The sequence below is a fragment of the Geotrypetes seraphini genome, chromosome 1, assembly GCF_902459505.1.
Source record: "Geotrypetes seraphini chromosome 1, aGeoSer1.1, whole genome shotgun sequence".
NCBI classification, from domain to species: Eukaryota; Metazoa; Chordata; class Amphibia; order Gymnophiona; family Dermophiidae; genus Geotrypetes; species Geotrypetes seraphini.
The window spans coordinates 457,759,278-458,693,707 of record NC_047084.1 but is presented as its reverse complement, the minus strand read 5'-3'; the positions used below and the strand labels follow the sequence as shown (position 1 = coordinate 458,693,707).

The 934,430-nt window shown below is 45.4% G+C and overlaps 5 protein-coding genes and 1 long non-coding RNA gene across 16 annotated transcripts; 3 read left to right on the top strand and 3 right to left on the bottom strand.

Moving 5' to 3' along the window:
• Positions 1 to 11,590: 11,590 nt before the first annotated feature.
• On the top strand, positions 11,591 to 53,767 carry LOC117349240 (ras-related protein Rab-7a-like). 6 transcript variants are annotated; one of them, XM_033922465.1, is made up of 7 exons: positions 11,591 to 11,714; positions 37,947 to 38,040; positions 39,492 to 39,555; positions 45,826 to 45,952; positions 48,014 to 48,232; positions 49,238 to 49,363; positions 52,734 to 53,767. In XM_033922465.1, exons 3-7 carry the CDS (start codon positions 39,509 to 39,511, stop codon positions 52,827 to 52,829), a joined length of 615 nt encoding a protein of 204 aa, XP_033778356.1. In that variant the 5' UTR covers positions 11,591 to 11,714; positions 37,947 to 38,040; positions 39,492 to 39,508; the 3' UTR covers positions 52,830 to 53,767. The 6 variants fall into 6 exon arrangements, with proteins under 6 accessions (XP_033778356.1, XP_033778383.1, XP_033778340.1 ...); XM_033922449.1 differs by having other exon boundaries at positions 11,628 to 11,714; positions 37,905 to 38,040; XM_033922457.1 differs by lacking the exon at positions 11,591 to 11,714 and adding an exon at positions 11,871 to 11,934 and having other exon boundaries at positions 37,905 to 38,040.
• Positions 53,768 to 125,990: 72,223 nt separating this feature from the next.
• HCFC1 (host cell factor C1) lies at positions 125,991 to 558,883 on the bottom strand. 5 transcript variants are annotated; one of them, XM_033922401.1, is made up of 28 exons: positions 558,620 to 558,882; positions 557,783 to 558,519; positions 508,074 to 508,222; positions 479,473 to 479,633; positions 465,362 to 465,570; positions 465,183 to 465,267; positions 445,293 to 445,399; positions 444,840 to 445,019; positions 407,701 to 408,078; positions 389,691 to 389,851; positions 388,809 to 389,006; positions 351,714 to 351,938; positions 351,471 to 351,575; positions 313,493 to 313,715; positions 312,630 to 312,704; positions 292,500 to 292,642; positions 291,015 to 291,153; positions 288,239 to 288,453; positions 256,248 to 257,661; positions 241,295 to 241,512; positions 240,546 to 241,032; positions 224,597 to 224,908; positions 190,449 to 190,567; positions 161,817 to 161,954; positions 161,515 to 161,700; positions 137,109 to 137,409; positions 136,936 to 136,999; positions 125,991 to 128,926 (listed from the first exon to the last, which is right to left on the bottom strand). In XM_033922401.1, the coding sequence occupies exons 2-28, from the start codon at positions 557,985 to 557,987 to the stop codon at positions 128,887 to 128,889; spliced, it is 6,237 nt and encodes a 2,078-aa protein (XP_033778292.1). In that variant the 5' UTR covers positions 557,988 to 558,519; positions 558,620 to 558,882; the 3' UTR covers positions 125,991 to 128,886. The 5 variants fall into 5 exon arrangements, with proteins under 5 accessions (XP_033778292.1, XP_033778298.1, XP_033778285.1 ...); XM_033922407.1 differs by having other exon boundaries at positions 224,597 to 224,905; positions 557,783 to 558,883; XM_033922394.1 differs by having other exon boundaries at positions 557,783 to 558,882.
• A 166-nt stretch (positions 558,884 to 559,049) lies between these two features.
• On the top strand, positions 559,050 to 584,486 carry TMEM187 (transmembrane protein 187). Its single transcript, XM_033922436.1, has 2 exons — positions 559,050 to 559,450; positions 583,510 to 584,486. The coding sequence occupies exon 2, from the start codon at positions 583,522 to 583,524 to the stop codon at positions 584,311 to 584,313; it is 792 nt and encodes a 263-aa protein (XP_033778327.1). The 5' UTR covers positions 559,050 to 559,450; positions 583,510 to 583,521; the 3' UTR covers positions 584,314 to 584,486.
• A 35,558-nt stretch (positions 584,487 to 620,044) lies between these two features.
• Positions 620,045 to 777,706, bottom strand: IRAK1 (interleukin 1 receptor associated kinase 1). The gene is made up of 14 exons (XM_033922340.1): positions 777,265 to 777,706; positions 714,549 to 714,722; positions 707,806 to 707,970; positions 706,396 to 706,553; positions 706,115 to 706,300; positions 704,701 to 704,765; positions 700,499 to 700,613; positions 692,491 to 692,606; positions 687,312 to 687,516; positions 678,303 to 678,371; positions 668,721 to 668,936; positions 657,387 to 658,014; positions 631,159 to 631,272; positions 620,045 to 621,415 (listed from the first exon to the last, which is right to left on the bottom strand). The coding sequence occupies exons 1-14, from the start codon at positions 777,377 to 777,379 to the stop codon at positions 621,357 to 621,359; spliced, it is 2,385 nt and encodes a 794-aa protein (XP_033778231.1). The 5' UTR covers positions 777,380 to 777,706; the 3' UTR covers positions 620,045 to 621,356.
• LOC117349201 lies at positions 777,628 to 811,364 on the top strand. 2 transcript variants are annotated; one of them, XR_004537125.1, is made up of 3 exons: positions 777,628 to 777,780; positions 800,447 to 800,940; positions 811,094 to 811,364. It is a non-coding gene; the product is annotated as an uncharacterized LOC117349201 (long non-coding RNA). The 2 variants fall into 2 exon arrangements; XR_004537124.1 differs by lacking the exon at positions 800,447 to 800,940.
• Positions 809,436 to 933,903, bottom strand: MECP2 (methyl-CpG binding protein 2). The gene is made up of 3 exons (XM_033922355.1): positions 933,684 to 933,903; positions 844,516 to 844,827; positions 809,436 to 819,704 (listed from the first exon to the last, which is right to left on the bottom strand). Exons 1-3 carry the CDS (start codon positions 933,713 to 933,715, stop codon positions 818,684 to 818,686), a joined length of 1,365 nt encoding a protein of 454 aa, XP_033778246.1. The 5' UTR covers positions 933,716 to 933,903; the 3' UTR covers positions 809,436 to 818,683.
• Positions 933,904 to 934,430: the final 527 nt, after the last annotated feature.

Sequence of the window (934,430 nt, the reverse complement as noted above, 5' to 3'; positions counted from 1 at the left end):
AGCTGTATGCTGGATTCCAAGATGGTAGTTCTCTGTTCCAGATCCTCAATTTTGTGCTGAGGAAATATTTAGTTTTGCATTAAGCCTTTCCAGCTCTTTTTGCATATCTCTGGTAACATAGAAATAGACGGCAGATAAGAGCCACGGCCCATCTAGTCTGTCCACCCCAATGACCCTCCCTACCTATCTCTGTGAATAGATCCCACATGTCTATCCCATTTGGCCTTAAAATCAGGCACGCTGCTGGCCTCAATGACCTGAAGTGGAAGACTATTCCAGCGATCAACCACCCTTTCAGTGAAGAAGAACTTCCTAGTGTCACCGTGCAGTTTCCCGCCCCTGATTTTAAGCATGTCCTTGAGTGTCTCCTTAAGAACTGGATCTTGTATTTTCGATTTGTCCTTTTCTGCCATTTTGTCAGTGGTCAGAGGTGCTATTTTCTGCCTTTTTAGTCCAGAAGAAATTGAGTATTGCTGGTCTGATTTAGAATTCTTGGTCTCAGCCATGATAGAAAAGAAGGGACATTATTTGTTGGTAGATTTGATGAAAAAAAAATCCAGTTATTTTCTAGCAAATTAGTCTCTGTTCACAGGAGCTCTGGCACCATGCTTCTATCTGGGTCAAGCTCCTCCCAAAAACCAGGGTAAAATGAGATGCCAGAGATACCTAGGTTCAGTTATCAGCTCAAGTTTTCTGCTCTCCAGATCAGCTGGGATTGGAGATGCTGCAGGCTGAAGAGAGAGCCAGTTATCATGTAGTCCCTGGGCCTGTATTACCCCATCCAGTGGTGACACCTAGTGGTTGGATTAGGGCTCATGACTGCAGAACTCTAGCACAGGGGTGGCAACATGATTCATGAGGGCCACAACCAATGTGCTCTCTAATTTTTGCTGGCATAGTATGCACATGAAAAACATTTTGTGCACAGTATAGCCTATTTTCGCAATAAAGAAAGCCAGCAAAAACTTTGCGCGGTTGCTAGGCGTGTACACTCCCTTTCTGACCTGTGTGCATACGCTCAGCATAGAAGGGAACTCTGGCCACAACCCAGTCGGGTTTTCAAGATTTTCACAATGAATATGTCTGAGACTGATTTGTATGTACCGCTTTCATTGTATGGAGATAGATCCCATGCATATTCATTGTGTAAATTTTAAAAATCAGACTGGGTTGTGGCCTAGAAGGAGTCCTGGCTCGTGACTAGACCAGAGGTTGTGAACCCAGTCCCCTGGACACATCTAACCAGTCAGATTTTCATGATCCCCACAATGAATATGCATGAGATGGATTTGCAAACAAGGAGACAGCATGTGAAATATTCTAAAACCAGCATCCTACCAGTGCCTAAGGGGTCCTTTTATCAAGCCGTGCTAGCGGGGTTAGCGCGTCGGACATTTCATCATGCGCTAACCCCCGTGGCTGGCTAAAAAGATTAACGCCTGCTCAATGCAGGCGTTAGCGGCTAGCGCAGCAGGCGGTTTAACGCACGTTAAACCCCTACCGCTGCGTGATAAAAGGACCCCTAAGTTAATTGAAAAACACTGTTAGAAATGGCAAAAACCCAGCAAGATTAAAGCGCCTGCCAGCATCTAAATAAAAGGCACTGGAATCATGTCTATGTAGGTGCTTTACGATGCCTAGCGCCACTGTGGGCATGGCATTAGGCGCCATAAAGCACCTATGTAGGCATGATTAACGGCATAGCTAGGCAGTTGCGTAATAAGAGGTGGGGCTGGTTTTCCTAAGGGCACGCCCTCCATCTTCCTCTCCACCCCCTCCCCTTGCATTCCCCTGTACCTTTTTTTACTTCCCTGGCGCAAGGTTGCTGCCTGCGTCTGCATCGGCGCTCTCTCTGACATTGCTTTCGGGACTTGCACCTAGGAAGTGATGTCAAAAGGCAAGCGGACACCGACATGGGCATTCTGCTTACGCCAGAGAAGTTAAAAAGTTCTGGTATACCTTAAAAACTTTTGTATAAATATTGGAAGTTTGTTATCTGCAATTGCTGGATCTTGTTAACTTAGGAGTCTTTATTGTGGCTCTTATTTGCATTTTGTTTTCTATCTTTGTGAGCTTTTTTCTTTGCCTTGTTGTATCACTCCTGAGTTTTAATAAAAATACTTCTATACTAAAAAAATAAAAAAATTATGGGGAAGGGGGTGGCATGGGACACAGAGAAGAGTGTGGGGAGGGGCGCCACTCACTTTTACTATGCCAGTGTAGATAGGTGCCAGAAATGTAGGCCAGGAAAATCCTGTCCTATATTTCCAGTTCCTATCTGTCCTGGAGGCCCCATTATATAGCACTGTGATGTGATTGACACGTGATTGGCAGCTGATCTTTTAGACAGCTGCCGATATTGGCGCCCTATACAGAATCCGGGCCTATATATAAATTTAGCTCATGCATATTCGACTGGTTTAGTGTGTCTGAAGGACTGAGTTGAGATGTCTTGGACTAGAACTACATGAAGTCCTTCGTAGATATAAAACTGGTTGAAAAATCCCTGAGGTAGTACCGAACGAAGGTTCATAATGCCAGATCCCAGCTTAGTTCTGATTGAGCAGGAGGAAATTGTCAGATCCAATTGAAAAAAAAAAAGAGGGGTGGGGGGGGAAGCAATGACTCCAGTTCATGAGAGCTGCAGTTAGGCCAGATTGTCTGGATATCTATCATGATCATTCATTGGATATTTTTTGTGATAAAACTGTGCTACATTTGCTTGTCCATGGTCTTCCTCTCCCTGCTGTCCAGGTTACATGGTGACATACAAGAAAGGGAAAGGGGTTGGGATTTGATATATCGCTTGGACAAGGTGAATTAAACAGTTTACAATCAGGTACTCAAGCATTTTCTCTGTCTGTCCTGGCGCGCTCACAGTCTAAGATGTTGGGAACGGCACTCGGATCTTAGAACACTATGGAGCCTTTTTACTACGCAGCGCTAAAAAGTGGCTTGCACTCTTCCCCAGCGTAGGTCTTTCCCATTCGCTAAGGCCACTTTTATACTGCTGGGGTATGGACAATTTTTTTATTCCAGCAGCAAAGGCCAAGTGCTAATTTTCCCATTATTGCGTGGCCATTAATGCATGAGCATTTACCGACACCTAATGTGTAGGCAGCAAGGGCTCATGCGCTAATCAGCACACAGCAATGTAGCTGCACTAACCAATTAGTACAAAACACACCTACTATTTGCCCCCCAGACTCACCCTCATCGCTAAAAGCTATTTTTAGCATGTGGATAGCACTCGCACATGCATAAACTACCACATGAAGTCTGTGCATGTCCACTGTAGTGCATTTTTAACCTGCGATAAACATGCATTAATGCTTATCGCAGCATAGTAAAAAGGCCCCTATATTGCTGGGAAAGGTCTTTGAGTTGCTTGCGTCACCAGAAAGGCAAGTAATGTAGGGAACAGGGTAAAACTACATTCCAAGACAGATTTCTGATGATGCAGGTGGTGATGGCAGCTAAGGGATGATGGGGATATGGGACATTTTAGTGTCAATTAAAGGAGGGGGAAAAAGGTTATATGCTCTGAGCACTATCACCTCACTGTTTTGGCTTTTTTTTTTCCTGTGGATCTCATGGAGAAGAGGAAATGTGAAGATTGTAATGACGTGCCATGCTCACCCTGCATGACACCATGTGCTGGCTGTTTCTGAGGAACCAGAGCACACAGATTCTCTTCAGTATGGGTAGGAAGATAGAGAGTGACGCAGGGATAAAAATTCATCTCTGTCCCCTTACTATCCCCGCAGTGAAGTGCATTTATCATCCCTGTCATCTTAGTTTTCTTTTCCGCGTCTCCCCGCTCAAAGCAGAAATCTGATTTTATGCAATTTTATGAGCCTAGGGCATTGCAAATAAACATTTTAAGCCATTTTGAAAATCTTCAGATCAGCAGCGGTGGCTCTTTCCTGCCCCTGAAGAAGCCACATTAAAAGGTAGGCTTGGAGAGGACACCCCGGGTCTCTCTTGCTACAGTATTACCATGGCAGTGGTTCCCATGGCACTACCATAGAATGGTCTACCGTTACCGTGGTAATACCGGTCAAAATGGTTAACTCCCGTTACTATGGGAATTACCACAGTAATGATTATCTTGCCACTTTCTAGTAAGGGACTTCAAGAAACAGACTGCAGTTTCTCACAGTAAGAGGGGCTTTAATTCTGCGATGAGGTTTTTATGTTTAAATCTTTATTAGCAAAAATGCCAGGCTGATGTTTTTTTGCCCACAAGTGGCACCTCAGGGGAGTACAATTTATTCCCCTTCTTACTACCAAGCCAAACAGGAAATGCACAGAAGGAAAAGTACTCTTGAATGTGCCCAGAAGTAGATGAGTGAAGAGTTCCCTTCAGTATACCCACGCAGCCCAGGAGGACATTTCATATAAAAATGCTTGAAAGAAGGAAAAGTTTATGAATTACATGCTAGCAAGATTGCTGAGGGGATTTGTAGCTGCTGGGGAATGATCTGACATGTTTTGTTTTGGAGTTTTATGGGGGGGGGGAGAAGGGTGTTGTTTGATTTGCTCGTGTGAAATTTTCCGTATACAGTGGTGCCTCACACAACGAACTTAATTCGTTCCAGGAGCAAGTTTGTTATGCGAAAAGTTCGTTATGTGAAACGCGTTTTCCCATAACAATACATGTTAAAAAAAATAATTCGTTCTGTAGCATAAAATATGCTAAGATGACATAAAAAAAGATAAATTTTTTGTTATTATTTTTATTTAGATACATCTAAAAACATAATTGTTTTTTAAAACAACACACATTTTTTAAATTTAAAGACAGACTAAGTAGAGTCTAATTTTACAGTGAGAGAGGGCAGAGTCTCAGCGGCAAAAACTGGGACTTAACTGTTCATTTTTTAAATGCCTGCATGGTTGAAAATGTTGTCCATTTCCTTGGGCAGATCATTCTGTCTATAATACTAGTTTATACTTATTACAAAATGGTCTTAATGGATAAGCTTTTTTTTTCCTGTTTCTTTCAATATGTAAACAGAATGCCAATGGTGAGAGAGAACAAAGCTGTTATTTTTCTAGCATCGGGGAAGCGGCGAGAGTAGCTCCGCCCCCCCCAACGCATCAGCAGTAGGCGCCGGGCCCCTGCGAGCCGACGGTCCGCCACTGCACAGGGAGCCAGGCGGAGAGAGGGCAGTTAAGCGCAGTGCCTGCGCGGAAGGATGCAGCTCGGGCGACTTCGTTGTGTGAAACAAAGTTCGTTGTAGGAAGCAAGACATGAAGTTCGTTGTGCGCAGCGTTCGCTGTGCGAGGCACCACTGTACTTCTATCTTTATATTCCATCCCGAAAACAAAATTAAATTTGCTTTAGAGATGAACAGAATAGAAAGAAAAACTGGAAAGTGATGCTGAAGTTTCTCCAGAGACAGGCAGGGGATATGCAGCCCCACTTGATGGTGAAGTCTCTGACTGAGCCTAATGTCTTCTCCCCTAGCTGTAGTAAGCCTTTGAGCTTACTGAGCATGTGCAGGATTGCCCTACTACTCGAGCCCCTCCCCTCTGCCTGTCAGTTTTTTTCTGACCCGTTACTGTACAGTCACGGCTCTCCCCTTTCTCGGAGAAAAATATTAATAGGAAAAAGAAAAAGTAGTTTTTTAGTCAGGGAAGCCTTGGCTTTCTAGCCCTTAGGGCAGTAATTGAAAAAAAAAAAAAAGTGTGAAATTCTGACCTGTTTCTCACAGTTCATCAGTGACAGGGAAACTGATTTCTTCAACCACCAGTTTATTTTAGAACTCAGTTTAAGTGTTTATGTATTGTTTTTAAGATTTTACATGGTATCTTTGCTCCTCTTGTTCCTCTGCTATGGAATGTGTATAGATTTTCACATGCGAGAGGCATTCATCAATTTGAACTTTCTCTTCCTTCTAGGAAAGGAATTCAAGGAGTTAAGAATTTTAGCGGCTCTCTGGCATTTAAATTTCCCCAACTATGGAATGAACTTCCCCTAATTGTGAGGTGTCCCAGTTCCTTCCAACTCTTCTGCAAACTTCTAAAAACTTTTTTATTCGCTAAACATTTTGAAAACTAACTCTTGTATTTCAGTGTACTTTATTTTTTAAAATTTATTGTTAACCGCGTCGAGCTTCCTTTGGTTGAAGACCCGGTATATAAGGTTAAGTTTTAGTTTAGTTTTTTGACTGTGACAACTAATTGCAAGTATTTTTGGCTATAACAACAATCACTAAAAAAAAAAAAAGAGAACAAGCGCAGGTCTGTTGCCCTTACAGACTTACCAGCCCCGGTTTCTCACATAGCGGCCGTTAGGACCGTGGAGACTTTGGCAGTTAAGATGTCTACACCTCTGATGTTGCTACAAACCAGCACGGAGAAAATACTGGCAAAGAAACAGCTGATTTTTTTGGCTCCCTCCCCTCAGGGGGCGAGGCAGCAGAAGATTCCTTTGGCTCCCTCCCCTCAGGGCTATGATTCAGTCCAGCAGGGGAGAGAAGGCACGTTCCACCTCAACTGGCTGCACCCCAGCATTGGCGGCATTCAATAATATGAGGCAGCTCCCAGATCTCCCAGGAGCACCAAGGTATGTGTTGGGACCATGGGTACTTTCAGTGGCTAATAGGAAAGCCACACTGGGATGGTGGATCCCGCGCAGGGACTCTGCAGGCCGCACCGTTGAGAAGATTTTATTGGGCCATGTTCTTCTTCACTTGTTCCCTCCCCTCGGGGCCCTATTATGACTTCACAAGGGGAGGACAACCTATCGCTGCTGTCACAGCAAGTTAAAAAAAAAAAAAGGTAAATCTATATATTATTAATACTTATAATACGATAATTATTAACTAAGTACCTAGAAGTTCCTGCCGCTGGATTGCTCTTTTATTTTCATTTCGGTAGCAGCATATTAGACATGGAGTTCTAATTCATGAGTGGCAGTGGCTCTCTCTCTCTTTTATCTCATTGGGGAAATGCCACTGAAGAAGCTGGTGGGTTCTAAATGTGGATGGAAATGTAAAAAAATAAAAATTATTATTATTATTATTTACAAATTTCGATGGAGCAACCGCCCTCCTACACCCAGTTGCGTTGATGGTGGCAGAGAGCTTGTGTTGGGCTATGTCTCCAGTTTCAGAACTGCTGCCCTCCCCCTTGCATATGGAGGAATCTGACAGCAAACGGTATCCTGTAGTATGGGGGAATTGACAGATACTGGCACCTGGACATTCTGCTCCCTCCCCTCAAGGGCCTGCTTCGGCCTGCTTGGGGAGGTGAATTCTCCACAATGACCTTGACTCAGCAGAGGTAGTCTCGGTTTCGTGGTCCTCCTCCAAATCAAGTAGGTATTGCCTCGATCTACATCCTTGTCACGACCCTCATCAATGTGACTACCTCCCCTTACTCAGGACTGACAGTACTGTAGGGGAAGCTCAAGTCAGCTCTTCACCACCCTACCTTCCGTGGTTCCGGTGGCACAGCACATAATATACATAACCTGATTTATTTACTAGTACTGTACTCTTCAGAGTCCAGATCCTGCACTTCCTTAGTGCTTTTTATCTTGCCATTTTCGAAACAGCATTAGCTTGCAGTATTCTCTCACTCAATTCAAGCACAGTATGTTGCTGTTCAATATATAATGAATGCACTTCCCTAACTTTACTCCAAACTTTTTCAGAGTGGTGATGGATAGCAGTGCCTCAATACATAGAAAAAAAACAAAAAACCCCAAAACAACCCAACTATGTTTTTTCTGTACCACAGCTTAGTCCATACCTCAAGACTAGGGCATGGCTACTGGCTTCACTTTCTTTAGTTGCTCTATTCAGTTGGACACAGGGGTTGTTTCTCTTAAACTTCTTTACAGTGGCATACACTTTCTGTGCTTTCTTCGATGTGGTTTATTCTTTGGCAGGACATGCCTTTGACATTCTGAATTAATTTCAATTTGATCAACTTGTAATGTACTACATTAGCTTTCATCTCTTCTATTTACTGCCTCTGTCTGAGCCCTCAGCACTTTGAAGGCTTTTCCACACTTCCCGACCGCGAAGACCGGGCAGGAGAGGGCGGCCAGAGCACCAGCAAGTGAAGGAAATCACTCGCTGTATGCTCCAACCGCCTCTTCTCTCTCCGCCTGGCTGGATGTTAGGTGTACTTCTGTAACCACAGTGAGCGAGTAAGGATACAGTGTGTGGAATCTGTGAACATACCATCAAAACAGGAATACAGCAGTGCTGGGAGCAATGGGAGAATGACCGGGCAGGGGAGACAGGAGAGGGCAGCTGGAGCACCGTCGAGTGAAGGAAATCACTCATATGTTCCAACCGCCTCTTCCTGTACTAAAGTCAGGCCTTACCAATCAGGAGGCCTGACTTTATTTAGTACAGGAAGAGGCGTTCGGAGCATACAGCGAGTGATTTCCTTCAATCGCCGGCACTCTGGGTGCCCCCTCCTGCCTCTCCAGCTGCCCTCTCCTAAAAAATATATTCGTAGTTTTTTTAAATTCGTGGGGGTTCCTAGAATGGAATCCCTGCAAATTTCAGGGGAGTACTGTACATATATTTTCATAGCTAATTTTTTTTCTAGTTTTACATTGGTACGCTGGATCAGAGCACTTGTACCCTTGTTTCAGATCCAGTTTCTATCACATGTTGCACTTTAATGGATTCTCATTGGTCACTGGTTGCTCACACCTTGGAGTTCCTTTCCCTCATTCAATCCTAGCGGGCTTTCCATGCTTGTCACCAATAGATCTCTCTTACAGGGCCAGAAGATGCTATTTTTCCTGCACACCTTATGTGCCCCCAATCATATCTTTGAGAAACCATCTACATTTCATTCCCTCTTAGATCAAATGTGGGGCAGCTACCTTCTCATTTCACATTTTTTACATCCCTTCATTGTTAAATTAAGACCCATGCTGAACTCTCAAACCTCAGACACTGCCAAGGGACAGTCTGCATACCTTCTGAATACTCAAATATATACAGTATATAAAAACAAAAACAAATGAGTGGTTATCTGACATACACTCAAGAAAAAATAAATTCAGTTTCACATGGTATAACCTCACCTATCCTCCTCTGCACAGTTACGTCCCTTGCAGTCTACAAAATTTGCCACAGTCTTCGTAGGTCCATATATATATATATATATATATATGTATATATATATATATATATATATATCTTTAGCACTGAAGCGCATTAAGGATAACAGCTTTTTCTGCACAGCGTATTATCTTGAACAATACTACAGCTGAGAACTTAAGTTTCACCAGACTTCTGCCATTTTATACCAGCACGTACTCTTTTTTTCTTTATAAATTTTTATTAGAATCTTGTTATATAGAAAGGTCAACAACAGTCCATCAACACAGAGATACTGAAAGGTCACTTGGACACACAAAGTCAGAGGCGTGAAGAAAGTACAAGAGATTTATTACAGAATGCATGCTGAACCCCTGAGCTCCAAGCTGGCTCAGAAGTGCCGAAACCAGGAAGTTATAGAGATATTTATTCATTTTTCTGGCTATACAACTGAATTCTAGAAAAAGCTTTTCATGTGTTACTTTTCTTAACACTCATTGGTTCTAAGCTCACACTAGCAGGTCACTTATCTAACTCTTACAGTTAAATGTACAGAAGGGCAGGGTACATCGTGGCTCAAACTCTTATCTATTTAACTTACAATGTGGTAAGGTAGGGACATACATTTTAGGCAGATGAGGTCAATAGATTGTACACTGTTTTCAGCTATGTAGGCCAGAGCAATATTTTAAACAACAGTTAACCATTTCATGACCCTACAATACAACACTGCATACAAATCGAAACAGACCAGATAAAACAATATAAAGTACAAAACTACTGCCTCACCACCTGCTCTTCTCTCCTACTCCTATACAGCCAATACAAAGATATAGTATCTACTCCATACCCATCCCAAGACAATCCCCACTATCAACAATTACATCTTCAGCCCCCATATAGCAGAATGTGCTCCATAGGGTGGTCCCTCTGTGGTTCCTTCAGAGAGACCCCCCATTTTACCAGCACGTACTCATAAGCTTCTCAGGAACTGCTGAGCTAACCTCATACCAGCTGGTTCCGAGCTCATATTTAGGAGCATTATGATTAACTGGAAAGCTACTTTAGTAACAGAGCCAGTTCCAAACAATTTTTCTACACTGCCTATCTAATCTGATATTCTAAGAACATCCAGTGCAAAAAAAAAAAGAAAGATATGCCTGCAGAAGCTTCAGGATGCTCCGCTATTTCCCTTTTTCAGCAGAACAGCTATTTCTTACATTCCAATCTCCGCAGTCTGTTAAACATACTGACAAGTCCTCTCATTTTACATGGGTACATTTATTCCATCCAGGTGCAAGTTCACCAATGGTTTTTCCTCTTTATTCTCTTATGCCTTCTGCATCTCTCAGATACTGGTCTCTAATCACACTCTCGTTTTATGAACAGACGTACCACCTTTGGTCTCCAATAAGAGACCTTCCTCCAGTGTGGGACCTACCGTTAGGGGTAGATCTCTTAGTCCAATTCCTGTCTAAACCATTGAAATCTGCTTCCATTATGTTCTTTTCTGGGACACTAATTTTGTCTCACTGCTTTCGACTTCACTTGAGGATGTAGTGAACTTCAAGCATGCCTTACTTATTCTACTTATCTCATGTTTTCCTACTAGTGTTTTTTCTGAACTCATCCCAGATTCTTTCCTACACTTGGTACGGATTTTCATCTACACCAATCTATTACTTTATCATCGTTGTTTCTTCCTTTGCATTCCTCTCCAGCTGTCCACTGCAGAGGAGCATTATGTTTTTACCTCTAGGCAACTACTCAGTTCGCCAACCAAATCAGCTCTTCGTTTCCTCTACATCAGCTACTGAGGAACACAAAAAAAACAATAAAACAACAAAATGCAATATGATAGAACAGAGACAGAACTCTCTCTCCTCTCCGATAGCACATTGTATTAATTTGTTCTACCCCAGAGCACACCTGATTCCTCCTGTGTCAATTGTGGATCATAGAGAGCGACCTACAGCTTCTGCATGGCAAATTTTCATCTTAATTCCTATTCAGGATGTTTCTGAAGCTGCATTTTGATCTGCAGTGCATCCATTTTTGCTGTGTAAGAGCTCATATTCAACCCCCTGGCGGTGCATCAACTACGAGCTACAGCGGCTCCCAAAGCCAACTTGAAATCCACCCCAATCTAGGGTGTTTCCAAACCAGCAACCTAGTCTTCTGTGCATACTTTTACAATGCAGTGCTGCTTGGACCACATTTTAGCTCCAGATATTCACTTTTGACAAATCAATTTTACATAATCTCTTTGAATTATGGACTGTTTTCCACCTCCCATATGCTTTTTCAGCTTGGGACTCACCATCAATTGGGGCTGCATATCTCCTGCCTGTCTCCGGAGAAAGCAAAGTTGCTCCCCTCTAACAGGTGTTTGCTGTAGACAGCAGGGGAATGCAGGCACACTTGCCCGCCCTCCATCCCCTCTTCTATTGCTAGGAACAAAACTGACAGGCAGAGGGGAGGGGCTTGAGTACTAGGGCAATCCTGCACATGCTCAGTAAGCTCAAAAGCTTACTATAGCTAGGGGAGAGTACTGACATCATTAGGCTCAGTCAGAGACTTCACCATCAAGTGTGGCTGCATTCCCCTGCTGTCTATGGAGAACACCTGTTACAGGTAAGCAACTTTGCTTTCCTCCTCTACATCTTCTAACTGGATACTTTGCAATAAATATCGGCCTTTCATTTTACTTTTTTTTTTTTGTCATGTGAAAGCGAGGGATTCTGGTAGTACAAGTATAGTCAGGCTGCTCAATATAGAAAGGTTTATGCTGTCCTGCCAGCAGAAGGAGACAGAAAAAAAAAAACCCAGCTAACTTGTTGCTGACAACACCCAGGTAAGAATTCTGTAAATATTTCTTTCTCTCCAACAGATGGTGGTATGTGTTTTAACCTGTGTAGTAGGATTATGGATAAAGATCCCAGGGCAATAGCCTTTGGCTTGTTTTTTCCCCAATGGATTCAAAGCCAAATGTATGAGGCATTGAAGTGACAATGCTTGAGAGATATCCTTCTCCAGTAAGCAATCAGTTCCCAGGACTTCATTACCCCTATTCCCTGGTGAGAGTCCACCCAATGGGCACAGTTTCTCCTTATTCTGTAGCTAACTTGTGATACCATCATTGTGTGTTAAAGGATGTTTAAACAAAAAAAACAAACAAACTCAAAACAAGCTTTGCATTGCTTCACTGGCAGCACTGGGTCCTTCAAGGTCTGCTGCACTGAGACTTTCTGCCTTGGCCATGGTTTATAGTTTATTGAGCTTTACATACCACTTTTCCTATAAACACAACAAACCAGTTTACAATTAAAATCAGGGTAATATATAGAAATAAAACAAAACAAAAAACCAAAGGAAATAAGGTAACACCTTTTTTATTGGACTAACTCCTGAATGAAAGTTGCCAAAGGATTCATAAAAATGTTAGAGTAATAGTGACAAAACAGTTCTGAGGAATGCCACAAGAAAATGGCTAGGCTAAGCTTTCCCTCAGGTGTGCCCAGCCAGCAGATTAACCATTCCCCTTAACTGTATCCATGACATCCTGTTTGTCTTACTTAGATTGTAAGCTCTTTGAGCAGGGACTGTCTTCTTTGTGACTCTACAGCGCTGCATACTTTTGGTAGCGCTATAGACATAATTAGTAGTAGTGTGGTACCTTTGGAGCACAGCAGGCAATGTATTGTGAGTCAGGGCTGGTGGTAATGCAGGTCTTACTGGTCACCTTTTGGAGAGACACTAATTGCAGCAGTCCTCATTGCAGCTGGAGGCCATGGGACTTCTGATTGCTGCAGGTCAGAGCAGGATAGCCTCTATTTTCCTCAGCTTCTATTCATATGCGAACCATGGGGTTGGCTGAGGGGCGAGAAGGAGCAGCAGACATTTTAAAATCCATGGCATACCTCAGGCATCGTACAGTCAGTGCAGTGCTAGGTACTGTAAAAAGTAGTTATCGTTACTAGTTACATAGGATAAAAAGTAACTAGTTGCTGACTTCAGTTACTCTTCACTAAATGTAAATAGTTACTGTACTGGTTACTAAAAAAAAATTAATTAGGTAGTTAATAGTTACTTTGTTTATAAATTATAACTATATGAATATTACAATAACTAGTACTTTATTTTCCAATGAATTTCTTATTGTCTCTGAGCATGAAAAGCATTTCAAAATGCTTGTCGGTTAAACTGTTCCTGTGTGGTGTAAGAATCTGTCCACCAATGCTGAAGAGTCCACTGGTGAGCTTGATTGAAGGCTCGTATTCTTCAGAATAAGCACTTCCTTCACAGATGGATAGCGCTGGAGACTAGATATATCACATAAAGCGTCATTCAAGAAGAGGTCTAGTTCCGACTGCACAGCGTGGTCCCTTTGATTTATAGAAGCAGAGGAAGCTGGTGTCTTCGCTGGAATATGGTGCTGTATTAGGAGTTGTTTTTGCAGCATCAGCCTGAGCTTGCATTGCTTGCATCAGCAAGTATTTGGCAAGAACTCTGGCAGCATCTGACTGGATCCAGCGCAGCTAGAATTGTGGATGTGAAACACTTGCTACTCTCAAATCAATCTTAGCTTAAAGTGGACCAAAGTGCTTAATGATTCCATTCATTTGAGCATCAGCAAATGGGCTGGCAAATTTGAGCGAAGGCTTGATGGAGGTAAGATGTGCATGTAGGTAACTCCAAAAAAGCTTCTGTTGGAGGTCCATATGTCAGCTGTTGTGCAGACTGCAGTCTCTAGTGACAGCTTATTCTAAAGGTCATCTGTCATCTTACAATACTGGTCCTCAATATGTCCAGTAAGAGCCTTACGAGTCAATACGGTTTTGCCTGGTTGAAGAATGAATTCTGGTGACTTGACTACTGAGTAGGCTTGCATGTCCCCAATAATAAAATTTGTGATGAACATAAGAACATAAGCAGTGCCTCTGCTGGGTCAGACCACAGGTCCATCCCGCCCAGTAGTCCGCCCCCGCGGCAGCCCAACAGGTCATGACCTGCCTGAATCACCAGAAGGGACTCCCTTGCCCCCTAGGTTTCTCATCAAAGTCCTATCTTCCCATCAAAGTCCTAACCCTCCGGCCTTGCACCTGCATGACCTGGTGAGCTGTCTATACTTATGCAACACCCCAGCACCTCTCTCAGTACCCCACGATCCCCTTGTCCCTCAGGAATACGTCCAATCCCTGTTTGAATCCCTGTACTGTACTCTGCTGGATCACTTCCTCCGGGAGCGCATTCCATGTGTCCACGACCCTTTGGGTGAAGAAAAACTTCCTTGCATTTGATTTGAACCTATCCCCCTTCAGTTTCTCTGAGTGCCCCCTCGTACCTGTCGTCCCTTTTAGTCTGAAGAACCTGTCCCTGTCCATCCTCTCTATGCCCCTAAGTATTTTGAAGGTCTCTATCATATCCCCCCTGAGCCTCCTCTTTTCCAGAGAGAAGAGCCCCAGCTTATCCAGCCTCTCGGCGTATGGGCAGTTTTCTAGCCCTCTTACCAGTTTCGTTGCTCTCCTTTGGACTCTCTCAAGTACCGCCATGTCCTTCTTTGAGGTACGGCGACCAATATTGAACGCAGTATTCCAGATGTGGGCGCACCATCGCTCGATACAGCGGCATGATGACTTCCCGCGTCCTGGTTGTTATGCCCCTCTTGATGATGCCCAGCATCCTGTTGGCTTTCTTCGAGGCTGCTGCACACTGTGCGGATGGTTTCATGGATGGATCCACTAGCACACCCAAGTCTCTCTCGAGTCCGGTGTCTCCCAGCAATCCCCCCCCCCCCATTTTATACTCGAACAACGGGTTCTTTTTCCCTATGTGCATGACCTTGCATTTATCTACGTTAAAGCGCATTTGCCATTTGTTTGCCCAGTCCTCCAGCTTATCGAGGTCCCTTTGCAGTTCCTCACACTCCTCCCTGGTCCTAACTCTGGTGCAGAGTTTGGTATCGTCTGCAAATTTTATAACCTCACACTTTGCCTCCGTTTCCAGGTCATTGATAAATATGTTGAAGAGTAGCGGCCCCAGCACCGATCCCTACGGCACACCGCTTGTGACTCCCCGCCAGTCAGAATATTGGCCCTTTACTCCGACCCTCTGTAGTCTACCTGACAACCAGTACTTGATCCATCTGTGTACATCCCCGCCCACCCCGTGGTTCCACAGCTTCCTAAGCAGCCTTTCATGTGGCACCTTGTCAAAGGCCTTTTGGAAATCGAGGTAAATGATGTCTATGGGTTCCCCTTTGTCCACCTGACTGCTCATTAACCCTTTTCTGTGACACAATAATGCCCCCGTTACTAATCTATGAAGCAGCCAACGTTTGCTGTTTCTTTGGTGTTCCTGACGCATATCCACGGTTGCATCCTTCATTCTCCCTCCTGCCCCCTCTTTCCTGGGCCACTGAGCCTCCACCTCTCATCCAAGGAAGTTTCAACTGAACTTCTCACACCTAGAATAACCTCTAGAATCCATCCCATCCCCTAAGTCTTCACTCTAGGAAGGTTGGTTCCTGTCCTCTGGCAAAACGGTGTGAGAAAGAGCCCCAAGAGCAGTTGGCAAATAGCTCTCTAGTTGCTGCCTCATTAAACTTGTACTCTTGGGTCTCAAGCAACCTTTTTTTTTGGGAGGGAGAACCCCAAAAGTTATCTCTGGATTCAAGTCATGATTATAGGAAGAGAGGGATGCATCTGATCAGAGGCCAGACTTGGGTAGTTGTAGATGGCTGAATTAAGTGGCAGGAATGGTGTGACTGTACGCAATTCTGAGTAGTAACTAGTTGCAGTAACATTAGCTACTGTAATTAGTTACTTTATGATAAAATTGACTAAATTAAGTAGTTATTTTAGAAACTACAAACAACATTTACAAGTTACTTTTGTGTTACTGTTTACATAGCATGCAGAACAATTGAATTTCCGTTCATGCTATTTTACTAATTAAGTCTCCGATTCAACTCGTTTCTCTTGCCTCGCCACAGTGCATTACAGTAACTATCCATGCACCAGCTATAGGTGGTGACAGCCAGCCAAACAGTGTAGTTACTTACCTATAACATAGGTTCTCCGTGGACAGCAGGATAGTCAGTCACATATGGGTGAGGTCCCAACAGCTCCCATTTGCGGATAAGCTCTCCAATAGCTCAGAGAGATTTTTTTTTCTCTGAGCATGTGTGCTGCCTGGGGCCCCACCGGCCATGTCCGAGCACTGCCCATTTCCCCCTGCTTCCCCCTATTCTCCCAGTCTTTAGTCTCCACCCATTCCCATCGGTTGGATTTTCTACAGCTCTGCACTACAACTTTTCTATTCACCATCTTGAAGATGCCTGAATCATCAAAGAAATGCCTGGGAAGCAGTAACAGGATATGAGTACATTGGATCCTCATGAATTGTGCATCCGCTGCTTGGGTCTGGCACACGAGAACCAGTCCTGTGTGCATTGTGCCCGTATGTCCCCGAGCGCACACAAGCTGAGGAAGAGGGCCCTGAGAGAATTATTGAAGAGAAATGAGGTCCGGGAATCATCCTGCACGAGCCAGCCTGATCAGGATGCAGTAGTGGGGGATTCAAAAACTTCAGCATTAAGGAGCTTCCAGGATGCCCTGGCCCAGCAACTCCCCTGTAGAGAAGTTTCTTCCTGAGTCCCTGCATGCGGTTGCGATGAGTCCCTGCATGCTGCCGATTGGGGTTCCCCCTCCAGCCCCTCCCAAGGTTTACTACCATCATCCCCAAAGCACCCTCTGCCTCTTCTCCAGTGTGGCCATCCCTCGGGGCACCTCCCTTCGTGTCCTAGGAGAAAGGCTCTTCAGAACTGAAAGAATTGCTTCATAGATGGCTGGGCTGTTTTTGCATATTTAAAGGGACTAATTTGCAAACTCATTTGCTTGTACTGTTATTAGTAATAAAAAGGGTCTCGGAAGTGGGTAAGAGGCCCTATACATAGGGGAGAGAACCCCAGAAGGGGTGAAGGAGTCCCCGCCTTCCAAAAGGAAGCCTCCAATAAGGACTACTGTGGACATAAGATATTCTCACCCTGAGATAAAAAGTAGGCAGTGACAGAGACCTGTGGACTGGAAAAGCATCTTGTCAAGAGTTCTGGGAAACTGGGATGCTCTCGGTGATCTTTGAGGGGATGAATACTGGTGTTTGGTCTAACTCTTAGAAAGCCCACAATGGAGAAAAATTACAATCACAATGCAAGCTCCTTTGAGTGTTCAGTCTTGACTGAATTTTTTACACTAGTAGGATCAGACAGCAGAAGTGTCTGTGTACATTGCAAACTTTGCTGGCTTCTAATAACTGTAATAACATAAAGTTGCCCTACTGGGGCAGACCAAAGGTCCATCAAGCTCAGTATCCTGATTCCAACAGTGGCCAACCCAGGTTACAAGTACCTGGCAAGATCCCAAAGAGTAAAATAGATTTTATGCTGCTTATACGCACTGTGGATTTCATGATAATGTTATGATCCACGATAAGCTGTATTACACAAGGAATAACAAATTAGCTAACAAAGACTCCTGAGGCAGGCCGTAGAGGCCAAAACATGTGCGTGTCGAGCCATCGCACTAGACTCTGTGATATGTGGAATAAAATTGCACACCAACAATACTCTGGATCTCCGCTATTATTTGTTGTTTGCTCCTTTTTCTGGAGCCATAAGGTAACCCTAGGCATACATATGTGCAATTTTACTGCAAGTTAGTAAATAGGACCCTCAGATTGTGAAGCTTTTGGGAGCACAGAAATGTCTATTGTACCTGAGTGAAACTGCTCGTCAGCTACCAATGATGAAGGCATGAGCTAAATCCATATCAATCAATCAAAGGCACAGAAGTTCCTCAGTGGCTGGAGAGCATAAAGACTTCCACCGAGTACAAATGGATAATCAGCATTTGGAGCATGAGGGATAAAGCCTGTGACAGATGCATAATATATTCAGTGCATTGGTTGGTTGGGCCTGAGCCCAAGGTGGGTGAGCACAAAATTTTTATTTTTGTATACCGCCATACCACATAGTTCTAGGCAGTTCACATACAATAAAGAAATTATACAATAAGTAAGTAAAATACAAATGACTAAAAATCAGTAAATAGAATACAATTGACTAAAAATGCGTTAAAATCAAACTAAAATAGACAAACTATAAAAACAATGTACTATTTACCAGTCAGGATTCTAAAACATCAATTTACAAACTTATCAAACAGTACTGACAATCACCACTTTACAAATTAACAAATAGAAATAAAACTAAAATTTAAAATAAGAATATACCATTTTATTGGACTAATCCATTTTTCAATTAACTTTCAGAGGCCATACTTCCTTCTTCAGGTCAATATAATATACTGTTGTTACATTATACTGTCCTGACCTGAGAAAGGGAGTTTTGGTCTCTAAAAGTTAGTTAAAAATGTATTAAAATTAGTCTAATAAAAAGATTACCTTATTTTCTGTATATAAAAGTTTTATCAATACAACTACAATACTATTTTATTCTAAAGCAACAAAAAAAAATTTTTCCTACCTTTTGTCATTTTTTGCTTTAATCATCTTGTCTTCACTCTCTTCTTTCTAGCCAGCATCTATCCTATCTCTGTTTTCCATGCAGCATCAGCCCCTTCCATCCACTGTCTTCCCTCTCTCTCTCTCTCTGCCCCTTCCATCCACTGTCCGCCCTCTCCCCATTCCATATGGCATCTTTCTTCTTTCTATGCTCCTTCCATAAACTATCTATCATGTGCCCCTTCTCTCCTTTGTACATGATTGATTTCAGCTCTGCCACCTCTCCATTTTTCTCTCTCTGTCACCACCCCCCTCCCCTATGCTCTGGCATCTCTTTCTTCTCCTTTCTTTCCTTCCCACCACACGGTCTGGCATCATCCCTTCCCTGATTCCCTGGCATCTCTCTCCTTTCCTTTTCTTCCATCTCTCCCTCCCCCTCCATGCTCTGCCATCTCCTCCTTCCTTTCCCCCTTCCTTTTCCCTTGGTCTGGCATACCTTCCTCTTTCCCTCCATGCCCTGGCATCTCTTCTTCCCTCCCTCCCCTCCAAGCCCTGGCATCTCCTGTCATTCCCTCCCTCATCTTCCTTCTCCCTCCAGTTGGGTACAGCAACACTTTCCCCAATTCTCTCCTCTGCTTCCTTTCCTCCTTCTGTCACCCAAGGCCTGTAGTCATGAACTTCATCGGGCAGCAGCATCATTCACAATTCACTGCTGTTGCCGGCTTCAGACCTTCCTCTCTGTTGGGTCCTGTCTTCATGAAAACAGGAAGTAGGCAGGACCCAGCAGAGAAGAAGGCCTGAAGCCGGCAACAGCAGCAAATTGTAAACGCTGCTGCTGCCTGAAGAAGGTAATGGCACCAGGCCTTGGAGCACCCGAGGCAGACCGCTTCTCCCCCCTCCCAGCCAAACCCCAGCTGACTCTCCTATCTCTCTCTCCCATGCGAACCCTGCCGACCCTCCCATGCGAGATGACCGACCAACCAACCGAGCAACAAACCTCTCTCCAGCAGCATTGGCAGCTGCAGCACTCTAAACAGGCTGCTTCGTGGCTTTCTCCTGCTGGTGATTCCCTCTGCTGTGTCACTGATGATGTCATCAGTGATGTGGCAAAAGGAATCACCGGCAGGAGAAAGCCACGAAGCAGCCTGTTTAGAGTGCTGCGGCTGCCAACGCTGCTGGAGGGAGGTTTGTCACTTGGTCGGTCATCTTGCATGGGAGGGTCGGCGGGGTTTTGCATGGGAGGGAGAGATAGGAGGGTCAGCGGGACCCGGAGCGATGATGCTGCCGCTGCCAAATCCAGTGAGGGTGAGGCCCTAAAGCACTGCACCGGCAGCCCCCCTGACCATTTCAGGCCCTAGGCCCGTGCCTACTGGGCCTACCCTTTAATCCGGCCCTGCGTGCAGTAGAACCCTTGAGCAGCATCTTTCCATTTCCATAGAACCCTTGAGCAGCATTTTTCCATTTCCACACCCATCCCCCCGTACAGTAGAACCCAGCATTTTTCTATCCCTGCCTCCCATCCCCCTGTGCAGTAGAACCCTTGAGCAGCATCTTTCCATTCCCTCCCCGCCACTACCGCCATCGTGCAGCCGAACCCCACTGACCCTCCCATCCGACCCTCCTACCGTGAGACGAACGATAAACCTTCTGGCTCCAGCAGTGTTAGCAGCCGCAGCACTCTAAACACGCTGCTTCGCATTCTTCTACTGCCTGTGATTCCCTCTGCCGCATCACTGATGATGTCATTAGTGATGCAGCAGAGGAAATCAGGGTGGTAGAAGGCCGCAAAGCAGCGTATTTAGAGTGCTGCGGCTGCCGACGCTGCTGGAGCTGGGAGGTTTGTGGTCGTCTCACAGTGGGAGGGTCAGATGGGAGGGTCAACGGGAGTTCAGTTGTGCCGGACAAACACGACGCTGCTGCCGTCAAATCCAGCGAGGGTGGGGAGAAATGCGAGGACCCAAATGGCCCTAAAGCACCACACCAGCGGGGGCCCCTGACCATTTCGGGCCCTATGCACGTGCCTACTGGGCCTATCCTTTAATCCAGCCTTGTTGCTATGCACATTTCCCAAAGCTAAACTAAACTAAACTAAACCTTAAGTGTATATACCGCATCATCTCCACGGATGTTGTGGAGCTCGGCACGGTTTACAAGAACATAAAATATAGGAAGAGAAGGAAAACAATTTTTTACATGAACTTATATATAAAAGCTAACATATTACATTTAAAACATTAAAAATAAAATGCTTTTTTTCTACCTTTGTTGTCTGGACATTTTGTTTTGCCATCATGTTTGTTCCAGAAGATTCTCTTTTCTGTTTTCCTCTCTGTCATCTGCCAATTAACTGCAAAGGATGCGGTGGGACCATTGGATAAGGTGGCAAGTCAAATGCCTGCAAGACAAAAGCGCGCGGACAATTAAGCGCAAGACAATTGAGCGTAACCACAATTTTGCGCAAGACATTTGAGCGCAAGACAATTGAGCGCAATTGTCTCGTGCTCAATTGTCTCACGCTCAGTTGTCTCACGCTCAACTGTCTTGTGCTTAATTGTCTTGCGCTCAGATGTCTTCGCGTTCAATTGTCTTAGCACGATTGTCTGCACTCTTTTGTCTTGCGCGCATTTGACTAAGAACTGTTGGATGATCATGGAATAAAGAGAGTGCTAAAGGAGGACAAAGCCATCACCAATAAACTGAACACATTTATTGCATTTGTATTTACCAAAGAGGATATACACAACATACCGGAACCCGACAGGCTATACGCTGGAGGCGAAGACGGGAAACTGACAAGGTTGATGGTCAGTCTAGACGAAGTATGCAGGCAGATTGATAGGCTTAAGAGCAACAAATCCCCGAGACCGGATGGCATTCATCCGAGGATCATTAAGAAACTGATAGGGACTATAGCTGAACTGCTTCAACTAATAGCCAATCTGTCAATCAAATTAGAAAAGATTCCGGAAGATTGGAAGGTGACGAATGTTACGCCGATCTTCAAAAAAGATTCAAGGGGATATCCAGGAAACTACAGACCGGTGAGTCTGACCTCGGTACCGGGAAAGATGGTAGAGGCGCTGATAAAATACTGCATCATTGATCACCTTGACGGACACAATCTGATGAGGACTAGTCAGCACGGCTTCAGCAAAGGACGATCTTGCTTGACAAATTTGCTGTACTTCTTTGAGGGAGTAAACAGGCAGATAGACAAGGGTGACCCAGTTGACATTGTATATCTAGATTTTCAGAAGGCGTTCAACAAGGTTCTGCATAAACGACTACTTCAGAAAATTGAGAGCCATGGAATAGAGAGTGAAATACTCACGTGGATTAAAAACTGGCTAGTGGATAGGAAACAGAGAGTGGGGGTAAATGGATAATACTCGGACTGGAAGAACGTCACCAGTGGGGTGAAAACATAGAAACATAGAAATAGACGGCAGATAAGGGCCCACGGTCCATCTAGTCTGCCCACCTTAATGTCCCTCCCCTACCTTTGCCCTGTGAAGAGATCCCATGTGCCGATCCCATTTGTCCTTAAAATCAGGCACGCTGCTGGCCTCAATCACCTGTAGTGGAAGACTATTCCAGCGATCAACCACTCTTTCAGTGAAAAAGAATTTCCTGGTGTCACCTCGTAGTTTCCCGCCCCTGATTTTCAACGGATGCCCTCTTGTTGTCGTGGGACCCTTGAAAAAGAAGATATCTTCCTCCGCCTCGATGCGGCCCGTAAGATACTTGAACGTCTCGATCATGTCCCCCCTCTCTCTGCGCTCCTCGAGCGAGTATAGCTGTAATTTGTCAAGCCGTTTTTCGTATGGTAGATCCTTGAGTCCCGAGACCATCCGGGTAGCCATTCTTTGCACCGACTCCAGTCTCAGCACATCCTTGCGATAATGCGGCCTCCAGAATTGCACACAGTATTCCAGGTGGGGCCTCACCATGGATCTATACAATGGCATAATGACTTCCGCCTTACGACTGACGAAACCCCTTCGTATGCAGCCCATGATTTGTCTTGCCTTGGACGAAGCCTGCTCCACTTGATTGGCAGACTTCATGTCCTCACTGACGATTACCCCCAAGTCTCGTTCTGCTACCGTTTTTGCTAGGATCTCGCCATTAAGGGTATAAGACTTGCATGGATTCTGGCTGCCCAGGTGCATAACTTTGCATTTTTTGGCATTGAAGTTGAGTTGCCATGTCCTAGACCATCGCTCCAGTAGGAGTAGGTCATGCATCATGTTGTCGGGCACTGAATCTTTGTCTGTTGTGCATTTGCCCACTACATTACTCAGTTTGGCGTCATCGGCGAATAATGTTATTTTACCTCGAAGCCCTTCTGCCAAGTCTCTTATAAAGATGTTGAATAGGATTGGGCCCAAGACTGAGCCCTGTGGTACTCCACTAATCACCTCCGTCATTTCAGAGGGGGTGCCGTTCACCACCACCCTTTGGAGCCTACCTCCAAGCCAGCTCCCAACCCATTTCGTCAATGTGTTACCTAATCCTATAGAACTCATCTTGCTCAGTAACCTGCGGTGTGGTACGCTATTGAATGCTTTGCTAAAGTCCAGGTACACAATGTCCAGGGACTCCCCAATATCCAGCTTCCCCGTTACCCAGTCAAAGAAGCTGATCAGGTTGGATTGGCAGGATCTCCCCTTAGTAAATCCATGTTGTCGGGGATCCCGTAGATTCTCTTCATCCAGGATCTTATCTAATTGGTGTTTGATTAGAGTTTCCATTAGTTTGCTCACTATCGATGTTAGACTCACTGGTCTGTAGTTTGCTGTCTCCATCTTTGAGCCTTTCTTGTGGAGTGGAATGACGTTAGCCGTCCTTCAGTCCAACGGGACGCTGCCTGTACTAAGGGAGAGGTTGAAGAGCGTGGACAGTGGCTCCGCCAAGACATCACTCAGCTCCCTAAGCACCCTGGGGTGCAGGTTGTCCGGCCCCATTGCTTTGTTAACCTTGAGCTTTGACAGCTCACCGTAGACACTGCTGGGTGTAAACTCAAAGTTACTAAACGGGTCAACTGAGCCAACCCTTGTCTGTAGCTGAGGGCCGAGCCCTGGCGCTTCTCGGGTGAAGACTGAGCAGAAGTATTCATTTAATAGTTGGGCTTTTTCCGAATCCTTTTCCACATAGTCTCCGTCTGGTTTCCTAAGACGTACAATCCCGCCTGAGTTTTTTCTTCTATCACTGATATACCTGAAGAAGGATTTATCTCCCTTCTGGATGTTCTTTGCTAGAGACTCCTCCATGAGGAATTTAGCCTCCCTGACTGCTGTTTTGACGGCTTTTGATTTGGCCAGGTAGCCTGCTCTAGAGTCCTGTTTCCCTGATTGTTTGTAAGAGATGAATGCTTTTTTCTTCTCCTTGATCAGGTCTGAGATCTCCGCAGTAAACCACTGTGGCTTATTGTTCCTTCGCCGTTTACTTTCTGATTTTACATAGCGGTTTGTTGCTTCTTGTATGGTTGTTGTATGGGTGCTGCAGGGCTCGGTGCTTAGACCCGTGCTCTTCAACATATTCATAAACGATCTGGGAATGGGTACAAGTGAGGTGATTAAATTTGCAGATGATAAAAAGTTATTCAGAGTAGTGAAGACGCAGGGGGATTGTGAAGATCTGCAACGCGACATAACCACGCTCGAGAAATGGGCAGCGACATGGCAAATGAGGTTCAATGTGGATAAGTGTAAGGTAATGCATGTCGGTATCAAAAATCCCATACACGAATACAAAATGTCCAGGGTGGTACTTGGAGAGACCCCCCAGGAAAGAGTCTTGGGAGTATTGGTCAACAAGTCAATAAAGCCATCTGCGCAATGCGCAGCAGCAGTGAAAAGGGTGAACAGAATGCTAGGAATGAATAAGAAAAGGATCACGAACAGATCGGAGAATGTTATCATGCCGCTGTACCGGGCCATGGTATGCCCTCACCTGGAATACTGCGCCCAGCACTGGTCGTCGTACATGAAGAAGGACATGGTACTACTGAAAAGGGTCCAGGGAAGAGCGATTAAAATGGTTAAGGGGTTGGAGGAGTTGCCGTATAGTGAGAGATTAGAGAAGCTGGGACTGAGAGGGGACATGATCGAAACATTCAAGATAATGAAGGGAATAGACTTAGTAGATAAAGACAGGTTGTTCACGCTCTCCAAGGTAGAGAGAACGAGAAGGCACTCTCTAAAGTTAAAAGGGGATAGATTCCGTACAAATGTAAGGAAGTTCTTCTTCACCCAGAGAGTGGTAGAGAACTGGAATGCTCTTCCGGAGTCTGTTATAAGGGAAAACACCCTCCAGGGATTCAAGACAAGGTTGGACAAGTTCCTGCTGAACCACAACGAATGCAGGTAGGACTGGTCTCGGTTAGGGCACTGGTCTTTGTCCTGGGGGCCGCCACATGAGTGGACTGCTGGGTGTGATGGACCACTGGTCTGACCCAGCAGCGGCAATTCTTATGTTCTTATATTCTTTTTAGCTCTTTCTTTTCTGCCTCTATCAACTCACAATTTACACTCTTTCTCACCTTTCTACTCCTTTTTACTTTTCAGCTATTAAATTTCCATCTTCTCTCATCCACTACTTTTAGCTCTCCCATTCCCCTTCTCCTTCTCATTCCTTTCCCAGTCCTCCATTCATCTTTATTCCACATTATTAATATTTCACTGAAGGTTTGTACGACAGAGCAGAGGGACATATGTAGAGGGATGTTTTTTAATTTATTTTTGGCCTGAGAGACATATGTGGCATGTTTCCACTGGTGGACACTCCACAAGGGAGAGATGGACCCATCCTACATTAAGTTGGTCACGTTCCTCTATGAGGATAATATTTTAGTTACAATATGCCCTTCTTTTTGGTATCTCAGGATGGCTTTATTAAAGAACAGATGCCTCAGTACTGATGCCTGAAGGTGGACTGTTGGACGTATGTAAATAGGCCATTATGCCATTGCTGGCCAACAACGTAGATGCGAGGAGTTGGACTGTACTAGTACAACACATAGTAAAAGGGGAACAATGGGAGTAAATATTATCTTGTTTGTTTTGATGCAGGTGGGAGAGGGAGGGTGGTGAACCTGAGGGATTTTGAGATGTGGGGAGGAGGGATTTACTGGGAGGGGCCTAAGGTCCCAATTGGCTCAGGCACCTAAAGGTCTTCCCCCTGGGGATGAGCCTTAGATACCTGAGTCAATCAGGACCTTAGGCCCCTCTCAATACATCCCAGGAGAGGGCAGGGCCACCATTTTGAAGAGTTGGCCTGAGGCAGGAGGGAGTGGGCATCCTTCCTGCTGAACTTTTCAACAAAAAAGGGTTGTGAGGGGGTCCTGGCCCATATGGCCATGTGGGTATCCCACTGGACAACCAGGTGTTTTTTGGGTGCTCGGTGGGAGGGGGATAGGTGAGAAGGAGGGATGGCACTGACAAGAAAGTAAGACTACATGGTAGGATCCATGCATTTCCCTGCTGTGCATTACTTGGAATGTTCATTAGAATACTAATGAGCCCTTTGTAATGTGTTAGCATAAGAGTCTCGGTGGCTGCTGTAATGATTGGTTAGCAGCCATAGAGAATCCTTTTGTGCATCAGCAGGGCAGCTTTCTGTGCCAATAAGAGTGCTTTAACAACTCTAATGAAAAGTTTTAGAGCATCAAGGCCTCGATTAGATTACGTATTGGTGTCTAAGGTGTTGTTTGGATAGGTTTAAAGATTGGTAGTGACAATGTGAGTTACTTCGGATATGAGAGAGAATTCTTGGGAATTTTCCCCGATTTTATATAACGATCTGGACTTTCATGAATTTTTATTGACAAATTGGCTTGACTATAGATGACACTCCTGAAGTGGGAACGGATATTTTCTGGGAGGCTTCTAAGGCAGTGATGAGGGGCATATAATAGTTTATGTAGCACAGAAAAAGAAGCAAGAAAATTAGGTATTATTGAACCTGTCTGCACAATTGAGTACTTAGTGGAGGATTCATAGAGTCCACTTTCAAGATTGCATCAAGCAGCAAATTGTAAGTCTCAGATTAATAATAATAATAATTTATTTTCTTATATACTACCCTACCAACAGTTCTGGGTGGTTCACAACAAGGAATAAAACTGAACAATTCAGCGAAGAGGATACAATTTCATAATAAAAAAACAATACATCGTAAACAATCACTTGCAGCAGAGACTATTATACAATTTAAAATATTAAAAAGTCTAATGAAGAGAAACACATAATATATATAAAAAAGCCTACAGCAGTTTTCTTCTAAAAACCGATCAACTAGTAATTGAACCCATCACAATTAAAAAACATCAATCTAATTGATAATATACTTAATAAACGGGCTCAACAAGACTTAATAAACGGGCTCAACAAGACATCTATTTTCAAAAACATAACTTGTACCAGTGGGGAGGCAAATCAGGGAAAATGCTAGCAAACCTAGTAAGACCCTATAAAAAAAGCAGATTGTTACTGCTGTTAAGGACCCAAAGGATATCTGCTTCAGAGGAGTGTCTCAGATCATGGCAGTTTGTAGAGCTGTACGGTCAGAGGGAGTACTTCAAGATAGGGATAAATTCTTCAGGGGCTTAAACTTACCTCAATTTATGCCAGACCAACCTGATGCCATTAATGCTTCCATCTACCTTGAGGAAATCAGCAGGGTATAAAACATCTCAAATTAGCCAAGGTATCTGAACCTGATGGATTTAGGCCAAAGTACTATAGACACTGATTGACTTAGTTGCCAAGCTTTTAAAGTAATTACTACCAGATGCTGTTGGAAGGCGCCTCAATGTGGAGCTCAAATTTACTTTGTTGTCCAAACCGGAGAAGGACCCCTTACAGGTGGGCTCCTATCAACCCATTTCTCTCTTGAATCAAGATGCTAAGATGTTAGTTGGGATAATGGCCAGGCAGCAGGTTAAACAAATATTTACCTCTGATAATAGAAAAAATTCAAGTGAGTTTTGTTCCTAATTGACATGCTTCCATGAATCTCCTAAAAGCCTAGCTTGGTGGCTTTGCATGAGCACAGAGGGAGGGGGTGACACTTCAGCTAATACTAGCCTTGATATGGATAAAGTCTGATAGTATATCATGGCAATATCTGTTCTGGGATCTGTTAGCATATGGCCTACAGGGGAATTTTGTACAATGGATTAATGGGCTTTATACTTTTCCACAAGCACAGCTTGTGGTCATTGACAAACTGATGGAACGCTTGGAAGGGGCACATGCCTGGGGTGCCCTCTGTCTCCGTTACTTTTCCTCTTGGCCATTGAACCACTGGCCATAAAGATTAGGCAAAGCATGGACCTCAAAGGCATTAGGATTGGAGGCACAGAAGGCAGACTTACTCTTTGCAGATGATATTATGTTATTTTTAGACTAAGCCCCAAAACATTTACCGGTAGCACTGCAGATAGTTCAAAACTTTGGAAAACTTTCAGACATAAGAACATAAGAACATAAGCAGTGCCTCCGCCGGGTCAGACCATAGGTCCATCCTGCCCAGCAGTCCGCTCCCGCGGCGGCCCAAACAGGTCACGACCTGTCTGTATCACCAGAAGGGGCTCCCTTGCCACCTTGGTTTCTCATTTAAGTCCTGTCTTCCTATCGAAGTCCTAACCCTCCGGTCTTGCACATGCACGACCTGGTTTGGTTTCTATACTCATTACCTGGTTAGCTTTCTATACTTGTGTTACATCCCAGCTCCTCCCTCAGTATCCCATGATCCCTTTATCCTTCAGGAATCCGTCCAATCCCTGTTTGAATCCCTGTACCGTACTCTGCCTGATCACTTCCTCCGGTAGCGCATTCCAAGTGTCCACGACCCTTTGGGTGTAAAAAAACTTCCTTGCGTTTGTTTTGAACCTATCTCCCTTCAGTTTCTCCGAATGCCCCCTCGTATTTGCTGTCCCCTTCAGTCTGAAGAATCTGTCCCTATCCACCCTCTCTATGCCCCTCATGATCTTGAAGGTCTCTATCATATCTCCCCTGAGCCTCCTTTTCTCCAGAGAGAAGAGCCCCAGCCTATCCAACCTCTCGTCGTATGGGCAGTGTTCCAGCCCTTTTACCATTTTCGTTGCTCTCCTTTGGACTCTCTCAAGTACCGCCATGTCCTTCTTGAGGTGCGGCGACCAATACTGAACGCAGTATTCCAGATGTGGACGCACCATCGCTCAATACAATGGCATGATGACTTCCCATGTTCTGGTTGTTATGCCCTTCTTTATGATGCCAAGCATCCTGTTGGCTTTTTTCGAGGCTGCTGCGCACTGTGCAGATGGCTTCAGTGATGCATCCACCAGCACACCCAAGTCTCTCTCAAGTCTGCTGTCTCCCAACAATACCCCCCCCAATTTGTAGTTGAACAACGGGTTCTTTTTCCCTATATGCATGACCTTGCATTTGTCCACGTTAAAGCGCATTTGCCATTTGTTTGCCCAGTCTTCCAGCTTGTCCAGGTCTCTTTGTAGGTCCTCACACTCCTCCCTGGTCCTAACTCTGCCGCACAATTTGGTATCGTCTGCAAATTTTATAACCTCGCACTTTGCCTCCTTTTCCAGGTCATTGATAAATATGTTAAAGAGTAACGGCCCCAGCACCGACCCCTGTGGCACACCGCTTGTGACTCCCCGCCAGTCAGAATATTGACCCTTTACTCCGACCCTCTGCAGTCTGCCTGACAACCAGTGCTTGATCCATCTGTGCACATCCCCTCCCACCCCGTGGTTCCACAGCTTCTTAAGCAGCCTTTCATGTGGCACCTTGTCGAAAGCCTTTTGAAAATCGAGGTAAATGATGTCTATGGGTTCCCCATTGTCCACCCGACTGCTTATTCCCTCGAAGAAGTACAGAAGGTTCGTTAGGCATGACCTTCCCTTACAGAATCCGTGCTGGCTTGTTCTCAATAGGTCATTCTTCTCGATGTGCTCGCAAATGCCATCCTTGATCATAGCTTCCACCATCTTCCCTATAATTGAAGTCAGGCTCACCGGCCTGTAGTTCCCGGGGTCACCCCTCGATCCCTTCTTGAAGATAGGTTTGACATTCGCCAATTTCCAGTCCTCTGGTACCTCACCAGTTTTCAAGGATAGGTTGCAAACATGCTGGATTGTGCCCGCTATTTCTTGTCTTAGTTCCTTCAGAACCCTTGGGTGGATCCCGTTCGGGCCCGGTGATTTGCCGCATTTTAGCCTGTCTATCTGTTTGAGGACATCCTCCTTACTTACCTCTATGTGATCCAATTTTTCAGCCTGTTCCCCACTCATGAGCTCCTCTGAGTCCGGTATATTAGATGTGTCTTCGCTCGTGAAAACCGACGAGAAGAACGTGTTCAACCTCTCAGCTACCTCTTTATCCTCCTTAATCACTCCCTTCCTATCCCCATCGTCCAACGGCCCCACCTCCTCTCTCGCTGGTCGCTTCCCCTTAACGTAACTGAAGAATGCCTTGAAGTTTTTCGCCTCTCTGGCCAGCCCCTCTTCGTATTCCCCTTTTGCTTTTCTAACCTCCCGGTGGCATTCCTTTTGGCATTTCCTGTGCGCCTGGTGATTTTCCTCCGTTGGGTCCTTTTTCCATCTCCGGAAGGATACCTTTTTGTCCTTTATCGCCCTCTTTACTTCTGTTGACATCCAAACCGGGTCCTTTGATCGCTTGTTCTTTCCTGAAACTGGGGACGTACATTCTCTGTGCTTCCTGCAGGGTGTCCCTGAATAGGGTCCAGGCGCTTCCCACAGTCTCCATCCTAAAGATGTTTCTGAGCTTCCTCCCCACCATTTCCCTCATAGCAACATAGTTCCCTTTCTTGAAATTCAGCGCAGTTGTTGCGGTCCTCCTTACTATGGGTGTCTCTCTTTCTAATGTGAATCTGATCGTGTTGTGATCACTGTTGCCTAGTGGTCCTCCCACTTCTATCCCTCTAGCAGGCCCCCCTAATCCATTTAGGATGAGGTCAAGAGTAGTATCCCCTCGCGTCGGTTCTTTGACTAGTTGCTCCATGAAGCAGTCCTTCACAGTTTCTACAAATCCTGTCTCCCTAGTGCAGTTGGAGTGACCCGTACTCCAGTCTATTCCCGGGTAGTTGAAATCCCCCATCACTGTTACACTTCCAGTCCTGCATTCCTGTCTCAATTCTGCTTCCAAGTCGTGTCCGACTCCTTCTGGCGTACCAGGTGGTCGATAGTACAGCCCCAGTTTTATGCCCACACCCTTGTTTCCGGGTAATTTGATCCATAGCGATTCCAGCCCCTCTGCCTTTGTTGCCATATCCATCCCGACCGAGTGGATAGAGTCCTTTATATATAGTGCTATGCCTCCTCCCTTCTTGTGGGTCCTGTCCCTCCTGTAGAGCTTGTACCCTGGCAGCACCACATCCCATTGATTTTCCTCTGTCCACCAGGTTTCTACAATTCCAATTATATCCAGGTCCTCCCCCTTGGCTACGACTTCTAGTTCACCCATCTTGGCCATGAGGCTTCTTGCGTTTGCGTATAAGCACCTCAGGTTCCGTCGTTTTTCTTCCACCTCTGCATTTACCTGGGCCACTTGCTCTTGAATTTCGGGCAGTTTTCCCGTTCCCTGTGCTTCTGCTTTGCCCTCAGCCTTTACCCTCTTAGCTTTCAGCTTCTCCACATCCCCGCCACCCCACTTCCCCGCTTTTCCTCTGGGTTTTCTAACCCTACCGGCCCCCTCCTGGGCTATCTTCCCTTGAGCCTCTGTTTGATCCCCCTCGCCTTGTGGTACCTTAGAGTTAACTGAGAATACTGAAGCCTAGATGAACTAAGAGGATTGGTAAGACCATGTGGGTCTGCTCTGATCAGATTTTTGGCCGATTCAGAAAGAGCTATTGATACACTAAAAAGTTTGCATGCAAATGATTCACACGGATCTTCATTGTAATCCCCGACTCTGCCGTCTGATTGATCACTATGAGAGTGACTCTCGCACATGCGCAGAGCCAGCAGGGGAAGCCCGAACAGCTGAGAGGCAGGGGGAAAGTCTCCTGCCGCTCAGCTGTTGGGGCAGGAAACCCTTTTTTTAAATGGGCACAGTTGCTGTGCTTGTTATACATGCACAATATCTGCCCCATTAAAAAAAAGCCCCCTCCTCTGCCAATGACCACCCTCCCCATGACCCCTGATGAACGTGGCACTGGAAATCTTCCACCCCCCCGCGCTAGTGAAAATCGGCAGGAGGGATGGCCATTCCCTCCTGTCATCCCCCCCCCCCCCCACATGAGACAAAAATGGCAGGAAGGATGCCCACTCCCTTCTGCCATGCTGACTAACCCCCCCCTGCCCCTGAATCAGCGAAACAGCAGGAGGGATGCCCACTCCCTCCTGCCACCAAAGGCCCACCCCTGTGCTAGGCACCACCCAAACATCCCCTACTCTCCCTCTTTCCCCCTGAAAAAAAGGCAGGAGGGATACCCACTCCCTCCTGCCACTAGAGGTCCTCCAAAACCCCATCCCCACCCTCCAAACCCCCTCCCCCCCGTACTTTCTCAGAGAAGTTGGAGCAGGAGGGAAGCTCAGTCCGTCCCACTCGTAGGCCCACCAGTCCAAAATGGAAATCCTTTCCCTCCCCGGTGCATTGAACTTCACGGTATATTGTGGTATATAAATAAAATTTTATGTTATGTTTTTGGAGTACAGACAGAATCCTGGCATGCACATTTGGTTATCCTCTTGGTTAATAAACCCATGTGATACTTAGGGATTTTTTCTTCACACAGATTCAAAGGTTATGTACCAATGCTTCATTCTAGATCATATAGAAAAAAAATCAAATGTTTATGTGCTGCCTGGAAAGAACTTCCACTATCCTTAGTGGGTAAAGTGACTGGTAAAAATGGTCATGCTTCCGAAGCGCCTCTATCCACTTCCAACAGTGCCTTTTCGGATCTTAAAGAGAGATTTAAAAAAAATTGCAATCTGTTCTGGGCTCTTTTATTTGGAGGAACAAGAAATGAGTTAAAGCAAACTTATCTTTGCTAAAAGAGTAGGGGTCTAGGGATCCTGGATCTGAGACTCTACAATGTAGTGGTCCTATTGAGATTTGTCTATAATGTAAAATATGTAGAAATAAAAAGAAATATCTTTAAAAATAGACTAACATGGCTGCCACACCATTTCTTTATGAAGGAATAATGGGATCTTACAGATATTTATCTCCAGGATGGATGGAGAGCTGGTGTGCTCCATTCACCTATATTAATTTACTATACATGACATTACATTGGACCAGAGAGACTTGCCTTCAAAATTCCAGGTTTTGCAACTATTTCGTTTATCTTGGAGGTGGTGAAGAAGGAGGCAGGGAAAGACACCTGCAGTTTCCCCCTTCTTGTAGCTAGTGGGTAACTTGGAGCTTATCCCGGGATTGGGTGACACTACATTTTCAGATTGTGTTAGAAGGGGGTATTAGAAATTACATCAGATGTTTTTGGAGGGGACTCATTCTTTCCATTCATTCACACACTTTAGAAATATATGTGCAATTCCTAATAATCACTTTTTAGCACATATGCAAGCTAGACATTATCAGTCTTCACTTCAACAATAGTTTGGAAGTGATTGGCATTTTGGCAAAATAGATGAGTGTATTCTCAAATTACCTTTATATTTGAATTCTCTCTCAACATGGTACAAAACTCCTCAAATATGCCATACCCCGAACAGATTTGATTATAAGATAAGTGGGAATTCTGATCTGGGGGGGGGGATATTCTATTGCCAGGTTTCTAGGTCTGTTCATCGATGATTTTATTAAATCAGCTGCATTGCAGGAAATCCAGTTCAAGATACTTTTTTGAGCATTTGTCACGAGGGAGAAGAGAGCCAGAATAAGGATCTGGGAGGATAGCATGTCTTAGATGTAAAAGAGCGGTAGGCACTTTTCTTCACTCCTTTCTAGAATACCCTAAGACAGGGGTGTCCAACCTTTTGGCTTCCCTGGGCCGCATCGGCCGGAAAAAAATTTTCTGGGGCCGCACAAATGCTGCAGCAAGACCCGGGGGCAGCAGAGGAAAACACTGCATCACCCTCAACTGGGGCCGCACAAAATACTTCAAGGGGCCGCAGGTTGGACACCCCTGCCCTAAGACATATGGAACTACTCCTTTGATGGGACTATAAAACTTTGTTGGTGGGTAAGGAGGAGAGTGTGGGTTCAAACCCTGCACTGCTCCCTGTGACTCTGGGTAAATCACTTAATCCTCCACTGTCTCAGGTACATTAGATAGATTGTGAGCCCACTGGGATAGATAGGGAAAATGCTTGAAGTACCTGATGTAAAACGCTTTGATTGTGGTTGTATAACTACAAAAAGGCGGTATACAAGTCAATCCCTATCCCCTTCTAGAGGAGCAAGGATTTACCATGTGGCAGAGATGATTTCTTTATTTGGCTCTGCTTTTGGTTAAGAAATCAATATTACAATACTGGACACATGAAGGTGAGATACCATGTGCTGGGAAGTTAAAACGAGTGAGGTGGCAAAGTCTGAAATAGGACTTCATTGAAAGTCCAGGAATCTGGATGTTATTCAATTTAGGGGAAATTCTAAAACCAACACCTAAACTTAGGCGCTGGCAGGTGTCCTACCGGCGCCCAAGTTAATTGAAGAATGCCATTAGAAATGGCAAAAAAAATGCCAAGGTTAAAGTGCCTACTGGTGCCTAAATAAAAGCACTGGAATCGTGCCTTTGTAGGTGCTATAGGCTGCCGAATGCCAAAGTAGGTGTGGCCAATGCCAGAAATGGCGTTAGGTGGCATAAAGTGCCTACATTGGCACAATTCACGCAAAGATTTCACGCTGGGGTTATAAAGCAAAAACAGGTATTAATGGAGACAATAGAGATGGATTATGTCCTTGTTAGTTATTATGCTGTTATTTCATTGTTATTCACTATTGTACCACTCTTTCTGGTTGTGTTGATAGATAGGGCATTACAAATAAAATGACAGCTGACTATTTTATATGCTCTTGTAATTATTGCTGTATTAGGCAACATGTAGGTTGTCAATTTATTAATGCTTTTTTGGCAATAAGCTTTTGTTATCTTTGTGGAAGGTTTTAGATTTGCATTGGTTTTGCTTGTCTATTTGAATGCCACAAAATGTTCATGTCTCTATGATGCTTTCAATAAATACATACACATAAAAAACGTTCAGTGGTGACCGAATAAAGGGATAAATCATGTGACAGGTCCATAGAATGCTCAGTGGTGACTGAATGCGTGGTTAAGTCATGGGACAGATACATAGAAACCTCAGTGGTGACGAAATAAGGGGATAAATCATGGGACAGATACATAGAATGCTCAGTGGTGACTGAATGCGTGGATAAGTCATGGGACAGATAAATAGAAACCTCAGTAGTGACGGAATAAGGGGATAAATCATGGGACAGATACATAGAATGCTCAGTGGTGACTGAATGCGTGGATAAGTCATGCGACAGATAAACAGAAACCTCAGTGGTGACGGAATAAGGGGATAAATCATGGGACAGATACATAGAATGCTCAGTGGTGACTGAATGCGTGGATAAGTCATGGGACAGATACATAGAATGCTCAGTGGTGACTGAATGCATGGATAAGTCATGGGACAGATAAATAGAAACCTCAGTAGTGACGGAATAAGGGGATAAGTCATGGGACAGATACATAGAATGCTCAGTGGTGATTGAATGCATGGATAAGTCATGGGACAGATAAATAGAAACCTCAGTGGTGACTGAATGCGTGGATAAGTCATGGGACAGATACATAGAATGCTCAGTGGTGACTGAATGCATGGATAAGTCATGGGACAGATAAATAGAAACCTCAGTAGTGACGGAATAAGGGGATAAATCATGGGACAGATACATAGAATGCTCAGTGATGACTGAATGCGTGGATAAGTCATGCGACAGATAAACAGAAACCTCAGTGGTGACGGAATAAGGGGATAAATCATGGGACAGATACATAGAATGCTCAGTGGTGACTGAATGCGTGGATAAGTCATGGGACAGATACATAGAATGCTCAGTGGTGACTGAATGCATGGATAAGTCATGGGACAGATAAATAGAAACCTCAGTAGTGACGGAATAAGGGGATAAATCATGGGACAGATACATAGAACGCTCAGTGGTGACTGAATGCGTGGATAAGTCATGGGACAGATACATAGAATGCTCAGTGGTGACTGAATGCGTGGATAAGTCATGGGACAGATAAATAGAAACCTCAGTAGTGACGGAATAAGGGGATAAATCATGGGACAGATACATAGAAACCTCAGTAGTGACGGAATAAGGGGATAAATCATGGGACAGATACATAGAATGCTCAGTGGTGATCAAATGCATGGATAAGTCATGAGATAGATAAATAGAAACCTCAGTGGTGACGGAATAAGGGGATAAGTCATGGGACAGACACATAGAAATCTCAGTGGTGACGGAATAAGTCATGGGACAAATACATAGAATGCTCAGTGGTGACCGAATGAGGGGTAAAGCCTAGGACAGGTAGGAAGTATCACATTGATGAAATGTAAGGGGTTATCAACCTTTGAGGTACAGAGGGATCATTGGTAATGAAAGCGCAAGGAGTAGGCACAGAAGATCTAAATCAGGGGTAGGGAACTCCGGTCCTCGAGAGCCGTATTCCAGTCGGGTTTTCAGGATTTCCCCAATGAATATGCATGAGATCTATTTGCATGCACTGCTTTCAATGCATATTCATTGGGGAAATCCTGAAAACCCGACTTGAATACGGCTCTCGAGGACCGGTGTTCCCTACCCTTGATCTAAATATTTGGGGGTGAAGAGTCAAATCTGGGACTGTGATGGAAAGCAAAGGTTAAAGGCTGGGACAGACATGGGAGATGGATAAAGTCTAGACTGGGTATAGAGGATCCCTAGCAGTGGGAAATCAAAGGGTAGTGCAAGACATCAGGTGGTGGTGTTTTTATTGCAGCAGGAATTAAAAACAGAGCATACTGAATGAACTAGAGGTCTTTATTGGCTGCAATCTACTTTTCAGTTCTGTTATCAATTTAAATCCAGTGATAGTAAGACTTCTAAAACATAGGAGGGGGGTGCTGAAAAATTCTCACCCCCAACCAACCAACTTCCTCAATTCTGAGCCTTATTTTGCCTCTATAGCTGAAAAGAGTGGAGTTATCTTATTTTGTTGTGCCAATTTGCAGAAACGAAATTCTCTGTTTTGACATTGTATTCAGATCATTGATTGAGCCATAGTCATTCTCTTCCTGATTGGGCTGAGAACTTTTCTGCACCCCCTGTCTGAGGTGCAGTTTAAATATTGTACTGCTGGGGTTGCCATACAACTTATTTTGAAGAACTGGAAAAACTGGGACCAGTTAAATTATAATTTCTGGTGGGAGTCTTTTTATGCCATATTTAAAAAATGGAATGTATGATTGCTATACAGCAGGGACATTATAGGAAATTTAAGGAGGTTTGGGAGCTGTTGACAAGGTTTTGAACGGAGTGATTGGTGATTTTGCCCTTTGAACATACACGTCCAGGGTGGGGAAATACTTTTTATTTGAGTGCAATTGTTGGATATGTAGAAAGGGGGGGATGATATGTGTATTTGTCATGAAATATAATTTGATACAATTTAAGTGCTGTTAAAGTGTAAAATCACTAAAAATAAAACCTAAGCGCGCATGCGCATTCCTACCTGTGTGATCCCTGCCTCCATGATTAGTAGCTCCGTGGCCGGCAGAGAAATGTTATTGCGCGTTCGGTACGTTCGGTGGGTTTACGAGTGTGTGCGTGGCGGTTTACTATATCCAGCAGCAGTTACTGTGTGCCGGTTGCCCATGATTAAAAAAAAAAAAAAGGTAGGTGGGAGTGAAAGACACACACAGAAGGGCTACTGCTGGACAGGGGGGAGGTAAAAGGAAGGGAGAAGGGCTACTGCTAGACAGGAGGAGCAGGCAAGGGGTGGTGGTGTACAGCCGAGGAGAGAGAAAGACAGACAGCGGCCAAAGAGAGACAGACAGACAGACAGACAGACAGACACATCTATTCTAGCACCTGTTAATATAACGGGCTTAAAGACTAGTGTCTGTATAATATGTTGCACTTATTTTTAGCTTTAAAATGAATAAAGATATATATAAAAAAAAGTATTGTACTGCTGACTCATAAGATTAACTTTTGTTGTTTCTGCTTTTATATTTCTTAAATACATACACTCATTCCCTCCCTCCTTCCCATCTTCCTCCTCCTTCTCTTACATCAGGAACCAGGAACTTCTCTGCAGCTGTGTTTTTCTTCTTCACAGTTTTATTACTTACACAGAACTAGGATCCTGAAGTACTTAAAGGACAAGAGCAAATCAGCCCTGTCACCAACTCAAGAGGCCAGAGAGAGGAAAGGTAAACGGGAAGCTGGAGGATGGATAGAAAAGGTGTCAAGGGAAGACAGGGTCAAAAAGGGGCAGATGCTGGAACAGGGGGTTTTCAGCCTTTAAGCCAAGGAAGCCAGCAGAGCACAAGTGTGTTCTTTCAAATCTGGCAGCAGCAGCCTTGGTGCCTGAGGAAAAATAAACATTTCACATAGCTCTCTCTCACTCTTTAGGCACACCTCTGGCCCAAAGGCACCCTCTGCTAGTTAATAATAGGATTTGAATTCTCCTCCTCCTCAACTTTGAGATAGGAGACAAATGCCAGATAGTCAAAATAACCTGGCGCTGTGTTCGTGGGGAGTTCAGCTTGTGCTGCACTTAAAAGAAAACGGGATTCCTGTGGGTTTTAACATGTTTCAGGTTCATTTCTAAACATACATGTATGTAAGTGTTTGCAAAGTGTCTGGGCTCTAAAGTTTTACTTTTGTCTTTGATTTCTTCCTGCACCTTCCCCTGGAATATCTCTCACTGAGCGACTCCCTTGTTTCTTTCCCTTTCTACCAGAGCACTAAAAATGCTCCAATGCTTATAGAATTCCTACGAGTGTCAGTAGAAACCTCTATCACGGCTTAGTAAAAGAGAGCCTATGTTATGCTCCCTCACTGAGTTTATGTTAAAATCCAGTTCACAAACACAGCTTTTTTTAGATTGCTTTTAAATCTTAACCTTTTTCTCCCAGATCAGTTTTGGTTTTCTCCATAAATGAAATTCCCACATTCTTTTTCTCCTGTATGTTTGACGTGTCTATATTGTATGCTCTCTAGAACAGGGGCTCTCAGCCTAATACTTGGGACACATCGAGCCAATCTGGTTTCTGAGATATCCACGATTAATATGTTTTAGAAAGTTTTGCATACAGTGGAGGCAGTGACTGCAAATTTTGCTGATGCCTTTTTATTGTTGGTAGGGTTACTAGATGTCCGGGAAAACCCGGACATGGCCTATTTTTAGAGGGATTTCCAAAACCCAGCAGTTTGAGTTTTGGAAGTCCCCCAGCTCAGGGTCACGCCTAGGGGCCCTTTACGCATGCACAGCCATCGACATAGTTGGGGAATGAGACAGAGGTTTGCTAGGGGCAGAATGGAGTGGATTTGGAGGTAGGATGGGGCGGAGCTGGGGGCGGAATGAGGCAGGGTCAGGTGGCCTCTTTTTTTTTTTTTTTTTTAAGAGGCAATCTGATAACCCTAATTGTAGGCATCTTCAAAAGCTGACTGGTGGGTATGTCCCAAGGCCTCGCTTGATAACCCCTGCCCTATAGGAAAGGGACTGTCCTGTATCTGTATTTGTAGAACATTGCACAGAAATGTTGTATACCACTCTGATTTGTTTTGAAGGGCAGGATATTAAATACCAATAAACTAGTAACAAATTCTTGGTCTGTGGGCCACTCTGATCCTTAATTCTTCCTTTCATGTCCTACAGGTTTGTTACACTGTGCCATGTTTGGAAGGTCACATGTTAAGGTCATTCTTATTGGTAACTCAGGGTAAGTGTGTGCATTGACCTCCCCCTCCCCCACACACACCCTATTACCTTTCAGAGATCATGGCAATATATAGAAATAAAACCAAAAAAAACCTAAAAGAAATAAGGTAATACCTTTTTTATTGGACTAATTCAATGTATTTTATGATGAGCTTTGAAAGGTAACCCTTCTTCAAATCAGAAATAAACAAATGTTGACAAATATCAGTATATATAAGGAAACCATGAAAGCATTTCAGGGATAGGGTCATAGGAAGAGGGAGGGGTTTCTTGGTGAGTAGGAGACATAGAGATGACAAAGCAGTTTTAAATGCCTTTGTAGTGGGAAAGGAAGCCTAGATCTTTGTTAAGTCCTGTAGATTATGGCGAGACTAGGATTAGAAGGCTGAAGTTTAATCCAGGGTTCTGCCTTAGATTTCCTGTGTTATCTTGAGCAAATTGCTGTCTTTTTGTACCTAAGTTCTAATCCCAAACTCTATCCTTGGCACTCTGGGGAATCACTTTATTTTACTGTGCCTCCACGCTAATACCTGGTATGGCTTCAGGGGACTCACTTTCTGTACCTCAGTTGTAGTTCCTAGTTTTGTCACTGACCCCGCTGGGCATGACTTTGACAGTCACTTTATCTCCCGGTACCTCGGTTCTAATCCCCGGTTCTGTCACAGACTCTGGGTATGATCTTAGGGGCATTTCATCCACATTACATTACATTACATTAGGGACTTCTATTCCGCCTATACCTTGCAGTTCAAGGCGGATTACAAAAGAGCTAACTGGACATTTCCAGTGAAGTTATAACAGTTGGTTTTTTTTTGGTTACAAGGGAGGAGAGGTAGCTAGATTAATTCCGGAAGATCTCCTCAGCAGGATTGCCAACTATTAGTAAACAAAAATTTCCCTCCCCTAAACAAAAATTGTGTCTATATTAATTTAATGTCACTAAAAACATCACCATTGCCAAGACTTACCACTGAATATCCATGGTTAGGTATAGTGTAGGGGGTGAAGAACTTATGTGCAGGACTGAAGAGCAGGACTTGGGTGTGATTGTATGTGTTGATCTTAAGGTAGCCAAACAGGTAGAAAAGGTGATGCTGAAAGCTAGAAGGATGTTAGGGTGCATAGGGAGAGGGAAAAATGAGGGAAAATGAGGTATTGATGCCCCTGTATAAAACTGGTGAGACCTCATTTAGAATATTGTGTACAATTCTGGAGGCTGCACCTTCAAAAAGATATAAAAAGGATGGAGTCGATCCAGAGGAATGTTACTAAAATGGTGTGTGGTCTTCGTGATAAGGCGTATGGGGACAGACTTAAAGATCTCAATCTGTATACTTTGGAGGAAAGGTGGGAGAGGGGAGATATGATAGAGACATTTAAATACCTATGTAATGTAAATGCGCATGAGTCGAGTCTCTCATTTGAAAGGAAACTCTGGAATGAGTGGGCATAGGATGAAATTAAGAGGTGATAGGCTCTGGAGTAATCTAAGGAAATACGTTTTTACAGAAAGAATGGTAGATGCTTGGAACAGTCTCTCAGAAGAGATGGTGGAGACAGAGACTGTGTCTGAATTCAAAAGAGCCTGGGATAGGCATGTGGGATTTTTTGGAGAGAGAAAGAGATGATGATTACAGCGGACGGACAGACTGGATGGGTCATTTGGCCTTTATCTGCCATCATGTTTCTATGTTTCTAAAATGCTGCTTACCCAGCTAGGAGTCTTTTTCTCCTACATTATCATCCTGGATTCTTTTCTTCCTCTTCTCCCACTAACTCACCAAACTAGAGTCCTCTCCTCATCCATTTTTTGCCACCTCTGATCCTCTCCTTCATATTTTCGTTTTGCTCACTCCTCTTATTCCCTACTCTTCCCCATCCTTCCCTTTCCCTTGATTGCCCATTTTAATCCTTGCTCTCCCCTCTTACTCATCACCACATTCTTGATCTCCCGTCCCCCTCACTGTTCCTATGCTCTTATTTTTACCTCTCTGCCCCTCAATCTCACCCTCCTTGGTTCTCTCCTTCACTCATTCTTACATACACCAGAGATGCCAAGTTACCTAGTTTCAGAAAGAGGACTGCTCTGGGGTTTATAGTCCATAATTCTATCTACTAAAATTCACAATGGAGGTTCCCCAAATACACCAAGATAGGGTTGTCAGAAAGCCAGGAGTGGTTTAAAGTTTCCTTCTTGGAATTGAGTAAATTGGCAACTGACACACAATTTCTTGCTCCCTTTTCTCTTGCCCTCACACCTTACTCACTCTTTTGGTCTTTCCTCTCAGAGCTGCCCCTCAGACAGATACTCTCTTAGCTCTAACTTCTCTCTGTCCCCTCATTTTATATATTAGAATTTATTTACTGCAGTAAAAATATTCAAATTACAATACAAAGTATGGTATAGTATGCTACGTACACTGCAATGTCAACACAATATGCAATAAAACAGCATAGCAAAGATGGAGCATATAGATAGATAAGATAGAAAGATGATGATGATGACGACGGCAGAAAAGGGCTACAGCCCATCAAGTCTGCCCACTCTACTGACCCACCTCATTAAGTCTGAGTGCTAATGACCTAGTTCCTTAACTCGACCCTCGTAGGGATCCCACGTGGATGTCCCTTTTATTCTTAAAGTTGAGCACGCTGGTGGCCTTGATCACCTGCACCGGAAGTTTGTTCCAGTGATCTACCACCCTTTCTGTGAAGAAATACTTCCTGGTGCCCCACTAAATTTCCCTCCTCTGAGTTTGAGCGGGTGCCCCCTTGTGACCGAGGGTCCCTTGGGAAAGAATATGTCGTTTTCCACCTCAACATGACCTGTGACATACTTAAATGTCTCAATCATGTCACCCCTTTCCCTGCGCTCCTCTAGAGTATAGAGATGCAATTTGCCCAGTCTTTCTTCGTATGAGAGACCCTTGAGTCCGGAGACCATCCTAGTGGCCATCCGCTGGACCAACTCAGCTCGAAGCACATCTTTACAGTAATGTGGCCTCCAGAATTGCACACAGTATTCCAGATGAGGTCTCACCATGGTTCTGTAAAGTGGCATTATGACTTCAGGTTTGCAGCTGATGAAGTTTCTATTGATACATCCCATCATTTGCCTTGCCTTGGATGAGGCCTTCTCTACTTGTTTGGCAGCCTTCATGTCTGCACTGATGATTACTCCCAAGTCCCGTTCTTCTGAAGTCCTAGCTAGTGTTTCTCCATTCAAGGTGTATGTTCTGCATGGATTTCTGCCTCCGAGATGCATGACCTTACACTTCTTAGCGTTGAAGCCCAGCTGCCATGTTGAGGACCAGTTTTCCAATGTGATCAGATCCTGCGTCACACTATCCTTGAGATTGCTTTTACTTACTATATTACACAGTTTGGCGTCGTTGGCGAACAGTGCTACTTTACCCTGAAGCCCTCGGGTCAAGTCCCTTATGAATATGTTGAAAAGGGATGGTCCCAGGACTGAGCCCTGCGGCACTCCGCTAGTCACCTCCGATGTCTCAGAGAGGGTGCCGTTGACCACCACCCTCTGAAGTCTTCCACTCAGCCAATCATTGACCCAGCAGTTAGTTTCTCACCTAACCCCATCGATTTCATCTTGTTTAATAGTCTACGGTGTGGGACACTGTCAAAAGCTTTACTGAAATCCAAATACACTATGTCCAGAGACTCTCCCGAGTCTAGCTTTCCTGTCACCCAATCAAAGAAGCTGATAAGATTGGATTGGCATGACCTGTCCCTAGTGAATCCATGTTGACAGGGATCCCTTAGATTCCCCTCATCCAATATCGTGTCTAATTTACCTTTAAGTAGAGTTTCCAAGAGTTTACACACTATTGATGGGAGACTCACTGGTCTGTAATTCGCAGCCTCTGCTCTGCAACCCTTTTTGTGCAGAGGAACGACGTTATCTGTTTTCCAGTCCAGGGGGACTCTCCCGTACTTAGGGAGAGATTGAAGAGCATGGCTAACGGTTTCGCCAGAACATCGCATAGCTCTCTGAGCACTCATGGGTGCAAATTGTCCGGTCCCATGGCTTTGTTCACCTTGAGTCTTGACAGTTCTCTGTAAACATCTGCTGGTGTGAATTCAAAATTCTGAAATGGGTCTTCCATGCTTTCCTTTGCTTCCAGCCGTGGCCCGTGCCCTGGTGCCTCGCAGGTAAAGACTGACCAGAAGTAATCATTCAGTAGATAGAGTAACAGAAGTATGAAAATAAGGTAACTAATTTAAAGAAAGTTGCACAGATCATCAAAATGGGGTAGGAGTGGATAAACATGTCCTGTTGTACTTGCAGCTGGTGTCACACCGTGTGTGTGAGAGATCAGTGGAGTAGTAAGAGAGGGCAGACAATCCCAGGCGCCATCCTTGTGGGTGGCACCAGTGCCTGCACCTCTCCTCTTCTCCACCATCCCACATACCTCTTGAAATGTTCACCAACGCGGGCAGCATCTTCCACTTGCTGCTCACACTGGCTTCGGCTCCCTTCTGATGTCACATCCTGGTCATGGGACCACGATGTGACATCAGAAGGGTGCTGAGGCTGGCGTGAAGAGCAGGTGGAAGATACTCGCACCAGTGAACATTTCAAGAGGTACGCAGGGGGTGCTCAAACAGCAGGGAAGAGTGGGGGCACAGGGTGCGGTGATGCTAGGCACCACCGTCCCGGGTGCCAACCTCCCTCACTATACCACTGTGTGTGATTATCAAGTTAATTACTTCTTCCATTAACTTTTATCTTATATTCATACTCTTGATCTTCTCCTCACAATTTCTTGTGCTGTCCCATCTCCGCTGTCATTCTCCACTTCACTTTGCTTATTGGTGTATTCTGCTAGAAAGGACCAATCAGAGGCAGGGAATTAGCAACTAGTGCTTGCTTGTTCTTGTCAGTGTCTGCCAGTGTTCTATCCTTCCAGAGTGAAAAGGTTTCAGTTATGTATTTGCAGACTTTCACCCCAGCCAAAGGATAGGAGTAAAACCTAGGTCACTTTGGATTTGTAACTGTGAAGAAGGCTGAAACAGAGAACAGCTCGTACATACTTTATTTTCCTGCCTAACTCTTGCCATTCTAGTTGAGAGAAAAAGAGTTCCTTTAAGCTCATGGTTGGAAGTTTAGCTTTCTCCAGCTTGATCAGCTAGAATCACTAAGAGATGGAGTCATTATGACCTAGATAGAATTACTGAGCCATAAACTCCACAGAATGGAAAACTTTCCCACTATCTACCCTTCTTCATTGTAAATACTGACCATTTAACCTTATTCTCTGTTTTCTATCTTTTAACCAGTTCTTTATCCACAATAAGACACCTACCACCTATCCCATGACTTTCTGATTTCCTCAGGAGTCACTCTTGAGGGACCTTGTCAAATGCCTTTGAAAATCTAGATTCACAAAATTGACTGGCTCACCTTTATCTACATGTTTATTCACCCTTTCAAAGAAATGTAGTAAATTGGCGAGGCAAGTTTCCCTTAACTAAATTAATGCTGGCTCTGTCTCATTAAGCCATGTCTATGGATATGCTCAGTAATTTTGTCTGGCACCGACATCAGGCTCACTGGTCTATAATCTCCCAGATCACCTCTGGATCCCTTTTTAAAAATTGGCGTTATATTGTCCACCCTTCAATCTTCTGGTACCATGCTTAGTTTTAAAAATAAATTACATATTACTAACAATAGTTCTGCAAGTTCGTTTTTGAATTCTATCAGTACTCTGGAATGTGTACCATCTGATCCAGGTGATTTGCTACTTTTAAATTGTCCCATCTTCCAGGTTTACAGAGATTTGTTTCAATTTCTGACTCATCATCACTGAATATAATTTCTAGCACTGGTATCTCCCACACATGTTCCACGGTGAAGACTAAAGCAAAGAATCAAGAACATAAGGATAGCCTTACTGGATCAGACCAATGGTCCATCAAGCCCAGTAGCCCATTCTCATGGTGGCCAATCCTAATACCTGCCCAAAACCAAGGAGTACTCCTTGGTTTCCTTGCTACCAATCCAGGGCAAGCAGTGCCTTCCTCCATGTCTTTCTCAATAGCAGACTATGGACTTTTTCTCCAGTGAAAATATTTCATAAAAATGATTTAGGAGATGACAGCCCAGCTCAAAGGGCTACAGCCTAATACACAGGTAGGAGAATAAGAGGGCTGGTAGAAATAACACAAGGCTTCAAGACTGGGATGAGATGTGCAGGACAGTACATAGAACTTGAATTTTAATTTGCTTTTGTTTTTCCATCCTGCACAGAGTTGGAAAGTCAGTGCTGATGAACCAGTATGTCAATCATCGCTTCACCAATCAGTACCGGGCCACTATTGGAGCAGATTTCCTTACCAAGGAGGTGCAGATTGACAAGAAAACCATCACAGTCCAGGTCCATGTACAAGCAGCAGTGGCAGGCACAAGGGAGAGGGCAGTGTTTTGCAAAAGACTCTGGGGATTTCCAAGACAATCAGTTATATCAAGCAATTTTGAAACTGAAACGAAGGAGGAGGGAGGATAAATCTAGAGAATGGCACAAGGACAAATTTGTGCCCGTTCACGCAAGATCTCCATATCCCCATCCTATTCCTGCACACTCTGCTTTAACTGCACAAACCTCAAACACTTATGATTTTTAAAGTGTTTAAGGCTTGTGTAGATGAGGACAGGGCTTGCAGGAATGGGGCAGGATGGGGATAGAGAGATCCTATGGGGAAGGGAAAAAGTTGTGTCATTCTCTAAACATACTCAACTGTAGTCAGCTTTCCCTACTTTAAACTCCATCATATTTATTGGTTAAAACTTCCCCATGCCCTCCAATGCTTATTACATAGCAGCAATGAATGAGTAATAAAGTGCAGGATCTGGTCTTAGTTGGCACTGCTCTGGACTACTACTGGGTTAAGTAGTCATTCTGACTTTCCTAGGACCATAACTATAAAAATCAAGTGTGTACAAAGTAATATTAAACATCCAATTGAGTATAGTGTATGTTAGTCACTGAGCAGCACTCAATATACGTATATACTTGAATCTAAACCGAGATAACCTTTTTTTCCCCCAAAAAAGGAGGGAAAAAAGGTTGACTCAAATATAAACCGGCCTTGTTCCCCTCCCTACTCTGCCAGGTTCTGCACCCAACTTCCCTCTCTCCCTGTCAGGTTCTGTACCATTTCCCCCCTCACTCCTGATGCCTTGCAGACCTCCATTGGACCTGCTGCGAGACCTGATGGTCCAGGGGTGGCCGGGACAGATGGGATCCTTCCTGCCTTCTGTCCCAGCTCGACTCTAATTATTTTAATCTCCCTTCCGCCCTTCCTGCCTAGCTTAAGTATCCCTGGTGGTCATCGCAGCAAAAGCAACCTTCCTTCACTCCTGCCCATTCAGAACTGCTAGCTAATTGGCTGCCGCAAGTTCTTAGGGTTCACGGCAGCCAATCAGCAGGGGCAGGAGCGAAGGAAGGTCACTCCTGCTGCGATTCACCACTGGACCATCAGGGATACTTAAGGGGAAGTGGGAAGAAGATAAAAATAATTAGAATCGGGCTGGGACAGGAGGCGGGAGGGATTGTTCCTTTCCCAGCTATCGCTGAACCACTAGATCTCATGGCAGGCCTGGCAGAGGCAGGTTCAGAAGGAGGGTAGGTCAGTGCTGACCCAAATATAAACAGAAACCCCCATTTCTGGGCCACTTTTTTTTGCCCAAAAATCTCAGTTTATATTCAAATATATATGGTATATCACTTTAAAAGATCACTGTTACACAGGGACTTTTACCAGAAACACCTTTATGTTGGGAGTGATTTTAATTTTTTTGGGGCATGCTCAGCAAATCATATGCATGCTATTTGTGTTGAGTATCCTGGAAAAAGGGGGGAGAAACTGTGCCTGGCATCTGCACACAAGAGCTAAGTGTTAGGTACAGCTCTTCTGTGCAGGTCCAGTACATTTCCTAATCTGCAAGAGCTACAAACAAGTTCATTTTTCGTGCTTTTTTTGTTTTCACAAATGATATGTACACAGCTGTTGAGTGTGTGTCCAGCGCCTAAAAGCTGTGCTTTGATCACAGGCGCAGGACATATTCACACAATAGAAGCGCAAACAGCTACTGGCAAGCTCCAGATCTGCCGGAAAATGTGACCCGGTAAGAGGTGGGTGTTTCCTTCTGAGCATTACAAGGAGTGCTCATTTTAATATTAATGGACTTCTTGTAATGCATTTGCATAGGGTTCTCGGTGGCTGCTACTGTGATTTGGTAGAAGCCCCCAAGAACCCTTTTGAGCATTGGAGGCTGAGCTGGCTATAACCAGTCTTACTTGCAAAACAAACTTTTGAGCAAAAGGGCCTGAAAAACATGAGTATAAGCAATAAATTAAGCTGAGAGTCACAGAGCAAACTTACATGGGAGTTATCTTTCTACTGCAGTTAAGCAGCTTGTATTTTCACACTATCAGATCTGGGACACAGCTGGCACAGAACGCTTCCAGTCACTGGGGACAGCATTATATAGAGGCTCCGACTGCTGTCTGCTGGTATTTGACATCACTTCACCTTCCTCCTTCCTGGCCATTGACTTCTGGAGGAAAGAGTTTCTGGTTCAGGCAGATCCTCCTGACCCAGCCCACTTCCCTTTTGTAGTTCTAGCCAACAAGATGGATCTCACTGACAGACAGGTAGGTGGAGAAATACAGGTGGTTAGATCAATGATTCCTAAACCTGTCCCGAGGGAACCCCAGCTAGTCAGGTTTTCAAGATATCCACAATTGCATACCAAGGAGACAGTTTATGCAGATCTTTCTCATATTCATTGTGGATATCCTGAAAACCTGACAGGTTTGAAAATCAATGGGTTAAATTAAAAAAACTGGATAATATGACCCCTTAGGGCAGTAGTTCTCAGCCCAGCCTTTGGGGTACAAACAGCCAGTTGTGTTTTCAGAATTTCCACAATGAATTTGCATCAGATAGATTTGCATGCCAAGGTGGCGGTGTATGCAGATCTTTCTTGTGAATTTTCTGAAATCCTGACTGGCTAGGTATGCCCTGAGGACTGTATTGAGAACCACTTCCCTAACATACATTACTATCTTCGTATCCCAGCCAATTGTCAATAGAATGTTCATAAATAATTTTCAAAAATATTTCCACAAGTGTCAATTCTTAACTAATAGAACTCTGCTCAGAGACATGAAGGCACTATATTCCGTCATGTCTCTGAGCAGAGTTCTATTAGTTAAGAATTGACACTTGTGGAAATATTTTTGAAAATTATTTATGAACATTCCTCATGCAGTGACTTTCTTGCATACAACTAACTTTATTGAGTCACTCAACAGTAACATTGTTGATTTTGTCACCCCTTCTGTATTTTTTGACTGAATTGTCAATAGAAGGCATAATAACAGCACGCAGACTATGTAAATAGTCTCAGACGGCAACAGGGACTACTTATCAGTGGAGGGAACTTGCTTCCAAAGACTTTTTCAGCCTACACAACACATTGATAGGCACTGTCCATTCGCTCCCTCTTTTATTCTCGGGATATAATCAATATTTTCCGGTATTGCCCTATCTATAGTTCAGAGATGGGCAGATGGGAGGGTAAGGGGCTATGGTCATCAGAAGAGAAACCATAGCTGTTTAATGCAGCATCGGAATAATGTTCAATTTTGTTTCAGGTGCCCCAGCAACAGGTGCAGGATTGGTGCAAAGCATTCAACGCCTTATACTTTGAGACCAGCGCCAAGGATGTAATAAATGTGGACGAGGCCTTTCAGAGTGCCATCAAACTAGCGCTGAAAAACGTAAGCAGGATTCCGTGCTGGGGTAGGAACTACACATACATTTTGAGAACTAGAGTTACAGGCCTTACCCTGCTGCACGCTGCCAAGAAACAGTTTCAAGTAAGCGATTGCCCTTGCTGCAGGCTCTGAGCCAGCAGAGACAGGAGTAAATCTCAGTTATTGTATATCAGAAGACCACTTGTCTAGGCCACTTACCCAGAGAATCAGCAGTGTCACAGTTAGGCATGATATAGGGGGAAGTGGGAGCTGGAAACTAAAGACAATAGGGCTGACACCTTAGAACGCATAAAACCATGCTGGATTCAATTCTTGGGTCAGGCCTTTGCTCCCTAGACTAGCTAGGCATGCTACAGTGGTAGTACTCGCAACTCATGGAGAGCAGGGGTGAGGACAAGGGAGTGAGGCTCAAATAGCCCCCAATATTAAAGCCTAGCGGCCAGATTTAGACATCCTATCAAAAATGCCCCCCTCAGCCCAATTTTGGACATTTTAAGAAAAACACCCAAAAATCAGGTGGAGAAAATGTCCATTTTCAAACTCGCATTTCCAAAAATGGCCCAACTAGATGTCTAATTTTTTTTGCTATTATCAGGGGGGAAAAAATGTCCAAATTAAAAAATGCCCAAAACAAGCCATTTGCATTTAGGAGCGGCGAGCATTTTTAATGGACTGGCCACACAGGGTTCATAGACAACGGCGCGAAAGACAAAAGTGCGCGCCGACAATTGAGCGCAGTGTGTGCCGCCGCACCACTCTAAATTACAGTTTTTAGGGGCTCCGACGGGGTTTTTTGTTGGGGAACCCCCCCAGTTTACTTAATAGACATCGTGCCAGCGTTATGGGGGGTTGTAACCCTCTAAAGTACACAGTTACTTCCTAAGTTATTTCTTTGTAAACTTAGCCGTGCCTCAGAGACTGAATCATCTAGCACAATTTTATATGTTGCATCTCATCAGTCAAGCTCTCATTCATTGGCAGCTGGCATGTGTTTACAATTAAAGTCACTTGTTTTAGATACTTTTTTTGTTTATTCAAGTTTTTTTGTATTTTCTTATTTTAAGAAATAAATATATAACTTTTTAATAAGATAGTGCAAAATTTCAAAAGCACTTATCTCTGAGTAGTCAGCACTGGTTCCCAACGGGGCCACCGTTTCACCCGATGTGGCTTCCTCAGGGGAAAATTAACAGTGCGGAATCAAATTCTCATGTGTCCTCAGTGTGAATGTGAGTTTGAAAATGGCCATTTTCAAACTCACATTCACACTGAGGACACATGAGAATTTGATTCCGCACTGTTAATTTTCCCCTGAGGAAGCCACATCGGGTGAAACGGTGGCCCCGTTGGGAACCAGTGCTGACTACTCAGAGATAAGTGCTTTTGAAATTTTGCACTATCTTATTAAAAAGTTATATATTTATTTCTTAAAATAAGAAAATACAAAAAAACTTGAATAAACAAAAAAAGTATCTAAAACAAGTGACTTTAATTGTAAACACATGCCAGCTGCCAATGAATGAGAGCTTGACTGATGAGATGCAACATATAAAATTGTGCTAGATGATTCAGTCTCTGAGGCATGGCTAAGTTTACAAAGAAATAACTTAGGAAGTAACTGTGTACTTTAGAATCCAATCGATACTTCCTTAGTATTTGCAATTTGGGTTGTAACCCTCCACATTTTACTGTAAACTGAACTTTTTCCCTAAAAACAGGGAAAAAGTTAAGTTTTCAGTAAAATGTGGGGGGTTACAACCCCCCCACCCCCCATCGCCCCCACAACGCGGCGCGATGTCTATTAAGTAAACTGGGGGGGTTCCCCCCAACGCCCCCCCCGTCGGAGCGCTAAAAACAGTAATTTAGAGCGGCGCAACGGCGCACGCTGCGCTCAATTGTCTGGGCGCGCCTTTGTCCCAGCGCGCTTTTGACCTGACACCGCCACACAGACATGCCAGCAAAGCAATGGAACACCCTAGGAAGCACTGCTGTGAATTTCACATTAAAGGTGCCAGGTACACATTTTACTCTAACCCTCCAAAACTCCCCCAAAACCTACTGTATCCATCTGTCTACCACCCCAATAGCTCTTATGCTTGCAGGTATCACCTCTATGGCAGTACAGTGAGTTTTGGTGGGCTAACACTTTCCACCACAAGCGTACTAGTTAGGGTGGCATATGGGCATGGGTCCTCTTCTCTGCAGTCCACTGCACTGCCCACCAGCCTACTCCAGAGACCTGTTTGCAGCTCTACTAGGACTGCAGCTGTCATAGAGATAGATATGTACTGTTTCATGCAGGTATTTGGGGGTGGGAGGAGTCAGTGATCACTGGGGGGAGTGTGTGGGGGCCATATTTTCATCCCTCCAGTGGTCATCTGATCAGTTTGTGCACCTTTTTGGCCCTTATGCGTTTTAAAAACAGGTCTAGCCTAAAACATCCAAATTGCGCCCTGCATGTTTTGTAAAATGTTTGTGCTAATTCCACCCAAAATACACCTCTAACATACCCCTTTAAAATTTAGATGCACTGGAGACAAAACAACCAGAAAGATGTCTAGAAAGTCATTTTTGAAAATGCATATTTGGACATTTTGAGTAGTAAGACATCCAAGTGCCGGTTTATGCTGTCATTTGGACGTCTATCTTTTTTGAAAATGAGCCCCTCAATGTTCCAGAGAGCTGTGATTTGTGGGCACAAGTTGAGGACTGTTACTATGAGAGGTAGGGCAAGTGACTTGAGAACAATATAAAAATAGTGGTTCCAGTGGAGCTGGAAGCCTGAAGGAACATAAAGCAAATAGCCATTTAGAGAGGGAAAAATGTTTAGTTAACTACAGGTTCCAATTAAGCTTCCAGTCCAAAGAAACTGCCCACAATGTAGACTTGTGAAGAACTTAACTGGGGCAACTACAGCAAAATCCAGACCCATTTTGATCACAGACAATCATACAAGACAAGACCCATGTTGCTGTTGGGTAGAGCTAGGGTTACCAGAGGTCTGGATTTCCCTGGACACGTCCTCCTTTTTGAGGACATGTCCAGGGGTCCGTTCAGCTTTTCAAAACCCGGCACTTTATCTAGGTTTTGCAAAGCTTCCCATAAAATTGCGTCAGAAAGAGGCATCCACACATGCGTGACTCAACACAGTGACATCATGTGCACGCTCACGTGACATCATTGTGTCACGTTCGATCATGTGCGGATGCCGTCTGGAGGCTGGGGCCAAATGGCGCAGAACTGGGCAGGCCTGGGGGCGTGGCCATGGGTCCGGATTTTCCTTAGGGAAAATCTAGTAACCTTAGGTAGAGCTTGATAACAAAAATCCTACACCGCTTCTCTTACTTACCTCTCTCATATGCTTACACTGCAGCAAAAAGAATCAAGCTTGTCTGAGATGAACCCAATCCAGCTTTCTTCTGTCAGATCAGATGCCGTGCCCAAAACCAGCCACGCATGCTCCTGCTGACCAGGACTGCAGCTTCAACCACACGAAACAATCCATTTGGTGCTGTTGTAACTGCTCTTATTTGCTTCTGTTCCCCAAGAGCAACCGTCACTGGAGAAGGGGCAGGGTAGGAAAGACTTCCCCTTCTTAAACTTTATTTAACCCTTCTAAAACATGGAACCTGCTTCCAGCCAGAAGGGCAAACAGCCGGTACCAAAGGTGAAGCAACTCCTAACCACAGCATACACTTACTGGAAAGATAACCAATTGAAGTGGAGCTACGAGAGCACAAAGAAGCAGCAGAAACTGCAGGAAGGAAAGACTATGGGGAGGGTGAGCAGGTCGGTCTAAAAAGAATTCTCTTTTGAATGAGCCCATTAAGATGCTCATTGGAAATAAATGACCAATAAGCAAGCCTGAACCTTTTTTTCACCCTCTGCTGCACCTGCATGTCCATCACAAGTGCATGTTTTACATTTCTCTTGTTCTGTATCCACACAGACACCTCTGCCAGTTCTGTCCTAAAGTACCTCCTGCTATTTCAGGACTGAGAATGCAAACACGTATATCTATCCGTGCACTTCAAATCTGCCATGCAAAATCTCTCCTCTGTTAGTTATTTTAGTTTCAGTAATTTTATTGGCGTTCCAAATATATGACCCTCCTCCACCACCCCCTCCCCCATCATATGTCCCCCAAAACAGTGCTGTATATTTGTTAACATCTTAGCCTGGGTTCTTATGGCTTACTGCAACACACTATAACGATAAAACCTTCCTCCATCTCCTGCCCCACTCCCAGCAGCAAATATGTGAGAAAGAGTGCCAGATACCAATAATAGTGTGGGACCCCTTCACGTGCAATATCATAATTTATTCAGGACAAGACTCCTACTCTTGTAAGTCATATTGTTAAGGTAACAGTTCCAGATCAATAAAAACTGTTTTTTGTTTAGAGTCTACCTGAGCTTCCTTTGCCTCCATCAAAGGAGGCTGTGTACCTGATTCCTCTATTTCCAAAATGCAAAGAGTTCTGATTGTACAATACGTCCCTCCTTCTGATTTTTACTGGCACGGAGGGGCTCTGTCCCTGGTGCTGGTTTGTTGGGAGGGATGTCAACGAGGGCTGTCATTGGCAGGGGGGTGGGTTCTTTTTTTTAATGGGGCATAAGAATATAAGAATAGCCTTACTGGGTCAGACCAATGGTCCATCAAGCCCAGTAGCCCGTTCTCACGGTAGCAAATCCAGGTCACTAGTACCTGGCCAAAACCCAAGGAGTAGCAACATTCCATGCTACCGATCCAGGGCAAGCAGTGGCTTCTCTCATGTCTCTCTCAATAACAGACTATGGACTTTTCCTCCAGGAAATTGTTCAATTCTTTCTTAAAACCAACTACGCTCTCCACTCTTACCACAACCTCTGGCAATGCGTGCCAGAGCTTAACTATTCTCTGCGTGAAAAAATATTTCCTCCTATTGGTTTTAAAAGTATTTCCTTGTAACTTTGAGTGTCCCCTAGTCTTTGTTATTTTTCATGGAGTGAAAAATCAATCCACTTATATCCGTTGTTCTCCTCTCAGGATTCTGTAGACTTCAATCATATCTCCCCTCAGCTGTCTCTTTTCCAAGCTGAAGAGCCCTAACCTTTTTAGTTTTTCCTCATATTGTGCTGTGTGTAACACACACACAGCATCTGTGCCAATAAAAAAAAGGTTTGGCATATTATAAATATTTTTGCATCGGTGGGCCAGGTAAACGATTGGTCTTGACCAGTTGCTTTTTTCAGATTGCTAAAAATTATCACTTTTTTTGTGCATCGGGAAGCCATGTTAGCACATCAATCACACCGCTAGTTTACATGGCATTTCAATATTAATGAGCTCGTGTGCCTGGCCGGATCGGATAATGAGCGATCCTGCAGAAAACCACACGGTGAGCTGTTTCCTGCATTGAGTCAGCCAATCCAGTCGTCTCTAAATCAGTCAAAACTGGTTTAGAAACAATCATTTAAGGATCACTGACTTTAGTGCATCTAGGCCAAGGATTTGGAGCATTGAGGCAAATTAGAGCAATTTGGAATTTTTAAATGAGGATTCTTTACAAAATTGGGCTATGGTAATTTAGTTTATGCAGGGATAACAGCAGGACAATTAAAACGTTTACAAACTTTACAGAATACAGCTATTGGTTACTAGGTAATCTACATATTAGGGTTCATGTAACGCCTTTATATTTAAAATTTCATTGGTTGCCAATAGAATATAAAATTAAGTTTAAGATTTTGATAGTAGCTCATAAAGCTCTATTTGAGCAGCAACCTCCATATCTTTTGACTTTAGTATTATTTTATGCTCCCCATCAATTATTATAATCATTGAATGACACTAGAGTAGCTTTGCCCCACATTGCTAAGGCTCATTTGGCATCAATTTGGAATGGAACATTTTTTTATATGGTTCCAATTTTATGGAACAGTTTACCATTAGAGCTGAGAAAAGAAGAATCTTTAATAAACTTTAAAAAAACATCTAAATGCCCATTATTTTCAATTAGCTTTCCCATGGTTCAGCTAACTGAAATCCTGTGTCATAATTTGTATTATGAAGTATTTATGTGAGGATGCAAGCATATTTTAATCTTGTGGTTTTTTCTTCTTCTTTTCTTTCCTATTTTTAATGGCGTTCTTTTCATTATTTAAGATTATATTGTAAACCTCTTTGATCTCATTTGTAGCCGTAGAGGGGCATTTTCAATAGGACCTCTAAGTCTGAGATTGGACATTTTGGGCAAGATGTCCACAAACCCAGCAGAAAAAAATGTCAATTTTCAAAAATGCCAGACATCTATCTTTTATTTTTGAAAAAGACCTATGTATAAATTTTGGACCTTAGGATGTCGCTCTTTTTGGCCATTTTCAAAAATAAAAATGTCCACATGAAGAAAAACGTACCCAAATACCTTGTCTGATCGCAGCGGAGGAATCCCCATTAGCTGAGCTGGTTTCGGAGATTCTTGTTGGCTCAGCTGATAGAGATTGCCCCTGCCAGGATCAGCTGAGCAGTGGGGCCCTACACCCCTCCTCCTGATATCCCAAACATCCCCCTGACATGCCTTAAATCCTCCAGTGGTCATCTTGTCAGTTTGGTCACCTTTAGGGCACTTAGACCTGATTTACTTTGGTCTAAGTCCTAGCATGTAAGTTCCGCCTAGGATATCCTGGTAAAGCTTCGATTATTGCTGCAGGATGTCCAGGTGGAAGCCCGCCCATAACACACCTCCCAACATACCCCTTTGAGCTCTGGATGCACAGCAGCTTAGAAGTTCTGCTGAATATCCAAAAAGTTTGTTTTGATTTATCAGCACTTGGATTTCCCTGCTATTAGGACGTCCAGGTGTTTGCACGTTTTAAAGTTTTGATTATACTGTACACCTTCAAGCGGTATATTAAGAGTTTTTTAATAAACATAAACAAATAGTGATGTGGTGAGTTTGGGAGTTCAAAAGTAGCTCCCAGCAAAGCAGTGAGAATGATATGATGGAACAATACATCTAAACAGAGTATGACTGCACCAATAGAGACATATTTGGATGAAGTGCCAGTGAATGAAACTGTACCTGATCCTAGAAACATGAGAGCACAGACAGATGAACCTGCAAGAAATTTAGGGCCTGTAAAAAAGGCCAAAATGGAAGGGACTTCAAATGGTAACAGACCCTGAAACTGAGAACATCTCTCAAACAGGTGCCAGATGCAGAAGTATGAAAAAGGCTCTAAGAGCCAATGTCGCGGTCCTAACAAAAGCTTTGACCGTAAGTGCTTTCGTTTGTGAAGGAATTTCTTACAGGCACTTACGGTCAAAGCTTTTGTTAGGACCGCAACATCGGCTCTTAGAGCCTTTTTCATACTTTGTAAGATTGTTCTTTTGACTGTTTTTAAGGAATAGTGTACACTTTCAACCCACCAACGTCAGACTCCTGAGGCAGGCCCTTTGGGGCCGAAACACAATCATGTTAAGGTGCGAGATACAATAAAAGACATCGAACACCAAAAGTCTCCTTCGCCGTTTGTTTTTCACTTTTCAGTAATAATGTTTGAACCATTTGATAAGCAAATACGAGATGAAACACAGGGATTATTACAAGGACAAACAGGATAAAGTATGAATACCTGCCCTATGTTTGAATGGTCATGTACATTACCCTGTTCAGAAAAGGGAGAAGTGGTGATACTAGGAAGGAACCTTCAAGGATATTGGGTAGGACATATGTCACATATTAGAAACATGATGGCAGATAAAGGCCAAATGGCCCATCCAGTCTGCCCATCCACAGTAACCATTATCTCTTCCTCTCTCTAAGGCAGTGTTTCTCACCTCAATCCTGGAATATCATCCTGGAGTACCCCCCTTGCCAGTCAGGTTTTCAGGGTATCAACAAGGAATATGCATGAAAGAAATTTGCATATAATGGAGGAAGTGCATGCAAATCTAGTTAATGCATATTCCTTGTGAATATCCTGAAAACCTGACTGGCAAGGGGGTACTCCAGGACTGAGTTGAGAAACACTGCTCTAAGAGATCCCATGTGCCTATCCTAGGCTTTCTTGAAATCAGACAGTCTGTCTCCACCACCTCTACTGGGAGACTGTTCAACGCATCTACCAGCTGCAAAAAAGTATTTCCTTAGATTACTACTGAGCCTATCACCTCTTAACTTCATCCTAATCTCTCTCATTGCAGAGTTTTCTTTCAAATGAGAGACTCAACTCGTGCGCATTTACACCATGTAGATATCTAAACGTCTATCATATCTCCCCTCTCCCACCTTTTCTCCGAAGTATACAGATTGAGATCTTTAAGTTTGCCCCATACGCCTTATGATGAAGACCACACACCATTTTAGTAGCCTTTCTCTGGACCGACTCCATCCTTTTTATATTTTTTTGAAGGTGTGACCTCTAGAATTGTACACAATATTCTAAATGAGGTCTCATCAGAGTCTTATACAGGAGCATCAATACCTCCTTTTTCCTACTGGCCATACCCCTCCCTATGTACCCTAGCATCCTTCTAGCTTTCGCCATCACCTTTTCAACTTGTTTGGCCACCTTATGATTATCATATATAATCACACTCAAGTCCCGCTCTTCTGTCGTTCCTCCTGATTTAGGTGTTCAGGACATGATTGCCCAATTACCCACTTCATTATGGAACAAATTTGGTAAGGTTAAAAGTGTCAGATGTAAAACTAAAGATAAAGAATTCTCATAAAGGCCCTAAAATTTCACAGTATCCTCTGATATAGGAAGCCATCATTAGTAGTACTCTTATAATATAGGAATTGCTCCAAGCTGTGATTGTTGAAGAAAGTGCTCCCAATGGAACACTCCATTGTTCCCTGTCCAAAAACCAAATAAATCCTGGAGTCTTGTCCATGACCTTAGAGGACTGAATGTTTGGTATCTGCAGAGTTTCCAGTAGTAGCTAATCCAGTTACAATTCTACATGAACAACCATTAGGGATGTATAAATCTGTGATTGACTTATAAAAAGCATTTTACATTATCCAATTACATCCCGAGTCTAGATCATATACTACATTCTCATTTAATGGTAAATGGTACCAGTGGATGCGTTTGTCCCAGGGTTATTGTGAAAGTCCTGTTTTCTCTCAAATACTAATGCATGATTTACAATAATTTATTGAAACATTACCCCCTGATGTTAGACTAATAGCATATGTGGATGATATTCTACTTACTTCAGAATCACTAGATAATAACATTCAATATATGAAGGTGGTGTTGTTTTTACATAATAAGGGGTATTCATAACTAGGGATAAATTACAGATTGGATGAACAGAAGTCATCTTAGGAGATTCAGTTCGATCCCTACATAAAGATCTTGTAACAGAAATTATGAGCATACCCTTGCCTACAGCAGTCAAGCAATTGCATGCATTTTTAGGATTGTTAAATTATTTGCAGACAGTGGATTCTATGCTGCTATGTGTTCAGAGAGCAAAGGGGCATGTTGGGAGGTGTGTTATGGGTGGAAATCGGGCAGGCTTCAATCTGGACGTACCCCAGCCATAATCAAAACTTTCCTAGTTGGAACTTAGACGCTGGTAGTTAGACTGTTTGAGTTGCATCCAAGTTCCACAACAGTACCCAAACTGACAAGAAGACCACTGGAGGGATAGGGAAGTGACGTCAGCTTGAAGTATGGCAGCTTAAACTTTGAGCTTCATTGGGGCTCGATGAAAATAAGTGCTGAATAACCTCCCAAGAGGGAATTGGATCTCCTAATTGTGCAAGAGGTTGGGGGAGTGCATGGCGAGCAGAAGGAAACTCAAGAAGTTTCAATATCCAGGGGCAGTGAGCGTCAAAACACGATCTCAAAACTGCAGATCGCCGGTGGGCTCAGGTAAAATGGTGCAGCAGCTCGACAAGGCCTCCGTGGGCACTCCTGCTGGTTCCCAATCAGATGGGGAGCAGATTGGCTCGGAGACTGTGGAACAGTTGTTTCCCGAGCTTAAAGAAGAAATGGTGGAAGTGTGGGCTGATGTAAAAACTGCGCTCATGGACCTCTGAGCAGAGGTGGAGGAGTTGGGAGGTCGCATTGCAGCCTCTGAAGAGAGAATAGATCACGTGGTGGCAGCAGTACAAGAATCTAAAATTGTCGCTTGCTTCAGAGATTACCTACTGAAGGAGAGGATCTTACAGGCGACGAGATGCAATCCCTCTTTTACTTGGCAGGGCATCACCATTAGTGTCTACCAGGACTTGGCATCAGTGACGCTCCAAAAGAGGAGAGCGTTTAGGGAGGTCACTCAGGTGCTACGGTCTGAGGAGTAAAGAGCCTGCTATTATGGCCTCCACTGACAGACCACTCGACTCTCTTTATGCTGATACAAATAATATGAGTTTAATAATCAAATAGCAATAGCTTACAGGAACAAATCACACAGCATACAGAGTAATAGAGCATACACCAGGCTGGCCAGACTGATGGAGAACTTCCAAAGAGTTCTGACTCCTTGGTTCTAGGATCTTTCTTTTATATGATTCTGACAGCTCTGGCCCACATTGGTGCATGTTACATTTCACACTTTCATTGGTTAATCATATTCTTTATCTCATTTATTAGCCTATGGATTGGTTAACATAATTGAGTGATACTGTGTGTCACGCCTTTTTCTATCTAATTCTACCCTTATTTCCCCGTAAATGTCCTTTTAATATATCAAGAACCTCCCTCGAGCACCTGGCCTAACGGCTTTTCAGTTCTGTGGTTAGCCTTCTTGCACACTCGCATCCCTGGTTCGTCTTTCTTCTCGTGAAACTTCCATAAACTTATCATACCACTATATTTTTCACCAGAATTGTTTTTCTCTCCAACTGTGCCTTCTGTTTGACTCTGCTTCCAAGAAAGCAGAAGTGCTTTTCAGAGTTAACAGTTTCTAGTCAGAGTGAGTCAGAGTGTCCATTTTGCTTTTTCAGCAACCATTTTAGGTCTTAGCTGTATTGGCCTGTTCCTGCTATAACAGGGGAAATTCTCAGGGGTCTTCACCTGGGTTTATAGGACTTCTCCCCTTCCTTAGGAGCACCGTTATAGGTGGCTATTCCCTTTTGGCCTATTGCTTACAATCAATGGGAACACCCATAGGGTGGACAAAGTGGCAGATGTCTATAAGGTGATGAAGGATCTTGGCTATGGGTCAGTTCTGGATCAGAACCTGTGGTAATCCCCAGTCTTGGGCACCGGGGGTGAAGGATTGGGGCTACAGGTCACCTGGGAGATGAACTGTCTACCGTCAACAAGCTCTGGACTTGGGTGATAAGGGACTGAAGTATTCGCAGGGGGGGTCTGCTTGTCCTGTATGGGACATTTGAATTGAGCTGGACTTGGGGTACCATTGATGGGATTTTGGTAGACTGTATGTTGGGAAGTGGCGTGGGTTGGTGTGACTGCTGTGTCTGTGCCTATAGGGTGGGGAGTGTGCTTGTGGGAAAGGATGCAGGGTTTATGGGTTGCAGTGTTGGCTGGACTTTCTAGTTTTGTTATAAAGTCTTTTTATTGTTGAGCTTTTCACCACTATCATGCTATTTGTCTTCTATATCCTTTCTTTTACATGGGATGTTGGTGGAGTACTAGACTAGTGTGAGTGCTGGGGAGTGAATGTTCAGGGGGTATAATGTACGAGTGAATCTAATGGGGACTGGAGATCTTTAATTTGTGAATGAGTGCTTTGGTTATGATGGGAGGGGGACTATGGAGAACGATAGCCTCGTTGATTTGACCTCATTTTCCTGGTATGGCTGATCCAAATACATCTGCATCAGATTTTTGGAAGGGGGAGGGGGGATAGGGGTTGAGTACGGTCTAAGGGATGTCAGAAGGATGGGAGGGATGGGGTTGGAAGGGGAACAGAGGAACTGTTGATTGGCTCATGGAATGTTAATGGGCTAAATAGCCCGGGGAAAAGAAGTATGGTGTTTAGAGAACTGAAACGCATGAAGTGGGATATTAGTATACTTCAAGAGACCCATTTGAGACCCAGAGATGCTGCTTTGCCGCGAGTGCCTCAATTTGAAATGATTTGGACACATCAATGTCAGGGTTCCACCAAAAAGACAGGTGGGTTGGCAATTTTGGTGAGAAAGGGGTTGGGATTACAAATTGAACAGGAAAATAAGGATGAGTTGGGACGGGCTCGGTCTTGGGTCTGATACTATTTAATATATTTGTAAGGGATCTGTCTCAGGGACTTCGAGGTAAAATTACATTATTTGCCGATGACGCTAAGCTATGCAACGTTGTGGGCAGCGCAACCGAGCCCGACAGCGCAACCATGCCCGACACCTATGAGGTAGGTGGAACAATGGTCTAATACTGAGTTTTAATGCCAAAAAGTGTAAGGTTATGCACCATGGTAGCAGTAACCGCTGCAGAACATACCCTGAATGGTGAAAACTTAACAAGAACTGTCACAGAACAGGACCTGGGTGTAATCATTAGTGAAGATATGAAAACTGACAATCAGATGGAGAAAGCTTCAGCCAAGGCTAGACAAATGCTGAGTTGCATCCGAAGAAGTTTTATCAGCCGAAAGCCTGAAGTTATGCCGTTGTACAGGTCCATGGTGAGATCTCATCTGGAATACTGTGTTCAGTTTTGGAGGCCAAATTATCAAAAGGATGTGAAGAGAATGGAGTCGGTTCAGCAAATGGCCACTAAGATGGTCTCAGGACTTAAGGATCTCCCATTCGAAGAACGTCTAAGCAGGCTGCAGTTATATTCTTTCGAAGAACGCAGAGAGAGGGGTGACATGATAGAGACATTCAAATATCTTACGGGCCGTATTGAGATGGAGGAAGATATCTTTTTCCTTACGGGTCCCACGGCAACAAGAGGGCATCCGCTCAAACTCAAGGGTGGAAGATTTCATGGTGACTTCAGGAAATACTTCTTCACCGAGAGGGTGGTTGATTGATGGAATGGTCTTCCACGTCAGGTAGTTGAAGCCAGTAATGCGCTCGACTTCAAGGGACGATGGGATAAACATGTAGGTTCGCTCCAGGGAAATGCTTATAACGAGGGTTCTTGTTGAGGGAGGGTTCTTTGAGTGGGCAGACTTGGGCCAATGGCCCTTTTCTGCCATCATATTCTATGTTTCTATGTTAATAAGGGGCAAATTATAGGGTCATTCTCTTACGATAGTTAATCTCTATGGCCCTAATACAGGCCAAGCAGATTTTTTTGGGGCTTGAAAGGCAATTTGGTTGAGTAAGGAGTAGTTTATTTGGGAGGAGATTTCAATGTCCCACCAGACCCCCAACTGGATCACTCTAGGGGAGGGAGGGGTACGCTAAAGGCTTCCAGTAAAGCTTTCCAAGCCTTGATACTTGGTCTGGGTTTGGTAGATAGTTGGAGAATGATGCATAGGGCACAAAGGAACTATACCTATTATTCCCATTCACAACAAACCTATACACAACTAGATGGAATCTGGATTCATAGGAATAAATGGGATACCTTGCATACGGCTGAAATAGAACCCATGCATTGTCAGGGCTTTACTACACATGGGGGGTAATGGGTTCTGGAGATTAAATTAATCTTTGTTGAGTGCTCCCCAGGTAGTAGCAGAGATGGAAAGGACAATTCAAGAGTTTTTGGACTTTAATGATACAGGGGTGGTTTCCGATGCGACTCTGTGGGACTCATTGAAGGTGGTGGTAAGGGGGGTTCATTAAATGGGGTCCCACTTTAAATAACAACAAACCTAACACCAGTTAGGTCTCTGGGAACAGCTCATTAGGTTGGAGCAGTCACACAAAAATAATCTAGACTCTCGAGTTCTGACACAAATAATGAGAGTGTGAGAAGAGCTTAATCAATATCAGATGGAAGTGACAGCCTGCATTAGAGAGATTCAAATTGAACATCTATGAGCATGGTAACAAAACAAGCTCTCACCTGGCTAGATATATAAAGATCAAGCAGTCTAAGGTTACCATAGTCAGGGTGAGAGATAGCCAGGGGGGGGATGGGGGATTACTGGTTACTGATACTGCTGTTCATCAGGCTTTTTTGAGCTTTTATAAGAAATTGTACAGTGGGCTGAAACGGGAGGATTAGATGCTTATCGAAGATTTTGGGAAACCCTGCCTCTTCCTGAGCTATCTACACCAGATAGAGAAATGTTTCACGATCCTATTACTACTCTGCTCGAGGTTCAGGGGGTGATAAGGGATCTCAAAAATGGGAAATCTCCTGGTCTCGATGGTTACTCTAGCAGGTTTTATAAACAATTCTTGGTATAGGTGGGTCCTATCCTGGTAAGGGTTGCAAATGGGGTTCCGCAGGAAGGCCTCTTGCCTAAATCTATGGGAGAGGCTGGGGTAGCGGTTCTTTCTAGCTAAGGTGCTAGCATTGAAGTTGGGCAAGGTCCTGCCGAGTTTGATCCATATGGATCAGTCGAGATTTATACAAAGAAGGCAAGTGAGCGATAATATTAGGCGGACATTACATCTTTTATGGGATGTGCGGCAGAGACCAGTTAAGGCAGTACTGATGACCATTGACGAGGAGAAAGCCTTCGAAAGGGTGCTGTGGGGCTTTCTCTGGGAGGTCATGGAGTGTATGGGATTGTCGGTTCTTTTAGTAGTTGGGTGAAAGCTTTTTATGCATCACTGAAGGCTTGCCTCCGGATCAATCTTATACTGAATATTTCCCTATAGTGCGGGGGATACAGCAGGGGTACCCCTCTTTCCCCTATCTTGTGCATTCTCTCCATCGAACCATTGGCTATCTATATCTGAAATCATCCCTTGTTGCGGGGGTTTCTACATGGAGAGTGGAACACCATATTGCGTTATTTGCGGATGATATTTTACTGTATGTGAGGGATCCGATCTTATCTATTCCTATTCTGTTGCAGATTTTTGAGGACTATGGTACAGTTTCGGGGTTTAAAATAAACCTAGATAAAATGGAAATATTAAATCTGACTTTGGATGATTTGGAGGTCACTGGGCTTCAGGCGACATTTCCATTTCAGTGGGCTTCACTATTTGGGCATACAGATTTGAATAAACTTTATGAAGTGAATTATCCCTCAGTGTTTCATCAGATTAGATGTGATTTACAATCGTGGCATGGCCTGGCCCTATGGTTATCTTGGTGGGGACGGATAGCTGTCGTTAAGATGAACGTACTCCAGAGATTGTTGTTTCTTTTTCAAACATTACCAGTACAGGTACCTAGGACAGCGCTGGCCGCTTTGGGTGCAGAGTTGCCGAGATTTATATGGCAAAGGAAGCTTCCCAGGATTTCCCAAAAAGTGATGTGGGCTGCTAGAAATTTGGGAGGTAGAGGGGTTCCCAATCTGTTTTGGTACTATCAGTCGGCTCAGCTCAGATTGCTCTTAGAGTGGGAAATAGGGGAGTTTAAGAGTGGGGTGCAATTAGAGCAGGCCTGAGGGGGCCCAGAACCACTTAAATATAGGCTTTGGCTTTGAGGCACATTTCGTACCTGGGCGAGGAGTGTGGCTAATCCTTTTTTATGACATCATATTTTATTGTGGAAGGGGGTTAGAGATCAGTTGGGTAATGGGTCAGTGGTATCTTCATTGGCACCAATTTGATCTGAGACCCACTGGAGTGGGTGCTCTCTTTTGATCGGCTTCAATGGAAGTACGGGATATCCAATAGGGATTATTTAGCATATCTTCAAGTTTGCCATTTTTGAGAGCTCAGGGTTAGGATTCTAGACCGCCAAAAAAGGGGGAACACCTTGAGAACTTGTGGCTTTTATCGCCCTATTTCTGTACTATATCAATACTGGAGGGGAAACGCTGTATTTCAGTTTCCATTTATGAAAAAATGGGAAGGGGATCTTGGAATGATTCTTACCTCCAGGGAGTGGGAGATTGTATGTGGGGAAGTGTATAAGGCGTCCTCTTGTGCACTAGTTCAGGAGAATGCCTATAAGGTACTGACTCGCTGGTACTGAGACCAATTATCACTAAGAATTTAAATCCTTTGACAGGGATTCAAGACGGCAACGGAGTGAGTCGCGCTTTCAAGTGGCTCCTGCACTTTACTGGCTACTTTATATTTTCTACAGCAACTTTACCTTTAGCATGCCTAAGCGCAGGGATAAGCAAAGGAGTGTTCTTCCTGCCTCTTCTTCCACTTCCTTGATGCGACAAGTGGCAACAACAGCTTATGCCGTTCCAGCTGGAGTGGGCGCATCCGCTGACTGAGGTGGACAGACCTCGGTCATGGAGGGTGAGGTATCGCTTAGCCCTTTGGGGCCTGGAGTTCCTCTGCATCCTGGGACGAAGTTGGGGACGCCTTCAACTGCGCAGGAAGCGCTGGAGTTGATGTCTCCGTCAGCGTTGCAAGTCTCACCCCTGACCCCGGATATGAACTATAGCTTGCCGACTTCTTTACAGACGACATTGGAGTTCGGAGGAACTGAAACCCGAAGTGAAGCAGGGAAGGAGGAGGCGAAACCAATTGGGGAGTCTCCTGGAATCTGTCTTGCTGCTCCCCTGATAAGACCTGTGGTGATTGATATGGTGGTGATCTGGAGTGGTTTGGAAACTTTACATAAGGTATGCTCCCAGTTTATTGCCTCAGCACAAAACACTAATACTCAATTTAAAATGTTTGAAGAGAAATTCCAACAACAGTCTAATAGAATGAACAAATTAGAGAAATCAATGGCAGAAGTGAAGGTTTCTACTAATTCACAACCAAAGGATAAGTTTTTGTTCATTAGGAAAATAGAAAATTTGGAAAATGTAAATAGAAATTTGAACTTGAGACTTTTAAATTTTCCTGTCTCTAAATTTCAATCACCTAGAGATTTATTTCATTCCTTTTTAAATTCAGTTTTGAAATTTCCTGAAAATAATATGCCACCGTTACAAAAGCTATATTACCTGAATCTTCCTAAAGAGAATAAAGAAAAAGGAGAAACATTACCAGGAGATCTGGATCTCACTGGTATGCTGGAAACATCTCAAGGGGAAATAGTGGTTAAAGCCACATTACTGGTAACTTTTGTTTTTCTTCAAGATAAGGAAGCAATTCTTTGTCTATTTTACAGGACTGATAATGTGGAATTTCATGGATTCAAAATCTCAATTTTTCCTGATGTATTGAAGTGGACACAAACCAGACGTAAGAAATTTCTGGCTTATCGTCAGTCTGTTCTGCGTTTAGGAGCAACTTTTCAGTTACGTTTTCCTTGTAAATGCTGTATTACTTATAATAATAATAATAATAATAATTTTATTTCTTATATACTGCTGTACCGTGAGGTTCTAAGCGGTTTACAGTATAAACAGAAGAAATGCAATAAGTAAGATTAATTAAGATGAAGAGAAAGTACTTAGAGTTCCCTGACTGTCCCAAAGGCTCACATTCTTGCTAAAGTACTTGAGAAAAATAAATTAGTTAGGTTATAAACATAGAGTAGAAGAAGGTAGGAAAACAGTTCATAGGAAAATTAATCTCGAATACATTATACATTATATATTGTTCAAGGCGGAATACAAATGATAGGAATTACCAAAAGAATTGCGTAATATAGATTATCTAGATAAATTACATAACAGTGATTCGTGTACATTACATGGTGTGGTAGAGGATTCAATTTTGAGAATTACATATCAAGGGAATCAAGTGATAACAGAATATAGTGGAGATTATCAGTATATACGGTTTACAGATTGGAAGTTACCTAATAATGAAGTAAAAAATTTATTGGATAGTGTGGAAAATGTTTATATAGGAATCAGAGTATGTATGATGGGAAAGGTTCTAAGAATTGAATTAATGTGTTATTCTATCGAGGGAGAGCTTGTGAATAAAGGGAGGATATTAGTTGGTAATGACGTGTTTTCTGAATAGAAATGTTTTGATTTCTTTTCGAAACACTTTGATGTCTGTTGTATTGATCATTAGTTTGGTGATTGTGGGGTCAATTTTTGCTGCCTGTGTCGCTAGAAGGCTGTCGTATAGTTTCTTAAGACGGGTTCCATTATTAGGTGGGAAGGTGAATAGGTTTTGAGTTCTTCTTGATCTGGATGAGCGGTAATGGTTTAGGCGGTTGTTTAGGTAACAGGGGGCAGTTCCATGGGTTATCTTAAACAGCAGACAATAGAACTTGAATTGAGTTCTTGCTTTTATCGGAAGCCAGTGAGAGTCTATATAGGCGGGAGTGATGTGGTCAAATTTGCTGAGACAGTAGATGAGTCTGATGGCAGTGTTCTGAACTGTCTGTAGTTGTTTTATCATATTGTTAGGACATGTTAGGTAGAGGCTGTTGCAGTAATCCAAGTTACTGAGTGTGAGGGATTGTACAATGATCTTGTAGTGTTCTTTGGTAAAGAAATTTCTTATTTTTCTTAGGTTTCGCATGGTGAAGAATGCCTTCTGTATGACTTTGTGTATCTGTGTCTGCATAGTGCAGCGTCTATCTAATTGTATTCCTAGAATTTTTAGAGTGCTCTGTATGGGATATTTGATTGTATTTACTTCCAGTTCTGTTATAGATTGCTTTTGTTCCTTCTCTAGTAGTAGGAATTTGGTTTTCTCTGCATTCAGTTTCAATTTATGGTTCTTCATCCATTTTTCTACAGTTTCTAGTATTGTTATCAGGTGTTCATTGGAGCTGGGGTCTTGTATGTCAAATGGGAGAATGATGGTTATGTCATCTGCGTAACTGAAAGATGTTATATTTAGGGCGTCTAGGGCAGTGCCTAAGGAAGCTATGAAGAGGTTGAATAGTATGGGCGATAGTGGGGATCCTTGTGGTACTCCGCAGGGGTTTGTCCATGGTTCAGATAGAATATCTTTTGATTTAACTCTATATGATCTTGTTTGAAGGAAGCCTTGGAACCAGTTGTGAACTTTACCAGTTATTCCTATGGCATCTAGTGTCTGAAGAAGTATTAGATGATCTACTAAGTCAAATGCTGCTGAAAGGTCGAGTTGGATGATTAGTAACTTGTTTCCTTTGCTGAGGTGCTGTCGGGCTATATCAAGTAAAGATACCAGTAATGTTTCTGTGCTGTGATTGGCTCTGAAACCAGATTGAGTTGGATGTAGAATGTTGTGGTCTTCAAGGTAATTGGATAGATATTGTGCAACTAGACCCTCGATGATTTTGATGTATAGTGGGATAGAAGCAATTGGTCTATAATTTGTTGGGTTGTCTATTGGGCCTTTGGGATCTTTTAGTATGGGGGTGATTATTATTTCTCCAAGTTCTGGAGGGAATTGACCTTCCTTGAGAGTGGTTTGCAACCATAACGTGAGACAAGTAATGAATTTGGTAGATGCTGTTGCTAATAGGTAAGGAGGACAGTTGTTCAAATCACAGGAGGATTTGCTGTATTTTTTGTATAGCAGGTCCAGGTCTGACCATTGTGTCGTTGGGAAGTTGGTCCAGGTCCTATCTGCTGAGATGGCTTCGTCATTTGTGGGTTTTATTGGTAACTCTTCAACGATATTTTGGGAATTGTTGAATGTAGATCTGATTGTGGTGATTTTATTTTTGAAGTAGTCCGATAATTGTGAAGCTGTTGGAGTCTGGGTTCCTTGGGTGGCGAGGAAGGGTTTGGTATCTGTGAGGTTTTTTACAATGCTGAAAAGTTTTTTGGTGTCTAGTTTTTCAGTGCCAATGAGTTTGGAGTAATAGTCTTTACGTTTTTCTTTCAGTTTGATTTTATATTGTTTGATTTGGGATCTCCATTCTGTTTTAATGTAGTCTTGTTTCTGTTTTTTTCCATGATCTTTCTAGTTGTCTGCATTACCTCTTTAGTTGTATGAGTTCAGTGTCATACCATTTGTCTGATGGTCTGCTTATTTTGTTTTTAGTGGTGCTAGTTTGTTCAAAGTGGTTTCACTAATGTAACGCCATGTGTTTATGAACTCCTTGTGGTTGTTTAAGTCTAGTAATGGGTCTACTGTGTCCCAGAAAGTAATGGGTTCGATTTTCTGTCTGGATTTGAAGCTGGTTGTGATTGGAATAGGTTTGATTTTATTATACATTCAATTGATGGTGAAGGTGTACTTGTAGTGGTCGGACCATAAGGTTGGATTCCAAGAGCCGTTGGTGATGTGGATGTTTTGTGTGTTGAGGTTGGGAGATGTGTAAGCGGCAATGTCAAGTTGATGACCCTTTTCATGTGTGGGTTCAGGATTGAGTAATTGGTAAGATAGGGTGTTGAGGAATGAAAGAATGTCTGCTACTTGATTGGAGGTGTGGTCTTCTAAATGGAGGTTGATGTCTCCTAGGATCAGGTTGTGTGTGGAAGATAAGGAATTCTGGAAGATAAATTCTTCTAGTTCTTGTTTAGAAGTGTTCCATTTTCCTGGAGTGACATAGCATAGAAGGCAGTTCAGAGTTCCTGTGAGAGACTTGTCTGAGAGTTGGCAAGCAAGAAGGTCTAGGTGAGGGGTGGAGTGCTTGGTAAGGACTTTAATATTGAGGTTATTTTTTACAATGATTGCCAGACCTCCACCTTTTCTCTTTACTCTGCAAACTAGCTCTAGTTTGTAACCGTTTGGGCAAAATTCAGTAATGCGAGGATCTGAGTCTGAAGTGAGCCAGGTTTCGGTTAGGAAGAGGCAACCTAAACCTTATCAGAGCAATAGATATATTTTTTATGAACCCGATCAATTAAACTTTTTCCTTGAGGGTAAAGCAACTAAAAGAATTTCAGAGACTTCCATGGAATCACCCAACCAGGCCATTAATTAATTGACTACAACTGCACTCTGTAGTTTGATTTAATTTAGAATTATTTCCTGAAATCCAGCTTCCCTTGGACGTGATTGATTCTCTCTCCCTATAATGTGGACTTTAGTTTTAGTTATTAATGTGGAATTACTTTATAATTTGATTATTTGTTTCTTTTTCAATTGTTATATTTCCTTTCAAGTGCTGTTTATCAACTTGTAAAAGAATATAAATAACATTTTAAAAAAAGAATTTAAATCCTTCTCCATTCAATGAATCAATTAAAATCAGTTGTGCATACGTAGATGCCCGATCCATCAGAGGTAAAGCTCAAATAATTAAGGATTGGATAATTGATCAGAATCTAACCTGTGTATTCCTTTCCGAAACCTGGCTCCTATCTGATGACGATCCTATTATTAATGATTTACTTCCCCCTCACTATAAAAACATCCCTCTCTGACAAAAGGAAAGAAGAGGGGGAGGAATTGCTATCTTATTACACAAGAGTTTCAATTTCATAGTACAAGATTCATTGATAAAAAATAATTTAGAAATAATTTCCTGCACTCTTAATCAAATTTATTAAATTCCTTAAACTGTATACTGTTTTATCGGCCTCCTGGATCTTGGACCCAGGCCAAACAGCATTTTTATGAATTTATCTTTAATAATTCACTCATAGCCCCTTACTGCCTGCTGCTAGGCGATATTAACCTCCATTTGGAAATAGAATCCAACCAAGATGTGGTTGATCCCACTTTTTTAGCTTCTTTAGATTTCTCTATTTTACAACCCTCACAAACTCATAAGGATGGTCACCATCTTGACTTGGTATCTTCAACCACTAAATCAGACTTTTCGCCCACACTTGAGCTACAGAGAGGGAAATGGTCACAAACTCCTTGGTCTGACCACTATATTTATTACTTCTTTTTAGAATGGCCCAAGCAGTTAAACTTAAATTTGCTACAGCAGAGGAGGAAGTGATGTCACAACCTGATATGGCTGCATAATTCGAGCGCTCCATGCAGCTGCTTGATAAATTGATCGATTTTGGAGCTCTCATTGCCTTTGTGACTCGGGAGTGTGCAGATTGGGAGCGTTATCGATTTCAGAAGATGGCCACGTGAAAAAAGCTGGAGAAATTTTGTTTCCCCGCAGAGATGGGGGAGAAAGTTGATGCAGCGCCTGGGCCTAGTTTGGCTGATAAACCTAAACCGATGACGCCTGTTTGTCAGGGATGAAAGAGGAAGGCCAGGCATCGGTGGTGGGTGATAGCGCAGTGGCTTCTATATCGGCAGCGCTTCGTAGTTTCAGGAGCTTCGGCAGGAGATGTTGGGGGTTCACCAAGATGTCAAATCGGCACTGGCAGAGATTAAGGCAGAGGTGCGGGAATTGGGCACCCGCGTGGCGGCCTCCGAGGATCAGGTGGCAAAGATGGCTGTGGAGATGGCGGAACAAAAATTGTCTGTGAACTCCCATGACTCTCTCCTTAAGGAATTACAAATGCATGTGGAAGATTTGGAAAATCGATCCTGGAGGTGCAACATTTGTTTTAAAGGGATCCCGGAAATGGAGGAATATCGGGACAGTGTAGCTGTGGTGCGGGACCTTTGTGGTTCGTTATTGGGACTCACTGATGTGGCAGAGAAAAGTCGGATGCATATATAGAGAGCGCATCGCAGTGTAGGAACCCCGAGAGGGGTGAATGTGCATGACATAATTGCTTGTTTTGGAGATTATGGTACCAAGGAGCGCATTATGGCTAAGGCACGGAGGTCCCCGGATTGGCGCTGAAAGGGGATAAAAGTGGGCATTTTCCAGGACTTGGCTTGGGTAACACTTCAGAAGCGACAGACCTTTCGTGATGTGACCCACCTGCTGAAGGACATAGATATCAATGGTTGTTTCCATTTGGTATTTGGTTCACTATCAACGGGACTTCGCGGAAGGTGCATACGGTGAAGGAGGCATGGAAGGTGCTATAACAATTGGGTTGCCGTAATATTCCGGGGCCGGAACAGGGGCCCTCCATTTCCAATGTTACCTGAGAGAGGACTTGGACTTGGATTGTTGTACTTTCAAGTTGCTTGGCCGAAATCCGAGGCCGGGATGGTAGACTTTTTTCCTTTTTTTCTCTGAGTCTTCTTGGCAGTGTTTGGATTTTGGTTATGTGTGATTTGCAGGGTGGGTAAGGGAGTGAGTTTGTATGGTATGTATTCGGTGTATGAGAGTATGGATGAGTCTGGGGAGCAGTTGGGTGTGTGCTTCATTTCTTCTGGTATGACTGGTCATGGAAGACCTAGACCAGTATTGGCTGGGGGGAGGGGGGAGGAGCGGGGTACAGGGGGTAAATGGAGATTTGGGAGTGGGGGACCCACTAATGTTAACTCTGTAGTTGCCTTTCAGCTGGGTTCTTGGAATGTGAATGGGGTTAATAACCCGGGGAAGCGTAGTATCGTGTTGAAAGAAGTGTTGCGTTTGAAGTGGGATGTGGCTTTGTTGCAAGAGACACATTTGAGGGGTAGGGATGCTCATTTGTTGAATCACCCTGGTTTTGAGCGAGTATTTACACATCAGGAAGGGAGGGAGAGGAAAAAAGGGGGGCTGGCGATTTTGATCGGTAAAGGTGTGGGGCTGAGTATTGATGGGGAATATCGGGATAAGGCAAGTAGGTGCTTGGCTATATAGGGCTCTTATCAGGGGAAGTCCTTTACTATTTTCAACATTTATGGTCTCAATTCTCAACAGGCTGCTTATTATCATTGTTTGGAGGCGCCCCTGCTGGAATTTGTGCGGGGAGTCATCTTTATGTGGGGTGATTTTAATGTGTCCCCTAATGCTCTTTTGGATCATTTGGGGGGAGAGGAGGTTGGGATATGCTAAGTCTCATCGGAAAGCTTTTTTGGATTTAATGTCTAAGTTGAATCTTTTTAACTGTTGGAGAACTACACATCCTACACAGAGGAATTATACTTTTTGTTCCCATGCTAATAGAAGTTATACCAGGTTGGATAGTATATGGGCTCATCGAAATTTGTGGGGGGACATGGGGGAGGCAGAAATTGAGGGTATTCAGATATCTGATCATGCCCCGGTTTGGGTGTCCTGGAAAGGGTTTGGAAAGCAGAAAGGGTGTACTTTTTGGAGATTAAATGAATCGTTGTTGGGGGATCCCAAGGTGCTGGAGGAGGTTCAATTTACCATTGAACGGTATTTGGTTGAGAATGATACGGGAGAGGTAGGGGATGGGATTCTTTGGGATGCCCGGAAGGCAGTTGTGCAGGGAGTATTGATTAAATGGGGGGCAAAGAAAAAGAGATGTAGAGGGGAACGGACCTTATATTTGAGGGAAGAGTTGTTGCGCTTGGAGTTATCTCATAAGAACACGTTGGATCCAGCAGTGGACTGTAAATTGAGGAATGTACATCGAGAATTACATCAATTTCAGTTGGATGATGTCGCTTTCATGAGAGCCAGATTGAAACAGAGTCTTTTTGAATATGGAAATAATCTGGGGCTCAGTTGGCGAGATTCCTGCGTAAGCGTAGATCAGTCCTTATGATCCAGGAAATTAAAGGGAGTGGTGGGAGGATCTCTCGCACGGATTCTGATATACAGACCTGTTTTTTGAATTATTATGCTGATTTATATAAAGGGGTGACTAGACCGTTGGGGGACCCCCTAGGTGATTTTTTGGATGGCTTGGCCTTACCCAGGGTGTCCCAGCTGGAATTTGATAGATTGGAGGAGCCATTTTCTGAGTCCGAGGGGTGATCAGAGGCTTAAAGCCTGGAAAGGCGCCTGGACTCGGGTTTTCTAGTCTGTTTTATAAAAAATTCCAGGACACACTGAGTGCCTTATTGGCTAGAGTGGTGAATAGGGTTCGTACTGGTAGCCCGTTATTGGACTCTATGGGTGATGCCGGTATTACTGTCTTATCTAAGCTGTGAAAGGAGGCGACAAATTGTGGGGCTTATAGACCTATCTCCCTTTTAAATGTAAATGTTAAGATTATAGTTAAGGTGTTGGGCTCTGCGGTTGGCTCGTGTTTTGCCCCAGCTTATTTATGTAGACCAAGTGGGATTTATACACCGGCGTCAGGTGCGTGATAATGTGCGAAGTACTTTGCATGTGATGTGGGAGGCCCAGCGATTACAGGGGGGGATAGCAGTACTGGCTATTGACGCAGAGAAGGCCTCTGATAGGGTCATTGGGATTTTCTTTGGTCAAAGTAGGCTTAGGCCCGGTATTCTGTAGGTGGGTACAAACCCTGTATGCTCGGCCTAGGGCGTGTATTAAAATAAATGAGTCTTATACTGACTTTTTTGCCATCAGAAGAGGTACAAGGAAGGGGTGCCCATTGTCCCCTCTGTTATTTCCTTGTCCATTGAATCTCTTGCAGAGGCGATCTGTATGCATCCTGGTTTGCAGGGGGTTAGGGTGGGGGCATATGAACATCGTATTGCACTTTTTGCAGATGACATTCTGTTGTATATTCAGGACCCAGGGGGTACTCTTCCTATTATTTTCGATATTTTGTTAATGTATGGGCTTATCAGGGTTTACAGTTAATATGGATAAGACATAGAAGTAGACGGCAGATAAGGGCCACGGCCATGGGTGTCAATTTGGAAGAGGGGGTAGAAAGAAGTATTTTACAGGGCTTTCCTTTTCGACTGGTGGGGAAATTTAGATATCTTGGCATTCAGATTACTAAGGATTTGACTCAACTTTATTCAGCTAATTATGGACAGCTGTTGGTACAGGTGAGACGAGATCTTCAGCAGTGGAAGGGGCAGTGGTTGTCGTGGTGGGGAAGAATAGTGGTGCTGAAAATGAATATCCTCCCCCGGTTGTTGTTTCTATTTCAAACGCTGCCTATTCCCTTTCCCAGGGGCCTTTTGGTAGGGTTGCAGAGAACCTTCTCCAGGTTCATTTGGGGATATAAAGCTTCTCGGTTGACTAAAAGGGTTATGTGGGCCCCTAGAGAACAGGGTGGGAGGGCGGTACCGAATCTTCTCTGGTATTATCAGGCAGCTCAGCTTCGTTTTATTTTGGATTGGTCTTTGGAGGGGTTAATTTGGGGGTGCAGATGGAACAATTTTGGGTTGGGCAGAAGCCTCTGCGAGACTGGATATGGAGTTCTTTGTCAATTGATATCAGTTGCGGGGGATGGAGAACTCTTTTCTTAAGCATTTAATTATTTTGTGGGGCTTGATGAGGAGGCAGTGGGGTATGGGTATGGGGACCTCTTCTTTGGCGGCTATATGTCGTGAATCAACATTTCCAGTGGGAGGTTCCCCTCTGGGATTATTGATAGGTGGGAGAGGAGGGGGATTTGGGTTTTCCGGGATGTAATGCAGGGTCATGAGATTCTTCTACTCGCCTGATTTCTGTCCTGTATTCTTTTCTTCGGGGCTGGACTAAACCTATTTTTTCTTATTGGGCTAAGTGGGAGGTAGATTTAGGGTTTAGACTGTCAGAGAGTCAATGAGACATAATATGTTCTGAAATACGTAAAGCGTCAGTGTGCGTGTTGGTTCAGGAGAATGCATATAAAATTGTCTCTCGCTGGTACTATACTCCGGCTCGTTTACATGTTATGTTTTCTACTGTACCCGATATTTGTTGGAGATGTGGGGAAGGGGGAGGGACTTTTTTTCCATGTCTGGTGGGATTGTACTAGGGTCAGACCCTATTGGGTTATGATTATTGGATGTTTGACTGCCTGGTTGGGAGAGTTGGTTTCGCTTACTCCACAGACTTGTTTATTTGGTCTTACTAACCTGAGGGATGTCTGGTGGCGTAGAAAACTCCTTCGTTTGGGTTTTTCTGCAGCCAAATGTTTGTTAGCCTCTTATTGGAAAAAAACAGTGGTGCCTACCGAAGGGGACTGAAAGGATAGGATGGGGTCTTTAATGCATATGGAATGTGTAACTGCTAAACAACATGGATATTTTGATGTGCATCACAGAGACTGGGATTTGATTTTTGGCAAACTTAGGGGGTGAGTATTGGTGGATTTTTGAGCGGGGAGGGAAGGGATGTTGGATGTTTTCTTTTGCAGGGGAGGAACAAGTGGATGGGTGGGGGTTGGAGGGAGGGGGGTGCGATTTGGGGAGGTTTGGTTCTTGTATTGTTGAGGGGGGAGGTTTTTGCTGGGGGTATTTTGTCATTTGTTGGGAAGGGAATTTTTGGTGAGAGTGCTGTGGATGTTGGACGTTGTATTTTGATTGTACAGCAAAAAACAAGACATCTTAGTCAGAAAATCTCCCAACCTACTTGAATTTTGGAAACGTGCTGACTCGTTTTTAGTAGGCAATATTCTTGATTTTCCACTCAACTGGAAAAACAACTGTAACACAATTTTAGAGGAAATTGCTCCTAAACACGACATAAAAAGGCGATTGGATGATTCTAAAAAATGGTATGATACTGAACTGCTTAGAATGAAACGCTCAGTACGACGCCTTGAGAAAAAATGGATGAAATCAAAATTAGCTGAGGATAAAGTAAAATGGAGGCATGAAGTTAGAACTTATAAATCAATGTTAAGGAACATACGAAAAACATTCTATTCGGCTAAAGTAGGAGTTACAAGCACTAATGTTAAAAAACTATTCCAATTAGCTAACAATGCATTTAATGTGACAAAAAAGACGCAATCTTCTTGGTTACCCCTTCCATCTTCTGATGATTTAGCTAATTTTTTTTTGGTCCAAGGTATTATCCTTGAGATCTTCCTGTTCATCTTGCTCATTGAATATGAACTTTTATCCCAGCCCAAAAGAAGAAGGGGTTCATGCAGATTTGTGCTGGTCCACATTCAACAAGCCAGAATGGCATGATTTTTTTAAACTATTTCAAAGATATGCACAATCATACTGCTGGCTTGATTCCTGCCCCCCTGATTTGATGGCTGCGGCACCTCTAAATTTTAAACTGAAGTTATTTGAATGGATCACTGACTCCTTAGAAGTAGGTAAATTTCCACCAGAAGACGGCAACATAATCAACACTCCAATAATTAAAAATACTAAAGAATCTATTTCATCATCATCTAATTATAGACCAATAGCATCGATCTCCCTCTTTGTAAAAATCATGGACGGTTTGGTCCATATTCAATTGATTAATTATCTTGAGCAACACTCATTACTTCATGACTCACAATCAGGATACAGATCCCATTTCAGTACTGAAACAGTAATAGCTACATTGTTAGACTACCTAAAAAGCTTATTAAGCAAGGTGGTGCTCCAATTCAATCTCTGTAGTGCCTTTGATTTTGTAGATCACACCAATCTATTAATCTGCTTGGATGCTCTGGGTCTTCAAGGAAATATCTATTCATAGTTCAACAGCTTCTTGGAATCCAAACTTTATCAAGTTAGGCTTAGGACTCATCTCTCGTCTACCTGGAAAAATCCATGTGGTGTTCTCCAGGGATCTCCACTTTCACCTACATTATTTAATGTTTACCTTTCATCGCTAGGCTCGTGTTTGAGCAATCTGGATATAAGAATGTTTAGTTACACTGACGATATTACAATCGTCATACCCTTTAACTTAGTTCTGTCTCAGATTACAACCAAAACTGAGACTGTAATGAAACAGATGAATTCTTGGATGCAGTAATTTAAACAAACTCAATTCTGACAAAACAAAGCTTTTTGTGGCGTCTCCCAGTAAAATTCTTTATGAACCAACCCTCCATTAGTATAAATTAAACTCCGTACATAAGAACATAAGCATTGCCTCCGCCGGGTCAGACCAGGGATCCATCGTGCCCAGCAGTCCGCTCCCGCGGCGGCCCCCGAGGTCCATGACCTGTAAGTGATCCTTTACCTAAATCGTGTATTCCTCATTCATTTAGTGTCCTGTATAGTTACCCTCTATCTGTATCCTTCAATCCCCTTCACCTTCAGGAAGTCATCCAATCCCTTTTTGAAAACCAATATTGTACTCCTATCACCTCTTCTGGGAGCGCATTCCAGGTGTCCACCACCCTCTGAGTGAAGAAGAACTTCCTAGCATTCGTTTTCTCCAACGATTAAAATATTAGGAGTCGTCTTAGATCAGCGTCTCACTATGAAAACTCAGATAGATGCAGTAGAACGTAAAAGTTACTTTACCTTATGGAGGCTACGAACAATCAGAACTTACTTTGAATTTGCTGCCTTTAGACTACTGGTTCAATCATTATTACTAACGGCCTCTTTTACAAAGCCGCGTTAGTGGCTGTGCTGCGCTAATGGCCCTGAAGCCCATGGAGATTTAAAGGGCTTTGGGGGCTGTTGCTGTATGGCAACCGCTAGCACGGCTTTGTAAAAGAGTCCATAAGTCTTATTGATTATTGTAACATTGTCTTTCACCAAGAAACCACCAAGAAAGAACATAAGAACATAAGAACATAAGAACATAAGAACTGCCTTCTCCGGATCAGACCTTCGGTCCATCAAGTCCGGCGATCCGCACACGCGGAGGCCCTGCCAGGTGTACACCTGGCGTAATTTATATTCCACCATATCCTTATATGCCTCTCTTAAGGAGATATGCATCTAGTTTGCTCTTGAAGCCTAGGACGGTAGATTCCGCAATAATCTCCTCTGGGAGAGCATTCCAGGTGTCAACCACTCTCTGAGTGAAGCAGAACTTCCTGACATTAGTCCTGAACCTGTCCCCCCTTAGCTTCATTACATGTCCTCTAGTCCGTGTCAAATTGGACAATGTAAATAATCTTCTCTGCTCTATTTTGTCGATTCCTTTCAGTATTTTGAAGGTCTCGATCATATCCCCACGCAGTCTCCTTTTCTCAAGGGAGAACAATCCTAGTGTTATAAGTCTGTCCTCGTATTCCAGTTTCTCCATACCCTTCACCAGTTTTGTTGCTCGTCTCTGCACCCTCTCCAGCAGTTTTATATCCTTCTTTAGGTAGGGAGACCAATGTTGGACGCAGTATTCCAAGTGTGGTCTGACCATTGCCCTATAAAGCGGCATTATAACTTTCTCCGATCTACTCGAGATTCCTTTCTTTATCATGCCCAACATTCTATTTGCCTTCTTTGCCGCTGCCGCGCATTGTGCCGACGGCTTCAGGGTTCTGTCTATCAGCACACCCAGGTCCTTTTCTTGTTCACTCTTCCCCAGAGTTGCACCTGACATTGTATACTCGTATTCCTTATTTTTATTGCCTAAATGCATTACCTTGCATTTCTCCACATTGAATTTCATCTGCCATTTCTCCGCCCATGTTTCTAACTGACACAAGTCGCTCTGGAGTTTCTCGCTATCATCCTGCGATCTGATTGCCCGGCATAGTTTTGTATCGTCTGCAAACTTGATGATCTCACTGGATGTTCCTTCCTCTAGGTCATTGATATAAATATTAAAAAGGATCGGCCCAAGTACCGAGCCCTGGGGCACACCACTAGTCACTTTCTCCCAGTCGGAGAACTTCCCATTTATGCCCACTCTCTGCTTTCGGTTTTCCAGCCATTTGCCTATCCATCTTTGTATATCCCCCTCTATGCCATGGCTATGTAGTTTCCTGAGAAGTCTTTCGTGTGGAACTTTGTCAAACGCTTTCTGGAAGTCCAAATATATTATGTCCACCGGCTTCCCACTATCGATTTGCTCGTTCACGGTCTCAAAAAATTGGAGTAAATTAGTCAAACATGATTTCCCTTTCCTGAATCCATGTTGACTGGGTTTCATTAAGTCATATGCGTCCAAGTGCCGGACTATGCTATCCTTGATCAGTGCTTCAACCATCTTGCCAGGGACAGACGTAAGACTCACAGGTCTATAGTTGCCCGGTTCCCCTCTCGATCCTTTTTTGAAAATTGGGGTGACGTTCGCTATCCTCCAGTCGTCCGGTATCTGTCCAGTTCTGATTGTCAGGTTTGCAAGTTTTTGCAATAACTCTCCGATTTCAACCTTCAATTCCTTTAAGACTCTCGGATGAATCCCATCCGGTCCAGGGGATTTGTCGCTTTTAAGTTTGTCGATCTGATAGTATATCTGGTCTAAGTCCACTTCAACTGTGGTGAGGCTGTCTTCTATTTCTCCTGCAAACACTTTCTCCGCTTCAGGTATTGTTGAGGTGTCCTCCTTCGTAAAGACGGACGCAAAGAAGGAATTTAGTTTGTCTGCGATTTGTTTATCTTCCTTGACGTACCCTTTTCTTCCCTGGTCGTCCAGGGGTCCCACTGCCTCTTTTGCAGGTTTTTTCCCTTTCACGTATCTAAAGAAGGGCTTGAAGTTTTTGGCCTCCTGGGCTATTTTTTCCTCATATTCCTGTTTTGCATTCCTCACCGCCTTGTGACATTTCTTCTGATCATCTTTATGTTTGTTCCAGGCTTCGGTTGTCTTTATGCATTTCCATTTTTTGAAAGAGTCCTTCTTTTCTTTTATGGCTTCCTTCACCTGTATGGTAAGCCATGCCGGTTCTCTTTTGCTCTTTGTTCTCCGATCTTTGGAAATCTTCGGAATGTAGAGATCTTGTGCTTCTGTGATAGTATTTTTCAGTAGTGTCCATGCCTGATCAACCGTTTCAAGTTTGTCCATCATCTTCTCGAGTCGTTTTTCTACCATGGCTCTCATGCTATCGTATTTACCCTTTTTAAAGTTCAAGGTGGTGGTTAAGGTTTTGGCATGTTTCCCTTTCCTGATGTGTAGTTTAAAGTTGATTACATTATGATCACTCGTTCCCAGTGGAACTATGACTTCCACTTCTGTTATCGGTCCCGTGAGGCCATTTAGGACCAAGTCCAAGGTGGCGTTGCCTCTTGTCGGCTCTTTTACCATTTGTTCCAGGAAGCAATCCCCTAGCACCTCCAGGAACTTGGCTTCCTTGCCGCAGTTGGAGGTTGCTAGTTTCCAGTCTATCCCTGGGAAATTGAAGTCTCCCAATATAATTACATTGCCTGTCTTGCATTCTTGTTTGATTTCCTCCATCATTTCTGTGTCAGTTTCCTCCGCCTGTCCTGGTGGACGATAGTAAAGGCCAATTTTCGTATCTGCGCCATATTGACCAGGAATTTTGATCCAGAGTGACTCCAGCTTCTCTTTCCTTTCTGTTTTAACCATTTCAACAGAATCTATCCCCTCCTTAACATATAGAGCAATACCTCCACCTTTCTGCCCTATTCGATCTCTTCTATACAGTTTGTATCCCTGTAGTACTGTGTCCCATTTGTTTTCTTCATTCCACCATGTTTCTGTTATGCCAATGATATCCAATATGTCACGTCTTGCTATTGTCTCTAGTTCCCCCATTTTGTTACCCAGACTTCTAGCATTTGTATACATACATCTAAGTTCTCTTCGTGTTACCTTTTTGGACCTTCTACTCTTGGCCGTCCCTGTAGCTTCAATTTTGGTATCCTTTACTGCTCCTGTGTTATCACCCTTTTTTGCTGTGTGGTCGTCCCCTCCTATGTCTGAGTTGTCCCTTCCTGCTTTTTCTCCCTTATTGGCTGTGAGGTCGTCTTCTCTTGTGTAGGTGTAGTTGTCCTTGGCTTCTTCGTCGGGGCATCCTGCTATCCGTACCATCGACCGGTGGTCGACTGTCGGCTTTCCCCTATCTTTCAGTTTAAAGCCTTCTCGATTGCCTTCTTCATGTTGCCTGCCAAAACTCTTGCTCCTTCCTTGTTGAGGTGTAGTCCGTCCTTTCTGTAGTACTTGCTTTTTCCCCAGAACGCCGTCCAGTTGCGCACGAAGTCGAAGCCTTCTTCTTCGCACCATCGTCTCATCCAGGCGTTGATTACTTGCAATTCCCCTTGTCTCTTTCCATCCGCTCTTGGTACTGGGAGGATCTCGGAGAAGGCCACCTTCACCTCCCTGATCTTCAGTTGTCTTCCGAGAAAGCGGAGCTGGCCCTTCAGCTCTTCCCTGTCATACTTCCGCCCGCTCACATCATTTGTCCCCACGTGGATAAGTACAGCGGTGTCCTCTCCCCCTGCTCCATCTATGATCCTGGAGATCCTGTTGGTCACATCCTTCACTCTTGCGCCAGGCAGACAGGTGACAACTCTGTCCTCTCTTCCTCCTGCGGTGTAGCTGTCCACATGTCGTATGATGGAGTCGCCTACGATGATCCCCATCTTCTTTATTCGGGAGTTCCTTGGGGGGCGTTGGTCCACGTCCTTGGAGTAGGGCCAGTCTTCCTTCTCCAATGATACTCTTGAAATTGTTTCCTGTTCTTTGGGTGGGGCGATGTCTTCCTGTGGTCTCACTATTCCTCCTGGTGTGCGGTTGTCTCCTACCTCGTCTTCGGTTTCTTCTGTGTTTGCATGGGTGTCTTCTCTCCTCACATCGGTTTCCTGAGTTTCCTGAGTACTCTCTACATGGTGCTGATGAGCTTCCTCTATGAACATTTCTAGTTCCTTGACATCGTCGTTTGGGCTGTACTCCACTAGAATCTTCTCCTGTGCTCGGATTCTGTCTTCGAGTTCCATCACTGTTCCTTCCAGTAGTCTTACCTGATATTTCAAGCTATCCATCTCCATGCATCGATTGCAAATGTATGCCTGGATCCCCGAAGGGAGGTAGTCATACATATTGCAGCCGATACAGAAGACCGGAAAGCTCACCTTCTGACTTCCTTGGGCTTCCATTTCTTGCTTCCCTTGTGTGTGCTTGTGTCCCTTGCCTGCTGCTTCGTTATGTTGCTTGCCTTGCTGTCTCTTTTGTGTGTGCTGTCTCCGTTCTACTTCACCTTGATTGTATATGTGGGTTTGTTCCTTTGGCGTCTGTCTCTTCCTTACCTTCTGTGTTTGTCGCTTCCTTTCTTGTGTGTGCTACCTGTGTTCTACCTTTGTCTTGTGTGCTGCCTTTGCTCTAGCTTTTCTTCCTGTAGCTTGTTTTTGTTTGTTCCTTCTGCGCCCGCTTCTTCCTTACCTTTCAGTCCTTTCTTGATGTTCTTGGTGTAGTAACTTGGCCCTTCTTGAGGCCCTTCGCAAAGGCGCTCTCGCTAAGGCGAGCGCCTTTGCCGCGCGCCTTCGCCGGGCGCCGAACGGCTGGGCGCCGTTGGCTCCTCCCCTTTCAAGGGGGAGTCCGGCGCAGCCTCTGACGCGGTGGGGGTGGGCGGAGCGAACTCTCGCCGCTTCCCCGAGCCTCCTGGTTTCTGTCTCGCCGCTTCCCCTGCTGTGTTCGGCCCGACGCTGCTCCTCTCTCCGGCCGGAACACAGAGAACCCTGACGCTGGTCTTCTCCTCTCCTCTGCCGCGTGTGCCGCGCTGACTCCTCCCCTTTCAAGGGGGAGTCCGGCGCAGCCTCTGACGCGGTGGGGGTGGGCGGAGCGAACTCTCGCCGCTTCCCCGAGCCTCCTGGTTTCTGTCTCGCCGCTTCCCCTGCTGTGTTCGGCCCGACGCTGCTCCTCTCTCCGGCCGGAACACAGAGAACCCTGACGCTGGTCTTCTCCTCTCCTCTGCCGCGTGTGCCGCGCTGACTCCTCCCCTTTCAAGGGGGAGTCCGGCGCAGCCTCTGACGCGGTGGGGGTGGGCGGAGCGAACTCCCGCCGCTTCCCCGAGCCTCCTGGTTTCTGTCTCGCCGCTTCCCCTGCTGTGTTCGGCCCGACGCTGCTCCTCTCTCCGGCCGGAACACAGAGAACCCTGACGCTGGTCTTCTCCTCTCCTCTGCCGCGTGGGCCGCGCTGACTCCTCCCCTTTCAAGGGGGAGTCCGGCGCAGCCTCTGACGCGGTGGGGGTGGGCGGAGCGAACTCTCGCCGCTTCCCCGAGCCTCCTGGTTTCTGTCTCGCCGCTTCCCCTGCTGTGTTCGGCCCGACGCTGCTCCTCTCTCCGGCCGGAACACAGAGAACCCTGACGCTGGTCTTCTCCTCTCCTCTGCCGCGTGTGCCGCGCTGACTCCTCCCCTTTCAAGGGGGAGTCCGGCGCAGCCTCTGACGCGGTGGGGGTGGGCGGAGCGAACTCTCGCCGCTTCCCCGAGCCTCCTGGTTTCTGTCTCGCCGCTTCCCCTGCTGTGTTCGGCCCGACGCTGCTCCTCTCTCCGGCCGGAACACAGAGAACCCTGACGCTGGTCTTCTCCTCTCCTCTGCCGCGTGTGCCGCGCTGACTCCTCCCCTTTCAAGGGGGAGTCCGGCGCAGCCTCTGACGCGGTGGGGGTGGGCGGAGCGAACTCTCGCCGCTTCCCCGAGCCTCCTGGTTTCTGTCTCGCCGCTTCCCCTGCTGTGTTCGGCCCGACGCTGCTCCTCTCTCCGGCCGGAACACAGAGAACCCTGACGCTGGTCTTCTCCTCTCCTCTGCCGCGTGTGCCGCGCTGACTCCTCCCCTTTCAAGGGGGAGTCCGGCGCAGCCTCTGACGCGGTGGGGGTGGGCGGAGCGAACTCTCGCCGCTTCCCCGAGCCTCCTGGTTTCTGTCTCGCCGCTTCCCCTGCTGTGTTCGGCCCGACGCTGCTCCTCTCTCCGGCCGGAACACAGAGAACCCTGACGCTGGTCTTCTCCTCTCCTCTGCCGCGTGTGCCGCGCTGACTCCTCCCCTTTCAAGGGGGAGTCCGGCGCAGCCTCTGACGCGGTGGGGGGTGGGCGGAGCGAACTCTCGCCGCTTCCCCGAGCCTCCTGGTTTCTGTCTCGCCGCTTCCCCTGCTGTGTTCGGCCCGACGCTGCTCCTCTCTCCGGCCGGAACACAGAGAACCCTGACGCTGGTCTTCTCCTCTCCTCTGCCGCGTGTGCCGCGCTGACTCCTCCCCTTTCAAGGGGGAGTCCGGCGCAGCCTCTGACGCGGTGGGGGTGGGCGGAGCGAACTCTCGCCGCTTCCCCGAGCCTCCTGGTTTCTGTCTCGCCGCTTCCCCTGCTGTGTTCGGCCCGACGCTGCTCCTCTCTCCGGCCGGAACACAGAGAACCCTGACGCTGGTCTTCTCCTCTCCTCTGCCGCGTGTGCCGCGCTGACTCCTCCCCTAGCGAGACTTGTATTAATACAGAATATAGTGGTCAGACTGATCTATGGCTTGAAGAAATACGACCATGTCACACTCTTCCATTGTGAGCTGCACTGGCTGCCCATGGAGGCTCGGGTATTGTTTAAGCTGGGTTGTTTCTGCTATAAGGCTCTATATGGCACAGCCCCCCTTTACTTAGTTAACAGATTTTCTTTAGCTTCATATAAACATAGCAGAAAAACCCATGCCCTGAAATCTGTTCCCTCTAAGCTGAGCAGGTGTCCTCCAGCTGCATTGCTACCACTAGGGGGTGGAATATTTTCAGTCGCTAAGGACAGGTATGTTCCCTGGAGTCCTGCAGAACTTGCCTGTCCCTCACAATTGAAAAATGTGACAGTGAAACAGCACCCTCTATTGGTGAGACTGTGGGTGGAGGACTCCTGCTCAGCTTAGAGGGAACACTTCCTTCTATTCAGGGTTGCAAAAGCCAAGAAATTTCTTAATCATACCTTAGCGTTTCAAGCGGTGTCAGGTAAAAACCGCGGAAGACAAAGGCGCGCGCCGACAACTGAGCGCAGCGCGGAGGTGCGCGCCGAAGAAAATAACTGTTTTTAGGGGCTTCGACGGGGGGTGTGGGGGGAACCCCCCCACTTTACTTTATACAGATCGCGCCGCATTGTGGGGGCGTTGTGGGGGGTTTGGGGGATTGTAACCCCCCACATTTTACTGAAAACTTAACTTTTTCCCTAAAAACAGGGAAAAAGTTAAGTTTACAGTATAATGAAGGGGGTTACAACCCCCCAAACCACCCACAACGCCACTGCGATCTATATTAAGTAAAGTGGGGGGGGGTTCCCCAACAAAACCCCCCATCGGAGCCCCTAAAAACTGTCATTTTCTTCAGCGCGCACCTCCGTCTTTCGCTCAGTTGTCGGCACCCGCCTTTGTCTTCCGCGGTTTTGTCTATGAACCGTTTCAAGCAGCTTTTTACGATAAAGACTTTCGAACACTACTGCTTACAGCTTACTCCTATAAACATTTTAGAACACAGCTGAAGACCTATCTTTTTTTCCAAGCATCTGATTTACTAACTTATTCAATTCCCTGTATTATGTTTACTGTTATTAATCTTTTGTAAACTGCGTTGAACTTATGGTTACGCAGTTAACAAGCACAATGTTATGTTATGTTACTATACACCGGAGCGATTGAATAGAATGTAGCCCCAAGTTTCTAATCAGTGCTGGAGATACAGTACTTTCATGGGTACCTTCCTGCATGGGACTGTCCGGTCTTGAGACCCTTTTGGAGGAGAGTGGTCCATACATTAATGGGTCTGGTGGGAAAAACGGTGGGAGCCACATCAGTTGATTGTCTGTTGGGTTTGTATAACATTGGGGATTATAAACGGCAAACCAAACTTCTTCGTATAGGTTTGGCAGCTGCTAAATACTTAATAGCGAAATGTTGGAAAAGCAGTGCAGCTCCTTCATATGATGAGTGAGTCAACAAGTTAGTGTTCTTGGGAAGAATGGAAATCTCTATAGCAAAGCATCATCACTACTATGCGTCCACCTGGATGAAGTTGGGGGATAAATTGGCTGTTCTTTAGATCTTAGTCATTGCGTTCTGCTGTCCTGTTGGGGTTTTGGGCATGGGAAGGGAGGGGGGATTAGGGTTGATTTGTGGTGAAAGGAGTTTAGTTTGTTATTGGTTGTTTGTATTTTCTATTGGAAGAGCTTTTGGAGGTATGTTGTGTATTGTATTCTATTGAAACAAAAAATCTAATACAAATCTTTAAAGTTTTTTTTTTTTAAAAAGATGACCACTGGAGGATTTAAGGCATGACCCCTCCCCCTTTACTCCCCCAGTGGTCGCGACCCCCTCCCACCACCCAAAGAGCAAAAAACACAACAAACAAACATCCTGTAGGCTTCCAATCAGCTGATCACAGCAGAAGGAATCCCCATCTGCTGAGCCAGTTTTTGGGGGATTCCTGGTAGCTCAGCTGATACAGTGGGAGAGGCCGAAGGTCTCCGATTGGCTCAAAATTGCCTTTGGACCCTTTGGAATCTCCGGTCACTGTAGCACGCAGCCCTGTAGGCAGGAGGGGGCGAGCTTCCCTTCTGCCCTTTGCTCTTCCAAAGCTGATCCTGGCAGGGGGAATCCCCATCAGCTGAGCCACCAGGAATCCCCCAAAACTGGCTCAGCTGATGGGTATTCCTTCTGCTGCGATCAGCCAAGGTAGTTGGTGGGTATGTCTAGAAAACTTGCTTTTGTATGTTTTTTTGCATGGACGTTTTTATTTTTGAAAATGAGCAAAAAAGGTAGACATCCTAAGGAGCAAAACTTATACCTTGCTCATTTTAAAAAATAAGAGATAGACATTTGCCAGCTTTGATAATGGACATTTTTCCTGCTGGGTTTGTAGACATTTTGCACAAAACATCCAACCTCAGACTTAGGCACATTTTTTTATAATGCCCCTCCATGGGTACAACAGCTGAAGTATTTCTTCACAGAGAGAGTGGTTGATCATTGGAACAAGCTTCCAGTGCAGGTGATCGAGGCAGACAGCGTGCCAGACTTTAAGAATAAATGGGGTACCCATCCCTACGAGGGTCAAGATAAGAAAATTGGGTCATTAGGGCATAGACAGGGGGTGGGTAAGCAGAGTGGGCAGACTTGATGGGCTGTAGCCCTTTTCTGCTGTCATATTCTATGTTTCTACATTACATGAAAATGCTAGCACTTTGATTCATGATTTCTCAACACGTGTGGCATCCTGATATGAATAAGATAGTTACTCAGACTGTTACAAGATTCGATGTATGTATTAAAGCTAATCCTAAGGGAACACATATTAAGCCAGGAACCATACCCATGTTCCCAAGGGTCCATTCCAGAAGTGGCATATTGATTTCATTGATATGATATATAAAAGGTAAGGGATATTTATTGGTCCCTACTCACATTGGTTTGAAGCATTTCCATGTAAAAAGGAAACAACTGGGAAAGTAGCACAGAAGTTACTAACTAAAATTATACCTAGACATGGTACTCCCATGGAAATAGCCACAGATGCCGCCTCATTATTGTAACTAATTATTAGAAATGTTGAGTAAGGCATTACTGATCCAGCACAAATGTGTTACTGTGTATCACCCGCAATCTAATAGTTACATTGATAAAAGCAAATGACCTAAAAACTGCATTAAAGAAAATAATGACCTTGAACTCAAAAGACTGGCGATCTGCTCTTCTGGCTGCACACTGTATGTTGTCCAGAACTGATATTTGCCAAAGTTTACTATGATTCCCTACCAGATAGCTACAGGGAGACGATTATCACCATGCTTTTTGTTACCTGGAAATATACCTATGAGTTCTTTATTTTCTGATTATGTTACAGCTCTACAAACCAGCCTTAGCTGAAATCCAAAGTCAGCGAAGACCAGCAATTCCCGATACAGACTTAACAGTTGTCTACAAATTTGCTGCTGGCCGGTGGGTCTATAAGAAATTACAGCCCATACCAAACTGGGCTCAGCAATATTTTTAAGGACCTTTTCAGATAAAGACCGTCTTTCTATTTGCTGTAAAATTGAAAAGTTATTACATGTGAAGGATATAAAACCTGCTCCTGTAGTAGATAGGACTGAGTATGCCAGTATACTTGTTTGGGAAGCCCCAAACACAAGAGGAATTTCAGGTTTCCATCATTACTGAGCAAACAATTAGCAATTCTTTGTTACCATTGAATAGACTGTAATAATTGTTGTCCCTCTAGCTGCTACTGCTTTTTATTCTGTTTTCTAATTCTTATTTTGATATTATTTAGGTTTCTTTATCAAATACGTAATTTATGATTACCTACAAGACTTCTTAGATTAGAGCAACTCTCTTTGGTAGTTGAATGGATATTAAATTAATTTTTATTGATATATTAAAATGGTTTGTGATTACTTTGGGGCTCCTTTTACGAAGGTGTGCTAGCATGCGCTATTCCGCGCGTTAAGGCCCTAACGTGCCTTCGTAAAAGGAGCCCTTTGTTTAGAATATTTTGTGTATTTCCTGAATTCGTCATATGATGTAACAAATGAATAAATTTATAAATTTTTTTAAAAAAATTATTTTTATTATAGGTTCTAACACATGCTTAAGATTGTGGCTATCAAAATGTGGAAATGTGTACTGTACACTCCCTTTATTGCTTTTACATTAGCTTTATCTGCATGGGACTTCAACATCCCTCATCATGGCTGCTTAAACATATATGAGCAAATTAAATTTTAAGCAGCTAGAGAGGCTGGTGTAACTTCCTGTTGGGTTGGTGCCCAAATTCCTCACCATGCCAGTGGCCTCCCTTTTAGACCAGTTGCCTGGAACATTTCAGATACATTACATTAGTGACTTTTATTCCGCCATTACCTTGTGGTTCAAGGCGGATTACATAAAAGGTTATCTGGACATTTCTAGAAGAGTTATAGAGTTGAACGGGTTACTTCAGGGGACTATTTCTATGTATCTAAAGAAAAACATACGAAGGTGCAGTCTCTAGAATTGTACATGATATTCTAAATGAGTTCTCATCGGAGTCTTATATAGGAGCATCAATACCTCCTTTTTCTTACTGGCCATACCTCTCCCTATGCAACCTAGCATCCTTCTAGCTTTCACCGTCACCTTTTCAACCTGTTTGGCCACCTTAAGATCATCACATACAATCACACCCAAGTCTCGCTCTTCTGTTGTGCACATAAGAGTTCTTCAGTCCCCCTAAACTGTACTGTTCCCTTGGGTTTTTGCAGCCCAAATGCATGACCTTGCATTTCTTAGCATTAAATTTTAGGGCCAAATTTTAGACCATTCTTCAAGCTTCGCCAGTTCTCTCTTCATATTATTCACACCATCCTGGGTGTCTACTCTACTGTAGATTTTGTTATCATCCGCAAAGAGGCAAATCTTACGACAGCCCTGCAGCAATATCGTTTATAAAAATGTTAAAAAGAACAGGCCCAAGAATAGAACCTTGAGGCATAATACTGGTAACATCCCTTTCCTCAGAGCGATATCCATTGATCACTACCCTCTGTTGCCTTCCACTCAACCTGTTCTCGATCCAGCCCGTCACTTTGGGACCCATCCTAAGGGCACTCAGTTTATCTATTAGCTATCTGTGTGGAACACTGTTAAAGGCTTTGCTAAAATCTAAATAAACTACATCTAGTGCACTCCCTTTTATCCAATTATCTATCCTACTGTCCTGGGTATCCTTCAGCATAATCCCTCCATCACTAGGGAGAGAAGTGCGCTTGGTAACCTGTGCCACTCAGGAATCCACTTTTGAGGACACAAAACACTGATTAAATGCATCTGCCGTTTGAGGACCCTCCGGTGCCTCCCAGTGAACTGTGAGCATTTTTACTAGGATGAAGACAAGATCAAATGGAGAACAAAAGTTAAAGAATATAAAACTAAGATCACGGAAAAACGAAGTAAATACTACATGCAAACAATTGGCGAAGTAAAAATCAACAGTAAAGACCTGTTCAAACTGGTCAATACTCTATTTGAAGTTAATTCCAAAAAAATGAAGAAATATGGAATGTCCACTAACTGCTGATAAACTGGCAGACTTTTTCAGAAACAAAGTTAACATGCTACAAGTCAATTTTGGGGGTCAGACTAACGACATGCTGAATTTAACTAGACCAGTAGATGATATTAGAGTAGATATGATCTGGGACCAATTCGCCACCCCTGATTGGAACTTTTTCGCAAACTGTTTTCTAAATACACGAAAAAGCACTGTTGATTAGACAACTGCCCTAGCAACATACTGAATAATGCACCATTTTCCTTCAGAGCAAACCTTTTCAAATGGGTCATTTTCCAATTGCAAGAAGGTCGATTTGGGCAGGAACTAGGACAAATTATAGTCACACCCATTATAAAAAACCCGAAAGCCCTCATTACATGCGCAAAAAATTACAGACCAGTAGCCAGCATCCCGCTATTTACTAAAATATTAGAAGGATTAGTAAATGACGAATTGGTCAAATACTTACAAAAATTTAATATCCTGCACAACTGCCAATCTGGATTTCGTTCAGGTCACAGTACAGAAACCATACTAGCATTATTAATTAATCAACTAAACAACCTATTTAGCTTAGGTACCAGTGCCCTGATTCTCCAACTAGATCTAAGCAGTGCCTTCGAGCTGGTAGATCATGATCTACTATTGGGCTGCTTGAATTCAATTGGAATCACAGGTAATGTACACAAATGGTTCCAGGGTTTCCTGAAAAACAGATCTTATCAAGTATACAATGCAGGTAAATTCTCTCCCCTATGGACAAATTCCTGTGGAATCCCACAAGGCTCTCCACTATCACCAGCACTGTTCAATATATATTTAATCCCTTTGACTAATTTACTACAAAGTCTCAATGTGATATTCTACATCTACGCTGATGATATCACAATACTAATACCACTATAATCATTCGCAATAAAACTAAGTATCCTAGTCTCAAATATTTTTGGGAAAAATAGAACAATGGATGTTGCAGTCAAAATTGAAACTCAACCCTGAGAAAACTAAGATCTTTCTTGCTAGCCCCAAGGACAAACTCAGGGAAATCTCCATTCAACTCAATGGCCAAAATTTCGAGATAGCAAGTCACATCAAAATTTTGGGAGTTACTCTAGACCAGGGGTCTCAAAGTCCCTCTTCGAGGGCCGCAATCCAGTCGGGCTTTCAGGATTTCTCCAATGAATATGCATGAGATATATTTGCAAGCACTGCTTTCAATGCATATTCATTGGGGAAATCCTGAAAACCCGACTGGATTATGGTCCTCAAGGAGGGACTTTGAGATCCCTGCTCTAGACCGACACCTAACATTCGAGAAACACACTGACCAACTGACTAAAAAATACTTTGCTATTAAGAACCATAAAAAAATATTTTGACATGGAGTCCTTAAGGATACTAGTTCAATCCATCATCTTATCTACCTTAGACTATTGTAATATCACATACCTAGGGTCAACCAAGAAAATATTGCTAAGACTTCACCTGGTTTGAAATGCACCTGTTCGTCTGATCTTTGGATTAAAAAAGTTTGACCATGTAATCCCTTTTTACATGCAATTTCATTGGCTCCCTTTTGAAACTAGAGTTATTTTTAAATTTGGCTGCATTTGTTAGAAAGCACTGTTCGGACTACTACCATCATACTTATCCACCCAACTAAAATTATTGTCATCAAATAAGAACACAAGAAACTCGGGTATGTTTATGTACCCCGCTCTGAAAGCCTGCCGTTTTAAAAGTTTCTTAGGCAAAACTCTGGCTTTTCAAGCGGGGAACTCTTGGCTGTGTCTTCTAATTGCCCAATCTTACCTTGAGTTAAAAAATAAATAAATAAATAGATAAAAACCTATTTGTTTGGTAAACTTATGCGATGATTTTACATTATATTACATTGTACTGCATCATATTGTATTTCACTGAATTCTACTGTATTTTGTGCCTTCGCTGATATGTCTCAGTTCTCTTGCTGTGAACCGCCCAGAACTTCTGGTTGGGCGGTATATAAGCCTACTTAATAGAGAGATAAATTACTTAGTAATCTGTGGCTAACAGGAACTATATTTCAATTTTTCACAGCTATAAATCATTTAAAATCCAAACTTATTGTGATTGTAAAAAATAAATTCTATAAATAATTTGTGAAGTGCTCAGACCTGATAACCCATATAGTAGTGATGTCACCACAATGAGGTTAACTAGGGGACCATCATTGCCTTCACTTGTCCCCTACCCTCCCTGAATATTGAATACTAAATCCTATCTAATGGTGGCACTTATCTTCGTTCAGGGGCAGTTCATGTTGAAGGTGTTAACTCTCATTGGTGACTGGTGCAAATTAAAGTGCTCGTGCTTCTTTAAAATCTTGTTAGTTCTTTCTTAGGAAAACTCCCGTCCTCCCTTCAGTTTCCTGCTGCTCATAAGGGAGCATTCCACAACTGCTGACTGCCCAACCTCCAATTTCAACTCCTGGAGGAATTCAGAAATTAGACCATCCAAAGCTGAGGGGCTTAAAAGAATCTCCACACTGTGGGAGCACTCTCTAAGATCTGGATCCTGGAGATCTGTGAGCACTGCTACATCCCTCACAGTGGTAGTGCCTGCCTAAGCAATTCCATGGTTAGGCTGTCCTGATCATCTGTGTCAACCTGCAAATCATCCCCGGACAACTTGAGAATTTTGGACTTAGGACTTGTGTTCTGTGAAGGGAGAACCCCTGACACCAGCAAGGAGGCCAAAGGAGGTGCATTTGGCGCCTTTGTCTTGAGCATGTTAATAAATTCTGGGGGAAAATCCTCATCTGGAGCAGCAGTCGCCTCCTGGGAACTCTTTTTGGTGGGATTATATAAAAAATGTTTTTTGTGCCTCAATTGTCAATTTATCTTACTTATTTACCTACATTGACACTAACACATTAGTTTCACTTTCTCATGCACAGTTTCCATCATAGCAATAATATTGAAAATGTCCTAAAGAAAAACAAGACTGCAAGTTTGGATTTGTTTACACCATTTGGTGGGATTAGGTAGATCAATGATCAAGACAAACAAAGCTAAAGCACTGATGAACTGGTCAATGACCTAACAACTTGATTACTTGCTCAGTGGTACAAAGCAAATCTAAAATTCAGTGGTCCTGTTATAAACATTGGAATTTTGTTATATCTTTTTTTTTTTCTTCTTTATCTTAATAATTGTTTATACAGGTACTTTAGCTAGATTGTGAGTCTTCATGACAAATAGGGAAGTTTTAAATACCTGTATTTTATTGTAACTGCTTAGATCTGTAATATGCTTAAGCCGGTTTATCAAATATTAATAAAACAAACAAACATAAAGCAAAGTTGAAAACCATGTGGGAACAAGCCAGCAAAAATACCTGTGAGCAGAACAAAACTGGAGAAGGCATATTTATAGAGAAGCTCGACACTGATGGAATACTTACCTGCAAATGTGAAATAAGGAGCTGTACTGATGTGGGATGTACTTCTATTTTTAAATGGAATACACATATTTTGTGACTGCAGCAGAGAGAAGATTCCCGTGACTGAGCTAGTCTTTACAAAAAAATCAAAGAGAGAAAGTTAGGAGTGCTGGATCTCATCAAGTTGGACCAGTTGACCCCCACCCCCGAGACCAGAAAACATGAACTACAGAAGGAAAAGCAGGCAAAAGGGAAGATGAATAAAGGTGTAGAGTGAAAAAAAGGAGAACAGCAGAAGAGCAAGGGATGGAGAAATCTATGCTTGAAGTGAACAGGAAAATTCAGATGACATGGTAGAAGAACCAATGAAGGAAGCTCCTGTTCCAATATTGCCCTTGCCAGTTTAAGACACCATACTGAACTGAGAGCAGAGATTGCTACTGCTTCCTGGATTGATGCAGGACTCATCACTCCCTTGAATACTGTTTTGATGATTCATCATAAGCTGAAGAGGGTTTAGGTGAGAATCATGAAAAAAACTGGATGTACGGTTTGAGGAGGAGGAACTGCAGCAGAAAGTAGTTGCATTTTATTTTATGGTCATTGTGATGATTCCAGAATCATGTTAAAAGCAGAAGAGAATGAAAAACTATATCCAGATATGGTGAAAGATGATTATTACACAGTTTGAAGCCAGATCTATGTGGCATTTTGTTTCCACAAAAGCAACTAAAGACTTGTGCAAAAATAATTGCTGATAATTTAGTTGCATGGCTAAGAGAAAGAGCAGACATAACTTTACATTACAGGAATCACCTCTAATAGCTTGAAAACACTGGTTGGGAGGGGGGAGTGATGCACTACATTGAGGAACATCTACAAAGGAAGCAGGTGAGAATTGTCTGTGACTTGACTGCTTTAGATGGCAAGACATTAAGCAACAAAATGAGCAGGTCCCACTGGAAATAAATCCTGATTGCACTAAGATATCTGCTGGCCCTGAATTTCCTCAGTTCAGTGTTGAAGTGATCAAAGCTACGACTATTGAATTGTAACTACTTTTAGAACAGGTGTCTTGCCAAAGGATCTGTCTCTGTTGGAAATAGGACTTGGGTCAATAGCAGATGGCTCACAACAGCTGTACAGTTCATGTTTAAAAATCCATCTATATAATAAAACCCTAAGCGGCGCATGCACACTCCTATCTGCGTGTTCCGTATGTCCGTGGCAGGCAGGAATGCGCATGCGCGCTTAGCTGTGGCCCATTGATGGAGGCAGGAAACACGCCGCTACTCCTCCATCGCCAGAGAAACTGGCTGGCTGCATTGCACCATGAGGAGGTCGTTGGGAAGCGGGCAGGTGCTGACAGTGGCCGTCGCGTGCAATGAATTGGCACTCGGGGGCAAGGAAAATGGGAGACAGCCCTTAATGGCCTTTCGCGAGCTAAGGTGGCCGAATTCTAATTTAGAAACTGGCAGCAGGCAACACGCCGGCAACTCCCCCCTTACTCACTCTAAGCCAGTTCGTTCCCCCCCCCTGTTGAGCTTACCATCCAACCCTCCCACCGTGAGACAAACACAAACCTCCGGGCTGCAGCAGCTTCACAGCACTGTAAACATTCTGCTTCGCAGCCTTCTACTATCTTGATTTTCTCTGCCGCGTCCCTAATGACATCATCAGCGACGCAGCAGAGGAAATCAGGACAGTAGAAGGCCGCAAAGAGTGCTGTGGAGCTGCTGCAGCCCGGAGGTTTGTGTTTGTCTCGCAATGGGGGGGGGGGTCAGCTGCATGGCAGCGGTAGTGGTGTGGGGAGGGGGGTAGATAGAAACATGCTGCAAATGCCGAATTCTACTGTACAGGAGAATGGGGGGGGGGGGGGTAGAAATGAAAGGTTCTACTGCACAGGGCGATGGGAGGCAGGCAGGCTGGCTTTGGGGGGAGGGTGTGGATGGAACAAAGTCTAAAAGGTATTGAAGGGGGGTATTGGAAAGAGGCACTGGGGGCACTAAGGACATAGGAAGGGGCACTAAGGAAACAGGAAGGAGGCACTGGGGCACTTAGGACATAGGAAGGGGCACTGAGGGCACTAAGGACATAGGAAGGGGCACTAAGGACACAGAAAGGAGGCACTGGGGGCACTAAGGACACAGGAAGGAGGCACTGGGGGCACTTAGGACATAGGAAGGGGCACTGAGGGCTCTAAGGACATAGGAAGGGGCACTAAGGACACAGGACAGAGGCACGGGGGGCACTAAGGACACGGAAAGGAGGCACTGGGGGCACTTAGGACATAGGAAGGGGCACTGAGGGCTCTAAGGACATAGGAAGGGGCACTAAGGACACAGGATAGAGGCACGGGGGGCACTAAGGACACAGGAAGGAGGCACTGGGGGCACTAAGGACAGCACAGAGGTACTGGGGACACTAAGGACATGGGAAGGGGCCCTAAGTACATAGGAGACATTGAGGGCACTAAGGACATAAAATGGGACAATAAGGACATGGAAGGCGGCACTGGGGGCACTAAGCACATAGGATGGGACAAAGAAAAAAAAACCCAGACAGACAGACATCTACTCTAGCACCGTTAATGTAACGGGCTTAAACACTAGTATTCTCATAAACTGAAAGAATCTGAAAAACTTTAGAATGATTGTAGAATTTTGTGTTGAGATTTACATGGTAAACTGGCTCAATATATAAAAAAATAGCAATTGGAAACAAGTCTCCTTTTGCAGCTGCAATTATTGAAAGAACAGTGTGAAGAGATAAAAAAGACAGCCATGCCTACAGCAAAGTGGTAAGCTTGGTATGGTTACAGTAAGTCTGTTCTGCAAGCTATGTTGCTCAGTAAAGAGGAACAGGAGAGAAGAGATACAGCATAGAAGATATTGAAGATCAGAGGTGAAGGAGAAGACATAGCTTGGAGACCCAGGAAAACACCATCCATCAACACTGAGGCAACTACACTCACCCAATTATTTGACTGGAGCTCCAGCGTCTCTGAGCCTCCTCTTACCTGTACCATGACAGCAGCAGAGACCAAGGCATTTCTGAGCAAGCACATGGTGGTTCCAGACTAGACATCACATACTCTGTCCTTAGAAAGGTATATAAAAACGGCAACTGAAGCCGTTTGTCATGTGTACAATCAGGAGAGGAGCGAATATTATATTAGGGGTCAGATGGTCAGCAGGAAGCCGAGCCAAAATAGAAGCAAACAAGATATGGCTTCTTTGCTGGATTTTGTTAAACAATATTAAATTAACTGCATAAAAGACATTTTAAAGTCAATAATAGCTACAGATGTAGATCCAGACTATTTGTATGTTCAAATATCACTTAATTTCTACATATTTCAACTGTGATTTGATGTAGGCAAGACTCACTTTAAGCAACTTCTGAAAATAGATTTAGATTCAAATTGCAACACTGCATAATTTGGTTGCTAGAAGTTTGTAAAGTGTGAAAAAATAAAAATTCACCCCTAGAATGGATACGCCCTTTTGGGGTAGAAACATTATTGCAGAGTAGAGTAGAGTGATGGTTCTGAAGCTAGAGGCCTTGTACTCTGTCACCCAATGCTATTGCCAGTAAGGAGACTGCTCCAGCAGAGTGGCTGGTGAAACAATCTCTCCTAATTACACTTTTGCTGTGCCTAACAAGGATCGGGTAGGACAACTAGGTAATAGAAGTTAGTGAAGGCATGAAAGAAATACAATACCTTCTTTTTGGGCTCTAGTTTCACTTTTCTCTGTTCCTTATAGTTCTTTGAACACAGAGGCAAACTCACTGGTGTATTGGGAGGAGAGCTGTTCACTTGGCAGCAGATGAACAAGATAGAGTGGGCGGGAGATACCAGCACAGAACTCCCTCACAGGCTCAGGCTCAGAAAAGTCAAAAAGTCTTCTCTAAGCTGGAGAACTCTGGCACAGACAACTGATGACATCACCCTAAAGCAGTGTATTGCAAACTGTGTGCCTCCTGGGATTTCAGGTGTGCCGTGGTACACTGGTGAAGAGGAGAGATGCCGGCACTGGATGACTGTCTACAGCAGTGGTTCCCAACCCTGTCCTGGAGGACCACCAGGCCAATCGGGTTTTTAGCCTAGCCCTAATGAATATGCATGGAGCAGATTTGCATGCCTGTCATGTCCATTATATGCAAATCTTTCTCATGCATATTCATTAGGGCTAGCCTGGAAACCCGATTGGCCTGGTGGTCCTCCAGTACAGGGTTGGGAGCCACTGGTCTACAGGATGTGCCTGGAACTGATAAGTCTGACTTGAATCTTTCAGTATTCCATCAGTTTCTGAGACTATTTTCCTCTCATATATGGCTAAACACCTTTAATTTGTTATTGGAAGTCAGTTTTATTTGAGCTTGGGTTGTTTGACTTTCCAATCCATCTCATTTGTTGGGTAGTGCTGTTCCTAATATAAGTGCCACATGAAACACAATAAGTATCTATGAAGGTGACAGGAAAATCAAAGTGATAAACTCATGTAATTGAACTCCTGTATTCTTTTACTTTAATATCGAAGAGGAAACATGGGTAACCTGAGCTTAGCCATACAGTACCCCCAAAAAATCAAATAATTTACTCCTGAGCCAGTGGCATCAACTGAAGGTAAGGAGATACCATAGAGTTGATTGTGACATAACTAACCAAAGAGGCAATATGGCTGCAGAGTTAAGGTGCTGAATAGAATCTTAGAAAAAAGGTCACTAGCAGCAGAAAGGTAAAAACCTCAATGTTTTCTCTTTTTCATAATTTTTTTGAGGAAAAAAACAGAATGCTGCACAGAGAAATACATAATGGAGAAAAACAAATGAAGAGAAATACAATTGTTGGTTTGAAGCTAATACTAGACAACCAGAAGTACAACCCAGAGAAAACATATGCGAACAGTTCCTGCACTCAAACCCATTGAAGGAAATACGAGTAGGAAGAAAAGCGTACCACAACCTTTCCTACAGAAATATAGAAGAATAAAGGCAGAAAAAGTCAACTGAACAACCATTCTGCCCCTCCACAGTAGTCCTGAAATCTTATTATCTTAGTAAAAGCAAGAAGTAAAATAACTCTATGAGACCATTAAGAAATGGTTGTAGAAGACTACATAAGGTCAGCAACCAAGAAAAATCCGTCTTTTTTTTTTTTAGTAAATCTTTTGGCACCACCATGGAGGAGTTTTGAGTCTTCACATGAGAAATAGAGAAATTTAAAGAGAGGAATGAGTCTTACAAAGATGTGACTGTATTACGTTAGCAGGAATGAATATACCATTGGTAAGAGGTAAAAAGGAGGTGACCTATGAGTAGTCTAGAAGTCACAACATGTAAACCATGGTATACGAGATCTCAGCATACTGCAGAGAAGTGTAACAGGTAGAAACAGTAACGCACTGAATGAAGATAGATACAGAAACCAAGGATCTGTGACAAAGATATGCTTGATTTCAGTATTGGAACCATACTCAATGGTACTAAGAGATGCTGGAGTAAAAGGAAAAACATCGAAAAAAGTGGCCTCCTCTCTTACAGCCATTCCCAAACATCTGGGTTCCTTTAGAATAAAAAAGGAGATGGGTGTTGTGGATAATGTCCATTAAACAATAGGAGAAACATGTAGGGAAAAATATTTCAGAGCAAATTTATGAGGCTCCTGAAAAGTACTGTATGAACATTGATGGTATAGTGGAAGGCATATTTCAGTAGAAAAACCTGATTGATCCTGCTTAGAAGTTAAAGCAGAGAACCATGCCGCATTAATGGTTAATATAGAAAATGTTCATTGATAACGCAGTACAAAAGTAAACACTGCTTGTCTGCTTAGTTGGTTTTTTTTTTTTTTTAACATGGTAAGGAAGCTAACTTATAGACTCCACACCCATGTTAGATGCCACCATTTTTCTTTGCATGTTTGTATCCAGACAACTGGAAAAAAAACCACCTTACAGGCTCGACCCCCATGGTGGATTCCTGAAGCAGTATGGAAAGGTAGTTTCAACACCATTATATTCTTTGTTTAAAACTATGGTAAAGAATATAATTGAACAGGCTCTACATCAATGTTAGATTCCCCCTAGTCTTTGCGTGATTGAGTTCTCTTTTGGACCTATACTGACGTTCCAAGATAACAGCGATGCCCAATGTGATTAACATGAATTTCCGTTATCTTGTGAATTTGCACAGCGGAGTCCATAGGAAGGTAAGTACAAAACTGCTGGAAATTAAGAAACTTGAGATCACTCAAACGAGGTGCAGAAGTGTTGATGATGAAAAATACCAATGTCCAAGTAAGATAGTTGAGTACAAAATATTGGCTCAAATGGAGGTTCTCATCAGACTGATGAGAACATTAATATCCTAAACCAATGGAGGCGGTTGGAGAGGTGGGTTGAGATTAAAAAGTTCTTTCTTAAACTGGGAAACAAGATGACGCACTTTCAGAGATTTATTATTAACCTGAACATTTCTGAAGTGCAGATGATGAGGCTCCAATAATGCTTGATGCTGATGAAGATCATCACCTTGTTGGGATTTGGAGCAATATACAGACCGATGCTCTGAAGATGAACGGCAATGATGACTTCAAGAATAGAAGCTGAAATGGAATTGATGACTTCAGTACCCCTCTGATGAATGCTCTGTCCAGTGCATAAAGTCATCGACACTAGAATCTATGTCCCACACTGATACCTAAGACTAAGCGGGTATCAATGGTGCCATAGGGATATCCTGCACCGATACCCGAGACTGAGCTGGTAGCAATGGTGCCACAGGGTGTCAAGGGGTAGAAGACCTCGAGGATATACGCCCAAAGGAAGACATAACCTGCATAGGAGATATCAGTAGCAATGTGGAGTTAATCCTTGATGATGTATCCCAGAGAGGTACCACCGATGTAGAAACCCGTAGTATTGAAGAAAACTGTTATATGCAAGGCAATACTGATACAGGTTCAATAATCATTGATGCTACGATGTAAGAACCTGGAGAAAGTACTGTCATTGAATATGCTATACTTAGCATGGATCGGTACCAATGCAGATTGATATATAAAGAGGAGGCTCTGTACTTCAACCAATAACCTGCACAGATGTTCATCAATGAAGAGGAGCCACCATGACCATGTAACATCAAGTGGTATCAAAGTTGCCACAGGTGTCAAAGCGTGAGTGCCTAAAAAGGCAATGCACTTCAGAAATGACAACCTGTATCACCCAGAAAGCCATGCATCAAATGGACTCGATGATTAATTGGCAGGGTAGTATCCACTGCGATGCATCTGCATTGTGGTTAAAACATCAGTACTGAAAATTATGCATCAACCAGAGTCAATGCTAATATGCCACTGATGCACGTAGAAGGAAGTATCAATATCACTACGATACACCTGTGTCGACGTGGTTGAAACATCGGTACAGAAAGGTATGCATCAACCAGAGTTGATGCTAATATGCCACCAATGCAAGTAAATGGAGGTATCGCTATCTACCGGTACTGGCAAGTCCCAGTCACTAGATATCTGACTCCAGACCTATATCAAAAGAAAGAGAAGAAAATGTTTATCTTCTGGCAATCTATATAGCCCCAGAGTCAGATACGGTCAAAGAGGGCGATCTGGGATAGAGTAGAAACAAGGCCAAAAATCCATCAATGATCACCGCAGGAAGTAAAGATGGAATTGTGAAGGCTGTTGAACTTCAAATGAAGTTTGAAGAAAGTCTAAAAGTTACTTTTTCTTTTTACGTTTCTACTTTACTTATTTTCAAAAGAAAAGACATGTATAGAGAGAACTTGAAAAAGTTTATAAAAAAATATAAGTGGAAAGACAACTCGACAGAGAAACAAGAGAGAAATCTTCACTCTGCAGAAAATGAAAAACTGACCACCTCACGATCTGGCATCGGGCGGGAAGGCACTCGCACATGTGAGGTGCAGGCAGTCTAAAAAGCTTGCTAAAGCTTAACGTGATACTACACTTTTCACTGTCCGTGCCGGGATGTCACCCATTTGTGAGAATATGCTGCCTGCTTGTCTAAGGATAAAGCCATCTGCAGAAGGAATCCAGATTTTTTCTGTGACCCTCCTCTACTTCACTCGGAGCTCTACTGCCAAATTTTTCCCTGTTCCCACAGGAACTCATTTTCCCGTCCCGGTGAGTTCTTTTCCTGTCCCTGCTCTATTCCTGCAAGCTCTGTCCTCATCTGCTCAAGTACAAACACATTAAAATCATAAGTGTTTGAGGCTTGTGCAGTTAAGGTAGAGCTCACAGGAATGGATCAGAGACAGTGACAAAACTCATGGAGACGGGGAAATTGAGTTCCGACGGGGACAAATTTGTCCCTGTGTCATTCTCTATAGTTAGTACACAAGCAAAAACAGTTCCAATGACAATACGTGAAATAGGGTCATCAATGAGAACTTTTTCAAGAATAAACTGTTCTGCTCAAAAGCAACGTGAAAATAAACAGCCAACAAAGGCATCAAAGGAACTCAGGAAGTACCCCTGTATGTAGCTTCAACATATACACAGAATTTTTCAAGGCCCCAAAGTGATGACGGACATCCAAGAATCAAACTTGGAGAAGCATAAGCAGAATGAGACAGTAGGCAGGTGTAGGAAGGACAGGGTGGGAATCTAGAATGACTCGCCTATCTACTGGAAAAGATATTATCAAGGTAAGGACATCTCTTTTTCCAGGGCATTAAGTGAGTCATTCTAGACAAGTGGGACATACAAAAGCAGTCTCAAAAACCTAGGATAGGCGGACTGCGCCAACCCTCAAGATTGAGGACCCAAAGGCAAAGTCCTTTCTTGCAGCTACATCCACTCTGAAAAATTTGGCAAACATGCAAAGTGGACCAAATCTCCTCAGGAGAAATCGCCCTAGCCTCAGTCCATGAGGCAGCCATACTCCTGGTCGAATGTGCCTTAAAATAAACAAGACTGTACCGCAAAGAATGTAGGCTGATGAAATGGCCTTATGAATCCATTTGGAAATAGCGGCCTTGGAAGTGAAAGCGCCCTGCTTAGAAGAATGAATCAGCACAAACAGATGATCAGAAAGGCAAAACTCATTTGTGACTTCCTGATAACGTAGAACTCTTTGTACATCCAACTTCTTCAAAATGTGATCCCGCTTCTTACAACCAGTAGACTGAAAAACAGGCAAATGCACTTCCTGATTAAAATGGAATGACGACACCATCTTCGGCGGAAACGAAAAAACCATGTGGAGAGAGATCTCAGTCTCAGAAATCCTCAAGAAAGGCTCTCTACAAGACAGACAGGAGCTCCAAGACACATCTTGCTGAAGTAATGGCAACCAGAAAAACTGTCATTAGCATGAGGTCTAAGAGGGAAGCGTCCTTTAGAGGCTCAAATGGAGGCCAGACAGAACCAAGAAAAGGTCCTACGAAGGGATTGGTGGTTTGATCTGTGGACTAATATGAAGAGCACCTTTTGGAAATCTGGCTATGTCAGGGTGAGACACAAGTGAAGGACTACGGTCCTGGGATCTGAAAAGAGAGGCCAGCAACTTGGATCCAAAGGAAAGCCCACTTGGAGAAAGCAAGCACCACCGAAACCGGAGCAGAATATGGCTTTACACGTTCTTGGTTGTACCAATGTTGGAAAGTATTCCATGTCTTAGCATAGGCAGACACAGTAGTCAACTTCTTAGATTTCAGAGGAGTAGAAATGACTACATCAGAATATCCTTTGCACTCTAACACTTTGCGCTAAATAGCCATGCTGTAAGAGAAAAGCAATCCTGATCTTCCATGCAAACTGGACTCAGAGAGAAGGTCTGGGACAGCCTGCAACCACAGGTCACGACCTAAGTGCAGACGCATCAAATCTGCCTACCATGGTCTGCGAGGCCACTCAGGAGCCACAAGAATGACCCTTCCCTGATGAGTTGTAATCCAACGAAGGACCTGACCTATCATGGGCCAGGGAAGAAAAACACAATAGAACTCCCTGCGGCTATGGCTGTACTAGAGTGTCTAGGCCCTTGCTTCCAGGTTCGGATCTTCAACTGAAAAATTGGGCAGCTTTTGAGTTCTTTCCCATTGCCATGATGTTGAAGTGAGGCTGACCCTGGCACCGCACAATGGCTAGAAACGCTGCTGAGGACAGCTCCCACTTGCCCGGATCCAAGGTTAATCTGCTGAGGAAATTTGCTTGAACATTGACTCCTGTCACATGCACTGCTGAAAAGACCTGGAGATGACGCTCTGCAGAGGAAGAGAAGACAAACACTCTTAGTTCTTCTCTGGTGATTGACAAATACCACTGCTGTCGCACTGTCAGAGATGACTGACTGCTTGACCTTCCAGAGTCAGCTGCAATTTCACCAGGGCCAAGTGAATGGCCCACAGTTCCATGCAGTTGATTGACCATTTCATTTGCGAGGGTGTCCAATACCCCTGAATTGGACAATTGCAATGGGCTACCCACCGTGGAGACTGTCATCTGTCGTTAGACACCCAAGACGCAATCCACAGTGGCATGCCCCTGGAGAGGGACTATGGAAGGAGCCACTAATTCATGCTGGCCCAGGCCTCCAGAGTCCCAAGAGCCGAGCCAACTTCAATGCAACCATCCGTGCAGTTTCTGGCTGCGTGCCTCTGGAAGACAAACGCTGCCAGCTGCTGTGTTGAACAAGACACCCAGGTTTTCCAGGGACTGCAATGGGGTCAAATTGCTTTTCTTGCCGAAGGAGCCGGCTGCTCTAGAAGGGAAAGGCACACAATTTCTGCCTGCAGGTTTCTGGTATAGATGCACCCATGTTGAAGAAGACTCCCATGGGCATCAGATTGCTCTTTCTAAAGCTGACAATCCAGCCCAGGTTCTCCAGCACCTGCTCCACCATGTGCCATCCCTCGAATGAGGGAGCTTTGATCAACCAGTCATCTAAGTAAGGGTGAACCAGGAGCCCCATTTTCTGCAAGTAAGCCACCACGACCACCATAATATCTTGGTGAAGGTCTAGGGTGCTGTTGCCAGCCCAAAAGGCAGAGCCAAGAAGTCGTAATGCTGTTCCAGAACATGAAACTGCAAAAATTTGCGGTAGGCCAGAAAAGTAGGAATATGCAAGTATGCCTCCATGATCCAGAGGCAAGAAACTCTCCTGGGGCCACTGCTGCAATGACCAAATGCATGGTCTCCATGGAAAAGCGTGGAACCTTGAAAGCCACATTCACTTGCTGAAGATTCAGAATAGGCCTGCAATCTTCGGAGCCTTTCTTTGGCATGATAAAAGATATAGAGTATTTGCCTAAACCTGAGTGTTTGGGCGGCACTGGCTTTAAAGCTTGAATATCCAGCAATCGCTGAACGGTGGCTTGAACCTTGAGCGCTTTGTCTGGGAGATCTGTAGGAGTCTACAAACCAATCTGTCAGAGACTGGGCAAATTCCAGTGTGTAGCCTGACTGAATAATGTCCAAGACCCATTGGTTAGATGTAATACGAATCCAGGCAGAAAGAAATACTGATATCCTGCCCCCTATCTGTAAAGGGGCATCCCTTGGTCTGGTATCATTGTACCTCTGTGGCAGAGGGTGCAGAATGGGAGGTGGAAGGCTGGGAATGCCTGTAGCCAGTCATTGGGCATGCCTGTCATTGGGAGCCATGTGAGAATCTCTGCAACATGGCACTTGTTATTGGGATTGCTGGGAGCCATGAAAATTAGAGCAAACAGAACCTCTAGAGGTCCTGGGTCTGCTATCAGGCAGAGTCTGAGGGCGATGGTCCATCTCAGGAACCATGAGGTTTGTCCAGGCCTTTGCCAAACAATAACTGCCCCTTAAAAGGTAGTCTAACCAAAGTAGCTTTGGAAGTGGAATTACTAGCCCATTGTCTGATCCAGAGCATCTTGTGAGCAGAGATGGAATACGCTGACACTTCTAATAAAACTCGCAAAAGGTCATACAATGCTTCAGCAATATAATCTGTCCCAGCCAAAAGTTGAGAAGGAAGCATAGTCTCACTCTCCAGTGTGCATAGTCAAGAGAAAGGCATGTGCGACAAAGGACGTTGCCAAAGTAGCTTGGATGCCTAAAGCAACTGCATCAAAGTCTCCAGAGGCTACAACCACACGGCGGTCCTGTATAGCCATCAGCACATCACCTTCACTGGGGAGATAGGTGCGTTTAGACACTTGCACAAAGAATCCACCCTGGGCTGACCCAAAGGCTGCCTGTGCCAGAGGATACAAATGTGACATAGATCTAGCAATTTTAAGAGCACCCTCCAGAGAATCCAACTGCTCCGAGACCAGAAAGCAAAGTAGCTTACCTGTAACGGGTGTTCTCCGTAGACAGCAAGGGAATGCAGCCACACTTGTTGAAGTCCTCTGACAGCCTGTGTGTCAGTGCTCTCCCTAGCTATAGTAAGCTTTTGGCTTACTGAGAATGTGCGGGATGCCCTACACCTGGAGCCCCTCCCCTCATCCTGTCAGTTTTGTCTCTAGCAATATAAGAAGTCGAGATGAGGGGATGGTGGGTGGGCAAGTGTGGCTGCATTCCCCTAATGTCTTCGGAGAACACTTGTTACAGGTAAGCAACTTTGCTTTCTCTGGAGACAAGCAGGGAATATGAGAATCCACATGAGAGTGCAAGGACTCCATCCCAACAAGTTTCTAGGCAAAATATGCAGTTTTGAAGAAGTAGGGAACTATAGAAAAAAGATCACTAAAAATCCAAGATGGCTGCCATCATGAAATTTGTGACAAAATCGTGATATTTTTCACATTTCTCAAAGGCAAAAAATGGTGATTTTAGGATTTTTCAGGAGGGGGAACATGCAGAAACACTTAAAGATCCACTTTTCCAACCTCCCCCGATTCACCTCACAGGCTGACAGCTTGTACACTGTGATCTGTCTGAAGATCTGTGCTGTAGCCTGACTCAGCTCTCATAGTAGCTGGATTAGAAATTCACTGCCTCAATGCTGGGAATGCTTCTGCAAAGCTGATCTTCGGGCTGCCAGTCAGATCCTATATGTCTGACTTCACCTTCACCCTTGTGGACCAACAGATGTGCAATGGAATGGGCGGAGGCGAGAAGATGCAGCTGGGAGCGCCCAACAGCCTGCGTTCAACCCCTGCTTAACAGTAGGCAAGACCACATCAAGGACGGCCCTGAGCTCTAGAGAAAACAATGCAGGCTGGCAAACAGGTACCCAGTGAGATCAGCCAGTCAGCTAGACCGAAGTTTGTGTTCTCAAAGCAGGCAGAGCTGAAAAATACTCTAAGCACCAAAATCCCCAAAAAAGGGACAAAAAATACACCAAATGAAATAATAAAACGGGGAGAGCAGAACAAACACTACTGCAGGCACAAGTGCAGAAGGAAAGAACTGTAGGTGGAGCTAAGGAGAACAATTAAATACATCAGAGACGAGGAAAAATCAGGAGTGGATTCCTTCTGCAGATGAATGTGGCTATAGGGATATTACCCTTTGTCTAGAATATCTCACCTATTGCACTGGAAATTAGATATTCTTGGTTGCCTAGACTGCTGCATATTACTATCATGGATGGTAGAGCTGGAAGCAGGACCATAGGGAGAGGGATAGAGTGGAAGAGGAGCTGTATTCAGGTACTTCAGAGCCCATTTTGATCATGGAGGGAGATGGTCATGAATTTTTCTGCTAAATTCCACAGGTGCCAGATTATGGGAGAGGATGCCAGACCGAAAGGTAGAACTTTGTATTGGTAGTGGTGTTGTGCCACTCGAAATCTGAGGTACTTTCTGGAAGCTGGATGAATTGGAATATGAGTATAGGCTTTAGATCCAGAGAGTTTAGCCAATTGTTGCAATTGAGAAGGGGATACAAAGTTGCTAGAGATAACATTCTGAATTTTTCCTTGACAAGAAATTGAGAGCTCTGAGATCCAATATCGGTTGAGGACCTCCCATCTTCTTTGTTATCAGAAAATAAAAGTAAAACCTCATGTTCTCTTGATCTGGAGGAACCTTCTCAATGGCATTGAGAAGTAGACTCTATCTACTGAAGCAGAGAGGGTTGAAAAAGATTGGAAGAAGATTCTCTTGAAGGATGGTCTGGAGGAACGGTGAAAAAATGAAGGGAATAACCTTCTCGTATGACATTTAGAACCCAGAGGTCAGATATGATCAACTCCCAGCGATGAAAATAAAGTTGAAGACGACATCCTATTGGTTAAGGGAGAGGCAGAGGTAATGGTATGGAAACTATGCTCTCGAGTAACTGGTCGAAAAGACTGAGTAGGTTTCTGAGAATGCCGATTCTGTTCTTTCTGCTGAGGACGTGAAGCAGTAGATGGTTTAGCTGAATAACATCTTTGATAAGAGGCAGAAGTCAGGAGCAGAAGAGAAGCTCAGTCTTGAAGTGGACGGTTTTGGATTAGGCTTGACCAATGAGTCCCATGATGTCTCATGAGCACAAAGCTTTTGAATGGCATTCTCAATGGTATCCCTGAAAAACTCATCTCCCAGATAGGGAATATTAGCCAATCGATCTTGAAGATTGACATCCATGTCATCAATCCTGAGCCATGCCAGTCTGTGCATGGCTACGGACATAGACGAAGCTCTTGAAGATAGTTCAAAAAGAGTCATAAGCAGATTGGACTAAATGCTGATGCAGTTGAAAAAGGGTGTAGACCAATTGTTGAAAACCCTTATTATCCCAAGACAAGCAGGTAGCCTCGCAAAGACTTGCTTGGAGAAACGTAAAAGTTTTGAGTCTGCCGAACTGAGCATGCGCAAGTACCTGCCCAGCACAGAGTGAGTCTCCTCAGTTCTCTGCGGAGCCGAGAAGTCTGTCTTTGACGCTCTTCATGAAACTTCGTTGCTTTGTGCCTTCTCTTCACCGCGGTTTGTTAGGTTTTCTCACGAATCGCTGTGTTCATTTCTTTCTTTTCTGTTAAAAAAAAAAGAGACTTTTTTCTTTGACTGACTGGCGGGGAAGGTTGCTCGCCCACAGCCTGCGAGCTTCGACTTTGCAGTGGCTATCTTCCCTTCTATGTCCCGGCCAGTCACAGGCTTCAAGAAGTGTAGCCAGTGTCAGCGTGCGATTTCCCTCACAGACCCACAACGCTGGTGTCTTAAGGGTCTCGGTCCTGACCATAGTCCAAAGTCGTGCGAGCGCTGTGCTACTCTTCAACCTCGAGCCCTTAAACATTGTCGAGTTCAAGTGGAAAGGCTGTTCAGGATGGATTCTTCAGCTACAACTTCGACCTCGGTTACTGACTCGGTCTAGACTTCAACCGGGGTCCTTCTGCTTCCATGACTCCGAGCTTGAGTCTCATCAGACCTTCCTCATTTGGATCATCTTTGACCTCGAGTATATCTGCTTTATCTTCCCCTGAGTTTCACTCAGGTCAGATACCTAAGCAAAATGTTCCTGCAGTGGTCCTCAAGTTATCCAAGCATCAATCCAAGTCTGCTTCTACTGCCACCTTGGAGCCTATAGCCTCAGCAAGTGGTCCAGTTTCAGACTCACATCCACAACTGCAGGCTTCCCTCGACCATGTTAGAGCAGAAATTTGTTCAATTACTGACCAAATACGTTCCTGCCTCGACTCTGTTTCCTTCAGTCCAGCCTGGGCAATCAGTAGTCTCCCGCGAGGTCGAGACCCTGCCTGTGCCTCAAGCTGAGTCTACACACTCTATGCAAGGAGTCGAGTCTTTGCGAGTGTCTCGATTGGAATCCTAACACTCCATACAAGGAGCCGAGTCTTTGAAAGTATCTCGATCGGAACCCTCACACTCCATACAAGGAGCCGAGTCTTTGAAAGTATCTCGATTGGAATCCTCACACTCTATACAAGGAGCCGAGTCTTTGAGAGTGCTTCAAGATTCCTCAAGTCCAAACCACTGATTTTCGATCTACAGCTTCTAGCCCTATTCATTCACCAGCGGCACTGCCCGTTTCCAGGCATAGGATGACCTCTCCTTGATCTCATCCGAGACCTACTTCCAGGCAGCACTCTCGTCATAGATCGAGGCCCTCAATGAGACATCCATTGAGGCACAGGTCTTCTTCCGCAGAAAAACCTTCCTTGTCCAGGCCTCAATCCAGACCTTCCAGCTCTTCAAGGCTGCCAACCCCTTGATCGAGGTCTCCACTTCCAGACCCCGAGGACTCAGCTGATTTCAATGCCTCCTCCAAGTCTGTATATTCTTTGGGTTACCAGTACTCTAGAGCGGCTTCGCCTTCCTTCTCTACTCGCGACGCCTCGAGGCCGAGTCCTTCTCGAGGCCGAGCTCTGGCAGATCAATTATCTTTTTCCTCTTTTCTTCGTCAAATGGCAGACGACCTGGAAATTAAATTGGATGCTGGTTCTAAATATTCTAAGGAGTATTTAGAGGAAATGCATCTGCCTCAGCCTCCTGCAGTCACTCAAGCTTCCTCTTAATAGACTTTTGTCTCAAACTTTCAAATGAAACCTCGAGACTCCTTATGCTATCCCTGCTGTTCCAGGTAAATTGGAATTGAGGTATAGAACACTACATTGCAAGGGATTTGAAAAATCACAATTATCTCACCAATCCCTTCTTGTGGAATCTTCATTAAAGAGGACCCATCCTTTCAGAGTCTATGCCACAGTACCTCCTGGAAGAAAGGGCAAGACCATGGACAAGTTTGGCAGTCGCCTTTACCAGAATTCCATGATGGCCTCTAGAGTCCTAAATTACAATTCCGTCTTCACGACTTATTTGAAGTTTTTGATTGTCCATCTTCCCAGTTTTATGACAAACTTGGATGAACATAGACATGTGGCGTTTCTGGAGCTCTCTGCTACCTTCGCACAACTCCGCTTACATCTTTCTCCAGTCATCTTACGATGCTTTTGAACTTTCTTCAAGGGTCACTGCTTTCTCAGTAGCAATGCGTCGCCTGACCTGATTTCGCACATTGACATGGACCCCAATCTTCAGGATGGTCTGGCTAACATTCCTTGTGAGGGAAATGACCTCTTTGATAAATCTATAGAGGCCACCACCAAGAAATTGTCCGAGTATGAGAAATCTTTTGCTTCAATTGTCAGACCAAAGCCAAAACCAGCTCCTGCAAAACCTTCTCGACCTCTTCCATCCTTCCAGAGGCGTTATCCTCCAAGGGCAGCTCCTTATAATCGAACACCCCCCCAAGAAACAGCAGCAGAAGCAACAGAAACCTTAGCCTTCTGCTGCACCTAAGGCTGCACAGCCTTTTTGACTGTCTCAAACAGAGCATAACTTCCATCGTTCTGCCTCTGTCCTCTCTTCCCCCATAGGTCGTCTCCATCATTTTACCACCGATGGGAGACCATTACATCCGACCTCTGGTTGCTGTCAATAATCAGGGAAGGATACTCTCTTCATTTCTCTCAGATTCCACAAAAGCTTCCTCCAAGAGAGTATCTTTCCAATCGATCCCAGACCGCCCTTCTTCAGGAAGCTCAAGCTCTGCTTCATCTCCATGCCCTCAAGGAAGTTCTTTGGAAAAGCAGAGCAGGGAGTTTTACTCCTGTTACTTCCTAGTTCCGAAGAAGACGGGCGATCTGCGACCCATTCTGGATCTCAAGGCTCTCAACAAATTTTTTGTCAAAGAAAAATTTTGTATATTGTCCCTGGTGTCCTTTATCCCCTTCTAGATCAGAACGATCGGTTATGTTCTCTAGATCTCAAGGTGGCTTACACTCACATTCCCATTCATCTGGCCTCCCGTCAGTACCTCAGATTTCGGGTGGGGAATCTGCATTTTCAGTAGAGTGCTAACCTTTGTCTTGGCATCATCTTCCAGAGTGTTCACCAAGTGCCTCGTAGTGGTAGCAGCAGCTCTAAGGAACCATGGTTTCCCTACCTAGATGACTGGCTCATCAAAGATTCAACATCTCAGGGGGTTATTGTAAAGACTCAATGGCCTACGTGGTTCCTACAAAGCTTGAGATTCAAAATCAACTTCCCCAAATCTCAACTTCAGCCCTCTCAGAATCTACAGTTCATCAGAGCTGTCCTGGATACTATCCAACTCAGAGCATTCCTTCCTCAACGTCTAGAGGCTCTTCAGCTGTCACAGTGTCTTCCCGCTCTTCACTCTCAGCAAGACACATGCTGGTACTACTAGGTCACATGGCCTCCACAGTACACGTGACTCCTTTTGCCAGACTTCACCTCAGAATTCCTCAGTTGATCCTGGCATCTCAGTGGACGCAGGCTTGCGAACCACTGTCTTGACACATTACAGTCACTCCTTGGTTGAGTCTCTCCACTGGTGGAAGCTCTCTTCCAATCTCTCCAGAGATTTACTGTTTCAGACCCCCTTATCAGAAGGGCCTCATGACAGATTCTTCAACCTATGCTGGAGGTCTCACCTTGACAGTCTCCATACTCAAGGCCACTGGTCCAGCACTTGGAAAGTGGTGTTTCTCATTGCCCTTACATCTGCTCGAAGTCAGTGAGCTGCAAGCTTTAGTTGCTGATCCACCTTTCACTATTTTCCATCATGACAAGGTGGTCCTCTGTACTCATCCTAAATTCTTACCTAAAGTGGTTTCAGAATTTCATCTAAACCAATCCATTGTTCTTCCAGTGTTTTTTTCCACGGCCTCATTCTCACCCTGGAGAATCAGCTCTTCATACTCTGGACTGTAAACGTAGTTTGGCCTTCTACTTGGAACACACCAAACCACACAGAACTGCTCAACTTTTTGTCTCCTTCGATCCAAACAAGTTGGGACATCCCATTTCTAAGCGTACCATCTCCAACTGGATGGCTGCTTGTATCTCTTTCTGCTATGCCCAGGCTGGACTGCATCTACAGAGTCGAGTCACAGCCCACAAAGTCAGAGCAATGGCGGCTTCAGTAGCTTTCCTCAGATCCACTCCTATTGAGGAAATTTGTAAAGCTGCCACTTGGTCCTCGGTTCATACATTCACTTCTCATTATTGTCTGGATGTTTTCTCCAGACAGGATGGCCATTTTGGCCAGAGAGTATTACAAAATTTATTTTCCTAAGTTGCCAACACTCCCACCATCCCATCCTGGTTAGCTTGGAGGTCACCCATATGTGAGAATAAGCTGCCTGCTTGTCCTGGGATAAAGCACAGTTACTTACCGTAACAGTTGTTATCCAGGGATAGCAGGCAGCTATTCTTACAACCCATCTTCCTCTCCAGGTTGGCTTATCTGCTAGCTATCTGAACTGAGGAGACTCGCCTTCTGCTGGGCGGGAAGGCATTCGCACATGCGCAGTGCAGCAGACTCAAAACTTCTACGTTTCAACAAGCAAGTCTGCTTGTGAGGCTGCCCGCATCTGGGCTCTGTGCATGACCTCACCTATATGTGAGAATAGCTGCCTGCTGTCCCTGGATAACAACTGTTACTGTAAGTAACTGTGCTGTATGGTGAGAAGAGAGGTACTTCAAGTACATTGGTAATTGCTTAAGTAAATGCTTGAAATAACATGTAAAATAGAAAGTGTAATTATTCACATGACTGGACAAGGAATTTTGATACAGACGTCTACCAAATCTGTCCATGGTGCGACTCTCCCTCCTTGGTGGAACTGAGACATAAACCTTGAAGGAGGTAGACTTTTTAAGTGTCGATTCCACCACTAAGGATTGGTGAGACAATTGAGGCTTGTGAAATCTTAGGGTGGGAGAAAGTTTAGAGTCCAGCTTCCTGGAAAAAAATGGTACTGATAAAGGAGATTCCATTTTTATGAATAGTATCCTTCAAAATTGAATGAAGAGGAAGTTTAATGTCCTCCTTAGGAGGATGTTTAATATCCATAGTCTCCATATATTCAGGAGTGTATTTGGAGTCCGCTTCCAGTTTGAAAGACATGTCCTTATCAAATTGTCTTATAAAATAGGTAATGGAAAGTGTCTCAGGAGATGATTCTTTTACAGGAGTCTGGTGAGTACTGCTCCGGAGAATCATAAGCTTCTGTTGATGATTGAGAATGTCTAGGTGAAGAGCTAGATCAATGACTGAGTCTTTGATGCATGCCTGGATGATGGGCGGTGCTGAGAACCAGGAGATGGCATCGAAGATTGAGGGCTGGTAGGGTACCCGTGGAGTCGGGTGTAACAATTTTTGAAATACATACCCATACTCCACCCAAAAGAACTCTTCAAACTGTTCTTTCAGAGAAGGCACTGGTACCTGTGGCTTTGTTGCCGGTACCATTGGTGCTGCAACTTGCTCTGAAGATGATGACTCTGAAGAAGTGGAACCCCTGGATTGTGAAGCAAGTCGCATAAAAGGTCGTTGTTTGGCTGGCATGACTGGACTCAATGCCTTAGTGACCTGCGACCTTACCTGGGAAGCTGGTGACTTCTTCGCTGGCTTACCTGAAGGAGCAAGAGGTTGTGACCCAGGGTAGGTGATGCCGATAAAGATCTCGGTGCCTTTGAGGATGGTGCCCCTTAGCTGTGGGCACTGCTCACTGCGGTGCCCTTAGAGGTGGTGCTGTGGACATCAAAGGACAGGAAGACCGGTCTCTTTCCACAATACTGAAAAGCTATTTTTGTTGAAAGTGGCGGCTTTTTAAGGTGCGTTTCTTCAAAGTGGAGCACCCTATACAAGTCAATGCGGTGGTCCAGCTCGAGACACTGGATACACCATGAATGTGTATCTGTCATGGAAATTGATCGCTGGTATCTGCCGCACTTCTTAAATCCCGTTAACGGCCGGGACATTAAGTTTGGAAAAACTGCCTCAGCCATATCAAACACAAGAGGCTGAGCTGACATTCTAGACCACACCGTCGAAGCCTGCAGGTGAACGGGGAAAAAAGAAAACTGTTTTTTTAAAAAATATAAACTGAAAAAAATGAAGAAAAAAATATGAACGCGTGAGCAGGAAGGCAAGGCAAAAAAAAAGAACGAATGTTCAACGACGCGATTTAGCTCCATGGAAAACATTGAATTGAGGAGCCGCGCGCCTACGTTAGGCAGGAAGGCACTTGCGCAAACTTTCTAAAGTTCTTAAAGTGGCGATGCACTTGGGACCTTCCGTACCTAGGGCTCTGTGGATATCACCCACATGTGAGAATATGCTGCCTGCTTGTCTTGGGATAATATAGCTCACTGAGGTTTGCAAAAAGTAAATTCGATCACGTCTCACCGCTCCTGTCCAAGCTTCACTGGCTTCCGATAATTTCTAGAGTCCACTTCAAATGCATCTGCCTAACTTTCAAGATTCTTCACGGCATCCTTCCTCCTTTTATTCCACTTTTTTGGAATTCCTCAAATCTTAATACCACCAGACCTACCCAAAAATTGAAACTATCCTTCCCCTCATTAAAAGGCATTTCCCATCCAGGAAAGCTAGGGACTTCCCTCCCCTTCAGATTCACCGAGCTCTGGAACAATCTTACCTCCCCTCTTCAGAACCTGAGTTCTCTCCAACTTTTCCGTAAACATCTGAAACTCTGGCTTTTCTCAAAAATGTAACACTCCCTCCTCCTTTGATATCCTAGTCCTCTAAACATTCTTCTTTCCTCCGATCTTCATCCTTTTCTTAGAGTTCCTTTCTCATCCCAATTCCTGTAAACCGTGCCAAGTTCTACGATTGAGATGGTGCGGTATACAAACCTAAGGTTTAGTTTAGAGATTTTGGTCTCAACGTTATTCTTTAAGTTTTTAACTTTTTTCTCTGAGAGCACAGGGATACATTTGATTGAGCATGGATGATTGTAAACACAGAGGTGACAGACAGTTATAAGTTCAGGAATGGTTGTACATGGCTCAGGAGGCCCCATTGGCATTGTCTTGGTCTTTAGGAGAGTTTAGATTCAACAATAGCCAAGGATGAGGTCACCCATTTGTGTGGCAGGATATCCCAATTCTCTTGATAGTCTGAGGCAACAAGGAGGCCCCAGCAACTTTCTGGACTCATGATAGCAGATAAATTTCTCTTTTAAATCTGGTTGATAATGAACCTGGAGCTTAGCTAGTAATGGGTGCTTTCTATGTAGAACTGTGAAGTGGCTTTTTACAGAAGCTTAACTGCAGAGGCTCACTCTCATTTGCCTCAACTAGTGCATCAAACCAAAGCAAAACTCCTGCAGCTCTTTTCATAGCTTAGATATGTTGAGGGCCACTTGACAGGATTTATTATTATTTTTTTTTTAAATAAAAACTACCACAATGAAGGGGAAGGAAAGTTTCAGTAGTAGATAGTAAATTATTAAAACAAGATCCATATGGAACTGCCTTTGAGAGGCCTCTGCCTTTGAGGAAGTAATGTGCAGCATTCCAAGGGCCTTTACACATTCAATTGCTGGTGGTAGGAGGAGAGCATATTCAATCACATAATATTGAAGAGATAGAACAGCTGACTTTCCTATTGAAACATTTGGAGCTACTGCACAAATTTCGAAGCTCCAATGGTATGTGGTTTTCCACTTCTTCCTGCCATGTCAATCCCTGGTCCCCCCCGCACATGAAAAAATTGGAAGGAGGGATGCCCATTCCCTCCTTCCACCAGATGATTCTTCAAACCCCCCCATACCTTTTGTCAGAAGTCAGGAGCAGAAGAGAAGCTCACTCTCCGACTCTCCTACTTTGAGGCCCACCAATCCAAAATGGCAGGCCTTCCCCTCCCTGGTGCATCATATGATGCATGGGGAGGGACCCAAGGCCCTGATTGCCTAAGAGGGGTCTTAGGAGTCAGAACCAATCAGGGCCTTAGGCCCCTCCCCATCCATCACATGATATATTGGGGAGGGGAAGGCCCACTATTTTGGATTGGCAGGCCTCAAAGTAGGAGAGACCGAGCTTCTCTTCTGCTCTTGACTTCTGACAATGGTACCAGGGGGTGTGTGGTTTCGGGAGAGCATCTGGTGGCAGGAGGGAGTAGGCAGCTGGTTCATAAAGGGGATAGCTTTTTTCTTTTTGAGACAGATATTGTGTGAGTGCAACACACGGACATCTGTGTCCATTAAAAAAAAGAAAGGTTTCCTACCATGAACAGCTGAGTGGCAGGAGGCTGCTTCAGGGTTTCCTGTCCCACCTGTTTGGGCTTTCCCTGCCGGCTCTTCAAATTTGTAAGAGTCACTCTCATAGCGATTTACTGGCAGGATCAGATAGGGGTTACGACGAACCTCTGCTCAAATCATTTGCATGCAAACTTTTTTGTGCATCAATAGCTCTTTTGGAATCACCAAAAATCAGATTGTTTAGTGCAGCAGTGTGACTCTACGCATAGGGAGCCTGATGAATCAGCAGGGTGAAAAGATCTCTGGCCCAGGACCTCTCTTTTTATAAATGCTGCACCATCTCCTGAAACAAAGAAATGCTGTAGGAGAAATTAGTTCCTTACCAGCTAATTTTCTTTTAGTCCCTCCACACCAGCACATAACGGATGGGTTTACACTCCTCTGCCAGCAGGTAGTACTGAGACACTAACTTTTGGCATCAGTACAAGTGGGCTATGCAGTCCCTCTTACAATCAGTCTTTATGAATAGCCAAGCAGAAATCCACTAGGCATGGAGAACCCCCCCAATAAGCCTAGCCCAAGTTGGATACTGTTTAGAACAAGAACCTTCCCCAAACATCCCACAGTTCACCAGCTGTACCAAATGCCGCTACTTTTATAACTCCCCAAACAACCAACATCCACAGAAAAAAAATGTACTCCTCACGAAAAAAACACAGAACACGACAGGGTGGGGTTCTGTGCTGGACTGGAGGGACTAAAAGAAAGAAAATTAGCAGGGGAGGACCTAATTTCTCCTTCTTTAGAATCCCTCCAGACCAGCACAGAAATGGATGGGACGTACCAAAGCAGTACCCATCATGGTGGGACCCCCAAAGGGCTGCCACTAGAATGCGCTCACTGAACACTGCATCTCGATGTGCCTGAACGTCCACATGGTAGTGCCGCACAAAGGAATGAAGAGTAAAACACAGCTTTACAGATCTCCACCTGAGGTACAAGAGAAGACACTGCTCAAGAAGCTACTTGACCCTGAGTGGAATAAGCTTTGATAAATTCTGGAACAGACTTCTTTTGAAGAAGGTACGCCGAAGCGATAGCCTCCTTGATCCATCGTGCAATGGTAGCTTAGGAAGCACCATCCCCCTTACGAAGATCCACCAAGATGACAAAAAAACAATCCAATTTCTGGAATTACTGGGTCCTCTGAACATAAGAGTGAAGGACCCTATGGACATCCAATTTGTGCAACTGTCTCTGCTCTAAAGAGCCTTCCTGACTACCCAAGACTGGGAGGACCAAGGACATGGAAAGGCGAAACCACCTTTGGCAGAAAGGAGGGAACCGACCACAGCACGACCCGCTCCCGAGAGAACAAACGAGGAGGGAGGTCTCCAGTGCCACTAGAAGACTCTTGGTGCTGTCCTGATGATTGACATAGGCCGCCGCTGTGGCACCGTCTGAGAGAACTCGAACTGACTTGCCCTCCAGCAAGGAATGGGAGAATCCAGAACATGAATCTCTGGTGACCACCGCCGAAGAAGACACCACATTAAATAAAAGAAAGGCAGTCTACAAGAGAAAGCCTGCAGTTCAGACACATGTCTTGCAGAAGTAACGGCCACCAGGAAGACTGCCTTAATAGTATGGTCCTTCAACGTACAGGAACAGAGAGGCTCATAACAGAGGACGAACAAGCAAGGAGAAAACCAGATTGAGGTCCCAGGCAGGAACAGACTGCCTAACAGGCAGTTGGAGCAATTTCGCAGCTCTCAGGAATCTAATCACATCCGGAGAAGAGACCAACCTCTGACCATGCACGAGACCACGAAAGGAAGACAATGTGGCAATCTGCACCTAAGAGCACCAGGCAAGGCCGCATTCCAGACCATCCTGCAGAAACTCCAAGATGAGAGGCAAAGCAGCACGAAGGAAGTAAAGAAACTAGAGGACAAGATACAGGTGCTAGAAGGACTTTACACCATGGAAGACCCAATCAAGACAGCTGAAGACTTCATGAGTGAGAGACACACTGAGGAGGAAGTCAGGGAACTCGAGAAATTCATTGAGGAAGCATACAGGAGGGTGGAAGAGAACGAATAGATGAAAGAAGAAATTACACCAACACCAATGTGGAAGGGAGAACAAGAAGCAGATGACCTCAAAGAAGACACCCAGAGGAATACTGCACAAGGGGGAGAAATTGGCTAGTCGATGCCCAGAAGAAGAAAGAGCGAAGCACACCGAGGACATTGACCTGAGACTGAAGCGAAAATTGAAGAAGGGACAGTCAGCGATCCTAGTGGGAGACTCGATCCTGAGGCATGTGGACAGTCACATAGCAGGAGGGAGAGAGGATCGACTGGTGACCTGCCTCCCAGGAGCGAGAACCAAGGACATCGTGGACAAAATTGGAAAGATCCTGGATGGAGAGGAGACAGAAGAGACTGCAGTAATGATCCACATCGGGACGAATGATGTCAGCAGGAGAGACTACAGAAGAAGCACGCTGATAGAACAGTTCAAGATTCTAGGAAGGAAGCTGAAGATGAGGACCCAGAAGATAGCGTTCTCAGAGATCCTACCGGTACCGAGGGCAGATGTGAAAAGGCAGGAGGAGCTACAATCAATTAATGCGTGGATGAGGAAATGGTGTGAGGAAGAAGGATTCCACTTCGTGAGGAACTGGACAACATTCTGGGGCAAGAGCAAGCTCTACAAGAGAGATGGACTGCACCTGAGCGCGGTGGGAACTAGACTTCTAGCAAACAACGTCAAGAGAGGAATAGAACAGGCTTTAAATTAAGAAGAAGGGGAAAGCCGACAGTCGACCAAGCGTCGACGATTCGGAAGAAGGTATCCCGTGAAGATACTAAGGGGAAAAAAGGCTGGGAAGAAGCAAGGGATAAATTTCAAACCGTTCTTTAGTTATATTAAAGGGAAGCAACCGGCTAGGGAGGGGATGGGACCGCTGGACGATGGAGGCAGGAAGGGAGTGGTGAAGGAGGAGAAAGAAGTGGCAGAGAGATTTAACGTGTACTTTTCATCTGTATTTACAAACAAAGACACATCCAACATACCGGAACCTGAGCAATTCTTCAATGGAAATCAAGGAGAAAAATTAACATCCATGGAAGTGAGCCTTGAAGATGTACGCAGGCAGATAGAAAAACTAAAAACTGACAAATCCCCGGGTCTGGACGGAATCCATCCAAGGGTTCTGAAGGAATTAAAGAGGAGATAGCGGAACTACTGCAGCAAATTTGCAATCTATCCCTGAAAACAGACATGATCCCAGATGACTGGAAGATAGGCAACGTTACGCCCATCTTTAAAAAGGGATCAATAGGTGACCCGGGAAACTACAGACCGGTGAGTCTGACCTCAGTTCCCAGGAAAATGGCGGAAGCACTGATAAAAGAAAACATCGAGGAACATTTTGAAAGAAACGAACTTCTGATAACCAGCCAAGATGGTTTCTGCAAGGGGAGATTGTGCCTAACGAACTTATTGCACTTCTTCGAAGGAATTAACAAAAGGATGGACAAAGGAAACCCCATAGACATCATATATCTAGATTTCCAAAAAGCCTTTGACAAGGTGCCCCATGAGCGCCTACTCCCGAAACTGAAGAGTCATGGGGTGGAAGGAGACGTACATAGATGGATCATAAATTGGTTGGCGGGTAAGAAAGAGGGTAGGAGTGAAGGGCCACTACTCGAACTGGAAGAGGATCATGAGTGGGGTCCCGCATGGCTTGGTGCTCGGGCCGCTGCTATTTAATATATTCATAAATGATCTAGAAGCAGGGACGAAGTAAGAATAAAATTTGCAAACGACACCAAACTATTTAGTGAAACTTGGATTAAAGAGGACTGCGAAGAATTGCAAAGGGACTTGAACAAACTAGGGGAATGGGCGACGAGATGGCAGATAAAGTTCAACGTTGAGAAATGTAAAGTATTACATGTGGGAAACAGAAACCCGAGGTACAACTATACGATGGGAGGGATATTATTGAATGAATGTACCCAAGAAAGGAACTTGGGGGTAATGGTGGACATGACGATGAAGCCGACGGCACAGTGTGCAGCGGCCGCTAAGAAGGCAAATAGAATGCTAGGCATAATCAAAAAGGGTATTATAACCAGAACGAAAGCAGTTATCCTGCCATTGTATCGGGCGATGGTGCGTCCGCATCTGGAGTACTGCGTCCAATATTGGTCGCCGTACCTTACGAAGGATATAGCGATACTTGAGAGAGCTCAGAGGAGAGCGACATGTCTGATAAAAGGTTTGGAAAACCTTTCATACGCTGAGAGATTGGAAAAACTGGGACTCTTTTCCCTTGAGAAGAGGAGACTTAGAGGGGATATGATAGAGACTTACAAGATCATGAAAGGCATAGAGAGAGAAGAGAGGGACAGATTCTTCAAACTTTCAAAAAATAAAAGAACAAGATGGCATTTGAAAAAGTTGAAGAGAGACAGATTCAAAACAAATGCTAGAAAGTTCTTCTTTACCCAACGTGTGGTGGACACCTGGAATGCGCTTCCAGAGGGCGTAATAGGGCAGAGTACAGTACTGGGGTTCAAGAAAGGTTTGGACAATTTCCTGCTGGAAAAGGGGATAAAGGGGTATAGATAGAGGATTACTGCACAGGTCCTGGACCTGTTGGGCCGCCGCGTGAGCGGACTACTGGGCACGATGGACCTCAGGTCTGACCCAGCAGAGGCATTGCTTATGTTCTTATGTTATCACTCCTCAAAGAGATGCCAAACATGCACATAGGCCCAGGAGGTTGAAAGTCTCAGAGACCCTAACAGACTATCCCTTTTTCCTCAGGTGAGCCCTTTGAAGAGCCAAACCATAAGACAAAAGGGACCTGGATTGAACATTTGAATGGGACCCCGAGACAGTAGATTGGGTGATAGGGGCAGTGGGCGAGAATTGGCTATGAGCAGATGAACTAGATCTGTGTACCACAGGTGCCTGGGCCAATTCGGAACCACCAGGATTACATGGCCTGTGTGTTGAGCAATCTGAAGAACTCTGCCTACCAGAGGCCATAGTGGAAAAACATAGCAGGCCCGTTGTCAGCCAAGCCTGTACCAGAGTGTTTAGCTCCTCAGCCTGGCAATCCCTGCGCCGACTGAAGAACCTCGGCATTGATATTCATGGCCAGGAGGTCCATGATCAGCCGACCCCAGGACTGAATAATCATCTTGAAGGCCTCCAGTCTGAGACACCACTCACCAGGATCCAGAGCATGACGACTGAGAAAGTCTACCTGGATACGGTCCACTCCGGCTATGTGGGAGGCCAAGATGTCCAGATGAGGAGCCTCCACCCAGGAGGACTCTTGGTGCCCTCCTGATGATTGACATAGGCCACTGCTGTGGCACTGAGAGAACTTGAACTGACTTGCCCTCCAGCAAAGAACAGGGTAGTCCAGAACGTGAATCTCTGGTGACCACCGCTGAAGATGCGCATACTGAAGAGGGTGCATGTGAACCTGAGTCCACCTGACCACTTCCAGGGAGGCTGCCGTTTACCCAAGACCTGCAGAAAGTCCTGTGCCCAAGGGCAGCAACAAACCAACAGGGAGCAAATCATGACTGCAATTTGCGTACCCTGGTTTCTAGAAGGAACACTCTCCCTAAACTGGTGTCAAACAGAACGCTGAGATACTCCAAGTGCTGAGATGGAATCAAACAGCTCTTGGACAGGTTGACCACCCAGCCCAGGGACAGCAGAAACTCCACAACTCGCGTCGTAACCCAGGAGCTCTCCTGAAACGACTTTGCATGAATCAACCAGTCGTCCAGATAGGGATGTATTACAATGCCCTCCTTGTGCAAGGCCACCACCACCATATTCTTGGTGTAGATCTGTGGCGCCATGGCCAGACCAAAGGGAAGCACACAAAACTGAATGTTCTCCCAAGATCACAAAATGAAGGAATCATTGGTGGGAGGTCCGAATCAGAATATGCAGAGAGGTCTCCGTCAGGTTGAGAGAAGTCAAATTCCCCAGGCTGGACTGCCAGAAGTACAGATTTTAGGGCTTCCATACAAAAAGAGAGAACTTGTTGATTTCTTTGATATCCAAAATGGGCCGAAAAGACCCCTCTTTCTTGGGCACTATGAAGTAACTGGAGTACCTGCCAGTGCGTACTGGGACTACCGCTTTGAGGTCCAGCAACCTGAGCAGTGTTTACCGAAAAACCCTCTTCTTCCAAGTCATCTGACAAGGAGGAGAAGATCTGGTAAATGTCAGGAAAACTCCAGAGCATAACTGTCCCGAATCACTTCCAGGACCCACTGATCTGTGATCTCGATCCACCCCCGGTTTAACTCCTGCCGCCGGGCTCTAACTTGAACTGGGGGAAGGACCCACGAGTCATTGGACCAGACAGGCTGCACAGGAGCCCCTGGAGGAGTCACAACCCCTCTGATGTGCCCCCCCCAAAAGGACTGCATGCGTTGAAAGAAATGTCCTCTGAAAGGAAAAGAGGCTGCACCCTCCGAAAGTCACGCAAACATCTTCAGGCAGAACCACCTCGTGAAGCCTGGCAAGGTCCTCCTGTAACCGAGGCACTTTAGAGTCACTCATAGCCTGAGCCAGCTTATCTAATTCCTCCCCAAAAAGAAGAGAGTCCCAAAAGGGGAACTTACTGTGCTTAGTTTTAGATGCTGCATCCGCCAACCAACCCCTAAGCCACAGTGTATGACGGGTAGCTACTTCAAGAGCCATGGACTTAGCCAAGGCACACAAAAGATCATACATAGCATCAGAGAGATAAGAAGTGCCTTGCTCAATCTTAGCCACTTCCTGATCCACTAAGGACCAGTCAGTGGACTCACGGTCAAGAACTCGCTCAGACCACCAGAAACAAGCCCAGTCCACCAGACCGCCACAAATTGCCGCCTGGACAGCCAGGGCAGCAACATCAAAACTTTGTTTAAGCAGAGCCTCCATTTTACGGTCCTGAGGGTCTCTCAGGACCGAACCGCCTTGAACTGGCACGGTATGTTTGTGCACGATAGCAGAGACCACCGCATCAACTACAGGAGTCTTAAAGGTAGCTCTATTGTCATCAGACATAGGGTAGAGTCTTGACATGAACCGTGCCACATGAAAAGGCGTGTCTGGAACTTTCCACTGAGTGTGCACTACATCCCAAATAACCTGATACATAGGGAAAGAGCAGGATGCTGACCAGATCCCTCTCAGGAGAGAGTCCACAAAACGAAGGGGGTCCTTAGCTTCCTCTTCAAAGTATAAAACTGAAGACACCTGAAGAATGAACTCTTGCAACTCTTCCCATTGAAATATGCGCACAATAGATAAGTCCTTGCCAACCAGCGCCTCCAAAAAGTCTCCATCCAAAAAAATCAGGCCCCCCTGATGGATCTGTAAGATTCTCCCCAAGATCCCATTCCTCATTTGAAAAAACTGATCAGCCATAAAAGAATCCTCGTCCCAAGATGACTGGCAGGAGACTGAACGGGGGCAGTTGTGGAAGGGACAACCCTCCAAATGACCCCAAGACCCCCAACACCAAAGCAGGACCCCCAGCCACTTGTAAATAAGCCTTAAACAGGGCCAACACCAAATCAAGGGAAAAACACCTCGGAGGCAACACAGCATTTATGTTAAGACCTGTTCCCCTGCCTTTCCAAGACAGGAGGAAGATCGCATGAGGCCATGGGTAAATTAGACGTGCTTCCTGCCAAAACTGAGTGAAGGGACATTGCTAAACTCAGCAGAAAACATACGCGACCCTGCCACTAAAGAAAATATGCCAGCCCCTGCAGTTGAAAAGGAATCCCCAGCCTCCCCGGCAGAATGCAACACCGAATCTGACTGACTGCTGCAGCTGAGGAAAACCTGGTGTGGGTGACATGGGAAGCCCAGGGCTTACCGGCTCCTCCCACCGACGAGCGATGTGCGCATGCAGAACCCGGCACGCTGACACCCGAAGCAGGGTCTACCTCCAGGCAGACGGAACATTTCATGCACCCGCCAGCCTCCTCAACTGATCGACGCCCAAAAAGAGCAAACCTTTTCTGCTTTTTTGAAGCACTCATAATGAAAACACCAAAAACCCACACGCAATAACGCCGTGTAAAACCAACGGCCTCAGGCCTCTTTTTTTCTCCCTCAAAAGCTCCTTTTATTTCTTGTCTTTTATTTCCTCTTTTTTGATTTCTTCTCACAGCCAACTAGCTGTATGAAGCAGACCCCACAGGCACTCTAAACTGTATTCAGTGGTGGCAAGGTGTATAATTGAGGCTCCTCTATATTCAGAAAAAAACCTGGGGAGGTGGGGGGAGGAACTTGACCCTTCTGAGTGTGACATTCCCGAGGTCGGTAGGACCTCCAAGAGGGTTACCCAAGTTCAGTCCAGACAGATAAAGGGACAAGATTCACTAACCAGATCCAACAGGCCTTAAAAAACCTCAGCATAGACTGCACAAACAGACCATTCCACCTGCTGGAGACTGAGAAAAAAGACTGATTGTAAGAGGGACTGCACAGCCCACTTGTACTGAAGCCAAAAGCCAGTGTCTCAGTCTCCACCTGCTGGCAGAAGAGTGTAAACCCATCCGTTTATGTGCCAGTCTGGAGGGATGATAAAGAACTGCAAGTTACCACTAGATTCCATAAAGGGAGTGAAATCAGCTGTGCTTTTACCTTGTCTGGTGGCAGGGGCACAACCCTATCTGGACTGGTCTCACATGGACAATAAGAGACAACAGGAGTCACTGCACATGTCCCCCCTCCTGTCCACATCCTGTTCTAATTTTGTCAACAGTTGTAGGTGGAACCCAATTGAAAATGAGGTGTCAAATTTGACTAGGAAGTCAGCAAAGGGAGATAACAATTTAAAAAACAAACAAACCCGGTGCCTTTTGTCTGCAGAAAGTTAGTGAATCTTCAGATCATATCTGTCTATAGAGGACCAGCAGTAAAAGACAAACACTCTCCCCAAGGAGACTAAAATAAAAAGACAGCAAAGAAAATATTTGTGGGTGCATGATTTTTTTTTTCTTCAAAAAATGCATTTAATTGTTTCAAAATAGCACAAAAAACCCTGACAGACAGCACTATATCATTAAATCACCTGGAATACTCCTCTACAATAGAAGTAATAGGTCTTCTTCTCAAAGGAAAACAAATCACCTTCTTTCCCCCCCACCCCTTCCAAAAGCTAAAAACAATAGGTGAGGGGTTTGGAAAGCTGGTCTTGAAATAGAACACAGAGCATAATGGACTATATTACAGATCTGGGAAGTGGCTGCATGCACACAGTTTGTGACAGCTGCTCCCTTCCCAAGTGGCTAGCCAGAAACTGGGCAAGTGGGCCTACCACAAAAGTTGTGATCCTTTGACATTGTAATTTTTTGGGCATCACCCCTTTCTAAAGGGTCACACACCATCGTTTTCTCCTCTTTTTTTTTTTTTCTAGTATCTAAGTTTCTTTACAAAAAAAAGCAAAAGCTTTGCATGTTAATTTCTGCTAGCCTCTATCATCCCATCTCCTCCCATGCATCTACGATTCACAGAATCGGTAGCCTGGCTGCTGGATTCAGTTTCTCTTTCCCTTTTGGCAGAGAAAGGCCACCCCGTTGGGTATCTACCTAGGATGCGCTGAGAAACAGCGAAATCCCTTTTTTTTTTTTTTTTTTTAAAACATTGCAGACATCCATCTTTGTGCAAACAACGGCCTAAGACCCTGGGCTAGCAAGCACTGAGGTACTTAAAGACTCCCATTCTGGCTATCTGTGGTCTAATACAGACATCTAACCTGCCTGTAGAACCCACAGCATTAATCCCAAAAGAGGACAAGTGGACCTCATACACAAGCACAAGAAGCTTAAATATCAGGACAGATGAACCAAACTAATGCTTCAAAACCAAATGGGATGGGATTTTTTTTGTTTCTTTTAATTTTATTACAAAAAATAGTTTTCCACATGCCTTGAGCTAGTGTACTTTTTTTTGGCTTGAGAAAGGTTCCCACAGCTATTTTGATTTTTAAAAAGGCTTATACAAAAAAAAAAATATCCTACATGGATGATTCACTTGAAACTATGTATACATGTGTGTGTGTGGTTATAGCTCTTTCTCTCTCTCTCTCTCTCTATATATATATATATATATATTTATATATATGTACAGAAAGGGTTATGTTGTTGCCACTGACTTAGGGGAAGAGTACCCCTCCCCCCAGTGTGAGATCACATAGAACAGATTTTAGATGACATGTAACACTGAAGAGTCTTTTCCCATCATGCATGGGGCCTGCAAGGAGCATATTCTCAGGCCTCAGCCACACCACACAAATGGAGAAAAGGCATCCCACACAAAAGGCAATGAATTTTCTTTTAAGTACTAAAATCAAAATTCTTTGTCACAGGCTTAGGAAAGGAAAAGGTACCATCTGTAGTCTTACAACAGTGCAGTACCTGCTATTACAGGAAGGGGATAGCTTCAAAATGTTATGCTAGCACCTGGAACTGGCGCTATGAGCCCCTTCCACTATCACCACTCTGTTCACTCTTAGAACTAAATGATCCAGTGAACCTTTGCTGATCATTACCATGATAGAAAAAAGCCTTCTCAAACTATTAAAAAAAATATATATATAAAATTAAAAAGCCACACAACCAAAGTTGTAAATACAAAAAACATACTTCATTCAAATGAACAAAAAAAAAAAAAAAAAAAAAGCAGAACTGGGATTTATAAAAAATGGTTAGAGAGTTTTCTTTCCCTACCCATCCACTCATACTTATTTTCCATTCATACTTTCTAGTGCTTTTCCCACTGCTGCCAGATCACACCATCCACCCACACAGGAAAGTACACATTTAGCCAGTTTGCACATGAAATAATCTTTTTACGACTACTTGCTTCATGTGTTTCTTTTTAAACTTTCTTGCCTTGATCAACATGGATGCCAACACTCAGGCCACCAGTGGCATCTTCCATGACTTGCAAACTTAGTCCACGAAGAAATAACTTTCTACATTTTTCTTCTCTTGAGAGGAAGGATCCCAAAATAACCATGCAGTCACAAAATAATAAAAATACAGACTGTGTTTTGTAACATTATATATATATATATATGGGGGCTATAAAGTTTTGTTTTAAAAAGAACACATTTACAAATCTATGGGGACAGATGAAATCTGGTCTCTGCACAAAAGGCTGGATACTGGAGGGGAGAAAGGGAACCACAGGAGGAGGATGGGAAAGGGAATATACTGCATATCCTCCCTTCCCAATCAATCTCCAAGTGCTTTCAGAATCTTGAACCATAAGGAAAAAAAAAAGTTTTCCTTTATAAATTGCAAAAGAAAAAAAATCCAGAAAGCTTTGTCCCACACATATGAATGCTTGGGCTTGACATGTTGCTGTAAGCACACAGACAGGCCACCATTGGTGCAAGGGTCTCTTTATACAGGCTAGAAAAGTTCCAGGCTGCCTCTCCCATGTCCCTGAAACTGGCACATTGTTTTTATTATTTTAAAAAATGTTTGTGCACCTTTGTCTTGATAAACAAATCCAGACCTCTTATCCCATCTTTCCCTTCCTAGACATGTACTTTCAACTTTCTTCACACAGGTAAAGGTGTGCTTCTGTTTTAAGTGTTTTGTTTGTTTTGGGCTTTTTTCTCCCAAACAAAAACACAAACAGCAGGTAACCGAGGGCCTCAGAGCTGACGGCCAGTTCTTGATTTTGCTCCCAGTAGACAGGGAAGTGGAGAGCTGGTGTCCCATCCTGACATGTGAACTTTGGGCAAGAGAGGGTACACACACAAGTTACATCTTCAGCAAGTACAAAAGATGGAAGCTTTCATCTCATTTCTTTTCTCGCTTTCTGTGTGCCAGCGTGAATAAGGGACAGACCCAATAAGTGAAGCTGTTTAATCACTGGTTGTCAGATTTGGACTTCTTTGGAGCAGATTTCCTAACAAGGAAGAGAAGGATAATTAAAAAATATACTTTTAAAGTTATTTAGAACAGTAGTAGATTTTGTGCTATTTTAAGAAAACATTTCTCCAACGATCCAAAATAAACCGATTCACATTAAATCTCTTTTATTCTGATTGCTTATATTGGGCTATGAAGATTTGGCACTGTAGCTCAAATAGCAGGGTATGGCAAACCTGGAGGGTGTGTAGGAAGCAATTTGTTTGTATGTATGTGCAAACAAATAAAATATAGACCTTTTTATATGTAAGAAGGTTTGTGTAGCAAGCAGATGGTAAAAGAAACTGTGAATGAGCAATGAGGGTGAAAAATAAAAAAAAATGCAAGTCCTTGCTGGGCCATTAATGGAATTCAGGTAATAAAAGCTGAATCAAATATAAGATCTTGTAATATAACTAAGATTTACAGAGGCTGAAATCTAAAACTTTGCCTTTCAACCAAAAGACTTCTTGCCCTGTTCTTAGCTCTGGATATGTTAGCTGAGCTTAGGTTTCCTGTCTTTGTTCTCTGTCACTTCCTCTTTTTTAAAGATAAAAGCCTTGCTTATTTGATATTTCCTTCTTATAATAGTTATGTAGGATTGTATTGTGTAAGGTGTGTATGGGGCCCCAGATTGAGTACTTATATGTGTGGGTTTGGAAATGTTATTTGCAGCATTCAAACAGGGATTGTGTTATAAAGATATATGCTTTGTTGTTCCTGCTGTTCTTAGATTTTAGAATGGTATGTGTAAAAACAGTTTTAAAAAAGGCTCTTCTAATCTTTGCTACACAGACATAACCTCTGATTTCCTGTGTTGTAGTATAGCTAGAAAATGCAGGACTAATCCTGAGGTTGAATTTCAGAATATAGATTTGCCTTTCACACTATATTGTGATCTTTTATATTCTATTGGGTTGTTGTATAATCAAATATTTAAATTTTTCAATGAGTTAAGAAACTTATTTAAATCATAAAGTAAACTTAATTGTATCATATAGGGCAAACTGTAAAAAAACCCCAGTTACTTACCATAACTGGTGTTATCCAGGGACAGAACATAAGAACTGCCATCTCTGGATCAGACCTTCGGTCCATCAAGTCCGGCGATCCGCAATCGCGGAGGCCCAGCCAGGTGTACACCTGGCGTAATTTTAGTCAACCCATATCCCTCTATGCCTCTCGTAAGGAGATGTGCATCTAGTTTGCTTTTAAATCCTAGAACGGTGGATTCCACAATAACCTCCTCTGGGAGAGCATTCCAGGTGTCCACCACTCGTTGCGTGAAGCAGAACTTCCTGATATTTGTCCTGGACTTGTCCCTCCTGAGCTTCAGTCCATGTCGTCTTGTCCGTGTCACATTGGACATTGTAAATTTTTTTTCCTGCTCTATTTTGTTGATTCCTTTCAGTATTTTTAAAGTCTCGATCATATCCCCTCGCAGTCTCCTTTTCTCAAAGGAGAACAATCCCAGTCTCTTAAGTCGTTCCTCATATTCTAAGTTCTCCATACCTTTTATTAGCTTCATTGCTCGTCTCTGCACCCTCTCCAGCAGTTTTATATCCTTCTTTAGGTTGGGAGACCAATGTTGGACACAGTATTCCAAGGCAGCAGGCAGATATTCTCATATGTGAGTGATCTCATCCATGTAGCCCCGGTACGGACAGCTTTAAACGTGCATCGCCACTTTAAGAACTTAAGAAAGTTTGCAAACTGCCTGCACCACGCATGCGTGAGTGCCTTCCCATCCGACGCAGGCTTGTGGTGCCTCAGTTCCATAAGCAAGCTAAGAAGCCAACCAGAAGAGGTGGGTGGATTGTGAGAATATCTGCCTGCTGTCCTTGGATAACACTTGTTACAAACTGCTTTATCCTAGGACAAGCAGGCAGCATATTCTCATATGTGGGACTCCCTAGCTTACTAGAATGGGATGGAGGGAGTGTTGGCCATTAAGAAAATAAATTTTGCAATACTGCTTGGCTGAAGTGACCATCCTGTCTGGAATAAGATTCCAGACAGTAGTGAGATGTGAATGTCTGAACTGAGTTGAAAAGCAACTGAAGCTGCCATAGCTTAGACCTTGTGGGCTGTGACTTGACTCTCCAGTTGCAGCCCAGCCTGAGCATAACAAAAGGCGATACAAGCTGCCAAGATGTAGAAATAGCTCTCTTGGATACAGGATGTCCCAACTTGTAGGATCAGAGGAGACGAAAAGTTGAGGAGATGTTCTATGTGGCTGAGTATGCTTAAGTAATAAGCCAAATATCGTTTACAGTCCTAAGTATGAAGAGCTGTTTCTCCAGGATGAAAATGAGGCTTGGGAAAGAACACTGGAAGCACAATGGATTGATTGAAAAGGGATTCAGTGACTTTTGGAAGGCACTTCGGATGAGTGCGAAGCACTACTTTGTTATGGTGGAACACTGTAAAAGGTGGTTCTACCACTGATGCTTGAAGTTCACTTACTCTGCAAGCAGAAGTAAGGGAGATGAGAAAGATCACTTTCCAAGTGAGATATTTAAGATGAGCCGAAGACATTGGTTCAAAAGGTGGCTTTCATTAGTCTAGAGAGAACAACATTGAGATCCCAAACTACTGGAGGTGGTTTATGCGGTGGGTAGACATTAAAAATCCTTTCATGAATCTGGACACAAGAGGAGGAGCAGTGAGAGGTTCAACTGCACTGTGAAAAGCATTGATAGCATCACCCAAATCCCTTTGGAACAGCGCATTGAACTGTTCCCAGAAGGAAAGCACTGGTACCTCTGGCTTATCTGCTGGTATCATTGGTGTCGTGACTTGCCTCGAAGAAGGTGACCTCGATGAGAATGCACACCTTGAGGTTGAGGCAAGCTGGAAAGTGATCATCGCTGCTTGGTCGGCATCAAGAGACTTGATGCAAGAGTGACCTGCAACGCTGGTTGGGAAGCTGGCGGCTTCTGAGCTGGCTAACCAGATGGAGCGATGTCTCCTGACACTGATGTTGATGTCTTCAATGACGAAGGTTGCAAGGCACTTTTTTTAAAAAAGCCCTTTAATTGCTTGGAATGGACAGAAAGACTGCGTCGGCCAAATCAAACTCAATGGCTGAGGAAAAAATGAAGGCCTCGGTGGATGAAGCCTCCCCAGGGAAAAAATGGCCCCCCTTTTTTTTTTTTTTTTTAAGAAAAAGGAGTAAACTTAAAAATAAGTTTAAGTGAAGAAAAAAATGCATGAGTGGGAAGGCAAAATGACAAAAAAACTGAACAAAGTTCAGAGACATGAATTCTTAGCCTGCACCGCGCATGTGCGAGTGTCTTCCCACCCAGTGCACAGGGTGTGTCTCCTCAGTTCAGATAGCTAGCAGAGAAGCCAACCAGGGGAGGTGGGTGGGTTGTGAGAATAGCTGCCTGCTGTCCCTGGGTAACACCTGTTACGGTAAATAACTGTGCTTTATCCCAGGACAAGCAGGCAGGTATTCTCTCATATGGGTGACCTCCAAGCTAACCAGAATGGGATGGTGGGAGTGTTGGCAACTTAGGAGAATAAATTTTGTAATACTGTTTGGCCAAACTGTCCATCCCATCTGGAGAAAGTATCCACACAATAGTGAGAAGTGAAGGTATGAACCGAGGACCAAGTAGCAGCCTTGCAAATCTCCTCAATCGGTGTCAACCTGAGGAAAGCAACAGAAGCTGCCATTGCTCTGACTTTATGGGCTGTGACTTTACTGTGAAGAGGTAATCCAGCATGGGCATAGCAGAAAGAGATACAAGCCGCCATCCAATTAGAGATGGTGCATTTAGAAATTGGATGTCCCAACTTATTTGGATCGAAAGAGACAAAAAGTTGAGGAGCAGTTCTGTGTGGTTTGGTGCGTTCCAAGTAGAAGGCCAAAGCACTTACAGTCCAGAGTATGAAGAGCAGATTCTCCAGGGTGAGAATGAGGCTTTGGGAAAAACACTGGAAGTACGATAGATTGGTTGAGATGAAATTCTGAGACCACTTTAGGGAGGAATTTCGGATGAGTACGAAGAACCACCTTGTCATGATGGAACACAGTGAATGGTGGATCAGTAACCAAAACTTGCAGCTCACTGATTTGTCGAGCAGAAGTGAGGGCAATGAGAAACACCACTTTCCAAGTGAGATACTTCAAATGAGCCTTATCAATTAGTTCAAATGGAGGCTTCATGAGTTGAGAAAGGACAACATTGAGGTCCCAAACCACAGGAGGTTTGACATTGAAAAGTCCTTTCATGAATCTGGAAACCACCGGATGAGCAGAGAGGGGTTTCCCTTCAATAGGCTGATGAAAAACTGCAATTACACTGAGATGGACTCGAATGGATGTAGACTTGAGTCCAGAGTTGGAGAGGTGCAAAAGATAATCCAAAACAGATGATAAGGAGGTATGTTGAGGCTCCTTATGATGAGAGAAACACCATGTAGAAAATCTAGTCCAGTTTTGGTGATAGCATTGTCTAGTTGTAAGCTTTCTAGAAGCTTCTAAAACATCTCTGACAGATTGAGAAAACTGAAGAGGAGTTATGTTGAAAGGTACCAGGCTGTCAGGTGTAGAGACTGCAGGTTGGGATGAAGCAGAGATCCTTGACTCTGTGTAAGCAGAGAAGGAAAAACTGGTAGAAGATATGGCTCCCTGCTGCTGAGTTGAAGTAGAAGGGAGTACCACGGTTGTCTCGGCCACCGATGAGCAATTAGAATCATGGTGGCATGATCATTCTTCAATTTTTTTCAAAGTTGATTTCGAATCCCAAACTTTGTAGAAACCAGGTAGTCCGTTGGGTCGCTACAATAACCCCTTGAGAGGTGGAATCTTTGATGAGCCAGTCGTCGAGGTAGGGAAATACCTGAAGACCATGATTCCGTAGAGCTGCCGCTACCACAACCAGGCACTTGGTGAACACTCTGGGAGACGAGGCCAAGCCGAATGGTAGTACTCTGTATTGAAAATGCAGATTCCCCATCCGAAATCTGAGGTATGGACGGGAGGTCGGATGAATGGGGATATGAGTATAGGCCTCCTTGAGATCCAGAGAGCATAACCAATTGTTATGAAGGGGATAGAGAGATGCCAGGGACAACATTCAAAACTTTTCTTTGACCAAAAATTTTTTGAGAGCCCTGAGATCCAAAATGGGTCGCAGATCGCCTGTCTTCTTCGGAACAAGGAAGTAACGGGAGTAAAACCCCCTGCTCTGCTGTTCCAAGGGAACTGGTTCGATGGCATGGAGATGAAGCAGAGCTTGAGCTTCCTGAAGAAGAAGGGCGGTCTGGGATGGACTGGAAGGATACTCTCTTGGAGGAAGCTCTGGTGGAATCTGATTGAAATGAAGTGAGTATCTTTCTCTGATGATGGAAAGGACCCAGAGGTCAGATGTTATGACCGACCATCTGTCGTAAAACAGATGGAGACGACCTCCTATAGGTGGAAAAGGAGTCAGAGACAGAACGATGGATGTTATGCTCTGGTGTAAACAGTCAAAAAGGCTGAGAAGCCTTGGGTTGGAGCAGAAGGTTGCTTCTGAGGTGGCTGTTTCTTCAAAGGAGGGCGAGTGTATGGCGCCGGCTTTGGAGGAAAACGCCTCTGGTAGATAACAGGAGGATGTGAAGGCCTAGAAGGGGTTAGCTTAGGCTTTGGTCTGACTATGGAGGCAAAAATTTAGCATGGTCAGACAACTTTTTGGTGGCTGCCTCGATGGACTCATCGAAAAGGTCATTGCCTTCACAAGGGATGTTCACCAGGCGGTCCTGGAGATTAGAGTCCATGTCTATGGTGCGAAGCCAGGCTAGACGACGCATGGCCACAGAGCAAGCTGCTGCTCAGGCAGAGAACTCAAAGGCATCATAAGATGATTGCAGAAGATGGAGACGTAACTGAGAGAAAGAAGCAATGACTTCTTGAAATTCAAAATGCATGCTATCATCCAAGTAACTCAAAAATTTTGGCAGAAGAGACAAAAGAAATTCAAAATAAGTGATAAAATAAAAATTATAATTGAGGACCCTCGAAGACATCATAGCATTTTGGTAAATGTGACGTCCAAATTTATCCATGGTCTTTCCCTCCCGGCCAGGAGGAACTGTGGCATACACTCTGGAAGGATGGGATCTCTTTAAAGAAGATTCCACGAGCAAGGATTGATGTGACAATTGGGAAATGTCAAAACCTTTATGATGCACCGTTTTATATCTAGCATCCAACTTTCCTGGAACTGCTGGAATGGAAAAGGGAGTCTCCATGCATCTAGTAAAAGTCTGATTGAGAAGCTTGTGTAGTGGCAGCTTGAGAGACTCAGCTGGAGGTTGAGAAAGGTGCATGACCTCGATGTATTCCTTAGAGTACATAGAGCCAGTGTCCAGTGGAACGCTCAAGTCCACAGCCATCTGCCTCAAAAAAGAGGAAAAAGATAACTGGTCTGCAGTTGCACGGCCTTGAGAAGGACTCGAGGACGTCGAGGCAGCTGGAATCAAAGAAGAAGAAGCCTCGGCAGGAAACCATGGTACAAAGGAATCTGGAGACTTAGACGAGGCACTGGACATCGGGATATCCTCGAGAGCCAGCATCAGATACTTGGAACGAGGAGTTGGAGGTCTTGTCGAGGCCAGAGAGGACCGAGGCTTTGAGGTATGATGTCTCGAAGAATGCCTTGAAGTAGGTCTCGAGTGATGTCGAGAACTGTCTCTCGAACTGGATCTCGAAGATCGAGCAGAGGTTGCCTCGGAAGCAGTAGATCGAAGATCTATAGGCGTGGAGGAGCCCTGAAGCAACTTCGAAGACTGGACTCCCTTGGTAGAATGGGAGGTATCATGTCGATGCACTCACACAGACTCTACTCTATGCATTTCGTGCTTGGAAGCCCGACCAGACACTCGCAGAGACTCCGTTCCCTGCATCGAGTGTGGAGGAGCAGACCGGGGCACAGGCGGCTCGACCTCGCGGGAGACTTCTGCATGCCCAGGCTGAAGCAGAGTGAGCAGTGTGGGTCCCATGGTAGTGAAGACCTTAATAATCTACTCCTCCAAAGAGATCTGGGACGTAGCCAGCAAGGAGGGTGCCGCGTCTGAAACCGGCCCACCTGCCTTGGCTGAAGGGTCCTGCACAGTGGTGTGGGAGTGTTTCGACTTGGGAGGCTTCGACACCTTAATCACCACTGGCGGAACCGAGTGCTGAGCTATCTGACCTGAGGAGACAGGAGAAGATATGGCAGCCGAAGACATCGAAGCAAAAGCTGCTCCAAAAGACGAAGGTCTGATGAGGCTCGAGGTGGAAGTAGTAGAAGGAGAGGCGTCGACGGGGGTCAATGCCGAAGACACCTTCGATGCAGAAAGATTAGTAGACTCCATCTCGAAGAGTCTATCCACCAGGAAGCAACGACGCTTAAAAACATGAGGCTTAAGTGTTTGGCAAGGTAGGCACGAGGTAGGATGATGTTTCGGCCCAAGGCACTTGAGGCAGCGTCCGTGAGGGATATTGTGCGCTTGCACTTGCTACACTGTTTGAAACCGGTAACAGGCCGGGACATAAACAAAAATACAGCCGACACAAACTTGAAGCCCGCAGGCCGTGGCCGAGCAGCCTGTACCGGACGGAAGTAAAATTTTTTTTTTTTTTAAAAGAAAGAAAAAGACAAACACAACGATTTGTGAGAAAATAAAACACAAACCGTGGTGAGAGAAGGCACAAACGACGAAGTTACCGGAGACTTCTCGGCTCCGCGGAAAACTAAGAACTGAGGAGACGCACCCTGTGCACTGGGCGGAAAGACACTTGCGCATGCGCGGTGCAGGCGACTCGAAACTTCTAGTTTCTTCAAGCAAGTCTGCTTGTGAGGCGTCCGCATCGGGGCTCTGTCGGATGATGTCACCCATATGTGAGAACACCTGCCTGCTTGTCCTGGGATAAAAACATGCTATGTGGAAAATTCCTCCCTTTTTTAGCCCTGGTTAACAAGTTCTCTCTCCTACCAACCAGAACACAGAGAAAAAATAAGTTTTTGTCCTTACAGTTCAGGTGAGGACACAGGACGTTTGCTGGCAGGCTTGGCTGCTGCTCCATCTTTGCTGGATTCTGAAAGTTAAACAAACACAGTTTAATTGATGTGTAAAATAATCCCTAAAACAAATGGGGTTTTGAAAAAAAAAAAAAATTCAACAAGCATGCCACATAAGCTACTAACCTTGTAGCCACCGGACTTGGGTGGCTGGACCATAACCCTTCTCATTGCGAGCAGCTATGCGGAAGATGATGGCAGGTTTGGTAGTGTAGTCGATGTGAGCATTGGAAAGGCTAGAGGATTGCACCAGGCAGGAAGGGTTGGGCCCACAATAGACTCGCATAAAGGCCAGTTGAGCTGGAGTAGAGGCCCGCTGCTCGCCACCTGCCTGGCTACTCTGGATGGCTAGGTATACTGAGTATTCGATAATTTTGCCAGAAGTGACGGAGGGAGGTTCCCATGTAAGGTGAGCACCATCAGGGCTCTGCAATGCAAAAGACAGATGCAACAAGTCAAAACCAAAAAGAGATTAGGTTCTTACCTTGAAAATATATTTTCCAGTAGACAGGGATGGTATGCTGGAACCATAAGGTTGTCCATACCTGCTTGCAAACATTCTGTAGAAGTCAATCACAGCTTTTCAGCTACTCCTTCTCCCTAGTCTCCACCATCTCCTTCAAGTTTCAAGTTTATTTAAAATTTATTATACCACCTAATCAGACTTCTAGGTGATGTACATCGATAAAAAGGTAATTATATAAGGTACATTAAAAAATAACATCTGAATTAGTAAATATAAACATCACTGGGAAAAGTTAGTATGACAAACAAGTGGACGGGACAGACTATAACAAAAGGAAATAGGGATAGAACTATAAAATTAAAAGGAACATGGAAGGGACAAACAGAAGGTGGGGGAAAGAATGTATTTGGGAAATGTTAAATTTTCCTTATAAGGACAATTATAATTCAAATTTCTTATGACAATTTTCGAACTGTTATCACATTGTATATACATACAGGAATGTCTCAGAAGTAGTGGGATTGAAGATGACTTTTGATGTCCGTTCAGCAAAATAGGAGGTGAACCAATCCATGACCTGACCTGAAATTCCAACATCATGGAGATGTTGCAGAAGGAGCTAATGGTTGATGGTAACGAATGCAGAAGATAAGTCAAGTGAAATAAGGAGAATCGATTTGTGATTGTCAAGGTGGTAGAGGATGTTAGTAGTCAGTCCTACCAAGGAGAGTTCAATTGAATGATGTTGATGGAAGCCTATCTGTTTGGGATGTAATGCTTTGGCTTTTTTGATGAAGTCTGAGATTTGGTGGAAGACCACTTTCTCTGTAAGTTTTGCAAGAAATATAATATTTGCAATTGGCCGATAATTTGATATTTCTAGGGTACTAATTTTGAGGTCTTTAATCTTAGGGTAGATAATGGATTCCTTCCAGATTTTAGGTAGTGTTCCGGTGGCTGGACTAGTTTTGACAAAATCTAGAATGTGTGGACCAAAGATGGGGAAAAAACATTTTAAAATAAAAGGTGGGATAATTTCTGAGCTTGTCCCTTTTATGTGTTCAGGCACCTTTGAATGTCTGAAAGGGTTGGTAAGGTAAAATGAGAACATTTGGAGAAAAGTAAGTTTGGTGAATCATTCACTCCTCTTCAACATATTCATTGGGGATCTGACTCAAGGGCTTCAAGGTAAGGTAACCTTATTCGCTGATGATGCCAAACTATGCAATATAGTAAACGGCTACAATCTACAGGATACTATGGAGCATGACCTGCGTACTTTAGAAAGTTGGTCCTCGATCTGGCAGCTGGGCTTTAACGCCAAGAAATGTAAGGTCATGCATCTCGGTAACGGAAATCCATGCAGAACTTACACCCTGAAAGGAGAAACTTTAACCAGGACTACGGCAGAACGAGACTTAGGAGTAATCATCAGTGCTGACATGAAAGCTGCCACTCAAGTGGAGAAGGCTTCATCAAAAGCACGGCAGATGATAGGTTGTATCAAGAGAAGCTTCGTCAACAGGAAGCCTGAAGTCATGATGCCATTGTACGACCTCATCTGGAATACTGTGTGCAATTCTGGAGGCCACATTACCGTAAAGATGTGCTCAGAATTGAATCGGTTCATCGGATGGCCACCAGGATGGTCTCGGGGCTAAAGGGTCTCTCGTACGAAGATAGACGGAGCAAATTGCAGCTCTACACTCTCGAAGAGCGTAGGGAGAGGGGAGACATGATTGAGACATTTAAGTACATCACGGGACGGGTCGAGATGGAAGAAGATATCTTTCTTCTCAAAGGACCCTCGACCACAAGAGGACATCCACTCAAACTCAGGGGAGGGAAGTTTTGTGGAGACGCCAGGAAGTACTTCTTCACGGAGAGAGTGATTGAGAATTGGAACAAGCTTCCAGTGCAGGTGATCGAAGCACGCAGCATCCCAGACTTAAAGAATAAATGGGATACCTATGTGGGATCCCTAAGAGGGTCATGCCAAGGGATAGGGTCACTAGGGTATAGACTTGAAAGAGCGGGTCAGTAGAGTGGCAGTATAATTACAATTATACTTAAGGGGGTCAGTAGACTTAAAGGGGTGGGTCAATAGTGTGGGCAGACTTGATGGACTGTAGCCCTTATCTGCCGTCATCTTTCTATGTTTCATGTATGCTAGATCATTTGTGTAGGTTGGCGAATAATTAAGACATTAGTAAGTTTTCTGGGGGAGGGTGTCCCTGATTTTCTGTACCTTGTCGATAAAATATGTGGGAAGATCCTGGGCTATAGGGGAATCGTCCAGGTGTATGTGTCTCGTTTTGATGTAAGGGATTTAACAATAGCATACAGCGCTGCAGTGTTTTTGCCCTTGAAATACGTTTCGAGTAGTACTCCATTTTTGCTTTGTTAATTTTTAATTTATAGTATTTAGCATGTTCCTTATATTTGTTTAGATTGATCAGGAATGCAGTAAGGTGGATTACAGCTAAGCCTCCTTTTTTTCCTTTGCAGCAATTGTAATGGTAAGTGAAGCCTGGGGGCTGGAATATTTGAGATATATCTCTTTTCCTTCCACTAGCCATGTTTCTCGGATACACAAAAGATCAAATTTATTCTGTAAAATGATATCATGTAAGAGATGATGTTTAGATTTTAGTGATCTGGAGTTAATTAGTCCGATGTTTAGGAATTTAATTTGCAAGGATCTACAATTGTCTAGAAGTAGGGGCTGTATTAAGTTGGTAGGCTGTGAGACTTGAGAAAATATAGGTTTATGAGCAGCAGCTAGGCGGTGACCCCAGAATACTGGAATCTGAGAATTGTTCGTTATCATTTTGGTAGTAAAAAAAGAAAAAAGTAGAAGGATGGGGATGAACAGACTGATGAAAAATTGCATTGAGTTTAAGAATGAAAGATTATGAAGAGCGAGGGTGCACCTAAATTGTGCACAAAGGAGCACACTAAGGAGCATTAGCTGCTCCTTAAGCGCATGTCTCAGCGGCGTGCGTTGCTAAGGAGCAGAATTTAAAAAGCATGGATCAGACCTGAAAATGTGATTCAAAGGAAGGAGATAAGATCTGAAAGTTGAAAAGTTAGACAAAAACAATACAGCATAGTTGGAGACAAGGTAAATTACAAACAATGCGAAGTGACTTTTGAGTGTGCTGGTGCAGTGCTGGAATAATCTTCAGCTCATACCAAAGTTGGCGACAGCCCTAGAGAAGATAGGAGGAGGGGTATGGGGAACTCCCCAAAACTAGTTGTCTGATCTGCTAAGATGAATTTAAAACAATCACTGAATGAACAGTAATGTAGTTAAAACATTAGCAAGCTTCTGAGAGGAACAATAAATGTAAGAAAAATGCAAGTTGAACAAGAACATAACAGCCTGAACATTTATTGAGCTCAACCATTTCTCCCTTTTAAATTATATACACAGGCTTCATAATCCCATAGTCTGACTGACAGGAAAAATCTTAGCTGTGTAGCTGACCATTAAGCTTGAGTCCGAAAGAAGGTTCATAAGGTAATTGCTGGGCAGGGGATTCAGCATACCTAAGCAGTCCCAAAGGTCTAGGGAGGGATAGATGAGCCTGTATGCAGTACTGAGGACTGAAAAGTGTCATCCTCCTATGTTGCTATGGTCACCCTGTAGAACTTGGAGAAAGTACGAGGGGCAGACCAGGTCGCTGACCTACATATCTACTGAGACATCACTCTGGCTTCTACCCAAGAGGAGGCCACTCCTCTTGTCGAATGCACTTTCAACGAGATAGGTGGTATTTGCCGTAACTGATGTATGCAGAAGAAATAGTTCTATGAATCCCTCTGAAGAGAGTAGCTTTGAAATAGGGTTTGCTTAGTCTCGCCTGATTGGTTAGCATGAATAGATGATCTGAAAGATGAAACTTATTCATGAGGAATGGTCTCAGGACTCAAGAGTCTCTCATACGAAGAAAGACTGGGCAAACTACAGCTATACACTCTTGAGGAGCGTAGAGAAAGGGGAGACATGATTGAGACATTTAAGTACATCACAGGTCGTGTCGAGGCGAAAAGCGATATATTCTTCCCCAGGGGACCCTCGGTCACAAGGGGGCACCCGCTCAAACTCAGAGGAGGGAAATTCAATGGTGACACCAGGAAGTATTTCTTCACAGAAAGGGTTGTAGATCACTGGAACAAACTTCCGGTGCAGGTGGTCAAGGCCACCAGCGTGCTCGACTTTAAGAATAAATGGGACATCCACGTGGGATCCCTATGGGGGTCGAGCTAAGGATCTGGGTCATTAGCACTCAGACTTGATGGGGTGGGTCAGAAGAGTGGGCAGACTTGATGGGCTGTAGCCCTTTTCTGCCGTCATCTTTCTATGTTTCTATGGCTCATATCGCTGAGTCTCTCTAAGACTATATTAAGGTTCCAGGATGGGAAACGGTTCTTGAATTGGAAGCAGGTCTCAGGGCACCCTTCAGAAATCTATGTCCAGGTGGGCTGCTAGTGAAGCCCTCCTCTTCAGGCCCCAGAAACAGGAGAGTCAAGCTACTTGAACTCTAAGGAAGCCACTGCCATTCCCTTGTCAAGTCCCTCCTGTAGGAACGCCACTATGGTCAAGATAGAGGCATTACCCAGCTCTATCTGTTCTTTGCTGCACCAGCACTGAAATGTCTCCGATGCCTTAGCATATGCTGAAACCACTGTCAGCTTTTTACTCTAAGTAGAGTAGTCACTGCTGAGTATCCTTTTTGAACTAGCGTTGTGTGCACAAGAGCCTTGCTGTAAGACCAAAATGTCCTGGATATTCTAGTGCAATTAGCCTGTGAGAGTTAGTCTGGATGCACTTTTTTTATTCATTCACTTTTCTATACCATTCTCCCAGGAAAGCTCAGAATGGTTTACATGAATTTATTCAGGTACTAAAGCATTTTTCCCTGTTTGTCCTGGCAGGCTCACAATCTATCTAATGTACCTGGGGCAATGGGGAGATTAAGTGACTTGCCCAGAGTCAAAAGGAACAGCATGGGTTTGAACCCGCAACCCCAGGGTGCTGAGGCTATAGCTTTAACCACTGTGCCACACTCTCCCCCACTTTGAACATGGAACTTTTCTCCTTTTGTTGTCGGATGAGATCCATATATCACAGATGCCTGGGTCAATCTGGTGCTACAAGAACTATTGTTCCCAGGTGGTGAGCTATCCGGCAGATCACCTGGCCTATTATGGGCCAAGGGGAAAACACGTACTGCAGCTCGGTCTCTGGCCATGTTTGAACCAAGGCGTCTAGCCCTGCACTTTTGGGCTTCTATCTTCTTTGAAGAACTAATCCACTTTCTTGTACAGTGGTGCCTCACACAACGAACTTAATTGGTTCCAGGAGCAAGTTTGTTATGCGAAACGTTCGTTATGTGAAACGCGTTTTCCCATAAGAATACATGTAAAAAAAAATAATTCGTTCTGCAGCATAAAATATGCTAAGATGACATAAAAAAAGATAAATTTTTGGTTATTATTTTTATTTAGATACATCTAAAAACATAATTGTTTTTTAAAACAACACACATTTTTTAAATTTAAAGACAGACTAAGTAGAGTCTAATTTTACAGTGAGAGAGGGCAGAGTCTCAGCGGCAAAAACTGGGACTTAACTGTTCATTTTTTTTTTTTTTCTACCGTGTTTCCCCGATGATAAGGCAGGGCCATCAAATAAGACAGCCCCCCCTTTTTAGAAAAAAATGTAAAATAAGGCACCCCCCCGCAAATAAGCCACCCACCGATACCTGCGCTTACCCGAATCGGGTGGTACGGTGGGTGACTCCGTGTGGTCCCTGACACCCCCGACACGATCGGGGCAAGAGGGAGCTCAAGCCCTCTTGCCCCCCCGACTCCCCGACACGATCGGGGCAAGAGGGAGCCCAAGCCCTCTTGCCCCCCGACTCCCCGACACGATCGGGGCAAGAGGGAGCCCAAGCCCTCTTGCCCCCCCCGACTCCCCGACACGATCGGGGCAAGAGGGAGCCCAAGCCCTCTTGCCCCCCCGACTCCCCGACACGATCGGGGCAAGAGGGAGCTCAAGCCCTCTTGCCCCCCCGACTCCCCGACACGATCGGGGCAAGAGGGAGCCCAAGCCCTCTTGCCCCCCCGACTCCCCGACACGATCGGGCCAGGAGGGAGCCCAAGTCCTCCTGGCCACGGCGACCCCCTAACCCCACCCTGCACTACATTACGGGCAGGAGGGATCCCAGGCCCTCCTGCCCTCGACGCAAACCCCCCCTCCCCCCAACGACCGCCCCCCCCCAAGAACCTCCGACCGCCCCCCAGCCGACCCGCGACCCCCCTGGCCGACCCCCACGACACCCCCAACCCCCTTCCCTGTACCTTTCTGTAGTTGGCCGGACAGACGGGAGCCAAACCCGCCTGTCCGGCAGGCAGCCAACGACGGAATGAGGCCGGATTGGCCCATCCGTCCCAAAGCTCCGCCTACTGGTGGGGCCTAAGGCGCCTGGGCCAATCAGAATAGGCCCGGGAGCCTTAGGTCCCTCCTGGGGGCAGGGCCTGAGGCACATGGTCGGGTTGGGCCCATGTGCCTCAGGCCCCGCCCCCAGGAGGGACCTAAGGCTCCCGGGCCTATTCTGATTGGCCCAGGCGCCTTAGGCCCCACCAGTAGGCGGAGCTTTGGGACGGATGGGCCAATCCGGCCTCATTCCGTCGTTGGCTGCCTGCCGGACAGGCGGGTTTGGCTCCCGTCTGTCCGGCCAACTACAGAAAGGTACGGGGAAGGGGGTTGGGGGTGTCGTGGGGGTCGGCCAGGGGGGTCGCGGGTCGGCTGGGGGGCGGTCGGAGGTTCTTGGGGGGGGCGGTCGTTGGGGGGAGGGGGGTTTGCGTCGAGGGCAGGAGGGCCTGGGATCCCTCCTGCCCGTAATGTAGTGCAGGGTGGGGTTAGGGGGTCGCCGTGGCCAGGAGGACTTGGGCTCCCTCCTGGCCCCGATCGTGTCGGGGAGTCGGGGGGGCAAGAGGGCTTGAGCTCCCTCTTGCCCCGATCGTGTCGGGGAGTCGGGGGGGCAAGAGGGCTTGGGCTCCCTCTTGCCCCGATCGTGTCGGGGAGTCGGGGGGGGCAAGAGGGCTTGGGCTCCCTCTTGCCCCGATCGTGTCGGGGAGTCGGGGGGGGGCAAGAGGGAGCCAGGCGGAGAGAGGGCAGTTAAGCGCAGTGCCTGCGCGGAAGGATGCAGCTCGGGCGACTTCGTTGTGTGAAACGAAGTTCGTTGTACGAATCAAGACATAAAGTTCGTTGTGCGCAGCGTTCGCTGTGCGAGGCGTCCGTTATGCGAGGCACCACTGTACTTTGAAGTTGCCATGAGTTCAAACATCAGATGACCCCATCTTCTCACAATGGACTGGAATATTTTCAGAAACAACATTTTCCTGGGTCTAATGTCTGTCTGCTGAGATAATCTGCTTGAACCTGTCCACTCCAGCCACGTGCATTGCAGAGATCACCTGAAAGTGTATTTCTGCCGAGTAGAACAGCCTGGATCTGGAGGGATTTTCTGCCTCAATCTGCCGGTCAGCTGTCACGCTGAGATCTTTAGGCTGCCGGTTAGATTTTAGTCAGATTTAGCCTCCACTCCCAGGTTGCAACAAATGCTGACAGGGGGGGCCAAAAAGGCAGCTGGCACCGTGAGTGCCCCAAAGAACGCTACTGATGCCTAATAGCCTGTGCTCAAACTCTTGACCGAGTGAAGGAAGCGAGCAAATGCTGAGGACCCGAAACCCTGAAATCCACAAATCTTGGGCAAGAGCAAACAAGAAAGGGACCTGGGAGTACTGATAGACAGGACCCTGAAGCCGTCGGCTCAATGCGCAGCAGCGGCAAAGAAAGCAAACAGGATGTTGGGCATGATAAAGAAGGGAATCACAAGTAGATTGGCGGACATCATAATGCCGCTTTACAGAGCAATGGTCAGACCACACTTGGAGTACTGTATCCAACACTGGTCTCCCTACCTAAAGAAGGATATAACCCTGCTGGAGAGGGTGCAGAGGCGAGCCACAAAGCTAGTAAAGGGTATGGAGAATTTGAGCTACAAAGAACTCCTCGGGAAACTGGGCTTGTTCACCCTGGGGAAGAGAAGACTGCGAGGGGATATGATAGAGACTTTTAAAATAATAAAAGGATTCGACAAAATACAGCAAGAAACACCGTTATTCACATTGTCAAATGTGACTCGGACAAGAGGTCATGGACTGAAATTGAGGAGCAACAGGCCCAGGACAAATGTCAGGAAGTTCTGTTTCACACAACGAGTGGTGGACGCTTGGAATGCTCTCCCGGAGGAGGTTGTGGCAGAAACCACCATTCTGGGATTCAAGGGCAAGTTGGATGCACACCTTCTTGCAAATCACATTGAGGGATATGGGTAGAACAGGGTCTTCATCAGGGAGCACCTAGCTTAGCCTCCGCGTGTGCGGGTCGCTGGACTAGATGGACCTAAGGTCTGATTCGGTGAAGGCATTTCTTATGTTCTTATGTTCAGTAGGCTGGATGCATAGGTCCTCAAAGGATTCACTTTCCAGATGCAGACTAAAGTCTGCTTCTCTCCAAACAGGCACAGCAGTTGCTTGAGCCATGGAATAAAACCATGAATGAATGACCAAGCCCCCCTCCCCTCCACCGCAAAATAATAAAGAAATAAAGGGAGCAGATCAGCACTACTACTTCATGCTTGCACGAGAAAAAACTGAAGGGGGCCGGGAAGGAGGAGGAGCTGAAAAGCTGTGATTGACAAACCATCTCTATTGCACTGGAAAGGCATTTATCAATTCTCTCCCAAACCTCCAGTGACAAGCATAACATCATTTATCCCCTCTTGGACAGAACAAGGAGAAATTAGATCCTACCTAATGAAAGATTAGGTTTTTACCTTTGTAATCTTTCTGGTAGTCCCTGTAGGATTCTAAATGAACAAAAAGCCTCTAAAGAATGTTAGAGGAGGTCAAGAATCAATTATCTTCTAGCACTGCTATAGTTTCCAAATTTATATGAACCCAATTCAGGTGAATTATCAGTTTCTGGGGAACCACCTATTCAATGGCTTACTAGGTGTTCACCCAGGTATGTCCCGCAGAGAACGTGCACCACAGAGAGCACTGGGAATACTACCCAAAAACATCATGTGAATTCACTGTCATTTTTTCGTATATTTTAAAATTATGAAAATTCTTATCAAAGTGCACTGTGCAATAAAGAAATAATTTATATCATTCAATATGTGTGTCGCTTCATTCCCCCGTGAAAGGAGAAAATCGATTTTCAAAAAAATAGCAACCACAAGAGGAAAAAATCTGGCCGATAGACTTGTGAGATCTAGAATAAGTGAGAACCTTATACACAATGAAGGACTGGTAAGACATAGTGCATGCAGTAATTGTTTTTGTTGTAATACTACCATAGAAGGGACTAAGGACCCATCCTCAAACTAAATGCAAGTACACCTTGAGGAGATCCACCACCTTGTGGTATACTGAATATACTGCCCCTGTTGTCTACTGTATGTAGGCAGCACAGTACAGACAGCAAGAGTGAGACGGAACATTGTAGCTGTCTTAAAACAAAGAAACAAAATGCGCCTATGGAGGCTCAAAGCACAGAAAAAGGACATACCTTCGATCACATGCATTGGTGTATTATAGACCAGATATCTCCTAACTTTGAGGGAGACAAAAAATCCCTTCTACTGTCTAGAGAACAATACTGAATCTACACCCTGCGTTCATACAAACCACACGGTATAAAGGACTCAGTGGAATGGTTAATAACAGGGAACAAAGAAAAATGGGGAGACCCAATGATCCACAGTAAAAACAATCCACCGATGAAAACGAAAACAAAAAACTGTGGATACAGATGTTCTGGAGATAATTTATTATACACCGACATATAAAAACATGAAAATTCAATTAAAAAAGTACAATGATGGTCACCGGGAGTGATGGTAACTTGATTTCGTTGCTCCTCCAAATCGTGCTATACTTAAAGCTTTTTTTTTGCGGTGAGAGAGAAGTACTTTTCTTTGCTCTGGTTTTATTGCGTGGAAAACCTACGGGGTATCGATGGCGACTAAGAAGGGGCGAGCCGACTTAAAAAATTATGCCTATCAGCCGCCGGACAATTCTGAGGCCTGTGAGGTAGGCGAGCCGCAGCGTGATCTGGGTGCTACTTTGTTGAGTGCGGAGTCTTCTGCTATAGCGTCTGACGCTCGCCCAGCTACATGTGGGGAAATGCTCTCCTGGATGGCTGATTTGAAATCTATTATGCTCTCGATACAGAGCTCCCTACAATCGGAGGTGACTAAGATCAGGCAATCAGTGCAGGATATGGGGGCTCGTTTACATGAATTCGAGGAACGTGTGATTGATCATGATTCGGATCTTGTGGCCCTTCAAACACGTTGTGTCCACCTTGAACACAGACAGGAGGATTTCCAGCTTCGTTTGGAGGATGGAGAGAATCGCAGTTGACGGAATAATGTGCGGGCACGAGGAGTCCCTGAATCATTGGCTGCTACGGAGCTCCAGGCTCATTTTTCAGATATTTGTACACGCTTTCTTCAAGCAGCTAACCCCGGGGCTCCTATACCGGTGCTGGATTTTGAGAGGGTTCATCGAGCTTTGGGCCCTCGGGTGGGTGATCGACTTCGGGATGTGGTAGCTTGTTTTTCTCGCTACCCGGTTAAAGCCCAAGTTCTTCAGGCAGCTCAAAAATTGGGGCACATTACCTGGGACAATTCCAAAGTGGAGCTCTTTGCGGACTTGTCGCCGATTACTCTTCGGAAACGCCGGGATTTTCGGGAGGTCACTCGCTGTTTACAATCACATGCCATTAGCTATAGGTGGCTTTTTCCTTTTGGACTCTCCTTCCAAGTAGCTTCTCAACAGCATAAAGTTACATTAGTAGAAGAAGCCGTTGCAATATTGCGAGAGGCTCAACTTTTTTCAACTCCGGAGGAACCGGCTACATCATCTGGAACTGGTGCTCAATCACAACGCTGAAAGCGGATTCCTACCAATAGTAAGCGGCTACAGCGGCGGTCTGGCTTGGAGAAGGGTTCGGCTCCTGGACTTACCTGAAACTTTGTGATGGTTCGTTAATCCGCTGAAAGACTTGGAGTTCTTTATCTAGTTTGGCTTGCTCCTCTTGTTTGCTTTTTGAGTGTTTGGCAACTTCTCTTTTCACCTATTGTATGGCTAGCGTGATTTGGGGTTTGAAGGGTTGTCACTTTCTCTTCTAGCCCAAATTATTGAGGGCCTCTAGTTTGTTAGGGGGTGGAGTTGGGAAAGGGTCTTTCTTTGCTGTGGATTTGTGCGGGGTTTGCTGTGCTGGGTTGTGATGGGTTGTTTGCTGGGAGTATGGTTGCGTGTGTGCATGAAAATTTTTGAATGGCACCTAACGGTATTTGTTTCTTTACTTTAAATGTAAGAGGTTCGAATGTACCTCGAAAGAGGCAATTGCTTTTTAAAGAGGCTGACCGGTTGAAGGCTGGGATGGGTTTCTTTCAGGAGACCCATCTTAAGCCACAATATGAGTCACTTTTGAAACACCCTCGTTATCCCCATATTTACATTGCTTCAAATGTAGATGGGTCTAAAAAACATGGTGTAGGGATTTTGTTTGCCAAGCATCTTGACCTGCAGGTTAAACACTGGTACGTGATCCGGAGGGTCGTTATCTCATTTTGAAAGTGGAGCTTCAGCAGGTGATCTATACTTTTTGTAATCTTTATGCTCCCAATTCTGAGCAAAAAGCTTTTCTGGAGTCTCTGGATCTCGTGCTGCGTGGGGTGGTAGAGGGCCCTTTGATCGTAGGGGGGGGGGATTTTAATTTGACTTATGATACTGGGTTGGATAATTCGACCCAGTTGATTCATTATGGAAAATCTGATAGAAAGCAATTGCACTCTTTCTTCACGACCTGGGCTTTGATTGATCCTTGGAGACATCTTCATCCCACCACCAAAGACTATACTTATTTTTCTGAAGTGCATAATTCGTATTCTCGTATTGATTTTTGGGGGGTTGATAAGGCTTTACTTTCCCAGATATCTGATGTTTCTATAGCTCTGCAGGTGTGGTCGGATCATGCCTCGGTGCATTTTGTTTTGCACCCTCATATGGCTCCTTTTGGAAGGCGGTTTTGTGATGGTTTATTGGCAGATCCAATAATAGTATTGCGGATAGAACAGTGCCTTAGGGACTATATTCAGTTTAATACCAGTGATGAGATATCTCCTTTGATTTTTTGGGAAGGCATGAAGGCTGTCTTACGTGGCCATATTATATCTATTGGGGTACATAGACGGCGGGAACGTGGGCGAAAACAGGAATCCTTACGACAACAATTGCATTATCTAGAACAAGTGCATAAGCGGACTCCCTCTTCTGCTACTCTATTGACCCGTTTAGATAAAGTGCGTAAAGAACTCCAGGTGATGCAGTTAGATGAGCTGTCAGAACAATTACAATCAGTTCAGCAGAAACATTTTGAGCAAGGTAATCGGGCGAGCCGTCTGCTGGCTTACAAGTTGAAGGCCAAAAATTTGAGAAATGTGATTACTATGGTGCGTGCCGCGGATGGTTTGCCTGCTATACTCCGGAATCTATTGCTGGTGCTTTCCTTTCTTTTTATCAACATCTCTATACCCCAGAGCATATAGTATCTCAAGCTCAAATTGATACCTATTTGGCTCAGGCGCGGCTCCCAGAACTGACGCCTGAAGAAGCTGAGAATTTGTCCGCTCCTATATTAGAAGAAGAAACTCTGTGGGCGATCTCTACTTTAGCTTATGGGAAGGCACCTGGGTTGGATGGCTTTACAAATCGCTTCTATAAATGTTTTCGGCATTTATTAGTGGGTCCTCTTACCCGGGCTTTTAATAGCCTGGATCAGGGTATGGCGCTGTCTTTTTCTTGGCGGGAGTAACGCTTATTCTGAAACCTGGTAAGGATTCTGCGCAATGTGGATCATATCGTCCGATCTCATTATTAGATACAGACTATAAGATTTTTACAAAAATATTGGCTCATAGGCTGCAACGTTCTATGCCCCAATTAGTACATGATGATCAGGCGGGTTTCACTGAAGGGAGACAAACTTTTGATAATATCCGTAGATTGCTTCATTTGATTTGGTTTGTACAGCGAGAGAACTTGCCAGCTTTGCTGTTGAGTGTCGATGCGGAAAAGGCTTTTGATCGGGTATCTTGGCCATTTTTGTTGAGCACTTTATCAGCTATGGGTGTTGGAGGGCAATTTTTTTACTTGGCTTCAAATTTTATATACAAAGCCTTTAGCAGCTCTTCGTATTAATGGGAGTTATACGGATACTTTTATGTTAGCACGAGGAACCAGACAGGGCTGTGCGCTTTCGCCGTTGCTTTTTGCATTGGCTATGGAGCCTTTGGCTTCTCATATTCGAGCCCAGCAATCCATTCATGGTGTGGTATGTGGTGGGCTTTCCCCTAAGTTGCTGATGTTTGCTGATGATGTTATTTTTACATTAACCTACCCACGCATTTCTCTCTCGGGGATTATAGATGAACTGACTAGTTATGGTGCAGTTTCAGGTTTTCGTACTAATATGGATAAGTCGGAGATTCTAAATTTATCGGTGCACCCCAGAGATTGTGCTTTGTTGAAGGCTAACTATCCTTTCAAATGGGCATCTAAATTTCTCCGTTATTTGGGAATTAATGTACCAGCGCAGCTTCGTTCTTTATTTGATGTTAATTTTCCGCCACTTTTGCAATCCCTTTGGGCTGATTTGGATAGATGGGAGAATACTTCTTTATCTTGGTATGGCCGCATTCAGAGTGTGAAAATGTTAGTTTTACCGAAATTACTTTATCTTTTTCAGGCTTTGCCCATTCCATTGTCCGCTACTTTCTTTCGTGGGGTGGCTAGAAGAATTTTTCAATATATTTGGAAAAGTCGAACCCCGCGGGTACCGAGGAGTGTGTTGCATCAATTTCGAACCCAGGGGGGTATGGCGGTACCTTGTTTGAGGCGCTATTATGTGGCAGCTCAATTAAAGTCTTTTTTAGCTTGGTGTAAAGACAGATCAAAGAGTTGGGTTCGCTTGGAAAGAATTTTGGGTTCTGAGGAGCTCTGTCGGGTGCTCCCTTGGTTATCGGTGGGGGAGGCTCGACAGCTACTTAAAGGGGCTAATCCATTTCTGCATCATACGTTTGTGGTGTAGTCCCGGCTGCGCACTCGTTTTTTCCATTCTAGACTTTATTTTCGTAGTACCCCGTTGTGGGTGGTGTTGGGTTTTGTACCTGGAAAAGTTGATCTTCGCTTTCGTGTTTGGGCCCAACAGGGTCTTATGGATTTGGGGGATTTTGTGGAAGACGGTCGATTGATATCGTTTACTGATTTGAGGGAAGCTTATGATTTGCCGATGAATGATCATTTTAGATATCGTCAGGTGGTGGATTTTATTGGTCGCAGGGCTCTCAGTGATCTTTGCTTGGAGGAGACTCCCCTGGAGTGGGCGATTATGGGAAGTAGTGGTAGGGGGTGCATTTCTAGATTTTATAAGGCCCTTATTCAACAACAGGCTCCCCCAATTAGATATCTATCTATTTGGGAGGGACTCTTGCGCCCAGTTCCACCAACTGTTAATTGGGAGCGGGTGTTTAGTCGCTTGCTTCGTGTTTCTATAGCTAGCTCTTTGGTGGAAAACGGATATAAGATGCTTTACCAGTGGTACCTTACACCCCAGCGTCTCCATATAATGTACCCTCAAGTATCAAATTTATGTTGGAGACATTGTGGTCAGCCGGGTACCTTTCTTCACATTTGGTGGGTCTGCCCGAGGGTTGTACCATATTGGGATATGGTTTTTGAATTATTGTCTGATATCTTACACAACACACTTACTCGATCTATGGGTAGTGCTCTCTTACATCTCCCCTTGGTTCCATTGATTGCTAAAGCCCATAAATTAGCTTGTTTTATTTTTACTGCTGCTAGACTTTTATTGGCAGCTCATTGGAAACAGTCTTTTCCCCCAGGTCAGACTCACCTATTGCGAAAAGTAGACTTTATTTTTTGTATGTCTAAATTGACTGCTTTGACTCAGACTTGTCTTACTCCCTTTTTTAAGGTGTGGGATCCCTATATTAGGTGGTGTGAAAGTCCCTCATGACCAATGGTTAGCCATATATTTGTTATTTGTAAACCTTTTGTACTGCTATTAGGTATTCTTTTGACCCTGGGGTGGGGTGGGACGGGGGGTTTGGTTTTGATGGCTGTGATTTTATGCATTGTACTGAAGAGTTACGGTACAACTTTTTATTTTATGTTCTTTGGAGTTTGGGGGCGGGGATTTGGGAGGATATGTTTCATGTGGATTTTTGGCTTTGTATTTATTATTCCTCTGAGATTTTGTATTGTTTTCTGAAAAATTTTCAATAAACAAATTTAAAAAAAATAAAAAATAAAAAGTACAATGATAAAAAATACAGTGCTAAAAATCCAACTGGACCCTACATGGTCCGTGTTTCGGCAAACACGCCTTCCTCAGGGGTCCAATGGTTTGCAAACTCACATATAAAGAATTGGACTGAAAACAGTCTATTGTCTTTAAACATGTGAGCAAAGAACACCGCAGGCAAGCTGAAGTAGCAAAAAAAACCGCTACTTCAGCTTGCCTGCAGTGTTCTTTGCTCACATGTTTAAAAACAATAGACTATTTTCAGTCCAATTCTTTATATGTGAGTTTGAAAACCATTGGACCCCTGAGGAAGGCATGTTTGCCGAAACACGGACTGTGTAGTGTCCGGTTGGATTTTTAGCACTGTATTTTTTATCACTGTACTTTTTTAATTTAATAATTTCCAGAATATCTGTATCCACAGTTTTTTGTTAATAGCAGGGAACAACAAGCGATGAAGATATTTTACTATAGGCTGTTTAATTTATGATGTCATCTGCAGCATGGCATAACGCCACCCCTGTGACGTCATTACGCCGTACATTGGAGAGGGCGCAACCAGGGAAGCTTCCTGGTTATTTAACAATCTTTTTACACTAGCTCCTCTGTCACACCCATTGGAGTTGGTGGTTCAGATGGCAGTAGGTGGAGCTTCTGAACATGACCCTGAGGAAGAACACGAAACAGGGGTCTCTTTAGGGCATTCCGTTAAGGCACCCTTCTTTTTGCAAGATACGGACAGCTGCGATCAGCTCCAAGATAATTTTAAGCACCTTTAAATTTGTGGTTGCTATTTTTTTTCTCCTTTCACTTTTCTGATCGTGTGCTCCTCCTACCTTAGAGAGTGAGTTAGAGCCCCCTACAGTTCAGTTCCAAAGCCAAGCAACCATACTGGAACTAATCCATGACAAATAAGGGGGGAACTTCCCCAGCAACAAACAATTTCTGTTAAGATAAGCTCTACAAAATATAAAAACAAGTAATAAACAGGCAAAATGCAACACAGAAAAGACATTGAGGAGCAATGTAGAACTAACCTACTGTGTGCAATGAGCACCCACATGAAACAGCCATCAGCAAGATGCATACTCACAGAAAAGCAAACTGCTCCCAGGATCTGTCGATTTGCTGGAATATCCTGAGGCCTGTAAGGAGAATAACCGAGGCAGAAAGAAAAGCAGGCGATTTCAACATAACGGAGCTTGCACAGAGAGGGCGGGTCGTATGGAATCTTACAGGGACTAACAGAAAGAAGATTATTAAAGGTAAAAAAATTAATTTTTCATTCTGTTTTGTCCCTTCTGGATTCCATACTCTAGGTGATGTAACAAAGCAATGGAAGTATCTAGGCAGTATCTAGGGAGGGTCAGAAGAGCCTGCCCACAACACCAAGGTCCCGAGAACGGCATCAGAGCAAGCAGTCATATCCACTCGGTAAAACCGGGTAAAGGTATGAAGAGAGGACTAAGTAGCTGGTTGAATTACTCGAGACTCTGCCCACAAGGCAGCAACACGTCTTAGTCGAGTGGACTGTAAGAGAAACTGGCAGCTGCCTACCGCAGGCGAGGTAAATCACAGAAATGGCCATATGAATCCAACGGGCAATCGAAGATTTAAAAGTGGCCCACCTGGCCAAGAAGGAAGAAATAGTCAAGACAAAGAGATGAACAGTCGAAAGTCATTAGTCTTCTCCAAAATGTGGAGCAAGACTCTCCTGATGTCTAATTTGCAGAAGATCTAACCCTTTTGCACCGATCCCGTGAAGTGAAGAGAGATTTTAGGTAAAGAATGACACGGGGACAAATTTTTCCCCATTCCCATAGGAACTCGTTTTCCTGTCCCTGCCCTATTCCTGAAAGCTCTGTCCTCATCTGCACAAGCCTCAAACACTTTAAAATCATAAGAGTTTGAGGCTTGTGCGATTAAGGCAGAGCTTGCAGGAACAGTAACAGTGACAAAAACTCATGGGGGCGGGATGGGGAAATTGAGTTCCTGTGGGAACAGGGACAAATCTCACCATGTCATTCTCTAGTTTGAGGCTTAAACAAAGTTGACATGGTGTCTGTTTTTTATAATTTTATCAGCCACTTCTTCAATCTTGTTTTCAAATAGATCATTCCCCTTACAAAGAACGTCTGTAAAGTGCTCCTGGACTGAAGTATCCAGATATGAAACTCTAAGCCAAGATACATGGTGCATAGCAATTTTCACTGCTGATGTTCTAGAAGAAACATCGAATGCGTCAAAAGTGTCTGTAGCTAGGAACTTTCTTGTAGCAAACAAGTTCTTGGATAACCATTGGAATTCTTTAAGTTTGTCCTGAGGGAGAAATTACTTGTCCTCTGAAAGTTGTTTAATCAAGGATTTTAAATAAATGGAATAGAACTGGTAGTGCATAATTCTATTTATGAGCATGGATGATTGAAAAATGCTTTTACCAAGAGTCTCGTTGGAGGGGCAGAAGCATAAGACCTTGAACTACGTCAGCATTTTAGAGCAGATTCCACAACTAGAGTCATGTTGAAGTTGTTTCCACAACCCTAGACACTTGTATTGTGTCAATTTTTTTTTGTTTAGAAACTAGCTAGACTAATAGAGGGATCTCTCATTTCTTAAATAGGGTATCTTTCATGACTACATAAAAGGTGCCACGCTATACTCAGGCGGTGGTGATTCTTAGTCAAAAAGCTCTGAATGAGATTCTTCCTTTGTCTCCATTTTAATGGAAAGAGTTTTGATCCATTTGCCTTATAACATCCTTATAAAATCAGTAAAGGATATGCTCTCTGCTGGAGACTTTACGCCTTTGAGGTGGAGAAGGATCAGAAGGTATGCCATAGGATTCTTCTGCTGACAAATTTGGAAGATCACCATCAGACTCCTTAAAATACTTCCTCCTAGGTGAATCTGGGTGTATGTTTTTAGAGGAGTGCTGACTGGGCATCAAGGTTGATCTTCTTACCCTTGAGCTAACTCCTCTGCCGATGACGACATATGTGGTGAATGGGCTTGTGCCAACCTTGATGCTCGATGTTGAGCAGAGGTACATGATCTCATCCTCGATTGAAGCCTCTGACTGTGCATCAAGGTTGATCTTCTTACCCTTGAGCTAATTCCTCTGCCGATGACGACACATGTGGTGAATGGGCATGTGCCAACCTTGATGCTCGATGTTGAGCAGAGGTACATGATCTCATCCTCGGATTGAAGCCTCGATGTATCCTTGGGCTGTGCTGAGGCAGGCATGGATGCCTTTAAAGTCCTTTGTAGATTCATGTGCAGTAGCCCCGAAAGCTCTGATTTGAGAATAGTACAGATCTCCTCTTGAAGAGTTAGCATCTGCACTGGAAGAGATGCTGGTGTGGAAGCAGTCTGCGGTGCTTGTTGTCTGGGTGTGGGAGATCTTGATGTTGAGGCATGCCTCAGAGGAGACATGATCAGCAATGATGGAGACCAATGCATGGTGTGTTGATACTTACTATGTATCGAGGTGGTGGATGCCTGGGATGATACTGTGCCTTGCCTTGAAGGGAAAAAATGTTTATGCTTCTTAGCTTTCTTATGTGCTACCTCTCCTGATGGGTGAGGCCTTGAGGAAGACGTCATTAAGTCTTGCCTTTGAATAGAACCCGATGCTCGACACACTCTATGTGGCATTGGTGCATGTGGTGTTGATACCAATGCCGGTGTCAATGCAGGCTGTGTGTCAGGTCCCGAATCTCCTGTCATGCTTGATGCCAAATTAAGAAGTCTTTCACACTGAAGTTGTCAGGCTTTAAGTGTCCTTTTTTGCATATGCAGACACAAGTCATAGAGAATGTCCAATGGTGAGGGGACCTAGACATTGAATATAGTAATTATGGGGGTCTGAATCTGAAATGGTCCGGTTACATTGAATACATTTCTTGAAGCCTCTCAGCACCCTCTGACATGGAGGGAAAATTGGCTGACACAAAGTCAAAAGGCTGAAAAGTACAGTGGTGCCTCACACAACGAACTTAATCCGTTCCAGGAGCAAGTTTGTTATGTGAAACGTTCGTTGTGTGAAACGCGTTTTCCCATAACAATACATGTTAAAAAAAATAATTCGTTCTGTAGCATAAAATATGCTAAGATGACATAAAAAAAGATAAATTTTTGGTTATTATTTTTATTTAGATACATCTAAAAACATAATTGTTTTTTAAAACAACACACATTTTTTAAATTTAAAGACAGACTAAGTAGAGTCTAATTTTACAGTGAGAGGGCAGAGTCTCAGCGGCAAAAACTGGGACTTAACTGTTCATTTTTTTTTTTTTTTTTACCGTGTTTCCCCGATGATAAGGCAGGGCCATCAAATAAGACAGCCCCCCCTTTTTAGAAAAAAATGTAAAATAAGGCACCCCCCCGCAAATAAGCCACCCACCGATACCTGCGCTTACCCGAATCGGGTGGTACGGTGGGTGACTCCGTGTGGTCCCTGGCACCCCCGACACGATCGGGGCAAGAGGGAGCTCAAGCCCTCTTGCCCCCCCCGACTCCCCGACACGATCGGGGCAAGAGGGAGCTCAAGCCCTCTTGCCCCCCCCGACTCCCCGACACGATCGCGGCAAGAGGGAGCTCAAGCCCTCTTGCCCCCCCGACACGATCGGGGCAAGAGGGAGCTCAAGCCCTCTTGCCCCCCCGACTCCCCGACACGATCGGGGCAAAAGGGAGCTCAAGCCCTCTTGCCCCCCCGACTCCCCGACATGATCGGGGCAAAAGGGAGCCCAAGCCCTCTTGCCCCGCCGATTCCCCAACTCCCCGACAATATCGGGCCAGGAGGGAGCCCAAGTCCTCCTGGCCACGGCGACCCCCTAACCCCACCCTGCACTACATTACGGGCAGGAGGGATCCCAGGCCCTCCTGCCCTCGACGCAAACCCCCCCCCCCCCCAACGACCGCCCCCCCCCCAAGAACCTCCGACCGCCCCCCCAGCCGACCCGCGACCCCCCTGGCCGACCCCCACGACACCCCCAACCCCCTTACCCGTACCTTTCTGTAGTTGGCCGGACAGACGGGAGCCAAACCCGCCTGTCCGGCAGGCAGCCATCGACGGAATGAGGCCGGATTGGCCCATCCGTCCCAAAGCTCCGCCTACTGGTGGGGCCTAAGGCGCCTGGGCCAATCAGAATAGGCCCGGGAGCCTTAGGTCCCTCCTGGGGGCAGGGCCTGAGGCACATGGTCAGGTTGGGCCCAGTGCCTCAGGCCCGCCCCCAGGAGGGACCTAAGGCTCCCGGGCCTATTCTGATTGGCCCAGGCGCCTTAGGCCCCACCAGTAGGCGGAGCTTTGGGACGGATGGGCCAATCCGGCCTCATTCCGTCGATGGCTGCCTGCCGGACAGGCGGGTTTGGCTCCCGTCTGTCCGGCCAACTACAGAAAGGTACGGGGAAGGGGGTTGGGGGTGTCGTGGGGGTCGGCCAGGGGGATCGCGGGTCGGCTGGGGGGGCGGTCGGAGGTTCTTGGGGGGGCGGGCGGTCGTTGGGGGGAGGGGGAGTTTGCGTCGAGGGCAGGAGGGCCTGGGATCCCTCCTGCCCGTAATGTAGTGCAGGGTGGGGTTAGGGGGTCGCCGTGGCCAGGAGGACTTGGGCTCCCTCCTGGCCCGATATTGTCGGGGAGTTGGGGAATCGGCGGGGCAAGAGGGCTTGGGCTCCCTTTTGCCCCGATCGTGTCGGGGAGTCGGGGGGGGCAAGAGGGCTTGAGCTCCCTTTTGCCCCGATCGTGTCGGGGAGTCGGGGGGGCAAGAGGGCTTGAGCTCCCTTTTGCCCCGATCGTGTCGGGGAGTCGGGGGGGCAAGAGGGCTTGAGCTCCCTCTTGCCCCGATCGTGTCGGGGAGTCGGGGGGGCAAGAGGGCTTGAGCTCCCTCTTGCCCCGATCGTGTCGGGGAGTCGGGGGGGGGCAAGAGGGCTTGAGCTCCCTCTTGCCCCGATCGTGTCGGGGAGTCGGGGGGGCAAGAGGGAACCAGGCGGAGAGAGGGCAGTTAAGCGCAGTGCCTGCGCGGAAGGATGCAGCTCGGGCGACTTCGTTGTGTGAAACGAAGTTCGTTGTACGGATCAAGACATAAAGTTCGTTGTGCGCAGCGTTCGCTGTGCGAGGCGTCCGTTATGCGAGGCACCACTGTATAATGAAAACCGTCGATGCTCTCTAGGGTGAAAAATATCTCAAAGTGGCAAGACTGAAAAATGAAGAATTATGAAGAAAAATAATATAAAACCAGGAAAGAACAAAAAGATAGCAAAGTTTGACATGCTGAGGAGAAACCGAAAGACAGCTTCTCGGCTCTACATAAAACTAAGAACTTATGGTCCTGCGAGCCAGTCAGGCAGGAAGGCACTGGCACATGTGCAATATGGGTACTACCTAAAGATTTAAAGTGACAATGCACTTGGCAGTGTCTGTATCAGGTTCCATGATGGTATCACCCACATACGAGATTATTATGCCTACTTGCCCTCAGAGAAATAAAGTACAGTGGAACATTGGTTTATGAGCATAATTTGTTCCAGAAGCATGCTCGTAAACCAAAATACTCATATATCAAAGCAAGTTTCCCCATAGCAAATAATGGAAACTCACTTTGAAAATGTTTCCCCCCCCCACCGAGGCCAGTGGCGTTGCTCCCCCCCCCACTCGCAAAGGTCCCCTCATGCAAACCGGCACCCCCCTCCACACGAACCGGCACCCCCCACTCGAACAACTTGAACTTACCCCCCCCCCCGGTCTGGCACCGGCACGCAGCCCACAGGACGTGCCGGTGCCGCTAGAAGATCTTCCTGCCTCTGCCGGCTTTGAGCATGCATCTACGCATGCTCAAGGCCTTCTAATTCTCCGTCTCGCCGAGATTCTTGATGATCTCCGAGAATCTCGGCCAAACTACAGACTGTTGAGTCTGACCTTGGTACCAGGAAAGATGGTAGAGGCGCTGATAAAGGACCGCATCATTGATCACCTTGACGGGCACGGTCTTATGAGGACCAGCCAGCACGGTTTCAGCACAAGCAAATCTTGTTTGATGAACTTGCTACACTTCTTTGAGGGAGTAAACAGGCAGATAGACAAGGGTGACCCAGTCGACATTGTATATCTGGATTTTCAGAAGGTGTTCGACAAGGTTCCACATGAACGACTATTTCAGAAAATTGCAAGGCATGGAATCGAGGGTGAAATACTCACGTGGATTAAAAACTGGCTGGTGCATAGGAAACAGAGAGTGGGGGTAAATGGACAATTCTAGGACTGGAAGAGCATCACCAGTGGAGTGCCGCAGGGTTCGGTGCTTGGACCAATGCTCTTCAACATCTTTATAAACGATTTGGACATTGGTACAATGAGTGAGGTGATTAAATTTGTGGATGATACAAAGTTATTCAGAATAGTGAAGACACAGGGGAATTGCAAAGATCTGCAAAGTGACATAATCAAGCTCGAGAAATGGGCATCAACAAGGCAAATGAGGTTCAAGGTGGGTAAGTGTAAAGTGATGCATGTCGGTAACAAAAATCTCATGCAAGAATACAGGATGTCAGGGCGGTACTTGGAGAGACCTCCCAGGAAAGGGACTTGGGAGTTCTGATTGACAAGTCGATGAAGCCATCCACGCAATGTGCGGTGGTGGCAAAAAGGGCGAACAGAATACTAAGAATGATAAAGAAGGGGATCACAAATAGATCGGAGAAGATTATCATGCTGCTTTACCGGGCCATGGTGCGCCCTCACCTGGAGTACTGCGTCCAGCACTGGTCACCATACATGAAGAAGGACACGGTACTACTCAAAAGGGTCCAGAGAAGAGCGACTAAAATGGTTAAGGGGCTGGAGGAGATGCTGTACAGTGAGAGATTGGAGAAACTGGGCCTCTTCTCCCTTGAAAAGAGGGGACATGATCGAAACATTCAAAATACTGAAGGGAATAGACTTAGCAGATAAAGACAGATTGTTCAACCTCTCCAAGGTAGGGAGAATGAGAAGGCACTCTCTAAAGTTGAAAGGGGATAGATTCCGTACAAACGTAAGGAAGTTCTTTTTCACCCAGAAAGTGGTAGAAAACTGGAACGCTCTTCCAGAGTCTGTTATAGGGAAAACACCCTCTAGGGTTGGACAAGTTCCTGCTAAACTCGAACGTACGCAGGTGAGGCTGGACTCTTTTAGAGCACTGGTCTTTGATTTGGGGGCAGACTGCTGGGCACGATAGACCACTGGTCTGACCCAGCAGCGGCAATTCTTATGTTCTTATAAAGAGTTTTATCTCATGCAAAATTGTCATTTCTTTAATAAGACATTGACTATTTTTTTTTGGCCTTCCAAGTACATACAAATCCAAAATGTGGCCCTGCAAAGAGTTTGAGACCACTGCCATATACCCACATATCTGGACTTGGCTGGAAAGATGTGAAGGAAAGTTTCCATTTCCCACAAGAAAACAGAATGCAGGCATCTTTCTCATGACTGTTACTTCTCCCCAATCTCCCCCTCAAAAAATACATTAACACATTGCACAAATTTTAGCATACAAGCAATCTATTTTATGCAGTGCTAAAGACAACGAAGAGGAAATGGTTCTCACTTTGCTAATTTTGATGGCACAAGGAGCTCCTGGGAAACCTGGCAGGCAAGTTTTGAAGGCCGAAATTTCACTGAAGGGCCCTCGGCCACAAGCATTGATCCCTGCCACACGGAATTTGTAGGCAGTGCCTGGTTGCAGCTCCAGCTTCTTCAGCTGACTATAGTCAGGGACAGTCCCAGAGTCATCCTGAGGAGAGGTAGAAAGGAGATGAGCTATTAAGGCAGCAACTTAGAACAATGGGATTGGCAGAAAGCAACTAAGGCATTTATTTTTTTTTAGCACTTGAGCTTTCCAGCACTTACATCTGTTTGGGCAGAATCCTCTGAGGGCAGAAAGTAGTGCGTCACCACCATATTGTTGCCTTTCATTATACCCACATCAAACCACTGGTTCTCCTTCTTCACTGGCACCTTCAACGGCTGTGGAGGGGGGTCCTGTTTCTAAGGGATGAAGAGGAAGGAGGTACAGTGAGTTTAGAAAGACTAACATCTTACATATGGTCACAAAGATTAAGATGTCCCTTTACTCACATGACCCATAAAACTCAGGGCCAGATTCTCAAAACTTACTGTGCCCTTAATGGTTGCTAAACAAGTTCCAGCTGGTTTAGCGTGCCAGTATTTTACCAGCCGATTATCAGAAAGGCTCACTATGGTCTTTTCTGAGCTTCCTAGCAGATTCTGACTCTAACAATGAGGTCATTAATATTAAAATGGTAGTAAAATAGGCTCATTAATATTTAAACGAGCACTTCAGTTGATCCTTTATCATTGCAGGGTGATTCTGTAACCTTGTACTCCAATTGTGGGCAAAATTTTCCAGCAGGTCTGAGCCGTCGTAGCCTTACTTTCCGGTCAGTGCTTGAGTGCTGATTGGCTCAGGCATGGATACGAAAGTAAGGCTTGACAGCTCATACTCTCCCCCCTGTAAATTAAAAAACAAAAAGCAAACCCCTGACTCCTCCCCCCACTCCCGGGCCAATCGATATCTCCCGTTCTGCCGCCGGCGTCCCTTGCCCCCCCCCCCGAGAAACCCCTGCACATTTAAATTGAAGGGCAAGAGGGGTGCCCAGCCCAACCTTTAAGATAAGGTTACCAGATTTAAAGATGGATACAGCATGGCCCCGCCCCGTTCTGCTCCCAGCCATACCAGCCCTGCTCCTCAAAAACCACATATCTTTTTTTCTGACCTCCAGGTTGCATTTGGAAGATCTCCAGCCATGTGACATCATCCGCGTATGCTTGATGAAGGCCCTTCAGACGCGGCTGAAGCTTGGGCCTTTCCAAAACTCGGAGAAAACTGCTGGGTTTTTGAAAGTCCATCTAGGAACCCAGATAGTCCAATAACTCTACATTAAAACGAAGGCTGGCAGGAGGGATGCCATTGCCTACTCCTTCCAGCCAGCAGGTCCACCTCTTCAAAACAGCAGGCCTTCCCCTTCCCAGTGCATCCTTATTGGCCCTATCACCTAAGGCCCCTCCAATGGGAGGCGCCTGGGGCGGTGGCATCTACAGTCACTGTACTGGCACCCCTAGACCAGTCGCTTCTTTTTATTGTCAAAAGCTGATGTTGTTTTTAGAAAATGGCTCGGCAATTTTAGGAATTCACCGGAGTGCTTATTTCAGTGTTGAAGAGCCCATTTGCATGTCAGTGTTGGAGACTGCTAGACATGTCGCTAAAGACAGAGATAATCCGTTTTAATAATCCGCCACTAAAATGCTTGCAGGCTAAACAGCCAGAAAACAGTTTAGCGATGGCGTTAAAGTTTTGAGAATCTGCACCTGAGTGTAATAGGGACTGCACAGCCCACTTGTACTGTAGCCAAACGTCAATAATCTCCACCTGCTGGCAAAGGAGCGTAAACCCATTTGTTTCTGTGCTGGTCTGGAGGGATGCTAAAGAAAAAGAAGTTTATCAAGTCCTCCCAAACAGGACTCGCTAGTTACATATTGTCTTCAACAAAAAAGGGAACAAAAATATATATGAAAAGTACCATCAATGGGCAAACACCCTAACCTTTTTTTTTCCAGTGGCCATAAGCCTTTTTAGTATTCACCTCCCCCCACCCCCACCCGGATAGTCTGGAAATTAAGAATATTGGTCCTCTAGGGGCTACAGTTGGATTCTAAACCTTAAAGACTCCAGAGGATGGACTATTGTTACAACATTCCACAAAGCCTTAAGTCAAGGAAATTGATCTGACAAGTTTCTCGAGCAGACTAAAAGTCATCCCTCTACATGTGCTCCCTCAATCCAGTTTGGATACATCTATGGTGAAGACACCTGGTAAAGAAGGAGAAATTAGGTTCTTACCTGCTAATTTTCTTTCTGTTAGCATGTAGACTGGTATAGGTCCTTACGAATGGTTATATACCTCACTGCTACCAGCAGGTGGAGACTGAGAACAAACTTGTATATCAGGATTGCTTCCCCTCTAGCAATCCAGTCTGCTGAATAGCCAAGCAGAACCTAGGAAAGACTTCAACTGAAAACAGTAACACATACTCCGAACAGGAGTGTAAAAACAAACATCTGTAACCAACTGTTGGAGCATGTGTAGAACTTAACCCTGGTAAAGAAAATATCCCCACAGCTCACCAGCTAAGCCAGCTGAGCCATAGCCACTGTTCTTAATTCTCCCCGGCCCTAGAAAAATACTAGATCCCGTAGAAAAAACAAAATCTGCATGCAAGCAAAACAAAAATCCGCAATCACAGCACAAAGTCAGATAGGGTGAGGGACTATACCAGTCTACAGGTAACAGAAAGAAAATTAGCAGGTAAGAACTTAATTTTTCCTTCTGTATCGCCTGGTAGACTGGTATAATCCTTACAAATGGGACGTACCAAAGCAGTACCCATCAAGGGTGGGACCCCTGAAAGGCCGACACCAGAACATGTTCACCGAATACTACATCCTGACGTGCTTGAACATCCACACAGTAGTCTCTGACAAAGGAATGCAGAGAAGACCAAACTGCAGCCGTACAAATATCCACTGGAGGCACTAGAGAAGACTCAGCCCAAGAAGCTACCTGACCCCGAGCGGAATGAGCCTTGAGAAATTCTGGAACAGGCTTTTTCTTCAGAAGATAAGTGAAAGCAATAGTCTCCTTGATCCAACGCGCAATAGTAGCCTTAGAAGCTCCATCCCCCTTACGAGGACCCGCTAGAAGGACAAAGAGATGATCTGATTTCCTGATCTCCTGGTCCTCTGCACATAAGAGTGAAGGACCCGACTGACATCTAACTTGCGCAACTGTCTCTGCTCGGAAGAGCCCTCCCGGCTACCCAATACTGAGAGGACTACTGACTGACATGAAAAGGAGAAACTACTTTGGCAGAAAGGAAGGAACAGGCCTCAACACAACCCGCTCCCTAGAAAACTCCAGGAAGGGAGCGCTACAAGAGAAAGCCTGCAGCTCAGAAACACGTTTAGCAGAAGTAATGGCCACTAAGAAGACCGCTTTAAGAGGAAGGTCCTTCAAAGAGCAGTTGCCCAACGGTTCAAAAGGCAGGCGCACCAGAACACAGAACCAGATTCAGATCCTAAGATGGAACAGAGAGGGTCACACGGGAGGCTTAAGCAATTTGGCCGCCCGAAAGAAGCGAATCACATCAGGAATGGCAGTCGAACGCTGACCTTTCAACAACCACTGGAGCCACCAGAACCATAAGGCCGAGATGTCGAACTATGTGGAGAAGAACTCTATCCACTAATGGCCACCGAGGGAACACATACAACAGCCCCTCCGTTGGCCATAGTTGAACCAGAGCATCCAGGTCCTTGGCCTCTCTGTGACCCCAAGACTTAACTATCAACTGAAAGGCCATGGGGCTTAGACACCACTCTCCAGGATCTAGCACGTGATGACTTAGGAAGTCCACCTGAACATTCTCTACTCAGACTATGTGGGAGGCTGAGATGTCCTGAAGATGAGACTCTGCCCAGATCATGAGCATAGTCACCTCCTGTGCTACCAAAGTGCTCCTGGTGCCCCCTGATGATTTACATGGGCCACTGCTGTGGCATTGTCCAAAAGAACCCTGACTGACTTGCCCATCAGAAAGGACTGGAAAGCTAACAGCGTCAGACGGATGGCTCTGGTCTCTAAGACATTGATCAATCAAGAAGCCTCCTCTGTGGAACAGGTATCCTGAGCTGAGTGACCTAGACACTGAGCTCCCCAACCGAGAAGACTGGCATCTGCGAGAAGCACCGTCCACTGGGGCTGATCCAGACTCGCATCTTGAACAAGATAGGAGGTCTGAAGCCACCAACGAAGACTGCACTGAGCCAAGTTCAGAAGTGGAACAGGATGATCTAGGCTATGCCTCTGAGGCGACCACCTCCGAAGAAGAGCATACTGAAGAGGACACATGTGGGCTTGAGAGAACCTCACCACATCGAGGGAAACCGCCATAGACCCCAAGACTTGGAGGAAATTCTGTGCCCGAGAACACCCGGACGTCATAAGCAGGCAAATCTGAGATTGCAATTTGCTTACCCGGGACTCCGGAAGGAAGACCTACCCCAAGGAGGTGTCGAACAGCACTCCTAGATACTCCAGGCACTGAGATGAAGACAACCGGCTCTTGGAAAGGTTGACTACCCATTCCAGCGACTGCAGAAACATCACCACCTGAGACGTGACCCAGATATTCTCTTGGAATGACTTCGCACGAATCAACCAGTTATCCAGATAGGGATGAACTAGAATGCCCTTTTTTCGCAACGCCGTCGCGACAACCACCATCACCTTGGTGAACGTCCACGAAGCCTTGGCCAGACCACATTGAAGTGCACAGAACTGATAGTGTTGCCCCAAGATCGCAAAGCGCAGGAAGCGATGATGGGAGGCTGAGGAAGACTGGATTGCTAGAGGGGAAGCTATCCTGATATACAAGTTTGTTCTCAGTCTCCACCTGCTGGTAGCAGTGAGGTATATAACCCATTCATAAGGACTATACCAGTCTCCCAGGCGATACAGAACAGTTAGTTTTTTAGTATATCTATGATGATTACATACGAGATAAATCTGCATGCACTACTTCCATTTTGTGCAAATCTCTCATATGCATATTCATCATCAATATAGGAAGAATTTGGGAAGAGGCTCCTTTTGCAAGATTGGAATAATTTATCAATCAGGAGAGAGTCCCATAGAAGTTTGGTGGTCCAACAATAGTTTGCTTAAAGATGATGGGGTGGGGAAAGATTACAAGGCATTGGAGAAGGAGTACTTAAATTTGTGGTCCCAATTTCATATTACAGTACATGGGACACACTGCAGGCTGTGTCTTGGGGTTGGGAAGTTTTCTCAAACCCATATCTTGGTGAACGCAGGCATGTGAGGCCCAACATACTATAATTTATAGTTTATTTAAATTTGCTGTACCGCCATTTCTAACCAGCAGATCACAGAAGTATACAAAACATAATTCAAAAGGTACAAAGAACTATAATATTTTGATAGGAAAGGCAGCAGCTTCTACATTCACACTCGTTAGGAAGAGAAGTGGAGGAACTTGTAGGGTGGCTCACAAAACCTAGTGTTTCCTAGCAGTATGGTGTAACTTACAATGCCCATATCTTTGGAAAGTCTGAATCAGGATGAATCAGCATTTAAATTGGCATGCATTAAATAAAAATACTACAAATTCAGCAGGAAGACTAGCAAGATCTTAATCTTTCAATTGTAAAAGGACATCGCTGAAGGGTTAGAAGGAAAGGTTTGCCTTTTTGCATACGATACCAAGATTTGTAACACAGTGGATACCCAGGAAGGGGGATGGTGGAAAATGTGAAAAAGAATCTGCAAAATTTAGAAGAATGATCTATTGTTTGACAGCTAAAATTCAATGCGAAGCAGTACATAATGATGAACTTGGGGAGTAGAAATCTGAGAGAACCATATGAGGCGAGAGGCTGATATGCATGGATGGGGAGAGGGATCTTGGGGTGATGGTGTCTGTGGATCTGAAGGCGATGAAAAAGTGTGACAAGGAGGTGGCTGTAGCCAGAAGGATATTGGGCTGTATAGAAAGAGGCATCACCAGCAGAAGAAGTCCTTGAAGGAGGGCATTTCCAGCAAGAGCTCTTGACTGAAGCGTAGGGACTATGGTGGTACATGTTTGTGTAATCTGGTAAACAGTGTGGTTCAGATAGGTGCAAAGATCCTGTCAGTAGAACTATCTTAAATTTCATCTTGCTCTCAACTGGGAGCCAGTGCAGCTTTTTCAGTAACAGGGTGGTACTCATCTACCATGATTTCCAAGCGGGAATCTTGCTGCTGCCATTTTGCAGTGTTTGAATTTGTCTGATCATGTACTTTGGTAGACGAAGCAAAACAGCATTACAATAATCAAAAACTACTACATTTGTCATTGCTCGAGATGAAAGATAGGGTTTTAGACATCTAATCCAATACAATTTTCCATGTGCATTTTTAATTATGTGCTAGACCTGTAAAGACATCAAAATTTGGGTCCAACTACATGCCTAAGTTTCTCATTCATGGATGACCCCCCACTAAATTGCCATTCAGTCTTAGCTGATAACTCAGATTCTGTCCTCCCCATTTATTAATGAGCAGTAGTTCTGTTTTCTCTTTGTTTGCTACCAGTCTGTTTGCCTGAAACCATCCAAAGATTTTTTCAGTCCTATCCTAATCTTCTGCTTGGCCTCTCCTTCAGATTTTGATACACGGATGATCAGATGGACATCATCCGCATATATAAGTAACGTAACGTAACGAATTTTTATTTATATACTGCAAAAGCCTTTCGGTACTATGTGGTTTACAAATTAATACAGTAGAGAATCTAGACTAAAAATGCTTAAGAGAAAGCAACATTTATATAATAAAGATAAAATAGAAAGGAGGAAAGAACAAAAATTAAACCAAAAATAAAATCCTAGCATAAAAATCAAATCAAATAAAGTAGAAATGAAATAAAATAAAGACCACCCTAAAAAAATCATAGTATTATTAAAAAAAAATCATATATGTAACATTCCCAATCCAGGTTTATAATTAATTCCCCCCCAAGGTTTTAGGAACATTTTGAACAGCTGGGGGTATAAAGCTGACCTCTGTTAATTTCCCTCCAGTCGCTGTTGTCCCCCATGCCACATTACACTCTACTCTTGTCATCCTGTTGGACATGAAAGATTCTATCCATGTTAAGACTCTTTATCCTAGGCCTGCTTCCCTAAATTGTATTCCAAGCAGTGTGTGATGGACCAAGTCAAATGCTGCCAAGATATTTAGAAACCCCAGCAGGACCTGTGCTTCAAAATGGAGTCTTGTACTGCTTCCAGGACAGTCTCGGTGATAAGGTGTCTTCTAAATCCAGATTGTACTTGGTCTAGTTTAGTAAAATCTTCCAAAAAGGATGAGATCAGCTGGCAGATTAGCTTATTCACTAATTTTGAAATCAATGGCTGGTTTGCTACAGGTCTGTAATTTGAGAGGTTCGCCTGATTATTATCTTATTCTTCAAAATGGGTTAGATGACTTGAGTATTTCCACCTATTTAGCACCTGTTTGGCATCTGCCCCCTAACTCTAGGGAACAATTACCGTATTTTCACATAGATAACGCGCACCCGTGTAAAACGCGCACACGGGTATAGCGCGCAAAAAACACACATTTATGTACAGAAATTTTTATATACCGCGCATGCTGCCCGACTCTCCCGTCGCCACCTGACTCTCCTTTCGCCCGCCCCGACTCTCCTCTGGCCACCCCAACTCTCCTTTCGCCCACCCCGACTCTCCTCTCCCCCTTGAAGTCCTGTCCCCACCCTGAAAGCCTGATGCCCCCCCCCCGATGTCCGATTAACCCCCCCCAGGATCGCTCGCACCCCCACCCCGAAGGACCGCTCGCACGCACTCCCACCCGCACCCCCACCCTGAAGGACCGCTCGCACCCCCACAGCCTCCCGACCCCCCCATCATGTAGAAGCTCCTACCGGTGTCCTGCTGCTTCCTCTTAGCGGTCCCGACTCCCCGACACGATCGGGGCAAGAGGGAGCTCAAGCCCTCTTGCCCCAGCCAACCGCGGCACCCCTGACACGATCGGGGCAAGAGGGAGCTCAAGCCCTCTTGCCCCAGCCAACCGCGGCACCCCTGACATGATCGGGGCAAGAGGGAGCTCAAGCCCTCTTGCCCCAGCCAACCGCGGCACCCCCGACACGATCGGGGCAAGAGGGAGCTCAAGCCCTCTTGCCCCCCCGACTCCCCGACACGATCGGGGCAAAAGGGAGCCCAAGCCCTCTTGCCCCGCCGACTCCCCAACTCCCCGACAATATCGGGCCAGGAGGGAGCCCAAGTCCTCCTGGCTCTTGCGAACCCCCCCCCCCCCGCTAGTTGTTCGGGCCAGGAGGGAGCCCAAACCCTCCTGGCCACGGCGACCCCCTACCCCCACCCCGCACTACATTACGGGCAGGAGGGATCCCAGGCCCTCCTGCCCTCGACGCAAACCCCCCTCCCCTCAACGACCGCCCCCCCCCAAGAACCTCCGACCGCCCCCCCAGCCGACCTGCGACCCCCACGACACCCCCACCCCCCTTCCCCGTACCTTTGTATAGTTGGCCGGACAGACGGGAGCCAAACCCGCCTGTCCGGCAGGCAGCCAACGACGGAATGAGGCCGGATTGGCCCATCCGTCCCAAAGCTCCGCCTACTGGTGGGGGCCTAAGGTGCCTGGGCCAATCAGAATAGGCCCGGGAGCCTTAGGTCCCTCCTGGGGGCGGGGCCTTGGGCACATGGTCGGGTTGAGCCCATGTGCCTCAGGCCCCGCCCCCAGGTGGGACCTAAGGCTCCCGGGCCTATTCTGATTGGCCCAGGCGCCTTAGGCCCCACCAGTAGGTGGAGCTTTGGGACGGATGGGCCAATCCGCCCTCATTCCGTTGTTGGCTGCCTGCCGGACAGGCGGGTTTGGCTCCCGTCTGTCCGGCCAACTATACAAAGGTACGGGGAAGGGGGGTGGGGGTGTCATGGGGGTCGGCCAGGGGGGTCGCGGGTCGGCTGGGGGGGCGGTCGGAGGTTCTTGGGGGGGGCGGTCGTTGGGGGGAGGGGGGTTTGCGTCAAGGGCAGGAGGGCCTGGGATCCCTCCTGCCCGTAATGTAGTGCGGGGTGGGGGTAGGGGTGTCACTGTGGCCAGGAGGGTTTGGGCTCCCTCCTGGCCCGAACAACTAGCGGGGGGGGGGGGGGGTCGCCAGGGCCAGGAGGACTTGGGCTCCCTCCTGGCCCGATATTGTCGGGGAGTTGGGGAGTCGGTGGGGAAAGAGGGCTTGGGCTCCCTTTTGCCCCGATCGTGTCGGGGAGTCAGGGGGGCAAGAGGGCTTGAGCTCCCTCTTGCCCCGATCGTGTCGGGGGTGCCGCGGTTGGCTGGGGCAAGAGGGCTTGAGCTCCCTCTTGCCCCGATTGTGTCTGGACCGCCAAGAGGAAGCAGCAGGACACCGGTAGGAGCTTCTACATGATGGGGGGGGGGGTCGGGAGGCTGTGGGGGTGCGAGCGGTCCTTCAGGGTGGGGGTGTGGGTGCGGGTGGGAGTGCGTGCGAGCGGTCCTTCGGGGTGGGGGTGCGGGTGCATGCGAGCGGTCCTTCGGGGTGGGGGTGCGAGCGGTCCTGTGGGGGGGGTGTGTGAATCAGACGTGGGGGGGGAACTATGTAAAAAAAATTTTGTATAACGCGCAAGGGTGTGCGCGGTACGTAAAAACCACGTATAACGCGCGCGTTATATGCGAGAAAATACGGTAATTATCCCCATTAAAAAGGTTAGTCCTAGACCTGAGTGGAGTAGAAAGGGTAGATGTGAATTGCTTGTTTACTCTTTCCAAAAATACTAAAACTTGGGGGCATGCAATGAAGCTAATAAATAGTAAAATTAAAACAAACCGGAGAAAATATTTCTTCTAACTACGTATAATTAAACTCTGGAATTAATATGAAATCAGTTAGTTTAGCAGGATTTGGAAAAAAGTTTGGATAATTTTCCAAAAGAGAAGTCCATAGGTTATTATAGATGGCCTAGGGAAATCCACTGCTTATTCCTAGGATAAACAGCATAAAATCTGTTTTACCAGGACAGCGAGGAACTCCAGAGCGACTTGAGCCGATTGGAAAATTGGGCAGATAAATGGCAGATGAAGTTTAATGTGGATAAATGCAAAGTCATGCACTTAGGAAGAAAAATAAGGAACACAAGTACAGTATGTCAGGTGCAACTCTGCAAAAAACCGAACAGGAAAGGGACCTGGGGCGTATTAATAGATAGGACCCTGAAGCCGTCGGCGCAATGTGTGGCGGCAGCGAAAAAAGCGAATAGAATGCTAGGCATGATAAAGAAGGGAATCACGAGTAGATCGTAGAAAGTAATACTACCGCTTTATAGAGCGATGATCAGACCACACTTGGAATACTGCGTCCAACATTGATCTCCATACCTAAAGAAGGATTTAAAAGTACTCGAGAGGGTGCAGAGACGAGCAACTAAGCTAATAAAGGCCATGGAGAACTTGGAATATGAGGAACGACTTAAGAGACTGGGATTATTCTCCCTTGAGAAGAGGAGACTGCGAGGGGATATGATCGAGACTTTCAAAATACTGAAAGGATTCGACCAAATAGAGCAGGATAAAAAACTATTTACAATGTCCAATGTGACAAGGACAAGAGGACATGGACTAAAGCTAAGGGGGGGACAGGTTCAGGACAAATATCAGGAAGTTCTGCTTCATGCAACGAGTGGTGGAAACCTGGAATGCTCTCCCAGAAGAGGTAATTGCGGAATCCACCGTTCTAGGGTTTAAGGGTAAGTTAGATGTACACCTCCTCCTTATGAGTGGCTTAAGGTGACATAGGTATGGGTAAGCTAGATGCGCATCTCTTATGAGAAGCTTAGAGTGATATGGGGACTAATACTATGCCAGGGTACACCTGGCGGGGCCTCCGCATGTGCGGATCGCCGGACTTGATGGACCTAGGGTCTGTTCCGGAGATGGCACTTCTTATGTTACTACTTGGGATCTAGCTAGGTACTTGGGACCTGGTTGGCCACTGTTGGGTGCTGGGTTTGAAGGACCTTCGATTTGTTCCAGTATGGCAATTCTTAAGTTCTTATCTCTCATCAAGTATATGGGACATACATCTAAAGAGGAGGGGGCCTGGCTTCACCCCTCTCAGCATCTTCTTTACTTGGGTCTCTGTAACCACCCCAAACTTATCCATTGTCTCCTATTGCCTCCCCAAAATCATCTAAAGTTACGGCGGAGTTTTTAAAGATATCGTTCCATTGCTGTTGCTTTCAATCGCACAGGCTAAGTTTTTGTCTGCAGTTTTATTTGATACCTTATCCACCTGGGACCCCTGATGAAGGCGTGTTTACCGAAACATAGACTGTGTCGGGTCCTCTGGTTTGGTTCAAGGTGGTAACATTAACCGCATTCATGATTTTGTTTTAATAAATTTAGCCTGCATCTTTGTACATTTGTCTGCAGTTTTCTTTGTTTTGGTTTAAGCAATCATTTAGCCCATAATCTTTCTGTAATTTCCTTATTTTTTTTGTAAAGAATTTGTCGAAGTCTTTACTTGTCAGGAAACATATCAGTGGTTAGTTCTTTCTGTTTTTTCACCCCAATAGTTCTTAAATTACATTGTAAAGGGTCTTTGAGGAGTTTCCTGCTGTTAGTATCTTTTTCAAGAAGAAATCCTTTTTATTTATTTTCCTCATGTAAATCTTACTGATTGCATGCCAGGCCTTCCTTAATGTTGCCTCTTTCCCCATTTTCTTCCACTTTTTCTCTAGCTATCTCTTCAGTTACAGGTTTCTCAGATGAAGTTATGTATTTCCTCTCCCCTACAGCCATTTTAGTGGAGTCACTTTCTCTAGGCTGCTGTATAATACATTGTCCCAGTTTCTTACCAGTTCGGGAAGATCCTTGTTTGCAGTATCAATTTCCCTCAGATTCGTCTCCAGCTTGTTTATAAAATTTTTCTCCATCAACAAATCCTCTCCCCATTATTAGCCTTTCCTCTGTCTTAGTTTATTTCTCACCCTTTGGCTGACTCAGAAAGAAGCAGACCAAATAGTTATCAGTCCCTGGTAGTTTAACCAGTAAATGGTTACACATTGCACTGTTTTCCCTTCCGAACACTAGATCCAATATGTCTCCTGTGGTATGTGTGTTGTGTGACAGACAAGGGACCTGTCATGTAAGGCAGTAGCCATAGGAGGGAGTTTGGTGTCCATGGGTGGCTGGTAAGAAGAAATTTTCTTTTAGTCTTTCTAGACTGGCACAGCTGGATGGGTTTAAATTCCTCTGCCAGCAGGTGTAGACTGAGAACAAACTGAACTGTAGCAGTAATGGAGAAGGAAGACAGAGATGCAGAGATCATCAAGACGGAGGACACCATTGAGGAAGAAGTCCAAGAGCTGGAGAACTTCATGGAAGAGGCATACAGGGAGGCCGTGGAAAAACACCAGCTACAGTGGAACTGCCGGGATACGCCTACAGAGAGTGTGGACCACCAGATGGACAGCCACCAAGAGGAAATGGGGGACACAGCAGCAAGATCTGGAAACAGCGGAGGGAACCCACAAGAAGACAAACGCAAGGATGAGAGGAAATAGATAGGAACGAAGGACACGGACCTACGGCTGGAGAGATGGACATACACCAGGGACATAGACCTACGGCTGGAGAATCAAGAGAAGATAGAGAGAACAGCAATTGTCATGGGGGACTCTATCATCAGACAAGTTGACAGCCACATAGCGGGAGGAAGACTGGATCGACTGGTGACCTGCCTACTGGGAGCCAAGGTAGAAGACATAGTAAGCCGCATCGACAGGATCGTTGACAGTGTGGAAGGAGAAGATATGGCAGTGGTGATCCTTGTGGGGACGAACAACGTGAGCAACAGGAACTACAACAGAGAAGTACTGAAGGACCAGTTCTGGATGCTAGGAAGGAAGCTGAAGACCAGAATGCAGAGGTTAGCATTCTCAGAGATCCTGCCGGTACCCAGGGCAGATGAGAAGAGACAGATAGAGCTGCAAGCAGTCAGCGCATGGATGCGGCGCTGGTGTGAGGAATAAGGATTCCACTTTGTGCGCAACTGGACGACGTTCTGGTAGATAAATTATTGAACACCCCTTGTATAATTCCATTCCATCCCCGCAATATTTGTCCATTTACCTGAACTTAGTCCAGAAGAGGATTTCCTGTCTGAAATCCAGCACTACCATCCTCTTGCAGCCACAAATGTGGTACGCAAAGCAATTACCAACAGAACTGGGTAGGCTCTGTGCTGGTCAAAGGCACTAAATATAAGTAAATTAGCAGGTTGGCTTTAATTTCTCCTTCTATACCAGTGGTCTCAAACTCGCGGCCCGCCAGGTACTATTTTGAGGCCCTCGGAATGTTTATCAATCATAAAAGTAAAATAAAACAGTTTCTTGATAATATGTCTCTTTAGCTATAAATTACAGATAGGAAGTACAAAAACAGTGACCATTATAGATGGGACCCTCAGAACACAGCTTCCAAAATCCACATACCCAAAAGCTACATCCTGATGAGACTGAAAATCCAACTGATAATGGTGAGCAAAGGTATGCAGAGGAGACCAAACAACTGCCTTACAAATATCCAGAGGTACAATGTTGCTTGATCTCTTGTGGAATGAGCCTCAAGTCCCAAAGGCATCTGACACCTCTTCAGCAGATAAGTTGATGCAATAGCCTCCTTAATCAAACACTAGTTACCTTAGATGCTGCTTCTCCTATCTGAACACCAAAACTCTTGAGTATTACATACGTACACATGAACATCAAGCCTGTACAAATAATGCCAGACCATCCTAACTCTTGGCCTTTCCCAAAACTGCCAACGTTACAGGATGATTAACATGGGAAGAAAAAAAAGAATAACCTGTAATACCATCTTTTCTTTGGAAACATCAGAAAAGGTTCCCTACAAGACAATGCCTGAAACTCAAATCCACTGTGCTGAGGTAACAGCCTCTGAGAACAATGTCCTCAAGCTAAGATCCTTCAGGGAACTATCTATAAGAGGTTAAAAAGCAGCAGAAACCAGTGCAGTCATGACAAGATTAAGATCTCAGGAGGGAACAGAGTGCTGGACTTGAGGCTGGATTAGACACACTGTTCAGAGAAAACAAACCATATCCTATATTTAAATTCTTTATTCATTTTTAAACTTTCAACAAGTGTACAATATAAGTAATACATAGATTTACTAACATCACTTGATAAATCTATCAAGATCATAACAAATGTATATATATCTAAACCCTTCTCCCCCCCCTCCCTTTCCATACAATTATTTAATTGAATCAATCTTTGTCATATTTCTTTTTTACATTTTCTTTCATTTATATAAACCCTCCCCTTTCCCCTCCAATCATAAATAATGTTAAGAAAATGGTGTTTATTCATTACAAAACAATGTCAATGGCCCCCATATTTTATTAAACCTTTTATAATTTCCATTTTGTATTGCTATTGAACGTTCCATTCTATATATGTGACATAGTGAATTCCACCAGAAATTAAAATTAAGTCTAGTGTGATCTTTCCAATTTGCAGTAATATGTTGCATGGCAACTCCTGTCATAATCAATAAAAGTTTGTTATTACTTGCTGATATCTGACTCTTTTTCCTCATAGATATGCCAAATATCACAGTATCATAAGTTAATGCTACAGGATTATCTAATAAAGAATTTATTTGATCCCAGATCGAATTCCAAAAGGCTAATATATAGGGACAGAAAAATAAAAGATGATCCAAAGTCCCTACATCAAGCTTACAATGCCAACATCTATTAGACAATGAACTATTTAATTTTTGTAATCTAACAGGGGTCCAAAATGCTCTATGCAAAAGAAAAAACCAAGTTTGTCTCATAGATGCTGACAGTGTACATCTTATTCTCCAAGACCAAATTTGTGGCCATTGAGATGCCAAAATTTGATGCTTAATCTCAATGCTCCAAATATCCCTAAGACCATTTTTAGGTTTTTTATTAACCAATTCACTAATAACTTTATACCACTGTGCGGCCTGGTGACCCAGAAAATCTGCCTGGAAGCATAAAAATTCCATGCTGTATTGAGAATTTAAAGTTTTCCATTCAGGGAACCCTGCCTGAATGGCCTGCTTCAATTGCAACCATTTATAAAATTGTGATTTATTCAGTCCAAATTTATTTTGCAATTGTGTAAACTCAAGCATTTTTCCATTTGAAATAACATCATTTAAAGTTCGTATTCCTGCATTTAACCAATGCCTCCAGACAATCTTAGTTCCGCCAATTTGAATCTTGGAGTTTAGCCATATAGATTGATTTGTCGATTTACTAATAGGAATTTCAGTTAAATTACTTACATACCTCAGAGTTTTCTATGTATCTAATAAAAGTTTATTTTCTTTATACAATCTGGGCATCTTGATACTGAGAATGTGACAAAGATGTAAAGGAGACAGGAGTCGCCATTCCAAGTATAACCAATCTGGAGTGTATTCAATGAGATCTGGGAGGACCCAATACATACCTTGACGTAAAATATAGGCCTGATGAAATTTGGGAAATTTACCCCACCCTCCTTAATTGATTTCTGTAAAGATACCAAAGCAATTCTAGGTGTTTTGCCAAGCCAAACAAACTTAATAATTATTGCATTCAATTTTTTATAAAAAGAGTTCTGAAAAAATACCGGAATCATACACATTTGATAGCAAACCACAGGCAATATCATCATTTTTATGGTTTGAACTCTCCCCCACCAAGATATATGTAATGGATTCCATTGTTCACATAATTCCGAAACCTTTTTTAATAAAAGTTTTTCATTTTCTTTTACTGTATCTTCTATTGAATTTTTAATCCAAATTCCTAAATATTTTAATCCATCCTCTTTCCAAACAAAAGGAAATGAATCAAACATAGATTTTATGCAATGCACATTAAGCAAAATAATTTCAGATTTATTCCAATTGATTTTATATCCTGAAAACATTCCAAATCTTTCAATCAATTCTAACAAACATGGTATAGTTGAACCTGGATTGCGCAAATATAATAAAATATCATCCGCATAAGCAGATAATTTATATTCCCATTCTTTCAAGGGAATACCCTGTATCCCCTTTGTCTGATTAATAGCTATCAATAAGGGTTCTAAAACAATATCAAACAGCAAAGGAGATAATGGACATCCTTGTCTAACTCCTCTATGTAATTTAAAACTCTCAGATAAATTATTATTAATGTATAGTTTTGCCATAGGGGAGCTATACAAAGTTTTAATCATTTGAACAAAACCAGGACCCACACCAAACCAATCCAAAGCCTGATACATGAATGACCATTCTACCCTATCAAAAGCTTTTTCTGCATCTAATGAAAGAGCAAAAGCTGGTTCATTCATCATTTTAGTTAAATTTAAGGTATGAAACGTCAATCTTATATTGTTAGAAGAATGTTTATTAGCAACGAAACCCGTTTGATGTACATCAATTATATAAGGGAGAGACTTTGCCAATCTTAATGCCAGAACCTTAGCCAATAATTTTCCATCAACATTAATTAATGATATTGGCCTGTAATTTGAAACCATAGTGGGATCTTTATTTGGCTTTGGCAAAACAATCACCACAGATTCTGCCATAGTACTTTTAATACAACCTTTATTAAGTTGAAAGTGATATAAATTTAGTAAATAGGGTAATAAAGAATTTTGAAATGTTTTATAGAATTCCACAGTAAAACCATCCCCACCTGGAGCGGATCCAACACTAAGAGACTTCAATGCTGTTTCTAATTCTTTTAATGATATAGGTCCTTCTAAACTTCTTTTTATATGATCAGGAAGTTTTGGACCCTCAAGAAGATTTAAAAATTCCATACCTTTTTGAACTTTTATCAACAGAAGACTCGGAAGAATACAACTCTTTGTAAAAAGCCAAAAATTGATTTAAAATGTTACTAGTTTGATTATGCATATTTCCTTTCTCATCTTTTATTGCACTTATTTTTATTCTTCTCTTTTTTGCTTTAAGATAATTTGCAAGTAAACTTCCTGCCTTATTAGATTTTCCATAATACAAGGTTTGCAGAGAAAACAAATCTTTCCTTGCCATTTTTGAAGAAATTTCATTATATTTGCCTTTAGCCTTTAATAAAGTTTGCAAATTTTCATGATTCCAATCATCTATTAATTTGGATTCCAGCAATTTAATTTATTTTTCCAAATCTGAAAATTGTTTAATAAGTTGTTTTTTAATATACGCAGAATAAGAAATAATATTACCTCTTATAGTAGCTTTAAATGCATCCCATAAGATTTCCGCATTAATATCTGCTGAGGTATTTATTTGGAAAAATTCCAAAATTTTTAACTTAATTTCTTCAAGAAAAGTTGAATCTGAAACCAATGTATTATCAAACCTCCATAATGATCTATTGTATTCATTATTATCTAGTGCACAGGTGTCGAAGTCGGTCCTCGAGGGCCGCAATCCAGTCTGGTTTTCAGGATTTCCCCAATGAATATGCATTGAAAGCAGTGCATGCACATAGATCTCATGCATATTCATTGGGGAAATCCTGAAAACCCGACTGGATTCCGGCCCTCGAGGACCGACTTTGACACCCCTGATCTAGTGTAAGTGTAATCCACACTCCTCCATGATCAGACAAAATAATTGGATCAATAGAAGCTTGTGTCACTTGTTGCACTATGGAATTCGATACCAATATGTAATCAATTCTTGAAAAAGATTTATGAACTGGTGAGCAAAAAGAGAACTCCTGATCATTAAAATGAAGAATACGCCATATATCTTTCAAATTACAAGTATTCACCAAATTATCTAACCCTAATGTTTTTATATTTTTGCTTGGTTTTTTTATCCAAAAAAGGATCCATAACAGCATTAAAATCTCCAGCTACTATTACATTAGAAGCAGCCAGTGGGAGTATTAATTTTTGTATATTAATAAAAAAATCATTTTGATTCGAGTTCGGGGCATAGATATTTAATAAAGTCAAAGTATTATTTCCCATTCTCATTTCCGCTCGTATCCATCTCCCTAAAGGATCAAAATCTATCATTTTAAATGAAGCTAAACATTTTTTGTTCACTAATATAGCCACTCCTGCCTTTTTCCCTATTGCAGGAGCGAAAAAACAGTGTTTCACCCAATTATCTTCTAGCTTTCTGGATTCAACCACTGACAAATGTGTCTCTTGAATATAATACACATCAGCCTGTTGCCTTTTTAAAAATGCTAACATTTTTTTTCTTTTTACTGGGTGATTAAGGCCATTAACATTGAGTGAAAAAATTTTAATCTCCATCAATCCAAATAATTTTTACAAAAGCTCTTCCAATTATTATATCTGAATAAAAAACTGAAATAATTTGAAATGAATAAACACCACCTTCATTTATATCTCCCAATCCAACATCCCTACCCCAATTATCAAATCCCTTTAACCCCCCTCCCATCCCTCCCTCTCCCACCCTTAATATTGACTGATAAAAACTGGAACTGCACATACAAGACCAAGTAAAGCTAAACTAAAAGCTCTATACAGACTTCAATTATAAAACAATATTGTATGTAATAATCATATGTATTTTTACAAATAATTTATGTAATATTTTCAAAATATTAAAAAATCAAAATAAGAAACTAAATAAAGATCTTCCACTCACATTATAAATGACAAAAGAGAATGTGAAACTCTATATGTCTGCTAAAAGTATCAGACTTGTAAGAAACCTATAAATAAAAATTAAGCATTAATAATATATTTTCCTTTTTTTTTTTAAATTATTATTATTATTATTTATTTATTTTAAATATATATATTCTCCTTAAATATTCTCAAAGAAGCCTACTAAACCCTAAACTAGAGTCCCTTGAAAATCTTTGCTAACTGAAATCTTTTGTACTGAATTCTTATCAAAACCTCCATTAACTCATCATAACCTATGATCTAAATCTGCCACTATAAGCTCTGTATATTAATATCTTATCTTCATGAATATATTGCAATAACATATATCAGAGATTCTAATATCTTATTAAGATATGTAACAGCAAAGGAACAAATCATTTCAACTTTAAAAGTCATCCTTTGAGAAAGAGATATTAAAGGCTCACAGAGAAACAAACTGCCTTTTTCATCAACATTCCATTTCACCGTTGCCATTCAAAATAAACAGAGCCAAACTGTCAGTTAGCAGATTCTCAAATATATTAAAGATGAATAACAAATAAAATCAAATAAAAACCAAGAAGAATCAACTCCAACTCCAGGAAGTGAATAAGTCAAACTAAATTGACATCGGCTGCTCCCTTTGATTTAAAAACATTTCCAACTTCACAGGCTCATCAAAGCTCATAGTTTTGTTGTCAATAGTTATTTTCATAATCGCAGGGTATATCAGGCCAAATCTAGCTCCGATGTCTCTTAACTTCGGCCTCATGTCTAGAAATTTTTTCCTTTTATCTGCCGTTGTTTTAGCGAAATCAGGGACGATGTGGACTTTGGCATCCTGACATTTTAAATTCGCATGTTCCTTAGCCATTCTTAACACCTCTAAAACTTGTTGGTGTCTTAGCAACTTGAAAATTATGGGGCGAGGACCTTTTAAAGTATCAGGTCTTCTCATTGGTATGCGATGTGCACGTTCAACTTCTATCGGGTATTTGGATTTGAGGGGCAGGACTTTCATCAAAAAATTTTCAACAAATGAGACCGGGTTGTTTTTCTCCACCCCTTCCGGTACGCCCAAAAGTCTCAAGTTACTCCGCCTCATGCGATTCTGGCAATCCTCCACTTCCCTGGTGAGTGTAAAGATTTTTTCTCTGTCCAGTTTATATTGCCTTTTTTCATTTTCAAAGCTGTCCATTCGCATTTCTAATTTAGTTGTTTTGATTTCTAGCACTTCGGTACGTTTATTTAAAGTTGTTACTTCTTCTTGTATCTCGTCCAGTTTTTTGGCGTTTTTTAAAAGAATTTCCTTTATTTCTTGAATTTTCTTCCAAAAGTCGATGTCGCTCTTCTCCCTTGACAACGGGCACTTCGATGGTGTTGCCGGCTCCGGCTTAGATCTTTTAACACTGCCGGTATTAGAAACCACCATTTCCGATTTATTTTGCTTTCCTGAAGCCATAATGTTGTCAATTTTCTTCGTTTTGAGTTTAAATTGAAATTTTTGTTTTAGTATTTTAAGTCATGAATGTCTGTTTATACGGAGCCTCTGCCTTACCCGTCCATACTCGTGCACTCCCAAGCCACGCCCCCTCCAACAAACCACATCCTGATGGGAAACAAAGGCCTTACCCTTTCAGCAAACCTTGAAAAAGTCCAAGCCCACCAACACCTTAAGCAATAACAGGGCAAGTCCTTTATCCAAACCATCCTTCAGAAATTCCAAAATCTGTGCCATCAAAGACTGAGAGATGAAATGCTTCAAACACAAGGCCTTGAGAATAGGCCATACCTAGACATAAGCCAGAGATGTAGAATACTTCCAAAAGCGAAGAGTGGAAAAAACTCTGTTGAAATAACTTCACTTCCTTAATGTGCCTGCTCAAGAGCCAAACTATAAAACAAAATGGAGACAGGTATGGCATTAGCACTGATCCCTGAACTAGCTTCCCCTCTGAAATCGGTAACTGGAAAGAATGGTCGCACATCATATGGACTAGGTTGCCATACCACAGTTGGCAGGGCCAATCTGGTGCCACCAGGATCACCTTTTTCTGGTGACGCTCTATTCTCTGAAGAGACTGACCTACCAAAGGCTAAGGAGAAAACATAGAGAAGACCCGATGAGCCACTCCTGAGCAAAAACATCAATGCTTGTCAATCTCTCCTGAAGAAGCCTGGAAGCAGAGCATTAAAGGTGGAGGCGGCCATCAAATTAATCTCCAGGCAATTCCATATATCTACCAGGAGGCTGAAGATAGCATGTCTGAAATTCCATACCCCCCCTCCTCAGATCCAGTATATATTTGCTTAGGAAGTCTGCTTGAATGTTGTCCACCTCTGCCACATGGATGGCAGACAGGTCTTTCAGGTGGATCTCCACTCAGGCCAGGAACCATGCTGCCTCCTCCACGAAGTGGGGACTCCTGGACCATCCCTTGACAATTGATGTAGACCACCATGGTGGCACTGTCTGACAATACTTGAACAGCCTTTGCCTGGAATCAGATCCCAGGAGAGAAGTACCTGATGTTAGTGCTCTGGTTTTCAGGGGATTGATCTAAGATTCCTTTGAAGTCCAGAGACCTTGCGTAACACACCCTATACAACAAGCTTCTCAGTCCTGGAGACTGGTATCTTGGTCACCATTGTCCACTGTGGAGGATCAAAACACCAGTAGTTGTTGAGACTGCATCGCCACAAACACCAGATTAGACTGTCTCACCAGACCCCACAGAGGGATCCATACCTCTAGAAAGTGTGTTTGCAGTAACCAAATGGAAAGAAAAGCTTGCTGTGGAGGCCCACTTCCAAGGACGTTACCTTAGAGCCCAGTACCTGAAGAAAATCACTGGCAGGCGTCTTTGCTTGAATGAGCCAATTTTCTAGATACAGGTGCACAAAAATATTTTCCTTCCCCAGCACAGTGGCCACCCCCACTATAACTTTTGAAATGGTATGAGGGGCCTAAGCCAGACAAAAAGGAAGTGCATAAAACGGATGCTTCCCCAAAACCCCAAGAACTGTTCCCTTGATCTAGCCTGCTAGGAAAGCAGAGGAGGTACAGTATCACCTGAGTAGCCTGGGCAGATATCTGGTAGCCCCTCCCCCTACAACTGCTGGACAAAGAAGTCACATCCAGTGGTTACTATAATTCGGTAGAGCACTGCAGCCCGTACATATAGTCAGGATGCTCCCAAAGGTAAGCAGTTTGAGAGCTATTTTGGTTCTGCAGACATTGGATGAATTCACCCAGAGGTTTCCCTGGTTGCACACAGAGAGAATCTTGAAAAATCATCATTTATTAATTTGATATACTGCAAAGAACTGCAAAAATGGTTTTCATATGGTGTACAATAAAAAAGCTGCAGAGAAAAAGACAGAAGTGAAGAAAAGACAGATACAAGAACTGAAAGGAGAAAAAGGGAAGAAAGAGTCTAGAAAAGACAAGCCTAACAAGATGTGAGATCTTTTAAATAGTAAAGTACAAAGTTTTCCAAAGTGTTTTATGCCTTGTAAATCATTTAATACAAATCGCTGCACTTTATCTAAAAAGTAATGCTTCACATTCATTCATCAGTGACAATGTATCTAACTTGTTCCTGTGGGTTCGTAGTGATGACATCATCATGTTTTCGGAGGCGTCTCACTCAGCTGCCCCGCATTGGGAGGAAATATAAAAGGAAAGCACAGTTACTTACCGTAACAGGTGTTATCCAGGGACAGCAGGCAGATATTCTTGACTGATGGGTGACGGCACCGACGGAGCCCCGGTACGGACAATTTTAGAGTGATTGCACTCTAAGAACTTTAGAAAGTTCTAGCTCGGCCGCACCGCGCACGCGCGAGTGCCTTCCCGCCCGACAGAGGCGCGCGGTCCCTCAGTTAGTATAAGCCAGCTAAGAAGCCAACCCGGGGAGGTGGGTGGGACGCAAGAATATCTGCCTGCTGTCCCTGGATAACACCTGTTACGGTAAGTAACTGTGCTTTATCCCAGGACAAGCAGGCAGCATATTCTTGACTGATGGGTGACCTCCAAGCTAACAAAAAGAGGGATGGAGGGAAGGTTGGCCATTAGGAAAACAAATTTTGCAAAACAGATTGGCCGAAGTGTCCATCCCGTCTGGAGAAAGCATCCAGACAATAATGAGATGTAAAAGTGTGAACTGAGGACCAAGTAGCAGCCTTGCAGATTTCCTCAATAGGAGTGGAACGGAGGAAAGCTACAGAAGCTGCCATTGCTCTGACTCTATGGGCCGTGACAGAACCTTCCAGTGTCAGTCCGGTCTGAGCATAACAGAATGAAATGCACGCTGCCAGCCAATTAGACAACGTACGTTTAGAAACGGGACGTCCCAATTTATTTGGATCAAAGGACAGAAAAAGTTGGGGAACTGATCTGTGGGGTTTCGTACGCTCTAGATAGTAAGCCAGAGCCCTTTTACAATCCAAAGTATGTAAAGCTTGTTCTCCAGAATGAGAATGAGGTTTTGGAAAGAAAACAGGTAGAACAATGGATTGGTTGAGATGGAATTCAGAGACAACCTTAGGGAGAAACTTTGGATGTGTACGCAAAACCACCTTGTCATGGTGAAAAACCGTAAAAGGTGGATCTGCGACCAGTGCATGAAGCTCACTGACCCTCCTGGCAGAGGTAAGAGCAATAAGGAAAAGCACTTTCCAAGTGAGAAACTTGAAAGGAGAGGTAGCCAAAGGTTCAAATGGAGGTTTCATTAAGGCGGAAAGAACCACATTGAGATCCCAGATAACAGGAGGGGCTTTAAGAGGTGGTTTCACATTGAAAAGCCCTCGCATGAACCTGGATACCAGGGGATGAGCTGAGAGAAGTTTTCCATGGACTGGCTCATGAAAAGCTGCAATGGCACTGAGGTGGACTCTGATGGAAGAGGACTTAAGGCCAGAGTCAGACAAAGAAAGCAAATAATCCAACAATGTCTCCACTGCCAGAGAAGTTGGATCAAGATGATGAAGAAGACACCAGGAGGAAAATCTCGTCCACTTCTGATGGTAACATTGCAGAGTGGTTGGTTTCCTGGAGGCATCCAGAATGGAACGAACAGGCTGAGATAAAAGAGTATCATGAGATGTCAGCCCGAGAGATACCAAGCTGTCAGGTGCAGAGACTGGAGGTTGGGATGTAAAAGGGTTTCCTGCTGTTGCGTAAGCAGAGAAGGAAACAGAGGAAGAAGAAAAGGTTCCCTGGAACTGAGTTGAAGTAGAAGGGAGAACCAATGTTGCCTGGGCCACCTCGGAGCAATCAGAATCATTGTGGCTCGTTCCCTCTTGAGCTTGAATAAGGTTCTCAACATTAGAGGCAGAGGAGGGAAGGCGTACAGGAACAGATTCGACCAGTCGAGGAGAAAAGCATCCGCTGCCAGACGGTGAGGAGAGTAAAGTCTGGAGCAGAATAGGGGCAGCTGGTGATTGTGAGGAGCTGCAAAGAGGTCTATCTGAGGAGTGCCCCATTGAGTGAAGATAGACTGCAGAGTTACAGGATCGAGTGTCCACTCGTGAGGCTGGAGAATTCTGCTGAGTTTGTCCGCTAAAGAATTCTGTGCTCCCTGAATGTAGATAGCTTTCAGGAAGAGATGGTGATCTATGGCCCAATTCCAGATCTTTTGGGCTTCTTGGCATAAAAGGCGAGAGCCTGTCCCACCCTGTTTGTTGATGTAGTACATCGCAACCTGATTGTCTGTGCACAACAGAAGGACCTGAGGAAAGAGAAGATGTTGGAAGGCCTTGAGGGCATAAAACATCGCTCTGAGTTCCAGGAAATTGATTTGATGCTTCTTTTCCTGGGCTGTCCAAAGACCTTGAGTCTGGAACTCGTTCAAGTGAGCTCCCCATGCATAAAGAGAGGCGTCGGTGGTGATGACCAGTTGATGAGGGGGCTGATGGAATAGAAGACCTCTGGATAGATTTGAGGATACCAACCACCATTGAAGAGACTGACGAAGAGATGATGTCACAGATATGTGTCGTGAGCAAGGATCCGTCGCTTGGGACCACTGAGTAGCAAGGGTCCATTGAGGAGTGCGCAGGTGAAGACGTGCGAGGGGCGTGACATGAACTGTAGATGCCATGTGCCCCAGGAGTACCATCATTTGCCTGGCTGAGATGGAAGGTAGCGAAAGCACCTGCTGACATAGAGACTGAAGGGTCTGAAGACGATTGGATGGTAGGAAAGCTCTCATGAGGAGTGTGTCCAGGATCGCTCCAATGAATTGAAGTCTCTGAGTGGGGGTGAGATGAGATTTGGGTAGATTGATCTCGAACCCCAGAATTCGTAGAAACAAGATGGTTTGGTTGGTGGCCAGTAGAACTGCTTGAGCGGATGTGGCCTTGATTAACCAGTCGTCCAGGTAAGGGAAGACCTGGAGGTGGTGAGAACGTAGAAATGCCGCTACCACAATGAGACACTTGGTGAAGACCCTTGGAGAGGAGGCAAGGCCGAAGGGCAGCACCTTGTATTGGTAATAACAATGATTGATCATGAAACGGAGATGCTGTCTTGAGGTTACATGGATCGGTATGTGAGTGTATGCCTCTTTGAGATCGAGGGAGCATAGCCAGTCGTTTTGATTGAGAAGAGGATAAAGGATGGCTAAAGAAAGCATCTTGAATATTTCTTTTACCAGGTGTTTGTTGAGATCGCGGAGATCCAAAATTGGTCTGAGATCTCCTGTTTTTTTGGGGACTAGAAAATAACGGGAGTAGAATCCCTGCCCTTATTGATCTTGAGGAACTTCTTCTATAGCGTTTAGAAGAAGGAGGGATTGAACTTCCTGAATGAGGAAGGCAGATTGAGGACTGTTCAAAGCAGACTCTTTTGGCAGGTTTTGGGATGGAAGAGTCTGAAAGTTGAGAGAGTAGCCGTGGCGGATGATGTTGAGGACCCATTGGTCCGAAGTGATAACTTCCCATCGGCTGAGGAACAGAGAAAGTCGACCTCCTATAGGTTGAGGCAGGAGAGCAGGAATAGGAATACTGGCTATACTGTGGAGAATGAAGTCAAAAGGGCTGTGACTTCTGCTGAGGAGGTGGTTTCACAGGTTGCTGCTGTGGCTGCTGTCTGGGAGGCTGACGTTGTTGCTGCCTCTGACGCCTGGGTTGCTGAGCAGTGGTAGGTAATGGCCGAGCTGTGAAGCGGCGTTGATAGGCCGACTGCTGCCTATATGGTTTTGGCGGAGGAGGCTTCTTTTTATTTTTAAGCAGGGTATCCCAGCGAGTCTCATGAGCAGAGAGCTTTTGTGTGGTTGAGTCCATGGATTCCCCAAAGAGCTCATCCCCTAGGCAAGGGGCGTTGGCTAACCGATCCTGATGATTAACATCAAGGTCGGATACCCGAAGCCAGGCCAGGCGACGCATAGCTACCGACATTGCTGTCGCTCTGGATGTAAGTTCAAAGGTATCATATATGGATCTAACCATGAACTTACGTAATTGAAAAAGAGACGACAAGCAGGTATGAAAGGAGTGATGTTTTCGTGAAGGAAGGTACTTTTCGAAGGAAGCCATGGTGGTAAGGAGATGCTTCAAATAAAAAGAAAAATGAAAAGCATAATTGCTAGCTCTATTTGCTAACATAGCATTTTGGTAGAGCCTCTTACCAATTTTATCCATGGCTCTACCTTCTCTGCCAGGAGGTACCGATGCATATACACTGGCTCCTGAAGATTTTTTAAGGGTGGATTCGACAGTTAAGGATTTTTTTTTTTTTACAAAATAGAAAAAAGAAAAGAAATAAGATTAAATAATCAAAAGTTTACGCGAGCGGGAAGGCAAAGAGAAAAAAGTTTCAACAGCCGTTGAAAACGCGTCTTCTTAGCTCCGCGGAAACTAAGAAACTGAGGGACCGCGCGCCTCTGTCGGGCGGGAAGGCACTCGCGCGTGCGCGGTGCGGCCGAGCTAGAACTTTCTAAAGTTCTTAGAGTGCAATCACTCTAAAATTGTCCGTACCGGGGCTCCGTCGGTGCCGTCACCCATCAGTCAAGAATATGCTGCCTGCTTGTCCTGGGATAAAGTAAAATTCAACTGCCACTATCTTTATTCACATAGAAGAGTGGTCAAGATTATGGCGTACAATGATTTAGGTAAATCATCATTAATTTATTACTATTTAATTTAAAGGGTAAGATTACTAAGGAGATGTGTATTTGGCTTAAAATACATATTGTTTCTGTATAGAGACCCAGCCTTGAAAAAGCTTTCTCCAGAACATGGATACAATCAGACAACAACTAAGCACAGGAAAAAAAATTATTCTCATACAACTGGACCTAACTGCAGCATTCGATCTAGTAGACCATAATATCCTTCTGCAAATATTGGATACAATAGGTATCTCAGACAAAGTATACTCTTGGTTTGAAGGCTTTCTAAAATCCAGAACCTACAGTGTAAAATCTAACAAAGAAAAATCAGAACCTTGGTCAAACCCCTGTGGAGTACCACAGGGATCCCCACTATCCCCTACCCTCTTCAACCTATACACTGCCTCCCTCGGAACACATCTAGACAATCTAGGCATAACCACCTACAGTTACGCGGATGACATTACCATTCTCATACCTTATGATCAATCAAAGTCCCCCATGACAAAAACACTACATCGAACACTAGATATGATTACGACCTGGATGAAAGATCACAAACTTAAACTCAACCCAGACAAAACCAAATTCATTCTCTTCGAAAATGACAAAATCCAAACCATAGCCAACCTGGAACTCAACTCAATCAACTACCCCATCCAAACCACCATAAAACTACTAGGAATAACTATAGACAGATGCTGTACCATGCAACCGCAAATAAACAATACAATACAGAAATCCTTCGCTATCATGAGAAATCTGAGACAAATCTGGAAATTCTTTGAAAGAACACAATTCCAGCTTATAGTACAATCTCTAATCCTAGGACTGCTGGACTATTGCAACATCCTCTTCCTCCCATGCCCAACCTCTATGACTAAACAACTACAAACAATCCAAAATACAGCTTTAAGACTCATCTACTCATTGAGAAAACATGACCATATCACAGAAGCCTACATCAACTTACACTGGCTACCAATCCAAGAAAGAATACAATTCAAAATCTACTGCATGTTATTTAAAACACTTAACGGAGACAGCCCGTCCTACCTGAACAACCGCCTCATCCCAGCATCCACAACCAGACACAGAAAAACGCATTCCCCATTCATACCCCCCCCCCCGATCAAAGAAGTAAAACGATCAAAACTACACGACGGCCTCCTAGCCACTCAAGCAGCAAGACTGGACAACCAGATCTCCAACCTTCTGATGTCCACCCCAGACTACAAGACATTCAGAAAAGAACTAAAAACTATACTTTTCAAGAAATTCCTGAAACAGCACTAACCTCACGTACTCTAGTTAGATTGTGAGCCTTCGGGACAGTAAGGGAATTTTTCAAGTACCTTTCTTATTTCTAATCTTAATGTATATTTTCTGTAAACCGCTTAGAACCTAACGGATGTAGCGGTATATAAGAAATAAATTACATTACATTACATTACTCTCAAAATCACTAAAATAGACAAAGGATCTACCCTTTACTATCATAGCAAGGACAATTGTGCTCCCATTGAAACTCCAGTCTACAAATCTTCTGTTAAGCCTCCTTGTTCTTAACCAACAAAGAAATACCAAAGATCTACTCTTTACCAATCTAGCAAACCAAATTGTTCTCCCATTGTAACCCTGTTTATAAATCTTTTGTAAGCCGCCTTGAACCGCAAGGTAATGGCGGAACAGAAATCCCTAATGTAATGTAATGTAATGTTGGCAACAGAAAGTCCCTAAGAAAGAGAGACCACGAACTTCAAAAAGATAAGTTTGAAAAGATAATTTATTTAAAAAATTTTAAATATGGTTTAAAAGAATATTAATAGAGTATTCATTAGAGTGGATCCAGTGAAGACAAAGCACATCAAGTTATGAAAATTGTTTGAACGTGGTGCATCTGAGGATCTAGCTGGCATTCTTTATTACTTGGTTCTAAAAGGGAACAAGTTAGATACATTGTAAATCATTTAGTCATTCTTTCATTACCAGAAAAATAAACTCTTGCTCTGAAGGACAGACTCAAGAAAGCAAGTTACGAGTCAAAAAGTTACTCACTGCGGTGGTAGATTCAATTCCATTGGCAACTTCAGTGAGGGTTGCTGCAGCCTGCAATTTGGCAGGGCTGACAACCATCACAGGCTGTGGAGCCGCAAAAGTATTGGATGGAGCCAGACCTGGTGACACAGAAAAGACAAAAAAAAAATAAATTCATGGATAGTTATCCCTAAATCTGTAATGAGAAATTTGATTTTACCTACTAATTTTCCCCATCAGTCCTGCCAGACCAGTCTAGATATTAGGGTTTATTGTCCTCTACCTGCAGATGAGTATAGAATTGGTTTAACACCATCACCCTATATAAGATGTCATGCAGTCTCTACTTCTCCAATATTTGTGTACCAAATAAGGAGAGATTAAACTTGTTAATTTTCTTTCCTTGAATTTCTCCAGACCATTCCCAACAAATTGTATATACCCACTTACGAGCAGATAGGGAGACTTATTGAGTGCTGTCACCCTATTAGGCGCGCGGCCATTCGGCGAAGGCGAGCGGCAAAGGCGCTCGCCTTAGCGAGGGTGCCTTTGTGAAGGAGCCGAGAGAAGGAGCCAGGAGTTCAGGCTGCTCAGCAGCAAATTCAATCTTCAATCTTCTTAAATAACTTCTAAAAAAAAAAAAAAAATCCTTTCTTCTATACTCATTTTTTTCTCTCTCTATTTCTCCACCTAGCTACACGTCAGGCACACTCCAGCACACCAAGGAACTTTAATCACAAGGAAGGAATAATGGAGGCAGCAGAAGGCCAGCGAAGCTTTCCAGTATACTGCATTGATTGTCACATGTATGACTACCTCCCTTCCGGTAGGCAGGCCTACATGTGCAGTCAATGTCAGGAACTGGCTAGCCTTAAGAAGGAGGTCGGGAGACTGCAGATCAAAGTACAGGAGCTAGAAGGACTCCGCTCCATAGAGGAACCAAGGGAATTTGAACCAACTGAGGACACCACCAGAGAAAACCACATCAACGAACAGGTCAGAGAGCTCGAAAGATTCATCGAGGAGGCCTGCAAGATGGTAGAAACACAGGATCACCCGCTCTTCAGAAGGGAACAAACAGATAGAGGACAGGACCCGCTAGGAGCCACCGGGGACCCACCAGGAGCCGAGGGAGAGGAACCTTGCGGAGGAACCAATCAGGAGAAGGAAGGATAGGAGGACCCAATCATTGACACAGACCTGAGACCCAGGAGGAAGCTGAGTAGAGGAAAATCTGCTATCGTGGTGGGAGACTCAATCCTGAGAGAGGTGGACAGTCACATAGTGGGAGGCAGAGCGGATCGCCTGGTGACATGTCTCCCAGGGGCAAGGACAAAGGACATCTCCGACAGAATCGAGAGAATCATGGAGGGAGCTGAGACAGAGGAAACAGCAGTGATAATCCACGTCGGAACCAATGACGTCAGCAGAAGGAATTTCAACATGACTACACTGACCGAGCAGTTTAAGATCCTGGGGAGAAAGCTGAAGCTGAGGACAGGGAAGATAGCCTTTTCAGAGATCCTGCCAGTACCAAGCGCAGATGCGAGGAGGCGGACCGAGCTGCAAGCAACAAATGGATGGCTGAGGCGATGGTGTGATGAGGAGGGTTTCCTCTTTGTACGGAACTGGTCAACCTTCCTGGGGAAAAACAAGCTCTACAGGAGAGACGGACTGCATTTGAGTACGGCTGGGATGAGGATGCTGGCACGTAACATCCAGACCTGAATAGACATGACTTTAAACTGATAACAAGGGGAAAGCCGAGAGTCGATCTGACCTCGACACATCGGACCACAGTATCAAGCAAGGATACTGAAACAGGAAATGGAGATAGTGGACTAGAGACAAAATGGACACTTTATGGTCATAAACCCAAAGATGCAGTACAGGGACCAGAGAGGCAATTAGAGCTAAAGAGCAAGACAAGGAGGACACAGCCGGAACCAAAGGGCTATCAAAGAACAAAGAAACGGGCAGAGGACGGGATAGACACACCGCAGGAGGCAGCCCGTGAGGAGACCAGCAGGAGCATCAAATCAAGAGTAGATCCAAAAGGAAAGGTAACTAACCGGGACTTAAATTGCCTATATACAAATGCTAGGAGCCTAAGGACTAAAATGGGGGAGCTAGAAGTTATAGCCAGAAATAAGGACCTAGACATAATAGGAATCACAGAGACATGGTGTTCAGAGGACAATAAATGGGATGTGGCCCTGCCAGGGTACAAACTCTACAGGAGGGACAGGGCACACAAGAAGGTGGGAGGAATAGCACTGTATATAAAAGACTCCATTCCTTCATCCAGAACAGAAACAACAATAAGGGCAGACAGTCTGGAGTCACTATGGGTTAAACTGACAGGCGGGGAAGGAGCTGACATCAAATTGGGTCTGTATTATCGCCCACCAGGACAACCAGAAGCAAACGACCTGGACGCCGAACTGAGGCAGGTGTGTAAAAGTGGAAGGGTGGTGGTTATGGGGGATTTCAACTATCCGGGAATAGACTGGGACATTGGGCACTCAAATTGCACGAGAGAAACTAAATTCCTAGAGGCGATAAGGGACTGTTTCATGGAGCAGCTGGTCACAGAACCAACACGAGGGGATGCCACTCTAGACCTAATCCTCAACGGGCTAGAGGAACCCGCAAAGGAAGTGGTGGTACTAGCACCATTAGGGAACAGCGATCACAACATGATCCAGTACAAATTAAACATGGGAACTTCAAAGGTGAAAAGAACCACAACGACAGCACTCAACTTCAGAAAAGGAAACTACAAGGACATGAGGAAAATGGTAGGAAAAAAGCTCAGCAACAGCTTTGGGAAGGTGAAGACCGTAAAGGAAGCCTGGACACTGCTTAAAGGCACAGTGCTCGAGGCACAAGACCTGTGCGTCCCAAGGTTCAGGAAAGGGTGCAAAAAAAATCGAACTAGAAACCCAGCATGAATAACAACTGCAGTAAATAAGGCGATAAGCGACAAGAAATCATCCTTCAAGAAATGGAAAAAGGAACCAACAAAGGAAAACCAGGAAGAGCACAAAAGACACCAGAAAGAATGCCATCGAGAAGTCAGGAAAGCAAAGAGAGAATATGAGGAAAGACTGGCAGGAGAAGCAAGAAACTTCAAACCCTTCTTCAGGTATGTGAAAGGGAAACAACCAGCCAGAGAGGAAGTAGGACCACTGGATGACGGAGACAGGAAAGGAGCGATAAAAGAGGAAAAAGAGATAGCTGACAGGTTAAACAAATTCTTCTCGTCAGTCTTCACCAGAGAGGACACATCCAATATCCCGGAACCCGAGGTGATTATAAACGGAGAACACGACGAAAGGCTGGCACAACTAGAGGTAAGCAAAGAGGATGTCCTCAGACAGATAGACAGACTGAAGAGCGACAAATCACCGGGCCCGGACGGCATCCACCCAAGGGTACTAAAAGAACTGAGAAACGAAATAGCAGAGACACTTCGCCAAATATGTATCCTCTCCCTAAAAACTGGGGAGATCCCAGAGGACTGGAAAATAGCAAATGTCACGCCCATCTTTAAGAAGGGATCAAGGGGTGACCCGGGAAACTACAGGCCTGTAAGCTTGATCTCGGTTCCGGGAAAGATGATGGAAGCAATGGTAAAGGACACAATCTGCGAACACATAGAAAACAATGGACAACTGAAGGCGAGCCAGCATGGCTTCTGCAAGGGAAGGTCGTGCCTCACGAACTTGCTGTACTTCTTTGAGGGAATAAACAGCCAGATGGATAAGGGGGAATCCATAGACATCACGGGGTGCAAGGGGATATCTACCGATGGATCAAACACTGGTTGGCAGGCAGGAAACAGAGGGTTGGAGTAAAGGGCCAATACTCAGACTGGCAATGGGTCACGAGCGGAGTTCCACAGGGGTCGGTGCTGGGACCTCTACTGTTCAATATATTTATTAACGATTTGGAGACGGGGACAAAATGTGAGGTTATCAAATTTGCTGATGACACCAAACTCTGCAGCAGGGTTAGAAACACGGAAGACTGTGAAGCCCTGCAAAGGGACCTAATGAGACTGGAAGACTGGGCAAAAAAGTGGCAAAGAGTTTTAACGTAGAGAAATGCAAAGTCATGCACGTAGGGAAAAAGAACCCGATGTTCAGCTACAAAATGGGGGGAACACTGCTAGGGGTGAGTAACCTTGAAAGGGACCTGGGGGTGATGGTCGACACATCACTAAAACCATCGGCGCAGTGTGCGACAGCATCAAAGAAAGCAAACAGAATGCTGGGCATCATCAAAAAGGGTATCACAACCAGGACAAAGGAAGTCATCATGCCGCTGTATCGCGCAATGGTGCGCCCGCACCTGGAGTACTGTGTTCAATACTGGTCGCCGTACCTCAAGAAGGACATGGCGGTACTCGAGGGAGTGCAGAGGAGGGCGACTAAACTGATAAAAGGTATGGAAAATTTCTCATACGCTGACAGGTTAAAGATGCTGGGGCTGTTCTCCCTGGAGAAGAGGAGACTTAGAGGGAACATGATAGAAACCTTCAAAATCCTAAAGGGCATAGAGAAAGTGAATAAGGACAGATTCATCAAACTGTGGGGAGCCACAAGCACTAGGGGTCACTCGGAGAAATTGAAAGGGGACATGTTTAGAACAAATGCTAGGAAGTTCTTTTTTACCCAGAAGGTGGTGGACACATGGAACAAGCTTCCGGAGGAGGTGATAAGCCAGAACACTGTACAGGGGTTCAAGGAAGGTTTGGATAGGTTCCTGGAGGATAAGGGGATAGAGGGATACAGATAGAACTTGAGGTAGGTTATAGAAGTGGTCAGAAACCACTTCATAGGTCGTGGACCTGATGGGCCACCGCGGGAGCAGACCGCTGGGCGGGATGGACCTCTGGTCTGACCCAGTGGAGGTAACTCTTATGTTCTTATGTACTCTTTCTATTGACAAAGCAAATATGGAAGGAAATATATACCCCCAACAAAACCAAAGTGGGAAGGAAACAACCAGAACCAAACACAGTACTCTAATAGTATTTTGTTCTCTCTGTCTTTCACCAAAAGTAACACTGGAAGCTGCTGGAGTAACAAAAAAAAAAAAAATCTGCTGTTCCAGAAAATAAGAGCAACCACCAGAACATGTAAAGAATCACAGCTAAAAGGACCCAGGCACAAGTGGGTTTAGGAATGATCTGGACAAAGAAAACTAGCAGTTAAGTCTAAAAGCAGTACTCAATAAGGGCAGGAAACAGACAAAACTGAAGCTCCAAAGGCAGTTTCTTAATGAGTTTGCACATCTAAGCAGTAATGCTTTGCAAGGCCAAACAATGAAAAGCACTATTTGGGCCTGCATCGCGCAAGAGCACTGATGGTAGTCATTGTTTTTATTCAGTTGTTATCCATCAGGTTATTTTGTTTCGACACGCGTTAGGACTCCTGAGGAAGGAATGTCTTTGAAACACGGACCGTGTTGGGTCCAGTCTTATCAGTCCTTTAGGATACAAACTGTCTCATGTTTTTACGATTGTTCAATAAAGTCTTGGCGTCCTGTATATCATCACAGCAGTCCCTGTTTTTTTGCTCTTCTGCTCAAAGAAATAACATGAGAATATCAGCTGCAAACTGCCAGCAAAAACTTCAAGGGAGCTCAGAAACTACTACTACAGAAAAGAGGAACATATATACAGTATTCTCCCCAGCCCCCAAGGGCAGACTGGAATCCAATATACAACTTGGAGAAGCATAAACAGAGACAGTAGTCAGGTGCAGGAAGGACAGGGCGAGAGTCTAGAATGTCTCAACCTATCAACTGGAAAAGAGTTTATCACAGTAAATACATAATCTCTTTATCCAGTGCAATAGATGAGACATTCTAGACAAGTGAGATGTAGAAAAGCAGTCCTCAAAAAGCTAGGGCGGGCTTATTGCGCCACATCCACTCTGTAAAACTTAGCAAATGTGTATAGAGGACAACGTTGCTGCCCTGCAAATCTCCTCAGGGGAGACAACTTTAGCTTCGGTCCTTGAAGAAGCCACACATCTAGAAGAATGTGCCTTGACAGAAACAGGAGATTGTATCCTAGAAAGAATGTAGACTGACGAAAGAGCCTCTTGGATCCATCTGGAAATCATGGTCTTAGAAGCAGGAGCACCCCCACTTGACAGAATGAGTCAGCACATAACATAACAGATTTATAGACCGCATAACCATAAGTTCAATGCAGTTAAAAAGCTATGCTATGAAGACACAAATTATATTAGAAAAGAACGTGATAATCTAATTGGTCAGGAATTTAGAAAAGAGAAAAGTTTTTAGCAGTTTTCTAAAGTGTTCATAAGAGCTGGACTTGAGTATCAGTGGTCAAAAATCTTTATCATAGTAAGCTGCTTGGTATGAGAGTATATGCTCATGGTATTTCTTACTTTTGCAGCCCTTAACTGATGGAAATGTAAAGAGGGCATGTGATTTTCTGCTATTCTTATGTGACATTATAAGCCACCTGTCAACTAAGTATAATGAAGCTACTCCAAAGGCAGCTTTGTAGCATAGACATCCTAATTTGAAAATCATGCGAGCCTCCACAGGAAGCCAATGCAACTTACAATAAGGAGTCACATAATCGTACTTCTTCAAACCATAAACTAATCTCACTGCCATGTTCTGAACCAAGGTCAGTCTAGCCATATTTTTCTTAGTGCTCAACAAATAAACTATATTCAATAGTCCAGTGATTCCCAACCCTGTCCTGGAGGAACACCAGGCCAATCGGGTTTTCAGGCTAGCCCTAATGAATATGCATGAGAGAGATTTGCATATGATGGAAGTGATAGGCATGCAAATTTGCTTCATGCATATTCATTAGGGCTAGCCTGAAAACCCAATTGGCCTGGTGTTCCTCCAGGACAGGGTTGGGAACCACTGCAATAGTCTAATAGACCCAAAAGTAATGACTGAACTAAGATTTTAAAAGTAGCAGCTTCAAGATAGGATCTGATGGTGCACAATTTCCATAGAGTATAGTATCCCTTTTGGACCACTGCATCTATCTGGTTCCTCATGGTCAAAAACAACTCCCATGTTGGACTTTATATGATGTTGAATTGATCTTGATTATTGGTTCAATGATAGTCTTTTGTGAGGAAACATTAAAAAAAATTTGGTTTTGTCTTGATTCAATTTCAATTTGAATTCCTGCATCCAGGACTCCATCAAATTCAACACTAACTCTATAAGTTGAGCACTTTTGGATAGAGCTGCACTGCATGGAATGACTATCGTTATATCATTTGCGTAACTAAACAACTTTATACCCAGGTTACTTAAAGAATGGCCCAATGACAATAAATACACACTAAAAAGTGTTGAAGAAAATGGGAAGCCCTTTGGGACTCCACAGGGATTTTTCCAGAAAACAGAAGATGTGCCATGAAAACTGTCCTTGTATAATCTTGATTCAAGAAACCCTTTACCATGAGAGCACTTTGCTCTGAATTCCTAGCGCATCCAAGGATTCCACCAGTTTGTTATGGTCTACAAGATCGAAAGCACTACTCAAACCAAACTGAAGTACCAGCGCACTACCGCCCTAACTCAAAATATTATTTAAATGGTCTAATAGAGTGGTTAACAATGTCTCTGCACTAAAGTAGGATCTAAAACCTGGAGAGTCGTGTAACAAGGAATGTTTGTTAATTGAATTTGTACCAGCCCTTCTGTGATTTTTATAAAAAATGGGATGGATGCTATCGGTCGATAATTTGATGATAGCGAGATTGATTCCTTGTTGTTTTTAACGATTGGAGTAATGATGATGTTACCCTCTTTTTGTAGAAATAAACCATTATTCAAGCAATTGGTTATCCATTCTAGTACTTTCGTTTTAAATCCTAATGGTGCCCAGATCATAAGACTGGCAGGGCAAGAGTCTAACTTACAATTCAATTTGGCATACCTGCAATATAGTTTGGAAAAATCTGTCCAGTCTGGGTTATCAAAGGTGGTTCATGTTAAGTTCACGTGGGTTTCTTCCTACGAGAAGGCTTCCAATGCCCCTGAATGGGATGCTGATAGCAGTGGGCTCCCCAGCCCTGAAGGCTGGCATGTGTCATCACCAAGACTCAGGAGGCAATCCGCACCACAACCCAGGAAGCAACCTTGAACAGTAATTGTGGGAGAAGCCACCAATCATGCTGGCCGGAGTCTCAAGAGTCCAGGGAAGATTGATCTACTACTATTACAATTATTTCTATAGCGCTACCAGATGCCCACAGCACTGCACAGAGTCACAAAGAAGAAGAAAACAGTCCCTGCTGAAAAGACCTTACAATATAGACAGTCAAACAGGATGTCATGGATACAGTTAAGGGGAACAGTTAATTAGCTGGCTGGGTTGGAGGGCCGAGGAGTAAGGTTAAGGATTGAAGGCTATATTAAAAAGGTGGGTTTTCAGTCTGTTTTTAAACAAGGGAAGGGGCTTGACGGACAAATTTGGGTAATTTATTCCAGGCATAGGGGGCAGCTAGTTGAAAGGAACAAAGTCTGGAATTGGCAATGGAGGAGAAGGGTAAAGTTAAGAGCAGCTTATCTGAGGAACGGAGTTCTCTGGGAGGTGTATAAGGAGAGAGAAGTGAGGAGATATTAAGGAGCAGCAGAATGAACACACTTGTAGGTCAGTAATAAGATCTTGAACTGTATGAGATGGCAGATAGGGAACCAGTGAAGTGACTTAAGGAGAGGGGTGACATGAGCGTAGCAAGGTTGGTTGAAGATGAGTCGTGCAGCAGAGTTTTGCACAGATTGCAAGGGGGAGAGGCGACACTGCAGGATACCAGTTAAAAGTAGATTGCAGGCGAGCAGGAGGCAGGAGAGGAGACAAAAGGAGAGGAAAGAAGGCAAACAGGAGAGGAGAGAAGAAGGGAAGGAGCAAAAGGCAGGAGAGAGCAAGGGGCAGCGGCGAGAGTTAGTTCCACCCACCCCCGAAGTCATCCACCGTAGCTCTCCCTTAAAAGGGGAGGGACCAATAGTGCTTAGCCGTTCGGCACTTGTCAAAGGCGAGCGTTAAAGGCGCTCGCCTTTGCGAAGGGCTTTAAGAAGGGACAAGTTCCTGCACTGAAGAAACACCAGGGAAGGACACCTACACAGGCAAATTCCACTAAGGGCAACAGGACAGACACGAACAACAGCAGATAAATAAACACAGCAGTCACGGAAGACAAATACAGCAGATGCAAAGGACATACACAACAGAAGCAGAGGTAGTAGGTATATAATTAGGAGAGGGACTACAAAGTAACAACAAGGATGCTACATGCAGCAGGAGAAAGTATATAGGGAAGAACAAGAAGCACAGAAGACCTGGGAAACAAGGAAACAAAGAGAAGCCACTTTAGACAAACAGACCGACAAGTGGACAGCAACGGAAGCAGCAGACAGAAGCAGGATGATGAGCTACCCAGTCTTCTGCACCATTTTGTCATATTTATGACTACCTCCCAACTGGGAGGCAGTCTTATGTATGCACTCGATGCGAGGAACTGGAGGGCCTGAAGAAGCAAGTCAAGCTACTGGAGGGCAGAGTACTAGAAGCACTTCGAGAAGTTGAGCAGGAGATCAGAGAGGCTGGAAACTTCATGAGAGAGAGGAACATTGAAGAAGAAGTCAGGGAGGCGGAGAACATCATGGAAGAGAGGAACATCAAAGAGGAAGTCAGGGAGTTAGAGAAGTTCATTGAGGAGGCATTCAGAGAGGCCGTGGAACAACAGAGGATCTGCCAAGATACATCCAGAGAGTAAGGACTACCTGGAGGACAATCATCTGCGGCTAGAGAGACAAGAGAAGATAGGGAAGACAGCAATCGTCATGGGAGACTCCATCATCTGACAAGTCGACAGCCACATAGCAGGAGGAAGACAGGATCGACTGGTAACTTGCCTACTAGTGGCCAAGGTGGAGGATATAGTGAGCCGCATCGACAAGATCATCGACAGTGCGGAAGTAGGAGATATGACGGTGGTGATACACATTGGGACAAACGACGTGAGCAACAGGAACTATAGCAGGGAAACACTGAAAAAGCAGTTCTGGGAGCTAGGAAAGAAGTTAAAGATCAGAACGCAGATGGTAGCGTTTTCGGAGATCTTGCGGTACCCAGGGCCGACAGGAAGAGGCAGACGGAACTGCAAGCAGTCAACGCAAGGATGAGACGCTGGTCTGAGGAAGAAGGATTCCACTTCGTGCGCAACTGGATGGCGTTCTGGGGGAAGAGCAAGCTATAAAGGAAGGATGGACTCCACTTCAGTGGAGATGGAACGAGGCTACTTGCAAGCAACATCAAGCGAGAAATTGAGAAGTTTTAAACTAAGAAGTGGAAAGCTGACAGTCGACCAAGAGTCGAAGGTTCGGGAAACGGTATACCCAAGAAGATTGCAGGGAAGACTCACCGGATCATAGGCAAGATAGAAATCCCGACGGATCGAAAGGGACGGAAGCAAGGGAGACAGGAGGAGGAAGTAACAGGCCGGTAACTTGTGTATGTACACAAATGCAAGGAGCCTACGGAATAAAATGGAGGAACTGGAAACTATGGCACATAAAGATAACCTAGACATCATCGGCATCACGGAAACATGGTGGAACGAGGATGACGTCTGGGACACTGTACTACCGGGATACAAGCTATACTTCAGAGACAGAGTAGGACAAAAAGGTGGGGGTATTGTCCTATACAAAAAAGAGGGAATTGAGTATACTAGAAAGAACACGCTGGAAACAAACAATAAGGTAGAGTCTCTATGGGCTAAAATAATGGGAACAAATGGAACGGATATGAAGATCGGCATCTAATACCGACCCCCCAGGGCAGTCCGAAGAGACTGATGAAGAAATGACGGACGAGATTAAATACGAATGCAAGGGAGGCAATGCAGTTATCATGGGTAACTTCAATTATCCGGGGAGATATCCTCTACTCTAATATTTCCCCTTCATTATAGACACCCACTGCCTGGTACTGATTTCCATATTCTGGGTTCTTAATAGGGTTTCTGCTTTAGTGTAGTGGTTCCCAACCTTGTCCTGGAGGACCACCAGCCAGTCGGGTTTTCAAGATAACCCTAATGAATATGCATGAGAGAGATTTGCATATAATGGAGGTGGCAGGCATGCAAATCTGCTCCATGCATATTCATTAGGGTTATCTTGAAAACCTGACTGGCTGGTGGTCCTCTAGGACAGGGTTGGGAACCAATGCTTTAGTGTATGTGTGCAAGAGAGTTTGTTGTATGATTGGAGGTGTTTGACTGGTACTTGGAGTGGTTTGTGGAAGATGTGGAGGGTGTTTTTGTAGGTTCCTGGGGGGGGATTGTGCGTTTAGGATGTGTGAGGGAGAGGAGGATGGGGAGAGGGAGGGAGGGGGAGGATATATACATTGGGAGGAGAGGGCAGGGTTTATCTCCTAGGACTGGCATATTGGTTGGGATTGTTGTCTGGATGAAATTGTTGCACTGGGATAGTTTAGCAGGCAGATCATTGGCAGCGATTTTGGAACCATGTATTTGATTTTCTTTCAGATCCAACCCTGACTACATCTGGGTAGTTTACGTATTGCCACTTGGAATATTGCTGGAATCCGTTCTCCTGTAAAGCGTACTAAGCTCTTTCAATGTTGCACATGCCTGAAAATTGATGTCGCATTGCTGCAGGAAACCCATCTCATAGCATCTCAAATTAAAGAGATTGGGTGGGGGACCTGGCTTTTGCATCTTTTAATGGGAGGCAGAGAGGGGTTTTGATACTTATCCATAAGCGGTGCTCTTGTCTCACTCATAAGCTCATACAGGACCCTGAGGGAATATATGTGGTATGTGCAGGTGAAATCATGGGTAAGAGATATCTCTATGTTTGGTATATGCCCCATAGGTTTTTTTCCCTCTCTGTTGGCAGATTTGGCACCATATCAGGCTTATCAGTTAGTAGTGGAGGGGATCTCAACATTGGTGTCAGGTCAAAAGTGCGCCGGGACAAAGGCGCGCCCAGACAATTGAGCGCAGCGCGCGCCGCTCTAAATTACTGTTTTTAGTGCTCCGACGGGGGGGGGGGCATGGGGGGGAACCCCCCCACTTTACTTAATAGACATCATGCCGCGTTGTGGGGGGTGTGGGGGGTTGTAACCCCACATTTTACTGAAAACTTCACTTCTTCCCTGTTTTTAGGGAAAAAGTTCAGTTTACAGTAAAATGTGGAGGGTTACAACCCCCCAAACCCCCCATAACGCCGACGCAATGTCTATTAAGTAAACTGGGGAGGTTCCCCAACAAAACCCCCCGTCGGAGCCCCTAAAAACTGTAATTTAGAGCGATGCGCGCTTTTGTCTTTCGCACCGTTGTCTATGAACCCTCAACATTACATCTGATCCAACCATTGATGGTAAACCATCCAAGCCTTGACTGAAAGGTGGTGAAGATTAGGGTATTAATTTTCTTATGAAAAACTTGAATCTCTTAGATGCTTAGTGCAATCCAGAAGAGGAGGATTTTACTTTCCACTCCTCTGTATACAATGTTTTTGCTCAGCTTGATAGCACAGTTACTTACCGTAATAAGTGTTATCCAGGAACAGCAGGCAGATATTCTCATAAGTGGGTGACATCATCCATGGAGCCCCGGTATGGAGTGCACTGGCACTTTAAGAACTTTAGAAAGTTCGCAATTGACCGCACTGCGTGAGTGCCTTCCAGCCTGATGTAGGCGCGTGGCTCCTCAGTTCAGTAAGCCAGCTAAGAAGCCAGGGGAGGTGGGTGGGTTGTGAGAATATCTGCCTGCTATCCCTGGATAACACCCGTTACGGTAAGTAACTGTGCTTTATCCCAGGAAAAGCAGGCAGAATATTCTCACATATGGGTGACCTTTAAGCTAACCAGAATGGGATGATGGGAGAGTTGGCCTTTTAGAAATATAACTTTTGTAACACTGCTTGGCCGAAGTGCCCATCCCGTCTGGAATAAGATTCCAGACAATAATGTGAAATGAAGGTATGAACCAAGGAGCTTTGCAGATTTCATCAATAGGAGTAGAGCGAAGAAAAGCTACTGAAGCTGCCATAGCTCTAACTTTATGGGTTGTGACCAGACTCTCCAGTTGTAACCCAGCCTGAGCATAACAGAATGAAATGCAAGCCACCAACCAATTGGAACTCATTCTCTTGGAGACGGGATGCCCCAATTTGTTAGGATCAAGAGACAAAAAGCTAGGGAGATTATCTATGTGATATAGACCTTTGCAAATAGTAGGCTAATGCTTGTTTGCAGTACAGATTATGAAGAGCTGTTTCCCTAGGATGAGAATGAGACTTAGAAAAAATACTAGAAGTACAATCGATTGATTGAGATGAAATTCAGTGACGACCTTTGGCAAGAACTTTGGATGAGTGCGCAGCATCACCTTATCATGGTGGATCCGCCACTAAAGCTTGAAGCTCACTTATTCTGCAAGCAGAAGTTAGAGAAATGAGAAAAACTATTTTCCAAGTGAGATATTTGAGATGAGCCAAAGTCATTGGTTCAAAAGGAGGCTTCATCAATCTAGCAAATATCACATTAAGATCCCAAACTACTGGAGATGGTTTGACATTGAAAAGTCCTTTAATGAATCTGGAAACCACAAGATGAGCAGCAAGAGGTTTTCCATCCACTGGTTGATGAAAAGCAGCAATTGTACTGTGAAGGACTCTAATGGAAGTGGATTTGTAGGCCAGAGTTCGACAAATGCAGGAGATAATACAAAACTGAAGAAAAAGAGGTGGATTTTGGATCCTGGTGGTGAAGCATGCACCAGGCGGAAAAATGGGTCCATTTCTGAGTATAACACTGTCATGTGGCCGGTTTTCTGGAAGCATCCAAGATGTCTCTGATAGGCTGAGAAAATTGTAGATCAGGTGAAGTCAGCCCGAGAGATACCAAGCTGTCAGGTGCAAAGACTGAAGATTGGGGTGCAGAAGAAAACCGTGACTGCATGAGAAGTGATAGAAAATTTGGAAGAGGTATTGGCTCCTTGATACAGAGTTGAAGTAGAAGGGAAAAACATGGTTGCCTGGGCCACCGAGGAGCTATCAGAATCATGGTGGCAGACTCCTATTTGAGCATGACAAGCATTTTGAGAACAAGAGAAATGGGTGGAAACGCATAGAGGAACTTGTGCATCCAATCCAGGAGAAAAGAGCCTGCTTCTAGGCGATGAGAATATAGCCTGGAGCAAAAGTGGGACAGCTTGTGGTTGTGGGGAGACGCAAACAGGTTTACTTGAGGAGTCCTCCACTGAGAGAAGATGGAATGGATGCTGAGTTCAGCGTCCATTCATGAGGTTGAAGAATGCGGCTTAGTTTGTCTGCTAAAGAACTCTGTTCCCCCTGAATGTAAACAGCTTTGTGGAAGATGTGAGGAATCACTCAATTCCAAATCTTTTGAGCCTCATGACAGAGAAGGAGAGATCACGTTCCTCCTTCCTTGTTTATATAGTACATGGCTACCTGACTGTCCGTATGGACAATCAGAACTTGATCTCATAGAAGATGCTGAAAAGCCTTGAGAGCATTGAAAATCGTTCTGAGTTCCAACAGATTTATATGATGGCATTGATCTCTGGAAAATCAGAGGCCTTGCGTGCGTAGGCTATCCAGGTGAACTCCCCAAACATAGGTTGACGAATCCGTGGTAAGAAATTTCTGATGAGGAGGTGTGTGAATAACAATGCTCTGGACTCTGCTCATGTTAAATTGGGCGAATATTGTGTTGATTCCCAAGCCTAACTGGAACCCGGCTTTTGTGGATTCTTATCGTTCCATTTCTTTGATTAATTTTGAGCTTAAACTACTGACTTTTTGGCTGGCTTTTTACCGGATTTGATTCATGCTGACCAGGTGGGATTCATTCGGGGTAGACAGGTGATTTGGAATGTCATGGCGGCTCTGGTCATAGTGCGACCCACTCACTCCCGGGTCTATTGATTAGTCTTGATGCCAGTAAAGCATTTGATTGCGTGGATTGGGAGCACTTGTTCGCAGTGCTTGAGGGCTATGGGTTAGGGGGGGCTCTTTTCTGACCATGGTTCGTCTTTTGTATCATCTTCCTAGTTTGGCAGTATTGGTTAATGAAATGGTTTCTGGTTATGTTCCAGTGGAGCGTGGCACCCGTCAGGGTTGTCCTCTTTCTCCTTTATTATTTATTTTATCTTTGGAGCCCTTATTGCGGCGGACTTGTGAGGATGGATCGGTTTCTGGGTTGTCTGTGGGGAGGAGGTACGTTGTCTGGCCTTTGCAGACAATATCTTGCTGCTGTTGACCCAACCGGGTCAATCTCTTCTCAGGGTGTTGCAATTGGTTGGTGATCATGGTGGAGTGTCTGGTTTGGAGTTAAATTTGGACAAGTCTGAGGCTTTGGCTGTTGGTGGGTACGCTTATGAGGACTGGTCGATCCCCTTCCCTCTGCGAAAGGTGGCACACAAACTTAAATATTTGGGGGGTATACATCACTGGCAATCTCTCCCGGGCCTATAAGGAAAATTTCACAGTGCTCTTGAACAGGTCTAGGGATCTTTTGAGTCTTTGGGCTCGTTTTCCATTGTCCTTAAGGGGTCGAATTGCTCTTTACAAAATGGTGTTGATCCCTAAGTGGGTCTATGTGATGCAGACTTTTCCATTGTATATGACTAATAAGGATATTAACACGTATCACACTGTCTTACGTAAATTCCTTTGGAATAATAGAAAACTCAGAATGACTCTTGCTCAATTATCTCTCCCTGTGGGAAGGGGTGGACTGGCGCTTCCGGACCTGAGGAGATACAACATAGCCTGCCCCTTCTTAGGCACTTGGTGGACTGGATTAAGAACACTCAGTTTTATACGCCTGTCACTCTTGAGCAGCAGTTGATGGCTCCTATTCACTTGATGTACTATCTTCATGCTAAGCACCCACACCGGATTTTTCCCACCAGGACTCATCCTCTCCTACGCTCCATGAGACAATGTTTGCAATGGTTGTGCAAACGCATGCATTTGCTTTTTACCTCCACGATTCTGTTGCCCTTATGGGGTAATCGAGACCTGGATCCTGATGCATCCAAACTATATTTATAGTGCTGGAGTGCTCTTGGACTATGCTATGTGCAAGATGTGGTGTCAGAGGAGGGTGTGCGTCGTTCTTTCCAGGATCTACAGGCAGCGGGTCTCTGGGAGGCTCGGGATTGGCTTTTCTACCACCAGGTGTCTCATTATATCCACTCTTTGGATGCTGCTACTTTGAATGAAGACAGGGCGGATGTGGTGTGTGAGACTCTGACTTTGTCCTGCCTGACTCGGGTTAGCTTATTCTTTCATCAAGTTAGTTTGGGCTGCTTTGCGACACCTTGGGATCCTGAGGTGGTGGCAACTGTGTGGAATCAGAATTTCTCCCCGTCTGAACGTATCACGGGCCCCGGAGTTCGTCTTCTTATGAAACATCTTCCTCAGATGACTCGTTCTGTGTTACTGCAGAAGCAACAGTTCAAGTTTCTATTGCAGCTGCATGTCTCCCCATTCCAGGCCTGTGTTTCTGGGTATGCCTCTCATGCTCAGTGTCCTCGGTGCCAGTCCACTCCTGCAGGCTTGCTTCACATGTTTCGGTCTTGTGACCACATTCAAACAGTCTGGTCTTTTGTAGCAATGTACCTGCAGTCTGCTCTGCGCAAGCAGATTCTTTTGAGAACAGACGTTCTGCTCTTTTCTCAGGGGGTTCATTTGGGTTTGTCTAGAGGGGGCAACATGTTATTGTAAAAGGCCTCTTTGTTGGCTCGGAAGTGTATCCTTCTGTTGTGGCATCAAGCTGAAGTGCCGACCCTTACTATGTGGAGAAATGAATTGTTTACTATGTTGAAATTTGAATATCTGGATTTTCGGAGGGGAGGTACTGGGCCCTTGAGGAAATTTAGGAGAATATGGGCTCCTGTTTGGGAGGGATTGTTCCCTAGAGCTCGAAGTTCTTTATTGAACTTTTGACACTGGAGTGCGGTGGTGGGTGGGGGGGGGGGGTTGGTTTCTGTGGGTCTTCATGAAGGATTGACGTGAAAGACCCGATTGTTCTTGCTATTTCTCTTGTTAGTGGTTGTTGGTTTGTTCTGGCTTGTTTTTCTATATCTGAAAAAATGATTTAAAAACAAACAAACAAACAAACAAAAACAATGCTCTGGAAAGATTGGAAGAGAGCATCCACCACTGAAGTGATTGTCAAAGAGAAGAGGTGGCTGTAATGTGTTGCGAAAGTGGGTTGAGAGCCTTCAACCACTGAGTAGCCAGAGACCATTGAGGGATCAGTAGGTGATGCCTAGCAAAAGGAGTCACGTGGACTGTAGATGCCATGTGTCCCAGAAAAACTTTCATGCGTCTTGCTGAGAGCGATCAAAGCTGAACAACTTGATGACAAAGTTGGATAAGAGTGCCCTGATGCCCTTGAGGCAGAAATGTCCTGAGTTGTATTGTGTCGAGTAGAGCTCCTATAAACTGGAGCTTCTGAGATGGTTGAAGTTGTGATTTGGGGAAGTTTCTCTTGAACCTCAAATTCTGAAGAAACAGTATGGTCTGATGTTTTGCTATGAGCACACCTTGAGACAAAGGATTCTTGATGAGCCAGTCGTCCAGATAGGGAAATGCTTGAAGGCCCTGAGACCTCAAGGCCGCTGCCACTACCGCAAGGCACTTGGTGAAAACCCTGGGAAAGGATGCCAGGTTAAAAGGTAGAACCTTGTATTGATAGTGGTGATGTGCCATTTGAAATCTGAGGAACTTCCTAGATACTGGATGAATTGGAATGTGAGTGTAAGCTTCCTTAAAATCTAGAGAGCACAGCCAATCGTTGCGATCTAAGAGGGGATACAGACATGTCAGACCCAACATTCGAAACTTTTGACAAGAAATTTGTTGAAAGCCCTGAGATCTAATATCGGTCGAAGACCTCCCATCTTCTTCAGGACAAGGAAATAGTGGGAGTAAAAACCCTTGTTCTGCTGGTCCAGAGGAACCTTCTCGATGGCATTGAGAAGTAGTGAATTGATCTCCTGAAGAAGGAAAGACTGGAGAGGGTTTGAAGCAGACTCTCCTGGAGGATGATCTGGAGGGATGGTGAGAAAATGAAGAGAGAGTACTCTCTCAAATGATATTGAGAACCCAGAGATCGGAGGTGATCAACTGCCAACGATGAAAATAAAGTTGAAGACGACCTCCAATTGGCAGAGGGAGAGGAAGAGAAATTGAAACTATGCTCTCGAGTAAATGGTCAAAAAGACTGAGTGGATTTAGAAGAAGCAGATACCTGACGTTTCTGAGTGCATTGCTGCATGTGTTTCTTCTGCTGTGGTCAGGAAGTAGCAGATGGCTTTGTCGGAAAATGCCTCTGATAGGAAGAAGAGGGCTTATAGGGTCTGGTAGTGGATAGCTTGAGTTTAGGTTTAAGCAAGGAATCCCAAGCTTTTGAGTGGCATTCTGAATTGAGTCCCCAAACAGTTCATCCCTGAGACGAGAATATTGGCCAACTGATCTTGGAGGTTAACATCCATATCAGCAATTCTTAGCCATGCCAATCTCCTCACGGCTACAGACAAAGAAGAAGCCCTGGAAGATAATTCAAAGACATCATACGCAGACTGCACCATGTGTTGTCTTAACTGGGTAAGGGTGCTAGTTATGAATTCTGTCTTCCGGTGAGATGGAAAATATCTCTGAAATTTAGGCAGTTGTTTAACCAGGTGTTTCATGTAACATGTGAAGTAGAAGTTGTAATTGATGACACAATTTGCCAACATGGAGTTTTGGTAAAGACATCTACCAAACCTGGTGGGACTTAGGTGTAAACATTAGATGGGGTAGAGTTTTTTTTTAGTGTGGACTCCACCACTAAAGACTGATGAGACAGTTGAGGTTTGTCAAATCCAAGAATGGGAATAATCCTGTAGAGAAAGTTGATGAGGGGGTTGCCGATTGGGGTGGGGTCCGCGTTGCCGATCGATGCTGGAGGGGCCCATCGCCGTTTGGAAAAAACAATGTTGTTGCCTTCCTTCATCAGGCCCCCCTGACATTTTTGGGCCCTAGGCACATGCCTACTTGGCCTATTGGTTAATCCTGCCCTGACCTCAGGGATAAGTTGTTAAACTTCTGAGTGGGTGGACAGATTAGGAGGGAGAGAGAATGGCTGATCAGTCTTTTTTTTCTTTTACTGTCTCTACTCAGACTTGACAGGAAAAATGACACTAAATCAATGAGCTGCGCAATTACTGCTACGATTTTAAGGCAGTAGTAATTTGCATGCTCAATGATTATACACAGTTGAGTCACATTATTATGACCACTGCGCCTACACCTTGACGTCAGGGACAAACAGTCAATGAACAAATGCACATGTCGTGCCACCATGTGAGTTGACGGACAATTTTAGAGTGATTGCACTCTAAGAACTTGGAAAGTTCTAGTAGGCCGCACCGCGCACGCGCGAGTGCCTTCCCGCCCGACAGAGGCGCGCGGTCCCCAGTTAGGATAAGCCAGCTAAGAAGCCAACCCGGGGAGGTGGGTGGGATGCAAGAATATCTGCCTGCTGTCCCTGGATAACACCTGTTACGGTAAGTAACTGTGCTTTATCCCAGGACAAGCAGGCAGCATATTCTTGACTGATGGGTGACCTCCAAGCTAACAAAAAGAGGGATGGAGGGAAGGTTGGCCATTAGGAAAACAAATTTTGCAAAACAGATTGGCCGAAGTGTCCATCCCGTCTGGAAAATGCATCCAGACAATAATGAGATGTAAAAGTATGAACTGAGGACCAAGTGGCAGCCCTGCAGATTTCCTCAATAGGAGTGGAACGGAGGAAAGCTACAGATGCTGCCATAGCTCGGACTCTATGGGCCGTGACAGAACCTTCCAGTGTCAGTCCGGTCTGAGCATAACAGAATGAAATGCACGCTGCCAGCCAATTAGACAACGTACGTTTAGAAACAGGACGTCCCAATTTATTCGGATCAAAGGACAGAAAGAGTTGGGGAGCTGATCTGTGGGGTTTCGTACGCTCTAAATAGTAAGCTAGAGCCCGCTTACAGTCCAAAGTATGCAGAGCCTGTTCTCCAGAATGAGAGTGAGGTTTCGGAAAGAAGACAGGCAGGACAATGGATTGGTTGAGATGGAACTCAGAGACAACCTTAGGGAGAAACTTTGGATGTGTACGTAGAACTACCTTATCATGATGAAAGACTGTGAAAGGTGGGTCAGAAACTAGTGCATGGAGCTCACTGACCCTCCTGGCAGAGGTGAGCGCAATAAGGAAAAGTACCTTCCAAGTGAGAAACTTGAAAGTGGCAGCAGCCAAAGGTTCAAATGGAGGCTTCATTAAAGCGGAGAGAACCACATTAAGATCCCAGATCACAGGAGGTGCTTTAATAGGTGGTTTTACATTGAAAAGACCTCGCATGAATCTGGTGACCAGGGGATGAGCTGAAAGGAGTTTTCCATGGACTGGCTCATGAAAAGCAGCAATAGCACTGAGATGGACTCTGATGGATGTAGATTTGAGGCCAGACTCAGACAGAGAAAGTAGATAATCCAACAATGTCTCCACTGCAAGGGACGTGGGATTATGATGATGAAAAAGACACCAAGAAGAAAACCGTGTCCACTTCTGATGATAACATTGTAGAGTGGTTGGCTTCCTGGAAGCATCCAGAATAGAACGAACGGGCTGAGACAGAAGAGAATCATATGAAGTCAGCCCGAGAGATACCAAGCTGTCAGGTGTAGAGACTGGAGGTTGGGATGTAGAAGGGTCTCTTGATGCTGCGTAAGCAGAGAAGGAAATAGTGGAAGCAGAAAGGGTTCTCTGGAACTGAGTTGAAGTAGAAGGGAGAACCAATGTTGTCTGGGCCACCGTGGAGCAATCAGAATCATGGTGGCTCGTTCCCTCTTGAGCTTGAACAAGGTTCGTAACATGAGCGGCAGAGGAGGGAAAGCATACAGGAACAGATTGGACCAATCCAGAAGAAAAGCGTCCGCTGCCAGACGGTGAGGAGAGTAGAGTCTGGAGCAGAATAGGGGCAGCTGGTGATTGTGAGGAGCTGCAAAGAGGTCTATCTGAGGAGTGCCCCACTGAGCGAAGATGGACTGTAGAGTTACAGGATCGAGTGTCCACTCGTGAGGTTGGAGAATTCTGCTGAGCTTGTCCGCTAAGGAATTCTGTTCTCCCTGAATGTAGATAGCTTTCAGGAATAGTTGGTGATCTGTGGCCCAAGCCCAAATCTTCTGGGCTTCCTGGCACAAGAGGCAAGAGCCTGTCCCACCCTGCTTGTTGATGTAGTACATCGCAACTTGATTGTCTGTACACAGCAGGAGGACCTGAGGAAAGAGAAGATGTTGGAAGGCTTTGAGGGCATAAAACATCGCTCTGAGTTCCAGGAAATTGATGTGATGTTTCATTTCCTGGGCTGTCCAAAGCCCTTGAGTTTGGAATTCGTTCAAATGAGCTCCCCAGGCATAAGGGGAGGCGTCGGTGGTAATGACAAGTTGATGAGGAGGTAGATGAAACAGAAGACCTCTGGAGAGATTTGAGGATATCAACCACCATTGTAGAGACTGACGAAGAGATGATGTCACAGATATGTGTCGTGAGCAAGGATCCGTCGCTTGGGACCACTGGGTAGCAAGGGTCCATTGAGGAGTGCGCAGGTGAAGACGTGCGAGAGGTGTGACATGAACTGTGGAGGCCATGTGACCCAAGAGTACCATCATTTGCTTGGCAGAGATGGAACGTTGTGGAAGCACCTGCTGACATAGAGATTGAAGAGTTTGAAGACGGTTGGATGGCAGGAATGCTCTCATGAGGACTGTGTCCAGTACCGCTCCAATGAATTGAAGTCTCTGAGTGGGGATGAGATGAGATTTGGGTAGATTGATCTCGAACCCCAGAAGTTGTAGAAACAGGATGGTTTGGTTGGTGGCCAGGAGCACTGTTTGAGATGAATTTGCCTTGATTAACCAATCGTCCAGATAAGGAAAGACTTGAAGGTGGTGAGAGCGTAGAAAGGCAGCCACCACAATGAGACATTTGGTGAACACCCTTGGAGAGGAGGCAAGACCGAATGGTAGCACCTTGTATTGATAATGACAGCGATTGATCATGAAGCGGAGATACTGTCTGGAGGTCAGATTGACCGGTATGTGAGTGTATGCTTCTTTGAGATCGAGGGAGCATAGCCAGTCGTCTAGATTGAGAAGAGGGTAAAGAGTGGCCAGAGAAAGCATCTTGAATTTTTCCTTGACTAAACATTTGTTGAGATCGCGAAGATCTAGGATTGGTCTGAGATCTCCTGTTTTTTTGGGAACTAGAAAGTAACGGGAGTAGAATCCCTGTCCCTGCTGATCTAGAGGAACTTCCTCTATAGCGTTTAGGAGAAGGGATTGAACCTCCAGAAGAAGGAGGGCAGACTGAGGAGTGTTCAAAGCAGACTCTTTTGGCAGGCTTTGAGCTGGAAGGGTCTGAAAGTTGAGAGAGTAGCCGTGGTGGATGATGTTGAGGACCCATTGGTCTGAAGTGATAACCTCCCACCGGCTGAGGAAAAGAGAGAGACGACCACCTATAGGTTGAGGTAGGTGGGTAGAAATTGGAACACTGGCTATGCTTTGGAGAATGCAGTCAAAAGGGCTGTGTCGATTTTTGTTGTGGAGGTGGCTTCACAGGTTGCTGCTGCTGTGGCCTGGGAGGCTGACGTTGCTGCTGGCGTTGACGCCTGGGTTGCTGGGAAGCTGCTGGCAGTGGGCGAGCTGCATAGCGTCGTTGATAAGCCGATTGCTGTCTGAAAGGCCTAGTCTGAGGAGGCTTTTTCTTGGTTTTGAGCAGGGTATCCCAGCGTGTTTCGTGGGCAGAGAGCTTTTGAGTGGTCGAGTCCATGGATTCTCCAAAGAGCTCATCCCCCAGACATGGGGCATTGGCTAACCGATCTTGATGATTAACATCAAGCTCGGATACCCGAAGCCAGGCAAGGCGATGCATGGCCACAGACATTGCAGTTGCTCTGGAGGTAAGTTCGAAAGTGTCGTAAATTGACCGAACCATGAACTTACGTAGCTGGAATAGAGAAGACGAGCAGTGATGAAAAGCTTGCTGCTTGCGCTGAGGAAGGTACTTTTCAAACGAAGCCATGGTGGTAAGGAGATGCTTGAGATAAAAAGAAAAATGAAAAGCATAATTACCAGATCTGTTAGCGAGCATAGCATTCTGGTATAATCTCTTACCGAATTTGTCCATGGCTTTACCTTCTCTGCCAGGAGGGACAGAAGCATATACACTAGTCCCTGCAGACTTTTTAAGCGTAGATTCCACCAGCAGAGATTCATGGGGAAGCTGTGGCTTATCAAATCCAGGAATAGGGATTACTTTGTATAATGAATCCAATTTGCGGGGAGCTCCTGGAATAGTTAAAGGAGTCTCTAGGTTTTTATAGAAAGTTTCCCTCAAGATATCATGAAGAGGGAGTTTCAAAAATTCCTTTGGAGGCTGGTCAAAATCAAGAGCATCTAAAAAGGCTTTAGACTTTTTAGATTCAGCCTCCAAAGGAATGGATAGAGAGGTACACATGTCTTTCAAAAAAGAAGTGAAAGATGTGGAGTCCTGTTGAGAGGATGGATCAGGTACAGCAGGCTCATCCTCATCTGAAGAACATTCACCTTCAGACAGAAAGGGCTCTTCAGAGTCACCCCACAGATCAGGGTCCCTGATATGGGAACTACGGTCTCGGGACTCTGGGGTGGATGGTTCTAAGTGTCGGGATTTGCGTACCGACTTACCCGACCTCATCGACACGGTACCAGGCGATGTTATTGGTTGCACCGGTGCCGAAGTCTGTACCGATTGATGTTGGGCTCTCGGCTCCGGAGCAAGAACAGGCATCGATATCGATGAGGCCGAGTGGACCGTACCGAAACAGATGCTGCCGATAATAGAGGTTGGTCTACCACCGGTACCGGTGGTTCAGATCGGACCGGCACCGGAAGGTTCGGTGCCAATAGAGCAGGAAGGAGTTGTTGTAACTGCTCCTTTAGTTGCACTTGGAGGACGGCGGCAATGCGCTCATCCAAAGAGGGCACCGGTACTGCTTTTTTCTTTTGTGGTACCTGCGGTGCCGCTCGACGCCCCGAAGATGAAGAGCCCGAGGTCGAGGGACTCACTTCAATCGGGGCGGAGCGCTTCCGCTGGTGTTTCACGGTCGGCAGAACTGGGCTCGCTGCAATAGAGACTGGAGGACGCTCCAGCGGGGAAGGCTTCTTAGCCGGCTTACTTGGGTGCGACGCCGGTGTGGTATCACGCGGCGTCGAAGAAGTAGGTGCCGAATGTGAAGGTGCCGATGCCGGTGTCGATGGAACGGGATCGGACATCTTGGCACCGAAAAGTAATCGCTGTTGTATCTGGCGATTTTTCAGAGTACGTTTCTTTAACGTGGCACAGCGGGTGCAGGTGGAAGCCTGATGCTCAGGACCCAAACACTGTAGGCACCAGTTGTGTGGGTCCGTGAGAGATATAGGTCGAGCACACCGCTGGCACTTTTTAAAACCCGGTTGAGGGGGCATGAAAGGAAAAACGGCTTCCGCCAAATCGAAGGCCGAGGCCTCGATGGTGGCAGTAGGCCCCGCCGGGGAAAAACCAAACTGAAGAAAAATTAAAAGTTTTTTTTTTCAAAAATGAAATAAAAGAAAAAAGGGCAATAGAGCCAAAAAGAGTTTACGCGAGCGGGAAGGCAAGAAGAAAAAGTTTCAACAGCCGTTGAAAAAACGCGTCTTCTTAGCTCCGCGGAAACTAAGAAACTAAGAAACTGGGGACCGCGCGCCTCTGTCGGGCGGGAAGGCACTCGCGCGTGCGGCCTACTAGAACTTTCCAAGTTCTTAGAGTGCAATCACTCTAAAATTGTCCGTACCGGGGCTCCGTCAGTGCCGTCACCCATCAGTCAAGAATATGCTGCCTGCTTGTCCTGGGATAAAACAGTGAATGGCCTTGTCTCCACAGTTAAGGGAGTGAACGCGCGTGGTCACCGATCGCGCTCCCTCCTTCTGTACTGATAGCTGCCGCCCAAGCTTCTCCCTCCATGCTCCTTACCTTTGCGGCAGGTAATTTCTCTAAATTTGCTTCCCACGAGCAGCTGGAGCATTGAAATTGCATGTGGCTGCCGTAAAGGTCATCTCTGATGCAACTGGAAGTTGCATCAGAGACATTTCCTGCAGCCACATGCAACTTCAATGCCCCAGCTGCTAATAGGAAGCAAATTTAGAAATTGATGCTCTGAAGGTAAGGGGCAGGGAGGGAGAAAGGGAGGAAAGGTGGGGTGGAGAAGAACAAACGCTGAAGGGAACTGGGGAAGGTGGGGTGCGGAGGAACAGACCCTGAAGGGAACTGGGGAAGGAGGGGTGGGGAGGAACAAACTCTGAAGGGAACTGGGGAAGGTGGGATAGATAGGAACAGACGCTGAAGGGAAATGTGGAAGAGAGAGAAAGCAATGTTACTTACCGTAACAGTTGTTATCCAGGGACAGCAGGCAGCTATTCTCACTAGTGGGTGATGTCATCAGACAGAGCCCCGGTACGGACGTCTCACAAGCACGTGTTGCTTGTAGAAACTTAAAGTTTCTAGATGCCCGCACCGCGCATGCGCCGGTGCCTTCCTACCCGGAGATCCGGGCGTGTCTCCTCAGTTCAGGTAGCTAGCCTGAGAAGCCAACCCAGGGGAGGTGGGTGGGACGTGAGAATAGCTGCCTGCTGTCCCTGGATAACAACTGTTACGGTAAGTAACATTGCTTTATCCCAGGACAAGCAGGCAGGTATTCTCACTAGTGGGTGACCTCCAAGCTAACCTCAGTGGGATGGAGGGGGAGTTGGCGACTTAAGAGAATAAATTTTTCAATACTGTTTGGCCAAACTGTCCATCCCGTCTGGAGAGGGTATCCAGACAATAGTGTGAGGTGAATGTGTGAACCGAGGACCAGGTGGCAGCCTTGCAAATTTCCTCGATTGGTGTTGATCTGAGGAATGCTACTGAGGCTGCCATTGCTCTGACCTTATGGGCTGTGACCTTACAAGGAAGTGATAATCCAGCCTGGGCATAGCAGAAAGAGATACAAGCCGCCATCCAATTAGAGATGGTGCGCTTTGATATGGGTCTTCCCAGCTTATTAGGATCGAAGGAGACAAAAAGTTGAGGAGTGGATCTGTGTGGCTTGGTGCGATCCAGGTAGAAAGCCAAGGCACGTTTGCAGTCTAGAGTGTGAAGGGCTGATTCTCCGTGGTGAGAATGAGGCTTAGGGAAGAATACTGGAAGTACAATGGATTGGTTGAGATGAAATTCGGAGACCACCTTAGGCAGGAATTTCGGGTGAGTGCGGAGGACCACCTTGTCATGGTGGAATACTGTGAATGGTGGGTCTGCCATCAATGCCTGGAGTTCGCTGACTCTGCGAGCGGACGTAAGGGCTACAAGGAAAAGCACTTTCCAGGTGAGATACTTCAGAGGGGCCCTGTTGAGTGGTTCAAACGGGGGCTTCATGAGGTGGGAAAGGACTACATTGAGGTCCCAAACCACTGGGGGTGGTTTGAGAGGAGGGTTAACATGGAAGAGTCCTTTCATAAATCTGGCGACCACCGGATGGGCCGAGAGGGGTTTCCCTTGTAGAGGCTGGTGGAACGCCGCAATAGCGCTCAGGTGGACTCGTATGGATGTGGACTTGAGCCCAGATTGAGATAGGTGTAGGAGATAGTCCAGCACGGAGGATAAGGAAGCTCGCTGAGGTTCCTTTGACTTAGAAACACACCATGAGGAGAATCTGGTCCATTTCTGGGAGTAGCATTGTCGAGTGGCGGGCTTCCTGGAAGCTTCCAAGACCTCCCTCACTTCTTGTGAGAATTGGTGAGGGGTTACGTTGAGAGGAACCAAGCTGTCAGGTGGAGAGACTGCAGGTTGGGATGAAGTAGTGATCCTTGATGTTGAGTAAGTAGTGAAGGAAACACTGGAAGTGGTACTGGTTCCCTGCTGCTGAGTTGGAGTAGGAGGGAGAACCAAGGTTGTCTGGGCCACCGAGGAGCTATTAGAATCATGGTGGCCCGTTCGAGTTTCAGCTTGACCAGAGTCTTCTGGATCAGCGGGAATGGTGGGAACGCATATAGAAATCGTTTCCCCCAGTTCAGTAGAAAAGCATCTGCCTCGAGGCGATGAGGAGTGTAAATCCTGGAGCAAAACTGAGGCAGTTTGGCGTTGTGGGGAGCCGCAAAGAGGTCTATCTGAGGCGTCCCCCATTGCGTGAAGATTTGGTGAAGGGGGCTGGAATGGAGAGTCCATTCGTGCGGTTGTAGCAGACGGCTTAGTTTGTCTGCTAAGACGTTGTTCTCCCCCTGGATGTATACTGCTCTGAGTAGGGTGTTGTGGCGCACCGCCCAGTCCCAGACTCGTAGAGCTTCCTGGCAAAGGAGGGCCGAGCCCGTGCCTCCTTGCTTGTTGATATAATACATGGCGGCCTGATTGTCTGTGCGAATGAGGATTCCCATGTCGTGGAGTAGGTGTTGGAAAGCTTGGAGCGCATTGAAGATGGCTCTGAGTTCCAGTAGATTGATTTGGTGTAGTCTCTCCGCATTGGTCCAGAATCCTTGGGTGCGGAGACCCTCCAGATGGGCCCCCCATGCGTAATTCGACGAATCGGTCGTGAGGACTTTCTGATGGGGGGGAGAGTGCATCAGCAAACCTCTGGATAGATTCGAAGAGGTCATCCACCAAAGTAGAGACTGCCGAAGAGCAGGTGTGACTAAGATGCGTTTGGATAGTGGATCGGATGTCTGATTCCACTGTGATGCCAGGGTCCACTGGGGGATCCTGAGGTGGAGTCTGGCAAAGGGTGTCACATGTACTGTGGAGGCCATATGGCCCAGGAGCACCATCAGTTGTCTCGCCGGTAGGGTTTGGCGAGTCGACACCGACTGGTAGAGATGAAGAAGAGACTCCATGCGTTGCCGAGGTAGGAATGCTCGGAGTCGGGTGGTGTCCAGGACCGCTCCGATGAAGGGGAGGGACTGGGTGGGTTGTAGATGAGACTTGGAGAAGTTGATCTCGAAGCCCAAATTCTGGAGGAAGTAGGTTGTAGCCACGGCCGCCGAAGTGACCTCTGGGGCTGATGGGGCCTTGATGAGCCAGTCGTCGAGGTATGGGAATACCTGTAGACCCCTGTCCCGGAGTGCTGCGGCCACTACCACCAGGCACTTTGTGAAGACTCTGGGGGACGAAGATAGGCCGAATGGTAGCACTCGATACTGTAGGTGCAGATTTCCCACCCGAAATCTGAGGAACTTTCGGGAGGCCGGGTGAATGGGGATGTGAGTGTAGGCCTCCTTGAGATCCAGGGAGCATAACCAGTCGTTCTGCTCGAGGAGGGGGTATAGAGAAGCCAAAGTCAGCATGCGAAACTTCTCTTTGACCAGGAACTTGTTGAGGGCCCGAAGGTCTAAAATGGGTCGCAGGTCGCCCGTTTTCTTCGGGACGAGGAAGTACCGGGAGTAAAACCCTCGGTTCAATTGGTCTGACGGGACCGGCTCGACAGCCCGAAGCTGGAGTAAGGTTTGGACTTCCTGAAGAAGAAGGGCGGTCTGCGTCGAGCTTGAAGGATACTCTCTTGGGGGATGGTCCGGGGGGACCCGGTGGAATTGAAGAGAGTATCCTTCTCTTATGATGGTGAGGACCCATAGGTCCGTAGTTATGGCCTCCCATCGATGGTAGAAAAGATGGAGGCGGCCCCCTATGGGAGAGGCCGAGGTTATGCTCCCGGGGGGGGCGTCAAAAGGGCTGGGGGGCCTTAGGTACGGCCGGTGGCTGAGGTTTTTGCTGAGACTTCTGGGGAGGTTGTCTCTTCGCAGGCTGCCTCGCAGCAGGCGTTTGTCTGGGTATGTAACGCCGCTGGTAAATCAGGGGTGGCCTGGAAGGTCGAGACTGTTGAGGTTTGGGTTTGGGCCGCAGGATGGATTGAAAGGATTTTTCATGATCCGACAGCTTCTTGGTAACAGTTTCGATAGACTCATCGAACAGGTCAGCTCCAGCACATGGTACGTTGGCGAGTCTGTCCTGAAGGTTGGGATCCATATCGATGGTACGGAGCCATGCCAGGCGACGCATCGCTACCGCGCTTGCGGCGGCGCGTGCCGAGAGTTCGAATGCATCGAAGGAGGATTGCATCAGCTGGAGGCGTAATTGGGAGAGAGAGGCTACCACTTCCTCGAACTCGAATCGAGCTTGGTTGTCTATGAACGGAGTGAACTTGCGGAGCACCGGCAAGAAGAACTCCAAATAGGAAGAGAAAAAGAAGTTGTAGTTTAGCACCCGTGACGCCATCATGGAGTTTTGGTAGAATTTTCTACCAAATTTGTCCATCGTTCTCCCCTCTCGGCCCGGCGGTACAGAGGCGTAGACCTGGGAGGGATGAGAGCGTTTTAGGGAGGACTCGACCAGCAGGGATTGGTGGGAGAGTTGGGGGCCCTCGAACCCTTTATGGTGCACGATGCGGTATCGAGCATCGAGTTTGCTGGGAATCGCCGGTATGGAGTACGGTGTTTCGAAACACTGCATGAAGGTCTGATCCAGCAATTTATGCAGGGGGAGCCGAAGCGACTCCGTTGGGGGGTTAGGTAAATGCATGGTGTCCAGATACTCTTTGGAGTATCGGGAGCCCGTGTCAAGGGTCACATCCAGATCATCCGCCATTTGTCGGAGGAATGATGAGAAGGACAATTGTTCCGCCAGCGTCGGTCTGTGGGACGGGCTGGCGGAGGAGGAGGCCTCCAGGTCCGTGGACATCGGGGAGTGACAAGGAGAATCGGGCACCGGTGTCTCCTCGTACTCTGGGCCCCTCGGAGGGGACGCCTCTGATGAGGAGTATCCCCTACGTTGCAGTTTTTTCTGCGGTGACACTTCCGAATAGCGTGAGGAGTGCCAGGATGAGTGTCTCGATCGGTGCCCGTCTCGGTGGCGGGACGGGGATCGGGATCGTCTGTGCATCGCATGGTCTCCCGAGGTCCCCAAGTGGATAGGGCTGGAAGCAGTGGATCGCCACTGGGTTTGCGATGCGGGTTCCTGCGATGCTACCCAAGTCTGGTAAGGAGTACGGAGGAACTCTTCCTGACTATGCCCAGGGCTTCGAGTATCGATCGAAGGTCTGGTCCCATGTTGGCGCGGAGGCGTAATGGGTTCTAATGGCGGCATGTCGGTAAGCGAGGCTTGCCGCGTGGGTATCGCCGCCCTCCCTCGTTCGTCCTCGTCGGTTGTCGAGGTCGAACGGTGTGGGGGAGGGGGAGGGGGCGGACCGCCCCTTTGGACCGGTACCGGGAGGTCACCCTGTATGGCAGCGATGAGCCCGGGTCCGATGGTCTGCATGAGCTCAACGAATTGAGCTTCCAGCACGGACCGTAGCGAAGCCGATAGGGAGGGATCCGCACCGAAAGGGGGTCCTCCTGCACGGGCATCGCGCTCCTTCGAGGTCGAGTGCTTCTGCTTAGTAGCTTTCGGCACTTTGATGACCATTGGTGGCACTGTGGAAGGAAGAGGTACCTGAACCGAGGAGACCAGGGCAGGCACCGACGTCGAGCTCGTGGATGGTGTCGGGGCGAGCGATGCCGGTTTCACCGCACACGATGCAGGAGGAGTCGATGCCGGTTTCGCCCGCACCGGGGAGGTATCAGATGAAGTGGAGGCTGAGGGATCCTTAGCTGCATCCATCTTGAACATCGATTCCCACAATAGGCAACGCCGCTTGAAAGAGCGTGCCGTAAGGGTAGAGCAAGGCCCGCACGATTTCGGGATGTGGTCAGGGCCCAAACACTGCAAACAGCGCCAGTGAGGGTCCGTGAGTGAAATCGCGCGTTGGCACTTGCTGCACTTTTTAAAACCGGTGATTGGCCGGGACATAGGCCGGAAAATCTCTGCCGCGAGGTCGAAGCCCGTGGGCCTGAGCCACGTGGCCGGCCCGTTCGACCCGCCGGAGGAAATAATCTTCTCCTTTTTTTTTTTTGAAAAAGAAAAAGAACTGTTAAAGTAATTAAAAGAAACGAAAACGAAAACGCGGACAAGGAAGGCAAATTTAACTGAATTCAGCTAGCGCATGAAGAAGTTGAACTTCTCAGCTCCGCGGAAAAGAAAGAACTGAGGAGACACGCCCGGATCTCCGGGTAGGAAGGCACCGGCGCATGCGCGGTGCGGGCATCTAGAAACTTTAAGTTTCTACAAGCAACACGTGCTTGTGAGACGTCCGTACCGGGGCTCTGTCTGATGACATCACCCACTAGTGAGAATACCTGCCTGCTTGTCCTGGGATAATTCCAGACTATGGGGGTAGTGGAGGGACGAAGATAGGTGGCAGACCAATTAGGGTGGGAGTGGAGGGAAAGATGGAAGGGAGAGGTACAGTAACAGAGCATATGGAAGAGACAGAAAAGGCAGACAGTGGATGGAAGGAAATGAATGAGGAGAAGATAAGGAAAGCAGAAACCAGACAACAAAGGTAGGAAAAAGCCTTGCCAGCTGAACATCTCTTTCTCTAGTTTAGCAGCCAGAACTTTGATTTATAAGGAAGGAATAAGCTAAATATTGCAGTACTGAGGCTTGTATGGATGCTGCGGGGACAGTAGTTGCGGGGACAAGGATGGGGCGGGGACAGTGATCGCTGGGACGGGGCAGGGATAGGGTCAGGGGTTGCGGGGACGGGGCAGTAGCTGCTCCCCTCTCTCTCTCCTTCCCCACTTCCATGCAGTGTCTGCTCCCCCCTCCCCCTCTCCCCTTCCCATTTCCTTTCAGTGTCTGTTCCTTTATAGTTTATGTAGTTTATTAAAATTTGATTAAACGCTTTACATAAAATTTCAAAGCGTTGTACAATAAAATCTAAAATAAAAAAAACTAATACCGTAAAGGACAGATTGACTTGGGGGGAGGGTATAACAAAAGGATAGAAGGGAAAAATTAGAATTCTAAAGAAAAATAGAAACAAAGAATAAAAACAGAAGGGTAGGATGGGGATATATTTTTTAAAAATAATTTAAAAGGCATGGGATAAATCAATCGTAAGCATCTTTAAAAAGAAAGCATTTTAGACTACTCTTAAATTTATCCAGACTTTGTTCTGCTCTTAAATATAAAGGAAGTGAGTACCAAATTGAAGGTGCCGTTACCGAACAGATATGCACAGTGAGTGCCAATTATTTTTAGTGAAGGGACATGAAGAGTCCCCTCTCTTTCCACTTCCCTTCAGCGTCTGTTCCCCTCTCTCCCCTCCCCGCATCCATCGTCTGCTGCTCCCTATCTCCCCTCTTCCATGTGGCGCTCCCTCCTTTCTCTCTCCTTACCCACTTCCATGCAGCATCTGCTCCCACCTCTCTCCTCCCCATTTCCCTTCAGTGTCAGTTCCTCTCTCTTCTTCCCCTCTCTTTCCACTTCTGTTCAGCATCTGTTCCCCTCTCTCCCCTCCCTGCTCCCTCCTCTCCATTTCCCTTTGGTGTCAATTCCTCTCTCCCTTCCCCTTCGGTGCCACTCGACCTCTTCCCCTCGCCAGGCCATCTTCCTCCTTTCCTGTCATCTTCCTGGGCACTTTTTAGAATAGAGGCTCTCTCTCTCCGAGCGGCCCGGACGCCATTGCTTTCTCACAGGTTGCGTGCGACTGCCCTGAGACTTCTACTCTGACATGAGCTGCTCAGGCGGAAACAGGAAGTTGCGTCAGAGAAGTTTTGGGGCAGTCGCGCGTAACCTGTGAGAAGGCTATGGCGGCCAGGACGCCTGGAGAAAATCTCAATTCTGAAAAGCGCCCATGAAGGTGATGGGAAGGGAGGGAGATGACCCGACAAGGGGAAGAGATGCCCAGACCTCAGCGATTGGGAGAGGCTGCTGGATTGCAAGGAAGGCTGCTAACCGGGAGGGGTGGGAAGTGAGGCAATGTACAGCAGATACTTTACTGCAGGGATAAGGCCTTTCACCGCTCCATGGGGCGATGAATGGCCTTGTCCCTGTACCTGTGGCTATCAATCTTTTTTTCGCCCCTTTCCTGTGGGTTACCCGAGGGTAACAGTCACCGTGTCATTCTCTAGTAGAGACCACATGGGACCTCATGCAGGGTGATGCAAGAAAATCTGCTTTGCAAACATCTGCTAATGCAAGAGCATCAATCCACATATTTAGACCATCTGGCAGGACAATAAGGAAGAATGGAAAATCATTAGGTAACAGCAGACGCTGCTTGGGGAATGACTGTTTGAGATCACTTCCCACTCTTTCTCTTATGATTCTTTTTTTTTTTTAATTCTTTATTCATTTTTACAACTTACAAGTGCTTCAGATAATGACATTTGAATTTGGATATATCACGTGATTTTCTATCGTAATCAACTTAATTTAATGAAATTTAACCCCCTCCCTCCCATCCCTATCATAAAATATGCAATCACGTATACCATAAAATATGTTCTTTCCTATTAATAAAAGACCAAAAAACCTCCCCCACCCCCTTATTTATAATTATATTATTAAGGGAAAAATGTTATCTACTCATTACAATAATCTGTTAATGGCCCCCAAACCTCTTGAAATTTACTAAAATTTCCTTTCTGTGTGGTTAATGTTCTTTCCATTTTATATATACGACACAAAGAATTCCACCAAAAACTGTAGTTCAGTCTACTCCAATTTTTCCAATTAAATGTAATCTGTTGTATGGCGACTCCTGTCATAATTAATGAGCTTATTATTTTTTTGAAGATATTTGACTCTTTGCCCTCATTGACATGCCAAATAATATAGTATCATATGATAAAGCCACCGGATTTTCTAACAAACAATTTATTTGGTTCCATTATTGATTTCCAAAAAGCCAAAATGAATGGACAATAGAATAATAAATGATCTAAAGTCCCTGCTTCGAGATGACAATGCCAGCATCTATTAGACTTAGCTATCTAATTTTTGTAAACGAACAGGGGTCCAGAATGCTCTATGTAACAGAAAAAAACAGGTTTGTCTCATAGATGCAGATACTGGTCATCTCATCCTCCAAGATCAAATTCGTGGCCATGAAAAAAGGAAGATATAAAAAAAGGGGTACTGCTGAACTTACTCTCAGTGGCTGCAGATGGCAGCAGCGCCACAGCACTGGTGACAGCACTGGCCAGCTCATTCAAGCTATTGCTCTCACTGGTTGGGTCATTGAGACTGTCAGCAGGTACTAGGGCTTCTGTAGGCAAGTGATGCTGTTGTTGCTGGAGCTGAAGCTGAAGTTGTTGCTGCTGATGCTGTGCCTCCTGAAGCTGCTGCTGTTGCTGCACCAGGGCTGCCAGTTCCTGCTGAGTCAGGACAATGGGAATGGCCGTGGGCTGCCCCAGTTCTGCTTGAGCCACATCTGAAGTGTCCATGGGCTCTCCGCTAGCTGCTGAAGTGAAAACAAATAGAACAGTTAATAGATTTCTCTCAACTGGGGAAAAGCATTAATCCTGATCCTTTAAAAGTAAACTGCTTTGGTTATTCCACAAAAGGTGGTATATCAAGTCTCTAGAGTCAGAAGTGGTACCGGAGGACTGGTGAAGGGCAGATGCGGTCCCTCTCCACAAAAGTGGAAGTAAGGAAGAAGTAGAGAATTACAGGCCAGTAAGTTTGACTTCTGTGGTAAGCAAATTAATGGAAACACTTTTAAAACAAAGAATGGTCAAGTTTCTGGAATCCTGTGGATTACAGGACCAGAGGTAACATGGATTCACTAGAGGAAAGTCTTGTCAGACAAATCTGATCAATTTCCTTTACTGGGTGACTAGAGAATTGGATAGAGGATGTGCGCTAGATGTAGTGTATTTAGATTTTAGCAAAGCCTTTGACAGACGTCTAATAAATAAACTGAGTGCCCTCGGGATGGGTCCCAAAGTGACTGGCTGGGTCAAGAACTGGTTGAATGGAAGGCGACAGAGGGTAGTGATCAATGGAGATCGCTCTGAGGAAAGGGATGTGACCAGCGGTGTGCCTCAAGGTTCTATTCTTGGGCCTGTTCTTTTAACATTTTTATAAACGATATTGCTGAAGGGTTGTTGGGTAAGATTTGCCTCTTTGCGGATGATACGACAGAAGAGCGGGTGTGATTGTATGTGATGATCCTGAGGTGGCCAAACAGGTTGAAAAGGTGACAGCGAAAGCTAGAAAGATGCTAGGTTGCATAGGGAGAGGTATGACTAGTAGGAAAAAGGAGCAATTGATGCCCCTGTATAAGACTTTGGTGAAACCTCATTTAGAATATTCTGAAGACCGCACCTTCAAAAAGATATAAAAAGGATGGGGTCGGTCCAGAGGAAGGCTACTAAAATGGTATGTGGTCTTCATCATAAGGCATATGGGACAGACTTAAAGATCTCAATCTGTATACTTTGGAGGAAATGTGGGAGAGGGGAGATATGATAGAGACGTTTAAATGCCTACGTAATGTAAATGCGCATGAGTCGAATCTCTTTAATTTGAAAGGAAACTCTACAATGAGAGGGCATAGGATGAAGTTAAGAAGTGATAGGCTCTGGAGTAATCTAAGGAAATACTTTTTTACAGAAAGGGTAGTAGATGCATGGAGCAGTCTCTCAGAAGAGGTGGTGGAGACAGAGACTTTGTCTGAATTCAAAAGGGCCTGGGATAGGCACGTGGGATCTCTTGGAGAAAGAGATAATGGTTACTGTGGATGGGCAGACTAGATGGGCCATTTGGCCTTTACCTGCCATCATGTTTCTATAACACTTGACTTCTGCAAAATACATAAACACTAAGCACTAGAAGCATAAGCAATCCTGCTTTCTATGTTTCAGTGGAAAATTAAAAAGGGGACATTAGATTGTACCTGCTAATTTGCTTTCCTTTAGTTCCTCTAGACTGGCACAGATGGGTTATGCACTTCTACAGTAGATGGAGACTGAGAACACACTGAGTTTCAAGTAACCCTATAAGTAGGCTGTGCAGTCCCATGAAAGTCAGTCTACGAATAGCAAAGCAGAGCCCCAAAAGAGGAGAGAGAATCAGAGAAAAGACGACCTCCTATAAGAACATTCCACTCCAACATCAGTGTCCATAAGACAACCACCCAGCACTCCTGTGCAGCTGCTGCCAAACTGACAATTATCAATATAGCCCAAAACAAACCCAGAGACAGACTGCTGCTACATGCTCTAGTTTTGTTTCTTTCTATTAACAAAGATGGAAAGAAGAGCAAACAACAGTCAGTACTGGTTAAAAGGTGAAGTGAAGGCTGGTCAAAAGAACATCCTTCAAAGAATGGAAAAGGATCCAAATGAAGAAAATAAGAAGCAACAAACACTGGCAAGTTAGTTGCAAAACATTAATAAAGGCAGCTAAAAGAGAATATGAAGAGAAACTTGCTATAGAAGCAAAAACTCACAGTAACAACATATCCAGGTACATCAGAAACAGAAAGCATGTGAGGTAATTCATGGGCACAATAAAACAGGGGAACCAATTCCACAAAAATCGAACAAGCAAGAGCAAAGTGGAAATGTCCAATCAGAATGGTGCACAAAAAGCACAGTTACTTACCGTAACAGGTGTTATCCAGGGACAGCAGGCAGATATTCTTTACGCATGGGTGACGTCACCGACGGAGCCCACGGTACGGACCTTTTTACTAGAAAGTTCTAGTTGGCCGCACCGCGCGTGCGCGAGTGCCTTCCCGCCCGACGGAGGAGAGCGTGGTCCCCAGTTAGTATAAGCCAGCTAAGAAGCCAACCCGGGGAGGAGGGTGGGACGTAAGAATATCTGCCTGCTGTCCCTGGATAACACCTGTTACGGTAAGTAACTGTGCTTTATCCCAGGACAAGCAGGCAGCATATTCTTTACGCATGGGTGACCTCCAAGCTAACAAAGAGGGAGGAGGGATGGTTGGCCATCATGAAAATAAATTCTGAAGTACAGATTGGCCGAAGTGCCCATCCCGTCTGGAGAAAGCATCCAGACAGTAGTGAGTAGTGAATGTGTGAACTGAGGACCAGGTGGCCGCCTTGCAGATTTCCTCAATGGGTGTGGAACGGAGGAAAGCAACAGAAGCGGCCATAGCTCTTACCCTGTGGGCCGTGACAGCGCCGTCTAGTGACAGACCGGCCCGAGCGTAACAGAACGCGATGCAAGCTGCAAGCCAGTTGGATAGCGTCCGTTTAGAGACCGGTCGACCCAAACGATTTGGGTCGAAGGTCAGGAAGAGCTGAGGGGACAAGCGGTGAGCCCTTGTACGATCAAGATAGTAAGCCAGGGCACGCTTGCAGTCAAGACTGTGCAATGCCTGTTCTCCGGGATGTGAATGAGGTTTCGGAAAGAAAACAGGCAACACAATGGACTGGTTGAGGTGAAAAGCTGAGACCACCTTTGGAAGGAATTTTGGATGGGTGCGCAGAACCACCTTGTCATGGTGAAAAATAGTGAACGGTGGATCGGCAACCAGTGCATGAAGCTCACTAACCCTCCTGGCAGAGGTGATGGCAATGAGGAAAAGAACCTTCCATGTCAGAAATTTGAGCGAAGTTGTGGCAAGCGGCTCAAAGGGAGGTTTCATGAGGGCAGATAAAACCACATTCAGGTCCCAGACGACCGGAGGAGGCTTCAGAGGTGGTTTGATGTTGAAGAGGCCCCTCATGAATCGGGAAACCAGAGGGTGAGCCGTGAGAGGTTTTCCTAAGACAGGTTCATGAAAAGCCGTGATGGCACTGAGATGGACTCTGATAGAGGTAGACTTGAGGCCTGCGTTGGACAGGGAGAGCAAGTAGTCCAGAACAGTTTCCACCGCTAAAGAGGTGGGATTGTGATGATGACGGAGGCACCAAGAGGAGAACCTGGTCCACTTCTGATGGTAACATTGGAGGGTGGTCGGTTTCCTGGAGGCGTCCAAAATGAGGCGGACAGGCTGAGACAGATTTCCTGAAGAGGTCAGCCCGAGAGAAACCAAGCTGTCAGGTGGAGCGAAGACAGATTGGGATGTAGTAGAGACTGATGTTGCTGTGTAAGTAGAGTAGGAAACACAGGCAGAGGAATGGGATCCCTGGAGCTGAGCTGAAGCAGGAGGGAGAACCAGTGTTGACGAGGCCACCGGGGAGCTATGAGGATCATGGTGGCTCCGTCCCTGCGGAGTTTGGACAAAGTCCGCAACATCAGAGGTAGAGGAGGAAAGGCATAGAGGAACCGATCCGTCCAGTCGAGAAGGAATGCATCCGGGGCCAGACGATGAGGAGAGAAGAGTCTGGAGCAGAACTGGGGCAGCTGATGGTTGTGAGGAGCTGCGAATAGGTCCACCTGCGGAGTGCCCCAGCGAGCAAAGATGGAGTGGAGCGTGGGAGGATCCAAAGTCCACTCGTGAGGTTGAAGGATGCGGCTGAGATTGTCGGCCAGGGAGTTCTGTTCGCCCTGGATGTAGACAGCCTTGAGGAAGAGACTGCGGGACGTGGCCCAGGTCCAAATGCGAAGAGCTTCCTGACAAAGGAGGCGAGATCCGGTGCCGCCCTGTTTGTTGATGTAGTACATGGCAACTTGGTTGTCCGTGCACAGGAGCAGAACCTGAGGGCAAAGAAGGTGCTGGAAGGCCTTGAGAGCATAGAACATGGCTCGTAGTTCCAGGAAATTGATGTGATGAAGACGCTCCTGCGGGGTCCAAAGACCTTGGGTGCGTAGGTCTCCCAGGTGAGCTCCCCATGCATAAGGGGAGGCATCCGTGGTGATGGTCATGGAATGCGGGGGCAGATGAAAAAGAAGGCCCCTGGAAAGATTTGAGGAGTTCAACCACCATTGTAGAGATTGCTGAAGAGACGATGTCACAGAGATGGGATGAGAAAGAAGATTCGAGGTCTGCGACCATTGGTTGGCCAGAGTCCATTGAGGTGTCCTGAGGTGGAGTCGTGCCAGGGGAAGCACATGCACCGTCGAGGCCATGTGGCCCAGGAGGACCATCATCTGTCTGGCAGAAATGGAGTGAAGAAGGAGCACCTGACGACACAGGCGGAGCAGGTTCCGCTGACGGTCGGAGGGGAGAAACGCCCTCATTAGTGTGGTGTCGAGAACTGCTCCAATGAACTGAAGGCGCTGCGTGGGAAGCAGATGCGACTTGGGGTAGTTGATCTCGAACCCCAGGAGGTGGAGGAGAGAGATGGTCTGATGAGTGGCTTGTAGCACAAGCGGAGACGTAGGTGCTTTCACCAACCAATCGTCCAAGTAGGGAAACACCTGGAGGTTGTGAGACCTGAGGAAGGCCGCCGCCACAATGAGGCATTTGGTGAACACCCTGGGTGATGAAGCGAGGCCAAAAGGTAGCACTTTGTACTGATAATGGCGATGGTGCACCTGGAATCTTAGGTAGCGACGTGAAGCTGGATTGATTGGTATGTGAGTGTAGGCCTCTTTGAGGTCCAGGGAACATAGCCAGTCGTTCTGAGAAAGATGAGGGTAAAGCGTGGCAAGGGAGAGCATTCTGAACTTCTCCTTGACAAGACATTTGTTGAGGTCCCTGAGATCGAGGATGGGACGTAGGTCTCCTGTCTTTTTTGGAACCAGAAAGTAACGGGAGTAGAATCCCCGGCCCCTTTGTTCCAGAGGTACTTCTTCGATGGCATTGAGGAGAAGGAGGGATTGGACCTCCCTCAGGAGGAGGGGGGTTTGAGTTGAAAGAGAAGCAGACTCTACGGGAGGATTGTCTGGTGGAAGAGTCTGGAAGTTGAGAGAGTAGCCGTGGCGGATGATGTTGAGGACCCACTGGTCCGATGTGATGACCTCCCAACGGCTGAGAAAAATGTGGAGCCTGCCCCCGATTGGTTGAGGGAGAGGCAATGAGGGTGGAAGACTGGCTAAGCCCTGGAGAGAGGAGTCAAAAGGGCTGAGAAGGTTTGGCAGGAGGAAGAGGCTTGGCAGGTTGATTAGACTGTGCACGAGCCTGGTTGTGGTGTTGTTGGCGAGCCCGCCTAGGTTGCTGTGAAGGCGGGTTAAGCGGCCTAGCGGAGAACCTGCGCTGGTAAGAAGACTGTGGTTTGTAAGGCCGAGCAGGAGGGGCCTTCTTCTTTGGTTTAATGAGAGTATCCCATCTGGTCTCATGGGCGGAGAGTTTTTGTGTGGTGGTATCCAGAGACTCTCCGAACAATTCGTCTCCCATACATGGGGCGTTGGCTAGTCGGTCCTGATGGTTGACATCCAGATCAGAGACCCTGAGCCAGGCCAGGCGGCGCATGGCCACAGCGATGGCAGATGCACGAGAGGTGAGCTCAAAGGAGTCATAGATGGAGCGTACCATAAATTTTCTAAGTTGAAGCAGGCTGGAGATGTGCTGCTGGAATAGTGGGACCTTGTGCTCCGGCATGTACTTTTGCATGGCGGAGAGTTGCATTACCAGATGTTTCAGGTAGAATGAAAAGTGGAAAGAGTAATTGTTTGCCCTGTTGGCAAGCATGGCATTCTGGTAGAGCCGCTTGCCAAACTTGTCCATAGTTTTGCCCTCCCTGCCAGGAGGGGTAGAGGCATATACACTGGAGCCTTGAGTCTTTTTTAAAGTGGACTCAACCAGGAGAGATTCATGGGGCAGCTGGGGTTTATCAAATCCCGGGATTGGAATAACCCTGTAAAGGCTATCCAGTTTACGGGGTGCCCCAGGGACAGTTAATGGATTTTCCCAATTTTTATAAAAAGTTTCCCGTAGGATGTCATGTACGGGTAACTTCAGGAACTCCTTAGGGGGTTGATCGAAATCTAATGCCTCCAGGAAAGCTTGTGATTTCTTGGAATCAGATTCCAGAGGCAAAGATAAGGCCCCCGATAACTCCCTGAGGAATTTTGAAAAAGAAGATTGCTCAGGTTTAGATGTGGTATCGGGGGCCGAGGGCTCTTCGTCCGACGACGATGCATCCTCCTCGGTACCGAGGGGAGATTCTTCCCAGAGGTCCGGGTCTCTGACATCGGTGTGTGCGTGCCGAGAGACTGGAGTGGAAGGCTCGGTATGATGAGCTTTAGACCGAGACTTGCCTGAGCGTACCGAGACGGTACCAGGGGATGAAGACCTGTGTCTGTCTCGGTCCCGGGAAGAACGGTGCCGGTCAGGTTCGCGGGGAGACCGGTGTTCCGCTCGGTCCCGAGGAGGATCGGATGTCGTCAGAGCGACGGCCTCGGCATGGGCATGGATATGCGGTGCCGAGAGAATGGGCATGGAGGGGTCCATAGGTACCGATGGCGTGGATACCGGTTGGACGGTGTGGGGCTCGGGCCGGTCTGGTACCGAAAGCAGCGGTGCCAGGATAGAGGGCAAGAGCTGTTTAAGTTGCGTTTGGAGCTGTTCCTGCAACTTATCCTGGAGGATGGCCGCAATGCGGTCATCCAGGGGTGGCACCGGAACCACTTTTTTCTGCTTTGGTTCCATGGGTGCCGCTCTACGCTCCGGCGATGAGGAGGCCGATGACGAGGCACTCACCGATATCGGAGCGGAGCGCTTTTTAGTTCGGCGTGGAGCCGAAAGAGCCGGTGTCGCCACCGAGGTGGGAGGGCGCTCAAGGGTGGAAGGCTTCTTAGCCGGCTTACCTGGCGCCGGTGGCGCCGATGTAATGTCAGGCGGTGTCGAGGTGGTCGGTGCCGACTTCGATGGTGCCGCAGTTGAAGAAGTCGAGTCCATAGTCGGGCCGGTGCCGAACAGCAGACTTTGCTGGATTTGGCGATTCTTCAAAGTGCGTTTTTTAAGAGTGGCACAGCGGGTGCACGAGTCCGCCCGATGCTCCGGTCCCAAACACTGTAAACACCAATTGTGTGGGTCAGTGAGGGAGATCGGGCGTGCACACCGCTGGCACTTCTTAAAACCGGGCTGCGGGGGCATGAATGGAAACACGGCCTCCGCAAAATCAAACCCCGAGGCCTGGATCGTGACAACAGGCCCCGCCGGGGCAAAGACAAAAAACGAAACAAAAAGAAAATATTTTTTTTTTTTTTGGAATTGAAATAAAAAAGAACCCGAAGGTAAATAAACGAAAAAAGAACGCGAGCGGGAAGGCAAAAAGAGGATTTCAATCGGAGTTGAAAAACGCACGTCTTCTTCGCTCCGCGGAAACGAAGAAACTGGGGACCACGCTCTCCTCCGTCGGGCGGGAAGGCACTCGCGCACGCGCGGTGCGGCCAACTAGAACTTTCTAGTAAAAAGGTCCGTACCGTGGGCTCCGTCGGTGACGTCACCCATGCGTAAAGAATATGCTGCCTGCTTGTCCTGGGATAAAAGTGTCTTTCAACTCATCTGATAAATCCAATGATCTTTATTCATCCAAAACAAGTCATTGAGTTGCTTTGGATGTTTGAATTGTTTTGGATGAATAAAGATCATTGGATTTATCAGATGAGTTGAAAGACACTTTTTTGTGCACCATTCTGATAGGTAATTCATGGGACCATTAGATCATCATAGAACAATAAGAACTGGAGGGAGGACAAGGATAGAGCAAAGAGACAAATGCATTCTTTACTTTGGTCTTTATGGAAGAACATGTAAGGGATCTACCTGTACCAGAAATGATTTTCAAGGGTTATGAAGCACAGTTATTTACCATAACAGGTGTTATCCGGGGACAGCAGGCACATATTCTCACATGTGGGTGATGTCATCCACGGAGCCACAGTGCACTATCCCTTTAAGCTTCTGAAGCTTCTAGGCCGCCTTCCCACCTCTGATATTAGCTCATGGTTCCTCAGTTTCGTAAACAAACTAAGAAGTCAACCAGAGGAGGTGGGAGGGATGTGAGAATATCTGCCTGTTGTCCCCGGATAACATCCATTACAGTAAGTAGCTGTGCTTTATCCTTAGACAAGCAGGCAGCATATTCTCACATGTGGGACTCACTAGCTTTCTGAATGAGATGGAGGGAGTGTTGGCAATTAAGAGAAAGATAAATTCTGCAGTATTGCTTAACCAAATTTTCTATCTCGCCTAAAAAAATTTCCAGACACTAGTGAGATGTGAAATGAGAACCAAGTAGCTGCTTTGCAAATACAGTAAAACCTTGGTTTGCGAGCATAATTCGTTCCAGAAGCATGCTTGTAATCCAAAGCACTTGCATATCAAAGCAAATTTCCCCATAGGAAATAATGGAAACTCAGACGATTTGTTCCACAACCAAAACTTTAATACAAAATACTATAAGTACTTGTATTGCAAGATCTCGCTCATTTAGAACAGTCACTACACTCCTGCAGCCTCAGAGAGAGAAGAACCATCGGCTCAGTTGTGATGATGTGACGCATGTATACCATATGTACTCGTATTGCAAGACTTTGTTTGATTAGAACAGTCGCTACACTCTTGCAGCGTCAGAGAGAGAAGTACCATCAGCTCAGTTGTGATGATGTAACGCATGTATACCGTGTGTACTCATATTGCAAGACTTTGCTTGTTTAGAATAATCACTGCACTCTTGCAGTGTCAGAGATTGAAGAACCATCGGCTCAGTTGGGAAGTGTGTATACTGTATGTACTTGTATTGCAAGACATTGCTTGTATATCAAGTTAAAATTTAATCAAATGTTTTGCTTGTCTTGCAAAACACTTGCAAACCAAGTTACTTGCAATTGAAGGTTTTACTGTATCTTCAATAGGAGTAGAATGTAAAAAGGCCGCATTGCTTGGACTTTGTCAACTAACATGTCCCTTGAGCTGTAGCCCAGCCTGAGCATAGCAGATTGAGATGCAGGCAGCTAAACAAGAGGAAATAGTTCTCTTGGTCTGTTAGGATCAAACAAGATGAATAGTTGAGGTGAAATTCACTGAAGACCTGTGCGGCTTAGTCCTTTGTAAATAATAAGCAAAGGCCCGCTTACAGTCAAAGGTATGAAGAGCTGTTTCTCCAGGATGAGAATGAAGCTTTGGAAAGAAAACTGGCAATACAATGGATTGATTGAGATGAAAGTCCATGATTACCTTAGGAAGGAACCACCTTGTCATGATGAAACACTGTAAAAGATGGGTAGCAAACAAGTGCTTGAAGTTTACTCATTCAATGCGCAGAAGTGATACAGATTAAGAAGACCGCCTTCCAAGTAAGAAACTTAAGATGAGAAGTTGCCAGAGGTTCAATGGTGGCTTCATAAGGCTGGTAAGCATCACATTAAGATCCCAGACAACTGGAGGAGGTTTTAGTGGATGTTTGGAATTGTAAAGTCGTTTTATAAACTGGGCAACAATTGAATGAATGGCGACAGGTTTATTATTGAAAGGAATAAGGAAAGCACTAATTGTACTGAGGTGAACGCTTAACTGAAGTAGTTTTAGTCTAGAGCTAGATAAATAAAGAAGATAGTCCAAAATGAAAACGGAAGGAATAGATAAAATGGACGGATCCAGATGGTAGAGAGTACACCACGCAGTAAAATGGGTCCACTTAAGTTATAGCATTGCTGAGTGGAAGGTTTCCTGGAAGCAGCTATTATGGCTTGCACCAATTCAGAAATGCTAAAGCCAGTTGGAGTCAGGTGCAGAGGTACCAAGCTGACAAGTGCAGGGACTGCAGATTGAGATGTAAAAGAGATCCTTGATTCTGAGTGAATAAAGATGGAAAGATCTGCAAGAGTATTGGATCTTTGGCAATCAGTTAAAGTAGAAAGGAAAACTATGACTTCCAGGGCCACCGAGGAGCTATCAGGATCAAGGTGGATCATTGTTGTTGTTTGAGCGTGACCAACGTCTTTAGGATTAGAGGAATTGGAGGAAAGGCATACATGAACTTGTGTGACTAATCCAGAAGAAATGCATCTGCCTCCAGATGACGAGGAGAGTACTGTCTGGAGCAGAATTGTGGTAACTTGTGGTTGTAGGGAGACGCAGGTCTCACGCGGCGGCCAAACAGGTCCAGGACCTGTGCAGTAATCCTCTATCTATATCCCTCTATCCCCTTTTCCAGCAGGAAATTGTCCAATCCTTTCTTGAACCCCAGTACCGTGCTCTGCCCTATTAATCTCTCTGGAAGCGCATTCCAGGTGTCCACCACACCTTGGGTAAAGAAGAACTTCCTAGCATTCGTTTTGAATTTGTCCTCTTTCAACTTTTCCGAATGCCCTGTTGTTCTTTTATTTCTTGAAAGTTGAAGAATCTGTCCCTCTCCACTCTCTCTATGCCCTTCATGATCTTATAAGTCTCTATCATATCCCCTCTAAGTCTCCTCTTCTCCAGGGAAAAGAGTCCCAGTTTCTCCAATCTCTCAGCGTATGAAAGGTTTTCCATACCTTTTATCAGACATGTCGCTCTCCTCTGAACCCTCTCGAGTAACGCCATATCCTTTTTCAGGTACAGCGACCAATATTGGACACAGTACTCCAGATACTCCAGGGTTGATGAAGAACCTGGTAAAAGCCATGGGTAAAGCAAATTTGTCAGGTTTTCAATATCTTGTTAAGAAATTTCCAAAAATCAGCACTGTAAAACTGAAGAAAGGGATATTTATAGGCCCACAGATCACATTCGTTATTCAGGATGAAGATTTTAAGCAATCACTCAGCAGCCGAGCTTGAAGCTTAGGAGGCATTCAACTGGTTAGTGGAAAACATTCTGGGCGACCATAAGTTTCCTTCATACAAGGAAGAGGTTCAGAATCTCCTTGACTCGTATCAGAAACTTGGCTGTCGCATGTCATTAAAAATACACTTTTTGCACTCACATCTTGACTTTTTTTTCCGGAAAATCTTGGTATGGTGATTGATGAGCAAGAACATTTTCACCAGGACATTCAATTATTGGAGCGTCGCTACAAGGTTTCTGAAATGAGAGTATGATGGCCGACTACTGCTGGATGTTGTGCCGTGACAATCCAGACACAACTCACAAAAAGAAATCATTCTCTAAGCATTTTTGATGAAATATTGGTTGATAAGTGACACAGTCCAGTATAATTATGCTATGCGCTTATTTGACTCTGGACCGAAGATACTGCAACATTTCTTTAAGTTGATGCTGCAATTCTTAAAACCCTATATGCTAAAACACTATAAACTAACATTAGTCATAACTTTAAAAGTTTACGTGACTGAAAAAAAACAAACTAATAACAGATCTGAAATCAGCATGAAAAACTGATTTAGAAAAATGTGCTGTGTTGTCAGATGATTCTGAAAAAAAAAATTTTGTTGTCTTGTGTTATTGTTTAAGATATTGGCGAATCTATATAGATGAAGTTTATAGCACTCCATGGATTTTCTGGCCTGATGATGTAAAAGTGTTCAATGCACATTGACTCTCCAAAAGTTGGGTCTTATTAGCCAGGGCATGTGTGCGGCCATAACGCCGCATCAAAGAGGAAACCAGTTTTTCCAGTCTCAGTATCGAGATTTACATTGAAAACTAACATAGGACAATCTCCCTCCTTTTTTAATAGATGGAATATATCTAGTCTTGGCTTCCAGAATGATATTTTTAAATAACATCTACGCCTGATGTATGTTTTTGACCTTTGCAACCACACCTTTAAGATTCTTTTTTACCATTCTCCTCATAGGCTGCTTTTTTACAGTGCTGCTGTAAACTTATTCCAGAGATTATATCAAATCTGAACATGTTATGTTCACTGTTATCATGCGGCCTCAGCACCCTTACCAATTCATATACTCCACTAAGAATTAGATCTAGAATTGCTTCACCTTTTGTTGTTCCTGAACCAGCTGCTCCATAAAGCAATCCTTGATTTCATCAAGGAATTTTATCTCCCTAGCATGCCCTGATGATATATTTGCCCAGTCAACATCAGGGTAGTTGACATCACCCATTATTACCTTGTTACCCAGTTTGTTAGCCTCCCTAATTTCTGATAACATTTCAGCATCTGTCCATTCATCCTGATCAGGTGGACGGTAGTACACTCCTATCACTATCCTTTCCCCCCACTATCTGTGGAGCTCCTTGGGGGCATCTTTGAATTTCAGCACTACAGAAACTTGGGGAAAAAAATCTCCTGGAGCTACTCCTTAAGAAAAAAACTGAATGATACAGGATCCTCACCTGGAGGTAGATCTTCCATACAATGATTCTCTCTCAGACCAGATTCTGAACCTAAGCATCCTCCATGGTGCAATCTCAATCCTCCTCTGAATGTGATGAACCACCTTCTACCAGATCCTCCTCCTCCTCCCAATCTACATGATGGCATTTAGAAGGTAGAGGACTAGAAGTCCAATGAATTGCCCTTCATGCCACTGTCCCTAGCCAGAACCCTCTCAGCAAAGGCAAAATGACCTATATATAACCCAAAAAAGTTCAGAGAAAAATCCACTCCTGAAGGACCTAGCAGCGCTGATACATTAGTGGGAGGCATAGCCGAAGACATAAGCTCAAGATGCAGTGGAAGCTCCAGCATCAGGGATGAATCCAAAATGGTGGTTGTTCCCACTGAAATTGGAACCATCATCATTAACATCATCATCATTTTCCTCTGCCACTGGGCCCCTGTGTTACCTGGGTACATGTGGTTTCTGTTTTCTAGTCCCCATTGGGCATTTGAAGCGCTATTCAGTATATTTGAAGCTCTGCATAGATTCGTCTGGGCACTGTTCTAACTTTGCCAGCCAGGGGAGGTTTAGGTGGTTGACTCTTGATGGAACAGAACTGAGGTAGTTTGTGATTGCTGGGGGATGTAAATAGGTCTATCTGAGGAGCCCCACTGAGAAAATATTCTGATGTAAGACTTTGGAGTGGAGTGTCCACTTGTGGAGCCGAAGATATCTGCTGGGCTTATCAGCAAGTGTATTATGTGTTTTTTGAACATAAGACAGTTTTGAGGAAAAACTTTATGGGTAATTGCCCAATTCCAAATCTCTTCAGCTTCTTGACAGAAAGTCAGAGAGCCATTCCCTCCTTGATTGTTTATGTCAGTGTTTCTCAACTCAGTCCTGGAGTACCCCCTTGCCAGTCAGATTTTCAGGATATCCACAATGAATATGCATGAACTTGATTTGCATACACTGCCTCCATTAGACTTTGTACTATTCAAAGCATTCCAATTCCCTTCATGTTGTGGCCACCACAATTGTACAAGAGACTGTTAGCCATACTAGGCGTCTCATAGTCCCAGACATTGCAGAAGGTCTAGATAACCTGTCAAAAATATGATAGGCTGATCTTGCTATATATTTGCCAGTCTGTGAATTTGATGATAGTCCAGAAGGTGCTCTGAAGGAATATACTGCTGAAAGCCAGGCCATTTCCTTATCAGTTATTTTAGATAAATTAGCAAATAGAAAGTGCAAGAAAGGATTCTGGTCACCAGCATTGAATTTTGCTAAAGGTGACGTTCAAATTTGTCTCAAGTACAGCCTTGATGCCCCAGAGGTGTTGAGGCATAAACTCACAAACTGGAATATTTGTTAAGAGTAGAATCCAGCAGTAATGAGTGATGTAGTTCATGGAGAAGAATGAGTTCAGTGTTCTTGGAGCAACTATGATACTTAAAGATGTGCCTCAATTTGTTGAGAAGCATCTCAGTAAGCCTGCCAGAAAACATGCACCGGTACTGATGATTCAACAGGCGGTACCTTGATGCAGTAGGTTGTCTCGGAAAGGGTGCCTCAATGAGTGCACAGTGTGAAGGAGAAACAACCTGTAAATGAAGAACATCACTGTTTGGTCTACATCAAAGAACTCGATGCCATTTAGACCTGCAATGCCTTAAAAGAATGCACCGGTACTTATGGATCAACAGCCAGTATCATCGGTGCAGCAGGGTGTTTCAAAGTGGATGACCTTGATGAGGATGCAAACTATGAGGGAAACACAACCTGTTATGCGGGAGAGCATCAGCATTGATGTTCGGTCTTCATTAAGAGACTTGATGCCATTGAGACCTGTGACATTAGGAAGTACTGATGGCTCAACAGCTGGTACCATCGGTGCAGCAAGTTGTTTCGATGAGGATATATACCATGAGGGAGAGACAACTTGCGAAGCTGGGAAGCATTGGCGGCATCGGTCTGCAACAGGAGACTTGATGCTGTAGAGACCTATGACTCTTGTTGGGAAGTGGATGCTTCTGAGCAGGCTCCCTGATGCTGGAAGTTCGAAGTCGATGCCAATGCAGAAGCTTTCGATATCAACATCTAAAATCTGACAATGTCCATGGTTGCGCCAAAGAACTGCTCCTGCTAAGCTCAACAGGCCTTAAGAGAGCGCAATTTTAAAGAGGAACACCAAGTACAAGTCTCGATGCGGAGTTCAGGGTTTAAATTCTGAAACCACTCATTATGAGGAAATAGACCGCTGGCACGCACTTCTTAAAACCCAAAGGTTTCGACATGGATGGAAAAATTCTCTCAGCGCTATGAAACTCAATTTCGAAGCACGAAACATTGCAAAGGAAAAAAACCCACATTACGGGAAAAAATAACAAAGTTTTCTCTTCTTACTTATCTTTAATTAAAGGAAATAAAACCAAATGAAAAAAGAAGAAAATTAGATGAAGCGGGAAAGCAACACCGACTGAACAGAATTCAGTCAAAGAGATACTTTTTTGCTCTGCGGAAAACGAAGAACTGAGGTGCCTCGAGCCTCTACAGGTGGCAAGGTAGTCACGCATGGGCAGTGCGGGAAGTTGCAAAGCTCTGGAAATTTAAAGTGACAGTTCACTTTTCAGACTGTATGTACCGTATGTGAGAATATGCTGCCTGCTTGTCCTAGGATAATAAGAATACTGGTAAACTGACTTTCAGGGGATTGTACAGGCAATCTATAGAGTTACTTGAAATTCAGTGTGTTCTCAAGTCTCCATCTGTTGTTAGGAGTGCATAACCTAGTTGTGCCAGTTTAGAGGAACACTATGGAACCTCTGTTTTGACACAAAACTTCTGCACAAATTCTTTAGATAATTCATTTCAGAAAAACATATTTAACATTGCAAAAAACAACACTGGGAAAGAAGAAGAGATAGTTGTAAACACTACAAACATGTACTAAGTTAATTTACAGAGTCAAGTAACAAACAAAGGTACATAATGTACCAGATACTAGAGAAAAAAAGCAAATACAGTAAAAGCATGTCTCTTCACCGTGTCATTATACATACCCATCACAGCATGCTGGGCCGCCTGGAGCACAGCCTGGATGGCTAAAGCTTGAGCCTCCTCTGTGGCTGCCGCCTGTGCTGCTGCTTCAGCTGCTGCAGTGACTGCTAATTCCTCTGGTGTCAGGCCTGTCACCATTAATGTAGCTGTCTGTCCCTCAGCCATCAATTCTTGTGGCAGAGATAGCTGCTCTACTCCTGGCTGCCTCAGTGATGAGGGCTCCTGGCTTGACTCTGCTTCCAGTGCCGCTGATTGGAGATCTGGCTCACTTTGCATAGCCTCCTCCTCTCCCCCTTGTTCTGATCCTAGTGCCTCCACAAGCTCTGATGTGTGCTGTTGCTGCACTGGCTCCTGGACATCTTGAGATTCTGACTCTCTCTGCATGTTCTCTGAAGTGGGTGGGGCTTCCAACTGCTCTGGGTTAGTACTGGCATCCTGTTTAGTAGGTGATACTGCTTCAGACGAGGGCTCTGTCATGGAAGATATGTTCTGCAGACAAGAAAGAACAGTCAATTTGCTACACACTAAACATTTTACACAGCTAAATCTGCTTCCCCCACCGACTTCCCCCCAAAAAGTCAGCGACCTTTCAATGTCACTTCAAATTTGAACAAGGTCCACCTAAAACCCTTTACCCTACATTAATATCCCTTCAGTCACACTCCTTTCATTCAATTCTTTACTGCATATGCCTCTTCCAATTCTTTCATACTCCACACTGGCTCCATGCAATTCCCCACATTGCTCTCACTGGTACAGAAGGTCCTGGCAATGGTGTGGATTGCGTCACCATAGTCACCGCTCTGCTTGGGATTGATGTTGCAGTTGCTGTAACAGTGGACGTTGATGCTGCTTCTGCAGTGGAGGTATCGGCAACTGTGATGGCCTCTGTCCCAGCTTCACTGGGAGTGGTGCTTTCTGGCTGTGGTGCCTCCTGCTCTCCCTGGCCATTGGCTGTGGGTGGCTGGTCTGTAGTTGGAGGGGTGCAGATGGAGAAGAGAAACAAAATCACACCTAAATATATTCCATAACCTTATGATGCCACAGTCCACTCCCTCACTCCTGTCCATCCACTTGGGCCCCTGTGTCTATTCCAAACATGTTTGAATGCTGCCCTTGTCTCTGTCCCAAGCATGTCTGAATGCTGCCAATATTCTGGTTCTTACAGTTTCCAAGTTAATTAATTATCAGGGACCTTTTTAAGCAATGCACAACGAGAAAAAAAAAAAAAAAAAAGAGGGAAATGAAATTACAATTTCCTTATATAACTCTAGGTATCATATGTCTTACCTCAAATCACACTGCCAAAGTCCCAGAACACTAATTTATTTATTTGCAACACTTTTATTCCACAGTATCAGTAAGTCTCTAGGTAGATCACATTCAAGTATTCAAGCATTTTTCTCCAAGTGATAGGTTTTCCTAATTGTGATCTAAAATTAATAGGACTCCGTTCACTTACACTGGCACTCATCACCCTTTCACTGAAAGTATTCTCTCATAATCCTCTTGAACGTCCCTCCCCTTCATCTTCTAATCCTATTCAAAACACCATCTTCTGGTAGATGGTGAAATTTGTTCTTACCTGTTAATGTCCTTTCCTTGAATCCTGCTAGACCAGCTCATATCAGTGAGTAATATCCTGACCACCAGATTAAGGTAGAGAAAGGACAGACAAGTTCAGTAATATTACCAGTGTAACAGCAGATGCAGCCTGGAACTAGTTAGCATAACTAAAACAAAGCCTAAACAACACTAAGGCTCAAACCCAAAGGAAAAATTCTTCTGAAACTTCACGAAAGTGAATACCAACTGAGGTGCATTATGTTGTTACTTTTGAAAAGATACAACATGGGACTGCAATATCTCTAAAAATACAACAGATGGAAAAAGAAGTTAAACAGCACACTGCTTTAATAAAAATACATCTTTCTTTATGCAGCAAGTATCTATTATAAAAGAGAGGAAAGTATCTCAGAAACCTGATCAGTATATATGGGAATGAAACAGTCTGAGACTTATCAGTTCCAGATTTCAATCATCGATCCTGAAAAATCTCTCTCTTGTATGTGCATGTTATCAGCTAAATTCTTACTGAATCAAATGTAATACTTTTCAAAAGTTAAGTGCACTACAATCTAACTGTGAATCCTTAACTGACATATTTAAGTCTTTCAAAGTTAAAGATTCACAGTTAGATTGTAGTGTACTTACCTTTTGAAAAGTATTATATTTGATTTAATAAGAATTTAGCTGGTTTCTGAGATCCTTTTCCTCTTTAATAGATGCTTACTGCAGTATCTCACACAGAACACCTCCTTAGTCTTCCAAGGTGGAGAGTGGAATGGTTTAGAACAGCTCAAGGACAGGAAATTAATTGACTCGCGCTTGAGACCTAGCAACTTGATGAATTACAGATCTAAAAAGAGATAGTTTTTGTTCTAGTCCAGTAAGGTCCTCTAGGGTCATCCCCTTGGTTGCTTTCAACATGTCCAACCAACTGACTGCAGGTCACCCTCTTTGCCTGGTTCCTTCAATCTTCCCAAACATAATGATCTTTTCTAATGATCTTTTTCTTCTGACATAAGACAGTTGCAACTTCATCATTTGGAATTCGAGTGACATAGCTGGTTTGATCTCTTCCAGAATTGATTTGTTAGTTCTTCTGGCGGTCCATGGCACACTTAAAATCCTTCTACATCACTAAAGCTCAAATGAGTTGACCTTCTTTCTAGCTTGTTTCCAGTGTCCAGCTTTCGCATCCATAATTGACCACTGCGAAAATGATTGTGTGGACAAGTCTGATCTTTGTTTGGAGTGTTATTTCCTTGCCTTTGAATACTTTGTCAAGAGCCTCCATTAAACAATGACCCAGCGCAGTTACAATCATTTTATTGCCATTACTGACAAAAAAAGGCAAATCAAAGCGGTTTAACAAAATGTAAAACAACTGGGGATAATTAAAAACAAATGGAATAAACCAAGTCAGGTTAACAAAAACTTGACACAATAGGCAAACAAGGGCAGGGAAGTTTACAATGTTTTAAGGAGAAAACAAACAGAATTAGAACAAGGAGGAGGGTAAATTAAAATAGAATGTCAGGAACCATGAAGTAGAATAAGACTATTAGGAGTTAGGATCGTACGACATTTTGAAATAATAAACTTTTATTTGAGACTTAAATGCCTTAAAAGATTTTTCAGAATGCAAATAAAGCAGTTCTAAAGTGTTGGTGTCATTACAAAAAAACTGGAGTCTCTATGTATGTCCAGAAACATCTGCCTGAATGATGGAATAGCCTGATAGTTGCTTCTTCTTTTTTACGAAAGAGCCCAGGAAATTGAAATCCTTTACAACTTCTATCGCCTTCAAACTTAATCTTCCTAATTTTCCATGTTCATGATCTTCATCTTTTGTTCAGTTCTAATCCCATGTCATGACTTTCGGCTCTGACTTTTCTCAGTAGATACAGCATGTCTCTGCTGCTGCTGAGAGTTTTATCATCTGCATAGCGCAGACAAAACAAAAATTTTACCTTCCTTATCCAGCTAGAGCAGTCCACACCTGTGGAATGTACAAAATGTAACAATGTACATCTGGGTAGTAGCAGCTGACTGAATTTCAGTTTTAAGAAAACAGCAAGGCAATTGGTCCACTACAGGATCCAAATGGAACAGACAACAACAAGCAGAATATATGGAGATAAAACAAGGTTAAATCAAGTTGCTCCTAGGAACAATGCCTGATGCGTTTCACCAAACAAGGCTGCCTGAGGGGCATATAACCAGCTGGAATAAGAGAACAGTTTTCATAAACAATAGCAACTTGCTAATGTGCAAAAAACAGCTTCCTCCAGTTATTAAAAAAAAAAAAAAAAGTCCTGGTTGTTGCTCTTGTCTAGCACTTGCCGTGTCTGGGTAGGAAGACACGGACAACAGCAGCAATCATGACATCAGCTGCAGAAACCTAAGAAAACAAAAATCCTGGGTTCATGACAATGAACCCAGGAATATATATATATTTTAACAATTGAGGAATGGCCTCCTGGTAGAGGTGGTGGAGACGAAAATGGTAATTGAATTCAAGAAAACTTGGGACAAGTACATAGGATTTCTTAAGCAAGAAGAAGGGTTAGTAGATGGCATGAATGGGTAGACTGAATAGGTAAGATATACCATGTCTGAAAAGGAAACTAGGAATCCTGGTTACGGAGAGTCTGGAACTCAGAAATCTTGTAGGTTGAAACAATGGCTACTAGAAAGGCCACCTTAAGATTGATTTTCCAAAGATGTCAGTCAGAGTGACTCAAAGAGAGCCCCTGCCAATGCTTTCAGCACTATAGAGAAAGTTCTGTTGGGCAGAACCAGGAGAATTAGAGGTCAAAGCAGTATGAACCCATGCAAAAACTGGATATCTGGCATGAATACTAAAAGTCCAAAATACAGGCCTTGTGAACCTGCAGCAATGCAGACACAAGAAGGGTTGCATCAGGGGTAAACTTGCCAAAGTAAGAGTGCTAGTGACATGCACTTTATGTGTTTATGCTCAGCACAACAGATCACCAACCTCCATTTTCTTACAGCTGCACAATAACGCACAGAAAATTCTATCAACAGGTAAAATTACATCTGATGCAGTCCCTGTTTGGGTGAAATGTAGTCCACATCAGGTAGATTTAAGAACATGTTAAATTCTCTGCATAAAGAAGTAATTCATACATCTATTTGGGATCTGCTCTTATGTCTGACATCAAGCATAAACCTAAGGACTGGATCATAAAAACATCCCAAGGCTACTACTTGGACCCAGAGGGAGTTTAGAGCTAAACTCTAATCGGATCCATCTTGTAAAAAGGAAAGGTATTACTGGGATGTCTGACTGCCACGAGAAGGGACTCCTCTTTTTGCAACAGAACTTGAAGGCTCAACTGTGTCCTCAGCCTAGAGCAAGCAAATGATTTATTTCCATTACTGTTTTTACTCCCAAACTTTATGCAGAAGCATAAATTACTGCAGCCGGCTCCTCTGAATTTTATGTTATTTTTTGCACAAAGCTTTGGTTGGGTGTGTAGGAGGAGCAGCAGATGAAGTCTCCCCCTAAGGGCCCAGGCTAAAAGCTCAAGGGCCCTTGATTGTAAGCAGAGGCCCCAAGCAAACAAGGGGCTCAAATCACCTTAAACTCAACACAGGAATGCTTAAGGGCCAATCCCTGAAAGGCATGGTCAAAGGCCAGGACCAGCAAGTCACTGTCCATAGTCTGGTGTTGTGGGAGTCAAGATCAGGAGAACAAAAGACCAGGTAGCTGCATCAGTCCAACCTACGTCATCTACTGGAGGTAGAGAAAGAGCTGACTAGCTTCAGGCTGTATGAAAGATTAGGTTCTTACATTTGTTAATCTTTCGTGTAAATCTTCACTTTATTCCATGACCAGTGAGCTATTTCCCTCATCTCGAGGATCTGTAGGAAGCCTCAAAACTTGAGACTTTTACCCCCTCCCTCTCATACCTCATCACTGAGCATGCACAGCAGTCAAGTCTTAAAGCAGCCAGAAACATCTGTAAAGGATAAGAACAAGAGAGGGAGGAATGGGGAACTGCCCAGCAAGCAAATCAACTCTGCTCATATAAACAAAAGCAACAACGCACAAACAAAATAACAGGTTACAAAACATTGAAAACCTGAATGACAAAACAGTGCTAAAGGGAGACACAGCCTGAACTAAGGACCTCCTCTCCCCCAACCCACAAATTAACCCAGTCTGATGGCAGTCTTCTAAAGGCTGGTCAGAAAACAGAAATCCAGCTTACTAATTCTTGTACTGCAGGCAATCAGCAATATATATATATATAACTAGGGCGGATTCCCAGAATAAATTGAGGATTTACAAGAAAGGTAAGAACCTAATCTTTCATTCTTGTACAATCCCACTTTATTCTGGGACTAGTGGGACTTAACAGAGCAGTCCCAAAAAGTCAAGGTGGGACTGATGAACCCACTGTCAACACAGAGGAACCAAAAGCAGCATCCTGCTTGGTCACCACATCGATTCTGTAAAACATGGTGAAAGTATGCAAGGAGGACCAGGTAGCAGCCCTACAAATCTCATCCAGAGACACAGCTGACGATGCTGCCCAAGAGGAGGAAACTCCTCTGGTCGATCCAGCCTACCTGCCAGAACAAACAGATGGTCAGAGAGACGAAATTCACTGGTAACCTCCAGATACCACAACAAAAGTCTTTGCATGTCCAAAGACTGCAAAATCCGGTCCTGCTCTCTCGAACCAAAGGAAACAAAAGAAGGAAGCCAGACTTCCTGATTCACATGGAAAGTGGACATTTTTGGAAGAAAAAAAAGGAACAGTACACAGCATCACAGCGGAATCCATAATACGCTGGGAAGAGCCTGAAGCTCTGAAGCCCTCCGGGCTGAAATAATAGCCATAAGAAAGACCGTCTTTGATCATGAGACCTGTCAGACACACCTGCTCCAAAGGTTCATATGGGGTATGAGCCAGAGAGCGAAGAACCATATTAAGGTTCCAGGTCAGACAGGGAAAGCGTAAGGAAGGCCTCGATCATAACGTGCTCGCAGAAAATGAACCACATCCAGATGAACTGCCAAGAAGCCCTCAAGGAAGGAGGGCTCATACACGAAAGGCCAGCAATCTGAACATGGAGCTAAGCCACTGCAAGACCCTTCTTCAGACTATGCTGCAGAAACTCCAGGACACGAGGAATCAATGAAAGAAAAGGGTCCACCTGTCTTAGGGCGCAACAAGCCTGGTAACACCTCTAAGCCTTCGCATAGGCCGCTACTGTGGATTTCCATTTACTGTGAAGCAACATGGCAATCACCCACCGAAGAATAGCCCCGGACAGTCAAGGCCGTGCACTCAAGAGATATACTGTAAGACCAAAGTGATCCGGATACTGCATCAGAATCGGACCCTGCGTGAGGAGGCGAGAACAAAGTAATGAAATATGAAAAATGTACTTTAATTTAAATCTGGAAATATCCAAGATGGTCGCTGTGGGTGCTGGTTTTGAAGAAAAAGAGCTCAGGAAAACTACATGAACCTTCAGAAAACAGCGATTTGGGGATTTTGGGTGGAGGAATGCAGTCTGGCTCCGAACCTGGTTGTGCCTCCACGGAACCGCTCAGCCTGCACTTCACCCAATTAGCAGATGAACCTGGGGTGAGCTAGCTCCCAAGGGAACGATCCCAGATCCCCTATCTGATGTGCAGGCTGTCCAGGGGGCTTATTGCCGAGCAGAGAACCCCCAGAAGCAGACGCTCTCCAACAATCTGCAATCTCTCGCAGCTAAGGATGTCCCCACAGGGAACCTCTGCAGCACAAAGGTGAAAATCGTGACCAAAAATTACTGAAAGGTACTGAAATATCACAAAATGAAACACGAGCAGAAAAGATAAGTCTTACAGCTTGACTTGTAGGAAAGAAGACTGCTGTGGACAAGAGTATGCCCAGTGATGAGGTATGAGAGAGAGGGGGTAAATGTCTCAAAGTTTTGAGGCTTCCTACAGATTCCTGGCGGGAGGAGGGAAATAACCCACTGGTCCCGGAATAAAGTGGGATTGTACAAGAACCTGCCATTATACTGGGTGATGTCACCAGATCTATTATTTTTCTACCTTTACCTGCTGGACAGATGATATAATACATAGGTATGTATTGGTCTAGCTTTAGGTGAATGATAAAGAGTGGGTTTTGGGGTTGTTGGGTTTTTTTTTTTAAACCGCAGCCTCTCTCTTTCAGAATCTTACTCCAAGGGGAAAGTTGCACTAATGCACAATTCCCTATCTCTGCAGACCACAAAGAATTCTGTGCAGTCTGCTGTTGTAATATAGTGCCAGCATAGACTATTTCTAGCTGTCTCCCTCTCTCCATGCATATATATCACTCCAGCCCAAGAGGAGCTGCCTAGCCACACATCAGGCTGCTTCTGCTTTCTCTACTGACTTAGTCCCTGTTATTCCTGAGGTGTGTGCAGCTTACAAGAACAGTCAGGTCCAAGAGCACTAAATAGTCCTCCTCCTCACATTGGAGTAATATGTGTACAAGAAAGGAGGGATGTGGGAAAGGGGGAGTCCAGTGCCTGGAAAAAAATGTGGATGGGGTGCTTTGTACCATGGTCAGGAGGAGGGCTGTAGCAGGGAAGCTGGGGTAGTCTGTGCCAGATGGTGGGGGGAAGAAATGTGGATGGGGTGTGTGCGCTATTGGGACAGAACAGGCATTTTGGGAGAGCATAGAGGGAGCAGTGAAGGAGAGAGAGAATTCTAAATGGAAAAGTGCTACTAGAAGGCAGAAGATAGAAAAAATGGGGTTTCTACCATGCAGAAATGTGCAATGCAAAGAAGTGCAGATATTATGCATTTGGGGAGCAGAAATCTGAGGGAGCTATATGTGCTAGGAGGTGAGAAGCCGATATATACGGACAGGGAGAGGGACCTTGGTGTGATAATGGCTGAGGATCTGAAGGCGATGAATCAGTTTGAGAAGGCAGTGGCTGTAGCCAGAAAGATACTAGGCTATAGAAAGGCATGAACAGAAGAAAGGAGGTGTTGAGGCCCCTGTAACAAGTTGCTGGTGAAGCCCCACTTGGAGTATTGTGTTCTGTTTTGGAGGCCACATCTGGCTAAGGATATAAGATGACTTGAAGCGGTCCAGAGGAAGGCAACAAAAATGGTAGTGTCTACGTCAAAAGATGTATTAAACTGGAAAAACTGAAAATATATGAGGGCTGTTCAAAAAGTATCAGACCTTAATTTTTCTTAAGTAAAAAAAAGCTAGGGAGGCGTGCTTTGGTGCATGTATGTAGGCAACTCTAATGCGCATGCTTAAATTTTTACCCGCCTACAGAAGGTATCAGTTGCCGGCAGACCGCCGATGAGTGAGGAAGTGTAAGTGAGCACCGTTCGATTTTCATTTTTAACAAGTTGACAGAAAAAGTTGAACAATACTACTGCATTAAATTTTCGGTAAAGCTTGGTAATTCCAAAGTGGAAACGATCCGCAAGATTCAACAAGCCTTCAGGGACAAAAGCAATGGGCACCACACAGATAAGGTAAACCGCTTCAGAGATGGCCGCACATCAGTGGAGTGAAGCACATTCTAGTAGGCCCTCAACATCCCAAAATGAGATCGTCATTAACCAAGTGTGGACCCTTGTGATGTAGGATTGTCAAATCACCAAGGGGTACTACCAAGAGGTTCTACGTCGCCTTTGTAACGCTGTGAGACACAAATGGCTGGACCTGCCCATTCTTCACATTTGATATGGAGTTTCCTGGTCAAACACAACACACCTGTGATTCCTCAGGCTCCCTACTCTCCCGACATGGCTTCATGTGACTTCTCGCTTTTCCCCAAGCTGAAAATGTCCCTGAAAGGGACCAGATTTTAGTCAAGAGATGACATCATGCAGAATGCAACAGACCAGTTGTGAGCAATCTCAAAAGAGGCGTTCCAGCGCTGCTTCCAACAGTGGCAGAACCATTGGAAGAAGTGTGTGGCAGCCCAAGAGGACTACTTTGAAGGAGATTAGTATAAGATTGTTGCATCTGAATATGAGTATTTTTTATGAATAAAGGTCTGATACTTTTTGAACAGTCCTCGTATACTCTAGAGAGGTGGTACAGTGGAGATATGAATCGGATGCTTAAATACTTGAAAGGTATTAGAATACAGAAACAAATCTTTTCCAGAGAAGGGAAATGGTAAAATTAAAGGACATAAATTGAGGTTACGGGGTGATAGACATAAGAGTAATGTTAAGAAATTCTTTTTCACAGAGGGTGGTTGATGCCTGGAATGCCCTCCCAAGAAAGGTGGTGGTGATGAAAACTGTGACGGAATTCAAAAAGCATGGGATGAATACAGAGGATCTCTAATTAGAAAATGAATAGTATAAATTGAAGAACTAAGGCTGGTACTGGGCAGACTTGCAGTCTGTGTCTCGTCGATGGCATCTGGTTTAGAAAGGGCTGGGGGAACTCAAGTAATTTGGAACATGAGGACAGTGCTGGGTATACTTTTACTGTCTGTATCCTACAAATGATGAGATGGTTAGGATAGGCTGGATTGAGTTTCGATGGCAACTCCAGTATTTGGAATCTAAGGACATTACCAGGTGGACTTCTATGGTTTATGTCCCAGAAATATCAAAGAAAAAAAAAAAAAAAAGGAATTCTTTAGTGCCTCTCCAAACAGGCACAGTTCACTGATGGGTGACCATGACCAACAGGTGGAGACTAACTTGGCTATAGTACAAGTGGCTGTGCAGTCCCCCAATACAAATAGTCTGTTCTCAGTCTCCAGCAGGTGTGGTAAGCTGTTGCAATCTTCCTTTGGTTATTGTAGGGCTGTTGGAAGTTGTGTACTGGTCTTCTTGTACCCATCTGGTGCTGGACTAAGTTTGGAGGGGCCCTTTTGGGGGCCTGCCCGACCTTGGGGGTGTCACACTCGATGGGGTTGAGTTCCCCTGCCCCCATTTCATCCACTTCACTAAAATTTTTCTAGAGATGCCTCAGCTGTAAGCCTTGTCCCCAATACTGGTGGAGTATGCTCTGAAAAAAAAAAATTAAAATCCTGAGGCAGTGCCAGCCTGAGCCTTCAATTAACTTTTGAGTTTTTGTTAACCGGCACATTTCTTTCAGCTAGATCGCGTATTGTGCAATGAGCACTTTTAAAGGGAAAAAGTGGTCATTGTACTCCAGACGTGAGGTCGATGCGGCCAGCCTGTGCGTGTGGTGTGCTGGCCACTGTGAAAGGAAATCCTCGTCAGCTTCAAGTGCCAGCGTCCAGAGATCCCCTTAGATGCACGTCGGCAGCAGACAGTGGGGAAGTCCAGGCTTCCCTCGCCACCCACAAAGGGATTCCCTCAGCTGCCGATGGTCAGGCCTCTCAGCTGCTAAAGGCCTCGGGGGAGTTTTTTCAGCGGGTTAGAAACATAGAAAAAAGCAGCAGAAAAGGGCTATAGCCCACCAAGTCTGCCCATTTCAAGTATCCCCTCCCCTGAATTTACTCCCTTAAAGATCCCATGTGAGTATCCTATTTTCTCTTAAAATCCATCACGCTGCTGGCCTTTATCACCTGGAGTGGGAGTCTGTTCCAATGATCCACTACTCTTTCGGTGAAGTACTTCCTGGAGTCGCCATGAAACTTCCCTCCCCTGATTTTCAGCGGATGCCCTCTGGTGGTCGAGGGTCCCATGAGCCAGAAGATATCATCTTCTGACTCGATGCGTCCCGTGATGTACTTATATGTTTCAATCATATCTCCACGTTCTCTTCTTTCCTCAAGTGAGTACAGCCGCAATTTTTTAAATCTTTCTTCATACGTGAGATCCTTGAGCCCCAAGTGAGTCCCATTGGGCCGCCAGGGGTTTTTTCCATGGATTTTGTGTTAGCCTTGTGCGAGGCTTATCTTCAGGCAGCTGGGGATCCTGCTTCTGCCCTGGGGGTCTTGGGGGGGGGGGTTCGCTCTACATCCACCCTGTTCAGCCCCCCTCCCCTCTTCTTTCATCCAAGTGGCCGAGGGTCTCTTGGGATGATGATATTTTGTATGGGGAGCAGCTTTTGCTTAATGAGGACTTGGACCCCTTTGTGAACCCTCCAGGATTGTCTTTTTCAGTTCCACCAGCTGGCAAGGATGAATCTGTGGTGCACATTGTTCAGTGGGATGAGCTCCAGGAGTTTATTCAGGATATTCGGGATATTGTGCTTGAGCCAGAGACGCCCTTTTGTTTTGCTCGATCTATGGCTCGCCTGTATCCCATCCTGGAGGTGGATAGGGATACTTTGAAGTCGCCAGTGGTGGACACGGTGGTCTCGGCCATCGTGAAGTAGCATATGGTACTGGTAGAGGGTGGCTCAGCTTTGAGGGACTGAGGGGTGTAGGTTGGAGTCTCTTTTTAAGCAGAGTTTTGATGTCACTGCCCTAGCAGTCCAGGCGGCAATGTGTGGCAGTCTGGTGGTTCGGACTTTTTTCGGTGGGCCGAGTGTGTCCGGGACCGGCAGTCTGATGACTGGTCATTGGTGGCGCCCAGTTGCGGGAGTTTTCTCAGGGTTGGGCCAAGATCACAATGGATTAGTGGATTTCAGAAGTGATTCGGAACTGTTATGCCCTAGAGTTTTCTCGACCCTTGCCAGATTGCTTTCTCGCTTCTCCTTGTCTGGCGGCATGGAAGAAGCAGGCCTTTCATCAGATGCTTCAAAGGTTGCTAGATCTCAAAGTGGTAATTCCAATGCTTCCTCAGGAGTTTTGCATCAGCCAGTATTCAATTTACTTCGTGGTGCCCATGAAAGAGGGGACTTTTCGGCCCATCTTGGATCTGAAAGGGGACAAATAGGGCTCTCCAAGTTCTGTATTTTCACATGGAGATCCTGATAGCTGTCATTCTGGCGGTGCATCAGGGGGAATTCCTGACCTCTCTTGATTTGCACTTCTCATTAGCGGTTCCTTCGCTTTGCAATCTTGGGTCGGCACTGTGAGTTCTGTGCGCTGCCTTTTGGTCTGGCCATGGCTCTGTGGCGTTCACTAAGATTATTGTGGTCGTGGTGGCGGCTTTACACAAAGAGGGCATTCTGGTTCACCCCTATCTGGATGACTGGTTGATTCCAGCAAAGTCTTTTGTGGAGTTTCTGCAGTCGTTGGGATGGGTAGTCAACCTGTCCAAGAGCAGGTTGGCTCCATCTCAGCACCTGGAGTACCTTGGGGTTCTCTTCAACACCAGCTTAGGGAAGGTCTTCCTACCAGAGGCCCGAGTGGTTAAGTTGCAATCGCAGATTTGCCTTCTGATGGCATCCCAGTGTCCTCAGGCACAGAATTTTCTCCAGGTCTTGGGGTTGATGGCAGCTTCCCTGGACGTGGTTTGGTGGGCCCAGGCTCACATGCGGCCACTTCAGTATGCTCTACTTCAGAGGTGGTCGCCCCAGTTGCACAATTTGGACTCTCCAGTTCCTCTTCGGGGGTTGGTTCATCGCAATCTCTGTTGGTGGCTCCATCCTTACAATCTGGTGCAGGGAGTAAGTCTGGATCAGCCCCAGTGGACAGTGCTTCTCATGGACGCCAATCTCCTCGGCTGGGGAGCTCAGTTTCTTGGTCGCTCAGCTCAGGGCAGCTGGTCTCCGGAGGAGGCGTCGTGGTCAATGTTCTAGAGATTTGAGCCATCAGGCTGGCATTGCTAGCATTCCAGTCGTTGCTGAAGGGTAAGTCTGTTCGGATTCTCTCAGACAATGCCACGGCAGTGGCTTACGCCAATCATCAGGGGGGAACCAGGAGTCATCTGGTGGTGCAGGAGGTGGCTCTGCTCATGGCCTGAGCAGAGTCTCATCTTCTGGAGATCCTGGCTTCCCATATAGGAGGAGTTGAGCATGTCCAGGCAGACTTCCTCAGTTGTCACGTGCTAGATCCCAGAGAATGGTGTCTCATACCAGCAGCCTTCATGATGATTGTGCAGGCTTGGGGGTCAGCCGGTTATGGACCTGATGGCCACGAGTGTCAATGATATAGCACCACGGTTCTTCAGTCTGTGCAGGGATGTTCAGGCAGAGGGGCTGGATGCATTGGTGCAGCCTTGGATGGCGGGGGCTTCAGTATGTGTTTTCTCCATGGCTGATGGTGGGCAGAGTTCTTCATATCGCTCGGCATCCTGGCCACGAAATCCTGGTGACCCCGGACTGGCTCCGGCGCCCGTAGTATGCAGATATAGTTCATCATCTAGTGGCAGGCCCTCTTTCGCTGCACGGTTCCAATCCAATGCACGATCCGAGTCCCTTTTGTCTTACAGCTTGGCTCTTAAAAGGGAGCGCCTAAATAAGAAAGGTTATTTGGATAAGGTGATCTCCATTCTCTAAGGGTCCCGGAGACTTTCTACTTCTCGGGCTTATGTGCATATTTGGCGTATCTTTGAAGAATGGTGTGCCTCACGTGGGGTATTTTCTGGTCATGCCTCTTTGCCTCACATCTTAGAGTTCTTGCAGGATGGCCTGGACAGGGGCCTGGCCTTCTCTCTCTGGGTTCAGCTGATGGCTTTGTCTGCTTTTCGCAGGTTACTGCAGGGTAGGCGCTTAGCGTCTTCTCTGGACGTATTTGCTTTGTGAGGGCGGCCAATTTACTTCAGTGCGGCCTTCGGTTCCAGCCTGGGTTCCAATGCGGCCTTCGGTTCCAGCATGGGATCTCAATCTGGTCCTGTCCATGGTCGTGTGCTCTCCCTTTGAGCCTCTGGGTTCCTGCTCATTGAAGGACCTTACTCTTAAGGTTGTATTTCTGGTGGCCATTACTTCTGCGAGACGCGTTTCTGAGCTGCAGGTTTTCTCTCGTAGGCCTCCCTTTCTACTACTAGTATTATTCTATAGCACTACCAGACGCACCCAGCGCTGAACAGAGTCAAAGAGTAAGAAAACAGTCCCTGCTCAAAAGAGCTTACAATCTAAACAGGCAAGACAGACAAACAAGATGTCATGGATACAGTTAAGGGGAACAGTTAATCAGCTGGCTGGGTTGGCAGCAGAGGAGTAGGGTTAAGGATTGAAAGCTTCCTGGAATTTTCTAGGGAGCATGTGCTGCGGTCTGTTCCTTCCTTTCTGCAAAGGTGGTTTTGTCTTTTCATGTCAACCAGTCCGTGGTCTTCCCGGTCTTGGGTAGACAAGAGGGCTCATTAGAGCAGAAGCAGTGCGCAAGTTGGATGTCTGTTGGGTCCTTCGCTCTTATGTTCATCAGATCCAGGAGTTCCGAAAGTCGGATAATCTTTTTGTCCTCTTAGCGAGTCCTCATAAGGGGGACTGTGCTGCCAAGCTTTCCATTGCGTGCTGGGTCAAGGAGGCTATTGCTTCCACATACCTTCTTCAAAAGAAGCCTGTTCTGGAATTTCTCAAGGCTCATTCCACTTAGGGTCAAGCAGCTTCTTGGGCTGTCTTCTCTTGTGCGCCAGTGAATATCTGTAAAGTCTTCTCTCCATTCCTTTGTGCTGCACTATTGTGTGGACATTCAGGAGTGTCGGGACGCAGTGTTCGGTGAGCATGTTCTGGTGGCGGCCCTCCGGGGGGTTCCACCTATGATGGGTACTGCTTTGGTACATCCCATCAGTGAACTGTGCTGGTCTGGAGAGGCACTAAAGGAGAAATTAGGTTCATACCTGCTAATTTTCTTTCTTTCAGACCCTCCAGACTGGCACAGTCCCCAATCTGTCTGTCTGTTGTTCTTGCAGGATTCGCGTGAAGAGTGGTTTTTTCTGCGGTTTCTCATGTTTTTAGTAGGGTGGGGAGATTAAAAGAACAGTGGCTTTGGCTCAGCTTGCGAGCTGTGGAGACATTTGCTGAAGGGGCTTCTTCTAAGCAATTTCCAACAGTATGGCTCTATGTTATTTGTTGCTCCTGTTGGGGCTATTAGCTCTGCTTGGCAATTCAGCAGAATGTTTGTATTGGGGGACTGCACAGTCGTCTGTACTACAGTCAAAAGTTTGTCTCGGTCTCTACCCATTACCCATCAGCAAATTGTCCCAGTCTGAAAACTCTAAAAGAAAGAAAATTAGCAGGTAAGAACCTAATTTCTCCTTTAACAATAAATTTATAATGCATGTAACTGTTGGGCAGACTGGATGGGCTGTTCACATCTTTATCTGCCGTCATTTACTATGTTACATTTCCAAGACTCCAATGATATCCCCTCCCTGAACACCTCACCTTGATTGGAGCCCATGTTAGACATCACAGTGGTGGCAGTGTGGGTAGTTCCAGTTTCATGCGTTTCGCAGGGTGGGTTGGAGCACACCTGCTGTGCTGTGCTACTTCCGATGCCAGCCGTGGAATCATGGGTCTCACAAGGAGGGCTTGTTGACTGCATGCTTACAGGTTGACCCATATTGCTCCCCGTGCTTATAGTCATAGTAGTACCAGTTGAATTTGTCTGATGTGTTTCACAGGGTGGATTCATACCAGTTCTCTGCTCACTGTTGGACTGCCCCATACCAATATTTGCTCTGGCAGTGGTAGCAGTGGGAGTGGTGTTGGCACATACCTGTTGCCCTGTGCTGTTACCAATGTTGGATGTTGCAGTGCTGGGTGTATTGGTGGTGTTGGTCTCATGTGTCTCACATGGAGGGTTTGAGCAAACTTGTTGTACTATGCTTGTGTGACCATTGCTGTTCTCTGGGCTCACTGTCATGGTGGTACTTGTTGAGTTCGTTTGATGTGTTTCACAGGGTGGATTTGTGGCAGCTCTCTGACTGCTTTGAGTCTGCCTTGTGCCAATGTTTGCTCTGGCGGTGGTAGCTGTGGGGGTGGTGTTTGTCTCATGCATTTCACAGGGAGGGTTTGAACACACTTGTTGTGTTGTACTAGGCAAATGACTGTCAATGTTGGCTGTGGCTGTGGTAGATGTCTGCGTGGTACCTGTTTCATGAGTTTCACATGGAGGATTTGAACACACTCTCTGTAATGGGCCAGGCTGTTGTATTCCAATGTTGGCTGTGGCTGTAGTAGGTGTCTGGGTGGTCCCTGTCTCATGGGTTTCACATGGAGGATTTGAGCACATTCTCTGTCCTGTGCCCATGTTGGCTGTGGCAGTGGTTGAGGTGTACGTGGTCCCCGTTTCATGAGTCTCACAGGGTGGATTTGAGCAGATTCTCTGCACAGAGTTAGTCTGACTAGCATTAATCAAAGCACTGACCACAGTAGGTGTGTTAGTAGTGCCAGTCTCATGTGTCTCACAAGGGGGATTGGAGCATACCCGCACCAAAGTGCCATTCTGCTGGCTGAGAATTGTTCTGGCTTCCTGCCCATTGCAGGGTGGATTTGTGTAAATGAACTGAACTGTTCCTGGCTGTTGTTGCTGCATCACACTGCCCAAGTTTGCAATGACAGTGGTGGTGGCAGTGTTCGTGGTACCAGTCTCGTGTGTCTCACAAGGCGGGTTGGAACACACTAAGGTGACTGTGCCAGGCTGGTCACCCTGCCCTCCATCTGCGATGGTTACAGAAGCTGTAGGCTGTTCTGTGGTGGGAGAGGCCAAGATTGAGACAGGGAGATCATGGACAGGCTGCGTCTCCACACCACTGGGTGTAGTGATCAGTGTGACCTGTGTGGGTTGTGAGACAGGCTGGAAAAGAAAGAAAAAACACTTGAGTAATCTCTCACCAATTTTGTTTACTCTTTGCATTAAAAGCTGTCTGAATGACTAACACAAAAGGCCCATCTTGCTCAAAGTTCTGTATGAGGGGACAAACAGGAACCTCTATCACATTCTCCCACTTTCTAGCTATCATGTTTGAGATGCACTTAAATTGGGCATTTATCTCATGGTTTTATATTGACCATAATCTTCCATAAACATACCTAATCCATCTTTCTGAACTGGATTATACTCTATGCTCTCCTCAGGAAAACTGCACATTGTGAGAAATAGTAGTACTTTGTGTGTTAAACTTGCTGCCTGGTTCCAACACCTTTAGCTTGCACTATATACAATTATCTATTTGCCTTCTTTGTACATATGACTTTATATATACCTTTGTCACCTCTTTCTCTAAATTATCTTACCCAGGTTAAAGAGTAACATGCCAGATTGCTGGCTCAAAATATCAAAGTATTTTCTCTCACTGTACATATGAGATGACTATCATTGTTTCTAGGTATCATACTGCTGTAGAGACAAGTTTAGAACATGTGAGCCTCTGAGGCATTAATTTCTCCCATCTGCTCCCCTCACCCCTACCAGACATCTGTATTAATATCAATACTCCCCTTCCCTAAAGATGCTTCACATTTATAAAGGAATTATGACTGATAACTTCATAAATTGCAGTATCAATATATCTACAATCCAAAAGATCCCCAGTAAGAGAGGGAAGTGCTGCTTGGGGTGCAGGGGGACGTGTGGACACTTGCTACAAAAGCAATGTGAAGGGTTCAGACTTACCATGCACTTAGCCACCTGACTTCAATTATAAATACAGGTCCTCTCAACTAAAGCAACAGTTCTGAGGGTTAGCAAGTATAGAGGGAGAAAGGTGTTATTTTGGGAGTTCCACCTTGATGTCCCTTCAGTGGGTAGGAGACATACAAAAGCAGACAGGAATCCTCTACAAAACAGATTAAATAAAACTTTCGTGTCCAAGTTTGTTGAAAGCTTAAAGATTTTTTTTCAATCAGTTCCTGCTTAACTCAAGAGCCAGAACTCAGTTAAGTATTTAAAAGTTGTCATCTCCTGGAGGATGAAATGTACAATGTCTGCATCTATGAGGCAAACATGGTTTTTCCTTTTGCATAGAGCACTCTGGACCCCTGCTCGTTTACAAAAATTGGATTGCTCTAAGTTTAATAGATGTTGGCATTGTCATCTTGAAGCTGGAACTTTAGATCATTTATTGTTTTATTGTCCATTCATTAAGGCTTTTTGGGAGTCTATTTGGGATCAAATAAATTGTTTGTTAGAGAACCATGCAGCATTGTCATATGACACAATTTTATTTGGCATGTCTATGAGAGCTAAATGTCAAATATCTGCTAATAAAGCAATGTTACTTACCGTAACAGTTGTTATTCAGGGACAGCAGGCAGCTATTCTCACTAGTGGGTGATGTCATCCGACAGAGCCCCGATACGGACATCTTGCAAGCATGTCTTGCTTGAAGAAACTCAGAAGTTTTGAGATGCCTGCACCGCGCATGCGCCAGTGCCCTCCCGCCCGACGGTCCGGGCGTGTCTCCTCAGTTCAGGTAGCTAGCAGAGAAGCCAACCCAGGGGAGGTGGGTGGGACGTGAGAATAGCTGCCTGCTGTCCCTGGATAACAACTGTTACGGTAAGTAACATTGCTTTATCCCAGGACAAGCAGGCAGGTATTCTCACTAGTGGGTGACCTCCAAGCTAACCTCAATGGGATGGAGGGAGAGTTGGCAACTTAGGAGAACAAATTTTGTAACACAATTTGGCCAAACTGCCCATCCCGTCTGGAGAAAGTATCCAGAGAATAATGAGAGGTGAACGTATGAACCGAGGACCAAGTGGCAGCCCTACAAATCTCCTCAATCGGTGTCGATCTGAGGAAGGCTACAGAGGCTGCCATTGCTCTGACCCTATGTGCTGTGACCTTACAGGGAAGGGGTAATCCAGCCTGGGCATAGCAGAAAGAGATACAAGCCGCCATCCAGTTGGAGATGGTGCGCTTCGATACAGGTCGTCCCAACTTCTTTGGATCAAAGGAGACGAAAAGTTGAGGAGCAGTTCTGTGTGGTTTGGTGCGATCCAAGTAGAAAGCCAAAGCACGTTTACAGTCCAGAGTGTGAAGAGCTGATTCTCCAGGATGAGAATGAGGCTTTGGAAAGAACACTGGAAGCACAAAGGATTGGTTGAGGTGAAATTCAGAGACCACTTTAGGCAGGAATTTCGGGTGAGTGCGGAGGACCACCTTGTCATGATGGAATACTGTGAAAGGTGGGTCCGCCACCAAGGCCTGAAGCTCACTGACCCTGCGAGCAGATGTGAGGGCCACCAGAAAAACCACTTTCCAAGTGAGAAACTTTAGTGGAGCCTTGCTCAGAGGCTCAAAAGGAGGTTTCATAAGCTGAGAAAGGACAACATTTAGATCCCAAACCACTGGAGGTGGTTTGAGAGGAGGATTGACATGAAAAAGTCCTTTCATAAATCTGGAAACCACAGGATGAGAAGAGAGAGGTTTCCCTTGTAGAGGCTGATGGAAAGCCGCAATAGCACTCAGGTGGACTCGTATAGATGTCGACTTGAGACCAGACTGAGATAGATGTAAAAGATAGTCCACAACAGAGGATAGGGAGGCTCGCTGAGGCTCCTTAGAATTGGAAATACACCATGAAGAAAATCTAGTCCATTTTTGGGAGTAGCATTGACGAGTAGCAGGCTTCCTGGAAGCCTCCAAGACATCCCTCACCGCCTGGGAAAACTGGTGCGGAGTTACGTTGAGAGGAACCAAGCTGTCAGGTGGAGAGACTGCAGGTTGGGATGAAGCAGAGACCCCTGATGCTGAGTAAGCAGTGAAGGAAACACTGGAAGTAGGTACGGTTCCCTGCTGCTGAGTTGAAGTAGAAGGGAGAACCAAGGTTGCCTGGGCCACCGAGGAGCTATCAGAATCATGGTGGCATGTTCAGACTTCAGTTTGACTAGAGTCTTTTGAATGAGAGGGAATGGCGGAAACGCATACAGAAAGCGATTCCCCCAATCCAGCAGAAAAGCATCTGCCTCGAGGCGATGAGGAGCGTAGATCCTGGAGCAAAACTGAGGCAGCTTGAAATTGTAGGGAGCCGCAAAGAGGTCTATCTGAGGCGTTCCCCACTGAGCAAAGATCTGATGAAGGGGCTTGGAGTGGAGTGTCCCTTCGTGAGGCTGGAGAAGACGACTCAGTTTGTCCGCCAAGACATTGTCCCTCCCCTGAATGTAGACAGCTTTGAGGAAGGTGTTGTTGCGAATCGCCCAATCCCAGACTCTGAGAGCTTCCTGGCAGAGGGAGGCCGAGCCCGTGCCCCCTTGCTTGTTGACATAATACATGGCGACCTGATTGTCGGTGCGAATGAGGACCACCATGTCGTGAAGCAGATGTTGAAAAGCTTGAAGAGCATTGAAGATGGCTCTGAGCTCCAGAAGATTGATTTGATGGAGTCGGTCCGCACAGGTCCAGAATCCCTGAGTGCGAAGCCCATCCAGATGTGCTCCCCAGGCATAGGTCGAGGAATCGATTGTGAGAACCTTCTGGTGGGGAGGAGAATGAAACAGCAAACCTCTGGATAGATTCGAAGAGGTCATCCACCAGAGCAGAGACTGCCGAAGAGCAGGAGTGACTGTGATGTGTCGAGTCAACGGATCCGACACCTGAGTCCACTGAGATGCCAGGGTCCACTGAGGAATTCTGAGGTGGAGTCTGGCAAATGGCGTCACATGAACTGTAGAGGCCATGTGGCCCAGGAGGACCATCATGTGTCTCGCTGAGATGGTCTGGTGAGAAGACACAGACTGGCAGAGATGAAGAAGAGCATCCATGCGCTGAGAAGGAAGGAATGCTCTGAGACGTACGGTATCCAGGACAGCCCCGATGAAGGGAAGAGACTGGGTCGGCTGTAGATGAGACTTGGGAAAGTTGATCTCGAATCCCAAACTCTGCAGGAACAGAATCGTTGACAGGGTCGCTGAGAGGACCCCCGAGGCCGAGGGAGCCTTGATCAGCCAGTCGTCGAGGTAGGGGAATACCTGAAGACCTTGGTTCCGGAGGGCCGCGGCCACCACCACCAGACATTTGGTGAAGACTCTGGGGGACGAAGACAGGTCGAATGGAAGCAGTCGATACTGCAGATGGAGATGTCCCACCCGAAATCTGAGGAACTTGCGAGAGGCCGGATGAATGGGAATATGAGTGTAGGCCTCCTTGAGATCCAGAGAGCATAACCAGTCGTTCTGCTCGAGGAGGGGGTAGAGAGAAGCAAGTGTCAGCATGCGAAACCTCTCTTTGACTAGGAATTTGTTGAGGTCCCTGAGGTCCAAAATGGGTCGCAGGTCGCCCGTCTTCTTCGGAACAAGGAAGTACCGGGAGTAAAACCCCTGGTTCAGTTGGTCCGTCGGAACCGGCTCCACGGCACGAAGCCGGAGCAAAGCCTGAGCTTCCTGAAGAAGAAGGGCGGTCTGAGTCAAGTTGGAAGGATACTCTCTTGGAGGGTGGTCCGGAGGGACCCGATGGAAATGAAGAGAGTATCCTTCCTTGATGATAGTAAGGACCCAGAGGTCGGTTGTTATGGCCTCCCAGCAATGATAAAAATGATGGAGGCGCCCTCCGATGGGAAAAACAGGGGGAGGCAGAACGAGGTTGGTTATGCCCTCGACGAGACAGTCAAAAAGGCTCAGTGGCCTTAGGGACAGCAGGCGACTGAGACTTAGGCTGACCCTTCTGGGGAGGCTGACGCTTCGCCGGTTGCCTCGCAGGTGGAGTTTGCCTCGGCTGATAACGCCTCTGATAAATCAACGGCGGACGAGAAGGTCGAGACTGCTGAGGCTTAGGCGTCGGCCGAAGGATAGATTGGAAGGACTTTTCGTGGTCAGACAACTTCTTCGTGACAGTCTCGATGGATTCGTCAAAAAGATCCGCCCCAGCACACGGGACGTTCGCCAGGCGGTCCTGAAGATTCGGGTCCATATCAATGGTCCGCAACCAGGCTAACCGGCGCATCGCCACCGAGCAGGCCGCTGCTCAGGCTGAGAGCTCGAACGCATCATAGGCAGATTGCATTAACTGAAGCCGAAGTTGGGACAGCGAAGCAACCACTTCCTCAAACTCAAACCTAGCCTGGGATTTGATGTATGGTGTGAACTTCCGAAGCACAGGTAGAAAAAATTCCAAGTAGGCTGCAAAGTGGAAATTGTAATTCAGGACTTGAGACGCCATCATCGAATTCTGATAGATGCGTCGACCAAACGTATCCATGGTTCTGCCCTCGCGGCCCGGAGGCACTGAAGCATAGACCTGGCCAGGATGAGACCGCTTGAGCGAGGATTCGACCAGGAGGGACTGGTGAGAAAGCTGAGGACCCTCAAAGCCTTTATGATGCACCATGCGGTACCGCGCATCCAATTTGCCAGGGACCACAGGGATAGAGTAAGGAGACTTGAAGCATCACATGAAGGTCTGGTCGAGGAGCTTGTGCAGGGGAAGCCGCAAGGACTCTGCCGGAGGACGAGGCAAGTGCATGGTATCGAAGTACTCCTTGGAATATCGAGACCCAGCATCGAGATTAATGTCCATGTCATCTGCCATCTGCCTGAGGAACGATGAAAAGGACAGTTGGTCCGCCGTTGCCGGTCTGCGAGACGGACTAGAAGAAGAGGCTTCAGGCTCCAGAGAGGCCTGCAAGCAACAGGACGAGTAGAAAACCTCAGGGTCCTCGAACTCCGGGCCCGGAGGAGGAGACCCAGTCGAAGCAGCATACCCCAACCGAGGCAATTTCTTCTGAGGCGAGACGGTCGAGTGCCGAGAGGAATGCTTCGAAGAATGTCTGGATCGATGCCTGGAAGGGGATCGAGCCCGTCTGTGAGAAACTGGGTCAGACGCCTCCAAGGAGCAGATCGGACTCGATGCCGTCGATCGCAGAGGCGGAAGAGTCGGTGCCTCCCCTGACGCCGCCCAGGCTTGATAGGGGGTTCAGAAGAACTCGTCCTGCTTCCTGCTATGCCCAGGACTGGGTGGCCCCGAAGGTGGACGCCACACTGAGTCATGGGGCGGAGTAATCGGTTCCAAGGGAGGCAGGTCACTAAACGAGGCTTTCCTCGAGGGGATGGGCTCCAAGGGAGGCATATCACTAAGGGAGGCCCTCCTCGAGGGAATCGGTTCCAAAGGAGGCACAGCACTAACGGAGGACCTCCTCGAGGACCCGGACACCGCTCGCCGCTCCTCCTCGTCGAGCAACGAGGTCGTGCGGCGAGGAGGAGGGGGTGGTCCGCCCCTCGAAGCCGAAGCTGGGAGGTCACCCTGGATGGTGGCAATCAGTCGAGGCCCCATGGTCTGCATGAGCTCCACGAACTGAGCCTCCAGAAGGGACCGCAACGAAGCCGATATGGAGGGATCCGCACCAAAAGGGGGCCCTTCCGCACGGTCTCCGCGCTCCTTCGGTGCTGCGTGCTTCTGCTTGCCAGTCTTCGGCACCTTGAGCACCACCGGTGGAACTGTAGGAGTCGATACCTGCTCCGAGGAGACGGAGGAAGGCACCGGCGCCGAAGCCGGGGCTGAAACCGGTGTGAACGATGCCGGTTTCAGGAGGCCCGAAGCAGCCGGGGAGGCAAAGGGCTTCGCTGAAGGAGTTGAAGCACCCGTCGATGTCGAAGCTGCAGGATCCGATGAAGCTTCCATCTTGAACATGGACTCCCACAGTAGACAGCGGCGCATAAACGCTCTCGCCGTCAGAGTGGAGCAAGGCCGGCACGATTTCGGGAAGTGATCCGGTCCCAGACACTGTAAGCAGCGTCGATGAGGGCCCGTGAGCGAAATCGCGCGCTGGCACTTGCTACACTTTTTGAAACCAGTAATCGGCCGGGACATAGGCTGGAAAAGCTCCGCCGCAAGGTCGAAGGCGCGGGGCCCCAGCCACGCGGCCGACCCGGTATCGGAAGGAAAAATTTTTTATTTTTTTTTAAAAGAAATCAAAGAAAGAAATAAATGCACAGGAGAGCCAAAAGAACTCAACCCGCGGCAAAATAGAAGGCAAAAAAAGAGATTCAACTGAGGAGACACGCCCGGACCGTCGGGCGGGAGGGCACTGGCGCATGCGCGGTGCGGGCATCTCGAAACTTCTGAGTTTCTTCAAGCAAGACATGCTTGCAAGATGTTCGTATCAGGGCTCTGTCGGATGACATCACCCACTAGTGAGAATACCTGCCTGCTTGTCCTGGGATAATAACAAGCTTTTATTGATATTAACAGGAGTTGCCATCCAACAAATAACACATAATTGGAAGGACTGTAAAAGACTGAATTATTGTTTTTGGTGGTCTTCAGTTTGTCATGTGTATAAAATGGAAAGAGTGTTGGCTGTTCAAAAAGGTTATTATAATAAATTTAAGGATGTGTGGGGACCTTTATTAAATTATAGTAATGAATAAGTCACACTTTTCCCAATCTTAATACACTTGTGGATTTGAGGGGGGGGGGGGAGAATTCTTGTTTTTCCATTAAGAATATATAGATGATTGTCTTAAGATATTTTTTTCATGTGGTATATATTAGTTGTATATGAATTTGGGAGGGGGGTGGTGGTTAAAACTTATTGGTGTATGATATTGAAAATTTTTCAAGTGATGTATTATATTTGGTTGATATTTACTGTACACTTGATGTAAGTTTAAAAATGGATAAAGAAATTATAAAATAAAATAAAAAATAAAAGTTATCATCTCTAATTATAAATACTACAGAAAATCTTTTTAATATTAATTAGGAAGTAAGACTATCTTCCATTCCCAAGCGTTCTCAGTATTTTAGACCCAGGCTGAATAAAAATAAAAAAAATTTAAATTTAAATCAGATTTTTAAAAACATAAACAAACTGCTTTTTTGAGGAAAAATCTATCTAAGCGCAGTGGTTAAAAGCTCAACACCTTGAGGTTTGGGTTAAAACTCACACTGCTCCTTCTGACCCTGGACAAGTCACTTAATCTCCCCATTGCCCAAGGTACATTAGATAGATTGCGAGCACACAGGGACAGATTAAGAAAAACGCATGAGTACCAGAATAAATTCAAGTAAATCGTTCTGAGCTCAACTGGGAGAATGGTATAGAAAATTGAATAATGACAATTTTGTGTTTAAACATTATAGTCCAGAAGTTATTCATCATGAAATAAGGATTAGTTGAGGTTTTTTAAATTATTATTCTTTATTAATTTTCAAATCACATACAAAAGTGCACAGAATATGTAATCAATTAATACAATAATCAGAACTTACAACCAAACATAATAATACAAAGTACATCAGCAAATCCCAGGGCAGGTTCCAGGAATAGAGCATGGATTTACAAAAAAAGATTAGCAAAGAACCTAATCTTTTGTTCTTGTATAATGCTGCTCTATTCCTGGATAAGTGGGACGTAACAGAGATTCAGGAAGGCTACTAAAATGGTGCATGGTCTTCATCATATGGCGTATAGGGACAAACTTAAAGATCTTAATATGTATACTTTGGAGGAAAAATGGGAGAGGGGAGATATAATAGACACGCTTAAATACTTATGTGGCATAAATGCGCATGAGTCGAGTCTCTTTCATTTGAAAGGAAGCGCTGAAATGAGAGGCCATAGGATGAAATTAAGAGGTGATAGGCTGAGGAGTAATCCAAGGCTGCTAGTCAAGTATAGAATTCAATTTAAAATTGCATGTATGGTTCACAGGGCAATATATGGAGAAAGCTGGACTGGGCTAATTTCAGCCATCTAAGTTTCACACTCCTATAACTCAAGAATGACTCAGTGCTATAAATTACCTCTTTCCTCTCCAAGTCAAGTTTGGAGGAAATCACTCTTCGAATCCACCTTCAAGTTTCAAGGTCCCAAAATTTGGAACTGCCTCCTGCCCTGCTTATGTCAGGCCTCCTCTTTCAAACGATTGAGTCATTCAGAATACTGCCGTCCGTCTCATTTATGGTCTCAAAAAATCAGATCATGTAAGCCTGTATTACAGAAAACTACACTGGCTGCCGATGGAGGCAAGGATCATCTTCAAGTATGCCTGCCTCTGCTTCAAAACCTTAACAGGTTCATCCCCAATCTACCTGTCGCACCATTTTGAATTTCCAGGCACCACCAGCACACGTAGTACCTACCTATTTGCCTTCCCATCCTTGAAGGGCTGTATCTACAAGAGATTCCTTGATAGATCTCTGTCATTCCAAGCAGGCAAATGGAATAAATGTCTAACCACCCTCATACCTTCAACCAGAATGGAAACAACAGTAAGGGCGGACGACTTGGAATCACTATGGGTTAAGCTACCAGGAGGAACTGGAGCAGACACAAAATTGGGTCTGTACTATCGCCCACCTGGACAAACGGAAGAAATCGACCAGGCTGGAGGCTGAACTGAGGCAGGTATGCAAAAGCGGAAGTGTAGTGGTGATGGGAGACTTCAACTACCCGGGAATAAACTGGAGTATTGGGCACTCAAACTGCATGAGAGAGACCAAATTCCTGGAAGTCACGAGGGATTGTTTCATGGAACAGCTGGTCACGGAACCAACACGGGGTGATGCCACTCTTGACCTAATCCTCAACGGACAAGGGGGGACCCGCTAAGGAGGTGGCGGCGGTACTAGCCCCACTAGGAAACAGCGATCACAACACGATCCAGTACAGGGTAGAAATTGGATCATCAAAGGTGAAAAGAACTACAACGACTGCACTTAACTTCAAAAAAGGGAATTATGATGCCATGAGGAAAATGGTGGGAAAGAAACTCAACGACAGCGCAAGGAAGATGGAGTCCGTAGAAAATGCCTGGACCATACTCAAGGGCACAGTGCACGAAGCACAGAACCTGTGCATCCCCAAGTACAGGAAAGGGTGCAAAAAAAATAGGAAAAAAACCCCAGTGTGGATAACAAATGCAGTGAAAAAGGCGATAAGTGACAAGAAAGCATCATTCAAAAAATGGAAAAAAAGACAAAACAGAGGAGAACCAAAAGGAACACAAAAAACACCAAAAGGAGTGTCATCGAGTGGTTAGGAAAGCAAAAAAAGAATATGAAGAGAGACTGGCAGGGGAAGCAACAAACTTCAAATCATTCTTCAGGTACGTTAAGGGGAAGCAACCAGCAAGGGAGGAAGTGGGACCCTTGGATGATGGGGGACAGAAAGGGAGTGGTAAAAGAGGAAAAGGAGATAGCTGACAGGCTAAATAAGTTCTTCACGTCAGTTTTCACGAGGGAGGACACAACCAACATTCCGGAGCCCTAGGAGATCGTAAAAGGAGAGCAGGATGAAAATCTGGTCCAGCTAGAGGTGAGCAAGGTGGATGTCCTCAGGCAGATAGACAGGCTAAAGAGAGACAAATCGCCAGGTTCGGATGGCATTCACCCAAGGGTACTCAAGGAACGAAATAGCTGAGCCACTTCGACAAATATGCAACCTATCCCTAAAAACTGGAGAGATTCCGGAAGACTGGAAAATAGCAAATGTCACGCCCATCTTCAAGAAAGGCTCAAGGGGAGACCCAGGAAACTACAGGCCAGTGAGCTTGACCTCGGTCCCGGGAAAGATGATGGAAGCACTGATTAAAGACAGCATCTGGGAACACATCGACAACTATGGGCAGCTAAAGTCGAGCCAGCATGGCTTCTGCAAGGGCAGGTCATGCCTCACAAACTTATTATACTTCTTTGAGGGGGGTAACCAGCCAGGTGGATAAAGGGGAATCCATAGATATCATTTACCTTGACTTCCAAAAAGCCTTCGACAAGGTGCCACACGAAAGACTACTAAGGAAGCTATGGAACCATGGGGTGCAAGGGGAGGTCCACCGATGGATCAAAAACTAGCTGGCGGACAGGAAACAGAGGGTTGGAGTAAAGGGACATTACTCAGACTGGCAATGGGTCATGAGCGGAGTTCCACAGGGGTCGGTGCTGGGACCGCTCCTATTCAATATATTCATTAACGACCTGGAAGCAGGAACAAAATGTGAGGTTATTAAATTTGCGGATGACACCAAACTATATCGCAAGGTCAATAACATGGAGGATTGCGAAGATCTCCAAAAAGATCTGACAACACTGGAAAAATGGGCCAAAAAGTGGCAAATGAGTTTCAACATAGGGAAATGCAAGGTCATGCATATAGGGAAAAAAAACCCGATGTTCACTTACAAAATGGGAGGATCAGCGCTAGGGGTGAGCAACCTTGAAAGAGACCTGGGAGTGATGGTAGACATAACATTGAAGTCGTTGGCGCAGTGTGCCACGGCCTCAAGGAAAGCAAACAGAATGTTGGGTATCATTAAGAAGGGTATCACGACCAGGACAAAGGAAGTCATCCTGCCACTGTATTTTGCTATGGTGCGCCCGCACCTGGAGTACTGTGTTCAGTTCTGGTCGCCGTACCTCAAGAAGGACATGGAGGTACTTGAGAGGGTCCAGAGAAGAGCAACTAAGCTAATAAAGGGCATGGAGGACCTCTCATATACTGACAGACTGAAAAAGCTAGGGCTTTTCTCCCTGGAAAAGCGGAGACTTAGAGGAGACATGATAGAAACCTTCAAGATCATAAAGGGCATAGAAAAAATAGACAGGGACAGATTTTTCAAATTAAGGGGATCAATAAGTACAAGGGGGCACTCAGAGAAATTGAAAGGGGAGAGGTTTAGAACAAACGCCAGGAAGTTCTTTTTCACACAGAGGGTGGTGGATACATGGAACGTGCTACCAGAGGATGTGATAAACAGGAGCACGCTACAGGGGTTCAAAGAAGCTTTGGATAGGTACTTGGAAGACAAAGGGATTGAAGGGTACAGATAAGAGTAAAGGTAGATTATAGGGATGGGATTAGAGGTAAATTACAAAATTAATCAGGGACCACTGTTTAGGCACTAGGCCTGATGGGCCACCGCGGGAGCGGACCGCTGAGCAAGATGGACCTCTGGTCTGACTCAGCGGGGGCAACTTCTTATGTTCTTATTTCAAATGCACCCTCCTACCAAACCTTCAGGAAATCAATTAAAACCTATCTCTTTGATAAATTTCTCTGACTCCCTTCCTGCCTTGTTGTATCTCTGATATTCCTCCGGATATACCCGACTACTCTTGACTTGCTAATGTAATTTGAAAATCTTTTCTGTAACATCGCTGTCTGTGTACAGTCTCTTCCTCTGTAAACCGCTCTGAACTGCTTTGGTATTACGATATACAAAAATAAAGTTATTATTATTATTATCTTCAATTTAGGAAGGTGTTAAAAATGCGTCTGTTTTTATTATATTTATTTTTCTCAAGTACTTTAGCAAGAATGTGAGCCTTTGGGACAGTCAGGGAACTCCAAGTACTTTCTCTTCATCTTAATTAATCTTACTTATTGCATTTCTTCTGTTTCTACTGTAAACCGCTTAGAACCTCACGGTACAGCGGTATATAAGAAATAAAATTATTATTATTATTATTATAGTTTTGCTGTGATTCATGTCTATGTTGCTAACCATATTAATCTTATGTAAGCCACAATAATTCCCAGTTGATATTTGCGAGATATAAGAAACAATATGATATGGTATGGTAAGGAAATACTTTTTTACAGGAAGGGTGGCAGAGGCATGGAGCAGTCACCCAGAAGAGATGGTGGAGGCAAAAACTGTCTGAATTCAAGAAAGTGTGAGATAGGCACGTGAGATTTCTTAGAGAGAGGAAGAAAACCACAGTTACTTACCGTAACAGGTGTTATCCAGGGACAGCAGGCAGATATTCTCACATGTGGGTGACGTCATCTACGGAGCCCCAGCGCGGACAGCTTTTCAAGCAAACTTGATTGAAGTTTCAAGTTTGCTACACTGCACCACACATGTGCATGCCTTCTCGCCCACTAGAGGGCGCATCCCAAGCCATCCCCGGGGAGGCGGGCGGGTTGTGAGAATATCTGCCTGCTGTCTCTGGATAACACCTGTTACGGTAAGTAACTGTGCTTTATCCCAGGACAAGCAGGCAGCATATTCTCACATGTGGGTGACCTCCAAGCCAACCAAAAAGGGCAGGTGGGAGGATGGCAATTTAGGAAAACAGATTACGTAACACCGACTGGCCAAAACGGCCGTCGCTTCTGGACAAAGCATCCAGACAGTAGTGGGAGGTGAACATATGAACCGAAGACCAAGTGGCAGCTTTACAAATGTCCTCCACAGGAGTAGATCGGAGGAAAGCAACCGAAGCTGCCATCGCCCGGACCTTATGCCCCGTGACTCGACCCGGGGGCGTAAGACCAGCCTGAGCGTAGCAAAAAGAAATACAAGCAGCCAACCAGTTGGACAAGGTGCGCTTGGAAACAGGATGTCCTAAACGATTAGGATCAAAGGACAAAAACAATTGAGGAACCTTCCGATGAGACCTGGTACGTTGGAGATAAAATGCCAACGCCCTCTTACAGTCAAGTGTGTGGAGCGCTGTCTCGCCAGGATGGGAGTGGGGCTTAGGAAAGAAAACAGGAAGGACAATGGACTGATTGAGGTGGAAATCAGACACAACCTTAGGTAAAAATTTAGGATGGGTGCGGAGAACCACCTTGTCATGATGAAACACAGTGAAAGGCGGGTCCGCAACCAAAGCTTGCAGCTCACCAATCCGTCGAGCAGATATGAGGGCAATCAGAAATACCACTTTCCAAGTAAGAAATTTCAGGAGAGACTTGTCGATAGGCTCAAAGGGAGGTTTCATGAGTTGAGCTAAGACAACATTCAAATCCCAAACTACGGGAGGAGGCTTCAGAGGGGGACAAACATTGATTAGACCCTTCATGAAATGTGTCACCAGAGGATGAAGTGAAAGAGAACGTCCGTCCAAGTGACGATGGAAAGCAGAAATGGCACTTAGATGCACCCGAACAGATGTCATCTTCAGGCCGGAATTAGACAGATGTAACAAGTAGTCCAGCACCGAAGACACCGGGACCGAATCCGGATCCAGATGACGCGAGGAGCACCAGGAGGAAAACCTGGTCCATTTCTGGGAATAACAAAGCCTGGTCGAGACCTTGCGCGAGGCTTCCAAAACGTCCCTCACCGACTGAGAAACCTGGACCGAAGTCAAGGGGAAAGGAACCAAGCGGTCAGGTGTAAGGACTGAAGATTGGGATGCAACAGCGAACCCCGACTCTGAGATAGCAGAGAGGGAAACACAGGCAGTAGCAGAGGCTCCCTGACACTGAGTTGAAGAAGCAGGGAGAACCAGTGTTGACGAGGCCACCGAGGCGCAATGAGAATCATAGTGGCTCTGGATGATTTGAGACGAACCAACATCCTCAAGATCAGGGGAAAAGGAGGAAACGCGTAAAGGAACCTCCCTCCCCAGTCGAGAAGAAAGGCATCCGCTTCTAGACGGTCCAGGGAGTACATCCGAGAACAATACAGGGGAAGTTTGCGAGTCTCCGGGGAGGCAAACAGATCCACCTGCGGAGTCCCCCAGCGGTTGAAGACGTCGCGTAGGACTCTGGAGTTGAGTGACCACTTGTGCGGCTGGAGAAGCCGACTGAGTTTGTCTGCCAAGCAGTTCCGTTCTCCCTGGATATAGACCGCCTGTAGGAAGATGTTCTGGGAGATCGCCCATTCCCAAAGGCGCAGAGCTTCCCGACAAAGGGACCAAGAGCCTGTCCCACCTTGCTTGTTCACATAATACATGGCCACCTGGTTGTCCGTTCGCACTAGGACTACTTGATCTCGGAGTAGGTGGCAGAACGCTCGAGCCGCCAGAAAAATGGCACGAAGCTCCAACACATTGATGTGACAGCGGCGATCCTCCGCCGACCACAGTCCCTGGGTCCGCAGACCGTCGATGTGGGCCCCCCACGCGTACTCCGAGGAGTCTGTGGTCAGAACTTTGCGATGAGGAGGGACGAGAAAGAGCAAACCTCCGGAAAGATTCGAAGAGTCGGTCCACCAATGGAGCGAACGTCTCAAAGAAGGAGTCACTGCTATGCGACGAGAGACAGGATCGCACTCCTGGCGCCACTGAGAGGCCAGAGTCCATTGAGGAATTCTCAGGTGCAGTCCGGCGAATGGAGTGACATGGACCGTAGACGCCATGTGGCCCAGAAGCATCATCATGCGCTGAGCCGACACCACAGGAAGCTGAGAGATCAGACGGCCCAACCGAACCAAAGCCTCCAAACGAGGAGGAGGGAGGAATGAACGGAGGCGAACAGTGTCCAGCACTGCGCCTATGAATTGAAGTGATTGGGCCGGGCACAACTGTGACTTGGGAAAATTCACTTCGACCCCTAGTCGCTGAAGGAAGGCGATAGACTGTCGGGTCGCTGAGATAACCCCCTCCCTGGTCGGGGCCTTGATCAGCCAATCGTCCAGGTAAGGGAAGACCTGAAGCCCCCGAGACCTCAGGGCTGCAGCGACTACCACCATACACTTCGTGAAGACTCGAGGGGACGAAGCCAGGCCGAAGGGGAGGACCCGGTACTGCAGGTGTAGCTCGCCCACCTGGAACCGTAGGAATTTGCGGAAGGCAGGATGCACCGGATCATGGGTGTACGCTTCCTTCAGGTCCAGGGAGCACATCCAGTCCCCTTCCTCCAAGAGAGGATACAATATCGGAAGTGACAACATCCGGAACTTCTCCCGGACCAGGAACTTGTTGAGCTTCCTGAGGTCTAGAATGGGACGCTGGTCGGGGGGTACAGGTTCCACCGGCCGAAGCTTCAACAAGGCCCTGGCCTCGGCCATGAGGACGGGGAGCTGGGTCCGATTGTATGGGCAAGCCCCCGGTGACTGTTCCGGCGGCGCAGAGCAAAAGTTGAGAGAATAGCCCTCGGAGACGGTCCGGAGCACCCAAGCGTCGGATGTTATCTCGGTCCAAGCCGTGTAAAAGGACCGGAGTCGACCCCCTATGGGAAGAGGGTCCAGCGCGATCGCGGAGGGGGGCCGGCCCCATCCGCCTAGCCCGTCAAAAGGACGGCGCTGGCTTGGCAGGACCCTGCGCTGGAGTTTTGGTTTGTCTCCCTCTGCCCTGTCGAGGGGGGCGCCGAGGCGGTGGCCTAGAAAAAGCCGGGGTCGACTTTTGAGGGTACCGCCTCGGGGGAGGCCGGAAGGGTTTCTGCGGCGTGGATCGAGGTTTCGGTTGGACCAAGGAGGCCAACGAGCGCTCCTGTTCCGAGAGCCGTTTGGTCGCCGCCTCCAGGGATTCATCAAATAATTCGGACCCCACGCAAGGTAAGTCCGCAAGGCGTTCTTGCAGGTTTGGGTCCATATCGAGGGTGCGTAGCCACGCCAACCGGCGCATAGCTACCGCAAAAGCCGACACCCTCGATACCAGCTCAAACGTATCGTACACCGCATGAAAAAGGTACAGGCGCAATTGAGACAGGTTAGACATAAACCTGTCGAACCCTTCCTTGCGGGAGTCCGGCAAGGCTTCACGATATTGGGGCAGATCCTTTACCATGCCACGCAGATAGGACGAAAAGGTAAAGGCATAATTTAAAACCCTGGTTGCCATGAAGGAATTCGCATAGAGGCGACGACCAAACTTGTCAAGGGTCCGACCCTCCCTGCCGGGCGGGACCGCCACAGAAACTCGGGAGGGTTGCGTATTTTTGAGCGCAGACTCTACCAGCAAGGACTGGTGGGAGAGTTGAGCCTTCTCAAAACCCTTGGGTGGAATCGTCCTATATTTGGACTCCATCTTGGACGGGACCGCAGTGACTGTAAGAGGTGAAGCCAGGTTCTTAAGTAAGGTCTGATGAAGGACCTTATTCAAGGGCAGCCGAGGGGATTCCCTTGGTGGAGTGGGGAGGTCCTGCTCCTCGAGGAACTCCTTAGTATATTGGGATCCAGCCATGAGGTCCAGACCCAAGGCACGCGCCATGTCCTGCACGAAGCTGGAGAAGGAGGACGGTCTGGCAGGCGGCGAGGGAGTTCTTGACCGCTCCGCCGAACAGAAGGGGGAAGCCTCGTGAGAATATCGTGGTTCCCTACCGGACCCCGAGCCCCATGAGGCCAGATCCAATGGCCTCGAGGGGGTCGGGGAACGTCTCCGCCTCGAAGAACCCCTGGGAGAAGTCCCAGGCGTCCGAGGGACCGAGGCACGCCCCCTTTTCCTCGGCGAGGAGTCACGAGAACTCCCTCACGCAGGGGAACGGAGAAGCCTCGGGTTATCGAGGCGAAGCTCCGAGACCCGCAAAGCCTCGCCCCCGAGCGGCGAGGAGCGACCACGGCGCCGAGGAGAGCCACGCGAACGCTTAGGCTTCCTCGGGCGACGTCTCGCCCGAGGCCGGCCCAAGGGCGAGGAACCCCGGGAGGACCTCGAGGAGGAGGAGGAGGAAATCCGTCTCACTCTGCGTACCTTGTCCCGGGGCCGTACGCTGCTCTCAGGCGGGGCCCCCGAGGCCGAGGCCGAGGGCAAGGTCGAGGCCGAGGTCGGCGGTGCCCCAGTACCCGAGACCGAGGGAGTCGAGACCGAGGTCGCCGAGGTCGGTGCCCCCGAGGTCAAAGCAGTCGAGGTCGCAGCCCGCTGCAGTTGTTCAAGGGCGCCAGACAGCTCCGAGGAAATCAATGCTCGGAGCAGGTCCTGGAACGCCGGAATCCCGACCAAGGTAGGCAGGTCCGAGGCCGGGGGATGCTCCCTGGAGGGCGACCTCGGTCTCGAGTATTCCCTCGGGGCATTAGTGGCCGGAGTCCTGGGCGGGGCCGAGGACGACCCACCCGCCGCAGAGGAGCTCGAGGATGGCTTCTTCGATGACCCTGGAGTCGGGGATGGAAAAGAGGACTTACCCGAGGCAGGTTTGGTCGCAGGCGTCGGCTTCGAGGTCGAGGGACATGGCGAAGCCGAGGGCGCCGAGGCCGAGGTCAAGGCCGGGGCCGACGTCGAGGCCTTCCCGGGCGCGGAGTCAACTGCGAAAAGCTCCGCCATCCTGGCGCGGCGTCGACGGAGCGCTCTGGCCTGAAAAGTGGAGCACCAATCGCAGGAGTCAGTCGGATGCTCGGGTCCAAGGCAGAGCAAGCACCACCGGTGGGGGTCAGTGATGGATAGTAACCGCTCACACTGGGTGCACTTTTTGAAACCCGTCAAGGGACGGGACATGAAAAACCGAACCGACCGACAATGAGGCCGGGTCGCGGCTCACGGCAGCCCCCGGAGCCGACGGAAAAGCTTTTTTTTTTTTGATTCAAAGACGTAGAAAAACTAAAAGAAAGAGAAAGCAAGTACCACGACCGAAGAAAAAAACACCGGACGCGGCGACAGAAGGTAAAAATAGCAGAGCTCAAATTCCACAGGGCTTCTGGCTCCGCGGAAAAAACTGAACTGAGGACCACGAGGTGGGATGCGCCCTCTAGTGGGCGAGAAGGCATGCACATGCGTGGTGCAGTGTAGCAAACTTGAAACTTCAATCAAGTTTGCTTGAAAAGCTGTCCGCGCTGGGGCTCCGTAGATGACGTCACCCACATGTGAGAATATGCTGCCTGCTTGTCCTGGGATAATAATGGTTACTGCAGATGGGCAGACTGGATGGGACATTTGGCCTTTATCTGCCTTCATGCTTCTATGTTTCTATCTGGAAATGGTGGTTTTCGAAGCTGGCCTGCCCTTATGGTCAGGACCTACCAGCACAAACAAGTGGTCGGAAACCTGAAACTGGTTTGTGACCTCCAAATACTGAAACAAAAGCCTGCACACATCCAGCGACTGTAACACTCAGTCCTGCTCTATCGAACTGGAAGGAACTAAGGTAGGAGTTTAACGTCCTGGTCGATGTGGAAGCTAAAGATCACCTTTGGAGAAAGGAGGGAACAGTGCGAAGAAACATGCTGGAATCCGTAATCCTAAGAAAAGGATCCCAGCAGGATAAAGTCTGAAGCTCGGAAACCCTGCTGGCTGAAGTAACGGCCACCAGGAAAATGGTTTTGACAGTGAGATCCATTAAGGACTCCTACTCCAAAGACTCAAGGGGGGAACGAACCAATGATCAGAGAACAAGATTGAGTTTCCAAGTCAGACAGGGTAGCCGCAGTGGGGGGCCGAAGTCTCAGATAACCCCTCAGAAACCAGACAACATCCAGATGAGCGGCCAAAAAGCCTCTCAGAGGCTTAGGACCCAAACAAGAGACCAGCAATCTGAACCCTCAGGAAGCAGACGGCCAGACCATTTTCCAGTCTGTCCTGAAGAAACTCAAGTTGGCTTGAGGTGACTCTTTCGAAAGTTGACCATCCGGCTCAGGCATTGAAACAGCTGAACCACCTGGTGAACTGCTGATTCCCCTCAGACTGAGCCCTAATGAGCCAGTCATCCAAGGTATGGGTGGATTTGAATGCTGAGTTTTCACAGGTGGACACTCACTACCATCATCATCCTGGTGAAGGTCCTGGGCACCATCATCAATGGGTAAGGATGAAAATTGGAAATGATGCTGCAGAACGTGGAATCTCAGGTATCTCCTGGGTTCTGGAAAGATGGGGATGTGATGATAGCTTCCCTGGACCTGACGGAAGCCTAAGAATTCCCTTGGAGCCATTGAGGCATTCACCGAGCACACCATTTCCATCCTGAAATGGGGAACTCTGAGGGCCTCATTGACCGTTTTGAGGTCCAGGATCTATCTCGAGTCTTCGGAGCCTCTCTCTGGCACGATGAAGCATATCAAGTATCTGCCTGAGATCTACTCCAGAAAAGGTTCTAGAGCCGCAATGAGCAGCAAACTTTGGACCTTTGCCTCCATCCATGCTGCCTTTTCTTGCTTACCCGCTGGGGAGTCCAGAAAGAGCTCCGACAAGGCGGATAAAACTTGAACGTGTAGCTGTCCCAAAGAATATCCAAAACCCAGCGGTCAGAGGTAAGGGCCACCCATTCTGCAAGGAAGGCCGAGAGTTGCCTCCGATCTGCAGAAGAGCAGCCAGGGGCCTGGCGTCAGAACTGTTTCTTAGGGGTAGACACTGAGCGGCTCTCCATCAACTGTTGGCTGACTGAAAGGAATGCTGCCCTGAGGAGCCCCCATAGTACCGATGAGAACGTCGGAAGAGACGAAAGCTAGGACATCCTGGACCTCGAGAGGACCGGGTCCTGTCTGGCAAGGACTTGAGCTTACGGTTCTGCAAGCTAGCAATAAGGTTTAAACCTTTACTGAACAGTACTTGTCCTCTGAAAGGCAATCTACTCAGGGTCGCATTAGAGGATGAGTCACCGGACCACTGCTGGATCCACAACATTCTGCATGCCACAATAGAGTATACCAAGAGCTTGCTCAGCATTCTAAAGAGATCACAAAAGGTGTCTGCCACATAACACTGGTCAACGAGCATTTTGCTACTGGAGTTCTGTCACCTGTACCTTAACAAGGGCCACATACTGACTATAAATCCAAACATCTATCACATCCTGGTTTTAAGTTATGCGAAACGTGACCATTTATTTTTCCCACAAAATAGGACCGAACCCTCCCCCTGGATCCCCCCGGAACCCATTAAATATAGTGCAAAATATAGACAGCCGATATAAGTTCTCATAACTGACACATTTTGATCACTAAATTGAAAATAAAATAATTTTTCCTACCTTTGTCTGGTGATTTCATGAGTCTCTGGTTGCACTTTCTTCTGACTGTGCACACTTCCTTTCTTTCTCTCTCCCTGCCCCCCCCCCTTCTTTCTGTCTTTCTCTCTCTCGGTTCCCCCCCTTTCTGTCTTTCATTCCCCCCCCCAAATCTGCTTCCACCTATTTGTCCAAGCCACCGCAATAATAGCATCATCTTTGTGCAGCAACTGCAAAAGCCTTCCCTCCCCCCCAACATTAATTTTGACATCAGAGAGGAAGTTCCAGGCCAGCGATTGGCTAGCCCGGAACTTCCTCTCCAATGTCAGAATTGATGTCGGGGAGGGGGGAAGTCTTGTGCTGTCGCTGCACGAAGATGATGTTACTGCGGCAGTAGCTTGGACAAATAGATGGCAGTGGCCCATTTTAAGCTTTCCTGTCCCACTCCTTCTGAAAACGGGACATTTCGGCATCCCGAAGCTGTGTGGGGGAGACAACAGGACAGGCGAGCTAAAAACGGGATGGTCTCGTTCAAAACGGGACGTATGGTCACCTTAACTGTGAAGTGTCGGTATTTTATTGTTTCTGTAACACAATATTGAGTTTTAAGACAGCTCATCGATCACATATACCAGAAATTTTAAAGTTTATACTAAAAAGATTTTTCTACCTGTTTTTTTTGTCTACGATATTATAATTATTATGAACAGACCTAGGGATAGGGAACTCCGGTCCTCGAGAGCCGTATTCCAGTCGGGTTTTCAGGATTTCCCCAATGAACATGCATGAGATCTATCTGCATGCACTGCTTTCAATGCATATTCATCGGGGAAATCATGAAAACCCAACTGGAATATGGCTTTCGAGGACCGGAGTTCCCTACCCTTGTGTTAACCATCCTGATAATTTCTTTTATGTCTGTGTGTCCACAAGATCAGCGAAAATCTGTTCAGCAGACTTCAAAGTGCATTATTTAGGCTGTATAGCTGGCGACCAAGATAAAGCGTGGGTACCTCATGTCTGCTGCACTGACTGCTATTCCGGATTAACACAGTGGCTAAATGGGAAACGGAAGAAGATGCCTTTATCTGTACCCATGGTGTGGTGTGAACCAAAAAATCATCACTCAGATTGTTATTTTTGCATTACAAAAATTGCTGGACTCACAAAGAGGAATAAATAAAAAATTGTGTATCCTGATTGCTCATCAGCAATTAAACCTGTTCCTCATGACTCGGAGAATCCAGTTCCAATTCCTCCTTCAACATCTGCAGCATAATGTGCCGAAAGTTCAGATGAAGAATGCGCCTCTGCTGCTATAGAGGAGTTGTATGAACCTGAAGTGGCCAAGCCTATCCAAAGTATGACCCTCCCCACACTGAGGAGTACTGGCATATGATCTGGAACTGGACGACTTCTAGACTACTAGGAGAGTGTGATGCTGTAATTGAGGTTTATTAAAGTCAGGACATGAGTGTACCCTGTAAAAGGAATTCAATTTTGATGGTGCCACCAGAGTAAGTAGGGGAGTCTCACAGTATTTCAACATGGATTTTCACATGAGATCATGGAGTTGGAGTTTTAGACATTTCCTAGGGATTTGCTGAAAGTCAAGTGCATCGAAAAGTGTAGCTCTTGGCTTCAGTTCAGATTCTATTTTTCACAGGAAGAGCTTGACCTCTTTGTCTTATAAATGTGGTAAAAGAAAAGCTCTCCAGTGGTGACCTATACTTAGGCAGAGGAGGAAATGGATCTGATGAAAGCCCATAGAACTCTGGTGGGTCAGAGAAATCCTGAAGGGATAGATCAGAGTTCTTTTGCTCTATGACTGGAGATTTAAAAATTGTATTTCCAGAAGGAGAATGATGCTGTGTGATACAGTGGCTATGGTGCCAATGATAGTGTCAGGAAGGACTCCTATGTCTCCTTCAATTATGGTTCAACTTCGATGAGAAGGCAGTGCTCCAATGACGACACCTGGAATTGCATCGAGGAGGAGACTTAGTCCTAGTACCATGAGGCCTTGGAGCTGTGTTTGGGCTGGGCTAGTACAGGAGGAGTTCATGCAGCAGTTTGCTTCGACTGGTTTTGAAGCATAGCTGCATGCTCTTTATTAAGCAGCTTCCGAAGCTGGTCCTGATTAGCAAGTTGCGGTACCCAGGGTGTTGATGGTACCCATTGGTGCAGGGTGTCAAGACTTTGGTGACCTTGTTGTAGAGGCATTAAATGATGGAGAGACTGATGATGCTGTTTGGCATGCATCGACTTACTCGATGCTAGCGTCATGTGGCAAGGAGCAGCATGGGAATCCTTCTTAGCCCATTTACTAGATAGTGTCGGCGTCAGTACCAAGGAAGTCAGTGATGAATGATGCGGCGATTGTGATGCCGGTGTTGATGCAGCTTTTTCGACATCGGATGTAGTGGACATCCTCAATGAATCTTGGGGTCCAAAGTTTCTCCTGCTGCAGACATTGAGCCTTCAAAGAGCGTTTTTGTAACTTTGAAAAGCGATGACAAAAGTCTACTCTGTGCTCAGGATCAAGGCACTGAAGATACCAATTGTGAGGATCAGTGACTGATATGGCCCTACTGTACCGTGAACCTCTTGAAACCGCTAGAAGGCTTCAACATATGTAGAAGGAAAAACCACTGATGTGAGATCGAAGGAAACCGTTTTTCCTCCGAGAGTCGAGTGATTTTGTGACCGAAAGAGTCGATGCCACTGGCCAGAAACCTAGCTGAGGAGAACAAAAGCCCCAAAACATGAGAAGAAAATATTTTTGCAAGAAACTCCCAAGAAAATGAAATACTACAAAAGAAAAATAAAAGAAATGAAAATGAATTGGGAAGGCACAAAAAGGAGAAAAATAATGCAATTGTAGAGACTCTAACAATACATGTCTTTTTAGCTCCACAGAAAACTAAGAACTGATGGTCCCACAAGCTGAGGTCAGCGTGAAGGAACTCACGCATGCACAGTACAGGCTTCTAAAGAAGTTAAAGTGACTTTTGCACTGTCTATACAGGTGCTCTGTGGATGAAGTCACCCATCTATGAGAAAGCACGGTTACTTACCGTAACAGATGTTACCCAGGGACAGAAGGCAGCTATTCTCACATATGGGCAACGTCATTGACGGAGCCCCGATGCGAAAGCCCCGCAAGCAGACTTACTTGTAGAAACTAGAAGTTTCGAGTCAGCCGCACTGCGCATGCGTGAGTGCCTTCCCGCCCAGCACAGGGCGTGTCTCCTCAGTTCAGATAGCTAGCAGAGAAGCCAACCAGGGGAGGTGGATGGGTTGTGAGAATAGCTGTCTGCTGTCCCTGGATAACACCTGTTATGGTAAGTAACTGTGCTTTATCCCAGGACAAGCAGGCAGACTATTCTCACATATGGGTGACCTCCAAGCTAACCAGAATGGGATGGTGGGAGTGTTGGCAATTCAGGAGAATAAATTTTGTAATATTGCCTGGCCAAAATGAGGAGAAAACATCCAGACAATAGTGAGAAGTGAAAGTATGAACCGAGGACCAAGTAGCAGCCTTGCAAATTTCCTCAATAGGTATAGATCTGAGGAAAGCTACTGAAGCTGCCATTGCTCTGACCTTATGGGCTGTGATTCTACTCTGTAGGGGTAATCCAGCCTGGGCATAGCAGAAGGAGATACAAGCAGCCATCCAGTTGGAGATGGTCTGCTTAGAGATAGGATGTCCCAACTTATTGGATCGAAGGAGAAAAAAAGTTGAGGAGCAGTTCTGTGTGATTTGGTGCGTTCCAAATAAAAGGCCATAGCACGTTTATAGTCCAGAGTATGAAGAACTGATTCTCCAGGATGAGAATGAGGCTTTGCAAAGAACACTGGTAGAATAATGGATTGGTTGCAATGAAATTCCGAAACCACCTTAGGCAGGAATTTAGGATGAGTACGGAGAACCACCTTGTCATAATGGAACACAGTGAACAGTGGATCAGCAACTAAAGCTTGCAGCTCACTGACTCTTCGAGCAGAAGTGAGGGCAATGAAAAACACCACTTTCCAAGCGAGATACTTCAGATGAGCCGTAGACATTGGTTCAAATGGAGGCTTCATCAATTGAGTAAGAACAACATTGAGGTCCCAAACTACTGGAGGCGGTATGAGAGGAGGTTTAACATTGAAAAGTCCTTTCATGAATCTGGAAACCACCGGATGAGCAGAAAGGGGTTTTCCTTCAATAGATAGATGGAAAGCAGCAATTGCACTGAGATGGATTCGGATCGATGTAGACTTGAGGCCAGAGGTGGATAAGTGCAAAAGGTTGTCTAAAACAGAAGATAAGGAGGAATGTTGAGGCTCCTTATCGTCAGAAAAACACCACGTAGAAAATCTAGTACATTTTTGGTGATATCATACTGAAGAGGAGTTATGTTGAGAGGTACCAAGCTATCAGGAGTAACAGAGATCCCTGACTCTGTGTAAGCAGAGATGGAAAAACTGGCAGAATGTATGGCTCCCTGCTGCTGAGTTGAAGTAGAAGGGAGTACCAAGGTTGTCTCGGCCACTGAGGAGCAATCAGAATCATGGTGGCATGGTCGTTCTTTAACGTGACAAGAGTCTTGAGAATGAGAGGGAATGCATTAAGGAAGAGATTCATCCATTCCAGAATAAAAGCATCTGCCTTAAGGTGATGAGAATATATCCTGGAGCAGAACTGAGGCAGTTTGTGGTTGTGGGGAGCTGCAAAGAGATCTGAGGTGTTCCCCACTGTGAAAAAATGTGATGAAGAGGCGAGGAATGGAGTGTTCATTCATGAGGTTGCAGAAGACAACTCAAGTTGTCCGCCAAGCAATTTTTCGCCCCTTGGATGTAGACAGCTTTGAGAAAGGTGTTGTGACGGATTGCCCAGTGCCAAACCTTCAGAGCTTCTTGACAAAGGAAGGAAGATCCCGTCCTTCCCTGTTTGTTTGTTTTTTATTTTTATATTCTTTATTCATTTTTTCATCTAACAACAAGTGCAACAAATATTAACAGTTAAACTTATACAATATCATTTGAGTATCTATTCTTAGTAATTTCACAATTAAAAATAAAAATAAATCTCTCCCTCCCAACCCTATTCTTACACATGTGATTACATATATATATATATTGTTCTTTATTAATCCAACCCATCAATTTATAATTAAACTTCCTCCCACCCCCTTTCCCTATACAATTATATCAGCTTGGGAAAAATGATTATTCATTTATTACAATATTCTATTAATGGTCTCCAAACCTCCTGAAATTTGTTTGTTGACATAATACATGGCGACTTGGTTGTCCGTCCGAATTAGGACTACCTGGTCGTGAAGAAGATGTTGAAAAGCTTTGAGAGCCTTGAAAATCGCTCTGAGTTCCAACAGATTGATGTGACACTGACGATCCGTACTGGTCCAGTGGCCTTGAGTACGGAGATCATCGAGATGAGCGCCCCAAGCATAGGTCGAGGAATCTGTTGTGAGGACCTTCTGTTGAGGAGGGCGTTTGAAACAGCAAGCCTCTGGAGAGATTGGAAGAGAGCATCCACCAGCGGAGAGACTGTCTCAAAGCGTTGAGAAAGTGGGTCGCAAACCTGCGTCCACTGAGATGCCAGGGTCCACTGAGGAATTCTGAGGTGAAATATGGCAAAAAGAGTCATGTGTACTATGGAGGCCATGTGACCCAGAAGTACCATCATGTGTCTCGCTGATATGGAGGAGGGGAAGACACTGTATGACAGAGTTGAAGGAGGACTTCCAGACATTGTTGCAGAAGGAATGCTCTGAGTTGGATAGTATCCATAACAGCTCCGATGAATTGTAGATTCTGAGAGGGTTGAAGTTAGGATTTGGGAAAGTTGATTTCGAATCCCAAATTTTGTAGGAACCACGTAGTCCATTGGGTCGCTACAATAACACCTTGAGATGTTGAATCTTTGATGAGCCAGTCATCCAGGTAGGGAAATACCTGAAGACCATGGTTTCTGAGAGCTGCGGCTACCACTACCAGGCACTTGGTGAACACTCTGGGAGATGAAGCCAGGCCAAAGGGCAGCAGTCTGTATTGATAATGCAGATTCTCCACCCGAAATCTGAGATATTGGCGAGAGGCCAGATGAATGGGAATATGAGTGTAGGCCTCCTTGAGATCCAGAGAGCATAACCAATAGTTCTGATCTAGGAGGGGATAAAAGGATGCCAGGGATAACATGCAAAATTTTTCTTTGACTAAAAATTTGTTGAGAACCCTGATATCCAGAATGGGCCGCAGATCGCCCTCTTCTTCGGAATAAGGAAGTAACGGGAGTAAAACCTCCTGTTCTGCTATTCCAAAGGAACTGGTTCGATGGCATGGAGATGAAGCAGAGCTTGAGCTTCCTGAAGAAGAAGGTCTGGGATGGACTGGAAGGATACTCTCTTGGAGGAAGCTCTGGTGGAACCTGAGTGAAATGAAGAGAGTATCCTTCCCTGATGATTGACAGCACCCAGAGGTCAGATGTTATTGTCATCCATCGGTGATAAAAATGATGGAGATGACCTCCAATAAGGGGAAGATAGTTCAGAGACAGAACAGTGGAGGTTATGCTCTGTTTTAAACAGTCAAAAATGCTGCGTAGCCTTAGGTGCAGCAGAAGGTTGAGATTTCTGTTGCTTCTGATTCTGCTGTTTCTTGGGAGGAGGGCGAGTGTAAGGAGCCGCTCTCGGAGCAAACGCCTCTGGTAAATAGGAGGAGGGCGTGTAGGCTTGGCAGGAGATGGCTTTGGCTTAGGTCTGACAATAGAAGCAAAGGATTTTTCATGCTCAGACAATTTCTTGGTGGCTGCCTCAATAGATTCATTGAAGAGGTCATTGCCTGCACAAGGAATATTAGCCAAGCGGTCCTGAAGGTTAGGATCCTTGTCAATGGTACAAAGCCAGGCAAGGCGGCGCATTACTACAGAACAAGCAGCTGTCCTGGCAGACAACTCAAAGGCATCGTAAGAAGACTGAAGTAGATGTAATCTGAGTTGTGATAGAGAAACTATGACTTCTTGAAATTCAAAGTGCTTTTGAGTATCTAAATAATTGAGAAATTTAGGCAAAGGAGCAATAAGAAACTCAAAATAAGTGATAAAATGGAAATTGCAATTAAGGGCTTTAGAGGACATCATGGCATTTTGATAGATGCGACGTCCAAACTTGTCCATAGTTTTCCCTTCCCTTCCAGGAGGAACGGTAGCATAAACCTTGGAAGAATGGGACCTTTTCAAGGATGACTCCACAAGTAGGGATTGGTGAGATAACTGTGAATTCTCAAATCCTTTGCAATGGAGAGTTTTATATCTGGAGCTAATTTGCCTGGAACAGCTGGAATTGCATAAGGAGTCTCCAGGCATCTGGTAAAAGTCTGAGACAAAAGCTTGTGAAGAGGAAGCTTAAGTGACTCTGCTGGAGGTTGAGGAAGATGCATGACTTCGAGATACTCCTTAGAGTATTTGGAATCAGCATCCAATTGAAGGTCCAAGTCAATAGCCATCTGACAAAAAAATGAAGAGAAAGATAGCTGATCCGCCAATGCCTTGCTTCGAGGACTCGAGGTCGTCGAGGCAGCCTAGGTCGAAGATGAAGCTTCGGCAGGAAAAAAGGCATCAAAAGAATAGGGAGACTTGGACGAAGCAATCGAAACTGCTGAGTCCTCGAGGTGTGGAAGTGGAGACTTCGATCAAGGAGTTGATGGTCTAGTAGAACAAGAAGGTGTAGATCGAGGCTTAGTTGAAGAAGGACGCTCTTTGGAAGAAGAGCCATGCCTGGATGTATGCCTCGAGGAAGGCCTCGATCGTCAGTGAGAATGGTGCTTGGAAACAGGTCTCGAAGATCCAGGATACTTCGCCCCAGAGATGGAAGCTGTCGATGCCACCAAGGAATGGATAGGGCTGGAAGCTGTGGATCGAAGCTCCAGAGGCTTGATGGAGGAACTTTGATGCACTCCTAAAGATTCTGGAGTGTGAGGACTCCTGTCGAGGCACTTGCAAAGAATCTGCTCCTTGCTTCACGTGCATAGATTCCAGACCAGACACTCGCAGAGACTCTGCTCCCTGCATAGAGTGTGTAGATTCAGACTGAAGCATAGGAAGAGGCTCGACCTCGCGGGATTCTGCAGAATGCCCAGGCTGGATAAGAGTAACAAGCTTCGGTCCCATATTAGTGAGGAACTGAATGAATTGTTTCTCTAACATGGTCTGGAAAACGCCAGCAAGGATGGAACCGCGTCTGAAACCGGACCACCTGCTTTGGCTGGAGATTCCACAGAGGCAGTGGAAATGTGCTTCAACTTAGAAGTCTTAGGCACCTTAAGCACCACCGCTGGAACTTTCTGTTGAGCTATCTGACCTGAGGATACAGGGGAAGATACAGCAGACGTCGTCGAGGAAAGAGCCGCTGCAAACGAAGAAGGTCTGATGAGGCTCGAGGTCGAAGCAGTGGAGGCAGGAGGATCCTCGGTCGAAGGTGAGATCGAGGTCGGCTTTGTAGTCGAGGAAATGGTCAAATCCACCCCGAAGAGCTTCTCCACTGAAAGTAGACAACGTTTAAAGGATCGAGGTTGAAGAATAGCACAGCGCTCGCATGACTTTGGATGATGGTCTGGCCCAAGGCACTTGAGGCACCTACTGTGTGGGTCTGTGAGAGAAATCGCACGTTGACACTGGCTACACTTCTTGAAGTCTGTTGTTGGCTGGGACATAAGAGGAAAAATAGCCACCACAAAGTCGAAGTCCCTGGGCTGCGGCCGAGCGGCCGGCCCCGGCAGCCGAACGGAAGAATTTTTTTTTTTATAACAAGAAATAATAGAAATACAGCAATTCGTGAAGAAAAAGAACATAAACCGCGGTGAGAGAAGGCACGACGTTAAGTAAGTTAAATACAGAGAGTCAAAGAAGGACTTCTCGGCTCCGCAGAAACTGAGAACTGAGGAGACACGCCTGTGCTGGGCGGGAAGGCACTCGTGCATGCGCAGTGTGGCTGACTCGAAACTTCTAGTTTATACAAGAAAGTCTGCTTGCGAGGCTTCCGCATCGGGGCTCCGTCGATGACATCACCCATATTTGAGAATAGGCTGCATGCTTGTCCTGGGATAATATGCTTTCTGCTTGCCCTGGGATAAGGTTGTTGTTTTTTTTTTAAACAAATATTATTGAGCTTTACAGGAAATCCAACAATTAATGTTTTGTTTTTCCCCTTATATCTATTCTTTAAAATAGAGTTTCTCAGTCAAATTAGCTCAAAACATGTAGTTAAGATCAACTAACTTGACTCCATTAGATTCCTGTCTGCTCCTAAGACATGCTGCCAATCTTGTAGGTTTTAAATTCTCACCGAGACTGTCTCTTTGATATCAAGACCAGATGACTCCTATTACACACCAGTGACTTGATATTCTGAATCTCTTATCAAACCAAAGCAAGTTTGCTGGCTCCCCAGCCAAAGTTAAGGGAAAAGATGGTGCAGCAATTAGCCATTTAAAAGGGATCAGCATGCTAGGCCAGAACACTTAGGTCCTAGCCCAGGCCAGAGTCCTACTTGTCTGCAATTCTTGTTTTTATTGCAATAAGCTGCTCTTGTACATATAATCTTTCAGCCTCCATAAGTATAATAATAAAGACAAGGATAGGGTGGAACATGTTAAACAAAATCTACTGCTTTTCAGTCCAACAGTCATCTTTGCTGGTAAAAGAAAAAAATTCCAGATATTTACAGAGTGACTCTGCTGTCCATACTTTTGTTCTCTCGCCACCTGCTGGGAAGGTATCCACCTATGGCCTGAGTTATTCAAGGTGGAGCATTGGAAAATCACAAATGAAAACAGTGCTGTCTTTTGGCCTACTTGGAGATTTCATATCTGTACTTACTATGGGTCAAAAACCAGAAATGAAACCTAAACCCCCTTTATAATATAGAACTATTGAAGCAATACCTGCATAGTGATGGTGGGTGTACTTAAGCCGCTAGCAGCCGTCAGGGTGGTTTGTGCAGCTGACACCGTGATGGCAGTTGGGTTGATCACTTGGCTTGAGAGCGTCGCAATGGTGCCAAGGGTGGTGATGGGAGTAGCCAATGAAGCATTAGTGCCATGTGGTCCAGCCAGGCTGGAAGAGACTGTACCAGTCACAGTGCCAAGGGTGGTCATGCCTAGACAAAAATATATATATATATGAAGATATCATTAAAATACTTTAACAGAAAGAAAATTATATGAGAGAGAGAAAACAATTTTCCAATAAGATTCAGTTTTGTACTACACCTGAAAGCAGTTATTCACTTGTAGCAAGTGTTATCCGAGGATGGGAGGATTTCCCTCCCTCCCTCCCTTTCCTTCTCTTGTTGAAACTGGCGATTTCTAAAAGGCTGTATTACAGCCTTACGCTGTATTACAGCCGGAGCCTTGAAGTCGCGTCGGGTTGCCTGCTAGAAAAATCTCCTCCGATGCAACCGGAAACAGGAAGTTGCGTCGGTTTGCCTGCTAGAAAAGTCTCCTCCGATGCAACCAGAAACAGGAAGTTGCGTCGGGTTGCCTGCTAGAAAAGTCTCCTCCGATGCAACCGGAAACAGGAAGTTGCGTCGGTTTGCCTGCTAGAAAAGTCTCCTCCGATGCAACCCGAAACAGGAAGTTGCGTCGGGTTGCCTGCTAGAAAAGTCTCCTCCGATGCAACCGGAAACAGGAAGTTGCGTCAGTTTGCCTGCTAGAAAAGTCTCCTCCGATGCAACCGGAAACAGGAAGTTGCGTCAGTTTGCCTGCTAGAAAAGTCTCCTCCGATGCAACCAGAAACAGGAAGTTGCATCAGGTTGCCTGCTAGAAAAGTCTCCTCCGATGCAACCGGAAACAGGAAATTGCGTCAGGTTGCCTGCTAGAAAAGTCTTCTCCGATGCAACCGGAAACAGGAAGTTGCATCGGAGGAGACTTTTCCAGCAGGCAACGTGACGCAACTTCAAGGCTCTGGCTGTAATACAGCACATAGCCTTATAGAAATTGCCAGTTTCAACAAGAGAAGGTAAGGGAAAAGGAGGGAGATGCATGGCCAGCCGGCGGGAGGGGGCTGCCGGATTGAACGCGCGTTCACTGTGCGTGCTAACCATTCACCGCTCCACGGGGCGGTGAATGGCCTTGTCCCCGATCTCGCGGTAACCTTTTTTTTTGGTTACCGTTTTGGCAGGTTACCCACAGCTAGCCGCGGGTAACAACCACCATGTCATTCTCTAATTCACAACTCAGAGGTGGAGCTGGAGGGAAGGGAGAGAGATACTGGACCCATGGGAGGAAGAGCTAGAGAGAAGGGGGAGATGCTGGATCTTTGGGGAGTGTTGAGAGAAGGGAGAAAGGTACTGAACCTGCAGGGAGGAGGAGAGGGAAAGGGAAAGGAAAGAGATGCTGAATCAAGGGGATGAAGGGAGTGAAATATTTAATACAGTAGAGTGGGGGAGGGAGGAAAGAGGATAAGAAACACTTTGGTGTAAAGAAGTAGGAGAAGAGAAGCTGGACACAGGGAGATATACGAAAAGAGGGGAGATGTGGGAATTGATAGGAGCATAGGAACAGGGACACAAAAGGGACTTTATTACATTACATTACATTAGGGATTTTTATTCCGCCATTACCTTGCGGTTCAAGGCGGCTTACAAAAGATTTATAAACAGGGTTACAATGTGGGTGGTATATGGATATAGTCAATGGGGCAATGTCAGACACAGGAGGGTATATGGACACAGAAAATGGCTAGACATGAGGGAGAAGAGGAACGCAGAAGAGAGATGTTGGGCTTAGGAGAAGGGGATAGAGACACAGAATAGTGTTGTTGATGAAGGCAGGGAAATGGGCACAGGGTAAATATTAGAAAGGGAAGAATAGGAGACTAAGAAGGGAGATGCTTGCTGAACATGGGGAGAAAAACACACAAAGATGGAAGATGAATGATGAGCAAGGAGAAAGAAGACATGTCAAAATGGTCAGGAGACCCTGACAAGTGAGTTAAGAGTAGACAGATGGAAACAGAAACCAAAGTCTGAGACCAATGAGATGTGAAGAATGAAATGAACAAACAAAAGGTAGAAAAAAAAAATGTATTTTCTATTTTGTGATTAGAATATATCAGATTTGAAATATGTATCCTGCTAGAACTGGTGTTAGACATAACTGGGGACTGCAAAGCCCAGGCTGTGCTTTAGCTTCCAGCTGGTTTAGGGCTCTCTCTGAACAAGGGGCAATTGCCCTAGTTGCTTTCCCCAACACTATTCCTGTCATGCGTGACTGAAGTATTCTGTTAGCTTGATTTTTCTGTGAAGCAGCAGTACGGCACTGCGGGGACTGTGTCCTTTCCTCCGACAGAAGACTACCACAAAAGGGTCTCAAGACACTCAAAGCCACCATAAAGATGAACCTAACGCGAAAAAATAAGAAAAGGATGTAGAGAAGATGACTTCTGTATGGATTGCTTGCAGAAAATGAAAACTGCAGGGATCTCTTACTCTCTCTCTAAGGTGGGAGGAGCATGCACTCAGAGAAGCCTCTGCAACTTCCAGATTGCAGGAAGGGATTGAACACCTAGTGTACTGAATCCGGAAGGGACATAATATAACATTGGATAGCATCTGTACCAGATCTGCTAGATATCACCCAGATGTGAGAAGACAGGGTCCTCCTTGCCCTCAAGAGAAAGGCAGGTGCTCTCCCTTTCCCCACCTACAACAGAACATACCTGTGGTTCCTTTCACCACCAGAGTGGTAACAGTTGGTTTGACAGCAGACACAGTCACTGGAGTGACCAGGCGGACCCCACTCATGGGAACTGTTCGCAGGATGGTGCCAGGCTGCCCTGGTGCCCCCTTTAATACCACCTGTTGGGAATAGAAAACAACAAATTTATGTTAGGAGAATAAAATAGCAACACTAAGGAAAGATGGAGCATGCTCACTCAAGGTGGCGAGAGGCCATAAACATGGAAAAGATGATTGTACTCAACTTTCGAGGATGCAAGATACTGGAGAACTGTCAGTGCCCTTCTCTACACACCCTTTACTTAGGGCAACAAAAGAAATACAAACCATTATAAATACCTTTCCAGGACATACGATGTCGAATATAGTGCAGGGCATTCTGATAAGACCCCTAAGATCCTCAAATTTTTAGGGAGATCCGCATTAATTCATTAAGGGACTAGTGCCCCATGGAACCCTAAACTCCCAAATCGCTTCTTCTTCCTGATGCAGCCTGAACAAACATTTTTACAACACACCAGTTCTCATAGTGAAGAATCAAGTGGCCAACCATTTCCAGTTTTACTTTCACCAAATCATCTATGGCTCTCCAAAGACTGGAAATATTAGTGCTCAAATTTATATCCATTAGACCAGTCCATTAAATAAATTATTTTTACATATACAAGGTTTGATCAAAAAATAAGGTGAATGTTTAAATTTGAAATGCTCGAAAACTATATGAAGAGATCCAATTTGTGGATTATTAATTTTCCTAAACAATCTCCAATAACTGCAATGTCTTTTTTTAATTTTGTTTTTAACTTCTTGCAGCTAACCAGCTGTCTCAAGAGAGCAGAACCCCACAAAGCACTCTAAACTGTAGTCTGTGCCGGACAGGTGGCCAGGCATACACCCGAGGCTCCTCTAAACACATAAAATCTGGGCAGATGGGGGAAATGGAGGAAGGGACTAGACCCTTTTGAGTGTAGCACTTCCGAGGTTGGTAGAATCCCGAAGAGGGTCCCCCAAGCTCTGTCTGCCCAGCAAAAAGGACAATAAAAAATTCCCTAACCAGATCCAACAGGCCCAAATAAACCTCTGCACAGACTTCACAACTTACCACTCCACCTGCTGGATACTGAGAAAAGACTGAGTGTAATGGGGACTGCACAGACCATGTGTACTGTAGTCAAAAGCCAATGTCTCAGTCTCCACCTGCAGGCAGAGGAATGTAAACCCATCTGTTTCTGTGCTGGTTTGGAGGGACGTTAAAGAAGTTTTCACTTAAATATATTTAGATGAAATAAGTAATTATATAAAATGAATCAATGAACTGGCTAACAAACCCTGATAGCCATCGGAGGATTATATATACACACACACACACATATATAAAACAACATTATATATTTTATGGACTGGTCTAACTTCTAACTGATATAAATTTAAAGTTTTATTTACAGAAAATGAGAAAAGAAGCTGACCTGTGTTACCCCTTGCTGCCCATGAGCTGCTGCAAGTTTTGGTACTGCAGTTATGATCTTGGCTGGAGTGCCTGTGCTGGAGGTCACCATTTTGGTGGTATAGATGGTGATGGGAGACTTAATTCCAGTACTGCTTGTTACTCCTGAGATATATGAGAAAAAGAATGAGAAAAGAGGCAGGAAAAAAAAATTAAAATTTAATAAGTCTCTTTGAAGGTTTAAAGGATTTATGCTAGTGATATAAGTTAAGTTGCGGCACAAAAAACGTAGTTGCTGCAGCTCAATGCATCATGGAAGTGCGTGACGTCAACGCAATGATATCATGCGCATGTGCGACGTCATCACGTTGACTGCTGCACATGCAAATAGGTCCTCCAAACGGGCCCTAAGCCACCAGTGGGGGGTGCCAGCAGGGAAGATGCGCACAGAGGAGAGGAACTGGCAATTCCTACAGGATGTGTCTCTTGCCATGAGAGGCACATCCTGTAGGAAGTCAGCCAGCGCCTCTCCTCCCCAGTTTGCGATACACTGTACTAGAAGATCTATGGCTGTCCTCTACACACTCTCTCCCCTGTTTGATTACTGCTGATGTATTTTCTTTGTCTACAATGCTGCTAATAGCATCTCCTCTGTTAGGAGTATTGTTTACTATAATTAGCAGAATTTGTGACTGATGTCAACATCTGTAGATAGCCTGTGTTTTGATTAAAAAGTGAAAAAAAAACTATCTCCTCCTACATGAGCTGCTAACTTTGATACACATCTTTCCCAAGCCCTGACGATCAAACCTGTAATAGCAGTGTAGAGCTGCTATAGCAGTGTAGCCTGGGTAAATTCATGCACTAGGAGTGTAGTGTTTAAGTGCATGAATTCCCATAACAGTGCTATGCAGTTCCTGAGAAAGGGCTCTAGGTACAGTATATTAACTAATGGGATAAAGTGTTAGAAGGTTGTTTCTGTGAGTTTTGAGAAGTACAGCCTTTAGAGGGCTACCTTTCTAAGGTACAGGTGTATGGGTTAAATATGAGCCTAAGACTGCCTGACCTTTGAGTTACAGCTCTCTCTGGAACTCATACAGATCTCAGTATGGAGGTTACAGTTTGTGACATCATCAGAGACTATAAAAGCTTCTATTTTAGGCAGGAGGTTGTCTTTTTGAGTTATCTCCATAATGAGATCAGGATCTTACCATTAGGAGACAATTACATCATTTATTCCAACTTTGCTGAAATATACCTTGTACATAGTTTGTTGTTTTAACCTGCAATTGTACTGTTACAAGAAGAGTCTCTTTCATTTGGAGAGAAGGAATAAAGATGGAGTTGCTTGGTCTGATATTATTCAGAGGAGAGAGTAAGAAGAATGCTTTCTGCAGCCTGCCAGACAAGGTCTGGTCCTAGCTCACGGCCCAACTAAATAAATGTGCTGTGGTAACCCTTAACCCAGTAGCTGGGCCAAAGGGGTCTTTTACAGCAGTCAGTGATACTGAGGCTCTAAGGCAGGGGTGTCAAACTCAATCACATTAAGGGGCCGAAATCCAAAACACAGGCTAAGTCGTGGGCCAGACCCCGCCCTCATAATACTACTAATCATAACACCATTTTTTCTATTCATTTTTCATATATACACACAATATAATCTTATTAACACATAATGGTAATTGTTAGCCACATAATTAAACTACACAAAACACACTGTATGCTTCTATGCATTCATTCCTACCAGAACACAGATAACCCCTATGCAAATAAGGGACCAAAAATGAAAAGTACTAATATATTTTAAAAACATCCTAAGATTCTTTTTTTTTTTTATAATTTGTTTATTCATTTTTCATATTACAGCAAGTGTATCAGGAAAATACATATAACCTTATAAACATACACTTGATTTTCCTTCATGAATACTTTAAGTACAATACATCCTAAGATTCAAGATTCTGCATGCAGTACAACCCCCAGAGAAAAAGAAACAAATGTATTTCTTCCTGAGCAGTGAATAAGATAGACAGCAGATTAAAATGCTCAATATTGACACAATTCAAACACTAACTTGAAAATAAAATCATTCCCCCTATCTTTGTTGTCTCCCTCCCTCCATGCTGTGCCTCCCTCCGGCGGGTGTTTAACTTTCTGGCCGGCTCCAACCTGGCTGTTTTATGTGGCCCGGGGTCCGATGCCCCCGGTGTTATCTTGTGGCTGGCTCCCTCCTCCTCACAGCCTTAGTGTGAACAGAGCCGTGTGCAGCAGCTCTTCGTGCGTCCTGCACCTGAACCTGACTTCGCAACATTAGAGGGAATGCTCCTGGATGAGGTGTGGGACACGCGAAGAGCCACTGCGATGAGGAGGGAGCCGGCAACAAGGTAACACTGGAGGCATTGGACCGCGGGCCGCATAAAATGACCAGGCAGGCCGGATTTAGCCCGCGGGCCTTGAGTTTGACACCATTACAGGTCGATTGAATTAAATTTTTTCTGTGGTTCTCTCCTTCCAGTAGGTGTGCTTGAAAGTTTTTGGAATCCCATGGGCATAAAGTTACCATATTTGTAAAGCCAGAAAAAAAAAAAAAAGAGAGAGAGGACACATAGCCCCACCCACCCAGCCCCACACCTGACCTGGCCCCTTGCGCCTCCCCTCCCCTCAGCAGTTGCCTGCTATGTGCAGTCAGGGTCACAGCAAGGTTTTAATTGCACTCCATGCAACTTGCCCTCCATGGCGCTCTCATTCTTTCTTGTGCTGCACCCATATCAGACTTTCAGTTGTGAGTCTATAAAATACTGAGTAGAGTAGATCAACCCTTGAGTTGACAACCACATGGAAACAACATTAAACAGTCCTCCAGATGTAACAGATCTGAAGCATCAGGGGTAATTGCAAACACCAACCAAATAACAAAATAGCAGTCTATGTGGGCTATATTTCAAAGCATAGCCAAAGAAACTAGCTCTTTGCTGACCATAGACAGGTTCAGTACCTCTCCCTCCTAACCTCTTAAAAACATTCACCAAATGGTCAAGTATAACAAACAGTCTCAGAGTTCTCAGCAACACATGCAGAGCACAAGTTACACTGTCAACCCCCTCCCTCCTTTAAAAAATACCCTCTACTGCTGTATCGGGCCTGGAACTACAAGTTCAGCCAGCATACCTGGCAAATTTGACATCCAAGGGCAATAATTTTTTAACATCCTCTCCTCCAGTGTTCTCCCCAGCGCTTTTCAGCCGGGCGCTCCGCCCAGCAAATTTAGATTACCGCCCGGCTGTCATCTGCCGAATCCTGCTGCCACCACTGCTTTAACGCGCAGCCTGAAGAGCCGCCGAAAGACTCCCGCCGGACTTTAAACAAAACAAAACCCAGCAAGCGACTTGAACCCGGCTTCCCTCCGAAATCGGAAGTTACATGGGGGGAGGGGGGGAGGTAGGGAAGAGAAGCCGGCATGGACCATTAGAGCCCCGGAGCATGCGGGATATAGGCCAGCCACGGAGGGAAGCTTACTTGCTCTTGCTTACTTCGGGCCTTTCTCGCTGCCGGGTCCTGCCTACTTTCTGTTTCCGCAAAGGCAGGACCCGGCAACAAGAAAGGCCCGAAGTAAGCAAGAGCAGCAAGTTGTATGCTTCCCTCTGTCGCTGACCTTTGGGAGATAGGTCAGCGATGAAGGGAAACTTGCAACTTGCCTTTGTCTGTAGCGAATCTGCCGGGTGTGTGAGACGGGAGGGGGGGGTGAATGGGAGGAGAATGCTGCTGTACCCAATTAGAGGGGGAGGGGGAAGAGAAATGCTGGTGCTTCTGCTGTACCCAATTGGGGGTGGGTTAAGAGAAATGCTGATGATGCTGCTGCTGTACCCAATAGGGGGAGGGGGAAGAGTCATGCTGCTGCACCCAATTAGGGGGGAGGGTGAAGAGAAATGCTGCTTCTGCTGTACCAAATTGGGGGGAGGAAAGAGAAATGCTGATGATACTGCTGTACCCAATGGGGGGAGGGGAAGAGAAATGCTGCTGCACCCAATTGGGAAGAGAGAGGGAAGGAGGGAGAAGGAAGATCAGGAAAAGGAGGAAAGAGATGCAAAGACCATGGGAGGGAGGGACAGGAGATACCATACCATGGAGTGGAAGAGAGAGATGTCACGGCATATGGGGGGGAAGCAGGGCCGGATTAAAGGATAGGCTCAGTAGGCACAGGCCTAGGGCCTGAAATGGTCAGGGGGGTCCCGCCAGTGCTGTGCTTTGGGGACTCACCCTTGCTGGATTCGCTGGCAGCAGCAGCAGCCTCATCATCATCCCGGGCGCCCCCCCCCCAACCCGATCCGACCCTCCTATCTCTCCCTCCTTCTCTCATCAGTGATGTGCCAGAGGGAATCACGGCAGGAGAAAGTCCTGAAGCAGCCTGCTTAGAGTAGAGCAGTGCTGTTTAGAGTCTCATGATGGGAGGGAGGGAGAGATAGGAGGGTCGTGGGGGGGGAGAGTAGCAGTCTGCCCCGGGTGCTCGGCCTGGCGTCATGAACTTCTTCGGCTTGCAACAGCATTTACAATTCACTACTGTTGCCAGCTTCAGGCTTTCCTCTCTGCTGGGTCCTGCCTACTTCTGTTTCTATGAAGGCAGGACCCGACAGAGAGGAAGGCCCGAAGCTGGCAACAGCAGCAAATTGTGAATGCTGCTGCCTGAAGAACTTCATGACGCCAGGCCTTGGGTGACAGAAGGAGGAAAGGGAGCAGAGGGGGAGATACTTGCTGCACCCAACTGGAGGGAGAAAGAAGATGAAGGAGGGAATGAAACGAGATGCCAGGGATTGGAGGGAAGGAGGAAAGTATGCCAAACCAAGGGAAAAGGAAGGGGGAAAGGAAAGAGAAGATGTCAGAGCATGGAGGGGGAGGGGGAGATGGAAGGAAAGGAAAGAAGTGAGATGACAGAGAATCAGGGAAGGGAAGATACCAGACTGTGGGGTGTGAAGGAAAGAAAGGAGAAGTGAGAGTTGCCAGAACATAGGGGACGGGATGTTGATAGAAAAAAATGGAGAGGTGGCAGAGCTGAAATCAATCATGTACAAAGGAGAAGAGAAGGGGCACAGGATAGACAGTTTATTGAAGGAGCATAAAAAGAGGGAAGATGCTATATGAAACGAGGAGAGGGCGGACAGTGGATGGAAGGGGCTGATGCTGTATGGAAGACAGAGCGGACAGATGCTGGCTAGAAAGAAGAGTGAAGACAAGATGATTAAAGCAGAAACAACAAAAGGTAGAAAAAAAAATTTTTTTGTTGCTTTACGTTGCTTTAGTAGTATTGTATCTATTGATTAAAGTTTATAAATAGGAAATGGAAATAAGGCAGTTTTTTGGGGACTAAACCCCTTTCCTCAGGTCAGGACAGGATACCATAACAGCAGGGGTGCCCAAATGGTCGAGCACGATCGACCAGTAGATCGCAAAGGCAATGCGAGTCGATCGCGTTGCCTTGGCAATCCTTTTCTTCCTGCCTCCCTGAGCCAGGCCAGGCGCGTACAAGCGTCGGACTCACAAGACTTCACCTCCGACGTCAATTCTGATGTCAAAGAGGAAGTTCTGGGCCAGCCAATCGCTGCCTGGCTGGCCTGAAACTTCCTCTCCGACATAAGAATTGACATCGGAGGTGAAGTCTTGTGAGTCCGGCGCTTGTACATTCCTGGTCTGGCTCGTGGAAGCAGGGAGAAATCGGCATGGTGGCTTAGGGAGTAGGGAAAGAATCGGGGAAGTGGAGAAATTGGCGCGATGGCTTGTGGGGCAGGGGGAGGGAGAAAGAAAGAGAGACAGAAAGAAAAAGGGAGGGGCAGAAAGAAAAAAATATTTGATTTATAGTCAGAAGAAGGAAGTGCAAACAGAGACTCATGAAATCACCAGACAAAAAGGTAGGAAAAATGATTTTATTTTCAGTTTATTGATCAAAATGTGTGTTTTAAGAATTTATATCTGCTGTCTATATTTTGCACTATGGCTCCCTTTTACTAAACTGTAATAGCGGTTTTTAGCGCAGGGAGCCTATGAGCATAGAGAGCAGCGCAGGGCATTCAGTGCATCTCCCAGCTCTAAAAACCAGTATTGCGATTTAGTAAAAAGGGAGGGGGTATATTTGTCTATTTTTGTATAGTTGTTCCTGAGGTGACATTACATAGAATCGTCTGCCTTGACCTCTTTGAAAACCCACGGAATATAAATGATAATTAACATTTTCTCTGCGTACATTGTGCTTTGTGTTTTTTAAAAAATTTTATTGTTGGTAGATCATTTTGACTTGGTCATTTTAAAAGTAGCTCGCAAGCCCAAAAAGTGTGGGCACCCCTGCTGTAGAGCCATTTCTTGTATGACTAGATGAGCTATATTTATCTTTTTTTTTAGTTGTTTAAATTCATGCAGAAATAAATGGCTAGATTGAACCTAATGACTTCATTAATGCCTTTCCCTTTTTTAAACCTCTATACCATTTGAAAGAGGGCAAATACTTCTTAAATTTAGTAAAAATATTCTGGCACAAGTATCAAACCTTTAAAAAAGGAAGTCATATTGAGCATTGGAAAATAATAATAATAATTAACTAATTTAGGGCTCCTTTTACTAAGTTACGATAGTGGTTTTAGTGTGCACTTAGCGTGCGGAGGAATTGCCATGCGCGCTAGATGCTAACGCCAGCATTGAGTTGGCGCTAGTTTTCCCACGTAGCGCAGGGGTTTGCGTGCGCTAAAAATGCTAGCGCACCTTAGTAAAAGAGGGGGGTTAATTTTCCCATTCCGCCCCACCCAGCTACTTTTTCATGCCACTCAGCTGGAAAAAATTTCTGGGGAGAACACTGCTCTCCTCTATATATATAAAAAAAAATATTTTTAATAATAATCCATGAGTCACACCTAGGAAAAGGAGAAATTAGGTTCTTATCTTCTAATTTACTTTCTTTTAGCTTCTTCAGACCGGTAGAGGTTAATCTTTACGAGTGGGTATATATCCTAATCTGAGTGGGTATATATCCAAATCATGACAAAAGGTGGAGACTGAAACAAAACTGTGGAATAGTACATAAGAGATACCTTCCCCTATTCCTATCAGTCTGCCGAATAGCCAAGCAAAACTAAGAACTGGAAACAGAAATAAATAATACTCCGAACAGCAGTAATAACTAACATAACCAAATGGTGTTGGAAAATGCAGAGGAGAGATACCAGCCGAGCCACAGCCGTTGTTCTTCAATTCCATTGCCCTAGAAAAATACTAGAACTCGCAGCAAAAAAACAAAACTACCCATGAAACAGCCACAAGAACACAACAACTAACAGGTGGAGACCTCTACCAGTCTGGAGAAGTTAAAAGAAAGTAAATTAGCAGGTAAGAACCTAATTTCTCCTTCTTTAGCACTCTCCAGACAGGTAGAGGTTAATCTTCACGAGTGGGACGTACCAAAGCAGTCCCGATCACGGATGGGACTCCCAAAGGGCCGATACCAGAACACACTTACCAAACACTGCGTCCCGACGCACCTCAACGTCTACCCAATAGTGTCTGACAAAGGAATGCAAGGAAGACCAAACCACAGCCTTACAAATGTCCACTTGAGGCATAAGTGAAGACTCAGAAGCTGCCTGAGCCCAAGTGGAATGAGCCTTGAGAAATTATGGGACAGGCTTCTTCCTCAGAAGATAAGCGGAAGCAATAGTCTCCTTGATCCAGTTTTAGAAGCGCCATCTCCCTTACGAGGACCCGCTAGAAGGACAAAGAGATTATCTGATTTCCAGATTTCCTGGGTCCTCTGCACATAAGAGCGAAGAACCCGACCGACATCTAAATTACGCAACTGCTTCTGCTCAGAAGACCCCTCCCGACTACCCAACATCAAGAGGACCATTGTATGATTGACATGAAAAGGAGATACTACCTTCAGCAGAAAGGAAGGAACAGGCCTCAAGACAATCCGCTCCCTAGAAAACTCCATAAAGGGAGCCCTACAAGAGAAAGCCTGCAGCTCAGAAACACGTCGGGCAGAAGTAATGGCTACCAAGAAGACCATTTTAAGAGTAAGGTCCTTCAAACAGCAAGCGCCCAACAGCTCAAAAGGAGGGCGCATTAGCACTGAAAGAACCAGATTCAGATCCCAAGATGACACAGAGGGGCACATGGGAGGCTTGAACAATTTAGCTGCCCGCAAGAAGCGAATCACATCAGGAATGGAAGTCAATGCTGACCTTTTAACAACCCATGAAAGGCTGACAAGGCCGCAAGCTGAACCTGGAGAGAAGACCAAGCCAGTCCCCTATCCAGGCCATCCTGCAAGAACTCTAGGATGTAAGGCAGGGAAGCACAAAAAGAGACCACTCCCCGCACATGACACCACCCCTCAAAGAGACGCCAAACCCTCACATAAGCCCAAGAGGTAGAATGCCTCTTGGACCCCAAGAGAGTAGAGATTACCTTATCAAAATACCCCTTCTTACCTAGGCGGCCCCTTTCAAGAGACAAGCCGTAAAACAGAAGGGAATCGGATCGAACATGGGAATGTGACCCTGCGTCAGAAGGTCGTCCAAGAGAGGCAGAGGAAGAGGATCTGCCACCAGATGCCTCACCAGATCCGCTTACCACAGATGTCGAGGCCAATTCGGAGCCACCAGAACCACCAAACCCTCACATAAGCCTGAGAGGTAGAATGCCTCTCGGACCCCAAGAGAGTAGAGATCACCTTATCAGAATACCCCTTCTTACCTAGGCGGCCCCTTTCAAGAGACAAGCCATAAGACAGAAGGGAATCAGATCGAACAGGGGAATGTGAACTTATCCAAGAGAGGCAGAGGAAGAGGATCCGACACCAGATCTGCATACGGCAGCCACCAGATCCACCAGGCCCGGATGGCAAACAATGTGGAGTAGAACTCTGCCCACTAATGGCCACGGAGGGAACACATACAACAGCCCCTCCATTTGCCATGGTTGAACCAGAGCATCCAGACCCTCAACCTAACCATCTCTGCGACGACTGAAGAAGCTGGGTGTTTTGGCGGCGACACCTGTGGACATCAGGTGCATGAGGGGCTGACCCCAAGACTACACTATCAACTGAAAGGCCACGTGGCTTATATACCACTCTCCAGGATCTAGCACGTGAAGAACTGAGGAAGGCCGCTTAAACATTCTGCACTCCGGCTACGAGGGAGGCTGAGATGACCTGAAGATGTGACTCTGCCCAGACTAAGAGAAGAGCCGCCTCCTACATCACCTGAGTGCTCTTTGTGTCCCCCTGACGATTGACATATGCCACCGCCATGGCATTGTCCGACAGAACCCGGACCAACTTGCACGTCAAGGAGGACTGGAAGGATAACAGCGGCTCTAGTCTCCACAACATTGATCGACCATGACGCCTCCTTCGTGGACCAGGTGCCCTGAGCTGAGTGACCTAGACACAGAGCTCCCCAACCGAGACTGACATCCATGAAAAGCATCATACACTGTGGCTGATCCAGACACATTCCTTGTACAAGATGGGAGGTCTGAAGCCACCAACAAAGAGAGCAGCGAGCCAAGCCCCGCAGAGGAACAGGGTGATCCAGACGGAGCCTCTGGGGCAACCACCTCCGAAGCAGATCATACTGAAGAGGACGCATGTGGGCCCGAGCCCACCTCACCACAACGAGGGAAGCCGCTATCAACCCCAAAACTTGAAGGAAATCCTGCAACCGAGGACACCGGGACGCCATAAGCAGGCAAAAACCGAGATTGCAATTTGCTTACCCAGGCCTCTGGGAGGAAGACCTTCCCCAAGGGGATGTTGAATACAATCCCAAGATACTCCAGGCGCTGTGAGGTGGCCAACCAGCTTTTGGCAAGGTTGACAAACCATCTCAGCGACTGTAGGAACTCCACCATTCGAGTCATGACCCGGGTGCTCTACTGGAATGACTTTTAGCAAAACAACCGTAACAGGTGTTATCCAAGGACAGCAGGCAGCTATTCTCACATATGGGTGACGTCATTGACGGAGCCCGGATGCGGAAGCCTCGCAAGCAGACTTGCTTGTAGAAACTAGAAGTTTTGAGTCGACCACACCACGCATGCGCGAGTGCCTTCCCGCCCAGCGCAGGGCGCGTCTCCTCAGTTCAGATAACTAGCAGAGAGGTGAGTGGGTTGTGAGAATAGCTGCCTGCTGTCCCTGGATAACACCTGTTACGGTAAGTAACTGTGCTTTATCCCAGGACAAGCAGGCAGCCTATTCTCACATATGGGTGACCTCCAAGCTAACCAGAGTGTGATGGTGGGAGCGTTGGCAAATTAGGAGAATAAATTTTGTAATACTGTTTGACCAAATTGTCCATCTTGTCTGGAGAAAGTATCCAGACAATAGTGAGATGTGAAAGTATGAACAGAGGACCAAGTAGCAGCTTTGCAAATTTCCTCAATGGAAGTAGATCTGAGGAAAGCTACGGAAGCTGCTATTGCTCTGACTTTATGGGCTAAGACTCTACTATGGAGGGGCAATCCAACCTGGGCATAGCAGAATGAGATACAAGCAGCCATCCATTTGGAGATGGTACGCTTAGAGATAGGATGTCCCAACTTGTTTAGATCAAAGGAGACAAAAAGTTGAGGTTCTGTGTGGTTTGGTGCATTCCAAATAGAAGGCCAAAGCACATTTATAGTCCAGAGTATGAAGAGATGATTCTCCAGGATGAGAATGAGGCTTCGGAAAGAACACTGGAAGAACAATAGATTGATTGAGATGAAATTCCGATACCACTTTAGGAAGGAATTTTGGATGAGTACGGAGGACCACCTTGTCATGATGAAACACCGTGAAAGGTGGATCAGCAACTAAAGCTTGCAGCTCACTGACTCGAGCAGTAGTAAGGGCAATGAGAAACACCACTTTCCAAGTAAGATACTTCAGATGAGCCTTGTCAATTGGTTCAAATGGAGGCTTCATCAGTTGAGCAAGGACAACATTGAGGTCCCAAACCACTGGAGGCGGTTTGAGAGGAGGTTTGACATTCAAAAGTCCTTTCGTGAATCTGGAAACCACCGGATGAGCAGAGAGGGGTTTCCCTTCGATAGGCTGATGGAAAGCTGCAATTGTACTGAGATGGACTCGGATTGATGTAGACTTGAGGCCAAAGTCGATAAGTGCACAAGATAATCCAAAACAGAAGATAAGGAGGAATGTTGAGGCTCCTTATCGTCAGAAAAACACCACGTAGAAAATCTAGTCCATTTTTGGTGATAGCATTGTCACAGTGGTAGGTTTCCTAGAAGCCTCTAAAATGCCCCTGACAGGTTGAGAAAACTGCAGAGGAGTCATGTTGAGAGGTACCAAGCTGTCAGGTGTAGAGACTGCAGGTTGGGATGAAGCAGAGATCCCTGACTCTGTGTAAGCAGAGATAGAAAAACTGGTAGAAGGTATGGCTCCCTGCTGCTGAGTTGAAGTAGAAGGGAGTACCAAGGTTGTCACGGCCACCGAGGAGCAATCAGAATCATAGTGGCAAGATCGTTCTTTAACTTGACAAGAGTCTTGAGAATGAGAGGGAATGGAGGGAATGCATAGAGGAAGAGATTCGTCCATTCCAGGAGAAAAGCATCTGCCTCAAAGCGATGAGGAGAGTATATCCTGGAGCAGAACTGAGGCAGTTTGTAGTTGTGGGGAGCTGCAAAGAAGTCTATCTGAGGTGTTCCCCACTGTGAAAAAATGTGATGAAGAGGCGAGGAATGGAGTGTCCATTTGTGAGGTTGCAAAACACGACTCAAGTTGTCCGCCAAGCAATTCTTCACCCCTTGGATGCAGACAGCTTTGAGGAAGGTGTTGTGATGGATTGCCCAGTCCCAAACCTTCAGAGCTTCTTGACAAAGGAAGACAGATCCCTTCCCTCCCTGTGTGTTGACATAATACATGGCAACTTGGTTGTCCGTCCGCATGAGGCCTACCTGGTCATGAAGAAGATGTTGAAAAGCGTTGTGAGTCTTGAGGATTGCTCTGAGTTCCAACAGATTGATACGACACTTACAATCCGTACTGGTCCAGTGGCCTTGTGTACGGAGACCATCGAGGTGAGCCCCCCAAGTGTAGGTCGAAGAGTCTGTCGTGAGGACCTTCTGATGGGGGAGCGTTTGAAAAAGCAAGCCTCTGGAGAGATTGGAAGAGAGCATCCACCAACGGAGAGACTGCTTCAATGAAGGAGTGACTGTTATGTGTCGAGAAAGTGGGTCGCAAACCTGCGTCCATTGAGATGCCAGGGTCCACTGAGGAATTCTAAGGAGAAGTCTGGCAAAAGGAGTCACGTGTACTGTGGAGGCCATGTGACCCAGAAGTACCATCATGTGTCTCGCTGAGATGGAAGAACGGGAAGACACTGTATGACAAGAGTTGAAGAAGAGCTTCTAGACGTTGTTGCAGAAGGAATGCTCTGAGTTGGATAGTATCCAGAACAGCTCTGATGAATTGTAGATTCTGTGAGGGCTGAAGTTGGGATTTGGGAAAGGTGATTTCGAATCCCAAACTTTGTAGGAACCAGGTAGTCCGTTAGGTTGCTACAATAACCCCTTGAGATGTTGAATCTTTGATGAGCCAGTCGTCCAGGTAGGGAAATACCTGAAGGCCATGGATTCTTAGAGCTGCTGCTACCACTACCAGGCACTTGGTGAACACTCTGGGGGATGAAGCCCGGCCGAAGGGCAGTCAGTCGGAAGATTGAAAATTTTTTTTTTTTAACTAGAAATACAAGAAATAAATTAAGAACAGCGATTCATGAAGAAAAATATACAAACCACGGTTCAGAGAAGGCACGAAGTAACGAAGTTAAACGCAGAGAGTCAAAGAAGGACTTTTCGGCTCCGCAGAAAACTGAGAACTGAGGAGAAGCGCCCTGCGCTAGGCGGGAAGTCACTCGCGCATGCGCGGTGCGGTTGACTCGAAACTTCTAGTTTCTACAAGCAAATCTGCTTGCGAGGCTTCCGCATCCGGGCTCTGTCGATGACGACACCCATATGTGAGAATAGGCTGCCTGCTTGTCCTGGGATAATGTCCTATGTCCGTAAGGTCGCCACGACGACCACCATAACCTTGGTGAACATCCGTGGAGCCGTGGCCAGGCCAAAAAGGAGCGCATAGAACTGATAGTGCTGGCCCAAGATCACCAAACGAAGGAAGCGCTGATGAGAAGCCCGGTTTGGAACATGCAAGTAGGCTTCCATCAGGTCAAGAAAGGCTTTCAATGTAAATCGCCTAGAAGTCGCCTGACTATGGTGGTATAGAAAAAAAGTTACTATTATTAAATAATCCCCTTGATGAACCACCAGAATCAAAGATTGCAGTATTTCCACGCGAAAAGGTGGAACTCTGAGAGCCTGTTGACCCACTTCAAATCTAAGATGGGCCAAATGGACCCCTCTTTCTTGGGTATGACAAAGTAAATCAAGTACCTGCCGGTGCAACACTCATAGAAACATAGAAAGATGACGGCAGAAAAGGGCTATAGCCCATCAAGTCTGCCCACTCTACTGTCCCACCCCATTAAGTCAGAGTGCTGTTCGACCCACGTAGAGATCCCACGTGGATGCCCCATTTATTCTTAAAGTCGAGCACGCTAGTGGCCTTGATCACCTGCACCGGTAGTTTGTTCCAGTGATCCACCACCCTTTCTGTAAAGAAATACTTCCTGGTGTCACCACCAAATCTCCCTCCTCTGAGTTTGAGCGGGTGCCCCCTTGTGACTAAAGGTCCCTTAGGAAAGAATATGTCGTTTTCCACCTCGACACGACCTGTGACGTACTTAAATGTCTCAATCATGTCACCCCTCTCCCTGCGCTCCTCTAGAGAGTAGAGCTGCAACTTGCTCAGTCTTTCCTCGTATGAGAGACCCTTGAGTCCGGACACCATCCTAGTGGCCATTCGCTGGACTGACTCAGCTCGAAGTACATCTTTACGGTAATGTGGCCTCCAGAATTGCACACAGTATTCCAGATGAGGTCTCACCATGGTTCTGTACAGTGGCATTATGACTTCAGGTTTACGGCTGACGAAGCTTCTATTGATACATCCCATCATCTGCCTTGCCTTGGATGAGGCCTTCTCTACTTGTTTGGCAGCCTTCATGTCTGCACTGATGATTACTCCCAAGTCCCGTTCTTCTGAGGTCGTAGCTAGTGTTTCTCCATTCAAGGTGTATGTTCTGCATGGATTTCTGCTGCCGAGATGCATCACCTTACACTTCTTTGCGTTGAAGCCCAGCTGCCATGTTGAGGACCAGTTTTCCAACTTGATCAGATCCTGCGCCATATCATCCGTGATTTCGCTTTCACCTACTATATTACACAGCTTGGCGGCGGCGGCAAACAGCGCTACTTTTTCCTGAAGCTCTCGGGTCAAGTCCCTTATGAATATGTTAAAAAGGGATGGTCCCAGGACTGAGCCCTGCGGCACTCCGCTAGTCACCTCCGATGTCTTAGAGAGGGTGCCATTGACCATCACCCTCTGAAGTCTTCCACTCAGCCAATCATTGATTAGTTTCTCACCTAACCCCATCGATTTCATTTTGTTTAATAGTCTACGGTGTGGGACACTGTCAAATTCTTTACTGAAATCCAAGTACACTATGTCCAGAGACTCTCCCGAGTCTAGCTTTCCTGTCACCCAGTCAAAGAAGTTGATAAGATTGGATTGGTATGACCTGCCCCTAGTGAATCCATGTTGACAGGGATCCCTCAGATTCTCCTCATCCAATATCGTGTCTAATTTACCTTTAAGTAGAGTTTCCATGAGTTTACACACTATTGATGTGAGACTTACTGGTCTGTAATTCGCAGCCTCCGCTCTGCAACCCTTTTTGTGCAGAGGAACAACATTGGCAGTTTTCCAGTCCAGGGGGACTCTCCCCGTACTTAGGGAGAGATTGAAGAGCATGGCTAACGGTTCCGCCAAAACATCGCATAGCTCTCTGAGCACTCTTGGGTGCAGATTGTCCGGTCCCATGGCTTTGTCCACCTTGAGTCTTGACAGTTCTTTGTAAACATCAGCTGGTGTGAACTCAAACTTCTGAAATGGGTCATCCATGCTTTGCTTTGCATCCAGCCGAGGCCCGTGCCCTGGTGCCTCGCAGGTAAAGACTGAACAGAAGTAATCATTCAGTAGTTTGGCTTTATCGGAGTCAGTTTCCACATAATTCCCGTCTGGCGTTCTAAGGCGTACTATCCCATTTGTGTTCTTTTTCCTGTCGCTAATGTATCTGAAGAAGGATTTGTCCCCTTTCTTGATGTTCTTTGCTAGAGTTTCTTCCATATGAAGTTTGGCCTCCCTGACTGCTGTTTTGACCGCTGCAGACTTTGTCCTGTATTCAACGTTTGCTTCTTTTTCCCCCATGCGTTTGTATGATAGAAATGCTCTTTTCTTCTCCTTGATGAGGTATGATACCTCTTCTGTGAACCATTGGGGTTTCCTGTGGGGGAACCAGAACAACAGTTTTGAGATCTTTGAAGGGTCTGGCAAAAAGCATGCTTCTTCCATGCTGCCTGTCAAGGTGAAGCAGAAAATGATCTGGCAGGGAGTAGGCAAACTGCACAGCAGAACCGTCACAAATCACATCCAGCCGAGCATCCACCGGACCGAGAGGGGGCGCCGGCAAATAGTCATTGGGCAGAATTGGCAGCGGGGGAACCAGCAGAGGGATTCCCATCCCCCCGATGGGCCCCCAACAGGACTGCATTCGCTGAAAGAAACCGACCCCAGGAAAAATCAGAGGTCAGGTAGGGAGCAGCCCCATGCCCAGGGCAGTACCTGCGGAAATCTCACCTCTGTAGTAGGAACATCATCCGGTGAGTCAGACCAAGTCAAAGTTAAAAAAGTCTTTTGGTGAAGAGGTGCATTGGGACTGATGGCTTTGAGTCCGGTGTCAGTCCAATGAAGATGATGTTTGAAGTGACTTCTTCTTACACTTGGAAGAAGAGCGATGTTTACACTTGAGGGAAGCAGAAGATGAACAATGCTGAGAAGACTTGGATCTTCAAGAGGATGAAGAATGCTGGATCGACAACGTGATGGAGAACGGGATCTGTGATGAGACACGCAATTTTTATGTGTGGAACATTGGCGTGCTACTGGAGATCCAGTATCAGTACCACAGGACCTGGTGGCCTTATCCTCAGGCTGGACCGGTACCGATGGAGTCAGTGGCGGAGCAAGAAGCTTGAACATATCATTCACTTGGAAAAGCACTTCGAACTTCTCACGGTACGAGAACATTGGTAACATTTGGCATTCTGCTGGTACCACCGGTACCTTGTCTGGCCTCAGTGAGGGTGACTGTGAAGAGGATACACACCTCGATGTAGGAGAGGCCAGGTGTGAGGACTGTCATCGCTTGGTCGGCATCAAGGGATTTGATGCAATGGTGACCTATGAGACCTGTTGGGAAGCTGGTGGCTTTTTAGCTGGCTTACCCGATGGAGCAATGTCCCACGATGCTGACACCCAACATTTCTGCTTTCGATGTTGAAGGCTTCGATGTTGTCTCAGTGTCCATACAACTTTTCTTGGAGCTTTCGACTCTTAATTGTACGTTTCTGCAGGGTAGAACACTGCGCATAGGATTCGACACGGTGTTCCAACACAAGGCATTGTAAACACCAACTATGTGGTTCAGTGACAGAAATTTGCCATTGGCACCTGCCACATTTTTTAAATCCAGTCAATGGCCGGGACATAGTCAAAAAAACCACATCAGTCAAATTGAATTCAATGGCTGAGGAAAACGAGGCCTCGACGGGCAAAGTCCGTGAGGTGAGAACAGTGAGGAAAAAAAAATCCTTTTATTTTTTTAAACGCAAATAAACCATGCATCTAAAATACACAAAAAAAATACGCATGAACGGGAAGGCAAAAGCAAAAATTGAACAATGTTCAAGAACATGACTTCTTAGTAGAGAATGACACAGTGGCAGTTTACCCGCGGCCACAGCGTTTAGCTGCGAGTAACCCGCCGAAACGGGGAACGAAAACTAGCAGTCGCTGCGGGGACGGGGACAAGGCCATTCACCGCCCCATGGAGTGGAGAATGGTCTTGTCCCCGCAGTGAGGCATGAAGGATCGCGCGGTCCCCGCAGCCCACACCCGCTTGCCCAATCGATCCTAGTGATTAGCCAGCTCTCTCCCTTCTCCTCACCTTAGTTTGTAGGTTTTCTTTTTCGGTGACCTGCACGCTATCAAAGAGCCGTGCACCCGCTGCTGCTCAGTTTCGATCTTCTGCTCTGATGCAACCGGAAACAGGAAGTTGCAGCAGAGCAGAAGATTGAACACTGAGCAGCCGCGCGTGCGCGGCTCTTTGGGAAAGCGTGCAGGCCGCCAAAAAAGAAAGCCTGCAAACTAAGGTGAGGAGAAGGGAGAGAGCTGGCTAAACACTAGGATCGATTGGGCAGGCGGGTGGGGGCTGCGGGGACTGTGCAATCGCGCGTGTTCCCGGCTCAAACTGGAAGGAGGGAGTGAAAGGGAAAAGGATTCTGGGCCAAGGGGATGAAGACAGAAAGAAAAACCCACAGCAGGAAAGAAAGGGAAGGACAGGCAGGTGAGCCAGATGCTAGAAGCGGGGGGGGGGGGGGGGGGGGGGAGGGAGAAAGAGGGAAAAAAGTTAGATGGGGTTGAAAAGAAGAGACACACTGGTATGGAAGAGGAAGATAGGGGAAATCTGGACACAGGAAGGTAACAGAAAGAGGGGAAATTATGTGCATGGGGCATAGGGACAGAGACATAAAGGGGACATGCCATGGGGATGGTATATGGACACAGGAGGGGGGACAATGGCAGATACATAGGGGAGATATTAGAAATGGGGAAAATAGAAGCACAGAAGCGAGATGGTTTGTGGGGATGGGACAGGGACTGAGCTCGCAGGCTCCAGTGGCTTGCACAAATTACATTGTAACGTGCCATGAAAATAAGAGGGAGGAAGGTAGATAGATAGGCCATGCAAGAGGAACTGAAGGGTGGTAGAAATGAACAGATGGTAAAGGAGGGAGGGAAGGGTGGTGGTGGAAAGGAATAGGACAGACATTGAAGGAGGGTGGAGAGGAACAGACCCTGAAGGGAAATGTGGAAGACAGAGTGGGAAGAAGACAGATGCCAGACTATGGGAGAGCAGAGGGAAGAAGATGGGTGCTAGACCAATTTGGGGGGGGGGGGGTGAAGGGAGAGGCACAGTAACAGCAAATGGAAGACACAGAGAGAAGACACACAGTGGATGGAAGGAATTGAATGAGAAGATGTGGAAAGCAGAAACCAGACAACAAAGGTAGAAAAAAAAAATTCTATTTACTTATTTATTTTTTGTTTTAGGATAAAGTAGTATATTAGTTGTGTTAATAAAAATTTATAAACAAAGCCCTACCAGCTGAACATCTCTTTCTCTAGTTCAGCAGCCAGAACTTTGATTTATAAGAAAGGAATAAGCTAAATATTACAGTACTAAGGCGACGGGGCGGTGAATGGGATGGCAGTGACGGGGGCGGTGAAAGGGATGGCGGTGACGGTGACGGGGCGGTGAAGGGAACGGCGGTGAAAGGGCGGTGCAGAGGATGGTGGGCCGGGGACTGGGCGGTGACGGGGATAGATTTTTTCCCCGTGTCATTCTCTACTTCTTAGCTCCACAGAAAACTAAGTTGTAAGCGGCGTTGGGCAGGAAGGCACTCGCACATTGCGGTATGGACAGTTCACAAACTTTCTCAAGTTTTTAAAGTGGCGATGCACTTTTAAAGCTGTCCGTACCAAGGCTCCGTGGATGACGTCACCCACGTGAGAATATGCTGCTGCTTGTCCTGGGATAATCATTCAGAATAAATTTATATGCCCTATCAAGGAGATGGGAAGATTCATCCACCATCTAAGAATAGTCTTAGTCTCTACAAAGAGCTTATCCACATTTATACGATAGAGAGATTTGATATCAATTGGCAATTGGATTCCCAGATAACGAAAAGAAACTTGAGCCCAGCGCAGTGGAAATGAGGACTCCCCAAGTTTCATGCAGAAAAGCTGGATAAGACAAGGCCTTCAACTTTCCATAATGGAACCGAAAGCCAGAGAAGTCCCCATACTCTCTAAAGGTCTAATAAGGTTGGTACAGAAGTCAGGGTTCAGACAAATAAACCAGAATATCGTCCATGAAGGTGACAATTTTAAAGTGATAAGCACCAATAACCATCCCCTTTATCTCTGGGTTATTTTGGATTTCTCTGATTAAAAGGTCTAGTGTCAATATAAATAACAGAGGCGGTAAAGGGCACCCCTGGTGTGTTTCCCTTTATATAGATAACAGGCCCAAGAGAGTATTATTCACCCAAATCTGCACCTGAGGGTCTTTATAAAGAGTACCAATAGCCCAAGTAAACCAAGGTCCCATCCCATAAGCCTGTAAGGTTTCAGATAAAAAAAACCCAATCCACCTGATCGAAGGCCTTTTCAACATCAAAACTAATCACAAGTGAAGGAAAATTTTCCTAGGCCATCCTTTCCAGGGCTGTTAAAATACAGTGCATGTTTTTTGCCGTAGTTCTGCCCTTGTTGCTCAGAAATTAAAGAAAGGAGCTCTGGGGCAAGTCTATTAGCCAAGATCTTCGCAAATAATTTTGCTTCCTGATTTAACAGCAGATAAGATTCGGGTCTATTTGCCTCTTACCTGGTTTCAATAAGACAACAATTTGTGCCACATTCAGATGTCTAGGAAGCTGCTCATTCTGCACTGCTTCGTTAAACACGTCTGTCAAAATAGTGGCTATTTTGGTATGCCAAGATCTTGTAAAATTTGCTCCTTAAACTGTTGGGACCCAACTTCCCCAGAACACTCTGTTGGATAGCCTACTCAATCTCATCTGAGGAAGAAGGGAGCTTAGACCAAAAGAAAATGCACAAAACTGATAGTGCTTTCCCAAAATCACAAAGTGAAGGAAATGCTGATGGGAGGTCCGAATCAGAACATGTAAGTAGGCCAATCAGATCGAGGGAAGTCAGGAACTCTCCAGGCTGGACCACCAGAATGACAAATCTCAGGGTCTCCATGCAAAAAGACAGAACCCAGAGCACCCTGTTGGTACCTTTCAGATCCAAAATGGACTTTAAAGACCCTCTTTCTTGGGCACCATGAAGAAAATGGAATACCTGCTAGTGCGAACCTCCCGAGAGGTTGAGCAACCTTTGCAGCGTTTGACGAAAAGCCCGCTTCTTCCAAGCTACCTGACAAGAAGAAGAGAGGAAACAATCTGGAAAGTTCTGTTAAAACTCCCCCCATACCTGTCCCCATAAAAGGCAGCAATTACTTCCGAAAGTTTTGATTTTTTTTTTTTTTTTTATGTCTTAGTTTATTTAAATCAACAATAAAATACAATATAAACAAATATCAGTGAATAGAAATAAGAGATGTATATATCACCGGAAAGGATTAGAATAGACATTAGCTCATGTGACTGTAGAGTCAACCAATTCTTGTTAAAAGAAACAAAAGAGTTGGATTTTTTGGCAATATAAAGCTCATATCTGTAGAGCAAACAAATCTGGTTCCACCATCTGGTATAGGTAATTTGTGAGAGGTCCTTCCAAGATCCACAAATGTTTTGGGTTTTTTAAAATGTATTTTTAATAATTATAACTTTTTCACAAGTATAACAACTTATTTAAGGAAATACAGAGCCATAATCCAACATGAAAATAAATCTAAGTACAAACTAAGAAGTAGTAACAATCTTATGGAAATAGCTCTTTCTTAGACCACAAACAGAAGGAAAGGAGGAATCAAAATTACCGAGAGATAAATTACAGGAAACTATTTAGGAAAAGGCTTAATACGTCAAACCCCCCAGTTACTAATTATTTGAACCAGACTGTTACTCAATAAAAGCCATAAAATACACCCTTGTGTTCTTTACTGCATGAGGCATGGAAAAGTTAGAGATGCCAATTCCATAACAGTATGAAGCACCACTTATATGCACTGCCCACTTGGTGGATTCATATCCAGCACTTACCTGAAGGGCTTGCTTGAGTGATGATGGCAGACATGGGGATGGTTTTGATGATTGTGGTGGTACCCGGCTTAGTGGTGTTAGGTGATACACTGCTGATACCTAAGATGGTGGGTTTGGTTGCAGCAGCAGCCCCAGCCTGTGTAGTGGTGATGATGGTGGTTGGCTTGCCATCAGCCGAAGTTACCAGTTTCAGTATAGTCCCAGCAGGGAGGGGTCCCTTGGTCTGTAGGACAGGCAGAAAAAAATGAGTAGAGGGAAGGAGATGAGATTTGATATACCTCCTTTCTGTGGTTACAACCAAAGGAGTTTATATATTACATACAAGTACTTATTTTATATCTGTGACACCATCTCTGCACCCCACCACCCACATTTTTAAATTTTTTATTTATTACTATAACAGGTACACACACATTTTGGTATTTGCATGCAATATAATATATCACAGATATAGCACAGTTACTTACCCTAATAGGTTTTATCCGGAGACAGCAGGCAGATATTCTCAATGTGGGTGACGTCATGCATGGAGCCCGGTATGGGCAGTGAAATGTGCACCGGCACTTTAAGAGCTTAAAAGCATTCAGTCTGCCTGCACCACACATGAAGGAGTGCCTTCCTGCCTGATGAGGGCTCATGGTACCTCATTCCGTAAGCGAGCTAAGAAGCCAACCAGGGGAGGTGGGAAGGATGTGATATCTACCTGCTGACTCCGGATAACACCTGCTATGGTAGTAACTGTGCTTTATTCTAGGACAAGCAGGCAGCATATTCTCACATGTGGGACTCCCTAGCTTACTGAAATAGGATGGAGGAAGAGTTGGCCATTAAGAAGAAAATAGATTCTGTAATACTGCTTGGCCGAAATAACCCATCTCATCTGGAATAGGATTCTAGAAAGTAGTGAGAGTGAGATGTGAAAGTGTGAATTGAGGACCAAGTGGTTGCTTTTCAAATTTCATCAATGGGAGTGGATTGTAAGAAAGTCACTGAAGATGCCATCGTTCAAACTTTCTGTGCTGTAACACGTCCCTCAAATTTCAACCCAGTACGAGTATAGCAAAAGGAAATACAGGCTGCTAGCCATGTGAAAATAGTTCGCTTGGCGATAGGTCGGCCTAATTTGTTGGGATCAAAGGAGATGAACAGTTGGTGAAGTCCTATGTGGCTTAGTCCTTGGCAGGTAGTATGCCAAGGCCCACTTACAGTCCAATGTATGAAGAGGTGCTTCTTCCGGATGAGAATGAGGCTTTGTAAAGAAGACTGGAAGCACAATGGATTGATTCAGATGCAATTCCGTGACAACGTTTGGAAGGAATTTAGGATGAGTGCAATGAAACACCTTGTCACGGTGAAATACGGTGGGTTGGAAACCAATGCTTGATGTTCGCTGACTCGCTAAGCAGAAATGACAGCAATCAAGAAAACCACTTTCCAAGTGAGGAACTTGAGATCAAGTGGACACTAGTGGCTCAAAGGGTGGTTTCATCCACTTGGCAAGGACTACATTAAGATCCCAGATAACTGGATGTGGTTTCAGTAGAGGCTTGGAGTTTAAAATTATTTTCATAAACCTGGAAACTAGAGGATGAGAGGCCAGAGATTTATCATTAACAGGAGCATGGAAAGCACTAATAGTACTGAAGTGGTCCCTGACTGAAGTGGTTTTCAGGCCAGAAGTGGAAAAATGGAGAAGGTAATCCAGAACTGAAGTAAGTGAAGATGATAAAGATTCTTGGTGATGAAGAGAACACCAGGAAGTAAAACATGCTCACTTCTGTTGATAGCATTGCTGGGTAGATGGTTTTCAGGACGCAGCAATAATGCCTTAAACAGGATTAGAGAGATGAAAATCTGTTGAAGTTACACCAAAAGGTACCAAGCTGTCAAGTGTAGACATTGCAGATTGGGATGTAACACAGATCCGTGACTGTGTGTGAGTAGAGATAGAAAGATCTGTAGTGAAATTGGATCCTTGACAGTCAGTTGAAGTTGAAGAGAGAAGCAAGGTTGTCTGGGCCACAAAAGAGCAATCAGGATTAGAGAATGACACAGGGACAAATTTTTCTTCATCCCCGTGGGAACTCATTTTCCTGTCCCATCCCGGTGAGTTCTTTTCCTATCCATGCCACATTCTTACAAGCTCTGTCCTTATCTGCACAAGTTTCAAAACACTTTAAAATTATAAGTGTTCGAAGCTTGTGCAGTTAAGGCAGAACTTACAGGAATGGGGCAGAGACAGGGACGGGGAAATTGAGTTCCTGTGGGGACGGGGAAAATTTTGTCCACGTGTCATTCTCTAATCAGGATCATGGTGGCTTATTCTCTCTTGAGTTTGACTAAGGTTTTCAAAATAAGAGGGATTGGTGGAAATGCAAATAGGAATTTGTTTGTCCAATCCAGAATGAATGCATCCACCTTGAGATGTTGCAGAGAGTATTGCTTGGAGCAGAACTGAGGCAGCTTCTGATTGAGAGGAAGACACAAATAGGTCTATCTGTGGAGTTCCCCATAACTGGAAAATGTGACTGAGTACTCTGGAGGGTCCATTCGTGTGGCCGAAGAAATCAGTTGAGTTTGTCAGCCAAGATATTCCATTTTCCTTGTACATATATAGCTTTTAGAAATACGTTGCAAGTGAATTGCTCAATTCCAGATGCATTGGGCTTTTTGTCAAAAGAGGAGAGAGCCTATACCATCCTGTTTGTTGATTTAATACATCATGACTTGGTTGTCTGTTTGGCTCCTATAAATTGGAGATGTTGTGAGGGTTATAGTTGCGACTTTGGAAAGCTGACTTCAAATCTGAGCTGAAGAAAATCTATGGTCAGTTTGATTGCCAAGCCCACTGTCTGATGAGATGAGGCTTTTATTTGCCAATCGTCTAGATAGGGAAACACTTGAAGACCATAAGTCCGGACTGTTGCTGCTACAACCACTAGACATTTTGTGAATACTCTTGGAGAGGATGCTAGGCTGCAAGGGAAAACTTTGTATTGGTAATGCTGATGAGATATTCAGAAATGGAGAATTTTTTTGTGATCTGGATGAATGGAAATGTATGTATAAGCCTCTTTGAGGTCTACAGAGCATAGCCATTCATTTTGATCTAGAAGGGGATATAAGTTGCCAAGGATAACATGCAAAACATTTTCCTGAATAGATATTTGTTGAGAATTCGGAGGCTGAAGATTGGACCTAGATCTCCCTTCTTCTTTGGAATTAGAAAATACCTGGAGTAGAACCCTTGATTTTTCTGTGTAAGAGGAACTTCCTCTATGGCACTGAGTTGGAGTAAAGCGTCTATTTCCCCGAAGAAGGGAGTCTGTTCAGATGTAAGAGAGGACTCTCTCAGAGGGTGGTTTACAGAAGTGTTTCCCAAACCTGTCCTGGAGAACCACCAGCCAGTCGGGTTTTTGGGATAACCCTAATGAATATAAATGAGAGATTCCCATATAATGGAGGTGACAGGCATGCAAATCTGCTCCTTGCATATTCATTAGGGCTATCCTGAAACCTGGCTGGCTTGTGGTCCTCCAGGACAGGGTTGGGAACCACTGATTTAGATGAATGGATCTGAAATGAAGAGAGTAACCTTCCTGTATGACTTAAAACCCACGCATCATGAGAGTAATGAGAGTCCATCGTTGAGAAAACACTTGAAGATGACCTCTGATAGGAAGAGGAAGAGGCTGTAAAGGTGTTACATGGATTATGCTCTCTAGAAGCAGATCAAAAAGACTGAGCTATTTTCTAAGTAGTGGATGGTTGCTGTTTCTGAAATTTTTGCTATCTCTGTCTCTTCTGAGGTGGTGGTTTGGCCAAAGAAGAGGAGGCAGAAAACCATCTCTTATAAGTGTATGAAGATGATTTCTGAGCTGGCTTAGCTGATTGAGACTTCTTGGTCTTGTTAAAGGTGTTCCAACTCTGCTCATGTTGGGTAAGCTTCTGTGTGGCAGATTCAACTTTCCCTCCAAAGAGCTCCTTTCCCACACATGGTATGTTGGCCAAGCTGTCTTGCAGATTTATGTCCATATCAGACACCCAGGCAAGTCTTCAAATAGCTATGGCTATTCAACACTCGCTATTAATGGTGGCTTGGAAGCGCATGAGCATGGTTGGGTAAATGGTGAGCTCTATCCTGACAAAACTTTTCAAAGATAAATAGGTTACAAAAATTTTATTTTATTTGGCTCAAAAAGGTGGATATAATATATTATGGCATCCGGAAAGCAAGTAAAGGCTGATTCAGCTTTTACAGCAAAGGGAAGTGCTAAAAGGTCGAAGACCAAGCCAGCAACCCCCTCAAAAAATCTAATACTGAAGGACAATCTGGATAATAATGAGATCCTTCTTGAGCTGCGAGCAATTAGAGAAATCGTATCAGATAACTCAAAGAAAATACATTACATTACATGCTTATATTCCACCTGTACCTTGCAGTTCTAAGCGGATTACATCAGAAAGATAGCTGGACATTTCCAGGAAGAAAAATACAATTAAAGAAGTTGGTCCTAGTACAACAAAAAAGATAGCTGGACTTTTCCAGTAAAGGAATACAATTGAAGGCGTAAGATCTAAAGCAATTTTGATGAGATGATTCTAAGAGGGGGTGAGAGGGGAAACGGGAGGGATTAGGACGTTTGGGTGAATTTCTTGAATAGTAGGGTCTTGATTTCTTTGCGGAAAGCCTTGAAGTCAGTTGAAGCTGTCAGTAGGTTGGTGATAGTGGGATCCAGTTTAGCTGCATGTGTTGCTAGTAAGTTGTCATACATCTTTTTGCGTTTAGTTCCTTTAAAAGGGGGGTAGGAGAAAGGGGATTGGGTTCTCCTCTGTCTGGTTGAGAGGTTCCTGTTTAGACGGTTGTTTAGGTGGGTGGGTGCCGTTCCGTTTAATGTTTTGAATAACATGCAGTATAGTTTGAATTGGATGCGGGCTTGTATTGGAAGCCAGTGTGAGTCTAGGAAGGCGTTGGTGATGTGGTCAAATTTTCCAAGGGAATAGATCATTCTGAGGGCATTGTTCTGCACTGTCTGTAATTGTTTTATTAGGTAGGTGGGACAGGAAAGGTAGAGGATATTGCAATAATCCAATAGACTTAGGACTAGGTATTGGACTATGAGTCTGAATTGTTCTTTTTCAAAGAATTTTCTGATTTTGCGAAGGTTGTGCATGGTGAAGAATGCTTTTTGTGTGATTTTGTTAATTTGCACCTGAAGAGTGCAACCTCTGTCTACTGTTACTCCAAGGAGTTTGAGAGTGGGTTGTAAGGGATATTTGGTGGTTTTTATTTCTAGCTCAGTTATAGAAGGGGTTTTGTCCTTTTCAAGCAGTAGAAATTTAGTTTTATCTGGGTTGAGCTTCAGTTTGTGTCTGCATTCCATTTTTCCACCGCTTCTAGAGTTTTTTCCAGGATGCCTGATTTGGTGGGGTCTTGTGTGTCAAAGGGGAGGAGTATGGTGATATCGTCTGCATAGCTGAATGAAGTTACTTTGAGTTTGTCTAACAGGGTACCGAGGGAGGAAATGTAAAGATTGAAGAGCATGGGTGACAATGGGGAACCTTGGGGTACTCCGCAGGGATTGGTCCAAGGCTCCGATATAAGATCCTTTGTTTTTACTCTGTATGTTCTTGTTTTAAGGAATCCTTGAAACCAGTTGTATACTTCGCCTGAGATCCCTATTGCTTCTAATATCTGAAGAAGTATAGTGTGGTCGACCAGGTCAAATGCGGCAGAGAGGTCGAGTTGAATTATCAGCATCCTTCTTCCTTTGCTAAGGTGCTGTCTGGCTATGTCTAGAAGGGAAACTAGCAGTGTCTCAGTGCTGTGGCTCGATCTGAACCCCGATTGAGGTGAAGGAAGAAATTTCTATTCTCAATAAAAAAAAATTGAGTTAGCTGAAAGCAAAATGGATAATTTAGAGAAAAGAATTGAGACCGTTGAAGTAGAAATAATTCAAATGAAGCCTGATCATAAAAAGATTGAGATACTTACGCGGATGCTTGAGGATTGTTGTAATAGGGAGAGAAGGAGTAACCTGAGTATTAGGGCTTCCGGAAGGGGCAGAGAAAAATAATCCGACTTCCTTTTTAGAGAACCTCCTCCTTAAAATCCCAATTAAAACGAAGTTTCCCTTAGAAATAGAAAGAGCCCTTAGAATACCTTAAAAAAGGATTGACAACCAAAGGGGACCTCGTCCAGTAATCGTCAAGCTTTTAAGGCACCAACATGCATTGGAAATATGTTGCCTTGCAAAAGAGAATAAAAATTTCAGGATTCCCGTATTCATATTGTGCCAGACTTCGCGCCAGCAACTGCAGCTAAAAGGAAGAGTTTTCTAGATTTAAGGCCGCAATTGAGAAACATCAAAGCAAAATACGGCTTGATTTATCCTGCAATTATGAGGGTTACACTCAGAAATAAAACAACTAATTTCAAGGAACCAGAAGATTTGCAAGAATTTTTCAAACCAAGAATCAATGTCTTCATAAATACTTTTATTTTGAGAGGTTTTACCTAGGAAACTCTTATGACATATAATTTATTCAAGTCTGTTATAATATACATTAGATATGAAAAATTACTACAGTTTAAAACTAAAGGTTTAATGGCTCAGGAGAGATATGTTGACAATAGAATGTCAGTGACTGCTTGGGTAAGGAGACGTTACTGTTACAACGGATTTAAGAACGGAAGCAGGGAAAACTTATTACGAAAGAAGTCACACGACTGATAAAATTATAATGCTAATGTGACTATGAAAATAGGTGTATGACAGGGCATTTATCGCCATAAGACCAGGGAATAGATGAGATTTATGGGCTTTGAAATACAAATTAGTGGAAATATATTAAAAATTTAATGACATCTATTTCTTTATGATACTAGCCCTGTTTACATCTTGTCAGAATGATAGTCTATTCCTTGTGTTTCCACACCTATATATTGTTTGTTTCATATTAATAACATCATTGCACGCTGGGTGGTCATTATAACTAATTAAATTATAATTAGGAAATATCTGTTGGTATAGCATTATATAAAATGTGGTTTTACTGGTCAAATTTGGAACATATACAGTTTTAGCAGTTTATGATAATTGATAATCTAATCTAATCCTTAGGTTTGTATACCGCATCATCTCCACGTTCGTAGAGCTTGACGCGGTTTACAGTAGGAGAAATAGGAAGGAACTACAACAGAGGGTTAGAGGTAGAAGTGTGAAGAAAATTTACAGGACTTGGGATGCCAAGATATCAGAGTTTCCTTGATTCCTAAGTTGGAGGGAGACTTACATTTTTTGAGAAAAGCCAGGTTTTCAGATGTTTGCGGAAAACTTGGAGAGAGCTCAAGTTCCGAAGAGGGGAGGTAAGGTTGTTCCAGAGCTCAGTGATTTTGAAGTGGAAGTAGGTCCCTAGCTTTCCTGTGTGGGAAATGCCTTTTAGCGAGGGGAAGGATAGTTTTAATTTGTGGGAGGATCTGGTGGTATTAGGGTTTGAGGAATTCCAAGAAAGAGGGATAAAGGGAGGGAGGATATCATATAGGATTTTGAAAGTTAAACAGGCGCATTTATAGTGGATCCTGGCGATTATCGGAAGCCAGAGGAGCTTGGCCAGGAGCGGGGAGACATGGTCAAATTTACTTTTAGCGAAGATGAGTTTGGCCGCGGCATTCTGAATCCGTTGGAGTCTGTGGAGGGTTTTCTTAGTTAGGCTTAAGTAGATAGAGTTGCAATAGTCCAATCTGGAGAGGATGATGGATTGGACAAGGAGGGTAAAATGTTTTTGATGGAAGCAGGATCTAACTTTCCTCAGCATGTGAAGGTTGAAAAAGCATTATTTTACCAAGGATTGGAGGTGGTCATTGAAGGACAATGTAGAATCAATGATGATGCCCAAGACCTTGCTTGAGAACTCAAGCTGCAGAGAGGAGCCAGAGGGTAGTGGGATGGAGGTGGGTAGGTGATCTAGTTTTGGACCGAGCCAAAGAAGTCTTGTTTTGGACTCATTCAATTTCATTTGCACAGTGTAGGCCCAGGATTGTAGGTTCATTATACAACAGGAAATGTTCTTAGACAGGTCGGTGAGGTTCGAATCGATCTCGAGGAGGACGAGGATGTCGTCTGCATAAGTGTAAATTGTTTCAAGGGGGGATAGGTGGAGGAGTTTTAGGGAGGACATATAGATGTTGAAAAGGATAGGGGATAGTGGAGAGCCTTGCGGGACTCCACAATTCGGTTTCCAGGGGGAGGATGAGGTGCCATTCATGTTAACAATGTAAGAACAAGAGCGGAGGAATTTAGAGAACCAACCTAGGACTGTGGAGTTGATACCTATCTCAGAGAGTTGGTAAACAAGAATATCATGGTGAACAACATCGAAAGCAGCGGAAAGGTCAAATTGTAGGAGGACGGCGAACTTGTTACGAGAGTGAAGTTGTTGAACCCTTGAAATCAGGGAAGACAGTAGGGATTCGGTGCTGAAATTAGGACGAAAGCCATATTGATAGGGTAAAAGAATAGAGAATCTCTCTAAGTATGATGAGAGTTGGGAAGAAATGATGGACTCTAGCATCTTGGTTATGAGAGGGATATTTGCAATTGGGCGATAGCTGGATGGTATGGAAGGGTCAAGGTTAGATTTTTTCAGTAGTGGGGTCAAGGCGATATGACCCATTTCTGGGGAGAAATGGCCCAACTGAAGGGCGGAGTTTATGAGAATGGTGATAGAAGAAATAGCCTGAGCGGGAATGTTCTCGTATAGGTAGGAGGGGAATGGGTCCAAGGAGCAATTACAAGATTTCAGTTTGAGGCAGAGATTGAGGACCAGGGATTCAGATACGCGCTCAAAGGTGGTCCAGGATCTGTCAGCTGGGATAGGGTTGGAGACCATTAGGGTGGGAGTGGAATCGGTGGGCACAAGGGAGTTGTAAGAGACTGAAGGAGGGAAAGAGCATCTCAAGGAAGAAACCTTATCGTTGAAGAATTTTGCTATAACATCGGCTGAGGGAGAGGAGGGGAGCAAGGTGGGGTCTCTTTTGGAGGTTAGGGAGCGCCAGATGTTGAATAGAGTACTGCTTTGATTGTTGGACCTGGAGATTTTGTCACCATAAGTTAATGATTTTATTTATTATTGATTTACAAGGTAGATAATAATAATAATAATAATTTTATTTCTTATATACCGCTATACCGTGAGGTTCAAAGCGGTTTACAGTATAGATACCATAAATATGCAATAAAAATTGAAATACAGTGGTGCCTCGCATAACGAACGCCTCGCACAACGAACGCTGCACACAACGAACTTCATGTCTTGATTCACACAACGAACTTCACACAACGAACTTCGTTTCACACAACGAACTTCGTTTCACACAACGAAGTCGCCCGAGCTGCCGATGTATTGCATCCTTCCGCGCAGGCACTGCAGGCAGTCGTTAGTCACTGCGCTTAACTGCCCTCTCTCACTGTATACAGTCGTCCTTTTAAGATAAACTCAATATTTTTTATATATAATGGCTTCTAAAAAAAGCAGGAAGGTGATTTCTGTTGAAATGAAACGGGAAATAATTAGAAGGAGTGAATGTGGGGTAAAACAGTGTGACCTCGTCAAAGAGTTTGGCCTCAGCAAGACCACCATTTTCACCATTTTGACAAATTTATCTTTTTTTATGTCATCTTAGCATATTTTATGCTGCAGAACGAATTATTTTTTTTAACATGTATTGTTATGGGAAAACGCGTTTCACATAACGAACTTTTCGCATAACAAACTTGCTCCTGGAACCAATTAAGTTCGTTGTGTGAGGCACCACTGTAAATGAAAAAAGGTACTTAGAAATTCCCTAACTATCCCGAAGGCTCACAATCTAGCTAAAGTACCCAAGAAAAATAATTATTAGATAAAGCAGATAGAATAGATAAAGACATAGATACAATATATCAGAGATTATTTCTGAATATGATACATAGGAAATTATTTCTGATTACATTTCATAAAAAATAACGTTACATAGGAATTTCATAACATAATAAATTACATTTCATGGGAAAATTAATTTTGGTTACATTGCATAAAAGCTTATCTGATTTTCATAAAATGTTAAGTAGAAGGTTATAGTGGAAGATAATACAGTGGTGCCTCACACAACGAACTTAATTGGTTCCAGGAGCAAGTTTGTTATGCGAAAAGTTCGTTATGTGAAACGCGTTTTCCCATAACAATACATGTTAAAAAAAATAATTCGTTCTGTAGCATAAAATATGCTAAGATGACATAAAAAAAGATAAATTTTTTGTTATTATTTTTATTTAGATACATCTAAAAACATAATTGTTTTTTAAAACAACATACATTTTTTAAATTTAAAGACAGACTAAGTAGAGTCTAATTTTACAGTGAGAGAGGGCAGAGTCTCACGGCAAAAACTGGGACTGTTCATTTTTTTTTTTTTCTAGCATCGGGGAAGCGGCGAGAGTAGCTCCGCCCCCCCCAACGCATCAGCAGTAGGCGCCGGGCCCCTGCGAGCCGACGGTCCGCCACTGCACAGGGAGCCAGGCGGAGAGAGGGCAGTTAAGCGCAGTGTCTGCGCGGAAGGATGCAGCTCGGGCGACTTCGTTGTGTGAAACGAAGTTCGTTGTAGGAAGCAAGACATGAAGTTCGTTGTGCGCAGCGTTCGCTGTGCGAGGCGTTCGTTATGCGAGGCACCACTGTATGGATTAAGTTGATTATTTGGAAAACCTGTTGCTTATTAGGATATTGAGAGGATGATACCAGGGAGTAGAATATTGAGAGGATGATACCAGGGAGTAGATTATACATGGGAATGTTATAAAGAGAGTAGGCGAAGGAGGAGTTTAAGTAGGTTGAATATACTTTAAGAATAGGAAAGTTTTGATTTCTTTACGGAAAACTTTAATGTCAGATGTTGTAGATAACAATTTGGAGATAGAGGATTCTAGTTTTGCTGCATGTGTTGCTAGGAGGTTATCATATTGCTTTTTGCACTGAGTGCCTTTTAGTGATGGATAGGAAAATATGTTCTGTGATCTTCTTATTCTGGTTGGTAGAAGGCGATTGTAGAAATAGGTGGGTGCCTTACCATAAATTACTTTGAAGAATATACAGTATAGTTTGAATTGAATTCTGGCTCTAATCGGTAGCCAGTGTGTGTCTTAAGTAGGCATTGGTGATGTGGTCAAATTTTCTGAGCGAGTAAATTAACCTGAGAGCTGTATTCTGAACTGTCTGTAACTGTTTGATCATATTAATGGAGCATGGTAGATAGAGAATATTGCAATAATCTAGAAGTCCTAATACAAGGGATTGAACTATAATCCTATATTGATCTTTATCAAATAATTTTTAAATTTTTCTTAGGTTGCGCATTGTGACGAAGGCTTTTTCGGTAGTTTTATTTATATGAGTTTGCATTGTGCAGCATCTGTCAATCAGTACTCCCAGGATTTTGAGCGAACTCTGAATTGGATACTTGGTTGCTTTAATTTTCAGGTCTGTTATGGATAGGTTTTTGTCTGATTCTAGCAAAATAAATTTGGTTTTTTCTGCGTTCAGCTTCAATTTGTGGTTGGTCATCCAATTTTCAACTTCCTCCAATATTGTTTCCAGGTGGCCTGATGAGGAGTGATCTAGGGTATCAAAGAGGAGAATGGTTATATCATCTGCATAACTGAAAGATGTTACATTTAAGTTGTCTAGAGTGGCACCGAGAGATATGAAGAGATTGAATAGAATGGGTGAAAGTGGAGACCCCTGATGTACTCCACAAGGATTAGTCCATGGGTCTGATTTAATGTCTTTTAGTTTGACTCTATAAGTTCTTGCTTTGAGGAATCCTTGGAACCAGTTATATACCCCACCAGAGATCCCAATGGCATCTTAGTATCTGGAGTAGAATGGGATGGTCAACAAGATCGAAAGCTGCTGAGAGATCTAATTGAATTATTAGGATCATGCGTCCTTGGCTAAGATACTGTCTGGCTATGTCAAGCAGAGTAGCTAACAGGGTTTCCGTGCTATGATTTGATCTGAAACCTGATTGAGAGGAATGTAGAAGGTTATAGTCATCTAGGAAGTTGGTGAGGTATTGTGCCACAACACCTTCAATCAGTTTAACGTATAGTGGGATCGAGGCTATGAGTCTATAGTTAGTAGGATTGTCTATAGGGCCTTTTTGATCTTTCAGTAGAGGAGTGATTATAATCTCGCCTAGATCTTGTGGGAATTGACCTTCATTTAGAGTAGTTTGAATCCATTGCATGAGGCTAGTTTTGAACTTAAGGGATGCATTTGAGAGTAGATATGATGGGCAGTTATTCAGGTCGCATGACGTATGACTATATTTATTGTAGAGTAAATTCAGGTCAGATCACTGTAGAGTTGGGAAGGTATTCCAAATTCTGTCAGCAGTTATAGCTTCTTCCATTGTGGGGGTTGTTAAAAACTCGTCAAGATTATTTGAAGAGTTGTTGAAGGTAGATCTAATTGAGATGATCTTATGTTTGAAATGATCTGCTAATTGAGAGGCTGATGGAGTATTGTTACCTTGAGTGGCTAGATAAGGATAAGTATCTGTAAGTTTTTTTACTAGATTGAAGAGAATTTTTGTGTCAGGAGAATTAGTGCCGATTAACTTAGAATAGTATGCTTTGCGCTTTTCCTTAAGTTTGATGTTGTATTGATTGATTTGATTTCTCCATGCCTTTTTGGTTTGATCTTGTTTCTTTTTTCTCCAGGCTCTTTCAAGTTGTCTACAATGCCTTTTTAGTAAGAGAAGTTCAGAGTCAAACCATTTGTCTGAAGATCTACAGGTTCTATGCTTGATTTTTTCAGGAGCTAGTTCATTCAAAGTTGATTCACTTAAGTTACGCCAGTGTTTTATGAAGTCTGTAGGATCATTGGAGTTGATTGAAGGGTCCACTTTATTCCAAAATGTAGCAGGTTCTAATTGTTTTTTAGGGGGGCGGGTTTGATATTATTATGAGGCCAATTAATGGTGAAAGTGTATTTGTAGTGGTCTGACCAGAGGGAGGGGTGCCAGCTACCATTGGTGATGTGGATATTTGGGGTGTGAATGTTATGAGATGCAAATGCAGCAATATCGAGTTGGTGGCCTTTTTCATGCGTGGGTTCAGGATTGAGAATCTGATAAGACAGGGCTTCAAGGTATGAGAGAATACCCTCTACTTGCTTGGAAGTGTGGTCCTCAAGGTGGAGATTTATGTCTCCAAGGAGTAAATTATGTGTGGAGATTATAGAGTTCTCGAATATGAATTCTTCCAGCTCAAGTTTTGAGGCGTTCCAATTTCCTGGTGTGATGTAACATAATAGACAATTCAAGGTGCTATTTAATGTGTTATCGGATAGTTGACAAGCTAGAAGGTCCAAATGAGGGGTTGAGTGTTTATGTAGGACATTTAGGTTAAGGTTGTTTTTTACTATAATGGCTAGTCCTCCTCCTCGTTTGTTTTCTCTGCAAACTAGTTCTAATTTGTATCCATTAGTGCAAAATTCTGTAATGCAAGGGTCTGAATAGGTTGATAGCCAAGTTTCTGCAAGAAAAAGACATCTTAGTTGATCAATAGTCAGCCAATCTTTAATTAAAACTGCTTTTGGTCCAATTGATCTTATATTCATATAAGCACATGTTAGCGAGAAGTAATTTATTTTGGAACTAGGGATGCAGTATGGATAACCGAGATTTATAGGCAATGATTGTTGTTTTTGATTATTTGATTTGAGCTTTGTTGGGGTTCTTTTTCCCCGAGAGGTGGGACTGTGTTTTTGGCAAACCAATGGGCAGGTTATTAGAGTTCTAGAGGTAAGGAATTTCCTGGTTGGAAGATATTGTCTATAGGTTGTTTTTAGAATTGGGATAGGTGATGAGTAAAATTCTGCAGTTATTGAGTGTTGGTGAGTGGTTAATTGGAACTGTGTAGTTTCTATAACTATTCTCTCTTTATAATCTAATTAGAGTCTAAGTTTGGATTATGTGACTAATTATCGTGATCAGTGGTGACTATCCCTTGTCTAAGGTCTTAGCACTTGTAATTGAATGAATGTGCTTAAAGTTGAACAAGTTCTTAAGTCTTTGTAATTGTCTCAATTGATGAAGGAGTGTGTTTCAGTATACTCACTCTTGAAAAGAGAATAACTCCTGAGATTAATCCCTGACATATGTTAGTTTGAAATATGGTGTTCAGATGGTATCCCTCAAGCTTCCCTGCAGACGCTTCACGAAGGCGCGCACTATGGCACGCCGAATGGCTGCGCGCCGTTGGCACTGTTGAATTTAAAAGTCTGGTCCCCCGCTGGTCGTGGAGAGGGGCGGAGCGGAGCTCCCACACTGCCTCTCCTCTGGTGGCCTCAGTGATGATTAGACTGCAGGTGCCGTTAAAGGGCCCGAGACTAGTGGCCACGTGCTGTTGAATTTAAAAGTCTGGTCCCCTGCTGATCGTGGAAAGGGGCGGAGCGGCGCTCCCATCCTGCCTCTCCTCTGGTGGCCTCAGTGATGATAAATGACAATGGAAATCAGTCCAGATCACATTCCAAATGGATTTAACCTCTAGGCGGCAGCATAGATTCACTTTTGTTATACAGCTGGAGACTTTGGATTGTACCCACACTTTCTCACAGCAGATGACCAAGACGCTGCATAAAACCAGCAATCAGCTCCAAATTTGTTCAGCAAGATCTCATAAGGTAAGAGAGCCAAAGCAGGCAAGCAGATAGAAAAGCAGGCAAGCAGATAGAAAAGCAGGCAAGCAGATAGTTCCCACAAAAACCACCAGTAGTCAAAATGTAAACTAGAACAAGCAGGCAGATAAAATAAGCAATTCACTGTGGTTGGAGACGGAACCTTCACTGTGGTTGGTAGATATTCGAGTAAGATATTAATTTCTTCATTCATTATTTATTTAATATGAGAGTTCACATCGATATAACAAAGGATTTAATAGTTAAAATAGCAAGATATTTATTTACACTGTTCACATTACTTTTTTATGATAAAATATTTAATTTTAAATGTAAATTCAAAAGGCAAAATAAAATTATTATTAATATTTATAGGGGGAATTTGTTGAAGGGGGAAAACATGATTAGATATGTAATTAAATATAGGTTTACAATACTTTAATTATTATATCATTACTATATTACTTACTCTAGTTGGATTAATAATTTAATGATTCTTAAGGACTAATTTTAAGTTAATGGTTAGCTCTATTATGTTTGAAATGGATAAGTTTTTAGATGAATTATTATATTTTTAAAGTAACTTATTATTGGGAAAAAAGAGTTAAGGATTAGTTTGTCGGGGGTATTCTCTTTACCTGATCTAATATGTGTGTTTTCAAGTTTTCACTTTTTCAATTAATATGGGGGGTATAAGGGGGGGTTGGGGGGTATAAGGGGGGTTGGGTGGGTTAAAAGGAGGAAAATTTTATGTTCAAAAATTTAAATTAGGGAAAATGGTGTATGTTCATGAGATTCAGAATGATTTTAGATACTTGATTTTGATTAGATGTTTTGATTATAAAGCTTATGATGGCGTTTAAAATATTTTCATTGAATGTTAATGGCTTCAACCATCAGATCAAAAGGAAAAAACCTCACTTATTTGAAACAACAGAATGCTGATGTACAAGAGACTCATCTATCTGCGGTAGAGTCAAAAAAAACTGGAAGGAAGTTGGGTGAAACAATGTTTTTTCGCCCCAGCAATAGGGAAAAAAGCAGGGGTAGCTATTCTTATAAATAAGAAATGTATAGCTAATTTTCAATTAATTGGTACAGATTCCCCTAGGTAGGTGGGTACATGTAGATATGAGTATGGCCCTAATTCGAAACCCCATGTTCAACGGCACAGCCCTTTAGAGTCCCAAAAGACAAGGATGAAATGAAGCCTTCGGTAAACTGAGAAGAAGTACGTGAAGATTGTACTCAAAACCGGGCTTTCTAAGAGGCACATGAATATACCGCACTCTGTTTAGGAACTGAACTACATGAAGCTGAGAAGTAAGCGAAGAGCAATATACCTAGCCCTTGTAACAAGCCAAGAATTTCACTAGAAGCAGAAGGGAATTGAACGCTAAGCCCTCACAATACACTTGTGCCAAAAAAGGAAATCTGGAGTGGTTCAAACGTTAAGAAGCACCCAAAAAAGGAAAAACCTCCAAAAGGAAGCAGAAGCCACAGGAGAAGACGTCCGTAGCACCTGGATAAGAGAAGAAACAACCTGCTTCGCATAACCCTTACACGTCAGCCAAGATTTTTCAAAAAACTAGGTCGTAATACTAAAGTAGTACAAATATCCATGTTGATCGGACCCTAGGCGAGCAAAGCCGGAGATACCAGGAAACTTCTTAGTTCGGCTGTCAAAAGACTCATCAAATCCGCATAGTAAGGATGGTGCCGCCAATCCAGAGATTCTACAAATACTGTGCCCGGAAAGCAAGCTCGAGATGGCAAATTCAAGCCATCATCAGCCAGCGGAAAACACTAAAAAAGAGGAGGCAGAGGCGAGAAAGGAGCCATGCAGCTACCCCCTCTAACTCCCACTCCCTGGGCCCGCCGAAGAAGCTAGGAAGCTTAGAATTGAGAGACGAGACCATGAGGTCTAGGTCAAGGAGATCTCGCATCCATAAAAAGAGCTAGAACGCCTGAGCCACAAATCTCAATATCCAGGATGCAGAAGATTACACTATTACTAACATGCACACTTTCCAGAGCGTACACAGCGCTGTACACTGTAACATACAAGAAATGGGCCATGCTCAGATTCCGCGGAGAGAAAGTCTATCCAAACTCTTATCCTGATCCATAAAAAGATCTGCCAACAGAAGACGAAGATGAGAGTCCACCCCTTGAAGCAGACCAACTTCACCTGCCAACTGAGTATAACACCTACTGCCCAAGCTGTAGAGAAATATCCCCATCCTAATACTGACCAGAGGCAATCCGGAAGAATGATCTGAAGCTTCAGAAAGGTAGCCTGACCCTGCTCAAGAGTAGAAGAATGAACAAGTACTGAGTTGCCTCTGAAGACCAGACTCCTGGAGCTGAGGATGGAAACCACCGAGCCCCCCAACCCGACAGCCCAGGATGGTCGGTGGTCATGAGTTAGTCCAGCAAAGACCGAGGCATGCCTTGAAAAGAGAAATTGCGCTGAGCCACCAAATCATACAGAGCAATGCAGGAGGAGCAAACCAAATAATTGGAGCCCTGAGATACCGGGAACCACCGGAACAAAAGCGACTGCTGTAGCATAAAAAGGGGAAAGCAAGCCGAAGTTCCCAGTGGAGTCAGCAATATGGATCCCAGAAACTGTACAGAATCCCATACTCTTGGTCATGGTAAGCGAAGAAGAATACCAATCTGAGACCGAGACCCCACGCCCAAGTCTCTGGAAAGAAACACGTCTCTCCTATATGAACAAAAACATTACCCCAATATACCTATAAATAGTACAGGAGAAAAGAGCGCTGTGCAAATTCGAAGATGCACGTGTAAAGAACTGAGGAAAAGATACCACTCTTTTCGTGTCAGTCAAATGGCCCGACTGGAAGTCGTCCGAATCAAGCTGGCAGTCAAGAAGAAATTAGATGAATCGCCTGGTAGCGCCAAAACGGTACCACCGCCCACATCACCTAAAACGTTCGTGAAGCCTTGGGTAGGCGAAATGGCATGTGTCAAAACTGAAAGCGCTGCTCCAAGACAGGCAGGCAAACCAAGTGCCGATTTGGAGTCCATAGAGAAATTGTAAATATACTCCCAGGTTGTCTGCAGAAATGTGTAACCCCAAGAAACTAATTCAGCAGAATGGGATCCAGCCTGCCCTGTCTCGGGCACCATGCAGTAAGTGGAACAACGTGCCTTAGTTCCCGAAGAACTACAAGAACTGTCCTGAGGACAAGTAACACTGAAAAGGGAAACATAAAACATAGAGACTCCAAGAACGAACTGGAAACCTGAGGAGAATGCAAAGAGGCAAGCATCCTGAAAAATCTTCACAGACCCCTGACCTGACATTATAGCGTCTTCCCCCTCATGAGAAAGCCTGAAGAGTCATTGGAAGAAGTCAAGATCCCCTCAGAATGAAGTGCAGAAGGTCAGGGAATGGCAGGATGAGACTGTAGGATCTGCAAGAAGATTCTCCTAGGAAAAATCAAGTTTCACAATGTAAAGAGGAATATACTGGAACCATGAAAACAGTACTAACCCCATGTAACATGAGCGAAATACGTATGTCCTTTAAAGTGAATACACACTAGACTCAATCAAGATGCTGCATCTACCGCCCCGTGGAAAACAGCAGCATCCTACAGGTATCAGACAAAGCACACATCGCTAATGAGAGCTTCAGGGATGAGGCTTAACAGCCACATAGCGCGTGATCCTCCGCGGGTTTGATAGAATAGGTAACTGGCTCCTGGTTAAAAGGAGCTGTACAGTCTTTCCTGTCTGGTCGGGGGGCCCGTCTAGCATGTGCCATGAGAAAATGGTGACAGGAGAAACCCGCGTGATAAGCATGGAAATCTGAAGACCAGGCCCCCTCAGAAATAGAGAAAGAGAGTCCTGGCCGCAGGAAGATGTGCAGTGTCATTATGCCCATAGAGACAGCCCGAACTTGGAAACTGTTTGTACTACCATTAGGCATATATATCCTGTGCCACTAGTAGACACATACAGCTCAGCACAGAGGCCCAAATAAGGACAGTTACCAACAGACAAAGGCTCAATCTGCAGGGACCCCAAGAGAGACATTGAGATACCTGTGTGAAATACAGGGCACTATCTTACTGCTGATATCACCGTGCCGTGAGTTGCCGTATGTCGCCCCAGTCCAGAGACAAACCGAGACTGGGTGACCTAGCCCAGGTCAGAGTCTCTCTAGTAAACCCCTTGAGTGCTAACCCCAGAGTCCGATTAAACAAGCAGCTTCCTTCAAGGGAGTACAGCAGGAACACAGACATAGACATATAAATCTGCCCAAGCTCGTCCCAAAGCTGGTGAAACACATACAACTTGTCTGAACCAGAAAGGAGAGAAGCCCCGGCATACCCTGACCAAAGTCAGCTGGAAACAAACTACCGGAACGCTGCAGCTCTCCCGCCATCGCCGGAGACCCAAGCGCACGCCTAATTCTTGCTGACACGTGGTCGCTGCATCAACGCTCCTAGAAACATAGTTGGATTCAAGCCCCACAAAATTTACCCTGTCGCAGCTTGCATAGAAAGAAAATCAGACTCGGGGAATAACCAGAAGAACGGCCCACAGCGCCGGAAAAAACATGTCCCATCTCTTGCGTGCTGCTATAAACCGGCACCTGCACAATCAGCTGCACATGGCCGTGACAAACATCGATGAAAGAGAGCCTCAGAATAAACAGGACTATTGCTGCACTGAAACTCAACAATGAGAACAAGTACGATCATGAAATCGCATCGCTACTGCCGCGCTGTAACCAACAAGGAAACCAAGCGCGTGCATGCAAAGGGCAGGAAGTCCCGGCTCCCTCCACGGATTTCTAGTCATAAAACTTTAGCCTCAATAAAATATCCATACCTTAAATGTACGATGACCGAAACCCACAGTACTAAGACTCCCAAACAGAACCTGAAGTTCAAACAACCGTAAAAGCCAGACATACTCACAAGCTTGTTGTTAGGGCCGGTTGAAGCCAGTTTGCAGCAAAAGCATGGCAGAATGTAGCAACTGGTCTCTTTTTTCTTTTTTTACAGAGAAGGGAAAGAAGAAAAAAATTGAGACCCAGTCAGACCCTCTAGCAATGGAGGGAGGGTGAGGCAGGGACCTGGGAGGGCCCAGGTGTAACCCCTAAAGCCGGCACCGTTCAGCCGGACACCCCTGTCTCACTGAACAGAAAATCTCAACAGGAGAAATAGCATTGCCAGCTCACTGAAGAGAAACCTCAACAGGAGAAAATAAAGTTCCAGTCATAGCCAGAATTCAGGAGCTAGTTGAATAGCGACCTTTTCCTGCTGGGAGATAGAGAATACTGGATAAATAGGAGGAGTGCCAGCCAATAGGACCACCTGTTAATCAGTTTCTCTATCTCCGCCTGCTGGTAGATGTGAGCTATCCAATTGGTCTCTGGATTCATCTGTTGCTAGGGAATGGCTCTTGTCTTCATATGTTGAACTTAACAAAAGCAATGAATGATCTGGCTTTTTCTGTGTCCTTGGATGCAGAAAAGGCCTTTGATCGGGTGGAATGGACCTTCATGTATCAATCTATGGAATGGGGTCAGGATTTATACGAATGATTCAAACATTGTATAGCTCCCCTGCTGCTAGATTGTATATAAATAATAATTTTTCTGAACGTTTTAGTTTGCAGAGGGGGGTTAGACAAGGCTGTCTCCTGTCTCCTTTGCTGTTTAATATTGTATTAGAACCCCTGGTCAGAGCGCGCCCTAAGCCAGCTGGAAGCTAAAGAAGCACTGCCTGGGCTTTGCAGCCCCAGTTATGTCTAACACCAGCTCTAGCAGGATATATATTTCAAATCTGATATATTCTAATCACAAAATAGAAATAAAATTATTTTTTACTACTTTTTGTCGTCTCTGGTTTCTGCTTTCATCTTCTTTTCACTCTCTTCCTTCCAGCGTCTGCCCTCTCTGTCTCTTCAATCCAGCATCTGCCCCTTCCATCCACTGTCTGTCTTCTCCCCCTTCCATATGGATCTGTCTTCTTTCTATGCCCCTCTCCCCTTTCCATCCAGCCTGCGCCCCCCTCTCTCCTTTTTACATGATTCATTCCAGCTTCACTGCTCTCTTCATTTTTATCTCTCCTACACCAGATCTACCATCGTTGTCCCTCTTTGCTTATTTTTCTGCTGACCCCTTCCCATCATCAATCTCTCTACTTTCTCATGCCTGTCTCTCCCCTTCCCCTCCCTCTAATCTCCCTGCCAGCTGTTTCCTTCCTTTTTTCCTTATCCCTTCCCTCCTCCTCCTGTCCAGCAGTAACTCTCTTACCTTCCTCCCCTCCCAGGAGTATTTCTCCTTCTTCTTCCCTCCAGGTCCAGTAGCAGCTGTCCCTTTTTTCTCTTGCTCAGCAGCTTCCCAGACTCCTTTCCCTCCTCCCCTCCCAGCAGCATTTCTCCTTCTCTCCAGGTCCAGTAGCAGCTGTCCCTTTTTTCCCCTTGCCCAGCAGCTTCCCAGATTCCTTTCCCTCCTCCCCTCCTAGCAGCATCTCTCCTTCTCCCTCTCCAGTAGCAGCTGTCCCTTTTCCCCCTTGCCCAGCAGCTTCCCAGACTCCAATAGTGTCTCTCTCCCCTCCCAGCAGCTCTCCTTACTTCCCAGCGCAGTGATTCAGGAAGACAGCCTCGGGTCCTTTGTTGGATCGCGCCGCCTCTGAGGAAAGAGGAAGTTGCATCATCAGAGGCAGCTTCGATTCAGCAAAAGCCCCAAGGCTGCCTTCGTGAATCGCTGCGCTGGTAAGTAAAGGAGAGCTGCAGAGAGGGGGGAAAGCCACTGTCGGAGGCTCCCCATGATCTCTCCGGCCCAGCGTGGACTAGCTTAAAATAGCTCGATCTTGCCAGCAGTGCGCAGACCGGAAGGAAATTGAAGTTAGTCAATCTCACAGGCCCTGCACGTACCGACAGAAATTTCCTGCGGATCGACACCGGTCCACGGACCGGCGGTTGAAGAACAGTGCTCTAGATCATTTATTATTTTATTGTCCCTTTATTTTAGCCTTTTAGAAACCTATTTGGGGTCAAATAAATTGTTTATTGGAGAAACATGTAGCATTATCTTATAATACAATTCTATTCAGAATATCAATGAGGACGCAGAGTCAAATTTTGTCTAACAATAATAAGCTTTTATTGATCATGACAGGAGTCGCCATACAACAAATCACATTTAATTGGAAGAACTGAAATAGAATCAATTATTGCTTCTGGTGGAATTCATTATGTCACATTTAATACATTTAATGAGATCTGGGGGCCATTGACAAGATATTGTAATGAATAGATACCATTTTTCCATTATAAATACAATAAAAAGGAAGGGGTGGGGGAGGGATTTTATAATTTTATTAAATATTTAGATCAATAATAAAGAATATTGTATGAGGTTTGTGAATGCATAGGTTATGGTTAGGTTGGGAGGGACTGGGTTAAAATTTTAATGATGAATATGATAGAGATTCAAGTGATGTATTCAATTTCAACCGTTATTTATTGTTACACTTGTTGTAAGATGTAAAATGAATAAAGATTTACAAAGCCATTACAACAACTCTATTAATTTAAATTTCAAATATTTATTAGTTTTATATTTATATAATAAGTTATAACATAATACCATACACAATATACACACTATCATTCACCACACTATTATAAATTAAACCCTCCCGTTCCTTTCATTCATCCCAAAGTTCATTCATTTTTTTCTACCTTTGTTGTCTGGTTTCTGCTTCCCTCATCTTCTCATTCAATTCCTGCCATCTACTGTGTCTTCTCTCTGCACCTTCCATTTGCTCTGTTACTGTGCCTCTCCCTTCACCCCCTCCCAATTGGTCTGGCACTCATCTTCTTCCCTCCACTCCCCCATAGTCTGGCATCTGTCTTCTCTTCCAGCGTCTTCTCCCCACTCTCTCTTCCCCATTTCCCAGCGTCTTCTCCCCTCTCTCTCTTCCCCATTTCCCAGCATCTTCTTCCCTCTCTTTCTTCCTCAGTTCCCTTCAGGCTGCTTCAGCGTCTTTTCCTCTCCATCCCCCCAGTACCCTTCACGCAGTCCAGCAGCTCTCTCCCGCCGGCCAGCCGTGCATCTCCCTCCTCCTTACCTTCTCTTCATGGCGATTTCTATAAGGCTGGTGTTGTATTGCAGCCGGAGCCTTGAAGTCGCGTTGTGTTGGCTGATGGAAAAGTCTCCTCTGATGCAAATGGAAACAGGAAGTCGCATCAGAGGAGACTTTTCCAGCAGCCACACGTGTCGCGACTTCAAGGCTCCGGCTGTAAGTTTTCAAGTTTTTTTTCAAGTTTATTAGTGCATTTGATTGATCGCCTATTAAAATTACTAAGCGATGTACATAATCCAATAAAATTAATAAAAGGAGGCTGACATTTAACAATATTGTTACATATTATACAAACATGAGTCGGGAGGAAAAAGAATAAAGTTACAATTTAAATTATTGGTAGAAAAACAAAGGTAAAAACAAAAGGTAAATACAACGCCAGCCTTATAGAAATCGCCATGAAGAGAAGGAAAGGGAGGGAGAGGCACGGCTGGACAGCGGGAGAGAGGGGGCTACTGGACCACGCGCTCGTTCACCGTGCGTGTTCACTCCTTTAACTGTGGAGACAAGACCATTCTCTATGGGGTGGTGAATGGCCTTGTCCCCGTACTCGCGGTGACCTTTTTTTTTTGTCACTGTTTCAATGGGTTACCCGTTTCAGTGGGTTACCCGTGGCTAGCCGCGGCTAGCCAATGGGGCATGCCTAGGAAAGCAAAAGGGGAGCCAATGCAGTTCAAAGTCCAGTAAGTTGGGAGATTTCGTCCATCGGACGCTGCAGGACCAAGCGGAGACCGATGATGTAGAAGCTAAGTGGTTAACACTGAAATCAACCATACATGAAGCAACTAGCCGCTTCATAAAATCAGTAAATAAACGACAAAGAAACAATAAACCCCAATGGTTCACCGCGGAGATCTCGCACCTCATTAAGGAGAAGAAAAAAGCGTTTCTCTCCTACAAGCGCAAGGAAAAAAGAGAGGCAAAGGTAGAATATAGGACCAGGTCTACAGCGGACAAAATGGCAGTTAGGGAGGCAAAACTTCGAGTGGAAGAAATTCTGGCAAAAAACATTAAAAAGGGGGACAAATCCTTCTTCAGGTATATTAGTGACAGAAAAAGGAACACAGGTGGGATAGTACGCCTTAGAAGACCGGACGGAAGTTACGTGGAAGCAGATTCCGATAAAGCCAAACTACTGAATGAATACTTCTGCTCAGTCTTCACCTGTGAGGCACCGGGACACGGTCCGCAGTTGAAGGCAACACAAAGCACAGAAGACCCGTTTCAGAATTTTGAGTTCACACCAGGTGAAGTTTACAGTGAACTGGCAAGACTCAAGGTGAACAAAGCCATGGGACCAGACAATTTGCACCCACGAGTGCTCAAAGAATTGAGCGATGTCCTGGCGAAACCGTTGGCTGAGCTATTCAATCTCTCCCTAAGTAAGGGGAAAGTTCCCCTGGACTGGAAATTAGCTAATGTCGTTCCTCTGCATAAAAAGGGTTGCAGGGCAGAGGCTGCGAATTATAGACCGGTTAGTCTCACATCAATAGTGTGCAAACTCATGGAAACACTAATTAAAAGCAAATTGGACACGATCTTGAATGAAGGGAATCTTCGGGATCCCAGTCAGCATGGATTCACCAAGGGTACGTCCTGCCAATCCAATCTCATCAGCTTCTTTGACTGGGTAACAAGAAAGTTGGACTTGGGAGAGTCTTTGGACGTCGTGTACCTGGACTTCAGGAAAGCTTTTGACAGTGTCCCACACCGCAGGCTGCTAAGCAAGATGGAATCGATGGGGTTAGGAGAGACACTAACTGCATGGGTCAATGATTGGCTGAGTGGCAGACTTCAGAGGGTGGTGGTTAATGGTACCCTCTCTAAAACATCGGAGGTGACCAGTGGAGTGCCGCAGGGCTCGGTCCTGGGTCCACTCCTTTTCAACATATTCATAGGGGATCTGACTCAAGGGCTTCAAGGTAAAATAACACTATTCGCCGATGACGCCAAACTATGTAAGTAAGTGAATGCAGTTTACAGAATTATATGGCGCAGGACCTGCTTACATTGGAAAGTTGGTCCTCAACCCCATTAGATCAGCAGCCAGCGACCGGGCTCCTCCATAAAGGGAGACGAGCCAACGGCGCGCTGCCGTTCGGCGCGCGGCGAAGGCGAGCGGCAAAGGCGCTCGCCTTAGCGAGAGCGCCTTTGCGAAGAGCCTTAAGAAGAGCCTAATTGCAGAAGCGTCAAACTTCTCTGTTAGGACAGAGTTTTCTGTTAGGACAGAGTTACTAATCTAATCTTCTCTATTGTCTAATCTTTTACAGACAGGCAGCCCCCACGCGGCACAACTTGAACATGGCGGGGAGGACGAGAAACACCAAGACAACTATCAAACCCAGCATTCCAGCCACCGAGAGGACTCAGGAGGTGGTTACGACCAGCGCGCTGCAGGACGAGGACCCAAGACGGTGGACAGAGGCCTCTGTGCAGACCGAGGCCATCCCCCAGCAGTACACTTCAGTCTCCACACAGACAGATGGAGAGGACATGCCGGACGGAGACATTTTCCAGGAATTAAAGAACCTAAGGGAGGAGGTAAAACGCTTGAGGAGCATCCGTGAGGACGAGACCTTCATAGACGGAGCCATCCAGGAGCTATCCCTCATCACCGAGCAGACACAGGACATATCTACCCTAGAAATACCTGAGCCTTCAGCTGCAAAACCAACATTTGGGGTACAGGAAATGGCTGTGGACACCGATTCCTGGCAGCTGGTCACCTCCTCCACAGGTAAACGCAGGCGACCCCTCCCCATTTTCTCAAATTCCTCACCTTCTTCTCTTTTTCACCAACAGGGCAGCTTTACAACAACTCCTCATCTCACCCTGAAGAACAGATTCCAAATCCTACAGGAAGAGACTGCCGACGAGGAGGAGAATGAGGTCCAACCCACGGCTCCAACCCCAGGGACAGCTGATCGACTTCCTCCACTGAGGCGAAGGGTAGTGGTCATTGGGGATTCCATGCTGAGGGGCACCGAGGGACCAATCTGCAGACCGGACATGCAGTCAAGGGAAGTTTGCTGCCTACCTGGAGCCAGAATCCGTGATGTCACCGCCTGTCTAGACAGACTCCTCAAGCCCCAGGACCACTTCCCTATGCTTCTCATCCACATCGGAACAAACGACACTGCTAAGAACACCTCAGAGAACATACCTAGGGACTTTGGAGCCCTGGGTGAGAAGCTGAAGCGTGCCGGAGCTCAGGTGGTCTTCTCCTCGATCCTCCCAGTCAGAGGCAAGGGGAGAGCCAGGGATGAGCGTATCCAGAGGACAAACGAGTGGCTACGCAGCTGGTGCAGGGAGATGAACTTCGGATTCCTAAACCACGGAGAGTCACTTCAGGGACTTCAGGGATCAGACGGACTGCATCTAACCAGCAGAGGTAAGAATGTCTTCGGACACCGATTGGCTCGACTACTAAGCAGGGCTTTAAACTAAGTAAGTTGGGGGAGGGTACCAGTATAGTAAATAACTATCCAGAGGAGGGGAGACACTACTCCAATTCCACACCCAAGGTATGTAGTCACCTTGCAAACAATTCTTTAGGTACCACATTAGTTCAGTTGGGAAACTCCCCTCGGGAGCCTAGCAAACACAGGGTATGGAAGGCTATGTATGTTAATGCACACAGTCTAGGCAACAAAATTCTGGAATTAGAGACTGAAATAATGTCTGCTGACCTAGATGTGGTAGCAATTTCTGAGACTTGGTTCACGGACTCTCATGGGTGGGATATGGCTATACCGGGTTACAACTTGCTTAGTCAAGACAGAGAGGGAAAGGTAGGGGGAGGGGTAGCACTATACACCAGAGAAGGCATCAAACTTACGAGAATCACAGATGTCAGGTACACCGGGGAATCCCTCTGGGTTAACCTAGCCAGAGGCAACGAAAAATCCCTATACCTTGGTGTAATATACAGACCTCCAAGACAGTTGGAAGACAAAGACACAGAACTAATCAAGGACATTGAGAATATCACTTTACGGGGGGATACGGTACTACTAGGGGACTTCAATATGCCCGATGCAGACTGGAACACACTTTCAGCATCTACCAGCGGAAGTAAAAGGCTATTGTCCTCCATAAGGGGAGCACAACTCAAACAATTGGTATTGGAGCCTACCAGGGCCCAGGCGATACTGGATCTGGTACTCACCAACGGAGAAAGTGTCTCGGAGGTATCAGTGGGCGACAAGCTGGCCTCCAGCGACCACAACATGATATGGTTTGACCTCAAGAAAGGGTTCAATAGATCTAACACGACAACAAAAGTTCTCAGCTTTCGAGGTACTGACTTTAAAGGCATGGGGGATTTTGTCCATCAAGCACTGCGTCACAAAGCAGTGACCAACAATGTGGAGGCTATGTGGTCAACCTTGAAATCAACCCTACACGCAGCAACAGACCGTTACATAAAATCCGTGAGTAAACGGCGAATTAAAAACAGACCTCAATGGTTCACCTCAGAGATATCTGACCTCGTTAAAGACAAGAAACGAGCATTCATTCACTACAAATGCACGAAGGGTAAAGAGGCTAAAATAAAATATATGACTAAATCGTCAGCAGTCAAACTGGCAGTCAAAGAAGCCAAGCTCCGAGTAGAAGAAAACTTAGCGAATAACATTAAAAAGGGGGACAAATCTTTCTTCAGGTATATTAGTGATAGAAAAAGAAACACAGATGGAATAGTACGCCTCAGAAAACCTGACGGAAAATATGCAGAATCGAACACAGATAAAGCCGAACTACTAAATAAGTACTTCTGCTCAGTCTTCACCTGCGAGGCGCCAGGGTCAGGTCCAAAGTTAAAGGTGAAGCATAACTCGAGAGACCCATTTCAGAACCACGAGTTTACACCCAGTGACGTCTACGACGAACTATCGAAACTCAAGGTGAACAAAGCCATGGGACCGGACAATCTGCACCCAAGGGTGCTCAGAGAGCTATGTGACGTTCTGGCGGAACCGTTAGCCGTACTCTTCAATCTTTCTCTCAGTACGGGAAAAGTCCCATTGGACTGGAAAACAGCTAACGTCGTTCCTCTGCACAAAAAGGGTTGCAAGGCAGAAGCTGCAAATTACAGACCGGTGAGTCTCACTTCGATTGTGAGTAAGCTCATGGAAACACTAGTCAAACACAAACTAGACACGATCCTTGATAAGGAGAACCTACGCAACCCCCACCAACACGGTTTCACCAGGGGTAAGTCATGCCAATCCAATCTTATCAGCTTCTTTGACTGGGTAACTAGGAAGCTGGACCTGGGAGAGTCCCTAGACGTCGTGTACTTAGACTTCAGCAAAGCTTTTGACAGCGTCCCCCACCGTAGATTACTGAGCAAGATGAAATCAATGGGATTGGGTGATACACTGACTGCATGGGTCAGCGACTGGCTAAGCGGGAGACTTCAGAGGGTGTTAGTTAACGGTACCCTCTCTGAAACGTCGAGGGTGACCAGTGGAGTGCCGCAAGGATCAGTCTTGGGCCCGATCCTTTTCAACATGTTTATAGGAGACATGACTGAGGGGCTTCAAGGTAAAATAGCATTATTCGCCGACGATGCTAAATTATGTAACACTGTGAGTGACACCGCAAGTAAAAATGATTTGTCTGACAGCATGAGGCAGGACCTGCTTTTACTGGAACATTGGTCCACAACCTGGCAGCTGGGCTTTAATGCGAAAAAATGCAAGGTCATGCACCTTGGTAACAATAATCCGTGCAAGACATACACACTGAATGGTGAAACCTTGTCCAGGACTACAGCAGAGCGGGATTTGGGGGTAATCATTAGTGGAGACATGAAATCAGCCAATCAAGTAGAGAAGGCTTCATCTAAGGCTAGACAGATGCTGGGATGTATCCGTAGAGGCTTTGTTAGCCGGAAGCCAGAGGTCATTATGCCGCTGTACAGAAGCATGGTGAGACCTCATCTGGAATACTGTGTGCAATTCTGGAGACCGCACTTCCGTAAGGATGTGCTGAGAGTTGAGTCGGTTCAGCGAATGGCCACCAGGATGATCCTGGGGCTCAAGGATGTCTCGTATGAAGACAGGCTGCACAAGTTGCGGCTATACTCTCTCGAGGAACGTAGGGAGAGGGGAGATATGATAGAGACGTTTAAGTACATCACTGGTCGAATAGAGGTGGAAGACAACATTTTCCTTCTAAAAGGGCCCTCGTCCACAAGGGGACATCCATTGAAAATCAGGGGGGGGAAATTTCATGGGGATACCAGGAAGTACTTCTTCACTGAAAGAGTGGTGGACCATTGGAACGAGATCCCGGAGCAGGTGATTATGGCCAGCAGCATACAAGATTTTAAGAATAAATGGGACGCCCACGTCGGATCCCTACGAGGGTAGCATAGAGGAGGGCAGATTGGGGACGAGTGATAGAGTGTAGATTAGGAGGGTTGTTGGAGTGGGCAGACTTGATGGGCTATGGCCCTTTTCTGCCGTCATTTTCTATGTTTCTATGTTTCTAACCTGGCAGCTAGGCTTCAATGCTAAGAAATGTAAGGTCATGCACCTCGGAAGCGGAAATCCATGCAGGACGTACTTCTTGAACGGAGAAACTTTAACTAGGACTTCAGCAGAACGAGATTTAGGAGTAATCATCAGTGCAGACATGAAAACTGCCAATCAAGTGGAGAAGGCTTCATCTAAGGCAAGGCAGATATTGGGTTGTATCAATAGAAGTTTCGTCAGCCGAAAGCCTGAAGTCATAATGCCGTTGTACAGGGCCATGGTGAGACCTCATCTGGAGTACTGTGTGCAATTCTGGAGGCCACATTACAGTAAAGATGTGCGCAGAATTGAATCGGTTCAATGGACGGCCACCAGGATGATCTCGGGGCTCAAGGGTCTCTCGTACGAAGAGAGACTGAACAAATTGCAGCTCTACACTCTTGAGGAACGTAGGAAGAGGGGAGACATGATCGAAACATTTAAGTACCTCACGGGACGTGTCGAAGTGGAAGATGATATTTTCTTTCTCAAGGGACCCTCGGCCACAAGAGGGCACCCGCTCAAACTCAGGGGCGGAAAATTTCATGGCGACACCAGAAAGTATTTCTTCACAGAGAGAGTGGTTGATCATTGGAACAAGCTTCCAGTGCAGGTGATCGAGGCAGACAGCGTGCCAGACTTTAAGAATAAATGGGATACCCATGTGGGATCCCTACGAGGGTCAAGATAAAATTGGGTCATTAGGGCATAGACAGGGGGAGGGTAAGCAGAGTGGGCAGACTTGATGGGCTGTAGCCCTTTTCTGCCGTCATCTTCTATGTTTCTATGTCTCAGCTGAAATCATCTGTACTTGGCAGGCCAAAAGCAGCCTGCGGGAGAAGCTTTCATCTGGCATACCAGCGGCAACCAAAACAAAAACAAAAAAAGGGCTGAGGCCGGAGACGCCACCCAGGCGAGAATTAGAGAATGATACGGGGAAAAAAATTGGTGCCCGTCCCCAGCCTACCGTTCCCTTCACCGTCCCGTCACTGTCACTGCCATCCCATTCACCACCCTGTCCCCGCATCATCCATATAAGCCTCAGTACTGCAATATTTAGCTTATTCTTACCTTATAAATCAAAGTCCTGGCTGCTGAACTAGAGATGTTCAGCTGGCAGGGCTTTGTTTATAAATTTTTATCAACACAACTAATATTTTACTTTATCCTAAACCAAAAAAAATAAAAATAGAAATTTTCTTCTCTATCTTTGTTGTCTGGTTTCTGCTTTCCTCATCTTCTCATTCAATTCCTTCCATCCAATGTGTGTCTTCTCTCTGCGTCTTCCATTTGCTCTGTTACTGTGCCTCTCCCTTTCTCCCCCCTTCCAAATTGGTCTGGCACCCATCTTCTTCCCTCCGCTCCCCCATAGTCTGGCATCTGTCTTCTTCCCTTCCAGAGTCTTCTCCCCACTCTGTCTTCCACATTTCCCTTCAACGTCTGTTCCTCTCCACCCTCCTTCAACATCTGTTCTATTCCTTTCCATCACCACCCTTCCCTCCCTCCTTCACCATCTGTTCCTTTCTATCACCCTTCAGCTCCCCTCGCGCGGACTGACTTAACTATCTACCTCCCTCCCTCTTACCTTCCTGGCGTGTTACAATGTAATTTGTGCAAGCCGCTGGAGCCTGTGAGCTCAGTCCCCGTCTCATCCCCACAAACCATCTCGCTTCTGTGTTCCTATTGTCCCCATTTCTAATATCTCCCCTATGTATTTGGCATTGCCCCCCCCTGTGTCCATATACCATTCCCATGGAATGTATGTCTCCATGCACATAATTTTTCCCCCATGTATGTCCCCTTTATGTCTCTGTCCCTATGCCCCCATGCATATAATTTCCCTTCTGTTTCTGTTACCTTCCTGTGTCCAGATTTCCCCTCTCTTCCTCTTCCACACCAATGTGTCTCTTCTCTTCAACTCCATCTAGCTTCTTTCCCCTCCCCCCCTGCTTCCAGCATCTGGCTCACCTGTCTGCCCTTCCCTTTCTTTCCTGCTGGGGGTTTCTTTCTCTCCCTCTTTATCCCCTTGGCCCAGAATCTCTCTTTCACTCCCTCCTTCCTAATGTGAGCCGGGAACATGCACGGTCCATCAGCCCCCTTCCGCCCGATCGCATCATTCCGCCATCTCCCTCCCTCCACCTCACCTTAGATGCTGAGTTTTCCGACTTTCTTTTTCGCCCAGCCGCACGCTTTCAAAGAGCAGCGCACACGGGCTGCTCCAGTTGTTCAATCTTCTCCTCTGACGCAACTGGAAACAGAAAGTTGCAGGAGAGGAGAAGGTTGATCAACTTGAGCAGCTGCGCGTGCGCGGCTTTGTAAAAAAGAACGTCGGCAAACTCAGCATCTAAGGTGAGGTGGCGGAAGGGAGATGGCGGAACACTGTGATAAGGCGGGTGGGGGCTGCTGGACCGCCCAATCCGTGATTGCCTCACTGCGGAGACAAGACCATTCACCGCTCCACGGGGCAGTGAATGGCCTTGTCCCTATCCCCGCAGCGACCACTATTTTTTCTCTCTCCGTTTTGGCGGGTTACCCGCAGCTAGCCGTGGGTAATAACCACCATGTCATTCTCTAGCAAGAATCACTGGGATGCAAGAAGGAAGGGTAGTCCAGAGCAGGCAGGGATCCCAAATGGTAGGCAAAACAACAACAACAAATAAATGGTGTGAAGCAGCCAGCATAGCACAGCAGTCTCAACTGCCAAAGCGGGAGCCGCTACCCCAGAAATCAGCAGGCAACTGTAATCCAGAGTCCCAGAAGCAGTCCAGGGCATCATTATGGCACAGAACTCGTTGAAGGAGTAGCCATTTGCGCTACATGGGTGGCATCGGCTAGCTGGTCAAAAAAATGAGGTTTACCCTCATAGAAAATCTTCAATTTAGCAGGGTACAAGAGGACAGAGGGAAGCATAAGCCCAACGCTGACAAGAAACTCTAGGTGAATAGTCTTAGAAGCAAAGCATAGTGGTATTCTCATAGTGAAGGGGCCCCTTAAGCCAGATTGCACAGAGGATTTCCATTTTATGAGCATAATTGAGTAACTTCAGGATCACAACGCGTTGTTTTTCTGACGGTGATCTTTTAGGTCCAAGCTGGTGTGCCTGCTCTATATGAACCGGCCCCACCATGGAACTCAAAGCCAGCGTGTTCACCAGCCAACGCTCCAGGAACCCTCGAAGTTCAGCTTCTGAAATGCTTTCTGGGAGTTCCACCAAGCGTAAATTCCCCCGATGGGAGCGATTTTCCAGGTCATCCACCTTATTTTCTAAAAGCTGAAGTTTAGCTTTCAGTGCAGATTGCGTGGTCGTGACCTGGGCCATTGAGTCATCCAGTGCCAACACATGCTGGTAGCAGGATGAAAACTCCCCAAAGATTCCAGTCGCCCATTCACAACATCCAGTTTGTCTGTGAGGGCCTGGAGACGCTGGTCTAAGGATGACTTAATTGCCTCTTTCATTTCAGTCACTATCTTCTGCAGCCACACGGAGCTCACTGTGGGGCCCTCCAGGCTGTTGCCATCCGCCATCTTAGGCTCCACAGGTTTGGCTTTCTCCTTCTCCTTGCGGAGAGATTTAGAGATCAATCGCGGTACAGGCAGTAAAAAGGCAAACCAGCTCTCTGCACCACTCCTGAGCAAATTTAAAAAGAGAAATTTAAAGCCGATAAATTGCCGATTTAGAGAGAGGGGTTCATATCCTCAAGGCATGCACGTCTGCTCTCTAGCTCAGCATCATGTGACCCTCCGCTAGATGACTTCTTAAGGGCAGATTCTACCAACAACGATTGGCTTATCAAACCCTGGACATGAAATAATTCTATAGAGAGAGTCTAGTTTTCTGGGAACTATACTAACTGACAAAAGTCTCCCAATTTTTCAGAAGACACTTTCAAAAAGATTGTGACGTGGTAATTTTAAAAGCTCCTTGGGGGGGGGGGGGGGTTCATCAACATCTAACACCTCCAGCAGTTCAGCTCTGGGTTCAATGTCTGCTTCTAGTTTTACAGGAAGCTCCTTACACAACTGCCTAATATATTTGGTGAAAGAGAGCCCTCCAGGAGGTAATCTTCTCCTAGGTCAGGGGTGTCAAATTCAATCACATAAGTGGCCGAAATCCAAAATATAGACTACGTCGTGGGCCTTTTATTAAGATACTTAAGGGGTTCTTTTATTTAGCATGCGCTAAATGCACACCTTAATAAAAGGACCCCTTACCCCTTACTCTTAGTAGAAGTATAGCGTTTCAACCTCTCCTACCCCATGCTGGTCCTGTGATAGTGCTGCCCGATTCAGGAAAAAAAAATTCGATTCAATTCAATTCAGCCTACTGAATTGGTTTTTCAATTCGATTTGATTTTCCTGCTCAATTGGGTGGTTGTTTTTTTTTCACCTTTATTTGCCCACACTAGGGGCCGGAATTTAGGTCAGATTTTGAAACATCGTGACCCTGTCCAACAGAACAGAGAGGGTCCTCACGTACATTGCCATCAGTGTGTGTATTGCCCTCATGTCCTCAACACTGACCGAGTGATAATTCCCCAAACAGGGGGCAAGAAATTCTATCTAAGAACAGGCACTAACTGTTTGTCATCTGCAGTACTATATTGTATTATTTGCCCTTGTAGGCTATATTATATAGGACATACTCGGCGTGCTATTAAAATTTGCATTGCCGAACATTTGAGCAACATAAGATGCAAACGTGTTACTGCCCCCCTAGTTAGCCATTTGATTGAACAACAGCACTCCATTGAGGAATTACAATATACTGTTTTTATGTGTGCTCATAAAAAATCCGGAAATATTACCCAACATCTTCTCTATTTAGAGCAGAAGTTCATATTCCAATGGCATACCTTGGCCCCCGCAGGATTAAATAATGATATTGAATGGTTTCAACTATAACCTTTCACTCATGATGTAAGGAGTGATGACATAGCAGGTAGCAAAAGGGAAGTGTATTTAAAGCATGGCCTGCTGGGAAGTTCCTCTTGTCAGCAGTGCGTGTGTGTGCAGTATGGAGTGTTTGTGCCGGTAAGTTGCAGAGAGAGTGTTTATATTGAGTATTTCAAAATGTAGTGTTTATTAAGTTAGCAAGCTGTGTGGTGTAGTGCTGATTTGAGTCATCTTGTAATTGTAGTACCCCTCCTGAAGAAGCCAGCGGGTGAAACCTAGGTTGGGGGGTCGGTATTGTGAATAAACGGAGGAGCCCGGAGCAGTTATGTGTACCATCCACACCATTCGAAGTTAAGTCACTGTTAAATTTATTATTTTATTTTCTTCAAGTTTATGTGTTGTTATTTAGTCTTTGTTTGGTGGAGGAGACTGTGAACAACAATGATGGTCTCCTTAACAGCTGCTCCGTGAACTTGTTTCACCGGACCTCAGCTGCGGGTCTGAGTGTTCACTTAACCACATCAGCTTGTGTTGTAATCAGAGTTTGAAGTAAAACAAAGGTGATTAGTACAACAGTGATTTATAAGCATCACCTTGGATAAATATATTCCCTTGCTGTTTTTTGGGTTTATTTTATAGCCTCTTCACCTCTTTTATAGCCTCTTCACTCCCTTTGCCTTCTCCTAACCACACTGGCGCTGTGATGTAAACAAAATAAACAAACAAAAAAGACTTTTCCTCTCTCTCTTAAATCCTAGCTCACGTTTGCGGTCTAACACCAGCTCTGGCAGGATACACGTTTCAAATCTGACCATAGTGTAATCGCAAAATGGAAAATAAAATTAGTTTTTCTACCTTTTGTTTTCTGGTCATTATTCAAATCTTGTTGGTCTCAAGCTCTGGTTCTCTTCTGATAACTTGCTTGTCAGGGTCTCCTTCTTTCTCCGTTCTAACCATCCATCTGCCATCTCTGTCCTCCCCGTTTCCCTTCCCTCCCCCGGAAGTCTGGCATCATTCTTTTCTTTCACCTTCATCAACAGATCCACCTTTTCTTAACTACCCTTTCATCCAGCATCTCTCCCTCCTTCCCCACCACCCCAGGGTCCACCATCTCTCCCTTTCTTTTCCCAACTACCCTCCTATCCAGTATCTCTATCCCCCTCCACACCATCCCTTGTGTCCAACTTCTCTCCCTTTCTGTTCCTTCCCTCCCTAAATCTCTCTCCCTCTCCTCTGTTTTTAGACCCATTATTTCTCCCCCCCCCCAAAGTACAGCATATGCACGTCTCTTTGAACCCCCCTTCCTTCCCTCCGGGTACTTCTACACTAGGGTCCCCCTCCCCTGAAGGTCTGCACCTTCCCCTGAAGGCCTGTCCCCCCCCTTGAAGGCCTGCCTGTCCCCATTCCTGGCCTGTCCCCCCTTTGAAGACCTGTCCCCCCCTTGAAGGCCTACATGTCTCCCTTTTGAAGACCTGTCCCCCCTTAAAGGCCTGCCTGTTCCCCCCCCCTTTGAAGGCCTGTCCCCCCCCTTAAAGGTCTGCACCCCCCCTTAAAGGCTTGTCCCCCGTCCCCCCTTTGAAGACCTGTACCTCCCTCTATTTACCTCAGTAGAGGTCCCACCCTGTCTGTTGTTGGGGCTGTTGTGCAGGCAGTTTTTGTTTTTTGCTGCGGGTTCTAGTATTTTTCTAGGGCCGGGGAGAATTAAAGAACAGCGGCTGTGGCTCGGCTGGCTTAGCTGGCGAGCTGTGGGGACGTTTTCCTTTTGGTATTTCTTCTCTGCATTTTTGGTATTTCTTCTCTGCATTTGGGTTTGTTAGTTGTCACTCCTGTTTGGAGTATTGTTTTCTTTCTGTTTTCCAGTTCTTGGTTCTGCTTGGCTATTCAGCAGACTGAGGTAAATAGAGAAGGGAGTATATTATATACTGTCCCACAGTTTTGTTTTCAGTCTTCACCTGCTGGTCATGATTGGATATATACCTTTGAAGCCTTAGAAGCGCCAGCCCCCCCGACGAGGATCCGCCAGAAGGACAAAGATGATCGGATTTCTGGACCTCCTGGGTCCGCTGCACATAAGAGCGAAGGACCCGACTGACATCTAACTTCGCAATGCGCCGTCCTGAAGGCTCTCCAGGATCTCTCCTTTCCCAACATCGCTGTCTCCAACTAGCAAGAACTTGAGCGCATCGGGTTGAACCACACAGGCCCCAGCCCGACCAACTTTTCCGTCGCTTTCCGTTGCGTTGCCCCGAACAGTATAAAGCAAAGACCCACCACACGTAGATACCTGTACTGATGCTTTTCTTGTGAGTCTATGATTGCGAGATCAACCCCAGAATACAAAGCGTTGTCACATTGCACTCTTTTCCTAAGATGTTGGCGCTTGTACCTGTCGATGAGCCAGCTTAAATGAAAATGTGGAATTGTTCAGCAGGCCAAATTTTACTACATCACGGGCCAGATTTGGCCCATGGGCCAGAGTTTGACATGTCTGTCCTAGGTAGAGGAGGGGACACTCTGAGGTAATTCCATATGACTCAGGAGCCGATAAATTAGCCTCCATTCCAAGTCACTGTGATCAGAAAGTAAATCAGAATTCTGATCGAGGTTTGAATAATCTCTGCAATGACGATACCAATCTGAGGAAGTTGAAGGCAAGTTCTTTTTGCAAATATTGTAGTTCTTGCCCATCTCCTTATGTTTGATGAATGTCTGTAAGTCAAGTAATATGTTATATTAACATTCCCTAGTATTGTCCATTTTTGTTAATTCTATATTAATTGTTTTTAACGCATCTATTCTCTGTACTATTAGTATTTTACACCGCCTAGTAGCCTAATTAGGCGGTATAAGAAATTTTTAATACACTTGAAGGAGTTCATCGGTACTAAGATGAACGAGAAGACGTATGCTCCGAGGTGGAATACTTAGGAAAATGTTGATGTTTCAAGGAAGAATGTCGATGCCTCGATAAGGAACATCGATGTTTCAATGAAGATTTTCAGTGCCCTGATGAAGACCTTCAATGCCTCAATGCAGAGCCTTGATGTGAAGGACATTGGTGCTTCAATAGTGATCAATGGTCTGATAAAAAGACCGCCGACTCCGTGAATGAGTGTGTCAATGCCATGTGGAAACAGGACGCTCCAAGGATGAATGTCGATGTCAACTTGAGGAACATTGATGTGAAGTAGAGCGATGATTAGGAACAGATTCTGAAGTGGTACCCCTCAGCCTGTGAGAGTTATGCTTGGGCTGGGCAGGTATCGATGAGGTCGGTGTGGACACTGGCATGGAGATTAGTTTGAACAAGTCTCCAATCTCTTTGCACAGGAAGTCATCAACCCTGGATCTAATATCCTGCACCAATACCTGAGACTGAGCGGGTATCAATGGTGCAGGCAGGGTGTCTAGGGGTAGGCAGGTAGACTGAAAGCTTTTAAGCTATTAAAGTGCTGGTGCACTTTTTACATTCCGTACTGGGCTCCATGGATAACGTCACCCACATGTGAGAATATGCTGCCTGCTTGTCCTAGGATAACTCCCAACTAAAGGTCACTGCATAAATTCATGTCATGTGGTAATGTTTACACGTGACAGAATCCCACTGAGTTTCATGAAATTTTTTATGAACACAAGAAAAGAAGTAAAAATAATACCAAAAAAATGAAGCACGTGCTGTTTTTTTCTAAGGAATAACTTTACCTGAATAATCTGCGTGACAGGGCTAGTGGATGCTTGCCCTGTGATGGCAGAGGTCTGAACTGGTTTGCTTTGGACAACAGACATCATCTTTCCCAGGTTAGAAATCTAGAAAAACAAAGCAAGATAAGAAAACAAAAAGACAAGATAGAAAAAAACAAACCAACCAACAAAAAAGGAAATCACTACGTAAACAGCAGAATATAACACTATTAGGATTAGTTCAAAATAGCCTGCACTACTCACCAGGGCACTGCCTCCTGGCATGGATATGGGGCTCTTAACCAGGGTAATGGTTTTGGTGACTCCTCCCACTACAGTGGTGACAACCTGAGCCTGCTGGGCTACTGTCACTGTGCCCGATTTGTGGACAGTGATAATAGGTCGTGTCTGGCTATTGGCAGCAGAGGACACAGAGGTGCCAACCTGAGCAGCTGCAGTTTTCAGCATCCGAGTAGCAGGATTGCTCACCTGAGAGATTCAGACAGGAAGAAAAGATATGCCTACTTAGAACAAACTCACATTAGGGAAAATTGATAGTCATTTGCCTATAAAGAGATCAGAATTAGGATTGTCTTTTTATATGACTTGACTCAGAAGTATGAACTATGAGCAGTGATTCTACCAAAAAAACCTTTTAATTAAGATTCTTGATGTGTTATATTTGATTGAATGTAAGACTGAAAGGGAGGGAGGATGGGATAAAATTTTTATCTATTAGTATCATAAATGATAGAATTTCAATGATGTATTTATTGACAAATGTTTAATATATATGTATTTGTTGTAAGGTGAAAAATGAATAAGGAATTAAAAAAAAAAAGCTGCTAGTATTCAAATGCAATGCAACCTTAAGGGGTGGAGTAACCACAGAAACATTCTTCACCCCCACAACAGATGTGTCCCCTACAAGCTGCCAGTCTGAAAAAAAGGAAGCACTAGAAATATGCCACCAATCCATATAACATATTGCAATTTGGGAAAACAAGTTAGACTGCTACAAATACCTATACAGAAACTACATACATATAAAAATATTTTACCTTTGTCACGTATACAAAATAAAATTGCTTACCTGTAGCAGGTGTTGAGGATAAAGCAATGTTACTTACCGTAACAGTTGTTATCCAGGGACAGCAGGCAGCTATTCTCACTAATGGGTGACGTGATTCAACGGAGCCCCGATGTGGACGCTTCTTTGAAGAAAAACTCGAAGTTTCGAGTCGCCCGCACCGTGCATGCACGAGTGCCTTCCCGCTCAGACTAGGGCGCGTCTCCTCAGTTCAGATAGCTAGCAGAGAAGCCAAACCAGGGGAGGTGGGTGGGACGTGAGAATAGCTGCCTGCTGTCCCTGGATAACAACCGTTACGATAAGTAACATTGCTTTATCCCAGGACAAGCAGGCAGGTATTCTCACTAATGGGTGACCTCCAAGCTAACCATAGTGGGATGGTGGGAGAGTTGGCAACTTAGGAGAATAAATTTTGTAATACTGTTTGGACAAACTGTCCATCTCGTCTGGAGAAAGTATCCAGGCAATAGTGAGAAGTGAAGGTATGAACCGAGGATCAAGTGGCAGCTTTACAAATCTCCTCAATCGGTGTCGATCTGAGGAAAGCTACAGAAGCTGCCATAGCTCTGACCTTATGGGCTGTGATTTTTGTGTCAAGGAGCAATCCAGCCTGGGCATAGCAGAATGAGATGCAAGCCGCCATCCAGTTGGAGATGGTGCGCTTCGACACGGGGCGTCCCAACTTATTCGGATCAAAGGAGATGAAAAGCTGAGGAGCAGTTCCGTGAGGTTTGGTGCGATCTAGGTAGAAAGCCAAAGCACACTTACAGTCCAGAGTATGAAGAGCAGATTCTCCAGAGTGAGAGTGTGGCTTCGGAAAGAACACTGGCAGAACGATGGATTGGTTAAGATGAAATTCCGAGACAACTTTCGGGAGAAATTTCGGATGGATGTGGAGGACCACCTTGCATGATGGAAGACTGTAAAAGGCGACCAAGGCTTGGAGCTCACTGACCCGTCGAGCGGAAGTGAGGCCAATGAGGAACACCACTTTCCAAGTGAGATGCTTCAGGTGAGCCTTGTGAAGAGGTTCAAAAGGAGGTTTCATAAGCTGCGAAAGGACAACATTGAGGTCCCAAACCACTGGAGGTGGTTTGAGGGGAGGATTGACATGGAAAAGTCCTTTCATGAATCTGGAAACCACAGGATGAGCAGACAGAGGTTTCCCTTGTAGAGGCTGATGGAAAGCAGCGATTGCACTGAGGTGGACTCGTATGGAGGAAGACTTGAGGCCAGACTGAGACAGGTGCAAAAGGTAGTCCAAAACTGAAGGCAAGGAGGAATGCTGAGGCTCCTGGCGCTGAGAAACACACCAAACAGAGAATCTATTCCATTTTTGGTGGTAGCATTGTCTGGTAGCAGGCTTCCTTGAAGCTTCCAAGACATACCTCACAGGTTGGGAAAACTATAGAGAGGTTATGTTGAGAGGAACCAAGCTGTCAGGTGCAGAGACTGCAGGTTGGGGTGAAGTAGAGATCCCTGATGCTGTGTAAGCAGAGATGGAAAAACTGGTAGAGGGTATGGCTCCCTGCTGCTGAGTTGAAGTAGAAGGGAGTACCAAGGTTGTCTGGGCCACCATGGAGCAATCAGGATCATGGTGGCATGGTCTGACTTCAGCTTGACCAGAGTCTTTTGAATGAGAGGAAATGGAGGAAACGAATATAGAAAGCGATTCGTCCAGTCCAGGAGGAATGCATCTGCCTCGAGGCGCTAAGAGTGTAGATCCTGGAGCAGAATTGAGGCAGTTTGAAGTTGTGGGGGCTGTAAAGAGGTCTATCTGAGGCGTTCCCCACAGGGAGAAGATGTGATGAAGGGGCGTGGAGTTGAGGGTCCACTCGTGAGGTTGTAGAAGACGGCTCAAGTTGTCTGCTAGGGCATTGTCTGCCCCCTGAATGTAGACCGCTCTGAGGAAGGTGTTGTTGCGAGTCGCCCAATCCCACACTTTCAGATCTTCCTGGCAGAGAGAGGCCGATCCCGTGCCTCCCTGCTTGTTCACATAGTATATGGCGACCTGGTTGTCTGTGCGAATGAGGACAACCAGGTCGCGAAGGAGATGTTGAAAGGTCTGGAGAGCGTTGAAGATCGCCCTGAGTTCTAGGAGATTGATGTGGCACTGGCAGTCCGTGCTGGTCCAGTGACCCTTGGTGCGGAGGCCGTCCAGATGAGCCCCCCAAGCATAAGTTGACGAGTCAGTCGTGAGGACTTTCTGATGGCGGGGGGTTTGGAACAACAAGCCTCTGGAGAGATTGGAGGATAACATACACCAGCGAAGAGACTGTTGCAGAGCAGGAGTGACCTGATGTGTTGAGTCAGAGGGTGGACCACTGAGACGCCAAGGTCCACTGAGGCGTCCTGAGGTGAAGTCTGGCAAATGGCATCATATGCACTGTAGAGGCATGTGGCCCAGCAGGACCATCATTTGTCTCGCCGAGATGGACGGGCGAGAAGACACTGATTGGCATAGGTGAAGGAGAGCCTCCATGTGTTCGGGAGGGAGGATCGCTCGGAGTTGGGTAGTGTCCAGGATCGGCCCGATGAAGGGAAGAGTCTGGGAGAGCTGTAAGTGGGATTTTGGGAAGTTTATCTCGAATCCCAGATGTTGTAGTAACCAAATTGTCTTCTGGGTTGCGAGGGCGACTCCCTGAGAAGTGGGATCCTTGATGAGCCACTCATCTAGGTAAGGAAACACCTGGAGGCCGTGGTTCCTGAGTGCTGCGGCTACCACTACCAGGCACTTGGTGAAGACTCTGGGGGATGAGGCCAGACTGAAGGGAAGCACTTGGTATTGAAGATGAAGATGTCCCACCCGGAATCTGAGGAATTGGCGTGAGGCTGGATGAATGGGGATGTGAGTGTAGGCCTCCTTCAGGTCCAGAGAGCATAACCAGTCATTCTGCTCGATGAGGGGATACAGGGATGCCAGGGTCGGCATGCGAAACTTTTCAGCATCCTGAGGTCCAAAATGGGTCGCAGATCGCCCATCTTCTTCGGTACAAGGAAGTACCAGGAATAAAATCCCTTGTTCTGTTGGTCCCAAGGGACCGGTTCGACAGCCCCGAGCTGCAGCAAGGCCTGGGCTTCCTGAAGAAGAAGGGTAGTCTGCGTCAAGTTGGAAGGATGTTACGGAGGAACCTGGTGGAATTGAAGGGAGTATCCCTCCTTGACGATGGAGAGGACCCAGAGGTCGGTGGTGATAGTCGTCCATCGATGGAAAAAATGGTGGATGCAACCTCCGATAGATGGAGTTGCTGAAGAAGGTAGAACGGCGAGGTTATGCTCTCATTGAGACAGTCAAAAGGGCTGAGGCACCTAGGGAACAGCAGATGGTTGAGGCTTTTGCTGATGTTTCTGCGGGTCCTGCCTCTTCACAGGCTGCCGGATGGGGGGGAGCCTGTTTCGGGGGGGGGGGGGGGGGGTAACGCCATTGGTAGATCAGCGGCGGGCGTGATTGATGAGGAGCAGGAGGCCTGGGCTTCGGACGCAGGATGGGCTGGAATGACTTCTCATGGTCCGAGAGCTTCTTGGTTACCGCCTCGATGGACTCAAAGAGGTCGGTGCTGGCGCATGGAACATTGGCAAGTCTGTCCTGGAGGTTGGGGTCCATGTCGATAGTCCTCAGCCACGCCAGCCGGCGCATAGCCATCGAACATGCTGCGGCCCGAGCCGCGAGCTCGAAGGCATCATAGGAGGACTGCATAAGCTGCACCCGGAGTTGGGATAATGAGGCCAGCGCCTCCTGGTACTCGAATTGTGCCCTAGGATCCACGTAGGGCGTGAACTTCTGGAGTACGGACAAAAGGAACTCCAAATATGTTGTGAAGTGGAAGTTGTAATTCAGAACTCTCGAGGCCATCATGGAGTTCTGGTAAACTCTCCTGCCGAAATCGGTCCATGGTCTTTCCCTCTCTACCAGGTGAGACGGAGGCGTAGACCTGGGAGGGATGGGACCGCTTCAGTGAGGACTCCACTAGCAGGGATTGGTGGGAGAGCTGAAAGCCGTTGAATCCCTTGCGATGAACAGTGCGGTATCTGGTGTCCAACTTACCCGGCACCGCGGGGATCGAATGAGGTGTCTTGAGGCAACGTGCAAAGGTCTGGTCCAGTAGCTTGTGTAAGGGAAGCTTCAGGGACTCCGCTGGTGATTGAGGGAGGTGCATAGTCTCCAGGTATTCTTTCGAGAATTTGGACCCCGTATCCAGGGGGATGTCCATGTCATCAGCCATCTGTCGAAGGAACGAGGACAGTTGGTCGGCCGTTGCAGGGCCTCGAGACGGGCTCAAAGAGGTTGAGGCCTCCGGATCCATTGGGGACAGGAATCGAGACAGTGAGAGAGATTCCATTGTGTCCTCGAGCTCCGGCATCAGTGGAGGAGTAGTGGTCGGTGGTGAATACTTCAAGTATGCTTGCTTCCGATGAGGCGAGGCCTGTCTGGACGAGTGCCTCGAGTAGTGCCTCGTTCGGTGATGCGGACTGTGTCGAGAGGTCGGCCTTGATGGGCGAGGCGAGTAGGTCTTCGCTGAGGCCCCCAGGTAGTGGATGGGGCTGGAAGCGGCTGATCGAAGCAGGGGTGGTTGCCGTGAAAGCTTGAACCCTGTCGGGGTGATCGGTTCCAATGGAGGCACTCGCAAAGACTCTGCTCCTTGCATCGAGTGAATCAGCTCCAACGGAGGCACTCGCAAAGACTCTGCTCCTTGCATCGAGTGGATCGGCTCCAACGGAGGCACTCGCAAGAACTATGCTCCTTACATCGAGTGCATCGGTTCCAATGGAGGCATGGGCAAAGACTCTGCTCTTTGCGATGCATGCATTGTTGCCAGACCAGACACTCGCAGAGTCTCTGCTCCCTGTTGAGAGTGTGTTCCCCGCTGAGGCACTGGAGGCGGCTAAACCTCGCGGGAGGCCTCCACGTGCCCAGGCTGGATTTGGGAAAGAAGCTGAGGCCCCATCGTGGTAAAGAGCTCGATGGATTGCTTCTGTAGCATGGTCTGGAATGAGGCCGGCAAGGATGGATCCGCATCTGAAATAGGACCACCTGCGCGGGCCTCGCGTTCCTTTGGAGCAGTGTGAGAGTGCTTGGACTTAGAGGTCTTGGGCACTTTCAACACTACTGGAGAAATGGGCTGCTGGGCTACCTGACCTGAGGAGGTTGAGGAAGGCATCGCAGCAGGCGGGGGATTCTGAGCCGGGACAAACGAGGCGGGCTTGATGAGACTCAGCGCCGCAGAGGTGGTAGGATGTGGAGTTGCGGATGATGTCGGAGGCAAAGGTCCCTTTGAGGTCGAAGGTTCCGTCGAGGACTCCATGAACAGCGATTCCCACAAAACGCAACGGCGCTTGAAAGCACGTGCGGTGAGTGTGGAGCAAGGCCGGCACGATTTCGGGAGATGTTCATGCCCGAGACACCGAATACAGCGTCGATGAGGGTCCGTTAGCGAAATCGCACGCTGGCACTTGGCACACTTTTTAAAACCGGTGATAGGCCGGGACATAGGCCGAAAAAGCTCCGCCGCAAGATTGAAGCTGCGGCCACGTGGCCTGCCCGGTCCAACGGAACGAAGAATTTTTTTTTTTTTTTTTAACCAATAAAACACGACGAAAATCAGCGATTAAGATCAATTAAAACCAAAACCGCGGACTTAGGCACAAGTGAAGAGAACTTCGCGCAGAGAGTCGAAGACGGACTTCTCGGCTCCGCAGAAAAGAACTGAGGAGACGCGCCCTGGTCTGGGCGGGAAGGCACTCGCGCATGCACAGTGCGGGCGACTCGAAACTTCGAGCTTTTCTTCAAAGAAGTGTCCGCATCGGGGCTCCGTTGGATCACGTCACCCATTAGTGAGAATACCTGCCTGCTTGTCCTGGGATAACAGGAAAAATATTCTTACAACTGGGTGATATCATACAAGGAGCTTACATGTATTCAAACTTGATCTTGTTGACCATGGCTATCCAAACCCAGGGAATGTAGCAACTAAACTATATGAATGGTAGTTGCCTGACTTCTCTCCCTCTTCTCGCTTTGAAGAGCCAATCATCTAGATAGAAATGGACCATCATTCCCTCTCTATGCAGTGCCACCATCATAACTTGCAACCCTAACCTAGAGAATGATTACCCATGGTCTCTTATAGGAATGAAGTTGAAATTGATAGTGCTGACCCAAGACTTGAAATCTTTAGTAATTTTGACATGGAACTCAAACTGGAATAAGAAGATTATGTATTTACCCAGGTAAGATCTTTTCACAAAAAATAAAATAAAATTATTTGTTCTACCTTTTGTTGTCTGGTCATTATTCAAATCACGTTGGTCCCAGGCTCTGGTTGTCTTCTGATAATTCGCTTGCCAGGGTCTCCTGCCTATTTGTCGTTTTCTTCTTTCTCCGTGCTAACCATCCATCTTCCATCTCTGTCGACCCCTACCGTTACCCTTCCCTCCTCTCGGAGGTCTGGCATCTTTCCTTTTTTCGTCTCCATCCCCGCAGCTGAAGCGATGGAGCCCACCATCCCCAGATCTCCCATCTCTCCTTTTCTCGACTACCCTTTCATCCAGCATCTCTCCCTCCTTCCCCACCACCCCCGGGTCCATCATCTCTCCCTTACTCTTCCCAACTACTCTCCTATCCATTATCTCTATCTCCCCCCTCCACTCCACCATGTTTAGTGAAAAAGGAAAGACATTTCAGTAGTGAATAAAATGTTACGATACAATCTGCAACCCTTTGTTGAGGATTACCACAAAGAGTATCCTGTTCTAGAGGATGCTGGATCTCCTCATGGCTGACAGAATTTTCTTGGGAATACAAAAGAAACACAATTTATAATTCCTTTTAATTTTCTCACAGAAGAAAACTAATGCTATTGAGTATTACTTATTCTGGGTCCCCCACCACTGACAAGAATCTAAGCCTGTGCAAGCATCGACTATGCATATTGCATAGCTGTGATCATTTGTACCCAACCACACTTTTTTCTGCTTCCAAAATTAACTTGCATTAATAAGGACAAAGAAATACCATAATAAGGCTTATAAAGATTTGAACCAGATTATTCATGAAATTAAGTTTCACACTTGCTTTGCAAAAGTTCAATGTTTAAATTGCTTAGCAGCAAGTACTGTACAGCAAAAAGTATGAAAATGCTGTCACACCTGTGCCCGCAAAGAGCGTGACGGGCAGTCAGGTAGTGACATGCTGCTTAAATCTGCCATGGTCCCCCTGGAACTAGGGGAGCCTCTCAGGTTGTTTATCCCTAGGCAACAGCCTAGAACTGCTCTTCCCATGAATACCACTTAGTCAGAATGGCCTTAAGAAAAAAATATAAACATTATTTGGCCAATGGCCTCAAAATCATAGTCATTATCATGAGGTAGGTAAAGCAACACAAACATAAGCGCATCACAGGTTTTCATGAAAGCAAAAACAAAATACAATTGACAGAAAAGAATTGTATTGTAAATCCAAAATCAGGTTTGACCCAGTCACTGGCTCTGGGCTTGGTAGATGAATAAAGCACAGTCCTCTTCACTAGAGCCTCATTCTGGGAATGTTTGAAAGTTTTCAACACAGTTCCTTTAGTTAATGGTGTTAACATTTACATTGGGCAAAAGACAGTAATTCTCTTTTCTGAACTTTAAGAGGAGCCTGGCTGCAGTGCTTCCCAGGTTAACACTGATGACTACAAGCACAGTAAACCATTAGAGAGACAGCAAGCTTATATTTCTGAGCAAAGAGGTTCTTATTCTAGCCCAAAGATAGCTTTATGGCATTCAGACAACAGAAAACAGTAATGGTTCTTAAGGACAGACTTAGTCCCAAACCTGGATGGTAGTTAGCAGTGAAAATATATCAGCATTCACTCACAGAGATTTTCACCACATTTAAGAGAGACATGCAGGCTATGTGTAATCAAAGGAGCTGCTGTGGCAACAGCTAACAACTGGTGTTTCCACAGGGAGATCTGCTAACAGTGAATCATAGGAACAAACAGGCTGAATTTCCTGCCCAGCGTTTGACTTAAGTTTACCCACTGTTCTGTACAGTGAAGGATGCAGTCCCTTAGTTTTAAGGTACAGAGGAAATTGCAGAAACTTTAGAGTCCCAAAAATGTCTTCTCCTGCAGCACCCACAGTCTGCATGTCAGAAAACTCCCCCCCCCCAAGCAAAAGAAAGCATCCAGCAAGCTCACATTTGTTTCAAGCCACTTCCATTTTCTCTGACCAAGCTTCAGCTGCAGCACTGTTGTCCTCAACAATCATAGACTCACCCAGCTCTGAGGAAAAGAACTCTAAAGGCAGTTTACCTTCAGCCTGCTCCTCTGCCATTTCTCAATCTGTGCTGTGTACCTCAGCTGTCTGGTCTGTGGTATAGTGCTGCCCGATTCAGGAAAAAAATTTTTTGATTTGATTCAGCCTATTGAATTGATTTTTCAATTCGATTTGATTTTCCTACCCAATTGGGTGTTTTTTTTCAAACATCCTGGTGGATTTATTTTATATCCTCTTCACCTCCTAACCACACTGGCACTGTGGTGTAAACAAAATAAAAAAGCAAAAAAGACTTTTCCTCTCTCTCTTAAATCCTAGCTCACGTTTGGGTCTAACACTAGCTCTGGCAGGATACACGTTTCAAATCCGACATATTGTAATCACAAAACAGAAAATAAAATTAGTTTTTCTACCTTTTGTTGTCTGGTCATTATTCAAATCTTGTTGGTCCCAGGCTCTGGTTGTCTTCTGATAACTTGCTTGTCAGGGTCTCCTTCTTTCTTCGTGCTAACCATCCATTTTCTATCTCTGTCCTCCTCTTCCATTTCCCTTCCCTTCCTCCAGAGGTCTGGCATTTTCTTATTTTAGTCTCCATCCACAGATCCACCTTTTCTCAACTACCCTTTAATCCAGCATCTTTTCCTCCTTCCCTACCACCCCAGGGTCCACTATCTCTCCCTTTCTTTCCCCAACTACTCTCCTATCCAGTATCTCTATCCCCCCTCCACACCATCCCTTGTGTCCAACTTCTCTCCCTTTCTGTTCCTTCCCTCCCTAAATACCACTGTCCACCATCTCTCTCCCTCTCCTTTGTTTTTAGACCCATTATTTCTTCCCCCTCAAAGTCCGGCATATGCACATCTCTTTGAACCCCTCCTTCCCTCCGTGTACTTCTACACCAAAGCCCCCCTCCCCTGAAGGTCTGTTTCCCCCTGAAGGCCTGCACCCCACCCTTGAAGGCCTGCCTGCCTGTCCCCTCTGAAGGCCTGTGCCACCATCCCTGAAGGCCTGTCTCCCCCTTAAAGGCCTGCCTGTTCCCCCACCCCCCGGAACGCTGATGCCAAAGCACTACAGCAAGGAAAGGCTACAGGTTGTTATATCCAATATAATTTGAATACTGTACTATGAATGCAAAGAGAACAAGCTGTATTCTGAAACTGTAGCAGAAAAGCAGCCTTTAAAGCAGTTGAAGACAGTCCCAGGCTACAGCAAAAAAACATTATTATTATTTTTTTGCCTGTGTGTTTGTTTCTATTAAATAAAGTAGAATAAAATGATCCTCCTCTGATCCTACCATTCCTCTCTTGCCATATACCATATACATTTTTTTTCTCTGTAGTTTCTGGTCTTAATTATAATCTATTTCTCTCCCTTTAACAAACACAGCAAAAATAATACATATCTTAAGAAGCAAACCTGATGGAAAAAAGCAGTGAGCTGAAAGGCAGGGAAGCAGCCTCAGGTGGGCAAGACACTTCATTGCCCCAAATACCTTAGTTAGATGGTGAGCCCGCTGGGAGAGAGGGAAACTACTTTAGAGACTTTACTATAGCTGCGGAGGAAAGGAGGAATATCAAATAAAAATAGGCACAAATCAAGCTTCAAAAGCGGTATACTTCCACCGCGGGGGACGAGCCCATGTTGACATCTTCAGCAGCATCATAGAACTCCTCCGTGTCGCTGTCGGACGCCATTGGAGAGGGTCAGGGGAGAACCAGCGTTATCACTTCCCCCCTCCTCTCCAGGGCAGAATCTGAGTGCAAATCAAGTTCCCTCCAGCTGACAGGCCGATGCAGGCAAAAGAAGAGAGCCAGTCGCTTCAGTCCAGCGAGCAGCCCTCTCGGCAAAGGCTAGAGTGGCTGTCAAATAGCGGCCGAGACCCCGCCCTCAGCCTCCAAAGCAGCGAGTCTTCATGGACTGCGGCTCTCAGTTCCTACCAGTCCCCTGGCCTCCCGCGCACCATTTATGAGCAGCATGCAGAGAAGTTCGTGGTGCAAGCGATCTTTACAAACTGCTTCGGAGGCCAGGGGGCAACACCAGCGGGAAGCCGGACCCCAGGAGAGAAGTCGGATACCAGCACTTCACAACTGACCCTCCCCTCCTTGCCTTCTAAAGCAGGAGCTGCAGCAGCCAGTTAGCAAGAGACAGCGATGCTGATCCTGCTTTAGGGGGGGGGGGTCAGTCACTGAATCGGGAGGCCGATTTTTTTTGTTTTTATATCGATTCGAATCGATTCACCTGAAGTGAATCGGTGAACCAATTCGAATTGTGAATCAGGCAGCACTACTGTGATAAGTTCAGTCCCCCACTGAGCTTCCTCTCTCCCCTCTGCTCTCTACTCCACCCTGCTTTAAGCTGAGGAAAACAACACACCCTTGGCTAGTCACTTTCTCCCAGTTCTCCGACTGGGAGAAAGTGACTAGTGGTGTACCCCAGGGCTTGGTACTTGGACCGATCTTATTTAATATTTATATCAATGACCTAGAAGAAGGAACATCCAGTGAGATCATCAAGTTTGCAGAAGACACAAAGCTATGCCGAGCAATCAGATCGCAGAAGGATAGCGAGGACATCCAGAGCGACTTGTGTCATTAGAGAAATGGGTGGAGAAATGGCAGATGAAGTTTAATGTGGAGAAATACAAAGTAATGCATTTAGGCAGTAAGAATAAGGAGAACGAGTATAGAATGTCGGGTGCAACTCTGGGTAAGAGCGAACAAGAAAAGGACCTGGGTGTACTGATAGATAGGACCCTGAAACCGTCAGCACAATGTGCGGCGGCAGCAAAGAGAATGTTGGGCATGATAAAGAAGGGAATTACGAGTAGATAGGAGAGGGTCATAATGCCGCTTTATAGAGCAATGGTCAGACCCCACTTGGAATACTGCGTCCAACATTGGTCTCCCAACCTAAAGAAGGATATAAAACTGCTGGAGAGGGTGCAGAGATGAGCAACAAAACTAGTAAAAGATATGGAGAAACTGGAATATGAGGAACTACTTAAGAGAATGGGATTGTTCTCCCTTAAGAAAAGGAGTCGGGGGGTCACGTGATGCTGGAGACCTGATCGGACGTGCCTCTCCTCGGCTCCGGGCTGCCCCATCTCAATTCCTTGCTAAAAACCCGACTTTTTGCGCCTGCAGCCTGCAATTTAGCATCGGACTTACTCCAACGCTTTAGTGCACACAACGATTGTGTTTTCGGCTGTGTTCCGGTGGGGCATGCCGATTAAACCACAGCGAGGAGCTAAGGCCAAACTTACCTCGCCGGCACCCAAGATGGCGGAGAAATACGAGGTGCCCATGTTCACACTTCAGGAAGCCGCGGTGCAGGAACTTACTCGTTCTCTCACCCTCGTAATGGATGATAAACTCACTAAGATCCAATCGTTCATGGAAGAAATGCGGGAAAGCTTGGAATCACAATCCAACAGATTGCAACGTGCGGAGGACCGAGTAGCCCAACAGGAGGCCCGCACTGACAATTTTGAGGAACGGCTGCGTTCGCTGGAAACCTCCGCCTCCACTCTGAAAGATCGGGCGGAGGACCAAGAAAACCACAGCCGCAGAAATAACTTGAGATTTATAGGGATACCTGCTTTGGTGCGTGATGTGGATCTCCGCACCCGACTGGAAACATGGCTGCCCACGATTTTCGACCTCCAGCCGCCTTTGACCCTGGTGCTGATTGAAAGAGCTCATCGGGTGGGCACACGCAGAGAAGAAGATCAACGCCCGCGCCCGGTCATTGCGCGTTTCCTCAACTTTGCGACTAAAGAAAGAATTCTATCACTGTATCGCAGAGAGGCTGCTGTGCAATTCGAGGGACAGAAAATTCTTATTTTTCAAGACTTCTCGCCTCAAGTCTCCTATCAGCGCAGAGCTGTGGCTCCCTTTTGTAATGAGCTTTACAAAAGAAACATCAGAGTCACTCTTCAGTACCCCGCACGTGCAAGAATTTTCCATAACAACAAGGTTGTTTTTCTGGAAACGCCACAAGCTATGGAGCAATTTATTCAAAAACTCCCTTCAGATCGGGACCTTCCGGGAGTGGCTGACTGAGTGAGGGCAGGAAACTGCTGAACTTGACTCTCTTGCTGAGCACGCATTCGAGAGGCCTATGCGTGATCTGAACTTGCCTTATGTCCATACGGAAGGGTTCCCTGTGGAGTAGGGCCATGGCCTGAAGTTTGATGGTGTGGTATTTACTTTTCTCTCAACAGACAGTTAATTCTTTAAACTTTGACTGTTTTCTCCTGTTGCCTTTCTCAGATTACAACGACATTATATTCTGGTAATTCCTAAAACCTAATGCTTAGTGGGTGCTCTCGTTGGGGATCACTCTTATTGGCTAATGCCCATTCCTATTTTGGTCACTACTGCTACTTCTAATCGGGCAACCTATGCAATTAATGAATATAGTTGTATTTCTGGATGTTTCCTCTGCATTATTACCTGAGGCATGTTATGGTACAAATCCTTGGTTGCACTGATTGAAGCATCTCTCTCCTCTCATGTGGGGTTTTTCTTTCTTTTTTTTTATTAATGTTATATGACTGTTGCGGGGCGGCCCGGAGCTGATGTTCTTTTTTCTATGCTGTAATGTTGTGTAGGGGTAGACTAACTAGTCTGGGGTGGGGGGGAAGGGGAGGGAAAAGGGAACTTGAGGGATTGGGGTGGGATGTGAGTATGTGTGGGTATGCTTGTGGATTGAATGGTTATGTTCTTCATGAGAGGCAGTGGCGTGAGGAGTTGATCCCAGTATGGCTGCTGTGGCTATGGGGTGGACGCCTTCATCTCACGGGTACAGGGCTGGAGGGATATGGCTGGGACGCCCCCCGCCCGGTATCTGGCGATTATTGGGTTTATTTTCTGCTGTCTGACTCTGCTGTCCTTTCCTATGGCTAGTCTTTCTGTCAAATCTTTGAATGTGGATGGGTTCCATTCCCCGGTGAAACGTACAAAAATTTTGACATATCTGAAAAAAGAACAATGTGACATAGCACTCCTTCAGGAGACTCACCTATCTCCCACTGAGCATCTTAAACTTCGCAGGGACTGGGTGGGACAGGTGGGATTCTCTGCCTATTCTTCCCGGAAGAGAGGGGTGGCGATTTTGATTCATAAAAAAATTCCTTTTACTGTTCATAAAGAGCTTAAGGATCCTGAGGGCAGATACCTATTTCTGATTGGAGAACTGTGGGGATGCCCTTTAGTGCTAGATACTATCTATGCCCCAAATATTTACTCTCATGCTTTCTTCTCTGCTATGGTTGGGCTTTTAGCGCCTTATTCCTCTCATCAAATGATTCTAGGGGGTGACTTTAATGTGGTGGCGGAGCCCCTAGTGGATCGCAAACCTGCTAAATCTGCTACTAAGGGTCATTATGATAGAGGTATACCCTTCCTCCTTCGGGAACTGGGATTATTGGATGCTTGGCGGACCCTGAACCCGGATGATAGTGATTTCTCATTCTTTTCCCACCCTCACAATGTATATACCAGAATTGATTATATACTTGTCTCTGTTGGACTATTTCCGAAGCTGTCTAAAGCTGTTATGACCGCTCCACTAGTATCGGATCATGCACTTCTGGGAACCACCTTTCAGTTTTCTTCCGCTTCACCTGGTAGGATTTGGCGGATGTCTCCTCATTTGTACTCTGATCCCACTTTCAAACCTTATTTAGAACGTAAATGGGAGGAATTCCTAGCCACTAACAGCGCAGGAGATGTCAGCTCGGTGGTGTATTGGGAGGCCGCTAAGGCCGTTATGAGAGGTCACGTGCTTGCTTACTCTGCGGCAGCTAAGAAAAAGAGGGATGGGGACCTATTAAAATTGACTGCCGAGTTGCAAGATCTGCGGCGCTCCCATATATCGAGTCTCACAATAGAGCTGCGGGACCGTCTTCACGCCGTTAAACGTCAAATTAATGATATTTTATCTCACAGGGCTTCCAGAAGTATCTATTTTTACAAATATAAATTGCATGCTTGGGGCAACAAAACTGGAAAACTACTCGCTAACTTAAACCGGCCCCTTCGCACTCGTCATGTTATCACACAAATCAAAGACGGGGCGGGTAACTTGCATACTAAGCAGCGGGAGATCACGGACCAATTCCTACAATTTTATCAACAGCTTTATGCTGAGCGGCCTCCTAATGATCAGGCACGGGATGCCTTCTTTTCTGAACTGCACATACCTAGCATCTCTGAATCTCAAAATCTTCTCCTTAGTCGGCCGATTAGTGGAGAGGAATTGCAAACCGCTATTCGTCGGTTGAAGCTGGCCAAAACTCCGGGCCCGGATGGATTTGGACCGGAGTTTTACAAACTCTTACCGCCCCCCGCTCTATGTGCCCTCCAGGACTACTTTATGGGACTTCGTTCTGATACTCCTCCGGGAAACATGCATAACACTGCTCATGTAATTATTTTGCCGAAACCAGGGAGGCCTATGGATCAGCTAGGATCGTATCGACCAATCTCGCTTCTGAATCAGGACGTCAAGATTCTGGCTGGAATCTTGGCGACACGGTTAAACGTGCTGCTGCCGGAATTGATCCACGAGTATCAGGTGGGTTTCGTTCCTGGGAGACATGCTTCTATGAACCTGCTAAAGGTTTTGGCAGTCCTCCAGCTGCCTTCTCGGGCTTCGAACAGGGCTTTAATCACCAGCTTAGACGTAGAAAAAGCATTTGATATGATCTCCTGGCGCCACCTTTTCTGGGTGCTTGCAAAGTATGGCATATCTGGGGACTTTATAAATTGGGTATCCGCTCTCTACTCTTCGCCTAAATCACAGCTTCTGATTAATGGTGGGATTTCTGATCCTTTTACCCTTGGCCGTGGCACACGGCAGGGCTGCCCATTGTCACCTCTGCTTTTTCTTCTTTCTCTTGAGCCCCTTGCTATCCGCATTCGACAAGACACCACTCTACAAGGTCTAGGGGTGGGGGGGGTCGGAGTTCCGCATCAGTATGTTCGCAGATGATATGTTACTTTATGTAAACCACGCGGACGTTCATCTCCCCCACCTAATGCATATCATTAACTCTTTTGGTTCCTTCACGGGATTGAAAATTAACTATGATAAAACTGAGGCCCTTCTTCTCGATGAGTCACTGGGCAATAACTGGTCTGAACACCTGGGGGTTGGTATAGTGCCCGGAAAATTGAAATACTTGGGGATCCTCCTATACAAAAACCCGAGAGCTCTTTATGAATCTAATATCTCAGCAACTATAGGGAAGATTAAGTCTCTGTCATCGGTGGCGTTCCCTCCCCCTGACACTAATGGGCCGCGTAGCCTTGGTCAAGATGGTTCTCTTCCCCAAACTTTTATACGCCCTTCAAACCGTACCTTTTTGGGTCAGTCGGGAGGATGAGCGTCACTATAATTTCATCATTCGTAAATTCATCTGGCAGGGTAAGAGGGCTCACATTGGAGTCCATAAATTAATACGGAGCAAGGAGCAGGGGGGTCTTGGCCTACCAGACATTCGTCTTTACAATGTGGCAGCCTTATTTCGGTGGATTCATGAACAGTTGACTTCACATCGCAAATATTCCCCGCCGGGCCTTTTGACTTCCTGTTGCTCCCCTATATCCTTTGTCTCATTTATTCATGGGAGCCCAGGTCCGACTGTTCCATTATGCTACCCTACCTTAGATTTTCTACTCGCCTTTCGCAAAGCGTGGTCGTGGTGGCGACGTCTACAACATAGGGTGCCTAATCCGTCCCCTTTTCTATCTTTACTGGGTAACCCAGGATTTGTACCCGGACTTCGGGGTTTGCCAGGCTTGAAAGACCGCTCTGAACGTGATTCCACTATACTTGCTTTGCTGCATGTGGGGGGCGGTAGCTTTCCTTCTTTCTCCCTTATGTGCACTCACTGGGGGCTCCCCGCCACACAGGCTTACTTTTATATTCAAATCAAACATTACTTTTCTTCCCTCTCTGCTGTCCCTTCAACATCCTGGGTTTGTGGTACCCTTGATGAGAAAGCCTTACTTACATCTCCTCACAAGAACAAGATTGCTACCTGGTACAAGGAGGGACGGGATTTTCAAGGGGAACTGTGCCTTCAATCAATAGCGGATGAATGGGGCCGGGATGTAGGATTAGAGGTTTCTCTCCAGGATCTGAAGATCTTCTTCCAAAATACCTATTTTTTTCTCAAAAACGTATCGCTGAGGGAAACCCAATTCAAAATTTTGCACCGTGCATATCTTTCCCGACAAAAAGGTTTTATTATGAAACTCTGGAAAGATGACCTTTGTGTCAAGTGCCATCTCTCTCCGGGAACCTATCTGCATTCTTTCTTTCGCTGTCCTGCCCTCTCCTTCTGGGACTCCGTCCGAGTTAGTCTTGATTCTACTCTTTGTTGTACTTTGATTTGGAACCCGGCTGCATTGCTGCTGGGGGATGTGCAGGACCTGTCTCAACAGCAGCTCCACACCTCCTCTCAAAAATTTGTCCTTCATGCGATCATGCTGGGAAAACAACTTATTCTGCAACATTGGGCATCCTCTGAGGCTCCTATTTACCCGCTATGGCTGGCTCGCATGAAGGTCCTGGGTCTTTATGAGCTTCAAACTTACTCATCGCGTGCTCAGGATCACTGGAAGGAATACTGTGCTCTGTGGGATAGATTTCTGGCGCACTGTCAGAAGGGTTTGCCTTGATGGAGATGACCTCCTGGTACCCTCCCATTCCCACCCGCCTTGAATGGCTCAGCCTTTGCTTTGATCCTTGCTTTCTCCCTTTCTCTTTCTTCTTTGTTCTTCTTTTCCATATTCCATTCTCCATTTTTCGTTCTCGCCGACTCAAACACTGTCTCTATTTCATTCATTTCTTTTCTTTACTCCATGTTTGCTCGACTCAGTATGAGTGTGTATGGTGTATGAGTGTTTGTGTGTGCGTGTGTGAAGGGTTGATGGGGTTGTTTAGGGTTCTTTGAACTCCCCTATTAGTGTACATCATATAATTACTGAGCATTTTGGATTACAGAACCATTACTTTTTTGTCACAATTATGGCACATGCTGCTGCTGGCATCTTTGCATTCTCATCTGCACTTTGTTGGACTGTGTAGTACATGGACTGCTGTGCTTTGACATTGCGGTGCAGTTACATTACAGTTAGGCTCTTCTACGCTCACATCATTGGACATTTTTGTGCCTTTTATATTGCCTACATAGCGTGTATTTATCATTCTTGTTCTGACTGTTAATGGTATTTTATTTTTTGTTATGCTGTAACCCTTTGCTCAATAAAAATGAGTATACAAAAAAAAAAGAAAAGGAGTCTGCGAGGGGATATGATCGAGACCTTCAAAATACTGAAAGGAATCGACAAAATAGAGCAGAAAAAATTATTTACATTGTCCAATTTGACACGGACAAGAGGACACGGAATGAAGCTAAGGGGGGACAAGTTCAGGACAAATATCAGGAAGTTCTGCTTCACGCAAAGAGTGGTTGACACCTGGAAAGCTCTCCCAGAGGAGGTTATTGTGGAATCGAACGTCCTTGGATTCAAAAGCAAACTAGATGCACATCTCCTTATGAGAGACATAGGATATGGGTGACTAAAAATTACGCCAGGTGTACACCTGATAGGGCCTCCGCGTATGCGGATCGCCAGACATGATGGACCAAAGGTCTGATCTGGACATGGCGCTTCTTATGTTATGTTCTTGTTGGGGGGGGGGGGGAGAAGGACTTTCCTTCTCCAGCTTGAGGTTTCTCTGAGAGAAAACTTTCTTTCTGGTTTCTGCTTTACAGGAACAGGGTAATAGCAGGACAGAGCTTCCCCGCTTTGCTTTGGCACTGCCTCACGTAGGGCGAACCTTTCCTGTTCTGTCTCAGTCTCATCTTCACTGCTCATAGAGTAGTCAGTTAATTTATTGTCAAGGGCTCTGATCTGGTCTGCCCTTCTGCACCAGGGTTTGTATGATTTCCTGAATTTTACTGTGATAAGCCTTGGGATTACAGTAGGTTTGTCACAATGCACATCACAGTGGCTTTATAAATGACAGAAGCAAGTGGCATCTTTCTAATTAACCGATTTATTGTGACACGAGTTTTTGAGGACAAGATAGTACTTCAAACTTTAAAAAAATTTTTTTACAGGTGCGTTTCCTCAAACTAAAGTTGGATCACTAGCACACTCCCACCTGTCAAAGTGAAGAGTGATAGAAAACAGCAGCGTAGACGGGGATGCTCGGATACAGATCACCCAGTTTGCTGCTCAGTCTATTTTAGGGGATTATTGGGCTATGAGAAGTGAAACGCTCAGAAAGCGGCTCAGATGGTTTCTACCTGTACTCGTTCATGAAGAGGAGGAACAGGACTCCATCCAAGACAGGGGTTCTCCCCCCACCCCGCAAGTCCACTATTTTTAAAGGAAAACACTATTGCACTCGTATGAGGCCTTATACTTGAAAGTTAAATTCAAACTTTTTTAAAAATTTAAGATATTCCCCTATCCCTAAAGCTGCCACTCATCCCTAGCCTTGCACTTAGGTGTGCTTCCAGGGCTGACCCTCTGCTATGGTTTTCCGGGCACTCACCGGCCGCCTGCATGTTCCTCCTCTTCCATACAGCAACAGCCACCGGTAGCAGCTCAGCCTGGACAGCGCCATTTTTTTTTTAAGCTTTGGAGTGACAGCACTTTCTATCAACCGGAAAGATTATCACAGGGTTACCAACGCCAGGTCACGCTGAGGTCACCATCAACCGTTCATATTCAGCCTTGGAAGGTCACAGCACACAACAAAGCCAGGCAGCCATCCTCGGCAGGCTGCTTAGAAGATGAGACTGGGAAGCCAGGATGGAGAGAAGGAACTGCGTGCCAAATCTCAAGCTAGATTGCGGACCAAATTTAATTACCCTGCGGGCTAAATTTGGCCCATGGGCCAGAGTTTGATACCCCTGCTCAAAGGGATCTGCGGATTCAGCATCAAATCCGGATTCCCCAATCTGGGCTGCACAGCACTGTGGAATAAAGGATCAGTGATGCCCAGATCCACCACTAGAGCCCCCTAAACGGACTTCTGAGGAAGGAACAACCAGTGCGGGCGGAGTCACTGATGTACCTGAGAAGACACCATCATTCAGCGATGTACCAGGGGGAGAACACCCAGCAGCCGGACCCCTAGATTGAAACTCGAACCACAAAAATCTCACGAACTCCGAAAAAGCATCTGGCCCTGGGGCACAGTCACCCTTAGATGACTTAAGACTTGTGCATCTTAGGCTGCTGAGGATCCGCCTTGCGGCTGGCTGACAAAGCCGAAGAATCAAGCCCCAAAAATACAGGAGGCCGCCCTGACGGGCGGCGAAGGGGAGGCCAATTCAGAAGATACTTCCTTCTCCCTGACCACGGCACGTCAAAGGCAGCAAATCTGCACAAATTTTGCATGAATCCACACCAGAAAACCCTGAGGACTCCATCTCAGCAGTTCTTCTGGCAGAAATTCTAAGTTAAAAGAAGCAGGGAGAAGTTGGGGAAAAAAAAACACACACCACACTGAAAATCCAAGATGGCTACTGGACCCGAATTCGCACCGAAAACACGATTAAAAAAAAAGGTATTTCCCAAGATTTAAAAAAGGAGAAATTAGGTTCTTACCTGCTAATTTACTTTCTTTTAGCCTCTCCAGACCGGTTTATATCTCATCATGACCAGCAGGTGGAGACTGAACCAAAACTGTGGAATAGTAAATAGGTGCTTTTCCCTCTTCCTATCAGTCTGCCGAATAGCCAAGCAGACCTAAGAACTTGAAACAGAAATAAACAAGACTTCGAACAGGAGTAATAACTAATTTGCCCAAATGCTGTTGTAAAATGCAAGGAGAGATCCCAGCAAAAAAAATGTCTCCACAGCTCATCAGCTATGCCAGCCAAGGCACAGCTGCTGTTCTTCAATTCTCCCCGGCCCTAGAAAAATACTAAAACCACAGAAAAACCAAAAACTGCATGTACAACAGCCACAAGAACAAGACGACAAAAGACAGGGTGGGGTCCTATACCAATCTGCTAAGGCTAAAAGAAAGTAAATTAGCAGATAAGAACCTAATTTCTTCTTCTTTAGCAACTTTCCAGACAGGTATAGATATCTTACAAGCAGAATATACCAAAGCAGTCCCCATCATGGGTGGGACACCAGAACATGCTCACCGAACACAGTGTCTGACAAAGGAATGCAAGGAAGACCAAACAGCAGCCTTACAAATGTCTACCGGAGGCATTAGCAAAGACTCAGCCCAAGACACCGCCTGACCCCAAGTAGAATGAGCCTTGAAAAATTCCAGAACAGGCGTTTTCTGAAGAAAATATGCGGACGCAATAGTCTCTTTGATCCAACGCACAATGGTAGCCTTGTAAGCACCATCCCCCTTACGAGGACCCGCAAGAAGGACAAAGAGATGACACGATTTCCTGAACTCCTGGGTCCTCTGCACATAAGAGCGAAGAACCTGACATACATCTAGCTTGCACAACTGTTCTGCTCAGAAGATCCCTCCCGACTACCCAACACTGGGATGACCACTGCCTGATTGACATGAAAAGGAGAAACTACCTTAGGCAGAAAAGAAGGAACAGGTCTCAACACTACCCGTTCCCTAGAAAACTCCAAGGGAAACCTACAAGAGAGAGCTTGCAGCTCCGAAACACATCTAGCAGAAGTAATAACCACCATGAAGACTGCCTTAAGAGTAAGGTCCTTCAACGAGCAGGCGCCCAAAGGCTCAAAAGAGAGGCGCACCAGCCCAGACAGGGCCAGATTCAAATCCCAAGATGGAATAGACAGCCGCATGGGAGGCTCGAGCAATTTGGCCGCCCACAAGAAGCAAACGACATCAGAACGGCAGTCAGCCGCTGACCTCATAACAACCCACAAAAGGCTGACAAGGCCGCCAGCTGAACCCAGAGAGAAGACTAAGCCAGGCCCTGTCCAGGCCATCCTGCAAGTACGCCAAGATGTTAGGCAGGGAAGCAAGAAAAGAGACCACTCTACGCGCCCCACACCAGTCCTCAAAGATACCCCAAACCCGCAAATAAGCCCGAGATGTGTAAAGTCTCCAGGACCCCAAGAGGTTGGAGATCACTTTATCTGAATACCACTTCTTACCTAGGTGACCCCTTTCAAGAACCAAGCCATAAGACAAAAGGGAGCCAGATCGAACAGGAGGGGCCCTGAGACAGAAGATCGTGCGAAAGAGGCAGAGGATCCGACACCAGATCCGCATACTACGGACGTCGAGGCCAATCCGGAGCCACCAAAACCACAAATCCTGGGTGACAAACAATGCGGAGTAGAATTCTGCCCACTAATGGCCACAGAGGGAACACATAGAACAGCAACCACAGCATCCAGGCCCTCGGCCTGTCTGTGCGATGACTGAAGAAGCGGGGTGTTTTGGCGTTGACCTCGTGGCTATCACGACCATGAGGGGCTGACCATAAGAACATAAGAAGTTGCCCCCGCTGAGTAAGACCAGAGGTCCATCTTGCTCAGCGGTCCGCTCCCGCGGCAGCCCATCAGGCCTAGTGCCTGAACAGTGGTCCCTGATTAATTTTGTAACTTACCTCTAATCCCATCCCTATAATCTACCTCTACTTTTATCTGTACCCCTCAATCCCTTTGTCTTCCAAGTACCTATCCAAAGCTTCTTTGAACCCCTGTAGCGTGCTCCTGTTTATCACATCCTCTGGTAGCGCGTTCCATGTATCCACCACCCTCTGTGTGAAAAAGAACTTCCTGACGTTTGTTCTAAACCTCTCCCCTTTCAATTTCTCTGAGTGCCCCCTTGTACTTATTGATCCCCTTAATTTGAAAAATCTATCCCTGTCTATTTTTTCTATGCCCTTCATGATCTTGAAGGTTTCTATCATGTCTCCTCTCAGTCTCCGCTTTTCAAGGGAGAAAAGCCCTAGCTTTTTCAGTCTGTCAGCATACGAGAGGTCCTCCATGCCCTTTATTAGCTTAGTTGCTATTCTCTGGACCCTCTCAAGTACCTCCATGTCCTTCTTGAGGTACAGCGACCAGAACTGAACACAGTACTCTCCAGGTGCGGACGCACCATAGCACGATACAGTGGCAGAATGACTTCCTTTGTCCTGGTCGTGATACCCTTCTTAATGATACCCAACATTCTGTTTGCTTTCCTTGAGGCTGTGGCACATTGCGCTGACGCCTTCAATGTTATGTCTACCATCACTCCCAGGTCTCTTTCAAGGTTGCTCACCCCTAGCGCTGATCCCTCCATTTTGTAAGTGAACAACGGGTTTTTTTTTCCCTATATGCATGACCTTGCATTTCCCTATGTTGAAACTCATTTGCCACTTTTTGGCCCATTTTTCCAGTGTTGTCAGATCTTTTTGGAGATCTTCGCAGTCCTCCATGTTATTGACCTTGTGATATAGTTTGGTGTCATCCGCAAATTTAATAACCTCACATTTTGTTCCTGCCTCCAGGTCGTTAATGAATATATTGAATAGGAGCGGTCCCAGCACCGTCCCCTGTGGAACTCCGCTCGTGACCCATTACATTACATTACATTATCAACTGAAAGGCTATGTGGCTTATATAACACTCTCCGGGATCTAGTGATGACTGAGGAAGTCCACTTGAACATTCCCCACTCCAGCAATGTGGGAGGCCGAGATGTCCTGAAGGTGAGACTCTGCACAGACCATGAGCAGAGCCACCTCCTGCGCCACATGAGTGCTCTCGGTGCCCCTGACAATTGACATCTATGGCATTGTCCGACAGTACCTTGACTGACATGCCCGTCAAGAAGGAGCGGAAAGTTAACAGCGCCAGATGGACGGCTCTGGTGTCCAGAACATTGATCAACCAGGACGAACTCCTCCGTGGACCAGGTGCCCTGAGCTGAGTGACCTAGACATTGAGCTCCCCAACTGAGGAGACTGCCATCCGTGAAAAGCACCGTCCACTGTAGTTGATCAAGACTCATCCCTTGAACAAGATGGGAGGTCTGGAGCCACCAACAAAGACTGCAGTGTGCCAAGCCCCGCAGAGGAACAGGGCGACCACCTCCAAAGCAGAGCAACGTCTAGGGAAGCCACTTAGAGGAAATCCTGCGCCTAAGGACATCGGGACGCCAAAAGCGGGTGAACCTGAGATTGCAATTTGCTTACCCAGGCCTCTGGAAGGAAGACCTTCCCCAAGGAGGTGTTAAGCAGAACCCCAAAGGTACTCCAGAGATGGGGCCAACCGACTTTTGGAAAGTCTGACCACCCATCCCAGTGACTGTAGAAACTCCACCACCCGAGCTGTGTCCAGAGTGCTCTCCTGAAACGACTTCGTCCGAATCAACCAGTCGTCCAGGTAGGGATGCACCAGAATGCCCTCTTTTCGCAAGGCCACCGCCATGATGACCACCATAACCTTGGTGAATGTCCAGGGGCTGTGGCCAGACCAAAAGGAAGCGCACAGAACTGATAGTGCTGACCCAAGATTGCAAAGCGAATGAAGCGCTGATGGGAGGCCCGAATTGGAAAATTGCAAGTAGGCCTCCATCGGATCAAGCGAAGTCAGAAATTCCCTCGGTTGAACCACCAGAATGACAGACTGCAGTGTCTTCATGCGAAAAGAGGGAATTTTGAGAGCCCTGTTGACACCCTTTAAATCTAAGATGGGCCGAAAGGCCCCCTCCTTCTAAAGCCCCAACATAAATTGAGTACCTGCCGGTGCAACACTCCTGAGGGGGTACTGGAACAACCTCTTTGCGATCTAGCAAGCACTGAAAGGTCTGGCAAAAGGCCTGCGTCTTCCACGCCTCCTGACTCGGAGAAGCTAGAAAATGATCTGGCAGAGAGTGGGCAAACTCCAGAGCATATCCATCTCGCGCCACCTCCAGGATCCACTGATCTCACGTGATCGTAGCCCATTTAGGAAAAAAAACTCACACAGCTGGGCACCCACCGGAACTAGAGGGGCTGCTGGCAAGGAGTCATTGGGCAAGACGGGCAGCGGGGGAACCGGTGGATGGATTCCCAGCCCCCCCCCCCCCCCCCGACAGATCCACCAAAAGGACTGCATGCACTGATAAAAACAACTCCTGGAAAACCCCAAAGCTTGAAAAGTAGCAGCCCCACGCCCAGGACGGTATCTGCAGAACTCCCGCAGATGCCCCCGGGCGGTGCTACCCCGAGCTGCTGGACGGGCACATTTCTCAGGCAGGCGGGGCACTTTAGAGTCCGTCAGAGTCTGAACCAACTTATCCAAATCCTCTCCAAATAAAAAAGACCCCCCCCCCCCCCGAAAAAGGAAATTTTGAGAGCTTAGTTTTGGACGCGGCATCTGCCAACGAAGCGCAAAGCCACAAGGTACAAGGTGTGGCTATTCCAAAAGTCATAGATTTGGCAGATGTCCGCACCAAGTCATAAAGGGCACCCGAGAGGAATGAGGCAGCCATCTCAATCTTTGCCACCTCAGACTCACAATCCAGGATATGCTCGGTCCACCGAAAAACAGCATGAGCCACTAGTCCCCCAGAAATAGCCACTTGGACCACCAAAGCCAAGACATCAAAATTCAGCTTAAGAATGGTCTCCAACTTACGCTCCTCAGACTCCCGTACGGCAGAACCGTCCTCAACAAACACAGTATGCAGCTTAGCAATTGCAGAGACCACCTCGTCCACCACTGGCGACTTCAAGGTAGTCCTATCCTCCTCCGGGATGGGATACAAACAAGCCATGATGCACGCCAACCGAAACGGAGCCTCCGGCGTAGTCCACTGCACCAGGACGATATCTCGAATATCCTGATGCATAGTAAAAGAGTGGGAAACAGCGCGGATTCCCCTAAGAAGAGGGTCACCTACAAGTGGGGTCTTCGGTGGCGCTTCTTCAAAATGCAGCACTGAGGAGACCTGCTGAATCAGGTCTGGCAGCTCATCCCTCTGAAAAAGGCGCACCACGGACGCCTCTTCACCAGAAGGCGGGAAACCCGACGCCCCACCACCAGTGGTCATCCCCTCGAGAGGACCCTGGAATTCCACAAAAGGTTCCAGATTCTCATCCAGGCTGACATGCTCCTCTGACCACAAATCCTCATCCCAAGCCACCCTCGGGTTCTTGGACAAAGGAGGAAGAGGGGACGCCAAAGGTGTAGAGGGAGGTAAAGCCACAGGGGGTGCGGAGGAAACCCATCCCCCAAAAAACCCCTGGACGCACACGGGACCCCCAGCCACCTGAAAATAGGCTCTGCACAAAGCAAAAATTGAATCAGGGTAAAAAAAACCTTGGGTCCCATGGGACTCCCTGCCACAGCAGGGGACCCAGCAGAAACCTGCACCTGTTTTTCCAATACAGGGGAGAAGTTCACCTGAGGTTGCAGACAAAATAGAGGGGCCTGTTTGTAAAAATGGTGAAGTTTCTGCCATAAACAACCCCTCCAGGGCCTGTAGTGGCTGGGAAGCCTGAACTGTCCCAGCCGCTAAAGCAGGCAAAAGCCAGCATGAACTGTGAAAGTAAACAGCTGACAGGAAATCCCTCTGTGGGTGGCAAGGGAAGACTGGGATTCCCTGCAAACTGCTACCGGCTCGCAAGGCACTAACGTCGGGGAGCCCTGGACGCTGGCACCTGCTGCCGAAGAGGCTCCTCCACCACCTGCCCGAACAGCTGTTCTCAGGCCGGCCGTAAGTGCCTCGCGTCTGGACCAAATTGAGTACCTCTTCTCCTGAGAAGTGCTCAATTGCTTCATATGCAACCTAGTTAGAAGAAAAAGTGCCGGTTAGTTGAAAAATACAGTAATTTACAGCAAATTTAAAGGGAAAGCAATCCTTCAGACCGGCACTACCTCAGGATTTTTTTTTTTTTTACAGAACGGACTCCACTGACCAAAGCAGTATGCCTTGCTTGAATTAGGGGGCAAGGCTTACCGCTGAGGCATTTCTAAAAAAATGTTGAGGAGGTGGAAGGGGGTGAGGGTGAATTTTAAAAAAAAAGCAAGTTAGAATATTGTTGGAGCCTGTCAGCTCCTCTTACTCACAGTACTGGATAGAGAAGCTGCACCTGCTTTCTAGCCCCGATTAAAAGCCAGAGTCAGAATTTACTGCCACATTGCTGGAAAAGCTGTCACCAAGCTGATCTTCAAGCTGCCAGTCAAACCCACTGTCTGCCTATGCCTCCACCTCTGCAGACCACCAACTGCACACCAAGATGGGCAAAGGCGTGAAAACGCAACCTATATGCTGCGACACCACTGAGCTCCCTAAGCGTGCTAAACAGTCTGCACTCAACTCCCCGCTTAATAGGGAGTGAGACTAGGTCAGGAACAGCCCTGAGCACAAAGGAAGACTAGCAAACCGGCTAACAGGTACCGCGAAAGGATCAGCCTGTCAGCTACAGACCAAGGTCTGTGAATTCTCAAGTAGGCAGTGCTTCAAATTAACTTCAAATGTGAAAAAAGTACACATTTCTAGAGACCTCCAGACTTGCCTTGCGATTGAATCAACAGACAATCTACTCTGCAGAAAAGATCACTGAAATGCTGCTCAAAATTACAAAATATTAGGGTACACACAAAGTTAAAGGGAAATACTTTTAAAACCAATAGGACGAAACATTTTTTCACTCAGAGAATAGTTAAGCTCTGGAGTGTGTTGCTAGAGGTTGTGGTAAGAGGAATTAACGTAACTGGTTTTAAGAAAGGTTTGGATAATGTCCTGGAGGAAAAGTCCATAGTCTGTTATGGAGGCAGACAAAGGGGATGCCACTGCTTGCCCTGGATCAGTAGTATGGAATGTTGCTCCTTTTTGGGGTTCTGCCAGGTACTAGTCACCTAGATTGACCATCATGAGGATGGGCTACTGGGCTAGCTGGACCATTAGTCTGATCCAGTAAGGTTATACTTATGTTGCTGTGCAAGGACGGAGTGTCTTGCCTCTATAGAACAAAAAGTTGTTCACTGACTGGCTCTGGAAGACATTGTGGCCTTTTTTTCTCCGAGATGTTTTACTATCTTCAAATCATCCCCAAATAAGTTTTCTCAAAATGGATTTAACAATATTTCCGAAGATAACAAATGAGTCACTGGGAAATTAACCAAGCGGAGATTCCTCGCTCTATACATATTTTCCAGCATTTCTATTTTGGTAGGTAGGGTCTCTCATACGAAGAAAGACTGGGCAAATTACAGCTCTACACTCTAGAGGAGCGCAGGGAAAGGGGTGACATGATTGAGACATTTAAGTACATCACAGGTCGTGTCAAAGTGGAAAACAACATATTCTTTCCCAATGGACCCTCGGTCCCAAGGGGGCACCCGCTCAAATTCAGAGGAGGGAAATTTAATGGTGACACCAGGAAGTATTTTTTCACAGAAAGGATGGTAGATCGCTGGAACAGACTTCCGGTGCAAGTGGTCGAGGCCACCAACATGCTCGACTTTAAGAATAAATGGGACATCCACGTGGGATCCCTACGAGAGTTAAGGAACTAGGTCATCAGCATTCAGACTTAATAGGGTGGGTCAGTAGTGTGGGCAGACTTGATGGGCTGTGGCCCTTTTCTGCCGTCATCTTTCTATGTTTCTATGGAATGTAACACCGTAGAATCCTTAATAGCAGATACTGAGACAGCTTGCAAAGTATTACTTTGAGTTTCAACCACTCCTAATCTTTTGTCCAAACAACTTAAAATAGAATCCACATTCTCAAATTTTTTAACTACAGATTGTGAATAGTCCAAAGTTTGTTTTACTGATTCTCTGAGAACCCCTTCAACTCTAGAGATACCTAACCACAAATCTTTAAGGGTAATATCTTGTTTTTCCACTGTTTGTGGTTGCTCCTCTACTACACCTATAAATTCAGGTGGTTTAGGTATTTCAGTAAAAACCAGTTTACTTGTCTGAGTAGATGGTACCACAAAACCAGTAGAAATAGCGGGGTTTATAATCCCGCTACCTCCAGATACTGGATGAAGAGTGGGGTGTCCTTTCGAGGGGACTCAACGGTGCTCCGGATATGGGAGAATTCGAGTCAAGTAAGGGTCATTCCATGTCAAGTGATCAGATTCTTGGAAAGTGCCCTGCATGACCATCACGGATTTTGATGAAACTTCATATGCAGAGTCCACCATGTCTCAAACGAACTTTGGTAAAGTTTTAGTTTCGCCTGTGGAATATTTGTGGAGATATAACCATTTGTTTGACCCCAATGAAATACAGTACGACAATGACATTCTGACAACTTTGAGACACAATATCTCCCGAGCTGTGTTTCCAAAAAAACTGAAACTTAGCTACCCTGCACAACTTTTTGAGCTCTGTTCATTGCTACCAATAACAATTTTTGCCGAGCACTGATTGAATGCCTGAATTACAGTAAACTTGGCCGAAAAAATTAGTGCTCCAAAAAAAGTCAAAGTTTGACATTACTTAGCTCCCACAATAATTGAGTAATAAATGCGAATTTTGGCGCATGTCTCAGTACAACGTTGTTTTCAAAAGTACAATTTCAACCTCCAAGCTCTTTCCATTAGTTTACAAATTAAGTGTAAAGTTGCTAATTTGTGTAAAAAGGCCAAAAATAGGGTATTTTCAGCCTGCTTTTACAGAAAAATACCTTTTAGAAACTCTTTCAAATCAGTCTCATTAGAAAGAGCATATTTCAAACCCTCTAGAAAAGTGGACTTCATTTTTCAACGCAGGTTAACAATGGCTGAAAAAGGGGGACAAAGTTGGGAGACGTTGCCACGGCAACAACCTCTATTTCAACATAGTTCTGTCATTTTTAAAGTTACAGTTTTGTATTGACATTGTATTACTACTACTCTATTGCGTTGGTCCATGGTGACATTGTCACTACCAGTTCAAGAGTTTGAACTGACAACCCCATTGCCATAGGGGTCACGCCCGATAGCTGTGCAATACCAGCCACGAGTGGGCCACTTCGTCCAGGTTCCCAAGCCTCGCATTTGGTTTCTTTGTCAAGGTTCCAAAGCCTTTTGTTGGTATCTTTCTGGTTCCAAAGCCAATGATTAGGGTGTCTTATCCTAGGTTCCCAAGCCTAAACTGGGTATCTTATATGGTTCCCAAGCCGAAGTGAAGTCCACTTTGATTTTAACTGCCAGCAATCTTTATAACATTATGTTAAATTTTTGAGCCACTTTCTTCAATGCAGTTTCTAGAAATTGATATTGGCGGCCGGATGATGTAACTGAAGGGGCACAAAGCATGCAGATGAGGTGTTGCTCTGGAACCCAACAAACGTCTTGCCTTTCTGGCCAATAAAACGAATGAGCTGGACTGTGAGGATGCATAAATTTTATCAATGCATCATTTTGTTCAATTGAGACTTCAACAACGTTGCCTATCCACCATTGATTATCGTAAGTACAGGCAACGTAGCAACCAGGAAAGATTTCGGACACTTTAAAATTTGGAATGGCAGTATCAGAAATTTTGGCAACAAAATTTATTGTGTCATTTGAAACTTTGCTGACATGAACCGAGTTTGAGTCGACTGGTACAAATTGGTGGTGCTCTCTGGTACCGGCTACTGTGCTGCTTTCATGCCATCTTTCTTCTTGAAACTTTTTGCTTTCTTCAATTTCTTTTTTTGGAACATAAATGTATTTAACTCCGTGTATATTTTGGTCACAAAAGTTAAATAGATCCTTTGGCGTCAATATTTGATCCGTTGATGGTCTTTGGAGGCTAGCCCGGGCAGCCAGTCGTTTAGCTGTTCCACCAACTCCATCGCAGGGTGATTTTCCGTGGCTAGTTCCAAAAAAATTCCATTCAGCCTCAATGTTGAAATCATTTCTGTGATTGCACAAATTCACAAAGTTCTTGTAGTTTTTATATTGTGCAGCTGAGCCGTTACTGAAGTAGTATATTTTGGTAATGTTTGTTTGAGTTACCAAAAATTTGATCAACTTTTGAATAAACACGTGTACAGATATCGTATCATATTGCATATGATCAGAAATAATGCAACAGTTTACAACTTGCAATGTGCCCACTTCATTGAGGTAATATGCAACAAAAGGATGTACCGTAGCTTGTGAATTTTCCCAGTGAAAGCCTTGGGCGGCATCCTGTACAACAAATGAGTAATTTTCAGCGAAATCCATCAAAACGATCATTTCCGTTTCTTTTAAGTCTGTCTTCAACATCTTCAAATATTCACTTTGATGTTTTGAAATGAAATGGTGGCTTGTCAACTTCCAAATCTTGCTTGCAAGTCTTTCAATAAAAAGTTGTCCATGGTTAGTACGCTTGTTTCTAATGTTTCACGGTCAGCGTGAACCCATTGCTTAAATTCTATTGATTCTTCTGGATCTAAATCCTTGAATATTTCTTCCAAGTATGCTGTTAGTGCTTCTTCACCAGGGCAGTTTTGACATCGTTGTAGCATACAGTCCTTGACATTTAGGTCGCACACAGTTTTTTCCATAAGAACTTTGTAGTTCTCTTTGACATTGGCGCCTTGTAGCATGAGCTTTACATTTTGATGTATCGTGCAGACACACATGGAGTGTGCACCTGATGCACCAACGGTTACACACCACTTTGGCCTGAGCTCACAGAATTTGGAAAAACCAATTTCAGTTCCGTATTTGTTATAGTACGCCACGTACAGCTCTTTTAAATTACAGAACAGCAGCCGCTTTTGCTTTTGTACTTTTAAACCATTGAGGCGGACTGAAATGCAATCTTTTTTGCCAGGACATATTCTGCTGAATTCATTGTCTTCGTAAAAATCTTGAACTCTATTTGCAATTTCTTTTGGAAGGGACATGCCAATTTTTGCATCAGGTATAGAACAAATGCCTTTCTCTTTCTTTACTTTTTGGGCTGTTCTGACCATGCACTCTGAAACGCCAAACTTCATTGCTGTTTCCTTTATTGATCAACTTTTTGGGGCCATCGTCAATAATTGAACTTTCATTGACCTGTTGGATATTGCAATTTTCGTTTTCATTTCTTCAATGAGGTCAGTGTAATCTTCACATAACTTGCATTCTACAGACTGACGAGACGGCCCAACTTCTTCAGCTGAAACTCCAGCAGCAGATGTAATCTTCTTGGCTATCACATTCTGCACATGTTCAATTTTTCGTATCACATAGCCAGCTTTATCTCTACTAGCTAACCTTCGAATTTTCAATGGAGAGGTTCCTAAAGCAGTCAAGCTTTGATCAACTTCATTGGAGATGCTGATATCAAAATCGTCTGAAGATGAAGATGCTGCAGTAGTTTCACTCATTGAAACGTATTGGGCTTTGCACCTACTGCAAAGTTTCTGACCTGGCTTGATATTTATTTTTGCCACTTTTCTAAAATCATTAGACATGGCAAGATCGACTTTTAACAATCCACTTTGAACAATGTGATTTTTCTTTTCAAATGGATTACAACACGATGTTTGCTTTAATTCGTATTTTTCGAGATACTTTGCTTTGTGGTGGAGGCAGATTTGGTCTTTATCCATCAGTTCAACTTCAGAGCGCCGAGTGATAAGCAATTTTTAATCGGTTGACAAATTATGTAAAAAAATGAGCCCACATTTTTTAGAATAAAATGTGCCGTCATGACACTTTGACAACAATTTTTGCCCAATGGCACAGTCTGGCAGAAAAGGATTATTATTAGTCGATTCGTTGGCATCCATTTTAAACTGAATTAATAATAATGTGGATCTGAAAAAGAAAACAAGTTGTAATTTGTGATCTGCATGCAACAAAATTATCACCTCAATTTCTAGTTAGGAATAATCATTAATTAAGAACATTATAATTGTACCCAAAGCTTGAGTAAAAATAAACAGGGGAAAAACAGTGTGAAAAGTGACATAATTGTAAGTTGAAACGTAGGCCGTTGCCATGGTGACATCTCCCAACTTTGTCCCCCTTTTTCGGGCATTGATAACCTGCGTTGAAAAATGAAGCCCACTTTTCTAGGGGGTTTGAAATATGCTCTTTCTAATGAGACCGATTTGAAAGAGTTTCTGAAAGATATTTTTCTGTAAAAGCAGGCTGAAAATACCCTATTTTTGGCCTTTTTACACAAATTAGCAACCTTACACTTAATTTGTAAACTAATGGAAAGAGCTTGGAGGTTGAAATTGTACTTTTGAAAACAACATTGTACTGAGACATTATGCGCCAAATTTCGCATTTATTACTCAATTATTGTGGGAGCTAAGTAATGTCAAACTTTGACTTTTTTTGGAGCACTAATTTTTTCGGCCAAGTTTACTGTAATTCAGCCATTCACTCAGTGCTCGACAAAAATTATTATTGGTAGCACTGAATAGAGCTCCAAAAGTTGTGCAGGGTAGCTAAGTTTCAGTTTTTTTGGAAACATAGCTCGTGAGATATTGTGTCTCAAAGTTGTCAGAATGTCACTGTTGTACTGTATGTCATTGCAGTATGGGGTCAAACAAATGGCTATATCTCCACGAATATTCCACAGGCGAAACTAAAACTTTACCAAAGTTCGTTTGATACATGTGGGACTTTGTGCATAAAGTTTTATCAAAATCCGTGATGGTCATGCAGGGAGCCCTTGATCACTTGACATGGAATAACCCATAATGTTAATACTGGAGTTTCTATAAGAAATGTCAAATGTCTGTCCATGGGACCAGAAACAGTAGGTGTTGAGCTTTTAGGCTTAATTTTTCTTTTACCCATGAAAAGATTTCAGATGAAGTTATACAACCTGATCTCCCACTCCCCGGCTCCACGATGCTCCAAGGGGCGAGTCATGCCCCTTCGGCCACGCCCTGCGGCTGCAATCGCGGCCGCAGGCTCAAATTTAAAGGAATTGAAAGGCAGGGAGGACAGACCAAATGACGTCAGGGGTCCGTCTTCAAAAGTGCGTGTCCGATTTCAGCTCTGGGCTCTAATGCTGCTGCGGGCAACATGGGGCAGCGTCCAGGTCTCCTCCAACGTCCACTCACACCAGGCAAGCAGCTCCCAGTCTCTCCATGGCAGCAGGCTCAAATTTAAAGGAATTGAAAGGCAGGGAGGACGGACCTGATGACGTCAGGGGTCCGTCTTCCAAAGTGCCTGTCCGATTTCAGCTCCGGGCTCTAATGCTGCTGCGGGCAACACGGGGCAGCGTCCAGGTCTCCTCCAGCATCCACTCGCACCAGGCAAGCAGATATTGGGATTACCCAATGTGGAAAATTTCCCAATAAATAAGATCCGACCAGGAAGTGGACCAACTGGTAACAGGTGAAATAAATTTGACAGTTTCTGGAATATACTCAAGATGTTATCCAGAATAGGTCCACCTTGGTAATAACATGCATGAGTGAGATAGATAAAATGTTGATAATGAAACTTTATTTTAAAAATAGGCTGACAAAATTTTGTGGAGATTTGGTTAGAATTTTTCCTGATGTCTCAAGAGCTACACAATTAAGAAGAAAAGAATTTTTGAAATTAAGAATAAGAGTTTTAGCTCTTGAGGCATCTTTTTACTTAAAATTTCGATGCAAATGTCTTGTTAAGATACAAGACACTGAATATGTATTTTGGGATCCCATCCAATTGCAACAATTTTTGTTAGCTCGAGAACAGAAATGAGTTTTCCTTTTCTTTTCTTTAAGATTCATTACTGAAAAAATGGTAGGATGTCAATAGTTCCATATAGTAGGGAATGATTTGGATTCATATGAATTCAATCCATTTCTTTTGTTTTCCTTTAAATATGTAGTAGAAAAGCAGCATGTCTCCCCAATACTGTGGGCTTGAAAAGGATTGTTGTGTTATATTTGTATTTAAAAATTTGTATGAGAATATCTTTTTCTTTGATATCATTTGATATTGTTAAGCATTAAATTCATTAAAAAAAAAATGGATTACCTGTTAAGAAGAGTCTTCAAGACTGAATCTATGGGCCAATTATATCTTGGACTGACCTAGTAAATTCCTGACTTGAATCCAATAGAAATGATATGGCAGAACCTGAAACAAGCAGTACATGCAAGAAAGCCTACAAATGTGTCTGAATTAAAGCAGTTCTACAATGAAGAATAGGATAAAATTACTTGTCAGCAATGTGAAAGACTGATATCATACTGCTAGAAGTGTTTGGTTGTAATTATTGTTGTTAAAGTGGTGCAATCAAAGATTAGGTTCTTATCTCAGTAATCTTGTAGATGTGTCTTGTGGTTCTGAACACAAGGATCTTATATCTGAACCAGCAAGTTGCTTGCAGAAAACTGTCAATCATGTTTTCCAACACCACCTCCTTCTCAGGGAGCTGTTCCTGCCCCCTCATTTTCTACAAAAGCAATCAAGTAGCACTGCAATTTTAAAAAAAAAAAAAAACATAACAGGAAGGAGGAAAACGGGACAATCCCTGACAATACAATTTTGTTCTGCTCTGTAACATAGGAAATGACAACATAACATCTGAACTTGTACAACTGAGGAAATACTTTTTTACAGAAAGGGTGGTAGATGCGTAGAACAGTCTCCCGGAAGAGGCGGTGGAAACAGAGACTATGTCTGAATTCAAGAGGGCCTGGGATAGGCACGTGGGATTTCTCAGAGAGAAAGATATAATGGTTACTGTGGATGGGCAAACTAGATGGGCCATCTGACCTTTATCTATCATGTTTCCATGTTTCTAACTAGAACCAATTATATATAGTTTATAGCTATTCACATAAACTGCTGACAAGCAGAGACAAACTAGACTGTCTGGTCATGATGATTTCCTATATAACATCTGTCTCCTCCCCTACCCTCCAGTTCCTCTGAAAGACAGAAAATTCTTCAAATTCAGACTGATCCTAAGGCAGACAAAACCCATACATAGGGTGGGGCTTCAGGACCACTAGACATCTAGAAGAAAAAAGATTACCAAGGTAAGAACCTAATCTTTCTTTCTAGTGCAATGTGTCCAGTGGTCCAAGGGATGTACCAAACTAGTATCCAGAGTTTAGGGTGGGCCCACTTTGCCTGCTCTTAATACAGAAGCCCCAGCTGCTACACCCACCCTATAGAACCTGGTGAAGGTATGAAGGGTAGACCATGTAGTCTCCGCCCAAGTCTCCGCCAATGAGACAGCAATGCCACTAGTGGAGTGTGCTTTCAATGAGATCGGTGGTTATTTACCATAGCCCACATACGCAGAGAAAATGGCCATTTTAGTCCATCTGGAAATTGAGGCTTTAAATGCCAGACTCCTTTTTAGCATGACTTGCGAGAACAAAAAAGTGATCTGAAAGGCGAAACTCATTGGTAACTTGAGTATCGAAGAAGCTCTCGCTTGACATCTAGCAAATTCAATGCTTTATCCTTTTTCTGAAACCCTGTAGGGTGAAAAGCAGGCAAACCAACTTCCTGAATGGTGTGGAAGGCCGAAACTACATTTGGTAAGAAAGATGGAAAGATGGAACTGTGCCTAAGGACAGCCCTGCTTCCGTGAACCTAAGGAACAGCTCCCTGGAGGAAAGAGTTTGTAAATCAGAAACTCGTCTCGTCAACGTAATTGCCACCAAGAACAATGTCTGGACTGTAAGATCCAAGAGGGAAGCCTCCCATAAGGGTTCAAATGGAGCAGTTCTGAGTCCTTGCAATACAATGTTAAGATTTCAGGAAGGGAAAGGGGAACACATCGGAGGGCGCAACCACAGAGCCACTTTAATAATCAGGACGATATTTAATTTTTGGCCCATCCTTCCAACGGAGTTCAGAATGGGTTACAAATCAGGTACTCAATCATTTTTCCTAACTATCCTGGTGAGCTCACAATCTCTGTAATATGCCTGGGGCAGTGAAGAATTAAGTGAGTTGCCCAGGGCCACAAAGGAGCAGCATTGGGTTTGAACCCACAACCTCAGAGTGCTCAAGCTATAACTCTAACAACTACGCCACACACATTTCTCATCTTTCTACAATAACACACTAAACTAAAACATACACACAGCATAGAATCATCTTCTTTGTTTCTGATATCAGACATACTTGTAACCACATCTCTGCCACTTACCATTACTGGGGAGGATGCCACCTTAACTGTGGTAGGCAGCGTGGTGGTCCCTGGTGACACAGCAACTGTTTTCATAATGGTGGTGCCAGCAGGGACACTTAGCACAGTGGGTGTGGAAGAAGGTTGGATCTTCTGGGTGGCAGCTGCAGCTGCAGCCAATGCCGCCATGCCACTCATCTGCGGGCTGGTGCCAATAGCCTAGCAAGAAAAAAGGTCAGAAATGGTAAGATACATTGTGTCAAGATTTCAGTCCAAGACCTCTGGCAAGATACTTCCCTGACAAGATTCAAATCTTAACTTAAAACATTTCTATTCAAGAATGCATTCAATATGAGAGAGTTAACACTTCATTTGAGGATGACCAACCCTTGTATTTTCCCCCTACCAATTCCCCCCCACTTTTTTTTTTTTTTTTTTTTTTGCTAAATGTAATGATGTATTCCCCTTCAATCCTCCTATTGAGTTCAAGTTAGTTATGTATTGTCTACAAACTCCTCTTTCATTTCTACATACAAAAAAAAGGTGGGGGGTTTTCTTTTTTACATAATTACTTTTATTGTAAACCATTTAGATATCTTTGATGGATGGTATATCAAGAAAATAATAAACTTGAAACTTGTCCACTAAAAATACCCAGCTTACTTAAAAACAGTCTAAATCTAGTCTTTCTGCCAATGACATACTAGCCTTTAAATACACCTGAAAAAAGGTAACGGAGAAGCCACTAGTAGCTCAAATTTAAATCAATAAACCTTCTCCAGTGACAAGCTGGCATATATGGGCATCTGACACAACTTTTAAAAAATTTAAGTTGCTTCTGAAACAAGTTAAAAAAATGTAAACAGATGCACACTGCATGGTTTTAGTTGCAGGTAAACTTACAGTTCCTTGTGTAGTCTGTGTGGGTACAACCATTCTTACTCCAGGAGGCAGAGAAGTCACAGCAACAGGAGCCTTGACAATCTGGTTAGCCGGACGGACGGTGACAAGGGGGGAGGTGACACTAGACTGGGGTCCTGTGACCTTCAAGACTGCTGGCACAGCTGACCATGGGGAGTTAAAAAAGAGGAAATGAAACCTAAAGAGTAAATTTTGAAGATATCTTCATATATCCTGAATTAATGGGAAAAAGTACAGTTACTTACCATAACAGGTGATATCCAGGGACAGCAAGCAGCTATTCTCAACATGTGGGTGACGTCATCCATGGAGCTCGGATGCGGGACAGCTTTGCAAGTAGACTTGCTTGAAGAACTTTAGAAAGTTCGCAATTGCCGACCGCGCATGCACGAATGCCTTCCCGACTGACGCAGGGTGCGTGTCTCCTCAGTTCAGATATCTAGCAGAGAAGCCAACCAGGGGAGGTGGGTGGGTTGTGAGAATAGCTGCCTGCTGTCCCTGGATAACACCTGTTACGATAAGTAACTGCGCTTTATCCCAGGACAAGTAGGCATCCTATTCTCAACATGTGGGTGACCTCCAAGCTAACCAGAATGGGATGGTGGGAGCGTTGCCAATTCAAGAAAATAAATAAGGCCTGGCCAAAATGGCCATCCCTTCTGGAAAGAGCATCCAGACAATAATGAGAGGTGAAGGTATGAACCGAGGACCAAATGACAGCTTTCTTCAATAGGAGTAGATCTAAGGAAAGCTACTGATGCTGCCATGGCTCTGACTTTATGGGCTGTGACTCGACTCTGTAGATGCAGTCCAGCCTGAGCATAGCAGAAAGAGATGCAAGCAGCTAACCAGTTGGAGATGGTGTGCTTGGAAATCGGATGTCCCAACTTGTTTGGATCAAAGAAGACAAAAAGTTGAGGAGCAGATATGTGTGGCATAGTTCTTTGCAAGTAAAAAGCCAAAGCATGCTTACAGTCCAAAGTATGAAGAGCTGTTTCTCCAGGACGAGAATGAGGCTTTGGAAAAAACACTGGAAGTACAATGGATTGATTGAGATGAAATTCTGAAACCACTTTTGGTAAGAATTTAGGATGAGTATGGAGGACCACCTTGTCATGATGGAATACTGTGAAAGGTGGGTCTGCAACTAAAGCTTGTAGCTCATTGATCCTGCGAGCAGATGTGACAGCAATGAGAAAAACCACTTCCCAAGTGAGATATTTAAGATGAGCTGAAGCCTTTAGTTCGAAAGGAGGCTTCATCAATTGAGCAAGAACAACATTGAGGTCCCAAACCACTGGAGAGGTTTGAGAGGTGGTTTGACATTGAAAAGACCTTTCATAAATCTGGAAACCACAGGATGAGCAGAAAGGGGTTTCCCTTCGATACGCTAATGAAAAGCAGCAATTGCACTGAGATGGACTCGAAAGGATGTGGGTTGGAGACCTGAATGAGACAAATGGTATTCCAAAACTGAAGACAAAGAGGTAGATTGAGGCTCTTTGTGATGAATGGAGCACCAAGCAGAAAATCTAGTCCATTTCTGATTGTAGCATTGTCTAGTGGTAGGCTTTCTAGAAGCCTCTAAAAGGCTCTATTTGCAGATTGAGAAAACTGTATGTAGAGTGGCAATTAGGTTGAGAGGTACCAAGCTGTCACGTGTGAGACTGCAGGTTGGGATGAAGTAGAGACCCCTGACTCTGGGTAAGCACAGAGGGAAAAACTGATAGAAGTAGTGGCTCTCTGCTGCTGAATTGAAGTAGAAGGGAGAACCAAGGTTTCCCCTGGTCACCAAGGAGCTATCAGAATCATGGTGGCATGTTCCTGTTTAAGTTTGACAAGTGTCTTGAGAATGAGAGGGAATGGAGGGAACACATAGTGAAACCAATTTGTCCATTCCAGGAGAAAAGCAGGAATCTAATAAGTGTTTCAAGATTGCGTCTGAGAAAGAAGTCTATTAATGGGTAATTTGAGAGACTCCACAGGAGGACGAGACATACCCATTTCCTCTAAATACTCCGTAGAGTACTTGGAATCAGAGTGGACACTTGATTCAAGGAAGGGCAGCTTTGAGGGGAGGAAGATGACCTTGAGGCGCCTCGCAAAGCAGAGAACAAAGGTGAGGCCTCTCTGGAGTACCGATAACTGAGGTTGAACATGCAGGTACAGATGACTCACTGACCGGAGCTGAGGTTGAGGTCGGGGTTAGTGGATCCATACCGCCAAAGATTTTCTCCACCTGAACTCGACGTTTAATGTTGAAGATGAAGGGTAGCACAGTGGGCACACGACCCTTAAACCTGTGACCGGCCAGGACATAAGATTGAAAAATAGCTGCAGCAAAATCGAAGCCCGCAGGCTGAGGCTGCGAAGCAGGCCCCACCGTGGCACAAAGAAAATAAAAATAAAAATAATTTTTTTTTTTTAAGTAAAATAAAAACACGCAAATAAAACAGCAACCCTGTCTTAAAACGAACACAAGCTGTGGTGAGAGAAGGCACAAAGTAGACAGTCTAGCGCAGAGCGTCGAAAAAGGACTTCTCGGCTCAGCGGAAAACTGAGGAGACGCGCGCCATGCGTCAGGCAGGAAGGCACTCGCGCATGCGCGGTGCGGCACTTGCGAACTTTCTAAAGTTCTTCAAGTCTGCTTGCGAAGCTGTCCGCATCTGTGCTCCGTGGTTGACATCACCCACATGTTGAGAACAGCTGCCTGCTTGTCCTGGGATAATATTCTTAAAAGAAGTGTAACTAGAACACAACCAGTTTCCCTCTGGATGAATACTTTCTTATGCTGAAACACATCAAGTCAGGGCTCAACAAATCCTAGGTGCCATATTACCATGGTGTCTAGAAATAGCACTTTGGAGCTCGGGATTTCATATCCCCAAAAGAGAAATAAGGAGATTATGGGCTGGATTCACTAAGCAAACCGATCGTGTACCGATTGGTTTGTGACCCCTTTATGACCCCGACCCGATTCACTAACCTGGCCGCACCCGATCCGATCCATGCATGCAAATTAGGGAAATGGCATGCAAATCTAGCAAAGCAGCGATTCACCAACATTTTTCAGGCATACCAACTGGGCTGGCTTATCACAAAAGAAGTGACTGCTGGGGACCAGTCGCTCAAGCACTTTTGGGCTGGCCTGCCTTCTGCCACCCTGCTCTCTGCCCTGTCAGCCTCGATCTCTTGCTGCCCCAAACGCCTCCCGTTGCCCCGATCTGCCTGCCCCGCAGTGCTATAAGTGGTTTTAACCCGCGGGCTTCTCGCGGGTTAAAACCAAAGGCAAAAGAAAAATTAAAAAGCCGGCTCAGAGGTCCAGTAAAAAGTTTTTAAAAAGTGATTAAAAAAAGATTGTGGCTCCGACAGGCATGCGCAGACCATTTACAGATGGTCTGCGCATGCGCGCAGATCGCACAACAGCGATCCATGCAGGCAGATGGGGGCGTTCCTTTGATCACCCCACCTGCATGTTTCTTTCTTGAATTCTTTGGACCTGATAAAAGAAATTAGATAGAGAAAAAAAAGTTAAATAAGCACCTTCAGTGTCATTTTGATTTATAACGATGGTCTTGTAAAAATTATATTTAACTGATAGGTCACCATCAGGTTTTCTCTATTTATTGTTGTATTACATTTAATCAAATGTCATGAACAACAGAGCAAGTTCTCCGTAGACATCTGAATATTTTGCGGGTATGTCCCCGTTTGCAACACATGCGGGTATTATTTTCCTATGGTCGCAATAGGAATTTATGCGATATTCTGAGCCCGAGTGTCCATAGACCAATGGGGATGGAGCAGGACATGCAAGTTGCTCTAGGACAGGGGTAGGGAACTCCGGTCCTCGAGAGCCGTATTCCAGTCGGGTTTTCAGGATTTCCCCAATGAATATGCATGAGATCTATTTGCATGCACTGCTTTCAATGCATATTCATTGGGGAAATCCTGAAAACCCGACTGGAATACGGCTCTCGAGGACCGGAGTTCCCTATCCCTGCTCTAAGGCACCGTAGCTATGGTAACTGTTCAGTATGTTCCTTGATGATTGAGTCTGACAAGTTTACCCATCTAGGGACAGGTAGAGTTTACAATCTTCGTAGTAAGACCTCGTGTGTGACAGAGGGGTTTGTTTATATCATTTTGTGCCCCTATTCTATGCTCTATGTGGGTCAAACTTCTCACTGTTTGAAAACTCGGTTACTGGAGCATAGATCATGCCTGAACACTCGGCGTATGGAAGAACCAGTAATCATATATTGTCTTGAGGGTCAACATGAATTTAGCTCTTTGCAGTGTACTGTGATTGATCACCTCCCCTATACATCTAGACGCGGTGATTGGCGACATCTGTTAAGACAGAGAGAACAACGTTGGATATACATGTTACAATCGGTTCAACCAATGGGACTGAATGCCCAGATAGAATGGGCGGCATTTTTTGGTTGAAATCATACTGATTAGTTGACAAGCTGGAGCCGAGTGGTGATTGGTCTGCGGATCTCAAGAGGTGGAGCTTGGAGTAATAGACCAGCTGTGTTCTGTAGCGTTTTCTGACGCCAGTAATACATTGATTGTGGAGTGTGTAAGTTTTGCATGGCAGGTCGTGCTGGATTGCACCCCTGACGCTTGATTACACCCTTGACTCAGAAAGAGCGAAACAGAAATTTCCCCATTGGGTGGGTTGACTGGTTATGAAGTCCAGGCAGTGGTGCATGATTTGTGAGTACGATTGGAAACAGCTGGGACTTCATTGGCAACTAAGTCCTTTTCTGCTTTCTTTTGCTCAAGTTGCAATGTTGATAACTGTTTCACTGAAGTGCAAACTTTTTTCACACAATAAATTTTTGTAGTTTTTGGCATGCCTTCTGTGAGGTAAGTTTTTTTGGGGGCTGCTACTGTGCCTTATTTTTTCCACCACTGATTATTAAACACACGAGATACAAACGTGGAGTAAATTTGCCATATGAAGTTTAACTGAGACTTTTTTCCCACTTTTTTTCTGTCTCTCTCTTATTACAGATTGTGGTTGAGTGAGTGGTGTGTGTGTGTGTGTGGAATGGCCTTGCAGTGTCCCAAAGACCACTGTTTGTTCCATTTATGGCATATTTTGAGGTGGTTGCTGATTTCAATTACCCCAACATTGACTGGTTAAATGTTACATTGGGGAGTGCTAGGGAGGTAAAATTCCTAGATGTCATAAACGACTGCTTCTTGGAGCAACTGGTTCGAGAACCAACAAGAGGGGGAGCTACTTCAGATTTGGTCCTTAGTGGAATACAAGACATAGTACAGGACTTAACAGTGTTGGGTTCGCTGGGAAACAGTGATCATAATGTGATCAAATTGAGCTAATACCAGGAGTAACATAGCAAAAGAAATCTACTGTAGAAGCATTTAATTTTCGAAAGGACAACTATGATAAAATGAGGGAAATGGTTAAAAAGAAGCTAAAAGTTGCAAAGATTAGGACTGTAAACCAAGCGTGGATGTTACTTATGATGCCACTGTGGAAGCCCAGACCAGATGTATTCCACGTATCAGCAAAGGTGGAAAGAAGAGGAAACGTGAGCCGGCATGGTTAAAAGGTGAAGTGAAAGAGGCTATTAGAGCCAAAATAATCTTTTAAAGAATGGAATAAGGATCCGAATGAAGAAAATAAGAAGAAACACAAGCACTGGCAAGTTAGATAAAGACAGCAAGTTAGATAAAGACATTGATAAAGACAGCTAAGAACGAATATAAAGAGAAACTTACAAAAGAGACAAAAACTCATAATTTTTTTAGATACATCAGAAGCAGAAAACGTGTGAGGGAATCTGTAGGACTGTTGGATGATCAAGGAGCAAAAGTGACTTTCGGGGAGGATAAGGCCATAGCGGAAAGACTGAATGAATTCTTTGCTTCGATCTTTATGGAAGAAGATGTAAGAGATCTACCTGAACAGGAAATGGTTATCAGGGGTGATGATGCAGAGGAACTGAAAGACATTTTGGTGAATCTGGAAGATGAACTAAGCCAAATCAACACATTAAAAAGTGATAAATCACCAGGACCGGATGGTATACATCCCAGGATACTAAAAGAACTCAAACATGAAATTGCTGACCTGCTATTAGTGATCTGTAACCTGTTGCTAAAATCGTCAGTAGTACCTGAAGATTGGAGGGTGGCCAACGTTATGCCAATTTTTAAAAAGGGTTCCAGGGAAGATCTGGAAAATTACAGACCAGTAAGCCTCACTTCAGTGCCGGGCAAAATGGTGGAAACAACTGTAAAAAATAAAATTGTGGAACACATAGACAACATAAGAGAACATAAGCCTCACTTCAGTGCCAGGCAAAATGGTGGAAACAATTGTAAAAAATAAAATTGTGGAACACATAGACAACATAAGAGAACATAAGCCTCACTTCAGTGCTGGGCAAAATGGTGGAAACAATTGTAAAAAATAAAATTGTGGAACACATAGACAAACATGATTTAATGAGACAGAGTCAGCATAGGTTCAGCCGAGGGAGATCTTGTCTCACCAAATTGCTTGAATTCTTTGAAGGTACGAATAAACATGTGGATAAAGGTGAGCAGGTTGATATAGTGTATCTAGTTTTTAAAAAGTTGAGAGTCCACCGCGCCGTACCGCGCATGCGCGAGTGCCTTCCCGCCCAGCACAGGGCGAGTCTCCTCAGTTCAGATATCTAGCAGAGAAGCTAACCAGGGAAGGTGGGTGGGTTGTGAGAATAGCTGCCTGTTATCCCTGGATAACAACTCTTACGTTAAGTAACTGTGTTTTATCCCAGGACAAGGAGGCACCCTATTTTCACATGTGGGTGGCCACCAAGCTAACCAGAATGGGATGGTGGGAACATTGGCAACTTAGGAGAATAAATTTTGTAATACTCTCTGGCCAAAATGGCCATCCCGTCTGGAGAAAACATCCAGGCAATAGTGAGAGGTGAAAGTATGAACCGAGGATCAGGTGGAAGCTTTACAAATTTCCTCAATAGGAGTGGTTCTGAGGAAAACTACTGAAGCCACCATGGCTCTGACCTTGTGGGCTTTGATTCGACTCCGTAGATACAGTCCAGCCTGGGCATAGCAAAAAGATATACAAGCAGCTATCCAGTTGGAGATGGTACATTTTAGAGATTGGATGTCCCAACTTGTTTGGACTGAAGGAGACAAAAACTTGAGGAGCAGTTCTGTGTGGTTTGGTGCATTCCAAGTAGTAAAGTCTAGAGTATGAAGAGCTGATTCTCCAGGATGAGAATGAGGTCTTGGAAAAAACACTGGAAGTACAATAGATTGGTTGAGATAAAATTCTAAAACAACTTTAGGTAAGAATTTAGGATGAGTACGGAGGACCACCTTGTCATGATGGAAAACTGTGAAAGGTGGATCAGCAACTAATGCTTGCAGCTCACTGACTTTGAGCAGATGTGAGGACAATACCACTTTCCAAGTGAGATACTTCAGATGAGCCATAGACATTGGTTCAAATGGAGGCTTCATCATTTGAGCAATAACAACATTGAGATCCCAAACCACTGGAGGAGGTTTGACATTGAAAAGTCCTCTCATAAATTTGGAAACCACCAGATGAGCAGAGAAGAGTTTCCCGTCAATAGGCTGATGAAAAGCAGCAATTGCACTGAGATGGACTGGAATAGATGTAGACTTGAGGCCAGTAGCAGACAAGTGCAAAAGATAATCCAAGACAGAAGTCAAGGAGGTATCTCGAGGCTCCATGTAGAAAATCTAGTCCATTTTTGGTGGTAGCATTGGCTAGTGGCAGGTTTTCTACAAGCCTCTAAAATGTCTCGTACAGGTTGAGAAAACTGAAGAGGAGTTATGTTGAGAGGTACCAAGGTGTCAGGTAGAGACTGCAGATTGGGATGAAGTAGAGATCCTTGACTCTGTGTAAGCAGAGATGGAAAAACTGGTAGAGGGTATGGCTCCCTGCTGCTGAGTTGAAGTAGAAGGGAGTACCAAGGTTGTCTTGGACAGCTATCAGAATCATGGTGGCATGATCGTTCTTCAACTTGAAAGTGTTTTGAGAATGAGAGGGAATGCATACAAGAAGAGATTTATCCATTCCAGTAGAAAAGCATCTGCCTCGAGGTGATATGGAGAATATATCCTGGAGTAGAACTGAGGCAGTTTGTGATTGTGGGGAGATGCAAAGAGATCTATCCGAGGAGTCCCCCACTGAGAAAAAATATGATGATGAGGCGAGGAATTGAGTGTCCATTCGTGAGGTTGTAGAAGACGACTCAATTTGTCCGCCAAACAATTTTTCGCCCCTTGGATATAAACAGCTTTCAGGAAGGTGTTGTGGAGGATTGCCCAGTCCCAAACCTTCAGAGCTTCTTGACAAAGGGATAGAGATCCCGTTCCTCCCTGCTTGTTGACATAGTACATCGCGACTTAGTTATCCGTTCGGATGAGGACTACCTGGTCATGAAGAAGATGTTGAAAAGCTTTGAAAGCATTGAAGATCGCTCTGAGTTCCACCAGATTGATATGATACTGACGATCCATGCTGGACCAGTGGCCTTGAGTACGGAGACCATCAAGGTGAGCCCCCCAAGCGTAGGTCGAAGAATCTGTCATGAGGACCTTCTGATGAAGTGGCGTCTGAAACAGTAATCCTCTGGAGAGATTGGAAGAGAGCATCCACCAGCGGAGACACTGTCTCAACGAAGGGGTGACTGTAATGTGTCGAGATAGTGGATCACAAGCCTGCGTCCACTGATATGCCAGGGTCCACTGAGGAATTCGGAGGTGAAGTCTGGCAAAAAGTCACGTATACTGTGGAGACCATGTGACCTAGTACCAATATCATGTGTCTTGCTGAGAGTAAAGAGCGGGAAGACACTTTGTGACAGAGCTGAAGAAGAGTATTCAGACGCTGTTGAGGAAGGAATGCTCCGAGTTGGATAGTGTCCAGAATAGCTCTGATGAACTGTAGTTTTTGAGAGGGCTGAAGTTGGGACTTGGGAAAGTTGATTTCGAACCCCAAGCTTTGTTGGAACCACGTAGTCCATTGTGTCGCTACAATAACCCCCTGAAATGTTGAATCTTTGATGAGCCAGTCATCTAGGTAGGGAAACACCTGAACACCATGGTTCCGCAGAGCTACTGCTACCATTACGAGGTACTTGGTGAACACTCTGTGTTCAGGCCAAAGGGTAGCACTCTATATTGAAAATGCAGATTCCCCACCCAAAATCTGAGATACTAACGGGAGGCCGGATGAATGGGGATGTGAGTGTAAGCCTCCTTGAGATCTAGAGAACATAACCAATCGTTCTGATCTAGAAGGAGATAAAGGGATGCCAGGGATAGCATGCAAAATTTTTCTTTGACTAAAAATTTGTTGGGAGCCCTGAGATCCAGAATGGGCCGCAGATTGCCCGTCTTCTTCGGAACTAGTTAGTAATGGGAGTAAAACCCCCCAGCTCTGCTGTTCCAATCGAACTTCCTCGATGGTACGGAGATGAAGCAGAGCTTGAGCTTCCTGAAGAAGGGCAGTCTGGGATGGATTGGAGGAAGCTCTGGTGGAATCTGAGTGAAATGAAGAGAGTATCCTTCCCTGATTATTGACAACATCCAGAGGTCGGATGTAAAGGTCTCCCATCGATGGTAAAAATAATGGAGATGACCGCTTATGGGGGAAGGGAGGACACAGGCAGAATGATGGAGGTTATGCTCTGTGTGAGACAGTCAAAAAGGCTAAGCAGCCTTAGGTGCAGCAGAAAGTTGATGTTTCTGTTCCTTCTGCTGTTGTTGCTTCTTGGCGGGTGCTCAATTATAAGGAGCCACCTTTGGAGGATAACGCCTCTGGAAAGTTGGAAGAGGTCGAGAAGGCTTTGGCTTGACAATGAAAGCAAAAGATTTTTCATGCTCAGACAACTTCTTGGTGGCGGCCTCTATGGATTTATCAAAGAGATCATTGCCTTCACAAGGAATATTAGCCAGCTGATCCTGAAGATTAGGGTCCATATCATTGGTGCGAAGCCAGGCCAGGTGACTGCATTGCTACTGAGAAAGTAGTGACCCTGGAAGAAAGTTCAAAGGCATCATAAGATGACTGGAGAAGATGTAGTCAAAATTGCGCCAAGGTAGCACCAAGCTCCAGAAACTCCACATGTTTATGTTCATCCAAGTTCTTCATAAAACTTGGAAGATGGTCAATCCAAAATTTCAAATAAGTCATGAAGATGAAATTGTAATTTAGGACTCTAGACGCCATCATGAAATTCTGGTAAAGGCGACGATCAACTTGTCCATGGTCTTACCCTTTCTTCCAGTAGGTACTATGGCATATATTCTGGAAGGATGGGTCCTGTTTAATGAAGGTTCCACAAGAAGGGATTGATGAGATAACTGTGAATTCTGAAATCCCTTACAATGTAGTGTTCTATACCTCGATTCCAATTTACCTGGAACAGCAGGTATAGCATAAGGAGTCTCTAGATTTCTTTGAAAGTTTGAGACAAAAGCCTATTAAGAGGAAGCTTGAGGGACTCTGCAGGAGGCTGAGGCAGATGCATTTCCTCTAAATACTCCTTAGAATATTGAGAACCAGCATCCAATTCAATTTCCAGGTCGTCAGCCATTTGACGAAGAAAGGAGGAAAAAGATAATTCATCTGCTAGAGCCTGGCCTCGAGAAGGACTCGATGACCTCGAGGCACCTTGAGTGGAAAAGGAAAGCAAAGCCGCTCTAGAGTACTGGTAACCCAAAGAATACAAAGACTTGGAAGAGGCATTAGAATCAGCTGAGTCCTCAGGGTCTGGAAGTGGAGACCTCAGGTGAGGGGTTAAAGGCCTCGAAGAGCTGGAAGGTTTGTTTTAAGTCTGGACGAGGAAGGCTTTTCTGCGGAAGAAGACCTGCGCCTAGATGGATGCCTCGATGAGGGCCTCGATCTATGACGAGAGTGCTGCCTGGAAGTAGGTCTCGGTTGAGGTCGAGGAGAGGTCGCCCTATGCCTGGAGACGAGCAATGCCGCTGGTGAATGAATAGGGGTAGATCAAAACCCCATAGACTCAGTGATTTGGAGCACTCCCAAAGACTCAGCTTCTTGTATGGAGTGTGAGGATTCCTGTCGAAGCACTCAACTCCTTGCATAGAGTGCGACGATTTCAATCGAGACATTCGACTCCTTGCATAGAGTGTGTAGACACAGCTCGAGACACAGGCAGGGACTCACCTCGCGGGAGACTGCTGATTGCCCAGGCTGGACTGCAGGAAACGAAGTCAAGGCAGGCATGTATTTGGTCAGTAACTGAACAAATTGCTGCACTAATATGGTCTGGAGAGAAGCCTGCAATTGTGGATCCGAGTCTGAAACTGGACCACTATAGGCTTTAGGCTCCGAGGTGGTAGTAGAAGCATGCTTTGGCTTGGACTGATGCTTGGATAACTTGAGGACCACCGCAGGAACCTTCTGCTTAGGTATCTGACCTGAGGGAAGCTCAGGGAAAGATAAAGCAGGTGTACTAGAGGCTAAAGACGATCCAAACGAGGAAGGTCTGATGAGACTCGAGGTCGGAGTTGTCAAAGCAGTAGGACCCCCGGCTGAAGTCTGGACCGAGTCAGGACCCGATGTCGAGGGTGTAGCCAAAGAGTCCATCCTGAACAGCCTTTCCACTTGAACTCGATGACGTTTAAGGGCTCGAGGTTGAAGAGTAGCACAGCGCGGGGCACAACTTCGGACTATGGTCAGGACCGAGACATTTAAGACACCAGTGATGTGGGTCCGTGAGGGAAATCATACGCTGGCACTGGCTACACTTCTTGAAGCCTGTTGCTGGCCGGGCATAGAACGGAAGCCCCGCCAATCAGTCGACGAAAAAAATAAGTCTTTTTTTTTTTTTAACAGAAAATAAAAAAATGAACACAGCGATTCGCAAAAGAATTTAAGACAAACTGCGGTGAAAAGAAGGCACGAAGCAACAAAGTTTCACGAAGAGCGTCAAAGACAGACTTCTCGTCTCTGCAGAAAACTGAGGAGACTCACCCTGTGCTGGGCGGGAAGGCACTCGCACATGCACGGTGTGGCAGACTCGAAACTTCTACGTTTCTACAAGCAAGTCTGCTTGCGAGGCTGTCCACATCCAGGCTCCGTGGATGACGTCACCCACATGTGAGAATAGGCTGCCTGCTTGTCCTGGGATAATCACAGTTACTGGATGCTAGGGTGCACCTTGGGGATTAGTACCCAAGAAAAGGATCTGGGTATCATCATAGACAGTACGATGAAACCTTTCGCCCAATGTGCAGCGGTAGCCAAAGAAGCAAAAGGATGTTAGTAATTATTTAAAAATGGATGGTTAATAAGACTAAGAATGTTATAATGCCCCTGTATTGCTCCATGGTGCAACCTCATCTGGTGTATTACATTCAATTCTGGTCTACTTATCTCAAGAAAGATATAGTGGCACTAGAAAAGGTTCAAAGAAGAGCGACCAAGATCGTAAAGGGGATGGCACTCCTGTCGTATGAGGAAAGACTAAACTGGTTAGGGCTCTTCAGATTGGAAAAGAGACGGCTGAGGGGAGATATGATTGAAGTCTACAAAATCCTGAGTGGAGTAGAACGGATACAAGTGGATCGATTTTTCAATCCGTCAAAAATTACAAAGACTATTGGACACTGGATGAAGTTACAGGGAAATACTTTTAAAACCAATAGAAGGAAATTTTTTTCACTCGGAGAATAGTTAAGCTCTGGAACGTGTTGCCAGAGGATGTGATAAGAGCAGATAGCGTAGCTGGTTTTAGAAAAGGTTTGGGTACGTTCCTGGAGGAAAAGTCCATATTGAGAAAGACATGGAGGAAGCCACTGCTTACCATGGATCGGGAGCATGGAATATTGCTACTCCTTGGGTTTTGGCCAAGTACTAGTGACCTGGATTGGCCACCGTGAGAATGGGCTACTGGGCTTGATTGACCATTGGTCTGACCCAGTAAGCTATTCTTATGTCTTTGTGGGGTTAAACTATGTTTATTAAAATCTTTCTATACTGTCCCATATAGCCAAAAAGGATCAGAGCGGTTTACAATACAACTGAATCAAATAAAAAGAACTCCATTTAAAACAGAAACGGGGGGGAAAAAAAAAGAAAAACTAGATCAAAACCCAGAGAAAAGGATCTAAGATCTAGGAGAGGGAATGGGGTGACACCCGGGTATGACCTCCCCCCCTCCCCAAGGCCTCAGTCCTAGTATAGCAAAGCAAAGCAGAAAAAGAGTTCTTAAACAAAAAGCACTAGGCAATTCTCACCCCATGAAGGTACCAAAACCTCAGAGACACTACACAGGATTACCACATCTACCCACTTGCTGAGACTGAGATCAAACTGGTTTCCAAAGGACTGCACAGCCCACTTATAGGTTAAGTCAAAGCTCAATGTTTCTCAGTCTCCATCTGCTGCTAGGAATGCATAATACCCATCTATGCCAGTCTAAATGGACACAGTGGAACACTAAATAGATAACTACAATATAACCAAGATTTATTAACCAACACTCCCAATCAACCTGGGTCCCCAAATTCCTGGTAGCTTCCTTACCTCTCTGCTGCTTAAGCACAGTACCTGCAGTTGATGGATTAATGAATCCCAAAAATCACCACTCAGTTTAGATCCTGCATCTCCACCACAAAAAACTGCATGACCTAGCACAGGACTGACTAACCCATTTAGAATACATCCTCTATTCTAGAAAGCACTACCCAAAAAGATGTTCAATTAAATAGTCCCCAAGTTGCACAAAACACAATCCAGATTAAATCCGAGGGATTCAATGCCAAGTAATATCTGAGATATTTTAAAGTCTGGGGGAGCAAAAATATAAACGCATGAAACTTGTTTCTGGGAAGCATAAATACATTTTCATAGCATGAGAGAACAGCAGCCATGAAAGGGAAAGTGATTATGTGTTTCTAGTCCAGCAGAAGCACCTTTACCCCTCATAAAATGGTCTCTGTCATAAAAAGAAGCAACATCATTCAAGTTATACTTTTGTGGGTAATTCATTACCATGCCCAAACAGTTTGATTAACGAGGGGTGTTCAATAATTTATCTCAGTATGAAAGAAAGTAGCAAGCGTGTTGAAACAAATCTGTGCATTTTGTGACAGCTGCGGTTCAGTGCAAGTCTAACATTCCAAGAGTCAGGAGAGTCCTCATGTGAATGAAGTAAGAAACTGCTAGATGTAGAGATTCAGTGATAAAATTTATCAGAAAAGAAGGGAAAAAGCCAAAGGAGATCCATGAACACAAGACTGGTTTATGGTGAGTCTGCTCCATCATCCTACAAAGTAAAATTTTGGGGCAAGCGGTTTAAGTGGGGTAGAGGCCATCGAAGATGACTGTCACACTGGATGGCCTATGGAAGCAACTTCTGCAGAAATGTGCAAGAAAGTCGAGGATTTCATTTGGTCAGACAAACAAATTAAGGTTTCCCGAATAACTGAAGAACTACTTATCTCTGCAGGTCCAATTTGGAAAATAATTCATGAAAAGTTGTGCATGTCCAAGGTTAGTGCAAGATGGGATTCAAGAATGCTGGCACCATGTCAGTAGGCCACGAGGCTCCAGTACTGTCAGGAGAACTTGGACATGGCTCCATGAAGACCAAGTGATTTTTTTAATTATTATTATTGTTTGGTGACTGGAGATGAGACTTATGCTTCCACTGCATTGACTCCATTTTGGGCTCAGGATCTCTGTGGCAGACCCAAGTCATCCCCCACCTATGAAAGATTCAAAACAGGAAAATCTGCAGGCAAAATCATAGCATCTGCCTTCTGGGATGATGAAGGACTTTTGCTTCTGGAGTTCATGCCACACAAGACGACCATAACCGGAGGAGACTTATGCCAACTCAATGATTGCTTTGCGGGAGTCAATTAAGGAGAAAAGATGAGGGAAAACTCACAGCAGACATGCTGCTTCTTTATGACAATGCACCAGTGAACATGTCACAACAATCACAGGCTGCCATCTGAGAATGTGGGTTTTAGCAGCTGAATCATCCACCCAATTGTCCTGATCTGGTTCCCTCAGACTATTTCCTGTTCTGAGTTTTGAAGAAACCTTTCCATGGACAGCAGTTTTCAAATGATCTCCAGGAAGCTGTGGCATCCTGGTCTGAAGGGCAAACAGAAGAATTAAAATAATTGAAGGAAAAGTAGATGGAAAAGTAGATGAAGTGTATGGAGCTATTCAGAAAAGGGTGCAAAAAAAGCCGAACTAAAGACCCGGCTTGGATAACTAAAGAAGTAAAGAAAGCGATAGGTGATAAGAGGAATTCATTCAAGAAATGGAAAAAGGGTAAAACCGAGGAGAACTGGAAAGAACACAGGAAGTATCAAAAAGAATGTCATCTAAACATCTATGAGATTCAAAAGCTCAATTTCTGCAAATAATAATAAACTTATTAATATTGACAGGGGTTGCCATTCAACAGATTACTGGAAATTGAAAAGATTATATTAAACTTAATTATACCTTTTGGTGGAATTCAGTATATCATATTTACAAAATGGAGAGGGTGCTTGCCATGCAACAAGGAAATTATCATAAGTTTAAAAAGATTTGGGGGCCATTGATTACTTATTCTAATGATCAGACATTTTAAACACCTTGGTATTAGATAAGGTATAGGGAGGATGGGGTTGGGAAAGATAATAATTGCTAATTGTTTTATTATTAATAAATGGGTGGGTGGGAAGGGATTCTTTTATATTTATATATTTTAAGGATTATAAGTAAGATTGTCAAGTGATTTGTTAAAAAATTTTCTGATTGATTATTATACACTTGTTGTAAAATTTGAAAATGAATAAAGATTTAAAAAAAAAAAAAAAAAAAAAAGAATGTCACCTCGCGGTTAAAAAAGCAAATAAAGAATATGAAGAGAGGCTAGCCAGGGAAGCACGAAATTTCAAACCGTTCTTCAGATATGTTAAAGGGAAACAGAGGAGGTGGGACCGCTGGATGACGGAGATAGGAAGGGAGTGGTGAAGGAGGAGAAAGAAGTGGCAGAAAGACTAAACACGTTCTTTTCATCAGTATTTACAAAATGAGGACACATCCAACATACCAGAACAAATCTTCAAAGAAGAACAAGCAGAAAAATTAACATCCATAGAAGTAAACCTTGAAGACGTATACAGGCAGTTAGAAAAATTAAAAACTGACAAATCATCGGGCCCGGACGGAATCCACCCTAGGGTACTGAAAGAGCTAAAGGAGGAAATAGCGGAACTACTACAGCAAGTTTGTAACCTGAAAACAGGTGTGATCCCGGAGGATTGGAAGATAGCCAAAGTTACGCCCATCTTTAAAAAGGGATCAAGAGGTGACCCGGGGAACTACAGACCGGTAAGTCTGACCTCGATTCCAGGGAAAATGGCGGAAGCGCTGATAAAAGATAGCATCGAGGAGCATCTAGAAAGGAATAAACTTATGAAAAGAAAACAACATGGCTTCTGCAAGGGAAGATCGTGCCTAACAAACTTATTGAACTTCTTCGAAGGAATTAACAAACGGATGGACAAAGGGGAACCCATAAACATCGTATACTTAAGACTTCCAAAAAGCCTTTGACAAGGTACCCCATGAACGCCTACTTCGGAAACTGAAGAACCATGGGGTAGGAAACGTACACAGATGGATCAGGAATTGGTTGGCGGGTAGGAAACAAAGGGTAGGAGTGAAGGGCCACTACTCGGACTGGAAGTGGATCACGAGTGGTGTTCTGCAGGGGTCGGTGCTTGGACCACTGCTATTCAATGTATTTATAAATGATCTAAAAACAGGGACGAAGTGTGAAATAAAATTCGCAGATGACACCAAACTATTTAGTGAGGCTAGGACTATAGAAGACTGTGAAGATTTACAAAGGGACCTGAACAAACTGGGGGAGTGGGTGACGAGATGGCAGATGAAGTTCAATGTAGAAAAATGTACAGTCTTGCACGTAGGAAACAGAAACCCGAGATACAGCTATAAGATGGGAGGGCTGTTATTGAGTGAGAATACCCAAGAAAGGGACTTGGGGGTAATAGTGAACAAGACAATGAAGCTGTCGGCACAGTGAGCAGCGGCCGCTAAGAAAGGGAATAGAATGCTAGGTATAATCAAGAAGGGTATTACAACCAGAACGAAAGAAGTTATCCTGCCGCTTTATCAGGCAATGGTGCTCCCGCATCTGGAGTACTGCGTCCAGTATTGTTCGCCATACCTAAAGAAAGATATGGTGATACTCGAGAGGGTTCAGAAGAGAGCAACACATTTGATAAAAGGTATGGAAAACCTTTCATACGCTGAAAGACTGGAGAAACTGGGGCTCTTTTCCCTGGAGAAGCGGACACTTAGAGGGGATATGATAGAGACTTACAAGATCATGAAGGGCATAGAGAAAGTGGAGAGGGACAGATTCTTCAAACTTTCAAAATCTACAAGAACGAGAGGGCATTCGGCAAAATTAAAAGGGGACAGATTCAGAACCAATGCTAGGAAGTTCTTCTTCACCCAAAGGGTGGTGGATACCTGGAATGCGCTTCCAGAGGGCGTGATAGGACAAGGTACAGTAACGAAGTTCAAGAAGGGATTAGATGATTTCCTGAAGGAAAAGGGAATAGAAGGGTATAGATAAGAGGAATACTATACAGGTCCTGGACCTGATGGGCCGCCGTGTGAGCGGACTGCTGGGCATGATGGACCTCTGGTCTGACCCAGCAAAGGCACTGCTTATGTTCTTCTTATGAGTATATTGAAAAATAAAACAAAAATTTTTTTGAAAATTGATTTCTTACCTATTGAGGTAGATAAATTATTGAATGCCCCCCGTATTAGTATATTTTTCTTAAAAAAATAGGTATGAGAGGGAGATTACCTTGGATGCATTAATCATATACTATCTGATGTACAGCACATACCTTATAGCTTAGGCAACTTCTATGGAAAGCTTACCTTGTGCCCTGGCTGCAGATACAGATAATGGGCTTCCTGGCACTGTAGGCAAAACCTGGATGGTGGCTGCAGCAGCAGCTGTGGTGGGTATTGTAGGGACTGCCGCCTGTGGGAGAAGTGTAATTCCTGTTGCTTGTGTCAGAGGCTGGATGGAAGCGGGGGCAGCAGCTGCTGGGGCAGGGCTTTTGGGTGGGTTGACAGGCACAGATGGCACTGGGTTGATGGCAGGGGACATGGCAGCCGTTGCAGCAGTGGGGATGTCATACTTCTGGAGCTGCAGCAAATAGGTATCTGCAGTAGGCACAGACCCCCAGCTCACTTCTAGAGAGTTGGTGTTGGCTCTCACCAGCTGGACCCGAGCAGGGGCTGGGGGCTTTTCTGTGAGGGACAAAAGAAGAGAGAAAGGATTATGCAATAAAACTGGTGCGCTGTGCTCACTCCCTTCTCATCATCTCTATGAGATGCAAGACATGATGGCGACTCAAACAGAAGAATTAGATTTTCATAGTACTTCAGCAGAAAATGTTAAGTTTAATCAGCCCTAAATCCACATCCTGTTCTCAAGTTGTCCTAACAAGTTTGTTTTTCATGAATCTACACATTTTTACTACACTGAAATCAAGACCTGTTTCTGATCCACATGAATGAGCTAGCAGAAAAATCTTTCAAAATCATTTTTGGTGCATAAACATTACTGAAGTTATGTCAGTGACTAGATTGGGTGGCAATATCCAAAATAATCTTAACTATAAAGAACTGTGGATTTTTAAACTAAACACTGTTGAACCTTTTGGTTTAAACAAGGAAGTGGAGTAGATGACGCTGGTTTGATCCTTTGATGTTTCCCTTTAAATCATATAACCTCTGCATTGCTCAGCTGCTACAAAACACTGCAGCCATTTTTTAAAAATTCTGTTTGAGCCTTTAACATGCAGTAGAAAGGAGAAAGGATGAGTTTCTTTGAGCACTAATCTGGACTTGAAAGTTTAACTTGTATAGTTTATATAATACACAAGACTGTTTTAGCTTTAGAGGGAGTGTGCCTTGAGACAGCCCTAGTGGCAAAACATGATCATGTTGGCTTTTCTATTCCCTCCCCGACACGATTACAAAGCTAATTTTTTCTGCTTAGTAGATTAAGACTATTATGTTTGAAGAAACGTTATTTATTTGAATATTCTGAAGACAATTGAATATATTGAAGATTATTATGAAATTTTTTTTAAATCTTTATTCATTTTTACATCTTACAAGTGCATCAATAAATGACATTTGAAATTGAATACATCACTTTAATTTCTATCATATTCAACATTAAATCATAAAATTTAACCCCCCCCCCCATAACCTAAGCAATCACATATTATATAAAATTTCTTTCCTATTGATCTAAACATTTAATAAAATTCAGAAATCCCCCTCCCACCCCCTCATTTGCATTGTACTTATAATGGAAAAATTGTATCTATTCATTACAATAATTTGTCAATGGCCTATTATTACGAATTTTAAGCACGTCTTTGCACTTTAAAATTTTAAAAAAATCAAACAGGACTAACGATAAGACACTGTGGAAAAGCATTTCAGCTATTTTTGGTCCTACAAAAAATCTTTTGCACTAATGTGATTTTGCTTGATAACATGTTTGCATACGCAATGTCTATCTATATATATAGTAACTAGATTAATACAACACACACCAACAAAGGAAAGCTGTTGTCCAAATAGCTGTCGAAACTACTTTGTAAGGTGAAATTTGGACTTACCATTATTTTTTTTTCCTGGAGACTTACCAGACCAATCCAAAAAAAGAGATTAGGTTCTTTTCTAGTAGATAAGGATGGTATGCTGAACCAAGGGACTGTCATCTGTTCCCGCCGAGTCCATTGCAGGAGATAGTGATCACTGTTTTCAGTACCACCTCCTTCTCCCTACTGGCCCCAGTCAGTTTCAAAGCCAGCAACAGACCTAAAGGAGTGAACAGGGAAAACCCCAATAAGACTTTGATCTGCTCATAAACACACCATAGAGTGTGATGGGGTATATGTCCCATCACGTGTGAGAGTACTTTCCCAATGGAGGGCTACACCAGAGTCTACCCCTCCTCAGAGTTCCCATGGGAAATAGGTAACCAGGGTTAAACAAAGAATAGCTGGGTTCAACTAGTTCCTAATGGGGGTGGTTCTAGTCATAGAGAAAGACTAGGTAGGTGATGTTAGGAACCAGCTACCCCTATTTCCCCGGAGTATTGTGTTGCCCAATAGTAAAGATTGAATGACCTTGCCATTGGACTTGAATAACTAATTTGCATAAGACAGAGAATTGCAGAGAAAAGGGGTGACTTATAAAAATAAGAGACTCCTAAAGCCTTAAACTGTATTCCTGATAGGAAGAGGAGCTATGTCTTGGACCCCCTCAGTCTTCAGGGGACATTTTAAGGGTGTCAAGAGGGACCTCACCCTGAATTGAAAGGGGGGGGGGTTGTTTAATGGACTCCCAGCAGAAAGGAGCATAGTTTGAGTTCTTGGAAACAAGAACGCCAGGGCAACTCTCGAGAGGAGGAATGCTGGCTTCGTCCTATACCCCGGTAGAAGGTGCACGGACCCTTGGCCTATACACCGGTAGGTGGTGCACAGATACTTGGCCTACACCTTTGGGTAGGCGGGGATAGGGACAGAAAGCAAGGAACAAATAATCTTTATTAGCAAAAAGCCATAAGAACTGGGAAAACAAAGTGTAACTATATACTGTCAATATTCAATGTCTTCCAATATACTATAGCTCAGAAACGAAGTCTTCAAATAGCAATAGGTCCAGGCAGACGCATCAACAAGGATGGGCGGTGGGCTCAGCATACCATCCCCTATCTACTGGAAAATATATTATCAAGGTAAAGCACAATTACTTACCATAACAGGTGTTATCCAGGCAGATATCTTCACACTTGGGTGACGCACCGACGGAGCCCCAGTATGGACCACTTTAAAAATGCATTGCCACTTAACTTTAGAAAGTTCGCGATAGCCTGCACCGCACATGCGCAAGTGCCTTCTTGCCCGACATAGGCGCGCAATCCCTCAGTTAGGATAAGCCAGCTAAGAAGCCAACCCAGAGAGGTGGGTGGGTTGTGAGAATATCTGCCTGCTGTCCCTAGATAACACCTGTTATGGCAAGTAACTGTGCTTTATCCCAGGACAAGCAGGCAGCATATTCTCACTGATGAGTGACCTCCAAGCTAACAAGAATGGTATAGTGGGAGTGTTGACCCTTAGGAAAATAAATTTTGTAATACAGATTGGCTGAAATGCCCATCCAGTCTGGAGGAGGACTCCAGACAGTAGTAAGAAGTGCATTTATGAATTGAAAACCAGGTGGCAGCTTTACAGATTTTCTTAATGGGAGTAGATCTAAGGAAAGCAACCGAAGCTGCCATAGCTCTAATTTTGTGGGCCATGACATGACTTTCCAGTGCCAGTCCAGTCTGAGCATAACAGAACGAGATGCAGGCAGCCAACTAGTTGGAAATCGTTCTCTTGGAAACAGGATGCCCCAACTTGTTTGGATTAAATGAGATGAACAGTTGGGGAGATGTTCGATGTGGCTTTGTCCGGTCAATGTAATAGGCCAAAGCACATTTACAGTCCAGAGTGTGCAAAGCAGTTTCTCCAGCATGAGAATGAGGTTTAGGAAAAAACACTGGTAGAACAATCTATTGATTGAGATGAAACTCCGTGACAACGTTCAGTAGAAACTTTGGATGCGTGCACAGAACCACTTTATCATGGTGAAAAACTGTGCTTGTAACTCACTGACTGTCCTGGCAGAGGTGAGAGCAATAAGGAAGACATCTTTTCAGGTGAGAGATTTGAGATGAGCTGTGGCTATTGGTTCAAATGGTGGATTCATCAAACTGGAAAGAAGCACATTAAGGTCCCAGACGACAGGCGGAGGCTTGAGAGGTGATTTAAAATTGAAAAGTCCTATTATGAATCTGGAACCCAAAGGACGAGCAGTAAGGTTTTCCCTCGACTGGCACATGAAAAGCTCTAATAGCACTAAGATGCACTCTGATAGATGTAGACTTATGACCAGAGTCAGATAAATAAAGTAGATAATCTAACACCAATTCCACCAGCAAGGAAGTGGAATTATGATGATGAAGACACCAGGAAGAAAACAGAGTCCACTTTTGTTGATAACATTGTTGGGTGGCTGATTTCTTGGAGACATCAATAATATGTCGAACAGGCTGAGAGAGATGCAAATCAGAAGAATTCAGCCCGAGAGAAACTAAGTTGTCAGGTGCAATGATTCCTGACACTGAGTAAGCAGAGTAGGAAAAACTGGAAGAGGGATTAGTTCCCTGAAGATGAGCTGAAGTAAAAGGGAGAATCAATGCTGCCTGGGCCACCTCAAAGCAATTAGGATCATGGTGGCAGCCTCTCTTTTGAGTTTGAACAGAGTCCTCAACATGAGAGGAATTGGAAGGAATGCATATAGAAATAGACCCGTCCAATCCAGGAGAAAGGCATCGGCTTCCAGACGGACAAGAGTAAAGCCTGGAGCAAAACTGGGGCAACTGATGATTGCGAGGAGCTGCAAACAAGACCACTTGTGGGGTGCCCTATTGAGCAAAGATAGACTGGAGAGTTACCGAACTGAGAGTCCATTTGTGAGGCTGAAGAATTCTGCTGAGGTTGTCTGATAAGGAATTCTTCTCCCCTTGAATGTAGACAGCTTTTAAGAAAAGGTTGCTAGCTTCATCCAAGTCCAGATTTTTTGGCCATCCTGATGCAACAGGAGAGAGCGCGTACCTCCTTGCTTGTTGATGTCGTACATCGCTACTTGATTGTCCATGTGAAAGATGAGGATTTGGGGGCAAAGAAGGTACTTGATTGTCCATGCGAAGGAGGAGGACTTGGGGACAAAAAAGGTGATGGAAGGTCTAGAGGGCATAGTACATTGCTCTGAGGCCGCCAGTGCTACCAGCAGCACTTTGCAATTTATCTGAGGCAGGCAGACACCGTAGCAGTCCCAGCGTCTAGCGCGATGAGAGAGGTCCTTGGAGGCTCAGTAAAAGCAAGGGAAACTGTCAGGAGGGAGCCACCAGTGCCACCAGAAGCACTTTGCAAATTCATCTGAGGCAGGCAGACACCACAGCAGTCTCGGCGTCCAGTGAGATGAGAGGGGTCCTTGGAGACTCCATAAAGATCAAGAGAAGCCGCGGTACACGGCCATGTGTCTGAAGGGGCGTGGCCAAAGGAGCAGAACTCGCCTCTTTTGAGCCCCTTCAGAGCCCTAGAGGAGCAAAGGGCAGGAGAGTAATTTCCTAATGATATGGAGAAAAGGCAGGCAAAGATAGTATCATCTTTGCCTTTAATAGGGCAAATAGATCGCCATTTCCAGCCTAACATCATCAACGTTAGGGAAAAGGACAGTTCTATCTCCTCTTACTGCATCTCTCTCCTCAGGCAAACTGTCTCGCCTTTTCAACTAGCAATTAATTCAACTGGGAGTTTTGTTTCTGCTCCCGAAGAGGAGACAGCTTCACCTCCAGTACAAATAGCTTTACCAAATGTGAGTACGGACATACAACAAACAAATATATCTTCTCAGGGAATGAAAAAAAGACAAGTCAAGTCAAGACTCTATACCTAAAGACAAAGTAATTTCTCTTAAAGATGTCTGGTTGGTTGTAAATAGGATAGAGTTCTCATTAAAGAGCACGGTTACCAAGCTCTGCCAATTTTCATCTGATATAACGGTTAAAGTAAATGAACAACAAAATCAGTTATCTTCACTTACTGTTAGATTAAAGTAGATAATAATTCTGTGGAGGTTTTGCAAAAAAATATCAAAGATAACTTATCCTTACATAATCAAATGGAAAAGATGGAGAATTTGGCTAGAGCAAAAAAAATCTTATTTTCTGAATTTCCCTATATCACATTATTTGGCACCTTTGGAACTCCTGAAGATGTATATGAGGGATGTCTTACAATATAATGAGGTGGAATTATTTACTCCTGATAACTTATATTACATCCCCAGGAGTACTAAAGAAACTGGTGAAGAAGGAGAATTGGATAAGATTGTGTCTCCAGATAGTTTAAATATTTCCCAGTTTCTAGAATCTTCTAAGGATGTGATTACTAAACGAGCAACCTTGTTGGTAACATTTAAAACAGAAACTGAAAAACAACTTAAATTGTATTTTGTGAACAAACAAGCCTTGTTTTGCGGATAACAACTAATGATTTTTCCTGATGTGTCCAGACAGACACCACATAGGAGAAAACAGTTTCTATATCTTAAACTTAAAGTTAAAGCTGTGGGAGCTACTTTTTTTTTTTTTTTTTTAAATCCCTTGCAAGTGTGTTGTAAACTAGCTGATAAATTTGTTTTTGTAGATCCATCACAATTGGAGAATTTCTTGATTGATAAGGTTTCACTGAAAGTTTCAGATACTAATGTAATTGTTGAAGAAGTTTAAGGACATAATGGATTTGGTCATTTTGCATATTAAGGATGATTGTATATGGTTTCCTATATAATTTTTACATTCTGTACTGAGTGGCCCTTGTTATTGTGGACTTGGCATAAGTCTTAATTTGATTTTTAAGTTGTTTTTTTGAATTGTTTCTTTTTCTGCTTCTCCTGATTTTTGTTATTGATGTAACAAATATTAATAAAATATAAATAAAAAAATACATTGCTCTGAGTTCCAGGAAATTGATGTGTAATTTCCACTCCTTGGTTGTCCAAAGACCCTGAGTCTGTAGATCGTCTATATGAGCCCCTCAAGCATAAGAGGATGCATCGGTTGTGATGACCTTGTGATGAGGGGGTTACTGAAAAAGGAGATCTCTGGAAAGATTGGAAGAGGTCCTCCACCATTGAAGCAACTGCAGAGAGATGATGGTACAGATATATGCTGTGAGAGACGATCTGCCTGAACATTCTCCACGCCGGCTATGTGGGAAGCCGAGATGTCCTGAGGTGAGACTCTGCCCAGACCATGAACAGGGATGTCTCCCGCACTACTTGAGTTCTCTTGGTGCCCACGTGACAACTGACATCGGCCATCTCCATGGCATTGTCCGACAGAACCCTGACTAACTTGCCCGTCAAGAAGGAGCGGAACATGCAAGTAGGCCTCCATCAGATCGAGAGAAGTCAGATACTCCCCCGGCTGAACCTCTAGAATGACAGACAGCAGAGTTTCCATGCGACAAGAGGGAATTTTGAAAGCCCTGTTGCCCCCTTTTAAATCTAAGATGGGCGAAATGTCCCCTACTTCTTGGGTACCACAAAGTAAATGGAGTACCTGCTGGTGCCGCACTCCTGAGGAGGTACTAGATCAACTGTTCTGAGGTCTAGCAAGCGTTGAAGGGTCTGCCGAAAGGCCTGCGTCAACTATGCTGCATGACACGGAGAGGCTAGAAAATGATCGGGTAGAGAGCGGGCAAACTCCAGAGCATAACCGTCCTGCACCACCTCCAGGACCCACTGTTCGGACGTGATCTCGGCCCACTTGGGAAAAATCCCGCGCAGCTGGGCACCCACCGGAACCAAAGGGGGCACTGGCAAGGAGTCATTGAGCAGGACGGGCAGCAGAGATATATTTTTTAGATTTAATAGTGTTTAAAGGGTGGAAACTTTTGCCATTGGGATCCCTTTTTCTTTCATGATCATGAAGCTTACATTTTTTGCTAGTGGGGCTTGAGTCTTTTATATATCTTTATACTGATTTTATAATAGTCTTATTAAGTTAATGATATTTTTCATATTATAATATTCCTGAAATGAATAAAGTTTTGTAAATTGTTTATAAGTTTATTTCTGACATTTATACTTTTTTGCTTTTTCATTTTTTGATTTATCATATTATTTTGACGTTATTGAATGTGAGGGGCTTATTTTTGATTTAACTAAATTTTAATGCCAAAAAATGTAAGGTAATCCATATTGGTAGTGGAAATCCATGCAGAACATACACCTTGAACGGTGAGAATTTAACAAGAACTGTTGCAGAAAGGGACTTGGGAGTAATCATCCGGGAAGATATGAAAGCTGCTAATCAGGTGGAGAAAGCTTCAGCCAAGGCTAGACAAATGCTGGGTTGCATCAGAAGGAGCTTTATCAGCAAAAAGCCTGAAGTCATACTGCCGTTATACAGATCCATGGTGAGACCTCACTTGGAGTACTGTGTCCAGTTTTGGAGGTCACACTATCAAAAGGATGTGAAGAGAATGGAGTTGATCTAGAGAATGGCCACTAGGATGGTCTCGGGACTTAAAGATCTCCCATATGAAGAACGTCTGAGCTAAATGCGCTTGTACTCTCTCAAAGAGCGCAGAGAAAGGGGGGACATGATAGAAACATTCAAATATATCAGGGGCCGCATTGAGATGGAGGAAGAAATCTTTTTTCTTACGGGTCCCACGGCGACATGAGGGCATCCGCTAAAACTTAAGGGGGAAGATTTCATGGTGACACCAGGAAATACTTCTTCACCGAAAGGGTGATTGATCGATGGAATGGACTTCCACGCCAGGTAGTCGAGGCCAGTAACCTGCTCGACTTCAAGAGACGATGGAACAAACAGGTGGGGTTGCTACAGAGTTATACTTAAAAGATGGAATCTCAAAGGAGGGAGGGTTCTTGAATGGGCAGACTTGTTGGGCCGCCAGCCCTTTTCTGCCATCATACTCTATGTTTCTATGTTTCGCCCAAACCATGCATGCGCAAGTGCCTTCCTGCCCATTGAAGGCACACGATCCCTCAGTTAAGATAAGCCAGCTAAGAAGCCAACCCGGGGAGGTGAGTGGGTTGTGAGAATATCTGCCTGCTGTCCTTGGATAGCACCTGTTACAGTAAGTAATTGTGCTTTATCCCAAAGACAAGCAGGCAGCATATTCTCACTGATAGGTGACCTCCAAGCTAACAGAGATGGGATGGTGGAAGTGTTGGCCTAAGAAAACATATTATGAAATACAAAGTGGCCGAAGTGCCCATCCCATCTGGAGAAAAATCCAGACAGTAGTGAGAAGTGAAGGTATGAACTGAGGACCAGGTGGCAGCTTTACAGAGTTCCTCAGTGATGCAGCTCTAAGGAAAACAACAAAAGCTGCCAGAACTCGAACTCTGTGGACTGCGACATGATTTCCCCGTGCCAGTTCAGTCTGAGTATAGCAGAACGAGATGCAATCAATCAGCCAGTTTAAAATCGTTCTCAGGAATATAGGATACCCTAATTTGGTTGGATCAAAAGAAATGAAAAAGTTAGGGAGAAAATCGCTGCGGCTTTGACCGGTGAATTAAGGAGGTCAAAAACCCGCTTATATTCCAAAGTACACAAAGTAAGTTCTTCCGTAGAAGAACGAGGTGTAGGAAAATAACACAGGTAGAAGAAGTGACTGAATGAGATGAAAATTTACAATTTGTAAAAGAGACTTTGGACATGTACGCAGAAAGAAATGTTACTTACCATAACAGTTGTTATCCAGGGATAGCAGACAGCTATTCTCACTAATGGGTGACATGATCCAACAGAGCCCTGATGTGGACGCTTCTTTGAAGAAAAACTCGAAGTTTTGAGTTGCCAGCACCGCGCATGCGCGAGTGCCTTCCCGCCCAGACCAGGGCGCGTCTCCTCAGTTCAGGTCTCCTCAGTTCAGATAGCTAACAGAGAAGCCAACCCAGGGGAGGTGGGTGGGACGTGAGAATAGCTGCCTGCTGTCCCTGGATAACAACTGTTACGATAAGTAACATTGCTTTATCCCAGGACAAGCAGGCAGGTATTCTCACTAATGGGTGACCTCCAAGCTAACCAGAATGGGATGGTGGGAGAGTTGACAACTTAGGAGAATAAATTTTGCAATACAGTTTGGCCAAACTGCCATCCCTCAACTCCTTAGTAAAAAAATGCTTTTTCAACCTTCACATGTTAAGGAAAGTCAGATCCTGCTTCCACCAACAACACTTTGCTGTCCTCGTCCAATCCATTATTCTATCCAGACTGGATTACTGCAACTCCATCTACTTAAGCCTAACAAAGAAAAGTCTTCTCAGACTGCAGCAGATTCAGAATACCGTGGCTAAACTAATCTTCGCAAAAAGCAAATTCGACCACGTCTCCCCGCTTCTGTCTAAGCTTCACTGGCTCCCAGTTATCCTCAGGGTTAACTACAAATGCGCCTGTCTAGCCTTCAAGTCTCTTCACGGCATCCTTCCTCCCCTTTTTCCACTTTCTTGGCTCTCCTCGAATCCTAACTCCACCAGATCCACTCAAAAATTCAAACTATCCTTCCCCTCTTTAAAAGGCATATCCCATACAGGCAAACTTGGAACATCCCTCCTCTTCAGGATCACCGAGCTGTGGAACAGCTTTACTGCCCCTCTTCGGAGTTCGACCTCCCTCCAACGCTTCAGAAAACATTTGAAAACTTGGCTTTTCTCTAAAATGTAACTACTCCCTCCCTCTCCACTATACTAAGTCCCCTCTTTCTTTCCTTTTTACTAAGCCCTTCTTCTTTCCATTGGAGTTCCTTTCTTTATTAATTCCTGTAAACCGTGTTGAGCTCCACTTCTGATGCGGAGCACGGAGATGATGCGGTATACAAACTTAAAGTTTAGTTTAGTTTAGTTTAGAAAGTATCCAGACAGTAGTGTGAAGTGAAGGTATGAACCGAGGACCAAGTGGCAGCTTTACAAATCTCCTCAATCGGCGTTGATTTGAGGAAAGCTAAAGAAGCTGCCATCGCTCTGACATTATGGGCTGTGATTTTTCTGTCAATGGGAAATCCAGCCTGGGCATAGCAGAATGAGATGCAAGCCGCCATCCAGTTAGAGATGGTGCGCTTAGAAACAGGACGTCCCGGGGGCGGAGCCTGACTGCCACGGGGATCGCACGCATGGTTTAGCGGCTCCTCCACACCAGCACCCGAAGCTAATTTAAAAGTGCCGCCGCAACTGATTCCAGCATATACCCAGCGCCTTTATGTCGCCGCCGAAACCACCAAAAGCCGAGTCTGTCGCGCCCGCGCCACTCAGCAGTAAGAGACCCAAGCCAGACCTGAGCACGCCGGAGAAAATGGCGTCGAAGAACGACGAGGCCCCATTCGACCTGCTTTTAAAAGAAATGAGGTCAATTCGGACCGTAGTGCAGGAGCAGGTCGAGGAAACAAAGCTTCTGCGAGGGGAAATAGAGGCGCTGAACTCTAAATTTGTTGATGCACGCCACCGCCTTGACGCCCTTGAAGAAAAAACGGCTGATTTGCAAGCAACACAAGCGCTGGTACACAAACATGAAAAAATGCTTACCACCCTGCAACAGGACATTGAAGACCTCTCCAACCGCAGCAGAAGGTCCAATTTAAGAATCATTGGGCTACCTGAATCAATGGAGGGCTCTGATATGATTTCCTTCCTGTCTAATTTTCTGCCTACAACTCTGGGTCTGGTCTTCTCTCCTCCATTGGCAATAGAGCGCGCTCACCGCGTGCCATCTCATCTCTCTTCACATGCTTCCTCTCCTCAGCCCATAGTGGCTAAGCTGCTTAGATTTCAACACACGCTGCAAATCCTTACAGCTGCAAAATCTAAACCTCAGCTGCTTCACCAAGGCAGGAAGTTCTTTATAGTTCCAGACCTGGCCAAATCCACGGCTTTGAAGAGAAAAGCTTTTCTGTCCCATCGACAAGAGCTCAAAGATATAGGAGCTAAATATGGTCTTATGTACCCAGCGAGGATGAAAGTGACCTACAACAACCGCACAACTTCATATACAGACCCTGATGACCTTGTTACATTTCTGGAATCTTTAAAAATGCATTGACATGTTGTGCCGCTGACGGTCTAGTCTGTCTTTTTTTTCTCTCATGTTGCTGTAAAATGCATTTACTGGTTTTTCAGTTATATTGCAAATATTGATAAGCACACCAGTTCCGTGTTATTGGTATTGTATGGGTGTGGGGTTCTTTGCTAGTTATTCCATCTGTGTTATATCTCCGTGCTCACAGGAGCACCCTTGAATTGTTTATTACACGTATGATAGTGTGGTCTTTTATGGCTATGCTTTGTGCTGACATTTCTAGCTTTCTCTCTTTTACCTCTATGCTTTTTCTTTCTTTATTTTCTGACAGGAGTGTCTACCCCAAGCATTTTCTCTACTATCTGCACTTATTGAACTTGGGTCTTATCTGCTACAAAATGGTACTGTATCTTAAGGATTATGGCTGACTTGCATGTTTTTTCTTTTAATGTGAATGGGTTAAATCATCCCATTAAGAGGAAAAAGATAGCTAATTACATTTCTAGTAAACACCCTGATGTGGTTTTTTTACAGGAGACCCACCTTCCACCCGCTGCTGCCTTAAAATTCCAGTTAAAGGGATACTCCTCTCATTTCTACTCCCCTGCGACTCAACGTAAGAAAAATGGGGTCTCGATACTTTTTAGTGACAAACTCTCTCCTGTCATTCACTCCTCTAGAACAGATACGGATGGCAGATGGTGTTTGGTGCATGCTGCGTTGCACTCAGTGAATTTCGTGTTCCTTAACATTTACGCTCCAGTCCTGGACCACCCAGATTTTTTCCAAGACCTTCAGCTGGCGTTGGTAGAATACGGATCTTGTTCTCTAATACTGGTAGGCGATTTTAATCAAATTCAAGACATCTATATTGATAGATCATCATCCTGCAAACCCTCCAAATCCAGGTCTTTCACAGCCTTACATGCCCTCAAAGACGCCTTTTCTCTTGTAGATCCCTGGCGTTTGTTTAACCCAAAGGGTAGGGAGTACTCATTTCTCACCACCTCACAATACCTACTCAAGAATAGATTTCTTTCTTTTATCCTCTTCTCTTATTCAAGACTTGACAAATAATATTCTTCACCCAATTACTCTTACAGACCATGCTGCCATCTCTTTGCATTTACTTATTTCTGCCCCTCGCAAAGAATCCTCTTCTTGGAGACTAAACAACGCTTTACTATTAGACTCAGAAATAGCAGACAAAATTAAATCCTTCACCACTGAATTCTTCGAACTTAATTCCAAAGACCCTGAGATTTGCCCTTCCGTTGTTTGGAAGGCTTACAAAGTCTCCCTTAGGGGTGAACTGATCAATCTCGCCTCTTGGAAAAAGAAACAATCCATGAAAAAAGAGAAAGACTTAGAATCCTCTATCAAAGAGTTAGAACTACAACATATGTCTGCTCATTTACACGACCCAACCATATTCCAACGTATCCAAAACCTTAAATACGAATATAACACTCAGGTCTCCTGTACTGCTAGACGAGACATTTTTATCTCAACTTCTGGTCATTACATGGGAGACAACCTCATGGGACGCCCTTTGGCTAGATATCTTAAAACTAAATCTAAACGTTTACATATCATGGCTGTTCAAGACCCACTGGGACAGTTGGTCAAAACCCGACCTCTGATCTCTTCCCAGTTTGAAAACTTTTATGCTACCTTATATAAATCTGAATTTTCTGCCTCAGAATCGGGGATAGACTCTTTTCTTGCCTCTTTGGTCCACCCGACCTTATCGGACTCTGTAAAACTGGAACTGGACTCTTCTATAACTGTATCCGAGATAGAAACCGCAATATCATCCTTACCTAACGGCAAGGCTCCGGGTCCAGACGGTTTTACCAATGAGTTTTTCAAACAGTTTCGTACTCTTTTGGCTCCTCATCTTCTTTCCTACTACGAATTCATTCACTCCACTCGGACAAACAATTTAATTTCACTGAGGCCACTATTGTAGTCATTCCCAAGCCTGACAGAGATTCTACGTTGGTTAAAAACTTTCGCCCCATTTCTCTTTTTAATTTAGATTATAAGATCATGACAAAACTTCTTGCACTGAGGCTCAATAAAGTGATCCCTTCTCTAATTCATAAAGATCAAACGGGGTTTATTAAACAAAGGTTTATAGGGGACAACCTACGCCTCTTTCATCATATTAACGCCCATGCTAAAACACTTCCAGATCCTGTAATCGGCCTGGCCATTGACGCCGAAAAGGCATTCGATCGTGTGGAGTGGCCCTTTCTGTTCCGAATTTTGAAGTGGTACAACTTTGGTCCGTTCTTTACAGAGTGGATTGAAGCTTTATATCGACAACCTACAGCTCACATTTTAATTAACAACTCTCTCTCTAACAAATTCTCCCTTCACAGAGGTACTCGCCAGGGCTGCCCTCTTTCGCCGTTGTTATTTAACTTAGCGTTGGAACCTCTTCTTTCTGCTATCCGACAATGCCCTACAATTACAGGTATTGCCACCACTGCTCGCCACATCAAATTAGCAGCATACGCTGACGATGTCCTTCTATTTATCAGGGATCCTGTTGCTTCCCTTCCCTCTCTTGTTAACATTGTTTCTTAGTACTCCCTGCTTTCTGGATACTCAGTCAACTGGGATAAGTCGGAGATTTTCCCTCTCAATGATCATATTTATCCCTCAGATCTCGCCCACTTTCCCTTCACGTGGTCGCATGGAGCTGTGAAATACCTGGGAGTGTTAATACATAAAGATCTGACTCACGCTCAAGATTTGAATATATCTAAAATTAAAAGCTTAGTTCTAAACACCTTATCTCGTTGGTCCCCACTTTTTCTATCTTGGTGGGATAGAATAGCTTCCATCAAAATGACCCTTGCCCCTCAGATAAATTATACCCTCTCAATGCTTCCCTCTCTATGCAGGAAGAAATTTTTTCACTGGCTGAATAAGAAAATCTCTGACTTCGTGTGGAATAAGAAAAAAAACCTCATATTGCTCTCGCCAAGCTGAAAGCCTCTAAAATCAATGGGGGTATGAATTTACCAGACTTCTACTTTTATTATGTTGCCTCACTGGCCAAATATTGAGCTTACTGGATCATTGATCCTTGTACCCAGGACTCACCAACCTGGTTTGAACTGGAACGATTTCTATGTGCACCATTACATGTCTCCTGCTTGTTGATGATACCAGTGCCCAGGCTTTTGAGGAAGTACCCCTTGTTGAGTGCAACGCAGCATGCTCTTCATCTACTGGATGCAATTGCAGAGATTTCAGTTAAAGATAGTCCATTCATGTCCATTTGGAACAATCCTAAAATCCAAAATAATGGTAAATCTTTCTCATGGAAAAGGTGGCAGCGGGATGGTTTGTGGTTTCCTCACCAGATAACCACTCTCACTTCTCTTGTTCCCTTTGACACACTCTGCTCTGCCTACTCGTTACCCCCTTCTGTTTACTCACAGTGGCTTTCTCTTACTGGGGCAATATCTTCTATGTCTATACGTTTTGATTTTATGACATCCATTCACACTATATATCACTGGTCTACATTGGCTATATTAAAAGGTAAAGCGATATCTCTCTTTTATGGTATTCTAAGAGACCACTCCTTTACCTTTTCATATCACTCCATGAAACATTGGGACTCTATGCTGACAACCCCACTTTCTGATGTTGACTGGGAACTTTTTTGGTCCTCGACAAATCGACCTCTCTTATCCTCCAGAGTCTCACAATCGATGTTCTTCATTATGTGGAATGCAGTATGGACCCCTGTTCGGATGTGGAAAGCTAACCTAAAACAAGACTCTATATGTTGGAACTGTATGAAAGAAGCTGGAACTCTTGATCATATGCTTTTCCATTGCACTCCAGTTCGTTCCTTTTGGACTCACATTTGGGACACCATAAAATCTATCACTAACTGCTCAGAAGAAATTTCTTTGGACACTATAATTCTTCGATCTCAACACCCCTGTTTTGCTCAGTCGAATTGTCCTCCTAAACTCATTGATGCCATGTTTGTGACCGCTCTGATGCACATCTTGAAATATTGGAAGTCCTCTTCGTTACTGGATTATACTTTCTGGTGGAACTCTTTGAGCATGTTTCACAAATTTGAATCATATGCATATGAAAAGAAAACTATAGTTCGACTTTCCACAAATTTGATGCGATGTAAATCACCTTGGAGATTCTTGGATTCCTATGTTCAATCTGTTTCATAGACACTCCTGTCTTCTTCTCCTTCTTCACCTTCACCTTCACCTTCTTCTTCTTCCTTTCCCTTCTCTCTATTCTTCTTCTTTTATCTTTTATTATTTTTTCACAAGCAGTTCCAGTACTTTGGATCTTTTAGAATGATTTGGTTCTTTATTGCAGACTGTAGTTGAATATATGTTACACTAAGTGTTTTGTTCCGATATCTTTTATTTGGACTGCTTCTTGAATTTTTTTCAAAAAACTCAATAAAAATATTGAACTAAAAAAAAAAAAAAAGAAACAGGACATCCCAACTTGTTCGGATCAAAGGAGATGAAAAGTTGAGGAGCAGTTCTGTGAGGCTTGGTGCGTTCTAGGTAGAAGACTAAAGCAGTCCAGTCCAGAGTATGCAGGGCAGATTATCCAGGGTGAGAATGTGGCTTTGGAAAGAACAATGGAAGCACAATGGATTGGTTGGGCTGAAATTCTGAGATAACTTTAGGAAGGAATTTCGGGTGCGTGCGGAGAACCACCTTGTCATGATGGAATACTGTAAAAGGTGGGTCCGCAACCAAGGCTTGTAGCTTGCTGACTCTTCGGGCTAAAGTGAGGCCAATAAGAAACACCACTTTCCAAGTGAGATACTTCAGGTGAGCCTCGTGAAGAGGTTCAAATGAGGGCTTCATAAGTTGTGAAAGAACAACATTGAGGTTCCAAACCACTGGAGGCGGTTTGAGGAGGATCGACATGGAACAGGCCTTTCATAAATCTGGAAACCACCAGATGAGCAGATAAAGGTCTCCCTTGAAGAGGCTGATGGAAAACAGCGATTGCACTGAGATGGACTCGTATCGAGGAAGACTTGAGGCCAGAATGAGACAGGTGCAATAGATAGTCCAAAACCGAGGACAAGGAGGAGTGTTGAGGCTCCTGGCGCTGAGAGACACACCAAACAGAGAATCTAGTCTATTTCTGGTGGTAGCATTGTCTAGTAGTGGGCTTCCATGAAGCTTCCAGGACGTCCCTCACAGGTTGGGAAAACTGTAGAGGGGTTACGTTGAGAGGAACCAAGCTGTCAGGTGTAGAGACTGCAGGTTGGGGTGAAGCAGAGATCCCTGATGCTGTGTAAGCAGAGATGGAAAAACTGGTAGAAGGTATGGCTCCCTGCTGCTGAATTGGAGTAGAAGGGAGTACCAAGGTTGCCTGGGCCACCGTGGAGCAATCAGGATCATGGTGGCATGGTCTGACTTCAGCTTGACCAGAGTCTTTTGAATGAGAGGAAATGGAGGAAACGCATATAGAAAGCAATTCGTCCAGTCCAGGAGGAATGCATCTGCCTCGAGGTGCTGAGGGGTGTAAATCCTGGAGCAGAAGTGAGGCAGTTTGAAGTTGTGGGGAGCTGCAAAGAGGTCTGAGGCGTTCCCCACAGAGAGAAGATGTGATGAAGGGGCGTGGAGTTGAGAGTCCACTCGTGAGGTTGCAGAAGACGGCTCAAGCTGTCTGCTAAGGCATTGTCCGCCCCCTGAATGTAGACCGCTCTGAGGAAGGTGTTGTTGCGAGTCGCCCAATCCCACACCTTCAGAGCTTCCTGGCAGAGAGAGGCCGATCCCGTGCCTCCCTGCTTGTTCACATAGTACATGGCAACCTGGTTGTCTGTGCGAATGAGGACAACCTGGTCGCGAAGGAGATGTTGAAACATCTGGAGAGCGTTGAAGATCGCCCTGAGTTCCAGGAGATTGATGTGGCACTGGCGGTCTGTGCTGGTCCAGTAACCCTGGGTGCGGAGTCCGTCCAAATGAGCCCCCCCCAGGCATAAGTCGACGAGTCGGTCGTGAGGACTTTCTGATGGCGGGGGGTTTGGAACAACAAGCCTCTGGAGAGATTGGAGGATAGCATCCACCAGCGAATAATAATAATAATAATAATAATAATTTTATTCTTATATACCGCCATACCCAACGAGTTCTAGGCGGTTTACATCAATTAGGTTAGGATCCGCATTGACATACAGATTTACAACAATATATCAGGTTTACAACATAATTAGCCGAGTTTGGCAGATGAAGAAGGAGGAGGGTAGAAGAGAGGGGGGAAAGAAGTGATCAAGAAGGAGGAGCTGAGCCGGGCAAAGGTCAGGCGATTACCGGGAGGGGGCGGTTAGGGGTCTTGTTTGCTGAATAGGCGGGTTTTGAGTAGTTTTCTAAAGCCGAGGTAAGTGGGGGCCTCCAGTATCATTTGGGCTAGCCATGGGTTCAGCTTGGCTGCTTGGAAGGCGAAGGTTTTGTCTAGGAATCTTTTGAGGTGACACAGCTTTAGCGAAGGGAAGGCGAATAGCTGAATTCTGCGGGATTTCTTGTAGGAGCAGTAGAGGTTAAAGTGGGGATTGATGTATCTTGGTGAATAGCCATTTACCGATTTATAACAGAAGCATGCGAACTTGAAGAGCACTCTGGATTCGAAAGGCAGCCAGTGGAGTTGGTGGTAGAACGGGGTGATATGTTCCCATTTCTTTAGGCCATAGATGAGGCGAACGGCGGTGTTCTGGATCATTTTTAGTCTCCTGGTAATTTTCTTCGTGGAGTTCAAGTAGATAATATTGCAGTAGTCTAGGATGCTTAGAATGGAGGCTTGCACTAGAAGGCGGAACGAGGTGTCATCGAAGTATTTTTTTATAGTGCGGAGTTTCCAGAGTGCTGAGAAGCATTTCTTGACTATGAGGTCGGTGTGATATTCTAGGGATAAATTTTTGTCAAACGTGACTCCCAGGATTTTTAAGGTATGTTCGAGGGGGAAAGTCATTCCTTTCAGTTGAATTGTAGTGTCCCTGATTTTATCTTTGGGGGTGGCTAGAAAAAATTTTGTTTTATCAGGGTTTAGTTTCAGTCTGAATGATAGCATCCAGAGTTCAATCTGGTTGATGATGTTTGTGATGTATTCGAGTAGTTCTGGTGAAAAACTGGTTAGAGGGATGGCTATTGTGATGTCATCTGCGTAGATGAAAAATTTCAGCTTGAGGGTATGTAGGAGGTTACCTAGGGAGGCCAGGTAGATATTGAACAGAGTGGGGGATAGGGGGGAGCCCTGCAGGACACCGCAGATGTTGTCCCAGCTATATGAGAAAGAGTTATTCTTGAGTACCTTGTAGGATCTATTTATTAGGAACCCCTGAAACCAGTTGAGGACCTGATCGGAGAGGCTAATGTGTGCCAGGCATTCCAGGAGAATGGTGTGGTCGACCAGGTCAAAGGCACTGCTCAAGTCTAGTTGTATGATTAAGGCACTAGAGCCTTGACTAAAGAGCGTGTGGAGATGGTCAAGAAGGGCGGCTATGATGGTTTCAGTGCTGTGATCCGCGCGGAAGTCAGATTGGTTGTCGCTTAGGATGTTGAATTTCTCTAGGTATGCGGAGAGCTCAGCTTGTACCATCCCTTCTGCTATTTTGGTGAATAAGGGGATGCTTGCAATCAGTCTGTAGTTTGATGGGGAATTTGGTGATTCTTTTGTGTTTTTTATGATAGGGGTAATCATAATGTGGCCTTGCTCTGGCGGGAAGTTTCCTGTGAACAGTAGGGAGTTAACCCATCTCATCATGTTTGCTTTGAAGAGGCTCGGGGCGGTTTTCATGATGTTTGGTGGGCATGTGTCCAATTTCCAGAAGGAGTGGGTGTATTTGTTGTAGTAAGTATTAAAGGTTTGCCAGTCTATTGTTGAAAATTGTTTCCAGCTAAGGTCGGTTTTGGATCCTGGGTCTGGGTTAGGTAAACCAGGGTCTGGGAGAATGGGGAACAGTTCGAGGGGATTGGTCCTGGTAGGTAAAGTTGATCTTAATTTTTGAATCTTGGTGTTAAAGAAGTCTGCAAGGGAATTGGCGGTTAGAGTGGATTCTTCATGGATGTTTGTGATGGTTTCGATGTTGTATAGGTCATTGACCAATTTAAAGAGGTTACTACTGTTGTTTTTAATGTTACCGATTTTGTGAGAGTAAAAATGTTTTCTTTTTTCGTTGGTGAGGTTTTTGTAGTTTTTTAGTTTTATTCTCCAGGCCAGTCTGTGTTCTTGGCTTCCTGATTTATGCCATAGTCTTTCTGCTTTTCTGAGTTCCTTCTTTAGTAGTAGCAGTTCTGAATCGAACCAACCTTCTTGGTTTGAAGTTCTTATTCTGCGGGTCTTGATGGGGGCGATCTCATTTAGTATGTTAGTACTATCCTTGATCCAGGAGGTCATGAGTTGCTCCGTTTCTTCGGATTGATTGGTGGTTAGTTCGAACCGAGACCAAAAATCCACTGGGTCAATCTTTCCTCTGGTAGTGTGGGTTTGGATGATTCTAGTTTTGCTGTTTTTGGGGGGATTATGTTGGCATCCTATTGAGAAGGTGCATAGACAGTGATCCGACCAGAGAGAGTCTGACCAGCTGCCTTGTTTCCAATAGAATATGGGATTGGCTTGTTCCTTGGAGGAGAAAATTACCAGGTCTAGCTGGTGACCCCTTTGGTGGGTTTTGATAGGGGGTTGTTTGGCATAGCCTAGTTGGGTGAGAAGTGACCATAAGTTCGAGATTTCTGGTTGGTCAGTTTGCTCCAGATGGATGTTAATATCCCCGCATAGTAGGTTATAAGGGCTTGTTAAAGAGTTGGTTAGTAGGGATTCCTCGAAGACCTCTTTGGCCAGGGTCCATTTTTTTGGAGGGATATAAAATAGAGTGATAGTTAGTGAGGCGGGTAGTGATTTTGGGGTTAGAGAGATGGTTAGAATTTCTGCGTTAGGCGAGGATATTGTGTTGAGAGTGGTACAGTTTAGCCGGTCTCGGAAGATTATTGCTAATCCACCTCCTCTTCCCCATGTTTTGGCTAGTGAGAGAATCTTGAATCCTGGGGGTAGACAGTCTTTAATGATAACGTCCTTGTCTGATTGCAACCAGGTTTCCGCGAGAAGGACAAAGTCGGGGTTGGTTTCCGTCAGTCAATCTTTGATCAGAATCGATTTATTTCGCATAGATCTGATATTTAGGTATGCGCCAAGTAGGGGCTGGTGGTTGGTATGGTCAGTTGGGGAGAGGTGGGAGTACACCAGTTTTTTTAGTGTTCTAGGTTTCTTTGGCGAGGCTTGGTCGGTTTGTGGGGGAGGGGGTGGGTAGGGGGCGGATTGGAGTTTGGGTGGTCTTGAGTAGTGTGGAGAGAGTAAGTAGGGGATTTGGGTTTTACTGAGCGGTGTAGGGAGATGTGAATGGGGATGGGGGATGTGTTAGAGTGGTCTGCATTGCAGCATCTAGTGGTGAGCAGGTAGAGTAAGAGTAGTGCTGCGCAATGATGAGTGCTTGGCCAGGCCATGGTGGGGGGTTCCGGCAACAGTGGTTATGGATTGGGAGTTTGCCGGGGGGGGGCGTTGTGGGCGATAGCTGGGTTGGGAGTGGCGCAGTAAAGGTTTGGAGTAGTGTTTCTCTGGACTTATGCTTGGTTGGTCAGGCTTGATGCAGAGAGGAATGGAATAATTAGGGAATGCAGGATATGCAGGTCAAGATGAGTACATTGCAATCCAAAGACGTATCATACAGTACAATATAGTGTCTTACCGTACAATGTAGTATCAATAAAGTATCAAACAGTAAAATATAGAATCATACAATGAAATTCAATACAATCCGGTATAATATCAGTACAGTATAATACAGTTTATAAGTTAAGGCATTCTTATCCTAAGTATGCTACTAATGAGGACCTGATTGGCAGCAGCTATGTGGTGCAAGTGTGCAGGCTGCTGTGGGTGTATAGCTATTACTGGCTGGGTGGTGCAAATGACTAGAGTACTATGGTTTCGAGGCTGCTTGGAGGTTTGTGCTGGTGTAGGCTGTGGGCTGTTTGTATCGATGATAATGTTGTGAATGTGTGCTAGAGGTTACGTTGGCTATTTGGGTAACGCTAAAGAGCGTTATAAGGATCTGGCACGGTTGTACCGTATAAGTATTGGTCAGCAATGATACTTATCCTGTTAGGTTATCTAGTCTTGCTCCGTAGGACAGGTCCGGCAAGGTTAAACAGTATAAGTATTGGTCAGTAATGCACCTTATCCTGTTGGGTTATCTGGTCTTGCTCCGTAGGTCAGGGAGACAGGTGAGGTGGCCCTGTTGTGTCTGTCCCATTCTGAGATGGACTCGTTTGTATGTCGTCTCTGCTGTAACCCGGTTGGGTAGTGATGATCGTGCCTGGAGTGGGGGTCCGTGGTCGACTCGTGGTAAGGTCACTGCCTCTGCATTCCGGGTGAGGGGATTTGGTTGAGCGGTTCCTGAATGTGGGATAGCGTTTCCACGCAGGCACTTCGCAAAGGCGCATGCTAAGGCGCACGCGCCTTTGTCGTGCGCCTTCATCGGCACGCCGAATGGCGGCGCGCCGTTGGTGCGACCTGCTTTAAGGTCGGGGCTCTCCTGTAGTTTCGAGAGGGGGCGGAGCAGTGCTCCCACGCTCCTCTCCCCTTGGCAGCGGCTCGGGCTCGGCGGCCAGCAAGAAAACAGTGCTGGGGCCGAGAGAAACTGCCGGGCTGTGCTGGTGCGACCTGCTTTAAGGTCGGGGCTCTAATGTAGTTTCGGGAGGGGGGCGGAGCAGTGCTCCCACGCTCCTCTCCCCTTGGCAACGGCTTGGGCTCGGCGGCCAGCAAGAAAACAGTGCTGGGGCCGAGAGAAACTGCTGGGCTGTGCTGGTGCGACCTGCTTTAAGGTCGGGGCTCTCCTGTAGTTTCGGGAGGGGGGCGGAGCAGTGCTCCCACGCTCCTCTCCCCTTGGCAACGGCTCGGGCTCGGCGGCCAGCAAGAAAACAGTGCTGGGGCCGAGAGAAACTGCCAGGCTGTGCTGGTGCGACCTGCTTTAAGGTCGGGGCTCTCCTGTAGTTTCGGGAGGGGGGCGGAGCAGTGCTCCCACGCTCCTCTCCCCTTGGCAACGGCTCGGGGGCCAGCAAGAAAACAGTGCAGCAAAGAGACTGTTGCAGAGCAGGAGTGACCTGGATGTGTTGAGTCAGAGGGTCGGACGTCTGGGACCACTGAGACGCCAAGGTCCACTGAGGAGTCCTGAGGTGAAGTCTGGCAAATGGAATTACATGTACTGTAGAGGCCATGTGGCCTAACAGGACCATCATCTGTCTCGCCGGGATGGACGGGCGAGAGGACACTGACTGGCAGAGATGAAGCAGAGCCTTCATGCGTGGGGGATGGAGGAATGCTCGGAGCTTGGTAGTGTCCAGAATCACCCCGATGAAGGGGAGAGTCTGGGAAGGCTGTAGATGGGATTTTGGGAAGTTTATCTCGAATCCCAGATGTTGTAGTAACCAAATTGTCTTCTGAGTCGCGAGGGCAACTCCTTGAGACGTGGATTCCTTGATGAGCCAGTTGTCCAGGTAAGGAAACACCTGGAGGCTGTGGTTCCTGAGTGCAGCGGCTACCACCACCAGGCACTTGGTGAAGACTCTGGGGGATGAGGCCTAGCCGAAGGGAAGTACTCGGTATTGCAGATGAAGATTTCCCACCCGGAACCTGAGAAATTGGCGGGAGGCCGGATGAATGGGGATGTGAGTGTAGGCCTCCTTCAGATCCAGAGAGCATAACCAATCGTTCTGCTCGATGAGGGGGTACAGGGATGCCAGGGTCAACATGCAAAACTTTTTTTTGACCAGAAATTTGTTGAGCACCCTGAGATCTAAGATGGGTCGCAGATCGCCCGTCTTCTTCGGAACAAGGAAGTACCGGGAGTAAAACCCCTTGTTCAGTTGGTCCCGAGGGACCGGCTCGACAGCCCCAAGTGCAGCAAGGCCTGGGCTTCCTGAAGAAGAAGGGCGGTCTGTGTCAAGTTGAAAGGATACTCACTTGGAGGATGTTCCGGAGAAATCTGGTGGAATTGAAGGGAGTATCCCTCCTTGACGATGGAGAGGACCCAGAGGTCGGTGGTGATAGTCGTCCATCGATGGAAAAAATGATGGATATGACCTCCGATAGGTGGAATCACTGAAAATGGCAGAACGACAGAGGTTATGCCTTCTTTGAGACAGTCAAAAGGGCTGAGGAGCCTTAGGGACAGCAGATGGTTGAGGCTTTTGCTGATGTTTCTGCGGGTACTGCCTCTTCACAGGCTATCGGATGGGGGGGAGCCTGTTTCGGGGGGTAACGCCGCTGGTAGATCAACGGTGGGCGTGATTGACGAGGAGGAGCAGGTCTGGGCTTTGGACGCAGGATGGACTGGAAGGACTTCTCATGGTCTGAGAGCTTCTTGGTTACCACCTCGATGGACTCATCAAAGAGGTCGGAGCCGGCGCATGGAACATTGGCAAGCCTGTCCTGGAGGTTGGGGTCCATGTCGATGGTCCGCAGCCACGCCAGCCGGCGCATAGCCACCAAACATGCTGCGGCCCAAGCCACAAGCTCGAAGGCATCGTAGGAGGACTGCATAAGCTGTACCCGGAGTTGGGATAACGAGGCCAGCACCTCCTGGTACTCGAACTGAGCCCTAGGGTCCACATAGGGCATAAACTTCTGGGATACGGACAAAAGAAACTCCAAATATGTTGTGAAGTGGAAGTTGTAATTCAGAACTCTCCAGGCCATCATGGAGTTCTGGTAAACTCTCCTGCCGAACCGGTCCATGGTCTTTCCCTCTCTACCAGGTGGGACGGAGGCGTAGACCTGGGAAGGATGGGACCGCTTCAGTGAGAACTCCACCAAAAGGGATTGGTGGGAGAGCTGCGAGCCGTCGAACCCCTTACGATGGACAGTGCGGTATCTGGTGTTCAATTTACTCGTTACTGCGGGGATCGAATAAGGTGTCTCGAGGCACCGTGCGAAGGTCTGGTCCAGCAGCTTGTGTAAGGGAAACTTGAAAGACTCCGCAGGTGGTTGAGTGAGGCGCATAGTCTCCAGGTATTCTTTCGAGAATTTGGACCCCGTATCCAGGGGGATGTCCATGTCATCAGCCATCTGTCGAAGGAACGAGGAGAAGGACAATTGGTCAGCTGTTGCAGGGCCTCGGGACGGGCTCGATGAGGTCGAGGCCTCCGGATCCATTGGGGACAGGGATCGAGAAGGTGAGAGAGATCCCATCGTGTCCTCGAGCTCTGGCATCGGTGGAGGAGTAGTAATAGGTGGCGAATACTCCAGGTATGCTTGCTTCCGATGAGGCACGTGCAGTGCGTGTAGAGCAAGGCCAGCACGATTTCGGGAGATGTTCAGGCCCGAGACACCTAATACAGCGTTGATGAGGATCCATTAACGAAATTGCGTGCTGACACTTGTCACACTTTTTAAAACCGGTGATAGGCCGGGACATAGGCCGGAAAAGCTCCGCTGCAAGATCGAAGCCGCGGGGCTGCAGCCACGTGGCCTGCCCGGTCGAACGGAACGATGAAATTTTTGTGTTTTTAAAAAAAAAACCAATAAAAACGCAACGAAAATCAGCGATTAACAAGATCATTCTCGGCTCCGCGGAAAAGTAAGAACTGAGGAGACGGGCCCTGGTCTGGGTGGGAAGTAAATTAATACAAACTGCGGTGAGAGAAGGCATGAATTTATAGTAGATATCCTGCAAACAGGATGGTTGGGTAGGCTGGAGTGAACTTGGAAAACAACTTCAGCATTTGGTGGAACCTAAGACAATGGTGGACTTTACAGTCTATGACCCAGAAATATCACTATATTCCTTGACTCCCACTTGCGGCCTCCCTGATCTGATCATCTCCTCTCAAGTTCACAGATTTATTCTCTGTATCTACCCACGACTCCTATTTCAAACCTGTTACATATTTTTACCTCTAATTCCATCTTATGACCTGTTCATAGTCTCTTATACCTACACATCGCCCTCACTTAGTACAGATCTGTTCATAGTCCTCCTCATCTTAAATGCTTCCAACCTCATTTTGAACTTTGATTCACAGAACTACGCTCTTCTTTCTTCCACTTCCCAGGCCTTCTGCTTCTACCTAGCTACCCCTCTCTAAGCTTCTCCCCTAGCCCTCCTCTTCCCCCAACACCCCTCAATCTCCCCCTTGCGAACCCAGTTTTGGTCTCCCCTTCACACTAGCCTCTCAGAATCTTTCTCCCCCCTCCTGACCAGGCCAACATCTCCAACATGACCAGCATCACTCATAATCTTCCCGCCTTTCTCCTCCTCTATTTGCTTAGCACAAGAGGCTGGATTACAAATGTCCTAGCATTCGAACCTATTTCAACCTACACCACTTGGACTAGAATTCCCGGTCCTGACAAATTCCCCCGCCCTCATCGACTTATACACGATTGCACAGAAGCAGGTCCTTTCCCAATTCCTGTGATCAATACCACCCACCACCCTCCTAGACCAACTCCTAAAAGAAAACGATCTCTAAAATATCTGCAACGTACGATACCCTCCTGCCCCCCACAACAATCCATTCTTCCTTGTGCCTACTTGAACATCCGCTCAGCTAGAAATAAGGCCCAGCTCATCAAAGACTGGCTGGAAGAAACTCGCTTAGACATTGTCCTCCTAACCGAAACATGGCTCATTTCCGACCAGGACCCCATCATAGGGGACATTCTCCCTCCACACTACAAAATTATCACTCTCTCAAGAAATTCAAAGAGAGGAGGTGGCCTCGCTATCATTCTCCATAATCACCTTCACTTCCATGTCCTAGACTCTAAATCAACCAAGGACCTAGAAATCCTCACCTGCAAAATTTCCAAAACAGACTGTATAGATAACCTAATCGTCACGCTATTCTATATACCCCCTAATAAATGGAATCAAGCAAAAGATGATTTCTACGAGCACCTTCTTGCGAACTCGTCAGCAGGTACCTACAATCTCTTAGCAGGAGACATCAACCTACATCTAGAACAGAAAGAGAACCCAAATGTCGCAGACCTTTTCTCCTTCCTCACGACACTAGGCTTCTCCAATCCCCCCCAAACCACAACCCATAACAAAGGCCACCACCTCGACCTCATCACCTTTCTCTCCAATACCAACACCACTCCCAATATAAGTCTCTCAGACCAAACCTGGTCAAATACCCCCTGGTCTGACCACCTCCTGTGCAATTTTGAACTAGCCTGGCACAAAAAACAACCTGACAAAAAGCCTAACCCCATCCATACAAAGCAATTCATCTGGACAAGAGAACATCTTAATCCAGCAGACTTCTGGTCACACTACACTCTCATCTCCGACTCCGACGTAGACCCCAACTTCCACCTAAATTGGGAAAAATTTAGCGACCAGGTTCTTAACACCACTGTCCCTCTTAAACTTCGCTCGAAAACTCTTCGCCCCTCAAACAGCTGGTTTGACGCGGACCTCCTGACCATAAAACGAGAAGTCCGGAAACATGAAAGAATCTGGCGTAAATCAGGGACTGATTTAGACAGACTTACCTGGCGACTGAAAGTCAAAGAATACAAAAAACAGATCATCGATAAGCGCAGTAAACACTACTCCCAACTAATAAACTCCCCTTCTCTAAACAGCAAAGCACTTTTTAGACTAGTTAACTCTCTATTCGACATAGACTCTCACAAACGCCCCACCTCCGACCTCCCTCCCTCCGCAATCACTCTAGCTGACCACTTCGCGAACAAAATCCACACTCTAAAACTGTCTCTTTCAGCTCACAGCCCCGATCCCCCACTCAACCTACGCGCAGCAGACACAGAAGGTTCAATAGCCGACATGTCCTGGACCTCCTTTGTAAATCCTGACTGGAATCTATTCCTCGAACTTTATTCTAAATACGCCAATTCCAACTGCCTATTAGACACTTGTCCTCCCACCATCATGAAATGCGCCCCCCCATCATTCAAAGCAGAACTCTTCAATTGGGTATCTCTATGCCTGTCCACTGGACACTTCCCGTCCGAACTTGGCCACATCCTCATTTCCCCTATCCCTAAACAACCCAAGGAGCCAATCTCTTCCATCACCAACTACAGACCCATCGCCAACATACCACTCTTCCAAAAACTCATGGAAGGTCTTGTCAACAACAACCTTACGAATTACCTCGACAAGTACAATATTCTTCATGACTCCCAGTCCGGTTTCCGCCCAAATCATAGCACCGAAACCGTCCTAGCTGCCCTGACAAATTACCTCCTCCACCTGTTCTCACTGGGTAAAAGCGCCCTGATACTTCAATTCGATTTGAGTAGTGCCTTCGACCTGGTCGACCACGACATTATGCTCAACTGCCTTGACTCCATCGGCATCTCCGGTCAGGTAATAGATTGGTTCACAGGCTTCCTAACCAACCGTACCTACCAGGTCCACAGTAATGGAGCCTTCTCCCACCACTGGCGTAACCCTTGTGGAGTCCCACAAGGCTCTCCCCTATCCCCCTCCCTATTCAATATTTACTTGACCCCTCTGGCACGAAGCCTAGCAAACTCTAACCTAAAATCGTTCATATATGCAGATGACATCACCATCATTGTTCCCATTACCTCACTCACTCTAGAAACGGAAAAACTCATCGCATCTATCCTCCCTTCGGGAGGGGTGTCTCTGTGTCTACGCACCGGGAGTATTGCCTCTCTTCTGTCGGTTGGGCATTCCCATCCTCCCTTCTGCGTCTAGTCCTGGCCCTTCGTGACCTGCACTAGTTTCTAGTACGGGAGTGGGTCAGACTCTGCCCACCCCGGTCTCGGGAGTCCGTCGGGGCGGACCTGGACCCAGTTTGTCTGCGCTCCTTCTTGTCTCGGCCTCAGGGGGAGGCCCTTGTTTGTTTATGCCGGAAGGTGGCCCCTCTGTCCTCGGTCCGCCTCCGGTCTTTTCTGCCTCTGCCTCGGCAGGCTGCCTGTCGGCGCTTGAGTCAGCTGGTGTCTCAGCGGTCTTCGGCCTCGGCTGAGCTGTTGCTGATCCTTTTTGGATCAGGGGTCTCCACGGTGATGTCCCGCTGTTCGTCTGGTTTCATCTTCGTGTTCCCCGCTGGACCCGAGCATCTCAGTGATGGCAGGATCGGGATCCCGCTTCCCAGCACATTGTGGTGCCTCCCTCCTGGACACGCTCGTTTCGTTGGTGGGCCACCACTTCGTATCCCCGCATCAGAAGGTTCTGCCGATGGACTCCTCGGCATGGGCTTAGGGGTGCACCTCGACGGCCTTCGGACTCAGGGTCCTTGGTCGGGTGCAGACTGTCGCAGCCGCATCAATCTGATGGAGCTCCGGGCCATTTACAATGCCGTGGTGGATTTTCGTTATGGGTTGCAAGATTGCGGGGTCCTGGTGCGTCCCGACATCTCGGTGGCGTTATTTCTGTGACCAAGCCAGGGTGTACAGGTTCCCTGTTACTTTGCAGGGAAGCCCTTCGTCATTGGCAGGGGACGTTACACCACTGCTTCTTTCTTCGGGCGGTGTTTTTCCAGGGCGTGCAGCATTGTCTGTTGGACACGTTGAGTCGCCCTTTTCGACCGCATGAATAGTTGCTCCATTCTCGGACTCTGCGGCATGTGGTTGTTCGGTGGGGAACCCAACAGGTAGTTCTGCTAGAAGTTTCAAGTTTGCACACTGCACCACGCATGTGTCTGCTTCCTCGCCCACTAGAGGGCGCGTTCCACCTCGTGGTCCTCAGTTCCATCACTAGCAAAGAAGCCATCCCCGGGGAGGCGGGTGGGTTGTGAGAATATATGCCTGCTGTCCCTGGATAACACCTGTTACGGTAAGTAACTGTGCTTTATCCCAGGACAAGCAGGCATGATATTCTCACATGTGGGTGACCTCCAAGCCAACCAAAAAAAAGGGCAGGTGGGAGGATGGCAATTTATGAAAACAGATTACGTAACACCGACTGGCCAAACCGGCCATCGCTTCTGGACAAAGTGTCCAGGCAATAGTGGGAGGTGAACGTATGAACCGAAGACCAAGTGGCAGCTTTACAAATGTCCTCCATGGGAGTAGATCGGAGGAAAGCAACCGAAGCTGCCATCGCTCGGACCTTATGCCCCGTGACACGCCCCGAGAGCGGGAGACCAGCCTGAGCATAGCAAAAAGAAATGCAAGCAGCCAACCAGTTGGACAAGGTGCGTTTGGAAACCGGATGTCCTAGACGATTAGGATCGAAGGACAAAAATAATTGAGGAACCTTCCGATGAGACTTGGTACGTTGGAGATAAAATGCCAACGCCCTCTTACAGTCAAGAGAATGGAGCGCCGTCTCGCCAGGATGGGAGTGGGGCTTAGGAAAAAACACAGGAAGGACAACGGACTGATTCAAGTGGAAATCCGATACAATCTTTGGCAAAAATTTCGGATGCGTGCGCAAGACCACCTTGTCATGGTGGAACACCGTGAAAGGAGGATCCGCAACCAAAGCTTGCAACTCACTAACCCTTCGAGCCGATGTGAGAGCAATCAGGAAAACCACCTTCCAAGTAAGGAATTTGAGAAGGGATACGTCCATAGGCTCAAAGGGAGGTTTCATCAGTTGAGCCAGGACAACATTCAAATCCCAAACAACAGGAGGAGGCTTCAGAGGGGGACAAACATTGATTAGCCCCTTCATGAACCGTTGCACCATAGGGTGAAGCGAAAGAGCACGACCATCTAAGTGCCGGTGAAAAGCTGAAATGGCACTGAGATGTACCCGGACAGATGTCGTCTTCAGGCCTGATTTAGACAAATGTAACAAGTAGTCTAAAACCGAAGCCACCGGGACAGAATCAGGAGTCAGATGTCGCGAGGAACACCAAGATGAAAATCTGGTCCACTTCTGTGAATAACAAAGCCTGGTCGAGACCTTGCGTGAGGCTTCCAAAACCTCCCTCACTGACTGGGAGACGTGTATTGAAGCGAAGGGGAAAGGAACCAAGCAGTCAGGTGCAAGGACTGCAGATTGGGATGCAACAGCGAACCCCGACTCTGAGATAGCAGAGAGGGAAACACAGGCAGAAGCAGAGGTTCCCTGACACTTAGTTGAAGAAGCAGGGAGAACCAATGCTGACGAGGCCACCGAGGCGCAATGAGAATCATCGTGGCGGTGGATGACTTGAGACGTACCAACGTTCTCATGATCAAGGGAAAAGGAGGAAACGCATACAGGAACCTCCCCTCCCAGTCCAGAAGGAAGGCATCCGCCTCCAGACGGTCCGGGGAATACATCCTCGAACAATATAGGGGCAGTTTGTGAGTCTCCGAGGAGGCAAACAGGTCCACCTGCGGAGTCCCCCAACGGTCGAAGACCTCGCGCAGGACTCTGGAGTGGAGAGACCACTCGTGCGGCTGAAGAAGCCGACTGAGCTTGTCTGCCAAGCAGTTTTGGTCTCCCTGAATATAGACCGCCTGCAGGAAGATGTTTCGGGAGATCGCCCACTCCCAAAGGCGAAGCGCCTCCCTGCAGAGGGGCCAAGAGCCCGTCCCACCTTGCTTGTTGACATAGTACATCGCTACCTGGTTGTCCGTGCGAACTAGGACTACCTGATCGCGAAGACGGTGGTCGAATGCACGAACCGCCATGTAAATGGCTCGCAATTCCAGCACATTGATGTGACATCGACGGTCCTCCGACGACCACAGACCCTGGGTCCGCAGTCCGTCCAGATGGGCCCCCCACGCATACTCCGAAGAGTCCGTGGTCAGGACCCTGCGAAAGGGAGGGGCCAGAAAGAGCAACCCCCCGGAAAAATTGGAACAATCGGTCCACCAACGGAGCGACCGTTTCAAAGAAGGAGTGACCGTAATGAGGCGGGACACCGGATCGCAATCCTGACGCCACTGGGAGGCCAGGGTCCACTGAGAGATTCTCAGGTGCAGTCTGGCAAACGGGGTGACGTGGACCGTCGATGCCATGTGGCCCAGAAGCATCATCATGCGCTGGGCCGATACCACCTGCAGCTGCGAAACCCACCGCCCCAGCCGAACCAAGGCCGCCAAGCGAGGCTGCGGGAGGTACGCACGTCGGCTCACAGTGTCCAGCACTGCGCCTATAAATTGAAGGGACTGGGCCGGCTGCAACTGCGACTTGGGGAAATTCACCTCGAACCCCAGTCGTTGAAGGAAGGCGATAGACTGTCGGGTCGCTGAGATAACCCCCTCCCTGGTCGTGCTTTTGATCAGCCAATCGTCCAGGTAGGGGAAAACCTGAAGGCCCCGATTTCTCAGGGCCGCCGCGACCACGACCATGCACTTCGTAAAGACTCGAGGGGACGAAGCTAGGCCAAAAGGCAGGACCCTGTACTGAAGGTGCAAGTCCCCCACCTGGAACCTCAAGAACCTCCGGAAGGCAGGATGCACGGGAACATGAGTATATGCCTCCTTCAGATCGAGGGAGCACATCCAGTCCCCTTCCTCCAAGAGAGGGTATAGAACCGGGAGAGACAGCATTCGAAACTTCTCCCGGACCAGGAATTTGTTGAGCTTCCTGAGGTCCAGTATAGGGCGCAGGTCCCCGGTCTTTTTCGGGACCAGAAAGTAGCGGGAGTAAAACCCGGTCCCCCGCTGATCTGCGGGAACTGGTTCGACCGCCCGAAGCTTCAACAAGGCCCGGGCCTCGGCCAGCAAGATGGGAAGCTGGCTCCGATTGAAAGTGGAAGGTCCCGGGGGCATATCCTGTGGCACAGACAAGAAATTGAGAGAGTAGCCCTCGGAGACGGTCCGGAGCACCCAGGCGTCTGATGTAATTTCGGTCCAGGCTGGGTAAAAGGACCGAAGACGCCCCCCTATAGGCAGGGATTTCTGAGCTGTCGCGGAGGGGAACCCGCCCCATCCGCTCAGCCCGTCAAAAAGAAGGCGCGGGCTTGGAAGGGCCCTGCGCCGGAGCTTGCGTTTGTCCCCCTCTGCCCCTCTGAGCCTGGCGTCTAGGTGGCGGTCTAGAAAAGGCGGGAGTAGATTTTTGGGGGTACCGCCTCGGGGGAGGGCGGAAGGGTTTCTGCGGCGGGGGTCTAGGCTTGGGCCGGACCAAGGAGGCCAACGAGCGCTCCTGCTCAGACAACCTCTTGGTCGCCGCCTCTAATGACTCGTCAAAAAGTTCGGACCCCACACAAGGCAAATCTGCCAGGCGATCCTGCAGGTTTGGGTCCATGTCGAGGGTGCGAAGCCAGGCCAGACGGCGCATGGCCACCGCGAGGGCCGACACCCTCGAAACCAGCTCAAAAGCGTCGTACAAGGCGTGAAACAGGTACAACCGCAGTTGAGACAGGTTGGACATGAATGTATCAAAACCTGCCTTCTGGGAGTCCGGTATGGAGTCACGAAACTGAGGGAGGTCCTTCACCATACCTCGGAGATAGGAGGAAAAGGTGAATGCATAATTTAGCACCCTGGTGGCCATCAGGGAATTGGAATAAAGGCGACGGCCAAACTTGTCCAGGGTTCGGCCCTCCCTACCAGGTGGAACCGCCGCAGAAACCCGGGAAGGCTGAGACTTTTTAAGGGCAGATTCCACCAGCAAAGACTGGTGGGAGAGCTGCGCCTTGTCGAACCCCTTAGCCGGCAGCGTCCTGTATTTGCCCTCCATCTTGGACGGGACTGACGTGACCGTAAGAGGGTTTGACAAATTTTTTAACCAAGTCTGCAGGAGGACCTTATTGTATGGGAGCCGAGGAGCCTCCCGAGGTGGAGTTGGAAGGTCCTGCTCCTCAAGGAACTCCTTAGAATACTGGGATCCGACCGAAAGGTCCAGCCCGAGGGCCTTGGCCATGTCCTGCACAAAAACCGAGAATGAGGACGGTTTAGCAGGTGGGGAAGGAGATCTCGACTTTTTCGCCGAGGAAACCGGAGAGGCCTCGTGCGAATAATACAAGGGATCTCTCCCTGACCCCGAGCCCCACGATGTCCTCTCCACAGGCCTCGAGGGGGTAGGAGAACGAGTCCGCCTCGACGAGGCCCGGGGCGAAGACCCCGGGGTCCGGGGGACGAGGGCCCCCTCCCGTTTCCTCGGCGAGGAAGACCGGGACACCCGACGCGCCGGGGAGCGGAGAAGCTTCGGATTGTCAATGCGCAACTCCGACACCCGCAACGCCTCGCCCCCGATCGGGGAAGACCGACCGCGCCCTCGAGGCGAACCCCGTGAGCGCTTCGGCTTCCTCGGCCGGCGCCTCGACCGAGTCCGAGGCGAGGGTGAAGACCCCCGGGAGGACCTCGAGGACGATGAGGAGGAAATGCGGCGGACCCGACGCACCTTGTCCCGGGGCCGCACGCTACGCTCCGGCTGATCCCCCGCGGTCGATGGTAAGACCGAAACCGAGGCCGAGGCCGAGGCCGAGGCGGGCGGAGCCTCGACAGCCGAGACCGAGGTCGGAGGAGCCCCGGTCTCCGAGGTCGAGGGAGCCCCGGCACCCGAGGCCGAGGTCGCCGAGGCAACAGCCGCCGGGGTCGAAGCCCGTTGCAGCTGTTCCAGGGCCCCCGACAGCTCAGTTGATATGAGCGCTCTGAGGAGCTCCTGGAAAGCCGGGATCCCGACGAAGGTCGGGAGGTCCGAATCCGGGGCATGCTCCCTGGAGGGCGACCTCGGTCTCGAGTGTTCCCTCGGGGCTTGCACGGGCGGGGCCCGAGGCGGGGCCGAGGACGACCCACACGCCTTGGTCGAAGCAGAGGACGGCTTCTTTGCAGACCCTGTAGGGGATGGAAAGGAGGACTTACCCGAGGTAGCCTTCGTTCCCGAGGTCGACTTGGAAGTCGAAGGGCGAGGAGAGGCCGAGGGCCCCGAGGACGCCGAGGCCGAGGTCGAGGCCGGGGCCGAAGCCGAGGCCGACGTCGAGGCCTTTACCACGGGGTCTGCCTTAAACAACTCCGCCATTCTGGCCCTCCTGCGACGGAGAGCCCTGGGTTGAAACGTGGAACAACGATCGCACGAGGTGGTAGGGTGTTCCGGGCCCAGACAAACGATGCACCACCGGTGGGGGTCTGTAATAGAGAGCAGCCTCTCGCACCGGCTGCACTTTTTGAAGCCCGTTACAGGACGGGACATCAACGACGAAACTGGCCGGGAACGATCGACGTCCCGCGGCCACGGCTGCCGGGAGCCCCCGGAGCCCAACGAGAAGACAAAAATTTTTGTTTTTGTTTTAAAAAGGAAAAGAACAGAAAAGAACAGAAATCAAAAAGCACAGCGACCGAAAAAATCAGACGCGGTGTCAGGAAGCAGCGACACAAAAAAGATTAGGAGCTCACAATCCACAGGGCTTACTGGCTCCGCGGAAAAAAATGAACTGAGGACCACGAGGTGGAACGCGCCCTCTAGTGGGCGAGGAAGCAGACACATGCGTGGTGCAGTGTGCAAACTTGAAACTTCTAGCAAGTTTGCTTGAAAAGCTGTCCGCGCTGGGGCTCCGTAGATGACGTCACCCCACATGTGAGAATATCATGCCTGCTTGTCCTGGGATAACTACCAGGTCCACAGTAATGGAGCCTTCTCCCACCACTGGCGTAACCCTTGTGGAGTCCCACAAGGCTCTCCCCTATCCCCCTCCCTATTCAATATTTACTTGACCCCTCTGGCACGAAGCCTAGCAAACTCTAACCTAAAATCGTTCATATATGCAGATGACATCACCATCATTGTTCCCATTACCTCACTCACTCTAGAAACGGAAAAACTCATCGCATCTATCCTCACCAAGTTAGAACTGTGGACCTCAAAACTCAAATTAAAATTGAACTCTGAAAAAACCAAAATCTTCCTAGCTAGTCCCAACCACAAATTAACAAACACTTCCCTCAGATTGAATGGGCTAGATTACCCTATCTTACCCACCATAAAAATCCTTGGAGTCATCCTGGACCGCACCCTAACCTTCGATGACCATACCAGTGCCCAGGTGAAAAAATGTTTCTGTACCCTCTGGAAACTGCGCACCATCAAACGTTACTTCGACCACCAAGCCTTCCGTCTACTCGTCCAATCTCTGGTATTAAGCATATTAGACTACTGCAACATTATTTACCTGGGATCCTATAAAAATACCATCAAACGTCTTAGAACAGTCCAAAATGCGGCCGTCCGCCTCATCTATGATCTCAAAAAATACGACCATGTTAGCCCCTACTACACCAAACTCCATTGGCTCCCAGTAGAGGCAAGGATCATCTTTAAGTTCGCCTGCCTCTGTTTCAAAACTCTAACAGGATCTTCCCCAATCTACTTGTCTGAGCACCTTGAAATAGCAGGCCCCTCTCGCACACGAAACGCCCACTTATTCACCTTTCCCTCCCTAAAAGGCTGCCTCTACAAGAGATTCACTGATAGAACCCTAGCATTCCAAGCGGGCAAATGGAACAATTGCCTTACCGCCCTCATCTCCAACTCTCCACCCTACCACCTGTTCAGGAAGTCACTAAAAACCTACCTCTTCGACAAATTCCGCTAACGCTGCCTTCCCCCCTTCCCTGCACCCTCCTGACCTCGACATGCCTCCATTCCCTCTGACTACGCCCCCCTCCCAAGCCACTATGGCCTCTCTTTCTCAAGCTCTGTTTTATCTAATTGCCCTGCCTTTTCATAGCCTCATATTTAACATCACTGTAAATGTACCACCGCTTTAACATGGAACATCGCTGTATACGTACAGTCTCTTCTTTAGTATATGCCTTTTTATTACTGCTATTTAGGTAACATCTTTGTAAATGTAATAACACTGTAATATGTATCATCGCTGTAAATGTACAGTCTCTTCTATTGTTAACCGCATTGAACTTCCATGGTATTGCGGGATACAAGAATAAAGTTATTATTATTATTATTATATGTTTTTAATAGGTATAACTAATGTGCAGACTGGATGGACTGTTCAGGTCTTTATCTGCTGTCATTTACTATGTTACTGTATAGATGTAACAAAATACTGGTTAGAGAATGCTCTAGTAACAGTCTTGCAAGGCAGGAGAATTCCTTTGGTATGTTTTTCTGTCTCCATCTGCTGGCAGGAGACATAACCCATGTGTCTGGACTGGTTTCATAAGGATATATAAGAAATTTAATTTCCTGTGCTACATATTCTAGTTTGTGCAGTCTCAAAGGTGACCTGAACCTCAAAGGTGACCACACCAAAAAGGAGCTACAAAATCAGCTTTTACATTTCTGTGAAAGTTCAGCCTTCGTTGTTTCAAAAGTACAACACACAACTAGGCAAGATCCTGGATATTTTTGTACACTTTTTCTCAGTACCTTAACTTGTGTCATTGATCTTACCTGTTTCTAAGTACCAGAGATCCTTGCAGCACACTTGGTTGTTCCAAGCCTTGCGGTAGCCATCACGACCACTCCAAATATAGAGGCGTGTGTTAATGGCTACAGCACAATGACCAGCACGGGCACGAGGTATGTTGTCCTCCAGTGTGTCCATAACAATCTGCTCCCAAGTCATGGAGTCTGCAGAAAGAGAAAACAATACCTGAGGTCTTGTAAGTCTTGGCTGTTAACAGCCCCACCAAAGTCGTCAAACATAAGCTGGGAAGGTTGAGCTTTGCTTTCATAAAGCTAATCTGGCAGTTGATTTTGTTAAGGAGAAAGAAATAAAGCTTTTAAGGGAAGAAAAAACACACACACAAACATTTACATTTTCTACAAAGGAAAACCCAACCCCTCAATAGGTATAATTTGATAGCATGCACTGGTTCCTACAAGCAGCCCTAAAGTGCATACCCAGGTTGAGACAGGCTAGTGTGTTGGTGCACTTCCATTCCTTTTCATGGGTTGCTACCTTCACATCATCCATGACGAGTGGCACCCATCCTCCGAAAACATACATCCTAGAGAAAAACACAAAAAATGTAATAATGTTAACTATATAGACTAAAGAGCACAGTACACAAATTCTTCTGTGAGAAAGGCAAGCTAAAGAGTATACTGTAAAGACTAAGTGCTGTAGTTCCTCTTCCTAGATTTCCTGTTATCACTTTTTTGTAAGTTATAAACCTTATGCAAATTACAAATATGTCCAGATTTGGTTACAGAGATGACTCCCAAGCCACTCCTGGGAACCACTAAGTGTGAGTAAATTTGATGGGGGGTTATCTGGATCCCGGGCGCCCCCCAACCCGATCCGACCCTCCTTTACTTCCTTCCCTCATCAGTGATGTGCCAGAGGGAATCATGGCAGGAGAAAGCCCTGAAGCAGTCTGCTTAGAGTAGAGCAGTGCTGTTTAGAGTCTCGTGATGGGAGGGATGGAGAGATAGGAAGGTCGTGGGGGGGGGGGAAGAGTAGCAGTCTGCCCCGGGTGCTCGGCCTGGCTAGCAACAGCATTTACAATTCACTGCTGTTGTCAGCTTCAGGCTTTCCTCTCTGCCGGGTCCTGCCTACTTCTGTTTCCATGAAGGCAGGACCTGACAGAGAAGAAGGCCCGAAGCTGGCAACAGCAGTGAATTGTAAATGCTGCTGCCTGAAGAAGTTCATGACGCCAGGCCTTGGGCGACAGAAGGAGGAAAGGGAGCAGAGGGGGAGAGACTTGCTGCACTTGGGAGGGAGAAAGAAGATGAGGGAGGGAATGAAATGAGAAGCCAGGGATTGGAGGGAAGGGAGGGAAGAAGAGATGCCAGGGCATGGAGGGAAGAAGGAAAGTATGCCAGACCAAGGGAAAAGGAAGGGGGAAAGGAAGGAGGAGATGTCAGAGCATGGAGGGGGAGGGTCGAGCGCGATCGACCAGTAGATCGCAAAGGTCGATCGTGTTGCCTTGGCAATCTTTTTCTTCCTGCCTCCCTGAGCCAGGCCAGGCGCGTACAAGCGCCGGACTCACAAGACTTCACCTCAGACGTCAATTCTGACGTCAGAGAGGAAGTTCTGGGCGAGCCAATCGCTGCCTGGCTGGCCTGGAACTTCCTCTCTGAAGTTAGAATTGACATCAGAGGTGAAGTCTTGTGAGTCCGGCGCTTGTACATTCCTGGCCTGGCTCGTGGAAGCAGGGAGAAATCGGCATGGTGGCTTAGGGGGTAGGGAAAGAATTGGGGAAGTGGAGAAATTGGCGCGATGGCTTGGGGGGACAGGGGGAGAGAGACAGAAAGAAAAGGGGAGGGGCAGAAAGAAAAAAAATATTGGATTTATAGTCAGAAGAAGGAAGTGCAAACAGAGACTCATGAAATAACCAGACAAAAAGGTAGGAAAAATGATTTTATTTTCAGTTTAGTGATCAAAATGTGTCTGTTTTGAGAATTTATATCTGCTGTCTATATTTTGCACTATGGCCTCCTTATACTAAACCGCAATAGCGGTTTTTAGCGCAGGGAGCCTATGAGCATCGAGAGCAGCGCAGGGCATTCAGTGCATCTCCCTACTCTAAAAACCGCTATTGCGATTTAGTAAAAAGGGAGGGGGTATATTTGTCTATTTTTGTATAGTTGTTCCTGAGGTGACATTGCATAGAATCGTCTGCCTTGACCTCTTTGAAAACCCGCGGAATATAAATGATAAAGCACAGTTACTTACCGTAACAGGTGTTATCCAGGGACAGCAGGCATATATTCTCACATGTGGGTGACGTCATCTACGGAGCCCCGGCGCGGACAGCTTTTCAAGCAAACTTGCTAGAAGTTTCAAGTTTGCACACTGCACCACGCATGTGCGTGCCTTCTGCCCACTAGAGGGCGCATCCCACCTCGTGGTCCTCAGTTCCATAACTAGCTTAGAAGCCATCCCCGGGGAGGCGGGCGGGTTGTGAGAATATATGCCTGCTGTCCCTGGATAACACCTGTTACGGTAAGTAACTGTGCTTTATCCCAGGACAAGCAGGCATGATATTCTCACATGTGGGTGACCTCCAAGCCAAACCAAAAAGGGCAGGTGGGAGGATGGCAATTTTAAGAAAACAGATTTTGTAAAACTGACTGGCCAAACCGGCCGTCACTCCTGGACAGAGTGTCCAGACAGTAGTGAGAGGTGAATGTATGAACCGAAGACCAAGTGGCAGCCTTACATATGTCTTCCATCGGGGTGGAACGGAGGAAGGCTATCGAAGCTGCCATTGCTCGGACCTTGTGCCCCGTGACTCGACCCGGGGGAGGAAGGCCAGCCTGAGTATAGCAAAGGGAGATGCACGCCGCCAACCAGTTAGACAGAGTGCGCTTGGAAACTGGGTGCCCTAATCGATTGGGATCGAAGGACAAGAATAATTGCGGGACCTTCCGATGGGACTTGGTGCGTTGAAGGTAAAATGCCAACGCCCTCTTACAGTCAAGCGTGTGAAGCGCCGTCTCGCCAGGATGGGAGTGGGGCTTAGGGAAGAACACAGGAAGGACAATGGACTGATTGAGGTGGAAATCAGAAACAACCTTCGGGACAAACTTAGGATGGGTGCGGAGGACCACCTTGTCATGATGGAATACGGTGAAGGGTGGGTCCGCAACCAAGGCTTGTAGTTCCCCAATCCGCCTAGCGGAGGTGAGGGCAATCAGAAACACCACCTTCCAAGTCAGAAATTTCAAGAGGGACTTGTTGAGTGGCTCAAAGGGTGGTTTCATCAGTTGAGCTAAAACCACATTCAAATTCCATACGACTGGGGGAGGTTTGAGCGGGGGACAAACCCTGAGTAATCCTTTCATGAAGCGTGTCACCAAGGGATGGAGAGACAGAGGGCGTCCATCCAGGTGTTGGTGGAAGGCGGAAATCGCACTAAGATGGACACGCACCGAAGTGGTTTTCAGGCCAGAGCGCGACAAATGGAATAAGTAGTCCAGAACCGAGGGTACCGGGGCCGATACCGGGTCCAGGAGGAAAGAAGAGCACCAGGTGGAAAACCTGGTCCATTTCTGCGAATAGCAAAGCCTCGTCGAGATCTTGCGGGAGGCTTCCAGCACTTCCCTCACTGATTGAGACAGGTCCGGAGGGGTCAGGGAACAAGAAACCAAGCTGTCAGGTGCAATGACTGCAGATTGGGATGTAACATGGATCCTTGATTCTGAGATAGCAGAGAAGGACCGACAGGCAGAAGAAGGGGTTCCCTGGCGCTGAGTTGGAGCAGTAGGGAGAACCAGTTCTGACGCGGCCACCGAGGAGCTATGAGAATCATCGTGGCCGTGGACGATCTGAGGTGTACCAACGTTCGCATGATCAGAGGGAAAGGAGGGAATGCATAGAGGAACTTCCCGTCCCAATCGAGAAGGAAGGCATCCGCCTCCAGACGATCCCGCGAGTACATCCGAGAACAATATAGTGGTAGTTTGTGTGCCTCCGGAGAGGCGAACAGATCTACCTGTGGCGTTCCCCAGCGAGCGAAGACCTCGTGCAGAACTGCTGAGTGTAGAGTCCACTCGTGGGGTTGCAGGAGTCGACTGAGTTTGTCCGCCAGACAATTCAGTTCCCCCTGGATGTAGACCGCCCGGAGGAAGATGTTCCGGGAGGCCGCCCACTCCCAGAGGCGAAGGGCCTCGGAGCAGAGGGGCCACGACCCCGTTCCCCCCTGTTTGTTCACATAGTACATTGCTACTTGGTTGTCCGTGCGGACGAGGACCACCTGGTCCTGTACTACGTGAACGAAGGCTCGAAGTGCTAGGAAGATGGCCCGAAGCTCTAGCACGTTGATGTGACAGCGACGGTCCTCCGCCGACCACAGGCCCTGTGTGCGAAGACCGTCGAGGTGGGCTCCCCACGCGTAGTCCGAGGAGTCCGTGGTCAGAACCTTGCGAAATGGGGGAGTGCGAAACATTAGTCCCGTGGACAGATTTGAAGAGTCTGTCCACCAACTTAGCGATTTCCGCAAAAGCGGAGTCACCGAAATGAGGCGCGACTCCGGATCGCACTCCTGGCGCCATTGTGATGCGAGTGTATACTGAGGGATCCTCAGATGCAGCCTCGCAAATGGCGTGACGTGTACCGTCGAGGCCATATGGCCGAGCAGCATCATCATGCGCTTGGCCGACACCCTTGGTAGTTGAGAGACCTGGCGGCTCATCCGTACCAAGACTTCCAACCGTTGGGTCGGAAGGTAGGAGCGCAGGCGCACCGTGTCCAGCACCGCACCTATGAATTGAAGAGACTGAGCCGGCCTCAACTGAGACTTTGGAAAGTTTATCTCGAATCCGAGGGTTTGCAGGAAGGCAATAGACTGTCGGGTCGCTGAGATAACCTCCTCCCTGGTCGGGGCTTTGATGAGCCAGTCGTCCAGGTAAGGGAACACGTGGAGCCCGCGAGACCTCAGGGCTGCCGCCACTACTACCATGCACTTCGTGAATACTCGTGGGGACGCGGCCAGGCCGAAGGGCAGGACTCTGTACTGGAGGTGTAGGTCTCCCACCTGGAATCGTAAGAATTTTCGGCAGGTGGGGTGCACCGGGACATGGGTATATGCTTCCTTCAAGTCGAGGGAGCACATCCAGTCCCCTTCCTCCAAGAGAGGATACAAGACCGGGAGAGATAGCATTCGAAATTTCTCCCTGGCCAGGCATTTGTTGAGCTTCCTGAGGTCGAGTATGGGGCGCATGTCCCCGGTCTTTTTTGGGACCAAAAAGTAACGGGAGTAAAATCCCGTCCCCCACTGGTCCTTGGGGACCGGCTCGACCGCCCGAAGCTTCAGGAGAGCTTTGGCTTCGGTCAGAAGGGTCGGTAGTTGCGACCGGTTGCACCAGGCTAAACTTGGGGGACTGTCCGGTGGTGAGGACACAAAATTGAGCGAGTAGCCTTCGGAGACGATCCGGAGCACCCAAGCGTCTGAGGTAATCGCGGTCCATGCCTTCCGGAAGGACCGAAGACGCCCCCCGATAGGAAGGGGTTCTGGTGAAGGTGCGGAGGGGAACCCGCCCCGTCCGCTCAGCCCGTCAAAAGGAAGGCGCGGGCTTAGAAGGGCCCTGCGCCGGGGCTTGGGTTTGTCCCCCTCTGCCTCGTTGAGACGAACGTCTCGGAGGCGGTCTTGAGAAGGACGGGGTCGACTTCTGGGGGTACCGGCGCGGCGGAGGCCGGAAAGGTTTCTGTGGCGGGGGCCTAGGTTTGGGGCGGACCAGGGATGCTAAAGAGCGTTCCTGTTCCGACAACCGTTTGGTCGCCGCCTCCAAAGACTCGTCAAATAACTCGGACCCCACACAGGGCAGGTCTGCAAGACGTTCCTGCAGGTTTGGGTCCATGTCGAGGGTGCGAAGCCAGGCCAAGCGGCGCATGGCCACTGCGAGGGCCGACACCCTCGAAACCAGCTCAAAGGTGTCGTACACTGAATGGAAAAGGTACAACCGCAATTGAGACAGGTTGGACATAAACTTATCGAATCCTGCTTTTTTGGAGTCCGGTAACGAGTTCCGATATTGAGGAAGGTCCTTCACCATCCCACGCAAGTAGGAGGAAAAGGTGAAGGAGTAATTTAGAACTCTGGTGGCCATCAGAGTGTTTGAATAGAGGCGACGGCCAAACTTGTCCAGGGTCCGCCCCTCCCTGCCGGGTGGAACCGCCGCAGAAACCCGTGAGGGTTGTGATTTTTTAAGGGCAGATTCCACCAGGAGGGACTGGTGGGAGAGCTGCGCCTTATCAAACCCTTTCGGGGGAATCGTCCTATACTTTGATTCCATTTTTGACGGGACAGACGTGCCTGTAAGAGGGCTCGACAAGTTCTTCAGCCAGGTCTGCAGGAGGACACTGTTGAGAGGGAGTCTAGGTACCTCTCTAGGGGGAGTGGGAAGGTCCTGTTCCTCTAGAAATTCCTTGGAATATTTGGAACCTACCATCAGGTCAATCCCCAGGGCTTGGGCCATGTCCTGGACAAAAGATGAGAAGGAGGACGGCCTAGCCTGGGGGGACGGGGTTCTCGACCGTCCCACCGAGGAGCGGGGGGAGGCCTCATGGGAATACTGAGGATTCCTAACCGATCCTGAATCCCAGGATCCTCTCTCCACGGCCCTCGAGGGGGAGGGTGAAATCATCCTCATAGGGGAGTCCCTGGGGGAGGATCCCGGGGTCCGTGGGGTCCTCTCCCGTTTCCTCGGCGAGGCGGCGCGGGAAGACTTTCCCCGAGGTGAGCGGAGGAGCCTCGGATTATCGAGGCGCAACTCCGACACCTGCAGCGCCTCGCCCCCGAACGACGAGGAACGATCGCGCCGAGGCGAGCCCCGGGGTCGCTTAGGCTTCCTCGATCGGCGCCTCGTCCGAGGTCGCCTCGAGGGCGAGGCGTCCGGGGAAGATCCCGAAGCCGAGGAGGAAAGTCGGCGCACTCTGCGGAACTTTTCTTTTGGGCGGACACTGCGCTCAGGAGGCTCCCCCGAGGTCGAGGTCCGGGGCGGGGCCGAGACCGAGGTGGACGGGGCCGCAATACCCGAGACCGAGGTCGCCGAGGCCGGGGCTCCCGAGGTCGAGGGAGCCGAGACCGGGGCCTCCGAGGCCGAGGGCGCCCCGGCCGAGGTCGACGTCGCCGGGCCCGCAGCACGCTGCAGCACTTCCAGGGCTCCCGACAGCTCCGATGAGATCAAGGCTCGAAGGAGATCCTGGAAGGCCGGAATCCCCACGAAGGTGGGGAGTTCCGAGTCCGGGGCACACTCCCTGGAGGGCGACCTCGGTCTCGAGTATTCCCTCGGGGTGTGCGGAGTCGAGGTCCGATGCGGGGCCGGGGTCGACCCACCCGCTTTGGCCTGACTCGAGGATGGCTTCTTTGCTGAAGGGGATGGAACAGAGGACTTACCCGAAGCTGGCTTCGATGACGACGGCTTCGAAGATGAGGGCCGAGGCGACGCCGAGGCCCCCGAGGACGCCGAGGCCGAGGTCAAGGCCGGGGCCGAAGCCGGGGCCGACGTCGAGGCCTTGGGCGGCGCGTCGACGGCGAACAATTCCGCCATTCTGGCCTTACGGCGACGGAGGGCCCTGTTCTGGAAGGTAGCACAGCGATCACACGAGGCTGTTGGATGTTCGGGCCCAAGACAGACAATGCACCACCGGTGAGGGTCGGTGATGGAGAGTAGTCTCTCACACCGGCTGCATTTCTTGAATCCCGTAACAGGACGGGACATCGACGAGAAAAAGAAGAAGGCCGGGAACGACCGACGTTCCCCGGCTCAGGCTTCCGGGAGCCCCCGGAGCCCAACGAAAAACAATTATTATTTTTTTTTTTTTTTTTTTTTTTTTGTAAGACGGACGAAAAATAAAGCAGCACCGCGATTAATCCGATCAATAAACAAACTAAACGCGGCAGCTAGAAGGCAAAAACACTGGAGCTCAGATCCACAGGGCTTTCTTGCTCCGCGGAAAAATTTGAACTGAGGACCACGAGGTGGGATGCGCCCTCTAGTGGGCAGAAGGCACGCACATGCGTGGTGCAGTGTGCAAACTTGAAACTTCTAGCAAGTTTGCTTGAAAAGCTGTCCGCGCCGGGGCTCCGTAGATGACGTCACCCACATGTGAGAATATCATGCCTGCTTGTCCTGGGATAATTAACATTTTCTCTGCGTACAGTGTGCTTTGTGTTTTTTAAAAAATTTTATTGTTGGTAGATCATTTTGACTTGGTCATTTTAAAAGTAGCTCGCAAGCCCAAAAAGTGTGGGCACCCCTGCTGTAGAGGCATTTCTTGTATGACTGGGCTATATTTATTTTTTTTTTAGTTGTTTAAATTCATGGAGAAATAAATGGCTAGATTGAACCTAATGACTTCATTAACGCCTTTCCCTTTTTTAACCTCTATACCATTTGAAAGAGGGCAAATACTTCTTAAATTTAGTAAAAATATTCTGGCACAAGTGTCAAACCTTAAAAAAGGGAGTCATATTGAGCATTGGAAAATAATAATAATTAACTAATAAAAATAGTACACATTTAGGGCTCCTTTTACTAAGTTACGATAGTGGTTTTAGCGTGCGCTTAGCACGCGGAGGAATTGCCACACGCGCTAGATGCTAATGCCAGCATTGAGCTGGCTTTAGTTTTCCCACGTAGCATAGGGGTTTGCGCACGATAAAAATGCTAGCGCACCTTAGTAAAAGAGGGGGTTAATTTTCCCCACCACCAAATTTCCCCATCCCGCCCCACCCGGCTACTTTTTCATGCTACCCGGCTGGAAAAAATTTCTGGGGAGAACACTGAAATATATATCAGCTTTCTGTTTTTTCAAGAAAGTAAGCATTTTTTTTCTTTTTACTGGATGATTGAGACCATTAACGTTAAGGGAAAAAATTTTAGTCTCCATTATATCTAATAATTATCAAAAATCTCTTCTCAAATGTGAAGAATAAATAATAAAATAAGTCAAGATTAAATGCCATTTTCCAAACCCCATTCTTTAGAACAAAACACTTCCCCCAATTATCATCATTCCCCTTATTAATACCCATCCCACCCTTCCCCCCCTAAATAATGACATAAATAACTTGGAACCACACATATAAGTTCAGATGAATCCAGAAAATTCCACAACAGACCACAATATTAAAACAATATTATAATACATTAATCATATTATAAAATTCTATTATTGTTATAATCCAATCCTTAAATACCCATCAAAAACCTTAATGACCAAATTCCCAATCTATATAGATCTAATTGATCTAATATAAAGATAATAATAGAACGACCTTGCTTAAATAATCAATAAATAAATATTCTTAATATCCTCTAACATTATTATTTGAATGTATAAAAAGGAGACAAATTGTAAATCTATAATTATTCATAATAATATCAAATACCTTCTGCTCATATATACTCATTAACCAACCCCTTTAAAAATTGTATAGATGTTAATTAATAATCATGCCATATGCCTATCAGTTATATATGGCATTCCTGTGTAGAAGAACTTATGTTCAATCGGAAGATGATGTCTGCGTTGAAGAATCAAATCCATGAACAAATGTTATTGATAAATTCAACTTTGTTGCTTCTGCATTTGCTGAGCAATGGTTCAGCTCATTTCGCCATCAAATTCTGCAACTCTGATTAGAACCCGAAGCGCATTTAGAAATCTGTCTCCATACGTTCTTCAATAGAAATGTGAACTCCTTCAGGCTGAACCATGTGCAGAACTTTCATAAGGACAGACGGCAATGCTGAACTTAAATCTCAAGTCTGAAGAATACAAAAACTACTTAATGGGACCCAGTGGGCAACCATCCTGTATAAACCATCCTGTATAAACCTCAATTCAAGGATTTTAATAGGCATGGCGTATCCCCTATGCACTCCAATATGTAAGCAACCACGCAGCTTGACGATGTACTGTGCATAATGTTCCACCAAAGTCATGTCATGTCCCGCTGTACAAATATTCACAGTCCCGTACTCATACTCAGTATCATCCTTCATAGTCCATAAGATCAACTGTTGTGAAGAAGCTGGTATCCTCACAAATTCCTATTTAAATATTTATTATATCTAAGTCAGATGAGATTATCTTGCATGCTGTAAATCTTCCAAAGAGGAATGCTCAGTATAATAGATTGTCCCAGGCATTTATATTGCTTATAGAACTCAGAATGCAGTTCAAATCCTCTCTTTAAATTTAGAAGATTATTTTACCGTTACAAATTAAAATAAAATTTAGAAAAACCAAATCCATTCTTTATAGTATATATATTAAAATAAAATTAAATACAAATTTAAAACAAAATTTAGAAAAACCAAATCCATTCTTTATAGTATATATACTAAAATAAAATTAAATACAAATTTAAAACATCTGCACAAACCACTCAGTTTCATTCATTCATAGGTTGCTCTCTTTGATTTAAAAATTCCTTAAGCTTCTCCGGGTTATCAAAGCTGAATGTTTTATTGCCCACTGTAACTTTCATAACTGCTGGATATAACAACCCATATTTAGCTCCAGTTTCTCTGAGTGACGGACGTAGATCTAAAAACTGCTTTCTCCTCTGTGCTGTGGATTTTGCAAAATCTGGGACTATATGTATCTTAGCATCCTGACACCGCAGATTTTGATTTTCTTTTGCTAATCTGATAATTTCTAGGGCATGTTGATATCTTAACACCTTAAAAATTATCGGTCAAGGTCCCACAAATTTATCAGGTCTTCTAGCTGGGACTCTATGTGCCCTTTCTATTTCAATAGGGTGTTTTGCTTTAAAAGGCAGGACTTTTATGATGAAATTTTCTAAAAAGGATATCATGTTCCCTTTCTCCGCCCCTTCCGGTATCCCTATCACTCTCAAATTCGACCTTCTCATCCTGTTTGAGCAGTCCTCCAGCTCTCTGGTAAGCAAATCAATTTTCTCTCCGTCCTCCTTAAGTTTCTTCTTTATAAATTCAAACCCCTCAACATTCTTTTCCAGTTGGTTAACTTTATTTTCCAAAACCTCCGTTCTTCTATTTAATGTGGATACTTCATCCTGTAACTCGTTTAGTTTTTTTTTAGTTTGATAAAACAATTTCTTTGATAGCTTTAATTTCCTTAAACATTTCTTCTTCCCATTTGCTATCCTTCGGCAACTGAGTTTTTGACGGTGTCACCGGCTCCGGTTTCGATCGCTTCACACTTCCAGCATTTGTTAATGCCGCGTCATTTTTATTTTGTTTCCCGGAGGCCATTCTGACTTCTTGATTTAAGATAAACCGAAACTATTTGCTTTTCCGATATTATTTTATTCAATAAAATGTCTGTTTAACGGGAGCTCCTTCCTCACCCGACCATTCGCGTGTACCTCCAAGCCACGCCCCCCCTTAGTTGTTTAAAATTCATGCAGAAATAAATGGCTAGATTGAACCTAATGACTTCATTAACGCCTTTCCCTTTTTTTAACCTCTATACCAACCTATTCAATCTTAGTCCTTAACAACCGAGCACAAGAACCACCTGTCGCTAAATCTGTACTTTGTTTATTCATTCAATCTGTAACTGCCTATTCACTCAGTCTGTAACATTTCTAATCATCTAATCTAATAAACTAATCTAATCACGGTCCTGCAGTATATAAACTGTTGTTATTATTATTATTATTTGAAAGAGGGCAAATACTTCTTAAATTTAGTAAAAATATTCTGGCACAAGTGTCAAACCTTAAAAAAAGAAGTCATATTGAGCATTGGAAAATAATAATAATAATTAACTAATAAAAATAGTACACATTTAGGGCTCCTTTTACTAGTTGCGATAGTGGTTTTAGCGTGCACAGTATTGCCACACACGCTAGACGCTAACGCCAGCATTGAGCTGGCATTAGTTTTCCCGCGTAGCGCGGGGGTTTGCATGCGCTAAAAATGCTAGCGAACCTTAGTAAAAGAGGGGGTTAATTTTCCCCACCCCCGCCCCACCCGGCTACTTTTCATGCCACCCGGCTGGAAAAAATTTCTGGGGAGAACACTGAAATGGCTGCCATGAGCTCCCGTCGTAGTCTCAAGAGACTATGGGAACTCACAGCAGTCATTTCCTATTGGCGATCTGCACGGGGCAGGTGCTCCTGCACCGAAAGCCCGCTAGACAAGGTAAGGCCGGGATGCCAGGGGGGTGGGTCAGAGCCGGATGAGAAGTTATTTGCGGTTTTTCACTTAGCGGTCTGGCTCTGCCCCCATCCCCGGCGAATACTGAGGGAGAAGTGTATAGTGTGTGCAGACTCCTCTTGAGGCGCTCTTAAGGACTCGACTCCTTGTACAGAGTGACTAGTTTGAGCTCAAGGCACTGCCAAGGACTCGACTCCTTGTAATACTGCTGAGTGCTCAGGCTGGACTGCAGGAAACACAGCCAAGACAGGAGTGAATTTGGCAAGCATGTTACCAAACTCCTGATGCAGAATAGTCTCGATCATATTCTGCAAAAGCGGCCCTGAGACCATTGAATCTGGTACATTTGATGCGGCTATAGTCTACAAGGAAGACGACCTTGAAGAAGAAAAGAGGTCTGGATTTTGAGCATGTTTCTTAGACAGCTTCAAAACCGCCGGTTTCAAGGGTGGCATATCTGAAGAAGGTGGCTTAGCTACCTGACCTGAAGGAGGCAGTGAAGATAACGGCTCCTCAAGAGAATATTTAGGTGATTTCCCCAACGACGAGGACCTTAGAAACGAGGAAGGCTTGATTAAGGGTGAGGTCGAGGTGAAAAGCGATTTGGCAGTAGAAGACTTCACTGGTTTTGAAGGAGAGGACAAGGACGAGGCTGGAATCGAGGTCAAGGCTTTATCCATGCCGCCAAAAAGCTTGTCTACCCGAACTCTATGACATTTCAGGGCTCGAGGCTGAAGGGTAGTACAGCGGGTACACGACTCCAGACAATGGTCTGGTCCTAAATACTATACAGTGCTCCCCCGAGAATTTGCAGTCCGCAATTCATGGTCCCGGTCATTCGCAGTATTTTCAGAACACAATGACCAGGCAGGAGAGGGCTGCCAGAGCGCCGGCAAGTGAAGGAAATCACTCATGGTATGCCCCGACCGCCTCTTCCTGTACTAAAGTCAGGCCTCACCAATCAGGAGCTGCGTGTCAAAGCAGCTCCTGATTGCGAGGCCCGGCTTTAGTACAGGAAGAGGTGGTCAGAGCATACTGCGAGTGATTTCCTTCACTCCCCGGCGCTATGGCTGCCTTCTCCTGCCTTCCCTGCTAAAAAACATATTTGCGGTTTTTCAACATTCGCAGGGATTTCTGGAACGGAACCCCCGCAAATATCAGGGGAATACTGTACACACCACTTGTGTGGGTCAGTGAGGGAGATCGCTACACTTCTTAAAGCCTGTAACTGGTCGTGACATAACAGCCGCAGCTAAATTGAAGCCCGCAAGTTGAGGCCACAGGGTAGGCCACACTGTGACATGGAGGGGGAGGGAGAGGGGGGGGGAAAAAAAAACTTATAAAAAACTTTTTAAAAAAAAGAAATAAACAGCGACCCTGTAAAGAAAAATACACGAGCCACGGTGAGAGAAGGCTCGAGTAAAACTAAGTCTAGCGCAGAGCATCGAAAAGAGTGGCTTGTCGGCTCCGTGGAAAACTGAGGAGACGCATGCCCTACCTCAGGCATGTACGGTGCGGCAGTCGCGAACTCTCTTAAAGTTTTACAAGCAAGTCTGCTTGTGAGGCTGTCTGCATTCAGGCTCCATGGATGACGTCACCCACATGTGAGAATATGCTGCCTGCTTGTCCTGGGATAAATTATGTTACACCAATCTAATTTACTGGATATAGTGCTAAATTGATCTTGTTGCAAATATTTCCTAATTCTTCTAAGATTTCTTAAAGTCTAAAAAGCACTTCTAAAAAGATAATTAATGTGAGTTTCCATAGTCAGTTTGCTTTCTAGAATAATTCCTAACAGTTTTAAAGATTATTCTAACTTGTAATTAGTTCCACTTATTTTAAGAATTAAACCTTCCCCTTATATGTATTTAGAACAAATTAGTAAATATTTAGTTTTATCTCTGTTCAATTTCAAGTAAAAAAAACACTCATCCAATCTATAATCAGGTAAACACACTGAATTTTTCTGATTAATATCTTGTCATAAAAAAGTCATCCACGTGAAACAGGACAGTAAAGCACAGTTACTTACCGTAACAGGTGTTATCCAGGGACAGCAGGCAGATATTCTTGACTGATGGGTGACGGCACCGACGGAGCCCCGGTACGGACAATTTTAGAGTGATTGCACTCTAAGAACTTTAGAAAGTTCTAGCTAGGCCGCACCGCGCGTGCGCGAGTGCCTTCCCGCCCGACAGAGGCGCGCGGTCCCCAGTTAGGATAAGCCAGCTAAGAAGCCAACCCGGGGAGGTGGGTGGGACGCAAGAATATCTGCCTGCTGTCCCTGGATAACACCTGTTACGGTAAGTAACTGTGCTTTATCCCAGGACAAGCAGGCAGCATATTCTTGACTGATGGGTGACCTCCAAGCTAACAAAAAGAGGGATGGAGGGAAGGTTGGCCATTAGGAAAACAAATTTTGTAAAACAGATTGGCCGAAGTGTCCATCCCGTCTGGAGAATGCATCCAGACAATAGTGAGAAGTAAAAGTATGAACTGAGGACCAAGTAGCAGCCTTGCAGATTTCCTCAATAGGAGTGGAACGGAGGAAAGCTACAGACGCTGCCATAGCTCTAATCTTGTGGCCTGTGACAGAACCTTCCAGTGTCAGGCCCGACTGAGCATAACAGAAGGAAACGCAAGCGGCAAGCCAATTGGACAGGGTGCGTTTAGATACAGGATGACCCAACTTGTTAGGATCAAAGGACAAAAACAGTTGAGGAGATGATCTGTGAGGTTTGGTGCGATCAAGATAGTAAGCCAGAGCACGTTTACAATCCAAGGTATGCAAAGCCTGTTCACCTGGATTAGAATGAGGCTTTGGGAAAAAAACAGGTAGAACGATGGATTGGTTAAGATGAAACTCAGACACAACCTTAGGAAGGAATTTTGGATGTGTACGGAGAACGACCTTATCATGGTGAAAAACAGTGAAAGGTGGATCAGCCACCAGTGCATGGAGCTCACTGACCCTCCTGGCAGAAGTGAGAGCTATAAGAAAGACCACTTTCCAAGTTAGAAATTTAAAATGCGCTGTGGCCAAAGGCTCGAAAGGAGGCTTCATTAACGCAGAAAGAACCACATTAAGATCCCATACAACAGGAGGGGCCTTAAGAGGTGGCTTCACATTGAAAAGGCCCTTCATTAACCTTGAAACTAAGGGATGAGCTGAGAGGGGTTTTCCTTGAATCGGCTCATGGAAAGCTGCAATAGCACTAAGGTGGACCCTTATCGAAGAGGATTTAAGACCAGAGTCAGATAAGGACAACAGATAGTCCAACACCAGTCCCACTGCTGTAGACATGGGATTATGGTGATGTAACAGGCACCAGGAAGAAAACCGAGACCACTTTTGTTGGTAACATTGAAGAGTAGACGGTTTCCTGGAGGCATCAATAATAGAACGGACAGGCTGAGAAAGGAGAGCGTGAGCCGAAGTCAGCCCGAGAGATACCAAGCTGTCAGGTGCAGAGACTGTAAGTTGGGATGAAGCAGTGTTTGCTGATGCTGTGTAAGCAGTGAAGGAAACAGAGGAAGAGGTATGGGTTCCCTGGAACTGAGTTGAAGTAGAAGGGAAAACCAATGCTGTCTGGGCCACCGTGGAGCGATGAGAATCATGGTGGCTTGTTCCCTCTTGAGCTTGAATAAGGTGCGCAGCATGAGCGGAAGAGGAGGGAATGCATAAAGGAAGAGATTGGTCCAATCCAGGAGAAATGCATCGGGTTCCAGACGGTGAGGAGAGTAAAGTCTGGAGCAAAACAGGGGCAGTTGATGATTGTGGGGAGCTGCAAAAAGATCCACTTGAGGTGTGCCCCATTGGGAGAAAATGGACTGGAGAGTCGAGGGGTCGAGAGTCCATTCGTGAGGTTGAAGAATTCTGCTGAGATTGTCTGCTAAGCAATTCTGTTCCCCTTGGATGTAGACTGCTTTCAGGAATAGGTGACGAGCAGTCGCCCAGGTCCAAATCCTTTGAGCTTCCTGACACAAAGGACGGGATCCCGTCCCTCCTTGTTTGTTGATGTAGTACATTGCAACTTGGTTGTCTGTGCAAATGAGAAGAACCTGAGGAAACAGGAGATGTTGGAAAGCTTTGAGGGCGTAAAACATCGCTCTGAGTTCCAGGAAATTGATGTGGTGTTTCTTTTCCTGTGCGGTCCAAAATCCCTGAGTTTGGAACTCGTTCAAGTGAGCTCCCCATGCATAGGGGGAGGAATCCGTGGTGATGACCAGTTGATGAGGAGGTAGATGGAACAGTAGACCTCTGGATAGATTTGATGATTTCAACCACCAAAGAAGCGACTGTCGAAGAGACGAGGTCACAGATATGTGTTGTGAACAAGGATCCGTCGCTTGTGACCACTGAGTCGCTAGGGTCCATTGAGGAGTACGCAGGTGGAGACGTGCGAAGGGAGTGACATGTACTGTGGAGGCCATGTGTCCCAAGAGCACCATCATGTGATTCGCAGAGATGGAAGGTTGCTGGAACACCTGCTGACAGAGATGAAGGATGGTGTGAAGGCGGTTTGGAGGAAGAAAAGCCCTCATCTGAACAGTATCCAGAATGGCTCCAATGAATTGAAGTCGCTGAGTTGGAATGAGGTGCGACTTGGGTAGATTGATTTCGAACCCCAACAGTCAAAGGAAGTAAATGGTCTGATCCGTGGCTTTGTGAACGGACTGAGGAGAAGGAGCCTTGATGAGCCAGTCGTCCAGGTAAGGGAAGACTTGAAAGTTGTGGGAGCGGAGATAAGCTGCGACCACAATCAGACATTTGGTGAATACCCTGGGCGAGGAGGCTAGTCCGAAGGGTAGCACCTTGTATTGGTAATGATGTTGGTTGACAAGAAAGCGAAGATATTGTCTGGACATCAGATGAATTGGAATGTGAGTATACGCCTCCTTGAGATCGAGGGAACATAGCCAGTCTTCCTGAGAGAGAAGAGGATATAGGGTGGCAAGAGATAACATCTTGAACTTCTCCTTGACCAGACATTTGTTGAGATCTCTGAGATCTAATATTGGTCTGAGATCTCCGGTCTTTTTGGGTACAAGAAAGTACCGGGAGTAAAATCCCAGGCCTTGCTGGTCCAGAGGAACTGGTTCGATGGCATTGAGAAGAAGGAGGGAGTGAACCTCCTGAGCGAGGAGGAGGGACTGAGCCTTGGTGGAAGCAGACTCTTTTGGCAGACTTACAGGTGGAGGAGTCTGAAAATTTAGGGAGTAGCCGTGGGCGATGATAGCAAGTACCCACTGGTCGGAGGTGATTGCTTCCCATCGAGATAGAAAAACTTGTAGTCGACCTCCTATGGGTTGAGGTAGAGGACACGAGGGAGGAAGACTGGCAATGTCCTGGAGAAAGGAGTCAAAAGGGCTGCGTCGACTTAGGTTGAGTAGCCGGTTTGACAGCAGGCTGCTGTTGTTGACGAGCCTGTTGTAGCTGCTGACGCTGTCTGCGAGGTTGAGGAGGATGAGGCTGAGCCGGTCGAGCAGAAAACCTCCTTTGATATGAAGGTTGTTGCCTGAATGGACGAAGAGGAGGAGGTTTCTTCTTGTTTTTCAACAAGGTGTCCCACCTAGTTTCATGGGCGGAGAGCTTTTGTGTGGTGGTATCCATGGACTCCCCAAACAGCTCATCCCCTAGGCAAGGAGCATTGGCAAGCCGGTCCTGATGGTTTACGTCCAGTTCTGAGGCCCGTAGCCATGCCAACCTTCTCATTGCTACAGAGATAGCAGTAGCTCGAGAAGTCAGTTCAAAAGTATCATAAATAGAACGGACCATAAACTTCCTGAGTTGCAGAAGACTAGAGGTACATTGCTGAAAAGCAGGAAGTTTACGGTCCGGAATATACTTTTGAAAAGAGGTCACCTGTTGAATGAGGTGCTTCAGGTAAAACGAGAAGTGGAAAGCGTAATTACTTGAACGGTTGGCCAGCATGGCATTTTGGTAAAGACGCTTTCCAAATTTGTCCATGGCCTTTCCTTCCCTACCAGGAGGGACAGAGGCATACATACTGGCTCCTGCAGTCTTCTTTAGGGTTGACTCTACCAACAGGGATTCATGGGGAAGTTGGGGTTTGTCAAATCCAGGGATTGGAATCACTTTATATAGAGATTCTAGTTTTCTTGGAGCTCCTGGGATTGTCAAAGGAGTTTCAAGATTCTTATAAAAAGTTTCCCTCAAGATGTCATGGAGGGGTAACTTTAAAAACTCTTTAGGAGGTTGGTCAAAATCCAAGGCATCCAAAAATGCCTTGGATTTTTTAGAGTCAGACTCTAAAGGAATAGATAGGGTGTCTGACATCTCCTTTAAAAATTTTGTGAAGGAGGAGTGCTCTGGCTTAGCAGTAGTATCCTGCACCGATGGTTCCTCCTCATCAGATGTGTAATCCTCCTCGGTACCGAGGGGATCATCCGAATCGTCCCACAAGTCAGAGTCCCGTACCGATTGTAAACGGCCCTGGGAAAGTGGAGTTGATGTATCAGTATGTTTAGTCTTGCGTACCGATTTACCAGACCGAGTGGAGACGGTACCAGGGGAATGTAGTACGGTACGGGGTTCAGAGAACAGTACCGGTTCCGACCCCGTAGGAGTAGCACGCCGTTTTGGTTCTGCTGACAGAACAGGCATGGACAAAGATTTTTGTGGTGCCGAAACAGTCGATGCCAATAACAGAGGCTGTTCGACAGACGGCACCGAAGGCTCAGTCGGTACCGACACTGGAAGGTTCGGAGACAATAGAGCCGGGAGCAACTGTTGGAGTTGCTGCTTAAGCTGGACCTGGAGGATAGAGGCAATGCGCTCATCCAACATTGGTCCCGATGGCACCGGTACCAGTTTTTTCTTGCTCGGTACCTTCGGTGCCGCTCGACGCTCGGGTGAAGTCGATGCCGATGAAGAGGCCGAGACTTCAATGGGAGCGGAGCGTTTACGGGGCCGGCGCTCAGTCTGCAGGACTTGGCTCACTGCATGCTCGACTGGCTGGCCTAGAACAGTAGGGGAAGGCTTCTTAGCCGGCTTACCTACAGGAGTCGACACCGACGATGGATCTGGCGGTGCCGAGGTAGTCGGAGTCGATTTGGAGGAAGTCGTCGACGTCGATACCGGTGCAACTTCCATAGCGGTACCGAAAAGGATCCGCTGCTGAATTTGACGATTTTTTAAAGTTCTTTTTTGTAAAGAACTACAGCGGGTGCAGGTTTCAGCCCTATGGTCCGGACCCAGACACTGGAGGCACCACTTGTGTGGGTCGGAAAGAGAGATAGGGCGTGCACACCGCTGACACTTTTTGAAACCCGGTGACGGGGGCATGAAGGGAAATACTGCTGTAGCAAAATCGAAGCCCGAGGCTTCGATGGTGCCAACAGGCCCCGCCGGGTCAGATTCGACAAAAAAATGAAAAATAAGAAATTTTTTTTTTTTTTTTTTACACAAAAGGTAAAAAAGAAGGAAAGAAATAAAATATGAAGAGAAAATTACACGCGAGCGGGAAGGCAAGTGAAATAGAAAAAAACTTCCAACAGCCGTTGGAAACACGCGTCTTCTTAGCTCCACGGAATTAAGAAAACTGGGGACCGCGCGCCTCTGTCGGGTGGGAAGGCACTCGCGCACGCGCGGTGCGGCCTAGCTAGAACTTTCTAAAGTTCTTAGAGTGCAATCACTCTAAAATTGTCCGTACCGGGGCTCCGTCGGTGCCGTCACCCATTAGTCAAGAATATGCTGCCTGCTTGTCCTGGGATAATATCAGTATAAATAACACGTAATAGTTTGCCATCTCTGATTTTTTTCCCTAGTAATGAGAGTAATACATTAAATAAAATAGGAGATAATGGAGAATCTTGCGCACTCCTGATGGTGGCAATCACGTTTCTGATAGGACTTCTTGCATCTTGACTCTATAGGACAGGGGTGTCAAAGTCCCTCCTCGAGGGCCGCAATCCAGTCAGGTTTTCAGGATTCCCCCAATGAATATGCATGAGATCTATTTGCATGCACTGCTTTCATTGAATGCTAATAGATCTCATGCATATTCAAGGAGGGATTTTGACACCCCTGCTATAGGATCTGAATGACAGAAACCCAACATCAGTACTGTGTCCCTAAAGGTAACAATGGAACAAAGGTACTGTGTCCCTAAAGGTAACAATGGAACTCAGACGGCTTAGGGGGAAAAAAGGAGCTCTTACTTGTTACTGATAGTAGTGGCAGAGTGCAAGCTGCGAGGGAGGGGTGCCACGCCACTCAAGTTAGGCTTGTTCCATGTCAGTGTCTCTGTAGAGTGAGGGGAGGAAAAAGTCCCAGAATTAAATGAGAAATGGATAGAAAAAGGGAAGATTTTTTTTGCTATCATTTTCAGGTCTCTTACCAATATCAAGAGTCCAAAGATCCCCCAGCCGGCAGCCACTCATGCCACCATAGATTACCAGTCGAGATTTCTTGTTGTCCTTTTCAGTGTACACTACTGCAGTATGAGATTCCCGGGGAGGTGGTAGAATACCATATGTGATGGGGATATCCCATGCCACCACACCAGAACCCGGACGCAGCTCCAGAATATATAAATCGTTCAGGTACCTGCAAGAGTACAGAAATCAGTTACAATACACAAACAAAATTCCTATTTCTTTCTTGAATTTACACATTTGCAAAGGAAAATCCACTACCCCATCTCATCAGTTCCTGATAAAAGAAAAGAATTACTATAAAGGTATTTGCACATACCACAAATAATTGGTTTGTAACACAAGATCTTTTCTTCGGTGCTGACTCCTAAGAGACCCTAGTATCAACTATGATTTGGATTATTCATCCCAATGTTCATCACTTTGCATGTATTCACATTACATTTCATAAGAACATATGAGAGGGCGTTGAAAAGTTTGCAGACCAACTAACTTTCTAAATTCTGAGCATTATTTTGCCACTGTAGCTGAAAAGAACGTTACCTTATTTCATTAAGTGCCAATTTGCAGAAAAAATTATAAGTTTTGACATTGTTTCAGATCATTGATTGAACCATATCCTTGTCATTCTCTTCTTGGTTGGGCGGATAACTTTTCAGCACCCCCTCCCCCTCGTAAGAGTTGCCATAATGGGATAGACCGAAAGTCCATCAAGCCCAGAATCCCCTTTCCAACAATGGCCAATCCAGGTCACAAGTTCCAGTGTTCCCTCTAAGCTACGCTGGCGTGCGCTGGCGCACAAAATATTACATCCAGCGCACAAGTTTCACGTCACAGCGCACGGCGGGCAGGGCGGCGAGAGGAGAATCGGGCGAGTTGGCTCATAACTTGCTGGCGCCCGATATTTTTAGCGCACAGCGAAAATAATTTTGCCCACAACACCCGCCCGCTTAGAGGGAGCACTGGTCACAACTACCTGGCAATATCCCAAAAGAGTAAAAAGCAAATATACTTACCTGTAGCAGCTATTCTCCAAGGACCGTAAGTATATATTCTCTCATTTGGGTGACATCATCCACGGAACCTGGTATGGACAAATACCAAGTGTGCTGTCACTTTAAATTTTAAGGCACTACCCATACCACGCGTATGCCAGTGCCTTCCCACCTGACATTTTCACGCACGACTTGCAATTCAGTAACAAAGCTAAGAAGCCAACTAGGGGAGGTGGGTGAGAATATATACCTGCTATCCTCAGAGAAAGCAATGTTACTTACCGTAACAGTTGTTATCCAGGGACAGCAGGCAGCTATTCTCACTAGTGGGTGATGTCATCCGACAGAGCCCCGATACGGACATCTTGCAAGCATGTCTTGCTTGAAGAAACTCAGAAGTTTCGAGATGCCCGCACCACGCATGCGCCAGTGCCTTCCCGCCCGATGCTCCGGGCGTGTCTCCTCAGTTCAGGTAGCTAGCAGAGAAGCCAACCCAGGGGAGGTGGGTGGGACGTGAGAATAGCTGCCTGCTGTCCCTGGATAACAACTGTTACGGTAAGTAACATTGCTTTATCCCAGGACAAGCAGGCAGGTATTCTCACTAGTGGGTGACCTCCAAGCTAACCTCAATGGGATGGTGGGAGAGTTGGCAACTTAGGAGAACAAATTTTGTAACACAGTTTGGCCAAACTGTCCATCCCGTCTGGAGAAAGTATCCAGACAATAATGAGAGGTGAATGTATGAACCGAGGACCAAGTGGCAGCCTTACAAATCTCCTCAATCGGTGTCGATCTGAGGAAGGCTACAGAGGCTGCCATTGCTCTGACCTTATGGGCTGTGACCTTACAGGGAAGGGGTAATCCAGCCTGGGCATAGCAGAAAGAGATACAAGCCGCCATCCAGTTGGAGATAGTGCGCTTCGATACAGGTCGTCCCAACTTGTTTGGATCAAAGGAGACGAAAAGTTGAGGAGCAGTTCTGTGTGGTTTGGTGCGATCCAAGTAGAAAGCCAAAGCACGTTTACAGTCCAGAGTGTGAAGAGCTGATTCTCCAGGATGAGAATGAGGCTTTGGAAAGAACACTGGAAGCACAATGGATTGGTTGAGGTGAAATTCAGAGACCACTTTAGGCAGGAATTTCGGGTGAGTGCGGAGGACCACCTTGTCATGATGGAATACTGTGAAAGGTGGGTCCGCCACCAAGGCCTGAAGCTCACTGACCCTGCGAGCAGATGTGAGGGCCACCAGAAAAACCACTTTCCAAGTGAGAAACTTTAGTGGAGCCTTGCTCAGAGGCTCAAAAGGAGGTTTCATAAGCTGAGAAAGGACAACATTTAGATCCCAAACCACTGGAGGTGGTTTGAGAGGAGGATTGACATGAAAAAGTCCTTTCATAAATCTGGAAACCACAGGATGAGAGGAGAGAGGTTTCTCTTGTAGAGGTTGATGGAAAGCCGCAATAGCACTCAGGTGGACTCGTATAGATGTCGACTTGAGACCAGACTGAGACAGATGTAAAAGATAGTCCAAAACAGAGGATAGGGAGGCTCGCTGAGGCTCCTTAGAATTGGAAATACACCATGAAGAAAATCTAGTCCATTTTTGGGAGTAGCATTGACGAGTAGCAGGCTTCCTGGAAGCCTCCAAGACATCCCTCACCGCCTGGGAAAACTGGTGCGGAGTTACGTTGAGAGGAACCAAGCTGTCAGGTGGAGAGACTGCAGGTTGGGATGAAGCAGAGACTCCTGGTGCTGAGTAAGCAGTGAAGGAAACACTGGAAGTAGGCATGGTTCCCTGCTGCTGAGTTGAAGTAGAAGGGAGAACCAAGGTTGCCTGGGCCACCGAGGAGCTATCAGAATCATGGTGGCATGGTCGGACTTCAGCTTGACCAGTCTTTTGAATGAGAGGGAATGGCGGAAACGCATACAAAAAGCGATTCCCCCAATCCAGCAGAAAAGCATCTGCCTCGAGGCGATGAGGAGCATAGATCCTGGAGCAAAACTGAGGTAGCTTGAAATTGTGGGGAGCCGCAAAGAGGTCTATCTGAGGCGTTCCCCACTGAGCAAAGATCTGATGAAGGGGCTTGGAGTAGAGTGTCCATTCGTGAGGCTGGAGAAGACGACTCAGTTTGTCCGCCAAGACATTGTCCTTCCCCTGAATGTAGACAGCTTTGAGGAAGGTGTTGTGGCGAACCGCCCAATCCCAGACTCTGAGAGCTTTCTGGCAGAGGGAGGCCGAGCCCGTGCCCCCTTGCTTGTTGACATAATACATGGCGACCTGATTGTCGGTGCGAATGAGGACCACCATGTCGTGAAGCAGATGTTGAAAAGCTTGAAGAGCATTGAAAATGGCTCTGAGCTCCAGAAGATTGATTTGATGGAGTCGGTCCGCACAGGTCCAGAATCCCTGAGTGTGAAGCCCATCCAGATGAGCCCCCAGGCATAGGTCGAGGAATCGGTAGTGAGAACCTTCTGATGAGGAGGAGTGTGAAACAGCAAACCTCTGGATAGATTCGAAGAGGTCATCCACCAAAGTAGAGACTGCCGAAGAGCAGGAGTGACTATGATGTGTCGAGTCAACGGGTCTGACACTTGAGTCCATTGAGAAGCTAGGGTCCACTGAGGAATTCTGAGATGGAGCCTGGCAAAGGGCGTCACATGAACTGTAGAGGCCATGTGGCCCAGGAGGACCATCATGTGTCTCGCTGAGATGGACTGGCGAGAAGATACAGACTGGCAGAGACGAAGAAGAGCATCCATGCGCTGAAGAGGAAGGAATGCTCGAAGCTGGATGGTGTCCAGTACCGCCCCGATGAAGGGAAGGGACTAGGTAGGCTGCAGATGAGATTTGGGAAAATTGATCTCGAAGCCTAGGCTCTGCAGGAAGCAGATCGTGGTCAAAGTCGCCGAAATGACCCTTGGAGCTGACGGGGCCTTGATGAGCCAGTCGTCGAGGTATGGAAATACCTGAAAACCCTTGTTCCGGAGTGCAGCGGCCACCACCACCAGACACTTCATGAAGACTCTGGGAGACGAGGACAGGCCGAATGGAAGCACTCGATACTGCAGATGTAGATGTCCCACCTGAAATCTGAGGAACTTGCGGGAGGCCGGATGAATGGGAATGTGAGTGTAGGCCTCCTTGAGATCCAGAGAGCATAACCAGTCGTTCTGCTCGAGGAGAGGGTAGAGAGAAGCAAGTGTCAGCATGCGAAACCTCTCCTTGACTAGGAATTTGTTGAGGGCCCTGAGGTCCAAAATGGGTCGCAGGTCGCCCGTCTTCTTCGGAACAAGGAAGTACCGGTTCAGTAAAACCCCCGGTTCAGTTGGTCCGGACCCACGGCACGAAGCCGGAGCAAAGCCTGAGCTTCCTGGAGAAGAAGGGCGGTCTGAGTCAAGTTGGAAGGATACTCTCTTGGAGGGTGGTCCGGAGGGACCCGATGGAAATGAAGAGAGTATCCTTCCTTGATGATAGTAAGGACCCAGAGGTCAGTTGTTATGGCCTCCCAGCGATGATAAAAATGATGGAGGCGCCCTCCGATGGGAAAAACAGGGGGAGGCAGAACGAGGTTGGTTATGCCCTCGACGAGACAGTCAAAAAGGCTGAGTGGTCTTAGGGACCGCAGGCGATTGAGACTTAGGCTGACCCTTTTCGGGAGGCTGACGCTTCGCCGGTTGCCTCGCAGGAGTTGTTTGCCTCGGCTGATAACTTTCGAAGCACAGGTAGAAAAAACTCCAAGTAGGCTGCAAAGTGGAAATTGTAATTCAGGACTCGAGACGCCATCATCGAATTCTGATAGATGTGTCGACCAAACTTATCCATGGTTCTGCCCTCGCGGCCCGGAGGCACTGAAGCATAGACCTGGCCAGGATGAGACCGCTTGAGCGAGGATTCGACCAGGAGGGACTGGTGAGAAAGCTGAGGACCCTCGAAGCCTTTATGATGCACCGTGCGGTACCGCGCATCCAATTTGCCAGGGACCGTAGGGATAGAGTAAGGAGACTCGAAGCATCGCATGAAGGTCTGGTCGAGGAGCTTGTGCAGGGGAAGCCGCAAGGACTCTGCCGGAGGACGAGGCAAGTGCATGGTATCGAGGTACTCTTTGGAATATCGAGACCCAGCATCGAGAGTAATGTCCATGTCATCCGCCATCTGCCTGAGGAACGATGAAAAGGACAGTTGGTCTGCCGTCTCTGGTCTGCGAGACGGACTAGAAGAAGAAGAGGCTTCAGACTCCAGAGAGTCCTGCGAGCAACAGAACGAGTAGAAAACCTCGGTGTCCTCGAACTCCGGGCCTGGAGGAGGAGACCCAGTCGAAGCAGCATACCCCAACCGAGGCAATTTCTTCTGAGGCGAAACGGTCGAGTGTCGAGAGGAATGCTTCGAAGAATGTCTGGATCGATGCCCCTCCCTATGCCTGGAAGGGGATCGAGCCCGTCTGTGAGAAACTGGGTCAGACGCCTCCAAGGAGCAGATTGGACTCGATGCCGTCGATCGCAGAGGCGGCAGAGTCGGCGCCTCCCCCGTCGCCGCCCAGGTTTGATAGGGGGTTCGGAAGAATTTGTCCTGCTTCCTGCTATGCCCAGGACTGGGTGGCCCCGAAGGTGGACGCCACACTGAGTCATGGGGCGGAGTAATCGGTTCCAAGGGAGGCAGGTCACTAAACGAGGCTTTTCTCGAGGGGATGGGCTCCAAGGGAGGCATATCACTAAGGGAGGCCCTCCTCGAGGGAATCGGTTCCAAAGGAGGTACAGCGCTAACGGAGGACATCCTCGAGGACCCGGACACCGCTCCTCCTCGCCGAGCAACGAGTCGTGCGGCGAGGAGGAGGAGGAGGGGGCGGTCCGCCCCTCGAAGCCGAAGCTGGAAGGTCACCCTGGATGGTGGCAATCAGCCGAGGCCCCATGGTCTGCATGAGCTCCACGAACTGAGCCTCCAGGATGGACCACAACGAAGCCGATATGGAGGGATCCACACCAAAAGGGGGCCCTTCTGCATGGTCTCCGCGCTCCTTGGGTGATGCGTGCTTCTGCTTGCCAGTCTTCGGCACCTTTAGCACCACTGGTGGAACAGTCGGGGTCGATACCTGCTCAGAGGAGACGGATGAAGGCACCGGCGCCGACGTCGGGGCCGAAACCGGTGTGAACGATGCCGGCTTCAGGAGGCCCGAAGCAGCCGGGGAGGCAGAGGGCTTCGCCGAAGGAGTCGAAGCACCCGTCGATGTCGATGTCGCAGGATCCGATGAAGCTTCCATCTTGAACATGGACTCCCACAGCAGACAGCGACACTTAAACGCTCTCGCCGTCAGAGTGGAGCAAGGCCGGCACGATTTCGGGAAGTGATCCGGTCCCAGACACTGTAAGCAGCGTCGATGAGGGTCCGTGAGCAAAATCGCGCGCTGGCACTTGCTACACTTTTTAAAACCGGTAATCGGCCGGGACATAGGCCGGAAAAGCTCCGCCGCAAGGTCGAAGGCGCGGGGCCCCAGCCACGCAGCCGACCCGGTATCGGAAGGAAAAATATATATATATATTTTTTTTTTAAAATAAATCAAAGAAAGAAATAAATGCACAGGAGAGCCAAAAGAACTCAACCCGCGGCAAAAAAGAAGGCAAAAAAGAGATTCAATGGGCGCAAATTGAAGATAGACTTCTCAGCTCCGCGGAAGAAAAAGAATTGAGGAGACATGCCCGGAGCATCGGGCGGGAAGGCACTGGCGCATGCGCGGTGCGGGCATCTCGAAACGTCTGAGTTTCTTCAAGCAAGACATGCTTGCAAGATGTCCGTATCGGGGCTCTGTCGGATGACATCACCCACTAGTGAGAATACCTGCCTGCTTGTCCTGGGATAACACCTGCTACAGGTAAGTATCTTTGTTTTCTCTGAAAACAAGCACATATATTTTCATATGTGGGAGGGTTAACACTAAATATACATGAGCCTGGTGAAACACAAGAGGGTTAGATGGAAAGTTATCACTCAAAGTAAACAAATTTTGTAGAACTGCTTGCCCAAACAGACCGTCTCTTAAATAGTAGTAGGAAGTGAAGGTTATGAATTGAGGACCAAGTGGCTGCTTTGCAGATGTCCTCAATAGAAATAGAATGGAAATGGGCTACTGAAGTCACCTTAGCCCGTACATTATGAGCTGTTAACATGGTCTTATAGCATCAGTCCAGCTTGAGTATATGCATAGGAGATAAGTCCACTAGCCAAGTGAAGATGGTTCCTCTGGTCACAGGAATTCCGTTAAGAGACGAAAGTTGCAAGCTGGGAGGAAGTTCTATGAGATTTAGTCTAATCTAACTAGTATGCTAAAGCACATTTGCAGTCTAAAGTGTGGAAAGCTGCTTCATCTGGATGAGAATGCAGTTTCTGAAAGATGTCAGGAAGAACTATGGAATAACTGAGGTGAAATTCCAAGATGACCTATGGAAGGAAGTTCGGGTGAGTTTGCAGGACCAGCGGGAGAACCCTCCAATTCATCTCGGGACTTTGTTACATGGGCTCAGTTCAGAGCCCTTATCACTCTAGGCGTGCGAGTTTGCTCCGCCTTGTTCTGAATCACCTGAGCACTAGACATTTAAATCTACCAATGCCTAATGGCGCTCAACCGTTCGGCATGTGCGCTTTAGCACACACCTTCGCGAAGCGACTGAGGGAACGAATGCATACCCTACAATTGATAAGTCTTATTCAAATTCAAACCAATCAGGTTTTTACAAGAAACATCAGACTCTAAAATTTTACCTCTGATATAGGGATAGATTCACTAAGCAAACCGATCGTATACCTATCGGTTTGTGAGCCCTTTACGATCAAATTTCCCTCCAACCCCATTCACTAAAGCCTGTAGAGATCTGATCCCGACTCTCCCATGCAAATTAGCAAAACCCCATGCAAAATAAGCCAAGCAATTGATTCACTAAAAATTGCTTGGCTATTTCAAATCGGGTTTTACTATTGGCAAACCCAACTGCTGCAGGTTTTTTTTGACAGGCCTGCCTGTCTTTTTTTATTAATTTTTTTCCATGGCACAGATATTTTACGTGTGCTACACTGCCCTGCAGTGAGCTCCCCAGCTTACAAGGCTGGCATCTGTCAAGATAGTGGTCCACTCCTCAATCCAAAGAGAGGCTTGCCTTGCCCCTGCATTCACCAGGGCAGACTGCTGCAAGCTGGCTCTGGCCAGGGGAGAAGCATCTGAAAGGGGAAGACATTGCAGAGACCACCAAGAAAGAAGTGACTCCCGTAAAAGACACGTGTACTCTGGCCAAGGACACCACTTCAAGGGAGACTGCCAAAGACCTCAACACCTGCCGATAGTGCCAGGCTGTGGGACCGGGAGCACCAAGAGAACCTTCCATTTTTGTTTCTGAAGCTTCAGTCTGCATGGCTTGGGAAGAAAAATTCATCCCTGTAGCATGTTGAATTAAACTCCCAAATATTTCAAAGTCTGCAATGGCGTCAGCTGACTTCTTGAAGTTGACAATCCAACCTAGGAACTGCAGTTGAAAAACTACAGTCTCCACTGTTCACTTGTAGTCCTGTCGAGACGGAGCCCGAATCAGCCAGTGGTCCAGATAAGGATGGACCTATACACCCATCCTGCAAAGGAAAGCCGCTACCACAACCATAACTTTTGTGAAGGTGCATGGAGCAGTCATCAAAAGGCAAAGCTGCAAACTGGAAATGCTGTTGAAGAAAATGAAAACAACGAAACCTGCGAGATCCAGGTAGATCGATATGATGGTAAGCTTCCATGAGATCCAAGGAAACCAGGAACTCCCCAGAAGCAATGGCAGCTATGACTGTAAGCACTGTTTCCATCCGAAAGTGCAGAATGCGTAAAAAATGGTTGACTGACTTGAGATCCAGAATAAGTCTCCAGTCTTCTCATCCTTTCTTTGGCACAATGAAGTATAAGGAGTATCTACCTAAGCCAGATTCTTCTTCTGGGATGGCCTCTACTATTCAGATGGCTAAGAGACAGTGCAAACCTTGGACTCCTCTTCCAGCTGACCTGCCATGGAATCCAGAAACAAATCTGGTAGAAGGCAAAAGAATTCTATCTTGTGCCCCTTCCAAATAATGTCCAGCACCATTGATCCAAGGATATTCAAGCCCACATTTGGTAAAACAGAGAACTGACCTTCGATCTGTGGGAGGGTCTGCTGGACTTCTGGCATCATTGTGACTTTTTAGGTATCGTTCTCTGGAATTGGAAGTATAATGTGGGCAGTATCACTGGGAATATCTTTGTGTGGTGGTCTCTGCAATGTCTTCCCCCTTCAGATGCTTCTTCCCTGGCCAGAGCCAGCTTGCAGCAGTCTGCCCTGGTGAATGCAGGGGCAAGGCAAGCCTCCAAGGGACACCAATTACTCTGCATTGGCGATGAAAGGAATTGCGATTCCCATCCCAAGCACTCCGAGACTTCTTCTCAGAAAGCGACTTGGGACAGCAATCTGCCACACTGGCGATAAGGTCAACCAGACCTTTACCAAAAAGTAGTTGACCCTTGAAGGGTAGCCTGCTCAGAGTTGCCTTAGAAGCAGAATCACCTGCCCAATAATGGATCCAACAAGTCCGGTGTGCTGACACTGCATAAGCCAAGAACTTACTGAGAACTCGCATGAAATCAAAGAGGGCATCTGCCACAATCCATCCCCAACTGGGGAAAGGTATTCTCCCCTGCAGAGGAAACCCAGCGTAACCTTGTGACAGGCACCCGCCATGAAGGAGGCAGCCACAGTAGCTCTGATCCCTGAGAAAGCCATATCATAAAGCTTTTTCAAAATAAGATCCCACTCTACGATCCTGGGAGTCCTTGCGTATCATAAGTCAAGGAAAAGCCATGCGCTTAGTAATCTGTGCCACTGCAGAATCCACCTTTGGCTGCTCAAAATTCAGGAGCTACAGGGTAAAGCCTAGACATAACTTTTGCCAGCTGGAAAGAACTCTGTGGGGTATTGGTATCCCATTGCTCCTCAATAAAGCCCATGAACACCGGATGTGCCTTAAAAAATGAAGACAGGACATTAGAGTGGCTCATGACTGAACACTGTGATGTAGAGAGCCAAGACTCCAAGTTTAGCTCTTTCATAGCATCAATGACACAGACACAAATTTGAAGAGCTTTCAGATGGAAGGATCCTCACCCTGATCTGGACTCTGCATGTCTATAGTATCCATGTGCAAACTAAGACAATCCAGATCTGTGGTAGCCGGCTTAGCAAGACCCTAAAAAGGGACATCCAGTAAAGTAGCTAACTGATTTTCAGTCGGAGACGTGCTCACCTACCACATCAAAAGAGCTGGGTCCGTGGAATACGCTCTCCACAAGCGCCGAACAAACTCTGGAGAAAAGGCAAGGCTTGGGGGCAGTAGCCAAGTCTCATTGAGCCATTGGAGCTGCTTGGATAGAATCCCCCGACTCGGTACACCAGCACTTGGGCACCATCATCCAAAATGGGTATTTGCAGTATATTTTACCCAGATCCATGCCAGCTTCCCAGCCCTCAAGGACCCAGAGGAAGCAAGGCCCAAAGTTTCCGCACCCTCTCGTAGCATGTTTTGGCACATGGACACTCCTGCATTGGCAATGCTGAGAAGTCAATGCCTACCAATTTTAAACAAAATCAAGGGGTATTGAGGCAGAAATTAAGCTTTGAAAAAAAGATTGTAAAACTCAAGATGACTGCCACCAGCAAATTCGCCTCAAAAATGGCAAAAATAAACAATAACGATTTCAGGAGGTGGGAGACCTGAACCCTATCTTCAGAAACCCTTAAAATTTGATTTTACAGACCACACCCGATTCTCTCATATAAAATATTGGAGGTGTATTCAAAGTCACAGAAGTGCCTTGCCTGTCAGCTCTTTTCACTGCGGCTAAATGGAGGAAAATGATTTTCTGCCTCAGAAAAGCTCCAAAATTACCAAACATTAAGATCTTTGAAAATCTTCTAGCTAGACTGGTCCAGAAACACATATTCTTTAGCACTCTCCAGACCAGTAGAGGTTAATCCAGACCTCTACTGGTCTGGAGAAGCTAAAAGAAAGTAAATTAGCAGGTAAGAGCCTAATTTCTCCTCTGTCACTTTGCAAATAGTTTCTTAAATTATTATTTGTTTGCTGAAAAGTGTAATTTTATGATTTAAAGAATGTGTCACATTTCTTAGCCTGTCAAGACGTTAAACTTTGTTATTTCACTTTTTCTTTAAGCTTTGGCATTCAGGGCCATTTTAATGTGGACTTGATCATTGATAATTATTGCCTTTGACTTTATTTGATGAGCATTTATATGCTATGTTTGAACTGGATATACCTGTGTTTTTGTTATGTAAATGTAACAAATAAATGAATTAAAAAAAAGATCTTCGGACTGCCAGTCACATGGACCCCAACTGAAACATCCATCCCCTAAGAACCTCTCCAAACGACCGGGGGAGGGAAAAAGAAGCCTGCTCCCTGATACACCGAGAACTGTTACTCAGGACGTATTCATTCTGTGCTTAACCCTCTGACATGGTCAGAAGGCAAGCTAGTTCCCAGGGGGACGGACCCAGAGCCTAAAAAGGGTGTGAAGCAACAGTCAGGCTCCATGGTACTGCTCCTTTCCTCCCGCAGAAAACCACCCCAAGGAGTCTCATGGCACCCAAGCCACCGAAAACAAACTTTAAATTGCAAAAAAATAAGAAAAAGAACAGCAGCTGAACAGACTTTTGCGTGGATCACTTGCAGGAATTGAAAGTGTAGGTGGCTCTGTATCTCTCTCAGCAGGAAGAGAAGCAGCAATCTCAGCAGGAGGAGAAGCAGCACATGGTGAGAAAAGTGTTGGATTTCTGCAAACACTGAATCGCGGCTATGGATTGGACACCTTGCATATTGAATCTGGAAGGGACGTACCAGAATGTCTGGATGCACTGGAAAAAAGGTCACCTGAGCATTAGAGCTGCTCATAACATTGCACTAAGAAGTGGAAGGCTGAGCCTCCAGCTTAAACTCCTTAACAGCATCCACCATAAAATGGTGGACAGAGACTGACTTGAAGAGGCAGCAGATCAGAAAGTCATCTCCCTGATCAAGTGCCAGAGAGGCATCCTGGCTACCAGACACAGAACAGAGTCTTCCAGGACTATCTCTGAGTCCTGAGATAAAAGTGGCATATGTCTGATCTCCAATCCTGCCAGTCTGGTTCTGAATGGCCACTGGAGCTGGGGGCTGGCTTGCTTATTTGAGAAGCAATCACAGGAAGTGAAGGCGCTCTCTGGGATAATGGTGGTGCACTCATAGGCTGTCCAGGTCTCATTAAAAATGCTCTCCACATGAGATTTACAAATTCTGGAGAGAAACCTTGTGCAGGGGGAGATATATGAACCTTGCAGAACCTTCAACTGGGTTTAGTGGGTTCCATAGACTCCACACATCTTCATAAAATTTGGGCTTCTGACAGGACTTATTACCCATTTCTTGGACCACAGCGATTCCCCAGCCCTGGAGAACAAGAATGGGGCTAAGCTCGAGGCTTCCACCCCTCCCTCATGCTGCAGCATGCAGTACTTGAATGCTCTTCCACTAGTCATCCAGCACAAATTTCACATGAGATGCGTTAATACACCCTAAGGAGTCCATCCCTGTTGAGTTTTGTAAAAACAAATCGAAGGATTTTGAGACAGACAGAGGCTTCAGGAAAAATCATTTTAAGATTCAAGATGGCCATGGCCCCCCAAAAAAATCACACCAAATAGTCCATGGAGACTTTATTGAAAAATAAAAAAAATGCTGAAATACGGATTTTAGAGGTTTCAGAACCTCAAAGCGTGATAGGAGTGGAAGGGGAGAAAATTATACAGCTGCTCCATGATACCCTGAGGATTCTTACTCAGAGCGCCTACAACCTGCGCGCAAGCCACTGAAAAATTCAGAAGGCAAGCTTGCTCCCAGGGGACACCGAATCCTACAGGCTGGCTCTACAGGTCCAACTGAAGGATTGCCTGAGAACTGCAGTCTGGCCCTGTGGAGCTTATCATTTCCAGGAAGAGAATCCCCAAATATGGGGTCTCAGGGTACCAAAGCCTCAGAAAAAAACAAAGCTGAAAATAAGAAAAACTAAGTAGAGCAGATCAGAAACACCTGTGCACAGTTCACTTGCAGAAGGAAAAGCTGAAGGGGTATTACATTCTACTGACAATATGTGTTTCTATATACTGTGGAAGTTGCATTCCATACGTTCCTACTTAGACCATTCTGCTTTCAGACTATTGGTGCAATCTTTGCTCCTCAGTACTTTTGATTATTACAATATCGGTTATTATGCTGGTCGCAAGAGTAAGCTGCACAGATTGCGACTGATTCAGAATACGGCTGCCAGGTTAATTTTTAACCTGGGGGGGAAAAAATAAAAATAAAATAAAATCGGATCACGTCACTCCTTTATATCGGAAACTGCACTGGCTTCCGATGGAAGCCAGGGTCATTTTTAAATTCAGATCATTATGCTATAAAATGTTGTTCAGCCTTACTGCAAATTATCTATCATATTTTGCATTCCCTTCTGTTAAGGTTATGTCATTATAAAAAATACTTTGATAGGTTACTCTTGTTTCAGGCAGCAACTAGGAATTTATTCAACTAATTCTTAAGGCTGAATCATATATACATTTCAAAAAGTTTTTGAAAACTATCTATTTTAAAAATTCTTGTAATTTTAAATCAGGACTCAATCTGTTACTATGTGTAATTCCTGAGATTGTCTCAGCTTCTTATACTGTGAACCACATGGAACTGAATAGGTTATGCGGTATACTAATGTAATATAGGGGTACTGAAAACTGTATTCTGCAAAATCCAGTTCTCAGGAATTGATTGATCACCTAATATATGGACTTCTGAGTAGATGTAACAGAATTAAAGAGCTTGCCCTTCTCACGTGCAGTCAGGTGGCAACAAACTTGAAAGGGTCTCTCATTACCCCCACCATCCTCTTCATTCCCTGGCAATTTGAGCTGCTTCCACCTTGGGATAGAAATCCTATTTCAAATCAATATAGTGGCTACACATTGGAGGCATTTTGTCACCTGGGGATGTTGTTCTTAGGGTCCTCACTGTCATTGGCCAGTCCACCAAACAAGTAGCACTTGTTGCCAACCAGAGAAAAGCTGTGTCCAAGGCGTGGACATGGTGGAGGACCATTTTTGGGAGCTTTGGCCTTCAGCCTTTTCCATTCCCATCTGCTCGCCTATGATATAAAATGAAACAAGTTACAGGTTAAAATTAAAGGGTAAAAGGCAGAGTAAGGAAAAGAGTTAGGTGACTCCTTAAGATTACTGTATATGATAACTTCTCAGCTGGGACCCAATTATCTGACAAACAGGGACTGATAGGTGGTTGGACAAAGGAAAATATTGGATAATTTAGAAACATCAGATGAGGAGGTTTTGTGCACCCCTGCAATGTAGCGCATCGGAGCACTGCCAAACACATCCTTCCTTCCTGCCCAAACAGTAGCAGCATCACCCTCCAGAGCTACCTTACGAGCCCTGGTGAAGCTAGGGCAGAAGCAATTACAGTTGCTTCTGCCCATGTTGGCCCCACTTTCAAAATTAACTGCTGCAACCTCTCAGCACTAGTCTCAAGAGAGTACCATAACTTCCATTTTGAAAGTTCAGCCAGCAAGATAGGAGATACTGGGGATTTTCTCCTACCCTGACTTCACCGTTAGATCACCAGGACCATATAGTAAACCTGGGGAGGCCTGTGAGTGAGTGGAGGCAGCACTTAGCGGGGGGGCTGGGAAGAGGATGAGCCCAGATTACCTGCTGTCAGTTAATCCAGAGCAACTGAATAACAAAGTAATGATTGACTGGAACCACAGAAAGGCGGTATACCAAATCCATGACCCTTTACTGTATTCATGAGTGAAATCATAAGCAGAAAGGAATGGCTTTCACTATAGCCTGCTCCTTCATAGTGCAAATAAATGAAAAAGATAAAGAAACAGCATGATAAAGAGATTAGATTTAGAGAATGACACGGGTAAACCGCGGGTCACCGCAGTAAATCCGCAGGAATGGAGACATTTGCAACTGGTTTACCACAGGAATGGGGACAAGATCTTTTATCGCCCCATGGGAACGGTGAAAGCAGTTACTTACCGTAACAGTTGTTATCCAGGGACAGCAGGCAGCTATTCTCACAAGTGGGTGACGTGATCCAACGGAGCCCCGATGCAGATGCCTCACAAGCAGACTTGCTTGAAGAAACTCGAAGTTTCGAGTTGCCCGCACCACGCATGCGCGAGTGCCTTCCCGCCCGACATCGGGCGCGTCTCCTCAGTTCAGATAGCTAGCAGAGAAGCCAACCCGGGGAGGTGGATGGGATGCGAGAATAGCTGCCTGCTGTCCCTGGATAACAACTGTTACGGTAAGTAACTGTGCTTTATCCCAGGACAAGTAGGCAGGTATTCTCACAAGTGGGTGACCTCCAAGATAACCAAAGTGGGATGGTGGGAGAGTTGGCAACTTAGGAGAATAAATTTTGCAATACTGTTTGGCCAAACTGTCCATCCCGTCTGGAGAAAGTATCCAGACAATAATGAGAAGTGAAGGTATGAACCGAGGACCAAGTGGCATCTTTACAAATTTCCTCAATAGGTGTAGATATGAGGAAAGCCACAGAAGCTGCCATTGCTCTGACCTTATGGGCTGTGACTTTACTGTGAAGAGGAAATCCAGCCTGGACATAGCAGAATGAGATACAAGCCGCCATCCAATTGGAGATGGTACGCTTAGAGATAGGACGTCTCAACTTGTTCGGATCATACGAGACGAAAAGTTGAGGAGCAGTTCTGTGAGGTTTGGTGCGTTGCAAATAGAAAGCCAAAGCTAATTTAGCTGAGTTTTAATCAAACATTACTAAGAAAATACAGATGGTATTGAGTAAAGGCAAGGAACCTAATTAAACTAAGCGGGTTGAATTCTCTCAGGAATATTAAATTAAATTATTAAATTAAATTAATATTAAATTAAATTTCTCCCCCTTTATTGAGGTCTAATTTTTCCAATCCAGTATAATTAGAATCTTGAGGAAAACTTTTCCTATTGTACTGTACTATTGAATTTTTTATTTTCCTTTTTGCTATTTTATTTACCTTTTTGATTATAATGTTAACAATGGTTGAGACTGGTATTGGAATATTTCTTTGAATTGACTGTTTATTATGTCAAATTATAAAATTAAATAAAGAATTAAAAAAAAAATTAAAAAAAAAAAAGAAAGCCAAAGCACGTTTACACTCCAGAGTATGAAGAGCTGATTCTCCAGGATGAGAATGAGGCTTTGGAAAAAACACTGGAAGAACAATGAATTGGTTAAGATGAAACTCCGAGACTACTTTAGGAAGGAATTTCGGATGAGTGTGAAGAACCACCTTGTCATGATGGAACACTGTAAAAGGTGGATCCGCAACCAACGCTTGAAGCTCACTGACCCGTCGAGCAGAAGTGAGGCCACTGAGAAACACCACTTTCCAAGTGAGGTACTTCAGATGAGCCTTGTCCATTGGTTCAAATGGAGGTTTCATCAGTTGAGTAAGAACAATATTGAGGTCCCAAACCACCGGAGGCGGTATGAGAGGAGGATTGACATTGAAAAATCCTTTCATGAATCTGGAAACCACAGGATGAACAGAGAGGTTTCCCTTCAATAGGCTGATGGAAAGCAGCAATTGCACTAAGATGGACTTGGATCGATGTAGATTTGAGACCAGAATGAGAAAGGTGCAACAGATAGTCCAAAACTGAAGATAAGGAGGAATATTGAGGTTCCTTATGATGAGAAACACCAAATAGAAAATCTAGTCCATTTTTGGTGATAGCATTGTCTAGTAGTAGGCTTCCGTGAAGCTTCCAAAACATCCCTCACAGATTGAGAAAACTGGAGAGGAGTTATGTTAAGAGGAACCAAGCTGTCAGGTGTAGAGACTGCAGGTTGGGATGAAGCAGAGATCCCTGATGCTGCTTAAGTAGAGAGGGAAAAAACTGGTAGAAGGTATGGCTTCTTGCTGCTGAGCTGAAGTAGAAGGGAGTACCAGGGTTGCCTGGGCCATCGAGGAGCAACCAGAATCATGGTGGCATGGTTGGACTTCAGCTTGACCAGCGTCTTTTGAATGAGAGGAAACGCATATAGAAAGAGATTCGTCCAGTCCAGAAGAAAAGCATCTGCCTCGAGGCGATGAGGAGTGTAGATCCTGGAGCAGAACTGAGGCAGCTTGAAGTTGTGGGGGGCTGCAAAGAGATCTATCTGAGGCGTTTCCCACTGAGAGAAGGTGTGATGAAGAGGCGTGGAATGAAGAGTCCATTCGTGAGGCTGTAGAAGACGACTCAAGTTGTCTGCCAAGGCATTGTCCGCCCCCTGAATGTAGACAGCTTTGAGGAAGGTGTTGTGGCGAATTGCCCAATCCCAATCTTTCAGAGTTTTCTGACAGAGGGAGGCAGATCCCGTCCCTCCTTGTTTGTTGACATAATACATTGCGACTTGATTTTCCGTGCGAAGGAGGACTACACGGTCGTGAAGCAGATGCTGGAAAGCAGTGAGAGCATTGAAAATCGCCCTGAGTTCCAGGAGATTGATGCGATACTGACGATCCGCACTGGTCCAATAGCCTTGAGTACAGAGACCATCTAGATAAGCCCCCCAAGCTTAAGTTGAATAATCGGTCGTGAGAACCTTCTGATGGGGGCGTGTGAAAAAGTAAGCCTCTGGATAGATTGGAAGAGAGCGAAGAGACTGTGTCAGAGCAGGAGTGACCTGGATGTGTCGAGTCAGAGGGGCGTAAACCTACGTCCATTGAGATGCCAGGGTCCATTGAGGAATTCTGAGGTGAAGTCTGGCAAAAGGAGTCACATGTACTGTAGAAGCCATGTGTCTCAGAAGAACCATCATGTGTCTCACCGAGATGGACGGGCGAGAGAACACCAAATAACAAAGATGGAGAAGAGCCTCCAGACGTTGTTGAGGAAGGAACGCTGTGAGTTGGACAGTATCCAGAACAGCTCCGATGAATGAGAGAGTCTGAGAAGGCTGGAGATGGGATTTTGGAAAGTCGATTTCGAATCCCAGACTCTGCAGGAACCAGATAGTCCGCTGGGTCGCTAGGACGACTTCCTGAGATGTGGAATCCTTGATGAGCCAATCGTCCAGGTAGGGAAACGCCTGAAGACCATGGTTCCTAAGTGCAGCGGCCACCACTACCAGGCACTTGGTGAAGACTCTGGGTGACGAGGCCAGGCCGAAAGGGAGTACTCTGTACTGATAATGAAGATTTCCCAGCCGAAATCTGAGGTATTGACGGGAGGCCGGATGGATGGGAATGTGTGTATAGGCCTCCTTGAGATTCAGGGAGCATAACCAGTCGTTCTGCTCGAGGAGGGGATACAGAGAAGCTAGGGTTAACATGCAAAATTTTTCAAGCACCCTGAGATCCAAAATAGGACGCAGATCGCCCGTCTTCTTCGGAACAAGGAAGTTCTGGGAGTAGAACCCCTTGTTCTGCTGAGCCAAAGGAACTGGCTCGATAGCTCCGAGCTGAAGCAAAGCTTGAGCTTCCTGAAGAAAAGGGCAGTCTGGGTAGAGTTGAAAGGATACTCTCTTGGAGGATGTTCCAGAGGAACTTGATGGAACTGAAGAGAGTAACCCTCCATGACGATGGAAAAGGCCCAGAGGTCGGAGGTAACAGTCGTCCATCGGTGGTAAAAATGATAGAGACAACCTCCGATAGGGGGAAAAAACAGGAGATGGCAGAACGACTGAGGTTATGCTTTCTATCAGATAGTCAAAAAGGCTGAGGAGCCTTGGGTACAGTAGGTGGCTGAGGCTTCTGCTGCTTCTGAGGATGTTGCCTCTTGACAGGCTGATGAATGGAAAGAGCCTTTTTAAGTGGAAAACGCCGTTGGTAAATCAGAGGAGGTTGTGTAGGGTGAGGGTGAGGAGGAGCCGGCTTCGGCTTCGGACGGAGAATGGATGCAAAAGACTTCTCGTGATCCGAAAGCTTCTTGGTGGCTGCCTCAATAGACTCGTCAAAGAGGTCATTGCCAGTGCAACGAACATTAGCCAGCAGGTCCTGCAGGTTAGGATTCATGTCGATGGTACGGAGCCACGCCAGACGCCGCATGGCCACCGAGCAAGCAGTATCTCGAACAGACAGCTCAAAAGCATCATAGGAGGACTGAAGAAGCTGCAGCCGAAGTTGGGACAAGGATGCAAGGACTTCTTGGTATTCAAAATGTGCACGAGAATCCAGATAAGGCATGAACTTTTGAAGGATGGAGATAAAGAAGTCAAAGTAGGTGATGAAATGAAAATTATAGTTGAGGACTCTGGAGGTCATTATGGAGTTTTGGTAGATGCGACGACCAAATCTGTCCATCGTTTTGCCTTCCCTGCCCAGAGGAACAGTGGCATACACCTGAGAAGGATGAGAACGCTTCAGAGAAGATTCAACCAGAAGGGATTGGTGAGACAATTGAGCACTGTCAAACCCCTTGTGATGTACAGTCCTGTATCTGGAATCCAATTTGCCTGGAACAGCTGGAATGGAATAAGGAGTTTCCAGACAGTGGACAAAGGTTTGATCCAAAAGCTTGTGAAGAGGAAGCTTGAGGGATTCAGCAGGAAGTTGAGGAAGATGCATGGTCTCAAGATACTCCTTGGAAACCTTAGATCCAGTGCCCAGTTGAATATCCAAATCAGCTGCCATCTGACGCAAGAAAGATGAGAAAGACAGCTGATCCGCCAAAGCCTGGCCTCGAGAGGGACTCAAGGATGTCGAGGCAGCTTGCTCCAATGAAGGAGATCTGGATGGCGAAAACGAACCCACTGGGTCTTCGAGATCCGGAAGCGGAAGGGTCGAAGCAGTCGGTGGGGAATACTGAAGAAAAGGCTGCTTCCGATGAGGCGAGGCATGCCTGGATGAATGCTTCGAAGAATGCCTCGATCTATGATGCGAGCTGTGCCTCAAAGCAGGCCTCAACAATCGAGGAGAGCGTGTCCCCGCCGAAGCCCCCAGAGAATGGATAGGGCTAGAGGCTGTGGAACGAAGCAGAGGCTGTTGAGAGGAAGACCCTCGAGGCACTCGCAAAGACTCTGCTCCTTGCATCAAGTGTACGGATTCCAATGGAGGCATGAGCAAAGATTCTGCTCCTTGCGATGCATGCCAAGATGCCAGACCAGACACTCGCAGAGACTCTGCTCCCTGTAGAGAGTGTGCGTACGACTGAGACACAGGAGGCGTCTCGACCTCGTGGGAGACCTCCGTACGGCCAGGTTGGATTTGTGAGAGAAGCTTCGGCCCCATGGTAGTAAAGAGCTGAATGAATTGCTTCTCCAATAAGATCTGGAACGAAGCTAGCAAGGATGGATCCGTGTCTCCAACGGGACCACCTGCACGGGCTTCGTGCTCCCTCGAGGCAGTGAGAGTGTGCTTGGACATAGAAGCCTTGGGCATTTTAAGCACCACCGGGGGAATGGGCTGTTGCGCTATCTGACCTGAAGAGACAGAGGAAGGCACTGCAGCAGGCGTCGAAGACATAGCCAGTAGAAACGAGGCAGCAGAAGGTGTGGAAGCCTGGAGAGCATCGGATGATGTCGAGGACGAAAGCTCCATCGAAGACTCCATGCTGAAAAGCTGCTCCCACTGGATGCAACGACGCTCGAAAGCACGGGACTTAAGTGTTGAGCAAGGCCGGCACGACTTCGGGAGATGTTGAGGCCCAAGACACCGAAGACAGCGTCGATGAGGGTCAGTCAGGGAAATCGCGCGCTGGCTCTTGGAACACTTTTTAAAGCCGGTTGCAGGCCGGGACATAGGCCAAAAAAGTTCCGCCGCAAGATCGAAGCCGCGGGGCTGCAGCTACGTGGCCTGCCTGGTCGAACGAATGGAATAATTTTTTTATTTTTTTTTTTTTTGAAAACAAGAAATGAACGAAGAAAAACAGCGATTCTGAGAAAAAATAACCCAAAACCGCGGAGAAAAGAAGGCACAAGTGAAAAGACTTCACGCAGAGAGTCGAAGACGGACTTCTCAGCTCCGCGGAAAAGTAAGAACTAAGGAGATGCGCTCGATGTCGGGCGGGAAGGCACTCGCGCATGCGCGGTGCGGGCAACTTGAAGCTTCGAGTTTGTTCAAGCAAGTCTGCTTGTAAGGCGTCCGCATCGGGGCTCCGTTGGATCACGTCACCCACTTGTGAGAATACCTGCCTGCTTGTCCTGGGATAAAAGTCTTACTCCTGTGGTAACAAAAAATTGTGCCCGTGTCAGACTCGGCATCTTCTCCCCAGCTCCTCTTGGGCCTATTTTACCTTCAGGAGCCAGCCATGCCACGATGAAGACAGAAGGAACCTAAAACCAAAACCCGAGACCAATGTGATTTGAAGAATAAAATTACCAGACAACAAAAAGAAAAAAAATAAATGTATTTTATATTTTGTGATTAGAATATTTCAGATTTTAAGTATGTATCCTGCTAGAGCTGGTATTAGACATAACTGGGGACCACAAATTCCAGGCTGTGCTTCTTTAGCTTCCAGCTGGCTTATGGCTCTCTGTCTGACCAGGAGCCCTAGTTGCACTCCCCTAACATTATTCTTGCCATGTGTGACTAAAATATTCTGTAGCTTGATTTTTCTATGTAGCATTCTGTAGTAATTTGGTTTGTTCAGTTTTCACAATAGTGAAGGGGATATTTGTGAAAGGGAGGGTAGATGAGTTTTGTTGATCCTTGCTCTGTATTATTTGTTTATAAAATGGCAATTGTACAGAATATTGTCTCTTTTTATACTTTAATAAAATAAGTTTGAGGCTTATGCGAATGGGTTCTGACAGTTTGCAGGGCGGGGACGGGGACTAAGCAGGAATGGTGATTAAATTTTTCCCTGTATCATTCTCTAATTAGATTCTTATCTTTCTAATATCATTTCTAGTAGATAGGTGTGCCCCCTTACTATCTAACAGTCTGCCGAATAACCAAGCAGAACAAAGAAAAACTAATTATAAACAGGAACTACACTCCGAATAGGAGTAACAACTAATATACAAGAATGCTGTTGGAAAGTGCATAGAACAGGCCCCTACAGCACAGATGTCCCTACAGCTCGCCAGCTGCACCAACCGAGCCATAACTGAGCCCAGCCCTAGAAAAATATTAGAATCCGCAGAAAAAGCAAAATCTTCACACACACACACACACTCAAAAAAAGCCACCCCGCAACAACAAATGACAAACAGACATGGTAGGATGCAGTACTGGTCTGGAGAGTCTAAGACAGGGGTGTCAAACTCAAATTACATAAGGGACCGAAATCTAAAATGCAGACTAAGTCGTGGGCCGGATTTTTTATTAAGACACTTGCCCCCTCCTTTGTACTGGGGGTCTCAATGTCCCTGGCAGGTACCCACCCTTCCCTTTCTGGTCCTCCTGGGCTTCATGGAAACCCCCCCTCCTCCCCCCGACAGAATTTGCCCAAACCACCTTCAGAGTAGAGGTCTGCATGGGAACAGGGATAGCAGGAATCCCACCGGAATCCCCCTGAAGTCAACGGAAATCCCATAGGGACCCCTCCCAGGGACCCGGGGTTCCTATCCCAAGGCCTACCTAATTTCTGGTCTGGGTCCGGCACTGCGCTGAGCTCCTGAATCAGTAGCAACAGTCTGTCACGTAGGCAGTGAGCTCTGCATGTAGGCAGCCTGCATAATTCTAGAACGGAGGAAGAGTCTTCCTCTTTCTCCTCCCCCTGGGACAAACCCTAACTAATAAGCATCCAACATTACGATCCTCCATTGGATGCCCTCATCACTTGGGATCTAGCCTTGGCCAACTACAGTATAACACATTCTAGTGTTTGGACATTATTATCAAGTGTTTAGAAGTCACTGACCTTCCCATCCCGAATGAGCTGTTAACTTCACTGGTCACGTGCAGAGCCCAGTTCTGTTGCACGAGCCGCGATCTGTGGCTTAGAGCTGAGCGGGGATCGGTGGACACCGAGGGCTGCTGAGCCAAAGCTGCGAAAACCCAGCGAGGAGCTGAGACCCGGGATCTTGGGACTGCAGCAAGTGAGGATGAAAGCTGCTCTGCCGCTACCGGAATGATCCAGCTTTCTGAAGCCCCTTAGGCTTGGATGTTCTGCTCTGTCTACCTATAGCTTGCCATTTCTTTCCCTCACTCTGGCTCTCTTATTCCACTTCTTATTTCCTAGTCTGTCACTAATTCTATTATCTTTCTCTTCCATCATTCAGCATTTCCCCCCTCTCTCTCTGCTCCCCTTCTATCCAGCATTTGTCTTTTCTCCCCATCTTCCCTCTCCTCCATTTCCATCCAGCATCTGCCCCTTTTTCCATCCAGCAACTGCTCCTCTCTCTCCTGTTTCTACCCAACATCTGTCTCATCTCTCCCTCCTTTCTGCCCAGCATCTGCACCCTCTGTCACCCCATCCATCATTCACCCTTCTCTCTCCCCCTTCCATCCAGCATCTGCCTGTCTTTCTCTCTCCCCTTTCAGCCCAGCATCTGCTTCGTTTCTCTTCCTTCTATTCAGTATCTACCCCATCGTTCTCTTTCCTCTCTTCCATCTGCATCATCCTTCTCTCCTCACTTCCATTCAATATCTTCTTCCCCTCTCTTTTTCTTTACATCCATCATCTGTCTTTTTCTCTCTCTCCCCAGGCATTCCTGCTTATCTGATATCTTTCCACTTTCATCCAGTGTGTCTGATCCCTCCCCCTTTCTATCTAGAGTCAGCCTCCTCTCACCTCTTGGTGGGCAGGGGCAAAAGATGAGAAAGAGATAAATGCTGGACCATGGTAGGAGGAACCAAGGACAACAACAGAAGAATTTACAGAAGATGGGAGAGCAGAAAAAAGAAACTGGGACCAACTTGATGGAAAAATATGTTTCCAGACAACAAAGGTAAAAAACGGAATGTATTGACTAAAATATATTAGCTTTGGGAAATGTATATAGCAGATGGCTTTGTATTGTGTTCAAAAGAAAAGGAAATGCATTTCTGGTTTTATTTCTACAGTGTTGAAGTACTTGCTGACCCTTGCTGTGGCTGGTGGGGATCCCCAAGAACCACCAGCAGAGGACATCCTCTGGAGACAACCAGAACTTCCCTCCGCCAAGGCGCAGCAGTCGTTGGCAGCATCCATGAGCCACTGAGGTGCCAAAATCTGTGACTCAGGGACACTACTACTGCCTGCCAAGCTTGGCAAAAGGGAGCCCCGGCCAACTGCAGAGGAAGTCCTAAGCTGACAGAGGGGTCATCATCAGCAGAGTATTTATATTTTATATTTACATTAGAGGCTCTGGTAGAAACCCGTTTACAAAGTATGTTTTCTTCCCAATTAATATTTCCGAATTAATAAAGTGTCTTTACTTATTTGTAAATGGATCTTCTACCAGAGCCTTTAATTCAGTAACATAATTAAATGAAATGAGGAGTGCCACAGGGTTCGGTGCTCAGGCCCGTGTTCTTCAACATATTTATAAATGACCTGGAAATTGGTATGACGAGTGAGGTGATTAAATTTGCGGATGATACAAAGTTATTCAGAGTAGTAAGGACACAGAAGGATTGCGAAGACCTATAACAAGACAAACACACTCAAGGAATGGGCCGCAAAATAGCAAATGAGGTTCAATGTGGATAAGTGCAAGGTGATGCATGTTAGTAACAAAATCATATGCACAAATACAAGATGTCCGGTGCTGTTTTCGGATAGAGCCCCCAGGAAAGAGACTTGGGAGTACTTGTAGACAAGTCAAAGAAGCCGTCCGCGAAATGTGTTGCAGCAGCGAAAAGGGCAAACAGAATGCTAGGAATGATTAAGAAGGGGATCACAAACAGATCAGAGAAGATTATCATGCCGCTGTACCGGGCCATGGTGCGCCCCCACCTGGAATACTGTATCCAACAATGGTCGCCTTACAAGAAAAAGGACATAGTACTACTCGAAAGGGTCCAGAGAGCAACAAAAAATGGTTAAGGGACTGGAGGAGTTGTCATACGACTGACAGCCTAAAGAAATTGGGCCTCTTCTTCCTTGAAAAGAGGAGACAAAAGGGACATGATCGAGACATTCACGATATTGAAGGGAATAGACTTAGTAGAGAAAGAGATTGTTCACCCTCTCCAAGGTGGAGAGAACGAGAGGGTACTCTCTAAACTTAAAAGGGGATAGATTCCGTACAAACGTAAGGATGTTTTTCTTAACTCAGAGAGTGGTAGAAATCTGGAATGCTCTTCCGGAGGCTAAAGGGGAATGCACCCTCCAGGGATTCAAGAAAAGGTTAGATAAGTTCCTGCTGAACCAGAACGTACGCAGGTAAGGCTAGACTCAAATAGGGCACTGCCGCGTGAATGGACTGCTGGGCACGATGGACCACTGTCTCACCCAGCAGCGGCAATTCTTATGTTTTTATGACCTTTGCCAAACAATAAGTGCCCCTTAAAAAGCAGTCTAGCCAAAACAGCTTTGGAAGTGGAATCACCAGCCCAATGTGAGCCAAAGCATTCTGCGGGCAGAGACAGAGTACACCAACATCCTTGCCAAAATTTGCATAAGATCATACAATGCAACAGCCATATAATCTGTCCCAGCCAAAAGAAGTTGAGGAGGGGAGGGTCCACTGCCTCACTCTCCAGTGTGCGCAGTCGAGAGACAGGTGCATGCAACAAAAGTCGTCACCGAAACAGCTTTGATGCCAAAAGCAGCTACAAAGAGTCCACACAGCGGTCCTGCATATCCTTTAACACTACACCACCCTAACTGGATAGAGAGAGGTGCGCTTTTACTCGCCTGCGCCACCAAAGAATCCATCCCGGGCTGACCCAAAAGCTGTCGACACTCCTGTGCCAGGGGATACAAGTGTGACATAGCTCTAGCAATTTTTAGAGCACCCTTTGGAGAGTCAAACTGCTCCAAGGCCACAACACTCATATCAGGGTGTCAGGGAAAGGTAGCAAACTGTGAGGGCACACCATAAAGCCAGGAGGAAGAAGTGGATAGAGCCAGTTGAATGACTAAGTTCAAGTTCTACAAGGACTCAGCAATAAGGTCCGGCAAAACCGCAAACTTAAAATAAGCACAGGACTGTAGGATCATCCCCAGATTCTAAGACCCCAGAGGGATCCACAGATCCAGCACACAGCCCCTATCTCTTGCTCCGGGAAACGCTGTACCTGGAAACAAGGGGTCAGTAAGTGAAACATCTGCATCAGGTTCCCCCAGATCAGGGTCAGGTAGAACGAAAACAGCAGCAGGCTGAGGTGAGAACGTGCCCAAGGGCACAATGCCACTAAGAGATGCCTTGGAAGTGGATTGAGACCGGTCAGGGGGAGAGCACTTGTCCTGAAACTCAGACCACAAAAATTTCATAAATTTTGGAAGATGTGTCTGGCTCCTGAGGTGTAGAGTCACCCCGAGATGACTTAAATTTGTGGTTCTTAGGCTGCAGAGAATCCGTGACCTGACGAATGGAATTACCAGTCATACCAAGCCCCAAAAGAAATGAGGGCGGGCCAGCCAGCCAGCCGGCCGGCCACCCCCCCCCCCCCCCCGGGCTAGCTGAGTGTTTGGTCGCATGCTTCGACAGGGGAGAGGCTAAGCTGGACTGCCACCCCCTCCCCCTGCTGCGCCACAAGGACTCTCTAAATGCACTAAACTCCACATGAGTAGAGACCAAAGACTCCATCCCAGCAGGTTTCTAGTCATAATTTGCAGTTTTGAAGAAGCAAGGAGCTTTAGAAAAAAAATATTGCTAAAAAATCAAGATGGCCGCTGTCAAAAAATTTGTACCATAATCGTGATATTTTTCACACTTTCCAACCTTCAAAAATGACGCAGGGGGGACACAGGGGAACATTAAGAAACACTCAAACCCCACTTTTCCAACCTGCCAAGATTTCTCTCACAGGATGTAGCCTGTGTAGTCACTGTAACCTGACAGAAGATATGTGCTGCAGCCCGCCTCCACTCTCTCACAGTAGCTGGATGAGAAAATTCATTGCCACAATGCTGGGAATGCTTCTGCAAAGCTGATCTTTGGGCTGCCAGTCTATATCTCCACCTCAACGAACCAATGGATGCGCACCTGGATGGGCAGAGGTGCAAAGAAACAGCTGGCACCTTGCGAGACACCACCGACTCTCCTAAGGGTGCCCAACAACCTGCACTTGACCCCTGCTTAACAGTAAGCAAGACCACATCAGGGATGGACCTGAGCTCCAAAGAAAGCCATGCAGGCTGCCTAACATGTTCCCAGTGGGATTGGCCTGTCAGCTTCAGATAGGAGTCTGTGAATTCTAAAGCAGGCAGAGCTTTGAAAATCGCTCCAAGCACCAAAATTCCCTTAAAAGGGAGTTACACCAAACAAAAATAATAAAATGGGGAGAGCAAAACAAACACTCCTGCAGGCACGCATGCAGAAGGAAAGAAGCTAGAGTAGGTGAAGCTAGAGTAGGTGAAGCTAGAGAACCTAGTGAATTACAGCAGAGGCAGAGTGAAAAATCCAGAGTACATTCCTTCTACAGCTGCATGCAGCTACAGGGAAATAACCCGTCCAGAATGTCTCACCTATTGGAAATAAGTTTTAGAGAGTTTCACAGACCCCCCACCCCACCCCCCCAAAGTTCCCATAGGAAATAATGGAGGTATACTCAGTCTCTGAAGTGTCAGCCTGTCAGCTCTGTACACTACAGCTGAATGGAGGAAGAGCACAGTTACTTACCGTAACAGTTGTTATCCAGGGACAGCAGACAGCTATTCTCACATATAGGTGAAGTCATCCACAGAACCCAAATGCGGACAGCCTCGCAAGCAGACTTGCTTGAATAAACGTAGAAGTTTCGAGTTTCCCGCACCACGCATGCATGAGTGCCTTCCCATCCAGCACAGGGCAAGTCTCCTCAGTTCAGATAGCTTGCAGAGAAGCCAACCAGGGGAGGTGGGTGGGTTATGAGAATAGCTGAATGCTGTCCCTGGATAAAGCACAGTTACTTACCGTAACAGGTGTTATCCAGGGACAGCAGGCATATATTCTCACATGTGGGTGACATCATCTACGGAGCCCCAGCGCGGACAGCTTTTCAAGCAAACTTGATTGAAGTTTCAAGTTTGCTAAGCTGCACCACGCATGTGCATGCCTTCTTGCCCACTAGAGGGCGCAACCCCACCTCGTGGTCCTCAGTTCCATATCCAGCAAAGAAGCCATCCCCGGGGAGGAGGGAGGGTTGTGAGAATATATGCCTGCTGTCCCTGGATAACACCTGTTACGGTAAGTAACTGTGCTTTATCCCAGGACAAGCAGGCATGATATTCTCACATGTGGGCGACCTCCAAGCCAACCAAAAAAGGGCAGGTGGGAAGATGGCAATTTAGGAAAACAGATTTTGCAAAACTGACTGGCCAAACCGGCCGTCACTCCTGGATAACGTATCCAGACAGTAGTGGGAGGTGAAAGTATGAACCGAAGACCAAGTGGCAGCCTTGCAGATGTCCTCCATCGGAGTAGACCGGAGGAAAGCAACAGAAGCTGCCATCGCTCGGACCTTATGTCCCGTAACCCGACCATGCAGCTCGAGACCAGCCTGAGCGTAACAAAAAGAAATACAAGCAGCCAACCAGTTGGACAAGGTGCGCTTGGAAACAGGGCGTCCCAACCGATTAGGATCAAAGGACAAAAATAATTGAGGAACCTTCCGATGAGACTTGGTGCGTTGAAGATAAAAAGCCAACGCCCTCTTACAGTCAAGCGTGTGAAGCGCTGCCTCCCCAGGATGAGCGTGGGGCTTCGGAAAAAACACCGGAAGAACAATTGACTGATTGAGGTGGAAATCAGACACAACCTTAGGTAAAAATTTAGGATGAGTGCGAAGAACCACCTTGTCATGATGGAACACAGTAAAGAGCGGGTCCGCAACCAAAGCCTGCAGCTCACTAATCCGACGAGCAGACGTGAGCGCAAGTAAAAAGATCACCTTCCAAGTGAGAAACTTAAGAAGAGACTTGTCAATAGGCTCAAAAGGAGGTTTCATCAGCTGAGCCAAGACCACATTAAGATCCCAAACCACAGGAGGAGGTTTCAGAGGAGGATTAACATTCACTAAAACCCTCATGAAACGAACCAACAGAGGATGAAGAGAGAGAGAACGTCCCTCGAGATGCCGATGGAAAGCAGCAATAGCACTGAGATGCACCCGAATGGAAGTCGTCTTTAGCCCAGACTTGGACAAATGCAACAAATATTCCAGAACCGAGGACACCGGAACCGAACTCGGATCCAGATGGTGCGAGGAACACCAGGATGAAAATCTGGTCCACTTCTGGGAATAACAAAGCCGAGTCGAGACCTTGCGCGAGGCTTCCAACACCTCCCTGACCGACTGAGAAACAGAAACCGAAGTCAGGGGGAAAGGAACCAAGCCGTCAGATGTAATGACTGAAGATTGGGATGCAACAGCGAACCCCGACTCTGAGACAGCAGAGAGGGAAAAACAGGCAGAAGTAGAGGCTCCCTGGCACTGAGTTGAAGGAGCAGGGAGAACCAGTGCTGACAAGGCCAACGAGGCGCAATGAGAATCTTAGTGGCTCTGGATGACTTGAGATGAACCAACGTCCTCAAGATCAGAGGAAAAGGAGGAAACACATAAAGGAACCTCCCTCCCCAGTCGAGAAGGAAGGCATCGGCCTCGAGACGGTCCTGGGAGTAAATCCGAGAACAATAGAGGGGCAGTTTGTGAGTCTCCGGGGAGGCAAACAGATCCACCTGAGGAGTCCCCCAGCGGTCGAAGACCTCTCGCAGAACTCGGGAGTTGGGCGACCACTCGTGCGGCTGGAGAAGACGACTGAGTTTGTCGGCCAGACAATTCTTCTCTCCCTGAATGTAAACCGCCCGCAGGAAGATGTTCTGGGAGACCGCCCATTCCCAAAGGCGCAAGGCTTCCCGGCACAGGGACCAAGAGCCCGTCCCCCCTTGCTTGTTTACATAATACACTGCCACTTGGTTGTCCGTCCATACCAGGACTACCTGATTGCGCAGCAGATGGCAGAACGCTCGAGCTGCCAGAAAAATGGCGCGAAGCTCCAACACATTGAAGTGACAAAGACGGTCCTCCGCAGACCATAGACCTTGAGTCCGCAGACCATCGAGGTGAGTCCCCCACGCGTACTCTGAAGAGTCCGTGGGCAGGACTTTGCGATGTGGAGGGACGAGAAAGAGCAAACCCCCGGAAAGATTGGAAGAGTTGGTCTACCAACGGAGCGAGCGTCTCAAGGAAGGAGTCACTGTTACAGGAAGGGAGAGCGGGTCTCGATCCTGACGCCACTGGGAGGCCAAGGTCCACTGAGGGAGTCTCAGATGCAATCGGGCAAACGGTGTGACATGAACCGTCGATGCCATGTGGCCGAGTAGAATCATCAGCCGGTGTGCTGAGACGGAGCGCTGCAGCGAAATCTGACGGCACAGTCGAAGCAGAGCCTCCAGCCTCGAAGAGGGAAGGAACGCATGAAGGCGAACCGTGTCTAGCACGGCCCCGATAAACTGAAGGGATTGAGCAGGGCACAGCTGCGATTTGGGAAAATTCACCTCGAACCCCAGACGTTGAAGGAAGATGATAGTCTGTCGGGTCGCTGAGATAACCCCCTCCCGGGATGATGCCTTGATCAGCCAATCGTCCAGGTAGGGGAAGACCTGCAGCCCCTGAGATCTCAGGGCAGCCGCAACTACCACCATACACTTCGTGAAGACTCGAGGAGACGAGGCCAGCCCGAAGGGGAGGACACGATACTGAAGGTGCAACTCCTCCACCTGGAACCGTAAGAACTTGCGGAAGGCGGGATGCACCGGAACATGAGTATACGCTTCCTTCAAGTCTAGGGAGCACATCCAGTCCCCCTCCTCCAACAGAGGGTAGAGAACCGGAAGCGACAACATACGGAACTTCTCCCGGACCAGGAACTTGTTAAGCTTCCGGAGGTCCCCTCATGAAACGAGTTACCAGAGGATGAAGAGAAAGCGACCGACCCTCGATATGCCGATGGAACGCCGCAATGGCACTGAGATGCACCCGAATGGAAGTCGTCTTCAGCCCAGACTTAGACAGATGCAACAAATATTCCAGCACCGAAGACACCGGAATCGAACTCGGGTCCAGATGGTTCGAGGAGCACCAGGATGAAAATCTGGTCCACTTCTGGGAATAACAAAGCCGAGTCGAGACCTTGCGCGAGGCTTCCAAAATCTCCCTCACCGACTGAGAAACAGGACCTGAAGTCAAGGGGAAAGGAACCAAGCGGTCAGATGTAAAGACTGAAGATTGGGATGTAACAGCGAACCCCGACTCTGAGACAGCAGAGAGGGAAAAACAGGCAGAAGCAGAGGTTCCCTGACACTGAGTTGAAGGAGCAAGGAGAACCAGTGTTGTCTGGGCCAACGAGGCGCAATGAGAATCATAGTGGCTCTGGTCGATTTGAGATGTACCAACGTTCTCAAGATCAGAGGAAAAGGAGGGAACGCATAAAGGAACTTCTCCTCCCAGTCGAGAAGGAAGGCATCGGCCTCGAGACGGTCCGGGGAGTACATCTGAGAACAATAGAGGGGCAGTTTGTGAGTCTCCGGGGAGGCAAACAGGTCCACCTGAGGAGTCCCCCAGCGGTCGAAGACCTCGCGTAGAACCCGGGAGTTCAGCGACCACTCGTGCGGCTGGAGAACACGACTGAGTTTGTCGGCCAGACAATTCTTTTCTCCCTGAATGTAAACCGCACGCAGGAATATGTTCTGGGAGACCGCCCATTCCCAAAGGCGCAGGACTTCCCGGCACAGGGACCAAGAGCCCGTTCCGCCCTGTTTGTTTATATAATACATTGCCACCTGGTTGTCCGTCCGCACGAGGACTACCTGATCGTGCAGCAAGTGGCAGAACGCTCGAGCCGCCAGAAAAATGGCCCGAAGCTCCAACACATTGATTTGACAAAGACGGTCCTCCGCCGACCATAGACCCTGAGTCCGCAGACCGTCGAGATGAGCCCCCCACGCGTACTCCGAGGAGTCCGTGGTCAGGACCTTGCGATGCGGAGGAACGAGAAAGAGCAAACCCCCGGAAAGATTGGAAGAGTTGGTCCACCAACGGAGCGAGAGTCTCAAAGAAGGAGTCACCGTTATTGGATGAGATACTGGGTCGCAATCCTGATGCCACTGCGAGGCCAAGGTCCACTGAGGGAGCCTCAGATGCAAGCGGGCGAACGGAGTAACATGGACAGTCGATGCCATGTGGCCCAGAAGAACCATCATGCGCTGAGCCGATACTACAGGCATCAGCGAGACCTGACGACTCAATCGAAGTAGGGCCTCCAACCGAGGAGGGGGGAGGAACGAACGAAGGCGAACCGTGTCCAGCACGGCTCCAATAAACTGAAGGGATTGAGTCGGGTCCAATTGAGACTTGGGAAAGTTCACTTCGAACCCCAGACGTTGAAGGAAGATGATAGTCTGTTGGGTCGCTGAGATAACCCCCTCCCTGGTCGACGCTTTGATCAGCCAATCGTCCAGGTAGGGAAAGACCTGTAGCCCCCGAGATCTCAGGGCTGCAGCGACCACCACCATACACTTTGTGAAGACTCAAGGGGACGAGGCCAGTCCGAAGGGGGGAACCGGTATTGAAGGTGCAACTCCCCCACTTGAAACCGTAAGAATTTGCGGAAGGCGGGATGCACCGGAACATGAGTATATGCTTCCTTTAAGTCTAGGGAGCACATCAAATCCCCTTCCTCCAAAAGAGGATACAACACCGGAAGCGACAACATACGGAACTTCTCCCGGACTAGGAACTTGTTGAGCTTCTGGAGGTCCAAAATGGGGCGTAAGTCCCCTGTCTTCTTTGGGACCAAAAAGTAACGGGAGTAAAACCCCCGCCCCCGTTGGCCGGGGGGTACCGGTTCCACCCCCCGTAGGCTCAACAAGGCCCTGGCCTCCAAAAGGAGAAGGGGAAGTTGGTTCCGGTTGCACGGACAAGATCCGGGTGGGCAGTCCGGCGGCGTGGCTGAGAAATTGAGCGAATAGCCCTCGGAGACGATCCGGAGCACCCATGCGTCGGATGTAATCTCGGTCCAAGCCACATAAAAGGACCTGAGTCGACCCCCGATTGGAAGGGGGTCGGGCAATATTGCGGAGGGGGCCCGCCCCCATCCGCCCAGTCCGTCAAAAGGACGGGGCCGGCTTGGACGCTCCCTGCGCTGGAGGTTTCGGTTGTCCCCCTCTACCCTGTTGGGGCGGTCGCCGAGCCGGAGGTATCTCCTCGGGGGCGGCCGGAATGATTTTTGCGGCGGGGGCCGAGGTATCGTCCGGACCAAAGAGGCCAAGGAGCGCTCATGCTCCGACAAACATTTGGTTGCCGCCTCCAGGGATTCATCGAATAATTCCGAACCCACGCAGGGTAAATTGGCCAGGCGTTCCTGTAGGTTAGGATCCATATCGAGGGTACGGAGCCACGCCAGGCAGCGCATAGCCACCGCAAAGGCCGACACCCTCGAAGCGAGCTCAAACGCGTCATACACCGCGTGGAATAGGTAGAGCCGCAATTGAGACAAGTTGGACATGAAGGTGGTAAATCCCTCTCTATGGGAATCAGGCATGACCTCCCGATACTGAGGCAAGTCCTTCACCATGTTACTCAGATAGGATGAAAACATAAAGGCGTAATTGAGTACCCTGGTCGCCATGAGGGAATTAGAATAGAGGCGACGACCAAACTTGTCCAGAGTGCAACCCTCCCTACCGGGCGGGACCGCCGCCGAGACTCTGGAGGGCTGCGTTTTTTTAAGAGCCGACTCCACGAGCAACGACTGGTGTGAGAGTTGCGGTTTATCGAACCCCTTAGATGGAATGGTCCGGTACTTGGACTCCATCTTAGACGGCACCGCAGTGACTGTAAGAGGGGAGTCCAAGTTTCTGAGGAAGGTTTGTTGTAATACCTTATTCAAAGGAAGGCGAGGAGTTTCCCTCGGGGGAGTGGGAAGGTCTTGTTCATCGAGGAACTCCTTAGTATATTGGGACCCTGCCATTAAGTCGAGACTCAAAGCTCGTGCCATATCGTGCACGAACCTGGAGAAGGAGGATGTCCTGGCGGGCGGCGAGGGAGTTCGTGACCTCTCCGCCGAACAGAAGGGGGAAGCCTCGCGGGAATACCGCGGTTCCCTGCCAGACCCGATCCCCAGGAGGCCACATCTAGTGACCTCGAAGGGGTCGGGGAGCGACTACGCCCCGAAGAGCCCTTGGGGGAAGCCCCCGGGGTCCGAGGCGCGCCCCATCCGCCTCGGCGAGGAGTCTCTCGAACCCCCTCTCGCGGGGGACCGAAACAGTTGAGGGTTGTCGAGGCGGAGCTCCGAGACCCGCAACGTCTCGCCCCCGAGCGGCGAAGAGCGACCACGTCGTCGAGGAGAACCCCGAGCACGTTTGGGCTTCCTCGGACGACGCCTCGCCCGAGGCCGGCCCGAGGGCGAAGAGCCCCGTGAGGACTTCGAGGAAGAGGATAACGATATTCTCCTCACCCGGCGCACCCTGTCTCGAGGTCTAACGCTCCTCTCAGGTTGGGTCCCCGAGGTCGAGGTCGGGGCCGTCCTAGCCCCCGAAGTCGAGGGCACCGAGACCGAGGCCGTTGAGGCCGGTGCAGTCGAGGCCGAAGCCTGCTGCAACTGCTCGATGGCTCCGGACAGCTCCGAGGTAATCAAAGCACGGAGCAAGTCTTGGAAAGCCAGGATCCCCATTATGGCCGGTAGATCCGAGGCCGGGGGGGTGCTCCCTGGAGGGCTACCTCGGTCTCGAGTATTCCCTCGGGGCACTAGGTTTGGCTGCCTGGGCCGCGGACGACCCACCCGCTGTCGAGGAGCCCGAGGATGGCTTCTTCATAGATCCTGGGGCTGAGGACGGAAGCGGGGACTTACCCGAGGCAGGCTTGGTCGGAGCAGCAGGCTTCGATGAAGTCGATGGACGCGGCGAGGTCGAGGATCCCGAGACCGAGGTCAAGGCCGGGGCAGAAGTCGAGGCCTTCCCCGCCGCGGAGTCGACCGCGAAAAGCTCCGCCATCCTGGCACGGCGTCGACGGAGCGCTCTGGCCTGGAAAGTTGAGCACCTGTCACAAGAGTCTGTCGGATGCTCGGGCCCTAAACAGAGCAAGCACCACCGGTGAGGATCGGTGATAGAGAGCAACCGATCACACCGTGTGCACTTCTTAAAACCAGTCAAGAGACGGGACATGAAAGCCAAAAAGGCCGGATCAACAACGGCCCTCGGCCGCGGCTCACGGGGACCCCCGGAGCCGAACCGAATAATAAAAGTCGTAAAAGTAATGTTTTTGGGTTTTTTTTAAACAAAAAGCGAAGTAATTAAAGCACAGTGACCGAGCGAAAACACCCAGACGCGGTGACAGAAGGCAAAGCTATCAGAGCTCAATTTCCACAGGGCTTCTGGCTCCGCGGAAAAAACTGAACTGAGGACCACGAGGTGGGGATGCGCCCTCTAGTGGGCAAGAAGGCATGCACATGCGTGGTGCAGTGTAGCAAACTTGAAACTTCAATCAAGTTTGCTTGAAAAGCTGTCCGCGTTGGGGCTCCGTAGATGACGTCACCCACATGTGAGAATATCATGCCTGCTTGTCCTGGGATAACCCATCTTCTTCGGAACTAGGAAGTAATGAGAGTAAAACCCCCTGCTCTGCTGTTCCAAAGGAATTTCCTTGATGGCATGGAGATAAAGCAGAGCTTGAGCTTTCTGAAGAAGGGCGATCTGGGATGGATTGGAAGGATACTCTCTTGGAGGAAGCTCTGGTGGAATCTGAGAGAAATGAAGAGAGTATCCTTCCTTGATTATTGACAGCACCCTGAGGTCAGATGTAATGTCTCCCATTGGTGGTAAAAATGATGGAGATGACCTCCTATGGGGGGAAGGAAGGACAGAGGCAGTACAATGGAGGTTATGCTCTGTGTGAGATAGTCAAAAAGGCTGTACAGCCTTAGGTACAGCAGAAGGCTGAGGTTTATGTTGCTTCTGCTGCTGCTGTTTCTAGGGGGGTGCTCGATTATAAGGAGCCGCCCTTGGAGGATAACGCCTCTGGAAGGATGGAAGAGGTCGAGAAGGTATTGCAGGAGCTGGCTTTGGTCTGACAATTGAAGCAAAAGATTTCTCATGCTCAGACAATTTCTTGGTGGCGGCCTCTAAGGATTCATCAAAGAGGTCATTTCCCTCATAAGGAATGTTAGCCAGACGGTCCTGAAGATTGGAGTCCATGTCAATGGTGCAAAGCCAGGTCAGGCGACACATTGCTACTGAGAAAGCCGTGATCCTGGAAGAAAGTTCAAAGCATCGTAAGATGACTGTAGAAGATGTAAGTGGAGTTGTGCAAAGGTAGCAGAGAGCTCCAGAAACTCCACATGTCTTTGTTCATCCAAGTTCTTCATAAAACTTGGAAGACGGTCAATCAAAAACTTCAAATAAGTCGTGAAGATGAAATTGTAATAAAGGACTCTAGAGGCGATCATGGAATTCTGGTAAAGGCAACGGCCAAACTTGTCTATGGTCTTGCCCTCTCTTCCAGAAGGTACTGTGGCATAGACTCTGGAAGGATGGGTCCTCTTTAATGAAGTTTCCACAAGAAGGGATTGGTGCATTAATTGTGAATTTTCAAATCCCTTGCAATGTTGTGTTCTATACCTCGATTCCAATTTACCTGGAACAGCAGGGATAGCATAAGGAGTCTCGAGGTTCGTTTGAAAGTTTGAGACAAAAGTCTATTAAGAGGAAGCTTGAGTGACTCTGCAGGAGGCTGAGGCAGATTCATTTCTTCTAAATAGTGCTTAGAATATTTAGAACCAGCGTCCAATTTAATTTACAGGTAGTCAGCCATTTGACGAAGAAAAGAGGAAAAAGATAATTGATCTGTCGGAGCTCGGCCTCGAGAAGGACTAGATGACCTCGGGGGGTCTCAAGTAGAGAAGGAAGGCGAAGCCGCTCTAGAGTACTGGTAACCCAAATAATATACAGACTTGGAGGAGGCATTGGAATCAGCTGAGTCCTCAGGGTCTGGAAGTGGAGAGAGGTTGGAGGCCTCGAAGAGCTGGAAGGTCTGGATTGAGGCCTGGACAAGGAAGGCTTTTCTGCGGAAAAAGACCTGCACCTCAATAGATGCCCTCGATCTATGACAAAAGTGCTGCCTGATGTAGGTCTCGGTTGAGATCGAGGAGAGGTCGCCCTATGCCTTGAAACAGGCAGTGCTGGTGAATGAATAGGGCTAGAAGCTGTAGATCGAAACTCAGTGGTTAGGATCGAGGAATCTGAAGCACTCCCAAAGACTCGGCTCCTTGTATGGAGGATTCCTGTCAAGACACTCGCAAAGACTCAACTCCTTGCATTGAGTGTGTAGATTCCAGAACAGACTCAGCTCGAGGAACAGACAGGACTTGACCTTGTGGGAGACTGCTGATTGCCCAGGAAGGAAACAGAGTCAAGGCAGGAACGTATTTGGTCAGTAATTGAACAAATTTCTGCTCTAATATAGTCTGGAGAGAAGCCTGCAATTGTGGCTCTGAGTCTGAAATTGGACCACTTGCTGAGGCTATAGGCTCCGAGGTGGCAGTAGAAGCATGCTTGGACTTGGACTGATGCTTGGATAACTTGAAAACCACCACAGGAACCTTCTGCTTAGGTATCTGACCTGAGGGAAGTTCAGGGGAAGATAAATGTTCCGCCACATATTTCTGTCAAGTGGGATGATCAGTGACACTCAGAAAAGCACACAGACTATATAAAGCCTAAACAATAACACTTTATTACATGCATAGATAAATATAAAAATAGAATATCATCACCGTATTTCCAGCCATCACCATCCCTCACAATCGGGAATCCGCAACGATTGATAGGAGAGGAGAACCGAACCGGGCTGTCCCTTGGTTGCAACGAAACTGGATTCATTTTCTATGGGCTGAGTTCGTCTCTTTTATAGAGAAAAAACTGCTGCCCTCTTAGTAAGACAGCCGGTTCTGGTCTTTTGTTATCTGTTTTGGCAACTCCTAGGTCAAAAAGGTCAAGATAGCAGATACTTGTCACTGTCCCTTTCTTTTTGATGTAGTTTCCCATCTGTCTTTACTGATGATCATCTGGTTTTACTGTCCTTTGAAGATCAATGAGGTCAGGATGTTAGTTCAGCTGTCCTTTTGAGATCTAGGAGGTCAGATCTCAGATAAGCAAGGTTATTGTAGAGACCATCTGGTCTTACTGTCCTGTGGAGATCAAAGAGGTCAGGATCTCAAATAAGCAAGGAGGTGTTGCAGTTTATTGTCTCTTTGATGCTATCCAGTTGTCACTCAAATAAAGGAAGTCAGGATAGGTGTTGCACTGTCTCTTTGATGCTATCAAGAAGGTATTACAGAGGCCATCCTTTTGGTGTTGTCAAGGTAACACTCAGGACAAAGAGGTCAGATAAGCAGACTTGAGGAGACATGTCACGTATTATGCTGAGTCCATTTACTCCCTGGGCATAACAATAAAGCAGATGTACTCAAGGTCAAAGGTGATCCAAACGAGGAAGGTCTGATGAGACTCAAGGTCGGAGTCGTGAAAGCAGGAGGACCCCCGGTTGAAGTCTGGACCAAGTCAGGAACCGAGGTCGAAGTTGTAGCTGAAGAGTCCATCCTGAACAGCCTTTCCACTTGAACTTGACAACGTTAAAGGGCTCGAAGTTAAAGAGTAGCACAGCGCTTGCACGACTTCGGACTATGGTCAGGCCCAAGACACTTAAGACACCAGTGGGTCCGCGAGGGAAATATCACGTTTGCACTGACTACACTTCTTGAAACCCGTGACTGGCCGGGACATAGAAGGGAAGATAGCCGCTGCGAAGTCGAAGCCCCCAGGGCAAACAACCTGCCCCGCCAGTCAGCGATTCGCAAAAAAACTTAACACAAAATGCGGTGAAGAAAAGGCACAAAGCAACGAAGTTTCACGAAGAGCGTCAAAGACAGACCTCTCGGCTCCGCGGAAAACTGAGGAGACTCGCCCTGTGCTGGGTGGGAAGGCACTCGCGCATGCACGGTGCGGCAGACTCGAAACTTCTACATTTCTTCAAGCAAATCTGCTTGCAAAGTTGCCGCATCTGGGCTCTGTGGATGACGTCACCCATATGTGAGAATAGGCTGCCTGCTTGTCCTGGAATAAAGGATTTTCTGCCTCAGAACAGCTCTAAAATAAGCAGACTTGAAGATATCCAGATTGCCAGTCGGACGGACACCAACTGTAACCTCTGCCCCCAAGGATCCTCGCCACGCACCCGGGAGCGGGATATGTGGCCTGCGTCCTGAAACTTGGAGGATTGTTACTCAGGATGCATACAGCCTGCGCTTAAACCCCTGACAAGGTCAGAGGGAAAGAAAGCTCCCAGGGGAATGGACACCAAGTCCATGAAGGATAGCACACAGCAGGCTGACTCCACAGATCCACTGAAGTTTCTCAGGGAAGCAGCAGTCTGGCTCGGTGGGACTGCATCCTTTCCTCTGACAGAGGACCACTGCAAAGGGGTCTCAAGGAACCACATTGCCTTGTCACCTATTCTGAAAAAAGCCGATCTCGACCCCTCCTTACCATCAAACTACCGTCCCATAGCAAATATCCCTCTACTTACCAAACTTCTAGAAACCATAGTTGCTACCCAGCTCTCTTCCTATCTCCAGAGATTCTCCATTCTTCACCCCTACCAACATGGCTTCAGACCCAGCTTTAGCACTGAATCCCTCCTAGTTTCCCTAATTTCAAAAGGTACAACAACTACACTCACGTAACAAATTCGCTGTCCTATTACAATTCGATCTTTCTGCTGCTTTTGATGTCGTCCACCACGACACTACTTTACCAACTTTCCAAGATTGGAATCGACTCCACCGTCCTAATGTGGTTCTCAAACTTCTTACGCTCCCGCTCCTATACCGTAAACACAAATGGCACCATGTTCACTCCTTGGACTCCATCTTGCGGTGTCCCTCAAGGATCACCCCTTTCCCCTATTCTCTTTAACATCTACATGTCCTCCCTGAAACTCTTTCAACTATCCCCCCTGGAAACAATCTACATTTACGCAGATGACATCCTTGTCCTCCTTGAGACTGACCAGAACCTCACAAACCTCCACAAAAACATTACAGCTTGCATAATGAGACTCCGTGCCTGGTCTCTCTCGGTACAGATGAAACTAAATGAATCAAAAACAAAACTACTTTGGCTCGACCCAAAATTCGAACACCTGCCAACCCACAGGCGATACACTCCAGCTCGAATTCTCATGCAAGGTCCTTGGTATCATTATCGATTCCTCTCTCTCCCTCAATGACCACCTCAACTCCTTGGCAAAATCATGCTTTTTCAGCCTCCACATGCTGAGGAAAGCTAGATCCTACTTCAGCCAACAACACTTTGCCATCCTTGTCCAATCCATCATCCTCTCCAAACTAGATTACTGCAACGCCATCTACTTAAATCTATCAAAAAAAGTCTTCTAAGACTCCAGCTAATCCAGAATACTGCAGCCAAACTGATCTTCTCAAAACGCAAATCTGACCATGCCTCCCCACTCCTTGTCAAACTTCACTGGCTCCCAATAATCTCCAGAATCCATTTCAAATGTTCCTGCCTGGCTTTTAAGATCATTCATGGCATCCTCCCTCATCTTATCCCACTGTCTTTCAACTCCTCCAGTCCCGACTCTTCCAGAACTGCCCAAAGGTATAAACTAGCCTTCCCCTCCCTACGCGGTATCCACTATGCAGGCAAACTGGGAAAATCCCTTCTCTTCAAAATCACAGGTCTTTGGAACGACCTCACCTCCCCGTTGCGGAACCTGAGCTCCCTTCAGTTATTCCACAAATAACTGAAAACCTGGCTTTTCAGCAAATTGTAACTCTATCCTTCCCCCCCTTTCCCCCCCCTTCTTCATATAAGTTCATGTAATCCTTTTTTCTTCCTCTCTACCTCTATTTTAAGTTCTTGTAAACCGTGTTGAGCTCCATACTCATGGAGATGATGCGGTATATAAACTTAAGGCTTAGATTAGATTAGATTAGATTAGAATTTTAAGCAAAAAAAATAAGAAAAAGATGCAGAGCAGAAGACTGCTGCACAGATTGCTTGCAGAAATTGAAAACTGCAAAAGGCTCTAACTCTCTTTCTAAGGTAGAAGGAGCATTGGTTCAGAAAAGTGTTAGGATTTCTGTAATTCCTGCATTGTGGGAAGGCATTGAACATCTAGCTTCAGAGAAGCTTCCGCTCACACATGCGTGACAACAGGCAGGCAGGTTCAGCCGGCTAGAGCAACTTACTTTACTAACGCGCCGCAAAGGTAAGGGGTAGGGAGGGGGGATTCTCAGGCCGCGCAAGGAGGTGTTAAAGGGTGGTGAAGCGGCGAGAGTGAAGGGTGGTGGTGGGGAGAAGACGCTGGAAGGGAAATGGGGAAGACAAGAGTGGGCAGAAAACGCTGGAAGGGAAAATGGGGAAGACGAGAGTGGGCAGAAGACGCTGGAAAGAAAATGGGAAAGACAGAGTGGGGAGATGGCAGACTATGGGGAGGACGGAGGGAAGAAGATGGGTGCCAGACCAATTTGTGTGTGTGTGTGGGGGGGGGGGGGGGTGATGAAAGAGGCACAGTAACAAAGCAAATGGAAGATGCTGAGAGAAGACAGACAGTGGATGAAAGGAATTGAATGAGAAGATGAGGAAAGCAGAAACCAGACAACAAAGGTATAAAAAAAATTTCAATTTATTTCCTTTTTTTTTTTTTTTTTGCTTTAGGATAAAATAGTATATTAGTTGTGTTGATAAAAATTTATAAACAAAGCCCTGCCAGCTGAACATCTCTTTCTCTAGTTCAGCAGCCAGAAAGCACAGTTACTTACCGTAACAGTTGTTATCCAGGGACAGCAGGCAGATATTCTCACACATGGGTGACGTCACCGACGGAGCCCCGCCTGCTTGTCCTGGGATAACTTTGATTTATAAGTAAGGAATAAGCTAAATATTGCAGTACTGAGGCTTGTACGGATGCTATGGGGATGGGTTGGTGAAAGGAATGGCGGGGACGGGACAGAGACAGAATTTTTCTCCGTGTCATTCTCTAGTACAGAGTTCCAAAGGAGATGAGGATTGAGAGCAAGTTATGGAGGTATGTACACCAAGGGCAGAAATTGACTAAGATGGATGGAAAAAGAGATGAGGAAGTAGAGAGTCTTTCTGGGCGATGAGCAGAGAGAACAAGAAGTCTGGGGCAGAAGGCCAACCCTGTAAAGGAAGCAGAGAAAATACTGGGGCCTGAACTCACCAGTGGTAGGGGGAAATCAAATCACACTAGAGGATTCAAGCTAACTAGGAAATGGAACCCAAGTAAGGAGAAAACTAATCAGGCCAGGAGCATAGGAAGCCACACCTTTTAATTGGAAATTCTACACACAAAGTTACACAGATCGTGTAAAATAAAAATAAATAAATAAACACAAAACCACCCCACCACATACACACTGTGAAATTTTCCAATTTTTTTGCACAGACTTCCCCAAGAAGTAAGTTGCTAGCTCAGAATCATAACTTCTGCACATACCTGCAGCTCATAGAGATCATTGCTGTATTTTCCATACTCCACCATTCCCCCAAACACTAAGAGTCGTGTACCATCACAGACAAACCCATAGGCCGCACAGCCTGGAGGAATGTCCCCTCGTACAGCAGGGATAAACCACTGGTTGGTTGCTGGAACAGAAAAGAATTATGAAGCTACATTAAGGACAAATCTCCATCAATGTAAAGTATATACAGTAATTTAAAGCCAGATAATAAACCAAGACCAAAAAAATGGTTAAAAACATACTAAGATACTGCATGGTTTTGTTTGACACAAACACCTTAAGAATATAGCATGGAACATAAATATAGTAGTACAGTATATTAGAACATGAGCAATTATTTTACACCTCCAGATTCTCATAAGATAAAAAAGCAAAGTTGAAACATGTTCCATTTTACATCAGTGGAGAAGTTGATCCAATTGTAAGACAAAGCCAGAAACTCCAAGCAATAGTCTTTTAGAACATAAGAATAGTCTTACTGGATCAAACCAACGATCCATCTAGCACAGTTTCCCCATCTTCACAGTGGCCAATCCTGGTCACAAGTACCTGGCAAAACCCCAAATAGTAGTAACATTCCAATGGAGTGATTATGGATAAAGAATGTTATCTCAAACACAGATGTGGAAGGAGAATCAGCGATTCATTACTGATGGTAAAACATGATTCTACCTGCTAATTTTCTTCCTTTGTCCTACCAGACCAGTCCAGACAAATAGGTTCTGTCCCCTACCAGCAGATGATAACAGATCAATTCACAACTCACTTAATGCCACAAATCAATAAAGGAGTGAATACAGACATGAAAAGGGGCAGCCTAGGTTACAAGTTATTACTCAAACAAAAAGTTAGGGAAAGAGCAGCACAACTGCCAACTCTGTCGGCCTCCACTCCCCTGCAATGGGAATAAGCTTAAAACCAGAAGGTGCAATCCCAAACTTTCATCTTCTAGTTCCAAGCTTAGCCCCTCACACAGCCCTTGAAGGAGGTGAAACATGGCCATGTTGAGCTTTTAGAACAGGGGTGTCAAAGTCCCTCCTCGAGGGTCGCAGTCCAGACGGGTTTTCAGGATTCCCTCAATGAATACGCATGAGATCTATTAGCATGCTGTTCTTCAACCGCCGGTCCGCAGAAAATTTCTGCCAGTCCGCACAGGGTCAGCGAGATTAATTAACTTCAATTTCCTGCCGGTCCACACAGGGCCGGCAAGATCGCCGAGTTATTTTCATCTGGTGCGCGATGGGCCGGAGAGATCATGGGGAGCCTCCGACAGTGGCTTTCTCCCCTCTCTGCAGCTCTCCTTTACTTACCAGTGCAGCGATTCAAGAAAGCAGCCTTGGGGCTTTTGCTGAGTCACGTCTGCCTCTGTTGATGCAACTTCCTCCTTCCTCAGAGGCGGCGCGACCCAACAAAGGACCCGAGGCTGCCTTCCTGAACCGCTGCGCTGGGAAGTAAGGAGAGCTGCTGGGAGGGAAGAAAGCCACTATTGGAGTCTGGGAAGCTGCTACTGGAACTGGAGGGAAGAAGGAGAGATACTGCTGGGAGGGGAGGAAGGGAAGAGAGTTACTGCTGGACAGGAGGAGGGAAGGAAGAAGGAAAAAAGGAAGGAAACAGCTGGCAGGGAGATTAGAGAAGGGGAGAGACAGGTATGAGAAAATAGAGAGATTGATGATGGGAAGGGGTCAGCAGAGAAATAAGCAGAGAGGGACAACGATGCTAGATCTGGTATAGGAGAGAGAAAAATGAAGCGAACAGTGAAGCTGTAATTAATCATATAAAAAGGAGAGAGGGGCACAGGCTGGATGGAAGGGGGAGAGGGCAGACACTGGATGGAAGGGGCAGATGCTAGATTGAAGAGAGTGAAAAGAAGATGAAAGCAGAAACCAGAGACGACAAAAGGTAGAAAAAAATAATTTTATTTCTATTTTGTGATTAGAATATATCAGATTTGAAATATATATCCTGCTAGAGCTGGTGTTAGACATTGCTTCTTTAGCTTCCAGCTGGCTTAGGGTGCTCTCTGACTAGGGGGCAGTTGCCCTAGTTGCACTCCCCTAAAACTATTCCTGTCATGTGTGACTGCAGTATTCTGTTAGCATGATATTTCTGTATAGCATTCAGTAATAATTTGGCTTGTTCAGTTTTTTTGATAGTAGAGGGGATATATGTGAAGGGGAGGGGAGACAGGGGTTTTGTTGATCCTTGCTCTGTATTATTTGTATTTATAAAATGACAATTGTACAGAATACTGTTTTTTTTATACTTTAATAAAATACATTCAATATAAAAATCATAACTGAGGCTTGTGTGGATGAGATCAGATGATTTGCGGGGACCGAGCTCGTGGAGATGGGGCGGAAAGGGGTTTTTTAAATTTTAGTCCTAGTAGTTTGCCGGTGCACAAAATAATTCTTTTATTTCTGCCGGTCCACGGGTGTAAAAAGTTTAAAAACACTGTATTAGCATACAATGAAAGCAGTGCATGCAAATAGATCTCATGCATATTCATTGGGGAAATTCTGAAAACCCGACTGATCTGCGGCCCTCGAAGAGGGACTTTGACACCCCTGTTTTAGAAGATGTTACATATTTTTTAAAATTTATTCAATAAATTATATAGAAGTTTCTATTATATTGGTCTGTTTTGTTTTTTCTGGACTTGATCTCACAGATCTTGCATAACATTTGCCTATATGTTTTTTGGGCCTCCTGTGATGGGCCATTTCTGACTTCAGTTTTGTTGCTGCTCCCCCCAACCCCGCCCCCCCCCCCCCCCCCGGGCCATTTCCAAAGGATGTTCTTCCCATGATGGAGAGTCAGGATCTGTGGCCCTGATGGCTTTGACACAAATAGCAGCCATTTTGTCAGGTTCAGCCCCTTCCTCTCCTGTAACAGAAGAGTTTACAGCCCCCATTGGCATGGCTCCTCCACCCACCCCCAGGTCAGGCCGAGGGAAGGGGGGATTGTCTCCCAAATTTAGCACAATTGGTTAAACAAATGTAACGAGAAGAGGGCTAGCCCCTCAGTCATCAGGCAGCCTTTGGGAACCCAAATAGTACCAGCAGGGGCCTCGTTCCAAGATCAGGGCCTGGACCCGAATTCCAACAACATTCAAGAGGTTGCTTTTTCTGAGGAAGTAGGAGGGGGGATTGGGATTTGTATACTGCCTTTTTGTAGTTATACAACCACAGTCAAAGCGGTTTTACACCAGGTACTTCAAGCATTTTCCCTGTCTGTCCCAGTAGGCTATCTAATGTACCTGGGGCATTGGAGGATTAAGTGACTTGCCCAGAGTTACAAGGAGCAGTGTGGGGTTTGAACCCACAACTTCAGGGTGCTGAGGCTGTAGCTCTAACCACTATACCACACTCTGAGGAAGTAGCTTTGGCAATGGATTTCTTTTGCTGGTGGGGAAACTGAAGCCCCACCAATCAAGGTATGACGCCTAAAGTGAGGAGAAATGTGTGGAGGCTCCCCTCTCCCCTCCTGAGGAAGGGGCAGCCCATGGATTGCTGGCTATGCCCCATGATAAAGAGAAATTAGTTTCTTACTTATCTATTAGAAAAGGTATGTCATTCTGGATGGACAGGTAATATCCCAGTGCCCACGAGCCGTGCAGACGGAATTCACTCCAGGTTTTGAATCCCTTCTACTTCACCAGAGGGCTCTGCTGCCCCCTTCAGTTTCATTCCAAAGCAGGCGATAGCCCCTTCTAGAAATACCTGTGAAGGAGGGGTATGGGGTAACTCCCTGAAGAACAAATCTGTTCTGCTCTGAAATTATAACAAATATGTAAAACAATGAACAATCAGAACCTCAAAGTCCTAGCAATAGACTATTCTTTATAAGTCTGACTCAACATGTTTGATCTTCCGCACCGATTTTCCTGATCTGACCGACATCATGTCAGGAGATGTATGGGCAGAAGAACGATGTCGAACTGGTTCCAACATCGACTCTAGAACTTGTGGTACCAAAAAAATCCCTTTGTTGAGGGGCAATCGTAGACACCGGTTCCGTAAACATTGGTGTCGGGGCCGGAGCCAAAAAGGTCTGGGTCGATACCACAGAGGTGGAGGTTATCGGTACCGCCAGGGTCGCCGTCGATAACATGGGCTCAGACCGGACCAGCACCGGGGGAGCCGGTGGCAGCAAGGCAGGTAGAATGAGCTGCTACTGCTCTCGAAGTTGTACTTGCATTATCGCTGCAATTTTATCATCCAAAGATTGCACCGGTACCGCTTGCTTTTTCGCTGGTACCTTCGGTGCCGCTCTGCACTCCAGAGATGAGGAGGCCGATGACAAGACACTCACCTCAATAGGAGCCGAGCATTTTTTGGGGCACCTTGAGGTCTGCAGGACTTGGCTCACTGCTGGAGTGACCCGAGGGCCCGAAGGAGTAGGGGAAGGCTTCTTAGCCGGCTTACCTACTGGGTCGAACACAGATGAAGAATCTTGCGGTGTCGAAGGATACAGCACCGATTTCGGCGTTGACGTCGACGTCGGAGCCAATGTTGAATCACCCTCCATACCGGAGACGAATAGTAACTGCTGTTGAATCCGACAGTTTTTGAGGGTCCTCTTCTGAAGAGAAGAACAGGTGCAGGAATCAGCCCTATGATCTGGACCCAAGCACTGGAGGCACCAACGATGCGGATCCGTGAGCGAAATAGGGCGAGCACACCGTTGACACTTCTTAAAACCAAATTGTGGACAGGACATGAAAGGAAATACGGCCTCAGCAAAATCGAAGGTCGAAGCCTGAATTGTGGCAACAGACCCCGCCAAGCCGCAGCTGCAAAAAAGTGAAAAACATGCAAGTTGGGGGTTTTTTTTGGTTTGTTTGGGTTTTTTTTAACGAACCGAAAAGAAACCGAAGAAAAAGAGAAAAAAATGAAGGAAAAAATGCCACGCGAACAGGAAGGCAGCAAGAAAAATTCAGCCGCCATTGAAACACGACTTATTAGCTCCGCAGAAACTAAGAAACTGAGGGATTGTGCGCCTACGTCGGGCGAGAAAACACTCGCGCATATGCGGTGCAGGCTAGCTAGATCTTTCTACGTTAAGAGTGCAATTAACTCTAAATTGTCCGTAACGGGGCTCCGTCAGTGTCGTCACCCATCAGTGAGAATATGCTGCCTGCTTGTCCTGGGATAATCATGTGATTCACAAGAATGTATGCATAGCTGTAGTAGTATGTCTGATAAATGCAGCTTTTCTGAACATGTTCTGACTTGCAACTATCACAGCACAGTGGCTGTATGAACAAGTCTGGCTTTAAGATTCATCATGACCTTATAACACCACATGGCTTCATTATTTGACAAAGCTTGCCTTTGGAATGTTGCTTTCCGTCTATTCTGTCTGTGAAGCATCTGGTTCTTTCCCTAGTTAACTAGGCTATGCCTGTGTGGATTTTGGAAACTTACTCTGCACTTGCTGACATGTACAACTTGGATTTGTTCTATTTTCATTGTGTTCTCACACTGATATTTTTCACCTTACTTTTATTCTGTATTTTTAGGTGACTTATCTTATGAAGACTAATAATAAGCTAAAGTCCTGCAGTATTGGAATCTATGATAGTTCTGAGTGCCAGAAACCATCTACCTTCTATTCTGGAGAAAGCTGCTTGAAGCTTATTTCTGATTTCTCTTTGCCTGACCAAGAATTAAATTAAAAGACACTCTAGGCTTTCTACTTTGTCCGTGGAATCTAATCTCTGTACTCATCATTAAGCCTTGATTCTGACGAAGTTTGAATTTCTACAGAAAAACTGCTATAATCCATTCAGATATCACAGCAATATCACAGGTCTACACCCAATTGATCTTCCTGCAGCTGATCATTTAAAAGCTATCACAAAGCACGAGTTCAAACCAGGCCAAAAGCTTTGCCCAAGAGGCAAGACCTGCGCGTCAAACTGCAAAATCTAAGTATCCCTAAGTCTGATTCTGACAGTGATGACCCTACCAATGCATCTGAAAACCTCAATGCCAGCTTTTCACCACTAGGAATCTCTTCTCTCAAGATTCAACGGATTAGCAAGCAACAAAGAGGAAAAGTGCTTGCTCAGCAGATTACACAGAAAGTCCTGGATTTTTATGAAGACGATGAAATCTCTAGAATATGCCCAGGCAAAAAAGATTATGTCTCTGTTCAGATCAGTAGTGAAATAGTGCAAAAGCTGAAAAGATTGCTATTATGCAATCTGAAGGAACTGTACACCACCTATTGCAGTCAGCATGGGCCTGAAGGAAAAATTATGTTCTTACCTGTTAATTTTCTTTCCCTTAGACGCAGCAGATGAATCCAGAGACCAAAGGGATAGCTCACATCTACCAGCAGGCGGAGATAGAGAAACTGATTAACAGGTGGTCCTATAGGCTGGCACTCCTAAACTAAACTAAACTAAACCTTAGGTTTGTATACCGCGCCATCTTCGCAAGCGCAGAGCTCGGCACGGTTTACAGAGTTAAGAGGAAAGGAACTACAATAAGGGATAAAGGAGAAGGACTAAGAGGAAAGAGAGGGACAGAATACTGGAGAATGGGAGGTGATTAGATTTTTGCAAAGAGCCACGTTTTCAAGTGTTTGCGGAAGGATTGGAAGGAGCTTGAATTTCTGAGTGGGGATGAGAGGTTGTTCCAGAGTTCTGTGGTTCTAAAGGGGAGAGATGTTCCATGTTTTCCTGCGCGGGATATACCTTTTATACTCCTCCTGTTTATCCAGTATAGCTCCTTGCCCAAGCATCCGTAACCATTAATAGGCATAGCATGTAAAAAACTTCTTTCCCATAACAAATCTCAAAATGCAATAATACAGAAAACAACCTGCCATAATAACAAACTGCGAAAGTTGCAAAAGAAAAAACCGAGAGACAATATCCAGAAAGGGTGGGGCTCTGGATTCATCTGCTGCATCTAAGGGAAAGAAAATTAACAGATAAGAACATAATTTTTCCTTCCCTAGCAACAGCAGCAGATGAATCCAGAGACCAATGGGATGTAGCAAAGCAATCCTCAATCTGGGTGGGAAGCAAACGCCACCTCCGCAACAACCGAAGCACAAAACGCCCCTACTACATGCGCCCCCACATCCAAGCAGAAATGCGGAGAGAAAGCACTCTCGGAAGACCAATTAGCCGCGAGACAAATCTCCTCCAAGGAAAAAACCTCTGGGCCGAGCCCAAGAAGTAGCCATCGCTCCGGCGGAATGGTCATGAAGTTTTTTCGCCAACCGCTTCCCTGCCAGCAAGCAAGCATAAAGAATGTCCTCCTGGACCCATTGAGCGATGGAGGCTTCGGACGCCGCCATACTTTTGAGGCATCCCTTGAAGAATACAAAAAGAAGATATAAACAACTAAAAGTCGTTAGAAACCGAGCTCGCGGAGAACGCTACGTACGTATCAAAAAATGCAGTGAATAAAAGCACTGCTCCCAATTTCTCCTCCCAGGAAGAAGGAAGGAAAAGCGAGCATGACATAAAAGAAAGGATGACACCCCACTAGAAAGAAATAATGGTACCATCCGAACTTATACCCCCATATTTCGGAAATCAGAAATAGGAATCCCCGATGAACAAGGCCTACAACATAGAAAACTGCAGAGCTGAAGCCATTGCCACAAGAAACCCCATGTTCAACGGCACAGCCCTATAGAGTCCCAAAAGACAAGGATGAAATGAAGTCTTCGGTAAACTGAGAAGAAGTACGTGAAGACTGTACTCCAAACCGGGCATTCTAAGAGGCGCATGAATATACCGCACTCTGTTTAGGAACTGAACTACATGAAGCTGAGAAGTAAGCGAAGAGCAATATACCTAGCCCTTGTAACAAGCCAAGAATGGCACTAGAAGCTGAAGGGAATTGAACGCTAAGCCCTCGGCAAAACACTTGTGCCAAAAAGGAACTCTGGAGTGGTTCAAACGTTAAGAAGCACTTTTTAAGAAGCACCTTTAAATCAATAACATCAAAGACTCCAGCTTTTATTTATAAATTCTTAATTCCCTATAAAACTTCAAGAGTATTACAATCAACTGATCAACATTTATTAGTTGTCCCATCATTAAAAGTTATAGGCACACGACGACAGACCATTTTTTCTGTTACAGCCCCTCTAGCCTGGAACTCTTTGCCGATTTATTTGAGAGAAGAAAGAATTTTAGATAAATTTAAGAGTAATCTTAAAGGATTTCTTTTTAAAGATGCTTTCAGCGATTAATTAATTTTTATATTTTAACTTTTTTTAATCATTTTAAATTCACCTACCTTTCCCATTGTTTTTATCCTTAAATGTCTCTATTATATTAAAATGTATTTCTATACCTCATCTTACCCATTGTTTTCAAGTTTGTATCGTTATGTCATGTATACTTCGGATACTTTAACGTATGGGCGAATAAATGGCAGATGAAATTCAATGTAGGGAAATGCAAAGTCATGCATATAGGGAGAAAAAACCCGATGTTCAGCTACCAAATGGGGGGATTAGTATTAGAGGAAAGTAACCTTGAAAGAGATTTGGGTGTACTGGTGGATACAACAATGAAGTCAACGGCGCAATGTACAGCAGCCACGAAGAAGGCAAACAGAATGTTGGGTATTATTAAAAATGGTATTACGACCAGAACAAAAGAAGTCATCCTGCCGTTGTATCGGGCAATGGTGCGCCCGCACCTGGAGTACTGTGTTCAGTATTGGTCACCGTACCTTAAGAAGGATATGGCAATACTTGAGAGGGTCCAGAGGAGAGCGACACGAATGATTAAGGGCATGGAAAACCTTTCATACACTGAAAGATTGGAGAGGCTGGAGCTCTTCTCCCTGGAAAAGCGGAGACTCAGAGGAGACATGATAGAAACCTACAAGATCATGAAGGGCATAGAGAAAGTAGAGAGAGATAGATTCTTCAAATTTTCAAAACATAAAAGAACAAGAGGGCATTCGGAAAAATTGGAAGGGGATAGATTCAAAACAAATGCTAGGAAGTTTTTCTTTACTCAGCGGGTAGTGGATACCTGGAATGCGCTTCCAGAGGACGTAATAGGGCAGAGTACGGTACTGGGGTTTAAGAAAGGATTGGACAATTTCCTGTTGGAAAAGGGGATAGAGGGGTATAGATAGAGGATTACTGCACAGGTCCTGGACCTGTTGGGCCGCCGCGTGAGCGGACTGCTGGGCGCGATGGACCTCGGGTCTGACCCGGCAGAGGCATTGCTTATGTTCTTATGTTAAATTACTATAAATTTATTTAATTTTGTAATTACTGATGTACATCGCCTAGAACTTTGAATAGGCGATTAATCAAATTTTATAATAAACTTGAAACTTGATCGGACCCTAGGCGAGCAAAGCCGGAGATACCAGGAAACTTCTTAGTCCGGCTGTCGAAAGACTCATCAAATCCGCAAAGTAAGGATGGTGCCGCCAATCCAGAGATTCTACAAATACTGTGCCCGTAAAGCGAGCTAGAGATGGCAAATCCAAGCCATCATCAGCCAGTGGAAAACACTGAAAAAGAGAAGGCAGAAGCGAGAAAGGAGCCATGCAGCTACCCCCTCTAACTCCCACTCCCTGGGCCCGCCAAAGAAGCTAGGAAGCTTAGAATTGAGAGACGAGGCCATGAGGTCTAGGTCAAGGAGATCTCACGTCCATAAAAAGAGCTAGAACGCCTGAGCCACAAATCTCAATATCCAGGATGCAGAAGATTACACTATTACTAACATGCACACTTTCCAGAGCGTACACATCGCTGTACACTGTAACATACAAGAAATGGGCCATGCTCAGATTCCGCGGAGAGAAAGTCTATCCAAACTCTTATCCTGATCCATAAAAGGATCTGCCAACAGAAGACGAAGATGAGAGTCCACCCATTGAAGCAGAACAACCTCACCTGCCAATGAGTACAACACCTACTGCCCAAGCTGTAGAGAAATACCCCCATCCTAATACTGACCAAAAGGACCCTCAGCGGCAATCCGGAAGAATGATCTGAAGCTCCAGAAAGGTAGCCTGACCCTGCTCAAGAGTAGAAGAATGAACAAGTACTGAGTCGCCTCTGAAGACCAGACTACTGGAGCTAAGGATGGAAGCCACCGAGCCCCCCAACCCAACAGCCCGGGATGGTCAGTGGTCATGAGATAGTCCAGCAAAGACCGAGGCATGCCTTGAAAAGAGAAATTGCGCTGAGCCACCAAATCATACAGAGCGATGCAGGAGGAGCATACCAAATAATTGGAGCCCTGAGATACTGGGAACCACCGGAACAAAAGCGACTGCTGTAGCGTAAGAAGGGGAAAGCAAGCCGGAGTCAGCAATATGGATCCCAGAAACTATACAGAATCCCATACTCTTCGTCATGGTAAGCGAAGAAGAATACCAATCTGAGACCGAGACCACACGCCCAAGTCTCCGGAAAGAAACACAGTCTCTCCTATATGAATAAAAACATTACCCCGATATACCTATAAATAGTACAGGAGAAAAGAGCGCTGTGCAAATCCGAAGATGCACGTGTAAAGAACTGAGGAAAAGATACCACCCTTTTCGTGTCAGTCAAATGGCCCGACTGGAAGTCATCCGAATCAAGCAGGCGGTCAAGAAGAAATTAGATGAATCGCCTGGTAGCGCCAAAACGGTACCACCGCCCACATCACCTAAAACGTTCGTGAAGCCTTGGGTAGGCAAATGGCATGTGCCAAAACCGAAAGCGCTGCTCCAAGAGAGGCAGGCAAACCAAGTGCCGATTCGGAGTCCATAGAGAAAATGTAAATATACTCCCAGGTTGTCTGCAAAAATGTGTAACCCTCAGAAACTAATTCAGCAAAATGGGATCCAGCCTGCCCAATGCCCCCGTCTCTGGCACCATGCAGTAAGTGGAACAACGTCCCTTAGTTCCCGAAGAACTACAAGAACTGTCCTGAGGACCAGTAACACTGAAAAGGGAAACACAAAACATAGAGACTCCAAGAACGAACTGGAAACCTGAGGAGGATGCAAAGATGCAAGCATCCTGAAAAATCTTCACAGCCCCTTGACCTGACATTATAGCGTCTTCTCCCTCATGAGAAAGCCTGAAGAGTCATTGGAAGAAGTCAAGATCCCCTCAGAATGAAGTGCAGAAGGTCAGGGAATGGAAGGATGAGACTGTAGGATCTGTAAGAAGATTCTCCTGGGAAAAATCAAGTTTCACAATGTAAAGAGGAATATACTGGAACCATGAAAACAGTACTAACCCCATGCAACATGAGCGAAATACGTATGTCCTTTAAAGTGAATACGTACTAGACTCAATCAAAATGCTGCATCTACCGCCCCGTAGAAAACAGCATCCTTACAGGTATCAGACAAAGCTCACATCGCTAATGAAAGCTTCAGGGATGAGGCTAACAGCCACATAGCGCGTGATCCTCCGCGGGTTTGATAGAATAGGTATCTGGCTCCTGGTTAAAAGGAACTGTACAGCCCTTCCTGTCTGGTTGGGGGGCCCATCTAGCATGTGCCATGAGAAAATGGTGACAGGAGAAACCAGCGTGATAAGCATGGAAATCTGAAGACCAGGCCCCCTCAGAAATAGAGAAAGAGAGTCCTGGCCGCAGGAAGATGCGCAGTGTCATTATGCCCATAGAGACAGCCCGAACTTGGAAACTGTTTGTATTACCTTTAGGCATATATATCCTGTGCCACTACTAGACACATGCAGCTCAGCACAGAGGCCCAAATAAGGACAGTTACCAACAGACAAAGGCTCAATCTGCAGGGACCCCAAGAGAGACAATGAGATACCTGTGTGAAATACAGGGCACTATCTTACTGCTGATCTCACCGTGCCGTGAGATGCCGTATGTCGCCCCAGTCTGGAGACAAACCGAAACTGGGTGACCTAGCCTAGGTCAGAGTCTCTCTGGTAAACCCCTTGAGTGCTAACCCCAGAATCCGATTAAACACGTAGCTTCCTTCAAGGGAGTACAGCAGGAACACAGACATAGACATATAAATCTGCCCAAGCTTGTCCCAAAGCTGGTGAAACACATACAACTTGTCTGAACTGGAAAGGAGAGAAGCCCCGGCATAACCTGACCAAAGTCAGCTGGAAACAAACTACTGGAACGCTGCAGCTCTCCCGCCATTGCCGAAGACCCAAGCGCACGCCTGATTCTCGCTGATACGTGGTCGCTGCATCAACGCTCCTAGAAACATAGTCGGATTCGAGCCCCGCAAAATTTACCCTGCCGCGGCTTGCATAGAAAGAAAATTAGACTCGGGGAATAACCAGAAGAACGGCCCACAGCGCCAGAAAAAACATGTCCCATCTCATGCGTGCTGCTATAAATCGGCACCTGCACAATCAGCTGCACATGGCCGAAAGAGAGCCTCAGAATAAACAGAACTACTGCTGCACTGAAACCCAACAATGAGAACAAGTACGAGCATGAAATCACATCGCTACTGCCGCGCTGTAACCAACAAGGAAACCAAGCGTGTGCATGCAAAGGGCAGGAAGTCCCGGCTCCCTCCACGGATTTCTAGTCATAAAACTTAGCCTCAATAAAATATTCATACCTTAAATGTACGATGACCGAACCCACAGTACTAAGACTCCCAAACAGAACCTGAAGTTCAAACAACCGTAAAAGCCAGACATACTCACAAGCTTGTTGTTAGGGCCGGTTGAAGCCAGTTTGCAGCAAAAGCATGGCAGAATGTAGCAACTGTGGTCTCTTTTTTTTTTTTTTTAACAGAGAAGGGAAAGAAGAAAAAAATTGAGACCCATTCAGACCCTCTAGCAATGGAGTGAAAGTGAGGCAGGGACCTGGGGGGGCCCAGGTGTAACCCCTAAAGCCGGCACCGTTCAGCCGGACACCCCTGTCTCACTGAAGAGAAATCTCAACAGGAGAAACAGCATTGCCAGCTCACTGAACAGAAACCTCAACAGGAGAAACAGAATGGCAGTCTCACTGAAGAGAAACCTCAACAGGAGAAACAGAATGGCAGTCTCACTGAAGAGAAACCTCAACAGGAGAAACAGAATGGCAGTCTCACTGAAGAGAAACCTCAACAGGAGAAAATAAAGTTCCAGTCACAGCTAGAATTCAGGAGCTAGTTGAATAGCGACCTTTTCCTGCTGGGAGATAGAGAATACTGGATAAACAGGAGGAGTGCCAGCCTATAGGACCACCTGTTAATCAGTTTCTCTATCTCCGCCTGCTGGTAGATGTGAGCTATCCCACTGGTCTCTGGATTCATCTGCTGCTGTTGCTAGGGAAATTGGTTTTTTAAACTTCTGTGAGCTTCGGCCAAAGTGGTGTGTCACATCATGGACTCATTCAGTCTGTGTCTGCACAATCCACCAGAATGTGAAACTTATGCTTTCAGCAATTGCAGTTCCAGATGACTACAAGGTGTTTCTGAATAAACTGTCTGTGATATGAACTAAAAAAACTGTATGTTACAGCGGTTTGAAATATGTCCTGGGCAGATCCCTCTGGAGGAATATTTTACCGAGTTCTTTGGTGAACATGATCTAGATGATATCATTGAATTTAAGCAGTGGATTCACACTGATCGGGATACACTGGAAACTCGATAGTTATCCATACAGGACTTCACTTCCAAATTAATTAGAAAAATTTTTAATTTGGCCAGCCACCATTTTATTTCCAAGTACCAATGCGCTTATCTGAAGGAATTGAAAGCAAATATAAAGGAGGAGCATGCTATTCTTTTGATGGACTTCGCTGAAAATTAGTCCTTCATCGTTCAGGATGCAGTACAGGGGTTTCACTGGTAAAATAGCCAAGCAACATTACATCCCTTCTTCGTCAACTTCTGCAATCCTGCATGATCAGTGACTATTTACATTCACGATACTATTGCTGTTCATGCATTTTTGAGGAAGCTTATTCTGCATCTGAAGAAAGTCTTGCCTGTCTTAAGCCTTATTCACTACTTTAGTGATGAAGTTTTTATATTGCGCAGCAGAATCAAGAATTTCATTAAACTCTGCAGCCATGATACCGACTTTCAAATTACTGCTGAGTGGAACTTCTTTGGCACCAGCCATGGCAAATCTCCATGTGATGGGATTGGGGAAACAGCCAAGCATTTAGCTGCCCATGCCAGCTTACAACGCCCTCTCAATAACCAATTTTTGACACCAAGGTATTTATTTGAATTCTGCAATAAATCTGTCTCGGGAATCAAATTTTTCTTCATTATTAAGGAAGATATTGAAGCAATAAGACCTGCTCAGGAGCAAATGTTTAGTATGGGCCACACAGTGGCTGAAACAAGAGAAAATCACCAATTTAAGTCCATAGACACTGCTAGACTCTGCATTAGCAAAATTTCAAGTGACACCAGCTCATTCATTGCCAATGTCTTAGAGTCTGATACTGATCCTGAACATGTCCCTACCTTTCAAGCATCCAGCTTTCAACCTGGACAAAACCTAGCTTGCATATATGATAATTCTTGGTGGATTGGTCATGTATGTGAAATTTCAATGGAAGAATGCGACATCTGGTTAATTTTTGCATCCACAAGGTCCTGCATGGTCATTTCACTGGCCTCCCCACAGAGACATATGCAGGATCCCCAACAGCATATTTTGGCAAACATTGACCAGACTTTCAAAACTATGTGCAAGAAACTGAGTTAAAAATTGAATTTATGCAATTTCCTGATCTTTGTCAGTATGTATGCAGACTTTAAATAAGTGTGGTTTTTGCACTTTTCTTTTTTGTCTTTAATAAAGCTTAGAAATTTATATGGTATTATCTGACTATTGGGAATGTCTTTCAGACAATGGATCAATAACTGATAAATATGTAGGAGGTGCAGGAGGAACTGATCACTGCTAAGGTAAGTGACGGTTTTCCCACAGTCATAGTACTAATAGGATTATGGAAACTATTAGGCACTAGGAGACATCAAAAGTCAATGGATATGTCTTTTTTAATAATAATAAAAAAATAATAAATTAATAACTTATTAGGTCTAAAGCTAAAAGGCCAAAAAATAAATGGTATTTAATAAAGATTGGACTGACGCAGAATATAGTAACCAGCAGTGTGGTGCCTAGTTACAGTCAGAAGGTCCATACAAATGAATTATTGACAAACGGAATTTGTGACTTTAGACAAGAGAGATTGTTGGAGAAAAGTTTTGAAGTAAGACTTAGAATAGAACAAATCTTTTCAATATTAAACATTCATGCGCATATACAACTAATGTTTATCTTTGAAGCTTTAATTCTCACCAAAGAAAGGTCGGGTCCAAGATGAAACAGGATAGCTTCTGTAGCAAAAAACATACTCTTTCAAATGATGTTTAAAAAGATGTTTAAAAAAAAACAAACAAACTACACATTAGAGATATCTGAAACTGAAAAACAACAAAAATTTGCATAAATGCATAAAGCCATATTTTTTTGAATGGTCATATCTTCAGCTTCACTTTATTGTAAAGGCTCATATTGCAAATCTTGGAAGTACCTCATGGTACATGTCTGCTGGTAAAGTTGTACCCTCAGCTAACTTACCTATCAGCAGTAATATGGAGCTAAACTTTGCCAAAAATTTTCATTTGTGAATATTTTTGCCTACTTTGCTGACCTGTAGAAATGGAAGCACATTCGCAAAGGATTTCAAACCTGGCACAGAAACTTGCCCCAAGGTGTATCAACTGCAAAATTTCAGACTCCTAGGTAGTTTCCTTCTGCTGCAGTGCTTAATCAAAGCTGGCATTTTAGGTCACACGAGGCATGGGAGTAGATCGATTGCTTTTTTTCAACCACTCCTAGCTCCTGACCAAATTGAGATCCAAAATTTTTTTGCAGTTTCATTTGAGACCCCTGAAAAATCTGGTTGGATTTCAAGGGAGTCAAGCGTGGGCTCCTGGTCCACTTGACATGGAATGACCCATGAGCCAATCAGTAAGCAGTTCCCCCCTCCCCTATCCTTCCCATTCAACTTGTTGCCCACAATCCACCCCCCACCTCCCCCACCCCCTCCCAACCTGAACAGAATTTGTCGACCGGCTGAACACTCGGTCAAGTGAAGTCGTCGTCCCCTCCCTAGAACATAGGAATAACCTTACTGGGTCAGACCAATGATTCATAAAGCCCAGTAGCCCGTACTCACGGTGGCCAATCCAGGTCACTAGTACCTGGCCAAAACCCAAGGTGTAGCAATATTCCATGCTACTACAGAAGAGGCAGCTCAAGTCCTAAGTACACTCAACCTTGCATCCCCCCAAACATTCTACACAATCATACTATCACACCATAAGCAAAACAAGAAGCAATAACAACACACATAACAAGAACTATCACCTAAAAACTACATCAAAATCCAGCCCCACCAGAAAGCAAGCAGTCATCATGCAATATGCCATTATGGCCAAAACCATCACCAGCAGGTGGAGTATCCTTCCCATCAATACTTGCATATACTATTCCAAAGAGACCAGAAGGTCAGCATAGTCTATGTATCAGATCACCCATAGACAAACACAGTCAAGTAGTAGCAGCTTGCAGCTGTTTCTTGTTGGAGTGTGTCATCGTCTTCCAGGTCAAGATGCAGTGCTAGGGACGTCCGGAACATTTTTGCAACCCATGTCTTTCATGGCCACCTATGCTTCTGCCATGGCATGAACTTTTTTAGATTTTCTACTAACTGTAATCCAAACCCCAAATGGGAATAGCCATCTGTATCAATGTCCCTCAGAGAGCAATACTTGGCTTACTTCTTTAAAGTTGCGTCTCTTCTGTAGTATTGCCCATGCCAGGTCCTGATAGATGCCCACAACATTATTTCAGCAAAATACCTGCTGGCAGTACACCAACTGAAGCACTTTCCCCTTGAAAACAAAATCACCAAAGCATGCTATAATATCCTTAGGCCCCAAACTCCTCGTCTGGCCCAGGATTTGGTGGACTCACACTATATTAATCTGAGTGGGTGTGGTACCTTCAACCACTGCAAGAGGATCTGTACAAATGTTGCGCACTAACTCTATACAATCTTTATAGTCATCAAGTTCAGGAATTCCCTTAAACCAAAAATTACAGCGGCGAGATCTATTTTCTAGATCTTCCACTTGATTTTGAAGTTCTTCTGTCATTGAACTAGTTTGGTCCGATTCAGAACGCACTTCTACCAGCACCTGGATGAGCTCAGACACATGCTCCTCCATGGCCGCCACGCAGCCTCCAATGTCTACTACCTCCATACGAAGCTCCACTCAAGTTGTTTTTACATCCTTACGAACTTCAGTCCAGAAGAATGAACGAGTACCGACTCCTTGCACTGAGGATTGAAGGCGCTGAGCCCTCCCAACCTGACAGCCTGGGGTGATTGGCAAAGTGGAGCCAGACCAGCAAAGACCAAGGAACACCTCTGAAAAGAGCAAGCCTGCTGAGCCCCCAAAGATACTGAACGATGCATGAGGAGCCTACTAGAAACAACAATTGGAGTCTCGAGATACAGGGAACCACTGGAACAAAGGCGACTGTAGCAGCAGTCTCATGTGAAAGCGAGCCAAAGCTCCCAATGGAGTCACCCCCCATAGGGCCTGGAACCTGAACAGAATCCCCTACCCTTGCTCTCGGTGACTGCAGAAGGCAAACCTGAGACCACAACCTGTCACCCCGCAATCCTCTCCTACATGAGCAACAGCCCCTGATATTCCAAGGATTATTAAAGGAGAAAGAGATCATTGGAAAAGGGAAGATTCACATTCAAAGGATTGAAGAAAAGAAGTGCAAAGAAAAGAAATCATCAGTTGGCGTCGGTAAGACATCTGAATCAAGCGGTTGTCTAAGAAAGTACCTGAACCCCTGTTCGTGGCAAAACACCATGACTTCCCCCATTGTCTAAAATGTGCATGGAGCCAGGGCAAGTCCAAATGGCATATGCCAAACTGATAGTGCTTGCCAAGGATGGGACAGCGAAGACACCGGTGATGTGAAGGTTATGGAAAAATTATGTTCTTACCTGTTAATTTTCTTTCCTTTAGACGCAGCAGATGAATCCAGAGACCAATGGGATAGCACACATCTACCAGCAGGCGGAGATAGAGAAACTGATTAACAGGAGGTCCTATTGGCTGGCACTCCTCCTGTATCTCCAGTATAGCTCCTTGCCCAAGCCTCCGTAACCATCAATAGGCATAGCATGTAAAAAACTTATTTCCCATAACACATCCATCAATAATAAAAAAAACTTTGAAAGTTGGTAAAGAAAAAAAAAAAAAAAAAACGACAAACAATATCCAGAAAGGGTGGGGCTTTGGATTCATCTGCTGCGTCTAAAGGAAAGAAAATTAACAGGTAAGAACATAATTTTTTCTTCCTTAGCAACAGCAGCAGATGAATTCAGAGACCAATGGGATGTAGCAAAGCAATCCTCAAGCTGGGTGGGAAGCAAACACCGCCTCCGCAACAACCGAAGCACTAAACGCATCTACCGCATGCGCCCCCACATCCAAACAGTAATGCTGAGAGAAAGCACTCTCGGAAGACCAAGTGGCCACGAGACAAAACTCCTCCAAGGAAAAAACCTCTGGACCGAGTCCAAAAAGTAGCTATCACTCTGGCAAATGGTCATGAAGTTCTTTCGCCAACCGCTTTCCTGCCATCAAGCAAGCGTAAAGAATGTCCTCCTAGACCCATCGAGCGATGGAGGCTTTGGACGCTGTCATACGTTTGAGGCGTCCCGTGAAGAATACAAAAAGGTGATCTAAACAACTAAAAGTCGTTAGAAACCTAGTTCATGAAGGGGGCACGTGATGCCAGGTGAGTGAACGGACGTGCCTCTCTGTAGCTGCGGGTCGCACCGACATATCCCGCTTTTAAACCTGCCTTAGCCGGATGGCGCAGTGCCTAAACTTACGGCTTTGAACGGTCCCGCAGTGCTAGCTTTGATCCGCTACGATTTTTCAGTGAGGAACGGGTTGATGGCAGCGAAGTCTGCTAGGACCACGAGGGACAAGCTGAGGGGATCTGGTCGGCTGCAGAGGGCTGAGGATCGCATCGCTCAGCAGGAAGACACAGCGACTAACTATGAGGAACGCATGCGCACGTTGGAGTCTGAAAACAAGATACTGCTGGATCGCCTCGAGGACCAGGAGAACAGGGACCGGCGCAATAATCTCAGGTTTGTGGGGATCCCCAATTCTGTCCGGGATGTGGACCTCCGGCGCTGGCTGCAGGAGTGGCTTCCTAAGGCTGTTGCCCTGCCTGACACACTGGCGCCGTTTTTCATTGAACGCACCCACAGATTGGGAGCCCGTAGAGACGAGGAGACTAGACCCCAGCCGGTCATTGCCCAGTTTCACAACTATGCAGTGAAGGAGAGAGTGCTGGCTGCCTACCGACGAGGAAAAGACTTGAACCTGCAATTAGAGGGGCACAAGGTTCTTAACTTCCAAGACTTTTCACCTCAGGTCTCGTCTCGACGCCGGGCCATGGCGCCCCACTGTAGCGAGCTCTTCAAGCGCAACATCCGATTTTCCCTCTTGTATCCGGCTCAGACCCGAGTGACTTACAATAATGCTACCATCTTTTATGACACTCCGGTTGCGCTGGAGGGCTTAATCAAATCACTTCCTGCTGTGGTCCATGGGGATCGAGGAGTCTCTTGAACAGTAGTGGACCCGTTTCCACACCGGCCGGTGACTCAGCCCCCCTTCTGCCCAGTTGTTTTGTTCCTTGTTGGGCGCGTTGGATGTTGGGGGGCTGTTGATGTGTGATACCTGCAGTTTATCGAGTTTTGCCACTTTGCCCTGCCGGGTGAGGAACCGCTCTTCCGGCATCTTGTGCAGGGTGCCTGTCTCCTGGAAATGACTGCTCTCGGGGTATGGAGGCCTCGCTGTGGAGTTTGGGCGGCTGGGCCTCTGTTTGGCTGCACTACATCAGCGGCTGCTCCTTGGCTGTACTCGGCTCTTCTTTTGTTATGGCTGAGATGCTTGGCACGCATGGACTCCTGTTATCCAGCATTGGAAGTATTTTGATTGTCCCTCCTCAGTTGTATCTATGAGGCACGCCTGTTTTATGGCCTTTTCAGTTCCTCTGCCCCATTTTCTGTTGGGCTATCTGTTTATATGCTTTTGTGCTGTTACTTTTTGTGTTTGCACATATGGACTCTTGCTACCAACTTATATTTGCTCTTGTTATCTGGGTATGGGCCTTGCTTCTTTGTGAAGGGGTAGAGGCCTAGTTGGTTTGGCCTATTACACTCAATGGTGCGACCCGGGGCTACCTGATGGTTTGTTCTACAGGTTGGGTATAGCGGGGACTTTCCTTGCTGTGACTCATCTTTGGTTAGGTGGGGAGGGAGAGCGTTTGGGGGTTTGTGGAATGTGTGGTTGTACGTATGGGTTTATATGTTTGCTTTCTCTGCTGGATGGATGTTTGGAGTTGGAGCTTTTCCTTGTCTCTGTTTCTCCATCTGCAGTTGTGTCCATTGCCTTGGGTGGGATAGAGCTGGGACGTCCCACCCTTGTATTATTGTTGGATGCCAATTTGGTTCTTGTTGATGTGCTCTTTTAGCTGATATGACTCAATTGAATGTGAAATCCCTTAATGTGGATGGGACCCACTCCCCCATTAAACGTACCAAAATCCTAGCCTATCTTAAGAGGGCGCACACTGACATTGCCTTTCTGCAGGAGACACACTTGACCCCTCTAGAGTATGATAAACTACTCAGAGAGTGGGTGGGTGTGGTAGGTTACGCTTCCTTCACAGCTCGGAGGTGTGGGGTGGCTATACTCATACACAAAAACATACCCTTTCACCTTCATCGGCAGATTACTGACCCCAATGAGCGGTATATTATCATGATTGGGGAACTATGGAGGAAACTTCTGGTCTTGTGTAATGTCTATGCCCCTAACTTGTATACTCAAGCCTTTTTCACAACATTGGTGGGCCACCTTGCTCCGCTTTTGCCCCAGCAGATTATCATGGGTGGAGATTTCAATTTTGTAGCTCACCCCCAATGGGACCATAAACCAGCAAAACCAGTACCGAAGGGACACTTCACTATGGGGGCGCACTTTCTCATGAAGGAATTAGGATTGCTGGATTCTTGGCATACCCTGCACCCAGATGAACATGATTTCTCCTTCTATTCCCAACCCTACTCGACTTACTCTCGCATTGACTACATCCTTATATAGCACAGTTACTTACCGTAACAGGTGTTATCCAGGGACAGCAGGCAGATATTCTCACATGTGGGTGACGTCATCCACGGAGCCCCGATGCGGACAGCTTTTCAAGCAAACTTGATTGAAGATTTCAAGTTTGCTAGTGCTGCACCACGCATGTGTGTGCCTTCCTGATCCACTAGAGGGCGCATCCCCTCCTCATGGTCTTCAGTTTAGATAGCTAGCAAAGAAGCCAACCTTGGGGAGGCGGGCGGGTTGTGAGAATATCTGCCTGCTGTCCCTGGATAACACCTGTTACGGTAAGTAACTGTGCTTTATCCCAGGACAAGCAGGCAGCATATTCTCACATGTGGGTGACCTCCAAGCTAACCAAAAAGGGACGGAGGGAAGTTGGCAATTCAAGAAAACAGATTACGCAAAACCGACTGGCCAAACCGGCCGTCGCTCCTGGACAGAGTATCCAGACAGTAGTGGGAGGTGAAAGAATGAACCGAAGACCAAGTGGCAGCCTTGCAAATCTCCTCGATAGGCATTGACCTGAGGAAAGCTACAGAAGCCGCCATCGCTCGGACTCTATGTCCCGGGACTCGACCATGCAGCGCGAGACCAGCCTGAGCGTAGCAAACCAGCAGCCAACCAGTTGGACGAGGTGCGCTGGGAAACAGGGCATCCCACCCGAGTAGGGTCGAAGGACAAAAACAATTGAGGAACCGTCCGATGAGACTGAGTGCGTTGAAGATAAAAAGCCAACGCCCTCTTACAGTCAATCGTATGAAGCGCCACCACCCCAGGATGAGAGTGGGGCTTCGGAAAAAAGACCGGAAGAACAATGGAACGATTGAGATGAAAGTCCGAAACCTTCTTGGGCAAGAACTTGTAATGAGTACGCAGGACCACTGCGTCCTGATAAAATACAGCAGAAGATGGGTCCGCAACCAGAGGTTGCAGCTCACGGACTCTACGAACAGACGTGAGACCAACCAGGAATACCACCCGCCAGGTGAAACAGATCAAAAGAGCGTTATCAATGGGTTCAAACGGAGGTTTCACCAATTGAGCCAGGACCACCCTAAGATCCCAAACCACCGGAGGGGGCTTGAGCGGAGGATGAACATTGAAGAGACCCTTCAGAAAGCGGGAAACCGTCGGATGGACGGAGAGCAGCTTCCCATCCAGCGGCCAAGGAAAGGCAGCAATCGCACAGAGGTGGACTCGGATAGATGTCGATTTGAGACCAGACCGAGACAAGTGGAACAGAAAATCCAGCACTGAAGGGAAGGAGGCAGAGAGTGGATCCATGCAGTGCTCAGCACACCACGCAGCAAATCAGGAGCATTTCTGGGAAAAGCATTGCCGAGTGGAGCCCATACGAGAAGCCTCGAGAATATCCCCACCGACTGAGAGAAACAGAAGGAGGGAGGCACGTTGCGAGGAACCAAGCTGATAAGTGTAGAGCAGGGGTGCCCAACGCGTCGATCGCGATCGACCAGTAGCTCAGGAAGGCAACTCGAGTCGATCGCATTCGTGTTGCCGTCCTGATCTACGGGCCGATCAGCCTTCCTCTTCAGTATTCTCCCTAGGGCCTTTTAGCTGGGTGGTCCACCCAGCTGTCATCTGCCGCTGCTGAACATTTAAAAAAATACCCAAAAAACCGGCTTGGAGATTTCAGCCCGTAGCGAACTTATGCTCCGGGCTCTAACGTGTGCGTGCAGGCTTCTCTTCTCTTCCCTCCGAAACCGGAAGTTATGTCCGGGGAGGGGGGGAGGGGAGAAGGGAAGCCGGCACGCACATGTTGAGAGCCCTGAAGCAAGCGTTCGCTACGGGCTAATGCGGGAGACAGGTTAGTGAAGCATTTGTTCTTGTTCCTGCCGGGTCCTGCCTACTTTCTGTTTCCGCGAAGGCAGGACCCGGCAGCATTTCCCCCAATAGGTTGATCACGATCTTGGGCTGATCAGCCTTCCTCTTCCCGGCAGAATTGACGTCGGGGAGAGGAATGCTGGTTGGCCGAAGCAGGGAGAGCTTGGGGCCTGTTATTGGTGGCGTTTGGGTCCTGGTCCCCGATGGTAATGGCAGTGGCAGTGGCTTGGGGGAGGGCAGGGAGAAAGAAAGAAAAAGGGCAGGCAGGGAGACAGAAGGAAAGAAGAGAAACAGAAAAAAATGAAAAGGAGGCAGAGAGAAAGAAAGGGCAGGGAAGAGGAAGGAAAAGTTGGGGGGAAGGAATGAGGTCTGGAGGAGAAGAAGCATACAGGCTAAAAGAAGGGAAGAAAGATTGTATGCACAGTCAGAAGAAGAAGGTAAAATTATGGTCTTACCTGTTAATTTTCTTTCCTTTAGAAGCAGCAGATGAATCCAGACTAGTGGGTATAGCTCACATCGACCAGCAGGTGGAGATAGAGAACTGATTAACAGTTGGCCTTAAAGCCTGGTGTTCCTTCTGTTGATTCAGTTATGCACTTTGCCCAAGCATCCCGAAAGGAGAATGAGCCGCAACAAAACTCCATTCCAGTAGAAAATGTGTCTTTTCTCTTCTTCTTCTTATTTTTTTTTTTTTTGTTTGTTTTTTCAGCAATGAAATAATACACTTACCAACCATAGCCCCAACTAACCCAATCAACTAACCCCCCCACACACAAACAGTGCCTTTGGGGAGGGGCTCTGGATTCATCTGCTGCTTCTAAAGGAAAGAAAATTAACAGGTAAGACCATAATTTTACCTTCCATAGCAAAGCAGCAGATGAATCCAGACTAGTGGGATGTAGCAAAGCAAACTCAAACTGGGTGGGACTCCAATGCCGCCTCTGACAGCACTGCAGCGCCAAAACTCGCCTCTGAACGGGCCGCTACATCTAACCGATAATGCTGTGAAAAAGTATTTCCCGACGACCAAGTGGCCGCCCGGCAAATCTCCTCTAAAGACATCCCTCCGGACTCCGCCCAAGATGTAGCCAAAGCCCGAGTGGAATGAGCATGAAGGTGCTCCGGTACCTTCTTCCCTGATAACACATACGCCGAAGCAATAGTGTCCTTGACCCAACGCGCAATGGACGCCTTAGACGCCGCCATCCCTTTGTTTTTGCCCGCGAATGCGACAAAGAGATGGTCCGACCGACGAAAATCATTCGTCACCCCCAAATAATGGAGAAGCATACGGCGTACATCCAGTAGCCGTAAAGACAAAAATCGTTTCCCCCAATCCTCCCTCCGGAAGGATGGAAGGAACAAACTCTGGTTCACATGAAAGGAAGAAATAACCTTCGGCAGGAAGGACGGCACCGTACGCACCGACACCCCAGTCTCCGAAAAACGCAAAAAGGGTTCTCTGCAAGAAAGTGCCTGCAGCTCCGATACTCGCCTTGCCGAAGCCATCGCCACCAAAAAAACTGTTTTCAGAGTGACATCTTTCAATGTGGCCGCTGACAGGGGCTCAAAAGGTGCCCCCTGCAACTTCCCAAGGACGAGTTTAAGATTCCATGTAGGACAAATTCGCTTTACCGGCGGGCGGATATGGTGAACCCCCTTGAGGAAACGGACCACGTCCGGCTGCGACGCGAGAGCCGAGCGATCCACCCGGCCCCTGTAACAGGCAATGGCCGCCACCTGAACCTTTAAAGAGTTATAGGCTAACCCTTTCTCTACGCCCTCCTGCAGGAAAGCAAGAATAGCCGGCAGAGAAGCCTTGAAGGGCGCCAATTCCTGGCGACCGCACCATGCCTCAAAAATCCTCCAGACTCTCGCATAGGAGGCTGACGTCGAAAGTTTCTTGGCTTTCAGCAGGGTGGCGATCACCCGCTCTGAATAGCCCTTCTTTTTCAGCCTTGACCGCTCAATAGCCGGGCCGTAAGACCAAAGCGGGCCGGATCTTCCATCCATATTGGACCCTGAGTCAGTAAGTCCGGAGTTACCTGGAACGTCACCCGCTCGCCTACCGAAAGCTGAATCAGATCTGCGTACCACGGCCGACGCGGCCAATCCGGAGCCACCAGGATGACTCTGCCGCGAAAGTGAGAGATGCGCTGCAACACTCGACCTATCATGGGCCAAGGCGAGAACACATACAGAAGGGAATTCGGAGGCCATGGGAGAGCTAACGCGTCCACCCCCTCCGATCCCTTTTCCTTGCGTCTGCTGAAGAACCGAGGCAACTTCGCATTGCGGGACGAGGCCATGAGATCCATCTCCGGCAACCCCCACCGACGGACTAGCAGGCTGAACGCTCGAGCAGACAACTCCCACTCGCCCGGATCCAGAAGATTTCTGCTGAGAAAGTCCGCTTGCACGTTTTCGTGACCTGCAATGTGTGCCGCCGACAGAAGCGGAACATGCCCCTCGGCCCATCGAAACAAATTTCTTGCCTCTTCTGCCAACTGCGGACTCCGGGTGCCCCCCTGCCGATTGACATAGGCGACCGCCGTGACACTGTCCGAAAAGATTCTGGTCGGCTTGTCCTGAATCAGTGACTGAAAAGCCTGCAGCGCCAGTCTGACCGCTCTTAATTCCAACAAATTGATGGGCCACTGGGCCTCCTGGAAGGACCACATCCCCTGCACTGACGCCTGCAGGCACTGGGCCCCCCATCCCCGCAGACTGGCATCCGTTGTGACCACCACCCAGTCCGGCGTGGCCAACGGCATGCCCCTCCAAAGATGCAACTCGTGGAGCCACCACTGCATACTGCGAGCTGCTCGACGACTCCATTGGAGACGCATCTTGTAGTTCAGAGAAGCAGGGGACCAGCGAGAGAGCAGAGACTGTTGTAAGGGCCTCATGTGGCTCCGCGCCCAGGGGACCACCTCCAGAGTCGCCACCATGGAGCCCAGCACCTGAACATAATCCCAAACTCGAGGTCTGGCCGACCCGAGAAGTAGGCGAATCTGAGCCTGCAATTTCTCCCCCCGGTCTCGGGGTAGAAACACTTTCCCCAGAGCCGTGTCGAACCGCACCCCCAGATGCACCAACGACTGCGACGGGGACAGAAAACTCTTGGGAAAGTTGACAATCCACCCCAACGACTGGAGGAGAGAGATTACTCGCTGAGTAACCGCCACACTCTCCTGTCTGGACGAGGCGCGGATTAACCAGTCGTCTAAGTAAGGGTATACCCGAATCCCTTCCTTGCGTAGAAAGGCGGCTACCACCACCATGACCTTGGAAAAGGTGCGGGGCGCCGTTGCCAAGCCAAAGGGCATTGCCCGAAACTGATAATGCTGGCCTAGAATCGCAAACCGCAGATACCGCTGATGCGGAGGCCAGATTGGAATATGGAGGTACGCTTCCTTGAGATCGAGGGACGTGAGGAACTCTCCCGGTCTTACCGCCGCAATAACCGAGCGCACCGTCTCCATGCGGAAATGGCGAACACTGAGAAATCTGTTGACTCTTTTGAGATCCAGCACCGGCCTGAAGGACCCCCCCTTCTTTGGTACAATGAAGTAAAGGGAATATATACCGCTGCCTACCTCTTCCGGGGGCACCGGTACCACTGCCCCTAGCTCGAGCAGCCCCTGAAGAGTCATCCTGACCGCGTCTCCCTTGGCCGCCCCATTGCACGGGGACACCAAGAAAGAATCTACGACGGGAGAGGCGAACTCTAACTTGTACCCTTCTTGAACAATGTCCAACACCCACTGATCTGACGTGATCGTGGCCCACTCCGCCCGGAACTCCGAAAGCCGGCCCCCTAAGGGAAAGGCGGAGGGAGCCAAGCCCCCGTCATTGTGGAGTGCGAGTGGCTGGGGTACGTGTCGAATGCCCTGAAGAGGGTCGCGTCGTACGAAAGGAACCTCTCTGCTGAAACCTTGGTCTCGAAGCAGAGGACGAACCAGATGCCGATCTGAAGAAAGGCTTACCAGACCTGGATCTCCGAACATCCCTGAAGCGCGGTCTAGACAATGAGGGCCTCACCGGGGGCCTAGCCCTATCCTCCGGTAAACGTTGAGTTTTGGTATCCCCAAAATCCTTCACCAGTTTATCTAAATCTTCTCCAAACAATAAACCCCCTTTAAAAGGGAGTCTCACCAGCCGAAGCTTAGAAGCAGCATCGGCCGCCCAATGCCGGAGCCATAAGGATCTGCGAGATACTACTGAAAGAGACATCTGTTTCGCAGACGCCCTAATAATATCATATAAGGAGTCTGCCAAATAAGCCAAGCCGGACTCCAAATCTGCCAGCTCCGAAGGGACAGAACCCCCAGACTCCCTTAAATTATCGGTCATTCCTTGCGACCACTGCAGACATGCTCGCGCCGCATAAGAGCTGCAGATTGCGGCCTGCAAGGTAACCGCCGCTACTTCAAAGGACATTTTTAAAGAAGATTCAATCTTCCTATCCTGCGCATCCTTCAACGTAACTCCCCCCTCCACCGGTAAGGTAGTCTTTTTGGTTACCGCTGCCACCAAAGCGTCCACCCTGGGTAATCTAAACTTATCCAGTTCAGTCGGGTCAACCGGATACAAGAGCCGCATGGCTTTTGCCACTCTTAAACTGGCCTCCGGCGTCTCCCATTGCGCCGAGATCAGCTCCTGCATGGCTTCATGCACCGGAAAGGACTTAGGTGGTCTACGGGTACCTGCCATCAGGGGGTTACCTGATACCGCAGCATCTGCCTGCGAAATATTCAACCCCTGCAAAGCCTTTGAAATTAAGGAAGAAAGCTCTTCTCTATGAAACAAACGTAGAGCGGACGGGTCATCCACTTCTTGACCCGGGGGATCCACTGCATCCTAATCCAGGACCTCCCCTTCCTCTAAAGATTCAGGAAGAGAGAAAGGGGACCTAGGCAGAATATCCTCTGCTTCCGCGGTCGCGAGCCTACGTTTCTTTGCTACCAGCGACCGCCCCGGCGACCCCACCGTGCCCTCAGCCGGTCTGCCTGTCTCACCAGTTACCACAGCCAACGTCGAGGGCACCGGAAGGGACCCATCGACCACCGGCACCGGCGGGGCAGGCTGCGCACCCTGTAACAAAAATGCCCGGTGCAGCAGCATAACGAATTCCGGCGAAAATGAGCCAAACGGAAGAGCCGCTGAACCGCCCTGATCCGTGCCGGGGAGCGGGGCCGCGACCTCCGCTGGTGCTCCCGACTCCACCGCCGCCGAACTCCCCCCTGCCATGGCAGAGCCCTGCAGCTCTGACTCACCCTCGCGTGCCGGGGACACCTCCCGTGCCTCCCTGACCCGGGCAATAGCAAGCTCACAAGCCTGCAAAAAGGCATCTTCTGCCGGTGCAGCCTCACACTCGGCAGAGCAAAGGCCCGACGGTGTTCTGCGCGTTCCACAGCGCGAACACCGCTGACCGGCCTCCGTTGCCATCCCGCGTTCCAGCACGGCTTTTTTTTTTTTTTTTTCACACGCCGCGAACGCCGCCGCTTGCCGACTCCGCCCCCAACCACTCCTACCCTCGGGAACGCGACACCCAAGCCACAAGGCAGGGAATACACTCACCACGTTGCACCCGCTATCACAGACGCCAGGATACAGCTGGTAAGTATACTGAAAGCAAATGCAAAGACTGCAAAGCTCAGCACTAGACAGGAAGTCGACTCTTTTTTTTTTTTTTTTTTTACTGGAATGGAGAAAGAGAAAGAAGACTCCTGCAGGACAAACGAACCCCTCAATCACACGGAGGGGAGGGTGGAGCAGGGACCTGGGAGGGCCCAGGTGTAACTCCTAAAGCCGGCACCACTCAGCCAGGCACCCCTGTCCTACTGAAGAGACTGAGTCTCAACAGAGGAAGTCCACCGAACACCAATATCTCCGGCAGCAGCCAGAATCCAGGAGCTAGAGGGCTAGCTCAGTCCCTGCTGGGAGATAGAGCAAAACTGAATCAACAGAAGGAACACCAGGCTTTAAGGCCAACTGTTAATCAGTTCTCTATCTCCACCTGCTGGTCGATGTGAGCTATACCCACTAGTCTGGATTCATCTGCTGCTTTGCTATGGAAAGTGCAACCAGAGACTCATGAAATCACCAGACAAGGTAGGGAAAATGATTTTATTTTAAATTTAGTGATCAAAATGTGTCTGAATTTATATCTGCTGTCTATATTTTACACTAAGGTCCCCTTTTACTAAACCGCAATAGAGGATTTAGTGCAGGGAGCCTATGAGTGTCGAGAGCAGTGCTGGGCATTCAGCGCAGCTCCCTGCACTAAAAACTGCTATCGTGGTTTAGTAAAAAGGGAGGAGGGTATATTTGTCTATTTTTGTATGGTTGTTACTGAGGTGATAGTGCTTAGAGTCATCTGCTTTGACCTCTTTGAAAAACCCTGGAATAGGAATGATGATTAACATTTTCTATGCATACAGTGTGCTTTGTGTTTTTTTTTAATTTTATTGTTGGTAGATCATTTTGACTTGGTCATTTAAAAAGTAGCTCGCAAGCCCAAAAAGTGTGGGCACCCCTGGTGTAGAGACTGCAGATTGGGAGGCAACAGAAACCTCAACACTGAGACAGCAGAGAAGGGAACATAGGTAGAAGCAGAGGCTCCCTGACACACTGAAGGAGCAGGGAGAACCACAGCTGTCAGGGCCACAGAGAAGCCAGCAAGATCATGGTGGCGCAGCCCGACAGGAGGTGCATCAAAGATCTGAGAATCAGAGTAAAGGGAGGGAACGCATAGAGGAACCTGCCCATCCAATCGAGAAGGAAAGCATCCACCTCGATGCGAACCCGGAAGAACATCCTCGAGTAATATCGAGGCAACCAGTGAGTGAGGGGCGAAGCGAACAGAACTACCTGTGGGGTTCCCCACAGAACAACCACATGCCGCAGAGTCTGAGAATGGAGCGACCATTCATGCGGCCGAGAAGGGTGACTCAACGTGTCCACCAGACAATGCTGCTCGCCCCGGAAATACAACGCCCAAAGAAATAAGTAGTGGTGTAACGCCCCCTGCCAATGACGAAGGGCTCCCCTGCAAAGTAACAGGGAACCTGTACACCCTGGCTTGGTCACAAAATACATCGCCACCGGGATGTCGGGACGCACCAGGACCCCGCAATCTTGCAACCAATAACGAAAATCCACCCCGGCATTATAAATGGCCCGGAGCTCCAGCAGATTGATGCGGCTGCGACGGCCCGCACCCGACCAAAGACCCTGAGTCTGAAGGCCGTCGAGGTGCACCCCTAAGCCTATGCCGAGGAGTCCATCGGCAGAACCTTCTGATGCGGGGATACGAACAGGTGGCACACCAACGAAACAAGCGTGTCAAGGAGGGAGGCACCACAATGTGCGTGGAAGCGGGATCCCGATCCTGCCACCACTGAGATGCTCGGGTCCAGCGGGGAACACGAAGATGAAACCAGGCGAACATCGGGACATGAACCGTGGAGACCCATGATCCCAAAAGGATCAACATCAGCTCGGCCGAGGCCGAAGACTGCGGAGACACCAGCTGACTCAAGCGCAGACAGGCGGCCTGCCGAGGCAGAAAAGACCAGAGGCGGACCGAGGACAGAGGGGCCACCTTCCGGCATAAACAAACAAGGGCCACCCCCTGAGGCCGAGACAAGAAGGAGCGCAGACAAACTGGGTCCAGGTCCGCCCCGACGGACTCCCGAGACTTAGGCGGGCAGAGTCTGAACCACTCCCGGACTAGAACTAGTGCAGGTCACGAAGGGCCTGGACCATACGCAGATGAGAGGATGGGAATGCCCAACCGACAGAAGCGAGGCTATACTCCCGGTGCGTAGACACCCCTCCCGAAGGGAGGGGAGGAATCCCAGAAGGAGAGCAGCCCGGAGGCTATGCGAGAATAGTCAAAAAGACGGCCAGGAGTCGCCGAAGCCGGCGACTGGACCATAACCCGGCGCTGCTGCAGCTATTGCGACTGCTGCGAAGGAGGCCGAGAACACAAGAAAGGTATCCGGAGGGCCCCTCCGGAGAAGGAGTCCAAACCACCAAGGCAGACGGGATTCAGCTGAAGGCGTCCCGATAGGCGAAGGACCGGTCGCGTTCTGAGAGGCGGTTAGTGGCCACCGCAAGAGAGGCTTCAAGAAGCGCAGAACTCACGCAAGTAAAAGTGGCGAGACGATACTGGAGGTTCGGATCCTCAGCCACACTCTGCGCCAAGCGAGATAACGCATGGCAGGAGCAATAGAGCCGGAGCAGGGAGAGAGTCTCCTCCAGGCAACCAAACTCCATACTACAAGATTCCGTCACGGCTGCCCGGAATGAACCGAAGAGAAAGCGGGGAACCCTTTCGAACAGGAGCCGGAGACGCCGAGGCACAGAGCCCCAGACGACGTCGAGACACTAAGCCCCCGTCGATAACGGGGCGCAAACCCGCAGTCGACGCCGAGGCCCAAAGCCTCAGCCGCTGCCGAGATATAAAGCCCCCAGCGACGTTGCGGCACCAAGCCAGTCGACATCGAGACACAAGGCCACCGCCAACCAAAGGGCAAAGCCCCAAGCGACGTCAAGTCACAAAGCTCCAGTCGACAGCGAGACATGAAGCCTCGGCAACGACGAGGTACAGATCTCCAGCCGACAATGAGGCCCCCAGCCTCAGTCGACGTCAAGGCACAAGCCTCAGGTGCCGTCGAAGCACAAGCATCAAGTGACGCGGAGCACACGGCCGCAGCCGACGTCGAAGGTACAAAGCATCCGTCGACGTCGAGACACCCAGCCTCAGTCGACATCGAGACACCCAGCCTCAGTCAACATCGAGACACCCAGCCCCAGTCAACATCGAGGCAGAAAGTCTAAGCACAAAGCCTTAGATTACGTCAAGGCACCAAGCCGCCTCCTACGTCGAGGCACAGGGCCTCAGGCGGCGTCGAGGCACAGGGCCTCAGGCGGCGTCGAGGCGCCAAGCCCCAGGCGGCGTCGAGGCGCCAAGCCCCAGGCGGCGTCGAGGCGCCAAGCCCCAGGCGGCGTCGAGGCGCCAAGCCCCAGGCGGCGTCGAGGCGCCAAGCCCCAGGCGGCGTCGAGGCGCCAAGCCCCAGGCGGCGTCGAGGCGCCAAGCCCCAGGCGGCGTCGAGGCGCCAAGCCCCAGGCGGCGTCGAGGCGCCAAGCCCCAGGCGGCGTCGAGGCGCCAAGCCCCAGTCGGCGGCGAGGCACGAAGCCCCAGTCAACGTCGAGGCACGAAGCTCCTGTCGACGTCGAGGCACATCGAGGTTCAGAAGTCGGCACCGTACCAATGAAACTGGTAATAAAGGTGCAGCAGTGCGCTCCATAAAGGGCAACCTCGAGATGAGTATTCCCATGAAAGAAGGCACGCTTCGAAGGTCTCGTAGAGGCGGGCACGACTGCACTCGATGCCTGGAATGCCTGAGACTCAGCCGGAGGCATTACCGAGGTAACGCAGCTAGAAGAACAGAAAGAAAGAAAGAAAGAAGACTTACCGGGGATCGAAGCTACTCAGTCCGATTCCAACGAAGGAAAAATGGTCCTGGCCATCCTGCTCACACGAGGTGAGCCCAGAGAGAGGCCAGGGAAGAAGAAAATACAGCTGCAGCCAAATGAGGCCTAGCCGCATGGCTGAGGCCCAAGAAGGGCCTGCCGGTGGAACCAGCAGAAACACAATAAAAAGCCTTTTTTTTTTTTTTTTGAAACAAAGAAATACACGATCAATCAACAAACGCACAGCGACTCCCTAACAAAATAAAGAAGCCGCGGTGCTAGAAAGGCACTTATAAGAACGCAGAGAAGAGAGACAGGGCTTTCTGGCTCGGTGGAAAACTAAGAACTGAAGACCATGAGGAGGGGATGCGCCCTCTAGTGGATCAGGAAGGCACACACATGCGTGGTGCAGCACTAGCAAACTTGAAATCTTCAATCAAGTTTGCTTGAAAAGCTGTCCGCATTGGGGCTCCGTGGATGACGTCACCCACATGTGAGAATATGCTGCCTGCTTGTCCTGGGATAACTACCTCTTTCTTTCCCTGCCTGACGGCTGCCAGCATCTCCGCGCCTCTCGTTTCTGACCATGCTCTTTTGGGCCTTGCCTTACAATTTGGCTCCCAAGCAGCGGGTCGCGTTTGGCTTATGTTACCCCATCTCTTCACCGATGATTCCTTTCGTGAGTTCTTTCAGAAGAGATGGGATGATTTTGTTCAAACTAATTCAGTGGAGGATGCGGGTCCGGTTGTTTATTGGGAGGCCGCCAAGGTGGTCATGCGGGGGCACATTCTTGCTTTTTCTGCTTCTTTGAAAAAACAACGTGATGCAGAGCTCCTTGCTTTGTCCAAGGCTCTTGCGGCTTATCGGACTATTCATATTTCTCGTCTCGATGATGCTACGAAACAGGCCATGGGTATCCTTAAAGCAAAAATTAACCTTCTGTTGGATTAATGAGCTAGTCGTAATATTTACTGTTACAAATATAAACTTCATTGGTGGCGTGATAAAACGGGTCGGTTGTTAGCTAGTTTAGTGCGCCCTCACCAAGCGAGGCATACTATTACTTCTATCAAAGACAAACAGGGAGCTACCCATGTTACCCAGCAGGCTATTACGCAACAATTTGTGCAATTCTACTCCAACCTTTATGCCGCTCAACCTTTTGATGCGGCTACTAGTGACCAGTTCTTCCAGGGCATCTCTCTTCCTTCGTTGTCGGCTGACCAAAGTGCCGCTCTTGATGGCCCCATTACAGGTGAGGAGTTGCAGGTGGCCATTTAAAAACTCAAACTAGCCAAAACACCGGGACCTGAAGGTCTGGGCCCTGAGTTTTATAAACTTTTGGATCCTTCAGCTTTATTTTCTTTAGGGAATTATTTCATGGGACTTCGTACTACTACTCCCCCAGGGGACTCCCATAACAGGGCACACATCATCATTCTCCCCAAGCCTGGGCGACCGCTTGATGCCTTGGGATCTTATAGACCTATATCCCTTCTAAATCAGGATATTAAGCTTTTGGCTAGTATTCTTGCGGCGCAACTTAACAAATTTTTGCCTTTTCTCATTCATGAAGACCAGGTGTTCCAACGACTGGGACCGCGTGCAGAGGAGGAAGCAGCCGCCGGAGGAGTCGGGCAGAGGCAGGCAGACAGGAGAGTTAGCTGGGGTAGCGGCGAGAGAAAGCTCCGCCCACCCCCCCGCGTCAGAGGCAGAGTCAGCGCCCGGGCTCCCCCTTAAAGGAGTCGAGCCGAGCGCGACCTGCACTCTGACCGCGTGCAGAGGAGGAAGCAGCCGCCGGAGGAGTCGGGCAGAGGCAGGCAGACAGGAGAGTTAGCTGGGGTAGCGGCGAGAGAAAGCTCCGCCCACCCCCCCGCGTCAGAGGCAGAGTCAGCGCCCGGGCTCCCCCTTAAAAGGGGGCGAGCCAACGGCGCACGGCCGTTCGGCGCGCGGCGAGAGCGCCTTTGCGAAGGAGGCCTGTGAAGGAGCCCAGGCTGCCCAGCAGCAAATCTAAATCCAACTTCTAACTTCTAAATAACTTCTAACCTAAAAAAAAATAAATAAATAAAATAAAATTCTATTCTCCTCATATCACTCTTTCTCTCTCTCTACTTTTTCAGATAACTGCACGTCAGGCACCGCTCCCAAATCACCGAGGCTACAGGAATGGAGGCTACAGGAACCCAGGGGAGCTACCCAGTTTTCTGCATCGAGTGCCATATGTATGACTACCTCCCCTCCGGGAGGCAGGTATACATTTGCAATCGATGTCAGGAACTGGATAGCCTGAAGAAGGAGGTCGGGAGACTGCAGGTTCGAATACAAGAACTGGAGGGACTGTGCACCCTGGAAGAACAGTGCTGGACAACCGTGGACACCGCCAGAGAAAGCCACATCGCGGAACAAGTTAGGGAGCTCGAGAAATTCATTGAGGAGGCCTGCAAGAGGGTAGAGGCACAGGACCACCAACACACCAGGAGGGAACCGACAGTTGGACGACAGGAATCACCAGACACCATGGAACTAGGACCTGGCGGAGGACCTGGGCAGACAGAGGAGGAGGAGATCTATCAGAGCCAGGAGAAAGGACTGGCGAACTGTGCAGATGACGAAGACCTGAGACCAGGGGCAGAGACACAGCAGAGCCCAGAGGACGGACAAACGGACTACACATATGACACAGATCTGAGACCAGAGAGACAGTTGAAGAAGGGGAGATCGGCTATCGTGGTCGGGGACTCAATCCTGAGAGGAGTTGACAGTCACATAGCCGGAGGGAGAGAGGACAGACTGGTAACATGTCTCCCGGGGGCTAGAACAAAAGACATCATCAACAACATCGAGAGGATCTTGGAGGGAGCCGAGACGGAGGAGACAGCAGTAGTGATCCACATCGGAACCAACGACATCAGCAGGAGAAACTTCAACAGGACTACACTAACTGACCAGTTCAGGACCCTGGGGAGAAAACTGAGACTAAGGACAAGGAAGATAGCCTTCTCAGAGATCTTGCCAGTACCGAGAGCGGACACAAAGAGACAGAGTGAACTACAATCAATTAACTTTTGGCTGAGGAGATGGTGCGAGGAGGAGGGCTTCCACTTTGTTAGGAACTGGACTACCTTCTTGGGGAAAAACAAGCTCTACAGAAGAGATGGACTGCACCTTAGCACAGCTGGGACGAGGATGCTGGCACGCAACGTCCAGAACGTCATAGACTTGGCTTTAAACTGAGAAGAAGGGGAAAGCCGATAGTCGACCAGACCTCGACACATCGGACATCAGTACCTGACAAAGATACTGAACTGGGACATTGTAAAAGAGGACTCGGGTCTGAGGGTGTATGGATTGAAAAAGGACCTAAAGACGCATTGCAGGGAACAAGGGCACAAATGGACCAGGTAAGCAGCACCAAAACAGAACAACAGAAAACAGAGGGACAAAGTCATTATGAAAAAGAGCCCAAGACTGAGTGGGAATTAGGAGAGCAGGAGGCGCAGGGGAAGCAGGCAGGGTACGTCACACACACACAACAGGAGGAGGACGAAGCTCAGGGACTGGCAAACCATGAGGGAAACTGCAGAAATACCAAAGCACAAGGGAAACAAAGAGAGAGGACAAAAAACTGGGTCTTAAACTGCCTATACACAAATGCTAGGAGCCTGAGGGCCAAAATGGGAGAACTGGAAATCACAGCCAGCAATAAGGACCTAGACATAATTGGAGTCACAGAAACGTGGTGGACTGAGGACAATCAATGGGATGTGGCCATACCAGGATACAAACTATACAGGAGAGACAGGATACATAAAAAGGGTGGAGGAATAGCGCTGTACATAAAAGACTCCATACCATCAGCCAGGACGGAAACAACAGTACGGGCAGATGGCCTGGAATCACTATGGGTTAAGCTACAGGGAGGAGCAGGAGCAGACATTAAACTGGGTCTGTACTACCGCCCACCTGGACAACCGGAAGAAATCGACCAAGAGATGGAGGCTGAACTGAAACAGGTATGCAAAAGCGGAAATGTGGTGGTCATGGGGGACTTCAACCATCCTGGGATAGACTGGAGTATTGGGCACTCAAACTGCGCAAGAGAAACAAAATTCATAGAAGTCACGAGGGACTGTTTCATGGAGCAGCTGGTCACGGAACCAACACGGGGCGATGCCACTCTTGACCTAATCTTCAACGGACTAGGGGGGCCAGCAAAGGAGGTGGCGGTATTACCCCCACTAGGTAACAGCGATCACAACATGATCCAGTGCAAGCTTGAAATTGGATCAACAAAGGGGAAAAGAACCACAACGACGGCACTCAACTTCAAAAAAGGAAATTATGATGCCATGAGAAAAATGGTGGGAAAGAAGCTCAAAGGCAACATAGGGAAAACGGAATCCGTAGAAAAAGCCTGGACCTTACTCAAGGAGACTGTGCACGAAGCACAAAGCATATGCATCCCCAAGTTCAGAAAAGGGTGCAAAAAAAATAGAACAAAAAACCCAGTGTGGATAACAAGTGCAGTGAAGAAGGCGATAAGCGACAAGAAAGCATCGTTCAGAAAATGGAAAAAGGACCAAACAGAGGAGAACCAAAAAGGGCACAAAGAACGCCAGAAAGAATGTCACCGAGTGGTTAGAAAAGCAAAAAGAGAATACGAAGAGAGACTAGCAAAGGAAGCAACAAACTTCAAGTCGTTCTTCAGATACGTCAAGGGGAAGAAACCGGCGAGAGAAGAAGTGGGACCATTGGACGATGGAGACCGAAAGGGAGTTGTAAAAGAAGAGAAAGAGATAGCTGACAGGTTAAATGAGTTCTTCACGTCAGTCTTCACGATGGAGAATATAACCAACATTCCGGAACCCAAGGAGATCGTAATAGGAGACCAAGACGATAAGCTGATCAACTTAGAGGTAAGCCAAGAGGATGTACTCAAGCAGATTGACAGACTAAAGAGCGACAAATCGCCGGGTCCGGATGGCATTCACCCAAGGGTACTCAAGGAACTAAAAGACGTAATAGCGGAGCCACTTCGACAAATATGCAACCTATCATTAAAAACCGGAGAGATCCCGGAGGATTGGAAAATAGCAAATGTCACGCCCATCTTCAAGAAGGGCGCAAGGGGGGACCCGGGAAACTACAGGCCGGTGAGCCTGACTTCAGTTCCGGGAAAGATGATGGAGGCACTGATTAAAGACGGCATCTGTGAGCACATCGAAAAAAATGGGCAGCTAAAACCAAGTCAACATGGCTTCTGTAAGGGTAGGTCATGCCTCACAAACTTATTGTACTTCTTTGAGGGAGTGAACAGCCAGGTGGATAAAGGGGAATCTATAGACATCATTTACCTTGACTTCCAAAAAGCCTTCGACAAGGTGCCACACGAGAGACTGCTTAAAAAGATATGGAACCACGGGGTACAAGGGGAGGTCCACCGATGGATCAAAAACTGGCTGGCAAACAGGAAACAGAGGGTTGGCGTAAAGGGTCACTACTCAGACTGGAAAGGGGTCACGAGCGGAGTTCCGCAGGGGTCGGTGCTGGGACCGCTCTTGTTCAATATCTACATAAATGACCTAGAGGCGGGAACAAAGTGTGAAGTCATTAAATTTGCAGATGACACCAAACTATACAGCAGGGCTCAAACCAAGGAAGACTGCGAGGAGCTCCAAAAAGATCTAACGCAGCTGGAAAAGTGGGCCGAAAAATGGCAGATGAGCTTCAACGTGGGAAAATGCAAGGTCATGCACGTGGGGAAAAAGAACCAGATGTTCACATACAAAATGGGGGGAACACCACTAGGGGTTAGTAACCTGGAGAGAGACCTGGGAGTGATGGTAGATGCAACACTGAAGGCATCGGCGCAATGCGCCACAGCCTCTAGGAAAGCAAACAGAATGCTGGGTATCATTAAGAGGGGTATTACGACCAGGACGAAGGAAGTTATCATGCCGCTGTATCGTGCAATGGTACGGCCGCATCTGGAGTACTGTGTCCAGTACTGGTCGCCGTACCTCAAGAAGGACATGGCGGTACTTGAGGGAGTACAAAGAAGAGCAACCAAACTGATAAAGGGAATGGAAAATCTCCCATATACCGACAGATTGAAGCAGTTGGGACTTTTCTCCCTGGAGAAGCGAAGACTTAGAGGAGACATGATAGAAACCTTCAAGATCCTGAAGGGCATAGAAAAAGTAGACAGAGACAGATTTTTCAAATTAAGGGGCACCACAAGTACAAGGGGGCATTGGGGGAAATTGAAAGGGGACAGGTTTAGAACAAACGCTAGGAAGTACTTTTTCACTCAGAGGGTGGTAGATACATGGAACGGGCTTCCAGAGGCTGTTGTGGACAAGAAAACACTAAATGGATTCAAAGAAGGTTTGGATAGATTCCTAGAAGAAAAAGGGATTGGGGGGTACAGATAGGTATAGACCATTGCTCAGGCAATGGACCTGATGGGCCGCCGCGGGAGCGGACCGCTGAGCAGGATGGACCTATGGTCTGCCTCAGCGGAGGCAACTTCTTATGTTCTTATGTTCTTAACTCTTTGGAAAATTGATGACCCACCCCAAGGATTGAAGAAGAGAGATCACCCTTTGGATAGCTGCCAAACTGTCCTGCCTGGAAGACGCTCTGATCAACCAGTCGTCCAAGTAAGGATGCACCCAAATCCTTTCCTGACGAAGGAAAGCTGCCACCACAACCATGACCTTGAAGAACGTCCGAGGAGCCGTGGCGAGGCCAAACGGTAGGGCACGAAACTGATAGTGCTGGCCCAGGATTGCAAAACGAAGAAATTTCTGATGCGACGGCCAGATGGGAATGTGCAGATAAGCCTCCTTGAGGTCGAGCGCCATAAGGAATTCCCCTGGTTGAACAGCCGCTATGACTGACCGCACCGTTTCCATCCTGAAATGCCTGACTCGAAGAAAGCAGTTGACCCTCTTGAGATCCAAGACCGGTCTGACCGAACCCCCCTTTTTGGGTACAACAAAGTAAATGGAGTACCGTCCCTGCCCCCGCTCTGCCGGGGGCACCGGAATGACGGCCCCAATTTCTAAAAGGACCTGAAGAGTGCTCCGCACCGAATCTCTCTTGGCCCCAGAACAAGGGGAGACCAAGAAAGAATCTGCGACGGGAGAGGAAAATTCTAACCTGTAACCTTCTCGAATAACGTCCAATACCCACTGATCGGACGTGATCTTGGCCCACTCCGCCAGAAAGGAAGACAGCTGACCCCCAATGGCCACGACGGAGAGAGCCGAACTCCTGTCATTGGGAATTGCGCAAGGCCGGGGTCCGGGGGGGCTGGGCAGTCTGGGGTTTGGAAGGACGAAAGGAATTCTTTTGTGGATACCGAGGTCTAGAAGGAAAAGAAGTACCATAAGCCGGCAGAAAGGACGGCTTCCCAGGCCTATATCTTTTAACATCCCGGAAACAATTCCTGGCAGACAAAGCCTTCAATGGAGCTTTAGGCTTATCCTCCGGCAATCGCTGTGTCTTGGTATCACCAAAATCCTTTACCAACCTATCCAAATCATCCCCAAATAACAAACGACCCTTAAAAGGAAGTCTCACCAGAACGACCCTTAAAAGGAAGTTTCACCAGGCTTGGAAGCCGCATCCGCCGCCCAGTGACGGAGCCACAAGGATCTCCGAGAAACCACAGAAAGAGACATTTGCTTAGCCCGAAGCGTGAATAATATCGTAGAGGGCATCCGCCACATACGCAAGACCCGTCTCTAAATCCGGGAAGTCGGCCGGAACAGAAATCCCCGTCTCCATCATTTTATCCGCCATACCTGCGCGCCCATTGAAGACAAGCCCGTGCCGCATAGGAACCGCACACCGCCGCCTGCAAGGTAACCGCTGCGACATCAAAGGACATCTTAAGGGAAGATTCAATCTTCCTATCCTGAATGTCTTTGAGCGCTATACTGCCCTCAACCGGCAAAGTAGTCTTTTTTGTAACAGCCGCTACCAAAGCGTCCACCTTCAGGTTCGTAAACTTGTCCAGCTCGTCCTGAGATATGGGATACAACTGGCGCATAGCCTTTGCCACGCGGAGACCAGGCCTCCAGAGTGACCCACTGAGCCGAAATAAGTTCATGCATCGCTTCGTGAACCGGGAAAGCCTTAGCAGGCTTTTTTGTTCCAGCCATAGAGGATTAGAAGATCCTGCCGCTTGCGGATCCGGCTGCGAGATGTGAAGGCCCTGGAGCGCCTTAGAAATAAAAGATGGCAATTCCTCTCTTTGAAAAAGACGGAGCGCTGTAGGATCATCCACCTCCCTAGACAGCACATCCTCAAGCTCCAAATCCGTCACTTCCCCGTCCTCCAAGACATCTGGAAGATCCGGTGACAAGGCGGAGCCAGACGGAGGGTCATCCCCATCCATAGTCGCCACTCTGCGTCGTTTAGCCACGTGAGACTCCAAAGGAGGTCGACCGGCAGACAGTACAGGAAACGTGGCAAGATTACTCTCCTGTGGCAGCGTGTCTGAGTTCTGCAGCAAAAAGGCCTGATGCAGCAACATTATGAACTCCGGGGAAAAAGCCACCGGATTAGAAGACTGAACAAGTTTCCCCTGCCCCGAAACCAGCCCTACACAGGCAGAAGAAGCCGACAAAATGCTGACCGTTGGCAAAGCCGCCGACGTGCGCTGAAGCGGAACGGCGGCGGCCGCGAGAACAGGAGAAGCAAGCTGGAGTTCAAAAGCGCGGGAAACCTCAGGCGCAACCTGCACCTCCTCCCCCACGGCATCGGAGCAGCCCGCCGAACAGAGACCTGAAGGAGTTCTCCGCTTGCCACAGCTGGAACACCGTTTAACACCGTTTAACCTCTGCCGCCATAACCCCTAGCTGAAACCGCCGAGCATAACCAAAAACGGCAGACAACCCAAGAACACCGCGTGGCAGCCAAACTCCCGCGATCCGACTGGCAGACCCAAACACCATGCACAGAAGCCAGAAAGAAGCTCTTACCCAAGTCCACCATTGCATAAGCTGGTAGTTGCAGACAGGAACCGCCGGGACAGAACCGTCCAGCAACAGCACTCTGGTCCTTTTTTTTTTTTTCAAGTTATAGGTGGGAAAGAAGAAAAATACAGGACCAGGAAAAGAAATCCTCAATCCACAGGAGAGGAGGGTGGAGCAGGGACCTGGAGGGGCCCAGGTGTAACTCCCAAAGTTGGCACCGCACAGCCAATCACCCCTACCTAGCCGAAGAGAAAAATCTCAACAGAAGACAAAAAGGCAGCCAGCCAGAATCCAGGAGCTACTGGAAAAGCGACCATCGCCTGCTGGGAGATAGAGAATACTGGAGGTACAGAGAGTGCGCCAACCAATGGGACTACCTGTTATTCAGTTCTCTATCTCCACCTGCTGGTAGATGTGTATTATCCCACTAGTCTCTGGATTCATCTGCCACTGTTGAAAAGGAAGGCGGTTTAAAAAAAAAAAAAAAAAACTTGTTTAAAATTCAAGATGGCTGCCGCCAGCTAATTCGCATCAAAAATGGCCTGGGTAGGGGCTCCCTTGAAGTTCAAACGAACAGGGAAAGGGTTTTGGAGAAGGGGGACCTTAACTCTGGTCCCAGAAACCCTCAAATTTCACTTTTACAGACCCCCCCCTGATTTTCCCCATAGGCTGTAAAAGCCTTACTCACTGTGCCATGTGCCTGCCTGCTTCAGCTTAGGAGTGCAGCTGGGACAAATGAAGAAGAACTCTGTCTCACAGGTTCGCTGGATGAACTTAATCTTTGGGCTGGCAGTCAGACCAATGGCGGACTTGGCTTAAGTACCAGAAAATCTCACACCACAAAGGGGGAGTGGACTTCAAAGCCAGACCACTATTAAGCCCAGCAGCCTGCACTCAAGTTCCTGTTAAATCAGGAATGCGAGCTGCTACTCAGGGGCCAGTGCCAGAGCTCCAAAAATATTACAGCAGGCCAACTAGACAGGTGACCTTGAAGGCTGATCCTGCTAGCAGCAGACTTCCGCCGAACAAGTATGCGCCTTCTCCCAGGCAGAGGTCCTAACAAGAGGAAACCTCTGGGCACTAAGCCTCCAACTTAAAATGACAGGAAAAGTCTGAAAATAATAAAACCGCAGAACAGATCAGAAATATAACTGAGCAACTTGCTTGCAGAAGAAAAACCTGAGGAGTCAGGAACATACCTAATGGGAAGGCAGAGTTGAAAGATGTGATATTCTGCAAGTAACTTACAAGTTCAGATAGATAACCGTAGCGTACAAGACTAAATACATTGCACTAGAATGGTAGTTTAACCTTCCAAATGCAACAAAAATAAATAAAAGAATAAATAAGCGAGGACATACCTAATGACCAGCAAACTGAAAAATTGTAGACTTTCTTCCTACCCCATGCAGCACATAATCTGTGTGTTGCTGGAAGATATAATCAAGGTGACTAACATAGCAGACAGTATTGAAAGAGGTTTGAACAAGCTTCTGGAGAAAGGGTCCAGTAAAAAAATATTAGCCAGGTAGATATGGGAAATCTATTGCTCATCCCTGGAAATGAGTTACATGAAACAAATTTATTTTTGGGAATCTGTCACGTACTTGTGATTAGGCAGGCCACTGTTTGAAGACAGGATGCCTGGCTCAATGGTCTTTGGTCTGACTTCAAATGTCTTTTTTTACTTTCATAATAATAAAAACTCAGCATGGATAGAAAAATAAAAAGCTTTATCTGTTTTTAAAGCAACATTTTCCAAGTACAGAAGAGATAACCATAGATTTTAGGTTAAGGGAAGCAGAGTTATTTCAATAACTAGGCAAGGAGTAGTTGCATTTAGCTGGGAGGGGAGTTCAAGACATAAGAAGAATGGATTGGGCCGCTGGGGTCATAGTCTAACTCAGTGGTTCCCAACCCTGTCCTGGAGGACCACCAGGCCAATCGGGTTTTCAGGCTAGCCCTAATGAATATGCATGAGAGAGATTTGCATATAATGGAAATGGCAGATATACAAATCTACTCCATGCATATTCATTAGGGCAAGCCTGAAAACCCGATTGACCTGGTGGTCCTCCAGGACAGGGTTGGGAACCACTGGTCTAACTAATATTTTGCTTTACACAGTATCAGCAGCTAAAGACCTATTTGGCCCCCTCCAATCAAAAAGGCATTCTCCCTCCCACCATTTAAGGTACTGAGATTTAAAATAGATCACTGACCATTTAAGCAATGTGGGCAGAGTGACTAAGATGGCATCTACTTGGCATATTGGCATTTTCTGAACACCACACTATTAAACAATTTACCACTTCACTGTAACTGTCCCACACAGAAGTGCTGAAAGACAAATCTGCAGATGTTTTTCACTACCCCATGACTATGGATACTGGGATGATTGACAGCTATATCACCTCAGCTACTCTAGTGCTAATTTAACTTTTGGATGTAGATGCAATGCTCACAGTAGTGGGAGAATGAGAAAACTTATAATCTCTATATAGCGGTGACACCTAATTCCAAGATTTCTGGCAGATATCCTAGCCCAGTGATTCCCAACCCTGTCCTGGAGGAACACCAGGCCAATCGGGTTTTCAGGTTAGCCCTAATGAATATGCATGAGAGAGATTTGCATATGATGGAAGTGATAGGCATGCAAATTTGCTTCATGCATATTCATTAGGGCTAGCCTGAAAACCCAATTGGCCTGGTGTTCCTCCAGGACAGGGTTGGGAACCACTGTCCTAGCCTAAGGTTGTTACTATAAACTGGACAAAATTGAGAGGCAATATAACCAATATAGCTTTTTTTTTTTAAAAAACCTATTAGTCCAAAAATATTCTCAGGGAACCAAACCTCAGTCCTAATTCTGAATCAGCCGGAAATCCAAAAGGAGAAAAGCTGGCAGGTCAAAAGAGAACCTAAAGTAAAAATGAATGAGAAACCTAATGGCTACAGTATCAGGTTTGGCACTGTCACTCCTTTCAATCCTAGGCAAGTCACTTATCTTCAAGTTTCAAGTTTATTAGGATTTTATATACCGCCTATCAAGGTTATCTAAGCGGTTTTACAATCAGATACTCAAGCATTTTCCCTTTCTGTCCCGGTGGGCTCACAATCTATTTAACGTACCTGGGGCTCTGGAAGATTAAGTGACTTGCCCAGGATCACAAGGAGCAGCGCGCGCGTTTGAACTAGAGACCTGCACGGGAACGGGGACGACGGGAATCCCGTGGGTTCCCCCTTCGGGTCACGGGGATCCCATGGGGACGCCCCCTAGGGTCGCGGGAATCCCGTAGGGACGCCCCCTAGGGTCGCGGGAATCCCGTAGGGACGCCCCCTAGGGTCGCGGGAATCCCGTAGGGACGCCCCCTAGGGTCGCGGGAATCCCGTAGGGACGCCCCCTAGGGTCGCGGGAATCCCGTAGGGACGCCCCCTAGGGTCGCGGGAATCCCGTAGGGACGCCCCCTAGGGTCGCGGGAATCCCGTAGGGACGCCCCCTAGGGTCGCGGGAATCCCGTAGGGACGCCCCCTAGGGTCGCGGGAATCCCGTAGGGACGCCCCCTAGGGTCGCGGGAATCCCGTAGGGACGCCCCCTAGGGTCGCGGGAATCCCGTAGGGACGCCCCCTAGGGTCGCGGGAATCCTGCGGGGCTGGATGTATTCAGTCATGAGGCTCTTCTTCTTCCTACCTACTCTGCTTGCAGCACAGAGCCGAACGGAATTCTTCCCGACGTCAGCGCTGACGTCGGAGGGGAGGGAGGGCTTAAACAAAGCCCTCCCTCCCTCCGACGTCAGCGCTGACATCGGGAAGACTTCCGTTCGGCTCTGTGCTGCAGGCAGGGCAGGTAAGAAGGAGAGTAGCCTCGCGGCTCGAGTGGCGTACCAAGGGAGAGGGGCGGTCCGCCCCAGGTGCAGCACAGCCGGCCCGGTCCCCTTACTTTTGTGGCGCTTCCCCGACCGACCGACAACAGCCCCGGTCCGACAAACCTCCCTGCCCTGTAGCCGCGAATCTAAATTACCTTCTTACAGCAGCTGTAAGAAGGTAATTTAGATTTGCGGTTAAGGGCAGGGAGGTTTGTTGGATCGGGCCTGTTCTGTTGTCGCTCGGGCGGGGAAGCGCCACGAAGGTAAGGGGGCAGGGAGAGAGAAAGGGAGGAAAGGTGGAGTGGAGAGGAAAAGACGCTTAAGGGAAATAGGTAAAACTGAGGGTGGAGGACGCTGAAAGCACATGGGGAAGACAAAGGGGTGGAGAAGGACGCTGAAAGGCCATGGGGAAGACGGGGGGGGGGGGAGAAGAACGCTGAAAGCACATGGGGAAGACAGAGGGGGAGAAGGACGCTGAAAGGACATGGGGAAGAAGGACACTGACAGGACATGGGGAAGATGGGGGGGGGAGAAGGACGCTGAAAGGAAATGGGGAAGAGAGAGTGGGGAGAAGATGCTGGCAGGGAAGAAGACATTGATGCCAGACTATGGGGGGAGAAGAGGGAAGAAGATGGGTGCCAGACCAATTTGGAAGGGGGGAGAAAGGGAGAGGCACAGTAACAGAGCAAATGGAAGACGCAGAGGGAAGAGAGACAGTGGATGGAAGGAATTGAATGAGAACATGAGGAAAGCAGAAACCAGGCAACAAAGGTAGGAAAAGAATTCTATTTCTTTTTTTTTTTTTTTTGCTTCAGGATAAAGTAGTATATTAGTTGTGTTGATAAAAATTTATAAACATTAGAGGCTCTGGTAGAAACCCGTTTACAAAGTATGTATTCTTTCCAATTAATATTTCCAAATTAATAAAGTCTTTTTGCTTATTTGTAAATGGGTTTCTACCAGAGCCTTTAATTCAGTAGCATAATTAACTAAAATAACTATTTCTGAAGTTTATAGGGACGGGCGGGCGCGTAGGGGATTCCTCGCGGGGACGGGTGGGACTTTGGCGGGGACGGGTGTGATTTCTGTCCCTGCGCAACTCTCTAGTTTGAACCCACAACCCCAGGGTGCTAAGGTACAAACAAAAATGTAAGCTCTCTAGAAAAAGAAAACTATCTACTCTACTTGCCTTGAGCTACTGCTAAAAAAGGCAAGAGCTAAATCCAAACTCCCTTCCCTATATCATTAATTGAATCATAAAATGAGACAGATCAAGCTATATAGTACATACAAATACTTATTGGCATTACAATTTGATATCTGCTCACCATTTGAAACACTACAGCTTCCTCCTTTCCATCCAAAAGTAAACAAAAGTGATTGTTGCAGGAATTTTTTTTAACCCTTCTCTATGGATATGAACTTCACTTCCTAAGAACTATTTCTTCTGTTTGCCTGTCATGCACTGCGCATGCTCCTGAAATAGAACAGTTTGATTTTTTTTCTCCTGTGTTCTAGCTGCCCCAAGATCATTTCACTCTTGAAATACAGATATTTAGCTGGCATATATGCAATTTTTACTTGCAAACACAGTTTAAAAGGAAAGGGCATATCTTAAACCTCCACATCTCCAGAACATTTGAAGTTTATTTATTTATTTTTTTAGTCCTTGTATTGAAAAAAAGAAAGGTTTGGGTTGGGGTTGTATTTTTTTACAAAAATATAAACAAAGTTTATTATTTTAAGCACAGCTATTAAGTCATGATTTTCCGGGAGTCCCAACCTGCGGCTCCCTACAGAAACCAGTTAGCACAAGCTCCAAGGGTCACAGAAATTAGTCCCTCCTCTCAACAACACAACCTCCAGTGCTAAATGACCCAGGAGCAGCAGTCATTGATATGAATAAAAATGCTGCTTTAGGTTATAACTCACTGTCAACAACGCACATCTGTATCCCCTACTAATAGAAACAGAATGTAGTGGGGCAAGAATAGAGCAATACTGCGCACCACCCCAATATATCAAAAGCCAGGTATGCTTAAAAAAAAGTAAAATAATATGCGAACTATTGCAATTACTAGCAAACCTCACTACTTTTGCAAATAATCGGAAAATCTTATCAGCCAAACTGAAGTTCTGTTCAGTGGAAGAATAGACCAGTGGTTAGTGCAGTAGCCTGGGGAACTGGATTCTATTCTCTCTGCAGCTTCTTGCAACTCTGGGCAAGTCACTTAGGTGCAAATTCTCAAAACATAAACTGGTTTCCCCATGGTTTAGCCTGCATGCATTTTAGCGGCAGATTATCTAACAGATTATCTCAGTCTTCTAGCAGTCTCCTACACTGCATGCAAATGGGCTCTTCAACATTGAAATGAGCACTCCAGTAGATTCTTAAAAATTCCAGCGCTCTTCTCCAAGAGCAGCGGCGGCTTTTGGCAACAAAAATCACCAACTGGTCCAGGGATGCCAGGACAGTGACAGTACTGTTAAAAGTGCATCTTGTAGTATATGTTTTGACTGTATATCCCCCTTTGGCAGTGGGAGATATGTTGTTCCTCCCGCCGCCAATCAACATACACCACCGGCAGCGGGAGAGATGCTGTCTCTCCTGCTGCCAACACCCCCTCCCCCAGCAATGGGAGAGATGCCCATGTCTCCCGCCGCCAACCAACACCCCTCGGAATTGCCCTTGTTCTCCCATCACGCAACACCCTACCCATACCTCCGACGACCCCGCCCCCTTTTACCAGTTGACCCGCCTCTTCAAAATGGCGGGACTTCCCCTCTTCAGTGCATTCTGGGATGCACCGGGAGGAGCCCGAGGCTCTGATTGGCCCAGATGCAAAATGTTCCACTCATAGGAGAGGCCTTAAACAACCTGGGCCAATCAGAGCTGGGGAGGGGAAGGCCCACCATTTTGAAGAGACTGGCCAGCTATCGGAGAGAGTACTCAGCCAGCCAGCCAGCCATCTAATTAAGGTAAGGGGAAAGAGGGCAAGGGTCGTTGGAGGCAAGGGGAGGTTGTGTGGCAGCAGGAGAGTGTGGGCATCTCCCCTGCTGCTGAGGGGTATGAGGGGGGTTTCTTGGCAGCGAGAATAGTAGACATCTCTCCCACTGGCCAGTGAAGGGTTACTTGTCCTGGCAGCTCGATTTATTTTTTTTTTGGGGGGGTGTTGCGTTTATTCTGCACATGTTCCTATAACTATCATCAACGATGGGCACGTGCAAACTTAGCAAATTTTCATTAATTTTTGTCAACCTCATTTGCATGAATGTTTTTTGGAAAATTACTTGCTTTTTTAAATCAGTACTATAACAATGCATCAGCAGCCCATCAGGTTTTTACACAGATTTTTGAGAATCTAGCCCTCTATCGCATCAGGTACAAATTAAGTACCTGTATATAATATTTAAGCCGCTTTGATTGTAAACACAGAAATGCTGTATATCAAGTCCCATCCTCCTTTCTCAATGGTCCCTTGTTAAACACTAGATCTGGTTATGAAAATTTCTACACATGCTGCAGTCTTCCAATACAGTACAGGGGAATGTGGTTCTGGGTTTGTTTGGGTTTTTTAACAGAATTTGGGCAGTCTATGCAAGCAGATTATTAATGAAACACAAATGAACTGCAGAGATAATATTTAGATACACCAAAGATATTCAGCTAAACAGCAATGCAATTTACTAGTCAATTTCAGACCCCCGTTTTGAAAAAGCCATTTACAGAAAAAATTACTTCAGCAAATTGGGTTAATAGGACGGACTACTGAGTTCATCCCCGGTCACAGACAAAGAGCATTTTAGTTACACCTTGTTTATATAAGAACACAGCCGGGCTTTTTTTTTTTAACACAAGATTACTATTGTATTGTTGCAACATATTACTTTAATATAAAAGAAAACATATAGTTGGGGGAATTTTAGTAGGGGGGGGCAACCTATCCAATCTTTCTGAAGTAGTATTGAGATCAGAACGTCCACTTGGAAAAAATTAAGCAGAAAAGATTAAGAACTGCAGCAACAACATCCGTGCGCGGGAGAATTAAAACTAAAGAATACAGAAACCGTTCATTTACTCAGACTCTCATGTCTATAGACCCCTCCCAAAACATGCCTCTCTCCTCCTATCTTGGGCGTCTAGCTTAGACGATGGCTGGCAACAATATGATGAAAAGTGAGGGGTGCTCTAGGATTGTGAGGGTGTTGAACAGAGGTAAATATCTGTCACCGATTCCCAAGGTGAGGAGGGGCGGGGATACATTTACACACTCGGATGGAGAGAAGGGAGTTAGGTAGCGGCACTCACCGGTGTTGTAGACATGTAGCTCGTCCACGATGCCTTCGTTCCCCCCGCCGAAGACCACGATGAGTTCCTTGATGGCGACAGCGCGGTGGCCGTGACGAGGCCGGGGCACGGGGCCTGACCAACCCACCACCCGCTTCCAGCGAGGCTGGAGCGGGGGCGGCGAGACCCCTCCTGCCACCACAGCAGCCGCCGCTGGAGAGGCCATGGGCGCTCTCCCCAGTTAACACACAAAACAAAAACAAGAAAGTTCCTCAATGCAGCCAACGCACCCCGCGCCGCCGAAAGGCTAGAAGCCTAGCAATGTTTCAAGAGGGAAGAAAGCTTACAGCCAAATGCTTAATTCCGTTTTCTGCTAAAAAAAAGTTTACAAGCGATTGTCCCCCTTCCCCCCCTAACACCCGTTCTTGACAAACCACACACCAAAAAGATTGGTGAATTCTAGAGTGATTTAAAATAGTTTGCTTCCTTTACAGCAAAAAAGTGGAAGAATAAAACCAATTACAAAATATAAACTCCTGACAAACACCGCTGCTGACTGGAATAAAACACGAGCCGAACAAAAAATATTCCTCAGGAGTCCAAAGCTTGAATCCGCTGCACCTTCCAACAAAACAAAATTACAGTTGCCAATACTATTTGTCCAATGTTGTAAAAGAAAACTTATTTTCCAGTGTATCGGGGGGGGTTTCAGTGAGACGATTCTGAGTCCATGGGAGCCGCCATTTTCCCTTCAGCGCCTGAAGACAGGAGGAGAAAACAAAAAACTCTCGTCAAGAGGGAAATATACAAAAATAGAACTATATATAAAGATCCCGTTAAATGGATATAGTGTATTACTGTTTTTTTTCATAAAGAGTTTCTTTGTTTTTCGTCGTCAGGCCCCAACTCTCAGTAAAGAGTAGGCAAAGCGAACGAGCTGAGAGGAGCCCTGGGAGCCGCCATCTTGTAGCCTCTCCTCTCCGTAGCCGCCGTCCGTCAAAAACGCGCGGCGTGCGCACACAGATACACACACACAAAAAGGACGTTTTTCAAAATGGCGGATCACGCGCAAGGCCCCCCCAAAAAGTAAAGGAAACCGTAAGCTATCCCTCGAAGTGTGCGAAAAATAATTCACCCACACAAAAATCGTTTGCTCTTTTTTTTCCTGAAGCGGAGCCAAAATTTTCTCTCTTGTTTTATTTATAAAAAAATTAACTGTATTTAAAAAAAAAAACACTTAATACGAACGGGTTGCTTAGCGCTTCTTTTCACACCTCCCTGGGAGCCGCCATCTTGCGATCACTTCAAAACAAACACGAGAAAAGAAAAAGGAAATCGGTAAAAAAAACCCAGGAGATGTGCAGTTTGACCAGGGGCTGGTATTCTGCCTTAAAGCAAGTTGAAGGTAGTAAATACAAGACCCCCACTACAGCTGTAAGGAGACTGAAAACTACGAGGAGCGTTTTTTTGTTTTTTTTCACGCCTGCCTGGGAGCCGCCATCTTGTCCACCCCCAGCTGACGGAGGTAAAAGATGGCGGCTTTAGCAGCGGAACGCAGAAAATGGAGGAAGAGAGGGGGAGGAGGAAAAATTCTAAACGTCACCGTTGCCCCGTGCCTTATGATAGCTCGTATGGTGTTATACAAAAATTCTCCTATAGAGAAGTGTTTCAGGTTTCTATTTGAATTAGGTAAGTTAAAGAATATGACATATGAATTGGGTTGTTGTTTTTTTTAATATCTCTGTTTTGCTTTCAATTTCCGCGCTTCATTCGGGAGCCGCCATTTTAAAACTCTCCATTCCCTCCTAGCCCTTCTTCCTAACGGAAGGCTTATTAAAGATGGCAGGTCGGGAGTTGCCCGGATGTGGCGGTTTTTATTTACAGTACAGTACAGTATATAGTTTTTTTGTTTGTTTGTTTTTTTAATTCCCGCTGTGGGCGGGTTCGTGGCTGTGCGCTTGCGTATATTGCATTTCCGTAATTCTGCAGATAGTCTTCTATATTGCGTGCAGCATGGTCTTAAATGGTGGGTAAAATTAAGTAAGGCCCTAGGCCATCCTAGCGGAAGCCGACATTTTGTTCTTCCTTTTTCATCTTTGAATTTTAAAAAAAATTAATAGCGAGGAAAGACCCGGATGTCGGGGAAAAATAAGCCAAACGACAGAGTAGAGCAAATGATCAATGGTTTAAGTATTATTAATTATTGTTATAGTCTAACGAATATTAAAAGGCTCTTTTAAAAAAAATGTAAGTTCATATTTTCAACTTCCGAACAAAAATATTTAACTATTTTTAACATTTAAGAGCGGCAGCTTTTAGGGCCACATCTTGGCGGAAGAAGATAAAATATGATTTAATGGACAACTACGCAGAACGGAGGCGTCCATTTTCTTTTTCTGCACGTAGCAACGGTTGCTATGGTTCTCACCATTGACGCTATACTATTGAAAAACGGACATCTTGAAGGTCCTTTATACTCCCAGCTATAAAAAGAAAAAGGACGTGGAAGAAGATTAATTTTCAGTATTTTTTATTATTATTATTTTAAAAGTTGTTTATTCTCCCCCCCCCCCAAAAAAAAAATAAAAAAGCAAAACAAATCTGTGTTATAGACTGCCGACTTAAATACAATTCCTATATTTAATATATTATGTTTGCACATACAGTATTCATTTGTGTATGGGTTATGGAATTCTTTCCAGCCCTGATACATAGGTGTGTGTAGGTATGTAGTCCAGGTCCTTGTGCATGACTGACTTGGTGCAGCTTGGAATTTAACTTTTTCTTTGTCTCTAAGTCAGCTAGGTAGAGGCTGACCAAAACAGAAATTGTTAGCAAAATTGTCTAAACACTGTTGTCCAAAACTGAAACTCGTTGCCTAGTTTTTGACAGAAACTGAAAACCTGAGGATTTGTTCTGGTGCAATGTGTCTAGTTGTATTGCAGAAGGATACATAAGAATAGAATAGCCTTACTGGGTCAGACCAATGGTCCATCTAGCCAATCAAGGTTACAAGTACTTGGCAAAAATCCAAATAGTAGCAACAATCTATGCTACCGATCTAGGGCAAGCGATATCTTCCCCCATCTCTGTCTTTAGACCCCCATACACACGCCGTCATCCCTTTTACCTGTACATCTCTCAACCCCAACTGCATGCAAATTTTCCCAGTGACCCCTTTACTTACACATTATTCAACCCCAATTGCAGGTAAGCGCCCCCCCCCCCCTCTTGAGACACCTTTCGCTCAGCCCCAATTGCAGGTAAATCTTTCCCTGACGTAAATTATAAGAATAGCCTTACTGGGTCAGACCAATGGTCCATCAAGCCAAGTAGCCCGTTCTCACGGTGGCCAATTCAGTTGGCCTCCATGTCTCCTTTACTTACACATCACTCATCCCCAATTGCAGATAACCCCCTCCCCCCCCCTTCAACTCCATCTTCTCCAGTTGCTATAGTGCTCCCTTCAGTTTTTCCTTTTGCAAGCAAGTTGAGAAGATGGTGGTCTGCTCTAGAGACTGACACAGGGACCAAATCTGTTCCTGTGAATACTGTCTGATCCCATCCGCACAAGCCTCCCAAAAATGATAATAGAGTAAATTAAACCAAAATCCCAAGAAGTCACACCTTGCATGTAGTAAACACCAAAGAAATAGAAAAATCCATTTTCTATATTGTGCAAAGCAAAGATCACATATAGTAGGAAGTAGGGCAACTGCCCTCTGGCCAGAGAGAGCCCTGAGCCTGCTGGAAGCTGAAGAAGGCACAGTCTGGTAGTAGGCTTTGTGGTGCCCAGTTATGTCTAGCACCAGCTCTGGCAGGATACACATTTCAAATCTGATATATTCTAATCCTAAAATAGAAAATAAAATTATTATTTCTATCGTTTGTTGTCTCATCATTTTATTCTTCAAATCATGTTGGTCACAAGCACTAGTTTCTGTTTTCTTCTATCTTCTCTTAACTTGCTCCAGGGTCTCCTGACCATTTGACATTTTATTCTCCATGCTCGCCATCCACCTTCCATCTCTGTGTATGTATTTTTTCCCATGGTTGCATCTCCCTTCTCTGTCTCCTATACTTCCCTTTCTAGTATTTCCCCTGTGCCCATCTGTTTGCTTTCATCATCACTGTTCTATGCCTCCCTAAGTCCAGCATCTCCTGCATTCCTATTCTCCCCCATATCTAGCAATTTTCACTCCATGTCCATATACTCTCCCATGTCCAGTATAGAGAGTTGCACGGGGACAGAAATCACCGCCCATCCCCGCCAGGATCCTCTCTGTCCCCACCTGTCCCTGCCAGGATTCTCTCTGTTCCCACAAGGGATTACCTCCATCCCCGCTCGTCCCCGTAAAAAGCAGCAATTACTTCTGACAGGATCATCAATTCCACAATTTCTTTTCTGTTTGTGCTGCTGTTTTCCTTGTGGAATCTCTTTGGTGGAACCCTTTTTTTGTTTTCTGTTCAGGTAATTAACTTATAAACCCCCTCTTTTATTAAGGCTGACGTGTCCATTATATTATATGGACGAACCCTGCTTCCAAAGCCTTCCAGTCCCATGGGCTAGAAGGGGGTCCCCGTGGGAGTCCTGTAGGCCAGAGGGGGGTCCCCGTGGGTTAGGGGGGGGATTCCCACGATCCCCTTTCCCATGCAAACCTCTAGTCCGGTATTGCCCCTCTGTGTCCATATACCACCCACATGCAGTATTTCCTTTTGTGTTCCTGTCCCTGTGCTTCCATCCATGCTCACCATCTCCCCTCTTCATATATCTCCCTGTGTCCAGCTTCTCCCCTTTTATTCCCTTACACCAATATGTCTCTTGCCCTCTTTCCTCCCTCTGTCCGCTATGTTCAATATTTTACTCCTTCCTTTATCTCCTTGGTTCAACATCTGTTTTTCCCTTCTCTCTCTCTTCCCTGCTGGTCCAGCACCTTTCTAACTTCTCTCCAGCCCCTCCCGTGGGTCCAATACCTCTCTAATTCCCCTCCAGTCCCCCTCCCGTAGGTCCAAAATCTCTATCTCTTCCCTCTAGCTCCCAGGTACGGGTCTGGCATCTCTCCCTTTCCTCCAGCACTAGCCACTCCCCATATGGGTCCAGCAAACTAAACTAAACCTTAAGTTTGTATACCGCATCATCTCCGCAATTGTAGAGCTCGGCACAGTTTACAGGAACTGGAATAAAGAAGGAACTCCAAAGTAAGGATTACAGGAACTTAGTATAAAGAAGGTTTAGAGGGACTTAGTATAAAGATGAAATACCATAGAGGAGGAAGTATTACATTTTTGAGAATAGCCAAGTTTTCAAGCACTCCTTTCCGTCCAGTCCCCAGACCAGCACCTCTCTCTCCCTTCAGCTCCAGCTCTGGAGACAACCACCCACACCCCTCCTACGGGTCCAGCAGCCCCCCCCCCTTCATGGGTCCAGCAGCCCAGCAAACCCACCATAGCTAAAAATAAATAAAAGCAAAAATAAAAAAGCTACGACACCCTACCCGCAGGTTGGCCTCTCTGTGCCTTTCTCCTCTTCTGCCCCACGCTCTTCAGTACCTTTCAGGAGCTTCAGCAACAGACAAAAAAGTTTCACAGGCATGCTCTGGGGCCTTCCTTCGGCCGAGTCCCTCCTGATGTAACTTCCAGTTTTTGTGAAACCAGAAGTTACATCAGAAGGAGGGACTCGGCCAAAGGAAAGCTCTAGAGCAGGCCTGCAAAGCTTTTTCTTCCATCACTTAAGCTTCTGAAAGATACTAAAGTGCAAAAGGCAGGAGGGAAGGTGAATAGGGGCTGACCCATGGCAAGCATCTTTTTTTTTACCACGGGAGCAAGGCTTTTTACCACTCCTGCAAGTTGATAAAAAGCTTTGCACCCGTGGTAAACTTTCTGGTTCTTCCCCCTGTTGTGGATTTACCACAGGTCCCCATGTCATTCTCTAGTCTGATCCACTCTCATTATTTGTTTCTTTTTTTGCAGGTTTTTATCAGAATCCGGAGGTTTTGTGGTGCTCAGTAGTAGAGAATGAAATGGGGACAAATTTTTTCCTGTCCCCGCAGGAACTCAATTTCCCTGTCCTGTCCCTGCAAGGTTTGTCATTCCTGTAAGCTCTGCCTTAACCACACAATTCTTGAACACTTATGATTTTAAAGTGTTTGAAGCTTGTGCAAATGAGGACAGAGCTGGCAGGGATGGGAAAATGAGTTTCCACGGGGATGGGGAAAAATTTGTCCCCGTGTCATTCTCTACTCAGTAGGTTTTCAGTGGCCCTGGGATAGCTCTGTCTGAGAGAGGATGCAGACTCTGATTAAGAAATCTGCAGCTAGCAGGAAAACCCTCAGGGTACGTGTCTGGCCAGCCTGCAGTATCTCTTGTGGAGCTCGGGGTCCATTCCCCTGGAAGCTGGCTCACAATCTGACTTGAGTGTAGGCTGTTTGGCCCCTGTGGCGGTCCAGTCGGGCTGGGTGCCAGCTGTGTTTTTCCTCCTCCCTTGTTGAGTAGATCCATGGGTGTTGAGGTCTCAGTCCGAGTGGTCTTTGGGCCAGATTCACTAAGCTGACTGATCGCGTCCCAACCGGTTTGCAAGCCTGACCCAATTCACTAACCTGCCTCCCGATCCGATCCACGCCTGATCCAATCCATCTATGCAAATGAGGGGAAACGGCATGCAAAGCAGGAAGGCAGCGATTCACTTAAAAAAAAGAAGGAACACCGATTGGGCTGGCCAATCACAAAACAAGTGACTGCTGAGGACCAATCGCTCACATCCTTGCCGACTCTCCTGCTCCATGCCACCCTGAAATCCCAGCCAACTTCCCCCAAAAAACCACCCTGCTCTGCCCTAACTCTCCCGCTCTCTACCCCTTGTGCTGGCTATCTTAAGGTCGGAAAAGCAACAGGAGGTATCATTCATAAAATAATCCTTGTGGCCTATCTGCTGCTTTTTTGGATTATTTGTTTTATAACCAAGGGCTCAGTGTTGTTGACTTGTACCCAGACTTTTCTCCTAACACTGGAGGATGCCACACGCACGCAGAGTGGAGCTCACAGGTTAAAGACACTGTCACCCTTTCAAAAGCAAAGATAGCCTCATCCGTCGAGCCCTGCTCTCTGCCCCGACTCTCCTGCCCTTGCCGCCCTGACTCCGTGGTTTTATCCTGCGGGTTTAAAGTGGGGCTGCACTATGGCGTGTTCTGTTCTGTTCTAGAACACACCACAGTGCAGGTCCCTCTTTAAACCCATGGGTAAACCACGGGCTCGCACTGCAAGGAGGACGGCAGAGAGCAGGAGAGTCAGGGCGGGTTTCATGTTCTGTTCCATAGCAGCCCTGGACAGCTTTCCTCCACTCCCCTCCTAGTGCACATGAACCGGCTTTTTTAAAAGAGGCTGCAGCGAGTCCCAGTGAAGAAGGAGAGACAAGATCGGGCCCAGTTCAGCCCTTGATCATGTCTGCCTTCGCCTGCCATTACTTTGTCACCCCTCCCCCTTTGTTTTGACCTCACTTGTGCAGGAGAGCAACGCATGCATGGATTGCATGTACTGCTAACAATGATGGTCTGTGCATGCGGCACGATCGTTCTTCAGCGATCCATGGGATCGCTTGTAGGCATGTGTCCAATTTTGTAATTTGCATGGGGAGCCTTTAAGTGGATCAGTTGCTCTGCAAGACTTGGCCATGGATCAGAACCGGATCGGACAGGTAAGGGGGCTTTAATGAAGCTAGCCCTTTGTCTGGAAGTTTCAGGTAGATGGCATTTCTTTTTTTACACCCCAACCTCTGATTGCTAGGTATTGTTCATGGAAACTGGAGGTCGTGAAACACTTCTGCTCCAAACCCTGTGTCTCTTGTCTCACTACAGTTTCTGTTATTCTGCATATCATGCTACAACACATCTTGCAATTTGGGGGATATTACCTATAGTCAGGACTCCTAGATACATCTACCAGAAAGAAGATTATTGAGGTGAAAATCTAATCTTCCATTGTGGAATGTAAAACAATGAAACCCATTGGGGATTGTCGGAACTTGCCATCAGCAGCCCTCTGCTAAACCCACAGGAGATAACTATTACTCTCTGGTCTCAGAAACTGCAAGCGCAAGCTGACAACTGGGAGAGACATTTTAACAAGAACTTCTCAACAAGTGTAACACTTTTAGGTTCCTAAGTCAATGCAAATGTAGCTAAATATCCTCTTAGAGAAGGAACATTGTGAGAAAAGAAATCCTCTTGTTCGGACCTCCAGCGATCAACTCTGTACTCACTGAGCTTGTGCACAAGAGCCTCGCAAGCATACAGCCTCGCAAGCATACTTGTTTGTAGAAAACTTCAGAAGTTTTGAGTCAGCCGCACCGCACATGCGCGAGTGCCTTCCCGCCCAGCACAGAGCAAGTCTCCTCAGTTCTCATTTTTCCGCAGAGCCGAGAAGTCTGTACTTTGACACTCTGTGCTGAACTTCGTTCGCTTCGTGCCTTCTCTCACTGCGGTTTGTGTTCTTTTTAGTTGCAAATCGCTGTGTTACTTTCTTTATTTTCTATTTAAAAAAAAAAAAAAAAGACTACTATTTTATTTTTCTTTGTCAACTAACTGGCGGAGCAGGTCACATGGCTGCAGCCTGCGAGCTTCAACTTTGCAGTGGCTGTCTTCCCTCCTATGTCCCGGCCAGTCACGAGCTTCAAGAAGTGTAGCCAATGCCAGCGTGCAATTTCTCTTAGGGACCCACACCGATAGTGCCTTGGGCCTGACCATAGTCCTAAGTCATGCAAGCGCTGTGCTACTCTTCAACCTCGAGCCCTTAAACGTCGATGGGTTTTAGTGGAAAAACTCTTCAGGATAGACTATTCAGTGACACCCTTGACCTCAAGTGCTGCCTCGGTCCCACCTTCCACCGAGGGTCCTCCTGATTCCACGACTCCGACCTCGAGTCTCATTAGACCATCCTCGTTTGGATCGTCTTTGGCCTTGAGTACACCTGCTTTATCTTCACCTGAGTTTCCCTCGGGTCAGATACCTAAGCAGAAGGTTCCGGCAGTGGTCCTCTAACTCTCCAAGACCTCCAAGTCGAAGCACATCTCCACTGCCACCTTGGAGCCTTTAGCCTCAGCAAGTGGTCCGGTTTCAGACGCGGATCCACATTTGCAGGCTTCTCTCCAGACCATGTTGGAGCAGCAATTTGTTCAGTTACTGATCAAATATGGTTCTGCCTCGACTCTGCTGATTGCCCAGGCCGGATTACAGGAGGCAGTCTCCCGCAGGGTCGAATCCCCAGTGGTTTGGGATCTCAATGTTGTTCTTGCTCAGTTAATGAAGCCTCCATTTGAACCAATGTCTACAGCTCATCTGAAATATCTCACTTGGAAAGCAGTGTTTCTCATTGTCCTCACATCTGCTCGAAGAGTCAGTGAGTTGCAAGCTTTAGTTGCTGATCCATCTTTCACTGTGTTCCATCATGACAAGGTGGTCCTTCATACTCACCCTAAATTCTTACCTAAAGTGGTTTCAGAATTTCATCTCAACCAATCCATTGTACTTCCAGTGTTTTTTTCCAAAGCCTGATTCTCACCCTAAAGAATCAGCTCCTCATATTCTGGACTGTAAGCGTGCTATGGCCTTCTACTTGAAACGCACCAAACCACATACAACTACTCCTCAATTTTTTGTCTCCTTTGATCCAAACAAGTTGGGACATCCAATCTCTAAGTGTACCATCTCCAACTTGATGGCTGCTTGTATCTCTTTCTGCTATGCCCAGGCTGGACTGCATCTACAGAGTCGAGTCACAGCCCACAAAGTCAGAGCAATGGCGGCTTCAGTAGCTTTTCTCAGATCCACTCCTATTGAGGAAATTTGTAAAGCTGCCACCTGGTCCTCGGTTCATACTTTCACCTCTCATTATTGTGTGGATGTTTTCTCCAGACAGGATGGCCATTTTGGCCAGAGAGTATTGCAAAATTTATTCTCCTAAGTTGCCAATGCTCCCACCATTCCATTCTGGTTTGCTTGGAGGTCACCCATATGTGAGAATAGGCTACCTGCTTGTCTTGGGATAAAGCACCGTTACTTAGCATAACAATTGTTATCAGGGACAGCAGGCATCTATTCTCATAACCCACCCACCTCCCTTGGTTGGCTTCTTTGCAAGCTATCTGAACTGAGGAGATCTACCTTGTGCTGGGTGGGAAGGCACTCGCGCATGCGTGGTGTGGCTGACTCAAAACTTCTGAAGTTTTCTACAAGCAAGTATGCTTGCGAGGCTGTCCGCATCCAGGCTCCGTGGATGACGTCACCCATATGTGAGGATATTAATCTCCACCTAGACGATACCATCAGCAAGGACACGATTGAATTTAACAACTTCCTTACCTCTCTAGGTTTTCCCCCACCTGCCTCTTCTCCAACCCATGAAAAGGGGCACACACTAGACTTCACCAGTTTCCTTGATCTTACCGCTTTCAAAACTTCAACCGACGACACCCGTTGGGAACAAGTCCCTTGGTCTGACCACTTCTTAGGGGCTACATGTCACACCTTGAGCCCCCATCCCGTCCCTCCCACTCCATAACCTTCCGCAAAAAAACTACGAGCGATCTATTTTGGACCAAATTCCTCAATCAACTCTCTTCCAATCCTAAGCCTACAGATTCAGAATCCAATTGGCGCAACTGGATCTCCCTCTCCGAATCCACCTACCACTCCCTTGCTCCGCTATCCACTAAAACCATCTCCTACCCCCGAAAGGCCCCCTGGTACCTCCCACTTCACAGAGAACTGAAACAGAAATGTCACGCTTTGGAGCGCAAATGGAAAAAATCTAAATCCCCTTCAGATAGACAGACCTGGAGGGTCAATATTAAGCTTTACAATTCAACACTAAAAAAAGCCAGGAAGAACTTCTTTGGTGATAAGATTTCCAGATCCAACAACCAGAACAGTGCGTTGTTTAACATTTGGCGCTCCTTAACTACAAAAAAGGACCCCACCTTGCTCCCCTCGTCTCCGTCAGCCGACGCTCTAGCAAAATAAGATGCTCCTTCCCGCCTACAGTCTCCTACAACTCCCTGGTTTCCACTGACTTCAACCCTACCCTACCTGTCTCCAACCCCATTCCAGCCGACAGATCCTAGACTGTCTTTGAGCTTGTTTCCGAATCGCAAGTCTTCAAACTCTGCCTCAAACTAAAAACTTGCAATTGTACCTTGGATCCTTTCCCCTCCTACCTATTTGAGAAAATCCCTGCACAGGCCATCGCTTCCCTTACCAAACTTATAAACTCTGCCCTAATAACGGGCCTTTTCTCCCCTGAAATGGGACACATTGCTCTGACCCCTCTACTGAAAAAGACCGACCTTGATCCCTCCATACCATCCAATTACCGTCCAATAGCAAATATCCCTCTCCTAACCAAGATGTTAGAATCTATCATATCCACCCAACTCTCATCCTATTTAGAAAGATTCTCTATTCTCCTACCCCACCAATTCGGCTTCAGACCCAACTTCAGCACCGAATCCCTATTGGCCTCACTAATCTCTAAGGCTCAACAACTCCATTCTCGCAACAAATTCGCTGTTCTTCTACAATTCGACCTCTCCGCAGCTTTCGACGTCATCCATCATGATATTCTAATCTTCCAACTCTCTGAAATAGGCATAAGCTCCACAGTCCTAGATTGGTTCTCGAAATTCCTACGCTCCCGCTCTTATACCGTTAACATAAACGGTACCTCATCCTCCCCTTGGAAGCCGATATGTGGAGTCCCGCAAGGCTCACCCCTCTCTCCTATTCTTTTCAACATCTACATGTCCTCTCTGAAATTCCTTCATCTATCCCCCCTAGAAACTCTCTACACCTATGCCGACGACATCCTTATCCTCCTCAAGACCAACTCGAACCTCACTAACCTCACTGAGAACATATCCGCATGTATAATGAACCTCCAATCCTGGGCCCACTCTGTACAAATGAAATTGAATGAGTCCAAAACAAAATTACTTTGGCTCGGCCCAATATTAGACCATTTACCCACCTCCATCCCATTGCCTTCCGGCCCCACTCTTCAGCTCGAGTTTTCAAGCAAAGTCCTGGGCATCATCATAGATTCTTCTCTTTCCTTCAGTGACCACCTCAACTCCTTGGTAAAAAAAAAAAAAGCTTTTTTAGCCTTTATTTGCTGAGGAAAGTGAGATCCTGCTTTCATCAAAATCACTTTGTCATCCTTACACAATCCACCATCCTCTCCAGATTTGATTATTGCAACTCCATCTACTTAAGCCTAACTAAGAAAAACCTCCATAGACTTCAGCAGATTCAGAATGCCGCGGCTAAGCTTATTTTCGCAAAAAGCAAATTCGACCATGTCTCGCCACTCCTGTCCAAGCTTCACTGGCTTCCAGTACCCTCCAGGGTCCTCTTTAAATGTGCCTGCTTAGCCTTCAAGATCCTACACGGCATCCTTCCTCCCGTTATTCCACTCTTTTGGAATTCCTCAAACCCTAATTCCACCAGATGCTCCCAAAAATTAAAACTATCATTCCCTTCTACAAAAGGTATATCCTGTGCAGGAAAACTAGGAACATCCCTCCCCTTTAGAACCACAGAACTCTGGAACAAACTTACATCCCCGCTCAGAAATTCAAGCTCCCTCCAACTTTTCCGCAAACACCTGAAAACTTGGCTCTTTTCAAAAATGTAACACCTCCCCCTCTCTGGTACCCTGGCCCCTCTATACCCTCTTAGTTCCTATCCTTTAACCCTTCATTGGAGTTCCTTTCTATCCTAACTCTAAACCGTGCCAAGCTCTACGCTTGCGGAGATGGCGCGGTATACAAACCTAAGGTTTAGTTTAGTTTAGAATAGTTGCATGCTGTCCTGGATAACAACTGTTACGGTAAGTAACTGTGCTTTTGGGGAAGTTCTGGAGGGCTCACTATACACTATAAGGGGATTATGGTGAAATGTGTTCCTGGCACACTTTTTGTGACATTCATAGCAATTCCCCCTAAGGTGCCTTACTCAGGGCAGGATTAATTCTTCAAGGGCCCCTAGGCAAACAAGTACACTGGGCCCCCTAGCCCTGCCCTGCCCCATTTATTTACCTGTTTTCTTATTTACTTCTTTATTTCCATTTGTATGCAAACCTCAAACATCTCTGAACAAATCCCTTCTTCCTTCCCTTCCCACCTACTTGCTTAGGACTTTAACTCTGAACCTTTCCATACATATATAAAAGTGTTCAAATGCATTGTAAAGCAGTAATACTATCCGAAACATAAGTCTATATTAATAACCAAGTTTGCAACTCCTCTCAACAACCAAATCTGTATCTCCTCTGGTGTGTTCCACTCCATGTATGTTAATTTGTAACAAAACAACAAGGCAAGCTATCCACCAAAGAATCCAACGTGGAACAAAAGATCGGCAGACAATAAGGAGATTCCAATCAGGTTTATTCAAGGTGCTCCCAGGAACCATGCCTGATGCATTTCACCAAACAAGGTTAGTCAATGCTAACAGAAAAAAACATGTCTTTCATAAACACAGGACACAGAACCATCCTCACCCAGTGTGGAATAAGTAATCACAAACTAAACTCCTCCTCTTTTTTTACAAAAGCATGGAAGAGGTTTTTAGCGCTGGCTGGTGGCTGCTCTGTTCTGATGATCATAGGAATTCTTCATTGAAGCAGTGCAGAGCATTCAGCATGCTGGCTTGTGTTACAAACCGAAGGAACGGTACAGTTTAGGGGGTGAAGAAACAGTGGTGCATATCCCCAGTACTGAACAAAATATAAAGATAGCAGATGTAAATTTGAAAAAATGAGAAATAATAATAATAATAACAGCTTATATACCGCAATACCGTGAAGTTCTATGCGGTTTACAAAGATTAAGCAAAGGTACAAATTGATTGACTTTAAGAGGGGAGGATGAAAGAGGGTTAATAGGACAGGAAATCCATTTTTGAGGAGAGAGTGATCAATAGAACAAGTTAATCGCTATAAAGGGGAGAGAGAAGAGAGGATCAGTTGTCTAGATACTTTAGGAACAGGTGTGTTTTAAGACGTTTCCTAAATTCCTCATAAGTAGTGAGCGAAAGCAATTGTTCTAGGTCTTTACCCCATGATGCTGCTTGGTGCGAGAGAAGATGTTCATGGTGTTTTTTCAGTTTATAACCTCTCACTGGGGGGGAAACAAAGTTGGAATGTGAGCTTCTCTTGTGTCTGTTGGCTGAGAAGACGAAAAGGTCAGTTATATATTTAGGGGTAAGTCCGTGTAGTGCTTTGAAGCAGAAGCAGGCAAATTTAAACTTTACGCGCGCCTCCATTTGCAGTCAATGCAGCTGCCAGTAGTAGGGTGTCATGTGGTCAAACTTCCTCAGCCCAAAGATCAGTTTGACCGCTGCATTTTGCATCAATTGTAAACGCTGCATGTTCTTTTGGGAAATTGCTAAATAGGCGATGTTGCAGTAGTCAAGTAGACTCAATACGAGGGATTGGACTAGGGTTCTGAATGCCGCTGTATCGAAATAAGCTTTAATGGATCTGAGTTTCCAGAGAGTGAAATAACAAATCACTTTACAAATTAACAAATAAAAATAAAACAAAAAAATGGAAAATAAGATAATACCATTTTATTGGACTAATACATTTTTTTAATAAGCTTTCAGAGGTCAAATCCTCTTTCCTTAGGTCAGTAAAGTATACTGCTGTTACAGTATCCTTTCCTGAACTGAGGAAGGAGAATTTGGTCTCTGAAAGTTAGTCAAAAATGTATTAAAATTAATCCAGAAAAAGGATCACCATGTCTATTTCTAAACATTTATCAAAACAGCTACAATATTACTTTATCCTAAAGCAAAAAAAAATAATAATAATTTTTATCCCAGGACAAGCAGGCAGCATCACGAATGGGGTAACGTCACCGACGGAACCCTGGTACGGACCACTTTAAAAGTGCATCGCCACTTTAAGTCTTTAGAAAGTTTGCAATAGCCCGAACCGCGCATGCACGAGTGCCTTCCTGCCCGATGTAGGGCGCGTGGTCCCTCAGTTTCTTAGTTTCCACGGAGCTAAGAAGTCGTTCATCAATGGCCGTTGATATTTTTTCGCTTCCTTCCCACTCGCACGGCTTATTTTTTTACTTTTTAGTCAGTATTTGCTTTCTTTTTTTCTTTCTTTTTTATTGTTAAAAAAAAAAAAAAAATTTTACTTTTTTGCTTTTGCGAGTTCAGCCTGGCAGGGCCAGTTTCCCTCCTTGCGCCTTGACTTTAGATTTTGCCAAGGTCATTTTTCCCTCCATGTCTCGTCCTCAAACGGGTTTTAAGAAGTGCGGACGGTGTGCTCGCCCTATTTCCATCATAGATCCACAGTGTTTGGGGTCGGAGCATAGGGCTGAATCTTGCACTCGTTGTTCCTCACTCCAGAAGAGGACTCTTAAAACTCCTCTTCGGTTCTGCTATGGAAGGTGATTCAACACCAGCGCCCACGTCGGGGTCTGCACCGAAGTCGACATCGCAACATCCGACGTTGATGGATTCATCTTTGGTGTCACATGCAGTGAATAAATTGGCTAAGAAGCTTTCTCCCACCACTTCGGGCTCCCAGGTCACTTCAGCAGTGAGCCAAGTCCTGCAAACCTCGAGGAGACTCAAGAAACGATCGGCTCCTATTGCGGTGAGTGCCTTGACATCGGCCTCTGTATCGCTGGAGCGCAGATCCGCACCAACGGTACCGGTAAAAAAGCCAGCGGTAATGGTGCCTAACCATTTTGGACCCTAGGCACATGCCTACTGGGCCTACCCTTTAATCTGGCCCTGGCCTCACCGCTCTGTTGGCATGTCTGTGTGACCAGTTTATTAAAATGCTGGCCCCTCCCATGTCCAAATGGGTTTGTTTTGGATGTTTTGATTTTCAAAAATGGCCAAAAAAATAGACATCCTAAGGGTCAGATTGTCTAGACGAGTCATTAAAAAAAAAAATTGACATCTTTTTGGTTTTGAAAGGGCCATTTTACTGACCCGACTTATGGATGTCCTTGCAAAAACGTCCAAAGTCAGACTTAGATGACCTATTGAAAATGATCCTCCAAATGTGACTGAAGATGATGTATGTTAAAACTTAATTTATGGTACTGGAGCAAAATCTACAAACATAGTTTGGTACAAGTTTGTGTTTGAAGTGCTTTCAGTGTTTAATATTTGTCTTATATTGAAATAAAAAAAGTTTAGTGGCAATTTAATAGTCTTATAGTCTGTCTTTTTCTGACTTAACATTACCATTCTGAAAGCTAAAAAAATTCCAAAAAACTATAAATGCCCAGTTCCAAGGAATTTGGATAAAAGATCTTGTACCTGTGCTATTGTTTCTCTTGATGTATGCTAATATGGCTTGTTCTTTCCTTGTGGGATTTCATTTCTTATTTGCTTTATTTCTTGTTTTGTACAGTATCTTAAAAATTAATACTATTGATTTATGTAAATTAAAAAAGGAAAAAAAAATAACTGACGTTGTAGTTTATTCTTTTGAACCTATATCTATCTTTATACATATAAATGGCTGCACAGGGTTGATTTTAGAGGTGCACAACTGAACAGACACTTTTTTAACCTCAATCTGACTACTGAGTACCCTGTTCCTTGTGGTTGCACTGGGTGTTACTGGTGCTAAAGATCTCCTTGGTTATACATAAACCTGCATCTGAAGGAAACCACAGAGGCAAGAAAGCATGCATCTGCAAAACAAAAAGCAAACAGTAAAAAATGCCTTTATGAAAAAGAGCAGAGACAAATAACATGCAGATTTACCACACTTTGCAAACCCTTCAGTTTCATATGCTCAAGCATCAGCTTTACTTTTTTTTTTTTTTTTTCAAAAGAGTTCCACTAGTGCAATGGTTCTTAACCTGGGGTCCAGGGGGGTCTATGGATGGGTTTCAGGAGGTCCGTGAGGGTCAGCTAAAAATTAACATTCACTATATAGCCTGGTGCCGTATTTTTCTCACAGATAACAAGAGAGTAGATGTAGTAATAGTAGATCTGTTTTAATTTGCACAAGAGGATTGTATTTCATAATTATGAGTGGCCATTACTTTTTGCATAAAAAGGGGTGTTTGTTTTTAGATTGTTTACTTTAAAATTTAATAATACTTTTTGTATGTCATATGTATAAAACAATCAAATCTCAATAAATAAAATACATTATATTCATTCCATGCAAAGTTGTATTTATGTGAATATTTCTGGGGAAGGGGGTTTCATCAGATTCTTAAAGGGGTTTGTGACTCAAAAAAGGTTAAGAATCACTGCAGTAATGTGTAACAATCATCTGAAAAGGCCACTGCATAATGGTGCAGGAACAGTGGCAGTCTGTTTAAAGACTTCTTCCAGTGTCATCTGTCTAATTAACAAAGGTTTCTTTCAGTAGTCTTTGATCGAGTAGAAGTTTTTTCACCAAAATTTTGAGATATTTAACACTACAGCACTTCTTACATTTCTGCAGCCAACTTATATTCGCATTCACCGTCTATGTTAAGTTCTGCTTCCCAATGTTGTAAAAAACTAGCCTTTAAATAGGCCCAGTGAAAGTTCATGTACCCTGCTATTTACCTGTGGATTACCCCTGTTGCAGTTTACAAGAGAAGCAAGAAAGTTGGACTCTTTTGGTAAATTCATTTTCCAATCATCCAAACTCCTTAACAGAATAATGAACTACCAGTTTTACATGTCCATTTACTTCAAATCTTTATTAAAACAATTGTCTGAATCTAAGGAATTTCTACCTCCAGATAACTTAAAAACAATTTCAACTATCTAATAATTTGTTTACTACTAAAAAGTACATGGCTAGAGTAACTTTTGATGCCTTTGATATGTCTTTGTATTGTATTCAACAGAAAAGGAAATGCATTTCTGGTTTTATTGCTCCAATGTTGAAGTATTTGCTATAGTTGGTGGGGATCCCCAAGCACTGCCAGCTGAGGACCTGCTCCAAAGGTGGCCAGAACTCCTAAGCATAGCAGTCTGGCAGCATCCTTGAGCCACTCAGGTGCCAGCATCTGTGGCTTAGTGACGTTTCTGCCTGCCAAGCTTGGTAAAAATTTTTTGGCAACCTTCAGAGGAATTCTTCAGCTGACATAGACTCATAGCTGGGTCCTCATAGCTGGAGTATTTATATTTTATATTTACATTAGAGGCTCTGGCAAAGACCAATTTACAACGTATGGTACCTGATGTCTCTGTGAATGTTTTCTTCGTGGGAGAGCTCAAGATGTTTCATTATATCCTGTTAACATTTATTGACGGGGGGAGATGTAGGGGGAGACAGAGGAAGTCTTACTACTGGGTCCTGGGGGATTGTGAAGTGTGTAGGGGCAAAATCAAAACAAATGTCTAAGTCCATTTTGGGCCTAGGGCGTTAGTTGCCCAAAATCGGCAGCGTCCAAAGTCTGTTCTCGAAAAATACGTCCAAAATTTTTTTTCGAAAATCACCTACTTCCATATCCAGCCATTTGATCATCAAGACCACTAGTACATCTGTCTTTATACTACATTCTCATCCAAAACATCGTCCAAGTTCCAAATGCCTAGAACAAGACCTTTTGGATGTATGAGAGGCCAGCAAAGTGATGGACTGTCCACCCAGCCATGGCAATAGAGTAGTGTGGCACCTTACAGGGCACTGCTGTGAACTTCACAAAAAAGGTACCAGCTCTATATTTCACAACTCCCTTGCAGGTCATGGTGAGCCCCCCCAAGCCTACTATACCCACCTGTCTACAACCCCAATAGCCCTTATGGCTGCAGTTGCCAACTCTATGGCAGTAAAGTAGGGTTTTGGTGGACTCATATTTTTCACCATGAATGCAGTGGTAGAGTGGCTTTATGGTTTACTAGCACACACTCCAGACTACTTAAGCCACCTCTGTGCAGCTCTACTAGGCTTTCCTAAGCCAGGTGCTGATGTTCTGGAGGCCATCACCAACAAACTGAACACATTTTTTGCGTCTGTTTTACTGAAGAGGATATATGCAACATACCGGAAGCCGACAGGCTATACGTGGGAAATGAAGATGGGAAACTGACAGGGTTGACGGTCAGTCTAGAAGAGGTATGCCGGCAGATTGATAGGCTTAAAAATGATAAATCCCCGGGACCGGATGGCATCCATCCGAGGGTAATCAAGGAACTGAAAGGAACTATAGCTGAACTGCTTCAACTGATAGCCAATCTGTCGATCAAATCGGGAAGGGTTCCGAATTTTACAACGATCTTCAAAAAAGGTGCGAGGGGTGATCTGGGAAACTACAGACTGGTGAGTCTGACCTCGGTACCAGGAAAGATGGTAGAGGCACTGATAAAGGACTGCATCATTGAGCACCTTGACGGACACGATCTGATGAGGACCAGCCAGCATGGCTTCAGCAGAGGAAGATCTTGCTTGACGAACTTGCTGCACTTCTTTGAGGGAGTAAACAGGCAAGGGAGTAAATAGACAAGGGTGACCCGGTCGACACTGTGTATCTGGATTTTCAGAAGGCTTTTGACAAGGTTCCGCATGAATGACTACTTCAAAAAATTGCGAGCCATAGAATCAAGGGTGAAATACGTGGATTAAAAATTGGCTGGCGGATAGGAAACAGAGAGTGGGAGTAAATCGACAATACTCGGACTGGAAAAGTGTCACCAGTGGAGTGCCGCAGGGTTCGGTGCTTGGACCCATGCTCTTCAACATATTTATAAACGATCTGGAAATGGTACGATGAGCGAGGTGATTAAATTTGCGGACGATACAAAGTTATTCAGAGTAGTGAAGACACAGGAGGATTGCAAACATCTGCAACGTGAAATAAACACGCTCTAGAAATGGGCCACGACATGGCAGATGAGGTTCAACGTGGCTAAGTATAGGGTGATGCATGTCGGTAACAAAAATCTTATACACGAATACAGGATGTCTGGGCGGTACTTGGAGAGACCCCCAAGGAAAGAGACTTGGGAGTACTGGTCGACAAGTCAATGAAGCCGTCCGCGCAATGCGCAGCAGTGAAAAGGGCAAACAAAATGCTAGGAATGATTAAGAAGGGGATCACGAATAGATCGGAGAAGGTTATCATGCCACTGTACTGGGCCATGGTACGCCCTCACCTGGAATACTATGTCCAGCACTGGTTGCCATACATGAAGAAGGACACGGTACTACTCGAAAGGGTCCAGAGAAGAGCAACTAAAATGGTAAAGGGGCTGGAGGAGTTGCCGTACAGTGAGAGAGTAGAGAAACTGGCCTCTTCTCCCTTGAAAAGAGGAGACTGAGAGGGAACATGATAGAAACATTCAAGATAATGAAGGAAATAGACTTAGTAGATAAAGACAAGTTGTTCACTCTCTCCAAGGTAGGGAGAACGAGAGGGCACTCTCTAAAGTTAAAAGGGAATAGATTCCATACAAACTTAAGGAAGAAGTTCTTCACCTAGAGAGTGGTGGAAAACTGGAACGCTCTTCCGGAGGCTGTTATAGGGGAAAACACCCTCCAGGGATTTAAGACAAAGTTAAACTAAACTAAACCTTAAGTTTGTATACCACATCATCTCCATAAAGATAGAGCTCGGTATGGTTTACAGGTAATTCAATAAATGAGGAAAGGACATAATACGAAATTAGAGGTTATGAAGAGGATAGCTAGCTTTACATTTTAAATAGATAGCTTTACGTTTTGGAGAAAAGCCAGGTTTTCTGATGCTTTCGGAATAATTGGAATGAGCCTAGGTTCCGCAGCAGGGCAGGGAGGTTATTCCAAAGCTCAGTGAATTTGGAAAAAAGGGATTTCCCTAATTTACCTGCATACATGACGCCTTTTTTATTCTGATGCATATTCTTACATGTGAGTGACGTCATCCACGGAGCCCCCATATGGACAGCTTTAAAAGTGCATTTCTACTTTAAGAACTTAAGAAAGTTTGTGAACTGCCCGCAGTGCGCATGCGTGAGTGCCTTCCACCCAATGCAGGCTCGTGGTACCTCAGTTCTTAGTTTTCCTTGGAACTAAGAAGTCGTGTTTTTGAACGCTGTTCATATTTTGTGTATTTTGCCTTCCTGCTCACATGTTATTCTTTTCTTTTAATTTTGAAGTTTACTTATTTTTTAAAAAAAATAATAAGCTAGGAATTTTTTTTTCTCTCTTTTTGCCTCGCAGGCTTCGCCCGATGAGGGCTTTTCTTTTCCTCAGCCATTTAGTTTGATTTGGCTGAGGCGCTCTTTCCGTCAATGTCCTGGCCATTAATGGGTTTTAAAAAGTGCTGCAGGTGCCAAAGGCAAATTTCCATTACTGACCCTCACAATTGGTGCTTGCAGTGCCTTGGCCTGGAGCACCATGTAGAATCTTGTGCTTTGTGTTCTACCCTGCAGAAACATTCCATCAAGAGCCGGAAACTTCAATAAGAAAACTTGTTTGGCACCACATGGACACAGAGAAGATGTCACAACCTTCGATGTCAAAGGCATCAACATCAACACCGGTGTCGGAAGATATCTCTCCGTCTGGTAAGCCAGCTAAGAAGCCGCCAGCTTCCCAACTGGTGACGCAGGTCACCCTTGCATTGAGTCCCTTGATGCCAACCAAGCGATGACCTCTCTTGTACCTTGCCTCTCCTACATCAAGGTGTGCATCGTCTTTGAGGTCACCTTCTCCAAGGCAAAATGTGTCACCAATAGTACCAACAGAAAGGCCAAAGTTACTGGTGCTTTCATTCTGTGAAGAGCTTGATGTGCTTTTCCAAGTGAGCAATATGTTTAAACTCCTAACCCTGACAAATTTGGACATCACCTGTACCAAAATTCCATGCTAGCAAATAAGAGTTCTAAATTATAATTTCTATATTTCCTGCTATATAAAGCACTTTGTTAAGAAATTGCCTTCTTTTGATAGATACATTCTCCACAACATTTGCAGGAATTTCATCATATCTCTTGCACCCTTGCCCTAGCTAGAAGATATATGGCAAGATCTGCTTATGATGCGTTTGAATTATCTTTCAGAGCATCAGCTATGTCAGTAGCAATGAGATGTCTTGCATGGCTACGAGTCTCAGATATGGACATCAATCTTCAGGACGGATTAGCGAACATTCCTTGTGGAAGATGAGCTATTTGGTGACTATTGAAAATGCCACACAAAAGCTTACTGATCATGAGAAACATTGAGATGCTTTGGTTAAATCCAAGCCTAAGTCTTCAACTTCTAAATCTTTTAAGCCACCTTCTTCATATCAAAGGTGTTTTTCTTCAAAACCAGCTGCTCTTCCTAGACCGCAGCAGAAAAAGCAAAAACAACAGCGCCCTCAGAAATCTCAATCAGCAGCTCCGCAAAAGCCTGCTCAAGTCTTTTTTACGGGCTTCTAGAGAACATAGCCACTGTTCCTATTTCTCAGCCTCTTCCTCAACCAATCGGAGGTCGGCTCCAGCTGTATTATCCCCATTGGGAACTGATAACCACAGACCGCTGGGTGCTAAAAATCATTCAAGAGGGATACTCTCTTCACTTCATCAATATGCCTCCAGATCATCCGCCAAGAGAGTCTTTTTTCAACCTCAGTGGTTGACCTTTCTTTGGGAGATAGAATCCCTTCCTGCTTCTCAGTGCTATAGAGCAGTGTTTTTCAACCTTTTTTGGGCAAAGGCACACTTGTTTCATGAAAAAAATCACGAGGCACACCACCATTAGAAAATGTTAAAAAATTTAACTCTCTGCCTATATTGACTATATATAAAGTAATTCTCTTGAATAGGAATCAAATAAACACAAAGAAAGTATTTTATAATTACTTTATTACAAAATAAAAATTATAAAAATTATAAAATACTTTATTCAGTGCGAAACCTGGGCCTGTTTGGCTGAACACAAAGCTGATATTCTGGCTGGAATCGAAGAAAGACACACACGTAGCTCTTCGTCAACAGCTCTCAGTCTCTCTCTGTATTTGGTTTTTATAGCATACAAAAATAGACAAATATACCCTCCATCCTTTTTATTAAACCACAATAGCAGTTTTTAGCGCAGGGAGCTGCGCTGAATGTCCAGCGCTGCTCTTGACGCTCATAGGCTCCCTGCGCTAAAAACCACTATTGCGGTTTAGTAAAAGGTGACCATATTGTAAAATATAGACAGCAGATATAAATTCAGAACTGTGCATAGTAAGTGAAGGGAAGTTTTCATCTCTGGGAATTTACCCAGTTAACTATTAAGTTATTTGGGCAAATTCCTTTGAAAACTGTGGTAATACTGCCTCCACTTTGCTAAATTTAAAATAAAATCATTTTTCCTACCTTGTCTGGTGATTTCTGGTTGCACTTTCTTCTTCTGACTGTGCATCCAATCTTTCTTCCCTTCTATCAGCCAGTATGCTTTCTTTCCTCCACACCTCATTCCCTCCCCCAACTTTTTCTTCCTCTCTCCCTGACCTTTCTTTCTTTCTTTCTTTTTTTCTGTTTCTCTTCTTTCCTTCTGTTTCCCTGCCTGCCCCCTTTCTTTCTTTCTCCCTGCCGTTCCCCAAGCCACTGCCGCTGCCATCGGGGAACAGGACCCACCAATGGATAACAGGCCCCAAAGCCGACTCCGACGCATGCTCTCCCTGACGTCAATTCTGCAATCGGAGAGGAAGTTCCGCCCAGCCAGGCAGCGATTGGCTGGCCCGAACTTCCTCTCCGACTGCAGAATTAACGTCGGGGAGAAGAAGACTTATCGGCTCGATAGATTAGATCGCCAAGACAAAGTGAGTCCTGGGTGATCGACTCACTTTGCCTTGGCGAGCTACTGGCGCCCCTGCCTCGGGCCCCCTGTCAGCTCCGGGCCCGGCGGCACACCAGGCAACATCTCGCGGCACACTAGTGTGCCGCGGAACAGCGGTTGAAAAACACTGCTATAGAGGTTCTACCTGTGCAGAGAAACCGTGGATTTTACTTCCGGTATTTTCTCATCCCAAAGAAGACGGGAGGTCTGCATCCAATCTTAGACCTCAATGGCCTCAACAGATTTCTAGTGAAGGAAAAGTTTTGGATGTTGTCCCTGAAAACTTTATATCCCCTGTTAGATCACAAAGATTGGCTCTGCTCTCTAGATCTCCAAGAGGCTTATACTCACATTCCAATAAATCCGTTCTCCAGGAAATTCCTCAGATTTCAGGTGGCACAGCACCATTATCAATACAAGGTTCTGCGAGAACTGACAGCAGCCATTCCGGGAGCAGCGCGGGGCCAGGCTGGAGTACAAAAAGCTTGCTCCTGCCTTGTGTGCCGCTGGCCCCAAGATAATGAGGCAGCCATCCAGCGAGGGAGGGGCAGGAGCGCTGAAAGGTCACTCCTGCTGATACATCGCTGCACCACCAGGATTTAAGGGGGATTTAAAAAGGTACGGGGGGGGGGTGTAAAAAAATTGTTAGCTGGGATGGATCCCTCCTGTCCAGGCCTACCACTATACCACCAGAGGGGGGGGGGACAGGGTGCAGAGCCTGGCAAGGAGTGTGGGATTGGGTACAGAGCCTGGTATATTTTATTAAATATATTAGTACACCATTTGGCTCAGAATTTTTTTTTTTCTTGTTTTCCTCCTCTAAACCTGAGTGCATCTTATGATCAGGTGCATCTTATAGTACAAAAAATACAGTATATAGTTAAAATAAATCTCAATTCACAGATAGCAGTTATGCTCTTTGTAGTTTCTGGTTCTGATATCTCGATGGTCCAGTTGAGGCAGGCTGCTGTAGGTTTTTCTTTCAGTTGTCCAGGAGGAAGGTGAGATGTAAATATAGATCTAGCACAAATCACAGGACATAAGGAAAACTGATTGTAATATGAAGAGAAGTTCAATTTTTCCTTTCTCCAGACAAAATAAATGAAAGAAGTTTTAAATAATACTGAGGATTTGTGCCCTGACATAGATTGAACAAAAGCCTTTAAAAGTTGTAAGTAAACAAAAAGCGTAGTATTTAATTTGAGTTATAGGAGCCTGATGTGAACACAGCCACCTCCAGCTGCTTCCCTCTATGCACAGTTAGCTCATGCATAAAATGTGTTCCTACATAGGACACACACAAAACTGTGTGCAAAGCCTACTACATTTGATTGTATTGAACCCGGAGAGAGTAATGGATACATCCAGCAGTAAAAATCCCAAAAAAGTCCCAGGCAATCCTTGTTTGTGAACAAGTGGGACCTTCCACTTGTATAACCAAAATGGGGGGAATTTCCTGTCTTTGATGGCCACAAACTAGTTAGTTTTCAGGATATCTCTAATACTACTACTACTATTTATAAATATACATTAGACAGATTTACATATAATTGTACTGTAGTGCTCATACAGATTTCTCACCAGAGATTCATTATCTGCCATCATGTTCTTTTTCTGGGTCAAATAGCTGGACAAGGACATTTTGTTTTATTTTTTAGTTAATCTTAAAACAGGTTTCCTCATTTTTGCCCATGCATGCTTTTAAGTACTTCCGGTGCCTCATTGCTGCAGTTTGGACAGGCTGGGGTTAAGTCTGTTCTGCAGGGTTGTACTTTAGTAATGCAAAGGGGAAGTCTGCCCTATGGTAATCTAGCAATCTATCAACAGAGAAGTCTGTGTGGTTTCAAAGCCTCTCCCACTACTGCCCTAACCAGGAAGTTGACAGTTTTTTTGTGCAGCTCACGCTTAAGTGCTTTTTAAATATTTTTAATGTGTTCCGTGCCTTCCTTATGGTATTATAATCTAGTTCCTTATCACTACAGAGCCTGAGGGACATGAAACTGCTTTGGGCTGATGAGCAGGCCCTGCTGCATGTGGCAGGAAGCTGCTGTCTCTGCATTCTTCTTGTCAGCACTGGAGTTTTCGATGGTGTGGCTACTGAAGTGGGCTATGGAAATTATGCTGAAGAAGTTGTGGCCTGGCTACCAGCATTTGTGGCTATGCCCTTCAATTGCTCCATTAATATTGGGTATGTACTTCTGGGTATCTTTTGGTTACAAAGATGGCACAAGACACAAAGGCCAAAAGATTTCCGCAGGATGTATATGAAGGATGTCTTTGCACTGATGGCCATCATATATGGTCCTGTCCAGTGGGCTAGGCTATGGACTCAGAGCCACAGAACTGCAGTTCTGGACCAGTGGTTCACCTTGCCTATCTTTGCCTGGGTGCCTGTGTGGTGTAAGTCAATCATAGATGGGTGGAAGCCATTGAACATCTTGCTGATTGAGGGGCTGTCAGTAGCCAGTTACTTCCTCTGCCTGTTGCATAGCCGTGGCTTTGAAGTAGCCCTAGGCTGCCATGTGCTAAGTGCTTTTCTAAGTGCCCTGCGGGTCCAGCGGCAGTATGGAGACTCCAACTCCTGGAGATACCTCTGGATCACCTTGCTGAACTGCTTTGGCTTCATTACCTTGAAACTACTTGACCACTGGCTGACCCAATGGCTCCTGTTTCGGGGGCTCACAGGCCACTTCTGGTCAAAAGTATGCGATATCATGCAGTTCCACTATGCCTTCCGCTTTTTTGAACATGTGGAACAGTGCAGAGTTCTCCAAGTTCAGACATAAAATGTGCCAAGTCACCTCTACAAAGGATTATTTTGGCCAGTTTTATACAGATTGGGTTTAATGGACTCTTTAAAATCACAAAAGTAATTAAGATTACATGCAATCAGTGACTCATAAAAACAGATTAAATATTCTTTCAAAATTATTGCTAATATATGAATAAAAGTTGTATTCTAAATTCAGTGAGTTTTTGTTAGTAGTGGCTTAGATAACAGTTAATTAAATCACTCTTTTGGGTGCACATAATTTCAAGTTAATTCCTAATTGTTGCTAATAAATAAACTATAGTAAAACCTTGGTTTGCAAGTGTTTTGCAAGACAAGCAAAACATTTTATTACATTTTAACTTGATAAACAAGCAATGTCTTGAAATACAAGTGCATATAGGGTCTGTTTTTCAAAGCTGCGCAATAACGACCCTGAAGCCCATAGAGATTTAAAGGGCTTCAAGGCTGTTGCCACGCGGCAGGTGCTAACGCGGCTTTGTAAAACAGGCCCATAGTATACATATATCACATCATCACAATTGAGACGATGGTTCTTCTATCTCTAACTGCAGGAGTGTTGTGACTAGTGCTGCCCGATTCACGATTCGAATCGATTCACCAATTCACTTCAGGTGAATCGATTTGAATCGATTCAAAACAAACAAAAAAAAAAATCGGCATCCCGATTCACTTACTGACCCTGCTCCCCCCTTGCCCCTAAAGCAGGAGCAGCAGTGTTGCCTCTTGCTGGCCAGCCGCTGCTTTAGAGGGCAAGGGGGGAAGGTCAGTCGGGAAGTGCTGGTTTCCGGCTTCTCCCCTAGCCTCCCGCACATCTAGGGCCGGATTAAAGGGTGGGCCTGATGTGCTTCTACGATGAGTGCATGCGGCAGTGGTGTTTCTGTGTTGCTGCTTGCTTGTGACCCGCCGGCCGGCTCAATTTAATTCTCGCTGCTGCTGTTCCAAAAGGGCCAGGCGCGTGCAGTGATTGCACGTCACCGGCCCATAAGCCTTCTCTCCATCAGAATTGATGTCAGGGGAAGGCTTATGGACCGGCAGGTGCAATTGCTGCACATGCCTGGCCCTTTTGGAATTGTGGCAGTAGCAGGGGGATGTATGCTATATGGATTCAGCTAGCAGCGGGTGAGTGGCAGGAGGCCGAATCGGTGGCAGGTTTGCTTGGGGGGAGGAAGGGAGGCCATGACTGGACCCACAGCAGCACAGCATTTCTTCTGCTGCCATCAGACTGCTGCACGAATTTAAAAAAAAAAAAAAAAGAGAGATCAAGTGTAGGCAGCCTGAGAGGAGAGCTGAGGGGAAGGAGGCAAGGAGTGAAAAAGTATTGAATGAAGGATTGGAATGAAAAAGGAGACACGGAGAGAAATATAGGGTTGGAAAGAGGATAAAGAGTATTTGGAGAGAGGGATGGAGTGAGCAGAAAAAGGGAAAGAAAGAGAACAGTGAAGAGGAGAAGTAGAGAAGCAAGAAGGGGAAAAGAAGTAAATAAGAAAATGGGTACATGCGGGCAGGGCATGGTGGGATAGCCTGGACAGAGGGGTGCAGGCCTACAAGGGGGGCAGACCTTCAGGGATGGTGGCACAGGCCTTCAGGGGGGGACAGGCAGGCCTTCAGGGGTGGGGGGCAGGCCTTCAGGGGGGCCCTGGTGTAGAATTACATGGAGGGAGGGGGTTCAAAGAGACGTGCATATGCCAGACTTGGGGTGGGGGAGAAATAATGGGTCTAAAATCAGAGGAGAGGGAGAGAGATGGTGAACAATGGGATTTAGGGAGGGAAGGAACAGAAAGGTAGAGAAGTTGGACACAAGTGATGGTGTGCAGGGGGGGATAGAGATACTGGATAGGAGGGTAGTTGGGAAAAGAAAGGGAGGGGTGGTGGGGAAGGAGGGAGAGATGCTGGATGAAAGAGTAGTTGAGAAAAGGTGGATCTGTGGATGGAGACGAAAAAAATGAAAGATGCCAGACCTCTGGGGGAGGGAAGGGAAGGGAAATGGAAGGGGAGGACAGAGATAGCAGATGGATAGCAAGAAGAAAGGAGACCCTGGCAAGCAAGTTATCAGAAGACAACCAGAGCGGGGGACCAACAAGATCTGAATAATGACCAGACAACAAAAGGTAGAAAAACTCATTTTATTTTGTTTTGTGATTACAATGTCATATTTAAATGTGTATCCTGCCAGAGCTGGTGATAGACCGCAAATGTGAGATAGGATTTAACAGAGAGAGAAAGTCTTTTTTGTTTGTTTTATTTTGTTTATACCACAGCGCCAGTGTGGTTAGGAGAAGGCAAAGGGGGTGAAGAGGCTATAAAATAAACCCACCAGGATGTTTGGGAAAATAAACACCCAATTAGGCAGGAAAATTGAATCGAAAAATCGATTCAATGGGCTGAATCGAATCAAAAATTTTTTTCCTGAATCGGGCAGCACTAGTTGTGACTATTCTAAACAAGCAAGGTCTTGCAATACGAGTACATACAGTATACATGCGTCACATCACTATTGAGCTGATGGTTCTTCTCTCTCTGACGCTATGGGAGTGTAGTGATTGTTCTAAACGAGTGAGATCTTGGAATACGAGTACATACAGTATTTTGTATTAAAGTTTTTGGGTTGTGAAACAAATCATCTGAGTTTCCATTATTTCTTATGGGGGAATTCGCTTTGATATACAAGTGTTTTGGAATACAAGCATGGTTTCGGAACAAATTATCTTTGCAAACCAAGGTTTTACTGTATTTGATATGTGGGTTATATAAGAGAAACATCATGATTTTACATCTGTAAGGGAGCTCTCCCTCACATCTGATTGTCTTTGTGACTCCAAGAGCGTTACTTTTACCTGGTCAGCAACACTACTGCCTTCAGACTACAAACTCAAAATACAGCTGTCTTTGTTATTTTTCATAAGACTCAAGCACAACACGTCACAAAGAATAACTTTAGAGTCTTACTTAACTTATTGACCTCAGTGGTGCCAGCTGTATGCAAGTAAACTTTTTTAAACATACAGAATTCAGGCACCCAAAGTCGTCATTGGTCTCAACATTTCAAATGCTTTAGATGCTTTAAATTATCTTATTTTCAATTATTTTATTTTAAATATATACACTCATCTTCATCTACGTGGGTGGGAGTATGCACTCCAACATAGACCTATGTTTCACTCAGAGTGCTTTATCAAGGAATTCCCCTTTAAGTCAAACAGCTCATGTTTCCTGGTTAAATCCACGAACTGGGGACGGGAACACCACAGTTGTGGTGGATGCTCTGTGTGCTCTCTGATGCTAAACTGAATTTGTGCATTTGGTTTCAGGACAAAGGTTTAGACTGAAGAGCAATACAACCTGCATTACAGAGGGGGTTATATATATCATATTATGCCCCTGTCCTTTGTTATATGTGGGACAGACCTCATGGAAATTGAGGGTCAGATTACTGGAGCACAAGTCATGTATGCATACTAAGAGAGTGGAAGAACCCCTGGTGGTGTACTGCCTTGAAGCCCAACATGCTTTTAATTCACTGCGGTGTGTGGTGATTGATCATCTCCCCTGTTCTGGAGACGTCAGCTACGTCAGAGGGAACAAAGATGGATCTACAATCACAAACCATCCACCCAGCTGGGCTGAATGCCCGAATTGAGTGGGCAGTGTTCTTTGGTTGAAGCTGGCTGGGGATTGGTCTGATTGAAAGGGGAGGAGTCTGTACTCCATTTTGAAGACACTGATTGCTGGAGAATCCCACACCTCAGCTTCTGTGTGTGTGGATGTGAGCAGTTGGAGCACTTGGAGAGCCTCTACAGTTGCGGTGGAGCAGGCTGGAATCATTCCCCTGACGCAGCTCAGCGAAACGGAGGTTTCCCCGTCGGGAAAGAGTGGCTGCGGGGCCAGGCAAGCTTGCACTTTTTGGATGCATGGAAGACAGCCTGGATACCGTCTGCAGCTAAGTGTTTGTTTGTTTTTTCCTGCTTACCATTGACTGTGTTTGAGACTCATATATGTGCTGTTTGCTTTACTCACATTTTTTGAAGTTTTGTTATTTGGCGTGCTAGATTTTTTTTTTTAAGTGGTTCCTACGAGGGCTACTATAGTGTTTCTCACTGCTGAGTGAACTGATACATTTTAGACCTTGCTTAATGGTTGTTTATAAGTGGAGTTTTTTGCCATAAGAAGATGAACTGAGGCTTTTCCTCCACTTTTTTTCTTTTTTCTTGTTTGTGTGTTAAATGAATGAGCGGGTCTTTGTATGAGTGCAGTGGGTAGACCTGGTAGTGTCTAGGTAGGTCCCTCCTATGATTTCCAATAGGGCATAATTTATTAGTTTTAGGGGTACAAAGAGTCCCCTGCTGAGTCAGTCTGGAGGCTCGGATGCTATTTTCCTGGGTGGAAAAGCATCTGGTGGCTTTGTCCGCAGCCTACGTGACAGGCGTAGACAACGTTCAGGCAGATTTTCTAAGTTGGCAGATTCTGAACGTGGGAGAATGGTCCTTGTCCAGAATAGTCCGGCGGTGGGGCCAGCCATCCTTTGATCTGATGACATCCGCCAGGAATCGGATGACGAACAGATTCTTGAGCCAGAGAGGTCAACAGCAAAGGGTTGGACGCTCTGGTACAACCTTGACTACAGGGGCAGCTTCTCTATGTTTTTCCCCCATGGACCATGATGAGGCGTGTTGTGTGCTGGGTGGCCTCTCACGTAGACCAGGTGATCCTTGTGGCCCTGGACTGGCCCAGAAGGCCTTGGTTCGCAGACCTGATGCGGTTGAGCTTAGAAAGGGGTCTTCGACTTCCCTATCGCCAGCAGATGCTCACTCAGGGTCCCATAGCACTCCAAGATCCAACTGCTTTGGTCTTACGGCTTGGCTCTTGAGCTCGCGACATTGCCTGCTAGGGACTTTTCGCCTGCGGTAATCACTACGCTTCTTCAGAATAGGCGGAAATCTACTATGTCTGCCTACTCAAAAGCCTGGCGGTGCTTCCAGGCTTTGTGTGAGGGGGTTCGGATGGATCCCTTGTCCCCCTTCTTAGCCCAGGTCCTGGCCTTCCTGCAGGCTGGGTCTTGTAATTTCTTCCTGCAGGAAGGGTCTTGTAGTTTCTTCGCTCCATGTTCAGATTGTGGGACTCTCGTGTTTGGGTCCCTCTGTTCTCAGGGGTTCCCTGGCGTCTCACCCGGACATTGTCCACTTCTTGCGGGGAGGCTGAGGCCACCTTTGCGGATACTTTGACCAACGTGGAATTTAACTTGGTTCTCCACTTTCTGGCTTGCCCATCCTACGAAGCCCAAATCAGATCTCTCTGAATGATCTTACCATCAAGACCGTTTTCCTTATGGCAGTCACTTCTGCATGTAGAGTGTCAGAGCCTGAGGCCTAGACCACAAGCCTCCTACAGCCAGCAGACACCAGAGCAGCGGCCCCGAACTCCAGACAGTTGTGTAATAGAATCTTTGGTCCTCAGGAGCGAAATGATGTGAAGGCTCGCCGGCAGCAGCAATCAAAATACCTCGCACAACTCAGAGAGCCCCCTGCAGATCCTAATCAGCCGGCCGGGACCAAATAGTCTAGTGAACGGAGTCCAAAGAACCTCAAAGGGCATGGAGTGGACCCCCAGTCAGCAGGTTCAGATCTCCAGGAATGCTGGTGCCCAGAACACAAGCCTCCTGCAGTCCTCCCACACCAGGGCAGCTCCCCCTGACTCCAGGCATTGATCAGGAAAGCCCATTGTCCACCAAGGCAAAATAACCCAAAAGCACACAAGCGTTGTCAGTCCAAAGGCCTTGCAGAAACCACAATGCCAAACATCAGTCTCAGGTCTCAGCCGGTGAGCCCCAGCCCAGTAGTCCATGAAGACCGAGTCAAGGGCACCCCAGGCCTCCCACCAAGCAGGTCAGGCGGGAATCTGTACCAGAAAAGCTTGAGCTTCCTCTGCTGTGTTCAAGGTGACAGTCTTACTGGCATGCCAAATGCGCAGCTTCGCATGAAACACCAATGCAAATTGATTTCTTTGATAGTGCAGGTCTGTGCAGAACAGGGTCATGGTCTTCTGTTGAGCTGCCAAGCGTACTGAGTAGTCATTGAAGACTAGTCCCTTCCTAATCCAGGGCTCCCACCTTCCTAAAAGCTTTAAGTAGAAGCTCCTTCTCCCTCCAGTTAGCTTACCAGGCTATGGCAGTACATGCTCTCCCCTCACCCGACAGTCAAGCTCCAATGCGGTGGGCCCGCTCATATTCAAATTGCACTGCACCGTCGGCCTGACCCAATTTCTCTGGCAGCCACTTACTGAAGATCTGGTATAAATCAGAGTCTTTTACAGTTTCTAGCAGGCCCACCAGACGAAGGTTGTTTCGCCTGCTCTGATTCTCATATTCCTCAAGTTTGTCGGCCATCTCTGCAGACTGCTTCTGTAGGTCCGCCATCTGCGCTGCCAGACCCGTGCACGTATCTTACTGCACGGAGACCCTCTGCTCCACTTCAGTAATACACCAGCTGTGTGCATCAAATTTTTCATTCATCTCCTCAAACGCAGATTTGATCTTATTAAGGCAATGCGCAAGGGCTGCCGACACTGACTTCGTGATGTCCTGGATCCAGTCTCCTGCCGGTATAGTGAAAGTAGCAGGTGCCGCCGCCATCTTGAGGGGGGTCAGAGAGTGCTTATCTCGGGAGCTTCGAGTCGCTTTTATAGGCATTCCCGGCCCAATTACCTGTTCTGTTCGGCTCCAAATGGGGCACAAAGGGTCTCCTTAACACTCGGTGAGATTTTGTCCAAGGGGGGATGCAGAAATAGCTGAAAGTAACACAGATATAGTCGGGTTTGAGTGGAGCTCCTCTCCTTCACGTCTGCTCAAGTAGGCTGCATCACGTGACACCCCTCTTGTGTTTCTTGTTTGTACTAGATCTACCTGGCTTGGGGACCAACTGGCATTCCAGGGATAACAGGAGATGACCACAGAGGAAGGGGCTAGTTTGATTTTTGAGTTCCTTGCAGTTTCAAGGCTGACACACAACCCTATCGTGTAGATTCCAGAGACTATTTACAAGAAAGAAGATTAGCAGAGGTAAGTAACCTAATCTTTTGATCAATTGCAATCTCAGGGTGACCTATGTTTCTAGGCATGTTAAAAAAAAACCCCAGCCTTTGTGATTGGCCAGAATTTGAAGTATGAAAATGAAGATCTAAGGTCAATGGCACAGTGGTCCTCCTTCAGCTCACAGAACTATGAGGAAGCATGTAACATCCCCTGCTCCCCCCCCCCCCCGGACGAACACACACTAAAGTCTCTTTCATGGGTTTCTTTAGTAATAAAGGAAGTGAAGCAGGGGCATCATAAGGCCTTGAATGAACTGACATTTTCATTCCTAGGAGAGAATCTAAGCAGATATATTGTGATTCCCATATATGTATTTATATTCCCATATAAAATATATACATATATTTTATACACACACACACACAAAATAATCTGATTGGCTACACTTTCTAAGGTTGAAGTGTAGAAATAGGAACGTCATAAGGATGAGCCATGTGAAGGGCAAGGACAGCAGTAAACTACCTAGACATCAATATCCTTTTTGTTTTACTGCATGCTCTTGTCACTGTTAAAATGTTGAAGTTCTAGTTGAAAAAAACAAAAGGAATTGATCGGTTCACCACACAATTGTTTCCCACGTACTCACTTTTATAGGACCCCCAGGGACCCCTGAAGAAGACTTTTTGTTGAAACGCGGACCGTGTTGGGTCCTGTATCCCTAGCGGACTAGGTCCTTTAAGGCTCTTATGTAGATGATTTACTTTTATGTGGATGATTTTAGTGTACCTTTGGAACTTTGACATTTTCAAATAAAGTCCATTTGGGAACATCGTCACTCCACAGAGTTTTTTTGGTTTTCTCTGGAAGTTCTAGTTGGCCAGTAGATCAGATGATGTGCTATGCTATTCAGAAGGTCTAAGAGTAGGAAATTGTGGTTCTTAACATTGCAAGTGATGTCTAGTTCCATGGTTCTGAACCCTTTCCTGGGAGACCCCCAGCCAGTCAGGTTTTCAGGATAACTCTAATGAAGATGCATGAGGTATTTACACACCTTTCTCCAATATATGCAAGTCTCTCTCATGCATCTTCATTAGGGATATGCTGAAAACCCGACTGGCAAGGCTAAGAACCACTAAATAGATTCAGGGTCCATGGTTCCAAAGAAAGTCTCATTAAAATTATACCCTGCCCCAGATGGTTACTGCAGTGACTCCAAATTAGTTTTTTGGAAGAGGGAAAAAAGGTGAAATATAATTTAGCCTCCCATCTGTTTATCCCAACACAATCAGTATCACCCATCTTGTCTCCACCTATCTGCATTTGACCCCTCGGCTAAAGGATAAGCTGTATTAAAGCATTAGCATCAAATCTATATTTAAATGTTCTGATTTGTTCTTATTAGATGCTTCATAAGTATAATGTCTCCATTTTAGTATGCATTATATCTCTTACTTGAATTACAGAACCATTAAGTAAATTTTTGAGTTCTGTTTTATGATAGTCCTATTATTAAGTTTCAATTTACTGATTTTAACTCTGCCTCATTTATTATGATATTAACAAAATTGTAAGTTTTATGTTGAATTGTACCTGCTGTACACCACCTTAGGTAAATATCTTCATAAAGGCAGTTAATAAATCCCAATAATTAAATAAACAAACTAGTCCTGAATTAAGAATCATGGTTCAAGATCTCAGGCTAAATCAGTTTGAGTTAGGGAGAAAAGGAGCAAAAGAGAATGACTGGATCATAAAAAGTATCTGAAGTGTATCCTTTATGAGGGAAATTCTTGAAGATGTGCTGAAGGTTAGCTGGCTGTAGGGGTACCCTACTGCTGGCTAACCAACCAATCTGGAAGTACATTTTCTAAAAAAATTAAGGCACCGAACAATGCCTTCATTTACACTGCCAGTTTCATGCTTACAGAAGCGCTTAGGGGCGTGTAAGGACAACTAAGGTTGGCGTGATTGTGATTTGCGCCGAAGGTGGCCTTAGGAGGTACCCCTAGATTCTTCTGTAAGCGTGACACCGGCACCTTAAATGTAGGTTTCTAAAATGTTGGCCTACATTTAAGGCGCCAGTGTAAAAAAATACAAAATTCTATAATCAGCGCTAATTCGCAATTGACATGTTATCGGCGGCTGCTTAGAATTCTCCCCTATATGTATATAAAATCGATGACGGGAACAGTGTTAATTTTCCCCATCACATAAACCTTGTGATTTACCAGTGTATTGTGGAACCATAATTAGTACACCACCACCCCTACTCAGTTAAGTTTATAGCTGGTGGCAACTAGGCGGTTGGGAGGGTCTGTTTGGCTGAATGATCAACTGTCCACGGAGAACTACCGTTACAGGTAAGCAACTTTTATTTCTCCCTGGACAGTATGATCCATTCAGCCCCAAGCTACGAAGGTAACATGTTAGCTTGAAACCATGAGAATAAAGCCAAAATTTTGTTACCTTCATCGGAGGAGAGTTGACGCCTCATGTTGCAGAATCCAAAACCGCTTGGCCAAAGGAAGAATCTGACCAGGAAGCAGTGTCGATGCAGTAATGCTTAGAAAAACTATGAAGAGATACCCAAGTAGCAGCCATGCAGATGTCTCATGGGGACAATCGCTGGAGATGGGCTCTTGTGGCAGCCATAGCTCTTAATGAGTGAGCTGTGACATGCGGAATATGTTGCAAACTTCCGGAGATGCTGAGATGTAACAGAAATAAATCAGCTGAGCAACCCATGAAGATAGAGTAGCTTTGACCACTGGCTTAGGGGAGGCAGAGAAACCATAAAGCACAGTTACTTACCGTAACGGGTGTTATCCAGGGACAGCAGGCAGATATTCTCACATATGGGTGACATCACCAATGGAGCCCCAGTACGGACCACTTTAAAAGTCCATCGCCACTTTAAGAGTTTAAAAAGTTTGCGATAGCCCGAACCGCGCATGTGGATAGGTTCCTGGAGGACAAAGGGATTGAGGGGTACAGATAAGAGCAGTGGAAGGTTTAGAGATAAATGTAGAGGTAGGTATAAAATTAGTCAGGGACTGCTGCGCAGGCAATATGCCTGATGGGCCGCCGCGTGAGCGGACCGCTGGGCGGGATGGACCTCTGGTCTGCCCTGGCGGAGGCGACTACTTATGTTCTTATGTTCTTATGCCTTCCTGCCCGATGAGGGCACGCGGTCCTTCAGTTAAGATAAGCCAGCTAAGAAGCCAACCCGGGGAGGTGGGTGGGTTGTGAAAATATCTGCCTGTTGTCCCTGGATAACACCCATTACGGTAACTGTGCTTTATCTCAGGACAAGTAGGCAGCATATTCTCACGTATGGGTGACCTCCAAGCTAACAGAGATGGGATGGTGGGAGTGTTGGCCTAAGAAAATACATTTGGAAATACAGAGTGGCCGAAGTGCCCATCCCTTCTGGAGAAAGAATCCAGACAGTAGTGAGAAGTGAAGGTATGAACTGAGGACCAGTTGGCAGCTGTACAGAGTTCCTGAAAGGTGTAGATCTAAGGAAAAACAACAAAAGCTGCCAGAGCTCTAACTCTGTGGGCTGTGACACGACTTTCAAGTGCCAGTCCAGTCTGAGTATAGCAGAACGAGATGCAGGCAGCCAGCCAGTTGGAAATTGTTCTGTTGAATATAGGAAGCCCTAATTTGTTTGGATCAAAAGAAATGAAAAGTTAGGGAGAAAATCGCAATGGCTTTGACCGGGCAATGTAGTAGGCCAAAGCCCGCTTATAGTCCAAAGTATACAAAGCAGGTTCTCCCGTAGGAAAATGAGATGTAGGAAAAAAAGAGGCAAACAATTGACTGAGAGAGATAAAAAGTGACAACTTGTAGAAGAGACTGTGGACATGTATGCAGATCCACCTTGTCATGATGAAAAACTATGAAGGATGAATCTGCTACTAATGCTTGTAACTCACCTACCCTTCTGGCAGAGGTGAGAGCAATAAGGAAGACCACTGTCCAGGCAAAAAAAACTCAAGATGAGATGAGGCCATTAGTACAAATGGTGGCTTCAACAAACTAGAAAGAACTACAGTAAGGACCCAGACAACATGAGGAGACTGTAGAGATGGTTTCACAGGGAAAAAAATCCTATCATAAAACTGGAAACCAAGTGGACAAAGCTACAGCCCAAACGACAGGGAAAGGCATGAGGTGTGGTTACACATTAAAAAACCCTGTCATGAATCTGGAAACCAGAGGACAAGCAGTAAGGGGTGACCCTCGACTGACAAAGAAAAAACTGCAATAGCACTTAAAAGAAGTCTGAGAGATATACTAGAAACAAACAAAAGAAGAAAATAATCCAAGAGCAATTACACTGTCTAGGAAGGAGGAACATGAATATAAAGAAGACACTAGGAAGAAAAAACCTAGGCCACTTTTGATGGAAACATTGTTGAGTGGCTGGTTTCCTGGAGACATCCAGAAGAGAACAAACAGGCTGAAAAGGACGCAGCCTGAGAAAAATCAAACTGTCAAGGCAAAGCATTGCAGATTGGAATGAATCAGAGACTTCTGAGTCGGAATGAACCAAGTAGGAAATATTAGAAGAGGTTATGTACTCCCGAAAACTGAGTTGAAGGAGAAGGGAGAACCCATGTTGCCTGGGCCACCATGAAGTAAAGAGAAGCATGGTAGTTGCTTCTCTCTTGAGCTTGAAGAAAGTTCTCAACAGGAGAAGAAGTGGAGGGAATGCATATAGAAACATGCCCGTCCAATTCAGGAGAAAAACATTTGCTGCCAGACGGAGAAGGGAGGAAAGTCTGGAGCAAAACTGGGGCAACTGGTGATTGTGAGGAGTCGTAAACAAGTCCACTTGTGAGGTGCCCCATTGATGGACTGGAGAGTTGTAGAGTTGAGAGTACATTCGGTGAACAATGCTGCTGAGGTTGTCTGCTAGGAAATTCTACTCCCCATGAATACAGAAAGGCAGCAAGAGCAGATTGCAAGCTGTCGCCCAAGTCCAGATGTGCTGGGCCTCCTGACACAACAGGAGAGAGCCCAAGCCTTCTTGCTTGGTGAGGCAGTACATTGCTACTTGATTCTCCGTGCAAAGGAGGAGGACTTGAGAGCAGAGTAGATGATGAAAAAACCTTGAGGGCATAAAACATCAGAGTTCTAGGAAAATTGATGTGAAATTTTTCATTCTTTGGTGGTCCAAAGACCCTGAGTCTGCAGATCGTCAATATGAACCCCCTATGCGTAAAAAGATAAGTCAATCATGATGACCATGTAATGAGGGGACAAATAAAAAAGGAGACCTCTGGACAGAGTAGAGGAGAGCAACCATAAATGAAATGACTGCAGATGAGATGACATCATAGATATACATGCTTTGAGAGATGATCCGTCACCTGAGACCACTGGGAAGCAGGAATCCACTGAGGAGTACAAAAATGTAGTCCTACCCATGGTATGAGCCCCTCATGTAGAAAAGATGCATCAGTAGTGATGACCATGTAATGAGGAGACAAATAAAAAAGGAGACCTTTAGACAGAGTAGAGGAGAGCAACCATAAATGAAGCGACTGCAGAAAAGATGATGTCATAGATATACATGCTTTGAGAGATGATCCGTCGCTTGAGACCACTGGGAAGCAGGAATCCACTGAGGAGTACAAAAATGTAGTCCTACCCATGGTATAACCTAAACAGGAGAAGCCCTGTGGCCCAGAAGAACCATCATGTGTCTGGCAGAGATGGTTTGAAAAGGAAGCAACTGCTGACATAAACTGAAGAAAGTCTGAAGACGATCTGGAGGAATAAACGCTCTCACGAGAGTGGTGTCTATAATTGCCCCAATGAATTATAGACGTGATTACAGGGAATTTAATTTCAAAGCCTAGAACCAGAAGAAAAAAGATGGTCCGAGATGTTGCTTAGACCACTTCTGAGAAGAAACAGCCTTGATGAACAGATGTTCAGAAAAAGAAAAGACCTGAAAGCCATGTAATCGAAGAGATGCGGCCAGTATAATCAAACACTTCGTGAAGACTCTGGGAGATGATGCCAGACCAAAGGGAAGAAACCTGTAGGACCTTGCATTGGTAATAGCAACGGCTGAGTTGAACTCAAAGGTATATTCTAAAAGACGTAGGAATTGGGATATGTGGAGAATTTTCTTGAGATCCAGAAAGCATAGCCATTAGGTCTGAATCAGGAGAAACAAGTCCTAAAATACCTCTCGACCAGAAAAATGATGAGATCTCTGAGATCCAGGAAAAAACTCAGTCCTCCAGCATACTTGGAAATCAAGTAGAAATGAGTTCAGAATCCCTGACTCCACTAATTGAAGAGAACCCTTCGATGACAATCAGAAGAAAAAAGGGAAGACTCTGCAGGATCCAAGACTGAGTCTCTTGGAAAAAAGGTTTGAGAGCAGGGTGAAAACATTGAGTATAGAAGCCTGCCCTATGAAGAAAATCCAGAAAGCTAAAGTGATGAGCTCTTAGCAATGCATTAGAACTAAAGACAGCCTCCGAATGAATATAGGAAAAAATGTTACTGCAAATCTTCGTTGAGGTGAAGGTGAAGACTGTTTATCGGGACGTGACCCAGAAGACTCACCTGGGCTAGTGAACAGACAACTGCTGAATAGACAAGTCCCAGCATGGCCATGGAAGCACCAAAAAGGTCGTCCCCCAAACAAGGCGTATTTGCTAGCCTATCATGGTGGGGGATGGTGAGGTCAGACACTCGAAAGCCAGACCAGGTCTGTTGGAACAAAAAAGAGGTGCTGAAAAACACAGGCACTGTACGTGTAAGCAGAGAAAGTGGAACGTGGCATAAAAAATATTTTAAATAAATAAATGTAGGGATCAATATAATATCCAATTGTGATGATAAACTAAATAACTATATTCATATCACAATATTAATACATTAAATTAATTAAAATAGTGCTCAGACTCACAACCATTACAGTGTTCTCCCTAGGGCCTTTTAGCTGGGCGGTCCGCCCAGCTAATTTAGACCAGCGCCCGGCTATCATCTGCTGCCTCCGCCGCTGCTGAACATTAAAAAAACAACTAAAAAAACCCGGCTTGGAGATTTCAGCCCGTAGCTAACTTATGCTCTGGGGCTCTATTGGGGGAAATGCTGCCGGGTCCTGCCTTCGCGGAAACAGAAAGTAGGCAGGACCCGGCAGCAAGAAGAGCAAATGCTTCACTAACCTGTCTCCCGCCTTAGCCCGTAGCGAACGTTTGCTTCAGGGCTTTCAACATGTTCGTGCCGGCTTCCCTTCTCTTACCTCCAAAACCGGAAGTTATGTTCGGGGGGGGGGAGAAGGGAAGCCGGCACGCACATGTTGAGAGCCCTGAAGCAAGCGTTCGCTACGGGCTAAGGCGGGAGACAGGTTAGTGAAGCATTTGCTCTTCTTGCTGCCGGGTCCTGCCTACTTTCTGTTTCTGCGAAGGCAGGACCCGACAGCATTTCCCCCAATAGGTGGATCGCGATCTTGGGCCAATCAGCCTTCCTCTCCCCGACGGCAGAATTGACTTCGGGGAGAGGAATACTGGTCGGCCGAAGCAGGGAGAGCTTGGGGCAGCGTCGGCTTTTGGGCCTGTTATTGGTGGCGGTTTGGGTCCTGGTCCCCGATGGCAGTGGGAGTGGCTTGGGGGAGGGCAGGGAGAAAGAAAGAAAAAGGGCAGGCAGGGAGACAGAAGGAAAGAAGAGAAACAGAAAAAAAAGAAAGGGAGGCAAAGAGAAAGAAAGGACAGGGAGAGAGGAAGGAAAGTTTGGGGGAGGGAATGAGGTCTGGAGGAGAGGAAGCATATAGGCTAAAAGAAGGGAAGAAAGATTGGATGCACAGTCAGAAGAAGAAAGTGCAAAACAGAGACTCATGAAATCACCAGACAAGGTAGGAAAAATGATTTTATTTTAAATTTAGTGATCAAAATGTGTCTGAATTTATATCAGCTGTCTATATTTTACACTAAGGTCCCCTTTTACTAAACCACAATAGAGGTTTTTAGCGCAGGGAGCCTATGAGCATCGAGAGCAGCGCTGGGCATTTAGTGCAGCTCCCTGCGCTAAAAACTGCTATCATGGTTTAGTAAAAAGGGAGGGGGTATATTTGTCTATTTTTGTATGGTTGTTACTGAGGTGACAGTGCATAGAGTCATCTGCCTTGACCTCTTTGAAAAACCCCCGGAATAGGAATGATAATTAACATTTTCTATGCGTACAGTGTGCTTTGTGTTTTTTTAAAATTTTATTGTTGGTAGATCATTTTGACTTGGTCATTTTAAAAGTAGCTCGCAAGCCCAAAAAGTGTGGGCACCCCTGCTCTAGAACATCGCTCCTTAGTTTTATCAAGTGGTGCAGTGAGGGGCCAGCACTTTACATCTTATCACCTCATTCTTTCTTTTTTTTCTCATGTACAGCACGGTTCTTTATTCTAAGCAGCTCTGGCACTAACAGTACTACGGGTGCCTTATGCTACTTTCACTACCACTTGCAGTCAGGTTCGGCATTTTATCATGGTTTTGGTTTTTTATTTAGTTTTTCACCAGTATTTATTTATTAAAACAGCCTTTTTTAACAGCCCGATGCCCCTCCCCTATCAGTGTGCATTCAATCCACTGCCGACACTGTTTTGGCGCCTCTTTCAACAGATCAAACATCATTGCCCCACTGTCGCGTGTTCACATTTATTCTGCGTACGAGTTTATCTCATCAGTGCAGAGACCTTTTCGGTAAGTCCATTTTACTTTCCCTTTTTTACTTTCCCGAGTGCTGTGGTTTTATTCTTTGGTTTTAATAGAAGCTCATTTGAACAATAATTTAGATCTTTCCCAGGTTTCACTTTTCATTTTCATTTTCTTTTCATGAATTTTTCATTTTCATTTTCTTTTCTGGTTTCATTTGTATAGTCTGCTTTTCGTCTGGAGTCTTTTGAGTTTAGAATTACATTTTATGACATATTTTTGTGGTTATAATTGTATGACATGTCTAATTCGGTCAAGTTATCCATTCTTTTTATTATTTTTAGTCCCCTTATACAGTGGCAGACCGCCCCGGGTGCCAGCCTTAGAGGGGTACACAGCTGGCTGGATCCAGAACTTCCGAGCTGCTCTAAATGGCACCTGCACCTCAGCGCGGCTGCCGTACTTATTCCGAAGCATAGTCAGCAGCCACACTGAAGTGCAGGAAGGTCCTGCGAAGACTGCATTTGCCGCCTCTGCCTCCGGAAGACGTAAGTGGCGTCGAAAGGGGTGGACTGGCAGCTGCAGTCATTGCGGAACCTTGCCACAACTCCCTGTGTCTTCCGGCCCACCCCCTCCATCACTTACATCTTCCAGAGGCAGAGGCAACAGAAGCAGTCATCATGGGACCTTGCTGGTTTGGAGGGAGAGAGGAGCATAGAAGGGTGTTAGAGGGAGAAAAGGGGGTCAGGGTGGTATGGAATGGTGGTGGAGGGAGAGAAAGGGGGCAGATGCTGATGGAATTGGTGTGCAGGGAAAGGAGAGAGAGACATAAGGGAGAAGGATACTGGATGGAATTGGGTTGGAGGGAAAGAAAGGGGGTAGATGCTGATGGAAGTGGGGGGAAGGGAGAGGAGAGAGTGAAATGCCAGACCATGGCATGGGCGTGTGGGAGAGGGAAGGGAAGAACAGGAGAGAGATGCCAGACCATTGGAGGAGGGAAGGGAAGAAGATGGATGCCAGAATAATAGGGGTGAAGGGAGAGATGGAAGGGGAATACAAGGAGAGAAGATGCCATATAGAAGGGGCAGAGGGTAGACAGTGGATGAAAGGAAGAGAGTGACAAGACTATGAGGAAAGCAGAAACCAGAGAAGACAATGTAGAAAAAAATTATATTTATTTTTTTTGCTTTAGGGGAGATGCATCGCTGTTTCTGTGGTATTGCATTGTATACAGAGTCCAGCTTCATGGTGGTTCAATTTAACCTTTGTCTACGTTTTTCTATTTTATCCCCCCTTTTACAAAACTGTAGAGGGTTTTTTTTTTAGCACCGGCCATAGTGGTAATTGCTCAGAATTCTATGAGAGTCTGAGCTGTTACCACCATGGCTAAAATCCACATTATAGTTTTGTAAAAGAGGGAGGGGTTAGTTGTGATTACATATTCCATACTAGGCGAAGGTGTTTTCTGTGTTCTGTGTGTTCGAAAGACATGGTTTTCTGTTAGGATTGACGGCATAGGATTGATCTGTACTAGTCTGGCTTGTTTAGTTTTACAATGGGTGTATTGATGTTGTACTTCTCACTGCAGTATGAAAGATGCTGCCTTTTCCTAGGTACACTCTTGTGTGATGTGTGGATTGTTACTAAAAATCATGTTTTTCATACAGATGGGGGTGTGTAAAAAAAATGATGGGCCTCGGGTGTCACATTTGCTAGGTACCCCACTGCCTTCATAGTTTATATCTAATCCACAAGCCTGCTTTTAGGACCTACAGGGTATGTATCCCTCTGATTCATGACAATTTCACTTCTCATGTTATCTTATCCATTCTTTTTATTATTCAACTGCTCAGATAAGCATCATTCTTTGACGTGATTGGACCTTGAAAACTAATGGCAACAGTGTTCTCCCCAGAAATTTTTTCCAGCCGTGAAAAACATTTGCTGCATTTAGTGTGCCACAAAAAACATTTGCTCTGTTTAGTGTGCCGGAGTTAAAAAAGTTTGAGAGACGCTGCTCTATACCATTTGAAAGAGGGCAAATATCTAATTATTCACTTCTAGAATTGCATACTTCTTAAATTTAATAAAAAATTATGGAACAAGTGTCAAACCTTAAGAAAGGCAGTCATACTGAGCATTGGAAAATAACTAATAATAATTAACTAATACAAATAGTACACATTTAGGGCTCTTTTTACTAAGCTGCGCTAGCAGTTTTACCACGCGTTTAGCTCGCGCAGAATTGCCGCACGTGCTAAACACTAATGCCAGCATTGAGCTGGCGTTAGTTCTAGCCGTGTAGCGTGGCAATTCTGCATGCGCTAAAAACGCTATTGCAGCTTAGTAAAAGGAGCCCTTAATTTTCCCCACCACCAAATTTCCCCGTCCCGCCCCGCCCGGCTACTTTTTCATGCCACCCGGCTGGAAAAAATTTCTGGGGAGAACACTGCATTAGTGTTCAAGTATAAAAACACACAACACCGGCTGCTGTCAGACCATCATGGCACTATTTGTGTCTGTACTACCATTAACAATCTAAAATCCGTTTTCTATAAGATTAACTTATCTTTTATGGTGGTTGATACACCTCCGATGGTCATGTGATAGACAGCTTGGTGTTATAAAGTGCTCGTGCATACTATAAATAATTTCAGGAAGCCAAAGAACACATGACCTCCCATGATTGTCTGACAGCAGCCGGTGTTGTGTGTTTTTACACTTGAACACTAATGGCTGTGGGTCTGAGCACTATTTAAATTAATTAAATTAATATTGTGATATGACTATAGTTATAAAAAAATATTTGCTGAGTAAAATAGATACTAGACCATGTAGGCAGCATAGGACTCGAGGAAGCCCATTTGGCTAACAGGTCCCTAGTCTTGCCCACTCTACCCAGAAAGACAGAGGCCTATACACTAGCCTGTAGAGTTGACTCCACCAGTAGGGATGAATTTGAAACATCCTCATTGTTTCTAAAAGCAGATCAAAAAAATTTCCCATATGATAACATGAAGGGAATCAAAAGATCCTTGAGTAGTTAACTATAGGTCAAGGAATATAAAAATCCATAGTCAAGGAAATGACTTCGCAAAGTCAACTTCTAAGGAAATGGCACAAGGTGCAGACATTTCCCTAAAGGATATTGAAAAAATAAATGCTTAACCCAGCGGTCTCAAACACGCGGCCCATGGGCCGCATGTGGCTTTCCAAGTTTTATTTGCGGCCCGCGGTCTGGACGCGATCAACAGCATTTCTCTTCCCCTTTCCCTTCCTTTTGGAGCAGCAGCGTGTCTGGCCGGCTCGTTCCGTTCAAAGCCGCGGGTTGGCGGCTCCTCGCACTATCCACTCCTGCATCGGAAGCCTCTCTGACATCACAACATCAGAGAGGCTTCAGACGCAGGTGCGGATCTCGCAAGGAGCCGCCTCCCGTGGTTTTGAACGGAACGAGCTGGCCAGACACGCTGCTGCTCCAAAAGGAAGGAAGAGAAATGCCTCTCCTGCACAGGAAAGGGGGAAAGGAAATGCTGCTTCTGTTGCTGCTGCACCCAATTGGGGAAAGAGAGGGAAGGAAGTAGAAGGGAGAGGAGAGGAACAAGAGAAGAAGCCAAGTTCATGGGAGGGAGGGAAGGAAAGGAGATATCAGACCATGGAGGGGGAGGGAGAGATGCCAGGGCATGGGGGAAGGGAAGGAGACAGATGCCAGACCAGGGGAAAGGAAGGAAGGAGGGAGGGAGAGAAAGGAAGGAAAGAGATGCCAGACCATGGAAATAGGACGGAAGAAGAGAGAGATAGGAAGGGAAGGTAAGACATGGAAACGTAGATTTTGAAAAGAAAGCAGAAAAATTGAACATTAAGTTAATACCAAAGATGGATGCAAGGCAGAAAGTGAAGACTGAGAGAAAAACAGTCAAAGGACAAGGAGGCCCTGGAAACATAGTTGAAAGCACAGAAAAATAAAGTCACCAGACAACAAAGGTAGGGAAAATGATTTTATTTTCAATATAGTGATTGAAATGTGCCAGTTTTGAGAAAGAAAAGAAATTAAACTTTAAATGTGAGGGCTGCAGAAAAAAATAGAGTATTTGGAGAGCCGCAGAAAAAAATAGTTAATGTCTTATTAAAGAAATGACAATTTTGCATGAGGTAAAACTCTTTATAGTTTATATATCTTTCCTTTTCCTTTCCGGTGTCGACTTAGGTGTTAGCACGCAAACTGAAAATACAGCTGGACATGTACATGAAGTATTAAATGACATCTGCTGTATAAGAGAAAAACTCCGGTACCATCGGTGCAGTTCCACATCCAGAGATGAAAATGCCAGTATCAAGGCGCACACAGCCCATCGGCACTGATGAAGGCTTTCGGAAATTTGGTGTCGAGACAGTAGATATCGGTATCGTAACGGTTGAAGCCCATAAGAAAAGGCTCAAACCATACCGACACCAAGAGTTTGCACCAGTACCGCTGACTTTTGCGCCGGTACCTTTGGTGCTGCTCTGAAAATGAGTATGCCCATATCAAGGCACTCATCGATATCGAAGCGGAGCCAAAGATAGGGCTGATCGAGGTCGGCAGGACTTGACTCACTGCTACAATGACCTGAAAGGAGAAACTTGCGAGCCAACTTAGCTAAGTAGGATTAGGCCTGAGCAGTAATGTCGGTACGGGCTGGAAAGAGCGCTGGACATCAGCGGGTACCGGACTCCTGATGGCACCAAAGGAAAACTGCTTCTGAAGAATCCACATGAAAATGCGCTGGTGAGAAGAGCAGGGGAAGAAGAAAACGGCAAGGCCAAGGTCCTGACATTGCTAGAAGCATTGAAGGATGTCGATGAAGACAACTTCCCAAACAAAACAACCGCCCGGAAAGTGAGCAGGAAAAACCTGAATGGAAAAACAGGCAGAAGGTGGGGAGAACACAGTATGGCGACCCATAAGGCCCCACCAAGCCAAACCAACGATGGTAAAAGAAAAAATAATAAACTATAAATGTTTAGTTTGGTTTTTTTTTAAACTAAGAACGAAAGAAAAGACAAAACTGACTAAAAAGGCAGCAAACCGCAGAGAGGGAAGGCAGCAAAAAGAAAATTTTTCAACAGCTGTTGAAACGCGACTTCTTAGCTCCACGGAAACTAAGAAACTGAAGGACCGCACGTCCTCATCGGGTGGGAAGGCACTCGCGCATGTGCGATTCAGGCTATCGTGAACTTTTTGAATTCTTAAAGTGGTGATGCACTTTTAAAATGGTCCATACCGGAGCTCTGTTGGTGATGTCACCCATCAGTGAGAATATGTGCTGCCTGCTTGTCCTTGGATAATGTCCATTCTCAAAACAGCAAGACATCTTTTTTTTTTTATGACCTATGTAGACGTTTTGGTCCTTAGTACATCTATCTTTTTTGGTAATTCTTGATTATAAATACATCCATATGAAAAACACACAAAAGAAAGTTTTTCAGACCTCAAAGCAGCCAGCATTCTTAGCAAACTGTTCAGAGAGCTGAGCACAGCAGAGGGGCACTCTAGAGCAGGGGTGTCAAAGTCCCTTCTTAAGGGCCACAATCCAGTCAGGTTTTCCCCAATGACTATGCATGAGATCTATTTGCATGCACTGCTTTCATTGTATGCTAATAGAGCTCATGAATATTCATTGAGGAAATCCTGGAAAACCCGATTGGATTGCGGCCCTCGAGGAGGGACTTTGACACCTCTGTTCTAGGGGGTATTGCAGTGACTGTCATATTTCAAATTCCCAGGCACATGTGTCACTATAAACTGCTTACATTATATGGTGAGCCCTCCAAAACCCATCCAAAACTTACTGTACGCACCTGTACACTACCATAATAGCCCTTATGCCTGCAGGTGTCATCTTTATGTAGGTACAGTAAGTTTTGGAGGGCTTACCACACAACAGAAGATTATGGTGACATTTGTACCTGCAACTTTTTACCTGCAGTAACCTTAGAGCAGTGTTTTTCAACCGCTGTTCCGAGATGTTGCCTGGTGTGCCGTACGGTCAGGGCCGCCATCAGGGCAGTACCACCAGTCCTGCATTCAGGGGCCCCGGGCTCCCCCAGGGTCCTAGGCCACAGTCTAGGGAGAGGGGCGATCCGCCCCACGTGGACAGGAGAGAGCTGGACGGGGGACCCGCGGAGTTCAATACATCTCGAGCCGCGAGGCTCGTCTTCTGTTCCTGCCTGCCCTGCAGCTAACATATAGCCGATCGCAAGCGTTCCCCGATGTCAGCGCTGACGTCGGAGGGAGGGCTTAAGCAAAGCCTGCCCTGCGACGTCAGCGCTGACGTCGGAGAATACTTCCGTTCGGCTATTTGTGCGCGGCAGTGCAGGCAGGAAGCAGAAGACAAGCCTCGCGGCTTGAGCTTCGTTTTGCTGAGAAAGTTGCAAAGATGGGCTGGGAGGCAAACACGGAACACAAAAGGGGGGAGGGAGTGCGTTTTGGACACAAGGCATGAACTTGGGAGAGAGGAAGGGAGGGAAAGAGATGCTGAGGTGGGGGAGGGAATGGGTTTTTGGACACAGAAGAAATGGACTTGAGAGAGAGGAAGGGAGGGAAAGAGATGCTGAGGTGGGGGAGGGAATGCGTTTTTGGACACAGAAGAAATGGACTTGGGACAGAGGAAGGGAGGGAAAGAGATGCTGAGGTGGGGGAGGGAATGAGTGTTTGGACACAGAAGGCATGGACTTTGGAGAGAGGAAGGGAGGGAAAGAGATGGTTGTGTACACGGGGAATAGAAGAAAGGAGAATTTTTGGTCATAGGGAGGGAGTGAGGTACAGATAGTGGCATACCAGGGTGGGGGGGGGGCGGTCTGCCCCACCCCGGGTTTACGTCCCAAGGGGGTGCACAGCTGGCCACCCTCCAGTGTTGTCCCTAGGCCGGCAAACTGCGGCTCTTTAGCCACTTGAGTGCCACCGCCGCCATCGGGAACAGGACGGCGTCAAGTTCTCCCTGCTTTTCCCTGTGGGGCCGGCCAACTCTCGCCACTCGCGTCAATTCTGACGTCGGAGAGGACGTTCTGGGCCAGCCAATCGCTGCCTGGCTGGCATAGAACGTCCTCTCCGACGTTAGAATTAACGACGGGTGGCGAGAGTTGGTCGGCCCCGCGGGGAAGAGAAGCAGGGAGAACTTGGCGACGGCCTGTTCCCGATGGCGGCGGTGGCACTCAAGTGAATTACTTTATATATAGTCAATATAGGCACAGAGTTAAATTTTTTAACATTTTGTAATGGTGGTGTGCCTCGTGATTTTTTTCATGAAACAAGTGTGCCTTTGCCCAAAAAAGGTTGAAAAACACTGCCTTAGAGTGCTCCTCTGCTCTCTGGGCTTAAATGTCTATGTTAACATCTGAAGCTGCCTGGGATGAGAACTTTTCGGCACCCCCTCATAATACAGGCTAGAATGTACTGGAGTATTTTTTTTTATCTTTGGGTGGTGGGTGACCACTAGGAAAGTAAGGGGGGGGTCATGCCTTAATCCCTGCAGTGGTCATCTGCTTTTAAAACAGGTCTAGCTCCAACATCTAAAAAAAAAAAAAAAAAAGCCCAGGACCTTTTGTTAAAGGTTTGATTATGCCTGATGAGCATCCAAGCCCTAAGCCCACCCAAAACACACCTCTTATACACCCTCTTAGGATTTGGATGCACTGGAGATAAAACAACTAGAAGGACTAGAGCAGAGGTTCCCAAGCCTGTCCTGGAGGACCTTCAGGCCAGTCGGGTTTTCAGGATAGCCCTAATGAATATGCATGGAGCAGGTTTACATGCCTGGCACCTCCATTATATGCAGATCTCTCCTATGCATATTCATTAGGGATATCCTGAAAACTTGACTGGCCTGGTGGTCCTCCAGGACAGGCTTGGGAACCACTGGACTAGAGTCTACAAAGTCTATTTTGAGAATGCTCATTTGGCTGTTTTGACTAGTAAGACACCTGAGTGCTGGTTTACATTGTCTTTTGGATATCTTTTTTTTTTTTTAACATGAGCCCCTTAACCTCCATGGCCTCAGGTATAAACTTAGATTGAAGCCCACTGGGGACAAAGAAGTGTCTGCTATACCTGAATGTAACTCACCTAAAGCTAAATCCAAACTTCTTTCTTCATGAAAAAGGTTCATTTTATGCACCCAAAGGGCATTTCTATAAGGGCAATTACATGCCCCCCCCCATGCATGTAAAGTGTACATCAACTGAGTATGATTCTGTATTGGTACGCATAATGCTACAACATAAGGGAAGCTTGGAAGCAGCATAGGCAGGGTGCAATTTGCAGTATACAATAAGTTATGCACATCATTGCTGCATTTATGTATCTGCTGTTACACCAGTTTTACGGTTAGGGTAACTTTGAGTACCTAACCATAAAATGCACCAATTCTAGGTTTGATAGTGTTCTATAATGAAATGTGGTCACCCAGCTGCCAAAATGGAATACGTTCTCACCACACAGTATCCAAGCAATGAAATGGAGGCATTCATTTACAGAATTACCTCCATTAGAAGAGTTAAGAGTGTAGCATAGAATGAGGATTTAATAGGCATCTCAGAGACTAGGTGGAAGGAGGACAATCACTGGGACACTGTATTACCTGCAAACAAATTATATCACAAGGATAAGTAGATCAAATTGGAGGGGGGTTGTATTATATGTTAAAGAGGGAAATGAATCAAAATAAACAATCTGCATGACATAGCTAGCAGTGTGCAATCCGTATAGATATAAATTCTATGTGTACAGGGAAGGAGTATAAAGGTAGGGTTATACTACCATCCCCCAGGACAAAATGAACAGACAGATGAAGAAAGCTGGAGAATTGGGCAACAGTATAATAATGGGTGATTTCAAATTAACACTGTCACAGTCAAGGTAGCACATTTATGAAATCATATACAGTTCTCTGTTATAAGAATATGCTGGCACCAATCTGGGAAGGCTGATTATCACCAACACTGCAACCCCCAGGAGCAGCCTGCCCAAGAACCTTCCTAGGCAGATCAGCCTACCCAGATTGGTGCTACCACATTCTTATAACAGAATATATGATTTCAATTACCCCAACACTAACTGGTTAAATGTTGCATCGGGGAGTGCTAGGGAGGTAAAATTCCTAAACGTCATCAATGTTTGCTTCTTAGAGCAACTGGTTCAGGAACCAACAAGAGGGGGAGCTATTTTAGATTTGGTCCTTAGTGGAATGCAAGGCATAGTATAGCGTTAACTATGTTGGGTCTGCTAGGAAACAGTGATCGTAATGTGATCAAATTTGAGCTGATACCAGGAGTGATGTCGCAAAAGAAATCTACTGTAGAGGCATTTAATTTTCAAAAGGGAGACTGATAAAAATGAAGAAAATGGTTAAAAAGAAGCTAAAAGAATCAGTTGCAAAGGTTAGGACTGTAAATCAAGCGTGGATGTTATTTAAAAACTAGTGTTTAAGCCCATTACATTAATGGGTGCTAGAATAGATGTGCAGAATTTCTTTTTTTTCTGTCCCTCTCCTTGCCCCCATCTTTCTTTCTGTCTCTCTCCTTGCCTCGTCTTTCTTTCTTTCTGTCTCTCTCCCTGCCCCCTGTCTGTCTTTATGTATCTCTTCTATTGGCTCCCGACCTATCCATCATCATTTCTTTAGTCTTCTGTACCCTTTTAGCCCTCATCGATCCTCCACTGCATTTATCACCCTTTCACTTCCTTCCATTGCCTCCAAGGCCATTCTTCCTGTCCCAATATTCCACCCCCACCCACATTCTCTTCCTTTTTTACCCTTTCTCTTGTACCCCCACCCCAGGACCAGTTTCTCTCTCATCTCTCCCCTGCCCCTCCCCACGGTACTGCAACTCTCCCCCTCCCCATTACTTTAACCCTCTTCACCCAACTGCACCCTAACACCAGAGCCTACACCAATTCAAATCCCATCCCACGCCCCCCCCACCTCCTCCCTGGCCACTGCACTGAATCTTTGGGCAGGCTGCCCCTCCCCAGCCCTTTACCCTGATGGACCCTCCACACACACACACACATACCTGGTCCACCGCCCCCACAGGTCTGCCCTCCCTCCCTCCGCATAGGTCTGGCATCCTGGACTCCCATTACTTACTCGAGGCGGCAGCAGTGTTCCTGACCTACCAACCCCTCCTCCCTCCCGCTGTGCCCCAAAGCAGTAGCAGTGGCAGCACTCCTGACCTGCCAACCCCCCATTCCTTACCCAAAGTAGCAGTGGCAGCGTTGTAAACAGGCTGTTCGAGGCCAGCCCCGACAGGGCCTTTCCTGTACTGCATCCGAAGTGATGCGGCAAAGGAAAGGCCCTGTCAGGGCTTGCCGCGAACAGCCTGTTTACAGCGTTGCCACTGCTGATTTGGGTAAGGAATGGGGGGTTGGTGGGTCAGGACTGCTGCCACTGCGCTGAAATGCTTTCCTGCTCGGCGGTTCAGATACTTCCCTGCTCAGCGGTTCCTCTACTGCGCATGCAGAGGCACGGAGTTTCAAGTGTGCTTGTGCGGCTAGGGTTTTATTATTATAGATACCATCATAGAAACCCAGACCAGATATATTCCAAATATCAGCAAAGGTGGAAAGAAGAAGAAACGAGAGCTGGCATAGTTAAAAGGTGAATTGAAAGAGGCTATTAGAGCAAAAAAAAAAAAAAAATCCTTTAAAGAATGAAAAAAGGATCCAAATGAAGAAAATAAGAAGAGACACAAGCACTGGCAAGTTAGATGCAAAGTATGGTAAAACCTTGGTTTGTGAGAATAATTTGTTCCAGAAGCATGCTTGTAATCCAAAGCGCTCGTATATCAAAGCAAATTTCCCCATAGGAAATAATGGAAACTTAAACGATTTGTTCCACAACCCAAAAACTTTAATACAAAATACTATACGTACTTGTATTGCAAGACCTCGCTTGTTTAGAACAATCACTACACTCTTACAGTGTCAGAGGGAGAAGAACCATCGGCTCAATTGTGATGTGTGTATAATGTATGCACTTGTATTGCAAGACATTGCTTGTATATCAAGTTAAAATTTAATAAAATGTTTTGCTTGTCTTACAAAACAATTGCAAACCAAGTTACTTGCAATCCAAGGTTTTACTGTATTGATAAAGAAAGCTAATAAAGAATATGAAGAGAAATATGCAAAAGAGACAAAAACTCAACAAATTTTTTAGGTACATCAGAAACAGAAAACCTGTGAGGCAATCCGTGGGACTGTTGGATGATCAAAGAGCAAACGGGACACTTAGGGAGGATAAGGCCATAGCGGAGAGACTGAATGAATTTTTTGCTGCGGTCTTTATGGAAAATATGTAAGAGATCTACCTGAACCGGAAATGGCTTTCAAGGGTGATGATTCGGAGGAACTGAAAGAAATCTCAGTGAATCTGGAAAAAGTATTAAGCCAAATCGACAAGTTAAAAAGTGATAAATTGCCTGGAATGGATGGTATACATCCCAGGGTACTAAAAGAACACAAACATGAAATTGCTGACCTGATCTGAGTGATCTGTAACCTGTTGCTAAAATTGTCTGTAGTACCTGAAGATTGGAGGGTGGCCAATGTTACGCCGATTTTTATAAAGGGTTCCAGAGGAGATCCGAAAAATTACAGACTGGTAAGCCTGACTTCAATGCCAGGTAAAATGGTGGAAACAAGTATAAAAAATAAAATTGTGGAACACATAGACAAACATGATTTAATGAGACAGAGTCAGCATGGGTTCAGCTGAGGGAGATCTTGCCTCACAGATTTGCTTGACTTCTTTGAAGGTGTGAATAAACATGTGGATAAAGGTAAGCCAGTTGATGTATTCATGTATCTAGATTTTCAGAAAGCTTTTGATAAAGTTCCTCATGAGAGGCTGCTGAGAAAATTAAAGAGTCATGAGATATGCGACAAAGTTCAGTTGTGGATTAGGAATTGGTTATTGGATAGAAAACAGAGGGTAGGGTTAAATGGTTATTTTTCTCAATGTAGGAGAGTAAACAGTGGAGTGCAGCAGGGGTCTGTACTAAGACCAGTGCTATTTAACTTATTTATAAATGATATGGAAATTGGAACGAGTGAGGTGATTAAATTTTCAGATGGCACTAACTAAACTGTTCAAAGTTATTATAACGAATGTGGATTATTAAAAATTGCAGGCAGACTTTAGGAAATTGGAAGACTGGGCATCCAAGTGGCAGATGAAATTTAATGTGGACAAATGCAAAGTGAGGCACACTGGGAAGAATAATCCACCTTGGGGGTTAGTGCCCAAGAAAAGAATCTGGGTGTCATTATAGACAATATGATGAAACCTTCTGCCCAATGTGCAGTGACAGCCAAAAAAGCAAACAGGATGCTAGGAATTATTAAAAAAAGAGATGGTTAACAAGACTAAGAATGTTATAATGCCCCTGTATCGCTCCATGGTGCGACCTCACCTGGAGTATTGTGCTCAATTCTGGTCTCCTTATCTCAAGAAATATATAGCAGAACTAGAAAAAGTTTAAAGAAGAGCAATCAAGATGATAAAGGGGATGGAACTCCTCTAGTATGAGGAAAGACTAAAAAAGTTAGGGCTCTTCAGCTTGAAAAGAGACGGCTGAGATGAGATTGAAGTCTACAAAATCCTGAGTGGAGTAGAACAGGTACAAGTGGATTGATTTTTCACTCTGTCAGAAATGAAAAGACTAGGGGAAACTCAAAGTTAGAGGGAAATACTTTTGAAACCAATAGGAGGAAATATTTTTTCACAAAGAGAATAGTTAAGCTCTGGAACGCATTGCCAGAGGTTGTGGTAAGAGCAGATAGCGTAGCTGGTTTTAAGAAAGGTTTGGACAAGTTCCTGGAGGAAAAGTCCATAGTTTGTTATTGAGACACACATGGGGGAAGCCACTGCTTGCCCTGGATCGGTAGCATGGAATGTTGCTACTCCTTGGGTTTTGACCAAGAACTAGTGACCTGGATTGGCCACCGTAAGAACGGGCTTCTGAGCTTGATGGACCATTGGTCTGACCCAGTAAGGCGATTCTTATGTCCATTATGTATATCTCAGCAATTTTCTCCTCTAGGAGATACAGTTAGCTCCTTAAGTCTCATTTAATAATATCCTTGGTGTAAATATTGCATTGGTATTACAGCTCATTACCTCTTTGTGTCTATATCTATTCAGAGGTAAAGTACTGTAGCTTAGGTCTCACTCACAACATGGTTTGCTGACAGCGTTTCAGTGCAGCAAGACTTATACTGCCAACTGTTTACAGATTATTAAGATTATAGCTACCATTTAAATGACAAGACTGGCTTTGTTTGCTATGAATAAACCATTGTATGAAAATTTATACTACTAACACAATCTTTGTGATTCCTTCTGCTTATATTTAACACCAACACAGGTGAAAGCTGAAATATAGCAAGTGATAGGTTACATGTATGATATTTGAAATTATTATAAAAGTTTATTATTAAACTTATGGCTCTTCTATTGTATTTTTGGTTTTACCTTCTTTGTTGTTAAGAGTGGTGGACTGTGACAGAATTTAGGCCTGTCTTATTTTGATATGCTCTCAAGTACTTTACACATCAAGGCTTAATAATTTTTTCCTTTAATTATGCATGTCCAAGGTTGGTGGGGGATAGATTTTGGTCTTTGTATAAATGTAAGGTTTGTGGGGGAGGGGTTTATGATATGTTTTAATGTTTAAAGATTATTATTGACTAGTGGGGAGGGGGGAGATAAGTTCTAAATTTGATTTTTTGAAGAACATTAAGTGTTGTATCTAAGTTTAAAATGTTTTTATTTGCTGATACACTTATTGTAAGTTTTTTAAAATGAATAAAGAGGAGTCACGTGATGTGCTGAGCGGAGCAAGACATGCGTTGCCTGGCCTCCACTTGCGTTTGAAACGGAGCATTTGTGCTAGGAACTGTGCATGGACAGGTTTGTCCAGCTCTCCAGCCCGGCTATGAGTGGGAGGGCGACCAGAAAAGATAAAGAAAGAGATGTGCGGCCTCCGAAACCCGATTCTAAGATGGCGGCGGCAGTCGGGTTCCGCGCGACCCCTATCGGAAGCGCACATCGAAGCCCTATCGGCATCCGTGGTGCGGGCCTTAGATTCCCATTTTGAACATCTTTCGGGGCAGCTTACCTCCTTAGAAGCTCTTCTCATGGAGACTAGGCGCACAGGAAAACTCGAAGCACGGGTGGCGCTCGTAGAAGACGCGCACACTGCTTCAGCAGCAGATCTCCTCTCGATCAAGGAACAACTACAATGTCAGGCAGACGAGATTGAGGATATGGAAAACCGTTCAAGGAGGGATAATCTTCAGCTGCTTGGCTTCCCTGAGGCCGTTCCTGATTTGCGTCTTTTACCCGTCCTCGAGTCTTGGCTGCAGACTGAACTCCCATTGCCGGATGGAATGGGGCCCCTGCGCCTGGACAGAGCGCACCGTTTAGGCAGGTGCCATGATGATCACACCCGCGCTGTCATTTTGAAGGTTCATAACTCTGCCCATAAAGCTGAACTTATGCGGCGCTACAGGCAGAAGCGTAATACTTCTGTTATGAAGGATCTCCAATCAAGATCTTCCAGGATTATTCCCCAGCTTTACAAGAACGCCGGCAGCACTTTTCCACGGTGTGTTCCACCCTCTTTGATCGCAAGCAGCATTTTATGTTTCGCTATTCAGCACACCTGAAGATCTGGACAAGCATCGGGGTGGAAGAGCTATGCTACTGTCGAGGATGCCCAGGCTTTTCTGGACGCTCTGCCTGGTCCCTCTTCCGCCCCTTGATCCTGAGCGTAACGTGGATGTCAGTTCTGCTGTCTTGTAGAGTTTTTTGGGGTTTTTTATGAGCCTGGTAGTTGGTTATTTTCTGTGAGTGTGGCATGTTTGTGGGGTCTTTGTTGTGTTTTGGGTTTGATTGCTTGGGTATGGTGGTAGGGTTTGGTTCTCTTTGGGGACTGTATCTTTTTGCTTGCGTGCTATCTTTAATGGTTCCTGTGATTGGCTTCACAATGTATTGTTTTTAGAAGAATGTCCGGGGGGGGGGGGTGACTGACTGTTTGTGGGGATTGGATGCTGTACCGAGCCCAGCTCTTTGGAGGCTTATGGCAATCTCTGGAGGACTTCTCGAGATGCTACGCCCTTGTTATAACGGTGTTTCTTGTAGCCTTGGGATTTTATAGGGCAGCCTGGTGGTTGAGAGTGCTGTGGTTGGTAGAGTGCGTGCGTGTATGTGTGGTGTTATGTTTTAGATCTGTTCAGGGTTGTGGGTTTCTGAGGTGGGTGGGGCTGGGGGAACTGGGGGCCCTGTCCATGTCCTAGTGTGACTCCCTCTCCATTCCCATGTGGGATCCCTACGAGGGTCAAGATAAGGAAATTGGGTCATTAGGGCATAGACAGGGGGTGGGTAAGCAGAGTGGGCAGACTTGATGGGCTGTAGCCCTTTTCTGCCGTCATCTTCTATGTTTCTATGTTTGTGGAGCGCAGTGTGTGCTTATGGTTGGGATCATGGGGGGCTTGGTTTGGGTGGGTTGGGTTTTGGGTTTAGGGGGGTGGGTTTGTCCTCCTATGTTTGCTCTCTTGGATTGCTTTTTGAGGTTCTTGGTATCAGTTGGATTGGTTATTTCCAACCGGGTTCCTAGGCCTACTTTGTGTTGTGTTACTGCTTATCATGGAACTTGTGGTCCTGGGGGAGGCTGGGCTCCTGGGGTTTTCACATTGTGGGTTTCTTTGTCTCTTTGCTCCTTTTCTTTTCTCTCTGGCTAACCTGGCAACGCCTTTTTGCTTAACCTCTTGGAATGTTAGGGGTATCACGTCGCCGATTAAGCGGTCTAAAATTCTGGCTGCTCTTCAACGTCAACATTCTGATATAGCCTGTTTGCAGGAGACCTGCCTGACAGACGAGGAACACCTTATGTTACATCGCTCGTGGGTGGGGGAGGTCTATTTTGCCTCTTCCCCTGGGCGTCATGGTGGAGTGGCGGTGTTAGTCCGGAAGTCTTCCCCTTTGGGGGTTCAGGTCCTTGATAAATCATCAGATGGTCGCCACTGTACAGGTCCATGGTGAGACCTCATTTGGAATATTGTGTTCAATTCTGGAGACCACATTACCGGAAAGATGTGCTGAGAATTGAGTCAGTTCAGTGGATGGCACCAGGATGATCTTGGGGCTCAAGGATCTTCCGTATGAAGTAAGGCTGAATAAATTGCAGCTGTACTCACTTGAAGAACAAAGAGAGAGAGGGGACATGATTGAGACATTTAAATATATCACGGGTCGTATCGAGGTGGAAGAGGATATCTTCCGTCTTATGGGACCTTCGTCCACCAGAGGGCATCCGCTGAAAATCAGGGGAGGGAAATTTCATAGTGACTCCAGAAAGTATTTCTTCACTGAGAGGGTGGTCGATCATTGGAATGAACTCCCACGGCAGGTGATTGAGGCCAACAGTGTGGCAGATTTCAAAAATAAATGGAATATTCATGTGGGATCTCTAATGAGGTAATGGGCAGGGGGTGGTGAGAAAACTCAAGGAGAAGGGTCACTAGAGTGGGCAGACTTGATGGTCTTTGGCCCTTTTCTGCCGTCATTTTTCTATGTTTCTATGTTTCTACTTGCTGTTGCGTGTTAGGTTGGGGGACCGGAGTTATCTGTTGTTGGTGGTCTACGGATCTAACTCATCTGAATCCTCCTTTTTACAGGGCTTGGTTGCCTTGTTGCTAGACATTCCGGTGACCCTTGCTCCTAGTGGGGGATTTCAATTTGGTCAGTGATCCTGATAATGACAAGTCGGGTGTTTTGTCCTCTTCTTTGGGGGCTCGGGGTCGTCTTCTTGCTGATTTTTGTGCTACTCTCTCAGTGGTTGACCCTTGGCGCTTTTTACATCCTGAGGTTAGGGACTATACTCATCTTTCTCACGCTCACAATACTTGGTCCCGGATTGACTATGTCTTTGTGTCTTTGGAATTGTTCCCCTTGCTATCCTCGGCGGAGATTTGCCCCCTGAGTATCTCTGATCATACTACGATCTGGATTGATGTTCATTTGGACCCTGCTTATGCGTGCGCTCCTTCCTGGCGGTTCCCCTTTTATTTGGCCCAGGACAGTGAGTTCCAGACCTTTTTGAGGACCGAAAGGGAAGATTACTTACTTCATAATGCATAGCATCAGGAGGATCCCATTTTATTCTGGGAAGCTGCTAAGATGGTGCTTAGGGGTCATATCATCTCATTTCTCTGTGCCAGACATAAACTGTAGTATCATCACCTTGGAGAGTGCCCTCCATCTGGCCAAACGCACTTTTCATTCTGCTCCTTCTTCGGCAGTAGGGAGACATATTTGTCTACACAGGCAGTGCTTAACTCTACTACACTCTCGTTTTCAAAAATGGGCGACATCACAAACATCGATTTCATAGGTTTGGGAATCGGCCTGGGAGATTGTTGGCACATTTTGTTGATACCAAGATGGGCCGTACCCCGATTTTGACACTTCAGACTTCCAGGGGGGGTCATGCGACTAAAACAGAGGAGTGGCTGAGACCCTTTTGATTTTCTTTTCTTGTTTGTATGCTGCCCCTGTTGATGATCCTGAGGAACTCTTGCTGGATTATCTGCAGTCATCTGGGATGCCGCGTCTCCCTGCTGCTGTGGTGACCAGTCTTAATACTCCTTTCCAAGCGCAGGAATTACAGTCAGCCATTAAGTCTCTTCGTACGGGCAAGCCCCCTGGCCCCGATGGCTTTTCGGGTGAATTTTATCGTATTCTTTCGCCTCATCTTTGTGGTCCCCTGCTGGACTATTACAATTCGGCTATAACTCAGGGTTCTTTTCCTCACTATGCCAATGAGGCCCTTATCACCTTGTTGCTGAAGCCGGGTAAGGTGGCTGATGACCCTGGATCTTATCGTCCGATTTCGTTGATCAATGTGGACCTTAAACTGTTTTCTCGTATGTTGGCTAATCGGCTTGCTCCTCATCTTCCAGGAATTATTCATGCAGACCAAGTGGGGTTCGTTCGAGGCTGCCAATCGGTTTGCAACGTGCGCAAAGTCCTTTTTGCTTTGGCGCATTGTCAAGATAATGGGATTCCAGCATTGTTTGTTAGTCTAGATGCCTCTAAAGCTTTTGATAGCGTTCATTGGTCTTTCCTGTTTCGCACGCTTGAGTTTGTGGGGATCGGGGGGGTTCTTCCTCCAGGCAGTTCGTTCTTTATATTCCCATCCTCGAGCGTCTTTGTTGGTTAATGGAACTCGCACGGATTCCTTTCCCATTTTTCGGGGTACCCGACAGGGTTGTCCTCTTTCTACTTTCTTTAGAACCTTTACTTTGTACTCTCCGTCTTTTTGATGAGGTGTGGGGCTTTCAGGTAGGGGGGGAGGACTTTGAAGATGTTGGCTTTTGCTGATGATATGTTTCTGATTCTAACTGACCCGGAAGCTTCGTTGCCGCTGGCGTTGGATCTTCTTTCGAAATTTGGCTTTCACTCAGGCCTCTCTTTGAACCTGGATAAATCTGTGGCTCTGCCCTCCCGACTTGAAGTTCGCACTGCTTGGAACGGTCCATTTCCCCTGCGGTGGGCGGAGGCGGATTTAACCTACTTAGGGGTCCGTATTCCCTTGGACCTTTCTCTCCTCTACTCCTTAAATGTGGACCCGCTATTCCATGCCCTTGGGAATCAGCTGCAGTTGTGGCAGGGTCTTCCCCTTTCACTGTTGGGCCAGATGACGAGGGACGGATTAAGTCCTTTGCCCACTTGTGTGAAGAATATTCTCTGCCTCCTACGGATGGGTTTGCTTATATGCAGATCCATCACTATATTTCCTCTTTACCCCGTTGCAGCCTTACGGCTTCCTGTAAGGCGTTGTTGTCTACTGCTTTTACTTTTGGCTCGCAACTGCCTGTGCCTCTGAAATTTTATCATAGGCACCTAAAAGATGAGTCCCCCCTGCTTGACACTGTCCGATTACATGATGCTTGGGCCAGTGATCTTAATGTGGATCTGCCTGATGTGATATTGACAGCGATTAAAAAACTGCCAGTATTTGGTAAATACACTGTTTTTTGGGAACAACATTATAAATTGATACTCCACCTATATATCTCTCCCAAGCGAGTCTATTTGGCAGGGTTTCGTCCCTCTGCTTCTTGTCATCATTGCAACGCCCCCTGAGGCTACCTTGGGCCACATGTTCTGGACTTGTCCTTCTGTTCAAACCTTCTGGGACTCTATTTTTCTTTTCGTGGATGGTACCTGGAACATTACTGTACAACGTTCTCCTCTCCTGCTGTTTGGTATATCTCTTCATTTTCACCCTAGTCGACCAGGAACGGCAGCTTTCCTCCGTTGGACTGTTCTGACAGCTATTAAGTGCATCTTGCTTAAGTGGATGGACCTGGAGGCTCCCGATTATCACCTTTGGCGCTGTAGACTGATCATGCTCATGACATGGGAGCGCAGAGGAGTACTGGTTATTTCTTCATTGATTGGACGGACTTTTCAGAGAACCTGGGAACCCTTTTGGAATACGATGATGCCGGCAGCTCAGAGCCGAATATTAAACTGTTAGTCTTGATCATGCTGTTGTTTTGATCTCGCGTTGAGATTATCTGTCTCTCTGGTTCTTTGTTTTCTCTCTTTAGACACTCTCTTTGAAGAGACTGCTCGGAGGACTTTGGGTGGGGGGGGTTGTGGGGGGGATTACCTGATAGTGGGTTTGGTCGCTTTTGGGTAAAGTTGAGCAAGTTCTTCTGTGTTTGCTGTATTTGTTCCCTGGTGGTTTTCTTGTGCTCAATAAAATATATTGAATCATAATTTAAAAAAATAAAAAAATGAATAAAAATTAATTTAAAAAAACAACAAATAAAAAAAAAAATAATAATTTCTTTAAAGTGGCAGGTTCACTGCATATGCTCCCTCTAAAACAAAACATTGATGTGGTTTTATTTTAAATTATATTTCTTTTAAATTTCTCCTTTCTTCCCTTTCATTCAATAAATACAAAAACTTCACAAGTGCAGGCATGAGGTGTGTTAATCTAACACTAAGAAAAGGGATCAAAATGAGTACAATACTGCTGATAGGGGAGGGGGTGGAGAAAGGGATAACAAGTGCAGAGGGCAGACAAGGGGGAAGGCAGTTTTATCATGAATTTAAAAACAAAGCGATAGAAGAAGCCCATTTTCAAAGCACATAGATTTACAAAGTACTATGTAACTTTGTAAGTCTATTTGCTTTGAAAATGAACACCTTTGCCTTTCCTCCTCCTATCACACACACAAAATACTGACATGAGATGGACAATAAGGTGCTGGAGTATAATACATGCTAGTAAAGAGATGGGTGGAAGAACAGACCAATCAAATGTTCAAGTCAGCAGACGGAGTACAGCTTGCCTTTAGGTCATACATCAAATAAAGCTGACGCATATAAAACCTCAAAGCCCAAAAGTCACCATAGAGGAACCATGTGGTACCGATTCAGAGTAACCTAGAAACAGTAAATGACCATACAAAACCAAAAATAAACCCAAACTGATCAGTGCAGAGATCTGGCTAGTTGAGATTCATCCACATTAGCTGGCTAAACATATAACACCCATAGGCTGATCCTCTGATGACACGTGAAAAGGTCTTAATATATTTCTGTACACTTATAATCCTTGTCTAATCCAAGAAAGTGCTCAGAGAAAAGGGTAGATGTTAGAGACCATAATGTGGGTCAAGCCCAGCAGTCAATATCTCATGTTCTCAATCATTGCACTTTAGGACATTTGCAAGCTATAGTGTATACAATCCGTGGTCTTTTGAACCAGTCCTAACTTTTCCAGCAGAGATCGCTTTGGCGCTTAAGACGAAACGTTGTTTGACACGGATTCTCTGAGGCAGCAATTTTTGTAAAACATGTCCAAATCCAGAACCGGAGAGAAGGGTTCAAATGGGCTCTCTCTTTTGAGATAAGTGAGATTTTATTCTTTTGAAAAATTGAATGTTTGCATACAGGTGAAATTGTATACAGCTTGAAAATGTCTTAAGAGCATGTTCTTTAGCTGATAGCATTGTTCATGACAGTATTTGCCCTTTTTGCGTCAGCATTTATATAAATCAAGTGTCCTCGTTTTTGTTTGGGGTGACGTGAAAAGATAGCAGGAGGCCGTATGATTGATCATGTGTATCGTTGTTCGAGAGTCACATCGTCTGTCCGCTGGTACAAGGATGCTGTTCAGCAGAGCACAGTGGTGGGTGCTTTTGTAGAGAAGACAGCGCCCATCAGTTACACTGCAACATGCCCAGAGGACGTGCACCTTCAAGAGAGCAGGCATCGGCAGCTAGCAAAAGTCATCACTTTCCTCTGGTCCTCGGCTGCATCTGAGCACTGACCCAAACTCTACAAATAGAAAAACAGACAGTGAGCAGTGATAAGTTTTATGCTCTTACTAGTATTTTAGCCCATTACATTAACGGGTGCTAGAATATATGTCTGTCTGTCTTTCCTTATTTCTGTCTCTCTCTCCCTCCCACTGTCTTTCTTTCTGTCTGTCTCTCTCCCTGGCCCCCTTTGTCTGTCTGCCTTTCTGTGTCTCTCCCTGCCCCTGTGTCTTTCTTCTTTTCTTTCTGTCTCCCTTCCTCCCACTGTCTGTCTTTCTTTCTATCTATCTGTCTCTCTCCCTGCCTCCTATGCAGCAGCATTTCTCTCCCCCCACTTCCCTGTGCAGCAGCCACAGCAGCATTCCCTCCCCCTCCATTTCCCTCCCCCCACACTACTTCCCTGTGCAGCAGCAGCATTTCCCCTACACACCTTTTCCCTCCCCACGGTCTGGCCGGCTCCCTTAGTCTCTTTCCGCCCCCCTTCCCTTCCCGCGGTACCGACAAACCTACGACTCCAGCAGCATGTGCAGCACTCTACACATGCTGCTTCGGGGCCTTCTACTGCCCTGATTTGCTCTGCCGCGTCTCTGATGATGTTATCAGGGACGTGCCAGAGTAAATCAGGGCAGTAGAAGGCCCTGAAGCAGCGTGTGTAGAGTGCTGCACACGCTGCTGGAGTCGTAGGTTTGGAGTCGGGACTGCAGGAAGGGAAGGGGAGTGGGCGGGAAGGGACTAAGTGAGCCGGTCGGATTGCGGGAAGGGAAGGGGGGGCAGCAAGGGAGTAAGTGAGCCTTACCGATCGTGTGGAGAGCAGGGAGTCCAGCGCTGGCGGCCAGTCGTGTGAGTGTAGGTAGGGGCTGGGGACTCACGCATGTGCACTCCTGCGGCCATGGACCTAGATCACGGAAGCACGCAGGTAAGAGTGCGCATGCGCGGCTAGGGTTTTATTATATAGGATAATCATCCATCTAGAAACACTCTGTTTAGGGGCCAGTTTACTAAGCAGTGAAGTAATGTACATTATTCGCCAAGAATGTTAATTGTGGTTGTATGTCTTACTGCAAAACTAGATCAGGTGCAATGTGAGTTACAAAGTAATAAGAAGATCACAAATACACTCACAGCAGATCAGTAAATGGCATTAAAGTAGTGCAGTTGTGAAAAATCCTTGTGTCTCTCCTGCTCTTGGAAAGTTACGTATAACTAACTATTCCTTTGATTTATGGCCAAGCTAAGGCAGTGTATAGCAAACTGTGTGCCTCCTGAGATTTCTGGTGTGCCACGACACACTGGTGACGAGGAGAGTCGTCCACACTGACTGCCTGCCTACCGGACGTGCCTCTTGCGGTGAGAGGCACGTCCTGTAGGAAGTCAGCCAGCGCAGCCGATTCTCCTCCTGGCTGGCATCTCTCCTCTTCTCCCTGTACCTCCCGGATCACTGTAATGGCGGGGCTGCGGCCAGACAGGCCTCCGCACATGCGCAGATGTTGACGTGACGACGCGTTAACTTCCAGGTGCCTTCTGGCCGAGGCACTGGTTTTAGTGTGCCGCCGGCTGGAAAAGTTTGCCAGACAGAAAAGTTTGCCAGACACTGCGCTAAGGCATCTGGTTATGCTCCTGGGGCCACAAGAATAGATTAGGGTGTTACCTCAATAATCTTTCCAGTATAGAGAGATGCGAGTCTTGACAAGTGGTTTCTTCCCTTTACCCACGAGGATTGCATTTTACAACTTCGCCACCTTGTATCGCTGAACAGTGCCTCAGCTACTCAGGGCAAGATTCTCAAAAGTTTAACACCGTCGCTAAACTATTTTCCAGCGGTTTAGCCTGTACGCAGTTTAGTGCAGATTATCAAAAGGGATTATCTCCGTCTTTAGCGAGGTTTCTAGCATCTCTGACATTGACATGCACATGGGCTCTTCAACATTGAAATGAACCCTCCGGTGGATTCTTAAAAATGCCTTGCCATTTTCAAAAAGCGGCATCAGCTTTTGGTGACAAAAAAAAATAAAAAAATTAAGCGAATGGTTCAGGGGTGTCGGTCAGTCTCAGAGACTGCTAGAAAGCCCTATGTTGTGATGCAGCAGGAGAGATGCCCATTCTCTCTGCTGCATCACAACACCCCATCCCTAAAATCCCAGCCGCGACGCCCCCCCTGCAAAAGGAGAGATGCTGCACTAAACTACCTGCCATGACCAGACCACTCCCCCACTTAGTAGTGACAAGTCTCTGCTGCTTCCTCACCTCAAAATTGACCCAGAGGGACGTGGACACACCCTCCTCCCAGCTGCCGCATCATCTAAAATGAGCCTTCCCCTCCCTGGTGGGCAGTTTAGTGCATTAGGAGTGGGCAACTCTCCTGCTGCAGAAAGGGTGGTGGCGGCTGGGTTGCGGCAGGGTTCAGTGCAGCAGGAGAGAGTGGGCATCTCTCCTGCTACGGGGGGAGGGGTGTCACACCCGGATTTTAGGACAGTGAGAGAGTGTGGGCTGAAATATTCAGTTCTTTCTTAAGAAATGGTCACATATTGATGTCAAATCTTTTTTTATTTATCTCTGGAAAAGAAAGTGATATAATTGCAGGTAAACAACAAAAACTTTCCTTGATTTACTCATGAAACAAAAGATATCACAAAAATGTGTATTCTAACTGAGTAATAAATTAGGACACCCCCCACATATCCTCCCACTTAAGTTGCTCAAATCACACAGGTGTATCACATCAGGTGCACATGATTAGAACATCATTACTCAGCATTTTGAAGGCGGTTTGCCCTACCTTAAACCTCAGACACTTATTTTGGTGTGCTCATGACTGCTGCAGTGAGAGAACACCATGGTGAGATCAAGAGATGTCTAAGGCCTTCAGAAAAAAAGACTGTAGCAGCTTATAAGTCTGATAAGGGACTTAAAAAGATCTTGAAAGAATTTGACATTAGCTATTCCACGGTCCAGAAAATAGTGTACAAGTGGAGGGCTTTCCAAACAACTGCCAACGTGCCTAGGTCTGGCCATCCAAGCAAGTTGACCCCCAGAGCAGACTGCAAGATGCTAAAAGAAGACTCCAAAACCCCTAAAATGTCATCACGGGACCTACAAAGAGACTGCACAAATTTAACTTACATGGGAGGTGTGCAAGGAGGAAACCTTTCCTCTCTAAAAGAAACATCAAGGCCAGGCTGACGTTTTCCAAAGAGAACATAGACAAGCACCAGGACTTCTGGAATAGTGTTCTATGGACAGATGAGTCTAAAATGGGACATATGTTTGGCGTACACCAAATACAGCATTCCTGGAAAAGAACATCATACCAACTATGAAGCATGGAGGTGGAAGTGTCATGGTTTGGGGATGCTTTGCTGCAGCAGGACCTGGCCAGCTCACCATCATAGAATCTACCATGAATTCTACCATGTATCAGAGGGTGCTTGAGGAACATGTGAGACCATCTGTAAGAAAATTAAAGCTGAAGCAGAACTGGACCCTGCAACATGACAATGACCCAAAACATACCAGTAAATCCACCAAGGACTGGCTGAAAACTAGGAAAATGGAGAATACTGGAGTGGCTGAGTCAAACCCTTATCTTAATCCCATTAATATGCTGTGGGGTGATTTGAAACGAGCTGTACATGCAAGAAACCCCTTAATCATCTCATAGCTGAAAGAATTCTGCATTGAGGAGTAGGCCAAACTTTCCTTAGACCGATGTCAGAGGCTGGTAGAGGCTACAAGAAGTGTCTAACTGCAGTTATTTCAGCCAAAAGGAGTAGCTATTAGGGTGTAGGGTGTCCAATTTACTCCTCAGTTAGAATACACATTTTTGTGGATATCTTTTGTTTACCTGCAATTACATCACTTTATTTTCCAGAGATAAATAAAAATCAAGATTTGACATCGATATGTGAACATTTCTTAAGAAAGAACTGAATATTTCATAGGGTGTCCTAATTTTTTCACATGACTGTATATTATGTATGTTAACCTATAACCTATTCTGAGCTCATTAGGGAGAATGGGATAGAAAACTAATTAAGTAAATAAAATCATTTTTCCTTCTGTGGACTCAAGGCATTTTGGTAAAGCTAAGAGTGGGATGATAGAAGAACATAAGAATAGCCTTACTGAGTTAGACCAATGGTCCATCAAGACCAGTAGCCTGTTCTCACAGTGGCCAATCCAGGTCCCCAGTACCTGGCCAAAACCTAAGGAGTAGCAACATTCCATGCTACCAATCCAGGGCAAGCAGTGGCTTCCCCCATGTGTCTCTCAATAACAGACTATGGACTTTTCCTCCAGGAACTTGTCTAAACCTTTCTTAAAGCCAGCTACTCTATCCGCTTTTACTACAACCTTTGGCAATGCGTTCCAGAGCTTAACTATTCTCCAAGAGAAAAAATATTTCCTTCTATTGGTCTTAAAAGTATTTCTCTGTAACTTCATCGAGTGTCCCCTAGTCTTTGTAATTTTTGGAGTAAAATATCGATCCACTTGTACTTGTAATATCTACTCCACTCAGGATTTTGTAGACTTCTATCATATCTCCCCTCAGCCTTCTCTTTTCAAGCTGAAGTCTCCTAACCTTTTTAGTCTTTCCTCATACGAGAGGAGTTCCATCCCCTATCATTTTGGTCACTCTTCTTTGAACCTTTTCTACTGCCGCTACATCTTTCTTGAGATAAGACCAGAACTGAATGCAATGCTCCAGGTGAGGTTGCACCGTGGAGTGATAGAGACATTATAACATTCTTAGGGCTCCTTTTACTAAGGTGCGCTAGCGTTTTTAGCGCACGCGGGAAATTACCACACGCTACACTTCTAGAACTAACGCCAGCTCAATGCTGGCATTAAGGTCTAGTGCGCGCGGCAATGTAGCATGCGCTATTCCATGCGTTAAAGCCCTAACGCAGCTTAGTAAAAGGAGCCCTTAGTCTTGTTAACCATCCCTTTTTAAAAAAATAATTCCTAGCATCCTGTTTGCTTTTTTGGCCGCTGCCACACATTGGGCAAAAGATTTCATTGTATTGTCTACAAAAACATCCAGATCCTTTTCTTGGGCGCAAATCCCCAAGGTGGACCCTAGCATCTGGTAACTATGATTCGGGTTATTCTTCCCAATGTGCATCACTTTGCATTTGTCCACATTAAATTTCATCTGCCACGTGGACGCCCAGTCTTCCAATTTCCTAAAGTCTGCCTGCAATTTTTCACAATCCGCATGTGTGAACAACTTTGAACAGTTTAGTGTCCTCTGCAAATTTAATCACCTCACTTGTCATTCCGATTTCCAGATCATTTATTTATTTGTAATTTATTTTTATTGAATTTGCAATAACATCACAAGTAAACACTTGTTACAGAAAAACAGAAAAGTAAACTAATACAAATAAGAAAAATTATTTGTATTAGTTTACTTTTCTGTATTCCAGATCATTTATAAATAAGTTAAATAGAACTGGTCCCAGTACAGACCCCTGCATCACTCCACTGTTTACTCTCCTCCATTGAGAAAAATTACCATTTAACCTTACCCTCTGTTTTCTATCCATTCACTAACCAATCCCTAATCCACAACTAAACTTTGTCACATATCCCATGACTCTTTAATTTTCTCAGGAGCCTCTCATGAAGAACTTTATCAGAAGCTTTCTGAAAATCTAGATACATGACTACATCAACCGGCTCACCTTTATCCACATGTTTATTCACACCTTCAAAGAAGTCAAGCTAATCTGTGAGGCAAGATCTCCCTCAGCTTAACCTATGCTGACTCTGTCTCATTAAATTATGTTTGTCTACATGTTCCACAATTTTATTTTTTATAATTGTTTCCACCATTTTGCCCGGCACTGAAGTCAGGCTTACCGGGTCTATAGTTTCCTGGACCTCCCCTGAAACCCTTTTTAAAAATTTGTCGTAACATTGGCCACCCTCCAATCTTCAGATACTACAGACAATTTTAGCGACAGGTTACAGATCACCCAGATCAGGTAAGCAATTTCATGTTTGAGTTCTTTTAGTACTCTGGGATGTATACCATCTGGTCCTGGCGATTTATCACTTGTTAACTTGTCGATTTGGCTTAGTACATTTTCCAGATTCAGAGATTTCTTTCAGTTCCTCCGCATCATCACTCTTGAAAACCATTTCCTGTTCATGAAGACCTCTTACATCTTCTTCCGTTTAAGACTGAAGCAAAGAATTCATTCAGTCTCTCCACTATGGCCTTATCCTTCCTAAGAACCCCTTTTGCTCCTTGATCATCCAATGGTCCCACAGATTCCCTTCTCAGGTTTTCTGCTTCTGATGTACCTAAAAAAATTATTATGAGTTTTTGCCTTTTGCAAGTTTCTCTTCATATTCTTTCTTAGCTGTCTTTATCAGTAGGGACAATTTTAGAAGCTAGTGGCTGGAAGGTAGGATTATTAAACTACCTCAAATTATAAATGGGTTCTATTTCACATTTGGAATGGAGTAGCTACCTAATGGTTAGAGCCACGGGCTTAGAACCATGGCAGCTCCTCACAGCTTTGGGCCAGCCACCCAGTCCTCCACTGTCTTGGGATCACTGGGGACAGAGTTGGCAACCTGCCCCACTCAAGGCCTGCCACTGAAACAATCACACTTGTGTAGCAGCTCCCATAAGTTGTTTGCAGCTTGGTGCTTGTGTGTAGGGGGTACTACCTATTTTGCATCTAAGCTAAGCATGTAAGAAATAGTTCATACATTCTCGGAGCGTTGCTCACAAAAATACTTGCAAATCTGGAAAATTGTTGGCTTTTTAGAATTTGTCACTCACATGAGAAAAAAATTTGCACCTGCCCTGCCAGAGGGAACATTAGGTACTACCATACTATACCATATCTATTCCACATTCAAAATGAGAACACTATCAATGTAAAATACAAATACAGTGGTACCTTGGAATCCGAACTTAATCCGTTCCAGAACCCCATTCGAATTCCAAAACGTTCGAGTTCCAAGACAATTTTTCCCATTGAAAATAATACAAACTGGATTAATCTGTTCCTTGGTCCCACAAGCTCTGCAAGATCGGGATCCCCAGGAGCAGAAGCAGCAAGATCGAGATCCCCAGCAGCAGAGGCAGCAGGATCGGGATCCTCAGCAGCAAAAGCAGCAAGATCGGGATCCCCAGCAGCAGACACAGCAAGATCGGCAATGGCAGCTGCAAGTGGTGTTCAGCCCAAAGCTTCCCTCCCAGGCGGAAACAGGAAGCTGCGTCACAGGGGAAGCTTTGGACTGAGCACTGCTTGCAGTTCGGATTCCAAAACAGCGTTCGTATTCCAGGGCAAAAATGAAGGAAAAAAAAATCATTTGAGTTCTGGGGCAATTTGATTCCAAATTGTTTGAGTTCTGGGGTGTTTGGATTCCGAGGTACCACTGTATACAATAAAAACATCTTATTTATATCTACCATGCCTCCTATTTATCTCTTCTAAAATCACTCATGCATTCTCAAACAGCCAAGCTGTAAACAAATGTACACACACTAAGTATTCAGATTCATATTTTCTAACTTTGGTTTCATCATTGAAAATGTTCGATCCTGTATCCTCTTCTAAGGGAACTCCACCGATTCTTCAGATTCCAATTACAGATTTGTCTAGGAACATTCAGCACCCTGAGGTTGTGGGATCAAATCCCAGGGCTACTCCTTGCGACTCTAGGCAAGTCACTTAGTCCCATGGAGGAGAGTGTGGTGCAGTGGCTAGAGCTGCAGTCTCAACACCCTGAGATTGTGGATTCAAACCCTGCGCTGCTCCCTGTGACCCTAGGCAAGTTACTTAATCCTCCACTGCTCCAGGTATATTAGATAGATTGTGAGCCTCCCAGGACAGATAGGGGAAATGCTTGAAGTACCTTTATGTAATCTGCTTTGAGAGTGGTTGTATAATACAAAAAGGTAGTATACAAGTCCCAATCCCTTTTCTCCCTTCCATTGCTGCAGGTACAAAATAAAGTACAGTGGTGCCTCACACAACGAACTTAATTCGTTCCAGGAGCAAGTTTGTTATGCGAAAAGTTCGTTATGTGAAACGCGTTTTCCCATAACAATACATGTTAAAAAAAATAATTCGTTCTGTAGCATAAAATATGCTAAGATGACATAAAAAAAAGATAAATTTATCTTGTTAGAGCTGTTAGCATGATATAGAGGGGATATATGTGAAGGGGAGGGGAGACAGGGGTTTTGTTGATCCTTGCTGTGTATTATAATCACCCCCCACATACTCCCCAGTACCTTTTTTAATTCCTCCCATCTTTCCCAGCCAGTGGCGTACAGGCCAGAAGCGCAGAGATCAGGAGCAATTCCTCTGCACGCCTGTGTGGGCCCATGCCGATCTCCGAATGGCTGCAGTTAGTTCTTGTGAGTCCCGCGAGAGCTGACTGCAGCCATTCAGAGATCAGCGCAGGCCCAGGCAGTAGCACAGAAGGCTTGCTCTTGATCTCTGTCTGCGCTTCTGGCTGGGAAATTTGCTAGACCACCAGTTCGAGTGAGCGGGTGAGATTAAAGTTGCAGCAGTGGTGGCTTTTTAAAAAAAATATGTGGCGGTGGGGGGAGGTTTAAAAATATGCGGTGGCGGGGGGAGGTTTAAAAATATGCAGCAGCGGCGGCAGGGGGGTTTAAAATATGCAGCAGCGGCGGCAGGGGGGTTTAAAATATGCAACAGCGGCGGCAGGGGGGTTTAAAATATGCAGCAGCGGCGGCAGGGGGGTTTAAAATATGTAGCGCCACTGCACAGGGAGCCAGGCGGAGAGAGGGCAGTTAAGCGATGCAGCTCGGGCGACTTCGTTGTGAGAAACGAAGTTCGTTGTGGGAAGCAAGACCTGAAGTTCGTTGTGCGCAGCGTTCGCTGTGCGAGGCGTCCGTTATGCGAGGCACCACTGTACCTGTATATATGTAAACCGTTTTGAATGTATAACCTCTAAAAAGTAAGTCCCATCCCCCCCCTTTTATAATTTTCTCCTGTAGGAAACTCAAACTCATCTCTTGACCTGCTTTACAAACATCAACATTTTGAACTGAGATTGGAATTCTATCAGTAACCAACATAACTGCTTTCCATAGAGTTGCATGTTCACTAAGCTTTAATCCTATGGCCCCTGATTCTAACAGCAGTATCTTGCAACAGTTGGAGGCTATTATAATGCACTGTATGTTGCATTATCCATTCAAGTTACCACAAAACGACCAGGACTCCAGCAACTGAATATTCATGAGCCACCTGAGTTGGGGAAGAGCCATACGGGATCACAGGCCACTGAAGCTTGTCTGGACATGGGGGGGATGGGAAGTGGGATGGGGTGGGGAAAGGAAGGTTTGACAGCCCCTTTATGATTACTGCCCAGGGCCTATGATCTTTTCTTCTAAGGAAGAGTATTATTGGAAAAATATATATATAAACACACACAAAAAAAGCAGTACAATCATATTGCAAGTTCACAATTGCTGGCTATAGCAACTTAAGGTCACAGCACGGGCAACTGCAGGATACAGGTAAAACATCAGGAATGCCCAGTTTTAACATGACTTTGTAAATTGGCCCCTTAATAAGGTCCCAAAATGGCACCAGGCAAAGGTGTCCGACTTATTCATGCTCCATAACACAAAAATCTATATGGGACAGACTGCCCATCTGCGTCCACTTCCCAAACAAGAAGTTGAGCAGGAGTTCTCAGCAAATGTAACTCCCTTTAACTTCTCAAATTCTAAGCTGTCTGAGATATGGCAGAAATGGTTACCTGAAGAGAGGAGCTCTGCACTGTCGATCCTGCCTTCCGCATAGAGTGCTAGCCGCCGCATGATCTTCTCCTTTGCTTGGTTCAATACGATCTGCCGCTGTGGCAGAGTGTTACCTGCCAAGGGCAAGAAATAGAGGGGAAATTTAGACATTTACAAAGCACAGCTTGGATTATGAAGAACTCTGCATTTGCATCCGGACAACTCAGCTTTGGGATAATAATCACCCTTTCTACATAGGTTTGGGATTTTTGTTTTAGGCAAATTAACTGCCTTTTCTGCTGCAGAATGAAGTTAGGATTCAAAGCTCGGCAAGGCCACAGTTACACAAGACCGGGATCCAGGGCAAAAGTATAGGAGAGGTTCCAAAGCCCACCAAATTCGGGAAGGCTTGGGACCTGCTGTGGCCTGAGGCTCAAGGTAAAGGCCGTGGCTGCATCCTTTTAACACCAGCCCTGAAGCTGAGCACTGTAAGGCAGCAGTCCTGCACCTTCCCCGTCTCAGGTTTTGAGCCGATGCTACAGTTGGTCGGTAGCTTGAAAACAAAGACCATGTTTTGACTTTCATAAGCTTTGCTTGGTTCATCCCACTGGACAAAAGCCATCTAATCCATGGGTTCTGTGTGTTAGAAACAGTACCACCCCTCTCCCACCCCAATGAGCTAACCACTACTACTTCATGGATGTCCCTTTTTGCTCACTGATCATTCCGATGAGGAAATAACTTCCCCCCCTAAATTAGAGTGCACTATGTCAATGGGGGCTACCGGTAAGAGGGGTTAGTTCTGTTATTAGTGACGAGCAGCAAAGACCATTCTTTTCATCTAAACAGACTCTGACAGACTGCCTCCTCCTTTCTGTAACCCGCCTTTGTGCCCCTTAATGACCAATCTCAAACTTAAGTCTCTTTGAAATTTCAACAATTTTCTCCCGTCGTACCCACTTCCCTAAGACCTGTCATGTCCCCGCTTTTGTATAATGTCTGCATTGTGAATGTCCTGATGTAACCCATTCTGAGCTTTGGGGGGGAAGGGCTAGAAATCGAAATAAATAAAGAAATAGATCTCATTATTTCTTTCCTAGGTACTATAGTTAGATTGTGAGCCCGTTGGGACAGAGAGGGAAATTCAAAGTACCTGATTAGATTTTTGGCCATTACTTAAATTATATAGTATATTATTTAATTTAATATAGTGTCTTATATACCGCTAAATCTCACAAAGGATTCAAAGTGGTTTACAAAGCAATTAAATTGACTTATTTTGGGAGTGAAAGTCTGGACAGCGCTAGAATCCTATGGGATAGTTAAGTGCAGCTTTATACACCTTTAGTGTGATTGGATTTTGATCTTTAAAAGGAATGTTTTAGATACAATTAATCTATAAAGAAGTACGTGATATATACATAAGTGTAGAAATAGGGAAGTTGGGAGGAGGAACAAATGATTAAAGAGCTAGGATTGGTGAAGTGGTGCTGGAATAGCTGTGCGCTATACTAGGCCCCATGATCCCTTTTCCAGGTAGAGATTTCTGATGTGCCTCTCCTTGGTTAGTAGTAGGATATTTGAGTACCGTATTTTCACCCATATACCGCGCACCCTTGTAAAACGCACACACGGGTATAGCGCGCGGGGAACAGAAATTTGTTAAAAATTTTTACTATAGCACGCACACGCGTATACCGTGCATGCCGCCCCGACTCTCCTCTCACCGCCCCGACTCTCCTTTCCGAAGGACCGCTCACACCCCCACCCGAAGGACCGCTCGCACCCCCACAGCCTCCCCCCCTCCCCTCCCGCATGGAGAAGCTGCCTACCATTGTTTCCGGATGCCAGTGAGCCCAGCTGCTTCCTCTGACGTCAGAGAAAGGGCGGGACCGCAGGAAGAGGAAGCAGCACAGCGCAGGGCTCAGAGAAGGGGCAGGACCGCCGGCAGAGGAAGCAGCTGGGCTCACTGGCATCTGGAAACAACGGTAGGCAGCTTCTCCATGCGGGAGGGGGAGGGGAGGAGGCTGTGGGGTGCGAGTGGTCCTTCGGGTGGGGGTGTGAGCGGTCCTTCGGGGTGGGGGTGCAAACGGTCCTTCGGGGTGGGGAACTATGTAAAAAAAATTTGTACAATGCGCTCACGCGTATAACGCGCATGGTTATGCACGGTTTGTAAAATTGTGTATAACGCACGCGTTATATGCGTGAACATACGGTAATCTCTATTAAAAACGAAACCCAACCCCAAAAATTTATCCTCTCTAAGAGACATTGAAAAACAGTGTTGAAAATTGAATCCTTATAACCAGTGGTTAAAGCTACAGCCTCAGCTCACTGAGGTTGTGGGTTCAAACCCACGCTGCTCCTTGTGACCCAGGGCAAGTCACTTAATCCCTCCATTGCCCCAGGTACATTAGGTAGATTGTGAGCCCGCCGGGACAGACAGGGAAAAATGCTTGAGTACCTGGATAAATTCATGTAAACCGTTCTGAGCTCCCTTGGGAGAACGTTATAGAAAATTGAATAAATAAATAAATAAAATATTTTGTGGATAAAAATTGGAGTGTTTTTCACCCCTTTTGAAGATAAGTGCAGGATCACTACTCCTTTGTTTCTTTTTTCTTAATAATATGCAATTTATGGGGTTGATAAATAACAGTTTGCTCTTTACAGTCTATGGTGTTAGCATGCCTTGACTATTGCAACCTTGTTCTTTTGGGCCTGCCTGCAGCCACGCTGAGTGCGTTGCGGGTTGCGCAAAATTCGGTAGTCAGAACACTGTTTCAGTGAGGGAGGACTGAACATGAGACAGAATATTCCGTGAAGTTATATTGGCTAAAACTGGAGGATCACATATGCTATAGACCAGTGGTTCCCAACCCTGTCCTGGAGGAACACCAGGCCAATTGGGTTTTCAGGCTAGCCCTAATGAATATGCATGAAGCAAATTTGCATGCCTATCACTTCCATCATATGCAAATCTCTCTCATGCATATTCATTAGGGCTAGCCTGAAAACCCGATTGGCCTGGTGTTCCTCCAGGACAGGGTTGGGAATCACTGCTATAGACTGCTGGTGATGGTTTATTTATTTGTGTATGCACGGTCTAGCACAGACATGGGCAACTCCAGTCCTTGAGGGCTGGAATCCAATCGTGTTTTCAGGATTTCCCCAATGAATATGCATGAGATCTATTTGCATACATTGCTTTCAATGCATATTCATTAGGGAAATCCTGAAAACCCAATTGGATACGGCCCTTGAGGATCGGAGTTGCCCACCCCTGGTCTAGCATCAGAAATTTTGATGGTGACTATTCTGCCTTATGTCCCATTACCAAAGCTTCGTCCTTTCCATCGTGCACTTTTTGTTTCCTGCACTAATAGGTCTCCAAGGTGGTTTTATCAAGTTTCCCTGTTATCTCTGCCTTTGGGACAGCAGGGACACAAAGGCATACTACCAAAGGTGGGACTGACCACAACAGACCAAGTTCTCTGTGGGAAGAAACAACGTCAAATAGGAACCACTGGTGGACCCCACTGCACATCAAATTGGGCCTAATGAAACAATCTGTCAGAGCTCTAGATAAAGAATCGATAGCCTTCAAGTACTTTTAAGACATCTTCCCTAATCTGTCTGAGGCAAAGGTCAAAGCTGGTGTCTTCATTGGACCACAGATAACGAAGATCCTGGACTGCAAGGAATTTCCTAAGAAGTTAACTAGGAAGGAGAAAGTGACTTGGAACAGTTTTGTCACAGTGGTTCGAGGCTTCCTGGGCAATCACAAGCCAAAAGCTACATGAAGTTGGTTGAGAATCTGGTGAAGAATTACAGTAAAATGGGCTATAGGAGGTCTCTTAAAGTCCATGTCCTTGATGCTCATCTTGAGACATTCAAGGAGAACATGGAAGCATACTCAAGAGGAGCAATGTGAATGCTTCCACCAGGATATACTGGATTTCAAAAACCGCTACCAAGGACAATATAATGAGAACATAATAGGAGACTATCTGGGGGCTGCTTCATGAAAGTGACTTACAATATAATTGTAAATCTAAAAAAACTACTCGCTTCTAAATTAGAGAATGACACAGGGGAAAATTTTTCCCTGTCTCTGCAGGAACTAATGTTCACGACTCGTTGAGTTCTTTTCCTGTCCCTGCCTTGTTCCTGCAAGCTCTGTCCTCATCTGCACAAGCCTCAAAGAAAAGACAAGATAATTTAATCATGTATTTTTAATGGGTATAACTAATGGGAAGACTGGATGGACCGTTCAGGTCTTTATCTGCCGTCATTTACTATGTTAAGGCAGAGCTTACAGGAATGGGGCAAGGATAGGGACAGCGACAAAACTCGCAGGGATGACTTTGAAAAGATGAAAATCTAGTGTTTTCCTGTTTTAAATAGGTAAATTGCAAAATTTGATTATCCTGGTTTCAAAAGCAAAGTTTTATGAGATCAGACATTTTCTATACTTTTTAGGCATGAGCAATTAGGAAATTACACTTACTGTCCAGGAACAAAAATCATATTACATAGTGTTATTCATAGCAGTTTTGTTCACCAAAAATATTTTCTCCAAATGTGCCACTGCTTCCCAGATATAGTCTACAGCGACATGGGTAGGCTTAATTAAGGGAGATGAGGAGAGCTCACCAATCTGCCACAATCTGATGACCTTCTGGATGCTGGGTCTCATGTTCTTTAATTGATCCCCTTTAAACCCAAAGCTACATCCAAGCTCACAGGTACTCCTTCGGCCTCTATGGAACTCATTTTTGTGGTGATGCTCGTCTTTCTCAAGGCTCTCTCTAAGCTCTGGTTACTCCCCTCATTCAATGCTGCAGTAGCTGCCAGAATTCCTGGTTTCAGCATTAGCATCGATATCTGCGGTTAGCTGTACAATGCCTGGGTCTGGAGGCTGAAGCCTCTCCCCTGTGCTTAGAGTGGCATTAAGTCCCGGTAAAACTGCATCACTGTCAGCACCAGTTCCGGAGGCTAACACTGTGTAAACAACGAACTTCTCAAAGGAAGACATGGGGAGGGGTGAAGACTCAGAAGGGGCAAATTCTTATTTTCCCCTTTCTCTTCACCATTCTGAGGCCAGAATCGCCTGAGAGGAAAATAAGGGGCAGAATTGCACTGGAAAAACTGGCCTAATTTTAGCGACAGATGCTCAGCACTAACAGCATGCAAATTATATGCACACTGTTGGTTGAAATTCCTTGAGTCATGCCCACAAGGTGTGACCACTGCACGGCTGTTGTGGGCATATCCAGAGAACTCTGGTTCCAGCCCCCGCTGCTCCCGAGCCCCCACTCCAATGATTCCCCCCCAACTGCCGCCGCTCATGAGCCCTACAATAATGCCCACTCGATCCACTTCCTGCTAACCCCTCTCTAGTCCTCCAGAAATACTCCCATTTCCTCCCTCCCCCACAAAAACCCCTAGTGAGCCAGGCCAGGCCCCCTCAGCTCAAGAATTCTCCTCCACCTAGCTGTATGGGACAGGACCTCCATGACACCCTCCAAACCTTGTTTTGAAGACTGGTAGAAGGAATGCCCACTCTCTTTTGCCTCAGGGACCAACTCTTCAAAATAGCAGCACTGCCTGGTGCATCCTGGAATGCATTGGGAGGGACATAAATACCAAATAAGGAGTTTTTTCCCTTGGATGCACTGGAAGGGGCACCGACAGAAAAGTTAAGGCTACGAGAGTTCAGACCTGCCATAAAAACAAAGTTTGTTTTGTATGTGACTGACCTTTCAATGCATGCTAAAGGTAAGCATTCCTTGCTGAGCATTACACAGAGAGCATTACACATTGTAATGCTAATGACTTTTTTGTAATGCATTAGCATTGGAATCTCAGTGGCAGCTATCACAATCGGAAAATGCTGCCAAGTACCCTTTTGTGCATTAGAGGCTAAAGCTACTCAAAAGCTAGGCTGGCTACAACCAGCCTAACTCAAATAGTATGCTTTTGAACATCTGTCCCTAAAGTAAAGTCAGAGCTCTGAATAGCGTGATTGCCTAGGTCGCCAACTTAGATCCCTCTCAGCAAACTACTCCTTTAAATCTAAGGCATGGTTTATTACATTAGCAACTGAGATGGGTGTGAGCTGAGTCACCCAGATCAGAGATTCACACCAGTGTCACTGGCTATGTTCCCTCTAAGCTGAGCACATGAGATGTACATAGATGGATCAGAAATTGGACGTACATAGATGGATCAGAAATTGGATGTACATAGATGGATCAGAAATTGGTTGGTGGGAAGGAAGCAGAGGGTAGGAGTGAAGGGCCACTACTCGGACTGGAGGAGGGTCACGAGTGATGTTCCGCAGGGGTCGGTGCTTGGACCGCTGCTATTTAATATATTTTTAAATGATCTAGAAACAGGAACGAAGTGCGAAATAATAAAATTTGCAGATGATACCAAACTATTTAGTGGTGCTCAGACTAAAGATGACTGCAAAAAATTACAAAGGGACTTGAACAAACTAGAGGAGTGGGCGACGAGATGGCAGATGAAGTTCAACGTAGAGAAATGTAAAGTATTACACATAAAAAGCAGAAACTCGAGGTACAGCTATATGATGGGAGGGATGTTATTGAATGAGAGTACCCAAGAAAGGGACTTGGGGTAATGGTGGACATGACAATGAAGCCGACGGCACAGTGCGCAGCAGCCGCTAAGAGAGCAAATAGAATGCTAGGTATAATCAAGAAGGGTATTACTACCAGAACGAAAGAAGTTATCCTGCCGTTGTATTGGGCAATGGTGCATCCGCATCTGGAGTACTGCGTCCAATATTGGTCGCCGTACCTTAAGAAGGATATGGCGATACTCGAGAGGGTTCAGAGGAGAGCGACACGTTTGATAAAAGGTATGGAAAACCTTTCATACGCTGAGAGATTGGAGAAACTGGGGCTCTTTTCCCTGGAGAAGAGGAGACTTAGAGGGGATATGATAGAGACTTACAAGATCATAAAGGGCATAGAGAAAGTGGAGAGGGACAGATTCTTCAAACTTTCGAAAACTACAAGAACAAGAGGGCATTCGGAAAAGTTGAAAGGGGACATATTCAAAACAAATGCTAGGAAGTTTTTCTTCATCCAACGTGTGGTGGACACCTGGAATGCGCTTCCAGAGGGCATGATTGGACAGAGTACGGTATTGGAGTTCAAGAAGGGATTGGACAATTTTATGATGGAAAAGGGGATAGAGGGTTATAGATAGAGGATTGCTACACAGGTCCTGGACCTGTTGGGCCGCCGCGTGAGTGGACTGCTGGGCACGATGGACCTCAGGTCTGACCCAGTGGAGGCACTGCTTATGTTCTTACATTCCAGGTGCATCACTCACAGATTTTACATGGTCACTCACAAAAAATACCTGCAAATCTGGAAAACTGTTGGTTTTTAGAACTTGTTCACATGAAAAACTTTTTTTTCCTATAACTTGTCGCTCACATGAGAAAATTTTTTTACATGCATCCAGCCAATCCTTAGAGGGAGCATTGGCACTGGTACATAAGATGTTAAATATTCAAAAGAAGCTGTAAGCTTGAATTAAGAGGGTTTTTATTTATTTAGCTGTAAATGATATGGGAACCATCCGGAACCATTGGCCTATTTTCTGACTAAAACAATCATACATTATGCCAAAAAGCATCTTGTGCTCTGTTGATCTTTGCGGCCTGTGGCCTCTCAATCTGCCTGTCTCAAGCTACAGGAATTTATTCAGGTCTGTACCTCTACTCTTTAGATGTAGATGGTTCCCTCTAGTGGCAAATATGATTACTAAGACCCAAAACCAGAACACCAATATACCTTGCTAGTGCCTAGCCAGGACAGCAGCTCTCCCTGCTGCCAGAATCATTGTGAGCAGTAGGGTTATCCCATATGTACTCAGAGCTTTTTTCAGGGTGGTATTCAGTGATATTGAGTATCAGCACATTTTCTGCTGTCCCTTAAAACTGACCCGGGGTTCCCAAGCATCAATGAAAGAGCTCAGCCTGTGTACACTCCAAATACACATAAGGAGAGCATGCCCGCCTTAGGAGCACTGTCTTCAGCCAATCACTGCAGAACAGTGGCAGAATGTGGGAGGCATGCACTACAGAGGCTGAGATGTCTAGTGGTGTGAATATCCAAAAATATATCAGCAATGATACTTTGTAAACCCAAGTGTATCAGACTTCAAACAGATTCAACTTTGATACACCGGGAAATCAAACAGTTACACACCTAATTAGTACTCAGAGAACCATTGTTTACGAGAGACTATTGGGCGAGTAAAATTTGCCCACTACTTAGACAGCTCGTTTCTCAATCACTGCACTGAGTGTACCTTTAAGGTGTTCAAAAAGACGGTCTTCTTCTCACGTACAAAAACAGACTTAACTTTGGTGAAGACGTCAGTGAAACATGACATTATGGGCTCCTTTTACAAAGCCACACTAGGGCCTTAACGCGCGCGCTAAATTGCCGCATGCGCTAGCCGCTACCGCCTCCTTTTGAGCAGGCGGTAAATTTCTGGCTAGTGCGCGCTAATCCAGTGCGTGCGTTAAAACCTCTAGTGCGGCTTTGTAAAAGAATACCCCATATATTTGGGGGTCCTGACGCGTTTTGCTAATCGCTGCTTCAGAGAAAACTCGTCTTTATAGGCATTTTTGCTCTTGCCCACACCATGTCTGTTCCTATTTAACTTCTCCTACTATCTAGTGGTGTGAATATGCCAGCTTTAGGACTCTGAATGTGCAGCATCTGATGCCTCTGCATTTTGCACGATACAGGAAGAAATGCATTTGTTTCTATTTCTCCATTGTTAATGGTCAGGCAGAGTTCAGCTCCTTGGGGTTTCCGATTCAGTTTTTCTGTGCACATTTCTGTTTCTAATATGCAGCCATTTATTCTGCAGTTGGTAAGGTTCTATTCCTATTTAGCCTATGTGACCATGGTAAGGTACATGGTTGAAGGGGCATATACTTCTTGTAAGTCTATTCCATTCCTGCTTGTGTAACATATAAAACACTGCTGAAACAGTTTGTATTTGCCAAGAGGCCATAAGGTCCTTTCTCTTTGTGTTCTGAGCTCTGTGTCCTCATTCTATTCTGTAGCTGACTAGTTTTGCCAAGGTCATTCCTCCTCATGTACTGATCTCCACATCCTGTGCTTTAGAGAGATAAGAACCATTGCTAGACCTTAGACAAAAGACAGTATTATGGAAACTTCCCACTAACCCCCCCCCCTTATGTTTGCTACTTCTTTCTAGCTGCTTTTATGTATCCTGTTACCAAATATGGTCTTTCCTACAGTCATATGCTGAAAAAAATGACCCATGTAAAATGCTATAAATATGTATGCAGCACTCATAATAAATGGACATCTCTTTGGACATGCAAATAGTCTGTTCTTTCTAAGGAGGTGCCCCCAGATGCATCTGTACCAGAGATGACAGAGTTTGGGTGAGGCTGTAGGGACCTGAACCTTTTCAATGGTAACTGTGGAAAATTTAACCAGTAAATTGTGTATTATGTATATTGGTATTACTCCCTATGAGACCTGGCAGAGTACTCATGCTGGAGAGCCAGCCTTATTATAATGGATAATTGGTGATTTTCTTTGTTGTTACTGATGTCTTGCTTGTACAAATCCTTTCTGGGGGGAAGGGGGGTTGGTCTTTGGGGGGCGGTTTTATTGTGATCTGTAATGGTGCCATAAGCCTCTGCTGAAGTAACAGCACTTCATGTCTGGCTTCTCTCTTAATGTTTGATGCAAGTGATTTTCTGCTGTTGTAACTGTTTGTTCATATTCATATACAATTTCAATAAATAATTTTTTTTAAGTATATTAGTATTATATCCCTAGTGTGTGTCAAGTCACAATAACAACTTGTATTGGAAAACTTATACTGTAAGAATAACTATGACAAATTGTAACCTATAAACTGAATATTAAGTATATTGGTATTGGACCCTAATATATAAGAACATAAGAATAGCCTTACTGGGTCAGACCAATGGTTCATCAAAAGCCCATTCACATGGTGGCCAATCAAGGTCACCAGTACCTGACCAAAACCAAAGGACTAGCAATATTCCAAGTTAGGATAAAAACTTGTATCATAAACTGTACTGAAATTATGGCAAAACATAACCGAACTGCTTTTTATGTATGTTCAACCTGTAACCCATTCCGAGCTCTTGACAATGGGGACAACAGGTTAGAAAACAAATTGAATAAATGGTTTCTGTGTAGGGATTTGTAGCATCTCGCTTGCTCACTTTTCCCCAAAGGCTGTGGACAGTTGCAAGAGAAGAGCTATACTGTAGTCGGGCCAAGTCTCCCAGTTGTCATCCTACTCCTCGAAGACGGCTCTGCACACCTTTTTCGCTAGGAAAAGAAAGCACTAGGTGCAGGGTCGGAGCCACTTGTTTTGCTGCCCTCGGTAAGTTTCAAGTTTATTTAGTTTACAATTATAGAGTATGCAAAAACATTTTAAAAATAGAAAACTGGGGAAAAAAACAGACTACGTGGACAGCATAGACAAACACGGTACTTAAGGGAAGAGGGTAGGATACAATTGCAAGAAATTAAAAAGGGAAGGGAAAGGGAAAAACGAAAGGGATAAAGGGAGTCTTTAATATATGGCCTATTGTCTGAGTCTCATGAACTGTGGGGTCTTAAGAATAGATCTCATAAGCGTCTTTAAAGAGAAATGATTTAAGGCTAGATTTAAAGATTTTAAGGGTCGTTTTTCGTCTCAGATCAATGCTGCAGCTCCCATCTGTGGGGTCTAAGGACTCTTTGGTAGGCGCTATACAAAGTGTGTGCTGCAGTCTTAATGACAACTAATTATATCACATTAATATCTGACGGAAGATGAAGGCCAAATGGCCCATCCATTCTGCCCAGCCATAGAATAGAGAGGTGCGCGGGGACAGAAATCCCACCCGTCCCCGCCAAAGTCCCACCCGTCCCCACCCGTCCCCATGAGGAATCCCACCCGTCCCCACCCGTCCCCGTGAGGATTCCCTCCGTCCCCACCCGTCCCCGCGAGGAATCCCCTCCGTCCCCGCCCGTCCCTATAAACTTCAGAAATAGTTATTTCATTTAATTATGCTACTGAATTAAAGGCTCTGGTAGAAACCCATTTACAAATAAGCAAAAAGACTTTATTAATTTGAAAATATTAATTGGGAAGAATACATACTTTGCAAATGGGTTTCTACCAGAGCCTCTAATGTTTATAAATTTTTATCAACACAACTAATATACTACTTTATCCTGAAGCAAAATAAAAAAAAGAAATATAATTCTTTTCCTACCTTTGTTGCCTGGTTTCTGCTTTCCTCATGTTCTCATTCAATTCCTTCCATCCACTGTCTCTCTTCCTTCTGCATCTTCCATTTGCTCTGTTACTGTACCTCTCCCTTTCTTCCCCCTTCCAAATTGGTCTGGCACCCATCTTCTTCTCTCCGCTCCCCCCATAGTCTGGCATCTGTCTTCTTCCCTGCCAGCGTCTTCTCCCTACTCTCTCTTCCCCATTTCCTTTCAGCGTCCTTCTCCCCCCATCTTCCCCATGTCCTGTCAGCGTCCTTCTCCCCCCTCTGTCTTCCCCATGGCCTTTCAGCGTCCTTCTCCACCCCTTTGTCTTCCCCATGTGCTTTCAGCATCCTTCTCCCCCCTCTGTCTTCCACAAGTGCTTTCAGAGTAGAGAGCTGCACGGGAACGGGGATGACGGGAATCCCGCGGGACCCGCGGGGATCCCGCGGGTTCCCCCTTTGGGTCACGGGGATCCCGTGGGGACGCCCCCTAGGGTCGCGGGGATCCCGTGGGGACGCCCCCTAGGGTCGCGGGGATCCCGTGGGGACGCCCCCTAGGGTCGCGGGGTTCCTGCGGGGTTGGATCGCAGCGGGGTTGGTCGAGCCGCGAGGGTAGTCTCCTTCTCCTTACCTGCCCTGTCGCAGTACACATCCGACCGGAAATCTTCCCGATGTCAGCGCTGACGTCGGAGGGAGGGCTTAAGCAAAGCCCTTTCTTTTTCAACCTTCTATTGGAGTCTCCAGAACAGGAAGTGGAAACCGATTGGCCGCTGAGTCAGAAGACCAGAGGGAGGTGGGGGAGGGGGAGAACCTCTTACCCGGGCAGAAGCTCCTTCAGGCATTTTCCTCTGCTTTTAAGGGCCTTTTCTCTGGCTGGGGGAGTGAAGAGACTTCCGGTTGATCCGCCAACCAATAGGAAACAGACAGACGACACCACAAAGGGGAGGTGGAAGCGCTCTTCACTGCCGATTGGTCACAACGCGCTACAGGGCGGGAAGACTACGAAAACGGCCCGCCCCGCGAGCGCTGATTGGGGGCTTAAGCAAAGCCCTCCCTTCCTCCGACGTCAGCGCTGACATCAGGAAGACTTCAGGTCGGCTGTGTGCGGCAGGGCAGGTAGGAAGAAGGCAATGGCGTACGAAAGAGGGGGGGAGGGGGCGGACCGCCCCGGAGAATGTGCACAGCCGGTCAGATCCCCCGATCGACCGACAACAGGCCCGGCCGACAAATCTCCCTGCCCTGTAGCCGCGAATCTAAATTACCTCTTACAGCAGCTTCACTACTCCAGCTGCTGTAAGAAGGTAATTTAGATTCGCGGCTACAGGACAGGGAGATTTGTCCGACCGGGCCTGTTCTGTTGTCGGTCGGGTGCAAAAGCGCCACAAAGGTGGAGGCAGGGAGGGAGGAAAGGTGGAGTGGAGAAGAAAAGACGCTTAAGGGGGGAGAAGGCCGCTGAAAGTACTGGGGAAGACAAAGGGGTGGAAAAGAACGCTGAAAGGACATGGGGTAAACGGGAGAAAGGGGGGGAAGGACCCTGAAAGCACTGGGGAAGACAAAGGGGTGGAGAATGCCACTGAAAGGACATGGGGAAGACAGAGGGGGGAGAAGGCCGCTGAAAGGACATGGGGAAGGCAGAGAGGGGAGAAGGATGCTGAAAGGACATGGGGAAGGCAGAGGGGGGAGAAGGATGCTGCCTGACAGGACATGGGAAAGATGGTGGGGGAGAAGGACACTGAAAGGAAATGGGGAAGAGGGAATGGGAAGAAGACGCTGGCAGGGAAGAAGACAGAGGTGCCAGACTATGGGGGGAGCGGAGGGAAAAAGATGGGTGCCAGACCAATTTGGGAGGGGGGAGAAAGGGAGAGGCACAGTAACAGAGCAAATGGAAGACACAGAGAGAAGAGAGGCAGTGGATGGAAGGAATTGAATGAGAACATGAAGAAAGCAGAAACCAGGCAATAAAGGTAGGAAAAAAATTCTTTTTTTTGCTTAAGGATAAAGTAGTATATTAGTTGTGTTGATAAAAATTTATAAACATTAGAGGCTCTGGTAGAAACCCGTTTACAAAGTATGTATTCTTCCCAATTAATATTTCCAAATTAATAAAGTCTTTTTGCTTATTTTTAAATGGGTTTCTACCAGAGCCTTTAATTCAGTAGCATAATTAAATGAAATAACTATTTCTGTAGTTTATAGTGACGGGCGGGGACGTAGGGGATTCCTCGCGGGGACGGGCGGGGACGGAGGGGATTCCTCGCGGGGACGGGTGGGGACGGAGGGGATTCCTCGCGGGGACGGGTGGGGACGGAGAGATTCCTCGCGGGGACGGGTGGGGACGGAGGGATTCCTCACGGGGACGGGTGGGGACGGGTGGGACTTTGGCGGGGACGGGTGGGGACGGGTGGGATTTCTGTCCCCGCGCAACTCTCTATTTCAGAGTCCTCCCCCCCGCCCTTCCCATGGCCTTTCAGCGTCCTCCTCCACCCCCCCCGTCTTTCCCATGTCCTTTCAGCGTCCTTCTCCACCCCTTTGTCTTCCCCTTGTGCTTTCAGCATCCTTCTCCCCCCTCTGTCTTCCACAAGTGCTTTCAGAGTCTTCCCCCCCCGCCCTTCCCATGGCCTTTCAGCGTCCTTCTCCACCCCTTTGTATTCCCCATGTGCTTTCAGCGTCCTTCTCCCTCCTCTGTCTTCAAGTGCTTTCAGAGTCCTTCCCCCCCCCCTCCCGTCTTCCCCATGGCCTTTCAGCGTCCTTCTCCCCACTCCTTCTCTACCGCTCCGGGTGCAGCACAGCCGGCCAGGTCCCCTTACTTTTGTGGCACTTCCCCGACCGACTGACAACAGCCCCGGTCCGACAAACCTCCCTGCCCTTAACTGCGAATCTAAATTACCTTATTACAGCTGCTGTAAGAAGATAATTTAGATTCGCGGCTACAGGGAGGGAGGATTGTCGGACCGGGGCTGTTGTCGGTCGGTCGGGGAAGTGCCACAAAAGTAAGGGGACCTGGCCGGCTGTGCTGCAACAGGGGCGGGGTGTGGCGGGGCGGACCGCCCCCTCCCTTGGTAGCCACTCGAACCGCGAGGCTATTCTCCTCCTTACCTGCACTGCCTGCAGCACAGAGCCAAACGGAAGTCTTCCCGACGTCAGCGCTGACGTCGGAAGGAGGGAGGGCTTTGTTTAAGCCCTCCCTCCCCTCCGACGTCAGCGCTGACGTCGGGAAGACTTCCGTTCGGCTCTGTGCTGCAAGCAGAGAAGGTAGGGAGAAGAGCCGCGCGACTGAGTACATCCAGCCCCGCAGGAACCCCGCGACCCTCGGAGGCGTCCCCACGGGATCCCCGCGACCCTAGGGGGCGTCCCCACGGGATCCCCGCGACCCTAGGGGCGTCCCCACGGGATCCCCGTGACCCAAAGGGGGAACCCGCGGGTCCCGCGGGATTCCCGTCGTCCCCGTTCCCGTGCAGCTCTCTACCATAGAATCCACTATCTCCTCCTCTCCCTCAAATATCCCACGTGCATGTCCCACACTTTCTTGAATTCAGACATAATCTATATATTCAACTATATAATAATTTCAAAACAATTGGTTCAGAAACATTTTTACTGAGATCCTATGCCATACCAAAACAGCACTAAATCTCTAGGATTCATACAGTGGCAGTTCTAGCTATGAAAATGCAAAGCTGCAAATATTATTACAGGACCTAGAACTTGGCTTAAGAGTGAGGTTCATTCCTATCCTGGTATGCAAAACAAACCTAGTTGGAGACATTGCCTTAGTAGAAAGCCCGAGAACTCCAACACACCTCCTATGGGAAAACAGAACAAAGACTGTGATAGATTCCTACAAGAAACTATACTCAAAATCTCTGTCAGACTCACATATCATAGACCAGTGTTTACCTAATGCAGAATAAGGGATCACAAAGTGAATTTGTTCCCTACTCCTTGCCCTGCAATCTGCCATTTCTCTCTTTTTCTTTCTCTCCCCCGTCATCTGGGATTTATCACTCTTCTTTCTTCAGACATCTCTTCCTCTCCTATTGTCCGCCCCCTCCCCACATTTTGGCATCTCTTGTTCTTCCTCTTCCTCCCCCTCACAGCCTTTCGAACTTGCCTTTAAGGACAGCAGCAAAAAAAAAAAAAAAAAGGGACAGGCAACTTCCAGCCAGTCCAAAGCCTCCTCTTCCTTTTTGTTCCACATCTCAGGGTACTGAATAACTCAAATGTGAAATTGTTGATCTGCAACCTATTACTAAAATTGTTTGTTCCGGGAAATTACAGACTGGTGAGTGTCTTCCGTACCAGGAAAAATAGTCAAATCGTTATAAAAAATAAATTACCATGTAGACAAACATGGTTTAAAGAGTCAGCATGGGTTCATACAAGGAAGGTCTTGCTTCACCAATTTGCTGAATTTCTTTGAAGGTGTGAATAAATGTGGATAAAGGAGATACAGTTCCACTCCAATCACTATTTTATACACCTCTGAGGCAGGGTGCTGAGCCTTGTCATATTGAGTTTAAGTTTTGGGATTACAGAAAGAACAGATATGTCTTTAGCGATTTCCTGAATTGGTAGTAAGAAGAGATTTGTCGCAAGCTACTTGGGAGAGAGTTCAATATTTTAGGACCTTGAAATTCAAAGGTAGACTTGAAGAGTGCTTTACACCGGACAGATAACGAAAATGACAAAAAAAATAGGACCACTTCCTATGAATGTCGGAGCTAATACCGCTGCAGCCAGCAATAAAAAAGCTTAACGTAGCTTCATAAAAAAGGGGCCTAAATTAATTGAGACTTATGTGAGTAGACAGTTTGCTGCATATTTAGATAAAAGTTTTCTTATCTACATTTTTCACAGTTTGATTAGACCTATTCATGGTACAGAAAATGCTTGATTTACCTTCTCATATTAAAAAAGACAATTATGTTTAGAGAACAAATGATTTTATTGCAATTTGACATATCAGCTGCTTTGATGCAATAACATAGTAGATGATGGCAGATAAAGCCCGAATGGTCCATCCAGTCTGCCCAACCTGATTCAATTTAAAGTTTAAAAATTTTTCTTCTTAGCTATTTCTGGGCAAGAATCCAAAGCTCTACTCGGTACAGTGCTTGGGTTTCAACTGCCAAAATCTCTGTTAAAACCTACTCCAGCCCATCTACACCCTCCCAGCCATTGAAGCTCTCCCCAGCCCATCCTCCACCAAATGGCCATATACAGACACAGACCGTGCAAGTCTGCCCAGTACTGGCCTTAGTTCAATTTTTAATATTATTTTCTGATTCTAGATCCTCTGTGTTCATCCCACACTTCTTTGAACTCAGTCAGTTTTACTCTCCACCACCTCTCTCGGGAGCGCATTCCAGGCATCCACCACCCTTTCCGTAACGTAGAATTTCCTAACAATGCCTTTGAATCTACCACCCTCAACCTCAAATTATGTCCTCTGGTTTTACCATTTTCCTTTCGCTGGAAAATATTTTGTTCTATGTTAATACCCTTCAAGTATCTGAACGTCTGAATCATATCTCCCCTGTCTCTCCTTTCCTCTGGGGTATACATATTCAGGGCTTCCAGTCTCTCCTCATACGTCTTCTGGCGCAAGCCTCCAGAAGGTCATATCTTCTTGACTGCGATACTAAGCAAGGCTGGTACTGGAGGTTCAGTGCTAAGATGGTTTCAAGACTTTCTACTAAATTGTAGTTATTATGTTCAAAAGAATAATTCTATTTCACAGTTCTGGACTTCCTGTTGCAGTGTTTCCTAGGGTTCCCAACTTTTGCCTTTACTTTTTAAATCTTTTATCTCTACCTTAGGCAGAATTAGTTTATGCTTAGATGAGTCATTACTCTCTAATGCAGATGATGCAATGGTCCGCAAGGGCTTTGCAATTCTTTAGAAACTTTTCTCTCTCTACTCGTACTTTGACATGTGTTTTGTTTTGTTTTTATATTTTATATTCCGTATATCCTACAATTCTATGCAGATTACAAATTATTCAGCTACCTCAAGCATTTTTCCCTAACTGTCCCGGCAGGCTCCCACTCAATCTAATGTACCTGGGGCAATGGGATTAAGTGACTTGCTCAGGGTCACAAAGAGCAGTGCGGGATTTGAACCCACAACCTCAGGGTGCCAAGGCTGTAGCTCTAACCACTGCACCACACACTCCTTTCGGGTACTAACACAATCATGAGGTGTTCTTGACCACTATAATACCGTTTATTTTGCTACTCTAAAAAAATCAATTTCCACCGACTATGTATAGTTCAGAACAAAGTCATCCATTTAATATTTAACCTTGGGAAATACAATCACATTTCTTCCTATTACTACCAACTTCACTGGCTCCCTGTGGAGGCCAGGGTTGTGTTCACATTTGGGTGCTTGCTTTCTAAAGTTCTTCATTGTTCAGTGCCTAATTATTTGTTGGATCTTTTTGTCTTTGTCATCTCTAGACATCCATCTTGGGGTACTGTACTTTGGTGTTTGCTTCCCCCACTATATTATGCAGCTCCATCATATTTAGTTGCTGCAACCATTCCTTATACTCCATCAAGTACATCACGGTCAGTTGACTCTCAGCGACTGGTACTTTCTTTAACAAAAATGGCTCATTATGAATCAACTCATTCGGAGTGAACTTTTATTTCCAAAATTTAAGTCTATGTTGAAAAAGCAATGTTACTTACCGTAACAGTTGTTATCCAGGGACAGCAGGCAGCTATTCTCACTAGTGGGTGATGTCATCCGACAGAGCCCCGATACGGACATCTTGCAAGCATGTCTTGCTTGAAGAAACTCAGAAGTTTCGAGATGCCCGCACCGCGCATGCGCCAGTGCCTTCCCGCCCGATGTACCGGGCGTGTCTCCTCAGTTCAGGTAGCTAGCCTGAGAAGCCAACCCAGGGGAGGTGGGTGGGACGTGAGAATAGCTGCCTGCTGTCCCTGGATAACAACTGTTACGGTAAGTAACATTGCTTTATCCCAGGACAAGCAGGCAGGTATTCTCACTAGTGGGTGACCTCCAAGCTAACCCCAATGGGATGGTGGGAGAGTTGGCAACTTAAGAGAACAAATTTTGTAATACAGTTTGGCCAAACTGTCCATCCCGTCTGGAGAAAGTATCCAGACAATAATGAGAGGTGAATGTATGAACCGAGGACCAAGTGGCAGCCTTACAAATCTCCTCAATCGGTGTCGATCTGAGGAAGGCTACAGAGGCTGCCATTGCTCTGACCTTGTGGGCTGTGACCTTACAGGGAAGGGATAATCCAGCCTGGGCATAGCAGGAAGAGATACAAGCCGCCATCCAGTTAGAGATGGTGCGCTTCGATACAGGTCGTCCCAACTTGTTTGGATCAAAGGAGACGAAAAGTTGAGGTGCAGTCCTGTGGGGCTTTGTGCGATCCAAGTAGAAAGCCAGAGCACGTTTACAGTCCAGAGTGTGCAAAGCAGATTCCCCAGGATGAGAATGAGGCTTTGGAAAAAACACTGGAAGCACGATGGATTGATTGATGTGAAATTCAGAGACCACTTTAGGTAAGAATTTTGGATGAGTACGGAGAACCACCTTGTCATGATGGAATACAGTGAAGGGTGGATCTGCCACTAGGGCCTGAAGCTCACTGACTCGGCGGGCTGACGTGAGGGCCACCAGGAAAACCACCTTCCAGGTGAGATACTTAAGAGGAGCCGTTTTGAGAGGTTCAAACGGAGGCTTCATAAGATGAGACAGGACAACATTGAGATCCCAAACCACAGGAAGAGGTTTGATAGGAGGATTGACATGAAAAAGTCCTTTCATAAATTTGGAAACCACAGGATGAGCAGACAAAGGTTTCCCCTGTAGAGGCTGATGGAAAGCCGCAATAGCACTCAGGTGGACTCGTATAGAGGTAGACTTGAGACCAGACTGGGACAGGTGTAGAAGATGGTCCAATACAGACGATAGAGAAGCTTTCTGAGGTTCTGTAGCATTGGAAATACACCAGGTCGAGAATCTCGTCCATTTTTGGGAATAGCATTGTCGAGTAGCAGGCTTCCTGGAAGCCTCCAAGACCTCCCTCACAGCTTGAGAGAACTGGTGAGGGGTCATGTTGAAAGGAACCAGGTTGTCAGGTGGAGAGACTGCAGGCTGGGATGAAGCAGTGAACCTTGATGTTGAGTAAGCAGTGAAGGAAACACTGGAAGAAGTATTGGCCCCCTGCTGCTGAGTTGAAGTAGAAGGGAGAACCAAGGTTGTCTGGGCCACCGAGGAGCAATCAGGATCATGGTGGCATGGTCTGATCTTAACTTGACCAGAGTCTTCTGAATGAGAGGAAAGGGAGGAAACGCATAAAGGAAGCGATTCCCCCACTCCAGTAGAAAGGCGTCTGCCTCGAGGCGGAGAGGAGTGTAGATCCTGGAGCAAAACTGAGGCAGTTTGAAGTTGTGGGGCGCTGCAAAGAGGTCTATCTGAGGCGTTCCCCACTGAGCGAAGATCTGATGAAGGGGTTTGGAATGGAGCGTCCATTCGTGAGGTTGGAGAAGACGACTCAATTTGTCTGCCAAGACGTTGTCCTTCCCCTGAATGTAGACAGCTCTGAGGAAGGTGTTGTGGCGAACCGCCCAATCCCAGACTCGAAGAGCTTCCTGACAAAGAGGGGCCGAGCCCGTGCCCCCTTGTTTGTTGACATAATACATGGCGACCTGATTGTCTGTGCGAATAAGAACCACCATGTCGTGAAGCAGATGCTGAAAAGCTTGGAGAGCATTGAAGATGGCCCTGAGCTCCAGAAGATTGATTTGATGGAGTCGTTCCGTAGTGGTCCAGAACCCCTGAGTTCGTAGGCCATCCAGGTGGGCCCCCCAGGCATAGTTCGATGAATCGGTCGTGAGAACTTTCTGATGGGGAAGAGAGTGAAACAGCAAACCTCTGGAGAGATTCGAAGAGGTCATCCACCAGAGCAGGAGTGACGACAATGTGACGGGACAACGGGTCGGACACCTGAGTCCACTGAGATGCCAGGGTCCATTGAGGAATTCTGAGATGTAGTCTGGCAAAAGGCGTCACATGAACTGTAGAGGCCATGTGGCCCAAGAGGACCATCATGTGTCTCGCCGAAATGGACGGGCGAGAAGACACCGACTGGCAGAGTAGAAGGAGAGCATCCATGCGTTGAGGAGGAAGGAATGCTCGAAGTTGAATGGTATCCAGAACAGCCCCGATAAAGGGGAGAGACTGAGTGGGCTGAAGATGTGATTTGGGGAAGTTGATCTCGAAGCCCAGACTCTGCAGAAAAGAAATTGTGGTCAAGGTCGCCGAAATGACCTCTGGAGCCGACGGTGCCTTGATGAGCCAGTCGTCGAGGTACGGAAATACCTGGAGACCCATGTTCCGGAGTGCAGCGGCCACCACCACCAGACACTTTGTGAAGACTCTGGGAGACGAGGAAAGGCCGAATGGAAGCACTCGATACTGCAGATGTAGATGTCCCACCCGAAATCTGAGAAACTTGCGGGAGGCCGGATGTATCGGGATGTGAGTGTAGGCCTCCTTGAGATCCAGAGAGCATAACCAATCGTTCTGCTCGAGTAGGGGGTAGAGAGAGGCAAGGGTCAGCATGCGGAACCGCTCCTTGACCAAAAACTTGTTGAGGACCCGAAGGTCCAAAATGGGACGCAGATCGCCCGTCTTCTTCGGAACCAAGAAATACCGGGAGTAGAACCCCCGGTTTTGCTGATCTACTGGCACCGGCTCTACGGCTCGAAGCCGAAGCAGAGCCTGCGCCTCCTGTAGAAGAAGAGCGGTCTGCATCGAGTTGGAAGGATACTCTCTTGGCGGGTGGTCCGGGGGGACCCGTTGGAAATGAAGAGAGTATCCCTCTCTTACGATGGTAAGGACCCAAAGGTCCGAGGTGATCGACTCCCATTGATGATAAAAATGGTGGAGTCGACCCCCGATGGGAAAAACAAGGGAAGACAGAACGTCGGTTATGCTCCCTGGAAGAGAGTCAAAAGGGCTGAGTGGCCTTGGGTGCAGCCGGCATCTGAGGCTTCTGCTGAGACTTCTGTGGAGGCTGCCTCTTCGCAGGCTGTCTCGCTAGGGGAGCCTGTCTTGGTTGATAACGCCTCTGGTAGATTTGAGGCGGTCTAGATGGACGAGACTGTTGAGGCTTAGGCTTAGGACGCAGAATGGATTGAAAAGACTTCTCGTGGTCCGAAAGCTTTTTAGTGACAGTCTCGATAGACTCATCGAACAGATCCGCTCCCGCACAAGGCACATTAGCCAATCTGTCTTGGAGGTTCGGATCCATATCAATAGTGCGAAGCCAGGCCAGGCGACGCATGGCGACTGAGCAGGCCGCAGCACGTGCCGAGAGCTCGAAGGCATCGTAGGAGGATTGCATCAGCTGCAGCCGCAACTGGGACAGGGTTGCCACCACCTCCTCAAACTGGAAACGAGCTTCAGCATCGATGAAAGGGACGAACTTGCGGAGGACCGGCAAGAAGAAATCCAAATAGGAAGAGAAGAAAAAATTGTAATTGAGCACTCGAGTCGCCTTCATCGAATTTTGGTAAACTCGTCTACCAAACTTGTCCATCGTTCTCCCCTCCCTGCCCGGAGGCACAGAAGCGTAGACCTGGGAAGGGTGAGAACGCTTGAGAGAAGACTCGACCAGAAGAGACTGATGAGAAAGTTGAGCTCCCTCAAACCCCTTGTGGTGAACGATGCGGTATCGAGCATCCAGCTTACTGGGAACCGCAGGGATAGAATACGGTGTCTCAAAACAGCGCATGAAAGTCTGGTCCAGCAATTTATGCAAAGGAAGCCGAAGAGTCTCCACCGGAGGGTGAGGCAAATGCATCGTATCCAAATACTCTTTAGAATATTTAGATCCAGTATCCAAAGTCACATCTAAGTCATCCGCCATCTGTCGGAGAAAAGATGAGAAAGACAATTGGTCCGCCAAGGCCGGCCGCCGAGACGGACTAGACGAAGTGGAAGCCTCCGGGTCTAGGGAGAGCTGAGACCGGCATGGAGAATAAGAGGTAGATGGTTCCTCATACTCTGGTCCCTCCGGTTGGGAAACATCGGACGATGAGTATCCCAAACGTTGCATCTTTTTCTGTGGGGACACTTCCGAATGACGTGAGGAGTGTCGAGATGAGTGACGAGAACGATGCCCCTCCCGGTGCCGGGATGGGGAGCGAGAACTTCTGTGCATCGCACGATCCCCCGAAGCCTCTAAGGAATGGATGGGGCTCGAAGCGGTGGATCGCAGAGGTGGCAAGGACGCGGACTCAAGCAGCGCCACCCAAGTCTGGTATGGAGTGCGGAAGAACTCTTCCTGCGATGCAGTATGCCCAGGACTCCGAATATCAGGGACCGTCCCAGCGCCCTGTTGCCGTGGAGGAGTAATGGGCTCTAAAGGTGGCATATCAGGAAGGGAAGCCCTCCTGGAGGCATCCGCCGCCCTCCGCCGATCCCCCTCGTCGAGCAGCGAGATCGAACGGCGAGGGGGAGGGGGAGGGGGCGGACCGCCCTCAGGGACCGGTGCTCGGACTTCACCCTGAATGTTGGCGATAAGCCGGGGTCCCATAGTTTGCATAAGCTCGACAAACTGAGCTTCCAGCAGGGATCGAAGCGAAGCCGATATGGAGGGATCCGCACCGAAAGGGGGTCCTCCTGCACGGTCTTCGCGCTCCTTCGCGGCCAAGTGCTTCTGCTTAGTAGCTTTGGGCACCTTGATGACCACGGGAGGGACAGTGGAAGGCGGTACCTGAACCGAAGAGACAGAGGCAGGCGCTGCAGCGGAACTGGAAGCCGCAGCCGGTGTAAACGATGCTGGCTTCACGATGCTGGATGCGGAAGTCGTCGATGCAGGTTTCGAGCGGACCGGCGAAACCTCAGCAGATGTAGAAGCAGACAGATCCTTGGCAGTCTCCATCTTGAACATCGACTCCCAAAGTAAGCAACGCCGCTTGAACGAGCGCGCAGTGAGCGTGGAACAAGGCCTGCACGATTTCGGAACGTGGTCCGGACCAAGACACTGGAGGCAGCGTCGATGCGGGTCCGTCAACGAAATCGCACGCTGGCACTTGCTGCACTTTTTAAAACCGGTGATTGGCCGTGACATAGGCCGGAAAATCGACGCTGCAATGTCGAAAGAGGTAGGCCGCAGCCACGAGGCCGGGCCGGCCGAACCGCCGGAAGAAATAATTTTGAACTTTTTTTTTTTTTTTTTTTTAAATAAAGTAAAGTAAAGTGAATTCAAAGAAATAAACCAAAACGCGGGTAAAGAAGGCAAAGAAAAACTGAAATTCAGTCAGCGCAGATTGAAGATAACTTCTCAGCTCCGCGGAAAGAAAAGAACTGAGGAGACACGCCCGGTACATCGGGCGGGAAGGCACTGGCGCATGCGCGGTGCGGGCATCTCGAAACTTCTGAGTTTCTTCAAGCAAGACATGCTTGCAAGATGTCCGTATCGGGGCTCTGTCGGATGACATCACCCACTAGTGAGAATACCTGCCTGCTTGTCCTGGGATAACTCATTTTTTCAATTTGGCATTTAATTTGAGGTAATTTTTAGATTGTCAGTGGACATGAGAAGACTACATTCACAAGATCACAACAAAAAGAGGTGGGTTGTTTTTTTAATTTCTTCTTTCCAATATTTAGATTAGGTCTTTCCTAATGATAATGGCGTTCTTTTCATGTGGGGAAATGCAAGGTCATGCACGTGGGGAAAAAGAACCCGATGTTCACATACAAAATGGGGGGAACACCACTAGGGGTTAGTAACCTGGAGAGAGACCTGGGAGTGATGGTAGACGCAACACTGAAGGCATCGGCGCAATGCGCCACAGCCTCTAGGAAAGCAAACAGAATGCTGGGTATCATTAAGAAGGGTATTACGACCAGGACGAAGGAAGTCATCATGCCGCTGTATCGTGCAATGGTACGGCCGCATCTGGAGTACTGTGTCCAGTACTGGTCGCCGTACCTCAAGAAAGACATGGCGGTACTTGAGGGAGTACAAAGAAGAGCAACCAAACTGATAAAGGGAATGGAAAATCTCCCATATACCGACAGATTGAAGCAGTTGGGACTTTTCTCCCTGGAGAAGCGAAGACTTAGAGGAGACATGATAGAAACCTTCAAGATCCTGAAGGGCATAGAAAAAATAGACAGGGGCAGATTTTTCAAATTAAGGGGCGCCACAAGTACAAGGGGGCACTCGGAGAAATTGAAAGGGGACAGGTTTAGAACAAACGCTAGGAAGTTCTTTTTCACTCAGAGGGTGGTGGATACATGGAACGCGCTTCCAGAGGCTGTTGTAGACAAGAAAACATTAAATGGTTTCAAAGAAGGTTTGGATAGATTCCTAGAAGAGAAAGGGATTGGGGGGTATAGATAGGTATAAACCATTGCTCAGGCAATGGGCCTGATGGGCCGCCGCGGGTGCGGACCGCTGAGCAGGATGGACCTATGGTCTGCCTCAGCGGAGGCAACTTCTTATGTTCTTATGTTCTTATTGCATTTTGTAAGCCACATTGATCTGTTGTAAATTGCGAGATACCAAAATTTAAAAACATATGAAGGGTAGAACTTGAAAGCGATTTACAGAGTGCCTGATGTCGTTCCGGGCAGCGCAGCTGGGACCTGATCTTGTTTTCTTTATGTACTTCACTGATATCGTCAGTTATCTTATTATTGTAAACCACAATGAACTGGAAGGTACTGTGATATATAAATAAAATGAAAGATTAGGTTCTTACCTTTGCTAATCTTCTTTCTTGTAAATCCACACTTTATTCCGGGACCAGTGGATTATTTCCATCTACCCACCAGGACTTTGTAGAAAGCCTCAAATTTCAGAGACTTAAACCCCTCCACCTCATACCTCATCACTGCCGCTGGATTTTTTTTTTTTTCATTTGTTCTCCCTCCTCCTGTATTCTACCATATACCTGACATTAATCTTTCCTTTCATCTTCTCTATTTCTCTCTATTGCCCTCTTCTCTCAAGCTCCATTCTCTCCTCTCATTCCCTTGTTATTCTCTCACATTCTCCCGACCCCATTTTTCAGCCCTTCTCTAGCTTTCTATTCCCCTTGACCACCACACACTCTTTGGGCTCTCCCATTTCCACTCTTTTTGCATGACTCCTGTGGTCCCCTGCCTTCCTTCCTTAGCACCTTGCTCTTGCCTTCCCACATACTTTCCCTGGAAACTAGCTTTTGATTCCTATTTCCCTCCGATTTCCTCAGTATTTGGCTTCTGCTTCCACCTCCCCCCTTCCTCAGCATTGTTTCTGCCTTCCCTCCATTTCCAGTAGCAGCATCCTGGCTTCCTCATCTCCCTGTCCTCAGGACCTAACCTATGGCGGGAGCAGACATCTGTTACACTGCGCCGTCACTCTGTGTCTATCTCCCGGCACAACAACTTGTTGAAAGCTCATAGTCCAAACTTCTTAACAGGCTGCTGTGCCAGGAGGCAGATAATTGCAAAAGGGACGGTGGCAGCAGTATAACAAGTTTCAGCTGCTTCTGCTCCTGCTGTGAGCAGTGGGGCAGGTGCTAGTGAAAATAAAAATGCTAACTTCTCAATTTGACTTGCTCTGGGCTGCCCCATTGGAGCCGCTGTCCTGTGCAACCACATGGTTTTCACAATATTGCACTGGCCCTGAATATATAATATATATCACATATCAGATATGTGCAATATTGTAGATTGTCCATTACATGTCCCTGCACATCTTGGAGCTTACAGTCTAGGTTTCAGATTAGTTACCTTATTCTATTAAGATGTACTCTTTGTGGCCTGCATAGAAAATGAGCAAACCAATAGTCACAGATTAGAACTCAGGCTTTAGGAGATAAAAGAGAACCACCTGAGGTCACACCCCACTACTAAGTACTGCCTTACCTTGAGAACTGTTCATCAACACTGCACCCTCTGCAGCACACGAGCTACCAGGGCACTCTGAACCTCCACTGCATTCACAAGATTCATCTCCGTTTCCAACCGGCAACTCACAACCAACTCTGTCCCAGGCAGAGTTCTGTAACCCTGGCTGTTCAGGCCCCAGGAACATGCTACTTTCTTGCCCTCTATCAGAGTTAAGCTGGGTACGAGCCCCGAGATCCTGAGAGCTGGAGTGACTCGTGTCCACCAGGCTCTCATCACTTTCTACGGGATAGTTGAGATGGCTTTGTAGCTCCAGCAGGTTCCGGCAGGAGGAACTGAGAGGGAAGCTATTTCGTCTGGAGTCTGAAGTAGGCAGGGCGCTCTGTGGGCTGATGGCGCAATGCTGGCCTCTTGACGGAGACTGGCCCCAGTGTCCCTTAGTGCTGGAGAAAGTTTTTGAGGGGGGGACCCGGCAGCCTGGGCTGAATTTGTAAGTGTTCTCCTCAGGGGTAAGCAGCAATCCCCGGAAGCTTTCTGCCAGTTCCGATGGTGGGGAAGCAGGGTCACACAGGGAAACTTCAGGAATAACCAAAGAAAGGGACAGCTGCTGCAATTGATCCCGAAGACTTTCCAGCTTTTTGTACACCTGTGAGAGAAGTAGGAAAATAAAACATAGGAAACAAACCCCTTCTGTCCCCAGCACAAAGAGTCAGAGATGCTAAATTCATATACATATACGTATTTCTCTGTGTACAGTGTGCTTTGCGTTTTTTTAAAATTTTATTGTTGGTAGAACATTTTGACTTGGTCATTTTAAAAATAGCTCGCAAGCCAAAAAAGTGTGGGTACCCCATCCTATACTATATAAAAAAAACAAAACGTAGAGACTTTGAGTGATAGGATTCATTAAAATTGGACTCATTGTTTGGAATAATGTAGATCAGCGAAACAAGTTCTCCCATTAAAGCATTTTAAACTGTAATTTTTGAATAGCAGAATACAAAAAATGTACATGGGAATGAAGACATTCTACATCGTTTTTATTTTCTAGCATTAAGTTTTTGAGTAAACAACTAAACTTTACAATTTTTTTCCTAAAAGAAAAAAAAAATTCCTTCCAAATGTAATACGATATTGCATTTCATATTATTAGCTTGACCTAGCTAACCAGCCATCTTCTAATCAGACAAATCATACCCCTGAAAAAAGAGAGAATGGATAACAATCCTAGGAGGATCAAAGAGTCCTCTAGGATTCATATCAATGTAAACAACAAGCCAAATATTGTGGCGATATCTATCATAATAAAACCCTTAGCGCGCATGCGCACTTGAAACTCCATGCTTCTGTGTTTTGTGCCTCCATGCCGCCGCATGCACAATAGAAGGAGCATGCGGCGGTTTAATAATCTCACCTTCTGCCGCCGATCACCAGTGCCGGCGTCAGCTGATTTCCTGTCTTCTGCCTCGATCGCCGACGCCAGCTGACCCCCGGACCAGCAGCGGCAGCTAGCTTTAGTTTAGCTTTAGCCACAGTTTCATCAAGCAGCCGCGGGGCCTTTGCTAGGCTGGCACACTTTGATGATGTGAGGCGGGCCGGCCTAGCAAAAGCCCAGAGGTTGCCTAATGAAACCGCGGCTAAACTAAAGCTAGCAGATGCTGGACAGGGGGAGCAGGGAAGGGGTACTGCTGGACATGGGAGGTAAAAGGAAGGGAGAAGAGGTGCTGCTGGACCTGGCAGAAAGGGAGGAAAAGGAAAGGTGCTACACACTGGAGGTGAGGGTGAAATGGTGCATGGGGAGAGAACATGTTGGGTTGGGGGGTGGGAAGGAGGCGGCAAGGACAGAGAGAAAAAGCATGCAGGAGGCAGAAAGTGTTGGACGTGGAGAGGGTGAGATGGATGGGGAGGGCAGAAAGGAGGGAAGGAGAAATGTTACACTGGGGAAGGGGGAGAGGGCAAAGAGTGAAAAGTTGGACTCATGGAGGGAGGGAGAGATGTTGGTTGGGGGAGGGAAGGAGGACCAGAGAAGCATGCAGGAGGTCCTGGAAACATAGGGCTCCTTTTACTAAGCCACGCTAACACCTCCATTGAGCTGGCACTAAAAACGCTAGCGCAACTTAGTAAAAGGAGCCCATAGTTAAAAGAACAGAAAAATAAAGTCACCAGACAACAAAGGTAGGGAAAATGATTTTCCATACAGTGATTGAAATGTGTCAGTTTTGAGAAAGGAAAGATATTAAACTTTAACTGTGAGGGCTGCAGAAAAAAATAATTAATGTCTTATTAAAGAAATGACAATTTTGCATGAGGTAAAAACTCTTATTCTAGTACCTGTTAATGTAACAGGCTTAAAGATTAGTTTACAAATAAAACCTGAAATTTTAAATTTCAATTTAGCTTCCACTTGAAGCACTGAAAAGTCTACATACAATATAGGGAAATAAGATCATATTTACTCCTATTTGTAAGAATTGTATCTAGATATGAATACACAAGATACAAGACACATGTAATTGGTGAAAACCAGTAAACAGTGATCGAACCACAGTAAGAATCCAATGGGACAAGTTCGATTGAGAGAGTCATCTTGAACTCTAGACTAGGTTTTTTTCAACAAAATCATTTTGCAGTTTTGGCTCAAGCGATTATTTTTGGCACATCTGGATTATGCAAATTCCCTGTATATCTGATTAACCAAATTTAATCTGAAGAGGCTACAATTTATTCAGAATACTGCAGCCAAATTAATTTTTTGAAGACAAATATGATCATGCCTCTCCATTGTTGAGGTTACTTCATTGGCTTCCTATTTGCTGGCGAATTCAATTTAAATTGTGTCAATGTAATTTTTAAAATTTTACATGGAATTTTTTCACCTTTATTACCTCTATCATTTAACTCTCTTCGGTTTCACATTACCAGGAATACACATAAATTTAAATTGCTTTTCCCTTCTGTTAAAGGGATTAAAACCCTAGGTAAATTCTCACATTCCTTAGCCTATTCCTTGGTAGAAGTTTGGAACGATCTTCCCTCGATTATCAGAACGTCATTATCTCTATCACTTTTTAGGAAAAATCTGAAAAGTTATCTCTTTCAGAGATTCTTAACTGAGGACCGATCTAATTTATTGAAAATTTTTCTATTACCTTCATTATTGTTTTCTATTATACTAGTCTTTAAGCCCATTACATTAACGGGTGCTAGAATATGTGTGTGTGTGTGTGTGTGTCTGTATTTATTTATTTATTTCTCTCTCTCTCTCCTTAGCCTGTTTCTGTATTTATTTATTTCTGTCTTTCTTTTTTCTCGGCTGTCCACCACCATCCCTTGCCTGCTCCCCCTGTCCATTCTCCTTTCCTTTTTCTTCCCCTGTGTCCACCACCACCCCTTCACTGATCCCCTTATCCAGCAGCAGCCCTTTTCCCTTTGTTTTAACTCCCCCCCTGTCCAGCAGCACCTCTTTCCTGCTCCCCCTGTCCAGCAGGAGGCCTCTCTTCCTTTTTCTGCCCCCCCACCCCACCCCGTCCAGCAGTAGCCTTTGTCCCTTACTTTTAACTCCCCCCTATCCAGTAGTACTTTTCCCTTCCCTGCTTCCCCTGTCCAAGATACTACCTGTCCCCAACCAATCACACCCCTACTCCTAAAGCAAAGCAAGTTAATTTCTTGTAGCCAAGAAATCACACCCCTCCCCCCAAAAGGAAAGCAAGATCGTTTCTTGTCCCCAACAAATCACACCTCTTCCCCCACAATGGAAAGCAAGATTGCTCCCTGGGACCCTTCCCCAGCACACCCACCCCTGGCCTTTATCTAATCAATGCACGATAGTTCACAGCTTCCCCAGCACACACTCTTCACCCAAAACAAACCGCAAGTATTTTTTCCTGCCCAGCAAACTGCTGTAAAAAAACAACCTTCTAAATCGGCAGTTAGTTTTGCTTACGTCGGTTGCTAGGGCTGCGAATACATTTTCTTCAATATCGGTGCAAGGGAAAGAATCTGCCAAGTGTCCCTTACTTTCGGAGGTAGCTGGGGCAGGGCTCGCTGTAGGCTCCTTTTGTAAGTGGGGAGCCGAGCTGAAGGGAAAGCCAGCAGCTACTGCAGCGCGAGTATTCTTTTTCACAGGGAGGCTGTTATTTGCGACATGGTTACAGCTGGTTGGAGTTTTTTTTCGGCGCTTCCCTTCCCGCCCCTTGAGGTGTCACCTCAGCTCCTCTCGATCCCCGCCAGCGTCGGAAGCCTTCTCTGATGCTGGTGCGGCTCCTGAGAGGAGCCGACAGGAGAGCAGGATGTCCAGCGATGGGGTCCATGGTGGCGCTGTCGGGGCTATTAGGCTTCCACCTCTGACTTTTGCCAGTCTGGTCTGGCCTGCTCGCCTAGCCGTATTTTTTTTTTTAGTTGAAACACGCGGCGGTGGCTCCTCTCATGATCCCCACCTGCGTCGGAAGTCTGACGCAGGCGGGGATCGTGAGAGTAGCCACCGCTGCGTCTTTCAACTAAAAAATGCAATACGGCAGGGAGCAGGCCAGACCGTAAGCCGCGCATGCGCACTTCCTATGGGTCGCTACAGCTCACGGAAAACGGACGCACGCAATGGGAGTGCGCATGCGCGGCCTAGCGTTTTATTATATTAGATTCTTGCTGGAATGATCCGGTATATAAGATGGAAATTATATACCGGCTCGAGTCCTTGCTGGAATGATCCGGTATATAAGATGGAAATTAGATTAGATTAGTTACCACTTCTTTTGGTTTCAACACGAAATATACAAAAACTAAAACCCTCTTTTACGAAGCCTTGATAGAGGTTTCAACTATGGCCCAGGGCGCTAAATGCACTGCTCCGACGCTCAATGGAATTCTATGAGTGTCGGAGCAGCGCAAGAGTATTTAGTGCTCCGGGCCGCGGTAGAAACCTCTATTGAGGCTTAGTAAAAGGTGGAGTAAGGTAGCACAAGCTGATTAAGCAAATGAAATATTGAGAAATATTTTACCAGCATTTGTAAGCTGCTTAGTGATTTGCTGATAGGCGGAATACCATAGCTAAAAAAAACCCCAAATCAACAAAATATAAATATTCACCCCCTAATTCTATGGAGTGACGATGTTCCCAAATGGACTTTATTTGAAAGTATCAAAGTTCCAAAGGTACACTAAAATCATCTACATAAAATAATTCCATCCACATAAAAGTAAATCATACCCAACACGGTCCGCGTTTCGACAAAAAGTCTTCTTCAGGGGTCCTATAAATAATGAGGGGTACATTAAGAATGCATGTAAGATATGAATAGTAGTGGTGATAAAATGTGAAACTGTGAATGATATTTGGCATGCAAAGAGTATGAAAGATATGTGATAAAAGGACACAGTGATGTAAATGGCACTAATAGAAATGAGTTGGTGAAAAAGGTGATAAATGTCATAAAAATGTGAAAACAGAAAATATTTGGATCTATGCAAAATGCAGAGTGAAGTGAAAAACTTAATTGTATTATAAAAATGGTGGACGTGCGAAGACCATGCTAAACAAATGATCAGTGAATACTTGTGTTTAAACAAGCTAGAAAGACACAAAGGGAACTGTATAGGACAAAAAAAGAATGAGGAATACATACCCTGGGGGTCCTATAAAGGTGAGTACGTGGGAAACTAAAATAATATTGAATTTAAAATTTCAGAAGTTAAAACCATATATAAAACTCTATACTACTGCCAAGTTTAAGATTAAACATATTAGCAAAGCCATATAGAATGTTTTTAAAAAAGCTATGTAGAATATTTTAAAACCCTAAAACATACTCTTTGCATGCCAGATATCATTCACAGTTTCACATTTTATCACCACTACTATTCATAACTTACATGCATTCTTAATGTACCCCTCATTATTTATAGGACCCCTGAAGAAGACTTTTTGTCGAAATGCAGACCGTGTTGGGTCCTGTATCCCTAGCGGACTAGGTCCTTTAAGGCTCTTATGTGGATGATTTTAGTGTACCTTTGGAACTTTGATACTTTCAAATAAAGTCCATTTGGGAACATCGTCACTCCACAGAGTTTTTTGGTTTTCTCTGGATTTTCTTCTTTGTGGATATTTTGGGGTCAATTCCTTTTGTTGTTTGTTTTTTTTCCCCTAATTCTATAACAGGGTGCTTAAATAAAAGCCTTTTTTCTGTGCTTATAGTTATATAAAAGTGGTAGCAGTAACAGTGCTCAGTGGTATTCCAAAAGGGCATTCACTAGAAAGGAGGACTTTTTTTTTTTTTTGGGGGGGGGGTGTCAAAATTTACAGTTCCGTAACTAAAGCGCACAGGTCAATGGGGCGCCGACACCTGCGCACAGGACAATTGTGTGCCATCGTTTCCAGCGTTTCTACGGCTTACCGGGAGCATTTTGAGGGGTATGGGGATGGAAATCCCCAGTACACTTTTAAGTGGTTGCACTCCCGTTGAGGGGGGGGGTTGGGAAACCCTCCAATACACTGAAAACTACTGTTCAGGAGTTTTCTATGTATTGGGGGGGGGGGGTTCCCACACACACACACACACCCCCAGCGGGAGCGCAAGCAATTATAAGTATAATAGGGGGGATCCTCCCCCACATACACTCTCAAAATGCTCCCGGTAAGACATAAAAGCGCTGGAAACAGCGGCGCACAATCGTCTTGTGCACAGGTGTCAGTGCCCAATTGACCTGCGTGCTTTAGTTACGAAACTGTAAATTTCGACCCCCAAACGTGCTCCTTTCTAGTGAATGCCCTCTTTGACCTATGAGCAATTCACGTACCACCAAATTTACACAGGAAACTTACAGAGTACTGTAAGTTATGTGCAAAACTGCCACACTGAGGTGTACCCGTGTATACCTGCCCTGGACCTGGCATAAATGGGCATACCAAGGTGGGTTTACGTTGCTATTCTATTCTGTAATGCAAAGATTCGCACCTTAAAAATGGTCCTATGAAGAAGCGCATAGGAGCTGAATCAAGATGGCGGTGGAGACGGATGCCTGAGCGGGCGCAGCATCTCAAATTGATAGTGACCAGCGCTGAGTATTTTCTCTTTTTCCTGACAGAATGGGGACGAGGAAAGGGATCTCTCGCCCTAACCCTCTGGCGCCTGGGACCCCCCAGCACTTGGTCTAAACTATAATAACAAGCACTTTTGCCCGTCCAGCTGAAGGAACCCTTCCTACCTTGGGGGCGAGCCCGGATTCATCGGGGGAGCTGCAAGGGCAATTCTGAGTCCGGGCAGCGGTCGGTCCCTCCCCAACCCGGAAGTGACCAGGTGCAGGGAGACACAGGAGTTCAGCTGCCCGCTGAGGGAGGGCTGTGTTCCAGTGGAGGAGGGACGCCAGCACGGGAGCTTCAGGAGGAAGGTGCAGGTGAATTATGCCAGCTATCTCCCAGCACCATGGAAGGAGAGGTAAGAGGTGCTTCGGGAGGGAATGCCATCTGTTTTGGGGAGTTAAAAAGACTGGAGAAAATATATATGAAAGCGCTCTGGCAGGCCATATCTATCATGGACGCCAACCTTAAGTTGAGTCTCTTGACTATTAAAATTGATTACTCCAAAGTAGAGCAGCAAGGAGTGCGACTGTCTAATTTAACTGAAAAATTGGAGAAACAAGAAGAAAATTTAAAGGAAATAAAAACTGTCCAAATGGAAATGGTTAAAGAAAGATCATTTATTTCCTGCAAGTTGGAGAACTTTGAAAACTCTTTGAGAAAGAATAACCTAAGATTTTTGAATTTTCCTAAGTGTTCCGTCATTTCACCTGTTGAGATGGCGAAAAAATATTTCCAAGAGGTTCTTGCCATTCCATTGGAAAATTTACCTCCAATTGAGAGGGCCTACTATTTGAGTATAAAGAAACCTCAAGGAGAATCCACTCCTACTGAAATCTAAAAAAAAATTTGGACATAAATTTGTAGTCATTTCTAGAAAGTTCCCTTGAGGTGATAACCGACAGAACCACTATATTGAGGCCAAGAGTCCTAGCTCTTGGGGCTACCTTTTTGGTTAAATTTCCAGCAAAATGTTACATTACCTATCAAAGTAAGAATTTTCTTTTTTTTGAGCCCAAACAGCTTTTAGACTTTATTGGACCAAAAGAAAGGTTGGAATTAGAGAGCTGCACGGGAACGGGGACGACGGGCATCCCGCGGGTTCCCCCTTTGGGTCACGGGGATCCCGTGGGGACGCCCCTAGGGTCGCGGGGATCCCGTGGGGACGCCCCCTAGGGTCGCGGGGTTCCTGCGGGGCTGGATGTACTCAGTCGCGCGGCTCTTCTCCCTACCTTCTCTGCTTGCAGCACAGAGCCGAACGGAAGTCTTCCCGACGTCGGAGGGGAGGGAGGGCTTAAACAAAGCCCTCCCTCCTTCCGACGTCAGCGCTGACGTCGGGAAGACTTCCGTTTGGCTCTGTGCTGCAGGCAGTGCAGGTAAGGAGGAGAGTAGCCTCGCGGTTCGAGTGGCTACCAAGGGAGGGGGCGGTCCGCCCCGCCACACCCCGCCCCGGTTGCAGCACAGCCGGCCAGGTCCCCTTACTTTTGTGGCACTTCCCCGACCGACCGACAACAGCCCCGGTCCGACAATCCTCCCTGCCCTGTAGCCGCGAATCTAAATTATCTTCTTACAGCAGCTGTAATAAGGTAATTTAGATTCGCAGTTAAGGGCAGGGAGGTTTGTCGGACCGGGGCTGTTGTCAGTCGGTCGGGGAAGTGCCACAAAAGTAAGGGGACCTGGCCGGCTGTGCTGCACCCGGGGCGGAAGAGAAGAAGTGGGGAGAAGGACGCTGAAAGGCCAAGGGGAAGACGGGAGGGGGGGGAAGGACTCTGAAAGCACTTGAAGACAGAGGAGGGAGAAGGACGCTGAAAGCACATGGGGAATACAAAGGGGTGGAGAAGGACGCTGAAAGGCCATGGGAAGGGCGGGGGGGGGAGGACTCTGAAAGCACTTGTGGAAGACAGGGGGGGAGGACTCTGAAAGCACTTGTGGAAGACAAAGGGGTGGAGAAGGACGCTGAAAGGACATGGGGAAGACGGGGGGGGGGGGTGGAGAAGGACGCTGAAAGGCCATGGGGAAGCCAGAGAGGGAGAAGGACTCTGAAAAGACATGGGGAAGCAGAGGGGGGAGAAGGACACTGAAAGCACATGTGAAAGACAGAGGGGGGAGAAGGACGCTGACAGGACATGGGGAAGATGGGGGGAGAAGGACGCTGAAAGGAAATGGGGAAGAGAGAGTAGGGAGAAGATGCTGGCAGGGAAGAAGACAGATGCCAGACTATGGGGGGAGCGGAGAGAAGAAGATGGGTGCCAGACCAATTTGGAAGGGGGAAGAAAGCAACAGGAAGATGCAGAAGGAAGAGAGACAGTGGATGAAAGGAATTGAATGAGAACATGAGGAAAGCAGAAACCAGGCAACAAAGGTAGGAAAAGAATTATATTTCTTTTTTTTTATTTTGCTTCAGGATAAAGTAGTATATTAGTTGTGTTGATAAAAATTTATAAACATTAGAGGCTCTGGTAGAAACCCATTTGCAAAGTATGTATTCTTCCCAATTAATATTTTCAAATTAATAAAGTCTTTTTGCTTATTTGTAAATGGGTTTCTACCAGAGCCTTTAATTCAGTAGCATAATTAAATGAAATAACTATTTCTGAAGTTTATAGGGACGGGCGGGGACGGAGGGGATTCCTCGCGGGGACGGGTGGGGACGGAGGGGATTCCTCGCGGGGACGGGTGGGGACAGAGGGAATCCTCACGGGGACGGGTGGGGACGGGTGGGATTCCTCACGGGGACGGGTGGAACTTTGGCGGGGACGGGTGGGATTTCTGTCCCCGCGCAACTCTCTAGTTGGAATCTCAGTCCAATGATAAATGACCTGCCATCCGGCTGTAGCTTGGGTTATCTATTGCCGTTACTCTAATATAGAATTTTATTTTCAAACTGATGAAATTTTCCTTTCTTGATTTTTGAAATTGTGGACTAAATATTAGTTAATGTTTTCAATACATTTGGTTGTATAATTATATGATTCTTTTTTTATTTCTGATCTTTTTCAAGTTATGTATGCTTGATTTAAAATTGAAAAGGTTATAAATAAAAATAATTTAAAAAAAAAATGGACCTATGAAGAGTTAAAACTGCTTGAATGAAACCTGAAACTTGTTCAACTTTATATGATTATATCTGAGGGCTGGATTTGGTAAACGTTACTCAGAATTCAGTGCTGAAAAAAAGCAGCTCTGAACTGTATTCTATAGAGGGTGTTCAGGAATGGGTGTTTTTTTAAAAACAGAACAGAACATAGTGCCAGGATCGGTGACCCATCAAAAGCGCACTGGACATTGGTGCGCCAACAATTGTGCACAGGGACGAATGTGCGCCGCCACCTGAAGCCATTCTGACCGTTCCCGTTAGGACTGTGAGAGGGTGTGGGGTGGAACCCCCCACTATACAAAGAAATACTCGCACTCAATGTGAGCACGAGTATTTCTCAGTGTACTGGGGGGGTTCTCCCCCAAACCCTCCTTCACAACGCTAATGGGAACGGTCGGAGCGGCTTCAGGCGGTGGCGGGCATTCATCCCTGCGCGCAATTGTCGGCACGGCTTTGTCAGAGTGCTTTTATCCTGTATTCAAAAATCAGTGTACCACCAGGATCTGTGTTCAACTTTAACTGTGAGGACTTTTATCAACTGAAATCAGGTGTAAATCCCATTGTGCAAGTTAGGTGCGAATTTACGCTATTCTATAAAACTGCCAGGGTTTTACAGGCCTACATTTCTGGCGTCTTATCTTCAATGTAGAATTACACTTAGCAGCACCAAACGTCAACCACGCCCATAACCACACCTCTTGATGTTCAATGCCGATTATGGTGCCTACTTTATTAGGTTTTAATTGGTTTTTAACAGCACAGTCAATGACCGCATCATTAATGGCCAATTAGAACACTTAACTTAGGTGCCGTTTGGGCACGAATCCATTTATTTGGATGCCCGAGATTCTTAAAACCAGTCTTAACTCTTATATGATAGGAAAGGCCTAGTGGTCAGGGCTGCAGCCTGAGCATCCTGAGGTTTCAGATTCAAGCCCAGCGCTGTTCCTTGTGACCCTGGCCAAGTCACTTAACACTTCACCACCCCAGGTACACATAGGGAGAAATACTTGACTACCTAAATGTAAACCGCTTAGGCTATAAGCGGTGTATAAATACTAAAATAAATAAATCAGCCTGTTTGAATGATAAAGCAGAAAGCTAGCATCGATTCTAACAACTGCTTATTCTTAATGACATCAGCCCCAGAAGTCAGAATCAGCTAAAAACCTTGACTCTTGCCTACCTCTGCCATCTTGGGTCTTTTTTTCCAACGATTGAGGAGGCACTGGTAGGCCAATTGGCACAACTCCAGAGACACAAACTCAGGACAGCGGCCTGGACGAGGGTCCAAATGCCTCCTGCAAATGCGCGATCCAATCTTCAAAGCTCTATTGGCATGGTTTGTGCTATTTTGCAGCTCTTCTGTGTCCTCCTCCTCTTCTTCGTTGATCAAATCCTTCTGTAGCATGCGAAAGATGAGACTTGGTAGATGTAATACAAGGCTAGCATCCATGACTGAGATCCCCATCCCTAAAAAATATCCACATTTCAGAGCAAAGAGGCCCTGTGGGTAGGAGGGTTGGCTGGAGAGGAACAACCAGGTAAGTTAGAGAAAAGGAATGTGTGCAGAAAGGAGAAATTAGGTTCCTACCTGCTAATTTTCTTTCTTTTATATAAACTTAAGGTTTAGTTTAGTTTAGTTTTAGTCTCTCTAGACCGGTACAGGGCTTAACTGATAGGTAATTGCTCACTGTGACCAGCAGGTGGAGACTGAGACCAAAACTTTGGTTGTAGTATATTAGCTGAGGCTCCCCCTCCTAAACCAGTCTGCCGAATAGAAGAAAAAAACAACAACAAACGTATTGTAACGCTGTTGGAAAATGCATAGAACCAAAACCCTGCAGTGAAATGTCCCCACAGACCAGCTGTGCCATAGCCGCTGCTCTTATATCTCCCCAGCCCTAGAAAAAATACTAGAACCTGCAGAAAAAACAAAATCTTCACATGAAGAAAACTCGCAAACACAGCAGAAAGACAGATAGGGTGGGGAACTCTACCAGTCTAGAGACTAAAAGATAGAAAATTAGTAGGTAAGAACCTAATTTCTCCTTCTTTCTCACACTCTAGAACAGTACAGTTCTTAACTGATGGGACATACCAAAGCAGTTCCCATCAAGAGTGGGACCCCTGAAGGGCCAACACCAAAACCCGCTTACCAAACACCGTATCCCGATGCGTCTGAACGTCCACATGGTAATGGCAAACAAAGGAATGAAAAGAAGACCAAACCACAGCCTTACAGATGTCCACTGGAGGCACAAGAGAAGACTCAGCCCAAGAAGCTGCCTGACCCTGAATGGAATGAGCCTTCAGAAATTCCAGAACGAAAGATTAGGTTACTTACCTCTGCTAATCTTCTTTCTTGTAAATCTCCTCTGGAGGCTGAACTCGAGTGTTCTTGCATCTACTCTAGCCTTGGCTGCAGAACTTACAAACAAATCCATCCCCCTCTCCGAGGTCACTTCCCTGGACACTCCCCTCTAAGTTCAGATCATGTACAAACAGGAAACACAATAAAAGAGAGAGGAGGGGTGCGGGGACTCCCCGCTACAAGTCAATTCTGCTCATGATACACAAATATACAACCAACGAATGCCAATAAGGCCAAATTTGCCAAACAATAAATTTGAACATTTATAAACTCCAAAACAGCAAAAATTTTTGCTAAAGGAGACACAGCCTGAGGATCAGAAGGGGCCACCATCAGGGACCCAAACCCCTTAACCTTACATAAAAAGACACTGATATGATTTTTAGCAAGGCTGGCAAAGACAGAAATTCAGCTTACCCGTTACTGAACAGGCAACCTGCAAATCGGACATAAAAGACGGGCAGGAGTTCAGCCTCCAGAGGAGATTTACAAGAAAGATTAGCAGAGGTAAGAAACCTAATCTTTCATTCTTGTACAATTTCTCTGGAGGCTGAATTTGAGGGACATATCAAAGTAGTCACAACGTATCAGGGGGGGCCTGATGAGCCTGCCACCAAAACAGAAGCTCCATAAACGGTATCATGCATAGCCGTCATATCAAGGTCAGGAAAACTTGGTAAATGTATGAAAAGAGGCCCATATAGCTGCTCTACAAATCTCCTCAGGTGAAACCGCAGGTGATTCTGCCCACGAGGAAGCCATGCCTCTGGAAGAGTGATCCTTCACCTCAAGGGGAGGTTTCTTCCCCGCTGACACAAAGGCAGCAGAAAGGCCGCACGGATCCATCTAGAGATGGATGCCTTAGACGCAGGCTGACCCTGGTGCGTGGGGCCCGCCAGGACAAAGAGATGGAAGTCATTTGTGGCCTCCAGGTATCTCAAAATGAGATGCCACACATCTAGATATCGCAAAACACGGTCCTTCGACTTGGAGCCCAATGGATCAAACTTAGGCAGCCACACTGCTGGTTGACATGGAACGAGGAAACCACTTTCAGGAGAAAGAAAGCACAGTCCTCAAAAACCACCCCGATCCAGGAGTGGGGACCCGCCATAGGCCTAGTGTCAGTACTTTCTCTTGGGAGGGGCATGAGGATGGGAGTTGGAAGACTGTTGGCGCGCTAGACCTCCAAAGCGAGGTCTTGAGGGCGCACCAAAATATTGTCCTGTCGCTGGGGGCCCGGCGAACTGGGAAGTGCACCTGTAGGGATGAAAATTCGGCCGTCCCACACCCCTGGTCGGATGAAGTCTAGAGCCATGAAGCACCTTAGACTAACGTCCTGAACACCGGTCATAAGGACATCCAAACCCTGCCAAACAAAAGCGAACCTTTAAAAGCTAACCTGCTTAGCGTAACCTTAGATGAAGAATCACCTGACCACTGGCAAAACCATAGCATTCGCCTAACGGAAACGGAATAAGCTCCCAGCTTAGCAAAAACTTTCAAGATGTCATAGAATGCGTCTGCCAACAATTCACCCCAGAGACCAGGAAGTTGAGGTCATGAAGGACAACCTCCTCGGGATCCTAGCGGAGCTTGGTGTGACATGCCCGGGCCACAAAGGAAGTGGCCACCGCAGCTCGCACTTCCACCGCAGTGGAATCAAAAAAAAGCTTGAGAACAAAATCCATTCTTCTATTCTGAATATCCTTCGGGACAACCCCCTCCATGCGAGGGCAAAGAGGGACATTTAGTGACCTTAGCCATAGCCGGCAGGACTAAGCACTTGGTGAACTCTGATGCCATGGGATACAACTTTACTATGGGGACTCTACATTACATTTCAGGGGACTCCCGGTCCAAACCTCTAAGATCATTTCTGCAAAATCCGCATTGTCTGGAAATGAGGCGGATAGCGGAGGTGTAGAACTCATGACTGAACATTCTGCCTGAAATGCTCGGTCTGAAGCAAGGATCAGTGACCGCAGACACTCAGAAATAAGGTCAGGCAGGCGGCTAGACTGGAAGAGCTGGTGCACCACCTGGTCATTCCCCAAAGTCTCGGAGCCCAGTGTTCTGGGTCTAACCAAGATCTGCTTAAGAAAGACACATCCGTGGACTCTGCCGCGGAAACCTGCAACAGCAAGGGCATAGAGATTGAAGCAGAAGCAATGGCGGGGATAGGCCGCCTGCTCTCTGGTGCTCCAGCAGAGGAACCATCCGACCTGCTGGAATCCAACAGTGGAACAGACTGTTGCACTGGAGTCTGAGTGGGAGAAACAGGCAAAGCCCTTTTTTTTTTTTTTTTTTTAAAGTCAGATACCACATATCTATAAGTTCTGGGGAAAAACATGGCCCAGCGGCCAGAGCCTCTGTACATCTCAAATCTCGAAAAATTAGCAGACATATGAGACTTTTCCAAGGAACTGCGCTTGCGTTTCACAGAAGCATCATTCGCGCCCAATTTAGGCGCACAGAACATGGCTACTGCAACTCTGGAGGAACTGGAGTGTGATAGGGCATCTCCGGAGGGAGTATGGGATCCGCATACTTCTCACCCCCCTTGTGGCCCGCAGCACATATAATATACAGCTGCGAATCCGGCAGCCATCCGCCACATCTAAGTCATGAATCCATGCCATCCTATCCTGAAGAGGCCATATGTGAAGTTTGGAGCAAAAACAAAGATTCTAAGGTCGAAAAATATACTTTTAAAAACTTAAATGTAAATCTAAGATGGCCGCTGCGGGTGCCATTTTTGCCCTAAAACGGCCCGGGAAAAATCACAGGGAACCCAGAAAAACGGCAATTTTATAGGGGAGGAGACCAGGGCATGCAGGTTAACCACCCAAAACCCTGATTTTAGCACCCCCCAAAATTGCCAAACTCAGGGGTACACACACTACGGAGACATGTGCTGGAATGTAATTCAATGCCAGCCAGCAATACACAGTGCAAGCAAGGAGATCAGTACCTCAGGAGCTGATAAAACTGGATTTTCAGGTCATCTGACTGCCTCACCTTCCCTGTTACCGCAGATAATGACCACCAGGATCCCTCAGGGAAGACACGCGGTCCCAGTTCCGATCCTGACGTACCTCCACAGAATCACAACTGCCTGCGCTCTACCCCTTAGCGGATGAACCCAGGGTGAGATGGCTCCCAGTCTGGAGACCCGATCCAATCTGAAGGCAGTCCAGGGGGCTTACTGCAGGTTCTGCTAACAGGGCACAACCCAGAAGCAGACAATATTTAAGTAAAAGTCTGCGATCTCCTGCCGAAAGATCACTCCCCCAGAGTGAATTTGCAGCACTTGGGCAATACCGGCAGCACAGAACAAAATAAAAGACTAGAAATTAAGAAAAAAATTAACGAGCAGAAGAAACTATAAGTCAGCAGCAAGGCTGCAGAAACAAACTGAGCTTAGAGGGGAGTGTCCAGGGAGTTGACCTCGGAGAGGGGGGATGGATTTGTTTGTAGATTCTGCAGCCAAGGCTAGAGTAGATGCAAGAACCCTCGAGTTCAGCCTCCAGAGGAATTGTACAAGAACAGGCTTTTTCTGAAGAAGTTATGCAGAAGCAATAGACAGCCTTGACAATAGGCACAATGGTAGCCTTGGAACGCCATCCCCCTTACGAGAGTCCACTAACAGGACCAAGATGATCCAACTTCTGGAAAGCCTGGGTCCGCTGAACACAAGAGTGAAGGACTCGACAAACATCCAACCTACGCAACTGCCACTGTTCCAAAGGGCCCTCCTGACTACCCAAGACTGGGAGGACTAAAGATTGATCGACATGAAAAGGCGAAACCACCTTTCGCAGAAAAGAAGGAATAGGACGCAGAACAACCCGATCCTTCAAAAATTCCAGCAAGGGTGACCTACAAGAGAAAGTAATAGTTACCAAAAAGACCGCTTTAAGAGTAAGGTCTTTCAACAAGCAAAAGTTCAAAGGGAGGGCCTACCAGCATGGACAGGACCAGATTAAGATCCCAAGACAGAACAGCTGGCCGTATGGGAGGTCTGAGCAATTTGACTGCCCGCAGAAAACAAATCACATCCATAACAGACAAACGCTCACCCCGTAACAACCCACGAAAGGCAAACAAGGCCGCAAGCTAAACCCGGAGAGAAGACCAAGCCAGGCCCCTATCCAGGCCATCCTGCAAGATGTTAGGCAAGGAAGCGTGAAAAGAAACCACTCCACGCGCACATAAGCCCTAGAAGTGGAAAGTCTCCGGGACCCCAAGAGAGTGGAGATCACTTTGTCTGAATAACCTTTCTTACCTGGGTGTTTCCTTTCAAAGAAAAAAGGGACCCGGATCGAACATTGGAATGGGGCCCTGAAACAGACGGTCGGATGAGAGACAGGGGCAAAGGATCCGCCACCAGATGACGAACCAAATCCGTGTACCAAGGATGCCTGGGCCAGTCCAGGGCCACCAGAATCACAAGGCTGAGATGCCGAACAATGCGAAGAACTCTGCCCACTAACAGCCACGGAGGGAACACGTACAGAAGGCCCGCCGTCGGCTATGGCTGAACTACAGCGTCTAGCCCCTCGGCCAGAATATCTCTGTGATGAGATATTCTGGCTGGAAAGGAAGTGGCCCCTCGACCAGGGCAGAGCCAGTGGAAATCATGCATGCGCCCTCAAGCAGTGTCACCCTGCGCCAGCGGCCTAGCTCTGCCTTCAGGCAAAGGAGGCACTTTAGAATCAGTTAAGGTCTAAACCAACTTGTCCAAATCCTCTCCAAACAAGAAAGACCCCCTAAAGAGGAACTTTGTCAGCTTAGCCTTGGTTGCCGCATTCGTCAACCATGCCCGAAGCCACAAGGTACAACGTGCAGCCACCCCAAGAGCCATAGGCTTGGCCGAAGCCTGCAACAGGTCATACATGGCATCCAAGAGATAAGAAGCACCCATCTCAATCTTGGCTACTTCCTGCTCTACTGAGTCCCAGTTATCAGGCTCAAGGTCAAGGACATGCACGGCTCACCGAAAACAAACCCGAGCAACCAGACCGCCACACATCACCGCCTGGACCGCAAGGGCAGCAACATCAACACTGTTTAAGGAGGGACTCCAACTTACGCTCCTCAGGGTCCCTCAAAGCAGAGCCTTCCTCAACAGGCTGAGACCACCGCATCCACCACAAACGACTTTAAGCTGTCTCGAACCCTCTTGGGGAGGGGATAAAGGCAGGCCATGGAACGTGCAAAGTGAAAAAGGGCATCCGGCACCTGCTACTGTGCGAGCACAATATCCCAAATATCCTGATGCATAGGAAAAGAGTGGGAAGCCAAGCGGATCCCCTGAAGCAAGGGATCCACCAGAAGTGGGGCATCTGACACAGTGTCCTTGAAACGTAACACCAAGGAGACCTGAAGAATAAGCTCATCCCGCTGAAAAATGCACACCACAGACGAGTCCTCGCAAGCCAACAGAAGCGCAAAAATGCCACTAACAGAATCTGTTCCCCCAAAAGGATCTTGGTGGTCATCCCAAAGGTCCAGGTCCTCATCAACCAAATTCTGATCCTCCTGATAAAAGGCATCATCCCAAGAGATCCGTGGCTGCTTGGACGAGAGAGGAGCAGAGGGAAACAAAACTGATTGGGGCCGAACCGTAGAGGACATTGAGGGCAACCCCCCCGGTGGAAGCAGGACCTCTGGTTGCAATCAGATTAGCCTTACAGAAGGCTAAAACAAAATCTGGGGAAAACCCCCCAGGCGGTCCCATGGGACTCCCTGCCACAGCAGGGGACCTAGCAGAAACCTGCCCCTGTCTCTCCAGTATAGGGGGAAGGTCACCTGAGGCTAAAGAAAAAACGGAGGTGCTTCCCACCATAATCGGAGCTCCTGAGGCCTGCAGCGTCTGAGAGGCCTGAATCGCCCCAGCCGCTACAGCAGGCAAGCCGGCAGCAGTGGTAAAGGAGTCTCCATCAGCGTCGGCGGTAAGGGAATCATTTTTGTCCTGACCATCGGCGGCTGGGGAACCTCCTGCGTTGGCGGCGGGGGAAGCCCAGGCTTCCCAGCTGTCCACTGCCAACTCACGAGGCACATGCGGAGGGTATCCCTGGACGCCAGCACCCGATGCAGACGAGGATTCCCCTCCGCTCCGGCTTGCACAGACCTGCTGTGAGTGCCTTGTCTGGAGCACAATGAGCACTTTTTCCCCTGCAAAGTGCTCATTGCGCAATACCAACCTAGCTCAGATAAAAGTGCCAGTTAGCAGAAAAATACAATAAAATACCGTAAATTTAAAGGGAAAATACCCTTTAGACCAGCAGTCTCAGAATTTGTTTTTTTGTTTTGTTTTTCAGAATAGACTCCACTGGCTTTCTAAGCCGAAGGCCTGACTGGTATCGGTGGCCAGGCTACCAGCTGAGGCACCTCTACAAAAACCTGGGGAGGTGGAGGAAAGGGAGGGAGGAACCAAGTTGAGACCATCAGGTTTGACACCCCTGAGGTCGGACGGACCCCCAAACAGGATCCATCTGTCCGGCACCAAAAAGGGGACCAGGGGTCCTAAACAAAGTCCAACAGCTCTAACAAGGGTAGCCTAAATTTTTTTCTAGCTTACCACCTGCTTGGAGACTGAGCAAGACTGGTTTAGGAGGGGGAGCCTCAGCTAATATATTACAACCAAAGTTTTGGTCTCAATCTCCACCTGTTGGTCACAGTGAGCTATTACCCATCAGTTAAGAACTGTACCGGTCTAGAGAGTGAGAAAGAAGAGGGATAAGCAACATAATGATTGAATAGACAGAAACAGGAATGCAGTGCCACATACTAGACACATGCAAATAATTATTCTTAAACCAAAGGGTAACTGCGAGAAAACCTGCTAGTTCTGCAGCCTATAAAACGAACAAGAAAACTACATTATAGGAGCTTTTAAGATCACATAGGCCTCTCTCTTAGATATCAAAGACACAAGAGACTGGAAGAGTGAGGTACTAGAGGAAGGGAATATCAGAAAAGAGCAGCAGGTTTTATGTGGTACACAGAAAAGGTAAATTTTACACAAGTGTGTCTAGACATGTAGGCTGCATCTTTTCTACAGAAGACAGCCATGCATCTGTGTATAAAACTGCCCCCTTGAAAGCTCTTACACAGAAGTTAATCCTGCTCTGAGGCTAGAGCAACTTTATACTCATATGTGCAGATATGGATCAGACTCAAAAAAAGGTAGTAGGGGATAGTCAAACTAATAAGAGTCCAAAGTTCCCCATGTTTCAGTACATCTTATGTGTCTTAGTGCATGATCACTATATGAACAAAATATAGAGGAAAAAGCCTCAGACTCAAGGTGAGCAGTCTTGCCCTACCCCACTAGGGTAAGCTAACATATGTCGGCTTCATCCAGCACTGCATCAACGGCATAAAACACCTCCATATATATGAATGATTGTTCTAAACTTAGAATGCCACATTACAAGGATAGTCACCTTTGATTCCAAGGCTTTTTCCTCCATATCTGACAGACTTGTTCCATGTTTGATCAAGCACTACAGCATGTAAGAAAGAAACATGATGGCAGATAAAGGCCAAATGGCCCATCTAGTCTGCCCATCCACAGTAACCATTATCTCTTTCTCTCTCCGAGAGATCCCACGTGCCTATCCCAGGCCCTTTTGAATTTAGACAGGCTCTGTCTCCACCACCTCTTCTGGGAGACTGTTCCATGCATCTACCACCCATTCTGTAAAAAAGTATTTCCTTAGATTACTCCGGAGCGTATCACCTCTTAACTTCATCCTATGCCGTCTCATTGCAGAGTTTCCTTTTAAATTAAAGACTCGACTCATGCGCATTTACATTACGTAGGTATTTAAACGTCTCTATCATATCTCCCCTCTTCTGCCTTTCCTCAAAAATATACAGATTGGGATACTTAAGTGTGTCTCCTTACGCCTAATGACGAAGACCATGCACCATTTTAGAAGCCTTCCTCTGGACCTTTTTGAAGGTGTGGCCTCCAGAATTGTACACAATATTCTAAATGAGGGGCATCAATACCTCCTTTTTGAAATGTATTATTATTATTATTAGATGTATTGAAATGTGGGGAGCTTTGGACTCTTTATTAATTTGACAGGTATGAATCAGTACATATGTAATTCATTTACATCATAAGCTTATACATGCTGATCTTGTTCAAATTGCCCATTCCCCACTCCTACTCTGCTATTTGCATTTATGGATAATTTTATAAGCACTTATTTGTACGTATAAATCACTGGCCCACATGCTCAAGTCACTTATAAAATTACCCCCGAGATGATACACAAGAGGCAGTTGGGGCTCTTCGGCCTTTCTCAGTCCACCTTGGCCATCTGTGGATAAGGGTAGAGCACGAAGAACAGGCCTGCTCATCATGTCCCTTACCAGATACTTGGTCTTGGCATTGCTATCATTCTGAATGGCCTCCTGGCCTGTCAAAATCTCCAACATCACCTGTGAAACAGAACACTCATGAACTTGGAAGTTGTGGTACAAAGGATTGCAAGTATATGTGTGTTCCACTTAATTATGAAGAGAAGAATTGATCAGAGACAGGCATACTACAATTGTGTGGCTATACAAATCTACTGCATATATTCAGGAACATATACAAGCTTCTGAAGAAAGCTCTGGAAAGAGGTCTGTATATTGCTGTCAAGGATAACATCAAAAACAAAAAGCAAAAACTGTGCAGCTGATGTTCTTGATGAAAAATTAAAAGTTTATTAATATATATAACAAAATACCATTAGGGGGCTGAAGTCCAATGTGTGCATAAACAATGTAAATCATAAGAAGACAACCACAATCAATGGAGAATGTGGACCCATGTAGGGTGAACCAGATATAGTCTGTGTTTTGGTTAAAAAACCTTCTTCGGGAGTCCTGTAAAAAAAATGTATGCATGTATAAACGTATGAGAAAATAAAAGGGGAGTATTAGAAAAAATTGTGTAAGTGAGAAATAATGGATAATGCATGCGTTGAGAATGTGAACTGAATAAAATGTGAACATGTGGAGAAAAGGATGTATAAAAATCAGAAGTGGTAGTAACCCTGGAGTCTTTATGGGATCTTATGGCTGGTTTTGTTAAGTAAATATTATTAGTATATATGGTCTCTAAAGGTATATCTTCATGGATACTTTCTAAAGTTTATAAACCTCATTAGTGTCGGCTGCATGAAAACAAACTTTCTTCCATACAGACGAGTGAGATTGATAGTGCAATTTTCTTTATTAACTCATGTAGTATAACTAGTCATACTCATCTCAGTCTACGCGGGTGGGGACAGTGGGTGGGGTTTTGTTAAGGCCATAAGTCCCAATCTTCAACAAATTGAAGGGAAACTAATGGAACATTCTAAAGAGCTCAAAGATATGAAAGTTGAAGTGACTGCTTCTAATCTTCTGCTTCAGAAACATGATCAGGACATGATAACTTTTAAGCAATTGCATGAGAATTTGATAAAAGATAATGTTAGTCTTAGAAGACTGGTATAATAATTTAAGATTGATAAATTTCCCTAGGCTTACGTCTGTAACTCCTAGGAAAATGCTTAAAAGATATTTACTTGAAATATTGGATATTTCGGAGGAGATGTTGCCTCCATTTCTGGAAAAAGTCAAGTTCAACCTTTTTGTCTTTATCTCGCTTGGAAAAAGAACAATCCTGAGCCCTATTTGATGAAATATACACCTAACTCAATGCTTTATTCAGCCTTTACATTTTAAATTTGCTTTTTGTTTCTCGCTAGATTATAACATTTTGGATTCAATTTGAGGACTTGAGCATAATTAGTCTAATTTATTTCTGTTTTCTGGATATTGTCAACAATGATGGAATAATAATCATAAGTCTAATTTTGCTTTCTGTACAAGTTATGCTTGGTAATTAAACTGAAAATCTAATAAATAAATTAAAAAAACAAATCAGAAGTGGTTATACTAAACGTCTGTGGTAAGATATGTATAAGCGTCTGTGGTAAGATATGTATAAATGACAAAAAGCGACAAACTAATGGAAAAAGAAGATATGCTATCAAGAATGTGGATAAATATGTTGGAGCCGGCCGGCGATCCTCAGCAGGCTGTTTTGAAGAGGAGGAGCAGCAGCGGCAGCAGCGGCGGCAGCGGTTTGTGCCAGTGTGAGGGAGAGTAAGAACAGGCATGCACAACAGGAGCAGGCATGGCACAACAGGGGGCAGGGGGAGAAGTAAAGGGGGCTGCTTTGGAGGGAGGGGTATGCTGGGGGCAGACAGCAATCATGTTTTGCTCTGGGAGGGGGGGTAACAGAAGGGGGCCACGGAGCAGGCAGGTTTGGCACAACAGGGGGCAGGGGGAGAGGGAAAGGGGGCTGCTTTGGGGGGGAGGGGTGTGCTGGGAGGCAGACAGCAATCATGTATCCCATGCTGGTAAGAGGTGGAGGGGGAGAGGAAAAGGGGGCTGCTTTGAGGGGGGTTGTGCTGGGGGGCAGACAGCAATCATGTTTTGCTCTGGGAGGGGGGGAAGCAGAAGGAGGCCACAGTGAGAAAGGCAGGTATGGCGCAACAGAGAAATACAGGCAGGCAGGGGGCCAGGGAGCGACACAGACAGAAAGAATGACAGACAGACAGCGTCCAAGGAAAGAGAGACAAAGAAAAAAACCCCAGACAGACATCTACTCTAGCACCTGTTAATGTAACGGGCTTAAACACTAGTAAATAAATAAAAGCTATATGTTAACTGGAAAAATAAAATTTTCTTTGAAGTGTTTAAAATCTGCCATCTACTAGCCTCATGGAGAGTAGAGAATAACACGGTGGTTGATATCCGTGACTAGCCGTGGGTACCCGTCGAAATGGGGAGCGAGAAAATAGTAGTCGCTGCGGGGACGGGGACAAGGCCATTCACCGCCCCGTGGAGCAGTGAATGGTCTTGCCTCCACAGTGAAGGGAACATGATGTGCGATCATGGATCACACAATCCAGGAGCCCCCACCCGCCCGATCACTGCATCCTGCCATTGCTCTCCCTCCCTCACCCTCACTTTATGTGCCGAATTGTTCCTCTCCCAGCGGCACGCTTTCAACAAGTCGCATGTGGGCACGGCTGCTTCTGTTAAATCCTCCTCTGATGCAACCGGAAACAGGAAGTTGCGTCAGAGGAGAAGATTCAACTGAAGCAGCTGCGCGCATAATTTGTTAAAAGTGTGCCGCTGGGAGAAGAACAATTCGGCACATAAGGTGAGGGGGAGGGAGATGGTGGGACACGGCGGGAAAGTATCCACCATTGCTCAACACACACACCTACCCCTGGATTCTATAAAGCTGCACATTGAAATTTCTAACTACATTACAAATTTGGGTATGCAAGTTATAAAATACTGCTAGTTACATGTCTAACTTAATAATTAGGTGCCAATTGGTCTTAAGTTCCAATAATAGCCCTTAAGTGGCGTTAATTGATGTGTTAAGTGGCGTTAATCTGTAGTTACATGCATAACTGTTCTTAGGTGCTGTTCTATAGAATTAAGGCTCATTAAACCTATGGCCGCCAAAATTAGATTGGTATAATCTAGACAAAAAAATGATTAATGTATGTGTCAAGAAATGTGTCCAGATTAATTTGAGTTATAAACCTGACGCCTCAGCCCCACCACTCCACCGCAATGTAAAATTCAAAGAGCGGGAGATTTATTGTGGGAGCCTCATCATTGGCTGTCGGGTTTTTATCCTAAATTTATATGTTTTTATATTGTAAGGCCCCGTGTTCTGCCAAGTCTTTTGAAGGTGTTTCAATTCAGCAGTAACTAACTGTCGAAAAGTATGGATCAAAGGGTCCATAGGCCCCGGGGGAACCCATGATGATTTTGTTTTGCATATTGGGATGGAATCCCTACATAATGTACGTGAATCGTCCATTAGCTCCTCCTCCGTGCATTGAAGATCTTGCTCCTGTTTGTCTCCAAAAAAAACTTTTAATTGCATCTTCCTTATAAATGCATTAAATGCTGCGTGTAGTTTAAAAAAATCCGGAGGGTGGGTCCTAACAAATCCCAATCCTTTATCTAAAATTTCCGATTGGGAATTTGTGAGAGTTATAGTTGAAAGATTAATCACTGTCGAGAGGACGCTGCCCGCGTTTTGCCCCTTGTCCGTTGCCTTCTCATCCTGCCCCGACCGCGAGGGTCTACATTGGTAGACTCCCCTGGCTGCTCGGTGGACGTCTCAGCTGGGCCTTCACTCGAGATATCAGACTCCCCCGAGGTGCTGTCAAAAGTGACTTTCTTCTTATACGTGACTGTTGAGGTTTTCTTTTGCCACGAATAAACTCGGTCTTGTGTGTAATCCTTCTGGTCTCTTTTCCATTTTTTAATTTTATTAGTCCTGATATCATCCCTAAAGGTCTTCATATTGACTTTCAATTCTTTTAGTTTTTTATCAAAGTCGCTAGTATCCAATGATTGTTGAAGCTCATTCTCTATAATGCTGACTTTATTACAAAGTTCTTTTTCTGTAATTTCGGTGGTTTCCACCAAAAGAATCATAAGGTCTCTAGAGCATTTGTTTAAAATCGCTGTCCAACGCTCTGTAAATGATTTATCAGTTGTAATCATTTTAGGCTCTTTTAGAATACGGAGACCCCTCGGGATCATTGCATTCTTTAAGTATTGGACTAGTGTGCTACAATGTAGCTCTGCTCTAATGGCTCGTTTCATGGTATTTTCAAGCTCAAACCAAGAAAATTCCGCAGGGGGTGTCTCGTCATTGTCCAGAAGAGCAGGTCTCAGAAGTGTTTTTTGGAACTGCTCTTCATTGTATCCGTCAAATTGTATTTGTTCTGATGCCATGTCGCTTATCACTTAAAGCTCATTAAACCTATGGCCGCCAAAATTAGATTGGTATAATCTAGACAAAAAAATGATTAATGTATGTGTCAAGAAATGTGTCCAGATTAATTTGAGTTATAAACCTGACGCCTCAGCCCCACCACTCCACCGCAATGTAAAATTCAAAGAGCGGGAGATTTATTGTGGGAGCCTCATCATTGGCTGTCGGGTTTTTATCCTAAATTTATATGTTTTTATATTTTATATTTTTTTAGTAAATTTTCAGTATATATATCAGTCATTAGACTTAGACTTTAAGAAGTTTTAAGAAATAAATATTCTCTTTCTGAGTATCGTGATTTTGATTTTGAAAATACTTGATACTTATCTCAGCGTTAAACCCAGGGAGTCAGACCCGACATGTTTCACAGCATTTGTGTTTTATCAAGGGTCTCCCTGCAAAAATATTAAAAAGAGAAAAAGAGTCACATACAATTGTGTGCACTACTCCCCCCCTATCTGAAATTGTTTCAATATCCGTGGTAGTTCAATTCAAAAGTGTACTTACCGAGGGCGCCGCCGCCATCCGACTCCACTACTTTCATGTAGTGGAGTCGGATGGCGGCGGCGCCCTCGGTAAGTACACTTTTGAATTGAACTACCACGGATATTGAAACAATCCTACAAATTAGATTGGTATAATCTAATACTTTCATGTAGTGGAGTCGGATGGCGGCGGCGCCCTCGGTAAGTACACTTTTGAATTGAACTACCACGGATATTGAAACAATTTCAGATAGGGGGGGAGTAGTGCACACAATTGTATGTGACTCTTTTTCTCTTTTTAATATTTTTGCAGGGAGACCCTTGATAAAACACAAATGCTGTGAAACATGTCGGGTCTGACTCCCTGGGTTTAACGCTGAGATAAGTATCAAGTATTTTCAAAATCAAAATCACGATACTCAGAAAGAGAATATTTATTTCTTAAAACTTCTTAAAGTCTAAGTCTAATGACTGATATATATACTGAAAATTTACTAAAAAAATATAAAATATAAAAACATATAAATTTAGGATAAAAACCCGACAGCCAATGATGAGGCTCCCACAATAAATCTCCCGCTCTTTGAATTTTACATTGCGGTGGAGTGGTGGGGCTGAGGCGTCAGGTTTATAACTCAAATTAATCTGGACACATTTCTTGACACATACTATAGAATTAAGGGCCAGATTCACTAACCTGCCTGATCGGGCCAGATCCAACGAATTCAGTAAAGACAAATATGCAGATGGGGGGGCGATCGGAGGAATGCCCCAATCTGCCTGCATGGATCGCTGTTGTGAGATCCGTGCGCATGTGCAGACCACATGGTCTGTGCATGCCCGTCCGAGCCAGGGCTGGGTTTTTTTAAAAAAAACTTTTAACTTTTTTAAATTGTTTTTAGCCCTGCGAGCCCATGGTTTTAACCCGCTTTAAACCCGCAGGTTAAAACCACGGGCTCGCAGGCCGAGGAAGGGCAGGAGAGATTCGGGGAAGATCGGGGCAGAGTAGGGCGCATGCAGGGTGAGTAGGCTGGATAGATTGCAGGGCAGAGAGCAGGGCTTCCAGTCGGAAAGACTTTTTCGACTGATCCCCAGCAGTCGCTTCTTCAGTTGATCAGCTAGCCCAGTTGGATCGGATTGATTTTGTTGTGAATCACGTCACTGTCTACTTTGCATGCATTTCACCTCATTTGCATGCACAGATTCGAAGCAGATCGCAAGAGAGTTAAGTGAATCAGGCCGGAGGGAAATTTGCTCGTAAAGGGGTCGCAAACCGATCGGTACACAATCTGTTTGCTTTGTGACTCCAGCCCTTAGCCCCTAAATTACATTACATTAGTGACTTCTATTCCGCCTTTACCTTGCAGTTCAATGCGGATTACATAAGAATTGTTATAATCTTAATACATAAGATTATAAAAGAGCATGTTCTAATTATCTAAGGAGAGGATTGGTAAAGCCGGTGGAGATTGGGACTTTATTGGTAAAGTTATATTGGTTTTATGTATTTTTTGAAGAGTAAGGTTTTTGTTTCTTTTTTGAAAGTTTTGTAGTCTGTGGTTGAAGTCAGCAAATTGGTGAGTTGTCGGTCCAGTTTTGCTGCTCTGGTGGCCAGAAGGTTGTCATATATTTTTTTTCGTTTGACATTTTTGGTTTGCAGGTGCGTGAATATTGTGTGGGTTCTCCTGTGTCTGATTGAGGTGGAGTGAGTTAGTCGATTGTTCCAGTAGGAAGATCTGTTTCCGTTTATAGCTTTGAATAGTAGGCAAAGGAATTTGAAGTGTATTCTGGCTTGTATTGGGAGCCAGTGTGAGTCGTGGTAGGCCTCCGTGATGTGGTCGTATTTTTTTCAAAGAGTAGATAAGTCTTAGGGCTGTGTTTTGTATTGTTTGGAGTTGTTTATCTTTGTTGTTGGGCAGGGGAGATATAGTTGCAGTAGTCTATTAGGCCTAGGATTAGTGATGGAACCACAAGTTGGAATTGTTTTCTTTCAAAGAATTTTCGGACTTGTCTAAGGTTTCTCATAGTGGTGAATGAAGTTTTTATTATTTTGTTGATTTATAGTTGCATTGTACAGCTTCTGTCTATCAGCACTCCGAGGAGTTTTAGCGTGGGTTGAATGGGGTATGAGATCGAGTTAATTTCTATTTTTGTCAAGGTTGGGGGTTTTGCAGTTTTCAAGAAGGATGAAGTTTGTTTTGTCCAGGTTAATTTTTAGTTTCTGTTTTTTCATCCATGTTGCTACTGTTTCAAGTGTTCCGTGTATTGTGCCTATCATGGATGGTTCAAGTTGGTCGAAGGGGAGGAGTATGGTGATGTCATCTGCATAGCTATAAGAGGTAATGCCTAGTTTATCTAGATCGGAGCTTAGGGAGGCAATGTATAAGTTGAAAAGTGTGGGAGATAGGGGAGATCCTTGTGGTACTCCACATGGGTTGGACCAAGGCTCCGATTTTTCTTTGTTTGTTTTGACTCTATAAGTTCTGGATTGTAGGAATCCTTTAAACCATGTTAGAACTTTTCCTGTAATTCCTATTGCATCTAGAGTTTGTATGAGTATGTTGTGGTCTACCAGATCAAAGGCTGCAGAGAGGTCTAGTTGTATGATCATCATTTTTTTCCCAGTGCAGAGGTGCTGTCTCGTGATGTCCATGAGAGTTCCTAAAGGGTACAGCATGCAACTACAAAGGATGTGTGCTTGTGGGGGGGTCTTCCAGTTGTGCACTTAAGTTATAGAATACTGACCCTTTCTTACTAAAGTTGCGATAAAGGTTTCCACCACAACCCAGAATGTTAAATGCTCTCATGCCCATAGTAATTCTATGAGCATCAGAGCATTTAGTGCTCTTGGCTAGAAACTATAGAATGACACGGAAACAAATTTTTCCCCATCCCCGCGGAAACTCATTTCCCTGTCGTGTCCCTGTAAGTTCCTTTCCCGTTCCTGCCCCATTCCTGCAAGCTCCGTCCTCATCTGCACAAGCCTCAAACACTTTAAAATCATAAGTGTTCGAGGCTTGTGCGGTTTAAGGCAGAGCTTACAAGAATGGGACAGGGACAGCAACAAAACTCACAGGGACGGAGAAATTGAGTTCCTGCGAGGACGAGGACAAACTTGTCCCCATGTCATTCTCTAATAGAAACCTTTACCGTGGATTAGGGGAGTGGTGACTATGACTTACATTACATTAGTGATTTCTATTCCACCATTACCTTTAGGTTGTGATCATCTACACACCAGCCTTTCATATGGCATAAGTACTTTCAACTTTTTTAGTTCTATTCAACTTTTTATTGCTTTTTTTAAACTATTGTAAACTTTACGGCCTTGCGGTATATAAACTGATTATTATTATTATTACTCATGTCTAAAGTTAGGCTTGTGCGTACCACTCTATAATGGCAATTTCCTGCACAACTGCTGTTACAGGATTGGTGCTTAGTGCCCATATTATTCATGCCTATTTTAGGTGATCTTTCTTAAATCTACCCCCTGATATCTGGACATTGGGAACACATGTACTGAACTGCATAGGAAGATCTGGTGTGTGGTCACCAGCAAAGGGCTGGCCCTGGTAACTGGACTAAGTGATGTGCTATGCATAGAAGGAAACTCCCCTGGGAGTTGTGAATGAAAGCTCATGGTGCTGTAGCCCACTAACAGTCAGAGCCAACTGAGCTGGAAACACAAAGCAGCAGAAAAAAAACTACTGGAAAGGTTAAAAAAAAAAAAAAGAAGAAAACTAAAGTAACATGCTAGGAAGTTGGAAGAAATACATCTCGGCTGAGAGGATGATGAGTGCTTGGAATCGCCAGCAGCAGAAGCAGGGTCAATCAAAACCAGTGATTGAACTCAAATGCATTAGGGCAGAAACGCAGGTCAGTGGTGATGAGATGAGCATGTTTGGTGTGACAAGGTAGGCACAGGGCAAATGGGAAAACTGAGTTAACCAAGAGCTTCTCATACACTGACGACTACTCTCATTACTGTGATCTGACCAGAAAAGGTTTTCTAGTGGATTAAGGTGCTATATCACTCACCACGCCAAAGCTATAGGTGTCCAGCTCCACAGTCAGAGTGCCCTGCTTCACATACTCATCTGGTAGATATGCCAGGGTACCCCGCACCGTTTGCGTCTGGCCCACAGTCATGCTCTTGCCTGACTTGTTGGAGTAGCGGCTGAAGCGAGCCAAACCAAAATCTCCCAGCTTTGGGGTCAGGGTCTCATCCAGCAGGATGTTGGCGCTAGAATAAGCAGAGAAGTGTCAAAATGTGAAGAAGCCCACCATGAAGAACTGGAAACCCCCCAAGCAGCAAGCACGACTAAAGAAACCTGTAAAATGGGAGAGCTAATGCCACGCAAGAAAGCTCCACTATATTGTGTCTCCTCATTATGGTGGCTGTAGATGACAAAGCTGACTGATACAGAAGTCCCCAAACTATGGCCCAAGATCCTTTTCTCTTTAGCCCTCTCAGTGGCCCCCCAAGCTGAACTGCATCTAGACAATGCTGCTTCCACCTTTGACACCTCTTTCCTCACCCCTTGTAAGGTCCAGCATCTCTCCCTCTTTCTTCCCTGCAATCCTTCAAACTTGCCCTCATCTCCAGTGGTTGCCAGCAGTGACAATGATCAACAAAATGCTGCCTCCACTGACCCCGGAGCCTTCCCTCCGCCACATCCTGTCTCCTCTGATTCAACTTCCCAGTTCCAGCCGAGGGTGGGACATGGCAGAGGGAAGGCCTGCAAGAGGTTAAAATCACTACCACTAACTGCTGGAGATAAAGACAATTTTGAAGAACTATGTGGGGAGAAACAGATGCTGGAACCATGGAGGTGGTGGTGGTGGTGGGGGGGAGGGGGAGGGAAGGGAAATGTTAGACCTAGTGGGAAGAAAGAAGAGAAGCTATGTCATAAGGGAGATGGGAGATGCCAGATATGCTGTATGGGATTGCAAGACAAGAGGTATAAGGGAATACTTTTGGGAGATGGTAGAAGAGGAGAACAGGGGAACTCTCCTACTGCCAATCCTGCTCAACAAAACACTTGGCTTTCCAGTGATTTGAAAGAGCCAATGTAGCCCTCAGTCAGCAAAGTTTTGGGACCTCTGACAAGAGGCATAGCAGGTTTGGTAATTGTCACAATATGCCCTCTATATTAGGTAAATACAATGTAAATGCTTCCCAGTACTTGTAAAAAAGCATGTCGGAGGTTTTGTCTTTAGTCAGACTGAAAGCTCTGTTGCCAGTGATGCACCTGTACCAGTGAGCTCCACTCCATATGTAAATGAGCCTTTCCCAGATGAACAACTGTAAACCATACCTATTTATGAAACCCAATTCCTATCCCATAGACCAAAAGAAAGTACGATTTGTGGTGTTATTGCTGCAAGGTGTCCCACAGATCTGAATCCTCAACACACTTGAGCAAAGTGATGTTGCAAACCTTGATTTCCTTTTTCAGATCATGGCAGTAGTATACGACAACCCTGAAAAATGATCCTCTAAGAGCTAAAGGAAATCTCCCATTAAAGAGTATGCTGCTGTTTAGCCATTAGAGCCCACACATCAAGATGGGGTTAATGGAGGCAGTGAAACAAGGTCTATTCCATGTAGTTAGACTCTCCATTACCGTAGATGGTTTGATCCAATTAACAGGCAGAGAATAGTTGGCAGAAAAGACCAGGTCATATAAACCTTCAAGTAAACCCTGAGCACTACCTCCTTTTAGGGTTTTGACAAGTTACAGCTGCTGAGGAACCCATTCAAACTGGTGCTTCCAGTCGTTCCCATGAAGAGAAGCTGCACCGTCAAGCTCTAGGACTGGTAAAAAGGGACACCTTATTTGTAACTGCCCACAGAAGCTGGAAAACATCCACACTTAGATGGAAATGGGGGTGGGGAGAAGGCATACCTAGGCAGCCAGAACTTCTGTCTTTCTACCTATGTTTGGATGGTCTGTCTGGAACCATCCACTGTAAAGAGCAATCCACCCTAGCTTGGGCTTTTCTGGACTCAGAAGCAGCATTTAACTTTATAGACATAACTGGTCAAGTAGTTAATTCTCCTGTGGGAGACATTGCTTACAAGTGCTAATTCAAGTAGTAGCAGTCAATGCAAAGTCCCTGACAAAGTTCTTAGTTGCTGCTATCGCTCAAGATATTGAACTTTCAACGAGTTGTCTCTAAAAGACAACTGTGGCTTTCAATCTCCTGCTGTTTCCCTTTTCCCCCATTCATCTTAGTATCAACCTAGTCACATATATATATAGACCTACCACAAACTGGAGATGAGCAAGGCCACGGAGACAAAGCCAGACTTGGGCCAAACAATCTTAAAGGCCCTGGCCCCACCCCCTATCAATCAAAAATAAACATTTTTCTCCCTCCCTCCACTCCAATGTCCAACATTCTTCCTCTCCCTTCCAGTACAGCATATCTCTTTCTTTGCCTCCCCTATGTCCAACAATTCTTTTTTCTTCCCTCCCTCCCTCTCACCTCCTCCAAATCTTTCTTCACAAAACTTTAATCTTAAGGGACGCCAGAAGTAACTCTTACACACTGCCTGTAGCTGACCCAGTCTGAATAACCAGTTAAGTATTGGTTCCACTCAACCCACAGAATGACCTGGCAATAACCGGACAGGGCAGGAGCATTAAGTGCTGATATTTAGTGGCACTGTGTGAGACAGTGCCACTGAATATCAGCAGTTAGGCAGACTCACACAATTTAACCAGGCAGGAAATCTCCTGCCTGGATAGATTGCTTTGAATTAGAGAATGGCACAGGGACCGTTTACCGCAGCAAACCGTGGTCACCACAGTAAATCCGCAGGAATGGAGATATTTGCAACTGGTTTACCGCAAGAATGGGGACAAGACCTTTCACCGTCCCATGGGAATGGGGACAAGACCTTTTACCACCCCGTGGGAGCGGTGAAAAGTCTTGCTCCTGTGGTAAAAAAAATTGCACCCGTGTCAGACTTGGCATCTCCTCCCCAGCTCCTCTTGCGCCTATTTTACCTTCAGGAGCCAGCCGTGCCACGATGAAGACAGAAGGAACCTAAAACCAAAGCCTGAGACCAATGAGATTTGAAGAATAAAATTACCAGACAAAAGGCAGTAAAAAAATAACTTATTTTATATTTTGTGATTAGAATATTTCAGATTTGAAATATGTATCTTGCTAGAGCTGGTATTAGACATAACTGGGAACTGCAAAGCCCAGGCTGTGCTTCTTTAGCTTCCAGCTGGTTTAGGGCTCTCTCTCTGACCAGGGGGCAGTTGCCCTAGTTGCACTCCCCTAACACTATTCCTGCAATGTGTGACTGAAGTATTCTATTAGCTTGATTTTTCTATATAGCGTACTGTAGTAATTTGGTTTGTTCAGTTTTCACAATAGTGGAGGGGATATTTGTGAAAGAGAGGGGAGACAGGGGTTTTGTTGATCCTTGCTCTGTATTATTTGTGTTTATTAAATGGCAATTGTACAGAATGATGTCTCTTTTTATACTTTAATAAAATCATAACTATTTGAGGCTTATGCAGATAGGATCTGCGTTTTTTCAGGGTAGGGAGAGGGACCAAGCTCGTGGGGATGGGGCAGGGATGGGGATGAGCTCATGGGAACGGGGCGGGAACGGAGATTAATTTTTTCCTCGTGTCATTCTCTACAGTACTTTGAATATTAAGTGAGTGTGACAGGGTGGAGTACCTGTGACTGGCCAGCGGAGGGAGGCCAAGCTGTGGAGCTCAAGGAGCCTGAGTAAAGAGCTGATTTATATAAGAGCTGCTAGTGCTGCTGGGAGCTGTCCACTCACCCTGAGTGGATTGTGGTACTGAAAAGAACAGCTCCCAGCACAGAGAGCTCAGAAGGAAAAAGTTCCTTTGGGAGCTGGGCAACCCTAAGGAGGAGGAATGCTGGCTTCGGCTTAACTCCTGGTAAGCCCTGAAAGCCACTGCTGACCGACACTGATAGGGGGCCGGTGCAGCGGAGTAGAGTGGCCAGTCCTGACAGGGAGGGACTGGTGCAGCAGAGAACAAAAGCCCCACATATTCTCTAAACGGCACCATCACGTGACTGGCACGCGATCAGCGGCTGCTTTTAAGGCTGATAATTCCATTAGCACACGCTAAATCTGATAGCAGAGCTTATTATGAGTTGATCATTTTTACAAAGTTTTTATAAATGTATATAAATTGATATGCAAGTTGTTTGTTTCATTATCTCCCCCATTTACAAAACCATAGCGCAGTTTTTAGTGCCGGCTGCAGCGGTAAAAGCTCCGACGCTCATAGGAATTCTATGAGCATCGGAGCTGTTACCGCTACAGCTAGAGCTAAAAACCATAGGAATTCTATAAGTGTCAGAGCTGTTACCATTGCGGCCGTCGCTAAAATCCACTCTATGGTTTTGTAAAGGGGAGGGGGTATATTTTTGTAAAATCATTTTATTTTTTGCTCTCATGTTTTTGTATCTCTACATTTACACGTCCATATTTTATAGACTATTAGGGCAGTTGTTTCATAAATATTATGCTGACATTGTATTGCTGTATAGCTATCTTATTTTGAATTTCAGTGCATTTTTCAAACTGTTTCATGGTAGTCCTATTATTAAGTTTCAATTTGCTGATTTTGAGGTTACCTCACTCACTGTATTTGTTTATATTTGGTCTTTTTACTACACTACAGTGGTGAAAGCTACAGCCTCGGCACCCTGGAGTTGTGGGTTCAAACCCACACTGCTCCTTGTGACCCTGGGCAAGTCACTTAATCCCCCCATTGCCCCAGGTACATTAGATAGATTATGAGCCCATGGGGACAGACAGGGAAAAATGCTTGAGTACCCAAATAATCTCATGTAAACCGTTCTGAGCTCTCCTGGGTTGAATAAATAAATAAATACTTGCTGTACATCGGGTGAATCCCTTCATAAAAAGTGGTTAATAGCTCCTCCCCCCAAAAAGAAAAATATATATATAATATATATATATATTTTTTTTTTAATTCCTGGCGCAGGCACATTGCTGAAACATGACCATATCAAGTCTTACTTCTTGCGTCAATTATAGTGTGGACTATCCTTCACCTTATGGATTTTGATGATAAATTGAAGGGACATTTTACATCTCTTGAACTCTGATGATCCTTTGTTTCTCACTACTTTTTTTATGGTTTCAAATCACAACCCCATCTCCTCCACCAGTCCATTCCCCTTTTACCTCTTCACATCTCCATGAATCAGGCTGGGTTGGCATGCATGGAGGAATTGGATAGCACGAGCGGATCCCAGCAAGATATCCAGCCGTTGTAGCCAGGAGAGTGGGAGGGAGTCGTACTGCAAATTGGTGGGTGGCAAAGAAGAAAATACAATAAAGTATCAGTCACATAACATCTAGTTTTCTGTTTCCTCCCCTACCATATTGTTCATCCCTCTCCCCAATCTTTTTGTTTTTATTATAACTGCCAATTCCCTTCTTTCCTCATGTTTTCAATTGTATTTTACGTTTTAATTTTTGTTCCCTACCCTATTTTTATATTGTTTATTTATTTTATTTTTTTATAAATCTTTATTCATTTTTAAATCAAATCAACAAGTGCACAAAAATATATCATAAAGTAATTCCAATATAGCACTGTAATATCTAACACATAAAATCTAATAGTGTAAGATCCCCACCCACCCACCCTTCATCACATTCTCAACTAAAATAGAATATACTATATTATACAACATATTATAACAGGGGTGCCCACACTTTTTGGGCTTGCGAGCTACTTTTAAAATGACCAAGTCAAAATGATCTACCAACAATAAAATAAAAAAAAACAACACAAAGCACACTGTACGCTGAGAAAATGTTAATTATCATTCCTATTCCGGGTTTTTTTTCAAAGAGGTCAAGGCAGATGACTCTATGCACTGTCACCTCAGTAACAACCATACAAAAATAGACAAATATACCCCCCTCCCTTTTTACTAAACCACAATAGCAGTTTTTAGTGCAGGGAGCAGCACTGAATGCCCAGCGCTGCTCTCGACGCTCATAGGTTCCCTGCGCTAAAAACCGCTATTGCGGTTTAGTAAAAGGGGGCCATAGTGCAAAATATAGAAACATAGAAACATGGTGGCAGAAAAGGGCCAAGACAGCAGATATAAATTCAGACACATTTTGATCACTAAATTGAAAATAAAATCATTTTTCTTACCTTGTCTGGTGATTTCATGAGTCTCTGGTTGCACTTTCTTCTTCTGACTGTGCATCCAATCTTTCTTCCCTTCTTTCAGCCTGTATGCTTCCTCTCCTCCAGACCTCATTCCCTCCCCCAACTTTTTCTTCCTCTCTCCCTTCCCTTTCTTTCTCCCTGCCTCCCATTCTTTTTTTTCTCTCTTCATGCCCCCTTTCTTTTTTTCTGTTTCCCTTCTTTCCTTCTGTTTCCCTGCCTGCCCCCTTTCTTTCTTTCTCCATGTCCTCCCCCAAACCACTGCCGCTAGGCAGTGACAGGGCACAGGGCAGGCAGGCAGGCCAAGTGACAGGCAGGCTGGCCCCATACCCCTCACGTACCCTAAACTATCCCCCATACCCCCAGTACCTTAAATCATCCCCCTACATACCCCCCAGCACCTTTTTTAATCATACCCCCTGTACTTTTTAAAATCCCTCCCTCCCTCCCTAGATGGCTTTCCTGGTATTTTAAACATCCCCTCACCCCCCAGTACCTTGATGCAATCCTGGCGGTCCAGCGCTGCATCGGCAGCCTTCCCTACTGAACAGCCGCCCAAGTCCCCATCTGCCGTGGCAGTAGTAGGCAGGTGTGAGCCCCAAGCGCACCTGCCTGGTCTCGTGCCGCCCGAATGGTGTCAGCTCGGCAGGCTCCCCCATCTGCACTGGAAGTGAAAGTCAGACGCGAGCACCGAGCGCGCCTGCCTGGTCCCGCGCCGCCGCTCGAATGGTGCCGTCAACTCCCGCGAGAACCAACAGCACCATTTGGGCGGCAGCACAGGACCAGGCAGGCGCGAACCCGAGCGCGGACTGGGGGAAAGGAAGGGCAGGAGGACCCGGACCTGGCTGGCTGGCTGGCTGTGCACCCCTCCAAGCCGTGCACCCAGGGCGGACCTCCCCCCCCCCCTTGGTACGCCACCGACCTTCACCTCGTCCTGCCAGCACTCTGATTGGCTGGCGTTCTTCAAGAGGCGGGCCAGTCAGGAGGGGAAAAAAGAGAAGGGAAGAAGGGAACCCGCTCTGCGATCGACTGGGGTCACCTGAGCGAGCGACCTGTCGATCACGATCGACGTATTGGGCACCCCTGTATTATAACATATCTTATTGAATTACACACCAAATCCACCCTCCCCCTTGAGTGTGCTAAATAGAACTAAGAAAGAAAAGAATTGATGCCTATTCATCACAATATTTTTCCAATGGCCCCCACATCTTTGCAAAGTTATTATATGTCCCTTTTTATATCGCTATTGCTCTTTCCATCTTAAAAATATGGCATAACAAATTCCACCAGAATGTATAATTAAGATTCTTGTAATTTTTCCAATTATTGGTTATATGTTGAATGGCAACCCCTGTCATAACTAATAAAAGTTTATTATTATGTGACGATATTTGATTCTTCTTCCTCACAGCCATTCCAAATAAAACAGTATCATAGGAAAGCGCAACATAGTTTTCCATAAAGAGTTTACTTGAGTCCAGATTGAATTCCAAAATAACTTGATGAAGGGACAATAATAAAGTAGATGATCTAATGTCCCTGGTTCAAGATTACAATGCCAGCATTTATTGGACTTAGAGCTATCTAATTTTTGTAAACGAACAGGGGTCCAAAACGCTCTATGCAACAAAAAGAACCAAGTTTGCCTCATAGATGCTGACACTGTAGATCTCATCCTCCAAGACCAAATTCGTGGCCATTGAGATGCAGAAATCTGATGCTTAATCTCAATGCTCCAAATGTCTCTAAGACCACATTTTGGTTTTTTATTTAAGTATCCAGATAATAATTTATACCACAATGTGGCTTGATGTCCTAGGAAGTCTGCTCGGAAGCATAGGAACTCCAGACTATATTGATTGTTAAGATTCTTCCATTCAGGGAACCCCACCTCAATAGCCTGCTTCAACTGCAACCACTTAAAACTTTGTGGTTTATTAAGACCAAATCTATGTTGCAATTGTGAAAATTCAAGCAGTTTACCATCTGAAATAACATCATTCAGAGTTCGAATGCCTGCTATAATCCAGTTCTTCCAAATGACTTGGTATCCGCCGATTTTAATCTTGGAGTTTATTCATAAGGATTGATTAGTTGATTTATTAATTGGAATAGGTGTTAAGTTACTAATATATTTCAATGTTTTCCATGTATCCATTAAAATTTTGTTCTCTTTATATTTCCTAGGCATATTAATACTTGGTACATGAACTAAATTCAAAGGAAACAAGAGGCGCCATTCCAAATATAATCAGTCTGGTGCATTATCTATGAGTTCTGGGAGGATCCAATACATACCCTGACGTAAAATATAGGCTTGATGGTACCTATAAAAATTTGGAAAATTTACCCCGCCCTCCTCAATTGGCTTTTGCAAGGATACTAAAGAAATTCTAGGCATTTTACCAAGCCAAAGAAATTTCGTAAAAATACCATTAAGCTTTTTATAAAAGGATCCTTGAAAAAAAATTGGTTATCATACTCATTTGATAACAAACCACAGGCAAAATCATAATTTTAATAGTTTGAACTCTCCCCCACCAAGAAAGATGTAAAGGGTTTCATTGCTCACATAACTCTGTAACTCTCTTCGATACAAATTTTTCATTTTCTTTCAATATGTCATCAATTGTCTTTTTAATTTGAATACCTAAATTTTTAAATCCATCCTCTTTCCATATGAATGGAAAAGAATCAAACAGTCCTTTCAAACAATAGACATTTAAAGGTAAAATTTCAGATTTACTCCAATTAATTTTATAACCTGAAAATTTACCAAATGTATCAATCAATTCCAACAAACAGGGTATGGTAGTCTCTGGATTTCTCAAATAAAGCAGAATATCATTTCTCGAGAGACTACGGGAACTCCCCACAGCCATTTCCTAATGGCTATCTGCACGTGCAGGAGCGTAGGAAGATCGCTTCTGCCCCGAAAACCAGCTAGACCACCAGGTAAGGCCGGGATGCCAGGGGAAGGCGGAAGGGAGGCGGGGGTAGGTCAGAGCCGGATATTCGTGGTTTTTTGCCATTTGCGGTCCGGCTCTGCCCCTATCCCCCGCAAATAACGAGGGAGAAGTGTACTTTATTTATAATTAATGTTTTGTTTTTATTAACCCACTGTTTTTATTGTTAAAATATACCCTGTTTTAACAGTAATCAGCTATCAATCAGCCTTCATCGGGGGACTTGCTGCACCGCTTCAAACTAAATAAAATGAAAGAATCAAGCATTGAAAAAACTTTTCAAAAACTCTTGTGATGTAACTATATAGAACATTCAAAAACTTTTATCAAAGGTAGCTAACCTTATACTCCAATGAATTAATTGAACTAAACTAAAATTTACAAAATTCCCTCAGTTAAAGAAAATATATATTCAAACTCAGCATGCTCAGAAGCACATACACACAAATCTTCAGAACCAGCCACGCATTCTGAACGGCAAAATAAAACAAAACACTGAATTACTAAACCCTTGGCTACTTTATGAATAAAGTTGTCGAATATAGAATACCGTTACTGACATTCTCAACACCAAAATGACAATCTCAAATGTAACATTTAAACTGTCTTACCTTCTAAACTTGTAAACCTTACTGGCAATTATTACATCATTACGTTTTTGCCGTATCACCAGCTTCACTGGGATTGTATTTCTAGTGACACCTTTGACGCTTTTGACTTCATTACGGCTGTGCTGCATTGCCAGCCTCACTTAATTTGAATATGCTGTCTGAAGTTTTCTTCTATCTTCGGTGATGCTTTTTGACGTCATGATGTCATGACATTCTCACTAAGCTGTTTGTATTTGAGTTAATTGCCTAATGAGGACTCCATCTTTTTTATATATAGCAACCTAATATTGAGTTCGTCTGAATTGCCAGTAAGAGTTACAAGTTCAGAAGGTAAGGCAGTGCAGTTTTAAATGTTACATTTGAGATTGTCATTTTGGTGTTGAAAATGTCAGTAACGGTATTCTATATTCGACGACTTTATTCATAAAGTAGCCAAGGGTTTGGTAATTCAGTGATTTATTTATTTCACCGTTCAGAATGTGTGGCTGGTTCTGAAGATTTGTGTGTATGTGCTTCTGAGCATGCTGAGTTTGAATATATATTTTCTCTAACTGAGGGAATTTTGAATAAATTTTAGTTTAGTTCAATTAATTCATTGGAGTATAAGGTTAGCTACCTTTGATAAAAGTTTTTGAATGTTCTACATAGTTACACCACAAGAGTTTTTGAAAAGTTTTTTCAATGTTTGATTCTTTCATTTTATTTATTTTGAAGTGATGCAGCAGCAATATTGTCCCCCGATGAAGGCTGATTGGTAACGGAAACGCTCTAAAATCAGGTTGAGCGTCGGGTAGTTCACGGTCCCCAACGTTGGTTTTGGCTGGAAAGCCATTAAGATAAGTGTTGCTGTTTTCTCTAAAAGCATACATTTAAAGAAACTTAGTTGTTTAATTGATTTTAAGTTTTGATAATACAAAATAAATTAAGGAAACAATATTAAAAATTGATGATAGGGTTGAACCCTCAGTTAGGTTTTCAATCAGTTAATAATTAATTAAATTTGAGGTGAGGAAGGAGGTTTTAAAGTAAATGATTACACCACATGCATTCAGGATGAAGATTTGAAATAACATCTAAATTATAAGAGGTCTCTTTACTGAGAACAATGCATCCCTTATGACAGTGGTTCCCAACCCTGTCCTGGAGGAACACCAGGCCAATTGGGTTTTCAGCCTAGCCCTAATGAATATGCATGAAGCAAATTTGCATGCCTATCACTTCCATCATATGCAAATCTCTCTCATGCATATTCATTAGGGCTAGCCTGAAAACCCGATTGGCCTGGTGTTCCTCCAGGACAGGGTTGGGAATCACTGCCTTATGATACTTCAACCTCTCCATTAATCTTGAGGATGAGTTCTATTGTTAAAACAGGGTATATTGTAACAATAAAAACAGTGGGTTAATAAAAGCGAAACATTAATTATAAATAAAGTAAGGCACTGATGTGTACAAAAGATCTTTTAAAACGAGTATTACAAATTATCCTTTATACCCCCTTTCTTTTTTGCTTATAGACATTTCTTTGTATGTTGGATAACTTAGAAATTGATTCGTTTGTGTTGTCTGAGTTCTACTTATACACAAGACAGATCTCAGACTTATCTTAGCAACACGTTATAATGTACAGTGACAAAAGATGAGAAACAAGGCTTAAGTAGATGGGATCTTGAAATCCCACTATCTTAACAGAGAAAGCTGCTTTTCTGCTCACTGCTAGAGTTCTCTGTCGAGCTGGGAGGTTAAAAGGCCCAGACAGTGGGATTATGGCCCACTTAATTGGGTAACTATCCCAGAGCCTTAAACAAAGAAACAGCAAGGTCTAATATGCTAAAGCAGGTTTAAAATTGGTAAACTGAGACATGGGAGATGGACAGAAGGTGAGAGAGTGCAGGTAAACTCAGGTTTGAACTGGTAGGCTGGCATGGATAGGGCAGCATGAGTTGAGCAATCCTCCTTGTTTACAAGAGGCAAAGAGACAAGAAAGCAGCAGCAGGTGATGGAGGAGCGATAGCACTGTGGAAGGAGTCTGCAAGCAATAGCTCTTCTTGGCCTGTAAAATGACCAGGCACTAACAAGAGGAAGAAAGGCTACATTTTCTTTGCAGTAATGGCACTTTATTGGCATGAAAAATAAAGAGGTATAGCTTGTACAGGGTTTCTCAGGTGCCATTAGATGGGGAACACCAGCTATGGTCATCTGTAACCAATGGCCCAGACTTTCAATAGTTGGTGGTGGGGTGGATGAGGGCATAGGTGGATAACAGTAATCTAAATTATGTGTATATTCAAACCATGGTTGGTGTATGGGTTTGAGGAAAGCCATTAAAAGGCAAGGCAGAGCAACGCATCATGAGGCGGTCACCATCACATGCCTTTATAGCAGCATTCTCCAAGTGGGATAAATGATCAATTAGAAGATTCAAGTCTCCCCCCCCCCAAATCCTCTTTTTCTGGGCTAGGGAAACAGAGGGGGGAGGGGGAGCAGAAGTGGTTCGAGAGTGATTTTCTTGGTTAAAGTTGAGGCCTTTCCACGCAATCAAAGCAGCACTGGAGCAGTTCTTAATGGTAGGAGTAATTCAGTTGGCAGAAAGTTAACAAGAAACAAAAGTGTTTGGTAAGAAGAATAGGGGAAAACAGTGAGAATAGAAAAAAAAAAAGCAGAAAACAAAAGTAGGGCATACACCTGTTACTTTCAGATCTCACACCATCATGAATGTGGAGCAGTTCAGCACAGGTGGGGATGATAATTGGAACCTGATTATTTTATTATAATGAGCATGTTTTCTCTTTGGGGGAAAAAGGCAAAAAAGCAGACCTTGTGAAGAAATTCTTATTAGTACATAAAAGTTCCTAGGTATTAAAAACAATTGCCCTATATGGTCACTTTTCACCAAAATCCAGCTGCATCGGGGTGGACCATCTGCCTTGTTGTTTTCTCACTCATGTTGTCTTTTAGTTTCTGTTTTATCTTGATATCTGAACTTTCAAAATGTGTTTCTGTAGCTTGCCATGAGCACCAGGGTGAAAAGGTTTTTTGTGTTTGTGTTTTTTTTTTTTTAATCTTTATTCATTTTCAAATCTTACAACAAGTGTATAATAATCAATCAGAAAAATTTTTAACAAATCACTTGACAATCTTACTTATAATCATTAAAACATAAAAGAATCCCTTCCCTCCCACCCATTTATTAATAATAAAACAATTAGCAATTATTATCTTTCCCAATCCCACCCCACCTATATCTTATATAATACCAAGGTGTTTAAGATGTGTTTAAGATCTTTTTAAAATTATGATAATTTCCTTGCTGTATGGAAGGGTGAAAAGGTTTAATAAACCAAGAACAGACCAGAGAACAGCATGATGCCTTCCCCCGGATAATAGAGGCGATGTGTAAATTTTGAACACAAATAAAAAAATACCTGTTTATGCAGCCGGTTCTCCAGCGAGCCATTTGGTAGATACACATAGATAAGGCAGTATACATCTTTCTCCACACAGTACCCAGCCAGGCTGACAATGTTTGGGTGCTGGAGCCTGGAGCAAACAAGAACATCAGCTGAGAAGAAACTGGACATCTTTTCCCTACCTACCTTCACCTTGCACTACACAGCAGAACCCCCCTGCACGAAAGACAGGCGAAGTGACCAGTAATGTGTGCAGGGTAACCAGCACCACTCCCTTGCCCTGCCCTGGAATACCCACCCAATGTATCGTAAGGGAGGACTGCAAGCACTGAGCCAATTGACAAGCCTCAGGGGAGAAAGATGTCAGCCTAGCTATCGCTACCATTCAGCATTTTTAGTTGGCATTACTTATGTCAGCGAAGGCCTATGGGAAATTATATCAATCTGACTCTGGCATGGGAATGCAGATAGACCCTGAGGGCAGGGAAACTGTTTTAAGTATCCCTGATATGTTTCAAGTAGCCCTGATTGAATCATGACTAGCTAAAAGGTGTTAATGTCTGATTAAGAGGGTGCTTAGGACATATCAGGGATAATTAAAACAGTTTCCCTGCCCTCAGGGTCTATCTGCATTCCCATGCCAGAGTCAGATTGATATAATTTCCCATAGGCCTTCGCTGACATAAGTAATGCCAACTAAAAATGCTGAATGGTAGCGATAGCTAGGCTGACAAAAGGCTCTTACAGAATTTCATGATGCACAAGAAGGCTGCCTCAAACTCGTTAACTGGAGCTGCACTGCCTTACTAAAGCTTTTTCATTTTGATTTCTTCTGACCTGGCAGTTTCCTCTGTTCCTTTGGCCTTCCGTTCAACCAGAGCCAAGACCAGGATCTACTGCCATGAGCATTTGTTTACAACCACCTGGAAACTTCTCGTAAATTTAACTAGGTGATTTTTCAGCTTACCCAGCCAAGTCCTGGGCCAGGGGCCATGCATTAAGGCTCCTTCCAAACCATGCAATCACAGACCCTGAATGTGGCCACTATACATTGCCTATGCAAGTTGATGGAAACTTTTGTCTCCCAGGAGTTGAGTGTGCTATCTCTGACGTCTCCAGCCCTGGCTGACTCAGGAGGTGAAAGACCAGAGCCAGGAATCAAGCCCAAAAAACAACAAAGCATACATACCGACAATAAACAGACTCAATAAATATTACCACCCACACATAACAGAATATCATTCTATAAAATTCGATTAGTATGCAAAACCAAATTATAAATCTATAAAAATACATTATAATACAAAAATGAACAACAAAGCTAACATCAAATAGAAGCAAAAACCCAAACAGAGTGTGAAATCTGTAGTGCACAAACTAGCATCTAACATCTGGCTAAATAGCTCTTGCAGCAGTCTGGAAACAGGCTAATATCCCTCTTTTAGACATGCTACTTCTCTTTTAACCCTTTCAGGACCATAAGGATCGTAGGCCAATTTTTGTGGTTTTGACGACATTTTTATGGTAAAAAGGGCTTGCAGATGCCAAAAAATTGATTTTTTTTGTGAAATATTATTTTTATTTAAAAAAAATCACACTTCTGGCTTATGGACAGTGTGGCAAGTGAATCTTCTCGTCAATCTAGCAACGACGCTAATGAATGAATGTCGGAACCAGTTTGTTTACATAAAGGCAGTATCATATGGAATCCGTACATATCAAATTTAGAACTGTAGACTATCCCAATCAAAATTTATAGGATTTTAAAGTTATGGGACAAATATGTCCCTTGGTCCTGAAAGGGCTACGGCTTTGTTTGGTTTAGCTCCCAAATATACAACTTAGCTTTTCTCTTTTGCAACCAACAGACATAAGAGAAACTCACATCTGAATTTTGTTTTTTTCTGCCTGTTAGAGGATGTAAACTTAGGGCTCCTTTTACTAAGCTGCCATTAGGGCATTAACGCGTGGAATAGCGCACGCGCTAGATGCAAACGCCAGTTCTAGCCGCGTAGCACGGGTTTAGTGCACGCTAAAATGCTGTGTGCGTTAAAAACGCTAACGCAGCTTAGTAAAAGGAGCCCTTAAAAAACATAAGCACATAAGCATTGCCTCTGCCGAGTCAGACCATAGGTCCATCATGCCCAGCATTCTGCTCCCGCGGCGGCCCCCCAGGTCAATGACCTTTAGTGATCTATTACTCTACTACTCTATTACTTTATAGCCTTTTGTACTGTATAGTAACCCTCTAATTGTATCCCTGGATCCCCTTTTCCCTCAGGAACTCGTCCAATCCCCTTTTGAACACCAAAGTCATACTCTGCTCTACCACCTCCTCTGGAAGCGCATTCCAGGTGTCCACCACCCTCTGTGTGAAGAAGAACTTCCTAGCATTTGTTCTGAACCTATCTCCCTTCAATTTTTTTTGAGTGCCCTCTAGTTTTTGTTGCCCCTGCCAGTCTGAAAAATCTGGCCCTCTCTACCTTCAATTATAAGTTTCTATCATATCCCCTCTAAGTCTCCGCTTTTCCAGGGAAAAGAGCCCCAGCTTCTCCAGCCTCTCAGCATACGAGAGGTTTTCCATGCCCTTTATCATTTTTGTCGCTCTCCTCTGGACCCTCTCGAGAATCGCCATATCCTTCTTAAGGTAAGGCGACCAGTACTGAACATCATCAAAATCTTTTTTCATATCAAGCAGCGTTATGGGGTAAGGATTTAGAACAATTGCTTTTGCTTACTGACACTTATGGGGAATTTAGGAGACATCTAAAAACATTATCTGTTTTTGAAGTATTTAGGCAGCTAATTCGTAAAAATTTTATTATGCGTTATTTTGATCATTTTAGTGTCTTTAATTATTGGCTTTTAACTTTTTTAGTTCTATTCAACTTCTTTTGTTTATTTTTAACTACTGTAAACTGCATAGAACTTTACGGCCTTGCGGTATATAAATTGATTATTATTACATATTTAGGCCTCCTTTTACGAAACTATGAGCGTCAGGAGCAGCTCGGGCCATTCAGTGCGCTATTTCATAAAAGAGGGGGTTAATGTCAAAGCTGACCACCCTAAAACCCAGAGAATGGAACCGTTACATTGCTATTTATTATTATTTGACAAAGCTTTTTTGTTTGTTTATAGTTTTCTAAAATAATAATAAAAACACCTGGAATACAAGGGTATGTTAAGGAAGATGATTAAGACTGTAGTTTGTACAAAGGGACAATCTATTGACATCACAGAAATTCGCTAAATACAATACCATCCAGCAAAAATGATTACCAAAATAATTTTATCAATGAGGATACAGGGTCAGAGCAGAAAAAAACCCTAAACAGTATAAAATTAAGAAATACAGAAAAATCTAAAAATATATATTTATTTTATTTAAAGCTTTATATATCCCAAGCATCCCAAATTCTATGTGGGTTACAATAAACAACATACAAAACAGCTCATTCACATAAACAACCCCATCCCATTACTTATAAAGGGAAAGCCTTTTGAAAATAATGTACTTTTAAATATTTACGGAACTGCAATAATGTTAACACTGACAAACTGCCTCCAGAAGGGAATTCCACAACTGGGGACCTACCACACAAAATACCTGGGATCGTACTGAAGTCAAACGTTATCTGCAGTAATGATGGTACCTTCAACAACTGCTTAGACTGGGAACGCAAACTACGAGAAGGCACATAGGACATAATCAAATCCAACACAACCAAGGGCAACGCTCGATGCACTGCCCTGTAGACCAAAACTACAGTCTTAAACTGAAGTCTCCAGAGAAAAGGAAGCCAGTGCAAATCAATCAACCATGGAGAGATATGCTCCCTTTGGGACAATCTCCCAATCACGTGTCACTGCATTTTGGGCAACCTACAATGCCCTTAGTGACTTCTAAGGAAGTTCACAAAACAGAGAATTACAGTAGTCTAAATGTGACAGCACAAAGCATTGCATAACCTGTCAAAAAATTAGATGGAAGCAACAAATCTCAAAGTCTCAGCACCAAATGAATTTAAAAAAATGTTTTTACCACAGCCTCAATATCATCACACACACATATATAATAACACAAAATACAGTAACATACACAGGAGACCCTCAGGTGAATGTGTCTGTGCAAGGCGCGACCAAATAAGTGTCTGTGGGACACACAACACACAGGGAAGATTAGAGAAAAAGAGAAAGATGCCTCTAACACTTACTGTGAGAGTTTCTGCACCTCTGCCATGAAGCTCTGCTTCACTATATTCCACTCCAGCTCTGCATCCTGAGTTCAACAAAAACCAGGAAAGATAAAAATGGATTTAAAAAAAAAAGGACAAATAGATTTTAATTTCAAAGGGGAGTAGATAGCAAGAGGAGGTAATGACCAGAACTCATATTGTGTATACTAGAACAGTGTTCTTCAACCTTTTTACACCTATAGACCAGCGGAAATAAAAGAATTATTTTGTGGACCGGCACTGGTCCGCAGACCGGCAGTTAAAGAGCACTGGGCTAAGTGGTGGGCCAGATCCCACCCCCATAATATTACTAATTGTAACACTATTTTTTCCATTCATTTTTCATATACACACACAATTTAATTTTATTAACAACATATAATGGTTAAAATTAAACTACACAAAGCACACTGTATGCTTCTCAACATTCATTCCTACCAGAACAGATTACCCCTATGCAAATACGGGACCACAAACTAAAATTACTAATATATTCAAATGAAACTCTAAGATTCAAGACTCAGCATGCAGTACAACCCCAGAGAAAAAGAAACAAATACATTTCTTCTTGAACAGTGCAAAATACAGAGAGCAGATGAAAATTCTCAAATTTGACACATTTCAATCACTAAATTGAAAATAAAATCATTTCCCTACCTTTGTTGTCTCCCTCCCTCCATGTGCCTTTCCTTCATCACGGCAGTTGGGTGAGGCTGGGTGTCCTGCCCTCTCTTGTTTACAAACAACGCCTTGAGAAAGCCAGCTGTCTCTCTTGTCTTCCTTCCCCCCTGCAAGAAACATACCAGCGCTCCCACCTGGATGCTTTATGTTGCCCGCGACCGGATCCCTCTTCCTCACTGCCTGCGGCTGCTGCAGATCTGAGATTTACCACCACTACTTGCTCCATAGAAAGAGAGAGAAGCCTGAATAAAGATCTGATTTCCTTTCCTATCCCTGTGGCTCTTCCACACTTCCCCTCTTCCTCACTACCGGTCCGCGGCCGAAACGTGCTTCGGGCCCGAGATCAGTGTACAAAGACACTGCAGCGGCTCCTTGCCTTCCCTCTGACGTTGCGACGTCAGAGAGAAGGGGCACAGGATGCGCGTAGGAGCCGCCACCCGCACCTTTGTGCATTGATCTCCTCGGGTCCGAGGCACATTCTGGCCACGGACCGGCAGGAAATTTCTGCGGACTGGCACTGGTCCACAGACCGGTGGTTGAAGAACACTGTACTAGAATAAAACAAGAAGTCACAGGCTATATCTTCCCTCAGGTGTGTTCAGCTGGAAGGTCCTATTTCCATTATTTAAGTTACAGATAAATTTAACTCCTTGTGTTTCTAGCCAAAAATGAAGCTCAAGTGCAACACAGTTGTATAATTTTTCCCACTTGCCTGCTTCAGTTTCTTCACTGCATAGTCTGTGTTGCGCATTGTAGCCTTGAAGACTCTGCCAAAGCCGCCCTCACCAATCAGAAAGGACTCTGAGAAGCCCTGGGTGCCAAGGACCACTTCTTCATATGGCCAGCATAAAAGGTTGGGTTGTGCGGCGGCAGCGGAGATAACCGAGCTTTTGTCAGGCTAGAATTACAAACAGCATATAATGGAGTATTAAGATGGGACGTGTTATTTGAGGATCTCTCTCACTGCGCCTCCAAGCGTCGGCCTTTGTATACCTGCACAGAAGGCATGGCTCTGCCATCGTCGGTGACACTGCTTCGACTGTTGGCACTGCTGCTGCTCCTAGATGGAAGGTGCTCACTGTTCACACTAATGAGGCTTTGGGGAGGGCTTGGGGGAGAGCTAGGGTGAGGTAGGAGTCTCTGTGGAGCCACTGGATTTAATAAAGTAAAAGATTATATTTATTTATTTCAAAAAAATTATATACCACCTATAGTCTAGGCAGTTTACAAAACAACATACAAAATAAGCAACAGCAATACAACATATGGTCAGACTCTCCTACCTCCTCCACTTCGAACATACTCGTTTTGTTCACATAAATGCATTGTCCTATAACTAAATCTTCCCGAGTTTTTAAAAGTATCACAGAAATATCATAGAAATTTTTATTCACATAAATACAATGACAACTGACTGTCTGAGTATACCAGGCTTTATTAAAAAGAGAATCACCGCTAGATCCCTACAAAGCACAATGGGAGAGGAATGTTCCAGAGGGGAAAGGGCTACCTAGTTGGGACCATATCTATAAAAGGTTATTTAAATCTACATTGCCCCTTAACTATATAGAAAATGGGTTTAAAATGTTTTATCGGTGGCATTATACCCCTGAGCGTCTTTTTTCAATTTTTCATGTGGGTTCTGATCGATGTTGGCAAAACTGTGGGGAGCGAGGAGATTTTATACACATCTGGTGGACCTGTCCTGGAGCGAGACCTTATTAGCAGCGCGTGGGTTGCTTTTTAGTTCAGATTTTTCATAAACATTGTTGCCAGTTGCTAGAATGTTGTTTACTTAATATGGGAGTTCCTGGGTTTGTCAACTCCTGAACAGAAATTGGCAGCCTTTGCTTTTACAGCTGCCAGACTTGCTTTGGCGCAGTGTTGGCGTACTCCTAGGGTGCCTCCTCTTCTAAATGTTTACTCTCGTTTGGATTATTTACATTTAATGTCCCACCTTACTGCATTGAAGCATAATACACTCTTAGCTTATCAGAAGATTTGGAACCTATATCTCCAATGGCGGCAACACTCTACCTAGGTTTGTTTTGTGATAGTGGAGGGGAAGTTATGTATCTTTCATTGTTTTGATTTTTGCATTTTGTATTGCCTTTGATTATGTTCTGTTCTGAAAATTTCCTAAATAAAGTTATGGAAAAAAAAAAAAGTATCCTTGGGTTTACATAATCGTAACTGACCTATCAATGAGTTCCAAAATTTCACCCCTACCATTGAAACATAGAACTCCCGACCCTGGTATGTATCACATGTCTCGCTTTCATCAAAGACAGTAAGTTCCCCCACATTGCTCCCAGATGGACAACATGCCTTCACATGCACTCATGCTCACAAGCACACTGTTCTCACTCTTCCCTCTCCCTTTGCGCCAGAAGCAGATGTCACCTGGGGTGAACAGAGTTGTGATCTCTTGACAACGCTTGGTCTTTTTGTCAATCCTCTCAGGTAATAATGGTGGCTGTGGGACAGGATCGGGGCATGGAGGAGAAGGATGATAAGGAGGATGAAGAGCAGGAGGAGGAGGAGGATCCTGCTGGACCTTCTTTTGCCCTGATAAAAAGAAAATTAAGTATTGTTAGGGGCTGAGAGCAGAGCTCAGTTAATTCTACTACTTAGAGCAGAGGTGTAAAAGTCCCTCCTCAAGGGCCGCAATCCAGTCAGATTTTCAGGATTTCCCCAATGAATATGCATGAGATCTATTAGCATACAATGAAAGCAGAGCAAGCAAATAGACCTCATGCATATTCATTGGGGAAATCCTGAAAAGCCAACTGGATTGCGGCCCTCGAGGAGGGACTTTGACACCCCTGGTCTATGTGATCAGGTTTCTTCACTTTCTAATTGCCACATTGTTTTCTTTGAGCTATGTCTGGTGTGTTCACAAAAAATAAAGATGGCAATTCTATAAAAAGTCATGACAAAACAGGTGCCCCACAGCATTAGGGTGCACCTAACCTGTTAAAATAGTCTCTCAAACTTTTTTTTAGCTCTGGCACACTAAACGGAGCAAATGTTTTTCGCAGCACATTATAATTGAAAATCAACAAACATTTAAATTTGAGAGTTATTTAAAGTTCTTTAAGCAATGCATGGGTAATTATAACAGTGAAACTAAAGTAGATAGCATAGAATTGCTAATCAATGTGATGGATGTGCTTGTTTTTGAGTACAAATTAACTCAAAACACAGCTCGATAGTTGACAAGCAAACACACATTTCATCATATACCACCTGCAGTCGTTCTCTTTTTTTAAATTTAATTTCTGTCAGAGCTGAAAATCCAAGTTCGCAAAGATAAGAAGATAAAATGATAACAAAGCCTTGATTGCTTTGTTGCTCAAGTTAGGATAACTACTGCATAAAATTAAAAATTACTTGCCCTATTTTCAAGGATCAATCACGTCAAAGAATGGTGCTTGTCTGGGTGGTTGTATCCTTATGCATACAGACGCTCACAACATTGACAGACTCTTGCATACGTGATGTACATTTCATCTTATGAAGGGAATTTCTAAAGTAAAATTCTGGAATCTCTCGTGGCACACCCAGTATCTCTTCAGGGTACACCATTGTGTAGTTTGAGAGACACTGATATAAGTTGTGGTATCGTTAAGAAGACTCCAACTGCTTTCTCTTCCAGGGTTTCTTGAAAGGCCTGTAATGCTATTTGAATGGTGACGGGACTAAATCGCTCGAGACAACGGCGCGCTGACAACTGAGCGCAGACAACTGAGCACAAGGTTGACGGCGCGCCGAAGAAAAGCACTATTTTAAAGGGCTCCGACTGGGGGTGTGGGGGGGGAACCCCCCCCACTTTACTTAACAGACATTGCGCTGGCGTTGTGGGGGGTTTGGGGGGTTGTAACCCCCCCACATTAAACTTAAAACTGAACTTTTTCCCTAAAAAACAGGCAAAAAGTTTGGTTTCAAGTATAATGAGGGGGGTTACAACCCCCCAAACCCCCCACAACGCCAGGGCGATGTCTGTTAAATAAAATAGGGGGGTTCCCCACCAACACCACCCGTCAGAACCCTTTAAAATAGTGTTCTTCGGCACGCCGTCAACCTTGCGCTCAGTTGTCTCGCGCGATTTTGTCTATGAACCATTTAAATGGCTCTCAGCTCCAATCTGTTGATGGACCATTTTCTCTGCAAAGGTTCCCAATGGCCCTGGGCCAGATGACCTTTGCAATTACCTCATAGGAACATAAAAATAGTTCATCAAGCCCGGTAGCCCACAGTGGCCAATCCAGGTCACTAGTACCTGGTCAAAACCCAAGGAGTAGCAACATTTCATGCTACTGATCCAGGGCAAGCAGTGGCTTCCCCCATGTCTTTCTCAATAACAGACTATGGACTTTTCCTCCAGGAATTTGTCCAAACCTTTCTTAAAACCAGCTACGCTATCTGCTCTTACCACAACCTCTGACAACGCGTTCCAGAGCTTAACTACTGTATTTCCCTGCATATAGGCTGCCCCTCTGCATAGGCCGCGGCCTATGTTTAAAAAACAGAATATAAGCTGCCCCATGATATTAGCCACGGCTTATCTTCCGGTACCTCCCCTACCTTTTACATTCATCCTCCCCATCCCCGTACCTTTTTAGGAAGCCCCCTTGCTGGCGCGCGGTTCGGGTATCCAGCAGTGCAAGGCAACCACAATCTCTTCTGCATCCAGCCTGCCCCAACACTGCCCGCTGAATGGCTGATGTCAGCTCTCATGGGACTCGCGAAAACCAACCTCAGCCACTCAGCAAGTGGTGCGGGGGCAGGCCGGATGCTGACGAGATCACGGCTGCCCTGCACTGCAGAAGACCTGAGCCAGCGAGGGGACTTCCTAAAAAGGTACCGGGGGTGGGGGGGATGATTTAAAAGTTTTAGATAGACCGCCCCATATAACTAGGCCACACACTATACATGGGTTTGTAAAAAACATGTATAGGCTGCGGCCTACATATGGGGAAATGCAGTATTCTCTGAGTGAAAAAAATTTTCCTCCTATTGGTCTTAAAAGTATTTCCCTGTAAACATCGAGTGTCCCCTAATCTCTGTAATTTTTGACAGAGTGAAAAATTGATCCACTGGCATCTGTAGTCAGAATCACCCATGTTGCTATGCATAGAGGCAATCCTTTGGACACTGTCTATGGCCTTAGCTACTATTGCAAACTGAAGGCTTCCACTCAAAAGGCATCTGAAGGGAGTCCATCTATGGTGATCAGCAGGACAGAAGTGTGTTCTGGAGAGGTCAGAGATGATATTTCGCCCAAGGTACCACCTCTACTACTGCCACCATGGACTCCAATAACTGTAGATAATGTTATGCCATTGGGGCTGGCATTGACAGAATCTCTAAAATCTGCTGCCTCAACTTTCGTTTGTGAGCCTCCGGAAGAAAGACATGGCCCTCTGCTTTGTTGAATACAATTCCCAAGTACTTCAGGGATGACAAGAGATCCAGATGACTCTCCTAGAAATTGATGATCCAACCCAGTTCCTGCAAGAGGTGGACTATTTGCATCACTGCCTTGTGGCCCTCTGCCTAGGATGCAGCCCTGATGAGCCAGTCATCCAAGTATGGATGACCCTGAATCCCGGCTCTGCGCAAATGACCTGCTAACACCACCATTACCTTGGTATTACGTGCACGGCGCCAATGCTAGTCCAAATTGGAGTGCCAAGAACTGAAAATGTCTCTCCAGCACATGAAATCTGAGAAACTTTCTCTGTGCTGGAAAAATGGGAATATGCAAGTGAGCCTCTATCAGATCCAGAGAGGCTGGATATTCCCCCAACTAAGGAAATAACTGATCTTACTGTCTCAATACGGAACTTGGGCACTTTTAAGGCCGAATCTTTCTTTGGCATGATGAAGTATTTAGAGTATCTGCCCAATCCTGATTCGGCCTCCGGGACTTCTCCCACCGCCTGGATCTGCAGCAACCGTTGCACCTTTGCTTGTACTTAAGCTACTTTCTCTGGCCTTCCAGCCGGGGTGTCTATAAAAAAAAAAAAGTATTGAGGCGGCTGAAAAAACTTTGAGCTTTTACCCCTCTAAAATGATGTCCAGCACCCACAGGTCTGTACAAATCCATTCCCAGGCCTCTTGATATTCCACAAATCTCCCACCTATACAGGGATGATCGGAGAGGAATTTGACGTCATTGGGACTTTTTGCAATTAGATGCCGAACAGGCATCTGATACAGGATTTCATCCAGAGGCCTCAAACCTCTACCTAGCCTCTTGAAATAACTTCTGCGAAGAGAAGTTCACCGAAGACTGCTAAGGCTGCCTGTAGCCTTGAAAGGAGCTACAACTTGACCTTCGAGGCACACATGGCTTGCTATCCAGAACAGACAGGACACCTATCCATTACACTGGTTATAAGGTCTATTCCTTTCCCAAAAAGCATCTGTCCCTTAAAGGACAGTTTACTCAATGTGGCTTTAGAAGCCATATCGCCTGCCCATTGTCTGATCCAAAGCATCCCACAGGCAGAAATAGAGTAAGCAGACACTTCACTCATGACCCTAAACACATCATACATGGTGTCTGCAACATAAACCACCACCAGCACCCCACCCCCCAACAGAACCATATGGGGCTATGCGCTCATCTTCAAAGCCAGAGCATGGTGTACCATTTTATGGTAGGCATGTACCGCAAAGAAAGCCACAGCTGCTGCCTTAAAACCCAAAGCCAAGGCCTCAAATTGCCTTTTGAGAATCAGATCCAGTCTGCAGTCCTGAGCATCCTTCAGGATCACACTGTCTTAACTGAGAAGAGAAGTATGCTTTGTAACCTGTGCCACCAAGGAATCCACTTTAGGTGGCATAAACAGTTGCTGGAAATCAGAAGTCGTGGGATATAGCTTAGACATCCACCTAGCCCCTTGCAAAGGCCCCTCTGGCATTTCCCAATGCACCGTCAGCATCAAAGTGATCTCAGGATGCGAAGGGAAAAAAAAATGTGGACTGGGTCTTGGAGCTGCTCAGCAGTGAGCGCTGTGTTGAGGCTCTAAAATCTAGTTCCCTCAGAGAGACTGCAATGATCTCATTTAAGTCGGCCAGCTTAAAGAGACAGCACAATGTCAAATCCTCTCCCTGGTCTAGGGCAGCTTCATACAGCCTCTGGCTGTACTCACCCCCACAAGAACATGCGGTTTTCTACAAAGAAGGTACTTCTGGAGAGAAGAGGCATAGATTTGGATCCTCAATCGTCCCAGTCTTTCTCTGACTGGTCCTTCAAATTCCTAGAGACCTCTTGTAAAGAAGCCAGATTTTGCAGGGATAAACTGCCTCAGCTGGACCTGGGGACTGTTTGTACATCATATAGGCATCATACATGAGAACCACAAATCAGAGTTAAAAACTTAATTAACCCTGAGTCCCCCGGAGGACTTCTTTAGGACTCCCTCAAGGGAGCTCCCTGTAATAGTGGCATCTGCACATTTTTGCTCTTCTGACAGCACCGGATCACAAATAGAAAGCTCTAGGAGGGTTTCATGCCCCACTTCTCGAGTTTCCTGTGCTTCTGAGCCTCTGGAGAGTCTGGCGGGGGGTAAAGTCTACTGCTACCTCCCCCCTCTCGTGTGCCATGGCATGCAGCACAAGGGCGATCCTCAGGCACCCATCCAGCACAAACCTAGCATAATACAGTGGTTAGGGGCCCATGGCCCTTACCACTCAAGGGCCCAGAACACTGTCAGTTGGCTCCTGTACAGAAAAGCAGCAAAATGTCAGAGTTCAGAATAAATGTGGAAATATCAGAAGCCCTACCAGTTGTATCATCAAAGCAAAAAGAAGGGGGGATGGTAATGTGTGAAGTTCGATAGGGCTTGTGATATAATCGTTTCCCCAAGCATATATGTAGCGACACCCCTGAGCAATTTTGTAAGCACCTATTTAAGGAGCAATATATGATGGAGCCACAATGAGAGCTAGAAAAAGGGGTGTAAAAAGTCTGCAAGTCCCACAGTATATGTTAACAATGTATGGAATTACTATTTTCTTGGCAGACAAGAGGACAAAATAGCCACTAAGGAGCAATTTTGAATCTTTCTCCAGTTTTAAAACTCTGCATTGAGAAAGCACAGATACACTCACTTTTGAAAACTGCGGTAGGCGCCAAGCGCGAGTAGTCACTTGCATCTCCTTTTGTGCAAGTAGAATACAGCTGGAAAAGTACGAGCAAAGCCTTGGAAATGTTATCCACGCATGGAATTTTCCTCTCCCTGACTTAAACACAGCCTGGGAATGCCTCTTACCTACTGTTCCAGAATGCAATCACCTTGAGCTACAACTGGAAAAGGCATGAGCTAAATCCAAAATCCCTTCCGTTCCTCTTAGAAATGCGTGTGTAAGAGACTGTCTGAAAATTACCCTCTAATAGTTTTCTGACCTAAAATTGCCCCTGCAGACTGTGTTAAGACTTGGCTCCTCTGGCTGACAAAACACCAGGCTGTGTTCTTCCTGGCCTATACCACCTTCCCACAAGCTGGGAGCATGCTGTCAACCAATCTGCTGAAAAGAGAGGGGCTTTATTCTCAGTGGTACATATTGGACAGGCATCTTTGTAACAGGTAGATGCAGTCAGACAAACCTTATGAACAGCCCAAGTATGTGTCACCGCCCTAAAACCTTCATTCTCAACTCCAACCATTCCAAAACAGAATTCATGTGGACCTTATGTTTATACCTTTACATCTTACTTTTCTTTAACCATTGTAGTTCTACCCTTTTTTCCCCAATCGTACCCGTTTGTCTAGTCTAGTATGTTATTGTTTTGTCAAGTATGTTTTTTTGTTAAAGTTATGTTAATTTGTATTATTTGTTTTTTACCCTATTTTAAAATGTATAACCAACTTGAAATAGATTGATAAGGTGGTATATCAAATTTTTAATAAACTTGAAACTTGACCTTGTTTTGTCAACCTTGTTATGTTCCTTGTTAACTGCTTAGATGTATAGACAGTCTATAAATTGTTTATAATTTTAAAAAATGGTCTTTCAAGCACAAAAAAAGGCTCCAAACTCAGATAGCCTGTTCACATAACCTTACAATCTTCAACACAGCTCCAGTTTCTGCCCCTTGAGGGAGGCATCTCCCCCTCCCCCCCAAAACTCACAAGATAGGATGATATTACGAGCCCGCAGCAACTTTAGTTGGTCCAGGATACTCAGCAGTTCTCCAACTTTGCCATTCCGGCTTATCCAGTGCCACATTACACTTTCTGTACGGTGCCAGTGGCTCTGCTGCTCCAGCAGCCGTAGCTGCGTCAGGTCCCGGACTATCAATGTGGCTGGCAAGGGAGGAAAGGAAGAAAAGACTGGCATTAGACTTAAAGAAACCCAGAGGCATGTTACGATACCAGCATGAAATCCTGAGGGCTGCAGTTCAGATGCTGACTTAACATTCCTAAGCATGTGTGAATGTTTGTAGAAATCTTGGGCAACAGACATTTTTTTTTCTACTAGAAGAAAAATATAAATTTTTCCCATTTTTTTGGTTTCACTCATTTTGCAATTTGTACCCACATAAGAACATAAGATTTGCTGCTGCTGCAGTCCGCTCACGCGGTGGCCCTTAGGTGAAAGACCAGTGCCCTAGCCTTACCTGCATATGTTTTGGTCCAGCAGGAACTTATTTTTTTTTTTTTTTTTTTTTTTTTTTTTTTTTGTAGTTTAAAATTTTATTAAACAAAATGAAAACAGTACACAGGCAGTATGCCAACAGCAAAAGTACATTGCCCATATGAAACAACAGAACCCCCCCACCCCCCCCCACCGAGTGATACAATATAAGCCTAAAACAAAGGAAGATGCAAAAGAAAAATAAGAAAAGTTTCAAAGTAGACCTCGCCAGGAGCTATAACGAGACCACTGTCGATGAAACGTTCCACAGGAATCATTATTTAAAGCAGTCAATTTGGACATCAAGTAAATTTGATCAACCTTATGTAACAGTTCAGTCCGAGAAGGCAAAGAGTCCCGCTTCCAATACGTAGCCACTAAAAGTCTGGCTGCCGTAGCAACCAGGGCCACAAAATGATTCTGATCCACATCCAGACTTCCCAAAGGATAGTTAAGTAAAAATGTGTCCATACGCAATATGATGGGTAAGCGTAACACATCAATCAGCAGTCGTTGAACCATCTTCCAAAAAGGTACAATCTTAATACAATCCCACCACACATGCCCAAAGGAGCCCAGACACCCACAATTGCGCCAACAGTGCCCGTTCCCACAGTGATAGAAACGATGCACCTTTTCTGGCGTGAGGTACCACTGAAATAGCATCTTATACCCCTGCTCCACTAAGGGAGATGCCAAGGAGACTCTCAGCAGTGTACCATAAAGACAGTCCCATTGCCGATAATCCAAAACCCTTCCCAGCAAGAGTTCCCAACGATGTTCATATGTGTGGGCCTGTGGTCGAGTGTATAAAAGAGCCCTATAAAGACGGGAAATAAGGCCCACCCCAGATCCCATCCTAAAAACTTGTAAGAAAGCAGAGTCTGCCCCTTCCCACTCCGGGACCACCCTCTTCACCATAAAATCTCGAAGTTGGACATAGGCGAAAAAATCAGTCGAGGGGAGATCATATATAGATTGTAAGGCAGCAAAGGGTACCAGTTGTCCACCCACTACCAGCTGACCTAGGACCCTAAGACCCTCCATTTCCCAACGCCGAAAAATCCCAGTATCTTTAGCAGGCAGAAAATCAGGGGCAAATCTAATGGGAGTAGCATAAAAATAGCGCTGACGTGGGAACCAAGCTCGTCGAACCCGGCTCCACGCATGCAAAGTACATTCCATCCCATAAGATGTCTCAGTTTGCAGATCCCGAAGGATATCAAAAGACAGCCAGGGCACTGCTGCCAAAGGGTAAGTAGGTTGTAAGGCCTGTTCAAGTGAGACCCAGCGCTGGGAGGGATATGCCCAATGAAACAGTCCCTGCAGTTGGGATGCATAATAATATGTAGAAAAATCAGGAACACCCATTCCCCCATGTAATCTGTCCCAGTACATACGTTCCCTCCGCACCCTAGGGGGTTTACGTGTCCAGATATAAGCAAAGGCCCGCCTTTGTAGCCTAAGCAAGAACCGTTTAGGAATTGAGAGAGGTAGGCAGGAGAACAGATACAAAAAACGAGGCAATACATTCATACGCAACGCACTAATCCTACCCATCCAAGACAATCTCAATCCCTCCCATCGGTCCAGATCAGCAAATACAGTTCTTAGCAACGGGGGGTAATTCAATTCAAAAAGGTCAGAAAGTCTTCGAGATATACGCACACCAAGGTATTTAATGGATTTAGCCGCCCATCGAAACGAGAACCTAGCACGTAGGTCCGTCACCAACAAGTCCGGAAGGGAAACGTTAAGCAATTCAGATTTTTCGATGTTGATTTTAAAGCCAGCCACCACCCCAAATGTAGTCAAAACACGAAGCGCCTCCGTCAGAGAGCGAAGTGGGTGGGTCAAGGTAAACAAAATATCATCGGCATACAATAAAATCTTATGCTCTTCACCACCCACCACAATTCCCTGAATGGCAGCATTCGCACGTATAGAGGCTGCTAAAGGTTCCATGACCAGCGCGAAAATCAGTGGTGACAAAGGGCACCCTTGCCTAGTCCCTCTACGGATCATAAAATTAGCAGTATATCTTCCATTAACTCTTAAACAAGCCTCCGGGGCAGCATATAATAAAGTCACCCAGTGTAGAAAAGCACCCGAAATGCCCATTTTCTTCAAGGCCGCTAACATAAACGGCCAATAAACCCTATCAAAGGCTTTTTCAGCGTCAACTGATAACAGGACTGCCGGAACAGAATTTTGATGGGCCACTCCAATAAGATCTAACACTCTTCGGATGTTATCACCAGGTTGCCTCCCTGAAATAAAGCCACATTGATCTCCATGCACTAGGTAAGGCAGAAAGCGTTGCAACCGGACTGCCAAAATACGGGTAAACAGCTTATAATCCACTCCTAACAATGAAATAGGGCGGTAAGACCCACAAAGGAGGGGATCTTTCCCAGGTTTAGGAAGAAGGGAAACCGCTGCTTGACGAAACGAATACGGCAGACAATCCCCCTCCAAAAAAGAATTAAACAATCTAGTCAGAGGATTGACTATATGGGCCTCCATTTTCTTATAAAACAGGGGGGAAAAGCCATCAACACCCGGTGCCTTGGAAGCAGCCAGATGACGTATAGCCGCTACCACCTCAGCGGGTTGAATAGGGGAAGAAAGCCACTCCGCATCCACTTCCGCCAAACAAGGCAAAGTGACGTTAGATAGAAAAGCATCAATCTCCCCCTCCGTGGATTCAGTTTCCGGAGTGTACAGAGTCTGATAGAAGGATAAAAAAGCCTGATGGATGTCCCCATCATCTACACAAAGCTGACCCGAAGCATTACGAATCCGAGTTATGGAGTGTTGTGCTTGGATTTGCTTGATCTGTGCAGCTAACAAGCGGCCTGCCCTACCACCCCATTCAAAAAACCGCTGTTTCCGCCTCTGCAGGGCCCAAGCCATGCCCTCTAAATCAAGTTCCTGTAAATCTCTCCGGCACTCCGTCAACGCAACCCTCCCAGCCACCGACGGGGCTCTCTTGTGAGCATTCTCTAGGCGTCGAAGGCGAGACACCAGTTCTAATCTGCGTGCCACTCGACATTGATTTCTGTACGACCCTCTCGAGATACAACAACCCCTAAGGGTAGCTTTAAAACTTTCCCAAAGAATTGCAACATTAATGCCAGCTATGTCGTTGAATACAAAAAACTCCTCGACATCAGTCTCTAAAAGAGTCAAGGTATTGGGATCTTTTAACAAAGAGTCATTCATACGCCACAAGCGACGGCCGCCTCTAACCTGTCCAATCTGTAACTCCAGAGTCAAAGGAGCATGATCTGACCACACCCGGGGCTCAATACTGGAGGCTAGGGCTCGAGGCAAAGCAATACGAGGTAGCATCCACATATCAATTCTAGTATATGAATTATGTTTTGATGAATAAAATGTGTAATCTCGCGTGCCTGGATGTAAATAACGCCACACATCTATCAAATCATGCCTACGCAGGAAGCGCAGCAATGCTCTTCTGTCGCTTCTAGCGTAGCGGATGGAAGAATTTGAATTATCCTCCTGAGGATAGCAAGTAAGGTTAAAATCTCCACCCACAAGGAGTGTACCTTCTACATGATCTAACAGCATACGCTCTAACAACGTAAAGAAGGCCCCCTGACCAGCGTTTGGGGCATAGACATTCAGCAAACTATACAAAGTTCCATCCAGCTCAGCCTTGACCAATATGTAGCGGCCCTCAACATCCCGCACCACCTCTCTCAATACCACCTGGACACGTTTATGTATTAAGATGCCCACCCCCTGGGTCTTTTTCCGGACCTTATTAGAAGAAAGGAAAACGTGTGGATAGTTGTGGTGTGTAAGCAATTTCTCATAGTGAGATTGAAAATGGGTCTCCTGAATAAATCCAACCGCACTATTCAGGCGGCTCATTTCTTTAAATAACAAGCGTCGTTTTTGTGGAGAATTCAGACCATGTACATTATAAGATAGCAAAGTGAGTTTATCCATTTGTACCAGAAAAGAAAAAGCACATCATTACCAAATCAACCATTAGTTCCAAAGCAGCCAAATCATCCAACCCCTGCAATCGCGACCTTAAGAAAAACATTATACAAACACACTTCCATACAATCATACAAGAAAGCACTCGGTTACTACTTTTCCCAGCACCAACACCCCCCCCTCCCCCCAACCCCCCAACAATACCCCACATGGTCCAGCCACCAAAGCACCTGGTAACCACGGTACAGGAAGTGTAGAGAGACAGTTCACAAAGGGACCCCCAGAACAAGCCCTATAAACAGTCTTCGCGACAGATGCCGCTCAGCAAAGAGAAGAGAAAACAGCCACAGCACAAAATTTCTTAATCACATTGCACAAATACAAATGTTCAAGTGGGTGAGGGTGCGGCCGCCTCCAAAGGGCGACGAGCTGTAGCCGATCTAGCCACTCTCTGCCATCCCAGCCCTCTTCCTGATTTGGGCACAGGTGACCTCTGAGGAAGCGGAGCCATTTCTGAAGCTGCCATCAAACCTGCTTCCACCAGTCGAGCCTGAACATCCACCACAGTTATTGCAGTGTAGGTCTTGCCTGCATGTGTAAAAGCCAGTCCAATGGGATAAATCCATCTATATCGAACACTGTGCTCCTGCAGTATACGGGTGCAGTCTCTATACGTGCGACGGCGGGCCAGGGTTGCTGGAGCTATATCAGGATAGATATCAATGTCCGCTTCTTCCCATTTAACGGTTCCTCCCGAGCGCCTCACCGCCCTAAGCACATGCTCCTTATCCATATAGCGATGGAAACAGGCCACAACATCACGAGGGCGGTTCACATCTCGAGGGCCAGGGATGCGATGAGCCCTATCAAGCAATGGCTTTCCCACTTCCACAGGTAAGCCAGCAGTCTCTAGTGCCTGAATACAGATATGATCAATCACCTCCATACAGCGAGAATCGGAGACAGTGTCCGGCACACCCCGAAAGCGAAGGTTGCATCTCCTGGAGCGATTCTCCAAGTCCTCCAGTTTTAGGGTGCTCACTTCAGCTCTCTCCTCCAGCGTTGCAATCTTGCCCTTCAGCTGGGCCAATTCAGAGCTGTGAGCCTCCACTGTAACCTCAGTTTCTCCCACTCTACTTCCGATCTCACCCACCTCACGTTTCAGTTCAGCCACAACTGTGTGTATATCAGCCCGAACCGCTGCAATTTCCGTTTTTAGGTCTTGAAACCAGCCGCGCATCTCCTGATGAAATGTCGGCAACTCTGCCTCCGACAGCGATACCTCCACAGCTGCAGCCGGGTCGGGCGCCATTTTGGAACTAGCTTTAGTCGGCCCATGCGGGAGCGGCGAGGAGAATGCCTTGATGTCCGTTTGTTTCTTTCGAGTTGCCATCAGAGTGCAGCAGACAGCTTTACAAGTGTGCTGAAGGAAAGAAGAGGTGCAGGCACGCAAAATCGCGCGAAGGCAGCGAAAAACAGCACCGGGGTCCGCGGAGCTATCGCTCTAGGCTGCCATGAGCCACGATGACGTCACTTCCCTCCAGCAGGAACTTATTTAACCTTTTCTTGAATCCCTAGAGGGTGTTTTCCCCTATAACAGCTTCTGGAAGAGCGTTCCAGATTTCTACCACTCTCTGGGTGAAGAAAAACTTCCTTACGTTTGTACGGAATCTATCCCCTTTCAACTTTAGAGAGTGCCCTCTCGTTCTCTTCACCTTGGAGAGAGTTAATAATCTCTCTTTCTCCACTAAGTCAATTCCTTTAAATATCTTGAATGTTTCGATCATGTCCCCTTCTCAGTCTCCTCTTTTCAAGGGAGAAGAGGCCCAGTTTGTTTTGTTTCTTTCAGCCATTTAGCCTTAGCTCTGAATTATATGCTGTTAAAAGGCAGGTCACCCATTATCCAGGTAATTTGTCTTGTACTCACAGAGTGTTAAATAAATTTTAAAGATAGATTAGATTAGATAGATAGATATTGCTTTGAGGAGAAGGACTGAGAATAGAAGGCAAGGGGTAAAGGAAGAATAATGTTTAAAGTAGGATTGTTTAAGAAAAGTATTTCAGTGCTCTGGAAACTCCATACTATTAAAAAGTACTTTGACGAAGTCTCCTTTTGTCTGTTAGTGCAATCATCTATCCTGAGTATTCTTGATTATTGTAACATTATTTATTTAGGCGCTCCCAAGAAAATTATTAGAAAATTGAGGGTGGTCCAGAACACGGCCGTCTGCCTTATTTTTGGCCTAAAGAAATGGGAACATGTTATTCCCTCTTATCAAAAGCTTCATTGGCTGGCATTTGAATCTAGAGTTCTGTTAAAGCTTTCATGTTTCTGTTATAAAACTACATTTGGTATGCTACCGAGTTACCTTAACCCTCACTTTAATCTGAGTTATACTAAAAAGAGTTCTCAAAGAATACATTTGTTTGCGTATCCCTCAGTAAAATTTTGCCAGTTCTGTGAAAGAACCTTTTCCTTTCAGGCGGCTAAATTAAATATTTGGCTTGCCAAGTTTGTGTTAGAAGCCGCTTCTTATCTGGATTTTAGAAAACTCAATTATTCAACAGGCTAGGGTCTTAAATACATTTTTACAATTTTATCTTTTATTCTTTGTAAAATTCTCAGCATTCTTTTATATCGCATGTATTTTACATTGTATGTATTTCCTTCCATTGTATGCCTTTTAATTTGTTGAATTTTTTCTAAATAACTTACACTGTTTATATCATGTCCAATTGTTGTGAACTGCTTAGAACTTTCACGTATGGCGGTATATAAAAATAAATTTATTATTATTAAACATTTTTAATTGTGATTAACTGCAATATTAAAACATTTAATCATGATTAATCAAGTAATTAAAAAATGCCCCTTCCCTCCTCTCTGTCCCACTAGTCCAACATCTCTCTTTTGTTCTATCCCCTATAAAGAAATATGCTACCTATACATGCAATATTAATTTATTGCAACAGCTTCTGCCTTCTCCTTCTTTGTCCTATACAAACATCTATAGTTTCATAGTTTATTTAAAATTTGATTACACGCCTATCAAAATTCTAGGTGAGAGTACAATATTAATAAAAATAATCATCTCTCCCCCTTCCATTCCCTGTATCAAAACACACACCCCATCCCCCCCCAAAATAAAAAAGACGGCTCACCCACTGGCAGGAGTGAAGCAGGCAAACAACTGCCGTGGGGTTTCCCCAGGGCGAGTTCTTTGTGCTGGGTAGCCCAGGGGAACTGGCATCAAGGCAGCTGTGGGGCAGTAACTGTATGAGCTAAATCTCCGGCATTACACAGCCTTGAGCATCTGTGCATTGTCAAGGCTGACCGGCTCCTGCCCCCACTGAACTTCCTGTTTTGGAGAGGACAGAAACTAGTTGGCCAGCCTTGAGCATGCGCAGATGCTCAAGTCCTGCACTAGGCCATCCGTTAAATGTTGGTGATGCAGCTCCGTAGAGAGAGGCAAGACCAAACACGTCATGGGTAGGGAGGAAGGGTAGCATATGGTTGACTCTGAAGGACCCAGAAACAGGCAGTTACATCAAAGCTACAACTACAGAACGAATGCATTAATTCCACATGCTAGCAAAATATTGCTGAAAATAATACAACGAAAGATCCAATCATACATTGAGCAAGAACTACCTAAAGTTCAGGCTGGTTTCAGAAAAGGTCGAGGAATAAGAGACATTATTGCCAATGTTAGATGAATATTGGAGAGCAGCAAAGAATACCAAAAACCTCTATACCTTTGCTTCATCAACTAAAGCAAAGCTTTTGACTGTGTGGATCGCAATAAACTATGGAAAACTCTAGTGCAAATGGGAACACCCAAACACATAACTCAGCTGATAAACTTCAGTAAAGGCTTGCCGTTACAAGAGATTTTTGAATAGGACATATGCTTTTCAATTAGGGAAAATGAATTCTTGGTTAAGCCCATTGATTTGTCAAATGGATTCTTATTATGTTTTTAGAAAGTTTTTTAAAAACTTATTTGTTTGATAAGTTTGTTAAATAATTATGCTTTTTAAAAAAATCTCATTATTATGTTTTATCAAATTTTATGTATATGTCACTGAATGTACAGCTCTTCTTCTCTGTTAACCGCCCGGAACCTCATGGATGGGCGGTATATAAGAATAACTTTATTATTATTAATACTGACTGGTTTCCAATAAAATGTGGCATCAGGCAAGGATGCATCTTGTCACCTTACCTGTTCAACTTGTATGATGAAAAACTATCTTCAGAAAAACAAATTTGGAAGAATAGAGTGTCAGTTTCAAAGTTGGTGGCCGAAATATAAACAACCTGCACTATGCAGATGATACAACACTCATCACCAGCAGCAAAGAAGACATATTGTATCTACTGAGAAAAGTCAAAGCCGAAAGTCATAACATGGGATTAGAACTGAACATAAACAAGACGAAGATCATGAACACGGAAAATGATGAAGATTTTAAGCTTGAAGGTGATAGAATAGAAGTTGTAAAGGATTTCAATCTCCTGGGCTCTTTTGTAAACAAAGAAGCAACTAACAGGGAAGACATACTCCGCAGAATTGCACTGCATCGCTCTTCAATGAAGGCTCTTGACAAAGTACACTTCTCCCTCGGTATTCAAGGGGGTTAGGGGCAGAGTTAGACCGCGAAGTGTGAAAAATAGCGAATAACTTTGTGCTCTGACCCACCCCCGGACCTTACCTGGTGGTCTCCGCCTCCTTCCATGTGTTTTGCATGTTTGCAGAGGCCAGTGCGGGTACTTCGGTCTCCTCTTTCTCCGCTTCGGTGTCGGGCCGGGCAGAGTGAAGATCGTTCCTCTCTGGGCTGGGCAGCCTGTGCCAGCCTTACATGGTGATCTAGTGGTCTCTCGAGACTACGAAGGGAGCTCACGGCAGCTATTTCCTATTGGCGATCTGCATGGGGCAGGATCGTAGGAAGATCGCTCCTGCCCCGAAAGCCAGCTAGACCACCAGGTAAGGCAGGGATGCCAGGGGGAAAGCGGGAGGGAGGCGGGGAAGGTCAGAAACGAAGCTTTCCTCCCCCTCCCCCCCCAAAAAAAAAAAAAAATCTCAAATAACCAAATCTGCAAATGCTGAAACCGCGGATTCGGAGGGGGAAGTGTATCCAAAGGCAAGGAAGTAACATTTTAAATGAAGATCAGACTTGTCCATACACTCATTTTTTTAGTGGTCAGTTATGGAAGTGAAAATTGGACACTACAGAAACAAGACAAAAAGAAGATTGACTCATTTAAGCTTTGGTGCTGGAGAAGGATTTTAGGTGTACCATGGACCAGAACTAACAAATCGATTCTGGAAGAGATCAAACTGGCTATGTCACTTGAAGCCCAAATGATGAAGTTACGACTGTCTTATTTTGGTCACACCATCAGTTGAGAGAGATCAATGGAGGAGGACATCATATTTGGGAAGATCAAAGGAACCAGGCGAAGAGGGCAACCTACAATCAGATGGCTGGACACGCTGAAAACAACCATGATGAGAACACTGGAGGACCTTTCCGGACTGGCACAAAATCGATTTCTTTTTAGATCACCTTTCCTCCTTGCAATCTGCGCGACTCATCTTCAATCAACCTTGCTATGCTCATGTCACCTCTCTCCTTAAGTTACTTCACTGGCTCCCTGTCTGCCATCGCATACAGTTCAAGATCTTATTGCTGACCTACAAGTGTGTTCATTCTGCTGCCCCTCAATATCTCCTCGCTTCTCTCTCCTTATACACCTCCCAGAGAACTCCATTCCTCAGATAAGTCACTCAGCATTACCCTTCTGCTCCACTGCCAATTCCAGACTTCGTTCCTTTCATCTAGCTGCCCCCTATGCCTGGAATAAATTACCCGAGTTTGCCCATCAAGCCCCTTCCCCTTCCCCTGTTTAAAAGCAGACTGAAAACCTACCTTTTTGATATTGCTTTCAATCCTTAACCCTACTCCTCTGCCCTCCAGCCCAGCCAACCGATTAACCGTTCCCCTTAACTGTATCCATGACATCCTGTTTGCCTGTCTTGCCTGTTTAGATTGTAAGCTTTCAAGCAGGGACTGTTTTCTTCTTCTTTGTGACTCTGTGCAGCGCTGCGGGAGTCTGGTAGCGCTATAGAAATAATTAATAGCAGTAGTAGTAGATCCATAATTCATCAAGTCACTAGGACTTGAACACCAGTCGATTGTACCTAACAACAACAGATCTCAATTGAGCTACATTTGTTAAAGTAGAATGGGAGGAGTTTTTGTGGGTATATAAGTATGTTAAATTATTTTGTCATCTTGATTTATATCTTAAAGGAGACTCCATTATATTTTAAGATAGCATCTTATTTATCCAGTGAAAGACAGCAGTCAAAAGGTCTTTTCCCTATGGATACGAAAGAAATAGTGTTAACACCAATAGTATAAGATACTAAGGGTAAGTTACACCAGGTATCTAATTATAGACTGGTGGCATCGATACCGTTTTTGGTGAAGAAAATGGAAGGACTTGTTGGTAACAAATTGAATTTGTACCTTGAAAAGTATAATATTTCACATTCTTCACAGTCTGGTTTCTGTAAGGGTTACGGTACTGAGACAGTACTAGGATCTAATTTAGATATTTTAAAATCTTACATTTCGAAAGGTAACAGGGTTCTGATTTTACAGTTTGATTTGTCCAGTGCATTTGATTTAGTTGACCATGAGTTATTTTTAAGACTGATGGATTTCATCGGAATTACGGGGAATACAGCTATATGGTTTAAGGTTTGTTTGTTTTTTTACAAGAACCTATAAAGTTAAAATGCATTTCCTGATATCAGATAAAAGCCTGCATACGGAATTCTAGAGGGTTCTCCCTTATCCCCTACACTTTTTAATGTATTTTTACATTTACACTAAAACCTTGGTTTGCGAGCATAATTCGTTCCGAAAACATGCTTGTAATCCAAAACACTCGTATATCAAAGCAAATTTCCCCATAAAAAATAATGGAAACTCAACAATCCAAAAACTTTAATACAAAATACTGTATGTACTCGTATTGTAAGACCTTGCTTGTTTAGAACAGTCACTACACTCCTGCAGTGTCAGACAGAGAGAGAGAACCATCGGCTCAGTTGTGATGTGATGTATATATACTGTATGTACTTGTATTGCAAGACCTTGCTTGTATATCAAGTTAAAATTTAATAAAATGTTTTCCTTATCTTGCAAAACACTTGCATACCAAGGTGTAGAAGTAGAAGGGACGCTGGGAAGCAGTGATCACAAAATGATCCGCTTCAACCTGGACACAGGGGCGAAACATCGATCTAGAATGACGGCCACGGCACTGAACTTCCGAAAAGGGAATTACGAAGGGATGAGACTCATGGTGGGGAAGAAGATTAAGACGAGGATAAGCACTGTAAAAACATTAGAGCAAGCATGGTCCCTTTTTAAGGATACAGTCACCAAGGTGCAAAATATACACCGCATATCAACAAGGGATCCAAGAAGAAAAAGAACAAGGAACCGGTGTGGCTCACTGTAGCATTGAAGGAAGCGATCAGAGACAAGAAGACTTTGTTTAAGAAATGGAAAAGGTCAAAAACAGACGAAAACTGGAAAAAGCACAAACATCAAAGCAGGTGCCATAAGGCGGTAAGAGGGGCTAAAAGAGACTACGAGGAAAAAAAAGCCAAGGAGGCAAAAAACTTCAAACCGTTCTTTCGATATATTAAGGGGAAACGACCCGTGAAGGAAGCGGTGGGGCCGTTGGATGACCATGGAATAAAGGGAGTGCTAAATGATGACAAAGCCATCACCGACAAACTGAACACATTTTTTGCGTCTGTATTTACCGAAGAGGATATATACAACATACCGGAAGACGACAGGCAGGAAACGAAGACGGGAAATTGACAGGGTTGACGGTCAATCTAGAAGAGGTATGCAGGCAGATTGATAGGCTTAAAAACGATAAATCCCCAGGACCGGATGGCATCCATCCAAGGGTAATCAAGGAACTGAAAGGGGCTATTGCTGAACTGCTTCAACTAATAGCCAATCTGTCGATCAAATCGGGAAGGGTTCCGGAAGACTGGAAGGTGGCGAATGTTAAGCGATCTTCAAGAAAGGTTCAAGGGGAGATCTGGGAAACTACAGACCAATGAGTCTGACCTCGGTGCTGGGAAGATGGTAGAGGTGCTGATAAAGGACTGCATCATTGATCACCTTGACGGACACAATTTGATGAGGACCAGCCAGCATGGCTTCAGCAAAAGAAGATCTTGCTTGACGAACTTGCTGCACTTCTTCGAGGGAGTAAACAGGCAGACAGACAAGGGTATATCTAGATTTTCAGAAGGCTTCGACAAGGCTCTGCATGAGCAACTACTTTGAAAAATTGCGAGCCATGGAATCGAGGGTGAAATACTCACGTGGATTAAAAACTGGCTGGCGGATAGGAAACAGAAAGTGGGGGGTAAATGGACAATACTCGGACTGGAAAAGCGTCATGAGTGAAGTGCCGCAGGGTTCGGTACTTGGACCTGTGCTCTTCAACATATTTATAAACGACCTGGAAATCGATACGACAAGTGAGGTGATTAAATTTGTAGACGATACGAAATTATTCAGAGTAGTGAAGATGTAGGAGGATTGCGAAAACCTGCAACATGACATAAAGACGCTCGAGAAATATGCCGCGACATGGCAAATGAGATTTAACGTGGATAAGGATAAGGTGATGCATGTCGGCAACTAAAATCTTATACACGAATACAGGATGTCCGGTGCAGTACTCGGAGAAACCCCCCAGGAAAGACTTGGGAGTATTTGTCGACAAGTCAACGAAGCCGTCCGCGCAATGTGCGGTGGAGGCAAAAAGGGCGAACAGAATGCTAGGAATGATTAAGAAGGGGATCACGAACAAATCTGAGAAGGTTATCATGCCACTGTACCAGGCATGGTATGCCCTCACCTGGAATACTGCGTCCAGCACTGGTCGCCGTACATGAAGAAGGACACAGTGCTACTCAAAAGGATCCAGAGAAGAGTGACTAAAATGGTTGAGTGGCAGGAGGAGTTGCCGTACAGTGAGAGATTAGAGAAACTGGGCCTCTTCTTCCTTGAAAAGAGGAGACAGAGGGGACATGATCGAAACATTCAAGATAATGAAGGGAATAGACTTAGTAGATAAAGACAGGTTGTTCACCCTCTACAAGGAATAAAGAACGAGAGGGCACTCTCTAAAGTTAAAAGGGGATAGATTCCGTACAAATGTAAGAAAGTTCTTCACCCACAGAGTGGTAGAAATCTGGAACGCTCTTCTGGAGGCTGTTATAAGGGAAAACACCCTCCAGGGATTCAAGACAAATTTAGCCAAGTTCTTGCTGAACCAGAACGTACGCAGGTAAGGCTAGACTCAATTAGGGCACTGGTCTTTGACTTAAGGGCTGCCGCAGGAGCAGACTGCTGGGCACAATGGACCACTGGTCTGACCCAGCAGCGGCAATTCTTATTTTCTTATGAAAGGAAGCTCTGGAATGAGGGGTATAGGATGAAGGTGAAAGGGAATACACTCAGAAGTAACCTGAGGAAATACTGAATCATGGAATGGCCTCTCGGTGGAGACAAAGACTGTATCTGAATTTAAGAAAACTTGGGACAAGTACATTGGATCTCTAAAGGACAGGAAGGGATAGCAGATGGCATGGAAGGCAAACTGAATAGACAATATGTTCTTTATCTGCCTTCATTTTGCTGCTTTTATTGTAGGCCGAGACAGTGCTAAAGATGTGCTCTTACACAGCAAGTCTGAAGGCCTTGCTGAGTAAGGTAAAAAAAGTTAAGCATTAGATTAATTGGTGAACATGTGAATGGATTTTGGCATTTCATGTGACTATTCAGAGACCATTTTTTCCACTTGAATCCATAGGATCTTTTTGTGGAAGACTTCCTAGCAACGTTTAAGAATCTCTTCAATTTAGGAAGCTAAATTAAGCGAGTCTGGGGGAGTGTGCTTAACATCCGTCATGATAAAGCAATGTCCTTCAGTTCTGAGCAACAAATTCTGGAAATAAATGTCATGGGTTCCTGTACAGAGAGCTGTAGCAGAAGGGAAAACCACAATTGAGCCAATATGGCACTAACAGAATCATTTAGTCTCTGCACTGTTTGAACTGAATTAGAGAATTAGGGAAATTAGAAGATACATTTATTTATTTATTTAATTTGTTTCCTATCTCATTGTCCCCAAAGAGCTCAGAACGGGTTACAGGTTCAACATATATAATATACAGTTAACAGGTTACGATTTGAACGGGGATTTGCCATAATTTCAGTACAAGTTTACACTGCAAGTTTTTCTCCTAACCTGACACATCACCAGGAGTTCACAAAAATTAAAACTTTCAAGAAATTCAGCCATTCTTTCATTTTCAAATTAACTGAGCTCTGGAATGAGTTACCGTTTTCACTTAGAAGTTTAGGCCCCTTCGTTCTATTCCAAAAAGCCCTGAAAACTTTCTTGTTTACCAAGCACTTTGGAAACTAAGCCATTCTAGTTTATATTCGTTTTCTATGTTTATATATTAAGCTTACATTATTGTAAACTAAGTCAAGCTCATTTTGGTTGAAGACCCAGTCTATAAAATTAAGTTTTAGTTTAGTTCAGAGGTCTAATATTAATATAAATAATATACAGTTTACTGGTTATAATTTGCCATAGTTATCCTTACAGTACAAGGTTTATCCTAATTTGACACACATGGACAGTTTACAGGTTAGATTTGCCATAGTTACATGCAAGATTTTACAATACAAGTTTTCCTTATGTGCGATCTGAATCCAAATCCAAACTCCAATACCAGGCATGGTGGCTGAACTTTTCAATGCTTCTTTAGAGTCAGGAGTGGTACTGGAAAATTGAAGAAGGATGGATGTGGTCCCTCTCCACAAAAGTGGAAGTAAGGAACTACAGGCTGGTAAGTCTAACTTCTGAGGTTAAGTAAATCAATGGAAATGCTTGTAAAACAGAGAAGTGACTTTTCTGGAATCCAGTGGATTACAGGATCTGAGGTAACATAGGCAGATTTTGTAAGTCAAAACCTGATCAATTTCTTTGACTGGGTGACCAGAGAATCTGATTGAGGGAAAGCACCAGATGTGGGGTATGTAGATTTTAGCAAAGGCTTTGACAGTGTTTCACACAGGCATCTAATAAATAAACTGAGTGCCCATGGTATAGGCCCCAAAGTGACAGACTGAGTCAGGAACTGGTTGAGTGGAAGGTGACAGAGAGTAGTGGTAAATGGATATCACTCTGAGCAAAGGGATGTTACCAGTAGTGTGTCTCAAGGCTCGGTGCTTGGGCCTGCCCTTTTTTTTTTTTTTTTTTAACATTTTTGTAAGTGATATTGCTGAAGGGCTGAGGGGTTAAGACTTGCCTCTTTGCGGATGATACCAAAAACTGCAATAGAGTAGACACACATCCCTGATGGTGTAGAAAACATGAGGAAGGACCTAATGAACATAAGAACAGCCTCACTGGGTCAGACCAATGAAGCTTGAAAAATGGTCTGAAAGATTTAATGCTAAGAAATGCAAGGTCATGCATTTGGGCTGCAAAAACCTGAGGGAACGGTACAGTTTAGTGGGTGAAGAACTTATGTGCACAACAGAGGAGCGGGATTTGGATGTGATAATACATGATGATCTTAAGGTGGCCAAACAGGTTGAAAAGGTGACGGCGAAAGCTAGAAGGATGCTTGGGTGAATAGGGAAAGAAATGGCCAGTAGGAAAAAGAAGGTATTGATGCCCCTGTATAAGACTCTGGTGAGACCTCATTTAGAATATTGTGTACAATTCTGGAGGCCGCACCTTCAAAAAGTTATAAACAGGATGAAGTTGGTCCAGAGGAAGGCTACTAAAATGGTTGGTGGTCTACATCATAAGGCTTACGGGGACAGACTTAAAGATCTCAATATGTATACTTTGGAGGAAAGGCAGGGTAGGAAAGATATGATAAAGATGTTTAAACATCAATGTGGCATAAATACACATGAGGTAAGTCTCTTTCAACTGAAAGGAGGCTCCTGAGTGAGAGGGCATAGAATGAGGTTAAGAGGCTCAGGAGTAATCTAAGAAAATACTTTTTTTTTTACAGAAAGGGTGGTAGATGCATGGACTAGTCTCCCAGTAGAGATGGTGGAGACAAAGACTGTGCCTGAATTCAAAAAAGTGTGGGCCAGGCACATAGGATCTCTTAGGGAAAGGAGGCGATAGTGGACGCTGAGGATGGGCAGACTGGAAAGGCCATTTGGCCTTTATCTGCCATCATGTTTCTCTGTTTCTATTACAAAATGTCACACAGGAAATCCAACTTACCATAATAGCAGTAATTTCTACAAGTTACACAACAAGCACCTACCTAGGAAAAGACAGTACCACAAACATTGCAGTGAGCACTAGAATATCAATAAGAACATAAGAGCCTGATCAGTGTCCCTGACTAATTTTGTAACTGCCTCTAATCCTCTAATCTTATCCCTATAACCTACCTCTACTCATATCTGTACCCCTCAATCCCTTTGTCTTTCAGGTACCTATCCAAACCTTCTTTGAAGCCCTGTAGCGTGCTCCTGCTTATTACATCCTCCGGTAACGCGTTCCATGTATCCACCACCCTCTGGGTGAAAAAGAACTTCCTGGTGTCCGTTCTAAACCTTCCCCCTTTCAATTTCTCTGAGTGCCCCCTTGTACTTGTGGTTCCCCATAATTGAAAAATCTGTCCCTGTCTACTCTTTCTATGCCCTTCATGATCTTGAAGGTTTCTATCATGTCTCCTCTAAGTCTCCGCTTTTCCAGGGAGAAAAGTCCCAGCTTTTTCAGTCTGTCAGTATATGAGAGGTCCTCCATACCCAATAAACTTAATGGAAAACTAAACAAACCAGATTAGAAATGATCACTCATACAGTCAATGCTAACAGAAAATAGTGTCTCTTTCACACACATAGAACACAGACCCTCACCCAGTATAAACAACCACAAAATAAAAATAGAAGAAATAAAAAACTAAACACCTCCCTTTTACAAAACCATAGCGCAGTTTTTAGAGCCGGCCGTGGTGGATAACAGTTCTGATGCTCATAGGAATTCTATTTGTTTGCAGATTAATTCATCTCCTACAGCAGTGTTTCCCAACCCTGTCCTGGAGGACCACCAGGCCAGTCGGGTTTTCAGGATAGCCCTCATGAATATGCATGGAGCAGATCTGCATACCTGGCACTTCCATTATATGCAGATCTCTCTCATGCATATTCATGAGGGCTATCCTGAAAACCCGACTGGCCTGGTGGTCCTCCAGGACAGGGTTGGGAACCACTGTCCTACAGAATGCTGGTGGCCAGATGTGATGAAAAGTAGGTAGAGCAGGGGCAGTATAGAGACGCTCCCACTGTTCTGCAAATAATTTCTAAATGCAGAGAAGGGTGCTAGATTGGGAACTGAGAAGGGGTTGTGTTTGGAACTGGGGGGGCTATAAAGGGAGAGCAAGTAGGAGAAAGGGACTGCAGCTGGAAGCTGAAAAGGGGGGGATGTCAGGAGAAGAGGTCAGGGGCAGATGCCATACAACAAGCTTCTGAATGACCCACCCCCAGGCCCGCTATATTCCCATCACAAGAGGCTTTATTAAACAGTGACCAACTAACTCAAGAGGAAAACCAAAAATGTCAGACAACAAAAGCGCAAACACAAATTTAATTAAAAAAAAAAAAATTTAGAGAATAAGATGTTGACTTTGAAAATGTGTATGATATCTTGTATTTTGTTCTGTACAGGTGGAACTATCTTTCTGTTTCACTTTTTTCCTGTGTTCTGCGGCGCAGTCTGGGTTTCATTTTTTTTTTTTGTCTAGATATTTGTTTCTAATCTGTAGGTTTGTTGTTTTTTTTTAATGGTTTGCGTTTTTCTTTTTAAAATCGCAGAGAATGATTCTTTTACCATGAAAATTATATATACGTTTATGGTTGTTCTCTTTTTCCATCCGGAGGTGTACTGGTATGTTAGAATATTTGCAGTGATGATTCTTCATGAGTAGGGTTTGTGCTGTTCCAGTGTCTTATTGCAAATTGCAAGGTCATGTGTTAGTTCTCAGTGTCTGGTAGTGGAGGGAGTTCATGTTGCTCTCATTGATGCAACACCAGAGTTTGAAGGGAATGTTTTTGTAATTCTGTTTCTATTCTATACCCGTTGTTGGGAATTTTATTGGTCGATTTGGAAATGTCTCATGAATGAATAATTATACCCTATGGGGCAATTCTATAACTGGGTGCCACAGTTTCTGTGCCAACACTGGATCCTGAGCGCCAACTCTGTAAAGAAAGATTAGGTTCTTCGGTAATTTTTCTTGTAAATTGTCTAGTGGTCCTGAAATGATAGGGTTCTGTATCTCAACTCGCAAGTTGTCTGCAGAAAACTGTCAATCATGTTTTCAACTCTACCTCCTTCCCAGGGAGCTGCATTGCCCCTTCAGTTTGTACAAAAGCAATCAAGTAGCACTGTAATAAAAGACATAACTGGAAGGAGGGAAACGGGGAAAAATACCTGACATTACAATTCTGCTCTGTAACAAACATAGTAATTAACATTATAACATTCAAACTTTGGCAACCAGCACTAACCATGTAGAGAGCTCATAGCTACTCGCATGTCCTGTATGGTCTTGAGGATTTTCCCATGCATTATTCTTTGGTTTTTTTTTAATCCTCTCAGCCCCTCTGAGAACCAGACAATTCTAAGGCAGAAGGCAGGCGAAGCCCATTCATAGGCTGGGGCTTCAGGACCATTAGACACATCTACAAGAAAGAAGATTGCCAAAGTAAGAACCTAATCTTTCTTTCTAGTGCAATGTGTCTAGTGGTCCTGAAACAATAGGGACGTACCAAAGCAGTCCCCAGAGCCTAGGGTGGGCCCACTACGCTTGCCTTTAAGACAGAGGCCCCGAAAGCAGCATCCTTCCAGGCTGCTACATCCACCCTATAGAATCTGATTTAGGTATGGAGAGTAGACCATGTAGCCACTCTACAAATCTCCTAAGACAAGACAGCCCTAGTCTCCACTCATGAGGCAGCAACTCCTCTAGTAGAGTGCACTCTCAATGGGATCAGCGGCAGTGTTATCACAGCCAAATATGCGGAGGAAATGGCCATTTCAATCCATCTAGAAATCAGACTTTAGATGCCAGCCTCCCTTTCTTTGCATGACTGGTCAGAACAAAAAGGTGATCCAATAGGAGAAACTCATTGGTAACTTCGAAGAACTGGAGAAGCACTCGCTTGACATCCAGCAAATGTAACACTTTATCCTTTTTCTTAGACCCCGTAAGGCAAAAGGCTGTCAAATAGACTTCCTGATTGACGTGGAAGGCCAAGACCACTGTCAGTAAGAAGGATGGAACCGTGCTTAAGGAGAGCCCTACTTCCGTTATCCCTGCAAGAAAGAGCTTGTAACTCAGAAACTCATCTCAGGGCACCAAAGCCTTGGAAAAAAAACATACTTAGGCCAAAAAGAAAACCAAAACTAAGCAGAGCAGATCAGAACACCTCTGTACAGTTCACTAAACAGAAGAAAAAGGGGAATCTGGGCTCCACCTCTACGTAGGAGGTGCTCAAAACTAAGTATTCACACTTCTGCAAGTCCAGTTCATGGGAACAGATTTCACACTATATGCACGGACTCCAGAGTGGATGTAACAGAACAGGCTTTACCAGAACCACTCTTGAGAGAAGGTAAAAAAAATTTCCCTTTAAAGATAGGGAGGCATTTATAGAAACTAGAAAACATTGTTACCTTAGAACCAAGGGCCCTCAGAATAGCTGAAGGACAAAAGATCCCAGCTACATATAGTTGTCAGCCCTAACTGGAAAGACTGGTCCTATAACTTCACAGCAACTAGTACACGATTATTTGCGGTATAGAAGAATAAAGTTATTATTATTATTACTTCTTCCAGAGAATTGAGCTCTAATTTCCTAACCACCCTCTTGGAAAACCAAATTCAAATTCCTTGGTCAGTCCCCTTATCCCAACTGATAAAGGCTCCCTTAGGAAAGTGTCTTTATAACTTAGCACATTACAGTAATCTGTTGAAAGTGTTAGTAAGCAAGCACATTATCTCTCAATACTGAATTTTCTAGGGAATTTCCTAGTGGTGGCAAATAAACCAAGTTTCACAATAAAGAATTACTGTCCCCTGCCTACTTGATTGCCTAAGCAAAAGAAAAAAAACCCAAAAAACCCCTACATGTTCGCCTAATGTTCCGTACAGGCTTTTAACTTCCCCAAAGCAGTTCGTCTTCTACTTCTTTTCCAACTGCCTACCTTTCTTCTTTAGTGGATGTAGCAGGACCATTTACAAGCCAGCCAGCCTCTTATTAGGAAACCTTCCCAACCTCTTTGGGGTGACCTACTTAAAGATCATTTGCCAAATTCAAGTTCCAATTAATTTATCTACCATCCATCCCCCACCCATGAAGCCATTGTAAATGGAATCCAATTACAGCATTTCTTTAATCAACTTCCTTATCAGTAGGATACTGGTATGCTGATTGAGAGATGTGATATGTTTGAGGATGCTGTGAAAGAGACTGCTTCACCGGACTGGCAGTTTACCGCTTCTTTTCACTCTCTTTATTGTTGTCTAGGCCAGTGGTTTCCAACCCTGTCCTGGAGAACCACCAGCCAGTCAGGTTTTCAGGGCAGCCCTAATGAATATGCATGGATCAGATTTGCACGCCTGTCTCCTTCATTATATACAAATCTCTCTCATGCATATTCAATAGGGCTATCCCAAAAACCCGACTGGCTGGTGGTCCTCCAGGACAGGGTTGGGAACCACTGGTCTAGGCAGTTGTGCAGTGGTCCTCTATGGCAGGGGTAGGGAACTCCGGTCCTCGAGAACCGTATTCCAGTCGGGTTTTCAGGATTTCCCCAATGAATATGCATGAGATCTATTTGCATGCACTGCTTTCAATGCATATTCATTGGGGAAATCCTGAAAACCCAACTGGAATAAGGCTCTCGAGGACCGGAGTTCCCTACCCCTGCTCTATGGTCTGTATCAAAAGAATAAACATAGAAACATAGAACATGACGGCAGAAAAGGGCCACGGCCCATCTAGTCTGCCCACACTAATGGCCCACCCCCTAACTACCTCCATGAAGAGGTCCCACATGCCAATCCCATCTTTTCTTAAAATCTGGCATGCTGCTGGCCTCAATTACCTGTTGTGGAAGATTATTCCAGCGATCAACCACCCTTTCGGTGAAGAAATATTTTCTGGTGTCGCCATGAAATTTCCCACCCCTGATTTTCAACGGATGCCCTCTTGTTGCCGTGGGTCCTTTAAGGAAAAAGAGATCCTCTTCCACCTCGATACGGCCTGTGACATATTTGAACGTCTCGATCATGTCTCCCCTCTCTCTGCGTTCCTCGAGTGAGTACAGCTGCAACTTACCCAGTCGTTCCTCATAAGGGAGATCCTTGAGACCTGAGACCATCCAGATGGCCATTCGCTGAACCGACTCAACTCTCCGCACATCTTTTTGATAATGCGGCCTCCAGAATTGTACACAGTATTCCAGATGGGGTCTCACCATGGATCTGTACAACGGCATTATGACCTCGGGCTTACGGTTGACAAAACTTCTACGGATATAGCCCATGATTTGTCTAGCCCTGGATGAAGCTTTCTCCACTTGATTGGCAGTCTTCATGTCTTCACTAATGATCACCCCCAAGTCACGTTCTGCTACAGTCCTTGCTAGGATCTCACCATTTAGGGTGTAAGTCCTGCATGGATTTCTGCCGCCAAAGTGCATGACCTTGCATTTTTTGGCATTGAAACTTAGTTGCCAAGTCTTTGACCAATGCTCCAGCAGGAGTAGGTCCTGAGTCATACTGTCGGGCACTGTGCTTTCATCTGTTGTGCGGTTGCCTACTATGTTGCATAGTTTGGCGTCATCAGCGAATAATGTAATTTTACCTCGAAGCCCCTCAGCCAAGTCTCTTACAAAGATGTTAAATAGGATTGGGCACAAGACCGAGCCCTGCGGCACTCCGCTGATCACCTCCGTCATATCAGAGAGGGTACCGTTTACCACTACCTTCTGAAGTCTACCTCTAAGCCAGTCCCTAACCCATGTGGATAATGTTTCACCCAGTCCCACTGAAACCATCATATTAAAGGAAATGAATAAAAAAATGATAGATCTGGAAAACAGATCTAGAAGACAGAATTTAAGAATAATTGGATTAAAGGAAGGAGCTGAGGAGAAAAACATGATTTCCTTTTTAGAAGATGTATTATCAAAAATTCTTCCAATTAAATTAAAAAGTCCAATAGAAATTGAGAGAGCACACAGGATTGGAATGAAAAAAATTATAATTTTTGGTGGAATTCATTATGTCATATGTATAAAATGGAAAGAGTAATAGCAACACAGCGAGGATATATTAGGAAATTTCAAGATGTGTGGGAGCCATTAACAAAATTTTGTAATAATTAGTTGTTACTTTTCCCTTAATTCTTAAAGTTCATTTTTCATGGAGGGGGGATTTTAAGTATAACATCTTATATAAAGTAATTTAATTACTTATTATGAAGGGGTGGGAAGGGAGGGAGATAAGATTTTATGATTGGTATTAATGCTGAATATTAAGTGATATTCTCAATGTGCAAATGTGTTTATGTAGTATCACACTTATTGTATGTATAAAAATGAATAAAGATTTACAAAAAAATATATAAAGAAACGAAATTGAGCTACAGACTGCATCATCAGCTTCATAGCCAAGATTTTCTGCAGTGTTGAATAGGTAGAGGAGGTCTGGAAGCAGTGAACATTCTATTAAAATTTTCAAGTTATAAGGATCTTTGATCCACTTAAGTGTAAGTTGTCCTGCGCCCGGTAGTCATCACTGTCTTCTTGACACAGATTCTGAATGCTCAGATATTCTATGTATTGTCATTTTTGCACCAAGCATTTTCCATGCTGAGGCTTAAGCGCCAAACAGCTCCTACTTAGCTCCAACTGACTTTAGCTTTTGTCATTAAATCACAGTGCTGGAATCATATCCCAGCACTGTGTTTAAACCCTTTACATTAACAGGTGCTAGTAAAGCCTCCTTCCCTCACATGTCCCCTATTTTCAGCACCAGCTCCAAACCCATTTTTACCCCCCCCCCAGCCCCCTTCTCCCATCTTTTCCCTTTCAGCTTCCAGCCCCAGCCCCCTTTTCTCACCAGCAGCATTTCCCTCCCCCTCCATTTTCCTATGCAGCAGCATTTCCCTCCCCCCACCCCACTTCCCTATGCAGCAGCATTCCTTCCCCCTCCACTTCCCTGTGCAGCAGAATTTCTGTTTGTTTCTGGCCAGTTCCCTTACAGTCCCTTACTGAAGTTATTTTTGAGTTTAAAGCTGCTGCGGCGGCTCCTCTCATGATCCGCGCCTGCGTCGGAAGCCTTCTCTCTGATGTGACATCAGAGAAGCTTCAAACGCAGGTGCGGCTCGTGAGAGGAGCCGCAGCGGCAGCTTTGAACTTAAAAATAACTTTGGCAAGGGACTGTAAGGGAGCCGGCCAGACTGCAGGCCGTGCTGTGTTAGATGGAGTGAGGGCGTCCCTGCTTAATGTGCCTCTACACGCGCAGAAGAAACCACCACTGACTCCTTCTACTGCGCATGCGAAGCCACGGAGCTACAGAGCACAGATCACGCAGGTAAGAGTGGGCATGCACGCTTAGAGTTTTATTATTAGTGATTGACTTGGATTCTAATTTAGATGGGTGAACTCCTTAGTCCAGGGGTGTCAAATGCCGGTCGTCGAGGGCAGCAATCCAGTCAGGTTTTCAGGATTTCCCCAATGAATATGCATGAGATCTATTAGCGTACAATGAAAGCAGTGTATGCAAATAGATCTCATGCATATTCATTGTTAAATACCTACTAATGAGGAAAAAGAGTCAAATATCCTCTAAAAACAATAAACTTTTATTCATAATGACAGGAGTTGCCATTCAACAAATTACGAGAAACTGGAAAAATTATGATAGATTAAGTTACAATTTCTGGTGGAATTCATTGTGTCATATTTTTAAAATGGAGAGAATATTAGCTATTCAGCAGGGACGTTATAAAAAAAATTTATTGATTTTTGGGAGCTATTAACAAATTATTGTAAGGATTGATTATAATTAATAATTTATTTCTTCCCCTTTTGTTCATTGAAATATAGGGTGGGGGGAGGGTGGGTTTAATTTCAAATTATCTGAAAATATAATGTTATATTGGAGAGAGGGAGTGAGGAATTATATTATGATTCAATATATGTATGATTAATAAGTGATATTAAAGTGTAAATGATTGTATTATAAATCACTTGTTGAAAGTTTAAAAATGAATAAAGAATTAAAAAAAAAATACCTACGAACTTTAAGAAGCCTTCTATTGCACTTATCATTTTTTCTCACCGATTTAAATAACATGTTACCAAACCACACTCTGTGAACAAATCACATGTTACCAAACCACACTCTGTGAACAAATCACACTACACAACTGTTTTCTTTATAAAATAGCTCAACAGGAAAAGTGGTGTACCTAGGGTATGTGGCACCCAGGGCCCATCATTTTTTGACAATCCCCCCCAATCTATATGAAAAATATGATTTTTAGTAACAATCCACATATCGCATAACAAGAGTGTACCTAGGAAAAGGCAGCATCTTAAACACTGCAGTGAGCACTAGAACACCAACACATACATTGTAAAACTAAACAAGCCAGATCCCGCACAGTCAATTGATTCTGTAGTCAATACCAACTGAAAACTATGTTCTTTTCATACACACTGAACAGATACACACCCTCGCCCAATATGGAATAATCACAAACTAAAAATAGAAATATGTAGACAAAAGTTAAACTGAACCGCCAAGAAACCAGACCCTGGATATAATGCAACACCACAAAAACAGTAACACATGTCCTCTAGTACAGTGCAAAATAGTATAAAAAGAAACAATATTCTGTACAATTGTCAATTTATAAATTAGCGTCTTCTCCCCACTCTCTCTTCCCCATTTCCCTTCAGCGTCCTCAGCCCACTCTCTCTCCACTTTCCTTCAGCGCACGCACATAAAAACAAGCAAGTAATTTATATCATTTTCATTCTATTCATTCATAGAAATTAAAGTCTAAATAATGGCAGTCACATAACAAAACATGATTTTACAAAAATAATTCCCTGCACAGTCAAGCCTGCAAGGATTACTAGATGTCTTTCAGCAGCTCTCCTCCCTCCCTCCCCCTTACCTTTGTGGCCAAGTCAAAATGATCTACCAACAATAAAATTTTAAAAACACAAAGCACGCTGTACGCAGAGAAAATGTTAATTATCATTTATATTTCGCGGGTTTTCAAAGAGGTCAAGGCAGATGACTTTATGCAATGTCACCCCAGTAACAACTATACAAAAATAGACAAATATTCCCCCTCCCTTTTTACTAAATTGCGATAGCGGTTTTTAGCGCAGGGAGCTGCGCTGAATGCCCCAAGCTGCTCTTAACGCTCATAGGCTCCCTGCGCTAAAAAACGCTATTGCGGTTTAGTAAAAGGGGGCCATAGTGCAAAATATAGACAGCATATATAAATTCTCAAAGCAGACACATTTTGATCACTAAATTGAAAATAAAATCATTTTTCCTACCTTTGGTAATTTCATGAGTCTCTGGTTGCACTTTATTCTTCTGACTGTGCATCCAATATTTCTTCCTTTCGTTCAGCCTCCTGTATGCTTCCTCTCCTCCAGACCTCATTCCCTCCCCAAACTTTTTCTTTGTTTCACCTTGCCCCTTCTTTCTTTTTCTCTCTCTCCATACCCCCTTTCTTTCTGTATGTCTGTTTTTCTCTCTCTCTCCGTGCCCCATTTCTTTCTTTGTTTCACCCTGCCCCCTTTCTTTCTTTCTGGCTCCCTGTCCCCCCCTTTCTTTCTTTCTCCCTGCCCTCCCCTATGCCACCACCATTGGGAAAATGCTGCCACCACCACTGAGGAATAGGTTGCCATTGCCGCCATCGGGAACAGGCTGGCGCCGAGTTCACCCTGCTTCTCTTCCCCGCGGGGCTGACCAACTCTCGCCACTCGACGTCAATTCTAACGTCGGAGAGGATGTTCTAGGCCGGTCAGGCAGCGATTGGCTGGCCCAGAACGTCCTCTCTGACGTCAGAATTGACGCGGGTGGCGAAAATTGGTCGGCCCCACAGGGAAAAGCAGGGAGAACTCGGCGCCGGCCTGTTCCCGATGGCGGCAGTGGCACTCAAGTGGCTAAAGAGCCGCAGTTTGCCGGCCTAGGGAGAACAATGAAGGGTGGCCAGCTGTGCACCCCCTTGGGACGTAAACCCAGGGCGGACCGCCCCCCCCCACCCTGGTATGCCACTATCTGTACCTCACTCCCTCCCTATGACCAAAAATTCTCCTTTCTTCTATTCCCCGTGTACACAACCATCTCTTTCCCTCCCTTTCTCTCTCCCAAGTCCATGCCTTCTGTGTCCAAAAACCCATTCCCTCCCCCACCTCAGCATCTCTTTCCCTCCCTTCCTCTCTCCCAAGTCCATGCCTTCTGTGTCCAAAAACCCATTCCCTCCCCCACCTCAGCATCTCTTTCCCTCCCTTCCTCTCTCAAGTCCATGCCTTCTGTGTCCAAAAACCCATTCCCTCCCCCACCTCAGCATCTCTTTCCCTCCCTTCTTCTCTCCCAAGTCCATGCCTTCTGTGTCCAAAAACCCATTCCCTCCCCCACCTCAGCATCTCTTTTCCTCCCTTCTTCTCTCCCAAGTCCAAGCCTTGTGTCCAAAACGCACTCCCTCCCCCTTTTTGTGTTCCGCGATTGCCTCCCAGCCCATCTTTGCAACTTTCTCAGCAAAAATGAGCTCGAGTCGCGAGGCCTGTCTTCAGTTTCCTGCCTGCCCTGCCGCGCACAAATAGCCGACCAGAAGTATTCTCAGATGTCAGCGCTGACGTCTGAGGGCAGGCTTTGCTTAAGCCCTCCCTCCGACGTCAGTGCTGACATCGGGGAAGACTTCCCATCGGCTATATGTGAGCGGCAGGGCAGGAAGGAACAGAAGATGAGCCTCGCGGCTCGAGATGTATTTAACTCTGCGGGTCCCCTGTCCAGCTCTCTCCTGTGCACCCCCTTGGGGCGTGTACCTGGGGGCAGACTCCCCCCCCCTAGGTACGCCACTGAACAGGAATACCCCATTGGGCCAGAAAGAAAAGGCTTTGTTCCAGTCCAGGTTTTCTGCCAAATGAGGTATTCCCATTGAGCTATTTTATAAAGAAAACAGTTGTGTAGTGTGATTTGTTCATAGAGTGTGGTTTGGTAATATGTTATTTAAATCAGTGTGATATAAATATATTTATTATGTGGTAATAAGAAATGATAAGTGCAATAGAAGGCTTCTTAAAGTTAGTAGGTACTTATTGTTGAGTTAACTGAAGCCATTTTAAGTGATTTAAAGCTCTGTTTGTACTAATTGGTAATGCATATTCATTGGGGAAATCCTGAAAACCCAACTGGATTGTGGCCCTCGAGAACTGACATTTGACACCCTGCCTTAGTCCCTTCGTCTCACATCTTGGCAGAATGGTCTTCTTCTTTAAGACCAGGCTCTGCAGCTACCATATGTGAAGGATTCTAGCCAATATTTCAAGGTGAAGTAAGTAGAACACTATGAAGGATACAATTTTACCTGTTTGGATCTTGTTTTGGCTCTACAAGCTGTCTACAGATTTAGACCCCTATTTTATAAAAGTGCAGTGTGTTGGGGTTTTTTTTTAGCACCAGCTGCAGCGATTACAGCTCCAACGCTTATAAAACTCTTATGAGCACTGGAGCCACAGCCAAACTGTGCTACAGTTTTGTAAAAGAGGTGGCTTAATGAGCCTTTGGCACAATTAAACTGTAAACAATTTTCCTCATTGTGAACCGATCTGAAGAAATAAGTCTGAAAGATGGTTACAAAATCTACCTTTATCTTCCCCATCGGTTCCGTAACTAAAGAGCGCAGGTGAATGGTGCGGCGACAATGGTGCACTGACACCTGCACATAGGATGATTGCACGCCACTGTTTCCAGCGCGTTTACGGATTACCGGTAGTGTTCTGAGGGGGGTGGGGGGGTCACGCTCTTGTTGGAGGGGGTATTTGTGAAGAGGAACCCCCCAATACACTGAAAACTTCTGTTCTCTTGCTGTTTGGGAGTTTTCAGTGTAGCTTATGGGCCTGGGTCCTCCTCTCCATGGTTCACTAACCCACCCCCAAGACTACTTAAGCCACCTCTGTGCAGCTCTACTAGGCTTTCCTATGCCAGGCTGCCAGGTGCTGATGTTCTTGAGGCAGATATGTAAAGTTGTTAATATGGTTTTTTAGACATATTTAAAAACGATTTAGGCCTTCACAGTGCTGCTGAACAACCAGAGCTAAAAGGGGCATTTTAGGAGGAGTAGTGAGGGCGGGATTTGGGCAGGACATGGGCCATCCTAGACTTAGTCGTTCTGCATGTGTAGCTGTCTAATTTTTCTAATCATGTTGGTTCCAACATCTCTGCTTTCTTCTGTCCTCTGAACTCTCATACCAGGTTTTTGTGTCCATTTGTTATTTTTCTCTCGCCTTCTGTCTTCTTCATCTCCTTCACTATTACATCCTTCTCTAACATTGGGTTTTTTGCTCCTCTGCGTTCTGCAATTTATTTTTCTCTCTTCATTCATTCTTACTATATAGTATTCAATGTCCCTCTTTTTACTGTCTACCTACAGCTTTCTACCTCTTTTCTCTCATAACACACCTCTTATTCCCCTTTTTCTTATTCCAAGTTTACTCAGATCTTACTATTCCACACCAAGGGTGAACCTCCTGGACAATTACTGTCTCTCACTAACTCTATCCTCTACTCCCTTCCATTTGGCTTGTCCTCTCTCTCATCCCACTGTCCAACCACTGTCTCATCCCACTGTCCAACCACTGTGTCACCTCACTCTCTAGGATCTCTCCCCATCCTTTCATCCAGCATCTTCTCTCTGCCCCTTTTCTATCCGGTATGTCATCTCTTTCTCTACTCACCTCCTATTAAGCATGTCCCCCCCTTCTCTCTCCCTCAACCTTTCATCCAGCATGTCAACTTTTTCTCTTCCCTCTCCCTCATCTTTCGTTCCAGTGTCTCCCCTCTCCCCATCCTTCCATCCAGTAACCTACTCTATCCTTTTTACATTCAGGGTCTCTTTTTTCTTTTCCCATACTTCCATTTAACATGTTTTCCTCTCCCCCTTTTCCATCCAGGGTCCACTTTTTCTCTCCCATCCTTTCAGTAAAAAAAAAACCAAAAACCAAAAACCAAAAACCCAACCCATTTTAGGTTCAAACAATTTTTATTGATGCAAAACAACAACAAATACAACGCCAGGGCACCCCAAGGGTGCACAGTACAAACAAGGATGCATTATATACAATACAGAAGAAAAGTTAACAGCAACCAAACTCCCCCCCATCCTACTCTACATAGGCGAGCAAGATTAATGAGGCGGAAAGGCACTCCGAGGCCTTGGACTCTTATGAGCCCCGAAGATGCCACACCACTTCCCACCACCTATGCCCACTGATCCCATCCATAACTAAGTGCCAGAACCTTTCAATACCCCGCCCCTCCCCTCCCCCCCCACCAGTACTCTCCCAGCCCAACTAACTGAACGCCTAGATTAGGACACCCATCTTAAAACCGCACTGCGGCCCTTTGAATGCAAGGCTTGCAGATATTCAAGAACATCTTTTGCTTCCTAGCCCCTCCGGTATCTCGCACCTCCCAGATGGCCAACTGATGCAACTGGTTCTGCCAATGCAAAACGCCGGAGGGTCAGGGACCATCCAGCACTGAAGAATACATTTCCTGGCCAGTAAGCTCATCTTCCTACACAAAGCCCGACGCCCCCTAGGCAAATGACCAAAAGCCTCTGGCAAATCCAAGACAAAGTGGGCCAGGGTACTGCGCAAGGCTCTCCCAATTAACCCTGACATGTAAGAGATGATACGCCTCCATGATCACTGGATAATGGGGCAAGACCAAAAGGCATGTCCCAAAGTGTATCCCCCCGTCCCACATTTATGACACAGTGGTGTAGGGAGACCCCCACTGTAATGCAACTGTATACGAGTGTAATAGGCGCGTAAGGTTACCCTATAATATGTTTCCCACAAGCAAGCACACGGGGTCACCCCAGGCATCGCCCGCAAGGTACGGGCTACATCCCAATGTCCCAAATTAATCTGCAATTCCCATTCCCATTTACCTCAGATGTTCTGGTAGTCCTTGGCTGGTTGTAACTCTTGCAAACTAGCATGAAGGCTGAACACCGAGAGGGACACCACCTCCTCCCGAACAAACAACTCCCGCAGCCTGGCCCCCAAATGCAAACGCAATTGTGCTCTGTTGAGGGATCCCACATAGTGCTTCACTTGATGACAAGCGAACTGCGCTCCCCAGGTCTCTCCCACCTTAGCTAGCAAATCTGCACGGGTCAACAGCTCCCCATCATCCCCCAAAATATGTTCTACACTTATGACTCCTCTTGCTCCCCAAGACAGGTACTCCCTGGATTCCCTACCCGGAGGAAAGGCCAGATTACCCCGCAAGGGCAAAAGATCAGTGACCGTCGGATTGCCTCCCAGGGCGTGCAAAAGCCAACGCCAGTCCGCTTGCAATGTGCTAAATAATATACTTGGTCGGATAGAAGAGGGCAATGCCCTCTGGGGGCTATGTAGTAATGCAAAAAACTCACGTTCCATCTGAAAAGGGGTGCAACTACTGGTCTTATTCACCCAATCTTCCAAATAATTATAGACCTGCACATCCGGTAACCTAAACCCCCCCCTTGCCAATTCCCCAGCAACTGAGACACCTGCAATTTCAGTTTAACCCACCCATTTTAAACCCACATGAGATCTGGCTGTCGGTGTCCTGGGCGCTGCTGCTCCAGGCCAGAGGGACTTCTGTAGCAAAAGGCAGGCAGATCAGCTGATCTTTTCTCCCAGCAGCCGTGGCACTTGTTGATTCTGCGTGCCAGCTGCTGGGGAAAGGGAGGAGAGGTGCACTCATTCTGGTGCATAAGCAGCAATGAGGAGAGGGGCTGGAGAGGAGGTCTAACTCATGCGAGGGCGCACCGAAGATTAGGAGGGGGCTGGGAAGAATAGAGAGGGCTCCCAAACTGCAGCCCAAAACAAGAGTAGGGATATCAGTAGTAAACTAAAAGTAGTGAAATAAAAAAGCTGCCCGGAAACCCAACAGGGCCCACAAAAAGAGGACATGTCCAGGGGAACCCGGACATCTGGTAGTCCTATACACAAGCAAATGTAGGCAAAAGCCTAAGCAGTGTCTTGAAGGACTCTTGATGGGAGTTAACACTGGGTGGGCAACAGAGGTAGTGCTAAGGAAATAAATAAATTGTGAAACACATAGACAAACATGATTTAATGAGATGGAGTCAGCATGGGTTCAGCCGAGCAAGATCTTGCCTCACCAATTTGCTTGACTTCTTTGAAGGTGTGAATAAACATGTTGATAAAGGTGAGCCGGTTGATGCAGTGTATCTAGATTTTCAGAAAGCTTTTGACAAAGTTCCTCATGAGAGGCTCCTGAGAAAATTAAAGAGTCATGGGATAGGTGGAAAAGTTGATTTGTGGATTGGGAGTTGGTTACCGGATAGAAAACAGAGGGTAGGGTTAAATGATCATTTTTCTCAATGGAGGAGAGTAAACAGGGGAGTGCCACAGGGATCTGTACTGTACTAGGACCGGTGCTACCGTGTTTCCCCAAAAATAAGACCTAGTTCCTTTTTTGGGCCCAAAATTAATATAAGGCAGTGTCTTATTTTCAGGAATGTCTTATTTTTTCATGTACAATGATCATCTCTCTTTTCCTCTCCTCTACCCCAATTCTTCCTATTTCCTTTCTCTCCCCCACAGGTGCATCTTTCCTCCCCTCTCACCCATCCCTTGTGAAGTATCTTTCTATCTCTCCCTCCCATCCCTGGTGCAGCAGAACCCTTGTAGCTTATATCCCTACCTTCCTCTCATCCCCCCGTGTAGCATCTTTCTATTACCCACCCGCCGCCGACCCATCTCTCCCTCCCATCCAAACTGCGAGACCGAAATAGATACCTTATAAGAAACCGGCAGCGACAGCAGCAATCTAGGAAGGCTGCTTCACGACCTTCTATCGCCCGGGGTTCCTCTGCCGCGTTCCTGATGATGTAATCAACAATGCGGCAGAAGAACCCTGGGCGATAGAAGGCCGCGAAGCAGCCTGCCTAGATTGCTACCGACGCTGCCGGTTTGTTATAAGGTATTTATTTTTGTCTCGTGGTTCGGATGGGAAGGAGAGATGGGTTGGGGGGGGAAGCGCTGGTGATACTGCTGGCGACTAGGGCTTATTTTTGGGGGTAGGGCTTATGTTCAAATATATTTTATTAAGCTTAACAGGAAGACAACAAAACAGTGCTCATGAAGAAAAGTGAAGCTCAAGTTATAGCAAAGAACCTACAACACCATATCTTCCCAACCAACCTCCAAAACCATTCCCCCCTCCCATCTCCCCGTCCCTCTTCCAGGTAGTCCCAAAAGGGAATAATACAGTACAAAATATACAGACATACAAAAAATTAGCATAACAAGCTAACAATACAAGATATCAGCAATTAAGCAAGTGGCTACGAACCAGGGGGGTCATAGTGGTCCAAAAAGGTTCCTAAGTATGCTGAAAAGAGCATCCAGCAAGAGAGGAAAAGTCTCGTACATCTTGACTCTCCCACATCAGGAGTGTAATCATCCAGCACCGCCAGAGGGAGTAATCTGGTGCCTCTCCGTTGAGCCATTTAAGTAAGATACATTTCAAGGCAATAAGAACTGTCCACTTGAGAAAACTGGCAACCCCCCGTTTCCAGGGGGAATAATGAGGGCAGCTCCAAAGAGAAATAAAGGAGAACATTGAATGGCAATATTCCAAATACGTTCCACAAAAAGAAATATGCATCCCAAAAGGAGCGAATGTTGGGGCAGGTCCATAACATATGCCCGCTTCAGAGGCCCGACAACTAAGACAGGCAGCTGACTCACAAAACCCAGAGAGATAAGCCCTCTTAGGGGAGATATATAAATGAAGGACTAACTTATAGTGTTGTTCCCAAAAAGTACTATATTTACAAAAAGTTGGCAGTCTGGGGGTAGGGCTTATATTAAGACCTACCCCAAAAATCATGCTAGGGCTTATTTTCGGGGTATGGCTTATTTTAGGGGAAACATGGTATTTAACTTATTTATAAATGATCTGGAAATTGGAATGATGAGCAAGATGATTAAATTTGCAGATGACACTAAACTGTTCAAAGTTGTCAAAACATATGCAGATTGTGAAAAATTGTAGGCAGACCTTAGGAAATTGGAAGGCAGGGCATCCAAACGGCAGATGAAATTTAATGTGGACAAATACAAAGTGATGCACATTGGGAAGAATAACCTGAATCACAGTCACCGGATGCTAGAGTCCACCTTGGGGGTTAGCACCCAAGAAAAGGATCTTGGTGTCACTGTAGACAATACGATGAAACCTTCCGCCCAATATGCGGAAGTAATCAAAAATGAAAACAAGATGCTAGGAATTATTTAAAAAGGGATGGTTAACAAGACTAAGAATGTTATAATGCCTCTGTATCGTTCCAAGGTGCGACCTCACCTGGAGTATTGCATTCAATTCTGGTCTCCTTATCTCAAGAAAGATATAGCGGCACTGGAAAAGGTTCAAAGAAAAGCGACCAAGATGATAAAGGGGATGGAACTCCTCTCATATCAGGAAAGGCTAAAAAGGTTAGGGATCTTCAGTTTGGAAAAGAGATGGCTGAGGGGAGTTATGATTGAAGTCTAGAACAGGTACGAGTGAATCGACTTTTCACTCTGTCAAAAATTACAAAGACTAGGGATTCCGGAACTTGGAGCCACTGCTGAACGGACATGTAGCTGTCGAGGGATCCCATCCCCAGGCATACTTTTGAAGATTTTCAACTTTAAAATTTATTTCCTCAGAAGCAGAAATTTTAAAATTTTACCTAACAATGGCTTCTAATAAACAAACCAAATCTGAAACGGCTTCTAGAACAGATGGAAAGGCAAAGAGGCAGAAAGCAAATCCAGCCACACCTTCAAAGACTCCCCTGCCAGCGGATGCTTTAGATATGATAGAAATAATTGAAGAGCTGAGAAACATTAAACTAGTGATGAAAGAAAATACAAAGGAGCAGAGAAAACTCGCAGTACACTCTCACTAATTGCTCAGTGCTATCACCTTCAACCGGGGCCGAACTAGCCCAGCCTGAATAGACTGCCTTTAAAACCGGCTCCTGTCAATGTGCGTTACCTGAACAGCACAGCAAGCAGCAGGAAACCAACATCGCCTGCCTGTAACCGCACAGCCGGCCCCTGTACATGTTTGGTCATGCAGCTAACACGAACTGCGTTGTCAGGACCGACCAAATCAGAAAAAGACGCACGGAGCCGAAGGCTTCACACACTGGTTTCCTACAGGCATGCGACACTGCATTCAGCGTCACAGAAGACTAGGAAACAGCTGCGGGCCGCATACAGTGCCGGCTCTCTCCCAACACATTTCTCTGCTTCCAGGGACAGAACTACATGCAGCAGGTACTATGTGGGCAGACCCTTGATGTCATGGGGTCCGTTTTCAACTTAGTAACTTGAAATCGCTGCTGTGGTCAACAGGGGAGTCAGATACTGTAACTGAGAGATGCCGGTGAGGTTTCTTATTTTTAATTTCCAGGCTTCCTGCATTAGCGCCTATTGTATGTTCTGGCAAGGAAGAGGCATTGTATGGGACGGACCCCTGACATCATTTGGTCCGTCTCCAATTGTATGAAAAGAAGCCGCTGCACTGATTAAATCGGAAGTCCTGATGTCATTTCTGGATTGAGAAAGGAAACTGAACAGCTTGAACAGATTGCTCAGGTTATGATTTGAGGAGACAATCGATATAGTTGGTGGAAGGAGGATTCAGGGTGGTGAGGAAAGAAGAAATGGATTTGTTGTATGCTTGTTTCTTTCTGTCTGCAGATCTTTGGAGGTGAATGGTGGGGAAGCAATGCTAGTTAATTTGCGGCTCTGGCTGAGTCGCGGGAATTCTGCATGTCTCTGCTTGTGGGATGTGCTTATTAGACTTGCAGAAGTTTGCCGACATTACATATCCACCTGAATTTGTATTTTACCTTGGCCATCTTTTGAGACACTTCTGTGGAATACATGTACATTGTTTAGATTTGGAATGATCTAGGTGGACTGCCCCTGGTGGTTCTGCATAGGTCTTCTTCCTCTTATGATTCTTTCTCTGGTATACTTTTCTGACTTTAGAGTTTAGAAATGGTTATTAGTAAATGAATATGACTATGAAAATATATATTTAATATAAAAACATATTTAATATGAATTGGATGAATGGATAAACTAAATTTTTATTAAATACAGATTAGATTGAGTGTGTGGTTGATTGAAATACTGTAAGGTATTTTTTTATATGTTTAAGGGGTAAATATATTGATACAAGGTATATATTTCAGATAATTATATTTATGAGTACAATGAAACATTTATTTTTACACATGGTTATGTAAATAGTTTAAAGTATAATTCTATGAAAATAAGATGGAATACTAATTATTTTTTATCATTTATAGTGTTAAAAGAAAATGTATGGATGGATTAATCTCCATATTATCACCTGATGTAATAGGATGCTTGGGGGAGGGGTAGTTGGGCTAGTCTGAATTTATGTTTTTAAGTTTTTGTAAAACAGAAAGGGTGGGTTATGGGAAGGAATAGGGAGGGGGTTTTGGGATTATAGAATTATAATAATTAAGAAAATAAAGGAAGTTTTACAAAGTAATTTAAGGGAGATGAAAGGTATAAAGAACAATTATATTAAGATAATATATTTGAGAAGGTTTATGTGTTCAATACATAAATTTCTTAATGGAGCTTAAATTTTATTCGCTAAATGTTAATGGCCTCAACCATCCCATAAAAAGGAAGAAAACACACTTATATTTAAAAAAAAACAGAATGTAGATATGTTACATTCAAGAGACTCATCTATCAGCTTTAGAGTCCAAGAAATGGGAAACAGATTGGGTAAAATATTGTGTTTTTTGCCCCAGCTATAGGGAAAAAGGCAGGGGTAGCAATTAATGCTTTATTTAAGATGATTAAGGCTGATCCTTTAGGAAGATGGGTTCATGTAGACATGAAAATGGGAAATACTATCCTGGCACTTTTCAATGTATATGCACCTAATTCGAATCAAATTGAATTTTTTAGGTCTCTACAACCATTGTTATTACCACTGGCTGCTTCTAATTTAGTTGTGGCAGGGGATTTTAATGCTGTTATAGATCCTTTATTGGATAAAATTCCTAGCAGAGTTATGAAATCATTAGGTTTAGATAATTTGATACAAAATTGTGATTTGCAAGATATATGGTGGATATTTCATTTTAATGATCGGGAATTTTCATTTTGCTCCCATGTCCACAAATCATTTTCAAGAATAGATTATATATTTGTTTCAAATGCTTTAGTTCAACAAGTTACACAAGCCTCCATAGATCCAATTATTTTGTCTGATCATGGTGGGGTGTGGATTAATATTAAAATAATTGATCAAGATGATAGCAGATCTGTATGGAGATTCGATAATACATTGCTTGTAGAACCAAATTTTATTGAAGAAATTCAATTAAAAATAAATGATTATTTTCTAATTAATAATACGGAAGATATCTCAACAGAAACGTTGTGGGATGCTTTTAAGGCAACCATGAGAGGTCAAATTATTTATTTTTCGGCATTTATTAAAAAACAAATTAAAAATCAATTTTCCAAATTAGAACAAGATATAAAGATGCTGGAATCTAAATTAATTGATAAATGGGAATACTCTACATTACAGGATCTTTTGAAAGCTAAAGGGAAATATAATGAGATTTCTTCTAAATTGATAAGAAAAGATTTATTTTCTCAACAGGCTTTGTATTATGGGAATTCAAATAAGGCGGGAAGATTATTGGCAAATTATCTAAAAGCAAAAAAACAGAAAACGAAAATAGTGGCAATAAAAGATGGAAAAGGGAATACATATTCTCAAATTGGACCGATTTTAAAACAATTTTTGGATTTCTACAAAGACCTGTATTCTTCTGAGCCTTATTTAGATAAAGTAAAGGATGGATTGGAATTTTTAAATTTAACAAAGGGACCGAAAATTCCTGAGCATATAAAAGAAAGTTTAGAAAAGCCAATATCAATAAAAGAATTGCAAGCAGCATTGAAGTCCCTTAGAGTTGGATCCGCTCCAGGTGGGGATGGTTTTACAGTAGTTCTATAAATCATTCCAAAATACCCTATTACCATATTTGTTAAATTTATATCAGACTCAATTAACTAAAGGATGTATTATAGGTACCATGGCAGAATCGTTAACTATAGTTTTGCCAAAGCCAAATAAAGATCCCACACTGGTTTCAAATTACAGGCCAATTTCTTTAATTAATGGAAAACTTTTAGCTAAAACTTTAGCTATACGTTTGGCTAAAGCTCTCCCTTAGTATAGAGTTCCTATGTTTTCAGGCAGACTTCTTGGGTCACCAGGCCGCCCAAGCTCTCTCTTAGTATGGAGTTCCTATGTTTTCAGGCAGACTTCTTGGGTCACCAGGCCGCCCAGTGGTATAAATTATTAAATGGACTTATTAAAAATAAATTAAATACTGGTCTTAAAGATATTTGGAGCATTGAGATTAAGCATCAAATTACTGCATCTCAATGGCCATGAATTTGGTCTTGGAGGATGAGATGTACAGTGTCAGCATCTTGGTTTTTTCTATTACATAGAGCGTTATGGACCCCTGTTCGGTTACAAAAATTGGATAGCTCTAAGTCTAATAGATGTTGGCACTGTCATCTCAAAGCAGGGACTTTAGATCATTTATTATTCTATTGTCCATTTATTATGAATTTCTGGAAATCAATTTGGGACCAAATTAATTGTTTATTAGATAACCCAGTGGCTTATCATATGATACTGTGCTATTTGGTATGGCAATGAGAGCAAAAAGTCAGATTTCTACAAACAATAACAAATTATTACTCATGACTGGTGTTGCCATTCAACAAATTATGTATAATTGGAAAAACTGGAGTAGATTAAATTATAATTTTTGGTGGAATTCCTTATGTCATATATATAAAATGGAGAGATTTCTGGCAATACAGCGGGGTAGTTTCAAGAAATTTCAAGATGTTTGGGAGCCATTAACAAAGTATTGTACTGATTAGATTAAATTTTATTTTCCCTTAAATTTACAAGTTCAATTGTGAGGGAGGGGGGGGGAAATTTTATAGTTATATATTGTATAAGTATTGATTATTTGATAGGTAAGGGGGAAAGGGGGGAGTTAAGTATTTATCACTATTACCATTGATGATTATTAAGTGATATAGATATTGTTAATTTGTTTGGACATTTTATCACACTTATTGTAAGTTTGAAAATGAATAAAGAATTACAAAAAAAATAAAATAAAATACAGATCAATTAGCAGCAATAAAGGGAAAAGTGGCAAACTTAGCACAGAAAGTGGAAATGGTGCACACCAAAATGGAACAGATGGAAACCAGATTGGAGAAAGTGGAGATGCAGCAGTTGGAATATAAAAAAGATCACAAGATTATTCAGGACATGGAAAAATGGCTGGATGATTTTGAGAACCATTCAATAAAAACAGTTTGAGGATACTGGGATTACCAGAAAGGGTGGAAGGTAAGAATGCAATAGCCTTCTTGGAAGAAATCATTCCAAAACTACTCCCCCCTTAATATGAAAGTGCCATTGGAGATAGAAAGGGCACATAGGATTCCAGTAAGGAGACTTAATGGTCAGTAGAGACCTAGACCATTAATATTTTGCCTACTGCGTTTCCAGCATGTCATGGAAATCTTAAGAGTGGCAAAGGAGACTAAAAATTTGGCATACAAGGATTCAAAGATCATATTTATGTCAGAGTGGCAAAGGAGACTAAAAATTTGGCATACAAGGATTCAAAGATCATATTTGTGCCAGACTTTGCAAGAACAACAGTGAACCTGCGCAAACAATTCTTACAAATAAGACAACAATTAAAGGAGATTGGGACAAGATATGGGCTTTATTATCCTGCACTTATGAGGGTTACGTTTAAAGATAAATCCTATCAGTTTGAAGACCCTAAAAGCTGAAGGAGTTTCTGTTTCAGCAAGAAACACTGATGAACTAAGCTGATGTTCCTGCCAGCTGAAGAGGACACACTACAGAAGAGAATATGGAAGTTGAAGTGAATTGAGTTTTATTTAATGTCTCTCTTTTGGATTTTGGTACAGTAAGACTGAATTGGTGTTATAAATTATTTAGATATTTTATTAATTTTAACTGACTTAACTGCTTCAGATTCCTAACTGTTACAGCTCCACGAGGACATTTTTTTCTTTTTATTTGAATATACCTTGAGATTGGTGAGAATTCTGTCTTTTTTCCACCACCCCGCCCACCATGCCAGCTGAAGAGGACACACTATAGAAGAGAATATGGAAGTTGAAGTGAATCTCCAAGTTCCGGAATGGTAGAGGCCTTTGAGGGGATCGTGCCAGGAGGGAGGGAGCGTGGTGCAGCGCTGACACTATCTTTGTGAGCTCTCTATACATTATGCTGCAGCCTGGGGCCATTTACAAGCACTGAAAATCTTAGAGGAACTGGGAGCAGATATTCATGCAGTTAACTTCCTGGGTGAATCTGAACGAGATATAGCACACCGATATGCCAAACAGGACTGCGTAGAGTTCTTGGACTGGGCAGAAGCTAAACTTTCCCTACAGATGTATATTAGTTCCATTCAGTCTGCTGTGACAGAGCAAGAGGAAAGATTAACAAAGATGAGAAGGGCCAGCAGTGTTCTCCCCAGAAATTTTTTCCAGCCGGGTGGCATGAAAAAGTAGCCGGGTGGGGCGGGATGGGGAAATTTGGTGGTGGGGAAAATTAACCCCCTCTTTTACTAAGGTACGCTAGCATTTTTAGCTCGCGCAAACCCCTGCGCTACTTGGGAAAACTAGCGTCAACTCAATGCTGGCGTTAGCATCTAGTGCGCATGGCAATTCCTCCGTGCGCTAAGCGCACACTAAAACCACTATCGTAACTTAGTAAAAGGAGCCTTAAATGTATACTATTTTTATTAGTTAATTATTATTTTCCAATGCTCAATATGACTTCCTTTTTTAAGGTTTGACACTTGTGCCACTAAATTTAAGACGTATTTGCCCTCTTTCAAATGGTATAGAGGTTTAAAAAAGGGAAAGGCATTAATGAAGTCATTAGGTTCAATCTAGCCATTTATTTCTGCATGAATTTAAACAACAACAAAAAAAAAAGATAAATATAGCTCATCCAGTCATACAAGAAATGGCTCTACAGCAGGGGTGCCCACACTTTTTGGGCTTGCGAGCTACTTTTAAAATGACCAAGTCAAAATGATCTACCAACAATAAAAATTTTTTAAAAACACAAAGCACACGATACGCAGAGAAAATGTTAATTATCATTTATATTCCGCGGGTTTTCAAAGAGGTCAAGGCAGACGATTCTATGCAATGTCACCTGAGGAACAACTATACAAAAATAGACAAATATACCCCCTCCCTTTTTACTAAATCGCAATACTGGTTTTTAGAGCAGGGAGATGCACTGAATGCCCTGCGCTGCTCTCGATGCTCATAGGCTCCCTGCACTAAAAACCGCTTTTATGATTTAGTAAAAGGGGGCCATAGTGCAAAATATAGACAGCAGATATAAATTCTTAAAACAGACACATTTTGATCACTAACTGAAAATAAAATCATTTTTCCTACCTTTTTGTCTGGTGATTTCATGAGTCTCTGTTTGCACTTCCTTCTTCTGACTATAAATCCAATATTTTTTTCTTTCTGCCCCTCCCCTTTTCTTTCTGTCTCTCTTTCTTTCTCTCTCCCCCTGCCCCTTCAAGCCATCGCGCTAATTTCTCCACTTCCCCGATTCTTTCCCTACCCCCTAAGCCACCATGTCGATTTCTCCCTGCTTCCACGAGCCAGACCAAGAATGTAAAAGCGCCGGACTCACAAGACTTCACCTCTGATGTCAATTCTTACGTCGGAGAGGAAGTTCAAGGCCAGCCAGGCAGTGATTAGCTGGCCCAGAACTTCCTCTCTGATGTCAGAATTGACGTCGGAGGTGAAGTCTTGTGAGTCCGGCGCTTGTACGCGTCTGGCCTGGCTCAGGGAGGCAGGAAGAAAAAGATTGCCAAGGCAACGCGATCGACTCACATTGCCTTTGCGATCTACTGGTCGATCGCGCTCGACCATTTGGACACCCCTGCTGTTATGGTATCCTGTCATGACCTGAGGAAAGGGGTTTAGTCCCCAAAAAACTGCCTTATTTCCATTTCCTATTTATAAACTTTAATCAATAGATACAATACTACTTGATTCTATGTAAAGCAACAAAAAAAATTTTTTCTACCTTTTGTCGTTTCTGCTTTAATCATCTTGTCTTCACTCTTCTTTCTAGCCAGCATCTGTCCGCTCTGTCTTCCATGCAGCATCAGCCCTTTCCATCCACTGTCCGCCCTCTCCCCGTTCCATATGGCATCTTCCCTCTTTTTATGCTCCTTCAATAAACTGTCTATCCTATGCCCCTTCTCTTCTCCTTTGTACATGATTGATTTCAGCTCTGCCACCTCTCCATTTTTCTCTCTGTCAACACCCATTCTCCTATGCTCTGGCAACTCTCTCTTCTCCTTTCTTTCCTTCACACCCCACAGTCTGATATCTTTCCTTCCCTGATTCTCTGGCATCTCACTTCTTTCCTTTTCTTCCATCTCCCCCTCCCCCTCTATGCTCTGACATCTTCTCCTTCCTTTCCCCCTTCCTTTTCCCTTGGTCTGGCATACTTTCCTCCTTCCCTCCAATTCCTGGCATCTTGTTTCATTCCCTCCCTCATCTTCTTTCTCCCTCCAGTTGGGTGCTGCAAGTCTCTCCCCCTATGCTCCCTTTGCTCCTTCTGTTACCCAAGGCCTGGCGTCATGAACTTCTTCAGGCAGCAGCATTCACAATTCGATGCTGTTGCCAGCTTCGGGCCTTCTTCTCTGTCGGGTCCTGCCTTCATAGAAACAGAAGTAAGCAGGACCCGGCAGAGAGGAAGGCCTGAAGCTGGCAACAGCAGTGAATTGTAAATACTGTTGCTAGCCGAAGAAGTTCATGACGCCAGGCCGAGCACCCGGGGCACTGCTACTCTCCCCCCCCACAACCCTCCTATTTCTCCCTCCCTCCCATCATGAGACTTTAAACAGCACTGCTCTACTCTAAGCGGGCTGCTTCAGGACTTTCTCCTGCCGTGATTCCCTCTGGCATGTCACTGATGAGGGAAGGAGGGAGAGATAGGAGGGTCGGATTGGGTTTGGGGGGGCACCTGGGATGATGATGAGGCTGCTGCTGCTGCCAGCGAATCCAGCAAGGGTGAGGCCCCAAAGCACAGCACTGACGGGCCCCCCCTGACCATTTCAGGCCCTAGGCCTGTGCCCATCCTTTAATCCGGCCCTGCTCCCTCCCCCATATGCCCTGACATCTCTCCTTTCCACTCCATATTATGGTATCTCCTTTCCCTCCCTCCCATTGTATTTGCATCTCTTTCCTCCTTTTCCTGATCTTCCTTCTTCCTCCTCCTTCCCTCTCTTTCCCCAATTGGGTGCAGCAGCATTTCTCTTCCCCTCCCCCCATTGGGTACAGCAGTATCATCAGCATTTCTCTTTCCTCCCCCCAATTTGGTACAGCAGAAGCAGCATTTCTCTTCACCCTAATCTAATCTAATCCTTAGGTTTGTATATCGCATCATCTCCCCCCCTAATTGGGTGCAGCAGCATGACTCTTCCCCCTCCCCCTATTGGGTGCAGCAGCAGCATTTCTCTTAACCCCCCCCAATTGGGTACAGCAGAAGTACCAGCATTTCTCTTCCTCCGTCCCCTCTAATTGGGTACAGCAGCATTTATCCTCCCATTCACCCCCCCCCCCCGTCTCACACACCCGGCAGATTCGCTACAAAGGCAAGTTGCAAGTTTCCCTTCGTCACCGACCTATCTCCCAAAGGTCAGCAACAGAGAGAAGCTTACAACTTGCTGCTCTTGCTTACTTCGGGCCTTTCTCGTTGCCGGGTCCTGCCTTCGCAGAAACAGAAAGTAGGCAGGACCCGGCAGCGAAAAAGGCCCGAAGTAAGCAAGAGCAAGTAAGCTTCCCTCCGTGGCTGGCCTATCTCCCGCATGCTCTGGGGCTCTAATGGTCCGTGCCGGCTTCTCTTCCCTACCCCCCCCCCGACGTAACTTCCGGTTTCGGAGGGAAGCCGGGTTTGAGTCGCTTGCTGGGTTTTTTTTTGTTTAAAGTCAGGCGGGAGTCTTTCGGCGGCTCTTCAGGCTGCTCGTTAAGCAGTAGTGGCAGCAGGATTCGGCAGATGACAGCCGGGCGGTAATGTAAATTTGCTGGGCGGAGCGCCCGGCTGAAAAGCGCTGGGGAGAACACTGGGCCAGGTGTCTCAGTGCCTGTAAAGCCAAAAGTGAGTGGCTGGCAAATGTCAAGAACCCCACCAAGCAGGACCTGATGGATCAGAAGCAACAGCTGGAAGGCACTGTGCTTCCCTTTCTCAACAAGCTACATCCTGAAAGAGTAAAAAGTGGGAAATTATTTGCCTGTGTAAGCTGTCTAAGTTAGGTAGGGATGTCGGCACTTTTGTGCAGGCTGTAATTGACGAGAACAGCTGACTGATGTAATACTTGGAAATTCACTGGTCTTCATATTGATTTGATTCCAACCCCATTATGGCTGAATAGTGTCTCATGTTCATGTTCAGTTGTGTTTTGAAATGTATGTATGTATGAATGACATAAATAATAGCTAGTTTCACTTCTTACACTTTTACATGCTGTGCTGTGGTTTCTTGTGAACACACATTGCTAAGATTCACATATCAGTGAATCCTTTTCCTCTCAATGCACATGGATTTGCATAGCATTTTGCTAAAGACAAGCTGTTAGCCACTACCCAAATCTAAACCACTGTAGATAAGTTGGTTAGATAAGCTGCTGCTATTGACCTTAGTAAAAAAGGCCTTGATATTAAAAGTGAAGCATGCCGGAGATGGACTAACGATGTCTTTTAAAAAGAGCCTTACGGATGAGGCAGTTAGTGAAATTTTTAAGGTTCATATAAAATGCAAACTTACAATTACAGCAGTACATGGAGACAGACCGCATTGCATGCATTGAAACATTAAACAGGTCAATGGTTTATTTTATCAAAACAGCTAGGATTGGTTTACTTATAAATTAGAAACAAATGGAAGATGGGAACAGGGATGTTGTCAGTCTGGTATCCGTATAGCAGGAATATTTAGAGTGGAGTAAAGATTCATATAAAATGCAAAATGTTATATTTAAATTAAATTGTCAGAGTGTATTATCACATTAAGAATTTTAAAGTGTCTATTAGAGAATGACACGGGGAAAAAATCTGTCCCCGTCACCGCCCCGTCCCCGGCCCACCATCCTCTGCACCGCCCCGTCACCGCCATTCCATTCACCGCCCTGTCACCGTCACTGCCATCCCTTTCACCGCCCCGTCACCGCCACTGCCATCCCATTCACCGCCCCGTCACCGTCCCCGCAGCATCCATATAAGCCTTAGTACTCTAATATTTAGCGTATTCCATTCTTATAAATCAAAGTTCCTGCTGCTGAACTAGAGAAAGAGATGTTCAGCTGGCAGGGCTTTGTTTATAAATTTTTATTAACACAACTAATATACCACCATAATGTTTCCGACAGAGGACAAGTATGCAATAAATGCATTTTGCTGTTTCAATGCCAGTGCTCAGCAGAACAACAGACAGCAATATGGACATTCACCTTATGTAGTACTTTTTTAATATATAAAAATAGGCAAAATTAGTTGCTGTTTTATCATTATATTTTCTTGCCATTATAGTATTCTTCATTGATCATTTTTCTTTTTAAATTCAAAACAAATTCAACCTATCTTGTGTCCCAGCATGAATTCATGTTTCACTCAATTGGCTGTTTCAAGGGAATTAACCCTCCAACTTCCATTTGCAAAAATACCCAATGTTGTTCCTTCTATGAGCAATATTTAAATTATGAGGAACAACATTGGGTATTTTTGCTGAATTGTGTGACACCATTTGGGCTGAACATGAAGATTGAAAATGCCTGGTTAGCCCTGGACAGATGATTTGAACAGCCAGGAGCCTGTCCTGGCCATTTAAATCATTTTGAATATCTAGTCCAATGATAACAGAATTAGGGTGATTATAGAAACATAGAACTTTGTTGATCACTAAAAACAGTGGAGACTAAGGGTCTATCAAGCTCAGCATCCTGTCTTTGACACTGGCCAGTTTTGGTCTTTGGAACTGCCCATTGTGTCAGAAGCAATAGGGATTAAGTGACTTGCCCACGGTCACAAGGAGTGTAGTGTAGCTCTAACCACTGGATTTAGAAGTTGGCTTCTTTTGGGATCTTTAACTCATCATCGCTAGGACTCGAATCTGAGTCCGTGGCACCTAACATAGAATGGAATTAGTATGGCAAAGTAATGAAGAATGGTCCAGCAGCCCCCACCCTCCCTCCACCTCACCTTAAATTCGTTCCGAGTTTGCCGGCTTCCTTTTTCCCTAGCCGCACGCGTTCAAAAAGCCGTGCATTTAGCCAGCTCCCTCCCTCCACCTCACCTTAAATTTCGAGTTTTCCGGCTTCCTTTTTTCCGAGCCGCACGTGTTCAAAAATCCGTGCACGCGCGGCTGCGCGAGTCAATCAAACTTCTCCTCTCCTGCAACTTCCTGTTTCCGGTTGCGTCAGAGGAGAAGATTGATTGACTCGCGCAGCCGCGCGTGCACGGATTTTTGAACACGTGCGGCTCGGAAAAAGGAAGCCGGAAAACTCGAAATTTAAGGTGAGGTGGAGGGAGGGAGCTGGCTAAATGCTACGGGCGGGCGGGCGGTGGCTGCGGGGACCGCGCGATCCTTGATACCTCACTGCGGAGACAAGACCATTCACCGCCCCGCGGGCGGTGAATGGCCTTGTCCCCGTCGCCGCAGCGACTGCTAGTTTTCTTCCCCGTTTTCGGCGGGTGACCCGCGGCTAAAATGCGGTGGCCGCGGGTAAACCGCCACCGTGTCATTCTCTAGTGTCTATATCAATGAAAGAATTGCAAACAGCAATGAAATCCCTTAGAGTTGGATCCGCTCCAGGTGGTGATGGTTTCACGGTGGAATTTTATAAATCATTCCAAATTACCCTATTACCTTATTTGTTAAATTTATATCAGGCTCAACTGACTAAAGGTTGTGTTACATAAGAACATAAGCAATGCCTCTGCTGGGTCAGACCTGAGGTCCATCGTGCCCAGCAGTCCGCTCATGCAGCGGCCCAACAGGTCCAGGACCTGTACAGTAATCCTCTATCTATACCCCTCTATCCCCTTTTCCAGCAGGAAACTGTCCAATCCTTTCTTGAACCCTAGTACCGTACTCTGCCCTATTACGCTCTCTGGAAGCGCATTTCAGGTGTCCACCACATGTTGGGTAAAGAAGAACTTCCTAACATTCGTTTTGAATCTGTCCCCTTTCAACTTTTCTGAATGCCCTCTTGTTCTTTTATTATTCAAAAGTTTGAAGAATCTGTCCCTCTCTACTCTCTCTATGCCCTTCATGATCTTGTAAGTCTCTATCATATCCCCTCTAAGTCTCCTCTTCTCCAGGGAAAAGAGACCCAGTTTCTCCAATCTCTCAGCGTATGAAAGGTTTTTCATCCCCTTTATCAGACGTGTCGCTCTCCTCTGAACCCTCTTGAGTAACGCCATGTCCTTTTTAAGGTATGGCGACCAATATTGGACGCAGTACTCCAGATGCGGACGTGCCATCGCCCGATACAATGGCAGGATAACTTCTTTCATTCTGGTTGTAACACCCTTCTTGATTATACCTAGCATTCTGTTTGCCTTCTTAGCGGCCGCTGAGCACTGTGCCATCTGCTTCATTGTCATGTCCACAATTACCCCAAGTCCCTTTCTTGGGTACTCTCATTCAATAACATCCCTCCCATCGTATAGTTGTACCTCGGGTTTCTGTTTCCCACATCTAATACTTTACATTTCTCAACGTTGAACTTCATCTGCCATCTCGTCGCACATTCCCCTAGTTTGTTCAAGTCCCTTTGCAATTCTTCGCAGTCCTCTTTAGTCCGAGCTCCACTAAATAGTTTGGTGTTGTCCGCAAATTTTATTATCTCACACTTCGTCCCTGTTTTTAGATCATTTATGAATATATTAAATATCAGCGGCCCGAGCACCGAGCCCTGCGGGACCCCACTCGTGACCCTCATCCAGTCCAAGTAGTGGCACTTCACTCCTACCCTCTGTTTCCTACCCGCCAACCAGTTTCTGATCCATCTATGAACGTCTCCTTCCACTCCATGGTTCTTCAGTTTCTGGAGTAGGCATACATGGGGCACCTTGTCAAAGGCTTTTTGGAAATCTAGATATATGATGTCTATGGAGTCTCCTTTGTCCATCCGTTTGTTAATTCCTTCGAATAAGTGCAATAAGTTCGTTAGGCACGATCTCCCCTTGCAGAAACCATGTTGGCTGGTTATCAGAAGTTCATTTCTTTCAAAATGTTCATCGATGTTTTCTTTTATCAGTGCTTCCGCCATTTTCCCCGGAACCGAGGTCAGACTCACCAGTCTGTAGTTTCTCGGGTCACCTCTTGATCCCTTTTTAAAGATGGGCGTAACGTTGGCTATCTTCCAGTTCTCCGGGATCATGCCTGTTTTCAGGGATAGATTGTAAATTTGCTACAGTAGTTCCGCTATCTCCTCCTTTAATTCCTTCAGAACCCTTGGATGGATTCTGTCCGGACCTGGGATTTGTCAGTTTTTAGTTTTTCTATCTGCCTGCGTACATCTTCAAGGCTCACTTCCATGGATGTTAATTTTTCTGCTTGATTTCCATTGAAGAATTGCTCAGGTTACGGTATGTTGGATGTGTCTTCGTTTGTAAATACAGATGAAAAGAACGTGTTAAGTCTTTCTGCCATTTCTTTCTCTTCCTTCACCACTCCCTTCCTGTCTCCATCATCCAGCGGTCCCATCTCCTCCCTAGCCGGTTGCTTCCCTTTAACATATCTAAAGAATGGTTTGAAATTTCGTGCTTCCCTGGCTAGCCTCTCTTCATACTCTCTTTTGGCTTTTCGAACCACTCGGTGACATTCTTTATGATACTTCCTGTGCTCTTTCCAGTTCCCCTCAGTTTTGTCCTTTTCCCATTTCCTGAATGAGTTTTTCTTATTGCCTATCGCTTCCTTCACTATTTTAGTTTCCACGCCAGGTCTTTTGTTCGACTCTTTTTGCACCCCTTTCTGAATCTGGGGTACTATGGCAGAATCCCTAACTATTGTTTTACCAAAGTCAAATAAAGATCCTATGTTGGTTTCAAATTACAGGCCTATTTCTTTGATTAATGTAGATGGTAAACTTCTGACTAAGTTAATGGCTTTATGCTTAGCTAAGGCTCTCCCTTATATTATCAGAATACATCAAACAAGGTTTGTTGCTCAAAGACATTCTTCTAATAACACTAGGTTGGCGTTACATATGTGAAATTTATCAAAAACTATGGAAGATCAGGCCTTCTCTGTATCCCTGGATGCAGAGGCCTTTGATCGTGTAGAATGGACCTTTATGTATCAAGCAATGGATTGGTTTGATATTGGTTCTGGATTTATACAAATGATTCAAACCCTGTATAGTTCCCTTTCTGTCAGATTATATATTAATAATACTTTTTCAGATTGTTTTCGTCTGGAGAGGGGAGTTAGGCAAGGGTGTCCATTATCTCCTTTACTGTTTGATATTGTTCTGGAACTCTTGTTATTGGCTATACAGCAGGTAAAGGAGATTCAGGGTATTTCTTATGCAGGCCGAGAATATAAAGTCTCTGCATATGTAGATGATATTTTGCTTCATTTGAGAAATCCTGAAATGACCATTCCACATTTACTAGATTTGATTGATAGATTTGGGAAATTTTCAGGGTATAAAATAAATTGGAGTAAATCAGAGGTTCTACCTCTTAATGTTCATTGTCCAAAAGGATTATTTGATTCATTCCCCTTTCTTTGGAAGGAAGAGGGTATAAAATATTTAGGAATTTGGATTTATAAAAACGCTGGAAGAAACGATTAAAGTAAATGAAAAATCTTTATTGCTAAAAGTAACAGAAATGTGTGAGCAACGGAACCCCTTACATCTGTCTTGGTGGGGGAGAGTTCAAAAGATGTTTATTTTTTATTTTGAGTACAAATTTTTGGACAAGTAGAAGGGGGGGATGATATTTGTCATAGAATATAATTCTGAGTGAATTTAAGTGCTGTTAAAGTGTAAATGACTGTACAATATGTTGCACTTATTTTTGTTTTTAAAATGAATAAAGATTCACAAAAACAAAATTACAAAGACTAGGGGACACTCGAAGTTACAGGGAAATAATTTTTAAAACAATCGGAGGAATTTTTTTTTCACTCAAAGAATAGTTAAGCTCTGGAACGGATTACCAGAGGTTGTGGTAAGAACGGATAGTGTAGCTGGTTTTAAGAAAGGTTTGGACAAGTTTCTGGAGGAAAAGTCCATAGGCTGTTATTGAGGAAGCCACTGCTTGCCCTGGATCGGTAGCATGGAATGTTGCTACTCCTTGGGATTTGGACAGGTACTAGTGACCTGGATTGGCCACTGTGAGAACGGGCTACTGGGTTTGATGGACCCAGTAAGGCTGTTCTTATATTCTTTTAGTGTTTCTTTTTTCTTAGATAATCTTAGGGTTATATTGAATGCTTATTTAGTGTTTGATTCTTAGCAGGTAATGAAATATAAAGAGTTCTCCAGTTGTCCTAATTAGAATAATTGACAATAAATTAAAACTATAAGTAAAGAAATAAGCTAGGGGTTGGCGGGAGAGGGGAGGGAATAGAGACTAAGGGCCTCTTCTATAAAACTGCACTAGCAGTTTGTAGCGCGGTGAGCCGCACTGAATGGCTCATGCTGCTCCCGACACTCATAAGAACTTTATGAGCATTGGGAACAACATGGGCCATTCAGCACGGTTCACCATGCTACAAACTGCTAGCGCAGTTTGACAGAAGAGGCCCTAAGCCACACCCTGATCTGCCTGCCAGACACTATCTCTAGCAGAAGGTTCAAGCTTACAAAACTGTACAACTATAAAAGGCTATTACTCTATGGCAGTGGTCTCAAACACACGGCCCGGGGGCCACATGCAGCCCGCCAGGTACTATTTTGAGGCCCTCAGTATGTCTATCATAATCACAAAAGTAAAATAAAAAAAGTTTCTTGATCATCTGTCTCTTTAGCTATAAATGACAATATTATTATTAAGACTTAGCCAAAAGGAAAAATTTATAAACTATAAAGAGTTTTACCTCAGGGTTATTCCATGTCAAGTGATCAAGGGCTCCCTGCATGACCATCACGGATTTTGATAAAACTTTATGCACAAAGTCCCACATGTATCAAACGAACTTTGGTAAAATTTTAGTTTCGCCTGTGGAATATTCGTGGAGATATAGCCATTTGTTTGACCCCCATACTGCAATGACATACAGTACGACAGTGACATTCTGACAACTTTGAGACACAATATCTCACGAGCTATGTTTCCAAAAAAACTGAAACTTAGCTACCCTACACAACCTTTGGAGCTCTATTCAGTGCTACCAATAATAATTTTTGTCGAGCACTGAGTGAATGGCTGAATTACAGTAAACTTGGCCGAAAAAATTAGTGCTCCAAAAAAAAGTCAAAGTTTGACATTACTTAGCTCCCACAATAATTGAGTAATAAATGTGAAATTTGGCGCATAATGTCGCAGTACAACGTTGTTTTCAAAAGTACAATTTCAACCTCCAAGCTCTTTCCATTAGTTTACAAATTAAGTGTAAAGTTGCTAATTTGTGTAAAAAGGCCAAAAATAGGGTATTTTCAGCCTGCTTTTACAGAAAAGCAATGTTACTTACCGTAACAGTTGTTATCCAGGGACAGCAGGCAGCTATTCTCACTAGTGGGTGATGTCATCAGACAGAGCCCCGGTACGGACGTCTCACAAGCACGTGTTGCTTGTAGAAACTTAAAGTTTCTAGATGCCCGCACCGCGCATGCGCCGGTGCCTTCCTACCCGGAGATCCGGGCGTGTCTCCTCAGTTCAGGTAGCTAGCCTGAGAAGCCAACCCAGGGGAGGTGGGTGGGACGTGAGAATAGCTGCCTGCTGTCCCTGGATAACAACTGTTACGGTAAGTAACATTGCTTTATCCCAGGACAAGCAGGCAGGTATTCTCACTAGTGGGTGACCTCCAAGCTAACCTCAGTGGGATGGAGGGGGAGTTGGCGACTTAAGAGAATAAATTTTTCAATACTGTTTGGCCAAACTGTCCATCCCGTCTGGAGAGGGTATCCAGACAATAATGTGAGGTGAATGTGTGAACCGAGGACCAGGTGGCAGCCTTGCAAATTTCCTCGATTGGTGTTGATCTGAGGAATGCTACTGAGGCTGCCATTGCTCTGACCTTATGGGCTGTGACCTTACAAGGAAGTGATAATCCAGCCTGGGCATAGCAGAAAGAGATACAAGCCGCCATCCAATTAGAGATGGTGCGCTTTGATACGGGTCTTCCCAACTTGTTAGGATCGAAGGAGACAAAAAGTTGAGGAGTGGTTCTGTGTGGCTTGGTGCGATCCAGGTAGAAAGCCAAGGCACGTTTACAGTCTAGAGTGTGAAGGGCCGATTCTCCGTGGTGAGAATGAGGCTTAGGGAAGAATACTGGAAGTACAATGGATTGGTTGAGATGAAATTCGGAGACTACCTTAGGCAGGAATTTCGGGTGAGTGCGGAGGACCACCTTGTCATGGTGGAATACTGTGAATGGTGGATCTGCCATCAATGCCTGGAGTTCGCTGACTCTGCGAGCGGACGTAAGGGCTACAAGGAAAAGCACTTTCCAGGTGAGATACTTCAGAGGGGCCCTGTTGAGTGGTTCAAACGGGGGCTTCATGAGATGGGAAAGGACTACATTGAGGTCCCAAACTACTGGGGGTGGTTTGAGAGGAGGGTTAACATGGAAGAGTCCTTTCATAAATCTGGCGACCACCGGATGGGCCGAGAGGGGTTTCCCTTGTAGGGGCTGGTGGAACGCCGCAATAGCGCTCAGGTGGACTCGTATGGATGTGGACTTGAGCCCAGATTGAGATAGGTGTAGGAGATAGTCCAGCACGGAGGATAAGGAAGCTCGCTGAGGTTCCTTTGACTTAGAAACACACCATGAGGAGAATCTGGTCCATTTTTGGGAGTAGCATTGTCGAGTGGCGGGCTTCCTGGAAGCTTCCAAGACCTCCCTCACTTCTTGTGAGAATTGGTGAGGGGTTACGTTGAGAGGAACCAAGCTGTCAGGTGGAGAGACTGCAGGTTGGGATGAAGTAGTGATCCTTGATGTTGAGTAAGCAGTGAAGGAAACACTGGAAGTGGTACTGGTTCCCTGCTGCTGAGTTGAAGTAGGAGGGAGAACCAAGGTTGTCTGGGCCACCGAGGAGCTATTAGAATCATGGTGGCCCGTTCGAGTTTCAGCTTGACCAGAGTCTTCTGGATCAGCGGGAATGGTGGGAACGCATATAGAAATCGTTTCCCCCAGTTCAGTAGAAAAGCATCTGCCTCGAGGCGATGAGGAGTGTAGATCCTGGAGCAAAACTGAGGCAGTTTGGCGTTGTGGGGAGCCGCAAAGAGGTCTATCTGAGGCGTCCCCCATTGCGTGAAGATTTGGTGAAGGGGGCTGGAATGGAGAGTCCATTCGTGCGGTTGTAGCAGACGGCTTAGTTTGTCTGCTAAGACGTTGTTCTCCCCCTGGATGTATACTGCTCTGAGTAGGGTGTTGTGGCGCACCGCCCAGTCCCAGACTCGTAGAGCTTCCTGGCAAAGGAGGGCCGAGCCCGTGCCTCCTTGCTTGTTGATATAATACATGGCGGCCTGATTGTCTGTGCGAATGAGGATTACCATGTCGTGGAGTAGGTGTTGGAAAGCTTGGAGCGCATTGAAGATGGCTCTGAGTTCCAGTAGATTGATTTGGTGTAGTCTTTCCGCACTGGTCCAGAATCCTTGGGTGCGGAGACCCTCCAGGTGGGCCCCCCATGCGTAATTTGACGAATCGGTTGTGAGAACTTTCTGATGGGGGGGAGAGTGCATCAGCAAACCTCTGGATAGATTCGAAGAGGTCATCCACCAAAGTAGAGACTGCCGAAGAGCAGGTGTGACTAAGATGCGTTTGGATAGTGGATCGGACGTTTGATTCCACTGTGATGCCAGGGTCCACTGGGGGATCCTGAGGTGGAGTCTGGCAAAGGGTGTCACATGTACTGTGGAGGCCATATGGCCCAGGAGCACCATCAGTTGTCTCGCCGGTAGGGTTTGGCGAGTAGACACCGACTGGCTGAGATGAAGAAGAGACTCCATGCGTTGCCGAGGCAGGAATGCTCGGAGTCGGGTGGTGTCCAGGACCGCTCCGATGAAGGGGAGGGACTGGGTGGGTTGTAGATGAGACTTGGAGAAGTTGATCTCGAAGCCCAAATTCTGGAGGAAGTAGGTTGTAGCCAAGGCCGCCGAAGTGACCTCTGGGGCTGACGGGGCCTTGATGAGCCAGTCGTCGAGGTATGGGAATACCTGTAGACCCCTGTCCCGGAGTGCTGCGGCCACTACCACCAGGCACTTTGTGAAGACTCTGGGGGATGAAGATAGGCCGAATGGTAGCACTCGATACTGTAGGTGCAGATTTCCCACCCGAAATCTGAGGAACTTTCGGGAGGCCGGGTGAATGGGGATGTGAGTGTAGGCCTCCTTGAGATCCAGGGAGCATAACCAGTCGTTCTGCTCGAGGAGGGGGTATAGAGAAGCCAAAGTCAACATGCGAAACTTCTCTTTGACCAGGAACTTGTTGAGGGCCCGAAGGTCTAAAATGGGTCGCAGGTCGCCCGTTTTCTTCGGGACGAGGAAGTACCGGGAGTAAAACCCTCGGTTCAATTGGTCTGACGGGACCGGCTCGACAGCCCGAAGCTGAAGTAAGGTTTGGACTTCCTGAAGAAGAAGGGCGGTCTGCGTCGAGCTTGAAGGATACTCTCTTGGAGGATGGTCCGGGGGGGCCCGGTGGAATTGAAGAGAGTATCCTTCTCTTATGATGGTGAGGACCCATAGGACCGTGGTTATGGCCTCCCATCGATGGTAAAAAAGATGGAGGCGGCCCCCTATGGGAGAGGCCGAGGTTATGCTCCCGGGAGGGGCGTCAAAAGGGCTGGGGAGCCTTAGGTACAGCCGGTGGCTGAGGTTTTTGCTGAGACTTCTGGGGAGGTTGTCTCTTCGCAGGCTGTCTCGCAGCAGGCGTTTGTCTGGGCATGTAACGCCGCTGGTAAATCAGGGGTGGCCTGGAAGGTCGAGACTGTTGAGGTTTGGGTTTGGGCCGCAGGATGGATTGAAAGGATTTTTCATGATCCGACAGCTTCTTGGTGACAGTTTCGATAGACTCATCGAACAGGTCAGCTCCAGCACATGGTACGTTGGCGAGTCTGTCCTGTAGGTTGGGATCCATATCGATAGTACGGAGCCATGCCAGGCGACGCATAGCTACCGCGCTTGCGGCGGCGCGTGCCGAGAGTTCGAATGCATCGAAGGAGGATTGCATCAGCTGGAGGCGTAATTGGGAGAGGGAGGCTACCACTTCCTCGAACTCGAATCGAGCTTGGTTGTCTATGAACGGAGTGAACTTGCGGAGCACCGGCAAGAAGAACTCCAGATAGGAAGAGAAAAAGAAGTTGTAGTTTAGCACCCGTGACGCCATCATGGAGTTTTGGTAGAATTTTCTACCAAATTTGTCCATCGTTCTCCCCTCTCGGCCCGGCGGTACAGAGGCGTAGACCTGGGAGGGATGAGAGCGTTTAAGGGAGGACTCGACCAGTAGGGATTGGTGGGAGAGTTGAGGGCCCTCGAACCCTTTATGGTGCACGATGCGGTATCGAGCATCGAGTTTGCTGGGGATCGCCGGTATGGAATACGGTGTTTCGAAGCACTGCATGAAGGTCTGGTCCAGTAATTTATGCAAGGGGAGCCGAAGCGACTCCGTTGGAGGGTTAGGTAAATGCATGGTGTCCAGATACTCTTTGGAGTATCGGGAGCCCGTGTCAAGGGTCACATCCAGATCATCCGCCATTTGTCGGAGGAATGATGAGAAGGACAATTGTTCCGCCAGCGTCGGTCTGTGGGACGGGCTGGAGGAGGAGGAGGCCTCCAGGTCCGTGGACATCGGGGAGTGACAAGGAGAATCGGGCACCGGTGTCTCCTCGTACTCCGGGCCCCTCGGAGGGGACACCTCTGATGAGGAGTATCCCCTACGTTGCAGTTTTTTCTGCGGTGACACCTCCGAATGGCGTGAGGAGTGCCAGGATGAGTGTCTCGATCGGTGCCCGTCTCGGTGGCGGGACGGGGATCGGGATCGTCTGTGCATCGCATGGTCTCCCGAGGCCCCCAAGTGGATAGGGCTGGAAGCAGTGGATCGCAACTGGGTTTGCGATGCGGGTTCTTGCGATGCTACCCAAGTCTGGTAAGGAGTACGGAAGAACTCTTCCTGACTATGCCCAGGGCTTCGAGTATCGATCGGAGGTCTGGTCCCATGTTGGCGCGGAGGCGTAATGGGTTCTAATGGCGGCATATCGGTAAGCGAGGCTTGCCGCGCGGGCATCGCCGCCCTCCCCCGTTCGTCCTCGTCGGTTGTCGAGGTCGAACGGTGTGGGGGAGGGGGAGGGGGCGGACCGCCCCTTTGGACCGGTACCGGGAGGTCACCCTGTATGGCAGCGATGAGCCCGGGTCCGATGGTCTGCATGAGCTCAACGAATTGAGCTTCCAGCACGGACCGTAGCGAAGCCGATAAGGAGGGATCCGCACCGAAAGGGGGTCCTCCTGCACGGACATCGCGCTCCTTCGAGGCCGAGTGCTTCTGCTTAGTAGCTTTCGGCACTTTGATGACCATTGGTGGCACTGTGGAAGGAAGAGGTACCTGAACCGAGGAGACCGGGGCAGGCACCGACGTCGAGCTCGTGGATGGTGTCGGGGTGAGCGATGCCGGTTTCACCACACTCGATGCAGGAGGGGTCGATGCCGGTTTCGCCCGAACCGGGGAGGTATCAGATGAAGTGGAGGCTGAGGGATCCTTAGCTGCGTCCATCTTGAACATCGATTCCCACAATAGGCAACGCCGCTTGAATGAGCGTGCCGTAAGGGTAGAGCAAGGCCTGCACGATTTCGGGATGTGGTCAGGGCCCAAACACTGCAGACAGCGCCAGTGAGGGTCCGTGAGTGAAATCGCGCGTTGGCACTTGCTGCACTTTTTAAACCCGGTGATTGGCCGGGACATAGGCCGGAAAATCTCCGCCGCGAGGTCGAAGCCAGTGGGCCTGAGCCACGTGGCCGGCCCGTTCGACCCACCGGAGGAAATAATCTTTTTTTTTTTTTTTTTTTTACTGAAAAAGAAAAGAACTGTTAACTGTAATTAAAAGAAAGCGAAAACGCGGACAAGGAAGGCAAATTTAACTGAATTCAGCTAGCGCATGAAGAAGTTGAACTTCTCAGCTCCGCGGAAAAGAAAGAACTGAGGAGACACGCCCGGATCTCCGGGTAGGAAGGCACCGGCGCATGCGCGGTGCGGGCATCTAGAAACTTTAAGTTTCTACAAGCAACACGTGCTTGTGAGACGTCCGTACCGGGGCTCTGTCTGATGACATCACCCACTAGTGAGAATAGCTGCCTGCTTGTCCTGGGATAAAATACCTTTCAGAAACTCTTTCAAATCAGTCTCATTAGAAAGAGCATATTTCAAACCCCCTAGAAAAGTGGGCTTCATTTTTCAACGCAGGTTAACAATGCCCGAAAAAGGGGGACAAAGTTGGGAGATGTTTCAACTTACAATTATGTCACTTTTCACACTGTTTTTCCCTGTTTATTTTTACTCAAGCTTTGGGTACAATTATAGTGTTCTTAATTAATGATTATTCCTAACTAGAAATTGAGGTGATAATTTTGTTGCATGCAGATCACAAATTACAACTTGTTTTCTTTTTCAGATCCACATTATTATTAATTCAGTTTAAAATGGATGCCAACGAATCGACTAATAATAATCCTTTTCTGCCAGACTGTGCCATTGGGCAAAAATTGTTGTCAAAGTGTCATGACGGCACATTTTATTCTAAAAAATGTGGGCTCATTTTTTTTACATAATTTGTCAACCGATTAAAAATTGCTTATCACTCGGCGCTCTGAAGTTGAACTGATGGATAAAGACCAAATCTGCCTCCACCACAATCTCGACAAATACGAATTAAAGCAAACATCGTGTTGTAATCCATTTGAAAAGAAAAATCACATTGTTCAAAGTGGATTGTTAAAAGTCGATCTTGCCATGTCTAATGATTTTAGAAAAGTGGCAAAAATAAATATCAAGCCAGGTCAGAAACTTTGCAGTAGATGCAAAGCCCAATACGTTTCAATGAGTGAAGCTACTGCAGCATCTTCATCTTCAGACGATTTTGATATCAGCATAGAATTGTCAATTCTTTAATAACACATGAACTATTTTTTCAGAGGCCCTCCAAGTACCTACAAATCCAAAATGTGGCCCTGCAAAGGGTTTGAGTTTGAGACCACTGCTCTACGGAGACTAGCTAAGTAAAGTTTGCTCTTAAGATCTAAAAAAAACTGTCTATAGAAGGGAACCTACAATTTAGCTTTTCTCCCCAAACCTATCACAGGTCTTCTACTCTTCTCCTCTCAGAAATAGATGTCCTCTTCCCTTTTTCTCTCCACATAGCTATAGTTTGGGTTCCTCTTTTCCAAATGTATCACTTTGTACTTGCTCACATTAATCATCATCTGCCATTTTGATGCCCAGTCTCATAAGGTTCTCTTGCAATTTTTCACAATCCTCTTGTGATTTACCGGTAATAACTTTGAACAACTTTGTAATCAGCAAATTTAATTATCCAACTACTTATTCCCATAACTGATAAATATGTTAAGAAGCAGCAGTTCTAGCACAGATCCCTGGAGAACTCCACTATTAACCTTCTCCATTCAGAATATTAGCCATTTAAACCTACTCTCTGTTTTCTGTCTTTCAACCAGTTCTTAATTTATCCTCCTATCCCATGACTTTCTAATTTCCTCAGAAGTCTTTTCATGAGGTACTTTGTCAAATGCCTTTTGAAAATCGAAATACATAATATCAACCAGCTCACCTTTATCCACATGTTCATTTACCCTCTTCAAAGAAATTCAGTAGATTAGTGAGGCAAGATTTCCCTAATCTAAATCCATCTTTCTTCACAGTGTTACCCTTGAAACCAATTTCTGGTACAGGTAGATCTCTTACATATTCTGACGTAAAGACTGAAGCAAAGCATTCATTCAGTCTCTCCACTATGGCCTTTTCCTCTCTGAGTGCCCCTTGATGATCTAATGCAGTGTTTCTCAACTTCTTCAAGTCAAGTACCCCCTAAGCCTAACAAATATCAACCGAGTACCCCCGCCCAAGCTCTACTCCTGACTCCACCCCATAATAATAGTACTAATTCTAATGCAATTTCTTCCATCCATTTTTCATATACACACAAAGCACACTGTACACAGAGAATATGTTAATTATCATTTATATTTGGGGAGGGTAAGAAGAGGACAAGGCAGATGACTTTAAAATATGCAATGTCACCTCAGTAAAATCTCTGGCCAGCTGGAGGAGCAGCAAAGCCAGCCTCCTGCCGTCAGCCTGCCTGCCTTGGAAGTATTCTTTCTGCAGCATTCTGAATAGGCAGAACGCTGTAGAAAGAATACTTCTGGGGCAGGTAGATGGCGAGAGGCTGGCTTCATTGCAACTCCGGCTGCCCAAAGATTTAAAACTACAGCAGCAGGGAGCTGGTAGGTGGGGGAATTGGGAATGAAGCCTGCCTCCCGCCGTCTGCAAGTGCCCCGGAAGTGTTCTTTCTGCAGCCTTCTGCGTAGGCTGCAGAAAGAACACTTCCGGGGCAGGCAGGCATACGGCAGGAGGCTGGTTTCGTTGCACCGCTGGCTGCCCAAAGTTTTTAAAATAGAGCGGCAGGGAGCTGGTGGGTGGGGGAATCGGGAACTGGGGAGGTCGGATGCAGCTGAGAAGAGTGGGGATGGGGGTGGGCAGAAAGGAGGGATCCCCGGCTGCGGAGACAGGTGGGCAGGCAATATCCGTGGTGGCACATACCCCCAACAAGCGGCTCACGTACCCCTAAGGGTATGCCTACCACATGTTGAGAAACACTGATCTAATGGTCCCACAGATTCTCTCACAAGTTTTCTGCTTCCGATGTACCTGAAAAAGTTGTTACTGTTAATTTTTGCCCTTGTGGCAAGCTTTGAAGAGACACCGCTGCTGTTTGTGAATAGATAATGTACACTTTGGCTGTCTTTTTAAGTTATATTAGTTTCATGTTTATTCTAAATATGTGTTTTAGATTTTGGATGTTATTATTCACTATATAGGGAAAGTGCTTTTAGAGTTTGCAATAGTGTGTCCCTTTTGTATGATTTATAACACTTAGATTTTGGAGAATGTTTGATTTCATGTATCTATGTTCTAAACCATTTAGACATGATTTTTACTTCAATATTGGATGTCTTATGCATGTACTAACTTTTATTGTTTTATTATTTGATTATTTATCTACACACTCCCCTCCCTCTTGTGTTTTCCTTCTTCCTCAATTTTTCTTTTATTACATTGTATTTCTTTCCTTTAGCTCTTCTGTTTCATATCAGTTGATTATTACCCTGCCTGTAACTGATACTGCTTTAATTTTTTTAACTAAACTGTAAACCGTTTAGAAGTTTCTGATAGACGGTATATCAAAATTCAAATAAACTTAAACTTAGGTCCTTTCTTCTATCAAACTGCGATAGCAGTTTTTAGTGCGGGAAGCCATGCTGAATGGCCTGCGCTGCTCCCGACGCTCATAGGAACTCAATGAGCGTCGGGAGCAGCACAGGCCATTCAGCATGGCTCCCCACGCTAAAAACTGCTATCGCAATTTGATAGAAGAGGGCCTTAAACTTGTTTGTTATAGATTTGCATAGTATTTGATCAAACTGTCTCACAGTCAGGGGACTCTCTTTTAGGCACCAAACCCCTATAGCATATCATTTAACCCGGCATTGCATTTAGGTGTTGAATAGCAACAGGGGACAACCCTGACCCACAAAACTTAGGTTTCCTGACTAAAACTTCTCTTCTGCAGAAACAACTTAATCCAGTCCATAACCTTCTCACAAAATCCTCCTATCAAGCACACCTCTTGGATAATATTGCCATTTCCACCAAATCAAAGTCCGAACTTCATAATTCATTAACTATACTATTGGAAAGCATAAGGTAAACACATAAAAAGTGTAGAAATAACATATAAAGACCTTTTCTCCAGGTGACATTTTCATAAAAAAGTATAATTTCAGGCCCCTTTAATTCCCTGAATCAACAAAAAAAAAAAGACCCCACAAAGCCCAGAAACATCTTTAAATCAAATTCTCATCCTATCTTCTCTTCGATCATAAAGGAGGTAAAATCATTTATAAATATGGAAAAGGGGGTGAAATTGAATTTTAAAATTACTTGTCTTTCCAAATCCCCCCCCCCCCCCAAAAAAAAAAGCAAGTCACATAGAGTTACAGGCATATTATTTACCTATTCCCAGAGAACTTACAACCTAAGTTTTTATACCTGATGCAATAAACTTGTCCAATGTCATAATGGGCATCAGTGGGAGGGCAAGGATTTGAACCCTAAATTCTCTGGTTCTCAACCTGCATCTCTAACCACTAGGCTACTCCTGAAAGGAATACCAGGTGACCACCAGTGAAAGGCTGTCAATATGTCTTAAGTTGTGAGAAAACCTAATAAAGGTCACCTTTCCCAGTTTAGGGGCCCCACAAAACCAAAAAATACTATCACTCTTGTTAGAGAAAGCCAACAAGAAAAGCTGAGCACCTGAGAAGTACTGGAACCTTAAATTAGTCTGGGGATTGCAAGGGCACAGAAGAGAGAAACCAGATGTCCCAAAACACAAGAATTATCTGTGGCAGTGACCTTCCAATTCATAGCTCCAGCTCCAACCCCGTTTGGCTATTCTGGGAAGCAGGGAGAAACTAAATGGCTCTCAGCAAGACTGTGTGGGAGATGTGACTGTTGACCACTGCAGAATATAAGTGCTATTGAACTCCAGGTGACCCAGAGCAGCATTGAATCCAAAGTCAGAAAGCACACTGGAAGGGCAAGATGGGACAGAGTAAGCAGAAGATGCTAAAAAAAAGTGGGGTGGGAGTATTTTCCTTCAAATTAAAAAAAGGTTCGACAATCTCTCATCTTTGGTATTTCGTTTTGTCTTTCGCCAGCCCCCTTTCTTGTAATTACTTTGACAACACACTTGCCAAATTATCACACCACTAAAGTGGCGTTTGGGGTTTGTTTTTAAATCTGAAAGAGTGCAAAACTTTCCCTTCTCTTCTAAAGGCTTTCTTCCCACTGCCTCTCTATTAAAAAAGGGGACTCCCTCTTTCTCTAATCCCTCTCCGCTCAGATACAAAAAGAAGAGGTCCCTCCCCTTTCTCAACTCCAGATTTAGGAAACTATACTATCAGCACGACCTACAAGTATTGACAAAATAAGAGATAACATGAATAAGAGGGAAACCACGCATAAAGGGAATGGTAAAAGCAAAATAAGAAGTAGAGAGAGTGAGCAGGATAATTCTCGGATCGCGCTTCTGGCCCAACGCAGCACATCGGAAAAGCCCGGGGCAACTTACCAAATTTATGCCAGTCGGAGTCCTCCAGGGAGCCCATGACTTCATAGAAGCGGCACATGATGTCGGAGGGAATACAGTACAGAAACTCATCCTCCAGATTCCAGCCCCGGGACATCTTCAGCTCCGGAAGCGATGGAGAGGCAGCAGGCACATGGGGAAGGGGGCTGTGGAGGGGGGTGGGGGGTGCGAACTTTCGGCTAACCAATGGAGGGGGGCGAGAAAACTCGCCAGTCCCAACAAAGCAAAACTTCTGACTCACTTCCCTTTACCCGGACCACTGAAGTTCTGCCTGCTCATGTGGGGGGCGGGGCGTCCTGCGCGAGAAAAGACGGGCCGAGGCGGCCATCTTGAGTGTGGCCAAGCTGCTGTTACGGGAAGAGGGAGGAGCAGAGAGCGTCGGCCCCGGAGGGGAGAGAGGTGAAGCTGTGGAACTAGCTTGCTGTTCTCTAACTTGGTTTGCACTGCAGCAGTTGCTTCAAGGAGTAAAAAGTGGAAGACATTGTAGGTGCTGCGGAGGTATTGCAGTGTTAAGTGATTTGCCCTAGATTAAAACTGCACTATTTTCAGAAGCTTTTCAATAAATGATTGGTTGGCTTCAGGATGAATGGTAGTGTAAGGATCTGTTTAATTACGGCTCCCTAAAATGTTAATTATTCCTTTATAATTCAAGATGTCTGTTTAAGTCTCGCCTGTTTTATTCTGAGTATGTTACTTTTGTAATGCCGTCCATGAATAGGCGGTTGATAACTCTTTTAAATAAATCAATCCTGATTCTCTGTTCTAGCCATTAGATTGGTCTTGCCAGAGTGTTTGGCTTACTGTAAAGCACAGTTACTTACTGTAACAGGTGTTATCCAGGCAGGCAGATATACTCACATGTGGGTGACGTAATCCACGGACCGTCCCAAGTGCATCGCCACTTTAATAACTTTAGAAAGTCTGCGACCCACCACACCGCGCATGCGCCTTTCCGCCCAACTTAGGCTCGCAGTACCTCAGTTCCATAAGCAAGCTAAGAAGCCAACCAGGGGAGGTGGGTGGGGGTGTGAGAATATCTGCCTGCTGTCCCTGGATAACACCTATTATAGTAAGTACGAGGATGTCTTTACAATAAATTTTTGCATCGAACAATTGCATATCAGGCTGCTAGTTGGGATTCGGAGCTGTGTATTTTGTTTGCTTTTTCGATTTCATATATGCATTTCCAAAAACTATTAAAGACATCTCTGGATCTGGAAGATATTGCGGTCTAGAAATGTATTTTAATGTAATGTAAGTAACTCTGCTTTATCCCAGCATAAGCAGGCAGCATGTTCTCATATATGGGACTCCCTGGCTTACTGCAATGGGATGGAGGGAGTGTTGGCCATTAAGAAAATTAATTTTGCACTACTGCTTGGGTGAAGTGACCATCCTGTCTGGAATAAAATTCCAGACAGTAGTGAGATGTGAATGTATGAACTGAGGACCAAGTAGCAGCTTTAGAGATCTCATCAATAGGAGTAGAACGCAAGAAAGCAACTGAAACTGCTATAGCTTGGACTTTGTGTGCTGTCACATGATACCCGAGCATAACAGAAGGTAATACAGGCCGCCAACCATATGGAGATAGTTCTCTTGGATACAGGCCGGCCCAACATATCAGTATTTTTCTTTTTAATCTTTATTCATTTTTAAACTCACAATAAGTGTAACATAAAATTCATACATTTTATACTTTAACATCACTTAATATATCTTTAAATTCTAACTCACGTTAATTATCCCCCCTCCCTTATACCCAACAATTATTCATAAACGAAAGAAATCATAAAATATTCCCACCCACCCGCACCTGGACGTGAATGAACAAAAGGGAAAAAAATTAATATTTATTCTATGCAGTAATTTCAATCTTTACAGTATCTGGTTAATGGCTCCCAAATATCCTGAAATTTCTTAAAATTTCCCTGCTGCATGGCAAATATCCTTTCCGTTTTAAATAAGTTACGGCCCCTACAATCTGAAATTCAGCACCAAATCACATAAGAGAAATTACATCCCTTGATAAATTTAAAAGCAGCTTAAAGGTCTTTCTTTTTAAAGATGCATACGATTTATGATAGTCCTTTTAAGGACGGTAATGGAAGTCTGTTCCCTTCCATTAGCCTTGTATTTTAGAAAATTTGCCTGTTTCCCCTTCTATTTGTTTTTACCCTCCTCCCATCTTTTTTCTATCTAAATATTGTACTTCTGCCCAGTTACCTCTCGTATCATAAGTCATTGTTTGTCAGTGCATCAGACTGTTAGTGTTATCGTATTGAAATTTGTTTAATATATTTTTTATAATTTCTTTTTATACTATGTAAAACCACTTTGATATTTTTAATAAACCTGAAACCTGATCAAAGGAGATGAACAGTTGAGGAGATGTTCTATGCTGCTTAGTCCACTGTAAGTAATAAGCCAAAGTTCATTTGCAGTCCAAAGTTTGAAGAGCCGTTTCTCCAGGATGAGAATGAGGCTTGGGGAAAAAAACATTGAAAGCACAATGGATTGATTCAAATGAAATTCCATGACTACTTTTGGGAGGAATTTTGGATGGGTGCGAAGCACTACTTAATCATGGTGGAACACTGTAAAAGGCGGATCCGCTACCAACGCTTGAAGCTCGCTCACTCAACGAGCAGAAGTAATGGAGATTGGAAATACCACTTTCCAAGTGAGATATTTAAGATGAGCCGAAAACATTGGTTCAAAATGAGGCTTCCTCATTCTAGAGAAAACAACATTAAGGTCCCAAACCACTGGAGGCGGTTTGAGGGTGGTTTGTCATTTCTTTAATAAGACATTAACTATTTTTTTCTGCGGCCCTCCAAGTACCTACAAATCCAAAATGGCCTTGTCTCCGTACCCGCAGCAACCAGGTTTTTTTTCGTCCCTGTTTCAGCGGGTTACCCATGGGTAACAGTCACCGTGTCATTCTCTAATTCAGAACAACACCATCTCATGTCATCTCATGGGGAGAAATTGATTGTTTAATGTAATAATTGTATATTTAATAGTGTGTTTTCAGGCAGTTTGTATGATTTACCATTTGTATTGCACTATCAAAGTTTAAAAATCAATAAAGATTTACAAAGATAAAAATTAAAAAAAGAACACCATCTCATGTTAAACCTGGCAAAGTTTCAAGTTTATTAGGATTTTATATACCGCCTATCAAGGTTATCTAAGCGGTTTTTACAATCAGGTACTCTATGAGATCCAAGAAGGCCACAGACCCATCTAGCTGAGCAGTACGCCATCGAGTTTTTCCCCTTACAACTTTTGAATCGCTGTCTGAGATACCTGCCTTCTCTAATGCCGAAGCGGAGAGGACGCAGTGCCCCTGGAGCCTTGTGGCAGTCCGGAACAGTGGCCTTCGGCAACATTAGGGAACTTCGGCGTATCCAGGAAACACCTCTGGCGTCGGGAGACACACCGGAGACACTCTGGAGGGGTGGAACGAATTCTCCTTGGGCTTGGAGATTCTTATACTCTATAAAATTTTTAACCAAATCCTTATTTTCTGAAGAATCCTGTACAGAGATAACACTAAGCCCCGTTGCCAGAGCACCTCACCCTCCTCCTCAGATTACCAGCTCCCCACGAGAGGAGGTGCTCCCGGAGCATGGGCAGTACTTTCCCTCGGAGGCCATAGACAGCAGAGAGAGGAGAATGGTGACAAACTCCCATTTACAGGAGAGTTTGGAAGAGACTGAGAGACCAACAACTGCAGGGGTAAATTTGAACCTGAGTAAAGCTGTTCAAGAGGGGACATCAACTGGTGAGACTTTTCACTTTACAAATGCTTCTTTTATTGAAAAACCCAGAGAGGTAATCCTGGATTCCCTTTGGGATCTGGTGGCAGACTTGGCAAAATCTGTTAAACCCCAACTAAATCAGTTGGAAGAAAGACTTAAAGTTCAAGAGACTATGGTGAGAAATTTGAAAGTTGAAATTGATGATACAAAATGCTCTTTATAAAATATCCATCAAGAGCTGAAAGTTTCTAAACAGATTAGAGAAGTATTGATTAAGGATAATACCAATTTGAGAAGGAAGCTGGAATCCTTAGAAAATTTCTCCAGAAATAATAATCTTAGATTAATAAATTTTCCAAGGGTTGCAACAATATCTCCAAGAGATATGGTGAAACGTTATATGATGGAAATTTTGGAAATTTCCGAAGATATGTTGCTACCACTTACTCAAGTCTACTATTTACCTATTAAAAGAGATGAAGAACAACAACGATTACAAGAAAGGAACCAGTAACCACTTGAAGTTACAGCAATACTGGAACTTTCCGATATAGAAATGACCACCCTGGCGACACTTTTGATTACTGTTGCCTTAGCACTAGATAAAAACTGGTTGCTCAGGCTTTTACAAAAAAATGTATGGGACTTAAAAGGAAATGTGAATTTCTTCTTTTAAAACCAGGGGTTATAGCTTTGGGGCAACCTTTTTTTCTTTGACATCCATGTAAATGTGTGATACAATATCGTATGAAAAAATATGTTTTCTTTGACCCAAGCCAGCTGACAACATTCTTGTCTACAGCGCCTCAGGCTTAAGGGGATTTATGAGGGCAATCAATTATTAGTTTCCTGTCTCAGCTTAAAGGGTCTATTTCTTCTTTAAATATCAATTTAGTTTGTTAATGTTTATTCAATTTTCCGCTATATATAACTTGAATCTCCATAGGTGGACTTGAGTTGAAGTCAAGCCATGATGATTTTCTTATTATTAATGTTTGAGATGTTACAGGTCTCAAACACGCGGCCCACAGGCCGCATGTGGCTCTCCAAGTTTTATTTGCGGTCTGTGGTCTGGACTGGATCATTCTCTTCCTTTTGGAGCAGCAGCGTGTCTGGCCGGTTCGTTCTGTTCAAAGCCCCTTCCATTTCCCTTCTCTCCCCCGGAGTGTGACAGCTTTCTTTTTTTTTTTCGTCTCCATCCATAGATCCACCTTTTCTTAACTACCCTTTCATCCAGCATCTCTCCCTCCTTCACCACCATCCCAGGGTCCACCATCTCTCCCTTTCATTTCCCAACTACCCTCCTATCCCATATCTCTATCTCCCCTCCACACCATCCCTTATGTCCATCATCTCTCCCTTTCTGTTCCTTCCCTCCCTAAATCTCATTGTCCATCATCTCTCTCCCTCTCCTCTATTTTTAGACCCATTATTTCTCCCCCCCCCCAAAGTCAGACATATGCACGTCTCTTTGAAACCCCCCTTCATGTACTTCTACACCAGGGCCCTCCTCCCCTGAAGGTCTGTCCCCCCTGAAGGCCTATGTCACCATCCCTGGTCTGTTCCCCCCTTGAAGGTCTGTTCCCCCCTTGAAGGTCTGTTCCCCCCTTAAAGGCCTGTCCCCCCCCCCTTGAAGGCCTGTCCCCCCTTTGAAGGCCTGTCCAACCCGAAGGACTGCGCAAACACCCCCACCCCTGGGAAGGCCTCCGTGTTCCCCCTGGCCTCCCCGCACCGTACCTTATAGGTGAAGCCAGTACTACCGTCTTTGCAAACTGCTTTGAGCTGTTTCCTCTGCTGCGGTCCCGCCCCTCCTCTGACATCAGAGGCAGGATCGCAGCGGAGGAAACAGCCTCGAAGCAGTTTGCAAAGATGCTAGTACCGTGATCTGCTCTGCAGGCTTCACCTATAAGGTAAACGGTGCGGGGAGGCCAGGGGAGAAGCCGGACGCCAGGATGGGAAATCGGACGCTGGGAGGGGAACCGGACACCGGGGGGGGGGGAAGCCAACAGCAGCACTTCCCGACTGACCCTCCCTCCTCGCCTTCTAAAGCTTGTGCGGCAGCAGCCGCCCATCAAGAGCAGAGCTGCCACTCTTGCTTTAGAGGGTGAGGGGAGAGGGTCCGAATCGGGAAGCTGATTTTTTGGTGTTTTAAATCAATTCGAATTGATTCACCCAAAGTGAATCGGTGAACCGATTCGAATCGTGAATCGGGCAGTACTAGTCAACAGCCATCAAGAATATTCTCTGCTGCTGGAAAGATCTCTCCAAAGTGATTATCAAGTATGGTGGAGCAATATTTGTCTTGTTGCTAAATTTGAAAGAGTTCTAACGGAAAAAAGAATTGCATTTGCTACATATTCACTAATCTGGTCACTACTACTCCAATATTGTACGACTTAATGCCCCCTTTCTCTGCATGGTGAATTATGACTTGTTCTTTAAATCGTATATGTATGTATTTGCAATCATTTAGCATGGGTCCTATGTTAATACACTGTATTGTATTTAATCATTCATTGTATTTCTATTTGTACTGTTCTGTTATATTGAAAAGACTCTATAAAACTTTGGAACTTAAAAAAAAAACCAACTTAAAGTGACAGTACACTTTACCACTGTCTGTACTGGGCTCCATAGATGATGTCACCTGCATATGAGAATATGTTGCCTGGTTGTCTAAGGATACATTTTTTATATCTTTCTTTGCCCTTACTGTCCTGTGGCGCTCGCATGGCTCTGCCCTTCCCTGATGACTTTACTTTAAAAATTTACTCTCCTTTTTATCTTATGAGACTTGCCATCACTATCCACAGACCTTGCTCATCTGTCTTGAACCATCATATCCAGGGCAATTCTCACTGTCCAATTAGTAGGCACCTACTACTCACTCCTTCCCCTCCCCGATGACCACTGTATACCAAGTTTCTAAGTTTTATTTACATTTGATATACCGCATTGGTAATAACATCTTTTAAAAAAAATTTTTTAGAAATAAAATGGAAATTAGAAATACAATCTAATAAAAAAAAGTTTAAAATTAGTTGTTTGTGCTTAGTCTTAAACTGTTCCCAATAAGTCCGCAATGATCAAAGTTTGTAACATATCATCCATAAGTTTTTAGCCTATCATCTGTAAGCATCCGTGAAAAGGAATTTTTTAAATCTTTCAAGGGTAACTTCCATTCGAATATAGTTTGGAAGAGCATTATATAATTGTGGAGCAACAACTGAAAAGATGCGATCTCAGATGGATAAATATGTGGTATGTCTGTAAATTCTGTTGCAGAAAATGAAGGGTACGAGGTTGTGTGAAGGGGATTACATAATTTTCCAAGGTTAAGTTTTAGTTTAATGTAGTTTAGGACAGAGATCCATTAGCTTGCCTATGGGTAGAAATTCCATATGGAAGAGGGAAAAGGATAGTGATACGAATGTACTACCATCCGCCTGACCAGGATGAACGGACAGATGCTGAAATGTTATCAGAAATTAGAGAGGCTAACAAACTGGGTAACACAGTAATAATGGTTGATTTCAACTACCATGTTATTGACTGGGCAAATGTAACATCAGGGCATGCTAGGGAGATAAAATTCCTTGATGAAATCAAGGACTGCTTTATGGAGCAGCTGGTTCAGGAACCTACAAAAGGTGAAGCAATTCTAGTATTAGTAGAGTGCGTGAATTGGTAAGGGAGGTAATGGTGCTGGGGCCGCTTGATAACAGTGATCATAACATGATCAGATTTGATATAATCCCTGGTATAAGTTTCCACAAGAAATCCAATACAAAAGCATTTAAGTTAAAAAAAGGAGACTATGATAACAGGAGGAGAATGGTATAAAAACTTAAGGTGCAGCTGCAAAGGTCAAAAGTATACATCAGACTAGATATATTCCATGTATTAAAAAAGAAGGAAGGAAGACCAAACAGCAGCCAGTTTGGTTAACGAGTGAGGTAAAGGAAACTTTTAGAACTAAAAGAGAATCCCTCAGAAGGTAGAAAAAGGATTCGACTGAAAATAATTGTAAACACAAGGAATGTCAAGTCGAAAGCAAGTTGCTAATAAGGAAGGCAAAGAGAGACCTTGAAAGGAAGATTGTGCTAGAAGCAAAATCACACAGTAAAAACTATTTTTTTAGGTATATTAAAAGCAATGACACTTAGGCGGAGGAGGAGGAGGAGAATCAGTTGGACTGCTAGAGATGACCGAGAGATAAAAGGGGTTCTCAGAGAAGACTGGGACATAGTGGAGAGATTAAATTAATTCTTTGTCTCAGTCTTCACTGAGGAAGATGTGGAGGAGATACCAGTGCCAGAAATTGTATTAGATTCTGATGAGTCAGAGAAACTCATACAAATCTGTGTGACACTGGCTGTTGTAATGGGTCAATCTGACAATTTGAACAGTAGCAAATCAACTGGACCAGATGGTATATATCCCAGAGTGCTGATAGAATCAAAAAATGAACTTGCAGAGCTATTGTTAGCAATTTTTATTTAAAAACCAGCATAGTACCGGAAGACTGGAGGGTGGCCAATGTGATGCCAATTTTTTAAAAGAGTTCCAAAGGTGATCCGGGAAATTATAAACTGGCGAGTCTGATGTCGGTGCCAGGCAAAATGGCAGAGACTATAATAAAGAACAAAAGGACAGAACATATATGTAAGCATGGATTAATGACACTGGTCAACAAGCATTTTGCTACTGGAGTTCTGTCACCTGTACCTTAACAAGGGCCACATACTGATTCTAAATCTGAAAACAGTTTTCATTTATCACATCCTGTTTCTAAGTTATGTGTCAGTTTGTGTTTATATAATTTTAATCACTAACGCTACCGTGAAGTGTCGGTATTTTATTGTTTCTATAACACAATATTGCATTTTAAGACAGTTCATCGATCACATATACCAGAAATTTAAAGTTTATACTAAAAAGTGATTGTGCTGCTTTTTCTACCTGTGAATTTTTATATTTTGTTTGCTTTTTGTCTAAGATATTATAATTCTTTAGCACTCTCCAGACCAGTAGAGGTTAATCTTTATGAATGGGTATATATCCAATCATGACCAGCAGGTGGAGACTGAAAACAAAACTGTGGAATAGTACATAAGATATCCCCTTCTCTATTCTCATCAGTCTACTTCAGTCTCCAGCAGATGTTGAGTGATCTATACCCATCTCCCTTGGTAGGGCTGTTGGAATTTGTTTAGGAGTTTTCTAGTCCGTTTTTGGCTGGATTGAGCTTGGGTGGGCCCTGTTTGGGGGTCCGTCCGACCTTGGGGGTGTCAAACCCGGTGGGTCTCGAGCGGGGTCCCTCCCCCCACTTCCAACACCTCCCCACATTTTTTTAGAGGTTCCTCAGCGGTAAGCCTTGCCCCCTAAATCAAGCAAGGAATATTGCTTTGAGAGCCTGTGGAGTCTGTTCTGTAAAAAAAAAAAAAAATCCTGAGGTAGTGCTGGTCTGGAGGGCTGTTTCCCTTTAAGATAACTGTATTTTACTGTATTTTTCATCTAACTTTATTTATAGCTAGGTCGCGTATGGAGCAATGAGCACTTCTCAGGGGAAAAAGTGCTCATTGTGCTCCAGATGCGAGGCACTCATGGCCGGCCTGTGCAAGCGGTGTGCCGGCCGGTGCAGTGGAGGAGTTCCGTCGGCAGCGGCTGCAGGCGCCCAGAGCTCCCCTAGTGCCTCGCGAGTCAGCTAGGAGCAGTGGGGAAGCCCGATCTTCCCCCACCGCCCTCGAAGGGATTCCCCGAACCGCCGACGGTCAGGGTTCAAAGGATTCCCTCTCAGCTGATTTTTTGACAGCTGATGCCGACTTACCTGTTTTAGCAGCTGGGACTGTTCAGGCTTCCCAGCCGCTACAGGCCATGGAGGGAGCTTTTTGGCGGGAACTTCGCCATATTCTCAGTCTTGCCTCTCCATTTTGTCTGCAACCTCAGGTGACCTTCCCCCTGTTTTGGACAAACAGGGGCATGTTTCTGCTGGGTCCCCTGCTATGGCAGGGAGTCCCTTGGGACCCCCAGGGGTTTTTTCCCCTGATTTAATTTTTTCTTTATGCAGAGCCTATTTTCAGGCGACTGGGGGTCCCGTATGAAGCCAGGGGGTTTCAGGGATTGGGGTTTCCTCCGTGCCCCCTGTGGCTTTGCCTCCCTCTTCTCCTTTGGTGTCCCCTCCTCCTCCTCCTCCCTCGGCCAAGCGCTCGCGGGTGACTTGGGATGAGGATTTATGGTCTGAGGAGTGTGTCGGCCTGGAAGAGGACCTGGACCTTTTTGAGGAGTTCCAGGATCCTCTTGAGGGGAAGTCCGCTGGCGGCGGGCTGTCGGGTTTCCCGCCTTCTGGCAAGGAGGCGTCCATGGTACACATTTTTCAGAGGGTTGAGCTACCTGACCTGATCCAACAGGTTTCGTCGGTGTTACGTTTTGAAGATGCGCCACCGGAGACTCCGCGTGTGGGGAACCCTCTGCTTCGGGGGATCTGTACTGTTTCCTGCTCTTTTCCTATGCATCAAGTTATTTGGGATATTGTTCTGGTGCAGTGGAAAATGCTGGAGGCGCTGTTTTGGTTGGGGCACGCCCTGGCTCATTTGTATCCCATACCGGAGGGGGATCGGGCTATGTTACAGTCGCCAGTGGTTGATGTGGTGGCCTCGGCGATTTCTAAGTCGCATACCATGCCTGTTGAGGGCGGTTCTGCCTTACGGGACTCTGACGAGCGCAAGTTGGAGGCCATTCTTAAGCAGAATTTTCAGTTCTTGGCTTTGGGAGTCCAGGCAGCCTTTTGTTGGGGGGCTGGTGGCTCGTGCCTTGTTTCGGTGGCCTGAGCACGTCCTGGATCATGAGTCGGATGACTGGTCCTTGGTGGATCAGGAGGTGGCGAAGATTGAGATGGCTGCTTCGTTCCTCTTGGATGCTCTTTATGACTTGGTGCGGATCTCAGCTAAGTCTATGGCTTTTGGCGTGGCCGCACAGCATAATTTGTGGCTTTGCACGTGGTCGGCGGATGCCGCATCCAAAGCTAAGCTTACTAAATTTCCCTTTCGGGGGGGTCCTTTTTGTTTGGAGAGGATTTAGATAAGTTGCTTCAGACTCTGACGGACTCTAAGGTGCCCCGCCTGCCTGAGGACTGTACCCGCCAGGCGTCTCAGGGTGGCACTGCCCGGGGGCGTCTGCGGGAGTTCTGCAAGTATCGCCCTGGACGTGAGGCTGCTTCTTTCCGGGCTTCCGTTTTTTCCCGGGGCAGGTTTTATCAGCGCTTGCAGTCCTTTTGGGGGGCCCGTCGGGGGACTGGGAATCCCTCCGCTAATTCCCCCGCTGCCCGTCCTGCACAATGACTCCTTGCCTGCGCCCCCTTTGGTTCCAGTGGGGGCCCGGCTGCACGATTTTTTTTCCCGGTGAGCTGAGATCACGTCCGATCAGTGGGTCCTGGAGGTGGTGCGGGACGGTTATGCTCTGGAGTTTGCCCACTCTCTGCCAGATCTTCTCTTAGTCTCTCCTTGTCAGGCGGCAAGGAAGACGCAGGCCTTTCGCCAAACCCTTCAGCGTTTGCTAGATCTCAAAGCAGTGGTTCTAGTGCCCCCTCAGAAGTGCGGCACCAGCAGGTACTCGATTTACTTTGTGGTGCCCAAGAAGGAGGGGACCTTTCGGCCCATTCTGGATTTAAAGGGGGTCAACAGGGCTCTCAAAATTCCTTCATTTTGCATGGAAATGCTGTGGTCTGTCATTCTGGTGGTTCAGCCGGGGGAGTTCCTGACTTCTCTTGATCTGACGGAGGCCTACTTGCATGTTCCCATTCGGATCTCTCATCAGCGCTTCCTTCGCTTTGCAATCTTGGGTCGGCACTATCAGTTCTGTGTGCTTCCTTTTAGCTTGGCCACGGCTTCCCGGACATTCACCAAGGTGATGGTGATCGTTGCGGTGGCCTTGCGGTCGGAGGGCATTCTGGTATATCCCTACCTGGATGACTGGTTGATTCAGGCGAAGTCGTTAGAGGAGAGCACCCAGGTTACGGTTCGGGTAGTGAAGTTTCTCCAGTCTCTGGGCTGGATGGTCAACCTTGCCAAGAGTCGGTTGGTCCCGGCTCAGCATCTGGAGTACTTTAGGGTTCTGTTTGACACCTCCTTGGGGAAGGTCTTCCTTCCAGAGGCCTGGGTAAGCAAATTGTAATCTCAGATTCACCTCCTTTTAGCATCCCGGTGTCCTCTGGCGCAGGATTTCCTCCAAGTCTTGGGGGTCGATGGCGGTATCCTTGGACGTAGTGCGGTGGGCGCGGGCCTGCATGTGTCCTCTTCAGTATGCTCTGCTCCGGAGGTGGTCGCCCCAGAGGCACAGTTTGGATGTCCCTGTCCCTCTGCGAGGCTTGGCGCGCTGCAGTCTTCAGACCTCTCATCTGGTTCAGTGGGTGAGTCTGGATCTACCGCAGTGGATGGTGCTTCTCACGGATGCCAGTCTCCTTGGTTGGGGGGCTCAGTGTCTGGGTCACTCAGCTCAGGGCACTTGGTCCACGGAGGAGGCGTCCTGTTCGATCAGTGTGTTTGAAACCAGAGCCCTCCGTCTGGCGCTGTTAGCTTTCCGCTCCCTTTTGTTGGGCAAGTCGGTCAGAGTTCTGTCAGACAATGCCACAGCGGTGGCTTACGTCAATTGGCAGGGAGGCACCAAGAGCACTCAGGTGGCACAGGAGGCGGCTCTGCTCATGCTTTGGGCGGAGTCGCATCTTCAGGACCTCTCGGCCTCTCACATAGCCGAGGTGGAGAATGCTCAGGCGGACTTCCTCAGTTGTCACATCTTGGATCCCGGAGAGTGGTGTCTCAGCCCCGTGGCTTTTCAGTTGATAGTGCAGTCTTGGGGTCAACCCCTGATGGATCTGATGGCCACGAATGGCAACGCCAAAGTGCCCCGCTTCTTCAGTCGTCACAGGGACGGTCTGGCTGAGGGTCTGGATGCTCTAATTCAATCATGGCCAACGGAGGGGCTGTTGTACGTGTTCCCTCTGTGGCCATTAGTGGGCAGAGTTCTCCGCATTGTTCGCCATCTGGGTCTTGTGGTTCTGGTGGCTCCGGATTGAATTCGTTATCCGTGGTATGCGGATCTGGTGAGGCATCTGGTGGTGGATCCTCTTCCTCTGCCTCTCTTGGACAATCTTCTGACACAGGGTCCCATTCTCATGTTCGACCCGTCTCCCTTGTTTTACGGCTTGGCTCTTGAAAGGGGTCGCCAAGGTAAGAAGGGGTATTCAGATAAGGTGATTTCTACTCTCTTAGGGTCCTGGAGGCTTTCTACCTCTCGGGCCTATGTGTGGGTTTGGCATCTCTTTGAGGGGTGGTGCCAGGTGCAGGGAGTGGTCTTTCTTCGCGCTTCTCTGCCTAACATCCTAGAGTTCTTGCAGGATGGCCTGGATAGGGGCCTGGCTTGGTCTTCTCTTTGCGGCCTTTTCAGGTTTTCGTGAGTTAGTGACAGGTCAGTGTTTGACAGCCATTCCTGATGTGATTCGCTTTTTGCGGGCAGCCAAGTTGCTCCGGCCTCCCGTGAGACCCTCTATTCCATCTTGGAATCTCAATCTGGTTCTTTCTGTTCTGGTGCGCCCGCCTTTTGAACCGTTGGGCAGCTGATCGTTGAAGGACCTTACTCTGAAAGTGGTCTTTTTGGTGGCCATTACTTCCGCTAGGCGTGTTTCTGAGCTACAGGCTTTCTCTTGTAGGGCTCCCTTCTTGGAGTTCTCTAGGGAGCGGGTTGTCTTGAAGCCTGTTCCTTCCTTTCTGCCAAAGGTAGTTTCTCCTTTTCATGTCAATCTGTAGTCCTCCCGGTGTTGGGTAGTTGGGAGGGCTCTTCTGAGCAAAGACAGCTGCGCAAGTTGGATGTTGGTCGGATTCTTCGCTCTTATGTACAGTGGACCCAGGCGATCAGGAAATCAGATCATCTCTTTGTCCTGGCGGGTCCTCATAGGAGGGCTGGCGCTTCTAAGGTTACTATTGTACACTGGATGAAGGAGACTATTGCTTCTGCTTATCTTCTGAGGCAGAAGCCTGTTCCGGAGTTTCTCAAGGCTCATTCCACTCGGGGGTCAGGCGGTTTCTTGGGCTGAGTCTTCGCTCGTGCCTCCGGTGGACATTTGTAAGGCTGCGGTTTGGTCTTCCTTGCATTCCTTTGTCAGACACTACCAGGTAGATGTTCAGGTGTGTGTGTTCTGGTGTCGGCCCTTCAGGGGTCCCACCCGTGATGGGAACTGCTTTGGTACGTCCCATTCATAAAGATTAACCTCTACTGGTCTGGAGAGTGCTAAAGAAGGAGAAATTAGGTTCTTACCTGCTAATTTACTTTCTTTTAGCTTCTCCAGACCAGAAGAGGTCCCCACCCTGTCTGTTGGGGCTGTTGCGCAGGCAGTTTTGTTTTTTGCTGCGGGTTCTAGTATTTTTCTAGGGCCGAGGAGAATTAAAGAACAGCGGCCAGGGCTCAGCTAGCTTAGCTGGCGAGCTATGGGGACATTTGCCTTCTGGTATCTCTCCTCTGCATTTTCCAACAGCATTTGAGTATGTTAGTTGTTGCTCCTGTTTGGAGTATTGTTTATTTCTGTTTCCAGTTCTTAGTTCTGCTTGGCTATTCGGCAGACTGATGAGAATAAAGAAGGGGATATCTTATGTACTATTCCACAGTTTTGTTTTCAGTCTCCACCTACTGGTCATGATTGGATATATACCCATTCGTAAAGATTAATCTCTACTGGTTTGGAGAAGCTAAAATAAAGTAAATTAGCAAGTAAGAACCAAATTTCTCCTTATTATGAACAGACGAGGTTGTGTTAACCAACCTGATAATTTCTGTTATGTCTGTGGACAATTTACTGCACAAGATCAGCGAAAGAATCTGTCCAGCAGACTTCAAAGTGCATACAAGCATTATTTTGGTTGTATAGCTGGTGACCAAGATAAAGTGTGGGCACCTCATGTGTGCTGCACTGTCTGCTATTCTGGATTAATACAGTGGCTGAATGGGAAATGGAAGACGATGCCTTTGGTGTGGCGTGAACCATGGTGTGGCGTGAACCAACAAATCATCATTCAGACTGCTATTTTTGCATGACAAAAATTGCTGGATTCCCAAAGAGGAATAAATAAAAAATTGTGTATCCTGATTGCCCATTAACAATTAAACCCATTCCTCATGACTCGGAGAATCCAGTTCCAATTCTTCCTTCCACATATGCAGCACAATGTGCCGAAAGTTCAGATGAAGAATGTGCCTCTGCTGCTGTGGAGTTGTATGAACCTGAAGTGGATGAAAAATAACCTCACCTGCTAACTCAAGAAGATTTTACTGATCTGGTTTGAGACTTGTTATTGTCAAAGGAGAAAGCAGAATTGTTGGGTTCAAGGCTGAAGCAATGGAATCTTTTAAGGCAGGACACCAAAATATATATTTTTTTCCGTGATCGTCATACCGTCCTGGCTTCCTTTTACCAAATGGAAGGAAACATTTGTTTCTGTACTGATATTAATGGTCTCGTGCAGTAACTGGGATATGAATATGTTTCTGACAAAAAAGACTATTCAGTGATTCAAGCAAAGCAAGCATTAAAGCGGTACTTTTACACAGTGGAAACCAGAAGCCATCTGTTCCTTTTACTCATGCAGTTGGGTTGAAGGAAACATTTGAGTCAATGGAGACACTTTTAAAACTCACACGCTATGCAGACCACCAGTGGAATCTTTGAGGTGATCTCAAAATTGTGTCACTCCTTCTGGGTCTGCAACCAAATACATGTGCTTCTTGTGTCTTTGGAACAGTCGTGATGATGCCAACCACTACAAGCAGAAACAATGGCCAAACCGAGATGAATCTGTATCTGGAAGATACAATGTGAAGCACCTGCCATTAGTACATCATGAGAAAATCTATCTGCCAGCACTTTGCATAAAACTGGGTCTACTGAAAAATTTTGTCAAGGCGATGGACAGAAATGGTGATGCGTTTCAGCACCTAAGAAGTACGTTTGGTTTCGAAAAAAGTGAATCCAAAATCAAAGAAGGTGTTTTTGTTGGATCCAAAATCCAGGAACTGATCCTTGATGTGTTCAAACATAAGCTGAATCAAGAGCATGGGAAGCATTCGTGCTAGTTCAGAATTTTCTTAGTAATCACAGATCAGAGAATTATGCTGTGCTTGGGGAGAACATGCCAGCTAATGGGTGCCAGAATGTCACTTAAAATGCACTTCTTACATTCTCACCTCAACTTCTTCCCACCCAATCTTGGTGATGTCAGCAATGAGCATGGGGAAAGATTTCATCAAGATATCAAGGTGATGGAAAGCAGATATCAGGGAAAGTTCAATTCCAGTATAATGGAAGACTATTGTTGGTTCTTGCAAAGAGAGACAAATATACAGTACAAGCATAAAAGCAAGTGTTTCAAACATTTCTGAATATGCTGACATCACTTTTGTGTGAGTTAAGAGAAGCGTAAATATATGTTAAAACATGTCTCCATATTGTCTTCGTGTTTGTTTTCAGAGTAAACTCCTTAACACAAGTTTGGTGGGACACAGTTCATACTTGCAATATTGTGCTGATATGACAAACTGTCTAAAAACTCAGTAACGGGTATCTCAGAAACCTGATGTGCTAGCTGAATTTCAATTACAGATCTAAAATCAGCGTAATTAAATTAACTAAGAACACTTCTTAAGTTCTGTTTTTTGTTGTTGACCAATGTGAGAGAAAGCCAATATGGTTTTAGTCAAGAGAAATCTTGCCTCAGCAATCTACTTCATTTCTTTGAAGGGGTGAATAAACATGTGGATAAAGGTGAATTGGCTGATATTGTATATTTGGATTTTCTTTTTTTTTTATATCATGTTTATTAAGGCAGAGGATAACCAAGTACAGTGCGAAGAAACAATGCAAAGAAAATAGTCTAGCAAATGTAGGATTTTCAAAAAGCATTTGACAAAGTACCTCATGAAAGACTTCTGAGAAAATTAAAAAAGTCATGGGATAGGTCAGATAATGTCCTTTTATGGATTGAAAGACAGAAAAAAGAGAGTGGGTTTAAATGGTCAAAATTCTCAATGGAGAAGGGTAAATAGTGGGGTTCAATAATATATACAGGAATGATAGAGAACAAAATATCACCTCCAATACCCCTCTCTTGTTCTTCACAAATATAAATTTGCTTAGAATTATGAAGAATATTCTTCCATTCATATAATGTCTTAAAATAACTCAAAATAACTATTTAAAGGGGGAAAGAGCCTCAGATTCCCATGTGCTGTAAGTATCAAACTGAATAGAAACATAGAAAAAGACGGCAGAAAAGGGCCATAGCCCATCAAGTCTGCCCACTCTAATGACCCACCCCCCTGGCTTTACCCTCCTAGAGATCCCACATGTATATCCCATTTACTTTTAAAATCTAGCACGCTGCTGGCCTCAATCACCTGTAGTGGAAGTTCATTCCAACGATCAACCACCCTTTTGGTGAAGAAATACTTCCTGGAGTCTCCATGAAATTTCCCTCTCTTGATTTTCAGCGGATGCCCTCTTGTGGCCGAGGGTCCTTTAAGGAAGAAGATATCATCTTCCACCTCGATACGGCCCGTGATATATTTATACGTCTCGATCATGTCTCCTCTCTCTCTTCGTTCCTTGAGTGAGTACAGCTGCAATTAATTTCAGCCTTTCTTCATACGGGAGATCCTTGAGCCCCGTGACCATTCTGGTGGCCATCCATTGAACCGACTCAATTCTCAGCACATCTTTTTGGTAATGTGGTCTCCAGAATTGTACACAATATTCCAGATGAGGTCGCACCATGGATCTGTACAATGGCATTATGACTTCGGTCTTCCTGCTAACAAAACCCCTATTTTATTTATTTTATTTATTTTATTGTTTATGTTTTATATTGTTTGTGTGCTTTTCTGAGTGTCACTGATCATCCCATTTGACAGAAATAAGTGGCAGAACAGGTCTCTTACTCATCCGTCTATCTCCCCTTCAATCTGTTCAAAATGTTTCTGCACAACTTATATTCTGAGAGCTGCCATGCTCACATTACCCCTTCTCCTCAAGTCGCTTCATTGGGTCCCCATCCGTTTTCAATACAGTTCAAACTCCTCTTACTGATTTACAAGTGCATTCACTCTATCTCTCAATATCTCTTCACTTATCTCCCCTTATGCTTCCCCCCCCTTGTGAACTCCATTCATTAGGTAAGTCCCTCTTATCTATACCCTTCTCCTCCACTGCCAACTCCAGACTCCGTCCCTTCTTTCTTGCCGCACTGTATGCCTGGAACAGGCTGCAAGAGTCAATATGTCATTATCCGTCTCTAGCAGTATTCAAATCCAAGCTAAAAGCCTTTTAAAGCTGCTTTCAACTTTTTACTCCCAATCACTGTCAGATATCTATACCCAGTAGATTCTATATAATAGTAGAACCCCACCTCTCTTTGATTTTCTAGGGCAATGAATTTGTATCCTGGTGGGCAAAGATCAACTAAAATTGGGGAGTTACCATCTAGAATCAATGACTCTGTTATACATGCCTGGTAACTAGTTATTAGATCTTTTATAATCAATGTCTTATTACAAACTGAGTTTACATTCAGATATAGGCATTCTAACGGTGATATAGGCATTCTAACGGTACGTAAACCTCATCTGAGTGTAGTTCCGCATTACACTTGATCTGTTTTAGGTATTTATTATCCCTCTTCTTTTGTATTGATAAGATGATGAGGGTTTTGACCTTCTATTACCTATGATCACTTCAGATATTTCTATTAATGTAGTATCAAGGTCTGAGTGAGTGGTCTGATACCATCTCAACTCTTGAGCTGACAGACTCTGTTAAAAAAAACAATTATTGATTGAATCAGTATTACTCTGAATGAGATTATTGTATGCCCCATCCACTACACCACGTTTAAGCAATAGTAGGCCTATACAGATTAGGTAGTAGATTGTTTGCCATCTAATTCTTCTTTTGTAGTTGGACAGCCTCCGATTTAGTATGTATTATGTCTAATAATAACTAATCTCTGAAACTGCTCTCCTTAATTGATGGCATTATCGCCTAAGTAAAAGGATCCTTTAACTGCAGATTGGTCAATGGAATGGTCAAGGTTATGGGTAAGGCTATAGCTGTAAATAACCTTTAGCTAAACTGAGGTGCTTCACATTGATTACCATGCAGCTTACCCATTTAGTTACCTTACTGGCTTCTGATGGTGTCAGATATTGGCAATAGAACACTTAGCACTATTTTTGGATGGATTTGAGCATGGCTCTATGCTCAGTCTGCCTGAGGAGCCTGCCACTGGAAGAGGCCTGCCTAGAACATTGCTAGGAACATTAAAGAAGAGAGCTGCTGGTCATGTTGGGTGGGCGGGGCCTCAAGATTGGCAGTGCAAGAATTCTCAGTGGGGTAAGGAGGGATTGGATGGAGGCTTCCTCCTTACCCTGACATTTCAAAGCTGGAAAGGAGAGAGAAAGCCGTTGGTCACATTGGGTGGGTGGGGACTTGAGATCAGCTGTGCAGTAGCTTTCGGTGAGGTAAGGAAGGATTAGATGGAGGTTTCATTTTTACCTTGCTGGTCCAAAGCTGAAGAGGGGACCCTCTTGGAACGTTATTCTTCAAGGGAGAGAGCCCACATCAGGTGGGTGGAACCTCGGGATTGGCAATGGAGGAACTCTCCATGGGGTAAGCAGGGATTGGATGAAGGCTTCTTCCTTACCCTGCCACTTCAAAGCTGAAGAGAATTCTTAAATGAGGAGCCTCAAGATCGTATGAAGATTTTAGTGCTGCTAAACCTTGTGGAATGGAAAGTTAAATCCATGAGAGGCACGTCTGAAGATCTGGCTTCAATAATTTAGAAATTAGAATTAATGATTCTTGCACTGAGCAACAGTTGATGTCACTTTTAGGATAAGCATATTGTAAATGTGATTAGTTGATTATATGTTTTTGAGATTATGAAGATTCTGTTGTAGTCCACTTAGGTTTAGGTGAAATCTATTATATAATGATGTGAAAAAGTATTTACCCCATTGTATCCATTGTATATAAAAGTCAAACTAAATAGTTTCTGATCTTTAAACAAAATGTAGTATCAAAAGGGAACCTAAGTAAAAACTGTGTTGTGTTCAAATATTATCATTATTTTACTAATCCATATGAAAAAGTAACTTGCCTCCCTAGGTACTCCAGCAAACTAAATGTCCAACTTTAATTGATAATTAGGTTGAGATGATGTAACAAGTCCAGGCTTGAATACAGACAGCCCTGTTAAATCTAAACCTCAGAGGACCATCTTTACCTTGAGCATGAAGTAGTGTTACAGGATCCTTAATTACTGTTGGATATCTGGGTGGCATGGGTGTGAAGCAGTGTCTCTAAAGCTGTGAGTCTTGGGCTGCAACTACCCCATCTTGGAAAGGGGAGACTGCCTGTGTGTGGGCAGAAGGGGAGCTGGAAGCACTGTAGTCTTGGCTGGAGACTTCAAAAGGTGCCACAGATGGTTCCAAAGAAGCAGTAGTAGCGATCATGCTACAGGGAGGATACATGCAGTAGATCATGATAAGCGACACATGGTAGAGGTACAGAAGAAAACTACTTTTGACAACATTAGTAACATGTTATTAAAAGTTATTGATTTTAAACAAAGTGATTACTTTGCTGCATTGTTAATGTGATTCTTGGTATATTAAGATTTTGTAAATAAAATGAATACATTTTTCTTTGCAGGCACACTTGTGGTGACATCACCAATAACAGATCCACTGTGCCAGAGTTCTCTGCCAACTCAAAGGAGTCTTTTTAGCTCCTGAGCCTGCGCTAACTTTCCTATACTGGGGTTGCTCCCTTCAGTCTGATTTATCCATGCATCACAATGATCACAGCTCTCCTCCTCCAAATATAGTTTGTTTCCTTTCTAGTCCAAGCAAAAACTAAAAAAACCAAACATTAAGCTTTTTTCCCTTTTTCTATGCCCTTTACCTCCTATAGTACCATCCATGGTCCTACTGCATATATGCTCCCTTTAGCACGGTTACCACTGCTTCTTCTTTGGAACCATCTGTGGTACCTTTTGAAATCTTTGCCAAGGCCACAGTGCTTCCAGTTACTCTTCTGCCTACACAGAACATCAGCATCGAAACTTTCACTGTACGCTACTCACGTTTGGCTTTTTTATACTTTATATTCATCAGTTTAACAACGTACATATACTGAGATAATCTTGGACCCCTGATGCAGGCAGATTTGCAGAAACATGGCCCATGCTGTTTTTTTCTCCCTATTTGATATACATGTTGGATTTTGATTAAAAGTTTGCCAGCTTGATTCATTTGGTCATCTCTGCTGGGTTTTTTTGTTTCTAGCTAATTCTGTTGTACAATTTGTTTTGTCCAGGAATCTTTATTATAAAGACAGACCGCTGTTGTCATGGAAGCAGGCTTGTACTTGTCTTGTTCTGAAAAAATTGATACTGGTCTCTTTAGATCCAGGCAACTATAGACCTAGATACATTTTTACAACACATATCATATTGACACAGTTTTGTGGATGAGCATAAAGTGTTGGCACTGAATAGCAACATGGGCTCCATGGTGGTCATGGAGTCAAAAACTTGTTGCTTTGATTAATTTGAGGGGGCTGGATGATAATGTAACTGCCTATATTATAATATATGCCAATATTTTGGCTACTTTTCATAAAGATGACTGGAGAGGACAATGACAAACTACCTCACTAATGGTCTGCCAAGACAATTCCATAAGTGGCAGCTCCTGTGAGTCATTCTTGACTTGGTATTTATATGCAATAGAAATTGATACAATGCTGACTACTGTAGGTAGAATTAGTCCTGGATACTCAGAGCTGGCCAATCTCCAGGGACTGGCACTAAATATCCAGAGCTAATTGAGACTGCAGGGACTACTGGTGCTCACATAAGACAGTTATATAGGCCCCATCTGAATACTGACCAGGATCCTCCCCCATTACTCTGGTCCCAATCTTCCCTTCCAATCCCTCTCATTAATCTTTGGTTTATTTATCGGGTCATCCCTCATTGGAGCTCAACTCGGTTTACAAATAGTCAGAAGACCAGAATATACATAAAAGATGGAGAATAGAATAGTTTAAAAATAGAAACTTATAAAAAGATTTTACATTGTTATCGGTTTGTGGATCCTGCAGGTAAATTTTTTAAATACTGTGAAAAAAGCAAGGTTTTCTGAAATAATTGTAGTTGGCCTATCGTTTTAATAGGACTTGGTAGTCCATTCCAAATCTCTTACCAACTTAAATGTATAGGACCGACAAAGTTTCCCAGTTGATTTAATTCCCTTAAGAGAGGGAAATGATAACTTATACTTCTGTGTGTTCCTCACCTAGCAGGATCTATATGCATTCCAACATAAAGGAGTCCATGGGTCAAATATTCCATACAGAAGTTTAAAAATATGCATGTACATTTAAATTGGATCCTATAATAGACAGGTAACCAATGAAGCTTTCTAAGCAAAGGATTAAGATGATCAAACTTTTGTTTCCCAAAAATGAGTTTTGCTGCCATATTTTGTAACAACTGAAGGCGTTTCAAACTGCCTTGCTTGATACCCAGATACACAGAATTACAGTCCACTTGAGTAAGCACAATGGACTGAACCAACAATGAGAAATGCTCCTGATTGAACACTGCTCTAACTTTTCAGCATGCGCAGACTGAAGAAGCACTTTCTCACTAATTAATTTATCTGCTCACAAAACAAAAGGGATGAGTCCAAGATAATACCCAGAACTCTAGAAGAGAACTCAATGTGTAGCGTGATACCAGATTTCAATGTAACAGAAACAGGAAGAATTTCCAACTTTGGCCCGACCCATATTAAGAGCTGATCCCATGCCCCAGACCTACCTAAACTCCCTGGCGATTCAGTGGGGGAATGCAGGGTAGGAGTGAACCTCGCTTGTTCCTGCTCCTAGCGACTGCCTCTACAAAATGGGTATCACAAAATCTAGTGCCAGCCTTGTAGTACTTCAGTACTAACATAAGGCTGCTATAAGGGGTCATTGCAGTTTTGTAGAAGCAGTTGCTAGGGGCAGGAGTGAAGAGGGTTTGCTCCTGGCCCCATCATGCAGCTGGATCACCAGGGAGTTTAGGTAAGCCTAGGAGCTGGTGGTATGTGCCTGGGAGAACCCGACAGGGAGGAGTTGGAAAAGAGGGCTTGAGCCTTGAGATATGTGTGTGTGTGTGTGTAGGAAGATATTATTAATGTGCTAGCTAATATTTAGTCCCAGGACTGTACAGCTAATCTGGCAGTCCTACATCGAAAAATTAGGTTTTTACCTTTGCTAATCTTCTTTCTTGTCAAACCTCACTTTATTCCAGGACGACTGGGTTAATTCCATATACCTGCCAGCTTTGTAGGAAGCCTCAAATTCCAGAGACGAGCTCCACCCCTTTTACCTCAGCACTGCCCCCTGAGGACTCAGTCGTAAAGCAGCCAGGAACATCTGTAGAAGACAAAGACAAAAGAGAGAGAGGGGTACAGGGACACTCCCCGACCAATAAGTCTAATCTGCTCAGATCAAGAAATGCAAAACAGCAACAAGTAAACATAATGGAACTAGGTCAATAAACATTAGAAACCTGAATGACAAGAAAACAGTATTAGGAAAGACAGCTTGCACTGTTAGAAGGAGGCGCCCTAACTAGGGACCCAAAACTAAGTGCTAAACCCATTCTGATGGCACTCTTATAAAGGCTGGGCAGAAAACAGAAATCCAGCGTGCCAGTACTTGGAAAGGCAGACAATCAGCGAATCAGCAAAGCATAGGGCAGGTTTCCAGAATGAAGTGTGGATTTACAAAAAAGATGCAAAGGTAAGAACCTAACCTTTTGTTCTTATATAATCCCACTTTATTTCGGGATGATTGGGATGTAACATAGCAGTCCCAGAGAATCAGGGTGGGACTGATGAACGTGCTGCGAAAACAGAGGCACCAAAAGCAGCATCCTGCTTGGCCATCCCATCAATCCTCTAAAACTTGTCAAACAAATGCAAAGTGGACCAAGGTAGCGGCCTTGCAAATCTCATTAAAAGAAATAACCAATAACTTTGCCCAAGAGGATGAAATACCTCTGGTAAAATGAGCCCTCACCACAAGGGGTGGGGGGCTTCTTTCCAGCTGCAACGTAAGCCACGGAAATGGCCATATGGATTCATCTGGAAATGGTGGCCTTGGAAGCTAGCCTGCCCCTGTAGGCAGGACCCGCCAGAACACACAGAAGATCAAAGAGGCAAAACTCATTTGTAACCTCCAGGTACCGCAAAAATAGCTTGTGCATGTCCTTGAGCCGGAGGAAGCAAAAGCAGGAAAGCGGACCTCCTAATTCACATAGAAAGAGGAAACCACTTCCGGAAGAAAAGAAGGAACAGTGCACAACAACACACCAGAATCCACAATACGCAGAAAGGAATCCTGGCAGGAAAGAGCCTGAAGTTCAGAAACCCTGTGAATTGAGGTAATGACCACCAGAAATATAGTCTTGATCATAAGATCATTAAGGGATGCCTACTACGATATGTGAGAGGGGAGGCACTGGCCTGACATCAGAACTACTTCTGTAGAGGAGCCGCCGGACGAATCCCTGTGGATGGCTGGTGCCAAGAACCACCAAACCGTGATATGTTAGATGAGGAAGGCTGCTGGCTGGAGGGGGGGGGGGGGGAGTACCAAGTACGGACGAGAACGCCTGAAGGGAAGAAAATTAGAGCACGCTGAACCCTTGGAAGGGCGGAATCTATTCACAGGCAACGACTTAAGGTCTGCAATCCTGAACACTAGCCATGAGGTCATCCAGACCCTGGCCAGAGGGCAACTGGTTCAAGGTCACTTTAGGAACAAAACACCAGACCACTGCCAGATCCAGAGCCTCCTGAGAGCCGAAATGGAATAGGTGGAAAGCTTAGAGAAGATTTTCAAGATGTCATACAGGACATCAGCCATATAGTCTACACCCGAGACCAGGAAATCCAGGTCACGAAGCTACACAGAGTCAGGATCATGGTGAAGCCTGAAATGGCATGCCCTGGTTACAAAGGAAGCAGCCAATGCTGCCTTTATGCCTGCATCCGTCGAATCAATCGTTTAAGGATGAAATTCACACGCTGGTCCTGGATATCTTTTAGAACCAAGTTTTCCAAGTTTTATTTAAAATTTGATATACTGTTTAAAAGTTGTCTAAGCGGTGCACAAAATCATAAACAGATAAAATCTTGGGGGGGGGGACATAATTAGACAGCAACAAACTTAAATGACATATTGAAACATGGGGGACAGATGTCACTGGGAAGAGAAGTGCCCTTGGTGATCTGTTCCACCAAGGAATCCACCTTCAGGGATGTAAAGCGCCTGTGAAAAGCATCTGCCATGGGAGGAAGCCGAGACATGGTGTAGGCACATTTCAAGGGTCTCTCAGGCGCCTCACAAACATCTGTAAAAATCTGAACTAGGTTAGGATGATCAGAAAGAAAGGCAGATTACAGCCTCTGGTCATTCATGAGGGAACATTCCACAGTCACAAACTACTCAGCCTGCAGCTGCAATGTCTGGAGAAATGCAGAGTTCAAATCTACAAAGTGTGAGCTTGAAAAATCTGCACACAGTGAGATCCTCCCCCAGATCTGGGGCCCCACTCGGATTCTGATCCTGGAGATCCGTCAGGACTGCCACAACTTCAGCAGCCATGATGCCCACCTGTGCAAGCAGAGGTACAGAATCGGGAGCAACCAAAGTCCCAAAAGGCTTGCTAACTGGACCGCCAGAAGGGAGGCAACAGAAAAGGCCCCAGTCCAGAGGATGAGGGGTCCCGGCAGCCAGCGAAGATGCCTGCGATAGGGAGAGAAGCAGATATTTCTGAGGCAACAAAGCTGGATACAGCATAACCCATAAAGTTGGGGAAAAACCCCTTCTCTAGGGTGGGAGCTGGCTCCTGCGGACCCTTTTTGGAATGATTGGAGGGTCTGTGAAGCTTTTCCCCCAAAGTGCACTTGCATTGTGCCGGAGCGTCGTGTGCTCTCTCTGGGGGCCCTCCAATGTCATTTTCACAGGTAACTGGACCAATATATAGATCCCTGAGGTTGAAGGCAAATTCCTGTGGACCACAGTGTATGTGAAATGCGGCAGCGCACCCAACAGCCATCCACCACAAATAAGCATGAATCCATGAAATCCTACCCTGGGGAGCCCTTCCGAAAACGAAGTTTGCAAGTGCTAAAAATAACTAATTCTAAATTAGAAAAATCCAAGATGGCCACTGCAGGTGCCAATTTTGACTATAAATAGCCCAGAAAAATTACCAGAATCCCTTAAAAATGGTGATTTAGGGTTGGTGGGATAGGTCATGCAGGGAAACCTTCCAACCCCCCCTTAAAACCCCCCCAAATTGCTGATTCCGGCTGTTACCCTGTACTGACTGGGAAAACACTGTTGAGAGAGCTGAAACAGCTTATAGCAGACATGTCAAACTCTGGGCTTCGGGCCAGGGTGATTAAATTTGGCCCGCCATTCCTTCCCACAGCAAAGAGAACACATGAGGATGCGTGAATGGTTGGGGTTGGCACTCTTCCTCATTGGCCCTCGTGCTTGTCCGTCACCACTGCAACAGATGTCCGATTGGTGGAAGTGAGTGTACTTCATTTTCCTCCCTCCAGCGTCCTGGACTGATGACGTGGTATGTCGGGTGGGAGGAGGTGGCTACTTTCCTCTGCAGGTGATAGCGGTTTTTAGCTCTGGGTGCTATGCTGAATGCTGTGCGCTGCTCCCGGCGCTAAAAACTGCTAGCAAACTTTAGTAAAAGGGGGAAGAACCTTAGTTTTCCCCTTTTACTAAAGTTCACTAGCAGTTTTTAGTGCCAGGAGCAGCACGCAGCATTCAGCGCGGCTCCCAGTGCTAAAAACCGCTATCGCAGTTTAATAAATGGGGGCACTGAGAGGAGAGAAAATGGTATTGGACAGCAAAAAGGTTTTCATGAACGGTGACCTTAGTTTCAAGGACAACAGAACTGTTGTTTGAAAATACTGTGGTAAGGATTTTAAATACCATTGAAACCTCATTACAGTGGTTGAGGGATTGGGGGTGCTAGTATTTGGGGGGACTGGGGAGGAGAGGTGGAGGTAAAAGGAAGTTTTCTCTGTAGAGAAGACAGTGGGAGCGATCTGGATAGAGAATTGAATGAGGGGGAAGAAAAAAGGAGGATAAATGATTCAGCTGTTTGGAGATTGATGAGTTGGAGTCAGGAATAGGGGGGCAGAGCTCTACAGTTGTTGCAGTTACTATGTCTAGGTATGGTGAGCTCGAGCAGGAACAGGAGAAAGAGCAGGATGTGACATCACTAAGTGTAACAAAAGGAAGACTGCATGAAAGAAAGGAGGGAAGGGAAACATGATTTGAATAATAACCAGGTTGTAACCCTATACTTCTACTACTAAGACTAAGGGGTCCTTTTATCAAGTTTCAAGTTTATTAGTTTTTAATATACCGACCATCAACAAATATCTGGCCGGTTAACAATAAAATTTAAAAGATAAGAAAGTAAAATAATTGGCGTTTTAAAATAAATGGTGCAAACATAAATAATATCAACAAGACAAACTTGAGAGTGAGGGTAAAAGGGAGGGGAAGGGAAAAGTTACATGTTTAAGAAGAAAAGGAGAAAGTGGGAATGGAATAAAACATATAGGGTAGGGTCGCTTTGTTAAAGCGGTTGGTTGCTTGGAGAGAAAATGGAAGTAAGAAAAAGGAGAAGAAAAGAAGAAAGGGAAAAAAAAAAAAGAAGAACAGAAGATAAGGCTAAGCACAGTCAAATGCGTCACAAAATAAAAAAGTCTTTAGGCTTGTTTTGAATTTGTCTAGATGTTGTTCATCGCGGAGTTGCTGTGGCAGAGAATTCCATAGAGTTGGAGCAGTTACTGCAAAATTTATTTTCCGTGTATAGTAGAAGTCTTTTATGGAGGGAATAAAGAGAAGTTTTTGATCAGATGACCTTAGAGTGCGTGGGGAACATTGGGGGATGAGAAGTTTATCAAGAAATGAGGGCTGGCGAGAGAGTTTTATTTTGAAGGAAAGTAAGATGATTTTATAGGTGATACGGTGAGTGATGGGAGCCAGTGTGCCTCTTTTAGAAGGGGAGTGACATGGTCTAATTTGCCAATTTTATAAATGAGTTTTATTGCAGTGTTTTGTATTAATTGTAGGCGTCGGATTTCTTTTTGAGGGAGACCGTTGAGAAGCGAATTGCAATAATCTAAATGGGAGATAACTAAGGAGTGAATCAGGATATTGATTGATTCGGTCTCTAGAATTGGAATTAGCGACCGAATGATGCGAAGTTTGTAGAAACAGATTTTTACAACCGAACTAATATGGTCGTGAAAAGTAAGATCCCTATCAATGATGACGCCTAATAGTTTTATTTTTGTTTCCATTTGTATTGGAGTGGATTTGATAGAGATTTTTTCCAATAAGGATTCACATGTTTTGATTGGAAGTAAGAGGCCTCGGGATTTATCTATATTAAGGGAAAGTTTATTTGAATAGAGCCAATCATTTATGATGTCCAGTTTGTTATTTATGTCTTTTATGTCTGAGATGTTTGAAATGTTGACTGGGTGAAGGAGTTGTATGTCGTCTGCATAGGCAAAGATTGTGAATCCAGTAGATTGAGCCAAGGTAAGAAGAGGGGAAAGAAAGATATTAAATAGTAATGGGGATAGAATCGAACCTTGCGGGACTCCATAGGATTGTGATATGGCTGAAGAGGTTTCATTATTTACATGGACTTTAAAGTTGCGTTCGTTAAAGTAAGATGTGAACCATGAAAGAGCTGGACCTGTAATACCGCAGTCTTTGAGTCGATTAATAAGAAGAGAGTGGTCGATAGTATCAAAGACTGCTGATAGGTCAAGAGAGATAAGAATGACAGATTTTTGATGGTCGTGGTAATAATGTATGGTTGAGATAAGGCCTAGCAGTGACAATTCTGTTGAATGTGAAGAACGGAAACCAGTTTGGCATGGATGTAAAGCATGGGTTTTTTCAATAAACTCTGTAAGTTGGGAGTGAATGATTTTTTCCGTTAATTTGGAGATCAAGGGTAGATTAGCAATAGGACGGTAATTTCTAGGGAGAGAGGGATCTAGGTTGTGTTGTTTGAGTTTCGGAAAAACAAGGGATGTTTTCCAAGCAGTAGGTACTATACTCTCAGAGAGAGACTTGGATATCATTTCCCAAATAAATGGGCCGAAGAAGGAGAAAAATTTTTTTAAGAAGCGAAGGGGGAATGCTCTCCAAAAGATTATTGGAAGTGTTTAAAGATTGTAAAATAAGAAGGAGGTTTGTTAATGATGGCATTTTAAAATTTGAGCAAGAGCTAAATGATAGTTGAGTAGAATCATTAAGAGTGTGAGGAGAGGAAGCTAGAAGTGAAGGTCCAAGATGTGACCTAATGTCCTTGATTTTAGTATCAAAGAATAGTGAAAGTTCGTCAGCAGAAGGTTGGGTAGTAGGGGTTGGGTTTTTTTTTCTTAGAATATCTTGAGAGTGACTGAGTAATGTTAAAAAGGTTAGAAGAATTACGGGTGGAAGTAATGAGTTTAGAATAGTATTCTTTTTTGGTTTGTTGAATGACTTTTTTATAATGAGCTTTTTCTTTGAACATAATGAGGAAATTATTGAGGCGGGATTTACGCCATTTATGCTCTACAGAACGAAGTTGTCTATGGAGAAGAGCGAGATTTTCGTTATACCAAGGTTGTTGTTTTTTATGGGTCCGATTTGGGGTAGGTTTTTTTTCTAATTGAGGTGCCAAAGTCTAATAAAGATTTTGTGGAAGTTTCCCAGAGGGAGTACTGTTCTGAAATGGGGAGGGAAGAGAAGTCTTTGAGGTTTAAGTCAAAGGAAGTTTGGACGGCAGAAAGGGTTAAATTATTAGTGTTGCGGGTAATATAATTATTCTTTTGTTGGACTTGGCTGAATGGAGCTGGGAGATCTAGTTGCCAGGTAATTAAAGTGTGATCCGACCATGGTAGAGCATGAAATTGAAAGTTTTGAAAGAGATGTTTAATAGAAGTAGAACAGAAAACCATGTCAAGGGTATTACCGGCAGTGTGTGTAGGCATAGAAATGAGGGGAGATAATGATAGGTCTGAGATAGACGTTAGGAGTTCAGAGGTGTTGTATTTTTATTAAGGTGCACATTTATTAAGGTGCACATTTAGCACACGCTAAATCAGTTAGCGTACCTTAATAAAAGAACCCCTAAGTATCTTAATTAAAAATTTGGCCCGCGACTTAGCCTATGTTTTAGATTTCGGCCCCTTATGAAATTGAGTTTGACACCCCTGGCTTACAGGGAGATCCTCTGCTTTAGGAAGCAGGCAAGCTGGACTGGAAGTCTTCAGACTGCCCCACTGGCTGGATAACCATGGCCAGGACCTCTTCCACCCTTGGACATTCTACACAGATGCCTGGCGGAGGAACACAGTCTGGCTTCGATCCCAGGCGTGCCTACTCAGAGCCATGCAGCCTGCGCTCGATCCACTAGTGGACAAACCTGTGGTGAGCAAGTTCCCAAGGGAATGGTCCCTGATCAGAAGTGCAGGTTGTCCAGAGGGTGTACTGAGTGAACCCCTTGGAAGCAAACTTCCCAAAGGTCTGTGATATCCTGTAGTCAGTGATGTCCTCACAGGAACCTCTGCAGCACAAGGGTGAAAACTGTGAACGAAAAGATCGGACTATAAAAAAATAAACACAAGCAGAAAATATAAGCTCCTACAGCCTGGATGTAGGAAGGGAAACTGAGTCCTCAGGGGGCAGTGTTGAGAGGGGTAGAGCTCAAATCCTGGCAGGAATACGGAATTAACCCAATCATCCCGGAATAAAGTGGGATTATACAAGAAGTTCAGTTAGCTATGTAGATGCTTAGCCTGAATATTGCCAGCACCTGCATAACTCCAGGCTCCTCCCTGACTCCACCTCATAATGGCCAGCTCCAAAATGGCTGCGTTGTGCCGATATTGGCATTGTCTAGTTAAGTGTTGTTGGATGTTGGCAGTTATATAGCTACAAGCAATTAAAGTGGAATGGAGCCTCTCCTGCCAATTTAAATTGCTTTAAATATTGACCAGAATGGTTCCAATGTAGTTGACTTTATATCTAAGAAAACATACTCAAGTCAGAATGCAGGAGGAAATATCTTGTTGGCAGATTAAATCTAGCATGCCTCAGGGCATGATGCTAACTGAACTTCTGTTCAATATTTTTTTTTTTTACATCTCCAAAGTGACCTGATTAAAGAGCATGGTAGCTTTCTGCTTTTATGCTCATGATACACTTGAGTCTTTGTACCTTTCCAAGTTCCATCAGAAATTCTATCATTATTGTAGATTATTTGGAGGCAGTCTGTTCATAACTTTTCCAAAATGGGGTTGCTATAACTTAAACCCCACGTAAGTCTTGACAACCAGATCAGTCAGATATCCCACTGGGCTTGCTTTAGCCTGGGGAATTTTTTTTTTTAAATAAAAAGTAAAGTATATTTTCTATAAGTCATGTTATAATTGAACACTCAACATCATCGCCAATTACAAAGCTTCTAGACATTACCTTTTATAAAATATCTCCTGCGTTACTTGAGAATGTTTTTTAATTGCAACACTTTGTGTATTTCAGTATTCCTGCCTTTTCAATGAGAACACTGCTGCTCACTCATACTGTGGCAGCCTAAATTGAACATATTAGCCCATTTTTAAAGTTTATTTGGCTTCTTGTGGCTTACTGCATAAACCCCCTCTTTTACTAACTGACGCTAACCAATTTAGCACATGCTAAATGCTAACACGTTCATAGAATATAATGTACGCGTTAGCATTTAGTGCACGCTAAATCAGCTAGCGCGCTTTAGTAAAGGATCCTAAAGTTCAAGTTATTGTTGATTGTGTTCAAAATATTACATTATTATGTTCTTTTGCATTTGGAAACTTTATTGCAGCCATATTTGGTCAATAGACCATGTTTAAAATTGAACTGCAGTGTTCTCATACTTTGTTAGTAGCAGCACCTTCCGAATGTTCTATCTTTTGAAATGAGAGCTATTTTAGACAACTGTTTCATAAATAGGTAAAAGGCATATTTAGCTAATTTGCTTTTAATCGGGTTTTGATTGTTGCATTGTTTAATATCACTGTATAATTGTTTTACAGTATGTATTATAACTAATGCTTGAAGGTTGTGCATTGCTTAGAACCATTGATAGGGAGGGTATAAATATTTAATAAAGAATCATTCCACAATGAGGACAAAATTTCATCTTACAATGAAAGTCCAACAGACCTTTATGTTTTGTTAAGTTACAGAAAGGTTTATAGATAAATTTCTAACAAAGCACAGGATACAGTTACTTACCAATAAAAGATGCAAATTTGGAAATGCATGCTGAGCACTTTTAAACTTTTACAGGGCAAAAAAGGAAAAATGTACAAAAATAAAAGTGCGTGCGCTGTATGTCTTAAAATATATATTAAAAAAAGATTAAAAAGATATCCTGTCCATTTAATACAAACGAGAGACAATAAAAGGACTTTTTTGTAAATTTATAAGGCAAACTTCTTTTATATAATAAATAGGTTACAGGGATTTCTTTAACGTATACATTTACATTCAGACAGTTACTGAAATGATACAAATTCTCTTTAATAAATTGCTTTTTTAATATATCAGTGCTTTATTCAGTCGTTTTGGCTGTACACAAAGAACCTTTTGACACTACAAAAGAGAAATCAATTTTTTTGTGTGTTTTCTTTGCCAAACTTCCTTGTTAAAGTAATTGTCCCAAACCACAAATGATAAACATGGTACGGAAGGAAAGCCGGGGAGAGTGTTATTTTCAGTAACCTTTTCCAAAAAAAAAAAATAAAATAAACATCAAAACCTAAAGCCTCAATTAAGGCAAAACCTTTCAAAGTCATGTTTAACATAAATCATTAAAAATGAAGGAGAAACAACTGGGGGGGGGGTGTCAAAAATGTATGCACTGGAATAAATCTCAAATGAGACTGCACTCTTCAATATCTATTTATTTATTTGATGTGCAACACCATTGGGGTTTGGGGGGAGAACAGGAATTGCATTATTTGTGAGGCTTAGCAATAGGGCAGCTTTGAATATGCTCCTCTACTTTTGCTGTTCATTCTGGTGAAGGCTCAGGATTGTAGGTATTTAAGTGGAGAAACTAACAATCTAGATTTTTTTTTTTTTTTTTTTTAAATCTAGACTACACATATTGAATATTATTTCAAAGTACAGTATTAGAGATACATAACACTCCCCCATCTCACTTAAAGATGTGATGAAGTCATTATTTTTTCAAAGTCTCTTTAAAGTAGCTTCCTTTGCTCCATCTCTAGGAGCAATGAAAAATCTTCAAATACCTCAAAGTACACACAACAGCAGCTCTCACACTGGTTCCCATTCCAATGTGATGCAACAACTAAGGTAACATCAGTGGTACACCGCATGGATCAATTCAGATCAGTTCTATAACTGATGGCCTAACAATGGCTGCAGACAGAGAAAGGGATTGAAAATAGTCCATTTTCAACAAGATCATTTAAGAATTAATGCTTGATTTGTAGTCTGGTACCAGTTTCTGCTGGTCCAGCTGATTCAAATCTCATTTACTCCTTTTCATGCATGACCTTATTATAGTCCTCCTTTTTTTAGGGGACATCAAATTGCATTCATACATTTTGGGATAAAAGTAGAATTGGTTTGCCTGCCTTATAGCCATGGAGGCAGCAAGCAACCCTACTGATGTGGTGTGACTATTTGGGACAGTGTTTGTCATAAAATTTAAATGACAAGAAAGATAAAATCTGCCTACAGCTTGTTTATTGCTATAACAGTGACTGATACTGTAATGACAAGCTCAATGGTGAAACTGAAAGGTAATTCCTATGTGTGTTTTGTTTTTTAGTTCATTAGCTCCAAGAGTGACACAGCCCAAAGAAAACAAAAATCCAGACTTTTCTATTGGTTCATACTGGAAATCACAAACCCATCATGCATATAAGAACTGGATAGTTGCATGAGAGATGCGACTGCTACCACTTCAACAGCAGCTCCTATTTAACAGAGCAGCAAATGCATTTGGAACAATCACTTTTAACAATTCTCTTTTATTGTTATAGATGTTTTCATGATACGAACAGCAGGTAAAACACTTATGAGTAATTTTTTTTACGTTTCTTGCTTTTTGTGATTATTTTTTAATCCACTGAAAACTGCACGACAAATAGAAAAAACCTCAACAACCACAGTTAAAAGAGACTAAGTAAAAAAAAAAAAAAAAACCCCAAAACAAAACATGGATGACAGAAGTCAACATAAAACCTACCAAAAATATAATTTAAAATAAAGGCAATAAAAAGAAGAAGAAAAATCCCAACACGTAGGAGTGACACATGTATAACACAGCAGAACTGTACAGAGAAAGCACTCGGCATACATTTACATAACAGTCCTTGATATATTTGGTCATATGGTGATCACTATGGTTTTGTCTCAAAGTTGGTTGCTTGTAGCTGTCATTATTGACGGAAGCAGAGGAAGACAGTCCTCAGTGCCAAGTGATGGAAGTGGCTTGGAGGACCAGTGCCAATTTCCTCCCTCCTTTGCACAATTTCTTTAATATTAATGATTTTTCTAGTGATGAGCTTGAAATATATATCCTGTATCAATACAAAAATCTGGAAAAGATTTTACCTGCTTCCTCAGGCCATCAGCACTAGTTCTTTTGCTACTATATTAGTAGAAGATAGTGGATGCTATGGATAGGCACACTGGATGGGCCATTTGTCCTTTATCTGCCTTCATGTTTCTATACCAAATAAGACCACATATAAGTGACAAACCTGTCCCAGACCTAGCTAGACAATGTTGCTAACTGAATCTTTCATTAAATTATTTTTATTTTCAAATGGTACAATTGCAACCTAACAAGTTTATGTTCTTTATCTCTACAGGCTGAGTCACTCATGCCAGAATTTGAACCATAGATTTAACTTAAATGTCATAAAACTGAGGATATACACAGAAAAGAAGCACAGTGGCCTGAAGAACAGGGACCAAATTGCTTTTTACTGGTTGACCCAACATGACTTGTTTTGATAAGAAGCCTGCATCAGGGGTCTTTTTGATTAATCTTACCAAAACATGGGCCGAGTCAATAAAAAGCAATTTTAGTCTCCATTCTTAAGGTCAGCATGCTTATTTTCTGTGTGTAAGCTGGTTCGTTCAGCACTTGATGTTATCCCTTTCTCCTTATTATCTTGGATTAAACAAAGGATAGACAGGTGAACTTGTTATAACTGTGCTGCAGTCTCACTACCAGTTGTTTGCACTTTGTGGGCACAGAATGGGTAGAGAAAAAGATGGAAAGAAAGTAGCTGGAGGCACAAGACCTGCAAGATAAGATGGAAAGAAAACTAATCCAAGAAACTGTTAAAAGTTAATTATTCATCTTGGAAATGCTATCTAACCAATTCAGAGCACTTATTATTGGGGGGGAAAAAAAATATATATATATCTTTAAAAATTCATATTGTCATGCTTTTATTTAAAATAGATATGACCTTTTACTTAAATCGGTGCCTTTTTTTTTTTTAAGGCTCCTTTCTTGAGCCATCTTTGGGGCATTCCTGCTTTAATCATCTTTATAGGATGCCTATACAAAATTTTGAGGAACAGCAGCACAATAGTGCACCATCCTCTCCATTTCCCTCCCCCTCTTGTCTATTTTACATGAATTTAAAATGGTAGTAGAAGTAGATTACTCACTCTAGATTAACAAGTTGAATCAAAAGTGATTATGTTAACAGCACTTTAATTACCAAGTGAATGTAGGTTATGTCATTTAACCTACTTTTCTGAAGGAATTCTTTCTGCTGATCCGGTCCTTAAATTTCCACAACACATGTACTACTTGCAGTTCTTGTTTCTTCCACTGACAGTAAGAAATACATGTGCCACAGCACACTTCATAGTGACAGCTGAAAGCTGATAGACATGTCAAGAATCATTCATCTCTTTTAGAAAATACAAGAGATAGGAAGAGTAGGATTAAATCAACATGCTGTATATAGAGCATACGAAGGGGGCTTTACCCTTCCTTTATATTAATAAAAGGTCTGTCCTTACTCTACCTTTTCCATCACTTAGCACTTGGGAACACCTTCCATAAGTATATTACCTATATAGACCAGAAGCACTGAAGATTGAAGACCACAGATTGGCTTGGACAAAGAAGCAGACTGGCAGGCAGATTTATTATTTTTATTTTTTTGTACTTTTATTTTTATTTATTTTTATTGTTTTTCTTTTCCCTTGTCCTAAGCTAAGATGAAAGGAAGGGAGGTGTTTATTAGGAGCATTGTAACTGTAAGTAACAGGTAAAAATCCTAATGGGCTGTCAGAGTTAGAACTAAATTTTATAATGTAATATACATAGGTTTTTAACAGCAACAACAAAAAACAACCAAAAAGACTTGCTAGTTGGTGTGTTAAAAGGGACAAAACGCACAAAAAAATAATATAATAAAATAAATTCTTCTATTAACTGCTGGCTAAAATAGACTGCATTCACATGACAAGGAAACACTGGAGGAGTAAGAAACAAATGGAAAACTAAGGCAGAACAGATTAGCCTCTTAGTTCTTCGTACCATATTGAGAAGGGGAGGCCTCACATACACAAAGATTAGCTTTTAATAGAAAACTCCCCATCAAATATATATACTTGTGTGTGTCATAAAAATCATTTCTCCTTCCCCAAATTAACAACGTGAACATATTGTTGGAAGAAATGGCATGGGAAATAAAGGATCACAGTCTGTGTCCAAAAATAAAAGTAGGCATGTTAATAACCTTGTACCCAACTGGTCTAAACCTGGATTATAAGGACAAGCCAGGAAATATGAGGATGTTTCAAGCTCTGGACTCCAGACAGGTGTCAAGGATTGTGCTTTCTCGGGCACGATATATACATTTCTTTGAAGCCTTGCTTGCTAAAAAGTAAATGTCATTGAATAATTAAATAGTAGGGCAGAAGTAAAAAACAAAACAAAACCCAACTACACCATCCCTAAGTAATCACAAGAGGTTGTTACAGATCAGAGTATTAACTGGAGGAAGACTGAAATATTAAAAACAACAAAAATAACAGCAACAACACCAACAAAAAAACAAAAACCTCACCTAAATCTTTAATACAGCATGAACAGCTATAACTCTTCCCCCAAAATTAATGCCCATCATACCCCATTTTCCTAAAGAGAACAGACTGTTCCCTTCAATCTATTGCTGCTTGGCAAAAATATAGGACCCTTTTACAAAGCCTTAGTAGCAAATCCTGGTGCAGCAAATGCAATGCAGCCCATAGGAAATGAATGGGCTGCACTGTATTTGCTGTGTGGACTCACTACTGCAGCTTTCTAAAAGTGGCCCATAGTTTTATAAAAGATAAATCCTTATAATGGTAAGTGGTATCTGAGAAATTGTGCATAAAAACTAGAGTGATTTTCAACAGGGGTGTGCGTAGAGGAGGAATGAGGAAAAAATCCTAATAAACTGCTACATTCTTGAAATATTTACCAAATGGATAAAACTATTTTATTTACAAAAGGACAAACAATGCCCTGACCCAATTGAACTGTAAGAAATGCAATAGTTCTGATTTGCTGAGACCTTAAGGAACCACTAGCCCCTCAAGGTCAAGTTTGTGTAACATAGCACGTGTGGTCAAAAACAGACTTGTGCCATCACAGATTACAACCGAAGCCAAAAGCTGGGTGAAGGTGGAAAAGCAAGAGACAAACTGTAAACCAATTAGGTGGCTTATCATTTCTCTCTGCCCCCACCAAGTATCCTCATGCAAGTAAATCCTTCTTGGTATCCTCATCACACTAGCTTTTGCAAGAGGCTTATTCACAACCAAGAGCTGAAAAGGTTCATTCAACATACATTTTATCAGACTGATTTTTAAATCAACTTGTCCTTCCTTCTATTTAGTTAAAAAAATAAATCCTCATTTTGATGATTCTTTCTTAAAAGCAAAATAATAAATTTTTAATTAAAATTTCTGCTAGAAGTTAAATATTAATTACAGCAAAAAGCATACCAGAAGTAAGACCATGAATGAATTTGGTAAAGTGCAACAACAACAACAAAAATCCCTACAAAAGGAAAACCATTGGAATAACTTAAATGACTACCCTAAATTTTACTGTTGGAGGCAATGGACTTAAAGATCTTCATAGACTATTCTATAATCCATATTAACACCTGTGCTTACCTCTCAAGCACCCCATTAGCTGTAAGGCCATTAAACTGTGCTAGTTGGATTTTGTTTGTTTTTTGGTCTTGCTCCTAAGACTTCTTTCCTTTTCTTACCATCATATTTGATCAGTTATATCTTTATACTGTGGGTTTTGGTTGGGGTTTTTTTTTAGCCAAAATGCTGAGTGGAAACACCAAAGCCTACTGTGGAAGAGGGGGATCCATTCTTTCAGAAATTGAAATTTATCATATAAGCGCCTTCTAACCACCAGAAGATCTGGAAGGAAAAAGAACAACACTATGGCAACCACAGCTAAAAACTGCCTGAAGTAGGAGAAACACCAAGGAACTGAGAACTACAAATGGATTTAAGTTAATATCCACTGACAAACACCTAAAGTGACCTACAAATTAGAAGATGTAGGTTGTCAGCTTGCAAAAGCATCATTTATTACTTGTAACACAAAATGAAGAATGTGCAATTTAGTTTTAAAGGGAAAAACCATCAAAACATGTTTCCCCTGTTGCTGTTCTACTTGGAATATGCCTTTTTTATTTGCTAGTTATCTGGTAGCAAAAGTGTTTCTAGAATAATTTCCTATTTTCCCTGCAAATCACCATCTCAGTCTCTTTGCATTTCTAACACAAGGATCATTAGGTAAAACTGATGTTATAGTGCTATGGGGTGTTTGTGTGTACTGAACTTGTATTCTATTTTGTTCCACTGAGGAAACTTCCTGCAAGAAAAAGGGCCTGGATTCATGAGAACTATGGCAGTGGGGCCAGCTTAGGCTGGTGTCATGGACTGGAGCTTTTAAGATGAGAAACCTATAACTGAGGGCAAGCTCTGTGGAAGCCCAGACAAATCACTGTGTTGCAAGCTATGGTTCTTCTATAACAGATGTAGCAGTCCATTCTTTCCAAATTAACAAAGAACTATTTCCTGTTCTGGTAAAAAGTGAAAAAATATCATTAATGTACCATAAAGGTGGGGATAGGGAAAACCCCACCCATAGTTTCCCAAACTAATGCAATAGGAAATACTAAAGGGCAAGTTGAGTTACTGTGGAGATTTCAAAACTCCTCCCTCCATAGCTCTTTATAGGCTAATGGGACTTACCACAATGCAAAATGAGTTTAAATCACATAAAAATCAAGTAAATGCACTGTTAAGAAAAGGTTTTCCTTTCTTTCTGTCAAGCAAGCAAATATCAGCAATAAACTGGTTTTGCAGCTGACCAGATATAATCAATATCTAGAGCTATTTCCTATTGGAACTGGCTTTCTTGCATATGCTGACTCACTTTTTTCCTATGAAAGCAAAAGTGCACATTTGTAAATAAAAGACTACAGATTTCAATCCTGTCCACTGCCATACTTGGAAGGCTCACACTTTTTTCAAATACATTTTAACTGGTTGGTCAAAGCAGGGAGACAAGTTATAAGGGCAACTAGAACAGTTGCTATTGACACTGGAAGCCCAGACATTAGAGAAATCCACTGGCCAAAACAAGATCAACAAAAATAAACACAGTGCTATTTTGGTAATCAACAAAGCAACTTATTTCCCTGTCCCCCTTAAGCAATTTTCCTGCGAATTTAGCTTAGGAAAGGTAAACATTTATAGGTCAATGGTATCTCACTAAGAGGAAAAATGCTACAAGAGGGGTTTTATCATGATTGTTCACAGGTTTCTTCATCTTCCCATCTGCTCAAGTTTAATAGAGAGGTGCTGTACAGAAAAGGTTGTGGAACCAGCATAACAAGGGTGTATCACTACACCACCCTCCATTTCATACACACCTACACAGGGCAAGGAACCCTTACATACATATTGCTGCAAAGTGCTTATAAAATAAAAATTACATTAAAAAAAATTCTGTTCTGCCTCTGGATGTCATAGAAGGCCATAACCATGATGGAAATGGAGTAACAGGAAATCCTTATAAACCAAGAGTTTCAAAGCTTTACTGGAAGCTGGCACAGCCCATCTCATTCTCTACTCCCAACCACAAGCACAGGCCTTACAAGTATAGTCTCATGTCTCTTTCCTTCGTTGTCATCTCTAATAGTGCTGTTAATTTGGGACACTTAAAAATTAATAGTGCAAAAAACAAAAGGGTTATTCCTCTAACTAAGCTAGCTGCACTAGGAAAAGATATGGAAGAACAATTTGCTTCAATTTCTCCCTTCCCATCCTAAGAAATTAGTGGCACAACAGAAACTAGGCAGAGACAGCACTTTTCTGAACTGTTATAATTTGTCTTGTTTAGTCAAGCTCCTCTCCTCTCTTTCCTATCCATACAAGTCAAGGCAGGTAAGAGGAAGTCAGGACAGAGGTTAAGATTGTTAAGAACAGCATAGGCAACCTACACAAGCCTAAGACAATATTCACATAAAATGGGGTAGAGATAACAAACCATTAAGTGCCAGGACACAAGATTTGAGTCTCTTTCTCCTCTTTTGTATGTTATGCACACAAGAGAAAGGAAGCATGGGAAGGGTTAATGTCTCCCAACCGCTTTAGGTCCTATTACATTTTTATTTATTCATTTTCCTGCAACTCTCACTCTTAAATTAATTCACATACAGCATTCTTGGTCACATGGCACAGCTGGCATAATCCTTATACAACATAATGCTTTCAGCAAAAAAATCATCCTGGGTGACAGATTATCTTGTGCATGCATACACACACACACACACCTCCTTCTGTTATATTAGTTACTTCTGCAGCATATCCTTTTTTTGTCCTTTGATCCTACTTGAATCCAAAATACATACAATCAGAAGACATGACACTAGTGGCACTGACAATTTCAACCCCATTAAAGGCCAAAGAAAAGTTATGGAAGGGAGGAGGGGTGAGCTTGTAGATTTACCTCTGCCCCTTACCCTAAAACTAAGCAGAATACCGTATTATAATTGGGATGGAAGGCAAATGCAGCAAAAGCCTTGGTTGATGATGCATCTTTATTCTACAAAAAGGCAATGCTGCTTCTGAGCCCTGTTTGAAAATCTCCACATCCTAGACTGCCTATGCCCATCAGTATTAGAAAGCTCCATAGGGGCCCTCCAAAGCTTAGAAACTCTAAGTTAGTGAGGAGAAACATACATATATTTTCTTTCCATTGTAGTCAGTTACAGATACTGGGAAGCTTTGCCACAGCCCTACCCTCAGCAGCTGCCTTTAATTCTTTTCTTTTTGTTTCATGGTTTCTTTTATGTAAAAGTCAGCTCACTCTCTCAGTCACCGGTGTCCTGGTGTCCACGGGCTCCTCTCTGCCAGGCCTGGGCAGGGAAGAGGAAGAGGAAACAATGTCCTTTCTGTCTCCTTCTCCCCGATGCTTACACTTCTCTGGGGGTGACAGAGGAGGGCAGCCATCACTCCGCTTTTCACCTTCTGAATAGATACCACTTGAGTCCTGCAGTTGTGGTGGGCAGCTCCTGATGTCCTTAGAGCTCTCGGGCTCTGGTGAAGAATGGTGCAAAGGAAGGTGGTGGTGATGGCGGTGATGGTGGTGGTGATGATGGTGGTGCTCTTTCTTTTGGCTGGGACTCTTTCCTTTGGGGCTGCTCTCTCTGGCTTTGCAAACCGGGCTTTTGCCAGCCTTTTGTCCTTTGTTTCCCCCAATGCTACTACTCTTCTCAGTTGGGCTGACTGGGAGCTCAGGCTTTGTTACCTCCTTCACTTCCAGACTAACTGTCTCCCGGGTTTTTCGCTTCTTTATGGGGAGCACAGTCTCCAAGATGGGCTGGGATATGGAAGACTCTTTGATTGTTTTTTTCTTGGCTGCCTCAGTGGCAGCAGCAGTAACAGTAGCTGGTGCACTGGCCATAACTGGTTTGCGACCCCTCTTTTTAGGTTCAGCCTGTGGATCACTTTCTGCTTTCCTTTTGCGGCCAGGTCGCTTGATCACCTTCACAGATTCATCTTCTGTTTTGGTTGAGGAGAAGGGCATTTTAACAAGTAATTTTCCAGGGCTCTTCTCCACCACTCGTTTGACTTGTACTCCCTCTGAGGTGGCAGGCTTTGTCTTGATTTTCACACTGCCCTTAGGCCTTCCTCGCCCCCGGCCTGTGCCTGGCCCCTTAGTGGCTTTGGGCTTCTTGGGTTGCTTTTGTTCTCGACGGGAGGGGCTGCCCCGGCCAGTCACAGTGAAATCAAAATCATTGGGATCTAGTGTTGTGTCCCCTACCTTTTGAAAATGCGCCATGAGTTCTACTTTAGATCGAAAAGCTTTTCCTTGGGGGCTGCAGAAAAAAGAACAAACAAAATACATTAATTCAACTATTTGCAAAAAGAACTTTTTTAAAAACTTTTGATTTTCATGTTTAAATCTTTTTATTATATTTCAGAAAGATACAAACCAAAACTACATAGCAACACAGTACAGTTCGGATAATATACAACCTGTCCCGTCCAAACGGTTTTGATTTTACTATATCTACTTTTGTTTTTGGAATTTATACAGTGCACAAGTTAGACCACTGTACAGCAAGTTACACTACCATGTTGCCACTATAGTGGCTTAACTCTTCTTGTAAAACCATTATTTGCCATGCTTTATGATCATAGACAAAAAAAAAGAATACAGAACAATGAATTGTGAAAAATATTTAAAATCAAATCATACCACGTTAAACAATACAAAAGCAAACATAATATATCCTTAGAACATCCTTGCTTTATCTATGAATGAATAAAATCATCACACTGTGGTAACAAATGCACAAGGAATTATTTCATGGTGCCATATTGCTTAAAAAGAAATGCTTTTCATGTGAAAGTCACAGATTGAATAATAGTAAAAAATAAAAGGTATTCAGTATACGAGAGAAAGCAATGTTACTTACCGTAACAGTTGTTATCCAGGGACAGCAGGCAGCTATTCTCACTAGTAGGTGATGTCATCCGACAGAGCCCCGATACGGACGTCTCACAAGCATATTTTGTTTGAAGAAACTCAGAAGTTTCGAGATGCCCGCACCGCGCATGCGCCAGTGCCTTCCCGTCCGATGGTCCGGGCGTGTCTCCTCAGTTCAGGTAGCTAGCAGAGAAGCCAACCCAGGGGAGGTGGGTGGGACGTGAGAATAGCTGCCTGCTGTCCCTGGATAACAACTGTTACGGTAAGTAACATTGCTTTATCCCAGGACAAGCAGGCAGGTATTCTCACTAGTGGGTGACCTCCAAGCTAACCTCAATGGGATGGTGGGAGAGTTGGCAACTTAGGAGAATAAATTTTGTAACACTGTTTGGCCAAACTGTCCATCCCTTCTGGAGAAAGTATCCAGACAATAATGAGAGGTGAACGTATGAACCGAGGACCAAGTGGCAGCCTTACAAATCTCCTCAATCGGTGTCGATCTGAGGAAGGCTACAGAGGCTGCCATCGCTCTGACCTTGTGGGCTGTGACCTTACAGGGAAGGGGTAATCCAGCCTGGGCATAGCAGAAAGAGATACAAGCCGCCATCCAGTTGGAGATGGTGCGCTTCGATACAGGTCGTCCCAACTTGTTTGGATCAAAGGAGACGAAAAGTTGAGGAGCAGTTCTGTGTGGTTTGGAGCAATCTAGGTAGAAAGCCAAAGCACGTTTACAGTCCAGAGTATGAAGAGCTGATTCTCCAGGATGAGATTGAGGCTTTGGAAAAAACACTGGAAGTACAATAGATTGGTTGAGATGAAATTCAGAGACCACCTTAGGCAGGAATTTCAGATGAGTGCGAAGGACCACCTTGTCATGATGGAATACTGTGAAAGGTGGATCCGCCACTAAGGCCTGAAGCTCACTGACCCTGCGAGCAGACATGAGGGCCACTAGAAAAACCACTTTCCAAATGAGAAACTTTAGTGGAGCCTTGTTGAGAGGCTCAAAGGGCGGTTTCATAAGCTGAGAAAGGACAACATTGAGATCCCAAACCACTGGAGGAGGTTTGAGAGGAGGATTGACATGGAACAGTCCTTTCATAAATCTGGAAACCACAGGATGAGCAGAGAGAGGTTTCCCTTGGAGAGGCTGATGGAAAGCCGCAATAGCACTCAGGTGGACTCGTATAGATGTAGACTTGAGACCAGACTGAGACAGGTGTAGAAGATAATCCAACACAGAAGATAGGGAGGCTCTCTGAGGCTCCTTAGAATTGGAAACACACCATGAAGAAAATCTAGTCCATTTTTGGGAGTAGCATTGACGAGTAGCAGGCTTCCTGGAAGCCTCCAAGACATCCCTCACCGCCTGGGAAAACTGGTGAGGCGTTACGTTGAGAGGAACCAAGCTGTCAGGTGGAGAGACTGCAGGTTGGGATGAAGTAGAGATCCCTGATGCTGAGTAAGCAGTGAAGGAAACACTGGTAGAAGGAATGGCTCCCTGTTGCTGAGTTGAAGTAGAAGGGAGTACCAAGGTTGTCTGGGCCACCGAGGAGCTATTAGAATCATGGTGGCATGGTCGGACTTCAGCTTGACCAGAGTCTTTTGAATGAGAGGAAATGGAGGAAACGCATACAGAAAGCGATTCCCCCAATCCAGCAGAAAGGCATCTGCCTCGAGGCGATGAGGAGTGTAAATCCTGGAGCAAAACTGAGGCAGTTTGAAGTTGTGGGGAGCAGCAAAGAGGTCTATCTGAGGTGTCCCCCACTGTGCAAAGATCTGATGAAGGGGCCTGGAATGGAGTGTCCATTCGTGGGGCTGGAGTAGACGACTTAAGTTGTCTGCCAAGACATTGTCCTTCCCCTGAATGTAGACAGCTTTGAGGAAGGCGTTGTGGCAAACCGCCCAATCCCAGACTCTGAGAGCTTCCTGGCAGAGGGAGGCCGAGCCCGTGCCCCCCTGCTTGTTGACATAATACATGGCGACCTGGTTGTCTGTGCGAATGAGGACCACCATGTCATGAAGCAGATGTTGAAAAGCTTGAAGAGCATTGAAGATGGCTCTGAGTAGAGAATGACACGGGGAAAAATTCTGTCCCCGTCATTGCCCCGTCCCACCATCCTCTGCACCGCCCCGTCACCACCGTTCCCTTCACCGTCACCACCATCCCTTTCACTGCCCCGTCACCGCCACTGCCATCCCATTCACCGCCCCATGAAAGGACCCAGAGGTCGGTGGTAATAGCCTCCCAGCGATGAAAGAAATGATGGATGCGACCCCCGATGGGAAAAACAGGAGGATGCAGAACGAGGTCGGTTATGCTCCCTGGGAGAGAGTCAAAAAGGCTGAGTAGCCTTGGGGACAGCAGGAGGCTGAGGTTTCTGCTGAGCCTTCTGAGGAGGCTGCCTCTTCGCTGGTTGTCTCGCAGCTGGAGCCTGCCTTGGAGTGTAACGCCGCTGAAAGATCAAAAGCGGTCTAGCAGGTCGAGACTGTTGAGGCTTAGGTTTGGGCCTGAGGATGGATTGAAAAGACTTCTCATGGTCCGATAACTTCTTCGTTACAGTCTCGATGGACTCGTCAAATAAATCCGCTCCTGCACAAGGGACATTGGCCAGTCTGTCCTGGAGGTTTGGGTCCATGTCAATGGTCCGAAGCCACGCCAATCGACGCATAGCCACGGAACAGGCGGCCACCCGTGCCGAAAGCTCAAAGGCATCGTAAGAGGATTGCATCAACTGGAGACGTAGCTGGGACAGCGAGGCCACCACTTCCTCGAACTCGAACCGAGCCTGAGACTCAATGTAAGGCGTGAACTTCCGAAGCACCGGCAGGAAGAACTCCAAATAAGAAGCAAAGTGAAAAGTATAATTGAGAACTCGGGAAGCCATCATCGAGTTCTGGTATATCCTCCTCCCAAACTTATCCATTGTCCTGCCCTCGTGACCCGGGGGCACGGAGGCGTACACCTGGGATGGATGAGACCGCTTCAGGGAGGATTCGACCAGCAGGGATTGGTGAGAGAGTTGAGAGCCCTCGAACCCCTTGTGATGAACCGTGCTGTATCATGCATCTAACTTGCCCGGGATCGCAGGAATGGAATACGGTGTCTCAAAACATCTCATAAACGTTTGATCGAGCAGTTTATGCAGAGGCAGTCGAAGAGACTCCGCAGGAGGATTAGGTAAATGCATGGTGTCGAGGTACTCCTTGGAGTACCGAGAGCCGGTGTCCAAGGTAATGTCCAGGTCATCCGCCATCTGTCTGAGGAAAGAAGAAAAGGACAGTTGATCCGCCAGCAAAGGCCTCCTAGAAGGGCTGGATGAAGTCGAGGCCTCGGGGTCCAGAGAGACCTGGGATCGACAGGGAGAATAAGAGGTCGAGGGTTCCTCGTACTCCGGCTCCTGCGGAGGTGACATATCTGATGAAGAGTATCCCAGGCAAGGCAGTTTCTTCTGCGGGGAAACCTCAGAGTGGCGTGAGGAATGCCGTGAAGAATGTCTGGGCTGATGCCCTTCTCAGTGCCGGGAGGGGGATCGAGAAGGATGATGCTGAGCATGGTCACCCAACGCCTCTAGTGAGCAGATGGGACTGGATGCCGTGGATTCGACGCCTCACGCGAAGCAGTCCAGGCCTGGTAGGGAGTGCGGAAGAACTCTTCCTGCTTGCGATGCCCAGGGCTATGATTACCCGAAGAGGGATTCCAGCCCTCTTCGTGTGGAGGCGTGATGGGCTCCAAAGGTGGCATATCACTAAAGGAGGCCCGCCTCGAGGGACCGGCCACCACCCGCCGCTCCTCCTCGCCAAGTAGCGAGACCGACCAGCGAGGAGGAGGAGGAGGGGGCGGTCCACCCCCCGGAATCGGAACCGGGAGGTCACCCTGGATGGAGGCAATTAACTTGGGTCCCATGGTGTGCATGAGCTCGACAAACTGAGCTTCTAAAAGGGACCAAACGAAGCTGATATGGAGGGATCCGCACCGAAAGGGGGTCCTCCAGCACGGTCTTCGCACTCCTTCGTGGCCGAGTGCTTTTGCTTGGAAGCTTTCGGCACTTTAATGACCACGGGAGGAATGGTAGAAGGCGGTACCTGAGCCGAGGAGATAGAGGAAGGCACCGGCACCGAAGTTGGGGTCGAAACCGGGACAAACGAAGCCGGCTTTAGAAGACCCGGAGCAGTAGGAGCGGTGGCGGGCTTCGCACGGGCAGGCGAAGCGGCAGCCGAAGTCGAAGCTGAAGGTTCTGGAGCAGCTTCCATCTTGAACATCGACTCCCACAAAAAACAGCGACGCTTGAACGCACGCGCTGTGAGAGTGGAACAAGGCCGGCACGATTTCGGGAAATGTTCTGGACCAAGACACTGCAGGCAGCGTCGATGTGGGTCCATCAGCGAAATCGCGCGCTGGCACTTGCTACACTTTTTAAAACCGGTAATTGGCCGGGACATAGGCCGAAAAAGCTCCGTCGCGAGATCGAAGAAGCGGGGCCTGAGCCACGCGGCCGACCCGGCCGAATCGCCGGAAGAAATTTTTTTTTTGGGGGGGGGGGGGAAAGAATAAAACAAATAAAACACACGATTAAGAGTAAAAGAAACTCAAAAACGCGGCAAGTAGAAGGCAAAAAACAGGATTTCAGCCAGCGCAAAATCGAAGTAAAACTTCTCAGCTCCGCGGAAAGAAAAGAACTGAGGAGACACGCCTGGACCATCGGGCGGGAAGGCACTGGCGCATGCGCGGTGCGGGCATCTCGAAACTTCTGAGTTTCTTCAAGCAAAATATGCTTGTGAGACGTCCGTATCGGGGCTCTGTCGGATGACATCACCCACTAGTGAGAATACCTGCCTGCTTGTCCTGGGATAAAGCACAGTTACTTACCATACAGGTGTTATCCAGGACAGCAGGCAGCTATTTCTCAACATATGGGTGACGTCATCCACAGAGCCCGGATGCGGACAGCTTCGCTAGCAGACTTGCTTGAAGAACTTTAGAAAGTTCGCAATTGCTGCACCGCGCATGCGCGAGTGCCTTCCCGCCCGACGTAGGGCGTACATCTCCTCAGTTCAGATAGCTAGCAGAGAAGCCAACCAGGGGAGGTGGGTGGGTTGTGAGAATAGCTGCCTGCTGTCCCTGGATAACACCTGTTACGATAAGTAACTGTGCTTTGAGGAAACCAAGATGGCGTCAGGGACAGACGTGTCATGAGAGGCTCCCCTTCCAGCGGCGTTCTAAGCTTTTTCCCCGAGATTGACTTACCGGTTTTGCTTGAAGGAATGCCGAAGCGCAGGGGGAAACAGAGGAGCAATCTCCCGGCATCCTCGGCCTCATCGGCGACACGCCAGACAGCAATAACAGCTTTTGCTGTTCCCTTTGGTTTGGGCGAATCCGTGCTCCGAGGGGGGCAGACCTCGGAACTGGACAGTGACTTTTCGCTGAGCCCGCTGGGTCCTGCGATCCCTCCCCATCCCGGGACGATGTCGGGCAGTCCCGCGGATCAACGGGAGACGTCGGGGAGTGAATCCCCGCTGGAACCGATGATGCTGCCTTTGACCCCGGAGGTAATTCAAGCTATGCCGGGTCGCAAGCAAACGGCAGAGGGAGGAGGAGGCGTTCAGGGAGCAATGAGTGTGGGAAATGGAGTCCCTTCTCCACTTCAACCTCTGAAACCCCTGATTAAGCCTAAAGTGGTGGATATGGAGGCGATGTGGGGAGCCATGGAGAGCCTTCACCAGGTATGCTCCCAATTTATTTCCTCAACTCAACAAACTGCAATTCAAATTAAAAATTGTGAAGGGAAAATTCAACAACAAGCAACTAGAATGGATAATATTGAAAAGACAGTCTCTGAAATAAAACTTGTATCAAATTCTCAAATGAAAGAAAAAAACTTAATGATCAGGAAAATTGAAAACTTAGAAAATGCAAATAGGAATTTAAACCTGAGACTTTTAAATTTTCCTGTATCTAGAATATTATCACCGAGAGAACTTTTTCATTCTTTTTTGACTTCAGTTTTAAAATTTCCAGAGACAAATATGCCACCAATGCAAAAACTATATTATCTAAATATGGTTGAAGAGGATAAGGACAAGTCAATTGTTCATCCTGGAGAATTAGACCTCACTGGGATGTTAGAATCTTCACGGATTGAGATTTCAGCGAGAGCCACTTTGTTAGTAACTTTTGTTTTCTTACAAGATAAAGAAGCTCTTCTCCGCCTCTATTATAGAACTGAAAATGTTGAATTTTACAATCACAAAATTGCAATTTTTCCTGATGTTTCAAAGTGGACGCAGCTTAGACGGAAAAAATTTCTGACATTCCGTCAGTCAGTTTTGGCTTTGGGAGCTACCTTTCAACTTAGGTTTCCTTGTAAATGTTGTATTACCTATCAAACAAATAAGTATATTTTTTATGATCCAGAACAATTGCAATATTTTTTGGAAGGTAAGGCTGCCATTAAGGCTCCTGACCCCTCTGTAATTTCAACCACTTAGGACCTAATGTAATTAACCAAAGAACCCTGTACATTTGTGGCATATGCAAATATGACCGAGTTTAGTTTTCTTTAATTCAACTACCCTTGATTGTGTATGGTTTCACTCTCCTTTAATGTGGACTATAATCATTGTACTGGAATTTATGATTTGATAATAATTTCTTGAATGTATTTAGTTACATGTATCAAAGTGCTTTTTGTGATCTTTGATGTGAAAATGAATAAAATAGATTTAAATAAGTAACTGTGCTTTATCCCAGGACAAGCAGGCAGCCTATTCTCAACATGTGGGTGACCTCCAAGCTAACCAGAATGGGATGGTGGGAGTGTTGGCAATTCAGGAGAATAAATTTTGTAACACTGCCTGGCCAAAATGGCCATCCTGTCTGGAAAAAGCATCCGGACAATAATGAGAGGTGACAGTATGAACCGAGGACCAAGTGGCAGCTTTACAGATTTCCTCAATAGGAGTAGATCTAAGGAAAACTACTGATGCCGCCATGGCTCTGACTTTATGGGCTGTGACTTGACTCTGTAGATGCAGTCCAACCTGAGCATAGCAGAAAGAGATGAAAGCAGCTAACCAGTTGGAGATGGTGCGCTTGGAAATCGGATGTCCCAACTTGTTTGGATCAAAGGAGACAAAAAGTTGAGGTGCAGATCTGTGTGGCTTAGTTCTTTGCAAGTAGAAGGCCAAAGCATGTTTACAGTCCAGAGTATGAAGAGCTGTTTCTCCAGAATGAGAATGAGGCTTTGGAAAAAACACTGGAAGTACAATGAATTGATTGAGATGAAATTCTGAAACCACTTTTGGTAAGAATTTAGGATGAGTACGGAGGACCACCTTGTCATGATGGAATACTGTGAGAGGTGGGTCTGCTACTAAAACTTGTAACTAGCTGACCCTGCGAGCAGACGTGAGAGCAATGAGAAAAACCACTTGCCAAGTGAGATATTCAAGATGAGCCGAAGCAATTATCATTTCTGGTGGAACTCATTATGTCACATATATAAAATGGAAAGAACAATAGCTATACAACAAGGGAACTACAAGAATTTTAATAAAATTTGGGAGCCATTAACTTCTTATTGTAATGAGTAAATACCATTTTCTATTGAAATATACAGGACGGGGGAGGTCTTATATTTTATTATTTGTATTGGGAAAATAATAGAGAGAATGATGGGAGGGGAGGGTGGTAATTTTATGTATTATAAGATAAAATAGAAAGATTGTCAAGTGATGTGTTCAACTGTATTGTTTTAATGTTTGTACACTTGATGTAAGATTGAAAATGAATAAAGAATTTAAAAAAAAAAAAGGAGGCTTCATCAATTGACAAGAACAACATTGAGATCCCAAACCACAGGAAGATGTTTGAGAGGTGGTTTGACATTGAAAAGACCTTTCATAAATCTGTAAACCACAGGATGAGCAGAAAGGGGTTTCCCTTCGATAGGCTGATGAAAAGCAACAATTGCACTGAGGTGGACTTGAAGATGTGGATTTGAAGCCTGATTGAGACAAATGGAACAGGTAATCCAAAACTGAAAACAAGGAGGTAGATTGAGGCTCCTTGTGATGAATGGTGCACCAAGCAGAAAATCTAGTCCATTTCTGATTGTAGCATTGTATAGTGGTAGGCTTCTTAGAAGCCTCTAAAATGTCCTGTACAGATTGAGAAAACTGTAGAATGGCAGTTAGGTTGAGAGGTACCAAGCTGTCAGGTGTAGAGACTGCAGGTTGGGATGAAGTAGAGACCCCTGACTCTGTGTAAGCAGAGAGGGAAAAACTGGTAGAAGTAGTGGCTCCCTGCTGCTGAGTTGAAGTAGAAGGGAGAATCAAGGTTGCCTGGGCCACCAAGGAGCTATCAGAATCGTGGTGCCATGTTCCTGTTTGTTTGACAAGTGTCTTGAGAATGGAGGGAATGCATAGAGAAACTGATTCGTCCATTCCACAAAAAAAGCATCTGCCTACAGTCGATGAGGGGAGTATATCCTGGAGCAAAACTGAGGCAGTTTGTTGCTATGGGGAGACACGAAGAGAAAAAATGTGATGAAGAGGTGAGGAATTGAGTGTAACATTCGTGAGATTGTAGAAGACGACTCAATTTGTCCGCCAGACAGTTTTTCTCTGCTTGAATGTAGAGAGCTTTCAGGAAGGTGTTGTGAAGGATTCCCCAATTCCAAACCTTCAGAGCTTCCTGGCAAAGAGGGAGAGATCCTATTCCTCCCTGCTTGTTGATATAGTACATGGCGACTTGATTGTCTGTCTGAATGAGGACTACCTGGTCGTGAAGAAGATGCTGAAAAGCTTTGATAGCATTGAAGATTGCTCTGAGTTCCAACAGTTTGATGTGACACTGACGATCCATGCTGGACCAATGACCTTGAGTACGGAGACCAGCGAGATGAGCCCCCCCAAGCATAGGTCGAAGAGTCTGTCGTGAAGACCTTCTGATGAGGGGCGTTTGAAACAGTAAACCTCTGGAGAGATTGGAAGAGAGCATCCACAAGTGGAGAGACTGTCTGAACGAAGGAGTCACTCTGATATGTTGAGAGAGTGGGTCGAAAGCCTCAGCTAGTGCTGCCTGATTCAGGAAAAAAAATTTGATTCGATTCAGCCTATTGAATCGATTTTTCGATTCGATTTAAATGCCCAAGTAGATGTTTTTTTCAAATATCCTGGTGGGTTTATTTCATAGCCTCTTCACCCACTTTGCCCTCTCCTACCCACACTGGTGCTGTGGTGTAAACAAAATAAACAAACAAAAAAGACTTTTCCTCTCTCTCTTAAATCCTAGCTCATGTTCATGGTCTAACACCACAAAATAGAAAATAAAATTATTTTTTATACCTTTTGTTGTCTGATCATTATTCAGATCTTATCGGTCCCCGGCTCCTGTTGTCTTCTGATAACTTGCTTGCCAGGGTCTCCTTCTTTCTTCTTTCTCCGTGCTAACCATCCATCTAATTTCTCTGTCCTCCCCTTCTGTTTCCCTTCCCTCCCCCAGAGGTCTAGTATCTTTCCTTTTTTTCATCTCCATCCACCTTTTCTGAGTTACCCTTTCACCTTTCATCTCTTTCTCCTTCCCCACCATCCAAGGGTCCACCATGTCTCCCTTTCTCTTCCCAACTACCCTCCTATCCAGTATCTCTATCCCCCCTCCACACCATCCCTTGTGTCCAAATTCTCTCCTTTTCTGTTCCTTCCCTCCCTAAATCCCATTGTCCACCATCTCTCTCCCTCTCCTGTTTTTAGATCCTTATTTCTTTTATCCTTCCCCCCTATCTCCCCTCTCCGTGATCTCCCCCAAGTCCATCTCCCCCCTCCACCAAATTCATTTCTCCCATCTATCTTCTCCCCATCTCTTCTCCAGTCCACCAACTCCCCATCTCCCCTCTCCCTCCATCTACCTTTTTATGGCACTCTTAAGCCCCCACCACCACCACACCCCCGCACCTTTCCCAAACAGAGTCCGTCAGGAGGGATGCATCTGGAAGAGCATCCGGTGGCGGTAGCGATCCACTCCTGCCACTACTCCTTCCGTCTTCTCTCCACTGCGGCCCGCCCTCGGTGAAAACTTCCTGTTTCTGCTTGGGTGGCCGAATGGAGAGAAGACGCCCAGAGTAGCGGTAGGGTACTGAATTGCATTCACTACCGCCGATTTTGCCTGGCCAGGGAGGAGGAGAGAGCCTTGCTGCCACCGATCTGCACCAGAGATCCGTTCAGGATTTTCCTCTGCCACCGGAGTCCTTGCTTCGATGAAACTTCCGGTTTTGCAAAACCGGAAGTTACATTAGAAGCAAGGACGCCAGTGGCAGAGAGAAAGCCCGAACGGGTCTCTGGTGCAGATCGGGGCAGCAAGGCTCTTTCCTCTCTGGCCAGGCAAAAGCGGCGGTAGAAGGGGGCCAACAAATCGGTAAGTCTGATTTTCTTCAATAACAAACCGAGTCACCCAAAGTGAATCGGAGAATCGATTCGAATCGGGCAGCACTAGCCTCAGCCCACTGAGATGCCAGGGTCCACTGAAGGATTCTGAGGTGAAGTCTGGCAAAAGGAGTCACATGAACTGTAGAGGCCATGTGATCTAGGAGAACCATCTTGCTGAAAGTGAAATGAGGGATGACACTTTGTGACAAAGTCGAATTAGAGCATCCTGACGCTGCTGAGGAAGGAATGCTCTGAGTTGTACAGTGTCCAAGACAGCTTCGATGAACTGTAGAGTTTGAGAGGGCTGTAGCAAGGATTTGGGAAAGTTGATTTCGAACCCCAAACTTTGGAGGAACCAAATAGTCTGTTGGGTCGCTACAATAACCCTGGGAGATGTTGAATCTTTGATAAGCCAGTCATCCAGGTACGGGAACACCTGTATACTATGGCTGCGCAGAGCTGCTGCTACTACAACTAGGCACTTGGTAAAAACTCTTGGAGATGACACCAGGCCGAAGGGTAGCACTCTGTATTGGAAATGCAGATTTCCCACCCGAAATCTGAAGAACTGTCGAGAGGCAGGATGAATGGGAATGTGATTGTAAGCCTCTTTGAGGTCTAGAGAACATAACCAATTGTTTTGATCTAGAAGGGGATATAAGGACGCCAGAGACAACATTTGGAATTTTTCTTTGACTAAAAATTTGTTGAGCGCTCTGAGATCCAAGATGGAGGCCAGATCGCCCGTCTTCTTCGGAACTAGGAAATAACGAGAGTAAAAACCCATGCTCTGCTGTTCCAAGGGAACTTCCTCTATGGCATAGAGACGAATCAGAGCTTGAGCTTCCTGAAGAAGAAGGGTGGTCTGCAATGAATTGGAAGGATACTCTTTTGGAGGAAGATCTGGTGGAATCTGGAAGAAACGAAGAGAGTATCCTTCCTTGAGGATAGACAGCACCCAGAGGTCTGATATAATCATCGCCCAGGAGTGGTAAAAATGATGGAGATGACCTCCAATGGGAAGGGGAGAGTGGTAAAAATGATGGAGATGACCTCCAATGGGAAGGGGAGAGGACAGAGGTAGAATGATGAAGGTTATGCTCTGTATTAGATGGTCAAAAAGGTTGAAAGGCCTTAGGCGCAGCAGGAGTCTGAGATTTTTGCTGCCTTTGCTGCTGTTGTTGTGGTTGTTTCTTAGAAGGCGCTCGTGTATAAGGAGCTGCTCTCTGTGGAAAACACCTCTGGTAAGATGGAAGAGGGCTGAAGCCTTTAGAGGTAGAAGGCTTAGGGCGAATGATGGAAGCAAACGATTTCTCATGTTCAGACAATCGTTTAGTAGCTGTCTCGATGGAATCATCAAACAATTCATTGCCCTAACAAGGAATGTTGGCCAAACGATCTTGAAGATTGGGGGATCCATGTCTACAGTGCAGAGCCAGGCAAGCCGGTGCATTGCCACTGAGAAGACAGTGGCCCTCGAGGAAAGTTCAAATGCATCATAGGAAGATTGAAGGCGATGCATACGGAGTTGTTAGATTACAAAAATTAGACAGTTCTAAGTCAAATAGATGCTGGCACTATCATCTCGATATAGGGATACTGGATCAACTGCTCTTCTTTTGTCCCTTGATACTTAGATTTTGGCAATCCATTTGGAGTCAAACCAATAGAATACTGGAAGCTCCAGTGGCATTGACATATGATACAGTGCTATTCGGCACATTAATGAGGGCCAAGAGTCCAATAACTTCATGTAATGAAAGATTAGGTTTCTTACCTCTGCTAATCTTCCTTCTTGTAGATCTTCTCTGGAAGCTGAACGTCTGGGATCTTGTATCTCTGTTAGCTTCAGCTGCAGGCAACTAAAAGATGATCCCTCCCCTTTGGGCTACCTGCCTGGGAGCTTCCTGACCTGCCCAGTTAGTAGAAAAGCCATGGAGACCTAGGACAACAGGAAACAGAAGAAAAGGAGAGGGCGTGGGAACTCCAGCCACCAGTCAATTCTGCATAATATCGTATTATACTAAAAACTACGGCCAAAAAATGGCCGACTATAACCAAACAGGTAAAACAAACATTATAAACTGCAAAACCCAGGAAAAGCCTGGAACGTGGACACAGTCTGAAGATCAGAAGGGGCAACCCCCCAGGGAACCCCCCGCCAACCCTTAAACCCTACAAAGGGGAATACACATGAAATTCTTGTGAGGCTGGTCAAAGACAGAAATCCAGCGACCTGCAAATCGGACAAAACAGATGGGCAGGTATTCAACTTCCAGAGAAGATCTACAAGAAGGAAGATTAGCAGAGGTAAGAAACCTAATCTTTCATTCTTGTACAATCTCTCTGGAAGTGAATGGCTGGGACGTATCAAAGCAGTCCCAAAACTCAGGGGGGGGCCCGATGAGCTCGCCACAAGAAGTGCCAAAGGTCGTATCACCCTTAGCAGCCATATGAAGCCGGTAAAACCTGGAAAAGTATGAAGTGAAGCCCATGTGGCCTCCCGACAAATCTCTTCAGACAAGACTGCATGAGATGCAGCCCACGAGGAAGCCATTCCTCTGGTAAAGTAAGCCTCCACACCAAGGAGAGGCTTCTTCCCTACTGTCATATAGGCCACGGAAATAACAGCAAGTATCCAACGTGAAATAGTAGTCATGGAAGCAGGTCAACCCTGATGCGCGGGGCCCTCCAGGACAAACAGATGGTCCAACAGACAGACGTCGTTAGTGGCCTCGAGGCATCTCAAAAAGGAGACACCGAACATCCAGAGACCGCAAAACACAATCCTGCAACTAGAAACCCGAAGGGCCCAAGGTAGGCCACTGAACTTCCTGGATGGGGAAAGAAAAAACACTTTCGGAAGAAAATAAATCATAGACCTCAAAAACACCACATACTCTGAGATGCGAATAAAAGGAGCTGTGCACGACAAAGCCTGTAGCTCTGACACTTGCCATGCAGAAGTGACTGCCACCAGAAAGACAGTCTTGATGTTAAGATCTCTCAGAGAGATCTCCTCCAGGGGTTCATAGAGTGAACGAGTCAGGGAGGGCAGGACCAAAATCAGGTTGAACGCCAGACAAGACAGCTGCAAGGGAGGCCTCAGCCTCCCTGCCTCCCGCAAGAACTGGACCACATCCGAGTGAGAAGCCAGAGAACCCCTGAATGAATAGGGACCTAAATAGGAGAATCTTGCAAGCCGACTCATACAGAAGAGACCGCCAGACCCTTCCTGAGGACATCCTGCAGGAAGTTCAAAACCTGAGCCAGCAACAGTATCAAAGGGACCACCCGAAGCCCCCCACACCAAGCCTGAAAACACATCCAGGCTTACGCGTAGGACGAGACCGTCTAATTCTGCTTGCACAGTAGGAGTATGGCGAGAACCACAGAGGAAAAGCCCCTGTCCATAAGGCCAAAGAGTAAACGGTCCCTGCATGAGCAACCGCGAAGGCAAGGAAGACGCAGACCGTTCTCGGAGCTCAACCTCACAAGAGCTACATACCAGGGTCATCTGGGCCAGTCCGGAGCCACAAGGATCACTGGACCGCAAAACGCACCCTATCATGGGCCATGGGGGAAAGACGTACAGGGGTCCACTGTGGGCCAAAGTCGAACCAGAGCGTCGAGTCCGACGCTGCCGACCTCTTGGCGGCGCCTCAAGAATCTGTCCACCTTCCGGTCCACTGATGACACCATCAGATTGAAGGTGGGACGACCCCAGCAGTGCACTATGGCCTTGAAAGCCAGCCCTGACAGGGACCAATCTCCCTGGTCCAGAGACTGATGACAGAGTAAGTCTGCCTAAACGTTGCCGATGCCTTCCACCTGGGCCACAGATAAGGCCAAGAGATGACTCTCCGCCTAAGCAAAGAACTGAGCCTCCAACCCCAGTCAAGGATTCCTCGTGCCCCCTTGACAATAGACATAGGCAATAGCCTTCACATAGTTCGAGAACACACGAACAGCCTTTCGGTGGTAACTCCCTCAGAATCGTAGCGGAGCTAACCAATGCACTCATAGTTCCAGCCGATTGATCAACCATCAGCTCTCTTACGGTGTCTAGTGGCCCTGGACTGGGTCGGACATGCAAACCGCTCCCTAACCAGAGAGACTCGCGTCCGCAGTCAGGGTCCCAATCCAAGACCCACAGAGGGAACCCAGTGGACAAAGTGACTGGGTTCAACCACCACATCATACTGCTAAACACCACTGCCAACCAAGACAGCTACACCCCCAACGCATCTCTCTGGGGATGCCACCGCTCCAGAAGCGAAACTGAAGAGGACACAAGCAAGCTCCTGTCCATGGGATTAAATCTATGGTCACCACCAGGAGACACAACACCTGTGGGTACTGCCAGGCCGTTGGAGACGGTCCCACTAACACATCCCAAATCGCACACCTGAGTTTACGGCTTCTAGATCCTAGCAAACAACACATCCTGTTCAAACCTGGTTGACCCGGATGATCCCCAGGTACTCCAAGTTCTGGGTCGACATGAGATGACTCTTCCACAGAGTGAGCACCCATCTGAGACATACCAGCAACGACACCACTTGGCAAACCGCCAAACTACCCTGCTCCCAAGGAGCTCTGATCTGCCAGACGTTGAGGTACAGAAGCACTAGGACACCCCGAGATCGCAGATGGGCAGCCACCACCACCATGTTCAAGGTAAAGGTCTGGTCGCCGAAGCCAAACTGAAAGGAAGCACCACAAACTGGAAATGCCTCCCAAGAACAATAAACCTCAGGAACCTCCGATCCGGAAATATCGGGAAGTGGAAACAAACTTCCGTGAAATCCAAGGAAGCCAAAAAATCCCCGGGTACCACCGCCGCTAGGCAGACCGCCCTGGGACCAGCCACCCTGCTCACCAGTCCAGAACCAGCCTGCAATTGGAGTCCTGCTTTGGCACGATGAAGAAAATTAAGTATCTCCTGAAGCCGACGGCATCCCGTAAAACGAACTCCATGGCCGCCAAATCCATTATCATGCAACTTTCCGGATGTCCCTCAGGAGAGGACTGGAAGAAGTCTGGCGGCAGCTAGAAGAACTGTAGTCAAAGACCATCTTTTAAAACCGCTAGGCCCTAGGTCGGTTTTAACCAGTCCGAAAGGAAGGCCGAAAGCCGACCCCACAGTTGGAAGGCTGCTGGCGCGCTGCACCTCCAAAGTGAGGTCTATAGGACACTCCGAAAAGCCGCCCCACCGCAGGGGTCTGGCATACTGATATTTGCCAGGAGGGACGAAAAATCGGCTGTTCCGTCCCCCCGGATGGACAAAGTCCAGAGCCAAGAAGCGCCTGAGGCTTGCGGACCTGCACACTCTCCATCAGAGCATCCAGACCGTTGCTCAGCACAGATATGGATGAAGATTCACCCAACCACTGTGGAATCCATAATAGTCTCCTGAAGAAGCACCCAGCTTAGCAAATATGGTCAAAATATCACAGAGCGCAGCTGCCAAATAATTCACTTCAGAAACCAGGAAGAGGAGATCCTGAAGAACAACCACCACAGGAACTTGACGAAGTTCAGTATGACCCCACAGAGGAAGCGGCTGCTGCAGCTCGCACTCCCTTCGCAGCAGATCAAAAGACACTACAGAACAAAATCGAGTCGTCAGTCCAGGACATCCGCCAGACAATCCCTCCAGCCTAGGGTAAGGAGGTACGTTTAGCGACCTGAGCCACCGCCAAATCCACCTTGGCGGGACTAGGCGCTTGGAAAATTACGAAACCATGGGATACAATGTAGCCCTGGCCCTAGCGCACTTCAGAAAACCCCCCGGGGCCCCCCAACCTCCAAGAGTCTTTCTGCCGAGGCAGCATGAGCTGGAAATGCAGTGGAGAGCGGGTGTGTAGAACACATGATTGAACATTCCACCTGAACTGCAGAGTCCAAGTCAAGTCCCAATGTCTGCAGGGATTCAGAGATAAAATCAGGAAGGCAACTAGATTTAGCCTGCGCACCATCTGATACTCTCCCACATCCTGAGAATCAGCATTCTGGGAATCCCCGAGATCCGCTATGCTAGTCATGCAGCGGGGCCCGCCAAATTGCCGTGCTACAGCAATGGCCTAGAAAGTGATACAGGTAACGTGACAATAGCGGGAATTTGCTGCTGACGTTCAGGCGTACCAGCAAGTATCAGATTGACATGCTGGAATCCAAAAGCTGTACAGACTGCCGCACCGCAGTCTGATAGGGAGACACAGGCATAGCCCGTTTTCTCATGAAAGCCTGAGACCTCACATCCACAAATTCCGGCAGAAATTAGGCCTCGTCAGCCTGAGCCGATCAGCAGGACTCAAATCTGAAATTGTTTGAAGAGCGATGAGACTTTCCCTGGAACTGCGCTTGTATTTTGCAAAAACACCCTCCTTGCACGATTACAGCATCCTGGACGCAGGAATTGTGTCTCTGGAGGAAAGCAGGTCCTCTCCAGAGGAGGAAAGTGCGGAATCCACACACCGGTTATGCCCCTTAGGGGCTGCGGCGCACAGAATACGCAACTGCGAAACTGCAAGCCATCCGCCGTATCTACAGCATGAATCCATGCCAACCTGTCCTGAAGTGGCCATCTGTGAAGTTTGCAGCAAAAACGAAGCTTCTAAGTCCAAAATATATAGTTTTTAAAAAACTTTAAAGAAAATCCAAGATGGCCACCGCGGGTGCCAATTTTGACATTAAAATGGCCGTTAAAAATGCAGGAAAATGCTAAAAACGGAAATTTTAGGATTTTACAGGTGGGAGGACCAGGGCATGCAGGGAAACCCCACAAAACCCCGATTTGACGACCCCCCCACCAAAATCGGGAATCTCTGTGCCTCACAGACATGTGCTGCAATGCATTTCAATAGCAGCCAGCATTACACAGTTCAAGCATAGGGAGATCATTACCTCAGGAGCTGATTAAACTGGACTTTTCAGATCTTCTGGCCGCCTCAACTTCCCTGTCACCTCAGATCATGACCACCAGGACCCCTCAGGGAAATCAAGGAAGACATGCGGCGCGGTTCCAATCCTAGCGCACCTCCTCGGAACCACAGCAGCCTGCACTCTACCCCTTTGTGGACGAACCAGGGGAGAAATGGCTCCTGAACCTGGAGACCCAATTCAATTTGCAGGCTGTCCAGAGGGCTTACTGCAGTTTCAGGCATACACAGCACCCTCCAAAAGTAGACAAACTTTAAAATGTCTGCGATCTCCTGCCAAAGGATCACTCGCACAGAGTTGATCCGCAGCATGTGGGCAAACCTGCGGAAAAATAAAAAAGAACTAGGAATTGAAAACAAATCACGAGCAGAATTAACTGAGATGATACCATGCAGAGAAGCTGCAGGACCAAACTGGGCAGGTCAGGAACTATTGGGCAGGTAGCCCAAAGGGGAGGTATCATCTTTTAGTTGCCGCAGCTGAAGTTAACAGAGATACAAGATCCCAGCCGTTCAGCTTCCAGAGAGATTGTACAAGAATAATAGATTACTTTTTATCATGATGGGAGTTGCCATTCAGCTTATTTTGAAAAATTGGGACAGGTTAAACTATAGTTATTGGTGGGAATCCTTGCGACAAACTTATAAATTTGAATATATGAGAGCAATACAATTGGGACATTATAAGAAATTCAAGGAGATTTGGGACCCATTGACAAAATTTTGTAAAGATTGATTATTGGTTTTAGCCCTTTGATTATACACGTCCAGGAGGGGTGAGGGGGAAGAGGGGATATGCCTTTACTTTATTATTTGATTGTAATTTGTTGGTCTTGATCATTTGTATTATTCTTGATTGTCTTTATGCTATATGAAAGGGTGGGTGGGAAGGGATATGTTTTTATTATTTCATTATATCATTTGATGGAATTAAGTGCTGTCTATTTGTACACTGCTTGATATGTTGCACTTGATGTTGGCTTTTAAAATGAATAAAGATATAAAAAACAAAACAAAACACTGTGGCAGGATTGGACCTTTTCAAAGAAGACTCCATGAGAAGGGTCTGATGTGATAAGTATTTCCTTTTTTCGTTTCTATTCATCTGTTTTGATTTGTTAATTTGTCAGTGAAAACTTTCTAGAAAGTATTTGTATATATGGTTCATTTGTATGTTTCTCTAGGTGGGATCATAGTCCTAACAGATCAGTTTTTAAATTTGTCTCGAGGAAGGTACTCTGTGCTGAAACAGTCAGGCATTTGACTGTCTTGAACATTCAGATCCCTATTTGCTTTCAAAGTAAATGAATCATTTACTGTTGACAAGACTGTTTGTTTGGTTTGAGGTTTGTTTGTTTTTTGCTTCTGGACTCTGGCAATTCAACAGGTGAAACCAGAGAAACCACCCCTCCAATTCTAGACCCTGAGCTGAACCATCAGCAGGGAAGATTTCTGTTAATCCAGCTTACCAGTTCCTGAGATAATGAATATAGGAGAGCCTGATATGTTTGACATACCACTGATTAGTCCGCTGGCACTGACACGACTGGAGTCTCTGGCTAAGACACTTTCATCTATGGATACTGACATAGGATGTAAGCACGTGAGCAGGTATAGGAAAGGTTTGTGCAGTGCTTGTTGCATCCACAAATGGCTAAGGGCTGATACCTGTTCAGTGTTAGAGATAGCATTTGACAACACTGTAAAGAAGTAAGAAACAAAAAAACAGAGGTAGCTTAAGCTACAAACATGTGCAACAGGGCTGTAAATAGAGGTCAGATGCTGAAGGCAGATAAAGCACAGTTACTTACCGTAACAGGTGTTATCCAGGGACAGCAGGCAGATATTCTCTACATGTGGGTAACGTCATCCACGGAGCCCCGTTGCGGATAGCTTTTCAAGCAAACTTGCTAGTGCTGCCCACGCATGCTTGTGCCTTCCTGCTCCATTAGAGGGCGCATCCCCTCCTCGTGGTCTTCAGTTCAGAAAGCTAGCAAAGAAGCCAACCTCAGGGAGGTGGGAGGGTTGCGAGAATATCTGCCTGCTGTCCCTGGATAACACCTGTTACGGTAAGTAACTGTGCTTTATCCCAGGACAAGCAGGCAGCATATTCTCTACATGTGGGTGACCTTCAAGCTTACCAAAAAGGGGATGGAGGGAAAGTTGGCAAATTAGGAAAACAGATTACGCAAAACCGACTGGCCAAACTGGCCGTCGCACCTGGAAAAGACGTCCAGACAGTAGTGAGAGGTAAAGGTATGAACTGAAGACCAAGTGGCAGCCTTGCAGATCGCCTCAATAGGCGTGGACCTGAGGAAAGTGACAGACGCCGCCATTGCTCGGATTCTATGTCCCGTGACCCAACCTTGCAGCGAGAGACCAGCCTGAGCGTAGCAAAAGGAAATACAAGCAGCCAACCAGTTGGACAAGGTATGCTTGGAAACAGGACAGCCCAACCGATTAGGATCAAAAGAGATGAAAAGTTGAGGCGCGGTCTGATGAGACTTGGTGCATCGCAGGTAAAAGGCCAATGCCACCTCACCCGGATGCAAGTGGGGCTTCGGAAAAAACACCGGAAGAACAATAGACTGGTTGAGGTGGAAATCAGAAACCACCTTAGGCAAGAACGTAGGATGAGTACGAAGGACCACCTTGTCATGATGGAATACAGTAAAAGGTGGATCCGCAATCAGAGCTTGCAGCTCACTGACTCTGCGGGCAGACATGAGAGCAACCAGGAACACCACTTTCCAAGTGAGATACAGGAGATGAGTCTTATCAATGGGTTCAAACGGAGGTTTCATCAATTGAGCCAGAACCACATTAAGATCCCAAACCACTGGGGGGAGGGGGGGGCTTGAGTGGAGGATGAACATTGAAGAGACCCTTCATAAAGTGGGAAACCACCGTATGGACAGAGAGCGGTTTCCCATGACGAAAGGCAGCAATCGCGCTGAGGTGGACTCGAATAGATGTCGATTTGAGGCCAGACCTAAACAAATGGAACAGATAATCCAGCACGGAACGCAAGGGGGCAGAGAGTGGCTCCATACGGCGTGCAGTACACCACGCAGCAAATCTGGTCCATTTCTGGGAATAGCATTGCCGAGTGGAACTCTTCCGAGAGGTTTCGAGAACATCCCTCACCGACTGAGAGAAACCTAAGGAGGGAGGCACGTTGAGAGGAACCAAGCTGTTAAGTGTAGAGACTGCAGATTGGGATGTAACAGCGAACTCCGACTCTGAGACAGCAGAGAAGGAAACACAGGAAGAAGCAGAGGCTCCCTGACCCTAAGCAGGAGGAGCAGGGAGAACCATGGCTGCCGGGGCCACCGAGGCGCTATCAAGATCATAGTGGCGCGGATCAACTTGAGATGCACCAGCGTCCTGAGAATCAGAGGAAAGGGAGGGAATGCATAGAGGAACCCATCCATCCAATCGAGAAGGAAAGCATCCGCCTCAAGACGATCCGGTGAGTACACCCTCGAGCAGAAATGAGGCAACTTGTGAATGAGGGGCGAAGCGAACAGATCTATCTGTTGAGTCCCCCACCGAACAAACAACTGCCGCAGAGTGTGGGCATGGAGCGACCATTTGTGCGGCTGAAGAAGGCGACTCAACTTGTCCACCAGACAATTCTGCTCGCCCTGGGTATACACCGCCCGAAGAAAGATGTTGTGGCATAACGCCCACTGCCAAAGACGAAGGGCTTCCCTGCTTGTTCACATAATACATCGCAAACCTGTAACAAATGATGAAAAGCCACCACGGCATTGGAAATGGCCCGGAGCTCCAGCAGGTTGATGTGGCAGCGACGGTCCGCACTCGACCAAAGACCCTGAATCCGAAGGCCGTCGAGGTGCGCTCCCTAGGCATACATCGAGGAGTCCGTCGTCAGAACCATCTGATGTGGGGGCACAAAAAGAGCAAACCTCTGTTCAGAGTGGAAGAGCTGGCCCACCAACGGAGCGAGCATTACAAGGAGGGAGTCACTGCAATGTGCTGGGACGCGGGATCCTGAACCTGCCGCCACTGAGGGACACGAAGATGTAACCAGGCGAACGGCAGGATATGAACAGTGGAGGCCATGTGTCCCAAGAGGATCATCAGCTGCTTGGCCGAGACCGAAGACCTCTGAGACACCAGCTGACTCAGGCGCAGAAGGGCGGCCTGCCGAGGCAGAAATGACCGGAGGCGGACCGAGGACACCTTCCGGTATAAACAAAAAAGGGCCTTCTACTGACGCCGAGACAAGAAGGAGCGCAGACAAACTGTGTCCAGGTCCACCCCGATGAACTCCCGAGACTGGGGTGGACAGAGGCGAGACATGGGGAAGTTCACCCTGAAGCCTAGAGTCTGAAGGAGCAAAATGGTCTGAGTCGTCGCTCGTAGAACTTCCTGGCGAGAGAATGCTTTGATCTACCAGACATCGAGGCAGGGGAACACCTGCAGGCAGCGGAAACGCAGGGCAGCAGAAACCACCACCAGGCAGATCGTGAAAACCCTTGGAGAGGCCGCCAGGCTGAAGGGAAGGATACAATACTGGAGGTGGAGATCCCCCACCCGGAATCTCAGAAACAAGCATGAGGCCGGGGAATAGGAAAGTGCGTGCATGCCTCTTGAGATCCAGTGAGCACAGCTAGTCCCCTCCATCTAAGAGGGGGCACAACGCTGGAAGGGTGAGCATACTGAACCATTCCCAGACTAGAAACTAGTGCCGGTCACGAAGGGCCAGGACCAGACGCAGATACCCCGGCCTCTGGGGCACCAGAAACACTGATCCGGAGGAACCTTATCAACTGCTCGGAGGCGAAGTAGGCTCGAGCGGCCAGCAACAGAAGGGGCAGTCAAGACCAGCCCGATGGACACTCTCACGGGGGGAAGGTCTGGGGGTGCGAGACTAAAGGGAAGGAAGTACCCTACCCGGATGATGGGAACGCCCAACTGACAGAGGCGAGGTTGTCCCACCATGCGTAGAAATGATGAAGACCCCCCCCCCCCGAAGGGAGGGGAGAAATCTCCAGGAGGAGAGGAGCCCGGAGACTCATACTGGAATAGTCAAAAAGACAGTCCAGGAGTCGCCGAAGCCGGTGGTTGGACCGTAACCCAGCGCTGCTGGGAAGGAGGCCAAGAGAACATAGGAGTGGTATCTAGAGAGCACCTCCGGAGAGGGAGTCTATACCGCCAAGCCAGAAGGTATTCAGCTGAAGGCACACCAGAGAGGCGAAGGACTGTTCGTGTTCTAAGAGGCGGTCAGTGGTCACCTCAATGGAGGCCTCAAGAAACGCAGTACTCATGCAAGTGAGAGTGGCGAGACGATCCTGGAGATTCGGATCCCTAGCCACACTCTGCGCCAAGCGAGACGACGCAGGGCAGGAGCAAATAGAGCCGGAGCTGGGAGAAAGTCTCCTCTAGGAGACTAAACTCCGTACTACGAGAATATGGCACGTCTGCCCGGAATGAATCGAAGAGAAAGCGGAGAACTCTCGAATCCCCGACAGGAGCCGGAGAAGTCGAGGCACAGAGCCCCAGGCGACGTCGAGGCACAAAGCCCCCATCGATATCGGGGCACAAAACCGCAGTCGATGCGAGGCACAAAGCCTCCAGCAATGTAGAGGCACAAAGCCTCAGCCGATGTCGAGGCACAAGGCTACAGTCAACCATGGGGCACAAAGCCCCAGACGACGTCGAGTCACAAAGCCCCGGTCGAAGTCGAGGCACAAAGCCTCGGTCGACGGTGAGGCACAGGCGACGTTGAGGCACCAAGCCTCAGTCGACATCGAGGCACAAAGCCTCAGTCGATCCCAGGCAACGTCAAGGCACAAAGCCCCAGGCGACGTTGAGGTACAAAGCCCCAGGTAATGGCGCTCAGCCGAAGTCTGTTGAGGGTTCGGAAGATGGCACCATACCAATAAAACTGGTAATGAAGGTGCAGCAGTGCGCTCTATAGAGGGCAACATCGAGGATGAGTATTCCCATGAAAGGAGACACGATTCGAAGGTCTCGTAGAGGCTGGCACGACTGCACTCAATGCCTGGAATGCCTGAGACTCAGCCAGCAGCGTTACCGAGGTAACGCAGCTAGAAAGAAAGAAGAGACTTACCCAAGGATGGAACCCACGAGGCACAGCAGACGGGACGCCACCGAGGATCGAGGCTACGTCAACTCGAGTCCAATGAAGGAAAAAGGGGCCTGGCCATTCTGCTCACTCGAGGTGAACCCAGTGAGAGGCCAGGAGAAGAAGAAAACACAGCCGCAGCCAAACGAGGCCTAGCGGCAGGGCCGAAGCCCAAGAAGGGCCTGCCGGTGTAAAACCAGCAGGTACACAACAAAAGGACGAAAAAAATACACGATCAATCAACAAACCGCACAGCGACTCCCGAACAAAATAAAGAAGCCGCGGTGCTAGAAAGGCACTTAGAAGAACGCAGAGAAGAGAGACAGGGCTTTCTGGCTCCATGGAAAACTAAGAACTGAAGACCACGAAGAGGGGATGCGCCCTCTAGTGGAGCAGGAAGGCACACGCATGCGTGGGCAGCACTAGCAAACTTTGAGATCTTCAATCAAGTTTGCTTGAAAAGCTGTCCGCGACAGGGCTCCGTGGATGACGTCACCCACATGTAGAGAATATGCTGCCTGCTTGTCCTGGGATAGCGCTGATGACAACTGTGGGACTGCTGCTCAGCAAAGGGAAGAATAGTCTTTCAAGAAAGTTCTGGACAAGGCATGCAATGGTCACAAACCCATGTCTTAAAGAGAAAACATATTCTTTCAATTTACTATTTATCAGAATATGTGACAAAACACTGTTATATCTGTACTACTCACTTGATTAAATAGACATCATACTTCCCCGCAGAACGTCCTGATTTCCTTTGCTTCAGCTTCCGTGTCCAGCCTTCAGGAAGAGTGGGGTCCTCATACAATGGTCCACGGTCTCGGATGATAGAGCGACGCTGCTTAGGCGAGGCTGAGGCTTCAGGGACAGCAGGTGCACTGCCAGTGCCTTCAGATGGTTCAGCTTTCCCTGCCTCAGCGGGTTCATGTCTCTCTTCCTCCTCCTTCTCCTTCTTCACTTTCCGGACTTTAGGCGGTTTGTCCTTTTGACTCTGCAAATCTTGGTCTTCTAATTTCGCTTCCCTGCAGTAGGAAAAAGCTATTAAGTGTCAAAATTTGAAAGAAAGTTAACTATTGTGCTGAGCATATCAAAAGTAAACAATTCTACAAATGAGCTCAAATTAAATTAAGTATTGGCTATGATGTGCCATCGCAAACAAAGCATGAATCAATAACTCCAAATTCAAAAAGTAAGCAGCCCTCACTGTGATTCTAATTCCAAAATTTCAGTTCCTAGGCCTGCAAGAAAGGAAAGATTCTTATCTATAATACATATTATTTAAGGATTGCAGGATAAATAAGCAGCCACTGATGTGGGTGATATTTGATGGTGTTGACTTGGACAGGTCTGGAAAATTGTGGAAGTTTTCTAGGTATGTTTGGAGCTTCCTATACAGCTGCTGCCAGATTTGGGGAAGAGGAGATGGCTGAATCCTGTAGAAAAACTTTTCGAAAATCATTTCCATACAGGGAGAAGGGTAGGAATATGGAACAATGTATCCTGCTATTCACTGAGAACACATTACAGTATAGGTAAGCAACTTTTCTTTCCCCCCCCCCCAGCATAGGAACAGTACAGTCACATATATGTGAAACCTTAGCTCATGGCTATTTGCCAACAAAAGAGGGGTTAAGAATTCTGTCACTGGATGAGGACATTTTTATGAAGACAAATCAAATTAAATTCTCTCCACCCAGGTAAGATGGAAGTGAATTCTTCACCTGGAAGACTGACTGACCAAACAGCACAGTTACTTACCGTAACAGGTGTTATCCAGGGACAGCAGGCAGATATTCTTACATGTAGGTGATGTCACCAACGGAGCTCCAGTACAGACACTTTAAAAGTGCATCGCCACTTTAAGACTTTCAGAAAGTTCGCGATAGCCCGCACCGTCCATGTGCGAGTGCCTTCCCACCCGACGTAGGCACGCGGTCCATCAGTTCAGTAAGCCAGCTAAGAAGCCAACCCGGGGAGGTGGGTAGGTTGTGAGAATATCTGCCTGCACCTCCAATCTAACCAGAAAGGGATGGTGGGAGTGTTGGCCTTTTAGGAAAATAAATTTTGCAATTCTGTCTGGCCGAAGTGTCCATCCTGTCTGGAGAAAGACTCCAGGCAGTAATGTGAGGTGAAAGTATGAACCGAGGACCAGGTGGCAGCTTTACAAATTTCTCAATAGGGGTAGATCTAAGGAAAGCTACAGAAGCTGTCATAGCTCTAACTTTATGGGCTGTGACACGACTCTCCAGTTGCAGTCCTGCCTGAGCGTAACAGAACGATATACAGGAAGCCAACCAGTTGGAAATCGTTCTCTTTGAAATAGGATGTCTCAACTTATGATCATAAGAGACGAAAAGTTGAGAAGACCTGTGTGGCTTTGTTCTGTCAAAATAGTAAGCCAAAGTTCGCTTGCAATCCAAAGTATGAAGAGCTGCTTCTCCAGAGTGAGAGTGAGGCTTGTGGAAAAATACTGGAAGCACAAGTGACTGATTGAGATGGAATTCCATCTAGTCTGCCCATCTGCAGTAACCATTATCTTTTTCACTCTCCGAGAAATCCCACGTGCCTATCTCAGGCCTTTTTGAATTCAGACACAGTCTCTGTCTCCATACCTTTTCTGGCATCTACCACCCTTTCTGTAAAAAAGTATTTCCTTAGATTACTCCAGAGCCTATCACCTCTTAACTTCATCATATGCCCTCTCATTGCAGAATTTCCTTTCAAATTAGAGACTCGACTCATGCGCATTTACATTACGTAGGTATTTAAACGTCTCTATTATATCTCCCCACTCCCACCTGTCTTCCAAAGTATACAGATTGAGATCTTTAAGTCTTTCCCCATTTGCCTTATGATGAAGACCACATACCATTTTAGTAGTTTCAAGTTTATTAAAATAATTTTTAAACTGCCTAATTAGGTTTCTAAGCGGTGTACAATATAAAAATTACATAAAAACAAATTTAAAAGTTAGGGATACTAAACAATACCAAAATGGATTATTAGTAAGACACATAATAAGATGTATGGACTAACTTCAAACAATAGGGAAGAGAGGAGAGAACTACAATCGTGAAAAAAGAGCACAGTAAAAGGGAAAAAAACAATAGGTTAGGGTAAAAAGCCTTCCTCTGGACCGACTCCATCCTTTTTATATCTTCTTGAAGGTTCCAGTATATCTTAGCTGCCTCCAGAATTGTACACAATATTCTAAATGAGATCTCACCAAAGTCTTATACAGGGGCATCAATACCTCCTTTTTCCTACTGGCCATACCTCTCCCTAAACAACCTAGCATCCTTCTAGCTTTTGACTAGACAGAGTCTAAAGTACTGTATATTCTCACCCTTAGGGGAGGTGTTTCTCAATCCTTTCCTGGAATAAACCACTAGCCAGTTCATTTCCTAGGATATCCCAAAAAAATATGCATATGAGAGATTTGAATACATTGCCTCTACTGCATACAAATCTGTCTATATTCATTAGAGATACCCTGAAAATCAAACTGGTTAGAGCAGGGGTGCCCAATAGATCGATCGCGATCGACCGGTAGCTCGCCAAGGCAAAGTGAGTCGATCACCCAGGACTCACTTTGCCTTGGCGATCTATCGGGCCGATCAGTCTTCCTCTCCCCAACGTCAATTCTGCCATCGGAGAGGAAGTTCGGGCCAGCCAATCGCTGCCTGGCTGGGCGGAACTTCCTCTCCGAGGGCAAAATTGACGTCGGGGAGAGGAATGCTGGTCGGCCCGAAGCAGGGAGATCTTGGGTCGGCGTCGGCTTTGGGGCCTGTTATCCATCGGTGGCGGTTTGGGTCCTGCTCCCCGATGGCAGCGGCAGTGGCTTGGGGAAGGGCAGGGAAAAAGAAAGAAAGGGGGCAGGGAGACAGAAGGATAGAAGAGAAATAGAAAAAAAGAAAGGGGGCATGAAGAAAGAAAGAAAGAAAGGTCAGGGAGAGAGGAAGAAAAAGTTGGGGGAGGGAATGAGGTGTGGAGGAGAGGAAGCATACAGGCTGAAAGAAGGGAAGAAAGACTGGATGCACAGTCAGAAGAAAGTGCAACCAGAGACTCATGAAATCACCAGACAAGGTAGGAAAAATGATTTTATTTTAAATTTAATGATCAAAATGTGTCTGAATTTATATCTGCTGTCTATATTTTACAATATGGTCCCCTTTTACTAAACCGCAATAGTGGTTTTTAGCGCAGGGAGCCTATGAGCGTCGAGAGCAGCGCTGGGCATTCAGCGCAGCTTCCTGCACTAAAAACTGCTATTGTGGTTTAGTAAAAAGGGAGAGGGGTGGGTATTTGTCTATTTTTGTATGGTTGTTACTGAGGTGACAGTGCATAGAGTCATCTGCTTTGACCTCTTTGAAAAAACCCCGGAATAGGAATGATAATTAACATTTTCTATGCGTACAGCGTGCGTTGTGTTTTTTTAAAATTTTATTGTTGGTAGATCATTTTGACTTGATCATTTTAAAAGTAGCTTGCGAGTCAAAAAAGTGTGGGCACACCTGGGTTAGAGGGTATATACCAGGAATGGCTTGAAAAAACATTTCTTTAGAGCATGAATAAGGCATTGAGACAGGTTATTTTGAGGAACTGCACAGATTGACAACATACATAACTGGGTTTGGGTACTGTCAATCTAGGACTTTTCAGGAGTCTTAAACACAGTAAATAGATTTTTTAAATCAGTAGCTAGTTATATGGGGGCCTCTTGCTTTAAAATATAAACTTAAAAACTAACTAGCATAAATTCACCTTCCATAGTGTCGCCCTTACTGTTCCAGACCAGTGGGTTAGTTATGCTCATTGACCATCAGGTGAAGATAGAAAAAACAAAGAGCTGCCTGATATAGGTCCCCTCTGACCCCCACATCCCATCAATATTTTCTATTTTCAAGTAGGTGGATAATCATAGCTATCAGCTCTGAATACTGGATATGCCATTCCTGGTCCGATTGGCAGGGCCGGTTTTAGACACAGTGAGGCCCAGGGCAGAAATTAAGAAGGGGGCCCCCTCCCCCGCTCATGATCTTCACGTCATTACTACCACAAGACTAAGGAAAAGCTCTAGGTAAGGACTCATTCTACCCTTACCTCCAGCACCCCTCACTACTCACGCCCCTCTAGGTCTCCGTATCTATATCTATACTGAGATTCAAACTCTTGTTTATTTCTTTTATCATATATAAACTCTGTTTATTTCCTTATATTACCTCACTTCTATTTGACTCAGACCGGACATGATCCTTTGTTATTTACACTCCTATGTTACTAGTACTTGTACCCTCACCTCTTATGTATGATCCTCTATTTTAACTCCTGTTAACCGCATTGAACTTCATGGTGTACTGTAGTATACAAATAAAATTTTATGTTATGTTGATACAACTTTAATTTAATTCTTTCTAGTAGGGGGGAGGAGGAAACACCTACGTCAACAGTAAAGTTAGAATAGGGTCATTAAATCCAGTGGTGTACCTAGTATATATGACAGCCAGTGCTGATCATTTTTCAACAACCCCCTCTATATAGAAAATTTATTTTTAGTAATAATCCATGAGTCACACAACAAGGGTGCACCTAGGAAAAGGCAGCATCTTAAACACTGCAGTGAGCACTAGAGCACCAACACAAGCGTTGTAAAACTAAACAAGCCAGATCCTGCAGTCAATTGATCCTGTACCGAAAACCATGTCCTTTTCATACACACAGAACACAGATAAACCCTCACCCAATATAATAATAATAATAATAACAACAGTTTATATACCGCAGAACCGTGAAGTTCTATGCGGTTTACAATGATTATAAATGTTACAGATTGAGTAGAATTAACATAGTTAATATCTATTGATTAACAGCTCAAGAGATCAGTTATTGTGGGAGAGATTGTATAAATCAGTTTCCTAGATACTTTAAGAATAGATATGTTTTCAGGTGTCTCCTAAATTCCCCATAGATATTGTCAAGCATAAGTAATTGTTTCAGATCATTGCTCCATAATGCTGCTTGATAAGAGAGAAGATGTTGGTGATGTCTTTTAAATTTACATCCTCTAACCGGGGGAGAAACAAAATTCAAGTTTGAGCTTCTCTTATATCTATTGGTTGAAAAGGAGAATAGGTTGGTTATGTATTTGGGGACTAGGCCGAATAGTACCTTAAAGCAAAAGCAGCCAAATTTAACCTTCACACGTATCTCTATAAGCAGACAATGCAGGAGTTGGTAGGAAGGAGTTATATGATCGAACTTCTTCAACTCAAAGATCAGCCTGACTGCCGCATTCTGCATTAGTTGTAATCACTGCATATTCTTCCGGGAAATTGCCAGATAGGCGATATTGCAGTAATCCAGTTGGCTCAGTATGAGGGATTGTACCAAGATTGTAAATGATGATGCATCAAAATATGCTCTAATGGACCAAAGCTTCTAGAGAGTAAAAAAACCCTTTTTAACCAAAGAGTCCACCTGGTCTTTCATGGTTAGGCCCTGGTTCAGCGTTATGCCTAGAACCTTCATAGTGGGTTGAATAGGGTAACTAAGTTTGTTGATGCACAGTGGTGTTTTAGTATCTAGTGGGTGTGACGAAGCTATGAAGAATTGTTTTTTTCTGAATTAAGCTTCAGTCTAAATTCAGTCATCTATCGTTCCATCGAATTTAGTACTTCTGTTGCCATGGGGAGTAACTTCTGAGAGAGAGGTGGCGAATGGGATGATGATCGTAAAGTCGTCTGCGTAACTGAATAATTTTATCCCTAGTTGGGACAGTTGCGCACCTAATGATGACATGTAAACATTGAAAAGCAATGGGGATAGTGGTGATCCCTGTGGGACGCCAGATGGGTTACTCCAGGTGTCCGAGAGATTGTAATTAAAACGAACTTGATAGGTGCGGGACATAAGGAAGCCTCGGAACCAGTTTAACACCTCTCCTCTGAAACCAATTGCATCTAAGCATTGTAACAATTTCCCATGGTCTCTAAGTCAAAGGCAGAACTCATATCAAATTGCATAATCAGGGCATTAAGGCCCCTGCTACACAAGGAGAGTAAACTATCCAAGATGGCTGCAATTACTGTCTCAGTGCTAAACAAAGGTCTGAAACCAGATTGAGTTTCATGTAGGAGAGAGAACTGATCAAGATATTCCATCAACTGGATGTGTACTAATCCATCCAAGATTTTTACAAAAAATGGAATGGATGCTACTGGTCTGTAGTTGGTTACTAATGCTAGTGATTCTTTACAATTTTTTGGAATTGGGGTTATTATAATGTGACCATTATTAGTAGGGAATTTTCCATTTTTAAAATTTTCGGTCAAATGATTCAACAATGTTAGTTTAAAGTCTAATGGGGCTGTTTTTATAATTTCTAGGGGCCAGGAGTCCAAAACGCAGTACGATTTAGTGTACTTAAGTTATAATTTGATATAATTATTCCATTCTAAATCTTGAAAGGAGTTTCAGATCATATCCGCTGGTGTTTCATTTTCTTGTCTGTTAACTATTTGATGCTCATATATGTCGTTTGCCGAGCAGTTATTCCTTAAGTTTTTAATTTTTGAGTCAAAGTGCTGTGCTAGATTGTTTGCTGAAGGTTACTTAATATTGTGCATGGATTAAGTGTGCCATGTGGTATCAAATAAATTTGTAACCAAGTTGAATAATTCTTTTGTATTGATTCCTTTCGAGCTAGTATTGGATGAGTCAATTTTGGATGAGTAGAATGCTGTACGTTTATCTTTTATCAATTGTTTGTAGATTTTTATGTTGGATCTCCAGATATTCCGGTCTGACAGCTTCCCCAATTTTTCCCAATCGTCTTACTACTTGTTTCATTTTTAAAAGTTCAGCGTCAAACCATTTATTATGTTTATTTGGGCAGCTTTTACTATTTAGTTTAGGGGCAATTTTGTCTAGAATGGATGTGCTTGTTTTCATCCAGTGATCCTAGAAATCAACCCTTTCTCCTATCTTCGCTCGTAAATCGTATTGAGACCAATATTCCTCTGGGTTGATATGGCCCCTTGTGAGATATTCTTTTTTATCCTTGGTTGTGTTTTAGATTTTAGATGAGTCCAGGTTAAATTAAAGTAGTAAGTAAAATGATCAGACCAGATATCATGACACCAAGTGCCCTCCGATAGAGAGATGGAAGGATCTAAAATCTCCTTTGTGGACATAGCTACTACATCTAAATGATGACCTTTTTCATGTGTTTGTGTGGTTAAAGGGAGATTATAATTATGCAAAGATAGGAAGTTTTTAAAATTTTTTGCTTCTGGGTTGTCCTCTTCATCTAAGTGTAAGTTTATGTCTCCTGCAATAATATTATATGAAGGAGCAATTGAATTATGTAGAACAAATTTGCAGAAGTCCTCTCTGGCTTTTGTCCAACTTTTCGGTGGGACATAAAATAGTATGCAAGAAAGGGATTCTTCTAGTTCCTTATTGCTAATTTTGCAGGCTAATATTTCTAACTGATTGGTCATTTTGGAATCCAATAGTTCAAGTTCAAATCCTTCCTTAGAAACAACTGCTAAGCCTCCCCCTCTTCTGCCATCCCGATTTAGCATGAGAATTTTGTAGTTATCTGGTAGAACACTGTTCTTCAACCGCCGGTCCGCGGACCGGTGCAGGTCCACAGGAAATTTCTGCCGGTCCACGCAGGGCCGGCAAGATTAAAGTGACCATAGGTCCGTTATCAGACCTCCTGCCCCGTTGTCCCCACACACAGCTTCAGGACAGCGTCCCAAAGCTGTGCTCGGAGACAACGGGACAGGCGATCATTTCCTGTTCCTCCCTCCTTCCTTTCCCCGGGTCCCCTTCTCTTATCACTCTGCTGATGCTGCTAAAGCCGACAAGAAGTCTTCTTTCTGACGTCAAAATTGACGTCGGAAAGAAGACTTCCTGTCGGCTTTAGCAGCAGCAGCAGGGCAGTAAGAGCAGGGGAAAGGAAGGAGGCTTTTTTTTTTTTTTTTTTGCGGGGCAGGGAGGGAAGGAGGTAGGCAGGCAAGCAGGTTGGCTTTGGCCAGGGAGGGAGAGAGAGAGGTAGACAGGCAGGCAGGCTGGCTTCGGGGGTGGGGGTGGGACAAAGTGTGGAAGGCAGTGAGAGGGACATAGGAAGGAGGCACTAGAGGCACTAAAGAGATATGAAGGAGGCACTGGGGGCACTAAAGACAGGAAGGGGCACTAAGGACATGGGAAGGAGACACTGGAGGCACTAAAGACATGGGAAGGAGGCACTGGGGACACTAAAGACAGGAAGGGGCATTAAGGACATGGGAAGGAGGCACTGGGGGCACTAAAGACAGGAAGGGGCACTAAGGACATGGGAAGGAGGCACTAAAGACAGGAAGGGGCACTAGGGACATGGGAAGGAGGCACTGGGGACACTAAAGACAGGAAGGGGCACTAAGGACATGGGAAGGAGGCACTGGGGGCACTAAAGACAGGAAGGGGCATTAAGGACATGGGAAGGAGCACTGGGGGCACTAAAGACAGGAAGGGGCATTAAGAACATTGGAAGGAGGCACTGGGAGCATTAAAGACATGGGAAGGAGGCATTGGGGGCACTAAAGACATGGGAAGGAAGCACTGGGGCACTAAGGACATGGGAATGAGGCACTGGGGGCACTAAAGACATGGGAAGGAGGCACTGGGGGCACTAAAGACATGGGAAGGAGGCACCGGGGGCACTAAAGACATGGGAAGGAGGCACCGGGGGCACTAAAGACATGGGAAGGAGGCACCGGGGGCACTAAGGACATAGGAAGGAAAGAGGGAGGGAATAGAAAGGGACAATTCTTGGGCCTGAGTGCAGAAAGAAAGAAAGGATACACAGACAGAAGGAAACACAACCAGAGACTCATGAAATCACGAGACAGCAAAGGTAGGAAAAATTATTTTATTTTCAATTTAGTGATCAAAACGTGTCAGTTTTGAGAATTTATATCTGCTGTCTATATTTTGCACTATATTTGTCTATTTTTCTATAGTTACTGAGGTGAACAAGCTTGCGGAGATGGAGCAGAAATGGGGTTTTTAAATTTTAGTCCTAGTAGTTTGCCGGTCCACAAAATAATTCTTTTATTTCTGCCGGACCACAGGTGTAAAAAGGTTGAAAAACACTGTGGTAGAAGATCATTTATTATTGGATTTTCTTCAGACAATAACCATGTTTCCGTTAGAAAGAGACAGGCTATTTGCTTGCTGATGATCCAGTCTTTGATTAAAAAAGCTTTGTTTCTTACGGATTTGGTGTTAAGATATACATAAGGAATAGAAGTGGATGTGATAGGTCTGGTGAATATGGTGATTCTGATAGGTTTTACTTCCCTTATCCTTTTTTTGAGGGTACGCTGATGTCTTCCGTTAGTTAGTTATGAGCCTAATAGGTTCTTCGGGGTAATGGACTAAGTGTAATTGTGGATAGAGTGCATTAATATCCTTAATGCAACCGCTTGTTAAGTAGATCAATAGAATCAATAGTAAATTCATGTTTGCAGATTAATGTGACACCTTCCTGTTGCAATAGCTATATTGATTTCCCTGGCCTGACCCAATTTCTGGGTTATTTAATTGATATTAAGCAGTCTGCTTGTCCCTTAAGAGTAGTCAATTTCAGATACTACTGGTTATGTTGAGGGGGTTAACTCTCACAACCCAAATCTCACATAGTTCATCTGTGACAAGTCTTAATTGGTACACTCCAGGTCTTGGTAACAGCTCTGAGGCCTATTAGAACCCACCCCACCCCCTGAAGAGATTGGAATAATCACAAACTAAAAATAGAAATATGTAGACAAAAGTTAAACTGAAGCGAGAGACAAAATGGCGGCGGCGTGCTAACAGCTAGTGAGTTGTGCTCCAGCGTGCCTTGCTATTCTACGGAATTTACCTTGGAGAAAAAGCACAGTTACTTACTGTAACAGTTTAACAGCAGACAGCTATTCTCAAATATGGGTGACGTCATCCACGGAGCCCGGTGTCAGGTCAAAAGCGCGCCGGGACAAAGGCGCGCCCAGACAATTGAGCGCAGCGCGGAGGCGCGCGCCGCTCTAAATTACTGTTTTTAGGGCTCCGACGGGGGGGCATGAGGGGGACTCCCTCACTTTACTTAATAGACATCGCGCTGCGTTGTGGGGGGTTGTAACCCCCCACATTTTACTGAAAACTTAACTTTTTCCCTGTTTTTAGGGAAAAAGTTAAGTTTACATTAAAATGTGGAGGGTTACAACCCCCCAAACCCCCCATAACGCCGGGGCGATGTCTATTAAGTAAACTGGGGGGGGTTCCCCAACAAAAACCCCCGTCGGAGCCCCTAAAAACTGTAATTTTGTGCGGCGCGCACCTCCACGCTGTGCTCAATTGTCGGTGCGCGCTTTTGTCTTTCGCGCCATTGTCTATGAACCACGGAGCCCAGATGCAGACAGTCTCGCAAGCAGACTTGCTTGTAGAAACGTAGAAATTTCGAGTCAGCCGCACCGCGCATGTGTGAATGCCTTCCCGCCCAGCGCAGGGCGAGTCTCCTCAGTTCAGATAGTTATCAGAGAAGCCAACCAGGGGAGGTGGGTGGGTTGTGACAATGGCTGCCTGCTGTCCCTGGATAACAACTGTTACGGTAAGTAACTGTGCTTTATTCCAGGACAAGCAGGTAGCCTATTCTCACATATGGGTGACCTCCAAGCTAACCAGAATGGGATGGTGGGAGTGTTGGCAAATTATGAAAATAAATTTTGTAATATTCTCTGGCCAAAATAGCCATCCTGTCTGGAGAAAACATCCAGACAATAGTGAGAGGTGAAAGTATGAACTGAGGACCAGGTAGCAGCTTTGCAAATCTCCTCAATAGGTGTGGATTAGAGAGCTGCATGGGAACGGGGACGACGGGAATCCCGCGGGACCCGCGGGCATCCCGCGGGTTCCCCCTTCGGGTCACGGGGATCCCGTGGGACGCCCCTAGGGTCGCGGGGATCCCGTGGGGACGCCCCCTAGGGTCGCGGGGATCCCATGGGGACGCCCCCTAGGGTCGCGGGGCTGGATGTACTCAGTCGCGCGGCTCTTCTTCTCCCTACCTTCTCTGCTTGCAGCACAGAGCCGAACAGAAGTCTTCCCGATGTCAGCGCTGACATCGGAGGGGAGGGAGGGCTTAAACAAAGCTTAAACAAGCCCTCCCTTCCTCCGACGTCAGCGCTGACGTCGGAAAGACTTCCGTTCGGCTCTGTGCTGCAGGCAGGGCAGGTAAGGAGAAGGAGAGTAGCCTCGCGGTTCGAGTGGCTACCAAGGGAGGGGGGCGGTTTGCCCCGCCCCGTCCCGTCCCGGTTGCAGCACAGCCGGCCAGGTCCCCTTACTTTTGTGGCACTTCCCCGACCGACCGATAACAGCCCGGGTCCGACAATCCTCCCTGACCTATAGCTGCAAATCTAAATTACCTTCTTACAGCAGCTGTAAGGAAGCTTTAGATAAGACACTGTTGCTAAGATAGCACCTTTAGATGTTAGACAATGAAGCACATATGCTGTTTATCCACCCTACCTCCCTTTCTTGTGTTGATTACTTCTTTGAAGTTTATGTATCCTGTCACCAGATATGGTTTGTACTCATCATCTGATGATACAAGAAGGGATGGGTCCATACAGCACAGTTACTTACCATAACAGGTGTTATCCAGGGACAGAAGGTAGATATTCTCACTGATGGGTGACGTTACCAATGGAACCCCAGTACAGACCATTTCAAAAGCGCATCGCCACTTTAAGTGTTTAGAAAGTTTGTGATACCCCGCACCGTGCATGCCTTCCCACCCAACATAGGCGCGCAGTCCCTCAGTTAAGATAAGCCAGCTAAGAAGTCAACCCGGGGAGGTGGGTGGGTTGTGAGAATATCTGCCTGCTGTCCCTAGATAACACCTATTACGATAAGTAACTTTGCTTTATCCCAGGACAAGCAAGCAGCATATTCTCACTGATGGGTGACCTCCATGCTAACCAGAATGGGATGGAGGGAGTGTTGGCCTTCGAGAAAATTAATTTTGCAATACTGATTAGCCGAAGTGCCCATCCCATCTGGAGAAAGACTCCAGACAATAATGCGAGGTGAATGTATGAACTGAAGACCAAGTGGCAGCTTTACAAATTTCCTCAATAGGAGTAGATCTAAAGAAAGCTACAAAAGCTGCCATAGCTCGGATTTTGTGGGCTGTGACACGACTCTCCAGTGGCAGTCCAGTCTGAGCATAGCAGAACGATATACAGGCAGCCAGCCAGTTGGAAATCGTTGTTTTGGAAACAGGAAGCCCCAACTTGTTAGGGTCAAATGAGACGAAGAGTTGGGGAGAAGTACGATGAGGCTTTGTCTTGTCTATGTAATAGGCCAAAAAAGTTTACAGTTCAGAGTATGCAATGCCGTTTCTCCTGCATGAGAAAACCACTGGCAAAACAATCGACTGATATGAAACTCCCTGACAACTTTCGAAAGAAACTTTGGGTGAGTGCGCAGAACCACTTTGTCATGGTGAAAAACTGTGAAAGGTGGATCTGCCACCAAGGCTTATAACTCATTGACACTCCTTGCAGAGGTAAGGGCGATGAGAAAGACCACTTTACAGGTAAAAAACTTGAGATGGACTATGGCAAGTGGTTCAAATGGTGGCTTCATTAACCTGGAAAGAACTACGTTAAGGTCCCTGACTACAGGAGGCGGTTTGAGAGGTGGTTTCACATTAAAAAGTCCTTTCATGAATCTGGAAACCAAAGGATGAGCAGTAAGTTTTTCCCTCAACTGGCATGTGAAAAGCTGCAATAGCACTGAGATGAACTCTGATGGATGTATACTTAAGTCCAGAGTCAGACAGAGAAAGTAGATAATCCAACACCAACTCTACTGACAAGGAAGTTGGATCATGATGGTGAAAGAGACACCAGGAAGAAAACCTAGTCCAATTTTGTTGATAACATTGTTGAGTGGCTGGTTTCCTGGATGCGTCAATAATATTGCGTAAAGGCTGAGAGATGTAAAGTAGATAGATTCAGCCCGAGAGAAACCAAGCTGTCAGATATAACGATTGCAGGTTGGGATGTAGAAGAGATCCTTGATTCTGAGTAAGCAAAGTAGGAAAGATTGGCAAAGGAATTGGCTCCCTGGTGCTGAGTTGAAGTAGAAGGGCGAACCAATGTTGCCTGGGTCATCAAGGAGCAATGAGAATTATGGTGGCTGACTCTCATTTGAGTTTGAAAAGAGTCTTCAAAATGAGAGGAGTTGGGAGGGAATGCATACAAAAACAGGCCCGTCCAATCCAACAGAAATGCATCAGTCTCCAGATGGTGAGAAGAGTACAGTCTGGAGCAAAACGGGCACAGCTGGTGAATGTTAGGAGCCGCAATAAGTCCACTTGTGGAGTACCCCATTGAGCAAAGATGGGATGGAGAGCTGCCGAACTAAGAATCCATTTGTGAGGCTGAAGAATTCTGCTGAGGTTGTCTGCTAGGGAATTCTTCTCCCCTTGAATGTAGACAGCCTACAAGAAAAGGGGCAGGTGTGGCGCAGTGGTTAAAGTTACAGCCTCAGCATCCTGGAATTGTGGATTCAAACCCACGCTGCTCCTTGTGACCCTGGGGCAAGTCACTTAATCCCCCCATTGCCCCAGGTACATTAGATAGATTGTGAGCCCACCGGGACAGACAGGGAAAAATGCTTGAGTTATACTCATGTAAACCGTTCTGAGCTCTCCTGGGAGAACGGTATAGAAAAATGAATAAATAAATAAATAAATAAAAGGTTGCGAGCAGTTGTCCAAGTCCAAATTTTTTGGGCTTCCTTGCATAACAGAAGAGAGCCCGTGCCTCCTTGCTTGTTTATGTAGTACATTGCTACTTGATTGTCCGTGCAAAGGAGAAGGACTTGAGGGCATAGACAATGCTGAGCAGGACTTGAGGGCATAATACATCGCTCTGAGCTCTAGGAGATTGATGTGAAACTTCCACTCCCTGGCAGACCAAAGACCCTGGGTCTGAAGACAGTCCAGGTGGGCCCCCTATGTATAAGTGGATGCATCCGTTGTTAGTACCTCTGATGAGGGGGGCAAATGAAACGGTAGACCTCTGGAGAGATTGGAAGATGTCAATCACCATTGAAGCGACTGCAGAAGAAATGATGTCACAGAAATATGTTTGGAGAGACGATCTGTCACTTGAGACCACTGAGAAGCAAGAACCCATTGAGGAGTGCGAAGATGTAGCCTTGCTAAGGGCAACACATGAACTGTGGATGCCATGTGGCCTATAAGAACCATCATGTGTCTCTCTGAGATAGATGGAATTTCAAACATCGGCTGACAGAGGCGAAGTAGTGTGTTCATGCAATCTGGAGGGAGAAACGCTCTCATTAGAATGGTGTCCAGGATCGCCCCTATGAATTTTAGACGTTGAGTTGGAAATAGGTGTGATTTGGGGAAGTTGACTTCGAATCCCACAACCTGCAGGAAGGAGATGGTCTGAGAAGTGTCGAGCACTTCCTGAGAGGCGACAGCTTTGATCAACCAGTCATCCAAATAAGGAAGACTTGCTGGCCATGCAAACAAAGAGATGCAGCCACTACAATCAGGCACTTCGTGAAGACCCTGGAAGAAGCCAGGCCAAAAGGAAGGACTTTGTACTGGTAATTGTGCTGATTGACTTGAAAACGAAGATATTTGTGGGAAGCCAAATGGATTGGTATGTGGGTATAGGCTTCTTTGAGATCCAGAAAGCATAGCCAGTCGTTCTGATCCAGAAGAGGATAAAGAAGAGCGAGGGAGAACATTCAGAATTTCTCCTTGACTAGAAATTTGTTAAGATCTCTGAGATCCAGAATGGGTCACAGTCCTCCCTTCTTGGGGACTAAGAAGTAACGGGAGTAGAATCCCTGAATCCGCTGAGAAAGAGGAACTTCTTCGATGGCCTCTCTGTTTTTCTTCTGCTTACAACCCCCACCCCCTCCAATGTCCAGCATTTGTTCTCCTTTCTTCTGGGTCTTTCTCTGCCTCTCTCTCTCTCTCCTTCCTTCGTTCATCCCTCGTCTAGAATCTTTCCACCTCTCTGCAGTCTCTCTCTCTTCCCTCTATACACCCCTAAGTCCAACATTTGCCTCCCTCTCTTCTGCCTCCCCTTTGTTTCAGGTTTCTCCCTCTCTCTATCTTCCTCCTGCTAACATTTTGGGTCCTCCCACCTTTGCAGAAGGGGAGGGAATGAGAGAGAGACGGATACATGTTGCCAATGGGGACAGAGGAGAAAGGAAGACAAGCTGGACTCAGAGGGACTCCAAAATACATTCACAGATTCGCAATACAGGTTAAAATTCAAAACAAACAACAAAGATTACCATACCAGTGCACAGTTTTAGTTCTATGCAAGCCCCAAATATCTCTGCACAAATCTCTCCCTTCCTTCCCTTCCACCTACTTGCCCAGGACTTTAACTCTGAACCCTTTCCATATGTATATACGTGTGTTCAAAAGCATTGTAAAGCAGTAATACTATCCGAAACATAAATCCATATTAATAACAACGTTTGCAACTCCTCTCAACTGCCCTCACTCTATGTCGTCCAACTTTAACCCTTATGTATGAATAAACAACCAAATCTGTAACTCCTCTGGTACATTCCACTCCATGTATGTTAATTTGTAATAAAACAACAAGGCAAGGGGTCCACCAAAGAATCCAATTTGAAACAAAAGAAGATAGGCAGACAACAAGGAGATTCAAATCAGGTTTCGTGGGAGAAGGTAAGCCGGCACGCATAGTGTTACCGTTAGAGAAGGGAAGCCGGCACGCATACTGTTACCGTTAGAGCCCCGGAGGATGGGTTCAAATCGCTTGCTGGTGCTTTTAAAAAAAAAGTCAGGCTGAGGTGGGAGTCATAAGAACATAAAAATAGCTTTACTGGGTCAGACATTGGTCCATCAAGCCCAGTAGCCCATTCTCACAGTGGCCAATCCAGGTCACTAGCACCTGGCCAAAACCCAAGGAGTACAACATTCCATTCAGAATCCTAAAGAATAGCAAGATTCTGGAATCCCAAAGAGCAACATAAGATTCCAGAACCCCAAACAGTAGCAACATTCCGTGCTACCGATCCAGGGCAAGCAGTGGCTTCCCCCATGTCTTTCTCAATAACAGACTAAGGACTTTTCTTCTAGGAAACTGTCCAAGCCTTTCTTAAAACCAGTTATATTAACCGCTCTTACCACATCTTCTGGCAATGCGTTCCAGAGCTTAAGTAGTATTCTCTGAGTGAAAAAAATCTCCTCTTATTGATTTTAAAAGTATTTCTCTGTAACTTCGAGAAGATGAAAATTTGATAGGTAGCTGAAAAATAAAAAAAGAGGAGAAGGGTAAGAAAGAGGCAGTTAGTGAGTAGAGCTAGGACCTATCAGAGAGTCTTTTTTTTGTTTACAACACAGCACCAGTGTGGAGTTGGAAAGGGGTGGTGGGGGGGGCTGAAGAGGCTACAACCCCCTCCCCCATCAGGCCATTCAAAAAAGGAAAGAAAACACCAGATTGGGCAGGAAAAATGAATTGAATCAAAAAATCAATTCAATAGGTCGAATCAAAATTTTTTTTCCCTGAATCGGGATCACCTTAAACCTTAATTCCTAGTTTCCATTCAGCAAATTAAAATGAATGAATCACTTAATTGAGCAGAGATGAAATATAAATCCCAAAAGAAACATGATAAAATGAACTGTTCATTGTGATTAACTCTAAACTCAAAAGGTTCATTTCAAAATGAAAGGACAACTCAAACTTTTCTACAAGCTTTAAGACCCAATACAATACAAGCACTGGCTAGGTGCTGAATTCCACATTCAAATAGATCTGTAATATTACTTAAAACAGATTAGAAAGCATAATCCTATCTTTAAATGACAAAAAAAAGTATAAAACTCAATTCAGCTTACCTTAATAGGAGCTGCAGAAAACTTGTGCTATGGATCTGGATGTTCTTCCTCAGAAATCCCGGTGACTGCAGGACAATCGCGCGCCAAATATTTGCGCGCCAACGCACACTGAGACCCGACAATTCTTTTATTTTTGACGGTTATGAAGTAACCCTGATTTTTGAGGGGGGCACTACACTTAAAACATTCAGCTATTTGTTCTTTCTCCCCTCTCAAAAAAACAGGGTTACTTATAATCCTCAAAAATAAAAAATTGTCGGGTCTCAGTGCATGCTAGCATGCAAATGTCTGCTGTTATCACTATCGCTTTTAAGTTAAAAAAATACTCTAACCTCTTGGATATGGGCCCCGCATTGAGGATTGATTTGTGTGCTTCCGGCGGCTCTTCATCATCCCAGGGAATCACCATCCTCCAGTCAGGCGGGCAAGATCGGCAATGCGGCCCCTCCCCCATCGACGAAAATTTAAAAAAATGTTATAAAAAAAAAATTTGCTCTCCTTCAGCAGGCCCCAGGCATGTGCCTACTGATACTACTAACAAGACTGACTCGGGACACGGTGTTCTCTGTCTCAAAGAACTCGTGGGCCTTATGGGGAGAGAAGTGGAAGACGGCTGGCCTCACATACCCAATGCTCTCCTCCAGGGCAGCCAGCACCGGAGGCACTGGCAACTTCCCCAAAAAGTGATGCAGGAGAATGCAAAGAGGTCCTGCACAGCGCTCCAACGCCAAGATAAAAAATATAGTTGCGGCATTCCTCCAATCAAAATCTACTCCTCATTGCTGCTGCTCTTCCTATTGGCTGAACTGATCGCAGCTTCCACTGTTTCTCGCCCCCAGCTGTGCCGGCCGCTTGACGAGGATCAACCAGCTGGAGTCTTACAAACCCCGAAGCAGGGAACTTGTTTGTGTTGCAGTGTGGGAGAGACGCCCTGAGGGAAGGGGACATAGTCGATACCGGACTTTTTTTTTTCCCCAAAAATGTTGCTTACTCAGAATGTTGCTCACTGGAGGAAAACAGCAGGGCGGTCACCTAAATTAGCTGGGCGGAGCGCCCGGCTGAAAGGCCCTAGGGAGAACACTGCTTAAAGTGGCGATGCATTTTTGAAGTGGTCCGTACTGGGGCTATGTTGGTGACGTCACCCATCAGTGAGAATATGCTGTCTGCTTGTCCTGGGATAAAAAAGTGTTCTCAATGAAAATGTCCCTCTATAAAATATGGTATTAAAATCTTTTAACATCTTACAATAATAGTGATAGCCTAATATTTGAGGTGAAAATTTACAATAAATATAATTACAGTAAAAGACAGGGTAAGAGACACTACAAAACAGAAAAGCACTTGCAAGACTTCTTTACCGTAAATGTATTATCACACATTCTTTGATGTGAAAATTAGGACACACTTAAATGGTTTAAGTGTATTGAGGCTTCATCAAATATACAACATGTGAAAGATAAAGTAATAAAAACAATAGATCATTCAGAAGATATGGCATTTCTATATACAGAAAAAATATCTAAAATCTCAGCTTTATTAATACATTTTCTTTAAAATATTTTTCTTTTTCTTTTTATACATTCATAAAGTGCTCCATCAATCTGATCATTCGTGCGTGAATAACAAACTGCAGTGGTTAGTCAGAGGACTTCATACAAATATACAACATGTGAAAGATAAAGTAATAAAAACAATAGATCATTCAGAAGATATGGCATTTCTATATACAGAAAAAATATCTAAAATCTCAGCTTTATTAATACATTTTCTTTAAAATATTTTTCTTTTTCTTTTTATACATTCATAAAGTGCTACATCAATCTGATCATTCGTGCGTGAATAACAAACTGCAGTGGTTAGTCAGAGGACTTCATACTCTTCTTTATCATATTATCATTCTTCTATCAATGGGCTAAAGCGCTCATTAAAGCGATTATTGAGGAATAGCATACCAACGGGTCAATTTTTAAGAATAAGACGTATTTGTTCACAGGAGGATGATTTTACTAAATAAGCAAATATTATGTATCATAAATTTTGTGATAGGGGCTACCCGAAAAAAATTGTTAAAAAGGCTTGGAAACGAGCCAGGAGTTGCCATCGGCCATGGCTCCTTTTACCGGGGCCACAAGATCAAGAGTCACAAATAGCTTGTGTATTACCCTATAGTTCAAGAAGTAACCAGATTAAAAATATCATTTTAAAAAATTGGTCAGTGTTACAAGTTCACTCAGAGTTGAGAGATAACCCTAAGTTTGCTTTTAGAAGATCTAGCAACTTAGGTGAACAGCTTAAATATCGTAAATGTAAATATAATTATGAGTATAGTCATTTACCACCGCACCGTAAATGTGGTCACTGCTGAAATTGCAAATATGTAATGGAGCAGGATCGGATAGAAGTTCCGCACTCCAATGGAAAACAATTTAAGCTGTCTTCGGGTACTGATTGTGAGTCATCAGGGGTGATATATTGTATTAGATGTCCGTGCAACAAATTGTATATCGGCCAGACGAGCCGGATGATAAAGACCCGTATAACAGAGCATCTCAGTAATATTCGTTGTGCTCGGGTAACCGCCCCCCTGGTAGCCCATTGGTTACAGGAATGTCATGCAGTGGATTTGTTACGATATACAGTTTTAATACACATAACAGAATATCAGGGTAATATAAGTAAATTATTACATTACAAGGAACAACGTTTTATATTTAACTGGAAGACATCTACAGCCACAGGGTTAAACATGGAAATAGAGTGGACTGCTCTGTAAATGTTTTACTTCCGGTTCAGAGGGAGTCATTCCGGTCAGGGTAATAGATAATTGGATACCATATTTAAAGTTGGGATAAGAGTAGAGAGAGGCGCTGGTATTGCTCGTCCTCCCCAAGAGAAAGAGCCGACTAATAGATATGAAAGAGTCTTTTTGAGGAAAATTAATTATATAATAAAATAAATGTTTGAGTTTAAGATGTATATGTATAAGTATTAGAGCAGATAACGTGAGTTTTAAAAGTACATAGTAATTTACTTTTTGTATTGCTTTTATGCTCCTAGTACCCCTCCTGACGAAGACATTCTCGAAACTCGAGTTGGGGGGTAAATGTAGCCCGAAGGAGTTAAAATTACAGCACTACAGCACTTTTTGCACTAGTTCACTTTTACTCAGTGGTTATAAATAAAATTCAATTCAAGGAGAGACTATAAATGAGCGCTTTAGCCCATTGATAGGAGAATGATAATATGATAAAGAAGAGTATGAAGTCCTCTGACTAACCACTGCAGTTTGTTATTCACGCACGAATGATCACATTGATGGAGCACCTTATGAATGTATAAAAGAAAAAGAAAAATATTTTAAAGAAAATGTATTAATAAAGCTGAGATTTTAGATATTTTTTGATTATTTCATCCAGCTATTTTGGTAATATCTCCCACATTTTGTGACATTTCTATATACAGAAAACTAAAACTTGGACAAGAGCTTGGTATGCAAAGTGATACAGGAGTAAGACTGGTCAATATTTTAATAACCTAAAATAGCTTACAGAGGCCTTCCATGTTTGAAAAAATAGTTTATACAAGTTGAAAAGTACATTGTATATACAGACAGAAATTCACTTAACTAATAAGCTTGTGGTTCTTTATGACTTAAAGATATCAAATGAAAGCCATTACTGACAATCAACAACATATACAGCCTGCTTGAAAATAAAATAACTTAAGCCATCTTTAAGATCAAATTTCACAGATTAACATAAGGATCAAGTACCCCACATAAAGCTAAGATGGAGTGCCTGAAGCAGGTGCCTGCATTCTGATTTTCTTAGTATAAGCTGCTGCCTTTATGTGTGTGTGTGATATGTAGATATAAACAAGATATATGTCTGTCATACATACACACAGTTTTATACAAATTCAATTGTTACAAATTATTTCTAAAACTAATAAAATATTTTCCAAACTAAGATGTGGAGCCATTAATATTTTAAATTCTATTTTTCCTTGTACTGAAAACACTTTTTTATCACTCTTATCACAGCTTTATGTTTTTAAATGTAAGAATTATCAAATATACAAATCAAGCAAAGGCAAAAAAGCAAATAAAATTAAAAATTACAGTGGTACCTCGGTTTGCGAGTGTTTTGCAAGACGAGCAAAACATTTGCAAAATTGGCGCCTCGGAAACCGAGTGTGCCTCAATTTGCGAGCGGAGCCCCCCCGCGATCCGGCACCTCCCCCCCCTGCTCGGAGAGAGCGTGAACTCGCAGGCCTTGAGCATGCGCAGATGAGGCAGATATTCGGGCACCGGCACCAATGCACAGTACATGCCGGTGTCTGTGCCTATGGCCAGATGGAAGTAAGAAGCCTGTTCAGGTGGGTCTGGGGGATTTCAGATCGCGGCGGAGGGGTGCCGGATTGCGGGGGGGGAGGGTCTTTGGGGGGAGCAATGCCAGTTCTCAATGGGGGAGGGGGGGTAGATCAGCGCCGCTGGCCTCGGGGGGATGGGGGGGGTGCGAACTTATCAAGCGAGTTTCCCTTAGATCCTATGAGGAAACTCGCTTTGATATACAAGTATTTTGGAACGAATTATGCTCGTAAACCAAGGTTCCACTGTATTATAATTGTAACTAGTGTTTGGGCCCGTTAGATTAACGGGTGCTAGAATAGATGTGCAGACTTAATATTGATATTGATAAAATTTTACTTAAAAGTTACCGTGAGATGTTTAATATAATTGGCTGGCGGGCAGGAAGCAGAGGGTAGGAGTAAAGGGGCACTACTCTGACTGGATAGGGGTCACAAGTGGTGTTCCGCAAGGGTCAGTGCTGGGACCACTGCTGTTCAATATATTTATTAATGATCTAGAAACGGGGACGAAGTGCGAAGTTATCAAGTTCGCGGATGACACAAAACTCTCCAGCAGGGTCAGAACTGTTGAGGAATGCATAGAACTGCAGAGCGACCTGAACAAACTGAGTGAGTGGGCAAAAAAATGGCAGATGAGCTTCAATGTGGAGAAATGTAAGGTCTTGCACATAGGGAAGGGGAACTCCATGTACAGCTATACGATGGGAGGGAGGGTACTCGGGGAAGGCAGCCAAGAAAAAGATCTGGGGGTATTGGTGGATAACACAATGAAGCCGGCGGCGCAATGTGCAGCGGCCTCAAAAAAAGCGAGCAGAATGTTGGGCATTATCAAAAAAGGTATCACTACCAGAACGAAGGAAGTTATCCTGCCACTGTATCGAGCAATGGTGCACCCACATCTGGAATACTGCGTCCAATACTGGTCACCATACCTCAAGAAGGACATGACAATACTCGAGAGGGTCCAGAGGAGAGCAACGAGGATGATAAAGGGTATGGAGAACCTTTCATATGCCGAACAGTTAGACAGGCTGGGGCTCTTTACCCTGGAAAAGCGGAGACTAAGAAGGGACATGATAGAGACTTATAAAATCATGAAAGGCATAGAGAAGGTGGAGAGGGACAGATTCTTTAGACTAGCAGGGACAACTAAAACAAGAGGTCATTCAGAAAAACTGAGAGAAGACAGATTCATAACGAATGCAAGGAAGTTCTTCTTCACTCAACGGGTGGTAGACACCTGGAACGCGCTTCCTGGAGAGGTTTTAAGTCAGAGTACAATTCTGGGGTTCAAAAAGGGACTGGATGACTTCCTGGAAGCGAAGGGGATAACAGGGTATAGATAGAGGTTTACCTTATAGGACATTGAGCGAATAGGGTATGGACATTTTAGGTTAGGTAGGGAAAACTTTCAGGTCATGGACCTGGAGGGCCGCCGCGGGAGCGGACTGCCGGGCACGATGGACCCCTGGTCTGACCCGGCAGAGGCAATGCTTATGTTCATTTTACGATTGATTTACTGTTAATATTGTATGGTTTATTGTTAATAGTGTACGGTTGATTATTATTGTTAATAGTAAGATAATTTTAAGGTTTTTTTAATGTTGTATATCTATAAAATGTCCTTGTGAAGATTCTGTTTGAGTTAGGTAATAGTTTTCCTTGGTTAGGGCCATCTACAACTGTCATCAGAATGTCTGAAAAACTTCTAACTCTAGAAAAAGCTACATATAAATGGCCATGGCTGAATACTGGTTCTTGTAAGTATATGCCCACTTTTTCTAAAGTTTGCCCCTGAGATTTATTGATTGTCATGGCGAAAGCTAATGTGACTGGAACTTGTCGCCTTCGTAATGTAAAGGGCAAATCAGTGGATGTTGGAGCTAAATCAATACGTGGAATAAAAACTAATTCTCCTTCTGCTAAACCGGTTATTACTTGAGCAATGATGAGGGTTTTTTTTAAGTCATTAATGATGAGGCGGGTACCATTGCATAATCCTCTTTTAGTATTTAGATTTCTTAGCAGCATAATGATTGCTCCTTTTTTAAGATTCAGTTTATGTTTTGGCATACCTGTTGGAGTTAGTTCATTGAGGAACTCTATGGGATAGTTTTGTGTGTCTTCCTGAGTGGAGTCATCTATTGAGGTGTAGCTGAGATATGTTACAGTCTTTCCTTCCAAAATGTTGAGTACTTCTTCATTTATGGAGTTTACATCAGAGTTTTTAGGGCAAAGTATAGATTTTTTTGTTAATTTTGGAATATCTTTAATAGTAATTTTTTCTCCAAAAAAATCTTTGATGATATTTTCAGTGGTTAAAATTTGGGAAGGGATTTCAATAATGTCATCAGGCAAGCCGTCAATGTGTGGTGTATCACCATTACCAACTTTGATAAGCCAAATGCTGAAATCATTGTCTATTGATCGAATATTTTTATTAAGGTTTAGGACTTTGAATTTGGGCCAGAGGTTGTTATTCTTTATACATGCCTCTAAATTTTTGTTCGATCACCATGAGGCACCACAAGAAGTGTTTGACGGAAATCTCCACCAAGTAAGAGAACTTTTCCTCCAAAGGGTTTGATGTTATCCATTATTTCTTGCAGTAGTTTGTCAACCACTGTAAGAGCTATAGAGGGGGCCATAGTACATTCGTCCCAAATGATTAGTTTAGCGGATCGTAAATTGTTAGCATCAGTTGAATTTATACGCATATTTGATATTGAGTTTTCAAGTATAGGCACGGGTAATTTGAATTGGGAGTGGTATGTTCTACCACCCTTAAGAAGATTTGCTGCTATACCTGTGGAGGCTACAGGAAGTACAATGTTACCTTGTGCACGAAATGTGCAGAGTAGTGTAGTGTAAAGGTAGGTTTTACCACTACCTCCTGGGCCATCTAAGAAGAAACAATGGTGGGAGAGGTTGTCATTTTGGGTTGCTGTCAATATTTCTTGTACAGCTGTTTTTTGATCTATGTTTAACGTTGTCATCATTTGTTCAGCTGTTTGTTTGTAAAAGTTTTGGTCGTAGGTATTTGTTGTTATGTCAGTATTTGGAAGTGTGTATGGTAATCCAAAATCTTTACATTTTTTTCCATGGAGAAGTAAAATATTGGATATGTCTCTGAGTGCTATGTTACGACATAGAGTGCATTCATTATTATGAGTGATATGTGTGTGAACTAAATCTTCAATAAGATATTGTTCGTATTTTAGGAAAAGGTCATTCATATTTTATAGGGAAGCAAATATGCAGATGTATGCAAATAATTCCCTTAGTTGTTTAGGCATGCTGTATTGCACTGCATCTTTCAGAGTGTTGTCCCATACTTTATCATCGTTAATGAGGCCTCTTTGTTTGGCAGCCTTTTGGAAAGTGGGGTAGATATTTCCATTGACAGTTCTTAGATGTTCAAAGGATTGTGCACCAGAAACATTGAGCAATAGTAGACGCAGAGAGTAGCGTTCTGGATCAGATAGTAAGTTCACAGAATACATGCGTCCAATAACTTTTTCAGCACCACGTTGACATAATTTCCAAGTATAATGGTCAGAGTCAAAGACATATAGTATAAAGGAATGTCTGGGTATAATATACTCCTTGCTTCTTCGTGGTTTTGATTTAATGTGAACCAAGCTGTCAAATGAGTATTGTGTTGTGAAGCTCTCTCTGCTGCTGTAGAAATGTTATTTGGGTTGAAAAATATAGATTGTTCGTCTGGCAGATGTACTGTTAATCTGTGTATGGTATGTGATTGATAATGCATTTCAAATCCATTAAAATGCCATACTGCTTCTGGAGCGCTCACATATCTTGGAATTGATAACATTTTTAATTTCATCATGATTTAAACTACCCTGTTCTTGAATGACAACATTTGCACAATCATGACCTTTGTATACATATTTAAAAAGGTATTTGATGCTTTTCACAGAAGCACAGACTTCAACATTAATGTGGCAATTGTACTTTAGGGCTAGATATGGATTATATGGTACAACCCAAGTATTATCAATTGTCTTGCCATTAACATTTGAAATTTGGCCTGTATTTCGTCTTCTGTATTTTGGATAACCATTAATATTTGCAATAGTTTGTTGCTGAAATTGATTTGGGTATTCTTTACTGCATTTGCCATTTGTCATACACGGTAAATTCATATTGTGTACTCCACATGGTCCATGAATCATATGTTTTGTTACAATTGCGTATAAGTGAGGAATGGTGGTTATATATTTGGAATTTCTGCAGATACAATTTTGTCTATTAATTCTTCAGTTTTTGGTTTACTATCATCTTTAAGAATGAATAGTATTTGAGCATGTGGTAAACCCCTTTTTTGAAATTCAATCACATATACAATGGCTTTTGTTATTCCAAAAATATGTTTTTTACAGATATCATTGATCATTGCTTTTAGTTTTATGTGAAATACTCTTGCAACTAAATCTGGGCGTGCATCAGCAGTTTGACCATGTTGTAGGTTATTAACAATCTCTTCCCATTTGGGGTTGCATGTCATTGTAATGAAAAGATCAGGCTTGCCATATTTTCTGACAATTGCCATTGCATCTTGATAATTTTGTAGCATGTTTCTGGGGCTACCTGTAAATGAGGAAGGCAAAATGTAAGTTTTTCCAGGAATTAGGCCAGCATCATGTGCTTCATTATTTAAATAGCCCATTAATCCTGAGTATTTTTCTACTCTTAATTTTGGTGTCCATAATTTAGTCTGTTGGCTTCAGTTTTGACATATGCATCTATGATATATTGTTATCTAAGTCGACCAGCATGTAAGAAGGGATTAAATTCATCTCTGATGGAAAGACGGTACCTATAATATTGCATTTATGTTACCCTAAGTCTAGGATTTCGTGACTGATATGTTAAACCTACTAAGGCTTGTGGTCTATATTGCAAAGTTATGTCAATTCCCCAGCTTTGATCCCCATATGGGAAGAGCAATGGGTAAACCATGGGTTCCAGATTAGGATCAAGGACACTAATTTTTTGTGTTATCCTTTGTGTTGGGTTGTTTGCACTTGGTTTGCAGTGTATAAGGAGATCTCATTCAAGTGGCGGTTCTCCATCATTATTTTGAAAAATGAATGCAACTTCATTATGTGTTGGTGCGTTATAGCGTCTTTGATCATTTTTACGATCTTGTACTATTGTCATAGTTACCTCCTTAGGAACATTGCCTGTTATGATGGCATCGTCTTCATATTCTTTTTCAACCTGTTGCAACATTTTGCAGGCCTCTGCAAATGGATTGTATTGTGCCATAAGTGTGCTTAGTGTTTGCATAAGCTCTGGATTTATTCCTGAGTTAGGTGAAATGTGCATTCTCTGTTCTGCAGCTTCAGAAGGATCTAAAATATATAATTGTGCATACTGTCTGTTTTGTCCCTGTTCTGGGTGCAGTGTGCCTACTCTGTGACAAATGGAACCATGGATGCGGAAACAGTATGGCCCATGCCCAGGAGGTGGACTAATGTTTGCTCCCATGGAGACAAATGCTAGTGCACTATTTATAGATCGTATATTAGCGAATAAATTTTTGCTATAATGATGTTGACTGGCCATGAGTTGCTGGATGAAAGGATGTGTAGTAATTGGTGGAAGGTGTACTTTTCCTTTTGAGCAACATTGTGAAAATTTACCATCTGAAGGTATTTCTGCTTAGAAATGTTTAGCTTTACAAAAGTTGCAGATGTGATATAAATATCCACATGTGTGTATTTGAATGTTGTCCTCATTAATATTTTCCATGTCATTTATAAATGCAATTGGTTGTATTCCGGTGCTTGACTGTTGGTTATGGTTTATATTTCTCTGTGACAGATGTGTAAGAATGGGTTTGTATAGGTTGTTGTGTTGCTGAGTTTGTGATTGTTTTTCTTCTGAAGTTGCTATTGTATTTTTTTAATGTGTTTTATTTGTTTCAATAGTTTTATTTGCTCGCCTTTGTTTTTCTTTTTTGGCATGTTTCTGACGCATTGATTTATGTTCTTCCAGAGTTAGAGTTGCTATTTTAGTTCTTTTCCTTTCTGTGTCTTTTTGACGTTGGGGTTTTTTTTTCCTATAGATATACTTGCCCTCTTTTTTTTTTTTTTCTCTTTTGGCATGTTTCAGATGCAGTGTTTTTTGTTCTTCCACAGTTAGAGTTGCTATTTTAGTTCTTTTTCTTTCTGTATTTTTTTGTCTTTGTATTTTTTTTTCTTCTATAGATAAGCTTGATTGTTTTTGGTTTTCTTTTTTGGCATGTTTCAGACGCATTGATTTCTGTTCTTCCGTGGTTAGAGTTGCTATTTTAGTTCTTTTTCTTTCTGTGTCTTTTTGATGTTGTTTTTGTTTTTCTTCTATAGATATGCTTGCTCTTTTTTCTTTTTCTCTTTCGGCATGTTTCACACGCAGTGATTGCTGTTCGTCCGGAGTCAGACTGGCTATTTTAGTTCTTTTTTGTTCTGTTTTTTTGACGTTGTTTTTTTATTTCTTCAATAGATAGACGTGCTCGTCTTTGCTGTTGTGTTTTAGCAAGTTTGTGACGCATTGATTGTTTTTGTTCCGGAGTTAGAGTTGCTCTTTTTTTTTTTTGTTCTGCATTTTTTTTACGTTGATATTCCTGTTCTTCAAGAGTTCTATTTTTTCGTCTTTGTTTTTCTTTTTCTGCCTTTCTCGTCTTCAACTCTACCTGTTTATGTGATTGTTCTTCCTGTAGATGTTCTAACTTTCTCCTCAAGTCTATCTGTTGATGTGACTGTTCTTCCTGTAGATGTCTTTTTGTAAGCATTTTTTTTTTTTTTTTGTGAATGTTAGTTTAAGTGTGTTTGTTCAATCTGATGATTGGAGTAGCTGAATGGTGGTACAGGTTTTTTTAGGCAGAGTGACTACTGTTACTGGTATTTTTGGCCCAATGAGTATTAAGAATATTATTTTAGCTACACTGATTGATGGCACAGGGTTTTGTTCACACAGTGAGTGTTGGCAATTTTTATATAGGTTCACTGACTGCTGGCACTTTTTTTTCCAACACACTGACTGATGGAACTGGTTGTTTTGATTACACAGAGTGTTGGCAATGGGTATATAAGCTCATTGACTGTTGTGATTTTCTTTTTTAATGGCCCCTTTTAAACACACCTTTCCCCTCAAAGCAAAGGAAGATCACTACCCAATTCCAACCAAGCACACCACCTTCACCAAAACCAATGCAAAAGCAATCCCTAACCCTCTCCCCAACACACCTCTTTCTAAATAATGCAATATTGTTTCTTTTCAATTACCACACGACCTTCAACCAAATGAATGCAATATAACTCCCTAACCCCCTCCCCAACACACCTTTCCCCGCAAAGCAATGCAAGATTGTTGTTTTTCCCTTACCAAGCACACCCCTCCCTCAAAAGTTAAGAAAGATCGCTCCCTGACCCCCTTCCCAGCACAACCTGTTCACCCAAAGCAATGAAAGATTAGTAAATGCTCCCCTAGTAAACCTTCTTTACCCAAACCAAAACAAAATTGCTCCCTGCTGCAAGCACACAGGTTTTAACTTATCTGAGAAGTGTCCAGTTTTGTGTAGCAGCTCTTGCAGGGTCTAACACAGGGTCCTTGTAGCAATAGGGAAAGTGCCACACGCACAGTGCCACAGGTTTCTTAGTGAACTGGAATAAACAGCCAGACACAAATACTGGCAGGTGCTAGAATAGATGTGTAGATCTAGTCATTCCTATAATTTTTTAAATTTTTTTTTTCTTTTTGGTCTGTCTTTTTTTCTCTCTCTTCCTGCCTCCTATGTTTGCCTCCCTATCTGTCTGTTTGTTTTTTATTTCCTGTGTGTCTCCTTGGCTACTGTTTGTCTGTCTGCTTGGCTGCTGTCCGTCTTTATCCTTGGCCGCTGTCTGTCTGTTTGTTTGGTTTTTTTTGCTGTCTGTCCCCTTGGCCACTGTCAGTATTTTTTTTATTTTGGTCTGTTTACTTGGCCGCTGTCTGTGTCTGTAATTTTTTAGTGTTTGTCTCCGTGGCTTATGTTTTTCTGTATTTTTATAATTTTTTTTTTTTCCTTGGCCGTTGTATGTCTGTATGTGTTTTTTTACTTTCTGTATCCTTGGCTGCTGTATGTCTGTCTATCTTATTAGTTGTTGTATGTCTGTATGGTTTTTTTTAGAGTGTCTGTCTCCTTGGCCACTCTATGTGTTGGGGGGGGGGGTTATCAGTCTATCTTTGGCTGCTGTTTGACTGACTGTCTTTTTTTTCTGTCTGTCTCCTTAGCCAATGCCTGTATTTATTAATTTCTTTCTCTCTCCTTTTCCGCTGTCTGTATATCTTTGTTTTGGTGTTTGTTTTATTGGCTGCTGTATGTTTGTTTTTTTTGGGGAGGGGTTTCTTTGTGTCTCTGTCATTGTCGACTTTTTTTTTTTCCTTTCTATATGTCTCTTTAGAACCCTGTCCTTCTGTGTGTGCTTTTGACTACCACCTTCTGTCTATCTCCTTGGCTGCTGTCTGTATTTCTTTATTTTGGTCTCTGTACTTGGTCACTGTATGTCTGTCTGTCTTTGTTTTGGTGTCTGTCTCCTATGCTGCTGGATGTCTGTATGTTGTTTTTTTCCTGTATGTCTCCCTTTTCTTGTCCATTTTTAATTTTTGTTTTCTTTCAATCTGTCTCTCTAGCCCCCTGTCCTTCTGTGTGTGTGGTTTTGACTGCTACCTTTTGACTATCTCTTTAGCAGCTATCTGTATTTCTTTGTTTTGGTGTCTCTCCTTGGCCGCTGTATGTATGTCCTTCTTTGTTTTGGTGGCTATCTCCTTGGCTGCTGTATGTTTGTTGGGTTTTTGGGGGTGGTTCCTATGTGTCTCTCTCTCATTGACTATTGTTTTGTTTTGTTTTTTAGTTAAAATCTATCTCTCTAATCGCCTGTCCTTCTGTGTATGTTTTTGACTGCCATATTCTCTCTATATCTTTGGCCGCTGTCTGTATTTATTTATTTTGGTCTCTCTCCTTGGCCGCTGTATGTATGGGGTTTTTTTTGTGTGTGTGTGTGTGTCTCTTTCACCTTGTGCACTGTTTTTTGGTTTTGCTTTCAAATCTGTCTCTCTAGCCCTCTGTCCTTCTGTATGTGTATTTAAATGCCATCTACCTGTGTTTGCTGTCTCTGTACCCTCTTGTCCTGTGTGTGTATTTGAATACCATCTATCTGGTTTTGAGTGTTTGTGTGACATATTTATGTCAGTGTGTCAATGTGTCGGGTTTTATTTTTTCAATGTCTCTCCCTGGCCTCCTGGCCTTCGGTGTGTGTGTTTGGAGATGTCAGGGGGCTGTTGGGGGAATATTCCCCTTGTCTCACCTACCTTTTTTTTTTAATAAGCAAGGAAGTTGCACAGAGTAACTTCAAAACGGCACAAAGTAAGTAGTTTGTAGTAAACTGACAGAGTAAATCGTATAAAGTGTTAAATGGGCTCAGAGTGAAAAGTGTAGGTTCAACCGCTACTCGACACTCATTTGAAAGCGTAAGTTCGTGCTTAACGTGCATACTTTCAAAATTGTTATGCCGACCGTCGAATGTGTCTGCTATTACCCGGATGGTAGGTGTTCCACGAAACTTGCTTGCCTGCCCTGCTCGAAGATCTTTAAGCCCCTCCTCCCATGCACAGTCTTTATCCAAAAGAGCGTGTTATGTGAGGAGAAATTTCCCTTCAAGGCAGTGGCATAGCCATGGGGGAGGAGGGGGGCTCAAGGGCTGAAGTCCCCCTCCAAAACGATGTCACCAAATGTGGCTTGCAGAGTATGCACATGGCCTGCCCAGGCAATGAGACTGGCCACAGGATCCCCTGTCCATGCTTTCTCAGCAGCAGGAAGTCGGTTAACCCTATTGTCAGCTGTGGTGACAGGTGAAAAGCAGACGCCGACAAAGGCGCGCCGATATTCTGTAAAGTGTGTGAATGGGGGGGGTGTTTCCCCACCAACACCCCCCATCGGAGCCCCTTAAAACAGTGTTTTTCTTCGGCGCGGGCTTCCGCCTTGCGCTCAGTTGTGTCGGCGCGCCTTTATCGCCGCACGCTTTTGACTATGAACCTGGCTGTAGACTCTTAATTTTTCTCACAACAGCAGTTTAAGCCTGGACAGTGGGTTTGGAACAGGATGTGTGTGGGGGTGGATTTAATAGAATCTGGTGCTCTTTTAGCCGTTGGACCAGGATGTTTGGCTCGGGGGTGTACAGCAGAGTGGGAGGGGATGGGGATTGAGAAGGCACACGATCACTTTACGAACAATGGCTCGTTTAGTTATTTTGTGGAGTTCTTTTCAAGTTCCAAGTGGCGGTGGAGGCTTATCTCTCGATCCCCACCTGCATCGGTTGTTAAAAATAACCTTCACCTGTGAAGGGTAAGGGATCCAGAGCCGGCAAGACCGCACATCACCTTGCGGTCTGCGAGAGAGGCGAGACAGAGGAGCCGCTGCCGCCGCCGCTGTGAAATGGCAGTAAAATGTACATACAAATAACCTTCATCCGTGAAGGAAAAGGGAGCCAGAGCCGGCAAGACCGCACATCACCTTGTGGTCTGCGAGTTAGCCACGGACCTTCGGATCACGGATAGGGATCACGGAAGCATGCAGGTAAGTGCGCATGCGCGGCTAGGTTTTTATTATATAGGATGTAAGTTGGAATTATAGATTCAGTTTTAGCAAGCAAAATATATAAATAGGACAGCCAAGAAACAAAACTATGCAGTGGAAGATTAGGTTCTTACCTTTGGTAATCTTCTTTCTGTAAGTCCCTTAAGGAATCAATAATAAAGGTGTTTCACCTCAACCTGCTAACCAGGTCTTGCAAAATCCACACATTTTACTCTCCTATGCTCCTCCCACTTAGCTGAGGAATACAGAGCCCCTTGTAGTTTAGTTCAAAAGCCACCAGAATTCACTTCACCAAAAGAGATAAGGAGGGTATGGGGAAACACCCCACTATACAACAGAAGTTCTGCTCTGCAATATAAAAGAACAATTAGTAAATAGGCAACAAGAAACATAGGCAAGAATAGGAAAACAACATGGAAACAACCCACCGTGTGCAACAAACCTAAACTGGAAACCTGCCTTTGATAGAGATATGGTTTTATTCATAGAGGGATTTCCCACAGGGCTTATCTGCTGGCTGGAAAATACTACTATTCATTCAGTCATGTCCGACCCTTGTATATTCTGTAGGCCAGTCCTCACCATGCTTCCCTGTTTCCCATGGCTTTTTTCAATTGCTTGATGTTCATTCTCATGTCATTCTTGATGATATCCAGCCAACGGGCCTTTGGTCTCCCCTGCTTCCTTTTACCACTGACCATTCCGAGTAGCACCTCCTTTTCTAGTGAATTTGCTCTCATCACATGTCCAGAATAGGTAAGTTTTTGTCTGGTAATCTTGTCTTCCAGGGACAAATCTGGGTTTATATAATCTAGAACAGTGTCCCCAACCTTTTTGAGCCCAAGGACTGCTTTTACAGAAGCAAATTTTTCTAGGGACTGGTGGGGGGGGGGGAAGGATTTGGGGTAGGTTCATAGGACAGTTTCATACACAATATATATTACTTTTCTATTATTATTATTAAGTTATAATATCATAATAGAAATTATACAACTTACCATAATGCAGAATCAGTGGGAGCCCTGAGCTTATTTTCTTGCAACCAGACAATCCCATCTAGAGACGATGGAAGACAGTGACACGTGAAATGTGTTGCTTTTGTTCAGTCTACTCCGTAATCTTGTTTTGATTGCTGTCACTGCAGAAAACACTGCCTCACAAAGATAGGATGTTGGAAATGGAAGCAGACTTTTCAGTGCTTTTGTGGCAACCTCAGGATATTCCGCTTTGACTTTAATCCAAAACGTATGAAGATTTGAAGTTGTCTCAGGCATACTTTTAAGGCCACCATCATTTGCAACCTCAAGCAGTTGATCCTCTTCAAGCACAGACAAAGTTGATTCACCTGGCTTATTCACAAATGGGTCACGGATCCATTCCTTCCCATTTCGGGGGTCTTTTGTGGTTGGGAAATAATGCTCAAACTCTATTGAAAGCTGAGATAGGTGATCATACACCAGCTGGGAGAAAGAAGGCCCTGGCTTGGTATCTTTAACAACCTCTGCTAACATTTGAAACAAGTCAAAAATCCCAATGTTCACTCATCGATTCCATAAATCAAGTTTGGCTTTGAATGCAGCCACTTTATCTGCCAACTTGAACACAGTGGTCATTCTTCCCTGAAGTGACAGATTAAGTTCGTTGAGCAGGCAGAATATGTCACACAAGTAGGCAAGTTTTATGACCCATTCTGCATCATTAAAATGTGCTGCCAGTGGTGAGTGTTTTTCTAAGCAGCTCTCGGAACTCAAAAACTCTGGTCAGTGATCTACCTTTAGAAAGCTATCTCACTCTGTGTTTAAGAGAAGATGTGTGTACTCTGCATCCAGCTCCTCACAGAGCTGCACAAGTTTAGGGCATGTGTTTTAATGTGGTTGATCATTTTAATCACATCCTGCAAAACATTGTTAAGTTCAGGTGACGTTTTTCGGCTAGCCAGCATTTCTCTATGAATGACACAATGTGTAGACTCACATTCAGAAGCAACCTCCTTGACTCGAGTAGTGAAACCAGAAAGCCATCCAGTCATGGCAGCCGCTCCATCTGTGCATATACCAACACAAAGTGACCAATTCAGTTTTCCTGACATGTAATCATTCAAAGACTTGAATAGCTCTGCAGCTGTGGTTTTGGATGGCAACAAAAGTGCACATAACATATCCTCATGCACATCCTCCTGAAAAATATATCTCACAAAAACAAGCATTGTTGCCTTATCAACATCAGTAGACTCATCAACCTGGATTGCGTACCCATAATCCTCTCTAACAATTGTGCCTAAATATCCTCTGCTATTTCATCAATTCATCTTGTTACGGTGCTAGTGGAAAGAGGAACACTGGCCACCTTTTAAGCTGCAGCCTCTCCTAAAAGTCCACGGCAAATGTCCTTAGCAGCAGGTAGGATCAACTCTTCACTAACTGTAAAGGGCTTCTAAGCTTTGGCAATGCGGTCAACCACTAAGAATGATGCTTTCGGTGCAGACACATTTACTTAAGTGGTGGCCTTAAAAAATTGCTTCTGCTCTTCAAATTCATGTTTTTTTTCTTTTGAAAAACTCCAAAGTCTTGTCTTTTAATGCAGGGTGCTTGGTCTCTATGTGGCGAAGCAGTTTTGAGGGTTTCATGGCTTCACTGGATAGTCGCTCAACACATATAATACAAAGTGGGTATGGAGAATGCGAATCACCTGTTGCAATGAACTGTAATTTAAATAGGACTCTTGGTATTTTCTTTTAAATGCAGCTCTCTTTTTGTTGGCAGTCTTAGAGTCTTCTGCTGTCTCATCATCATTGGGTCTTTCCCCCTTTTCAAAGAAGCTTTTCAGTGATGTTTGTTTTTACTCATTTTTGCCAAGGTACAAAAATGTGTTTAAAATTGTCACTGCCAAAACTCTGCTCCTGTGCCTTTAAGCACTCCCCCTCACAGCTACACAAATGCCAGCTGCAGCCTTTAAGATGGTAGCTGCAGCTGCTAACTGCTGCCTCCGCCAACCAGGTACCCCCTTCTCCCTACCTCCGGGTATCTTCTACGTCTGCCCCACGTGCTGCTGCTCCACCGCCGCATCAGATTTTCCTTCTCAGGCTCCTTCAGCACTCCTCCAGCCTAGCTGGATACTGATCTGCAGAGTGGGTAAAGGTGGGGTGCCCAATAATACCTGTAGTGCAAACAGTACCATGTTCCCTGAAAATAAGACACTGTCTTACATTAATTTTGGGTCTAAAACATACACTAGGGCTTATTTTCGGGGGATGTCTTTTTTTGTGTACAACGATCATCTCTTATCCATCCCCTTGTGCAACATCTTTCTATCACTCTCTCCATCCCATCCCCCCCCATGCAGCAGAACCCTGAAAGCAATTTAATTATGTAGCGTTAGATCTAATCTAATCTAAGAATTGTTCTTGTATGCCGCATCTTCCCTATAAAATAGAGCTTTAAATGGTTAACAAAAACAAATTAGAGATCATCTTTAAACAAACTGAATTTCAGATGTCATAACATTTCTGAAATAAAAAAGTCTTGAGATCTTTGTAAAACAGATAATACGAAGCCATTCCACCCATGCATCAGAACCCTCGATGACCCTGCCAACCCCTCCCCCTGAACAGCATCTTTCCATCTCTCCTTCCCATCCCTCTGTGCAGAAGAACCCCGACAACCCCGCCAAACCATCCCCTTGCGCAGCATCTTTCCATCTCTCCCTCCCATCCCCCTTCACCCATGCAGCAGAACTCCGCCGACCCTCCCACTGCAAGGCCGATATACCTCCATTCCGAACAGCAGCGATGACAGCACTGAACAGGCTGCTTTGCGGCCTTCCCTGTGCTGCCGTGTCACTTGATCTCTGCTGTCGAACTGCCACTGTGATTAATGAGGGACCCAAGGAAAATAAAGCTATCAACCATCAGGATTTTGGTCTTCTTAATGTTCAGGTAAAGTTCCATCTTCTCGCTTTCTTCTTTCAGCTTCAGGATCAACTTCTTGAGGTCCTTCTCACTCTCTGCCAGCAGGGTAGTATCTGCATATCTCAGATAGATGATTCAAGTGTTGGGGTGAAAATAGGTAGAAGAACCATCAGTAAAGTCCAGCTGGAAGCCTAACATGAGAAACTTCCAAGGCAGAAAAAGTCAGGCGAAATTGATAAAAACAGTAGACAAAGGGTAGGCCATGTTGATTCCATAAGGGACTTACAGAAAGAAGATTACCAAAGGTAAGAACCTAATCCTCCATTCTGTTACACCCTTTCTAGAATAAATACTAAAGGTGACATATCAAAGTTAGCATTACAGTTAGTTTATTTGATATAATGCATTTCTTAATAACTGTAATCAAATCAAGACTGTTAACAGATTTAAAAACATTGGGTACATTAACAACCAGACAGGGGAAAGACCGATACTGTAAACAAACTGGGACAAAAGAATATTCAGGGAAAGAATGAGTTACAATATTTATAAGGGAATTAATAAAATGAAGTAAACACACAAGAAGATAAGGGGATAAAGTTTTTTTTGTTTTGTTTATTCCGGGATAGGAAGCATCTGTAGGGATTCACAGTCAAAAGCCTTTCAGAAACAATAAGCCTTCAGCTGTGACTTGAAGACTTTAAGGAGATTTTACCGATCTCAGATAACGTGGTAACAAATTCCAAAGGCTCAGGGCCTCACTGAGAAACTTGACTTGCAGTTAGCATCCAGGAACATTTATCGAAATGATGGCACAGTTAACAAATGCTGAGAAGAGGAATGAAAATTCCCTGTTGGCATGTAAAGAATTAGATGACTGTACAGAAACAAAGGGATGCCAAATGATCGAATCTGAAATGTAAGAACATTATATTTGAAAGGAATCCTATGTTCAATTTTAAATAGCGGAGTTATATGATCAAATATGGAAAGACGATAAAGCCATATTCTGGACAAGCTGAAGCCTTAGGAGTTGATACTGAGAAAGTCCTATTAACAGAGAATTACAGTTCAATTGGGATATAATCACAGAATGTAAGAGAATTCTAATGGAATCCTGATTTAGTAGAGATCTTAGAGTGAATCTGCCTCAACTTGAAAAAAAGAGGAAGAAACGACACTGAAAATATGCTGATGAAAAGATAAAGCATCTATAATTACGCAAATAATTTTGATTGATGTTGAATACAGAAGTGTAGTATCCTTCAAGCTAAAACAAGGGAGATCTGAACTACTTTTTGTAGATGAAAAACATTGTAGATTTTTTTGTGAGTTAATTTTTAATCTATTCATAGTTAGCCAGTCTGCAACCTTATCAAGTTTACCAGAAATCAGAGAATAATCTTGAGAACAGCTAATGTTAAGGGGATGCAACAATAGGATATCATCAGCTGATGTGGCCCTTTAGCTCAAATGAACCTGGGTGTGGCAGCCTATTAAAAATGGACAGATATGTAGTGGGCAAGCATGAAAAATAAAATAGCCATTATATTTTCCTCCCATTACTCTGGATTTACTAGTTAGGGTTTGATTGATAAGATAAAGACTTAATCCAACAGCAGAGAAGATTTTATGAGTGGCTATATAAAATTACAATTGGATAAGCGAGAACATAAATCAGATAAGACAAATATGGGATAATATATTGATCTAAATATGTGTTTTGTGCTGAGGTCACTGGAAACAGGAGTAGGCCTTCTCTCAGGTCACTAGAATTAATATATAAGCTCTGTTGAAGACCAGAGAAGATAAACCCAGGCTGTAGCTTAGTTTTATGAAGTTCTATTGTTTCAATGTGTGCCCAGTCTGGTCTCCAGAGACCTGTGGCAGATAAGGTTTGATTTTTGACCTGGTTGCTATAGAGATGGACTTTTCTTCTTACTAGCGAGATTACATTCCAGGGGAAGGGGTTCCCTCTCCTTTTTTGCAGGGTAAAGTTAGAAATGCTAACTGGATATACAAAATGCATATATGATGAATTAAATTTTAGTAAACTATTAATGTAGGAACTTTCATATTCAACGGTTCAGATTGAAATATAATTACCTCTAAAAATGTACTGGATGATTCATATAGGAAAATGTAGGTTTTGTGGGAGTGGATTGGCCACTTCCCTTCACTTTTACTGAGACACAAGATTTTCAGTGCATACTCTTAAGTGACTCAGTAACATGGGAGCAGCAGCTTGACTGTTAAGGAGAAATGATTTAAAGCTGTGTGTGTATGGATCATTTTTCCCCTGTAAGTATACTGTAATACTTTTTCTTGGTTTCTTCTGTACCTTTTCTTTATTAGATAAGCTAGTATTAAAATATAACTTTTAGGAATTCTTGTGTGAGCAGGAAAGACACTCCCCCAATATGCATGCAAGCGCCTTATATGGTATCAAGTATTCTTGACCAATTACCGTATTTTCACGCATATAACGCGTGCGTTATACACGATTTTTACAAACCGTGCATAACCTTGCGCGTTATACGCGTGAGCGCATTGTACAATTTTTTTTTTCATTCCGATCCAGCATCCCCACTGCGAACCGGCATCCTCCCCCCCACTCGCGTCACCCCCCTCCCCTGCGATCCTACATCCCCCCCAGCACCACAAAACATCTCTTACCCGATTGGGCACCGGCACCAGCACCAATGCATAGGACGTGCCAGTGCCAGTGCCAGTGCCCGAAGATCCTCCCTCGTTGTTGCTGGACTGGGCTGGGCTGGGCGGTGTGAGGAAGATCCTCCTTCTTCCTTGTGCCGGGCTGGACTGGGCTTTGAGCATTTGCGCATGCTCAAAGCCTTCTGGTCTAGCGGTGAAGTGGGGCAGGAGCGATCTTCCTATGCTCCTGCCCCGTGCAGAGCCGTCATCAGAATGGCTGCCGTTAGTTCCCGTTGTAGTCTCGAGACTACAACAGGAACTAACTGCAGCCATTCTGATGACGGCTCTGCACGGGGCAGGAGCATAGAAGATCGCTCCTGCTCCGCTTTACCGCTAGACCACCAGGTAAGGTTCCAGGGATGCAGGAGGGAGGCGGGGGTGGGTCAGAGCCGGCCAAGAAGTTATTCGCGATTTTTCACACTTCGTGGTCCGGTTCTGCACCTAACCCAAATACCGAGGGAGAAATGTATACCAATGTCACAGCTAACTTATCTTCTTCAGTACTTAAAGTTTGACCCTGGTACCAGATATTGACAATATTTGCAAAAAAAAAAAGAAAGAGCTGGAGATGGTGCTTGTCCCATTTGCTTTTTTAATGTTTATAATTTAATTCTGTCATTGTGAAGTTATGTTTTAAAGTGCTCACTTAGTTCCTTCCAAATTTCAACAGCATCAGCAATAAAACAGCTATTTATCTGTATTTTGTTTAAAACTTCAGAAATAGGTTTCAGAATTTCTTGTAAGCCCGATGTTGAGGATTTTGGCCATAACAGTGCCATCTATTTTCTCTCTATTTTGCTCACAAACTGTAAAAAGAAAAGGCCAGTTCTTAATATACTGCTCAAAACAGAGTCTAAGTGTTGTTCTTGTTTTAGCAGAGCCCAGTAGAAGAAAATTGAGCCTGCACCCTGATACCCCAAGGGTTCTTACTCAGAGCACATCTAACCTGCGCTTAAACCACTTACGAAGTTAGCGGGTAAACATTTCCCAGAGCAGGAAAAAAAATTATTTACAATGTCTAATGTGACATGGACAAGAGGACATGGAATGAAGCTAAGGGGGGACAAGTCCAGGACGAATATCAGGAAGTTCTGCTTCGCGCAGCTGGTGGTGGACACCTGGAATGCTCTCCCAGAGGAGGTTATTGCGGATTCCACCGTTCAAGGATTTAAAATCAAACTAGATGCACATCTCCTTACGAGAAGTATAGAGGGATATGGGTGAATAAAATTACACCAGGTGCACACCTGGCTGGGCCTCCGCGTGTGCGGATCACCGGACTTGATGGACTGAAGGTCTGATCCGGAGATGGCAGTTCTTATGTTCAGATCCCAAACCACCGGAGGAGGTTTGAGGGGAGGATGAACATTGAAAAGGCCCTTCATAAACCAGGAAACTACCGGATGAACAGAGAGCGGTTTCCCCTCAAGCAGGTGGTGAAAAGCAGTAATGGCACTGAGGTGGACTCGAATAGAAGTCGATTTGAGACCAGACCGAGACAAGTGCAACAGATAGTCCAGCACGGAAGACAGGGAGGCAGAACGCAGCTCCAGGCACAGTGCCGAACACCAAGAGGAAAATCTGGTCCACTTCCGAGAATAACACTGTCGAATGGACCACTTCCTGGAAGCCTCGAGAACATCCCGAACAGATTGAGAGAACTGGAACGAGGCAGTTAGGTGCTGAGAAACCAAGCTGTCAAATGCAGGGACTACAGTTGGGATGAAGCAGAGATCCTTGACTCTGTGAGAGCAGAGAAGGAAAAACCAGAAGAAGAGGCTCCCTGACACTGAGTTGAAGAACTAGGGAGAACCAGGGTTGTCAGGGCCACCGAGGAGCTATTAGAATCATCATGGCGTGAACGGACTTGAGCGTGACAAGAGTCTTCAGAATCAGAGGAAACGGAGGGAACTCACAGAGAAACAGACCCGACCAATCCAGGAGGAACGCATCCACCTCGAGTCGGTGCGGAGAATAGATCCTGGAGCAGAACTGGGGCAGTCTGTGGTTTAGGGGGAAAGCAAACAGATCCACCTGAGGGGTCCCCCACCAAGTGAAAATCTGATGCAAAGTCAATGAACTGAAGGACCATTCGTGAGGTTGCAGAAGGCGACTGAGATTGTCCGCCATGCTGTTCCACTGGCCCTGAATGTAGACTGCTCTGAGAAAGATGTTGTGACGGATCGCCCAATCCCACATTCGCAGAGCTTCTTAGCAAAGAGACAGGGAACTCCTGCTTGTTGACACAATACATGGCCACCTGGTTGAGGAGCAGATGGAGGAAGGCCTTGCGAGCATTGAAAATGGCTCGAAGCTCCAACAGATAGATAAGACAGAGCCGCTTGTCGTCGGACCAAAGTCCTTGTGTCCGGAGGCCGTCGAGGTGAGCCCCCCACGCATAGGCTGACTCTGTTGTCAGGATCTTCTGTGCTGGGTGAGCGTGAAACAAAAAACCTCTGGAAAGATTGGAACAGCGCATCCACCAGCAGAGAGATAGTTTCAAGGAAGGAGTCACCGTAATCCGGTAAGAGACCGGATCGCGATCCTGACGCCACTGCGAGGCCAGGGTCCACTGCAGAACACGAAGGTGAAGTCTGGCAAAAGGCGTCACATGAACGGTGGAGGCCATGTGCCCTAGCAGGATCATCATGCTCTTGGTCAAGATGGTTGGAAGAAGAGACACCTGTCGGCAAAGGCGGGCACGAGTCTCCTGATGAGGTCAAGGCAGGAACGAGCGGAGACGAAGCGTATCCAACACCACCCCAATGAACTGGAGAGATTGGGACGGACATAATTGTGATTTTGGAAAGTTGATCTCGAAACCCAGACGTTGAAGGAACAGAATAGTCTGTTGGGTCGCTGAAATAACCTCCGAGCAAGATGACACTTTGATGAGCCAGTTGTCGAGGTATGGGAAAACCTGAAAACCCTGCGTCCGCAGGGCAGTGGCAACCACCACCAGACACTTCGTGAACACCCTCGGGGAGGACGGAACCATGCAGTATTGAGATTCCATCTTGGAAGGGATGGCTGGAATGGCATAAGGAGTTTCCAGGTTCCGGAAGGTGATCTGCTTCAGAACCTGATTGAGAGGAAGCCACAAGGACTCTTTAGGAGGATGGGGGGAGTTCCAACTCAACCAGATATTCCTGGGTGTACCGGGATTCAGACTGGAGGTTCAGTTGGAGAGCCTTACCCATGTCCGAAACAAACCTCACAAAGGAGGAGGTCTGAAAGGAAGAAAGGATCTCGTGAGGCGAGGAAGACCCGGAACGTCAAGCCGCCGAAAAGGACAGGGACACTTCCCTAGAATAGAGAGCAGGCATGTCCGAGTCTCGAGAAAAGGACAGAGGACATCCTGCTCCAAAGCCCCGGTGAGGTAGAAGAACGTCCATGTTGTAACCTACCAGGGGAAGAGCCTGGAGTACAAGGAATGGGAGAAGAGACCAATTTCCACGATGGCTTCGAGGGAGGGGTCCTCGACCTCGAGCCACCTTGGCTCGGGAAGACCGACGGGAAGGGCCGCCTTTGAGAGCGAGAGGTGCGTCTTGAGGTCCGCGGGGCAGGAGACCTACCCCGGCGAGGCGAGTCCCTTGGCCGCTTCGAGGGCAGAAACCTCGAAGAAAAAGCGGCTTCAGAGAGTGCTTCGACCGAGGCGCACGGGCCGGAGACCCAAGCCTCAAAGCAGAAGGGGAAGACCCACTGGAAGAGAGCCTGCGAGACCGTTGAAACCATCCCCGAGGGATGTCGAGCGGGTATTCAGGCTGGCCTGCTGAGAGCGAGGTCGAGGCAGAGGCAAGCTGGCTCATAACCGAGGAGAGCTGCGTTTTCAGGATTGCCTTCAGCATGTCTTCGAACATCGGCACCGAGACCATCGGATAAGGCCTTACAGGTGCAGCAGTGCGCTCCAACGATGAAGAGTATTCCCGTTGTGTGGAGGCACGCTTAGAAGGAGGTCTGGATGGGGCATGGCCCACCGCACTCCCCTGAGACCCCAGGGAAGGCTTCTTCACTAGCGAACCTGAGGAAGAGGAGACTTACCTGGGGCTGCAAGTTTAGTCGGGGTAGCCACTGTCAAAGCCTTGGTGGAAGAGGATGACAGACGATGTCGAGGCCGAGGTCGGAGTAGAGGCCAAGGTTGCCCGGGTCGCTGGATCCATGGCTCCAAACAACGCGAGGATCTGCGCCCGTCTCCGACGAAGCGCCCATGGTTGGAGGGTAGCACAGTGCGGGCAGGATTCAGTCCAATGATCAGCTCCGAGGCACTCAATGCACCAACGGTGGGGGTCAGTAGTAGAAATCACCTGACCGCACTGGGTGCACTTCTTAAATCCAGTGATAGGCCGGGACATAAGGTCGGAGCGTCGCCGCAGCCACGCAAGGCTCATCGGCCTAGTCGGACCTGGAGCCCCGGGTCAACGATGAAGAAGAAAAAAGGTTTTTTTTAGTGAATTAGAAATGCACCGCACAGCGACTCACCTGAAAACAATAAATCGAAGCAAGCTGCGGTGCTAGAGGAACTCCGATCGCGCAGAGCAGAGGAACAGGGCTTCTGGCTCCACGGAAAATGAAGAACTGAGGCCACGCTGAGGAGGCATGCGCCCTGACTCGGGCAGAAAGGCACATGCGCATGCGCGGTACACTCGCAAGCTTGAAGATCTTCAAGCAAGTTTGCTTGCAAGAGTGTCCGATCGGGGCTCCGTAGATGACATCACCCACATGTTGAGAATATGCTGCCTGCTTGTCCTGGGATAATAAAAACTACAGGGGGCCCTGTATTGGAGCAAAGGAGAAAAAAAAGTGTGGGTTCGTGGGTAGAGGTGAAACACCTTTAGTATTGATTCCAGAAGGGACGTAACAGAACTCCAGTTTCACAGAAAAAGCAAAATTGCCCTTTAATGGAGAAGGGTTTTCACATCAGAAGGCATTTGAAACAGCTAAATTAATCAAAACTTTAACAGGTTTTGCCATGTCTAATCAAAATTGTCAACTGTGCTTTTGCTCATCTGAAAAGTTGATGTAGAAAGCTATGTGACTTCTACTGCATGATTAGCGAGAAAAAATGGCATAGCAAAAACAGTAAGCTAATGAGATGCAAACTCTATATGTATAAAGCAGAACATGTGTGCTAATCAGAGAAAGCCTGCCAGACAAATGTGCAGCAAGGATTGTGTACATGTCTGAAGAAAATAAAGTGCCGGCACACCTTTGCATGTTATTCTACACATAAATATCCTCACAAAAATTTATCATAAGTTTTCACAAGAGTAATATTCATGCACAGAACAAAATGCAGCTGTGCACATAAAAAAATGTAAACAGTACACAAGTGAAGGTGCTGTGGTCTCCATATACAACTGTTACTTCTGCACTATCTTTTAAAGTTGCTATGGTCACAATATGGCAGTGAATTTCTTGCATTCTGCTGCAATGCATAGAAGTAAACAGAGATTTTAATGTGTGCAGAAAAATAGATAATGTTCTTACCTTGATAATATCTTTGCAGTAAATAGGTGTATCATTCTGGACTAGCAGGTTATTTCCCCAAGGCCATGAGCCATATGCAGAAGGAATCTACTCCGGATTTTTGTCTGTGACTCTCCTACTTCACCGGGAGCTCTGCTGCCACCTACAGTTAGTACCAAGAGCTCCGTCAAAATTATGGGAAAGGAAAATGGGAAACTTCCGAAATAAATCAATTGTTCTGCTCGAACATAGTAACACTAATAACAATGAACAACTAACAGCTAACAAAAGCATCAAAGAAGCTCAGGTAGTACTCCTACAGATGTTAAAACATATTGTACACATTCCTCAGGACCCAAAGGGCTGATTGGCATCCAAGATACATACTTGGAGCAGAATAAACAGAATGAGATAGTAGGCAGGTGCAGGAAGGACAGGGTGAGGGTCCAAAATGACACTTCTACCTACTGGAAAAGATATTATCAAGGTAAGAACATAATCTATTTTTCCAGTGCAATAGATGTGTCATTCTGGACAAGCAGGGCATACAAAAGCAGTCCCAGAAATCTAGGGTGGGCTGACTGCGCTGGCCTGCAATACTGAGGCATCAAAAGCAGAGTCCTCTCTTGCCACAATGTCCATCCTGTAAAACTTTGAAAATATGTGCAGAATGGACCAAATTACAGCTCTACCAATCTCTGCTGGAGAGTCTGTCCTAGCCTCTGCCCATGACGAAGCTACACTTCTGGTTGAATGCGCCTTAACAGAAACAGGGGACTGTTTCTCACAGATAATGTAAGCTGAAAAAATGGCCTTACGGATCCATTTGGAAATCGTGATCTTGGAACTGGGCGTGCCTTGCTTAGTCGAATGAGTCAACATAAACAGATGGTCAGAGAGTCTAAACTCGTTGGGGACTTCCAGATAGCGAAGAAGCACTCTTCTCACATTCAACTTCTTCAAAACGTGGTCCTGTTTCTTAGAGCCTATGGATTGGAATACAGGTAAGCGGACCTCCTCATTAACATGAAATGCCAAAACCATCTTCAGCAGAAAATAAGGAACAGTACACAAAAAAACTCCAATCTCAAAGATCTTAAGAAAAGGCTCTCTACCAGAAAGAGCCTGGAGCTCCGAGACTTGTCTCTCGGAGGTCACCGCTACCAGAAAAAACACCTTTAGTCCAAGAGGAAGACCTCGAAAAACCACATTAAGGTCCCATGAAAGGAACAGTGGTTTGATCGGTGGTCTGATACAGAGAGCACCCTTCAAAAATTTGGCAACGTCTGGATGAGATGCCAACGTAGGTTTGCAGTTCCGAGCCCTGCTACTTGGACCCAACGGGAAGCCATGGTGAAGCCTTTGTCAAGGCTGTCTTGCAGAAAAACCAACACCACTGGAACCAAAGCTGAAAATGGCTCCACCTATTCCTGGGCACACCATTGTTGGAAAGTCTTCTATGCTTTAGTGAAGGCAATTTGTTGGTTAATCTAGATTGAGGTTTTTTCTTGTCTCTCCCCCTTGTCAGTTGGTATTCTTGGGGTTGGGGAGGTTTTGTTGTAGCTATATTTTTCCTCCCTAATTATTTTTGGGTTCTATTTTTGCGTTAGTGAAGGCAGAGACAGTGATCGACCTTTTTTTTTTTTTTTTTAAATCTTTATTAAGTTTTCAAGGCTAATACAAAGTGCAGAAAATTATACATACATTAATACTCAGAATCAACACTTATGATCAATCAGTAACAATACAAAATGGATTCCCCCCTCCCTTCCAATACATCCAATCAAGGAATAAAACAAAAGAGATATCCCCCCTCCCACCCTTCCCTGGGTGTGTGTACAAATCAACAGAAAATTAAAGGTAAGAGACAACTAAACCGAAGTAACAAAAGTTGCTAATGGACCCAAAACTAATCTGAATAAATTATTGTGCCCCAACATGTCAGCGTTCATTTTCTCATACTTGTAATATAAACATAAATTCGCCCATCAAAAAGTAAAACTAAGCCGGTCCCAATTTTTCCAATTGTGAGTAACCATTCGCATGGCAATCCCAGTCATAATAATGAAAAGCCGGCATTTATACCAGTCCAATGGGGGTTTAGTATGCAATAGTGTCCCACAGATGACTACATCATAGGTTAATGGAATCAATGATTCTAGTATATTATTAATATGTCTCCATATTGACTTCCAAAGGACAATAGAACAACAGATGATCCAGTGTCCCTATTTCAAGGTTACAGTGCCCGCATCTATTAGATTTAGAACTAACTTCTGCAAACGAACAGGGGTCCAAAAAGTTCTGTATAACAAAAAAAAACAAAAAAAACCAGGTTTGTCTCATAGATGTTGACGCTGTACATCTCATCCTCCAAGTCCAAATTCGTGGCCACTGAGTAGCAGAAATTTGCTGCTTTATCTTAATGCTCCAAATGTCTTTTAGGCTAGTTTTGGGGTTTTTATTTAGATATTCCGATATTAATTTATACCAGTGTTTTTCAACCTTTTTACACCTATGGACCGGCAGAAATAAAAGAATTATTCTGTGGACCGGCATCAGTCCATGAATCGGCGGTTGAAGAACACTGGGCTAAGTCGTGGGCCAGACCCCACCCATCTCTACCCAATCTCCACCCCAGACCCCGCCCCCATAATAGTACTAATTGCACCTTGCATGTCCCGTGCCTCATCTGGAAGCCTTCCCTCTGATGTTGCAACGTCAGAGAGAAGGCTTCCGATTCAGGCGCAGGATGCCCGTAGGAGCCACTGCACTTGACTTTGTTCACTGAATCAATTAGGAAGAGGGAGCTGGCTCGAAGATAACGCCGCATCGATCGCACCGTGGACCGGCGGTTGAGGAACACTGTTTTGGGCCTGATGCACGTGCTGGCCCTGTGGACCATCAAGAACAATTTTGGCACTACGTTCAATATATAGATATCAATAATCGTTCTTTAAGAGCTCATTCCTCAAACATATTCCTACATATATTCACCGTAGTTCCTCAGATTACCACACTTGCGCTATATATTTGGCAAGGCTTGAGAGGACTACACTAAACAAAACGAAGAACAATTAGTTTCAATAGAGACCTATAAAGATAAAATCAAACAAAGATCAAGAAATATAAAAGGGACAAGAAAGTCTATTTGACTAACAAAGTATATTTATGGATTTTTAAATCGAATAATCTCCCCTCAAATAGACAAACACCTCAGGATGACCATACCTCTACCAGTTCTGTATCATCCTATAGTGGCGGATATTCCGCGCAAGTTGGTAGAGGAGGACAAAATTTTTTTCCCTAGGGCCAACGAGGCCGACAAAGATATTGCCGCGGCGACAAAAATCGCCAGGTAGCCTTTCAGCCCCAGGGAGGATATCAGGGACCGAGGACCAAATCACAACAAACAAATCTTCAGCCATAATAAATATCTCGGGTGAAAGATTAACTGAAGATCAAAAGTCTTTATTGGAATTGGGCTTGGGATTTGTACCATCTATCCCATATGATACCTTTGAAACTCGTCTGGCTGTTTATAGACTTATACGTTCTCTAAACACTAAGCTTTATTTCCAGGATAGGACAAGCACTGAAGATCAATCGTTAATCTCAAGAAGATCAGGATGGTGTCCACCATTACCGTTACATCCTAATATAAGTACTTTCAAGGATTTGGTGCTTCAGGATATAGAGAAGTTGGAAAAAACTTATTTTAAATCATATGACAATTTAACAAAATCTCAGAGAAAGTCCTTGGGAGAACTGAGGAGGAATGAATTGTTATCAATTTCACGAGCGGATAAAGGGGGAGCTATAGTTGTGCAGTCCCAGTATGAATATTTAAGAGAAGCAACTAAGCAGATAGAAGTTCCTCTGTTTTACCGCAATTTGGAAAAAGATCCAGTGATAGAATTGAAATGTGAAATATCAAGCATTATTTCACGGGCATATAAATCTAAAATAATAACTATCAAGGAAGCGGCATACCTTCACCCGTCTTTCCATAGAACTCCAAGAATCTATTTTTTACCCAAGATTCATAAAAGTTTGTCTTCACCCCCCGGATGGCCGATAGTATCAATGAAAGATTCGGTTTTGGAACCATTATCAAAGTTTTTGGATCTATTCTTACAACAAGAAGTGGTGAAAATAAAATCACATGTAAAAGACAGTACTCATATGATAAAGCTCCTTGATGAAATAGGTGGAGTACAACCTGATTGGTGGTTAGTAACTCTAGATGTTAAAGCCTTATATACAATGATACCAACAGAAGGTGCCTTAGAGTTACTATGTAATATTTTTGATCAACAAAAATTTTGTGAAAGGGTTTTGTCATCTTTTTTGATAGAACTAGCACTATTTCTGGTTCAATGGGAAGTTCTATCGTCAATTGCATGGTATAGCCATGGGTGCCTCTTTAGCCTCATCGGTAACGACGTTATACAAGTTTCAAGTTTATTTTTATTTGATTAATCGCATAATTAAAATTTTCTAAGCGAGTTACAATATGTAAGAGTAACATATAATTTAACATGGTATTAAAAAAAAAAAAGGAAGGAACAGAAAACAAAAAAGTAGAAATAGTTTAAATAGATATGTTTTAAAAAATGTTTAAACAATGAATACAAATAGCAGACTTACGGACTGGTACACTGGGTAAAAGAAAGACAAACTTTAAGGGGGGAAGGTTAAAGAAAAATGCAGAGGAAGGAAGAGGGTCGGAAAAGCAATTTACAAGTTAAAAGCATCCTTAAATAAGAAGCTTTTTAAGTTCTTTTTAAAATAGCTTAGATTACTTTCATCTCTTAATTGTAGAGGTAAAGAATTTCAGAGTTGTGGCGCTATTACTGAAAACATATCCTGACAACGGGTTCCAATAATTTTCAAGGAGGGAATTACTAGAAGTTTTTGGTTAGTTGATCGAAGAGAACGTGAGGCACTATATGGAATAAGTACTTTATTAATAAATTGAGGTTCATTGGTATCGAGAGTTTTGAATGTTAGTAGTAAAATTTTATAAGTAATGCGATGATTAATGGGAAGCCAGTGTGATTTAATCAGAAAAGGAGTAACATGGTCATATTTTTTACCCTTGTGGATGAGTTTAACGGCGGTATTTCGGATAATTTGTAAGCGTTTCTTTTTGTGTAATATTTAAGAATAGGGAATTGCAGTAGTCAAGTTTAGTAATGATTAATGAATGAAGTAAAATGTTTAAAGATTTTACCTCAAGAAACTTAGAGATTGATTGAATTAAACGAAGTCTAAAGAAACATGATTTAACAGTATTATTTATATGATCATGATAGGAAAGTTTGTTGTCAGTAATGACACCAAGTATTTTTAAATATGATACAAGCTCAATAAGGATATTATCGAGAATAAAAGGAGCACACAGATTGATTCCTTGTTTCCATGTAAATAATAGAGCCTTAGTCTTTTGTATATTTAGGGCTAGTATATGGGAGGTACTGCTCTATACCATTGCCAATTGTTTCAACATATTGTTATATGGAAGCACTTCCTAGATGATGTTTTTTGCATTTGGACATCCACCATTGAGAAATTAAATTAATTTATTGAACTGATAAATCGGATAGATGTGAATATACAGTTCTCTGCCACCATGGACCAACAGGAGATATCATTCTTGGACTTGAAAATTATGAAAATTCAGGGCAAACTATTAACAACTATATTCCGAAAACCTACCGATAAAACCAGTTTGCTCAGATATCATAGTTTTCATCCTTGTAAATTGAAATATAGCCTACCAAATAGTCAGTTCCTTCGACTCCGTAGAATTTGTTATTCACGTGAAGAATATAGAATTCAGGCCCACAAAATTAAACAATCCTTTCGGCAGAGAGGTTATCCTAAGCATGTCATACGTCAAGCCTATTTAAGGGCGAAATATGCAAATCGAACGTTGCTTCTTGAATATAAGCAGAAACCATTAAAAGAAACCACTTTAGTATGCGTTCAACAATTTTCCCCTCTGGCTCTACAGATTAAGAATATTATCTTACAACATTGGCATGTAGTCATTAGGTCCTACTTTTGAGATACCAATTTTTGCCTATAAACGGGCAAAAAATTTGGATGAACTTATCAAATTTAACACGCAGTTTAGACGGAATAATGTACAACCAGTGGGACATTTTACTTGTGACCAATGTCAATGGTGTAAATATGCGATTACGGGTGATAGTTGGACTCACCCGTCTACTGGTAATACTTATCAGGCTAGAGTAAGAACTGACTACAGATCATCATATGTTATCTATATGATACAATGTCCATGCCCTCGCATTTATGTGGGGCGGACGTCCCGCCCTGTAAATATCAGACTTAATGAGCACAAATCGAGGGTACACACAGGCAATGAATCAGCTCCATTGGTCCGTCATTGGACCCTTTGTAAACATACTTTATCCGATCTTAGATAGAGAATCATTGATACTGTGTATGTAGGGTGGGAGGGTGGCAACATTGAACGCACTTTAAATCTTAAAGAATTACGGTGGATGCATGAATTAAATACTATGTTTCCCTATGGGTTGAATGAAACTAATGACTGGATGACATCAGCTGTTTAATTTTCCTTGTGGGTGGGTACAAGGAATGACTAGAGCATAGGCTAATCTTTGATTGGTGCTTGAGCCGTCATGTGATTAGGGGGTTCCCTTCTTTAAGTTTGCTCAGTACGCCGCGGCCATGTTAGAAATATTGGCATGCTTTCTGTAATCTACACGCTGTTTGTTTGAACTGTTCTGGTAAGACGAATTTTAATCTAGATGGGTTTAGAAGCCTAAAGAGAAGTATTAATGCTAGCTTTCTATTTCTTTATAGTTGTTGTGTCATCCCCAACCCTGATGAAGAATGAAACGCATCGGTGGGGAGTGAGGCAGTAACTGTTCATAAACTAACCAGATCAATTAAAAGCTAAGTTTATATATATATATATATATATATATGTGACAATATTTTTATTTAGACAATATTTTTCTAGGCATTTAAACTAGAAGGTGGGGGTGGTGTATGTACGAAGGACAATTATAGAGACCACCCCTGGCAAAAGAAAAGATGTGATAGTAATAAAGACTGCAACATAAGCAATATCAGCAACTCATTTCTTAGTATTGCAACAGAAAGTGAAACGAAACAAAAATCCATACGAAAAAGGAGATTATCGCTGAAAAATAGCTGGAAAGCGATGACCACAAATGCTCGCAGTTTAAGCAACAAAGTTCATAATCTGCAAGCCCTGATGTTAGAGGCAGATCTAGATATTGTCGCTATCACAGGGACATGGTTGAGTGAATCACAGGGATGCAAATATACTGGGATATAATCTTTTTAGGAAGGACAGAGATGGTCAAAAAGGTGGAGGAGTAGCTCTCTATGTAAAGATCAATATCCAAGCGACTGAAATGCAAGGGACCTGGGGAGAGGAAGAAGCGATATGGATTGCTCTGAAAAGAGAAGATGGAACTTCTATCTATGTGGGTGTAGTCTACAGACCTCCGACTCAATCACAGCAAATTGATAAGGATCTGATTGTGGATATCCAAAAGTTTGGAAGGAAAGAGGAGGTTCTGTTGTTGGAAGATTTCAACCTGCCGGATGCGGACTGGAATGTTCCGTATGCAGAATCGGAAAGAAGTAGGGAGATTGTGGATGCCTTTCAAGAGGCTCTGCTCAGACAAATGGTGACGGAACCCACAAGGGAAAAAGCGATATTGGATCTGGTCCTCACAAATGGAGAGAGTATCTCCAATGTTCGAGTGGGTGCTCACCTGGGAAGTAGCGATCATCAAACAGTTTGGTTTGATATAACGGCTAAAGTGGAGCGCGGCCGCATGATACTTAAAGTCCTAGATTTCAAACGTACAGACTTTAATGCAATGGGAGAGTACCTGAAGAAAGAGCTGTTAGGATGGGAAGACATAAAAGAAGTGGAAAGACAGTGGCTTAAGCTGAAAGGAGCGATAAAAATGGCTATGGACCTTTATGTGAAGAAAATCAATAAAAACAAAAGAAAAAGGAAGCCGATATGGTTCTCCAAACTAGTGGCGGAGAAAATAAAAGCGAAAGAGTTGGCGTTCGTGAAATATAAAAAAACCCAAGAAGAGGAGTGCAGAAAGGACTACAGGGTGAAACTGAAAGAAGCCAAGAGAGAGATACGTCTGGCGAAAGCACAGGCAGAAGAACAAATGGCTAAAAATGTAAAAAAGGGAGACAAAATTTTTTTCAGATATATTAGTGAAAGGAGGAAGATGAAAAATGGAATTGCTAGGCTAAAAGATGCTGGGAACCAATATGTGGAAAGTGATGAGGAGAAAGCGAATGTGCTAAACAAATACTTCTGTTCTGTGTTCACAGAAGAGAATCCTGGAGAAGGACCGAGATTGTCTAGCAAAGTTACATGAGAAAATGGAGTAGATTCTGCGCTGTTCACGGAGGAGTGTGTTTATGAGCAACTTGAGAAACTGAAGGTGGACAAAGCGATGGGACCAGACGGGATCCATCCCAGGATACTAAGGGAGCTCAGAGAGGTTCTGGCGAGTCCTATTAAAGACTTGTTCAACAAATCTCTGGAGACGGGAATGATTCCTGGGGATTGGAGGAGAGCGAATGTGGTCCCTATTCATAAAAGTGGTCACAGGGATGAAGCAGGAAACTACAGGCTGGTGAGCCTCACTTCAGTTGTTGAATCTAATGGGTTACAGGATCAGAGGCAACATGGCTTTACAAAAGGTAAATCGTGCCAAACGAACCTGATTGAATTTTTTGATTGGGTGACCAGAGAGCTGGATCGAGGACATATGCTAGATGTAATTTACTTGGATTTCAGCAAAGCCTTTGATACAGTTCCTCATAGGAGGCTGTTGAACAAACTTGAAGGGCTGAAGTTAGGACCCAAAGTGGTGAACTGGGTCAGAAACTGGCTGTCGGACAGATGCCAGAGGGTGGTGGTTAATCGAAGTCGCTCGAAGGAAGGAAAGATGAGTAGTGGAGTCCCTCAGAGATCGGTACTGGGGCCAATCCTGTTCAATATGTTTGTGAGTGACATTGCTGAAGGGTTAGAAGGAAAAGTGTGCCTTTTTGCAGATGATACCAAGATTTGTAACACAGTAGACATCGAAGAGGGAGTGGAAAATATGAAAAAGGATCTGCAAAAGTTAGAGGAATGGTCTAATGCCTGGCAACTAAAATTCAATGCAAAGAAATGCAGAGTAATGCATTTGGGGATTAATAATAGGAAGGAATCGTATATGCTGGGAGGAGAGAAGCTGATATGCACGGACGGGGAGAGGGACCTAAAGGTGAAAGATCTAAAGGTGAAGATCTAAAGGTGAAAAAACAGTGTGATAAGGCAGTGGCTGCTGCCAGAAGGATGCTGGGCTGTATAAAGAGAGGCGTAGTCAGTAGAAGGAAGAAGGTGTTGATGCCCCTGTTCAGGTCATTGGTAAGGCCCCACTTGGAGTATTATGTTCAATTTTGGAGACCGTATCTGGCGAAGGACTTAAGAAGACTTGAGGCGATCCAGAGGAGGGCAACGAAAATGATAGGAGGCTTGCGCCAGAAGACGTATGAGGAGAGACTGGAAGCCCTGAATATGTATACCCTAGAGGAAAGGAGAGACAAGGGAGATATGATTCAGAAGTTCAAATACTTGAAGGGTATTAACGTAGAACAAAATCTTTTTCAGAGAAAGGAAAATGGTAAAACCAGAGGACATAATTTGAGGTCGAGGGGTGGTAGATTCAAAGGCAATGTTAGGAAATTCTACTTTACGGAGAGGGTTGTGGTTGCCTGGAATGCGCTCCCGAAAGAGGTGGTGGAGAGTAAAACTGTGACTGAGTTCAAAGAAGCGTGGGATGAACACAGAGGATTTAGAATCAGAAAATAATATTAAATATTGAACTAAGGCCAGTACTGGGCAGATGATGGGCTGGGGAGGGCTTCGATGGCTGGGAAGGTGTAGATGGGCTGGAGTAAGTCTTAACAGAGATTTCGGCAGTTGGAACTCAAGCACAGTACAGGGTAAAGCTTTGGATTCTTGCCCAGAAATAGCTAAGAAGAAAAAATTTAAAATTTAAAATGAATCAGGTTGGGCAGACTGGATGGACCATTTGGGTCTTTATCTGCCGTCATCTTCTATGTTACTATATTTATTTATTAAAAGAAAGGAAATAAGTATGGACAATTAAAAAATTTGAAAATAATAAATAATTTATATTACACCGATTTAAATAGTTCCGGTGAGAACCACCACAGAAGCCTTGCCAAATATATAGCGCAAGTGTGATAATCTGAGGAACTACGATGAATATATGTAGGAATATGGCCCTGTGGACCATCAGGAAATTTCTGTGGACCTGCACTGGTCCATGAACCAGTGGTTGAAGAACAATGATTTATACCACTTGGCGGCCTGATGCCCTACCAAATCTGTCTGGAAGCATAGGCCCGGCAAGCTATACTGATCTTTTAAATTTCGCCAATCAGGGAACCCCTTCTGAATGGCCTGCTTCAACTGCAACCACTTATATGCTTGAGACTTTAAAATACCAAATGATTGTTGCAATCATGAAAAATCAAGCTTTATCCCATTTGATAATGCATCATCTACCGTATTTTCACGCATATAACGCGCATACGTGTATAACACGCATACGCGTATAGCGTGCAGGAACAAAGCATTGCTGTAAAAAAAAAATCTATATAGCATGCACACGCGTATACCGCGCATGCTGCTATAACCTCCTCCCGCCACCCCCGCTTACTCCCTCTTCTGGTCTGCGAACCGGCATCCTCCTCCCCTGCTCGCGTCACCTCCCCTCCCCCGCGATCCTACATCCCCCCCAGCACCGCAAAGACATCGCTTACCTGATTGGGCACCGGCACCAGCATCAGTACCAATGCACAGGACATGCCAGTGCCAGTGCCCGAAGATCCTCCCTCACCTGGGCTGTGCTGGGCTGTGCGAGGGAGATCCTCCCTCTTCCCTGTGCTGGGCTGGTCTGGGCTTTGAGCATTTGCGCATGCTCAAAGCCTTCTGGTCTCGCTCTCTCCGAGATTCTGAATCTGAGAATCTCGGAGAGAGCGCGAGACCAGAAGGCTTTGAGCATTTGCGCATGCTCAAAGCTTCTGGTCTCGCTCTCTCCGAGATTCTCAGATTCAGAATATCACAAATAATTGGAAAAATCACAGTAAACTCAATTATAATTTTTGGTGGAACTCATTATGTCACATCTATAAAATGGAAAGAAAGCACAGTTACTTACCGTAACAGTTGTTATTCAGGAACAGCAGGCAGCTATTCTCACCAGTGGGTGACGTGATCCAACGGAGCCCCGATGCGGACGCCTCACAAGCAGACTTGCTTGAAGGAAAACTCGAAGTTTCGAGTCGCCCGCACCGCACATGCATGAGTGCCTAACTGCCCAGCATAGGGCGCGTCTCCTCAGTTCAGATAGCTAGCAGAGAAGCCAACCCAGGAGAGGTGGGTGGGATGTGAGAATAGCTGCCTGCTGTTCCCGGATAACAACTGTTAAGGTAAGTAACTGTGCTTTATTCCAGGACAAGCAGGCAGGTATTCTCACTAGTGGGTAACCTCCAAGCTAACCAAAGTGGGATGATGGGAGAGTTGGCAACTTAGGAGAATAAATTTTGCAATACTGTTTGGCCAAACTGTCCATCCCGTCTGGAGAAAGTATCCAGACAATAATGAGAAGTAAAGGTATGAACCAAGGACCAAGTGGCAGACTTACAAATTTCCTCAATAGGTGTAGATCTGAGGAAAGCCACAGAAGCTGCCATTGCTCTGACCTTATGGGCTGTGACTTTACTGTGAAGGGGTAATCCAGCCTGGGCATAGCAGAAAGAGATACAAGCCGCCATCCAGTTGGAGATGTTATGCTTAGAGATAGGACGTCCCAACTTGTTCGGATCAAAGGAGATGAAAAGTTGAGGAGCAGTTCTGTGCGGTTTGGTGCCTTCCAGATAGAAAGCCAAAGCATGTTTACAGTCCAGAGTATGCAGAGCTGATTCTCCAGGATGAGAATGAGGCTTCGGAAAAAACACTGGAAGAACAATGGATTGATTGAGATGAAATTCCGAGACAACTTTAGGAAGGAATTTTGGATGAGTGCGAAGAACCACCTTGTCATCATGGAACACTGTAAAAAGTGGATCCACAACCAATGCTTGAAGCTCACTAACTCGACGAGCAAAAGTGAGGCCAATGAGAAACACAACTTTCCAAGTGAGATACTTCAGATGAGCCTTGTCAATAGGTTCAAATGGAGGTTTCATAAGCTGAGAAAGAACAATATTGAGGTCCCAAACCACAGGAGGCGGTTTGAGAGGAGGATTGGCATGGAAAAGTCCTTTCATGAATCTGGAAACCACAGGATGAGCAGAGAGAGGTTTCCCTTGAAGCAGCTGATGGAAAGCAGCAATTGCACTCAGATGGACTCGTATCGATGTAGACGTGAGGCCAGAATGAGAAAGGTGCAAAAGATAGTCCAAAACTGAAGACAATGAGGAATGTTGAGGCTCCTGATGATGATAAAAACACCAAGTAGAAAATCTAGTCCATTTTTGGGTATAGCATTGTCTAATAGCAGGCTTCCGTGAAGCTTCCAAAACATCCAGCTTGCGAAAACTGGAGAGGAGTTACGTTGAGAGGAACCAAGCTGTCAGGTGGAGAGACTGCAGGTTGGGATGAAGCAGAGATCCCTGATGCTGTGTAAGCAGCGATGGAAACACTGGTAGAAGGAAGGGCTCACTGCTGCTGAGTTGAAGGAGAAGGGAGTACCAAGGCTGTCTGGGCCACCGAGAAGCAATCAGAATCATGGTGGCATGGTCGGACTTCAGCTTGACCAGAGTCTTTTGAATGAGAGGAAATGGAGGAAACGCATACAGAAAGCGATTCGTCCAGTCCAGCAGAAAAGCATCTGCCTTGAGGCGATGAGGAGTGTAGATCCTGGAACAGAACTGAGGCAGCTTAAAGTTGTGGGAGGCTGCGAAGAGGTCTTTCTGAGGCGTTCCCCACAGAGAGAAAATGTGATGAAGGGGCGTTGAATGGAGAGTCCATTCATGAGGTTGAAGAAGACGACTTAAGTTGTCTGCTAAGGCATTGTCCACCCCCTGAATGTAGACAGCTTTGAGGAAGGTGTTGTGGCGAATCGCCCAATCCCAAACTTTCAGAGCTTCTTGACAGTGGGAGGCTGATCCTGTGCTTCCCTGTTTGTTGACATAATACATGGCGACTTGGTTGTCCGTGCGAATGAGGACTAAACGATCGTGAAGCAGATGTTGAAAAGCAGTGAGAGCATTGAAGATCGCCCTGAGTTCCAGGAGATTGATGTGACACTGTCGATCCGTACTGGTCCAATAGCCTTGAGTACGGAGACCATTCAGATGAGCCCCCCAAGCATAAGTCGAAAAGTCGGTCGTGAGCACCTTCTGATGGGGGGGCGTGTGAAAAAGTAAGCCTCTGGATAGATTGGAAGAGAGCATCCACCAGCGAAGAGACTGTGTCAGAGCAGGAGTGACCTGAATGTGTCGAGTCAAAGGATCAGAAACCTGCGTCCATTGAGATGCCAGGGTCCACTGAGGAATTCTGAGGTGAAGTCTGGCAAAAGGAGTCACGTGTACTGTAGAGGACATGTGGCCCAGAAGAACCATCATGTGTCTCGCCGAGATGGACGAGCAAGAGGACACTGAATGACAGAGATGGAGAAGAGCTTCCAGACATTGTGGAGGGAGGAACGCTCTGAGTTGCACAGTATCCAGAACAGCTCCGATGAAGGGAAGAGTCTGGGAGGGTTGTAGATGGGATTTTGGAAAGTTGATCTCGAACCCCAGACTCTGCAGGAACCAGATAGTGCGCTGAGTCGCCAGGACGACTCCCTGAGACGTGGAATCCTTTATGAGCCAGTCATCCAGGTAGGGGAACACCTGAAGATCATGGTTCCTGAGCGCTGTGGCCACCACAACCAGACACTTGGTGAAGACTCTGGGTGACGATGCCAGGCCAAAAGGGAGAACTCGGTATTGAAGATGACGATGACCCACCCGAAATCTGAAGTATTGACAGGAGGCCGGATGAATGGGAATGTATGTGTAGGCCTCCTTGAGATCCAGAGAGCATAACCAGTCGTTCTGCTCGAGGGGATACAGAGATGCCAGGGTCAGCATGCGAAACTTTTCTTTGACCAGAAATTTGTTGAGCACTCTGAGATCCAAAATAGGACGCAGATCGTCCGTCTTCTTCGGAACAAGGAAGTACCGGGAGTAAAAACCCTTGTTCTGTTGAGCCAAATAAACCGGCTCAACAGCCCAGAGCTGCAGTAAAGCTTGAGCTTTCTCAAGAAGAAGGGCGGTCTGGGCAGAGGAGGAAGGATACTCTCTTGGAGGATGTTCCGGAGGAACTTGATGGAACTGAAGAGAGCATCCCTCCCTTACGATGGAAAGGACCCAGAGGTCGGAGGTGATAGTCGTCCATCGGTGGTAAAAATGATGGATACGACCTCCGATAGGAGGAAAAACGGGGAAAGGCAGAACGACTGACGTTATGCTTTGAAAGACAGTCAAAAAGGCTGAGGAGCCTTGGGGACAGCAAACGGCTGAGGCTTCTGTTGCTGCTTCTGTGGATGCTGCCTCTTAACAGGCTGACGGATGGCAGGAGCCTGTTTAGGTGGGAAACGCCGCTGGTAAATCAAAGGCGGGCGTGAAGGACGAGGAGGAGCTGGCTTGGGCTTTGGACGGAGGATAGATTGGAAAGACTTCTCATGGTCCGACAGCTTCTTGGTTGCCGCCTCAATGGACTCATCGAAGAGGTCAGTACCAGCGCACGGGACATTAGCCAGCCGGTCCTGCAGATTGGGGTCCATGTTGATGGTCCGGAGCCACGCCAGGCCTCGCATGGCCACGAGCAAGCAGTAGCCTGAGCAGACAACTCAAAGGCATCATATGAGGACTGCATCAGTTGCAACCGGAGTTGTGACAAAGAAGCCAGGACCTCCTGGTATTCGAAATGTGCTCGAGAATCCAAGTAGGGCATGAATTTGGGAAGGACAGACAGGAAAAACTCAAAATAGGTAATAAAATGAAAATTATAATTGAGAACTCTGGACGTCATCATAGTTCTGGTAAATACGCCTGCCAAACCTGTCCATCGTCTTGCCCTCCCTGCCAGGTGGAACAGTGGCATATACATGGGAGGGGTGAGACCGCTTCAATGAAGATTCCACCAAAAGGGATTGATGGGATAGCTGGGCACCGTCAAACCCCTTATGATGAACCATGCGGTATCTGGCATTCAACTTTCCCGGAACAGTGGGGATGGAATATGGGGTCTCCAGACAGCGGACAAAGGTCTGATCCAGGAGCTTATGAAGAGGAAGCTTGAGGGATTCAGCAGGAGGTTGAGGGAGATGCATGGTCTCGAGATACTTCTTTGAAAATTTGGACCCAGTGTCCAGTTGGATGTCCAAATCAGCTGCCATCTGACGAAGAAAGGAAGAGAAAAACAGCTGGTCAGCCAAAGCAGGGGCTCGAGGACGTCGAGGCCTCTTGATCCAATGAGGACGAGGATCTAGATGGAGAAAAAGACCCCATCGTGTCCTCGAGATCCGGTAGTGGAGGAGGCAAAGTAGCCGGTGGGGAATACTGAAGAAACGGCTGCTTCCGAAGAGGCGAGGCATGCCTGGATGAGTGCTTCAAAGAATGCCTCGATCGATGATGCAAGCTGTGCCTCGAAGCAGGCCTCGATAAACGAGGTGAATGTGTCTTCGCTTTGGCCCCTAGAGAGTGGATAGGGCTTGAAGCGGTAGATCGAAGCAGAGGTGGTTGACTGGAAGAACCACGAGGCACTCGCAAAGACTCAAGCCCTTGCATCGAGTGGATAGGTTCCAATGGAGGCACTCGCAAAGAATCTACTCCTTGCATCGAGTGAATCGGTTCCAATGGAGGCATGGGCAAAGACTCTGCTCCTTGCGATGCATGCATTGATGCCAGACCAGACACTCGCAGAGACTCTGCTCCCTGTAGAGAGTGTGCGTACTGCTGAGGCACCGGAGGCGGCTCGACCTCGCGGGAGACCTCCGCGTACCCAGGCTGGATTTGAGAGAGAAGCTTCGGCCCCATTGTGGTAAAGAGATGAATGAATTGCTTCTCAAGTAAGGTCTGGAACGAAGCCGGCAAGGATGGATCTGCGTCTCCAATGGGACCACCTGCACGGGCTTCGTGCTCCCTCGAGGCAGTGTGAGAGTGCTTGGACTTAGAAGCCTTGGGCACTTTGAGCACCACCGGGGGAATGGGCTGCTGCGCTATCTGACCTGAAGAGACAGAGGAAGGCACCGCAGCCTGCGTCGAAGACGGAGCCGGTACAAACCAGGCAGGTTTGATGAGGCTCGGAGCAGAAGATGTGGAAGCCTGGAGAGCCTCGGGAGAGGCCGACGGTGAAGCATCCTTCGATGCCGAAAGCTCCATCGAAGACTCCATGCTGTATAGCTGCTCCCACAAGATGCAACGACGCTTGAAAGCACGGGCTGTAAGTGTTGAACAAGGCCGGCACAATTTCGGGAGGTGTTGAGGCCCGAGACACCAATGAGGGTCCATCAGTGAAATTGCGCGCTGGCACTTGGAACACTTTTTAAAACCGGTAGCAGGCCGGGACATAGGCCGGAAAAACTCCGCCGCAAGATCGAAGCCGCAGGGCTGTGGCCACGTGACCTGCCCGGTCGAATGGATGGAAGAATTTTAGTTTTTTTTTTAAAAACAATAAAACACGACGAAAATCAACGATTGTGAGAAAATTAACCCAAAACCGCGGACTTAAGAAGGCACAAGTGAAGGAACTTCGCGCAGAGAGTCGAAGATGGACTTCTCGGCTCTGCGGAAAAGTAAGAACTGAGGAGATGCGCCCTATGCTGGGCAGGAAGGCACTCGCGCATGCGTGGTGCGGGCGACTCGAAACTTCAAGTTTTCCTTCAAGCAAGTCTGCTTGTGAGGCGTCCGCATCGGGGCTCCGTTGGATCACGTCACCCACTAGTGAGAATACTTGCCTGCTTGTCCTAGGATAACAAAAGCTATACAACAAGGGAATTTTAATAATTTTAATAAAATTTGGGAGCCATTAACTTCTTATTGTAATGATTAGATACCATTTTCTATTGAAATATACACCGTCTAATGTTGGGAGGAGGGAGGTTTTATATATTATTCATATTGGGAAAATAATATAGGGAATGGTGGGAGGGGAGGGAGGTAATTTTATCTATTATAAGATAAATTAGAAAGATGGTCAAGTGATACATTTAATCTTATTGTTTTGATGTTTGTACACTTGATGTAAGATTGAAAATGAAAAAAGATTTATAAAAAAAAAACCAAAAACATTTCCATCTAAAGCACAGAACTCTGAGCGTTGCATTTACGCAAGGTCCAGAATGGTTCTCCAATCGTTGGAGCCTTTCTTTGGCATGATAAAGTATATGGAGTATCTCCTTAAGCCCGAGTCGTCGAGCAGCACAGGCTCTTTGGCCCAAATATCGAGCAATCTTTTCACAATGACTTGAATCTCATCTACCTTTTCCAGGCGCCCTGCGGGAGAGTCCACAAACCAATCCATTAAAATACGGGCAAATTCCAGCTTGTAGCCGAACCGAATAATGTCAAGAACCCAACAGTTGGGCGAACTCTGAACCCAGGCCTGCAGAAATGTTGAGAGTCTGCCCCCAATATGAAGAGGGACCTCCCTCAGCCTGGAGTCATTGTGATTTCTTGGTGGATGGAGCAGCATGGGACACGGAGACCTGGGTATGCCTGGATCCAGGAAACCTCTGCCTGTAGCCCTGGGAGAATGTTTGCGACATGGAACTGGAATATTGTCGAGAGCAAATGAAGTCACAAAAATCAGAGCATCCTGAGTCTCTAGAGTAGCGTCTTGCAAACTTTCCAAAGCCGCAGAATACTAAACTGAGGGCCATGGCTCGAGGGCATCTGGAAATATGTGGATGATGTGATGACATCACATGCATGCGTGATGTCAGTGTGTCGATGTCCACACATGCAACAAAGAGCCTCCAGATAGGGCCCTGAGCTGCTAATGGGGGGGGGGGGTCGGGGCTGGAAGAGAAGATGCGCAGAGAGGAGCCGGCTGACTGCCTACAGAATGTGTCTCTTACTGTGAGACGCACCTCCTGTAGGCAGTCAGTCAGCGCCAGCCCCTCTCCCCCTCTATGGCATCTTACGGCACACCTGAAATAGTGTGCCGAGGCACACAGTGCGATACACTGCTCTAGAGATTCTGGGTCTACTATCAAGCAGAGTATTAGGGTGACAAACCACAGTTCATGAGATAATCCAGGCCTTTACCAAATAATGACTGCCCTTTAAAGGGGAGTCTGGCTACAGCAGCTTTAGATGGAATCATCAGCCCATTGACTGATCCAGAGCATTCTACTACCAGAAACTGAATAAGCTGATGTTTTACCCAGGATAGGTATAATATCTTTTCTTTTTAATTAAAGTTTCCAGTTTCATGATCACCAAAATCATTCATATTAAACAGTTATAAATAAAACAAATACTAGAAAAATAGGAATTTTCCCCTTTTGTACTGTTAATTAGTTCATAATATAAAGGAGAGAGCTTTAAAATAAATCAGAATATTTGTAGTTATTAAATCATTATTAGGAAAACAGACAAGCGAACCTGAGCCATCATATTACAAGCCTTCTTCTTGTAAATTAACAGGGTTACTAGCAGTGATCACATCTTTACCTGAAATAAATCTTTGACAATTGTGAAGACTCAAAAAATACATATCTAGTTCCCTGAAAATTAATTAAAAATTTACAAGGAAATCTAAGCACAAATGTTGCCCCTCAATTTTAGAACCTGAGGACGCAAAATCAAAAATTGTTTCCTCTTTTTTTGGGTCACTCTAGATACATATATGGGTACATTCTGATCTTGTAATTCATAAACTCTTTATCTTTAAATTTAAAAAATATCTTCAACAACCAATCCCTGTCAGATTCTAAAGCTAATTGAACAAAAAGTGTAGCCACTGAAATCTGATCAGAATCTGATATTTCTAATTTATTAGTCAAGTCTAACATGTCTAACGTTTCTACAGCAGGAGCCTGTTGTTCCTCAACTGTTTTCTTCTTACCGAGTGGAAGATAACAAATTATTGACACAGGTGGATAAGAAGTTTGTGGAATTTTCAAAACCTCTGTGAGATACCTTTTAAACATGTCAAGTGGTGAAACAGTTGTCAGGAAAGTTAATTAATCCCAGGTTTAGTCATCTTGACACATTCTCCAGTTTAAAGTTAATATTCCCATTATCCTTTATTAATTTTGAACAGATTTTGAACAGTCAAAGTATCCAATTTTTGTCTTTGGTCTACAGATTCAATTTCTATTTTGCCCACTCTTTGATGTAATTGTGTTGTCTCCAAAAGCAATCCTGAACAATAAATTGTTAAGTTCTGCATCTGAGTCCCCAATGAGGATTACAATTCAGAAATAGCTTCCCATATTGAATTCAGATCTATGACTAGAGGCTTTTTAAAGGAACTACTGCAAAAGGTTTAATTTGCACAGTACCTGTGGAATCTCACATTAAAGATAGATTCTGCAAGTCCCCCGTCGACCCCAAGATCTCACACGGTGGCAGTTGTGTTCCTAAGGCAGCCAAAATGCGCTGTACAGCCTGCTCTTCCCCTTCTTCGCTGTCATCTGATATAGCCGCCTTGCTTGCTTCACTTGCTGCACTCGCTGACGAACGGCTGCGCCGGCGTGCTCCACTCTGGAGAGAAGCCGACCACCTCGAAGGAAGCTCTAGAGTTTCCCAACAAACTCCCGCCTCCAGCCAAGGACTTCTCATCCATAACTCCGCCTGGGCAATGCTCGACAAAAAGATCCATCGGACCAGGTAATCTTACTCCTGACCCAGGTTCCGAAGGAAAAACCCAGGTCTTCGATTTCCGTTTCACCATCAAAAAATCTCCAATGGCCCGACAGCGTTCCACCGAACTCCTTCAGGACACCATCATGGTTAGGCTCCTCCCCTATAGCTGATGCTCTATAATATTTTATAGAGCCTCAGCTATATAATCCACATCAGATAAAAGTAGTTGAGGAGGAGGATAATCTCCCTCATTCTCCACAGTGTCTGGACAGACAGGCACATGTAACAATGGATGCCACCGAGGAAGCTAGATTTTCAGAAAACTTTTGATAAAGTTCCTCATGAGAGGTTCCTGAGAAAATTAAAGAGTCATAGGATAGATGGCAAAGTTCAGTTGTGGATTAGGAATTGGTTATTGGATAGAAAAACAGAGGATAGGTTTAAATGGTCATTTTTCTCAATGGAGGAGAGTATACAGTGGAGTGTCGCAGGGGTCTGTACTGGAACTGTACTATTTAACTTATTTATAAATGATATGAAAATTGGAACAACAAGTGAGGTGATTAAATTTGCAGATGACACTAAACTGTTCAAAGTTGTTAAAACGCAGGCGGACTTTAGTAAATTGGAAAACTGGGCGTCCAAGTGGCAGATGAAATTTAATGTGGACAAATGTAAAGTGATGAACATTGGGAAGAATAACCCGAATCAGTTACCGGATGCTAGGGTCCATCTTGGGGGTTAGTGCCCAAGAAAAGGATCTGGGTGTCATCGTAGACAATACGATGAAACCTTCCGCTCAATGTGCAGTAGCAACCTAAAAGCAAACAGGATGCTAGGAATTATTAAAAAAGGGATGGTTAACAAGACTAAAAATGTTATATAATGCCTCTGCATCACTCCATGGTGCACCTCATTTGGAGTATTGCATTCAATTCTGGTCTCCTTATCTCAAGAAAGATATAGTGGTGCTAAATAAAGGTTCAAAGAAGAGTGATCAAGATAATAAAGGGGATGGAACTCCACTCATATGAGGAAAGACTAAAACGGTTAGGGCTCTTCAGGTTGGAAAAGAGACGGCTGAGGGGAGATATGATTGAAATCTAAAAAAATCCTGAGTGGAGTAGAACGGGTATAAGTGGATTGATTTTTCACTCCATCAAAAATTACAAAGACTAGGGGACACTTGAAGTTACAGAGAAATATTTTTAAAACCAATAGGAGAAAATATTTTTTCATTCAGAAATAGTTAAGCTCTAAAACGCGTTGCCAGAAGTTGTGGTAAGAGCAGATAGCGTAGCTGGTTTTAAGAAAAGTTTGGACAATTTCCTGGAGGAAAGTCCATAGTCTATTATTGAAAAAGACATGGGGGAAGCCACTGCTTGCCCTGGATCGGTAGCATGGAATATTGCTACTCCTTGGTTTTGGCCAGGTACTAGTGACCTGGATTGACCACCATGAGAACGAGCTACTGGGCTTGATGGACAATTGGTTTGACCCAGTAAGGCTATTCTTATGTTGTTTGATCCTCAAAAAGTCTCCTGAGAACAGCATCCACTCAGCGGTTCTGCATATTCTTGAGCACCACACTTCCTTCGCTTGGAAGGGAGATGTGCTTAATAACCTGTGCACCCAAGGAATCTACTTTAAGCTGACTAAAAAGTTGCTGACACTCCTGGATCTTAGGATACAGACACTCCTGGATCTTAGGATACAGACATGGCTCTTGCTACTTTAAGAGACCCTTCAGGAGAATCCCACTGTTACGAAATCAAGATATTAATATCTGGATGCCAGGGAAACGTAGAGGACTCCACACATGAAGGAGGAGACGATAAAAGGAGCTGGCTGTGTGCCCAAATTCAGCTCATGCAGAGACTCCAAAATGAAATCCAGTAAGACAGCAAACTGAAAAAGCAAAACCATGAGATCGTCCCCTGTTCTAGAGGCAAAATAGGATCCAAAGCACCAGTGTATGGTCCTTAGTCCTCTACCATGGGAGGAGCATCCATCGATAATAAAGGAACAGTAAAATTATGTTCAGCGGTATCACCTGCAAAGAGGTCTCTTGAGTCCCAAACAGTGGCAGACTGAGAAGCCGATGTGCACTGAGAGGCAACGTGCAGAGGAACTGCGCAGGAGGAAAACGGCTCTCCTGACTAGAGAATGACACAAGGAAAAAATTTGTCTCCGTCTCTGCCCCATCCCCGTGAGCTCGGTCCCTACAAGCTCAGTTCCCATCTCCATCCCCACAAACCATCTGATCCCATCCACACAAGCCTCAAATAATTTTATACTGAACTTATTTTATTAAAGTATAAAAAGAAACAATATTCTATACAATTGTCATTTTATAAATCAGAGTTCTGACTGCCAAACTAGAGGAAGTGATCTTCAGCTGGTAGGGCTTTGTTAATAAATGTTTATCAATACAGCTACAATACTACTTTAGCCTAAAGCAAAAAAAAGGAAAAGAAAAGAAATATTATTTTTTTCTACCTTTGTAGTCTGGTTTCTGCTTTCATCATTTTCTCATCATTCTCTTCCTTCTATTCACTATCTGCCTTCTCTCTGCCTCTTCTATATGACATCTGCTCTATTTCTATGCCTCTCTCTTCCATCTCTCCCTCACCCCCCCTCCCATTGATCTGGCACCCATCTTCTTCCCTCCACTCCCCCCATGGTTTGGCATCCCTGTCTTCTTCCCTTCCATCTCTCACTCCCTCCTCCCAAGTGGTTTTTAGCATCTCTCTCTTTTCCTCCCTTCAGATCTAGTATCTGTCTCCTCCTCCCTCCCCCAATGCTCTGGTATCTCTCTCTCCTCCCCCTTCCTTTTCTTTTCTGCTCTTCCTTCTCAATTTGTTTTTTACCTCTTGTTTACTTTCTTACTTTCCAGTCCTCGATTTCCCTTTCATTGTGTCTACCTACAGCTTGCCACCTCTTTCCCTCACCCCTTCCAGTATCTCACTAAATCTATCCTCTTCCACCAATCCAGTATGTGCTCTTTTTCTTTATCCCCTCGTTCCATCCTGTATGCTCGCTCTCTCTCCTCTCTACTTCCTTCCAGTCTGTTCCCCTTCTCTTCTCCACTTCCTTCTACCGTCTGCTCCCCTATCTCTCCTCCCCACTTCCCTTCAGCATCTGTTCCCCTTCTCTCCTCCCCATTTCCCTTCAGCATCTGTTTCCCTTCTCTCCTCCCCACTTCTCTTCAGCATCTGTTCCCCTTCTCTCCTTCCCACTTCTCTTCAGCATCTGCTCCCCTCTCTCTCCCCTCACTTCCCTTCAGCATCTGTCCCCCTCTCCTCTCAGCGCCACCCAACCTCTTCCCCTCATCAGGCCATCTCCTTCCCTTCACCTCCACAGAGCTTTTCAGAGTTTTCTCTTTCCAAGGTGTCCGGACACGGCAACCATTCCCACAAGTCCCGCGCAACTGCCCCAAAACTTCTCTTCTGACGCACCTTCCTGTTTCCACCTGGGCGGTTTGCATCAGAGGAGAAGTTTTGGGACAGTTGCGCTGGACTTGTGAGCATGATTATCACATCCGGACACCTCAGAAAGAGAAAACTCTGAAAAGAGCCTGCAAAGGTGAGGGGGAAATGGGTCAATGAAGGGAAGAGATGCCTGTATTTTTTATTTTTTTTTTTTACTGGGCGGCAATCGGGAGGAAGGCTGTTGACCGGGAAGGGTGGGAAGGGAAGCAACATGGCAGATACTTTACTGCGGGAACAAGGCGATTCACCGCTCTACGAGGCAGTGAATGGCCTTCTCCCCAAACCGGCGGCAACCAGTCTTTTTTCCACCCCGTTCCTGTGCTTCTCTACTCCTGACTTTCCAATAAAATTCTTACATTAAGAGATTAAAGCTGTACTAGAGAGCAAGGAGTCACTCTGTGATGACACAATGCGCAGCGGCAGCTAAAAGGGCAAACAGAATGCTAGGAATGATTAAGAAGGGGATCATGAACAGATTGGAGAGGGTTATCATGCCGCTGTACCGGGCTATGGTACGCCCTCACCTGGAATATTGCGTCCAGCACTGGTCGCCATGCATGAAGAAGGACATGGTACTACTCGAAAGGGTCCAGAGAAGAGCGACTAAAATGGTTAAGGGGTTGGAGGAGTTGCCATACAGTGAGAGATTAGAGAAGCTGGGCCTGTTCTCCCTAGAAAAGAGGAGACAGAGGAGACATGATCGAAACATTCAAGATAATGAAGGGAATAGACAATAGATAAAGACAGGTTGTTCACCCTCTCCAAGGTAGAGAGAACGAGAGGGCACTCTCTGAAGTTAAAAGGGGATAGATTCCGTACTAACATAAGGAAGTTCTTCTTCACCCAGAGAGTGGTGGAGAACTGGAATACTCTCCCAGAGTCTGTTATAAGGGAAAACACGCTCCAGGGATTCAAGACAAGATTGGACAAGTTCCTGCTGAACCGTAACGAACGCAAGTAGGGCTGGTCTCGGTTAGGGCACAGGTCTTCGACCTGGGGGCCGCCATGTGAGCGGACTGCTGGGCGTGATGGACCACTGGTCTGACCCAGCAGTGGCAATTCTTATGCTCTTATGTACTACCTTGAGTTTCTTGGGCTGCGGGGCGTGCATGTCCTTTTATGCAGAATGGTCACTAGTTCCAGGCCTCAAAAAACTAAAAAGGCAGCTCCAAATGGTTAGCCGCCCTTTTTGTCAACTGCATATGCAGAGGAAAGGTTAAGCTGGCTGCTCCTACCTCTCCGGTCCATGCGGTGTGGCACAAGAACACTCCTGAAGCGCATAATTTGTACAATCCTGGTATAAATTTGGGATAGAAGAGCCCAAGGATTCCAGCACAACCAGTTTTGAGGCAAAAAATTGAGTTTTGGAAGTGCAGGGAACTTTTGAAAGAAAAAAAAAAAGATTGCTAAAAGTCCAAGATAGCTGCCGTCAAGATTTTTGCTCCTAAAAACACTAAAATAAATGGACCGATTTTTAGGATTTAGTCAATTTAGGATTTTTGAGGAGGGGGGAACATAGGGGAACACATGTAGGAACCCTTAAAAACCATGTGCTGCAGCCTGCCTCAGCTTGTTACAGTAGCTGGAAAGGAGAAGAATCACTACCTCATGTTGACAGATCCTCTTCAATGCTGATCTTCAGGTTGCCAGCTGACACGGAATCTGACTGGACCCCCACCCCTGTGGACCGACGAATGCACTACCAGAAGAAGGGAGGCAAATAATGCAGCTGGCATCCTGCGAGACACCACTGAGCCTCTTACGGATGCCAAATAGTCTGCGCTCAAACCCCTACTAAGCAGTAGGTGAGAAGGTAAGCAGGACGGCCCTGAGCTCCAAAATATAGGAAGTCCCTGAGTTAAGAATGTCCGACTGACGTTGGACTCGTACTTACAAACCGAGGTTTGCCTCTCCCTTCCTGTGCCAATGTGCCCCTCTTCCTTCTTTCCTGTCCCAACTCAACCCTCTTCCTCCCTTCCGTTTCCCAACACGACTCTCTTACTCTCTTCCGTCCCTCTGTTCTGTGTTCCAAATTTGTGCCTCCCTCCTATGGGTGTTTACCTCCTCTGGTCAGTTTCCTCCTCCCAGCCGCACTTCTCTTCACAAGACCGCAAACATTGGTTCCTCCACGCTGTCCACAGCTGACGCAGAAACCTCTCCGATGTCAGAGGGAAGACTTCCGGGTCAGCCACGGGTCACATGTAGGAACAATGGCTGCGGCTTTGTGAATAAAAGTGTGGCTGGGAGGAAGGAGCCAGCCAGAACAGCAGTGCATACCAAGTAGGGAGGGGGGAGCACTCCACCCCAAGTGCAGCCAGCATCGTAAACTTCTTTCGGCAGTGGCAGTGATCACAATTTGCTGCTCTGCCGGCATTGGGCCTTCCTTTCTGCCAGGTCTTGCCATGAGAGAAGGGAGGCGGAGAAAAATCCTGCACCCATTTGGGGAGGGAGGGAGAACGAAGACCAGAGAAGGGAGAGAAAAAAAGATGCCAGACCATGGGGAAGGAAGGAAGAAAAGGAGATGCCAGATCATGGAAGGGAAGGGCGAAATGGAAAGGAAGGAGAAGATATGCCAGATCATGGAGGGGAGGGAGAAATAGAAGGGAAGGAGAGGAGAGAGATGCCAGAGCATGGGGGTGGAGGGAAATGAAGGTGTGGAGGCACAGGGGAACAGTAGAGGAGGAGAGAATAGGCCTGGTGCTGATGAAGAGGCATAGGAGAGCAGTGAAGAAGAAATGCCTGGCCTGGAGACACATAACTGCGGAGGAGGAGAAGGAAGGCAGAACTCAGAACCAGGGTAAGTGAAACCTCCTATCTTTTCTTTCTATTTAAACTACAGTACTTTATTTTGAAAACTGTTTCTTTAATTATAATATAGACTGTATACTGTACAGAAGAACATAAATACACAAAGATTCTCTCATGATCTGCGTTACATACAAATTAAACTTACGAACAGTTTCATAAGCGGAACTTGTTCTTAACCCAGGGACTGCCTATACATGTGCAGGCTGGCTAAAAGGTACCACCAAAGATCGGCCTGTCAGCTGCAGACCTCAGTCTGCTTCTTCTCTACACAGGCAAAGTTGACACTAAAGGTAAGAAGCTCTGAGAACTTAAAAACATCCAAATAAAATAAGAAAAGTGGAGAGCAGAACAGAAACACCCCTTCTGGATCATGTGCAGAAGGTAAAAACACAAAGAAAAAGTCCTAATAAGATTGGTGAACTCAATTCATTTCATAAAAGTCCTTTATTCATCAAATTAACTGAATAACTCAAACTCAATGACTCGACATGTACATGTTTCGGCCACAACCGGCCTGCCTCAGGAGTCTACAAAATATAGGCATAAAACAATTAATGGTAAAACAGCAACAAATGAATATCAAAAACAATAAAATAAAAAATAACAAACATACATATATCATAATGACATAATAATACATCAAGAATGGAATAACACATAAAAAAATATATCCTGTACTTGTGCAGGTATAAGAAAAACACTGATGTATTGAAATAGCCCAATGTTGTTTAAGATGTTGTCTAACGGCATATAATAAGAAAAAAGGCATAAGAAAAAAAGATCAAAATAATAATAAAAAATGTGCTTCTATAATGTGCATAAAAGAATCATGAAGATATGAAATAAATGATAAACAAGAGAGGGGTTCAAGACATAAAAGCCAAATATGCCAATAGATCCCTGCAAATAGTTGAATAGTGCATGATGCAAAAAAAAAAATGCAAGCATTGCAAGACATAAGTGAACAGCTGAAAAGGTCATATCATAAAGAATAAAAATAATGATAATAATGCAGCGCAAAAAGCACAGTTACTTACCGTAACAGGTGTTATCCAGGGACAGCAGGCAGATATTCTCACATGTGGGTGACGTCATCTACGGAGCCCCAGCGCGGACAGCTTTTCAAGCAAACTTGATTGAAGTTTCAAGTTTGCTACACTGCACCATGCATGTGCATGCCTTCTTGCCCACTAGAGGGCGCATCCCACCTCGTGGTCCTCAGTTCCATAACTAGCAAAGAAGCCATCCTCGGGGAGGCGGGCGGGTTGTGAGAATATCTGCCTGCTGTCCCTGGATAACACCTGTTACGGTAAGTAACTGTGCTTTATCCCAGGACAAGCAGGCAGCATATTCTCACATGTGGGTGACCTCCAAGCCAACCAAAAAAGGGCAGGTGGGAGGATGGCAATTTAAGAAAACAGATTACGTAACACCGACTGGCCAAACCAGCCGTCGTTTCTGGACAAAGTATCCAGACAGTAGTGGGAGGTGAATGTATGAACCGAAGACCAAGTGGCAGCTTTACATATGTCCTCCATAGGAGTGGAACGGAGGAAAGCAACCGAAGCTGCCATCGCCCGGACCTTATGCCCCGTGACTCGACCCGGGGGCGGAAGACCAGCCTGAGCGTAGCAAAAAGAAATACAAGCAGCTAACCAGTTGGACAAGGTGCGCTTGGAAACAGGGTGTCCTAAACGATTAGGATCAAAGGACAAAAACAATTGAGGAACCTTCCTATGAGACCTGGTACGTTGGAGATAGAAAGCCAACGCCCTCTTACAGTCAAGCGTGTGGAGCGCCGTCTCGCCAGGATGGGAGTGGGGCTTAGGAAAGAACACAGGAAGGACAATGGACTGATTGAGGTGGAAATCAGACACAACCTTAGGTAAAAATTTAGGATGGGTGCGGAGAACCACCTTGTCATGATGGAACACAGTGAAAGGTGGATCCGCAACCAAAGCTTGCAACTCACTAATCCGTCGAGCAGATGTGAGAGCAATCAGAAATACCACCTTCCAAGTAAGGAATTTCAGGAGAGACTTGTCGATAGGCTCAAAAGGAGGTTTCATCAGTTGAGCTAAGACAATATTCAAATCCCAAACGACAGGAGGGGGCTTCAGAGGGGGACAAACATTGATAAGACCCTTCATGAAACGCATCACCAGAGGATGAAGCGAAAGAGAACGACCATCCAAGTGCTGATGAAAAGCCGAAATGGCACTGAGATGTACCCGGACAGATGTGGTCTTCAGGCCGGAATTAGACAAATGTAACAAATAATCCAGTACCGAAGACACCGGGACCGAATCCGGATCCAGATGACGCAAGGAACACCAGGAAGAAAACCTGGTCCACTTCTGGGAATAACAAAGCCTGGTCGAGACCTTGCGCGAGGCTTCCAAAACTTCCCGCACCGACCGTGAAACCTGGACCGAAGTCAAGGGGAAAGGAACCAAGCGGTCAGGTGTAACGACTGAAGATTGGGATGTAACAGTGAACCCCGACTCTGAGATAGCAGAGAGGGAAACACAGGCAGAAGTAGAGGCTCCCTGACACTGAGTTGAAGAAGCAGGGAGAACCAGTATTGACGAGGCCACCGAGGTGCAATGAGAATCATAGTGGCCCTGGAGGATCTGAGATGAACCAACGTCCTCAAGATCAGGGGAAAAGGAGGAAACGCATAAAGGAACCTCCCCCCCCCCAGTCGAGAAGGAAAGCGTCCGCTTCCAGACGGTCCGGGGAGTACATCCGAGAACAATACAGGGGTAGTTTGCGAGTCTCCGGGGAGGCGAACAGGTCCACTTGCGGAGTCCCCCAGTGGTCGAAGACCTCGCGCAGGACTCTGGAGTTGAGAGACCACTCGTGCGGCTGGAGAAGCCGACTGAGTTTGTCTGCCAAGCAGTTCTGTTCCCCCTGTATATAGACCGCCTGTAGGAAGATGTTCTGGGAGAACGCCCATTCCCAAAGGCGCAGAGCTTCCCGGCAAAGGGACCAAGAGCCCATCCCACCTTGCTTGTTCACATAATACATGGCCACCTGGTTGTCCGTTCGCACGAGGACCACCTGGTCGCGGAGCAGGTGGCAGAAAGCACGAGCCGCCAGAAAGATGGCGCAAAGCTCCAACACATTGATGTGACAGCGTTGGTCCTCCACCGACCACAGGCCTTGGGTCCGCAGACCATCGAGATGGGCCCCCCACGCGTACTCCGAGGAGTCCGTGGTCAGAACCTTGCGAGGGGGAGGAACGAGAAAGAGCAAACCCCCGGAAAGATTCAAAGAGTCGGTCCACCAACGGAGCGAGCGTCTCAAAGAAGGAGTCACCGTTATGCGAGAAGAGACCGGATCGCACTCCTGGCGCCACTGAGAGGCCAGAGTCCATTGAGGAATTCTCATGTGCAGCCTGGCGAACGGCGTGACGTGGACCGTCGAAGCCATGTGGCCCAGAAGCATCATCATGCGCTGAGCCGACACCATCGGTAGCTGAAGGATCAGCCGACCCAACCGAACCAAGGCCTCCAACCGCGGAGGAGGGAGGAATGAATGGAGGCGAACAGTGTCCAGCACTGCGCCAATAAACTGAAGTGATTGGGTCGGGCATAATTGGGACTTGGGAAAGTTCACCTCGAACCCCAGTCGTTGAAGGAAGGCGATAGACTGTAGGGTCGCTGAGATAACCCCTTCCCTGGTCGGGGCCTTGATCAGCCAATCGTCCAGGTAAGGGAAGACCTGAAACCCCCGAGACCTGAGTGCGGCAGCAACTACCACCATACACTTCGTGAAGACTCGAGGGGACGAGGCCAGGCCGAAGGGGAGGACTCTGTACTGTAGGTGCAGCTCGCCCACCTGGAACCGTAAGAATTTGCGGAAAGCGGGATGCACCGGAACATGGGTGTACGCTTCCTTCAGGTCCAGGGAGCACATCCAGTCCCCTTCCTCCAAGAGAGGATATAATACCGGAAGTGACAGCATCCGGAACTTCTCCCGTACCAGGAATTTGTTGAGCTTCCTGAGGTCTAGAATGGGGCGTAAGTCCCCGGTCTTCTTTGGGACCAGAAAGTAACGGGAGTAAAACCCCCGCCCCCGCTGGTCGGAGGGTACAGGTTCCACCGCCCAAAGCCTCAACAAGGCCCTGGCCTCGGCCAAGAGGACGGGGAGCTGGGTCCGGTTGTATGGGCAAGCCCCCGGTGAATGTTCCGGTGGTGTAGCGTAAAAGTTGAGCGAGTAGCCCTCTGAGACGGTGCAGAGCACCCAAGCGTCTGATGTTATCTCGGTCCAGGCCGTGTAAAAGGACCGGAGTCGACCCCCAATGGGAAGGGGGTCTGGCGCGATGGCGGAGGGGGGCCGGCCCCATCCGCCCATCCCGTCAAAAGGACGGTGCGGGCTTGGCAGGACCCTGCGGTGGAGTTTTGGCTTGTCCCCCTCTGCCCTGCCTAGGGGGGCGCTGAGGCGGTGGCCTAGAAAAAGCCGGAGTCGACTTTTGAGGGTACCTCCTCGGGGGAGGCCGGAAAGGTTTCTGAGGCGTGGCTCGAGGTTTCGGACGGACCAAGGAGGCTAACGAGCGCTCCTGCTCCGAGAGCCGTTTGGTCGCCGCCTCCAGGGATTCATCGAATAATTCGGACCCCACGCAAGGCAGGTCCGCAAGGCGTTCCTGCAGGTTTGGGTCCATATCGAGGGTGCGTAGCCACGCCAACCGGCGCATAGCTACCGCAAAGGCCGACACCCTTGATACCAACTCAAACGTGTCATATACCGAATGAAAGAGGTACAACCTCAGTTGAGACAGGTTGGACACAAACTTGTCGAACCCTTCCTTGCGGGAGTCCGGCAGGGCCTCACGATATTGGGGCAAATCTTTTATCATGCCACGTAAATAAGAGGAATAGGTAAAGGCATAATTTAACGCCCTGGATGCCATGAAGGAATTGGCATAGAGGCGGCGACCAAACTTGTCAAGGGTCCGACCCTCCCTGCCGGGCGGAACCGCCGCAGAAACCCGGGAGGGCTGTGTCTTTTTGAGGGCAGACTCGACCAGCAGAGACTGGTGGGAAAGTTGAGCCTTCTCAAACCCCTTGGGCGGTATCGACCTGTACTTAGACTCCATCTTAGACGGCACCGCTGCGACTGTAAGAGGGGAAGTCAAGTTCCGAAGCAAGGTCTGATGAAGGACCTTGTTTAGGGGTAGCCGAGGGGATTCCCTTGGGGGAGCAGGGAGGTCCTGCTCCTCGAGGTACTCCTTGGTATATTGCGACCCCGCCATGAGGTCAAGTCCCAAGGCACGCGCCATGTCCTGCACAAAGCCAGAGAAGGAGGATTGTCTGGCCGGCGGGGAGGGAGTTCTCGACCTCTCCGCCGAACAAAAGGGGGAGGGCTCGTGAGAATACCGGGGCTCCCTACCGGAACCCGAGCCCCATGAAGCCAAATCCAAGGGTCTCGAGGGGGTCGGGGAACGTCTCCGCCTCGAAGAGCCCCTAGGAGACGTCCCAGGCGTCCGAGGGACCGAGGTATGCCCCCTTTTCCTCGGCGAAGAGTCCCGAGAACCCCCTTTCGCAGGAGAGCGGAGAAGCCTCGGGTTGTCGAGACGAAGCTCCGAAACCCCTAAGGCCTCGCCCCCGAGCGGCGAGGAGCGACCACGTCGCCGAGGAGAGCCTCGCGAACGCTTCGGCTTCCTCGGGCGACGCCTCGCCTGAGGCCGGCCCGAGGGCGAGGAACCTCGGGAGGACCTCGAGGAGGAGGAGGAGGAAATCCGTCTCACCCTGCGCACCTTGTCCCGGGGCCGAACGCTGCTCTCAGGAGGGGCCCCCGAGGTCGAGGTCAAGGGCAAGGTCGAAGCCGAGGTCGGCGGTGCCCCGGTCGCCGAGACCGAGGAAGTCAAGACCGTGGTCGCCGAGGTCGGAGCCCCCGAGGCCAAAGCAGTCGAGGTCGCAGCCCGCTGCAGTTGTTCGAGGGCGCCAGACAGCTCCGAGGAAATCAATGCTCGGAGCAGGTCCTGGAACACCGGGATCCCCACCATGGTAGGCAGGTCCGAGGCCGGGGGATGCTCCCTGGAGGGCGACCTCGGTCTCGAGTATTCCCTCGGGGAAGAGTGGCCGGAGTCCTGGGCGGGGCCGAGGACGACCCACCCGCCGCAGAGGAACTCGAGGATGGCTTCTTCGACGACCCTGGAGTCGGGGATGGAAAAGAGGACTTACCCGAGGCAGGTTTCGTCGGGGGCGTCGGCTTCGAAGTCGAGGTCGAGGCACGCGGCGACGCCGAAGGCTCCGAGGCCGAGGTCAAGGCCGGGGCCGAAGCCGAGGCCGACGTCGAGGCCTTTCCGGACAGCGAAGTCAACTGAAAAAAGCTCCACCATCCTGGCGCGGCGTCGACGAAGCGCTCTTGCCTGAAGAGTGGAACACCTTTCGCAGGAGTTAGTCGGGTGTTCGGGTCCAAGACAGAACAAGCACCACCGGTGGGGGTCAGTGATAGAAAGCAACCGCTCACACCGGGTGCATTTCTTAAAGCCCATCGAGGGACGGGATATGAAAAAGAAGTGGCCGGGAACGATCGAGGTCCCGCGGCCGCGGCTCCCGGGAGCCCCCGGAGCCGAACGGATGGAAACAAACTTTTTTTTTTTTTTTTCGACGAAAAAACGACGGACTAACCGAAAAAACAACAAATAAAGCACAGCGACCGAGCTAACCAACCCAGACGCGGTGTCAGAAGGCTGAAAAACAAGAGCACAATTTCCACAGGGCTTCTGGCTCCGCGGAAGAAACTGAACTGAGGACCACGAGGTGGGATGCGCCCTCTAGTGGGCAAGAAGGCATGCACATGCGTGGTGCAGTGTAGCAAACTTGAAACTTCAATCAAGTTTGCTTGAAAAGCTGTCCGCGCTGGGGCTCCGTAGATGACGTCACCCACATGTGAGAATATGCTGCCTGCTTGTCCTGGGATAATGAAGGCATAGATGCATCAAAAATGGGGGAAAAACATGAACAAGTCTTGTAAAAACACAAAGTGGTAAAATAATATCAGAAAGAATAAATACAAACATGCCACAATATCAGGGAAAAAACATCAGTGACACTTACTCAAAGGGAATATCAAGAAAAATATTTTTAATGTATCAGCAGAACATCCATTGTTAACTGACCCAAAAGATCATCATATAAAACAAAACCAATGAATAGTAAAAACACTAACCCAAATCTCTTAAAACTATACTATACTTAATAAGTAACAACATACATTGTGTTATGGTCAAACATGCATTGCATCAGAGTCAAACATCAGTGAATAATCCGAAAACGCTGACAGAAAACTAAAACTGTGCATAACATATTAATAGCATGACTGGACCAGCTGGCTATAAAGAGATTTTAAGATGGAGTGATTAACCATAAAATAATGAGGAGACCCACATACCTTAAGAGTCTTATGGGGAATTAAAATGCCCACAAACGAAAGAACTTTCTATTTGATGATGATATATGCTAAAAGGTAAAGACAAAAAAAATCACATCACAATCATTTTGGCTGACTATCTAAAGAGTAAAAAAATGGGGATAAAAAAAGGGATAAAAAGAGCACTGCATGTGCCCCAGATGTTGCTCAACAGGGAGAAAATATATATGAGATAAAAATATAAATATATAAAATCCTCAAACGTGTGAGCCGAAGTAAAAAATCCTGTATCACTGTTAATGCCTCCGACTCGTAAAGTTAGTGCCCACTGAACTAGACCAGAAAAAAACTCCCCAGCATTATAACCACGAAACTTACTTGAATCCTCAGAAAAAGAAACGTGCTGAAAACAAAACTTATCCACAGCATATAATGTATAAAAATGGCTACCGTGAAGGACCAAACTTTATGCCTACAGAGGGAGTGTCGGACCACCTTACAGAACGTGATGACATCACTTCAATCACGGAGCTGAGAACTCAAAAATGTGTGGGAAAAATGTGATGACAAACTACCAACATCTACAAAAACTCCTGCACTGAATCCCTTTCTGCATTCTGCGCCTATTAACATTCACATTCTGCATCAGTCCCTGAATGTGTAGTTCTTACACAAACAAGGTCAACTGCAAAGTGACAATGATCAAGATAGCCGGCATTTTCAGCATGACCTAGAATGGATATCAATAGCTAGCTAGAAATGGCTAGCTGGGCAGACTCCGAGGGCTTCAAAAGAATCCCTTTCAAAACTAAGCCAAGCAGTCAACAGCAAAGCAATTTCCTAGAATGGTCATTTACTGTAACTACAATGAGGTACAATATTTCACAGCAGGAGGGGCCTAAGGCGCTTGGGCCAATCAGGCCCTAGGATCCTGTGGGTTGGGCAGGGGAGGGGCGGGCCCGCCTCATTTGGACAGAGGTGGGCCTGCTGGCCGGATGGTGCGAAGACCCATCCGACCAACTTGGCGGTAAGCTTCAGGGAGTTCCTGGGGGGGGTTCGTTGGGGGGGGGTCTGGCAGGAGGGGTTGGGCACCCTCCTGCCGGCGATCTTCGGGGAGGCTGTTGGGGGGGGTCCAGAGGGCGGTTAGGGCATTTTGTTTGGGGGGGGTTGTTGGGGGGTCCAGCAGGAGGGGTTGGGCACCCTCCTGCCGTGAACGTCGTGGGGGTTGGGGAGACTGGCGGCTGTAGCTGCAGCCGCTATACTAATTGTGGCAGGGAGATCCCTTGCTGCGATAAAGTATAGCGGCCGCATCTACTTACCAGGTAGGCCAGCATTTTGCTAGCCTACATTGTAAGCGTCTCCCGCTCTGCTAGGGAGATGCGCAGGGCCGCCTAGGTTCGCCTAAGGCTACCGCCTAGCCTTAGGCAAGCTTAGACGGGCTTGTGGGCCACCCTAGGCTCCCAGAGGCGCCTTCAATATAGGCGGCCTGCCTGGGGAGCATTTTTTTAGAAAACGTGCCTCTCCATTGGCTGATTAGACAGCTGTAGGACGCCTACAGCTGCCTACAATTGGGACGCACTTTGCAGAATCAGGGCCTAAGATCCTATCCAGCAGTCCTTTAGAGCTCAATCAGTAGTCTCACCTTTTCTTTTCTGAAACCTAAATATTAAATACTGCAGTAGGAATGCATGTCAAAATATCTAGGTGCACCAAGAATAAGCACCTGTTATTGAGTACAATCAGTATTTCTTGCTATACAGGTCAATATATCTTAACTCAAAACAATGCTTCAGTCTTCTTCAGTTCTCACAGAATGTCATCGTAGATAAAAACAGCAGTATTGGACAAAGTAATGTCAATATTCCAACACAAAAAAATCAGAACACAAATTCTGCAAAAGTTCCAGAAACTTATAGAGAAATTCTATAAAAAAGGGGTGTCAAACTCAATCACATTAAGGGGCCGAAATCTAAAATACAGGCTAAGTCGTGGGCCAGACCCCACCAATTTCCACCTCAAACCACACCTCCATAATAGTACTAATTGTAATACCATTTTTTTCATTCATTTTTCATATGTACAAACAATATAATCTTATTAACACATAATGGTTAACCACAAATTAAACTACACAAAGCACACTGTATGCTTCTCAACATTCATTCCTACCAGAACACAAATAACTCCTATGCAAATACGGGACCACAAACTAAAAGTACTACTATATACAAATTAAACCCTAAGGGCCTGTTTTACAAAGCCGCACTAGCAGCTGCAGTGCGGTAATGGCTCCAAAGCCCATAGAGATTTAAAGGGCTTCAGAGCTGTTGCCGCGCGGCTTTGTAAAACAGGCCCTAAGATTCAAGACTCTGCATGTAGTACAACCCCAGAAAAATAGAAACAAATGCATTTCTTCCTGAAGAGTGCATAATATAGTCACAATTCAATCACTAAATGAAAATAAAATCATTTCCCCTACCTTTGCTGTCTAGTGATTTTGGTTTTCATTTCAAACCATCTTTTTCCAGTCTCTCGCTGTACTTCCTTTTGTCTGTGCTCTTAACTGTGTATCCAGGGCCACTTTATTTATTTGCTGTTTTTCTCACCTTCACTTTCTATCATACATCCATCTTTAGCATTAACTTTTAACATTCAACTTTTTTCCATTTTTCTGCTTTCTTCTCAAAATCTATTTACTTTTCCATGTCTTCCCTTCCCATCTATCCATGTGTACCATCTCCTCCCTCTTTCTTCTCCCCTATTCCCATCTATCCATAAGAAGCATTTCTTCTTATCTCTTCCCTGCTGCACCCATTGCTGTGCACCTTCCCCTCCCTCTCCCATGGTCAGACAACAACTCTGTTTTTCCCTTTCCCCCTCATATGGTCTGGCATCTCTCTCTCCCTTCCTTCCCTTCAATGATCTGGCATCTCTCTTTCTCTCTCCTTCCTTTTTTGTTATTTTTATCCTTTTTCATTTCAACATCAAGAATTACAATCTTGAAAAGAGATCAGAATATCCAAAAAAAGATACAAGAAAATTTTTACATTTATACTAGAAAGTTCAATCAACTATTCAGTCCACCGATTTAGAATCAAGAGAGAAAATAAATTCAATTAATTACACAAATTATACTGATATAAAGGCAACGGGTAGCCCCCCCACAGCCGGTAGACAGGTCATTCATCCATGGGCTAAGAAACCAACCCTTCTTTTGGCCCTATAAAATCTAATAGCTGTTTGGGCTCAAAAAAAAAAAGGAAAATTTTTATTTTGATAGGAAATAAAATATTTTGCTGGAAACTTAAGCAAAAAAGTAGCACCAAGGGCCAGGGCTCTTGGCCGCAAAGCCAAGAACTCCTTTCTACGCCTCTTGGTTTTCAAAGCTAAGTCTGGAAAAATTCTAACATTTGAGCCCAAAAATATATCATTTAAATGACGGAAATATAGACGTAAAACATATTCTCTATCACTTTCCAAGGCTAGAGTCAATAAGAAAGTGGTTCTATATGTCACCACCTCAAGAGAGCTTTCCAGAAATGAAGACAAATCGACATTATCTACCTTTAGGGGTAGATTCCCCTTGAGGTCTCTTAATGTCCAAGTAATAAGCTCTAACAATTGGAGGTAAATTTTCCAATGGAATGGCTAGGACTTCTCGGAAGTATTTTCTTGCCATCTCCACTGGGGAAATGACAGGACATTTAGGAAAGTTCAAGAATCTTAAATTATTCCTCCTAAGTGAATTTTCAAAGTTTTCCAGCTTGCGAGAAATAAATGATCTTTGCTTAACCATTTCCAATTGAACAGTCTTTACTTCCTTCAAACTTTCTTCTTGTTACTCCAATTTCTCAGTCAAATTAGTTAGTCACACCCCCTGTTGCTCCACCTTGGAGTAGATAGTCCCATAATAAGTTTTAATTGTTGAAAGACTCAATTTTAGGTTGGCATCCATGATGGATTTGGCCTGCCAAAGTGCTTCCATATCAATTGTCTCAGGTCTTTTCAACTCCCCAAAACTGATTTTATTACCTCCAGAAGCTCCTCTCACCTCATCTCCATTAGTGCCAGGGGTTAGATCAGGGGTGTCGAACTCAATCAGAGAAGGGGCCAAAATCTAAAATCCAGCCTAAATCGCAGGCCGAATGGTTTACTGAACAGTCATAAACTGACAATGTTAACCAGAAATGTGAATTTAAAATGAGTGGAACAATCTTTTCCTTAACAGTGCTGTTAACCAACTCACATGCTATCAAGCAAAACAGTAATATTGGTATCAAGCAAAACAGTAATATTGGAATGTACCTAAAATGCTCATTGTTTTGTTTTCTGGCTAGATGTCTGACACCGTTTTCCCCGTATCAATGAGTCAATGTTCGGTTTTATTTCTTGGGCTGTAGCAACCCGCAAAACAGCATGGAGGTTGTCATCGGTAATGCGTGATCTGTGCTTGTTTTTGTTCAGATTCATTATTGAAAACATCTGTTCACAAAGATAGGTGCTCCAGAACATGGATAGAATACGGGCAGCATGAAGTCGGAGCTCTGGCATTGAGTCAGGGGGCAGTAGAGGGTAGAAGTCCTCAATTTCAACATCCTGAAACCTTGATTTCAGGCCACTGTCAGACTGAAGCGCGATTATCTCCATCTGAAGGTGATGGGGCACATTGTTGACATCAACTGTAAAAGGATTAGCAAAGATGTCAAAGCCTGAGTGCTGTGTTCTAAAGTCAGAGAAGCGCCGCTCAAATTCACTTAGTAAACGGCTAACTTTGGTAGCCAGCCGACTGCAAGGAAAAGTACCAGAAATAGTGGTTGAGATACTCAAACAAATGGGAAAGTGGGCAAGATTGTCCTGTTCCAGTTGGGACTTCCATAGTTGAAGTTTACGCTGGAATGCTGTGATCATATCAGACATCTTCGTGATGACTTGTTTGCGTCTCTGCAGCTTCAGATTCAGTTGGGCGAGATGCTCGCATATGTCACACATCATAGCAAAATCACATAGCCAGGCGGGATCCGACAGTTCAGGCAAGGGCTTTCCTTTACTTTCCATGAAAAGAGCAATTTGTTCTCTGAGCTCAAAAAATCTTTTGAGGACTGCGCTCTTGCTCAGCCATCTTACTTCTGTGTGGTATGGCACGTCTCCATGCTCTGCACCCACCTCCTGTAAAAACTGCTGGAACTGGCGATGATTCAGGCCACGTGCCCTTATAAAGTTAATAGTTTTAATGTCTGTGGTCATTATGTCATTCATGTCCAGAACTTTTCCACACATAGCCTCTTGGTGGATAATGCAATGATAAGTAATCAAGGGTGTGTGGCAGTGACTTTTTTGCATTCTTTCCTTCATTAGTCCAACCAAGCCTTTCTTTTCTCCGCACATTGAAGGTGCGCCATCGGTAGTTAGCCTCACCAACTTTTCCCAGGGTAATTTAAAATTATTTATAGATTTCTCCACAGCCTCAAATATATCTCTACCAGTCGTCGTCCCATGCATGGCAGCTACATCCAAAAGTTCCTCAGTGACAGAGAGGTCGGTCTTCGTAGCACGTATAAAGATGGACAGCTGCGCTGTATCAGTGTTGTCTGTGCTTTCATCGATAGCAAGTGAAAAAGCGAGATAACTGCATGCCTGTTCGGCCAGCTGTGATGACAGATTTCCTGAGAGTTCTTGAACTCTGTCTGCAATGGTGTTTCTTGACAAACTGACAGTTTGAAAACTCTGTATCTGGTTTTTTTTACATAGTTCCCCCCCCCCCCGATGTCCGATTCACCCCAAGCAGGACCGCTCGCACGCACCTGCACCCCCACCCCGAAGGACCGCCAACTCCCCGACTCCCAACACGATCGGGGCAAGAGGGAGCTCAAGCCCTCTTGCCCCCCCAACACGATCGGGGCAAAAAGGAGCCCAAGCCCTCTTGCCCCGCCGATTCCCCAACTCCCCGACAATATCGGGCCAGGAGGGAGCCCAAGTCCTCCTGGCCCTGGTGACCCCCCCCCGCTAGTTGTTCGGGCCAGGAGGGAGCCCAAACCCTCCTGACCACGGTGACCCCCTACCCCCACCCCGCACTACATTATGGGCAGGAGGGATCCCAGGCCCTCCTGCCCTCGACGCAAACCCCCCTCCCCCCATCGACCGCCCCCCCAAGAACCTCCGACCCCCCTGGCCGACCCCCACGACACCCCCACCCCCCTTCCCCGTACCTTTCTGTAGTTGGCCGGACAGACCGGAGCCAAACCCGCCTGTCCGGCAGGCAGCCAACGACGGAATGAGGCCGGATTGGCCCATCCGTCTCAAAGCTCCGCCTACTGGTGGGACCTAAGGCTCCCGGGTCTATTCTGATTGGCCCAGGCGCCTTAGGCCCCACCAGTAGGGGGAGCTTTGAGACAGATGGGCCAATCCGGCCTTATTCCGTCGTTGGCTGCCTGCCGGACAGGTGGGTTTGGCTCCCGTCTGTCCGGCCAACTACAGAAAGGTACGGGGAAGGGGGGTGGGGGTGTCGTGGGGGTCGGCCAGGGGGGTCGCGGGTCGGCTGGGGGGGCGGTCGGAGGTTCTTGGGGGGGGCGGTCGATGGGGGGAGATAGATAGCACGTACGGCTGGCGAGATCACAAGCCTCCTATGTCACCGCGCATCATTGTGATGGAACGCAGCGGTGTGCAGTGATGACAGCGCGATGCGGGCCACTTTGCAAGGCCTGGCGGGCCGGATTTGGCCCACGGGCCTTGTGTTTGACACATGTGGGTTAGATGGTCAACATCTCCAACACTGTCCTGCCGAAGCTCCGGTGCTGGAGTCCCTCCTCTGCTTGAGTCCATTCCTCCCACATCAGAAAGCTGAACTCTTGCAGCTCCCTGCACTAAAACACTTCCGGGTTGGGGTGAAATAGACCTCTGCTCCGGGCTCAAGAACGCTCGGGCAGCTCCTGCGCTGAGTTCGCCAGAGAACTCCTGGCTCACCCCCAAAGTGGAGGGGTTCTCCGTGGCTGAGCGGGAAAAAGCATGTAAAATCGTTGGCTGTGTCGTGCGCTGCGGGGTCCCGAGCGCTGGAGGGATAGGACGAATGGCACCCTTTCTCTTCCCCATTCGGGTTAGAGTCGTGCATTCAGTGGTAAATAAACAGAAGAAAATTCCTCCCAAGCTCGCTGCAACCCGCTCAGTCGTCCGACCTCGATGCCATCTTGATTCCTTCTCCTTCCTATTCCAGTGGTCTGATATCTCTCGTCCCCATGTATCTCTACCTCACTCCTCTCCCACCACCATGTCCAATAATTCTCTCTCTCCCTCTCTCTGCCCAATAATTCTCCTCTTTCTTCATCTCCTCATGTGCACCATCTCTCTTTCCCTCTCTCAGACACTCAATTCTCCCTTTCTATTCCCTCACTCACCTCAGCATCTCTTTCCCTCTGGAGTCTTTCCCTCACTCTCTCCATTCTTTCATTCTATGGCTCATGCTCCCCTCTCTCCTTCCTTCATTCTATGTCCCAAGTTCATGCCCTCATTCCTTCTATTATTAGTCCGAAGTTTGAGCTCCCTCTTTCTCGAGTCCCAACACACCCCTCTCCCTCCCTCCATTCTGTGCCTCAACTAGGTGCCTCCCTCTGGCGGGTGTTTACCTTCTGGCCGGCTCCCTCCTCCTCATGGCTGCAGTTGTTTCTGTGCACAAAGCCATGGGCTGTGATGGCAGCTTCTACACGCGTCCCACACCTGAACCAGAAGCTTTCTCTCTAACGGCACAACGTCAGAGGGAAGGCTTCCGATTGACGCACGGGACGCGTAAGGAGCCACCGCCCGCTGTTTTGTGCACAGAAACGACTACGGCAGTGAGGAGGGAGCCAGCCAGAAGGTAAAGCAATGAGGAAAACGCCACATCGCTCTCAAGCCAGCACACAGTCTGCATAAAACGGCCAGGCAGGCCGGATTCAGCCCGCAGGTCTTGTGTTTGACACATGTGCTATAAGGGATGCCAAACTTACACTCTCCCACACCTTTTACAAAGCCACACTAGCAGCTGCTACGGTGGTAATCGCTCTGACATCCATAGGGAATTAACAGATGTGGGTGTGTTTGCCATACGGCTTTTAAAAGAAGCCCTTAATTGGCAAAATACCTTTAATAGGCTCAATAATTGAAAAAAAAATTTAATTGTGTAATAGGCACCTATCTAATTCTATAAACAACAGGTGCCTATTGCATGGCACATAGCAGCACCTAACGCCTAAGTGGGCATTTTTGTGGATGGAGTGACTTAGGCGCCAATAAGCACGGTTCTCCAAAAACTTAGGAGCTTGTAATGTAGGCCTTTTAAAATCCTTGCCTACATTTCAGGCACCGCTAGTCACAATTCTGTAAACAGTGCCTAAGTGTGACTGACACACGACCAGCGCCTATATTTAGGCATTGCCGAATTTAGGCGCCATTTATAGAATATGGTCCATAATTATAAATAGGAATATATTCACTACCTAAACAGCAACATCATTTATTTATTTATTTATTTTGATTTCTATCCCTTTCTCCCAGAAGCTCAGAACGGGTTACAAGTAGACATTCACAATCGTTTGAAAACAGACTAGTCATGACAACAAATAGGTTACAGTAGACAATAGCAGAGCTTGTTCTAGAGACCAGACTAGTCATAGCGAAGAGTACTAGAAGTATATTGAGGAGGCAGTTTTTAATGGCCCGATTGGCGGAAGAGGAAGGTCTTTACTGCTCTGCGGAAGGTCATTAGTGAGTCTAGCAACCTGATCTGTGTGGGTAGTCAGTTCCATAGCTGAGGTAGGAAATGGCTATAGGATCGTTTGTACGCCGTACTCATTCGTAGGGATCTCCCTGCGGGAATGCTGAGTCTTTATGCATTTATATATTTATGCATAATCTACAGTACCACCTCTCACCTTGATAATCACGTGCATTTTTTCACAGTTGTAACTATTAAATGAAATTTGCTATCTTAATTTTGCACATTACAAACAATCCCCCCCTTTTTTTTAAGAAGCTCAGTCTTAACATGTACTTACAGAACAAATTAAAACCCTCTTTTACTAAGGCACGCTAGCCAATTTAGCACGCTAATGCATCCATAGAATATAATGGACGCGTTAGCAGTTAGCGTGCCTTAGTAAAAGGACCCCTACATGAAGAAAAACTCACATATACTAAGCGTCAGCTATCAAATATTTTCCTGACACAAAATGGTAAAAAAAAAACCCAAACACTTCAGCAAATGAGACCCAAAAGCTGTTTTCCATCATAATAGTAAAAATATTAAGATCTGGAAAACATATTAGGTTAATAGTGTAAAAATGTAACACCGACAACTTATTTTTAAGACTCTAGAAAGAATCTAAACCTTTCTGAAATATTTTATTCATTCCAAGAAAAGAGCAAAATATTGGACTTTTAAAATTATTTTCCAGAAACTATTCATCAACTATGTTTCGTAATTTGCACAATCAAAACATATGGGTCTTCAGCAAAGGCCTCAGGTAAACACAAAAGATTACCCAAATGTAGCAACAGTGTGAACAAAACCAATGCTGCATGTGAAAGCTGTGTTTTTATTGTGAACTGTTTGCCAAACAGGTGGAAATCTATCCCATAAAAAGTAAAGAGAGAGAAAGAAAGAACAAAATGCTATGACCCATTCTAGAATGGATTTAGTTTAACAGTATTGGAAATAGTTTCAATTACTGTATGAACGTATGTTATGATACTAATCTGTAAATATTTTTTAAATTATGTTGGATATATTTACACTTGCATGTTTACACAGACCATATTGTGGGATGAAGTGGGTGGAAGTATGTTTATGCACAACACTGTGGGACCAGGTTTTGTTGTTTTACAGTAGAAACTAGATTTATCTTCATATCAGAAGATAGACTATTTAAAAACCAAAATAAAATATTTATTGATAAATTATACTGACTATTCTAGTTGGTTTGGCAGTGAAGGAATTAAATTTGACTTTTAAATAAGCACACAAATTAGTTCATATATGGAGCGGAATGTATTTAATAAGTTTATATCTCTCTCCATAGACTATGAAATAAAAATGCTATGTGCTCCCACCTGTACACTGTTATATACAGGTGTTAGCACACGTTAAGCAGCTAAAGTATGAAAAATGATTACTTGTGAATACAAGGCCTTGGGACATGAAATAGGTACCCGAGGACAAGAAACAAAACAAAAAGAAAAATTATGTGAGCATATAAAGGATACTAAATAGTAAAGGTCACCAACAAGAGACAAATGTGTGAAATAGTTTCTTGGACCCATGAGATAAAGATGTGAAATTGTCACTAACTTCGGCAAGAGGAAAAGAACAGAGCATAAAATAGTCACTATTGAGCACACATTAACGTGTCACGGGTAAGACCGAAAATCACCTATAAACGTGATAAAGATGTCACTCGGAAATTCCAAGATGTTAGCCACATATGAAGCACAGGAGACATAAAATGGTCAAAAATTAAAACAAAACAGACACGAAGTTTGAAACAGTCACGCGTAAAATACAGGTGATGTAAAGCCCCCACTGGTGAACGTGTATGATGGGAACTAGTCATGGTCACTCACTGGGCACAAGCACCACAGGGTGTCAAAAGGTTCCGCGTGAGCCAAGGGTGTCGGATGTATAAACCAGGGCCATGAAATAGGTGGAAACAACACGCGAGGTATAAAGCGGTCACAGGTGAGAGACTGAGGATGACATGAGGGAGTCACTGGTGGGCATAAGAGGGAGCAATGAAGGGGGACAATGGTGGGTTCGAGCCACATAAAGGCCACACGCAACAATCAGTGGGGAAGTCCAAGCAGGGAACGGGGTGGGCGGCCAAGAAACGGTCACCGCGCGCGCGCGGCGCTCTCCCGGCAGCCCGGCTCGAGGGGCGGGGGTTGATTTAACTGTCATTGCAATCCACACAGGCCAAGATACAGTCCGTTATCCCATCCCTACCCCCTCCCCCCTCCCCTCCTCTTCACCCACCCCCGCCGGTCATGTCACCTCCTGAAAGAGAATAAGACAGCTACCTAGAAAAAAAAAAAAGAGAATCCTTTCCTTCAACATCACATCACCCCAGCCGCCGCATTCCCCCTCCCCCGCATCACCAACAGCAACGCCCCATGCAGTCGGTGAGCAGGTGCATGAACATAACCCCAACCACGTCACCAAATACACACACGCATTCACTTACAGTCTCTCCTCTCCGTTCGGCGCGGCAGCCATTTTCAAAACGGATACCACAGGACTGAGGGAAAGGAGGAGAGAGGGGGAGGAGAAAGGAGGGGAAGACGACGTCACGCGCAAGCACCCAACGCTCGCGCGCACAACCGGGAAAACCGATGGGGGAGGAGGACTGCTGAATGCACAACGTCATGCGCAGCCGGCGAAACCGAGGGGAGGGAGGGGCTCTGGCCACATAAAATCTCGCGCAAGCAAGTAGCGCGAGGGCGTACAGTTTCCCAAAAGCCCGGAGTTCGGAATATAAAAAAAAAAGAAGAAGAAGAAGAAACTTGAGTGGGACTTGATGCGCACGCATTACAAAAATGACGTAGGACAACAGGGTGGAGGTCGCCTGACGTCAAGCTGAAGCACTTAGAGGTTGTGGTTTAAGGGGGGGTGGTAATGCGCGATGCGCGTGTCGGACACGTATGATTGGATTCACGGACGCGTCATCTTAAAAGGCGTTAGCCGGAGTTGGCAGCGGTGGCTTGTTTTCTAGCGGTTCATGTAGGGGAGGAGGAAGCAAAGGAATCTCAGTGGCAGCAGTGGGCATTCCTGTCAGAGAACGCTTATTTTTGTGTGTGTACAAATTGCGAAGAGCTGGTCTGATTGAAGCCGTTTATTACGTCACCTTGTAGAATCCTTTCTCAGGAAAAGTATGACGGGATATATTTGTGGCTTATAAAGAACAGACTCAGCAGTAATATTAAAGAGATAT

Bases quoted from the DNA above. Each gene is read 5' to 3' on its own strand.
- LOC117349240 (XM_033922465.1), top strand. From the start codon at position 39,509: ATGTTTGGAAGGTCACATGTTAAGGTCATTCTTATTGGTAACTCAGG. The intron at 48,233-49,237 runs GTAGGTGGAGAA...ATTTTGTTTCAG, and splicing joins TGGATCTCACTGACAGACAG to GTGCCCCAGCAACAGGTGCA. The intron at 49,364-52,733 runs GTAAGCAGGATT...CTTACACTGCAG, and splicing joins TCAAACTAGCGCTGAAAAAC to CAAAAAGAATCAAGCTTGTC.
- HCFC1 (XM_033922394.1), bottom strand. From the start codon at position 557,987: ATGGCCTCTCCAGCGGCGGCTGCTGTGGTGGCAGGAGGGGTCTCGCCG. The intron at 445,400-465,182 runs GTAAGAGCTCCT...GTTTTTCTCTAG, and splicing joins GCCACTACTATCAGTAACAA to GATGTATGTTTTCGGAGGAT. The intron at 408,079-444,839 runs GTAAGATCAATG...TGTCCCTCACAG, and splicing joins TCTCTGGTACTTAGAAACAG to AAAAGCCCCCAGCCCCTGCT.
- TMEM187 (XM_033922436.1), top strand. From the start codon at position 583,522: ATGAAACTGCTTTGGGCTGATGAGCAGGCCCTGCTGCATGTGGCAGGA.
- IRAK1 (XM_033922340.1), bottom strand. From the start codon at position 777,379: ATGTCCCGGGGCTGGAATCTGGAGGATGAGTTTCTGTACTGTATTCCC. The intron at 678,372-687,311 runs GTGAGTGATATA...TCTGTTTCACAG, and splicing joins ACACCTATAGCTTTGGCGTG to GTGATGTTGGAGATTTTGAC. The intron at 631,273-657,386 runs GTAAGGCAGTAC...TGCCCTTGGCAG, and splicing joins GTTGATGAACAGTTCTCAAG to GTAACACTCTGCCACAGCGG.
- MECP2 (XM_033922355.1), bottom strand. From the start codon at position 933,715: ATGGCTGCCGCGCCGAACGGAGAGGAGAGACT. The intron at 844,828-933,683 runs GTAAGTGAATGC...TTCCTACTGCAG, and splicing joins CCGAACGGAGAGGAGAGACT to GGAAGCGAAATTAGAAGACC. The intron at 819,705-844,515 runs GTGAGTAGTACA...TTTTTTCTGCAG, and splicing joins TATGATGTCTATTTAATCAA to CCCCCAAGGAAAAGCTTTTC.